Source organism: Rhineura floridana, chromosome 18, assembly GCF_030035675.1.
Source record: "Rhineura floridana isolate rRhiFlo1 chromosome 18, rRhiFlo1.hap2, whole genome shotgun sequence".
Lineage (NCBI taxonomy): Eukaryota > Metazoa > Chordata > Lepidosauria > Squamata > Rhineuridae > Rhineura > Rhineura floridana.
In genome coordinates this window covers 12,197,959-13,346,240 of record NC_084497.1, presented here as the reverse complement: position 1 = coordinate 13,346,240, position 1,148,282 = coordinate 12,197,959, and the positions used below count along the sequence as shown (strand labels likewise).

The 1,148,282-nt window shown below is 46.7% G+C and overlaps 4 protein-coding genes and 1 long non-coding RNA gene across 19 annotated transcripts; 3 read left to right on the top strand and 2 right to left on the bottom strand.

Annotated features, from left to right (window-relative positions):
* Window positions 1-361,499: 361,499 nt before the first annotated feature.
* CAMTA1 (calmodulin binding transcription activator 1) lies at window positions 361,500-1,059,060 on the top strand. Of its 5 annotated transcripts, XR_009759573.1 has the most exons (21): window positions 361,500-361,824; window positions 364,526-364,593; window positions 493,693-493,828; window positions 733,315-733,386; window positions 947,238-947,391; window positions 980,441-980,581; window positions 984,378-986,236; window positions 988,275-988,401; window positions 990,852-990,986; window positions 1,012,838-1,012,983; window positions 1,016,043-1,016,239; window positions 1,016,601-1,016,679; window positions 1,017,026-1,017,341; window positions 1,018,425-1,018,939; window positions 1,020,377-1,020,564; window positions 1,021,712-1,021,958; window positions 1,022,697-1,022,768; window positions 1,027,431-1,027,624; window positions 1,032,655-1,032,729; window positions 1,049,640-1,049,820; window positions 1,055,327-1,055,402. XR_009759573.1 is itself a non-coding variant. In XM_061602029.1 (20 exons), exons 1-20 carry the CDS (start codon window positions 361,792-361,794, stop codon window positions 1,055,391-1,055,393), a joined length of 4,821 nt encoding a protein of 1,606 aa, XP_061458013.1. In that variant the 5' UTR covers window positions 361,500-361,791; the 3' UTR covers window positions 1,055,394-1,059,060. The 5 variants fall into 5 exon arrangements, 4 of the variants coding, with proteins under 4 accessions (XP_061458013.1, XP_061458014.1, XP_061458015.1 ...); XM_061602029.1 differs by lacking the exon at window positions 1,049,640-1,049,820 and having other exon boundaries at window positions 1,055,327-1,059,060; XM_061602030.1 differs by lacking the exons at window positions 1,032,655-1,032,729; window positions 1,049,640-1,049,820; window positions 1,055,327-1,055,402 and adding an exon at window positions 1,028,238-1,030,689.
* LOC133372895 (uncharacterized) lies at window positions 1,055,992-1,061,940 on the bottom strand. 2 transcript variants are annotated; one of them, XR_009759575.1, is made up of 4 exons: window positions 1,061,674-1,061,940; window positions 1,061,287-1,061,471; window positions 1,058,533-1,058,767; window positions 1,055,992-1,056,463 (listed from the first exon to the last, which is right to left on the bottom strand). It is a non-coding gene; the product is annotated as an uncharacterized LOC133372895 (long non-coding RNA). The 2 variants fall into 2 exon arrangements; XR_009759574.1 differs by lacking the exon at window positions 1,058,533-1,058,767.
* Window positions 1,061,941-1,071,530: 9,590 nt separating this feature from the next.
* On the top strand, window positions 1,071,531-1,081,451 carry VAMP3 (vesicle associated membrane protein 3). Of its 2 annotated transcripts, XM_061600983.1 has the most exons (5): window positions 1,071,533-1,071,671; window positions 1,076,293-1,076,371; window positions 1,077,434-1,077,592; window positions 1,078,201-1,078,252; window positions 1,079,898-1,080,000. In XM_061600983.1, coding segments are annotated over exons 1-5 (312 nt in total). In that variant the 5' UTR covers window positions 1,071,533-1,071,669; the 3' UTR covers window positions 1,079,918-1,080,000. The 2 variants fall into 2 exon arrangements, with proteins under 2 accessions (XP_061456966.1, XP_061456967.1); XM_061600982.1 differs by lacking the exon at window positions 1,078,201-1,078,252 and having other exon boundaries at window positions 1,071,531-1,071,671; window positions 1,079,898-1,081,451.
* A 5,810-nt stretch (window positions 1,081,452-1,087,261) lies between these two features.
* Window positions 1,087,262-1,130,538, top strand: PER3 (period circadian regulator 3). 9 transcript variants are annotated; one of them, XM_061602202.1, is made up of 24 exons: window positions 1,087,262-1,087,340; window positions 1,088,148-1,088,258; window positions 1,094,708-1,095,308; window positions 1,099,055-1,099,212; window positions 1,099,657-1,099,772; window positions 1,100,520-1,100,721; window positions 1,102,623-1,102,671; window positions 1,106,404-1,106,546; window positions 1,108,205-1,108,283; window positions 1,108,985-1,109,091; window positions 1,109,795-1,109,951; window positions 1,111,966-1,112,071; window positions 1,112,302-1,112,430; window positions 1,113,545-1,113,659; window positions 1,113,908-1,114,052; window positions 1,115,209-1,115,336; window positions 1,115,663-1,115,872; window positions 1,116,726-1,116,983; window positions 1,118,202-1,118,890; window positions 1,119,933-1,120,113; window positions 1,124,469-1,124,646; window positions 1,125,661-1,125,811; window positions 1,127,725-1,127,908; window positions 1,128,006-1,130,538. In XM_061602202.1, the coding sequence occupies exons 3-23, from the start codon at window positions 1,095,028-1,095,030 to the stop codon at window positions 1,127,857-1,127,859; spliced, it is 3,717 nt and encodes a 1,238-aa protein (XP_061458186.1). In that variant the 5' UTR covers window positions 1,087,262-1,087,340; window positions 1,088,148-1,088,258; window positions 1,094,708-1,095,027; the 3' UTR covers window positions 1,127,860-1,127,908; window positions 1,128,006-1,130,538. The 9 variants fall into 9 exon arrangements, 8 of the variants coding, with proteins under 8 accessions (XP_061458186.1, XP_061458184.1, XP_061458187.1 ...); XM_061602200.1 differs by having other exon boundaries at window positions 1,127,725-1,130,538; XM_061602203.1 differs by lacking the exon at window positions 1,128,006-1,130,538 and having other exon boundaries at window positions 1,127,636-1,127,817.
* A 1,925-nt stretch (window positions 1,130,539-1,132,463) lies between these two features.
* On the bottom strand, window positions 1,132,464-1,141,919 carry LOC133372803 (urotensin-2-like). The gene is made up of 5 exons (XM_061601870.1): window positions 1,141,856-1,141,919; window positions 1,139,146-1,139,451; window positions 1,135,827-1,135,946; window positions 1,134,828-1,134,874; window positions 1,132,464-1,132,580 (listed from the first exon to the last, which is right to left on the bottom strand). Exons 1-5 carry the CDS (start codon window positions 1,141,917-1,141,919, stop codon window positions 1,132,464-1,132,466), a joined length of 654 nt encoding a protein of 217 aa, XP_061457854.1.
* Between the last annotated feature and the right edge of the window lie 6,363 nt (window positions 1,141,920-1,148,282).

Here is a 1,148,282-nt window from a genome sequence, read left to right as displayed (position 1 = left end):
ATGACCTGGCAGACCAGCGTTCGAATCCCCACACAGCCATGAAGCGCACTGCGTGACCTTTGGCCAGTCACTGCCTCTCAGCCTCATGAAAATCCTATTCATAGGGTCGCCATAAGTGAGAATCGACTTGAAGGCAGTACATTTACATTTTTTTATCATATACATTTCAAAAGGTGGTTAAAGTGTTTTAGGGTGTATCTACACTACAAACTGACTGGCTTTGTATCAATTTCACTGTTATGGCTGGCTGCCTGTCAAGAATCCCAAAGTTTGTTCAGATCAGTGATAGTTCATCTGAAGATTCACTCAGAAGAAGATACTTGATGGACCTGGATCAGGCCAAGGCGAGCTCATCTCTCCAGCATTTGTTTCCAGCAGTGGACACAGTCAAACACTTCCAGAATGCCTGCAAGCAATTTGGGCTGTTCTCCCTCAGCAACTGGTAGATAGGCCTGCCCTCTACCCACTTGGGCTCTTCCAGACAGTGTGTTTATTGAGCAATCATTCTGAATTGTTTGCACAGATGTTATACAACTTTGCATCCAGCAGTTGTTATCCTAGCATATTTTCCCACCACTTTCCTTGTTGCAAAAAGTCTGGGTTTGTTTTGATTTTGGGTTTGGGTTTGGAAGCAGGTTCATTGGGCAAGAGCACCAAATCCATTTCAATTGCCCAACCTGAATCCACTGCTATGTGCTTGAATCCCCACCCACAAAACAGCAGCAGCCTAGGGACAACTTTCATTTATTCTCCATTTAAAGCCACCTGAGCTATCCCCTGGTGGAAGAGGCTTCCATACATTAATTACACATGGCATGAAGGAGTCTTTTCTTTTTCTTTCCTGAATTTCTTGCCAATCAATTTCAAACATCCATAGTTTCCAGAATCCCCAGGAGTGGTTATTAAACTAGTGTAACCCGACAGTGTTTACACTATCAATATGCCCTGGAACAGAAGCAGAGAACCTGTAGCCCTCCAAGTGGTGCCGGACTACACTTCCCATGATCCCGGACCCTGACGGTTGGCCATGCTGGCTGGGGCTGATAGGAGATGGAGTCTGGCAACATCTGGCATGCCACAGATTCCTCATCCCTACCTGAAAGTGTAGGGTCACATACCCACCATGCATTTAAAGCAGTCTTATACCACTTTTATGGCTTCCCCTAAAGAATCTGGGAACTGTTGTTATTATTATTATTTATTTCATTTCTAGACCGCCCATAGCTAATAGCTCTCTGGGCGGTGTACAAAACAAGATTAAAATACAATATAGAATAAAATCAGTAACAAAGGAACACATTAAACTAAAAACATTAAACATAAAGCATTAAACATTAAAATGCCTGGGAGTATAGCCAGGTCTTAACCTGGCGCCTAAAAGAAAGAACCGTAGGCGCCAGGCGTATTTCCTCCGGTAAGCTGTTCCATAATTCGGGGGCCACCACAGAAAAGGCCCTAGATCTAGTAACAGTCCTCCGGGCATCCTGGTGAGTTGGTACCCGGAGGAGGGCCTTAGATACTGAACGAAGTGAACGGGTAGGTTCATAGCGGGAGAGGCGTTCCACAAGGTACTGCGGTCCCACACCGTGTAAGGCTTTATAGGTCAACACCAGCACCTTGAATCTAGCTCGGAAACAAATAGGTAGCCAGTGCAAGCGAGCCAGGACTGTTTGGTAATGGTGCTGGGAACCGCAGCTCTGCAAGGTGTCTCCTAACGACTCTCAGCACCCTTAACAATTGACATTTCCCAGGATCCTTGGGGGAAGCCATGAACGTTAAAGTGGTATAAGAGGGCTTTAAATGTATGGTGGGTCATAGGGATGGGCAAATGTGTCTGATTTGGTTTCTCTCACTTTCTCGTTCTTCCAGCCTTCAGTTCTCCACATTTCCACATCAGTTTGAGATACGTATTTTTTTCTTGTGAAACTGTATCAGCGTTTAACTGCAAATTTCTTCTAATACACATATTTTTGTCTTCAACTCTATCCAATATACACATTTTTGCAAAGCAATTTTCCTTAATATAATGCATTTTTGTATGTCCCTCTTAATCAAATTTCTCCCTCATCCTTAGACCGTGTGGATGTGACTCCCAAACTGTTTAGGGGAGGGGAGTAGACAAGGGTTGTTATCTCACAGGAACAGCAACGCTGAGCAAACAAACCTTGAAAGAAAAGTGGCTGGGTCGACAAGCCCTTGCAGGTACCACCACTCTTATGTGATTCATCCTCTGCCTGCTGAAACAGAATTCTCCTCCCTTTCAGCCTTGATCCCACATTCTTCTACACCATGTTTCTTTCACCCTATCCTTCTCTACAGATGGGGGAAGGTCCTTCTATCATGGCACCTTTTATAAACACCTTTTTCGTTATTTGCACAGCCCACATGCTGGGGGCAGCATCCATTTTGTCTTCTAACTGAATGGCTTTGAGTATGTTTACATACATACAGTCCTATATTTGGAAAGGTGATTTTCATGTAAATTTCTGCCTCTTGAGATATTGCAAGATCTAATTAATTAAATTAGACGCCCTTCCTCAAGAAGATTACTTAAACAATCTTTCTGTTCTATAATGTAAACTCTGTAAAAGTTTGGGGGAATTGCACATCTTTGAAAAAGGAGGCTTGCTAACAGCCTGACCCTATCTATGCAAGCTTACTCAGAAGTAAATTTCACCTCCCAGGGAGGTGAACATAAGATTGCACACTCAAAAACCTGGTGCTGATTTGATCACAAGTTTGCAAAGGAGACCTGCACTTCTGCCACTCCGACACCTGCATTTTGCACACTAAATCCTTCTAAAGGGCAGAGCAGTCACAGTGACCCTGCTCTGACCTCAGATAGTCCAGCACCACAGGTAGACACATGGGATCACAGCATCAGGAAGTACAGATAGGGAGGAACAAGACTGCAAGCTGGTAGCGTGCCTGCCGTGCCTCAGGGAACAAACGATGACTCCTGCAGATTCACTACATAGCCTCATATGAAGCGCCTGCTGTGTGTTCAGATTGTCAGAGGCTGGGCTGGCAGCTTCAAGGACCAAGGCTTTCTCAGTAGTCACCCCATCTTTACACATTCACTTCCTCACGTGCCCCACCAAACTTCCTCGCTTCCTCGCTGCTGACCTTTGTGGTTTGTTTATTTATTTATTTGTTTGTTTATTTATTCATATACCGCCCCATAGCTGAAGCTCTCTGGACGGTTTATAATAAAGGAGGAAGGCCAAACAAGAGATGGATGGATTCCATAAAGGAAGCCACAGACCTGAACTTACAAGATCTGGGTTCACGACAGATGCTCTTGGAGGTCGCTGATTCATAGGGTCACCAGAAGTCATAACTGACTTGAAGGCACATAACAACAACAAAAGCATTAAAAACAAATATACAAATTTAAAAACACATCTTTTAAAAACAATTTAAAACAATTTAAAACACATGCCAAAATGCCTGGGAGAAGAGGAAAGTCTTGATCTGGCGCCGAAAAGATAACAGTGTGGGCGCCAAGCACACCTCGTCAGGAAGATCACATATTTTTTAACAGTTTGGCTGGTGGCTCAAATATTCCCTTTGGTTTTATTGTCCTATTCAGCATGGCCTGATGATATGAGGGCCGGCGGGAGCATGGTTGTGCTTGGCTGATTGTTGCTTTTTGCCGCTTTTTAAGGTGCTGTGGGCAGGTGGTTCGTGGATGTGGGAATTAGGTGCACAACCTGTTCTCGGAGGGGTTGTGCTGAAGGAGCAGGTTCACAGCCTGGGAGTGCTCCTGGATTCCAACTTGCCACTGGAGTCTCAAGCGGCTTCAGTGGCTAGGTGTGCTTATGCCCAGCTTAGGCTGGTTTGCCAGCTGTGGCCATTTCTGGATCGAGATGGCCTGGCCCCAGCTGTCTCTTCCACTCATAGCCCAGGCCACCATCGCCCTTGGCTGTCCTCCTTGTCTGTGTCCCACTCAAGGGCACTGTTTGTGTCCCTTTGAGGCACCTGATAGTGAGACCTGCACGGTGCTTTTTCTCCTGATTTATTTATTTATTTATTACATTTCTACCCTGCCTTTCTTTTCATGATTGAAACCCAAGGCGGCTTACATATGGTTCCCAGGCTGTCTCCCATCCGGGCACTGACCACACCTGACCCTGCTTAGCTTCAGCAAGGTGCTGGCCTCATGTGCCTTCAGATCATAGCCTGGGGACTTGGAGGCATCTGCCCCCCACTCTGCCAAAGATTTCCCTTGGGGTTTCTTGACACTGGATCCAAATTCAGTCTCTGAGATATTTCCTTCCCAAGATTACCACCTGCTTTTTTTAAAAAAACGGCATTATAAGCCATTATGCCTCCCTGCTTGAAGCAATGTTAATTAACGTACTTATTCATTATCACAATTATATCCCACCTTTCCTCTGAGGAGATCCAGATGGCGTACATGGCTCTCCACCTCCCTCTCCATTTTATCCTCACAACAGCCCGGTGACATAGGTTAGGCTGAGAAACAGGGACTGGCCCAAGGTCAGGAGGTGCACCCAAGTGAGAAAGTGGTGAGATGGTGGGGGCACGTTGAGATGGAGTGCTGACAGTCATCATCATTCTGAAACCACAAGAAATGATGTTCTGATGGTCAGAGTGTGGACTAGATTTGGGGAGACCTGGGTTCAAATCCCCGCTCTACCATCAAACTCTCTGGATGACCTTGGGCCAGTCGCTATCGCTCCACCTTATCTACCTCTCAGGGTTGTTGTGTGTTTAAGATAAGGGGAGGGGAGCACAATCAACACTGCCTTGAGCCTTTTGGAGGGGGTGGGATGCGGGGGACGTAAGACAACCTGTGATCCAGGATCGGCATCTCCGCCTGAGATGCATTTATTAGGGTCCTTTATCCTCGGGGAAAGCAGTGGCATCTCTACTCTGAACATTACATGAGAGAGGAAAAGGTCTAACCTTATCCAATTTTGTCACGCACCTTCATGGCGACGGCCAGCGTCATATTTCAGCTTCCCCCCCTTTGCCGGCTACGCCGTCTTCTCCCCCAACAAAAGTGAAGTGGCAAAACAATTTATACTGTAGCAGAGAAGTCTGAAATCCATTATTGCCGGCGCTTATCTTCAAAACAGAAGTCAATTTATCCTAGCTACTTCCCGCTTGGCAGAGATCTAGGCCGACCGCTCATCTAGGGCAGAAAAAGTGTGGGTGGGTGTGGGTTGAGTTTTGCAGGGAAATCAGGCCCCCCTTACATTGGACAGATGGTAAAAGTCACTGGGCTCCGTTGCAATGAGGGCCAGTTTGCAGGGAAAGGTGGCTGCAGAGTGTCGCTGTTGAATCTAAGCCGCCCTCTATAATTCATAAGAAGAAATTACCTATAATCTTTTTATTATTCTCTTGTCATGGAGCCGGGATGGGGATTTAAGGCTATTTTTGTCATTTTCCTGAGTGCTTTGCCTCTGCAGGCTTGGAAAGCCGGCTGAGTTAGGAGGAGGGAGGGCGAGAGGGGGATGCGCTGGGAAGGGGGCTACGAGCTTGAAACTGCAGAACAGGGATCTTTCCAGTTCACCCGCATCAGGATAACCGCACAGCTTGCAGGATATTAACCCTGGACGGGAGGGCGCAGGGTGAAACAAACACCAATTTAGGATGGAGGGAGCAAAGGTAAAACCTACTGAAGGAAATTTGAGTAAAGGGCATCCAAGGTTCTAGCAGCTTTTAATTGGAGGCCACCTCTTGGATTTATTCAAAATTCAGTGCCAAACACCCATCCAGGCCAAAGCTGCATCACCTTTCAGGACACCCCTGGCATGGCTGAGCTAGGAATTATGTGGCTACATTTTTCTGTGCCTCAAAATAACTGCCTACCAACATTATTAAAGCAGGTCAAATAGTTGCTTTGTTTTATGCAAGCAGATTTGTGCTTTTGGCATGCTTGGCTGCCCAATCCAGGCAGCCGGAGGCAGTGGGGCAGCCCTCAGCCCGCGCCACCAGAATGGCCGTTTGGAGCATCTCTCTGGACAGTGACACATGTTCAGGCTCCGGATGGGCCTCACCCACCCAAGCTAGCCATTAGGCCCTCCTGGACAGGAAGAGCTGTCAAGGGCTCCCTGATGGGATTTGTGCCTGAGCATCAAGGGCATTCCTGGCTCTGGTGTGGGGGTTTTGCGTGTGTGATTTCATGCCACCTTCTGGTTCCCTTCAGGTAGCTGCCCATGTCTCAGCCCTGGCAAGATGGGGCTATTTAGGTACTTATTCACAGCATTTTTACCCTACCCTTGAGCCATAAGGTAGAGCACCTTAGAGATAGTCCCTGCCCTCAGGTTTATAATCTAAAAGACGCAACACAAAAGGAAGAGTTCTGCTCTGGAAGTTAAGAAGCTGCCTGCCTGGCAGTTGGCCATGGCCTCGAGATCTGCCTGGTCTGGAGTCCTACCTATATGCATTAAACCTCCGCCAGCTCTGGCATGGGCTTCTGGTGTCCAACATGGCTGCCTGCAGCTTGCCAGGCTCTCTGTCATGTTCTGGCCAAGTGCAGGATCCCACGGAGACAGTGGCCAGGCTGGTGGACCACGGATAGCGTCAAGTGACCAACATGCCCCAACAAAGATTGGGAGCAGGCAGAGATCTTTTCTGCCTCTGTCTCCAGATTACCTCCTCTGGGCTCCCTGCCACCGCCACCTGGGGAGGATTTCAGAGCCTTAAAGGACCAACCCTCTGGCCTGAAGACAGGCACTCTTCCTCCTCCTCCTCCTTCTCCTCTTCCTCCTCCTTCTCCTCTTCTTCCTCCTCCTCCCCTTCCTCCTTCTCCTCCTCCTCTTCCTCCTTCTCCTCCTCCTCTTCCTGCTCCTCCTCCTCCTCCGTTCCATGGCCTCCTTCTGCTGCATGGTTGGCGATGTCTGGTGCGAGGCATCTCCTTCTTGAGGTGCAGGGGAGGGTGATGGTGTGGGTCCGGTCTCTGGGCCTACAGGCCCTGGTGGTCTGGGAGGTCCTGTCCAACAGCCTCAGCTGCAAGGGTCTCCCTGTCTTCAGCAGTCAGCTCTGATCCCTGACCCTGACCCTGACCCGGCTCCCCCTCTGGAGCCCCTGCAGCCTCTGGTTCTGTCTTCGGATCCCTGCTGGGTACAGGGGTCATGACACTCCCCATGAGTCCATCCACACCTCACCCTGCGGGCTTCAGCTGGCCAGGAGAGGAAAGGCCACTGGGCACCTCCCTCATCTTAGGCAAAAACCCAGGACAAAAGGGCTTTCTTTTGTTCTTTTTCATTCCAGACACCAGGGGCAGGGGAAGGCAAGAGGTCCCTACAGTGCCATGATGATGGAAATCCTTCCCTCCTTCCCTGCTTGCCCTAGCCATGTTTTACAAGCCAGAAGACCCAGTGCTCCTTGTGGGGAGCCCAAAGAAGTGGGCGAGTGTCCCTCGTCATGCTCGGTGCTGCACTGACTCTTGCTGCCCGCGTGGTGGAGGGCTGAGCCCTTGCTCCCCTCTGGTTCATTTGACAGATCACATCAGAGGTGGGGAGCCTGTCAGGGGAGGTGATCCAAGTGTTGTTGGATTCCGACTCCCATCCGTCTCCCCACCCCCAACCCTGACAGCAAAACCAATGGCCAGGAATGATGGGAGGTGGGATCCACAAACACCTGGACAGCCACTGGTTCCCCACTTCCTAGGGCCTGAACATGGCACAGCAAAGGCTCCCCACGGAACACAGGCACAGCTCAGGCCAGGGGTGGAGGACCTCACGCCCAAGGGCCACGTTTGGCCCTCGAGGCCCCTCTGTTTGGCCCTCAGGATCTCCTGGCCACATCCCTTCCCCCAGGCCACACTCCCCGCACCAGCCACACTTTACCCCCTTCCCGAGTGTTTTGGCCTGGGCGGAATGTGACCTTGAACTCTGGCCAGGCCTCTTGCCCAGATGGAGAACAGAGAGAGGGATCCACGAGTGGGACGTAAGTAACCTGAGGTACGAGGGTCAATGTCACACTCATTGCTCCGCCCACTTTTGCCTCTGGCCCCGCCCACCACTGGCATGTGGCCGCCAGCAGGTGCCCAGAAGGGAATGCGGCCCTCCCTCTCCCTGCCTTCGATGATCCATCTGTGGGTTTCACCCTAATCCCTATGCAGAAGTTCCTTTGGGATTTTGTAACATCCCCCGACATGACTGAGTGCAAATGGGATGATGCTTGCCTCGTAGTCCCTGCAGTCCCCAAATGGACAATCTTGCCTCAGTTATAAATATAATTTCTATGAATGAAATTGCCAATAAGAAATGAGTCCCTTGGGCAGCTATAAAGTGTTTACGCAAAATGTTAAGAAGAGAGAGAGAAAAAATAAGTGTGAGTGTATAGTGGAGTCTTGAACATAAGAGCTTGCAAGCAAGCCGGTTCTGACTCTTAGGTTGTAACCTTGATAGATTGCTGCCTAAACGATGGCCAATGAGAATCTGGTGCCAAGCCTTTCATCTCCAGAAGCCAGAGGGGATGCCCTGGGAGGGTCAGCTGACCGTCTTTCCTCTACCAGGGGCATCCTGGCTGGGGGTGGGACTTAGCCCAGTGGCCAAGTCTAGGACTCCGGGTGCTCAGAGATCTCTCCAGGGACAGAAGGGCATATGTGTGTAAACATCAGCACAAACACAGACACACACCTGCCGCAAGGGGCAGGTGGCATCCAAGCTGGCTCAAGACATTGTGCCTGGCAAAACCCACAATGGTGCTCCCTCATTCCACATACAGAAGCCCGACAGGCTGGCAGCTGAATCCACCTTTGCCACTGGTGATTGGACGGTGCTCTCCACCACCTGTGAGGGCAGCCGCTGGCTCGGGGTCACCAAGGCCGGCAAAAAGCCACTGCTAGGGTGCCAGCTCAGAGGGAGGGGAGTGACTGAGGGCTGGGGGAACAAAGCAGAGAGGACTCCGCAGGAAATTCGGAGAGAGCCTTTTCAATTGTGGCTCCCAGACTTTGGAATTCCCTGCCCCAAGAAGCCCACTTTGCTCCCTCTCTGATGGTCTTCCAGAATCTTGTAAAAACTATTTTGTTCTGGAGAGCCTTTGGTTGGGACTGACGGGTCATCCTGACACTGTTTTAAGTTTTTTATCTTTTATTTTTGTCTTTTAAGTTCTTTTATTCTCACCTTCTTATATGTGTATGCACATATATACATGTTTTATGTTTGTATGTGTATGCATAATGCATTTTATGTATTTTAATAGTATTTTACACATTTTAATTTACTGTAATTTTTAATGTTTTATTGTGTATTTTAATATATATGTGTGTGATTTTATTGTAGCTGCCCTGAGTGACCTATTGTAGGGTAGAAGGGCAGGATAGAAATATTTTAATTAATTAATTAATTAAATGGCGGCAGCGGGGGGCCAAATGCCCACCCCAGCTCCGGCATCTGCTGCCTAAGGTGACTGCCTGACTCCCTAATGGTAAGGCCAGTCCTGGGGAGCAGTGTGAAGCCCCCAGGTTAGCCAGGCTTGGTTTCCATGCTCACAGCCAGCGCTTCGGTATATGCTTGGCCAACAGAGCCGGAGACCAGATGTTTCGGAGCAGCAAGCGTCCTCCTGGAGCAGCAGGACAATCCCTTTGGCGCCCGACATGGGAGAGAAAAGTGCGGCTCAAGGGTCAGGTATTAATTTCTGTCAAGGGTTTGCATTTATATCGAGTTGCTTGCTTTGAGTGCTTGGTGTAGCATGGGCTGTAAAGCGAAGGAATGAACCTTTCATTCATGTATTTATAAAAGTATTCCTGTACTGCCCTCTCATAAAATAGCAGGGTGGTGTAGAGCAATAAAATAGAAAACCCATTAAAAACAGAACCAAGTAATCGTTGGAATGACGGGTTGCTCAAGAGAATTTTAAACAGCTGCCTAGGCCTGATGGCACAAAAAAGTCTTCAAGACTTTTTTGACTGAAAGTCAAAAGCAAGGATGCCTCCTGCCGAATCTCTGCCTGAAGCGTGTTCCACAGCATGGGACCAGCGACACTAAATGGCCAACTTCTGGCTGAGGCCAGTGGAGCTTCTGTAACACGGGGGCCAACTAACAGCGCTTCCACGGATGATCACGTAATATAGGGACTCTTGTGCCAGCTTTATGTAATTTATTTTAAAACACGCATCAGAAATGTGCATTCTGGCCCCTCCTGTGTTAGTCTATACAAAGAACGTCCATTCCTCTTCTGGAGCGGAGAGAAAAATACTCCAGGGATCCAAAGGAAAAACAGTTTGACTTTTCTTTTTAATGTCATTGCTTTGTACATGCTGTTGCTGTTTTTATAACCTTCCTCACTGCATAGGAAATGAGGTTCCTGCTTTATGATTCTAGTCCAAGCGCCTCATAGTTTTCTAGTGGCAGAATAAAAACTACATATCTTCAGAAAGGCAGGGATATTTTTGGTGACATTATTCACCGCCACAGAATGCCACCACCTCCTTTTTTGCTGCCTATAGCAGCCATTTTGTGCTGGCAGCCACGGCACTCTTATTATGATATGAGTACCCACACCTCCTTTTCTACCATAAAAGCCCACCCCCCCATACTGGATCTGCTTTGGCTGTTGCATAGACGCTGACCTTTGTACAGTAGCCAGACAAAAGTCACATGCAAACACAAACACCCCTCCATCCTTCTTCCATGTAAGGAAGTTCAAGGACACATTGCAGCCAGGAAAAAGCATTTCAGGAGGGCTGGGAGCCAGACAAGTGTGAGGTGTGGCCTAGGGGAGAGGGGGTGTGGTCTAGGGAGAGCCCCATGGCCTAGATAGGGAGGTCTGGAGGCCATATTTGGCCTCCACCCCAGAGATTCTCCACTCCCAGTGTTGCCCTCCACTCACTCTACCGTTCAGCAGTACTTCCTGATGTTTCTCATGACCCTCCGCTGGGGAGATTTCTGGCATTTATCCATCTTCTGCCAGCAACTGAGAAAGAGCGATGAAAATCCTCCGAGGTCATCCTGGGACCCATCAGGTCTTGTGACTCCGTGTTATGAAATGACATCAGGAGTCATACAATTGTCTTTTAAAAAATTAAAGAGTCCTAAAATGTGAAAATCACTGCTTTATTTTTAACTGCGGCAGGAGCTCTAATAATAACTCAGAAAGCCAGTCTTAAATGTGAGGGAAAAAATGTCATTGCTCAGTATAGCTGACACATAATTAAAAATAACATTTTAAAAAACGTGCAAAAGAAGGAAAGAAATCCAGGAGCAAGATCCACTTGCTCAAACAGATTTGTTGGGGGAGATTCCTAAGAGGGTTGACAAATTTTGGAAGAGAAAAACAGATTATATTTTATGGGAAAGGATTCAATAACCACTTTTTCTCTATAAAGCCTGTGATGGAAGATTGTCTTTGCTCCGGATAACCATAGCAGGAAATCAATACTATCTTTTATGTGGGAACAGACATTATCTCGACAGACTTCTAATACCAGCAAATATGACCAAATCATGACTTCACAAAAATGTAGTACTCAACGTTCTTCTTGGAGGGGTGCAGCAGAGGATTCAAGAGCTCCCAAGAGTTCCCAAGCCCTCCACCCCAAAAGCTGGGCTTTCATTGAGCATAAAGAGTTCCAATTTCACAGTTCTGGAAAACAGGTGCACACTTTGGTCGCAATAGTACCAGGCTCCTGCACCTTTAATAGTTCTGCTTATTTATTTTATTTCACGTTCTGCCATTTTTATCCTTTTTATTCTTTCGTCATGGGACTCAACGCAGCATCTGTGCAGTTCCCAGGCAGTCTCCAATCCAGGCACTGCTCATCTTGAGCAAGGTAGTGGCCTCATGCACCTGCAGACCACACACATTTCCTCTTCTGCACAACTATGAAAGGCACAGGAGCCCAGTCCTCTTTTGCATCTGACAAACTGAATGTAAATGCAGCTCAGCAGTACACTTCTATAGTAAGGTGTGAGCATTTTTCTACAAGTTACAAACTGTTGGTGTTGATCGCTTCCACCTATGCCCTGGGAAAGCAATGTCAAGTCAGGTCAAGCAAAGTCAAGCCACGTCCAGGCAAAGTCTGGTTAAGTCCAGGCAGGACCTAATGGGCTTTGCTAGCTGGGCTATGGAGGATGTTGTCTGAGCAGAGAGCTGGAGCCATCTTAAGGCTCTTATCGTTTGGCAAGACCTATGCTGCAGCTAGCTGCGCCTTCTTAAAGAGCCGGCTGTGCTGATTTCAAGGGCCCTTGGCTGATTCTGAAGGCACCCATTTCTATGCTGTGGAGGAGGGGATGTTACTGAGTTCTGGGAAGGCAGGAGAGTGGCGCCTCGGGCCAGAAGGGCCCAAGAGGATCCCCTGAGTGGCATAGTCTCTATTTCCTCATCACCTGCATTCCACTCAGGGACTGGGGTGGAGGTCTTGCCAATTGCGGAGAAATCTCCTCATTTCCATTGCGTGTGAACCATTGCAGAAAAGCATTTCACTCTTTTACAGGATGTGTCAGGATCAAGGCCTTGGACTAGCCTTCAGCCCTGCCTGCTTGGTCACCAATTGCCAGCTGGTGAACTGCTGGGACTATTGAGCAAGGCTCCCAGGACAGCCAGGCAGACGTTGCCTGCCACCACCCAAGTGTTTCCTGGGCCCCTCCCTGTGCATTTTCCTGGCTCATTCGACATGCTCTCCTCGGCCTGTTGGTCTAGCCCAGCCTTTCCCAACTAGTGGGCCACCAGATGTTGTTGGACCACAATTCCCATCTTTCCTGACCATTGGCAATGCTGGCTGAGGCTGATGGGAGTTGTGGTCCAACAACATCTTTTGGCCCACTAGTTGGGAAAGGCTGGTCTAGCCAGTCCAGTCCTGTCTCCAGAGACACAAGCAGGGATCCCTGTTCCAGTCCTGGTGTCTGAGCACCTTCACCTGTGGCTGCAGATGCCAGGAATTAACTCAGGTGCATGCTCTTCCCTTCCTCTCTGGCTTTCCTACCTGCCAACCTGTTCCTGAAGTGTTGGAACCATGCAGATTTCTTACTTTCTGGCATCCTGGGCTTGGCTTGGTTGCCGAGTGCCTGATCCTTCTTCGACACCTTCAGTCAGTAATGTCTGCATAAAAGCCAGGAATGTTAAAAAGTGGTCATCCTAGAGAGGTTCTTAAGCATGCAGTGTGAATGAACAGAAAAGCACCTTAAATTCCTTTGGTGCAAAGGGGAGGGGGTTAGGTTTTAAAAAGGAAGCATCTCAAACCTCTTGTTCTGTGGGGTGGGGTTCCCAACCAATTTCACTGAAAGAGGCACTCAGAAGCATTTCCTAGCAAAATGGTGGAATCAGCAAAGCCATGTGTGCCAAAAGCCACCCAAAGTGAGAAGCCACTGTTTCCTCTCAAGGGTTTATCCCTGCTCTGCATATTAAGCCACTGAATATATATATCCCCCCCGGAAGATCTGCTGGCAGCAACAGCAACAGAAAGAAACCAAACCATCCCCAACCGGCTAAGTGCTGCATTAGCAACCCCTTCCAGTAACAAATAAGGCGATGTTAGCAGGGGGGGTTGATCAACGCACAATATTCAGGGCCCGGCTGCTGGTCCATCTGAGCTGCAGTGTTATCTGCCCAGGGGTTGCCCAAGGGCTTAGCTAGAGAAAGAACTATCCAGCCTCTGCTACTCTGAGCTCTTTTTAAAGCTGGAGAGGACTTTCTGCATGCAAAGCATGCGCTGTGCCTGTGAGCTACAGCCTCATAGAAGATCACGTGCATCAGTGCTTGCTTTCCCACAGAAGAAGAACCGGTCTGCCAGACCAGACCAAAGGCCCCTCCAGCCCAGCACCCAGTTTCTCACTGTGGCCAGCTGGTTGCCTCTTCTGGGGAGCTTTTTCAGAAGACTTGAAAGTGACCCTCTCCCCTCCCTCAGTTTCCAGCAGCTGGTATTCAGAAGCACAGCACCTCTGACTGGGCAGGCAGTGCACAGTCATCATGGCTAGTCTTATCCTCCATGGATTTGTCTAATCCCCTTTTACAGCCACCCAAAGTGGCGCGAATGCCATAGCTTAACGATGCACGGTGAACGATGCGCACTCTTGTCTCTCCTGAGTCTGCCAGCCATTCAGCTTCATCGGGTTGCCCTGTGTTCCAGGGTTACGAAAGCAGGAGAAACATATCTTCCCATCTGCTCTCCTCATTCCGTGCATCATTTCATGCACCATCATCATATCCCCTCTTACTCGCTTTCTCTCTAAACGATAAACCGTCACTTTTCTGTATAGGGTTGCTCCTGGCCTGTGACCTCTTTGGTTGCCCTTTTCTGAACCCCTTTCCAACACCACAGTATCCTTTTTGAGGTGAGGAACCCAGAACCCAGTATTCCACGTATGGTCACACCATAGGTAGTTATGATATTGGAAGTTTTATTTTCAATTCTCCCCCCCCCCCACACACACACTATATACATCTCTGCCTCTTTCACAGACTACACATATGTACATACACATCACCACCTACCTATCTCTCTCTCTCTCTCTCTCTCTCTCTCTCTCTCTCTCACACACACACACACACACACACACTCCTCACGTACATCTCTCCCTCTCTCTGCCTAAGGGCATCTCTCTCCATCACACACACACACACACACACACACACAGCCTCTTCATGGGGCAAAGCAAGTGGCTGCTGCACATGGCTGGTAGGCAACAAGCAAGCCAACAGGATGGGCTACTTGGTGAGTGGGGAAGACATCTCTGCCAGTTCACCCCACCCAGCAAATATCTAACCAACCAGAACGCAAGGAAGCAGAACCTTGGAGCTCCAGCAATTGCTCTGTGCTATTTTGCCATTTCAAACAATAACAACAACAACAAAACAGGTGCCACGGCACCCCCAGGCCCTGGGTTGGCAATCCCCGCTGCAGGGAGTGAGCGCCAGCTAAAAACTTCTGTAGGCTGACTAGACCTGGAGTGTGGCAGTAGGTTCTGCCTCACTGGAAGAGCTGGCTGCCTGGCTAAACCACCCTGGCCTTATTTTGCAGCCTTTGCCTTCTGTGGGCTGGGGAGATCACCATCCTGTTCGAGACTGTTGGGGCTGAGGGTAGGAGGGTCCCAAATAAGGCCCGGGAGGGTCAACCCTGGGACGCCCTCACCAGAGGCCTCTTGCTGTGCTGTGCATCGCCTTGCTTCATGGCAGGTGACCTCCGAGCCTCCAGGTCTTCCCTCCTTCCCACAAGAGGCCTTGAATCCACGCTAGGAGAGGGGGACGCCTCCCCATTGCACAGTGCACCTCTCCTTCCCATGCCAAGCCAAAACAAATAGGGCAGAAGGCAGGCAGGCATCGGCCTAAAGCATCCTCGTGTGCCGTTGGGGCGAGCAAGAAGAAAGTCAGACATTTCCCTGCAAATGCCAGGGCACCAATTATTCCTGCCAAGGGACAAAAGCCTCTTCAGCGTTTGTTAATCATGGTTCCCTGTGTAGATCTTAGTTTTAATGGGAGCTCAGACATGAGCGCTGAGGATATGAGGGGGGGGACCACTTTCCTTCAGTGGAGGGTAATGGCCCTACGAATCTAGTTCAGTAAACACAGAGGGTTCTGGTTGCCTTGCGCTTTCCCAATGAAGAGCACTCTCTGGGATTAATTAAACTCTCTACTTTCAGCTCGCCGGTGTAACCTTTCTTTTTATGCATTTTAGTGGGTGTATAGTGGAAAAAGTCAAATCTATTATCTACGTGGCTCCAAGGAGAAGAATTATGCACATCCTTGAAATGAACGAGGCGTTTAATGTTGCATGCGCGCTTTTGCTCCAGATGCCGCCGCCGTCAAGCATGCTCAACTTAGAGTCAAGTTGCAAGCTAGCCCAACCGCCGGCCTGCTGATCCCAAGCAGGGAAAGGGCAAAGGGAGACTCCTGGCTGGCTGTCCCCACTCCTTTTTTGTCTGTAAACACCATAAGGACATGAAAAAGGGCTTGGATACTTACTTTTCCTGCCCTGGAGCAGTGATCCAAAAAGCTCTCCTGCCTACCTTTCGAAGGAGGAGATTTTCTAAAGGATTCCATTTACTTTCTTCCCATCAATATTTGATCGGAATATATTTCTACCTAAATTGCAATGGTGAACTATGAGAGGGGCCTCCTGTAATGGAAATATTTTTCCTGAGGGAAAACCTGAGAGGCTGCTGAGCTGACGGAGGTGGGGGGGAGGAGCTGGAGAGAGAGAGAGAGAGAGAGAAGAACCTGACCTGCAGCTTATGAAATGCCAGTGGCACCTTCAGGCAATAGTGAAGGTCCTCCGTGTTGTGTAAATTTATACATTTGTCAAGCAGAGAATAACAGCGGTCTGAAATGCATGTTTGCCAGTGTGTGTGTTTACCTAAGTAGCAAGCTTTTACCCTGCATTGAGATCATTGAGACTTTAGACTCAGTAAAATAAGAAAAGCTACTTTATTTATAGAAATACATAGTAGGTAGAAAGGCAGGGCTAGTTCTAACTAACTAAGTTGGAGGTGCAACACCCAGGTGTGGGAGTTGCCCTCACGGCTCAGGAGAGAGACAACAGAGACAAAGGTGTCTCCTCTATCTTGGACACTCGAAGAAGAAAGGAGAGGAAAGGGCGGGAGGAGGAGGGGCAGATAAGCTTCCCTGAGCATATCAGTCTAGCGATGGAAGGAAGTCAGTCAGAGCATCACAGATAAAAGTAGCCAAGCCTATCCATCTGGAGGACCTTAACTCTACCTCCCTTCTGGAACATGAACAAAAGTACAAGACAGGAGTTGCTCTTGCCCCACATCCAACACTCCTCCTCCTCCTCCTCACACCTGGGCTGAGGTAAATGGTTTCCTGTCTCTTCAGCAAGCCAGTGTGCTCAGATGAATCTGGTGTCCGCTTCAGCTGGCGGGGCTGTGGAGAGGGAGAGATGGTCTAGCGGCCACAATTTGTCTCTTCTGCACTCACACCGTTTTGTGACCTTCACTCTCAGTCTCATCTCTGGCAAATTTCCACAGCTACCGTTTCCTTGCAGGTAACCAAAACAGCTTGTCCTTGAATGCATCTTTCCCACTGATGTGGTTGAGATGTTTTGGACTAGAATGGGGGAAAAGGCTCAGTGGCAGAGCCCCCCCCTTGCATGCAAAAGGTCCCCACTTCTGTCCCTAATGGCATCTCCAGGTGGGGCTGGGAATGTCCCGGCTCTGAAAACCAGGAGAGTGGCTGCCAGTCAGTGTAGGCAATACTGGGCTGGCGCAGTATTAGGGATGGAAAGATCTGTCAATTTCGGTTCTACCTCTTTCTCATTTTTCTAGTCTTAACTTCAGTTTTCCACATTTCTGCAATAATTTAAGATTTTTTAAAATATCCTCATGAAAATTCTCCAGCGTTTTAGTGCAAATTTCTCCTAATAAAAACATTTTGTAGGCAGTTTTGAGTAACGTGCACATTTTTGCAAGCAGTTTCTCATCATGTAATGCATTTTTCTGTGTTATTTACACTCATATATTCATTTTTATGCACACTTTCCCCTCACATACGCATTTTTGTAAACACTGTTTGGTTGATGAACTACATTGCAAAATTCAAAGAAGTGCGGATTTTGAAAGATGGCTGCTTTTCAGTTCTCATGTTGTTTCGGAAAGTGCAGATGTGATAGATTCAGCTTGAAATGCAAACTGCATTGAATTTCTTGCCCATTCATACTCAGCATATAGGCAAGGTTCCAAATGTTCTAAGTCAAACTTCCATCGTATGGCTGCTCTGTTTGGCGTTGATGGGAGCTGTAGTCAAAGACATCTGGAGGGCACCCTGTTAGGGGAGGCTGATTTAGGACTGTGGTTGTCTCAGGCCTGACCCTTTTCCTCCTCTTCCTGGATTATTTGTATGTCGCCTGTCCATACTAATATATGCTCAAGGTGGCTTACCACATGAAAAAAAAGTTACATAATTCACAAAGTTATCAACAAAATTTAAATAAAGCAAAAAGTTAACAAAAACATCTCATTATGAAATATTCACTAATAGGCAAAAAAACGTGTGGTTTAAGAACATACCTATAGCCCACAGATATTTCTATCAAACTTTAAAAAGCAGGGAAATTGGGCAGCTATCGTGAATGCACCAGGGGAGCAGGAGACCTGGCCTCCTCTCTGAGATATTGTACTGCCCTACAAATTTGTCAAAATGCAAACACAATTTGGGTTGGTCTTTCACAGACCAATCCACTTGCTGTGTAGCTTGCAAGAATTTGGTAACATGTGCCTCTGAGCATATGGTGAGTGGTAGCAACACCTGCCATCTCCAAAGACGGAAAATTATATTTTTGCATGTTTGTTGGTATTTTTCTTACTTTGCTTCTTTCCTGTGTTACTAATATTTCTACAGAGATCTAATCTAGAAAATTTTGTTTCCCTCATTATTCATCCTAGAAATCTGTGTCAAATTTATTTTCATTAATTTCAAAGCCTTTTTATTGGTCAATGTTATATGATGGTGAAGACAGCCTTTTGTGTTTCAAATTGGAGGTTATGTTCTATTTCTATTTTGGGTGCATTAACAGTTGAATCTAAAACTGCAGTTTGATGTAAAATCAGACTGATTACAATATGTTGCTACTTCAGCAATGACTCTAGCTGTTGGAAAAAAGAAGATGCATGTTTTCAGCCTGCTATGTTTAAACCACTTAATTTAAGGCAAGCTGGGCATGGTCAGTTAAAAACATAGAGCATACCTAGAATTTTGCTAGAATATATTTCACCTCCCACTGTTTTAATCTTGTGTAAACTGAGACACGCCTGATGTCCGATGGAGACTATTCTGCAGAATAGTCAGTGCCATTATTCCACAATTATTTTTGGAGTTTTTTTAGTGTAAATTTTGCAGAGCGTTGCTGTACTTCACATATTCACAGAAACAGAAGCAAAAGAAAATGATTTCCTATAGGAAACCTCACTAAACTTGCAAAGTAAATCAGACATATTTAAAGTGACCATCTGAACTATATCAACTGTCTTACTAATGTTGCTTCCTCCCGGCTAAAACAAGATCAGCACAGGACATATCTTCTTTCTATTATTTGGGCTGATTACAGGTGTTGCCACCACTCACCATGTGCTCAGAGGAAGAAGGAAGAGGGGAGGGGAGGGAAGGAGGAAGGGAGAGGAGAGGGGAAGGAGGGGAAAGATAGGTCTGGTCATTTGCATGCTGATTGAGTTCAATGGGATTTACTCCTATGCAATCATGGTTAGGATAGGTAAAACTGATCACGGGGGAGGAGGAGGGGGAAGAGGGATTGGAGGGGGCAAAGGAAGGGGGAGGGCAGGTTTGATAATTTGCATGCTTATAGAGTTCAATGGTGTTTACTCCCATGTAATCATGCTTAAGATAGGTAAAACTGACCATGGAGAGGAGGAAGGGGAGGGGGAAGAGGAAGGAGGGGATTGGAAGGGGATGGGAATGGGTAGGGAGGGGCAAAGGAAGGGAGAGGGAAGGGGCAACAGGGAGGGGATAGGAGGGAGGAGAAGGAAGGGTGGGTTAGATCATTTGCATACTTTTGAGTTCAGTGGGATTTATTTCTGTGCAATCATGTTTGAAAATGGAAATGGACTGCCGTCAAGTCGATCCCAACTTAGTGACCCTATGAATAGGGTTTTCATGGTAAACGGTATTCAGAGGGTGTTTACCATTGCCTTCCTCTGATGCTGGGAGGCAGTGACTGGCCCAAGGTCACCCAGTGAGCTTCATGGCTGTGTGGGGATTCGAACCCTGGTCTCCCAGGTCGTAGTCCAACACTGACCTGGGGGAGGGGGAGGGGGAGGGGAGGAGATTGGGTGGGTGGGCACTGGGCAGAGGTGAAGCCCTTTTCCTTTCCAAAAGGAAAACATTGTCTATATACCAACGCGCGGAGCTTGGGAAACAAGCAAGGGGAGCTTGAAGTCTTGGTGCATCAAGGCAAATATGACTTCATAGGGATAACAGAAACTTGGTGGGATGACTCCCATGATTGGAATATAGCCATTCAAGGATATAAACTCTACAGAAAGAATAGAAGCAACAGAAAAGGAGGGGGAGTAGCATTATACGTCAAAGACAAATACACCTCTATGGAAATCCAAGAGAGCGAACAAAGGGGTCCGGTAGAGACCATTTGGGTAAAAATAAATGGAGAAACAAATAAAACCGACATAGTAGTAGGTGTCTACTACAGACCCCCTGGCCAAGAAGAGGTGGTAGATGAGGCCTTTCTCAAACAAATCTCTGAAATCTCAAGGAGGCAAGAAGCAGTAGTGATGGGGGACTTCAACTACCCGGATATCTGCTGGGAGACAAACTCTGCGAAGCACAAAACCTCCAACGAATTCCTGATGGGCCTTGCTGATAATTTCCTCTTTCAAAAAGTAGAAGAAGGAACAAGGGGATCGGCAATCCTGGACCTGATCTTAACTAACACGGATGAATTGGTCACGGGAATTAAAGCGGTCGGTACCTTGGGGGAAAGTGACCACGTAATGCTGGAATTCGGGATTCTGGGGAAAGCCAAAGAAGAATATAGTCAAACATGGACCTTGGATTTCAGAAAAGCCGATTTTAGCAAGCTCAGGGAAATGATGGGTAGGATCCCGTGGCTAGATAGACTAAAGAAAAAAGGAGCCCAAGAAGCGTCGGAGTTCATGAAGAAGGTATTACAAAAAGCGCAATCGCAAACAATTCCAAAGAGGAAGAAAAACGGAAGACATCGGAAAAAGCCAATGTGGCTACACGGAAGACTAGTGGAGGAGGTAAAAGTAAAAAAGAGCATGTATAAAGAATGGAAGGAAGGAGGCATCACCAAGGAAGAGTACCGATGAGCGGCTCGGGCTTGCAGGAATAGCGTAAGGAAAGCTAAAACCCAGAATGAGCTGAGGCTGGCGAGGGAAGCGAGGAACAACAAAAAGGGGTTTTTCAGATATGTTCGAAGCAAGAGAAAGACCAAGGAAACGGTGGGACTGCTGCTCAATGAGGATGGCAAAATTTTGACAGATAACAAGGAAAAGGCAGAACTGCTCAACACCTATTTTGCCTCTGTTTTCTCCCAAAAAGGGAACAGTGTGCAACCTTGCATCGGTAGCAATCTCAGGAAGGGGTCGGGATTGCAGTTCGAGATTGATAAGGAGATAGTCAGGAAATACCTAGTTAACCTAAATGAGTTCAAATCTCCAGGGCCTGATGAACTGCATCCCAGAGTATTGAAGGAACTTGCTGATGTACTCTCGGAACCTCTTGCCATCATCTTTGAGAAATCCTGGAGAACGGGAGAGGTGCCGGAGGATTGGAGACGGGCAAACATCGTCCCGCTCTTTAAAAAGGGTAAAAAAGAAGATCCGGGGAATTACAGGCCGGTCAGTCTGACTTCAATACCGGGAAAGATATTAGAATGGATAATAAAAGAGTCCATTGGCAACTATCTAGATGACAATGCTGTGATTAGTAGGAGCCAGCATGGGTTTGTCAAGAAAAAATCCTGTCAAACTAATCTCATCTCTTTTTTTGATCGGGTCACTAGCTTAGTAGATGGTGGAAATGCTGTAGATGTCATCTATCTAGATTTCAGTAAAGAGTTTGACAAAGTCCCCCATGACCTTTTGATTAGCAAACTGGTCAAATGCGGACTAGATGGAAATACTGTCAGGTGGATTCACAACTGGTTGGAAAACCGTACTCAAAGAGTGGTCGTCGGTGGCTCTACTTCGGACTTGAAGGAGGTTTCGAGTGGAGTGCCACAGGGTTCTGTCCTGGGGCTGATACTCTTCAACATTTTTATCAATGACTTAGATGACGGGGTGGAGGGAAGCCTTATGAAGTTTGTGGATGATACGAAACTGGGAGGGATAGCTAACACAATGGAAGACAGGAATAAAATCCAAAGGGACCTGGATAGACTAGAAAATTGGGCTGAAATTAATAAAATGACATTCAATAAAGACAAATGCAGGATTCTGCATTTAGGCCACAAAAACAAAATGCATGGGTACAGGATGGGAAATACCCGGCTTAGCAGTAGTGCGTGTGAGAAGGACCTTGGAATTGTAGTGGATCGCAAGTTGAACATGACCCAGCAGTGTGATGCTGCGGCAAAAAAGGCAAATGCGGTTTTGGGCTGCATAAACAGAGCTATAGTTTCCAGGTCGAGGGAAGTAATAGTCCCACTATATTCTGCATTAGTCAGACCTCATCTGGAATACTGCGTTCAGTTCTGGGCGCCTCATTTTAAGAAAGATATAGACAAGTTAGAGCGGGTTCAGAAGAGGGCGACGAGGATGATAGCCGGTATGGAGAACAAGTCTTATGAGGAAAGGTTGAAGGAACTTGGCGTGTTCAGTCTGGTGAAGAGAAGGCTGAGGGGTGACATGATTGCACTCTTTAAGTACCTGAAGGGCTGTCACATAGAGGAGGGTACAGATTTGTTCTCTGCTGCCCCAGAGGGTAGGACTAGGTCTAATGGTTTTAAGTTGCAGGAGCGTAGATTCAGATTGGACATTAGAAGGAACTTCTTGACAGTAAGGGCAGTTTGGCAATGGAACCGACTGCCTAGGGAGGTGGTGGGATCCCCTTCGCTAGATGTCTTCAAGCAGAGGCTGGACAGCTATCTGCGGAAGATGCTCTAGCTGTGGATTTCCTGCTGTGAGCAGGGGGTTGGACTCAATGGCCTACAAGGCCCCTTCCAACTCTATGATTCTATGAACAGCATCATTCTTTTTCAGCATTTTCCCCACCTTTTTATTCTACAGCAGGCACACGTAGCCTCCCACCCAAATTAAAACCAAAGTTGTCCTTGGCCATATCCACACCAGACCTTTATTCCACTTTAGACAGTCATTGCTTCCCCCAAAGAATCCTGGGAAGTGTAGTTAGTGAAGGGTGCTGAGAGTTGCTAGAGACGCCCTGTTCCCCTCACAGAGCTTCAATCAGAGCGGCTGACTGTTAAGCCACTCTGGCCACTGGAACTCTGTCAGGGGAATTAAGAATACACTCTGAATTCTCGATTCTCTCTGACTGTTTTGTGTATCGCCATGAAAATTTAGAGGGTTGCTAAGCAAGCGTTTCTGAGTTCAGAACTATACGTTTTGTAAGGTTTTGTTTTGAAATGAGTTTATGGGAAGCATCAGCATGGCATGGGGGGTATTTTCAATTTAACATTGTGGAATGTGAAAAATCCACTCTCGTGGCTGTATCATACAACAAAAGAACAATCCCCTTATAATTCATAGTAAAGTCTAACAATAAAATACGAAGACATAATCCCAACAGCAACAACAACAACAACAACCCCTCCCCCGATCTCCAGAATTCAGTTTGGGCCCCAAGAAAAGCCCCCAAACACCCCAACAGTCCAGGTGGTCTCTCCGGCACTGTCAAGGTGGCAGCAGCTTTTGTCACTGGACTCCATCAGGAGCCCTCCCTCCCAGGCCACTGGAAAGCGCCCAGCAAGCAGGGAGAGGGTCTTGCCCCCTCGCAGCTGAGGTGGTCTCTCATCCCGTCATTGAAGCCAGAGGTGGCTGCAGATGTGATGGAAGGGGGTGTAATAATAACCCCCCTACTTAGCATTTATAGGGCATGTTCCAAGCAGGCACCGCCAGGTTGCAATCTGGAGACTGACAATATCCCTTTCATTTGCTGAGTGCATCCACGACTCCTCCTGCACAGAACCTGCTTGGGATATGGGCTCTCCCTGCGTTACCTGTGAGGAGGGCAATTTAGCAGAACCAGCAACAGACTGTTGCCAACTAAGCAGGAAAAAAACGCCATCCTGCTGGTGGGGGGGAGCCAGCTAAGGCTACCACCCTCAAGCCCTGCTTGCCAGCCTGCTGTCTTGTCATTCTGGGCTGGGGGCCACTGGGCTTGCCAGTTAGAGGTGTGCTAGTGTACTGCAAAAAACACACCGATTAAATAAGGAAAAGCTCCTGTGAGCTGAACGTACCTTCCCACATAGGAAGCGATCTGTGGAGTCTCTGCATGATTTACTGCTATGCCTCCATCTCCTTCCTGCCAGCCTCCGCTGGTGGCTAGCAATTCTGCCTCGCTTCTTCTTTGGGTGGAACATTCAGCCACTCCTGAATCTGATACAGGGGAAAAACAGAACTACTTGCTTTCAGGAGAGGCTGCTTGTTGTGCCCCTGGGTGATTTGCTGCCCTGACTTTGCCTCCTTCCAGTCAGCTTCCATGTAGTTCTGCTCCATCTCTGCATCAGAGCATTGGTAGGGAAAGCAAGATCCTGTGGGAACTGCTGGAAATGCAGATAGTGCTTCTTGGGCCATGGCATATGCCCCCCAAATAAAGGACTCTTGGTTGCAGTAGCGTAGTGGCAAATTCAGAAGTGCAGGGTCCCTTTCATGATAGTCACAGACATGCCCCTCCCCCCTTTTTTGCTGCTGGATTGAGAATGAGATCCTTGTTCTCCCACAAGAGACGTTCCCAGGAGCCAATAAGCACAAAAGAGGAGAGTGTTAGCTACTGAAAAGAGTCTTCTCAGTGGCTAACACACTCCCCTTTCATGCTAATTGGCTCATAGGATTTTAGAGACATAGGGACCTTGCTGAGACCCTGCTCCCAAAAAAGTAAGGGGTCTAAGACCCCCTGAGACCCTGGATGACTTCACCCCTGCTTGGTTGGCAGGACATGGGATGCCCCTCACGAGGATGGAGAAAGGATGTGTTTGGCAAGATGGTAAGGCTGATCAAGGGGGCTTCAGACTAAATCCTGTGGGGGAGGGAGGCCATATCCCACAGCTAAGTGCCAAGCTAGGTTTTGAGGACAAGAGGAGGAAACTGGGCAGTGGACACGTGTGCAGAAATTGGCAGGGGAAAGCAAGAGGGGCTCTGGGAAGGTGCCAGGCCCACCCCTCCAAAATCTGCAAACGAATGCAAGCTGGGCACGGCGAGAGGGCCTGGGCGAGGGGGAGGGACAGGTAAAGCGCAGTGAAGAGAAGGCAGAACTAGTCAACTCCAACCTTGCCCTGGTCTGTCCCACCAGGGGAATTTGTGTTCTTCCTGGGGAAAGCAGAATAAGGGAATCGAGGGGTTTGTGGGCCAGAATATATCCCCAGCTTGCAGGTGCTGTTGTCTGTGAGAAGCAGTGAGATGCTGGAAGAGTGGAGGCAGGCAAATACTGCCCCATACTTCAAAGGGGATAGTGGGAGGCAGATCCAGGAAACTTTAGACCACTGTTCTTCAGCCTTCGGTCCCCAGATGTTGTTGGACTGCAGCTCCGAACATCTTTGACACTGGCTAAATTGGCTGGGGTTGATGGGAGTTGTAGTCTGACAACATCTGGGGACCCAAAGTTGAAGAGCAATGCTTTAGGCCAGGCAGCTTGAAGTTAATGCTAGGCAAAATTCTGGAACCGTTTACTAAGTGGTTAGTGCCTCTAGAAAAGAATTATTACCAGTCTAGGAGCCAGCCTCTTATCAAAAGTAAGTTATGCCAGACAATGCTTGTCTCCTTTTTTGAAAAGAGTTACTAGTCTGGTAAATCTTGGGAATGCCACGAACACAGGCATCTTGATTTCAGTGAAGCGTTTCCCATGAGCTCCTGTGAAATCTTTGAGAAGGTGATAAAACGTGGTCTGGATGATGCATCTCTGAGGTGGATGAAGAACTGTATCCAGTGAATGATCGTGAATGGCTCTTCATCAGCCTTGATAGAGTTCTGGAGGGGAGAGCTGCAAGGATCTGTCGAAGGCTCCGTGCTCCTCACCATTTTAGAAATGAAGGATGCTTCAGGTGGCATGAGACTGGGGGTGATTAATGCCTTACAAGACAGAATCAAGACTCAGAATTATCTTGACAGGCTGGAAAGCTAGGCTGAAACCTACAAGATGAAACTCAACACAGATAAATGTCAATATTTGTTTTTTTTTTTAAATGAAAGGCATGAGTATAGCACAGAGTGCAGCAGTACATGTGAACAGGATCTTAGGCTGCATTATCAGGAACAGAGTATTCAGGTCATGAGAAGTGATCGCTCCTCTCTGATTTGCATTGGTCTGGATGGCCCAGTTCTGGGCTCCACATTTTAAGGACATTGACAGATTGAAGCACGTCCAGGGAAGAGTGTTAAGGATGGAGTAGAGTATAGAGACCACATTATATGCAGAACGGTTGAAAGAGTCTGGAGAAGAGCCAATTAAGGGAAGACATGAAATATCTGTTACACAAGACAGTGGCGTAGATGTTCTCTTGCTCCAGAGGGCAGGACTGGAACTGATGGGGGGAAACTGCAGGGAAGCAGATTTCAGCTAAGTAATAAACTTCTTCATGGTAAGAAACTCTTCGAACAGACTACTTTGGGAGATACCAGGCTCTCCCCCACTGCAGGTATTTAATCAGGGACTGACCATCCAACAGGGATGTTTTCATTGCAGAGTCCTGCAGTGCAGGTCCTACTTTGAGCAGGGTTGGACTTGATGACCTCCAGAGTCCCTTCAACTCTGTAATATGATTAAGTGTCCTGCTCCTCCCCATCCACACCCCTGCTGCTGCCAGCAGTCTGCTTTGTTCCTCAGCTTCGTCCAGCTTTTTTCTCCATCCCTGTTTCTTCCTGCTGGGCTCCAGGGCAGCTGAGTAATGGCCCGCTGTATAATGTGGGCAAGCGGAAGCTGTAAAAATAGGTGTTGGAGTATTACCTGTCATCAGAGCCCATCGTATCTTGCAGTCTCTCCTAATGCGCTGGCATCTATCTTAAATAAGAGATGTGGGAGAGAGGCAGGAGCTGCACAGTGCGCAAGCCTCAGTGTCTTGGTGTGGCTGGTGCATAAACAAGGCACTCCACCAAACAGCCTTTATTTTCAAGGTCTTTTAGCAATGGGGAAGAAATCATCCCCTGCTGCCGCCCCCTCACTCTTGTGTCTCCTTTCTAAGTGGATGAATCGCACCTTGTACCTGAGCTGTATCACTTTACGTATAATGAAGAGTGACTTCAGACGGAATCTGCAGGCATTTCTGCTTGAACACCGGGGCACCTTTTAAATGTATCCTCCCCCCTTCAATTCCATATCAAGTTCTCTTTGTTTGCTTATTTGCTGCATCTAAAGACCATATTTCTGCTAATGCACACAGTGTGGTTTTTTTCTTTTTTTGCAATGCCAAAGTCTAAAAAATATAACAAGACTCAAAACAGTGAAAGGCTCACATTCTCTCCACAAACACTTGTTATCGTCGCAGGTTTTTGTACAGAAAAAATAAAAAAAGGACAAAAGCAAACTGAAAAGTCAGATTGCCTCCTTTCTTGCAGACCTTCTCAGGTGTTGAGATCAGCAGAGGGGGCCCTTTTGGTAGCTCTGCCACCTTCAGAAGCTCAGGGGTGGGGTGGGGTGGGGTGGAGTGGGGTGGGGTGGGGTGGCCTGCCCACCGAGGTGCATCCGGCAACCTCACTGTACAGTCTTTGGCAAATGCTGAAGACGCACGTTTTCATGCTGGCCTTTGACACCTGAGACTTCTAGGGCTACCCTGTTGTTTTGTGTTGGTGATGTGATTTTAGGTTGCTTTCAGCTGTTTAATTTTAATGGTGTATTTTAAAACTGATGCGGCTCATGCTGGGACCTTTGGGTGAAGGGAGGCAATCAAATTCAATAACAACCATAATAAGACAGTTGTGGTGTAGTGGTGAGAGGGAGGACAGCCGACACTCCGTATTCTTGGAATCCCATCACCCTCCCTGTTCTCCAGGCGTTACACTCTGCTCATATCCACCTCGCCCAGGAGATGCTGTGGGTCCAACTGCGGCCCATTGGAGGGCCAAGCAGTTGGTTTCCCAACAGGGCCCGTCCAGGGCATTTTGCTGCCTGATAGGATGGTGCCCCCTTCAGCCCATTCCATGTCCTGGGGCTGACTGGGCTGGCAGCTGAATCATCCCTTCAATCCTGGCAATGGGGGGCATCCGCTGCACACACTGAGTGGCACTTAGGGGCTCCCGCTAGCTTAGGGAGTGCATGGGAGGCTCCATGGGACAGCTCTGATCTCCACAGAGGGCAATGGCCAAGGGGTTCAGGAACAATGGGGGGGCTGCTGCTTTGCCCCCCCATATCTGCCGCCTGAGGTGATATTCTCATGCCAATGACAGGATTGGCCCTGCCTTATAACTAAGCCATGGTACCTCTGGCTGCTACCGCCCCCCAAAAAAAGAAGAAGAGGGCTGCTCTACACCCATGGTCTCTGCTGGGCAGATAAGAGCTGACTGGTGGATCTCTGGGTGAGTTGCAGTTCCTTGGGACAGGTGTTCAACAATAGCAGAGATTTGGCTGCTGAAAAGAGGAAAGGCTGGGCTGTGAGCTCCATTCTTCTGATACTAAAATATACCCCCTGGCTCAGAAGGCGCTTGGAGGCAGCCAGCCATATTTCCTTGGATGGTGAGTTACCCGTTTGCTAAACTAAAAAGCTTCAACACTTTAGACCAGGTGTGGGGAAGGGATTGGCCCACCAGATGTTGGGCTTCAGCTCCCATTAGCCTCAGCCAGCGTGGCCGATGTGCAGGGGTGATGGCAGATGATGGGCAGCAACATCTGGAGGGCCACCCACAGGCTTCCCATTGCTGCCCTGCTTTTTCTTGTAAGGAAGCCCGCCCTCAACTTGATTCTTTCACGTTCCCTTTCACAGCTCTACAGTATCCCTTCTGAGAAGGGCGAGCTGACCTGTATACAGACAGATACAAAGGCCTCGAGATGCTGCCGTTTTGCAGGAATAAAAATGGGGAGACCCCCAGCCTCTGTGTGCATCCTGGCCCCTTCAGCCCAAGGCAAGCAGGGCTTCAAAATTCATCCGAAATCACACCTTAGACCAGTATAAAGGCGGTTGTTGTTACATTACAATACATTTCTGTTCTGACCTTCCTCCCAAAGGAAGCCAGGGCGGCAAATTAAAACTGGACTAATTTTCTATTTGTGCTGTGCAGTCCATGTTCATAGACATACAAACCTGCCAGATTTCTTTTGATGAATGGAGAAATCATATTCCACAAAATAAAGTGATCACAGCATCATTTATTTGAAGTATTTATTTCCCCACCCTTAATCCAAAGAATTGAGGACACCTTAAAAGAGCCATTAAATAAAACAACCATAATAAGGATGTAACAAAAACATCAGAACAATACATAAAACACCAATTACCAACCACCAAAAGACCATGCAAAGCAGATTTTGAGCTGGCTTCCAAATGGCAGAAGTGTTGGTGCCTGCTGAATTTGAAAGGACAGGGAGTTCCAAAGATGGGGGACCACTATAGAAAGGGCCCTTAATCAGTCAATACTCGTGTTGCGCATCAAGCTAAATGTTTACATTTCAACTATAGTGCTTTATAAGAGGGCATATTAGCAGATATGAATGCAAAGATTATTGGCTCATCTAGTTCTCTTCTTTGAATGGGAGCAGCTTCCCAAAGTCTCAGGCAGAGGTGTTCTCCAGGTAATTTTACCTGAGATCTTTTTAATTGGAGATGGTGCTAGGGACTAGAGCCTCACACCTTAGCAATGTCATGGATGGACATTTATAACCGCTTTTGTTAATTTCCACCTGCCTCTGGAGTCTTTATGAAAGTTAATTTGTTTGGGATGTTATGTTTAGAAATCCAAATTTTGTCAAAAGAGCATTTGTTCCTCTGCAGAATGCACATTGCACAGGGAAGTTCCGGAATAGGAATTCTCAGTGCAGCTGATCCCAGTGGGGCTTCTCCGCTCCCTGTCAGTACCACTCAGCTTGCACGGGAAGAATGCTCCATTCTTTTCTTAGGTTTAAACTCCTCTCGTTGGCAGAAGCCCTTGAAGGGACTCACAAACAAATCTTCATACAAACACCCAATGGACAAAAAGCCATATTTCAAACAGCTTCTCAAAGCAACACACCCTGAAAAGTAGGAATGCGAAAGCCAAGCACTCATAACCTTAAACCAAGACTCCCCCCCCAATAAATGCTCCATCAGGGGAGTTCATGGGTCTCACCTGGGATGAGGTCCAAGAGCTCCAGAACTCTAAAGAGAATGCAGTGCCAGGATCTGAACCCAGGATGGGAGGAGATGTTTGGGCCCATTTTAGGGTCTCAGCCCTGCCTGCTGCTCACTGACCTTCTGGTTGGTTTCTCTGACTGTTCTGACAGCCGACTTCTGCTTTCTCTGACCTGGTGTCCTCCAGATGTTTTGTGAACTACAGCCCCTTTGGTTGCAACCAGCACTGCTGTCAAAACATATGGAGGGCACCAGGTAGGGGAAGTGTGATGTCCATAGCATGGTCAAGACCTGGATGGAGGGCTGGTGGGAAAGGTTACGTTAATGGCAACGTTCGAGGGGGCTGGCGAAATGCAATATGCTGGGTTTACTGCTCTGAAGCGCTCGTTGAAATTTAAATGGTGCCAGAAGGTACATGCCGTGTGCAAATAGAAAATATGGAGAATGAGATTCTTGAAAGGCTATTGCCTCTCTCTGCCCCCCCCCCCAGCTGATAGTTGACTAATCAATCTGTCCCACGCAGGTCCCTCCATGTCTTGGCAAACAATTCCACGTTTGCTGCTTTGACAAGGTTTTTACCCTTGCTCCGTCCCAGGCTGAAATATTTAATATTTAACCATTTTTATTTGGTAAATAATTGATGTGCTCGTCTCAGCAGCCTCAGATCAGCAGCCAGTTTTATTGTTGACAACAGAGAAATGTGCTCCTCCCATCCGTAACTGTTTGTTACGTGTGACCTGTTGGTCCCTTATCCTGTGTGCGCACCTCTTCCCAGTCCCAGAGTGACACACCTGGCTGTTTCGGGTCCGAGGGGTGTGGGTGTCAGGAGGACTGGCACCTGGAGAGGCAAGGAAAGAAGCAGGCGGACAGTTCACCAGGTAGCTGGAGGGAGGAGCCTTGAGGAGCCAGTCCAGAACCAGCAGCTTTGTAGCACAAAGCCCTGTTGGCCACCTGCAATACTCCACTCTGACCGCTTCCAGTCGTGGCACTGAAAGGCAGGCAGTGGCAAGTACGCTGACCCCTCTCTCCTGTGCCCAGAGACCAGAGTGGCACCAGAGGCCCCACTGCAAGGCCTCAAGTGCTTGTCAGGGAGGCAGAAAAGGATGGCAACGGAGTGTGAAGCTAACACCAAGGCCTCTCTCCAGTTGCCTTTCTTTTAAGATAGAGATATACTCATGGGATAGATTCTGGGCCCCTGACTTGAGAGGGCAAGGACATTTAATCCCAGCATCCTGCCATATATGATGGTGCTAGGAGTGTGCTTTCCACTCTCCCCCGAGTGCTAGGAAATTCCAGGGTGGCCTTTTAGGCATTAAAACATCAAAACTGTATTTTTATGTACTTTTATAGTCATTTGTGATATATATTTGATGCTCTATTTTTTATTTTATACGTTAGAGTTTGTTTCCAAGCCCATTTCAAGTTACCACATTTAAAGTCCTAAATTGTTTAAAGTTCAGGGTATCTGATTGCTGCTATGCAATTTTGCTCAGTCATTGAGACCATCTGGGGATGGGGCTCTGATCTGCATCCCTGCACTGCCAGCGGTCAGACTGCTGGATTTGTGTGATGGGGCCTCTTCAGTGATGGTGCTCAGATTTAGGAATTCACTCTCCTGAGCAGTCCATGTAGCCAATTTCCTATTGGATTTTAGAAAGATGTGAAAGATGGTTTTGTTTTGTCAAGCTTTGAACAATGGGTAATCAATTACTCTGACTGGATTATTCTGTGCTGGTACTGGTTGCCTCTTGTTTTCCATTTTTATTACTGCACTGTTGATTAGTGTAATATAAACAATGTATTTTTATAATCATTGCAATACACTTTCAATACTGTTTTTGGCCAAAAAGTGTCATATAAACTTGTCTCTGCTAACTGAAAGTAATGAACAGAAGATTCTGAAAATGAAACTGAAGATTAACGTGTCTGACAAATTTAACAATAAATCTGTTAAACTTAAAGAATTAAAAGAATTTTGGAGAAAAAATAGAACTTCACCAAATGACACAGATATGTTGGGGAGGGCAGCTCACGTGTCCAGTGTGGATGAAGTCAAATAGCCAAAAGATACTGGCAACACTCAGAAGAACTGCACTGCGCGATGAAAGGGTTGCTCCCCTTCTGCAAATCTGCCATATTCCAAGGTATACACATATAATGTATGCAATGCTCAGAAAATCTGATGTTGGCATGACTGGAGCACACAATGGATCCTAGCTGCAGATCAGGGTAGGGGAACCTGTGTGTATCTGGATTGGCCCTGACCATTGGGCCAGGTTGCGATGGAGCTCATGGGAGTTGTATGCCAACAATATTTCATGTCATGAGCCCCATGGAGAACTCCTGGCAGAGCGGCTCCGATGGGGAGGAGGACTGGGGTCCGTAGGAGGGGCCCAGTGGTCTACAAGGGGGAGGACAAGGCAGGCGAAGAGCTTAGTAGTCTGCCGCACGATGACTGAAGTGTGGGTTGCTGTGGATGAGGCAGAGGCTACAGTCGACACCCCACCTGCCCCACCTCTGGAGAGTGTATTGCCTCCTGAATTACCTCCTGACCTGCCTTCCGTTGTAGACGGGCCTGTAAGACAGCCAGTGGGACTCAGAGGGGGACCCCAGGAGTGAACTGGCCAAGGCGTCTCCACCTCCGTCGCCAAGTGCACACTGCAGCCTGCCCAGGTGTGAACAGACCTGCCCACCAGGCTGCTCAGAGGAGTGGCCAGTTGCCTGCCTGGTCTGAGAGACAGTTCCTGTACAAGAAATGTACCCACCCAGATCCTACGTACAGGGCAATGTCTTCGCTTGATTAGCCATGCCTTGGAGAGACCCAGAGACCTGTGTGATCTGTAGTCTGATCTATGTACTGCTTGCGAGTTAAGTTTCATATTAAAAACAATGGGGGGGGGGGAAGGCAGTGATCCCAAGTCTGATTCCAAAGGCCTTAGCCAGAATGTTTAGAGGACCACAGGCGTCCCCCACCCCTGCTTCTCCGTGTTTGCCCCCTTTACCCCCACCCTCTCTGTTCCCTGACTGTTTGCCCAAAGGCAGGGCCTCCTAAAAGCCCCCCCCCTTTAGGACCATCATAAGCTGCCTTAGGTCAAGTCCAGTACCACAGAGGCAAATCCAGAAGTGCCAGGTCTCTTCATGATAGTCACAGCCACACACACCCTTTTTGAGAATGGGGTTGAGAATAAGACCCTTGTTAATGCCTTCTCCTACAACACCCCTAGGAGCCAATCAGCATGAAAGGGGAGAGTGTTAGCTGCTGAGAAGAGTCTTCTCAGTGGCTGACTCACCTCCTTTCACTCTAATTGGCTCTAGTCAACAGGAAAGGACAAAGAAGCATGTTAGAAGACTCTTCTCAGTGGCTAACACATTCCCCTTGCATGCTGATTGGCTCGTGGGATGCTGGAGACATAGGAATCCTGCTGGGACCCTGCCCCCAAAAAGTAAAGGATCTAAGACCCGCACAAGACTCCAGACCACTACACCACTGGCCAAGTCAGACCATTCCACTGCATCCAGCTCTGGAGTATCCATGCTGACTGGCAGTGGCTCTTAAGGAAAGGCTGAGACCATGCACCACCCTCCACCCTTTGCCCTATGAAACTGCAAGGTAACAAGGTGCTCCAATAAAGAAACCTTTTGGATAGTAATAGACCAGGGCAGAGCCAGCCCCTACAGATGCTTCTAAAGCAAGGGGGGGGGGACCTCTCAAGGTGACTTCTGTCCCCGGAATTGCAGGATTTCCTGCCTCCTCCCTGACATGGCCTGATAGATATCTCTGCAACAAAAGGGAAGTAGTATAGACCATGCAAAAAATGTGCAGCAAACCTGCATTTATTGGATGAAGAAGCAAACGTGATTAACAGCTGAAAGCTTTCTGTGTTGGCACTATGCTTTTTAGTAGTGAGAGGAAAGCACATTCTTTTGAAAATTGCATCCCTCCCTTTAGTGGCATCACTTGAATTGTTTCGCCCACAGCTTCTTAGAGACAGATCCCACATTCTGCCACGTCTGGTGTGTGTGTGTCTTGGGGGTGAGGGGGGTTGTAGTTGTGAGAACCGTACGAGATGAATAAGCAAAAAATTCTCTCTTTGTGTGCAGTTTCCCAACTTTGCCGACACACCCTTTAAATTATATATCCATTTTATTTTGTTTTCCTCATGCTTTCCACTTTCACTGTGGAAGTGAAATTTGCTGAATATCCATAGCGAGGCGTTGAGAAGCATCCATACTTCGTCTCTCATTTGTGCCATATCATCACATTAACCCAATTAACCAAGCTTATCCTACAGCTGCCGTGGAATGTCAATGAGGAGAATCAGGTGGGTGGGTGACATCTTTAAGCATTGTAACCTTTCCAAGAAGAGAAACTGAGCAGAGAAGCAACTGCCAGTATATGGTGTACACTCTCTCTCTCTCTCTCTCTCTCTCTCTCTCTCTCACACACACACACACACACACACACTCACTCACTCACTCACTCACTTCATTACTCATCTAATGATTCCTTGAGCTTTTGAAACACTGGAGTTCTTCCTTTTTGACACCAGGAGGCAGGCAGGTACTCCTAGAGCTGCCTACATAAGCTCCCAACACAGATGAGCCCTCACTTCCCTCACTTCCATCCGGCTCTCCAGCTAGCACCTCTTAATCTCCGGACTCTCAGCTTCAATTTTTTTAAAAAATTAAGTTTCTAGGTGGTCTGGTTCTCGAGATATACACCAAAATGTTAGCCCCCCCACGACTGTTTAATCTATTTAACTGATACGATGCTGAAGTTGGTTCCTAGTTCCTAATTTGCTTGAAAGTTCAAAACACCAAAAAAGAAGAGTTGACAACTACAGCAACTTCAAACCAAACTTAACATGTCTCTGAACCCAAAAATATATGTTGGGGTACCCTGTATGATATATCACTGTGATCGGGGGACTCTCCCCGTCAAGAATAACAATACATTTATGCAATCAAAATAATCAGGCTTCTGATATTATCATAATACATAATGATGTCATAAAATCATAAAAAATAAGAAATTGGGGGTGCCCACCCCAAAATCTGCTCTGGGACAGGACAAATCATATACCCCAGGAAAGGGGAGGGTGTCCTCTACGAGATGCCACTGTGTCCTGCCTGGCCCAGGGCTTCTGCTGGGCGCATGGCACGGTGGTGGTCATCTATGCAAAATCAAAATGGACAAAAACATGTAGAAAAAAATAAGTAACTGGGGGTACCCACCCCGAAATCTGCTGTGGGACAGCACAAACCATATACCCCAGGAAAGAGGAGGGTGTCCTCTACGAGATGGCACTGCGTCCCGCTTGGCCCAGAGTTTCTGCTGGGTGCAGGGCACAGAAGAGGGCATCTATCACCCCGGTGTTAGTAGATCTACACTGGTTACCAGTTGTTTACCGGGCCTAATTCAAGGTGCTGGTGTTGACCTTTAAAGCCCTATACGGTTTCGGCCCAGTTTATCTGAAGGAGCGCCTCCAGCATCACCAATTATGCCGCCTGACAAGATCAGCCACACAAGACCTTCTCTCAGTCCTGCCAGTTAAAATAGCTAGGCTGGTGCAGACTAGAGAGAGGGCATTTTCGATTGTGGCCCCCACCCTCTGGAATTCCCTTCCGTTCGAACTTCGCCATGCCCCCTCCCTGATAAGTTTCCGCCGAGCCTTGAAGACCTGGCTGTTTAGACAGGCCTATGGGATTTCTGGGGTAGGTTAGTTTTTAATGCTGTTGATTAACTGGAAGAGTGGTGTTTAGTTTAATTATTGACTGTGGTTTTTACTGGTTTTATATTGTATTTTATTGTATTAATGTACGTCACCTAGAGTGGCCGTTAATTCGGCCACATAGGCGACTCATAAATAAAATTTTATTTATTATTATTTATCGATACAAAATCAAAGCAGAAAAAGACATACAGGAAAAATAAGTAATTGGGGGTGCCCACCCCAAAATCTGCTCTGGGCCAGGACAAATCATACACCCCATGAAAGAGGAGGGTGTCCTCTATGAGATGCCACTGCGTCCCGCCTGGCCCAGAGCTTCTGCTGAGGGCATCTGTGCAGACAGAAAGGGTCGAGAATCTTCTTACTCTTACTCATTTCTCAGACCTCTTTCTGAAGTGAAGGGTCAAATCTGTAAAGTAGTTTGGAGCAGCCACATTAAAAGATAAGGGCAGGGCATTCCAGGCAGGGGGTTGCCAACCCTGCTTGGATATGGATGTCTTTGCAGAGGATCCCTAGTCAAGCTTTACCAACAGCACAATCCAAACCATATCTACTCAGAAGTAAGTCCTGTTGAGTTCTATGGGGGCTTAATCCCTTAGTACGTGTGTTTAGAATTGCAGCCTTCAGGGGCATCCATCTTTATTCCCAAATGCTCTCATCTAACATCTCCACAACACTAGGCTCCTTTCTTCCCACAGTGACCTTCCGGTGACTGGCCTGGCCTGAAGGCACTTAAACCCTTCTTGCCGAAAGCAAGTAGGCTAGATTAAATGTTCCCTACCCAGGCTCCATCTTTTGGCTAAGATGTCTAGCTTAATTTTCAGTCAGATATATTTTTTTAATTGTACACTCCATGCAACTGTGGTTGATGCTTACTGTATCATGCTTAATGACATCACTTGGGCCCATCCCATGACATCACTTGGGCCCGCCCCTAAAATCTCAGGTTTTGGGATGCTTCTGACCTGGCAACCCTACTTCCAAATGACTTAGATATATTAGAAATAACAACATATCAACCATTTGAAAACAAGATGCATAAATAAAGATAAAACAAAGGATTTCTAACAAGAATAAAAAAGACAAATCCTACCCCCATCTGACTTAAAGATGAACAGCAGAACAGGCCATAAATCATACCACAGTATGATCTAAATTAAGTTGGGGCAAACAGGAATCTTACCTGCCTGGTGCCAAAAAGCTGTGTTTCCCTGGGGAGAGTATTCCACAGTTGCAGAGCCACTACTGGAAAGGCCTGCTCTTTCACTGCCACCTTCGGAGGAGGCATAAGAGAAAGGTTTTGTTGATGATCATAGGGCCCAAGTAGGTTCATGTGGGGAGAGGTGGTCCTCAAGGTATTGGGGGCCTGAACTGAATAAGGCTTTATAGGTTAAAACCAGCACTTTGAATTGAGCAAATGCAGTTGGGCCAGAATCAGTGTTATATGCTTGTACCAACTGGTCCCATCAACAATCTGGCCACTGAATTCTGCACTAGCTGCAATTTCTGAACCATCTTCAAAGGCAGCCCCATGTATAATACATCTAACCTAGAAGGTAGCGCATCCCTATCCAGACGAGGTGCAGCTGGGCCACCAGCTGAAGGTGATGGAACAGCCTCCACACTACAGAGGCCACTGGTGCCTCCAGATTGGATCCAGAAACACCCCGAAGTGGGACACCTGCTCCTTCAGGCGGGCAGGAGGCCAACCCCATTTGGATCAGGATGAACTCCAACCATCCAGTCCAGGGAAGCACGTAGATGCAAGGGGTTCCAGGCATAGGGGGAAGTAAAAGAGAAACAGCGGCTCAATGTATTAAATGTCACTATCACTACATTCACATATTTCTGTAACCCACTGACTTAATTTGCAAGAAAACGTCTTGAATGAACAAATGCTATAGCTCCTTGCAGTGTCAAGCTGTGCAATGTCTTCTTTTTCCAGTAGCACACCAGAACTACAGTGATCCCCTCAAAAAATGAGTGTACCCCGAATAAAGGACTTCAGTGGTGGCTCCCCAAGCATAGAATCCTCTCCCCAGGGAAACACAGCTGGTACCATCCGTGTTTGGGTGCCAGGCAGGTGAGATTCCTGTTTCCCCAGACTTTTGGTTCTTAATTTAGACCATACTGTGGCATGATTGATGACCTGTTCTGGTGTTCACTTTGGGTTGCTTTGCAAGGAAAGAGACTATTATTATTGTTGTTGTTGTTGTTGTTGTTATTCCTGCCTTGTGACAGTATGCAGAACAGAGAACTTCAGTGGATGGATCCAGGGCATCAATGAGCATGTAAACTGCAACACTTTAAAGTATGTTTTGATTCAGCTTCCAACTACAAACTGGCATATGGAGAATCTTGCTGCAGAGTAAACACCAAGAGATCCTGGATATATTGCTGGAGATCTGCCTTCAGTTCTCGCACTGCCTCATTTTGGCAGATTGCAGTGGCATAGCAAACAGATAGTAAATCTTTGCTTAATTGAATTTGATGTGGACAAGCCCCTCTGTGTATCTAGCTTTGCCAAGATGGAATGGAGCAGAAAGAGATTCAGAAGCTTCCATCAAAATGACTGCTGCAGCCACTGCCCTTAAGCAAGGAGGAATCCCAGCTGCCACTGGATCCAATGCTTTGCCCAATGTGGACTGAAATCAAAGTCCAGCTTAACCTTTGGATATCTCTAGCAGATATGCTCAGGAAAGCTATCTAGCTCCTTTGAGGCTTGGCATCGGCAGGTGGCCATCTCAGGTGGTGCAATGCTGAGGTGATGCAATGAACAGGTCACTTCGAGTGCAGGCAGGCAAGCACAACTGTGAACTGTGGATTAATAATAATAATAATAAATCTTTATTTTTACCCCGCCCTTTTCCCAAAACTGGAACTCAGGGTGGCTTACAAATAAAAACTACACATAGGTAAAAAAACACAAAAATATACAATTAAAATAGAATTAAAAATAGAATTAAAACCATGAAACATACACTTAAGATACTAAGACAATAGGACCATAGAACAGTACAACAGACCTTATGAGGTCCTATCTTAAACATCTTCTAGTCCAAAAGCCTGTCGGAATAAAAAAGTCTTTGCCTGCCGAAGGAAGGATAGCAAGGAAGGGGCCATTCGTGCTTTCCTAGGAAGAGAGTTCCAGAACCTGGGGGCAGCCACCGAGAAGGCCCTATCTCGTGTCCCCACCAATCGTGCTTGCGAAGGTGTTGGGACTGAGAGAAGGGCTCTACAAAAAGATTGTAGCTCTCTCCTGGTGAGGAGTTTTGGTGTTATTTTGTAGTAGGGAACCAATCAAAACAATGTTGACCCTCACCCGTAGCCAGAAGTGGTCTAATCTGTCCTGTCTCCTCGTCCTGGGTGTCACCTGTTGAGCTTCCATGAGCAGATTTTTCCAGGCTCAGCCCATTGCTTGATGCAACTTTGAGAGTGGCTTAAGTCAGGGACAGCGAGTTCTCCTTTGATCTCCTGACAATGAAGCTGGCTGGTTTCCAGCTTCATATTCTCTGTCTCCTCTACCCCCCCACTCACCCCCTCCCAAATTTGCTCCAGTCATCAGCAAAAACATGAAACCAACAGGTCATTACAAAAGGAAGCTCCTTCGAAGGGAAGCGATCCCTTTTGAGTGTTTAGTCACACACATTAGAGGAAACAAGCGTTTCCATCGTTATTTGCATTGTGCAGGCATTCGATGTGGTCCAGTTCCAAAGGCTCTGCTTGAGGAGGCAGAAATGCCTTGGACGGCAGCAACAGAAAGCAAAGGCAGCCAGGAAAAAAAGGAGAGGCTGCTGCCCAGTGCCTGTCAAGCCAGGCACTTTTCCATTTCAGAAAGGACAGAGCAGTTGGCTTTGGTGCTCCAGGAACTCCTCAGAGCACAAGTTCCTTGACATCCGTGCTGAGGATGCTGGATTGGGGCTGGTCCCCAGACTATTTTGCTCCTGAACCAATCAAAAAGAGGTGGAGTGAAAAAGATGGTTTAAGTCGCCCTCCTGATTGACCTTTAAAAAAGGCACTGAATGTGTTCTGCTCTGGAGCAAGCTCTATCAAATGGGGCTCTGTTCAGTGGAAGTTGGTCTTTTAGGGGAAATGTTTGCCATGTTAATGGATTTGTAAAGTGGTGGTTGCTTTAATACCCTCTGGTAAAGAGAGGCATACTAAAAGATTGCCAGCTTGTGAAAGCCGAGGGCTGATCCAGCAATTGGCTTGATGTACATACGTCCCTGTCTGTATGCAATCAGGGTCCATCGTGTGAGGGAAAGGCCCACGTGTGGCCACTTGTGAAGAGTGTTACTCTGCCTGTTTTCATCCTCGCTGGCTTGCCACAAAAGCATTTAGTTTTTCAGCATGAGGATTCTCTTCTTGACAGATGGGAAGGCAGGAGGAGGCAAGGGCTGCCACTGTGGTCCCATTTATTTATTTATTTTATTTTATTTATAAGTATATGTGTATACTGCTGTTTCATTTAAAAACACCAAGGTGGTTTACCACAAATTAAAAAAGCCATCAACCACCGTACAATAAAAACATTAAAAACCCAATAAAAACAAAGGTCAAGGTTGAGCCTGCAGGGTGTGTTCTCTGCCTGGGGCAAGGCACCCTGAGTCCCTTCCGTGCCTGAAGCAGGCTTTGAGGGCTGGGCACCCACAGGCGAACGGCAGCTGCTGCCCTCCAGATGTGCTGCCAGAGGCTGATGGGAGTTGCAGTCCAAAAGTGCTCTTTGTCCACTGACATGCTCTTTCTTCCTCTTCCAGCCACAGGCCATCGGTTATTTATAAAAATCCACTGTTTGCCAAGTTCCTCCAGACGAATTGTGAGGCTACTGGGGCCCTGACAGCATGTTGACTGTTATGTCTACATGGCCATTCATTGTCAGATGGAGAATTTGGAGTCATCTTTATGTTTTAGATACTCATGTTCTCCCTCCCTCCCTCCCTCTCTGGCATGCACGTGCACATGCACACATAATATAGAGTTTGCAACAGCAGGTTCCAGTGGGACTTGCACAGAAGAAGCCATGCATGCTCAAAGGCTTCTGTTTCTTTCTGTAGACCATTTTTAAAAATCAGGTTAATCAGTGAACAATAATCTCTTATCACAGCACAACTGGTTCCCCTCCCCGCAGCTCCCCCCCCCCATTGCTTCTATGACATGGATTCTCAAGGGAGGTTAACAGGGGAGAGGGGCTGATGATGCCATGAGTGAGTGCATTTTTCTTTTGATCTAAAAACTGAAAAAAGCAAAATGAAACGAAAGAAGAGGCCTCAGAGGTGAACAGACCATCCTTGCTGACTTCTGCATGTTCAGAAGGCCACAGAATCTGAATTGCTAGTTGGATTCACCAAGACTTTCTTGCAAGTAAACACAAGAACCAGAGACGAGCCCTGATGTGTCAGTTCGGCATTCAGCTTGCCCAGGAAGTTCACCAGCAGGGCATCAAGGCATAGCCTCCCTCATGTTGTTCTACAGCTATTGGTATTCAGAGGCAGACAGCCTGTTAACACGGAGGCTCCATACTGGTTTCATATTTTAATGTTTTCATTGCATAGATGTGCAAGCCATCCTGGGATCTCCTTGATGAAAGGTGATTTAGAAATAAAGCAATCATGACTGGTAGCCATTGAGTGTTTATCCTTCATGAGCAGAGGATTGCTCTTGAATCCTGAGCACACTTGGTAAGGAGTAAGTCTTGTTAAGATGAGAGCACTCAGGAGTAAAGACAGATGCCCCTGAAGGAACTGAGTAAACATATTTAAGACCATAGCAACAGCTGGTGCTCTGCCCAGGCCTACCTAGGGGAGGTCTATAACTCAGTGATAATCAGTGATGTAATGCCGCCTGCCTTCATGATAGTCACAGCCACACCGCCGTCTAAGACTATGCAACCTTCTACGATCATAGAATAATCTGGCCAGGCTTGAATGCTGCTTTCTGCTTCTCTGTCATTTTCACCATTTGATTACCTTTTCTCACTGTCAGAGATAATGTTCAAATTATTGGATTCAGTGTCTAGACATTTATTGGTTGTTGCTGCCAAACTGCTTGATGATGTAGATGGGATGCCATCATTGGGATCCACTGTCTCTTCTTTGGCAGTTAGAGTACTCTCACTCTCCTCTTCAACCTGCTTTTGAAAGTAGGAACCCAGAGGAACTCCGTTCTCTCTGATTGGCTCCTATCAGCAGGAAAGGACAAAGAAACAAGTTAGAAGACTCTTCTCAGTGCCCAACACACTCCCCTTTCATGCTGGTTGGTTTGTAGGACGCTGGAGACATAGGGACCCTGCTGGGACCTGGCTTCCAAACAGTAAGGGACCTCTGATGACTACATCCTTGGTGGCAATCTGCTTTGCATACAGAGGGGCTCAGGTTCAGCTTCCAGCATCACCAGGTAGGGCTGGGATGGACTGCCTGAAACCCTGGAGAGCCTCTGCAAGTCATTGTAGACAATACTGAGCTAGATGGACTTGGTATACGGCAACTTCCCAGAAATGATACACGAGATTGACAGATAAAGAGTAGCCCATGAGTGAGCTGTGGTTTGGTGGTTCCCCTTATCCAGGGAGGTTGGCCAGTTGCCTGTTCTGGATGGGGTGACATTTCCTGTAGAAAGAATAGGTTTGGGCTTGCTTCTGATCCATCTTTGTCATTGAGGGCTCAGGTAGCCTCAATAGCTAGGAGTGCCTTTTCCCATGTATGGCTGATGCGTCCACTGCAGCTGCCCTTGGACAGGGATAGTCTGGCCTGGTGACTGATGCATTGGTAATCACAAGACTTGATTACTGCAGTGCCCTCTGTCTGTGTGGGGCTACACTTGGGCCTGGTTCAGAGGCTCCAGCTGGTACAAAATGCCAGCACATCCATTGCTTCAGTGTGCAAAAAACTTACACTGGCTGCCCCTATGTTACTGGGCCAGGCTCAGGGTTCTTGTTTTAATTTACAAGGCCCTTAACAACTTGGGTCAAGGATCACTTGATCCCTTATACCCTGCCTGAAATCTTTGGGCGAGTCACTGTTAGTGGTGTCCCATGGATGGGATGCATGGCTCCTATCCCCTAGAAGCTGTGCGTTCAGTATTGTGGGCCCACTTTTATGGAACTCCTTTCCTGCTGAAGTCAGAGAGGCCCCTTCCCTGTTGAATATCTGGCACCTACCGAAGACTTTTTTATTCCAGCAGGCATTTTAATTGAATTTTTATTGTATAGTATTAACCAATTTTTATTTTCATTGCATTGTATTCTGCTTAGAGACTATTGTAGTTAAACAGTATCTAAACTGTCTAGATAATAGACAAACTGAAATGCTGATGCAGGTCTTGGGAGGGGCAGGAAGCAGGGCAGGAGTTAATACCCTGCTTTGGTCTTCTAGCCCAAAGCCTCGATTCATTATAATTGCTTGTGATTGCTATCATCAAACCTAAATTAATAATGTAATTAATGTGCAAAAAGCCTCAGAGCAGTTTTCAGTGTAAAGCAAACAAGCAGCAAAACAAAAATGAGAAATGCAAACACTCTGGGAGGTCTGTAATTCTGAAATCTCACCGTTCAGTTGTCCTCGCAGATCCACTGGAAGTCACGACGGTAGAAAACAACCTTCTTTCACCATTTGGGAGAATGAACCCTCAGGCTCTCTTTCTTAAATCCTATATCAGGGTGCTGATTTGTCATGATCAGCATTACCGTTAGGCAGTGTAAAACCTTTTTCTCTGAATATTGGAAGGCGGCAATACTCTTCTGTTCAGGCCTTGCTTGTGAACTTCCCATTGATGCATCTGGTTGGCCACTGTGAGAACAGGAGGCTGGACTTTATGGATCCCCTCAGCCCTGATGCAGCAGGACTTTTATTATATAGAATCATAGACTAGTAGAGTTGGAAGGGGCCTGTAAGGCCATCAAGTCCACCCCCATGCTCAATGCAGGAATCCAACTGAAAGCATGCCCAGCAGGTGGCTGTCCAGATGCCCTTGATGGCCTCCAGTGTTGGAGAGCACACCACCTCCCTAGGTCATTGGCTCCATTGTCTTGCCACTCTAAAAGTTAGGAAGTTTTTCCTGAAGTTTAGTCGAAATCTGGCTTCATGTAACTCGAGCCCATTATTCCGTGTCCTGCACTCTGGGACGATCGAGAAGAGTTCCTGGACCTCCTCTGTATGGCAACCTTTCAAGTACTGGAAGAGTGCTATCATATCTCCCCTCAGTCTTCTCTTCTCCAGGCTAAACATCCCCAGTTATTTCAGTCTCTCCTCACAGGGCTTTGTTTCCAGTCCCCTGATCATTCTTTGTCCTTCTCTGAACCCATTCCAGTTTGTCTACATCCCGGTTAAATATACCCCTTTATACAGGAGACCTTGAGCATCATAAAAAGCTAGGCTTTATAACAGAAGGTCCACGTTGAGATAGATTCCCAGGACTTCTCAACTATCCCGGCAAAGTGAGTCAGATTGAAAAGTGATTGCAAAGAGATTAAATTTTACTTCCTCAAAAGAAGCAGCCCAGCCTCCCTTGCTCTTTCTTTCCTTTTTGGCCCATTAGAGACTGAGATGTCAAATAGGAAACTGTGGAACAAATTAATATAGTAAACTGTAATTAATCACCTGGGCTAGATTGTATGTATTCAACAATTCAGCGAGATTTTAAGAATTAAACGGCTGCGCTGCTTGAGAAAAAAAGTGGAAACTTAATCTATCATTAGAATCAGTTCTTGTCTTGGAGAGTAGCCAGAGCTTTACTGATCTGTCTGAAAAAGACCTGAGGGTAATCTTGGGAATTGCAGACCAGTAAGCCTGACTTTAGAACCAGGAAAATTAGCTGCAAAAAAATAATTAAAGATGGCACGATACGATAGGGGCAAAGCAGTGGGACTTCTGCAAAGGAAAAAGCTTTGCCTCTCCAACCTAATAAGATTCTCTGAGGGAGCCAACAATGCAATGGATAAAGGCCCACTGGCAGATAAAATTTATTAGACTTCTCAAAAGTCTTTGATCAAGTTCCTCACAAGAGGCTATTAAGAAAACTAGGTAGTCAAGGGGTGAGAGGTAAAGATCTGTTATGGATTATAAACTGGCTAGGAAATCACCAGAAACAAAGCAGGAAGAAATCTCTGATGGGCAGCAAAAGGAAGAGATTAATAATGAGGCATTCGAAGTATCCATAGTTTGACTGCTTGTCCTAAATACATTAATAAGTTGTGAAAGCAAATTGTTAAAATCTTGCAGAGAGAAGTACTCTGCTGAGGAAGTGCTTGTGCATATCCAGCCCACTCCTGGATTTATCAAATAAAGTATATGGAAGTCTTATTGGACAATAAAGATGCAATGTGCTGAGTTACACGGGAATCTTCAGCAGGTAGAAGATATTGTTCCAGGTTTCCTGCTTCCGCAGTCACTTTCCTGGTGCAGAGGGTATATTGCAGCTTCATGGTGATTTTATAATATTTCCCTCACCTCTGACCATTGACCATGCTGGTTGGGGCTTGTGGGAGCTGGAGTCCAACAACAGCATAACTAGAAGAATGCAGATAAATATTTAATAACCAGTTTGAGAATTCTTCCCATATGTACCTCCTGTCCATGTGCTGCTGTTGTCCTTCTCCATTCTCTCTCATTGTCCTGGCTTCCAACCAGAGAAGCAGACTCAGGACTTGAAGGCTGGGTTTTTTAATGAGCTTTATTCCAGATGTCAGTACAGGAACACGGCATCAGGCATTCTAGGCATGATTCAGGATACAGAACAGGAGCAAACGAAGCATATCTAAGAAGCAGGCTAGACATCTCTCATAAACAGGCTTGGCATATCTCAGGATACAACCTAGATATGTGGAGGCAACAGCAGACTGCATCGCAACAACCTAATCATGCCCAGCCAAGCTGGATATAAGAGAAGTGAGAGGGCACATTACTTGTCTGAGCATTCTCTAGTACTTTCCAGGTTTTGCTGCAAGGTGAACACTTCTCCTAGAAGCAGAGTGCATTTTCATTTCTAATCTATGTGGCCTTGACCAAAAGGTAAACTCAGGCTCAGAAAAACTATCCTCATCATTGTTTCCTTTAGCCATTACACCAGAGTCTGTCTGTTCCAAGGCTAGGTCTGGGCTGGACGCTAGTGAGGGAACCTCTCTAAATTCATAGTTGCCAGTGGTGGAAGTGCCTCACCCAGGAATTCCCCAGCCCCTTCCACAACATCTGTTACCCACTTTTCATTTTGCAAAAGGTTCTCCTTGGGGTCTATGACACTCATGATTTTCTTTAACCTCTCAGATGGAGTGGGGGAAGGGCTACAGCGCAGTGGTAGAGCACATGTCTTGCATGCAGGAGGTCACAGGTCCAATCCCCAGCATCTCCAGGTAGGGCTGGGAAGTCTCCCATCTGAAATCCTGAAGAGCTGTTGCCAGTCAGTGTAGACAATACTGAGCTAGGTGAACCAATGGTCCAACGGGTTTATGAAACTTCCTCTTGTCCCATGGGCTTCCCTCTCTTTACATCCATCTTGTGGGGCCCTGCCTCACCTAACCTGGCTTTCTTCAGTCCCTCTTTCTTTTACCCCAAATTTATTCTGCCTTCCCACATCCAGGATCAAGGCAGCTTATCCAACAGTAACCAGAAACTCCTTTGTGACAAGTCGGGAGGTCCTGGAGGATTCACCATCACCACCACAAAATCTAGCATATGAAAACTGATAATGATTGTTACTTTTTTTCATGGACACAATCTTTGTGAAGGAGAAAAGTGTGATGTGAAGCATAAGTGTTTGTTTCACTGTGTGTGCATGGATTCAGAAGTCCTAGTATTGTAACTCCACATTCTTGGATAATACCTGGAGCCATCTATCTGAGCAGAAGCTGCCATGATATGCCCATAGCTGACTGTAGACAGCACACCCTGAACTTTGATGTTCTGAGATAGGGATGGGGGTTCTCTGTACTACAACTGCTATAATGTCTGTCCATCAGTCATACTGGCTTCCGGCGCTGATGCAAGTTGCAGTCCAACAACACCTGGAGGATCAAATATTAACTTCCCCTGTTCTAAGAACAATATTATTTGAGTGACCAAAAGATATAAACAGAGCAAACAGGAATTGGAAGAAGCAAGATATTGCTGGAGGAATGCAGTTCCACTCCTTCCACCAGTGGAGCCTGTGGCAATGGGGAGCAGTGATGCAAATGCACAGCAGGGGGAGGGACATGTTGGCAAATGCCTGTGATGTTGCTGCTGACAAGAGACACAACTTTTCCACAGGCAGGTGGACTATTGCTTTGACTCAGGTTGGGAGGGGAGGCTTCGAGATGCCAGACTCTGACTTTGAGGATTGGGATGATGAGCTGGGAAAAGGGACTAGCAGCAGGGTTAGGCTCCAGAGCATGCAGATCCCTGTCACTGACAGCTCAACTCCCTGTGACTCTGCCCCCCCCACTGAAGCGCAACCAGATCTGTCAGAGACTGCTCCATTAGACACCCCCCCCAGTGCCTGCACCCATGTCAGAGGCACCACCTGCTTCACCTGTCATTTCCCAGCTGGGCACCCCGCAGCTTCCCACAGTTGAACAAGCCAATCATCCAGAACTCTCAGAGGGGGAAGCTGAGAGCCAGCTGCTTGGCCCCGCACGCGGCAGTGGCTGAAGTGGGAGATTCAACAGTTGTGGAGGAGGAGCCAACGTTTATGCGCGAAAGCCAAGCCTACTTAAGTTGATGCAGGGGAGGGTTCATTGCTGAGTCAACATCAGAGCACTGTGAAGTCATGCTTAGTCAGAGTTAGCCAGGACAAAAGTTCCTAGAAAGCTTAGTTAGGTTAATGAGGAGCACTGCTTTTGATGTAACTGTAACTTTAATAAAAAGAAAAAAAAATCACAGCTATGTCTGAGACTGGATCTCTTGACTTCAGGCAGGACAACTATGATTGTGGGGGGGAACATTTAACTGTGTGTCCTTTCAGTCTGTGAGTGTTCATTCCCAGGAACTCTGTGCCACATGATTTATCTCAATGTGTAAATCAGCCTGTGAGAAAGAGTGTATGCTCAACACACGTTCTGCATCTCTCTTATCTTTTTGGTGCCTACTGAAGACCTTCCTGTTTCAACAAGCCTTTTAAGTAGATACCTTGTCCCAGTCTGTGTCTGTGTTGGAATTGCTTTTTAAACTTTTATTTATTTATTTATTTAATTAATTAATTAAGCTTATATACCGCCCGACTAGCAACAGCTCTCTGGGCGGTGAACATTAAAAATACAATAAAAATAACACAAAACTGTACACAAAACTGTACAGTCTAAAATCAAAATATAATAATTTAGAATTAACAGGAATTAAAATGCCTCAGAGAAGAGAAAGGTTTTAACCTGGCGCCAAAAAGATGATAGTGTCGGCGCCAGGCGCACCTCCTCGGGAAGACCATTCCATAGTTTGGGGGCCACCACTGAGAAGGCCCTAGATCTTGTCACCACTCTCCGGGCTTCCCTATGAGTCGGAACCTGGAGGAGGGCCTTCGTAGTAGACCGTAGTGTACGGGCCAGTTCATATCGGGAGAGGCGTTCCGACAGATATCGTGGTCCCGCGCCATATAAGGCTTTATAGGTAAGTACCAACACTTTGAATCTGGCCCGGAAGCATATTGGAAGCCAGTTTTAAGATTTAAAGATTTTTTAAATGATATTTTAATATGCTTTTAAAGATTTTTATCTTAATATGTTTTAAAGTTTGATGTTCTGGAGTGCTTTTAGTGTTTTTGTTTGCTGCCCTGAGCTCCTTCTGGGAGGAAGGGTGGGATGATGGTGGTGGTGGTGATGATGATGATATTTGCATGGTGTGTAAAAAGGAGACAGAGCAGAGCTTCACAGCTATTTGGGCCAGTGGGCACAATGAGAATTTTGAGCAAATGCTGTGGGTGCCAGTCACATAATGTTTGCTGTGGAGTGTGGGATGTTAACAGACAATGGCTGTCACATCTAACAGAGCAGAAGAGGAGGCAGGACCACAAAATAGTGCAGGCATGCTCTTCCATCACTCGCTTCACCAACGTGAAAAAGGCACCTACATCAGCAATCACAACTATTGTTTTTTTTAATAACAACAACAACAACAACAACAATAACAATAATAATAATAGCATTTATATACCGCCTCATAGCCAAAGCTCTCTGGTTGGTTTACAACAATTAAAAACATTAAAAACAAATATACAAATTTAAAAAACACATTTTTAAAATCAATTTAAAAACACATGCTAAAATGCCTGGGAGAAGAGGAAAGTCTTGACCTGGCGCCGAAAAGATAACAGTGTTGGTGCCAGGCGCACCTCATCAGAGATATCATTCCATAATTTGGGGGCCACCACTGAGAAGGCCCTCTCTTTTGTTGCCATCCTCTGAGCTTCCCTCGGAGTAGGCACCCGGAGGAGGGCCTTTGATGTTGAGTGTAGTGTACGGGTGGGTTTGTGTTGGGAGAGTTGTTCCATCAGGTATTGTGGTCCCAAGCCGTGTAAGGCTTTATAGGTTAAAACCAGCACCTTGAATTGAGCTTGGAAACATACAGGCAGCCAATGCAAGCGGGCCAGAATCGGTTTTATATGTTCGAACCATCTGGTCCCTGTTACCAATCAGGCTGCTGTATTTTGCACAAGCTGCAGTTTCCAAACTGTCTTCAAAGGCAGCCCCACGTAGAGTGCATTGGAGTAATCTAACTTGGAGGTTACCAGAGCATGGACAACTGAAGCCAGGTTATCCCTGTCCAGATAGGGAATTTAGATTAAATGAAGGTGAATTATGGGACATTCAGGACAAGCAAAGGGAAGTACTTCTTCACACAGTGCATACTTAAACTATGGAATTCTCTACAGAAGATGTAGCAATAGCTGCCAACTAGGACAGCTTTAAAAGGATATTACTCAAATTCATGATGGATAGGTTGGACCCGTTGGGATGCAACTCAGCTTGATGGCGTTTGCAGAGAGGAAGGGTAGATAGAGAGGGGAACATCCAAGCTTCCTTGGTTAGGTCTTTCTGAGCTAACCTGTGCTGACCTTCCTTCAGGTGTGTAAACTGATACTCTTAGAGAGTTGCTGACCTCATTTCCTCCTCCCTTTTTTCTTCTCCGTCCCACTTTGGGAGACATATTTTCCTTTCTCTCTCTCTCTCCCTCCTGCAGAGATGAAACAGCAAGCAGGGCTCATTGCATCTCCAACTTTAGTTAGCTAGAACTAGAATCTTTCCTAGCCAGTATGTATTATGTACAATAAATACAAGCTTCCTTGCTTTCCCAAACTTGGAGTCTCAGTGTGATTATATCCAGGGCAAAGTGTACTCGTTCACCAGGGATTCTATTACAGTTCAGCTTCTGCAAGCTTTCAACTCAAATGCTAACAGGATATGTATTACCTGCAGTGTATTGCCTCTGTGTAGCAATTGCTGAGAATCACAAGTGGAGAAAGTGGTGTTGTATTCATGGCTGATGGGCTTCCCACCGGGATCTGGTTGATCACTGTGAGAACAGGGTGCTGGACGAGATGGGCCAATGGCCTAATCATGCAAGGGACTCCTTATGTTCTCAACATATTTAAAGAATAAGAAAGGAATTCAGGCATATTCTCAGGTCCATGTCCAAATCTATGCCAGCTTTCACCTAGGGGCATCCCTATTTGGCACTTACTACCCATTCATTAGCACTTATTAGAGGGACAAGCTATGCCCAGTTTAAAGGGAAGCTTTGAATAGCAGGACAGCATGGTCTATGACACTTCTTTTCTGTGGTTATATTTTCATCCCCCAAATCCTCCAAGATGCTCAGTGTGGTGTATAAAAGGGCTTCCATGTGTTTTCCCACCCACCCCTTTACCAGGACCAAATTAGCTTTTCTTTAGCAAGGTTCCAGTAAGGTGCAGCAAGCAGCAACAGTTCCTCTCTAGGTCCATGCCTTGTCGTGTGAGTATTATGGGATCAGCTATGTAGCTGATTGGGCTCCTTTGGGCAGGGGTCTCTCTCATTCTCTCTCTGCCTCGTGTACCTCACAGAGTAGATTCAATTCAAGGATAAAATGGAGGTACCACCCCACCATTACATATACCATCTTGAACTTCTTTGAGATAGGCATAGTGTTTGTGATAAATGAACACCATTGTGCACAATCTGGCTAAGGACTTGTAGGTCTCATGGGAGAGTTTAGCACCCAAAAGTCTCCCAGTGAAATCCGTTGGGTCTAAAAGTGCTTAACTTCAGCTGGGTTGTGCTGTTAAATATTTAGACTGCACTTTTCTGAAGTGCACACAGTATATACACCATGTATATTGTCTGTTGAGCATGTTGTATATATAATATTAGACAGGCCATCTTATCAGAGGTCTGTTCTGCGCAGCATTGGAAGTGGAGCTTTAGTGTTGCAGCAACATTCCTTTGGAATTCCCTCCCTCCCCTTAGACAGGAACCATTTCTGTTATCTTTTCGGCGCCTATGAAGACCTTCCTCTTTCAAGCCTTTTAAGTTGAGACCTTATCCCAGTCTGTGTCTGTGTTGGAATTGCTTTTTAATATGTTTTTAAACCTTTTTATAAAAAATGTTTTTAAACCTTTTTTTAAAGATGTTTTTAAAGATGTTTTGTTTTAATATATTTTAAAGTCTGTTTTTATGATGTTTGAAAGTGTTTTTAGTGCTTTTGTTTGCCACCCTGGGCTCCTACTGGGAGGAAGGGCAGGATTATTTATTTATTTATTTATTACATTTATTAGTCACCCATTTGGCTGGTTTACCAGCCACTCTGGGCGACGTACAACATAAAAACATATAATTCACATTAAAACCTTAAAATTCCAACAATAACACTAAAACCTAACCCTCCCCAAAAGCCTGCCTGAAGAGCCAGGTTTTCAAGGTCCGGCGGTAGCTCATCATGGAGGGGGCATGGCGGATGTCATTTGGGAGGGAGTTCCACAGAGTGGGTGCCACGACTGAAAAAGCCCTCTCCCTAGTTCTCACCAGTCTAGCTGTTTTAACTGGTGGGACAGAGAGAAGGTCTTTTGAGGCTGATCTTGTTGGGCGGCAACATTGATGATGCTGGAGGCGCAGATAGACTGGGCCGAAACCGTGCAGGGTTTTAAAGGTCAAAACCAACACCTTGAATTGAGCCCAGAAAGCAAGTGGTAACCAGTGCAACTCCTTCACCACTGGAGTGATGTGGTCTCGCCGGTGGCTACCCTTAATCAGGTGAGCCGCCGCATTCTATACCAGTTGCAGCTTCCGGACCATTTTCAAGGGTAACCCCACGTAGAGCGTATTACAGTAGTCTAGGCGAGAGGAGACCAGGGCATGTACCAGCAACGGGAGCAGATGGTTTGGAAGGTAGGGGCGCAGCCTTCGTATTAGATGGAGTTGATACAACGCCACCCGGCTCACAGCTGACACCTGAGCCTCCATGGACAGCTGGGAGTCAAGAATGACCCCCAGGCTGTGGTCTTTCAGGGGCAATTGTACCCCATTAAGCACCAAGTTAACATCCCCCAACATTCTCTTGTCTCCCACGAACAGTACCTCGGTTTTGTCAGGGTTCAGCTTCAGCTTATTCCTTCCCATCCAGCCACTCACCGACTCCAGGCACTTGGAAAGGGTTTCCACAGCCAACCCCGGTGAAGACTTAAACGAGAGATAGAGCTGCGTGTCATCCGCATACTGATGACATTGCAGCCCACATCTCCTGATAGCTCCCAGCAGCTTTACATAGATGTTAAATAGCACTGGGGAGAGGATGGAACCCTGTGGCACCCCACAAGTGAGAGGCCATGGGTCTGAAACTTCATGCCCCAGTGCCACCCTCTGGTACCTATCAGAGAGGAAGGAGCGGAACCACTGCAGTACAGTGCCCCCAATGCCCAGCCTCTCCAGGCGGTCCAGGAGGATGCCGTGGTCAACGGTATCAAAAGCCGCTGAGAGATCCAGGAGGACGAGGAAGGTGCATTCACCCCTGTCCAAAGCCCTCCTCATATCATCCACCAAGGTGACCAAGGCCGTTTCAGTCCCATGTCCAGGCCTGAAGCCGGATTGAAATGGATCAAGATAATCTGCTTCCTCCAAGTGCGCTTGCAACTGCTTTACCACCACCCGCTCCACCAATCAAATAATAAATACATAAATAAAAAAAAATATGTCCTGCTTAATTTGTTTTTTACTATCTCTCTCAGGCAGCTGACCATCCCATCACTCCACATCTCATCTAAGGCCACAGCTGTTGCACTCAGTTTGGACTGCAAAAGACATGCAGCCCCAGAATGGGGGGGGCAGGATGGGGGTAGGGGGAAGGAGCAACTGCAGTCAGGCAACTGACTTTTCACTTGAGGGGGAGTGAGAAAAATGGGAAGAGTCAGGATGGAGAAGAAACTCAACATCATCTGGATTTTAAAATGATTATGTTTTTCCAACTGTTAAAGAAAAATCTGCGTAACTATACATTTACTCCTGTGGACATAATTATAGATGTATGAGGGCTACAACTTTAATTGGTCAGATTTATAACACATTTTCATCAACAAAAGTGCCTGTGTTAATGAGGCCAATAAATTTGTTTTGAAAATGGCATTATTTTTAAATACACCTAGGGACAAAAAATGTGAGTGACAGACACCATTTCAGAGCCAACATGCCTCTTGTTAGACATATAGGTGCCCCATCTAAGAACAAAGAAAGCATGCTTTCTGCTTTGGAAGTATGTTTATTGTGTTTACTAATAAGCAAATATAATTGATTCACTGTCCTGCTTGGAGGCAGCAGAGCCAATTGGGTGACCAGGAGCTCCAGCCAACTGTTGGAGGGGATACCATGAACCAGGTTAAAGGAAAATAGTTTGGTATGATATCTGCAAGCAGACATGGAACAGATACAAGTCTGGAGTTCAGGAGAAGCAAGCACAGGACCATTGGGAACTCATTCCAACAGAATCCTACCTACACATTCCAAAATCTATGTTATAGTAGTGCCTTATTTGGTGATCAAAAATGTCAGAAAATGCTATGCAGGCTTGTCACCGCCCTGAGAGCTTGTTGCTATAGGGCGGTTTAGAAATGTAATTAAATAAATAAATAAATAAATTAGGTTCTCCAGAACTCTTCATCAGGCATGACTGACTTGGGACAATCCAGTTCGGTGGGTCTACTCTGTGTAGGATTTAATCAGATACGAACCTAAGATTTTATTAATTTGTTTGTTTGTTGCATTTATACCCCGCCTTTCTTTCAAGGTGGCATACATATGGTTCCCAGGTGGTCTCCCATTCAGACTGACCAGACCCAGACTTGTTTAGCTTCAGCAAGGTGGTGGCCTCATGTACCTTCAGACCATAGCCTGGGACCTGGGTTGTCACCAAAGGGCGGCCAGGTTGGGCCTTGGCCGAGGGCCTGCGGCCCAGAGGGGCCCCTCATTAGGGTGTGGGAGTAGTGCTCCCCTTCCGCTATCTATGGCTGGGTCTCTACCACGGATTGCAGGGAGGGAGCTGCCCTCTCGCTCACTCACTCATTCGTTTGCTCCCCGTCCTGTCCCACCCGGCCAGTAGGTAGGTAGGTGGGTGGGGCATGCATGCGTGTGGGTGCCAGAGCCCAGGGCAGGCTGGTGTCCAAGGGCCCCAGCATGCCTGGCGTCAGGCCTGCCTGGGACCCAATTTCATTTGATGTACAATGCCTCCCCCCCCCCAGCCATAACCAACCAAGGTTTCAGGGAAGGAAACAATGACAACAGCTCTGACATTGCCTTTTAAAAAATAAACAAAAATTTTAATCAGGGTAATTTCTGTGTATGGATGTGAAAGCTGGACAGTGAAAAAAGGGGATAAGAGAAAAATCAACTCGTTTGAAAGGTGGTGTTGGAGGACACCTTTGCGCATACCATGGACTGTGAAAAAGACAAATAACTGGGTGTCAGAACAAATTAAACCAGAACTGTCACTAGAAGCTAAAATGATGAAACTGAGGCTATCATACTTTGGACACATAAAGGGAAGACATGATTCACTAGAAAAGAAAATAATACAGAAGGGCTTCGCTTTACAGCGTTCCACTTATACAGCGGTTGTGAATTGTAGAAAGGCCCCGCTTTACAGTGCTTGATCTGCTTTTACGGTGGTTTTTTGCCGCCAGGCGCCATTTTGGTCAATGTAAGTCAATGGGATCCACTTTACAGCGGTTTTCGCTTTATAGTGGGGGTCCCGAACGTAACCCGCTGTATGAGCGGGGCCCTACTGTATTGGGAAAAACAGAAGGGAGTAGAAAAAGAGGAAGGCCAAACAAGGGATGGATTGATTCCATAAAGGAAGCCACAGTCCTGAACTGACAAGATCTTAACAGGGTGGTTCATGACAGATGCTCTTGGAGGTCATTGATTCATAGGGTCGCTATAAGTCGTAGTCGACTTGAAGGCGCATAACAACAACAACAACAATAAGCCCTAAATGTATAGTTTCCAGTAAATTATTTCAGTTAATATAATAATAATAATATTAACGTTAATGTTTTGAAAAATAATCATTGAGATAAAAATAATAAAACGAATAAGCCCCTGAAGGTTCAACCCAAAGCACCAACTGCTGGGAGGGCGAAGACCTCTAGTAACGCTCCGCCTCATTTGCCCGGGAGTAGCCATACAGAGAGCACCCCCCCCCCGGCCAGATCCCACCTCAGAGCAGCCAATGAGGGCAGGGAGGCGCTCCCATTGGACGGAGACCTCGCCCGCTCCCACTCGGAGGCAGAGGGTAGGGACCCCAGGGAGAATTCCCCGGCCAATCACAGCTTCGGATCCGCGGCGCCACTTATTGGCCGCCGCGCCCGCCTCGAGCCTTCGCCAATCAGCGCCTTTGTTTGGGGTTAGCTAGGCGAGCAGGGGCGTGGCTGCCCGTCAACGGCGTCTGGCCAATGGGAGGGCGCGTCGGATTTCAGCCCCGCCCTCCTCGTCGATTGCCCTCGCTCTCTATTCTCTTCCCTCCCTTATGGAGTGCCGCTCTCTCTCTCCCGCCCGCCCTTGACTAGCTGCCGTTGCCCCATTCGCTGCCGGACATTTGCGTCACCACTTCCCCCGCCCCCCTCTCCCCAACGCCCCCTCTCCCGCGAGGCTATTGGCTTAATCACCTGCCATTAAACCTCCCCACCTTCCTGGAATCCGATTGGCTGCCTCCCCCACTCAAAGAGTCTCCTTCGCTCTCTCACGGGGCTGCCGGAGCGCCTCCGACACGCCTTCTCGCCCACTCGCCCACTCAGCAGCCCATAGGCCAGCGGCGCTGCCGGTCAGGCCCATCCTCCCTTCCGGCTCGCCTGAGAGCACCGTCAGTTGGCAGGGGCGGGCGTCAGTCCGCACGAGGGACCAATGGGAGCTCCGGAGCGTGTGTGAGGCAGTGGCAGTGGAGGCGGCGCGCGCGCGTGTGAGAGAGAGAAGGAGAGCGAGCGAACGGCGGTTGGCTGGCCGGCCGGCCCCTGTTTGGCGGCGGCAGTAGCAGCAGTAGCGAGGGCGGACGGACAGGCAGGCAGGCAGAAGCGGCCGGCGCTGGAGAACGGGGGGCGGCGGGGAGGGGAACCAACAGTAGCGGCAGGCGGGGGGGCTGTGAAGGGAGCGGAACCGGAAATAGCGGCGGCGGCAGGAGGAGGAAGGGGCGGGGCGGCGGCGGCAGCGGCGCGCGCGCCTGCCTGGATCCCGGTCGCGAGGAGGAGGCGGCGGAGGACGATGTGGCGCGCGGAGGGGAAATGGCCGCCGAAAACAAGCCGGAAGGTGAGCCGGGGGGCGCGGGCGGCCGCCTGGCCCAGGGTCGCTAGGTGCCTGGCTGAGGGAGGCGCGCGCGGGGGCTGAGCGGGCACGCGGGAGCGCGCTTGCGCGGGAGCGCGCCCCCTATGCATTTCCACCTCCTCCAGCGCGCTTCTCCTGCCGAGGGAGGCGGAGGCTTTGCTTAGATCAGCTCGGCCCGGCCCGGCCCGAAAGTTTAAGCTGCTGCTGTTGGTGGTTGTGCTGAGGGAGGGGGGCAGCCTGTGGGCGGGGAGGGTACAAGCCCCTCCCTCTCTCCCTCGCATTGTCCCCCTTGACTGCCAAGGAGGCGCCGGGGTGGGGGAGGGGCGGGCTGGCTGGCTGGCTGGGGCGGGGGGCGCGTCCCGGTGGTGGGGGGCGGGCGCTCTCTTTTAGAGCTGGAGGGAGCGGAGGAACAGAGAGGCAGAGAGAGGAGGACGGGCCTGTCCGTCATTCCCTTTGCACGCACGCACGCACGCACACGTGTCTCTTATTGCGATACAATTTGGGGAAAAATTAAAAGGTGCTTGGATACGCCCCCCCAAAAAGGAAGCCCCGAGCGGACGTTCCCGCCGCGCGTGGTGGAGTTGGCGTGCCCTGCCGCTGTGCTGGCCGGCCGGTTCTGTCAGGCTGTGATGACGTGCAAAGTGCAAGGGGGAGGGTGTGAAGGTCCTGTGTGCTGAGAGAGTGGCTGGCACGCTCGTGCACCCGCGTGCACTCTTCCACACTAGGTGTAAGCAGTGTCTGCATAGTGTGTGTGTGCGTGTGAGGACTGCAAGTAGACAGCCGTGCCTTGGACCACAGGAGTTCACCTGCCTGTGTTTGCCAAACGAGGAAACAGACTAGCCACCTGTTCTCCCTGGCACTGGGAAGGTCTGTGATAGTCACTTCTGAGTACTGGGGGAAATAGTTCCAGCCCCCTTCTCTCTCTGGGCCCCTGAAGGACATGATTAGGCTCACTGATATTGCTCTTATTAAAGCAGCACATCCGATTGGCACCTTTTTGTGTTGGGATATTCCAGGCCACAAAGTACTTTGTTGCTGGAAATGCAGGAGAGTGTGGGCATTTAACTGGTCAGCTCCAGAGATCTGTACCTGACTGCAGGCAAGGGTATGGAGACATTCTTCTGTGGTGGTGGGGCAGGCCCTGTTAGCGAAGGCAGGGGAAGGGTTGAGTCACAGTGAGGCCACAGCTGCTTTATGTGCAGTTGGAAGGGATGCCATCGTCTCCTGAACATGTTGGGAAACAGAGGCATCATCATGGCAGCTGCATGCAACACTGGTGAGATGGGGTGGTGTAAGTGGCAATGGCAGTGTATGAACTCAGCCTTTTTACATGAGGATCTGGTTGGCTGCTTTCTGTGGCACAAGGCCTAGCTATTGGGTTGCTCCCTAACATGGGCAGAGAGAAAAGTGAATTTGTATGTATGTGATTACTGTGTGTGAAAAAACATTAATGATGCTTTTTTTTAAAAAAAAAAAGGTGTATTGGGTCACAGAGAAAGAGACAATATTCTGTGCACCCAAAGACATGTCTAGCCCCTGTAAAAGTGAAGGCAGAGGACAGGCTGGCTGAGGATAGCCCATTAACTTTGTAGGTGCAGATTGAGTGTGTGTGCATGGGGCAGATTGGGTGAAGGATGGGACCTTGTATCATATGAAGCCGAGGCATCCACATATTTCTCTAAATACACTATTCTCTGCTGCTTTTCAAGGAGAAGGTTCAGTATTGCTGCCTGGAGGTTCAAGTGGAAGCTATAGCAGCATCACACACGTAGATGTTCAGCATGCAGAAAGCAAGAGACAGCAGTTTGTACAGAAGAAGAGAGATATGAATTAAACGTGCTCCTGATGTATTTACATACCCTAGATTATGCACCGCAAAACATCTCTAGATCGTGTAGATACCTGTGCGGGTGGGCATTCCTCTCTCCACCCCTTCCAAATATATGGAGAAGTTAATATATTTGATGGTAATTACCCAACTCTTACACTTATGCTTGTAAATTGCCACTTGTTTCCTTCTGACACTTCTCCTTGTCTTCTTGCTGCTTCTCTGTGTGTTTTGGATGGCTTAACCAGTCATCTTTTGGTTTTTCTAGCTCTCCTGCTTCATGACGTAAAATGTCTGATATTAGATAAGTATTTAATGTCATCGTTTGATTCTGGTTTGTTTCCCCCTACCTGTTGGCACCGTTTTGGTTCTCCTGTGCGTACTTCAGTCAGGCCTAAATGCTGATGAGCCAAAAGCATCTTCATCTAACTTTGAGGAAAGTGTTGGTGCTATCCATTAAGGAATATTGTTAACTGTCTAATACTGAACCCTTGATCCATTTAGTGTTGTGTTGTCCACACTAACTGGCAGGGTTTCAGGCAGGAGTCTGATCCTCTAACCACCAAACTATGGCCCTCGTTGTGTTGTCTTGCTGTATTGGAAGGGCTGGGCCTGGCAGGATGTGTTCTTTAAATGATGGGCAACTACCATTGACCACTCAAAGTGAAAGTCAGGGCACATGCACCCAACTGCACAAGGATCCACGACTCAAGGAAAGCGACTAGGTAATAAGTGCAACTTTTCACAACAGGGTTTAGTTACTATAAATTATGAGGAGCGTTAGCTCCTTAGTAAAACACTTATTTGCAGCTCCAGTTAAAGAATCTCAAGAAACAATGTTGGGAAAAACTCCTCTCTGTTGGAGAGACACTGTCGGTCATACTAAGCTAGATGGACCAATAGATTGTGACTCAGTGTAAGGCAGATTGTGATGTGGGACTTGCCATTCATAGTAATATGGTCACTCAATAAACATACCCAGTGTGAGATGTTAATAATCCCCCCCTTTTTTGCATAGACTTCATTTAGTATGCAGTCCAAGAAACCTTGCAGAATTGGGAGATTCATATGCCTCTGTCCTAAGGTAATTAATAAGCAGGTTCTTTCAAAAGCATCAGTTGGTGTTAGTAGGAAGTGGCAGAATCTTCCACATGTTATATTCAAATGTTTTTCCCCAATGGAGTAATCTTTTCCATCTCCCTTCCCCTTCTTGAATTGAATGTGTGTACATATTGTACAAATCAATTGATCTAATGCTTGAAAAATATGTGCCTCCATCAGATGGAATTGCTCAATACTTTTCCTCATTGCATATCTCCTTGTATGTCTGTCCATTTATACACAAAATGCTTAGACAATAAACCAGAATGTGCTTAGAACAGTCTCCTGATGATGTAGGTGTTACTTCAGTCCCACAAAATATTTGGAATGCCCAGTAAGTAGAAGAATTTCCCTTGCGTTGAGTCCATGGGTGTAGGGCTTTATGCTTGCTTTGCCTTGAGGCATGATGATGCAGATGAGACACTGGTGTCAAAGGCCTAATACTTAGAGTTGACTGTCTCTAAAAATGAGGGTGATAATATGCTTGGGATATGGAATTTGAAAAACATGAGCAGCTAAGTCTTTAGTTGGCACATTTTGTGTACTGCAGATTAACATTAAACTCTTTTTTTTGTTAATAACTGGAACTCTGAACAAGCTATTGAGATATTATAAAATGAAGTGGGCATGGAGCATACCCATACTTTAAATATTACTATACAAAGAGAATGGTGTAATAATTGTCCCCCTTCCAATAATGGTGGTAGCAATGAAAGACTATCCAGGGCTAAAATGTGTCAAATTGTTAGTTGTATGCCATGTTTTAAAGCAATAACTTTGATATAAAATCAAGTTAATCTTGTTGGATTCTCCATACGTTTTTCAGATTTTTGTGTGATGTGGTGTTGAAAGTTCAGAATTGTCCTGGAATTAATGGACAAGCGTAATAGATAAGAAAAATGATTTCTAAGGAGAAGTAGTAAAGCCTGCAACTTCTTGGTGAAGTTGCATGAAGAAAATACAGTTTTGCAAATCTGAGGGTGAGGCTTTTATTGCATATCCACAAGGGGGTAGTGATGTACTGTCAAATATATTTGTAGTGGAAGATTGGCTAATCCCTTTAAAAAGGCTTTCAATATATAGATTGAGGTGGTTTCTTTTGAATCTTAACTTAGTGAGATATTTAAAATAATTGTAAGAATAACTATTTTACAAGGGTTAAACATGTCCTGTCTTTATTTAGGTTGTGTAGCACTTGACGGTCAAATGTTCTTCCCTCTGCTTCAGTAGGTGTACCCACATATGCTTGCCAAGTTACAATCAAAGTTGTCTTTTGGCATATTGCATTTTAGAACTTCAAAAGTACTAAGATAGCATGGGGTGAGGTGGGGCGAAGCTGTGCCCAAACCTTACGCTATGGCTGTAGTAAACACTTCACTATAACAAGTAGGAGGATGTTTACTATTGAGATTGAAAATTGGGTTCCAAACAGTAAAGAATAAGCCACATGTGAATGGTTTTGTCTTTCTGTTCAGGGTTTCATTCATTTGCTTAACTTTTTCAGAAACATTATGCCACATTATCCCCTGTATTTGTGCAACACTAATAGTGCTGGAAACCTGCTCGAAATCTTTGGATGCTGCAATGAGGTTTTCAGTTGGTAGTATCAAATGTTGCAGAGGACTTGCACCCAATCAAGTTGTGTGGTGACTGGGCACTTGAGGCACTTTCAGCTCTCTGTGTTGAAATGGACTCGGAGGTCTGTGAGTGGAGGAGTGAAATAGCATCCAGTATCTTTCCTTGTGGGTGAGGTGCTAAAGTAATACATAATGTGATGGTAATGTGTTTACCTTAATAGAGAAGTTTAAGAGAAGCACAGTGTTAGCATTTTTTAAAAAACATGGTAAGTCAAAGATTGCCATTCAAATCTTCCACCAAGTTTATAACTTCTTGAGCTTCAAAAGCCCTCAGTTGCAACTGTACATATTAAGCTAAACATGGAATCATACATATGACCCATACCTTTTTCTCCATTCACAAAATCACTGGTGTGAGCTCCTGAATTCATTGCTCCCACGTGTCCATTTACTGTTTTGAGATAATACAGTTGACTGTGGAGAGTAAATGAGGAGTATCGTGATGGCTTTGCCTTCTAAGATGTGCAGTTGCATTTTCACAAAATGTTCTCTTGATGTACAGATGTTAGTTGAAGTGAATGAATTTGATGCAGGCTCGAATTTTAAGCTTCATTCTTGGAAAATGTTCTGGAAGTCTAGTTCCTTTGGGACTTCAGCAGCTGTTAATGTGTTGAGATGATTAACCTACAAGGTCACTTGTTTCTGTACTGCAGAAGGTCCACCCATAAGCCTTGGCTTGTGCCCTGTTGTTCAAGCTGGGAAGCTTCATGCAGTCTTGTCTTGTCATGCAATAGTAGCTATCTCGTCTTCGTAATTTGAAATGTTCCATATGCAGTGTCTTGCAAAAGTAATCAGACCCCTGACCAATGCTCTTGAATTACTGAATTACAAATGGTACATTGTAATTTCGTTCTGTATGATATTTTATTTTAAAACACAAACTCAAACTCAATTATTGTAAGGTGACATTGGTTTTATGTTGGGAAATGGTTGTAAGAAACATGAAAAACTGAAACATGTTGCTTGCAGAAGTATTCAACCTGCACACATTAATATTTGGTAGCCTTTCACTACAAGTTGTGTCTGTGCCTTGTTCCGGTTCTCCTCATATCCACAGGACTGTTGGTTGTACTGTCAGCCAGCTCTCGGATCTCCAGGTGCTGCTTTTAAATGCCAGGTCGATTGCTAATAAAACCCTCCTTCTCCATGATTTGATTGTGGAGAGGGGCGCCGATCTTGCGTGTATTACCGAGACCTGGGTGGGTGAGCAGGGAGGAGTTGCTCTTTCCCAGCTGTGCCCACCTGGGTATTCGGTGCAGCACTGTGGTAGATCTGAGGGCCGGGGAGGTGGGGTTGCTGTGGTCTATAGGAGTTCTTTCTCTCTCACCAAGCACCCTGTCCAGATGGCGACTGGTCTGGAATGTCTTCATATTGTGCTGGGCCAAGGAGACAGACTGGGAATACTGTTGGTGTACTGCCCACCTTGCTGCCCAACGGCTTCCCTAGCTGAGCTGACAGAGATGGTCTCGGAGGTATTGTTGAGGTCCCCTAGAGTTTTGGTATTGGGGGATTTCAACATTCATGCTGAGACTGTCTTGTTTGGGGCGGCTCAGGACTTCATGGTCTCCATGACAACCATGGGGCTGTCTCAAATTGTTACTGGCCCGACGCATGTATCAGGACATACTCTTGATTTGATCTTCGCCACTGGTCACGGAGATGATGATCTGAGGGTGGGGTATTTTTCATCTACTCCATTGTCATGGACAGATCACCGCTTGTTGAGTTTTAGACTCACAACAGCCCTTTCCCTCCACAGAGGTGGGGGACCTATTAAGTTGGTCCGCTCCCGGAGGCTTATGGATCCTGTAGTTTTCCAGAGGGCTCTGGGGGTTTTTCCGGCTGATAGTACTGGCACGCCTGTCGAGGCCCTGGTCGATCTGTGGAATACGGAGATGACTCGGGCCATTGACATGATCGCTCCCGCGCGCCCCCTTCGGTGCAGAACTCATGCAGCACCGTGGTATACCCCGGAGCTGAGAGTGATGAAGCAAGAGAGAAGGAGGCTAGAGTGCAGGTGGAGGCGAACTCCTGATGGATGTAATCATTCTTTGGTAAGTGCTTCCACTAAGTTGTATGTAAAAGCAGTCAGGGCGGCGAAAAAGTCTTATTTTTCTGCCACTATTAGATCATCTCTTTGCCGCCCAGCGGAGCTATTTAAGGTGGTACGAGGGCTTTTACATTCTGGCCCTCCTGATACTAAGGAAACATCGGAAGCCCGCTGCAACGAATTTGCGGAGCACTTCCAAGATAAGATTGAATGCATCCGTCAGGACTTGGACTCTGATGTTATGACAGTTGAATCCATTGAAGTGTCCAGAGCGCGGCCTTGTCCTTTATTATTGGATGAGTTTCAGTTGGTGCAGCTCGAGGAAGTGGACAAGGTACTTGGAATGGTGCGGGCGACTATGTCTGCTCTGGACCCTTGCCCATCTTGGCTGGTGAAGGCTGGCAGGGCTGTAACCACCGGCTGGGCCAAAGAGGTGATAAATGCTTCCTTGAGAGAGGGAGTAGTCCCTGGCAGTCTCAAGGAGGCAGTAGTGAGACCTCTTTTAAAGAAACCTTCTTTGGACCCAGATGTTTTGAACAACTATAGACCGGTGGCGAATGTCCCTTCTTTGGGCAAGGTTTTGGAGCGGGTCGTTGCCACCCAGCTCCAGGCGCTTTTGGATGAAACCGATTATCTGGATCCGTTTCAATCCGGTTTTAGGTCTGGTTTTGGCACTGAAACAGCCTTGGTCGCCCTGTATGATGACCTCTGTCGGGAGAGGGACAGGGGGAGTGTGACCCTGTTGATTCTCCTTGATCTCTCAGCGGCGTTTGATACCATCGACCATGGTATCCTTCTGGGGAGGCTTGCGGAGTTGGGAGTTGGGGGCACTGCTTGGCAGTGGCTCTGCTCCTACTTAGCGGACCGTCGCCAGAAGGTAGTGCTTGGGGAACATTGCTCGATACCCTGGACTCTCCATTGTGGAGTCCCTCAGGGGTCGGTTCTGTCCCCCATGCTTTTTAATATCTACATGCAGCCTCTGGGTGCGGTCATCAGGAGTTTTGGAGTCCGCTGCCATCAGTACGCTGATGACACGCAGCTCTACTTCTCCTTTTCACCTTCTTCAGGTGAGGCTGTCGATGTGCTAAACTGTTGCCTGACCGCGATAATGGACTGGATGAGAGCTAATAAACAAACTCAATCCAGACAAGACCGAGACACTGTTGGTGAACTCTTTCTCTGCCCAGATGGTGGATGTTCGACCTGTTCTAGATTTATTTATTTATTTATTTATTAAATTTATATACCGCCCGACTAGCAATAGCTCTCTGGGCGGTGAACATAAAACAACATAAAAATACAATAAATAACAAAACAATACTAAAATACAAGCAACAACCCAACACAGTAAACATTTTTAAAATTAAATCGGTATAACTTAAAATGCTTCAGAGAATAGGAAGGTTTTGACCTGGCGCCGGAAGGAGAGCAGAGTCGGCGCCAGGCGTACTTCCTCAGGGAGACTGTTCCATAGTTCGGGGGCCACCACTGAGAAGGCCCTAGATCTTGTCATCACCCTCCGGGCCTCCCTGTGAGTTGGAACCCGGAGGAGGGCCTTCGTAGCAGAACGTAGTGCACGGGCCGGTTCATATCGGAAGAGGCGTTCCGCAAGGTATCGTGGTCCTGCACCGTATAAGGCTTTATAGGTTAATACCAACACTTTGAATCTAGCCCGGAAACATATTGGCAACCAGTGCAAGCTGGCCAGAACAGGTGTTATATGCTCGGACCGCTTGGTCCTTGTCAGCAATCTGGCCGCCGCATTTTGCACTAGTTGTAGCTTCCGAACTGTCTTCAAAGGTAGCCCTACGTAAAGCGCATTACAGTAGTCCAAACGTGAGGTTACCAGAGCATGTACCACTGATGTAAGGTCCTCTTTACTCAAATAGGGACGTAGCTGGGCTACCAACCGAAGTTGGTAAAACGCATTCCTAACCACCGAGGCTACTTGAGCCTCAAGTGAGAGGGAAGAGTCTAAAAAGACTCCCAGACTACGAACCCGGTCCTTTAGGGGGAGTGTAACCCCGTCCAGGACAGGGTATATATCCACCATCTGATCAGAGAACCCGTCCACCAACAGCATCTCAGTCTTGTCTGGATTGAGCTTCAGTTTGTTAACTCTCATCCAGTCCATTGTCGAGGCCAGGCAACGGTTCAGCAAATCAACAGCCTCACCTGAAGAAGATGAAAAGGAGAAGTAGAGCTGCGTGTCATCAGCATACTGATGACAACGCACTCCAAAACTCCTGATGACCTCTCCCAACGGCTTCATGTAGATATTAAAAAGCAGGGGGGACAAAACTGACCCCTGCGGGACCCCATATTGGAGAGCCCGCGGTGTCGAGCAATGTTCCCCAAGCACTACCTTCTGGAGACGACCCGCCAAGTAGGAGCGGAACCACTGCCAAGCAGTACCTCCAACTCCCAACTCCGCGAGCCTCTCCAGAAGGATACCATGGTCGATGGTATCAAAAGCCGCTGAGAGATCAAGGAGAATCAACAGAGTTACACTCCCTCTGTCTCTTTCCCGACATAGGTCATCGTACAGGGCGACCAAGGCTGTCTCAGTGCCAAAACCGGGCCTAAAACCCGATTGAAATGGATCTAGATAATCGGTTTCATCCAATAGCGCCTGGAGCTGGCCAGCAACCACCCGTTCCAAGACCTTGCCCAGGAATGGAACATTCGCCACTGGCCTGTAGCTGTTAAAATTGTCTGGGTCCAAGGAAGGCTTTTTCAGGAGTGGTCTCACCACTGCCTCTTTCAGACAGCCCGGGACCACTCCCTCTTGTAAAGAGGCATTTATCACTTCCTTGGCCCAGCTACCTGTTCCATTCCTACTAGTTTTTATCAGCCAGGAGGGGCAAGGATCCAGTACCGAAGTGGTTGCACGTACCTGTCCAAGCACCTTGTCCACGTCCTCGAGTTGAACCAACTGAAGCTCATCCAACAAAACAGGACAAGACTGTGCTCCGGACATCTCACTAGGATCTACTGCTATAACTTGAGAATCTAGGTCCCGGCGGATACATGAGATCTTATTCTGGAAGTGATCGGCAAACTGATTACAGCGGGTGGCCTCGGTGGCACGGAATGCGTTTTACCATCTTCGCTTAGTCGCCCAACTACGCCCCTATCTGGACAGCGACGATTTCACCTCAGTTGTTCACGCTCTGGTAACCTCTAGACTGGATTACTGTAATGCGCTCTACGTAGGGCTGCCCTTGAAGACAGTTCGGAAACTACAGCTAGTGCAAAACGCGGCAGCCAGGCTGTTGACAAGGACCAATCAGTCCGCGCATATAACACCTGTCCTGGCCCGTTTGCACTGGCTCCCTATTTGTTTCTGAGCCAGATTCAAGGTGCTGGTTTTGACCTATAAAGCCTTACACGGTGTGGGACCGCAGTACCTTGTGGAACACCTCTCCTGCTATGAACCTACCCGTCCACTTCGTTCAGTATCTAAGGCCCTCCTTCGGGTACCAACTCATCAAGATGCCCGGAGGATTACTACTAGATCTAGGGCCTTTTCTGTGGTGGCCCCCGAATTGTGGAACAGCTTACCAGAGGAAATACGCCTGGCGCCTACGGTATTTTCTTTTAGGCGCCAGGTTAAGACCTGGCTATACTCCCAGGCATTTTAATGTTTTAATGTTTAATGTTAATTGTTCATCTTAATGTTTTAAATTTTCCTGTTATTTGAATCGGATTTTATTGTGACATGGTATTTTAACTCTGTTTTGTACACCGCCCAGAGAGCTATTAGCTATGGGCGGTTTAAAAATGAAAATAAATAAATAAAAATAATAAAAATAACAACTTGTGAGTCTTTTGGGGTAGGTATGTACCAGCTTTGCACACAATGTTGGAGGGATTTTGGCCCATTCTTCTTGGCAGATTTGGTCCAGGTCATTCAGCTTGGTTGGACATCGCTTGTGGACCGCAATTTTCAAAGAGCGCCACAGATTCTCAATGGGATTGAGATCAGGTCTTTGATTGGGCCACTGTAGGACATTCACCTTTTTATTTATTTATTTATTGCATTTGTATACTGCCCCATAGCCAAAGCTCTCTGGGCAGTTTACAACAATTAAAAACAAATATACAAATTTAAAAACACATGCTAAAATGCCTGGGAGAAGAGGAAAGTCTTGACCTGGCACCGAAAAGATGACGCACCTCATCAAGTTAGATCATTCCATAATTTGGGGGCCACCACTGAGAAGGCCATCTCCCTTGTTGCCAGACTCCCAGCTTCCCTCAGAGTAGGCACCCGGAGGAGGGCATTTGATGTTCAGCGTAGTATACGGGTGGGTTCATGTCGGGAGAGGCGTTCCATCAGGTATTGTGGTCCCAAGCTGTGTAAGGCTTTATAGGTTGAAACCAGCACCTTGAATCGAACTCGGAAACACACAGGCAGCCAATGCAAGCGGGCCAGAATCAGTTTTATATGTTCAAACCGTCTGGTCCCTGTTACCAATCTGGCTGCTGCATTTTGCACAAGCTGCAGCTTCCGAACCGTCTTCAAAGGCAGCCCCATGTAGAGTGCATTGCAGTAATTTAACTTGGAGATTTCCAGAGCATGGAGAACTGAAGCCAGGTGATCCCTGTCCAGATAGGGGCGTAGCTGGGCCACCAACTGAAGTTGGTAGAAGGCACTCCATACCACCGAGGCTACCTGAGCCTCGAGTGACAAAGATGGTTCTAGGAGAACCCCGAAGCTATGAACGTGCTTCTTCAGGGGGAGTGCAACCCCATCCAGGACAGGTTGAACATCCACCATCTGGTCAGAAGAATTAGCAGCATCTCAGTCTTGTCTGGATTGAGCCTCAGTTTATTAGCCCTCATCCAGTCCATTGTCGCAGCCAGGCACTGGTTCAGCACGTTGACAGCCTCACCTGAAGAAGATGAAAAGGAGAAATAGAGCTGCGTGTCATCAGCATACTGATGGCAATGCACTCCAAAACTCTGGATGACCCCACCCAACGGTTTCATGTAGATGTTGAACAGCATGGGAGACATAACTGACCTCTGTGGAACCCCGTACTGGAGAGTCCAGGGTGCCGAGCAATGTTCCCCAAGCACCACCTTCTGGAGCCGACCCGCCAAGTAGGAGTGGAACCACTGCCATGCAGTCCCTCCCACTCCCAACTCAGCCAGTCTTCCCAGAAGGATCCCATGGTCGATGGTATCAAAAGCCGCTGAGAGATCAGGGAGAATCAACAGAGTCACACTCTCCCTGTCTTTTGTTCTTGAGCCACTCCAATGTTGCTTTGGCCTTGTGCTTGGGATCATTGTCCTGTTGAAAGATGAATTTCCTCCCACGCTTCAGTTTTTTAGTGGACTGAAGCAGGTTCTCTTGCAGTATTTCCCTGTATTTTGCTCCATCCATTCTTCCTTCAATTTTAGCTGCCCGGTCTTTGCTGATGAGAAGCATCTTCACAGCATGATGTTGCTACCACCATACTTCACTGTAGGGGTGGTGTGCCTTGAGGCATGGCCAGTGTTAAGTTTGCGCCACACATTGCGTTTTTAGTTGTGGCCAGAAAGCTCTATCTTGGTCTCATCTGACCACAAAACCTTTTCCCACATTGCAGCTGGGGCACTGTCATGCTTTCTGGCAAACTCCAGACGTGCTTTCAGATGGTACTTTTTGAGTAATGGCTCCTTTCTTGCCACCCTCCCATACAGGCCAGTGTTATGCAGAGCTCTTGATCTAGTTGCCTGGTGCACCATTACCACTCCCAGCCACTGAACTCTGTAGCTCCTTCAGAGTGATTGTTGACCTCTCTGTGGCTTCTCTCACAAGTCTCCTGCTGTTCTGCCCAGAGTGGGAATCATGGGACGGAGGCGAGGCTGGAATTGATTCTTGTTTTATTAGAGTAACGGTTACATCGAAAGCAGTGTGCTTCATAGAACTGTCTATGCTAACTCACTAATATATCTACCTGAGCTACCTAGGCATGCTCTGCAGCGTGTGGAATAAGTTGACTCAGCACCCCAATCAGGGGGGCGCTGCCTTAAATAGGAAAGGTCTTCTCTTGTAATCTCTGACTCCTCCGAAGTACCACCTTCTGACTGTCATGCTTCTCATGCCGTCGACGAGGGGGGATGATCCTCTGGCTGTACATCTGACAGCACAGGCTTGCTAGGTGCTGTCTCGACCTTGGGGCGGGGAGCAGGTTGGTAGGGAAGCGTTTGAAGTGCCGGGGAGGTGGAGTTGGTGTGCGCGTGAGGTCACTTCCCAACGGCTCTGTTGGAGCGCTTGTAGACGGAGTGTTACCCGCGTCGACGGGAGGGCTGTCCGTGGGAATTTGTGGGCTGTCGACATCTCCCCCTCCCTCAATGCCCTCGAAAGCCTCCTCCTCCTCCAACACCTCTCCCTGGTCTACCTGGGGGAGCTGGGGCTCAACACCTTCTTGTTCAGGTTTTGAGGGACGGCCTTTTCTTGGCAGTGCCTGGGTGGTGTGATGCAGCTTCCACTTCCTAATTATTGATCCAACTGTGCTCACTGGGATATCCAAACACTTGGATATTAGTTTGTACCCTTTTCCTAATCTATACAGTTGTATTACATTATCTCTCACTTCTGTAGAATGCTCTTTGGTCTTCATTTTCCTTCAGATTCACAGCCTGACCAATGATCCTTCAACAGTGGTGTTTTTATCGTGACAGCAACTTTAATGTTTCACAGGTTCAGGCCAAGGTAATTGTGTCCTCGATAGGGCAATTTTTCATCTGTGTAAACTGGGAGCTTCCACAGCACAGGGGTTGAACATGTTTTAGTTTTTTATGCAAGCAACATGTTTCTTTTTTTTGTCTCTTACAAACATTTCCCAGCATAAAACCAGTGTCACCTTACAATAATTGATTTTGAGTTTCAGTGTTTCAAAATAAAATACCATGCAGAACGAAATTACAGTGTACCATTTGTAATTCAGTAATACGAGAGCATTGGTCAGGGGTCTGATTACTTTTGCAAGGCCCTGTCTATGTTGCCCTTCCCCCAGCAGCATTCTTGGTGCATGAAGGCAGTAGCTGTAAAATGTGTATTGATTTCTGGGTGTAAATTGAATAAAAGGGAGAAAACTGCTCAGTATGAATTTCCTGCGAGTCCTCTGAGCTTGCCATATTCCAAACTGTTTGTCCCCCTGCTTAAGAATATCTTATCTTTGTTAGTTTGAGAACTTTCTGTCTCTGAATGAAACCAAACTGACTACATATCTTTAAAAGAGTGCCCCTTACAGTAGCCTCACTTAGCAAATTTTCTGTCTGTCTTTCTCCCTCTTGCTTTTCAGGGAAGAAATGGCAAAAAAAAACACCAAACCCCTTTTCTTAATCACATGATACTTAACCTCTGTCAAAAGTATAAAGAGAGTGATTTCTCTCCTTTAATGATTGTACAAAGACAAGTATTTCACTCGCCTTTTATAATTGAAGATGCTGTTCCGGTTAGCTTATAAAACTTAATGTTTAATAATCTCTGAACTTAACTGTGTGTGAAATCAAGTGGGCTGACCGTCCTCGGGTCTGTCTATATATTGTAAGCTGTTTGACTGCATGGCTAAGGCAACATAGGTGAAATGGGAATGGGGGATGCTGAGATGCACCCTAAAAGAAGGCAGCTATATTTGCTTATTTTTATTCAAGTGTGGCTGCCTCACAACTGGGGTAGTAAATGCCAGGTGAAAGGAGTCATTCTCAAAAGCGGGTTCTGGGAAACTGTTTTGCCACTGTTGTGAGGATTATTTCAAAGTATGGCTGTAAAATGACTTTATACCTTGGTATTTCTGGCCAGAGCAATGCATTACTATGACCTGATGGGTCAGTTTGGGTTGGTACTGTACCGATGTTAGGACCGGCATTGTTACCAGTACACAAGTATGGAAAGGCAATTGTCTCCACCAGGGTAGATAATTCAGAATTTAAAACGCACTTCTCAGACTGCCAGCCAAATGTGCTTGGATTTTGAAGTGTTAAGTATCCAAGTGAATATTTTTAGCAAGATATGGAAAGAAGGATATATGGAGCTGTGGGGGGGAAGGCAATGAACAGATTTGTTAACAGGTGAATACAGATAACTGTGCTAAGTGGATTTTCAATTGTATAGATTTGAAACAACTTATTCCTGAGCTGCTGTTTGGTAAAATTGAGTATTTAAATGGGGAAAAAAGATTTTGTGGAGTATTAAAGCTAAGACAGAATGTAGACTCTGCCTATAGTTACCACTGGTAGTTACAAAACTTAACCTTCAGAGGGCTGAGGATTGAACTGGCTTTTATGATGTCTGTTGCAAAAGGTAGACTTGTCATCTGGTTTTGAAGAAATGTAGGATATTTAAAGACACTTACCCTCTCTGCATGCTGTGCATTGACCCCTACAGTGTCTGAAGGCATTGTTTGTGTAGGGATTTGGACCTTGAAGGGCAGTTCTTGTAGTTACCTAGTTTGATTTTCATGCTTGTAAAATGTACTACACAGTGGTGGCTGTTGAAGAACTGTTGAGTTCTTGTTTTATTGACTGGCCATAGAGGCTGGGGGCAGCAAATCATCAACAGAAAGATCTCTGTTGTGGAATTTGCTATTCGTTCAGCTGGAAGACTTAGCTGCCCCTGCGGTTTTCATACATGGCTGAAATGGGAGCAAGGCTTTTTCCGTATTCAAGCAACAAATCGCTGTTGTGGGAAGAGGGTTAACCTTAAAAATAAAATTGTGTTCCCTCTTAAAATCACAGATCTTCATTGCTTGTAGAAATATTAAATAACATTCCACTTTACACTGATGACTTCATCTAGAAGTGGCGTAGATCAACTGTTGAATATCTTTTGAATTGTTAAAAAAATAAGAATTATTAATAATTAGGGTTGGAAGCTTGGATTGACACCTCTTCCCCAGGCTTTTATTAGAATGTGACTATTACAGTTTGCAACTTGGGTATCTAGGAAATCATGAAATTGATAGTCAAATCAGATCTTGCCTTTTGGCTCAAAGCCCCAGCAAGGTTGTGAAAGCTGCTTGATCCTGAACTCTCACTATTGGTGAATGACTTGGATGGTTTCTGTGACCCACTGATTCGCTCCAATACATCATTTTGAAATAACTGCAACAGTAGTGGAGGAAAGCAAGTTCTATGCTAGCGATTATTAGGAATCAAGTGGGAATGAAAATAACGGGTAGCCAGCATTGTAGTGATGCCTGGCATACAGGTCAGTGGGGAGTATTCCATTTTACCCTCTCCAGAGACTGATATTGTTTGGCTTTTAGCACAGCTGTATTTGGAATACTGATTACTGTTCCGGTTGCCTCAACTCAAAAATAACTTCTTACAAAGGGAAACTAAGAAAATCAAACAGGTTCGTGCATCTTTCCCGTGGGGAAAGATTGATGTATTGGGGGCTTTTTAGTTTAGAAAAAAATGGTTAAAGGCATGACAGTGGCTTATAAAATTATGTAAAGTGCAGAGATTTTTCTTCCTGTCTTGTAATATTAGAGCTTGGGGTCATCTGATGAAACTCAATGATAGGAGATTCAGTGCAGTCACTAGTAAAGTACTCCACATGCATAATTGTATGAAACCTACAGCTACAAGAGTAGTGATGGTTGTGGACTGAGATAGCAGTAAAAGGGGGTTAGAAAAATTCTGAGAGGAGAGGTGGTCTTAATAGTTATTCACAGTGAAACGCTTCCAATCCCCTGAATTAATTGGCATCTGATTTGCCCTGCTTGTTTTGATTTTTTTAGTTCTGTCTACCAAATATAAGTGTGTAACTTGAATTTTCCACGGTCTCTAAAGTTTTTCCTATAGCTAAAGACATTTGAATTGAAATATCTGATTAAGATTAACATTCAAAGAACTTTTACATTACAATCCTAGACAAGTCTACTTGGGCAGAAGCGTCACTGAGTTCTGTGGGACTTAAACCCAGGTAAGTATGTAAGGATTGCAACCTTAATGTGGTTTCATTGTTTACACAAACGAAAAGCTTTCCCTGGAAATTATTTTTATTGCAGTACTTGTAAAGACATGATGATTCAACCACATGCATTTTCCTTACATTGTTTAAGGGAAAATCCCCAAGGTATTTAATACTGTTAATATAGTCTTAATCTGTTTGTATTGGATATTTCCTAGGTATGTTGTTGTTGTTATATGTATATGTCTTCAGGTTGATTTTCACTTATGGGGGAATCAATCCATTGCTTGTTTGGTCTTCCTCTTTTTCTACTTCCTTCTGTTTTTCCCAGCATTATTGTCTTTTCTAGTGAATCATGTCTTCTCATTATGTGACCAAAGTATGAGAACCTCAGTTTCATCATTTTAGCTTCTAGTGACAGTTCTGGTTTATTGTGTTCTAACACCCAACTATTTGTCTTTTTTGCTGTCAATGGTATGCGCAAAGCTCTCCTCCAACACCAAATTTCAAAGGAGTTGATTTTTGTGCTCCAGGTCTTGTTTTTGCAGAAAGTGTGGAACTTCTCCATCTTCTAGGTATTGTCATCTGAAAATTTAATTACCTGTAAAGTGTTTAAAATGCCTAATTGCATTGGTATTGTATCCATTAATTATGAAACTGTACCTTTTTAGAAGTGAAAAACTTTCTGTAGGAATAGAAATGGACATCACCACTGGTTATTCTTCATGATGGCTGAATGGGGGCAATGTGCTTTCTGAATACCAGTTGCTGGAGCAGGTTCAGAAGCCCTATGAGAAGAGACTGAAAGAACTGGGCATGTTTAGCCTTGAGAAGAGTAGACTTAGGAGAGATATGGTAACCTTTCAAGTACTTGAAGAGTGCTGTCACACAGAGGAGGGCCAGGATCTCTTCTCGATCGTCCCAGAGTGCAGGACACGGAATAAAGGGCTCAAATTGCAGGAAGCCAGATTTCGACTGCGGCATCAGGAAAAACCTCTTAACTGTTAGAGTGGTACGACAATGGAACCAATGACCTAGGGAGGTGGTGGGATCTCCAACATTGAAGAGGGAACTGGGTTAGGGTTGCCAGGTGAGAAGCATCTCAAACCCTGAGATTTCAGGGGCGAGCCTTACTGATGTCACACAGGTGGGCCCTTGTGATGTCATGAAGCATTAACCACAGTTGCTTGCAGGGCTGTGGAGTCGGTACGCCAAACCTCCGACTCCTCTATTTTTCTTCTGTCCGATTCCGACTCCTTCATAAATGGCAAATGTATATTAACTAGTAATAACAAATTATGGTAGCACAAGGCATTTCCTCACCACCACGTTTCAGGATCATCATTTTGTTGTTGTTCTGTAGCAACTTCAGTTTGTTCCTCAGTTGCAGGAGCGTGCTCTTCAAATTCAGACATTCCTGTATCTCTGAAGTGTTCTTCTAGCTGTTGGTCACCTTCATTATCTGCATTCATTAGTTTAATTGTACTTAGCATGTTTGAAGAATTGTCAGTTACAATACAAAGAACTTGTTCTTTTTTAAGTTCATAATATTGCAGAACCTTTTCCACTAATACCTGGAGAAAATCGCTGGTGGGATGTGCTTCTGTGTTTTTTACTGCCAGTGTCTTGGTAACTATTTCATTCTTGTCACAAACAAATCGGACATTGGTGGCAAAATAGTTCACTGTGTGGCATGGCAGGCATCCATTTTAAGAAATACAAAGCGTCCCTTGAGAGTTTTTTTAAGTTCTTCCTTTTAGTAGGGCTTCTTCAATCACTATTTTTAAAACACTATTTCTTTCCAGAGAAACACCAAGTTTATAAGGAACACCAATATTATAAGTTTTTATTTTGAAGTCTGAGTCAGTACATTTCTACCGACTCCAACTGCACCCAAAATTGTCTCTGACAGCCCTGGTTGCTTGGAGCATACAGTTAAAACAAAAACATTTCTCTAATTTGCAATTACGATAGAAGTCTTCGCTAAAAGATGGAGCCTGCGTAGGGAACACTTAATCTAGCCTACTTGCTTCTTATAAGAAGAGTTTAAGTGCCCTCAGGCCAGGCCAGTCACCAAAAGGCCATTGTAGGAAGAAAGGAGCCTAGAGTTGTGGAGATGTTAGATGGGAGCACTCAAGAGTAAATATGGATCCCCTTGAAGGATACAATTCTTAACACACTTACTAAGCCCCATAGAGCTCAATAGGTTCTGAGTAGATATGGTTTGGTTTGTGCTGTTGGTAAAGCTTGACAAGGGATCCTCTGCAAAGATATCCATATCCAAGCAGGGTTGGCAACCCCCTGCCTGGAATGCCCTGCCCCTACCTTTTAACATGGCTGCTCCAAATGTCTTTACAGATTTGACCTTTCACTTCAGAAAGAGGTCTGAGCAATGAGTAAGAGTAAGAAGATACTCGACCCTTTTTTGTCTCACTGTGAGCTGCTATAAACTCACTTTGACAGCCAACCCAATTCCATTGAGTAATAATTGACAGGGAGAAAGTGCATATGGGTTGGTCTAACTTCACAGACAACAGCTTGGGAACAACAATAATTGCCAGCCACACTTCCCAATATGGAATTCTCTTTGACCACTATTGGGCAAGAAACAAACCATCATGCAACCAAGAAGGTGCATTATCAGTGGGTTTAAATGGGTTGAGCGGAGCACATGGGTTGAGCGGAGCACATGGAACCACTGTTGTTGCATCTCTGGTTGTAAGGCAATAGTCAAGAAATCAGAAGAAGTCTAGGACTGGGTAGGGCAGCTATGAGAGAATTAGAAAAGGTCCTCAAATGCAAAGATATATCACTGGACATTAAAGTCAGGATCATTCAGACCATGGTATTCCTGATCTCTATGTATCGATGTGAAAGTTGGACAGTGAAAAAGGCAGATAAGAGAAAAATGAACTCCTTTGAAATTTGGTGTTGGAGGAGAGCTTTTGCAGATACCATGGACTGCGAAAAAGACAAATAATTGTGTGTTAGAACAAATTAAACCAGAGCTATCACTAGAAGCTAAAATGATGAAACTGAGGTTATCCTACTTTGGACACATAATGAGAAGACAGGATTCACTAGAAAAGACAATAATGCTGGGAAAACCAGAAGGGAGTAGAAAAAGAGGAAGTCCAAACAGGAGATGGATTGATTCCATAAAGGAAGCTACAGACCGGAACTTACAAGATCTGAACAAGGTCTCTGAAATCTGCACTGGTTGCTGATTTGCTACAAGGCCAAGTTCAAGATTTGCCTTCCCTGTTACGGGTGGCACATAGTACTTGTTCTGCTCTTGTAAGAAGTCAGTCCTTTAGTGTGGCAGCACCTACACTTTGGAACTCCCTGCCTATTGACATTAGGCAGACACCTACATTGTACTCTTTTCAGCACCTATTAAAAACATGTTTGTTTCAGCAAGCCCGCCCAGGCAGGTAGAAGCTATTGTGTCTTTTATCTGTTTTTAACTCATTGTTGGTTTTATTATTTTGAATGTTTTTAAATACCTGTCTTTAACTGTTTTTGCCAATAACTGTATTTTCATGTTTTCTGTAAACCTCTCTGAGGTTTTCTACAATAAAGCAGTATATAAATATTGTAAATAAAATACATAAATAAATGTTAGCGTCACTGCGGCCCTTGGTTCTCTTTCCATTTTTAGGGACAAAGGAGTCTACTTTATACTGACTCAAGCCATTTGGTACCATCTACTCAGTACTGATGACATGGGCCAGCTTTGGCTCTCCAGGATTCCAGGCAATAGTCTTTTCCAGAAATTGAATTTTGGACCTTTGCATGCAAAGCATATGCCTTGCCACTGAGCTGCAGCCCTTCCCCTGTTTAAAAAAAGTATCTTTTTAAATTGTTCTTTTCAATTCACTAATGAATGAACATCATACCTAGGGCAGATCCACACCATTCATTTAAAGCACATTAAACACACATTTGAAATACATGAATCCCACCACGGAATCATGGGAACTGTAGTTAAGGGTGGTGGAAACAATAACTGAAGGGGGAAACTACACTTCCCATGATTCTTTTGGGGGAGGTCATGCGCTTTAAATGTGAGGTAAATGTATTGTGTGGATCCACTTAAACTTTGCCTGCACATACATTGTTTTAATTTTTTTAAAATGGAAATTAGCTATAAAGTTTATTAGGTGACCATGGGCTGCTCTCCATCTCTCAACCTAATCTCCCCCTCAGGATGAAAACAGAGGGGAAACATTGACACCCCAAGGAAGAAGAGATTTATTTCTTGTTGTCAGCTGTCTTGGTTTCCAGTCACCAACTCTACATCACAGGGTAGTTGGGAAGACCGCACGCACACACGCACGCACGCACACACGCACACACGCACACACACAGTAAAAATCCATACACCCCATATAATAGTTTATTGTCAAAAACCAGTTGGTGATTGCAGAACATGTTAATAAAAACCAATATTAGTTTCCCACATAATAAAAGCAGTGATACCTATGTAAGCCCTGCCTTATTGCTTTAAAAAATAGGATTGGAGGGGGAGAGAAAGATTTACAACACAAACACAATCCTTTTCTATGTTCACTCAAAAGTCCCATTAATTCATAGCATAATCCTAATCATGTCTACTCAAAAGTAAATCATATTGAATTCAGTGGGGTTTACTCCAGCTGTATAGGATTAGTATTGCAGCTTTAGTCCCAGAAAAGCAAGTGCTGGATTAAAGCTTCATGTTGGGAAGGTTTTCAAAACACTGCTCTCTTCAACAGCCCAGGAAAATTTAAACTTATTTGACTCCTGCACACAAGAGTAAAAATGACTTTTGGTGCTGCTGAAAGCGATATACCTACTCAATTTATGAGATTTTTGGATAAACAGGAAAAAAAACAGTTTCCACCTTTGCAATGGGGTCTATGTACTGCTTGGAGGCCCAGAAATCCTTTGTGAATCACAACCCTGACTTACTGGCTACGAACCTGAAAGGGCAAGGTTAGAGCAGCCAGCTAAGAGATCATTTTACAGAAGTTGAGGGGATCGGTGGCCGATGTTTTGGTGTATATCTCGTGAACCAGGCCACCTAAAACCTTTTTTTTTATTAATGAAAGCTGAGAGTCCGGAGATTAAGGTGTCTTATCCAGAGAGGACCCCAGAAGTCTGGAGTCTCCAGATGAAAACCAGAGACCTGGCAGCCCTCTGTTGGGGTTGATTTAATTTGGATTCCTGCATTGGACTCAATGGCCTTATTGGCCCCTTCCAATTATACTGTTCTGTAATTCTAAAATGTACAGTTTTTTTTTCTTGAGTCTTGCTTTGATATTTCTTGGAAGCATAGGGTTGGTGCTGTCCACCTGAAAGGCACATGCTCCCTACAAATTTTGGTGCACCTTGTACACAGCCATATTGAGGTGTGAAAACATTTGGGAGAATTCTTCTTTCTGACTTTTTAGTAATCCCTTGGGGGGTTACACTGCCTCAGGGGAGACATCTTGAACTTGAAACTTCATGCAGCTAGCTCTAAACTAGCCGCCTTTAAAAGGATTTGTTGCACGCAGGTGATTTGAACTAGTATTAGCATTTCAAGGATTGAGTGGGGAGGCTTCTCTTGAACTGCAGTTGTTACTTTGGGGAATGGGGGTGTTCCCTCTGAGCCCCACCAGTGGTCTTATTTTCAGCATTCCTTCCATGTTATGCATGTGTTATCATCTTCCTGCTCTCTCTTAAAATTGCTGGATTATATCATACCTACTGTTTGCTGTCTGTAAGTCGTCTTCCCTGCCTGGGGCTGATGGGCGTTGTAGTCCAAAACATCTGGAGGGCACCAGCTTGGGGAAATCCTGGCAGAGTTCCATGATAGGGTGCCTGCTACCTCACAACATAACACCATTTTGGAATGTCTTCTACTATAGAGGTTATTCTAATTATCACATTATTCTGGATAGTTCTACTCTTAACGTTTTTATTTCTTTCTACACTTGTAGATTCCTATCTCTTACTACTTTAGCTTTTCCATAATTATTGTTAAAGCCACATGCTCTGTGAAAAGCAAGAAAATCATTTTGCAGTCTTTGAAAAACGAGTGCCTAGAAGCAAAGCTAAATGGTACAAATGCAGTCGCTCCAGGGCTTGTACAAAAAAGGCCAGCTAGGCTGCATGGAGCTGAGAACTGCCCTGGTATTGCTTTGTTTGTTTTCAAGCACAGGTTGAGCTTGCAGTCTTTCACCCAGATGGCTATTTTTAGCTCTATTGCTGCTTTCAGATTCTTTCTCTCTCTCTCTCTCTATCCACTCACAACTTACTTATTAAATAATAATCTTAGATGTTTTTGATCTTACTCTGTGATTTAAGCCAGACTTCTAACCTGTGCAGTTCATTCCATGCATATGGTCTTGTCTCATGTGTAAACTGATTGGAAACCTCTTCTTCTTCCTCTTCGTCTCCCTCTTCCTCCTCCTCCTTCTAATAATAATAACAACAACAACAACAACAACATTTCTTACCTGCCCTTCAGCATGAGGTCCCAGGGCAAGTTACAGCATTTAAAAATGCAATTTTGAAAGCAGTTAAAACATTATAATCAAGAGACTGTGGTGAGTCCTAAAAGGTATATCTTGGATGCTGAAGCCAGGGTAAAGAGCTACATTTTCATGAAGGTGCCAGATGCACCTCTGTGGGAACAGGAATTCTACAGTTTAGGGAATGCCCTCTCCTGGACCACCGCCCCTCGAACTTTGAGGATGGCTGGCCTCCTCTACTGAAGACCTGAAGGGAAGGAGGCAGCCTTCTCAGATACTTGAGCCTTGTGGTGTTTGGTTCAGTGTGGTGTGAATGCTGTGCTTTGACACCCCACCACACTGCACCTTCTCCCTCAGTGTACACACCCGCTGTGAAAATGAACAGAGAAGGGGCATACTTTGCAAAGGTAGTAGCAGTTAATTGCATTGGGGAGTTCTCCTATCACATTATTTATTTATTATTTGATTTATATCCCGCCCTTCCTCCCAGCAGGAGCCCAGGCCAGCAAACAGAAATGCTAAAAACACTTTAAAACACCATAACAGACCTTAAAATACATTAAAACAGAACAACATTAAAAACATTTAAAAACCTTTAAAAGCATCTTTTAAAAAAGGGTTAAAAACATTAAAATATTATTTATTATTATTGTTATTATTATTATATTTAATATTAAAATATTATTAAAAAAACACATATTAACACATATTAACAGTAATTCTAACACAGACGCATACTGGGATAGGTCTCAACTTAAAAGACTTGTTGAAAGAGGAAAGTCTTCAAAAGACGCTGAAAAGATAGTAGAGATGGCGCCTGTCTAATATTTAAGGGGAGGGAATTCCACAGGGTAGGTGCCACTACACTAAAGGTCTGTTTCCTATATTGTGCAGAACGAACCTCCTGATAAGATGCCATCTGCAGGAGGCCCTCACCTGCAGAGCGCAGTGATTGACTGGGTATATAAGGAGTAAGACGGTCTTTCAGGTATCCTGGTCCTGAGCTGTATAAGGCTTTGCACACCAAAACTAGAACCTTGAACTTGGGCCGGTAGCAAATGGGCAGCCAGTGCAATTCTTTCAGCAGCCGGGTTACATGTTGGCAATACCCTGCCCCAGTGAGCAGTCTCGCTGCCACATTTTGCACCAGCTGCAGCTTCCGGACCAACCTCAAGGGCAGCCCCACATAGAGCCCATTACAGTAATCCAGCCTGGAGGTTACCAGTGCGTGGACAACAGTGGCCAGGCTACCCCGGTCCAGAAATGGCTGCAGCTATCTTACCATCCGAAGCTGGTAAAAGGCACTCTTAGCCATGGTGGTCACCTGGGCCTCTAGCGACAAAGATGGATCCAGGGGCACCCCCAGACTACGGACCTACTCTTTCAGAGGCAGTACGACCCCATCCAAAGCAGGCAAGTGACCAATTATCCAAACTCAGGAACCACCAACCCACAGTGCCTCCGTCTTGCTAGGATTCAGACTCAGTTTATTAGCCCTCATCCAGCCCACCATCGAGTCCAGGCAGCGGTCCGGGGCTTGCACGGCCTCTCCTGATTCAGTTGTTACGGAGAAATAGAGTTGGGTATCATCAGCATACTGCTGACACCTTGCCCCAAAGCTCCTGATGACTGCTCCCAAGGGCCTCATAGTGATGTTAAACAGCGTGGGGGACAAGATGGTACCCAGAGGCACCCCACAGCACAACTGCCAGGGGGCTGAAAGACAGTCACCCAATGCTATTCTCTGAGAGTGACCCTGGAAATAGGATTGGAACCACTGTAAAACAGTGCCTCCAGTACCCATCTCACCAAGTCGGCCCGGAAGGTATCTGACCATGGTTTCAAAAGCCGCTGAGAGATCAAGTAAGAATAACAGGATTGCACTCTCCCTGTCCTTCTCCCAATAAAGGTCATCCATCAGGGTGACCAAGGCCGATTCAGTCCCATAACCAGGCCTGAACCCAGACTGGGATGGGTCAAGATAATCTGTTTCATCTAAGAGTACTTGCAATTGCTGCACCACAGCCCTCTCAATCACCTTCCCTAAGAAGGGGGTATTTGCAACCGGTCGGTAGTTGTCATAAACTGCTGGGTCCAGGGTGTGCTTTTTCAAGAGTGGTTGGATCACCGCCTCTTTCAAGGCAGCTGGAACTACTCCCTCCCGCAGTGATCCATTCACCACACCCTGGATCCACTTGGTCAGACCCCCTCAGCAAGCTTTAATAAGCCAAGAAGGGCAAGGGTCGAGAGGACATGTTGCTGGCCGCATCATTACAAGCACCTTGTCTACATTATCAAGCCGCATCAACTGAAACTGTTCCCAAGAAATTGCACTGGACATCTCATTGGGGACTACAGTAGATGTGGATGGGGCATCAAGTCTGCTATGGAGGCGAGCAACTTGACCCTCAAAGTGCCTTGCAAACAATTCACAGTGAGCCTCCGAAGGGTCTAAGACTCCATTTCCTGGAGTGGATGTCAACAGACCCCTGACAATACGGAAAAGCTCCACTGGACGGCTACTTGAGGATGCGATGGAGGCAGAGAAGTGGGCCTTCTTCGCCGCCCTCACCACCACACAGTAGGCATAGTTATGATGTTTTACTTGTGCCTGATCAGCCTCACAGCACGTCTTTCGCCTCTTGTGCTCTAGCTGTCATCCAGCCTGTTTCATTGCCCTTAGCTCACTGGTGTACCAAGGTGCAAGCCGGGCTCCACAGTGCCGGAGAGGGCGCTCGGGGGCAACCATGTCAAGAGCTTGATGCGCCTTGCTGTTCCACAGCATGACAAGGGCTTCAGCAGGGTCATCTGCTCTATCTACTGGGAACTCCCCAGAGCAAATCCTGTGGATTCCATTAGTCTCTGGGGGCGGACCATCTTAATCTGTCCACCATCCCTGCAGGGAAGGATCGGAGCCATAAGTCTAAACTTCACCAGGAAGTGATCTGACCATGACAGTGGGGTGACATACACCTCCTATCTCCAGACCACCCCTTCCTCCATCTGGAGCAAAAACCAAGTCGAGGGTGTGCCCTGTCCTATGTGTGGGGCCAGTGACAACTTGAGACAGCCCCATGGTCGTCATGGAGGCCATGAAGTCCCGAGCTGGAACACTAGAGGCAACCTCAGCATGGAGACTGAAATCACCTTGCTATTATGTAGGCAAGAACTTGATGGGAATCATCAACTTGCTTGTGATCCAGATGAACTGTGCGAGGTAGATAAATGGCAAGATGCTTAGTCCAAAATACTATTTTTTCCAAACTTCTGGAGAAATGTCTTGAATTGGATAATAGTGCCGCAGTGTGTTTCCAATGACATCTTTATTCCTTCTTTCGAAAATACTTTGCTGAACTCCAGAATTGCTTAAAGGAACAATCTGGTGATTCTACCAAAAAGCAGTAAATTCCATTAAATACTTTTCACTGTTTGTATTCAAATCCTAGCTGCTGATTTGGAGGGTGGCTTCCTGCCTGGCACCTGATCTTGTGTGACAAATGTTTAGTTCTAAAACATAACTTTTACCTTTTTCTGTCCTGGTCTGAGCATGTGAGGTAAGAGGGGAAGCAAAAGACTTGACCTGACATAGCTGTTTCTCATAGCATTGGGAAGAGCAGTCAAGCAGTGCAAGTGTGTCGCTTTTGTAAAGTTAGAATTGGCTGTAGGTTGGACATAATTACATGTGTAGATCTCCGCGGTCATAGAAGCCAGTATAATACTTATATTTATTCGTTTGTGAATAGCTTTCCGTACGGCATTCTGAAGTGATTTACAATATTTTAGCATATATAGAACATTTACATATATAGTTACATACAGAGGCCATCTGTTTCCTTGCAGACCCTCTCAGGTGTTAAGTTCAGGAGATCTTGGTAATTCTGCCACCCTCAGAAGTTTGGGGGTTGGTGGCCTGGGAGAAGGCTTTCTCTGTGGCATCCCCTGAGTTATTTTTATTTATTTATTTATTAAATTTATATACCGCCCGACTAGCATAGCTCTCTGGGCGGTGAACAACAGATTAATACAAAATGCAATAAAATCCAATAAAACGAACCACAAAGTACAGAGAACCACAAAGTTGTAGAATTCCCTCCCTGTGGAGGTGTGTCTGCCATCTTCACAGTTTTTGGTGAATCAGTATTTGAGATGAATGTTTTCAGGACCCACCCTACACCCGTGAATGAAATGGTTTTAATGGCTTTTAATTGTATTTTAAATTTGTAACTCGCACTGGAGACCAGTGGTGAAGGGTGGGCAATAATTATAAATAATTGCAAGAATAGTATTCATGATATATTAAAAGCATTAAAACAATTGCACATTTTAAACGCCTGCTGAAAACATTTCTATGTCACCAGGCTTATTCAGGCCATTGAGATAGTATATTACTGCAGTAGTTAATTGATTTCTGATTTTAATGTTTTATATGGTTTTATTCTGTGCGTGTATGTTATGTAAACTACTTTGTGAGGTCTGCTGAGGAGTGGTATATAAATGCCTTAAATAATATATAAAAAAATCTTAAAAAGCAATTATAAATATAAAAACAGTTTAAAACAACAACAGCCCATACATAAAACCAATTCAAATACAAAACAGATACCAACTGGGATAAAGAGTTTGGAAGCTTGTTGAAAGAATGCAATGGAAGGGAGTTCCAAAGGCCAAATTCCAGCATCATGTGGAATGGACCTCCTGATAGAATGGTATCTGTAGGATGCCCTCTTTGCAGAATGCAGTAATGGTTGGGTACGTACGGGATTTCAAGCCTTTGTGTAAACAACTGTTTATAGGATTAAATAAAATATTGTTAAACTGAACTGAGGGTCTTTTTTATGGATCCCCATTGTGGGATATAAATTTCAAAAAGTAAAAAATTCTGTGCACCAAAGATTTGATAGGTAAAGTCTACAGATCCAAATCTATGCTGGTTTGGACCTTGAAAGCCCTTTATAGCTCAATACCACAATACCTCAACGACTGCCTCTCCCCATATGAACTAGCCCGGATCCTGCAGTCTTCATCAGAGGCCCTTCTCCTGTGCCCCACCTGAGGGAGGTGCGGAAGTGGCCACATGATAACAGGCCTTTTTAGTGGTAGCCCTATCTCTTTTTAGGAGGTGCTCCTGGTGCCATTTTTGTAACTTTTTAGACACCAGGCCACCAAGACTTTTTGGGTTACCCAGGTGGCCTCGGGTTAATGTTGCCTCCTATGGTGGTGCTCATCTTCGAGCAGGGTGGGTAGCATTTGATCATTAATATGTTGCTGGAGATGCATTTTATATAATTTGTACTGTCATTTAAGTTTTTCTGGTTTTAAATTGTTTTTATGTGTTGTATTTTATTTTTTCAAGCTGCTTTGTAATCAGAACATTTTATGGACTTTTGCTGGTTGGCCTTTACCCTTTCCTATTTGGACTTTTAACACCTTTGTACCTTGGGGTTTAGAAGAATTATTCACAAGACATGGAGTGTGTCCAGTCAGATTCTAACATTTTTTAGTCCCGCTGATGTCAGTGAAGAACTGTTGAGTTTGAGCTTAGTGTTCTACACCCAAGATAGTTATTTTGAACAATGCCTTACTGCGATGTGTAGTCGTTACTTTGTCATGAGAATTGTGATTCTGTTTGAGCTGTATTGATTGTGTTTTTTTTAAAAAAAATGATATGTTGCTGCTGTTCCAAATTTGAATTCAGTTGTGGTCTGCTGCTCTGTGTTCGAGTTTGTCCACTGTGTGCATGAAATGAAAAGTTCGGTATGTAAAGTTCAAAATGAGTGTGACTGTTTAGTTCTAACCTTTTTCACCCTTCCAACCAAAGTGGTAATCATATCAAAAAAGATTTGTGGGGCTAGAAATGGATAAGAGGCCTTTGCTGGCCCTTCCATCATTAGGCGCAGTGTGGCATTAATAGCTTTATAAGATGTACAGATGGTGTTTGCTCTATCCTGGTAAATTGGGCATCTTTTAGGCTGAACTGAATACATAGATTGATTCCCTGTTTAAGACTGAAGGTAGAAAAACATTTGGAAATGTCAGCTGAAGATGGTCTGTTTGTAATGGGATAAGATGTTATTTCTGTTTTTTCCCCGTATCTGCAAATTAAATGCAGCCCATTTGAAATGCCTCTCGTTACTAAATTTATTACCCAGCCTTATTTTAGGTTCAGATGTGGCATTCTAACACATTCTCAAATATACTCAACCCACACCAGAAGCATTGGTAAAGTTCATTGTAGAGGAATTCATTGCTAGGTTACTTGTACTGCACCTAAGTTTAAATCTTCCATGTTCCTCTTTGTTTTTTTGTTTTTCTTATCCAAATGTATACTTAGGTGTAGCTTGCAGATCTTACATTAAACAAATATGGGCCATATTGTCCTTTTCTTGCTATTTCTGTAGCACCTTGAACGGTAGGTGCTGTGTAGTCATTATAGTAATTTAAGTTTAAAAGAATAAACCCTGCCCGCAGGTGTACAGTTTTCCAGCTTCATTGTAGAGATATAAAATTTCTGGAAAGTTTGAAGCCATGGGGGCAGGGAAGGTTTGTTTCCCTAGAAAAAAAAATCTGGAATTTTTGGGGGAAATGGAAAAATATGCATGTACTTATCTTATTTATTTATTATTATTTGATTTTTACCCCGCCCTTCCTCCCAGCAGGAGCCCAGGGTGGCAACAAAAGCGATAAAAACACATCAAAACATCATAAGAACAGCCCTTAAAATACATTAAAACAAAACAACTTTAAAAAGAGCTTTTTAGTACCCTTTACAGATCAAAAGCCACTGTTACTTTAGGAACATAAAATGTATAATGTATAACTTGGTTTGCCCATAAAATTACCACATTTGGTACATTAGAAGTACAGTTTATTCAGATAATGATTTTTTAAACATTTCTGTTCCAAATTGAGCTACAAGCTCCTGAACTGTAAGAAGTGAAGCAGCATCTCTTGGCTTGTGCCAGTTCATGAGGAGAAGCAAAAAGCAATAAAAAGAGAAGAAAGCATCAACATTATATTTGTCTATTTACTTATTTATGAAATATATATCCCACCCTTCCTCTCAAAGAAGCCCAAGGTGGCAAACATGCAAACAATAAAACATCTAAAAACGTATTTAAAAACGGAAAACAAATACAATTACTATGTATTTTGAAAATTATTATGTCTCCTCCAGTCCTCCGCCGTGTCAAGTAGATATAAAGCACTCATCTCCTTCGAAAGAGCTGAGAAGAAGAGGGCGGGTGGGGGCACCAAGACTCAGTGTATATACTACATGGAATTTATTCAGTTGTGTTTTCTCTACCATTATTGCTTTCTGCTTTTTGTTGCTCTGTACTTTCTCCCACTCCCTGTACTTTGAGGCCTTGTCAAGAAACAGATTCACCAACTATGCCAAGACAAACAAAGAAAGCATTGAATCCTTCTTCCACCTCTTGGGCCAATGGCACTGGCTCCTAGAGGCAGAATTGCACCTTGCGCTTGCATTTGAGAACTGTAGTATCAATGTGCAACTCAGGACTTGCTGCTTGTCAGTGTAGAAGAATTGTAATGATCAGAAACCGTACATACTCTCATTGTTTGGTTTTTGAAATCATTTTGGCGGAAATAATCCTGGGCTCCTTCTAGGAGGAAGGGCGGGATATAAATGTAATAAATAAATAAATATATGAACACCTTGTCTTAAACAGTTTATTCATTATTCTAAAAGAAGATATTTCATAATCCACAATGTTTTTTTTAGGAAAAAACGCCCCCCCTGTATCCCCCCCCAGCCTTCACATCTTTCCCTCATAGTGCCTTGGGTTAAGTCTCCACCTATCAACAGAGGTAGCCATGTTCCAGGAAGCTAGGCATCTGGGAGATTTTGTGGCCCAGCGGTCCTGCAATGGCCATGTGGCTGCTGTGGACTGGAATAGTTTGCCGTGGCCAGGCTGAATTGGGATATCATGGTTATACAAGTGCAGTGATGTGAGGCAGAAAAATGTTTGCTACTATATTTTTCTATGGAGCGTTTTCATTTCTAAAAATGCATTGTTTACTAAAATTAATCAGTGATATGGAGGCCCAGTTTGCATATCACGTTGAACCACAGTTGAAAATAAGCTGTGGCTTAATGAAACTGAGCCGTGTGCTGGCACTTCATGCTCATTAGTTCTGCTTCACTCCTCCCCCATTCCTGCCTTTGTCATGCCAAGAGGGAAACAAACCAGAAGCTGGCTTAGCATTACGTGTGAACTAACACTCATGCTTTGTTTCTCTCCAAGCATACCACAACAAGTAAGCCGAGAAGAACCCTTGGATAATTGGATCCCAGTTGATGTAGAGCACTGGAAACTTTTCTAGTTCCCATTTTTTAAAGTATGAGCTTCAGTGACTGCTCCAATCCAAGCCTGAAGCATTGGAGCCATACAGTATCCATAATTCCAGTATACTAGTCACAAGTGGCATTTTTAATGTGAAAAATTATGGAGCTGAATTTTTTCGCTCTCTGTGTGTATGAGCTGGACCTTTTGCATCAGAGAGGAGGAATATGTCAAAGTTCTAAGTCTTGTTTCTAATGTATTATATTTTTTTCTTTATTGTAGATGATCATGGAAACAGCAATGGAAGTCATGTAAAAATATTTTTACCGAAAAAGCTGCTTGAATGTCTACCAAAATGTTCCAGTTTACCAAAAGAAAGGCACCGTTGGAACACTAATGAGGTAGCTAGATCCAATTCCTGTGTTTTCCAGTGGATAGTGTGTTTAAATCTGTTCAGAAATGCTCAGCCACCATCAACATTTAGTAAAGCCACTTGTTTTGCAAGAATAGTAAATCAAGTCATTACAAACTTAGCATGAACTTTGAATTGTTTGTGTTTTTAAAAATAAAGAAGCAGAATTTGTGGGCTCTGCTTCATGTGGCAGGTGTTGGCATTTGTTTGCGTTCCTTGCATTTTGCTTCTCTGCAAGGTGTAGTTAAAATCTGTGTACATCTGATGTAAATGCTCTTACACTTGTCAGGAATTAATGGACATGTAGCTATGGTGCGCCCCTGTCTCAGGTATTAATTTGATAAAGACAGGCAGAAGATCATAAAACTTCCCAACAGCAGAACTACTCTTGGCACAACTTGTGCAATAACCTTCCGTCTTTAGGAATTGCTTTAATGTCGTATCTTCTCAGGGTATGTAAAGAATGAAATCTAGCCCTGTGTGAAACCTTTGGCAATGTGTGTAAGGACTGTCAGAAAGAAGACCTTGGTTTTTAAAAGTAGAAAATGTAGTCTGTGAGAAAAGTAGTGTTCTCAGGTCATGTTTTAAATCAACCCCTTTTTTTAACTCCAAGATACACTTGCCAAGTGTGGTTTGTATGCAAAATGAGTTAAGAAATGTGAGCTCATTCGGAGGTCATTGTGGACTTCTGTGTAGGGTTAAGCACATGTGTAAATCTCTCTCAGTGAAATTGGTGGGTCTTAAAAGAGCTTAACGTTGTTTGGATTGTTCCCTGTATATCTGAAGGCTTTTGATGTAACTTTAGAAGCTGTGTTTAGACACACAGTCTCAGTCGGGCAAGGGTTCTGTTTGCAGCTTGTCGAGAAGTAAGTGTAGATTTGACAAGAATCAGTGACTCTAAGAAGTTGTGAATGCATGAGCCGAACAATCTTTGGGGGAAATGTATATTTAATAGTTAATTTACTAGTTGTAAGGATTGCTTTGATACTCCATCTGTTGGTAACTTATTTGGGAAGGTTTCACCTCAAATTGGGGGCACCATGTAGCCGAACTTAAATGCTCTTATAACCCATTGATTTCAGTGGGAAAATATAAGCATGTGCATATTCAGTGGGACTTAAAGTACTTACCTTTGGCATGATTGTAGCCATGGTGTTGAGCATTCATGATAACAAGCACCTACCGAGGTGGGGGAGGGATGTTAATAGCAAAGTTTCAAGCAACATTACACTTCATTTCCCCCTCGCCTTTTTTGTAACTTGTATAATATTTCATGGCAGTTTGAGTTTGTTGTGATTTCTGTGTTTTGACTTCTTCGATGATAACTTCTGTCAGTTGTGTTACCGTTTTTCTTGGCTATTTGTCTTGCAGCCATGCATGATTGAACTGTATCTTTGTAATCTAGCTAAGCTTTTCCTCTTATTACTGTGATGCCATTTGCAAACGATTAATATTAGAAAGTTCTGCAGTTTTTAGAGGAAATGGAGGGGGAAAAAAGACAACTCTTTATAAAGGGAGCCTCATGCTTGTGTATCTCTCTTTCTTGTCTTGCTCTGATTTTGACCATCTCTCTGGTCTTTTCAATTTGTGCTTTGGAGGCTATGGAAATAGTAATGTGCCATTCTTAAAGAGTTGTTGCACTGGCCACCACAGAAGAAGAGCTATTCACAAGATACTGATTGCTTGGACCTAGAACGTCCACATATATTTTGAATTTCTGGTTGTGTTTAAGCTGGGTGAAAGCAACTACAGTACCTCATCAATACAGTAAGTTACATTTAGGGCAGGGATCAGGATGAGCCTGTGGCCCTCCAGATGTTGTTGCTTTATACAGTAAAAGTCTCAAAGCGACTTGACTTTACCTCCCATCAGCACCAGCCAGCATGGGGTGGTGGGAATTGCAGATCACCAACATTTGGAGGCTCACAGGCTCCTTATCCCTAACGTTGAGGCTTACAAAGAAAGACATCTCAGAAGTGAAATATAGAAATGCTTTTGCCAGTTTATGGATTCCATATTGGTGATTACCCAAATGGAACCTTTAATGGTTCCTTACTATTTTTAAGTGTGTTGCAGATATACTGCCAATTTTAGAAATGAGAGCAAGGTGCCCGAATGCACTGGTAAGGATGCTGGCTATAGCTCTGAGATCCAGCATGGTCAGTGTCTGTTGGAAGGATGGTTCTCATTAACTGTATAGGGTGAACTTCCAAAGCATGATGGCAGCACAACTGTAATCTAATAAAGTTTTTCCATGCTTTGGGGTTATGTAACATAAACAGTTGTATGATCAGGCAAGAAGTACATTGTTGGCTTTGCAGATGGTGCTGTTGAAGTTGAAGATGCAATTTCATCTTTACTGCTTTGTCTGTCACACAAAAAAGAGCAGTTGGTTGACCATAGACCACATTTCCTCATCTCTAAAATGGGCAGAACAGCTGTAGCACAAGGTGTTTCCGATCAAGTCCTGGAAGTAGGAAGGAGACCCTCAAACCTAGCAAAGTAATGTTTGAGGTTATGAGGGACAGGACGTGCACACAGCTTCCTGATAAGAGAGATGCTGTTAGTTTATGGAGATTGACTTAAAATGTTTGGAAATAATATGCACACTTACCAAAATGCCATGTTTTTTAAAATCTGTTTTATAGTGTCTTTTTGTCATGAAAAAACATGGGCTTCTTTGGGAGGGACGATGGGGTATAAATTGAATAGATAATGAAGAAAGTGCTCCTTGCACATTTTTTTATTTCGAATTGGAGAAGGTATCACAAGATTCGTAGTTTCATTGTGGCTTTACATGGTTGAGATGCACATTTGATGGCTGGGAGGACAAAAATTGAGGGATGTATCCAACTAAGGCCTGCTCAGAGTACGCCCTTTGGGATGAATGGTTCCAAGTTGGCCATGTCTATTTATTTCAACGGGTCTACCCTTAAGTATTATTGTTGTTATTATTGGTTTTGTATACTGCTTACATACCCATAATGGCTTCTAAGCAGTTTACAAGCATAAAAACCTATTATAAAATTAATACATAATTAAAATACACAATAAAGCAATTTCCTCAAAATATTTTAAATACTAATACTTAAAATATACAGTAAAGCAAGCCTATTAAAAACCATTACAATTATAGACTGTTAAAAAACAAAACAGTTGGTTCAAAAAGTTCAGATTCAAGTAGGACTAGCACTGGATACATCCCTAAGAGTCTGTATAGCGGGTGAGTGTTTAAAGTTTGCTGCCGACTAACTTTTCCAGCGGTATATGATGCATATCAGTTTGTATGCCTTCGGGAGAATTCCTGCTCTACACAGGCTAACACTGCTTCTGTATGACAGCAATGCCCCTGGTTTTTCTAGCAAATCCTTTTGCCAGTTGGAAGGATGGTTGGTACATCACTTTGGGGTTGAAATCACTTTGGGGTTGAAATTACAGCCTACTGACTTGGTGTCTGTGGGGTTCCCTCATAATACTACCCTGTGGTTTTTGGCTCTGCATGCAGTCATTATCATGACAGCTTCAAATGTGAGGTTGAGATTGGATTAAGTTTTGATTTAATCTGTATACTGCCTTTCCATGAAAAATTGTGCTTAAAGCAGCTCACGATACGCACACAGCTCTGGAGAGGTTATTGAAAGGAATCGTCCCCGTTTGAGCATCTAGTCGTAGCAGGGATGTAGGACAGAATATTTTCCAGGGCTTTATTTTTCCATGGAAAATAGTCCATTTCATAAATTCATTAGTAACAATGAATAAGTGCCAATAGCAAATACAATATTAGATTAACTTGACTGTTTCAAAGGGGTAATTAGTTTTTTTTTAGTGATTATCCCTAGCAAATATGTGAGAAAATACCTGTATTTTAAATCAAATACTTGTGGTGCATTGGGACAAAAGCTTAACACAGGGAACTTTTTTTTAAGCTTTGTTCACTAAATACAATTAAAATGAACATGATAGATTAGATCACTCTCTCAGAGCATTAGAAAGTTTTCTGATGCAAGTTGCCCTAATTTTCTAACCACTTTGTCTCAAAAGTTACAAGTAGATGGAGGAGAACCAGCAACTTCTGTTGGGAAGAAGGGAGGGATATACATTTATTAAATAAATAAATCTCCATCTACTCTGGAATCAGTTTGGTAGCTGCAGTTGTGAGGAGGGGAAGAGAAATGGCCAAACGCCTTCACTTTGCCTTTAAAAACTTTCACTTGCACCAAGTTGTGTCTGGTGGGGTCGTGCAGTGAAGTGCAAGCACAGCATTTGCTGGCTACTGGAGAGTTTGGGATTGGGGATATGGGACTGGCTCTGGTTGCAAGTTAGGGTCAGCAAAGTGTGAGTGGAGGGGGATTGGGCTTCTTCACTGGATTAGAATTGGGCAGTGGCTGCTTCACTGATTTCCTTGCAGGATATTGGCAGCAAGTGAAAACAATGCCATGTTTCACAGTCGGGAACCCCCACCCTCCGGTACATTGCCAGATGTGTAATTTTCTAGTAGCAGTGTTGCACTCAAGTGTTGAAATTGATCAATCATAAAAAGCAAAAGATTCAGCTTTTAGGACCTCTGCAAGAAACAAGATTTAACTGTTACATTTAATCAACTTGTAATATATACTTGTAAAGAAGATAGGTCGATACGGGTCTCAAAACAGCATCTGCATTGGTTTGAATGGTGCTGATTCACGCTGCATAGATATTTTGATTAGGTGGACTAGTAACTTCAGCTCTGCCTCACAGTCTTTTCAGGAATCAAGCATTAACATTTCTGAAATGCGTATTTTGTGGGAGCAGCAAGACATGTTTTGCAGTGATCTTCTAGCCAATATTTACAAAGGGCTGTGCGCATAAGCTGCTTTTTTGAAACTGCCTTTTTGAAACTTGCTTGCCAGCAAGCAAGATGGGTACGGGTGACTCAAGAGTGCTGCTGCACAATCCTGTTGATTTCAGAGATGCTTTCCATGGTCTCCCTGAAATGAGCAGATGCCAATTCCACACCAGCAGCTTTCAGTGATTTGCTCCCTCTAAATGTTGTGCCATGTAATGCCCTTGTGATAAAAAGATACAGAAACTGCCAGAAGTTGTTGGTTTAATTTGGTTCCAACATTATGTTTTTTATTTGCAAAGCATTCAAAACATTTATTTTATATTTCTCATGAAGAAGTTCAATAGAGCAGGCTGTTTCCTTGTGAAGCTTCTCAAATCCCTTTGCACAGGGGCATCACGCCTCTTGGCTTGCACAGTGCCTTTCTGTCTTGGCAGAATTCATTAAATTGACAGAAACTGAGGTTACCCGCTGTTAATCACAGGCGCGGCTGTCTATTGTAAAGTTTAGAGCTGGAGTTAAGGAATGTACTGTTGCAATATCAGTCATGCAAGAAACATCAAAGCCACAGACTTGTTATGTGTTTTCAGAATTGGTGGTATAAGCAAGTACATTTACACATCCTTAGTCCTACAGGACAAAGTGCGCTCTCCTATCATTGGTGCACTGAGCACCAGTTTGTACTGCACACAGTAGGAAATGTCTTGGTAAAAATAAACTGCTTCAGTGTTCTGACAGAAATGTGCCCAGTTCATGTTGGTCCTTTTAGGTTTCTTCATGAAAGATCCTCAGTTATTACCAGCGAGTCTTATTGTAGTTTTCTGTTGCCCTGTGTTGAAGTAATTCCAGATCTGCAGTCTCAGGCTTAATGACCCTGATCTGATCAAGAGAGAGTTCTCCTCTCTGCTGCTACTACCAGAGGAAGGAGCATAGGGGAGAGATAAAGTACCTGGCCCAGTGGAGAAATCCAGCGCACCCCCCACCCCACCAAGTGCTTGCAGTTCTGCAGGGATCCAGGTTGACCCTGCCACTTGCATCTGAATCTGAAGTTACTGTGCCAGTCCACCCCTCCCCCCGCATTAGTGTGAATGCCATTCTGCTTCCTAAGCCGCTACGGAACAGCCACCTTTGCATAGAGCCAACATAGTGATGGATCAGGAACCCCAGAGGAATTCAGGAGGAGAATTCTGCAGCAATACAGACAATCTCAAGTGAAGGTCAATATCTGCCCGCTGCGATCCTTCTGTTTGTGAGCCCCTTGCAGCCAGCCTGCCACAGCAGCTTTAAGTATGAATCAGTAGCAGCCTCCCTGTTAGATGGCCGCTGGCATGGTAGCTTCCTCTCCTCCTACGCTATCCTGTAAGGTGGGCTCTTCTGTGGAACATCAGTCCATTTTCTTTTGAAATTGCACCATTGCTGATGTGTGCCCCTTAATGTTTGAGGTAAATAAAATATTTTTCACATAGAAGGGTGGGTGAGTGGGAAGAGGAGCAGTATGTTGTCATGCTTGATGGCTAATTTTTGTGCAACTAACGTGCCATATTCTGTACAAACAACTACTTCTGTTTGACCGAATGTGCTGGGATTTCTCCCACCCTCCACCCAGAATTGTGTTAGCAATTATAACTTCTTAGGCAGCGGTACAAAAAATTTCTATGGACAGTCCTCTGCTGTCTTTTGTACTGGATGTAAATGTCATGCGTTGAGTTCCTTGTGGTCAAGCTACTTGCTTGTAATTTTTTGGCATCCTGTATGAGGAGCTCAACAAAATAAAATACATTTTTCTCCTTGGTCTGAGCCTTTGTGTTAAAGTGCAGTGCAGACATTATGGGGGCCCTCCAGTGAAACTGCTATTGAAAGCATAGCTTAAGCACAGTGCTTTTGCTTGGATTGGGCCATTAGAGCGATGAGTTCAAATCCTGTGTTTTGCTGTTCTCAGCAGTTCACTAAACTGGGGTTTGTTTCTGACATAATGTTGGGCTTTGGAGGTGCTTGGAGAGCTCCTGAAGCTCATCCCAACTACAGGGGTGATTCTCAACCCCCTTCCCCAGTGTCAAGGTCAGGATAAAGGTGGTGGATCATTAACCTTGCCGAAAGGGGAAGAACTGTCCCCACGGTGAGTGACTTCAGACTCTGCAATAATAATCAGGGTGGATGGGTTTAAATAGTACTTTCAACTTCAGGGCACATGATGAAGCTACCTTGATGGAGTTAAGCAGGTCTAAGTTTGGTCAGTGTGGGGATGGCAGACAACCCATCAGATTCCATATATATGCCTTCTTGAGGTCCATGATGGAAGTAATTTTGTTTGATTAAGTGGTATGATTAATTTTTATTTAAGGTGGTGTGTGTATAATAGAGAGAGAGAGAGAGAGATGTAATTATTTATTTGATTTATATCCCGCCCTTTCTCCCAGTTGGAACAATGCAGGCTTTGTACTATGTAAGAGTATTTTATTTATGCTACACTTTACAAAGGCTCAAAGGACATGTCCTAACCCAAGGGAATTACAGGCTAGAACAGTTCATTAACATTTTGGGGCAGTGAGTACATTTGGAAGTTCAAGCGAATGCTGTCTCAAAATTGTGCAGGCATGCCCCCCATCAGCTGTCCATCAATAGGGAAAAGGCACTTACATAAACCACTGTCATGCTTGCACACAAAAAGAAGCTCTTTGCACCTATACATTATTCAGAACAGATGGGAAGGTGGGCATCCCATCTGTGGAACCCAGTGAAATGTGGGTGTGCTTCAGGGGGCATGTTCAGTGTAGGAGAGATTGAGCCAGTGTAAACAGGAACTGAGCAGGAAGAGCATGTGTATTGTGGGTTTTTGACAGCACCATAGGAAATAACTGGTGGGCATACTGGTGCCTGCAGGGGCACCATCTTGGTGACCCTTAGCTAGAAATAGACCGGTGGTGAGGGAAATAGGGAAGGGACAGGTTATTATTCCAGTTAAAAGTACTTGTGCTCAGTACTTGTCCTTGGGACTAAGGAGCTGTTGTAGAGGAAAGTTTGGGGGTGGTTCTGGAGGTGGTGAGCACTCTGGAGGCAAGGTGGTGGAGTGCTCATGCCTTCCCCATGGCTGGCTCTGACACACCGTGTCATTTAGGAGAGAGGCCGTTGCCCATCTGAATGAATGAATGAAACTTTATTTTTACCCCGCCCTTTTTCCAAACTGGAACTCAGGGCAGCTTACAAATAAAACTACATGTAGTTAAAAACATAGAAAAACATACAATTTAAAATACAATTAAACAATGCACAACCTTAAGACCTTAAAAGGCACTTAAAAATCTAAAAACAATTTAAAATAATACAAATAATAATAGAAAACGAATGAATGATCACCAGGCCCTTTCCCCAATTCTCCAGGCCCCCCTTGCAGACCACTGGACTTTCCCCAGAATCCCAGTCATCATCAGATGAGATAGGGATAGAGGAAAGTTTTTTGGGGGAGGCGGGTGTCAGATGAGGGAGTGATAGAGGTGTATTAGAGATGAGAGCAGGTAGCTTCAATCTTACCAGTGAAGGCAAAGTCTGGAGTGGAGGGCAAGGAGGTGGGATGGGCCTAAGGAGGCCATCAGAGATAGAGAAGATGTTCTGAGAATTCCTGGTGTGGGTTAGAGGGGTGGTGTAGTGTTGTTGGGCTACGGTGGGCAGCAGATGAGAGAGGGGGCAAGGATGAAGTTACAATGGATGAAATTGGCCAAAGGCTTTTGTTCTCCCCCACAGGCATTCAGCCATAGGAGAAGATGAATGGAAATATCAGTTGGAGTAGGTGAGCCAGGACTGGAGATGAGAGGAGTGAATAGTCTTCTGGGAAAGTGGAAAGTCTAGTTGAGGGCAGGATACAATGAATTGAAAGTGGAAACTGCAGAGTTTGAGAAGGAGCCACTACCAACCAAAGAAAGAGGATGGATAAGACTCTGGGGAGAGCCCCTGGATCAGTGGACTGGAGGTGCAGGAGGCAGAATGTGGGAGGGTGGAAGGAGGAGATGAGGGATCAATCAGACCGAGAGAATTCCACAGCAAAAATATTTGAGATGCAGCAGTTTCTGATGGAGAGAACATTGAGAGTGCCCCAGGCAGTAGATGGGGAATCTGGTCAAACTGGAGATGGAAGGCAGAGGAGGTGGGAAGCATCTGATCCAGAGGGACTGCCACCAAGGAGCAAAATGGCAGCATTGACCCAAACCTCTGGTCTTTGAGCCTTCAGATTTCATATCTGCGTAGGGACAGAGGAACAATTGTGAAATTCCTGTATGGCTCTCTATGCACATGCAAGGAGACAAAGCAAGATCATTTGCTTGAAAGCCAAATGCACAGAACTTTCTATAAGCAATGGGTTGTATTCAATGCTACGCAGAGTAGACCTATTAAAATTAGTGAACATGACTACTGAGTTGAATAAACCAAAGGCTGGTAGTTATTGGGCAGAACTGTGTATTTCCATGTCAAGAAATGTAAGTGCTCATGTTTTTTGGCTAATGGTTAATAGTTTACACAATAAGAAAATACAGTGTACAGGACTTCCGGGAAGGGTGACTTCGCTTGTGCCTGCTTTTGAGACAGGCTCCCGCCTCAAAAGAAGCTTATTCAGATATAAATCAGTCAGAACATTTTTTTTTTTGACTGATGAAATTTCTCCCGGGCAGGGAGAAACGTAGAGATCAACCTCAAAAGCCTGTTTTTGTTGGGAGGACTGGATTTCATTAATTTATGAGAAAAGGTCCAGCCAGCAATGCCGGACGGACTTCCGAACAAGCTCTATCTGATTAATGCGATACGTTTATCTTTTCTTCAAAGAGAAAACGGACTAACAGGCAAGCACCCTTCTTTCTATTTTTTTTTTACTTGGTTTAAATTGTTGCAGCAAAAAGAGATTTGTCAAATGAATCAGCTTTAAAGAACTTCTGGGTGAGCTATAACTCTTCTTTGTTATTCATGAAATTAACAGCTTATCTCTGTTTCTATTGCAAAAAGCTGTCCTGGAAGTGCATTCTAAAGATATAAACAGAAGAGGGATTTCTATTCCGAGGAACATTATATTGTCTGGGACTATTCTCTTTTTGGTCTATTTTATTTTGACGAATCTGCTTCTTCACGATGCCACTAACTGTTTTGATGCTGGGAACTAAATTTGTTTTGTGTTCTTGAACATAGAGAGATAAGGCAGGCTGCTCTGTTTATACTGTGATGTCATCAAGCCTGGAATATTAACCCAGTTGTTGCTGAAATAAGAAGTGGTTCTTCTTTATTTTTGTTTTGTTTTGTTTTTGTGGTTTTAAAAATGGCAATCAAGAAAGTGGCTGAGAATCTGGAAGTAATTATGTTTCAGAAAATAATGGATGAGATTGAGATAACGAAACAAACCCTGCGACAGGGCAGTAAGGAGCTGAAAATTGAACTGAGCAAAATGACGCAGGAGCTTAAAGAAATAGGGGATCCTGTGAGAGAGGAGAATGAGATCAGAGATGAGAAAAGAAAAAATAAAGGGAAGATACAAGCCCTGGAGATTGGAACAAATGTGGAATTGGAAAAAGATCTGGAGTTTATGGATATTAGAAATAAAATCTACTGTTTGGAATTTAACGTTATCTCTGAAGAAATTAATGAAGATATTAGAGATAAAGTTATCAATGGCTTGGATAATCTTCTGGACTGGAATGACGTGATGGAGCTTGATATAGAGAAAATCTATGGAATTAACTGCAGCCATGTGACAATGGAAAAACTCTCAAGAGATGAGCCAGTGCATTTTGTAAAAAAGAAGAACAGAGATATGACTTTACAACAATATTTCAGCAACTTATTCAGAATTGATGGCAAGAAAATATTTGGGATAGAGGAAATTCCCATCAGACTCTTATTATATGACTATGGTTATGACAGCAAGATTATTATGGAATACTGATAATGGAAGATTGGACACTGAAATTACTGGACTTAACAGGACTATTGAAGATGGAAGATGGAATTAATATGGATAATGGAATAATGGCTATTGAAATTATTGGACCTAACAGATTTTGATGAGATGGATTAATCGATATGTTTATTTGGACTATGGTTATGACAATAAGATTATTATTATTATTAACGAGATGGATTAATCGACATGTTTATTTGGAGAAAAATTGATAGATATATTTCTTAAAGAATTGAAACCTCTCTTTGACTTTTTGTGGAAAGAATAAAGTAATGTTTATGAGATTTGATGATTAATTAAGATAACTACTGGAGGAAAGTGATTTTATAATATAATTTAAGAGACAGGATTGTTATATATTGTAGACCTACAACTGATTTGATCTGCGACAAATGGGAAGTCAACATTTTATTTTTTTGTTTAATCATTTTTGTTTTGTTTTGTTTTTTGTCTTTGAATGTTTTATGATTTTGTTTTGTATGTTTTATGAAAATTTGAATAAAAATTATTGTAAAAAAAAAATACAGTGTACATAAACCCTTTTTGATTATGTGTAGTTGTTGGTCTCAAAATTCAGGTATATTGCTCTGGTTCAAAATAGGCTTTATCTCAATTTGTTTATAGGCCTATGGGTTTAGTTTTAAGAGTGTTTGTTATAATCCTTTGTTTAAAATTAGAGAGGAATGTATCAAACCCAAGTCCTATTCAGAGTAGACCTACTGAAATTAATGGATCTAAATTGAGTCATGTCCATTCAGTGGGTGTATCCTAAGACAAAATTGGATGAAAAGCTAGGTTTCTTTTAAAAAAGCGATGTTTTGAAACTTAATTTAAAAACGTTGGCTTTTAAAAAATAAATAAATTCTGATTTAAACTGTATATTGTCCTGAGCTCCTTTGCAATATGTGGGTTTTCCTTTCCCCATTTTATTTTCATGTGAGCCGTGTGAAGTAGGTTGAGCTGAGAGATACTGAGTGGACTGAATTCCCTTAACCCCCCCCCCCCACTGGCAGTAGTTTGTATGATGTGGACCAGCAACATAAGAATAAAAGAATACAGAAAACATGTACCTAAAGAAGATTCCTTGTTTGGACTTGGAGATCTTGTTCCCCTGTGCATGTCGATCACTTATGATGCATTTGATGACTGCCAGTGGAATGTGTGGACTGACTTCATTTGAAAAGCATTTCTGCTTTTGAATAAAGGGAAGGTTCTCTCTCTGATGTTAGAGCAAGTCATTCCTTGCTGTTTCAGGAAGGCTTGAGCCATGCTTTTGAATATCGATGTGATGTTGACTTTACCCATAACAGACTCTTTTACATGTATGCCCAGCATGAAAGTGCAGTGGCCGCATCTGTCATAAAAGTGGATAGTTTCAATGTCGGCAGTGTTCTTCTCGTTTCTGAAATTCTGCTGAGTAATAGGGAGTTATTCAGTACCCACTTGATGATCTCTCTTGTTTCCACCCCAAGCTCCATCTACTGCATTGTGAAAAATTGACTAGGCTACCCTGTGTTTTGTCTTTAAAAGAACCTTGAGGCTGAATTGAAATTCCTCTGAGCTGTGTTAAATTTACATAGTGCAGAATTTGCCATTAATGTTGCCCTGATGTATGTTTCTGCTCACGTTTACCAAATTAGCAAATCATCTGAATAGGCTCAATAATTGCACACAATTGAAAGGTTATCATTCTGGTTGATTTTTAAACAAACACATCCTACTAACTGTTGGGCTTCCAAAGAAGGTGATCAAAGCAGCGCTATCTTTCCTTAAACTGTTGCATAGAGAAAAAAAAATGTTTATCTTGCAGATGTTCTTATTGGTCTTGAAGATTTTGGCCATAGCTAGTTACACTTTTGCAAGATCTTTACATTTCTAAAAATGTTTGAAAGAGCTGTTGAATGAATTAATAAATTTGAAATGCACATTTTAGAGGTGTTTGGGATGAAGCTCTGCTGTTAGGACCCATGAAAATGCTTCTAGACAGGCTTCTAGTTCATCATTATTTCAGTGAAAAGGGTTTTGGTGCCACACAGTCAGTGAAGGAGAGAGAGAAAATCCCACCAGGCCATGTCTGAATAATACCCCCCCCCCGCAGAGTTTGAAGTGAGCAAACAAACCCTTAAGCAAGTTTGGGAATGTGGCAGTTCTGGGCCCTTTCATGGAAGGGGCAGTGAAGAGTGACTGGCAGATATTAATGGACTCCTTTGAGAAAGCAGTTTTAATAGCCATTGTGCTTAAGCCCAATTAATAGCTTAGTTTACAAAAAGTAGTCCAGGTTACCATTTGAAATGCAGATTCTTTAGCTGATGGGGCCAATAAATCTTCCAATCAGTGTACTGTGATAGGCTTTCATCCTTTTCTCATTCTGGAAAAATTTGAAGACTAATTTTAGACTTGCCAGTGGCCTGAACTCAGAAGAGAGAGATGATTAAGTTCATGATAGTCATCTAGATATAAAAACTGCACTTTGCCTTTACAGGAGGGAAAAAGTGTTCCTAACAAGGGCATCATCCAGTGTGCATGAATGCTTCCATCCCAAAGTATTGTAAATTCAGTACAATTTGCATACGTCTGGGATTGCACCTTTGGGCTGATGGCAGGGTGGATAAAAATCAGTACTTTTTTTTAATTGGTTTTTAAAATTTAAATCACATTTTTTATTTTTTAAAAAATACAGCAGTAAAACTCTCATTCAATTCAATATTATTGCAAACATGCTAAACCTACACTTTCTGTCTCATAAAAATGAATTAATAGCTGCATCACACACACACTGAGTACCTACCAATCAAACATGGGCATCCATTTCAGTTGGCTCTGCCCATCCTAAGTAAAAACTCTTGCTTCTGGACTTTGAGTCTCATGTAAACTTACATGTGCAAAGACACAAGCTGGATGGGAATGGGATTGTTGTTTTGAGCTTATGTGGTGGTAGAGCTGAGCCACACAAGGGAAAAGTAATTGTGACAGACAGTATAGAAGAGGACAGTTGGAGGCAGAGTAGGCAGGGACAGTGGAGGGGCCTGAGGGAGAGAAAAGGGGAGACGTTATAGTATAGACACAGCTTCCAGTTCCTGTATTCCCCCCCCCCACCACGTTTTGCCACAAAACAATTGTCATGCCTTCTGGGCGCAAGGGAGACTCTTACCTGGGAATATTTTGAAGAAATTCCTTCCCTTGGCAAAAAAAGCGGAAAGCTTCTCTGGACAAAAAAAAAGGAGGAGTTGAAAAAGCAGGAGAATGTGTATTTCTATTTCAGTCTACCGGTAAAAATGACAGTGAGAATGGAGAAGAATGGAGAAGTCTAGTTTTAGACATTTAAGGGCAATGTATGTTTAGTGTTAACTTGCCTGTTAAGTGTTAAGTTTAAGGACAGTCATCAGCCAGAAGACTGCTGCAATTGCAATGTTAAAACATTTATGGAACTTTTATGTAACATTTAAGATTTAATTTAATAAAACATAAGGCTATTAAGTTTGTGATTTTTTATTATTTTATTTTACTACTACTACTACTACTACTACTACTACTGTAGTAGGACCCACCCTATTTTGGGGTTTTAGGTTGTTTTTAAATTGTTTTTAATGTTGTATTTTTAAATTGTTGTAACTTGTCCTGGGACCTTTGGGTGAAGGGCGGGCAATAAATTACGATAAGAAGTGCTATTTCCTAAATTAATAAAATCAAGTTATCTAAATAATTACACAAAGTGTACTCTCCTTGTAAAATGCTGTATTGAATTATGAATTGTTTTAGTAATCATATTTGCACCATTGTTTAAGAAACATGGGAAGTACAAGTGACAAACTTGATTTAAATCAAGGGTTTCTTTTGCTGATTTAAATCAGTCCACCCTGGCTGATTGATGTCTGTCTGTCCATGGTTGCCCTATGCAGTGACAGCGAGTCATCCCTGGTGCCTCTCCATTCTCGTTCCTGTGGCCTTGTGGTTCTGGGAACAGAACTCATACATAATTGGCTGGTAGATCTGGCTGGATAGTATCAGAAAGCAAGAGTATGTGCAAACTGGCCTATCCATTCTTGGCGTTAACACTGATGATGGGTAAGTGCAGTGAAGTTCTTCTGTCTTTGCCTTTTGAGACCCAACCACTTCATTCCACTGGCTGTCTGTACTATGTGTTGGTTGCTGCCAACTGCTTTAGTCTTGGAAAAATTACATTATATCTGTTTTCCAGTAAGTTGTGACATTGTCTGTAGTACCAAAATCTTTTGAGGCGCACACATTGTTGTGCATGTGTGTGTTTGGATTTTTTTTCTTACCTTGGTTACATTATTCCAGTTCATGAAAATCCTTGTAAACATTAAATGGAAGAGCATGGAGATATTTCTTTCTACTAATTAACTTGAAAATGGGATTGATCTCTGGAGGAATAGTAATTTGATTGTACATCTCTGCCAGTTCTTCCATTGGCAGTGTCTGCAATATGTTTGTGTCCAGTATGTTGTGATAAAAGAGCTTGCTAGTGACATCGATGGACTCTAAAATTGTGCTCTTGCACTCTGAATAAGTTGATGGGGAAAGAATAATTCTTGAAATAGAGGATGCTCTCCAGAACACTTTTAATCATTAATTTGGTTTTACAGTATCTGTTGAGTGGTATGGTATGTTCAAAGCAGGGATAGCCAACGTGGTGTATCCAGATGCTTTGGAACCGTAACTTCCGTCAGCTGCCAGCTGAAGGGAGTGTAGTCCACAGTGGCTACTCCTTCTTTAAAAAGATAGGAACCAAGTGGGTCTCAGTCCTCATTCTGGATCAGTGATTCTGATTCCAAAACTATGTTGTACTCTAGTGTGTGATGAAAGGCGTCAACACATGCCTTGGAAAATTAAGTCACCATGATGAATGCCTGCACACACCATGGAGTGAGGAGATCCCTTGCAGCATTGATTTTCCCTTCCTCCTGGCAAGGCTGGAAGGACTCCACACTAGAATTCCATTGTGTCATCCTTGCAGATGTGATGTGTGAACCTCCAAAGCATCAACATTGCCCAGAAAGCAAAGTCCCACCCAGTGCAGAGGGCAGGAAGTAGTATGAATGGAGGCATCTCAGGGTTGCAGTGATTATGTGTGCTCCTTGTTCCGGGAGCTAAAGGATGTATGAGTGAAGTGTGCCTACAGTTCTAATTCCAGAAGACATGTTTTTGGAAATATCACAGAGCAGACACCATGCAATTAAATGAGCAGCTGCAGTTGCCTTATAAAGCCAACATTTCCTTGAACAGGAAAAGGTTTATGTTGACATACTGGAGAAGCTTCTCCCCTTCAAACTGGTAGACAATCTCATTCTCACTCCCAGGGCTGTGGAGTCGGTACGCCAAACCTTCGACTCCTCCATTTTTCTACTGTCCGACTCCGACTCCACCCCAAATTGCTTCCAATTCCACAGCCCTGGAAAGGGCTGTAAATGTCTTTTTAAATTGGAAGCTCTCATAGGAGCATTTTTATCGCTGCCTGAATATGCGCTGATCTTGGCATCACAGCATTTGTCTTCATCTGGGTCCTGTGTCATACACTGACACACAAAATGTTTTCCATCTTGAGTTATGGTGAAATGCTCAACTACAGCTGACTTCGTGGGAAGCTTCTTTGACATTTTGAACTTATATTCTGTTGGGTTTACAAAATGGCGGCTCAGGTGAGTGGATGGGAGGTTGCCTTCTCACCGAGTTCGCGGTTGAATTGAATTGAGCCAACTACGGGGCTGAGGCGGATGCGTTTGCGACGACTGTCTGTGACAACTTGCGGGTGGGACGGCTTGGGTCTTACCTGGAGCTTGGCGGTCCCTTGTGTGCCATCTGGTGCCGGATCGAGAGTGGCGCGGCCTTTTGTTTGGGGGCCTCCGCTTGACGGCCCGCTCGCTCCCGCTCCCGCTGCCGCTTGGAGGAGGTGGAGGAGAGGAGAGGAGGAGGTGCTCGAGCCCGGCCTGGGTCGTGCCGGTGTCGTTCCTCTCCGCAGCTGGATGTGGGGGCGTCTTGCGTGGCGGCTCGTTCGCCCGGCTTGGTCTGTGACGTGCCGTGCCGACGCCATCCCTCTTCGCAGCGCTAAGGCGCCTTGTTCGGTTGCCCGCCCTCCCCGTTGCCGCTGGCGCTGGCCTGAAGGGGGTGGAGGAGGTGGAGAGGCACTCCTACCCGGCCCGGACTGTGCCGACGCCGTCCCCCTCTGCGACATCAAGTGTGGGGACGTCTTGCACACGCTGCCTCGGACGTTGCGCGTCACCAAGGAGTTGCCATACGGGGAGATCTCCTCTTCCTGCTTTTTTTTCTTCACCTTATACAGTACAGCCTGCGAGTAAAAACGGACCCTCCTTATGACCAACGCCATCTGTTGCTGGACCCTTCAACACCGCTTTTACAGAGTCCTGACTATCGCTACAGCTCAGTGCCCTACCAACCCCGTCGAGCTTGGGATCTATAAGCAAGAGCTGTAGTGGACTTACAGCACTCCACCACCTCTGCCTGCACTTCCTCTTACCCGACGTGGTTGAATGAGGACAACGGCCAGGTCATCGCCAACAAAATAGCTGAGATTGGAGTGCCTGTTGGATTTAAGGCAAATTGTGCAGTTAGGAGTGAGGGCCTGCCTGTTTGGCGGACAGGGAGTGGGGGATGTGCAAACCAGAGGGGGGTATCGTGGGGGGAGTGGGGAGCCATGATATTAAAAGGCTAGGTGGCAGATCCTGGAGAGGTGCAGGTGGCAGGCCATGCCAGTTTAGGGGAACAAGGGATAGATGCATAATATCCATCCCCTGTTCCGGGCCTGTCCATAACCAGAAGATAACTGGGGGACGCAGGACTCCATCCAACCTTCGACTGCTGTTGTGTAACGCCAGGTCTGTGGTACAAAAAACAACAACCATCCACGATATGATTCTGGATGAGAACGCAGACCTGATGTGTATTACGGAGACCTGGCTGGACGAGGCCTCAGCTCCTACACTTGAGGCCATGTGTCCGGCCGGTTTCCGATACGCACAACAGCTGAGGGTTGGTAGGCGGGGAGGGTGAGTGGCAGTCATCTATTAGGGGTCCTTGGTTTTCGCCAGACCTCCTCTCCATGAGACCAAGTTTGTTGATTGCATGTACTGGAGGTTGGGCCCAAAGGGCAGTTTAGGGATTCTGCTTGTGTACCACCCACCCCGCTGCACAGCAAACTCCCTGACCGAGGTGCTCGAGGTGATCTCGGGTGTATGGATGCTCTCCCCCAACCTGTTGGTTTTGGGGGACTTCAACATGCACGCCGAGACCGTCCTCACTGGAGCCCCTCGGGATTTCATGGAAACCATGACTTCCTGGGAACTGCACCTTAGTAATATAGGGCCCACCCATGTAGCCTGTCATGCTGTTGACCTTGTATTTGTCTCGGGAGGGGAGGGAAGTGCTCTGAAAATGGGGGCTGTTTCTTCCAGCCCCGTGTCATGGTCAGATCACTATCTGGTGAATATAGATCTCTTAATGCCGCACACCCTCCACAGGGGACAAGGACCTATTAGGATGGTCCGCCCCAGACGCCTGATGGATCCTAAAGGATTCCTGAATGCGCTGGGAGATTTGGAGCCAGCTGAAGGACGCCCAATCGAAACCCTGGTGATGGAGTGGAATAAGGAGATCACCAGGGCGGTAGACCGGGTGGCTCCGAAACGTTCTCTCCCCCTGAATAGAGCTCAGACAGCGCCCTGGTACACTCCACGGTTGCGGGGTCTGAGACAGGAGGTGAGACGACTAGAGAGCCTGTGGCGGAAATCTCGCTCTGAAGACGATTGGACACTGGTTAGAACAGCAATAGCTGCCTACCAGGTGGCAACAAAGGCAACAAAGAGGGACTTCTTTGCTGCCTCTATTGCGTCGGCGGAGTGTTGTCCCAGGAGGTTGTTCAAGTGGTCCGAAGCCTGGAACTGAAACGGCCTTGGTCGCTCTGGTAGATGATATGAGGAGGGCATTGGATAGGGGAGAATATACCTTCCTTGTTCTCCTGGATCTCTCAGCGGCTTTTGATACCGTTGACCACGGTATCCTTTTAAATCGCCTGGAGGGATTGGGAATAGGGGGCACTGTTCTACAGTGGCTCCGTTCCTATCTCTCAAACAGGCGTCAACGGGTAGCATTGGGGGATGAGGTGTCAGACCCTTGGCCTCTCCATTGTGGAGTGCCACAGGGTTCTATCCTCTCCCCCATGCTATTCAACATCTACGTAAAGCCGCTGGGGGCCATCATCAGGAGATTTGGGCTGAAATGTCACCAATATGTGGATGACACTCAGCTCTATCTCTCGTTTAAGTCCTCACCAGAGTTGGCTGTAGAGACCATGTCCAAGTGCCTGGAATCCGTAAGTGGATGGATGGGAAGGAATAGGCTGAAACTAAACCCCGACAAGACCAAGGTGTTGCTCGTGAGAGATAAGGGAAGGTTGGGAGATATAGACCTGGTTTTCGATGGAGTAAGATTACCCCTGAAGGTCCAGGTCCGCAGCCTTGGGGTCACCCTTGACTCCCAGCTGTCCATGGAGGCTCAGGTTTCGGCAGTGAGCTGGGCAGCTTGGTATCAGTTACATCTGATACGAAGGCTGCAACCCTTCCTGCTTATTTGCTCCCACGGGTGATACATGCCCTGGTTTCCTCCCGCTTAGACTACTGTAATGTGCTCTATGTGGGGTTACCCTTGAAAATGGTCCGGAAACTACAGCTGGTACAGAATGCGGCGGCACGTTTGAGTAAAAACAGCTGTCGCCGTGATCATATTACTCCAGTGTTAATAGATCTACACTGGCTACCAGTTGTTTACCGGGCCCAATTCAAGGTGTTGGTGTTGACCTTTAAAACCCTATACAGTCTCGGCCCAGTTTATCTGAAGGAGCGCCTCCAGCATCACCAATTATGCCGCCTGACAAGATCAGCCTCACAAGACCTTCTCTCGGTCCCACCAGTTAAAGTAGCTAGGCTGGTGCGGACCAGAGAGAGGGCATTTTCGATCGTGGCTCCCACCCTCTGGAATTCTCTCCCATTCGATCTTCGCCATGCCCCCTCCCTGTCAAGTTTTCGTCGGACCTTGAAAACCTGGCTGTTCAGGCAGGCCTATGGGATTTCTGGGGTGGGTTAGTCTTTTAATAGTTGTTACTAATTGGTGCTTAAATTAACTATCGATTACGGTCCTTTCTTGGTGTTTATATTGTATTTTATTGTATTTGTACGTCGCCTAGAGTGGCCGTTCATTCGGCCAGATAGGCGACTCAACAATAAAATTTTATTATTATATTATTATATTTTTTAAAAATTGTCAATCAAAATTTATTTTGAAGCCGGAGTTGGTACATTTCTACCAACTCCGACTCTACCCAAAATTGCTTCTGACTCCGACTCCACAACTCCGACTCCACAGCTCTGCTCACTCCTGTGCAATATTTTTCAGTTCTGGTGTCAAATTCTTAACCATTCCCAAGCTTTCATGTTTGTTCCCCAAATTTTTGTCCTTGGGTAACCCAGTTAAGGGATAACAGAAAATGTCCTACCCCATTGCTCGCTTTGGATTGGCTCTCTGTCCTGAATGGCACCTCTTTCATTGTAGGTTTCCCTGACTGTGTCCTTCTAAACAGGTTTCTCACTCTTTCTCATCTGGCCTTGCTGTACTCTGTTATATCCCTTTATTTGGTCCCTACGGCTACCCTGCCATGCAAAAGCATTGTGTCCGTATGATCCTGTGTGTGCCACTGTGCTTCAGGCACCTCTCTTCTCCTTCCCCTCCCCCATTTATGTATCTTCTCCATAACAGACCAGCTAGAAAACTGACCTGTTTCTGCTTGATGTCAGAGCGCAAGATCTGATCATTCTACCTGTCACTAAATTCAGATCTGGAAAAGATGGAAAGAAAGTCATTTATGGACTAAAACAACGGGCAGACTTTCTGTTCCCTGAAACCAGTGGTAGCTGACTACAAAAAACGCATCTCTAAAATTAAGTGTTGACCCCAACAAGAACTCCTAAGCAACACCCTCGCCACATTATTATTATTATTGTTGTTGTTGTTGTAGTAGTAGTAGTAGTAGTAGTAGTAGATTTATATATCACCTTTCCTCCAGGGAGCCCAGGGTGACGTATATTTATTTATTTGATTTATATCCTGCACTTCCTCCCAGTAGGAGCCCAAGGTGGCAAACAAAAGCACTAAAAACACTTTAAAACTTCATAAAAACAGACTTTAAAATATATTAAAGCAAAACGTATTTAAAAACATTTTTTTAAAAAAAGAAAAGGTTTAGAAAATATTAAAAAGCAATTCCAATACAGATGCAGACTGGGATAAGGTCTCAACTTAAAAGGCTTGTTGAAAGTCTTCAGTAGGTGCCAGATACCAGAGATGGCACCTTTAAGGGGAGGGAATTCCAAAGGGTATGTGCTGCTACACTAAAAGTCTGTTTCCTATGTTGTACAGAATGGACCTCCTGATAAGATGGTATCTGCAGGAGGACCTCACCTGCAGAGCACAGTGATCGACTAGGTATATAAAGGATAAGATGGTCTTTCAGGTACCCTGGTCCCCAGCTGTATAGGGCTTTGTACACCAAAAGTAGAACCTTGAACTTAGCCTGGTAGCTAATGGGCAGCCAGTGCAATTATTTCAGCAGCAGGGTGACGTGTTGGCGATACCCTGCCCCAGTGAGCAGTCTCGCCACCACATTTGCACTAGCTGCAGCTTCTGGATCAATCTCAAGGGCAGCCCCACATAGAATGCATTACGGTAATCCAGCCTGGAGGTTACCAGTGCATGGACAACAGTGGTCAGGCTATCCCGGTCCAGAAACGGCTGCAGCATCTTACCAGCTGAAGCTGGTAAAAGGCACTCCTAGTCACTGAGGTCACCGGGGCCTCTAGCGACAAGGATGAATCGAGAATGTATTGAAGAAGTGAGAGCAATGCCATCAGGAGTCTAGACCAAGAGGCTAGACTCCTAGCAGGGTCACCCAAGGCGGAATGGTCAAAGCTGAGACACCAGACTAAGATGCATCCAAACTCAGAGGAAGACAGTGGTAAACCACCTCTGAATACCTTTTACCATGAAAACCCTATGAAGGCTATCCAAAATGCAACACAAGATAGTGCTGGAAGATGAGACCCCTAGGTCATATGGCATTCATCGAGTTACTGGGGAAGAACAATGGACAAGTACGCATAGTGCTGTGACTAAAGACGCAACTGGGTTAAAGCTGAAAGGAAGGCCAGAGGCTGAAGCGCACAGATGTGAAAGGAGGGTCTGGAGTTGTACAACATACACAATAGGAACATGGAATGTGAGAAGCATGAACCAGGGAAAGTTAGAAATTGTCAAGCAAGAAATGGAGCGTATCAACATTACAATACTTGGTGTGAGCAAATTAAAATGGATGGGTATGGGACACTTTCAATCAGGCAACTACAAAAAGGCTTTATGCAGGAAATGAGAAATTAAGAAGAAATGGGGTTGCTCTAATAGTGAGAAGTGATGTAGCAAAAGCAATTAGAAGCTGTAACGCAAGGTCTGAGCAAGCGATATCAATGAGACTTAATGGGAAACCTTGTCAACATAACCATCAGCTAAGTCTATGCTCCAACAGCAAACACAGAAGAAGAGGAAATGGAGAGATTTTACTCAGAAGTAGAGGAAGAAATTGATCACACACCAAAACAGGATGCTCTGATAATCATGGGGGACTGGAATGCAAAAGTAGGGAACAGAGAAGAAGTAGAAACTGGGAAAATGGGGCTTAGGAGATAGAAATGAAGCGGGAGAGAGATTTATTGAATTCTGTGAAGCCAATAATTTGTTTCTTGCAAACATATTTTCCGAGCAACTGCAAAGACAACTGTACACATGGACATCACTAAATGGGCAATATAGGAATCAAATTGACTATATAATTGGAAGCAGAAGATGGAGAAGTTCCATACTTTCTTCGAAACCAAGACCAGGAGCAGACTGGTACAGATCATGAACTGGTCATACCGAAAATCAGAGTAAAGCTAAAACAACAACAACAAAGCAATCATAATGCCAAAATACAATTTAAATAACATCCCAGAAGAATATAAAGATCAATAAGGAACAGGTTTGAGGCTTTAAATCTAGCTGATAGAGAACCAGAAAAACTGTAGAGTGAAGTCAGAGACATTATCGGGGAAGAATGCAAAAAGACAATACCTCTAGTTAAAAAGAGAGAAAGACTTCAGTGGATGACTGAAGAAACTCTTAAAATGGTTAAAGAGAGAAGGAAAGCTCAAGGAAATAGAAACATGGTTAGAACCCTAAACCATACAGCGACTAGTATGTAGGGACAAAGAGAACTACTACAATAATTATTGTACAGAAATAGAAGAGGATAAATGAAAAAGGTAGAAAAAGAGCCCTATTCCAAAAGATTAGATAAATCAAAGGGATATTCAAACCAAAAGTAGGGATGTTGAATAATCAACAGGGGGACACACTGACTGACCGAGATGAAATAAAAGGAAGATGGAAGCAATACTATGAAGAATTACATAAAAGAGATGCAAGCATGACAGATTCATTCATGGAGGAACCGTATGAAGAAGAATCAGAAATTCTAGAATGTGAGGGGAAGCTGCTCTTAAAATACTTGAAAGAAACAAATCATGACATAAAAATAGAGTTGCTACAAGCTGCTGAGACGGAATCTGTCCAGATTTTGACAAATATTTGTCAACAAGTATAGAAAAGAAAACAATGGCCCACAGACTGGAAGCATTCTATATACATCCCAATTCCAAAGAAAGGGAATCCCAGGGAATGCAGTAATTCAAACTATTGCTTTAATATCCCATGCAAGTAAAGTAAGATTCTACAACAAAGGAACGTACCATATATGGAGCGAGAAATGCCAGGCGTCCAAGCTGGATTTAGAAAGGGAAGAGGTACCAGAGATCATATCGCTAACAAATGTTGGATAATGGAACTGATCAAGGAATTTCAGAAGAAAATCACCCTATGTTTTTTGGATTACAGCAAAGCCTTTGGTTCTGTAGATCATGAAAAACTATAGAATGCTTTAAAAACAATGGGGGTACCACAGCATCTGATTGTCCTGCTGCGCAACCTATACTCTGGATAAGAGGCTACTGTAAGGGCAGAAAAAGGAGAAACCGATTGGTTCCCCATCAGAAAGGGTGTGAGAAAGGGGTGTATTTTATCACCCTATTTGTTGAATCTATATGCAGAACATATCATATGGAAAGCGGGATTGGACCAAGATGAAGGAGGTGTGGAAATTGGAGGGAGAAATATCAGTAATTTAAGATACGCAGTTGGTACCATACACAAATCAGTAATGGTTTGAAACAAGTGCTGGTAAAAGTTAAAGAGGAAAGCACAAAAGCAGGACTACGTCTGAACATCAAGAAGACTAAAGTAATGACAACAGAAGATTTTTGTAACTTTAAAGTTGACAAAGAGGACATTGAACTTGTCAAGAATTATCAATACCTCGGCACAGTCATTAACCAAAAGGGAGACAATAGTCAAGAAATCAGAAGAAGGCTAGGACTGGGGAGGACAGCTGTGAGAGAACTAGAAAAGGTCCTCAAATGCAAAGATGTATCACTGAACAGTAAAGTCAGGATCATTCAGACCATGGTATTCCCGATCTCTATGTATGGATGTGAAAGTTGGACAGCGAAAAAAGCAGGTAAGAGAAAAATCAACTCATTTGAAATGTGTTGGAAGAGAGTTTTATGCATACCATGCACAGCGAAAAAGACAAATAATTGGGTGTTAGAGCAAATCAGAACTATCACTAGAAGTTAAAATGCTGAAACTGAGGTTATCCTACTTTGGAGACATAACGAGAAGACATGATTCATTAGAAAAGATAATGCTGGGAAAACCAGAAGGGAGTAGAAAAAGAGGAAGGCCAATGAAGAGATGGACTGATTCCATAAAGGAAGCCACAGACCTGAACTTACAAGATCTGAACAGGGTGGTTCACAACAGATGCTGTTGGAGGTCGCTGATTCATAGGGTCGCCATAAGTCGTAATCGACGTGAAGGCACATAACATACACAGGGTCTCTCCCAGCACTTCTTGGAGATGCAGGGGACTAAACTCGACATCTTTCTGGTGCTTAAAAATTGTGGCCTGCACGCACAGGATCAACAAATGCTTATATGTCCTTACGTATCCTCATGACATGTAGCCCTACGCTTGGCTGCTCAAAGTCCTACTGATTTCAGTGGGACATCCGAGCAAGTGTGCCTAGGGCTGCAGCCTTAGAGTGTTAAAGATGGCTGCAAGATGTTTTGCTGCTTGAGACAGAGGATTGTATTTAACTAAGGTATACTCTGAATAGGTCCACAGGAATGAATGCAGTGAAGTCAGAATCATAGAATAGCAGAGTTGGAAGGGGCCTGTAAGGCCATCGAGTCCAACCCCCGTTAACTTCAATATGTGGACTCTAAGTAAGATTAAGATTGTATACATCCCAGACATTCCAAATCCCTCCCCGGCAGTAAAGTAAACTAAATGATGGACTGTCACCCGCCAAATTCTTTGTATCAACAGGTGTCTGTTTGCCCGTTTGACATGTTGTTGGAGTTGACTAGTAAATCTGGTCCTGACTAGTGATTGCAAGTGATGTATCAAAGGGTTTTTTAAATAGTTCTGAGTTTTGTGTTTTCCTTCTTGACTAATTTTAGCTGTATCCAAGCTGTGCATGCTTTTACAGATGCAGGTAGTATTTTTCTGCTTCCACGTACATCAACTTGCTAATCAGGTCTGTAATACTCTTGTTGCCCCAGAGGCCTGTCTTGGTCTCTCCTGAGCCACTCTCTGGCCCATGGCAGTCTCATAAGCATTAAGATTTGTCTAGTTGTTATTTATGGCAGGTGATTGTATGGCAGGTAGCATTTCTGCTTAGCTTCCCCCTTTTCTGGCAGTGGCCATTTGCTTTATGTTACGTATTCTGAATTTGAACTATCCTTAGAATGCTTGGCTTTTCTTTGCAGAAATCAATTCTTGGGCTTCTTCTATTTCTGCATTTCTAGCCATGCCCCCTCCTTCTACATCTCAAGTTGCTTTTGTTTTGCATGTGAAATTGCCCCCCTTGGAAGCCTAGAAAGCATGATTGAAAAGGCAGCATTTCAGTAACTTAGAAAAAGTAATATTCTTCATTCCCAATTCATTTGATAAGTGAGCCAGTTCATCTGCGTCTTTTATTCTGGGCCTTGCACAAAGATGTTTAAATTGACTTTGGAAAATAGTTTCTTTGTAAAGTACTGTATAAAAGTACCAGGACCTGCAATACATATTGTAGAACATTTCCTGGAATGCTGATTTCCAGAGGCTGAGTGTTTTCTGATGCAGCCATAGCTAATTGCTGCTTCTGCCCTCCAGATAGCAGGATAAACAGTTAGATAAAATTGGCAGAGATGCGGCAATTGGTTCATCTTTGTGTGGGGTTTTTTTACTAGCATGTTTTGAGATGTTTGGTTATTAGAGGAGGAATGGAATTATGGGTGACTTCTAATGACTTTTTCAAATACAAATAATTATTGGAAACTGGTTCTTTTAAAAAACTTGTATTTTATTAAAGTTCAAATAGGAACTACACATTACAGCATAACCTGTCTAAATAAGAGCAGTTCCAGTCAAAATGTCCATGAAATAAAAGGCTCTTTACATAAATTGTTGTGTGATGCTGGTGTTCTATATGTCCATGTTCTTTTGCTGCAGCATATCTAATAAAACTGAACAGCATAAAATTTGTCAAGACTTCTTGTTTCTTTGATCATGCATTTTGTTTTTTGTTTTTTTCCATGAGGTTAAAAAGGTAACTTGTAGTGCGAGTCGTTTCCGACTCTTAGGGTGACGTCTTGCGATGTTTACTAGGCAGACCATATATATGGGGTGGGATTGCCAGTTCCTTCCCCGGCCTTTCTTTACCCCCCAGCATATGCCGGGTACTCATTTTACCGACCACGGATGGATGGGAAGCTGAGTGGACCTCAACCCCTTTTACCGGAGATTCGACTTCCTCCTTCCATTGGAATCGAACTCCGGCCGTGAGCAGAGCTTTGGCTGCGTTACTGCCGCTTACCACTCTGTGCCATGAGGTTAATGCCTCATAATTGTTGAAACCAAGCGTACATTAGATTTATGTTTAAAGATCTCAAGATATGGTTAATATTGCTGCTGTCATGAACTGAGTAATAAGATCTTTTTCTGTAAGGCTTTTGGTTCATATATTGACAAAAGATGCCCTGGGCTCCTGCTGGGAGGAAGGGCGGCTTATAAATCAAATAAGAAAGAAAGAGAGAGAGCAATGTTTGGATCTAAGACAATAGTTTGATTAGTAATCAATTCAGCCTCATGAAACACTTTTGTCCAAAATTGCTGGAACTTTGGGCAACATATGAAAAAGGGAACTTTGGTCCCCACATATTCTCCAGCAGCTGATAGCATTTGTTTTGGCAATCCTGCTTAACAGAAGGGGGTGCATAAATAAACCAACCATGCAAAGTTTTTAAAGCAGATCATGAGCAAAAGAGGGTATTACCCCAAATCAGTTCCCAAATAGTACTGTCTATTATTGCACCCAGACCACATTCCCAACGGACCTTCAAGTCAGTTCAGGATTTTGCTGACGCTTGAACCAAAATATTACAGATTCTTAATATCAGTCCTTTCCCAAAGGATGTGTGGTATAAATCAAGTTTTCAAATAGGGTAGCATCTCTTCACTTAAATATTAGACAGGCAGCATCTCTCTTATCTTTTCGGCACCTACTGAAGACCTTCTTTCAACAAGCCTTTCAAGTTGAGCCTCTATCTCAGTCTATGTCTGTGTTGGAATTGTTTTTTAAGAAGTTTTTATAGCTATTTTTAAAGATGCTTTGTTTAATATGTCTTAAAGGTTCTTTTGTTCTTAAGATGTTTTAGAGTGTTCGTGTTTTTGTTTGCCACCCTGGACTCTTTCTGTGAGGAATGGTGGGATATAAATTTAATAAAAAAATAAAAAAAAATCTGTTCTGCTTATCATGAGCAACAAGCAAGCTGAGTAAGTTAGGTGAAAATTATTAGGCACAGATTTAGAATACTACAATGAATCATTAATGTGATGCTTGGAAAATTAACATGATTTACAACTTTTTGCTCTTATGCCAACTCTGTGGGAGGTTGTTGCTCATTCTGCAGATGGAGAACTGAGGATGAGAGATAGTGACTTGGCCATGGTTGCATGGTTGTTCTCTGGCAGCAGCGGGATGATGTGTATCCTTGGTGGCATCCTTGGATCTGCTTGAGGCTAATATTCTTTTTCATGGGTATTACATGAATGTCTAATGTTAAGGTACTTCTGGAAAATGCAGTAAACATTTTTGAGCCAAGGAAAATGAATATGCATCTTTAAAGCAATCTTAAATTCCATCAACCATTTAAAAAACAGAATATTGCAATTGTAGCTTAAGTGCATTAATTTCAAAGGGCTGTATCAAACACTAGTCCTACTCAGAGCAGACCCACTGAAATCAGTGGGCATGACTAATTTGGGCCCATTAATTTCAATGGGTGTAACTCTTGAGTAGGGCTAACTTTGGAAACCACCCATGTTTAAAGGACAAGTTCTTTTTATTTGAAATGATTTAAAAGGAACATGTCCTATACATTTCACTCCCTTCCCTTCCCTCCCTCACAGTAAAGAACACAAGTTTTCCCTTTGCTTACTGCTGAGACTGAGCTACGACTTAGTATAAATTCTCGTAACTCGTCTTGCCATTACACCAAAAAAAAATGTTCAAGGTGGCTAGCAACATGATAAAACAGTAAAAGAGAGAACATCTATAGCAGATAAAGATTAGCTGGCAAATAAAATAATTCAGTGATTAAAAACTACACAACAATGTGAGGCTATCAAAGAGGAGGCAAGGTGAGCTTCTCTTGGGAGGGAGTTTCAAAGCAAAGGCACAGAGCAAGAGAAGGTTCCCACCTATGTCCCAGCCAAGTGCAACTTGCACGTTCCACACCTCAGCAGCCTTCTTGAGTATGATGGCAAAGAGAAGGCATTTTGTGTTAACCACATTTGAGGTGCATCACACTCCAAATCCCCACATGATCTTACCCAGTGGGTGTATGTTTATAGAATATGTGGGCTCAATAGGCCATCAGCCAAATTGTCAAACAGGAATCCCTCAGCACAGCCTTATGGAACTTTCCAGGAAGGACTGAAACCCAAATCCCGTCCCATTCAGGTGGTCCAGAAGGATGCCATGTTAGATGATACCAAATGCTGCTAAGTTGTCCAGTAGAACCTGCAGGTTGCGCTCTGTGTTACATTTCCAGTGTAGTCCAACATGGTGATTAAGGGTGTTTCTCTCCAATAACTGGGTCTGAAGCCAGATTGGAATAGATTATCTAGATCCATTTCATCTAGGAGAACTTGGAATGATGTCACTACCACAAGTTCAAACACCTTGCTCAGAAATAGAATATTATTTGGCTGGGAATTTAACCGATATGGTGAGATTCACTAAGGGCTATTTCAGCAAAGGTCTTATCACCGCATGTAGTATGCAAGTCATCCACTTGGCCAGCAGAAGGTGTGAGAACAAGATATGTACCTCACTGATTCTACTCCAACAATTATGGTTAAGAGATCCCTCTTCCCTCACGTAATGTTGACACTAGCCCGTTTAGTTTAATTAATTTTTGTTTGTAGTGTGAGAGGCCCAGATTGAAAGCTGCAATAATAAGCATTTGTTCAAAACTTTCACAAATAGAAGGAAACATGGTAAATGTGGAGGCCTTGAGCCACATCTCTCACACACAAAAAATGGGCAAATTCTCACCATATAAGATGAATAATGTTATGAATTAAGCTGAATATGATTTCTGGAATGGGCAATATCTCAAGAGTTGAAATACAGGTTGTAGTCTTTTTAGCAATCATGCCGTTCTGTGTGTAATCACACTTTTAATCATAGTGCCCCCCAATTGTTTTACTTTGTCAATATTTCTGTGACTTGTATCCAACATTAGTCATACTCTGAGTAGATACATTGAAATTAAAGGACATGACTAACTTAGATCCATTAATTTCTGTTGGTGTACTCTGAGTGAAACTTAGTTTAATGCGACCCTGCATGAGAAATTCTTAATATTTTTGCAAAGTTTTGGAGGTGAATTTTTTGTCAAAAGGGAACTTGCTGTGCACACTTAACTCTGTAATAGGAAAAAACTTGTTAAATGTAGTGAGGGTTAAAAACATACGTTGTCCTTTCTGTAAATGTAAACTATATAACACTTTTGTCTTAGCACTTTTACTCTGAAACTCATCAAAAATGGATAGGTGTTGTTCTTAGACATTCCCCTACAGCTCACATGTAAAGACATTAGTCATAGAATGTTCTATGTATGCTTTGATGTAGTCATTCTAAAACATCACACATTAACAGCATTTATAGCAATTTCACAAAAAACATTAAATTTGTTTAATTTGTCTTGTGTTCATCTGTTTTTAACATGTTCCTCTTTAAATGAATCATTACAATAATCAGCCAACCCTTCCTCAGGTAGATGTTCACCATCTTCTGAACACAGTGCCGGGTTTCCACAGTTTTGGACTTTGTGTATATCAGCGCATATGAATCCATTTTTCAGGCAGACACATTTTGACTTATTGATGCAACTGCAGGGTAGAAGATCAGGCACAGCCTCAGTGTCTTGTATATGTGTGTGATTTGGGGTGACCCAAAGCTTACTGAGAGGCACCCCCCTGTCCCTTCATTAATGTGTTTGTACACATTGGGTGGTATTAGCAAGTGGGTGCTGTGATGTTCCTGCTGATATTGTAAATATGGTAAGTGCTGTTTATATAGAAGACATATGGTAAGTGGAGTGAAAGAGGAGGAGGGAGTACATGAGCAGAAGAATGCTGGATGATTGGCTGAGCGTTTGAATGGCTGGGAGTATAAATGGAAGAATGACAGTTGAATCAGGAAGGTGGTGTTTGAGAGGTTGAGAGGGAGGTTGGAGGTGGATGGTGTTTGGTGTTGTTGTTGAGAGTGAGTCGGAGTTCTGAGGCAATTAGTAAGAAGTCAAGTACCTATCAGAATATAGATGAAACCATACGCTTGTGAAACATTCCTTCAGTAATCTTGTTATTTCTAATATTAAATAAATACTTTCTTGGTTAAACATAAGACTGATTCCTTCAGCTGGGAACACATACCAGGGGGAACAGCAAAGTAACCAAGGCTGAACAGTTGTATCGAATGGTGGCAGTGGCGGATCGGAGGAAAGTGTATCCAGTCCCACAGAGAAACCCAGGGCTGTATGCTTCAGAGACAAGAGGCTGCAGGGTTTTTTTGTGTGTGAATTACCTATACCCATAGACACAAGGTATCGAGATAGCCTGGCAGAGACTGAGGCACAGTCTAAAGGCTATAAGAGATACAGAGTGTGGGGTAGTGAGGCCTAGCAGGGGGATTTGTTGAAATCTGTGCTAGAGCCGTAAAGGGTAAGAAGAAAACCTGACGTTCCTGTCTGCTGGTAGCCACAAGTGAGAGCTTCACTGGTGGTGCTGGGGAAGGACGTCACAGGTGCCATGATTGTGAGTGTCTCACACCCCAATGAAGTGGGCTGGACGAGATGCTGTGGCATCTGGTAAAATTTAGGTGTATGATTACAAGAGGCCCCAAGGTTATTGTGGGGTGCACAGCCCCTTTCCATATTCATTTATACATATTTCAGCTGCTCCTGGTATTGCAGCAGTTTGACTGACTGGCTGTGTGCCTAAGCAAAGGATTGGGCTGGATGTGAAGCTATTGCAACCCATAGAACGAGGCCCTGTGCTGGAGATGTGGGTGACTTTACAGAGTGCTCTGCCTCTTGTATTTCCTTAAGCTGCCTTAACCAGATCACTTCACCTTTCTGTGTAATTTAAGTTATGATCGCACGCCAACTGCATGATTGTTGCAGATCTGCCATCTGTTTTCCATCTCTTGGGTTGTTGATCTTGCAAAAAATCACAATTTTCATTTTGGGTTGTGGACTAAAGTAGATAATTTCATATGGGTGCAGTTTCATTAGCTGACAGGGTTTAGTTGTATGGTGTTGCCTCTACTTTACGTGCTTTTTATCACTTGGATTTTAAAGGCAGACATTTTTAAAAAGGCTTTTAAGTTTAACAAGTCTTTAGCTACCTAGAAAGTAACTTAGTTCTTAGGTCTGGATTTCTGACTCCTCAAAAGCTGGCGCCAAACCATATTGCTGAAATGTGGTCTAAATGCCTTGTTGGAATAGAGAGATGCTTGTTTTCAGCTCAGTTCAGCCTGTAGTATGGAGTCCTTCAGCTGCTTCAGATTGAAGGTACCTATATCAATTAATGTTTTATCACATAATTTATACTTTGGCTTTGAGCTAGGCTTAGGGTTACTGAGGAAATGCTGCACAACTTAACACTGGTGCTCCATTGGAAGTGCATAATAATCTCTTTCCTTCCCCCACCCCCAAGATACTGCGTTTCCTGAGATGTATCTGACTTCACCTTGCTTATATATCTGTTTATCTGCTCTCCTAGCTCTTCCTCTTCCTCTCCCTCTCCCCCCACCTTTCAAAGACTAGAGCAATACAAACAACAGCGCCTCTGAAGGATTGTGTGCCTCATACTGACATTGTGATGGGATATTGATTCTTGCTGTAATGTTTAAAATGGCTTGCATGCCTCCCAGCAGTGAACACATATGACAGATGCAATATGAGATGAGAATTCTGGTAGAAATGAAATGATGGAGGGCTTATTTTCCTGTTCCAGGGGCTTTACAGAGAGGAGAGGAAAGGAAAGGAGGTACATCCCATACAGAGCCCCAAGGAACTAATGCATTTGTTTCCAGTCATGCAAGTGATGTCAATAAAACCTAATTTAAGGAGGGGTGGGTGGGCTAACTCTGCTTTTCTCTGTCTGCTGGTTGCTGCAGGATCTTCCCCCCCCAAAAAAATATATTCTGATTTTGGCCCACTTTTATTACCCAGGTAATTCCAGTGTTAAATGTTTGATGTGGAGCAGCCTTTCCCAACCAGTGTGCCTCCAGATGTTGTTGGACCACAACTCCCATCAGCCTCAGCCAGCATTGCCAATGGTCAGGAAAGATGGGAATTGTGGTCCAACAACATCTGGTGGTCCATTAGTTGGGAAAGGCTGATTTAGAGGATGTGAATAGGATGAAGATAAAGAAGTAATATTTGAATTGCCATGAGAAACTTTAAAAATACGGCTCAGTTTTCAGGCCCAGTGCCAGTATAATGGTGCTGCCCACTTACCTAATCGTGGGTAGGAGAACGAAGAGCATGTTGCAAATGTTCATTCCATCCTTTGTGCAGATATTCCCCCTCCTTTTTGATCTCAGAGCAAACTATGTTGAGAGCTGTCTTTTTGCACTGGTGTTGCCTGTAACTAAAGTTGGCACCAAACCATAGTTTGCAATGACGGTCAGAATTAGATTTGCAAAGGGTGGTTTGGGCAAACTATGACTAGTATCTGTGCGGGCATCACAGACGCCTTGCTCTGAAATTGTAAGGGGTTTTTTTATGCCTGCAAGAAAAGGAGGGTGAAGAAGTGAACAGGGCCACCGGGTGCTCCTCCTCCCCAAACCATGGTTGAGCATTCGGACAGAAATGCATCTAGACTGAGCCTTGATCTGAGCAACTGGCCTGTGATGCTTCTAAAACATGCACATCAAAAGTATTTTAAACTGGTACCAGTTGGTGTCCATCAAATTATTTTGGTATGTAGTGTAGCTGTGTGTGAGAGAGAGACAGAGACAGACAGACGCCATGCTAAATGGTTTTTTTTTTTTTTTTCAATAATTTTTATTCAGATTTTCATAAAACATACAAGACAAAATCATAAAACATTCAAAGACAAAAAACAAAATCAAAAATAGTTAAACAAAAAGAAAAAAAAGAAAAAAAAAACAAAAATAAAAAATAAAGAGTAAAATATTGACTTCCCATTTGTCAAAGATCAAATCAGTTATAAGTCTATAATATATAACAATCCTGTCTCTTAAGTCATATTATAAAATCACTTTCCTCCAGTAGTTATCTTACTTAATCATCAAATCTCATAAACATTACTTTATTCTTTCCACAAAAAGTCAAAGAGAGGTTTCAATTCTTTAAGAAATATATCTATCAATTTTTTTTTCCAGATAAGCATATCGATTAATCCATCTCATTACTAATTATGATAATCTTATTGTCATAACCATAGTCAAAATAAACATTTCAATTAATCCATCACATCAGAATCTGTTAGGTTCAGTAATTTCAGTAGCCATTGTTCTATTATCCCTATTAGTTCCATTTTCCATCTTCCATCTTCAGTAGTCTTGTTAAGTCCAGTAATTTCAGTATCCAATCTTCCATTATCAGTATTCCATAATAATCCTGCTGTCAAAGCCATAGTCATATAGTAAGAGTCTGATGGGAATTACCTCTATCCCAAATATTCTCTTGCCATCCATTCTGAATAGGTTGCTGAAATACTGCTGTAAAATCATATCTCTGTTCTTTTTTTCAAAATACACTGGGTCATCTCTTGAAAGTTTTTCCATTGTCACATGGCTGCAGTTAATTCCATAGATTTTCTCTATATTGGGCTCCATCACATCATTCCAGTCCAGAAGATTATCCATGCCATTGATAACTTTATCTCTAGAATCTTCATTAATTTCTTCAGAGATAACATTGAGTTCCAAACAATAGATTTTATTTCTAAAGTCCATAGACTCCAAATCTTGTTCCTGTTCCACGTTTGTTCCAATCTCCGGGATCTCCTCTCTCACAGGGACCCCTGTTCCAGTCTCCAGGGTCTCCTCTCTCACAGGGACCCCTGTTCCAGTCTCCAGGGTCTCCTCTCTCACAAGGACCCCTATGTCTTTAATCTCCTGTGTCTCCAAACAATAAATTTTGTTTCTAAAGTCCATAGACTCCAAATCTTTTTCCTGTTCCACGTTTGTTCCAATCTCCGGGGTCTCCTCTCTCACAGGGACCCCTTCCAGGGTCACCTCTCTCACAGGGACCCCTATATCTTTAATCTCCTGCTTCATTTTACTCAATTCAATTTTCAGCTCCTTACAACCCTGTCGCAGGTTTTGTTTCGTTATCTCAAGCTCATCCATTATTTTCTGAAACATAGTTATTTCCAGCTTCTCAGCCACTTTCTTAATTGCCATTTTAAAAGAAAAATATAGGAAAATCACTTCTTATTTCAGCAACAATTGGGTTAATACTCCAAACTTGGTGACATCACAGTATAAACAGAGCAGACAGCCTTATCTCTCCATGCTTAAGTAAACAAAATGCAGTTCCCAGGATCGAAACAATTAATGGCGGTCGTCAGAAAACAGATTCGTCAAAATAAAATAGACCAAAAAGAGAGTAGTCTCAGACAATATAATATTCTTCAAAATAAAAATCTGGAATAGAAATCCCTCTTCTGTGTATATCTTTAGAATGCAAATCCAGGACAGCTTTTTGCAACAAAAACAGAGATAAGCTATTAATTAGTGAGTAGCAGAGAGAAGTTATGGCTCCCCAGTGAGATGTCAAAAACCGATCAATCTGGCAAATCTCTTTTAAACAGCAACAATTTAAGTCAAGTAAAAGAAAAATATAGAAAGAAGGGTGCTTGCCTGTTAGTGCGTTCTCTCTTAGAAGATAAGATGAACGTTCGCTTTTCCAGATAGAGCTTGTTGTTAAAAATCCGTCCCACCTTCGTCGGCTGGACCTCGTCCCATAAATTAATGAGATCTGGTCGTCCCAACAAAAATAGGCTTTGAGGTTAATCTCTTCGTTTCTCCCTACCCGGGAGAAGTTTAATCAGTCAAAAAAAGAAAAAATCTGACTGATATATCTGAATAAGCTTCTTTTGAGGCAGGAGCCCGTCTCAAAAGCAGGCACAGGCTAAGTCACCCTTCCCGGAAGTCGCCATGCTAAATGGTTTTCAGAGAACTGTGTTCCACCGGCAGCACCAAATGGAGCTGTTTGTGGTCCCTTGACCCCACCATGCAGGCCTCATTCTGATGTTGTGCTGAGCTTCAGAGGCGTCCAGCACAGCATAAGGTCAGAGATGGTCCTTTGCTCTCTCTTCCCTGCTCCAGGCGTAGGGGTAGGTGGGCTTTTTTGTGTTCTGCCTTTCTATGCAGAGTCAAATCTTTGGACCATCTGGCTTAATATTGTCTGCACTGACTGGCAGTGGGGTTTCAGGCAGGTGTCTTTCTCATCCCTGTCTGATGGTGCTGGGGATTGGAGTTCGGGCCTTCTGCTCTGCCCTTGGGCTTGGGTGCCTCCACAGTGAAACATGACTTCAGTCCCCAGCTTGCAGGGAGGGGCAGGGTGGTTACCGTGGCAAGAAAGGTGAATGAGTTTGTGGCCCCCACAACTTAACTCTCTTCAGCCCATGTAGTAGGCAAGGACTGTGTGGTCTTGGGCCACTCACTGTCTCTTAGTCAAACTTAACTGGTTGTAAGGATAAGAATGTTTTTTTTAGGATGTGTTTTCTTTGGTGGTTGAGGGTTGGTATATATACAGTGTTTGCCATATGACAGCAGCTTAACACTTGAGGAGTTCATCCCCCGCCCCCAAATCCTTGAGTCAAATAGCAAACCTCTTAACTTGCTTTGAACAAAATGAGAAGAATAATGGTAATGCTCCTAATTTCAGAATGGCCTGGGAATTCCTATGAGATGCATAAGAGTGTTTATCAAAGATTGTTCATTTTTTTGTGGCAGAATTTAAATCAATTTAGATGTCTTTAGTAATAACGGTATTTTAAAATACTTTTTTATTGTTGAGCTACACTGCTACTTAAGTACTAATTTGAAATGTGTGTTGGCTTGCTACATGAGGAGCAGCCAGATCAACAGTCCAGTTGAGAGTTGGAGTCGGACTCCTCTTTTTAAAAAGGGGGCAGGGGAAGAGAAAAAGTAGGGTTTTTTAGCAGTACAGTCAACAATGTTATTTCCAGATAAATGGTTTAACCATTTCTACCCATCACAGTATCAAAAACATAGCCTCATTTTGACTTGAGTCAAGCACTGGATCTGTGTTGCATTCTTTTTCCTGGGTTTTAATTAATAGGCAGCTATAAAATCAACTGCTAGGGCTATGCAGAGCCCCACTCCCCAATAGTAGAAGAAATGTTTGATGCTGATGTGAAGGTGACTGTAAATGTTGATGTGTCATTGCTGATTACAATGTGTTAGATTCATTTTCATTAAATGTGAATCTGTGCAAATTTAGTTTTTTACTTACTGTAGCTCCTTTGTTTTGCAGAGATCTTGATGCAGCGCCATTTTGGATTTCTTTTTAATAATGTGTGACCCTTCACCTTTGATCCCCTGACCTGCATTATCTTGGTAACCATTTCATTTTTAATTTAATTTTCATTTTTTGATTTTTGGTGTGCAAGCTTGTAACATTTCATCTTCTTAAATTGTAACATTCTTTGATTTCTCTAAATATAAGTAATCTGTAAATGTTGTAAAATATTAGCTTCATTTTCTGTATTAAAATTCATTTCAGTTTTAAAAATATGAAGTTCTCGTTGTTTCCTTTTGATGTGTAACAGTGTGCATGCTGTTTTATAGTATGTTTTCTAGCCTTGTGTTTAGAACACTTATAAACTAACATTCTTTTTAAAAAAATATGCAAGTTTTAAGCTTGCATATTGTTACACTTTTCTTGCCCAAGTCCTATGTTAGCAATTTTCAATGAGATCATGATAGTAATTCAGGGCTGTGTTTTTCATCAAAGAAGTTTTTTTATATGTAGCTCACCTCACCTTCTTTGAGTGTGATTTCATTTAAATGTGTGTAAAGGTGCACCATTTTTTGTTCACTTTAGGTAATTTTCCTTTCCTTCCCGGTCTGGAGAATATTTGTTTCATTTGCAAAGACTCCATAATTGATTTGGTTTTGCCTGATTATGGTACCAGAGCTTTTCTGGTTGACTTGATGGTGCTTCCAGTTCTTCGCACTCGTCATGGCAAATCCTTGTTGATGTAGTGCAATCTTCACCAAACTAGAGCCCTCCAGATGATTTGGACTATAACCACCATCACACCTAGCCAGCACTGAAGTACTAATGCTGTAGCTGCACTGAGCTGTAGTCCAAAACATATGGAAGGCACAGGCTGTTGGTTATGCAAGCACCCCATTCTAGACAAAAATCTGATGCAACAATGTACTGTCACTAGAAAACAGATGTGTAGGTCAGATCATCCTGAGGCAACATTACGCTGAGTGATCACTACAGATTGAAAGGAGCACCTTCTCTCCTTCAAAACAGAAGTGGTTGGGGATAGACAGAGTGTACTCGTCAAACAGCTTGTCCTCCATATTCCTGTATTAATTGCAAGGGAATATGGGGAGCAGCAACGTTCTTGGCATGCTTTGGAGCAGACTTCACAGAAGAGATGACATGTTAAATGTGAAAGGAACTGAGCTTGCAGACTTGCTGAAAGAGGTAGCTAATGGAGGTGAAATTGGGGTTTTTAAAAGGTTGGAGTGTGCTTGCAAGTCTCATTGATTTCAGTGAAGTTTTCTTCCAAGTAAGAGTGCTTAGAACTGCATAAGAATCATGGCACCAGTGACACTATTGTGCTCTAAGAGAGCAAAATAATTCATGCCAAGAGTAAGAATCGTCTGAGGGTTTTTTTTTATTAAAAAGTGTTGACACTTCAAGCAGTCAGTTAACTTAGGACAATGGCTGTGACTTTGATAGGAGTCTATTTTTGTCTTACAAATGGTCTGATGAAATCTGTGCTGAACATGGCCCAGTGGAGCACAGATTATTTTTTAAGTGCCTCATTATTTTATTCTCTAACATTTAATACTGAAGTTTTAATTGCACACAGCTGAAGCTGCTAAATGAATGCTGAAATGGGTTTAGGGCCTCATGGAGCTGCCTTTGTCTGTGAATCTTTTTCTCTCTCATTACAATCACAAATTACAATTTGGGTTTGGTTCTAGAGTTCTTGAGCAGCTCTTGCTGTCCAGCTCTTCCTCCCTTGCGTAGGAGGAGAATATCTTTGACCTGCCAACATGTGGAATAGCTGCTGTTGAGAAATAACTGACTGGTCTTGAGAAACACGGGAGCCCTTAAATCCGCAGTGGCAATCAAGTTTGAAAATGGTGCACAAATTTCACAAGAGCCTGTTACATGTGGTATGCATCTCTTTTCTCCATGAGGCCCACATGCAGCTGTCTTCACAGAAGGCAGGTGAAATGGTGAGGCTGCGAGAAAGTGAATTGACCAAGGGTCCTAAGGCCCTGTGCAGGTGTAAAGCTGCTTGAAGTTAAGGAATCAGACGTTGGCTGTGGGATAGCACAGTCTCCTCTCTCCCCCTGCCCCAATGCTTTTGCTAATTTTACTTATTGCATCGGACTGTTAATCAGAGCCTTAAGATTTTTGGCTGGCCTTGCTAGTCAACCCCAAAATTGTGGCTGCCGGATTCCTCCATATACTGGCTGGCTGGAGTCAAGCCCCTCTGCCACATGGTAAAGAAATCCCCCCAGCACTTCTTGTGGAAAAGGCAACAGGGGAGCATTCTGGCTTCAGAGTCTTTTTGCCGAGCAAAAGGCTGCAGCAGCTTTCCTTCCCCCTCTTCTTCTCCCATTGCAAAACGAGGTGAAGAGCTTCCTCCTAACCCTCAGCCAGCTTTTCTTCCAGAGTTGGAGTTGGAATTGCTGGGACAATCCCTGCCCCCCGTCCATTTTTCACCTTCAGAGTGGGGGCAAGGTCATCATGCTTGCCAGAAGCGAACATGCCACACTCACATAGAAGAGCGTAATTGTCAAATTCTGCTGTTAACAATCGTTTAACCGGAAGGCGCTCCTGAGCTCAGTGTCAAATTCTAAATTTAAATCCATGTGTTAGAACCAGGGCCAGATCCTATTCACTTAGCTCCAGGGAGCAGTATGTCTACACCCCCAGGGGTTTAATTGCTATCTAAATGAAGGGGTATTCTACACACAAATCCAAAACAATCCCCCCTCCTTTTTTATTGGTTACAGCTGGGTACGACATTCTGCTAAAGCAACATCATTGCATGGAGCTGTCAGCTGCAGCACTAAGCACTTTGCAAGTAGGCCTCAATGAATTTAGTGCAGTTTCCTTAAGTCCAGAACGATCCTACAAATGTTAGAGGTTCAAAAGTTATTTTATTTGCATGTGAGAGGTCTTGATTTACAAACGTTGCTCCACCGGAATCCCTTTTCAGTTTGCAGCCCTTTCATAGAAGACTGTGATGCCTTTAAAAAGTTTGGAAGTTTCAACTGCATTTGGTGTTTTTAGTGAGCATTTCTTGTTGCACAGGTGGGATTCCCTCCCTCCCCCAAAAAGAGAGAGCTTTGCTGGTGTAACCTTAGCAGAGAGTTCAAGCCTTGAAAGTTGTCTGGATTTCCTGCTCTCTTTCCAAATACTGGACCTGGAGTTGGTCGCTACTTTTAAATCCTCAGTGGTTAGGGCAACTTCCTTGTGCTCTCTTTTTGATCTGTTGGCAAACTCTTAGCTACTAGTTACTATGTTATCAACAAAAAGAAAGAACAGTTCTATAAATTTTATTTTCCTGTAGTAGCAGAATCTGGTTAAACATGACTTGAGTATATCCCCCTCCCCCTTTCCTTTAGGAGTCAAACATAAAAGGAGTTGTTACGCATTGTAGATGGAACCTTTTAAAAAAGTGTTTTTCTTTCTTTAGGTTGCTGCTAACATGACAGCATTAAAAGCTTGCTTGTAAAATAAAGCAGATTGTCTTTAAGTCCCATCCATCCCACTTCAAATAATTGTGTGGGAAGACAAACGAAATAAATAATGGAAGGCGTAGAAGTACGTCAGATTTTTTACCCAGTGCTCTCTGAAAGTTTGCTGAAGAGATTTAAAAAATGGCAAAAAGTAATAGCTGAAATTCCTGTTTTAGTGTGAGACATCGTAGGCTCCTTACAGAGCAAACTTGGCACTTGTACCTGGGAACAGCCTATGGAAGTGAAACCCTCTCATATGACAGGGGAAGATGATTGTGGAACAGGGGCAAAAAGCTGTAAACTCCATGCTCTGATTCATTCAGTTACATCAGGCCTGGGCAACATGTGGCTGATGGAAAGCCAAAGGGATCATAAGAACATAAGGCCGCAGGGGGCCCATCCAGTCCAGCATCTTGCTCACACAGTGGCCAACCAGTTGTCCATTATGGGAAGCCCGCAAGCATGACCCAAGCACAAAAGCTCTCTCCCCTCCTGCAGTTTCTAGCAACTAGTATTCTGAAGCATACTGCCTCTGATTATGGTGGCAGAGCACAGCTATCACACCCATTGATAGTCTTCTCCTCCATGAATTTGTCTAATCCTCTCCTAAAGCCCTCCATCTTGGTGGCCATCACTGCTTCTTGTGGGAGCAAATCCCTTAGTTTAACTATGCACTGAATGAAGAAGTCCTTTCTTTTGTTCTGTCTTGAATGTTCCCGCACTCAGCTTCATCAGATGTCCACTAGCGTTACGAGAGAGGGAGAAAAACCCTTCTCTGTCCACATTCTCCATGCCATGCATAATTTTATACACTTCTATCATGTCATCTGTTACTCGCCTTTTCTCTGAACTAAGAAGCCCTAAATGCTGCAACCTTTCCTCACTCCATCCCCTTGATCATTTTGGTTGCCCTTTTCTGAACCTTTTCCAGCTCTACAATATCCTTTTTGAGATGAGGCGACCAGAACTGTATACAGTATTCCAAAGGGGGCCGCACCATAGATCTATACAACGGAATTAGGACATTGGCAGTTTTATTTTCAGTACCTTTCCTAATGATCCCTAGCATGGAATTTGTCTTTTTCACAACTGCTTCTAATACGGCGGCCTGTCTGGATACGGGTTGCTTCTCTACCCACTCCCTACCCCTGGCATGTTGGCAGTTTTCATGCCAAGAGTGGCCCCAGTCAGCACTCAGTTATCAGAGATGATGGGAGTTGTAGTCCAACAACATCTGGAGGACACCATGTTGGCTTTTGCTGCTCCAAGGCATAGTGCTGTTTGGCTTGGTTCAGGTCTCCACTGAACCATGTATTTTCTTGGTTTGAATAATTCTCATTTCCCTGCCTTTGAACAAAATGTTGGGATGATTACTTTTATCCCACCCTTTCTTCAAGCAGTTTGGGGTGGACCTTCTGTTCCCCTCCCCAGAGTTCCCAGAGTCATGTTAGTCTGTTGCAGTAAAAACAATAGGGTGTCTTTTGACACTTTAATGACTAGCACAGTTTACTATGGCATAAACTTTTTTGACTAAAGCGTATGGCATAATAAAATGTCTTGGGGTTGTATCCAGTGCTTGTCCTACTCAGAATAGACCCAATGAGTTATGGGGCATAGCTCTAGAGTTCATTAATTTCAGTGGGTCTGCTCTTAGAACATGGTTGGCTACAACCTTTGGTCTTGAAAGTGCCAGAAGACATTTAGTTTTTACTGTGAGTTACTTAGAAGGAGACAGGGTGACTTGCCCAAGGTCACCCAGTGAGCTTATGGCTGTGTGGGGAGTTTGAACCCAGGTTCATTGTTGCAACCAATACGTTATCTACTATACTAGGATCTACTTCAGACTTGTCAGATGTGCTTTTGTTTTTTAGCAGAACCATAAGATCTGCCATCCAGATCCAGGTGCAAAATATTCACAGAAATGCTGCCTCACGAGCACATTCTGACCCTAGAAATTTGTTTCCTGAAACAGGAAAAAATGAACTGAGCTAATAATAATAAATAATAAAATAATAAAATTTTATTTCTGAGTCGCCTATCTGGCCGAACCAATGGCCACTCTAGGCGACATACATCAATACAATAAAATACAATATAAAATAGATAAGACCATCATCATCTAATCCACTCTTCCAGTTAATAACACGTTAACAACTAACCCTTCCCAGAAATCCCATAGGCCTGCCTGAATAGCCAGGTCTTCAAGGCTCGGCGGAAACCAGTTAAGGAGGGGGCATGACGAAGATCAAACGGGAGGGAATTCCAGAGGGTGGGGGCTCAGTCCTTTCACACAAAAGTCCACTCCTGGTTACTCCAAGCATTTTTTGTTTTCAGCATTCTGATTTAAGGAGGAAAGTCATCTTTTTTTGTTGCCATAGTTAAAACATTTGGAACTTGGAACCCCTTGCTAATCACCCAGAGATCTGTCAGTAGATCCTGATCTACTTTCTCTTCTCAACCCCCATCCTGTGCTATACCATACTGGAACTTCATAAATTAACAGATAAAATGAAAAAAAGTATAGAGAATTAAACTCCCTAGAAATCTTTTTTGCTTTGTGTCTTTTCTATAGAATCATAGAGTCATAGAGTTGGAAGGGGCCTTGTAGGCCATCGAGTCCAACCCCCTGCTCACAGCAGGAAATCCACAGCTAGAGCATCTCCCGCAGATAGCTGTCCAGCCTCTGCTTGAAGACATCCAGCGAAGGGGATCCCACCACCTCCCTAGGCAGTCGGTTCCATTCCCGAACTGCCCTTACTGTCAAGAACTTCCTTCTAATATCCAATCTGAATCTACGCTCCTGCAACTTAAAACCATTAGACCTAGTCCTACCCTCTGGGGCAGCAGAGAACAAATCTGTACCCTCCTCTATGTGACAGCCCTTCAGGTACTTAAAGAGTGCAATCATGTCACCCCTCAGCTTTCTCTTCACCAGACTGAACACGCCAAGTTCCTTCAACCTTTCCTCATAAGACTTGTTCTCCATACCGGCTATCATCCTCGTCGCCCTCTTCTGAACCCGCTCTAACTTGGTTAGAAGTTAGGTAAGAAAACCCCAGGAACAAAGATTCAAGTGTGTGTGAGTTTTCAGAGGTTGGACTACTTTTTTCTAGTGCTTCCCTTACTTAGCAAGGGTGCCGTGCCAGGCTTTTGCCTGTGCCATAAATTTAAAGCCAGAAAGCTTTTTTCCCCCCCTTGAGCTGGAAAATCTTCAGGTTGGCACCTAAGGTTTGGAAAAGTGTTCCTAGCTCTGTGTAGGGCTGGCTGCCAAAGTGTTTGTAACTGTGTGATGACCACTGGCCAGATTTCTTCCAAATTGACCTTTGCCTCAGGGTTCAACTGTTTGCCCGGAGGCTTCGTCCTGTGAGCTGGATGTGACTTTGGAAGTCTTAGACCTGCTACTGATGCCTTGTTACGCTTCCACCTGCATGCCTGCTTCCTTTGACACTGGCTTAGAATCTTTGCCGCAACTGGTATGGTTAAGGTTCTGCTCTCAGTTTGGAAGCTGATCAGTTTTGACTGTGTTTGGAGATCATAATTAGCTGGCCTCACATGGGAGACCGGGGCAAAATTGGGAGGAGAGCTTGGGAATTCCTGCTTTGCATTGTGTGCAATAACTGCACAATCATTCTTGCTTGCACCAAAAGGGAACTGGTTAGCCACAATAGCTGTAGGGCTTAAAGTGCTACATGAACAAGATTCATTCAACTAATAAGCTTTGAGCTTTCGCTTTGGGTATCGATGTTACAGGGTGGGGGGAACTATTTCCTTCACTAATGCGGAATTAAAATGGGTGGTAGCATAAATGAAGGACTCTTTCCCTCCAAGCCAGTTTTGAGAGAGCCGTTGTGAGATAACAAATGGCCACAAGCGAGTTGCTGTGCATACAACCTTCTGCATAGTCACGGCACCTGTGTGCATCAACATCCTGTCCCATCATGTCCCAGTATGTTTCAAGAGCAGGCTGCACATTCTGCACCCAGGTCCAGCTCTTGTCACAAACAAGGTTTTGCTTCTGTGGCTTGTTTGTAAAATATGTGTCTTCACACAAGATGGTCACTCCTGGCATTATATCGCTTGAATGGGCATCAGTGTTTGCTTTGCCACATTTTCATATGCTGCCTTTCTGCAAAGCTCTCAAGGCAGTTGACAATTTATAATAACAGCTTGCAATTTAAGAGGCATGATGCAAAAGGAACGGAGATTGGGAAGGGAAGAAGAAAATATGCATATTCAGGTGCCAGATCTTTCATGTGGCTGCAGATCCATGGGGATGTTCAGTGCATAGCTTTTATTAAGGTTTCCATGTTCCAGCACACACCAATAGCTATCCTCAACAATACCAGAGGTATCTCTCCCTGAATTAGGATTTTAGGACAGCCACTTAGTATCAGCCAGTGGTTACACTCAGGAGCACTTAGGTATCCAGTAAATAAAGGCCAACAGTTCCTTCCCTGGGAGCTTGGCCTCTGCCTTTGCCTGGTGCTGGCATGCAAAAGGGAAAAGCCTCTTGCTCTTTGCTTCCAGGCTGGTCCCACTGCCCTGGGAGTTGAGACAAAGGAGTCCACTGCATGAGGTTGGGTCAGTGCACCCTTCTTTAGGTCTGGCCTGCAGCTCACTGAGGCCTCCAAGTCCCTCCAGCCTCCTTTCCCTCAGCTTCGCAGCCTGGGGTGGGTAAGCATAGCCTGCAGCCTTTCTCCTTTCCCTGTTGCCTGCCAGCTGGCGACTCCAGCCTTCTCCAAGCAATTTTGTCCTTCTGGTTAAGGTGCTGGACTATGACCTGGGAGACCAGGGTTCGAATCCCCACGCAGCCATGAAGCTCCCTGGGTGACCTTGGGCCAGTCACTGCCTCACAGCCTCAGAGGGAGGCAATGGTAAACCCCCTCTGAATGCCGCTTACCATGAAAACCCTCTGCATAGGGTCGCCCTAAGTTAGGATCGACTTGAAGGCAGTCCATTTCATTTTCATTTTGCCTGTTGCTCAGTTGGGCCACCAGCTGGTCCCCAGCTAGCCCCCCCCCCCAAGCCCTTCCTTCCTAAGGAGTCTGGAAGTCGCAAAGCCAACAGCTATGACTCTCCCCAGCTGCTTTGTATCTGCTTTATCTGGCCACACTGTGGGGAAGGGAGACTGCTTGTCTCGTTTGTCGGCAAGCCCTATTGACTGGGGCCCTGATCCTACCTCTAAGAAGGTGGGAAAACACAGGGTGCGGCAGGGCACTCCCTAGCGATCCTACACATCCCTGTTGGGCCCTGTGTGGCTCATTACTTTGTTTTGTGAAGAGGCCTTCCTAAGACACAGGAAGGCAGTGTGAGTGGTGCCATGTTGAGTGTTGCTTTGTACTAGCAGAACCCATACTGTGAATACACAGCCACCTCCAGGATGCCAGGGGACATGAGCCATACTACCAGGGCCAGTTCTAAAGGGTGACCAGGTTGGGCACTGGCCTGAGGGCCTCGGAGCTACAGGAGCCCCTGAGGGGCCCTCCGCTCCCCTTCCGTGATCCGTGCCCCCCCACGCCCCCCACTTACCTGTCAGCCGGCTTTTTAGCATTGCCCTTAATGAAGATGGCGGCTGCAGCTTCCCTAAGGTACTGAAGCTGCTGCCGCCATCTTAGTTGATGGCAAAGATGTCCACGCGTAGCACGCACGTGTGCCATCAACAAAGATGGTGGCGGGGGCTTCATTCCCCTTAGGGAAACCGTGGCTGCCATCTTCTTTAAGGGTAATGGTAAAGACTAGACGGTTAGGGGGGCCAGGGCAAGCTGATGCCCAAGGGCCTCTGCATGCCTGGAGCCGGCCCTGCATACCACATGCAAGCTGGCGGCACTTGTGGGAGACACAGCCACGGCCATTTTGGATGCTGAGCCTGTGCTGTGAGTGGAGATGCCAGGCCTTATCATACACACAAGTTGCATCATCATGGGGAGGAGTGGTGGTGGTGGTGGTGGGTTTTTTACGCAGTGTAAACATCAGCAATTATATGAAATTGTTAGTGCATAGAATGAGTTACTGGGGGAAACAGACAAGCACACAAAAGCCTGCACAAAAACAAGGGAACAGACTGAACCCACAGGGCCTCTGTGAGGGGGTGGAATCGGCCAGTGTTACATAGAACTACACATTTTTCTAATTTTTGAGTAAAGTTCCTCTGTGTTTTTTTAAATACTTTGTGGGATATAAATATTTTTCATACAGTACGGTGTCAACTGCTTGAGCACAGCAAAAATCCAGGTGGCATCTTGAGGCATCTTAGTTGCTTTGGATCACTTGTTGAGGAAAGATAGTTGTAGATCTTGGGGGAGGTATTGGGAGATACCCTAAGGATATACCTCACCCTATAAATTCTTCGGACAAGCATCAAGTTTCCTGCTCCTTGTGAGGAGGGAATGGTAAGTAACTTTTCCTGTCAGTTCCATTTAGGATGGAGTCCCTTCTCAACAGCTGGAAAGCGTGCAGGATCCTCATGGGTAGGGGGCACCCCGTGCATGGGCCTCTGACTGCATTAATTAATTAATTACATTTATATACCACCCCATAGCCAAAGCTCTCTGGGCGGTTCACAACATTTAAAAACGTTAAAAACAAATATGCAAATTTAAAAACACATTTTTTTAAAAAACAAGGGCCTTTTATGTTTGAGTGAACGAGAGCCATCCAATTACATTGCACAGGAGTACTGCGCTTGAAAACAACAGTGGCCGCCGCCATCGCAGACCACGCTTAGTAGGGAAATTGATCTATTTGAAAGGGGGGTGTGTGGTGGCGCTGGGCTCTTGACTGTTCTTTCTCCTCTCACCCCAGTTCCAAAGCAGGAGCTGGTGTACATACACACACACGCGCGCAGAGTAGAGGCTGGTCCTTCTTACTTGCAACCAGTCCAGGGGGTGGCACTTCCTCTCAGCTCCTGAAACTCGGCGTTCCCTTTGTAGAACTCAGCAGGGAGGAGGAGCATGGTGAGAAAACTAAAAAGAGTTTGCTCTGCCTGCCATTGGCTCTGGCTCCGCTTACTGTTGGGCTTCCTGCCTTCCACCCTGCCAGCCACCACTGTTCGTGTATACACATGCACACCCATAGAGCCCACGTGTTCACACACCTCAGGCAACCAGTGACAGCTTCTGGGCTGAGGTGGGGACTGTTTTCCAGTCCTCTTCGAGGCTTGGAGGCAGTGATTTGGTTTAGGAGGAACAGGATTGCAAAAGCAAAAGCTCCCATCTCATGTGCTGTTGGGGGAGGGTTGCCTTAAAGACAGATGGAAGGCTGCAGAGCCGGGGCAAAGTACATGCATACATTGGGGTGAAGAACTGGACATATTCTCCCACTCATTTGGCTGTCCTTAACTGGTTTACTCTATTGACTGACACACAGGGTTGGGCTTAGGAACCAATCTATCCCGTATAAATCTGCACAGTTGTCAACATTGCTGCCCAAGTCCCTTCAGGTGACCCCATCTTCAGAGGGTAGGCTGGTGGTGGTTGGGGACAGGACCTTCTCTGAAGTGGTACCGCAATGCTAGAATACCTTGCCCAGGGATCCTAGTTTTAAATAAATAGGTAGGGTTGATGGGCCGGGATGAACATTGGTGGGAAATCCTCTAGGGAGAAGCAATCCCTCACACACACACCCAAGACCCTATTGGCCTCATGTAGGGTTGCTTTATGAGGAAGGAGCTGCTCAGAGTCCTTTTTCGGTGGTGGGGAGATTGTGATGAAGCTCTGATCTCCTGCCTGGGCATGCTGTGCTGCAGAAGAAACAGCAGTGAAAGGAGGCGGCTTCCTCTTTGCTCATTGCTTCTGAATTCACTGTTTTTGTTTTGCGGGCCCTTTTAATATATACATATAAGCAAAAATCCAATAAACAATTTCAAAAAGCGTGCTCGTTATGCTGATTTCCTCATTCTTTCACAATTCTAATTATCTGATGTTGGCGGAAGTAACATAATACACTGAAAATCAAATGAGGACTTAATATGACACATAACAACATGGCAATAGCTTTATTGCTGGAGTTCCTTTTAAAATCGTAGTGAAGGTTTAACTGTTATGGGTGGTGGGAAGTGGGGGAGAACTTGTGCCCACTTTAGAAAGGCAGTTTCAAAATCTAGTTTCACACTTGAGTCATGCTTGTCATCTGTTAACTGGAGGCTGACAGTATGATGGCTTATTTTACTGAGGATGGATATGTGTTTTTTGTGTTGGCAAAGCCATATCATTTCTCTCTTCTTTGGACAGGCTTCCCCATGGGAATTACCTTGGGGAAAAGAGAACGACATCATAAGAGCCTTGCAGCTGGGTCAGGCCAGTGGCCCATCTAGTCCGGCATCCTGGCCTCACAGTGGCTAACCAGATGCCCCAGTGAAATCCCTCAAGCAGGACCTGAGTGCAACAGCACTCTCCCCACTTGTGATTCCCAGCAACTGATGCTCAGAGGCGCATAGTCTCAGACATTGGAGGTTGTGTGCAGCCATGGATAGCCTTATTCTCCATGAATTTGGCTAACTCCCTTTTAAAGCCACCCAAATTGGTGGCTGTCATCACCTCTTGTGGGAGTGAATTCCATAGTTTAACGATGCGCTATAACCTTCCTTTTGTCTCTCCAACAATCAGCTTCATTGGATGACCCTGGGCTCTAGTATTATGAGAGAGATAAGGAAAAATTGTCTATAATCTTAAGTCCCTTCCTTACATTTTTTCTAAACCACAAAGGCTCAAATGTTGTAACCTTTGCTGATAGGGGAGTTGCTCCAGCCCCTAATATGTTGTTGTTTACTCTGCTTATTTGAGAAACCTATCTTATCCCTCAATAATGGGCTCAAGCTGCAGGAAGCCAGATTTTGACTGAACATCAGGAAAAACTTCCTGTTAGAGCCATACGACAGTGGAACCAACGACCTAGAGAGGTAGTGGGCTCTCCGACACTGGAGGCATTCATGAGGCAGCTGGACAGCCACCTGTCGGGAATGCTTTGATTTGGATTCCTGCATTGAGCAGGGGGTTGCACTTGATGGCCTTATAGGCCCCTTCCAGCTCTACTATTCTATGATTCTGTGATCCCCCCGATATGTACTATTCATACTGAAAACATCAGAGACCAGGTGTGATAAAATGTTGAGTAAATCCATTGTGGGAGGCTACTGTTGTGTGTCCCCACCCCACCCCAAACGGGGTCATCACCATGTGATGAGTGGCAACAGTTTTTATAATGGTTTGGCAGCACAACCTTTAAGGGGAGATGCTTTGTCTTTGTTTCAAAGATGTGCATCCTGTCTTCAAACAAAAGATTCCCAAGCAGACTTGTAAAAGGATGCATTTTAAAAAGAAAGAAACAGGAGCCTTTACAAATCGTAATTAAAACTAATGGAACAGTGGCAGAAACAACACATAAGATGCCACATAAGACAATGGCATTAAACTGAAGTATTTTATTTTATTACATTTATACCCTGCCTTTCTTTCATCAGGGAACCCACGGCAGCATACATGTGGTTCCTAGGTGGTCTCCCTCCAGACACAGACCTACTTAGCTTCAGCAAGGTGGTGCCCTCATGTGCCTTCAGGCCATACCCTGGGACCTGGGAATTAATCAAATCAGGTTTTAGTTCATCAGATGAGTTGCCAGGTGAGCCCCCTTGGTGAGAATTGCTTTACAGAACTGGGCACCCAAACAGAATCCCTTTTCCTTCAGTTGTTACCTGCCCAACCGCTTTTGATGGTGCTGTTGGTAGGTACACACATGTGGGCACAGATACTCCTTTAGAAACTTGGGCGTGCTGAATAGGCTTCAGAACAGTGGTGGTGAGCTGGTGGCTCTGAACTGATCTCCCAAGCCTTTGCCAGTGGTCTACCAGCCCCTGGCCTCCTGAACCAATCTGGCATTGCCATTTGGACCGGGAATAGTTAGGGCACTGGTGGCTTCAGGTCTGGACTACTGCAATGCACTCTCTGTGGGAATCTCTTGCATTTGACCCAGAAACTTCAGTTAGTCCAGAACGCTGCAGCAAGGTTGCTGACAGAGAGAGACCCTGTCAGCATATAACACCTCCTCTCAGAGATCTGCGCTGGTTACCGATTTGTTACTGGATCAAATTCAAGACGTTACTGATAGTATAGAAAGCCCTTAACAGCTTGGGGCCAATTTACGTGCAGGATCGCCTTACCCCATATGTGCCCACTCAACTGCTTCGATCTGCAGAACCAGCATTATTATAGGTGCCATATAATACTTGTTCCACACTTGTAAGAAATTATCTTTTAGTGTGGCAGGACCTACACATTGAAACTCCTTGCCTTTTGACATCAGGCAGGCACTTTTGCTGTACTCTTTTCAGTGCCTGCTTAAAACATTTCTGTTTAGGCAAGCCTATCTAGACACGTAGATGTTGGTATGTGTTTTAATGGTTTTTTTAGTTGCTGCTTATTTTAATTGCCTTCTAAATGTTTTAATTACTTGTTTTTAACTGTATTGATAATTATATTTCTTGCAGACCTCTTAGACTATATAAATTTTGTGGCATATAAATTTGATTAAATAAATAAAAATTGAGTGGGAAGGGAGTGCATAACAGCAGCAGACTTTCATCTGGGTGAAGGGATGTCATGGTGAAGATGATTGGCCCGCCTCCACTCATTTGATTGATCAGCTGACAAGCAGAGAGGAGGGTGAGATGTTCATCCCCATCATGGGTTTCCATCTCTCCAAACAGCCCCGCCCTGCCCCATCAGCAAACAGATTGCTCCTTCTGCCTCACTCACCAGATGGATCTCCAAAGGTTATAACTCCCAATTTGAATTATGCTCTGAAGCAGATAGCCTACTTTAAACCTGGTGCAATGTGTGTGAATGGCCAGTCCCACACAGAAATCTGCCTGCAGCATTTTGACCTGATGGTACCTTCTCAGTAGTAGTTGCTGAGTGTATAAGAGAGACCACAGTAGTCTCAGTCTGGATGTTACCACAGTGGATAACAGAGGCCAGGCCATCTCCATCCGGGAGGTGCTGGAGTTTAGCTGCTGAGCTGAACTAGTGTGTCCTGAAAAGAATTTGGTGCAATCAAAGGGGCTTCTTTGGAAGGAGCCCTTGCACAGTGCAAAAGTGTGTAAGGCCCCAGCTTTTATCCCTAGGAAATGCAGTTAGAAAAATCTCACACAGTGGATCTTCACCTTGGAGGGTTGTTGGAATAGACAGTAGTGGGTTAGGTTGATCTTAGTGGTTCTGTCCCTGTCTCAGCAGCACCATTTGCTCACATCTAAGTGCTAAAAGAAATTAGTTCTGTAAATTATCCCATATTGATGAGAACTAGAAACTTCAGTGAACTGAGGAAGGAATAAATTGCTTCAAACTTGTTCCCTTCCTACAGAAGCGCTGGGTCTTAAAAGTCATTAATTGACGCTTGTGACTGCCTTTGAAGATGAAAACTTGCTATATAAATGCTAAGTATTATTATAATACGTTGTGCAAATCAATTGATGCGCCTGCATTTCTGGAACTCTACTATGTCAAGGCACAGATAAATTACTGCCCAATCTAAAGCACAATCAATAATTTAGACCCGAGATTTATTCAGCTTCAATTTAAAAATGATCTGAAAACCCGAGGATAAAGTATGGATCACATCTATTGAACTTTTTTAGTTCTGTGTTGCTGCTGCTTATGCTGTGAAACACTATAAGGGTATAAATAATTGCATTGCTATTATTCACAAACAGTTTTAATATTTAATAATTTGATAATTATAAGCTTTTAAAACATCCATTAAATTCCTGAGCCTCTGCTATAGAAATGGGTTGTACACTTCGTTTTGTAAGTAAAAATGAAAAAGTACAGGGCTTCACACAGAAAACAGTTGCACCAAAAACAAACCATCTGAGTAAGTCCCAGTGAGTTCATTGGGACTTAATCCCAGGTTAACTAAGGGGCCTGTCCATACGACTGTATAATCTGCAATGTTACAGCTTTGTGTTCTCATTAATTCACCGTCATCCATATGATACTGCAGACTAGTATGGATTTTTGCATTCACAAATCCACATTAGAAATACCACCAAAAAACTGATATGCTTTCCTAAACTGATAGTCAATCGCATTAATATCCATGCACTCGGACGCAATGCAATGGACTTTCCTGCAATAGGCAGTCCATGGGTGTTTCTCGGTCATGTGCCAGGCCCCCTGTGTCCTTCCCACCGAATAGCACATCCATAAACTTGTGTATTCATGGGAATTAAAAAAAAGATATAAGTTGCTGCGCTCTTCTGAAAAAGCGCATGAAAAGCAAATGACCGTTATGGACCAATGACTGAAAAGGGGTGGATTTAGGGGAGTGGCCAATGCTAAAGCAGTATAGAAAAAAAAAGTCCACACGTATGGATGCTTGAAAATTGGGTTTTCACAATAATCTGAACACAAACGACATGTATGGATCTCGAGGCCACCAACCGAATATGGAAAGCGCGGATTTTGCGATTAGGTATGGATGGGCCCTAGATACAGATTGCAGCATAAAAATGGTTCCAAGGGTCTGAGAAGACATAATGCACACTCTCTAGTCTTGTCTTGCCTACACAGATTTTCCTTGCACCGTTTTCTGTGCTTATGGTATGTTTTGGTGCTGATGTTAACCATAGTTAACACTAACCAGGTAGTTGATAGCCAGGGTTTTGAAACCAGATTAATACTAATAGACCCCATTCAGGTGACACACTAAGCCAAGCCATGGCACAGCATGAATGGAATTGGGTTCCCAGAGAGGAGATTTAAGGACAAGTTTCTCCTCCAGTTCTGTTGCTATGCTATTGTGAGGTAAACCATGGTTTGGGTTAGTGTGTTGTCCAAATGCAGGCTCATGGTTTGTCTTTCCTCCAGACAAACTGTGAGCTGTAACCAAGCTTTGTTCTTGGATTTACAGCTTGTAAAGCCTCTGGAGGAGACAAACCTAGATTTGGACAACTCACTAAGCCAAACCATGGCATACCTCATAGCAGCAGCAGGAACGAAGGAGGAGCGAAGGGACAATGATTTCTCCTCTGGGAGCCTGCATGTTTGCACTAACCTATGGTTTGGCTTAGAGTTATGTGTGAGCTGTGCCATAGCTTCAAATCGTCGTTGATCAAACTCTGGTTTGCATTGCTGTTAAGCATAGTTATTGTGTGCCTGTCTAACTTCACTGCCCACTCCTGATCCCTTGAACATGGCACACCATTGGCTCAGCGAATGTCTGATGGTACACTATATATTTGATTTATAACGCAGAATATTAAGCCATTATTACAATTTTACCTATAGAACTCCCTTGTGAATGAAAAGGATGATATCTAAAAAGTCTGAATATAGCATACACATTTTTGACTAGGAAATCAAGGGTGAGAACTTCCTTTATAGAGACATTGTTAGACTTGGCAGGAAAGGCAGTTTTGCAAGGAGTTCTTTCAGAGATATTATAATTAAAAGCTTTGTTTAGATGTAGGGGTTTTTCCCCACCTTCTGAGGAGTTTAAAGAAATCCCCTCCCTTCCTAAATTGATTACCTCTCAACATCAGAACTCTTTGGTATTAAATACAAACTAAGCAGGCCACCTTGCTGATTTGATTGTTCCTTTTGGTAAAAATGCAAACTAGGTTTTTAATCTTCTGATTTGGATATTCTAATAGAAAGGAAATGTTTAACTTGCTTTTGGTTGCAGCTGAACCTGAGATTAATCCACAAGTATATTATTAGAGGGTGAGGAGGGGGGTGGGAATGAAACTGAATGGAAACATGTTATTGCTGGACCAGGCTTTTTTAAGTGTCTCAGAATATAATACATTCCATGCAGGGTTACTTTTAAAATTGAAATGACTGCTTGCATTTACACACTTCCTATAATTTTAACTGATGGCTAAGCTCTTGCAGCTATGTATTTTTGGCAACTTAGCAGTATAATTGTGAACTCGGGCAAAACCACCTGAGTGACAAAAAGGATTTCTTGGCCCATTCAGCTTGCCCAGTGTCGCCTCAAGGAGTTGATCACCTTGATCATCAGTAGTTTTCAAACTTCTGCCTTCAGCCAATCCTTACAACACATTTTTTCCCTCTGTGAATCTGCAAAGGATCCTCTGTGTGACTCCCAAAGCTCCTGAAATGTGTTTATCTGGAGTGTACCTTATGCACTTTAGGGCTGTGGGCACATTACAGGCTTAAATGCAGTCAGCGGCGTCACTAGCGGGAGTGCGGGGGGGTGCAGACCTCCGGTGCCGCCCTCCCAGGGGCATGGACGAGGTGGCTGGGCTTGCATGCACGTGCAAATGCGCATGCACTCGGGGCCAGCCAGCCCATCCATGCCCCTGGGAGGGTGCGCGCTGGAGGGGCACCCAGCTGGAGAAGGCCTGGGAACGCCGGCGTGCCTCCCTCACCCCGCCGACACTACTCCCGGTCTCGCCCGCTTGCCCGCCCGCCTCCGAGGAGTTGGAGCAGCCTTGTCGGGCAACGGCGTGGGGCGGCGCGGCTCTGGGTGTCACGCCCTTCATGGTGACACCCGGGTGCAGGCCGCACCCTCCGCACCCCGGTAGTGACGCCCCTGAATGCAGTGAGGCTCTTTCTCCTCTCTGTGTTTCAGTTCAGTTTTGCAAATCCCAGAGGGGTCTCCAGCCCCCCCCACAGTCTGGGCCCAATTTCCCCATCCCAACTCCTCTGGGTGGAGCTTTCATCCCTCCAACTCCCCCCTCCCCCCTCCCCCCTGGAAATCACTTCCTTGTTGCTCCCCCTAGGGTTGGCACTTTGATTTTTTAAAGTGAGTGCGAGGAAACATCCCCCCTTTCTTGTTTGCAAACACTAATGGCCTGGTGGCATCATGCATACCTGGATGCATTTTAAGCTTGACTGCATTTTAAGCCAGTAATGTAGCTTCTGCTAGCCTGTTGCCATTAGCTGGGGCTGATGGGATTTGTAGTTCAAAATATCTGGAGAAGTTTCCAGGTTGGCAAAGGCTGCTTTAGAATTTGCCTAATGCTCTTCTTATGGTAACAATGGGGAAATTGCTGTTTTGGTGAAGCTTGTCTGCTTCTTTTTATTTTCCTAATGGCGGGGCCCTTGATAGGAACACTGTGGGGTTCCTCAGAAGCCTACGGCCATCGTTACAATCAGGGTTTTTAAAGCCTGTAACCTGCTTTTAGCCGTACGCCGGGAATAGGGTGCCTCTGCACCTGCAGATGTTGTTGGACTGCAGCATCCACCATCCCTGACCTTTGACATGTTGGCCAAGGCTGAAGGTTCCCTCCTCCTGCCATGTAACCCCCTTCCATTCTTTAAAACCAAACTGTTCCTCTCTCTCCTCTCTTCCCACCCCCAGAGCAGGGCTGGGGAACCCTTTTCAGCCCAAGGGCTTCATTTCTCTTCCAGAAGTCACTGGCCATTGGTGGGCATGGCCAGTGAGAAAAGTGGGCAGAGCACTGAATGTGAGATTGACCTTTGTACTGGAGGTAGTTTCTTCATGTACCCTTCTCTACCCTTCATCTCTAGGCAAGCAAGAGGCATTGTTAGAGTCCAAGGACACCTCAGCCAGCAAAGAAGCATGGTTGGTAAGGGATATGGCCTAGAGAGGACTCGAGGGCTGCATTTGGCCCTTGGTCCTGAGGCCCCAGAAGAAAGCCTCTCATCTGGAGCTCAGCAGCGTCACCAGGCAATGGTGATGGAGCCATGGATGCGATCCAGTTTAGTTGGGGGCAGGACTCACTTGTTGCCACTATGTCTCTTTCCCTTCCTTCTGTCTCTCTGGTCTTTCCCAATTCTGCTGAAGGCCATAGTTCCTAATGTGCAAAGTGGGCCTTTCCGGCATGCATCTCATCAGCGTCTAGAACACTGAGATGAGATGCCAAACCACCTTCACCCAGTCATTATCCTTCTTGTGCTTGAGTGATGGTCTGGTGGCCAACACTTCCATAGAATCAGTTGCGTAGTGTAAAGTCTTAGAATTCCTTGACATCGTCAAGACACACTGGGTTGGATCCAGTTGGTTGAACTTACTTCCCACTGAAATGAATGGAACTTAAGTCATCACTAGAAAGCGCCATTGATTCCAGTGAGACCTTAGTTCATATAACTTAGTCTGGATCCAGCTTACCGGGTAGAAATACAATAAACCCCATAATTTCAGCCAAATGAAATCCATGGACTTATGCTCACCAAATAACAGCATTAGATCCAAGCCATTGTTTGTATTGTTCTCTCAGATGTCTAATATGACCCCTCCCTGGTGTCCAGGTTTGAATTACAAATACAAAATGGATACAAAACTCAACAAAATAAGGGGGAATGAGATGGTGGGGAAAATCCCCCTCCCTCTTGCCAGCCTAAGTAAAAAACATGCAGTCAGGACAGTCACCTGATGGATGAAATTTAGCTGGGAGCCTATATAAGGCTAAAGTGATTTTAAGTCTCCATGCATTTTGCTTTTGAATAAAACAATCATTCTAAAAGGAAAAAGGAGAGCCAGTGTGGTGTAGTGGTTAAGGTGTTGGGCTATGACCTGGGAGACCTGGGTTCAAATCCCCACACAACCATAAAGCTCACTGGGTGACCTTGGGCCAGTCACTGACTCTCAGCTTCAGAGGAAGGCAATGGTAAACCACCTCTGAATACCACTTAGCATGAAAACCCTGTTCACAGGGTTGCCATAAGTTGGGATCGACTTGAAGGCAGTCCATTTCCATTTTTTCAAAAGGAAAAAAAGTGTTTTGGTGATGTGCCTCACCAAAGAGAAGAGGAGATGCCTCTTCTAAGGTAGCATGCACTATTTGTGTTTTTACCTCTGTGTGTGTTTGTGAAACCCACCACCACCATCCAGTTAATCAGCAACACATTTTTGAGCCAATGAATCAACTTAATATTGCAGCCCTATGATATTCCCTCAGCATTTAGCTTGGTTTTTGGCAAGCCCCCAGGTGAAGGAAGCTTCAGAGTTGTAGTCTAGCCATCAAAACACCTCTCTGAAGACTTTTGCTGCTCGTCGTGTTTGCCAAGGAATTCCCAGTGCTTCTGAGATAGGGAAGGAGACAGTCTCTTAGGCATGTAGAACCCAAACACATTAGCACTGCACGGCCTCATTAGTCTCCAGAAAATGGCAAGTTTTGTCTTGGTTTTGTCCGGAAGGGTTAGGGTTATTTTCCAGAGAATACATAAGGATGTTGATGATTTGTCATTCTGGTATGAGAATCCCCAAAATTCTCTATATAGCAGTGGCTTTAGATTAATTACTGAATGCAAAATCTCTTTCAGCATTTTAATGCATTTGCTGTTCAAGCTGTAAAGCGTTCAGGCTCTGGCAAATTGTCTGTCCATGGAAAAGGCTGCTAGCTTCCCCTCTTTGCTGAAAATGATTGATCAGGCACTCAAACCTGTCATTGATTACTCTGATACTTAGTTGGACATGCATTCATTACATGCAGTTCATAGCTGGATTTGGGTGGACTGGATAGCTCTAAGAGTTGAGCTCCTCAGGCCGTCACCGAAAGCTCAAATGTTCAGAAAGAATCTCCTAATGCAGCCTTCCCAACATGGTGCCCTCTAGATGTTTTTGACCACAACGCCCATCAGCCCCAGCTGAAAGGTTTGCCCAGTGTGCATTTCACACCTTGCCTGGGAGACTTGGCAAAACATCACAGCTTGGATTTGCTAGCATTCTGCTTCTATGGCTGTTAGCACCATCCCAATCCAGTAAAGTGGGTTTGGGGTATCTTCAGAGACTTGTTTCCTATATCCCATCATGATCGGACTGAGCATCCCCTGGGTATTTCACCCGTGTGTCAAATATGGGCAGCTAGAGCATTCAGAGAGGCGTTTTTGATGGCTAGCCCACAACTAAACATCTTGTATTTTATGATGCTTTGTTAATTTTATGATGTTGGCTGCCTTATGGATCAACTGGGACTGAAAGGCAGGATATAAATGTTTCATAAAATAAACAATCTCTATAGTATTTATCCAAAGTTACTGAATTCCTCAGTTTTCAGAGCTATTAACCTATTGTGGCATATTTTGGAATCTTCCTCATTTGGTCTCAGAAGTACCACAAACAAATCTGGATTTAATTGCAGCTTTAAATTAAACCTCTGCTCTCCATCTCAATTGTGTTTAAAATTTTAATTAACATTAGAATCCTCCATAAGATGACCACCAGTGAGGGCTGCAAGATGGTCTGCATAGAGGGAAATATTTATTGGTGTCAATATGGTGTTGACTGGGACTCAGAAGTTGTAGTCTTAAACATCTGGAAGGTGCCAAGTTGGGGAAGGCTGGATTAGAGAAATTCCTAGGTGACCATCCATCCATCCATCCATCCATCCATCCATCCATCCATCCATCCAATTTATGTCCTGCCCTTCTCCCCGAAGGAGCCCATGGTGGCAAACACATCGATTATAAAACTTTTTTTAAAAAAAGCATTCTAAAGACAGTTAAAAACATTCTCGCATCCAGTGATCTCAGGGTTGCCAAGAACAGCGTATTTCAGCTATTCAATGCCCCTGACAATGAATCACACAAGTTACCATTGCTTAGATTTGTTGCATCTTCAGAGGGAGCTACTACCCTGATGGCTATGCTCTGCCTCCATAGCTGGAGATGGTATGCTTCTGGATACCAATTGCTGGAAACCACAGGAGGGGAGAGTGCTGTTGCATTCAGGTCTTGCTGGCCTATGGCCACCTGGCTGGCCACTGTGACAACAGGATGCTGGACTAGATGAGCTGCTGGCCTGATCCAGTAGGTTGTTATGTTCTTACCTGGTTGCAGAGGTTTAGGGCTGGGGTATTCAAGCCCCACAGATTCAGAGCACTGCATCTGATGCACAAGGTATATCACCCTTCCAGGGTTTGTTTCGGACCTTCATTGCAGAAGCACAGTCATTGAGTTAATGGCGAGAACTGTGATGGTGATGTAGATGAACATGTCTTGATAAAGAAACAACACCAAAAACTCCTTTCAAGGATTTCCAGAAGTTATACACTGAGATTTTGAGGTGATACCTCTAAGTTCCTGCAGTACCCTAGGATGCAATTTGTCAGGCCTTGAAAGCTTGAATTTATATATAAAAAAAAGGTAGATGTCGCCACACCATCTCTGGACCTCTCTTGGGCTGCAACACCTTCCCTTCACCATTTGATCTTGTTTTACCAGCTTGAGCACAGTTTCCCCTCTGGGAGGAGACAGTAGCAATTTTACCGTCTCCCCATCAGTCGATAACGTTTCTTCATTGTCGCCTCTCAGTGGACCAACCGCTGTCCTTATCTCTGTTCTCCAAATATACCTGGTTTTGCCATTTTCAACATCTCAGTCCATTCTGAGCTGCTGCTTTCCTGACACTCTCCCAATGAATGCTGCGGATTTGCTCCCCCATTCCATTTCTCTTACACAAACGGAGAGTACATCTGCTGTGGATGAAGTACAAATCCCAAATGGAAGTAGTGTGTTTTGGAGAGATTTGGACATTGTCCCAAGAGAAATGGGCTTGTCCCAAAGCTTTGGAATAGCTTTTTGTGGGTGGTGGTAGTTTTCACTTCCACTGGAATCCTGAATTTGATACATTCAGTGTATGTAAGTATGGGCCCGAGTGAATTAACAGCGTAAGTATCTGTATGTACCTGGCTGTGTGTGTATTCTTTGTTGTGCAGCGTGTGACTCCGTGTGCCACACACACAGTGACTGTTACAGGGTACAGAAACATTACATTTGTGCCCATTCATTTCAAGAAAGTGGCATCTATTTCACCAAGGATAAAACGGGAACATCTCAAAGCTTCTGGTGCCCCCAAGGCAGCGAGGGACAGACCATGGCCAGATCAGTTCTCCCCCCCACCCCAAAAGCAAACATATACCCACTTGCCAGCTACCACTGCTGGGTGTAATGATTTGCAAGAGCTGTTGTAACTGGGAGCCAGGGAAATATCTGCACTTCCACAAAGAGGACCCTTTCCACTGAGACAGCCCCCAGCAACAGCTGGACATGGAAATCACAGAGGGGACACCCTTGTTCAGGAGGGGACATCTTTCCGACATCTCTCAGAGCTTCCCTGCAAGAGGCAGCAGCCCACAAAGTAGTTGGGCAAGGCTCAGCTGGAACAGGAAGTCCTCTGATGCTTTTTAGGGTTGCAGGCAATGTTAGTCCTACTCAGAGTAGGCCCACTGAAATTAATGGACATTTATTTATTGCATTTATATCCTGACTTTCATCCAATGAACTCAAGGTGGCGTACGTGTGAAGTCTGCGTGGTGCCATCATTGACATCTTTTAGGGGCCAGGTAAAGATGTACCTTTTCTCCCAGGCATTTGATAGACTAAGATGATGTTTTGTTTTTAATATGCTGCCAAACCTTCCTGTGGCGGGGGGGTATTGCTATTGTTTTGTTGTTGTTTATTGTTATGTTTTTATAGTCTGTTTTATTTGTTCTGCTTTAACATTGTGTAAGCCGCTTGGGGACCTTTGGGTATCAAGCGACTAATAAATCAAATAACAATAATAATAGATTTCTCCTCTCCATTTTATCATCACAACAACCCTGTAAGGTAGGTTAGGCTAGGAGGCAGTAACTGGCCCAAGGTCGCCCAGTGGGCTTCCTGTCTGAGTGGGGATTTGAACCTGGATCTCTGAGGTCCTAGTCCACTCTAACCACTACACCACACTAGCTCTCATAGCTTAGGTCCATTGGGGGGGATTATGCATGGTGTGGAGAAAGCGGTTAGAAGTTTTTCTTCTTGTCTCATAAAACTCGAACCCAAAATGGGTTCATCCACTGAAGCTGAATGTTTGGGGATTCAGAGCAGACCGAAGGAAGGTCCTACTTCACAAAGTGCATAGTTAAATTATGGAATTCGACAGAGAGGTGGCAGCCATGCTAGGCAGGTCTAAAAGGAGAATAGACAAATTCATGGAGGATAAGTCTGTCCTTGGCTACTAGGCATCAGCTCTGTGAAAGTTCAGGCTAAAACCCAGAGTGGATTCACTGCCCCACTGACACTGGAGCCAGCAGCCTCCACTGACCCTTAAACTCTCTTAGGGGTCCCACCTGCTTTGGAGCAAGCAGCCTTGCCACGAGGTGCACATTCCTTGTCACACTGACACGCATGTTTACCATGGTGAGCACTGGTGTTACTGGGCTGGTGTGTGAAATGTTAAGCAGAACTTGGGCACTCTTATCTCCTTGTGATTTCTGGGTTGAAGTTGCACCTCCATGCTCTGAATTGGCAGCACGTCAACTGCACCCCCTTCAGGTTGGTTTACCCATGTTTTATTAAAGTATTAGGGTTCTACTGAATCTTCCAAATCTGCCTCCCACCTCTGTGCCCAAATCCCCTCTTGCTATCTGAGTGATTAGCTTCCCTCCTCCCTCCTGCGGATGTTGTTGAATGACATGCAGATCCCCCAACTTGCTGGGATTGCCCTGTGGACACAATTTGAATGACCCAACAAAGATTGCAGCTGTGACTTTTCTTTGCCCTTCTTTCTCTCCCCAGTTGATGTAGGAAACCTTTTTTTGTATAGATAACTTTTCTGGGAAACTATATTTTGCCTATTTTTGCAAAAGTTTTAATATTATTGCAAGAAGTGGTTGTGAGTCTGTGGAGTGTCGGTCCCCCTCTCTGCTTTTCTGGTGGTCTTTGAAATTGTTCAGCCATTATTGGAGAGGCTTGGTGATTCTTGGCCCATTTAGGGTTTTTTTTCACAGGGGGGGACACAACATCTTACAGAATGACATACCTACACATTGTAAAACTAAATGTCAGTGTGTAATGATTCTCCGGTGGACATTGAGGTCAATGCTGTTGAAGGGGGCTGGACTTCCATCCTTGTGTATGTTGCCAGAGTATTTATTTATTTATTTATTTGATTTATTAGTCGCTCATCTGTCTGGTACCCAACCACTCTGAGCGACATACAAAGCAAAAACATATAGAACATCAAGAACATCAAAAACTCAGCAATAAAACTAAACAATAACATAGAAACAACTCAGTTACAATAAGGCTTCTCGTCTGTATAGTCCAAAAAGTGCGCCTTCAGATGGAAACTCCTGATGTAAGTCTTCCTACCCCAGCACAAGACAGGTATGGGTGATAGTCCATTTGCAAATGACCCCCCTCTTATAAACACTGATGGGATCTGAACTGGTCATGAATGACCAGAAAAGAGATCTTCGGATCATGGTGAATAGGTCAACATTTATTTATTTATTTTGCTTGGTTTGAATATTTTTTGAAGGGCTCAATAAAAATTACCTAAAAGTGGTGGATTGCTCAATGACAATGTTGACCCAATATACCACAGCTTTTGTTCCCGTCAGCATGGATGTCATGTCTTCTGACTTTACTCTATTCTCCATTCTATAGCGTATACTCTATAGAGTATTCTGAGAGGCAAGGAAAACTCATTTTCCTCTCACATGAACATAAGAAGAGCCTGCTGGATCAGGCCAGTGGCCCATCTAGTCCAGCATCCTCTTCTCACAGTGGCCAACCAGGTGCCCCAAAGGGAAGCCCGCAAGCAGGACCCGAGTGCAAGAACACTCTCCCCTCCTTTTTTTTTATAATATTTTTTTTATTATTCAAATTTTTATAAAAACAAATACAAATACAACAAAAACAATACAACAGAAAAAAATAAAATAAAAAGAAAAACTTGACTTCCGATTTGTTACAGATCAGCTATAAGTATATAATATATATCAAACCTGTCTCCTAAAACATACGAAATTCACTTTTTCCCAAAGTCTATCTTAATTAATCGTCAAATCCCATTATCATCATTTCATTTTTTTCTTTCAACAAAAAGTCCAAAAGAGGCTTCCATTCCTTAAGAAATGTATCTGTTGTTTTTTCTCTAATAAGACATGTCAATTTGTCCATCTCAACTAAGTCCATTAATTTCAATAGCCATTCTTCCATTGTTGGTATCGATTCCATTTTCCACTTTTGTGCATATAGTAATCTTGCTGCCGTGATCATATATAATATTATTCTTCCATATTTCTTTTCCTTTTGTTTATCCATAAAACCCAATAAAAAAAATTCTGGTTTTGACTGAATATTTATCTTTAAGATTTTTTGCATCATCCTACCTATCTGTGCCCAAAATAATTTTGCCTGTTTACACAACCACCACATATGATAAAAAGATCCTTCTTGTTGTTTACATTTCCAACATACATTAGAAACATTACTATACATTTTTGACAACTTTTCTGGAGTCATATACCAACGATACATCATTTTATAAAAAATTTCTTTAAGATTATAGCATAATGTAAATTTCAAACCTTTTTTCCACATATTTTCCCATTGATCCATTTGTATAGTATAACCAAATTTTTTTGCCCACTTAACCATACACTCTTTTACTTGTTCTTCTTCCATGTCCATTTTAATAAAAATTTATACATTTTTGCAATTATGCATTCATCATTTGTACACAAACCTATTTCAAAATCAGATTTATTTATTTCAAACCCATACATTTTCTTGTCCATTTTAAATCTTTCTAACAATTGTAAATAGGCAAACCATTGTGAACTATATCCTTCCTTTATTAGTTGTTCTCTCTCTTTCATTATATATTCACCATGCACATTTTCTAATAGTTCTTGGTAAGTTAACCATTTCTCTTTTCCAGCCATTTCTCTTCTATAAAATGCTTCTTGACTTGAAACACATAGTGGTATTTTCGAAAAAAACCTTGTTTTGTATTTATTCCATATATTCAACAAAGGACGTCTTATAAAATGATTATTAAAATCCACATTAACTTTTACTTTATCATACCATAGATATCCATGCCATCCCCACTTCAGGTTGTGACCCTCCAAATCCAATAATCTTTTATTCCTCAATAGAATCCATTCCTTTATCCAGACTAAGCAACAAGCAGCAAAATAAAGTCTCAAATTTGGTAATCCCAGCCCTCCTCTTTCTTTGGCGTCTTGTAATAATTTAAATTTAACTCTTGGTTTTTTCCCCTGCCAAACAAATTTAGAAATATCTTTTTGCCATTGTTTGAAAGGTAGATCAGAGGATATGACAGGTATTGTTTGAAATAGAAACATCATTCTTGGCAATACATTCATTTTTATTACAGATATTCTACCCATTAATGACAACTGTAATTTATCCCATTTTAACAAATCTTTCTTAATCTCTGTCCATAGTTTTTCATAATTATTATGAAACAACTTTGAATTTTTATTTGTCATAATGATACCTAAATATTTCACCTTCTATTTTAAAATCTATCTTCTCCATTAACTCTTTTTGATCTCTTAAAGATAAATTTTTCACCAACATCTTCGTTTTTTGATTATTGATCTTAAATCCTGCTAATGGTCCAAATTCTTCTAATTTATCCATCAATACTTTGATTCCTTCCAAGGGATTTTCTAATACAATTATAAAGTCATCAGCAAATGCTCTCAATTTATATTCCTCTTTTTTTATCTTTATTCCCGAAATCCTTTTGTCTTGCCTTTTGTCTCTAAGCAGCACTTCTAAAACCAGAATAAATAGAAGGGGGGACAATGGACATCCCTGTCTTGTACCCTTTTGTATTTCACATAAGTCCGTTAAATCCCCATTGACAATTATCTGTGACTTCTGTGATGTATAAATCGATCTGATCCATTTTATAAAATTATCTCCAAAGTCCATTTGCTCTAGAACCTTAAACATAAATTTCCAATTCAAATTATCAAATGCTTTCTCAGCATCCAAGAAAATCAAAGCAGCTTGTATGTCATTTTGTTGTTCTAGATATTCCAACACATTCAAAACATTCCTGACGTTATCACGTAGTCTTTTAGGTAAAACCCCCGCTTGATCTTCCTGAATAAATTGTTGCAATATTATTTTCATTCTTTCAGCCAAAATCATTGTAAAAATTTTATTGTCATTATTCAGTAAAGATATTGGCCGATATTTTTTTGTTTTAGTTAAATCCTGCTCCTCTTTAGGTATTAATGTTATATTGGCATTTTTCCAACTATCCGGTATCTTCCCCTCTTGTAAAATAGAATTCATTGTATACTGTAAAGGTGGTAAAAGTTCCTCCTCCAAGCATTTGTAATACATTGCTGATAGTCCATCCGGTCCTGGCGCCTTTCCTAATTTAATTTTACTTATAGCCTCAGATATTTCTCTTGACGTAATAGGACCATTAATAGCTTGTCTCTGAAGATCTGTAATTTTAGGCAAATTCTGTTTGGATATATACTCTTCTATTTTTTCTGAGAGAATTTCCTGACACTTGTACAAAGTTGAATAATATTGATGGAAAACCCTTTGGATTTTTAAATTGTCTGTCAACATCTCATCTCCTTCTTGTATCTTTAAAATAAGATTTTTTTGTCGTTCTTTTCTTAATTTATATGCTAGCAATTTATTTGCAAATTTAAGAGTCCTTTGTTTAGCAAAATTTAATTTCCTTTCAATTTCTCTGTCAACATTGACACTTGTTTCTGTAACATTTTAATTTGATTTACAGTAGAAGCTTTAGTTGGATTCTTTTTCAATTCTTCCTCTTTTTGTTTTATTTCTTCCAAGATCAATTGCATTTTCTGTTGTTTCTTCTTTTTTAATTCAGAATTACATTTAATAAAATATCCCCTCATAAATGCTTTACTTGTATCCCAAACAATATTTTCATCTGTTCCTTTATGTAAATTGTGTTCAAAAAACTCTTTTAATTTCTTCTTACATTCCTGCACTATTTTATCATTCTGTAATAAAGATTCATTTAGTCTCCATCTAAATCCAATATTTTTTTTTTTAAAGTCAATATCACTGGATTATGATCCGAAAAGGTTTTTGGTAACACATCCATCTTGGAAATATCTTTCACTAAATTTTTAGACATCCAAATCATATCAATCCTCGAAAATGTTTTATGTCTTTCTGAAAAGTAAGTAAATTCCTTTGCATTGTCATTTATATATCTCCAAGCATCCACCAATTCTAAATTTTCCATCAATTCGAAACAGATCTTCGGCAGTTTGCCCTGTGTCTCTTTAATATTTTTCTCAGAAAGTCTATCCATTTTTGGTGAAATTACCCCATTCCAATCACCCATGACACACCAATGATCATATGCAAACTCTGATAATTTTTCCATAAGTCCGGTATAAAACCTTGTTTTATCTTCATTAGGAGCATAAATGCCCACTATCAAAATTTTTGTACCCTGAATGGTGATTTCAACTCCCACAAATCTGCCACTATCATCCAATAATATCAATTTAGGAGACAATTGTGAATTAATATAAAGAGCGCTCTCCCCTCCTGAGGCTTCCGGCAACTGGTTTTCAGAAGCATGCTGCCTCTGACTGGGGTGGCAGAGCACAGCCATCCTGGCTAGTAGCCATTGATAATAATAATAATAAATTTTATTTGTTAGTCGCCTATCTGTCCGAATTAATGGACACTCTAGGCGACTTACAACAACAACATAATAAAATACAATATACAATCTAAAAACACAATCATCAATTAATCTAACATCAAAAACATCAATTAATTTATCAAAAAGCTAATCTACCCCTGTCCTCCATGAATTTGTCTAATCTTCTTTTAAAGCCATCCAAGCTGGTGGCCATGACTGCATCTTACTGCGTATACATGGGTATAGTAACCATGGGTGTTGCTAGGTACTTAAAAGTCTTTGGGCACAGGTCCATGACGCACATTTGCATAAAATTTGTAAGTGCGTACATACACACACACAATCAGAGGGATGCAAATTTTAGTCAGACTTTCAGAGGTGAGGGAACAAATTGTGGCTCTTGTTGTCAGGGCTGACTCTGAGTTATGGGGTGCCAACAGGATTTCCCTCTGGGTAAATTAAGATTGTTGTTGACTGGGCTCTCAGTGGCACTGTGCATTGCAGCACATCCATCCCTGTAAGCAAAACTTTTAAAAAGTTGTTCAAGCTTTTACAAAATGTGAGGGCTGTAATATATTAAGGGACAGGTTTGTTATATACTATAGACCTATAGCTGATTTACGACAAATCGGAAGTCAATATTTTTTATTGTATTAGTTATTAATTTGTTCTTTTTCTTTTTTGTTTTGTTTTTGAAATCTTGAATAAAAAAAATTTATTAAAAAAAAAATGTGAGGGCAGGGTCCGAGTGTGAAAGACTCTGGACAACCCCCTAATAATGTCCCTGGGAGTAACAACGTCTGGGTCCATGCTTGTGTCACCTCCAATAATCTTTATCTTTGGAGAGGTTGGTTGCAACGTGCAGGTAGGAATGCAGATACCCCCTACGACTTGCCAAGGACTCGCAGGAGGTGCATTCCAACCTTTTTTTGTTAAGCTGTTGACTGTTCTCGCCTGGGCCCGTGAAAATATCTGGCCAGATTGAGGGGTGAGATGGAGTGGAGGGAGCTTCAAGGGACCACTCCCAAGGCCACCCTCTTGCACAAACTATACTTTGTGGGAAGTCAGGAAACTGCCTGGCAGCTGGTCAAATCCAGTGGCGGCAGCTGGTGACTCCATGTCAGTGAGGCAGTGGAATCTGCTCCGAGGTTTAGTCCAAACTTTCAAGAAGCTGTCCGAGGTACCTGTGGTCAGAATGAAGCCGATGTTTCACCCACCCTAGCCAGTCACTTGCCCCGCAAGCAGTGTGGTGCCTCCCCTTCCTGTTCCACCTCTGTGGTCTGGTCCTGCTCCAAGTGGCTTTTGCTACCGCTGCTTCTCTATCTTTCATCCAGGAGGGGCCCTTCTCTCCTGCCTCCTCCTCCTCCATGATGCGGGGGGTGAGCAGGGTGGGGCCGATTCCATCCCTAGTTTAAATATGATAGTTTTGAGGTGTTTCCTCAAAATATATTTAACAAATATAAACATATAACAGGGGTGGGGGAAAGAGACCTTGCAACTCCTTCCTCCGCTCCTGACCAAGACGTCAGTTCCGCAGGGTGCTGCATTCCCTCCCCTCACCCCTTGGATCAATGCCACAGCAAGAGGTATTGATCCTGGGGGGTGCATCAAAGCACCCTGCAGAATCAACCGTCCGCTGAACAGCTGTTGAGTGGAGGGGTCGATACTGCATGGGTATCCTTTAGGAAAGCCACTCGCAGAGCATCGGCCACATGCTACAGAATCACTGAGGGATCGATCCTGGGAGCTGGTGGGAGGCATAAGTCAGATAGGAAACTGGGCTTACCTTCTCTGGGAAGATGCAGCCGGCAATCTGAGGTAGGTCTTGGCTGTTTTGCTGGGTTTCCCTGCTCTGTCTGGCTCCCCTCCTGGCCTGATGCCCTGACCTCCGACAGCCACAGATTGCTTTGGGTCATCCAGCCCAACCTGCAGCAATCCAAACCCGACTTGTCTGATGCCTGAGTGCCTCCAAAGAGGCCCGAGTTGGCTTGGTCCTCAGCCAAATCTGGTTCAGAACCCTATTGGATGCCAGATGACTCCTGACGGGTCCGGGCAACTTTCTGCGGTGGGCAGGGCCAGAGCCAAAAACGGGTGGAACAATAAATGCAAACTTTCCCTTTGTACAGTAGTCCACTGTCCTACACACACTTCCACCAACCCCTACCCCCAGGCGAGCAAGAGGCGTTGTGGAAGCTGAAGGACACCTTCCAGCCAGCCAGAGAGGCCTGGAGGCAGCGGGTGGCCCCCAGCGCTCCATGCCTGGCCTGAGGGACTGGCCTTGTGCCCAATCGTCCCCTGTAGACTTTGCCCACAATCACATTTCTTATTGTTATTTTATTTATTAGATTCATATCCTGCCCTTCCTCCCAGTAGGAGCCCTGGGCGGCAGACAAAAGCACTAAAAACACTCTAAGACTTTATAAAAATAGACTTTGAAATACATTAAAACAAAACATCCTTAAAAACATATTAAACAAAACATCTTTAAAAACATTTTTTTAAAAAGCTTTAGAAAAATCTTTTTTTAAAACAAGCTTTAAAAACATATTAAAAGAACAATTCCAACATGGTCGCAGACTGGGATATGGTCTCTACTTAAAAGGCTTGTTGAAAGAGGAAGGTCTTCATTACTATTTATTTGTACTACTGAAGACTTTTTGTTAACTGTGAACCTGTGCAAAGGGGGGGGGTCAACCTATTCTGCTGCTCTAGAAAAAGAAATGCTGTTTCCCCACCGATGGCTTCATAGCAGCAGCAGTGTGTGTGTGTGTGTGTTCTTGTTTCTGAATTACGGCTCCTTTTCTATGTGAATGAATCGAGAGGGGGGAACCTGGAATGGTATTTCTCCTCCAGGGGTTTCCCGTTTGCCCAGAGCCCTTGGAACCCTGATCTGGAAGCAGACGCCTGCAGTGCCTGCTTGGTTCTGAAGCAAAGTCTGTGGTGGATGTCTGGGCAAGGGGCCCGGAAGAAAGAGGAGAGCAGAAGTCAGCAGTTTTATTTTTAAACCCAAAGCACCTGTCAAAGCATGTAACAAATTGACTGCCCTTTCTCCCCCCCATGTGCTTTACTAATTGAATCATAAACTTTGTGAAGTTCGTAATGTCAATGTATTGAATGAAGGGTTTTTTTAGTTGGTTTGTTTAAATCTCAAACACGAGCCCTGGCCCTCCTTTTGTTTGTGTTTTGTGGGCTTCAAGTGAGTGCCATTTACCTATAACTGAAATCTTTTTCTGAGCCCCCACCCCACCAACCTTCATGCTGAATACTGTTGGGCAAACAGAATCCCTGAAGTCTGTTAAGAAAGAAAACAGAGAACTTTGCAATAAGTTGTTTTTCAATCTGATGTATAGCAGCTACATTAAGAACATAAGCGGAGCTTGCTGAATCAGGCCAAAGGGACCCATCTAGTCCAGCATCCTGTTCTCCCAGTGGCCGACCAGAAGCCCCGAAGGGAAGAAGCCTCCAAGCCGGACCTGAGCGCAAGAACAACTCTGCCCTCCTGCGGTTTCCAGCAACTAGTATTTGGCAGCATCCCACCCCCACCTGTGGAGGCAGAGCAGAGCCATCATCGCTCCATCCTCTTGATCCTTTTATCCCCCTCAACCTTTTCTAGCTCTCCAATGTCCTTTATGTGGTGAGATGACCAGAAGTGTACACAGTATTGCAAATGTGATCACACCATAGATTTGTATAACGACATTATGATATTGGCAGTTTTATTTTCAATACCTTTCCTAATGATCCCTAGCATGGAATTTGCCTTTTTCAGATGCCACATACTGGGTTGACATCTTCATTCAGCTATTCACAATGACCTCAAGGTCTCGTTCCTGGGCAGTCACCGCAAGTTCAGACCCCATGTGAAATCAAGATTTTTGCTCCAATATGCATAACTTTACACTTGTTTACAGAGAATTGTTTGCCATTTTACCGCCCATTCACTCAGTTTGTGGAGCTCTTCGCAATCCCTTTTTGATTTAACAACCCTGAAGAATTTAGTATCATCAACAAACATAGCCACCTCACCGCTCACCCCTAGCTCTAGATCATGTATGAACAAGTTGAAAAGCATAGGTCCCGGTGCTGATACAAATAATTCATTTAAGGTTATGTTGTCTTCACCTTTTGATCAATAGCTTTGCTAACTATGTGGCAAGCAGAGATGGCTGGTTAGAGTTTAGATTTCTCTTGATAATGTCCAGAGAGTTACCCATGTTAGTCTCTTGCAGCAAAAACAACAGAGAATCCAGTGGTGCCCTAAAACAATTAACAAGTTTATTAAGGCATAAGCTTTTGTGGACTATAGTCCATTTCATCAAATGCATGAAGTGTTACCTGAGCTACAGGTATACATGTGAAGTGGAATGAAAGCTGAGTGGTTAATGTGCATAATAACTTGCCACTATGCACATTCACCAGCCCTCATGGAGAATGTGCATATAATCCTTCTGTGAAGAGGCAGTTGTACACATTTCACAGTCAATATACATAATCTCCGATAGGCCTTGGGAAATGTGTGTATCTTGGCTGAATTTTGTATATATATTATTACTATTTATTTGTTAGATTTATTATTATTATTATTATTATTATTATTAATGATAATGATAATGATATTTATTAGTTGCTTTTCCCCCCAAAATGGAACTCAAAGCGACTTACAAAAAAAAGGGGAAATAAGAAATTGTGCTCAAAGTAGCTTACAACAAAAGCAAACAACAATTACAAAAACAATTTCATAATAAAATACAACTGCAGTAGTAAAACAATAACAAAAGTCACAGCAAACACAAAAACATTTTCAATACTATAAGTATAACATTACATTCTTTGTTGTTGTTGTTATGTGCCTTCAAGTCGATTACGACTTATGGCGACCCTATGAATCAGCGACCTCCAAGAGCATCTGTCATGAACCACCCTGTTCAGATCTTGTAAGTTCAGGTCTGTGGCTTCCTTTATGGAATCAGCCCATCTCTTCATTGGCCTTCCTCTTTTTCTACTCCCTTCTGTTTTTCCCAGCATAATTGTCTTTTCTAATACACCTCTTGGCAATATGGCAGAAATAAAAGGAAATTAAGACAGTTTCAGCTTTGCTCCTAGAAACACCCCACCCGTGATGTTCCTCGCAGTCTCACTCCGCAGCCACTTCTTGCAAGCCCTCCAAAGTCCAGAGGTAGCTGGAAACGCCACGTTCATGGTTTTATGCACGGTAGCTCAGACAAGTCCCATCATCTTCCAGAGAACTTGCCATGTTGATAAAATTGCAACCTCCACCCCCTTTTTAATACCACTGTTAGAGGTGTGGGGGTGGAGAAGAGACACTTGCTTCAATACGGCTCTTACAGATGTTCATTTCCATTGGCTCCTTACTTCTCCCAGAGCTTCGACACCTGCTCCACGTTGAGGCCGCAGCTCTCCTGCACGCTGAAGCGGAGTACTATTAGTCAGTTTACGTGTTCAGAATTAAGAAACTTCTTAGTTCATTTATCATAGATAATAACTCCCACTTGGCAAGTAGTACAGGTTGGGCTATTCCATTTCTGAACTCGCAGGAATGCCTCAGACAAGGAAGATATGGGAGCTAGATGTCTTGATGCTAGATGTTGGTGCATAAACAGGGTGTCTGTAAGGTGCTGATGAAACAGGAGTAGCCGTTGTGTTTTATTATTATTAAGGCACTTCATGATTGGAATGTCTTTAGTTGCCATTTATATCCTGCTCTTCCTCCCAAAAGGAGCCCAGGGTGGCAAACAAGTGGTAAAACATAAACATTCTCTAGCCATTATTGAATAAAAAAGGAATCTCTAGCCATTACACATAAACCCTCGGGGAATGTGCATATCTCAACTGCATTTTGTACATTGTCTGGACAATATGCACATTCTCCGGTCAGTATGCATAAATCTCTAACAAACATGCCTTTTTTCCTGTTCAGAAGTGTGCAATCTACACTCCCTGGGCTGCTTCTGGCCCGCTGCCTAATCATATATGTCCCACAACATAACTTTCCACTGATCAGCAGAGCAGCAGGAAGAACCGGGGGGGGGGGGCTCTAGATAAAGATCTCCCCCCCCCAATCCATCCCATTTCACCACTCTCACCTGTTCCCCAGTCAGCTGAACAATGCAAGAATTTCAGGGAGAGCAACATTTGAAACCTTTCCTACCACCCCCATGATTCTGATGGAAATGCCGCCATCTGACACCTGCAGCCATTAAAGCTTAGCAAAAAGTTTAGCAGCAGCCTTAGCTCAGTCACCATCGGAACTGCAGGGGAAGGACATTTTCACCAGCTGAGGAAGGGTGACCCAGGCAGCAGGGACCAGAGGGCTGGGAGAGAATGCGTATGATATGCCCATCCCCCAAAGCCTTTTAGGGATTGTGTATTATGGCTGGGGAAAGTACAGACCTCATTCGATATATGCACATGTCCCAAGGCCTGTTGCAGACTATGTATGTCGGGTGGGAAACGTGCACAATTCCCTCTTCATGGAAGGTTCATGTGCACATTCCCCGTGGCTGGTTGTTACGCCCATCACCCACTCAGCTTGCATCCCCCTTAACATGTGTATGCATGGGGGGAGGGATGTTGCGCTACCACCTGTTATCACTGCCGTTAGCAGAGGGAGGCACATTTTATCAGTCACACATTAGCAATGCTGCTATTATTATTTATTTATTTATTTGATTGATTTGTATCCCACCCATCCTCCCAGCAGGAGCCCAGGGCGGCGAACAAGGCACTAAAAACACTTTAAAACATCATAAAAACAAATCTTGAAATACCTAGAAAAAACAGCATTAAAAACATTTTAAAAACGTTAAAAAAAGTTTAAAACATTATTAAAAACATATTAAGAAAATCTGACACAGAAACAGACTGGGATAGCTCTCAACTTAAAAGGCTTGTTGAAAAAGAAAAGTCTTCAAAAGGCGCCGAAAAGATAGCAGAGATGGCACCTGCCTAATATTCAAAGGGAGGGAGTTCCACAGGGTAGGTGCCACCACACTAAAGGTCCGTTTCCTATATTGTGCAGAACGAACCTCCTGATAAGATGGTATCTGCAGGAGGCCCTCACCTGCAGAGCGCAGTGATCGGCTGCGTATATAAGGGATAAGACGGTCTTTCAGGTATCCTGGTCCTGAGCTGTATAGGACTTTGTACATCAAAACTAGAACCTTGAACTTGGCCTGGTAGCAAATGGGCAGCTATTAGGGACTTTGCCTTGTTTTCCTCAGCCTTTGCTAACAAAAGTCCAGGTGCACTGTCAAGCCTCAACCCCCCTGCATATCTCTATGTCTCTGAAAGGTCACAGCCCTGGGTTGATCCTCTGCAACCTGTTACGGTTACTCTCGAGGGTAAACTCAACTGCCGCCATTTGATACTGTTTTCACCTTTATGTTTTGCCAACACTTGTATTCTTTGCGCTAGCTGGCCAGGAACCCCGCATGTCTTTTAAAACCAATAGATTTATTTAACAGGAGATATGAATAAAACAATACTTTTAACTTGGTTTCTCAAGTATGCATTTTCAAATTGTTGGTCTTCGGTTCCTATGGTGCACTCACTAAGTTCCTGAACTGCTGTAAGCACAACCCTGCCTCAGTTCCCACTACTCGCCATGCTCCCTACCGTCTCCCTCCCAAGTCTGTGCCCTGGCTTTTCCAAGCAATTCCCTACCTGCTGTTCAGCTGCCAAGCTCAAATGCAAAACTCTCAACCCACAAACAGCATTCACCCACATTCGGTCTCAGTCATTCCCCCTTCCCAACACTCACCCCTCACCTTATTCATTCTAATATTCTAACTCGCCATATATAACATAATAAAAACACATACAACATTTTAACATAAAACTGGAACATCACAGGGGGTACACAAAATGTGAGTCCAGAGGGCAATGAAAAGCTGATAAGTAAATATCTAATTATGCAATTTAACATTGGTAATTCACAAAACAGTAGTTGATGGCATAGACCCCCTGGCATTGGTATTAACTAACACATGTTAACTCTGTCCCCTTGACGTTCCTTTCCTCCAAGATGACCACTTTAAGGTTGGTGGTGGAGTATGATGGGAAAGTGAAATGTCCTGTCCCCCCCCCCCAGCATTTCTGATGTTAGATTTGTGTCCATTTATTCTTTTGCACAGAGACTAGCCTGTTTTGGCCTATGTAGAATGAAGAAGGGCATTATTGGCAGATGATGGCATATGGAAATGGAAATGGAAAATAAGCAGGTGAATTGAATCTCTGGTGTCATGGATGATATTATTAGGCCCCGTAACAGTGTTGCCAGGGTACACATGGGGACAGAGCTGGCAACTGGGGACGCCATAGGGGCTTGTTCCTGTGTCCGTATCTCTGTTATGTGGCTTGTTGTTGCTTGTGAGTAGCAATTTTAAATTGTATGTGTGTGGTCTGTAAGAAAGTACAGGCCTGGTGTAAGCTGTTGTGCGTCTCTGTCCAATGTCTGTGAACAGACGTAGTTGTGTCATAGGTTGTAGACAATGGATTTTGTGGACTGGTTTTGTGTAGAATGGCCTGGGCTTGGGTTGGTGGTGAAAGTTTTAGAGTTCTTGGTGGCAATGCTAAGTAATCCAGATGATAAAGACCTCACCAGTGTGTCTCAAGGAGGGGAGAAGCTTTTGAGAACAGGAGCTGAAAAAGTGTTATTTGCTAGATAGGGCTGGAGAACATTCCTGGCTAGGGATGACTCCTACTGCCATGACAAGCAGGGTCTTCAGACTTCTTTGTCTCCTCTCCAAGGGGAGAAGTTGTCCTGCCCTCCAGACCAGCCCTGCCTGCAGTCTGTGAAGGTTGGGTCTTTTTCATCTCTGTTCTAATATTCCCTTTTTTCTTGTTTCCAGTTTATTTTTTTATTATTCTCCTCTCATTATTCTGCTTACCTTTGTTTTCTCTGTGTTTGTCTTTAAAAAAAAATCCCTTTTAGTTCTCCATGGGGTTTTTTCCTTTCTCTCCTTCCCGCCTTCATACCATGGGTTTGGGAACGTTTTGGAAGGGACCGATAGCCGGCTGGATGCCTCACAACGCGCTCAGCAGGCGGCAACTATCAACGAGCCTGGCAAGCTGTGGGGGTCCTCAGCTTCTGCAGCCACCATTTTCTAACAGCTTTGCACGGTCAGAAATCAGGAAGGCACATGTCCTGATATGCACCGACATCTGCGAAAGCATATGTAAACAAACAAGGGGGCACGTGCTCGAAGGGGTCGATATCTGAGGCAGATCATCTACCCAGGTGTGTGGAGAGCCACGTGGCCTCCTTAAGGGCTGAACACCTGGCGGGCACAGACAACGTTGTGGCCGACTGGCTCAGTCGAAGGACGATCAAGGAGCTGGAGTGGCAGTTGAATCTGGAAGTGTTTCTCAGGTTATTGCAGCGTTGGGGCAAACCAGAGGTGGATCTCTTCGCAACACCAGAGAACACTCAGGTGGCAAGGTTTATCACAAGAACACCATTTCCACAGGCTATGGGAACAGACACCTTCGAAACCTCTTGGCCCCAAGGTCTCCTGCATGCCTTTCCCTCATTCAGCCTCATACAATGCACAGTCCAATGGGTCCAGACCCTGAAGGCGGAACTGATCCTGGTAGCTCTGTACTGGCCCAGAAGACCTTGGCTCCTGGATCTACTAAACCTTTCGGTCAGGGAATCATGGCAGTTGCCCATCAGAGCAGACTTCCTGATCCAGGGACCAGTCCACCACCCTCAACCAGAGCTCTTCCAACTAACAGCCTGGAGGCAGACCGGGTCTGGTTGACGGAATTAGGTTTTTCTGGGAAGGTACTGGACACGCTTATGGCCTCTTGTAAACAGTCCACTAATAGGGTTTACTCCTCCACCTGGTCTTCCTGAAGTGGTGTTCCAAAAACTCGGTTGACCCACTGTCCAGGAGCATGCATGCCCTCCTGGGTTTTCTTCAAGTGGGATTAGATGAAGGTCTGAGTGCAGCAACCCTGAAACGTCAAGCTGCCTCTCTCAGTAGTATACTTTCCAGTCTGAGTGGTTCCCCATTATCATCGAATCGTGTGCCAAAACATTTCCTTAAGGGGGTGGCTTTGGTATCTCCACCGACTATTCATAGGTTTCCATCCTGGAACCTTAATTAGGTTTTGTTGGTGTTAATGGGTTTGCCTTTTGAACCTATGGCCACCTGTCCTCTGAGCGTTTTGACTTATAAGACGGTTTTTCTGGTGTTGATTACATCCGCACGAAGGGTTTCGGAGTTGGAGGCGTTTTCTTCTGACCTCAATTGTGTATGTTCCATCTGGACAAGGTGGATCTTTGTCCAGACCCGTCTTTCCTTCCCAAAATCAATTCGGTTTTTCATAGGTCCCAGGAGGTGGTGTTACCTTCTTTCTGTCCATCTCCGTCATGTCACCAGGAACATAGGTGGCACTCCTTGGATGTCAGGAGGGCACTTCGCTTCTATCTTGGCTGCACCTTAGAGTTTAGGCGTTCTGAATCATTGTTTGTTTCAGGAAAATCCAGGGGGACGAAGGTGTCTACATTGTCCATCTCTCATTGGTTGAGGGCTGCCATTTCTCAGGCCTATCAGGCATTGGGGAAGGAATCCCCAACATACATTACAGCCCATTCTATTAGAGGAGCGGCTGCCTCTACAGCGTGCAAGGGTGGCTTCCCGATTGTGGACATTTGTAAGGCGGCCACGTTGGCCTCCCCACACACCTTCATTAGACACTACAAAATAGATGCATATTCCTCAGCCGACGCCGCATTTGGTAGGAAGGTGCCGCAGAAAGTTTTGCCCCATGAGTTTCACAGAAAGGAAGCCCACCCTGGGAATGTGTCTACTGCTCTGTTATACCCCTAGCCAGGAATGTCCTCCAGCCCTATCTAGCAGAAATGGAAATTTTCCTTGTTGTGAATTTCTATTTGTAGTTAGGACTGGAGGACATTCCACCCACCTCTTCTTCCTCTGCTACAATCTTCTGGAATGAGGGGTTGGGGGTTAGGGCTTCTGCCAGCACCTCACATTTTCACACAACGTTTAGTATTGTGTGGTTTTTATGTACTGGTGCCTGGGGTGTGTTTTTTCTCTCTGTTTTCTTCTACTTTTTGCCAGTTCTGCCAAACACAGGACTCCGGCTGGTGGATGTTTGGATACCTTGCTTTGACAGGGTTGAGGAGTTGCCTTTGCTCTGTCAGCTTGGTCTGGAGGGTGACTCCTCCCCCTGGAGAGGAAACAAAGAAGTCTGAAGACCCTGCCTGTCATGGCCAGGAGGAGGGAGTCATCCCTAGTAGGAATGTCGTCCAGTCCTATCTACAAATGGAAATTTACGGTAAGGAAAATTTCCATTTTCTAAGTCAGCCATACCGTGGAACCACGCAGGTGCCTGTGGATGTTCTGTGGACTGGAAAGAACATCCCCCCTCCCCGAGCTAGGCAGGATAATACTGATCTCTTTGTCCCTTCCCATGCACATGTTTCAGTAATCATGGTGGAACAGATGATTTGATTTCCTTAACAAATAAAAGGCTATTTTTAAAAACAGTTGCACAATTGCTTCTCGGGCTGGGTGTATGGTCTTGGTGATGTCATAAGCACTAACCATAAGAGCTGTCTGCAGCTGTTGTTTTGCAGGACAGACTTGCTTCAAGCTTGTACCCTGGTGTAGAAAACTGGGTACTGCTGAACCAGCTGTGGCTCCTGTTGCTTTTTTGCAGTGGCATGTGTTCAGTGGTGGTAGCAGTGTGTGTGTGTGTGTGTGTGTGTGTGTGTGAGTGAGTGAGTGAGTGAGTGAGAGAGAGAGAGAGAGAGAGAACAGCAGTTATTGCAGTAGTCAAAGTGCAACTTCTGTAATCTGAGAAACCAATTTTACTCTGGTATATGAAGTCCCAGAAGGTCAATCAACCAGGTAACACACTTTCTAGGTACAAATGTGACATATCTGTTCTTGTGGTGCAGTTTGTTGCTAATTTTGGTGTGCACTCTGTAGAAATGATTAGGAAAACTGGTGATTGGTGTGTGGGGAATTCTTTCTTTTCAGCTTCCTTTTCATTACTTTCATGGAACAGGTAAAATTCTGTGGGTTCTCTCTCTCTCTCTCTCTCTCTCTCTCTTCCAACTTTAAATAAAATGACATGTAGCTGTAGGGTGCAGTGTACAGAACAAAATAAAATGGTTCAATTTTAGACTTGTTCTACCCCACTGATACAGAAAATGAGGTTAGGCTGGAGTTACTGCAGGCGGTGAAATAACCTTGCCAGTAATCTTTGTCATATACATTAAGAGGTTATGCATTTTTAATTGATATACTTAAATGCAGGCAGGTAAACAAGATGATTATTTTTTTTAAAAGAGGAGGATGGAAACGTTCTGTCATGCATTAGGGACATGGGGAGGCTCTGTTTGGAGATTTCCTACAGTTCATCAACTTGTGACATAAATACTCAGATGCCTTCAGCTTTTTAATTTAACAAGTCCAAAGCAGCTCCCTGTGCTGTTTCCCTCATTAAAAACAAACAAAGACAAACAAATAAATGCGAACTGGTTAAAGCTATAAAACACAGGTGTCCCCCTCCCTTTTCTACAGATGTCACAATGTCCACCAGGACTACATCAAGTTAAGGGCTCACATTAATTGGGACACTTTGTTTTCTGTGCTTTGAAAAGCAACCTGTGTCAAGGTAGCCTGAATATTGTTCCCAGAACAGCTGTGCAAATGCAGATGAAGAAAGAATAAAGGAATTCCCTCCAACGAGCCACAAAGGGCTGACTCGAGCGTTGGAGAAGAAACCCTGCAAGGGACCAGGAGGTTCCCCACACTGTCATGATGGTCTCTTGTGGGCGTTATTTATTTATTACATTTATACCCCACCTTCAGAGCTTGGAAAAGTTACTTTTTTGAACTACAGCTCCCATCAGCCTAATCCAGTGGCCATGTTGCCTAGGGCTGATGGGAGTTGTAGTTCAAAAAAGTAACTTTTCCAAGCTCTGCCCACCTTTCTTTTCATGATAGAAACCGAATAATGTAGGTCCCAGGGAGTCTCCAATCCAGGCACTGACCAGACCTGACCCTGCTTAGGGAGCTGGCCTTCAGACCATAGCCTATTGAAGGCAGATAAATCAACAAATACCTTTAAATAAGTGCTTGTGATTTTACTTCCAAATAGAAAAGAGAATTCTGTGCAAGGCCATCAACAGCATGTGCAACTGACAACACCTTGGCCTTTCAAAGTTTGTTTTAGCCTTGAGGTAACTTTGAAAGGATCAAAACCTTCTCATCTCCTCAACAACGTGACCATTGCTGGTTTGCACTCAAGGAAGCTCAACCATGTGACAAAAGTTTGGTGTGTTCCTAGCAGCAATCACAGAGGTGGCAGCAAGCATTTTGCCCCAAGGCATACATAGCGAGGGCCTTGGCCATGCCTTCCCTCTCTCCTTATGGCCAGGGAGACTACAGAAGAGGGATGGGGGAACCCGTGTCCCTCAAGATGTTGCTGGATTCCAGCGTTAGCACGGCCAATGGTCAGAGATGATGGGAGTTGCAGTCTAGCAACATCTAGAGAGCTACAAATGTTTCTGCAACCATGCATTACAAGTTGTGGTGGGCCTCAGAGAGGTGTGCTTGCTGCTTCTGCTTTTTCTTCTGCATGCAGCCACTATTTCTGTCATAAGCATGTGGCATCACACTTCAGCTTGCCCCTTCCCTGAGGAAGATGAGGAATACCGTAGGGAAAATAATTTTGTGGTGGTACTCAAAGCAGATAAATCAACAAATGCTTTTAAATTAGTGTGTGAAGAAATGGCCCCTCAGTGACCAGCTTTGTGGGAACATGAGGCCTACAGAGGATGCAGGCAGTGTGCACTCAGTGTCTGAATTGAAGCAGAGAGGAACAGGATCATGGACAGCTCAAGGCACTCAGTTAAGGCAGCTACAAGAAATGTTGTCTCTGCAAGGAGCTAGAGCTAACTGCAGTTAACTGAGGGAATGACTCTAATGGGGCCCAGTAATAGTCTCCATAAAAATGTAAGAAGGAAGCCAGGCCGTAAATCACATGGTCTTCGATGTCTTTATACTAATGCCAAGAGTATAGGAAACAAACAGGATGAACTTGAACTCTTAATACATACGACTTGATAGGTAAAACAAACTTGGTGGAATGACTCCCATTACTAAAATATGGCAATTGAAGAATATAACCTGTTCAGAAAGAAGGAATACAAAGGAAGGCAGAGTTGCGCTATATGTTAAAAATATATATCCCTGCAGAGAAATATAGGAAGATGAGCTTGGTAGCTCCACCGATAGTGTTCGGATTAAAATAAATGGGCAAAGAATAAAAGGAACATGGTGGTTGGAGTCCACTACCAACCACCCAATGAAGGAGAAGACAAAGATGAAACTTTTGAAAAGCAAATTTCCAATGTTTTGAGGAGGCATGATGTAGTAGCAATGGGGAACTTCAGTTACCCTGATATCTGTTGGGTGACAAATTCTGCCAAGAAATTCCTGACTTGTGTGGGAGATAACTTTCTCCCACAGAAAGTGGAGGGAGCAACTAGAGGATCGGCTATCCTTGACTTGATTCTAACCAACAGATATGACTTGGTGGATGAAGTGGCAGTTACGGGAACTCTGGGGGAAAGTGACTATGCTATACTAGAGTTCTTGATTTTAAAGGAAGGAAAAGCTGAGGGTAGCCATATGCACACCCTGGACTTCAGGAAAGCCGATTTTAATAAACTCAGAACAATGGTAAGTACAGTTCCATGGCAAGCGACCCTAATGAGAAAAGGAGTCCAAGATGGGTGGGGGTTTCTAAAAGAGGAAATTCTAAAAGCACAATGGCAAACAATTCCATCAAGGAAAAAAGGGGGAAGACAGCAGAAGACACCAATGTGGTTCCACAGAAAGCTCAGAGATGACCTGAAAACAAAAAAGGGCACATACAGGAAGTGGAAGGAAGGCCAGGCCACAAAGGAAGAGTACAGGCAGGTGGCACAGAATTGCAGGGATGGCGTCAGGAAGGCTAAAGCTGGGAATGAGCTGAGGTTCATTAGGAAATGTGGTAGTAATGGGTGACTTCAACCCAGACATAGACTGGCCGCATATGTGTTCCAGTCATGACAAAGAAGCAAAATGTCTAGATATTCTAAATGACTATTCCCTAGACCAGTTGGTCATGGAACCGACCAGAGGGACGACAACCCTGGACTTAATCCTCAGTGGGGACCAGGACCTGGTGCGAGATGTAAGTGTTGTTGAACCGATTGGGAGCTGTGACCACAGTGCTATTAAATTTAACATACATGTAAATGGCCAATTGCCAAGAAAATCCAACACGGTCACTTTTGACTTCAAGAGAGGAAACTTCACAAAAATGAGGGGATTGGTAAAAAGAAAGCTGAAAAACAAAGTCCAGAGGGTCACATCACTCGAAAATGCTTGGAAGTTGTTTAAAAACACTATATTAGAAGCTCAACTGGAGTGCATACCGCAGATCAGAAAAGGTACCGCCAGGGCCAAGAAGTTGCCAGCATGGTTAACGAGCAAAGTCAAGGAAGCTCTTAGAGGCAAAAAGTCTTCCTTCAGAAAATGGAAGTCTTGTCCAAATGAAGAAAATAAAAAAGAACACAAACTCTGGCAAAAGAAATGCAAGAAGACAATAATGGATGCTAAAAAAGAATTTGAGGAGCATATTGCTAAGAACATAAAAACCAACAACAAAAAATTCTATAAATACATTCAAAGCAGGAGACCATCTAGGGAGGTGATTGGATCCTTGGATGATAAGGGAGTCAAAGGCGTACTAAAGAACGATAAGGAGATTGCAGAGAAGCTAAATGAATTCTTTGCATCTGTCTTCACAGTGGAAGATATAGGGCAGATCCCTGAACCTGAACTAACATTTGCAGGAAGGGATTCTGAGGAACTGAGACAAATAGTGGTAACGAGAGAGGAAGTTCTAGGCTTAATGGACAATATAAAAACTGACAAATCACCGGGCCCGGATGGCATCCACCCGAGAGTTCTCAAAGAACTCAAATGTGAAATTGCTGATCTGCTAACTAAAATATGTAACTTGTCCCTCGGGTCCTCCTCTGTGCCTGAGGACTGGAAAGTGGCAAATGTAACCTCAATCTTTAAAAAGGGATCCAGAGGGGATCCCGGAAATTACAGGCCAGTTAGCTTAACCTCTGTCCCTGGGAGACTGGTAGAAAGTATTATTAAAGCCAGATTAACTAAGCACATAGAAGAACAAGCCTTGCTGAAGCCGAGCCAGCATGGCTTCTGCAAGGGAAAGTCCTGTCTCAGTAACCTATTAGAATTCTTTGAGAGTGTCAACAAGCATAGAGGTGATCCAGTGGACATAGTGTACTTAGACTTTCAAAAAGCATTTGACAAGGTACCTCACCAAAGACTTCTGAGGAAGCTTAGCAGTCATGGAATAAGAGGAGAGGTCCTCTTGTGGATAAGGAATTGGTTAAGAAGCAGAAAGCAGAGAGTAGGAATAAATGGACAGTTCTCCCAATGGAGGGCTGTAGAAAGTGGAGTTCCTCAAGGATCAGTATTGGGACCTGTACTGGTTGGCCACTGTGAGAACAGGATGCTGGACTAGATGGGCCACTGGCCTGATCCAGCAGGCTCTTCTTATGTTCTTATGTTCTTATGTTAGCGAGAGATGCCGAAAGCAACAAAAATGCTTTCTTCAGGTACGTCTATAGTAAAAAAAACACAGAAAAGAAATGGTGGTACAGCTAGTCAAGGAGAATGGCAAAATGATAATAAGCCCCTTCTAACTCTACTATTCTATGATTCTGTGATGATATTCTGATTGGCAAGCTAGCTAAATGTGGGCTGGATGGAACAACTATCACGTGGATCTACAGCTGGCTACAGAATCATATTCAAAGAGTGCTTATCAATGGTTCCTTCTCAAACTGGGAGGAGGTAATGAATGGGGTACCGCAGGGTTCGGTCCTGGGCCCAGTGCTCTTCAACATTTTTATTAATGACTCAGATGAGGAGGTGCAGGGAATGCCTATCAAATTGGCAGATGATACAAAATTGGGAGGGATAGCTAATACCTTGGAAGACGGAAACAAAATTCAAGGGGATCTTGATAGGCTGGAGCATTGGGCTGAAAACAACAGAATGAAATTTAACAGGGATAAGTGCAAAGTTCTACACCTAGGAAAAAGAAACCAAATGCACAGTTATAAGATGGGGGATACTTGGCTCAGCAATACTACATGCAAGAAGGATCTTGGGTTTGTTGTTGATCACAAGGTGAACATGAGCCAACAGTGTGATGTGGCTGCAAAAAAGGCAAATGCTGTTTGAAGCTGCATTAACAGAAGTATGGTTTCCAAATCACGTGAAGTGTTGGTTCCCCTCTGTTCACCACTGGTTGGGCCTCATCTTGAGGTACTGTGTCCAGTTCTGGATACCACACTTTAAGAAGGATGTAGACAAACTGGAAGAGGTTCAGAGGAGGGCTACAAGGATGATCAGGGGACTGGAAACAAAGCTCTGTGAGGAGAGATTGAAAGAACTGGGCATGTTTAGCCTTGAGAAGAAAAGACTGAGGGGAGATGTGATAGCTCTGTTCAAGTTCTTAAAAGATTGCCACACAGAGGAGGGCCAGGATCTCAATTGTCCCAGAGTGCAGGACATGGAATAATGGGCTGAAGTTATAGGAAGTCAGATTTCAGCTGAACATCAGGAAAAACTTCCTAACTGTTAGAGTGGTACGACTATGGGACCAATGACCTAGTGACATGTTGGAGACATCAAGAGGCAGCTAGACAGGCACCTGCCGGGGATGCTTTTAGTTGGATTCCTGCATTGAGCATGGGGTTGGACTCAGCGGCTTTACAGGCCCATTCCAACTCTATGATTCTGTTATTCTTATTCAGGCTGACCAGGCCTAGAGTGTGCTAGGGACTACCTTCCAGGAGGAGCTGGCTGGCTGGCTGCTGGTTAAGGAGCCCTTGCCTTATTTTGAAGTCTTGGGCTTCTGCATAGTTACCATAGCACTAACTGCAGGGGACTCAGCCTCTGAGTCAGAGGATGGTGGCAGGAATGTGTCCTCTGATAGGAAGGACCCCGAATAAGTTGCATACTCTTCCTCCGTCTGAATCTGGTTTCTCCGCCATGCACTGCAAGTCTTTGACTCTTGCAGAGCTCCTGTTAGTTTCAGCATGGCATGTGCAGGATTGTGCCCTGTGCTAATTCACAGAAGGGGCAATGCTGTTTGGATTGTCTCTCTTGGGAACCAAAATGTTTTGGGCTGAACTGGTGTGGAGGAGGATCTTGAGCCAGTGCCGTTGCACAGGGAGACCACAAGGGATCTTGCTGAGTTGGCAAGATTCAGGCACCACCAGAGTCAAAGCTGAGGCCAAAGTGGGTCTAGGGTCTGTATCCCAGCTGCTCAAATGCTTCTCCCCCTCTTGGAGAGGTTCCCTCTTCTGGTTCCTCTTCCACCTTGTTTGTGAATTTCTTTGGAGGACCAGGTGTGTGTTGTTTTTTGGGGAGGGGTTCTCTGGTGGTCCCCTCCACACTTTCTCCCTCTGAGCTGCCTGGAATGTTTGTTGCCCAAACCCCCTCCTCTCTTATTTTTCATTGTAAGCTTTTATTGACCACTGAATGTGCAGTACTGATTCAGCCGTGTTCAGCCTTCTTAAAAATAGCCCAACTATTGAAGTCAGTGCCAAGAAGACTTTGTCAATTTCAATTTAATTTAAAAGGCGTCAGATCAAAGGATAACATAGCAAATCTCAACAATAGCCCTGGGTGTGGAGATCAATGTATAGCAATGAGTGATTCGGATCAGAACCTCGCTAAAGGACAGTCCAAACAAGTAGTGGAACCGTTTGGCTGTTAGTTTTAGAAATGGGTTTTTGGAGGAGGCAAAGAGGAAATGAAGGTCTTGGCACCGGGTCCCCCCAAGTGCTGTCTGCGTTGACTTGCCTTTATGCTCCATACCAGCACTTGTTCAAATGTTTGTGTTGTAGGGAACTGTTGACAGATGTAATGCATGTTGTGTGTTATGGGTTACGTCTCATAGGAAAAGCCACGTAGGCAACCGGAGGTTCTTTAGGTGAAGGGGTGTTTTCACTCGCTCACTCACAGTTGCTCACACAAATATGTGCACATTGCACAGCTGAACACCAGTTCAGAGCAAATTTTTATTTCATATTTCTTCATAATTATTTGCTTCATAACTTTTGTGTTGGAATGAAATAGAGATTTGCTCTGAAGTAGCATTGAGCTGTGCAATGAAATGTCTTGCCATGAGCTTTCCCCCTTTATCTGTCAATCTATCTATCTATCGATTGATTGACTGATTGATTGATTGTAACCTGTCACTGTCAAGAAGGCCAGGCCATTCCCTCAATCTGTCTCACACTAGCTGTGTTTTGCAAAATGCTGCAAAACTGGGCCATCCACTCAATGGAATATTCTAATAGTGACATTGACTCACTCACCCTTCACTGGATTCCAGCTTTATGTCTCCAACCAAGGCTAGAAAGGATAGCACTGCCCACCCTTTGCAAAGATGCTCCCCACATCACTTCCTCCTCCAAATGTGGACCATTATTTGCTGTGAAGGCCATAGCTGACTGCAGCTTTGTGTTGTTGTTGTTATGTGCCTTCAAGTCGATTAGACTTCTGGCGACCCTATGAATCAGCGACCTCCAAGAGCATCTGTCATGAGCCACCCTGTTCAGTTCTTGTAAGTTCAGGTCTGTGCCTTCCTTGATGGAATCAATCCATCTCTTGTTTGGCCTTCCTCTTTTCCTACTCCCTTCTGTTTTTCCCAGCATTATTATCGTTTCTAGTGAATCATGTCTTCTCATTATGTGATAACCTAAGTTTCATCATTCTAGCTTCTAGTGATAGTTCTGGTTTAATTTGTTCTAACACCCAATTATTTGTCTTTGTCGCGGTCCATGGTATGCGCAAAGCTCTCCTCCAACACCACATTTCAAATGAGTTGATTTTTCTCTTATCCACTTTTTTCACTGTCCAATTTTCACATCCATACATAGCCTCTTTCCTTTCTAAATCCAGCTTGGACATCTGGCATTTCTCACTCCATGTATGGTAAGAGCCTTTGTTGTAGAATCTTGAGCATTACTTTACTTGCATGGGATAGTAAGGCAATAGTTCGATATTTATTTATTTATTTAATTTAATTTATATACCGCCCTAAGCCCAAGGGCTCTCTGGGCGGTGTACATAACAATAAAACAATCAGAAAATATATAAATACAATAATACAATGGAATCAAACCAAACAGACGTAAACAAAAATCAAAACAGCAGCAAAATACATCAATAAATATTAATAGTACACATTAAAATGCCTGGGAATATAAAAAGGTTTAATAATTACTGCATTCCCTGGGATCCTCTTTCTTTGGAATTGGGATGTTTATTGAACTCTTCCAGTCTGTGGGCCATTGTTTAGTTTTCCATATTTCTTGACAACTTTTTGTTAAAATTTGGACAGATTCAGTCTCAGTAGCTCGTAGCAACTCCATTGGTATGCCATCTGTTCCTGGTGATTTGTTTCTTCCAAGTATTTTAAGAGCAGCTTTCACCTCACATTCTAAAATTTCTGGTTCTTCATCATACTGTTCCTCCGTGAATGAATCTGTCATCCTTGCATCTCTTTTATAGAATTCTTCAGTGTATTGCTTCCATCTTCCTTTTATTTCATCTTGGTCAATCAGTGTGTTCCCTTGTTGATTATTCAACATCCCTGTTCTTGGTTTAAATTTCCCTTTCATTTCTCTAATCTTTTGGAATAGGGCTCTTGTTCTACCCTTTTTGTTGTCCTCTTCTACTTCTTTACAATAACTATAGTTCTCTTTGTCTCTATAGTAATAGTTCTCTTTGTCCCTACGTGCTAGTCGCTGTATTGTTCCATTTAGGGTTCTGATTGTGTTTCTATCTCCTTTTGCTTTTGCTTTCCTTCTCTCTCTAACCATTTTAAGAGTTTCTTCAGTCATCCATTGAGGTCTTTCTCTCTTTTTACTTAGAGGTACTGTCTTTTTGCATTCTTCCCTGATAATGTCTCTGACTTCAGTCCATAGTTCTTCTGGTTCTCTGTCAGCTAAGTTTAAAACCTCAAACCTGTTCCTTATTTGATCTTTATATGCTTCTGGGATGTTATTTAAATTGTATTTTGGCATTATGATTGCTTTGTTGCTCTTCTTTAGCTTTACAGGCGGGCCCTGCTTTACGGCGATCCGCCTTTCAGCGTTCTGCTAATGTGGTGGCTTTCAATTAGGGAAAGTCCCCGCTTTAAGGTGCTTGTTCCACTTTTACGGCAGTTTTTGCTCCTCGTGTGCCATTTTTGCATCATTTTCACGTGATGTGCACCATTATCTTCAATGGATTCTGCTTTTCGGTGGTTTCCGCTTTTCAGCGGCAGTCCGGAACGGAACCTGCCGTATAAGCGGGGCCCGCCTGTACTCTGATTTTCGATACAACCAGTTCATGATCTGTACCACAGTCTGCTCCTGGTCTTGTTTTCGCAGAAAGTATGGAACTTCTCCATCTTCTGCTACCAATTATATAGTCAATTTGATTCCTATATTGACCATTTATGTCATGGTACACTGCCTCCATCAAGAGTACCTCCATTTAATTGCTGTGGCTAATAACAGTTGTTAGGCCCCTCCTCCATGGATTTGCCACCATGTGTCAGAGAATTCCACAGGCCGGTCCCATTTGTTGGGATTCATGGCTGCTTACAAGAAGTCAAGAGACAACCAGGTGAATCCAACCTTTCCTTATTAGACTACTGTAATGTCTCTGTGTGGGGCTGCCCTGAAAGACTGTTCAGAAGCTTCAGCTAGATGCAGTCACGGAGGAGGCTTGCTCTGGTGTTCCTGCCCAATGTGCTTCTGATGCTGGAGGAGTACACAGGAGAGCCTTCTTGGCTGACCTTAAAGGATGAGCAAGGCTCATATGGGTGGGGGCAGCTCTTCAGGTATCTGGCCCTCACCCTTTTGGGACATGGGTGTCTAGCCTATGGCTCACCAGATGTTGCTGGACTACAACTCCCACACCCCCTGGCTACTGACCATGTTGCCAGGACTGAGAGGAACTGGAACCCACAGATGCCCCCTCCCTCTGATGCAGGGCTTCAAAGGTTGTAACCAGCACCTGTAATTGAGCTTGGAAATGGGCCGGCAGCCAGTGCAGTTGGGGTGGTACACTCTGGTTGCTCAGTGCGCTGGCTCTCTCAGGACTTCAGCTGCCATGTGGGGATGCCCATGGCTTCCTTCACGCCAAAAGTCAGCCTATGCCTTGATAGCTTCTTCTGCAACCCAGCTCTTTCCTGCTTGCCCCTTTATTGGGCAACCTTTCGCACACGGTGCTGGCATTACTGATTGGAAGGACCTTTCAGAACCTCTTGAAGTAGTTCCCTTAAGCCCCTGTTGTCCATTGCAGGAGCGAAGCCAAGGCTGAAAACCAGGCTCCCAGTCCAGAGGCCTGCTGATCAAAGGAGCCAGACTTGCATATCCATATTCCTTCCAATACGGACAGTCCTGGGTACCCTCCTGAGGGACTATGAGTTACCTGCGACTGCAGAGCTTAAGAAAGAAGGGCCCCTGGAAGGAAGGACATCATCATAGCAAGGGGGAGACTAGTCCGTGCCTATCTGTTGGCCAGTAGGGTGGCAGGTGCTACAATACTTGCTTTCCTCTTCTCTCCCTGTTCCTTTTTCCTGGTGTATTGTGTCTATTAAACTCTGAGCCTGTAGGCGGGAACTGTCTTGTACAGCACTTAGAAAATTTCAGAGACTTTATAAGTGGCGTTGATGGTGATAATGGCGTGAGACCCATGGAAAACTGCTGCCAGACCGCCATATTTCCTTATCATGCAGGTGCATATGGTGCCCTGGAATGGGCTGACAGCAGATGCTCTGTGTTTAGGTCTGAAAGGCTGATTTGCCCATCGGAGAGGAGCCGGTGGAAATTTCTTGAGTGGTGATGCCAGCTCCCCTTCCCAGTCCTTTTTGGTGAGGAACTGAAGCTACCTTCTCTTTGCTGTTGAAGGGAAGGCTGGGGATTTGGCCTCTTGAGGGTAGATGAGCCCACAGAGCCTGGCTTCCCAGATCCTTTTGGGAATGGATGTGCTGGGTAAACCTTTGCCCTAAAAGGACTAGGTGGGCCGTTGGCCTGATCGAGCAGGCTCCTCTTGAAAGGGTGCAAAGCACGGTCGTGGCTCACAGCAAAGGCTTCCATAGAGTCATCCTACCTGCTGGCCCCATGTGGGGGCCGAGGGGAGCTGCATGGGCGAGTCATCACATTCCTTCACCCCACCCTCACCCCGGGCATGGCTGTTGCCTGCACTCTTACTTCTGCTGTCAAAGATCTCAACCCCCGCCCAGGTTTAGCACTTCGCTAGAGTGCTTTTCTGTATGGGGGTGTGTGTGTGTCACTCCAGCCCTCTCTCTTCTTCGGCAAGACTTCACTGATGCTGAAGACCCTCCTAATTTTCCATCCTTGGGATCTGCATGTGGACCCCTGCAGCACTCTGCATAGCATAGAGTGGCTAGGTGATGTAAGTGAAGAAGAGGAAGAGGAGGGGGGAGGGGGTTGCAGCAGATGAAGGTGGTCTTGTGCAGGAGACTTCGTATTGGCTGGGGGTGAGGATCCTGGAGTAAGGCAGAATCTCTGTTGAAAGCAGGGAGAGAAGTGGCACCATGTTGGGCATTCCAGGCATCGGCAGGGCAGCAAGGCGAGGGGAGGGTGAAGTCTTTTCAAGGAGCCGGAGATTTTCAGGTGGCTGAGGACAGTGGTGCTGGAGGAGCAAAGGTTGCAGACTGGCCTGGCAGGTGTAGAGGAAGAACCTGAAGAGCCTGGTGCTGAATGCTTGAGCGAGAAGCCTGCGTATGGATTGTGAGGCTGGGGTGCGCCTCGTTGACATGTCTGGACTGCTCAAGAATACATGGCAGTTCCTGTTGGCTTCTTTTTGCCTCTCTGAGTTGGGAGATTAACATAAGAACATAAGCAGAGCCTGCTGGGTGAGGCCAGTGGCCTATCTAGTCCAGCATCCTGTTCTCACAGTGGCCGACCAGACGCCCATGGGAAGCCCACAAGCAGGATTTGAGTGCAAGAGCACGACCCTCCCCTGCGGCTTCTGGAAACTAGTATTCAGTATACTGCCTCTGACTATGGCGGCAGAACACAGCCCTCGTGGCTCGTAGCCATTGCTAGTCTTATCCTCCATGAATTTGACTAATTCCCTTTTAAAGCCATCCAAGTTGGTGGCCATCACTGCTGCCTCTGGGAGCGAGTTTCATGGCTTAACTCTGCACTGTGGGAAGAAGTCCTTCCTTCTGTCTGTCCTGTCTTCCAGCATTCAGCTTCATTGGACACCCACAAGTACTGACAGAGGGAGGAAAGCTTTTCTCTATCCACTTTCTCCATGGCATGCACACTTTTATACATTTCTAGCATGTTGCCTCCGACTCGCCTTTTCTCTGAACTAAAAAGCCCCAAATGCTGCAACCTTTCCTCGTAAGGGAGTCGCTCCATCCCCTTGATCATTCTGGTTGCCCTTTTCTGAACCTTTTCCAACTCTACAATATCCTTTTTGAGGTGAGGCGACCAGAAATATACACAGTATTCCAAATGTGTCCGCACCATAGATTTATGTATCGGCATTATGATATCGGCAGTTTTATTTTTCCATACCTTTTCTAATGATCGCCAGCTGCCCTCTGTCCTCTACTGTGAAGACAGATGCAAAGAATTCATTTAGCTTCTCTGCAATCTCCTTATCCTGCTTTAGCACACCTTTGACTCCCTTGTCGTCCAAGGGTCCAACTGCAACTGCAAAGTACTCAATGTGTCAAATGATTTCTCCCCTCTTCCTCACACACACACACACACACACACACACACACACACACACACACACACACACACACACACACAAGTATTTATTAGCCACAGTGAGTACGAGCCCTGAGATATTTGAGGCAGATTTCCCCCCTCTTTCTTCTCGTAAATCAAGTGCTAAAATGGGCCTTCTCGGGTTTGCCATGGTGCTCTCTCTTGTCCGTCTCTTCCTCTCCCCTCTCCTGCTATTAGACCTGAAATATCCTTTATATTAAATTTTTATATTTTCCAAGATAGGGCCCTCATAAAGATGATCAGATTAAAATACCAGATGCCAGAAACCTGGTGTGCCTGCAAGAACGTGAGTCACAGGAAGGTTTCCCTTTGTTACATCATGTGATTGTGAACAATTTGCAGACAACTGCAGGGGGAAAAATCTGATAATTTGCTACACATTCTATCTAATAGTATTTTTTTTGTTTATAGGCAAGTGGAATTTATTAGATGCTTCATTTAAAAAAAATTACAGCTGTATGAAGATCTTGCACCACTGCAAACTGCATTGTTTTGCTGGGGCTGCAACCTCTAATTTGGGAAAGGGCTGCAGCTCAGTGGTAGAGCATCAGTTTTGCATGCAGAAGGTCCCATGTTCAACCCCCAGCATCTCCAGGCAGAGCTGGGAAAAGAATCTCTAACTGAACAGGATTGCTGTTATAAGATTTAACTCATCTCACAGACACCGTAACATATGTCATGACAGGGTATGTGTGTGTGTGGCTGTGCAAAGGGGGCTGCAGAACAGGAGGTGGAGGAGGCGGCATGGAAAAGGGAGTGGTTGTGTGCAAGGGGGAGTTGAGAGAAGGGAGGAGGAGGGAGGAAGAGGGGCTGAAGGTGACAATGCAGGTGCAAAGGGGGGTGCAAAAAAGGGGGTGTAGGAGGCATGGGAATGGGGTTGAAGATGAAAGTGGGGTGCAAAAGGGTGAAAACAGGTGCAAAGCAGGGCTGCGGAACAGAAGAGAAGTGGCTTCATAAATGGGGTTGGGAAGTTAAAAAGGGTGCCTAGGAGTTGCACGGGTTAGCAAAGGGAAGCTCTGAAGGTTAATATGAGGGAGTGGCAAGGGTTGGTGAGCAGAGCAAACAAAGGTGAAACCCCAAGTGTGAGTGGGTGTCTCTCTCTGTGTGCATATTCTTAGAATTGTAGAATAGTAACAAAGGGCCTCTAAGGCCGTTGAGTCCAACCCTCTTGCTCCGTTCAGAATCCAACTCAAAGTACACCCAACAGGTGGCTGTCCAGCTGCCTCTTCAATGCTTCCCATGTTGGAGAGCCCACCACCTCCCTAGGTCATTGGTGCCCTTGTCTTACCGCTTTAACAGTTAGGAGGTTTTTCCTGATGTTCAGCTGACATCTGGCTTCCTGTAACTTGAGCCCATTATTCCGTGTCCTGCACTCTGGGACAATCGAGAAGAGAGCCCAGCCCTCCTCTGTGTGGCAGCCTTTCAAGGATTTGAAGAGTGCAGTCATATCTCCCTGCAGTCTCCTCAAGGCTAAACATGCCCAGTTCTTTCAGTCTCTGCTCTTAGGGCTTTGTTTCCAGTCCCCTGATCATCCTTGTTGCCCTCCTCTGAACCTGCATCCTTCTTAAAGTGAGGTGTACAGAACTGGATGCAGTACCCAAAATGATGCCTAACCAGTGCTGAATAGAGGGGAACTAATATTTCATGTGATTTGGAAACCATACTTCTGTTAATGCAGCCTAAAATAGCATTTGCCACATTGCACTGTTGGCTCACATTCAGCTTGTGATCAACAACAATCCCAGGATCCTTCTCACATGTAATATTTCTGAGCCAAGTATCCCCCATCTTATAACTGTGCATTTGGTTTCTTTTTCCTAGGTGTAGAACTGAACTTATCCCTGTTGAATTTCATTCTATTGTTTTCAGCCCAATGCTCCATCCTATCAAGATCCCCTTGAATTTTGTTCCTGTCTTCCAGGGTATTAGCTATATCTCCCAATTTTGTATCAGTTTGATAGGCATTCCCTGCACCTCCTCATCTGAGACATTAATAAAAATGTTGAAGAGCACTGGGCCCAGGACCAAGCCCTGTGGTACCCCACTCGTTACCTCTCCCCAGTTTGAGAAGGAACCATTGATAAGCTCTCTTTGAGTACGATTCTGTAGCTAACTGTGGATCCACGTGATAGTTGTTCCACCCAGCCCATATTTAGCTAGCTTGCTAATCAGAATATCATGGGGCACTTTGTCAAACACAAGATATATTATGTCCACAGCATTCCCACAGTCTACCAGGGAGGTTACCCGATCAACAAATGAGATAAGATTAGTCTGGCAGGATTTGTTCTTCATAAATCCATGCTGGCTTCTCGTGATCACTGCATTGTTTTCAAGGTGCTTGCAGATTGGCCACTTTATAATCTGCTGTAGGATTGGGCCCTTTCTTTTTTTATTACAAGCAGTAGCATTTAACCTGCCACTCCCATCAAATGTTAAATATTCTGCACTGCGGTTGCCAGCCTTTTGGGGCTATTGGGCCCATTTAGAATTTTGAGAGTGTGCCAGGGGCACTAGTCACAAATGGCAGCCACGGGGGAGTGGCATAACATAACAAGGCTGCCGCATCCAAAATAGGAGAAGAAGAGACAGGAGTACAGCATGGTATGGGTATGCCCCCCCGACCCTCCTTAGTGCCATGCTCAGTGCCAGTGCCACATCCATTCACAGAGAGGAGCTCTCCTTCGTTCAGAATGGATGGGAGTACTGGGTGCCCAGTCCTGGCATCCAGCAAAATGTGGGCATATTTGATGGAGGGAAGTGTTCAGTGAAGAAGAGGCTGGGACAGTGTAAATCGGAACTGAGCAGGAACAGCAGACAGTCTGTTGTGCAGTTTGGATTTTTGAGGGGAGACCTTTTGTGCACATCAAAGGACCTACTGGTGCCCACACTAGCACCAGTGGGGGCCATGCTGGTGTCCCCTGAAATTCCACCCTACTTCCACTTACCCAGTACCCTACTTCAAAATGTAGGTATTGCAGTTCCGGTAGTATGCACATTTATTTAAACTTATTGGGTTGCATCTGAGTAAGCTTTATTCAGAGTAGACCCATTGAAATTAATGTAACTAAGCCGCGTCCATTAACTTCAATGGGTCTACTCTGAGTAGGACTAACATTGGCTGTAACTCAATGGACGTAATTGATCAGTTAAAAGGCAGGTAATAAAGCAATTTTTTACTTGGGTGATAGCCCTGGTGTTTGCTAATGTGTCAAAAGGCATTTCTGCCTGATTGAGGGGTGGGGTCTTCACTGAATAGACAGCATATATGTGCTCTTCACAATTATACGCACAACGAGCCTTTGAGTCATTTTTTCCAAATGAAATTGGTGTCAGTCAGCCTTGCTGCTGGATGAATTACCCCAATTGATTGATAAATGAATAATGCCTCAGCCAATCAAATTTGCTTACTCCTTGGTTGTACAGTGATGTTGACTGAGGCACTGGACAGGCCCATTCTTTAAGCCAATTAAAATGCCATGTTTTAATAATAACAAACCCAGTTGCCATTCTGGTCTGCTACCATCCATCAGGAAAAATGACAAAAATTAGCATCGTTAATCTCTGACTGCCCAACAAAAAACAGAAAAAAGGAGAGAATTGCCCAGAGGGGGCCGGGGGAGGGGCTGGGACAAATGTCTCCTCATTGCAAAGAGATGCTTTGTTTTTTTCCTGTGGTGTTTTCAATGTTTGAAAAACGCCCCGGCTTCACAATGGCACTTACCTGGCATCAGGAGACCATTATCCTGACACAATGTTCTATTCTATTGACATTTGCTCTTAATTGCTTGCCTGCAAGGTTTTAAATGGGCAGCTCTCTCCGCAGGGCAGCCATGAGGAAGGAAACAGAAGGGTGTGTGTGTGTGTGTGTGTGTAAAATTGTTATGGTAAAAAGACTATCTGTGCACCAGATATTTAGTAAATAGCTTTGATTTAAAAAAAAAGTTTATAAATAAATTTGAAATAAGTATAAATGTGCATTCTCCACTTCCTGCCAACCAGAATTATAAGCTCCATTGGCCGTTTACTAGAACAATCTTTTTTATCTTTCCTGGCCATCTCCCTGGTAGATCCCTGGCTTTCTTTTGACCCTCTTTTCTCCTTTTGGGGGTCGGGTGCCTTGTTAGCATTTTGTTGGTGTGGGTTGCTGGGGTTTTTCCTCCTTTAGGGCTCCCTCCCCAAAGTCCACTGAGCAGGACTGTCCAGAGGGGAAACAGTTGCATCTTGTCCAGTGGAGAATGGTGGCTCCGATGACAGTTGGGGGGGGATTTCAAGAAGCTGTCTAAGGTGAAACCTGGAGCGGATTCACTGCCCCAATGACACTAGAGCCATCAATCTTTACTAAGATTGTCCCTAGTGCAAGTGCATGTGGATTCATGCACAGGAAGTATATGAAGTATTGTGCCTTTTAATAAGATGAGTTCTGCTAGATCTAGATTGCAGGCGCACTTGGAGGAAGTGGATTATCTGGATCCATTTCAATCGGGCTTCAGGCCTGGACATGGGACTGAAACAGCCTTGGTCGCCTTGGTGGATGATATGAGGAGGGCATGGGATAGGGGCGAATGCACCTTCCTTGTCCTCCTCGACCTCTCAGCGGCTTTTGATACCGTTGACCACGCTATCCTCTTGGACTGCCTGATGAGGTTGGGTATGGGGGGCACTGTATGGCAGTGGTTCCGTTCCTTCCTCTCCGGTAGGTACCAAAGAGTAGCATTGGAGGAGGAGGTTTCAGATCCTTGGCCTCTCACTTGTGGGGTGCCACAGGGTTCCATCCTCTCCCCGATACTGTTTAACATCTATATAAAGCCGCTGGGAGAAATCATCAGGAGATTTGGGCTGCAGTGTCATCAATATGCGGATGACACGCAGCTCTATCTCTCATTTAAATCTTCACCAAGGTTGGCTGTTGAAACCATGTCCAAATGTCTGGAGGCGGTGAGTGGCTGGATGGGAAGGAATAGGCTGAAGCTGAACCCAGACAAGACCGAGGTACTGTTTGTGGGTGACAAGGGAAGGTTGGGGGATGTGGACCTTGTGCTTAATGGGTACGATTGCCCCTGAAAGACCAGGTCCGCAGCCTGGGGGTCATTCTTGGAGCCTCAAATCTCGGCTGATACGGCGGCTGCGCCCATACCTCCCCAATCATCTGCTCCCACCGGTAGTACATGCCCTGGTCACCTCTCGCCTAGACTACTGTAATGCGCTCTACGTGGGGTTACCCTTGAAAACCGTCCGGAAGTTGCAGCTGGTACAGAATGCGGCGGCTCGTCTGATTAAAGGTAGCCGCCGGCAAGATCACATCACTCCAGTGCTGAAGGAGTTGCACTGGCTACCGGTTGCTTACCGAACCCAATTCAAGGTGTTGGCTCTGACCTTTAAAACTCTACAGGGTTTTAGCCCAGTCTATCTGAAGGAGCGCCTCCAGCATCGTCAGGGATGCCGCTCAACAAGATCAGCCCCAGAAGACCTTCTCTCGGTCCCATCGGTTAAAATGGCCAGACTGGTGAGGACCAGAGAGAGGGCTTTTTCAATAGTGGCCCCCACCCTTTGGAATTCTCTCCCCAATGATCTCCGCCATGCCCCTTCTATGCTGAGCTTCCGCCAGACCCTGAATGCATGGCTCTTCAGGCAGGCTTTTGGCATGGCCTAGGCTTTTACTGTTATATTTTTAAATTTTAATGTTTGATGTATTGTTTTTATTCTGTACGTCGCCCAGAGTGGCTGGTAAACCAGCCAGATGGGCGACTAATAAATTCAATAATAATAATAATAATAATAATAATAATAGAGGTGGACAAATCTGTCAATTTCAGTTTTCAATTTTTCTAATCTTAAACTCAGTTTAATCCATTTCAACATCATTTAGTTTTAAAAAAAGTCCCTGTGAACATTTGTACACATTTCTCCAGATAGAAATTGTTGTATGTAATTTTGTCTTACACATTTCTGTAAGCAATTTCCTCTAGGATGGTACTGTTTTGTTTGTTATTTTCACGAATGCACCATTTTGTGTGCACTTTCCCTCACACATACACATTTTTTGCATGTGTTCTTTAGCCTCAGATCTATGTAACAAAATTCAAAGAAGGGTGAATTTCAAACTATACCTGTGTCTTGGTTTGATAGTGCTTGTTTCAGGAAGGGCAAATTAGGTGGATTTCCATTTAAATGCAAACTGAACAAATTTCTTCCCCATCGCCTAGCTAGATCAGGCCCAAATTAATTTGATTTAGCATCCAACTTTGGCCAGCCAGCATTAACCAGGATACCTCTCCCTGGTTAATCGCTGTCCTTATTTTCTGGATAATGTTTTTTTTTTTAAAGGTTTCATGTGCACTAGGCTAGAAAGGTTTCTGTTATGTTTTGCCCTCTCCATTCCGCGCCCATCTCTCCAGTCAGTTACCGTGTGCTCCTTTGGGAGGAAGAGCATGATATAAATTTAATAAATAAATGTTGCCAAAGATGTTTAAGCATAAGAACATAAGAAAATCCTGCTGGATCAGGCCAATAGAGACCCAGTGCCTGCAGGGGGAAGAGGACCATCACCGCCCAAGGAGGGAGAGCCATCTGCCTGCTTGTGCTGCTGCTGCTGCTGCAGCTTGGATACCATCACCACCCTTTCCTTCTTGGGCTTATGCTCTGCAGGTTGGCATCTTGCAGGACCAGGCCCCAGGTACTCAGCCAGCTGTGGCCGATATTGTTCCACCTGTCCCTTCCTCGGAGGGGATACGTAAGCCAGCTGACTGAGGTGGCTCCTGCTTTTTTTGCCTTTTTGTGGGTCTTGAATCATGTGCCTGGGAGAGAGGGGGGAGACTTAAGGGGGCCCCAATTAGTGTAGTGATGGGTAGAGGGAGATATGGTGTTGTGAGGAGCACTTGCCAGGTAAGGGGAATGCAGCCCAGGCAGTTAATGGCTGTGCCTTGTTCCGGTCCTCCCCACATCTGCAGGTTTGTTGGTTGCCCTATCAGCCAGCTCCCAGGCCTCAGGATGCTGCTTCTAAATGCCAGATCGGTGCATAATAAGATCTCCCTTATTCACGATTTAATTGTGGATGAGGCAGCCGATCTGGCATGTATAACCGAGACCTGAAGGGGTGAGCAGGGAGGAGTCAGTCTCTCCCAGCTATGCCCGCCAGGGTACCTGGTCCAGCATCAGGGTACACCTGAGGGTCGGGGAGGGGGGGTTGCTGTGGTCTATAGGAACTCCATCTTTCTCTGCAAGCACCCTGTCCATGTGACTACTGGTCTGGAGTGTTTGCACCTTATGTTGGGTCAGTGGGACAGACTGGGGATTCTGTTGGTGTACCGCCCAACAGACTCCCTAGCTGAGCTGACGGAGGTGGTCTCGGGTGTACTGTTGAGATCCCCCAGACTGTTGGTTCTGGGGGATGTCAACATTCATGCCGAGGCCACCTTATCTGGGGCTGCTCAGGATTTCATGGTTTCTATGACAACCATGGGACTGTCCCAATACGCCATTGGCCCAACACATGTAGCAGGGCATACTCTAGATCTGGTTTTTGCAACTGGACATGGAGTTGGTGATCTGAATATGGGGAGCCTTGCATCAGTCCCTCTGTCATGGACAGATCACTGCTTGCTGAAGTTTAGACTCACAGCAGCTTTTCCCCTCTGCAAGGGTGGGGGACCTACTAAGTTGGTCTGCCCCCAGAGACTAATGGATCCGGATGGTTTCCAAAGGGCTCTGGGGAGTTTTCCGGCTGATAGGGCTGGAGCTCCTGTCGAAACCCTGGTTGAACTGTGGAATACAGAAATGACCCAGGTGGTTGACATGATTGCTCCTGAGCGCCCTCTCCTGTGTAGAGCTCGTACAGCTCCATGGTATACCCCAGAGCTGAAAGCGATGAAACAACATAGGAGATGGCTTGAGTGCAAATGGAGACGAACTCCTGGTGGATGCAATTATACACTGGTAAGTGCCTATGGTAAGCTGTATTTAGAGGCAGTAAGGGCAGCAAAAAAACAATATTTTGCTGCCACTATCGAATCATCACTCTGCCGCCCAGCGGAGCTCTTCAGAATTGTCCGGGGGCTATTACACTCTGGCCCGAGGGACAAGGTAGAACCATCTGAGGCCCGCTGTTATGAATTTGCTAGGCACTTCCAGGATAAAATCTTTAGCATCCGCCAGGACTTAGACTCCAGTGTTATAGCAGGTGAATCAAGCGAGGTATCCAGAGCACAGCCTTGTCCCGATTTCTTGGATGAGTTTCAGTTGGTGCAGCTTGAGGATGTTGACAAGGTGCTTGGACAGGTTCGTGCAACCACTTCTGTGCTGGATCCTTGCCCTTCTTGGCTAATAAAAGCTAGCAGGGATAGAACAGCTGGCTGGGCCAGGGAGGTGATTAATGCCTCACTGCGAGAGGGGGTGGTCCCTGGCTGCCTGAAAGAGGCAGTAGTGAGACCACTCCTGAAGAGACCCTCCCTGGACCCAGAAAATCTTAATAACTCTAGGCTGGTAGCAAACGTTCCATTCCTGGGCAAGGTCCTTGAACGAGTGGTTGCGGGCCAGCTCCAGACACTCTTGGATGAGACCGATTATCTGGATCCATTTCAGTCAGGTTTCAGGCCTGGTTTTGGCACAGAAACAGCCTTGGTCACCCTGTATGATGACCTCTGTTGGGAGAGAGTCAAGGAGAGTGTGACTCTGCTGATTCTCCTTGATCTCTCAGCGGCTTTCGATACCATAGATCATGGTATCCTTCTGGGGAGACTGGCTGAGTTGGGAGTGGGAGGAACTGCATTGCGATGGTTCTGCTCCTACTTGGCAGGTTGCCTCCAGAGGGTGGTGCTTGGGGAACATTGCTCGGCAGCCTGAACTCTCCAGTATGGGGTTCCGCAGGGGTCAGTTCTGTCCCCCATGCTGTTCAACATCTACATGAAACTGTTGGGTGCAGTCATCTGGAGCTTTGGAGTGCATTGCCATCAGTATGCTGATGACACACAGCTCTATTTCTCCTTTTCATCCTCCTCAAGTGAGGCTGTCAATATGCTGAACCAGTGCCTGGCTGCGACAATGGACTGGATGAGGGCTAATAAACTGAGGCTCAGTCCAGACAAGACTGAGATGCTGCTAGTGGGTGGTTCTTCTGACCGGATGGTGGATGTCCAACCTGTCCTGGATGGGGTTGCACTCCCCCTGAAGGAGCAGGTTCATAGCTTGGGGGTTCTCCTAGAACCATCTCTGTCACTTGAGGCTCAGGTAGCCTCGGTGGCACGGAGTGCCTTCTACCAACTTCGGTTGGTGGCCCAACTACGTCCCTATCTGGACAGGGATAAACTGGCTTCAGTTGTCCACGCTCTGGTAACCTCCAAATTAGATTACTGCAATGCACTCTACGTGGGGCTGCCTTTGAAGACGGTCTGGAAACTGCAGCTTGTGCAAAATGCAGTGACCAGATTGGTAACAGGGACCAGATGGTCCAAACATATAAAACTGATTCTGGCCCGCTTGCACTGGCTGCCTGTATGTTTCCAAGCTTGATTCAAGGTGCTGATTTTGACCTATAAAGCCTTACACGGCTTGGGACCGCCAGAGCTTGGAAAAGTTACTTTTTTGAACTACAGCTCCCATCAGCCTAATCCAGTGGCCATGTTGCCTAGGGCTGATGGGAGTTGTAGTTCCAAAAAGTAACTTTTCCAAGCTCTGGGGACCACAATACCTGATGGAACACCTCTCCCGATACGAACCCACCCATACACTACGTTCAAGATCAAAGGCCCTCCTCCGGGTGCCTACTCCAAGGGGAGCTCGGAGGATGGCAACAAGGGAGAGGGCCTTCCCAGTGGTGGCCCCCAAATTATGGAATGATCCTTGTGATGAGGTGTGCCTGGCACCAACACTGTTATCTTTTTCGGTGCCAGGTCAAGACTTTCCTCTTCTCCCAGGCATTTCAGCATGTGTTTTATACTGTTTAAGTTGTGCTTTAAATTGTTTTTATAAGATCTGTTTTAAATTGTATTTGTTTTAATGTTTTTAGTTACTGTAAACCGCCCAGAGAGCTTTGGCTATGGGGCGGTATACAAGTATAATAAATAAATAAATAGCCCATCTCTTCTATCATCCTGCTCTCACAATGGCCAGCCAGATTCCTATTATGGGAAGCCCACAAGTAGGACGTGAGTGCAGACTGTGGAGGCAGAACATAGCCATTGTGGTAGTAGCCTTTGATACCGTTACCCTCCATGAATTTGTCTGATCCTGTTTTAAAGCCATCCAAGTTGTTGGCCATCACTGCCTCCTCTGGGAGCAAGTTCCATAGCTGAACTTGGAAGTCTGAATTGCAGTTCTGCTGTAAAAAGTACATCTGGATTCGTTATCAGATTAAGCATTTTATTAAATGCTCTTTTAGCCCTCTTTTTAAAAATGAAGCTGTTATGGTCAGTTTCTTATTGTATCTTCTGCTTCAGAAGTCAATGCAGGATCAGCTGTTGTGTCAATGAGTAAGCAGTTGGAAAAGAGCCTTCTGCAAAGGGAAATTTTGTTTGTGTGTTTTGGCTCAGGCAGCAACCCTTACCATTACACAGCCACTATAGCAGGGGTGAGAAATTCGTATGGTCCTCCAGATGACGTTGGATTGCAGCTCCCATAATCTCTGACAATTGGCCATTCTGGCTGCTGTGAGTTGAAATGGAAATGGACTGCCTTCAAGTCGATCCCTATGAAGTCCAACAAATTCCAAAGGGCACTTGATTCCCTATCCCAGTTTCATCTGTTTAAAAAGGCAGGGAGTCCGTGTCTCTGTAGCTGCGCCTTTCCTAGTGATCCAGATGTTGCCAGACTCTAGCTCCCCTCAACTCTGGAGCTGATGGAACCTGGAGCCCAACAAGATCTGCAGGGCCACAGATGTCCCCAACCCCTGATAAAGCCAATGAGACTTCTAGGCCAGAGGAGCACAGATGTTTCGGCTGCTTGTGATAAAGTTTGAAAGCAACTGGCACAGCAAAATCAGACAGACTATCCTTACTGAATAGCCAACCCCTTTGTGGGGCTGCTGCTATCATCATCATCAGCAGCAGCAGCAGCAGCAGCAGCAGCAACAACAACAAACAACCTGCCCTTCACCATTAGGTCCCAGGGCAAGTTACAGAAATTTAAAATAACAGTATTCAAAACAGTTAAAACACATTACATTCACAGCAGTAGGGTGGATTGTGAAAACATACATCTCTGGAGCTGAAGAGGTGTGGGAATTCCACAGTTTAGCAGCTGCCGCAGAGAAAGCCCTCTCCTGGGCCACCAACCCCAGCCCTTCTGAGGCTCCCTGCTGAACTCAACATCGGAGAGGGTCTGTAGGGAAGGAGGCAGTCTCTGAGATATTTCGGGCCTCAGTTGTGTAGGGATTTAAACACTAATGTGAGAACCTTGAATTGGGCCCAGAAACGAACTGGCAACCAATGCAACTGGTTTAGAACAATCATCAAAACTGATCCAGTACAGGTGGGACAGGCAGTGCTCTGGACACCTCCACGGGAGTGGCTCTGACCGTGGCCTCCAACACTGTCCGAATCTGAGTGATTTTGTCCCTAAAGTCCCTGCCAAAGTGGCTACAGCAGGCTGCTGAGCGTGTCAGGATGTACTGTGTCTAAAATTTATATTATTATGAATAGGATTTATTGTGTTCACTAAACACTAAATGTACCACAGTATCATTTAAGACAATCAGAATATGATCACTTGTGTAGCTTTTGGAGTGAATTATGCATTGACATCTTTGGTTCATAAGGTTTTTTTCTGCTCAGCTGGGCTGCTGCTGCTGAATTTTTAAGGTAGGGTGCTTTGAGGACAGAAACGGCTCTTTTCTTTTTGGTCTAATATGGAGCTTGGAAGGAGGCAGCAAGAAGGAAAATCAAAGCATCCATATTTAAGAGGACAGATCTCCCAGGGTTTCAGGCAGGGAAACTTTCCCAGTCCTACCTGGAGATGTCACTGGGGATTGAACCTGGCACCTTCTGCATGTGTGCTCTACCACTGAGCTACAGCCCTTTAGCATCTGACCCTCTGTGTCAGAGATCTCTTGATGCCAGATTCTGGGATGCAATACAGAATATGATCTTCACCCTCCTACCTTGTTTCAGCCAGACATTCTGCAAGGCAATTCCCCTCTTTTTGTAATTTTCAGTAAATGGTGAAAAACTGTGAGAGAATCTGTTCAGTGTCTACCTTGGAAGGAATATATCATGGAAGGAAGGAGAGAGCACAGTGAAGAAAGTTGCTAGCCAGTCCTGAAATTGTAATGTAGACTGGTCTCTCCTGCTGAGAGAGGTGTGGGCAGTCTTGATTCTTCCTGTGTTTATGGTCTGGTGGTCCAACCCTCTCAGCCAGCTGTGCCCATGGCTGATTTTCTGCTATGATGCTTCAGCTTAAGTCGCTCATGGGATGTCCAACTCCATAGAGCTAACTCTGACACAGATTGGCTCTTGGGACTCTTTGTGTCTGTGGAAAGCTGCAGATGTACCTGGGAACAAATCCCCAATCTTAGCAAATGTCTTTGCAGGCTGACATTAAGCCCCCTGAGCAAGCTAATATCTGGCTTTTCATTGACCATCCTGAAAATGTGCCTAATCCCACCACCCACCGAACATAAACCATTGATTGTATCCAACTTATTTATACACAGGTTCATTAATTTCAATGGGCTTACTCTTAGGTTAGTCATGCCCATTAACTTCAGTGGGTTTACCCTAAGTAGGACTCACATTGGTGACAGCCCCATGTCACAATTAAACTTGCTTTTAAATTAATACCTTGCCATATGTTACATTACTCTGGATGCACGTTTCAATACTTGTGCCTCCGGCTACCAGTTCTCCATGCCTCCCATCCTATCCCCCTCGTGTGTTGGAGCAAAGCAGTTTCTTGTATTCTTAAAACCAATCCTTGACTGTGATTTACACAGCTGAGAAAAGACCTCTGGCAAAATAAATCCCTCCCTCCGCCGTCAGCTTCCTATATCCTTGAGATCCAGCGAGGTTACTCTGATAAGGGCACGCTCATCCAGCGTGGAGCTGCTATATTAACTTGCATTGCAGACATTTCCTTTGCAAAAGGCTACAAACTCCATTCTGCCAGGTCAGGTAAAAGGCTAAGCTAGCCTGGAGGAGGAACGTCTCCCATTACAAGTAGCTGACCTCATAGGAGAGGGAGCCAGTCCATCAATTGACAGCTATGAGAATTGTCTCAGGTGCCACAGTCGGAGGTGGGGGAGGCTGCAGGAGGAGAGAGTGGGATGGCAAAGTTAAGCAATATTTCACAAAGGAAACGTAATCACATCTCCGCAGCCCTTTCCCCCTCCTCACTTTTCCCTGGATATTTTAGTTTGAAATAATTAAAGTTATTGCCCTGATACTAGTTTTACAGCTTGCAGGAGAAGCATATGGTAAGGCAACCAGGCTGGGATTATTTAGGTAAGTGAAGGAATAAAAAAATAAAAATTCCTCCAATATATATATATATATATATATATATATATATATATTAAAAGAACAGGCAATCATTTTATATATAGCACATTCTCTCAAAAAGAGAAGCAGCTTTTTTCGTTCTGCTCTATGTAAGATGTACTTGGCACTTTCGAGGAGTAGCAATTGTACATTTCTCTGGTGGAAGAAGGAAAATGGGTCAGCACAAGTTCTGATACTGAAGAAAGATGGCCGTCTGTGCTGCCTGTGGAAGATGTTCAAAGGGAACGATGAGGGTGGGGCAGGAGCTGGCCTTCCTCAACCAGGGAGGGAGGGAGAGTACATAAACGGCTGTCCATAGACCCTCTTGCCAAACGAAAATGGCCTCCAGCGACTCTTTGCAAAAGTTGCCCACAAATGACTAACGTAGGTTTGGGGGAAGAGGGGGAGGTAGGCTAGTAGCTTTTATGGACTTTTAAGCATACAATTGCTCATTTTCTTTCCTCGCTACTCCACTGTGACAAGTTTGTCTTTTGCAACATCTCCCCCCCCCATTAGACGGCCACAGCATTGTGAAGGTGCCTTTGAAAAGTGTCCCTGAATTGCAGCTGGTGTGGGGCACTGTGACCAGACTCTTGCCAGGCGGTCTGGGTGGCTGTGATATGGAGGAAGTGACTTCACTCTGACTTGAACTGTCCTGGCTCTGAGTGATTCTGAGCCCAGTCAAAGGGCTGGTTGGGCCCAGGAACCATTCAAGAGGCAGCTGGACAGCTACCTATTGGGGATGCTTTAACCTGGATTCATGCATTGAGCAGGGGGTTGGACTCAATGGCCTTATAGGGCCTTTCTAACTCCACTAGTCTATCATTCTGTGCTGCAGTCTCTGGAGACTGTCAAGAGAGGTCAAGAGCTAGTCTCTTTGTGTTCTGCAAACCTCATCGGCACTCTCAGTGACTAGCAGCTTTCCAAAAAATTATGCAAACTGAGAAATTATAAGCAAATGAGTTGAATTTGCATAATGCAGGTGGGTTGTTGAGAGAACAGTGTATACACAGTTCTGGCTGGGATTCTCAGGACTGTAACGTAGACCAGTTCAAGAAGAGTAGGCAATCTGGTCTTTGCAGAAGCACAAACTGCAGGAAGGTTTCTTTCTTCCCTCTTTCTCCCTCCCCTCCCCTTAACTTGCTGCTACAAAAGACCCCCTCTTCAACTGTTCTTCCTTTTGAGCTTCTGGGCCTCGAAATGTTCAATTTAAAAAAAAACACAAGTCAAGATTTTGCAGGTCTTTGGCCTCCGCTCTTGTCTCTCGCCTTTGAAATGTGTCTCCTACACTCCTAGGAGCGTCCTGGGCTTTCTTGCTGCTCTTGCCCTCTCTTTGAAATTTAAATTTCACCCTCAGCTCAGCTTTCTGCTGCCTTTGCTTTCCTTTGAAGTATTCATGAGCACAGTTATTTGAGGAAATCCTGTCGCTATTATTAGTGATAAAGTAAACCGGGAACCTCGGAGGCAGCTTTTTAAACCTGTAATTTCTAATTATAAAGTGCTTGCTGCCACATGAATCTAGTGCAGTTTTGCAACCAGTTCCAGCAATGAAACAGGCAACACAGGTTGTCTCATGGAAGTGTCTGCCATTTTTCACGCAAAGTTGAAAGAGGGGGGTTCTGGGTTGCATCCAGTGTTAGCCCTACTCAGAACAGACCCATCGAAATGAATAAACATCACTAACTTTGGCCCATTTGTTTCAATGGGTCTCCTCTGAGTAGAACTTAGTTACAACCCACTGTTCTAAGGTTCCACATGGGACCAAAATGGGTGTGTGTGCAGGGGAGCTTCTGCCGCCTGGCCGGGAACTGATGTCCATAATGCAGAAGCTGTTGAGGTCAGGAGCAAGGGGGAAGCTAGGACCTAGGGACGCCTGAGGCAGGGCAGTGCCATGGCACTGGATAGAAATGCTGTCAACAAAAGCAGGCTTACAAAGAACAGCTCACCTATGGTGAGTTGAGAAATTTCTGCAGGTAACCAAGAAAAGAAGCTTTTGAAAATCTCTTCTTTGTCCTCTTATGCTGCAAATGTTGCTGTTGCTGCTGTTGTTCTATATCCCACCCTTAATTTCTGGGGGGCAAACGACAAAGTAATAAAACAAAACAATTAAATGAATGCATGTGAGGACATGAGGACTAGTAGCACTTGTGGAAATGTCTGCAAATTTGAGCAGAAGGTGCTGTATGGAAATATTTGCCGATCTGTCTCTGAAGCCCCTCCCTAAAGTCCTTCTCCCGCTGCCCCTGGATGCACGTACTCTTCAAACAAATACTCTTGGAGAGCCCTCTGGCGTTGCATTGTAGGGGCTGCTTGCATGGTTCTGCATTGCAACCTCCTCCACTGCCCAGTTACAGCATCTGCTGCTCTTGAGCTTCCACTATATTCACGTCAGTGTATTGTTATTTTCAGGGTTTAAATGGTTCTTATTCTCCTTTGAGCCTTGAACAGCATTTCTTGTTTTTGACTATTGCTGCCAGTCTGAAAGCTTGCCTAGTGGCACTGCATGCACCCATGCAACGTCAGGGCTCAGAGGGAGGGTGTTCCCAGAGTTGTACCCCAGGTTTCCTCAGAGGAAGAGCAAGGGGAGCAGGACCCTCCAGCAGACCTCTGCACTGGCAGTGATCCCAAGGAGCCATCAGACCTGGACACCCATGCCTCAGGGCAGGGGGTTCCCCCACCAGCCACCTACGTTCCTGCCTGGCTTTTAGAGCCAGACTCATCTCCCCCAGGGCCACAGGACTAAATGAAGCAGCCTGCTAGGCAGCAACTCCAGAGTCCCTACCAATCCTCTTCCCACATAGGCCACCTGGAGCTCCTTTGAGGAGGAAAGTGGGGTATAAAATGCAAAGGCATGCTTGGCGTCAGCTGCAGCACTAACCCAAGCTGTGATGCATCTTCTCCTTGCAAAGGAGGATAAGAGTCGGCTGGCCTTTGACTCGTAGCAAATGTGCAGTGCAACCTCTGAGATCCAGCATCGTCCCAGGAACATTAGGAGGTGGTCTAGTACCAAATCAGGCCCAATAGCCTGTCTAGACCAATGCTGCCTACACTGACTGGCAGTGGCTCTCCAGCGTTTCAGACAGAGGTCTCTCCCAGCCCTGCCTGGAGATGTTGGGGATGGAGACCTTCTGCAGTCTGCAAGGAAAGCAGGTGCTCCACCCCAGAGCCTTGGCCCTTATCCTAAACATGTGTCAGCAGTGGGATAAAGTGTGACAATGAAGTCTTAAGAATCTAGCTGACACTGGGCTACTCACACTGGCAGGTTAAGCAACTATTAAGAGACTAATGACCCCCCCCTGCAAGGCCTGTCGCAGTAGTCCTCTTAATTCTGCCCTGGAGTCTCTACATTCGGCTGTGCTGGTTGCCAGCTGACAAAAAGAGGCGATTTATGGCTCTGACACCTGCAGTGGGAAAATGACGGATGAAGAAAATGTCTTTAATTATCATTCAGCGCCATGTCCCTGTCTGCTGTCGTCTCCGGCGCTGCAGCTGTTGGCGCGCACTTTATTTTAAAGCCAATGTGCTTATCTAGAGAAGAAGCTGATCTCCCTGGGCAAATTGGCTTGTGGGAGATGGGAAAATGGCGCGCTCGGCAAAGGAGCAGCTGAGCAAATGCAGGTTTGGGTTGCATTTGCTTCTCTTAATTGTCTGAGCCATTTGACTTCACAGCAACTTTCCCCCCTGCTTTTGTAAATAAAACATTTGCAGGGAAACCAAGTTGAACACCTCCAACCAAATTGCTTTGCAGAGAAGTGTCTGTGCCAAATTCCTTTTCCTCTCCAAACTCTACATTCTGCACACAAAACACAGTCTCTGCATCAACAAAGGTTTATGTAAGTTTGCTCATGTTGTGGCTGCCTTCTCTGCCGGCATGCATTGCACTGATAAAGATATTTGTTTGGTAGAATCTGGAATTCTTTTGGTGAGGAGCCATGTAGTCGCTGGAGGAGATGTGTGGATGAGCACAGAGGAAGAGCCCCACTGGATCAGGCCATCTACTCCAGCATCCCGCCTCCTACCACTGGGTGAGCAATCAGATGCCTCTGGAAAGCTCACAAGTAGAGTATAAAGGCAATAGCCCTCACTCCCTCTTTGTCAAAGAACCACAAAGTTGGAAGGAACCTTAGAGGACATCTAGTCCAGCCCCCTGGATGGCTGTCCAGCCTCTGCTTGAACACCTCCAGAGAGAAGCAGCCACTTCCACTGTCCAACAGCATTTACTATTAGGAAGTTTCTCCTAATGTTTGGCTGAAATCTGCATCCCTTTCATTTCCACCCATGGGCTCTAGTCCTCTGAGGACAGGATTGCTCCCCACTTCCAAAGCAAGATATTTTCCTCTCTGTCTCAGCCTTTCCATCGAGTCTCTTTGTGTGTCTTATTGCTGAGTTTGCTTTACTTTCTTTTTAATTTCTTTTAAAAACGAAATTAATTCCAGGACTTTGGGTGTCTACAAAATCTAAAACGGGGTGTGTGTGTCCCAACCAGAAGCTCTAGCAGAGAGGCCGGAGTCCTCCTTGCCACCTGCACCACTGGGGCCAAAGGTGTCCACAGAGGAGGGGGACTCTTGCCCCCTGGAATTCTAAATGTAATGGTGGGTGGTGTGGGCTCCCAGTGACATGTAGTAACAATCCCTAGACCTTGTCCCCTCACTCCAAAATGTTTCTGTGGACACTCTTGACTGGGGCAGAGGAACGGAGCTGCCAGGCTGGGTTGTTACGCTATTCAACACCGCCTCCCATAAGAGGACGGTACTGCAGCAGCTACCAATGCAGCAGGTGACCCAGGGCCTCCCTTAGGCTTCCACCTGGCCCTACAGAGCTTCTGCTCTGGCTCTCAGCGGCTTGTTTTCCAGGCACAGGCTGCCTGTTCTAAGGTACAGTAGAAGCTCGTTATAACATGGGGGGCGGGGGACAACCGCTGGTCTGTATACAGTGTTTTACTCGGGAGACATCATCTTACCCGCAGTATGTCCAAAGCTGCAGTATGGCAACATGCGTTATAAAGAGCTTCCCCCTTCGCTGCCCCCCCATACTGCCGGCGTGCCACTAGACGGCCCCAGGAAGATGACTGCGATAAAAACACCCCTGGGTCAGCTCTTCCTCCACAGGAGGCGTCTTTGCAGTGCTGAACGAGGCCTCCGCCCCCTCCGTGTTCACTTGTCCCAGCGAGCCCCAACTCCTGTCAAGGAAAGCAAAACAGCGACTCGACTCATTTCCAATTATCTCGGGAAACATCCCCTTTTATCTGGTAATCATGGAGTGACATTCGAGTAATACCAACAGCAACTGTGATGATGTGGAGGCAAATATAATTAAACAATCATGTGGCAATAATTGACTTGAGCTGTTTTAAAGAGAGAGCGAGAGAGAGAGAGGCATAAGCATTTTAGAGGGAGCCTTGCGGATTGCATCAAGGTCATGAGGAATGGTTGTGCTGTTGAGATGCTCATCAGAGGAACCCCACCACGAAAGAATGAACACAGCTCTTCAAACAAGCGCGCATGTACACATCCCAGCTGCATTAATTTTTATTAAGCATTTTATGTTTTAATACAAAGCCTACTTACAGTGTACTTGAAGTCTGGTGTGTTTTATTTGTGTCATATATTTTGGCGAGGCTTGTGCTGCCTTAGATTTAGTGGAAATCTGGTGTTTCCGTAGAGATTTAGCAAGACATGAAACCAAATGCCCCTCTTAATTGTCGTGCTGAGTCGCTCCTTGACCTTTAAATGCAGTTGCTGGTAAGATGCCAGAATCTCACTTTTTTCGTGGGGAGGGGGAGCTGTACTAGAGTCTCTGCTGGAGGATCTGGTGGTGGCAGCGATGAAGTCTCTGGCCATGCCTGGCAGAGTTGTCCTCATGCCAGAGGGTGGAGAAGTAGGCAAAAGTAGAGATGTGAAGGTCCGGGGGGGAAAAACAGAAAAAAATCAGGAAAATCCAGGTTCCCCGCCCCCATTTCCCCCAAATTTTTGTGGGGGGCAAATCATTTTTTTCTTCACATTTTCAATTTTTTTCCTGGGCCTTCACATTTCTAGGCAAAAGGAGTTCTGGAAAGAAGGCAGATGGTTGAGAAAATGGCCACCACAGGTCAAGCAGGATTGGCCCAGAGAAAAAGGAGACCCCGAACAGAATGGGAGCTTTGTGCTGCAGCGCTGACCTCTGCCCACAGCAGCCTCCTGCTATTTCAAGGCAGCCTGCTTGCTGCTTAAAAACAATTCCCCGCTGAAGAGGGGCTGTTGACTCTGTTGAGCACTGGGTGCAAGTGAAACACAGAGGCTTACATCCTCCCCCCAAGGAGCAAGTAGGCTTGTTTGATCCACAGTGAGGCTCGCCCACCAAGCCTGCCTCCTTCTACTTCATTTGTCCAGATCCTGAAGCAGGAGGGGAGGGGAGGGGGGACTTAGACCATCCTAGCCAAAGCAGGAAACGTATTTGTGACTGGGGTGTCCAGCATGTCAATTTGCCAAGGTGCTGGTGGGACAGGGAAGATTCATTCAGTGCACCAGAGTTACAGTAAATCTGGGGAGGGGAAATAGTGTTTCCTGGAAGCCCCCTCCCCCCGCCTACCCCCAATTCTTTATCCATCTCCTGTTGTTTTTCTGATGGCAAACATGTTTATCTCCATTCCCTGGTTTCGGGTTATCTGTACCTTTTTTGTTTTGATTCTGCAGTTGAAGCGATGCAACAGTCTAGTCCTCTCTGCTGAAAGAAAGCCCAGTATTTGCACATATTTTCCTCCTCAGCCCTGCAACCTACCCTCGTGCTATGATTAATCCAGTTACTCCCCTTTTTTTAAAAATCATCAGAATTTATGGTTATTTCAGGGCAACACTGTAACATTCTTTATGTCGTTCAAATAGTGGCTTATTTCTTCAGAGGGGAGGCCCCAGCTTGGGTGTCCGGCAATGCAACGTGGCTGCTCTGGGATCTGGGCAGGCTGGACCGGAACGTTTTTGCTGCCTGGGGCAAAGGACAAGATGGTGGACTCCACCCCTCATTCCACATGTCAAAGCTGACCAGACTGGCTGCTGGAACTTGCTTCAGCCCTGGAGGTAGCAAAGCCCCCCTCCCCACCATCTGTTGCCTGAGGCAGTTGCCTCACTCTGCCTAACGACAGGGCAGGCTTTGCTGCTGCTGGTTGATGGCCGCAGGCCCTTTTGCCAGCAAGCTGTGGTCTCCTGCTTCTGACAGATGCATGGGGAGTCCCTGTGCCCTCTTGGAGTAAGGTGAGGGCCATGTGCCCGTTGCAACTCCATGCTGCTGCTGCTGCGGTATATGTGTGTGTAGCATATGATGCCACTTCTTGAGAAAGTATGAACAAAGATTAGATGGAATCTCCAAAGGTTTGGATGGCCAGATCAGGTTTCCAGGGACCAGAGGAGGGGACCTGAGTGCCTTGTGTAGTTCTTTGCCTCTCCCCCTGAGTAGCGGAATAAATTATGCAAACTTGTTAGATGACTGCAGAATGATTTTTGCGCAAGAAGAAAACTGTGGTCCTGTGTGCGGCACAGAGGTGTTTTTGGCGCAGCGCTTGGGCGGCTCTGGTGCTGAACTAAGCTGGCAGGCCCACAACCAGGAAGGGGACGGTGGGGGGCTCTAGGCAGCCTTGGATAGCTCTCCAGGCTACGGTTGTAGTACGACAGCATCTCATGTTCTTACATCTGCAGTAGGGATTCTAATGTGTAAAGCTGAATTTTAATCGCTGCCTCAATTGACTATTAAAATACAGCACTGCACCGTAAAATCACTGTTGCTCTGCTGCGAGGATACCTCCCAAAGCAGCGGAGTGGTGCTCATGTGGTCTGCGAGCTGATGATCCTGATGATGGTTGCAGCTTTTGTCATCTGTCTTCTTTCCCTGCCTTGGCTCATATCCCTACTTTCTTACACTGGGGTCAGCTGAAGAAAGGCCCCCGTCACTGAAACTGAGGTGCCCTGGTAGGAAAGCCATTGTGTCTGTGTGTGGGGGTGTAGCTCAGGTAGAGCACCTGCGTTGCATGTCAAAGGCCTCAGGTTCAGCCTTTGGCAGCCTCAGTATAAAAAGGACGAGGCAGTCAGCAATGGGAAAATCCCTTCTCTTCCTGGGACCCTGGAAAGCCACTGCTGGTCAGTGCAGACAGTGCTTTGCTAGATGGGGGGGCTGGATCAGGCCCCAGAAGTGGAGATTAGCAGGCCTGTGCTGGTGAGGCCACCAAAAACCAGTTCTCCATGCCAAGGAGCCACCACAGGATGTCACGTTGGTGCTGTTCACCCTGGAGAGCCTCTGCCCCAGTGTGGGAAGCCGGATTGTGCTGTGAAGGGGTTTTGAGCCAGGAGTTATGGCTGCAGGACCCAAAGAACACACTCTGCACCCATGTGGTCCCTTGCCCAGAGCAGGAAGCTGCTGGTTCTCTCTTTCTCTCATGGGTCCCTCCAAATAATCCTGGGGAGTCATGGTTGGATGAGGATGCTACTGTCATCTCTTCACTGAGACAGCAGTGTCGGTGGGGGTGCAGGCAGGGCTGGAGATTCCTTGGTCATTGCCAGGCCGTAAGTCCTCAGCCGGCAGCTTGGCTATAAATCTGCCAGGCTAGCAAGGAGGAAGCAAGATAAAGGCAGAGGCCGTTCAAAGCTTACGTGCCAAGCCAGAAATCCAGAAGAGACGTCAATGAAGGTCCGGGTCTAGTGTGCCGAGAGATCAGTCCAAGTCAAGGTTCAGGGGATAGGAAGACACACAGTGGTCATGCCTGACGTTGTAGTCAGCAACAAGCTGAAGCCAAGGTTTGACTTTTAAAGAGCAGGTTTGTCAGCAGGTGTGAGCCATCAGCGTTTTGGCCTTAAGTGGACAGGCCTGCCCCTCTTCTGCCTGACCTTCTGTTGTCTACGTTCTGCAGGTGCGGGGGGAGTATCCTGTTCACTGTCTGCATCTGGCTGAAGGGCTTCAGCTGTGTCTGGGGTGCTCTGCAGCTGAGGGGGAGAAGGAGCTGGGTTCTCAGGAGTTTCCTCCGTTTCTCCTTCTGGGTCTGCTACTTCTGGGTCTGCTGCTGTTACTCCCGAGTCATCCTCGTCTGATGAGTCCTCTGACGGGGCCATGACAGCTACCAGCAACTGCCAGCAGCCACACATCGCAGACCTGGATCTCCCAGAATTCCCTGGGGAGAAGGGATGGCTTTTTAAAATGAGTTTCAGGTGTAGATGTGGCAGGAAAAGAGATGGTGTGGCCTGGGCAGTTTTTGGGGAGAAAGAGGGGAGGTTTGTGTGTCTTGGTGATGTGATGAATCATCTCCTTGGATGTGAAGCCTGAGAATGAATTTATTTATTAAAAGCATTTTTATCCTGTTCGAGCTCAACAGCATCTGGAGGCCGTCAGGTTAGGGAAGGCTGAATTGTGTCCGCTTTGATTATTCTCTCTCCCTTTGTTTTCTTTTAGAAATGGCCCTGAATCTATTGTCTCTGGGTCTTTCTCCCCCCCCCCCCTTCAGCGATTCTGGTCAAGCAGCAAATATTTCAACCTTGTTAGTTCTGGCGCCCAAGGAGCGAGCAGGCCACGTTTGCTAATAAGCTTCAGTGCTTCTCCAACCAGCAAAAACCTCCTGGCACGGAGCTGGAACTGCAGGGATGAAGCTCCTTTTTTGCTTCAGGGCAATGATTGGGATGGGAATTGTGTTGTCAGTATAGTTAATGTTGCTCTTCTCCTCACACATCCACACAAAAACGATGCCCACCCCATCTGTCTGCCATGAAAGTGTTATCCAGAAGCCTCTCAGAAGAGATGGTACCATGGAAAACTATACTGCAGCAGAGTCTTACCATCATCATCATCATCATCACCGTATGAGTTGCTTTGCAGAGTCCAACATAAGGACAAATACATGTCCCTGTTGAAATGTGCTTTCAAGCTAGGTTTATGGTAGAGGGGGGAGACAACCGAAGAAGAGAAGGGCGAAAGGCTTAAGGAAAAAGGATTTAGGGAATCGAGCCCAAAGGCTTAAAGGAAGAGTAATCTATTCCAGGTGGACTTTGTAGGCCAGGCCAGAGCTGAAGCAGGAGTTTGAGCACAGGAGCAAGAGTTCAGGCAAAGGAGCTCAACCAGGGGAGATCTGGCGGGCAGTATACTAACACCAGAGGAGAGCAGCCTGGGAAGTTGCTTTAGCAACAGCCTGGAGCTCACTGATCTGGTCTGTGGCTAGCCCCTCCCTCCCTCCCTCTCTCTCTCTCTCTCTCTCTCTCTCTGCTGGGGAGGCCCTCTGTGTATTGAATTTTAAGGGCTCTGCAGCTGAAATAAGAGCTGGTATAGCACAGTGGGGAGGACAGCCTGGCTGGGAGTTCAGAGTCTGTGAGGTCAAATCCCCGCTCGTGTCTCCTGGGTGTCAAGGGCCAGCTAAAGATTAACCCCCTGTGAGTGGCTCAGGGGTTACGTGCCCTGCCACCTGTGCAGCTGTGGGCAAGCGGCGGAGTCCCAAGGAGCCCAGTCGCCCCCCAGCTGGCAGGTGCGGACAAGGAAGGGGCTGGCTAGTGCACCTGTGGCAAGCTGAGCAGGCCCTAGCCAGCTGGGGAGGACTAGCCTCAGGGGGAGGCAATGGGAACCCCCCTCTGAATACCACTTACCATTATTTATTTATTTATTTATTTATTTTATTTATATATCGCCCTAAGCCAAAAAGGCTCTCTGGGCGGTGTACATAAAAGATAAAACAAGCAAGATATATAAATACAGTAAATATAACAGAATCAAAAAATCAAAACAACAAGCAACATGAAATCCCTGTTCATAGGGTCGGCATAATTCGGGGTCAACTTGAAGGCAGGCAGCTGAAATGCCATGTTCTCATTGCTTAGATGGATTATTCCTGCTCAGACTGTGTCAGTGCATGTCTGGTGCTGAATGCCTCTGATGGATTTATTTATTTATTTATTTGATTTATATCCCACCCTTCCCCCCAGTAGGAGCCCAGGGCAGCAAACAAAAGTACTAAAAACACTCTAAAACCTCATAAAAACAGACTTTAAAACAGATTAAAACAAAACATCTTTAAAAACATCGTAAAAAGCAATTCCGCCCTCACCAAGCCTCTCTGCAAGACAGTACCTGCTTTTTCAATTTGCTTAACTGTTCTGCATTTGGAAGAAAGCATTATGCAATTAATTTCAGTTTCATAACTGTCAACGTATTTTGTGGTCTTTGCTCATTTCTTGATACCCCCAGCACCTCTCCTTCTGTAATCCAACCATTGCAGAATTAGAACCTCCTCTGATCAGGATCTAACTGCAAATTCACTATGCACGGTGCAGACTCATCTTTGGGGCCCTGTGTGAAAATGGCTTTATTTTCCCAGGCTCTTGATAGCTGGTCTGCCTTTATTTCACCTGGTTTCTGGCTTAATGTAGGCGTGGGTGTTTTGGGGTGGTGATAGGATCTTATTTTTGATACTTTTTACATTCTTCCTTGTGAGCCTGTTTCTTTCTTTTTTGAAGCAAAATGGTGAGATATAAGAATTTTAAATAAAACAATTCCATTACAATTTGAATGATTTTGTCACAGGCACTTCTTGCATTTGGAAGGCACATGCTGTATAAGCTGCCTGATGACCTTCAGGGTGTTTTACCCCCCCCAAGGTCATCCAATCTGCTTGAAGGTCATTTTAACCTACTTGAATGAGTGAGTGACGGAGCCAGCACAACTGGACAATGGGCTCCGTCAACTCCCTTTGGCCAGTCGCATTGCTAGGCAAGAACGTAAGAATAGCCCTGCAGCAGGTGGGTCGGGCCAAAGGGGGCCCACCTGGTCCAGCACCCTGTTCTCCTCACAGCAGCCAACCAGAGGCGCATTCAAGGGAAGCCGCAAAGCAGGACCTGAGCACAACAGCAGCCCTCTCCACTTGTGCTCCCCAGCAGAGGTGTAAGAAGAGACTAGCCCTGCAGCCACTGGAGCAGCCCAAAGGGGGCCCGTTCATCCCAGCCTCCGGTTCTCATAGTGGCTGACCAGATGCCCCAATGAGGAGCCCTCAAGGAGGATCCCTACCTGGCCTCCCCGGTAACTGGGATTCAGGGGCCAGTTTGCACTGGAGGAAGGACATGACCCTCATGGCTAGTACCTGGATCGTCACCTTGTAGTGGTGAGTGGGCTTGCGTGTTCCAATGAACCCTGTGAGCGATGCCGTTGGGAGCCATGTACTCCCAGCAGGGTCACCCATGGCGGTAAGGTCAAGGGAGAGGAACCAGACAAAGAACGATCCAAGGAAGTCCTCAACGGCAGAACAGGCGGAGGATAACAATGTGTGTTACAACGGCTGTGAAGGCGGATGAAGGCTGCAGCAGATAAAGGACTTCCAATCATCATGGTGCCCATGCCATTGGATCAAAGCCTTTTTCTGTCAAGATTGTGTGTTGATCGTTGTGCACCGATCTCCCCACATAAAACAAATTCATGCACAGGCGTCTTCCATAACAAAAGTCCCATGGCGATTGGCAAATGGCGACGGCGGCAGGACTGTGAAATCCAGAAGCCCCTAGTCATGGTCTGGTACATCGGCGGTGGATACAGATTCAGACGGATCCATTGTTAAAGACTATATTTTGGAAGACAATCTTACTCAGTCACGAGTGATCGCCAAGATAGCTTTATCCTCGTCCATGAATTTTTCTACCCCCCCATCTTTTAAAGCTGCCCAAGTTGGTGGCCCTCACTCTGTCCTGTAGTAGGAAGGTCCACAGGTTTAACTAGGCACTCTCTGAAGGAGTGGTTCTTTTTATCTTTTCTGAACTATCCAACTTCAGTACTTGAAAGACGCGGGGCACAGGTCCATGACACAAAATTTCCATCATTTTGCATATGCTGACGTACAGATGGAGGGGGCAGCTGGGTTCTCAGAAGTGCTGTCCTTTCCAGTGGCCCCCAGCTGACCTGTAAGGAAACTATTTAAGTTTGAAAATAGGGAGGCATCAGGAGATTGGAGGCCCAGTTCAAAAGACCCTGGGCGTGGGGCATGCATCCTTGGCCTCCCCCTAGCAACTTTCCTGCCCATCAGGGCTTGGGCTGTTTGCCTCCGAAGCAGTGATGGATCAGCCTTGCCAGAGGCGACCATCTGATTCACGGCTTGTTGGCACAGACTTTGGCTGTGTCGTATTTACTTTTTTGTTTACTGTTGGCTGTTAACAACGGTAATTACCGTATAGTTGTGAGATGAAAACATGACTAAATTATGACAGCGCTTGTGTAACAATCTCTTTGAACGGCCTGGGAAGGCAACAGCTGTACAATTAGGCTATAAATTCTCTTAAATGAACTTGTCTCTGACAATGGTACCTGGGTGGCCGTGTTTTGTAAGAGATAACTAGGCTTAATGGGCTTGGTGAAGGAGCCCCATGAAAAGCTGGAGAAGGGGAAAGAGAGAGAAACTTTTGTTCTTTGTCACAAACCACTTGTGACACTCATAGAAAAAAGGAAGTGTGGGTGTTGGCCCATTCACTCTCCTCTCTTTTGTTGTGGGACAATGGAAAAAGCAAAACTTCCACTTCCCCCTTTCCCACAATCTCCTTTTTAACTCTCCATCAGAATCTCATCACAAGTTCCCTACTGACAGCGGAAGGGGAATTTGGGAGAGGAAGAAAATTTGTGTCGGTGCCAAGTTCAAGTTGGGCAGCTGACTTGGTTTGATCCTCTGTTGGAGCTGTGTAAAGGGAAAGGGAAAAATGACCAAGCAGTGCAAAAAAGATGAGCTTCCAGTCCTCTCTCTATTGATGTGTACTTGTTAATTAAAAAGACGACACCTATTTTAATTAGACTGCAATTCAAGCAGCGGTTAGTGGGTTTCAAAGCAGTATTTCTTGAGTTTCAAACATACCAGAGCTACAAGGCCAGTTTGTGTCCTTTCTCTCCTGGGGCGAACAGCAGTAAGGCCACGGGGAAGGAGAGGTGTTGACTGGTCACAGCCATGCCCCCCTTTCCCAGGTCAGGTTTCCTGAATTGCTTAGGGTTGCATGCAGTACAGCCTTCTGTGTTTTCACTGCTCAGCAGCCCAGCCCAGTTGTCTGGGTGGAGCCGTTGTCTTTTTATCGGAAGCCTGCAAGCAGGACCTGAATGCAACCACACTTTCCCACTTGCCTTCCCAGCGACTGGTATGTGCAGAATGTAGCTGGTGAGGGCTGTGGCCTGGATAAAGTCCCAAGGGCTGCAAAGGGGAAAGAAGCCTGCTCTAGACTCCTGGGCTGGATGTTCTCCACCCCTCTCCACCTCCCTGGCAAGAAATAGTTAGGAGAATCTTCCAGGAGCCTCTTGTACCAAAGACAAAGGCTTAACAGCCAGGCCCTTATGACCCCTGGCTCTGACTGGGCACCCCCTCCCTGCACTGATAGCTGGCTGGAGGCTGATGGGAGTATTGTAGTCGACAACATGATCTGGTGGGCACCAGGTAAGTGAGGAAGGCCAGTTTGAAATAAAAGAAAATGGGAAGCCCCAATGCTAAGCATTTCTTATCCTCATTCCACCAGCTTTTCCCTGGGAAAGGGGTCTGTCTTGGCAGAATGCAGCAACCAAAATAACAAACCCAGTCATGTTTTGTAGAGGAATCCCGGAGAACAAAATGCTGTTTCCACAGAGATGAAAGAAGCATTTAGAGCTAATTAAACACACTGTCAATTGCAAAGAGCAAAATGCAATGTAACACTTTTTAAAAAAAAGTCTGGCAGATTCCCTGCCCCCCCCAATGTAATACAAGGAAAACCAAGCGAGGGACCTTGCTCTGGGTGGCCCCTCACTATCTCTTTTCCATCTTTCCTGGCCCCCATTGAAAATGGATCTGGAGACTGAGTTGGTCTTTAAAGTTGAAATGTTAGACTTATACCCTGAAAGAGCACAGCAACTTCCATTTTAAAATCTTGGTTTTAAAGGGATAGATCGTCTTAGAATCATAGAATAGTAGAGTTGGAAGGGACCTACAAGGCCATCGAGTCCAACCCCCTGCTCAATGCAGGAATCCAAATCATTGCATTGTCATTCTTTCACCTTTCCCATCCGCCCTCTTAAAAACAGGTGGGGAACTGAAATGATAAAGCAAGTGAGTATTGGCATTGTCAGGGCCCAGTCCTGCCCACATCTCGAACCTGAGGCCTCCCCAGAAGAGGCGCAGGCTCCTCCAGCAGATCTCCACACTGCCAGTGATCCTATGGAGTCATCGGATCTGGACATGCCTGCCCTAGGACTAGAGCTCCACACACCAGCTGCCTGGGCTCTCAGACACCCCCCCCATCTCCCACCGGTGAGCCAGGGAGGAACTTAAGAGTTGCTGTTGAAGTGTCCGGCTCGCTGAATGTACAGCTACTCTGGAAGAAGGGGGACCGCATGGAACACCTGCAAGGAATGGAGTTTCCAGCTCACAATTGAGGTCCCAGTCTGAGCTGCTCCATTGCTGAAGCGACAGATCCAAGCTCCAAGGTCCCTGACCTGGGAAACAGGCAAGAATGCCGGATGTTCTTCTGGATTTCCACTCTGGCTTTCATTCCAGTATCTCCATCTTCAAGGGAGACACCTCAGTGTGGTATAGCATTGCACGTCTTTCCTGGCCAGAAGGAGCAGTTCACAAATGGCCCAGAGAATGCAGGTTTTGTATCAGTGTCATTTCTTAACATCTGGATACTGTTATCCTAACTTGGAAAGGAGTCATTTTAAATCCAACTCACCCTAATCCCCAGGAGATATCAGTAAGGACTGGCTGAGAATGTCTTGGTCCAAATGGAACAGATTTGGTTTGGACATAGGCTGAGAAATGATTCAACTACTCCTTGTAACTATTTCATTCAAGTTATTTATTTATTTATTAAATTTATTAGTCACCCATCTGGCTGGTTTACCAGCCACTCTGGGCGACGTACAAGATAAAAAAAAATACATTAAAACATTAAGATTTAAAACCATAATCAGTAAAAAACCTAACCCACCCCAAAAGCCTGCCTGAAGAGCCAGGTCTTCAAGGCCCGGCGGAAGCTCATCATAGAAGGGGCATGGCGGAGATCATTTGGGAGAGAGTTCCACAGGGTGGGGGCCACTATTGAAAAAGCCCTCTCTCTAGTCCTCACCAGTCTAGCTGTTTTAACCGGTGGGATCGAGAGAAGGTCTTCTGAGGCTGATCTTGTTGAGCAGCATCCCTGACGATGCTGGAGGTGCTCCTTCAGATAGACTGGGCTAAAACCGTGTAGGGTTTTAAAGGTCAAAACCAACACCTTGAATTGGGCCCGGTAAACAACCGGTAGCCAGTTGAACTCCTTCAGCACTGGAGTGATGTGATCTTGCGGCGGCTGCCTTTAATCAGACGAGCCGCCACATTCTGTACCAGTTGCAGCTTCCGGACCATTTTCAAGGGTAACCCCACGTAGAGCGCATTACTGTAGTCTAGGCGAGAGGTGACCAGGGCATGTACCACCGGTGGGAGCAGATGGTTGGGAAGGTAGGGGCGCAGCCTCCGTATCAGATGGAGTTGATACAGCGCCGCCCGGCTCACAGCCGAGACTTGAGCCTCCATGGACAGCTGGGAGTCAAGAATGACCCCCAGGCTGCGGACCTGGTCTTTCAGGGGCAATCGTATCCCATTGAGCACCAGGTCCACATCCCCCAGCCTTCCCTTGTCTCCCACAAACAGTACCTCGGTTTTGTCAGGGTTCAGCTTCAGCTTATTCCTTCCCATCCAGCCACTCACCGACTCCAGGCACTTGGACAGGGTTTCTACAGCCAACCTCGGTGAAGATTTAAATGAGAGATAGAGCTGCGTGTCATCCGCATACTAATGACATTGCAGCCCAAATCTCCTGATGATTGCCCCCAGCGGCTTTATATAGATGTTGAACAGCATTGGGGAGAGGATGGAGCCCTGTGGCACCCCACAAGTGAGAGGCCAAGGATCCGAGACCTCATCCTCCAATGCCACTCTTTGGTACCTACCAGAGAGGAAGGAATGGAACCACTGCAATACAGTGCCCCCCATGCCTAACCTCTTCAGGCGGTCCAAGAGGATAACGTGGTCAACGGTATCGAAAGCCGCTGAGAGATCAAGGAGGACAAGGAAGGTGCATTCGCCCCTATCCCACGCCCTCCTCATATCATCTACCAAGGCGACCAAGGCTGTTTCTGTTATCTGATGGATGACTGTTTCTTAGGGGCTTTTTTGTGTGAATAGATGTAGAGGCACATTCAAAAAATCGGAGGCTGTGAAACACTGGGGCTGTCCCCTGAGGGTGTAGCCTCTCCTGAACAAAGATTGTGCATGCTGAATTTCCAAGTGGCTTTGCTGATCCAGCAGTTTTGCTGAAAGTTTCATTTAGGGCTCCAGATGCTCTAAACATCTCTAACCACACATTCTGGTTGCTATGACCTGCAATAGGTGGTGATGATGATGAAGGCCATGTCAAACTCAAACAGCAACTTCCCTGTGAAAGCACTTCATTTGGAAGTCCCTGGAGCTTTGATCAGAAGACTAGGGGCCTGTCCATCAATTGTATAATCTGCAATGTTATAGCTTTGTGTCCTCATTAATTCATCATTGTCCGTATGACTTTGCAGGCTAGTACGGATTTTTGCATTCACAAATCCACATTAGAAATACCACAAAAAAACCTATATGCTTTCCTGTATTGATAATCAATTGCATTAATATACATGTGCTCTGATGCAATGCCGTGAATTTTCCTGAAATGGGCAGTCCGTGGGTGTTCCTCTGTCATATGCCAGGCCCCCTGTCTCCTTCCCACCCAAGAGCACATCCACAAACCTGCACATGCGTGGGAATATATATCAAAGACACCAAGGACTTCTTGCTTAAAATTGGGTCTTTAAATAAGCAGTATCAATTCCACAACAATACTATACTAGCTACTTTAGGTGTCACATCTCTTTACACCAATATACCACATAATGATGGAATTCTGGCTTTAAATGAGTTCCCTAACACCAGAGATATGAACAATCCTCCAACAGAGGTTCTCACAACTTTAACTACGCAAGTCCTGACTTGTAACAACTTTACATTCAATGGAGAACACTACCTGCAACTACAAGGCACAGCTATGGGGACTCGCATGGCTCCATCATATGCAAATCTCTTTATGGGTAAACTGGAACAGGAGATCCTCAAAAAGGCCATCAACAAACCACTTATATGGTGGCGATACATTGACGACATCTTTATGGTCTGGACGAATGGTAAAGAGAGTTTGCAACAATTTAAAAATTACATCAACTCTATCCATCCCTCTATTAAGTTTACATTTAATAGTACAAATGACAATCCGCACATTTATTTATTTATTTATTAAATTTCTATACCGCCCCATAGCTGAAGCTCTCTGGGCGGTTCACAACAAGCAAGACAGCAAAATACAATTAAAACCACTTATAGAACAATTTAAACATACTAAAATACAAATATACTAGCATACTAAGATGCTAAAATAAGTTGAGATGTTAAAATGTTAAAATGTTAAGATTAAAATTATTAAATGATTGAATTTATTAAAATGCCTGGGAGAAAAGGAATGTTTTAACCTGGCGTCGAAAAGATAATAATGTTGGCGCCAGGTGTACTTCCACAGGGAGATTGTTCCATAATTCGGGGGCCACCACTGAGAAAGCCCTTTTTATTTATTTATTTATTTATCTATTTATTGTGCTTTTATACCGCCCTTTAGCAATAAGCTCTCAGGGCGGTGTACAACAATAAAAACAGGTTAAAATACAAGTGAGTATAAATAAAATGCACTATAAAACATAAGTGAAAACAAGATTGCAACAAAAAAAATTTAAAATGAACATTTGAAATTTAAAATTTAAATTTAAAAAGCCTGGGCAAAGAGGTAGGTCTTTACCTGGCGCTGAAAAGATAACAAAGAAGGCGCCAGGCGTATCTCGTCAGGGAGGTCGTTCCATAATTTGGGGGCCACCACTGAGAAGGCCCTAGATCTAGTTATTGCTCTCCGGGCCTTGCTATGCGTTGGAACCCGGAGAAGGGCCTTCGACTTCCCTCTGAGTAGGCACCCGGAGGAGGGCCTTCGATGTTGAATGAAGTGTATGGGTAGGTTCGTATCTGGATGTCCTTCTTACCATTGAAAACAACAAAATAGCCATTGATCTCTACAGCAAACCCACTGATGCCTACACCTATTTAAACTGGAAATCCTGCCATCCTAGGCATATAAAGAAGAACATTGTATATAGCTTAGCTCTGAGAATCAAACTTATTTCCAACACTGAAGATAAATACCAGAGAAGGATCAGTGAACTTAAAGAACACCTTCTTCGAAGAGGATATTCTCCACATATTATGAATTGCAACATCCACCGAGCCTCCATTCTGTCCAGAGAAAACCTCCTCCATCACACTGAGGTGTCAAAGAGCAGAGAGCAACGGATTCCATTTGTGGTAGATTTCCATCCAGCATCTCCTAACTATCACCGAGCAATCAGGGAGAGCTACCCATTGCTGGCAAACTCTGAACATCTTACCAGAGCCATCAGCAGGCCTACTGTTATCGCATTTCGCCAACCTCCTAATTTGCGCAGACTGTTGGTGAGAGCTGTGCTTAAGCCACCTATCACCAATCCAGGGTCTCATCCTTGTCACTCCAAACGCTGTATCACCTGTGTGTACCTCAGGGAGACAGCCACTTTTACAAGCACTAGGACAGGCAGGACATACTACATCAAACAGAACATCACCTGCAGGTCCTGCAATATAGTTTACATCATCGAGTGCAAAAGACCAGGATGTCATATCCAATACGTAGGAAAGACCACAACTGACCTATGCACGCGCTTCAGGAACCACAAGTTGGCAATTTTGACCAAAAAAGTGGAGCAACCAGTTGCAAAGCATTTTAACATCGAGGGTCACAGCCTGTTGGACTTTTCCATTACAGCGATAGAGATGCCAGCAGATCCAGCAACATTGACCAAAAGGGAGAACTTTTGGACTCTCTGGACACATTGGCACCACATGGCCTGAACCTGGAGGACAGTACCACCACTACTTACTAAGGGATGGACTTAGGGGAGTGACCAATGCTAAAGCAATTTAGAAAAAACAGCCCACACGTATGGATGTTTGAAAATTGGGTTTTCACAATAATCCGACCACAAACAGGACAGGTATGGATCTTGAGGCTGCCAACAGAAGATGGAAAAACATTGATTTTGTGGTTAGGTGTAGATGGACCTTAGTTTTCACTGAGCTCAATAAATGTTGCAAAATTGTGTACATTTCATTAATATGCAGTCCTATATGGGGGCTCTGCAATAGCTTGTGTTTTCTTGACAAAGTTTTATTAACTTTTGTGCCAGTTTGTCACAGGCCAGAAGATAGGAGGGTGACACTTGTCAGTTCTGTGAGGCAGGGAGCAAACAGTGCAGGGCGAAAGGTACAACCCACATCCTGAGGATCTCTCACTGCCCCTCTCCCCCCTTCCGATGTGTGCCATTTCCTTGTTTCTTCCCACTGGCGAGTGGATTGTGGGATGGCGATTCTTGGGGAAAGTGCATGTCTGAAGGCAGAAACTCCTTGACAAAGGGCCATGGGGGAGGGTCTTGGGGTCTTTGCATACCCGACATCATTTAACAGTTAGAAACAGAAATGTATTTGAAACTGAGGGTCAAGGCCAAAGCATCCTTCTACTCCTCTGTGCTTGCTGCATTCATTTTCTCTGTCCTGTATTGACTGAAAAGCAACGGTGATTTCCCTAGCCCTTTTTGGTTAAAGCTATAATGGAATCTTTTTCTGTGTATTCTAGAATTCTAGGGTTGCATCAAGCATGTGTCGTATTTAGAGTAGATTCATTGAAATTATAATTATAATTATAATAATAATAATAATAATAATAATAATAAAATTTTATTTCTAGGCCGCCTATCTGGCTGAATTAACGGCCACTCTAGGCGGCGTACATAGACTAAAATATAACATAGAGTAAAATATAACATATAATACTAAACAAAACCCCAGTAGTCTATAGACATCCCGAGCAGCAGGTTCACGCACACATACACACACACGGTCTCTGGCCCCTTCAGCAGTTGCTGCTTTTGTAGCTGGAGAGAGACAGGGCCCCACCCTTCCAGGCCAGGTGGAAATCAGCCAGAAATGCAGGGAGCAGGTCTTGCAGAAACTCACACAGGTAGATGGTCTCCTTGACTTGGTTCTGGTAATTTCAGTGGGTCTACTCTGAGTAAAACATAGTTAGCTACGATTCCTAGAAGCCTTCCCTGTGTTTTTTTTCCTCATACGTTATCTGAGCTTCAAAATTAGTGCAGGACACGCAATAATGGCCTCAAGTTGCAGGAAGCCAGATTTCAGTTGAACATCAGGAAAAACTTCCTATTAGAGCCGTACGATAATGGAACCAATGACCTAGGGAGGTGGTGGGCTCTCCAACCCTGGAGGCATCCAAGAGGCAACTGGACAGCCACCTGTTGGGGATGCTTTAGGTCGGATTCCTGCACAGAGCAGGGGGTTGGGCTTGATGGCCTTATTGGCCCCTCCAATATGAACATTGCTAGCTCTAGGTTGCAAAATCTTAGGTGGTGTCTCACATGTACACTCTAAGTGGTATTCCATTAAGCTCTACTCAGAATAGACACATTGAAATTAATGAACCTAATTTAGGGATGTCTATTGACTTCCATGGGTCTACTCTGAGTAGGGCTAGCATGGAATACCACCCTCTGTGTCCATGCACCTGTCCATGGTGATCCCTGCTCTGGAAATCTCCTGGTGGATTGCTGGAATGCATTGTACACGAGGCTGCCCATGAAGATGACTCGGAGGCTTCGGTTAGCACAGAATTTGGCTGCCAGTATGTTAACTGCCACAACCAGGAGAAAGTTGACCTTGTATTGTCTTATTGTATTGTGTCTGGTGTGAACGGTTTTATTCCTTTCAGTGATTCATTTGTAAGATTCTTAGTCTCCTTTCACTGCAGTCCCAGGGTGGGTTACAATGATAAAAACTGATAAAACAGTCACAATGGTAATCATAAAAAAGTAAAACCATTCCAACCAGAACAGACGTGCCCCAGCCTGGAATCCTCTTGGAGGGTGGTAGTCTAGAAATAGTCCAGATAAATAATATGCCCCTACCTTGTCGTCGTCATCACAAAAATTTATTGCGATAGCCACCAGCCTTGACAGTATTAAAAAGTGCTCCATTGTATACAATAGAATAAGGATAGATAATGCAATAACAACATTAAAATACAATATGATTATGTAAACCGTTTGCTACAATACAGTAAAACCCATTTTAAGCTGAAATTAATGGGGAACACTCTTAAAAGTGCCTTGTCGTGCATGGGCCCTTGGGCCAAGAGGAATCTCTCCTCACCTTGGGAAGTGGGCCATGCTGATGAACATTCAGCATTGCGGGGCAGGGCTTGGGCTGGAGGCCCAGGAGAGACTCTGCTTTTGGGGAAAGGTGAGATACAAATGCAGTGAAACATTTTAAAAGTTACTCTGCCTCAAATTTTCTTCCAAGACAAAACAGGGGCACTCGTTTACCATAGCCGGGTGGCACCAGAAAAGGGAGACTGCCGCTGATAGTAGGGGCTTAGGGACACTGGAAGTGCTTATATACCAAGTCAGACCGTTGGGGTCGGTGTTGTCTGCACTGACTTGCAGTGGCTCTCCGGAGGTCCAGGCGCCACTTGGAGATGCTGCTGGGGATTGAGCCTGGGGTGTCTTGAATGCGAAGCAGGTGCTCTGCCCCTGAGCTGCAGCCCTCCCCCCCTTCCCCTTTGGAGCAAATGCATTTGTGGATTGAAGCCACACATAGCCTTCCTTCTCCCCAGCCGGGCATAATCCAAGTTGGGGTGATTGCCCCAATTAGGTTTGTCACCCTCCTGCCCTGCCCCATGAGAGCTCATGCTTGCTTATTAGAATGACTTGTCCAATGATGTTCTTTCATTTTTGCCTTTCATGCAAAATTACAGCTTTCTGCAGAGCTTGAAGGGTCAGGAGGAGCTCAGCTTTGTAGGTGGGTGACGCACTGCTGCCCTTTCTGATCCCGGCTTCGAAATGTATTGGCCTTGGCTGCCCCTGTTCCACCACTGCCTTTCTAAGTCTTGGTTATTGATGGGGCTCCTGGGTGCCCCAGGGAAAGATTCAGGGCTGTAAATAGCAAGACCAGGAAAATATGGCACCTGCCATCAACCTCTTGGGAAGAGAGAGCCCTCTACTTTTCCTTATGGATTGCTCTGGACTTTCCCACAGAGCTGCCTGATTGCCGACAGAATGCTAATTTATAGGGGCATAACTCAAAACAACAACAACAAAGTTCTCTTCTGCACTTGGAGATAATCCACCTAAAACTCAGAGAACAAAGAATTAAGAAGGTGCCTGTGGAGCAGTGATAATTCTTTTCCACAGTCCCTCTCCCCCTTCCTTTCCCAGAACCAAATGAATTGAAGAAAAGAAAAGAAAAGAAAAAGGAGGACTCAGTGGACTTCATGGTTTGTGCAAAAGATTGCCATGTGCACAAGAAGTCTGGGGGATCTGCCTTGGGTTTGGCTTCCACACCTTTGGCTCACATCACTGTTCTTCATTGCATGGACAGCACCGTGGCATTTTATTGACAAAGCACTTTAAGACCAAGTGAGATGAACCAGGCTCACAGAGGACTGGTAACTTGTGGTCTGACTCGGCGTAAGGTAGTATCCCGTTTTCTTAAGTACTAGTTGGGGCTCAAGCACAGATTTTTACAGCTTCTGGCTGTGCCTTTTGCTAGGGAGATTATAGAGACAAGTGTGAATCTCTGTGTGTGTTCAAATAAGAGACCCATGAGATCTTGGGGAACTGAACCCCCATAATTCTATTCCTTGGACTTCCTGCTGCTTGGGCAAGCAGGGGACATGGAACAATAGCCCTCCCCACAGGCGTAACAAACGACTGTTGAAAGATGGCACAAAGTAGGGACTATTAAATAGCTGACTTTGTACGTTCCATCAGCAACTTGCAGATGGCAAAGAGGCATCAGTCGGGGTGGAGCAGCTGCTTTGTGTACAAAAGGTCTCAGGCTCAGTCCCTAGTCCCTGTGTGGAAAACTGGAGAACCGGTCCCAGTCAGTGTAGACAAGTCTGACCAGATGGACCAATGGTCTGGCTCAGTGTTAGGCAGTGTTCTGTTTTAACCATCCCTTTATTCAGATTCAAGGATAGAATCTTTATTTCTTTTTAGGGGAGAGGCCGTAGCTCATAGCAGTTTGCTGCCCCAATTTCTTGCCAGAAGGAAGCAAGCAATGTTTGTGGGGGGCCCTTGCTCTCCAAGACAAGGTCATGTGGAAAAGTACATGGAAAATCTCCCCAGATGCAGTAGGGGTGAGTACGACTCCCTGCCTGGGACACTGTCAGGCCATTGCCGGTCAGAGTAGACGGTACGAATGGACTAACTCAGCCCAAGTCGATTCTCTGTCACCTAGGAAATCTGTCGGCGATGCAGCCCTCCATTTGCAAAATGGTGGGCTTTGAACATAGTCTCATGAGCTAATGAGAGAGAATGGGGGGTTAGGGGGGATTCTTAGCAGCCCTTGGAGGATGTTGCGCCCCAGAGTTCCCAACCCTTTGGCCCACTTGGCAAGCCTGGCAGTCGCTTCTTTTTCTTCAGCCAAGTGGCATGAGTTAACCCCTGGAGGAGTCTTGGCATTGTTTTCAAAAGCTCAAGGAAGCTTCCTTTTCTCTCTCTCTCTCTCTCTCTCTCTCTCCCCCCTGCTTTTGTTTCTTTAAATATATATATATATATATAGCAAAATTAAGCAGTTATTAATATTCACGAAAAACGGCTTGTGGCAGCCACTGTGGAAGTAACGAGAAGCCACCTGCAGTTCAAAGCAGTACTTGATAATGCGGTAATTAGATTTGAGATGCAAAAAAGCTCATTAAAATTAAATAACATATTTGTCACTGTTTTAAGAGGTACAGATTGCCTCGAATCATGCTGGTCTCCTGACCTTGACACCTTCCGTGCTGTCGCTGTTGTCAAATTCAAAATGAATGGTGGCAATTTTATGAGAGGATTTCTGGGGGTGATATGCGGTGGGGGAGAATATTTGAAGTTCCACCAATGAAAGCTCCACCTTGGCAGCTGGAACTTATTTTAAGAGGGGGGGAACAAGGGATATAGTCTGGGGTGAGTTGACATGGCCAACTGGTGGACTCACCTGTCTGTGGTTGCTTGCCTGTGTTTGGGAGCAGACAATGAGGCTGTTTTCAAATGTGCTTCCAGGACTGAGGATATGAGGATTGTTTCTCCCTCCCGCAAGCCTGTCAGTGGACTGAACGTGGCACTTAACATATTGCCCATGCAGCCGGGAGACGGCTGCCCACCTTGCCAGGTTGAGGGAAGGGTTGTTGCTCACTGGGAATGCCTGTTGTGCATGCCTTGTGCCCGGCCGTCACGACGGTGAAAGCACAGCTGGCAAGGTGGACTGGAAGGTGGTGAGATGGGCGTTGCGAGGGTGTCAGGACAGAGGAGCTTCGTCACAGCCTGGGCAGCTCTGCTGGGGCAGGCCGTAGCTCAGCAGCAGAGCGCCTGCCTTGCAGGCAGAAGGTCCCAGGTTCAGTGCCTGGCAGCGTCTCCAGGGCTGGGAGAGCCTGTCTGGAAGTCTGGAGATCCACTGCTGCAGCCAGTGTAGATGACGGTGAGCTGGATGGGCCTGTGGTCTCACTCGGCAGGGGGCAGTTTCCTGTCTTCCAGTGATGTTGGGATTCTGGATATACCCAGTGAGTGAGATGTTGCATGGAAATCAAATGGTTACAAATGTCGGACACCTGAATGGAAAAAAATGTGCTGGTGATGAATATGTTCATCTTGAGGCATAGCTCTCTAGAAGGTCAAGAGGGTAGGGACAGAAAGACCCGTCAGTTTCAGGCCTCTCAGTGTCTCATTTTTCCAGTCTTAAATTCAGTTCTCCACATTTCTGCAGCAATTTGTAATTCTTTTTAAATCCTCGTGAAAATTCTCCAGCATTTCAGTGTGAATCTCTCTTAACAAACACATTTTTGTAGGCAGTTTTGACTAATGTACACATTCTTGCAAGCAATTTCTCAACATGCAGTGCATTTTTGTATAATATTTTCACTCACATACTCATTTTTATGCACACCTTCCCCTAACTTGCAGTTGTGTAAACATTGTTTGGTTAGTGAACTGCATTGCAAAATTCGGATAAGAGTAAATTTTGAACGATGGCTGCTTTTCGGTCTTTTATTGTTTCGGGAAGTGTGAATTTGATAGATTCCGCTTGAAATGTAAACTGAATCAAGTTCTCACCCATCCCTCCCAGGGGGTCTCCAGGCATGTGTGTGTGTGGGTGATATTTTCCACACTGCTATCTTGGCACAGCCAGTGTAGCATAGTTAGAGTGTTGGACTATGACCTGGGAGACCAGGGTTCGAATCTCCCCACAGCCATGAAGCTCACTGGGTGACCTTGGGCCAGTCACTGCCTCTCAGCCTCAGAGGGAGGCAATGGTAAACCCCCTCTGAATACCGCTTACCACGAAAACCCTCTTCATAGGGTCGCCCTAAGTCGGGATCGACTTGAAGGCCGTCCATTTCCATTTTTATCTTGGCAGCAGGCAGAGCGCTCTCTTGGCCTATTGTGTGTGGTTCTTCAGCACTGCCACTGCAGGGGGTCAGATGGAGATATTGCAGCTGACAGGCATCAGGGTGTCTCCAGAAGCCAATGGGCCTTCACTTGGTCCTCTAAAGGCTTCCTGCCTGAGCTTCTCAGTCAGAGACAGGGCTGCTCTCACCGGGCCAGCTCCCTCTTCCCCGCCCACCTGGCTCTGAGTTCGGATTACCTACCTGATTGTGCACCTGCCACTTCAGGTATGTCTCTGGCTCTCATGAAGATGCCTTGTCTGTTATATATTGGGTTTGGTTTTGTCTTTAAATTGGACACCCTTTTGCTTTTTGCTCAAGATGGCACAGAAAGCGAAAAATACTCTTACAAATTCAATAAAAGAATAATTTCAGAAAAACCGAAGAACATAGTAAAAAACCATTCTAATAGCAGATAATAATCGCAAGCAGAAGTAAACAGTCATTAAAATACTGGGGGGGAGGGTTTTGTTTCTTGCTAGCCTGTAGTAAGCATACAAAATGGTGCAAGATGGATGCACACACACACACGGGAAGAGTCTGCCCCCAAATTCTTCCTCGAAGTCCTACCATAGTAGAGGGCATGAGGGCGACCAATGTCCGGCTTGTTTGTGAAGCACAGCAGCAGGAGGGGTGGAGGTGAAATCAAGGAGCTTGAATTTGATGCAGAAGGCCATGTGGAGCTTGCGGCAAGCGGGGGAGGACCAATGGTCTGGCTGGATTTGTGACTTGCTTAAATCCATCCCATGACCATCGCTGCAGTGAAAGGCATGAGTCAAAGTTTTGTTCTGGGGACCCCAGGAGTGGGTTGCCTTCTTTTTCAGAAGCTGCTGCTAAGTATTTGCCGCACTTCCCCCCCCCTTCCCAGGGGAAAACTGCTCTAGAGGGATGTTGTTGCTCCATGATCTGTGCCTCCCCTCAGTTGGTGCAGGGCTCAGAACTTTCCCTGTAGGTCACTCTCTCTCTGCTTTGCACGCTTGATGAACACTAGAGGCATTCCTTTCATTACAAATCTAAATGTGATCCATATTAAACTCAAGTGGCAATGCAGTTTTGGCCTCAGCAGTCAATTAGAATCATTTGCATTTATTACTAAACTATTGGTTTGCTTTCTTTGCACCCTTCAACACACACACACACACACCCCAGCTGCTGTGGAAAGGTCCCTGAAGGTGATTGCCATAAAGGGAAGCAACAGCATCTGCTCAGCCCTCAGTCCAGGTGTACCTTTCAGAAGTGCCCTTTGGGAGTGAATGTGTGTGTGTGTGCGTGTGTGCGCGCGGACGTGAATGAACTTAGCTAGATTTGCTTTCAGTGATTTCAGAAAGCAATAACTAAAAGGAGCCAAAGTGTCCAGACACTTTTGCAAGCATCTTCCAGGCAAGGAAGCACTCTGGGGCTGACCCAATTCACATGTTTAACATTTCAATCAGATTAATAAAATGGATTGGAGTGAATTTTCAGTGCTTGAGGGTTGGAGACATGGCATAGTTTATAGACTTGGGATGGGGTGATGCACGCTGAGGACAGGAAGAAATCTAAGGGTTGAGGATCTCGGGAGGTGAGGAGGTTGGCGGCACTCAAGGCTTGGGGTGTGCGGTGTGCTGGTCACAGCATGAAGCTAAGAGATATTTCCTTGGCCAATTTCCTGTGTCCTCAACTGAAGGGCTCAGAACGAGTCATCCAAACACATGCTGTTGTTGTTGTTGTATTGCCTGGGACTGATGAGTAGATTCTGAATCTTTAAGAGAAGAGAAAATTCAGCCAAGTGCAGGTTTTCTTGCAACACTGTTGCCAAGCCAGCCTCCAAGAGGTCTTCTGTATCTTTAAAAGTTGTGCAGGGGGAAGGGAGAATTCCACCTTGTGTTTTTTCCCATTACAGCGTTGCAAGAACACCTGCACTTGGCTGAATTTTCTCTTCTCTTAAAGATACAGAATCATTCTCAGGCCCTGAGCCTGGCAGCCCTAGCTGCCAGTCAGTGTTGGGAGGGTGATACTGGATGGACCAATGGTCTGACTTGATATATAAGGCAGCTTCCGATGACTGTCCACAATTTTTTAAATTTAACTGGTACCCGCTAGGCTGGCCATCGAGACATTCAGCCGTGTCCAGCCCAGATGGTCTCATGAAGTTTTTAATGTGCATGTTTTGGGCTCTTCTTCTGGGCACTCCATTGGCCACCCCACCTCTGCCTCCTCCTAGCGTTTGAGGGACAGGCAACGTCAGTCTTTATCAGGATTAGAGGTGGCCGTGAGAGAGGGCTCCTCTTAACATCTTCCCCTCTTTCTGCTTGGGGCTGCTGGCCTTGCTGATTCACTTTGGCAGGTCATGCCAAAAGGCGTCCTTGGCCTGCAAACACAGCCTTTAAAGCACAGAGAGCCGGCTTGGTGAAACTGGAAGGGCTGAAATCGTTCTGGGACCTGCCGTGTGGCTCCCGTTGCCGTGCATTTACAAACCTTTCTGCACTTTTCTTTTAGGGATCTTTACGTGCCTTTTGCTCGACCCCAGGATAAGGAGGCCCCAGGTCAAATGGCTCACTGCTCTTGGCCACACAGCCAAAGGTCCTCTCGCCTCCTAGGAGCACAGAGCAGCTTCTGCTCCCCAAAGGTGAATCCCGGTAGGGGAGGGGTCTGTGGCTCCATGTGGCGTGCAGAACATCCCAGGTTCAATTCCCAGCATCTCCAGACAATACTGAAATCCCTGCCTGAAGCCCTGGAGAGCGGCTGCCAGTCAGTGTACACAGTACTGGGCTAGATGGACCAACTGTCTGACATACACCAAGGCAGCTTTCTCTGTTACTGTAGGATGCCACCATGCTTTGTCCCTATAGCAGTGAATTCTGTGCCGATGCTGCGCAAAGCCTTTTCATCAGGGAGGTGGGTGAGGTGGAGAAGGGTAGAAGGGAGCTATTTAGGACTCAGAGCAGACCCATTAATTATTTTATTTTATTTATTTCATTCCATTTCTATACCGCCCCTAGCCTATGGCTCTCTGGGCGGTTCACAGCAAGGAATAAAATACAATACGGTAAAAAAGAAGTCAAATAAAATCCCTAAAACAGACAGCTTAAGCATTTAACAACTTGATAAAAATTAACTTAACATTAAGCAATTAAAATGCCTGGGAGAATAAAAAGGTTTTAACCTGGCGCCGAAAAGATAGAAGAGTAGGTGAGACTGTTCCATAATTCGGGGGCCACTACTGAAAAGGCCCTGGATCTAGTAACAGCCCTCCGAGCTTCCCTATGGGACGGGACTCGGAGGAGGGCCTTAGATGTTGAACGTAGTGAGCGGGTAGGTTCATAGCGGGAGAGGCGCTCCGCAAGGTATTGTGGTCCCGCACCGTGTAAGGCTTTATAAGTCAAAACTAGCACTTTGAATCTGGCCCGGAAACAAATGAATGGACCTAAGTTAGTCATGCTTGTTTATTCATTTATTTATTTATTTGTCGCCCATCTGGCTGGTTATCCAGCCACTCTGGGCGACATGCAACATAAAAACATACAAATACAAATTACATTAAAACATTAAAAAATCTCAAACAATGATGAAAAACCTAACTCACTGCTTATTAATTCCAACGTGTCTTCTCTGAGTTGGACAAACATTGGATGCAACCCATAGAGATCACAGCAGCCTTTAATTGCTTAAACAATTTGAGGTGTACAGTTTTATATGGAGAGCTAGAGAGGGTGCAGAAAAAGGGTGACCGAAATGGTCAGGGAACTGGAGCATCTCCCCTCCAAGGGAAGGTGGTACGGTCTGAGGATTCTCGATTGAGAAGGAAGGTTGGCCATGAGATGGGAGACATGATGGGGTTTACAATGTGTGGAGAAAAATAGACAGAGAGGAATTTCTCTCTGTCTCCCATAGAAGAAGTCATTCAATGAATTTTATTGGTGAAAAATTTAGGATAGACTGATGGAAGTCCTCCTTCACACAAAATGTAACAAACTAGCTTGTGAAACTCACTGCCACAAGATATGTTAATGGGTGCACTGGCTCAGATTTTTCTTCACTGATGTTTAAATATATAAATATATTTTAAAAATTGATTTCAATTTAATTTAAAGCAATGTGTATACCCCCTATCATTCCAAAAACATTAAGGCGGTTTATAACCCACTAAAGTGCAAGTACATTAAAATCAGTTCTCAATAAATGCAGTAGCAGCGACAGCAACTCACAGCCGATGAGGATGCAGCAAGTTGAAGTACTGGGCCTCCAAGGCCTGAGGAAATAAGTACGTTTTTGATAAACACCAGAAACACATCGCCGTTGGCGGTGCATGGAACAACTTACTGAAACAAAAGTGGAGACGATATGCATAGCTCTTAAAATATGACCCAGAAAAATAACTCATTCTAGACATTACGTCAAGAGCACTTTAATGATTAAAGTGATGCTGCTATTTTCTCCCCCATTGGCTTGATATTATTCCAGTAATCAGCAGAGAGCCTCCAGATTTCAGGAAACAGCTGAGTTGAATGTACGGCTGCATCTCAAAGTTCCCTTCAGCATAAAACTCCTGGGACGATGGCCACCATATGCCAAACCTTAGCCCAGCCTTCTTCAACCTGGCGCCCTCCCGATGTCTTAGACTACAAGTCCCATCAGCCGCAGCAAGCGTCGCTATACAATGATGCTGTTCCTCTACACTAAGCACTGACTTCTTAAGACTATGCAACCAGCATTTTTGTTACTGCGAGCTTCCCCCTCAGTTCTATATGCCCCCCTTTCACCTCATTCCATTCTTAAAAGAAGAAAATTAGTTGTGCACCCCAGTGGTATCTTGGAACTCATATATTTTGCCAGTATTTTTAATGATTTTTCCATTCCACCAGACGTGCATTGGCCATACAGTAAGGCCAACATGATCCAGAACTGCTTGGGCGCTTAAAACACCATCTGAGGAGGCGTGTAACTGCTGTCTTTCAAGGCCGTTTCTAAGGAAACCCTTGGGCCCATTTTACAGGTCTGTTCGAAACATGAAACCGGGATGGCAGCTTGGAGATCTCTTCCCCAGGTTCTCTTACATTTTGTTTGTATCAAATTGGGACACAATGGAAAAGCAGCAATCTTTGTTTCCCCAATATTTACAGATTAGGAGTGTAATCACAGACATATGTATGTATATGGACTGCCTTCAAGTTGATTCTGACTTATGGCAACCCTATGAATAGGATTTTCATGGTAAGCGGTATTCAGAAATGGTTTACCATTGTCTTCCTCAGAGGCTGAGAGGCAGTGACTGGCCCAAGGTCACCCAGTGCGGGGATTCGAACCCTGGTCTCCCACGTCGTAGTCCTAGGATAGGTAAAACTGACAATGGGGGAAGAGGGGGAGGGCAGAGGGGAGGGGAAGGAGGAGGAGGGGAAGGAGGGGATTGGAAGGGGGTGGGGAGGGGAAGGGAGGGGTGAAAGAAGGGGAGGGAAGGGGCAAAAGGGAGGAGGAGGGGAGGGCAGGTTTGATCATTTGCATGCTTTTTGGGTTCAGTGGGAGCCTCCTAGTTCAGAAGCAGTGAGCCTCAGTAAACCAGGTGCTAATGGGAAAACAATTGGGACCAGGCCGTTGCCTTCATGTCCTGTTTGTCATAGATGTGGAAACATCTGCCGCCATTGCAGTCAAGATGATGGACTTGATCCAAACCAGCAGGGCTCTCTTTTGGTGCTTGCTTTGGGAATTAGTGATACAATTAGTCAGAGGACTCCCCTCCCACACACACACACAAAGGAAAGCTGTTCCATTGGCTGCTAGCTCTAACTGTTGGTTCAAAGCTGTGAGGCACATCACCACGTCTGTGTTACGGGAGAGAAGTCTGCCGTTTGAAAACATGGGCCCTACAAAGCGCACTGAGCTTGTTGCATTGATTTCAGTTGCATGTCTGCCTGGTGGCCATTTTGTAGAGGGAGAGGGAACTCTCTGGTTCTCCTGGGACTACCTCCTTGACAAGGATAATGCCATAAATGTATACAAGTCAGATTGTGATCTCTTAAGTGCTCACGGAATCACATAGCAATGTGCAACACATCTTTCCCAGCCTGCATGGAAATGGATAGAGGTGGTGCTGGTGTCAAGCTGGTGTTCAAAGTTGTAATGTGAAACTAGATTCCTAACAGGCACACCAACCTTCATTCCTTTATTTCAGTCCAGGACCCAGCACTGTACTACGTAGTTTGTATTTTTCTTTGAAGGTGGGTGGGGAGGTTCAACCTGGTGTTTCAACTGGAAACATGGCATTGCCTCTTGGCATTGTAACAAACGGAGAATGCTAAAGACCTTCCTCTGCTTAGCCACTAATGCACAGAAGGCTGTGGAGAGAACAGATTGGTAGAAAATTGTCCTCTTTGGAGGACTCCTCTGTAAGACATCTAAGCTCTCTTGAAAATTCATCTCTCCCTCCCTCCCTCCAGTCTACACACTTGGTCCTGCATTATGCCCAGAAACTATTCTGAAAATAGTGAGAGCTGGAAAAACATTTGCTGCAGTTGTGTGGAGAACCAGTCTGGTGAAGATTAGCAAGGCTGGTTCCTGATGCAATTGCTCCATGTGAGCGAAACAGGTGCGCAGACTTCAGGGTTCTCACATCTGCTTTATTTTTTACTAGAACCCGAAGAGCTGCCCACCAGAGCCAGGTGCACAAGACATAGACTTAGATCAGGGTGCCTCAGAGCACATTCTGAGCCGAGGGCTTTGTTTTCGACACTGGTGTCCTGTTGTGCTTTGGTGAAGGAGTCCATGGGCAAGGCAGCGATTGCAAGGCCACAGACAGCTCCTACTGAGCAGTTTGCTCCAACAAAGGCCAGAGGTGGACTGAGGCCTTTTAAACCTCTGCCTCAAGTACACCCCTTCGAGGCTCTGCGTCCTTTCTGAGAACTGGAGTCAGTAAAGGGCCAACTCTCTGGCCTGCAGACGGGCCTTTCTGTGCTCACTGGCCTCTTCCTGGTGCACGTCCTGTGCCATTGGACTGGTGAGGTGGGATGGTAGGTGGACAGTTCCTCAGGCCCAGGGGAAGGTGCCCATGGGGGTGCCAGGTCTGTGGACCCTGATGCTGCAGGAGTTGGCCCAGAGGGTTCCTGCACACTAGCCCTTGGTTTAGTGGCCCTCTGGTCCTGCCAGCATTGGGCTCAGAGTCGGATACTCACCCTGCCTCCTTAGCTGTTGATTCTGCCACCTCTGCCTCTGCCTCTTGATGCTGCTGGACCACGGAGTTTTGTCAGCCAGAACTGAACTGAACACACAGGCCTTTCACACAAAGGTTCACTCCTGTTCAGTTTTTTTTTCACCTCAGCAGCTTGATTTAAGTGATAAAAGTCATTTTGTTCTTGCTATTGATAAACAATTGGTAGTCAAAAAACAATCTACGGCAAATCATCTGGAGATCTACGAGCAGACTCTGATCTATCTTCTGCCCACCCCTGTTGCAAAGCACCTAAACTTTTCCAAATGCTGTATGGAGATTAAAAACAAAGACAGTCCCAACATGCAGGTTTACAATCCAATACACATAATTTGGGGGGGGGGGTGAGCAAGGAAATTCAGGTGTCAGTTCTTAAAGCTACATAACTGATACATACTATCAATAATAATACCAATTACACATAATACCCATTATTTTACATAATAAAACATACCACCAATTAACCAGGTAAAAACAACAACAAATGCATAATTGGGATAGCCCCTGAGGAGGCAGTTCTAGGAGAGGAAGGGTCCGAGCCAGGAAGAGGATTTGTCCTCTCCTGCAGATGCAGCTGGGTAGGTAGAAAACAGGAGCATTTCACATGTTTTCAGGGAAATATTGTGTTGTTGTTGTTTAAAGGCGACATTGATTAAAACAGGAGTAGCCAATATGGTGCCCTCCAGATGTTGCAGACTACTACACCTCCCATCCTCCCTAACCATTGGCCCTACTGGCTTGTGTTGACAGGAGTTATAGTTCGAAACAACTGGAAGGCAGGAAGATCTGATCAGGGACTCCTGTGCTTCACCTACTTTGGCCCTTGAAGTGAGAGGTATGTGTGTTTGTGTGGAGGGTCAGATTGGATGAAAATTCAGATGTTAAATAATCAGGAATAGCTTCCAAGTGAGTTTGGGGTTGTTTGTCTCTTTGGCAAAACTAAATATTGACTTTTGTTTAGTTTTTGTTCTGAAGGAATTCAGGATAACAGCAGTGGCAGTTGTCTTTGAACTAGAAACTTAAACTTTTGATATACAAAGCAGCTGTGCCACTGGACACATTCCAACAGGATGTTCACCAGGGAAGCCCTTTGAAAACAAAAGCTTCAAGGGTGGGGGGAAATTGCTATAAGGGACTGAAGAAAATCCTTAACAATATGGAAACTTTAATGAGCTTTTGTAGGGGGAGGGGAAAGTGTCTGTTTGGGGTCTGCAGCGGTGACTTACTGATGTTTTGCTGCTCTTAATCTTGGTCTGTAGACTGCAATAATCTATCAGCAGTTACAATGATCACCCTCAGTAAATACAGGGCTTTTTGTGTGGAGGACTGACAGCTTTGCTCTGTAGCTTCATCATCATCAGATGCTGCTCTGTGGATTGGGAAGGTATGAGCAAGCACTGAGAAGACATGAGCTTCAGACAACTAGAAATGGCATTATTAAGTAACAAAAATGCATTAAAAATAAAGGCAGCCAGTGCTGGTGGGGTTTCGAAGAGTCAGTCTGTGACAAATTGACAAGACTGTTTAATGCATCCTGTTCATCCGTGGAGTTCTGCACTTGCTTTGGATTCCAAGTTAAGTATCCAGCTTGGGTGTGAATTGGTGCTAAGCAGAATCACAGGCAGATCTTTATCACCAACTTTCCAGGCTCTGATGAGATGAGAGAAGATATGCTTGAAATTCCCATCCTTGCTTCTGCCTGTAAAGAAGGAACTGTGAGTGTGAAGTGGTTGTCGGCATGGTGTCCATTAGCAGAGCACCATAATTTTCTAAAATTAATTTTTAATGACTCATTTGTTTTGTTTTTCCAGCATTTCAAAAAACGTCTACTGTTTCAAAGCACTGCTTTCCTTTCTCCCCAATCTTCATCCTGAAGGAGAATCACATTATCTTGGGATCTCCCAGTTCAGGTGGGCAGGCAGCTGAGCTCCTTCACCTCTATTGCAAAATACTTTAAGCTCCAGAATAATTGTCAGTCACAATTGAATAAAAAATAGTTGTGAAAGGGTCCCTGCTAAATGCCAGGAGCAAACATGGGCAGCATCAGCAAATGTGTTCTCCTCATTGAGACTGAAAAGAAACTGGAGTGTCAGCGCGTGCACACACACACACACACACACACACACACAAGTGTTTCTCTAAAGAAAGCAACTATCCCACCCTGTCTGGGCTGTGAGCCTGTGTGGTAGACTAGCCTATGAGGGGAGTTCACCAGGCTCCAGAAAACAAAGACTGGCCAGGACCTTGGACAGCTGCCTTGAACTTCTCCCAAGGACCTTGCTTTGCAACACTTTACACTCAACAAAGCACCTCAAAAGCCGAGCACTTATTTGAGGGGTTGCATCTCTGGCTGAGGGCTTTCCATGGCATTGTCCCTAAATAACCTCCAGGTGTCCCCTGACTTGGCTGCTTGACACGTCTAGAGGAATCCTTGGACAGCTGCAGAAGTGAGGTTAGAGGGGTGGAGCCTGGTTCCATGCGGAAGGAGGCTGAGCCCCCAATCTTGAGGAGAGCGTCAATCATCAAGGCCTCTTCCTGGCCTGGGGAGAGCTTCCTCGGGGTATGGAGCCTGGTGATCTTTGAGGCAGACTCCAGCTGACTCATATCAATCAATGCCTCCTTTGTCTCAGAATTGCCACCCAAAGCATCTTAAAACTGGGACATGACAGTTACAGCCAACTGGTCATAGATACACATGTCCAGGCTGGGCCATCCTGTTGCATCTTCATTCCTCCTCTCCACAAACAGCAGACTTACATGCCTGGGAATGTGCAGGAAGGCTACTTTTTGCATCACACATTGCCTGAATATGGATTCACTTCCGAGTGTGTTGCATCTCTTTGTGAGAATGTGAGGGATGACTTAGCCATTGCTTACCCCATGGGAAGGATGCAGAGATGGAAAGCCCTTACTCATCCGCACAGGGGGTGTAATAAGCAGCCTGTGGCATGCGCAGTGTCCACATGCCTTTGCTGCCTCTGGTATGCATAGGCTGGCCATTGCAGGCATGTGCAGCTCTGGTAGGTGGAGCCAACACATCTTGCATTTTTGTAGTGGGAGGGAATCATCCAGGTTGCTCCTGTGTGTTTACCTTCTTGTGATGCTTTAAATGGTTTGTTTGTGTTTGCTGAACAAGGTGTGCAGCCTCTGTGGGAGAGGAGCATGTTGTAAGGCCAGTATCATGAATGTGTTAATACAATACTGGTCAGAGAAATGAAGGAGTTCAAGGCAACTGAGAGCACGGAGCAGAACACTCCTCATCCTTGGAGCCAGGTCCTCCGATGCCACTCTCTGCAAAGTAAGCCAAGCCATCCTGCTATCAAGTAAGGAGAGAGGAGGTCGCTAGGAACTGACCAGCTGGTGGATGCTGGTTTGCTACTGCTGTGTTTCATCTTTGTATGTTTTACATCTTTGTATGTTTTATATTGCATGTAAGTCACACTGAGATTTTTTTTGCATAAGATGCATAAGAAATAATAATGGGACTAACCAGTGCTTGCTTTATAGATTACAGCAAAGCCTTTGACTGTGTAGATCATGAAAAACTATGGAATGTTTTAAAAGAAATGGGGGTGCCACAGCATCTGATTGTCCTGATGTGCAGCCTATACTCTGCACAAGAGGCTACTGTAAGGACAGAATGTGGAGAAACCGATTGGTTCCCAATAGAAAAGGATGTGAGGCAGGGGTGTATTTTATCACCCTATTTGTTCAATCTGTACGCAGAACATATCATACGGAAAGCAGGATTGGACCAAGATGAAGGAGGTGTGAAAATTGGAGGGAGAAATATCAATAATTTAAGATATGCAGACGATACCATACTCTTAGCAGAAACCAGTAATGATTTGAAATGAATGCTGATGATAGTTAAAGAGGAAAGCACAAAAGCAGGACTACAGCTGAACGTCAAGAAGACTAAAGTAATGACAACAGAAGATTTATGTAAACTTAAAGTTGACAATGAGGACATTGAACTTGTCAAGGATTATCAATACCTCGGCACAGTCATTTAGCAGAATGGAGACAATAGTCAAGAAATCAGAAGAAGGCTAGGACTGGGGAGGGCAGCTATGAGAGAACTAGAAAAGATCCTCAAATGCAAAGATGTATCACTGAACACTAAAGTCAGGATCATTCAGACCACGGTATTCCAGATCTCTGTGTATGGATGTGCAAGTTGGACAGTGAAAAAAGTGGATAAGAGAAAAATCAACTCATTTGAAATATGGTGTTGGAGGAGAGCTTTGCTCATACCATGGACTGCGAAAAAGACAAATAATTGAGTGTTAGAACAAATTAAACCAGAACTATCACTAGAAGCTAAAATGATGAAACTGTGGTTATCCTACTTTGGACACATAATGAGAAGACCTGATTTACTAGAAAAGACAACAATGCTGGGAAAAACAGAAGGGAGTAGAAAAAGACGAAGGCCAAACAAGAGATGGATTGATTCCATAAAGGAAGCCACAGACCTGAACAGGGTGGTTCATGACAGATGCTCTTGGAGGTCGCTGATTCATAGGGTCGCCATAAGTCATAATCGACTTGAAGGCACATAACAACAAATGTATGGATGTGAAAGTTGGACAGTGAAAAAAGTGGGTAAGAGAAAAATCAGCTCATTTGAAATGTGGTGTTGGAGGAGAGCTTTACGCATACCATGGACTGCGAAAAAGATGCTATTGTAGGTCGCTGATCCATGGGGTCGCCATAAGTTGTAATTGACTTGAAGGCACATAAGAACAACTCAGCTATACCCATTAATGGGTCTACTCTAACTTAGGTTCATTAATGTCAGTGGGTCTACTCTGAATAGGACTTAGTTGGATGCAACAACAAAATAATAATAATAGCCGCAGCAACAGGGCAGGGCAATCTCAAAATGAAAAGAGATGGGGTTTAGGCAACATGAGGGATGGGGGGGAAATGCAGAAGGTCTTTCTTGGGTGCTTCCAGTGATCTGGCAGGACAGGGAGTGGACTGGATTTCAGGGTCCTTTGGGGCTTTCTGTCAGAATGATGGTTGTGTGCTCTGCCCTTCCTCTCTGAAGCCAAGGTGTGGGTTGCTTTCCTTCCCATGCCAACAAAGGTTGTCCTGGGGAACTGAAGGCAGGCCAGCCTTACCTAGGTTCCCTTGGGCCCTGCGTGGTGCAGTTTCCAAAGCAAGAAATGTGTGTTCCCCTTGAACCCTACTCAGTAGTGAACAAGAGACGAGGCTTCAAGGAGAAATGCAAGGGTGTCCCTTTTAGGTCCCTAACTTAACCACCAGAGAAAGCAATGAAGGTAAGGAATGGAGGAGGCAGGATGGGGGCTGTCTGGGGTTGGGACAATCCCGCGGAAGCTTACAAAGACTGAGACACACACAGGTCCCCAGGAAGAGAACTCTTAAGTTCTGTTGCCTAAGACAAAGGAACAGAAGACTGTGGGCTTCTTCCATTTTACTATTGAGTGCTGATTTCCTTAACAGGAGAGAGAGAGAGAGAGAGAGAGAGAGAGAGAGATGCTTTTTTCTCCCCCAGAGAGGAGGGCAGGGAAGGGCCACAGTTCTATGGAAGAGCCCCTGAGCTTTGCATGCAGACAGTCCCAGGTTCAATCCATGGCATCTCCAGGTACGGCTGGGAGAGATCCTGGTCTCAAATTCTAGAAAGCTGCTGCCAGTCAGTGCAGACAGTACTAGGTTAGATGGACCCTAGTAGCCTACCTCAGTATAAGGCAGCTTTCTACGGTCCAGGGTTATTGAAGGGCCAAACAGGAGGTCATGCCTGTGATGGTGATGTGCACTAGGCAGGGGTGGGGAGCCTCCTTGGCCCGCAAGGGGTTTGGCCCATGAGGCCTTTTCTCCCGCAGCCATGCAGGGCTGCCCCAACACCTGGCATGATATGTGATGCCCGTTGTAGCGCAGGTAGAGATGCAGATGCCACTGCACAATTGGGAACATTGAAGTATGTTCCTGACTAAAGTGCATTGGCAAGGAAAAGGGGCCTTTCAGCTGATGGACTCTTTGCAAGCCCTGGATGGCGCTTTGAAGTCCTGACTTTGGGACCTCAAAGCACCCAATCACCTGACACCATTGTGATGTCATGTGATTGGCAGGTGGGCTGGTCCATCTTGAAGATAGCTAGCACCCACTTCCTCCAATGGTGCCTAAAGACAGTCCCCTGCTGTGTGAAGTTTTAGGAGTCAAGGTGCTAAGGGGTATATGTAAAGCAACAGCAAGGCAGAGCACCTCAGTGACATGAGAGTTCATCCCTTCTGGTCTTGCGGTGTGCAGGAGGCTGCTCTTCCACAAAGGTCCCATCTAACTTCACCTCCGGAAGTTGGCAAGTTCTGGCACCAGGCTACACCCTCCATCCTAACTCTCTGTTCCATCTGTCCAGCCTCTGAAACCTGGCCTTGCCAGTGCTTGGAGATGGCGTGCCTCTGTGGGCAAGGCTCCTTTCCAATGTGTCACTGTCAGGCACCTGAGGATGTGGCCTGAGACCGTTCGTGCACCCCTTCCCTGTGGAGTTCATGGACCACTGGAGATGGTAATCTAGGAGACAGGCACAGTCCTTTGCAGGGATGTGAAACTGGCCAGAAAGTACATCCCTGAGAGAAAGCCAGAGTTGCCTCCCGCCAAGATGACTCATGGCCTTTTCTCAATGTAAATATGTAAACATTTCTTGCGGCGTCCGGGTGACATTGCATGGCTATTAATTACAAATGCAGTCTTAAATATATGCGAAGTACTCTTACGTTAACCCAAAGAGCACCAATAAATTTCAAGATCTTTGCATTAAGCAGCCAGCAGCTAATGGGCAGGCAGGCAGGAATTGCCTGTAATGAAATGCCAGGCAGTTGCTATGCAAGGGAGGGGGGAGAGGCTGGAAAGGGATTCTGATGGATTGTCTCATAGAGATGCTCACCCTGAAGTGTCCCTGGCAGTTTTATGCACAACTTGCGCGGCCCTTTTGCTGGCTTCCAGCACTGACTCCTTGCCTTTATTGCCCATATCATGCCTCTCCATGGACTTCCCTTGCCCCTTTTCTCTACCCTAGTTTCCCGTTATATCCCTGCCTGGAGGGGTATAGTCATCCAGGGTCTCAGGAGGTCTTTGACCTCTTACTTTTTCAGGAGCTGAGTCCTAGCAGAGTCCCTATGTCTCCAGCATCCTATGAGCCAATCAGCATGAAAGGGGAGTGTGTTAGCCACTGAGAAGACTCTTGTCAGTAGCTAACACGGTCCCCATTCATGCATATTGGTTCCTAGGGATGTCTGCTGTTGTGGGAGAAGGCATTAACAAGGATCTCATTCTCATCCCAGCATCAGAAAAAGGGGGATGGTAGCTGTGGCTGTCATGAAGGGACCCTGCACTTCTGAATTTGCCACTACACTACTGCCTGCCTACTCCGATCCTCCGACTCTGCTGCCTTCAACTCTCTTTCTCTATCCCTTAAGCACAGATCATTTATTGTAGATATTAAAAGGTAAAGGTGTCCCCGCACTTATAGTGCGAGTCGTTTCCGACTCTTAGGGTGACGTCTTGCGACGTTTACTAGACAGACCTTATATATGGGGTGGGATTGCCAGTTCCTTCCCCGGCCTTTCTTTACCCCCCAGCATAGGCCGGATACTCATTTTACTAACCACGGATGGATGGAAGGCTGAGTGGACCTCGACCCCTTTTACCAGAGATTCGACTTCCTCCTTCCATTGGAATCAAACTCCGGCCATGAGCAGAGCTTTGGCTGCATTACCGCCGCTTACCACTCTGTGCCACGGAGGATGTACATATTAGGGGCACAGAAACACTTATTTATTTAATTAATTTTAAAAGGTACTTGCATACCACAATTTCATAAAAAATATCTCCCTGTAAGGGCTCGGCATTGCAGGCCGTTCTTCGTGTGCCTCCTCCGAAGGAGCTGCAGAGAACGGCAACGTGAGAAAGGGACTTCTCAGTGGTGGCACCCGGTTTGTGGAAGACTCTCTCCAGGGAGGTACACCTGGCGCCATCATTATCCATCTTTAGGGGCCAGGCAAAAATATTTCCCTTCTCGCAGACATTTGCTTTTTAGCTTTGGAAGGCTTTTGGAGGGCTTTTGCTGTGTAGCCTTCCTAAGGAGCATTGCTCCACTGCCTTATATACTGTTCTGTTTTTAGTTTTTATATATTTTTAATCTTTTGCTTTTCAATTTAATTTTTTTATTAATTGTAAGTCGCTTTGAGTGCACATATTTGTGTAGAAAAGCGACTAACAAATTTAATAAATAAATAAAAATACACAATAAAAGCCACATAAAAATTAAAATTATAGTTCAGCAGCTTTTTCCCCCCAGCACAGGGGCCGTATTCCTTTCTGGGCAGCCTTCTGAGAGCCATGTGCTCGTGCGTGGGGTGGGACAAAAGGCAAAAGTGAGCAGAACAAAAAGTGCACATTGTACCTTCTGTACAGTAAACTAGTTTCTGCACCTGCTCACTCCCCCTCTCCTCCATTTGGACAAGCAAGAGGCCTCATTTTCAGAGCCCAAGGAAGCGTTCCCAGCCAAGCAAAGTAGGGCTGACTAGGAGGGATGGCCTGCAGAGAGCCTCACGGGCAAGACAGAGAGACTTGGAAGGCTGCATTGGTCCCCAAGGCCTGAGGTTCCCGACCTCCGCTGTCTGTGGCAGCTGCTAGCTCCGTGTTAGTGGGGCAGAAGAATCCGCTCCGGGCTTTAGTCTGAATTTTCAAAAAGCTGTCCAAGGAGCTTCAACACTTTGAAATTTCAGACTAAAGCCTGGAGCAGATTCCACCGCCCCACTGACATGGAGCCACCAGCTAGCACTGCCTAATATGGATGGCGTCACCTCTCCCCCCCCCGCTGCTCTTCAGAACCCACCTTTGCTGCAAATCCCCACCTGCATCAAAGCTTCGGCCTCCCTGAGGACTTTTGCTCCAGTTGTGGGAGAACCCTGCCTCTCTGCTTCTTACAGAGCCCCCCTCCGCCCCTTGGCAGCCTAGAGGTGCATGGATCTCTTGTTCTCTCGAAACACGGCTAGTTTTGTCAAAATGTTTGCAGCGGCTTCTCTTATAATTCTTCAGATGTTTCACTTGAAATTGATTTAGGCCCCAGTTCCAATACCAGTTCCATGCAGTTCCTCCAGTGATGCACTCAAGAGGGAGCATTCTTAGGGCAATTGCTCCTGCTGAGGGGAACCCACCTGCTCAGTGCTGGACAGATGGCCACTGACTGATTCTGGGGCATCAGTCAACAGGCTTTTGTTTGCTCCACAACTCTGCCAGGTATCTGAGACCAAGTTCTGTCAAAGTCTAAAAACATACCAGCAGGAACCCAGAGCAGAAAGGGCGGCCGAGAGGCCCACGGGTGGAGAGCGATGTGACTTCCCTCTGACTGCCCAGCAGGTTTTGCACCCATATAGTGGGAAGTGGCCCCAGAATGGCCCTCGGGTGTCGCCAGATTCTGAAGGCCAGGCGGTCTTCCTGCAAAACTGGCAGGGCTCTGTAGGAGTGGGGGAGAATTTGGATCCCGCTCACAGTTAAAGGTGAACCTGCCTAAGCAACACTTTCTGAAACAATATGAAAATGAAAACCCATCCATCCCTTGGAATTTGCAGTTCTCTGAAGTTTGTAATGCAGTTCTCCAGCCAAACAAGGTGGACAAAAATGTATATGCTGTGGTAAAATGTCCATAAAAATACATATACTGTATTACTGAAAGTAGCATACATATATTAGTGAAAGTAGCCTTATTTTAGGGGAAATTGCATTGCAAAATGTGTAAAATTGCATGCAAACGTTTACATTAGGAGAAATTTACACCAAAATGCTGATGAATTTTCATGAGGATTTATTTTTTTTAATTATGTGCAGCTTGTTGCAGAAATGTGGAGAAATGAATTTACGTTTGGAAAACCTGAGAAGCAGAGAGGACCAGAACAGACAGATTTGCCCATCCCTAGGCTTCACTGAAGTTACAATCCAGAGTGGGGCAGATTCTGGGGCCCTGGGGTGGGGGAGGTGATGGGGTAGCTGGCTGTCCAAGTGGGTCACAGGCTGAGGCACGCTCCAAAACAGGCAGTAGTCAGGATCAAGGGAGGCAGCAATCAGGGGAAGCAAAGAGGAGCATAGGCAGAGTCTTCACATTCATGGGTTTATTGGCAATAGATTCACAATAGATGCGGAGGGGAAGGAGAGACAGCGAATACTCTGCACAATGCATAATTGACTTATGGAATTCACTGCCAATTAGACAAAATAATGGAGGAGAATTCTATTGATCCTTGTTAGATATGACAGCTGATGGAGCCTCCTTGTCCAGTGGCAGCCTACCACCAAATACCTGTTGCTGGGGAGTGACAATGGGAGAGGGCTGTTGCCTTCTTGCCTTGCTTGTGGGCCTCCCAGAAGTATTTGGTAGCCACTGCTAAAAACAGGATCTAGCAGGATCTTTCTTGATTTAGGCCTGGTGGGCAGAGTTGGGCCCTTTCCACTGTGCCCAGCCAGGGGGCCGGGCTGCTCTTGCAGACTCGGTGGTGCCCTTGAAGCCCAGAGCTCAGTCTGGCCGCTTTTAGAAGGGAAGCAGTGCTCGGGGCACAGGGAGCCCAACTGGCGGGAATCCTGGTCTGAGGATATCCGCCGGTCCCCTTACAAATACTCTCCTTTGCTTCGTTGTCTGGGTGACACCAGGAACTGGGGCTTGCCTACTGCAGGGCTCCTGGTTCGAGTCCTGATGGATCGCAGGAGCTGCCCTTTGCTTGATGCGCTTTATCTTTTTTCTCCTCATACATTTCGTCATCAACATTAAACATGAGTCAAAGGTGCACAGGAACACATGGGAAGAAACTCTTCCTTTCTCTCCAACCCCCCCCTCCGTATTCCGTGTGCATCCCTTTTTCTTCCAAGCATTTTCCCTTTAGGAAGAGTCAGGCACACACGGCGGCTGCTGCTGCTGCTGCTGCTGCTCCTGCCGCTCCTGCCGCTCCTGCTGCTGCTCCTGCTGCTGCTGCTGCTACTGCTGCTGCTGCTGCTGCTGCTGCGGGCTTTGTCACAGTGGCAAGCGCAGCTTGTGCCACTTCTTGTTCCAGGGAGTGTCAAGGAGCGAAGACAAAGAGGGAGTGAAAAACCTTGAAAGTAATTCATGGAGCCGGGGGCGGGCGGTGGTGGTGGAGGATTCCAAGAGAAGAAAAACACCCAGTGCCCCCCGCGTGCCTTCCTCCTCCTCCGCCTCCATTCTTTGTGAGTAATTGCATGGACGGCGAGTGGAGCCTTCCTCTGCTGTCCTCCCCTTCCATATCACTTGCAGTATAACAACAAGCCAAGGGGAAGGGCTATGTCAGATCTCCAGGCTGGTCTACGACTGGCCGAGAGCTGTGCCAAGACCCGTCCTCCAGATTGCCATGCCTCTGTGAAAGAGGGCTCTTCTGCTTCAGGGTCTCTTTGGAATGTCGGCCATTGTGGGGTTTTGAGCACTGGGGGGGCTGAGGGTGGGGGGAGGGTGTGTTTCCAGTAAATGTTTCTGCAGCCTTCCCAGCTGTCCATGCTTCCTACTCTGAAAAAGCCCCATGGGGAGGAGTTTCTTCCTGGTGGCTTCTCCTGGGCTTTAATGGAAAGGTGAGTGTCCAGGGTGCCTGCAGACTAGCAGGGAGGTGCTTTGTAAAGTGGAAGGAAGGACCCTCACAAGCACACCTCGCAAGAAAGCATGACAAGAACGCTTCTGCACCCCACCCAAGAGGACTTCTCTGGAATGAGAATCCCTCTGATGATTTTCCAAATGGAGTTTCTTTTCTCATTAATTGATAGGGAATGATCGGGGTGGGCAGGGGACTACAGGGGAATTTTTTGGCACAGCATTCGATCAAGCAGCCTCTCAGGGCCTGGGGCTGAAATGGCCCTGAGCTCCTCAAATGCCTCCTTTGGCTACCGCAGGACATTTTGCCCCCTTCTGCCCCTGGCACAGAGAGTATATTTCTCCTGTGTGACTGCAGGACCCAGAGCAGAGCCAGAAGTGGGTATATTCCAGCTCTCCCCCAAGCTGGTGCCCCCTGTGCTGGCTGGGGCTGGTGGGCGTTGCTGTCCACAGCACCTGGAGGGCTCCAGCTTGGGGAGTCTGCTTTCCCCAGGGCAGGGCCAGCCAGGCCCACAAGCAGGGCGGGAGAGGGCTCTGCCCTCCTCCCCAGAAGAGGCCAGTGAGACTCCCTTTTGCTGGGCAGCTCCCCTCTGCGATCTCCAGCCTCCCTCTCCTCCTTCACTGGCTCTTGGTAGCTGAGAAACTGAATAGCAGCAAAGAAAATTTCGTTTCTTGGCGCCCGAGAAAGGCATCCCTGCGGTCGCTTTGTCCCTCAGTTTCCCCCCAGCAGAGGAGGAGTTCTGTGGCCCGAGGGGTGTTCTGTTCCACAGAAAAGGAATTTCACTTTAGAAAGTATCCTCCCATGTCAGTAGCTGTTTCGTAGGCAGGTTCTAGCAGCAATGGCCCAAACTTGGATGGCTTTAAAAGATGGTTAGACAAATTCATGGAGGAGGAGGAGGAGGAGGAGGAGGAGGAGGAGGAGGCGGCGGCTCTCAATGGCTACTAGCCACAATGGCTATGTGCTGCATCCACTGTCGGAGGCAGGATGCTTCTGCATATCGGCTGCTGGGAACCACTAGGGGGAGAATGCCACTGTTGTGCCCATGCCCTGCTTGTGGGCTGCTGGTCTAGATGGGCTCCTTGGGCCTGATCCAGCAGCCAGGATCATCTTATGTTCTTCAGGGCAGCTCATTTTGGGGGGCTTATTAGTCCTGCTTATTAATAGGCTTGTCTCCATGGTGTGAACTTCCCAGTTGCTTTCCTCACAACAATCCTGTGAGGTTGGTTTTGACTCTGAGCCTGGGTCTGGCCATTCTGAGTCCCATTTTCTCCTCACAACAATCCTCCTTAGTAGTTTAGGCTGAGAAAAACAGTGGGGGGGGGTTACCCAGGGCCAGCCAGCGAGCTTTGTGGCTGACACGGAATTTGAGCCCAGGTCAGTTCAGTCCAACAGCACACAGAGTGTTCTTAGCACAACATCGTGAGCAAGAGCTCAAGGTCCAATAAGTGGCAAAGAGCGTGCATGGGAAATGAGGGATTTCAGACCTTGATCTTGCCACGGCGTCATGGAGGCCCAGATCGCTCAGTTGCAGCTCCACCGATGCAATATGGAGATGGCTCACAACGTGCTTGGCCTTGAAAGCCAAACAGGCTGGGCCTCTAGGGTGGATCCTCCGAGATACGTTGCCCTGGCGCAGTCCTCGGACTGGAGCCCCCAGTGAAGTGGGCTCAGTGGCTGCTCTGGGGAGGTCTCCGTAGGGATTGCTCCCAGGCCTGCTTTGCCTCTCATCGGGTCTCCTGGACTTAGGGCTGCCAGGCTCAGGGCCTGAGAATGATTCTGTGTCTTTAAGAGAAGAGACAATTCAGCCAAGTGCAGGTGTTCTTGCAACAACGGGGAAAACCACAAGGTGGAATTCTCCCTCCCCCCTGCACAACTTTTAAAGATACAGAAGACCTCTTTATTGCCAGGCCCAGCCTCCAAGAGGTCTTCTGTATCTTTAAAAGTTGTGCAGGGGGGAGGGAGAATTCCACCTTGTGGTTTTCCCCGTTGTTGCAAGAACACCTGCACTTGGCTGAATTGTCTCTTCTCTTAGAGACACAGAATCATTCTCAGCCCTGAGCCTGGCAGCCCTACTCCTGGTGGATGGGACTGGGTTTCCTATTCCAGAAAATGTTTTGGGAAATATTGCGTTTTAGTTCCCTGCCATCTCTGGTTTCTTGAAAGTTTTCTTCCCTTGCAAAACAGGCTTCTGTTTTCTGCCTCATTTGCAGGATGCTTTAGAATCCCTCTAAAATGGCGGTTGCTGGGCTTTCCTTATTGTGATGAGGGGGCTGAGGGTGGCACGTGTGTTTTGCCCCCTTGCCACATTTAGCTTAAGCCTCCCCAGCTGCCAGCACTTTCTGGTCTAATGAAGCCCTGCAGGGGAGGAGTTACCTTATTATGGCTTCCTGTGGGCTTTAAGTGAAGTGTAGGAAACCCAAATGGCTGCCTACCAAGTCTTACGTTGGTGTCCTCACTGATTTTGCTTTTATGTGAAGCCCCTCTGTTTACCTCAAAAAACACACACACTGATTTGTTTAAAAGTAGAAAGGCTTCACTTTTCAAAAACAACAACTAGCAGCTGTCGGGAGTACAGGAGGTGGCCTCTCTCCAGCTTACAGGAAACCCCAGCTGTGGCCATTATGGGGTTTTCAGGAGGAGCAGGCACTTGGGAAGGCTGCCGAATGCAGGCCGCTGGAGAGGTGATGTGCAGAATGAACGAAAAGGCACTCACACACACAACAAAAGCACAATAAATGCTGGCATTCCTCCCATGAGAATGTTACCGTTTTTTCTCTCTGCTTTTGGTTAATTTTTAAATGTAGTTTCTTTTAATTGCTGTGGAAGAGTCTGAGGGAAAAATGCAGAAGGAAGTTTTGGCACTAGTCTAGACATTTCATTGGACTGATGCTAATGTGTTGTTTTGTTGCCATTTTGGTGCTTTTATGTGGAATTATTTTTATTTTGCCAGCTTTGGGATGTATTTAGTGATGCATTTGTTGCTTTAATTTTTAAAATAATTTGGTTTTGTAATCCATATTGGGTACCTTATGATGGGAAGGCTATAAAATGTCTTTAATAAATAAGAATACTCACCTGCCTTGTGGTAGGCTTAATGACAAGATGCCGGTGACCCCGTTTGAACACTCCCAGAATGCTAAGTAAATGTTGAATGTGGTTGTTCCTTAGCATATTTGTTTCCTTGCCTTAAATAAAGCCTGGGATGTGCTGGAAGAGGGAGCACTGCTGTTGCTTGCAGCCTTTTTAGAAGAGGCATTTAGTTGACTGTGGTGAGACTGGACTCTATGGCCTCCCTTTGGCCTGACCCAGCACAGCCCATCACAAAAAGCTGCAGAGGTTGCTCAAGAGCACCTTTCACTGGCCCAGTGCAATTTTTTTATCCCCCCCCCAATACCATCCCACCAATAATTTTTGAAACTGTGATTGCAGTCTTCCCCAATCTGAGGCCCTCCAAATGCTGTTGGACTCCAGCTCAAGCCAGCATGGCCACTGGTCAAGGATGATGGGAGTTGTATTTTACCAACATTTGGAGGGCACCAGGTTGGGGAAGGGTGTGTCATATTTTAGAGCTTCTTGGATTCAAGTCACTGTTTCTCTGCATTCTGGACATGGAGACGGCTTTGATGGCTGCTCTGAATATTGTGTGCACAACTGAACAAGACTTCCTCTACCATTTGTTAATGAACAAATGCACCTGTTTTCTGTCAACACAGGGATTCGCTTCAGTGTTAGGCCAGTCACTGGCAAAACATGCCCTCTTGGCTGTAATCTGTAATTTGCATTTATTTCTGTGATTTGTCACCTGCTTTCTCAGTCGCCCACTTTTTAAATAGGAGACTATTGCCAGATCAGTCCCAAAGATAACTAGACTAGCATATACTGATACATTTTATAAGAACAATTTTGGGGTATGAAAGGAATGCTTTCTGCAAGCTGCAATGCCTTCTGCCAGACTGAAGATGAATTATGTGTGACCTTGCAATCCTGCCTCCTTCCAAGCCAGCAGCTTACTGCCTGGCAAAAAGCCCCTTGAATATGTTGTCCGCCTCCCACCTAAGGCGGCACAGAGAGGCCTCCTCATGACTGGTACAGCTGCTTGGAGGCTAGCGCCTGTATTCCTAGGCAGGGAAAACATGTATGAACCATGTTAATTTCCTCCAGCCGCAGAGCCCAGCTGCCTGGGACAAAGTTGTACCTCAGGAGTTTTGCTTTTGCTCATAAGGTCTGCATCCTGTCCTGGGCACGTGTGGTTACATGATATCTCCAACCCTGGAGGCCCTCAAGAGGCAGCTGGGCAGCCCCCTGTTGGGGATGCTTTACGTTGGGTTCCTGCATTGAGCAGGGGGTTGGACTTGATGGCCTTACAGCCCCCTTCCGACTCTACGATTCTATGATCCTATGAAAAGGACTGGAGACTCTTTAACTGGAGGTGCATGGAGTCCTGGACCACCATTCTTATCTGCTGTTAGAAGCTGAAGGAGCTCTGCTAGAAGGACCAGAGACCCTCTAACTCAGGTTTGCCAAATGATTGACCGTGCAGCTGCACACAGGACCCAGCCACATACTTGGGCCTGCTGGATACTTGATGACCCTCCTGTTGGCTTGCGGCTTGCATGGCTTTGCCAAAACAGAGCTATGATCAGCAGCGTGAGACTCAGTCCTACAGGCCCCCTTTATCTGGGGCTGCCAGTGCTGTCCCACAGCTGTTGCAGATCCTAGACCAGTCTTCCCCAACTTGGTGCCCTCCAGATGTTTTGGACTGCAACTCCCATCAGCCCCAGCCAGCACAGGCTGATGGGAGTTGTAGACCAAAACAGCCAGGCTGGCTGTGACTCAAGGCATTGTCCAAAACATCTGGAGGGCACCAGTCAGTGTTGGCTAGTATGGGAACAGCTGGATCCATGCCTTGATGCTTTTAAAAAGTGGAATGTGTCCCCTGTCACTTAGCCCTGGATATAAGATACTTTGTTTGCTGCCCTGGGCTCCTGCTGGGAGGAGGGGCGGGATACAAATTAAATAATAAATAAATAAATAAAATAAATATACTTCTGTGGGTAAGATTATGCATCCCAAAATGGCAATCTCTGTATGGATTCCCCCCATAGCACCGTGTTCAACTTACCCTGTGTCTGGCCTTCATGGTGAAAGCACAGCTGGCAAGGTGGACTGGAAGGTGGCGAGATGGGCGTTGCGAGGGTGTCAGGACAGAGGAGCTTCGTTCCAGCTTGGGCAGCTCTGCTGGGGCGGGCCGTAGCTTGGCGGCAGAGCACCTGCCTTGCATGCAGAAGGTCCCAGGTTCAGTGCCTGGCAGCGTCTCCAGGCAGGGCTGGCAATGTCCCCTGCTTGAAACCCTAGAGAGCCACTGCTGCCAGTCAGTGCAGACAATACCAAGCCAGATGGGACAGTGGTCTGGCTCAGTATAGGGCAGCCTCCTCTGTACCTAACTAATTCATTAGGATTGATGGGTTTGCCCTCAAGTTGGCTTGCAACAATCGACAGAAGTAGCAGAATACAAAACCAAATGCCCCAACCATAAAAGCACAGAGAGGAAAGAGCTGTGCGTGCGTGTGTGTGTATGTGTATATATATATATATATATATAACCATTCATAGGATCTGAAATGCCATTTAGAGGATGAGGATGGATTTTTCCTGGTGGCTAGAAGAGAACAGTGCCAAGACCACATGTACGGGGTGAGAATTGCATTGTGTGGGTTCTGTTGCAGAGAAGGCTCATGGTGAGCCCCTCTCTGACCTCGGAAGGCACGGGGGCTTTCGAGAAGACCCTTTGATGGATTGCTAGCAGCTGGATGTGATGGAGCTCGAGGGGGGAATCCCAGCATGAGGCTGTTATTTTCCATGGCAACAGGGTTGTTGTCTTTGGCATGTATGAAATCGTAGAACATAGAATCATAGAGTTTGAGTCCAGTCCCTGCTCAATGCAGGAATCCACCATAAAGCATCCCTGAAGCTACCTCTTGGATGCCTCCAGTGTTGGAGAGCCCACCACCTCCCTAGGTCATTGGTTCCATTGTACTGCTCTAACAGTCAGGAAGCAACTTGAGCCCATTGTTCTGTGTCCTGCACTCTGGGACGATCGAGAAGAGATCCTGCCCCCCCCCCCGTGTGACAACTTTAGCTCTGTCCTAAGACTTCTGAAACATTTCCTCCATTGGCTCACCTTTCTTTCCAGCCTTTTCCTTTGCCCTTGATCATCTGGCATCTGATTGGTCCCTCTGCCCCCTGCTGCTCCATTGTTTTGGAAAATATAGCCATTCACATTATCTCATACGGGAAGGAAGGGGTGGCTTTACAGGGGTGTCTCTGAGCATCTCCTGGGAGACAGAGAGAGTCATTTAGGTGCTTCTGTTGAGAGCAAACAGCCTCCGTTTTGCAGCCTCTGGAAAACAGAGCTGCTTTTTTCAGCTTTGGAGCCCACAATTTGTATTCAGATGAAGGTCATTTGAAAGGTGTAATGCAGTAAACAGCCATTATTTCATTTTGATGGTGGTAGTAAAATTATAGTGTTGGTTGAATTATTTTAGTATGGGACCATTACCATCTCCCTAAAACACTTCTAAGGGGTTTTTATATCAGCACTGCAGTCCTGAAATTAGAGGAAAATTAAGAATCACAAGGCTGAGGGAGCAGCTGTAATTTTTTGAGAGCCTGTCTTGATTTTTATTAGGGTTCCCTATTGCAGCTCCTTCCGCTCTGGTGCTGAGAGAGACACGTCCTCTGTCCCTCGACAGGTTGCTATTGCTGAGGTCGCACGACCTTCCAGCCCCAGCTTAAAGCCCTGCTGGTAGCCAGGGTCGTCCATTCCCATCCCCCCATGGCTTCCAGGAGCTTCCAGATGACTTGAGGGCTTCCTCAGATACGGGGGGGGGGGCTATGCCCAAAGCAAACAGAAGGACTCCCAGTGAAATAATAAGATTCTAAATTATGGATTTAGCAGATCTGTGAAAATTGTAAAAGAAGTTGCAAAATTTAGCCAGTTTGACTAAAGGAGCAATGGACAACAGCTTGGCCTTTTTGAGGGACAGCCTGGGATTGGGCTTCTCTTTTTTATCTGTATAATTAGTTCATCTAGTTGATGAAATTATTTATAGCGTGCTGCCTTTGGGGGGGTACAGTCTACCCGAGGCAGCTCACAATATCATAAAAACACAATGATCTAAAGTAATCATAATTAACCAAGGCCTAGACTACTGTAATGTGCTCTATGTGGGGTTACCCTTCGAAATGGTCCGGAAGCTGCAACTGGTACAGAATGCGGCGGCTCGCCTGATCAAAGGCAGCTGCCGGTGAGATCACATCACTCCAGTGCTGAAGGAGTTGCACTGGTTGCCGGTTATTTTCCGGGCCCAATTCAAGGTGTTGGTTTTGACTTTTAAAACCCTATACGGTCTCGGCCCAGTTTATCTGAAAGAACGCCTCCATCTTCATCAAGGATGCCGCGCAACAAGATCAGCCTCAAAAGGCCTCCTCTCTATCCCACCAGTTAAAACAGCTAGACTGGTGAGGACTAGGGAGAGGGCTTTGTCTATTGTGGCTCCCACTCTGTGGAATTCCCTCCCAGATGATTTCCGTCATGCCCCCACTATGATGAGCTTCTGCCGGGCCTTGAAGACCTGGCTCTTCAGACAGGCTTTTGGGGTGGGTTAGGTTTATTACTACTGTTGAGATTTTAATGTTCTAATGTATTTGTATGTTTTTATTCTGTACGTTGCCCAGAGTGGCTGGATAACCAGCCAGATGGGCAACTAATAAATCTAATAAACAAATAAATAAATAAATAAATAAAATCTTTAGGAACAGTCAACCCCATTTAAAAATCCACAGCACTGAGGCCAGGTACACCTCTGAAGGGGAGCATTGAACAGTCTGGGAGCTCACACCAAAAAGGCCCCCTCTTCTGTTCTGACTTGCCATACTGACCAGCTTCCCCTTTCCTCCCACAATGTGGAACGAAGACTTTAAAAGGGGGCGGTGGACAAATTCATGGAGGAAAAGGCTATCAATGGCTACTAGCCATGCTGACTGTGTACTACCTCTAGGATCAGAGGGAGTATGGCTCTCTGAGTGCCAGTTGCTGGGAGTGTCAAGCGGAGAGAGTCCTGCTGTTGCGCTCATGCCCTACTTGTGAGCTTCCCACAAGATGCATCTGCTGGGCCGCTGCAGGATGCTCAGCTAGATGGCCTCCCTTTGGATCCATATTTTGTCTTTCTTATGTCCCTGTGACTTCACAGGCAGCCACACAAGCAGGGCCTCTGAGGCAGATCACAATCTCTGGGCAGGTTTGCAGGGGTGCAGATAGTCCTTCATTTAAACTCGGTCCCTAACCCTAATCTTTTGGGGTTGTAAAGGCTAAAACCAGCACTTTGAATTGGACTTGGAAACGCACCAGTAGTCAGTGCAACTGGCAGAGAACTGTAGCACATGCTCTGATGGTCTTTGCACCCACCAGCAACGCTGTGGTAGCACCTCTAATGAGTTGGAGTTTTCAGACTGCCTGCAACAGCAAACTGCCAGGGAGCAGAGCTTGGAAAAGTTACTTTTTTGAACTACAACTCCCATCAGCCCCAGCCAGCGCTGGCTGGGGCTGATGGGAGTTGTAGTTCAAAAAAGTAACTTTTCCAAGCTCTGCCAGGGAGTAACGGTGGTCAATATTGAGCCTGTCAGCACTAAGTTGGAGGATGTAGCAAGCAGCTGTCCACCCCCACCCCGCACAGTGTAGAGTAGAGCAAACCAGGCAGCAACTCTGAATCGGGAATGACGAGTGCTTATGTTAGGAGATGAATGCACTGTCTGGAAAATCCTGGTCCTTGCAAGAATTTCATATCCGCTTTTGGATAAATGGCCTGACTATGCAATGTTTATCAAGGCAACAATAGGAAATAAGACAGGAAATGGCGCCCTCCGGATGTTTAGGACTACCGTTCCCATCAGCCCCAGCCGGGTTGGGGAAGTCTGACTTGGAGGCAGAAAGCAAGTTGTGTGTAGAGAGGGGCTGCAGTACCCTCCAACATGGACTTAAAAATGTCCATTTCTGTCTCGCTCTGAAAATGCCTATTACACATTTTCAGATATTTGGACCTTATAGTAGTAAGCAGTTGGTACTGGGAGTAAAGCAAGAAAGATGGAGTTTTGGTGGCTGAAGGAGTCTGTTTGCAGGCTTGACTCTAAGGGAAGCGGTGCTGGCTGACGCTGACGGGAATTGTGCTCTAAAACATCTGGAGGGCACCAGACTGGGGAAGGCTGCAATGTCTGATTGGGGGACTTAGTTCCCAGTGCTGCTGCATCCCAGCCGAAGCACTACATCAGCTCTCATTAGAGAACAAGGCCTCACCAGTGGTGTGATGTTCCCAATATCAAAAGAAAGTTTGTTAGATGAAAGAAGCAGGGCTTTAAATATATATATATATATATAAAAATAGTGCTGAATCTTTCAGAATAAATAATCTTTTGGAAGCAGCTTCTCCTAACTGGAGACGTGGCTTGCTGTGGCGTAATGGTTTCCATCACTGCAGATGACAGTGAAGCCAGCCAGATAGCATCCTAACCTTACACCAGCAGCCAGCATTTGCCCACTTCTGGGAACTGAGTAACCGGAAGAAACAAATTTGACATTCTGCCAAGACCACCAGGAATATGTATATATTTGTGTGTATTGGGGATCAAAGTCAAGTAGGTGGGGGGGATTCTCTTGGCAAAGGGATACATCAAAGCGTGCAGAGCCATTTTCGGTGCAATTGGTGTTTTCTGACAAGTGTTTGAATCGGCCCCGACTGTTTGCTTGGCGTTCCAGCATCGCAGGCGCAGCAGATGAGAGGCCTCCGTGCTGTTTCAAGTTGCATCCCAGAGTCAGGGAGTGCAGGAAGACAACCGTCCGTAGGCCCTTGTCTCTCTGAATGCCTTAACCCCCTGAGCATTTAGCTGGCTTCAGAACAGTAGATGTTGTTTTCTGTAGAAAAGGAGAGAGGCTGGGGGCAAGATCTTTGTGAAGGCTTTTGAGGGGGGGGGTAGAGTGCAAGCTATTTTATTTATTATTATTTATATATTATATTTGTTAGATGCTTTTCTCTCTGAAGTGACTCGATGTGACTTACATTAAAAAACAGCATAAAAACACACATAGTCAATAAAATTTAAAACTCATTAATACATTAAAAGCCAAACAAAGACATGCATAATAATCAATCAAATCTGACTGAACTTTCTGAAAACTTGAAACCCATCCAATACAGAAAGAGTAGCTGGGATGCCACGCATCAGGGTCCAAAGGTCTGGGTGAACCGGAAGGTCTTTGACTGGTGCCTAAAGATGGATAAAGATGGCTTCAGGCGTGCCTCCCTCCCTTCCTGGGAAGAGCATTCCACAGCCAGGGGGCCACCAGTGAAAAGATCTTCCGAGCCTTCCATGGAGGCAACACATGAAGAAGTGACTCTGGCGACAAGCGCAAGGTCTGTTCATAGGGGGAGAGGCGGTCCTTGAGATATTGACATCCTGAGCCACATAAGGCTTTATAGGTCAAAAACAGCACTTTGAAATGAGCCCAGAAACAAATTGATAGCCAGTGCAGTCATATCAGAATTGACTTACCCTGTCAGCAATCTGGCCGCCACATTCTGCACCAGCTGCAGTTTCCAAACTGTCTTCAAGGGCAGCCCCATGTATAACGCATTGCAGTAGTCTAACCTAGAGTTACCAGAGCATAGATAACAGAAGTCAGGCTGTCCCTGTCCAGATAAGGGTGTAGCTGGGCAACCAGAAGCTGATGGAAGGCACTCCTCCACCAAGGCCACCTGAGCTTTAAACAACAATAATGGATCCAGGAGTACCCCCAAGCTAGGTACCTGCTCCTTCAGAGGGTATGTAACCCCATCCAGAGCGGGCCACAACCCATCCATCCAGTCTAGAGAACCACCCACTAACAGCGCCTCAGTCTGGATTAAGCTTGTTGATTGACTCTCATCCAGTCCATTATTGAGGCAAGACACTATTTAGTACATCCATTGCAACAGCTGCAGATGTGAAGGAGAGGCAGAGCTGTGTCTCATCAGCATATTGCTGACAACATACTCCAAAACTCCAGATGACTCCACTCAGTGGTTTCATGTAGATATTAAATAGCATGTGGTCAGTGATTGGTTGACCACAATAAAATGTTGTTGTTGTTAAAATAGTGTGGGGAATGGAATCGAACCCTGCGGGTCCGCATATTGATAGTTCCACTGGGCCAAATAGCATCCTCCAAGGACCACCTTTTGAGAACGACCATCCAAGTAATGCTGGAACCATTGCAAAGCAGGGCCACCCTCCCCCAACTCGGACAGCCGCGCCAGAAGGATACCATGGCTGATGGTCTCAAAAGCCAATGAGAGATCAAGGAGAATGAACAGGGACACGCTCCCCCTGCCTCTCCTCCGGCATAGGTCATCATAGAGAGTGACTGAGGCAGTTTCTGGGCCAAACCGGGCCTCAACCCGGATTGAAATGGGTCCAGAAAAAGGCATTCAGTAAAAGGGAGGGCAAACAAAGCTGACCTTTGTTTTGACTGTTTTTAATTTTTTTTTTACTGTACATTTATTATTTGTTGTAAACTGCTTTGATATTTTTTGAACTAAAATAGTGGTACACAAATATGTTTATAAATAAAATAAAAATGTAAATAGCACCCCCCTCTTTTTCCTGAGCCTGCTGCTGTTAAGGTCCCTTCTTGTGTTTATATATTTTCCCCTTCCTGTTTCAGAGGCCTCCCAATACAAACGCCTCACGGAGTGACAATAATTTCCAGCGTGCCAGTTTGAGCAAATCTCAGGCATGCCAGTCTGAAGGTGGCCAGACAGGCTGAGGCAATTACACCTCTTATTAGGAACACCTTGGAGGGGTTGATGTACTGTGGGCCACGCAGAAACAGGAGCCTTCAGACGTGGACTGCATTTTAATTGTGGGATTCTCATAGATTATCGCTCCCTTCATTAACATTTTCACACCTCGCTGGCTAACAAATGAGGAAAAGGCTTTTCTGTACTGGTAGATTTATAAGGCTTCAAAAGCGGTCCTCAGTCTCTGCTTCTGTGCATGCCAGCCAGGGCTTTGAGCTTCCCTACCCTGGAGATTAACTCTCTCCACGGAGTCTGTTTCTCTAGGGCAGGGAGATCCCTTTGGGAGAGCAATGGTCAAGTTACCAGCATCCAGGCCCCCAGGGTCACCCTGAGGAGGACACAGACTTGGATGGCTTACAGATCATCTCTCTTGTAGGGAGTGGCGGCAGTGGCGTGGGTGGGAGGTTGGTATCCCTTTCTCTCACATCATCCTTGGAAGTATAGTTTCCAAATCGCGTGAAGTATTAGTTCCCCTCTATTCAGCACTGGTTAGGTCTCATCTTGAATATTGCATCCAGTTCTGGTCTCTGAACTTTAAGAGGATGCAGACAAACTGAAATGGGTTCAGAGGAGGGCAACAAGGATAATCAGGGGACTGGAAACAAAGCCCTATGAGGAGAGACGGAAAGAACTGGGTATGTTTAGCCTGGAGAAGAGAAGACTGAGGGGAGATATGAGAGCACTCTTGAAGTACATGAAAGGTTGTCACACAGGGGAGGGCCAGGATCTTTTCTCGATCGTCCCAGAGTGCAGGACAAGGAATAATGGGCTCAAGTTGCAGGAAGCCAGATTTCGACTGGACATCAGGAAAAACTTCCTAACTGTTAGAGCCATACGACAATGGGACCAATTACCTAGGGAGGTAGTGGGCTCTCCGACACTGGAGATATTCAAGAGGCAGCTGGACAGCTGTCTGTCGGAAATGCTTTGATTTGGATTCCTGCATTGAGCAGGGGGTTGGACTGGATGGCCTTATAGGCTCCTTCCAACTCTACTATTGTATGATTCTGTGAAAGTTGCTGAAGCATCAGGGAGCTGCCCAGCAAAGGGGTCAGAGCAGAAGGTGATGTTATGCCAGCAATATCTAGGATGGACATTCAAGGTTCGAGAGCTGCTGCCCATTCCCTTCCTGGAGCATCCATAGACTCTTGATCCAGAGTATATTTCAGTTCATTTTTCCTCCTCCTGTGTAGGGTTGAAAGACAGAAGAGTTCATATTGCATGAGGCACACTGGGCCTTCTGGTCTGGGGGTGGTTAGAGAAGTCCTGAGCTGGGGAGGGTGGCCAGCTAGGCTGCTTCAGGTCCACCAGTTCTGCATGCTTCCCTGGTTGGATGTCTTGAAGTGTGGTGGCCAAGGGGTGGTCTGTTACCCCTTGGTCTCTGTATGTGGTTCTGGGCCCAGGCTGGACATAACACGGAGGTGGCAAGAGGCAACTGTGTTTTGAGTGGGTATTCCGGGGAGTTCTGTGGTTCATTAGACACTTCCTGGTGCCTCCTCAGTGAGCAGATCCGTAATGGTGGACAAGCTTCTCGAAAAGTCCACTTGCCCACCTGACCTTTGCCCAGAGAGGCCAGGCAGGGGACATGAGGTTGCATCCTCCATTCACCCAGGGTGGTGGCGAGTCCCACCGGCCTTGCCAGTGTCCTACAGGAGCTGGGTGGGTGATCGAGAGTGTGTGTTTGTTTAAATACAGGGACGGGAAATCTTTTGGGGGGAGAGGGTGCTCTAGATATTGTTGGGCTCCAGCTCCCATCAGCCCCAAGCAGCCAGCATGGCCAGTGGTCAGGGATGATGGAAGCTGGATCTGTGGAGGTTCCCCATGCCTGACTTGCAGCCATTCAGGTGCTTGGCACTTTGCCAGAGGCAAGAGGATGGGTCCCTTCCTTGAGGGGTTTAGCATAGACCTTTCCAAACATGGGTTAGGACAGAGGAGGATAAGGACTAAGTAAGCAGGGGCAGGCTGGCTGGCAGAACCCAAATGCTGGTGGCAGGGACATTGGCCCCGGTGGCAGCTGGCAATCTGGGTGAATGTGACCTTACATGAGCCTCTTTTGTGGGAGGAGTGGAAGCAGAGGAGCCCCATGAGTGGGGTAGCCGAGTGGGCATTCATTCCCTACCCAGAGCCCTTCCTGGAGCCAGACATATCTTTATCTTGCTGCATCTCATAGGTTTTTGGTGCTTGCAGCATTCCATAAATCTTGCACGGACATGTGGGCCTTCTTCTCCAATTCTCCTTGATCCATCGTGTCTTACCAGAACTGCTTTAACCCTGGACAGAAGCGAAGAATTGCCAAACTCCCTGTCAAGGGGCGAGATGTTATGTTTGTAATGATGTGATCACAAGTGTTTCGTTATGTGGGAACACAGACCACCGCTTCATACTGGGTCTGGCTCTTTGCCTGTCTAGGGAATGGGTAATAAGGTGGTGCTCTCTAGCTGTTGCTGAATGACAACTGCCTTTGTCCTTTATTTATTTATACATATATTTGTATGCCGCTATTTCATTTAAAAACATCAAAGCGGTTTACAAGTTTTTTAAAAAAGGACCGTAGAATAAAAACATTAAAAAAGCAATAAAAACAAAAGTCAACTGTTGCTAAAAAGCATCTTCTTAATCACCTGAATTAAGCCTGATGGAACAGAGAGGCTTTCTGCAGGCGTTTAAAAGTTAAAACAGGAGGTGCCTGCTGAGCATTCCAGAGAACTAGGCTGGTTACATTGAAGGTTTGATTTTGTGTTATAATAATAATAATAATTTAATTTTTGTGTCGCCTATCTGGCCAAAGCCACTCTAGGCGACGTACACAATTAAATTCCAGTAAAATACAATTTAAAATACAATTTAAAATACATAGCAATACAATACAGTCGACAAAAAAGGATTAAATTCCAGCATAAAACAGTATGTAAACAACGGGCATTCAGTAATAGTAATAAGAAGCTTAGCCCACCCCGGAGGTCCCGAAGGCCTGTCCAAAGAGCCAGGTTTTTAATGCTGTTGATCTTCAACGAGCCTCGTCCGCTCAGAGGGCAACCAAAGTCACTCCTGCAGGTGAACTCAGTGATCGAGCTGCGATATAAGGGTTCAGGTGGTCCTTAAGATACTCTGGGCCTAAGTTGTTCAAGGCTTTGTAAATTAATACAAGGACCTTGAACCTGGCTCAGTAGCAGATGGGCAGCCAGTGCAGAGTTTTAAGAGTAGTATTGCATGTTGTCAGCCATGCGCTCCCATCAGCAGTGTGGCTGCCTCATTTTGCACCAGCTGAAGCTTCCAGGGCCAAGGGCAGCCCCACATAGAGTGCATTGCAATAATCCAGCCTCAAGATTACCAACACATGGACTACAGAGGTCAGGCTATCCCCGTCCAGAAACAGCCATAGCTGACGAACCAGACAAAGCTTGAGTATTGACATGCGGGCTGCTGGGAGTTGTAGTCCAAAAACATCTGGAGGCACCCCATTGACTACCCCTGGTCTAGGCAAAGAGAGGCCTTTCTCATTGCCTACTCACTGGCCATTGGAGCTGGCAGTGTCTCTATGCACAGCATGTGCTTGGCCACTGAATTATATCCTTTTCCTGATGACATGGAAGATGGAAAAGGCTGGCTCCAGGGAGCCATTCTTGGTGAGCTTCCAAAGCAAGTGCCCCACCAGAATTTCACTGGGAAGGGGAGCTCCAGGGCTCAGTGATGACCCCTGTGCCTTAGAAGGTCCAGATGAATACATATTTTCCATTCATTTCAGTGCAGTATTCCGCTCAAATATATGTTTGTATAGTTATTGTGTGCACAAGTTTTGAACGGAGATGGTATTGCAAACTCTGCTTCCAACTGAATGCAAACATTTTCAGCGGTGACAAGCAATGTCAGATATATGGGGCTTGCCCCACATAGGTTATGGAGCAGAGCAGGGATGGGGAATGTCATGCCTCATCCCTCTTGCTTGCTGAGGTGGAAGATGGAGGGGTGTGTGTGTGTGTAGAGAAACCCTTGACATTTGTGTAGGGATGGGTGAGAATTTCAATACAGTTTGCATTTTAAGCAGTGTGGTGTAGTGGTTAAGGTGTTGCACTATGACCTGAGAGACCAGGGTTCGAATCCCCACATAGCCATGAAGCTCTGACCTTGGGCCAGTCACTGACTCTCAGCCTCATGAAAACCCTATTCATAGGGTTGCCATAATTCGGAATTGACTTGAAGGCAGTACATTTACATTTTATCAAATTTGCACTTTCCGAATCAGTATAACTGAAACACAGCCATCCTTAGAAATTTGCAGTTATTAGAATTTTGTGATGCAGTTCACCAACTAAACAATATTTACAAAAATGCATAAATGAGGGGAGAGTGTGCATAATAATTAATATGAATGAAAATAACATGCAAAAATGCATTAGATAATGAGAAATGGCTTGCAAAAATGTGTACCTTTGTTAAAACTGCTTACAAAAATGTCTTTATTAGGAGAAATTCAAACTAAATGCGAATAATGCTTGCATTTGTTGGAGAATGTTGGAGAATTTTCATGAGGGAAAGAACTGGGAACCCCTGAATTTAAGACTGGAAAAATGAGAAACTGAGAGAACCAAACTGACAGATCTTTCCATCCCTACTTTGTGTGGCGGGAATGTAGCCTCCCAGGAAAGGATAAGCCCCGCATCTGTTGCTGTGGCCTCTGCTCCGGCCCACCACAGGAATGTGCCCTCCCTGCCCCGGAAGGTCAGACATGGTGGGTTGCTGCCCGCAGACTGAAAAGATGTCCACACTCCTGGAGGAGGGTCTCTTCCCCAGTTATGGGTCTGCCATCCAAATGTTTGTTTGTTTTCTCATTACAACATTTTCCTTGGAGTTGCTTTCTGCAACTTAAAATAATATTGACGTGAGCACAATAAAAATTCTGGGATTGTGCAAAGCAGTGCTGTTTAGTGGCATGGACACCAACAAAAAATGAGTTTCCGGTCATGGAATGGATTCAGGGGCGTCACTACCGGGGTGCGGAGGGTGCGGACCGCACCTGGGTGACACCCTGAGGGGGGTGACACCCAGAGCCGCCCTGCCCTGCGCCGTTGCCCAGCAAAGGAGCCAAGAAGCGCTTTGGGTCGGCGCGGCCAACTCCTCCTCGGAGGCTGGTGGGCGAGCAAGACGGAAAGCAGGCACCTGCTTGCTGGCGGTGAAGCTGGGACGGGCCTTCCACCGCCAGCCTGGAGCACGGGTGCGCGCGGAAGGGCGTGCACCGGAGGTCCGCACCCCCCCGCACTCCCGCTAGTGACACTGCTGAATGGATTCTAAAGCCTCTGTGTATTTATCCTGAAATAATATTTTATTTATTTATTTGCCGCTTTTTTGAGTCTAGAAGAATGTTGCAACCCCCTATTACTGATGTCCTCATTCTGTTCCTTGCATGCTCAAGTGCAGAGCGGATATTTCTGTTAAATTGCTTGGGTTCCTTAACCTGGTGCCTTTCAGATGTCATTGGACTACAAGTGCCATCAGCTTCAGCCAGCATGGCCAGTGATCATGGATGATGGGAGTTGTAGTCCAGCAACATCTGGAGGACGCCATCTTGGTTACCCTTGCTTCAGGATATCTCGCACTGCAGCTTAGAAGGGTTTTATTTCATTGGTCTTCAGCTGGACCAATGTTACCTACAAACGGGTCCTGTGATACCTCAGATGCCTCACTTCAGCGGTACCAACTTAGGTCCCAAGTAGGGTTGAGCCAAGAGGGCTTTTAAAAATTATTTTTGCAGACTAGTTTTGACAATATTTTGGGGGTCAAAAAGGAACAAAAGTGTTCAGACTTTTGTACCTTCCCGAGTGACTAGGATCACCCATGGTGCTAGTCTAGGAAGCTTTGCCATCATTCTAAATCCATTTCCCTCCCCTCTCAGTGTCATCAGTTTGCAGTAAAACCTGATTGGCGGTGAGATTGTGTTCCAAATATTTATTTATTTATTTATTTGTTAAACTTATATACCGCCCGACTAGCAATAGCTCTCTGGGCGGTGAACATAGAAAAATATGATCTCTGATTTGCTGGAATCATTCCATGAAGGGGAAAAATCTGCCTGAATATGATAGTGAAATAGCAGCAGAACAGATGGGGGCAAAGGTGATCACGCTGGGAGCATGACCATAGTCTCCTCAAGCCAAAACAAATGAGCATTTGACACACCTCTACTTCTGAGATTACACGAGATCAGTTCCATTTAGACGTTTGGACAGAGGACCCAACCCCATCCTTAAAGTTTGTGCTACTCAGCATTGTGTTTTAGGAGTGGCATCAGATTCAAAGGGCAGCAAAGCCCCATCCTGGTTGCCAGGAAGGAGGTCAAGGGGTATAGCTGCTCTCTGGCCTTTCGGACACTTGCCAAAGTTCCCTTCGTCTTCAAGTGGTACAGACCCAAGGGGTACTTTCCATTTAAACAGGCACACGTCTTGCCTGTTAGTTTCAGGCATTTGCAAGGGAGGCAAGAAACAGAACGCTGAGGCAAAACCTTAAAACAGCAGCAAACAAAACATACGAACAACTGAGGAACAGCATCAGCATCAGATCCTATTGGAAGCAGGAAATGTTTAAAAAGCAGCATCTTGAGCTACTTTCTAAAAATTAGCAGAGAAGGAACCAGATGAACGGACTAGCAGAGGAGCGTCCAGGGATGGGTGCCACGACTTGGAAAGGCAGCGTGCTGTTGACCGCTGCCTCTCTTCCGGAGGGCGTCTGTGCTCCAAGCAGGGCTTCCAAAGAAGACCTGAAAAGTTTGGCTGGCTTGTGAAGGGGTGGGTGGCCCTTTTGATACTGTGGGCCCATATGGTGGTTATGTTTTCTCTCCTAAAAAAACCCTTGCTTCATCTTTTAAACAGCTCAAAGTGGGTAACAAAAGAGTCATGAAAACAATCTGCAGAGCTGTCAGGACTGCTTTGTTGGTGCAGTTCACAAAAAGATAAATAAAATACAGCAACACATGTTAGAAGAGAGAAACATGAGTGGTATCCAGTGCCAGTCCTACTCAGTGAGGTTAATAGACATGACCATTAGTTTCAGTGGGTTTACTTTGAGTAGGACTTTATTGAATACAACCCTATGGGTTTTTTCCCCAATTCTGGATATAAGTCCTTAAAACATGGTTTCAGAACTACTACTGCTTCCGGGGTGCAAACCTTTATTGTGGCTGTCCCCAATTTATGGGATTACCTCCTGAGAAAGAGGAAGGAGGGAAAAAGCCTTCCAGATTAGGTAGGCCTCCGGCCTGTAAGATTAGTCTTGTGCTCACACTATGGTTTATTCTGTAATATGTTATCTGCTCTTTTTTATGTTTCAGGTCAAATTGTCAGTTGTTTTCTTTAAATTTGATATTTTTCTCTTTTAAATTACTTTGTCTTGGTTCTTTTTGTATTTATTTGTTTATTCTTGTTGAGATAAAAATATTTGTAATAAACCAGTGCCCCCCTGCACAAACTCCCAAGGCTTGTAAGCTCCCTTCTTCCTGAGGACCTTATGAGGCGCCTGTTGTTCTTCTTCCAGTTTATTATCTGCTGTTCATCATGACGCCCAAGGGCAGATTACAGCAATTTAAAATGCAGTTTTTTAAAACAGTTGAAAGCAAATTACACTCAAAAGAATAGGATGGGCCCTAAGATCTCAAAGGTCTCAGTAAAGAGGCACATCTTTGGCATATGATGGGGACAGAATTCCACAACTTAGGCCACAATCAAATTCACACTCACCGGGGAGTAAGTCCCATTGAACCCAATGGAGCTTACTTCTCAACAGACGTGTGCTGGGTTGCATCTTTTGGGGCTGCCACAGAGAATGCCTGCTCCTGGGCTGCCACTCCTCACAATTTTGAACTACCCAGAGGGCCCTCTCTGCTGATCATACTACCCAAGAAGGTTGGTAGGGATGGAGATGGCCTTTCAGATATTTGGGGCTTTGCAGGAAGCCAGATTTCGACTGAACCTCAGGAAAAATGTCCTAACTGTTAGAGTGGTATGACAATGGAACCCATGACCTCAGGAGGTGGTGGTCTCTCCATCCCTGGAAGCCTTCAAGAGGCAGCTGGACAGCCACCTGTGGGGCATGCTTTGACTTGGATTCTTGCACTGGGCAGGGGGTTGGACTGGATGGCCTTACAGACCCCTTCCAACTTGACTATTCTATGATTCTAAGTCATTATAGGGATTAAAACACTAATGTGAAAACCTTGGATTGGGCCCAGAAACAAACTGGCAGCCAACTCAGCTGTTTTAAAATATTAAAGTATGGGGTTATATGAGTTCTAAATGGAACTGTTTTTATATTGATAATTTTTTGGGTGGGGTTGTAAACTGCACAGAGGTGTTTCACAATAGAGTGGTATATACTGTAAATTTTGTTAAAATATACAAATAATGTAAATAAACTCTAGCTAGTAATCTGGCTGCTACGTTTTGAACCAGTTGAAGTTTCTGAGTCATCTTCAAGGGCAACCCCACACATAGGGATGGTAGAGAAATCCAATCCAATTTGTATTTAAAGCCAAATCTATCAAATCCGCACTTTCTGAAGCAATATGAGAACTGAAACACAGCCATCCTTTGCAATGTGCTCTTGTCCAAATCTTGCAATGCTGTTCTCTGACCAAACATGTTTACAAAAATTAACACATGAGGAGAAGGTGGACATAGAAATGAATACATTAGTGGAAATGACACAGAAAAATGCATTGTTAGGAGAATTTGCTTGTAATAATGTGTACGTTAGTAAAATCTACATATGCAAAATGTGTTTATTAGGAGAAATTTCCACAACAGCGCATAATTTTTCATGAGTTTTTTTAATGGCAAATTGCTGCAGAAATGTGGAGAACTAGAATTAAGATTTGAAAAATGAGAAATTGAGAGGCCTGAACCTGGCAAATCTTTCCATCCCTCGCCCCATGTAGAGTGTTTTGCAATAATCCAGTCTGGAGGTTACCAGAGCATGGAGTACTGCGGCCAAGTCTTCTCTGCCCAAAAGGGGCTGTAGGTGGTGAACCAGCCGGAGCTGGAACAAGGCGCTTCTGGCGCAGTGTGATGTGGCTGCAAAAAAGGCAAATGCTATATTAGGCTGCATTAACAGAAGGATAGTTTCCAAATCGCGTGAAGTACTAGTTCCCCTCTATTCAGCACTGGTTAGGCCTCATCTTGAGTACTGCATCCAGTTCTGGTCTCCGCACTTCAAGAAGGATGTAGACAAACTGGAACGGGTTCAGAGGAGGGCAACAAAGATGATCAGGGGACTGGAAACAAAGCCCTATGAGGAGAGACGGAAAGAATTGGGTATGTTTAGCCTGGAGAAGAGAAGACTGAAGGGAGATATGATAGCACTCTTCAAGTACATGAAAGGTTGTCACACAGAGGAGGGCCAGGATCTCTAATCGATCTTCCCAGAGTGCAGGACACGGAATAATGGGCTCAAGTTTCAGGAAGCCAGATTTCGACTGGACATCAGGAAAAACTTCCTAACTGTTAGAGCCATACGACAATGGGACCAATTACCTAGGGAGGTAGTGGGCTCTCCGACACTGGAGGCCTTCAAGAGGCAGCTGGACAGCCATCTGTCGGGAATGCGTTGATTTGGATTTCTGCACAGAGCAGGGGGTTGGACTCGATGGCCTTGTAGGCCCCTTCCAACTCTACTATTCTATGATTCTAGCCACCGAGGCCACGTGAGCCTCCCGTGGCAATGTTGAATCCAGGAGTACCTCCAAGCTATGTTTTACTGCGAGTCAAGATTTGCTTTACTGTGAGTTTCAGAGCTTCTGACAAAGGGGTGGGGCACTCAAAACTTTTGTTATGATAAGTGACATTTCCAGACTCGGCTCTCAGCCTCTCCTGGCAATGTTTAACCCAATCCCCAATTGAGCTGCTTTTTGTAATAGGTCTGGTACTCGGATTCTCAGACTCTTCAACCTTGGGGGCCTCCCCATCCAAATTCCTGTATCTTCTGCATCATGGGTATAAAGGCTCTCGGGTGCCATGGGAGAGAAGGACCGGCGCCAAGGGTTGGCATGGCTGGGCATCGGCTGAGGGCCCACACCCCAGCAAGGGGCCCATTGACAAGAGCCCTTCCTGGACTGACTCCTCTTCTTCGCCATTACAATCTGCTTGTTCAGCCTCCTTTTGCTCCGGCCCAGACAACATTTGGGGTTTGGGGGAGAAAAGATGATGCCCCTGCCTGCCTGCTGGATCTCTCCGTTGTGAGCAAGAAGGTAGTAGAAGAGGAGGAACAGCAGCAGCAAGGAGGGAGGAGAAACTGTGGAGAGTGTCGCCCTCATCAACACCCCCCAAGCCTGGAGCAGACAGTGAAGGAAAATTTCCGAAAAGGGGATGGAGATAGGGTGGGGCCTGATGAATTGCCCGTAGAATAGGCCGCCGCTGGAGATACGTATCACCACCTGTTCTGTATTTATTATGAGCAACAATTTGGCTAAGGGAGAATTTAGATTAATAGCATTCAGCCCGAAGAAATAATTTCCTTTGAGGAAAGCGATTTGCATGCACTCTGCCCAAAAGAGCCGTCACTGTGCTCTCTCGTTGTGTCAACTCAAATAACGAAGTTGAAAATAACATGGAAGGTTAATAGGTCCTACTTATCTCCTTAGAGCCAAAAAGGGAGATTTACAGCATGGAGCCTATTTTGCATATTTCCACTGGAACGTGAAAGTGTTCTACCCCAGACAAGATTTATGGGAACCCCTCTGGCAATAGGGACCTGCTCTGTGATTACTCAGCAGTGAGGCTGCAAACCTCTTTATTTGCATAGATCAGCCTTTGACAACCTGGCGCCCTCCAGATGTTTAGGATCACAAGGCCTGTCAGCTGCAGCCAGCACAGCTGGAGGGCACCAAGTTGCGCAAGGCTCGATGTAGCCAGTGACACATGGCCAAAGGATGATGCTCTGTCTTCTGGTCATGGATTTGTCATTATTTGATTTTTTAAAGGAAAAAAATAAATTGGATACGGATGGAATCACTTAATGGAATGAAGTCAATGGGTCAAAACACTCTCTATACTAAAAAGATGCCCTGATCTTTTTTTAGCTACAACCAAAAACCTGAGTTGATGATTCTTATTTGCTGCTGATTAATTTCAAGTTCAGCCAGCCTATCAAGAAGCCCACTTTTGTCTCTAGCCTAGCCATCTATGCATGCTAGCCATTTGTGGCGCACATCAGAATATTGACTGTAACATTTTGGCATCCACTCATCTGGATGAGAGTATTACTTGCCATGAGTGACCAAGAGCACGCCTGTCTACAGGCCTGGATACAGGTTAATCATGTGGCATTGACAGGGTATGAAGCTACATGTGGAATCAGCTGGCCATGTAGTAGATGTGCATAACATCCCCTGGAAACCTCTTGGGTACAGAATGGAGCTCAGATGGTCAAAACATGTGCCCTCTTTTGGATGGACAGCCTTCAAGTCGATCCTGACTTATGGTGGCCCTATGAATAGGGTTTTCATGGTAAGCGGTATTCAGAGGTGGTTTACCATTGCCTTCCTCTGAGGCTGAGAGGCAGTGACTGGCCCAAGGTCACCCGGGGGGCTTTATGGCTGTGTGGGGATTCGAACCCTGGTCTCCCAGGTCCTAGTCCAACACTCAGTCTATCTACTACACCACACTGGCTCTCGTGTCCTCTTTTAGAAATGAGCAAATGGGGAAACTTGTTCCGTGTTCATCATTGTGATAGACTGTTTATCGAGCATCAACAAGATACAACAATGTACAACACTGTAGACTTTGTACAGTAACATAAGCTAAAAGAAAGAAAGACAGAAAGAAAGAGGGGAGGTACTCCAAGGGATTAAAATCTAAATTTTGGTGGAGGAGAAACAACAGATGGAAAGTAGGAAGGGAAAGACTACGGCAGCAATTCATGAGTAGGGCAGGTCCAACAAATGCGAAAGTTCGATGGGACTGACTCCCAAGGCCAGGAGTGCAGTTGTTCAGGGTCTCAGGGGCTCTTAGATCCCTTACATTTTTGGGAGCCGGGTCCCAGCAGGGTCCCTCTTGTCTCCAGCATCCTATGTCAATAAGCACTGAAGAAGAAGGTGCTGGCCACTGAGAAGATTTTTCTAACACGCTTCCTTGTCCTTCCTGGCTGATTGGAGCCAATCAATGTAAAAGGAAGTGAGTCAGCCACAGAGAAGACTCTTCTCAATAGGTAACACAATCTCCTTTCATGCTGACTGGTTCCTAGGGATGTCTGTTGTTGTGGGAGAAGGCATTAGCAAGGATCTCATTCTCAACCCAGCAGCCAAAAAAGGGGGAGGGGAAGATGTGAATCATGATGGTAGTATCCCATCTACGTTATCAAGCAGTTTGATAGCAGCAGGAGGAAAAATGTAGGCAGTGAATTCAGTTATCCAAGAAATATATCTGACAGTGAAAAGGGGCAGTCAAATGGTGATAGTGACAGAGAAGCAGAAAGCAGCATTCAAGCCTGGCCAGATTATTCTATGATCGTAGAAGGTTGTAGCATTTTAGAAGCGGGCATGGCTGTGGCTATCATGGAGGGATGCTGCACTGCTGAATTTGAACTACGCTGCTGCCCAAGGCAGTGCATAGGATTGTTGCCTGCAGCCTTCGTTTTGCACTGGGGAGGAGATGAAAGAGTTAAGCCAAAAGCTGCCCAGAAATGGTGAGGTTGGGAAGAGGGACAGGCTGGCACTCCAGGATCTACAGCGTAAGGGGTGGGGAGGGAAGGAGGGAGGGCGGAGTCATAATGCACGGGCTTCACCTGGTCCTTAATACAGGACCCTGTTTCATACGCTTCAGTCTCCTGAGATCTTCTTTGTTTTGCCCTTTCATATGCGTTCACATGTTTCTGTACTCCTGTTTTATAGGTTTTAGGTTGTATTTAAAGAAATACAAAAAAAATTGCATAGAGATTTTCAAAATGTGAAGTTGTTTATAAATGCTTTAAAATAAATAAATAAAAGACGAGCAGGCAGTTCCTGTATTGGAGGGCGATGGGGCTGGGCACAGGAAGGGATACTTAAGAGTTCCTCAGGCATCTCATTTAACACAAAAAGGCTTAAACCAGCATTTCCAAAGCCTCTGATCACTCAGGCATCCTTTCCCTCTGGAATAAAACTGGAAGCTCCTCTTTGCTTTTTCGGCCTCAAAGGGCTACTTGTTGGGTGTGGGGATGAGGAGGAGCTAGCCAACCCTGCAAGCAGCCTGACCCCTGGGGGTTTCCAGCCTCACGTGTTCTGGGAAGCCCCCAGCAATGGCCATTAAAAGTCGCAGCAGCCTATTTCTTTTACAGGCAAGCGGCAGCTGAGGACCTTCCCATCCGGGCTGGTTGACTGAGCTAGTCATGCTCCACGGAGAGATCCTTGCTCCAGGAAAGAAGCAAGGCTAGAGCAGAGACTCGTACAGAGATGCAACAGCCATCTTTGTGGATGGGCACATTGGCATCAACAGGAGCCTTTCAGTATATGGGAATTCCTGGCCTAACCTGATATCTCATCTCATCTTCCTGCTTTTTGAAACGTGATGAGTGAACCTCGGGGAACTGCCTCGTCACCTAGAACGTCTCCTCTCTCCTCATTAGCAGGCAGTCGTGACCTTGTGGGGATTGCGAGGAGGCCAATCTGTTACCTCAGCACAAAGGAGAATCTGGAGCGTGCTTGGCAATTGAACACGTTGAAAAAGAAATCTGTCTTGCTGAAGCAGCGGAGGACAGCAGGATGCACAGGCAGGGCACTTTCAGGACTTGCTGCCTGCTGTTCCAAATTATTAATTATTATTGGTGTTACTGTTATTAGTGTTATCATTGTCCTTATTTTGGTTAAATTCCAGAAGGACCCAGGGCACTTGGTTATGGACTTGAGCAGGCATAATTTAATTTTTAACAGCTAAGCTGTCCTTAGGTTATACACACAAATTACATAGAATTGCTGGTTTGTGTTCCCTCCCTCTCTGTCCGCTTTCACTTAACTTAAAAATGGCCAAGCAGGATTATTGTTGTTTTTTATTATTGTTGATATTACAAAAATCCCAGACTTTCATTTTTAATTGGCTAGCAGAAAATACATTAATTTGCAATAGAATTGCATTATCAAATGACTTTCTGTTGCTCTAGATAATGACATGGGGAGTAATGGATTATTCATTTTTAAAAAAGAAATTAACGGAGTAGGCAGGTCCCTTCTGCACTTTGCCCAGCTTGGTTTAACTTATGTTCTGCTGCCACCTGGACCGAATGCATTTTGGCGAGTTTCAAAAATATCGGGAGACCTGCAAAGATTCACGTGTGTTCGTCATTTGCAATTTGACCTCCTGTGACCGTGCCCTGTTCTTGGTCTCACAAGCAACTCTACTCCCCTGGCAATAATACTGCTTTCTCCACAGCCCTTCCCTTCAACAACAGTGTGTGTGTGTGTGAGGGATGAGGGCACAATTTCCATCAGAGGCATGGAGGAGGAAAGAAGTTTTAGCTTCTCTCTCCATGCAACTCCTCTTGTGCTGCTCTGCTGACTGGGAAAAGAGTAAGAATGGTGAAAGGGGGGCTGGACTGCAGGAAAAAAAAATTATCTGGACCCCCCCCCCCAATCTTCCTGCTGCTCTGCTTATTGGTGGGAGGGAAAGTTGTGAGACATGTAAGATTAAGCAGTGGGCCAGAAGGAGCCCTGTAGGGGCAAGGACTTCTGAACAAGAGGGGGGAGGGAGTGTGTTTCTTGGAGACTCTGCATACTGACTGGAGAATGTGCATTTTGCCTGAAGAATGTGCAAAATACAGTTGAGATATATAAATTCTCCAAGGTCTGTAGGAGATTATGCATAGCGGCTGGAGAATGTTACAAAATTCAGGCAATATCTGCACATTTTCCAAGGCCTGTTGCAGATATGTATGTTGGCCAGGAAATGTGCACAATTCAGGAAGGCTAATGTGCACATTCTCCATGACGGCTGGTGAATGTGCATAATGATAGGTTGTTATTATGCTCATCAACCGTGCAACTTACATTCCCCATAATATATATACACACACACATGCATTCTCAAAGTCTCCCCTCTTTCTTCTTTATTATTAAGAGGAAGGAATTAATGGTGGTTGTTTTTTAACATCACAACATGGTGTTTTTGCTAGATGACACCATTTGATTTTGTTAGGTGAGGCTCATCCTAGACAGGAAAGAGAAGGCTGCTTCCAGTCACAAAGCACTTCCCTTGGGGTAACATGTGTCGTTATTGCCATTGGGCCTTGAGAAGGCCTTGTTCATATGTTTTTAAAGAAAGTCTAGTGGACAAAACATATTCTTAGGCCAATAAGATATCCTCATTGTGTTGTTTCAGGGGTTAGCTACAGAACAATAGGTGTGGACAGATAAGTGATAGGAGTTACCAGCCATCCTTTCCCAACGTGTTTGCAACTTCACCTGTGTGTGTCATCCAGACATTGAAGAAACCCAGGCTTTTGGGCATGGAGATGCATTGGTGAGTGGGGGTGTACCTGTTGAATTTCTGCACTGCACTCCAAGTCATCCAATGGAATTGATTGACCATATTCAGGTCACCCTAAAGAGACTCCTGTTTCATGTAGTATATAATTAGGTTATGGAATTTGCTGCCACAAGGTGTGACAGTGGTCATGAGCTTGGATCAGTGGGCATATTTAGAATTTTGAGAAAAGGCTGTGGGCACCAGTCACAAAATGGCATGACACAACAGGCTGCCATGGAGGACATGTCGTAACACAAAACTGGAGAGAGCATATTGTCATCGCTGGTCCCCCCCTCCACCCACCACCACCCATTCCCTGGACAACCTCATGTTTACTATGGGAAGTCAGATGTGTCCTGCTGGTCCTGATTGTGCAGCTGCAGCTGCTCAAGGCACAAGAATCCTGTTTTGCTCAGTGCCAATCCTAAACCAAAGCCTAGGCTGCCATCTTGCACTCACTTCCTCGGAGTAAGCCCCATTAAACACAAAGAGGCTTGCTTCTGAAATAGACATGTATACCAACGTACTGTAAGTTAACTATATGCGTCTTGGCAAAGTTTTCACATTTTGCATTTGCCGTTTGGGGAGGGGATTCTTTAACATTCATCTGCACTTAGTATGTAGTAATATTTGCAGAAAATAATTTCAGGGAAGTACCTGATGAACCCACCACAGGACAGATGCTTCTTGGGTGCTAGGGGAAAAAAGGAAGGGCAATCTATAGAGATTCCAAGAACTACTACAAAATAAAACAGAAGCAGGAAAAGACCACTAAAGGGGAAGGGGAAACAGAAGCTCTAAGATTCCAGGGATATCTGTTGCCTGGTGTCCAAACAACTCGCTTATCAGTCACAGCTGTGACTTCACTCATTGGCTAAAAACATTGACAGGCTGGAGCAACCAGGCTGGTTCATTTCACAGAAACCATATAGAAGGATATCTCCACATTTTGCTTCATAACTTTCTTTCTAGGATGGCCAATTTTTTTTAAAGGAAAGCTCAGATTCTGGGAGCCCTGCCTGGGGGCACCGACGGAGGTCTTTATGACTGTCATGGTGCCTTTGGCACCAGGTTGATGACGTCTGGCTTATATCGCTTCAAAATGGGCTTAGTCCAGCCTTTCCCAACCAGTGTGCCTCCAGATGTTGTTGGACCACAACTCCCATCTTCCTGACCATTGGCAATGCTGGCTGAGGCTGATGGGAGTTGTGGTCCAACCACATCTGGAGGCACACTGGTTGGGAAAGGCTGGCTTAGACAAATGCAGGAAAAGAATAAATCTGCTAATTGCTATTAGGCGTAATGGTTATATGGATTCTCCTTGGGGGAAGGGGCGAGGGTGTCCTATGGATCAGTAACTGGTTAAAGCAGAGAGTAGGGATAAATGGACAGTTCTCACAGTGGAAAGATGTAAAAAGTAAGATCCCCCAAGGGTTCATCCTGGGAATGATCTAGAGTGAGGCGTGAGCTGTGAGGTAGCCAAGTTTGCTGATGACACCAAATTGTTCAGGGTGGTTAAAACAAAGAAGAAACGTGGCACGACAAAAAGATCTCTCCAAACAGAGTGAATGGGCAGTAAAATGGCAAATGCAATTCTGTGAGCAAGTGTAAAGAGATGCACATTGGGGCAATTTCCCCCCTATTTTCATATATATGCTAATTGGGTCTGAACTGGCGATGGCTGACCAGAAACAAGACCTTGGGGTTGTGGCAGATAAAGATGTCAAGCCATCATGAGGACCACAGAGGAGTGGCCTACACTACCTCTGATTCCCCTTCTGCTTCAAACAGCAATGAATCCCTCAGTCTATCGGTGAGTGGGATCTGCCTCCCAACACCCTCTTATTCCCTTGCAAACCAACAAAGGAGAATACATAGCCTTGGACGATTGTTTTGCCTTGACATCTTGTCTTTCTGAATGGATGGAGCCTGTATTCTGCTGTTGTGAAACACACTTGACATAACCCTCACCCACGAGCAAATGCATGGATGTTTCAAATGTCACATTGATGGGAGATGCATTTGCTCTGCATGTTTATAAGGGATTAGAAGAAGGCCGGGTTGAAATGGCAAGCATGTGGTCTTCCCCTTGCTGCAACAATTTTGGAAGTTGGAGAAAAGCACTGGAACTTTGTAATCCCATCGCTGGATCCAAACAGAGGCAGGATCTAGTGAGACAAACCTGCTCTGCATTGGACCCCCCCTCCCATATTGTAACTTCCTCCTAGGCCCCGACCGTATCCAAATCCAAGCCACATCTGCATCTAGACCTGGAGGGTGTGTTCTCCAGCTCAGGGCCCCTGAGGTTAGAGGTGCTCAGACACAGTCAGAAATCCAGGCTATGGGTATTTATAGCAGGCCTGGTCAATCCACAAACTTCTTGCTGTTTCCCATTATTACAGAGGATGATGATGTGCACCCAGTTTCCCCATCTGAAGAGGTCTGTACATACAATTCATACTAGCTCACTGGGCTGCATCATTTTCAGACTCTTAAGATTTCATCATAGAGAATGAACAAAGGGACCAGCATTTTTGAAGGGCCACTGCTTTGCATTCTGGAAATACTGACACCTAGGGACAGAAACCAGGTATTACAGTTGTTACCAAAAGGTATATTGATGGCTTCCGAATTAAGACAGCTTTAAAAGCGGATTAGACAAATTTATGAAGGGGAGGTTGTTATGCTAGCTCTAATTCTACCTCCTGGATCAGAGGCCCCATCCTTTGAATGCCATTTGTTGGGGGTGATGAGTGGGAGAGTACTGTTGGGCTCACGTCCTGCTTGTGGGCTTCCTTTAGGCTGGCCACTGTGAGAAATCTGGACTAGATGAGTCTTCAGTGGCTCCAGTGGCGATCTTCTTTATTTCAGGTTCACGATCAATCATGTGTTCCAATCTGGACACAGCATGCATTCGGGTAGGGCTACGGTTGACATTTGAGAAACAAAACAAAAGCAGAATTGAATCCAGTATTGCAGTTCTGGCAATTCTGGATCCTGCTCTGAAGGTTTTAGTGACTGCAATCAATTCCAGAATGATTTAGACTAACTGACTGTCTGTTCACCTTGGACCAGGGCATTTTCTTTTCTTTTTAAAATCATGCTTATATTGGCAAGCAATGTCTTATGTGTTTATTATATTTATGTACCACTTTGAGAACAGAGTGCTGGACTAGATGGGCCGTTGGCCTGATCCATCAGCTAGGCTCTTCTGATGTCCGTATGCTTGGGCCAGATTGGCTCCCCAAGGCAGGTTGCAACTGAAACCAACAACAGTTTTATTAGGTATGTGTTTATGGCAATGTGTTCTAGCCCCTGGTAGTGGATGATAGTCCTGTTTCTAGCCTGTTTCCTCCAGAAGGAGGGAATAGAAGGAGTTGAAAGCATCAGGGTGGGAGGGGGGGCTGGAACAGATGCCAACCCACACACAACAAAGCTCCTTTTCCAGTATCATGTTTGTATTTTGGCACCCAAACATCTGTGAATTCACAAATCTTTAGTCCAGGTGTGGGGAACTTTTGGCCCTCCAGATATCGCTGAACTGCACCTCCATCATCATCATGCTTGCTGGGGCTGATGGGAGTTGTAGTTCAGCAACATCTGGAGGGCCACCAATGTTCCCCATCCCTGCTTTAACCCCTTAGGCCCATTCCTGTCCTGATTCCCCTACAAAGTTTCTTGACAAACGGTGCTGCTCAAAGTGAATTATGGAGGTGTGGAAACCCATGATGCAGGGTGACTGTGAGCAAAAACAGGTGCACAAGAATGGCCTGTAGTTTCTGTAGCTTTATACCAATGTCTGAATATTTGTGAAAACATATAGGCCAGAACTCCCCAGCCTGGAGCCGTCAGATGTTTGCACCTAGCCAGCGTGGCCATCTGATGATGGGCTAATGGGAGCATAGCGGCGCTGGCCAGTCCAAAACATCTGGAAGGCTGTTCTACGGATAAATTCATTCAGTTCACATTTTAATGAAGTACTTTGCACTTCCTGAACCAATACATGAGCTGAAATGCAGCCAGACTTCGAAACTCGCACGGCTTTGAATTTTGTCATTCAGTTCTTCATCCAAACAATGCATACAAAAAATCATACTGTAGGGAAACATACCCACAAAAATGCTTATATTGGTGATGTATAAACATGCATTATATTGGGGGAAATAGCATGTAAAATGTGTATGTTAGGGGAAATTATTTATAAAAATGTATACATTAGCTGAAATGCACCTGACAGCGCACACAGATTTTCATGCAGACTATTTTTTTACAAAAGGAAAAAATGGCAAACTGACATGGAAATGAAGAAAACTGAATTGAAGACTGGAAACACAACAAACTGAAATGGACAGATTCACCCATCCCATTCTAGGCCATTCAATTAATATTTAAACCGCAACAGCTATAGGTTAGATGCACAAACATGTAAATGGTGTCAACCAAGCAGTTCTGCATAGAAACTGCCTCCTCTGGTGACTGTTTTCTGAACTGATCTCTGCATTTTATTGTTCTGATACTCCTTACAGATGAATAGCAATAATAAACTAAAAGCAATCAGGCCCCCACTTTTGTATTTTTTGCAAGTAAGCATAGCCATTTAAAGACCATTCACAAAAGGCATAGCGCTGGATGTGAGGGTTCTTTCTTTCTTTCGTTCTTTATGTAAGTTTTTCAGACTTGTGTCTTGCTTTTTGTCCCAAGACTTCAAGGCAGGTTACACCAAGTATAAATACAAGTTAAACTCACCATATAAAAATTAAACTTAGGCACATCTCAGTGGTCTGTTAATTTAGAATATAATTACCAGTGCATTAACTTAAAAGGTTTGTACCCCATTTGAACATGATGTAGGTGTTTTGGAACCCAACTTTAAAAAGTAAAGTGCAGATTGTTTTTTAATCTTCTCAGCATCAGAGAGAGAGAAAATAATTCCACCTTGATCTTTTTAATTTTAGAATGAATAGTAAGTAGCCCACTTAAAAGATGGCTGTGAAAAAAATGGTGGGGGCATGAGGGTCTAATAAGCATCCCCTTGTCTAGTGCAAAATGTAAAATATTCATTTAAGGTGGTTATTTCCCATTACCAGATAAGTGGAAAGAAAGGAATTAACTTTCCCTACTGCTTGAGGTACAATTCAGTAATAACCGAAGCTTTTAAATGGATGAAATATTTAACATAATTTGCATACATTAAATGGCAGAATCTTGGAATCTAACTGATGCATCGCCTGACTTACGGGATAAAATCCAGGAGAAATAAATATAGAATAAGCTGCAGAATGAGAGGCTTCCTTCCTTAGCAACAATGGATTTCATTGGCCAAAGCTCTTTCTAGAACTCTCCCCGGGAACGTTGGGAGGGGCCTCATACGAAGAGAGGCCGTCAGCCCATCTAGTTCAGCACAGTCTGTAGCAGAGGCAGCCAACGTGGGCCCCTCCAATTGTTTTGGGGCTTTGTTCCTGCTCCTTTCCCCCTTCCTCAGCAATGAAGGTGCTTTTTATTTAACTAAATTGTCTGTGCCAAAGTACAGGAGAGCATTTTCCTGGCTAGGGCGGATGCCATGCCCTCCGTGGCAATGGAAGGGTGCTTCCAAGGCAATACCCATGACCAGAGATTCTGTCCATGTGGCTCAGGTTCTGTGGAGACTACAGCACAGGAGCGTTTGTACAGTCACTTTTATCAGGTTGCAAGGGACAGATTGCTGCACCCCATTTTGTAACAGTTTCCAGGGAGATCTTATGCAGTTCTTTTGAAAGTATGTTTAAATGGTAGTGGTCGGTTTGTTATTTCAAATGTTGCCAAATTTTATAATATTGCTATTGATGCTGGGGCTAAAATGCTCGATGACCAACAGATCATGGAATAATTAGTTCTGCAATGCTTGGATGATTGTTTGCAATGATCAAGAAATATTTTGTGTGGGTTTGAACTACAGCTCCCAGCAGCCCTAGCCAGCACAACCGATGGTCAGGGTTGATGGGAGTAGCAGTTCAACAATATCTGGACAGCACCACATTGGCTGTCCCTGGACTTTGTGCTAAGTGGCTGAGGCTCTGCAGGCTTTCCGGCTTTCCTACCCCTCTCTGAAGATGTTAAGGATTGAACCTTGTGCCTTCTACATGCAGAGCAGATGCTCTGCCACTAAGTCATGGTCCTTCCCAGGGACTGGGGCCACATCCACCCCAGACATTGCTTCCACTTTAAGCAGTCATTGCTTCCCCCAAAGAATCCTGGGAAGTGTAGTTTGTGAAGAGTGATGAGTGTTGTTAGGAGACTCCTATTCCCCTCACAGAGCTCCAATAGTCAGAGTGGTTTAACAGTCAGCCCCTCTTCCCAGAGTTTTCTGGGGACTGGAGCTCTGTGAGGGGAATAACAGTCTCCTAACCACTCTCAGCACCCTTCACAATCTACACTTCCCAGGATTCTTTGGGGGAAGCCGTGACTGTGTAAAGTGGAATAAATGTCCAGGCTGGATGTGGCCTGGGAAGAAATTAAGCTGCAGCAGGGCTGATGAGTAGTGAATAGAAGAGATGGGGAGTGATGATCCACGTTGGGGTGAGGGCACCCCTGTGAGCAGGCTCCCCAAAAGAGGAAGCCACGTAAATGCCAAGCTGGAGGTTGGCAAGAGGGGCTTCTCTAGAGAAGATGCTGACAGGTGGAGTGGTGGAGAGACAGTGCCCAATGCTGGTCTGTGAGTGTGACTGCAGATGGTGGGCCGGGCATCCTCGGTGGGTCTCAGATGGTGCAGTGCCTCTCAGGGCCTCTCCCTTGGTGTGCCATGGCTTGCCCCACTTAGTGGTTGAAAGAGGGCTTGTAAGGGCTATACACCAGCCCCTTTCCGAGGCCCATAAAGGGTGTCACGGCCACCCTCTTTGAGCAGCAGGTACGCCATAAGTTGGCCTTCTGGGAAACCAAAGTGGAGGGTGTGTTTCCATTGAATCCTAGCGATGAACGGGATCCGTGACACTTTCACTGGTTTCAGGGGCCAGTTGCTTCTTTTCTCCTGGAGAACACCCATGTGATTGAAATGCATTGGGATGGACTTCCAAAAAACTTTTCCTTCAGTAAGTGGCTTTCTGGCGCTGACTGCCTTTGTCCTTCTGTCTTCCGCTGTTGTCTTCCACCACCCTGAGTGTCTCTGTGTGCGTAAGAGAGAGAGCTTTGCTTTGCTCTGGAAATTTCCCTTGTGCCTTCTTTTCCTGTTAGCATGGTACCTTTCTTTAGCTGCCTAAGAGGAAAGGGGATCTGATGGTAAATACTTCATACTAAATATATTTTCAGAAATCTAATGAGCCCTGGTCCTCCCCTCTCCCCAAGGGCTGTAAATCTTACACACACAGCCCCACTCTGAGCAGTGGCTGGGGGCGGGGGAGAGCCTTTCAGTTTTTAAAACTTTTTCGCTGTCCTTTTTCCAGGGACTCAGTCTTGGTTCTTATATAATGCCAAATGCAACACTGAAAGAAGACTCAGGCAACATTTCGGACCTCACCTGGTTAAAAAAAGACCCAGTTAAAAAAGGTTGGCGATGAACGATCAGGATGGTCAGCTTTTCCCAGGCCTTCTGCAATCTGCTGCTTTCTTCCCATAGCCTGAGCTGAGCAGGGCCCAATTGCTCCCCAGACTTGTGCTAGCTCAGTCCATTTGCCAGCTGTTCAGGATGGTTCTTTCGCCAGCTCTGCAGCACCAGTAGCCCATCCAGGTCCTGTTGAGATAGCCAGGGAATCGCCAGGGAAGAGGTGATCAAACAGAGGAATGAGTGGCCTGACCTCTGGCTCAAAGCAGGCCGCCTTGTGCGCCGTCTGTTTTTTATTGGGCTAATCAAGCCTGACTTTGTTCTGTCAGCACTGGGGTCTGGAAAACTGGTAAGCCGTGGCTCCCTATATACCTTTGCTTTTAATTTATTAGATCTGTTTGGGGCCCATTGAAAGCCCTGCCTAGTGTGCCACTCCCCCCCTCCTGGTGTTTTGAAGAAACAAAACTTGGCAACCCCACAAGTGCGGGATGGATGTTGACCAATCTGGATGTCAGCAGGTGGAGGACGCAAGCCATGCCTGTCTCCTGCGCCTCAAAACTGCTCAGATGCCTCCTGACCTTTGCTGAGCCAGTGCCTTTCCATGTTAGCGGGTACATTCAAGGTGTGTGCCTGTGCCTTTGGATGTTTGCGGATGTATTCATGTACTTATTATACATTTTTCAGCTTTGGGGGAGCAAACAGCACGGAGGATATGTATTAGACATACCCAATTCCACTCCACAGTCCATTTTTTTTAAAAAAGGGTTTGGAGGGCAGCACCGTGGACCGCTCCTTGAAAGGTCCGACTACAACCCAAAGCGGATTCACTCCTCCACTGGTGGGCTGGAGAACAGCCTTGTTGCACAAGCAGGACTTGGAGGCAATAGTCTCCCCCCAGCACCCTTCACCCACAAGGCTGTCCAAACTGGGAGGAGGGTGGCACCGCTGTACGGGAAACAGGGGGATTGGGGTTAAACATACACACACCCCACAACCTGGAGCCACTCTCCAGTCCAGCTGGGCTGCTTTGAATTAAAAATGGAAACACAGAAGGCCAGAGCACAGATCTCTCAGCATCTTGTCTAGCTTAGCTCCGAGAGCCCATTTCCTGCCTCGCCTCACCTCCCTTGTGATCCCTGGGAATGATTTGTCTCATCCCAATGGTTTCTGGGGCAGCCTTTTTCTCTGTGCTGAAAAAGGTATAACTTATTTAGCTCTGGCATTTATATGCCGCTTGACATTCACAATTTCTAAGTGGCACCCCTTGAGGTGTACAGGCCGGGAGGATGCATTTCTGTGGAGCTCCCAGATGCTGCAGCTCATCTGTGCAATATGCTTTTCCCGTTGGGAAAGTCTTGGGACAAGACCCCAGCCGGGACCCGTAGCCTAGTCTTGCCTTCTACCTCTCTTCACCAGAAGGTCCCAGGAGTGGTCATCACTGGCTCATGGCTCTTGCTCTCTGCAGGGCGATGAAGCGTGTTCCACAGGAGAGCTCCAAGTGTGGTGCTTGGCTGAGTGAGGCAGAGGGTGGAAGGGCCTTCCCTGTTCCCTGCGGACAGTCTGTGCTCCGGGAGGAACAGCAGGTGGGTTCTGAGGGAGCCTGGCTGTCTGAGGTAAAGTCAAAGGAAGCGGAGAGGAGATTAAGGGAGACATCAGATAACCATCTTCAAATCGTCAAAAGTCTGCTGCAGTGAAGTTGGAGTCCAGTTGTTCTCAGCTGCCACAGATAATCAAGCAAAGAGGCTTATATCTCAGGAAGGCAGGATTAGGAGGCAGTGTGTGTCTGTGCATGTGTGTTTGCAGGGGGAGCACATTCCGGCCACCAGAACAACTGCCAACAAATCAGGTCATCAAATCTCTTTCATGGAGTTTTCAAGGCAGAGTCTAGAACAGCCTTTCCCAACCAGTGTGCCTCCAGATGTTGTTGGACCACAACTCCCATCAGCCTCAGCCAGCATTGCCAATGGTCAGGAATATGGGAGTTGTGGTCCAACAACATCTGGAGGCACGCTGGTTAGGAAAGGCTGGTCTAGAACAACATGAGGAGGCACGGCTGCGGGCAGGGGGCAGCACAGGTCGAGAGAAGAGAGCGATTTTGGGGTAGCCAACGTGTTGTTGCTGGACTCCAGCCCCCATCAGCCCCAGCCAGCCTGGCCAATGGTCAGGGGTGTTGGGGTCTAGCAACCTCTGGAAGGTGCCAAGTTGGGTATCCCTGGCCTATCCACACCTGACGCCCGTGGCCAGCACCCAGCCTGGAGGCTGGATCTGGAGTGGAGCCAGGAAGATCACCACAGCTGGCAACTGAGGAGCTCAAAAGGGAGCTATTAGCCCAGCAAAGGTCCAGAGGAGACTGATATAACACCACTGCAGCCCCCTCCTCTGCCTGTTCCTCTGCTGGGTCATTTCTTGCAGCTGGGGCTTCTCCCTCCTCCCAGGGTAGATCCTTCCTCCTGAGTAGGCCCATGGCAATAGAGCTGCCTAGCAGCCAAGCAGGAGCTCCTCCAGCAACTCTGGGCCTCCTGTTGGGTCTGCTGTGGCCTTTGCTTCTGAGGCCTGTGGGGGATTGGGAATCGAGGCACGGGGCCAGAGGGATCCTTGGATGGCCCAGATGAGGCATCCTGGAGATAGAGCTCCTCAGGCTGCCGTTGAACTACTGCAGGTTCCTCTGGGTCTCCAGCTGGAGTGAGGTCCTCCATGGGCCCCCAAGCATTGCCCTGGGCTGGAATCTTGGCACGTGATGGGGGGAAGAGGGGTGCTGGGATGGCCCTAGGAGGGGAAGCGCTTAAGGGAGGTAGCAGGAAGAAGGAAGCAACAGGCCAAGGGGGAGCCAACCCCCTGTGTGGCCATGTCACCTGGAAGGCTTGGAGCTCTCATCATGGTCCAGGTGCCTCCTTTGCCAAACTTCCTCTTATAGCAGTGAATACATGCATGAATTGCTTGTTGTGCGAAGGAGTAAAGGCCAGGCAACTTATGCTGAACATTTACATTAGGAAGCTTTTTAAAGCAAAAATCCCTTCCTCCTCTGGAGCAGTGTGGTGCCAGCCCAGTGTTTTGGATCACAACCCCCCCATCTGCCTCAGTCAGCATGGCGTCATTGGGAGCGCGGCTGTGCTGGGAACATTTTGCAATCCAAAACGTTGGGAGGGCGTCAGGTTGAGGCAGCGCAGTGACTGTGTATGGCAAATGTCCTTGGGCAGATTGCTCCACAGTGTTGGTGTGGCAACAAAGAATGCCCCGCTCAGCTCTTCAGTTCACTGTTCTGCTCCAAAAACACCACACAGAGCAGGTTGTTATTTCCAAAATCCACGGCCCCAGGGAAGAGCTTTGAAGCAAATGCTCTCCTGGAGCAAAAGATGAGGAGCCCGATGCCCTCCAGGTGCTGCTGGACTCACCCCTGACCTTGACCACATTGGCTGGGCTGATGGGAGCTGTTTGGAGCTCAACAACATCTGGAGGCGCCCTGAGATTCCCCAGCCCTGCCTTAAGGTTTGCTGGGCTTGAGAGATTATATCCGGCTCCTTAAATCTGGCCCAGGAGCTTAAAGGCATGTGGTGCAACTGTACCAATTAGTGGTGGAAGCCTCAGAAAGCGTGGAAAGAGGTAGGGGTGCGTGCGTGCGTGTGTGTGTGTGTGTGTGTGAGAGAGAGAGAGAGAGAGAGAGAGAGAGAGAGAGAGAAATCAAGGAGACAAATGTGTTGTTTCCCCTGTAGACGTAAAAGGCCAACATTAACAAGCAGACAGTGACCGTGCAATTGGTTCTCAGCAGGTTGCTGGAAATTCTGTTTTGTTTCTGCCTATAAATTGCAGTTCATAATCAAAACAGTGGCCAGTCTGGATTCTCAATTAGGCCCAATTAACATGGGATTCCCCCCACCCCACCCCGCAAATTCGTTTCCTCTGAGCGAAATGTATTTTAGCAATTCATTATGCCCCTTCTCTCTTCCTCATTGTATTCTTCCTTTGTATTCATAACCAGCTCTTTGCAAATCCTATCCTGAAATTAAAATAATGCCTGGGAGGAAAATGAGCATGGCTTTTTCCGAATGATTTCCCAGTGACTTGATGGTGAGGGACAGGAAAGGCTTTTAACCTCCTGACAGCTAGGATGTAGAGTTAGAAAGCGGGGGAGGGGGGAGGGAGGGACAGAGAGAGAAATGTACAGGCTGATAGGAAAGGCTTCTGCTACGGAAAGGAATATCTGCTTCTAACTGTTGGGGTAACAGCTGGAACAGATTTTTGCAGATGTTGAAACTGACCAAATTTTCCAGTTTCTCCAAATGCTGAATGTGGAATTTCAAAATTTGAGTGTGAAAGTTTTTGGTAGGAAAATATGACCCAGAAATGTGACTTGATGAGCATCTCTTCATCGTTTTGAGTTTGGCCATAGTCAAATATGCAGTGTCACAAGTTGTCCACTGTCAAATACTGATGCCATTGCAGGTTATCAACTTTCTGCTGTCATCTACCAAATAAAGTTACATGTCAGCTGTTCCCAACTGTCAAACATTAAATACTGAAATCAAGTGTCATCAGACTATCTGGAAGATCCCAGAACAAAGGGAAAGACAGAAAGCTGCCTTATGTCAGATCAGACAATTGGTACATTTAAGCTCATGCAGCCACATACTGTTTACTCTGGCTGGCAGCAGTTCTTTAGGGTCTTGGGCAAAGGTCACACGGAGAACATGCAGATAATATTTGACCCCAGGGTTTGCAGAGGAGACTCTCTGTTTTCAAGGGCAGTTCTAGATTCATTTCAGAAGAGCATCTTAAGGATTTTGGTGGTGGTGGTGGTGGTGGTGGGTGGGAGGGAGGGAGGGCCTTCTTCATTTGGTGCTTCACTTGAAACTCCCAGAGGTCAGAAAGGCAGTGAAAATGTCTTGAGTTTCGTGACAACCCATTCACTCCCTTCCACACTATATCCTGCTTGTTAGGGTGTTCCAAAGGAATTGTGGGCAAACACTTTTCTGGTGTTCTGTAGAATATTAATGAGTCTCCCCTTTGAGTCATCTGAAGCCATTACTCTGCAGGCTGCATCTCTCTGCAATGCACCTGGATCACTCTTCTCTCTGTGTGTGATCTAGATTATGCATGGGACTGATGTGTGACCAGATCTTGCCTCCGGGTAGAAAGCTGGTTGGTTTTGATGGTCCTTCTGCTCCTTTCTAAATGCCATCTGGAACTGGATGGAGAATCCTCAGATGCCCACGGTTACTTGTGTTAACTTTGTTGCTTTTAAAATCAATGGTTGCGTCGCCTTTAGAGCTGGATGAAATGGGGAAAACATCTATTTTCTTGTGTTCTGGTGAAGCAGGCTTTTAAATTTTGAATGCCCCTGAAATCTAATTTGAGATATTGCAAATACTTAAAATTCCTTTTGTTTCTTTTATAGAGTCAACAAGCTGTGATCAGCAAAAATTTGTGGCCTTTCCAAAGTTATTTCCGAACATCAAAAGCATTTTTTTTTAAAAAATATTTTCTTTTTAAACTGAATATCTCTTCCCAACATAGCCATCTAGAAGGAAATAACCTTTTATCGAATCTTTTTAAAATTACTATTTTTTTAACCCAACCCCTAAAGATGTTTCCTTAGTGGGCACTAGTGGCTAGACACCTGCTGAAGTGGGTGCTGGTGTATTTTGATAGTTGGTGACCACTTCCTGTTGGGCATGCCACCTGCTCAGCCGCACATTGGTCCATTGGGCTCATTACTCCCTGCACTGGCTGGCAGTGGCTCTCCAGAGTTTCCTTATTTATTTTATTTTTTAAAATTCAAATACTGCTTGATTGTAAATAACCTCTAAGCAGTTTACAAATATATTAAAATGATGGATAAAACACTTAAAGGCAAGTAATTAAAACATTTTAAAGCAATTAAAACAGCAACAGACTAAAAAGACACATACATCATTATCTATCCATCTGGATAGGTTTGCCTAAACAAAAAAGTTTTAAGCAGGCGCAGAAAAGAATATAGCGAAGGTGTCTGCCTGATTTCAATAGGTAGAGAGTTCCAAAGTGTAGGCACTGTGACAATAAAATTTCTTACCAGTGTGGAATGAGTATTATAGGGCACTTGTGTAACAGGGCCACTTCTGCAGAGCAAAGTGCTTGAGTGGGCACGTATGGGCTAAGGCGGTCTCGCAAGTAAACTGGTCCCAAGCTGTTAAGACCTTTATATACTAGTAGCTCTTGTACCTTGAACTTATACTGTACCATACCTATCAAGTACCTTGAACTTGGTCTCGTAACAAATTGGCAGCCAGTGCAGATCTCTGAACAGAGATGTTATATATGCTGACATGGTCTCACCCCCATTAGCAATCTGGATGCAGCATTCTGCACTAATGGCAGTTTCCTGGTCAAGCACAAGGGAAGCCCTGCATAGAATGCACTGCAGTGATCCAGTCTTGAAGTCACCAGTGCCCATGGCCCAGCTCCCCCTGTACAGGAATGGCCATAGCCGTCTAACCAGGTGCAGCTGATAAAAGACACTTCTAGCCACTGAGACTACCTGGGCCACCAGTGACAGAGCTGGGTCCAAAAGCACCCCCAGATTGCATACCTGCTCCTTCAGGGGGAGTGCAACCCCATCAAGAGCAAGCAACTTACCAAGATGTCGGACGGGAATCTGAGCTGGTACGGAGGAGACTTCAAGGCTTTAAACCCCAACAAGTTCATTTCTTGCGGGCTTGCATCCATCACCGTGCTCTGAGCCATATATTTGTGTATGTGGTGGCAGCCGCAGGTTAGATGGCTTTAAAATGGAATTCTGTAATTAAAATGGGATCTGGAGACTTGCAGAGGGTATTGGGTATTTGCTTTTTTAAAAGGCAATTTGGTCAACTGGACACGCTCAGAAGCAATGCTCTTGCCTACCTCCAGCTGCCACCCCTCTTCCGTTCCTGCCTTACTTGCAAGTGGGGCCCAGTGGCATTTTGGGGAAAGGAAGTGGATGGGGCGGGACAGGGATAGGGCTTTGCTTTCCAGCCCAAGGTAAAATAAATCCATTTTTTTTAATGGAGGGGCAGGAGGCCTTGGAGAGGGACACTGAGGGACGTATATAGGGGCTGTTGTGGTGCCACATCAGGAACGGCATACAAGAATATAAAACTCTCTTCGGTTAGAACATCAGAAGAGCTCTGCTTTCCCCTCTCCTGTACTTTTATTTCTGCCTACTGTCTTTTGTCTCCTTGTGATCTCCATCTGACATCAGATATTCCCTATAGGTTATTTTCTGCAGATTGTATGACACTGTAAATGTGGGAAGGTGTTAAAGAATCCCCACCCACACTGAATGCCATGCAGATTGAACACTTTACAACAGAAGACATGCTTAAGCCTCTTTGCATAGGGCCTAAAGTCCGGGCACTTGTTAAGAATTTACTGTTTACTTAAGTTACAGTATGATAGTATACATGTCTACCCAGAACTATGTCTCTTTGTGCTTAATGGGGCTTACGCCCAGGGAAATGGGTACAGGATTGCAGCCTAAGCTATTTTGTGAGGAAGGGACATGAGTTGGGATTCATGCATGTAAACACGCAACAGTCATGCTAGACGGGTTGAAGCCGGGAAGCTACTAACTGGGATGAGGGTGGAGAGCAAATCATGTTTCTTTACGAAGATGCATCACTGTGGTAAAGGAAGCAAGATCTGATGCCTATAAACAATCCTGGTACTTTTCCCCCTTTGCAGTTATTTTAAACCTCCTTCTATATCTTCACAACAGTCATGTGAGGTAGGCTCACTTGAGAGTTGATGACTGGCCCAAAGCAGGAAGTGAGCAAAACAAAGATAAATTAAGTGAGTCTAAAATGTGAAACTGTTCAGGGTCAGAGTTATCTCTCAAGGTTGGCAAACTGGGTTTTGTTGTAAAAAGTCAGGAGTGGGATGTAGCAATCAAAGCATGGAGGGTAAGGGGCACGGCTGCTGCCTGGCTTTGGGAGTGTGGTTTTAGTTCTAGCATCTCATTCCCACTTTTTTGACTGTGCTATATTACAAAACATGCAGTTGCAGATGTCAATTTTTAATACGTATCAAGTTGTCCAAATGTTTTGCTGCTGTTGGTTTTACGGCATGAGGCAGTGGAGAGAAATGCTCACGGTGCGCTTCATAACTGGAGAGTTGTTATACAATCTTGTGTGTGTTTCTAGGGAAATGCTGCTGTGGGAGGGCGGCTTTTTAGCAGCAATATTTAGGGAGATGTGATTAGTTGCTTTCCCACCCGGGGGGAGAGAATCTGGGGGTTCTTGTGCGGTGGGTTGGTGCTGCTGGTATAAAAATTTACATGGGATCTTTTTCGTTGCTGCTGCTATTCAGAGGTCAAGGAGGGCATATGGCTAACCCCCTTTCCATTTCTTCCTCACAACACGCCTGCGAGTTAGGCTAGTCTGAGAGAGAGTGACTGGCCCATGGCTGAGTGGGGATTTCAAACCTTTTTTGCTCAAAAATGGGGAAACAAATTGCTGTCATTGTTATGAAGTACTGATAAATAATCACAAGAAATGAATACAGTGCTTTTTAACTATATAAATCTTGAGTTTATCCAAGCATAAGCATCTGAACAGAATTGCTGTAAATCTTAAATCACTTTTGACCCTCTTTGTCTGAAACATCCAGATGCACTGAATTCATTATTGTTGTTGTTGTTATTTGCCCACTCTTCACCCAAAGGACCCAGGGTGGACCACAACATTTTTAAAACACACAATTAAAAACAGTTAAAAACAAGCAAAACAACATCACAGAAAATAGGGTGGGTCCTAAAAATATACATCTCAGGTGTCAAAAGCCAGGATAAAGTCATGTATCTTCAGCATTCTCTGAGAGTTGTACTATAAAGTTGCCAGGCACACCTTGGTGGGGAGGGAGTTCTGCATCTTAGGGGCTACCACAGAGAATGCCCTCTCCCCAGCCACCCCAACCCCTGAGCTACTGAGGGTGGCAGAACTACCAAAAGGGCCCCCTCTGTTGATCTCAACAGCCGAGAGGGTCTGTAGGGGAGGAGGCGGTCTAAGGGCTTATCCATATGGGAGCATTTTTTCATAGCAAATACACTGCTTTAACCATCATAATACATTTGCAAGGCCCACACTTTGTGCCCAATAGTAGCTTCAAATCCATTGTTTTCCATTCACACAAGCAGGCATTCCTCTGGGAAGGATTAGAGTTGCTGTTTCCTTGTGGCCCCAGCCTCTAATTTTACATTTTTGCTCCCTCCAGTTGCTCAGTTACTGGGCATGTGCAAATATTTTTGACCTGCTCAGTATTTGCACTCCCTTCTGCCCCCACCACTTCCTGACATTTGGCATTGAAAAGAAGTGGGGTCATCTTCCCCCCTTTCTCTGCTGCCCCTTGATTTTTCCGAGTTAATTTTTCCCTGATAGAAAAACAAATATATCAATATTTTAAAGAAAATATCAATATCAATATTCTGAGAACTAGCAATATAAATATTGACATTTTCTCAAAATAACAATACTGATGTTTTCTCAAAATATAAATATTGATATTGATATTTTGAGAAAATATCAATGTTGATATTTTCTTTAAAATATTGAAATTAATATAGATATTTTTGAGGTGACTTAAAAAAAATTGGAAACCAGACATGGAGAAATGTTACTTCAAAATTCTCTCTGAAAAGACAGAGAATATGAGAAAGAATGATAAAATTCAGTGACAATTTCCATCACTTGTTGCAAGGAGTGAAGGAAGTTTACTTGGGGAGGAAGGGAGGAAAGTAGGGAGGGCTGCAGCAAACAGTGAAGGACAGAGCAGTTGGAAGTTGCTGGATAAACCACCAGAAACAAAATGGAATTAATGGGAGAGTTAGTGGGCAGAGAAAGGGGATTAGCTGAAAGTGATGATTCACCTGACCCGCTAAAAAACATCGAAGCAAGCCGTCTTTAAAGACCTGCGGAATGGAGCAGTATTGTTCTAAACTTTTTGTATTATCAGTGAATTGGGTTAGTACGGATTTTCAGGGGGAAAACTGTATGGAAGCTTCTGTTTGCCTGTAACGTCATGTGACCCATGCGAAATAAAAAGAGATGTGAGTAGCACCAAGCACACACTAAATCACTGTGTAGATGAGCCCAGAGCCAGCCTGAGATCAGCAGATGAAAGACCTACAGTGACACAGCTCATTTACAGCTAATGAAACCTGAAATCTTTGCATGCATTATGGATGGCACTGAAGAACAGCTGGTCTCTCGTGCCTTTAACAGATATGTGGCAGGCAGATATTAAACAGAGTAAGGGTTTTCTAGTATGGAACGGCAATTATGGGGAGAGCTGTGCCTGTTCATATTCTGTCTTTTGGACATCTTATTACTTGTGGGTGATCCCTGATTAATTTTGGGCACTCCTCCCCCACAACCTAGAAAAGAGGGTATAAATTTGCATGTGATGCAAAGTGTATGCAAATGTGCATATTCTTTTGTCAGTGCAGCAGGGGTCCCAATCCACATACAATATACCAGGCTCAGAAAATCCTGTTGGTACCCCTGACTCCATTCCATTTTCCCCGCCACAGTTTGTTGCCTTGCACTTGGCCCTTCAATTCCCTCTGAGTGTGCCCAGTCTTCATTTGGCTGATTTTGGTCTCCCCCAGGTGTTTTTTGTACTACTGCAAACTTTGGGATGCTCCTGAGCCTGGCAACCCCCCCTGTGTGTGTGTGTGTGTGTGTGTGTGTGAGCACACACACATACACAGCTGCTGTTTTGGCTACATAAATGCAGACATATCGGGGGGGGGAAAGCAAGGTTGGAGTTCTTGGAGTAATGCACAAGATAATTTCCCCCCTTAACTTTAACCCAATTGAGCAACAACGCAAGTAACAGCTTTGTTAGATTACAATGCAGCTGGTCTCTTTTTAAACCAAAGAACTTTTTTTACATCACCATAATGTATCTGATGGAATTTCTAAGCCAGATTGCTCCTGTATTCTTAACAGACATTTTGATTGATCCATAAACCAACTTCCTGAGAAGCCATGGAATGGAATGTGATCTTAGGAGCACTGATGTCTCCATCTGTTTTCCCGAGCACAAGTAATTTGTATTGAGATGAAAGGAAGGAGATGGGAAGTGTATGCAGATCTCCTAATCAGTGTACTGTCCACTTGTCCTATCTATGTGTGCATCTGTAGTTAAGGAAGGCAGTCATCTAGCATCCTTACATCATCTAGCATTCTTACACTTGTGCTTTTAATTGCAAAAACTTGGCTATCTTGGTTCCCTGTCCTCTAAAAGGTTTGCAGTCCCTCCCAGTTTTGTGTCACCCATAAATCTGATAGGCCCACTCCCTCATCAGGAGGGTGAATAAAGGTGATTAAAGAACACCCAATCATGGACCAGCCCTATACAAATTTCCAGTCAGAGCAAGATCTATTAATTTTAACTTCTCTGCTGTGTTCAGGAATGAACCTTTCTGATTTAATTCTACTTTTCAAGCTGAACAAGTAACCACAATAAAACAGAACAAAATCCAGGACAGTTGCTGATGAAAGCAATTGATGAATTGCAAGCAGTTGGAGCATGGATATTAAATTGGCATCATCCTTATCCTATAGATGAAGAAGAATGACCCGGCTTAATAGTGATCAGAGCTAAACAGCTAGAGCCCTATTCATCTTGCTGAAATCACACAGCATTTCTTGATGCAAACTGATTCCCTTCTTTGAGACACAGGAAAGATACAAACCCCAGAACTCTCAGTAAACTTGGGGAGGTGAGGCGGGAGAGAACTTGTTCTCCATTTGATCTGTCTGTACACTTCCCTCCAACTCCCATCAGCCTCAGACAGCATAACCAATTGTCAGGGATGATGGGAGTTGTAGTCCAGCAATATTTTGAGGCAGTGCCCGCTGGTGGCTCCATGTCAGTGGGGCAGTGGAATCCACTCCAGCACCGTGGACAGCTCCTTGAGAGTTCAGACTAAAACCTGGAATGGATTCCACTACTCTACTGACACAGAGCCACCAGCCACCACTGTTTGGAAGGCCCCAACTTCTCCCACCCCTGTTTTGCACTTGTCTGTCCTATCAGAGAATTCACAACATGGTGTTCTCAAAAGGTTTCTCTTGTAGGCATTAGTCAGGTCTTAGCCTTAGCTCCAGAGGTGGACTACACAAGGCGCCTTTCTGTTTTTCTGTAGGGGTGTGCCACTTTCCCCCCTTCTACAGCAAGTAAATTTTTGGAAAAATAAATATGAGTTTCCTTGCAATATGCTCTGCAATGGAGCAAGCTGGCCAGAGAGCTTAAGAGCATCAGCAATTGCCTTGCTGGATCAGAGCAAAGGTCTCTCTAGTCCAGTACCCGCCTTCCCACAGTGATGCTCCCAGGAATGATGCAACTGGTGCATGAAGGCAATGGCCCCCAAATGCTTTTGGCCTTTGAGGAACCCAGACTCACAGGCTCACTGCCTTTACCCAGAGGGCTGAACATAGCTATGGTGGCTAATAGACAAGAACCTCTCCTCCCTCACCACAAATGTGTCTAATCACCTTTTAGAGCCATTGAAGCCTGTGGCTATCACCACATGTTGTGGCATTTGAATTCCATAAATATATATGCTGTGTTGAAGAAGTACTTCCTTGGGTGAACACAAGAGAGTGAGGGAGAAAAAGGCCCCCTCCTCTACACCATGCATAATGTTATAGGCCACGTTCTCTGCTATGTCAACTTCTTTTCCCCTAAGTTGAAAAGTCCAGAAGGTTGCAGCCTTTCCTTATGAAGAAGGTGCTGGTCATTTTGGTTTCCTCTTCTGAACCTTGTAGTGCCTCCCTTGATAGAAGTTTGAAACCAAGTATGGGCTAAAATGCCCCAGGGTGCTTTTAGGCATAGACAAGTCCATCCTTGGAGGGAAGAGTTGAGTGCCCATCCCTGCACTTCGTCTTTCCATCCTTCCTCTTCCTTGGCTGAATGGGGCCCCCCAGAGTTCACATGAGACCGCAGGTGGTGGTTTGGGACACAGCATAGTTTCATACATGCGTGTCCAGTTCAGGCCCTTATGAGGAAGAGGGAGCAGTGTGTTTTTGGAGGGATCCTACCAGTATTTGTGTGGACTTTGATACCACAGTCATTGAAGGTCAGGTGGAGGTGTCCAGAGCATTGTCTAGTGTAAAAGCTTTGGATGGGATCACTTTCAGTTCCAGCAGCCTGAGGATGTGAACAGGAAACCTGTAGGTATCCAGCAATCACATGCTGTCCTGACCGTTGGCCATCATGGCTTATAAGAGCTAGTCAGAGATAAGGGGTGGCCAGGTGTGGTTAAATTCCTCGTTGCGGGAGGGTGTGATGCCTACTGCCTTGATGGAAGCAATGGTTTGGCCCCTCCCTGGACCCTTAGGTGTTGGTTAACTGCCACCTAGTCACAAATGTCCCCCTTTGGGGCAAAGTGTTTGAGAGGGTGGTGGCTGGCTAGCTTCAGGTGTGTCTAGCAGATTATTTAGACCCATTTCAATCTGGTTTTCAACTTGGGCTTGGCACCGAAACACCCTTGATCACCCAGACTGATAACCTTTATTGGAAGAGAGATGGAGAGTGCGACCCTGTTGATTCTTCTTGATATCTCAGTGACTTTGGATACGATTGACCATAATATATTTCTGAAATGGAAATGTCTGTTAATATGTTAAGGGGAATGCAAGTTGAGCTGTTAATGTACATAATAAATGGCCACTGTGCACATTCAGCAGGCTTCATGGAGAATGTGTACATATTCCTTCCATGATGAGGCAATTGCACACATTTCCTGATCAATATATATATAATCCCCAACAGGCCTTGGGAAGTGTGCATATATTGCCTGAATTCTGTACATTCCCTGATTATTATGCATAATTTCCAACAGGCATTTATTATTATTATTAGTAGTAGTAGTAGTAAATTTGTATCCCGCCCTTTATCTGAGAAGGAGCCTAGGGCAACAAACAAATGATAAAATATTATTTAAAAAAATCTTTTAAAAACATATTTAAAAACACATTGAAAAGCAATTCCAACACAGACACAGACTGGGATAAGGTCTCTACTTGAAAGGCTTGTTGAAAGAGGAAGGTCTTCAGTAGGTGCTGAAAAGTTAACAAAGATGGCGCCTATCTAGTATTTAAGGGGAGGGAATTCCAAAGGGTAGGTGCCACAATACTAAAGATACACTTCCTATATTGTGAAATGGACTTCCTGATCAGATGGTATCTGCAGGAGACCCTCACCTGCAGAGCACAGTGATCAACTGGGTATATAAAGGGTAAGATGATCTTTCAGGTATCCTGGTCCCAAGCTGTATAGGGCTTAGTACACCAAAACCAGAACCTTCAATTTAGCCCAGGTTCCCTTGGAAAAATCTCTCAGCAGTGTGTGCAAGTCAGAAAAAGTATCAGTAAGTAGGATCAGAGGTGCTTTACACTCTTTCTGGCTTAGCCCTCTGTTCCCTGCTGGGTCACCCTTCCTCAGCTGGTGAAACCTTCCCTCCCTTGCAGTTACCATGAAGATTGACCGCATACTGCTATTAAGCCTTTTCCTTAGCTTTTCCATAGCAACATGGGGGGGGGGGGTAATTTCCATCAGAATCTTGGGAGGGGGAGGGCAGGTTTAAAGCTTTCCTCTCCCTGAAACCCTGCTTGTCCTGCTCAGCTCATTGGTGAACAGGTGCCAATGGTGAAAAGGGTTACTCTTTCTAGACCCCCCTCTCCATCTTCCTGCTGCTATGCTGATCAGTGGGAGGGTATGCTGTGAGGCCAGAAGAAGCCATGAAGAGGCAGGATTGCAGACATCTGAACAAGAAATAGAGGGGGAAAGGTGTGTTTCTTGGAGACTATGCATACTGATTGGAGAATGTGCAGATTGCCTGGAGCATGTGCAATGTTGGGGATTATGTACATTGACCGGAAAATGTGCACAAATCCCTCTTAATTGAAACTTAATGTGTACATTCTCCGCAAGGCCTGGTGAATGTGCACAATAGTCTGTCATTATGCACATTAAAGGTCCAACTTACATTCCCCTTAACAAGACATATATATATATTTTTCCAGGCAGTGATTCTTGGCAGGGGTTTTACAAATACACAGCAGTGTCACTACTTTCATGTGTAAAACATGAAAATTTTACACTCGGGCATAACCCCCCACCTTTTTTGCATTTTTAAAAATGTAAATACACTGTTTAAATTCCTAAAGTCATTCATTCTGGGATGAATGGTTTGTGGGGAACGTTTGCCCCCCCCCCGAGTTTGCTGAAATATTTATTATTTATGGAAGTATTTACAGACCACCCTCTTGCAAAACATCTGGGTGTTGTGCAGCAACATTAAAAGATTTAAAACCAATACAAAACAATCATTAAAGTGACTGGCTACTAAAAAAAAAATTATAAACAGCTGCAAAGGCCTGTCAACATAAAAAATTCTTCAAGAGACACCTGAAAGTCAAAAGCGAGGATGCCTGCCGAATCTCTGCTGGAAGAGTGCTTCTGACAGACTAGTCAGGCCTCTGTAACCAGGGAGACAATGAACAGCCCTCCTCTGGATGATCTCGATTATCAGGCTGGGATATAAGGGCTCAGGATACCCTGGTCCCAAGTTGTTCAGGGCTTTGTATATCAAGCCCTATCAACACAAAAGCCTTGAACCTGCCTGGTAGCATATGCGCAGCCAGTGTGGATGTTTTAGCAAAGGTGCTGCATGTTGTCTGCCCCCATCAGCAGTCTAAGCAGCTGCATTCTGCACCAGCTGGAGCTTCCTGAGGGCAGCCCCACATAGAGCGCATGGCAGTAATCCAGTCTCGAGGTTACCAATGCATGGACTGCTGCGGCCAGGCTATCTAGATCCAGATACAACTCCCATCAGCTGCAGCAAGCATGCCCAATGGCCAGGGACGATGGGCGCTGTAGTTCAGCAACATCTGGAAGGCCACACCTGGTTTAAATGGGAGACAGTTAAAGCAAAGAGGGGCCATGTGAGGGAGGACTTGAAGAAGACTGACATAAACGATGCCGCAGGAGATACTGCAGTCTCTCTTTCTATAGATGGAATCTCAAACACAGCAGTCAGCAGCGTTTAAGGAAGTTTGGTGTTTCTCTAAGCACCTGTCTAGGCTGAAGATTTTTATACCAGTTTAACAGGCCCGCCTTCCACCAAAGAATCCTGGGAAATGGAGTTTGGTGGAGGTGCCAAGAATATTCTGTTAGAGTCTAACAGGGTCAGGGTCAGGAAGCTTCTTCAGTTGGGGGGGCACATTCTGTCATGGGCATCCTTGTGGGGGCCATATGTCAGTGTTAGGTGGGAGCCAGAGGCAGAAGTGGTCAAAGCAACAGAGGTGACGGTACAGTAGGCAAAGGTGAGGGGTCCCTACGCTCCCACCCCTCACCCCCACCCCATCTCTCCATTCTCCACTCAAGCAAGGAAGTGGCATTATCACTGTCCAAAGACACTCTCCAAGCTGGCACATGAGAGGGCTGGCAAGAGCCCCACATTTGGCCTGAGGCATCAGGCAGTCTCTAGTCCAGTTCCCAGTTCCTCCCCTATGCCTCCCCCTCGCCCTTAGGAGAGGAAATGGCAATTTACATCAGTAGTATAGAACTTTGGGTGCTGCAAGGGCCATGAATCAGGCAGCATGGCCACGCTTTGTGCATGTTCCTGGTGATGCCATAGGGGAACGCATGTGCAGATCGAATGCAGAAGCGATATGTGCACATCCAAAGCCTGCTCATACTCTTCCCATACTTTGGGATTTACAGTGAACACGCATAAAACAGAAGTTCAACAACCTCATGCATCAGTGTGGCTGTTCTCAGGACATGTCACCCAAATCCATTTGTGCAGTGATTCCCCAACCAGTGTGATGGGTGTCTTGGAAAATTAAGCCTCTCCCATCAGAAGCAGGGAAGCAAGGAGAATCACCCCCACTCCAGTCACCATCAGTACATGGGCACAGGAGTGTAGTGGGAAATTCAGAATTGCAGGGTCTCCCTTGCGCTCCCTGTCATCTCGCAAGTCCACACTCCACTACAACATATGTCCCTAGGAGCCAGTCAGCATCAAAGGGGAAAGCTGTGTGTTAGCCACTGAGAAGTGTCTTCTCAGTGGCTAACTCACCTCCTTTCACTCTGATTGGCTCCAATAAGCATGAAAGGACAAGACTCTTCTCAGTGGCTAACACATTCCTTTTTCATGCTGATTGGCTCATACTTTGGAACCTGGCTGGGATCCTGCTCCCCCCCCCCAAAAAAATGGGTCTACAACTCCCCTGTGATCTCAGACAACTGCACACCTGCATCGGCAGCAACTGCACTATTCCAAGAGAGGGAACTAGGACAGATGGGGACACACTAAAACAGTTTACCCTGTGGCTGGCCAGTATGGGAAATCCCAGATGCATCCCCATTGCCCAGGGCACATTGTGACACATCGGATGCATGTGCACAAATGCATGCACCTCAGAATATGCAGGCCCTCCCACGCCCACCCCCTGCCTAGCGTAATGATGAGTGTTTTGGTGGCAGCGGTCTCGCAGGGGCATTCAGCATTCCCATTTTAAACATTTGACTTCCTTTCTTCCTGGTAACTATTGTATTACATTCAAGACAACCTTTCAGATGAGCAGTTCTCTCCCCCCCCCCCCACGGTGGCCTCTGCTCTCTGGGGCCATCTTCTGCCAGGACTGTCCAGAGTAGAAACAATCCCTGGCCGCATGGAACCGGTCTGGGATTTGCAGTGGTGGTGGATTTCTCTTCCCCCCTTTTTGGTAATGGTAATGATGAATGGTGTCCCCTCCTGGCTGTGACAGTGAAAAATGTGACAGCAGAATTGAGTTGGAAGGAGCCAGGGTGCCTGCTGAACTGGAAGAGATTGCCTGATCTGGAGACGCTGCCGCTGCCGTGGGCACCTATCTCGCCAGCAACACCAATGGATAGCTGTTGAGGGTGCTTTGCCCCCCCTTACAATAATCAAAACCAACCGTTTACAGAGTGTAGAGAACCTCCAAATGTTTATCTAGCGCTTAACCTTTGGAAGCTTTTCCCCTTGCTTGAGCTGTTGTGTGGGGATATGACAGGAGGAAGCTGGAAGCAAGGCCACTGATTATTCTGTCGTGTGCTGCCAGGAATGAGGAAAGGCGGTGGTATTTAAACAAGAGCAAAAAGGCCTGTAGAAAGGAGCCGGCAACGGAACCTGGTCCCTTTCCACACGCTTCCCAGCGATGTAGGCTGGGGACACTTACCTGGAAAGCCAGAGGTGCAGTTTTCACAACACAGCAGATCCAAAACACTTTTTTGTGGGTGATAATTGTACTAGAAAATCCTTTGGAAGGAATTAATGTATTGATGGACAAATTAAAAGAATTTGGACCGTTAGCAGGATTTAAGATTAACAATCAAAAAACAAAGATGTTGGTGAAAAATTTAACTTTAAGGGAACAGAAAGTGTTAATGGACAAGACAGATTTTACAATAGAGAAAAAGTTGAAATATTTAGGTATCATTATGACAAATAAAAATTCAAAGTTGTTTCATAATAATTATGAAAAATTATGGACAGAGATTAAGAAAGACTTGCTAAGATGGGATAAACTACAACTGTCATTAATGGGTAGAATATCTGTGATAAAAATGAATGTATTACCGAGAATGATGTTTTTGTTTCAAACAATACCTGTAATATCCTCTGATTTACCTTTTAAACAATGGCAAAAAGATATCTCTAAATTTGTATGGCAAGGAAAAAAACCAAGAGTTAAATTTAAACTACTACAAGATGCCAAAGAAAGAGGAGGACTGGGATTACCAAATCTGAGACTTTATTTTGCTGCCTGCTGTCTAGTCTGGATAAAGGAATGGATCTTATTGAGGAATAAAAGACTATTGGATTTGGAGGGTCATAATTTGAAGTGGGGATGGCATGGATATCTATGGTATGACAAAGTAAAAGTAAATGTAGACTTTAACAATCATTTTATAAGACGTCCTCTGTTGAAAATATGGAATAGATATAAACCAAGGTTTTATTCGAAAATACCATTATGTGTCTCAAGCCAAGAAGCGTTTTATAGAAGAGAAATGGCTGGAAAAGAGAAATGGTTAACTTATCAAGAACTATTAGAAAATGTACATGGAGAATATATAATGAAAGAGAGAGAACAACTGACAAAGGAAGGATATAGTTTTCAATGGTTCGCCTATTTACAATCGTTAGAAAGATATAAAATGGACAAGAAAATGTATGGGTTTGAAATAAGTAAATCTGATTTTGAAATAGGATTGTGTACAAATGATGAAAATATAATTGCGAAAATGTATAAACTCTTATTGAAAATGGATATGGAGGAAGAACAAGTAAAAGAGTGTATGGTAAAGTGGGCAAAAAATTTTGGTTATAACATACAAATGGATCAATGGGAAAATATGTGGAAAAAAGGTTTGAAATTTACACTATGTTATAATCTTAAAGAAAATTTTTATAAAATGATGTACCGTTGGTACATGACTCCAGAAAAGTTGTCAAAAATGTATAGTAATGTTTCTAATGTTTGTTGGAAATGTAAACAACAAGAAGGATCATTTTATCATATGTGGTGGTTGTGTAAAAAGGCAAAATCATTTTGGGCACAGATAGGTAGGAAGATGCAAAAAATTCTAAAGATAAATATTCAGTCGAAACCAGAATTTTTTTTATTGGGTTTTATGGATAAACAAATAGAAAAGAAATATGGAAGAATAATATTGTATATGATTACGGCAGCAAGATTATTATATGCACAAAAGTGGAAAATGGAATCAACACCAACAATGGAAGAATGGCTATTGAAATTAATGGACTTAGTAGAAATGGATAAATTGACATGTTTACTTAGAGAAAAATCGACAGATACATTTCTTAAGGAATGGAAGCCTCTCTTAGACTTTTTGTTGAAAGATCAAAATAAAATGATGATACTGGGATTTGACGATTAATTAAGACAGCTTATGGAGAAAAGGGATTCTGTATGTATACATTAAGGGACAGGTTTGATGTATATTATATACTTATAGCTGATCTGCGACAAATCGGAAGTCAACTATTTTATTTTTATTTTTTGTTGTTGTATTGTTATGTCTTTTTGACTTTGTTTTGTTTGTTTTTGGAAAAATTTGAATAAAAATTATTTAAAAAAAACAAACACTTTTTTTGTGGGTGAAAATGGACACTCCTTTGTGTAACACTCTTTTCTCATCGCAAGGACGTCTGCCTTCACACCTCTGTCCAAATCATAATTGCACGTTGCTCTATGTCTGCTATACAGGGGAGTCGCGACATATGCACATTTAACTTATGCAAATTCAGCTATACACACTCAGCTAATTGGAGAGAGAAGTCTGTTAGTGTCACTGAACCAAAACTCAAGGGATGTTGGATTCTGGCTGACTCTAAGACAGAACAAGAAACAGAACAGAGTTTCCTTGTGTGAACCCAGAATTTACTCTTGCACTTTCTGGCCAGCTCAATCTAGTCTGCTGAGAAGGATTTACGGATGCAGGCAGCATGGATTTTCATCAGAGAATAACAGCCCCTTAATCAGTAACAGCACTGCTTAGACTACCGTGCATTTTGCCTTACACACTGACTTTAGAACATAACCTCCATGTAAGATGCATATGTATTCATCTGCTCTGCAAAAGTCTGCCCACCACTGGTGCAAAAGCCAAGAGGCTGCTTGTTCCTTGAGTTCAAGAATGTAATTGTCCTTTGAAAATGAATGATGCCTAGTGTATGCTTGTTTCAGCTGTGGAGGTTACCATAGCATCTCTGATGAACTCAGTCGGCTAGCGTGTGCTGGGATCTGAGGTGTTGCTGCTAGGTAGATGAGATCATTGTTAGGATGGGGGGATTGGTTTGGTTCACATTTTAATGCGAAATTACCTAATTTGCATTTCCCAAAACAAATATGTGAACCAAAACACAGCTACCCTTTGAAATTCACACTTCTCTGAATTTTGTGAAGTGGTTCTCCAATGAAAAGGTATGTACGAAAATGCATATATTAGAGGAAAGTTGTTGTCACTTTGAGACTTTTTTTTAAAAAGCGACAAAACAAATACAATAAACAAAACTGTGCTTAAAACATATATAATTTAAAAGATAAATGCATTATGCTACGGGAAAATCTTGCAAAAAGATGTGTATTAGGAAAAAATTGCACTAAAACATTGATGATTTTTTGTGAGGTTTCTTTTTTTAAAAAATTGCAAACTAATGTGGAAATGTGTTGAGATTTGAAAAATAAGAAAGTGGGAGAAACCAAAACCGAGCTGTTAGTCCATCCAAGGCTGTTGTGCCAGTAGTTGTGATGACTTCCATTCTCGGGAATGGTACAAGCAGCTCTTTGAGTGGCTGGCCTGGATCCTTGTGTTTCCACCGGCCTGGATTTTGCCTAGAGGTGCCACTTTGGGGAAGCTTGTCATCTTGGAATTCTTCCCTCACTGTTTAACAGATCCACCGTGTGCAATCAGCAGGATCAAGTGTGGGAGAGTGCGCCACTCCAGGCTGTAGGAGCATGGCTGCTTGCTCAAATGCAGGGTCCTCGGAGGATCCTCCTGGCTGTCTTTTCCTCCACAGGAACGAACCCAGAAGTGAGTCAGCCAGCCAGGGCATCCTCCTCCTCTGGCCTCTCCTTTCCCCTTTCCCCTTAGGCTGCCATGTGTAACAGGGCCAAGACTGACCGTGAGCATGCAGAGATGAGCCACAGCTACTCCATGCACCGTCTCATAATATTCAGCTCAATCAATCAATCAATCAATCAATTCCTCCCCAACCTCCAAGTCCTCCAATGTTTGGTGGACTTTTGGTGTTTGTGTGTTCAGTGTTACATCATTTTATTCCCCAAATCTCTGAGCAATTCACAGGTTAGCAGGGTGAGCTTTCGGACTGGGTCATTCCAGATGAAGGAAGGCTAGCAAGCACCATTTCTTCAAGGGAAAGGGTTTTTTTTTTTGCTTCCTCCCTGTCTACTTGAAATGAATGGCATTGAATTAATAATAGGGGGCTGCTTTAATATTCATAGCCTGCTACTTACGCAAGCCAAAAATATTTTCATTTTTATGTCCTGCATGAAATTGTAAAAGAGAGGGTGATTTCATGGCAGCTGTGGGTGTAATGAGTTGCAGAAGAGCCTGATCTTGTAAGTTAATCAGCATTTGTTAGCCGCCTTTTCCAAACTTGACTGAGAAGAGCTCTCTCTGCCTTTAAAAAGGAGGAATACCTCTGTCCTTAGTTGCAAGGATTGCTGTCTGCAATGTAAGAGTTCCCTTGGAGACTCAGAAAGCAGTCAGTCCCCTATGAAGCACCATTTCCAAAGGGTCTTTATGTCAAGCCTAATTTTAATAAGGATTGCAGGGGAAATATGGGGGGGGGCTTAATCAGCCATTGATGCAGGGTGGGGAAGTGGGTCTGGTCAGTGGGCCAGATCCAGAACTAGACAATGCTCCACAGGCCATTTTTAACAGGTCACAGCTGCCAAAGAAGAATTTTTGTCACTTTCCCTGCCAAAAACGGGCTTGCATTTACTGCTGAGTTCAGCACTGCAAGCAAGCCCCACTTGCAGCAGAGATTAGCTTCACTCAGGAACTCTGACTGGGAGCTCTTAGAGTGCAGCTGAAGTTCAGCACAAAAACAAGGCCCATTCATAGCAGGAATTGGCTGCACTCAACACAGAATTTGAATTCAGTGCTAAAAGCAAGCCCTGCTTGCAGCAGAGATCAGCTGCACTTGGGGGCTCCTGAGTGGATCTAGTCCTGAAGGGACTTGTAGTGAGCGCCAAATTTAGAATGCAAGTAGAGGAACAATTGGGGGCACACTTAACACTCCTGATTGCTCCTTTGAAGCCGTGACTATACCTGCCCCACTGATGTCATCTGGGCAAACAACTGATTTCACAATATAACATGTGAATCTCTGCTCAGACCAGGAGATGACATAACATTGAAGCTCTAGGATTAGCCCTCGATGAGGGCTGAGAGAAATAACATGCTTGCTTCCTGATAGAAACCTCTGTGGACAGTTTCCTCCAGTCTGGCACAGGATAATTGCACAAGCTCTTGCACCATGCTGCTTTTTAGGCTGTGTCTTGGGCTGACCCTGGGGGTTCCTTGGAAGCTTATTAGGGGTTCCGCAGTGAGGTCAGTCATTGCAGAAATGCTTCCCTGAAAGATGGTCATAGCTCAGTGCTAGAAGACATACTTTGCATACGAAAAGGTCCCAAGTTCAGTGCCTACTCAGAGTGGCTGAGAGAGCAATGTTTCCTCTGATGAAATGCTGGAGATCTTTCACCACTGATCTAGATGGACCAATGGTTTGAGTCAGTGGAAGGTGGCTTGCTATGTCCCTAAGTCCTACTCAGAGCAGGACATGGCTGCTGCTCCACCCCCTCTGAAGAGAGCGACTAGAACTGTTGGATTAAGGGGCAAATGTCAGTGAAACATTTTCTTCCACAGGGCTGGTTCGGTATAGTGATTTACTTGCACTGAGCAGTACGTTAGCTGTCCTGGGACTGTGCAATAAAAGGCAGGCTAGGAATGCCTATAATTAAATGAAATAAATTATTCTGATGTACCTCCCACCCACAGTGACTTTCTGGTTGCTGTGGGACCTGACACCCGAAGCTCAGTTCTCCCTCTTTCCTCCATTTGTCTTTGGAGATCAAAGGTGGCCATTTATCCATCCAGGAGTCCATCCGTCTGCAGTTTGCTCCCCCATCCCAGATGTTGCTTTCTATTAAACTTCTGTCCCAGCCTTCCTCCGAAAGGAGCCCAGGGTAGCAAGTAATAAATCAGTAGAAGCATCTTCAAAACAAAACGTCTTCAAAACAGTTCCAATAGAGATGCAGACTGGGATAAACGTCTTTACTTAAAATGCTTGTTGAAAGAGGAAGGTAGGAACAGGCATCCTCAGAGAGGTCCGGCTGGTGCCATCTTTGCTGTCCTTCCTGTGCCTGGTGAAGACCTTTCGGTTCCACCACAAACTGTTCAAAGTCTGGGCCTCTGAGTTTACCAGATCTGTCGTCTTAGGTTTGGGGCTGCTGTTTTCATTGTATTTGTGTTGCTTTTGTTTTCATGGTTTTATGTCTTATTTTATATTTAATTTTAAAAAATAAATATTTATTATGAGCCACAAGTTATAGGATGAAACACCAATAAATGAAATAAATGGTGCCGGTGCTTAGGGTACATTGATGTGTGCTGGCATTTCCAGCTACTCTCTTTGCCCAGAGATAACCTAATGCATTTGAATCTCGCTCTCTGTGTGGCCTCTGGGGAGAAATGTGTCTATCACCATTGAAAAAAGACAGTCATGGTGAGGTGTTTGGAGAGCGAGCGAGAGAGCAATGGGATCAGAATAAGATATGGCTCCCAGAAAGGAGTTTGCAAAGAGTCAAAGAGATCTGATGGATTCAGGTGCTTCAGTGCTGATCTTTAGAATATCTTTGCAGGCTGTTTCCTGGCTCTGATTTCCTTGAGAAAGCTGAAAAGAGAAGCAGGATGAGGAACTGGAGGGCCCGGAGGCTCTTTTTAGTTTTCCTTCTCAGTGTGGAGCTGTCTGGCCTATTCCTCCCACTGATCTAATTCTTGGAGCTTTGTGAAAACTCACACTCATTGAGAAACAGAAAGGCCTTGGGTTGCTCTCTGAGCCATAAAGTGTGGTGTGTCATTACAGGAACACTAAGGCCACATTGTCTTAATAGTCACAGGGAATTTATACGTTTGCATATTTTCTTCAAGAAAAGTGCTTTCTTGTTTTGTAACACACACACACCCAGCTTCTCTGCAACTCAGCTGAGTTCCTTGACTTTCATCCTTTGGTCTGTATCAATCTACTGAAAGCAAGATGTATTTAATTGCTTTTGTAATGGATGTTTATAAATCTCTCTCTCTCTCTCTCTCTCTCTCTCTCTCTCTCTGTGTGTGTGTGTGTGTGTGTGAGAGAGAGAGAGAGAGAGAGAGAAGAAAGAGCTTGTGAGATTGGCTGATATTATTCCAATGAGATGGCAGCAAAGGATTAAAAGATTGTGAAGATAATATATGAAGTGCTCTGAGCTCTTCTAATGAAGCTGTAGAAATGAGGAGGAATGCTATTTGTTCTTAATTTTGAGGCATTTGGGGAAAGCATTTTGGTGGAAGTACTGCTATAGCCTACAGCAGCCTTTCCCAACCTTTAATTTGGATTTCTGCATTGAGCAGGGGGTTGGACTCGATGGCCTTATAGGCCCCTTCCAGTTCTATGATTCTATGAACCTGGCTGTGGAGTGCTGGCTGGGGCTGATGAGAGCACAGCACCTGGAAGGCACCAGGTTGGGGATGGTTGGCCTGCAAGGATGGCTTTGGGGATCTCAGGCCCACTCTAAGCCTCTCTTCCACCCCAGTGTGATTGTGGCAAGATCACAACTCCTTGAGTCGTGCTTCTGTCTACCCTGCAGTAAAAGTATGAAAACTCTTCATACAGGTGATTGGAGAAAGGCAACTGCATTCTGCATTCTGCATCAATTGCATACGCTGATTAGAATTGCCTGATTCTTTTGTGAAATTTATCCCGGTGAGCCCCCAATTTGCATCATCATCAAGACAGGCAAGAAGCCAGAGAAGGCAGCAACGAAGGCCCACCTCCCTCCCTCCCACCAGCCAACCTCTTGAGTGTCTTGCGTAGCCCCTGTCCTCTGACAGCTTGGAGCTTCAGCAAACATTCCTCTTCACACACTTTCAAGCACACCTTCATAGCCCATAAGGGTTAGAAACTTGATTTTCTGTAGAGGGATTTCAACATTATAGTTAAAGTGTGGTCAAGCTCAATCATCAATGTTTGGGGGGCTAGTCCTGTGCTGACAGGTGACTGAATCACTTCCAGCATAGGAATGGGGAAGGAATTTGATTCAGTTTGTATTTAAAGGCAAATCTACCTAATCTGCACATTCTGAAATAATATGAGAAGCAAAATGCCACCGTCCTTCAACATTCGTACTTCTCTGAATTTTGCACTTCTCCAGCCAAGTGACACGTACAAAAATGCATATACTAGGAGAAAGTGTGCATATAAATGCATCGATGAGTGAAAACTACATACAAAATTGGATACTTTTAAGTGAAATTGCTTTACAAAAATGTGTATATAAGACAAAATTGCATACCAGCGTGTGCATATCGGGAGAAATTCACACTAAACTGCTGATTGAAATGTGGAGGCCTGGATTTAAGAATGGAAAAAGGAGAATCAGAGAGAAGCCAGAACTGACACCAGAGTCGCCCATTCCAACTTCAGCATGACCTTCCCCTCAACACAACCTGCTGCTGCTGCTACCACTGCTTGACTTGATGAAGCCACTGGTTGTCAGGCCCACCAGTGGTCTTCCTGCCCCTCAGCTGACAAGACAGAGGGGTATGAGATATAGAGAAAGTGGACAGAGAGAAGCATGTCTCCTTCTCTCATAACATTAGCACCCAGTGGGGGTCATCTGATGAAGCTGAAGGTTGAGAGATTCAGGACAGACAAAAAGAAGGATCTTTTTCACACACTGTACAGTAAATCAAGTGCCGTTGTGCTTAGGTCTGGTTGGCGGCTGTGAGGACAGGACGGGCCACGGGGTGTTCTTATGGAGTTCCCTACTGCAAGATGGTAGTGATGGCCACTAACTGGGATGCTTTAAAAGGAGGGGGAAACACAGTCATGGAGGATAAGGCTGTCGATGGGCACTAGCCATGACGGTTGTGTACTGTCTCCAGTAATGCCAGTCGTTGGGAATCACAAGTGGAGAGAGTTGCTCTTGCGCTCCTGCTTGTGGCCTTTCATTGGGGCATCTGGCTGGCCATGCTGGACTAGATGGGCCTTTAACCTGATCCCACTGCAGGGCTCTTCTGCTGTTCTTCCAGCACCTGCTGTGCCCACTTCTGCCCAGAGAAGGCTCTTCTTATTTCTTTCAGCAGGGGTTCTTCTTACTTTTCTTACACACTCCCGCTGCCCTCCATGAGGTCAGTGGCAGCTGATGGCTCCATATCAGTGAGGCAGTAGAATCCACTCTGGGTTTAACCCAGACTTGCATGGACCACAACCCAGATTCCACTGCCCCACTGACATATGGCCACCAGCTGCCACTGCATGAGGCTGTCCTGCTAAGAGAGTTCAGAGTTGCAATTTTGGGCTAAACAAGCAACTTTCCCACTACAGAAAGCTGTTGACCCACCTGGAGGGTCAATGCTAGCCTTCTGGCTAATGCTGATCCATCCCAAACCATCGCTTGTTGGCCAGGGTGCAAGTAGGTCACAACTGCTGTCCCGATTTTGAATGTTTCAGTGCTATTCACTGAATTCTGAATGACTCTGAATCTCAGGCAGCCACCAGCTGTGCTTGGAAGCACATGATGTCCTTGCTCATATATAAACACTGTTAGGGCACCATCCCTGACCACTGGCCATGCTGGCTGGAGCTGGTGGGAGTGGAGTCCAACAGCATCCGGAGAGCACCATGTGACAGACTCTTCTCTGTAACATCATTGTGGCACACCTTTTCCAGCCTCTTGCCATGTCTTTTTGGTTCTTTGAGGTGTGTGGTTCTCTGTCATCTCGCTGGAAGGCTTCATGCATCTCACAGAGCAGGTTCTAGACCACAAGAACTTCTCTCACAGCCAATCGTTTGGTCTTCCAAGTGGCACTGAACTCTTTGTTGGCTTTTAGATGGCATCTGTTCAGGAAGATGGTAGCGGCAGAATTGTATGGATCTGGGATTATAGGAGTGTCTGGTTATAATGGCCCCTCTGGCTCCATTATGGTTTAGCCTTGTAAACAGCACACATTTAAAAGCTGCTTTAATATGTGCTTATACAACGGCCGCTAATGGGCCCTCCATATTCATTAAATCTATCAAGAGCTTAGTATAATAGTTTTCTTTTGAAAACAAGCATAAAAACTGTTAACACCAAGGTTTTGTAGCCCTTGTGGTCTAGCTCCACCCAGGAAGCCTCTTTCCTGCCTTTTACCACCCTCTCCTTAAAACAAACCAGCGCATTAGTGCACATTAGCAAGTACTAATGTCTGTGGCTTCAGAGACTAAGAGTGAGGGAGAAGCTGAATGCCATCAGCCAAGAGCACATGGAGCAGAGGTGCTTTCCCAGCATCTCTTTGCTTTAGAGGGGCCAGTTCTGCAGTTCTTCTGGCCACAGGGCCAGGGTGGTAAGAGCCAGTCACAGTTGATCTAACTGAAGTCCCCAAAATGAACTCTTCACACACAACCCTCTCCCCCCCCCGTCCTTGTGTGTTACAAGGCCATCTCTGGATGTGTGGGTCAATGTGGGATCTTAAAACCCATCTAGTCCAGCATCCTGTTCCGACAGTGTGGCCCACCCCCAGATGCCTCTGGGGAAGCCCTCAAGGAATACGTGGGTGCATCAGCACCCTCCTCACTTGTGCTCCACAGCAACTGATGCTTGGAGGCATGGCATCCTGACTAGTGGTCATTAATAGCCTTACCCTCCATAAATCTGTATAATCCCCTTTTGAAGCTGTTCAAGTTGGAGGTCATCACCACGTCTTGTGGCAGCTAATTCCACAAACATGTAAGAAGAGCCATGAAGCTCGATCAGACCAAAGGTCCCTCTAGTCCAGCCTTTTGTTTTGGTTTTAATCTTTGTACTATGTTTTGTAAGTCACTTTGGGTTCCTTTTTGTAAAAAAAAAAAAAGAGAGAGAGAGAGAGAGAGAGAGAGAGACTGCTAAGCACTAATAATAATAATAATAATAATAATAATACAGTCCTTTTCTCCCCATGGCCTCTGGGAAGCCTGCCGGCAGGATCACAGGGCAATGGCACAGTGTGGCTCATGATCTCTGGCAGGTGGCATTCAGAGACATTTTGCCTTCATCCTGGAGGTGGAACACGAACCACTGACAGTCTTATCTTTTACAATTTTATCTTTTAAAGCCATTCAAGTTGGTGGCCATTGCTACATCTTGTAGCAGCAAATTCCATAAATTAGTTACGTATTGTGTGAAGAAGTTGCAGAGTTGTGTCTACACTCAGCCCAAAGCGTTAATGTTGGGCTGTTTTGCACTGATGTATATATCTAGGGAAACTCCTCCACAAGCCACTTATCAATGGAAAGCACATGTTGCATTGGAAACGGCTCCCATTTGCTCAAGCCATGCCAAAGCGCGGAGTGGCCCAGGCTGATGAGCTTGGCGGGAACCAGCAGTTTTGTAGGACTAAGTGGAATCCTATTTGCCCCTGTGAGTCACCTGACCTGACCCTTGCTAAGAACATAAGAAGAGCCTGCTGGATCAGGCCAGTGGCCCATCTAGTCCAGCATCCTGTTCTCACAGTGGCCAACCAGGTGCCTGGGGGAAGCCCGCAAGCAGGACCCGAGTGCAAGAACACTCTCCCTTCCTGAGGCTTCCGGCAACTGGTTTTCAGAAGCATGCTGCCTCTGACTAGGGTGGCTGTTGGGCCTCAGCTCCTCTGCGGGGGCCAGGAAGGGGGAAGGCATGAGTTTCAGGGTCCCCAGCTGTCGAAGCAGTAAATCCAGGAGTTGTTGAGTCTCCGCAAGATAGGGGATGTGGGAGTGAGTTGGAGCCAGGGTCAGTTGCCACGGATGGCGCTCTCTGTGAAGAAGGGTGTGCCCAGACCAAGACGAGGAGCCGTTGGAAGTTGCTCCGGAGGACGCATTCCCTCCCCCTCTGCCTAGCGGTTCTCGGGAGGCACCAGGAGAGCAACCTCCCCCTGACATTGAGCCTGTTGCTGAGGCCCTTTTGGACGAGCCATTGGATGCCCGCCCCCCCGTCACCCCGCGCTCGTCATCGCGGGAAATGGACTTGTCAGAGGCAGGACTTGAGAAGGAGTCAGAGATTAAGATCAAGGACTTTCCCTACTTAAACCTGCATCTGCAGGGGAGGAGCTGCTGAGTCAACTTGGCTAGTAGCCATTGATAGCCCTGTCCTCCATGAATTTCTCTAATCTTCTTTTAAAGCCATCCAAGCTGGTGGCCATTACTGCATCTTGTGGGAGCAAATTCCATAGTTTAACTATGCGCTGAGTAAAGAAGTACTTCCTTTTGTCTGTCCTGAATCTTCCAACATTCAGCTTCTTGGAATGTCCACAAGTTCTAGTATTATGAGAGAGGGAGAAGAACTTTTCTCTATCCACTTTCTCAATGCCATGCATAATTTTATACACTCCTATCATGTCTCCTCTGACCCGCCTTTTCTCTAAACTAAAAAGCCCCAAATGCTGCCACCTTTCCTCGTAAGGGAGTTGCTCCATCCCCTTGATCATTCTGGTTGCCCTCTTCTGAACCTTTTCCAACTCTATAATATCCTTTTTGAGATGAGGCGACCAGAACCGTACACAGTATTCCAAATGCGGCCGCACCATAGATTCACACAACGGCATTATGATATCGGCTGTTTTATTTTCAATACCTTTCCTAATGATCGCTAGCATGGAATTTGCCTTTTTCACAGCTGCCGCACACTGGGTCGACATTTTCATCGTGCTGTCCACTACAACCCCGAGGTCTCTCTCCTGGTCGGTCACCGTCAGTTCAGACCCCATGAGCGTGTATGTGAATTTAAGATTTTTTGCTCCAATATGCATAATTTTACACTTGTTTATATTGAATTGCATTTGCCATTTTTCCGCCCATTCACTCAGTTTGGAGAGGTCTTTTTGGAGCTCTTCGTAATCCCTTTTTGTTTTAACAACCCTGAACAATTTAGTGTCATCAGCAAACTTGGCTACTTCACTGCTCACTCCTAATTCTAGGTCATTAATGAACAAGTTGAAAAGTACAGGTCCCAATACCGATCCTTGAGGGACTCCACTTTCTACAGCCTTCCATTGGGAGAACTGTCCGTTTATTCCTACTCTCTGCTTTCTGCTTCTTAACCAATTCCTTATCCACAAGAGGACCTCTCCTCTTATTCCATGACTGCTAAGCTTCCTCAGAAGTCTTTGGTGAGGTACCTTGTCAAACGCTTTTTGAAAGTCTAAGTACACTATGTCCACTGGATCACCTCTATCTATATGCTTGTTGACACTCTCAAAGAATTCTAATAGGTTACTGAGACAGGACTTTCCCTTGCAGAAGCCATGCTGGCTCGGCTTCAGCAAGGCTTGTTCTTCTATGTGCTTAGTTAATCTGGCTTTAATAATACTTTCTACCAGTTTTCCAGGGACAGAAGTTAAGCTATCTGGCCTGTAATTTCCGGGATCCCCTCTGGATCCCTTTTTGAAGATTGGTGTTACATTTGCCACTTTCCAGTCCTCAGGCACGGAGGAGGACCCGAGGGACAAGTTACATATTTTAGTTAGCAGATCAGCAATTTTACATTTGAGTTCTTTGAGAACTCTCGGGTGGATGCCATCCGGGTCTGGTGATTTGTCAGTTTTTATATTGTCCATTAAGCCTAGAACTTCCTCTCTCGTTACCACTATTTGTCTCAGTTCCTCAGAATCCCTTCCTGCAAATGTTAGTTCAGGTTCAGGGATCTGCCCTATATCTTCCACTGTGAAGACAGATGCAAAGAATTCATTTAGCTTCTCTGCAATCTCCTTATCGTTCTTTAGTACACCTTTGACTCCCTTATCATCCAAGGGTCCAGTCGCCTCCCTAGATGGTCTCCTGCTTTGAATGTATTTATAGAATTTTTTGTTGTTGGTTTTTATGTTCTTAGCAATGTGCTCCTCAAATTCTTTTTTAGCATCCATTATTGTCTTCTTGCATTTCTTTTGCCAGAGTTTGTGTTCTTTTTTATTTTCTTCATTCGGACAAGACTTCCATTTTCTGAAGGAAGACTTTTTGCCTCTAAGAGCTTCCTTGACTTTGCTCGTTAACGATGCTGGCATCTTCTTGGCCCTGGCAGTACCTTTTCTGATCTGCAGTATGCACTCCAGTTGAGCTTCTAATATAGTGTTTTTAAACAACTTCCAAGCATTTTCGAGTGATGTGACCCTCTGGACTTTGTTTTTCAGCTTTCTTTTTACCAATCCCCTCATTTTTGTGAAGTTTCCTCTTTTGAAGTCAAATGTGACCGTGTTGGATTTTCTTGGCAATTGGCCATTTACATGTATGTTTAATTTAATAGCACTATGGTCACTGCTCCCAATTGGTTCAACAACACTTACATCCCACACCAGGTCCTGGTCCCCACTGAGGATTAAGTCCAGGGTTGCCGTCCCTCTGGTCGGTTCCATGACCAACTGATCTAGGGAATAGTCATTTAGAATATCTAGAAATTTTGCTTCTTTGTCATGACTGGAACACATATGCGGCCAGTCTATGTCCGGGTAGTTGAAGTCACCCATTACTACCACATTTCCTAGTTTGGATGCTTCCTCAATTTCATATCTCATCTCAAGGTCTCCCTGAGCATTTTGATCAGGGGGACGATAGATCGTCCCCAGAATTAAATCCCTCCTGGGGCATGGTATCACCACCCACAATGATTCTGTGGAGGAGTCTGCCTCTTTTGGGGTTTCGAGCTTGCTGGATTCAATGCCTTCTTTCACGTATAGAGCGACTCCGCCACCAATACGTCCTTCCATGTCCTTCCGATATAGTTTATATCCAGGGATAACCGTATCCCACTGGTTTTCTCCATTCCACCAGGTCTCGGTTATGCTCACTATATCAATGCTCTTCTCTAAGACCAAGCACTCCAGTTCTCCCATCTTGGTTCGGAGGCTCCTAGCATTAGCGTACAGGCACTTGTAAGCAGTGTCTCTCTTCAAGTGTCTTTGGCACTTGTGGTTTGGCCTGTGGTAAGTTTGCTCTTCTGAATTTATATCCTGTGCCCCTGCTCTCACAATGCCTACTTCTAGGCCTACCCCTTTTAAAATTTCATCATTTCTTTGGTCTTTATCCCAGGGGGGAGGTTTATTCCGAACCGGACCTTTCTCAGCTCCTGTCGGGTTTCCCCCCTCAGTCAGTTTAAAAGCTGCTCTGCCACCTTTTTAATTTTAAGTGCCAGCAGTCTGGTTCCATTCTGGTTCAAGTGGAGCCCGTCCCTTTTGTACAGGCCCGGCTTGTCCCAAAATGTTCCCCAGTGCCTAACAAATCTGAGAGCTGCAGTACTTTATTCTTATTGTCTGTAGTCCAACAGCTCCTTCCTCTGGAAAGGTATCACAGTGTTGCAGAGAATAAAAGACCTGGGTCCTGCTGTAGCTAAAGGCCTCTAAAGCAGTGTTCTTCAACCTTGGCCTTCCAGATGTTACTGGACTACAACTCCCGTCATCCCTGATAGTTGGCCAGGCTGGCTGAGGCTGTCGGGAGTTGGAATCTAGTAACATCTGGAGGGCCAAGTACCTGCTCCAGTACCTTGCTTGCAGTTACTAATGACTGCTGCTAAACACATTTGGTACTAAATTAAACGGGATACGCAAATGCAGAGAAAGAAACAGCCCAAATATCTGCATGTGGCTTGCGGGGTGCGGTGCACAGAGCTGCCCTTCCTGAAAGGAACCAAGTTGCCTTCTCTTGCAGCTTTGGTAGATCCCAACATAATCACTCTGCACATAATTTTGACCATGATTTTATGTGCATCTTTCTTTCTTTTTTAAAAGTATTTCAATTCTGTGTTTCCAATGGGGAGGGGCGATTTCTCTCCACCATAAATCAGAGGCTGAATCTTTTAACATTTACAGTTTTAAATGAATTCCTGCCGAGAGTCTCTTAAGCCAGATTCATATCTGATTTTGCATTGAACTGTGTCGTTAGGTGGGCCTGAAAAAACTCGTAGAAAATTAGGCATAATGCGAAAACATGCTGAAAAGACAGTTCTTCAGAAATGTGGAACATTATTGTGTTTCGGGGATATTGGAGGAAGGATATGCAAAAAAGAACAATTACCATGGACATTTTCCTTTTAATGATCCTTGTACAATTCCTTGGCAGAAAGGTTTGCTGATGTCTCGTTATAGATAAAGGAAAATTGAGGGAGCATTGATATTCTGAACCGCATGGTCCAAATGGTATCCTGACAAGGAGAGAAAGCCAAACGGCACAAGACTCATGTGAACAGTTCAACCAGCAATGCTGGCATTTGTTCCCTAGACCACGGATGGGCCAACGTGTCTTGCATGAGCCACCAATATATCTCAAGACTGCAAGTCTGTCTTAACAGTTGAGGCATGGCTGTTTTGGGCTGAGAGGTTTCTTACCCTTGCTTAAGAATAGAGAGGAAATGCCTCACTGGGTCTGATATCCTAGCATCCTTTAGGAGAATCCCTGGTGCAAGGAACCAACTGGAAATTGATCTATCGTCCTCTCAGTTCTACCCATTCCACCACCGCCCCGGCAAGATGCCTGTCATGTTGGAGGGATTCAGGAGTGGAAGCCTCAGACCCTGGGCTGAATGTGGCCCTCCAGGCAATGGCAGCTTGTGGCTCCATGCCAGTGGGGCAGTGGAATCTGCTCTGGGTTTTAGTCCAAACTTTGAAGGTGCTTCAGACACAGCGGATTCCACTGACCCACTGACAGGGAGCACCAGGCCTCTCCGTCCAGCACTTGGGATTCCCCTCAGGACACCCCCCCTTCTCCCTAGGCCACACCCCTCACCAGCTCTGTGTTGCACCTTCCATGAATGCAGTTGTCTGGCTGCAATGTGTCCTTGCATTATGATAATGCCTCGGGCTTGCCAGGATGGAGAGATGTGTGTGGAGGCGCCTGGCATTTACATTGACTGTGGCTGCCATCCTATGCTCGGAGAAGGAAACCACATTGACCTGAGCAGGGCTTACTGCTTCTGGGTCAACACCACTGGGCCAGGCTGCCTACCCACCGATGCGATCTAAGCACCGTTGGCCATTTCTCCACGGACTAAAATACCATTTTCTCTTTAAGTGAAGGTATCGGGGGGGGGAGTTCAGGGTGTTTTTCCTTTGGTATATTGAAAATGCTATGGTTAGGCAGAGTGAGATGGCTGACTCAGACTGAGGGGTGGGGATCAGACAGAACTGGGCCTTCCAGGCAGCTTGCCCTGCACCCACAGAGCTAGCCAGCCACCCTAGGGTGCTGTGGCAGATGCTATTGCGTCACCTGTGCTGAAGGAGCATTCGACAGCCAGTCTGGTTTGATCACTTCTGATACATGGAATGGGGGGGAGGCGGGAGGCACCATTTGTCCTTGCCTCAGGCAGCAAAATATATTGGGCCCTGACTGAAAATATAATACACCCTCACCCCCCAGCCAAAGCTTGTTATTTCACACACACAGACACACACCGCTGCTGAGCTGTAAATTAAGACAGCAAAATTAGCAATTAGAAAAAGGGAGAGATAATTACAACCACCACCGCACTGTATCTTGATTCGACTAATTTAGAGTCACTCACTTGTACTGCACATTGAAAGTGATTTTGGGCAGATGGGCCTTGCAGAAAGGTGACTGCCTCCCAGATCCTCTCGGGGGCCGTTACTGCCACTTGCTGAACTGAACGAGGGGCCGCCCTTGGCTCTGCTGTGCCTCTCCATCAGCAAGCAGTGTTGGCTTGGGGTTTTTTCCAGGGGGCAGGGGAGGGGGGAGGTATTAAATTTCATTTTCTGACTAGAAGAATTTCGGCAATTTCTTAGCCAAATGGATTCAACGACAGATTGCGAGGCAGCAATAACAGCAAACGGGCTACTCCCTGCTCTCCCTCCTTCCTTCTGTTTCTGGATGCCAAAAGTTGCTAGCAACATGCGGCTGAAATCTCTGCCTCATCAGCCCAAGCCAGGAGCTTTTCCTTTGCTTTGCCATTCGTTCAAGAGTGAGCTGGAAAGCCCACAGGCCTGAGAGGACGTCTTGTGAAGGTGCTCCCTTCATTAAGAAAAAAATAAAAAACTCCAGCACTGAAAAAGGTACAGAGAAGGGGAAGCAGAAATGAGGAGAGGTTAAAACATTTGTGGTCGTTAAGTTTAGAAAAAAGGCAACTGAAGGGGGGACATAATAGCGGTGCATAAAATAATGTATAAAATAAAATTAGGCATAGGGTGGAGACAGTGGCTACATTTTTTCTCCTTCTCTCATCATACTAGCACCCACGGGAGTCATCCAGTGAATCTGAATGTTGGATTCAGGATACCAGCACATGTTTAAACTGTGGAATGCGCTGCCACAGAATGTTGGGGTGGTCCCCAACTTGGATGGCTTTAAAAGGGGTTTAGACAAATGCACAGCAGAAAAGGCTGTGAAAGACTGCTAGCCATGATGGTGACGTTCTGCTTCCAGGTCCAGAGACACCAGTTGCTGGGGACCATGCAGGGGTGTGTCTCTTGCCCTCGGCTCCTCTGGTAGCTGGACTAGATGGGCCCCCTTCGGCCTGATGCAGCTGCAGCCAGGCTCTTCTTAGGGTTTATTCTTGTATTATTTCAAAAGAGTTGTCGACTAGCTCAGGAACGGCACAACTCCCTTGTTCCCAGGCTCGAGAATTTCCCAGGCGGTGGCCTTCAAGTTAGTTGAAGGAGTGTACAGTTCCATCAAGGCTTAAAAATTAGCTCTTTGGGGCTTTGTGAAACTCTTTGTGAACAAGGACTTGGATAAAAAGAAAGGCTGACTGAGATGGAGCCTTCACATCCCCCTTTTCCTTGTTCGAGCGTCCAACTGGAGCTGCTGAGTGTGTTTGTTGTGTAATTGCCGCAGCATCCATTGAGCTTCGAGTCATATGTCTACTTAAGAGGCATCTTTTAGGGACATGGAAGAACATGAGAAGTAGTCACCTACTGAGCCAGATAATTTGTCCGTCTCACCCGAGATGGTCTCTGACTGGCAGCAGCAGTCTAGGATCTTTTTAATTGGAGACACCAGGGACTGAATGTGCAAAGTGTTTGCTCTGCTCTGCAACTGAGCCACGGGCCCTTTTCACTTTATGGAGGAGTGTGAACATGTACGACAGAAGACACCACATGGCACCTTACCATCCTCCTCTCTTTCAAACCAAAGCGGGAGCAGGATTGTGCAAATGGTCCTTTGGCCATTTTGGGGGGTGGATACAGAGAACCACCTCCCCCCCACCTGTCATTTGGAGAAATGCTCCCCACTGTTAGTCAGGTTGGCCACTGTGAGAACAGGATGCTGGACTAGACGGGCTGTTGGCCTGATCCAGCTGGCTCTTCTTATGTCCAGCATGGTGCAGATGGCCAGAGCTTGGAAGATTACTTTTTAAAAGTAATAAATTACAGTTACAATTACTTGGCCAAAAAAGTAGTAATTACCGTTACAATTACAATTGCTCTGAAAGTAACTGATTACTTTACTTTTACTCAAAAGTAATCACTACAATTACATTTCAGTTACTTTTTTTAAAAAACTCCTACAAGGTGCTGGCCTTGGCTGCTGCACATCTAAGAAGCCTAAAACAATATTAAAAATAAACACACACACACAGGGGGTAGTAGAATAAAAAAAATTATCCTTAAGATTAACATAATGGCATAACAGAATCTCACATCCCCCCAAGCAATGAAGATACCCCAACTTTTGAAATCAAATTTTACACTTGAAATGCTTTTATAATATGTTTCTGTTATGTCTCAAAAGAACAAGATGCTCAAAGAGCATGTCAGACAAGGAATGTCTTTTTACAGTCATTACGTTGCCACCAGTACTGAACAGGCGTTCTACTGCGGCGCTTGAAGGCATGCCTGTGTTGTGATGCAAAAAGCACCGCAGCACACGTGGAAAGCCATAGAGTGATGACACTTCCCTGCTGGGAGACCTCAGGTACCTCACCAGTTCCTCCTCAGCAGTGTCCACTGCTGACTTCTTGCCCTGGGGCAGAAAGTTAAAGAAGTCATCTTCTAAGTCATATCCTTCCTGGTCTTTATCTGAAGACTGATCACTGTCCTCATTAAGTACACCCATCTTTATTTCAGCTTTCAACAAGGCTTCCATTGTGTATCTAAGAAAGAGAGAGGATATGTTAACACATATATGTTAGGAAACCATCATCTGCTCTTCATTTCCTGATGCTTGTCATGTCCCCTGGTTCAGGGTCCAGCCTGAGCCTGTGGATGATGACATGGAAGGTAGGAAGGTGACCAAGTCACCACACTCATGGGGCAGCACAGCATACCCTTAAGGATTAACTGCAGCAACCCAAGGTTGTGATGAGGAGCCCCAGGAAGAAAAGGCCCAGCCCCTGCCTACCACCTTAAGCCCTCTGATGCCTCCCTTGAGACAACATTTCCCTTGGAGTAATCCACCCAAAGGGCTTCCCTAATGTTCTTACTTGTTGGTATGGGTGGTGGCCTGACACGATTCCAGCCAATCTAGTTTGAAGCGAGGGTGTAGGCAGGCTGCCAGAAGAAGCCTCTTGTCCTCCCAGATAGCTGCAAACCGCTTTCTTAGGGCTTCGCGCACACCTCTCAGCAGCTGAAAACAGTATGTGTACCTCTCAGGTTTGTTTTCCAGTCCTTCTAACTTGCGGTCCAGATTGCAGAGCGTTGGTAGCAAATACCCCATGAACATGCCGTTCTCCCGTTGCAGGATATCTAGGGACTGGGCTAGTGGCTCCATAATCTCTGTGTATTCCTGTACCACTTCAATCTCAGCAGCTGTGATCCTGGACAAGGAGCAGCGGTCCATTATGGCATGCATTTTTAGTGGCACAGTTGACAGGAGCTCATGTAGTTGCTTCAACGCATCAAAGGTGGAATTCCACCTGGTCTTATTCGGTACCTTCAGATACACACCATATTGCGCATGGATATACTCAGCAATCTGTGCTGACTGGTTCTGCTTGGACCACAACTTGCTGCACTTTCCCATCAAGGAACGAAACTGTTTCTTGAAAGGACCAAGAAGACTACTTTTGGAGGAGTCAGAAAGCATGGCCTCTATGTCTTGTGTTGCCACAAGGTTGAGGGTGTGGCTAGCACATCTCTGGTGTGGTGGTAAAACAAAATCCTCTCCTGAGTCTGCAGCTTCTTCCTCTGCCTCAGGTCCTGTGTCCAGGATCTCACAGATAGGCACAAACTCCACCTCAGCCTCCTCCTCCTCCTGGTTATCACCATCATCGTCACTGGTGCCTGCAGCTTCCACTGGTTCTTTGGCCATGAAAACTCTGAACGCTTTCACAAAGTTGGAGCCATTGTCTGTAGTAGTGCACATAACTTTGTTGTGGATCCTGTACTGCACATGTACATCATGCAGTGCTTTTGAAAGGACATTGTATGTATGGCGCCCCTTCAGACGCTTACAAGCCAAGGCCCCGACCTCACGTTTCAGGGTAGTTGGGTTGATCCAGTGGGCTGTTACCCCAAAGGAACTCTTCTTGCCATTGGTCCAACAATCTGCAGTGGTTGCTATATATGCCACAGCACCCATTCGGTTTGCAAGAGTTTCTCTCATGTGGCATGCTCTCTTCTCAATTCTGTCTCTCAGAGTCTTGGCACATATGATGGTGAGATCTTTGGGGAGTCCAATGCGAACCAGATTAATGAATGATGGTTTGTCCACAGTCTGAAGTGGTAATGTCTCCTCTACAATGAAATCAATGATTCTCCTGTCGAGATTGCTCTGGGTGACAGGCTCCCTGCCAGATCCCCACCTCTCAAGGGTTGTCTGCTGCTGCTGCAGCATTTTGGGAGGAGGGGTGTCATGCATTGGTTCAGGAAGGCCACGTCTCCTTGCCTTTATTGCTTCTTCAATTGCTCTCAGCTTCTCAGGGTGTGCCCTCTGAGGAAGAAGAACAAAGCATGAATCCAAGAAAAAATGGAAGAGGAACGTCACAATTTAAACATAAATAGACAATGGACACTCTTTGAGGACCAGCATGACAAAGGCTTACCTCAAAATGTTTCTTCACATTGGATGAGGAGGAAACAGCTGATCTCAGATTTTTGATCCTTGGAAGGCAGTAATTTCATCGTACAACAACATTTTTCCCACTCTGGCTCACAAATGTACAAGCTTTCTCAAAGCCAAACCATGGTACTTGCTGTTCTGCAGATGTGGCTGTGGGCAACTGGCACTGCTTCATGCCCTCCTCCTCCTCATGCACAGGGCCTCCTTTCTGAACCTCACTTTCTAGTTTTGCCTCCTCAGGATCAACAAGCTGTGACTCAAGTGGCCGCACTAACTGACTGCTGCTCTCAGCAGCAAAACCTGCAACAGGCGTCTCTGTAATAAACAAGAGATAATGCTCCTATATGGGTGAACTTCAGCTGTGATGTGCCCCCATCTCTTCCCCATGCTGCAAGATGCCCCAGTCAGAGTGGAAGTAAGCAGGTCGATAGCACAATTAAAAGAGATCCTATTTGCATCATTTTTGCTCACTGAATAACCCTGCCTGGGCCAGTCTAACCTACTATCTCACAGGGTTGTTGTGAGAACAAAATGAGACTAGGGTTCAAATCCCCACATAGCCATGAAGCTCACTGGGTGACCTTGGGCCAGTCACTGCCTCTCAGCCTCATGAAAACCCTATTCATAGGGTCACCATAAGTTGGAATCAACTTGAAGGCGGTACATATATTTTTTATTTTGAATATGATGATTATGATAATAAATATGCAGCATTTCAAATTAATTCTGTATGAGAAGCATTCCATGCCAAGCTTGGAAAACCAAGGATGAGGTATAAAATGTAGACAAAAATACTTTTGACAAAATGCCGTTTATCTTTTATATCTATATCTATAATTAGCAATACAGCTGAATGATGTATGTAAAGTATTTTTTCTTTCCCTTTTCTTTTTTATTAATATTTTAGTACTACTGCTAAAGTTCTGATGAAAGAATAAAGCATTCATTAGCCAAATTCAAATGATTAGAACACATCACATAAATTCCACTGAAGTTGGAGTTTTTGCCATAGAAAATGAAAAAAACATATAACCTATGATAGCCCAATAGACAATCAGAACTAATATAAAACCCTATTGCTTCTCATTTGCAAATCTTGCAAGATCTAAGGTAACTCTAGATCATGTGAGTTCAGGTGATGCATGTTATGTACATTTGTATAGATATTAGCAGAGATTGTCAACAGTCTATCTCTCTCTGGGACTGGGAATCTCTCTCTCACAGAACATGAGTTTGAGAGCTGGGGGACGGAGAGGAGGAGCTGCAAGGACCCTACTTCTCACCTCATCTCTGCCAAGAACAAAAAAATCAGCCTTAAGCCATTTATTATATGCCTAATGATTTTTTATTTTTATTATTATTATTATTATTACTGAGACAGTTTTTGTCCCACATACAATTCAGTCTTGTGATTAAACAGGACAAAAATACAAATAAAAAGAAAGATGGAGTTCAAATAAATATACAATAAAAAGCTAGCCGACATTTTAAAAGGCAGGAGTGCTCTGTCTGGATAAATACAGCACACAGGTATACATGGGAACAAGGGGGACAGTTCAAAAAGGGGGGGAAGGAAGAGAAGTAGGCCGATGTTTCAGAAGTGCCTTGTGATTGATGGAGGGGGCGGCAGAGGCAAGGAGAGGCAGTGGGGGGGGCAGAACGGTGCCGCGGCTTTTTCCTCCGGAGTCCATTTTGTCCTCTCAGACGCTAGCAGGCCCTGCCTATTCACCTCTTCCCTCGTGCATCCTAACACAGATCATGAGGGAAGAGAGAGTCTGCGCAGACGTCCAGTCAGTGTGAGGCACATGTCTTGTGTTAACCAATCACAGCCAGGAGCTGTCTTCCCCTTGTTCCCGCCCCCAAGTAACGTGCAACCTAAAGTGGAAACATTAAAGTTGCAGCTGAAAAGTAGGGAAATTACTAGTCGTTCCGTTACTTGCCAAATGTAATGGAATTACCCACTCGTTATTTAAAATTGTAACGAATTACAAGTAACTCGTTAAAAATAATGAGTTACTTCCAAGCTCTGCAGATGGCCAAGTAAGCCTGTGCTCAGCCTGTCCTATGTTGGAAGTGCGGTGGGAAGCATGAGTGCTGGTGCCTCCCCCACGTGGAACCCACAGAGGTGCTTCCTAGGCATGTCTCCGCATGCTCCAGTCCAGCACTCTGCAGGGATGTCCTCCTCAAGAAATCTCCCGGCATTCTGTCCCCCATCTTCCCCTTTGAAGTCCCACGTGGATACAAGTTCTGCAATCCCTCCCACCCAAAAGCCCCCCTTCGGTTCTTACTCCTACGCTTGATTCATCCTGGTCTTCCACCCCATCCCAATTTCAGGTATGGGATTGTCTTCCATGAAGGCTTGTGCCTGTCCCTACCAGCTGGAGGGAATGGTGGCAGATGTTTAGGCCTTCCTCTTGCCTTTAACTGCTGTCAGTGGTTCTGTTGATGGCCTACTCTTGGACTTCAGAAGTCTTTCACCCACCTCTGACTTTCCCTTTCCTTTCAAAAACAAAGGAATACTGTATCTTCCAGAATCTCCTGATTTGCCCCATTTGGGCACTGTTTTTGTTTGTTTAATGATGGTGGGGGGCAGCAATGAGACTTCCATTCGATGACAAGCCCCTAAAGCAAGAGGAAATGTTAAATTAATAATGCACAAGGCCGCTTGGAGAATTGCATCAGTTGCTACTGTTCTGCCATAAATTAATTTTACCGTAAATTGAAAAAAAGAAATCAACCCAGTGTCTAAAATTACTAATTTTAGATCCCTCAATTAAAAAAGACAATTGCATAGATGAAGTGAAAAGGTACATAAAGCAGTGGCTTTTAGGTTGTCTGCAAGCTCAGTCCAAGGTGCTGGTGCTTACCTTTAAATCCTAGATAGCTAAGACCTTTGAGGACACAAACAAAATTCAAAGGGATCTTGATAGGCTGGAGCACTGGGCTAAAAACAACAGAATGAAATTCGCAACAGAAATTACATAATGTAGGTCCCAGATGCACCTCTGTGAGGAGGGAATTCCACAACTTGGGGGCAGCTGCACATTCCCTTCCCCAGGCCACCCCCCCTGCTGATCTTAATATCCAAGGGAATCTATGGAGGAAGTCTTTCAGATATTTCAGGCCTAAGTTGTTTCAGGTGTTAAACCACTAGCGTGAGTATCTTGAACTGGACCGGAAAATGAACTGGCAACCAATGCAGCTATTTTAAAATGGGCTATATTTAAATGGAACCCCAGCCAGTAATCTGGCTGCTGCATTTTGGACCAGTTGAAGTTTCTGAGTTGTCTTCAGGGGCAGCCCCATGTAGGGCGTATTGCTGTAATCCTCTCTGGAAGTTACCAGAGCCAAGTCATCTCTGCCCAAAGGGGGCAGTTGCTGACAAACCAGTCAAAGCTGCAAATAGACACTCCTGGCCACCAAGACCACCTGAGCCTCCAGTGAAAATGTTGGATCAAGAAGTACCTCCAAGCCACAGACCAGCTCCTTTCAGGGGAGTGTAACAGGCTGTCTTCCCACCTCCCAGACTCAAGAACTCAGAACACCTGTCTGCTCAGGATTCAGTTTCAATTTATGGACCCACATCCAGCCTGTCACCACCTCCAAGCACCCTCATCTCCCAATTCAGATGGAACCAGGAGATAGAGCTATCACTTGACATCTTCTGATGATGGATCCCAGCAGCTTGAACCATTGGGCGAATGTGAACAGGGTGAACCATTGTTCCCTGGTGCTGAACAATGTCCCTATAACTACTTACTGGAAACAGCCCTGAAGGTATGAGTGGGACTCCTGAAGGACAGTGCCCTCCACCTCCACCTCCGTGAGCTGCTCCAGAAGGACACCATGGTCAACAGGCTTGAAAGTCATCAAGAGGTCAAGGAGAATGAGCAAGGTCCCGCTTCCCTCATCCCTCTTTGCAAATGTCATCAACCAGGGTGACAAGGCAGTTTCAGTGCCATGACTGGGCCTAAATCTAGACTGAAATGTATCCAGACATTCAGTCCCCTCTAAGGATGCCTGAACTGGACAACCACTACTTTCTGGAGCCCCTTGCCCAAAAGGGGGATATTTGTTACTGGGCGATAATTGTTTAACACTTCTGGGTCCAAGGAGGTCCTCTTAAGGGGAGAGATGCATCACCATCACCTTCAAGGCAAATGGCACCTCCCCCTCTTCCAGTGAAGCATTAATCACTCCCTAGACCCACCTAGTCAATCTCCTATGGTGAGCTGTAAGAAGGCAAGATGGGCCACAGATAGGTCAAAGGGGCAGGTGGTGAGCTGGACTTCTTCAAGCAGCTTGACCACACCCTCAGGCCACCATTGCCAGCACCGATGGAACAGACAGTGCATTAGATGCCTCCACTGGACTTGCTCCAAGTATGGCACCCAACTCTGTCTTTGTCCATCCTGAGTCTCCCAACATTCAGCTTCATTGGATGACCACACTGGGCTCTAGAAGGAGGAAAACTTCTCTTCCTCTGTGCTATGCATAGTTTTATACACAGTGGTGATGGTTTATTCGTTCAGTCTTGCCAGTGATACCACACAAATTTCTAGCCAGCAAACATTTTGACTGTCTACACATTTAACCATTTAGCCATTTGTGGATATTTGCAACCTGTAATGGTGCTTCAGAAACCTGATTTGATCAGAGTTAACCACAACTGAAGAGAAATTATCACCACCACCATCTCTTCCTCCAGCCTCAGTTCGGAGGGAGAGCAAAGACCTTGTATCTCCTCTGGCATGAAAAATGGGTGTGTGTCTCAATTTCCAGAGGGTCAGCCAAAGACTCGACGTGGCCGTCATTAATATTGCTGCTGTTGGGAAGTGTCTTCACAGTCAGACAACTTCATTGGCTAATCGGAACTCCAGATTCCTAAATGTCATTTTATAATGTCCAATTAAGGTATCAGTTTGAAGGCATCATGTTATTTTAATTGAAACCGGTAAGAGTAATCTGTTCAATTTTTCCAGCTAAATTAGCAGTACAGACCTTTTAACAGATACTTAATAAGACTTTGTTATTAATGGAAACATCCTGCTGTGGGAAAAGCTAATGACTTGTCCTGTTATATAAATGGGAGGGGGGGAATAAACCTGCTATGAGTATATGTTCTTACTGGGAGGTGGTTGGCAGACTTTGGGGCTGTTGGAGTAACTCTTCGAGAAGATCTAAACCAGGAATGGCTAACCTGTGCCCCTCCAGATGATGTTGGACTCCAACTCCCATCAGCACCTGCCAGCACGGCCAATGATGATGGGAGCTGCAGTCCAGCAACATCTGGAGGGCATCAGGATAATCACCCCTGACCTTGACTGTACAGCATTGGGGAAGTCTGCTGCCCTGCATGATCAAGCTACAGTTAGGCAGATTAGCTGGTGCATCATTTTGCTCAACTATGGTTTGTGGCTTTGTGTTAACATGCCAGTGAGGCCAATGTGGATGCCAGCATGAGAGCCAGTGTGGCATAGGAGAGAGAGTGTTGAAGTAGAATTTGGGAGACCCGGGTTCAAATCTCCACTCATACATGACGCTCACTGGCTGACCTTGCACCAGTCACTCTTGTTCACGCTAACAGGGTTGCTCTGAGGTTAACATGGGTGTGTGGGACAGAATCATGTGCACCATCTTGAATTCCTTAGATAAAAGGTGGGATGTAAATGCAACAAATAAGGGGGGGAATCCTATGTGAGAAGGTGCTCATGCTCTGCCTTATTTTGGAGGATTGCTTGCATTCCAGGAGGGCTCAGGGTCAGAGGACTGGTTTTGTCTGCCCAAGGCCAGCCCCTGGCCTTACTCTGCTCACACCTTGGAGGGAGCTGCACTCTGACTCTCCACGGTCTGCTTTCAGGACGGGGCAGCTGCATGTGGTTGTGAGCAAAAAGTTGCAGCAATGCTCTTTGGTTTCTGGCTGGGGGGACCATAGCTGGGTAGGTGAAGCACTTGTTCTGCCTGCAGGTTCCATCTCCGACATCTCCACTTTAAAGGATCTCAGGCAGGTGGTGAGCAACCTGTGGGGGTAGGTGGGTGGGAGGGGCTCCAAACGTTGCTGGACTCCAACACCCATCAGTAGTGGGACTGGCAGAGTCCTCTCTTTGGCTGAGGCTGCTAGCAAAACTGCTGCTAGTTGGGGGCTGGACCCTCCTGGGGGCCCTACAGATGTCCTTCAGCTTCTGTCGTCCCTAGCCAATCATCCATGATGGCTGGGGCTGATGGGGGTTGGACTCGCACAGCACCTGGAGAGCCACAGGCCTCCCACCTCTGAGCTAGGTGAACCTGCGCTCTGAAGGCCCCTGACTGTGTCTGCTGGGACTTCCTTGTTCTGAGCCCCACAGCAGCCCACTCAAGGGAAGCAGGGAAGAAAGGACAGCTGGCAGCCTAGCAGATGGTTTGACTCTTGGCTGGCCGTCCCCTGAGTCTGCCTTCTCTTTTGCTGCCTCTCTCCTTCACAGGCATTCCCTTCTTTCTCCTGCTGTTGCTTGTGTTGAATGTGTGCTCACCTGTCCTAGGTCTGCAGGTCTTTTAGTCACAATCTTGCCTTGATGTACCTGTTATTGTCTGCAGAGTCCTTGCTTCTTCTGTAGTCTTGGTAATGTCAAGATTGGATTACTGCAACACACTCTATGTGGGACTTCCCTTGCACTTGACCCGGAAACTACAGAATGCTGCAGCCAGATTGCTGATGGGGGCAGGGGGAGACCATGTCAGCATATAACGCCTCTGCTCAGAGATCTGAACTGGTTGCCAATTTGTTACCAGGCCAAGTTCAAGGTGTTACTACTAGTATATAAAGCCCTTAACAGCTCGGGACCAGTTTACTTGCAAGACCGCCTTATCCCATATGTGCCCACTCAAGCGCTGTTACAGGCGCCACATAATACTCGTTCCATGCTTGCAAGAAATTGTTCTTTTAGTGTGGAGGCCCCTGCTCTTTGGAACTCCCTGCCTATTGACATCAGGCAGGTGCCTTCACTGTATTCCTTTGGGTGCCTGCTTAAAACTTTTCTGTCTGGGCAAGTCTATCCGGACACGTAGATGTTGATCTGTTTTAATCTTTTAATTAGTAGCTGTTTTAGTTGTTTTATGGATAATTTTAATGTTTTCTGTAAACTTCTTAGAAGTCTTTACATTCAAGCAGTATATTAAATTTAGTTGAATAGATAAACAAATAGCCCCACTGAAATAAGTGAAGGGTGCCCAGCACCCCTGCCAGGGAGGAATCCTCCCCTAGTGAAATGGAAGATCCCTCGCTCCCCATGCCTGCTGTGTGTATGGAGGAAGGGGGAGCAGACGAGGCCTGGGCAGGAAGGGAGTTTCATTTGGTCTGCTTTTTCTAAGTAAACAGACCTAATTCACGTGTCCTGTCCTAATATACAGATCCAGACTTGATTGTCCTTCTGATTTCACTCTTCTCTGAATTTTGCGATATAGTTCTCAGCTCAGAAAACATAACAAAATGCTTTTTCTGTGTGTGTGCATGTTTGAAGACAAACTCTGTTTAAAAATGCATGCATTGAGATAAAACATTCATTTAAATGTGATAAAATACATATTTGAATATGTGTATATGTATTTTGTGATAAAATACATTTAAATGTGACTTTTCATATGGATTTAAACAAACATGGCATGGGATGAACATGTGAAAACTGACATGGGCTGGAAATGACCTCATCCCTCCCTCCCTCCCTAAATGAGAGAATGGAAGTTAAACATGCAACATGAGATAGGAGTTGGTGTGGTTTGGGATCTTGTTTGACAGCTGCAAGCTCCATCCCTGGGGATCAAGCAGGATGCCCCCCATGTCCTTTCCTTCATAATGGGTGGGGTTGAAGCAGCAGAAAGTGCTGCCTCCCTTGAAGGTATTCTTGGCTCCTTCCCTCCATTTTGGAGCATGTGTGGTGTAGGGATGGAAACATCTGTCAATTTCAGTTCTCTCAATTTCTCATTTTCCAGTATTGAATTCAGTTCTCTATATTTTTGCAGCAATTTCTGTGTGTTTAAAAAATCCTCATGGAAATTCTCCAGCATTTTAGTGCGAATTGCTCCTAATAAACACATTTTTGTGGGCAGTTTTGACAAAGGTGCACATTTTTGCAAGCCATTTCTCACCACTTCATGCATTTTTGTATGTTATTTTCACTCATGCATTCATTTTTATGAACCCTTTCCCCCTAATATATGCATTTTTATAAACACTGGTTGGCAAACTGCATTTCAAAAAATGTGAATTTCGAAGGATGGTTGTGTTTCAGTAGAATGCTGTTGTGCTTGTGACCTGCTTGCTTGCAGGTTTCCCCCCTTGGGGTCTCTGGAAAACAGGATGCTAGGCTACTTTGGTCTATGGGCTAACCCAGCTTCATGGCTCCTCTTATTTCCAGAGAGCGCATCCAATTAAAAACTTTCACTTTATAAAGGTTAATTTTAATAGAAACTTGTCATACAATAAAATCACTTTTATACATGGACAAATTAATTCTTTGTTTGGAGGAGGGGTCATTTAATTCCCCAGCCTTCTCCTTCTTTCCAACACTCCTATTGAGATTGCAAATCCTCTGTGTAAAAAGAAAGAAAAAAGGTACCTCCTAATTCATAATGATGGATTTTTATGAGCCTTTGGCACCTCCAGCTACAATTCGTAATGATGTGCACAGAGCCAAAGAAATATTATCAAATAAAAAGGAAAGCCCAAATGAGGAAAAGAAAATAAAAGACAAAGGAGGAAGAGGGAATGAAGAAAGAGAAAATAAATCCTCAATAAACACACCTTTATGACCACGTCCCAATTCCTGTAGCGTCTGGTGGTTCCGATGTCAGTGGGGCGATGAATCTGCTCGAGGTTTAAAGAGCTGCCCAAGGTGCTGAAAGTTCAGACTAAAACCTGGAGCGGATCCCTCTGGCATCGGAGCCACCAGGCTTCACTGCCCAGCGCTCCCTCTGCCATGAAGCTTGCTGGGTGACCGTGGGCCCATTGTGTTCTCTCTCAGGATAACTTACATCAAAGGGCTGTTGTTGAGGGTTAAAAATGTGTACACCGCCCTACCGTCCTTTAGGGAGGCACAGGAAAGAAATGTAGCACAGGAATTTTCAGTTTTTAAAAAGAAGTGATCAGAATGCTTGGAGAGCCCGGTGGTGGCAGCGGTGGCACAGGGGGCGCCCGTTTAGTCCAGCCTCCTGTGCCCACAGTGGCCACCCCGATGCCTCTTCTGGGATGCTCCCAAGCAGGACCTGGGTGCAACAGGAACTCTCCCTTAGACCATTTGCTTAGAGAGACACGAGCTGTCACTACTCATGCTTTTATATGTTTTAATAACCTTGAAAATGAGTGCAGGGGCTCAAAAGGGATTTTTGGCCTTTACTAAATGGAAGACACACAAAATGCAATGGTGGCAGCTGACTTAGACACCTTTTAAAGGGAAATTAATGGAGGAGAAATCAAACATGGAGCCTACATGTTCAGAAGCAGAGTATGCCACCAAAAAACTGGGGGGCTGCAGTTTCCTTTCCATACCTGCTTGTGAGCTCCCCAGAAGTATCTGGTTGGCTGGTCCAGGTTGACCTTTGTTGCAGTCCAGCGGGGCTCATCTTATGAATGTGCACGTTGACTGATGTCCCAGTATCCCAGTGTTTAAGGGAGATATGATGATGATGATGATGATGGCCTGCCTTCAAGTCGATCCTGACTTATGGTGACCCTACGAACAGGGTTTTCATGGTAAGCAGTATTCAGAGGTGGTTTTACTATTGCTTCTCTCTGAGGCTGAGAGGCAGTGACTGGCTCAAGGTCACCCTGTGAGCTTCATGACTGTGTGGGGATTCGAATCCTGGTCTTCTGGGTCATAGTCCAACACTCTAACCACTACACCACACTGGCTCTCAGCTAAGGGAGATATAGTTTTGCTAATAAACAGAGGAAGAAAAACATGTGCCCAGTTCTTTGGGAGCTTAGGCTCACAGGGGAAGCAGTGAGTGTGCGATCAAGGCGCCCAGTTAAGGCAGCTGTAGGAAATGTCATCTCTGCAAGGAGCTAGGCCCAACTGAAGTCTTATGCAGGCTGACCAGGCCTGGAGCAGAGCTTGGAAAAGTTACTTTTTTGAACTACAACTCCCATCAGCCCCAGCTAGCATGGTGCTGGCTGGGGCTGATGGGAGATGTAGTTCAAAAAAGTAACTTTTCCAAGCTCTGGCCTGGAGTGTGGTCCACCTCCCTGGAGGGGCTGGCTGGCTGCTGGTTGAAGAGCCCTTGCCTTGTTTTGCAATCTTGGGCTTCTGCGTCGATGAGGAGATATTGCAGTACTTTCCTTCAGGGGTCAGAGAACAGTGGCAGGGAGGGAGGACCTCATGTAATGACAAACCCCCTCCCAAGGAAGTAGCCTGAGCCTCATCCTCATCAGAATCCTCTGCCATGCCCTGCAAGGTCCCCGGGTTGTGGGTTATGACAATGTGCAGACAGGATTTAACCCAATTGCTCAGTAACAAGTCCAGCGTTCTAGCCAATGAATGCAAAGGCACTGGGAAGCGTGTCAACCACTTTCGCTCTTGGCAATTGTCCTTTAAATTTTTTTATAATCAAAGGTAAATTTCCATGATTTTAATTGGTGTCTGCTCTTTTTGTGTTCACTCTGTTGCATGGCCATAAACTGAGCTGTCTGTGGGCTATGCTAGGTAGGGAAAATGTGGCTGGGAGCATGTGTGTGTGTGGAGGGGAGGGACGTCTGTGAGTCATGGGACTGTTTGCATCAATTTCCAAGGAAAGGACTCGTGTGTGTGTGTGTGTGTGTGTGTGTGTGTGAGCTTGCCTTTGTTGACTTGTGGCTGTTTCTCTCGCCAGCAGAGTGGGCCCGTTCTGGGCTCTGCAGAAGCAACTCTAAATGAGTCAATTAGGGATGGTTTCACATGTTGATAATAAAACTCCCGCTTCCGTCTAATTAGGTAGGACATTAGTCGGTGTATCCTTCTTCAATTAGAAAAAAAATACATTTTAAATGTAGTTTTAATTTATTTGTGCCTTTCGTTCAGTCACAACAGGGGAAAGGGATGATAATTGCCAGGGCTGTCTCACAAGGTAGGCTATGTTGCGAGCCCAGAGTCTGGGCTGACAGTGCTGGATTTACTGGGGAAATAACAATTGGATCTCTCTGCATCTGGCGTGAATGGCCATGATCAGCTTGACACCTGTGGCAGGCTATAATGTGAAGGCTCCTCCCAGACAGTGATGGGGGATGTTGTGGCCTGCTCACCCTGGGCAGGCCCAACTCCATCCCCATAGCTGGCTTCCCGGGCTTGCTTTGGGCCTACTGAGGAGTCCTTGGAAACCAGACCATGGGTTGCAGCCAACTAAATCCTGCTCAGAGTGGACCCATTGAATTTAATGGACCTCACATTAACCTATGGCATTCCCTCCCACAAGAAGCAGTGATGGCCACCAACTTGGAGGGCTTGAAAAGAGGATTAGACAAATTCATGGAGGAAAAGGCTATCAATGGCTACTAGCCACAGTGGCTATTCTGACTCCATAGTCAGAGGCAGGATGCTTTGAAATGCCAGTTGCTAGAAATGGGTGGGGTGGGGTGGGGTGGGGTGGGGTGGGAGAGCTCTTTGCACTCAAGTCCTGCTTGCAAGCTTCCCATTGGGACAACTGGTTGGCCACTGTGAGAACAGGATGCTGGTCTAGATGGGCCATTGGCTGTTCTTATGTTTGTCTCTTAATTTCAATGGGCTTACCCTGAGTAGGATTAGCATTCTATATGACCTCATATATTCAGACAAAAGGATTGCACAAGGTTTCTTGTTTTGTTTAGTCTTAAATTAAAGGGCACCACAGCGGTGATAGGAAGGTGATCTAAAGTGATACCACTGAAGACTGGAAGGCAAAATTTTGGGATGGATTCTCAGCTGATTGGAAAATGGTGCTCAAAGAGTGCTTATCAAACTGGAGGGCAGTTTCAAGTGAGCACCACAGGGGCCTGTCCTGGACCCAGAAGAACTCATCATTTATCTATGACTTAGATGAAGGGGTATAGGAAAGCCTCATCAAATTTGTGGATGACATGAGGGGCAAAAATCCACAGTGGGCAATGCCTTTGTTAGGACGACCAACCAAAATGTTATAAAAGTGTGGCAAGCTTCTAAGTTCTACAGAACTCTTCATCAGATGAGATGTTACACAAAGTAAGAGGTGGCGAGGAGATGAGAGAAAATGAAAAGCAAAAGGTAGCTCAAATTTGCCTTAATGCTGTAGCCAGTTTATGAAATTCAAATGCATGGCAGCAGTGCAAGTGGAAAGGATCCTGGGACTGGAGTCATTCACAAGCTGAATGTGAGCCAGCCATGTGATGAGCTGCAAAAAGGCTACTGTAAGTTTAAGACTGCATTAATAAAGCCACAGTTTTTAAGTCAGGGAAAGGAATAGTTCCACTTTATTCTTGGCAGATCTCACCTGAAGGTCTGTGTCAAGTTCTAGGCGTTGCACTTATTGAGGCAGAGAAACTGTTACATTTTCCAAAGTACAGTTTGGCAATTGGCAGCTGATTCCTGGCATGCCATTCCACCCCCCAGCTACAGAAGCTGACAAAAGTTATTTTTTAACAGCCTCATAAAAGCAGAAAGCTTTCCACAGCACATCTGCATTCATCGCAGGGATGGCCATCTCTTTGATTCCAAGGTTTGTTTTATAAAGTCCATTAATTTGCAATACCCACGTATCATTCCTAACATGGGTGTGGACCTCTTGGATTCACGATGGTCTTGGAGCAAAACTTTGTGTTCCTAGAGCCCTAGCTGGCTCCCAAATAATCAAATGTCTGAACGAGGTCTGAATAGATTATGGCTGCTTTTAGACAACGGTGAGAAGTTCTTTAGCTTTCTCAGAGAAGCCCAGTTTTGTGAAGCGAATGGGAGGCTGCTCTGCTTTGACAAGCCAATTTCTGACAAAACATTAAAACACGAGAGACTGTGAAGCTGGTTGCTAGTAATACCGTCCCATCAGAAAGGAGCTTTCAAGCTCTGCAAGGTAACCAAGGAAGAGATCAGAGGGGCTGAGCCACTTGGGCTGATCTTATAACGGGGTGTGTGTGTTGAGAGTTCTGTGCTGCAAACCTGGGGGATGGTGTTGCCTGAACCCTTCCCCCAAACCAATTATTTCATTTTTTAAATGCAAATTTAAACAGCTGTGTTATTTTGCTTTTGGCATTGGTCAAAATGTGGAATTTCACCCAGTGGGGAAGGAAGGAGGTTTGGTCTATCTCACCAGTTTGGCATTCTTTGTCTCAGTGTCTGTTTACAACAGGGAAGAGGAATTTTCAGTTTGAGGACCACGTGCCCTTATGAAGAACTTTCCAGGGGCCACATAGCAGCGGTGGGGGAAGCCCAGAGCTTGGAAAGTTCATTTTAAATGGACCTAGTTCTCCATGTCCAAAAAGGCACTAATCGCCACTCATGTTTGTCCCTTTACAAAATGAACGTGGAACGTGAATTGTTTTATTTATTTTCTCCAGCAATTACGATCTTTAAGCCTAAAGGCCCAAACACTCTAAAGAGTAAAAGATACTTATAAGAGAATGAACTTGAAGATGAATTAGAAATTGTTTCAAGTTCTACTCCCAAACAAACTTAATTCATGTTCAGTTCACTCGGCATTTACAGGAGCTACTTTCAGGTGTAGTTCAGGGATTTTTGAACTAATTCAGTGAATTGCATGAAAGCAAACTAGCTCGCTCAAAGCACTAGTGGAGATTAAAGTGGGAGAATGAATGGATGTGACTCTTGAGTCTTGCCTTGCTGCATGCAGAGGCAAGGTGGTTTCTGCACCCACACCCCTCTCCATTATCACAGTCTGAGGACACATCACAGCCAGGGGAAAGCACTTGAGGAGGGTGCAGAGCAAGGCCACTGAGGGGCATGGCATGAGGAGAAGGGCTGGCTGTCCTACTGTGATTCCCGAAAGCCTGCCGGAGAGGCCTGCAGAGTTGCATGTGGCTCCCAGGTTTGAGGCTGACAATTTGTGTCTTCCTTGAACACTGAGATTTTGGAACAGGATTTGGTGGACATGTTCAACCCACAATTCTCTGTTTGAAGTTCAAACTCCATCTCAACCTGCACATCCATTGTCATGGGGGTGGGGGGCAGGGAAGAGGCTATGCTGTGTGATATTTGCCCTGTGGCACTGAGAGATCCATATAGTTGCTGTGTCTATTTAAAAGTAATTCTTTTAAAGTTCAAAAAGGAGCTAGAGCCCATTCCCCAGAGGTGGGGCAGGAAAAATAAGATGGAAGACTTCTGCTCTTGTGGGCTCAATACACATCTATCTATCTATCTATCTATCTATCTATCTATCTATCTATCTATCTATCTATCTATCTATCTATCTATCTATCTATCTATCTATCTATCTATCTATCACTAGGAAATGAAATCATAGAGTTGGAAAGAAGTCCTCAACGGACCATCAAATGCCTGCTTAATGCCCTTTTCTGACGTATAACTCAGTCCACTGGTTATTGTGGCTCACTGTCCAGATGATGTTAAGTTATTTTTACCTTGTTTTATGGATGTGTTATGTTCATCAGATACTTTGCTTATTGTGCAGTATATCAGCCTATAAAATAAACAAAGAAATGCATAAATAAATAAATAAATATCTGCCTGCCTGCCGGCCTATGCCATCCAGCCTGTGCTTAAGAACCTGTAATGAAAGCATATAACCAGGTTGCTAACCAAAATCTCATGGGGGACTTTGCAGATGTTTTGCTGAAATAAAAATAATTTACATTTACGGCAGTCCCACAATCCACTAAACTACTAAACCAGGTTTGTTTGTTTTTTAAGAGAGAATGAGAGAGAGAGAAGACTAGCTTAGCAGGATTCATTCTTAACAAGTCCATGCTGGCTCCGACTAATCGAGATGCTTACAAGCTGACTCTTTTATCATCTGGTTCTAGTAATATTCTCTAGGATGAGTCTTTAGTTTCCCAGCTTTTCAGTGGCCCCCTTTCTTTTTTGGAGGTTGGGACAGTATTTGCCTGTCTACCATCCTGTGACACTTCATCTGTTCTCCAGGATTTTTCAGAGATGATGGACAAATAACCCTGAGTTTAGAATACAAAATCGAAGAATCACGTAATTATTAAGGATTCAGATTGGACCGGCAACTGTGTGATTAAATCTAAGGGGCTTTAAGGACAGGAGGACCCTAATGCCAAAAAGGAGGATAAGAGGGTGGCAGATGGAAGGTGGATGTGCGTAGAACTTGGCTGGTGCCCACTGGGGCTGGTAAGGTGGAAGGCAAGGAGGCCCCCAGTAGGTGGAGCCAGAGCCAATGACAGATGGAGCCAGCTGACTCTGCTTCCCCTCCTCCCATCCTCCTGCCCCCTGCTGAGGTCTCCAAAGGCAAAACTGAGGCTGAGGGGGAAGCAGACAGCCCGGGCTACCCTCTGAACTGGTGGCAAATGGGAAGTTAGGTAGGCTCAGAGGAATGCAGACTGAGCTGGATGTTCCCGAGCATTCAAAGGAGTCAGGTCGAAAGCATTATGTGGAGGATCCTCCTAAATGGGCAATGCTTGCCTAAAAATAATATCTCCTGTTTATCACTTAGTGGCTTGTGGTTGTTTCTCTTTGATGCATTCAGACCAATCGTGTTAACAAATGCAAGAAATGCAAAATAATAATAATAATAATAAATAAATAAAAGCAACAGCTCCGCTGACTAAAGTGCATCTCATCCTCCACAACACAGTGTAAATTATAACACTAAATGGGGTCTGCTGGGGAGGGAAGGGGGGTAAGCATCACAGGCAAGGCTTTTCAACATAAATTATCTAATTGCTTGATATTGGGTTCCCATTAGCCAATTAAAATGAGCCGCCTGAATGCTGGCAATAATCGCAGAGAAACCACAAAGGAGTTTTTTTTTGTTTTAATTCATTTTGCCCCATCTGTTTATGAGGCCCTGTACAGAGCTGCAGAAGGTCACAGATCAGGTGGGGTCAGACCAGTCCACGTCCGATCTGAGGCCTCGCATGGAGGATGACAGGTTTTTTAAAAGCCTTCTACCTGCATTAAAACATGGTAGAGGTTGTGTGTGCATGTTGGCGTGGAGATGCTTAGTTTGACTCTCAGGTTTGTTTGGGGTTTTTTTGTGCATGGCGGGGGGGAGTAACAACTGACACAGGAGATGCTGGTTTAGGCAGGCCCCCATCAGTCACCACCACCCCCTCGCTCGGCTCTTTGACAGCCACAAGCGGGCCCTGTGGCCTTGAGTCATCAGCACGCCTTGCTTAATGTTGCTTTAATGCTGATGCCCGGAATAGCAAGCGGGTCCTCTTCGGCTTATGCTTTTAAACAACAACAACAACACAAGCTGCACTGTGTATGCCGGAGCTTGGACTGATCCATCTGCCGGCTGCATTTTGATTGCCTGAAATGAGGGCAAAATGGCAGATGACTAACCTCTAGCTGCTCCAAAATGGGCTGAGGGAACACCTGCAACTCCAGCCTCCTGAACTCCTCATTTTTAATGACTAATGGAAACGGCGGTGATGGCAAGAGGCAAATTACGTCTTGCTGTGTGTTCAGTCATATATACCTGCACAATCCTTTCAGCTGTCAGAACCCATCAGCCCTTGAATTCGAGATGAAAGGATGCAATTTATTACAACCTGTTGCATGACCACCCTCGGCCTCTAGCTATTCTCTAGTGGATTCTTCTCTGCAGACAGAAATACCACCCAGTGAAGCTGGAGGGAAGGTGAGAGGGACCTGGGAGAACCTCGCGCTCAGCCTGATGATGGACTCTTTCCCCAGACAGTTGTTGCCCACCAAATGGTCTGAGAGTTTGTCATCAGCTCTAAGATGTAGCGGCATGCTTGGATTTCAGATATCTAAGTCCCCAGCCTCCAAACTCCTTTCTGCCCCTCTCCTTTTGCTTAATAGGGATGCTTCTCTACTCCTTCTCCTGTGAATTTCTTCCTGAATTTTGGAGTTCTGAATTCCTTGGACTTGTTTCTGAAGCTGAAACAATGCATTAGGAATCCCCTGTTGTTTCATTCTGTATTTCCACATTCTGTTTAGCGCACTGTGCATGCTTATTTTGCCACAGCTTTTGGCTCATTCATGTCTGTTTCTCTGCTCTATAAGTGTGCATGCATTGATAAAATATTTTGGGGTGGGGGGAAGACAGAAGGAAAAAAACAAAAAACCCAACACCCACTTCAACAAAAGGATCTTGATGCAATCATATACTGTATATGGTCACATTAAGATTGCTTCTTTTTGAGGGGGGGTTATCAATGGAAACATGTGCCCTGGTAACATAACAAAGAGAGGGGAGGGATGCAAATGGCCCTGCAGATAAACTGATAGAGCGAAAAGTTGTGGCTACACAACTACACCTGTTCCACTTCTGGCATTTGGTTCAGAAACTGTCCTGGTTCATTTGGGGGGAAGGACCATAGCTCAGTGGCAGGACATCTGTCCTACATGATGCCAAAGGTCCCAGGTTCATTCCTCAGCATCTCCAGGTAGGCCTGTCTCAAACCCTGGAGAGCTGCTACCAGTCAGTGTCAACAGTACTGAGGTAGGTGGATCAATGGTTTGACGATGTGAGGCACCTTCTGATGCTACTCTGAACTTGGGAGGAGCACAGGCCAAATCTCTAGAGCGAAAGCCCACTCATGCCAGTTATTAGCTGTGCACTCTTTCCCCTATGACATAGGGCTTATTCCGGCCCCTAGTGGTACCCAACTCTCCCCCAGCATAATACCTTGGAAGACAGAAACAAAATTCAAAGGTATCTTGATAGGCTGGAGCATTGGGCTGAAAACAACAGGATGAAATTTAAAAGGGATAAGTGCAAAGTTCTACACCTAGGAAAAAGAAGCCAAAATGCACAGTTATAAGATGAGGGATACTTGGCTCAGCAGTACTACATGTGAGAAGGATGTTGAGATTGTTGTTGATGAGCCAGCATGTGTGATGAGCCAACAGTGTGATGTGGCTGCAAAAAAGGCCAATGCTATTTTAGGCTGCATTAACAGAAGTATAGTTTCCAAATCGCATGAAGTATTAGTTCCCCTCTACTCAGCACTGGTTAGACCTCATCTTGAGTACTGCATCCAGTTCTGGACACAGCACTTTAGGAAGGCTGCAGAGAAACTGGAACAGTTTCAGAGGAGGGCACTGAAGATGATCAGGGGACTGGAAGCAAAGCCATATGAGGAGACACTGAAAGAACTGGGCATGTTTAGCTTTGAGAAGAGAAGACTGAGGGGGAGATATGATAGCACTCTTCAAATAATTTGATAAACCCGCATCTCCTCATCCAAGTCATTGAAGTTGAAGTGCACAGGGCCCAGGACCGAGCCCTACGGTACCCAGCTTGTTACCTCCCCCTAGTTTGAGAAGGAACCATTGATAAGCATTCTTTGAATACGATTCTGTAGCCAGCTGTGGATCCACCTGATAGTTGTTCCATCCAGCCCACATTCAGCGAACTTACCAATCAGAATATTATGGGGCACTTTGTCAAAAGCTCTGCTGAAGTCAAGATATACAGTATTATGTCCACAGCATTCCCACAGTCTACTAGAGAGGTTACCCAATCAAAAATGAGATACGATTGGTCTGGCAGGATTTGGTCTTGATAAATCCATGTTGGCTTCTAGTAGTCACTGCATTCTTTTCAAGGTGCTTACAGACTGACCGCTTTATAAATTGCTCTAGAATTTTCCCAGGGATTGATATCAGGCTGACTGGTCTGTAGTTCCAGGTTCCTCCATTTTGCCCTTTTTGAAGATTAGAACAACATTAGCCCTCCCCCAGTCATCTGGCACTTCACCCATCCTCCACAATTTCGCAAAGATAATAGACAACGGTTCTGGGAGTTCTTCAGCCAGTTCCTTCAACACTCTAGGATGCAGTTCATGGGGCCCTGGAGAACTGAACTCGTTCAAAGTGATTAGGTGTTCCTTGACCATTTGTCTATCAATCCCAAGCTGCAATCCTGCCCCTTCAACTTCACATTTCCCAGGAGGGTCATAGAGCCTCTTTTGGGAGAAGACTGAGCCAAAGTAGGAATTGAGCACTTCTGCCTTTTCTTTACTTTTAATTTATTTTTTTTATTAATTTCGTTAAACATAATAAACTCATAAAAACAATAGAAGTATTAGATTAAAAATAAACAAATTAACAAATTTCAGCATTACATTTTCATATTTCCACACTTCCATACATTCGAGTGTTAAATTGGGCCTTCCATTTTCACTGTACTTTAAATCAATTACATGTTTATTAAATTCTAATATTTTCCTATTTGCCTTCATTGGATCATTCCAGGGAGCGTGTTTCAAATCTGTTATTGACTATGGGGTAACTATTCCATATCCGGGAGTATGTTGTAGACATAGAATCTAATAAAACCAAACCGCTGTGAAGTTCTCTGTCTTCCTTATGTCTCGAATCACTTCTGCCTTTTCTTTGCCATCTGTTATCATTTTGCCATCCTCATTGAGTAACTGTGCCACTGTTTCTTTTCTCTGTCTTTTACTGTGGACGTATCTGAAGAAAGGTTTTTTTTGTTGCTTTTGGCATCTCTCGCTAGCCTCAGCTCATTCTCAGCTTTAGCCTTCCTGACGCCATCCCTGCAATTCCGTGCTACCTGCCCGAACTCTTCTTTTGTGGCCCGGCCTTCCTTCCACTTCCTGGATGTCTCCTTTTTTATTTTTAGGTCATCTCTGAGCTTTCTGTGAAGCCACGTTGGCTGATTCTTCTGCCTTCCCCCTTTTTTCCTTGATTGAATTGTTTGCCATTGTGCCTTTAGACTTCCCTTTCTTAGAAACTCCCACCCATCTTGGACTCCTTTTCTCATTAGGGCGGCTTGCCATGGGACCTTACTTATCATTTTCCATAACTGCCACTTCATCCACTAAGTCATCTCCGTTGGTTAGAATTAAATCAAATTTGTTTGATAGATTAGTACAGGGTAATTCAGAGAATAAGCAAAATAGTCAAGGAAAGACTGGGTCTTTCTTTCCTTTGATGGTAAACACTAGCAGTTCAAATGGTGACACTTCTTTGCCAGATGGTTTGCATTTCTCATCAAAAGCTAAAGTTGCATTTCAGCTGTCTGAAGATCTTTGGTTAAAGCTCAATGCGTTTTACAATTGAATTTATTCTAGAGGCATCTATTCTGTGATTGATAGATGGGTATTATGATAAATCCACACAGCTGCCTGCATTTGGGGCTCTCCTTCAGGTGGGTGATGATTTAAAATTTCCCAGTACGCCACTGATTAGCATCTGCAAAGAACAGGTCCCTGTCCCAAGGCACTGACAGAGGGGGGAAATGGGAGAGAGGAGAGTGATAGGGTGGACAGGATGGGAAGAACATTCAAAGAGTCCTGCAGGATCAGATCAAACATTTATTGAGCCTTTCATCCTGTTTCCTGCAGTGGCTCATAAACAGGGTATGAAGGCTGTTGCCCATCAGAATCTGGTATTCTGAGGTATGCTGCCCCTGAATATGGAGGCTCTCATAGCATCTCATGCAGTGGCTCATAAACAGGGTATGAAGGCTGTTGCCCATCAGAATCTGGTATTCTGAGGTATGCTGCCCCTGAATATGGAGGCTCTCATAGCATCATGTAAACATAGCGCGTCTTAGTTTTGACTGTGGGTAAGGACCTGGATGTTATGTCATACTCCTAAATTACCTAGAGAGGTAGTGGGCTCTTCGACACCGGAGGCATTCAAGAGGCAGCTGGACAGCCATCTGTTGGAAATGCTTTGAGTTGGATTTCTGCATTGAGCAGGGGGTTGGACTTGATGGCCTTATAGGCCCCTTCCAACTCTACTATTCTATGATTCTATAAAGGATCTGAAGGATGAGAGAGGTGGCACCCTTGTAGATCTCATGGGCGGGTGTTCTGGATTCTAGTGAGGCTCTAAGACTTCTGTTTTGCTTTCTTTCATGCCGCAGTTTCAGTGAAAGCTTCAGAGGGGAGGAGAAAACAGCCACATTGTGCAGGAATTAGATCCAACTCTGGTGACCTTGGCACTGACATCCTGGCTTTTGTTTGCAAAATTGGGCAGAATGCAAGTGACAAATGGTGAGATAGGAGACAAATGCAAACAATGAGCTCTCCTGGAAGGGACAATGGATGGGGCTTAATTGATTTTCCTTTTCTTCTTTTCCTTATTTTCTGTGAAGACATTGATTTGACCCTGTAAGACACACGGAGTCGATCATTAGGGGGCTTAATGCACATTGAAATGTGGTTTATTATCGCAAAACCCTGACTGCACACGTGGCAGCTTTGTCTTTTAATTATTATTTTAATGACATCTTTGTTATCTCCAGTAGTGCAAAATCTTTCTCTCTCCTCCTCTGCTCCCCTCCCCCCCCCAAATCCCGCCATAAACGGCAATGTATGTGCAGGGAGTGAATGGTTGCGACACTTTTTTGGCTGGGAAAATTGAGAATGGAGCAGCTGATTTAAAAAGGGCTCTGCTTGTCGCTCTGACGCTTGGGAATTATTTGTTTTGTCTTGCAGTTTCTGTCCCGCATATTTTGTGCAGAGGAGAACGCTCTCTGAGGCATGCAATATTTTTAAAATATAAAATCAAAGATGACAAACATTCAACAGTAGCAAAACACAGACAATAACTGGAGCTGGTTGGATGTTGCACATCAGTGAGGCCACAAAACCCCCACAAAGTTTTATAATCTTCACTTTTGAATATGGGGGGGGGCGCTTCTGCACTCTTTCTCATGACTCAGCAAGATGAACCACAGAAAAGAATAAAAACTGCAGAAGGATGTTGGGGTACTCCTTCCGTGGTGCCTAGTTTTTCGAACAGCCTTGTCCAATCTGGTTCTTTCTAGATGTTTTGAACTACAACTCCCATCAGCCGCAGAACCTTCTGCCATGGGATGGCACCCCTGCAGATTGCCAAAGGTATGTGCAGAGCTGATGCTGCACAGGAGCCAAAAGGCTGAGCTGTGAACTGGAGAGATGCAGGTTTAACTGTCACCACCCTTGGCCCTGTTTCTCCTGACAGCCCTAGGCAAGCCACAAGATCTGTCAGCCTGTTCCCAGCCTGCAGTACAGGGATACCGGAACTGGCTGGCCTACCTCATAGGGTTGTTTGTAAGGATTACTAAGACACTGTATGGGAAGCACATTGAACTATCTCTGTATTTTCATGAGGGAAGGTTGGAGACATCGGACGCTGCTGTATACCGAGTCAGGTCCATCTAGCTCCGTCTTGCCTGCACTGATTGGCAGCAATACTCCCGGGTTTCAGGCAGGGGTCTCCCCCCGACCTGCCTGGAGATGCTGCCAGGGATTGAACCTGTGGCCTTCTGTGTGCAAAGCAGAGGTTCCCAGAGCTTGGAAGTAACTAGTTACAAGTAATTACTTGTAATTCATTACTTTTTTGAGTAACGAGTGGGTAATTCCTTTACATTTTGATTGTAACAGGAGTAATTTTACTACTTTTATGGAGTAATTCTAACGTTTCCAGAATTACTTTTGGGCATTACTTGGGGGGGAGCAGGGGAAGTCTTCTGCTCCTCTGATTTGTGGATGAAAATTATGTGCCTCAAACTGGGCTTCTGTGCAGTGTCGCTCTTTCCTCGTGCTCTGTGGATGGGCAGGAGGCGACGAGGGAGGAGGCGGAGAGTGAGACGGGGTGGAGTGGAGAAAACAATTATTTAAAAAAAAACGGATAGTGGTGGTGAAGAATGGAGTGGAGGGAAAAAGGATCTGGAGGTCAAGAACATGGGTAAAGGAGGAGAAGGAGGCAGCAGCAGAATGGTGATAAAGAACTGTGGAGGTGAAAGATGACAACATACGTGTACGTGTGTGTGTGTGTGTGTGTGTGTGTGTGTGTGTGTGAGAGAGAGAGAGAGAGAGAGAGAGAGAGAGAGAGAGAGAGAGAAGACTGTGTTTGCACTTGGCACACAAAGTGGCCTCCACCACCCTCTCTGGCTACTGTGCTGCATTTGCAGTATTTTAACTTTTTTACATCTCAGGGGAAAATGTTTGCTTGAGTGAGTGTCCCTTAGTTGGTGGCAGGGCAGGGTCCGGGAGGTGGTTAAGTGAGAGAGATTATGCTGGCTGGCTGAGTGGGGGGGTTGCACTTGGTTGGACGTGCAAAGATCTGAGTAGTGGCCTCTGCCTCCCTCCCCAACTCCCTTACCAGCGGAGAGACCACCATTGCTATCTTATGAATAAAAATAATTATTCTACTACCTCTGTATGTGTGTGTTTATTTTTAATGTTGTTTTAGGCTACTTAGATGTGCAGCAGCCAAGGCCAGCACCTTGTAGGTGTTTTTTAAAAGGAACTGAAATGTAATTGTAGTGATTACTTTTGGAGGAAAAGTAAAGTAATCAGTTACTTTCAGAGCAATTGTAATTGTAACGGTAATTACTACTTTTTGGGGCCATGTAACTGTAACTGTAATTTATTACTTTTTAAAAGTAATCTTCCAAGCTCTGGAGGCTCCACTACACACTGAGCCTACGGCACCAGGGTTTGAGCAAAGAGTCCTTCCAGGCCAAGGAGGAAGGGGGTGCCCTTGAAAACCAGGAGCACCTGGCAACTGCTGCTGGCTAGCAGTTGGAGACTCTGGGCCATAGTGTAGTGGCAAGTCCAGAAGTGCAGGTTCCCCTCATGTTATTCACAGCCACGCCCCCTCCCCACCATTTTTTTTTGCTGTGGGGTTTAGAATTAGATCCTTGTTAATGTCTAGGAACCAATCAGTATGAAAGGGAAGAGTGTTAGCTGCTGAGAAGAGTCTTCTCAGTGTGTGATTTGCCTCCTTTCATTCTGATTGGCTCCAATCAGCAGGATAAGACAAAGAAGCATGTCAGAAGACTCTCAGAGTGGCTAACACACTCTCCTTTCATGCTGATTGGCTTGTAGGATGCTGGAGACACTGGAACCCTGCTCCCAAAAAAGACCCCCTGAGACCCCGTACAACTACAGCTGTGCTCTGGGCAAAGACTCTTGTGCTGTGCTTCTTCTACCATGAAGCAACAGTGAAAGACCATCCCCAGGACAAGCGGTTTCTTCATTGTTCCTGCAGCAGCCGTGATGGGTGAGATTCCCTCCCCAGCCTCCAATCTACTCGGCCGGGCAGCTGCTCCTTTGCAGGGGCTTTGAGGCTGAACAGGGAGGCTCTCCGCTCCAGCCCCCCCATTCATTAGCCTCATTTTCTGTAGAGTCATCTCCCCTTGGTCTCTCTCTTCTGCTTGCAGCCTGTTTAAAAGGCAGGCCACATCCATGCCAGGCTGGTGCCATTGGAGAGAGGCATCTTTTTTGGTGGCCTTGATGATTGCATACAAGGGAGAGAACCGTGCAATTGCCAAAAGGACAGGGCCCAAAGCTGAGGGCGATGGCAGGAGGCTGGCTTGTGGGATGAGGCCCTTTCTTGCTGCTAACAGAGAACAATCCTCTGTTGTGAGCCCATGTAGTCTGATGCTGTGAGATGCTGAGAAATCTTCAGGTAAGAGGCGACCAAGAAGTCTGCAGAATAATGATGATAATGGTAGTGGCTTCCAGGCAACCTGTTGATTGAGCATTTATTCTGATTTGTTTCATAAAGTTTGAAGGGTGGAGGTTATACAACTCTTGTTTATTGTGCACTCCTTTTGATTTGTTTGCAGGAAGGTTGTACAATGTAGCATCCAGCAATTGTTGTCCAACATTTTTCAGTGCAAATGCACTGGAATCTATCACTTTCCTTCCTGCCAAAAGTCTTCTTGTGTGTGTGAATTGTTGCACAAGACTATCCAATCCATTTTAATTATGCAATTTTAATTTGCCAGTATATGACTGAATCCCACCTGCAAAATAGTGAAAGTCTGGAAGTGGCTCTTGTTATGGAAAGCATTGTTATTCCACTCTCCAAATTAAAAAAAAAAACACCGTCTCAGGATGGAGACAACCAGAGAGGTGATTTTTTCAAATGAAAGGAAACTCACAAACTCCCTCAGAATGACAATGCGAAGGCAGTCCCTGCCTTCAGACTTAAAATCTAAAAGACAGCACAAAAGGAAACAGGATTGGAAGTGAGGAGGAAAAAAGAAGGCTTGGGGACGATTTCTTAGTTGGGTTTTGTTTCACGTGTGAAGACTAAAGACCAAACTGCTGCTGAGCAGAGCGTCAGTCCTTCCACAAGGCCCTCTAGGACCAGGGGTGTAGTCGTACAGGGTCCCAGGGGGTCTTAGACCCTTTACTTTTTTTGGAGCAGGGTCCCAGCAGGGTCCCTATGTCTCCAGCATCCTACAAGCCAATCAGCATGAAAGAGGAGTCTATTAGCCAGTGAAAAGAGTCTTCTAACATGCTTCCTTGTCCATCTCTGCTGCCTGGAGCCAATCAGAATGAAAGGTGGTGAGTCAGCCACTGAGAAGACTCTTCTCAGTGCTAACACTCTCCTCGTTCATGCTTATTGGCTCCTAGGCATTAAGAAGGATCTCATTCTCAATCCCACAGCAAAAAAAAGGTGGGGAGGGGCATGGCTGTGATTCACATGAAGGGATCCTGCACCTCTGAATTTGCCACTACGCTACTGTCTGGGACTGAGGATTGCACCATAGACGCTGCATAGCAGCCACTGCCGTTGTCTTTAGACTCCAGCAGTTACTAACCTTGCCAGCTGCTTCTAATGTCTCGAACCCTCTGAAACTTCCGTGCAGCCAATGTCGTCTTGTACTAATCAGCAGCCATCACTGTGGCCTCATTGACTCATGCAGCAAATGGGAATGAGGCAGAATGAACCGCAACAATTAGGCAGGGACGGCATTGATGTACGCTTCCCTGTTTCTGTTGTAATCTCCCTTCAGGTAATAAGCTAGCACATCAGGGAGAAGGCTGAGCTAGAACCCGTCTCTCTACTTATTCTAGCAGGCATTTGAAGGTAGTTTTCATGTTTATGTTTAGTTTTATGATGAATTTTCACTGTTTCATTCTCTGGATTGTTTTTATGCACACTGCTTAGCGATTATGCAGTATATAAATGTCTTAAAAATAAACAGCGAGCCAGTTCTTAACTTGCAGAACTTTTTTCTCTCCTAGTGATGTGCTGAAATCTGTTCCCTAATTTCTTGAAAGTTTTCTTCCTCTGGAAAATGGGCTTCCACACGCGTACTTCTTAGCAAATTCAGGGGGTGTGGGGTTGAGGTTACCTTATTGTGGTGAGGTGGCTGAGTGTGTGTGTGTGTTTTCCTTTCTATTAAACATTTCTCTAGCATTCTGCAGCCTCCCTGGCTTCTCCTGGCCTCAGAAAGCCACAAGGATAGGCAGGGCCGGCACCAGTCATGACTGGGCCTTTGGGTACCAGCCTGCCCCAGGTCCACAGCACCGTACCCCAACATCGCTTGATACAGAAGGCGCAGGGCATGCCCCACCTACCTCTCATGTCATGTGAATGATGTGTGCACATAGTGCACATGCCTGCCATCAACCAAGATGGCAGTGGGGGTGTCAGCCCCTTAGGGAAGCCCCCACCACCATTTTGGCTGATGGCAGGCATATTGGGTGATGGGAGAGGTAGGTGGGACATGAGCATGGGCTTATTAAAGCCTTTACTGTCTGTACTGGAGAGGGTGCTTGGGCGCTCCATCTATGCAATACACAACAGGGGCGGGATGCAGGACCCAATGCTGCCGCAGATCACGGAATGGGAGTGCCACCCTCCCACTCTAAGGAGAGGTCCTTGAGGACTGCAGGGGCCCTCGACCAGGACCCAACCTGGCTGCCCTCTGGTGCTGGCCCTGGAGAAAGGAGATACTTTATGATGTTCTCTCCTGGGCTCTAATTGAAGTGTGGGAAGCTGGCTAGGTGGCTAGCAGGAGCCTTAGATCAGTGGCCAGCTCACTGACTTTGGATTTAAGGGAAGTGCTTCTTTTATCTTTTTAAAAAAATGCTTTCTTCACTGATTTCTTTAAAGTAGAAATACTTCATTTAAAAAAAAGATAGAACTAACAGCTCTCACCATCAGGCATTCTGCAGCCTCCCTGGCTTTCCACAATTCCAGGAAAAGCCCAGCTGAGAATGTTATAGGGTTTTCAGGAAACCAGAGAGGCAGCAGAATGCATAACCCTGGAAATATGGTTCGCAGAATGAAAAAAAAGGATGCTCACCATCACCACCACCATCACCACCTTTGCCACCTCGAAAGTGCAGTCACAACACCCCCACCTCTCTCATTTGCTAATTTTTGAATGAAAACCCTTTTCTCATTAATTTATGGTGAATGGGAGGGAGGGGGAATGAAGAAGAAATTTTCAGTTCCCAAATTGTGTGAAGTATTAGTTCCCCTCTATTCAGCACTGGTTAGGCCTCATCTTGAGTACTGTGTCCAGTTCTGGACACCACGCTTTAGGAAGGATGCAGACAAACTGGAACAGGTTCAGAGGAGGGCGACGATGATCAGCGGACTGGAAACAAAACCTTATGGGGAGAGACTGAAATAATTGGGCATGTTTAGCTTTGAGAAGAGAAGACTGGGAAGAGATGTGATAGCACTCTTCAAGTACTTGAAAGGCTGTCACACAGAAGAGAGCCAGGATCTCTTCTCGATCATCCCAGAGTGCAGGACACAGAATAATGGGCTCAAGTTGCAGGAAGCCAGATTTTGACTGAACTTCAGGAAAAACTTCCTAACTGTTAGAGCGGTACAACAATGGAACCAATTACCTAGAGAGGTAGCGGGCTCTCCGAAACTTGAGGCGTTCAAGCAGCCTGACGGCCACCTGTCGGGTCTGCTTTAACTGGGATTTCTGCATTGAGCCGGGGGTTGGACTTGATGGTCTTATAGCCTCCTTCCAACTCTACTATTCTCTGATTCTCTGAAATCCCGGCAGTACTAAAAATTCTGGAATAGGCTGTAAATGTAAATAGCATGTAAGTGCACATGATCAAGTAGCCTCTTCTCTCGATTTCCAGGCTTTGAATTATAAAAAGCTGCACTGATTAAACAAAACAAGGTAAAAAAACCATATTAGAGTTAATGACTTCCAGTGCTGACCATCAATTGTTCAAGTGTTAATCAAAGGCCCCCATGAAGGAAGAAATGGAGGCTTTGAATGTGAGCAACTCCGCTTCAGAAGGGCTTTTGCAGCCATTAATCTTTCTAAGCAGTTCATTTCTCTCTCCCCCACACACCCTCACCCCCTTGGTGTGTGCTTTTCTCTAATGTGGCAAAAAGAACATAAATTTCTCTCTCATAACATTGATATCCCTTTATAGTAACCTCTCCAAGAGTGGGATCCCTTTATACGAGTTTGATATAATATATATATATTGCATCGGAAGCAGCTCTATAGGATTTCTTTGATGGACTCTGGCTCCAGGAACGGATGCAGCAGTCCCAGCGCCGTAATAAGGCCGTTACACATTGCTCTGTTTTTATATGCTGGAGCACGGCTCCGCTTGGCGAGGGAGGAAGGGGGAAAGGCATTGCATCCTTGAGTCAGCGAAGCCAACCATGGGAATGTGTCACAGCAAGCCTTGTTTAAATCTCTGTAAGCCACTTGTTAACTAACTCTGTGTGTGTGATATATCTGGGGATGTGACCGTGCAGAGCAGGATGGCACCCACGTAGGCTCCACTCACACCTTTGGATGAATGTTTGGGGGGGGCAGCAAGTACTGCCGCCTTTCCCTTCTGTCTTAAGAACAGCCCCACTGGATCAGTCTCAGAGCAAAAGTCCAGCCAGTCCACCCTCCTGCTTTACATAATGGGCAGCCAGGTGTCTCCAGGAAACTCATGACACGAGGACAAGAGGCCTCCCCTGCTCTTTGCCCTTGAATTGAACGTCTGAAATTCAGAAGTAGACTGCCTCTGAAGGGGGAGGCTCCGTGTAGCCCTCGTGGCTTACAGCTCTTGATGGGCATGACCTGACTCTTCCTTCTCTCTTGAAGCCATCCAGGCCAGTGATCAAACACCATCTCCTTCTCTGTAAGATCATTATGCATGTGTAGTGGCAAATTCAGAAATGCAGGGTCCCTTCGTCATAGTCACAGCCACGCCTCTCGTTCTTTGTTTGGTGCTGGGTTGAGAATAAGATTCTTGTCAATGCCTTCTCCCACAGCAACAGATGTTCCTAGAAGCCAGTAAGCACAAAAGTGTTAGCTACTGAAAAGAGTCTTCTAAGTGGCTGACTCACCTCCTTTCACTCTGATTGGCTCCAATCAGCAGGAAAGGATAAGGAAGCATGTTAAGAGGACTCTTCGCAGTGGCTAACATACTCCCATTTCACGCTGATTGGCTCACAGGATGCTGGAGACATTGGGACCCTGCTCCCAAAAAAGTAAAGGGTCTAAGACTCCTGGAGACCCTGGATGACTACACTACTGGTGTTCAAGAATGTGCAAACTGCCTGGGTTTAATTTATATATCAGTATCAGGCCTTGTTAAGCCTCTCCAACTGATTTGGAGCCAGCTCTGTATCAGGACCAGCCATTCTTCAACCAGCATATATGTTGAAATGTTAAATACAAAAAATTAACTTTTCTTATGGAACTCTGGTAAGAAGCCAGGAGTGTTGTTCATCAACCGTTGTTTTGTATGCCAGCTGCATTCTTTCCGGGGGGGGGGGAGCAAACTAGGCCTGGATTGGGTCATTCCTGCTCTTCATCTCCAGGTTAGATTATTGTGAGGCACTTTCTGTGGGGTTGCCCTTGAAGACTGCTCCAGACTGACGGGCCCAAAAGGTGGCTGTGAAACCACAACACGAGAAGCCCCCATCAGGATTCGGATCAGCCTCTCCAGGGAAGTCTTCCTAGTTTCTCCTTCACTGCTTGCTCTCAGGTGGGCAATGAACACACTTTTCTTCAAGTGGGCTCTTTTTAGAGATGTTGTGTTCTCTGCTGCTGTTTTAAATTGCTGTGATTTTTTTAAAAAAATGTTGGATTTTATCTTGTCTTCTAGTAGTGATATTTTTGTAAGCCACCTTATGGTATTTTGTTAAAAGGGTGGGGTGTATAATATCTGTTTCCACATTTTATTGAGTACTAAATAATCATGTAATATTAGAAGAGGAACCTTGTTTTGCCATAGTACAGTATTTTAAGTTGTATCCTTATTTCACATGCTAAGCTTTGCAGTGCGGGGACAAATAATAGCCTTCTTTTGGGTGGAAGGGCAGGATATAAGTTTAATAACTAATAATATTGATGTGTCATTTGAACTGTTAGCTCACTGAGTTCTTAGAGTCCTTTAAGAAAATATTATGCACTGGTGATTGGTGGCTCCATGTCAGTGAAGAAGGGGAATCCTCTCCAAGGTTTAGTCTAAACTTTCAAGGAGCTGTCTAAGCTCCTTGAAAGTTCCAACTAAAACCTGGAGCAGATTCCACTGCCACGCTGACATGGAGCCACATGCCACCACTGATATTATGTTATGTATTTAGCCTTAAAGAATGTTGGCTTTTTAAACTAGAGGACCCTCCCGATGCCCTTATTCTTGTGCATTCATGTCGACTTGGGCTTATGACAGAATTGGGATGGTTATATGCTCCTGCAAAAGTTTAAGGGTGGATGGACAGCTTCGTTTCCAGATATCCCATGTCCTATAGCTTCCTGCTGAAATCCTGTAACATTTCATACCACAAACATTCTGGTTTATTTTCTGTCTTGCTTGCTGCACACATAGTGCAAGAGTTGCCCATCCAGATGTCAATAAGGCAGTAACACTTGGGAAGCATTGTAGAACTAATAAAGTGGAATGATGTGTGGATGGTCACTAGAGCACTATCTACCGCTAATGCACAATTATTGCATTAATGACATGTTTCAGAATACACCCATGCACACTCAGAACAGGCTGGAAGGGCCCTCAATTGTACCCACCCAACAGAGGTGGGCTGACCGATTAGTCAGATGGCTCAGTTCTTCCTAAAGTTTGAGCTTCTCCAGAATAGGTTCAGACTGAAGGACAAGCAGTAGATACATCTTGTTCCTATGTAGTTGGATACTCAAGGAGTATTTAGACAAAATAATTTGGGTTTATTTAGTCCAACTTTGTGGAATCTGTCTTAACCAATTTGCAATGGATGGTTGGAAACTCTCTCCAGCCCCAATAAGCTGTAACTTGAGGTTTTCCCCCCCTTAAACCATTTGGAGAGTTCCACCTGGAATATGTTTTCCAAAAACACAGAGGAAGAGGGTAATCAAGATTTAAATATACATTAATTTCATTTTCCCAAGAACCCTAAAGTAAACTAGTGTGAAATAAATGTCCATTTTAGAGTGTATAAATCTACTTATTACTATTTAAAAATCTGTATTAGGACAGTTTCTTTGTTAGGCCAACCATAACTTCACAAAATTGTGCGCAAGCTTTTGAGTTCTCCAGAACTCTTTGGGGGGGGGTTGTGGAATAGAAAAAAACATTGCTCGCTGTTGAAGCCCTGAGTCTGCATCTTGTGAGAGTCTTAAGGCAGAATGGAGGAGGAGGAGATTCAGACGGGGCTTTGTTAGGCCCTGTGCAGGGTCCAGGGGGCACCGAGGCATCCTGGGGAGGAGAAATGTAGCAGTGGCCGACTGGCCCCCACATTCCTGGGAATATGCCTTCTTATGTATCATGCCACTGAAGATGACCATATGGTTAAAACGAGTTTGGCCATTTAGGGTGTTGCATGTACACATCATGGTGGTTTAATCATACTTTTGTCTTCTAACCAATATTTTATTTTGTTATGTGTTATTCATTCATTCACTGGTGATCACTCACGGCTGAGTAAGATTGTCTTCCAAGATAATTTGGTTAGAAGACGCCTGTGCGTGAATTTGTTTTATGTGGGGAGATCGGTGCACAACAATCAACACACAATCTTGACAGAAAAAGGCTTTGATCCAGTGGCATGGATACCACAACGACTGGAAGTCTTTTATCTGCTGAAGCCTTCATTTTCACACTGTCCCATTGTCAGGTGGTTTCCCTCTTTTGTGTTGTTTCTGGCTAATAAGAAATAAAGTCCCCCCCCCGAGCTTGGAAAAGTTACTTTTTTGAACTACAACTCCCATCAGCCCCAGCCAGCATGGCCACTGGATTGGGCTGAAGGGAGTTGAAGTTCAAAAAAGTAAATTTTCCAAGCTCTGCCCCCCCCCCAGCCCTCAGTATATTCAGTGGAACACACACACACCCAAGTAAGTTTTCTGAAGAACTGGTGGAACTCTTTGCACATTTTTATTGATGGAGTCCTATGTCATCTTGTCATGTTAGAAAAGTTAAATTGTTTTGCCATAGTATGGTATATTTTAAATTGTATTGTTATTGATCACATAATATGAACTGCTAGGTCAGTATGTTTTAAAGAAGATTATCTCTGTGAAGAAAATTTGATGTTTTGCGTTTAGCTTTATGGAACTTTGACTTGCTTGACTTACTCCAGAAGTAAAGGTGCTGAAGAACTCATGAAACAATTTGGAGAAAATTCATAGAATGTGAAGGACGGGGCAACAATGCCATGAAACTCTCCTTGAGTTTGGTGGGTCAGTTTTGCAGATTTTTATGTTTTGAATCACAGTTCTCCCCTCCTCAGTCTGCTGAAAAGGGGAGAGGAGGAGGCCCAACTGGACATCTTGGCTGGGCTTGATGGCCTCCAGGACCCTGCTGGGCAAACCTTCTGCTCCCTGAGGGGAAAAGACCATTGTGGCTGTCTCAGTCAGTTGAAGTCAAATCCCACATGCAGAAAACGTGGACAGAACGGAAGGGGCAAGGGAAGCTATGTGCATCAGGGAGGGAGATTGGGCCCAGAAAAGCTCTGGTGCTGCTAGCAAAGCCTTTCTTCACACAGTGCCCAGTTCCTGGAATTTACTACAAAAAGAGGTGGGGATAACCTCTAGGGCAGGTGGCTCTAAAAGCATATTTGCTGCATTCATGGAAGAGGTGAAGTCTATATTAACTGATGTTAGCTATGATGGCACAATGGACCTTTAGTGTGGTGGCACCTACCCTGTGGAACTCCCTCCCTTTGAATATTAGGCAGGCGCCATCTCTGCTATCTTTTCGGCGCCTTTTGAAGACTTTTCTCTTTCAACAAGACTTTTAAGTTGAGACCTATCCCGGTCTGCTCTGTGTCAGAATTGTTTAATATGTTTTTTAAATAATGTTTTTAACCCTTTTTTAAAGTTGTTTTAAAAATGTTTTTAATGCTGTTTTGTTTTAATGTGTTTTAGGATCTGTTTTTATGATATTTTAAAGTGTTTTAGTGCTTTGTTTGCCACCCTGGTCTCCTGCTGGGAGGAAGGGCGAGATACAAATTAATTAAATAAATAAATAAACATCCATGCTCAGAGGTAGTCTACCTCTGAAAGCCAGTTGCTGGGGGGAGGGCAAACAGCAAGGGGGAAGACTCTTGCCATCATGCTTTGCTTGTGGGCTTCCCAGAAGTCATTTTTGAGCAGTGGTATAGCTAGGGATAGAACTCGGCATTGAAGACCAGGGTCTCCCAGCCCCCCCCCCCCGATGACCACCTAGGAAGCAGCAGATAATGGAAGCAGTGACAAACAGGCCTGGCATCAGCACCTGGTCAGCATGGTCATGCCAGATGTAAAGATTGATTGTAGTTTTGAGATATTATCTTGGCATTTAGATGTTGGTCACTGGAGGGCGTCCCCTAAGATCACATGAGCCAGGCAGTTCCAAGGCCTAGGAATTGCTGCACAAGGTTTGTCTCGGAGACTCGGAAGGCTGAAATTGTTTCCAGCCAAGCTTATTCGTCTAGTTTCCCTGTGGACCAAGAAGGAGGCTTTCTGCCCCGTGGTTTGCCTGCGGGCCCAGAACCCTTACATGGAGTCAGAAGTGGGGATGAGGAGTGCGTGGAGTCAGCTGGAAGTGGTTTTCTGGAGGTAGAGCTAGACAGGCTCATTCACATGGCAATTTAATGTGAGATTGAGGCTGGCTGCATTCCCTTTTAATTTGCAGCAATCACATGATTTTTTTGGAAAGTGAAGGCGAGCCACTGCATTTCCCTTTAAATGCGAATCAAACCAATCCACTGAAAATCCAAATAGTAAGGGAAAAAATGCCTCTGCTTTGCTGCATTCCGCTCATGTAGTCGCCTTATTCTGATGTTTCCTGCTGGGGGTGTGTGGATCGTAACTTGTACATACTCCCCTTTCTGCACCCACTAAACTCCCCATCAACTCCATTTCATTTCCATCTGCTTAGCTGGCCACTTCCGCTGCTCTAGCCTTCCTTTCTGCCCCTTCACTCCCCCCCATAACGTTAACACAGGTTTGTGGGTGTGTAAAAGGGCAACATTAATGCCCCCCAAGTGCAAGTAAAATAAACGTCAGGGTTGTTTCAGGCTGAGAGGAAAAGAACACAACTTACAGTGTGTGCATGCTCTCTCTCTCTCTCTCATACACACACACACACACACACACACAGAGAGAGAGAGAGAGAGAGAGAGAGAGAGAGAGAGAGCTGTCTGCCTGGAGGGAGAGAACCTGATTTCCCCTTCCTTGCGTTCCCGTTTTAGCTCCCCCTCCCATCCCCATCAGCTGTTGGGCAGGAAAAGAGGCATTCCAGCCCAAGGAAGCTCAGTTAAAAACCTCCTCTAAACTTTGTTTGTGTAATATCGCAAAATTGCCATTGTAGAAATATTATTCATTTAACATTTGATTTTATGTTTGATCGCAAAATAGTAGATTTTTTAAAAAAAGATGTGAGTGGAATACCCCAGTTCACTATCAGAAGCAGGAATGAAAGGAGGAGGCTCCCTGTCTCTCTGCCGCCTGCAAAAACTGCCCAACTTTGCTTTCACTCACTCCCAGCACATTTTATGTCAATTTCCCCCCCTCCAGGCTGTGGAGAGGCCTGTAATTAACAAGAAACAATGAAACTGACAAAAAAACCTTTCCCCTTTTCAATAGCAAAATCGAGAGAGAAGGGTAGTAATGACTTTGGGAGAGCCTAGAGTGCATAACAACTAACAACTTTGAGGGTCTGTCAGGAGGAACCTCTCTATGGTTATCAGTGATGAGCCCTGAGCGGAGGGTAAGCACTGCTGAGGCTTACTTCTGAGTAAGTAAGGACTGGGTAGTCACTTGAGGCTACAGAAGGCGCACACACACTCGTGTGCGCACATACACTTCCACTAAAGATTGCATTTCATAAATTAAAAAGGGGTGGTTTCCCCCCCACACTCTTCCCGCTTCAGTGTCCAATTGACAAGAAACAATAAAAAACCCTCCCCTTCTCCATTGGCAATACTCCAGAGGGAGTAAACATGCAGATTTGGCGGTGGGGCCACAAGGAAACAGCGATACTAACCCTTTCCAGAGGAACTCCATGTGAAATGAAAGTAAAAAAAAAAACATATTGGAAGCTGGGGAGTGTAAACCTTCCAAAGCTATCGCGATGGCAAAAGGTGAATGTTTACTATGACGTTAAGCTCCCGTGTGAACCAGCCCAGAGATGATGTTAGGAGACGGTGGGAAACAGCCCCAGGGAAAGCAAAAAGGCCTCTGTAAATGCTGTGAAACTGGAGAGATTCTTACAAACATAGACAGGTTACAGCCGCCACTAAACCTGCTATTGTCAGGGGACATTTCAGATGACTGGAAAAAAGTTTAGGCAAAGGTTTGAACTCTCCCTGGGAGCAACAGAAACATGTTGTGGGAGAGGAGGCACTACACAGCTTTAATGACTGCAGTGCTGGCTTTGCAGCAGGTGAGACTATGAAAGTAAAAGAAAGAATTGATAAGTCTGAAGAACACTGTAGGCCTGTGAAGAAGGAAACTTTTGAAAGAAATGAGGTTTTTTTACATGCATGCAAACAGCAGATCAAACTACTGCCCAGTATGTTATGGAATTAAGGCGGCTGAGTAAGACCAACTGTGGCTTCGGTGACTTGAGACTCTGATGAGGGTAGCGTTATCTGTGGAATCAGAAAGAGTGGCCTGTCCTCAGAGCAGCTGGTACCTGAGGAAGTCTGCTGCCGGGCAAAGCTCTTCAGACTTGCAGGGCCGGCTGGGGCATCCTCCGTTCCTGTTTTTAGAAGCTTCATAGTTTGGGAGAGGACAAGAAATGGTCAGACAGGCATACAGTTGCAGGTGCCAATTTTCTTTTACTTTAAAATAGTGCTTCTTTCCAAGTAAATGTGTTTAGCACCAGGGCAGTTTTTAAAATGCAAAGCTGCACTTGTTCAGAGTATTTATTTTCTTTTTTAAACAAGGATAGCAAACTTGCTTGTTTTGCTGTACTGTATCTGGAATACAGAAGCAATTGAAAAGCATGGAGTGGAGCGGGGGAGCGCAGGAAGAAGAGAACTGTTAATTTGGTGCTTAACTGAAGCAATGCACATGACAGTCTAAAGAGCATATAAGACCATCCAGTCCAGGATGTAACATTTTACGTAGCTGCACCCTCAATTGTGGGGAAATAATCTTGCATCCCTAGATGGTTCCTTGGTCTGATCCCGCAGCCAGGAGCAAGAAGTGTTCCTTACCTTCCACGCTGCAGTGTTTAGGTTGAGAATAATAGGAATAACCAGTAGGGTTTTCTGCCAGAGCCCTTCAGAGTGAATGTCTTCTGCATCATGTTCTTGACACAATAATAGTGCGTTAGTGGTGGGATTATTCTGCTTTAGTTTGGTCTGCGATGCTTTCCCAATGCTACCACACCATTGCTCTCCGGAGGAGCTACAGAGCAACAAAAGCGGGGCAAAAATAAACCAGAACATTTCTTAAAAGGATTTCAGCAGAAAGGTCCAGGAAATGAAGCAGAGCAGCCACCCCAGAACTTTTGCAGGCACCAACAGTATTGGAAGCAAGATTGTGTGTGACTGCCGCGAAAGCATCATGCGCACAAATCCTCATGAATGTGTCATAAAAAGGCCATCTGGAGGGGCACTGGGTCATTGGTGGCACAAAGCCCCTGGGCAAGTCTTCTGGGGGAACTGGCAAGACTGGGCAGTAGTTTCTGGTGGTGGTGATGGCAGGGCTGAAGTTGTGCTCTTCAGGATGAATGTGTGTCTGTTCCTTTTTTTTAATAAAAAAGAGCAGACAGTGAATGTTTGCAGAATGGGAGGATTTCTTTGCCGGGTAAACATGTTGCTCAGAAACCATTAATATGACATCCACGCAGCTCTAATAAAGTACATAACACAAAGATCTGGCACCATAGAAATGCCCAGAGGATGTGAAGTATGAGCCTTAAAACTAAGACTATTGGAAACAAGATATTTTTGTGTCTCATTTGGGAATACTGTAATTGCATTCTGTGGCTTTAGCAGATGCCAGGGCCAGCTGGTTGGGAAAGACGGGGTGTGTGTCTTCCCCCACTGAGTTTAGATTTAGTTCCATTCTGAGGAAGTATTTTGGGTAAAAAACTTGCTCTTTAAACAAACCTGTTCCCATACTTTGCTTACTTCTGGTGGTGCTAGCCCTCCTCCCCCCAAATGCTCCAGCAAAGTAGTTGGTGTTTGCACACCTGGGACAGACACTCCCGAGAGCCTGCACTGGGATGAATGAAGCAGAGCTGGGCATCTTCACAGGCAAAGTCCTCCTAGCACAGCCTGCTCCTGGACTGACGCTGCTGCTGCTGTCCGGCAAGTCTGCCCCAGGTGTTTATCCTCTCTCCCTCCAGCTGAAAGTGCTTGACTGTGTTGGGAGGATATAGCTACGGACGGAGGCGTCAGACGTTGCAGTGGGGATGCTGTTCTGCCTGACTTGCTGATCTGCTACGCTTCTGAGCACGCTGCATCTGGCTTGCCATCCACCGTCATGGAAACATTCCAAATATTATATCGCTTTTAGCATATTCTGTGGTGCTTCCCCATTTCTTGTTCTCCAGGTTACCCTTGAGCTCCATCTTACTCAGGCCACTGTGTCTAGTTTGGGCAGCTCCTGAAAACATTTCCTACGCACAGCCTTTCCTGACCTTTTTGCTTACTGTCTTTCAAAGGTCTCTCTGATAAAAGGGAACTCCCAATTCATCTTAACTGATGCAGTGGTTTTGTGGAGACATTGTGAGTATTGGGCGCTCGTCGTAGTGATAGAAGTTTGGCAGGATCAGAGCAGTCAAGCTTGGCAGTTGGTTGGCCCAGCTGAAGTCCTAAGAAATGGAATCAGGGTAAGTGGAGGGGGGAGATTGGGGTGCTTACATGTGGGTACGTAGGAAGCTATCTTGTATAGAGCCAGGCTGCTGGTCCTTCTAGTTCACTGTGGGGATGCCTACTTGTGGGGCTCAAGTGCCTTCGGAGCTCCAGCGTGTCTCTTATGTCCAGAGCCACCTAATGAGTCCTCCCTGCCCCTCAGCCTTTCAGGGTGAGAGCTCTTCGCATCCATAGACACACTCCTAGGTTTCTCTGTGTGCATTCCTGTCACTTAGCTTGCCGCTGGGTATGGTCTCCCAGACTTTACACACCGCCTCCTTCGCTTTTCTGTTTCCTCTCTTAATGATGCTGGCAGTGGCCACCCACTTTTGCTCAGCTGCAATCGCTCCTTGCTTAATCGAGAGCCCATGTGGTGCAATGGGCAGAGAGTTGGACTAGGGTTTGGGAGGCCACGGCTCACATCTCTATTCAGCCACAAAGCTCGCTGGGTGATCTTGGTCCAACCTACCTTGCAGGGCTGTTGTGAGGATAAAACTGGGGAGGGGAAGGAGAGAACCATGCACACCCACCTTGAGCTCCTTGAGGAAAGGTGGGATATAAATACATTAATTAATTAATTAGATGTACTGTTAATTCATCATCGCAGACAGGTGATGTTCTTTCCCCTTTCTCAGGCTTCAGTCGGTGTCTCACTGCTTTCCCTGTTTTTGCCTGCCGAGTACCAGGCTGCTCCTCTGTTTTATGCTCAGTCCCACATTCATGCTCCCCATTCCAGAAACTCTCACACCCTCATCCTCACTCTCTCCTTAATTCAAGGTTCCGGTGCCCCCTTTGTGCCCCTGCTGTCTTTTCACACACCCCCTTTATCTTGGGGGCTTCCACTCCTCCCTGCTCTTTCTGCTGCCGCCAGGGCCCCTTGCCCTCCTGCTTCCTCCTGATTGGTGAATCGTCAGCTCTTGTTTCAGACCCACACCGGAGGCGTCACTCTGCCTGCCTTCACCTGCACTGGGCCGAGCGGCGCTGCGTCTTCAGCAGGCCCTCCCTGCAACGTGGCTTCTGGCCTGACCTGCAACATGGTGTGCTGCCTTCCCTGGCCTCTTTGCTGGTTCTTCCACCCAGAGTTGTCTTCACTGACGGCCAGACAAACAAAGGGAAATTGAAATGGGATGCCCTTCACATGTCAGATCCAGACACATCTGACATCACAATACCACGTTCAATTTCAGAAGCAAAATGGACCGGCTTGATAAGAGGAGTGTGAGAATTTCCCACTCCCCCAATTTAGTTATTCCTTAGTTTTTGTTATTAAAAACTTCATTTGCTTCACTATTTGTTTGCTTAAAAATAACATTTGCTTTACAGTTTACTTGTTTGGGAAACAAAGGCTTTTATAAGTTATGCTAGACAAGCTGTGTGCCTCACTGATGTTTTTCTTGAAACTTCTAAACTATGGTGAGATTTCTGAGCCAAATAGACTTCTTCCCAAATACCTTGAATGTTCAGTGCAGATTTCAACACCCCCCACCCCATGTGAGCTGTGGGTTTGTAGTCCACAAGTAACACCAAGACATGTTTGGAGTCCCTACATATTTATTTTTATTTATTTTACATTTAGATCCCACCTTTCTTCAAGGAGCTCAAGGTATAAACATGGTTCTCCCCCTGCCAATTTTATCCTCACAATACCCCTGTGAGGTAGGTTAGGCTAAGAGACAATGACTCGCCCAAGGTCACCCAGTGAACTTCATGGCTGAGTGGAGATTTGAACCTGGATCTGGATCTGTAGCCACTGCACCACACTGGTTTTCATATATATTTAAATATATTTATATAACCTACATAAAAATAGTGTTATAGGATTGGGGGTCAGTCTAGATGATGTCTTTGGTATAGGACGCTGGGCCCAATGTCCTGTAGGACCCTGCAGAGTTGCATTGCGGAACGGAGAGTATTGAGCGAGCTGTGTGTGTGTGCTTGGATCTTTGCTAAGATTCTACCTTCCCTGCAAATTAGTCAGACAGAGGCTTTAAGCTTTAAAATAAGAAATAACTACTTTATTCTAGAAGTACATGTTTGATAGGAAACAGTCCTATATCTGGCTAACTAGCTAAGTTGGAGCAGCAAGCACTGCGCCCAGTGCTCGCCCTCATGCTGGAGGAGAGGGAGAGACAAAGGAATATGTCTGCTCCCCCCTCGAGAGAAAGAAGAAGACTGGAAGGAACTGGGATCAACATCCTTTGCATATCAGTCTAGCAGGAAGGAAGAGACAGCAGGAGATCAAAGGACAGGTACAGCGTAGCAACCAAGAGGTCTCCTCTCTAGCTACCCTTTTTAACCCCATGCAGCCTCACCCCATACATTCCAACATTTGGGTCCCTCCAAGTCTGCAATCCTGTATCTGTAAGGTTGCAATCTGTAGCGGACAAAACCTGCTGAACTGGAGGACTTGGTCAAGAACAGACGTGTTGCCATAAGAACCACTGTCGGGCAATGCTTTTTCAGGAGTGGGGTAGGCCTTTCCCTCTCACCTGGCTGGAGGCTGGGATGGGAGAGAAATTCAATTCAGTTTCCATTTAAAGCCACATTGATCAAGTTTGCACTTTCTGAAACAACATGAGAGCTGAAACACCGCCATCCTTCAAAATTTGCACTTGTCTGAATTTGGCGACACAGTTCGCCAACCAAGCAATGTTTACAAGAATGCATACATTAGGAGAGTGTGTGCACAAAATGCATATATTGGTGAAACTAACATACAAACATGCATTATATTGGGATGAATTGCTTGGAAAAATGTACATTAGTCAAAACTGCATACAAAAATGTATTTATTAGGAGAAATTCACACTAAATGCTGAAGAATTTTCATAAGGATTTTAAAAAAACCCCACAAACTGCTGCAGAAACGTGAAGAGCCTAATCTAAGATTAGAGAAATGAGAGAACTGAAATTGCCAGCTCATTCCCTCCCTACTGGAGGCTACCTTATCCTAAGGCCAGGAGGTAGCTAGCCTGATCTGGAGCTGGAAAGAGACAGCAGTGTGACTTGCTCTCTGTGCTGAATCCCAGCTATGGCTCTGAGGACTCCCCCAGAAACTGGATGGGGAAGCAAGATCTCTTGGAGTGTTAATGCGGAGCACCCTGCCCCCTTGTGCACAGGTTGTATATATGTGCAACTAAAACCATACATCCTAAAGACATTGCAGTCTTTGCTGACCTTCATTCCAAGGAAACCAAATCCTGGGCAAGAGAGGGAAGCTCTGGAAGTCTCTCGCTGCTCTGAGATTGCAGTGCCTGTAACAATGCAGTGGAAAGGAGGCCTGGCATGAAACCCTGCCATTTATGTGGCAGTATGGAGGCCTTTTCCTCTCTAAAAGCCCCGCCTGACCTTAAAGCAGGAACAGCCAAGGGAACGCCCTCCAGAGGCACCACATCATGCCTTCAAATGACCATTTCCTTAATACGTTGATCAGTGTCCCATGCAAGGATCACTTTGTGTGTGTGTGTGCATGGAATGGCTCTGGAATGAAGCTTCTGAAGATTGTGTCGCTCTGCACAGATCTAAACAGGCCCTGCTTTGCATATCATCCACCAGCGTCTCATAAGTAGGAACAATTGGAGAGATAAGAGCACTCCTGTCTCCATATTAGTTCAGACCCTTTTCCTGCAGGCCAAAAACTTTCCTTCTTGTGGCCAAGCTGGATTAGTTGTTAGTTATCAGCCCTTCCAGTGCCAGAGATCAAATAACGGCAATTTGCAGCTGAACGTGTGCTCAGCAACTTCAACAGAGGAGACAAATCTGGCCTGCGGCTGCCGTTACTCCTTTGGATGCTGACAGGCCAAATGAGATCCTGCCAAAGACACTCGGGGTCCTTTGCTCCTTGCCACTAGGCTGCAGGCATCCAGCTTACCATAGTTAGGAGCAGAGGGAGCTGCCTGTCAGAGTCAGACCGCTGGTGCATTGAGCTCAGTTTTATCTACACTGACTGGCAGCTGCTCCCCAGGATTTCAGGAGCCTTTCTGTGGCCACCTGGAGATGCTGCTGGGGACTGAACAACAAGCCTTCTGCATGCAGAGCAGGTGCCCCAGCCCTGAGCTGTGGCCCTTCCTAGAGGCGGGCAAATCTGTCTGTCTTGGTTTCCCTCAGTTTGACGTTTTCCTGCATCAGTTTGTGATTTACTTTATAAAATCCTCATAATTTTTTTTATTTTTATGGGCTCTTGCTGGGAGGAAGGGCGGGATATAATAATAATAATAATAATAATAATAATAATAATAAAGTTGCGCAGTTTTGTATGCACTTTTGCCGGCTAGTTTCTATGATTACTACATTCATGCCTCACCCTTCCTCCGGACGGGAGCCCAGGGTGCAGTGAATGTATTTTTATGTACCTTCCAGTAACAGATGCATTTTTGTACATGTGTTTTGATTAGAGAAGTGCATCACCAGTTTCGGAGATGTGCAGACCTTGCAGGGTAGCTGTGTTTTGGTTTGTGTATTGTTTTGGGAAGTGAGAATTGGATGCATCCACATTAAGGCTTCTCCTCCCACCATCCTGGTCCTTCCCCCATTATTCACCTGGGGTGGCTGAGGCCTGGCCCTCATCTTATGGCCGGCGGCTTACACTTGAGCAGGAGTGCCTCTGCATAGCTCTTCAGGAGGCAGTGTGGCCTAGCTGATGGAGTTTTGGAGCAGAGGGAATCATGAATGAGTCAGCGTCGAGGCCACAGAGTGCGCGTGCCTGTCTCTGACACAGGCATGTCCAGGGGCTTCATATTGCCAGATGATCACTGGGGAGGGGGACGCTGCACACTCTTGAGTCCCTCTGCTCCTGAAGGGAACTCTGAGGGGTCAGCAGCAAGTCACGCACAGAGAACCTCAAAGCCAGTTCTCTGCAACCTCTGGGCAACTGTCCTGTGCCTTTCTGCACACCCTCCTTCACTCAAGAGCTTAAAGGAGTTCCTTTGGTGCTGGGCAATGATGCCAAAAACATGCGCTCCGGGGCTAGTTTGGGCAATGCTTCCTCTAGTTGTTCCCCTGTATGTGTGCGTGCAGGTAGGTACTACTAGAGCACACCTGCCCTCCTGCTCCGTCTGCTGTGCCTCTCCCCCCGCCCCCCACATCCCAAGGCATCCAGGCCGCTGGGCCTTGGGGCTAAAGTCCAGGGCCCTACAGCCCGGGGGCTTCCCAAATGACCACCAAGAGGGGCAGCAAGCAGGCCTGATGCCAGCCCCTGGACTGGCGTGGGAGCCTTTGGGAGAACTCATGCCCAGAGTGGTCTGAGGAAGAAGGGGGCTGGGATCCGGGAGAGGGGGCCCAGGAGCTGGGAGTCATGGGGGAGCCTGATGGGGCGGGCCAACGGATCTGCATGCGGCCTGCACAGGCGCAGAGGCACCGCCTGACACAGTGGAGGGGGCTGAGTTGCCAGCCTGTTCCCCTTCCTCACCTCCGCAGCCCCTCAGGCTACCTCCTGCTCCTGAACTGCCTGCAGCACAGGAGAAGATGCCGGAGGTGGAGGGATGGAGGATCTGGCTGATTCCTCCCCCCATCCCCACGGATCCTCCAGAGGATGTGCAGGGGTGAACAGGCTGAATCTGTCAACCAGCTGACTCACAGGAGCTCCCGCTTGCTTGCCCAGTCCCAAGCTGGGAGACAAGTCCTGCACAAGTAGTCAAGCCTGCCCCAACCTGATCTGCATTCTAGTCCTGTGCTGAGCTGTGGATTAAAGCCACTGGCAATAACTGAGTCGACAGTCCCAAGTCTGAATCTCTTGGTGGGAGCCAGGACTACAGCATCCTTCCTCCCTTCTTATTTTATAGTTGGGGGAAGCTGGTCTGGCATGTACATGATTACAGATGCTCATTTTATGATTTTTACTTTAAAATATATGCATTTCCTTTTTGGCAATAAAAATGTTGCATAATTACCAAGTAAAGCATCCGTGCATCAGAAGTGAACTCTATTTTATTCCTGTAGCCTTTCCCAACCAGTGTGCCTCCAGATGTTGTTGGACCACAACTCCCATCAGCCTCCCATTGGCAATGCTGGCTGAGGCTGATGGGAGTTGTGGTCCAACAGCATCTGGAGGCACACTGGTTGGGAAAGGCTGCTGTAGCCATCATTGTGCTATGATTTAAGCAAGTTTCAAATGCAAAACTGCACATGCTCAGAGTATTTCTTCTTTTCAGAATTGGCAAACTCAGTTTTGTTTTTGGTGGGTTTCGCTCTAATATGGGGGTCACAAAGGCCTTCATTGGTGCCTTTGACAAGGGCCCCAGACTCTGAGCTTTCTTTCTCTTTAAAAAAGTAAGTTTTTAGACCTCCTAGAAAGAAAGGTATGAAGCAAAATGTGCATGTATTCTTCTAAGTGATTTCTGTGAAATGAGCCCACCTGGCTGCTCCTGCCTGTTAGTGTTTTTAGGCAATGAGTGAAGTCAGAGCTGTGATTGATAAGTGAGTTGTTTGAATACCAAGCAAGAGGAATCCCTGGGATCCTAAAGAACTTCTGTTTTCCCCCTACCATTTAGTTGTCTTTTCCTGCTTTAGTCTTATTTTCTAGTAGTCATTGGAATCTCTGTACTTTGCCCTTCCTTTTATCCTAGCGACCAGGATGCATCTTTCTGTGGTGGGTTCATCTGACATCAGATAAATGTAAACGTACTGCCTTCAAGTTGATTCTGACTTGTGATGACCCTATGAATAGGGTTTTCATGAGGCTGAGAGGGAGTGACTGGCCCAAGGTCACCCAGTGAGCTTCATGGCCATGTGGGGATTTGAACCCTGGTCTCCCAGGTCGTAGTCCAACACCTTAACCACTACACCACACTGATACTCCCTACAAATTGTTGTTGTTGTTGTTATGTATTATTATTATTATGCAAATACTACCACGGAGTGGAGAGCCAGTGTGGTGTAGTGGTTAAGGTGTTGGACTAGGACCTGGGAGACCAGAGTTCAAATCCCCACACAGCCACGAAGCTCACTGGGTGACCTTGGGCCAGTCACTGCCTCTCAGCCTCAGAGGGAGGCAATGGTAAACTCCCTCTGAATACCACTTACCATGAAAATCCTATTCATAGGGTTGCCATAAGTCGGAATCGACTTGAAGGCAGTCCATTTCCATTTTACTACACAGTAAGTGTGGGTGGATGTTAAAGAATCCCCTGTCCCCCAAAGGTGTTTAATTGGGTTTACTTCCAGGTAAGAGGGTACAGCATAGGCTTTGGTTTAGGGTTGGCATTGGCAGGGAGGGGGACAGGGCTCTTGTGCCTTTTACAGGCAGAAATTCAACAGTCGCCTCATCTCAAAAAGGATATTATAGAGTTGGAAAAGGTTCAGAAGAGGGCAACCAGAATGATCAAGGGGATGGAGCGGCTCCCTTACGAGGAAAGGTTGCAGCATTTGGGGCTTTTTAGTTTAGAGAAAAGGCGGGTCAGAGGAGACATGATAGGAGTGTATAAAATTATGCATGGCCTTGAGAAAGTGGATAGAGAAAAGTTCTTCTCCCTCTCTCATAATACTAGAACTCGTGGACATTCCAAGAAGCTGAATGTTGGAAGATTCAGGACAGACAAAAGGAAGTACTTCTTTACTCAGCGCATAGTTAAACTATGGAATTTGCTCCCACAAGATGCAGTCATGGCCACCAGCTTGGATGGCTTTAAAAGAAGATTAGACAAATTCATGGAGGACAGGGCTATCAATGGCTACTAGCCGTGATGGCTGTGCTCTGCCACCCTAGTCAGAGGCAGCATGCTTCTGAAAACCAGTTGCCGGAAGCCTGAGGAGGGGAGAGTGTTCTTGCACTCGGGTCCTGCTTGCGGGTTTCCCCCGGGCACCTGGTTGGCCACTGTGAGAACAGGATGCTGGACTAGATGGGCCACTGGCCTGATCCAGCAGGCTCTTATTTATTTATTTTATTTATTTATTTATTTAATTTGATTTATATACCGCCCTAAGCCTGGGGCTCTCTGGGCGGTGTACATAAGAGATAAAAACAGCACAATATATAACTACAATAAATATAATAAAGTCAAAAACCAAAAACAAACAAATAACAACAAAAATACACTTTAAAATGCCTGGGAGAATAAAAAGGTTTTCACCTGACGCCGAAAGGATAGCAGCGTCGGCGCCAGGCGCACCTCATCGGAGAAATTGTTCCACAATTCGGGGGCCACCACCGAAAAGGCCCTATTTCTAGTCACCACCCTCTGAGCTTCTCGATGAGATGGAACTCGGAGGAGGGCCTTAGATGTTGAGCACAGTGTACGGGTAGGTTCATATTGGGAGAGGCGTTCCACCATGTATTGCGGTCCCATGCTGTGTAAGCCTTTATAGGTCAAAACCAGCACTTTGAATCTAGCCCGGAAACAAATAGGGAGCCAGTGCAGATGAGCCAGAACAGGTGTTATATGAGTGGACCTTCTGGTCCGCGTCAACAGTCTGGCCGCTGCATTCTGGACTAGCTGTAGTTTCCGAATTATCTTCAAGGGCAGCCCAACGTAGAACGCATTGCAGTAGTCTAATCTAGAAGTTACCAGAGCATGAACAACAGAGGTGAGGTCATCACTATCCAGATAGGGACGTAGCTGGGCTACCAAACGAAGATGGTAGAAAGCATTCCGTGCCACCGAGGCCACCTGGGCCTCCAGTGACAAGGAAGGATCGAAAAGAACTCCCAAGCTACGAACCTGTTCCTTCAAGGGGAGTGTAACCCCATCGAGAACAGGATGAACATCCACCATCTGGGCAGGGGAAGCACTCACCAACATCGTCTCAGTCTTGTCTGGATTGAGCTTCAGTTTGTTCGCTCTCATCCAGTCCATTATCGTGGCCAGGCAACGGTTTAGTATGTTAACAGCCTCACCTGAGGAGGATGAAAAGGAGAAATAGAGTTGCGTGTCATCAGCATACTGATGACAACGCACCCCAAAACTCCTGATGACCGCACCCAGCGGCTTCATGTAGATGTTGAAAAGCATGGGGGACAGTACCGATCCCTGTGGGACTCCACAATGTTCTTATGTTAACAGGACAAGCATTTTCTAGTATAGAAATACACTAAAGGGAAAAGCTTCACCATGACCACTCTAATTTTGTGTTATGCCACACACACCCACATACCCCATGGCAGCCATTTTGTGACTGGCACCCAGAGCAATCTCTCATAATTTAGTCCACCGGTCCAAAAAGGTTGGCGACCCCTGCTCTAATGTTTCAGGAATATAGAAACAGGTGTAAATCATGAAATAGAAATTCTTAGAAATTCTGAATATCAAGCAGTATATAAATACCATGAATGAATAATAAACATTAATCAGGTACTTCACAACTGAAGCGATGCACATGGTAATCTAAAGGCTCCTCTAAGGCCATTAAGTCCAGAGTGTAAGGCTGCACTCACACCACACTATTCAAGTACATGGTCTGGGAACTGTAGTTTACCCCTCACAGAGCTACAATGGCCAACACCTTTAACACACTACAGTTCTCAGGATTCTTTTGGGGAAGTCATGTCAAAGTATGGTGAGTATGCAGTCTCAAATGTCCTAACTGCACCACTGCATCCATGTCGGAGACGGCATGGATCCAGATAGGCCCTACAAGGGCACGTGCACATTCCTCCCAGTGCATGCAGGTCCAGGTCATTCTCTTAATGATCCCAGATAAAATTAAGGAACTGACTGTGTGTAATAGGTGCTGCTGCACTGGCTGCCATTAGTTACTGAGCCAAGTTTAAGGTATTAGTTCATTTATTTAGAGCACGCTCTTCGGTGAAGAAGGCCCTCTGAACAGCTTGTGTACCATCACCTAAAATCAGACAGTCCAAAAGACATGATATGAAAGGAAAAAGGAGCAGGGAGGGAACCAAACTCAGGTGCCAGTTCTTGGAGTTAAATAGGTGTTCTTATAATGACCAGCTGTGATGGAAAGAGTCTGGAGGGAGAAGGCACCTGATGCAGCTGATCTTTCAGCAGAGCTGATGGAAGGAACTCTGCTTCTCATGTCTCCCAATGAGGCAGCCTGCTGGAATGGATGCTACCAGGTGCCAGATGAGGGAGAGAAGGCCTGGTGGAGCTAGGTCTGGTGTATAAAGCCCTCCATAGCTCAGGGGCAGGATATCAGAGGTCCTTCTGTTGTATAGAGTGCCCAGATCTCTGCAGCCTGTGGATGGGGCTTTTCTCACAGTATCACAACCTGCTGGGTTGGGGTGCAGAGGAGGGCTTCTCAAAATGCCCATGATGTGGAATGTCCTCTCCATGGAGGTAAGGCAGGCACCAACTGTGGGGTGTTTTTGCTGAAGTACTATAGAAATCTTTTAAGAAAATAGAGAAGTAAACCAGCATAAAAAGTTGGTGATTCTATCTGTGTGCCATTAAATTGGGTGAATAGATGCCTAATTTGCCTTGGAAAGGGGGCTGTGAGTTATCGTTAGTCATCTTAGATGTCTGGACTGGGATTGTTACTGTATCTATTGCAGGAAAGTGTAATTGTTACTCTTGTCTTGTAAAGATGTAGAATTAAACCTTGGATATGGCTGAAGGTTTTTTCAAATTTGGGAACCTCTTATAAGTTTACTAATAGCAATTTCTGTGGTATTTTTTATGCCTGTTGACATGAAAATGTGTTACTTCAGAGAAGCAGAACTGTCCATCAGTGCAACTGCATCACTTGCATTTTAATGACATCATTTAAAATTGGATATTAGCAAGCTCTCCCTTACTGAGATGTTGAAGGAAAGCTGCCTGTTCCTAGATTTTGTGAAGAAAAGGCCATCTTCCATAGCATTTCTTTGCTGTTCCCACTTGCAGTAAACCCCCAGGAACAGCAACAACAAAAGCCATTTAGAAAGGTCACCTTTCTATTAGCTCTCAGCCCATTGATTAAAAATGGCACCACTCACTTAATCAACTAAAGTTTCAGTTGATTAAGCTACTCATTAAAGTTAGGAATCTTGCAAAGAAACCATTTGGCTTAGTGTAGCTTTTGCTATGCTTGCAGTAGCTTGGTTCTTGCTGAATTATTCTTTCTAAACAAAAGGCTTTTCATTTCTGAGCAGGACAAAACAAGTGTAAAAGCAGAGACTTGTGCAGTAAACTTTACGCGAAAGAACTTCAGCTGGGTCAGGTCTGACTTGGTTTATTGGGAGGGTGGGGCGAGACAGACGCAGCCCATCTCTAGCAAAAGCACAGTCTCCATGTTGTGTGGGGCAGTCAGCAAGCTGCACTCAGAAGGAAGCCTTTACAGGGATCAAAGGGTGTCCCTGACCTGAGGGGCTCGGGGGCTTCCAGGACTGGCAGACACCTTTTGCCACAGCTTTCGGTTCCTTCTGGCTTTCTCGCTTTATCGGTGGTGCCCGCCACATGTTGTTGGACTCCCATCAAGCCCAGCCAGTTTGTCTAATGATCAAGGACGATGGGAGCCATAGTCCAGCCGCACCTGGAAGGCGCCCCCTTATCAAAGTGTTTGTGTACATTGATGTGATGCGTCAGGGACCAGGAGTCGGATTCCTCTTCTTCTGGCGATGGAATCGAGGACTCCACACCAGAAAGGAAAGGAGTTCCAGAGGTGCTACTTCTGTGGAATCTCAGACTTGCAAAGACCCAGCGAGGCTAGAGGAGACTCCTAGAGAAAGCTGGGTCCCTTCCATTAAACCAGCACCTTCCAGTGCAGATGTGGCTAACAATGACGATGCAGCAGGTGCTGCTACCATATAGAGCTCAGTCTCAGTTTGTTTCTTGCTGTAGCAACATCAGAGCTCGGTGTTCCTAGAGCGCAGCCTGGACCCTGCCTTGTCTTGCCTCAACTTGCCCGGTATCCAGCCTGGACCCTGCCTTGTACCCATTCTGCACCTCTTGAACTGTATAATTACATCCTGATTCTTTTTCTGCAGTGTTTTCTGTTTGTTTGTTTGAACTTACCCATGCATGCTGTCCTAAAGGAAGATGCAAAAAGAATCTGGATGCGATTATGCACAGCCTGCCTGTGTTGTTGATGCTCACCTGTGCATTAGTCTCTTATTGCTATGATATCAAAGATAAGAAAGGGAATGTTCAGGTGTACACATGCAGAGTGCTCTGTACAAGATTTGGAAATGCCAAATGAAATGTGGAGCCTCCCAAAGGCATCAGTCCCACTGTGGAATTAAGATGAGAGAATTCAGAGCTCTGAAATCCGGGGAAAAATGCAGATGAGAATTCTGGAAGCATCCTTAGCAGACATTACGTAGGCTGGTTTCCCCCAGAACATCCTCCAGATAGATTCCTGAAGATTATGGTGTATTTTATTTAGTTATTTAATTTATTCATTTAAAGTATTTTTATCCTACTCTTCAGTGGTTTTTTTTAAAAAGGGGTTCCCAGAGCTGCTTACAAATGTCAGTGATAAGTTAGTCACCCCCTCCCCGCAGGCTTACACAACACAGAAGGAGAAGGGAGTGAGGGAGAAAAGTAAACCTGGGCACCATTTCTTAGTGGGTAGAATTTTTATAATGACAAGCTGAGAATGGAAAGGTTTCAAGGAGAGGAGGGACCAAAAGTTGCTTGTCTTTTCAGAAAGTTATTTTTCATCTGTGCTGTATCTACACCCCACATTACAGCTCAGATTGGCACCCAAAGTAGCTCACTATTAAAATGTTTTCAGAGATGCACGGAGATGGCTGCATATGGCCAACTCTGGCAGTTGACAACATGGTCCCAAATCCAAGGGTCTGCTTTCTGGAGGGAACGGGGCTGGCTAGTGGTGGTGCCTGGCTGATGGTCAAGATGCTCAGTCCTCTTGTAGATGGCCACTTCCCACGATCTCTGCTCTCATCAAGAGGAGTTGTACTTGGAGGAGCAAAAGCACTATTTTAAAATGGTTTTGTTCGCCGTTTTGTGTATTTCACTATTGTGAGTCACTTTGAGATGCTTTTGTAAAGTAACTTAATAATAATAATATTTAAAAAAACTTTTTTCTTTTTTTCAGGAAATTGCTGCCTATCTAATAACATTTGAGAAACATGAAGAATGGCTAACAACCTCCCCTAAAACCAGGTAAGATTCCAAAGTGCTTTTCTTGTGGAAATGCCCATTGATCTATTTCCCCCCTGATTTTACTTGACTTGCTAAATCAATTCATTGGTCACCAAGCGAAGGCAACAGGCAGGGGCTTGCCGGGGAGGGGGGTGGTTGAGGAAGAACCAACAGCCCACCAAGTCATGCTTGATAGCTCGTGACACCAAAGTCTCATTAATTGACTTAATGAGTATTTTATTGAATGAAATCAGATTGATTAAAACCAGGCCATCTGCAGTCTTGATAGGTGTGGGAGTGGGGGGGAGGTTGAACCCAATGGCTTAACATTTAATTGTTCCTATTGTGAGGGATGGATTTAGAAGGTTTGGCTGAGTGAAGGAGTGTCATCTGTTCATGTCCCTAGCATTTCCAACTGATGGAAACTGTTTGGACCAGGCATTAAAGGGAACCAAAACGGAAGGAAATCTTTTGCGGCCGAATCTGAATTGTTGGCTTGTTGCATTAAGGGCTTTCTGGGAGGAGACCAGCCCACTTTCCAAGGAGAAGTGACTACCTGAAGGGACACATTGTCTGCATGTATGCACTAATTGTCAAAGGGGTTCCCCAGCTGTCATACCTGTTATAATTTTCATATCCTCGGTTACAGTAAATAAGCACAGAGTTGTGTGTTTTTGTTGGACATTTTTAGTAGGGTTGAGAAATATGGGGATTTTGAAATGTTCTTAACTATATTTTTTGCAAAGCATCATGTTTTGGGTTGCTGGAGGCCTTCAAGAGGCAGCTGGACAGCCATCTGTTGGGAATGCTTTGATTTAGATTCCTGCATTGAGCAGGGGGTTGGACTCGATGGCCTTGTAGGCCCCTTCCAACTCTACTATTCTATGATTCTCTTGGCTACTGATGATAATGATTTTCAACGGTGACTCTCTTCATCAGAATGACACAGGTTCTCATTAGAGCGAAATGTGGCTTTACCTTCGTAGCCCTCTTGGTTGTCCAGGCGTCCTCAAAAGTTTGACAGGGCTTTCTCTGTGGCAGCCCCTCAGCTGTGGAGTTCCCTCCCCAACAAAGGTGTGCCTGGCACCTGCATGTTGCAGTTTTCATCATATGCTGAGGCAACCCTTTTTTTACCCTGGCCTCTGACAAATGAGATACACCCCTTAGGCCCACCCAGATCTCTTCATTGTAATCTGTTTTAACCATTTTAAAAATTGCTTTTTTACTTGCTATAACCTGCCCTGGGACCTTGTAGTAAAGGGTGGGTAAGAAATCTAATTATTAAATCATATATTGATTATATATCTTCGCTTTCTTTTTGCTCTGTAGTATAAAAGGAGCTGACATGGTTACAATTCAAAAATTTGAAATTTAAGTTCGGTTTTGACTATGGAACTTTTCTCTCAGAATGCAAATGCTTTACTTAGAAGTACATTTATGTGTTTAAAGGGTCTTAACAGTCAGATAAACAAGTACTAGGGCTGCAGTTCTAGGCTCTCTGACATCTCTTGGTTGATTTCTGTTTCTCAAGCTGTCACGTGCAGAGTCTTGCAACATGTCTGCAATCAAATGGGGCCAAATACCCCTGAATGCCAAAACTCTTAAATATTTCCAAATATTGAAATGAGATATTATATGTCAAATACAGATATCAAATATACAGTGAATATGTACTTAGTGTACTTAGACTTTCAAAAAGCGTTTGACAAGGTACCTCACCAAAGACTTCTGAGGAAGCTTAGCAGTCATGGAATAAGAGGAGAGGTCCTCTTGTGGATAAGGAATTGGTTAAGAAGCAGAAAGCAGAGCGTAGGAATAAACGGACAGTTCTCCCAGCGGAAGGCTGTAGAAAGTGGAGTCCCTCAAGGATCGGTATTGGGACCTGTACTTTTCAACTTGTTCATTAATGACCTAGAATTAGGAGTGAGCAGTGAAGTGGCCAAGTTTGCTGACGACACTAAATTGTTCAGGGTTGTTAAAACAAAAAGGGATTGCGAAGAGCTCCAAAAAGACCTCTCCAAACTGAGTGAATGGGCGGAAAAATGGCAAATGCAATTCAATATAAACAAGTGTAAAATTATGCATATTGGAGCAAAAAATCTGAATTTCACATACACGCTCATGGGGTCTGAACTGGCAGTGACCGACCGGGAGAGAGACCTCGGGGTTGTAGTGGACAGCACTATGAAAATGTCGACCCAGTGTGCGGCAGCTGTGAAAAAGACAAATTCCATGCTAGGGATAATTAGGAAAGGTATTGAAAATAAAACAGCTGATATCATAACGCCGTTGTATAAATCTATGGTGTGGCCGCATTTGGAATACTGTGTACAGTTCTGGTCGCCTCATCTCAAAAAGGATATTATAGAGTTGGAAAAGGTTCAGAAGAGGGCAACCAGAATGATCAAGGGGATGGAGCGACTCCCTTACGAGGAAAGGTTGCAGCATTTGGGGCTTTTTAGTTGAGAGAAAAGGTGGGTCAGAGGAGACATGATAGAAGTGTATAAAATTATGCATGGCATTGAGAAAGTGGATAGAGAAAAGTTCTTCTCCCTCTCTCATAATACTAGAACTCGTGGACATTCCAAGAAGCTGAATGTTGGAAGATTCAGGACAGACAAAAGGAAGTACTTCTTTACTCAGCGCATAGTTAAACTATGGAATTTGCTCCCACAAGACGCAGTTATGGCCGCCAGCTTTGATGGCTTTAAAAGAAGATTAGACAAATTCATGGAGGACAGGGCTATCAATGGCTACTAGCCGTGATGGCTGTGCTCTGCCACCCTAGTCAGAGGCAGCATGCTTCTGAAAACCAGTTGCCGGAAGCCTGAGGAGGGGAGAGTGTTCTTGCACTCGGGTCCTGCTTGCGGGCTTCCCCCGGGCACCTGGTTGGCCACTGTGAGAACAGGATGCTAGACTAGATGGGCCACTGGCCTGATCCAGCAGGCTCTTCTTATGTTCTTATGTCCAAAAATTACTTGTTGCATATTCAACAAGCATTCTGGTTCTGTTTCAGAGAAAATATTAATTTCAGCTGTAATTACTGTAAAATTTATTATTTGGCACATTTTTTATCCTATGTTTCTTCCATGATGCAACTCAAAACAGCTTACATGGTTCTTGAGTGGTCTCCCACCCAGGCACAGACCAGACCACTTTTTAACAAACCTAGAAAAAAATTCAGGGTTGCAGAGAGAAGGTTGAGGTCACAATGACTGAGGAAGAAGGTTAGACTCTCACCACTGGAGCATTGGCCAAGACCTGGTCAGGCTAATATGAGAATGCCTTCATTTGCTGGGTTTTGAACAGAGCAAAACGGTATTGCCAAATTCAGCTTGGTTTGACGTCAGATTCATTGGTAATTAATTTGTGTGTGTGTGAATACTAGCAAGATGCAAAGAACATTAACCAGAACTATCACTAGAAGCTAAAATGATGAAACTGAGATTATCATACTTTAGATACATCATGAGAAGACATGATTCACTAGAAAGGCAATAATGCTGGGAAAAACAGAAGCGAATAGTAAAAGAGGAAGGCCAAAGAAGAGATGGATTGATTCCATAAAGGAAGCCACAGACCTGAACTTACAAGATCTGAACATGGTGGTTCACGACAGACGCTATTGGAGGTGACTGATTCATAGGGTCGCCATAAGTCGAAATCAATTTGAAGGCACATAACAACAACACATTGTACAGAATAATGTTCCTGGTGTTGAGCAAGCACCCCAGGTGAGGGAAAGGTTTCATTTATGTCAAAAATAAGAGGCGGCCCATCTTGCCCCTTTAAGGTTCTATAAGAGTTCCGGCACTGTCCGGCAGGGACTCGGAGTGGTGTTCTCAGGTCTTGCCACATGGGGTGCTTGAACTGGAGGTTCTGGGGGCTGAACCTTGCACATTCTGCATGCAGAGAAGGTGCTCTGCCACAGAGCTGTGGCCTCTTTCCCTGGCTGCTTAGAACACATGAAAGGCTGCAGGCGCCGGGCTTCAGCACCGCTCGTCCCTCTCCATGCATCGGCCCCTGCTAGCCTTGACAACCAGGCATCTACTGGTAGAGGCTTCCAAAGGCTCCTCTTTGGGTAGCCACAGCCAGTCAATGTAGACCAGGGGCAGTCAATATGGCGTCCTCCAGATGTTGTTGGACTGCAGCTTGTCTCAGCCAGGATGGCCAGTAATGCTCGGAGATGAGGGGGGCTGCAGTCTAGTAAAATCTGGAGAGTGCCACAGGTGTAGACAGTGCTGAGATACATGGATGCATGCTCTGCCTCGGGACAAAGCATCTCCCACCGCAACCAGCTACCAAGTTGCCTTCCTGATCTTTCAGGAGCTGCGCGATCCCGCCCTCTCCTGCCTTCCTTCCTTCTGTCTGGCTTCAGCCCGATGCAATATTTGCCTCACCAGGGATGCATTTGCCATCATGTCCATAAAAATGCCGGTTGAGGGTCATGTGATTTCCCCACAGCCCTCCATCTCTCCTCCTCTCCTCCAAGTCTGTCGGGTATATATTGCCGAGGGAGGTGTCAGGGAGTGGCCTGGGTCTCCTGCCCCCTCTCTGTTTCAACCATTTTTAAAAAATGTTGTTTACAGGGTTGCTGCAAAGCTATGTGCAAGTGAGGTGCTCCCCCACCTGCTGCCTTAATTACCCCAAAGGCAAAAGGCCTCTGCTCTGAGATGCACAAGTGCCCCGATGACTGCTGTTTCCTCATGATTGGATTTTGTGCCATCCTGGTGGTGACTGAATAACCAAAGCATGCGGTGGAGCATGTAGCGAGCTCATCACATCAGCTGGGCCAGCACCACGGGAGCCTCTTTGTTCGATCATTATTGGGGCAAGTTGGGACCCGGCAACCAGCTGCTGTGGTGAAATGTATTGCTGGCACTGGGCCGTAGGCAGCTAGAAGGTGCGGATCCCAGCAGGATTGGACCAGGTCCCTGTGCTAGGGGGCCAAGCCATCAGGGCCACACAGGAGGTTGATGTGCAAGCAGAGTCGATCGCAGGCAAGGAGTGGGTCCAAAGGGAAGGAAACTTCTGTGTATTTTATTTAGAATATTTATGTCCCACTTCATAGCCCTGCGAGGCTCTCAAAGTGGGTCACAAAAGATTCTCACAATAACACCTGTTGGGCACAGAAATAACATGATGTCCTTATGGTGCCAGGGTTACTTAGGTGGCATTTCTGGCCCTCACCCTCGGTCTTCCTTTGCGATGCCCCTCAGTCTTGGCCTACCACGCAGCAGGGTCACTGAACTCTGAGGCAAAGGAGTGGGGTTGAGCAGCATGTTGCTTGGCTTAGAAGCGAAAGCATGGATGTGGGGAAGTGGCAGGTGAGTGGAGAGGTTAGAGCAGGGTTAGCCAACGAGGTGCCCTCCAGATGCTCCTGGAGTGCACTCCCCTCATCATCCTTGACCGCTGGCCATGCTGGCTGGAGCTGATGGGAGTTTGGAGTCCAGCAGTGTCAAGAAAGCCCATGTTGGCTACCTGTGGCTTAGAGATGAGGCAGCAGATCAGAAGCTGCAACAGACGCAGAGTTCAGTGGCCAGGGTGCTAACTGGCACAGGCAGGACCCAGTATTATCATAGAATAATAGAATAGTAGAGTTGGAAGGGGCCTATAAGGCCATCAAGTCCAACCCCCTGCTCAATTCAGGAATCCAAATCAAAGCATTCCTGACAGATGGCTGTCCAGCTACCTCTTGAAGGCCTCCTGTGTCAGAGAGCCCACTACCTCTCTAGGTCATTGGTTCCATTGTTGTATGGCTCTAACAGTTAGGACGTTCTTCCTGATGTCCAGTCAAAATCTGGCTTTCTGTAAGTTGAGCCCATTATTCTGTGTCCTGCACTCTGGGACGATCGAGAAGAGATCCTGGCCCTCCTCTATGTGACAACCTTTCAAGTACTTGAAGAGTGCTATCATATCTCCCCTCAGTCCTCTCTTCTCCAGGCTAAACATGCCCAGTTCTTTCAGTCTCTCCTCATAGGGCTTTGTTTCCAGTCCCCTGATCATCCTTGTTGCCCACCTCTGAACCCGTTCCAGTGTTGGAACCGTCCTGTCTATAAGATCTGCACTGGTTGCCAGTTTGCTTCCAAGGTGTTCATGTTAACACAGAAAGCCTTAAATGACTCTGGGCCCCTCCTCCCATGCAGACCTGCCTGAGTGTCAAGATCCGGGGAGGCTCCACAGGGGGTGGTGTTGCCTTCTGAGGTCCAAGGGGTGGCCTTCTTTGTGGTGGCCCCCTGGCTGTGGAACTCCCTCCCTTCAGAGGTGCACCTGGAACAAAGACTGTATGCTTTCAGTTGGTTGATCATTCAAGATGCCCCTCATCACTCAGACGTTATGAGCAGATGCGTGATCTTAGGATGGCTGTTTCTCCCTTTGACATTGTAGTAAGTGTGTTGTTTTAATGACAGTTCCAAGTGGTGTTTTAATGGTACGTAATATGTTTTTATTGAATGTATGTCCCCTGCCCTAGGACCTTGTAGGACCTTGGAGTAACAAATAGATTTTCTAGCAGGGCTCTTAATGTTCCACTCCACAGCTTTGAGCTGGTCTTTACGACAGCACCAGTACACAGGTGAGGAATAGTTTAGGACACGTTTTGGATGATCTGGGCAGGGATCAAGGCCAGGTGCTTCCTGCTTGGAGTCTGATTAGTAGTTTTCCTTCTCTCTGGGTGAAGCATTTCTGCCCTCCTCCTCTCGTTTCTCCCCCCTCCCTCTCTGCTGAGCAACAGCCAACAGGATGCTCTGGGGCGAGGTGGGGAATGCCATTTCCTAGTTTGGGAGCTTAAGAGGTATCATTAAAGTGGGACAGGCTCATCTAGACCCAATTCCAAGTCACCCTCATGAATGATCCAAGGTCCACTTGTGCAAAGTGGGGGGAATATCAGCAGCACCATGAAAACATCTGATTATAGATGTATTTGCAGAAAGTGCCCCCCCTTAAAACAGCAAGGGTTTCTTTAGTCTGCTAAAGGCAAGGCACAAAAATAGTAGCATTTCTATTAATATTACGATATCCTACTCCTTTGCGATTACACTTGAAAGCCCTTCTGTCCCAGGAGGAGAAGGGAAAAGGCTCTGTGTGTGCATGTGTGTGTTGTGTGAGCAATTGCTGTTCAAGGACCTTAAATTACTTGTTTGAATTTGATTTGGAATTTATATAATATATTGAAATTAATTGCTGCAGTTTAATGCTGAGTTCATACAAACAGTCCTCTTGGTATTAAAGAATTAATGACATTGATCCTGCACTGGACTGGAACATTCTTTTGGATTGTTTTTCTCCCCCCCACTACTAATTTTGTTTGAGAAAATTAATAAAAATGAATTGTGCAGCTGTGACAGTTTCATAGTTTTTTAATAAAATTATGCAGAATGTGAGCTGGAAGGATCTGTGTTAATGCAACTATATTATTATTATTATTGTTATTATTTCTTTTAAAACTTTTGCTCCCACCTACTTGCTCTTGAGATGGCTTAAGATACAATTGAAAAAACAATCCATTTAACAGTCCATTTCTAATGCAATGTAACAGCTACCAGCTGAGAGAATACTCATGACAGCAGCAAAATCTACCTAAAGCCCGTCTGAAGGGAAGTCTCTACTAGCTTTCAACAAACAACGGCAGAGAGTCTGCTTAGGGCTCTCTGAGGAAGGCATCACTACTGAGAAGGCCCTGCCCCTTGTTGCCTTCCACGTAACTTTACAAAGTGGGGGCACCTCAGTTTGTAATGGAAGTTTGTAACAATAGACAGCACATAGCTGAACTATGGAGTATGCTCCCACAAGAAGCAGTGATGGTGACCAAGTTGGATTAGACAAATTCATGGATGATGAGGCTGTCAGTGGTTACTAGCCACAATGGTTGTGTTCTATCTCCACTGTCAGAGGTAGATTGCCTCTGAATGTCAATTGCTGGTAATCTCAGTTTGGGAGAGTGCTGTTGTGCACTTCCCCTGGACATCTGGATGATCAATGTAAGAAAAGGATGTTGGGCTAGATGAGCTGCTGGCCTGATCCAGCAGGCACCTCTGAAGTTCTTATGGCCCTGAAGTTGACAAACTCACTCCGATTCTGTGGAGTTGTTCTTTGCTTGCATTTTGGAAGGGCTGTGGAACCTTCCTCCTCCGTTGGGCCTTTGGGATCTCTCCCTAGAGAGGCTTCCTGGGGTAAGGCTTGGCTGGCAACCAAGATGGATGCATGAAGCTTTCGCTGTCTAATTCATGGGGCATAATTGATCTCTTATATAATTTGTTCCCCCTGCGTAACAGACGAAATTAACTAGGGTTCTTTAATGCTGGTAATAAAGGATGGATCTGCTCTGTCCCTTAGGTGGACTCATGGAGATCTATACTTTTTTTTAGCATGGATGAAAGTTCTTCTTGAAGGGCCCAGGAAGGTTTCCAAGCCAGCCAAGCTAGTTTGTCCCAACGGGCTCTTGTGAGGCATTGCCTGATAACTTGCAACTCCTCTGCTGAGAGTTGAAGAATGATTCGGCTAAGCTATTACAACCTGTGGAAAATCGGCTGGAGGAATTCATCTCAAAGGTCTCTGATGTCGCTACTGCAGCTAGCATGGCACTTGACCTGGGGTTGCAGCAGCAGGAGAAGAAAGGCTTCCCCAACCTGGTGCCCACTAGATGTTGTTGGATTTTGGCCAGTAGTCATTGCTGATGGGAGTTGTGGTCCAGCAACATCTGGGGGACGGCAGGTTGAGGAGGGCTCCCCTTAAGTAATTTTTCTGACTGATGCATTTTCTAGCTCTTTCATTAGGATTTTGATATTCTGTTTTTACTGAGTTTTCATAAGATGCGGTTCCTCTGTTCTTGGATGCTGCTTTGTACACTTCCTGGGAAAGCTGCGTGCGTGCATGTGTGCCACAGATGCCAGAACGTGTAGTGATGGTTGGGAGTAAAGCACCAACATTTGTAACAAGTAACCTGAAATGGGCAAGGGGCAATAGGTGGAAAGGGAACATGTACTGTCACTCATCTCTTCTTTAGCAACAATTTATTTTCTTCCTCAGGCTTTACTTCCTTCCTACGCTTTTTCTAGCTAGTGAAAGATTGCAGGTGTAGGTGCTAGCCTCATGATTCTATAATGGCCACATGTATGCCTGTACTTAGAATGGCTATATTTCCTAGGAGTAATAAACCTTAAATTTCTTTATTCTTTCTGTCCAATGTCTTCTCCATCCCGAGGTGGGAGATGTGTCTTGGGCAGGGCTGGAGAGGAAAAGTAGGCTGAGGCTAATATATTGATTTGAAACCACCAGACAAGAGCTTCTGTTGCAGATCTTGTGTCAAAAACACAACCGTGTTTAAGTGATAAATGGCTGCTATTATGAGATGGCTATCCCAGATCTGGTATCTTAAATCCATGTTTCTGATTGCATCAGCTTATTGCCAAAGTGAGGCCTGCTTGGGAAGTGGTAACTGTGAGGACGTGAAAAATCTATGAGAATAACTTCATGCAAACAAGAAATCATGAGACATGCGTCATTGTCATATAGAAAACCACCTTCATGGTAACTGATGGTGCAGCCCTAACTCACCCCCAGTCTTACAGTCATTTCTCTTGATATCAGGGGAATAAAAAAATACTGCAACATGCAATGGTTTTTTTCAGTAAGCTGCAGATGGACTCTAGTGTCAAAATTGCTGTGGCGGTTCCGTTGTTTTTTGGCGGTGGTTAGGAAATATGCTAATACATTAACTGAAGTATTATTAAAACTAATTAAAAATTAAATACCACATCAAGATAAATTAACAAAGTACATTTTGTGATGTGTTCTTCTTGATGGTTTTCTTGTAATCTCATTTGTTTGCTTGTTGTGTTCTAATTGGCCAGCTAATCCACAGCAGAGCTGGTAGTCATTAGCATGAATTCACACAAAATTAGTACATGAAATGGCTGTAAAGTGCAGTAGCATCATAGGAAGTTAGAATAATTTCAATTTCTACACAAAATCATGGAAATTAATGAAGTGTTCCTGTAGAGAACAAAAATGGGGGAGAGGGAAGATGTGCACCAGTGAATGCCAGCCAGGTTTCTAGTCATGGCTAATTTCGGGAAACGTTGCACAGGTCCTCATTCTCCAGCTTCTGTGCCGTGAAGTATTAAAGGAAACAACTTTAAAAAAGGTGTCTTCTATTTTTGAGGAATTAAGTGTGTGTGTGGTGTGTGTGCTCTCTCTTTCTCATGGAATCAAGTATAACCATGAAAGGCCAGAAAGAGTATTAAAGCTCTAACCCGTTGCACTGAGCACATGGATTTGTGTTGGTGTATCAGCAGCTACTGTTGGTGATGTCATGTGCAGCCTCCAGTATTAGGGGCCCTTTGCCTCTGAATGCCAGGTGCTGTGGAGCACAAGTGGGCAGAGTGCGGCTGTTGCGCTCAGGCTGCTTGTGGCCTTCCCGGAAGCATGTAGGATGACCTCGCCTCAGTTATTCATGCTCTGGTAACTTCTAGATTGGATTACTGTAACGCGCTCTACGTAGGGCTGCCCTTGAAGACAGTTCGGAAACTCCAGCTAGTGCAAAACGCGGCAGCCAGATTGTTGACGGGAACTAGCCGATCAGCGCATATAACACCTGTTCTGGCCCGTTTGCACTGGCTACCTATTTGCTTCCAAGCCAGATTCAAGGTGCTGGTTTTGACCTATAAAGCCTTACACGGTGTGGGACCGCAGTATCTTGTGGAACGCCTCTCCCGCTATGAACCTACCCGGTCACTTCGCTCAGCATCTAAGGCCCTCCTCCGGGTACCAACTCATTGGGAAGCCCGGAGGATAGTTACTAGATCCAGGGCCTTTTCTGTAGTGGCCCGCGAACTGTGGAACAGCCTCCCTGAAGATGTACGCCTGGCGCCTACGCTGCTATCTTTCCGGCACCAGGTTAAGACCTGGCTATGCTCCCAGGCATTTTAACTGTTAACTGTTTAAATGTTTATAACGTTATTGTGTGTAGCTTGATTTTATTGTCGTACTTTGTATTTTAACCTTTTTGTACACTGCCCAGAGAGCTATTCGCTATGGGCGGTCTATAAATGAAACAAACAAACAAACAAATAAATAAATAAAATAAAAATCCTGCTGGTGCCGGTGGGAGCAGCATGCTGGACTACATGGGCCTCCTCTGGCCTGATCCACTTGCAGGGGTCTTTTGGTGCAAGGTCAGTGTTACACTAACACCACTCGGCCTGCAAACGCACAGCCCCAGCCTTCCTGCTACACCAGTGGAGAAGTGTGACCCCGGAAGGGCTTGCGTCTATCCACACTTAACTGCAAAATCCACGTTTTCCACTTTCAGTTGGTGGCCTCAAGATCCATACGTGTCCTGTTTATGGTCACATTATTGCGAGAACCCAATTATCAAGCGGCCATATGTGTGAGCTTTTTTTCTTGCTTTCTCATTGACTGCTCCCCTAAGTCCACCCCTTTTCAGTGATTGGTCCATAACGGTCATTAGCTTTTCATGCGCTTTTTCAGAAGAGCTCAGAAACATATCTTTTTTTAAATTCCCATGCATGCGCTGGTTTGTGGATGTGCAAAAGGGCAATGTTGTTCCCTCCCCCGCAAGTGCAAGCAAAATAAAGGTCTGGATTGTTGCATGCTAAGGATGAGAGCTGCTGGTTACTCCAGATTCCATTGAATTTTTCGAACTGGGAGGCAAATCCCTTTCCGTGTTCAATTGTTTCCCACTATCTCCTGCTGTTGCCATTTTGAAAGGGCTTTCCTTCTGCCCAGTGCACCCATCAAATCTCCTCTTCATGCCTCTTCCTCCCACATTGTATTAGATCCTCCGCTGCCCACCATGAGAGAAAGCAAGAGATCAGCTGTCATTCAGTTTCAAATTAGCAAAGGGGGGGGCAGATTAGTCAGTTTTAGGCTCAGAGGAGAAGAACACAGTTTGCACTGTGTGCGCGCACGCACGCACACACACACACACACACACACACACACACACACACACACAGAGAGAGCGAGAGAGAGCGAGAGAGAGCGAGAGAGAGCGAGAGAGAGCGAGAGAGAGAGAGAGAGAGAGAGAGAGAGAGAGCGAGAGAGCGAGAGCGAGAGAGAGAGAGAGAGAGAGAGAGAGAGAGAGAGAGCTCTGGCTTCCTGAAGGGAGACAGTCTGATCTCCCCATCCTCTCATTCCCCCAATTTTTCGCTCGTTGGTATGTTTGGCTCCCCTCCCCTCCCCATCAGCTGTTGGGCAGGAAAAGCTAGGCTTTGCCTGCTGCTGGATCAGCTGCAAGATCAATGCCACATTAAAGTACTAAAGCTTGCTCCTCTTCCCCCCCCCCCCCGTTTCCCCCTGTCAGCCCAAGGAAGCTCAGTTAAAAACCTCCTTTAAACTCTGTTTTCAGTGAATTGTTTGTGTAATGTGGAAATATTATTCATTAAACATTTGATTTTACATTTGATTGCAAAATAGTAGTGTTTTTTTTAAATGTGATAGTTACAGAAGCCAGGAGGAGGAATGAAGCAAGAATGAACTGTAAGAAAGGAAGAGGAGGTGTGGACAGAGGGTGGGAGGAAGGAGACGGGGCCTGGCATATGATGGAGGAACGCCCATGGACTGCCTATTGCAGGAAAGTCCACGGCATTGCATCGGAGACCACAGACGTTAATGCGATTGACGTTTAGGAAAGCTTATCAGTTTTTCAGGGGCATTCCTAATGTGGATTGGTTTAAGCAAAAATCCGTACTAGCCTGCAATGTCATATGGATGACGGTGAATTAATGAGGACACAAAGCAATTACACTGCAGATTATACATTCATATGGATGGGCCCTAGGCCTTGCTCTCAAGAGCAGAGGTTGGTGAAAAGTGGTCCTGTGTTGCCACAGGAGTGCTTCACCTTCTGATGGTGCCTCCTGTCTGCATTTGTTGTTATTTGTGTGTGTGTGTGTGTGTGTGTGTGTGTGTGTGTGTGTGTGTGTGTGTGTGTGTGTGTGTGTGTGTGTGTGTGTGTGTGTGTGTGTGTGTGTGTGTGTGTGTGTGTGTGTGTGTGTGTGTGTGTGTGTGTGTGTGTGTGTGTGTGTGTGTGTGTGTGTGTGTGTGTGTGTGTGTGTGTGTGTGTGTGTGTGTGTGTGTGTGTGTGTGTGTGTGTGTGTGTGTGTGTGTGTGTGTGTGTGTGTGTGTGTGTGTGTGTGTGTGTGTGTGTGTGTGTGTGTGTGTGTGTGTGTGTGTGTGTGTGTGTGTGTGTGTGTGTGTGTGTGTGTGTGTGTGTGTGTGTGTGTGTGTGTGTGTGTGTGTGTGTGTGTGTGTGTGTGTGTGTGTGTGTGTGTGTGTGTGTGTGTGTGTGTGTGTGTGTGTGTGTGTGTGTGTGTGTGTGTGTGTGTGTGTGTGTGTGTGTGTGTGTGTGTGTGTGTGTGTGTGTGTGTGTGTGTGTGTGTGTGTGTGTGTGTGTGTGTGTGTGTGTGTGTGTGTGTGTGTGTGTGTGTGTGTGTGTGTGTCCCCGTCCCCGTCCCCGTCCTGTGGCAGAGTTGAAGTTCAGGCAGGGTTTGTGTCTCAGCGTCCCTCTGTGGAGTCTAAGGCAGTGGTTCTTAAGATTTTGGGGTCACAGGCCCTTCTGAGTATCTGATGAAAGCTATGGACCTCTACAAATAAGTAAATAAATAAATACAGTTTTATTGCATTGGAGATTAATTTTTTTGTGCCTGGTTCACGAGCCCCCTGATGCCTGTTCATGGACCCCTGGTCTAAGGGCAGGGTCTACCCCTGGTTGTCTCCTGAGAGCCCCAGTGTGGGCTGCCAGCTCCTCCTGGCCCCAGCATGTACTCGGGGCAGGGCTGTTTGTGGCTGTCTCCTCTTTTGAGGAGGGGTCGTCTGGGGGCTAATCATGTCACCTGCATGCCCAGGCAGCTTCACTCATGCAGGCAACTCTCTGGGTACCTTGATGCTATAAATGGGGCCTTTGTTCTCGGCTTCCTCCTTCATTCTCCCCTGGCAAACCAATGGAGGGCTTTTGACTATGGGATGCCACCACGGGTTGCCTGCAGGTGACTGCAGTCAGCCCCTCGGCTCTCTGCCCCGCCCCCTGCTCTTTTAACTTTGAGTGTCCAAGACAGTTCATCGCCCTGCAAAACTGCAGCTCAGACGGCTTCAGGACACCCCTCCCCCCACATATGTCTCTCCCCCCCCTTTTCCCAGGCCTTCACATCTCCAGGCAGAGCTGACTGTTTGGGAATGAAGGAAGTGTGTGGGGCTGCAGGGCCAGGAGTGATTTCCTTCCTTCGCAGCTCGCGTTTGCCCCATTGCAAGTACCGTTGGCTTCTTCCCCCTCTTCCTTCACACCTGTCCCCCCTTTGGAGAGCCTGCACCAAGCAAGTTGCTGTGTAACGTCTCCAGGCAGCGGCAGTTGGCAGTGATGAATATTTCTGAAACCCCAAAGTTCTGCGGCACTGTACTCCTGCGAATCAATAGCAATTTACATGCAGTGTCAGTATCTATTTGTGGTAATTTAGTTTTACTTTGGCTACCTCCTGGTTTTATTTTTAGCGTTTTAATTTCCCTCTGCCAGCTTTTAGGAAAACAAGAGTCACTTTCTCCCCTTGGCAGGCAAGGGCACTTTTTCCTGTGATAAATCCTAACCCGATAAATCATGAAGCCTTTATGTACAACCCCAGTTTCTAAGAAAACGGTTCTGTTCCCCCATCACCCCACCCCTGCTTCCAAACCCGACAGGCCCCCTGTGCTGGGTGCAGGGCGAGGCTTCTGGATTTCCACCTGTGAAGTCCCAGGGTCCTTTCACTGCAGGCTCAGAGACCACCGTTTTGGAGAAGCTCCTGACCATGCAGTTGCTGATGAAATCATTTGCAGAGACGTGCAAAACCTATCTCTTGTTTCTCCTCGCCTTTTGAATTTGGGAAACTTGGAGATCGGCCCTGTTTTGTTGTGGGGAGTGGTTGGCATGCCATTGAAGATGAGATGTAGAAAAGGGGAGTTGTGAGATGGAGGGGGGCATTTTAGGGGCCGAAAGGGCGGGAGAAGACAGACGCATGGGAGGGGACTGGATCCAATAGGGAGGAGACATGAAACTGTGTCAAAGGCTCAGCTCATCACACCTGGAAGTGCTCTCTAAACACTGACACAGTTTTCATAAATTGCAATTTTGGTGTTGGAAGCAAGTTGTAGCATTCCAGCAAAACAGGGGCCCACAGATAGCTGCTCCTGCCTCAGGAGGCTCCTTTTCACGGGGTATTGGTAGCTCAGTGGGAGCACATCTGCTTTGCATGGAAAAGGTCCCGGGTTCAATTCCTGGCATCTGCAGGTAGGATTGAGAATGTTCCATGCCTAAAACCTTCGAGAGCCGCTGCCAGTCATAGACAACACTGAGCTCGGTGGACCAGTGGTCTTGCTCAGGATCGGGCAGCTTCCTAAGGCTGGCAAAAGTGGCAGATGAGGGAAGGGCCATGTCTGCGTGGGAGAGTGTCTGCTCTGCATGGCTCCGTCCCTGGCATCTCCAGGTGGGGCACTTAGCCAGTCTGGGAGCCTGGAGAGCTGCTGCCAGTCAGTGTAGGCAACCCTAAGCTAGGTGGGCCATGGTCTGCCTTCTAAAGCGGCTGCTGATGTTCCTGGGACACAAGGAGCATCAGTGCGAATTAGGTCAGAAGCATCCCAAACCCTGATATGGGTGGGCCCGGGTGATGTCATGGGGCGGGCCCGGGTGATGTCATGGGGCGGGCCCGGGTGATGTCATGGGGCGGGCCCGGGTGATGTCATGGGGCGGGCCCGGGTGATGTCATGGGGCGGGCCCGGGTGATGTCATGGGGCGGGCCCGGGTGATGTCATGGGGCGGGCCCGGGTGATGTCATGGGGCGGGCCCGGGTGATGTCATGGGGCGGGCCCGGGTGATGTCATTAAACATGATGCATTAAGCATCAACCGCAGCTACTTGGTGCATACAATTCAAACAAAACCATTTCTCTGATTGGAAATTAAGATAGAAATCTTAGCTAAAAGATGGAGCCTGGGTAGGGAACATTTAATCTAGCCTACTTGCTTCTCACAAGAAGAGTTTAAGTGCCCTCAGGCCAGGCCAGTCACCAGAAGGCCACTGTAGGAAGAAAGGAGCCTACCGTCATGGAGATGTTAGATGGGAGCACTCAGGAGTAAAGATGGATGCCCCCAAAGGCTGCAGTTCTAAAAACACTTACTAAGGGACTAAGCCTCAAGAACTCAATAGGACTAGGACTTACTTCTCAGTAGATATGGTTTGGATTGTGTTGTTGGTAAAGCTTAACTAGGGATCCTCTGCAAAGATATCCATATCCAAGTAGGACTGGCAACCCCCTGCCTGGAATGCCCTGCCCCTACCTTTTAATGTCCAAATTTCTTTACATATTTGACCCTTCACTTCAGAAAGAGGTCTGAGAAATGAGAGTAAGAAGATTCTGTACCCTTTCTGTCTCCCCTGTGGGCTGCTATAAACTCACTTTGACAGCCAACCCAATTCCAGTGAGTAATAATTGCCAGAGGGAAAACACATATGGTTTGGTCTACCTTCACAGGCAGCAGCTTGGGAACAATAATTGCAGCCACACTTCCGAATATGTGAATTCTCTTTGACCACTATTGGGCAAGAAACAAACCATCATGCAACCAACAAGGTGCATCATCAGTGGGTTTAAGGGGGTTTGCTGAGCACATGGAACCACTGTTGTTGCTTATATGGATGAAAGGGCTGAGGTTAAAGGTAAATGAAATGCAAATAGAAATGAAAAAAAAGAGATAGTGATTATTTCCTAAACGCAATACCATACCAACCACAACAAGATTTCTCTGAGTAAGACACAAAACTCAGCATCCTACAACCAGTCAGGATTCCTAACCAAAACTACAAAAATCCTGACAGCCAGTCAGCCAAGGTCTCGGAAATCCCCATGCAGCACAACCTGACCTGGAGGCTGCAGTTAGTGCAGAATGCTGCAGCATAATTGCTGACATGAGTGAGACCCTATCAGCACATAATACCTCTGCTCTGAAATCTGCACTGGTTGCTGATTTGCTACCAGGCCAAGTTCAAGGTGTGCTTTCCATGTTACAGGTGCCATATAGTACTTGTTCTGTCCTTATAAGAAATCAGTCCTTTAGTGTGGCGGCATCTACACTTTGGAACTCTCTGCCTATTGACATTAGCCAGATGCCTTCATAGTACTCTTTTCAGCACCTGCTAAAAACATTTTTGTTTAGGCAAGCCTACCCAGGCATGTAGAAACTATTATGTTTTAATCTATTTTTAACTCATTGTTGGTATTGTTATTTTGAATATTTTTAAATACCTGTCTTCAACTGTTTTTGCCAATAATATTATTGTTTTAATTCCTTCTGTAAGCTGCTTTGAGATTTTTTACAATAACGTGGTATATAAATGTAAGTAGAATACATAAATACATGTTAGAGTCACTGTGGCCCTTGAGTCTCTTTCCACAAAGGAATCTGCCTTACACCGAGTCAGGCCGTTTGATGATGACACAGACTATCATTGATGCTCCAGGATTCCAGGCAAGAGTCTCTTCCAGAGATTGAATGTTGGACCTTTGCATGCAAAGCATATGCCCCACCACTGAGCTACAGCCCTTCCCCTGTTTAAAAGCATATCTTTTAAAATTGTTCTCGTCGAGGATTATCAATACCTTGGCACAATCATTAACCAATATGGAGACAATAGTCAAGAAATCAGAAGAAGGCTAGGGCTGGGGAGGGCAGCTGTGAGAGAACTAGAAAAGGTCCTCAAATGCAAAAATGTATCACTGAACACCAAAGTCAGGATCATTCAGACCATGGTATTCCCGATCTCTATGTATGGATGTGAAAGTTGGACAGTAAAAAAGGCGGATAAGAGAAAAATCAACTCATTTGAAATGTGGTGTTAGAGGAGAGCCATGGACTGCAAAAAAGACAAATAATTGAGAGAACAAACTAAACCAGAACTATCACTAGAAGCTAAAATGATGAAACTGAGGTTGTCATACTTTGGATGCATAATGATTCACTAGAAAAGACCATAATGCTGGGAAAAACAGAAGGGAGTAGAAAAAGAGGAAGGCCAAACAAGAGATAGATTGATTCCATAAAGGAAGCCACAGACCTGAACTTACAAGATCTGAACAGGGTGGTTTATAACAGATGCTATTGGAGGTCCCAATTCATGGGGTCACCATAAGTCGAAATCAACTTGAAGGCATATAACAACAATGAATGCACATCATACCTAGGGCAGATCCACACCATTCATTTAAAGCACATTCCGCGCACATTTGAAGCTCCATGAATCACTCCACAGAATCATGAGAACTGTAGTTTGTCACTATAACTGTGAGGGAGACTACACATCCCAGGATTCTTTGGGGGAAGTTATGCACTTTAAATGCGAGTTGGAAGTGCTTTAAATGTATTGGGTGGATCTACTTAATAAACTTTGCCTGCATGTCAATAGTGTTAATTAATTTTTTTTTAAATGAAAATGAGCTATAAAGTTTACTCGGCTACTCACCATCTCTCAGCCTAATCTGCCCCTCAGGATGAAAACAACAGAGGGCAACCATGACCACCCTAACGAAGAAGGGCACACTTAAAATGTAGAGGAAATAATCATGTACAACCATAGTATGAAATCAGATACTTTGCTGACATCTTTACTTCCAAGGAGACACTAGAAATGCAAATTTGTCATAGCTTGTGCCTTAGTATATTTATTATATTTCAAGAGGATCTTTCAACAAAAATGTTCAGAAGATAATGAACATGCCTCTGGGCTGCCCTGCCCTCTGCCTTCTGCCCCCTACCTCCTTCCTCTTTAGGATCTGAAATGGAGTCAAAGGCCATGAGAGATCCTCGGGATATGTTCTCATCTACTGTGTTGACAGAGCCAGCTCTCCCATTGGGCAGAGTGAGGCAACTGCTTCAAGGGGCAGATGTTGGGGGGTTCCAATAGCAGCCCCCAACTGTTCTTATTGAGACTCTAGCCATTTCTGTCTTGATGCCACACAAATTCTCCTGTGCCCCATAATCTGGCCTCGTGTCTCAGGTGCCGCCCCATCATCGGAGTGGATGGAAGATTAAACTGCCAGTCGTCATGAAAATGGGCCGGGACACCATCTTGCCTTTCCCCTCAGGCAGCAAAATGTCCTGGGCCCGCCCTGTCTGTTGAGCCAATAGGGGTCCAGTCCTGCCCCTTTGTGATAATACAGCCAACTCTGTCCGGAGGCTTTTCCATCACTATGACCAAAACCCAGTATGGAATCAACCACCTTGTGGAAACCTCATATGAACATTGCTCTGTTACATCATGCTATGTTTTCTGATGCCATGTGGGGTGGTTCTTTAGGTATCCCTGCTGGGAGGAAGGGCGGGATATAAATCAAATAAATAAATAAATAAAATACCTGTACCTTTGCAGTTATATTCGTTTTGCAATATATAATTAATAGCAAAGTTAATTGGTGAATTATTCATTTTTCATGTAAAAAAGGGGGCAATACATATTAATAACTTATTTTATTAAGGGACTTTCCATTTCCTCCGTCATTAAAGAGAGATTAACCAAAAGCTGATTTTAAAAAGATGAAAACAATTGTGCTGTTGAATTAATTTACAGCGTTAAGGTCATTATACCATGATCATAACTCCTTGCATTAAAGGTTTTTTTAAAAATTGGATTAGTAATGGTGGGGGGAGAGCATTGTCAGCTACGGGTTCAAGGGACTCTTCTGCTAAACTACACAAAATTCATTGGGTGTTTTCCGATACAAAGTTGCGTAAGTTAGTAAGTAGAGCAATTATATTTGCCCGAGCTATGAGTGGGAGGGGGGCAGAACTCTTGGGCTATTTTTATGCACCAAAGCTATGCATTTTTTTTGAAGTGTGGTACACCCACCACTGGGGGGTGGCAAGTCAAATTCTTCTGAAACAGGGCAGTTTGCGATAACGGCGTTGGGTGAAGGGTGAAGACTGACAGAAGGTGCAAATCCAGCTCCTTGGGCTTTCTAAAACAGTCATTGCATCTCAGCTGCTTATGAGAATGGCTAAAGTCTATTTCTCTTCTGCATTCTTTTCCATGTTAAACATCTTACTTGTGTTGCATGATAGCCTGAGAAAACTTGAAATGCATTTATGGGTTTCTGAGCTAAGTAAGAAATGGCTCATTCACGATTGTCCAGAGTGTTTCTCATTCCTGTTGATATGTCAGTCCCCCGCCGCGTGTAGCTTTGTTTTCAGAAAAGGGGTAAAGTATACAGAGAGAGTATTATAACCATTGACTGTAAAGATTCCTGTCCCTCCTTTTTTTTTTTTTTTTGAAGTTCAGTAGAGTTGGCGCAGAGTGGTAAGCGGAAGGAGGAAGTCGAATCTCTGGTAAAAGGGGTTGAGGTCCACTCAGCCTTCCATCCATCTGTAGTCGGTAAAATGAGTACCCGGCATGTGCTGGGGGGTAAAGAAAGGCCGGGGAAGGAACTGGCAATCCCACCCCATATATATGGTCTGCCTAGTACACGTTGCAAGACGTCACCCTAAAAGTCGGAAACGACTCGCACTATAAGTGCAGGGACACCTTTACCTTTAGAGTTGGAAAGCTGATAATTAATCGCTTTCAACAGCTCATCTTTCTTTGTGTTTTAAGATGCCCCTCATAGCTGAAGTGCTGGAGCGGTCCAGATCAGTTCATTGTCTTTGACGATTTCATTCTATGTTTCCCATGAATTATTCAGCTAGACAGCAGGTGAGAATGCCCCCTCCCCGTACGGCTTGTTTTATTTAATACCTGGCTGGTAACTGAGGAGAACAGCGTCGTAGTGATAGACAAGAGATCTGCTCACTTCAGAGTATAAGGCGATGTTCGTGTATCCTCATTCGGGGATTTAATTGGTACAGATGTTCATATTTCAGTCCCGTCCAATGTGCTGTGTAAGACAGTGTGTTGAACTTAGGAGCCAGGCAAGGCAGGAGAATTTCTGAATTAATGCTTTCTTTTTTTTAAGGGATATGCATGGGATGTGCTTGAAAGAAAATGCAGTGCTCCAGAAAGTTCATTTTAAAAAGGAATCAGTTCCACTTCCAGGTCATTCCCTCGAAAAAGGAACCGATTCTGTTCCGGATCCATCCACATTTCATTTGCACAGTCCTCTGCATTTTTTTTCAGCCGTCAGAATTGTACAAGTTCCTCTGCTAAAGTATAAAATATACTTAAGACTAAGAAAGCATTAAAACACAATCACAGTGTGATGTGAACAATTGTTTTATTTATTATTCCCAGCACTTGCAGTCAAGTTTGGGATGGAGAGCTTTGTCATTTTTGTCTTTTTGAGTTTCTCACTTTCCCCCAGTCTCAAACGCAGTTCTCCACATTTTTGCAGCAATTGGTGACTGTGACTGTTATGGGCTGTGGGGTCTTGGACTTCAGTGATGAGCTCAATCTCTGGCTGTATTGCAGCGGCCACTTCTCCCGAGTGGGAGAATAAGCCAAGTCCGAGAATTTATAAAATGGATTTTGGCGTTGTGGGAGTCTGCCGCAGCTTTTCATTCCTTCCTTCTGTGCATTTGCATGCCCCTCCCCCTCTTGCTTCACTGATGCCCAGGATGAAGCATGCCAAAGAAGTCACATGGATAGGAATGCAGCATGTTGCGACATCAGCACCACCACATGAAAAGGGGTTTTGGTGTAGTCATGCCAAACTCTGCAGTCCCGATCAAGCTCTGTACAAAATTCAGGAATAAAAAACAACAGCAGAGAATTGGGGAGTTCAGAAATCTAGAGCGGAGTTCAGATAAGGAACATCCTGATGGCGGGATGAACTCTCTTTACCTAATTCCTGTTACCAGAACAGTGGATCAGAGTAGATCCACTGAAATGAATGGCCATGGCTAACTAAGGTCCGTTTATTTCAATTAGTCTATTTTGATACAACCTAATAGAACTTGAGTAGATGTGTAATGGATGGCTCAGTAACTTTTTATTTATTTTATTTATTATTTGATTTATATCCCGCCCTTCCTCCCAGGGCGGCAAACAGAAGCTCTAAAAACACTTTAAAACATCATAAAAACAGACCTTAAAATAAATCAAGACAAAACAACGTTAAAAACATTTTAAACAAAAAGCTTTAAAAATATCTTTTAAAAAGGGTTAAAATGTTGAAAAAAACAAGCAATTCTAACACAGACGCAGACTGGGATAGGTCTCAACTTAAAAGGCTTGTTGAGAGAGGAAAGTCCTCAAAAGGCGCCGAAAAGATAGCAGAGATGGCGCCTGCCTAATATTCAATTAAATGAAGCGGAATGCAGCCCAAGAGCTGTGCAAGCAGATCTGGCGCATGATCTGGAGCTTGTGCGCTGCTCTTGAGGGAGCCAAGAACACCAGGAGTTCCCTTATACAAAGACAGAGCGTGGGCTCATCTGGCTCCGCACTGCCTGCACAGACTGGCAGACGCTCCCCGGGGTCTTAGGGAAAGTTCTTTCCCAGCCCTACCTGAAGATGCTGCCGGGGACTGGATCTTCTGCATGAAAGGCCCCACCACTGAGCTATGGCTCTGCTCCTAAAGGGAGAGCCCAATTCCCATGGTTCTGGTATCAGCTGAGGGGAAGGTGGACTTGGCATGGGGAAAGCGGTCTAACGGTCACATTCCCATGGGTGGCGTCGGGGGCAGGTTCCAGCCACTGGAAGGCTTAGGAAGGAGACCTTCTGTACTGCGGCCTCATAGACTGCACCCTAAACCCCAGCTGCCAGTTATAAAGGAGTTTCAGGGGCTGCTTCCTCACAAGTAGACCCCTTGCTCATGAGCCATGTAATGGCTTTGAGTCTATGGATGCATGCCATGTTGTTGCTCTTTGGCCTGGTCCTCCTGGTGCCAGCGTTCTCCAAGACTGGGGGGTGCCCCCACCTCCTTCTACGACAGCTCCAAGGGTTCTTCAGCAGGTCTCCCACCAGAGGGTTCCTCGAGAGGATCCTCAGCACTCCATCCTACCCTGCTCCTCAAGGGCCTGACCTGTGGCATGTCTGCTTCCTCTCTGAGGAATCAATGTGGAAGTCAGGGAGAGGCATGACACTCGTGGGAAAGCTGGGACCTGCACCGTGTCAAATTTGGCCCGCAGGCTGGAGGGTCCTTATGCTGGCTTTGAAATCTTAATAGAAATCGATACAGATGGATTCCCAGGAAATGTTGTGATTTTGCAAAGGAAGTGCAGCACAGAGTGATTTTTTTTACTGTGAGTACAACTGAATTGCTAGCAATTCCTCTATGTTTAATGCTCTTTTACGAATGCCGGACAAATGTCCACCAGTCAAATGCAATTCAGGATTAATCTTTTTGTTTGGTTGGCTTTGTGGCCTCTGTTTGAAATCGATGGGAGAACCTCTTCATCTTGGTGAAAAGTTGGAGCCTTTCAGGGAGACCCAGCAAACTCATATTTATTCATGATATTTAACCAGGGTAATAAAATTAAAGACTTTGTGGCATTTTAAATGCCTTACAGCTTAATTTATATTCTGGCATGCTAATGAAGAGCCAGCTTTTGTCCAGGAGGTGAGATATGCAAAAATAACCTTTAAGTTGCTCATAATTAACCTTTAATGATATTCCCTCCACTTTACAATTTTGTGTTCTGCGCATCAGGAAATGGAACGTGGGGTAAGGAGACAGTTGCCCTTCTCTACAGCCAGCAGACCATGCCTTATTCAAAAAAACAGAATAAAATAAAAATTGTTTGTTTGGATGGTATTTATTTGCAAAGTTTCTTCTTCCAGAAAATGTGGCACAAAAAAGGGGGGGTGCTTGCTCACAGTCAGAGCCGGGATTCTCAATTACCTCCCAGTCATTCTTCCAGAGAAGAAAATTATTAAGAGGGAGGCATGGTGTGAGAATGTGGCCGCATGAGCTTGCTTGGTGTGTATGCAGCAGGCCTAGGCTTTGCATTTGTTGTGTGTGAGGGATGGGTGAGGGAGAGAGCAGACAGGGTCAGCAAGAGCGGAGTCTCTGAAACCCGTCAGCAATCTCAGCTGAACAAGGAGAGGACATATGCCCCACTTCACTTGTTGGACAAGATGTCTAGCCCAAGTCCTGTTTAAAGATAAAGAACAGTGCAGTGTTGGAATCTGATGAGGTAGCAACGGCCACCAACTTGTGAAAGGGTTTAGATAAATTCATGAAGGATCAGGCTCCTAGCCATGATATCTGTGTATTGCCTCCATTTCCCAGGAATTGCGAATGAGGGGAGTGCAGTCATGCCTGGGGCCTGCTTGCATCTGGTTGGCCAATGTGAGAACGGATGCTGGACTAGATGGGCCCCCTTTGACCTGATTCAGCCGCTGTTGCAGGGCGCTTCTCAGGTTCTTCTGTTCTTGATCATAAGAAAGGAGATCGTCGGGGGGGGGCTTGAAGGGGCCCATCAGCAGTTGGCACTTGGCTGGCAGACTGAGCAGGCATACAAGTCCCCTAGTCACAGCCATTCCCATGACTGAAAGATGATTGTATTTCTATTTAAGCCATAGTGATTATTTCTAAATTATTTCTAAATTTGTAGTTTGGAAGCTACAACTAGTGCAAAATGCAGCGGCCAGATTGCTGACAAGGACCAAGCGGTCCGAGCATATAACACCTGTTCTGGCCAGCTTGCACTGGTTGCCAATATGTTTCCGGGCTAGATTCAAAGTGTTGGTATTAACCTATAAAGCCTTATACGGTGCGGGACCACGATACCTTGCGGAACGCCTCTTCCGATATAAACCGGCCCGTGCACTACGTTCTGCTACGAAGGCCCTCCTCCGGGTTCCAACTCACAGGGAGGCCCGGAGGGTGATGACAAGATCTAGGGCCTTCTCAGTGGTGGCCCCCGAACTATGGAATAGTCTCCCTGAGGAAGTACACCTGGCGCCGACTCTGCTCTCCTTCCGGCGCCAGGTCAAAACCTTCCTATTCTCTGAAGCATTTTAAGTTACACTGATTTAATTTTAAAAATGTTTATTGTGTTGGATTGTTGCTTGTATTTTAGTATTGTTTTGTTATTTATTGTATTTTTATGCTGTTTTATGTTCACCGCCCAGAGAGCTATTGCTAGTCGGGCGGTATATAAATTTAATAAATAATAATAAATAAATAATAATACACAAATTTTATGCAAATGTGTCTTCTTTTCTTGACGTGTAAGTGTAAGTGCTAGTGAGAAACCTTTATAGGGGGGCAGAGAATATTGGTTTACGACCCTTGGCTCATGCATAACTAGTTGAGACCTGGGCTTCCTCTCTCATGTCAGGTGTTAAATGAGCCAAGCCAAGCAAGGAAGGCTGTGTTATCGTGGGCAGTTTCTGCTGTCATATCTGGTCACTGTGCTCATGTTGGCTACATCTGAGATATGCACAGAAAAATCCTATGGTACTCCTTGCATTCCGTGGCTGCTTTGCCATTTTCCTTCTTGAAAATATTGGTGCGTGTGTGCTTGGGTGCCTGTGAATGTTTATGCTCTGCCAAGTGATAATTATATCTGAAGAGGGCAATGGTCCACGAAAGCTGATACCACAATAAATCTGTTGGCCTTTCAGATGCCTCAAGACACTGCTGTTCCTCTCCCGCCGCCCCCATCACCCAGCCGTTTCTCATTTTCCTTTCCTCCTTGAAGTCTCCTGCAAGGCTGACTTCACAGGTTGCAAAAAGAATCCCATGCTGGTGTGACTGACTCTCCCTACATCGTCCTGCACAAGGTCTCGGGTTTAAATCCCAGGTCTGTCTCTAGGAGCAGGGCTGGGAAAGGCCCCAGAGTTCCCTGCGAAGAAGATGGACTGTTAGACCACTTTGGTAACTGTAGCTCTGTGAGGAGAAGAAAGGTCTCCTAACAACTCTCAGCACTCTTAACAAACGACAGTTCCCAGGATGCTTTGGGGGAAGCCATGACTGTATGATACTGCTTTGAATGCGTAGTGCAGAGGGGGCCGCTGCATCACCAGAGATGGAAAAACAAACAAACATTGTAAGATAGAGTTACAGAAAATCTGGTGGAATGGGGGAGTGTTGGGGGGAAAGAGGAGGTAAAACATAAGGCTGATATTTTCTTTTAAAAAATGTGGTAGTTTTTAAATTCTAGCCCTATAACCTTATGCAACACATCCTGTCACAAGAGAATGAGAAGTTTCCCACACTGTCTTCCTGCTATGTCACCCTCCCCCCACCCTATAATGCATCCTTAAAGCTACTAAAGAGCATTGAGAGATGCAGAATGTCTCAGCCAGAGACAGTTGTAGCATTTGATCCGCTACCAACTTGTGACGCTTGTAAATCAGGCGAAACAGGGCTGTTTTTAATTGGACTGAATATATTTCATGATGACCAGAAAAGGCTTCATTGATTCTGGAGTCTTTTTGATGTTATCTGCAGAAACATTCATGTCTCTGAACGAGACTTGCTTCTTCCTGCCCCGATTAAGGTACTTGATAAACGTTACAGCTGCTTGGTCTTATTTGCAAATGCAAGGCGAGCGGCTTCTGGGGAGAGGCAAGAGCCAGTCTCTTTGACGGGTTTAGGATTCCCCTCCCACAACTGGCTTTTACGCAGCTCCATGCCAATTTTGGTCATTACAAATTCCTCCTGATTGAGGTGGGGACTTCACAGCTGCCAGCCTGTCTTGCCAAGTAACAGAGGGATAACTTTGCCATCTTCATACCCTTAAAATCCTACATGCAAGTGATTAAAGCTGAATTAGGTAGGTGGAGAAAAGGCATGGCTTAAGTGAGTTGCTTAAGTGAGGCAGTCTTTAGAGAAGAACTCACAGAATCATAGAATAGTCGAGTTGGAAGGGGCCTATAAGGCCAACAAGTCCAGCCTCCTGCTCAATGCAGGAATCCATCTTAAAGCATTCCCAACAAGTGGCTGTCCAGCTGCCTCTTGAAGGCCTCTAGTACTGCAGAGCCCACCACCTCCCTAGGACACTGGTTCCACTGTTGTACTGCTCTAATAGTTAGGAGGTTTCTCCCGATGTTCAGCCAAAATCTGAGCACATTATTGAGCACATTATTCTGTGTCCTACATTCTGGGATTATTGAGAAGAGATCCTGGCCCTCCTCTGTGTGGCAACCTTTCATGTACTTGAGTGCTATCATATCTCCCCTCCTCTTCTCAAGGCTAAACATGCCCAGTTCTTTCAGTCTCTCCTCATAGGGCTTTGTTTCCAGTCCCCTGATAATCCTTGTTGCCCTCCTCTGAACTCGTTCTAGTTTGTCTGCATCCTTCTTGAAGTGCAGTGTCTAGAACTGGCTGCGGTACTCAAGATGAGGGTTAGCCAGCGCCGAGTAGAGGGGAATCAATACTTCACACAATTTGTAAATTGTACTTCTGTTAATGCAGGCCAAAATAGCATTTGCCTTTTTTGCAGCCACATCACACTATTGGCTCATATTCAGCTTGAGATCAATAACAATTCCAAGATCCTTCTCACATGTCATATTGCTGAGCCAAGTATTCCCCATCTTATAACTGTGCAGTTGGTTTCTTTTTCCTAAATGTAGAACTTTACACTTATCCCTTTTAAATTTCATGCTGTTGTTTTCAGCCCAATGCTCCAGCCTATCAAGAGCCCTTTGAATTTTGTTTCTGTCTTCTAGGGTATTTGCTATCCTTCCCAATTTTGTATCATCTGCCAATTCGATAAGCATTCCCTGCACCTCCTCATCCAAGTCATCAATATAAATGTTGAAGAGCTCTGGGCCCAGGACAGAGCTCTGAAGTACCCCACTAATTACCTCCCTCAGTTTGAGAAGGAACCATTGATAAGCACTCTTTGAGTATGATTCTGTAGGCAACTGTGGATATGCTTGATCGTTGTTCCATCCAGCCCACATTTAGCTAGCTTGCTAATTGAAATATCACGGGGCAGCTTTGCTGAAGTTGAGATATATTATGTCCACAGCATTCCCACAGTCTACCAGGGAGGTTTTGTTGTTGTTATGTGCCTTCAAGTTGACTACTACTTATGGCAACCCTAGGAATGAGTGACCTCCAGTAGCATCTGTTGTGAACCCCTGTTCAGATCTTGTAAGTTCAGGTCTACGGCTTCCTTTATGGAATCAATCCATCACTTGTTTGGCCTTCCTCTTTTTCTACTCCCTTCTGGTTTTCCCAGCATTATTTGTCTTTTCTAGTGAATCATGTCTTCTCATTATGTCTCCCAAGTATGATAACCTCAATTTTATCATTTTAGCTTCTAGTGATAGTTCTGGTTTAATTTGTTCTAACACCCAATTATTTGTCTTTTTCGCAGTCCACGGTATGCACAAAGCTCTCCTCCAACACCACATTTCAAATGAGTTGATTTTTCTCTTATCCGCTTTTTTCACTGTCCAACTTTCACATCCATACATACTAGAGATCAGGAATACCATGATCTGAATGATCTTGACTTTAGTGTTTAGTGATACTTCTTTGCATTTGAGGACCTTTTCTAGTTCTCTCATAGCTGCCCTCCCCAGTCCTAGCCTTCTTCTGATTTCTTGACTATTGTCTCCATATTGGTTAATGATTGTGCCAAGGTATTGATAATCCTTGACAAGTTCAATGTCCTCATTGTCAACTGTAAAGCTACATAAATCTGTTGTCATTACTTTAGTCTTTTTGACGTTCATCTGTAGTCCTGCTTTTGTGCTTTCCTCTTTAACTTTCATCAGCCTTTGTTTCAAATCGTTACTGGTTTCTGCTAGTAGTATGGTATCATCTGCATATCTTAAATTATTGATATTTCTCCCTCCAATGTTCACACCTCCTTCATCTTGGTCCAATCCCGCTTTCCGTATATGTTCTGCGTACAGATTAAATAAAATGGGTGATAAAATACACCCCTGTCTCCCACCCTTTCCAGCTGGGAGCCAATTGGTTTCTCCCAGAGCTTGGAAAAGTTACTTTTTTGGACTACAACTCCCATCAGCCCAATCCAGTGGCCACGCTGGCTGGGGCTGAAGGGAGTTGCAGTTCAAAAAAGTAACTTTTCCAAGCTCTGGTTACAGTAGCCTCCTGTCCAGAGTATAGCATCAGGACAATCAGATGCTGTGGCACCCCCATTTCTTTTAAAGCATTCCATAGTTTTTCATGATCTACACAGTCAAAAGCTTTGCTGTGATCTATAAAGCACAGGATGATTTTCTTCTGAAATTCCTTGGTTCTTTCCATTATCCAATGTATGTTTGCGATGTGATCTCTAGTGCCTCTTCCCTTTCTAAATCCAGCTTGGATATCTGGCATTTCTCACTCCATATATGGTAAGAGCCTTTGTTGTAGAATCTTGAGCATTACTTTACTTGCATGGGATATTAAGGCAATAGTTCAATAGTTACTGCATTCCCTGGGCTCCCCTTTCTTTGGAATTGGGATGTATATTGAACGCTTCAAGTCTGTGGGCCATTGTTTAGTTTTCCATATTTGTTGACAAATTTTAGTCAAAGTTTGGACAGATTCAGTCTCGGTAGCTTGTAGCAACTCTATTGGTATGCTATCTGTTGCTGGTGATTTGTTTCTTCCAAGTATTTTAGGAGCAGCTTTCACCTCACATTCTAAAATTTCTGGTTCTTCATCTTACGGTTCCTCCATGAATGAATCTGTCATCCTGGCATCTCTTTTATAAAGTTCTTCAGTGTATTGCTTCCATCTTCCTTTATTTCATCTCGGTCAGTCAGTGTGTTCCCTTGATGATTATTCAACATCCCTACTCATGGTTTAAATTTCCCTTTCATTTCTCTAATCTTTTGGAATAGGGCTCTTGTTCTACCCTTTTTGTTGTCCTCTTCTATTTCTATACAATAATTATTGTAGAAGTTCTCTTTGTCCCTACATACTAGTAACTGTATTGTTGCATCTAGGGTTCTGACCATGTTTCTATCTCCTCTTGCTTTTGCTTTCCTTCTCTCTTTAACCATTTTAAGAGTTTCTTCTAGTAATCACTGCATTGTTTTCAAGGTGCTTACATGTCATGTTAAAGAGACATTGCAGCCCAAATTTCACAGTGCCTTTTAAAATTGCCACAGGGGAGGGAAACCGTGGGTCACTTTCTTGCTTCTGGATAGCTTTCCCCCCCCCCCCCCAGTTCTCCCTACCTGGATTTGAGGCTGAAAGACCAAGGAAAATTTTGAGTGCTTCGAGGATAAGTTGTAAACAAGCACAATTTATGACGTTGCATAACAACATTGCTGACCACAGGGAACCTCTGTTAAGGCATCAGTCTTACCTCCCTGTTTTCAGGCTTTCTGGAGCTTTGTGGAGCTTGAGCTGAATATGATCCTGAGCAGTCAAGTTTTTTTCTCACTGCCTCGTTTTTACACACATGCAATATTTTTGTTCAAATTTAACCAGTCAGTTGATTAATTGCCTGAAACGCCTATGATCGGTTAAGCAATGTTTAATTAGGCGTCAGTCCTAATTATTCATGGGTTAAACCCAAAGGTGCTGTTTCACAATGTGAAAATACTTTCCCCCTGTGTTATACCTCCTGCCAGAGTGTTGTGCAAAAACCGCAAAGCGGAATCCCTGGGGTGTTTCCCCGCTGCTCAGATGCAAGTGGAAATGCGACAGCTGCTGCACTACCTGCCCTAAGAACTCCCTTGCAGACTTCTTGGGGAAGCAGCACCAGTCCCACCGTTCCACTCACCCTTCTCTGGATCCAGCCCGTTTAGTATTACTTGTGCTTCCTTTTTGGTATACGTGGGGTATTCGAGAGAGTCACATCAGCAAAAGACAGGCCCCTTGCCTCAAGGAGGTTGCAGTTCTTCCCCTCCACCTTCACAGTGGGTAGACCACAGAGATAGGAGAATGGGAGATGAGAGTAATGGGTGGAATATGAACAAGGGGAGTTGCATAGACTTAGACTGTCGGTTACATGTACTTTGGCCATTATTTTTTTTATCATTAACAACATCTGTTGTCCGCCCTTCACCCAGAGGTCCCAGGGCAGGTTACAACAAATTTAAAATACAGCATTAAACATAAAACAAAAACAACCTAAAATTACAAAATATATGTCTCAGGTATCAAAGGCCAGGGGAAAGAGGTGCCTGGGAAGCCAGCGTTCCCCAACCTGGTGCCAGTCAGGGAGATGTTTTGGACTGCAAACCCAAGAAGTCTGGAGGGCACCAGGTTGGGGAAAACTGAGCTAAGCCAAAAGCCAAGTGGGCGGCTGAGTGAAGGAGCTGGTACAGCGATGGAGCTCCAAGCCTGAGGGGCAGGAAGGGGGCGAGTGTGACATCACTTAAACAAGGAGGGGACTTCTGAGCAAGTCAGGTGAGTAGAGCAGCTCCTTCTTCATCTCTGGTCAGCTGGCAGGCCCAGCAGTGAGGGACTACCACCACGACTGCAAGCAGTTGAGTCTGCCTCTGTGGCTGCCAGCGTGGCCACAGCTCCTCTGTCCAAGTGCTCTGAACCATTTTGGGGCTCTCACTCTCGGAGGGGGGCATTGCCATAAAGCCAAATCCCAGCAAAGTTTTGATGACATCACCCTATGTGGCTGCCGGCCCCTTTGATCCCCTTCTCGTCTCTCTCTGTCCAGCTGCCACCCCGCTGCTCCTTTCCTCATGGAGGTGTCCCCTCATTGTTCCTCCTTGCTGTGAGTTTTTAGCTGCTTTGCTGGGGATCTTGGCAGGGCGTTTGATGCTGGGAGTTCTGATGCATGTGCTCCTTGGCACCTGCTGTGGAGATGAATGTTTAATGGAGGCCTTCTGCGGTTGCCAGCACTTCTCCTCTGCTACTGCAGGATCATCACCTGTGCACATAAACGTCTGCTGCTTGTTGGGGTCCTGCCTTGTCTCTCTCTTTATTTTAAGCACCTGATACTTGGAAACTTGTTACCGGAACTTCCCGGCTGGAGCTCCAAAGCCAATTTAAGTGGTAAGGGGAAAAGCCGGCAACGTAATTTTCAGGACCCATAAGCAAACAACTTGCAAGCAGTTGATGAGAAAGTGGGGGACGGAATGAGCATTGCGTCGCCTACTGAGTTTACCTGGAGAGAAATCGTTGGTGCATCCCTTTATCTTGGCCTCTTAACTGAACGCATCCACTTTGCATTTAAATGGAAATATTTCTCTCTCCCCCCTCCTTTTCAATACTGCACGTTGGGTTTAAGCATTTCTTAAAGAGCAATGAATAAATGGAAAAAGAAGCCCAGTGGGGTTGCTGCTGGTTAGAGGTCATGGGAAGGGACAATGGGTTTGCTGAATCTTTCTGGAGTTTATATTGTTGCGCGCCTCCCCAATCTCCAAGCGGTGAGATTTTCTGGGGTCCCTGCACTCGCCCTGGGTTTGGTTTCCTTGGGAAGAAGGTCAGCGGAGACTGTGATGTCTTTATGAAATATGGTTTATTTATTTACACACATTCCAACCTGAGCTTAGGATGGAGGGGTTCAAGGCATCAGCAGTCCAATATCCAGCTTTTCCATCAGGCTGCAGGAGGCATCCAAAGCCATGGTGCAGAGAGCCAGTCTCTCTGCCTGCCTCCAATTCCCAGCCATTCTCTCCCCCTACTAAAAACACAAGCCTGTCCTAGGCGCCAGGAGGGGGGGAGGCTCTCCTGAAGAGTTTCAATGACAAAAGGGTCTTCCTGGCCCACTCACCAGTTGCTGGGCACCTGATAGACCTATTAACAACCCTGGCCACTCTATTAGCTTAACAAAAGAAACTCATCTGGCCAGCAGAGCGAGTTTCTCTCCGCAAGGCACAGGATTCCAAATCAGAGGCTGGAAGGGGACTCATAGGAATTATCCAATCCAACCCCCAAACTCACAACACTATATATTTGAGATCTCTGTGTTGCCTTGGGTTGTTGGAGGGCCCGATTAAGCATTGTGCTCAGTATGCAGGTATGTGGATGGAGCCTTCTATCCTGCCTCCAGCACAATCTTCGTTGGTACCTCTCTAAACTCTACTTTGGAGACCTCTTTTCTTCTTTCTTATCCTGATCATCTTTGCCTAAGTGCTTTTTTCCCTCTTGCAAGAGCAGGGATGCCATATGATGACCTGTTTGTCTCGGCCAACCTTCACCAGCCTGCTGGTCTCTATAGGTTTGGGACTACACGGCTGTGCTGGCTGGGCCTGGTGAGGGTTGTAGTTCAAAACCTCTGGAGGCCAGCAGGTTGAAGAAGTCTGGCCTTCTGCACCTCAAAACTTCACACATAACTATGCCAAAACCTTGCAGGTTGGCTGAATCCTATTTGTAAGAAGAATAAGAAGGAGAAATTCTTGTGGATTTGTACTGGCTTTCCCAAGAGCTGATGGAAGAGGTCTGACATTTACCTTTGGATTCAGCATTGGCTGTTTAAAAATTCATAGACGTGGCTCTTCTGTTTTTAAATACTTTGCTTCCAATTTGCCCGCCATCTATTTGTTCCAGGCAATTGTGAACACAATCGGTAAAGTAAGCATCAACTAAGGGTTTAATTGTTCCGCCTAATGGACAATGACTGATGAGATGGAAGCCCAGCCGGGCTGGTACCTTTTACCACACTGAGAAGCTGCTCTTGCGGCAGTAGCTGCCTTAGTGGCTCTGGCCTCCTCTGGGCTAGCAATATATATTGCTTTTCCAGACAGTTAGTGGCCATATCGGGGGATCCCACACAAACTGGGATCGCGGAGTTGAGTTCCTTGTCCACTGCAACCCCGAGACCCCTTTCAGAGGAGTAACTGCCTTGCTGCTTAATGCAGCACCAGCTTGCCTCTCTCTGTCTGCCTGGGAGCAATGCTTCCCCCCTGTTCCTCCTCCAGAGGGCTCAGATGGACTCCTGTCCGGCCCCTTCAGCTTGCAGGACCAGATCTGCTTCTCTTCAGCCATTGGAAGTCCGCGTTCCCGTGTGCCATTTCCCGAGCCCCCTTTTTTTGTAGCAAGATGCCCTCCTGGACTCCTGCCACAGGTTCATGTTGGAGCAGACAGGGTTCTAGTGTCCCTATTCTTCCTCCTCCCTAGGCATTCTGCACAGACTGGCCTCTAGAAGGAAGGGCTGTCATTCAGTAGGGAGGACACGCTCTGCAGGCAAGAGGTTGTCGGTTCAGTAAAGCAGCTTCCTCTGTAGACGCAGGAGCCATCTGCCCCCTTGGATCGCCCAGTGGCTGTCTCCGGCTCCCCAACTGCTGAACCTTTCGCACATACATCTCCCTCACTGAACTTTGGGCTTGTTAGGGAGAGCTGTTTCTCCCAGGTGTGCACATCCATCAGACCCCAAAATCTTATTGGGTCCAGACATTGGTGAGATACTCAGGACCAGGCTGACTCTGGCAGTACTTAGCTGTCCCTCAGTGCCATTCTGCTGGCATTGGCAGACTCTTGGAAGCTGTCTATCCTCTGCCATCCAGCCAGCTTTGGTTGTGATCTCAGAAGGCTCATGTATACCATCCCTGGATTGAAATCGCTGGAACAATTTAACATTTCCTCGGAAGTCTTTGCAGCCCTCTCAGTTTTCTGTCACACTAGTAATGTGGGTTATTAACTGTTTGACTGAAATTATTAGTGGAGATTTTGAATCGTGCTGGACGAGACGGTAGGGCCTAATAATCAGGGCTGTGCACCAGATTTAGCAGAGTCCTGGGCCAAATTGGGCCTTTTCGGAGGGTCTTGAGCATCAGACAAGTCGGGTTCAGGCAGCCACTGATAGCTACTGGTTGAGTTGGATGACCCAGAGCAAGCTGTGGCGGCAGGCAAGGAGGATTGCCAGGGAGGGCAGAAAAAGCAAGGGGAAAAGGGCAAGACCTCCCTTGGATCATTGGCTGCATCTTCGGGGAGAAGGTAAGCCCAGCTGCCTGCCTGTGCCTGCTGCCTTCCCCCAGCCCCCAGGATCAATTCCTCAGCGATCCTGCAGAGTGTAGGTGATGCTCTGTATGTGGCTTTCCTAAAGGATCGCCCCCGTTCAGCAGAGGGGTTGATTCTGCAGACATTGATCTGGGGTGGGGAGGCATTGCAGCACCCTGCAGAATTGACCCCTGTCTCAGTCAGGCGTGGGGAGGGGATGCAAGATCTCCTTCCCCTACCCCTCTCCCAACTATACCTTTAATTAGGGTTGTGCTGGATGGGGGCATAATAATCAAAACGTGTGGAGGACTCCTCTCCGTTCCCAGCAAACTGAATCTGTTTCCCGTTAACATCCTGTAATCCAAGTTCTTCTGTGTCCATGGAGGGCTTGTTATTAGCAAGCATAGCTAGTAGCCATTGCTAGATTTATTCTGTGTGCATTCTTCCAATTTTGTTTAAAGCTATTGATGAACCACAAGACAATTTTATTTAGTAGCAAAATCCCTGGCATTGCCATGGTGTGTGTGTGTGTGTGTGTGCATGGAGACCCTGTGTTTTGTGAGGTGCGCTCATGGAGATGCTTTGCACACCCACCATGCTGCGAGGCCCCTCCCTGCCAGTGAGGGGTGGGGAGCTGGTTTTGCCCTCGTTGCAAATGGGTCCCCAAGGGCAAGGCATTACGTTTCCCCCGAGGAGTGAGCAAGGGGGTGAGCTGTTGGAGGAAGGGATAAACCTGATCCTTGCACCTTGGTGGCCCTCACTCATTTAGAATCAAGCCTACTCCTATCTGCATAGCCCCACCCCTTAATTTGCATAGCACCACCCAGGTTGGGAGAGAAATTTCTTTTGGTTTGCATTTTATTGTGAGCCCTCCAAATTTTCACTTTCTGAAGCAATGCGTGAACTGAAAAAAGAGTTTTGTGATGCAGTTGGCCAACCAGAAATGCATACAAAAGTGCATATATTAGGGGAAGTTTAGCACTAAAATGTAAAATGTGCAAAAATGCACTATATAAGGGAAACCGGCTTGCCAAACTGTCTATATTAAGGCAAAATTGTGTAAAGGAATGTGTGTGTTAGGACAAATGTCCCTGCAAATTAATACAAGTTATTGTGTAGTTTTTGTTTGTATTTGAACCACAAACTGATTCAGAATTGGGATAAGCTGAACTAAACCCTGGAAAAATGAGACAGTGAAATTGACAGATCTGTCCATTCCTAGCAGGGTGGTATACATGCTCTCCTTTTCCTTTCAACAAGCGAGTGAGCTTTGTGGCTGAGCCAGGATTGAAACCTGAGTCTCCTTGCCTTGGTCTTACCAGGTCATCACACTGGCTTTCTTTCCTGTTGCCTCTTGTCCAAAATGTTTGGCCACTCTAGCAAACCAGGGAGAGATCTGTTCATTATCATTTCTGTTTTGCTGATGAGAAACTGAGGCAATGTGTCATGCCAGCCTCCCCAGGTTGTCTGCCGTTTGGCAGGGATCTAAACCCTGCAGAACTCCAGCTCTGACTAGTTCAGGGTCGCATTGGATACTGTTGTCCTCTGGTTTGTCTTCTGCTTGCTGAAGTTAGGCAACTTTTAGAGCAATTAATAATGATAATAAAAGCCATTGCTGTTAATGATCTCTGCACCTGCTAATTGTTTGGAGCCTCAGACCTTAAGGGTTATTTCTGAACCTTATTACAGCAGGGGTTTGGAGGACACCAAAGCTGGAAGTCGCTGGGCCTGTTCAGAGACGTAGTGTAGGTGTTGCTAATAGTGCAGGTTTAATTGAGGGCCAGAGGCCTCCTTCAGATCCCCATTGAACGATCAAGTGTGAAGGTAATTTGGAAAGCATTCCGGTGCCTTCCTCCCTTCCTGCAGCTCGTAAGCAGGCCAACTTTTCTGCAAAAAGGTCCTTGTTTTACGACAGAGCCATAATGATCAACTGAATGATCAGTTGGAATGATCAACTGAACAGAAACACCCAGGGCCAGGATGTGTAAAAATCCTCCACACCATCTTTAGAGTTCTTTACCACTGCTGCCTCTGTCAAGTCCTAGTCTGTTTCCTAAAGACTGTAAAACACCAAATCCTTTTCATCTCGATGGTGTCAAGCCACTGTGGAAAGGATATAACTTCCTCGTGCTTAGTAGATGCAGCTTGTCACCACCAAAATGAGCTGCCTCGTACACTTGGATGTAAGTGTTCCTGGCCATTGCTGCTTTTGTTTTGGAAACTGGAAATCTTTTTCCTCTCTTCCTTAATTCTCCATGAATCTGGAAATATTTTGTTAATTTTGTGTTTCCCCTTTCTAATCCTATCTTACCGTTGTCTGTCTCTAGTGATGATTTTTAGGTTGCGGCTGCCTTGGAGGAGGGACCTGTAATTTATTTGTTTATTGCTTGTGTGTGTGTAGAGAAAAAAAGGGGGGGGATAGTGGCTGGCATATCACTGGGTCTGAATGGCATCCTTCCTAGAGTTCTTGAAGACCTCAATGTGAGACTGGTGCTCTTCCAACAAAAACATGCAACTTGTCCTTCAAATCAGCCTGAGGACATATATTGGCCACTCTTCAGTCCTCAGGTAACACCAGTTTTTAAAAAAGGATCCTGGAAATTACAAACAGATTAGCTTAAAGTCTGTTCCTGGAAAACTGAGGAAAGTAGAAGGTAGAACTAACAAGCATATAGAAGAGCAGGTCTTGCTGAAGCCGAACCAGCATGGCTTCTGCAAGGGTTGTTGTTATGTGCCTTCAAGTCAATTACGACTTATGGCGACCCTATGAATCAGCGACCTCCAATAACATCTGTCGTGAACCTCCCTGTTCAGATCTTGTACGATCAGGTTTGTGGCTTCCTTTATGGAATCAATCCATCATTTGGTCTTTCTCTTTTTCTACTCCCTTCTGTTTTTCCCAGCATTATTGTCTTTTCTAGTGAGTCCTGTCTTCTCATGATGTGTCCAAAGTATGATAACTTCAGTTTCATCATTTTAGCTTCTAGTGATAGTTCTGGTTTAATTTGTTGTGACACCCAATTATTTGTCTTTTTCGCAGTCCATGGTATGCGCAAAACTCTCCTCCAACACCACATTTCAAATGAGTTGATTTTTCTCTTATCTGCTTTTTTCACATCCATACATAGAGATCGGGAATACTATGGTCTGAATGATCCTGACTTTGGTGTTCAGTGATACATCTTTGCATTTGAGGAATTTTTCTAGTTCTCTCATAGCTGCCTTCCCCAGTCCTAGCCTTCTTCTGATTTCTTGACTATTGGTTAATGACTCTGCCAAGGTATTGATAATCCTTGACTAGTTCATTGTCCTCGTTGTCAACTTTAAAGTTACATAAATCTTCTGTTGTCACTACTTTAGCCTTCTTGCAAGGGTAATCCTATCTAACAAACCTTTTAGACTGAGAGTGTCAAGAAACATATAGATGGAAGTGACCAAGTTGACACTGTGTACTTAGACTTGGTATTGAAAACTGCTGAGGGGTGAGCAGAAGCAGCAGGGCCCTGCTCCTCCTGTCTCTCTCCTAATAAAGGTTATTCATCAGGGCAACCAAGGCTGATTCAAGCCCAAACCAGGGCTGAACACAGATTGAAATGGATATAATCAGTTTTTTCATTAAAACCTGTGGTTGCTCTACCAAGGTCCTCTTCACCACCTCACCCCAAAAGGGAACATTAGCAACTGGTCAGTAGTTGGATCCAAGGCTGGCTTTTTAGGAAGTGGATGCACTTCAGCCTCTTTTAAGGTGTCAGGCACCACCCTATCCCACAGTGATGCTTTTACCACACCCTGAACCCAAGAGCATCCCTAACCTATCTCCATGGCTTAACCACAGACGCAGGCCCTCTAGCGTTACTCAAAGATGGAGAGGTTTCCTGCTGATGGAGAATATAGAACACTTTCGCTGGCCTCTCAAGTCCAGGCTGGTGCTGCAGCAAACACCCAGGGTTTATTATTGATCGAGCTGGCAATCAGTAACAGCACCACTAGACCGTTGGGTGCAGTGGATAAGCCATTAATCATCATCTTCATCATAACTTGGTTGCTTAAGGTTAAGAACACTGCAAGGTGTTCATCCAGAGGCCTGAAGTGGCCCAGTCCAGTGCAGGATGAACTGTGGAAGGCTGCCAATTTTATATTTTGCTTCTTGTATACCAACCAGTATATCCATAATGAAATGTAACTCCTAGGGATGGAACTAAGCCCTGGAGGGTAACAATGCTGGGAAACTGCCCAGAGAGCTTCAGCTTTGGGGCGGTATACAAATGTAAAAAATAATAATAATAAATCATGCTAGTGCACAATTTTAAGTGAGAGAGAAGGCCGGCCCTATCATTTGACAGGTTGATAGGCTGTCATTATTGTTTGTGATCTTTTTTTTTGTTTGGGATACCATTTTGTGTATTTTATTTGCCTTCAGCTCCCATGAAAAGGGGGAGTTATAAATATCAGTGCAGCAAAATAGATGCAGGTCTAGTCCCTGCCATTTGTGCTGCTAATGAGATTATATTCCTCTTTTTTCTTCCCTCCCTCCCAGTTTGGCCTTCTTTTCTGTACAATCTCTAAGCAGAGGCTTTTGAAATCGTGGGCAAAGATAAGATGTAGGAGCAGCAAGGGCTTGTGCCAGCAAATAGCATACAAGTGGATAAACATTTTCAGGCTCAGGCTGGATCGCTTGGTAATCGATGAATACAGAGGGACCCGAAGCATAAATCCACGTGTCAAAATGATTTTTCAGCCCTGTGAGAGATACAGATTCCAAAATAAAAGGGAGGTTTTCTCCCAGTTCCAGTTGGTTAGCGTCCTTGCTAGGCACTCTGTAACAATGCTTTAATATAATTAAATTTAAAATTCCATGTAGAATCTAGTGGGTAGGCAGATGTACCGGTATGTTAAACTTTATGTCGCTTGAAAATGGTTTTCAAGTACATCAGAGGGAGACTATCCAGCTGTAAAATTATCTGCTTTATGATGGTGCATCACAGCTTTGGTCTTTTTTCTTTTAATTAAAAAGAATATACCCTCAAAGTCTAACAACCACACAGAGCATCTTGGCTGTAACTCCCCCTGCCCCTCCCCCACCCCAGTTCAGGTTTCCTCCTCTTGCACTGGAGAGGGATGTGCCCCATCCCAGGAGCCACAGTGTGCACATGGGAGCAGCCGGAGGGGCCAGGCGTTCGATGGCCTCTGCCAGGAGGAGGCCCCTGTGCTTCTGTTAGTGGGTGTTGGATGGTATGCCACGGAAGACTCCCTGGGGTGGCTGGCTCTGGAGTGGCCCAGGCAGCTCATGGAGCCTCTCTTGTCCCCTTGGTAAGAGAGGGTGGTGATGGCCAAATGCAACTTCACGGGTGGGGGCTGTGAGCGGCTTCCTGCTGGCCAGGTCTGCTGGATGTGGAAAAGCAGTGTGTGTGTATGTGTAGGGAAGAATGGGCCTTTTTTGTGTTGGCCCCCCTGCCCGATTATGGAAGCTCACCTGGCTCAGGCTCTTCTCCTTTTTTCAGCGCCAGGCAAAATAATGTTTATTATAAATAAATACAAGACTTTCCTTTTCTCCCAGGCATTTTAGCATGTGTTTTTAAATTGTTTTAAATGTTTAAATTGTTTTTAGAAGATGTGTTTTAAATTTGTATATGTGTTTTTAGTGTTTTTAGGTACTGTAAACCTCCCAGAGAACTTTGGCTATGGGGGGGGTATATAAATACAATAAATAAATAAATAAATAAAATATATCCCCGATCATTTGAGCAGTATCAGCGGTCACGCTGTTTATGGGCTTCGTTCTTGGGTTGGCTGGGCAGGTGAATATTCTTGTGTTTGACGATTTAGGAAGAACTTTCTAAGGTATTTGTTTTTGTTGATACTTTGGCATGCAATTGTGTATTTTACTTCTGCGGTGTTTTTTGTGTGAAATTGCTTTGGGGCGTTTGGTTAAGTGGCGTGATACATAAATTGAATAAACTGCACTAAGGAAGGGCAGCCAGAAGTAGGGAGGATGCACAGAAGCAGGAGGGAGAGATTTGGCGGAGCCAGGCAGGGTCCAGTCGCACCCAGCCGATCCTTGGAAGCAGAGGGTAGAATCCGGGCAAACCATTCCCCAGGCTGGAGGCTTCAGGGCACAGGAGGTAAAGGGAGGCCTCATGAAGCCTGGGGTGAATTGGGGCCCTGGGTCTATCTGTGGCAATGCACTGTCCACAGAATCCTGAGGGTGTCTGCAACATTATCACAATCTAACATTAACCTAAGAGCAGCAACCTAGCAGCAGATAGAACTACTTGAAATTAAATCCCCCCTTCGCCACCCTTCTGAGACCCTCTGGAATAGGAATGACTGTTGCCAGCCTTTTAAAAGTTGGGCTGGCCTCCAACTCCGTCAGGTAGAAAGGGGATGGGGTTGGGATGTCCCTGGGCCGTGCAAAGCCTTTGCTGGAACAGGCCTTCAACCAAGCAGGATATTTATTTATTTATTGAATTTATAACCCACCTTTCTTCCAAGAACATCAAGGCGGTGTACAGGATCCCCCATGTTAATCTAACCTACCTCACAAGGTTGTTGTGAGGTTAAGACACGGTGACTGGCCCAAGGCCACCCAGCAAACTTCATAGCTGAGTGGGGATTTGAACTCTGTTCTCCCAGGTCCTAGTCCAGCACTCCAACCACTGCACAGCATCTGCTTCTTGCCTTAACCAGAGCCGCATCTCAGCTTCGATTCTGAACACTCGGCATGGGGTGGTGTGTGACATTCATATGTCCAGCAGTCGTTCCCGCAGGGAAATAGTTGCATTGGCAGGTGCCAAAAAGTGTGCCTTGCCTTGAAGTTATGCTTGTGGTTTGGCAGATCAGAAAACAAAATATTTCCTGGGGGGCGGGGAATGCTGCAGCGAGGGCAGGAGAAAAAGGCGTGTGTGTGCTAGGCAGTCTGACTCTGATGGAGGCTGCCACTCAGCTAGCAACAGTTGACTGGCATTTATTTATTTATTTATTCAACAACTTCTCTGTTGCCAAGTAACCAGCAGTGCTTTGGCATGGGTTGCTGTGGAGTGTTTTCGTGAGCGTCTAGCTATCGTTGTTCTTTGGCTATGTTAATAGTCCTTGTGCACATAAGAGATAAAGCGATGTTGCTCCATCTGGAGTGATTGCCAGCCTGGCCCTCTCCCCCCCCCCCGAGCACAGAACCTTGAAGCACTGCGGTACCCCAGATGCTGAAACAAAAAGGGACAAAAAGGCACCGGGGAACCCTGGGGATGAACACCAGGCCTTCTGATAGACTAGGACGGGCTGGAGCTCAAAGGGGAACACCTGCTTTCCTTGCAGAAACTCCCAGGTTCCATCTCCCAGAGCATCCCCAGGCAGGGCTGGGAGGGAATCCTCCTCTGGAGCCCTGGAGAGCCACTGCCAGTCAGTGCAGGCCGTGCTGAGCTAGGTGGGCCAAGGGCAGCTTACTGTTGCTCCGTGGCAGAGCATCCGCTCTGCATGCGGAAGGTCTCAGGTTCCCGCCCTGCATCTCCAGGTACTGCTAGGACTGCCCTCTTCCTGAAACTCAGGAGAGCTGCTGCCAATCAGTGCAGACAGTGCACAGCTAGATAGACCACTGATCTGAGTCGGCAGGAGGCTGTTTCCCAACTGGGAATGATCCAAAATGACACATGTTTTAAAAGCTGCGTTTAGAATACTTCACTGTCCAGGGAGATGCTCCATTTTGCAGTTCTGTGACTCACCACCTGGTTCAGAATCTGGACCCAGAACCGAGAGCTTCCGTCTTGAGCCCAGGCACCTCCTGACTGGGAAAATAGACCACTGAAATCAGGGTGGTGCTTAACTTTGGGATTTTGCCCATGGAATGCAGAAATGGCACAGAAACTCCCAGAATATCCAGAAAGCTCATATGCCTTAATAACCACTGTGTCTTCCATAGATGAACTAGCTTCCTCCCTCAACCTGTATCTAACCAGCTGGGTGATAGATAAGGTATCTGGCTGGTACTGACAAGCTCAGCTCAAGAACTTGTTTCAGGCACTTGTGAATGAGCTGGACTCCCCTGTTGAAACTGGGTCACGCTGTTGGTTAGCAAGGAGAGCTCAGACGGCATGCCAGTTGCCTCCTATTTTAGCAGAGTGCTGTTATGCAGTGCCAAGATAATACACAGGACAATACAAGATCAATGCAGTCCAGTGCACAAATGATTATGGAAACCACAGAATAGCACCTGTTGCACAGCTAGAGAAGTGTGCCTTTCCTGCACCCACCCCCCGCATGTGCAGCAGCCAGAATCCTTCTGTCAAAAGAACTGCCTGCTTCTTCTTGCTAGTCACTGCATTTGGGGCAGGGGGCAGCAAGAGGCCTGGAGGGAGCAGGGTGGCACAGGGGCAAGGTGGTTGTTGCTGCTCCCATAAAGTGCTGCCTGAGCTAATGGGTGCACTTAGTCTAATGGTGGGGCCTGCCCTGCCGTTGAACTCCTAAGAGATATACATGGCTGGGGAACTAAGTTTAGCTTGGGAGGGAGTCGCAAGTTGTGCCAGCTCAGTCACTGAAGGGCTTCAGTCGGCTCTTGGACGAGTTTCCTAGAATACTGCTCCTCAGATGACACTTGCAGAATACTGCTAGCCCCAGAGGTGTGCTTGGTATGTACTAGGAACTGGCCTTTTAGTGTTGCAGCTCCAGCCCCTTGGAATCAATTGCCAGCCAAAATCAGACAGATGCATACTGTCATGAGGTTCAGACATGTACTGAAGATGTTTTTGTTTAAGAAGGCTTTCCCCAAGGGGTGGCGACCCAGTCATTTATGGGATATTAATTGTGCATCTGTAGAAATTGTTTTTAGAGTTTGTAGGGATGGTGTTATTGCTTCATAGATCTTGTACTACTTCCATTTTGTTTCATTTTATCCTGTTGACTGCTTTGATGGCTTCAGGCTGTGAAGTGGTTTATAAATTTTGTCAAATAACACACGTTTCGTTGAAATGAAGACACATTACTGTAAATGTTTTTATCCAGAGGATCCACGTTATACTTACAAATTCATTGCAGAGTAGACATATTTAAGTCTGTTGATTTCAATGGACTTAAGAATCGTTAAGGTTGTGTTGTATTGCCTGAGGTTTGGTTAACATGCTAGGAATGTTCAGAGCATGTTTTAGGAGATTTATAAATCTATTGTTTTAATGTTCTAAGTTACACACTTCAAAGTTTTAAGAATCATAAACATATTAGCTTTATGATGGGGGTTATCACATGTTTGGCTGCTTCCAAACATTGTGCTGGGAAAAAGTTGGGGGCAATATATCTCATCCCCACTCCATTTTTTTAAAAAAGTCTGTTCATCCACAAAATTTTGCAAGCCTTTTTTTAATTCTTCCAAGAAACAAGGACTAGTAATTCTGCCCCCCCTGCCCCCCCCAGCCACGAGTACTGCTGATAGTTTGGCACATTAATTCTCCTGAGCTGCTGTTTGATGGGTTTAGGGTTTGCCAAAGGGGTTTGCGAATGAACAGCCGAAGAACCTTTGTGACATTTCCACATTTTAATTAACCTCCCGGCAGCAGGCTCAAATGTTACAGTGACGGAACCTGAATGTCAGTGACTATCTCCAAAATGCATGAGGAGGAGAGGGAAGATTTTGGTGGCTGCAGCCATGAACAACAGAGCTAGGATGTTAGGACTGGACATCGGCAGTTGGTGTGTTCCATCACAAAGGTCTTGCTTTGGGTCAGAGAAAGTTTCTGGAAAGTACAGCAAGATGGTGCCTCCCTAAGATTGTTTGTTGGGTTGTGTGTTGCATCAAGTACTTCAACTTCCCCCTCCATCCCCACTGCCAGATTGGCCCATCCAAGGACAGAGAGGAGATCTAGGAAGCTGGGAAGGCTACGCCCACCGTTCCCCGTGACAAGTGCCACGTCAGAATAGAAGGAGGATGTCATCACCCTAATTTCTCCATGGCTCTTCCCGGCGCCTTCCTTCCTGATATAGCCTCTAGCCTTCCATCTCCTCCTTGAAAGGTCCTTTGTGCAAAGCCCTCCCCAGACAGTTCTTGAAGCAAGAGACTTGGGCCTCAGGCTTGCTTTGAGAGCAGCACCGTCTGCCCTAGAAGTGTTTCCCACCTAATATTAGGTGAGAATGTGGTTATGATTACTGGAAAGGGGCACTCTGTACATGGCTAAAGACATAGCCTTTTATCATGGCTTTCCACAGTTCAGATGTGAGCCCTTATATCAATCTTCTGTAGCCTCTAGATGCTTGGGACTATGCCTCCTATCAGCCCCAGATAGTACGGTTACGTTTTGGACTGCAACCTTCCTCTGCCCCAACCAGAATGGCCATGCCGGCTGGGCTTCGTGAGAGTTGTAATCCAAAATACCTGGAGGCCCCAGAGTGGAGAAGGGGGCCATACATTGTCGACAGGTGCTGAGGAGGATGTCTCTTGTTGAGTCATGTTCTTCTCCTTCTGTAGCTCTATTCATTAGCCAGATGTTCTGGAAACTCAGGAAAACAATAAATGGGGGAGGGATTCTCCACCCTGTCCCTGTTGCTCTCTGTGAGTTGGCAGGCAACTGCCTGAAACTTCCTGTAGTCACGGAGGCTCCCCATCCTTTTTAGAACCCTGGGAAATCAGGGTTCTATGTTGTGCATGAATCGAAGGAGGGTCCGAGCTGGGGGGGGGGATGGCGACGTGGGGAAAAGGGAGCAGCATGCCACACACCCATGCCCCACTTCACAAGGTTGCCTTTTTTCCAGTTGTCAGAATGCTTGGATTGGGAACCAGCCATCAATGGCTATCCTTAGGAAATCTTGTTCTATACATTTTCCTGTGCTCCAAAATGGATTTTTTTCTGCATCCCATGTCAATATGGAAGTCTCTCTGCAGAGTTGCCCACAAATATGATTGTTGTGCTTCTGTTGGAGGAAAAAAATGCCCATCTCCAGGTTTGGTGTGTCTTGCCCCAGTCATTAATATCTTTCTGTGTTACAGTCTCACCTCCAGTGGGGTTTGGAGGATGTTTGGAGAGGGTTGGGACCAGGGAACTTGTTAGGTGGGTGCACAGGCAGCAAAACAGCCATTTCTCCTCTGAAGACACACACACACTCCCCTCCTCTCTATCCCATAGTTGAGAAAAAAGGGAGCAAATAGATGGCATATTTGCAGGTGGGAGCATGGTGGTGATCTTACCTGGTACTTTTCCAAGGGCAGGTTTATCCCAGGAGCTGCAGACTTACAGCTTAGCCTGTAGGCCAGGGGCTGCAACATGGCACTTTCCAGGTGTTGTTGGACTTGCACCAGGCATTGTGGATGATGGCCAAGGGTGGTGAGAGTTGTAGCCCACCACATTGGCTCCCCCTGCTGTAGACTATGGCTCAATAGTTGGGTTGCTTTTAAGGGGAAAGGAGGAAAGAGAACGGGTGAGAAAAGACAAGCAGCCCCCATCACAAGAAGCCCCCATCTCACAATGGAATGTGCCATCAGGGATCCTCCGATCCTCTAAATTCCAGAGTCTTGTTTCCTTGGGAGCCTTTTGAAAGTATCACAAAAGTGGATTTGGCTAAAAATGGCTCCAGAGCCATTGACTCCTCCCATGGGCCTCCTTTTGTCTTTTGAACCACACTTTGGATCCCTTGTGGCCAAGGGCAGTAGCTGCCCTTGATGGCTTGGCTGGGCTGGCTTCAGCACGGACAGCTCCTAGTACACCAAGAGGCCTGTGAGCAATGCTGATGATGGCTGGGGCTTTTTCCAGACGCAGAACATGGCAGTTTGTGGTGTTGATGCGGGATGGATGATCTGTTGTTAGTCAACATAAAACCAAACGGTCCCATCCAGTCTTTTTTATTCACTGATACAGTCAACGTTGACATGACTTTTGGAGTGGATGGAGATTTTCTTTTGGCATTTTTGCTTTCTCTTTTGTTGTTGTTATGTGCCTCCAAGTCGACTACGACTTATGGCGACCCTATGAATTGGTGACCTCCAACAGCAATGGGGGCTGTTTCTTCTAACCCCATGTCATGGTCAGATCACTATCTGGTGAATATAGACCTCTTAATGCCGCACACCCTCCACAGGGGACAAGGACCTATTAGGATGGTCCGCCCCAGACGCCTGATGGATCCTAAAGGATTCCTGAATGCGCTGGGAGATTTGGAGCCAGCTGAAGGACACCCGGTCGAAACCCTGGTGATGGAGTGGAACAGGGAGATCACTAGGGAGGTAGACCGGGTGGCTCCGAAACGTCCTCTCCCCCTGAATAGAGCTCAGATAGCACCCTGGTACACTCCACGGTTGCGGGGTCTGAGACAGGAGGTGAGACGACTAGAGAGCCTGTGGCGGAAATCTCGCTTTGAAGGTGATCGGACACTGGTTAGAACAGCAATAGCTGCCTACCAGGTGGCAATAAAGGCAACAAAGAGGGAATTCTTTGCTGCCTCTATTGCATCGGCAGAGTGTTGTCCCAGGAGGTTGTTCCAAGTGGTCCGAAGCCTGGTCGGTCCAGTGGCTCAGGAACCCATGGAGCATTCTAAAGCCTCCTGTGACATATTTGCTAAACACTTTGCCGATAAAATCGAGCGCCTGAAGAGTACGATCCCGTACGCCGTGGATACAGGAAGCGAGCCACAGGCGGTCAGTGGCATTCAAATCATTGCGTTTACAACCCGCTGTCTTTGGATCGGTCTTTAAGCTATCATCTCCATCCCCCAGAGGCTTTAGTTTAAAGCCCTCTTGATGAGTTTTGTCATACTTCTGCCAAAGAGATTCTTCCCAGTCCTCGTGAGGTGCAGCCCATCTCCTGCCAACAGACCCCCCTCGAAGAAGCTTAGACCACGGTCCCAGAATCCAAACCTTTCCAGTTGACACCATCTGCGTAACCAGTCGTTGACCTGCAGTATCTTCCTTTCCCTTTGTAGTCCTCTATCCTTCACGGGAAGAATTGACGAGAAGACCACCTGCGCCCCCAAATGCTAGACCTTCCTACCCAGAGCCTCATAGTCCGAGGTGATCTGTTCCAAGGTGTTTCTGGCCGTGTTGTTTGTGCCCACATGGATGAGGAGAAAGGGGTACCTATCTTGTTTCCCAATGAGCCTCGGCAGGTTGTCAGCGACGCCCCGGATGCGCGCCCCAGGGAGACAACAGACTTCCCGATTCATTTTGTCCGGCTGGCATACCGGTGCCTCTACCCCCCTGAGCAACGAGTCTCCAACCACCAGCACCCTCCTCTTTTTGCCGCGAGCGGTGGTTGCATAAGCCTCCTTCTTCTGGGGTGTGGAGTCTTCCTTTGCAGTCAGTGTCTCTTATGCAGTTGAGTTTGTTGAGGCTCTTCAGGGGTGCTGTCTGCTGAGAGACGCTGAAAGCGATTTGTTAGTTGCAGCTGTTCTGGCTCCCTCCTGTTTTTCCTTGCCCTTACAGTGACAGCCGTCCACGGGGATTTGTTGCTGTTGCAGCCCTGTTCTTCCTTGTCACTTTCTTCCTGTACTTTGTGTCGCTCCCTTAATTCCTCTTGTGTTCTATCGAGGAAGTCCTCATCTTCTCTGATAAGTCGCAGGGTGTCTATGCGTTGCTGTAGCCCCCTAACCTTTTCTTCTAGGAGCGCCACCAATCTGCACTTGCTGCAAGTGTAATCACATCTGGTTTCCGTTAAGAAGATGAACATAGCACACACGTTGCAGGTGACAACAACTGTTTGATCCTCCTCCATTTTTTTGTTATTTAAATTTGCGCTCCGTGAGGTGCGCGCCGCCGAGCCTGATGGGAAAGAAAGTGCGCAGATGAGCTGCTTACCTCACCAGAGCTCTGCCTCCTCTCTTGGTCAGCTGCCTCCCAAGTCTCTCAGGTCTTTCAGGGTCAGGAAACCCGAGTCCCTTCTCCCTTGCAGTGAATAGGCTGAAACTAAACCCTGATAAGACTGAGGTGTTGCTCGTGGGAGACAAGGGAAGGCTGGGAGACATAGACCTGATGTTCGATGGGGTAAGATTGCCCCTGAAAGACCAGGTCCGCAGCCTCGGGGTCATTCTTGACTCCCAGCTGTCCATGGAGGCTCAGATTTCGGCAGTGAGCCAGGCAGCTTGGTATCAATTACATCTGATACGAAGGCTGCAACCCTACCTTCCTGTCCATTTGCTCCCACGGGTAATACATGCCCTGGTCTCCTCCCGCTTAGACTACTGTAATGCGCTCTACGTGGGGTTACCCTTGAAAACGGTCCGGAAACTACAGCTGGTACAGAATGCGGCGGCACGTTTGAGTAAAAACAGCCGTCGCCGTGATCACATTACTCTGGTGTTAAGAGATCTACACTGGCTGCCAGTTGTTTACCGAGCCCAATTCAAGGTGTTGGTATTGACCTTTAAAACCCTATACGGTTTCGGCCCAGTTTATCTGAAGGAGTGCCTCCTTCATCACCAATTATGCCGCCTGACAAGATCAGCCACACAAGACCTTCTCTCGGTCCCACCAGTTAAACTAGCTAGGCTGGTGCGGACTAGAGAGAGGGCATTTTCGGTCATGGCTCCCACCCTCTGGAACTCCCTCCCATTTGATCTTCGCCATGCCCCCTCCCTGTCAAGCTTCTGCCGGACCTTGAAGACCTGGTTGTTCAGGCAGGCCTATGGGATTTCTGGGGTGGGTTAGTCTTTTAACTGTTGTTATTAACTGGTGTTTTATTAATTACTGATTATGGTCCTTTTATATTGTATTTTATTGTAATTTGTTCGTCACCTAGAGTGGCCATTCACTCGGCCAGATAGGCGACTCAAAAATAAAATTTTATTATTATTTATTATTATTAGCACCTGTTGTGAACCACCCTGTTCAGATCTTGTAAGTTCAGGTCTGTGGCTTCCTTGATGGAATCAATCCATCTCTTGTTTGGCCTTCCTCTTTTTCTACTCCCTTCTGTTTTTCCCAGCATTATGATCTTTTCTAATGAATCATGTCTTCTCATTATGTGTCCAAATTGATGGAATTAGATTGGAACCAATCTTTTTGTTGTGTCAACAGCACCCCTTGGCTGCTAGCAGGGGGCCAAAATGGGCCGATTCACATTGTAGGATGACACAGAAATCAATCATCAGTGGCTTACCATACTCTCTGAGCATTTTACCACTGTCTGTTATTCTGTTCTGCTAGAGACAGGGACATCTCTTCCAGCCAGGCCAAGTCCCTAGTAAGTAAAACTAAGTCTAGGCATGACCAGGCAGATCAGGACCTGGACAGCTCCCAGTGGCTAACCTTTAGGAGGTGGCTAAGCAAAGGAGTAGAGTCATTGGATGGTTGGCGGGGCTGTCCCTTCTAGTGGCTCCTCCCCTTTGGGAGAACTCTTTGCAGTCTTTGAAGGAGCCGTAGGTAATTCTGCAGTCACGTATTCCTGTATGGCTGAGGAGCAAGATAAGATCAAGAGTCTGAGGATGAAGAGAGAACTACTTCCTCAGACTGGGGCAGTCTAGAAGGGCATGTAGAGGAATCCCTCCACTCCTGAGTGGGGGAATTGATGCGTTGCCTGAATCCAAGGCCATCTCAAGGCTGACCCAGGAATGCTGGATAGGGGTCCTGGCATTTGGCATTTTAAGATTCATGCAGACTTGTGGGGTACTTTTTGACTGCAGGTGCACTTTTAATTCTGTGATTTCCCCATAAATAGGCCTATGGGGATGTCCTCCTAGGACACTGTCACAAATTTTAATCTGTATAGTGTCTCCAAATTTCACTTACCATTTTCCTTCTGGAAACAAAAAAACACACCAGGGTCCAAAAAATACCCCAGCAAAAAGCCCTGGGGGCACATTTCTGCCTTTTATGATTTAATTTACACCTGAATAGACCTATGAGTTGTCCTTCTAGGACAGTGGCACAAAATGTGACCTGTACACCATCCCCAACTTTTAGAAAGTTGCTAAAAATCCACTGGGGTCCAAAAATACCCCAGAAATTGTGTTGTTTAAATAAGCATGGAGAAGGGACCAGTGTATACCATTCAGAAAAATTCTGCCTCTTCTGAATATGTGTTTTTTTGGCTCAAAGTCCTTTGTATTGTCAAGTACACTTGTGCTGAAAACACAGAGAAAATTGGTCTCTGGGAGACAACGTTACCTCACCCTTCCATTCGAAATCTCATGGAGGCACACATATACCCCAAAGTCAGCCAGTGTGATTTTTTTTGGGGGGGGTCTGCATGAGGGCTACCAGAAATCTGAAGTGACTGACCCTGTCTGAGGATGATACTCCTTATAGTAGCAATTGGGCCCAAATTTTTTTATTACAGCCATGTACACCCCACCTATTTGGGCTACCAATATTGTGGAAGAAATTATGGTTGTGCTAAGTGCTAGAGATTGTATGAAACCATAGAATGGTTGAGACTGACTTGTAAGCCATCTAATCCAACCTCCTGTTCAACGCAGAAGATCCAGAGCTAGAACATCCCCAAGACATGTCTGTCCAGAGAGAGTCCACCGCTCCTCTTGGCAATTGGTTCCACTGTGGAACTCTGACAGTCAATGCGTTTCTCCCAATGTTCAGCTGAAATCTACCCTCCTCTAATTAAAGCACATTGGATCCAGGCCTGACGACTGGGGCAGCAAGCCCTCCAGGGGTTTGGAAGGCGCTCTTGTGCCCCCTACCCCAGACTTCTCTTCTTGAGTCCCTTCCGCTTTTCCTCATAGGACCTGTTTAGTTTATCGTTGACAGAAGATCTTGGTTTGGAGAGCTTCAAAAAGAAAAAAAAAAACAGAAGTGTGTCTCAGGAGAGAGTTGATTGATTATAACTCTGTGCTGCTTTCCATTTTAATGAATCCAAAACCAGCTTGCAAACAATAAAAAGCAGCAGCAATAAACATTAATAGTAGAACATCACAATTATAACACAAAACATCACAGTTGCAGTGCCTGCACCATTAAGTGCCTGACCCTACCAAGTGGTACAATATCACTGAGGAACTCCCAATAAAACATGATAATCTATAAAACAATGCTAACAAAAGAGTGGTTCACCTACAAGCGCAATATCATTTGCTCTGCTCAATTCATTAGAATTCACTACCCACCACAGACAAAAGAACCCTGGGCCAACTGAAACGTCTACAGGCAGAACCATACTATCATAAAGCACCCAGAGTCTCCCACAAACCAGTCACATAGATGTGACTCTGGGTCTCCTCAAGAGTTCGCTTGGGGTGGGGAACCCGAGGAGCTGACCAGCATGGCCTCTGACAAGATTGCTGACATAGCAGAGCAGCTGCCCAGCCAACGGGTCCTGTGAATCTGGAAACAGTGTAGAAGGAGATGTTGCACCCACAAAAGCTTGAGACCCAACTGAGTAGTTTTATAACTGCCCCACCCAATCTTTTCACATCATCAGGGCCCTGATCCAGAACTCTTGCTACCTAGGGAGGTGGTGGGCTCTCCAGCACTGGAGGCCTTCAGGAGGCAGCTGGACGCCACTTGTCTGGAATGCTTTAAGTTGGATTCCTGCGCTGAGCAGCGGGTTGGACTCGATGGCCTTATGGCCCCTTCCAACTCTACTCTTCCTGAACAGGGCTTGGAGACCAAAGGCGGCCTTGTGCTCCTTCCAGATGTGCAGTGCACAGCTGGTTGTGCCTTCTGCTCAGACCTGCTGTTGCTTCTGCTCCTGGCACCCTGGGGGTAATTGGGAAGGGCTTGAGGGGGAGGGGAAGGTCCATCACGCTCAGGTTCTCCGGATTCTGGAAACTCCCTAAATGGGAGATGGCCTCAAAGAGTTTGTTGGGATTTTCTGACTCCCCAAGAAAGATGAGGAGGAAAGTGGCAAGATGGGACACCTTGATTGGTCGACAGAGCAGCACTCTCCACGCTCCCGCCTCCAACTCCTGACCTCTCAGGGACTCTGATCCAGAGAACACGTCCCCCCAATCTATATTTGGCTAATGCTGCCCAAGGCTCTGGTCTAGCCGGGGCCACCTCTGCTCTCATTTCTCCATTTGATTACTCTCCGATTGCTACTGGTTCAGAGACACGGTGGTAAAGGGCAGAGCAGCAACTATGCTTGTCACCTTTTGCCAGCAAGGACAAGGGCACCATGCCATGCAGATGGCAGGGAGATGGTATGTTTACAAGGGACATGAGGCTGTGTGTTTTAAGGCCTACTGTAAATACAAGTGACTTTGGCCAGTGAATCAGCATTGGTGGGTCAGGCAGACGAGCTAGGATTGCCAGCGTTGAATACGCTGGGTGATTTGTAGCATGGTGTTCCCTCTTCCTATTGACAGAGAGGGAGAGGGAGAGATTCCCTCCCTCCCTTGCCCCCCTCCTGCAGAATCATGCTGTCATTTACATCCTCCTCAAATTGTGTCCCTTCAAGCCTTAGAAACACTTTTTCAAAAGGGCCAGAGTAACCTGGGACCAGCTTGTGGGCTGGATCTAATTACCAAAGCAAGGTTTCTGTCAATTAGATGGCCTTACAAAACTTTTAATCAAGGTCTGTTTACCCACCATTTGGCTTCGGAGGAAATGGACAAAATTTTCAAGTTGTTAAAAACAGATGCTTTCTTCATTTATTATATGACATTTTTCCCTTGTGGGTAATATATAAAGATGCACATTGATGGATAATGTGATGCCGGAAGATGTGTGCTCCATGGCATTTAAGCCCCTGTGTCTATGCTGAACCACTGGGAGCCAGGAAGTGGAGCTGAGGGGTGTTTTCAAGATTCAGAGTTGGGAGAAGAAAACAATTTAAAAATCAGAGCAAGCCAAGAACCAGAGTCAGGAAAGGCTCATTATTGCCAAGGCCAAAACAGGCACATTTATGGCCCTTCCAGTTGAGGAGAGCCAGTGGGTACCTCTAAAACAGGGCTAGCCAAGCCTGGTGGACTCCAGCTCTGACCGTTAGCCATGCTGGCTGTGGCTGAAAGAGCCTCAGCAGGGCACAGCAGGAATGGGCTGTTGGCCTCATGTCCTGGTTTTTGGCTTTCTAGAGTCTTCTGTGGGAAACAGGAGGGTGGACTAGATGGACCTTGGTCTGATCTGGCTCTTCTCAGGTTCTTACATTCTAGCCTTGCTGGGTATAGCAGCTCCAATACCCGGGGACCTTTTATTGGGTAGAACTAGGAGAAGAATTGCTTCCTACTTTTTCAGCCCTGTCAGGAGCCCTCAGAAGTAGGCGAGCATTTTTGGTGATTTTCTCTGGGGCAGGAGAAACACTGAGCAGTTTTCAGGGGTGGGAGGCTTGTTGGGAAAGCTGTGGTGGCTTTCCTTGCCTTGCGCATTTTAAAAGCATTCAGGTGGGTGCAGACAATCTGCAGCCTGGTGGGCTGCTCACCACAATCCCCCCCAAATGTCTCTGCAATGAGGACTGAGACATTGTCAGGAGCAAAAAGCAGTAGCTCCCTCCCCTTTCATTTCCCAGGAAGTTTCTGCTGAAATCTTCAGATCAGCTCTACCACATGCTCCGATTTGTGTTGTGGCTTACTGCATGAGGAAGCTGTGCAATGTTTTATAGCCATGTCTCCACATTAATCTGTGATTTTAAAAATTCCTCTCAAAGTAAATATTTAAATAAGTATGTAAATGCATATTCTGTCTTGAAATATTATGTGCATGCATATTTTTTATACGTTTCTCCTGCTGAGAACTGCATTGCAACATTTGGGGACGCAATACTCCAGTCAGCACATTAGTCCTGGAGGGGTGGATCTGGCCCCTTTTGTGTTGAAATTTGCAAAGAGCAAATTCTTCAGCCTCCCTGGCTCTTGGCCTAGCAGCTCTTGACACTGCGCTTTCTGAGGAGGCTCCAACTTTGTTACGGCGCCTGAACACTCAGGTTTCCAGTAGCTTCCAAGGGTGCAAATCAGAGCCAGGTGGTGACCAGCTCAAGAATCAACCACAGGCTGATGTGTTCTTGCTTCTCGGACTTCTAGCTGTGACCCAACTGCTGTTGGGTGCCCTGCAGGATCAGGGCCTCTTGGAGGAGGAAATGAAGGATCTGGGCCTCTTTCAACCAGCATGTCAGACCTGAAGCATAATAATTTTATAATGTTGAACATATTGCCTGCTAGGAGAAAGCGAGTGGTATTGCATTATTGGGTGGTAGTTGGACTTCTGCCTTTGCTGCCCAGAGTGAGAGTTTTTGTGTGTTCCAAAGTTGTTTAATACCATTCCATGTGGGAGACTGAACCAATATACAGAACGGCCCTGCCTAGGTGAGAGATGGAGTGGGAATGCCCACACTGTTGTTGGTATGACATTGCATTGCCGTTGAAGGCGGTGGGCGAATAGTCTGGGTTTACATTATGCTTGATGCTGCTCTGTATTTTTGTAGACCAAACATTTGCTCCTTGATAATTGGATGGCTGGAGATTAGCGATCTTATGGTTGGCGGGAATGAATCAGAACGAGGCTTGGATGTGGAGGGCTGCCAAGGTCTTTTTTGGGAGAGATTAGTTTGTGTGTGTGTGTGCAGCATCTATCTCAGTTATATTTAATTACTAACAATGCTGTTTTGTGGAGTACTTTTGTATTTGATTTTTGTCTGTGCATTGCTATCATGGCCCATAAACGTTGATAGCCTTTTCCTCCATGAATGTGTCTCTTTGAAAGCCATCCAAGTTGGTGGCCGTCACTGCCTCATGTGGGAGCAAATACCATAGTTTAACTCTGTGATGCGTGAAGGACATTATTTTGTCTGTCCTGAATCTTCCAGCATTCAGCTTCATTTGGTTGTCCCTGAGTTCTACTATTATGGGAGAGGGAGAAAAACTTTTCTCTAGAGACTCTTTCCATGCCATGCATCATTTTATGCACTTCCATCATGTCATCTCTTACTTGCCTGTTCCCTAAACTAAGTAGGCTCAAATGCTGCAACCTTTCCTCATAGGGGAGTCACTCCATCCCCTTGCTTTTTTTCTGAACCTTTTTCCAACTCTACAATATCTTTTTTGAAGTGAGGCAACCAGAACTGTACACACTATTCCATATGTGGCCACACCATAGATTTGTATAACAGCATTATGATATTGGTAGTTTTATTTTCAGGACCTTTCCTAATGATCCCTAGCATGGAATTTGCCATTTTCACAACGATCATGCAGTGGGTTAACATCTTCATCGAGTTATCTAAGGTCTCATTCCTGGCCAGTCAGAGCCAGTTCAGACGCCGTGAGCGTATATGTGAAATTAAGATTTTTTTTGCTCCCGTATGCATAACTTTACACTTGTTTACCTTGACTTGTATTTGCATTTTACTGCCCATATGGTTATATCGTGATTCTTTTGTGCTGTGTTTCAGTGTGCAGCTGTCCAAGTGTGCATCAGTTTCAAAAAAGCACACAGAAAAGAACCTTGATGCAAAATCACACATAAGACCCCCTTAACAGCTTTTCTCGGCAAACGGTTTTTTCCCCTTAGTCCATGTGCAGATGCACATTGGTTGTGTGCATGTGTGGGGAGCAATGTCAGTGAACCTTCTGGGAGGAAGGGCAGGATATAAATTTAACAAATATTATGAACCAATGAAACTGAGAACAACAGAAACTGAGAGGAGTGGCAAAGTGGCATGCTGCAATTCAAGAATTTTCAAAATTGCTCTAGTTAATCCGGAATTAACATGGGACAGAGTAAAGCCACAGAATTATAATGAAACAGAATGTTTGTGGGGGGAGGAGAATCCCCTCATCCTTCTCAGATGTCTTATTGGATTATTTTCTCCATGGCTGTTTCTCAACTCTAGGGTTGCCCTTCTTTCTGTTGGAGAACTGATATTCCATTTTGAGCAATGGCCCCAGTGGTACAGACGTCAGGCAAAGCTTCAGTGGAATCCTAAATGATCTTGACCCATTCCAGTCTGGGTTATGGAACTGAATTGGCCTTGGTCACCTTGATGGATGACCTTTATCAGGAGAAGGACAGGAGGAGTGCGACCCTGTTATTCTTACTCGATCTCTTGGCGGCTTTTGATACCATTGACCATGGTATCCTTCTGGACCAACTTGGTGAGATGGCTATTGGAGGCACTGTTTTACAGTGGTTCCGATCCCGTCTCCAGGGTCATTTTCAGAGAATAGCACTGAGTGATCATCTTTTGGTCCTCTCGCAGTGGTGCTGTGGGGTGCTGCAGGGTACCCTCTTGTCTTCCATGCTAAGGGCCAGTTCTAAAGGGCGGCCAGGTGGGGCACTGGCTGAGGGCCTCTGGGGCTACAGGGGCCCCTGTGGGGGCCCTGCACTCCCCTTCCACAATATGCGGCAGCAATCCTGCTGCAGATAGCAGGGCAGGAGCTTCAGAGCCGCCCACCATTCCCCTGCTTCACCTACCTTTCTCTCTGCTGTTTTTTGTAGCTGCACGCGTTGCGTACGCAGGTTTGCCATCAATCAAGATGGTGGCCAAGGTTTCCCTAAGGGGCTGAAGCCTCTGTCGCCATCTTGGTTGATGGCAGCAATGCACACATGTTCCACAATAATTGACTGTGGTTCCACAAGGGCTTCTGAGCTGGAGAAGTGCTACCACAGCAGGTTCCTCTTAGCCAAGTGCTTCTGGTGCAGTATCTCCATTTGGAACCAGCCCTGAGAGATATTCCCTCTCCTGTTCTGAATACCTGGCTTCATCCCCTGAAGAAGGGGGTGTCTGTCCTCGACCTCATGATATTTAACAACTCCTGTCTAGGCATCGTGGGAGGCACTTCCAAATGTTTCTCTTCCATGCTCCTAGGGAGTGTTGTGAGAACATTGCATCTTTGTGAACATTCATGTTGGGCCTTACCCACCTGATTGGCACTCCTTCCCATATGATTGGGCCTGTTTGTAAGACTGAGTGTGCAGCCAGTCCCCTCCACACCAGCAGCAAGGGATTGTCCCATGAGATGGATTGAAAAAGGGCATAGATGGATATAAAAAAGATTAGACAAATTTATGGAGAACAAGTCTATCATTGGCTATTATCTATGATGTGTAAATGGAACCTTAATGTTCAGAGGCAGTCTACCAGTGAATATAAGATGGTATGGGGCAGCTGTGGCGGAGATCTGTTTTCTCTAGTCCCCATTTGTGTGCTTCCTAAAGGCAACTGATGTCCACTGACGGAAACAAGAGGCTAGACCAGATAGGCTTTTGGTCTGATCCAGAAGTGTTGTTCTCCTAATCTTAGGGTTGCTACACCACTAGGAGTGTGAGTGTGTTCCTATCTGTGCATTCTGCAACCACTTCAGGCCACAAATCAGCTGGAAAATACAAAAATAGGATTTAATCCATGGCAATTGGAGGGCTGCAAGTACCCTTGCCTGTTCTGAGCTCTTGGGACAGGGTGGGCTTTACAGTACAGAAAGCTAGTACAGGCTGCATGCTGCTAAGTCCAGTCCAGAATATACTCGTTGAAACTGATGGAACTAAGTTAATAATGTCTCTTAATTTTTGTGGGTCTACTCTGAGTAGGACTAACTTTGGATGCAACCCCAAGTGACTCCAATTTTGAATGGCTTGGCTTCTTAATATTTGTTCCTCAAGTTTTGTGGGACAATAAATAAAAGCATGCACAAAAACCAAGTCAGTCAGTAGAGAATAACAATTTAATCTCCCAAGTATTTCTGTCTCCCAAGTCTGTGCTATTTAATGATACCTTTGCAGTGTTTGTGTGATAGCTCAACTGCTGAGGAAGGCTACTGTATTATTTTTTTAAAAACAAATTGCTGCTGAGTATGGCAAAAAAAATACGTGGAGAGGCTAAAAAGATTTGGGATTCTTTAACTTGGAAAGTGATGGCTAAGCGGCAGGGCAGCCCCAGCGCCTCCACTTATAATGAACCTTTTGGAAGAAGGGAGTGAAAAAGAGCCGTCCGCTGTTTCCCCCTTGCCACTTTTTTCTGAGGGTGCCCAGCAAAGCTAATGAACCAGATAAATTTTTAAAATGTTTTTAAGGAACTGTATTGTGTTGGCAGCTCATTGCTTTCCAGGGTAACAATCCAAAAGGCTGTCTCTTTTTTTGAATTTTTAAAGCCATAAATTGGCCTAGAGTAGTTGAGAGCTCTGGCTCCTATATTATTTATTTATTTATTAAAGTGTCTGCATGCCACCTCCTCATATAAAATATCAAGGCAGTGCAGAACATAAAATACCATAAAATAAAAATGTTACCTGGCACCTCCTGAGATCACTACGAAGGCCCTTCTTCAGATGCCACCAACACTGAAATTTGGGCAGGCAGCAATGACAATGAGGAACAAGGCCTTTGCAGTGGCATCCCCCTCCTTGTGGACCACTTTTGTGAACTGCCATCTGGATTTGGTAATGGGCTGGATGAGGGCCTGAGCCAGCCCTTCCATTGGGGAGAGTGAGGTGGTTGCCTGAGATGACGGGTGCTCTGGGACGGAGAGTGGTGGCGGTGAGTTGTTGGAGGACAAAGCTGTGCGTCCATCCTGAGGCCTGCCCGGTGCCACCTAAGCTAGCCTGCTGCCCTCAGGTGTAGCATAGGATGCTCATCGCTGAGGTTGAAATCAGACCCAGCTGCCAGTCTGCCCAGCTTCTGTACACGGAATGTGAGGTGGGCACCAGTTTCCTTTGCCCCAAGCAGCAAAGTGTTTGGGGCCAGCCCTGCTGTGGGCCAAGGACTGAAGTTAAATCCTGACAAGGCAGAGGAACTGTGAGCCAGTGGGTCTCAGATCAGGAAAAGTGCTGTTCTTTCCCTTTTGCATGGGGGTGCACCCCCAGCTCCCAAAGGGCAGGTGCACAGTCTGGAGGGCACCCTTTAACCCATCTCCGTTGCGGAGGCTCAAGTGGCGTGAAAGGCATGCAGTACCTTTTATTAACTTAGACTGGTTCGCCAGCTGGGGCTGTTACTGGATAAGGATAGCTTAGCTATGGGAGCCATACTGAGGTTACTCCCAGTTGGACTGCTGTAGTGTGTTATACCTAGGGCTGCCCTTGAAGATGACTTGGAACCTTTAGTTAGGTCGCATTACATTTAAAGCACTCTTAATGAGAAGACATGATTCACTAGAAAAGACAATAATGCTGGGAAAAACAGAAGGGAGCAGAAAAAGAGGAAGGCCAAACAAGAGATGGATTGATTCCATCAAGGAAGCCACAGACCTGAACTTACAAGATCTGAACAGGGTGGTTCACGACAGATGCTCTTGGAGGTCGCTGATTCATAGGGTCGCCATAAGTTGTGGTCGACTTGGAGGCACATAACAACAACCGCTTTAAGAGTCATCCTACAGTTCCCTAGGAAGAGGGATCAATTGTTAAACTACTCTGGGAACTGTCGCTCTGTGAGGGGAATAGGAGTCTCCTAACAATTCTCAGCACCCTTCACAAACTACAGTTCCCAGGATTCTTTGGGGGAAGCCATGACTGTTTAAAACGGTGTAAATATAAGGTGTGGATATGGCCCCACTTAGAAACTGACTGCAAGAATTCTGTCTGGAGTGAGTATGTGGAGCCGGATCCACATTAATCTGCTTCCTACTATGAATTTTAAAAACCAATGGAATGCATTGTTCATTATAGTTATTTTCACATGGAAAGTAGCTTATTTATTTATTTATTAGATTTATATCCTGCCCTTTCTCCCAGTAGGAGCCCAGGGTGGCATTAGTTTAAGAGTTATATTTCAGTAGACACACCCACACAAACATTTTCTGAACAAAATACACATTTATGAAATGTTGCCATTTTAAAAAGGATGTGTGTGTCATTAAGTGGCAGGAGTAATTCATACAGTCCAGGATGCAAAGAGCAAAATATCAACAAGGTGCTAAACTGTCTTTCCCCAATTCCTGAGCAAGAATAACAAGTTTATAATGAACTGTGAAATCAAGATAGATATTGCCGTCTTAACCCCACTTATCTGGGAGGAAGGCCCACTGAATTCAGTGGGACTTACTTCTGAGTAGACAACCCTAGATGGCTTTGTGATGAACCATTAACCACTTAATTAACTTTGTCTAAGGTACCAGGAGACTCTGTTGTTTTTGCTGCAAAGGCTAACAGGGCTACCCCTCTGGAAATTCATTATCTTTGAAAGGGAAGGTTATTGATTTGTGAATGCCTGTTGATGGCTGAGATGTGTGTGTGCGGTATGAGATACATTTTTTTTTAATTGTGTATTTCCACATCAACAGACAGCAAAAATGGAAGAAAGGCTTGAATAAAACAAACCAACGGTAGCAGAATGGAAAATACCAGATGAAAGTGAGGGTTAATGTTGGAATGGATTAAGCCATGTACGCTGGGGGGTAAAAAAAGGCCGGGGAAGGAACTGGCAATCCCACCCCATATATGCGGTCTGCCTAGTAAACGTCGCAAGATGTCACCCTAAGAGTCGGAAACGACTCGCACTACAAGTGCGGGGACACCTTTACCTTTACCTTTTACATCCCTATATTCGACTACATTGTACTTGGTGTTTGTAATGAATAGATCTAAGTTGGTCATGCTGATTAGGTATATAGAAAGCTGCCTTTATCCAGAGGCAGACAAACTGGGTCCATCTAGCTCAGTGTTGTCTACACTGACTGGCAGCAGCTCTCCAGGATTTCAGGGAGGTATCTTTCCCAACCCTACCTATGGATGCTGGGGTTGAACCTGGGGCCTTCTGCATCTACCCACTGAGCTACAGCCCTACCCCTTAGTTCCAGTCGGTATGCTCTAAGAATGGCTTACACTGGATACAACCCAATTCTTTAAAAATTACACTGGCTGCCTGTTCACTTCTGGGCCCAGTTCAAGATGCTGGAGCTTACCTTAGGACTTTAAAGACTAAATACATGAAGGAGTAGCTCTTGTCTTATTTATTTATTTATTATTTGATTTATATCCCGCCCTTCCTCCCTGCAGGAGCCCAGGGCGGCAAACAGAAACGCTAAAGACACTTTAAAACATCATAAAAAGACCTTAAAATACATTAAAACAAATTAAAAAATTTTTTAAAAAAAGCTTTACAAACATCTTTTTTTAAAAAAAGAAAGGGTTAAAACGTATTAAAGAAAACATTTTAAAAGCAATTCTAACACAGACGCAGACTGGGATAGGTCTCAACTTAAAAGGCTTGTTGAAAGAGGAAAGTCTTCAAAAGGCGCTGAAAAGATAGCAGAGATGGCACCTGCCTAATATTTAATATCTTCTTCCCCATCTTCTTCCCCAAGATCTGCAGCTGAGGCCCCTCTTCAAATGCCATCTCTTGTGGAAGTGAAAGGAGGAGAAGGGCCTTTTTTGTGGTGGTCTGCTGACTTTAGAATCCCCTCCCTGGAGAGGCTCAACTGGCATCAACATAACCATCTTTTTGGTGCCAGGTCAAGACTTCATTGTTTGCCCAGAGATTTTAAAGGAGTTACACTATGGGGCTTTTTTTTATTTAATTTTTAAATGTGTTTTATATGATGGGTTATGCTTTTGTTTTATTGCGGGGATCCATTTGGAAGAAAGGCCGAACATTTAAAACCAGATGAATGAGGAGGTGGTGCATTTCCAGTAGCTCAGGGTTTTGTCTAGTGGTGGGGCAAAATGTCCCCCGTAACTTGGGGGACTTTTCTGGGGAAGAAAAAGTAGTGGCAATAAATTCAGAGCCTTTCATGCTCCTGGTGGCCAAATGGGGAAGTGGGGCAAGGGCTGCATCATTCCCTCTAGCTTCCTCCCTGGATTGTGGTCAATGATTTTGCATCTAGGCCCCATGCAGTTGATGCTGCCCAGGTTAAAGGGCTGAGAACCCATGCAAAAGTCAGCTGTGTCACACAGCTGCGGTGCTTGCTGCCACTCATGAAGTGACGTCAAAGGTGGGTGCCTTGTGTCAGTCCTCAAGAGAGTCTTCTCTCTCTGGAAGTGCACATTGTACAGCCCTCCTAAGACTGTGCTACTTCAAAAGGCAGGTAGGAAACCCGCTTGGATCTTCCCCGTATAAAAGGGAATGTGCAGCACCTTCCTCCATGTAGGAAACTAGGGAGAAAGGCAAGCCAGAGCCCTTCTCCCTGGCGGCCTAACTCCCCACTTGCCGCAGGGAGAGAGCAGTCAGCCTGATGAGGCCCGTATTGCATCCTGATGCGGTTGCTCTTTGGAATGCTTTTCTGCAGAGCCAGTGTGGTGTGGTGACCTGGGAGATGACCAGGGTTCAAATCCCCCCTCGGGCATGAAGCTTGCTGTGTGGCCTTTGGCCAGGCACAGTCTCTCAGCCTCTAATCTACCTCACAGGGTTGTTGTGAGGATAAAATGGAGAGGGGGCAGAACCAAGTACCCCACATTGAGCTCCTTGGAGGAAAGGTGAGATGATGATGATGATGATGATGATAATACTAAAGGTGTAGGGAGCCTGTTGCGGGCGGAGGCAGAGCAGTGGATGCCATTCCTACCTATGCACTGAGGCATCTGTGCATGTGCCGAGAAATGCCTACCCAGGAAAGCAAGAAGCAGGATAGCAGTTCAAGGGCTGCTTCAGCATTGAAGGCGAGTGTGGTGCAGCCTGGGAAAGTCCTGAGGGCCTGACAGAGAGTACTGGAGGCTTCGTTTGCCCCCCCAGGGATCAGGTCTCCCCCCCCCCCGCGGCTTCACTGCATATTTTGTTTTCCTCCATAGTAAAGACTGCAGCTTCATCCGCCAAGCAGTGAGTGCAATCTGTCAGATCCAAATGGGACTGTTTTCTGCTGAAAGTGTGTTTCATATTGGAGCCCTGTTGAGTTGTTCCATCGTTCCCAGCAGCACTCGCACCAAAAGCCAAAAGAGGGTCCCTGGGCTTACCCAGTTGCGATGGGAAAAGCTGGGATATGGTTACTGGAGGTGAGGCCGGGCGGAATGGAGAGGCCAGGGAAACCTATGGAGGAGCGGCTGACTTTCCCTGGTAGCCCAAGGGCTGCGACTGCTTTCCCGGGCAGCAGAGCCAGGTGCAAACAGTGCTTCACCAGCAGGTACTTTTCAGACAGCCTTGGCCGGCCCACCACCAGACCTGACTGTTGGCCTGGCAGAATGACCTCTGAGAGCTGACCTGAGCTTCACTTGCCTGAGCGGCCTAGCAGGCGAGCACCATGTTCGCCTATTGTTTCCAAAAGTGCCACCCCGGAGTTCTTCCTCTCACAGCCCACTTCTGGGCAGCTCCAGCAAATAGTCAAAATGCTGGTGATAGACTGATGCCACCAAATCCCAGCAATTGGTTGTCTTCAGAGAAAACATTTTCTGCCTCTGCAGGCTGCAGTGATTGCTGAGAGCCAGGAGATGAGCATAGGAATGGCCGATTCTGTTCCTGCAGTTGGTTCGGAATAAGCCCTCATTCCAGAGCCTGCAGCCTGAAGTGGTGCACGGATTTGAATCTGCTGCGAGACAGAACCCAGCAACAGCCATTTCGTGGAGCCAAACGTTCCGGCCATGCATCTCTCAAGCCATGAGTGGTGCCCAGACAGAAATATAGGGTTGTGTCTAATGCTACCCCTGCTCAGCATAGACCCATTGAAGTTAATGGCCATGATTAATATAGGTCCATTAATTCCAGTGGGTTTACTCGAGTGGGACTTAATTGGATACAACCCACAGAACGCAGTAGACAAGGCTCCTTCTCCCTGTGACTGGGAGACAGAAGCCAGCACCCAGCATAGGCCTTGTGCAGAAGGGCCTGGCTGATGCAGACTGGAGCAGACTTGTGCCTCGGTGGATGGCTCCCATTAAGTTCTATGGGAGAAAGAAACCCTGTTGAGTGGTGGCTCAAGCTCCTACCCTTTGTGCAGCCACTGACTGAGATCACGTAAGGACTAGGGAAAGCAGGGCCATTGCCAGATCTTGAAAAGGGGCACAGGGCCATGACACAGATTTGCCCCCCCAACGACACTCTTGGGGAAAAAGTTTAGCCCACACCTCAGGGGCATCTCCAAATGTAACCCGTTGATTTCTCCCATAGATATGGATGGCTGTTACCACCTATTCCAGTGGACAAAATTCCTTATTACCTCGATGTCAGTGGTGGGGAATGTTTTTGGCTCAGTGGGCCAGATCTGTACTTCCCCCAACCCCAGAACCACCCACCTGTCAAAGTTGGCCCGTGGAGGTGGGTGAGATAGTGAACAAGGTGGACTGGACTCCCCGTGCAGCAGGTAATGCGCAAGGAGTTTGATCCTGCTTTTGGCAGGGCTCAGATGTGCTAGCAATTTCCCTGTGGGAGCTCAAGCAGGATTGAACTGTGTATCCTGTGCATTGGCTGAAAAGCTGCCTTCCTTCCACAGTAGAACTCAAGGCAGCATCCGTGGGAGTTCCCACACAGCATGCCATCCAGGTGCCACTGAACAGCCCTCCATGTTTTAGGGGGGGAAAAACAAAAACAAAGCAGATCTCGCAAGCCTAATTGTCTGCCCACCTGTATCTAGGACCTCTTCAGTGTAAACCTTAAGAAGCTGTCATGGGTGAAGTGACTGCCTTGGGCAGGGGCGTCCCAGCTTTGACTGCGCAAAAGGATGGATGGAGAGAGAGATGAACATCTGGGAAAGTATTCAAACATGCAACCTCCTCCCCACTTGAAGTATTTCAAGGTTTGTTGTTGTAGTTATGTGCCTTCAAGTCGATTATGACTTATGGCGACCCTATGAATCAGCGACCTCCAAGAGCATCTGTCATGAACCACCCTGTTCAGATCTTGTAAGTTCAGGTCTGCGGCTTCATTTATGGCATCAATCCATCTCTTGTTTGGCCTTCCTCTTTTTCTACTCCCTTCTGTTTTTCCCAGCATTATTGTCTTCTCCAGTGAATCCTGTCTTCTCATGATGTGTCCAAAGTATGATAACCTCCGTTTCATCATTTTAGCTTCTAGTGACAGTTCTGGTTTAATTTGTTCTGACATCCAATTATTTGTCTTGTTCGCGGTCCGTGGTCCAGAAACAGGTGCGTCACATTACGTTGCTTTTCCTCCCCGGCCAGAGCAGGCATAATTTCTGTTCTTCTGCCACTACAGAGTGACCCAGCAAAGCGCTCTTGACACTTTGTTCCTGCAGGAGTGACGCGGAGCAGGCATCCTTCGCTGGCTTTCTGCTTAAGAAACTGGCAGCTCCTTTTGGATGGAAAATGTAGTGCACTGGCGGGGGGGGGGCAGGGAGGCGCATATGTTGGGCTCTTTTCAAAACCAATTTCCTTCCCTTCGTAGGTGCCCCTTGCCACCAGATCCCTGAGAAAATGAATAACATTATAATTGAGAGCACAAACCATGGACGGTGTCACTAATGTTCCCTGACAGCACTAAGCGGAACGGAGGCATTTTATGGAGTTGGATGACAAGATGGGTTATGCGCGCCACTGAGGTGGCTCTCTTGGAGAAGCAGATCAGTGGAGGTTCACCACTAACTCAGCTTTTCTTCAGCATTCCCTGCGTTGGAGACAACCCCAGCCCGGTGGGCCCTTTTGAGGAGGCCCGTGGCACTTTTACCCTGTGCAGGTGAGAGGCAGATGTTCCCTGGCTTGTCATTAGTCACCTGCCCAGGTGGCGATTATGGGAGAGCTCTGCTACAAGCAGAACATGCCTTTGCTGGAGGAGCCCTGCCTTGCTGAGCCCCAGACACCTGTGTGACCTGTAGTCTGATTGATGTACTGCTGGCGTGTTGAGTTTCACATTAAAAATAATGGAGAAAAAGCTGTCAGTAATCCTAACTCTGATTCTGAGGGGATTAGCCAGGACACGCAGGGGGCAAAGAAGCTGTGTGATGATCTCAGGACCCCATCTCTCACCCCCCGCCCCAGGAAGTATGCATGTTTAATTACACATTGTGGTGGTGTGGAGAAGGACTCTTGCTTTGTGTCCTGCTGGTAGGCTTCCCAGAAGATTCTGACTGCCCACTGCTGGAAACGGTGGTGGGCAAGGTGCACTCACCTTGACTGTCCAACAGGGCTCTTCCTGTTTATTTTTATAAATTGTGTTCACACTTGCACGGTGAAGCTGGCGATTGCAGTCCCCTCCCTTGCCCCCCCCCTCTCTCAGTGTCATGTGGGCTTGTGTGACTTTGCTTCACTGTTCACATTAGCAGTGGACTCTCATCTCCAGGTCAGTTTGCCCAGCACAGCAGGGTTTTTTTTCTAATTGCATCTATGAATCAAGTCATCAAAACAATTTGCCTCAATTGCTGGGTTTGTTTACCTGAACACCATTTACTGGAGAGCAAGCAGGGCTTGAAACGCACTAAGAAGGGGATGTAAGTGGCTCGCCTGGCTATCACGGCAACTGCTTTGTGCAAAGGTGGCTTTGCTTCATTGACTAACATCAGCTGCTTTAGAGAGGCTGTACTGAGTGGAAACCTCAAGTCGGGCTGAGTCACTTGTGTCATTATTTCCAGCTTCCAGTGTTTAAAGCAGAGATGGTGAACCTGTGGTCCTCCAGGTGTTGTTGAATGACAGCGCCTGTCATCCTTGACCATTGGCCATACTAGCTGGGGCTGATGGAGTTTTGTTGGACTCCCTCCAACATCTGCAGGGCCACAGGTTCACCAGCCCCAATTTTGATGGTGACAAAGGATGTCTTTCCTGTAGGTACAGAAGTAACCATGAGCCATCAAATGCTGTAAAGCAATGCAAAAGCCTAGAAAGGATATTTTGCATGTGATCCAGTGATCTCGCAACAACTATGACTAAAGTGTCCTTCACCGTACAGCATCAAAGTGGAATCTGGCTCCTCTTCCAGTTAACTGTGGTGCGATTTGGGCCATGGATCAACATTTTGCATATTGTGGCTGTTTCTCTGCTCTCTTTCCGCCCCAGTCTCTCTTCTGCACTCTTGGTAGCTGTCTTGATAATGCAGGAATGATTTCTCAGTCACTCTAGAAGACCTGCATCATTAGGTTGGTGACTGTTTGGCAATTTGCAAAGTCACTTTCACAAGTTTTTTTTAATGCTCTCTGGTTGAGAGTTGCCATAATAAATGCATTCGATCTTAAGAGTGTTATGATTCAGTTTGGAGTGAGAGGAAGGGGGAAAAATTAGTCTCCATAATTAGCTGTGACCTCAAGATAAGCTTGGCACTCTCTGGGAGATGGTAAAGATTGTCTGCTAGCAGCGCTCTCCCCCCCCCCCCCCGGTTGCCATTTCTGCAGATATCCTGGAGCTGCAGTGATTACATCTCCGTCAAGCTGGAATTGGATGTGCACATGAGTTCAGATGGTCTTTCTGGTTGTATTTCTAAACAGACGTGCCCCCCACCCATGCTTGAGCTGTGCAAACTAGTAAACAAAGGGAAATAACAACACACAAGGACAAAGGGGATTGGCGGCTTCTGGGCAGGGGAGGTGGGAACCCTTGCCTTTCAGTTGCCCTGTGGAAGGGCAGCCTGGCTGTTGTTGCAGGCCAGAGGGCTGTCCAGAGGACATACGGAGGTGTATGTCCTCTCCCCAGCAGGACACCGGCGAGGAGAAGATCTGCTTGCTTGGAGCCATTGAACCGTAGTGAGTTAGTAGCTGGGCTCAGGTGTTCAGTGGTTTTTGGCCAGGTGAAGCTGTGCTAGAGCCGGTGATACTTGGCAAGGGCAGTGACGGGGTGGCAGGGAACCTGCCAGGCCTGAACTCTGCAGACAGCTTGTGTCAGCACCCTCCACAGGAGGCCTGGGGACTAACCGTCAGCTGCTGCACACCTTTGAGAGGAGTGGATCTCTTCAAGAGGCCTTTCTCTAGCTTTGAGTCCAGCACACCTTTGGCTTCCCATGGCCTTGTAGGGGACAAGTTGGGGCCTCAGATGAGGGCAGTTGGCAAGACGGCTCCACAGAGGGATAAGCCTGGCTGCTTGGGTGGACTGGGTTCTGGGTCCCCATCTGACAGGGGGGCAAGTGCAGCTCAACCCCAGATGGGCTGTCAGATCCTTGGAACCCTGTCTGAGGTTACTGCCAACAGCCAGAGGTGCGACAGTGGCACCCTCGGAAGCCATGTGCAGCTCACTGGTTCAAATCCTGACACCCAGTTGCATGTTTCCCTTCCTAGGGCTGTGCCTGGGAAAGAGGCCTTTGGGGGCTCATCTAGGGGTAATGGCATCCAGAAGAGTTAGATGGACTATTTTGTCTTACTCTGCTTTGGATATATTTGGAGCTTTGGGGTCTTTTACCTCTTTTTTTGCATGGCTTATTACTATGCTTCTTTGATTGCAGACTGCTTTGTGAGTCAGTACTGCCTGGAAAGTGGTCCAGGAGCCCTTTAAACAAGTGAAGAAATAATCTCCTTCATCCTCTGGGGCCAAATGGTCCTTTATCAGCCACAGGGAGACTTACAGACATGCTCACAAAATCAGCATCAGAAAGAGGCCCTGGATTTCCAAAAGCTCCCTTCACTTTCTCTCTTTGGGTATTTTTGGTCTTTTGCAGAGATTTTTTGGTTGTTTTTGTCACAGGCAGTGTCGCCTCCCTCATCTGGAGCAAAGCTTAACAGCAAAATGGATGTTGACATTTTGATGAGGCTCAGAATCATGACGCTGCTGATTTATGATTTATTTATTTATTAAAAATAATAATCTTCAGCTATTCTGAACAGTTGATTGGGCTGGCAGCTGGATCCTCCTCCTTGCCTGGCAACGGGACGGCATCTGCCACCACACCTGAGGCTAGCTGAGGGGCTGCAGAGCAGGCCCCTGGGCATCCACACGTGTGCATTCCCCAAGACCTCCCTGCCACTCTTCACCCGCTGGCCTCTGCTTAGTGTTGGGGGACCAGCCCCAAATCGAAAACAGCTTCTGGGTGGTTCCTCCTGTGCTATCAGCAGCCGGAGGGGCCCTGGTTCAGACCAGGACTGTGCACTGGGGAATGGGAGGTGTTAACCACCCCATTTTCCAAATTAAAACTCACACCCCTAAAACTGCTCTTTTCCTTGTGAGGGAAAACAAAGCATAACATGAAAGTTTCAAGAAACAGGTGCCTCTCTTGTTTTGTCTCACTGGTTTGGCTATTTTTACCCAGAAATTAATAATTCTCCCCCCTCCTATTAAAAAAAAAATCCAACCTGCATTTGCTAATCATGAGATCTACACCCCTTCCTGTGATCTTAGTCGAGAATTCCTTTGGCTCCTGATTACCAACACACTTCCAAGAATACCTTTTAAATGAGAAATCACTTTTAAAAAAAATCTCAAGAAGTTGAAATTCGTGGCGAGTGCCACATTGTGGCAGAGGGGGGATCAATGTACAACGGGGCTATCCCACTCAGATGGGGTCAGGAGTGCTGAACGTATCCAACATTGTATATATATTTAAAGGAAAATGGTGGATCTTGGTTTGCTCATTAGGTTGATGTAATGGTATATTTCCACAGTACGATTGTGGAGCTGAGGAATTCAGTTTGACTAATCAGTACTACTTGGGCCTTCAATGATCATCTATATTATGCCACTACTGGAGACAGGTCACTGGGCTAGCCTGACCAGTTAGTCTTACAGAATAAGGCTGGGTGGCTTCCCCACGCCACCCTGCAATCCCACCTTGCCTTTCATGAGCTGACTGATGTTTTCAGAAATTCTTCTGCAGTATGGAACAATGCAATTTCTGAAGGAAATTACAGGGGGGGGGGAGATGTCCTGCTTGTGATCCTCCTGGATGAAGCAAGTGATATGGAGAATGTGAGGAAATACACATGTGGCTAAAGAAAGTTCTTCTCATAACCTTGCAAGTGGCAGCCTGCGTTTTGACAGCAGCTGCGGTGGCTCTCTGCATTTCCCCCCATCCAGATCTGTAGGGTTCCTGGCAGTTGGCACCTGACCAGCCCAATCTAGCTTGGATGTTCTGGGACCAAGTATCATGCCATCAATTTACTTTTTTTTTTTTTTTAATAAAAAGGGTTATCTGCCCAACTCAGCGCCATGAATCATTTTGTCAGCTTTTTGTGCTGACTCTGCTCGTCTGCATTCAGCTGTCAGAAGTGGGACATGCGACTTGACGCATGCGCTAGAGGAGGAAGCAGCCGCTGCAAGAGGCGGCCTGGACTGGGCTGCCCTGAACCGCTCTTGGCTCACCTCTGCCGACCCACCAGGCGAGGGCTGCTGCTCCTGCCCTGGGATAGAGACAGACCAGTCTGTTCCTTGAAGAAGCCTTGCTGAGGTTTGCCATGTCAAAAGAACTTCTCAGGACAGGCACTGCCAGCCTCCTGGGGAGTCCTGAGACCAGGACCTTGCCGAATGAGCGGCTCAGTCAGGAGAGTGCTTCCGCCTGCAGCAGGCACCCAGGGAGCGAGGAGCAGGAGAGGGCCACATGGGGGCCTGTGAGTGCCTCTGCCTGCTGAGTGTCAAGGCTCCAGCTTTTAGCTTTGCCATGGTCCCCTCCTCATTCCAGCAACGGGCTCTGGAGCCTCTGGGCCAGCTCTGGGTATGGGCAGACCCCTCAACCCACTCATCCGCACGCACACCCAGTCCTCATCTCTCTGTGACTCACTTTTCGGAATGATGAGAAACTTCAGGAAGGTGACTCAAGAAGCAACTCCAGACACCTCCGCTTGCCTGCTTGCTGGCGGCCAGAAAGAAGTGAACACGGCAGTTGTGAGGTCTTCTGTTTGCGATGATGTCCAGAAGTGCTGCTTGATAGCTTTAAGCTGGAGTTGAAATGAATTTGGAGTTGTGCTAAGGTGGAAATGGGGGGGGGGGGTTAGTAGAATTCACATCTGCTCAGAGAGAGTCTTCTTAAGGAGAGTAGGAGCCATCTCAAAACTTGCCCCAACCTCTTGTGAGACCCCAACCATGGCCAAGGACAAGATTTTCCTGCTTGTGACATGCCCCCCCCCAAAAACAATCTCCTCTTCTCACCATGCCTTTGGCTCTGAATCCTCTGCTGTTATGCTCCCCTTTTGTTTGCATGGAAATGTAAAGTATCTGCCTTAAAAATAACTGTAAAAGGATTTTTTTTATAGCGGATGGCAGTAACCACCAGCATGCTGAATTCCCCGGCTGTCCTGTGCACAAATTACTGACAAAAAAGTAAAAAAAAGAGGAGGAATGCAGCAATAAAACCTGACTGTGTTAAACCACCAATTTCATTCCCTGCATATGCACCACGTATTCTACAAGTGCGCGATGCAGCCAGTGCAGGCCACTGTCTCAGCTAAGGATGCTTCCAAACGTCACAATTTCCAGATTTGCCTCCAGATTGTGGAGTTCTTGTTTGCAAATGAAAACTGGTGGATTTGTGATTCCCTGTTGCCATCATGGTCATCATCAGTTCCAAATATTGTCATGAGACAAGTGCCCGTAGAATTTCAGTTCCTTCAGTAAGTTTATAGGATTCCCCTCCCCCATTACCAAAGTGCTTGATAAAAACACTGCAGGAAAAGCTATCTTGATGTGGTTATACGTGCAGTTGTAGTAGATTCTTCTTGTGTGGTGTCCTTGCATATCCACCCGCACCCCAACCCCCACCCTTTTGTTGCCAAATTTCACCTAAATCTAAAATTGAGGTGTACGTGGAGCGGCCTGTCTCATGCCCCGGGACTCTGACTCCTCATCCTCAAGGGAAGAAGCCATGGATTCACTTGTGTCTTGGAGCAGCTGGAGGATTTTTCTGCAGAACCAGCTTGCCATGCCCTCATGTTGTTGGGATTTTCTTTATCTTCTTTATATCATACTCTTCTTCCCAGTAGGTGGCAAACAAAAGCACTAAAAACACTCTAAAATGTCATAAAAACAGACTTTAAAATATATTAAAACAAAACATCTTTAAAAAACATCTTTTTCAAAAAGCTTTAAAAACATTAAAAAGCAATTCCAACACAGACACAGACTGGGATAAGGTCTCCACTTAAAAGGCTTGTTGAAAGAGGAAGGTCTTCAATAGGTGCCGAAAAAATAGCAGAGATGGCACCTGTCTGATATTTAAGGGGAGGGAATTCCAAAGGGTAGGTGCCACTTCAGTAAAGGTCCACTTCCTATGTGTTGCGGAACAGACCTCCGGATAAGATGGTATCTGCAGGAGGCCCTCATCTGCAGAGCACAGTGATCAACTGGGTATATAAGGAGTAAGATGGTCTTTCAGGTATCCTGGTCCCAAGCTGTATAGGGCTTTGCACACCAAAACCAGAACCTTGAATTTAGCCTGGTAGCTAATAGGCAGCCAGTGCAATTCTTTCAGTAGCGGGGTGACATGTTGGCAATACCCTGCCCCAGTGAGCAGTCTCACCACTGAATTTTGCACCAGCTGCAGCTTCCAGACCAACCTCAAGGGCAGCCCCACATAGAGTGCATTACAGTAATCCAGCCTGGAGGTTACCAGTGTGTGGACAACAGTGGTCAGGCTATCCCAGTCCAGAAATAGCTGCAGCATCTTACCATCCAAAGCTGGTGAAAGGCACTCCTAGCCACTGAGGTCACCTGGGCCTCTAGTGACAACGATGGATCAAGGAGCACCCCTAGACTATGAATCTGCTCTTTCAGAGGGAGTACGACCCCACCCAAAGCAGGCAACTGACTAATTATCTAAACTGGGAACCACCAACCCATCACGTCTCCGTCTTGCTAGGATTCAGACTCGATTTACTGGCCCTCATGCAGCCCACCACCAAGTCCACGGATTCAAAGCGCCAGAGGCCAAGCCTGTGATGGCAACACCTCTGTGGCTCAAATAGTTTAGAGTGCCTTCCTTAGAGTCTGCTGACTTCAGCTTAGAGGCCATAGGAGAACCTTTACATCCTGTGCACTGCTGGTGTCCACAGCTGCTAAATTTGGCTGGGCCCCATAGAGAGTGGAGACTCCACTCACCAAGGTCAGGGCAAGGTGCCCAGAGGAAGCTGTAAGCCCATTTGATCCTCCATTTGGGCATGCTGGTTGTTGGGACAGCGTTCAAGCTTGCCTTGCTGACCTTCCTGCCTAGACTCCAGTTGGGCTCTCTAGGGTACTACCTGCCACCTTGCTTTGCCTTTGGGGCTTCACCTGACCTTGCTTGTCTGGACTTACTGTCAGCTTTGTCTGAACATGCCTTACTGGCCTTTGCTTGATCTGTCTCCTAGATCCTGGACTGGTACATTGCCTGGAGTCTCTGCACTCTGCGCCTGCTCCCACTGGGCTCGGACCCCTTCCCTACTAGGAGCCACTGCCTGGGACTCAACAGCCTGTTGAGACAAAACAGTTCCAGGAAACCTGACGGAGACTTCCTCAAAGTTTAAGGAGAATTCAGCTGCATTGTGGCATCAAAGAGTAGATTGGCCCCCAAACTCTCCTTGCAGCTTGTGAGTGATCTTTGTCTCATTCCTGGCAGAAACACCTGGAGGAGCCTGCCAGTTTAAATGTCGGGGTGAAATATGCCATCTTTCTCTTTTGTGCGAATTTCTTGCCGTACGCTTCAGGTACGCTGCCTGTAGACAGTATCTTATTTGAACAGTTGGACGGGCTGGTCCCAATAACACAATTCTATTAAGACGCTGCTCTCTAAAATAAGGTTGGTTTGTGATAGAATATAATTGGAATAAAAAATGCAGGGGAGAGAATATTTGAAAGTGTTTATTTCCTGGAATGATGCTTTGGTAAATGTCAGCACAGTGATGGATGCTGCATTCAAAAGTTTTGTCAAGTGGCTTTTCCCCCCTTCTCTGTCGAAGGTTACATTTTCAGTATCTTTTCCGTGCTGGAAGTATGTAGAATAAATCACTATTAACAAATACTGGACATCCTGAATAAATATCCTGGTCGCATATTGGAATATTTTTATTGTGGCAAGATGTTTATCTCATGCCTATCCGACTGCGAGAGTGAGCAAAGGGAGGGCGATAAAGCCATTTCTGATTTGAAATAACTTTAGAACAAGCCAGAGATGCTGTACAATCTGTCAAGAGATGTGCCACGGCCTGCGAAAGGCTGAGGGATGCTTCTGAGCATGACTTGAGCCACCCACCGATGACAAATGGACCAGGGAGAGGTGTGATGCACTCTGGCTCAGTGGGATGACCAAAGCGGGGAAGGAGGCTGCTTGTGGGGGTGGGACATCGTCCACCTTATGCGGCGTCAGTTAACCTGTTTCAGCTCATGTGGTTTCCTTACAGGCTATAAGGGCTGGCAACTTCTGCTGTAAACAAATGCAACAACAAAATAGCAGATGAATTGTTTATAAGAAAGCAACAGCCCCAACCTCAAATAGCAGCATAAGTAAATTAAAAATTAAAAATCTGGGTAAACAAGTCTTAGCCTAACACCTACAAATTGTGGAATGGGCACCAGGCCAGCAGTCAGGAGCCACCACAAGAAAGCTCCTTCTCCCTGTGTCATCTCTCATTGCAGGTGTGTGTGCGCAGTGGTAGGCACCTGGCAAAGGAGCTCAGGTGATCATTGCAACAGGTGGACAGGTTCTTGGGGGAGCAGTTGGTCTGTCCTTATTACTGAGGTTTAATGAATATTATTGTTATATCTCTTAGGGTAAAGGTTCCCAAGCTGTGGTCCATAGACCACCAGTGGTCCGTGAACTTCATTCAAGTGATCTCTGGCATGTCTGTAAAAATACAAGCAAAAATAATACAGTATCTTGCACAGCGCATTAAAATTGCATTCCAATTCCTACAACAGGCTGAAAAATCATTAAGTGGTCTGCAAAGACCCTCAAGTAGCCTATGGGGGCAAAAGAGTTTGGGAATCACTGGCTTTAAGATATATTTTAATAGAGAAGTGACACACTCACATTTTATACTTACATACATGGTGTACTCTGTCAGCCTCCTTGCGCCATGTGGCTGGTTGGGGTGGGTGCCTGCATGAGGTTAAGTTCATGAGCCCCTCATTCATGAGCCCACTCTCTTTTCTGACCAGAGAGGATCTTAGACCAGCCCCTCACTTTCAACCTCCGTTTCTAATGTGAGGATAATAACTCTGGGTTGTTACTGTCCACCGCACTCTCCTCTTCTGCTTCAACCTGCTGCTGTTCTTCCACCTCCTGCCCTACTCTTTGCTGCTGTTGCTCCAGCGTTCTATCTAAGAACTCTTCATCTTCTCTTATACTCTTCAGTGTGGCCACTCCACCGTTCCAGGCCCCCCACTTTTTCTTATAACAAGTGCCACCAGCTTACACTTGTTGCACACGTACGCCATGTTGTTCTCAGGCAAGAAAATAAACATTGCACATGCCTGGCACGTCACCACCACTGGACCATCCTTCCTTTCCATGGTCTCTACTGCCTTTTGTTTCTTTCTTTTTCAAATGAAAACTGACCTTTCAATTCTCCCTTCCCTTCCTGGGCTGCGAGAAGCATCTTAAACCATCCATCTCAGAAGCACCTCCTGCCACTCACACTCTCTCTCTGGTTTGTTCTTGATGGTTCTGGGTGATTTCATGAATCCCTTCCTGGGCAGACGAGTGTGTGATTATGTCTTTCCAGCACCTGAGGAGAGGTGTCTTTGGTCTATCTAAGGAGAGGATTATTTGGAACTTATTCTATTTATTTTGCTACTTATTTCTTCCTCTTTCTATATATGGAACTTAAATAAGCCTTCCCCTCCCCCTGCTGTATGATTTGAGTGCTGGGAATGCTGGGTCCTTTGCTTCACCCCAAAGATCCATCCATGTGCCACAACCATTTGCCCAGGCTTGTGAAGAGTGGTAAAAGGGAAGTTATGGATTGGGCCCTTTGGCTGGCAGAGGCCAGAAGGCTCGCAAATGGTCCCCCCCCTCCTTGGCCGCTCTCAAGTGCCTCCTGTTAGGGAGCAAAAGGAGGTGGTGGCAGTCTACTCACGAGCAAGCAAGATGGATCCTCCTTGTCTGTCTCTCAAGAAAAGTGATCTGTAATTTATTGTTGGTGTCCTGCTTTGTATCTGCTGAGTGTCCTTTTTGTACTTGCCTTTTGTGCTATGCTATGATGCATTGCAGCAAGGGTGGGGGCCACTGGTGGTCCCCACAGGTAGCTGGACTCCAGCACCCGTTGGCATTGCTGATGGGACCCCAGCAACATCTGGAGGGACGCTTGTTCCCCACCCCTGACCCAAGGGCTGCCTTCCTGCCTGTCTCTAAATTGAAATTAGCAGCGAAGTGGTGGGTTCCTCCTCAGGAAAACATCTGAGACACGCTGGGCCGGCTCTACCATTATGCAGACTGGTGGGCTGGGGTGGGCGGCAGCAGCTGCAACAGTCACTCCAATGGATCTACCTGAGCAGTTTTCCCGCTGTTGGAGAACAGCGCAGGGTGTGCTTCACAGCCTTCCCTGCAAGCCCTAAAATAACCCCCAAGGTACTGTGGAGGACACTATCCTGTCCTTGATGTTGAAATAATAAGATCCAACTGCCAGTCCAGCCAGCTTTCGCACATGGAGTGGGCGGTGGGGGCCCCCTTGTCCTTTGCCTCAGGCAGCAAGTGATCTTGGCCTGGCCATGGGGGGCGGGCAGAGGGCAACAGGATTCAAAGGAGTTTCTGCGTGCCACCAGATTTTGCACAAAGCAAGCTTCAGAGCAAATGTGGAGAGCTCCTCTTCAGGTGAACACCTTGGGCATTTGGAAGGCAGGCAAAGGAATTTTAGTTAAGAATGTCGACCTTTCTGGGAGGTCTTTCGAGCATCCCCAAGAAGTGCCAAGCTTGCTGAGCAGGAGCTGCTCACCAGCGTGGGCCTTCCAGATGCTGCTGGACGTCCAACTCTGATCTGCCCCCCTGGCAAGGGCGAGTGAGGACAGAAGCTGGCATCCAGCAACATCTGGAGGGCCACAGGGTAGCCACCCTGATGCAGCGGGTTCCCCCCCTCCAATGTCAGTTGGTGCTTCTGAATCTGAGTTTAATATGCTGGGGGTGGGTGGGGAGGAGAAACGCTACTCAGGGCCTTCCCACTATAACCATGCAGAGTGCTGGTTGCATCCTGCCTTGCTGGCTTAACTTTTCACAGCACTTGTCAGCCCCTCTTTTTGGTATCTCTGCTCTAGAAGACAAATCGAATTAATTTCTGCACCTCTCTCAGTCCTAAACTGAGTGTCATGTCCGAGCTTGTTTTGCCGACCTTTGCGTACAGCTTGATTGCTACATTTTGCTGGGATGCCATGTGTTAATTAAATCTGATTGGAAAGATAGAATAGATTTCCACCCAAGGAAAAAGCCACCCCCTGCTTGTTCTCCTTGCCTGGTGTCCCACTTTAATTGCCTTGTCATCATTAATTGATGTTTCAGAAGTGATATAAATAAATAAATGAGATTCCTGAGGTTCGTTTGGAGCCTGGAGCACAGAGAAGGAAGAGATCCTGTTTGGATACAAACAAGAGCACCCCAGACATCATGAAGTGGGGCTCAAGAGCACCAACCTGGTTGTCTTGCTTCCCTGTGAGTCCCTTGGTGTCTTACAAGGAAGGGTGACAAAGAAATGCACAGAAACACTTTTCTGGTGCTGCTCTCAGTTGCTTCCTATAAAATCTGAATGCAGTACTCACACTGGTAGAAATCTGCCTCTCTCGGCTCTGGATGCAGCTCTGGATGCATCTGGAGCTATAACATCTCCTGGTTCTGAGGGGTGGCAGTGGAGGTGCACCAAAGGCAGGACAGATACAAAGTGCCCCCTGGGCTCCTACTGGGAGGAAGGGCAGGATAGAAATTTAATAAATAAATAATAGCAAAGTGATGGTGATCTGTAGCCAGCAAGGATGGCCAGCGCAGAGGGGCAGAGCTGGGACTCTCAGCCACAGCTCAGGGGATTTCCCGCAGCAGGTCCCAGGTTCACTTGGTTGAGGGCTTTTTCCTCCACGAGTTGGACTAATCCTCTTTTAAAGCCATCCAGGTCGGTGGTCATCACCGCCTCCTGCGGGAGCGAATCCCATAATTTCACTCTGCACTGTGTGAAGGTGTCCTTCCTTTTGTCTGTCCTGAATCTTGTGTCTGTCCTGCTCTGCTCTGTGACTTTCTCCACGGTGCCATGTATACTCACCCCAACCCCCCAAATGTTGTACCTTTTCTTCATAGGGGTGGTGGTTTTGACCCTTTGACCACTTCGGTTGCCCTTTGCTCAACCTTTTCCATCTCTATGATACCTTTGGGGCAGGAGACAACGGAGATTGATCGAATTATCAGCAATGTTAATTAACAGAGTTAATTTTTGAGGAGAATTAAATAAACAGAGTCAGCTAACAGCTTACATAAAAGGAGAATTGGACATTTCAGGTGTTGGTGTGGACGGCTTCATGTTATTTTTCTTTAGTTTGAGAAAAGGATCAGTGTGAATGGAAAACGCACAAAACTGTTACTGGCATTTGAAAAGAATGTGAGATTAACTTATTCTGTTATATATTAAAAAGTTTCCCATTCTTTATTGGTAAATTTCATTCATTAAAAAGGTTTGTTTAACAACATCATCATCTGTTTTGCGGTGAGGTGACCAGAACTCTACACAATATTCCAGATTCTTTCCTGCCTTCTGTTTCCTGTTCCTTAACCAGTTACTGATCCGTAAGAAGACCCGTCCGTTTAACACATGACTGCTAAGCGTACTCAGGGGTTGTAAATGGGAGTTGTGGTGCAAAACTTCTGGAGTACTGATGAGATGTGTCCCAGTTAATATAATATAGCTCAAGGGTTCCCAAACAGTGGTCTGTAAGCTTCATTCACATTTTCTGTGGTATGTCTGGGAAGAACACATGCAATTTGAATTCTATTAAATTCAAATTGTAATTCAATAAAATACAATACAAAAAAAGAAGCAGTTAAAAATACAATTGACGATATCTAGCACTACGCAGTACAGTTGCTACAACAGCAGGAAAACAACTTGGGGATCACTACTCGAGTCCCTGGGTGCCCCAGTATGGGGTTCCGCAGGGCTCAGTTCTGTCCCCCATGCTTTTTAATATCTATATGAAGCCGCTGGGTGAGGTCATCAGGAGTTATGGAGTGCGTTTCCAGCAATATGCTGATGATACGCAGCTCTATTTCTCCTTTTCATCTTCTTCAGGTGAGGCTGTTGCTGTACTGAACCGCGATAATGGACTGGATGAGAGCAAACAAACTAAAACTCAATCCAGACAAGACTGAGATGCTGTTGGTTGGGGGGCCCTCTGCTCAGATGGTTGATGTCAGACCTGCCCTAGATGGGGTTACACTCCCCCTAAAGGAACAGGTCCGTAGTTTGGGGATCTTATTAGATCCGCTTCTGTCACTTGAGGCTCAGGTAGCCTCGGTGGCACGAAATGCGTTCTACCAGCTTCGGCTGGTAGCCCAACTACGACCCTATCTGGACAGGGAGAACCTAGCCTCAGTTATTCACGCTCTGGTAACCTCTAGATTGGATTACTGTAATGCTCTCTACGTAGGGTTACCTTTGAAAACGATTCAGAAACTTCAGCTAGTGCAGAATGCTGCGGCCAGAGTTCTTACTGGGACGAAGAAATTCGACCACATAACACCTATTCTGGCCCAACTGCACTGGCTTCCAATATGTTTCCGGACCAGATTCAAAGTGTTGGTTCTTACCTATAAAGCCCTTAACAGCACTGGACCACAATATCTGATGGAACGCCTCTCTCGCTATGTTCCTACCCGTTCACTCCGCTCGACGTCTAAGGCCCTTCTCCGGGTCCCAACCCATACAGAGGCCCAGAGAACAGTAACAAGATCTAGGGCCTTTTCGGTGGTGGCCCCCGAATTATGGAATGCCCTCCCAGATGAGATACGCCTGGCGCCTTCCCTGTCATCTTTCCGGCGCCAGGTAAAAACCCACCTCTTCACCCAGGCATTTTAATGTATTTTATGCTTTTTAATCTTATTTATTTTATTTCTAGTTTTCTTTTACTTTGTTTATATAATGTTTTATATTGTCTGCGCAATACACACTTGCTGTATTTTAAATATTGTGGTTTTATCATGTTGTACACCGCCCTGGGAGCTGCTAGCTATAGGGCGGTTTAGAAATGCAACTAAATAAATAATAAATAAATAAATAAACAACTGAGTGGCCTGCCAAGACCATCAGCAATTTTTCAAGTGGCCCATGGAGAGAAAAAATGTGGGAACCACTGAGATAGCTTCATATGTGCAGAGTTGGTCAAATCAGCGAGCATGTCTGATCCAGAAGCCTCTGGAGTAGTCAAGGGGTGCCACTTGGATCTCCTTGCCAGGTCCCTCCTTAGCTAGGGTAATGGTGCAGTAGATGACTCAGATTGCTAGCTGACATTCTAGTACAATGTGGGTGGGTGGGGTGTTACTGTTTATACGTCGCCTTCAATGTAGATTGAATTTTATAGGTCTGAGGATTGGGGGTACTCTGGGATCCAACATTATCCCTGGAGGAACAAGTGGCCCTAGTGGCTAAGTTAGTCAACTTAGGCTGATATGCCAGCTGCAGCTCTATGCAGAGCTAGCTTTGCTACAGTTATCCACACTTTGATAGCCCCTCACTTGGATTATTGCAATGCATTGTACAAAAAAAAGTGTGTGTATAGTAAGATGGGGGCAAGTTACAGCGAAGACATTGCATATGGTGAAGAGTGCATGCTATATGCCACATTACATATACATGAACTGGGGTGGCTGCTGAGAAGAGTAGAAGCCCTGGGTCAAGTTTCCCTCCATCTCATGGAATCTCTCTTGGCCTGTGTCTGGATGTCATCATGATGCACATTTCCCCTGCACCTGCCGGTGCGGTGCGGAAGTACCCAAAATAATAACATCAGAGATGGTCTCATTCCCACCAACACAACTTTGCGCCTTGGATTCTCTGTCCCACTGATGAGCCTGAGGAGGTGTCCAGCTGGACAAGTACCAGGTTTGTGGCAAAGCATCAAGGTGACCTGATCAGTCCTTGGCAGGGGAGCCGCCCAGTGAAAGGGTGAGGCAAGAGAGCAAGTTTCTGGGCAGAAGGTGCTGCCCAGGGACAGCCAGGCCACGAGAGAGAGAGCTGCCATGCCTCATCTGTCTGCAGAGCCTCAGTCCGTCGTTCCTCTTGAGAGGCAGAAGGCCTTGAGCTTCTGTGCCTTCCGGCCAGGGTGGCAGCTTGTTGAATCCCCATAAGTGCAGCCCTTTATTTCCCCTCTCTCTCCAAGATGTTGCCCAGTTCTGGTCTTGGCACAGGATTATTGGGGACAGTCAAAGACGAAGCGAAGGTTTGTGTAGACGGGGAACTCAGTATGAAGCGGCTGTCTTAGGGGGCAGCCCCAACACTGTACCGTGCAGCTCTGCCATACACAGTGCAATGGAGCGGTGGCATCTGTGCAAAGATTTTCAGAAATCTTGCCTCTCATCTCACGAGAGAAACTTCATGCTGAGTTTCAGAGAGCAATAAATAAGCTAGAATATGATTGTGGGGGGGAGGGGGAGAAGAGGCTGTTGGCCCCCCCACCCCCCCAGACTGATTTACATGATGCACTGAACATCTCTCAGCCCTGGGTCAGCCTGGATTTATGTATATAATTAGTATTAATCAACAATCAAACGAGAGCTCTTGAGTAAATCAACGTTTTTTAATTAGATTGCTATGTTGCGTAAAATATTTTCTGACTGCGTGGAGAGAGGGGCCCTGCTGGAGCTCCTCCGCTGTGCCTTCTTCATTAGCGTTGGGGGCTTCTGTGCTTGCCACAGTGCTTTGCTTCTCCTAATCAGGGGGCTGCTGTTGCTGCGGCACTGGCTGGCTGACACTGTCATTCTGGGACAGCCTGGTGTGGAATGCCTCACTCTCTGAAACAGGGTTCCCCAGCAGCACAGGCGCTTGGGCTCAGCCAAACCCTTGGCTGTAAACAAGTGAAGTGAAGGGAGAAGTGCTGGGAAGTCTGGATCACAGAAGAGCCCTACTGGACCAGATAGTGGTCCTTCTAGGCCAGCATTATAGTTGTCCTGTGCTGGACCCTGAGCCCTCACAGTCCTCCAGCAGGACTAGCTCCTTGAAGGAGATGCACCCACTCCCTGGACCATCCTGAGCAGACCTGCCAGCGTCAGATTCCTCATCTAACCAGCCCCCCAAGCCTGAGGTTGCTTCCTTGGCTATGGACTTTGAGGAATGGGTTGCTAATTCCTCCAAGGGTTAAGAACGCCCCACAGAGCATCCACAGCCCAAGCTTTGTTGCCTGGAAAAAGCCTCTGCCCCTTTAAATTGCAGGCGGCATCACTTGGGAGGCAGGGTTGCAGTCTGGAATCCACCAGGTCAGGCTACGAAGCTCTGGTATTTGCAACATGTCAGGGCGGAGGCAATGTCTTCCTTGCTTATTTATGATTTATTTATTTACGTTACATCCCACCATTCCTCCCAGGGCGGCAAACAAAAACACTAAAGTGCTCTAAAACATCTTTAAAACAAAAGACTTTAAAACACATTAAAACAAAACATCTTTAATAACATCTTAAAACAAAACATCTTAGAAACATAATTTAAAAAAAAATCTTGAAAAAGATCTTAAAAAGCAATTCCAGCACAGACACAGACTGGGATAAGTTCTCAACTTTAAAGTCTTGTTGAAAGAGGAAGGTCCTCAGTAGGTGCCGAAAAGTTAACAGAGATGGTGCCTGTTTGATATTTAAGGGGAGGGAATTCCAAATGTTTGGTGCTGCCACACTAAAGGCCCGTTTCCTATGTTGTGCAGAACGAACCTGATAAGATGGTATCTGCAGGAGGCCCTCACCTGCAGAGTGCAGTGATCGACTGGGTATATAAGGGGTAAGACAGTCTTTCAGGTATCCTGGTCCCAACCTGCATAGGGCTTTGCACACCAAAACCAGCACCTTTAACTTGGCCCAGTAGCCAATGGACAGCCAGTGCAATTCTTTCAGCAGCGGGGTGACATATTGGTGATAGCTTGCCCCAGTGAGCAGTCTTGCCGCCACATTTCACATCAGCTGCAGCTTCTGGACCAACTTCAAGGGCAGCCCCACACAGAGCTCATTACAGTAATCCAGCCTGGAGGTTACCAGTGCGTGGACAACAGTGGTTAGCCTATCCCAGTTGAGAAACGGCTGTAGCTGTCTTACCATCCAAAGCTGGTGAAAGGCACTCCTAGCCACGGAGGTCACCTGGGCCTCTAGTGACAAAGATAGATCCAGGAGCACCCCAGACTACAGACCTGCTGTTTCAGAATGAATATGACCCCATCCAAAGCAGGCAACTGACTAATTATCTGAACTCAGGAACCACCAATCCACAGCGTTTCCATCTTGCTAGGATTCAGACTCAGTTTACTGGCCCTCATCCAGCCCACCACCGAATTCATGCACCTGTCCAGTGATTGCATGGCCTTTCCTGATTTCAAATGTTATAGAGGAATAGAACTGGGTATTAACAGCTTACTGTTGACACCTTGCCCCAGATCTCCTGGTTGCCACTCCCAAGGGCTTCACATAAATGTTAAACAGCATTGGGGACAGGATGGTATCCTGTGGCACCCAACAGCACAACTGCCAGAGGGCCAAAAGCCAATTACCCAATGCTATTATCTGAAAACAACCCTGAAGATAGGATTGGCACCACTGTAAAACAGTGCCTCCATCTCACCAAGTTGGCCCAGAAGGATACCTTGGAATGGGTCAAGATAATCTTTCATCCAAGAGGTCTTGAAATTGCTGTGCCACAATCCTCTCAATCACCTTCCCTATGAATGGGGTATTTGCAACCAGGTGGTAGTTGTCACAAACCAATGGGTCCAGGGTCGGCTTTTTCAAGAGTGGTCAGATCACTGCCTCTTTCAGGGCTTCTGGGACCACTCTCTCTCGCAGAGATGCCTTGACCGTACCCTGGATGCTCTCATTCATACCCCTTCTGCAAGCTTTAATAAGCCAAGAAGGGCAAAAGCCCAGAGGATGTTGCTGGTCCCATCATCGCAAGCTCCTTGTCCACATCATCAGGCCATATTCCAAGGTTGCTTTCCATGGTTCTAAAACTCTCGCTGTTGGTTACTTAATCCCACACAGTTGGTCCTGTCCATGGTCCTGTCTGTTGTGCTCAGTCCTGAGCCTGTTTCCGCTATCTTGTTTGAGCCATCACCACCTCATGGATCAGGGCATTGCTGCTGATGGATCTCCCCTCCTCCTGCTCCATGAGTTTGTTTGGCTCACTTTAAAATCCACCGAGGCCAGTAGGCATCGCTACATCTTGTGAAGGTGCATCCCATAAGTTTATCACACATTGGGTGAAGAAGCACTTCCTTTTGTCTCTGCTGCATCAGTCAAGTGGGCAGCTTTTGTGAAAGTGTTTTCAATATAATTTTGAGGGACAAGTCTGGGAATGCTCCATAGCTTTGGCTGAAAGACTGAGCAGTCCCCAGTTCTAAAGTAAGGGCAGGCAGTGTTTTTCAGCCCAAGGGAGAACATTCCCGTGGCCACGGGCCAGTCATGGGCGGCACCAGAGGCAGAAGTGGGCAGGGCATTGAGGCAGCTCTTACCACGGTGCAGGAGGCAATATTCCAGCCAGGCGAAAGGCTGAGGTTTCTGTCTGCACTCCCCTCTCCGTCCTTCATTCAGGCAAGAAAGAGGCATCGTCACCCTGTAAAGACACATGCCAGCCAGGCAAAAGGTCTCAACGAGGCTCCTGAGCAGGGCCACTGAGGGATGTGGGCCAGCAGGGGAGCCCTGCAGAGCTGTCTTTGGCCCCTGAGGTTCCTCCAGCCATTCTCTCTAGACCTGTGCAGTCCTTGTCTAGCTGGGCAGGAAATGAAACATTATTACCCTCCCTCCTTTGGCGGTGGAGTTGCCAATGTCTGCCCCCATTTCTATATCATGGAAGTGAGTCACATCTCTTCTCCATCTTATGGGATGCAGCATCATGGAGGTATTTCCGCAGTCAGGGCCTTGAATTTCTGGGCTGGGCAGCCGGAGTTGGCAGCAGTGTGGGATCTTTAAGCCGCGCTTTAAGTGACAGCTTGTCAGCCATGCATTTCATTGTGTAATCTTCCCAGAGTGGGTGCCTGGGTTCCTTCTGAGGCCTGCCTGAAGCTCAGGGGCAAATGGAGGTCTGTAATCTTGATTCATCCAGCCACTTTTTTTGGCTGTCGTGCAGGAAAGAGTTTGCAGACTGTCAAAAGTGTAATATTGGCTTGAAGTGCTTCTCAATTAAAATTTATAATTAACAAGTTATTATTCCATTTTCAAATATTTACTGACTTTATAATATTTCAGATCAACTGCCAGGCACGGCACTTTGTTAGGGGGAGATCCAGGGACTGGGGATGAGAGTTCCCTTGGTTGCCAGACACAGGAAATATCGGAAGTTTTTTTCCAAAACTATCGTATGTTACACAGTTATTACTCCCCACCCTTTATTTGGGTTGTTTTTCTGTGTATATTTTGCCTCTGTTTCTACCAAGGTGATAATTCTGGTATTCTGACATTTTTCACAGGAAGCTGCTTGATAGTGAGTCAGACCATTGGGGGCCATCTTGCCTAGTGGTGTCTGCCCTGACTGGCAGCGGCTCTCTGGGGTTTCAGGCAGGGGACATGCGCAGCCCTACCTGGAGATGCCGCCAGGGACTGAAGCTGGGCACTTCTGCATGCAGAGTAATGTCTGTTCCCCAAAAGCAGGACGACGGGGCCTCATCCTGTTCGGCATTGCCGGTACAGAGCTCAGATCCCTGGCACTGTGCTCGGAACAACTGAGCAAGTTGGCCAGTTTGTGGGCAATGGCAGTTTGTTTGGTGCCTGCATTCTTTGCTGGGCTGTGCAAATTATTTTATTCCTTTCTGTAGTGCCTGGTTTTGTAGGGGGTCCCACAGGTCCAGGTGGGAAGGCACGGCAGTTTGTGCTCCTAGTGAGCAGCTGTCTCTGACGAAGGTTGGGAGCGAACGGAGACCTTTTGAGCCTCTGCCTTCAGCTCACCTCTCTTAGGGTAGAGACGCACTTGTGGTTGTGCTGGCTTCCGTGTGTCTCCCGCTCTGTTTTCTGAATGCGGGGACACATGATGCCAGCCAAACTCTGCCGCTTTCTACTCCAACACCTGGCGAAACACAGCACCAGCTCATTTCTCTGTGAAACCAGCTTGAAGCTGAAAACAAAGCTGTTTGGTAGATGAACTTGTGGCCACTCCATGGTGTGTCCAATGGAAATGCTTTGCTGTAGGTTGGATGGAGACAGCGATTGGCCCAATACTTTGCTGTGGGCAGTCCTAAAAGGTCTGATATCAGCAGCAAGGAAGGGAGATGTGTCTGGCCAGGGGCAAACTTGTTTTACACAGAAGGCGGAGGAGACAGTCTGGCTGTTTTGCAGCAGCTAGCGTGCCTGCAGCCTCACTCCACCCCCTTGTGGAGACCTGGAGACTCTTGAAGGACCAGCCCTCTGGCGTGAAGATGGGCACTTTTCCTGCCTTCCATTGCCTCCCCTGCCCCACTGGCCCAGCCCAATCCCAGTGCCTGGCAAGGACCTGTAAGAGGGATTCAGTTTCTCAGGCTCAGGGAAGGTACCCTGAGGGTCCTAGCTCTGTGGGCTATGGTACTGTGTCATCAGGCTCAGAGCCAGGAATTTGGGCTGGCTCCCTAGCTGTTGACTCTGTCCTAGCTGAACTCTGGGGTCATGGCAATTTCACAGAATGATTGAATTCACAGAGTTGGAACTTGGAAGTGACCTCCAGGGTCATTTAATCCAACACAGTGGTTGACCACTGTGAGAACAGGATGCTAAACTAGATGGGCCCCCTTTGGCCTGATACAGCAGCCAAGGCTGTCTTATGTTCTTATATTTAACCCCCTCACTGATGCAAGAAATCCACTGTTATGGCATCTCCGCTCGCGAGAGGTGACCATTGAGCCTCTGCTTTGATGAATGAGAGTCTACCAACTTCCAAAGCAGTCTGTTCTACTGTCTGTTCTTTTGCCAAACAGACTGTATACTCTCAGGATGCCCTTATCTGATATTTAGCCCAAATCCTTTTCTCTGCTCCCTCTCCCGAAATCCACGGTGCATGTCTGACTGTGATCAGCTGTCTTTTTCCTCAATAACAGCAGCTAACCCCCAGGATGGCTTGATCACTTCAACCCAAGGTTTAGCTCCTTTCACCCCATCGGCCCACTTTTCCTTGCTGGTGAGGAACAGAGCAGGTCTTCTTGTCTCATCTTCTGGAAGACAAAAATGTCTAGAATTTTAATCAAGTTAGTTCAAGCAGTTAAAGCCTCCCAATTTTTCCTCTGTTTGCATCTCTCCTTATTTATTTTTTTACAACAAGGAACTTCAGAAACAAAAATAATTCTAAGTGCATTGTGTGTTAAACTCCTTTTTTAAAAAAACCTAATTAGATTAATAACCTCTCACAGCTCTGATTAGCTCCAAATTGGGTTAAACTTGGTTGTTAAGTTTCAGGGAACATGTAATTTTCTTCACATCTGCTGCAAAATATAAGGGATAACAGTTGGAAGCTCAAGGATTTTTGAAATGAAAGGTTTAGGCTTTTCTAGAATTAATACTCTTTGTTCTGTAAGAATTCATCCCAGGCCCATAAATGCAATATCTATCGGTGATGTGTGGTACTGAGTCTGGGTCTCAGTCATGGGCTAGTAGTTGCCCTTCTTGAACATTGGGAAGGAACAGACCTCCCAGGCTCTTCTCGAACCTTTAGCACGGGGATTGGGAACCTTTTTCAGCCCACAAACCCACATTTCCTTATAGACAACCTTCTGGCTGGCCACAGCAAAGGTGGTTGGGTTAAACAGTGTGATTTTTACCCTGGGTGCATTAGGTTATGTTCCAGTCCTGCAAAAGTCAGGGCATTCCATGAATGAATGCACACACCTTTCCATCCAAGCAATGAAGCCACATTGTCCCAGTTCAAGGGCACATTCTGACCAGGCAGTACTGATACGGAGCGTCGCCTGGGGAGAGGCCTGGACACCTGCAGTTCAGATGTCCAGCCCACTTTACTGAGAGAGAGAAAAAAAACATACACCCAGTATTAAGCAAAAAGGACCACCTACCTGTACTGGGTACTAGGAGTGTATTCCATTGATGTCTAGCCCAGAACACATTCAGCACATTCATGATGGGAAGAGATGTCACTCATGCATAAGCCTTCTAAAATGGATACGTCTTCAGAGCCTTTCTGAAGGTCTGCAGGTTGGTAGTTTTTCAGAGGTCAATGTCACAGTGAGTTTCTGAGCTGTGGAGCCACCACCAAGAAAGCCCTCCCCATCATGCTCACCAAGGAGGGCCTCTGTTGGTCGTAGCGGGTGTAGGTGGCTCTTCAAATAACTCTGACCTAAACATCTCAAGGCTTTAAAGGTTAAAACCAGCATTTTAAATTGGACTTTGAAACCGGCTGGCAACCAGCACAGGTGGATTGTCTAATGTGCTACTTTTGAAGCCAGTTTCAGAATGAGTGAGAGAGAGAGAGATAGGAATGTGGGTGGGGGTAAATCTTAGCCCTGTAGCCCATTTTTTCTTGGGAAGATGGATGGCCGTCATCTTTCACGGCATATGCCATTGCTGTCACAAATTTACAAATGATTTCTGCATATGATCCTTCATAGACATTTATTAGTGTGGCAGGCCTTGTTCCCTGCTGGGCGAGAGTGGCGTCTGGAGGATACCTCTCTATCAACAGACCGAGAATTATTATTATTATTCTTTCCAGAACGAAATGTGAGAAAGGAAAGGCAGCAGGCAACGCACACCTGCCGCATTTCATTTACCAGGGAAACATTAAAAGGCCATAAAGAGAGGCAACCCTTTCCCTAACTGCTCTCCTTGGAGTTTTCTGCAGGTTTACCCACCGCCAAATTGGGCTAATGAAGTCTATGCTAAGCAAAGACATGCCCTAGAGGGAAATAGTGTGCAAGTGGCTGTCTTCTGCTACCTCCCCTCTTGCTCTAAGTTGGAGGGGGGTTGCGAGCACTGAGCATCCTCGGTGATTCCCACAATCCTGTTAGCCAAGGAAAGAGCCAGAGAGCAAGCAGGCCGTGGCATCTCCTCCTCTTCCTCCTCCCCCCCACAGCGGTTGGCTGGGAGAGGGTGAGAGGTGGGTGAAGTAGGTTGCCATGGTGAAGAGCAGGAACAGGTCTGGGCTTTTGTCAGTAGGCCCCCTGCTGGGATGTGGGCCCTTGGCAGATGCCCGACTATGCTGATGCCAGGCCTGCCTTCTGTCCTCAGATGTGTGAGGTAACGTCTCCATGTGGTTGGCCTTGTCAGAGCAACTTTTCCTCCATCCAGATCTATCCCTGAGGTTCCCCCCCCCTTTGTAGAAAAGGTCACTGGAAACTTTTGTCAAGGTCCATGTCATCAGCCCACGAGAGAGGGAGAGAGATGGGGCTGCAAGGCTTGTCCATCAATGTGGCTCCAGAGACTGTTGGCTCCTCCTCACTCCCTGAAATCCTTACATTCCAGCTGCTCCTTACAAGAACTGCAGCTAAGAAGCTGTGTCCAAGTTTGCTTCCCCCTCCTCCCTCCTAATCAGTTTTCCTTTTGTGCTGCGGATTGTCCTGCTCAGAGTAGACCTAGAGTTTACATTAATGGACATGGCTAAATTAGGACCATTAATTTCAGTGGGTCTGGGATTTCACTGAATGTAACCCCAGGTCTTTTAGATTTTGGCTGAGAACATGAGTCACCAGAGCAAAGCGTTTACATTAGTCACACCTGGAGGGGGAAATGGGTTGATCTGCCGATCAGTTGCAAAATCTCTTTGAAGCTGATTTTAAAAAAACACCACTTGAGCTGCTCCCACCAGGTTTGACAGTAAAAAGGGTGGGGTTTGACTAGCGTCATGTGCCCCTGTTTTCAGAAGAGAGAGTGGAGATCCCCTGGAACCGGCAGAACAGGGAGTGTGTTTCTGCCCTAAAGCCTGAGGGTAGGGACTGTATTATTATTGAAACTTTAAAGAAACCTCCTTTGGCTGAAGAGCAGGATAAAAATGATTTAAATAAATACAACTTTTTACATGCTTCTAGACACAGAATTTAGCTTTTGCTGCAGCACACAATATTTGGCCATTTTCTTCAGGCAAGAAAGAGCCAAAGGGTCTATCCAGTCCTTCTGGCCCTCCACCAGCAGGAGCCCCTTGACCCAGCAGAGGCTTTCATCCACAGAACAGGGAGGGAGGCCATTCTTGGCAAGTCCCCTTCCTTGCTGCAGTCCCTCTCATTCTAGCAAATTTGCTTCAGAAAGGTGGGGGGTGGCTACACAACAGTATGTGAGGTGGCACAGGGACTGCAGTGGGAAGGAGAGGTCCTCCCAAATCCCATTTCTATTGACTGAAGCCTCCACTGTATCAAACAACCTTCTGGGAAGGGAGAGCCACCAGCTTGTTGCAATCCAACTTCTGTTATCCAGAAGCATGCAAAATGGTGGTATTTGCACCCACTGTTCTCATTGTGTTTGGGGGCAATATTGATGGGAAGGAAAGGAGCAGTAATAGGTCAAAGGATAATGGGGGAGAATGACTCCTGGAGTGGGGGGTGACGATCGGTCCTCTCTGATGTAAACAATTACTGTCTCCAGCAACTGAACTACAAAACCCATGATGCACCGAGAAGATTAACAAAGCCTACAGGTACAAAGGCCTGCAAGACCTCTGCGGCAGCCTTTTCCAACCTTTGGGTCTCCAGATGTTGTTGGGCTCCAACTCCCATCAGCCCCGGTCAGCATGGCAAGTGGTCAGGGATAATGAGCGCTGTAGTCCAGCAGCATCTGAAGACGAAAAGGTTGGGAAAGGCTGCTCTGTGATATATAGATGCTATGTTTTTTGTACATGTGCAGGTAATCCACACTTACACAACATCATGCACTTGACAGTGTGCATTACAGATTACAGAACTCATGATGCAAGGTAACCATGATCAGCTTGTGCATATGTTCACGCACACATACAAATAAATGCAGGGATTGCATGTTACTTAATATATGTAGTATAATGAGGCACAAAGAAACAAATGGATTTTTGCAAGGGGGTTCCAGAAAGTTATAGAAGCCAGTTTGTATGCTGAAATCCAAATTTTACAATGTGGAGGGGAGGGAGTTGCAGAAATTCTGCTCATTTCTATTATTTCTCTTCTCTCCCCCCCTCCAAAAAGTTTAAGTATTTCAAGATTACTTCGTGTCTAGTCTGCCTAAAGGGATTGGCTTGACAGGGTATATAAAGGTACACTTTTTCTGTTTGTGGATGAGGCAGCTAAAAACTCAGATTCTACAGCTAAAGACTTTAGGGTGCCAATTGACCTTTGCGCTATTTGCTCAGAACAAAACTGTTCCTTTTTTAAAGACTAAATCTTAGCTGTCATTTTCTGCAGGATGAAAAAAAAAAGGGGGGGGAGCAGGTATGTTATTTTCTGGGTTCTTATTTTTTTCTTAGAAAAATAAACTGTTTGCTTTGAATCCCACAAAGCATGAGTGATATGTAAAATTTAAGTTATATTTAAAATAAGATTTTTTTGGGTGGGTTTATCCCCCCTCCCACCTTTAATTGGAACTTCAGGTTCTCGAGATAATGACTTGTTTCCATGGAGAGAGCAATCAATAACTCAAAGCGACAGGTAACACAAAGAGCAGCTTTGGAAACCTGTAGCTATATTTGAAAATATAGATCAAGCAGGCCCTCTCCTAGGTGCACTAACAGATATGTGAGTGATTTATACGAAAACAGTTTAAAACATTCACTTGCTGTAAGGACTAATTTTCAATAAATCAGACTGCATTCCCCATAGGAGTGTGAAATAAATGAGGGCAGGAGAAATTGCTGAAGGTTGTTCTGCAATAAAGAGATGGCTCCAAGTTCCCTTAAAATTATATTTAAATGGACAGAGTTGATTTAACTGTCTTTTCTCGTGTCTAGTACCAAGATTTAGGTCTATAGCACGTCATTAGAACCAGAAATTATTCATCAGCCGACTTTTAGTATTTCGTCTGCATTCTACTTAATGGCAATTTTAATATTCCCATCTTCGGCCCTAAATCGTTATAGAGAGGATTCAAATTGCTTGGTATATGGAGCAGCCCATAAAATTCTTTCGGGAAAATTTTTCAAATTGAGTGGCAAAGATAGAATTATCAACATCTGATATTATCTGGTTATTTGAAAACTGGAAAGGGAGAATAAAGCTCTTTTATTGTATGTTTGCTTGTAGTAGCAGGATCTATATAACCCAGGGACACAGAAGTTAAATATTCCTGCAGTGTGTGAATGATCTGGCGCTTATAACAATTAAAATGTGATTTATACCCTATCCTTCCGTAGTAGGAGTGGCTGGCCTGGAGGCCTACCTTAAGCAGACCAGGGAACTGGCCACACTGAGCCCTGTAGGTAGTCCTTAGGTGGGAGGAGGGAGAGCCAGAAGAAGAAGCCAAGAGCCAGGAAAGGTCATCGGTGCCTGAAGCTAGTCTTTGCCTGACCAGGAAACCTTTATAGTTGTAAGGAACAGGTTCCGAGGACGGCAATGAGGGTGATCAGGGGACTGAAAAAAAAGCCCTGTGTGGAGAGACTGAAAGAACTGGGCATGTTTAGCCTGGAGAAGAGAAGACTGGGGGGAGATATGACTGCACTCTTCAAGTCCTTGAAAGGCTGCCACACAGAGGAGGGCTGGGCTCTCTTCTCGATCGTCCCAGAGTGCAGGACACGGAATAATGGGCTCAAGTTACAGGAAGCCAGATGTCAGCTGAACATCTGGCAAAACTTCCTAACTGTTAAGAGTGGTACAACAATGGGACCAATTACCTAGGGAGATGCTGGAGGCCTTGAAGAGGCAGCTGGACAGCCACCTGCTGGGTATGCTTTAAACTGGATTCCTGCATGGAGCAGGGGGTTGGACTCAATGGCCTTGTAGGCCCCTTCCAACTCTACTAGTCTATGTTTCTGTGATAGCTCTTCCTGTTAAGAAGAGCCAATGGCCATCAGAGGCAGGCAGAATCGCTCCCCGGACTCAAGAACCCTTCCCCACTCCATTTTTTTTTAAATCAAAGTATGTTATCCATCTTGCAATGCAAAAGAAATCTAAGCATTATCAAGTGAAAATCATACCTTTGCCAGACTAGAAGATACCATCATCATCCTATATATGGTGAAGACTAAGTTCTCTCTGGTCAGTTACACTTGCCGCTACTTTTGTATCATCTATATAAAAATCAGCTTTAAGTATTACTTCTTGCATCATTTCAGCTGCTGCTCTCTCAAAGTCTTTCCACTGGGTTTTCCCATTCCAACGTGGAATAAATCTGCATATGGACATTTTGCCTAATCCTATGACTGTACCTCCTCCCATAGTTTCTTTTAGTTTTATGCACCCCATATGTATTTCTTTAGGACATTTGTGTGCCGTCCCATAAGAACCTTCTCTGGGCGGCTTACAATTAATGAGTAAAAACACTTGAAATAATAATAATAATAATAATAATAATAATAATAATAATAATAATAATAATAATAATAATAATAATAATAAACCTTAAAATGGAAAGGGGGGAACTTCATAAGTCCAACCAAATGGAACTTCTTGTACTGCCAACATTAATAATGGATTTCAAAAACTGGGAGGCCCAGGATGCATTAGTTATTTAAAAGGCGATGGTGCCACAAAGATGGGACCTGGTGAGCCTCCTTGGGAAGGCAGTTTCATAAAAGGGGAGCTACTACTAAAAAGGCCCTCTCCCTACTGATTGCCAGGGAGTCTCACTTCACCTAGTGAGGACACCTTCACCAGGCCCTCTAGTGAGGACTGTACAGTTCAGGTAGGTACGTATGGGTAAGCTGGGTTTTCAGGTAACCTGGTCCCAGGCAGTTAAGGGCTTTCAAGGTCCAAACCACATTTTAAATGGGCCCCAGGAAGGGGCTGGGAGCCCGTGCAGCTGACACAGTGCAGGTGTCATATGGCCAAGCTGCCCACTCCCAGTCAATAATCTTGCATCACGCCTGTTCTGGGCCAAAGGCAGACATCTAAATGGGAGGTTACCAGAGCATGCATAGTTGTGGCCAAGCTGCCTCCATCCAGGTAAGGTTGCAGCATGTCAGCCAAAGCTGATAAAAGGTGCTTCTAGCCACAGAGGTTGCATGAGCCTTTAATGCTGGATCAGTAAAGACCTCCAGAGTCCCAACCTGACCAGTTAGGGGGAGTGTGGCCCCCATCTCATTCACCTGAGTAGATGAACTACCTGCTAACTGTACCGCCGTCTTGTCCGGACTTGGTCTTGGTATGCTCACCCACATCATCCCAGGCCATCACTGTGCCCCACTATGACATATTGCAGTAGTCCAAATGGAAAGTGAGACGGCCCATTTGCCCCTTCTTATTTATTTATTAGATTTATACCCCGTCCTTCCCCCAAGAAGGAGCCTCAGGGTGGCAAACAAGAATCCTAAAAACACTCTAAAGCATCTTAAAAACAAAAGAGTATAAGCACATAAAACAAAATATCTTTAAAAACATATATTTTTAAAAAAGAAGGTTTAAAAACGTATTAAAAAGCAATTCTAACACAGACGCAGACTGGGATAGGTCTCAACTTAAAAGGCTTCTTGAAAGAGGAAGGTCTTCAGTAGGCACTGAAAAGATAATAGAGATGACACCTGTCTAATATTCAAGGGGAGGGAATTCCACAGGGTAGGTGCCGCCACACTAAAGGTCTGCTTCCTATGTTGTGCAGAACGAACCTCCTGATAAGATGGTATCTGCAGGAGGCCCTCACCTGCAGAGCGCAATGATTGACTGGGCATATAAGGGGTAAGATGGTCTTTCAGGTATCCTGGTCTCAAGCTGTATAGGGCTTGAACGTAGCCCTGTAGCTAATAGGAAGCCAGTGCAATTCTTTAAGCAGAAGAACATGTTGGCGCTGAGCAGTTGCACTGCTGCATTTCACACCAGCTGCAGCTTCTGGACCAACCTCAAGGGCAGTCCCACATAGAGGGCATTACAGTAATCCAACCTGGACGTTACCAGTTCGTGGACAACAGTGGTCAGGCTATCCCGGTCCAGAAACGGCCGCAGCTGTCTCACCAACCAAACCTGGTAAAAGGCACTCCTAGCCACGGAGGTCACCTGGGCCTCTAGTGACAATGATGGATCCAGGGGCACCCCCAGACTACGGACCTGCTCTTTCAGAGGGAGTATGACTGCATCCAAAACAGGCAACTGACCAATTATCTGAACTCAGGAGCCACCGACCCACAGCGCCTCTCTCTTGCCAGGATTCAGCCTCAAGTGTGGGGCAACTGACCAATTATCTGAATTCCGGAACCACCAACCCACAGCACCTCCATCTTGCTAGGATTCAGACTCAGCTGTGGGGCTCAAACCCGCATCTCCTGCTTCTTAGACCAATGCAGTGCGCCACCAGAGGTTGTTGCGGTATTGAGTATGTGCCTTGTTGCCTAGCCTGCCCGCTCCCTTTGGCGTCTTTCCCTCTTCTGTGCATCTTGAACCCTTGTCCCAGGGAGGCTCTCTGTGCTCCTGGCAACCCAGGGAGCCATGTGGGTGTTGTGTTGAATGAACTACCCTTTGTGGGTTGTGCTCCAAAATAGTACTTCTGAGTCGCATATGGGGATTCAAACCCCTTCGTGTCGGGATGCCTGGGGAATGGTAGGTCGTTGCTGGCTGCCCCCCGGGCCTAATGGATGGGGAGCACTGGAATTATCTGGCACATTGTGTCAGTGGTGATGCAGAGAGCCCAGCTGGGGCCATGTCCCTGTTGTCAAAAGAACATGAGAGAACATGCAGGGTCTGCCCAGTGGCCCATCTAGTCCAGCATCCTGTTCTCACAGTGGGGGGAAGATAACAAAAGGCCCCTTCCTTTGTTTTAAGATAATGTGTATGTCCTGGCCAATCTTCTTGGAGTCAGACTTGGTCTCACTAGTGCGTTATGCTTAATGTGGAATTAAGCAGCCTTTCCCAACCAGTGTGCCTCCAGATGTTGTTGGACCACAACTCCCATCAGCCTCAGCCAGCACTGCCAATGGTCAGGAAAGATGTCCAACAACATCTGGAGGCACACTGGTTGGGAAAGGCTGGATAGAGTGTTTGATAGAACAGCTTAAATGTTCCACAGGACTCTGCACCACTGCGCAGCCTAACTAGGCGTGACTACTCAAGCTAAGATGTCTTTGCAGCGATTGGACCCACCCTTTGAGACCCTTCAAGGAGGCCTAGGGCGGGCTTTCTATTTGTGTGGGGAAGGTTTCTCGGAACGGGACTAGGTTAGGAAGCAGGCACTCCTACAAACAGGTGGAAAAGCTGGCACTATCTGTTCCAATCTGCGCATCTGCCAGTGATGGCCAGCGCTGAGTTTCTATGCTTAGCCATCATTTTAAATCCGCACCATGCACCACGATGTAGTGTTTCTCTGGTGCATGGTGGTAAATTAAAATGCCCAGCAGCTAATTTGAGCACCAGTATAAAGTTTTGTAGGGTGGGCATTGGGTGGTGTGTCCCACCAGGGAGCTGGGGCTTGAAGTTGCCCAAAGATGCCAGGTGGTGGTGCTAGCTCTGGATTTAACCAATTAAATGTCATGTAATAATGCCAAATTATTTGCTACCCTGGTCACCTTCTGGGTGGAAGGGAGGGATGATATAACAACAACAACAACAAATTGTTGAAGCTCTTATTAAATGTAACTAACCATTTTTAAAAATTAAAGAAAAATCTGCTTCATTCATCAAGGACACCTTTTTAATCAGAGGAAGTTTTTCAAATTTATCAATCCAACCAATAGTCATTCACTAAATGTTGCAGCTTTACAGCCTTATCTTGCAGCCTGTTGAGAGCAGCCTCTCTGCTCAGCCCGAGGGCAAGGTTGCCACAATGTCCCACTTATTCCGGCACCTTTCTGTCGGTAATTGTGCCCGCCCCTGATGAATGGCATTAGTTGTGTTGATGAAGCCCTGGGTGCCTGCTGGAAAGAGGAGGGGAGAATTAAGCTCCGTGGCCTGCTGCTGCTCCGCTAAGGCCCATCCAGGCTCCAATTAAATTGTCCTTGATGGGATTAGTCACTGCCTTGACTGCGACTCTGGATAAAAATTGCCATGTCTGTTACTTTTAGGCTTTAGCTTTCTCTAAAATATTGCAGATGCGATAGAGGCACCCTGGCTTTCATCTGAAATGCAAATTGGTTTTAATATTGGCGACTCAGAAAGGGTTGGCGTATTTACATTTCAGCGCTGTGTGTGCATGCAGGATTTATGTTGGTCCCTGCAAGAGTAGAAGAGGATCTCATCGCTAGAATCTTAATTTCGTTATACGTGGAGCCCACAGAGCCAGGTAAGCTGCAGGCAGGCATAACTCAGGCTTCCTTCAGGCCCTACACAGGCTCCTGTGCTATCGAAAGAGAGCAGAGTCTTTAAGAGAGGGAGCGAGTGCGAGAGAGGCATATAACTCAGCTCCCTGCAGAAGATGAAGCGCCACCAAGGCTTCAGCTCAGGTGTCAAATTCAGTGGATTTGTGTTCTGTTGCTGTAGCAGGTGCTATGCCTTTGTTTGTAGCTTTGCTACAAGAACCTGAATGTAAACTAAGATATTTCCACCCCCCCTTCCGCCAGCAGCCTGAACACAAACCATATCTCAAGGCCTAAAGGCAAGTGCTTATTTTGCAAAACAAACAGACAGCCAAGAAATGATGGATTGTGCGGTAGCCTGCAAAAGCACAAGTTGCAAACAGAAATCTCTTTGGATAGTAGGGTTTGTGTGTGTCTGTGTGTTTGCTTGTACTGGCGGTAGGTTGTGCTCGAGACGGTGGGCTAGCAGGCCTGGCCTTCTAGTCAGCAATGAATTTTCAGCAGGTAAAGACTGCTGGTCATGCTGGTGAATTAGGGGTGGGGGGAAATATGCAAAAGCATCAGGAGTGTAACAGCTGGGTTAGACCGTCTACAGTAATCTAGCACCCTCCTGTCTGGACTACTGTAATTCACTCTACCTGAGGCTGCCCTTGGAAAGCAGCACAGGTGATGTACATGACTGATGTTCATGTTCAACTTAGGCTCATTCATTTCAGCAGGTCTACTCTGAATAGAAGTTAGTTGAATACAAACCAATGGACCTACGTTCCTCACGGATGTTGGATATATCAATTTTATCGGTCGGTATCCTATACAAATGCTAGAATTTTAGCAGGATAATTTGATTAAGCTGTATATCTGCTTTTTATATATTCCAGTGGCAATGGCTTGTGGCTCATGCATATAAAGGATTTGATTACGTTCCTCATGTGTACTAACTTCAGTGGGTCTACTGAGCAGGACTCTCACTGAATACCACCACGGTGTTAAACTGCTCAAACTGTGCTGTGTTCACTACGATGCTGTACCGGCTGCTTGTTTGGCGCTGGGGCCAATTCAGGGGTTTGGTGCTGACATTTAAAGCCCAGAACAGCTTTGGGTACCTGAAGGGGGCTGGGATGGCCCTCTTGGCAATACTGCCGTTAAGTGGCATTTTCAGACATGAGCTGAAGAGTTTTCTGGAGCTTTTAGAGCCATGAGGATAAAATACTGGTCGGGTGAATGGAGTGTGTCTTTGTTTTACATGTTTAAAGAATTTTGTAAAAACCCTGAGATTTCTTGTGATAAAGGGTGGGATATGACTTCCATAAAATAAATAAATCCCACTGATTGTTAACCATCGTGTAATGCTGCGAGGGTCATTGAGCCCGCAAAATGGGCCCTTTATCCATCTCCTTCCCAGGAGGATGAAATGTTGGCTTGCTCAGAGTCTCTTCCTCTTTTGCAGCTCAGCCTCTGACTCCGAGGGACTTTCCAGATGTTACATTTGAGGGTGTATCCCTAAGATGCTTTAAGTGTACACCTAAAAATATGATATATAAATAGGAAACATACTCTTGCAAATACAAGGAACCTTTGTCAGGGATCTATGATTGACAGGAGCTCCTTGCTGAATTTATGCTCGGGGGCAAAACCAGGCTTGACTGTGTCATGTGTGAACTTTATTTATTCTTACATTTATACCCCGTGTTTCTTTCATCAAGGCACCCAAAGTGTCATGCCTGTCAGTCCCCGTGGTCTCCCGTCCAGGCACTGACCAGATCCAGACCTGCTTAGCTTCAGCAAGAGCGGGGCCTCATGTGCCTGAGGCCTGGGTTCCAAGGCACAGAGCGCGTTAAGCCCTCTTTTCCACCCCAGTCTAAAAAGCAACAGGGTCTTTGGCGTAATCTCCCTTTTGTCACTTCTGCTGACCGTATTCCGGTTTGGGTGGGGGGGGAAGTTAAGTGGTTGACTGGTGCATTGAGGGGAGTGGGAGGGGGCAGATTGGGGTCCTTTGCCATTGCTTGCGCATCTCAAGCCTCGAAAGAGCACAAATGATCTGCCTGGTTGAATAAGGGATAAGTTGATTTCCCTCTTCTCATTTTGTGCCTTTATTGTTAAGAACATCAGATCAGGCCAACCTCCTAGGTAGTCCAGGGTCCTCTCCTCACAGTGGCCAATCTATTGCCCGTTGCAAGTGGGACTGGAGTCATGCAACGGCACTCTCCTCGCTTGTGGCTCCCAGCAACTGCTACCCAGAGGCATGCCACACTAGAGGTAGCGCATATCCATCACAGCTAGTAGCCAGTGCCACTGATAACATTTTCCTCCATGAATGTGTCTAATCTTCTTTTAAAGCCATCCCCATTGGTGGCCATCCCTGCCTCTTGTGGGAGCGAGTTCCATAGTTTCACTATGTGCTGTGTGAAGGAGGACTCCCGTTGGTCTGCCCTGAATCCCTCCACCTTCACGGGAAGTCCACCAGGTCTAGTGTCATGAGAGATGGAGAGATGCTCCCTATCTGCTTTCTCCACGCCATGCATAATTTTATACCCTACTATCATTCCACGTCTTAGCTCTGACTTGCCTGTTCTGTAAACTAAAAAGCTCCCAATGCTGCAGCCTTTCTGCTCCGTCCCCTTGATCAGTAGGGGGCGGGATGGTGGGGCTGTCTGGTTCCTCCGGCTTCCAAACACCCCACATCGCTGCTGCTTACGCAGAGGGCAAAGTGCTCAGTGCAGTGCATGGCAGTGGGGCCAGTCTGACGCCGCTCTACACTAAGCTTCCCCCCCCCAGTAAATGGCACCCAGCACCCCATGCTGTGGGAAGCTGGGAGGGCAGCCCCATCTGCAACACTCTAGCTGCCATTACTGCACTTGATCATTCCAGTTGCCCTTTTCTGAACCCTTTTTTATCTTCACAACATCCTTTTTGCAGTGAGGCGACCAGAACTGTGCAGTGTTCCAAGTGCAGTTGCACCATAGATTTGTATAATGACATTATGATCCCTTTCTTAATGATCTCTAGCATGAAATCCATCTCTCTTTTTTTGAATTTAAACATTTCTTTTATTTCATTATTTCAACACTACAATTCATTAAGATACAACTAGAACGAATTAAATTTTTTAAAAAGAGGGAAAATAAAAAATGCATCTTTTTCATGGTTGCTGAACCTTGGGTTGCTCTGGTTTAGTCAGTACAGATTCCTTCACCTGATTTGCATTTTCTCCTCCCTGTGTTGTTTAGGTGTCTGGGTTGGTTGGCTGGTTTCTTTGTGACATTTCTACCCCACGTTTCCATGAACAAAATAAAAAAATAAAACATATTGAGCACCCCTTCTAATCCAGCTGCAAGAAAGCAATAGAATTAGATAGAGCAGATTAAAAATGGCAGGTTGTTAAAAAAACAAAAAGTGACTTAGTACAGCTTAAAACACAGTACAAAACAAATCAGCTAGCAGGCCAAACGCCTGCTGAAACAAAAAGGTTTATACAAACACACCTTGGCTAAAACACGCTTGATGTGATCTTACAGGCACCTGCCTCAAGTCTCTTTCTTCTGCTGCATTTCATGCCTACCTTCCTGCACATTGGCAGAACTCTGGAGAAAAATTAACATGATACAGCCTTATGTATCGGCATATTGCAATTGCCTTTGTATAGTGTTTTTTCCCCAGTGTGCATGTGGTGAAAGCTGTGGCAAACTCTATGGCACACATACACAACACTGTGCTCAAAATTTGAAAAAAACACAAAGCCCTGCATCTTCAGAAATAAGGCCAAGTAATTCAGAAGGCTAAACTCCGCGGGGAGGTTTGGCTGATGAGCGTTCTGGAAGCATCCTTGTGTTGAATGTGAAAGGCAGCTTTTGTCTTGAAGTAGTGATGCCAGTCAAACGCAGCGCCAAACTCTGGGAGCTCTGCAAAGCTGTCCTGGCTCACCTCACCAAAAGGAACTCTTCCATCCCCAGAAACTCTCAAACAGCAGAAAAAGATCAGAGGGAGGATTTTCCTTCCTCCTCTCCTTCGCCATCATTCTGACACTCAAGAGAATGGAACATCAGGGTGCAAAATCCCAGAGGATGATGGGAGATGTAGGTATCCTCTTGATCCTCCCCCTCCCTTCCCACTTCTGCCTCCCTCCCCTTTCCTGCCCCTCCCTACAGCCCACTGATGCCGTGCCTTTTGTGTATCAGCCCCCCTCCCCAAACTTTTATCTCAAACAACTGTACCCCAAGGTGGGCCAGTTGCAGATTTGCTCCAAGCTGCAGGTGTCGCAATAGCCTCCAAGAGCGCTGCTTCTGGCCCAGGTCCCCAAAAGTTTGTTCTGTGTGGTTGCATTTGGCTGGACACCTCCTGACTTAACCAAGCCTTGGAACAAGCAGATCAAGGGCAATTCCTCCCGCGAGGATAAAATGTGGGTGAGGCAGGATATAGCCTTCAGCTTCTTGGAGGACAGCAATCGAATAAGTAAACAGACAATTACATTTATAAACAAGCAGGGCTGAGATTCCAAGTTCCATTTCTTCTTTTTGCATCCATAGTTGAAATTCTCCGCCCCTCTGACTCTCCTTGTCTTCTTACAGCACTTCGTAACTACAGTGGTGAAGAAATCAAGGCAGAGCACTTGAGGAGCCAACAGTGGCTTATCAATTTGGTTTTTAATTTAGAACCAATCCTCAAAAGATTGATTCAACTCTGGGAATGATGCTGGTTTCATTTGTTTTGCCTGCACAAAAAAAGCTCTGCTATTGTGCTGTCTCAGAAATGTGCTGTGTTTTCAAAAACAGAAAGAGCCCCCCCCTTCCTTTATTCTCTGCAAGCTATTCTCAGAATGCATGATGTGTGCTGACATTTGCATTGTATGGGTATCCATGCAGGATGCTCTCGGGGAGGTGTGGGCATTAACGACATGCAGAAATGCCGGAAGTGCAGGGCAGTCACCACCCCTGTTTTCTGACAAATGATGCGCACCCAGATTGGGGGCCTGAAGGTTGCTCTTCTTTGTAGCATCCATTGCAGCCGATGGACACTAGTGTTTGGAACGAGACTTGTAGCTGAAGGAGTGTGAGGAGGTGATGAGGGAGGAAATCAGTTTGGTTCACATTTTGGAGTGAAACTACCTAAGTTCCACTTCCTACAAGCAATGAGCGAACTCAGTAGTGTAGTGCAAATTCAGAAGTGCAGGGTCTCTTCATGATAGCCACAGCCATGGGCCTTCCCATCCTCTTTATTTTTGTCTGCTAGGTTAAGAATGAGATCTTTGTTAATGAATTTTCCCACAACAAAGACATCCCCAGGAGCCAATAAGCATGAAAGGGGAGAGTGTTAGCTACTGAGAAGAGTCTTCTCAGTGGCTGACTCGCCTCCTTTCAGCCTGATTGGTTTTAATCTTACTGTTGTAAGTTGCTGTGGGTTGCTTTGCAAGGAAAGTGACTAATAGATGTAAATCATCATCATCATCATCATCAAAGGTTGTATCCAACATTAGCCATACTCAGAGGAGACCCATTAAAATGAATAGATATAACTAGCTTGGGTCCATTAATTTCAGTCGGTTTATTTTGAGTTAGGGACAGGGGTGCGATTCAGTTCTCATTTAAAGGAGAACTTCTCCAATTCACACATTTTGAAAGATTCCTGAACTGAAGAAACAGCCGCCCTTCGAAATGCTCACTTCTCTGAAGTTTGCAATGTAGTTCAACGGCCAAGGAATGTGTTCATACAGTAGGGGAAAGTGTATGTATATACGTATATATTAGTGAAAATAACATACAAAAATGTTGTAGGGGGAAATACTAGGGGGAATTGCTTTGCAAAAATGTGTGTGTTAAGATAGATTGCCCACAAAATATGTATATTAGGAGAAATTCACACTAAAATCCTGATAATTTTTTCACAAGGGCTTCTTTTTTTCTCTCCCCCCAAAAATCACAAACCAATGTGGAAATGGTATAGCCCAGTGGGGCGGAGAGCCTGGCTGGGAGTCCAGAGTCTGCGAGTTCATATCCCCGCTGGTGTCTCCTGGGTGTCAAGGGCCAGGTAAAGATCACCCCACAGCGAGTGGCTCAGGGGTTACATGCCTTGCCACCTTTGCAGCAAGCTGTGGGCAAGCTGCATAGTCCCAAGGAGCCCAGTTGTCCCCCAGCTGGCCGTTGTGGACAAGGGAGGGGCTGGCTTGTGCAGCTGTGGCAAGCTGAGCAGGCCCTAGCCAGCTGGGGAGGACTAGCCTAAGAGGGAGGCAAGGGGAAACCCTCTCTGAATACTGCTTACCATGAAATCCCTATGAATACAACAACAAAAAAGGATTCATAGGGTTGCCATAAGTCAGAATCGACTTGAGGGCATATAACAACAGCAACAATTGGATGAGTTTCAGTCTGTACAGCTTGAGGATGTTGACAAGATCCTTGGACTGGTGCAGGCGACCACATCTGTTCTGGACCCTTGCCCCTCTTGGCTGGTGAAAGCTGGCAGGACCGGAACCGCCGGCTGGGCCAAGGAGATAATAAACGCCTCTTTGAGAGAGGGAGTGGTCCCTGACTGCCTAAAAGAGGCGGTAGTGAGACCGCTCCTGAAGAAATCCTCAGATAATCCTCAGAACCCAGATAACCTGAACAACTATAGACCTGTGGCGAATGTTCCGTTCTTGGGCAAGGTACTGGAACGGGTGGTTGCCGGCCAGCTCCAGGGGCTCTTGGATGACACTGATTATCTTGATCCATTTCAATCCGGTTTTAGGCCCGGTTTTGGCACCGAAACAGCCTTGGTCACCCTGTACGATGACCTTTGTCGGGAGAGGGACAGGGGGAGTGTGACTCTGTTGATTCTCCTTGATCTCTCAGCTGCTTTTGATACCATCGACCATGGTATCCTTCTGGGAAGACTCACGGAGTTGGGAGTTGGGGGTACTGCTTGGCAGTGGCTCCGCTCCTACTTGGTGGGTCGTCACCAGAAGGTAGTGCTTGGGGAACATTGCTCGATACCCTGGACTCTCCATTGTGGAGTCCCGCAGGGATCGGTACTGTCCCCCATGCTTTTCAACATCTACATGAAGCCGCTGGGTGCAGTCATCAGGAGTTTTGGGGTGTGTTGTCATCAGTACGCTGATGACACGCAGCTCTATTTCTCCTTTTCATCCTCCTCAGGTGAGGCTGTTAACGTGCTAAACCGTTGCCTGGCTGCAATAATGGACTGGATGGGAGCTAACAGACTGAAGCTCAATCCAGACAAGACTGAGACGCTGTTGGTGAGTGCCTTCTCTGCTCAGATGGTGGATGTTCATCCTGTTCTTGATGCGGTTACACTCCCCTTGAAGGAACAGGTTCGTAGCTTGGGAGTTCTTTTCGATCCTTCCCTGTCTCTTGAGGCCCAGGTGGCCTCGGTGGCACGGAATGCTTTTTACCGTCTTCGATTGGTAGCCCAGCTACGTCCCTATCTGGACAGTGACGACCTCGCTTCAGTTGTTCATGCTCTGGTAGCTTCTAGATTGGACTACTGCAACGCGCTCTACGTGGGGCTGCCCTTGAAGACTGTTTGGAAACTACAGCTAGTCCAGAATGCAGCGGCCAGATTGTTGACGCGGACCAGAAGGTCCGCTCATATAACACCTGTTCTGGCCCGTCTGCACTGGCTTCCTATTTGTTTCCAGGCTAGATTCAAAGTGCTGGTTTTGACCTATAAAGCCCTACACGGCATGGGACCGCAATACCTGGTGGAACGCCTCTCCCAATATGAACCTACCCGTACACTACGCTCAACATCTAAGGCCCTCCTCCGAGTGCCATCCCATCGAGAGGCTCGGAGGGTGATGACTAGAACCAGGGCCTTTTCAGTAGTGGCCCCCGAACTGTGGAACAGTTTCCCTGATGAGGTGCGCCTGGCGCCGACGCTACTATCTTTTCGGCGCCAGGTGAAAACCTTTTTATACTTCCAGGCATTTTAAAGTGTATTTTAAACAGCATTTCCGTATTTTGGATGTTGTTTGGTTCGTTATTGTTTGTTTTGTTTTTTGATTTATTGTATTTATATATTGTGCTTGTTTTTATCTTTTTGTACACCGCCCAGAGAGCCTTCGGGCTTAGGGCGGTATATAAATTAAACTAAATAAATTAATAATAATAATAACAAAGACTGGAAAAATGAGAAAGGATGAGGACCTGGAATGGACAGATCCCGCCATCCCTGTAGGGCTAATGTTGGATATAACCCATGCTAATAATGTCAAAATTTGCATTTAAATGTCGACGTTAGCCTGTGCAAATTAGTGTCTTCTTTTTGTCCTTTGTTGTTACACTTGAGGGTCAGCATAGTGTTGGGTTTGAGGTGACAGAAAAAAATTAGCTGTGTCCCTGCCCCTTCTCAGTCAAGATTCCCCTAGGTGTCTTTTTGCTTTCTTCCTGGCCCCTCAAACCTGGAGTAAGTCCTTTCTTGTCAAAATAGTGATACCCATACATGCTTGGGGAGGGTCAACTTCCTTAGTTTCTCCTCCTCCTGCAAAATGGGAATACTACTTGTTAGGAAAGATTGATTAAAATACCTGCCATGTATTTCAGGGACTTTATGTATCAATAAGGGCGGCCAACCTTCATCTGTTTTAATACTTGTATTAATCAACTAAAATCTTAGTGGGGGGCACCTTTATCTGGTGGTACTGTGAGTTAAAGGCACATGGGTTTATATATTTTTGAGGCTCTAACACTGGTGTGTGTTTGTAACCAGAAATGAAAAAAAAACTTAACTTGGTTCATAATTATTAATTCTAAACTATATTACATTTCAGTGTTTCAAAAAAGGGTCCTGTACTGAGGTGTTGATAATACGCATATTGAGTTTAAATTTAATCAAGTGATCAGCCAAATGACAGGCAGGCGATGACTCAACTAAAATTATTTTAATTAGTCAACTGCACTGGCATCAATCTAAGTAAGTCAATGAAAGAGAAGCCGTTATTTCTCAGGTGCAATCAAAGGGAAGTGAGGAGTTCCTCCACCTCCAGGTCTCCTTCTCTCTCCTGTCTCCTTCATATGGCATCTGAGGAGGAGAAGTCAGTGCAACGATTATGTTACAAAACCCCTTTCTCCTTACTGAGCCCTCCTGTGGAGACTCCGGCTGCCAGGCTGTGCACCACAAGGAATGGAAATGCAATTTCCTTCGTGCTCTGTAGGGCAAGGATTTCAGGTGCTTCCCCCGCCCCCATCACAGGTCCAGCCAGAGGCCAAGCCTTTTGGCTTAGCATTTGCTCTGTGCAGCCGCGTGGCGACAGATGGAGTGATGTATGCAGTGAATTGTAGATTTCTGTTTAATGTTGGTTGGTTTGGTTTTTATGTAGTTTTGATCATTGGGACCTGCCTTGAGATCATTTAATGATGAAGGGTGGGATATAATTTTTTTTCACAAATAAAAATAAGATAAAATGCATAAGAAGGGATATTTTTCACAAGGCACATGGGGTGCCCCTCTGGGGTATATTGACTTCGCCAAACTGGCTCCTTGCCCTGCTGAGCCACACAGTCGCTTCCTTTGCGCCTCCTTCCCCCCCTTCTGTTGTGTTCCTTATCATCCTGCTTTGTTTTCCGACTGAAAACAGAAGGCTGGACTTTTCAGTAATTCTGCAAAGACTCAAGATGCTAACAAGGACACAGTTTAATTATCAGAAGCCTCCTTTTCCATCCAGACTGCAATTCAGACCACCAAAGAGATTATCTATTTCTTTGTTAACACTTTACATTTCTGTTCTAACTTTAGTCCTTCATTCTATTATTTATTGTTGATGAAAAATACTAATAAAGTAGTGGGGGGGGGAAAGAGTCAAGGCACAGGGAGAGAAAAAACGAAGGTGCATGTGTGATGAGGGAGATTTGAAGGAGAACTTGGTCCGTCTCTGAACCACGGCACTCTCTCAGACGTTGCTGCTTAGCTGGTCCTAAGAACATAAGCAGAGCCTGCTGGATCAGGCCAGTGGCCCATCTAGCCCAGCATCCTGTGCTCACAGTGGCTAACCGGATGCCCTAATGGGAAGCCCACACGCAGGCCCTGAACTCAAGAGCACGCTCCTCCCCTCCTGCAGCTTCCTGCAACTGGTTTTCAGAAGCAAACGGCCTCCAGCTATGGCGGCTGAGCACAGCTGTCATGGCCAGTAGCCACTGAGAGCCTTCTCCTCCACATATTTGTCTAATCCTCTCTAAAGCCCTCCGATGTGGTGGCCATCACTGCCTCTTGTGAAGAGGCTGGCATCAAGCCTTGCTGGATTGGTGCCCAGGAAATCTGGAGACCTCCTTGAGGCTTGTTTGGCAAGGCTTGGCTCGGTTTGGCTAAAAGGCTCCTCCAGCAGTCTATAGAAAAGGGTCTCGAGGCATGGAGGAACATGAAGAGAAAGCCGAGGTGGGAGAACAGGTTATGCCCCCAACACACAGTTCTGGTGTTTTCTGTGGCAGAGCAACAGCTGCCTGTTAGCTCAACGGGATCATCAGTCCTCCGGTTTTGCTGGTTGCAGCTTCTGAGGACAGGATGGATTGCCAGGTGGCGGCAGGGGCAGCACTGGGCTTCCTCCAGCTCCTCCAACTGGCTCTCTGGGGGGGGGAGGCTGCCTGCCAGGAGGAGGAGCCTGTGGTGGCCCCCCAGGCCTTGTGGGCCCAGACGGCACGGCCAATGGCCGTGTGTGTTCCCCACCCCAGGTTCCCCACCGCTGCTGTGCAGGGTATGGAGCTAGTGTGGATAGAACATACTGAGGAGTTCAAAATTCCACTTGGATACAAAATCCAGCGAGAGACAGCTGTCATCTCTCAGCCTAATATAACTTCTTGTGAGGATAAAAGGTGAGCGTTGCCATTGATGTTGCCCAGAGTTCCTTCAGAACAGAACAAGATTTCTAAAAATGAATGAAAGTGTAAGAAAAATCAAACCCTTCTTGTAGAGATGCATACCTGTTGTCCTCATGTAGTGGCCAAGGGGCATGGAATTCAACTAAGTCCTGCTCAGAGTAGACCCATTGAAATTAATGGCCCTAAATGGCTCCACAGTCTGCGTCTGTGTTAGAATTGCTTAATATGTTTTTTAATAATGTTTTTAACCCTTTTTTAAAGTTGTTTTTTTAAAATGTTTTTAATGCTGTTTTGTTTTAATGTGTTTTAGGATCTGTTTTTATGATGTTTTAAAACGTTTTTAGTGCTTTGTTTGCCGCCCTGGGCTCCTGCTGGGAGGAAGGGCGGGATACAAATTAAATAATAAATTAATAATAAATAAATAAATAAATTAGTCATGTCCATTAATTTCAATGGGTCTACTCTGAGCAGGACCTGTGTTGACTCTCATTTACTTGAAAGTAAGCCTCCATGCAGTTCAGTGGACTTGAATCTGAGTCAGTATGCATGGGATGACAGCCTTAGATAAGACATTATACCTCAGCTACATGTCCTGCATCTGAAATACAGAGATCATAATATCAACCTACCTTACAGGGTTGTTTTAAGGAGGATTGAAAGAATGGATGTGAAGGGCACGGAACCCTCTAAAGGGCTTTATCCATGTACGTTTGCGAGAGTGTGGTGTAATGGCCTGGAGAATGAGATGTGAGAAGAGTTTCGGTTCCAAATCTCCCCTGTGCAGCCCTTGGCAAGCCCCATTTTCTCTCACCCTCCCCATTCTTGGATTTGCGACCTGTAAGTATGATTATCCTTCCACCTCATACAAGGATGACTGAGATAATATACGTGACCTCAGGGGTGTTAGTGGCAAATGTTGACGTGCAGGCATTCGTCCTGACAGAGCCCCTGCCCATGGCCCCAAGGAGGGTCCAAACATGCAGGCAGCTGCGTTGATCCTGTGTGTATGCGTGCGTGCATGTGCACAGAGCAAAGAGCAGCCCTGCACAGCAGAATCCCCAATGGATTAGGGCCAGCATGGCTTCAGTCCTGTGCATAGCTTCTGGGACTAAGCTCCATTGAACTTGGCAAACTTACAAAATTCACATTTTTTGAAAGAATATGCGAACTGAAACTCAGCTATCCTTTGACATTTGCACTTCTTTGAATTTTGCAATGCAGTTCTCTAGCCAAGTTATATGCCAAAATACATATACTAGGGTAAAGTGGGCATGAAATGGAAATGGACTGCCTTCAAGTCGATTCCAACTTATGGCGACCCTACGAACAGGGTTTTCATGGTAAGCGGTATTCAGAGGAGGTTTACCATTGCCTTCCTCTGAGGCTGAGAAGCAGTGACTGGCCCAAGGTCACCCAGTGAGCTTCGTGGCTGTGGGGGGATTCAAACCCTGCTCTCCCAGGTTGTAGTCCAACACCCTAACCACTACGCCACACTGGCTCTCCTAAAGTGGGCATAAAATGCATATATTAGTAATAATAATATTTTATTTATTTATTTATTATTTGATTTATATCCCGCCCTTCCTCCCAGCAGGAGCCCAGGGCGGCAAACAAAAACACTAAAAACACTTTAAAACATCATAAAAACAGACATTAAAATACATTAAAACAAAACAACTTTAAAAACATTTTTTTAAAAAAACTTTGAAGACTTTTTGTTTTAAAAAAAGATTTAAAAGCATATTAAAAAGCAATTCCAACAGAGAAGCAGACTGGGAAATTGGCAGGCGATCCTGTCGAAGCCCTGGTTGACCTCTGGAATGAGGAAATGGCCAGAGCGGTGGACACGATCGCTCCTGAGCGTCTCCTCTCACATAGTGGAGCCAAACCTGCCCCTTGGTTCACCAAGGAGCTGGCGGTGATGAAGCAAATAAGACGGAGACTAGAGCGACGCTGGCGGAAGACTCGGAGCAAGTATGACCGAACACGGGCTAGAGCCTATTTGAAGGCCTACTCCGTGGCAGTACAGACAGCAAAGAAATCTTTTTTCTCTGCTGCCATTGCATCTGCGGGGAGTCGTTCAGCGGAGCTGTTTCGAGTGGTTAGGGGTCTTTTACATTCGGACCACTGAGAGGATAATATACACCACTCAACAACCCGCTGTCAAGAGTTTGCACGACATTTTGCGGGTAAAGTCGCTCAGATTCGCTCCGACTTAGACACTAGGATTGATACAGTCTCAGGGGATGTAACTTTGGCGCCTGCCTGTCCAATATTGATGGATTCTTTTCAATTTGTGCAGCCTGAGGATGTGGACAGAATCCTTGGAGAGATGAGAGCCACCACATGTCTGCTGGACCCTTGCCCTTCCTGGCTTATAAAAAAGGCCAGAGAGGGACTGGCTGAGTGGGTGAAAGGAGTGGTCAATGCCTCCTTACAACAAGGCAGAATTCCAAGGTGCCTAAAGGAGGCAGTTGTGAGACCTTTGTTGAAAAACCCCTCCCTGGACCCCTTAAACATGGATAACTACCAGGCAGTGTCCAATATTCCATTCTTGGGTAAGGTAATAAAGTGTGTGGTGGCCTCCCAGCTCCAGGGATTCCTGGATGAAATGGAGTATCTAGATCCATTTCAGTCTGGTTTCATGCCTGGTTATGGGACAGAGATGGCTTTGGTCGCCTTGGTGGATGACCTATGCAGAGAACTGGACAGGGGAGTGTGTCCCTGTTGGTTCTGCTGGACCTCTCAGCGGCTTTCAATACCATTGACCATGGTATCCTCCTGGACCACCTAGCTGGGATGGGACTTGGGGGCACTGTTTTGCAGTGGCTCTGGTAATTCCTGGAGGGGCGAACCCAGAAGGTGGTATTGGGGGACTCCTGTTCGACTCCTTGGCTGTTGGCCTGTGGAGTCCCTCAGGGTTCAGTTTTGTCCCCTATGTTATTTAACATCTACATGAAACCGCTGGGAGAGGTTGTTTGGGCGTTTGGAGTTCGGTGCCACCAGTATGCTGATGACACCCAACTCTATTTCTCCTTTCCACCTTCTTCCAAGGAAGCTGTCTTGGTTTTAAACCAGTGTCTGACATCAGTGGTGGATTGGATGAGGGTGAACAAATTGAGGCTTAATCCAGACAAGACAGAGATCAGGGAATAGGGATACAGCCTGTGATGGATGAGGTTATACTCCCCCTGAAGACACAGGTTCACAGTTTGGGTGTCCTCCTGGACTCAGCTTTAAATTTGGATTCCCAGGTTTCTGCAGTGGCCAGGAGGGCTTTTGCACATTTGAGATTAGTGCACCAACTGCGCCCATTCCTTGACCCGTCCGATCTGGCCACGGTGACACATGCCTTAGTCACATTCCGTTTAGATTACTGTAACGTGCTCTATGTGGGGCTGCCTCTGAAGACTGCTCGGAAACTTCAGCTGGTACAACGTGCTGCAGCCAGAATGTTAACTGGGGCTGATTACAGGGACCGTAAACTCCCCTGCTAAAAAAGCTCCACTGGCTGCCAGTTTGTTTCCAGACACAATTCAAAGTGCTGGTGTTGACCTATAAAGCCCTACATGGCTTGGGTCCAGGCTATTTGTCAGACTGCATCGCCCTCTATGTGCCTGCCCAGGCCCTGAGATTCTCAGGAGAGGCCTGTGATGTTCCTATATTAACGTATATATGGCAAGTGTTGTTGTTTTAGAAGATACATGGTAAGTGGAGTGAAAGAGGGGGAGTGAATGGGCAGTAGAATGCGAGATGATTGGCTGAGTGTTTAAAATGGCTGAATGTATAAAAGGAAGAGTGAGAGTGGAATCTGGGGGGAGAAGAGAAAGAGTGGATTGCTTGGTGGGGTTTGAGAGAGTTGTTTGCCAGGAGAGCGTGAAGAAGGAGGGAGGTGGAGTTCGGATTAGTATTGAGTAAAACCATATGCTTATGTGCCTTAAGAAGAAATCTTGTTAATCTTGTTAGCTTTGTTATCTGTAATAAATACTTAATTTGGTTTACCAAAGGCCTGATCCTTGGCTGGGGTTTCACAGACCAGAAGGGAGGGTACGGTAATGACCAAGGCTGAAGGGGAACTGTAACAAATGGTGGCAGCGGTGAAGAGAATAACAATACCAGTATTCAGAGTCTCTGGGAATACTAGTATTGGGACGTTACTGGTGGTTGCCTAGCAGGGGGATCTGTTGAGATCTGTGCTAGAGCGGAGAGGTAAACCATAAGAGAGTGCGGTCCGGACTGGTGGAGTCCCTGGTGGTGCCTAGAGACAGGCAGTAACCACGAGCAGGTAGGAACCTGACAGGGAGAGCCAGGGAAGGACGCATCACAAGGCCCTCTTTCAATACCTTCATCCACACAAGTACAACTAGTGAGGATACGAGATAGGGCCTTCTTGGTGGCTGCCCCTAGGCTTTGGAATTCCCTCCCTAAGGAGATAAGAATGGCCTCTTCCCTGCAGTCCTTTCATCGACAGGTAAAAACTTTCTTATTTCAGCAAGCCTTTGATTCCAAAGGCGGCTAAGGATAGGCCCAAAAGGAGGTTATATTGTTCTTGCTTGTTTATTTTTTAATTATTCTGATTTTATGAGCATAGTTTTTAATTATCAGAAACAGTTTAATGCTATTTTAAATTAGAGTTCATTTTTAATTATATCTGTCTATATTTATTTATTTATGTATTATATGCTTTTAACTTTGTAGGTTTTAATTGTATCTGTTTTTATCTGGAAGCCGCCGTGAGTTCCAATTTGGAAAAATGGCGGGGTATAAATAAAGTTAATAATAATTATTATCATTATGTTAGGGGAAATTGCTTGCAAAAATATGTTTGTTCATCAAAACTGCATACAAAAATATGTTTATTAGGAAACATTTGCACTAAAATGCTGTCAAATTTTCATGAGTTTTTTTTTCCAAATTGGCAGTTGTTTCACAAATGTGTAGAACAGAATTTAAGACTGAAATAAATGAGAAACGTGGAGAACCAACATGGACATATCTGGCCATCCTAGGTTCAACTCAAAAAACACACTGAGCTTTACCAAAAGATCTTTAACCAGCTGCAATGCAACCTTTGGCTTTTCACTACCTATGCAAAGCATAATTGTTTACTAAAATTGCTAGTGTGAAATAGGAACCTCATCAAAGAAAAGTGAAGATATATCCAGCCTCCACTTGATTCCTCTGATGTTACCTATGTTATGCTGTCATAAACAAGCCTGAGCTCCTCATGATTGCCTCATTCACTTGTCAAACCATGTTATCACCTTGCTGTGGGGGAAAAAAATCCTGGAGAAGCTTCCCCCTGCATCTAATCTTCACTATGCTACTGCATGATATCCTTGGAAAGCTCTCAATGGCTGTAAAGCTGGGCATGGAAATAGCTAGGTGCCTGCTGAAAGGAAGATTTTCCTCCAGAAGTCCGAGCAGGAAAACTTAACCACGTTTGGTTGGGATTTGTAGCCCAAAACCTCTGGAAGGCATCATAAGTTTGTGGACTAATTTGCAAGGCTGAGTTGGATATTCATTTGTGCAAGTGTTACTGTTGACATAATTAGGTTTTTATATATTTAATTAATTTAATAACATTTATATACTGCTTACTGGAGCAAAAGAGTTCTTGGAAGTTTACAAAAGACAGTAATATATTCATTTAAAATACTATTAAAATTAATGGTATTGCCACGAAAGTATAAAATAAACTCATTGGGTTGTAGCCAGCTAAGCCCTGCTCTGAGTAGACCCACTGAAATTAAAGGACTTAAGTTAGTCTTGTCCATTAACTTCGGTGGGTCTGCTCACAGTAGGGCTTAGTTGGAGACAACCCAGTAAAATTAAAATACTTATTTCCAGTAGTGTAATGATAAATTCAGAAGTACGGGGTCCCTTCATGTTAATCACAGCTATGCCCCCACCCCACTTTTTTTGCTGTGGGGTTGAGAGTGAGATCCTTGTTAATGGCTAGGAACTAATAATCATGAAATAGGAGAGTGTTAGCTACTGAGGAGAGTCTTCTCCATGACTGACTCACCTCCTTTCGCTCTGATTGGCTCCTGTCAGCAGAAAAGGACAATGAAGCATGTTTCAATAAAGAAAAGGACAATGAAGCATGTTTCAATGAAGAAAATGACAATGAAGCATGCTTCTCAGTGGCTAACATACACCCCTTTTATTTTGATTGGCTTGTAGGATGCTGGAGGCAGAGGGACCCTGCTGGGATCCTGCTCTCAAAAAAATAAAGGGTCTAAGACCCTCCAAGATCCAGCCCTGCTTATACCTATTAAAATCCCTTATCACAATTCCAGGTTACAGTTGCCTGCCTGGGGAGGTCTGCTGAAACAAAACATACCAGGCACTCATGTCTCCTCAGGACATCTGGTCATGTTTTGGATATTCTGAAATGTTCTTTGCTCCAAACCTTGGATGGGAAATGGGATCCTAACAAGTGTCTTGCAATGCTTTACCCAAATGAGGATATGATCAGTGATCACGAATGCCTGCTGATGACCTTGGCAGTGTCTCCTTTCAGAAGCTAATTTTCTGGTTTTATGGCAATGGGGTTGAAGCATTCTGAGTTTCCTTCTCTGCAGACATCTGAAATAATTAGAAGAGTGGAATAGTCAAAAGATGAAGGGGTGGGGTGGGAAATCAATTTTAGGGGGGGGGAAAGACCTTTTCAAAGCAGGGTTTTGGATGACCTTACTCCTTTGTTCTAGAAAAGTTTGAGTCACTGTTAGTTTTGCAATATTTACTGCACACCCTGAGCTCCCTTGACTGTAAAGCATAGATTCAGATTAAATTATATGCCTGACATTTACCAAATTTTTATGTGATAATTTAGAAGAAACTGGTTGCATTAAACAGCCTTATTAATATTACAGAAATGTGATTAGGGGGAATATCATGGTCATTGAGACCAAAGGGGCTTGTAATTTATGGCCTTGGCTAGCAAGAAGCCTCTTGGCCAAAATAGCATTTCTGCAACTGCTTCCCTGCTGATTTACTGGAGTCACTGGTGAATTTTGGCCTAAGGAAACATGGCTGCCTTGTCCAGGAAATCAACAGTGTACTATTCACTTCTTAATACACAGACATCCAGCTCTTACTTTAGAACTCTTGGAGCAGCCTCAGGAGGGTCTCAGTGAGTTGGCCATCCAAGTCCTGACTCTGCAGTGGCATTGAGGGTTCGCAGACCATTCAGTGGATCTTCATCCTCCGCACAAGTGCAGTCCTGCTGGATCAGCATAAGATGGGCTCGTCTAATCCAGCATCTCGCTTACGACCCACAGTGGCCAGCCGGAGGCAAGTGGGGCTTCCAGACTTCCAGCCTTTCCTGCTGTTGCAGGAAATACCATTTAAATACAATTAAAAACATATCAATAAAACGTACAGAAGTAATAATTAAAATGTAATTAAACTATCTATAAATTAAAACCATTGAAAACATAGTGATTAAAACACACACACAATACAATTCAGCCTCACATAGGGCACAGTATAGTGGTCCAGTTTCATAATTGTTACACGGTCTAGTGTGCTTTAACTGGGATTTCACTCCTGACAAGAGCTTGAAACCAGGGTTTGAAAAGCATTTGACTTTTGGGAACCATGGCTACAAGGGAGCCTGATTAGTATTAAGCATGGGTAACACTGAAGTTGATGTCATGCACCTTAGAAGGGATGTTGCAGAGCTGGAAAAGGTTCAGAAAAGGGGCTGGAGCAATTTCCCTAGGAGGAAAGGTTACAATGTTTTGGAGTTGTTGTTGTTATTATTATTATTTTGGGGGAGGGAAGCAAGTAAGTGGGGATATGATGGAGGTCTATAAAATGATGCATAGTGTGGAGAAAGTGGATAATGCTCTCTCAATATCAGAACTAGTGGAGTCATCAAATGAAGGTGATTAAGGACAGACAAAAAGAAGGATTTCTTCACACCGTGCATGGTTGGACTATGGAATGTATTACCCAAAGGCGTTGCAATGGCCACCAAGTTGAACGGCTCTAGAAAGAGATGAGACGAATCCGTAGAGGCTGCTACTTCCAAAGCCTCCAGTATCAGAGTCGGAATGCCTGGTGTTCCTGGGCTGCAGGAATGGGGAAAATGTTGCTGCGCTCAGGTCCTGTTTGTACCTTTGGGGCTGCCCTTCGGTTGGCCCCTGTAAGGGGAGAGTGCTGGACTAGATGAGCCTTTGGCCAGTCTGGCTCTTCGTAGGTTCTTCTGCAGCTGTTATGTACATCATGGTGGCGAAGAGAGAGCGCAGAGAAGGGAGCGGGTGCCCGAGCCCCCGGCACGCCCTCTGCTGTCCTGCCATCTGCACCTTGTCTTTACGGTGCAAAGAATGAACCGGTGGGCTGTTTTGACTGTATCAAAATCTTCACCTTTCATTTGAGAAGCCCTTTTAATGTGTAAAAAAACAAAAAACAAATGGGGTGGGGGGAGAGAGTTAAGTATAGGAACCGAGATAGAGCACACACATATTCTGAAATGCTTGATGCAGCTGACAGTTATGGTGATAAACAGAAGGTGGTGAGATAGGCATCTTAAATTTCATACGCACCCGGGACAAACAATCCCTCTGCTTTGAAATTGCTCTTTCTGTCCTTCCCCCAGGCCCCAAATAAGGCACCAGAGGAGACGTGCGAGCAGTTTTTAAATGCCACAGAGCCAGAAAACAGGAAATTCAAAGTTATCATGTAACGCTTGTCCTGAAAATCTTTTGTGCCATCTTAATAGTGAAAGCTACTTGATAGTGGCTAAATGTGGCACTTGCACCAATGCCATCTTATTGGCTAAAGATCACCCCCACGGTGAGTGGCTCAGGGGTTACGTGCCCCGCCACCTGTGCAGCCGTGGGCAAACTGCAGAGTCCCAAGGAGCCCAGCTGCCCCCCAGCTGGCCGTTGCAGACAAGGGAGGGGCTGGCTTGTGCAGCTGTGGCAAGCTGAGCAGGCCCTAGCCATCTGGGGAGGACTAGCCTCAGAGGGAGGCAATGGGAAACCCCCTCTGAATACCGCTTACCATGAAAGGCCTATTCATAGGGTAGCCATAAGTCGGGATCAACTTCAAGGCAGTCCATATTGGCTATAGTGACAAGGCACAGGGAACCTCCTTGATGGGAAGCAGCCTACCTCCGATGCTGGAGGCCAGGGGCAAATAATGGGGTGGCCACCACCTCCATGCCCTTCTTTTGTAGGCACAGTTTGGAAGAGAAGGCTGGGCTAGGTGGACTTTCGGTCTGACCCAGTAAGGTAGTTCATATGTCCTTCAGGTTCCTGGTGTGATATGTGAGTTTGGCAAAACTGGACTTAAAGATCCCACATAGATCTTCCCACAGATTGTGGTCCCTCCCTTTCTTCTTGTCTTGATGTGGTGGTGCTCTCTCTCTCTCTCTCTCTCTCTCTCTCTCTCTCTCTCTCTCTCTCTCTCTCTCTCTCTCTCTGCATGGTCATCTAGTCCAACCCCCTGGCTCAATGCAGTGTCTGCAGTTATCCCTGACAGGTGGCTGCTCAACCTCTGCTTAAAAACCTCCAGCAGTGGAGAGCCTGTCATCTTCTGAGGCAGCCTTGCACCCATTGTCTCACAGCTTGCTCCATTAGGAGCCTCCATCCTCCCAGTTTCCCACTTTCGGCTCTAGTCCTGCCCTCTTGCTGCAGCTTCTGCATGAGAGGTATTTGAGGATATCTCCACTCTTTTCCTCTCCAGACCACGTGTACTCTGCTCTTTCATCTGTTCCTCGTAGGACTTGGGTTTCCAGACGCCTCCCCCGCCCAGAACGTAAGGGGAGCCCTGCAGCTGGAGCAGACCAAATGCCTCTCTGGTCTGGCATTCTGCTCCCACAATTGCCACTCACATGCCTCAGTGGGAAACCCACAAGTGGGACGTGAACGCAACAGCAGTCTTCCCACTTGTGATTCCCAGCCACAGTCACTCAGAGGCCGCCTACGGCAGTGGAGAGAGAACATAGCCATTGTGGCTAAGAGCTGTTGGTAGCCTTCTTCTCCCCCACAAATTTGTCTACCCCCCTTTTAAAGCCCTCTGAGCTGGTGGCCATTGCCACATCCTTCCCATCCTTCTATGGACGTGCTCCTTTTTGACAATGCCTTCCTTAAAATGTGGCACCCAGAACTGGACACAGAACTGGACGTGGCCAACTGGCACTGAGTGGAACTGTTACTTTTCACAGTTTTCATTTAGAGTCCCAACTTGATCATTGCTCAGGTTGTAGTTGCAACCTGACATTGGGAAGGCCGCAAAATGATGTTATACGATACGTAAGAGTGTATGTCTGCCCCATGTATCCGGATGGTATATAGCGCTGTTCTTCAGTCTTGGCTCCCCTGATGTTCTTGGACTACAGCTCCCATCATCCCCAGCCAGCTTAGCCACTCATCCAGGGAGTTGTAGTCCAACAACATCTGGGACCCAAAGTTGAAGAGCGCAGAATGTCGGCCCCAGTCAAGGGCTCCCGGCCTCGCAGTGGCCCCCTCTCTGCCTCTCTGACTGGCAGAGCAGGGGAGCACTGCTGGGGCAGAGGGAAGCTGATCCTTCCCGCCTTTCTCTGTCACCTTGGCACCAGGAGGAAAGCCCTAGTGGCCTTTGGGGATGTGTGCTCTTCTGCAGGCAGTTTCATGGGTGCACAGCACTGACTTGCCGCGTCCGTCTTGGTCAGATGGGCAGGGCTGATGTCACACAGCACTGATGGCACCCTCAAACCTCCAAGCTCATTTGCCAGTGGGGCCCTTGTGGGCGTAGGAGAGGAACAGAAGGAGTCAGTTCATTCCTCCATCTGGCTCAGTACTGCCTGCACTGACTGGCAACTGCTCTCCAGGGCTTCAGGTGAGGAGTCTCTCCCAGCCCTACCTGGAGGTGCCGTTGGAGGTTGAACCTGGGGCCTTCTGCATGCAAAGCAGGTGCTTTGCCACTGAGCGGTGGTCCTTCTTGGCTTCTTGGACCTCAAGCTCAGTACGCCTGCTCCCCACACGTACAGCCCATCCTCAGTGAAAGAAATGAGAGGAGGTTGAGACCACAATCCTGCACCCGAAAGGACAGAACAAGCCTTGAACTGGCCAGCTTTGTGCATGCACAGCTTGGGAACCTTCGTTGTGAGCCAGAAGCTGGACCCAGAAAATGGACACTAAGGAAAAGGGAACATAACCACAGACAATGAATTGTAAAAGAATATCGGGATCTCCCCTGGGCTACAGTTATGGTAGTATATTGATTTGGTTAGGGTTAGGGCTAGGCATATTAAATATTAAATTGGTATATCACTTCCCACTAAAAAGTCCTGAAGCTGTTTACAAGCAAGTAAAAAAAAATACAATAACAAATTTACAAAACCAGATTTAATCGTACAATAGCATATCACTGTTGCTGCCCAGTGCCTGGGAAAACAAAAATGTCTTTGCCTGGGAGAGAAATGATGACAAGGTTGGTGCCAGGTGGGCCTCTCCCAGGAGAGCGTTCCGTGTTTTATAACTGTTGTACTTGCTGTTCATTTGATATGTTGGGAGTCATGTTGGCATACAAATAAACAGATGATGGGGATGATAAATGGGCTCTACTGCTGAGATCTGTATGTTTGGCTCTTGCTTTTCCAGAAGGCCAGAGAAGTAAAGATGCAAAATGAATAAATTCAATGTTGAAAGGCCACTGAAGTTTATACAAAGTAAGATAAGCGCAATTTGCCTATATGAATGGTTAATATAACTGGAGGGGCTTTTGGCTGTGATTACAGGAAGGGAGATCTCCAGTCACTTGATTTGTTAGTAAATATAGTTCGGCGGGGGGGCTGTCCGCTCGCACCCTGTAACCTCTCTGGCATAGTGATGGGTTAATTTTGCCATTCAGTCACTTGCTGAATCATGTGCAGAATAGGTCCATGGCAGATAGTTCTTCAAGTGTGGGCTGAAGTGAACAAACAGTACGTTTGTTTGGAGAACTTTAGGCAGTTAGTCAAATAGAGATTAGTGAACAAATAATATTATAGGGACAGAGAGAGAGAGGTGAATAAAAGGGAAGCTGAGAGGGTCCCAACATTTGCATTGTGTCTCTGCCTCTTACGGTTGCTAAAATTACAGGCTCCTGCTGGGAGGAAGAGCGGGATATAAATCAAATAATAAATAAACAAACAAATAAATAGAATTATTTGGTAAATTGTTCCAGAAACGTGCTCCAAATCTCTTGGAAGGTTGTGTCTTTCTGTAGTTTACTTCCAAGAGTGGTGATATTGTTACATTTTTTTCATGGGGTGGGGCATTATCAATAATACTAGAATGAATATTTTAAATAAATATGTAGAAATATCTATTTTTTTCTAATAGCCAGAATAAGGCCCCTCTGTCTGCAGCAGGAGAAATGCTTGCCAATCCTGACACTTTTATTCCCGTGGCTAAATACTTGGTTATGGAACGGAAGCGGTGCGCAAGTATACATGACATGTCTCAAACTTCCCATTTCCTTGGAATAATGTTTCTTTATCCCTCCCTGCAATATTTAAAACGAATGGCCCATGTGGCACTTGTGTGCCTCCCTCCAAGGGGTTCCGAAGGGAATCATTTGAGATAATTCTTGCTTCCAATAACGCGGTACAGGTTCTCGTTCTTTGCATACTGTCCACTTCCTCTCTGTACTTCTACTCTGTCCCTGAAGGGACACAATTAAATCACTCGATTCACCTCCTTCCCTTTTGGATCTGGACTTGATGAATGTCTTCGGCCGTTATGTTGTAAAAGCAAAGCTGGTCTCTTTCTTGGCCTGCCTTCAAGGTGATTAATGAACCATTCCAGGATGGGGTGGGGGGAGAGATTTCCCCCAGCCTTTTTTTATTAACAGCGCATTGGGGAGAAAGAGCATTTAATATTCAATGATAAACAATTTAATAATTCAATAGCAACAATGAGTACCATTTCTTCCTGGCACCTGTGGCTGAGAAAGGAGGCTCAAGTGTTCAGGTCTTCTTAGTTTCAGGTGTGTGTGTGTGTGTGTGTGTGTGTGTGTGTGTGTGTGTGTGTGTGTGTGTGAGAGAGAGAGAGAGAGAGAGAATTGAAGGATGAGGAGGAAGACGTTTATAAAGCATGGTGCATGGTGTGGAAACACTGAGAATGAGTTAATGACCCTTTTCCATTTCATTATTGCTGTGTATGCTGGCTCTAGCTTGCGTTCTTCTCCATCTGCCTCCAGCTGAACGTGGAGAATTCCTAAAATTTGGGGGTTGATGTCTACTATGCAGTTTTCAGCTTGTGTGTGTATGTGCACAGGCGCATTGGTTTAATCACGATGCAAAACCAAAGAGTTCTTGATGCAGTCCTATGGCTGGATCGAGTTTCATTTTTGCACAGTGTTTTCAATCAATGTGCATATATCAATATGCTCAGATGATCTTGCACATCAGTGGCTTGTGAGGGAAAATAGTGAGCTGAAAAGACTGGCAAAAGGAGAATGGCATCATGTCACTGATATATCAGCACCACACAGCAAACAGAATTCTGCAATCTGTAAACCCCAAATCCAAGGAGAAATGTGGTAAGTAGCTTAAGGGAAAAGCAGATAGAGAAGGCTTTCTCCCTTCCTCTGATAATGCTAGATCACAGGGGCCATTCAGTGAAATTGATTGGCAGCAGATGGACAATCGCAAGTTACACTCTTTTCACACCATGTAGAAATTTTCTGCCACAACTTGTAGTGATGTTCACTGGCTTGGATGGGTTTAAGAAAGTGTTGGACAAATGTATGGGACAGGAGATGTCTGTGGAGCCTCCAGGTTCAAAGGCAGTCTACCTGTGGCCACAGATGCAGCTGGCTGGCCAAGTGTGCTAGCAAACTCAAAGCCTTCTTCTGAGCCAGCAGGGCTCTCTGCACTACTTATATATGCAACAATATACTATTTATTTATTTATTACTAGTATTTATTAGTCACTTTTTTCAACAATAGAACTCAAAGCGACTTACAAAAAGGAAGCAAAAACACTATAATTGAAGTAGCTTACAACAAAAGCAAACAATTACAAAACAATTTCAAGCAAAATAATACAACCATCATAGAAATTGCAACTATTACAACAACACAAAAATTGTTTCCACACTATAAATATAACGTAACATATTATAGGAGGCCGCATTACACTTCTACGTTACTAGGGAAAAGCACAGATCTGGAAGTCAGGAGAGCCTCCGTCCTCTGCTCTAGAAAGTAAATAACTGATATAAACTTGAAAGAAATCTCTGAAGGAAAGTTTACAAGCCAACCCTTTTAATGTGATTGGTCGGGAGGGGAAGTGTATTTTTATTTACTTTTGGATAATGTAATGTAACAACTGAGCCATTTGTTTGCAGGATTTTTATCTGATCTTGATCTTGCCTTGCCTTAGCCATCAATTTATTACTCCTGCCCATGTCTGTGTTTGAGAGAGATAAGCACCAGGACATATTTTCTCAACCTCCTTTTTTCTCTCTCTTCCTGACTCCCCTTCCAACGAGAGAGAAATCTGTAGGAAGAATTCTATATCAGGTTAAATTTGACCCTCGACATCTAAGAGCTGGCTGGTTTCTGCAAGAAATAAGTTGGCTTGAAGGGCTGTTATCGAAATAGGTGGTTGCACTGATATCTGCAACTGGCTCCTGCTTCAGACCCGCTCCTCAGATAAACCAGGCAAGAAGTGTGTTCGGTCAAGACATGATCCTTGTGTATTGCGAGGCAACAGCCCCTGTAGGAAATCTGGAACGGGTGCCCCCTCCTGGCGTATTTTTTGGGCAGTCACGGGCTGTTCAAGCTCCTCACAGAGTTGGAGACAGTCTAAGGGGAGATGGGCGCAACAGTCGAGAGAACCTGCTGGCAAAAGACGAAGAAAGTAAATCCTCTGAGGAAGACCTGAGCACAGAAAGGACCTTTCCGGATATTCCTAATTCCCCCGGAAAGCTGCTCATGAGGGAATGTGGCCCTGAAAAGGGTGTACAGGCAGATCAAGGCCAACTGTTGGCGAAGGATCCTAAGGGGCATTTGGGTAAGGGTGCTCTCCGTCAGGCCAGTGGCCCATCAAGCCCCAGATTGTCTAGCCCAGCCTTCCCCAGCCTGATTTCCAGATGTTTTAGAAGACAATCCCCATTTACCTTGACCGTTGGCCAAGCTGGCCAGCGCTGCCTCGCGTTGCAGTCCAAAGCATCTGGGGGGCCACCCACATTAGCTACCCACCATATCTTGGGTGGGGCCATTGTCAGGGGGGTCTCTGGGGTATGTATGGGTGGGTGGGTGTTTTCCCTCTTCCACTGAGCTTGGGGAGGGATTTCATGCAATAGGTCTAGAACTGGTAGCCTGGTGGAATGTACCCATATGTGTCTTCACTGTGCGGCCCCCATCGTGCCCACGACTCTGCCCCATTTCAGCTGTTCTGCTGGTGCCTTACGCTACTGGTGAAGAGTGCTCCCAACTAACATCTCCACAGCACTAGGTTTTCTTCCTACAATGGCCTTCTGGTGACTGGCCTGGCCTGAGGGCACTTAACTCCTTTTTGCCAGAAGCAAGTAAGCTAGATTAATTGTTCCTTACCCAGGCTCTCTAAGCAGGTGAGAAGGAGTGATGTTCCAAGCAACTGTGGTTGATGCTTAACGACATCACTAGGGCACACTCCTATGACATCACTAGAGCCTGCCCCTGAAATCTCAAGGTTTGGGATGCTTCTGACCTGGCAACCCTAGTGGAGGAGGAGGGGAAAGCGTGAGCGTTGAATGTGTTACAAGGGATGAAATGGCTTGTAATAATGTTGGAGTGATGATTCCATCGACGTACGTGGTGCTTCATCATTGAAACAGCGCTGGGGGAGGCAATGTTGCCTTTGCCTTTCAGGCCCAACTAGCTAAGCACTTGATCTGCACCAGGCTGCTTTGTCTCTTGGTTTTTTCCCTCCACTAATTCCAGGGTCGGGGAGAGTCCACTTCTTGCTGTGAAGGCAGCAATGGGGAGGGAAGGCTTATTTATTTCTTCACTCCCCCACTGCGATTGACATGGATCAAAAATATTAATATTAATATTAATATTGATATAATTTTAAAGGAAATTCAGTATTTTGAAAGGAAACATCAGTAAATGGAAGGAAATATCGATAAAATTATTATCCAAATCAATACTTTAAAGGCAATTTTTTTAAAAAAAAGTTTTTGAAAATAGCTGTGGAAAATTGCTACATAAAAATCCAACGTGCAACGATAAAGAATAAATAAATTGATGGAAAATTCGGTACTAAATCCGAATTGGGTGGAATTCTAGCACATCCCTAGAGAGCGGTGATTGGAGGCTTGCACAGCCAGCCTCTTCACAACTAGGGTTGGGGGGAGAAATTCAATTCAGTTCACATTTAAAGGCAAGCCTACTAAATTTGCACTTTCTGAAACAATTTTGCAAATTGAAGCGCAGCCATCTTTCGAAATTAGCATTTCTCTGAATTTTTCCCTGCGGTTCTCCAGCTGTGTAATGCGTATATTGGGGCAAAGTGACCATAGAAATGGATATATTAGTGAAAATAACATACAAAAATGCTTTATATTAGGGGAAATTGCTTTGCAAAATTGTGTATTTCAGGAGAAATTCACTCTGAAATGCTGATGTGTTCTCATGAGCCCTCCACTTTTTTTTTTAAGAAATCACAAACTAGCATGGAAATCCAGCAACTGAATTTAGAACTGGAAAAGTGAGAACAGCCAGAAAGCAAAACTGGCAGATTCTCTGGCTGAAGAGAGACTGGGGTGGCCAGCTGGCTCTCTGGTCCTCGTGGCTTCATTGATCTCAGTGCTGCTAAGTAGCTTCAGGCTAATCAGGCTGGAAGGGCCTTCTGGGTACACTGTTAAAATACGTGTTAGGAGGTGAAGGGCAGAGACTGGTACACTTACTGATCTAGGATGAAGTCCAATGGGAGCTGCAGGTGTTGTGTTGCTAGCCCCTTGCCTTGCTGGAGCCAGCTTTGAAGTCGGTGTTGCGGATCAGACTTGTGAAAGTTAATAAAGTCAAAATCCATAAGACCAGTTTTAAACCAATAATTATCAGTACAGAAAACAAAAGATCTGCAACATTTTCTCAAGCATCTCGTTGGAAACGAAACCTCTTGACCAATCATCGACAAGGCAGCAGAGACCAGACCGCACAAAGCTCTCACGCAAGGGCTGACGGGAGAAAGCCCATTCCCCATGTGGCCAGAGAGAAGATGACCAGGAGCCCATGCCAAGCAGGTTTGGAAGTTTTAAAAAGGTAAAGGTGTCCTCGCACTTGTAGAGTTTCCGACTCTTAGGGTGATGTCTTGCGAGGTTTACCAGGCAGACCGTATATATGGGGTGGGATTGCCAGTTCCTTCCCTGGCCTTTCTTTACCCCCCAGCGTATGGTGGGTACTCATTTTACTGACCACAGATGGATGGAAGGCTGAGTGGACCTCGACCCCTTTTACCGGAGATTTGACTTCCTCCTTTCGTCGGAATTGAACTCCGGCCGTGAGCAGAGCTTCGGCTGTGTTACCGCCGCTTACCACTCTGCGCCACGGAGGATCTTGTTTTAATTGACCAAAAATGAGAGTTTTAGTTAGTTAGTTAGTTCGGTTCAGCTGTCTGGACTTCCAGGGGAAGGGAATTGGGGGGCCACAGCAGAGAAGACCCCCTCACATGCCATCAACTGGGAGGCCAACCCTCTGAATGGGCAGTGAGCACACACATATGCCCACCATCAGTTGCAAGGTCTGGCACAGGCAAAGGTGGATTGGCAAATCTCTGGCTCCCAAGTGGACATGTCTCAAAGCCCCTTTGGAAGCTCAATAATGAGGGTGACAACTGAACTGCCTGGTGAAGCGGTCCTCAAGTCTTCACAAAAGTGGTTATTGCATTACGCTCAACTCTCCGAAATAACTGTCTGTCCCTGAGCACAGAGAGGTTTGGAGATTTTAAAAAAGTGTGGGGCTCTGTGTGTGTGCGTGCAAGAGAGACAGATTGGGGTGGGAGAGAGACTGGCCTTCCTTCCACCCTTGGTTCCTTGCGTAGATTTTGTTTCACTTCTACAACTTCCAGAGATTTACGTGCTCAAATGCCGCCAACTCCAGCTTTCCCCCCAGAAGTTGTTTATGGGCGCAGCGGCTGCTAATGTTGTTGTATTTCTTTCTGTTCTTGGTGTTCCAAAGCCAAATTACTGTGACTAATGTACTTCTATAAATTTTTGCAACATCTCCATGGCTGCTGTCTGAAAATGATGCACGGTCTCTTCTTAGTGAATTCTGTTTTACTGGGGTTTTGTTGGCATTTTTTTTGCACAAGAGTAGTATTTCCATTATATCAATCTACTGTGTGCTAAATCAATTGGGGGTGGAGATTGGAGGGGCGGGGCGGACTATAACCATGTATCGAACGGTGACAGCTCCTGATTGGACAAACGGCTGCACCAGACCTATTGCTGTCCAAAGGTGCCAAGAAGTAAATTTCTGAAAGAGATCTGGGTACTGCGTTGTGGATGGAGCTGATGAAGACAGAGCAACACAAAAGGGGAAACTGCAGTTGCAGACTTGTGTGTGGGCAGTTAATCCTTTCTGTTCTGGGAGAGAAACTGGTGCTTTTTAACAATAAAATAAAATCTGACTGCTTTATTCAAAACTTTTTTTTAACTGAATCATGAATGATTGATTAAAAGATGGGGCAAAAAAAAGCAGCTCTTGAAAAGGATGAGTGTGTGCAAGCACCTTAAAATATCCTGCAATATACAGAATGAGGGAGTAGCATTCTGGGCAGCCTCGGCTTCATAGAATGGTCAGATTTCTGATGCTCTCCCATGTAAATGCAATTGTGTGCATGCTTTAAATTAGCATATTAGGGGGAAAGGTTTTTCATAAACCTAGTAGCCATGCCATTGAACACAAAAATGCATTGTATTATATCAAAAATGTACATATTGGTAGTAATGCTCACTAAAACACTGACAAATTTTATGAGAACTTTTTTTAAAAAAATGGCAGACTGAACTGACTGGAAAAATGAGAAAGGGAAATTCATCCCTCCCAGCCCCCTGCCAGCGCCTCTCCTCCTTGCCAGCAATAATCTTGGATTTGTAAAGGGGGGAAGCGAATATCACCCCACCTTCCAGCAGGAAGCACTTGCAGACCAGCCCATCTGTGAGTGTGCTAAAAAGGGTGTTCCTTGTGATTCTTTGCAACAGTGTCTTTGCCGGTAATGGGGGGGTGGTGGCGGCTTGATGGTGGAGGAGAGGGCTGCACAAAACCCATGTTGGGTCTTTGAGTCCTTTCAAATGCTCAAAAACAAACAAATCAGCCTTGAAATTTTTTGAATATTTCAAGGGGACATTCAAGCAGTCCAAAAACCTTGTGAGACAAGCTGCCTGAACATGTCCCTAAGTGCTGGTGCTACTTTATTGAGACGGAGAGGGCTATTAATGTGCATTCCAAACTATACCACCCCCACCCCACTGAAATCCAGAAGTCTAGCCCCTTTGTCCGCTCCTGCCTGGGCCACTTGGCAGAAGCTTGACCCCTTCCCTGCCAGTGAGAAGCTCCCGCAAATGGAGGAGGCAATTGGGGGGGGGGAGATGTCCTGCACAGGCTTCTCTCCAGAAGGAGCCCTGCTTTGGTGTCTGCTGCCAGACAAAATACTCCCCTCTTGGCTTCAGGACATGCGCGTGACTCTTTGGGTGGGTCATCCTGACTGATCAGGTCTGTCCCCATTTGCAGATGGGGAGGGAGGCTGAGAGAGAGAGGGTGAAGTTTGCTCAGGGTTGGCTGCATCATCCAAAGTGTCCTGGGTGGGCCATGAGGAGGATGCAGAGGAAGTGAAGGACCCTGCGCTCGCGCTCGCTTTTGAGCCACTGCTTTCTTGCTGGGAAAAGTCAAGGCAAACAGGGAGCGATTGCAAGGAAGGGCAGCAGACGGGCCAAGAGGTGCCCGGAGCTGCCCCCTGGGGGAGTGCAGGCCTTGGCAGATGCCCAGTAATGCCAGCCTTGAGTGCACCTGAGGCTGCTGGGCGTGTCCATTGTTCTCCTGAGGCTTGCACTGGGGGCATCCAGCTCACAGCTCATGCTCGTAATTGTGATGCTGCGCTGGCGTAGGGCGCTGCTGCCGACTCCAAATTTGAACCAGCTTCCATTCTGAGCTATTGCACTGCAGGAACTTGTGGGTGTTTTTTTGCAAGGAAGAGCAATATCAGATGGGGAGTTATTTTCTGCCATGTGGAGAATGTTGCCCTTATTATGTATTTATTACATTTATACTCCACCGTTCTTTTCATGAAACCCAAGGCGGCTTACATATGGTTCCCAGGCGGCCTCCCATCCAGGCACTGACCAGACCTGACCCTGCTTAGTTTCAGCAGAGTGCTGGCCTCATGTGCCTTCAGACCATAGCCTGGGACCCTTCTCTGGCAGCTTTCATTGGCCCTCAAAAGCTTCCCTTGTAGGGTTGAGTTCTCTACACCTGATAAGTAGCAGCTGAACAGGGCCTGGACTCGGGTGATAAGTGTTGCGGGTTTTGTAATGTGAGGGGATGTGGACGTTTTGCCTGGGATGCTGCCTCTGTGGGGCTCATTCACTCATGCAGGTCCTCACAGCTTGCAGCTACAGTTGCCAAGGGATGGGTGTGAATCAGCCTGTAGATTTGCTCAGGCTGCATCACTGAACCACCCTCCTTTTGTCTTTCAGGCCTCAGAATGGCTCTATGATCCTGTACAACAGGAAGAAGGTGAAATACAGGAAAGATGGATATTGCTGGAAGAAGCGGAAAGACGGGAAGACCACCCGAGAAGATCACATGAAGCTGAAGGTGCAGGGAGTGGAGGTAAATGTGCAGGGGAGCGCTTGGTCTTGCTACATCCGCTTGCGAAATTGCTACATCCCTTTTTCAAAATGCTCTGCCCCATTTATTTTTGAAGGGTCTTCTTCATGTGTTGCTTTAACTGCTGCCAGTGCAGGAGTCCCATATTGCTATGTTATTCCTATATTGCTATGGAGTCCCATATTGCTTTGCAGGAAGTAAGGTGCTTATGTTGGTGTGCGGCTTAAACCAGTGCTCTGGCGGTTCTTTGCTGCTCTACGTTTTAGAATATGTCTTTCTTGTTATGCGGTAAAGGGCTGGAATAGCTTGGAAGTGAGTTGATTCTCTGCTTTTCCTTGTTAAGCTTTTTGTGTCTTCTTGTGTCGCCAAGGAAAGTGCAAGGGTTATCCTTGTGGCCAGGAAGCCGCGCAATGTTTGGGAAAAGGGTTCTCCCCATTCATCTTTTTATGGAGTCTTTTGAAAGCAGAAATCTGATTATGAATGGAGTTTATTTCATCCTCCTCACCCTCATGATCGTTATCGCCATTGTGAATTGCATTGACTAAGAGCAAAAAGAGCATTTGGTGTCCAAGCGAGTTTCAATCCATTCTCCTTTTGGTTTCAAAAATAAGTGTTTGGGAAGAAATGGCTTCTGGAGCCAGGAAATAGTGATAGCAAGAGTGCTTTAAAAGAACAAAAATAAAACAGATTTGTTCAGATGTAAAAGAGCATGCACAAAGTACAATCGATATAATAGTTTATTTGTTGCTGCATTTTATTCTTTCGTTAATTCATAAGGGATTGAGGGATTGAGTGTCTTTCTTTTGAGTGACTGTGTATTTTAAAGTTTTAGCTTCTGCTACATTGAGCCAGTTTTGACATTAAAAAAAAAACTTCAATGAAAAATAAAGTAAAAAACATGCTTCTAATACATGTCAGGTTTTTTAAGAGATATGATGCCTGGTGGCATTTCTCATCCACGCTGAAAAGAGAACTTGCTTTGTAGAATAATGAGTTGCAATGACCATTAGCCATTAGAGGTTTCCTTTTCCTACTCTGTACTTAATAATTAAACTGCCTCTAGAGAGATCCAGGGGAACACTGGCTGTGTGCAGTCAGACTCTCTTAAATTCTAGCTCATTTTCCTCCAATGATGCAGTTACCAACTGAACGGCCTTTAATTTGGCAGGTTCAAAGGGGCAGCCCTTTGTTTGGAGAGTGGCCTGTTCACCGGCTTAAGCCACATCTAGCAGTTTGGTGCTGTGGTGGTTCATGAGGTGGGCGGGCGAAGAATTTCCAGTGACTCCAAAGATCTCTAAGAAGTCACATTGTTGTTGTTGCTCTGCTATGGATCTTGGCCCAAGGACGTTCAGGTGCTGTTATGACTCTGGATGCTGCTGAGCTTTTTCTGCATCCTTGATGAAAATGTTTGACATTTAAAATGTGACTGGGTAGGGTTTTTTCCTATACCACAAGCATTAAAGATTTGCTGTCTGTGTCTTTCTGTTGTCACTTTCTGTAGTGCAGTGACAAATCAAGGAAGAATTGTTGTGGGGAACCCTTCCTTCCTTCCTTCCTTCCTTCCTTCCTTCCTTCCTTCCTTCCTTCCTTCCTTCCTTCCTTCCTTTCTTTCCCTCTTGCAGTTCATTTCATTCTGGCACACGTTAAGATGCAGATGGTCCGGGAGCTCCTTGCCACCGACTCCCAGGTCCCAGGCACTGGGCACTGATTAGACTGCTCATGAATATTGGAAGCTGCTTGTCACTCACTGGCTCTTCCTGGCACAGGGCAGCGAGGGGATTGCTGCGTCAACCATGCCAATGCAACAACTGAGCAGTTCTTTGCTGAGAAGGGGAGCACCCACCTGCGGCCACTGCCGGGGGCTTTGCTTTTGTAACATAGCTGCACCCTTCAGCCTCTTTCTGGACTGATGAGGTTCCCATTGCTGCCTCGCTTGCCTCCTGGGGGAAGCACTTTTCGCTTGACATTTTTGTATTCAAGGACGGGGGCGCTGCGACCATGCTGGCTTTGTCACCCCTGAATGGCAAGGGTGTGCTTGATCCACTGCTTTCCCCAGGGCCTCTGTACGTGTTGCAGGTACACTGCTGCCGCCGGCCTGCATTTTCCCAGTGACGTGTGGCAAGAGGAGGAAATGACCTATTCAATGTTGCATAGTTAAGTTATGGAATTCACCCCCCACAAGATATAGTCATGGCCACTGACCTGGATGGCTTTTTGAAGGCTTTAGGCAAATTAATGGAGGGAATGAGGCTGTAAGTGGCTAGTAGTTGTGGTGGGTGTGTTCTGCCTCCACTGTTGGGGGCTCTGTGCCTCTGAATGCCAGTTACTAGGCATTACAGGGGGGGGAGTGCTGCTGTTGCGCTCAGGTCCTACTTGGGAGCTTCCCGGAAGAAGCGTCTGCTTGGCCCCTGTGAGAACAGGCTACCGGTCTAGAGAGACCCCCTTTGGCCTGATGCAGCTGCAGCCGGCTCTTCTTATTTATTTGGTTAGGGTTAGGGTTTGTATACCACCTTCCCTGTGGCATCCCAAGGCAGAATGCAAAGGTATAAACAGACTAAACAATTTAAAACTGTAGTAGAACCACGCAAAACAATCATGTGCCAGCACTTGCAGGGAGCATGGAAATACTGACTGTAATGATGCCACATCCCGTGGATCTTTTACTAAACTTTCTTGGAGAGGCACGTTGGGTTCACTGGAAGTGGCTCTTCGTAACATGTAGTTGGACCCTCTGCAAATCGCACTGATGCTCAGTCCCCATCCTTTGACTCAGTGTTGGGGGAGGGCCGGAGCTCAGTGGCAGAGCACCTGTCTTGCATGCAGAAGGGCCCAAGTTCAATCCCAGCAGCATCTCTGAGGAGGGCTGGGAGAGACTCCCCGGTCAGGGCAGAAAATACTGAGCTGGATAGACGGAGGGTCCAGCTCACTTCAAGGCAGCCTCCTAGGCTGCTGTCACATCTGTGCATGAAGCCAGGGAAGCCAGAGGTCTCCACGCTCCCATGCCATTCAGAAATGCCAGGAGGCGTGGGCCATCTGCAGGGGGCGTACCTGTCAGCTGAGCGTAAAATGAGGGCAGGCCTGAAGCAACTCGTGGCGTGTGTCAGCTGGAATTCGCTCAGAATCTGGGTTGCCATTAGAGCTCTCTTGAGATGTCTTCCTCAGATGGAGGAGGGAGGCACACTTACCAACTTGTACAAAGTTGAAGGAACTGAAATCACTCTGAGGGATTAGATTAAAAACCAGAAAACAGGAGATGTTTGCTTTGCTGCTGTTATTGTAGAGTTGGGATGGCTTGCCAGTTCCACAGGAGCGGATTGGGGACGAATTGGACGAATGTCTGTCACAAGGAGGCACAGCACTGGTGAAACTGGAGGACGGGTCTTTTTGCAGATGTTCGTCTAACACAGCCTTCCCCTTGTGGACTGTAGTGCCCATCATCGCTGGCGCTGGCTGGCGAGGGGCGATGGAGGCTGAAGTCCAGCCATACTGGGAGAGCATCAGGTAGAGGGAGATCTTACTGTTTAGATTCTAACATGCAGTCAAGCTAAGTGGTGAGCTGAGAATGTTTCAGAAGGGCAGGGATCCTTGACATCTGCATGCCTCAGATGAAAGGATGGGGGGAGGCCTGAAAAAGAAGTGGGCGTGGTAGATGAGTAAAATTCAAAATGACCATGATTGAATGGAAAACTCGGCTGTAACTGACCAAGTGGAATTCATCAGGGACAAATGTAAAGTTCATATTTAGGCAAAACAAAGACTAACTTACAAATATAGTATAGGAGATACCTGGGCTGGCAGTAGTACATGTGTGAAAAAGTGTTTTGGGGAATTATCATTGTTCACAAGCAGAACATGAGTCAGATGTGACCTGGGAGACCAGGGTTCGAATCCCCACACAGCCATGAAGCTCACTGGGTGACCTTGGGCCAGTCACTGCCTCTGAATCTCAGAGGAAGGCAATGGTAAACCCCCTCTGAATACCGCTTACCACGAAAACCCTATTCATAGGGTCGCCATAAGTCGGGAGCGACTTGAAGGCAGTCCAACAACAACAAGGTTCCAAGTCACAGGAATTAATGGTTCCACTTTGTTCTGAACTAGTAGTCATGCCTCGACAGGAGTACTGTGTCCAGTTCTGGAGCCACACTTTTAAGATGGATGTAGATAAATTGGAAGGGGTTCAGAGGAGGGCAATGAAGGAGGAGAGTGCTACAGAAAAGAAGAAGCCCCATGAGGAAAGGTGTGTTGAAGGACTGGGTGTGTTGAGCCCCGTGAAGAGGAGACTGAGGCACATTCCAGCTATCTGAAGGCCTGCCATAAATGGGCAAAGGCTCGTTCTCTGCTGCCCCCTTGAGGGCAGGACTGGATCTAATAGCCTCAAGTTACAGGAGGGCAGATTTCAGTTGAACATTAGGAGAGCTGTCTTGATGGCTAGAGCAGTCGCTTTTTGAGAGGTTGGTGGGCTCTGGAAGTCTTCAAGCAGAAGCTGGTCAGCCATCTGTTAGGGATGCTCTTAGCTGTGGAGTTCCTGTCCCAGGCAAGGGGTTTGACTAGACAGACTCCAAAGCCACCTCTCCAATTCTCTGGTCCTATGATTCTATGCCACAAATTATGGTGCACGTGCCCTTGGCTAAGTGGGAAGAATGGTTTTCACCAGCCAGATTAAATCCAGCCAAGAAATGAATGTGCAAACGCAAAATGGTGCTTGTGGAGGACTACGTTTGTATAGTCACTTTGGCCTGAGATTGCTGGAGACAGATACACTTCTGGCTCGGCTGAACTGAATCAGCTCAGAATCAGAGCACAGAATATTAACTTGGGCCAATCAGCACGTTCAGAAGAATCAGAGTTCCCCAGAACACGCTTTGCAAACTGTTGACTTACAGGAGATTGTTTTCTTGACCTCCTGTGGGTTAAGCAGCAGGAGGTTCGAACCTGTCTCCTGGAAACCTGCTCTGGAGATTGAGAAGAAGATCAGTCATGGCAGGCAGAGGATTCCCTAGACGGTCACTGCCCTTCCGCGCCTGATCTTGTACTGCTGTGGCGTCCAAGACGGCTGCCTGGTGTGGGAGCTGCTGGAGGCCGAGTGGGGGCTAGAGCCGCTTCGGGAGCAGAGCCGGAAGGTCCACAGGTGGGCCTTAAAAGGAGCTCAGAAGGGAGCTGTTAACTCCACCAAGGCCAGAGGAGACGGACGGCCAGCTCTTCTCTGCTGGGTCACTCTTTGCAGCTGGGCAAACAGGGACACCTGCATGCCGAACAGGCATCCCTGGGGGGGGGTCTGCCTCTGCCTCCGCCCTTGGGGGTGAGGGCGCAGGGGGAGAGGAGAGCAGCAAAGGTCCAGAAAAAACCCCTGTGAACTTTGGAGAGAGAGAGAGAAGAGAGAGGGGGAGAGAGAGGATTTCCCCCTGGTTTTTTTCTTTTTCTAAAGCTCATTTTTTAAAAAACCTTTTCAGTTTTTTTCCTGGGCCTTCACCTCTCTATGGGAGAGTCAAGGAGCAAGGAAGGGTGGAAATCAGAGGAAATGCGATGGGCAGCTGGTGATGTTGACCTGAGATAAGGTTGCTTAGGGTGCCTTTGGGCCCACTGTGCTTTCCTCCAGGTCTTCCGCTGAAGCCGGGTCCTCTGCAGGGTCCAAAGTTTCGTCCTCTGAAGAGAGGCCTTTGGGGTCTGGGCTGGACAGGATCCTGACATTGCAAGAGGAGGGGGCTGCGTGCTTAGAGCGTGCTCTCAGCAATGAGGCCCAACAAGACTGGCCATCGCTCTGCATGCGCTGTTGCAACCCTCTAGAGCGTGTGCCCAGATCCTCTTCAATGGGCAGCGTTCCTCGTGGTGGAACAGTCTTCCTGGAGGCAGAAACACCATGAATGGGATGTTTTGGCAAAGTCCTTTAATTGCTTTGCAAGTTGCTATAGTTCACCACGTTTGCTCTGTCCCTGAGGCACCTCAAATGCTTCCCTTGAGCCGGCAACAGGCTCTTTGACCCTCCCCCCCCCCAGTAGGAACAGCAGTAAAAGCTGTGCCTGGATCTCCATCATAGGTACCTCACTGTCAGCTGAGAGACAGCAATATATTGCTTTGTTCCATTTGGATCATTTTATGTCTTTTTTTAATCTGTTTATATCATCGTATTTTCTATTGCTGCAAAGGGCCAGCAAGAAATCAGATTAGTAAATGGAAATGAGCCACGGAGGTGGAGCCTCTCCATCCAGGGGCAGTATATCACTGAATGCCAGACAATGGGGACCAAAAACCCCAGAAGAGGTGCTGTTGCCTTTGGGCGCTGCTTTCCAGAGGTACCTGGCTGACTGCTGTGGCAATCAAGCTGTTGGACTAGATCAGTCTTCCTCAACCTGGTGCCGTCCATGTTTTGCAGGACTCTTAACTTCCATCATCTACACTGAAGGGAGATGATGGTCTAGAAACCTCTGGAGGGGAATGAACGGCTGGCCTCAACTGACTCCCCTTGGCGCTTCTTCGTTTTTCTCAAAGAGAAAGTTGGGAAATAGTGCCAAATAAAGAAGATAAACTTCTTAACCTTTTCGGAGGGGGAGATCTTTTGGCAGCTCAGTGGAACCTCCATGTTCTGAGGCAGTGTATTTCTGAATTCCAGCTGCTGGGGTACAGGTATGGAGGAGGGCTCCCCTCCTGGTGCACTTCCTGGGGGCATCTCCCTTACAAACCGTTGGGATCAGGATGCCTCAGCTAGATGAGCCCGTAATAGTCTGATTCACCTGTTCCTGGGAGGGGCGTTAAGAGAGGATTTTGCTGAAATCACTGCAGCAGGGAAAAGGAAGGCATGAATGGGGTCAAGGGAGCCCTTTGCTTTTCTATATTGGGGAAACTGAGTGGGCGCAGCAGTTAATTTTGTTTGCCCCAGTTCGAAACAGTTCCCTGTTAAAAAAATTAGCTGCTAAACCAGCAGGTTATAGTGTCCCACAGTCCAGTTTTGGAACACAGTGGTTTACAGATTTAAGAGAGGGGGGGGGCAGATGTCTACCGAAACTCAGTAGAGTTTCATAAAAACGGTTTAGGCAAAGCCCTGGCCATTAATGATGGGATCTTTTGAATTCTGCCTTCATTGGGCCATTGGGTTAGTCTCCATAAGGGGTCCAAGTGAGTTGTTGTGGGCGAGATCATCAGCTACATCGCTTAGCTCAAACTTCTCTGCATAACCTCAGCGTAGATTTTACTCATTCTTTTCACCCCATCCACTCCCAACATTGCCAGTTAAGCTGTTTGTAGGGATTTTAGAAAGCAACACAAACTTTAAAAGGTATGATTCTATTAAGGATGTGCAGCAACCACAAGAGTCATTTTATATCTATAGAGTTTGGAAGCAGCCCAATCAGTTTCAGATCAACTCTGTGTTCTGATTGGATTCGTTATTCAGGTCCAAATATTATCTATTAAATCTGAGGCCGTTTTGCCTCCAATGACTATAATAAGGAATATAAAAATGGCTGTAACTCTCCCCCCCCCCTTTTCACACAGGTGGGTGAAATTTGCAGGCAAAGGAGTCCCTCCAGAGTGGATTAAGCCTGCCATCTTTCAGGCAGTTCCTTCTCGGGATTTTAGTGCAGGGAACCATCATCATCATCATTTCAAAAAAGAAAGTAACTTTTTTATTTTCTTCAAGAATTGGATAACAATTTCAGGCAGGGGGAAGAAACCAGGCAAATTTCAGAAAGAGAGGTGCACTCCTTCTCCTGCAAGGGCAGACTTTGCTATTTCAGGGGAGGAGGAAAACAGAAACTGTGTTCCCTCCCCAGTTTTCCTGAGGCAGTTTGAAAACTAGGGGCATGAAGGAGGTGCTGCTAGGTAAGAAAGCTGCCAAGCAAATTAGTCCAGTGGCTATCACGTTCAGAGATTTTACCTTTCTTATAAAAAACAGGGAGAGCCAGTGTAGTGTAGTGGTTAAGGTGTTGGACTACAGCCTGGGAGATCCGGATTCAAATCCCCACACAGCCATGAAGCGCACTGGGTGACCTTGGGCCAGTCACTCCCTCTCAGCCTCAGAGGGAGGCAATGGTAAACCCCCTCTGAATACCGCTTACCACGAAAACCCTCTTCATAGGGTCGCCATAAGTCAAGATCGACTTGAAGGCAGTACATTAACATATAAAAAACAGGAATGGTTACTGGTTTTTCTAACCCTTTCCCCTTCCTTGAACTCCATCTCCATGAAGAAAAAAGGAGAAAGGTATGATTTTGAATTGTTAGTATCACTCAGCAATACTACATGTGAGAAGGATCTTGGAATTGTTGTTGATCACACACTGAATATAAACCAACAGTGTGATGTGGCTGCAAAAAAGGCAAATGCTATTTTAGGCTGCATTAACAGAACTGCAGTTTCCAAATCATGTGAAGTACTAGTTCCCCTCTATTCAGTACTGGTTAGGACTAACCTTGAGTACTGTGTCCAGTTCTGGACGTTGCACTTTAGGCAGGATGCAGATAAACTGGAACGGGTTCAGAGGAGGGAAACGAGGATGATTAGGGGACTGGAAACAAAGCCCTGTGAGGAGAGACTGAAAGAACTGGACATGTTTAGTCTTGAGAAGAGGGGAGACATGACAGTATTCTTTACACGGGGAGGGCCAGGAACTATTCTCTATCATCCCAGAGTGCAGGAAACAGAATAATGGGCTCAAGTCACAGGAAGCCAGATTTCAGCTGAACATCAGGAAAAATTTCCTGACTGTTAGAGCAGTGCGACAGTGGAACCAATGACCTAGGGAGGTGGTGGGCTCTCTAACACTGGAGGCATTCAAGAGGCAACTGGACAGGCACCTGTTGGGGATGCTTTAAGTTGGATTCCTGCACTGAGTAGGGGGTTGGACTTGGCCTTATAGGCCCCATCAAACTCTACGATTCTATTAAATAATTATTGGGAAAGACAGAGACCACACCAGTAGTCTGACTCTTCCATTTACACCCTATACAACCTATGTTTACTTCAACATTCATAGAATCATAGAATAGTAGAGTTGGAAAGGGGTCTATAAGGCCATCAAGTCCACCCCCCTGCTCAATGCAGGAATCCAAATCAAAGCATTCCCAACAGATGGCTGTCCAGCTACCTCTTGAATGCCTCCATTCTGCCCTGGGCTCCTGCTGGGAAGAAGGGTGGGATATAAATCAAATAATAAATAAATAAGCATTCTTCCCCCAAATCACCATGACTGGTGCACTGGGAAAATAATTCACTGTGATTAAAAGCTAAACCTTTTAGTCTTAATGAAAGATCCCACACACACATCCCTCTGCACCCACTCCTCTCTCATCCTCTAGGTATTTCCCCAGTCAGCTTGGCTTTGTTTCTCAAAAAAAAAAAAGCTTTAACTTTATGGAAAGAAAAATTCAACTTTATGGAGCAACTGAGTCAACAGAGCTACTCATAAGATTGGCACCCTCTGGTGCTCCTCAACAAAACTTGTTAATTGTATGATCCGATTCAGAAATGTGAAAACTACCCCGAATCATCCTGATTCACCTTGTTAATTTGGATTCTCATAAAGCTAGGGATAGAATTTTCTGAAAATCTTGATGTCAAGCTTATTTGCACAGATTATTTTTCTAATCCCAGCACACTCCTTAAACTGAAAACTCAGCAAGTCCACTCCTTCTGCCAGTTCTGCTAAAAATAGTTTTTGCATATTATACACATTATGATACACATTGGTATACACATATACACTTGAGGTTTCCTAAAGCAACCAGCACACAGAGAGATACATATTAAAATGCAGAAGTGGAAGAAATTTGTAGGTAAAAGATTTCTTCTTTATGTACTTATAAAATTATGCTGCAGAAATATGGTACAGCATAGGGCTGGACTCTTTTATACATGCTATACATATAATACACACCTTTTGGATATAATTAGCTGTGCTTTTCTTTAACAAAAACACCAACCATGCAGGAGGGCTCAGACCTAAAGGAAAGGCTGGGTAGAAGAGACAGCCCAGTGCGAGCAAAGCTTGACTTGGCTCGGAATTGTCAAATTCTCTGTGTATAAAATAATGGATTCCTCCTCTGTCCTTAGTTTATATACCTACAAAGTCATCCTCAGAGCTTATTTATTTAAAAACAATTACCTTGGTTTGTATCCAACATTAATCTTGCTCAGAGTAGACCCATTGAAATTAATGGACCTAAGTTAGTTATGTCAACTGATTTCAGTGATCTACTCTGAGCAAGATTAAGGTTGGATTCAACCCTCTAGGGTTTGAATTAGCATCCCTTTTTAATTTCAAATCTGGGTGAAATTTGGTTTCAAGCCACTAAAACTGTAGGCTGGGTAGGGCTAAATTCCTGTGTGACTTTTTGTCTGTCTTCCATTCTCAGGGTCAAACGGCACAGTATGTTAAATGCCTAGCATGCAACTGAGTCTGAAGGTTTCTTTATTAAATTAAAACTAAGTGCAGGGGGGCAATTTTCATCAGGACCACGGAGCAATGAGAGGGAGGTTTAGCTTGACAAAAGTCCCTCCCCGCCTGCCAGTGCAAGGAAAAAGCCCCTGTTGGCGCCAAAACTGGAGCCCCTGACAAACAAGGGAGAGGTATCCACCTACTCAGAGGAGCTCCAATGCTTGGAGAAGTACAACCAATCTTTACAAACAAAAACAAAACCCTACGGTGACCCTCCCCCCCCCATCTAATGAGTAGCCATAAAATATTAAGTGTCAGTGAGAAAAGCAACATGGAAAACCACTGGGGATGGAATGAGGTATCCTAGAGGAGGACATATCTGAACAAAACCATCCTGTTAGGGAATGAGAATATATACTGCAACAGTTTAGTGCAACCTCCCCTCCCCTTTGTGAATTTCATATTATAGGATACAAGTCCCATGAAGACAGCAAGTTCACAAATACTAATGTCAGATTTGCAGAGGAAAAAACGACGCAAGCAGTTTTGCAGACAAACCAGTTGTGCATGTGATGTGTAATGATGGTTCAGATCTGCACTTCTGTCAATGCTTTGAATGGGGCAACAGGATGCATAATTAAACTAATTAATTGTGCACGCATTGCCTAACAATTTGTGTGCATGATTGGGACTGGGGACATGATATGCAATTGTTTTTATTTTACATTGCCTTGGGTGTTTTTATTATGACAAGGTGATTCATAAGCTTTACAAACAATGAAGTGCAGATTATGCTCAAGTGATGCATAAGAATGAGCAGGATCAATTTTATGAAAACCTTATCTTTACTTTGGTGAAGACATGTCCCAAATTTGTGATGCCAGCCTCGTGCTGGGAGGGAGCATAGCTCATGCATATAAAGGGCCAGGGTGCACATGGCCCTTTACATATTTCAGTTTGCTATTTGGAGGGGGGAGATAAGGCCAGAGCAAAGTTTTCCAAAGTGGGCATTCGAATGAAAGGCAGAGTTTTGTTACATGGGGATGCTTCACCCCAAGTCAGGCCATCGGTCCACCGAACACTGAGTGGCAGATACTCTCCAGGGTTCAGACGGGGCATCTTTCCCGTTCCCCTTTCCTTCCTGGAGATGTCAGCAGGGATTGAACCTGCAGCTTTCTGTACATGCGGAATATGTGCTCTGCCACAAGGAGCACATAGAGCCCCCATAAACTGAGTCGGCTCCCTGCTGTCCATCTGGTTCCATTTTGCCTGTACTGAGGGGCACCTGGCCTGCTGCCTTCCAGATGTTCCAGGACTACAGCCCCCGTTGCTCCTGGCCATTGGCTCTGCCGATGGGGGCTGACGGGAGTTTGAGTCCCATGAAATCTGGAGGGCCACAGATTCCTCTCCCTGCTCTACACTGACTGGCAGTGGCTGCCAAGGGTCTTTCCCAGCCCTAGCTGGAGATGCTGCCGGGACTGACCTGGGACCCTCTGCCAGCAGCGCATGCGCACTGCCATGGGGCCACGGCCCTTTTCTCAGGACAAAGGAATGCAGGAAGCTGTCTTGTATTGAGCTGGACCATTGGTCCATTCAGCTTAGTATTATCTACACTGGCTGGCAGCAGCTCTCCAGGATTTCAGACAGGGCTCTTTCCTAGCCCTACCTGGAGATGCTGGGGCTTGGGACTGGGGCCTTCTTTGTGCAAAGCAGGTGCTCAAGCACTTGGTTTTATTCACTGATGCTGCTCAGTGAGTATGTGCTGAAACAGCACAGGGCAGGGGGAGGTTCCTAAGTGAGTGCCGCGCCTTCCTTGTCATCTGTTGCCCTGTTGCCTTCCCAGCTTCCATGGCTTGCAGCAAAGTGAATTCACTTGGCCGTACTACATTTATATCTGTTGGCAGAAGCTGTTGAAGATCCCCCAAATCATTGCCCTCCTTGAACTTCTAATTAGTTAGAATCCCCAGTGATGTGTTCATAATCAATTTGCCATAATTAAAAAATTCAACTAATAAATAGAGGTAAAGCTGAGTGTTGGAAATCACCCCGGCTTCTTTCTGATGTGCACTGAATTTACAGCTGGCTGATGTAGTTAATGGGTCTGCCTTGTTTTATTTTATTTTTGTGCATAAAATTCTATAAAGATCTAGGAATGATGTGTATGAATGCAGAATGGACTTCCCCCTTATTGTTTGGGGTGGGGGGGAAATAGAATTTGTGTGTGTGTGTGAATGCTTGGGAAAATGCTGTAAAAGTAGAAAACCACAGAGGAAATAATAACAAAGTTTTCCTTAATTAATTTTGATAAGAAAAAATGCCTTGGAGGGGGGCTTAACTGAGCTTAACCTCAGCATCAGAAGGATTAATTAGAGTAGGCATTCATGTTGCTTGCCGCAGCCTGGGCAGTGAAGCCTCTGACATTGGCGAGCTGGTGTGATGGCATAGAATGCTCAGTCATTCTGGGAACTTACAAGCGATATGCAGTCTGGGTTCTGTGAGGGACAAGAGAGTTGTCACTTTACCTGGGGCTAAAGCCAGCTAATTCGTGATGGTGCAAGGACTGGGAAGAAGACTGAATGTGTGTAGCTGAGGGGCAGGGATCCCAGTGTCAAAGACACCAAAGGAAAAGTGCAAGGTAGTCTGGGGGGGGGCACAGACAGGAAAAAGACAAAAGATTAGGAATCCAGTCTGGAAAGGGGTTGCCAGAGCACTGACAAGAAGGAAGGGGTGTATGCTAGGAGAAAGGGATGCAGACAGTAGCTTGAAAACCAGGGGCCTGAGATAATTGGGGGGTGCATGGGGTTGAAGAACAGACTGTACAAATCCTCACATTTTGGGCTCTTGAGGCAGGGAGAGGCTGTGCACTGTTGGTTGCTCAGGAGTGTGAAGGGAGAACCTCTGGAGGGGGAGATTAATGTTGTGCGGGGGGGGGTCACATTTCCTGCCCAACCATCATGCATCAAGAAAAGTGAAGAGAAATTTCATTTGAAACGAATCAAAAGGGAGAGGAGATGCTGGTGCAGTTTGCTTGGACGGGTGCAGGCTTCTGTTGTGCTCACCTTCCTTTGAGGTGGCCAAGAGGCCGCGTCAGTGGCCATTCTTTCACGCTGCAAGCCACCTCTCCAGAGTGCTGGCAAAATGTTTAATGGAAAGTAAAACCTACACGCAACACCCTCTGCCGTCTGGGAGCAATAAGGGAAGCTCAACTCTGCACCCACCAAACTTGTTTTAAAAAAAATCCCCCAAGTGCCCTGCAAATGAGGCAGACAAGCAGATGCCAGTTTTGCGGGAAAGGAAAAGTGTGGGGACTGTGAGTCGGGAAGCTGGTCTGGGGACGGCAGGGAGGAGAGGAATGCTGAGATGAAAGTCCAGACCGTGGCTGAGGAATGCAACCATAATGGCTGTATGGAACCTCCATGTTCAGAGGCAGTATATCTCTAGGGTTACCTGCTCTGAGAGCATAAAACAAGGAGGGCTGGCAGGCTTGCCTGGAGGCATGTGGTTGGTCCTCATGTGCAGCATGGTCCTAGACTGAATGGGCCTTTGGCCTGAGCCAGCTCAGGGCTCTTTAACTGGGATGCAGTCTCCTCCAGGGAGGCTGGACCAAGAACCTTTGTGACTTTGGAACTGGACTGTTGCGTGCATGTTGTGAACTGCCCTGGGGTTATTGATCAGCAAAAGGTGGGCTATAAATGGCAAGTAAGAAATAAGCACCCACCGCCCTGCAGCGATTATAGGAATCACTCCATAGGCTTCAGACCAGCGCAGGAGCAACCCTCCAGGCTCCCTGCTCTTTGCCGTGCCTCCACCTCATCCTTTGCTCTGCCTGGGGCCCTGAGACTGTGACCGTAGGCTCCTGGTGAGCAGTGGGTGCCCATTGGCACTACTTGCCAGTTGCTGAGCCACAGCTGAGGAGGCTCTGGTGCTTTGGCGGTGGCTGCTCTGCGGGGTCCGGTTTTGACTGTCAGGAGAGGCAATGGCTGCAAATGTTTTCCTCATGAATGGGCTTCTGAGTAGACAATGCCACAAGGGACGCAACTGCCGGGTTGCTCTAGGCTCACCCTTAGGGAAGTGGGAGGAATTAGTTCAGTCTTCTTTTTTGCAATGGGCCATTCTGATCTGATGCTCCTGAGCTTGCCTGCAAATCAGCACGCAACTCCTAGTCAGATGACACACTTCTTTAGATTTTGCAGTGCATTTCCGATGCTCACAAAAATAAGTATTTTATATAAAACATGCATGCAAAATGCATGTTTTATTACTGGTGAAGGCATTGAACCGTGTGCATGTTACATTAAAACTGCACACAAAATATGTACACAATGGATGCTGCAGGGTGCAGTGGGACACTTGGGGATGGAACAGATGGCTGACTGGGTGCCACAGCGATGCTGAAGCAGGATGGAACTGGCTGCTCAGCCCATTGCGAGTCACAGTCCCTTTTACCTGACAGCAGAGTTGCCAGTGGATTTTGCCTCAGAGGGGAACTCTGGGAGGGGCCCCTTTAGACAAAATGTGCAAAGAATGTTGAGTGAACCTGGGCCAATGTTTAAACAGCAAATTCTCAGGAGGTGTTCATAGTTCTGTACCTCGTGTGGGACACTTTGCTGATTTCTGACGTCTGTCTTCAGGGTCGGGTCCTATGACGATGCCCCTGAACGTCTTTAAACGACCTCTGGAGTTGTGGCACTGTCAATATCTTATGCTTTCTTTTTATCCTGTGCTTTACCTGTTTTAAATTTCATTTCAGTAATGAAATTACCCCTTGTGGAGGAAAGAGGCCGCAAGATGTCAATTTTGCATGCGAAACTTCCATTGCTATCCTTATAATCCTGTGACGTTATTGCAGATTGCCATATATGTATGGATTCAAAAAAGTTTCCAATTACTTTGTAAACTCTAGAGCATTGCTGTCAGAAAGAAAAAAGAACATGACCAGCCCACAAAAGGCTTCCGCGGCGTTCAGGCTACATGGAAGCTGGATGTTACATTGGTGACAATAGCATATTATTATTATCAACACAGCTTGGGAACTCAGGAAGTGCAGCTACTTGGGAACACACTGTCTTTTTATTTTCTCTTTCAAAGCCATCCCCTCTTAGTCAGTGACCAAGGGGTTTGTCTGGCTTTCGGTAAAGAACCCCTAGCTGGATCTGAAATTGCAAAAATATGCTGGCATTACTCAGTTCCTTGCAATTGTCGGCAAAATGTACTCCTGGGTTATTACCGGAGGGTGAAGCAACTTGTGAGAGCAGCGCTAATCTTGCAAAACTATTCCTAGGACGTTCTGATCTGCTTTAATTTAACATGGGTTTTACTCTCCATCGGAGGTGAGCGGTGTCGTTTGCAAACTAATTAGGTTCATGTTGTTCAGACCGGCTGCTTAATGCGTTTCAGCAAAATAGAGCAGGAGCCACTTAAAAGAAGGGTTTGATGCAGCCATGCTGAGCCAACTGTGGCATGTTATGTGCTTGGCTCAACACTGCAGAGTTTTGTGTTAAAGGAGTGACTTGGTCTCACTCCAGGGCCACCTCCACCTTCCCCAGCATGTGGGCACATTCTTCTTGGGGGCCACATGATGCCAGGCATGGCTGTGCCCCAGCCCCGCTCACACACACAGGCACTCAGTTTCCCCACCTTCATTGAGCCATGCAGATGGGCTCAGGAGGAGGGCCTGTGAACCCCTCTCTGCTGATTAAGTGATCTGTCTGGTGACTGGGAGGGGGCAGCGTGCATCCCCACCAGGGGACTGGGCTTGGGAGGAGAGTCTTAACCCTCTCTGCCCACCACAGTGCCATGCATACTTAATTCTGCCACCAAAGTCAGGGGGATGGGGTGGGGTGGAGAAAAACTGGCTGGCTGGGTGAGCTTGTGGATGGGGAGGTAGCCAGCACTGCACAACAGAGCATAGATTTGCCCCTTCTGGGCAGGCTGTGATCCATGAGGCACTGCCCAAGGCCTGGAGGAGATGGACCTTGAGCAGGTGCCATTGGGGTTTGCGTAGGTGTTCAATCTTTGCATACACCCCAATTTCAGCACCTCCAATAAAAAAAACCTAGAAGAGAGTAACACCAGCAGACCAGGAAGTGGTGTATTGGGGGGCAGCGGGGAGCCTTTGCAGAGCTAAGGACAGATCCCAGGGGAAGATGCCTGGTTGTTCAGCAGGCTCAAAAGCAAAGGAGTAGCCTTGGCCTTTCTCTGAGAGGTAATGGGCCTTCAAAGCTTTTTCATGGAACTGTCCACACCTCTAGTGCACCCTCTGAGAGCCACTGGGGGGCATGAGGTACTTTGCCTATTTATTTACTTTAACATTTATATACTGCTTCATTGTAAGAAAAAACAACAACCCTCTAAGCAGTTCACATAAATAAATAAATAGTAAATCAATAAAAACAATTAAAAACACATTTTAAAAAGATAATTAAAATCAACAGAAAGGTAAAAAAGATATTAAAAAACACACCTGCATCTATGTGTCTGGGTAGGCTTGCTTAAAGGAAAACAATTTCCTGCCAAAAAGAGTACAGTGAAGTTGCCTTCCTGATGTCAATAGGCAGGGAGTTCCAAGGTGTAGGTACTGCCACACCTCTTACATATGCAGAAGGAGTATTATGTGGCACCTGTGGCAATGCTAGTTCCACAGACTGAAGCGTTTGTTTGTGTGTTGGGATGGCAGCCTTACATATTCTGGTTTCCTGAGGACTCTGAATGACTGATATTAGGACAGAAGAGGCATTGCCTTCTTCTAGGTGGCTCCCCCACCCCACCCCGGCGGAGCGCATGGCTCATACTGGCTTGGGGTCTGTGCTGCCCACATCTGGAGCATCCCTTCAACTTTGAATGTACTGTCAGAGGAATCTGAGGGATTGGGACCTGCCAATTGCCTTACATCTGTGGTGGTGGCAGCAACACCAAAGCCTGTGCTTGCACTTGCCCAGAGAGTGCCAGTTGACATCAGGATGCTGGCAAACTCCTCAGAATACAGACATCTCAGTTTCCTGTGGCCTTGCCAGTGTGTCAGGCCATGAATGGAGACCCCTGGCCACACCCCCCCTGGCCAAGAATGCAAAAGGTAGAGATCGTAGCACTGGCCTGCCTGAAAGGATCGCTTGCAAGGATTCCTGAGATGATGCATGTGGGTACCCTCAAGTGCTCTCTACATGCTAGATGGTATTATTGCTGTATGCCATTTTGCCTGGCAAAGATTTCAGTGACATGCAAAATGCTTTCACGTTTCTCTTGGGGAGCCAAACATAAGCATAGCTGGAATCCTAGCCACATTTTGTAGTTGTTCAGGGACTGGGGGGGGGGGGGAGCGTCTTAGACCCTTTACTTTTGGGGGAGCCAGATCCCAGCAGGGTCCCTATGTCTCTGGTGTCCTATGAGCCAAAGCATGAAAGGGGAGTGTGTTAGCTACTGAAAAGAGTCTTCTAACTTGCTTCCTTGACCTTTCCTGCTGATTGGAGCCAATCAGAGAGAAAGGAGCTCCTTTGAGTCAAACGGTGACAGTGACAGAGAAGCAGAAAGCAATATTGAAGCCTGGCCAGATTATTCTATAATCTTAGAAGGTTATATCATTTTAGAAGGGGATGTGGCTGTGACTATCATGGACGGACGCTTCACTTCTGAATTTGCCACTGTACGACTGGTGGAGCCTTGTGGCATGTCTGTGGCTAGATAAGGGAGGGGCCAGTTGAACTGCAGAGTGCATGGCTCTTAGGACACATGTATTATTCTTTCCCATTTTAAGCATTTACATGAAAGTAGGAGAAAAGGCCTCTGCCCTGTTGCTGTTCCTTGGGCTGCCGGCGCCATAAATCCTGCACTGCCCTCATGGTGATGGATGTGAGAGGCTGGGGTTTATTACAAGGAGTGTTTAAAAATGTTGACTCTTCACAAATTGATTATTTGGGATTTATTTCAGAAAATATTTGCCGCAGCATGTGATATAATACTGAACGTATGGCCATTACGGCTCCTTAATGATGCACACATCAAAGGGCTCACAAGGGAAATTGGAGTGTTCCTTCTACAGTTTCTGAAGGGGGGAATATGGATTATTATTAATTCTCAAATGGGCCTCTGGAGGATCTCTTCAGAAGGGGATGCTCACATATCAGTAATCCCCTTTTCAGTATTGGGGATCCTAATGTATTCATGCATGGAAACATAAATTAAAAGCAAATGCATTTACTGTTGTGGCGGATTGATGCTCTAAGTGCTTGAGAGAAAATTTCCTTGAGCCTTGCCAAATAAGTAACACCTAAACTCTTTTAAACCCCTTCACTTTATTTTCTCAAAAATCATAATAACATTTATGGAGACAAAGACCTGGGAGTTGATGCCTTAAGAACTCCTCTGAGCTGGTAAATGGAGCTTCCAGCTTCAGAGGCAGTATACTTTTGCTTGGCACAAGCAGCAAGGGAAGGGCCCTCTTGTCTGTGCTGTGCTTCTCGCATTCCCAGAGGATCTGGCTGGGTACTGTAGGGAAAAAGGATGGTGAACTAGACATACCATTTATTTATACTGCGGAACAGGGACTGCCTTTGAGGGACTGCTCTGTTTGTTTATAAAATGAAAATACCTTCAATACCAGATGGAGTTGCTTGATGGTTTTAAGCAGCCCCAGAAGGGTCGGCGATGGCAGTAAATCCACAAAGAAGTTAAGAGTCTATTTCTTTGTCTGTCTTTTTGCAACTAATTCCTCTTGAAACATATTGTGAATGGGCTGAGTTATAAGGAAAGCCGCAGAGGAAGGCACCCAGAGGCAGAGAGAATCAGCTTTACACGGGCTGGCGTGAGATGGCAGAATGCAAAGCAACTTGTGTGTGTGTTGTTGTGTGTGTTTACACTCAATTAGTTTGCACGTTGTGTTGGGTGCAAACTTCAATTGGAGAACAGGGTGTGTGTGTGTGTTTGCTTTTTACATGAATGGCCCACAACAGTCGCTGCCTTCCAGCTATCTGAAGGAATCCTTCGTATGATTTTTTTTTTATTCTCAACTTTTGTAACTGGGGTGTTTGGATAGGTTTATTTTTTTGCTGTTGCTGGAGAAGGCAGTAACTGTTAAGTTCCTGTGCCGAAGCTGGTAGTACTGTGTCACTGGCACCTGCTTAAGGACTGGCCTTGTTGAATTGGTCCAAAGTCCAGCATCTGGCCAGGTTCCCCTAGATGCTCATGAGTTAGACACGAAGGCAGCGTCCTTCCCCATTGTTTACCTTCCCTAGGGACTGATGCCGAGGCATGCTGCCTCCCAGTGTGGGGGTTCCAACAGACCTCATTGCCTTTTCCTTCTCCAATAATTTCCCAAATTCTCTTTTAAGGCCATCTGAGTTACCAGCCATCATTCCACCATGCATTTCTTTTTTCTTCCTGCCTCATTCTTTTCTCTTCTTGTCTCATGTCTGTTAAGTGTGAATCTGTAGGGAAGAACTGTCTTGTTCCCTGTATAGCACTTAGTGGTGGTGTTGCCTATAATGATGATGGTAATCTGTTGGATGCTTCCCAGTAGCTATTGGCTAGTGCCAATGACACCACTGTTGATGAGTCATACAGTTCTTTCCAACAAATGGTGCTGATATTTTTACAAGTTTCTTTCATTCTTTATTCAAAACACAACTAAAAATAAACTGAGCCCTTCTGTGCTATTCCACACAAGTGTTCATGTAGATCTTGTAAGAGAAAGCAAAAGCTTTCGCCTCTCTACCTCCCTTCCTCCCTTGTAGCTGTGCTTCGCCTTTCACACAATTTCCTCCCAGAAAGGTTTTCTCCCAGAGCAAGCTTGGCTCCGCTATAACAAGTCAGCAGCCCCATATTGCACTGGCTGTCCATCAGTTGCCGGGCCAAGTTCAAGGTGCTGGTTTTGGTGTGCAAAGCCCTACACATCTTGGGACCAGGATACCTGAAAGATCATCTTATCCCTTATATACCCAGTTGATCACTGCACTCTGCAGGTGAGGGCCTCCTGCAGATACCATATTATCAGGCGGTCTGTTCCACACAAATAGGAAGTGGACCTTTATTAGACAGGTGCCATCTCTGTTATCTTTTCAGTGCCTACTGAAGGCCTTCCTCTTTCAACAAGACTTTTAAGCTGAGACCTATCTCAGTCTGCATCTGTGCTGGAACTGCTTTCTAAGATGTTTTTAAAGTTGTTTTTAAGATGTTTTATTTTAAACTATGTTTTATTTATTTATTTATTTATTAAACTTGTATACCGCCCCATAGCCGAAGCTCTCTGGGCGGTTTACAATAACTAAAAACAAATACAATTTAAAATACATATTTTAAAAACAATTTAAAACACAATTTAAAAATTTAAAACAATATAGAACACATGCTAAAATGCCTGGGAGAAGAGGAAAGTCTTGACCTGGCGTCAAAAAGATAACAGTGTTGGCGCCAGGCGCACCTCATCAGAAAGATCATTCCATAATTTGGGGACCACCACTGAGAAGGCCCTCTCCCTTGTTGCCATTCTCCGAGCTTCCCTCGGAGTAGGCACCCGGAGGAGGGCCTTTGATCTTGAACGTAGTGTACGGGTGGGTTCGGATCGGGAGAGGCGTTCCATCAGGTATTGTGGTCCCAAGCAATAAGTCAGTGCAATCTGCACACTCTGCAAGAAAATGTTATTTAAGGTCCTGACCTACACGGAACACTCATGCAGAGTGTCTGCTATGCTGTTTGAGGTATCCATGAAGTTGTTGTCACTTAGAAGAAAAATTCACATAGTCTTTCATAGATGAAAATGAAAAACATTGCATTGTATTGAAACATCATTGGGTAGAGAAAACTAAATTTTGTTCTGCGATTTAATTTGATATTGAATAATGAATGAAATGATTACTTAACATTATTTTTGTTTTGTTTTAATATGTTTTAAAGTTTTTATGTTAAGATGTTTAAAGTGCTTTTAGTGTTTTTGTTTGCTGCCCTGGGCTCCTTCTGGGAGGAAGGGTGGGACATAAATTTAATAAATAAAGAGATAAATAAAATAAATATGCCCACCAGCTCCTGTCTAGTTGGGATGGGGTAGTGGAAGCAGGCAGAAGAGCACACAGTGAAACGGGTCTGGAGTGGCCTACTGAGCATGGGCAGAGGCCAGACCCCGGTGCTCTCTGTCAGGGCAGCCCTTGGCAGCTCACTGTTAGCAACTTGCACCAGTGAGATCTGGAGTCCATCTGAGCCCTTACAACAGAAGTGTGTGCTCTGCTATGTCTCACCAGGCATGTTGATTGTGGTGGCAAACAGGCTGTCTGGGGTGTGAGCCCCCTTGGGGGGGAAGAGTGCTAGCCCATTAGTGGCCAAGCTTGCTGCAGACTGTGGGGCTCCTGGCTTGAGGATCTTGTATTTGGGATGTTCCTGGCTGCGTGGTTCCATTTAGCGGCCCAGACTTGGTATTTCCGGGATGGAGACTGTGGAGTTCTTGGTTCAGCTGGCCCCTGGGCTGTTTGCAGTTGGGGTTGTGATAAGGTGCGGAGTCACCTGGTAACCTTGGAAGTTTTCTAAGGGGCTGTTCATGCAAGGGTTTTTCTCTGGTGTTTCTCCCCGCTTCCTGAATGTCCACTGGGCATCCCTTAGATCTTGGTCCCTTAGACCTATGTCCACCCCCAGCCCCCATATGTGCTGATTTCCTGCTGTGTGTGCAGGATAGAGGCTCAGGCACACGGGGAAAAAAACAAATGTCATCTTTGCAGCAATAAAACAGAGCTGAAATTATGTCTCTTCACCCCACTCTTACTCCCGCCCCACCACCCACACTGGAAGAGTTTGTCTCATTGCTTTTGGGATGCTTTTTGATGCAGTAACATTTATGGAAGGATGTTTAGACCCATCACTTGTGCACAGGCATGTGTTTGGTTCTAAACATTTTGCATTCTGAATTTCACTGAACGATAAGCAAGCTGAGAGGCCAACATCTGCTGGAAAACATTTAAGCAGCAAAAAAGTGTTTGTCTTGCAGAATATTTCAGGAAGCGTATTTAATTTATTTTGCTTAATTATCTCTCCTTGCATTTTTAATGTCTGTTAATACAGTTACGTTAAGCACTGTAGTGTCAAGATACTTAGAACCCCTAATACATCCCGAATGAAGTGATTAAATTGCTTCTCTAACACGGCTTTGCAAAAAAGTGTGTATATTGTGCATGTCATCCCAGAGAAAGGGAAAGTTGTATCATCCTTTGATTTGAAAGGTCATAATAAGTGAGTAGGTTTTTATGATGGAAGATTTAAAAAAATGCAGAAACTATTGTCCTTCCATTTAGGGATTTTTAAACAATGAAATAATACAATACATGTGCAAATTTGTGAAATAATTTTTCAACACCAAGGTCTCTATATATTTTATTAGTAATTTGTGTCTTGTAATTTTAAGTAATTTCTCCGGCAAATCCATTTTTAAGCCTGTGAGTTCAATATTGAATGGATTTCCGTTCTCCATTGTAAATACTCGCCATGTGTCTTCCATCTGTGTTTTCAGCACTGCAAGAACACTATTAATAGAAGAAGAAAAAGAAAGAAAATGCAGGAGGGTTGGGGGAAGTATCCAGTCTTGTGTTTTTGCTCCCTAATGCATCTCAAATAAATATTGCACTTTCATGTTACATCCAGCAAATGTTTTAGGCAGCATAAATAATACAACTCATTATCTTTGCTTAGCAAACCTCCAGCAAAACTTTGCCTCTTGGATGCTGAAATTCCTGATAGACTCCCTGTAATTTAGCTTATTACTGATTCACTTTTTTATTATTAATTCCCAAGGAACTGTGTCTGTGTGGCTTATACTTCTGGGAATGGGGCTGTTTCCTATCCACATTTTAAAAATTTATTTATTTTGTTCCTTAACACTAAGTGCAGATTGCTCTGTGTGGTTCTGTTCTTCTGGCTCTTTCTTCTGTGCAATATGCTTTTGCTTCTGTTGTTTTCTATTTATTATTTTTGCAAATCTAACATGCTTGCTAAATTTATTTACTACCTCTTTATCCTTTTTGCTGCAAAGTTTTCCTAGTGGATTGTAGCAAAAACTACAAAGAGTTCTATGGCAGCTTAAAATCACACGTTTCATTATGGCATCATCTTTTGTAGACTACAGTTTACTTCATCAGGTGCATGAAGTGTTATGTGAGTTACTGCTTTTTTTGGGGGGGGGAGTGAGTAAAAAGTGAGTTCAGCAGGAAATGAAATGCAGAAAAGTATGAACAGTGAAAGGTATCTAATTAACAGTGGCAACTCTCAAAACAGTTACTGATGTGACAGACCTCCTGGGATTGATAAGCCTATTCACACGTATAATGTGCTAAAATCCTTTGTCTCCATTCATTCCACAAATGATAGGGTTGTATCTACTGTTAGTCCTACTCAGAGGTGTCCCATTGAAAATAACAGACATGATGAACCTAGGTCCATTAATTTCAGTGGGGCTACTCTGAGTAAATTTAGAGACAGCTCCCAGCAATTCCCTTTGCGATGTCTTGTAATTCCACTGTTGCAGACTCCCTTTGACGTTCCTTGCTGCAGGATGGCTGCTGCAAGGACACTTGCGGAGTCTTCCCTAGAAGGTTGAAATGTTCCCCGGCTGGCTTTTGAATATTGCCATTGCTGATGGCAGATTTCTGGCCATTCCTTCTTTTGCATAGAGACTGGCTTCTTTGTATGTGGAATGCAGAAGGGCATGGGTTATGTAGCCTGAAATATGACTTCTGCTCCTTTAGGGATGGTGGATATTCCTGGGTTGAGATTGATGTGTTGGGTTAACAAAGTGCCCCTGGTTTCTTTTCTTTTCCAGCTGTGCTTTTGACTTACCTTGTACCACATCAGTTTTGTGTAAACTGTTGTGTGGAATTTGTTGCCATGAGTTGTCGAGATTAAACAAATTTGTGGGCAGGGTGGCAGTGGTGGTGCGAGAGAGACGCGCCAGTGGCCATCAGCCATGATAACTATAGAGGTACTTCTATGTTCAGGAGCAGTTTATCTCTGAATATCTGTTGCTGAGAGACAAACACAAGGAAAGCATCTGTGATCTTTGTGCCCATCTTCGAGCTGTCGGAGGGAATAAAATACTGGAGCGGGCAGAATCTCGGTCTGATGCAATGTGGCTTTTCATATATTTCAATACTTCCTCACACTTGCCTTTGGTATTCCATGTGGCTGCTTAATGTGAAGGATGGCCTGTTATTCTGTTGCTTTTGAAGAATGACTGCTGTGTGGCAGTTAGTTTGCTTGTGGAACACCAACATTTGAGGAATTTCAGAATTCATTTCTTTTTTCTTCTTCCTTCTGCCACTGATGGACATGCTGATTCAAGTGTAAGTCAGTCATGTGCATGACTTAGGGTTGCCCCCTACTCAGAGTAAACCCACTGAAATTAATGGACCTAAGTTGGTCATGTTAATTAACTTAGGTGAGTCTGCTCTGAGTAGGACCTAGTCAGACACAACCTTTCGTCCTGTAGGCAAGTGAAAAAAGACTTGTGCTGTCTCCGAGAGCCCTAGATGTGTGGTGGAGAGCTATGATGGTCAAAGGAACCAGGTGTGTTTAACCTGGAGAAGAGGAGACTGGCTTGGGGGGCAGGAGGGGTATGAGAGCGCTCTTCTGATCCCTGAAGAGTTGCCACATAGAAGAAGGTAGGCTTGTTTTCTGCTGCCCCAGAGAGGGCAGGGCTAGGCCTAATGGGCTTCTTGAGTTAAGGAGGGCAGATTGTGGTTGAATGTTAGAAGGAAACAGTGACTGGTGTCAGTGGAGCAGTGGAATCTGCTGCGGGTTTTAGTCTGAACTTTCAAGGAGTTGTCCAAGGTGCTTCAGCTCCTTGAAAGTTTGGACTAAAGCTGGGAGTGGATTTCACTGCCCCAATGACATGGAGTCACCAGCTACCACTGGAAAAAATGTTTTGACAGTGGAACCAGTGTCCGTGTCCATGTCCATGTCCCTCCCTCGCTTGGAGGCCTTGAAGCAGAGGCTGGGCAGCCTTTTCTTGGAGGTGTCTTTGCTCTCTATTTCCTGCAACGAGCAGGAGTTGAACTAGATGGCCTACAAGACCCCCATTACCAGCGCAACTGGGTCTCATGATACCTTTGTGATTGTTCTTCCAGAACAAATGATATTACACACACACACACATGCACACGTGCAAGCCAGGCTGCCTTTGGGTGTGCAGAGCCCCTGTTGCACTGGATTTGGCGTTTATGTGGCATAGCCAAGATCCCTGGCCAGCCTCCTTCCGTTGGTGGCTCACTGCTGGAGTCTGCCCAGCCAGGCTCTCAAGCTTACAACCAGCAGGGCCATAAACAAATGTTGAATTATTTATAATTGTGGAGATTAATTATGAATTGTAACGGTAAGGAATGTTATAGTGATAGATCTGCAGAGATGAGATTGTTCTCATTAAAGGAGCAGCAGGAGATTAGGGGTCAACTGTTGTTGGGGAAAACTTGCTTGTGGGCCCCGGTGGGCCTGAAGGCCTTGTTTGTGGAGAGCATCACTCTGCTGCTCTGGGTGTGGACTGCAGAGGAAGGCAACAGAAAGGAGTGTTTAAGGAGCAGCCCTCCCCCCTCGATGGAGCCTTCCCCACATTTATTTCTATTTTAATTCAAATTTGGAACACGCTCTTGTCGCCCAGGCATCACTTCCTTGGTGCCAGGAGCATCTTGTCACATGGACCCGCTTGTTGTTATCTTTTGCCCCTGAAAATCCTTTTTGGTTTAAGCTCCCTGCATTGCTGGCTGCCTGGCTGGTGTTTAGAGGCAGACATTGTTGTTGCCGTTGCCGTCGTTATCATTTGGATTTCTTCCCCGCCCTTCACCATAAAGTCCCAGGGTGGCTTACTATGTTGTTGTTGTTGTTGTGTGCCTTCAAGTCGATTACGACTTATGGCGACCCTATGAATCAGCGACCTCCAAGAGCATCTAGTGGTTTACTATAGTAATATAAAAATACAACATTAAGTCGGTTAAAGCACTTTGCAATCAAAAGAATAGACATGGCAGTATGGCATATATCTGCATTATTAATTGCGCCCAAATGCTCTTCCATGCCTTGGGGATCTGGTGCCCTCTCTTCTATGTGCTCTGGAGACCAAAGGCCTAGCGTCTTGGCTCCCACGTGTTCCGGGGCCTGTCGGTCCACTAGGCAGCCCTGGCTCTGTGCCTCTGCCCTGGGACCCCCCTGGTGTTGACGGTGCTTGTTTCTCTCCCCCCCCCCCCGCTGCCACATTCTGTTGACTCTTCCTGTCTCTGCACAGGAACCAAGGGATTCTGGGATCTCTTTCTCTCTGCCTCTCAAATGATGAGTTCCTTGCTCTCTCTCGCTCTCTCTCGCTCTCTCTCGCTCTCGCTCTCCCCCCTCCCCCCGGGCACCTGGGCCACAGCAGGGTTCCATTGCAAATGTTTCTTCTGCCATTCTGATCTTGCTTCTTATTGTTGCTGGAAGATCTCATAAGATCTGGGCACCCTTGAAGAAAAGGAAATCTGTAAGGATGGACGTATCTGTCAAATTTGGTACCTCTTGGTTTCCCATTTTTCCAGAGAGTCGAAACAAGGACATTCCTGGCTCCAGAACTGCTAGATGCCAATTGGTTCACAATTTGGAGGTGATTTTGGAGGCAGATTTAAGTCCAGTGATCAGAGCTGCCTGGCAGGAACGGCAGGATATCCTCCTTGTGTGTGGTTTTTTAATGTAGAGTCACAACCAGCTACAGCAAGTTTCCAAGGACTAATTTGGAGGTTCCTCCCGTGGGTAAAAAATGCAGAGTTTTGAGATGAGCAAACAGTACCAGCTCTGGACCACTGGAATTCCCTTCCCCATCTCAGCCACTCTCTTTTTTGTTCTTGTCTCACTTACAGGCATTTTGTCCAAGCGGACACCTCCAGTTTCGCCTCAGTTTTTCTGTTTATGTGACAAGTAAAGTTTTCACTGTAACTTTAGCAGGACTAGCAAACTCTCTTACTGACATTTCTCCAGGCGGCAGAGATGGAAGGTACTTGGGTTTGGCACACCCTTAATTCCCTTTCAGCTGCATTTGCCAGACTTTTTCTACAAGCGGATTTGCAGCTGTTGATTTTCTAGTTGCCCAATATCTTCTGTCACTTTCCCCAACCTGGTGCCCTCCAGATGTTGTTGGACTCAGACCCCCATCTTTCCTTACCATTGGCCATTCTTCTGGCTGGGGCTCATGGGAGTCCAACAGCGTATGGAGCGGCATCAGGTTTGGGGAGGCTGTTCCGTGCATTCTTCAGCCAAACAAGCAACTCCTCTGCTTTGCCCTGGGTAGGTGTGGAATAAAGTTCTGTGCCCCTTTTAGCCCCCCACCTTGGCCCCCATTGTGTTAACAAATATTGTTAGGGTCTTCTTGGAAGGTGGGCAATGCTACCTGGGTGCATGGATTTGCTCCCTTGGATTTCTGCCTCTGAATGTGCCAGACTCTCCCGCCCATGCTGGAGGAGAGGGCATGTGTCTGCCTCCCAAAGGCCTGGCTGGGATCAAACATTTCAGTCACGTTTCAGGCCTGGTTTTGGCATGGAAACAGCCTTGGTTGCCGTGTATGATGACCTTTGTCGGGAGAGAGACAGGGGGAGTGTGACTCTGTTGATTCTCCTTGATCTTTCAGCGGCTTTCGATACCATCGACCATGGGATCCTTCTGGGGAGGCTGGCTGAGTTGGGAGTGGGAGGTACTGCATTGCAGTGGTTCCGCTCCTACTTGGCAGGTTGCCTCCAGAAGGTGGTGCTTGGGGAACATTGCTCGGCACCCTGGACTCTCCAGTATGGGGTTCCGCAGGGGTCATTTCTGTCCCCCATGCTGTTCAACATCTACATGAAACCGTTGGGTGCGGTCATCCGGAGCTTTGGAGTGCATTGCCATCAGTATGCTGATGACATGCAGCTCTATTTCTCCTTTTCATCCTCCTCAGGTGAGGCTGTCAATGTGCTGAACCGGAGCCTGGCTGCGACAATGGACTGGATGAGAGCTAATAAACTGAGACTCAATCCAGACAAGACTGAGATGCTGCTAGTGGGTGGTTCTTCTGACCAGATGGTGGATGTCCAACCTGTTCTGGATGGGGTTGTACTCCCTCTGAGGGAGCAGGTTTGTAGCTTGGGGGTTCTCCTATAACCATCTCTGTCACTTGAGGCTCAGGTAGCCTCGGTGGCACAGAGTGCCTTCTATCAACTTTGGTTGGTGGCCCAACTACGTTCCTATCTGGACAGGGATAACCTGGCTTGAGTTGTCCACGCTCTGGTAACCTCCAAATTAGATTACTGCAATGCACTCTACGTGGGGCTGCCTTTGAAGACGGTTTGGAAACTGCAGCTTGTGCAAAATGCAGCGGCCAGATTGGTAACAGGGACCAGACGGTCCGAACATATAAAACCGATTCTGGCCTGCTTGCATTGGCTGCCTGTATGTTTCCAAGCTTGATTCAAGGTGCTGGTTTTGACCTATAAAGCCTTACACGGCTTGGGACCACAGTACCTGATGGAACGCCTCTCCTGATACGAACCCACCCGTACACTACGTTCAAGATCAAAGGCCCTCCTCCGGGTGCCTACTCCAAGGGAAGCTCGGAGGGTGGCAACAAGGGAGATGGCCTTCTCAGTGGTGGCCCCCAAATTATGGAATGAACTTTTCTGACGAGATGCGCCTGGCGTCAACACTGTTATCTGTTTGGCGCCAGGTCAAGACTTTCCTCTTCTGCAAGGCATTTTAGCATGTGTTTGAAATTGTTTTTATATTGTTTTAAATTTTAAAATTGTGTTTTAAATTGTTTTTAAAATGTGTTTTAAATTGTATATTTGTTTTAATGTTTTTGATTGCTGTAAACCGCCCAGAGAGCTTCGGCTATGGGACGGTATACAAGTGCAATAAATAAATAAATAAATAAATAAATAAAATAAACAACTCACATGCCTACCTCTGGGTGCCAGAGGGAGTTTTGGGCTTTTCCAAAGAGAACTTTGCAGCCACCATCATCACATGGCAAATCCCTTTTGATATGAAAGGGGGTTCAACATCAAATTGTGATATGCCAAGCAGGGGGGCTGCTGGTCAAAGTTGGGGGTGTGTGGGAAGCAAAGTTGACAGTTCCAATGTGCTGCACACGTGAAGCTGTGAGGTGCTTAAAAAAGGCCTTTGGACTTTAAAGCTGTGACTGTACCATGTTTTACATTTTCCAGAGGGGAAGCTGTGCTAAATCTGTTGTGGCAAAACCAGCAAAGAGTCTTCTGGTGCTTCAAAGACTAGCAAGAGGATTCTAAACTATGAAAATTTGTCCCATAATAAATTTGTTTATATTGCAAGAAGGATATTTGATGCTTTACATGCACATGATTAAAAAAAGTGTAATGTGTCCTCATGGCTTATAAGGGCATGTTTCTTCCAAATATTTGCTCCAGGAAGCTGCCCTTGGCTCCTCATTGCAGCAGATCCTGCAAACTCAGTGACTGGGAGTGCAAAATACAGGTTTTCGAGCCTAGTTTTGAGGCTGCCTAATTTTGCCTGAAGGAAAATCTCAAGGGGAATTTGAAGGTTCCAACTTGGATGAAACCATCACAGCATTTTCAGGGATGTAAAATGAGTGTTTTGATAGACAGAGGCTGCCTGTTGCATCTCAGTGTTCCAGATTTTTCTCCTTTCAATTGGGAGGCCTGCCGAAGTTTCCCCTGAGCTTTCCCAAAAGTGACTTTTTTGAGATTCCTGCTCAGGTAAAAGTAAAGGCATTCTGCAGTTTCTCAGCAGATGCTCTCTGCACACTCCTTCAGCCAGACTGCCTGATGGAGGACCTCATTGGTCATTCCAATCTGTGGTGGTGCTATGTCCCAGTGATCAGAATTGATGTGCTCTGTTTTCTGTGGCTTTTTGTTGGTTTGTAAAAAGCTGCACTCGGCTTGGAGGAGACATTTGGTTTGGGTTGCGTTTTAAGGTGAGCCACTACCTACCTAATTTGCACTTCCTGAAACAGTATATCTACACAAACGCTACTCTTCTTTGAAATTTGCACTTTTCAGAATTGTGATGCAACCAAGAAATGTGTACAAAAATGCATATTTTTGGAGGGAAAAGTGCCCCCAAAACTGCCTATATTAAATGTTCTAAATATATGATGGAAATTTGCTTGCCAAAATGTGAATATTAGGCAAAATTTCATATTGGGACAAATGGACACTGAAGTGCTGATGAATTTTTGTGAAGATTTTTTTTGTAGTCACAGACTAATGTGCAAACATGTGAACTGAAGTTAAGACTGGCAAATGGGAGACTGAGAGAAATCAAAATGGAAGATTTGTCCATCCCGAATTGGGCCAGAAGTCTTGAGGTGTTTTTGGGTGTCATCTAGACATAGATCCCTCTCTCTGCTTTCCTCGGATGCCTGAGAATTCTTGCCTGAGGCCTTCAGGGTGCATGTTTCATTTATAAGACCACAGGTCTCATGCAGCTCTTTCTGTTCCCAGGCTCATCCTGTTTTCTTGTTTTTGTTTCAATACATAGGTTTATAAGGCAAGCATCTAGAAGGATGGATTTAATGTGTATCTTTTGCAGCCACAGTAGGAACTGGATGATGCTCCCAACGTTGTTTTTAGTTAATGTTGATTTTCTTTGGTATTAGGCTCTGTACTTTGGTCCAAACCACATTTTAGGAAGGAAAGTTAACACACGCGCCAGTCTTTCCGTGGCTCCACAACGCCTCTTAGCGCTCTCGCTCGCTCGCTCTCCCCCCCCCCTTTAACAATACTTTTTTGTGGGTTTTTTTGATAATTTCTTCTTTTTGCTGGTTAGGGAGCAAAAGCATTTTGTCTGTCTTCCCATTACTAGGAAGTGCCTGAGGGCTAGTAAACTGACTTGGCCAAAACAACACAGGCCTCATCTTTGCAAGAGCGACAAAGCCAGGGGGGTTCGTGGCTCCTGAACCTGCCACCCACCATCTTCCAGGCAAGGCTACAGCAGCATCCCAGGCAGAATGCAAAGGTTGTTTTTGCGTTGTTGAGGGAAGTGCAAAGAGCTGCAGTCCAGAGGATAGTCCCGTCTCAAAGCCACAGGAACCAGCACGCCTTCACCTCGTGGTGTCTTTTTTGAGCTGTTGGTGTTTGTTGCTGTAGGACTAGGACAGATCCTGCGTCGCACAACTTGGCTGTTTGCCATCTTGCAAGATTTCATTTATTTCTGATATTACATCTATACCCTTCCTTCCTGCCGTCATGGAACTCAGGGTGGTATGCATTTGGGGCCTAGGATGTCTCCCATCCAGGCACTGACCAGACCCAGACCTGCTTAGCTTCAGGGCAGTGGCTGCATCACATGCCCTCCTTCACACCGTCTACCCCATTTCCCAGCCACTCACTGCATCTCGACTGGTTTCAGAGTATTCCAGGCTTACCTAAGTCAGGCCAAATGGGCCACAGAGACAGCACTGCCCCTCTGCAGGCTCAGAGAGTTCTTTGCCCTGGCTGTGTGGCTGGAGGCGCCTGTGGTTGCAATGCTGGTGAAGACTGTAATTTTATTTTGAGCCATCTGTGTACCTGGTGTCTTACAGAGCCCTCCCCTCCCCCCCAGCTGCCCCAAATATCATACCCTTTTCAGTCGCCCAGAAAATGGAGAAATTTTGGGCTGATTTTTGGAAGGGGGATTCGGGAAATGTAGCCAGGCCAGGGGGCTGCTGAGAGCTTCATGTTGTAACCAGCAGCTGTGGGGTGTTGTTGTTGCTGCTTTTGTTTCAATCTTGTCTAGTCCCAAAGGTAAGCTCTCTCTGCCTGAAAACAGTCACAGAAATATCAACCATGCTGCTTTGGGGGGAATGTTTATTCCTCCCCCCCCCCAACAGCTGAAAAAAACTCAGCAGAAAATATCAGCCTGCTCTAATTTGGTAGATTTTTGCAGCCAGCCTGGCCAGTCCAGACGCTTGCATCCTGCTGGGCAAAGCAGGAGGCTGACCTTGCATATCTCTTGTTTTCTTGTGTAGTTGTGTGCATGCAGTCCCAGGCACCCCCCCCAACAAGGCTCCTGCCATAAAGTTTCTGTTTTACTTGGTCGACCTTCTTGAGCACATAGACTGTGTGAATCAAGGCTGCCCTTGCTCCCACCTCTCTCTGCTGCGACAAGGCGCAATATTCAGTGTGTGGTATCAAGTTTGCAATAAAGGCATTGGTAATTGCTTTATAATTGACTGCTTCACCTTTCCCCCTCCCCCCATTTAATAAATAGCACGAATAAAGCTGAACCACATGTGGTGGGATTGTAATTCAAATCCCATTCACTAAAAGCGAACCATTTTTCATTTAGCATGGAAAGGCGAGTTCCTATGTAAATTATTCCAAAAGGATCTCTGTAGACTAATGACATTAGTGTCTGGATGGACTGAAGTTGTTTGAGCTATTGATGCTGGGGCCCACTGCAAACTGTGCAAAGCGGAGCGGGAACAGTAGGTAGAGCAGAAAAGGGATGCAACTTTTAACAGCTTTCCCTAAAAGGGGCTGCAAAACCAGTAGAAAGCCATCGGGGATTATCTGATGCACGTGGCCAGTTTTACCTCCCAAATGACCCAGCAGATTTGGATGCATAATCCCAGCAAGAACCAGAGATAGGCTGATGAAAGTATGCAGGTGGGCCAATAAGCTTGATGAGATGAGATGAAAAGGTAGCGGGGGGGGGTAAAACTACCTTCTAGCCCTTCCAGCAGGCAGTCTGGGCTCTACTGACAGGGACCCCCCCAGCATGGTAGGGGGACACTCTGGCGTCTGTCCAAAGTTTAGAGAGATGCTTTGCCAAGCCCCTGGAGTTGCTGTAATATTATTATCATTTATTACAATGATTTAAAATATTTATATCCTGCCTACTGTCTGTATTTCTCAAGGGGACTTAGGACATTAAAAAACAAACAAACAAGCTATCCTAAAAACAAACATCGGTCCTAAAAGGAAACAGCCGCCAGCAGTTTAAAATAGGAGAGTTGATTAATCAATCACTTAAATTCAGCCAGAAGCCCAGGTGTAAATAATTATGTAACTGGTGCCTGTATGCATGCATGCATGCGTGTATATTTATGTATTTGATATTCCCTCCTACCCCTCCTCCAAAATAGGTTACAACAATGATCATATAAAACCATAATAATAATAAAGCAATTTTTAAAGTCAACAAATACGGTAAACAGCAGCGATAAAACTCTCTGTGGAGCTGCGCCACAACTGCCCAGATCTATCAAAGTGTCTTTAACCGTTTCTTAAAAATGCCTGCAGTGGGGGCAGAGTGAATATAATATGGGAGGGAATTCCAGCGGTGTGGGGCTGCCACCAAGAAAGCGCCGAAGACCACCAGCAAAGGGAGAGCCTGCCTGCCATCCCCCTCCTAGGGAACTGGTGCCATTGCCTGGCTGTTCCTGCCATCAAAAAGCTTCTCTTAACATTCCACCAAAATCTGCCCTCCTCCGTGAGCCCCTTAGATCCAGCCCTGCCCTCTGGGGGGCAGCAGTGAGCAAGGCTTTGCTCTCTTCCATATGACAGCCCTTCTGGTGGTCATTTGACGAGTGCTCCCATGTGCCCCCCCCCCTTGAGTCCTCTCTTCTTCCTGGGAGCAGGTGGCCCCTTCTGCATGGATAAGAAAAAGCCGAGGATCTGGGGGTAGTGTGTGAATGAGCAAATGAGACTTGTTCCGAAATGATTCCTGCTGCATTCAGTGGGCCAAAGCGAACAGGGTGTGCTCAGGAAGGCTGTGGAATATGTGCCCCAACAGGTCTCCCTAGCCTTTTTGGTGGGTTGGGGGAAAGAGTGCTGGTCAGTGTCCTGTTGGTGTCCCAGCACTTTCTGTGTGGTGCCTCCCCCAGTGGTGATTCTTCTGCATCTTCCAGCCTTCCCCCCCCCCCGCCCGAGCCCTTGCTTGTGAGGAACCTGTGGGAGCCTTTCAGATGTGGCTGCCCTCCAACTCCCTTCATCCTACGCTGGCTGGGAGTTGGTGTCCTGCAACGTTTGGAGAGGCACAAGGGCCTTGCTGTTGTTCATGCCGAAAAGGAGAGGACTGCAACAATTCCTACAACTGGGGGCTCGAGAGAGGAAAATTCATGACTCTGCAGTTATGCTAAAACTAACTTAACTGCGTCAGAATGAGAGAAGGGAGACAAGCACAAAACCATTTTTAATAGGGTGGAAGCCATTTATTGAATATTGGCAGAACAGAGCAGTGTGAAAAAATTATTTGATCTATTATAGATGCATCAAGGCAATTGTGACAACGTATTTATACATTGCTAGTGCTGTGGCTATATTTTTGTCTTGTTTTTTGTTTAAACTTGTTTTTGTGTGGATAGACTTTTTTTTTTTTAAAGGGAGGCGGTGCAGAGCCTTTTTTGTGCATGCCAGCTGGATTTGCTGACTTGCCACTTCCGTCTGTTTTCCGGGGGTGGGAAGTGCGACAGATTCGATTATTGGAACTTGCTTCCCAAATCATCAGAAGCACCTGGATCACCCTTTTATAGGAACATTTTCCTTCCTTGAGGAGAGTGGTGGATACTTGGAAACACTTTATTTGCAAATTTAGTAAATTGAACAGATGGGAAGTGAGCGTTTGGGGCAACAGCTCACTCTTGCCTGTTTGCTTTGCTGCCCCTCAGCCCAAGGTCCTGTTGTGGGCTGCTCCTCCCAATTGTACACATTTTGTGCATGTGTTTTAAAAAGAGGAGGAGATGGCAGGAAGGATGCCACACACAGGTAGGTGTGTGGAATGCCCCTCCCGCCTCCCAGCACAAGAATGCTCAGGGGGGAGGCCTTAGTTTCACTTGGCCCAGCTGGAGGCAGGTGGGGGGGAGAGAAAGTGAAGTGGTCAGGGTGGTGCAGGGGAGGAAGAGTGGCCAAAGGTGGTGTGCCCCCTCCGGTCATCTCGCCCAGAGATACTCAAAACCAGCAAGGCCACTGCATCCAGATGCAAAGAGTTCACCTTGGGCTTCTTCTCCAGTCTAGTTTAAATCTGCCCCCCAAATAAAAACTAACACAGTGTGACTCCAGCTTCTCCTTTTTCTGTGGTTCCTTGTTCTTCCCAGGGCATCTCCTGTGTGCAGCTATCAAAATAACCTGAGCAGTCTTTTCAGAAAGCAGAAGCTTTGGGGGGGGGGGAGGAGCAAGGCTGCCTTGTGAGAATTGGTCTCTGGAGGGAGGTTCTGGGATTGTCTGGGATTGTCTGGGATTGTCACCAGTTACAGTTGCCTCTGTCAAGCACTACAGTCACACTTAAACATCACACACACACGCCGTGGGATAATGTGTAAATCAGACTGATGTGCGGTTAAGATACTTACTCCTCCCTCTAGACACAGTCTCATCTGGACACTACTGTTACCTTTTAATTTTCTATTTGCTGGTCTTTGACCAAAATAAAATTACTACTATGTTAAATTTGATGTTTTTAGTAGGGGTGCAGTATTTTCATTTCTGGAAGCAAACGTTACATATTCGTGGTTGCTGCCAAATGCACACATTGTGCTCAGGACATATCATAAGATGAGGACACACCTCCTCTAACGAATGGAGAAAAAGGTTCCCACCTCCACCCACAAGTGTCTGAAATGGCTTCGCAGGTTTGTTTCTTTTGAATGTAGTTTTATTTGTCCTTCCAAGGCAAGGATTACTAGGCCCTAAGATCTGAGTCAAAGCAGGAAAGGTGGGGACTGGAGAGGAGGGTTTATTGCTCGATGAAAGAGAACACCTGGGATACAGAGTGGAAGGAGACGCTGTAGCCAAGGCCTCTTTCCCCAGATCATTCCGGAGGCAGAAGTGAGCAGGCGCTTTCTCAGGCTTGGCTCTGCCATTCATGGTCAAGCTATAGACGGCTGGTCCTAGTTCTGGGCCTTGCTTGGAGCCTTTCCTGTCTTATGTCTGTCTGTCTGTCTGTCTGAGATTTATATCCCGCCCTTCCTCCCAGCAGGAGCCCAGAGCAGCAAACCAAAGCACTAAAAACACTCTAAAACATCATAAAAACAAACTTTAAAAAATATTACAACAAAACATCCTTAAAAGCATATTAAAACAAAACACAAAGCTTTAAAAACATCTTTTTTAAAAAAAGCTTTAAAAACATATTAAACAGCAGTTCCAACACAGACGCGTGCTTGCATGAGGTCTCTACTTAAAAGGCTTATTACGCATCTTGGGGTGTGTACCTGTTGCTATTAGTCTCTGCTCCAGGTTCTGGGGGGCCCTTGGGTAAGACACTCTCCATTCCCCCCTCTCATCGTCATCTGTGGGCTGTCAGCAGATGCCCATCCGTGCAGACCCTTGAAACCAGCCCTGATCACTGTGCCTGTCGGAACTGGAGCTCTATGTTTGTTTGTTTATTTATTTAATTTGTATCCCGCCCTTCCTCCCAGCAGGAGCCCAGGGCTGCAAACAAGACATTAAAAACACTTTAAAACATCATAAAAACAAATCTTAAAATACATTAAGACAAAACGTTAAAAACATTTTAAAAACTGTTTTAAAAAGGTTAAAAACATTATTAGAAACATATTAAGCAAATCTGACACAGAGAGAGACTGGGATAGCTCTCAACTCCTTCCCATGTGCCCTGGGGCACTGCACACCACAGCAGCTGATGAGCATCATCTGTACTCCTGCGTTGCTGTGAGCCAACGCTGCTCCCAGCACATTTTCTACTGTGGCTAGCATCCCACAGAGAGAGAACTTTGGCTACAATGATGACTGGCTCCTGGGCAGAAATTCTTGGAAGACTCTACCTTGTCTTTCACCGCAGCTTGTACTGTATATATATTCTGTCTCTGTATTGTTCCACGGAGTGGGGATTTTAGTGGCACAGAACCCACGTACACGACATGCACTATGGCAGAAGGGGAGCTACAGCAGTGCTGCACGCCTTGCATGCCACTGTGACTCTTGCATGAAGCAGCAACTGAGGTTCTGCATTGCTCACCACAGACACCCCTGGGAGCATTACACTGGCCCCTAATGTTTTGTTTCATGGGTGTTCTTGCAGTGGTGTGGAGCAGGCAAGCAGGTTGCCGTGTGTTGCTAAAGCAGCTGTGGTGTTATGCGCCCTGATGCTTCTGATTGTTTTCAGGAACCCAGAGGAGGAGGAAGAGGCATCAGCAGCTGAGACCCCAGAGAGAGTGCCTTTCCCAGTGGCACAGACCCTCCCCACTCTCCCACCCCTCAGTTCTCTTTCCATGCAGAAGGGAAGCTTGTTGGTAGCTGACTTGCGTGGATTGGAGTGTGATCAGTAAGATGAGGAGGAATGGATTATGGATTAACCCCCCCCCCACTCTCAAAGGCACATGTGGGTGGAAGCATAAAGCCTATAGGTACACCAGGTGTGTGCAGACGGCATGTTGGGATCTCCTGGTAGATCTCTGGGAGATTTGCAGAAGATCAGCAAATGTTTTTGGATCCCAAAGTGTTTAACAACAAAACTGCTTCTTCCACCTAAACTGAGCCAGTGTGAAATGAAAAAAAGCTGATAAGGGATGGATGTTGTTGAAGGACTGTAAACTCAGTTCAGTTCTGGGGCTGAAAGCAAATCCCTCAGCTCAGAATGTGCTCAGAGACACTCTTGTTCTGTCATTCTAACTCTTTGTTTTGTGTACAGGGCTGTGGTGGGTAGATGTTGGGGTGCAGAGTAGACCTGACAAGCCTGTAAAGCTTGCCCTCTGCTGCTTTAGACATAGAGAAACAGACAAGAGCCGGACCTGAAATAGGTCTTTAAAATGAGGCATATTTATCTACAACTTTGAGGATAAAGGAAAATGGCAGGCACAGGATGATCACTCTGTAGTAGGTATGGGAGAGAATATCCGCTATATCGGACTTAGTACTGGAGTTTGACTGAATCCGACAGCCCGCTGTCTTTTCGGACTGGCGATAATTTTTTTGCCACCAAAACTCCCACAAACAGCAGATCAAATCGGCACGTGCAAAAAAAGCAAGCAGGAACAACAACAAAAAGGTGGATCAGGATTGAACAACAGACTGTCAGAATACAAGCGGACTGGAACTAGACGAACCCCAGCCTTATTCTGTAGCTCCAGATTCCAACAAGCTCTGTATCCAACTGCATCCTTAAATGTGGAACATCCCATTGGAGCAATTGTGCTGATAATTCAGTTTTTTCACACACCCCAATCCATCCCTCTGTGAGGTCTTCCATCCTTCCCTGTGTTTTCCACTTGATCTCTCTAATCTAAATTCACGAGTTTTTTTTAAATTTCATTATTAAAATGCATCGTAGTCTTTGCCATTTTAAAATGTGTGCTGGTTCCTCTGCAGTCCTATTTTACTTGCAGTTACATTGCATCACGGGAGTTCTGCTACTAAAGATGTTTTCACCTCATCATTCAAGTGAAGTGGATCAGGAACAAAAAATTCACAATGTGAAAATGGATCTCAGCGGAGAGGTTATTGATGGATTTGGTGAGAATGGAAGGAGTTATGGAATGGATTAAACAGAAATGGTGCAAGGATTATCATGAGAATTTAGGAGTCTCATTCCGGGGGGGAGGGGGCTGAGACTGATAATGCAAGAGAGCTCTCTTTGTTATTTTGCAAATCCAAGGAAAGCAACGTAGGCTCCCCTAATTCTTCCGGCAGGTTGCAACAATATTCCGCATGCATGGAAGTGCATATTTTGGCATCCATGCTCTGAGAATGATCCTAGGGATGGATGAATCTGCCTGTCTTGGTTTCTCAGTTTCTTATTTTTCCAGTCATAAGCTCAGTTCGCCTCATTTCTGCATCAGACCTTAATGAAAATTCATCAGCATTTAAGTGCGAATTTCTTCTCATATACTCATTTTTGTATGCAATATTTGCTGATATATACATTTTTATGTACATGTTTTTGTTTGCAGAATACAGGGGAGTGTGCATTTCAAAGGACAGCTGTGTTTCAGTCCAAGTATTATTTTGGGAGGTGCAAATTATGTCAGTTCACGTAATGCAAACAGTATGGAATTTCCGCCTCATTCCCAGTTGATCCAGGCTGTGTGTATGTGACTGGGGGGGGAAACCGATGGAGTCCATGTGGCCAGACAGTCAAACAGATTGAATGGTTTCCTTCCTTGAGTGAAGTGGCTCCTTCCTTTACCTGAATTGCTTCCATTAATCAACAAGTCCCATGCATTGCAATCGCTGAAGCTTCACATGGCAGGCAGTTCACGTATGCTATTTGGCACAGATATAGGCTGATTGTCATAGTACCACCCTCAGGGCCTTGAGACCTGAAGGACTAGTGCAAAACAGGGAGGTCTTGGAACATAAGTGACAAAGGAATTTGGTGCATCCAGAATCTGTGTTTTGTGTTCCGTGTACGGAGGCCACCTTGGACAATAACTGACGCTTGTTCTGCCTCAGCTGATTGATCTTGGGGTGCAGATGGCACCATTAAGTGGGTATGCTCCTTGGCTTTTGAAGACCCCAATTGTGGAGTTCCCTCCTCTCCGAGAGAAGTTAGACTACTCCATCCCTTTTCACTTAAAACTTAAGTAACAAATTGTCTGGCTTTTTAACAGTGTTTAATTAGGAGATTGCATTTTTTATTTCCTACTCTTTTTGCTTTTAATCCTTTCTCTTAATGTTGTTAAACATTGTTCCTACAGTTTTAAATGATTTTTAGTGCATTAAAAGGCCCTTGTAATGGCTAGAAAGAAGCTTAACAAACAAATACCAGGAGGAATTTGCTATGACGTATATTTATTTGTGCCATCATCAGTCTAGCTGATGCTTTACAGAACCACAGAAGTATAAAACAGACAGTTCTCTCCCCAAGGAACTTGCAATCTAAAATTTGAAACTTGGGAAGACTCTCCTGTAATGCACTCAGCATGGGGGCTGTCTTTGACGACTTTCAAAGACTTTCAAAAACTAATGTGCTGATTGCCACTGTGTTTCTGGGCCCCATTTCAAGTGCTGGTAATTGCCTTTGGACCTGGATTATCCACAGAGCTGCCTGTACGAACCTGCCCGTACCTTACAATCCTCTTCAAAAGCCACCTCCCTGCAGGGCCTTGCAAAAGGGCTTTCTCAATGGTGAGCCCACACCTTATGGAATTCACCTCCTTGGGAGATCAGGCTGGCTCCATCCCTCAGTACTTTTAAGCGGGCCTTGAAGACTCTCCCTTCCCTCTGCATCTTTTACTGGGTGATGTCAACTGAGCTTCTGAGAGCGCCTTCCCAAATTGTTGCCAGCTGAGTTGATGCTGCTTTGGTTTATTGTTTCTGTGGTGACTTTCAGTTATTATGAAGTGTTTTTTTTAATGCTGTTTGCATTGGTTGTTTTCTAATTGTGCACAACTTTGTGAAGTATGTTTTGAAAAAGTGGTTTATAAGTTTCTTAGACTAAACAGAGAAGAGGAGGGGAATGGGGGGGGAGGTGGTTTGGGAGCAAACTCACTTGTGTGAATGAACTTTCCTTTTGGTAAATGACCAAAGGGTCATTGAAGTTAATGAGCACGACTAACACAGGCCCATTCATTTCTGTGGGTCTGCTCTGGTTAGGATTTAGCTGGAGACAACCCCAAAGCCATCCTCCTTCCATTGGTAGTTACAGGTTAACAACTCCAGAAGACTTGTCTCCTGTGTTGCTTTTGGCTCAGGAGGGGCTGATGATTTCCTGAGCCATCCTGGTAGTGAGCAGAGGAAACAGCCTTTTATCACTGTATTCTCGGTCCATCAGCACTGTCTATGCCATCCTTCACCAACCTGGTGCCCTCCAGATGTGATGGGCTATTAGCTGCCATCAGCACCAGTCAGCATGGCCAATGGTCAGAGATGATGGGTGTTGTGGACTCCAAAATAAAATAAAATGGGAAAAGCTGATCTGCTCTGACTGGCAGCTCCTCACCTGGGTACCAGGCAGGGGTCTTTCCCAGCCTTACCTGAGATGCTCCTGCGGAGTGAACCTTCTCCATGCCAAGCATATCTCCTCATGAGCTAAAAATCCCTTGGGCCTATAAGCCTAGAGGGTCTCCTCTGAGATGACTTCTTTAGGCTCAGGCAGAAGAGCAGACAGCAGGGTGGGCGACATACCAGCAGAGCTCTGGTCCTGTCTTGATTGCTCAGTACAGAATACCCATCACTCAAAATCTTGAACTGGGCCCATGGCAAGAATCTAGCCCTGGTGGGCCACAGCTGTTCAGTCTCCCCACCTGCTGAACCTGTAGTGCTCTGGTTCAGCATCTGGGCCAAAAGAGAGCCTGCTGCTGCCGTCTAACTCAGCCAGGCCTCTGTGATAACACACCACTGAGTTCCTACCAGAGGCAAATGGGGGAAATAGGAGCTCCAATTCTTGAGACTTGAGTAATCCTATTAAAGTTAATGGGGCTGCTCCCAGCACAAACGCTTGTTGCTTGTAGGCCCTCCTGTCTGTGTCTGGGACTGGGGACATTTTCCTATGAGTGAGTTAGTCCAAGCCCATCCTGTGTGCAATTGCTGCTGTGCTGACAAGCGCCAGTCAATTTTCTCTTGGAATTACTCTGCAATTAGGGATGTGCAGGAAACTGGAAGGTGGCATCCGGCAACGTGGCGTGGTTGAAGGGAAGGCATGCGCCTGACAGTGTCACTTGTAATCGAGAGAGACGTCTGCGGCTTGTCTCACGGCAACCGGGACTTATTACGGCAGGCGCCAGGGAGGAAATTAGTATACTCTGTTAGGGAGGAAGCGCCTGGGCAGCAGCACCTGGTGGCACTTCGGAGGGTCACGAAGCTTTAGCTGGGCCTGGAGTCTGCCGCTCATGCCCTAGTCATTCTGGCGTGGAGTTCCGTCATCCTTTCTGCCTGTGAGCTGCCCTTGAAGAAGATTTGGGAATGGCAATGGGTACAGTGGCTTTAGCTGCAGGGCGCATGCCCATTGCTCCAACCAAGCTGCCAACGTTAACATTTTCAAGTTCCCTCTTATTCCGTACTGCATTTGCAAATGGTTTTGGCCCTGTTCATTTGAGAGAAGCCTCCTGCTGCAGCTGATGTGGGGAGCCTCAGGCCTGTCCTCCCCCCCCCCAGCCTCTCTGTCCAGTCCCTGGAACCCCACCCAAGCCACACACCCCCTCTGGGCTCCACCCTGCTCCCTTCGTGAAGGTTCCTGCAGGGCCAGAATGCAAAATGATGGCGAAGACGCCTCGTCCTTGCCTGGATGGAGGTGTGCAGGTGGAGTCACCGGTGACTTCTGCTCAGCGGAATGCATCCCATGGCGCAGTGGTCAGAGTTGTGCCTGTTGCTCTGCCCACTTTTGCTTCTGGCCCTTCCCACTACTGACATGCGGCCCCTGGCTGCTTGCCCATGAGGGACTGTGGCCCTGTGCTCTAGAAACCTCCCCATCTATGTAACTCCTCCCCCTGAGGCTAGATTGGACAGGTGCAGATGTGTCTGGGGGTGCCCTCTCCCAGGGACGCCGTTCCCTTTCCTGGAGGGCCTCACTCAGTCAGCCAGGAGCAACCTCAGCAGCAGCGGACAATATGCCACTTTCAAACAACCATGGCGACCACTAAGACCTGGTTTTTGAGGTTGGCCTCAATGTGGTTACTCTTGATTTGCAAAATGTTCAGTTTTTACCATTTAACCCCCTGAATCTTTTTTTTTTTTTTTGCTTGTGTGTGGGTTTGGATTCTGGAGTTCCAAATGAATGAGTTCAGTTTTCCAAGAGGAAGTGGGGTTAGAAATCCCCCATTTTGCCATTTATCCCCCCTGCCCCCCAAAAGCCATTTTTGTACAGAACTTTGGCAAGCATACTTTGCTACATTTCCCAGTTCTTTAAAACATCCCACCTGATTCTGGGGGTGCACTGTGTTTGGCCCCTGGGTGAGAGCCAGGAGGCTGAGAGGGGGAGGAGGTATGCCAGAAGGAATTGAAGTCAGTCTGTGGTCACATCCGCAGGAAGCATTTGCTCCACGTTAAACAGCTATTGCTTCCCCCTAAGAATCCTGGGAAGTGTAGTTTGTGAAGGGTGCTGAGTGTTGTTAGGAGACTCCTTATATGTATTAGTAATTCATCTTAACATGGCCTTTGTATATGTAACATTGTGTAATTTTGCAACATTGGTTGTTTAAGCTGTCCGTTGTTTTAGTTTTCTGTACACCATTTAGAGATATTTTTATATATTAAGTGGCATAGAAACGGTCTAAAGAAAGAAAGTTGGAAAAATATTTCCACTCAAAACACCATGTGTGCAAAGATGCAGATGTAAATATGATCATACCACACAGCTAAGGCTGCATTGTTATTATTATTAATGTCGTCGTTGTCGTCACCATCATCATCATCAACAACCTTTTGCAGTGCTTTTACCAGTGCACTTGTGCAGATTGGTAAAGATGTAAATGGACTGAAGGATCTATGCATTTCTGTTTGCCGCCCTGGGCTCCTGCTGGGAGGATGGGCGGGTTATAAATCAAATAATTAATAAATAAATAAATAAATAAAATGCAGATCGGAAGGAGCTGAAAGCGGCAGCAAACCTCTTCATGCTCCAGGTCCAGAATTAACTTTAGAAATTACTCCAGTTAAACCAGAATCCATGAGGAGTGAAAAGCAAGATGGTCAGTTTGTTCTGCTGTGCTCTAGTGCCAGGATCCCTAAAGTGGCGCCATGGAACCCCCCTCCACTTCTTGGCACTACGCATGGGGGGAAAATTCGGCTCAGTTCCCATTTTAATATAAACCCCCCTAATTCACATTTCTCCAAGTAGTACATGAACCGAAACATAATGATTCTTCAAATATTTGCACTTCTCGGAATTTTGTGATTCAGTTCTGCAGCCAAGTAGTATGTCCAAAAATGCATATATTAAGGTAAAGTGGGCATAAAATACATATATTAAGTGAAAATACATTATATTAGGGAATATTGCTTTGCAAATGTATATTTGGGGAAATTGCTTAGAAAAATATGTATATTAGGAGAAAGTCTTCAGGACTTTTTTTTAATCACAAACTGATGTGGCAGTGTGGAGAACGTGAGAGTGGAAAAATGAGAAGGTGAGAGAAACAGAAGTGGAGAGATATATCCATCCCTAGTTAGCGCTCACCACCAACCCCTGCCCCTCCCTTTTTAAAAATTGTGTGGGGGGGTTGGGGTGAGTGTTTGCATTGGGGGATTCCCTGTTTGGTTTTTTCGAGGTGTCAGACTTCCTCCTCACCCCCTCCATGTTACATTTGTTTTAGGGTATGCAGGTGTTTTGCCTGTTTCTGGGGGAGCCTTGGGGTGCTTTTTGTGCAGAGGGAGGAGGAGGAGGAAGCCTTTAAACTTTTGCCTCCTTAGAGCACAACTCCCCCTTGGAAATTGACACACTGTGTGGATGGATGGTTTTGATTTCTTGCATGTAGCATGCACAATCCTTAGCAAAGCATCATGAGCAATAAAGATAGGTCCCTGCCTGCGAGGAGCTTGCAGTCAGTGAGAGGAATGGGTGGATTTGAGCCTGTGTCTTTTGAACAGGCTGAATTCTGGCCTCATGGGCTTCAAGCTACTGCTTCTGCAAGCTGGGAGTTCTGGCAGAGATGCTCAGGCCATCAGTTTCTGTCTGAGGAGTTGAGATGAGGGAAAGATTTGGGCTGGTTCACATTTTAATGTCGATCTACCTAATTCATACTTCCTGAAGCAATATGTGAACTGAAAAATGCACCCTTGTTGCAGTCTTGCAATGGAGCTCTCCAACCAAACAAGGTGCACAGTGGGAGGAAGAATACATAACAAGGAGTAAACTAGTGAAAATAATATACAGCATTGCTTTATAGTAGGGAAAGCTGCTTGCTCAAACGTGTGAGGCAATTTTTGTTGTTATGCTGATGAATTTATGTGGGGACTTTTTAAAAGAAAATCTCAAACTGTTGCAGAAATGTGGAAAAATGAGACAAACCCAAATGGACAGATTTGCCCATTCTTACTGGGGATAGATAAATGGCCCGTGTCCATGTAACACTGCCCCCCCTTGAGTGTTTGGAATGTTTCTGTATAGCGCCAGTGAGCCCATGGAGCTTTGCATGGTATAAATGGCAGGTCCCTGCCCCACAGAGCTTACAATCTAAAGTTTGGCAAAGATGGGGTAGCAGAGGAAGAGATGAAAAATGGAGGCGATGAATAGGCAGGGGAAGAATCTGGTCTTAATAGCAGTGGGGAACGGAGGACAAGCTAGCGATTCCAACTCCTGCTGGATCTTCCAGGATTTAATTCTGGGCTAATCCTTTGGAAAGTGTGGACCTTGCCTTGGCAGGAGCTCTTCTGACACTGGTGGCAAAAGATCCATGCAAATCTCATCCTGCTCCTTTCTGCCCAAGCAGCCCAGCAGCAGTTGCATCCTGCATTTCAGAGGAAGGCAAGAGGGCCAAGTGGGGGGTGCTCTGTCATAGGGTGCCCTCCCCTCTCTCCCTCTGTAATCTCCCTTGAGTCATTTAAATGTTGTGTAAGAACAAGATTTCTTCTTTTTCTTCCCCTCCCCAAAAGGACCTCTTAGGCAGCCCCAGAAGAATGGCTTTGCTGCAAAATGGTTAAATAAGCAGTCTAAGCACAAAGAGACTAAGGGGGGGCTGTCTGACCAGTTTGACAAAGTTGACCCAATGGCTGGCGGTGTGACGAGTGCTGATGGGATGAGGGCGGGTGGGCAATGAGTGGGGTTTTTGCAGTGGCTGCATCTGCTAAACTCCACAGCCTGGTGGTGGTGTCGGCTTGTGGCCTCTGAACCTGCTGAGTTAGGCATAAGGAGGGTAGGGAAGGGGTTTCTCCCTTGGAAGCCTCTGCAGCCAACGTGGTGTTTCATCACCCAGATCTCCAGAAGCCACTTTGCTCCTGGCAGGATCAGGCCACAAAAGAGAAGGCCACTGGCTGGAAATAGTGGAAATGGCTTGTGTAATTTTGTTGTTTTTTTATCGTGGTGGGCATGCTCTTTTTTGGGGTAAAGCAAAAACCCACTAAACAGTCAGCCTCAAAAGCAGCAGCTGTTTTGGGGAGGGGGCTCACAGAGGAGATCCTGGCCAGTGTCGAGGGAGGCAGGGAGGGCTGGAGAGAGTAGGCAGGGAGAAAGACCAAGCCAAGAGATTCAGGAACCAGGGGCTGTGATCCAGGGAATCTGCCAGCGGGGCCTACCGCAGTTTGGTTGTACTAACTATGACTGCAGATTGAGGACGTGGTGCTTGGGAGGGGTATACATTTCCCCCTTGCCCCTTTCTAATTTAAATACCCCTCCCCCATATGCAAGGGGGTCTACCTGCCTCCCCACTCCCTATGCATAGAATAGCACTTAGACTGGGGGAAGGGAGGAAATGGTTAGACACCCTCTCCCCATAGCAGCCCGTCCCCAATCTCTGGGGATAACAGTTAGAAAGAAAGAAATAGCTAGATTAGGGGGTTGCCAAGCTTTTGGGCCTGTGTGCAAATATGCACATCAGATAAACTGTGGTGGACATCACAGACACCCGCAAGTAAACACCCAATGCAGTCTGTTCTACTGGCTATAATAAAATGCTGCTTTCAGTGGGGTGAGGGGAGGGGATCATGCAGACGCCAGGGAAGACCTCTGCGGGTGCCAGATGGGGGACCCCGAGTTAGATTATGAGTCTCTTGTGGTTAGAGTATTGGACTAGGACCTGGGAGACCAGGGTTCGAATCCCCACACAGCTATGAAGCTTGCTGGGTGACTTTGGGCCAGTCTGCCTCTCAGCCTCAGAAGAAGGCAATGGAAAAACCCCTCTGAATACTGCTTGCCAGGAAAACCCTATTTGTAGGGTTGCCATAAGTCGGAATTGACTTGAAGGCAGTCCATTTCCATTTTGTGTTGTCTCTACTGAGTCATCAGGACCATGGACAGATGCCTGCAGATGCTCCTTGAAGCTGTGGCTGTGACTGCTGTCCTCTTGGTGTTGCTCCACTGCTGCACTGATCAGCTTGGATTTCCTGTTCCAAGAAAGGATGTGGCTCAAAATCCCCGGGGAAGAGGGCTCATAATGAACCGATCTCACCTGGGGTCTGGGTGGAGCACTCTGCCACCTCTGCTGGTGCCTTGGTGGGTCCAGTGCCGCCTCTAAGTACAGCATGGATGCCTGTTCAGGAGGGTTGCAGAGGATTCTGGAACAGAAGAAAAGCCTGCTGGATCAGGCCAAAGGGGCCCAACTAGTCCAGCACCCTGTCCTTGCAGTGGCCAACTAGGTGCCCCCTACGAGAAACCCGCAAGCAGGCCTTGAACACAGCAGCACTCTCCCTTATTGTGGTTTCCAGCAACTGGAGATAAATCTCTGGCATCTGAGGATGTCCAAAAGGGAAGTAGTCTTTGTGATGGTGACGGGTGGGGTGGCGGCTTAGCGGGTGATTCTGCCTCATCTTCATTTGTGGTCTTCAGTGAGTTCTTCCTAAGAAGGGCCTCAGCTCAGTGGCAGAGTGCCTGCCTGGCATGCAGAAGGCCCCAGGTTCAATCTTCAGTGGCAGCATCTCCAGGTAGGGCTGGGAGAGACTCCTGCCTGAAACCCTGGGCAGCTGCTGCCAGTCAGTGTAGACAGTACTGAGCTAGATGGACCACTGGTCTGACTCAGGCCGCTTCCTCTGTTGCTATGATCTCTCTCTCTCTCTCTCTCTTTCTCTCTCTCTCTCTCTCTCTCTCTCTCTCTCTCACACACACACACACACACACACACACACACTCCTCTTCTGAAGACAAGCTTTCTCAAGCAGTGTCGAGTTGTGGCAGGAGATTCCAGGGATGAGGCCTTTTTGCCTTCAGATGGCATCTCACTAGGAGGACTGTCCATCTTCTCTGTGCAGAGGAACAACTCAGGTGTATATGTTGCCTTTTAAAGGTGCATATTTTACATAAAACGTGTACACAAAAATGCATGTCATAGAAATGCAGATTTTTTGTGCACTCTTAAGAACATAAGAGCATAAGAAGCGCCTGCTGGGCCAGGCCAAAGGGGGCCCATCTAGTCCAGGATCCTGCTCTCTGAGGGGCTGGCCAGATGCCCTGAAGGGAAGAAGCCCCCAAGCAGGCCCTAAGCGCGAGGGCAACTCTCCCCTCCTGCCGTTCCCAGCAACTGGGATTCGGAAGCCACCTCGGACTATAGAGGCAGACCAGAGCCTTTGTGGCTAGTAGCCTTTGATAGCCTTTTCCTCCATGAAGTTGTCTAACCCTCTTTCAAGCCCTCCAAGTCAGTGGCCATCGCTGCCTCTTGGAGCAAATCCCTTCGCTTAATGCACTGCGCGAAGAAGTCCTTTCTTTTGCCTGCCCTGAATCTTCCAGTTCTCACAAAAAATGTGCACAAAACAGGACAGGACAAACCTCTGACTGAGTGTCAGCGAGACTGGAATGGGATGGAATTAGGCTGCCTCGTAGCACTTTTAAAAGAAGTTTAGAAGAAAATGTGGCGAAAGAGAAGGTACGATGTTTTCATCAGATGTCTCGGGCCTGTCAATAAACAGTGCCTGGAATCCCGTCTAGCCCCCCTCTTCCCCTCCCCCTCCCCGGTCTGCAAATATCCTGATTTCAGGGGTTTCCAGCCAGGTGCAAAAGAGAATATGGACAGAGGGCCCTGCACCTTTCCTTTCTGTGCAGGAGAGGCCGTTTGAGCAGCTGAGGCTTGTCTGGAGAAATCCCGTCTCAGAGATCGTCCTTTGCAGCTCTTCACCCTCACTTGGGGTTATCTTTTTGCAGCCACTTCTGCAGCTTAGCACGTCCTGGTCGCTCTAGAGCAATTGCCTGCTGGTATGTTGGACTTGTGTCTACTGCCACCTTGTGGATACCCAGCTTTGACTGCATCTGTGCCAGGCACATCAAAATTGTTTTGTGGTGGGGGTTCCCTTCCTCCCCTCGGAAAGAAAAGAATGTGGTTTGTCATCCAGAGGCTTCTCTATTCCATGAAGCAGCTTAATGCAGCATAGAGGTGTAAGTTATCTGGAAATGATGAGTGGGGGAATATGCGTTTCCCCATTTTTCTTTAGAAAAAGAAGTTGACACTTTGGGGAAGATTGAAGCGTCTGCATTTTACTTTTATAAGGCTGTGGTCCTCTACCCACTTACAAGGAGTAAGCTGTTGAATGCAGTGGGGCTTACTTCTGAGTGGACATGCTGCATGCAAGGGCAATATGCGCAGGTTGCATCCCATGGTGTCAAGCATAACACGGCACATGAATTTATACTATGGAACAGAGGCTGCCAACCTTTTTGGACCAGTGGGCACATTTTGAATCTTGAGAGAGTACTGTGGGTGCCAGTCACAAAATGCTTGCTACGGGGGGGGGGAAGGATGGCATAACACAGCATGGCTGGGGGGCATGGCATAACACAAAATTAGAGAGAGTAAAGTCATTGCTGCTCCCCCCTCCACCCCCCTCTACCCATTCCCCAGATAACCTCAAGGCTGCCATTCAGAAGTCAGCTGTGTCCTACTTTGTGGAGAAACAGCTATTAAAGGCTCAAGAACCCAATTCCAACCCCAACCCCGCAATGCCAACCCTAAATCAAATTCCAGGCTGCCATCCTGTGCCCACTTACCTGGGAGTAAGCCCCATTAAACACAAAGAGGCTTACTTCTGAAGTAGATGTGTGTATGCCATAGCACTGTAAGAACTATATAGTTAATTCATCATGAACCTGCACAACAGCATTACATTTGGTTTTTAAACTGTTTTTAATAATGTATTTTATATAGTTGTGACCCACCCTGGTACTTACTGATAAAGGACAGATGATAAATATCATCCTCATAATCTCCTCTCCAGCAGGAGGCCTAAGCCTCTTTGCAAAGTTTTCATATTTTGTATTTGCCATTTGGGGAGGGATTCTTTAATGTTCACCTGCACTTACTGTGTAGTCGTAGTTGCAGAAAATAACCAGGTTAGGGAAAGCTGTTGTAAATGCCTGGGAGATGCTTAGCAATATGTAATGGCTGCAACACAAGGAAATGGCCCTGAGGGGCCCAGTTGATTTGAGTAGTGATAACTCAGACAACTTGGACAACTGCCAAGCTGTTGCACCCCAAATCCTGCTGCTCCATTAGAGAATGTTTCAGCCCACCAATGGACTCAATTGAGATGGGAGAAACTTCTAAACATTTGAGATCTTGTGCAATGATGCCTTCTGCACCCAGCACTGAGGCCGATGTTGAGGGCCCCTTTAGTCCTGGAAGGGTGCTTGGTCACAGCAGTTCTGTCCCAAGCCCTGCCCCCCCATGTGCCAGCAGAATTGTTCCCTATTGCATGACTGCAGAAATTCAATCCACATGAATGAACCCTCTTCCATCTCCCATATACTTGCCAGCATATTTTCAACCATAAGGTTTAGAAACTTGATTTCAAACACACACACACACACCCATCTGTTGAAGCTGAATGCTGTAGCACGATTGCTCGGGCTTATGTGGGAAAGTGCAACATGCACCACCCCCGTGGTGACGGGTGTCCAACAGGAGGTGGAGCTAGAGCCACTATCAGGCGGAGCCAGGTGTGTCTCATTTTGTGAAAACTTCTTCCCTGCGAAATTCTACAAGGGCAACACTTGAGATGGAAGCGGAGGAGAGGAGAGGAGGGAGCTGACAGGCCATGGCAACGTCCTCATGAGGTAGGCCACCCAGCAAGCTTCATGGCTAAGTTGGGGATATGGACCTGGGTCTCTGCAGGCCAAGCCCAGCCCCTGAATAGGAAATTACTGCTGTTTCTGACGGAAGTTGCCCCCGCCTTGCATCTCCATGGCCTGGTCTACCGTGCTGGAGGAGCCAGGAAAAGCTGGCTGAAATCTCTGCTCGTTTTTAGCCTTGCAAATCTGTGAGAACAAACAACCCAATAGCCTGGTGAGAGGGTTTCACACCACAGCTCGCACAGGAAGGGAAGCCCCTTGGGTGCTTGTGGCGATTTCAGAGCTATGCCTGCTTCACCTTGGGTGAATTTGGGTGAGGCAGAAGCCACTTCCACTGGAGGGGTCCATGACAAAAGCGTTGTGTGGCATCCCTCGGGCCTCTCTTCTTCTGCAATGGGCTTTGCAAGCAAGGAATGGAAGGCTCCTTGTTGGACACAGGACTGGAGCCCACCCAACCGTGCGTGTGGCTGTAATTTTGCAAGGATAACAGTGCTATGAAACTGAGCACTTGACTTCTCAGGACCTCCAACCTTCTGCAGCCTCTTAGGACTCCCCAAGCCTCTGGTGCTGCTTCCATTGCCCTCTCTCTTGCCTTGCTGCCTCACCAGCTTTTTTTTTCTTGTTGCTTACTGCAACAAATATGTAGTATTTTTCTTGTGAAAAGGAGGAACCCTGTGTTGCTAAGGACTCCACAATTTTGCAGTACTATAAACCTGTTTTTGAAGATTATGACTTCTCTCTCACCTAAGTACATTTCTCAGCAGTATGCTAGTATAAGAGTTTATGGGTGTGCTTTTGCTGTAATTTTTGCATTCCTGTTGCCATAAACAAGAAAAGTGTGTTAAAAGGACCCACCTCCTAAAAGATTGCATGCATAAAAATAGAAAGAGGCTCATGAAATCCCTGTTCCAGTGCTCGCACTAGCCTTGCTGGCAGTCCAGTTTCTGTAGCTGCCTTTCAACCCTCAGCCTGTGCTTGACCCCTTGCAGGGAGAGTGCTGCTGTTGCCCTCCAGTCCTGCTGGCAGGCTTCCCCTGGCATAGCTGTATGGTCACAGTGAGGGCAGGAGGCTGGACTAGGCAGGGCTGTGCCGTGGCCCGGACGCCGGGCTCTTCTTGTGTCCGTCAGACGGAAGCCGTTGTCAGGAGCAGCTGGTCACCCTCCCAGGCCTGGCTCCTCCCCCACGGCGTGTCCAGTTCCCTCCGTCTTAAAGAAGAAACTCGAGGTTTGGCCTGGCAGTGAGGAGGCGGGGAACCCCTTTCAGGGGCTGTGTTAATGCGCTGAAAGGTTCTTTGGATATCCCTTCAGCCAACCTCCCTCCCTCTCCCAATTTTCCTTCAAATTTCAGTTTAGGCGACACTGGTGGCAAATCATGCCCCAGGTCTTTCCAGCTTTGGCTGCTGTCTGGGGAGTCTTTTTGCCAGCAGGTGAGATTGCAAGCAATGAGATTTCTTGCTGGGGGGCAGCACAGCCCCCCCCCAGGCAACTTGGCAAATGGCTTACAGGAGTGTTTTCTATGTGGGCCCAGGTAGGGATGTGTATTTGGAACCCACCTAGAAAAATCTTGCCAGTGCTACTGAAACGCTGTTTTCTTGCTTCCTTTGAAAGTGCCTTTGAAAGAAAGCTGAGTGGGAATCTCCTAATTTGCCCCAGAACAAAGACAATGAGAAAAGGAAGACATTTATTAGCAAAGCACCTGCAGTGTCAGTTAACTGGCCTACCCTTGCCCACTGTCAGTGCAGCTTCCAAGGGGGTAGCTTCCAAGGGGGTAGCCTCATTCAGACAACTCCATCCCAGCGACCCTAGACATACTGGATTCCTTTATGCACTCTCTGCGGGCATGGAAGATACCCTTGAAAATGACTTGGAAAATGCAGCAGCCCACTTTCTGAGTGGAGCTCTTCATTGGAGGCATACCACATTAGTTCTGCCAATTTGCACCGGTGGCCAGTTTGTTTCCTGTGTGAGTTCCTGGTTAGAACATTTCAGTGTGTGACACGAGGCTTGCTGGAGGAGGAAGGATGAGGCAAGAGGAGCAAAGACACGCAGCCAACTCCTCGTAAGTGAGGTACCAGTTGATAAGAGAGGGAGAAGAAAGGCCTATGTGAAGCTGTGGAAGTATTGGGCCCAAGGTCATCAAGCGGAAGGACTGGATGCTGCCACCTTGCTGAGGCTAAGCAGGTTTGGTCATGAGGGGAGAGCATCTGGGCAAATGCCCGCCATAAATAAACATATTCTCTCTCTCTCTCTCTCTCTCTCTCTCTCTCACACACACACACACACACACACACACACACAGAGAGAGAGAGAGAGAGAGAGAGAGAGAGAGAGAGAGATTGGATAAATAAGCTAAAGCAGCCATTAGCTTGCTCCTTGGCTTGATCTAATGTGTTCCGGGTTGTGTGTCGCACTCCCTCGCAGCTCACAGAGTGGCAGGAAATGGGTGAAGCCTCAAAAGGCCAAAAGTGCCAAGTGAGCCATGCCCAGGGCAAAAGCAGTATTTATCACTGTTGCCAAATAAGCAGGAGTGCCTCTCTCCCTGATTGGTACCTGCTATCCACAGCTGAGGAACTAATTACTGTTTTTGCAAGTTTCCTCTGTGCTGCAAAATTGCTAACTGATTAGGAAAATTGGTGTGTCTTCTCGTAACCCAGGGTGGGGTGTGAGTTTTTTGGTCTTTTGTTTTGCTTTGCCAAAAGGCCTTTATAAAGCACCGGAGGGGGCTGTGCAGATTGGTGGGTGTTCTCCCAGGCATTTGAATGGGAGATTGTGAAGTTGATCTTTAGGGAAGGCCACTTCTCCGTGGATGAGTCTGTGGCCTTGGGAGAGGAAAGCCACAGAACCAGCGCTGCAGGGGAGCTGGGATTCTGTGGTCAGCCTCGGAAGCCTTTTCCTGACACATGATGCGGATTAGACACTGTTCGATTTGAGATCTCATAGTCAAACCTAGGAACAAAAGCTGCCCTGCAGGTGGATCAGAGCAAAGGTCAGTCTGGTCCGGCCTCCTGTGTTGTGCAGTGACTATGCCGGTGCCTTTAAGAAGCCCTCAAAAAGGCACATGCAGCCCACCTCCTGCAGTCTCCCTTCCCTGTAACTGGTATTCAGAGGCACACTGTGTCTGACGCTGGAGGTAGCACACAGCCACAATGGCTAGTAGCTATCGATAGCCTTGTCCTCCGTTAATTTGTCCAAAAAGTTATGAATCTCCCCACCCTCATAGCTGTCACCACATCCAGTGTCAATGAGTTGCATAAATCAATTAAACAGGACCTAATTTTGCCAATCCTGAATCTATTGCTAAACATTTTCATTGAGTGACCCCCCAAGTTCCAGTTTTATGAAAGGGGGAGCCCCCAAATTCTCCCTCCACTTCATCCACAACAGTCATGATTTATAAATCTCTGCCATGCCTACCAAGCCCCATTAAAAAACCTCCGAATGCAGTAGTTCATTAACCCTCATTGAGAAGGACCCTTCAGCCCTGTGATTATTTTAGTTGCTCTCTTCTGGCAGCCATACCAGCCCCTGGAAAGGGTAAAATGGGGTACTCCCCACTGACCTGTACGCTAGGCATTACTACAAGGCTGGCCACCTATTATTTTCATTCCCATTTGATTCCTAATAATCGCTAGCATAGAACTTACCTGCCCCCCATTACTGTTGTGGTTATTTCAAAATGGATCCATTTCAGTTGGGCTTCAGACCGGGACATGGGACTGAAACAGCCTTGGTCGCCTTGGTAGATGATATGAGAAGGGCATGGGATAGAGGCGAAGGCACCTTCCTTGTCCTCCTCGATCTCTCAGCAGCTTTTGATACCGTCAACAACGCTATCCTCTTGGATCGCCTGCAGAGGTTAGGTATTGGTGGCACTGTATTGCAGTGGTTCCATTCCTTCCTCTCTGGGAAATACCAAAGAGTAGCATTGGAGGAAGAGGTTTCAGATCCCTGGCCCCTCAGTTGTGGGGTGCCACAGGGTTCTGTCCTTTCTCCAGTGCTCTTTAACATCTATATAAAGCCGCTGGGAGCAATCATCAGGAGATTTGGGCTGCAATGTCATCAGTATGCGGATGACACGCAGCTCTATCTCTCATTTAAATCTTCACCAAGGTTGGCTGTGGAAACCCTGTCCAAGTGCCTGGAGTCGGTGAGTGGCTGGATGGGAAGGAATAAGTTGAAGCTGAATCCTGACAAAACTGAGGTGCTGTTTGTGGGAGACAAGGGAAGGCTGGGAGATATAGACCTGGTGCTTAACGGGGTACGATTGCCCTTGAAAGACCAGGTCCGTAGCCTGGGGGTCATTCTTGACTCCCAGCTGTCTATGGAGGCTCATGTTTCAGCTGTGAGCCGAGCAGCTCTGTATCAGCTCCATCCGATATGGAGGCTACGCCCCTACCTTCCCAATCATCTGCTCCCACCGGTGGTACATGCCCTGATCACCACTTGCCTAGACTACTGTAATGTGCTCTACGTGGGGTTACCCTTGAAAACGGTTCAGAAATTACAGCTGGTACAGAATGCAGCGGCGCGTCTGATTGCAGGCAGCCGCCGTAGAGATCACATCACTCCTGTGCTGAAGGAGTTGCATTGGTTACCGGTTGTGTACCGAACCCAATTCAAGGTGTTGGTTTTAACCTTTAAAACCCTATACGGTTGTGGCCCAGCCTATCTGAAGGAGCGCCTCCGGCATCGACAGGGATGCCACTCAACAAGATCGACCTCAGAGGGCCTTCTCTGGATCCCACCAGTCAAAATAGCTAGGCTGGTGAGGACTCGAGAGAGGGCCTTCTCAATAGTGGCCCCCACCCTCTGGAACTCTCTCCCAGGTGATATACGCCATGCCCCGTCTATAATGAGCTTCCGCAGGACCCTGAAGACTTGGCTTTTTAGGCGGGCGTTTGAGATGGGCTAGTTTTTTACTGTTTTTAAATTTTGATTGTTTTATATACTGTTTTATCTTGTACGTCGCCCAGAGTGGCTGGACAACCAGCCAGATGGGCGACTAACAAATTTAATAATAAATAAAATAAATAAATTGGAGTGAATGAACAGGTCACAGAAGCCATTGAAGTCAACAGTGATCATTTGGACTGTGCTTTCACACCCTTGCCTAAAGGTGCTCCAACTCTGATCATTTTGGCTGTGCATTTCTGCACCTTTTCTAGCTCTCAGTGAGGTTGGGGGGGGGCAAGGCTGGGTGCCGTGAGGCAGGTCTGTGGCCAGGAGTTTCCTGTTGCTCAGACCATAGAATCATAGAATTGGAAGGGGCCTTGTAGGCCATCGACTCCAACCCCCTGCTCACAGCAGGAAATCCACAGCTAGAGCATCTCCCGCAGATAGCTGTCCAGCCTCTGCTTGAAGACATCCAGCAAAGGGGATCCCACCACCTCCCTAGGCAGTCGGTTCCATTGCCGAACTGCCCTTACTGTCAAGAAGTTCCTTCTAATGTCCAATCTGAATCTACGCTCCTGCAACTTAAAACCATTAGACCTAGTCCTACCCTCTGGGGCAGCAGAGAACAAATCTGTACCCTCCTCTATGTGACAGCCCTTCAGGTACTTAAAGAGTGCAATCATGTCCCCCCTCAGCCTTCTCTTCACCAGACTGAACATGCCAAGTTCCTTCAACCTTTCCTCATAAGACTTGTTCTCCATACCGGCTATCATCCTCGTCGCCCTCTTCTGAACCCGCTCCAACTTGTCTATATCCTTCTTAAAATGAGGTGCCCAGAACTGAACGCAGTATTCCAGATGAGGCCTGACTAATGCAGAATATAGTGGGACTATTACTTCCCTCGACCTGGAGACTATAGCTCTGTTTATGCAGCCCAAAACCGCGTTTGCCTTTTTTGCCGCAGCATCACACTGCTGGTCATGTTCAACTTGCGATCCACTACAATTCTCACACGCACTACTGCTAAGCTGGGTATTTCCCATTCTGTACCTCTGCATTTTGTTTTTGTGGCCTAAATGCAGAATCTTGCATTTGTCTTTATTGAATTTCATTTTATTAATTTCAGCCCAATTTTCTAGTCTATCCAGGTCCCTTTGGATTTTATTCCTGTCTTCCATTGTGTTAGCTATCCCTCCCAGTTTCGTATCATCCGCAAACTTCATAAGGCTTCCCTCCACCCCATCATCTAAGTCATTGATAAAAATGTTGAAGAGTATCGGCCCCAGGACAGAACCCTGTGGCACTCCACTCGAAACCTCCTTCCAGTCCGAAGCAGAGCCACCAACGACCACTCTTTGAGTACGGTTTTCCAACCAGTTGTGAATCCACCTGACAGTATTTCCATGTAGTCCGCATTTGACCAGTTTGCTAATCAAAAGGTCATGGGGGACTTTGTCAAACGCTTTGCTGAAATCTAGATAGATGACATCTACAGCATTTCCACCATCTACTAAGCTAGTGACCCGATCAAAAAAAGAGATGAGATTAGTTTGACAGGATTTTTTCTTGACAAACCCATGCTGGCTCCTACTAATCACAGCATTGTCATCTAGATAGTTGCCAATGGACTCTTTTATTATCCATTCTAATATCTTTCCCAGTATTGAAGTCAGACTGACCAGCCTGTAATTCCCCAGATCTTCTTTTTTACCCTTTTTAAAGAGTGGGATGACATTTGCCCGTCTCCAATCCTCTGGCACCTCTCCCGTTCTCCAGGATTTCTCAAAGATGAGGTTCCGAGAGTACATCCGCAAGTTCCTTCAATACTCTGGGATGCAGTTCATCAGGCCCTGGAGGGATGGGGGGGCGGAAGCAGCAGAGTCTTTTTTCTGAGGACTAGGAACTTGTAGCCAGTGGGGGGCCTCCAGATGAGGTGTGGGCTACAACTTCCACCAGCCTCAGCCAGCTTGGCCAGGGGGCAGGGATGATGGGAGTATAGTCCAGTAACACCTGGAGGGCACTGCATTGGTTACCCTGTAACTTCCAAATATTGATTTCCCGCAGCATGAGATTCAGACTTCTATATCTGTACAGTAATTTTTGAGTAACCTTATTAGAACCATCAAAGAAACCTCCTTTGAGACTCTCCTGCGCTTCTTCAGTGTTCTCTGACCCTCTTTTATGAAAAAACAACACACATACATCAGAGAGAGCCGGCATGCTTCCCAATCAACGCAGCCAATTCATTACATGTCACCACCAGGGAGATTCAATGTGGGCCTTGGGGTCCAGCGCATGCTTTGATCCAGCAGATCCAACCCTCGCTCTTTCTGCTGTCAAACCTAACTGGGAACAGGAAACCTTCCCTTGGGCGTGTAGAAGCCATGGCCAGTAGCCAAAGTACAGGGAAGGCTACTGAGCTGGCTTCCCACCCAAAATAGTTTGGCACTTTGAATGATTGTGGTTGCCGATTGCCGGGTTCAGCAGTGTGGTGGGCTTTAATGGACCCCAGGGAGCCTACTGGCTTCCATTCCAGTCCCACAAGCCCAACCCTCTTGCCAGTGGCTGTCCAAGGCTCAGGCCTAGCCCAGCATTTTAACTCTGGGGTGGGGGACCCTTTCCAGCCCTAGAGCTGCCTCCTTCCTTGGGGTCAACCTCCGGAGGTTGCCTGCCATGGTGAACTGGGCCTGTGCCCAAAGTGGGTGTGGCCAATGAGGGAAAGTGGGTGTGGCCAGAGGCACAAGTGAGCAGGGGAATGGAGGTGCCTCTTACCATTGTGGAGGGGGCTGCACTGCAGAGCTATGCACAGCCTGTGGTTTCTACACCCGCACACCTCTCTCCGGGCAAGCGAAAGGTGTTACAATCCCTCAAGCACACACTGCAGCCAGACAAAAGCACTTGAGGAGGGGACACGGCAAGGCTGGGGAGGGACGTGGCCTGAGGAGAGGGGGTGGCTTGGTGGCGTAGCCCTTTCCAGCTACAAAGGGCTGAACAGTCGTGTAGTGGCAAATTCAGAAGTGCCGGGTCCCTTCATGTTAGTCACAGACACCCCCCTTTTTTTTGCTGCTGGGTTGAAAATGCCTTCTCCTACAACATCAGGCATCCCTATCAGCATGAGAGGAGAGAGTGTTAGCTACTGAAGAGAGTCTTCTCAGTGGCTGATTCACATCCTTTCACTCCTATTGGCTCCAATAATCAGGAAAGGACAAGGAAGCATGTCAGAAGACTCTTCTCAGCGGCCAACACACTCCTCTTTCATGCTGCTTGGCTCATGGGATGCTGGAGGCAGAAGAACCTGCTGGGACCCTGCTCCCCCAAAGGTGAGGGGTCTAACACCCCCTGAGACCCTGGATGACTACACCCCGGGGCTGAAGGGCTGCATTCAGGCTCAAAGACTGAGGCTCCCCACAGCTACTTTAACTGGAAATGCTACAGACTGGGACCAGGCTTTCTTCTGCATGAGAAGCAGTGTGATGCAATGGTTAGAGTGTCAGACTAGGGCCTGGGAGATTTATTTATTTATTTATTATTTTAAAAACTTATATACCGCCCGACTAGCAATAGCTCTCTGGGCAGTGAACATAGATACAATAAAATACAATATAATACAAAAACATCAGTCTAAAATCAAATCAGGGATCAAATCCCCATATTCAGCCATGAAGCTCATTGGGTGACTTTGGGCCAGTCACTCTTTCTCAGCCTAACCTCCTTCACAGAGTTGTTGTGAGGATAAAACGGGGAAGGGGAAGAACTATGGGTGTTGCCTTGAGCTGCTTGGAGAAAATGTGTGGGGGGGAAATTTTAAAAAATAATTTAAACCACACACCTCTAGCATTCTTAGAATAGTTGCAAGGACACTATTTTTTAAAGATGGATTTCCATTAATCATTTTACCCGAGATAGATGGTAGCCTTTCCAGGCAGCAAAGGAGAATTTGTGACACTTTCCATAAATTGCCTGGATGCTTGCAGTCCTGCAGCTCGTAATGTGAGCTCTGTGAGCAGCTGATTCTTTTAGCAAAAGATTGACTCCCGCTCCTTGCCACTCAAGGGATTCATGCCAGGCACCCACCAGGGTCCAGGGCAGAAGGTGAGGGTCTGGAAAGGGTACCCACCCTGGAAGGAAGGGCACTCAGGTTGCAAATCATCTGTGCCATGTGGCCATCTGCGCTGTATCATTCCTCTCCTTGAATGGTGGAGGGTCCCACAAAAGGGCTGCTGATGTGGATCCTGCCACCCAGGAAGAGGTATCCCCCAGATATCCTGGCCCTGAGCCATTGAGGGCACCTTGAGACATCCCCAGGAATGGTACTGATGCAATCCAATCCATGCAACCTGGCCCTGTTAGCAGCCTTGCTGCTGTGTTCCTGGGCTCCATGACCCTCTTCAAGGACAGCCCCACGCTCTCCACGTGGGAAGTTGCCAAAGCATGAAGGACTGTGGCTGCCTCTGTCTATGAGAGCCCACAACTGGTGCACCAGCCCAAGCCCCCAGGCCCACCTGGGCCCCCAGAGAGAAGGCCAGATGTAATACCCCCACCCCTGGAGCTGATCCTTGGGGGAGAGCGCAGCTCCATCCAGTACAGGCTGAACACCATTTCCCAAGCACAAGGAACCGCCTGCCAACAGCATCTCTGTCTCAGTCCTGAGATGGAGCTTCAGCTCATTGATCCATTATTAGTCCCAGTGTCAATCTCAGCACTAATTTGGGGGGGAGGAGGCTTTCAGTGTCACCAGCAAAGTTGGCAGTTTCAAGTAGATGAGAGGTGGAATATCAGCCCTCCAGGCATCGTTCTCTGGCCCACCCCCAGGCCACACCCCTCCGTGGCCTGCTCTGCAACCTCCTCCAGGGATTTTTGTAGGGTTTTCTGCAACACCCCTCCCCCCCCCCCCGGCTGGAAGCAGTGACCCAGCCAGCTACCACCATCCAGGATGGAGCCAAGGCGTGAGCTCATGTCGTGGAGATGCTTTTTTCCCTTCAAAAGGAAGGAAGGACACCCTATCAAAGCTCACAGCTGCTTCCTTCCACTGAAAATTTGGTCCCAGGCTGTCATTACGGGTGATATTTTGAGCTTATTTGATTTTCTGCCTCTTCTCTGTTGCAGAGGCCAAACTCATTCTGCAGAATAAATTTGCCATTAGATGCTAGTTGCCTGAGATAAGGTCTATTTTAAATTTCCTCCGTTTTACGTAGAGGCTAGCCAAAAATTACTTGCCGTGTGTCATATTCATTTCTGCAAGTGTCTCCCACATTTGGTGATTTTCTGAACTTGCTGCAAACGTATTCAGGTTGGTTTGACAGGGTTCTTTTTCTTGCCTTCACTGCCCTTGCCCTCACTAGGTGACGCTGCCTTTTAATCCAAGCAGCAACCCTCATAAAGGTGATATCATAAATGCTATCTCTTAGATAGTGATGTCACAGATGCTTGTAAACAAAGTCCATGCTAAGGAAAATGGTGCCAAAAATAGGACATAGCCAGAGAAGCAAGAGGGTAGCAAACAGGATGATCATGGTGAATATTTTTTATATTGTAATTAGTGATTACAAAATGTTGCAGAGTGGAGGGCTCCTGTTCAGGGTTCCAGCCAGCCAAACAGTTTTGCCCTACCCCAAGAAACTCCATTGCATCCTCCTCCCCCTGGTTTTCCATTTATCCTTGCCCAATAGTCAGCCCCCATTCCATGGGCACTGAGCATGCTCAGTCCTCACTAGACTGTTCTTGGTCTCACCTATTTTTATTTTGTACTTCTGCAAGCTTTGTGGTCCTCTCAAGCCTGCTGATGGTACCTCCTTCATATGCTTGGATGGTGCCAGTTTAGAGACAGAAAAATCCGTTCTTGGTGTATAGGATCTATATCAGTATATAGGATTTAGAGTCAGGCCTAGTTGCACATAGAGTTATTGAACACTGTTCATGAGCCTGAGGTCATCATCCAAGTCTCTTCTCTGAGGGAAGGTGTGGGGGTTGATGACAAGTGAGAAGGCCGTTTCAGTTGTGCCCTCCCATCTATGGAATGCTGTCCTCCGCAAGGCCAGCCTGACACCAACTCTAAAAATGCATTTATTTAAGTCATTTCTATACCACCTTATTTTTGGAGTGTGTGTGTGTGTGGAATATCTCAAACCTAGATTAAAGCATACAACAAAATATTAAAGTAAAACATTACAGATAAAGGTCAAATATAAAAGACACACTCAAAGCGGCGTAATTGCTGGGATCCTTTTGGGAGGAAGGGCAGGATATAAATTTAATAAATAAATAACAGAAAAATAAACATTGCAGATAAATATCTAATAAAAAATTACAACAAACTCGACTAAAGATTGAGATAAAGGTTGTCCACGCACGTACAATAACCTCTCCCAAATAAGTCCTTAGCAGCCCTCCACATTCAAGCCTCATTCTGATTCATTTCCGCCAACCATACAGATCTCCAGCCAACCAATTATCAAGGAGCAAATGTTTGGACTACAAAATACAGAGCAGCATCAAGCATAATGTAACCCCAGACCATTCTCCCACCTTCATCAAGGGCAATGTAATGTCATACAGTGGGAGCACTCCCCCCCATCTCTCACCTAGGCAGGGCTGTTCTCTATACCGGTTCAATCTTTCACACAGAGTGGTATTAAACAACTTTGAAACACTCAAAAACATCACAGCCCAGACTCTCACTTTGGGCAGCAAAAGTATAATTCATAGAATTATAGAATCACAGAACCATAGAGTTGGAAGGGACCTATAAGGCCATCAAGTCCAACCCCCTGCTCAATGCAGGAATCCAAATCAAAGCATTCCCGACAGATGGCTGTCCAGCTGCCTCTTGAATGCCTCCAGTGTCGGAGAGCCCACCACCTCTATAGGTAATTGGTTCCACTGTTGTATGGCTCCAACAGTTAGGAGGTTTTTCCTGATGTCCAGTAGAAATCTGGCCTCCTGCAACTTGAGCCCATTATTCCGTGTCCTGCACTCTGGGATGATCAAGAAGAGATCCCGGCCCTCCTCTATGTGAAAACCTTTCATGTACTTGAAGAGTGCTATCATATCTCCCCTCAGTCTTCTCTTCTCCAGGCAAAACATGCCCATTTCTTTTAGTCTCTCTTCGTAGGGCTTTGTTTCCAGACCTCTGATCATCCTAGGTGCCCTCCTCCTACTATTCCACCCAATAACAACACAACTCACTTTTTCCCAGTGGATAATACATTCAACAGTATAAAATTAAAGAGAGTGATGCCCTCATGGAGACCCCAGAAAGTCTGCACTGCAGCAACCTCTCTAGCTGATCAAAGGGCTGGACACAAGTCAGTTGCCCACAGGTATTTCCACTCCCCTTAAGCTGGCATTAGTATCCAGTATCTCCAATTGGACTTAGTTGCATTCAGGCTTTGTCATTTTACAAGCGATATGAAATGTTCGGATCCAGTTGTCAGGTCACAGAAGAGAATGTCTATTTGCATCAAGGTTGCCATTAGCTTCTACCCATTTTGCAAGGGAGTGATAGACTGTGACCACACAACCTTGAGAACAATAGTCACTTTGCCACTTTCCTCCTGAGAGCAGGACCAACCAAACATTTCATAATTGACACATTAGGGCAATGTGAGCAGAACAATGCAACTGATTAATATTGATAAAAATGGTAAAAACAGCTTGGAAATGCAGAGTGGTTATAGCACCTTTAAGACACTAAAATTGCTTTCTGGTATCTTAAAAAATCCAAAAGTTTTTCTTGATGGTAGAAGTGTTGTGTTGACTTCATTCAGCTCTCAGTTGCCAAGTTGTTCACATAATTGATGTTGATGGAGTCCACGGTGGTGTTGAACACTTGCCATAGAAGGGATAGGACCACATTTGGTACTTTTTTGGCCAAAACCATCACTGCCCCTAAGATGGCTCTCTCCTGCTCCGTTTCCAAAGGCACCCTTCATACAACTACCTGCACTGCGTGATGCAGGTGCCTAGTTATACATCCTCTTTGGACACATCCTCCACCCTCAGGGGCGTCACTACCAGGGTGCGGAGGGTGTGGCCCGCACCCGGGTGTCACCATGAGGGGGGTGACACCCAGAGCCACTCCGCCCCGTGCCGTTGCCCGGCAAGGCTGCTCCAACTCCTCCTTGGAGGCGGGCGGGCGAGACCAGGAGCAGCGTCGGCGGGGCGAGGGAGGCATGCCGGCGTTCCCATGTCTTCTCCGGCTGGGTGCCCCTCCGGCGCGCACCCTCCCAGGGGCATGGATGGGGTGGCTGGCCTCGAGTGCGTGCCTCGAGTGCCCCTGGGAGGGTGCGCGCTGGAGGTCCGCACCCCCCGCACTCCCACTAGTGACGCCACTGTCCACCCTAAACTGCCATGCAAGACTGTGCAGGAATGGGGGCTCAATTTTGGCAGCAAGCTTATCCCTGATGTCAGTGAGCTAAGCTCTGATAATCTGGAAAGTTTCCTCTTCTGCTGCTGGCTCTCCATTCTGAAGTCACCCAAATCTGTTGCCATCTCCCTGAAGCTCCCCATCACCGAAGTCATTGCCCTGCAAATGTGGCTTTGAGACCAACAACTGGTTTTCTATTCATTGTATTAATTAATTAAATTCTATCCCGCCCTTCCTCCCAGAAGGAGCCCAGGGTAGCAAAGGACAAACAACTCAAGAACAAATCTTAAAAATAAACATCTTAAAAACATCTTTTTTAAAAAAATCTTTAAAATGTCTTAAAAACAATTCCAAAACAGACTCAGACCAGGATAAGATCTCTACTTAAAAGGCTTGTTGAAAGAGGAAGGTCTTCAGTAGGTGCCGAAAAGGCAAATGCTATTTTAGGCTGCATTAACAGGAGTATAGTTTTCAAATCATGTGAAGCATTAGTTCCCCTCTATTCAACACTGGTTAGGTCTCATCTTGAATATTGCATCCAGTTCTGGACACCACACTTTAAGAAGGATTGCAGACAAACTGGAACAGGTCCAGAGGAGGGCAACAAAGATGATCAAGGGACTGGAAACAAAGCTCTATGCGGAGAGACTCTTCAAGTATTAGAAAGGTTTCCACACAGAGGAGGACCAGGATCTCTTCTCGATCGTCCCAGAGTGCAGGACATGGAATAATGGGCTCAACTTACAGGAAGCCAAATTTTGACTGGACATCAGGAAAAACTTCCTAACTGTTAGAGTGGTACAACAATGGCACCAACGACCTAGGGAGGTGGTGGGCTCTCCAACACTGGAGGCATCCAAGAGGCTGCTGGATAGCCACCTGTTGGGGATGCTTTAATTTGGATCCCTGCATTGAGCAGGGGGTTGGACTCTATGGCCTTATAAGCCCCTTTCAACTCCGCTATTCTATTATTCTAAGATAACAGAGATGGTGCCTGTCTAATATTTAAGGAGAAGGAATTCCAAAGGGTCAGTGCCACAGTACTAAAGGTCTGCTTTCTATGTTGTGTGGAACGGACCTCCTGATGAGATGGTGCTTTTTTAAAGCACAAAGCTCCGAAACAAAAACACAGTTGGGGGAGTTCTGCAGGAAGGAGTAGAGGAGGATCCTGGCAACAGGGGATCCTGAAAGCAACAGGTTTATCATAGCTGCTGGCACTGCATTATATTTGATTTTGAGAAATAAGAGGTCCTCAACCATGCAAGGCGGGTCTACACAGCTCATGTCAAAATCTTTTCAGTGCCAGGCAGCCAGGCAATGACTAGCATTTCTGTTACGTTCTCTGCTCATAGTTATCAATGACCAGATTTGTTATGTTCTGCTGGGCATTTCTGTTAGTTTACGTTTGCGCTGGTTATGATAGAAGCATTTTCTGGGGGGAGGTGGTGCTGTCTTTTACAATTGTTGGCTGCTGTTATCTCTATTTTAATTTTGTACATTTTTATATGGTTTGTGTTGTGTATTGCAAGTGGCCTTGAGTGTTTCTTGTGGCAAGCATCTAAGAAAATAATACTAATACTAATACTACTAATAATAAATGTCTGTCCATCAGTGATTTTACCTCTCTCTTACACACACACAATGTCAAGAGTAGAGCAAGCAACTGTATATAGGCTACAGATTCAGGAAGGTCGGTATGCACTCCATAGCACCAGTGCCAGCAATATCGTTTGAGAGAGATGGATTATCTGCCTTTGCTAGAGGAGGGGTGGAGGGTCTTCAGAGGGCAAATGGAATACATTGCAGGACACATCAGACTGGTAGAAAGGCAAAAAGAAAAGATGGATACATTGCAGAGCAAATCCCCAGGATCAGAAGTTGCTTGACAAAGACTTTGCTTCCCTGCGATTGTATTTCAGTACGAATATGCCGAGCTGCTCTGAAAACTGGAGCAATCCAAAAAGGGAAATTTGAATGTCAAAAGGGCTGCTGATGGATTGTCTTAGTGTTGTCAGTGCTTGAGATTTCAACATGGGGCATCCATGTGGGGCAGAGCAGGGCCTGGCGTGCTCCCTATGGTGGGTCAGAAACAAATGCCGGCAAACTGAGGGTCAGCCAGTGGCATACTTGGATCTGGAGGTTTCCTGAAGGTGGAGGCGAGGCTGGTATTTTCAGCTTGACTTAGGAACATGGATCATGAGGCTTCCTTAGACTTCCATAGCAGCACCTTATGCTGCTACTGACCTTGTGGAAGAAACCAATTCATCTAGAGTTGATTCACACGTCTTTATTTTTTATGCATGTCTAAGATTTTTAAAGTATACCCATAATGTGTGCACATCATAAACTCATGGAGCTCATGGAACCAGGGCTGGTTGCAGCTCCCTGTCAGGGTGGTGTAGTGGTTAGAGTGTCAAACTAGAGTGTAGTGGTTACAGTGTCAAACTAGGACCTGGGAGACCCGGGTTCAAATCTCTGCTTGGCCATGAAGCTCACTCAGTGACCTTGGGCCAGTTGCTATCTCTCAGCCTAACCTACCTCACAGGGTTGTTGTGAGGTTAAAATTGGGAGGGGGGAGGACCATGTTTGGATGCCACCTTGAGCTCCTTGGAGGAAAGGTGGGATATAAGTATGATACATAAATAAATAAGTGGACACCAGTAGTTGCCTCCTTGTAGTGTGTGGAAGGGCCCCATCCACCCAGGCCTCTCCCTCCAGTTGCACTCTCATGACAAATTACATGCTAGTGTGTGGGACTCAGTTTTTCATGGTTCTGAAAATGGCTTCCCTTGGCGTAGCATTTTGTCCAGTCCCTTGACCATGGCTTGCTGCTCCTTGGCAACCTCCAGGGCTGATAGCCTCCCTTCCCAAATGTACGTTTCCCTTTAGTTTCCTCACCCTCGGACCTGCGCATCACTTCCCGCTTTCCATGCAGTTCTCTCTCTGCCTCCCCTCTAATTGTAGCCAACATTGCAGCAGAAGAGCATGGTGGTTCTTCCTTCCATGTTTCTCATGTGAGGCATTCCTTCCCAGTTTAGAGTCACTTTCCCATTTACCTTTTCTAGGCACCTTCCCGCTCCATTTGCCTGTGGGGGCGTGCGCCGTGGGGGGTAACCGGAAGAGAGATGCCTTTGCGCACTGTTGGCGGTTCAGAGCGCCTGTACTCTGAAGAGCCATCCAGGGAGCTGGCCTGCCCCGGCTTATCCTCCAGGTTCCAGCAATGCCGGTGTACAAATAATTTGTTCTCACCTGGATCTGGCTTGCTGGGAACTTTCTGAGAGGGAAGCATTGCAAAGGTGGATTGGGAAAGAGAGACGATGCCCAAAGGGCTGATAAAATATCGGGGATTTAGAATACATTTCCAGCAGCTATTTGGTGGCAGCAGCAGTGGTGGAGGGTGTTTGGAATGATGTGCCTGTTGAGAATACACACTTGGCTTGTTGATGTTATGAATGTCTTGCTGTGAGTTAAAGCGGGACTCCAAGGCTTTTTTGGAGAGGCCAGTTTATATTGCTCTGAACTCACAAGAGCAAAGACCTTGAAAGGTGCCTCCATCCTTCAGAGGCATTTGCCTCTGCATTGCAAGTGAACAGCTCGAGGTCCAGTGCTGGCTGTTAACAGGATTTTCTCCTAACAATTCTTAAAGAGGGAAGACTGTGAGGGGAGCCAGTTTTTCTTGCTAGCAGCAAATGTAGTGATGGAGGGGGAGTGGGCAGGTCTTCAGAGGTCACTCAGAGGAGGATTTGAACCCAAAAAACTATGGGGAAACTTGGATTATCACCCAACTGTCACTCTAACATTTGTGACGCAAGCCCTTTGAGGCTACATGCCAAGCTAAAAATCTGATAATGAGCAATTAACACAAGAACAAAATATTTACAGTGAGAGAGGGGGAGATTATGCAAAACTGAAGTGACAAGAGGTATGACTTCCAGAATAAGTCAGCATAAAATAGAGAGCCTTTGACATGTTTCCTGAAGTAGATCCAAAGCTCTGGGTCCTCTGTGAAGATTTCTGATACCCCAGTGATGAAACTGTGAGACGTTAGGAGGAGCTCAGCTAGTGTCCTAGTAGATGCAGCCTCCCCCATGAGATCTCCTTGCTTAACTGAGTGATACCGTGAAAGGCTCAGAGATCAGGGCTCTGTAGCAACTCCTGTGCAGAGATCAAAATCTCTGCAGTCTTGTCCACTCGCATCCTAAAGAATATGCTCTCGGATTCTTGATTAGCACAAGGCCAAAGTTATTTCTACAATTCATCCTTGCAAGATTGAAAAAGAGAAAACAAAGGAAAAGTGTTTGGTTCTATAGAAACCTTAAAACAACAATGCCTTCACATTATTATTATTATTATTATTATTTAATCCTTACATTTACACATATATCCCACCATTCTTCCATCGTAGAACTCATGGGCATGTGGTTCTCGGGCACTGACCAGACCCGGAGCTGCTTAGCTTCAACAAACTTCAGACTCTTTTCTAAGACCACGGTTATGAGTCCAACAACCTCCTTCGTCATCCTCTTAACCCTCTAGCAGCAGGGCTCAAGAACACAGCCAGGATGAGAGACCCTAGAAGTCCAATGGTGGTCAGCATCTTAACGTCATTCATCTCCAGTTAAGAAAAGTGGGAAACAATCTGTGCTATGTGCACATGCGCATGCACCCACACACTCTTAGAACCTTGGAGAGAATGCATAGTTGAGTTTATTTTATTATTTTATTTATACCCCGCCCTTCCTTCCAGCAGGAGCCCAGGGTGGCAAACAGAAGCACTAAAAACACTTTAAAAATCATAAAAAGACCTTAAAATACATTAAAACAAAACAACGTTAAAAACATTAAAAAAAACCTTTAAAAACATCTTTTTAAAAGGGTTAAAGATATTTAAAAACATATTAAAAGCAATTCTAGCACAGACACAGACTGGGATAGGTCTCAACTTAAAAGTTCTCAAATTCCATACTCTGGAGAACCTTCAGGATAAAAAACAGTTCCCAGCGTAAGTCAGGTGGCTTCAAAACCTGCTGTGCCTTCCAATGGGCCTTGGTGACAATGATCCCAATGAAATCAAATAGCTGTAGATTATATCATACATAATGATTCTACTTTTTTGCATGCTGGCGTTGCATGCTTTGGATACCCATTTTCAGGTTTTCTCAGTGCATCTGTTGTGCATTGCGTGCGCTGAGCTTTATAGGTTCTGTGCATCCTTGTACATGGCTGTGCATCTTTGTAAGCCACACACAGGACATTCTGGAAAGCATTGCTTGCTCAGGATGAGAGGGTGGAGCTGGTGCCCCATGTGTAACTACATCCAAAGTAAATTTGGAAGTTTGTCCCATCATGCAATTAAAGAGATCACACTGGTCTCTTGAAGCAGCATAAGACACATCTTAATCCCTGTTATGCCTAGCAAATGCGGTTCACTTAATTATGCACCCTCCTGCACATTTCTGGTGCTGCTGTTGTCAGAGTTGCTGCCTGTTCAGGGGATATATGGTTTTTGTTTTCAGAAGAAGGAAATCATGGATATTCACAGTCTTCATGGGTGAAACCAAGTACTGTGGCATCCCTCTGTCAGTGTTGTGACCATTTGGATGCAGCCTGACTATGAAAAATTGCAGAGTAACCAAAGCCACAGGACAGGCATAAATTAATTTCTTTGTCACCATATGGCATTTAATTAGTTGAAACCAGGGGAAAGGATCCTGCTGCATTAAAGGAATGTTTTGGACAAATATTTTTATCCAAGACAGCAGGCAAAGTGTAGTTCTGAACAAAAGCATTGTGGCATAAGACGAATAAAAAAGGATATTCCTTTCTCTTTTTTTCAATGCTAGAGGGGTAAAAACTGTTAGATATCCGGAAACACAGGTAGAATCTAAATGGGAAAAGCATCCTAAAAGTAGAAATGGTGAAGTTTTTGATTCTATTAAACAAGCAGAATGTAGACATGGAAGTGCCCCGAGTCCGTTGGCAAGATCTGTAGGCAGAGCAGCCTAAGCCATGCTCTGCTGAGTTCCTGCTATTCTCCCTCCTCCTTGAGTGCCACAAAAGTGTTCTGTGAATAATCCAGGAGGGAGACAGTCCTCACAGAAGTCTACCGTTATCATTATCTAGCGTTGGGCCAAGCCTGATGGCGAGCCACAAGTGAAGTCTACAACATGAGTATCACGCTTGCGTGCACATGCATTAAGAATGCACATTCTTTTTAACAAAGAATGAAAACAAATCAAATGAGTGCACCCATATTTGTTTAATGATAAAGACTAAGTAGATGTGAGTGCATTCAGCCTCTCCATTGTTTGATGTCTGTGGACCTCTGTCCAATCTACCCCAGATTTGGTTGGTCTGATACCATGGGCCATGGCCAGCTTCAGGTTTCTAGTAGGGCCCCTCTTGTCAGTGGGCCCTGGTAGCCTTACCTGGCAGCTGCAGGCAATGGTGGCAGAGCCCATAGGAGTGCCAGGTGTCTAGTCTGACCAACCTTTAAATTCCTCACAATGTCCTAGTCAGCTGGTGCTGCTTACAGTGTAGAGGGGAACACCATGAGTACAAACCAGAAGATAAGATGGGTGAAATCAGTGGAAAAGGAGAAACAAAGGCAACTGTTATATATTGTTTTATTTATTAGTATTTATTTATTAAAAATATATCCCACCTTTCCTCCCAGAAGGAGCTCTGGGCAGCAAGCAGAAGACAAAACACTAAAAAATCTATAAAACATAGTAAAAACAAAACGTCTTTAAAAAAGCATCATAAAAACAAAACATCCTTATAAAAAACAATGTTTAGAAAAATCTTTAAAAACATTTTAAAAACAATTCCAACACAGATGCAGACTGGGATAAACTTGTTGCTTTAATATGAAGGTGAGGGCTTTAAAATGGAAATGGAGGTGAGAAATGAAGCGAAGATGGCTTCTATTGCAAGCCAGGCCGTGACATCATTGAGTGATGTCATTGAGTAGTGATCTCTCTCTCTCTCTCTCTCTCTCTCTCTCTTCTGAGTTGTTGCACCAGAGTGTAGGTCTCCCTGTGTCTACAGCCTACAGGCCTCCTAGCTCCTGTCCAGGGATGGCTTTGAACGCCTCCTCCTCCACCTCCAATCTTGGAGTGATGGGAAGGCTCACAAACTATCACAGTAAAAACGAGTAAAAATCAGTCAATAAAATAAGCAGTAGAATGAAACAGCACAATAATAAAATTAGCATTGAAAACAGAGACAGCAGCAAAACTTAACACGGTGAGGGGTCATTTAACCCCACATAGCACTGAACTCACTCTCTCTCTTCCCCCCCCTCTCTCTGGCCAAATACCAAAAAGCCCTCCAAGAGGGGCCAAGGTGAATCTCCTGATTTGGGGTGCCACATCCCAGCAGGCTGTGTTCCCACCAGTGTCCTGCGAGGTGGGCTCCATCTGTCAGGAGAAGATGGTCTTTTAAGTATGCTGCTCATTCAAATGAAAGTTCCTCTTTCAGTTGCAGGGCACTTTGTAGGAGGCAATAAAATCAAAAGCCTCCCCCCCCCTCCGAGCGAGGTTGCTTCTCTCTTCCATATTATAAGAAACACTGAAACAACTTTTGCTTTGCTGGATCTCGTCATGAAGTCCATCCAGCCCAGCTCTCTGTTTCCAGCACTGGCCAGCCACGTGCCTCTGGGACACCATGACGAGCTGAGGGTTCCTCAGCCTCCTCCTTTCATTTCCCTCCTGCCAAGGTCCGTCTCAGGCATGGGGGCCTTTGGATCTGGCTTCCTCCCATTTGGCTTCAGTGTTGCTTGCATTGATCTCTGGCTTGGCTGTTGGACTTGGCTGTTTCCTGGCTGCCGCTGACCTTCCTGATCCTGTTTCTGTGACGGCTGCAGGGGTCCCAGCATCCGTTCATATAGAAGAAGTAGTGGCTGCCCAGCGGAGTCCTGCTGTGACAAATTGCTGAGCCTTCCAGAACCCCCACATTGCGATATGATGAAGAGCGGCCCCAATTAAACATCTGGACGGACATTGAAGTGGGTGCTTCTGAGGAGTTGCAAGCATTTCACTTTCTCTTCTGCCTGTGGTGTTGGTGACATCACTGTTGCTTCCATGGCAATGACCTTGTGAGGTCACAATCAACACTGAAGTGATGGCAGAGACTGGGGGGGATTATTCTTCTGTCTTGTTCCTTTGGTGGTTTTGGACTGCAGACTAAGTGCCAGTGAATTTCCTCACTCACCCCTCCCCGCATCAAGAGGGGAGGTCTCTTCCAACCCTCCTCCATAGATTATGGAAGCATAATTAGATGCTTGATTTCCACTCTGCCCCATACACTGGGGAGGAATCAGAAGTCTCTGTCCACTAGACCATGCAGATGAAATTCACCATGAGCCGTAAGAAGTAGTGTAATTTTTCCATCAATTGCATTCACAGGATCCTTCCCCCTCCACTAAGGAAGAGTCTGGAGCTTTGCACAGTGCAGACAGAGTATGGCTTTCAGGAGAAGTTGCCTGTGGGATCGAAGGAGAGAGTTAGCTTCTCTGCTTAGGTGAGGGTGGCACGACTGCCTTCGATTGTGTGAACCAGGGTGCCATCCCTCTGTTGACATTTGTTGGGCTATATATCTTGCCGGGAAGAGTCTGACTGAAAGGGACTTGAATCCAACATTCGATATCTGTTGGGATGGAAAGGTGTGACTTTGTTCCTTATTTTGTAAACTGGTTAATAGGAAACATCGATTAAGAATATTTAATTTACATGCACAAATAGGCTTAAAGTAGGGATGCATGTGGAACTCTGCTCAAAAAGCTTTTTGTCCAGATGTTGATACTCCAGATTACTGGGTCATGGGTCCAAAATGGATCGGATGCATTAAGATTGCATTCCCACTGTTCAAGGCTTTGCTTTTTTGTACCAAGCTCTGTGCATGTGTGATTTGCTGCAGCTTTCACAGTCTTTATATGCCCTTCCCCCACCCCAGTCACCATTGCACACGTGTGCGTTGATGAAGCACTGCAAGAGATCTGACTTGATGTGACTGTGTACACGTGTGATTGCATCTAAATTCATTTGTGTTTTACCAATGGCCAGAATCACATGTGTGCATCAGCTTAGCACTGCACAAAAAGAATTTGGATCCAGTCATGCCTTCTTGAGCACACTGAGTGTGCCTTTCTTGCATTTGTATCAGCAGTTGTAGTGGGGAGACTTGCAAGTGAACCAAATGAACTTAAAGCTGCAGGAAATTCAATGAGTCCCAGTTTCAAAATAAAATTTAGAAGTTCTTCTGGGGGAGTGGAAAGCAGAGCTGACCGAGCCAAAGGAATAGTCGAGCAGGGATGGGCGACCTGGTGGGGGACCACTTCTGGATGTTGTTGGACTGCAGCTCCCATCACCCCTGAACAGTGGTCATGCTGGTTGGCGCTGACTGGAGTTGGAGCCCAAGATGGTTCCCATCCCTGCGGTGAAGGCACAGAGCACAGGGTGCCACAGTCGAGAGGGTGATCAGCACAATCTGAGAGCAACTCCCCTGTGCCTTGAGATGAGTTTATCCATGGAGCCTGGAAGCTGTGAGGGGGGCGGCAGGACTGTGAGGCTGGCTTCAGGTCACAGGGCAGAGCCATGCTCCCTCTCTGAGTCTGTCTAGGAACTCCAGAGGCTTCTGTCACATCTTCTAGAGGTTGGCTGTCCACATGGAAGGCGCATGTTGCCATGGGTCCCAGGCGTCCTAGTTCTGTGAGAGAGCAAGAAACACAGAGAACGCAGCTTCCTGACAAAAGTCTGAGCCAGGAATCCAAAGGAAGAACCCAGTAGAGCTGGACAGCAAGAGTCCAAGGTGTGCCGAGCAGCTGACTGACCTTGGAGAGCTCCCAGGAGCTACTGAGGCAAGTAGGCAAGCAGTTGTGTCTCTGCAGCCACTTGGCTCCAACTGCCACCTTATATGTGCTGACTGTCCCTGCCGTGAGCCCTGTTACAAAAGGAGCCAGGCCTGAATGGAGGCCAGACTGATAGGAACTCTATATTCCTTGAGACACCAATAAGGAATAGAGACGAGACCAGAGTACTGCAAATACTTGCCTTTATTTGAACCTTTGCAAAGGGAGGGCCACTCTCAAGTGGCTCTCCAGAATTGCTGACAGTCATCTTATTTATAGGCTATAGATGCGTCACATACATAACATTAGAAATGCATAGCTAATCAAGAATACATCATTGTTTAATTTCTCAGCATCTGTCTATTCTGGTCCACTTCTCTGTTCTCCTTCCAAACTTCCTCTATCCTTGACCTTTGGTTCAATAAGCTGGGAACAACATTTTTAATTGTTAAAGAAGCCGATAAGCGGAAAACTCCCATACTTTTCATAAGGGAGGCAAGCATATGTTTCATTTAGCATTGTTTGATTTCATTTCAATACAATATTTTAGTTTTAACCCATTGCAACAGCCCTGTCACCCCAGAGGACCTGGCTGGCTGTTAAAGAGCCCTTGCTGTATTATGAAGTCTTTGGCTCCTGTGGGGCTGGAGATACAAGGGTCCTTTTTATAATTATTAAGCAGCATTTAAATCTTGCTAAATAATGAAGAAATACTGTGGGAGATGACTCCTATGAATCAGAAGAGGCTGGTAGGGCTGTGCCCTCTGCCTGGGAGGGCCCTGAAGAAGATTCTGTCACTCCTTTCTCCACAGATGGAGCTAGAATCTTGTTCTCCTCAGACGTCTCCATTGCACAATGCACAGTCCCTGGGTCGTGGGCCATGGCAGTTCTGCCCCCAGAGGTCCTAATTCTGCACATTGCCTGGAGTGCTCCACTCGCCAAGAGATTAAATGAAACATGCACCACAATGTTCTTTTCCCCTCCTGACCTCTTGTGTCGCAGGTGTGCCCTCTCTGCCTGCAGCGGGGGGGGGGAATTCTGGCCAGTAGCTCTCTCATTTAATCAGTTCTCCCTAAACGGCAGTTCATTCTAGGCTTTTCAGTTGATTTCAGTTTCAGATTCATTTTCTCACAGCTGAATTTGCATTCCAAATGAAGACATCTTTAATCATGCCTAGGACAAGGGGAATGGATTTGCAGAAAATATGAAGCAATTATTTAATCAGGCTGATTTGTGCTAATTGGTTGTTTTGGCTAGTGGGGCCACGAGAGCAGCAACTGATTTACTAGTATTTCCTTGTGGTTGTTTTGATCAGCATGGAAGTTAGGACCATTGCTGGATTGTTGCCTGATCTGCAGGGGTAGGGAATGATCCTTCATTTAGGATGGGCTAAGCAGCAGTGGCAGTTCTACTCAGAAGCAAGCTAAGAGGGCAGGGCAGTAGCAGAGAGAGACAAATGTGACTCCTGGGCCACAGACCAAGGAGTCATTCTCCTGCATCATTCCTTTGAAATAAACAGGAACTAAACAACACTGTATTATTTGTTTGTTTGATTATTTATTACATTTATATACCACCCCATAGCTGAAGCTCTCTGGGCAGTTTACAACAATTAAAAACATTAAAAACAAATACACAAATAAATTTAAAAAACACATTTTTAAAAAGCAATTTAAAAACACGTGCTAAAATGCCTGGGAGAAGAGGAAAGTCTTGACCTGGTGCCAAAAAGATAACACTGTTGGCGCCAGGCGCACCTCCTCACAAAGATCATTCCATAATTTGGGGACCACCACTGACCCTGGTGTATCTCCCATTCCATTTTGTTGGGGCTTTCACAGAAAAAGTTGACCTTTACTACATATTTTCCAGTTCCAGTTTTCAGGTAGAAACAAGAAAAGTTGGTGGAATATTCACCCAAATACCTAGAACCACCCAATCAGAAACCACCCAGTGAACAGCACAGCACCATATCTTTGTCATAGCCAGTCAGATGTGACTATGTGATGATGCCACAGCAGGGAAGTAAGCGTATAAGCCAACACTGTCACAAGAAGTGCCTAGAGTTCCATGATGAAAGAAATGTGGAATATACATGTAAGGAAATAAATAAAAAGACAAGGAATGTTTTGGCTTCACACAAAAAAATGCAAAAAACCCAACAACCCCACCCTGAGTTAACTCTGATCTGAGGAGAAGCTCCTGGTGGCCTATGCTCACATCAGCTAGAGTGGGCCACCCTTTGGATTTTGTGCCTCTATGCCAAGATGCTGTGGGCCAGCAATACTAGAGGTTCACAAGGCACAACGGAGGGGGTCCGCTTTGGGCATTTTAAAAGCAAAGAAAGGCTACACTAGCTGGCATGCGACCCAAACACTGTGTGGCTGTAGACACCACACATGTGCCCTGTGGTTTTGGCCTCTAGTGGATGGTAGGAATCAAATGGGTTCAGTAGAGTTTATGCAATTTCATCACTCCTTTATCTTGGATATGACCAGCAAATTCCCACCCCCCTCTTCGTCTCCACTTTAATATGATTTGATATCCTTTGGCCTTGCTTTCCATTGTTGGTCCTCCAGCAGTCATAGAGTATTGAGAAAAGTGTGCAAAGTGAAGCTCCTTCTAATCTCTGTGATGCTGCAGGAAGCGCAAAGTGCATTCTGGGAATATTTTGAGTTGCTCAAGTTTGCAGCAGTGAATTCAGTGGCAGAATTTAAGCCAGGTGAAGTCACCAACAAATGGAAAGCAATGAGAAAGTGAGTGGCATGCCACTGCAAAAAAAGCAGAGTTGAATATCAGCTCATTATAGTAATTGTGACTTCTGAAAATGATAATAGTGCCTCACGCCCTCCCTGGAAAACCCAGAAATATTTTTCATGGCAGTGTGAGGTAACCACACAAAAATATGTGCAGGTACCCAGGCATCCCCTTTAACCTCCTCAAAGAGATTTTGGTAGTTTTAATAGTTTTGCTAGCCTCAGAATTCCCCAAAGATTCCACCCAGTCAGGAACCTCCAGATTTTCCTCACAATGTAAGCCAGGAATGGGGAACATATGTGACCCTCCAGATGTTGTTGGATTCCAGCTTCCGTCAGCCAGCATAGCTGGCTGTTACGGGTGATTGTGGGCGTTGGAGGTCCAGCACCTTCTACAGGGACACAGATCTGCTCCACTCCAGGTGCCGGCAAAATGTCAAGACACCCTGAAAAGTACTGGGTACCCCTGACCTACCACCGTGCAGAATGAGTTTGTCTTTATCTCTGATCCCATTTTAGCTCCACTTTTTTGCATCCAGGTATTCTGGGAAACATCAGAGAACATATTTATTTTATGAATTACTTCTGGGAGGGGATTATAAACCCCAGCAGGATGCTGTCTGAGAGGCTGGGCTCATACTCTATTTTGTCAGCAAACAAAAAGAGAGAAAGAGAGAGGGGGTAAGCTTAATACTTGCACAGGCCCTTTGGGATCAACCTGATGAATACAAGATGACAGTTGTCACAACACTCCACATAAATACAACCTGTTTGCAGGGATCCGTTCTATTTTTAATGCAAGTCCCACCAAATGTGCTCTGGGGGGAGACTGTCTAGGGAACTTGTTCTGGTATCTATCATTCATATTGTGCTGTCACTTAATACCCCCTTCCCCATTTCACTTTTATTAGTTCAATGAAAAAAAATCAGTTAAACAGTTAATTTATCTGCTAGTGCTATCCTGGCAATCTGGTGATATTTAACTGGTGGTTCAGCAGAGCTTTGGTGGAAAGGGTGATTGGTGCCATCCATGGCATTTTCTGCATATAAGGTTATGCTTTAAAAAATAAATAAACTATTATTTCTAGGTTTTTATCTCACTATTTTAAAAATTCCACCATTGCAAACACCTTTTCAAATTATGCCAAGCAGAGCTTAAAATCCCAGGAAGAACTGAGCCTCTTTCTCTCTGTCCTGGCCCAGTGCTTTAACCACTATGCCACACTTGCCTTTTCCTAACCCTGGCCATTATAAGCTAAGGAAAATAACAAGATGTTAACAATATATGCACAGTTCACACATACATATTTTCCCATCACTTGATTGCATCCAGCTGAACATGTTGTAAGCCATGAGGTGAATTTATAGAATAATTCACTAATACGCAAAAAACCTTGCGGTTTAAGAATGTACCTATAGCCCACAGATATTTCTACCAAACTTTAAAAAGCAGGGAAATTGGGCAGCTATAGTGAAAGCACCAAGGGAGCAGGAGACCTGAATTCCTCTCTGAGATATTGTACTGCCCTACAAAGTTGTCAAAATGCAAACACAATTTGGGTTGGTCTTTCACAGTCCAATCCACTTGCTGTGTAGCTTGCAAGAATTTGGTAACATGTGCCTCTGAGCATATGGTGAGTGGTGGCAACACCTGCCATCTCCAAAGATGGTGAATTACATTTTTGTATGTTTGTTGGTGTTCTTCTTACTTTGCTTCTTTCCTGTGTTACTAATGTTTCTACAGAGAATCTAAACCAGAAAAATTTCCCCTCCTTATTCATCCTAGAAATCTGTGTCAAATGTATTTTTATTAATTTCAAAGCCTTTTTATTGGTCATTGTCATGTGATGGTGAAGACAGCCTTTTGTGTTTCAAATTGGAGGTTATGTTCTATTTCTATTTTGGGTGCATTAACAGTTGAATCTGAAACTGCAGTTTGATGTAAAATCAGACTGATTACAATATGTTGCTACTTCAGCAATGACTCTAGCTGTTGGAAAAAAGTGGATGCATGTTTTCAGCCTGCTATGTTTAAACCACTTAATTTAAGGCAAGGTGTTCGCGATCAATTAAAAACATAGAGCACATCTAGAATTTTGCTAGAATATATTTCACCTTCCACTGTCTTATCTTGTGCAAATTGCGATACCTCTGAGGTCCACTGGAGACTATTTTGCAGAAGTCAGCGCCATTATTCCACAATTATGTTTGGAGTTTTTTTAGTATAAATTTTGCAAAGTGTTGCTGTACTTCACATATTCATAGAAACGAAAGCAAAATAAAATGATTTCCTATAGGAAACTTCACTAAAATTGCAAAGTAAATCAGACATATTTAAAGTGACCATCTCAACTATATCAACTGTCTTAATAATGTTGCTTCCTCCCAGCTAAAACAAGATCAGCACAGGACATATCTTCTTTCTATTATTTGGGCTGATTACAGGTGTTGCCACCATTCACCATATGCTCAGAGGCACATGTTACCAAATTCTTCCAAGCTACACAGCAAGTGGATTGGACTGTGAAAGACCAACCCAAATTGTGTTTGCATTTTGACAACTTTGTAGGGCAGTCCAATATCTCAGAGAGGAGTTCAGGTCTCCTGCTCCCCTGGTGCATTCACTATAGCTGCCCAATTTCCCTGCTTTTTATTTATTAGTTATTATTTATTTATTTTATTTATTAAATTTATATACCACCCGACTAGCAATAGCTCTCTGGGCGGTTTTTAAAGTTTGGTAGAAATATCTGTGGGCTATAGGTACATTCTTAAACCGCAAGGTTTTTTGCGTATTAGTGAATTTCCCTGCTTTTTAATCCGGGAGGTAAGAAATGGGATCCTGTGCAAGTTTGCTGAGAATGGATTGATCATTTACATGCTTATTGAGTTAAGTGGGATTTACACACACACACAGGGCAATCATGCTTAGGATAGGTGAAACTGACCACAGGGGATGGGGAAGGGAGGAGGGAGGGTAGAAAGGCAGAGGGGAGGACTGGGAGGGGAGCAGGCAGGAGGGGGAGGGGAGAAGAAGCACAGATGTGGTCATTTGCATGTTTATTGAGTTCAGTGCGATTTACTCCCGTGCAATCATGCTTAGAATAGGTAAAACTGACCGGGGGGGGGGAGGGATGAAGTGGGCAGGGGAGGCGGTAGAAGGAAGAGGGGAGGGGAGGAGAAAGGGAGAGGAAAGGGGAATGAGGGAAAAGGTAGGTCTGATCATTTGTATGATTATTGAGTTGAATCGGATATACTCCTATGCAATCATGATTAGGATAGGTAAAACTGACCAGGCTGGGCCTGCCAACCAAGACGTCTTCTGTATCTTTCACAGTTGGGCAGGGGGAAGGGAGAATTCTACCTTGTGATTTTTCCCATTTACAATGTTGCAAGAACACCAGCACTTGGCTGACTTTCTCTTCTCCTAAAGATACAGGATCAGTCTCAGGCCCTGAACCTGGCAACCCTACCTCCCACCCAAATTTAAAACAAAGCTGTCCCTGGCCACATCCACACCAGGCCTCTGTTACACTTTGGACAATAATTATTTATCTATCTATTTATTTAGTGTATTTATATACCGCCCCATAGCCGAAGCTCTCTGGGCGGTTTACAATAACTAAAAACATTAAAAACAAATATACAAATTTAAAAACACATCTTTTAAAAACAATTTAAAAGAATTTATCATGGCTTCTCTCAAAGCCATGGCTCAAAGCCAATCATGGCTTCTCTCAAAGAATCCTGGGAAGTGTAGTTAGTAAAGGGTGCTGAGAGTTGCTAGGAGACGCCCTGTTCCTCTCACAGACCTTCAATCAGAGTGGCTGACTGTTAACCATTCTCTCAGGGGAATAGGAGTCTCCTCTCAGCACCCTTCACAAACTACACTTCCCAGGATTCTTTGAGGGAAGCCATGACTGTCTCAAGTGAAATCAAGTCTGGTGTGGGTATGGCCCTCTTATTAGCCAAGCCCAGCAGCTGTGAGGCTTTTAGAACACTGACAGTTGGTCCTTACTGAGCATGCCCCGCGCTATAATAGGCTTCCAGCCAAAATTTCTTAAATTAATTAAAAATTAACCAGGCATTTTTTTAACTTTTAAACTGCAGTAGATGAAGGTCAGAGTATGGGGTAAGGTCAGTATTAGGATTACAGGTACTCTGTGAACATGGCTGATTTTTAATTAATTTCAACAGATTATGAGAACTCTGGCAGAAAAAAGTCCAAAAGGGCTCTGAGGTTTCTCTCTCTCTTTTTACACTTTGAACTCTCGATTCTCTCTGACTGTTTTGTGTATCGCCATGAAAATTGACAGGGTTGTTAAGCAAGCGTTTCTGAGTTCAGAACTAGTTTTGTAAGGTTATGTTTTGAAATGAGCTTATGGGAAGCCTCAGAATTGAGTCCAACCCCCTGCTCAGTGCAGGAATCCAAGTTAAAACATACCTGACAGGTGGCAGGTGCCTGCAGCATCAGATCTGTGATACCACATTCATGCTCGCAGAGTATTAGCTTGATGTTACAACCACCCACTGATGAGTGTATATGTCAGACTCAGAACCAACTTTTGGCAGATCTCCAGTGGATGAGAATTCCATCACAGGGCAGCAGCCACTAACAATGTTGAGGCCCTTGCAGCTGGAGCTTGGTGCATGGGTGAAATCCGCAAGAAGACTATCAGTGTGAGCAAAGAGTATTTCAAAAGTTGTAAAGTTGCTATTCAGCATGGATAGTAGAGCAGGTCCAAAATGTGGCAATTTTAAAAAAAATGAAAATGTTTGCCCACTGCAAGAAGCACTCTCTTTCTTTGTTATTGTTGGGGTGTCTCAAAAGGGGGTGAAAATGTTTTCAGCATGGCAGGCAGGGAAGCACCAGCATTGTTTGGGAGCCCACGCATTGGCTATTATTCCCTCTCCATAATGCCCAGTCAGAGCGAGGGCAGGAGGTATTCTCTCTCTGAATTGGCTTTGTTTCCCCTCAGTGATGTAACACAGCCAATTATGATAGGTTGTATCGCATGATGTGTTCATATTAATTAATAATAATTCACTACATGATCCTGGATTTGCTGAGATCACTCCAGGAAGGAGAAGCAAAAATAAGTCAAACAGCTTTCAAAGGGGAACTTTGGTTGTAGCAAGACTGAAAAATAAAAGAAATACACCTTTTTGCACCTCAGCATGTTCCTGAGTGAACATTTGGCAAAGTCCTTAATATACCTTTGCAGCCTTTGCTAGCCTGGTGCCCTCCAGATATAGTTGAACTATGATACCCATCAGCCCCGGCCAGCTGTGGAGTTGTAGGCCAAGACTTCTGGAGGGCACCAAATTGGCAAAGGCTGATGTAATGTCTCCAGAAGTGATTGCGTTGGTTGTGTGCTGTGTGCGACCAACCCAATTTAACCCTTCCTTCTTTGCAAGCAAGGCCTGTTTTGTAAGGAACAGTTTTTATGGTGTCATAAGTTGTAAGGCCAGGTTCAAGGTTCTGATTTTGGTGTCCAAAGGCCTACATAGCTTGGGAATATGATACCTGAAAGATCATCTTACTCTTTATATACCCAGTTGATCACTGTGCTCTGCAAGTGAGGGCCTCCTGCAGACACCATCTTATCAGGAGGTCCATTCTGCACAAATGTAGGAAGCGGACCTTTAGTGTGGCGGCACCTACCCTTTGGACTTCCCTCCCCTTAAATATTAGACAGGTGCCATCTCTATTGTCTTTTCTGAGCCTTCCTCTTCCTACAAGCCTTTTAAGCAGAGACATCTTAGTCTGTGCCTGTGCTGGAATTGCTGTTTAATATGTTTTTAAAGTTGTTTTTTAAAAGATGTTTTGTTTTATTATATCTTAAATGCGTTTGTTTTTAAGATGTTTTAGAATGCTTTTAGTGTTTTTGCTTGCTCCCCTGGGCTCCTTCTGGAAGGAAGGGTAGGATATAAATTTACTTAATAAATAACAAATAATAAATAAAATGTAAAATGAGAGGTTAGAGGCAAATCTGGAGGCTACATTTGCACTGAAGTTTGGCTTCCCCATCCGTGAGAAATCCCTGTTTCCATTGCTTTACCGCTTTGCCAAACTCTAATGTGTGGACTGAAATTGTCATGCCTTGGGTTTGCTTTAGGCTGAATAATATTTTTGGAAGATTATGCTAATTTAGCCCATCCGTCTCCAGTTTTTTATTCACTCCCATCCTGTGTGGGCCCCACTTTAGGGCACTTACCACAGCTCCAGATTGAAGTATGATGAAAATTCAATGCAGAGCACAGAGATTTCCTGAAAAACATTTGCCGGTCTAGTTCTTGGGCAAATACAGCCTGCCCCATGGGTTTGACACTTGGCCCTCCTGGCTCATAGTGTTGAGCAGGGTGGGAGTGCCAGGCTGGGCTCAGGAGGTGGCAACTGCCTTCTTGAGAGGATCAGTGGCCTGAGCTGTCTTGGAGGAGGCCACTGTATGAGGTGTTCCAGAATAAGCCCTCCTTGGTCCTTGATATAAACAACTACTGGCCAGTTGTTCAGGGTCGTGCGTAGTAGCAGAGCATTGTCTGTGCATGCAGGTCCCAAGTTTCATCCCTGGCATTTCCTGCCTGACGTCTTGGAGAATGTGGTCAGTCCATGTAGGCAATCCTGAGCTCAATGGGCCAAGGGCCTGGTTCAGTATAAAGTGGCATCTTCCTGGGCTCCCTTTCTGGGCAAGCAGCTTGAGGAAGTGGTTTCGGTACTCTTGGATGGCATCTTGAGTCTCTGGGTCAGTTTCACTCAGACTTTAGGCCTGGGTGAGCACAGAGCCTGACTCGGTCGCCTTGATGGATACCCTGCCCTGGGATAAGGCAGTGGGCAGAGTGGCCCGGCCCATTCTTCTGGACCTCTGATTTATTTATTTATTATTTACTTATTTATTAATGGCATTTGTTAGTCACCTTTTTTCAACAGTAGAACTCAAAGTGACTTACAACAAGAAAAAACACAATAATTGAAATAACTTATAACAAGAGCAAACAATTGCAAAACAATTTCAAACAAAATAATACAACCATAATAATAATAGAAAACAAATAGCAAATATTACAAGAAGAATTAATACCACACTGTCAATATCACATCACATATCACAGAAGGCCACATGACACATCCAGTCAGTACTGCAAAAGCAGAGAAAGAATTAAGGAAGCACCTGCCAGTTTTGTTGGCGGTGACATCTTTCCGGACGAGCCCTCGGGGATGGAGACTGAGGCCGCCAGATTGCAGGGGTCCCATTCCTACTGAGCCAGTCCCAGAAGGAGCACTAGGGAACCAGAGCTCTGTGGCTTGTATGCTATGAGGTGAGGAAGGGCCCTAGCTCAGTGGCAGAACAGCTGCTTTGCGTGCAGAAGGTTGCAGGTCCAATCCCTGGCATCTCCAGGTAGGGCTGAGAGAGCCCGTCTAAAATCCTGGAGAACTGCTGCCAGTCAGTGCAGGCAGTACTGTGCTAGATGGACCAATGGTCTGACTATGTATAAGGGAGTTTCCTGTGTTCCTAAAGAAGCAGTTGGCAGCTGCCCAGCCCAAGATGAGAAGCCAGCAGAGGAAGAGAGATGCTGGCGAAGGGGGGCGGCTGTTGCACAAGTCCTGCTTGTGGGCTCCTTTCCATTTGGGGCACAGAATCATAGCATCACAGGGTTGGGAGGGCCCTCTAAGGCCATCCAGTCCAACCTCCTGCTCAATGCAGGAATCCAAGTTAAAGCATCCCCGACAGGTGCCTCTGCAGCTGCCTCTTGGAGGCCTTCCATGTTGGAGAGCCCACCACCTCCCGAGGTTGTTGCTTCCATTGTCGTACCGCTGTAATAGTCAGGAAGCTTCTCCTGATGTTCGTCCAAAATCTGGCATCTGGTTGGCCACTGTGAGCACAGGATGGTGGGCTAGATGGGCTCCCTTTGACCTTCCCCTGCAGTCTGGCTCTTCTTAGGTCCTGAAGGTATTATTCAGAAAGGAGCCGGGAATGCAACTGCCGGTAGCAAGATCCCTCCCTGCAAATCTGTGCTGTGGCCACATTTAGAATACGTGTGTGTGTGTATGTGTGCTTTTCTTGCCCTCCCATCTCAAAAAGGGATGATATAAAGGTGGGGAGGAAACAGGAAAGGACGCCCCAAAATGTTCAGGGGGTTGAAGCAACTTCTGCAAAAAGAAAAAAAGATTTTGTTTTTTTAGTTGGGGGGGAAGATGACTTTGTGGGCAGGATCAGAGAGGCCAACAGATTATGGATGATGTGGATAAAGTAGATTGGCTTTCTTTTTTTGGCCTATTCTCTAATACTAAAACTTTGGTTTCATTGAGTGATATTGGTTGGCAGGAGGGGTGTAGTTGTCCAGGGCCCTGGGGGGTGTTAGACCCCTTACCTTTTCAGAAGCAGGGTCCCAGCAAGGTCCCTATGTCTCCAACATCCTTTCCTGCTGTTTGGAACCAATCAGAGTGAAAGGGGGCAAGTCAGCCATGAGAGGACTCTTCTCAGTGGCCAACACACTCTCCTTTCATGCTGATTGGCTCCTAGGGACGTCTGTTGTTGCGGGAGAAGGTGTATGCGGGAAGGACTGAGGAATGGGGCAACAGCAACAGAGAGAAGGCAAGCAAGAGAAAGTGGAAAAGGAGGTGGGGGAGAGGAGAGCTTGGGTTGAAGGGGGGGCTCTCTCCATTGGAGATCTTCGTTGATCATTGCAATGCATCACTGAGGGAAAGTACTCCAAAGTGAGAGACTGAAAGTTCATTTTACTGTATAATCTTAGGAGGAGGTGTGGCAGAGAGGGCATGGCCTGACTACTATGAAGGGACCCTGCAGTTCTGACTTTGCCGCTATGCTACGGTGGGTAGAATATTTAGGACAGATGAAAAGAGGCATTCATTTGTACAATGCATCCGTAACTTTTGGAACTCTCTGGCACAATATGTGACAATGGACAATGGCTTAGAGATTTTGAAAAGGGTTGTTGTGCCCATTTCACAGAGGAGTTGCCTTTCAACAGCAAAGTGGAACCTCCAGCTTCTGAGGCAGTTTACTTCTGAGCACCAAATAGGGAGGGGGGATCTTCAAGGCAGATATTTGCAGATTTCCCAATTTGCAGAATTGTTGGATTCTGTTAGGAATCAGGTGCTAGAGTAGGTGGGTTTGCCTTGGGCAGATCCAGCTGATCTTAATATCTAAAAAAAAAAGAAGGTGAAACAATGCTGACCTCTCGTAGCATGCCTGAGCTCTTGTGTACTAGTGCACTGTAGCAAACATTAAACGGCCAGTCCTGCTGTTGGATAAACCAGCAGAATTGTCTTCTTTTTGCTCAAAATTATCTTCCTTTGTTTTCATTTTAATGGATGCTCTTGGAGAAGAGAGGTTCCCCCGCAGACACACACTCTTTTTACTGCTTGCTTTTAAAGAGGTTGGAGGGAGGTTTGCAGGAGATCAGTGGTCCACCTGCTTCTTGGCAAATGCCTCCATTATCCTTCTCAGCAACTGACCCCCCCCCAACAGCTTCAGGATAAAGCAGAGCACTATTTTTAGCTCGTCAAATAGATATAACACTGACGCAAGGCCAAATCCGAACTTTCCCAGAAAAGCTAATCAGAAGGATGTCTGCAAAAGTGTCCAAGTGCTGCTCACTCCACTTGCTTGGCTTTAGGGGGACGAACAGATTTCAGAACTTGCCCATAAGGGTCTTTGATCACACATTTGATCACATTGTTTTGGCCTCTTGGGGGAGGAGGGTTGAGAAGCTGGTTGGCTAAATAGCTGTACCTGACTTGTTTCAGCCATCCATTCTCTACTTGCATGTGTAGAAATGCATGTTGGGAAATTTGTGTCCATGAATCCCTTTCCCCAATAGCTCCCCTGCCCTTTCCACACACGCACATGTGCATAGTCCATTCCCACAGGAAACAAAATGCCTAGTCACCAACTTTTCAGTGGGGAGGTCAACCGGATAAGGACGCCTCCTGCTGCCTCAGAGCCAGGAAGTCTCTGCTCGCCCTTGCGTGACGTTTAATATCAACTTTGCTGTGCACGAAAACAAGGCACTTTGCGTCCCTGTTGATTGCATAATAGAGGGAAATGAGTTGAGTCAGCTCCTGTACAACTGAACAGGCCCAAATGCCAGCCTTTGCCCTGAGGGAACGCTTTCTCTGTTCCTCTTCTGACATTCCCGGGAGATAACCTAATTAAAACTACAGATGCTGAGGTTTTTTTGTTTGCCAGATGTTTGCGTAAAATGACCTGGCAGCGCTGGCAGCTGAACAGGAAAGGGCCGACTGGACGCATCTGATGCTGTGGAACCTTTTTTTGTGGAGGGTGGGGGGGAGGGGATGCTAATGAAGCACAGCCAAATTTCCATGGCAGGCCTAGCAGGCCATAAAGCAAATGGTTTTTTTGAGAGCGACGCATCAGTAATTCTTATCACCTGGCATCTGGAGCCAACTGCACAAGCTGATGGCTGTAAAAGAGCACAGCTTTGCATGACTGAGGGGTGAGCTCTCACTCTGCAGCTGACAGGCTGGGCTGGCTTGGACAGGGCAAGTGGCCTTGCTTGCAGCCATGACCATCAGCTGCAGAAGCACTTGGAAAAGGGGGACCTTCTGGCCCTGGGATCGAGCCATGTTCCCTGTGCCACCACATCTGCCTTGAAAATGAGGCTGCGAAGCAACTTTCATCAGTTTTACTCCTCCCTTTACTGGATTTTTCTTCTCCTGTATCAGCTTCCTTCTCCTGAGATCCTCCTGTAAGCAGCTAGAACATTTGTGTTTGCATACAAGTGGTGGTTTGTTGCACGGACAAAATCTCTGTGTGCCCCAGGAAGAAGCAGGCACATCACTGGCAGCTGGTGGCTCCATGTCAGTGGGGCCATGGAATCCCCGCCAGGTTTTAGTCTTCACTTTCCAGGAGCAGAAAGTTCAGACTATAACATGGAGTGGATTACATGGCCCCACTGACATGGAGTCGCCGGCTGCCAGTGATGTGCCTGCCTCTTCCTGCCACTGCTGAGCATCTCCTTAATCCTGCTGATGGTGTTCCCTTGCCCCCTTGCCCAGAGATGGCTGTCTCTGAACTGATCTCAGACTGACTTCTCAGCCACAAATTGCTCTCACCCCTCACTTAGGGCTCACAGTCCTACTGGTAGGACTACACTGGTGCCATGTGTGTCTGTCACAAATCTATGCCCGGCCTGGCTAATCTAGAGACTTTTCAACATGAAATTCTGGAAAATCTGTCTCATCTCTTCCATAACCCCACATTCTTTCATTGAGTCGCATCCCAAGAGGTTTAAGATCCAGAGTCCTGGATATTAAATGCTGGACAACCCAACTGGAGATTGCCAAGCACCCCACTGCTTGATCTTTGGAGGCCTGCTCCTGCAGGGAGGTGCCACCCGTCCCCGTGACAGACACACTGAATCTTGGGCTCAAACCATCGATAACTGGTAGGTCAAGAAGACAGAGGCACGGGCTGTCATAGGAAGCAGATCTGATATTTTGGCAATAACAGAAGCAGCAGCAAAAAAGTTCAGCAAAAGTTATTGGTGGAACATATAATTGCTATTCAGGCCCTGTTGTTTTCTGGCGAGATGATGAATATAGCACCCTTTAATCAATTTCTTTTAAAGCAAATTGACTCTCGCTTTCCCTTGGACTGACAATTTATGGGCAACAAACGTCTATTGGCACATTTATCAAAGAAAACATGGAGGTTAAATTAGAGTTAAACTAGCAGCTAGCTGTCAATAGCTAAGGATTGCAAACTACTTTTTTTTTGCATTTCTCTTAGCTCCCAACTATGTGGCATCAGGATTATTACTCTGTGTGCATGCACGCACACACACACACACCCGTGGATGACATATAAATTGGTCTGAGGAATGAATCACTCAATTTTTTCCATTATTTTTTGTTTTGAAAAATTCATGGAGGAGGCAGGACAAGGAGCAGAAACCAAAGCACAGCTGCCCTTCAAAATCCATGCTTCTGGGATGCAGGTCCCCAACCACAGAATGTGTATATTTGGGGAAAGCGCCCACAGGCATGCATTTTAACTAAGAAAATTGCTTGCAAAAAATGCACATGCTAAACAAAATTGCATACAACGATGTGTAGTTGGGGAAACATGCAGAAAAGTGAATCTGGTTTTCTTTTTTAAAAATTGTGTGTGACACTTAAAAAAAAAGTCCTTGCAAACTGATGCAAAAACTAGGCCACCTGACTACAAGAATTAGAAACTCAAAGAACCCAGGGTTAGATGTATATTTCCCTACTAATTCAGTATTTTTTTTGGGGGGGAGACTGTTTTGGGTCCTCTGAGATAGGGCCATGAAAGAGGCAGCGCAATAGGTGAGAGAGTCCTTGGGTGACTCTTTCCTCAGCTGTGCACTCTCTGTGTGGTGATAGGCAAGCCGTTCTCGCAGCCTCACTTCCCCCATCCACAGTGTGGCAATAAAAATGTCACCCTACCGTACAAGGTTGTTGCAAACTTCATTTGAATATTCAAAAAAGCTTTAGAAAAATGTAGTGTTGGTAATAGCACTGACTCTGTGTCCATCAGCAGCACTTGGTGTGGAGGCTGGAAGCTGGACCTGAGCCAAGGAAAAGCTGGAGATGAATGCTCTCAAAGGGGCTCAGAGCACAGCGGTTCCAGTGGAGACTGATGGAGTCACGGCCTGATCCTCCTCTGCCTGGCCCTCTGCTGGTCATTGCTTGCAGTAGGTCTTCTTCCTCCTCCTGAGTAGGCCCTCTTCTGGCAACCCTGGGCTTCCCACTGAATCAGCTATTGTCTTCACTCCTGAAGCTGTGTGTGTGTGAGAGAGAGAGATGGAGACTGGGTCAGGTGGGATCCTGAGGCTGGTTCACTTCGGACCTGGGTCTCTCTACCAGCTGAGACTCCCTTCTTTCAAAGCGTGCGCTCAGCCACTTGGCTGTGGCCTCTCCCCTTTCATTTCTGAGCACGTGACAGTTCTATCTACTGAGTCCATTTAGTCCACTATGGCCTGCTTTGACTCTCAGCCCCTTTCCAAGGTCATTCTCCAATTTGATCCCATATTAAACACAACTGCTGCAGGTACAGCTTGCTAATTGTATATCCAAATTGCAGATTTAAGTTTCTTAGTTTGAATAGTTTGCTCTAACAGTGTAGCCTTGCTGAGGTTGTTGGACTCTCAACTCCCATCAACAATCTTTGTTGGAGTCCAACAACATCTGCAAGGCACCGTGTGGCAGCAGTCCCTGGCAGATGGCAAAAGTGGATAAGTAGTAGTATTAGTATTATTTAAATTTCTATCCCACCCAGAAGTAGTCCAGAGTGGCAAACAAGGGAGAAAACACTAAAAAAATCTTAAAACATTTATAAAAGGAATTCCAACACAGGTGCAGACTGGGACAAGGTCTCACCTTGAAAGGCTTGTTGAAAGAGGAAGGTCTTCAGTAGGCGCAGAAAAGACAACAGAGGTGGTTCCTGTCTAAGGGGAGGGAATTCCACAGGGTAGGTGCAACTGTACTAAAGGTCCACCTCCTATGTTGTGCGGAATGGACCTCCTGTAGGATGTAGGATGAAGAGAATCCTTACTGAGCTGGAGGTCTCCTGGATCAACCTCTCTGGGGCCTGTGGACAGTTTGGGTTGTGTTCTGGTCCCTACCACTGTGACACCTTCTTTTCCAATGCAGGCCAGATTTTGGTGCCATCCAAGAATCTTTGTTCCTTCTTCCAAGTTTGGGAAAGAGGAGAACGGGAGCCAAATACCACAGCCTACTCCTGACCAGAGGCATTTCTGTGTTGGAGCTGAGCCGGCACCCCAGAGCGATGGGGCTCTTAGCTGGGCAAGTCCTGCCAAAGATGTGCACTGCTGAGCACAAATGAGGGGTTCCCATCACAGCAACATTGCCAACTGTAGGAGAGAGAGAATGAGCCAGGAGGCTGGTGATGAATGCAAGATTGTTCTCCCCTCTCGTAAGCATAATCTGTGCACGTTATTTTCCGACCACCTTAGCTCTGTTGTTTGATCAGAGTCTAGCACTGCCTTTGCACAATTTCTAGGAGGCTTTGCCTCCATCTGGCCTGTCATTCTCTCTCTCTCTGGGACAAAATAAGAACGTGGAAGCCACCAGTGTTGCAGTTTACATTCCAAGCACCATACCAGAGGGTGCAGTAACGAGAGGCATGGATGCTTTTTTGCCACAAGCTGCCACCCCAAGGAAGAGGTGGTTTAGTTCAGTTTAACCACAGAGTGGCCAACTGCTGTGTCATGATCTTTTTTCTTGGGCTGACGTGTGTTAGTGTTACAGCCAAGGCCTGCCTCAAAACATGCCTCGGATGTGCCTCACCATCTTACCTCCACCTCTCTCCCCCTGCTGATCACTTTGCTCACCTGTCCTGCCCCCCCCCCAGCATGCCTCCTGCATCTTTCAGACTTGCAACAAAAACCCAACATATTGATCCAGTGATGATGACCATCGTTTATTTATATAGTGCCATCAGATGCACATAAAATAAAACAACAAAAACAAGTCCCTGCCCCAAAAGGCATACAATCTAAATAAAATAAAAGCAAAGGGGAACAAATAGAGGACAAAGTGAGGACTTTAGATATACATACTCTATTGAAATTATAGAAGAAGAAAAAAGAAAACAAAAACCTAAGCTGAAATGCCAAAAATTTTGGGGAGGAAAGGAAGGCTTTTAAATAAATAAGATTTTAAAATAAGATCCAAAGCTTGCTTACTCTACTTCAGAGACAAGGAATCAGGTTGTGTTTTCCTATCATGAGCACAAGAGAGCAAACTGTCTTTGTGGTGTTGTTTTTAGAGCAGAAGTCGCCAACAGGTTGCCCTGCAGATGCTGATGGACTCTAATTCCCAGCAGCTCTGGCAGCCAACATGTCCAGTGTTCAGGGATGACAGCATCTTGAGGGCTAGATTCTGAGTAGGGAGACCCAACTTCACATCCCTGTTGAGGCATGAAGCTCATTGGGTTACTCTGGCCCAGCCACAATCTTTCAGCCTAATCTGCTTCAGGGCAGTTGTGAGCATAAAATTGTGTGCTGCCCTGAGCTCCTGGAAGGAATTATGAGATAAATTGTAGGGTGGGCCCACAGATAGATACGTAAATAGTTGCTTGTTGTTGAAGTGATCCCCTGCCTCATGAGGACTAGAGATGTAGCAAAGGAGCTTTTTTAAAAGCACGGCAACAGGGATGGGACATTTCGGTTATGTACATGTCTCACAGCCTTGTTTTCCCATCAGGTTTCACTGCATGTGACTTTCAAGGTTCGGAAACAGTGTTATGTTGCTGCTGTTAGGAAGGATTTTATTATAAAATGATGAAGTACAGAATTCTTTGTAGCTTCAGACCAGGCATAAACTGAGGAATAGATTGCCAAGGAGCTTGGAGGACAAAGAGGAAATCTGGGGGAGAATGAAAATGCATAATTATTTAACACTTGGGAAGTGCCTAAACTTTTCTAAGTGCTCTCCATATATTAAAAGACAAGACAGTCACTGCCCACAGGCTCAGATATGACACGAAGAAAAAAGGAAGCGGAAAGCAAACCTTGGAGCAGCGAGTGGGCCAGGCCAGGCTGGTCTCCTGCTTGCCATGATGCTCTTCCGGGGGGGGGCAGGCTCCCCGTGGCCCTTTGTCTGCTGGCCAGAGTTTGATTTCCTTCAGTTCTGCAGTCCCAGGGTAATGGTAACTAGCAGAGATGGACAAAATCAGTGTGTTTCTGGTTCCTGCCATATGTTTTCCATGTGTTCCTTGATAAGACCATTCCAACTCATTTCCAGATTAAACTGTATTTAATTTTTAAGAAAACACTGCAATTTTAGGATTTAAAAACACGTATCTCTGAACTGTCTCACAAAATATGCATTTCTCAATGTATTTTATCTGAAAGTATGCATTTCTAAATGTATTTTAATCCTAAAATACATGTTTGCATATACATCTTGATATTTTGAACTGCATCACAAAATTCGGAGGAGTGCGAGATCCGAAGGATAAACTGGATTCAAATCAGGTCAGTTTGCTTTGAAATGCAGACACAACAGATTGTTTGTGCATTTAACCAACACGTAAATGCACAGAGAACCACATGGGGATGATATGTGCTAAAAAGAGAGAAAAAGCAAAAAAGCGGTGTCAAAGGTCTTGGAAGCTACACTGTCAGTTGTGCTTGAGAAAGCTGCAAAGTCCTGAAGAGACACTAGAGTTCCTTTGGACATTTTAGCCTCCTGTTGTGGCTCATTCACTGATGGACCCATTTCCCACTGCTGTGCAACAACAATGACTGTTGCAAGGAGAATTCCCCCGTGGGACCCAGTTTTATTGCTGGTCTGCTTTCTGGTTGACCCTTCAGCCATCTGTGAAGAGGAGGCACTTTGGAAATCTGACTTGGCTGAGCTCAGCTCACTCTCCATGCCCAGAGGGAAGATTGCTAGTACCTTCTCGGAACTGAAGGGGCCCAGCCATTTCTCCATCTATGCAGTTTGGGGAGGGGGCAGAGCTTTAAAAATTGGCCAGCGTGTGTGTGTGTGTGTGGGGGGGAGGTATTATACAGCGGTGCCCCATTAGGACGGATGGGGGGAAGGCTGGGGGGTGGAGTGAGAGCCAGCTGCTGGCGGAGCCATCTGATTCCAGGTCTGCCCTCCTCCCCTCCCTGCTGAGCTCTACAAGAGCAACACGCAGACTAAGGAGGAGAAGGACCGTGCTGGGCAGTGCCATCCCCTGGACTGTATGCAAGTCGGAAGGCGGGCTTCTCTCTTATGGACCAGCCTCCACTGGGCATGTGTCAGAACCGTGGCCTGCAGAGTGTTGAGACAATGGCAACAGCAGCAGACGCGGGGAGCCGGCCGTAGGCCCTGCTCTGTCAAACAGGTGAAGGTGAAGCCAGGCCTCAGCTGCTGGCACTGGTGGACAGGCCCGGCCAATCCAGAAGTAGACCTCATACCGCCTGGCCGCCCCAGAGCTGGTGCTGAGTGCCCTGATCCATCCTAAGTGCAATGGACAGCTCGGGGGCTGGAGCACATGCGCAGTCCACACAGTAACTCATCAGGCACGGACCTTGAGGTGCCTGGGTCAGGACTGGGAGCTGGTTCTTTGCTGAAACCCAGGGGAAGATTTCCTGAATTTCCCCAGGGGCGCCCAGGGGTTTGTTAGGCAATGAAGTTAACATTTTCAGTCTTCCCACATGGTGCTGTAAGGCAGGGGGTGTCTTTGTTATTAAGACATCTGGGGTGAGAGCCTCCCAGCCCCTTCCAACTGAGCACAGGGTGGTCTCCGATGCCCCTAGCAATGTCACTACATGGCTAAATCTGATTGGCTTCGTAGAGTTGTGAAACCATCCCTGATTGGCTGGAATCACAGAGTAAGGGGAATGAAAGGGCACTAAAGGAGCAGCAGCAGAGGGCGATGGGAACACTGGCTGGGAACAGAGAAGGATTCTGTGGAATTTCAGAAGGAGGCATCCCCCCCCTCAAGCCCTCATTTTAGCCTCACCCAATGTTCATGTGTGAAAGCTTGAGTGGTGCAGTCCAGAGCTATCTGCCAGAAGAAAGAGATGAAATTCCTTTCAGTTGTTTGGTTATGCACTTCTCCAAATTTTGCTATGCAATTTTGGTGTTAAAAACTTTTACACAAAAATGTGTATTGTACAGGGAAATGTGTTTAAAATGGTATAACAAATTTTGTTTTTGGATTTTTGTTTTGTCTTTAAATCTTGCAAAAAAATGGGCCAAAATGAGCCTATGATGGATAGCATGGGAAACGGGCATAGAATGGAAATGGGTGATCGGTCCATCTCAGCCAGAAGGTAACTGCGAAGCTTCACCTTGTGATACAGTTGGCTGTCTTGGGTCCACCTGAAGCCTTTTAGGTTGTATTTAACTAAGCCTTACTCAGAGTAGACCCACTGAAATGAAAATACCTCAGCCATGTCTATTAACTTCAGTGGGTCTACTGCGTAGGACTAACCTTGCGCACCATCCCTTGTCTTTGAAACTGCTCTTAGCTCTGTTTGGGAAATACCCCAGAGAAAAAAGAAAGAAATGATAAGCTCTCTAGGATCATTGTCATGCACAAAGCTTTTTAAGGTTTTAGCTATCAGTCCCCCTCTTAATGCTGACAAATGCCACACAATCTGCCTTGAACCATTAGTAATAAATATGCAGGTGATGGAATCGATAGCTGTTAAGAGAAGCAACTCTGTGAGAGGAGTGGCGAGGGATCAAGCAGTGCGGATGGTCTGAACAGCACGGGCATTATCCTGGTGGGCCAGGGAGGTGTCGCCTTTGTCCCTGGATCCCTTTTCACTATCCTGCCAACCAGAGACTGATGCGGAAGAGAGATCCTCAGAATTGTTGGGGCCCTTGTGTAAACATGCATTGATTTCATCCATAGAAATGTGCAAATAATTGAACTTAGGTTATGTTCAGAATTTTATTTATGTTTTAAGTAAGACTCAGTTCCAGAGACTAATAAGCACAGCAGAAATCACTCAAGAATTACTCTCTACAAAGCACAATGGACAGATAAAATGTTGCCAGGGACAGCTCCACGGCAGCAGAGATGTTTCTGCAGCAAGGGGTTGAGCTGGAAAGCAAAGGCTTCTTGGATCCCTCTGCAGGCTGTGGTGATAGCTCAGTCTTCACCCCTTGTGGACCATGGAAAGAACTCAGAGGTAGTATTCAGGCCTGGAGTCTTAGTAGTCTTTCGAGGGTGGAGGGGGTCACAGGAAAGCAGGGAGCCTGAGACATTCACTGTGCTGACTTATTAAGGTGTTTGGAGCCACTGGCTTTGGGGTCCATAATTGAACCCTCTTTCTCACCATCTTCCAGCTATTTTTTCAGACGTTCTTCTGCACCTGCGTCAATGGAGGCCTCTGAATGAACTACTTAGGGCAGTGTGTGTGTGACACGACCCTTCTCATCTATCAGTCAGTAGGCTTTCCATTTCCCTGATAAGAAATTATCTCCTCCACCAGCACTTCTGCAGGAATGGGCCAGATTTCCTCTCTGCTGCAGTAAAACTGTTTCCAAAGCTGTGTATCAGAGCCCTCACCTGTGGTGTCATTCACATCATCTGTATGCACTGGTAGTCTGGTCCTAAATAGCACTTTGAATCAATACAAGCCTATTAATTGGGACTGTCAGTTTGGGTGCTCTGAGGTGGCACCATGATAGGCTTGTGTTTGCACCCTCAGGTCTATGAGATGCGAGGGGAAAGGTGTCATTATTGCTGTGTTGCGGGGGGCCTGGATTGAGGAGAGATGTACGTGCTTTGCAGGGCGGCTGGCTTGCAAGCTGGCATAGGGGAGGCTGGGAGCCATTTTTCAGCTCAGTTCCTAGCTGATGAGCTGTTGAAGGACGAAAGGTCAGGCTGGAACGTTGGCAGAGACAGAACCTCAGGCTGCTGAGGCGGTGGCTCCTCTCTCTTTCTGGCTGTGTCTCGCTGCAGCAAAAGTTGCTCAGAGTGTAACGGGAGAAGAAGGTGCTTGCAGGGCGGAGGGGGGAGGGAGATGACTGTGCCAATGGAATGATGCTCCTGCGTCTCTAGGAGATGATGTGTGGGCTTGTTTTGTAGTGTTATTTGGCAAAAGTGGTTATGTGGGAGGCATGTTTGTACCTTTCCACCTTAGGCAGTGTTCAATTTCTCAGCAAATTGTCAGGCATATGCAAGCCTGTTCCCTGCTCTGGAAGCCTGAGGTGTGCATGTGGGTGATGGCTGAAGACAGGACTTGCATTCTGCAGGTAATCAACAGGATCACCATTATTTTTAACAACAAACGGTCTTGTAGCACTTTAAAGGCTAACAAAATTTATTAGAAGATAAGCTTTCGTGGGCTCTGGTCTTTAAAGCGTCATAAGACTCTTTGCTATTTTCGCTCCAACAAATCAGCACAGCTAAACCTCTGGAAATTAATAGCAGTATTTATTTTGTAGCATTTGTGTTTGTAAGGGCCTGTCAACCCCAGTGCCTAAAAGAATATCCTCCTTCCCTTATGAGCCTACCTGGGTCTTACGGAGGTCCTCCTCTGCGTATAAACTCGCTGCCACAGGTTATGGTGATAAGCTTCCAACTTCGATGGCTTTAGAAGGAGACTTGACAAATTCATGGAGGATCAGTGGCTGCTGGCCATGATGGCTGCCTCAAATACTGGGAGTGGCTTACCTCTGGGTGCCAGTTCCCAGGGAAGCCAAGTGTGGAGGGCTGCTGTTGCACTCAGGCCTGCTTGTAGGTGCTTTGGGAACAGGGGCTGGACTATTTTATTTATTTATTTAAAATATTTCTGTCCTGCCCTTCCACCCTACAGTAGGGCAGTCAGGTCGGCTACAATAAAATTGCACACATATATAATAAAATACAGAATAAAAACACAATTACAGTAAATTAAAATGCATAAAATACAATTAAAATACATACAATGCATTATGCATGCACATACATACAAACATATACATGTATATATTTGCATGCACATATAAAAGAGTGAGAATAAAAGAACTTAAAAGATAAAAATAAGAGATAAAAAACTTTAAACTGTGTCAGGCTGACCTGTCAGTCCCAACCAAAGGCTCTCCGGAACAAAATAGTTTTTACAAGTTTCCAGGAAACCATCAGGAGGGAGCAAAGAGGACTTGTTGGGGCAGGGAATTCCAAAGTCTGGGAGCCACAATTGAAAAGGCTCTTTCCAGCGTGCCTGTCAATCTCACTTCTTTCATTCTAGGTACCGAGGGGCCTTTGTTCTGATCTAGCTGCAGGGCTCCTATGATGTCCTTGTGTGGCCCCTCCACAGAAGTGTGGAGGATGGCAACAAGAGACAGGGTCTTTTGGGTTGTGTCCCCCCCAACCACATCTCTGGAATCCTCTCCCCAGGGAATCTCACCTACTGCCCTCTCTGCAATTATTTTTGGCATCAGGCAGACCTCCTCCTTTGTTGCTTTTCACTAATCATTTATTCTTGACAGTGGCACAGTTCTTAGGGTTTGGAGCTAACATATTCTTGTTGATATTTTGAATGTGATTCATTGGGATTGTTCCTTTTGTTTTCATGTTGTTTCCAAACGTCAGGAGGGGAGAGTGATGCTCTTGCACTCAGGTCCTGCTTGTGGGCCTCCCACACATAATGGGCACCTGGTTGGCCACTGTGAGAAGACTAGATGGGCCCCTTTGGGCCTGATCCAGCTGCTTCAGGGCTCATCTTATGTCCATTGTTGCAGACATCCATGGAGGATCTGGCGGTTCATGGCTACTGGGCACGAAGGGTGTGTCCTCCCTCCACTGACGGAGGCGGTGCGCCTCTGGATCCCAGTTGCTGGGAATCACAAGTGGGGAGAGCTGCTCTCGTGCTCAGGCCCTCCTTGGGGGCTTCCCGTAATGGGCACCTGGCTGGCAACTGTGAGGAGAACAGGATGCTGGACTACATGGGCTCTCTATGGCCTGATCCAGCAGGCCTTGCGTATGTTCTTATGCAGAAGTGTTTATGTATAGTTTTGTATAATGGAGAGGTGGAGTGTCAATGGTTATGCGCATATGAGATGTAATTGAACTTACGTGTTTTGTGTTTCTTATTTTGAATCTTGTAAGTTGCCTAAAGATGTTGAGGAAGTTAATGCCCAAGTCTAAAAATATTTTTTTCCGAGGGCTCAGCCCTTACACAAAGTGTTAAGTTTCTTACCAGACTTGGCCATGTAACGTGTAACTCCGGGGAAAGTGTGCATAATATATATATATATATTGGTGAAAATAATATTAAAACACACATTGTTTTTGGGGAATTTGCTAGCAGAAATGTTTATATCAGGCCAAACCGCATCTGAAAATGTGTATATGGGGAAAAGTGCACTAAAAAGCTGATTTTTTTTCTTTTGTATTTTTTTTTTACAAACTTTTGTGAGGATTTTTCCCCTCCCCCCAAAAATCAAAAACTGATGTGAAAATGTTGTGAACTGAATTTAAGATTGGAAAACAGGAGGGGGGGAACCTGAAAGAAACCCAAATTGACAGATTAGTTCATTCCTAGCCCTGTGGGCCTGAATCATCACAATAAAGCAGGATCATTGCCTTGGCTCACGTGCTGCCCTGATGCTTTTAAAATGAGGAACAAGTCCTGTAAATGGAGGAGGACGTTAGGAAAGGAAGATTCCTGGCACAATTCTTCATGGATGGAGCGAAGGTGAGATGAGGGAGGGGAGAGCTAGTAGGCAGGGAGTGGCCTCACCTGGAGAGACAGAGAGTGGCTGAAGAGTTCCCCCTTCCTGGGCTACTTGGCTGGACTGATGTGTCTGGCTGTTCTTCTTTCCAGCCAGCCAGGATTACAGAGCCCACACCACTGCCGGAATGCTTGGGAGAAGGAGTGCCTGACCATGAAGCGCTGAAGTCAGGCGGATTCAGTGGGGAAATTAAGCCCATGCTTAAGCATTTGCCATTTAGATGTCCATAACTTGGACTATGAGAGATGGGTAGTTTGTGTCACTCTACATCTTGAGAGAGTGAGGTGCATATTTTGGGGTGAAGACTAAGTGTGTGTGTGTTGGGGTGGGTGGGTGTTGCTCCATGTTGAAGCACTCCCGCCCCCTTTCAGCCTTGGGGTATCATTGGTGCATTTGATCAATTGCACAGAACTTCAAAGAAGGTCTTATTCATCCTTTTGAGAAATAGACCCCCTGTTCTCCTTCCTTTCAGTTGTCTGTTGCCAAGATGGGACCCTGTCGTCCCTCTGTTGATTTTTAACAGCTGTATCAGTTGGAATATTTTATTCCATGCAGAGGGGTTGAGACAACAAATTGTAGCTGTGATATCAACTTAAAAGCCATTAGCATGCCGTACTTGCACATGTTAATGACACTGCGGAATAGTGATAATTAGATGAAGCATCATTTAACATCATCACCGGCGTACTTTACAATTATTTATACACCATTCTACACCCCCCCCAAGTCAGCAAAATCGAAGCCCGTCATGGAGTTCAGTAAGGAAAATATCCCATGGCTGCTAGTTAATTATGCCAGCTTATTTGTGCAATAATTCTCCTTATTGCATTACCGTCCGCTTACAGAGGGATCTGGGGAGGTGACCCTTGCCTTCCCCCCCATCATTCTTCTCATTCATTTCTTGTGCTGCTGCTGTTACCCTCATTGTCATTTTCTGCAGCAAGCCTGGCTCTGATGACGAAGCTGTGAGACGGCTCAGAGGAGCTCTGTGGAAATCTAGCAGAAGGATGGAAAATGAGAAGAGGGTTATTTAGCTGCAAAAAGCTCAGCAGCAGCAGCAACAGGAGGAGCTTTGGGAGTATCTGAGCCAATTTAGAGTTAGGGAAGATCAGCAGGAGCAGCCTTCGCCAACCCAGTGCCCTCCAGATGTTTTGGGCCACAACTCTCATCAGCCTAAGCCAGCACAGCCACATGATGGGCGTTGCAGTCTGAGACATCTGGAGGGCGCCAGGTTGGTGAAGACTGCCCTGGAGCATCATTCTGGAAACAGTGTCAGTTTCAAACTGAGATGTGACCTGAGAAATCCCACTGGAAGAAACAGAACTAGGGGATGGGTTGGAAGATATCATCATCATCATTTTGCTGTTTGTTAGACTTGTTAGGTGCTTTTTAGACAGAGCACTCCAAGTAGCTTACACCATATATAAAAACTTAAGCATAAAGAAAAATCATTATAATATCAACACATTCATACAAAACACACTATTGGTTAAAAAAAATGTACAAAACACTCCTCCACCCTATCCCCATAACAGCCGCAAAAAGCTTTGGGAGCAGAGGATGCAGGAGCACAGACCAGAAATTTCCTAAGAACATAAGAAAAGTCTTGCAACTGGCTCAGGCCAAAGGGGCCCGTCTAGTCCAGCTTCCTGTTCTCACAGTAGCCAACCAGACCTGCCCCAAAGGAAAGCCCCCAAGCAGGCACTGAGCACAATAGCTGCGTTCTCCCCTCCTGTGATCCCCAGCAACGAGCATCCAGGGGCATTTAGTGCCTCGGGCACTGGAGAGAGAACACAGCCAGCACAGCTAATGCAGCAGGCAATGGAGATTATTATGCAGCCACGAGAGTGGCTGTATACTAGAGCCAGCATGGACTTTTCACATTCCTCAATGTTACATTGAAAATACCCCCCCCCCGCCATTCTGATGCTTCCCATAAGCTCATTTCAAAACAAAACCTTACAAAACTTATAGTCCTGAACTCAGAAACGCTTGCTTAACAACCCTGTAAATTTTCATGGCAATACACAAAACAGTCAGACAGAATTGAGAGTTCAAAGTGTAAAAAGAGAGAGAGAAAAACCAGACCCCTTTGGACTTTAGAAATAGAGCAGAACCTCCAGTTTGAAACACAAAAGGCTGTCTTCACCATCATATGACATTGACCAATTAAAGGCTTTGAAATTAATAAAAATACATTTGACACAGATCTCTAGGATGAGAGAAATATAATTTTCTGGTTTAGATTCTCTGTAGAAACATTAGTAACACAGGAAAGAAGCAAAGGAAGAAGAACACCAACAAACATACAAAAATGTAATTCTCTGAGACGGCAGGTGTTGCCACCACTCACCATATGCTCAGAGGCACATGTTACCAAATTCTTCCAAGCTACACAGCAAGTGGATTGGACTGTGAAAGACCAACCCAAATTGTGTTTGCATCTTGGCAAATTTGTAGGGCAGTCCAATATCTCAGTGAGGAGGTCAGGTCTCTTGCTCCCCTGGTGCATTCACTATAGCTGCCCAATTTCCCTGCTTTTTAAACTTTGATAGAAATATCTGTTGGCTATAGGTACATTCTTAAGCAGCAAGGTTTTTTTGCCTATTAATGAATTTATTATTTATATATCAAAATTATTTATAATTCACACCAAGATCCTAGAGCAGAGATTCATAAACCTCAAAATTTATTTATTTATTTAATTTCATTTATAAACCGCCCATAGCCAATGGCTCCCTGGGCGGTGTACAACATACAATAATACAATAAATGAACAAAATCACAGATAAAAATACAAATTCATAATAACACTAAATGATATTAGCATAACTAAAACATTAAAACAGTAAAATACATAGAAATATATTAAAATGCCTGGGAGAATAGGAAGGTTTTAGCCTGGCGCCGAAAGGATAGCAGCGTAGGCGCCAGGCGTACCTCCTCGGGGAGACTGTTCCACAATTCGGGGGCCACCACCGAAAAGGCCCTAGATCTTGTCATTACCCTCCGAGCCTCTCGGTGAGACGGTACTCGGAGGAGGGCCTTAAAATCAAACTTAATGATAAAAACTCAGACAATGTCGAACTGTACATAATACAAAATTTAAAATCCAAATTAAAAGATGGAGAGAGAAGTGTGTTGTGGCTCCCCAGTACATCTTCCTGCGTGCCAAAGGCCTGTGGAAAAGGTTGGTCTTCACCTGCCAACAAAATGAAAGGAGATGCTTTGGTAGTGCTCCTCATTAGATTTTCTCCCTGGTTTGGGGAATTTCAAGTTACCTTGTTGTGTTCTCACAGTGGAGCTGATGTGTTAGGACTCTCCTGTGGGTCTGTTTTTATTTATTTTATGATGTATGTAGTTTCATGGGAGATGCACAAGAAAAGGGAGTGGCCCAGCAGTGTCAGGGCAAGCATGACAAGGACATTAGGTGAAGCAGTCAGTTCAAGCCGACCTCGTGGTCTCATGCTTCGGGGACGAGGGTGTCACTCCCAGGAGGTAAAAGCCTCTTAGCAAAACCCTCTCTGAGGAGAGCAGGGTTGAAGGTGCAGCACAGTCCAAACAAGCCAAGGCCAAGCACAGAGGACAGAAATGTAGAGCGCTGCCTTATCCTGAGTCAGACTATTGGTCCATCTAGCTCAGTAGGCAGATGCTCTACCACTGAGTCGCGGGCCTGAGGTGTGGGTCTTCCTAGATCTGGGATCTGTCTAGGTTCAAAATGTGACCCAGAGGCAAGGTCAGGCCACAGTGCAAGGTCAGTATCGCAGGGAGTTCAGTCAACGGACAGCACAGCAAAGAGAGGGAACTAGAAGTCAGAACTCGGTGGAGTGGCCGCTCATTCTCCGAGGACTCAGGGTCAGGCACCAGGTCAAGGCTAGGCAGGGCTAGAGCAAAAGTCTGATGTTTCAACAGGTCTGCCTGCAATTTAGGGTAACTTTGCTGCCTTTCAGAACAGCGTCTGGATTGTCTTCAGTGTGTCCGCGCTTGTTTCCAGACATCTACCCATGTTTAATGTCCTCTGCCTGGAACTTGCAGTTGGAACGGAGCTGTCCAGAGTTTTGGAAGGGAGGGTGTCAAATGCCCAGCATTCTTCTAGGCAGAAGGCAACTCCTGTTCTGTGGGTGCAACACCATCCTTTCCTTGCATGTCACATTCACAGGTACGCATCATGTCTTGCACTTTTCATACAGTGAGGGTGTATCTCACTGTTTGGATTTGGCGTGGGAGGTGAATGCAGATTTGAGAAAATGGCTCCTGCCAGAACAGACCCTCCCCTCCCCCTTTCTCCTTCTGAGGGTTCCCTTAACGTTCATCACATTCCCCTAGCCCCCACAGGCATAAATCCCCAAGGGCTTAGAAACTGCTCTAATTCACCAGATGTGTGGAATGAAAGGTTTTTGATATATCTTACGATCTTTAATAACAGAGTCAGAGTGTTAGCTGTTCCATGAGAGGCAGCTGAGGGGCATTTCTGGTTTTTTGACTCTGGCTGACATTTTGACACAAATGCCATCATTTGCAAATTCCTGGCAGCCCTGCCATCTCTGTTAGCAAGGCACCTGACCTGCAGGTTTAACTAGTGTAGTTTCAAATCCTGAGGTGGAGGGGAGAGAGAGAAGAGAATGAGAGACCCAACTTTAGAATAAGGTGGCCCTTCCGAGTGTTGAGAGAGAATATTTCCTTTCCAGGGCAGATTCAGTGCTGCTCAGAATCTTTCTTCTCTCTGTGCTCTGCAGGCGAGGGCCTCCTGCAGATACCATCTTTTCAGGAGGTCCGTTCCTAACAACATAGGAAGCAGATCTTTAGTGTTATAGGACTGACCCTTGGAATACCCTTAAATATTAGAGAGGTGCCATCCCTGTTATCTTTTTGGCACCTGCCTAAGACCTTCCTCTTTCAACAAGCCTTTTAAGTAGTTACCTTATCCCAGTCTGCGTCTGTGCTGGAATTATTAAGGATGTTTTTTAATATTGTTAAAAGATGTTTTTAAGATTTTTTAAAAAGATGTTTTGTAGATGTTTTTAGTGTTTTATTTGTTTGCCACCCTGGGCTCCTTCTAGGAGGAAGGGTAGGATATAATAATAATAATAATAATAATAATAATAATAATAATAATAATAATAATAATAATAATAATAATAATCTAAGAGGACTGCATATTGATTGAGACAAATGGACTTTATGGCCTCCTGCTGTGCTAGGTCAAATAAGTGTATCATAATTATCTCAAAAACTTTAAAAGGCTTTGTGTGTAGGAGAATAACAGAAGGCCAGATAGATGCAGCTGTTGCATTGTAACCACAGACTGAGAGACTCGCCTCCATCTCATGTTTCATTTAAGTTTCACAACTCTTCTAAAACTGTAACTCTATGCCAGCCTTCCCCAAATATGCTGGTTTGGGCTGATGAGAGCTGTAGTCCAAAACAGCTGGAAGGCAGGGTGGGGAAAACTGCCCTGTACATATTTACCTGGGAGAAGGGCTTGCCCATTGCCCGGAGCAGGACTGACGTCTGTGCACACAGAGCATCAGGAAATAGCTCTCCAAACCAGTCGTCATAAAATGAGCAAAGCCCTTCAAATGTTTATGAGGTTCATAAAAAAAAAAAAAAATCAGAATCCAGCAAAGCTTCATTATTATGATCATTATTATGGATCAGCTCTGTTCTTTGTTAGTTCTGGTGCTTTTTATGACAACAGCAATGTTGAAAATAATTAGCGTTTATGTGGCATATTTCAAATGTTCAAAATAATGAAATAAGAATGAGTGTACCTTATAAAGCTATGCATGGGATCAGAGTGCTCTCCATGGTAAAGAAACAAGTCCTTGCAGACAGAAGATTAGCACATCAGGTTAAAGAGTAGGGTAACTCAGGGATGGGGCACCTGCACCGTCCACATATGTTGTTGGATGTGAACTCCCATCATCCCTGACCATTGGCCATGCTGACTAGGGCTGATGGGAGATGAAGTCCCAAAACGTATGGATAGTCAAAATTTCCCCATACCTACCTTAACTAAATAATAAATAAAATAACACTGATCTAGCTTACAGGGTTGCAGGAAGAGATACTGAGATAATGCATGTAAAGTGCTTTTACTTACTTACGTACTTAATCTGTATCCTGCTGTTCCTCCCAGAAGGAGCCCAGCTAGCTAACGTTACCATCATATATCTTTTAAAAGGTTATTCTTATTTCAGTTGGGTGACCAAACAACCCCCTCCCAGCCCATTTGCTATGCATCTGTTAGGCAGAGTTCAGGGGCAAAGTTCAAAATAGCAGCCAATGCTGTAAACAGCCATTTCTGTGCCCAGGGCCCAAAATCCCCTCCCTAGTGGGAGCACCAGAGCAAGTTAAGAAATGGCTACTGCTGCTCAGTTTCCAAATTCTCACTGCCCAGGTTGACTGCTGATGCTCAGAAGCCATTGCGCAAAAGAGAGCAAGCAGCAGCAACACCCAACCAGGTGCTGCTATCCACAGCCACATAGATCTGCTATTTTACCTCCTCCACAAGTGGCAGAATGTGTTTGGCTCTATTAAGACCAATGAAAAATTGTCACATCATGCCACTCTGCTGGATTTCCTGCCCTCGTTGATCCTTAGAGCAAGCTGGCATTTTGTACCTTGAGTGTGATGCTGCTGCTTGTGCTATCATTACCCCCACCCACCCCAATAACTAAGGACCGTAGACAATTCAAATAAAAAAAGCTTTACTGAAAAAATGGAAATGGACTGCCTTCAAGTCAATCGCGACTTATGGTGACCCTATAAGAACATAAGAACATAAGAAGAGCCTGCTGGATCAGGCCAGTGGCCCATATAGTCCAGCATCCTGTTCTCACAGTGGCCAACCAGGTGCCTGGGGGAAGCCCGCAAGCAGGACCTGAGTGCAAGAACACTCTCCCCTCCTGAGGCTTTTCAGAAGCATGCTGCCTCTGACTAGGGTGGCAGAGCACAGCCATCACGGCTAGTAGCCATTGATAGCCCTGTCCTCCATGAGTCCAATCTTCTTTTAAAGCCATCCAAGCTGGAGGCCATGACTGCATCTTGTGGGAGCAAATTTCATAGTTTAATTATGCGCTGAATAAAGAAGTACTTCCTTTTGTCTGTCCTGAATCTTCCAACATTCAGCTTCTTGGAATGTCCATGAGTTCTAGTATTATGAGAGAGGGAGAAAAACTTTTCTCTATCGACTTTCTCAATGCCATGCATAATTTTATACACTTCTATCATGTCTCCTCTGACCCACCTTTTCTCTCAACTAAAAAGCCCCAAATGCTGCAACCTTTCCTCGTAAGGGAGTCGCTCCATCCCCTTGATCATTCTGATTGCCCTCTTCTGAACCTTTTCCAACTCTATAATATCCTTTTTGAGATGAGGTGACCAGAACCGTACACAGTATTCCAAATGCGGCCGCACCATAGATTTATACAATGGCATTATGATGTCGGCTGTTTTATTTTCAATACCTTTCCTAATTATTGCTAGCATGGAATTTGCCTTTTTCACAAATCAATAGGGTTTTCCTGGTAAGCGGTATTCAGGGGGGGGTTCTCATTGCCTCCCTCTGAGCCTGAGAGGCAGTGACTGGCCCAAGGTCACCCAGTGAGCTTCATGGCTGTGTGGGGATTTGAACCCTGGTCTCCCAGGTTGTAGTCCAGCACCTTATATTCCATGCTTAATATGTTTTCACATTATTTTAATAACCGTCAGTATGATATTTGAACTCCATTTTGTCCTCTCTGTGCCAAGGACAAGGACATTGCTGATGAAGCTGTTTGCAGCAGTGCCCTCCAGATGGGTTGGACAGCAGCTCTCAACAGCCCCCAGCCAGTATGGCCGGGCTGCCTGAGGCTGATGGGAGCTGTGATCCCAGTTGGCCGTGGTGGCTGGGGACAATGGAAATTTATTTATTGTATTTTATATACCTCCCCATAGCCGAAGCTCTCTGGGCGGTTTACTGTAACTAAAATGTAAAACACATCTTTTAAAAACAATTTAAAACACAATTTAAAATATTTATTTATTGCAGTCTGACACACCTGGAGAGCACCACGTTGGGGAAGGTGAATGTATGCTAAGTAACCTGCCCCTTCTTTTGACAAGGAGCATTTCAGCTTCATGAACGGCACCTTGCACAGCTTCATAAGGAGACTTCACAGTACTGCCCGTCTTGCCTGTCTGTCCCTGTCTGCATTTTTGATTTCTGGAGATAAATCCCCTACACACACGCGCACACACACACATAGCAGGATTGGATGCAATTGCAATACTTTACTTGGACTTGACATTTATGGCAAGTCTAAACAGTGTGTTATTCCTGCCAAATCATCAGGCTTAGGCCAGGGGGACAAACGGCCGGCGGCAAGAGGAGGTTTTATACAAAAGAGAGCAAAGTGATGCACTCTGGCTTTTCATACTGCCAGCTATAAAACAGAAAAGCGAAGAGCAGAAAATTGAAACCATCATGAGAGTGTCAGGTCCAGGGGCATCTGAGACAAAAGCCTTCCTGGCTGAGGAAGTGGTGCAGGCATGAGATGCTCCACGTGGCTCTCGCCAAAGTTTCCTTCAGCCGTTTTTGGGGGTTGGTGAGGTAGACAAAGAGCAAATCAAAGAGCCATCCGTGGCACACTAGCCCCCACCCACACAGACACCACTGAGCATTTTTCACTCTCCATGAAATGCTTCAGGGGTGTGTGTAGAAATGGTTTATTTTGTTACGATGAAGTGGAGCTCTGTATGTGAGCTGCTGATAGCTCTTTGAAATGGATGACTGAGAAAAAAGCTGCTACGATTAGGAGATGGAATTGTGTTGGACTTTCTACAAGGTTGCCCTATGTTACTTTCTTATGGCTCAACTCCTATTCTGTGGAATAGTTTATACAGAGAGAGAGAGAGAGAGAGAGAGAGGTTTTTATTTTTCTAGGAAAATGTTTTGGCTTCCACCTTCACCAGCTGCTAACATACAAATGGAACAATGCTATTACCAAGGTGGCCGCTATAGAGCTTTGAGGATGGTCAGAGGGGCTTCATTCGCAAAAGCCAAGCAGTGATGGGACTGACCTCCAGGTTGAGGCCATATGGTACCAATGTGTTCAGGGTGTATATCCAAAAGTTCTTCCTCTTAATTAATGCCATTGGCTCTGTTGCCATCTCTAGAGTTGCTATAGATACATCTCACGGGCTGTGGTTTTCTCTATTGAAATGTTTTGCGGCTGGTTGCACCTCTTTTTGAGTTGAAATAGCCAATTTGTGGCTTCTGAAGCATGTGCGTAGGTCAGTTGTAGTTTTACTATGTACTGGATATGACATCTTGGTTGGTTTGTTTGCATTCAATGACATAAATTATATTGCAGGACCTGCAGGTGCTATTCTGTTTGATCTAACCAATTTTAGCCGTCCTAGTGCTTTTGAAACTTGTTGTCTCCTTGAGTTACACTCAGGTGATACAGAATTTGGAGTGACAAGGATCAGATCCAGGATTGCTGAAAGGTAGCTGGCAAAATGATCCAATAGGAGGCTTGTTGATGGCCTTAGCAAGATGTTCAGAGTTTGCTAGCAACGGGTGGTGCTATTCCCATGTCGTATATATATAATGACTATGCTGGCTGGGGCCAATGGAATGTATCACATGTAGTATTTGTATTTTGTATTGCTATTGAATTTGGGAAATTTCTTATCCTGTAAGCCACTTTGGGGGAGCTTTGCTCAGAAAGGCGGCCTATAAATATTTTAAATATTGCATATTTTCAAAATTCATATGCAGCTTGGGTATGGTCTAAGGGCAGGTGATGATGCCCACTTGCTGAAGCTAAGTAGGTTTGTGTCTGGTCAGTGGCTGGGTGAGGGAACCACCAGGGACAACTCCCCCCCCCCATTGTAGCTACCTTGAATTTCTTGGTACTACATTTTCCATGCACTGCAAATTAAACCTGGTGCCTAATATTCTTCTTCCCATGAGAGAAGAGGTCATTCTATGCCACATGAGGGGAAGGGTCCCCAGTGGTCTCTCAGGGCCACTGGAAGTTGGAATAAATAGTTCTTGGCCAGATGGGCCAAAGGCTGACTTTGCAAAAGACAGCTCCACATCTTCAGGTGTATCTGTTCAAGGGATAGATTTTGTTTGGTTCACATTTTAACCAGATGGACCCAATTTGCACCTGCTGAACTAATGCACAGATCAGAATGCAATTCTGCTTCAGATTCCACACTTTCTCTGAGTTTTGCAATAGTTCTCAACTGAAAAAAAATACCAAAATGCAAAAAATAACAATTTGTATTTTTTTTTACATTTTAAAATGTGTACATTGAGATAAAATATGTATTTGCATATCTTTCTGATATATTATTTAAATACCTTTTTCAGTACATATGAATTTTCATACAGATGTGTTTTTTTTTTAAAAACAAAACCAAACCAAAATCACAGCTTAATGTGGAAACAGGGTGGAATGGACTTATGAATAAACACTGGCAAAATTCACATTATAGACTGTCCGATCATGTTCTAGCCTAGTAAAGGTTCAAGGCCCTAGTTGCTAAATGAGCGTTTCAGATGCTCACCCTTTGGGGAATTTGCCCCATCACTCTCTGTCTCATGGAGGATGATCTCTCAGCCTTTTGTAAATTGTTTAAAGAGACAAAGGCATCAAGGCAGCTCAGTTTGGTTTGCTAATATATTCGTGGTTAAATTTAATATGAAGTGGAAGTCTTTGTTGCTTTCTGTACATGTAGTTAAAACTCCTGACTTGACAAATGAGATGTGACCTTGAAGCAAATTTGTCTATTATCTTGAAGTCATGCCAGCTGATATTAAAAATGGACTTCATTTATTTTACGAGGAGTCAGGGCATGTCAAGTTGCTCATAATTAGTAATAAACTTATCTTTGCCTGGCTACTTTTTACACTGTTTGTATTTTTTTTATTGGTCTCATCCCGCTTGTGCAGCGATCATCCTCAGTCTACACCAACGAGGCCATTTATAATGGAATGGATCTTCTTCCAACTTGGGATAGAGATGGCGGGAAGTCCTTTAACTAAATACAACTTGCTAGGCTTTCATCAGCCTGAGCATGGAAAGGGATGAGGGATGGAATGATCCATCAGTTTTGGTTCTCAGTCTCAGTTTTCTAATCTTAAATTCAGTTCTCCACATTGCTGCAACAAGTTATGATTTAAAAAAAAAATCCTCATGAAAATTCTCCAGCATTTTAGTGCGAATTTCTCCTCACACACACATTTCTGTAGGGAGTTTTGACTAAATTTTTGCAAGCCACCCCTCGTCATATAGTGCATTTTTGCATGTTATTTTCACTCATGTATTGATTTTTATGCACACTTTCCCCTAATATGTGCATTTTTGTGAACACTGGTTGGAGACCTGCATTGCAGAATTTGAAGAAGTGTGAATTTTGAAGGATGGTTGTGTTTGGTTGTTATATTGTTTCAGAAAGTGCAAATTGGATAAATTCAGCTTGAAATGCGAACTGAATTGAAATTTTCGCCCATCCCATATGTGTGTGTGTTTTAAAGCTCATCTGTGCACCTGTGAACAAAGTTGGAGAAGTCTGTTTCCTCCAAGTAAAATAAAATTGGTGAAGCCAATGAAACAGCTTTGCTGCAATGGTTTTGCCTCCTTTGGGTCTCTGTAATAAGACACATGAGACCTTTTTTGTTTGCTAGAGTAAGAAAACAAGAGAGAATGACATGAATAAACAGTGTAAAGATTAACATATCTCTTTTTCATCTTTGGTTTGTGTCATCTTGCTGACATAACTTTGTTGCATCAAAACAGACAGACTGAATTGTCGATCCCAAATGATTCTGTCCTCAGGGTTGCTCACTCCCTATACTGAGAACAGCCCTGCTGGTTGAGACCAAGCTGGGGTCCATCTAGCCTAGAACCCATTTTTCCAGCTTTGGAAAGCTTACAAGCAGGAGATGAAAATAGCAGCCTATCCCTGTTGCTTACCTCCTGAATCTCTCGTCCTTGCTTCTATACTATCCTGTTATATAATACGGTTTCTAAAGATATTGGTTTATATCCAGCTAAATGCTACTCAGAGAAGACCACTGAAATTAAGTTAGCCATGCCCATTAACTCTAACTGGGCCTACTCTAGTACTGGATGCAACATTTATCTTCAGGACTGTCAGTGATCCATAGGCCAAGGTGCATCCTTGGGGGTTCATTGCATGTCACATTGTGTCTATTTGGACTGTGAAACATAAGGGGCAGTAGGGGGGGGGTTACAGGTAGGGGTGCATTGGGAAATAAAGGCAAGGAGATAGAGGAGTGAGGCTCCGGAGAGGTGTAACTAATCCAGGGCTGGCTCTGGTGTGAGGGAAGTGCTGGCTCTTACAACAAGGCAGCGGAGGCATGGAGACGGACTGCTGGCTCAGTGTCCAAGGTTGTATTTCTGTGTCTTCATTTCTGCTGTAATTCATCTCTTTTGCAATCTGGCCACAGGTCAGTTATTCTCCTCTCCCTTTTCTTTCTTTCTCTCTTTCTTTTTTTAAAAAGGGAAGTTTACTGCTGCAAGTAATAGGCTCATTTTCCCATGGCCATAAATCCGATGGTACTTTGCCGAGGCCTTTGTTAATGGGCTTGTGCCCCTGAAAAATGTGGAAGCCCTTTTCAAGGCATGTGTTTGGTTGTGGGGACAAGATTTCTTCTGTCTGCTTTGTAATTATGGCTCAGCGGGGGGAGGGGCTGAGAGGAGCATCTTTCCCCCCCTCATCCATCTTCCAAGCTCTTCCTTGCTGGCTTCTTGGAACTTGTGAATAGCAGGGCGGGGACTGGCCACTAGTCAGGCCCTTAAAAGCCCTTCTGGTTTTATTGCATCCTGTGCTTATTAAGAACGATGATCATGTATACATTGGCCACTGGATTTAGGGATGCCAGTGTGGTGTAGTGGTTAAGGTGTTGGACTGCGATCTGGGAGAGCAAGGTTCAAATCCCCACACAGCCATGAAGCTCACTGGGTGACCTTGGGCCAGTCACTGCCTCTCAGCCTCGTGAAAACCCTATTCACAGGGTCGCCATAAGTTGGAATCGACTTGAAGGCAGTACATTTACATTTAACACCCATCACTGGTATCCTGTTGGGGAGGGCTCAGCCACTCGGCCAGGGTTAAGGATGGAAGAGCAGGTTTGGCCCCCAGAACAGCAAGGCCTCGGGGGTGGTAGGGGTGATCCTCATCCCTGCCCCCTGTGACTTTAGAGATATTGATAACCAGTCCTGTCCCTGCCCTGCATAGCCCCCATCTCCCATCCTTGGTCATACAGGAAATGGCACAGGTAGAGATGAGCACCCCAATAGTCTGTGGATAACCTGGAAGATAATGCTTGATTTCTATCTAGCTTTTGATCTTTCTGTTAAGAAACAAAAGCAAACAAACAAACAGAGAGAGAGAGCACCTCTCCTGCAATGTGCTGCACACCTTGTCCATAACATTGCAAGAAGGGATCCCAGCATTCATTTGAGATTCCAACAGCGTTACTGACATTTAAGACAGAAGCTTAAATGTTTAACAGCCTTCCCTAACCTGATATTTTGGAGCATATCTCCATCATCCTCGGCCGGCACGGACGGGAGTTGGTGTCTAAAACATCTGGAGGCACCAGGATGAGGGAGGGTGTTGACCCTGTCTTGGGCTATTCATTTATTTTCACGTGCATTCCCATTCATGTGCAATATTACCATTTCTCTCTGTCTTTATAGAAATATCACTGTATTCATATTGATCAGTCGACTGGTAGATATGCAGAATTGGTTTGTACAATTGTACACATAACATATAAGTAATCTGTGGGAGTTCCTGCCGCAAGGTACTTTGATGACCACTGTCTTAGGTGGCTTTAAACAAATGGAGTCTATCAACAGCAATTATTTTATTTTTATTTCGGCATTAAAAACCCACATTTCTATGATAAAATAAAACTCAGGGTGGTTTACAAATTAGAAGATATAGACTAAATGAAGTTCAAAATAGTCATTAAAATAACATTGATTATGACTTACATGGAGCCTTCATGTTCAGAGGCAGTCTACCTCTCAAGATCCCATTTCTGGGGGCAAAGAATGGGGGAGGGTCTGTTTCCTTCTTGCCCTGCTTTGGTGCCTTCCCATTGGGGCCACTGTGGAGCCTCTGGTGGATGTGAGGGACACACCATGCTCTAAGCCAGCAGGGATTGTCTTTTTAAGCATAAAGGGAAGAGGAATTATGCCATACTTTTTCAGTGCAAACCTAATCATATCTACTCAGAAGCAAGTCCTGTTGAATTCAAAGGGGCTTACTGGCAGGTAAGTGGATTGCAGCCTTGGTTTGCATTGGCCATGACAAAGGAGGAGTTGGAAAAAGAACTTTATCACATAGTAAATGGTCTTCTGCATCCGCCTCAATCTGCTTCCCACTCAGTTTATTCCCAGGCCCGTTCCCAGCAATTTGCCACATTCTTTGAGGCAAAGGTTGAACAGATCCGATCTACCTTAGATCATACGGAGGTGACAGACGCAAATACTGTCATATCAGAAACGGTCTGCCCTTCCGTCTTTTCCACATTCCAGCCTGTTCTCCCGGATGACATTCCTCAGTTTCTCAGCAGAATGAATCCAACTACCTGTTTACTTGATCCATGCCCCTCCTGGCTTATAAAAACATCAAAAGCTGAACTGGCAAATTGGCTTAGTATAATTGTTAATTCTTCTTTACAACAAGGCCGCTTACCTGAATGCCTGAAAGAAGCTATTGTTATACCACTATTAAAAAAACCCTCTCTTGATCCCACAGTGCTTAATAATTTCCGACCGGTGTCCAACTTGCCTTTCCTGAGTAAAGTCATCAAACGAGCCGTAGCTACACAGCTACAAACGTTCATTGACACCATCGACTGCTACGACTCCTTACAATCAGGTTTCAGGCCAAATCATGGGACAGAAACAGCCTTAGTCGCATTAATTGACGACCTTCGGCTAGAATTAGATAAGGGTAATCTGTCACTACTAGTTCTATTAGATTTATCAGCCGCTTTCGACACTATCGATCATGACATCTTGCTAGATCGTCTCTCGGAAATTGGACTTAAAGGCATGACCCTACAGTGGCTCCGCTCCTTCTTAGAAGGCAGACTTCAAAAAGTTGCCCTCGGGGATTATTGTTCAGAACCCTGGCAGGGTTCTGTCCTATCCCCGATGTTATTTAACATTTATATGAGGCCTCTAGGCAAGATCATTCAAAAATTTGGAATTCATTACCATCAGTATGCGGATGATACACAGCTTTATTGCTCTTTTTCACCAAATGACAAAGAGGCTATTCTTCCTCTTAACTTATGTCTCACGGCAATTCAGAATTGGATGACCAGAAACAAATTGAAGTTAAATCCAGAAAAGACAGAGGTCATCCTGATTGGAAAAAGTTCTCCTCAAGAAACTGAATTTTTACCATCACTGAATGGAATACTACTCCCGCTGAAGACTCAAGTCCGTAGCTTGGGCATAATTCTGGATTCAAATTTGACCTTAGAACCTCAAGTTGCGGCTGTCTCAAGAGCTGCATTTGCCAAATTAAAGCTGGTCCGCCAACTGCAACCATTTTTAGGAATGGCTGATCTAAGAAAAGTAACCCAAGCCTTGGTAACTTCGCGGCTGGATTATTGTAATTCCTTGTATGTTGGACTCCCGATTAGATCGCTTCGACTGCTCAAGTTGGTACAAAGAGCAGCGGCAAGGATGATCACAAGAACTGGCCCTCGGGCCCATACCACGCCTCTCCTATATCATCTACACTGGCTCCCCATAGAACTTCGACACCAGTTTAAGTTACTGGTTCTAACGTTTAAAGCCCTACATGGATTAGCACCGGCATATTTAGCGAACCGTCTCTTTAAATTTAAAACCCATCGACCCATGAGATCAAGTGCCGAATACACCCTTAGGGTTCCATCAACTTTTACCATCCGCCAAATGGCCACTAGAAAACAAGCTTTTTCTGTCGCAGCACCTACCTTTTGGAACAATCTACCACTTGAGATACGGCTTTCTCCCTCTCTTATGGACTTTCGTCATTGGACCAAAACTTTTTTATTTTATCAAGCTTTTAATTGTTAAAGGGAAATGTCTCCGACTTTTTAGTAATTATTGTTATACTTTGTTTGATTCTGTACTAATGAATTATTTTACTTTGTTCACCGCTCTGAATTTGGATTCTCTGAACTAGAGCGGGATATAAATCTGTAAATAAATAAATATAAATAAATATTGAGGACGAGAGCCTGAGGCTCAGAGATAGTGATGTGCCAAAGGGCCTCCAGGCAAGATGTGAACTGCAAGGTTGGGCCAAGCCCTTGCAGCGATGTCACTACATGACATTGTATTCTTGGGGGGGGGGGTCTTCCTAAGCTCAGGTGGGAGTCTGATGAGAAGCTCCTCAACATAAATTTAGCCCAGCACCTGTTGCCACTTAATACATTGGGATTATATTGTCAGCACTTCCCACCCCTCCTCTTTTCTGATTATACCTGTAGGAGATCTTGAACTATAACATCATATTTCATCATCTGCATAGAGCCAGACAATTGATGTTGCATTAATGTTGGAGAGGTTGTTAATAAATAATGAATTGCAGAACGAGCCAAGGGCTGACCTTTTGGAGAACACCATCTGTCACTGGGAGCTTGGCTTGATCTTTAGCTTGAACACCAGTTTCCAAGGTGGCAATATTATCTCTCTCTTGTTCTTCTCCAGGTTAGAGTAGCTTCTCGTCTCCTCTGTGCCTTTGATTGAACTCAAGAGAACTTTAATGTGGCCTTCTGTGCACTATACGCATCCATAAATTCACCACTGGAGTGTAGAATCACAAGGATTCCAATGGGCTGATCCGCTTGCTTTTTCAAAACCAAAAAAGTTATGTTTCTAGCCTGCATCATCCATACAAGGGTGCAAAGAACATCTGGGGCCCACCTCTGCTTGTTTTGAGATATGGAATAAGAGAGCAGGCGCCCTCCCACCCGCATGCAGGTAGAGAGGGACTTAAAGTGGCTTGCTGCTTTCTGGAAAGAAAAAGGAAGAAAGAGCAAAACACTCATGGCCAACAACTGTCCCTTGAGCAACAGTTGTCTGCAGCTTCACTGGCTTTGCCTTTTTCTAATAATAGAGGGAAATGAGCCACACCGAGAGGAAATAAGGCACTTGGTACACCTTTGAGGGGCCTCCCCACCATGCCTCTCTGCTGGTTGCAGCTAGGTCATTTTGGAGCCTGGGCTTAATGGTCTCATGGCAAAAGCACTTCAGTGAACCATGCACACAAATCTGTCCATTTTGGTTTCTCTCTGTTTCTCATTTTTCAGTTCTCCACATTTTCATATCAGTTTGTATTTTTTTTAAAAAAAGTCTGCATGAAAATTCATCAGCATTTTAGTGTGAATTTCAATAATAGTAATAATAATAATAATAATAATAATAATAATAATAATAATAATAATATCCCATCTTTCCTTCCAAAGGAGCCCAGGATAGCCAACACACAAATCATAAAACAGTTAAAACATCTAAAAATCTCTAAAAACAATTCCAGCACATATGCAGACTTGGATAAGGCCTCTACTTAAAAGGCTTGTTGAATGAGGAAGATCTTCAGTAGGCGCCAAAAAGATAATGCCTGTCTAATATTTAAGGGGAGGGAATTCCAAAGGGTAGATGCCACAATGCTAACAGACTGCTTCCTATGTTGTGTGAAATGGACCCCCTTGCTAAGACGGTATGTGCAGGAGGCCCTCGCCTGCAGAGTGCAGTGGCTGACTGGGTCTATAAGACTGTAAGATGGTTTTTCAGGTATTGTGGTCCCAAGCTGCATAGGGCTTTGTACACCAAAACCAAAACCTTGAACTTGGCTTGGTAGCTAAAGGGCAGCCAGTGCAATTCTTTCAGCAGCAGGGTGACATGGTGGTGACATCCTGCCCCAGTGAGCAGTGAAGCCGCTGGATTTTGCACTAGCTGAAGCTACCAACATTTTTCTATGCAATTTTGCCTAATTTACATATTTTGGCAAAGAAATTTCCCCTAATATAATGCATCTTATAAGTATTTATATGCATTTATGTGCACTCTTTTCCCTGGTCTATATATTTTGTAGACGTTACTTGGCTGGGGATGTGCAATGCAAAATATGGAGAACTGTGAATTTTGAATAATGGCTGGGTTTCAGTTCATATATTGTTTTGGGAAGTGAAAATTACAAACGTTCACCTTTAAATATGAACTGAATCGAATTTCTTCCCATCCCTAATAACCTCAATTGTGAAGCCAAAATCAACATTTCTCCCACATGTGCATGCGCATGCACTCACACACACACAAATGCACACACCACCATTCCATATACAACTGCTGCTGCATTCTTGATGTTACGGAAAAGCAAAGCAACTGCTTACTATCCCTGATTCTTTATTTTAAGAAAGGGAATACTCTGAACATGTGCAGCTTTGCATTTGAAAAATGCACTTGGATCATAGCACCATCACTACTGTAGCAATAAAATGGGCCTTGCTTCTTCTGCCCTGATGCTAAACTAAGGAGTGAGCATCATTTTGTTACCGAAAAGGATTATATATATATAAATAATACTATGAGCATCTGTAACCATGGACACGCCCAACCAGCCACCACCTGACTATAAAAGTTTTTTTAAAAAAGAAGAAAAGGTGCTGCTGCCTCCCTCCCCCCCCACTCGCCCACCAGGATTAGTCGTAGATGCACCACTTGCTCATTGAAGAGAGTCTGCCCTATTGTTTTGGAATCTCACACAGGAAGAGGGTCTCAGGCCGTCTCTCAATCCTGGGAGAGGCACTCCCGTTTAAGGAAGCAGGGTGAGTGAGTGAGATCTCAGGAGGGCTCTCTACTGGCCTAGTGATGTGGTGTCTCCAAAACAGATGGTATCCTATGACTGTAGCTGCTTTGTAAAACATGCACACAGCAAAATTGAACATCTAACTGCTTAGCATAATTTTTGATGCTTTGCAATACATAAAATCCCCACATTTGCAGTTACATAAAAATGTTGAAAGATACCTGGAAACGTTTCTAGTGCCCTCCTCTCTGGTGAGATACTCTGCTTTTGATATCATTCATCCTGAAGCTAAATGGTAAGGTTTTAAAACCTCCAAAAGAAAAAGAATGACTTTGGTTTTTGGACGAATGTTTTCTTCTTAAATGGTGTCACGGCAAACATTTTTTATGGTTATTTTCTCCTCTGCAGGAGAAGAGTTGCTATTGATTTAGAAATAAAGGCACCTGAAGTCACTTGAAGCAGAGGATGCAAAGTGCAGAGTCTTCACACAGCCCTTCTCTTCAGTAAAAAAAGACAGAGATGGATGTAGAGAGAGGCTTCACTTTATTTAATGCTGTGGTTACATAAATTAAAACATTGGCAACAGGTTCTTCAGCGTACAGTTGATATTCTGTTTAATGCATTGAGGTGTAAGCATAACAGTAAATAAACTTCCCTTGCCTCAACTTGTAAATCACAGTACATCTTCATGAAATGCTCAAATGAAAGATAACTGTTGACCCCACAACCTTTCAGACTTGGAAATATTTCCAAATTAAAAAACAAACGTCTTGGTATCCAAACTGAGCACTTGGGCATCCTTGTCTTACAGAATAATAGCTAAACTTTAACCTGCACTTTGAATTATTTTTAAAACCTCCAGTGTACTTGTATATTAGAGGCGCCATTCAAGAGAATTCTTTCCATCCTTGGCCTTCCTAGACATGTTCCCTTGACTTCTTCCCTTACCGCGTTTCTGAGGGAGGTGGAGGCAGAAACGTCAAGATGACTTTAAGCTTTTCTATGTTTTGTCAGCTACTTATTTACATATCAGTGTTCAAGGCTGGATGCATCCAAAGTCCAAGCCTCAGATCTTCCATATCTCTGCCTATGTCTAGACCTCGGCTGTGCATTGGCCCTTTTTCAATTTATGCAAAATGTAACCTTTGCCTGCCTCTCTCTACTTCTGTCCTCCCTTGGCAATCTTTTCCTCTTTGGGCGGGGGGAACCGCTGACAGGGCCTTTCTCCTGTGTCATTTTGGAAACTGTCAACAAATTCTATAGAGAGGTGACCTCCATTATGAGACAGAAACCTGATCTTGGATGGCGCCCAAGCTCCACACCAAAGCCCTTTTTGAGTGGCAAGGTGACATTGTTTGTCATATCAGCATTCATGACCAGCTCCCTGCTCCTAAGAGAGTAATTATTTCTTTCTGAAAGAAAGGTCCAATTTGCTGTAAAGAACAGAGCCCCAGGTGAGAGTGAAAGGAGGCGGCAAGCCGCCTCCCCTGGTACAAAATGAGGCAGAAAACCGTACTTTGCATCACCCCAGCAATTGCATTCCTCCTCGCAACTCTCTCTCTGCCATCCCCATTAGAGCACCCATGTGGCACTTTGGCTCAACAAAGAGTACCAGCTTATAGACCAACCCCTCCCCCCCACAAACCCTTGAGTCTAAATAGGTCTCTTTGGCTTCCCGCAAAATTTCTTGGAACCACAAACTTATCTCAAAATTTCACTTTAGAACTGGGTGGAAACTTAGACACACACCAGGAAATGTTGCCCCTCTGTTTGTTGCTATTATTAAAATAATAACAGTAACAGTGGCGCCAAGCCCCTTATCAGAACACACTTTCTTTTCCAAAATTGGCTTCTTTGAGACTGTCAGAGGCAGTAACCCTCCTAACATCACTTGCTGGAAACCGCGGGAGGGGAGGGTGAGGCTCTTGCGCTCAGGACCCCCCCCACATAACGGGCGCCTGGTTGGCCACAGTGAGAAGAACAGGATGCAGGACTAGATGGGCCCCTTTGGGCCTGATCCAGCTGCTTCAGGGCTCATCTTAGGTCCGTTGTTGCAGACATCCATGGAGGATCAGGCGGTTCATGGCTACTGGGCACGAAGGGTGTGTTCTCCCTCCACTGACGGAGGCGGTGCGCCCCTGGATCGCAGTTGCTGGGAATCACAAGTGGGGAGAGCTGCTCTCGCGCTCAGGCCCTCCTTGGGGGCTTCCCGTAATGGGCACCTGGTTGGCCTAGATGGGCCCCTTTGGGCCTGATCCAGTTGCTGCAGGGTTTCTCTTAGGTCGTCTCTTCAGATGGTTTGCCTAAGCAGAGACTTCATATGTGTCTCACAATGCTATTTCTGGCAAAATGAGGTGGCAGCCCCTCTGTCAGGCTGCATGCGCCCTTCTCTGGCTTGGCTGTCATTGGATTAGGGGTGCACCTTTTTACCCAGTTTGGAGCACAGATCCAGGGAGCGTCTTTTATCTCTCTAAAACCAAGTCTCCTGTTACATTTTGAAGTCAGTGCTGGAGATCCACATTCAATCTCCACATCCACCTATCATGTCAAAGACCCTGGAGTATAAAATTCAGTGCATATTTTTTTCTTTTTTCAAAATACTTGGCAGAAGGACTCTGATCCTTCCTTTGTGTTCGAACATTCTGTAAGGATATAGACGATATTTTTATTTATTTATTTATTAAATGTATTAGTCGCCCATCTGGCTGGTTGTCCAGCCACTCTGGGCGACATACAAAATAAAACGTACAAATACATTAAACATTAAAAATCTGAAGCAATAATAGTAAAACCTGTTTTATGTTTGATGCAAGTATCATGTTGGAGATGGTACGGGGGTGGGGTCATTGGCCACTGTAGCTCAGTAACTACACCACAAGTTAACAGTCGGTAGGCAAGTTTCTAATGGGCCATTTCGTATCTGTGGGATTATTATAAAGGATGTTAAACTAGGTGGACCTTGCAGACTCTCACAGAAAGGAGTGCACACTCAAGATCACCGAGCACAGATCAGTCGTGATGGATGTTATGGGACTTCCAGGTCTAGGGGTAGTCTACCTGTTCCAGCAGAGAAAGGGTGGGAGAGAGATGTCCCCTTGCTGTTGCTTGTGGGGTAGCCGTGGGCTTCTGATTGGCCCTGGTCAGAAGCAAGGAGCTGGACTAGAAGGGCCACCTTTCTGGTCCGATCCAGCTGCTGTGGGGCTCCACAGAGGTTCTTACGTCTTAACTATTACGAGAGGATGGATTCTTGCTTTATAGATGTAAAGCATCTCAGAAGACCACACTGGGGTTCTAGGTAGAAAGAAGAAGTGGTGGACTGTGCCTCTAGTCTGATCTGAGGCAGCCGACCTTTCACCTTGCCCAGATCTGCTATCGGATTCAGTTGCCAAATGTTGGAATATATGTGGTTCAACTCCAACTTGTGGGTTGAGGCTGCATGGGGTTAAAAGGGGTAGCTAGAGAGGAGACCTCTTGGTTGCTAGGCTATACCTATCCCTTTGATCTCCTGCTGTCCCTGCCTGCTAGACTGATATGCAGAGGATGTTGATCTCAACTCCTTCCCTCCTTCCCAGTCTTCTTTCTCTCGAGAGGGAAGCAGACATATTCCTTTGTCTCTCCCTCTCCTCCAAGCATGAGGGCAAACACTGTTTGCGTCTCCAACTTAGCTAGTTAGCTAGATATAGGACTCTTTCCTATCAAGCATGTACTTCCAGAATAAAGTAGTTATTTCTTATTTTGAAGCTTAGAGTCTCTGTCTGACTAATTTGCAGAGAAGGTAGAATCTTTAGCAAGGATTCAAACACACACACATAAGTTCGCTCAGAACTCTCCATTCCCAGCATCGCGACTATCCAACACCAAATTTCTCAGACGATTTGTGGGAGAATGAAAAGAAAATGCCTCCTCCAAGACTGGAGGTGGTGGTGAAGTTTCCCAGGTTTTTTTCCCTTTTGTTTTATTTAGGTTGCCTGGCCCTGCCCTGCCTCCTAGGATCTCTTGGTGGGTCATGCTAGCCCCAATAAAGCAACAAAGTCTCAGCTGAAAACATGTGTTCCAGAGATAAAAACAAGATCCAGCAATATCAGATAGTCAGCCACCTGAATGCCCCCAGGAAAGGTGCCATCTGAATTTCCAGAAGGTTGAGCCTGAGACCTTTTGCATGGAAAGCAGATGCTCCCCCACTGAGCTGAGCCATTTCCCCAATGCTCTGCTGCTGGACTATGGCCCCTTCCCCATAGAAAAGGGTGGGATCATCACCCACCTCAACAATCACCCTTGAGAAAAGGCCAGAGGCGTTGCCCACTAGTCCACCAGTTCCTCTCCATTTTCATAGGGGAGGGGGGAGGGGGATGGTCCCACAATAATGGGGGCAGGATTTCAGCCCACTTTGACCTGAAATCCTTTTATCTATGGTTCCTGCATTTAAAAATGCAAAATGAGAATTGCGTGGAAGGGTTCCACTTCCCCAGCAGTGCTGGAGAAGGAGGGGAGGGTGAGTTTAAGGAGAAAATGTGTCCCTCTACTGGATTCCAAAATCAATGGACGGAAGGGAGTCCTTGGCTTCTCAAGTTAGAATAACGGCTACCAGAATTCTTGCTGCATTTTTTTAAACAACCATTTTGACAGAGTTTAGAATGACGAGCCTGGTTGGAATAACCCCTGGCCTTGCTCAGCCATGATTTCCCCACCGTGGAGACGCAGCTTGATAGCCAGACACCCCAAATCCATTGCCACGGTTCACTAGGGAGACCCACCAGCTGAGGGCCGGAAAAGGACCACCTTGCACTATTTCTGGGGTCCCCAGTAGATCCCCCAGGGACATTAGACACTCCCCTTGGCTCCCCCTTCCCCCTTTGTTTTTAAAATGAGCGTTTGGGGGCTTTTTTGTGGTGTTGTTTAGGGGGTGCCAGTTTTGAGGGGGCTGTTCTCAGCTTTTTGTCTGTGTTTTATTGGTTTTTGAGCTTGTCTAGGTGTTTTGTCTGTTTTGGGGGTGAGGGAAGGGCAGGCTAAGCATGACCAGTTTTCCTTCTGTGAAATGGGTATTCAGTTTCTTTTATTTGTCTTAAAAAATAATAGGCCAACAAAGTCCAACACTGGAAGTATGTATTAGCGAGATTGCAGTTATGCCTGATCTCCACATTTTGCTGCAGACAGAGCTGCTTTTGTGGAAAGGTATCCTGGATGCGTAGAATATATTACTATTTTTTTTCCTTGGGGGGGAAGGGCAGTGATCAAATGTGCATGCCTTTGTGCAACAGTGGGAAGTTGCAGAAATGGTTCCCCTCATGACTAACTTTCAGATTGTAACATACATGCTTTTTCACCCAGTGGAAATTGGATGTGCTTTCATACAAAGGCTGACTGTTTCCAAAAGAACTTTCCCATATGTCATGATCCTCCTTAGAGGACCACTTTGTGTGCCTTGAGCATCTGAAGTCTAGTGTGCAGCTGTGCAAAGCAGGGACTTCTCTGCAGTAGCCCTGGGGTTGTGGTGCTTTCTCCCCAGGGAGTTCACCTCACTTCTTCATTACTAGTTTTTAGATGGTATCTGAGGTCCTCTGACTGCTACTGCCATCTTTCTTCATCATACATCATCCTTCATTCCCTGTGGAGGGCTTCTAGATCCTTTTTCAGGCACAAAAGGGGGAGTGGCTCTGTGCAATGACAGCCCTTCTGGTTGGCAGGCAGGGTGAAGTCTCTGGGTTGGCCATGCCTGGTATAAGTGTAAGAGCTCCCCTGTCGGACTTGCCCAGAGCACCCCTGGGCTCCATCGCTGGTTCTGGCTGTCGCTGTCACAATGGCAATCATTGAGCAGAAGCCAGGAATCTCTGGCTGGCAGCTGAAGGTGGGAATCAAGCCCAGAGCCAAGACTACAGAAGAGATGGGTGCTGGCTAGCCTTTTGGGGGGCAACTCCCCAATTCAGCCTTGGCCAACTGTCCAGAGGCCATGTGATAGCAGTGGGGGCAGCCAAAAGTGGTATGCGCATCCCACTGTCTCACAGGCAGAATCTCAGGTGCACATGCACATACACAAGACACCCACGTACACACACCCCTCCTCAGCTGATCCATGCTCCCTGCCCGCCCCGCCCCCGCTCATCAGTGATCAACCTGATGACTGGGGGAGGGGCGATTTGCATCCCTATCAAGGTGCTGACCTGGACAGAGAGATTCAAGCCACTATACTCACCCCAGCACTGTCCACAATAATTTTCTGTGTCTCTTTTTGCTGCCACTGCCCAAAATCATTGGAGTCTTAGGAGACCAGGGGGCATTGCTGTGGGTTTTTTTTTTTTTTGGGTGTGTGTGTCAGATTAAACTCCTGGTCTGAGACTTAGGCCAGCCTGTTGCTGCCCAGGGAAAAGATGCAGCCTCCACATGGTGCTTTTATAGTTCAGTGGTCCTTCTTTAGGCTATTTAAATTTTCTTTTGAAAGATGTTACACCAGTTCTTGGTCTAAATTTTTTATTGTTAAACTGAATTCATTAGGTTTTTCTTTTGATTTTATCCTTATAGAAAATTTTAGGACTGCTAAATTCATTTTAGACCAACGAATTAGGGATATCCACTTTCAACTTTCTGTATCAAATGCTTGCAAAATATGCTGCCCTTGCCATCTTGGTCTGAATTTCCAGTTCCCCAAACACGCTAACTATTTGGAGAATCTGGCTATTCCTAAGTATCGGCATGTATTCTCCAGAGCCAGGTTTAATTGTCTCCCTTCTGCTCTCTTGGAAGGGCGATACCAGGGTGCCCCTCATGTGGACCAGATGTGTCCTTGTGGTGACGAAGTTGAAACATTGACACATGTCTTTTTTGTATGCAATTTTTATAGGGAGGATCATGATAGACTACTTGACCCAATTATGAGGAACTTTCCTGGCAGGCCATTGGTCTGGTTTTTGAAATATTTCCTAGCTGATTTTTAAAAGTCTACAACAGAGACAGTGGCTAAGGTCTTCTTCTCTGCTCAAAGGAGTCGCAAGAGGATTCTTCTCTCTTAACTGCTATTTCTTTTATGATGTACTTTTATATTTCTGTATCTTAAAAATTCTGATGTTTTTTATTGACTATTTTATTTGAATGGGTCTGTGACCGTATATTAATAAACTAACTAACTAACTAACTAACTTTTATAGTTCTTCCTGGTAAAGGGAGCCCATGGCCAGTTGGGGAGGGGGATGGCTCACACCATGGGCCAGCAGATTCCAGTGCTGTGGGTTCTTGGAAGTACTTGATGTAGTGCTTGATGCGTAGGAACCCTGAGTCCATGCGCTGAGCCGGCCCGGTTCCACCCGTGGCATTTCTCCACCCCAGCCTACCTTGAGCAACGCCAAAAGTTGTTGAGTTGCGCAGCTTCCCAAGGCCTCATGTGGGGAAGGTAAAAATCCTGAGAAGGCAACTGGCTTAAGCATGGCGGCATAAATGCAGATTGGATATTACGGTGTATGCTACATTTTAATGGCATTTAGAAAAAGTGTTTTGTGGGGTAGAAAATAGAACTGAACCTATCAAACATCCAGTGTGTTGTAAGCTTTATTGAGCAGAACCTACACTCTCTGTTGCAATCTGAAGGCTTTAAATGTAACAAGGTGCACTAGAACCCAAGAGGTTTTTTGGAAAGTACACAGTGTTGTTATTATTATTTTGCAAAAATTCTACGTCAGAAGCTGAATAAACGGATCCATTTTCAGCGGTGGTGGAATTCAAGTGGGAAGAGGGAGCTTTTAAGCAGTTCAAGTTTGGCAAAGAGTTATTTATTGACAAGTGTTATTGAAATATTACAGAGTGAGAAAGAATAATGCCATCTCCACCTGGGCTTTACTCCTATAATTTCTGTATCTTGGTTCTTATAACCAAAATGACTTTTAAAAAGAAGCCACTACATTTCTCTTTTAGCTAAATGTGATGGGGAAATGCTCCAGCAATGAGCTGCCACTTTTCTTGACAGCTTCAGAAAGGACAGGGTGCTGAGCAGCCCCTCGCTTTGGAAGCACAACCTGACTTTGCCTTTCTGACCTGGGAGGCTCAGCTCTTGTTGGCGCTGACTTGGTCTGTCTGGCTTTACATTCTGGTGCACGTTGTTAACGAAGCAGTGGCTTACATATGTCTACAGTGCTCCTTTATATTCCAATAAATGCGTTCTAGGCTGTTCCTTGTGAGTTGTGGCAAGGGAGTGGTAGAATCTGTCACTTTTAGCGTCGTAAGTCAGCTTGCTCCATTTCTGCATCTGATCTCAAGTTTTGTAAAAACACAAAAAAGTCCTCATGAAAATTTGACAGATTCTAGTGTGCATTTATCCTAACATACTCATTTTTGAATGCATTTTGCCTAATACACACATTTTGGCAAGCAATTCCCCAATATAGTGTATTCCTGCCCCTCCCCGCCGTTTATGCACTTCCATGCACATTTCCCTTAAGACACACACACTCACAACAAGCTGGCATTTTGATGGTGGTCCTGCCTGGCTTGTGGCCTCCCCTGCTCCCTTGGCCAGGGTGGGACATGGGGGAGTCTTCCAAGAGCCCACCACAACCCGAGGCATTTGGTGCAGGGCCCCGGGGTGAGGATGTCTGGATCTAACAGCTCTGCAAAGTCACGGGCAGTGTGGGGTCTTGCTCCCCTTCTAAGGAGACCTCACTTTCCAGGTCAGGCAGGGCTGGATCAAGCAAGCTCTGGCGTTAAGGCTTGATAGGTCCGGCGTGCCTGGATTGGCCTTTGGGCTCAGCTGACAACGCTGGAACGGCAACTTAGAAGGCGCTCTTGGACAGGGGTGAGGAATCAACCTATTTCTGGTTGGTGTCACAATTGTCACATTTCTGCATGAGTATGTAATTTTTTTTAAAAAAAATCATAAAATGTTGCATTTTAATTCATATTTAAATATATCTTTTACAAGATGTTTTCTCTTAAAATACGGATGCCGATACTTGGTGTGTTGGGAACTGTGGTGGACATTCAGGAAGTGCCGCCGTTGCCTGTTGGAGGATAAAGCTGTTGAGATTATCCGTGACTGTGCTGCTTCTCTGTTTCGGAATTGTTTACCATCAATACTCTCCTGGTTGGCCGGCTGTCGTTTGGCCGGTGTGGTGCTTTGCAGGACTGAGCCCTGGATGCCCGCCAGCTGTGACTATTTTTTTCTCTCCACCTGTTTGCCGGGAAGGGACGTCACTGTTACTTGACGAGGGAGAGCCGCGATTGTTACTAGTTGCCGCTGTTGCCGCTCTTTGGCTGTACTATCGCCCCAATTTTTTTTTACTTTTGGGAGAAGAACTGCCAATATTGTCAGCACGTATTTGCAGCTCTGTTTTTTTTGTGGGAGTGAGGTGGTGTATGTGTGATGAGAGTGTGTGTGTTTGTGAATGGTGTGTGAGTCTTAGGTTTACATTATGTGCCTGGGTGAAGGGATTCAGAATCGAGTGGGGAGATTTGAGGGGGCCCCAATTGGCGTGGTGACGGGCAGAGGGAGATACGGCGTTGTGAGGAAGACTTGCCAGGTGAGGGGAACTCGGCCCAGGCAGCTAATGACTATGCCTTGTTCCGGTCTCCCTCACACCCACAGGTTTTTTGGTTGTCCTATCAGCCAGCTCTCGGATCTCCGGATGCTGCTCCTAAATGCCAGTTCGGTACAAAATGAGATCTCCCTCATCCACGATTTAATTGTGGACGAGGGAGCCGATCTGGCATGTATTACGGAAACCTGGGTGGGTGAGCAGGGAGGAGTTAGTCTCTCCCAGCTGTGCCCACCGGGGTATCTGGTTCAGCATCAGAGTAGATCTGAGGGACAGGGAGGGGGGGTGGCTGTGGTCTATAGGAGTTCCATCTCCCTCTCCAGGCACCCAGTCCCTGTGGTTACTGGTCTGGAGTGTTTGCATCTTGACAACACGTGACAGATTGGGGTACACCAATGTGACAGATTGGGGATTCTGTTGGTGTACCGCCCACCTAGCTGCCCAACAGACTCCCTAACTGAGCTGATGGAGGTGGTCTCGGATGTATTGCTGAGATCCCCTAGACTGATGGTGCTGGGGGATGTCAACATCCATGCCGAGGCCGCCTTATCTGGGGCGGCTCAGGACTTCATGGCTTCCATGGCAACCATGGGGCTGTCACAATATGTTGTTGGCCCAACACATATAGCGGGACATACTCTAGACTTAATTTTTGCCACGGGACAGGGGGATGGTGATCTGTATATAGGGAGTCTTACATCAGTCCCTTTGTCATGGACAGATCACCGCTTGTTGAGGTTTAGACTTACTGCGACCTCTCCCCTCTGCAAGGGTGGGGGACCCATTAAGATGGTCCACCCCCAGAGACTAATGATTCCCGAGGATTTTCAAAGGGCTCTGGGGAGTTTTCCGGCTGATAAGGCTGGCGCTCCTGTCGAAGCCCTGGTGGAACTGTGGAATGCAGAAATGACCCGGGCGGTTGACACGATTGCTCCTGAGCGCCCTCTCCTGTGTAGAGCTCGTACAGCTCCATGGTACACTCCGGAGCTGAGAGCGATGAAACAGCATAGGCGACGGCTTGAGTGCAGATGGAGGCGAACTCCTGATGGATGCAATTATGCACTGGTAAGTGCCTACACTAAGTTGTACTTAGGGGCAGTGAGGGCAGCAAAAAAGCAATCTTTTGCTGCCACCATTAAATCATCTATCGGCCGTCTGGCGGAGCTTTTTAAAATCGTCCGAGGGCTTCTGCATTCTGGCCCTACGGACATGGTGGAGTCATCTCAGGCACGCTGCAATGAATTTGCTAGGCACTTCTAGGACAAAATCTCTTGCATCCGCCAGGACTTGGACTCCAATGTTACAGCAGTAATGAGGTGTCCAGTGCACAGTCTTGTCCTGATTCTTTGGATGAGTTTCAGTTGGTACAGCTCGAGGATGTCGACAAAGTGCTTGGACTGGTGCGCGCGACCACTTCTAGGTTGGACCTTTGCCCTTCTTGGCTAATAAAAGCTAGTCGGACTGGAACAGCCGGCTGGGCCAGGGCAGTGATTAACGCTTCACTGCGAGAGGGAGTGGCCCCTGGTCGCCTGAAAGAGGCGACAGTAAGACCACTTCTGAAGAAATCATCTTTAGACCCGGAAAATTTTAACAACTATAGGCCCGTAGCTAATGTTCCATTCCTGGGCAAGGTCCTGGAACGAGTGGTTGCAAATTAGCTCCAGACACTCTTGGATGAAACCGATTTTCTGGATCCATTTCAGTTGGGCTTTAGACCCGGTTTTGGCACAGAGACAGCCTTGGTCACCCTGTATGATGACCTTTGTCGGGAGTCAGACAGGGGGAGTGTGACTCTGCTGATTCTCCTTGATCTCTCAGCGGCTTTTGATACAATCGACCATGGTATCCTTTTGGGCCGACTCACTGATTTGGGAGTGGGCGGTACTGTGTGGCAGTGGTTCCGCTCCTACTTGGTGGGCCGTCTCCAGAGGGTAGCGCTTGGGGAGCATTACTCGGCACCCTGGGACCTCCAGTATGGGGTTCCGCAGGGGTCAGTTCTGTCCCCCATGCTTTTTAATATCTATATGAAGCCACTGGGTGCGGTCATCAGGAGCTTTGGAGTGCGTTGCCATCAGTATGCTGATGACACGCAGCTCTATTTCTCCTTTTCATCTTCTACAGGTGAGTCTGTCGACGTGCTGAACCAGCTGGCAGGCCATGGAGCTATAGTCCTTCTCCTAAAAATAAAGTAAGATTCTAGTCCTCAGGGTTCTGATTAGACTCATCCTCAGGGATGTAGCTGTCCAGGGTCTCGGGGGTCTTAGACCCCTTATGTTTTTGGGAGCCGGTCCCAGCAGGGCCCCTATTTCTCCAGCATACTACAAGCCAATCAGCATGAAAGAGGAGTCACTAAGGAGAGTCTTCTCGCGTGCTTCCTTATCCTTTCCTGCTGATTGGAGCCAATCAGCGTGAAAGGAGGTGAGTCAGCTACTGTGAAGACTCTTTTCAGTAGCTAACACTCTTCCCTTTCATGCTGATTGGCTCCTAGGGACATCTGTTGTTGTGGGAGGAGGGATTAACAAGGATCTCGACCCAGCAGCAAAAGGGGGGGAGGGGAGGGGCAGTGACTATCAGGAAGGGATCCCCCCCTTCTTGATTTATCATTACACCGATGCCTATGCTGAGTCAGGCCCTGGTCCATCTTGGTCATCATTTTCTACCCTGGCTAGAGGCATAGAAACATAGAGTTGGGAGGGGCCTATAAGGCCAGAGAGTCCAAGCCCCTGGCTAGCATCAGCTCTCCAGATTTCAGGCAGAAGCCCTACCTGGGTTGCCGCTGGGGATTGAGTCTGGGATTTTCTGCAAACAAAGCAGATGCAAGTAAAGGCTGATGGCTCACAAGGTGCAGCGCCAGAGTGTGGCCGGTGGGCACCCCAGGCTTATTTGTTTATATTTTGTACTTGTAATTTAATAAATAAAGTCATCATTCTGGGTGTAGACCACCCAAAGCATCTTATATCTTATAGAACACAGTGAGCATTCAAAAATGAATAATTTAAAGACAGCAGTACAAGTGTTAAAAACATAGGCCAGTCAAAATAGAAATGCTAGCCACTCAAGAATAGGTCTCTAAAATATGGCCTCAATTAAGAAGTGGCAACCTGAAAAAATAGGGATTGTCGTCAACTAAGTCCTACCCAGAGCAGACCCATTAAAATTAGTGGACCTAAGTTAGTCATGTGCATTAACTTCAATGGGTCTCCCCTGAGTAGGGCTAGCACTGGATACAAACCTTTGTGTTCAAAACCTGCTCTTGGCGGTCACTGATTCATAGGGTCGCCATAAGTCGTAATCGACTTGAAGGCACATAACAACAACACACCTCTGCAGGAGGGAGTTCCACTAAGAAATGTAATGTATCCGTATCACCATCTAGGGGCCAGCACAGAAAACTCCCTGTCTCTTATGGCCATCATTTGAATTGACCTTACCAGCAAGCTTATGAGCAGAGCCCCAGAAGCAGATCTTTCTGTCAGGCAGACTCCTGTGGGCATAGTCAGTCCTTCAAAGTGCCGTCAGATAATGAGGTTGAAATGTCACACACACACACACACATCTCCATCACCTTACCCCCGATTTGGCATAAGGCAACATATGAAGCGAATGTGGTAGTTCCTTCTCAGGTGACCCAACACCTGGGAAACCCTGAAGGGGGCCAAGAGTGTTTTGGCTGGAATAGGGAATGTTGTTCAGTTTTGTCTTGCTAGATTGCCCCTGGGCTGTGTCCCTTCATTTCAGTGACTAATGTGGCTAGAGTCCATTGTGATTATTATGGGCTGTGGGGTGGGAAGGCCTGGACCTCACTGTTTGTCCAATGCCAGCCATTTGAAATCCTTCCTTTGTGGGTCTGGATTTGTGCGTTGGCTTTGGCCCGAGAAGGGAGACAGGGACTTTCTAAATCAATTTGGAAACCAGCCTCAGTTCTTTGTTTGTGGCATAGCATTCTCCTCCCTCCCTCCCTCCCTCCCTCTTTCTGTCTTTTAAATGCAAGTACGAGGCATCTGTAATGGAGCTGGATTTTGCAACATAACTCATGGAGTTGTACAAATACCCCATCAACAGCGCAGCGGCTCATTTCATTGTTCTCAGTGCATGGAATCTTCATTATTTGCACTGTTGATAAAAGGCCGGGTTTCTTAGCAGATCTGCGCTACTCCATTTAGCTGGGAACAGTGATGTATTCTCTGCTCGCTATTGGACATCCTCTGTTTCTTTGGGTAATAAAGAACTCCTACACTGAAGAGGAGAAAATGGCTGTTTCTCCCCTTGCTTGGGGTGGGGGGTGGGGAGAGAGCGAGAGCGAGAGAGAGCAAGAGCGAGAGAGCACAGACCCACACAATGCAGAATGGACAGAACTCTGGAAGGTGGACTTGCATGGAGGAGGCTTCTCAATTTCTCTGCATTTCTTTTGCTCCAGATTTTGGAGTTCTTGAGTTTCTCTGGTTTTGTTTCCAAATTGGGCCCGATGCCTGAAGAATCCTTGATTGTTCTGAAATAATAATAATAATAATAATAATAATAATAATAAATATTTCTGAATTTGATTCAGAAGCACCTGATTCAAACATGCACACACAGAGACAGACCTTTTATTTATTTTCAGCATTACTGCTCTGCTTGTCAGGACTGGCCTTCCCACGGCAACTGACAACATCATTATAACAGGCTCAGAGGTGCTCTTAGAGTGTCATAGAGTGTTGGTGGGTACCTGCAGGAGGCCCTCTCCTGCAGACCTCAGTGATAAACTAAATTATATGGGGTGAAGTGATTTTTCAGGGAACCCAGACCCAAACTGTACCGGGCTTTATACACCCAAACCAGCACCTTGAACTTAGGAGACCGTATCACATCACATTCCTTCTTGGTCTGTAGCTTTCCATGCTGTAGGGCAGTGCTGGGAGGGGGGCCACATGTTGAGCACTCCCCTGTAGAAAGCTAGCATCTGAAGGAGGATTTCTAGCCTTGCTTCTGCCTGATAGGCTCATTTCCTAGATGCATAGAGTTGTTTAATACGGAGCTGCATTCTGAAATGCTAAGCCCCCTCCTTGCATCCTGAAGAGGAATTTGCTGCCTGCCCTGGCAAGCCTCCATGCGCCTTTCCATCATTGTGGTCTCCTGGGCTTCCATTGAGCTCAAGCAGCTGGGTGTTGGAGAGCAAGAGCTGGGCATTCAGCTCTCTGCGTTTTTGTTCTGAAATTGGCCTCATCATTGCTGATTGGTGACTTTTCTCCTTGCTATGTGCCCACATGTCTAGTACAGGTACTTGTCGGATGTTCACTGTATCCCATTTTTGAGGTCTGTACTTCAAACTTACAAGGCAACAATTTAGACTCATTAAAAACATCCCTGACAGACCCCAAGGCCTTTGGGGGATAAAGCTAACTCAGAGAATGGGTATGTGTTCTGGAATAAAGATTACAAATGAATGACTGTGACGCTGGGATTTAAGCAGATGGCCCAAGATGTTTTTTGTCTAAAGCCGAATACTCCTGCCCCTTCCTCCGTCACCACCAGCCACGTGGAATAATGAATAACTGACAGATTGCTCCCTTTAAATGGTCCTGGGGATGGAGGGATTCCTGCCACTTGATGCTCTGTTTTGAGCAATGGCCTCAGCAGTATTGAGGCTACCGGGAATTTGGAGGAGGAGAATTTTGGGAGCATCCCTGAAAAGGTACCCCCTCAGTCTTCTCCCTCATCCCACCTTAACAGCGTGGCTGGCACTGGGTTGGAGACAGAAAACAAGGGGGCATTGGAAGCGGTTGAGCCAAACTATTCGTCCACCTAGTTCAGTGTTGTTTACACTGGTTGGCAGCGGCTGTTGGAGAAGGTTCTGTCTGGGAGAAGCTGGGATTGAACCTAGGACCTTCTGCATGCAAAACAGCTGCTGCCACTGAACTACAATGGTCCTTCTCCAGGGTTGCCCAACTCTTTGATGTTATGGGGGGGTGCTGCCACTGGTGCTGAGCGACCTCAGAAAAGAAAAAATGGTGGGAGGAGAATGAACTGGAAAGAAAATTGCTCTAGTTGGTATAGGAAATGGGCTACTGAAATAAGTTGCTGAAACCCAAAGCATCTGGAATTTGGCAGACTTCTTCGGTGGCCCTTATCATGTAGCCCAAATAAGCCCCAGGGAGAGTTGGAATGGGACCCCTCTCAGCTGCATCTCAGTGCTGTTTTGCTTGGGCCATCAGACTTCCTTGGTAGTCCCTGAGAACAGCTCAAGGACGTCATCGCAGACACAACTGAATCCCCACCGCTGCTCACCCCGCCTGGCCCGGCCTTTTCAGTCTCCTGATGTGCACTGACCCTCCCTCCCTCCCTCCCTCCTCCGCCACTCCTCCCCCCATGCCCCTCTAGATATTCAGCAGCCTTCCCTTGTCTACCCAGGCTATAAACATGCTCCAGGTAATTATGTCCCTGGCAGGTAATGCTGGAGAGAGACCCTTTATCTATGTGAGCAGAGCATCCCTCTCTAGACGTTGATCGGCTGCAAACAGAAAGAGAGAGGGAAGGAAGGCGAGGGTTTGGGGCTTTTTCCCTGTTGATAAGGATCTGGGCTTCTCAGCAGAGACACCGAGGCTGGCAGAAAGACAAACCGAACTTCACTGCACAGGAGCCCCTGGCCATGAGTGCTCTGCAGTTGGATTATCTGGGCAAGTTGGCCCTGCAGAATTCTTGGGAAGGGAGTTTACTGGTGTATGGGTGTCCCAGCATTCATTGCTGCTCAGTCATAACTCCTGCTCAACCTGTATAATTGTAAATAAAGACACTTCTAGCAGCGTAACCTCAGGAATATGTCCCTTTGAGTTCGATTGGAGTCATTCCCCTGTAGGTGTTGGTGAGTTGTCTCTTTTCTCCAAATAAAATTACCCCATTAAGGGTTCCCTTTCAAGATTTTGTGGGTCTTGAGAGGAGACTTGTAAGGTGGCATGCGGAATATGGAGGAGATGGTTCTTCTCGTCCAGCCTTCACCATCCTAGTGCCCTCCAGATGTTTTGGACTGCATTATTTGGGGAAGAACTGCAGCTCAATGGTCCCAGCATGCAGAAGGTCCGGGTTTCAATCTCCAGGTAGGGCTGGGAGAGCCTGGAATCCTGGAGAGCGGCTGCCAGTCAGTGTAGACAGCACTGAGCTAGATGGGCCAGTGGCCTCACTCTGTATAAGAGCTTCCTGGCAGCCCCAGACAGCACAACACTGTGATGCTGGGGCTGATGGGAGTTGTAGTCCAAACGTCTGAAGGGCACCATGTTGGCAAAGGCTGCCCTCTCGCCTATATGCCTCTCTGTGTGTGTGTGTGGTGGGCTGAGATCTTTTTATTATTCTCTTTGTTCCTCTTGTTATTTTTAGCCGCTGAGTCAGCACTTTGTGTGGCATTTAAGAAAGTTAACAGGGAATGTTGGATCAATTATTTAAAGTCATTGATAGGATCCTCAGAGGCCGGTCTTTGTTTTTTCCAACCTTCTGTAGTATGATGCTTCTGCTTTTCAAAGCAGCAAAAAAAAAATCCTAAAAAGTTGCAATAAAACCTGAAACATACCACAATGGTTGCTTTGGCTATGCCTAAAGTTCACCGCTGGCCAGCTGACATTAGGATATTTCCACGTGGCTGGGGCTGCCCTTCTGAAAGTCCCCATTGGAACAGATCTTATGACCCCCCTGAGATGATGACCGCTTCATAATCTTCATCAGCAGTGGGTGCGCCCCTCCCCACTGGAGTCAGGATGTGGTTTCTCTGCCAGTGACATTTGGACCCAGCCAGGCCTCTGTCCAGTGTTGGCAATCTCTTCACTTTTGGTGGGTGTACTTATCTGAGCGTCAGCCAGTAAGGCACAGAGAGACATCCCTGTTGTCTCCCACCATAGCTGATGAGTTACGAAGGTCTCTGCACTGTAAGAAGCAGAGCCCTGTGGATTAGACAAAACGCCCATCCAGTCCAGGATCCTGTTTCCACAGTGGCCAACCAAACTCTCCAATGGGAAGCCCATGGGCAGGACCTGAGAGCAACCCTAGGCCTCTCCCCACTGGGGATTCCTCCCAGCAACTGGTATTCAGAAGCAAATTGCCTCTGAGAGTCCCTCCTCTCTGTTAAAAGGCTTTCATTTTGCTGTTCCATCTGCACACATTGTAAAATGCTAATCTAAACATAAAGATATCTAAACAGACTTAATGTACCGAGGAGCAGCTTTTATCAGCTTGGGTCCTGATTCATTAGCATTTGCTTGCGGAGGTACAGGCCATTATTGTTACGGGGTTCCTCTGCATGGCCATATGGATGCGTTGGCTGTGTTGCATTGATCAGCATGGGAGCAGCAACACAGCCATCTGGGTGGCGTTTGCCGTTTGCCTTGGGAAAGCGTTTAAAATGCAGGCATTGGGGAGGCTCCACATCTCAAGACAGAATCGGTTTCTCTAGTGCCACACATGACTTAGGCCCATGAATCTCCATGTGTGGGCTGGGGGACGCCAGTTCTCCTCCCTCTCACCTCTTTTTAGTTCTTGGTTGAAACTAGCAAGTTGAGGGGGGGGTGTTACTGGTGCTGCCTGGCATGAATCTGAGTTCATCAGTCGGCACTCAGGACCAGGGACAGCTCACGGGGGGGGGGGGCAGGATGCAAAGTTAAGAGACGGGGAAAGGAGGGAGGGGACTTGGAGTGCTCACTGAGGGCCCAGCTGGACATTGCTTTATTTAATGGTATAAATAGCAGCCACATTTTTAAAAGTTACTTGATTAATTAACAAAATGCCAGGCTCAGGAACCACTGGTTTTTGTCAGGAATGGAGGACACAGGAAAAGGAGGTTTCACCCTTCCTTCCTCAGCAGTGATTCTGACAAACAACCCCCCCCCCCAGCATTGCAATTAACACTCCAAAAGGAATACCTCCTACTGGCATCACTGCGGGGTCTCCCTCCAGTGCTAACTGTTGGGGAGGGGATGGTTTTTGTCAGGACCATGTGCAGGAAGGGAAGGGTTAAAGCACCTCTCCCTGTGTGTAAGTGCACACATGTGTGTCTTTGTCAGGGTGAGGGATGCCGTGGCTGCTAATCATGCTATTAAAGCAGTGCCTGATTGCCCTGAGGGTGCAAGTCCTCCCCCGGGGAGGTGAGTTTTCCTTACTTGCTCAGAGGAAAGCCCTGCTTGGTCTTGCTGCCCCTGGCCTTGGCGTGGCAGAAGAGAGGTGCCTTCTTGAGCTGCGGGCATCCTGGGGAAAGTGCCTGAGGGCAGAGGCTGCACTTCCTCCTCTGAAGACCACGAGGATCCACGGCAGATCCCCAAACACACTTTGTGAGCGTTGCAAACAGCTGGAGGGCCCTTGCAAAACCCCTGCTAGGCCCACCATCTCCCCTTTTCCTGCCCCAAGACCCAGCAACTCACTTTGGGGTGTTGGGAAAGCAGCAAGCCCTTGGGACAATCAGTCCCAGAATGGCCCATAGGAGAAGGTGTTGCATCTGAGCCTGGGGTGTGTGTGTGGGGGGGAGTGCTTGCCGTTGCCTTCCCAGGCTGTGTCGTAAGCTTCCTGGCTTCAGGAGCAGGGAAAAGGGCAGCAATGGACTCCTGCAAGTGGATTGAGCAGCTGCAGTATTCAGGCAGGGGAACACTTCATGCTCATAATGATAGCAAAAGACGGAGGCTGCGCAGTCCTCTGGGGCAGCTCCTTTGCCCCCTCTGTGGGAATCTCTGCTGAGGTGAGGCCTGTCCTCCCAAGTCTCCTTCTCTAGCAGAAGGGCGGTGGGTCCCCAAATTATGGAATGATTTCTCTGACGAGGTGCGCCTGGCACCAACACTGTTATCTTTTCAGTACCAGGTCAAGACTTTCCTCTTCTCCCAGGCATTTTAGCATGTGTTTTAAATTGTTTTAAATTGTTTTTAAAATATGTGTTTTTAAATTTGTATATTTGTTTTTAATGTTTTTAGTTATTGTAAACCACCCAGAGAGCTTCAGCTATGGGGGAGTATATAAATACAATAAATAAATAAACAAAGAAAGGGGCTCATCCTCCTGTTCTCACAGTGGCCAACCAGAGACCCCAAAAGGAGCCCCACAGGAAGGACACGAATGGAATGGCAACTCTTCCCGCTTGCGATTCCCAGCAACTGGTATTCAAAGGCATTCTGCTGCTGATATTGGAAATAGCACATAGGCATCTGGCTTAGTAGACATGTTCTCTACAGTAGGGCCCCACTCACACGGGAGGCTAGGTTTCAGACCCCCGCCAGAAAGCAAAAACTGCTGAAAAGCGGATCAGCTGTAGTGCGGGGGTCTGGAACCTAACCTGCTGATCGCACCAGAGGAGGAGGAGATCCGCTGCAGCACAGAATGCCAAAAAGCGGGGCACCGAGAAGCGGGGCCCTACTGTATTCATTTCTCTAATCCCCCCTGTAAAGCCATCCAAGTTGATGGGCATCTTGGGGTTGGGCATTATATTATGTTCCACTTCTCTCTTGGTAGCCATCCAAGAGAGGTTCACACAAACAATAATAATAACAATAAACTTTATTTCTACCCCGCCCTTTTTCCAATAGGGCTCAGAGCGGCTTACAGCTAAAAGATAACACACCATTAAAACATAGAAATGTATACAATTAAAAATAGAATTAAACTGTGGGACAAATTAAAAACTATAAAACGTACGTTTAAGAACAGCAGATAATTTAAAATAATAAGATCATAATGTAGTCACCCGTCCTATGGCACTTAATCCTGGCCGTTCTGTATCCCAAATGCCCATTGAAATAAAGCAGTCTTTTCTTGTCGCCGGAAAGATGGCAAGGAAGGAGCTAATCGCACCTCACTCGGAAGGGAGTTCCATAGCCTAGGGGTGGCCACCGAAAAGGCCCTATCTCGTGTCAGCATCATATGTGCTTGCGAAGGTGTGGGGAGCACAAGAAGGGCCTCACCTGAAGATCTCAAATCCCGGGCAGATTCATGTAGGGAGATACGATCTGTCAAATAGCCTAGACCTGAGCCGTATAGGGCTTTGTAGGTCAAAACCAGCACTTTGAATTGTGACTGGAAACAAATTGGCAGCCAGTGGAGCTGTTGTAACAGGGGAGTTGTATGGTCCCTGTAACCAGCCCCGGTTAGCACTCTGGCTGTAGCTCTTTGTACTAATTTAAGTTTCCGAACAGTCTTCAAAGGCAGCCCCACGTAGAGCGCATTACAGTAGTCTAAGCGGGATGTAACCAAGGCATGCATCACCCTAGTCAGATCAGGCAGGTCCAGGTCAAGCCTCCCATGCATTGAAAGAATGTGCAGAGGGAGCACAGGAGCTATGCCCACCCCACCCCACCCCACCCCACCCCACCCCTAATATCCATGCATTCAGTGGGCATCAGAGATGTTTGTGGATAGAGCTCCTCTGCATTCTTCCAAATTGTGGAGGAGTTCATATGGACCCCCTTCAGGTGAGGAACCATCCCAGAACCTTTCTTAATGTTCCCCCCACCCCTTTCAGTGTGGCATGATCCCCCTCTTAAATGCACTCGGGGTCTTTCAGCTCCTCACTTGATGGTTTAGTAATCATGGTCTGAACATGTGAATGGGGCACTATGCCTGGATGCAACTGAGGCCCCTCTGCCAGACAGCTGGAAACATAGTGAGACTTTTTGTAAAAACTAGCCATTGCATGGTGAAGAGTTGTGTGGGCAGAGGAGTGTCTTCTGCCCTTTCACAGCTCATCCCTACATGGTGAGAACACGCCATTCCATGGTATTTGTCAGTATGTAGAAAACTGCCCTGAGGTCTTGCATTTATGTTTGCAGCCTTTGTAAAAATATTATTTCTCCTTGCTCCTCGGTTTTTATAATGTCAATATGCTCAGATCTACTCTTTGGAATTACATTTTATATACAATGCTGCTTTCTTTCTGCCCTGGAGAATGTTGTCAAACTTGGTTGTGTGTGTGTGTGTGTTTAAGGGAGGCAGAGGAGAAAAAGGGAGGAAAGCAGCCCCTGTTCAAAGAGAAACTCACAGGAGATTTGGATTTTGACAACCATGTATTTGATTATTATTATTATTATTATTGTGGTCTGGAGTGAAAATGTGCAATGGATTCTTATTGAAATTCACCTTTTATATTCCAGAAGCCTTTCCCCTCCAGTTCTTTTTATGGCTGTGATTTGAAATCCGTTGTGGAGGATGGTTATCTTCAAAGATTAATTCTCCTTGAGGAAGTTGCTGAGTTAGTGATGTAATTGGAAAGACTGGAAGCTTTTTTCGGGGAGGGGAGGGAGCAGTCCTGTTATCTCCCATCCTGATCGTTGGCATTACTGCAACATCCGTATGATCCTAAGAACTGCCATCCTAGACAAACTAGTGGCCTTCATGTGTGATGATGCCAAGCCAACTACCATGTGGAGGTCCACAGGCTGGCCAAGATGGTGTCATCCCCTGAGGTTAATCACAGTATCTCACAGGTAGAGGCAACTCTGGAAATAAGTCCCCAGAGGTCTACCAGCTCTGTTGCTTTCCTGCCCTGCTGGTGGCTTCCCAGACGCCTGGTTGGCTAATATGTGAAGTAGGATGCTTGTCTAGATGTACCCATCTTGGTCTAATCCAGCTGCAATCCTCTTACGTTCTTACAGTGTATTGTCTAGATTCCTGGTGTGAAGATCTACCATCAGCTACATGTTTAGGGCTGGCCTGGATACAGCCCTGCTCAATATCACTACCTCAGTCATTTCAGATCATCCTACCCCTTATATACCCAATCAATCGCTGCACTCTGCAGACGACGGCCTCCTGCAGATACCATCTTATCAGGAGGTCCATTCTGCGCAACATAGGAAGCAGGCCTTTAGTGTGGTTGTTGGTTTTTTTAAAAGATATTTTTAAGATGCTTTGTTTTAAGGTGTTTTGAAGTGCTTTTAGAGTTTCCGTGTGCCTCCCTGGGCTCCTTCTGGGAGGAAGGGTGGGATATAAATTTAACAAATAAATAAATATTTCCTGGGTGTGTGTGAAAACATTGGTGGTATTCCTCATGTCCAATGTCAGCTGCCCATCCCCACCTCCCAAAAAGCCACTAATTCCAGAATCATAGTCCTCCTTCAGCTTGGCTTCAGGGAAAATCTACACAGTGACATTCTCCAAGGGGAATGTTTGGCTCAGCCTGTCAGGAGCAGCTGAGCCCTGTCCCATGTGGTGAGCAGAGTTACTACAGCTTCTTAGGGAAAAAAACATCTGGATTGACCCTGCCCGAGCTGGCCATTGGCTCCTCTGGGCAGGATAAGAGGGCGTCCTGTCTTGGTGGTGCGGAGCCTGAGCTGGGAGTACTGCCCCTTGTCCGGACTGGTCGCTGGTCCTGATTCCCTGTGCTGTGCCAGGCTCCTGATACCCTCCAGGTGACGGCCTGTGCCCCAGCCCTGTCACAGGTTAGACACAACAGCCAAGGTCAGCAAACCCTCAAGATGAGCTCAGTGTTGTGCTTGTGCATACTGTTGTACACACCATCTTGATATTTCATGAGTTGGTGGCATATACATATTTTTATTAAATAAATAAATGTGTCCAGGTTGGTCTCTTTTTTTTGGGGGGGGGGATATTTTGATGTGCATTTCCTACATCCACAAGATGTATGGCAAAGCTCTTTTCATTTTGTAATGTTCTCTTGTTCAGTGGCAGAATTGGTGCAGGCTCCAAATGCCCAGCCCCTGACTCTCCCCAGACTGTGGCTAACAGCCCAACCCAGATACAGCCTTAACGAATAGCCATGATAGCCAAACTTGAGCCTTACCCTGAATACTGGGTGGTAGGGGGGGAGAGGACTGTGACTCTGAACTCTCCTAAGGCATCTAGTTGACCTAGATGGTGGACCACCTCAGACTGATCAGTAGGTTCTGATGTTCTAAGCAGATGAGTGGCTGCTTACAATCATGGCCTGATGTGAGCCTTCCTCTCCAAATTTAGAGAGGCCATGCTCTTTGGCTGCCATGGCTGGTGGACACCAGAAGGTCTACCCTGCATGTGCTGATCTAGTCTCTGTTCTGAATATGTGTGCCTTATTCTAAAATGCTTAACTGAATGTGCCCACACAGAGCCCTGCTGTGTAGTCCTGTCCCATCTGTGCTTTATGCATCGTTGGCTTGGCACAAGAGTCCTGACACTGTATCAGAAATGGGTTTATTTTATTTATTATTAATTTTATATCCCACCCTTCCTCCCATAAGGAACCCAGGTCAGCAAACAAGCCACAAAACACTGAAAAATGTTAAACACAAAGCATCTTTTTTTAAAAAAAAAAATCTTAAAAACAAAACATCATTTAAAAGCATATTTCAAACTATTCCAACATGGATGCAGATTGGGCTGCCTTATTCCAGTCTGGAGATGTGCCATGATCAGTGTGCCGTGATCAGTCATGCAGAAGCACAGGTGGGCACTCCTCACTAAAAAAAGAAAGGGGAAAAAGCCTTTTCAGGTTAAAGAGCAAAGCAATTCAAAACAAAACAGCTGTTAAAATTTAGGAAATGCTAGTCTCTAATCCCTTTTAAAAGCCATTTGTACAGTCATGACATCCTGTGACAAGCAGCCCTAGAGGGTTTGTCTGTTTTGTGAAGAACTTGCTTCCTGAAACCAGATCTCTGCCAGCCAGCCAGCCCCCCCCCTCCACACACACACACATATGCCTTTTCAGGATTAAATATCAAGGTGAGTAAGTGATGTCTGGCAATTTGAGAATTCTAGGGAATTTGGGGATTAGAGTCAACAGCAGGAGACATCAGGGGTTATATTCAACTAACCTTTGCTCAATGTAGACCACTGAATTAATGGCAGGTGTTCAACACTTCTCTGACTCAGAGTTCAGTGGGTCTACTCTGAATAGGACTTAGTTGAATGCAACTCGTTAGATTTACTTTGCATAGGACCAGCACAGGATCCTTTGCATAGGACCAGCACAGGATCCAATCCCAGGAGTCGCACTCAGGACCTGGGAGGGCAGGCCTACTTCTGGTGCAGCCTGCTTTCCCGATACCCAGAACGTCCCTTAATCTTCTCTAAAATATTCCAAAGGGCTTCTGCTGCTCTGTCTTTCCTAATTCTGTCCGCTCTGAAGCCCTTGCTAAATTCCTGATTCTCTTCGCTCTGTGAGGCACAAAATTAAAATCATGCTTCGATTATGAAATGGGATCATTAGCTGAGGAGTGGGGCAGCCCTTAATCAACTGCCCTGACGTAGGTAAATGACACTGTTGTGTAATTAATTGAACTGTGCCTTTGCTGGCAACTGAATAGAGGAGAAGTAACTCTGGAATTTAAGGAACAAATTGTGTATTACAATCCAGTTAAGAATACCAAATCCTACTATCTTATGTTTTGACATGTCTGTTATTTATATGCAAATGCAGTCTTCTCTGCAGAATTTCCTTGGAGAGAAACTTTATTAAGAAAGTTAAAGGCAGAGGACACAATATGTTAATGGGAGATAATCAACATGTGGCGTGTGACTTTGGGAATATGCTTGTAAGGAAAACACAGATTAGCTGTTTATCATGTTTCCTCCACACACATACCCCATGGAGGCAGCTGGGTCTGGAGCATCATGTGAAGTGTGTTGATGGTCCTCCTCGTAGTTCTAGTAGGTGGCCTCCTGTGTTTTGTGATGAGGACAGAACCAAATTAGGCAGAACTGGGGTCAAGTTCTCCCCCACCGGCCTTATCCATCCGGTTGGGTCCAGTGTTGTTCATACTAGTGCAAGCATAAAACAGCCAGTCTCTGCCCCAATCTGCTTGCCATCTAAATTTGATCGAGGGACGCTTGTAACAAGGCAGTCATTTGAGCAAAAGTTGTCAGAAGGATTTAGGGTTCATTTGCTTTGAGGAGGAGAGCCAAAGGTGAGGGCATTGAAGAGGTGACTTTGGTCATGTCCACACCATGCCATGGTTTGTTAAGGATGCTGGGAATTTTAGCTCTGGGAGGGGTAAATCCTGCATTTCCCAGGATTCTTTGGGGGAAACCATGTGCTTTAAAAGTGTGGTGTAGATATGACCAGAGTCTCCTTATCAAGGAGTTTTTTAGAGAGATTCTTCAGAAGTCATATCTGACCTGGTAAACTGCAGCGCACATGCCTAGCTCTGAGAAGAGGAAAGGGGTTAAGATGCATCATTTGGTTGAAGCCATGTGAAAGATATAAGAGCCAGCAGGAGGAGAGGGCTATGAGTTGGGGAGCAGACGGCTCGCTGTGTGTGTGGGGTCTCTTCCGAAACGCCACTTCATCCTCCAGAGTTGTACTTAACACAAGGGGACTTCAAGGAGAATGCTGGAACTTACAAAACTTTTTCCTGGGGAAGCTGCACTGCTAAGGCCATGTTGGAACATTTAATTTGAGAAGAGGAACAGACAGATTGGAGGGAGGAGTCTTAGCTATCAGGCAATCAACCTGTGTGTTATTTCCACCTCCAAATTAATTTCTTGCAATTGTTTTGCACTTCCATACCTGTGGCCTATTAATTCAAGAACGCTTCATCTTCTATCATGTCTTTGTGCCTTTTACTTAAGGCAGAGCCATGTGTCGCCTTCAAGGATTAGGGATCCAGTAGCGGATCCAGAAGAATACATTTGTAGTAATAATGCCGTCTGTTGTGAAAAAGCTTCAGAGCTTAGATGGGGAGCCGGTGGCCTTCCAGATGTTGCTGGACTCCCAACCGTTGGCCATGCTGGGGGTTGGAGGCCAGCCACGTCTGGAAGGACACAGCCAGTTCCCATAGTGACAAAAGACAGCATTTTCTCTGTCTTGACAGGACAGGATTGCAGAGAAGCTAAATGAATTTTTTGCATCTGTCTTCACAGTGGAAGATATAGGGCAGATCCCTGAACCTGAACTAACATTTGCAGGAAGGGATTCTGAGGAACTGAGACAAATAGTGGTAACAAGAGAGGAAGTTCTAGGCTTAATAGACAATATAAAAACTGACAAATCACCCGGCCCGGATGGCATCCACCCGAGAGTTCTCAAAGAACTCAAAGGTGAAATTGCTGATCTGCTAACTAAAATATGTAACTTGTCCCTCGGGTCCTCCTCTGTGCTTGAGGACTGAAAAGTAGCAAATGTAACGCCAGTCTTCAAAAAGGGATCCAGTGGGGATTCCAAAAATTACAGGCCAGTTAGCTTAACTTCTGTCCCTGGAAAACTGGTAGAAAGTATTATTAAAGCTAGATTAACTAAGCGCATAGAAGAACAAGCCTTGCTGAAGGAGAGCCAGCATGGCTTCTGCAAGGGAAAGTCCTGTCTCAGTAACCTATTAGAATTCTTTGAGAGTGTCAACAAGCATATAGATAGAGGTGATCAAGTGGACATAGTGTACTTAGACTTTCAAAAAGCTTTTGACAAGGTATCTCATCAAAGACTTCTGAGGAAGCTTAGCAGTCATAGAATAAGAGGAGAGGTCCTCTTGTGGATAAGGAATTGGTTAAGAAGCAGAAAGCAGAGAGTAGGAATAAACGGACAGTTCTCCCAATGGAGGGCTGTAGAAAGTGGAGTCCCTCAAGGATCGGTATTGGGGCCTGTACTTTTCAACTTGTTCATTAATGACCTAGAATTAGGAGTGAGCAGTGTAGTGGCCATGTTTGCCGACGACACTAAATTGTTCAGGGTTGTTAAAACAAAAAGGGATTGCGAAGAGCTCCAAAAAGACCTCTCCAAACTGAGTGAATGGGCGGAAAAATGGCAAATGCAATTCAATATAAACAAGTGTAAAATTATGCATATTGGAGCAAAAAATCTTAATTTCACATATAAGCTCATGGGGTCTGAACTGGCGGTGACCAACCAGGAGAGAGACCTCGGGGTTGTAGTGGACAGCACGATGAAAATGTCGACCCAGTGTGCGGCAGCTGTGAAAAAGGCAAATTCCATGCTAGCGATAATTAGGAAAGGTATTGAAAATAAAACAGCCGATATCATAATGCCGTTGTATAAATCTATGGTGTGGCCGCATTTGGAATACTGTGTACGGTTCTGGTCGCCTCATCTCAAAAAGGATATTATAGAGTTGGAAAAGGTTCAGAAGAGGGCAACCAGAATGATCAAGGGGATGGAGCGACTCCCTTACGAGGAAAGGTTGCAGCATTTGGGGCTTTTTAGTTTAGAGAAAAGGCGGGTCAGAGGAGACATGATAGGAGTGTATAAAATTATGCATGGCATTGAGAAAGTGGATAGAGAAAAGTTCTTCTCTGTCTCTCATAATACTAGAACTCGTGGACATTCCATGAAGCTGAATGTTGGAAGATTCAGTACAGACAAAAGGAAGTACTTCTTTACTCAGCGCATAGTTAAACTATGGAATTTGCTCCCACAAGACGCAGGAATGGCCACCAGCTTGGATGGCTTTAAAAGAAGATTAGACAAATTCATGGAGGACAGGGCTATCAATGGCTACTAGCCATGATGGCTGTGCTCTGCCACCCTAGTCAGAGGCAGCATGCTTCTGAAAACCAGTTGCCGGAAGCCTCAGGAGGGGAGAGTGTTCTTGCACTCGGGTCCTGCTTGCGGGCTTCCCCCAGGCACCTGGTTGGCCACTGTGAGAACAGGATGCTGGACTAGATGGGCCACTGGCCTGATCCAACAGGTTCTTCTTGTTCTTATGTTCTAAGATGTATATACGGAGGTGCTCAAATGTGTGGAAATGCACATCACTTCAGTTACACAGGAGACCTTATCTGCCTGTCCATCTTCTCCCACGGGTAGTACATGCCCTGGTCTCCTCTCGCTTAGACTACTGTAATGCGCTCTACGTTGGGTTACCCTTGAAAACGGTCCGGAAACTGCAGCTGGTACAGAATGCGGCAGCACGTTTGATTACGAACAGCCATTGCCGCGATCACATCACTCCGGTGTTACAAGATCTACACTGGTTACCAGTTGTTTACCGGGCCCAATTCAAGGTGTTGGTACTAACCTTTAAAGCCCTATACGGTCTCGGCCCAGCTTATCTGAAGGAACGCCTCCAGCATCAACAAATATGCCGCCTGACTAGATCAGCCACTCAAGACCTTCTCTCGGTCCCACCAGTCAAAACAGCTAGACTGGTGCAGACCAGAGAGAGGGCATTTTCAATCGTGGCCCCCACCCTCTGGAACTCTCTCCCTTATGATCTTCGCCATGCCCCCTCCCTGCCAAGTTTTCGCCAAGCCTTGAAAACCTGGCTATTCAGGCAGGCCTACAAGATCCCTGGGGTAGCCTAATTTTATTGGTTTTAGCTATGGGTGGGTTCGGTTTTGTTTTATATTGTAGTTCTTGGGTTTTTATGTAGTTTGTGTGTTGTATTTTACTTGATCTTGTACGCCGCCTAGAGTGGCCGCTTGTGCGGCCAGATAGGCGGCCTAGAAATAAAATTTATTGTTATTATATTATTATTACACAGGAGTCCCCAGCCTCTGTCATCCCTGGGAAGTCTGACTAATAAACATTTGTATAGTGTTCTATAACCAGAGGCCAAAAGACACCCCCCCTTGAGACCTTCTCCTGGTGCTGGGCCCCTCACCAGCCCTGCTCTGCGCTTTCCTTGACTGCTTTTGCCAGGCTGGCAGGTGTCGTGATGGCGCCTCCTGGTTGCCAGATGGAAGTGTGGCATGGATGAGATTTGCTCTGGCCGCTTTTGTGCTGGCCCCACCCACCACCACACAGCCTTCAAATTCTGAACTAGCTCTCCCACCCCTGATCTACAGAGACATTTGGCTCTCCAGGTCAGAGGCAGTGGTGCTTCCTAGCCCTGCCTGGAGATGCCAGAGGTGGAACTTGGGGCCTACCATCCAGCCTTTCCCCTAAATCCTTAAATATCATCACAGTGGTATACAGTCCACCATTAAATGATGCTTAGAGGTAGGCCTCAGAGCTGTAGCTTGTGTTAGAGCTTCATGCTAGCTCAAAGTCACTTTGCAGCATGGGATTTATAGTCTGGAAACAGGCTTCATGCACAGATACAGTGAGAACTTTAGAATGAGTACTGCAGTGTCATGAAAATGATCATTGCTTGCAGATGTTCGTATTTGTCAGGGAGGATTTGGGGCTGTCAGAACCTCCACCTAGGATCCAAGGAGCTTGGCTTCAAAGGGTCTTAGGAAACCTGGCCAAGGACAGCCAAGCCCAGTCTCCTGTCTCTGAGTCGCCTTTCCAGGGGATGTTTTGGGCTTTGCTGTCCTTGTGTGCGTTTGCTGTTAGCAGCTCTCTTCGGCTGCAATCTTATACCCATTCATACTTGGGAGTAAGCCTCAATGTACTCAATGGGCTTACTTCTGAGCAGGCATCTGTCAGATGATGCTATAACTCTTCTTGGGGAACCCACAACTTTCTGTACTTCTCAAGCAAAAAAGGTTGCTCCAATGTTTAAATATATGTATTTCAACTTCCCCAACTCTTCTCTGGGGGGATGTTGTGAATGTTTAAATTTCCCCGTCACAAGCAAAGCCTGTTAAGTGAAGTGAAACAGAAAGAGACATCTCAGGGAATAGCTCACAAAACAAACTCCCATTCGCATGCAAAAGCATAACCAAATCTCTTCTCTTCTAAAGAATGTTTGAGAAAGGAGGAATTGTAAGGCAGAGAGACTTAGAAGAAGATTTGTAGTGGCAGCTGGTGGGTGTGATACTGGGGCAGTGGAATCCACTCCAGGTTTTAGTCCAAACTTTCAAGGAGCTGTCAAAGGTGCTTCTGCTCCTTGAAAGGTGGGACTAAAACCCGGAGCGGATTCCACTGCCCCAGTATCACAGAGTCACCAGCTGCCACTGGAAGCGTGAGAAATTCAGCCTGTGAATTCTTCTGCCAGCAACCCTGATCTACGCTTCCTGGATCAATATGTGGATCGAAACCTAGCTATCTTTTGGATTCCACCTGTATAAAAAGGTGTTATGAAATATGTTTTAGGATAAAAATGTTAGAAATACATATGTAAATGTATATTTAAATATGCATATATTTTGATTAAAAATATCACAGACTACTTCAGAAACGGGAATAGAGTTAAGAATGAGCAGCATATGCAGAATCAGCACAGCCTGATCCACCCATGGAGCCCAATATCCAGAGAAGGGTAGATGGAGGGGAATGGACTGGGGACCAGCACCATGCTGAATGGGCCACGTGACTGAGCCACACCGTTGGCCCATCTAGCCCAGGAATCTTGACTCTAACTGGCAGCAACTTCTCAAGGCCGCTGGAGAAGCCTTAATGGGGACTGAGCCTGGGGCTTCCTGCATGCAAAGCATGAACTCGTACCTGTGAACTACAGCCCATCTCCAGCTGGAGGGGGGGGGACTAAATGGAAGGGAGGGCCTTGTACTGCCCGCAGCAGCGTGTGAACTGAGCTCTCCAGCGTCTTTGCCCACCCTGCTGCCTGAGATGCTTTTAAGCAATTGAAACCAGGAATGATTAGGAACACCCCCCCCAAAAAAAAAACTCAATTCTTCTCTGGCTGTTGGGTTTGCCCGATCACATTTGCAGAGCAGAAGTGATGCATCAGGAACCCTCCACTCTCCTCTTCCTGTCTTTCTGGTCTGTGAGCAGTTCACTGTAGTCTTCCATTCACCCATGCCTCTCCCTCCTCCCCCCCCCCCGCCCACACATTGCTGGTACCTGTGTGCACACTGGAAAAACACTGGGGGGGGGGCTGTGATGCGATCGTGCATATCATTGGATCAGAGTTGTTCTTAAACAGTGTTTTTCTGTTGTGCACATGTGCTTTTGGTTAAACAGCAGATAAAATGTATCAACGTATGGATATGTATCATGGCATCAAAATTACTGGCACACTGGCAAATTGGAGAGGAAAGGGAGCTGGCCAAATGGCCACGTGCTCCAAATTCTGGAATTACTTTTAGACATTCCCCTGGTTAAAACTGAAAGTTGGGAGGGGTACTGCAAAGTCAGCCCACAGGAGCCAGTGTTGTGGTTGGTGCAATAGGAGGGGGGAGATCTGGGTTCAAATCCTCCCTCAGCTATAAGCCTAACTAGGTCATTACTGTTTCTCACCCTGACCTACATCATGGGGTTGTTGTGAGGATAAACCTCGTATGGCAGTGTGGGCAGAAGGCAGGTCAGGATCTACTGGTAGATCTCCAGGTAATTTGAATTAGATTGGCAAAGATTTCTATCAATTGTTTAACAAAGGCAACAGGAAAATGATGACTCTCCACCTCCTCAGATTATTGTACTGAAACAAAAAAAGCTGACCAGGAGTGGTTTTTTTGTGATACTCAAAACAAATTCTTTAGTTTTTACTGTATGCCTTTTGCACCAGGTAGACCTTGGGATGATGATGATGATGATAATAAATATCCTAAAGTCTGCCCTCCCCCGGTTGTATTGGCACCGTTTGCTCCTTGGAGGAAGGGAGGGAAAATAATGTTATTTATTTATTTATTTGATTTATTTGATTTATATCCCGCCCTTCCTCCCAGTAGGAGCCCAGGGTGGCAAACAAAAACATTAAAAACACTCTAAAACCTCATAAAAACATAATTAAAAGCATATTAAAACAAAACCTTTAAAACATTTTTTAAAAAAAGCTTTAAAAACATATTTATTTTTTAAAAATAAGCTTTAAAAACATCTTAAAAAGCAATTCCAGCACAGAAGCAGACTGGGATAAGGTCTGTACTTAAAAGGCTTGTTGAAAGAGAAAGGTTGAATAACGATCTGGGACCCTACGGAAACATCACAGGGAGGGGGAGAGACGCTAACCCTTCTGCGTGCTGAAACAGCCTCTCCGCTCTGCTCTATCCCTTCCCCAGAAACCCTTTAAAGCTGAGCTGATACTGACTTTGCAAGTGATTGATTGGGCAGGGGGAGGAGAAAGAGAGAGAATATCTACACCACGGCCAAACCGTATGTTTTCTCTAACATAGGTATGTTTCCAAAATTGAATTCCTGTACCATGTAGGTGGGTGGACAAAGCCGTCAGTTTCGGTTCTCTCTCATTCTCCTTTTTCCAGTCTTAAATTCAGTTCTCCACATTTCCACAGTAATGTGCATTTTTTTAAAAAAAATCCTCATGGAAATTTGTCAGCATTTTTGTGAGAATTTCTCCTAATAAACACAGTTTTATAGGCAGTTTTGACTAATATACACATTTTTGCATTTCCACTAATATGTATTTCGCTGTGTTATTTTCACTGGTATTTGCATTTTATGCACCCTTTCTCCTAAAACTGTATATGCATTTCTCCCAGATGTGTAGGATCACTTCCCCCAGATTAGGAAGATATTACACTGTGTCCCCTCCACCCACAGACACATACTTCACATTGTTGTCTGCTGCTGGCCTCACCCCCGAAGTGCAAGGTATTAGTTGAACTCAGTTTGCTAACTGCAAAGTGTTTGTGGCAACCCATCCTGGGCAGGTGCTGAATCTGAACTCGTGGCAAAAATCAGCCTCTGCAGGTGGGATTGGCAAGGCCCCTCCCTCACTCATGGGTGCCTGTGCAGTGGAGCTCACAGCCCTTTTCTCTTACTGTGGTGGAGAGGCAGCTGAGGATGGCTCTGTCCTTGGCAAAGGCAATCTCATTATGTATGCCTGAGCCGACATTTGATAATTAATAAATGCAGAAGGACTGGGTAGGATAGGAGGAGGACGGATCCATCTTTTACTCCTCACTAATCTCTAAGTATTACTACAAATGGTCTGGAAAGTAGGACATTTAACTCAACATGGCAATTATTTTTAACCTTTTTTCATGCCGAGGGAAAGGGATTTTCTTGGACATGGAGCACTGGCAGGGCTAATAGTATTAATGTCACAGCCTCTCAGCCTAATCCACCTCGCAGCGTTGTTGTTAGGATAAAATGGAGAGGGAGGAGAACCATGGAGGCCACCGTGAGCTCCTTGAATGGAAGGTGGGATACAAATGTAAAAATAAATAAATAAATGAAATGATGGAGGCAAAGAGGACAAAGGCAGGGATAGTGACATGCTTTGAACTCAACCCAGACGGAATCAGCTGCCCCATGAGTGGCATGAAAGGCTAGGCGGTTCCATCCATTTCAGCTGCTCTTGTCAGGGGCTTAAGCCAGGAATCTCATGGCCTGATTTTGGGACATTGCTGAGCGAGCTTCCTGGGACTGTGTACGCTCAGGCCTCAAGGCTGCCTCCCAAGTTCAGGTACAGAAGGAGACAAGGATGTCCAACATCAGCCACTGTGATGGGCGGGCAGGACCAGGTCCCAGATTGGCCAGCCTGGTATAAATACCATCTGCAGCGGTTAGGTGGGATAGCCAAATGGAGCCTCCATCTTGCAGGGCAGCCTACCCTTGTATGACAACAAGGGAAGGATGCTGCTGCCCTCAGGCCCTGCTTGTGGGCTTCTTGGAGGAACCTGATTGGCTGCTGGTGCTGGACTAGAGTCTCTCCACGGCCACATGTGCCCCTGACTACATGTTGCATTCAAACTCGCATGCACAAACCTGTCCCCAGCACAGAGTTGTTACATTCTAAAGACCCAGAGCCACAGCTTGCCATGGGAGGGAGAGGGGGCTGTTCCACTGCGCTCCATTCACCAGCAGGAATTATAAATACATCACAGAGTCCCCATTTGAGTTAAGCAGAAGTTGGCTTATTCTTATGAAACACCAAAATGGTATGAGAGAGTGCAATGATTGCCCATCTCAAGTCATCAGAGTGGCTCCAGATAGTGAGAGCAAGAACTACACATGGCTCTCATAAACTTCACCCAGCCTGGGCCAGCAGCAGACAGTGGCTTGTTTCTCTGGCCGAGGCAGAGAGAGGCAGAGGCAGGGAATCTCACCAGCCATGTCTAACCTGGGGGGGGGGGAGCAGGGGAACATTGGACTCCTGGTGCTTTTGGACTCCAGTTCCCATCAGCCCTAACTTGTGTGACCAATGGCCAGGGATGGCGGGACTTGGGGTGCAACAGCAGCTGCAAGGCCACCACAGGTGTGGCTGTCCAAGGACAGGGGAGAGGCACAAGGCTTGTGGTGGATGCAGTCGGAGGGGTCTGTGCAAGGGCAGAGGGAAGCAGGAGGCAGGGGTGGCCTGTTCTGAGGAGGGTGAAGGAGACGCCGCAGGGAAGGGCCCTGGGACTCCCTGATGGAGCATCTGCCTGCATGCAGAAGGCCCCACGTGCAGTCGCCGGCTGGGGGAGGCCCTTGCCTGAGACCCTGGAGAGCCGCTGCCTGTCAGAGTTGGCAATACTGAGCCAGGCAGACAAGTGATCTGGCTCCATATGTGTTCCGGAGAGTTTGAGGTCATGGCTGTGAATCGAGGTCCTTGGAGTGGCCAGGCACCAGCCCAGCCTGCCTTTCCGTGCTGGCAGACTGTGCTTCTCCCAAAAGGGGGGGTGGGAGTTGGTCACCTTGAGTGGCTGAAGGCAGGCACACCCTCGTAAGTTGCACTGAGTCTAGATCTCAAGAAAGTGGCCAGGGGCCTTCTCTGAGCCCTCCAAGAGTGTTAAAAGCCAGAAAGAAGGTGTCTAGAGGGATGTGAGACGTAAAGTGCCCCCCCCCAAATAAAGAGAGGTGGGCTCTTTTTAGTACCAGCAGGCCTGCCTCTCTGCACAAGGTGGACGTATTGTCTTTGCAAGGGGGGTGCATGTGTGTGATAGAGAGGAGACAGAACACAGTCCTCCCGTGCAGAGCTGGTAATGCCCTGTATTGCTCCATAATAAGTGCAGTGACTAATCAAGGGCATGACTCGCTTCCTGGTGTAGCCTTGACTGCTCCCTTTGCAATCTGTGGCTGCAATGAGGACCCAGGCAGTGACAGGGAAGGGGAGGGGGCTCTCTGTGCAGCCCCTCCTGCATGCCAGGCAGTTTGTCTTGTTATTTGAACTGTGAGGGGGATGTTGTGTCCCATTGTAGGCTGCCTGAGAGGTTTCCAGGCATCTGCTGGCCTGACTGAACCTTGGGGTTCACTCCTTTGAGAAGGCGATCTTTGAAAGTTTGTGTGGGGGGGGAGAGAGAGAGCAACCAGGGGGATCAGCAGCTAATAATAGAAGAAACAGTCTTTTTTGAATAAAATGCTCAGAAATTGTGAATGGATCTGCTCCAGAGAGGCCAGCCAGGGCAGTGACACCCCCACTTCTCGTACACGGAGAGGCATCCTTTGCCGTGGCTGAGGGCTGAAAAATAGAAGCCACGGCAGAACTGAATTAGTCCCCCTCGTTAAAATGACTGCTGAGATTTAAATAGCTGTGGCAGGATTCCCTTCCTGCCTCCCCACCCCTCCTTCAAAGAACAGTGAATTGGATTAACATTTTGGGTAGCATTTATTGCCCTCCCCTATTTTATTAGCTGCTAAATAACTTTTATAGACACGTCAGTTGCTTCCAGCATGCAGATATAACAACCCCATGATGTCACTCCTTCCTCAACACTCTTATTTCATGCAGATGCGAAAGGAAGTTCAGGGTTCTCATATGCATGCCCCACCCACCCAACAGAGTGCAGGGTTCAGATCCTGAGTTGTGATGTGCGAATTCCTCACTTGAGAAGTGGCCTTGTCTAATTGCTGGATCCCTTGAAGTTGCTCAGATGTTTTGCTGCATCAGCCTGATTTTACAGTAGGTGAAATCAAGTGCCATCCTTGGGAGGTATGGAAGGAATCCCTCTGGTCCACCCCACAGAAAGGTTGCCTGGCGCTGCCCTTGAAATCTTCCAAGCATCACACTTGAGGAGGAGGACACACACCCTCTACACACACACACACACACACCTGAATTACATTTTGAAGCTATTTTTGGCATAGAGTTCTTGGGAAATGATTGTTGGAAGGGGAAAGCTCTTATGAATCTTTTGAAGGTCGGACATTGTGTGTGTGTGTTGCATTTGGAGAGAGGCAGCCCAAGGTGCATGACGAGCTGCCAAAGGCATTATAGGAACATTTTCCTCCTTATTGTTCCTGCTTTAACTTGACGCATGCCATAACCAGCATCCCAAAGAAGAGCCCAGTTAATTGAGACGGAAGCGTTTGCAGCTTGAATGCTTCTGGATACAGGCAGGCAAGGCTTCCTGTGAGAGCTGCAAAACCTGCTCATTAGGTTTGAAGGGGCTGGAATGATTGAGTCTGACATCTCAGCCAGGCTACTGATGCCCTGCCCAAGGCAGTCAAGAGTGGGACAGAAGTGGCTGCAGTCTCCAGGGGGCTTCTGTTCCACACCTTGTGAAACTGGTTGCCCACCTCCAGCCTCGACAGCCATGCTCTGTGTCAAGGGGGGCTATTTTTATGTTATTCATTTTTTATTTACTTTATTACATTTGTATCCTAAATCATATCATAGGCAGGTGTTATGCCTGGCTAATTGTAGCCTTACACATTTGCTACTCTTGGCTTTGTGAGTGTGTCTATTTAGGAATAAACAGGAGGTACTTTGACAATTTGCTCAATGTTCAGGATGAGCACAGACACTGAGAAATGGCATCCATTCATCAGTTAACTTGTAAGGACCTAAGAAGATCCCTGTGGATGGATCTGGTCACACAGAGCTCATGTAGTCCAGCACCCTGTTCTACTCACAGGGCCAACCCAACTCCTGTTATGGGAAGCCCCCAAACAGGACCTGAGCGCAAGAGCAGCTCTCCCCACTGTGATTGGCCGCAACTGAAATGAAAGGAAATGGAGTCTTAGACCCTTCAGAGGCCCACTGTGAATTGTTTGCAAGGCACTTTGAGGGTCAAGTTGCTCACCTCCGTAGCAGTCTTGATGCCCCATCCGCATCTACTGTAGTCCCCAATGAGATGTCCAGTGCAACATCTGCTGCAGCTTTTTGGGAACGGTTTCAGTTGATGAGGCCTGATGACATAGACAAGGTACTTGCAATGATGCAGCCAGCAATGTGTCCTCTCGACCCTTGCCCTTCTTGGCTTAATAAAGCTTGCTGAGGGGGTTTGACCGAGTGGATCCAGGGTCTGGTCAATGCATCATTGCAGGAGGGAGTGGTTCCAGCCGCCTTGAAAGAGACAGTGATCCATCCACTCCTGAAAAAGCCCACCCTGGACCCATTGGTTTGTGACAACTACCGACCGGTCGCAAATGCCCCCTTCTTAGGGAAGGTGATTGAGAGGGTTGTGGCACAGCAACTGCAAGTACTCTTGGATGAAACAGATTATCTTGACCCATCCCAGTCTGGGTTCTGGCCTGATTATGGGACTGAATTGGCCTTGGTCACCCTGATGGATGGCCTTTATTGGGAGAAGGACAGGGGGAGTGCGACCCTGTTATTCTTACTTGATCTCTCAGTGGCTTTTGATACCATTGACTGTGGTATCCTTCTGGGCTGACTTGGTGAGATGGTATCAGAGGCACTGTTTTACAGTGGTTCTGATCCTATCTCCAGAGTTGTTTTCAGAGAATAGCATTGGGTGATTGTCTTTTGGCCCCCTTGCAGTTGTGCTGTGGGGTTTTAACAGCTTCGGCTGGTAAGACAGCTGCGGCCATTTCTGGACCGGGATAGCCTGAGCACTGTTGTCCATGCACTGATAACCTCCAGGCTGGATTACTGTAATGCGCTCTGTGTGGGGCTGCCCTTGAGGTTGGTCCCGAAGATGCAGCTGGTGCAAAATGCTGTGGCGAGACTGCTCACTGGGGCAGCGTATTGCCAACATGTCACTCCACTGCTGAAATAATTACACTGGCTGCCCAATTTGCTACCGGGCCAAATTCAAGGTTCTAGTTTTGGTGTACAAAGCCCTGTACAGCTTAGGACCAGGATACCTGAAAGACCATCTTAGCCCTTATATACCCAGTCGATCACTGCGCTCTGCAGTTGAGGGTCTCCTGCAGATACCATCTAATCAGGAGGTCCGTTCCGCACAAACATAGGAAACGGACCTTTAGTGTGGTGGCACCTCCCCTTCGGAATTCCCTCCCCTTAAACATTAGACAGGCGCCATCTCTGTTATCTTTTCAGTGCCTATTGAAGACCTTCCTCTTTCAACAAGCCTTTTAAGCTGAGACCTTATCCCAGTCTGTGTCTGTGTTGGAATTGCTTTTTAATATGTTTTTTAAACCGTTTTAAAAAAACAATATGTTTTTAACCTTCCCCCCCTTTTTAAGATGCCTTCCAAGCTTTAAAAAAATGTTTTAAAGATGTTTTGTTTTGATGTATTTTAAAGTCTGTTTTTATGATGTTTTAAAGTGTTTATAATGATTTTGTTTGCCTCCCTGGGCTCCTGCTGGGAGGAAGGGCGGGCTATAACTCAAATAATAAATAAATAAATAACCTGGGCTCCAGAGGCATGCTGCGTCCGTCAGTGGAGGATGATTCTAGCCAAAGTTAAGCTCTTGCCCCCAGCATTCCCTTCTCTCGTCCTAAATCTGAGACCCTGTAGGGACATGAGAGGCCTTCCTGGGGTCAAGAACTGGGGAGCTGAGGCTCCCTCCTCCTCTTGAGAAAGTGTGGGGCACTGGCTCCCAGAGCTGGGTGCTGCGACTTCCTTTTCCTCTGGAAGTGTTTGGGAGTGTGGGATCCCCACGGCGCGTTCCTGATGAGGTGCCTCTCTGTGGTCTCTCCTAGCAGGGCCAAACATTCTTAGGTATAATATTGGGTTTTTAAATTACCTTTAGAATTAAACATGAACATAACTCCCCCGCCCAGGATCATACCATGCTTGCAATGGACTGTGGTCCCTTTGGGGAAGGGTCCGTAGCTCACTGGCGGAGCCTCTGCTCTGCATGAAGGTGGTCCCGTTCAGACTCTGGCCTCTCCAGGAGGGCTGGGAGAGACTCCTGTCTGATGTAGACAGCTCTGAGCTAGATAGACCACTGGTCTGGCCCCAGTATAAGGCAGCCTGCTTAGTTCCAAGAGCATATGCCCTGAATAAATGCTTTATTCTTTATGGGAAACCCCCTCTGAATGCCGCTTACCATGAAATCCATAAGTTGGGATCGACTTGAAGGCAGTCCATTTCCATTTTGTTAAGGTGCCACGGGACTCTCTGTCACTTTTAATCTGCTGCATGGCTCAAGCAACAGAGACTGTTCCTAAGTCCCCCATGCCCAGAGTGAGCTCTGCCCATTCTTTCTCACTGCCCTCTACCTGGGATTCCCTCCCAGTTCAGTTGTGTGCTCTCAGCCACCTCTTTTCCTTCAAACCCCACCTTGAAATGCACTTTTTCTCTGAAGACTTTGGCTAACCCGCACCAAAAGGAAATTCAAGGGCCCTGTTCGCTCACACGCATCCCTTCTCTCTCCCTTGTCACCATTCTCCACCTCAGGGCATGAACTTATATCGGAACATAGGAACCTGATGTGTGCAAGTCAAAGCCACTTGTCCATCTAACGCAGCGTTATCAACGTGGACTGGCAGCCCTTCTCCTTGGCGTCAGATGGGGGCCACTCCCATCTTTACTTGGAGGCTGAACCTGGGATCTTTGCACACAAAGCAGATGCTCTGCTGCTGAACCAGGGCCCTCCCCGTTGATTTGTTTCATGGATAGCCAACCTGCTGCCCTCCCAGCAGCCTCAACAGCCAGCCAGTGGTCAGGGATGAGGGGCGTTGTAGTCCAACAATATCTGCAAGGCGTCACATTGGCTACCCCAGTTTATGTTGCTAAAGATGATGTCTCCTACTGGGAGGAAGGGCAGGATATTAATCAATCAATCAGTCAGTCAAGGTGGTGATGATGATGACTGAGACACCACAAGGCTGTATCTTCTTTGTTGTGTCCTATTACCCTAGAGCCTTTCCTTTTTCAGGTAAAGTGGCTACCACAGTGTGTACCAGAGGCAGATCCCTGGTCCTCTTCCAGCCAAATACATGCCTTTGGAGGATGCAGTCTGATTATAGGTACAAAATTTGGTGCACGTATGACAACTATTGCATAGCTGAGAGAGCACCTAGGTTGAGCCTATTAAATAAGCACAGTTGGCATGAATGCCCTCCCTCTAAGCCAGGGCAGCCAGTGGGGGGTGCAGGGGGTACACATGTATTGGGCCTCAAGCCAGCAGGGACCCCAGACTCTTAGCTTTCTTAAAAAAAAAAGGAAGCCAATCTGACATTTCTACAGAAAGTTAAGAAGCAAACTGCGGAAGGACTCGTAAGGTTTCAGCACCAGGCAGGCAGCACCATTGCCAAAGAGCACTTAACCACTGTTGCCGAACTATCAGTGGAAGAGATGCTGACCATCCACACCTTGGACCTGGCTGGGGCCCCTCCCAGATCAGCAAAGACAAAGGGGGGGAAGGAGAATCTGGTTGTTGTTGCTCTGAGCCTGACGCTGGACAGAGGAGGATACTGGGGTACGTTTGTCTAAGCACTTTCCTCTGGGCCCACATGATTCACCCTCAAGTGTTCTGCCTTGACAGAATGAAACACAGTTGGCTGGCTTTGGTATGTTTTACTCAGAAGCAACTCCTTTGAAATAAATGAGGCTTCCTTTCTACTTAGAAAAAATTGTGATATTACAGTGTCCCCCACCCCAATTTTCCGTGTCTCCCACGCACAGCCACTACTGATCTGCTTGTCATCATTGGGCTCTTATTTATTAATAAATAAATTATAAAATTATAAAATACAAGATGAGTCAGCAAATACAACCGTAAAATAATCAAACGCCTCTTAACAGCTTCAGCAAGTTATTATTCCTATGGGCTGTTATGGAAGGGAGCTTTTTTGTATGTTGAGGTTTGCAAAAAAAAATTGTGTGTGTTTGTGTATGTTTTGCTGACAGTTGTGAAACTGCACATATTTGTCGCTGCTTGTTGTATATCTGTATCTTAATTTTCCTCCCAGGAGCTCAAGGCTGTGTACATTGTCTACCCTTTTCCCCTTTTATCTTCACAACAGCCCTGTGAGGAAGGCTAGGTTAAGAGTTGGTAACCCAGAAACCAGTGTTGTGAAATTGCACATACTTAGAGTATGTTTGTTTGGATTAATCAGGGTTGGCAAACCTTTTCTTTCTTTCTTTCTTTCTTTCTTTCTTTCTTTCTTTCTTTCTTTCTTTCTTTCTTTGCTATAAATATCAGGGCTATGAAATGTTGCCTTTAAAGCTGCTGGGCTGCTTTTCTGGATTTCTTTACAGGATCAGTGAATGTGGGTATATATGCATATCTTGGTTTTCCACTCAGAAGCTCACGGTTGTGTATATTAGCCTCCCTTACCCCCTCTATTTATATTCACAACAGCCCTGTGAGGTAGGCTAGGCTGAGTTATGGTATGTACATAAGCAGCAGTTCTTGCCAATAGATTGCAGGGGGTGGGGGTTCAAGGCCCCCAATCCACATACAGTGTGCCAGGCCCAGGAAACGCTGCAGGCATCCCAGTGAGGGAGAGAAAACTGGAGCCAGCCCCCCAACCATCTATTTATGCAAATTGAGCTGAGTCTGCCCCCCCCCAAGTTCCCTCTGCCCTGTTGCATGCAGAGTGGCTGTTTCAGCCATTCAACCTCCTCCTGTGTGTTTAGGATGGCAGTGGCAGTTTGCTGCTATCCTGCTGCTGTGCCCTCCTGGGATTGTGAGTGTCTTTTAGTTCCGTGGTGGCTGTTTGGCCAATTCTATAAAGCTTTTAGCATTGAACATGCTTTTAATTCATCCTTGCAACCACCTCTTAAAGCGGGACGCAGGGCTCAAAGTATGCTAAAATGGTTGGCAAATCTCACCTAAAGCTAAAATTCTAGGCAAATTTGGAGGTTTCTGCTCAGGGGAAAGTTTGGAGGGGCTGCTTATTATTATTATTATTATTATTATTATTAGGGCAGAAAGAAGGTGTTTTGGTGGGATGACCTAAATGAGGGGAGGGAAGAGAGCTGCAGCCACCGATGCACTGATCTGGACAAGCTGTGCTTGTTATGAGGAATGGGAAGATTCATCCAGGAGTGGTGCTAACTGCGCAGTGCCTGTGGGGGCCACCTGGGCCTCACCTTGCTCCTCCTGTTTACACTGGCTCAACCCCGCCTTAAATAAGCCCACATTTCATTGACTGTGCCAGGATTGGTCTCCCGCCCATTTGGAACAGAGCAGAGGCACCAAGAGCTTCCTAGGGGAACCAATGACCCTCCTGGCCTGTTTTGCCTGAGCTGAATTGGTGGCTCCTGGCTCTGTTCCTCAGCTCCAACCAAATCTCTGACGTTTTGGCCCCTTCAGCTCCTGGGTCACCTTGACAGGAGCCTGTGGCTCAGGCTTGAGCATTTGCTATAACAGGGAGGCATAACTGTACGCCACTTTCTGACACAGGATGACTTTGCTGAACATCCTGCGTTCACCCACCTACCCCATAAGGAGCCACTGTAAGAACATCTACAATCCGGCAGGCCTCTTTAATCGCGTCTTTCCGTCCTTAGCAGCATGGCGTGTATCGTTCAGGGGTAGAGCTTGCTGCAGAAATATCCACAGCACACAAGAACAACGCACACGCGTGCGTACCTCTGGAGCCAGTCAGCTCCTGGGGCACCTCCGTGAAAGGTCAAGCCGCCAGCCACCACTGGTTTGTGCCCATGCTTCCCGCTCTTCAACATGGTGGTTGGGATGCCAGCTCCTGCCATCTCAAGTTGACTGGAAGGGGAGGTTTTGCATTCCCGCTTCCCTCTTAGCTTACAAAGCAGTTTTCAGCGTTTTATATGAAATCCGTTGACACAAAGCAAAATAATTGATAGGAGCATTTTTTATAGCCTCTAAGGTAACAAACCTCAAGTGTGAATTAACTGCCTTAATTAATGATCGGCATAAAATACCCCCCTTTCTTTTAGTGCAACTGTAAGTTCTCAGCTAATTTTACAGTCGAGCTGAAGTAAAAGGCATCCTTAAGAAGATGGATGGTGCTAAGCAGTGTGGGCTGCCTAGAAGGCTGTATCTGGACCGACACACTTTCCTCTGGTTCACACATGCACTTGCCATTGCTTGGTTCCTCAGCACTTGATGAACTGGAGCTGAGTGTGTGAACGGACTCTGCTCAAAAGCACTGGCTGTTCGTTCACCAGTTTCCAACCTCTCTGTTTCTGGGGTGTCTCCATACTGAGGTGTCTTCTGTTGCTCATCTGCTATGGGCCCCCTGCATTTTAAAGCCATTTGCCATCTTGGATGGCCTTAAAAGAGGGAGTGGCAAATGTGTGAGCGATCAGTGGCTACTAGCCACAATGGTGATGCCTTCCTTCCACTGCTGGAGGCTCTGTGACCTTGGAAGTCAGTTGCTGTTGTGCTCAGATCCTCCTTGTGGGCTTCCCTTTGGGGCCTCTGGCTGGCCGCTGTGAGAAATGGGTGCTGGAGCAAATGGACCCCCTTGGCCTGACCCAGCCACAGCCAGGCGCTTCGTAGGTTCTTGTAGCACAAACAGTTCTGGGGGGCCACTCAGTGCATGGTGAGTGTTAGCCCAGCCTGCTGGGCCTCACCAAGGCTCCACAACGGGGGTGTCGGCCAATTGTGGGCCTTCAGGAGCCTCCCCAGGGCAGATGCTTCTCCAGCCCTTCTCTGCGTCCTCCTTGAGTGCTGCTTCTGGAACTGTGATAATGCCTCTTCCTTGCTGCATAGAGTGATTTGGGTGGTGGCTTTTGCGTGGCTGGAATATGTGGCCTACTGTACAAAGATTAGGGTCACATCTGTGGCTCTGTTGACTTTTGCTCCTGGCCCCACCCACCCACCCACCTCAGGCTGAAAAAAAGTTCCCCATACCCAACCCTTCTGTGTCATGGTGGCATTTTGGAGGGGAAGATCCGGCACATGTGCTCACCATTTCTCTTCTTGTAGAGGAACCCTTCATAACTTGCTGAGAAACCATAACTTGCTGAGAACTGAAAGGTGATATGAGAAGCCTGTCCATGGTGTCATATCAGTGGCTTATCTTTAGGAATCTGTTTTGTTACATTTTATATCCCACCCATCACAAACTCACAGCAGCGTACAGAGAGTGCCCCTCATCGGGGCACCAGAGAATCCCAGACCCCAGAGAGCTGGCTTCACCAAGGTTGCTGTATCTAGGGCTGGTGGGAAATCAGTGTGGAAGGACTTGATCTGGACCTTTCAGCACTATGTGCAGATTGGACTTCTCAGCATGACTCCCTGCAGTTGGGATGTATTAAAATATGTGTTTAAATACATATCTGAAGATAAGACACACATTTAAAATATTTGGAGATAAATGCACATTGAAATATGTGTTTTGAGTGGGATGTGGACACTTCTTCCTATGGTTTTTTTTTTAAGCAGATCTCCTCATTTTCTTTCATGAATTTATATCCATTGGGTTGTATTCAAGTAAGTTTTACTCAGATTAGAATAGACCTGCTGAAATTAGTGAACCTAACGGTGTCATGTCCATTATTTATTTACTGAATTTATATCCCACCCTTCACCCACAAGGAGACCTGTGGGTCTATTTAGAGTAGGACTAACGTTGGCTGCAACTTCTAATTCCACTTTTGGGCATAACTATGTGAGAGGAAATCAGGAGATCTACCCATCTCTAGCTGCCTCAGGTGCCTTCCAGCCTGGAGGTGTGGGTGAAAGATGGCCCCTTTCACACATGCACTTGCAATCCAGAAGTGATGAGTGCTGCTGTCATTTAGAGAGAAGCCACCACTGCAAAGTCTCCCCCCTTCCCATCTCCATGTGGGGTGTCTTGCAGAAGAAGATGCTTCTGTTGCGCTGCTGGAACTGGAGCAGCCAATCAGCTTTCGAAAGAGGCGTTGCTGACTATGACATCACGCTGGTGAACCAACGGTCTGATTGCATTCCTGGAACTCTGTTAATACGTTTACCCAAGTCTCTAATGTGGCATCTTGCTGTATATGTAAAAATGTAGCCAGTTCCTTTTGGAGTGGTCAATTCCCAATAGCCCACGGGTCTTATTTTCAGAGTTAATGTAGTTCTGGCTCTTTGATCCATGACTGCACAGAAGGAAAAGGGAGGAGACAAAGTGCCTGCAGCCCTCTCCCAGAATCTCCCCAGCCCCCTCCAAACCCCTTTGGCTTTCCTCAGAAGTGCTCAGTTCTGCCTGATTCACTTTGCAAGTTGCTTTGGAGGAAAGCTGGTAACCCTGCAGCCAAATTTAACTGGTATTTATCAAGATTAGAGCGCCAGTGTGGTGCAGTGGTTAAGGTGTTGGACTGCGACCTGGGAGAGCAAGGTTCAAATCCCCACACAGCCATGAAGTGCACTGGGTGACCTTGGGCCAGTCACTGCCTCTCAGCCTCGTGAAAACCCTATTCACAGGGTCGCCATAAGTCGGAATTGACTTGAAGGCAGTACATTTTTTATCAAGATTCTTCTGTTTCCATCTAAATCCTTCAGAAATTCTTCCTGATCAAGGACACACAAAATGGCACTTCTGGTTTCTCTTTAGACAAAAATTTGTAGTGATTGTAAGGAAAAGCTTTCCTTTGAGTAAGGAGAGCAGGTATAAGGGGTTAGAGAGGAGATCAAGATCAGGAAGATGCACTGGGCAGAGGCAAGATCCATCAAGAACATGCATGTTGTCTTCCTGGTTGTGTGTGTGCCTGAACAGGGATGAGATGGCTCCATAGAGAGAATGTTTCCTTAAAATCCCAGTATTGCATGAACTGGCTATGGCTACCCTAGAAAGATCTTGGGAATTGTGGAAGATCGATCAAGAAATTAACTCAAGTGCACTGTGTCAAGGTGGTAAAAAGAGGCAAATCCCATATTAGGAATTACATAGAAACTATTTAAAAATAAAATGGCCAGTAAAATAATGCAATGATATGTGTGTGGTGCGACCACATTTTGAACACTGTAGTTTTGTGTGTGTGTTATGTGACTTCAAGTCAGTTACAACATATGGTGGCCCTATGAATCAGCGACCTGCAGTAGCATCTGTTGTAAACTAGTCTGTGCAGAAAAGGGATATTGCAAAGCTGGAAAAGATGCAGAGAAGAGCAACCGAAATGATGAGGGGTCAGGCCTCCAGATGTGGGCTCCCATTTCCATAGCTGCCCCTCCAGTCATGGCCATTGGTGGGAGATGATGGGAGATGGACAGGTTTCCAATTTTTGGGATAATATAAAGTAAAAGCTTGTGGAGCTTTAAAGTGTGTGCGTGGTCGTGGAAATGTCTGGGGGAGAGACACAGTGGAGATTTGTAGCATTTTTTGGCCTGGTACGGCAAAATGTTTTTTCCTTCTCTCATAGCATGATAACTCCAGGTTATCAATACTGATTGGCAGAAGATTCAGGACAGACCAAAAGGAAGCACCTTTTCACAAAACATATCATTCTCTATCACAATGTCCTGGTTTAGATGGGTTTGGAAAATGGAGGAGGAGGAGACCGGCCTATCAACCCTTAATAGCCAGGACAGCGGCATGGATATTTTGGGTGCAGAGGCAGGATGGAGCTGAATGCAAGTTGCCTGGCCAGGATGGGGGGGGAATAACAGGGGAAGTGGGTTGCTTTCTTGCCCTGCTTTGGGCTTCCAGGAGGCATCTAGCTGGCCACTGTGGGAAGCAGGATGGGCTGCTCTTTGGTCTGACGCAGCAGGACTCTTTCTGCATTCTTCTTAAGAGTGTTTCACAGCTTATTTTAGGGTGAACCTTTTTGGGGTCTGTGTGTATGTGTTTTAAGGACAGTTCCACCTCTGAGGCAAATGCAATAAACTGCTGCACCCACCATGCAAAAACACAACCAGATTTAATTGTGGGCATTTTTCAGTACATGATAGCTGTAACCATGTTGGTCAACAGAATTCACCCTATAGGGGTATGGAGAAGCTCCTCTTTTGTGCTTAAGGCAGACCCTCCTCGCACCTCCAGCAACTGTGTTTAAAGCTCAAGACAGCTTGCGGAATTGTTTGGTAGAATTGTATGGCATTCTTCCCCCAAACATCTGTAGTCCAAAATGTCTGGAGGAACATCTGGTCTGTAAGAGCCAGCCCAGTTGATTCTAAGGCAGGATGTTCCTTTGGGTATATCAATGAGATTGATGGCTGCTCAGTGCATATGTTGATTGATGGAGATATATAAAAGATTTGGTAGAATTTAGGACAAAAGGTGCCTTGTGGCAGCTCCTGATACATAAAACTCTGGCTCTGAAGATTTTAAAGTACTTTCATATGGGCCTGGCTGGCAACCACCTGACCGATTTGTCACCGTTTTTGTGGCATTTGGTTGTATTTCTATGGCCAGGCGTGTGGTACAATAAATAAGGGCTCCTTGAAGGTTGCAAACTCCTTAACGTCACTGAAACATAGATTCTGTGTGACTTATATGAAAATGTTGAGAACATAACAGAATGCTTCTTGGAGGCTCATTTATTAGCATGTTGCTCTCCGTTATTCAGCAAGGAAATTTATTCTGGATTTTGCTTTATTTTCTTTTTACAAAAATGAGTTTTGGTTCTGCTCCCCCCCCTTTTCTGTTTTTTATTATTGTGAGAATTGGTGATATATGTTCTGGAGCTGTAGAATTTGTTTGCCAAGGGGTTTATCTTGTTCTTTTCAGTGGGATCAAGAGGACTTGCCTGCTTAAAAAGAGATCTTTCAAATCCTGAGCTGTCTGAGCAGTCAATAAGCATTCACAAGGGGCAGAGCCAGTGACCTCATGACGGTAATTCCAGTCATTTTTAAGAAAGCACTTCATACTTCACTCTTGACTCAGCTGCCTGGCTGGAATTCTCAATTGCTTGCTTGGGGCCAATACCTGTTTGATCACTTTCCCCTCCCCTCAGGACTGACTCCTTCACACTCTGCCACTTTTGACTAGGGAGATGTTCAAGAACTTTGTTTGGTCTTCTTTTTTCAGCAAACTGGCCTAATTCACATTTCCTGGACTAATATGCAAATAGGAAAACCATGACCCACCACTTGCTCTGCTTTTAAATTTGCAGTAGCACTCTCTGAGCTGGAAAAACTATGCCACAATGTATGTAGAATGCATGTTTTAGAACAAAATGTATAAAAAAGTTTATTTTTTATTTTTGGATAAAATGTGTACAAACTGCATTGGTTAGGGCAAAATGTATACCAAAATGTGAATTTCCATCTGATTTTAAAAATAAACAATAGAATGATACAGAAAAAGGAGGGAATAGACTTATAAATGAATATGTGCAAAACTGGCATGGACTGGAAAGAGACTGATCTGTCCATCCCAACTTGGTCTACAACCAAGTAACATGTGTGTTACTACCCAAGTGGGGAAACAGCTAAAATGTACATTTTGAGGACCCATCCTATTCTGTGATTTTAGGTTGTTTTTAATGCTGAATTTTAAAATTCCTGCAAACTGCCCTGGGACCTTTGGGTAATAGGTTGTTGTTGTTGTTGGTGGTGGTGGTGGTGGTGGTGATGATGATGATAATAAAAGCTCTGCACCAAGTATTCTCCACTTCTAAGTTGGTGCTAGTAGCGTCATTGAAGATGAAAAGCAGTTTGCAAGGCACTGAGGCATTCAAACTGAACAAATGTCAGCAGGCCTTGGAGCCTGTGGCACCAGTTCCCAGTGCCATCAGGGCCTCTGGTTGGGAGAGAGACCTGCAGGCATTCATCTAGGCCACCCTGTTTCCCCCCGTAGTTAGCCAGATGCCCCTGGGAATCACAGAGGTACCTCAAAGGCCATCTAGTCCAACCCCCTTCCAATGGAAACCCACTACTGCAGCATCCCTGAAAGATGGCCACCCAGCTTCTCTTAAAAAAAGCTAGTGAAAGAGAGTCCACCACCTTCCGAGGCATTCCGCTGTCAAACAGCTTACACCATCAGGATGTTTCTCTCATGTTCAGTTCATATCCTTTTTCTTGTAATTTCTTGTAACCCAATGCAGAAAACAAATTTGGTCCCTCAGCTTTGTGACAGTCCTTGAAATATTTGAAGATGGCTATCATACTGCCTCTTAATCGTCTCTTCTCCAGGCTAAACAAACCAAACTCCTCCTATGGTTTCCTGCATTGTGCAGGGGGTTGGACTTGATGGCCTTATAGGCCCCTTCCAACTCTACTATTCTGTGATTCTATGATTCTACCTGTCCTGATAGGACTTGGCCTCCAGTGGCTGATGCTAGTTGTAGGTGAAAACTTCTGAAGGGCACCAGGCTGGGAAACGCTGAACTATATAATCCTTGATTGAGTCTCTGAAAGATACTAGGGGTCTCCAACAAGGGACTTGTCATAGGAAGGAGCTACTGAGTTGCCCTCTGCTGGGCTTCAGCGCCTCCACTGCAGATGGTCAGAGAGAGGTATTGCAATTTCCTGCTCAGCAGGCGTCAGGTGACTGAGGGGGCCAATAGAGTTCTATCTGGCTCTATAAAACTGGTGATGCTGATGTGGTCTTTCACTCAGCCCAAGTTCCTCTGACCTCAGGCCACCCACCCTTATGTTCCTGACTGTGTCTTTTCGTTTTTGATTTGCATCCCCCCTTGCCCGCCCCCTCCACACTGTATGCTATTTTGTGAATGTTTAATCAAAGATAATTTTCTAAGTATATTTTACCACCATCACAAGTGCAAAAGGCCACTTTGCCGAAGGGTTTTGTAGAAGCTTCACATCTTTGGGGTGTTGCATCCACCTGCGCTTGCCTGGCAAAGGCAACATCTTCATTGGCCACCCACAGCCATAATCTGTTCCTGATTGAGATTAATAGCGAAAATATTTTTGTATGCCTTTTCATTAATCTATGTTCAGGAAATTAATCTTGTGGGGCGACCTGTGAAAGGTGTTAATTGCAGTTTCACATTCGAATCTATCAAAAGTTTGGGGGAGGCACACTAACAACTGCAAAACAACAGCCGGCTGTTCCAAGGGGATTGCTGCACCTCGGAGGCGCGTCTCCTTTCTGCCAATTAAGACCAGCAAAGAGTTCCTGAGGTGGCACAAATCTGGTCCTTTCTAGCGGAATTGATGTATTTTTTGAATGGCTGCCTGAAGCCACTGGGGAGATAGTGAATCTCCATGTTATTTGCTTTCTTCTGCTGCACAAAATCTTATAATTGCTCATTCCCTACAATATGCTGTAACAGCAAGGCATCTCATTGTTTTATGGCACCGATCCGTGCCACCTGTCCAGTGCCTGTTCCTGCCGCTGATGAGGCTCACATGAAAACAAACTACATTTATGTTTTGAAAATGAAAAACAGAAACTAAAAATAAGCACGTTTGAGACCCCCGCTTGCTTATGGGGCCTTTCATGTCCTTGGCAAGATCTCTTTACATAATCTTCATTGCTATTACTTTTTAGGGCTGGATAAAAACAAATTTGCGGTTTTCAGATTTTGGGGGGGCTAGAGCCCCCAAACACCTCAGTTTCTCACCCCTTGTGAAAACACTCACTGGTTCATTTAAAGTTGCCTTTGCTTGCCCTCACTGACCTCATTGCAGGGCAAGATCTCCTTGGCTATCTGGCGACATGATGTCATTTGCATTAACTGCAGGATTCCTGACTAGGTGGGGGTCAGCCCTGCGATGAATTCAGGAGGAAGGAATCAGCAGCAGCCGGGGAAGGGGGAAAGGGCGGCAAAGAAGTGGGGAGGTGAGAGGTCAGTGGCAGAGCACCCGCTTTGACTGCAGAAGGTCCCAGGTTCCCTCCCCAGTGGGGCTGGGAATGTCCCCAAAGTTCCATCCGTGTCAACAATCATGAGCTAAATGGACCAGTCGCCTTATTCAGTATAAGGCAGATTCCAGTATTCCTAAACAGTTGCAGAGGCAAACAGCTGTGCTGAATAGGCACAAAAGATGCCTGAATACTTAGTTGGAGACATTTCCAGTCTCTAGCAAGTGAGAAAGGGTTATTTTCAGTTAAATCCTACTCAGAGTAGACCCTTGAACTTAATGTCATAGCCATTAATTTCAGTGGGTCCAGTATGAGTAGAACTAGCATTGCAATACCACCCAGAGACCACAATTATTTCTTTTACAGATTGGGAGCCTGACCTAAGGGTTGACTTATCCAAGGTCGACAAAGGAATTTAGGAATAGACTGAGATTAATACCAGTCGCCGCTGGTGGGCCCAGGTCAATGGAGCAGTGGAATCCACTTGGGATTTTAGTCCAAACTTTCAAGGAGTTACTGTCAGCACCTTGGACAGGTCCTTGAAAAGTCAGACTAAAACCCAAAGCAGATTCCAGTGCCCAACTGACATGAAGCCAGAAGCTGCCACTGAGTAGTTCTCTTATCTCCACAATCTAAATCTAGTGACATGGAATGGATTCGTATAAAGGATTTCGCTTTGAAATGTATTAGTGTTTCCTTGCCATGCCATGCAAATCTCACTCTTTCCTGGTTATGGAGCCCATAATGCATTCAGTCAGCCACACCTGAGGACTTCGGGAGGGGGGGGCAAGCAGAGCTGCAGATATGCATCAGTCAGACTTTGAAAGAAGAGGAAGTAAGAGTATGACAAAAGTCAATGGTTATGTATGTCTCAGATGAAGAGGACCCCTGAATAAATGGTAGATCCTTTTACTATTGAACCAATAAAAGGAAAAAAGAAAGGGAAATGAACCCAAGTCAGTTCGCCATAATGCCACAATGGGTCTGGCCTCCACTGCAGAGAGGTGATCGCCCAAAGATGGGGGAAGATCAGCAGCCCCTAGGCCAGCCTTTCCCAAGCATTGTGCCTCCAGATGTTGTTGAACCACAACTTCCATGAGCCTCAGCCAGCATTGCCAATGGTCAGGAAAGATGGGAGTTGTGGTCCAACAACATCTGGAGGCACACTGGTTGGGAAAGGCTGCCCTAGGCAGACAGGCAGGCAAGGCAAGGAATGGATCAACACCTTGGAGAGCGACCAAGGTGTGGGTTTCAGGACCATGGATAGTGATCCTGCAGCTGAGGCAAAACATACAAGTCATCTCAACAGTGTCCTGGGATAACTGGCAGATCTTTATAGTCTGTTAACTATATGACCCTCACATCCCCAAACGCTGTATGTGGCCAGTTGAAGGGCTGGTACATTCCTGTGCAGCCACTGGCTTCTTTTAAGCCAGGGGTGGGGAACTGGATATGGCTGGCAGGAAGATCCAAAATGCCCCCACCCCATGCAGGCCACTTTGACCTCGGTGATTTAACTTCAAAGGAAGAATTGGGAGAGTCCTGAGTCTTCCTTTCCGCCTTTGCAGCTTGAATTCAAACCATGGCTGCAAAGGGACAATCTTTCATTGCCAGTACAACTTGAAGCCATGACTTAAAGGGGGGAGGGAGGAATCCTTTACAGCCACAGCTTGACTGCAGTGGCAAATAGAGAATTGGGTGCATGTTCTCACTCCCCATTCTTCCTTTCTAGCCACAATTCAGTGCTTCTTGAATTTGACACCATTTTTATTTGCCTGAAGGTGACAGAAAAAGGCACCAAATTCAAACAGCACGAGATTCTCCCTGTGACTGGAAAAAGAAGACTTGGGCCCACACTTGCTCTCCTGATTCTTCTTGTTTCAGTTCTGGGGCCTTGAGCTGTGTGGATATTTCCTCAGGGCTCTTCTGACCCTCTTAGGAGTTTGTGGAGCAGTCACCAGAACTGATGGCAGCAGTGCCTCCGCTTCCTTTGGGGATGTGGGCACCAGCAGTCGCAGCTCCTGATAGAATAAGCCAGCGTGTGGGGCTGCCTTTGGAAGTCTCTGCCTCCAAGGATTCCTGGCCTGGAGCCATGGAAGAAGAACATCCAACTCCTCCCTTGTGGACCTTTTCTGTTCCAAAGGAAGTTGAGACGGGGGTCCCTCTTTTCTCTCTCTCTATCATGCATGTGGATGGGAGCTGCTTGGGAAATTCCACTTGCAGTTCCTAAGGAGCTCAGTGCAGAATTGATTCATATTTTCTCATTCTGGTAGTTCCATGACCTGTGAGAAACTTTACTTGTTAAGAAGATATAGGAAGTTCCAATATTTGGACTAAGCAGGCTGTGTACGTATTCTCTAGTAGACTGTGTGCAGAATATTCTCGAGGGTTCCACTTGCAAGCTAAGCACAAATGGAAGGACTGTGTATGTTTAGGGGGGTGCAACTCTCTGTGCTGCCTGTGTGCCCGGAATTAAGTGTCAGCCTTGATTCTGTGTAGGAGATTGCAGTTTGAAGCTGCTTCTGTGAAGAGCAAAGCAAAAGTAAAGGCATGAGCTGAAGTCCTCCAGTGGCCCCCTGCTCTTTGGCATGTAAGAAGCACCTGGCTGTGGGAGAAAAAGGTGCAAACAGGCTAGGGTTCTCTTACAGAGTGCAGACAGGCCCCTTGAAGCCCAGAAGCAGTGGGGGTGGGGACAGCCACCAGCCACCTTGATTGGCACCAGCAGCTCAAATTCAAGCAAACTCTCTCCGAACAGGGCAGGACGTTTAGCCACAAAAGCAGAGGTGCAATTATCCCCAAGCAGACATGAACAATGCTTACTCAGCCCATCTGTGTGGTGATCAGGAATTGCATCATCAAGAATTCAAAAATGGGGGCGGCATAACAAATCTGAACCATTGTGAGCATGGCTGTTTAAAAGGAAGGCAACAGCCCACCTCTTTAGGGCTGCAGTGGGCTCAGGTGAGCAACTTGTGCCTGGTTTCTAGAAGGATGGGAATTCACGTCCAGCCCCGCAGAAACGCCATGAAGGTGGTAGCCATGAAGGACAGAGTGCTGAGGCTGGAAAGAGGAGGTAAAGCATCTCAACATGAATCAACTGAAACGGCACAAACATAACAAAAGCTTCAAGCACTATTTATTTATTTTTGTTTCTTTTTCTTTTAGATGGTAAACTGTACAGGGCAGGCACCTCTTTATTTTTATCCCTTGAGGAAGTGGCAGTTACTTTTAGATACTATACAGCTTCTCACATATAAAAGCGCCCTCCCCCCCAAAAAAAAGTTCTATGGGTCATGCTGATGGCATCCTCCTGATGGCATGCAGCTCAGTGTGACCCAGGGAGAAGGGAGGCAATGTATTTCATGGTGCATCTTTCCCTTTCCTCCAGGTGCTCCTCAGTTGGCTGGAGGGGGTGGCGACCCCCATCATACCAGGCAGCTGCTCCCACTTCCTGCTTCCTTTTACAGGGGATTGTGGGAAGAAGCCGGGCCCAGTGAGGGTAAGAGCTGCCACTCCAATGTGGCAGGCCTTCTGATGCCCTGTGGATCAGAATGCTTTTCCGAGAGGGATTATTTGTTTCCAGTTACTGGTAATTAAATGTGGCATGGCAATAACCCTTGTTTGCATTGCCCAAGCATCAAGATGATGATCTATTGTTGGCTATTACTTATGAAAGTACTCTTGGTAAATTTTGTGTGACTTGAAGAACTGCAGGCAGCATATCAGCGAAAACGGATGAATTGGAGGGCTGAGGAAGCAGCTGCCGCCGGCGCTCCTGGGGGACTCATTTTTAACGATACTTTTTTGTGTGTTTGTTGACATCCTGCTTATCTCTGACTCTGAGAAGCAAACGGCACCGGTTTTTCTGTGAGTCGGAGAGCAACGTGAGCCGGCTTCGAGGGCGGAGGAAATATTGCCTCTGATTTATTGCTGTTAACAGGCCGAAGTAAGACTCGGTGCATGGCTGAGCTGCATAATGTGTCGGGAGGCACTTGAGAGTCTCTCCTCTTCTTGGGCTGCTGGTGGAAAGGAGGAAAGGCTCTCCTTCTGTGCATTGCCCCCATGGCTGCCATGGCCTCTTGATGCCCCTCGCGTGCAAGTGCTTTGTTAGATGTGCGCCACAGAAGTCAACATGCCAGTAGAAAGCAAAGCCATCTTCGAGTGGCCCTCTTATTTTATTTATTTATTTTATTTCGTTTCATTTCTAGACCGCCCACAGCTAGTAGCTCTCTGGGCGGTGTACAAAACTGGATTAAAATACAATAATATAATAAAATCAATAACACATAGCAGCAAATTAACTAACAAAAAATTAAACGTAAAAACATTAAAATGCCCGGGAGTATATGCGTGCCTAACACTTCATTCCTACTACCTATTCTTCAAGAGCTGCTAGAGATGCCTCCACCCATGCTTGCTCATTCACAGACACTCACAGTGCATATTCCTGTTGAGATAGCAGCATACGTAGATTTCGCAAGATGCCCCCTCCCCAGCCCCTGCACATACCGATGCTTAAACCTTAAAGGAAAAGATACCACACCCTGGTATGAGGCCCTGCCTGCATGGACACACCCCCCCGGCCTTCCAGCAAGCGTTGCCTGCCAGTACTCTGGGGCTCGCCATACCAACACTTCCCTGCCTCCCGCTGCCACTGCCCCCACCACATGCAGTCCCAGCTTTGAGCAGCCTCCATCCTCAGCCTCACTCTGCTCTTTCCCCAGCAATGACTTGTGTACTCTGACAGTGTTTGCTTTCCCTTGACCCTTGTAGGAATGCAAAAGGTGTGACAGCACATGGGGTATTTTGGGAGAGAGGGTCAGGTGTCCCACAGGCCACTTCATCCTGGCAGGGCTCCTGTGCCTTCGATGAATTCAACACCTGATGCGGAAGGGTTGTGGAAAGCTTTCCTTGTTGAATTGTCAGATCCTAAAGGAGAGGAACCATCCAGGAAAGAAGGGGCAACTTTAGCCCTAAATCGCATCATTAGAGCCCACCCACAACTGTGCCCATATGTCCATGCACATGCACCCCCACACCACTTGCACTGGTTTGCTCTGGTTCAAACAGATTCTATGGTGCGTTCTGATTGCCTGCATTATAACTGTGCTGTGAACAGCCTGTGATCACAATTAGGGGCATGAGAGCTATGGACACTCCTGTGGTGGCCCCTCAATTGTGGAACGCTGTCCCTTCAGAGACCTGCAGGGGCCTTCTTTGCCGGCTTCCTGGAAGGCTGTGACAGCCTCTTTTGCTTCCGCTTTTGTTTTTGCCCTCAGGTACTTGCTACCTTCTGTAATTAAAAATGTAAACGGACTGCCTTCAAGTCGATTCCGACTTATGGCGACCCTCTGAATAGGGTTTTCATGAGGCTGAGAGGCAGTGACTGGCCCAAGGTCACCCGGTGAGCTTCATGGCTATGTGGGGATTTCAACCCTGGTCTCCCAGGTTGTAGTCCAGCACCTTAACCACTACACCACACTGGCTCTCACCTTCTGTGATTACTTACACTCTATTTAAGGAGGTGTTAAGAAGTTTGCTTTTAATCATCTTAAAGGTTTATTGTTTACAATTAGCTGCTTCAAATGCGGTTGCTACACTTCGAGTCGAGGAGCGTAGGGAGATTTTGGGGAGGGGCCATAGCTCAGTGCCAGCATGCAGAAGCTCCCAGGTTCAGTCCCTGGGGGCACCTCAGGGTAGGACTGTGAGAGAATCTGTGTCTGAAACCCTGGAAAGACCCCTGCCTGGAGAAGTCAGGCACCGAACGTGGGGCCTTCTGCATGCAGTTCTTCCGCTGAGCTATGACCTCTTCTGGTGTGCAGCACAACACTAAGTAATTAGGCCCTAGTGCTGGCTCAGTTCTTAATGGCTTCCATTGAGATCTATGGGGAAATAAACAGGCAGCAGTTTGGGGTATGAATGGTGGGGAACCTGGTTGTGGAAGGGTAGTGCTCACCAGCTGGAATTTTACCCCTCCAAGCCACTCCAACTTGTGGCAGGGAATGGAATTTAAAGCACCCAACATAATTTCCTTCTGTCAATATCTGCTGCCAACGTCTATCAATTCTTTAGATAGCCTTAAAAAAGAGGGGGGGAGTCTTCTGGCTAGTGACCAAAGACATTTGGTGAGTTCAAAGTGCTCCCCCTCCACACACACACACACATCCTGACCTTACCAAGGCCAGTCAAGGCACGCAGTACAGCGAAGGCAAACTGACCCGTGAGTATTAGCGAAAGGCAAATTGGCTTGACCCTGAAGAGTCACGGGTGTAACAGTTCGTACTTTGGCCCAAAGAAGAGCTTGGTCAGCAACCACCATCTCCTCCAGCAGGCAGATGAAGAACACAGCCAGCCCTGCAGGTCCAGCTGTCTGAGTCCAGCTGCAGATGGGCTTGTCTGGATGGGTCTGTGGCTTGCAGAGAGGAGTAGAGATGTCCTCCTTGAAGCGTGACCTCCAGCACAGGGGCACTCTGGTGTGTCCCAAAGCCCCCAGGAGCTTTGTGGGTTGGCAGGTTCTTTAAAATAAAAACCTGCTCAATCCATTTCCTCCCTAAAACATCTTACATATCATTGCACAGAGAAAACAGGCATCAAGCAGAACACAGCAATGAAAAATAATTTAATCCAGTCCAAGATTTGAGGGGAAAGCTGTGTAGTACAACAGTGAGTTTTAAAAACGGGGAGCGGGGGCTGCACGGGAAGCATCCAGACACATTTGTGTGAAGAGGGAGGGGGTCTTTAAGCCTCCATTTTCCCTGCTGTAGCTCCTTCGCCTGAGCTGTCCTAACCCAGGGTTGTGTGTATGCATGTTCCTGCTACATACTTAACATGCAACTAGATCTCAGTGAGGGGGAGGGAATCAGCAGACGAGGGGGGGGGGAGTTGCAACAGGAAAATGGTGATGGGAAAGGACTCTACATGCCCCCTCACTACAGGCAAGCATGCACCTCACACATGCTTTGCCCTGAAGGCAAGAATGAAGCCTCAAGGGAAGACCTAGCTGACGACACCCACATTTCGTGGACATGTGGAAAGAGAATCAAGGCAGGGTTGCAGGACATTGTCTGGAAGCCCCTTGGCCAACCCAGGGAGCTTTCCTCGGGGCCAGATGATTCCTCCTCTGGGGTGCATTGAAGGAGCCTGTCAACCAATCACAGAAGACCCGTTGATGAGCACCCCATGCTGGCTCTGTAATCAGAACGCAAACCTGGGCCGCCGAGTGGCTCAGCAGGGAACTTCCAGGCAGGGGAGACCCTCCTGTCTTCTTAATTGGCATTGGTAATCAGTCTTGGCTTGATGAAGGAGCTGGACCCCTAGCAAGCCCACCTCTCTGCGCTTGAGCTTGTCTTTGGAAAAGGATGTGCCAGCCAGCAGACGCAAAAGGCTACAGCAGCATTTGGGCCTTTTCAGTTTCAGGCTGGGAAAGGGGAATAAATGGAGGGAGGCGGATAAGATAGAGGGGTAGAAGATAATGCATGGTGTGGGGCCAGTGGGGCGTTCGTCTGGCTCGTGACCGGAGTTGTTGAGTGGAGGAAGTAGATGCGGAGAAGAACCCAGCGGGGGTTACCTGACAAAGCTCAATGCTGGAAGATTCAGGGCAGGACAAAGAGCGAGTTCTTCTTCACGCAGCGCAGAGTCAAACTGTGGGATTTGCTTCCCTCAGAAGTGGTGATGGGCACCAACCTGGATGGCTTTACAAGAGGATGAGCCTCATTTCCTGGAGGATGGCTACTAGTCACCATGGTGGAGGCCGCCTGTCTCTGTCTACCGGTGGGGAGGGGGATGCTCTAGCGCTCAGGTCCTGCTTTTGGGCTTCCTATAACGGGCATCAGGTTGGCCACTGTGAGAAGAACAGGATGCTGGACTGGATGGGCCCCCTGTGGCCTGATCCAGCCGCTGCTGCAGGGCGCTTCCTCTAGTGATATCTGAGCTAAGCATATGATGCTCATGAAATTATCCTCTTCCAGATTGCTTCCTGGAGTTTTCAGTTCTGTCTCCTGAATGACCTAAGGTGGGACTAAGACATTATGAACCCTCCATTATTCCATTTAAAATAGTAATAATTGAATTCTGAGGTTTCTTCAAGTCCCAGCTTTCAGTTCCTTTATGTTTTTCTTTCTCCTACTGCTACGTAGTTCATTCTTGTCTCTTCCCCTTCTCACCCCTTCACGGCTTTGCACTGATAATATCTATCCATATGTGTGCATGTATATATGAATGGCCAAACATGTCTACATATAAACACAGGTATGCAATGGTAAAGCAATGCAGAGAAAGCCAACTCAATGTGGTTGCTCCAAGCCGTTTCACCAAAGTGCCAAGTGCAGATGAGTAAAACATGCGCATGCACAGACAAATTCTTATCACTTCAGCATCACATTTTTGCAGCAGTTTATAAATGCATATATTTGTAGTGGTTAAGGTGCTGGACTACAACCTGGGAGACCGGGGTTTGAATCCCCGCACAGCCGTGAAGCTCCCTGGGTGACCTTGGGCCAGTCACTGCCTCTCAGCCTCAGAGGAAGGCAATGGTAAACCTCCTCTGAATATCGCTTGCCATGAAAACCCTGTTCACAGGGTCGCCATAAGTCACTTGAAGGGAGTCCATTTCCATTTTTCATTTATTTTGGTTAACCTGGAGGTAGGTAGAGAGGGTGTGTGTGTGTGTTTGTGTGCATAGGGATTAATTTAACTAAAGGTATGGAAATGGCAAAGTGTAGATGATCCATTTCCTGAATTAATTAATTGTGGAAATTCTCTGAGTTGAATTGGAATTTAGTAGCGTGAGCAAAAGAAGCAATGAAGGAAAATCCTTTCACCCCTAATTAAGAACTGTATTCTTTGACCTTATCCTGCTTAACACCAGATTTCCCCAAAATATGCTGGAATCAAGGGGACCCTCTATCACGTGACCCCTCACCTGATTGGGGCTGACGGGGGATGGCTTAGTTCCCAATCCAATGGTGCTATTCCAGGTACACATCTTTTCTTCCGTGCAAGTGAATTGTTGCTGCTAGCACTGTGCTTGTGTGCTGAACACCTTATTCCTGCAAGGCACCTGAGGCTCAATGAGCTCTTCCAGCAGGGATGGAGGGGGGGATGTGCAGTGCATCTGTGTATGCATCTTGACTCCAAGCCTGCCCCTGCCCTCATGCAGCAAAACAAGTCCTCCCTGCATGCGCACGCACACACACACACACCCCACCTGTCAGAGTGGCATGTCCTTCATTAGTAGCAGCATAAGAGACTGAAATGTTTAGCAACATGACAAGCTGATCCTCCTGTAGGTTTTTGCTTCCAGCAGAGATTTCAACAAAGGGTCTCGAGGGGCGCCACCCTTTGCTTTTATAATGGTGCGTTGAAGCAGAGAGAGTCTTCTCACTCTAGGTACATCCCGTCAGGGGCTGGATCAGGCCGACATTCCTACTTTCTGGTAACCTCTGGGCTGGATTGCTGCCACCCCTTTACACAGAGCTGCAGAGTGCTGTGGCCAGGCGGCAAAAGGGCACCAGCTGATGAAACCATCCCACAGCTGCACTGGCTCACGAGAGGTTCCCAAGGGCTGGTTTTACCCTTTAAGGCCCTGCACAGCTTAGGGCAGATATTTGTCGGACGGCCTCCTGAAGTGTTAACCCGCCTGCCCAGTGGGAGATTGTCCCCAGAGGATTTCTCTGGGGTTAGCCAAGCATCTGAAGGACCATGAGTCGTGAGGATGGAGAGCCTTTGCAGTGGTGGCTCCCTGCCTCGAATGTCACAACATCCTCCTCAGGGGAGGCCTCGTGCCAGCTTCATTGTCAGGTCAAAAACATTCCTGGTTTCCCAGACTTTTATGAACTGCCTTTAATTTCAGTATTTTAACTTTTGGCTGGATATATATGGCTTTAGCTGTTGTTTTTCATTTTGTATTTTGTCATTTTAATAATTTTCTATGATGTTCGTTCTGTACCTGTTGTGGGAGCATACCTGAAGGTGCAGGATATAAATTAGGTAAATAAATAAATAAATTGTACATTTCCAACAGTGGACAGCCACTGGGTTGGCTCATATGGACCAGGTTCATCAGAGGTAGACTGTTTCTATAGATGAAGGTTCCGTTCAGATAGCGTAGCTGCCCATAGACCTCTCCTTGTCCTTTTTTCTAAAGCCACCTAAGGGCCCAACTACATATTACATAAGAGTAGCGCTATGTAATGCTTTTTAAAAAATGAAAACAAGTCACAGTTTTCATTTGGGAAAGGAGAAAAGGGGCTATTTAGGTCTTCCTGACTCTCAAAACCACCTCCTGAAGCTGCTTTTCAGCCTGAAGTGGAATAAATGCAGGTCCTCGTGTTGCCTCTCTGTGGCTCCAAAGCAGGCCCTTTCGTGAAATGGCATCTCTCCAGCTCCACTCAATCCCTTTTGCCTCCGTCCCCAAGAATGGGCTTCCGGGGAGATTGGCATTGCTTGATTGCTTGCAAGCAAGAGCCAACAGCCTCTTGGCCGCCTTGGCCAGAAACGAAAGCTTGGAGAAATAAGACGAGGCAGCTGCATTTCAGCCGGGGCTGGGTGCTGTCTCCGAGTATTGATCCGCCACCTGAGCACGGAAGCCTGGAATAGCCACTGTTTTGTGTGGAAAGTGCCGACGCCAGGCCTTCTGGCTGGTATCCTATTATCGCCTAAATAACTGTATTGATTGAGTTGCTACTATTTTGTTAGCATTTTCTGCCTCTTCATTATATAGCATAAGAGGCTGTTGGGGCACAGACAGAGCCCCCGTCCAACCACTGGCCTTTCTTGTATAGGATCTGTGAGATTTACTGGCTGGGGACAAGCGCTCACGTCTCCGCAACCCACAATTAATGTCCAGGTCCTGGAGTTGGTGATTTCTGAAAAGCTAGTCTTAAAGAAACAGGATGAAGGATATCACCCTCCCCAGCCTACTCCATCCTCAGATGCCTTTGACGATGAGCAGGAATGCCTGAGCTTCCCGGTCCCCCCTCTGAAGAGGAGGAGTTGCCAGCCTCTGAGCTGAGAGCAGCAACTCAGGCTCCTAAAGCAGTTCTCTCCCATGGAGCCAGGAAGGGGCACCTCCAGGTTGGTGCCTCTGGATGTTCTGGTTGCCAACTCCCATCAGCCTGCCACAGTCCGTTGGGCCAGTCATCGGGGATGATGGGGGTTGTTGTCCAAAAACATTGGCGGGGCACCCTGTTGGCTCCTACTGCGGCCCAGGGCACAAGGCAAGGCAAAACACCCTGTATGGAAAGTCCTTTCTCTCTGCCTTGCAGGACATACCCAGATGAGCGACATTTCTTAAGGAGCCCATGGTCACAGCAGGCGTAGCAGGGCCTGCCCACGGCCAGCATCAGTTAGGGTTGCTTCCAGGGTCAGCCCTATCACCAGCAGGGTGAAGTGGTTGCCACAGGCCACTGAGTTTGGGTGCCGTCATGAAAGGGCAGAAAAACAGTTAATTTATTATGTTGACTGGATTTCTGCTGCTGGGGGTTGCTGAGAGGCACTTTGGGGATTTCCTGCTGCAGATAGCAAGATCACTTGGCTGGCCGTAGCTGTTTTGCATGGGGGGAAGGGGGCACAGTTTGCTGCCCTCTCTCAGACAGCAACGTATCTCGGCCCAACTCCGGATATTTCTGATGCTCCCCCTCATCCAAATTTCTCCCTTGGACTCTGGTGGGCTCAGTGATCTGGTTTTGCAGGTGGGACCAGAAGATTAGGAATGATGTTTCCTCCCCCTGCATTTTGTATTAAATGCTTCTGCCTGTGGAGTTTGCAGCAGCTTTTCGTTTCTTCAGTCCCTTCTTATCTCTGCTCTGCCAACAAACCTTCCCAATGCGTGTGTGTGCGTCTGTCTGAACATTCATAAAACAAGGCAATAGAAAAGAAAAGTCGTCTCGAGGCGCTCCTGTGTATGGTCACAGGAATAGTCTTCTTGAGTGCTGTTATATGAATGCCCACACCAAAAAGAATCTCAATGCAGTCATACGCGTAACTGCACCAAGATTTCATTTTATTTTTATTTTTAGCAATATTCTACCAGTGAACACGTGGGAAGGCACTGTAAACTAGAGGAATAACTAAAGGGCAGAAAAGGAGAGAATCTTTTCATCCCTTGCATTAGGTTTAGGGCCAGGATATCTCAGTCTTGACACTCACAGTGACCATTGTTGGGGGGGACCCTGAACAACCCCGGAGGTGCCAAACATTTTCATAAAAAGTTGTGGCAGCCTGTCATGGCCCCTTCAGAGGAGTCGGAGGAAGAGGAAGAGGAAGAGGCAGAGTTGGCAGACCCAGGAGAAGGAACTAGTGGAACCCCTGAGGACACAACTCTGGCTCTTCCCCAGCTGGAGAATGTCCAGGACCTGGCTGAAGCCCCTCAGTTGGACTCTGGGCATGAACAGGAGGCTCCCCTCCCCCCTGCAGAAAGGAGACGCCAGCGAGTAGCACAGCGATGAAGGAAGAGGTCGGGTCGTTTAAGAAGAAGCAGCTCTGAGCAGCTGGGAGACTAATCATGGGCACCTGGCTTAGGGAGTCTGTTATAAAAGGCAGTTCATGGCTGCAGCAGGCTGCTGACTACAACGTCGGTTGTGACCCCTCGCGTGTAACGCCGTTGCTAGCCTCTAGACCTTCGGACTGGACCCCTGGCTTTCTGGACTCTGCTTCCCTACCTGGACGACACTCTTGGACACTGCTACTGGGTAGTTTGTCAAGCCTTCCTTCTGCCAGCCGGCCTCCGTTATCTGCCTGGCTTTGACTGATTTATTGCCCAGCTAACTGCCGGCTGCTTCATTACTGCCCAGCCCCCAGCCCTGAAGCTGACACAGCCGTGAAGAAAAACCTCAAAATCTACATACGATGGTGTGCACGTTTTTGAATTTTCCAGAACTGTCCATTAGGCTGGATGGTCAAATGTGGTGGAGAAAGCTGGCTGATGGTGGAGGCTTCTTTGTCTGTGTCTGGTAGATTAACCTTCACCTATGTTAATATGAAGACTGCCTCCTAGCTTCTCTTGATCCCGGTTTTCCACCTACCAAGGACCCTGTGTGTTTCACCTGAGGATGAAGGCAGACCTGGGTAAGAGGTGGCTTTGATATTCCCATGGATGTGGGAGTCAGTCAGCCACTGATAACGTTTCTCCTCCCCAGGAAGTTTTGGTGGTACCGGCACAGCACCTAACGGAGCCCCATCTGAATCTTTCCCACAGCCTCCTCCTCCTCCCCCCACAGTCTGCCTTAAGACTCTCACAAAATGCAGACTCAGGGCTTCAACAGCAACCAATGTTTTTTCTATCACCCCCCCCCATGAAGAGTTCTGGGGGACTCAAAAGCTTGCACACAATTTTATTTGGTTGGCCAAATAAACACATTACCCTAATATGGACTTTGGAATAAAATTTATTTATTTTTATTTATTTATTAGATTTATTAGTCACCCATCTGGCTGGTTGTCCAGCCACTCTGGGCGACGTACAAAATAAAAACATATAATTACATTGGAACATTAAAAATATCAACATTAATAGTAAAATGTTAATATAATGTTGATCGTTTTAACAGCAGTGTTGCTAGCTGCTCTGGATGATTTCTAGGATGGACAGACGGATGGACGGACGGAAAGAAAGAAAGAAAGAAAGAAAGAAAGAAAGAAAGAAAGAATGGAGGAACTGCCCTCATTCCTAAAGATCTCCCATCTGGGATAAGAATTCAAGGTAGATGCAATTCCCTCTCTGTGAGATTTTTTCCCCTTGCTCAGCAGTCTTGTGCCTCAAACCCAGACAAGTCTTGACAAAACAAAGCACTAATTTACGGGATTTTGGAGATAAGGTCGGGCCCCGAGACAAGAAAGAGGGCTCTGAAGTCTTGCCATTTTTCATGTGGCGGAATTGACCGGCGCCGTATATCTTACAAGAGCAGGCGTTTATTATCTCCCATGAAAATGAGCTTTTCAGCTTTGATAAAAAATTAATACAAGTAAATGTCGACCTTTTTCTCTGCTTATTGAATGTCACAAAAGCTGAGCTGGATAGGCTCCTTGTGAACTTTGGTAAATTTCTCCAGACTAATCAGAAGAGACAAATGCGCCCCTGTTTGAGTTTTGGGGGGGGCATGAAAAATTTATTAGTTGATTGTGGGCAATGTAAACTTGGTATTTTCACCGGTGCCTGTCCAGACAACCATTCTTAAAGGCTTACTTACTGTCGTGGCTGCCAGGGCTGGTGAGCTATAGCGAAAGGCTGGGAGGCTTTTAAATTGGAACAGGAAGATTTAATACAGGCATACACAATAATTTGCTTTTAGCTGTATACATAGCATTTTAAGAAGGGAGTTGTCCAAAGGACACTTGAAGGTCAGACCTCTCCACATTTGGAACACACTTAGTGGGCTGCTGGAAGCGACAGCAGGCAGGACCCAATCCAGGCCCACCAATTGCTTCTAAAGAGTAGTGCAGGGGATTGAAGGGCCACCTGGGTGGTCCAAAGGGGGGAACTGAACCCTCCCCCCCAACTTAACTATGCTTTAATTTTTCATCACAAATTGCCAGTTTCTCTCAACAAGGATTCCTTCTGGGCATGGAAACTCACCAGGTGAAAAACAGCTTAAATGGGTAAAATTTAACTTTCACCCAGGCTCTAATCTCCCCTTTTGGGGCAAGGTGATTGAGAGAGTCGTGGCTGCAGAACTCCAAGTTTTCCTGGATGAATCGGACTATCTAGACCCTTTTTAATCAGGCTTCAGGCCTGGCCGTGGGACAGAGACTGCCTTGGACATTCTGCTTGATGACCTATGCTGGGGATCAGACAGGGGGAGTGCATCCCTGTTGGTGCTGCTGGACCCATGGTATCCTTGTGGGCCATCTAGCTGGGACGGGATTGGGAGGCATTGTTTTATGGTGGCTCCATTCTTACCTGACGGACAGGACCCAGAAAGTGGTGCTGGGAGACTACTGCTTGACCCCCGGGCCATTGCCCTATGGGGTCCCACAGGGTTCCATTCTGTCTCCCATGCTCTTTAACATTTATTTGAAACCGCTGGAAGAGGTCATCCAGAGATTTGGAGTGCAATGTCATCAATATGCTGATGACACTCAACTCTACCTCTCCCTTCCATCTGATTGCAGGGAGGGAGTGCTCATCCTAAACAGGCTGTGAAGGGCTGGATGCGGGCTAACAAACTGCAACTTAATCCAGACAAGACGGAAGTGTTGTTAGTCAAGGGGAAAACTGTGCCAGGGAAAGGTCTGCAACCTATTCTGGATGGGGTTGCACTCCCATTGAAGGAGCAGGTCCGCAGTTTGGGAGTCCTCCTGGATCCTGCCCTGCTGCTTGAATATCAGGTGACTGTGGTAGCCAGGAGTGTGTTTGGCCAGCTCAAAATGGTCTACCAGCTGCACCCGTTCCTGGAAGCAGTTGCCTTGGCCACAGTGACACATGCATTGCTGACATCGAGGCTTGACTACTGTAACATACTGTACGTGGGGCTGCCTTTGAAAACAATTCGGAAACTACAGTTGATCCAAAATGCAGCAGCCAGAATTTTAACAGGAGCACGGCGCAGGGAGCATATCACCCCTGTGCTTTATTGACTCCACTGGCTCCCAATTTGTTTCCAGGCCCAATTCAAAGTGCTGGTTCTGACCTTTAAAGGCCCAAACAGCCTTGGACCAATGTACTTGAGGGACCCCTTATGCCCATATGTACCTGCCGGGGATTTAAGGTCATCTCCCTCTGGTCTTCTCCGCATGCCTGGAATGAAAGATGTTAGGTTGACAGGCACGCAGGAGAGGGCCTTTTCAGCGGAGGCCCCCAAGGTTTGGAATTCCTTGCCTCAAGAAGACCTCTCTGCTCCTTGCCTCATGGTTTTCCAGAAACTTGTGAAAAATATCTTGTTCCAGAGAGCCTTTGGGAGGGACTGGCAGTGTGAGCCTGACACTGTTTTTATGCTCTTTATTTTTAATTTTTATCTTTTGAGTCCTTTTAATATCACTTCCTCATATATCTATGCGTATATACATATCTTTCTGTCTGTCTGTATACATATGCATATTGTATTTTGTGTTTTTTAATTTAGTGTAATGTATTGTTTTTGTATTGTGTATATTTTATTTATTATGTATGTGTGCGATTTTATTGTAAGCCGCCCTGAGTGCCCTATTGCAGGGTAGAAGGGCAGGATGGAAATCAATCAATCAATCAATCAATTAATTCCCTCCCCAGCCTAAGCTGGCTGCGCTTTGAGTCATCACCTTTGCTGCCGCCACCACCACTTTACAGCAACTCAGGAGTAGGCCTGATCCTGCCGCTGTCAGTCCTTACAAGACCATTTTGAGCCTCTTCCCAAACCCCTAAACTGACATGGCACAAGGAAGAACCTTAACAGTTCAGAATGTTGAGTGCAGAGCTGTGTGTGTGTGTGGGTTTTGTGCACGGTATACAAAAGGGTTCAAGTCCTCTCTGCTTTGGCCTGCCTTCTCCACAACAGCCACTCCCTCCTGCTCAGGAGTTTTAAATTGAGCATGCCTAGGGAAGACTTTGAATGCTGAAATAATTCATTTTCCAAAGTGTAATGATAAAGATAATCGAGGAATAGGATGAAACTAAGGTCCATCAAATGAATTGGCTTACAGCTAAGTTGGAAATGTTCCATTTTATTTTATTTTTTTCTTTCTGGTGAGAGGACCAAATGCCTCATCATGGACTGGCAACGGAGGGGATCAAAAGCAGCTGTAGGAAAAGCCCAGAACAAAAGGACACAACACAAGGGTGCAAGTTTCCAGCACATTTTGGGGATTCCTTTTTATCAAGGGAATCTGTGCAAAGGAAGAAAAGTGCATTCTAAAAGGGTGGAAGCTACATCTTCTAAACAGCCTTCGGCAAAGAAATATTTCCACAGGCCTGGTCCAGCAGGGCTTTCGGATGTTGTTGTTATTTTTATCCTCCAAAGGGGCAAGGCCTGAGCTAACCTGAAGGACCAGGTGTCTTCCTGGTCTGAGCAGGCAGGGAAGGGAGGAAGCAACACGTGCCCAGCAAAGCTTTCCCAGCATGGCCATGGATGATCTGCCATTAGGAGCCTGAAAGGGTGTATGTATGTGTTTGTTTTGCGGAAGGTCCTAGGAGCAATCCCTGGCATCTTCACTGAGAAGGATCTTAGCAAGCAAGGCAGTGAAGGAAAGTACCCAGGGCAAACATAAAGCATGCCCCACCTCTGGTTTTGAACTGCATCTCCTCTGCCAACCTGGTCCACCCATTTGGCTTAGCAGTGTTCAGCAGGAAGGTTGGCAGTCAAGTCCCCATGTAGCTTCCTGATGTGGTCCTGTGCTGGAAGCCCACCAAGGCTGAAATCCTATGCACTCTTATCCTGGGGATAAGCCACATGGAACTCAGTGGAACTTCATAAGAACGCAAGAAGAGCCTGCTGGGTCAGGCCAAATGGGGCCCATCCAGTCCAGCACCCTTTCCTCACAATGGCCAACCAGATGCCTCTTCTGAGAAGCCCCCAAGCCATCCCTGAGTGCGAGAGCCGTCTCCCTGCTTGAGATCCTATCTCCACCAGGGGAAGGAGAGCATAACTGTCTGGGCTAGTAGGTAGTAGTCGTTCAGGAATGGCTTGGGGCAGTGTTAATGGTCAACACCCAGAGCTGAAAGAAAGTGGCTCCAACATGTTGGAATTGGTTTTTGTTATGTTTTTTTAAAACCTTTTTTAAAAAACAATATGTTTTTAAAACCTTTTTTAAAGATGTCTTTAAAGCTTTTTTAAAAAAAATGTTTTTACAGTTTTTTTTCTTTTAATGTATTTTAAGGTCTGTTTTTATGATGTTTTAAAGTGTTTTAGTGCTTTTGTTTGCTGCCCTGGGCTCCTGCTGGGAGGAAGGGCGGGATATAAATCAAATGATAAATAAATAAATAAATGTTCAATGGATATGCAAATATTCCTGATACTGTCAGGACCAGCACTCCCATTAGGCAGAGTGAGGCGGCTGCCTCAGGCATAGCAGGGAGGACAGGACTGGGCATGCCCCGAGCCCAGGCAGACGCTCCCTTTGGCTACTCGGCTACCCTTGGGTAAGGCCAGGGAGGATGGCGTTGCCCGCATGGGAGCTTCAGTACTGGGGAATGAGGGCCAGGAACATCTTGTCCTTCACCTCATGCTGCAAAATGTTTTGGGCTGGCCCTGAATATTCCTAGTCAGCATTTGAGAGCCAATGATCTTTAGTGTCAATATTTCACATTTGATGTGACTTGTCAGTTGGTGTCTGATAGTATTTGGCCGCTGATAAACAATCACAGTCAAACTTTGACAGCATCTGACATGTTGCTTGTTAGCCTGTCACAGTCTTTCACAGCAGACCTCAGGCAGCCACTGCTGCCACAATCCACGCCACAGCCCTCAAGTCAGCTGACTTCCAATAGCATTTAGTGGGGGAGAAATGAGTAATGTTGTTTGTTCATTAATCCAAAATGTTTTAATAATTTAAAAACCAAAATGGTGACATCTTCAGTTTTGGGCTGTGTTTCAGCTTTGAAACCTAATGTCAAATTGGAGGTCAAATTATGCCCTGACCTCAGTACCACTTCAGAATTGTGAACTTTGAAATTTCACAGGAATTTGCATCCTTCATCCCTGCTCTGTCTTCACCATCAAAGGTATTACCTGCCCTTCACCAGAAGGTCCAGGGCGGGTCACAACAATACAAAATACATTATTAAAAACAGTTAAACGAATCACATTCACAAGTAGAGAGGGTCCTGGAAATGCACTTCTCAAGTGTCAAAAGCCAGAGTGCAGAAGTGCATCTTCAGGATATGACGAAAGCTGTACAGTGAAGGTGCCAGGTGCACCTCTGTGGGGAGAGAATTCCACCAGTTAGAGGCTGCCACAGAGAAGGCCCTCTCCTGGGCTTCCAGCCCCCCACCACCACCCTAAAACTCTGAGGGCGGTGGGACTACCAAGAGGACTTAAGAAGCTTAATGGATCTTCCATGTACAGAAGTAGTATACCTCTCTTATTATCTGATGCACAACAGGGGATAGCATTTATCTCCATGCTCTGCTTCCCTCTGTCTCTCTCCCTGTAGTTGAAACAGAGTGAGCCCCCAGGATGAGACTGTAACTTCAGAAGGCTGCTGCGGGTGGATGTTCCATCTCCATGTGAAACTCTTCCATGTGAAGAATGTCTCTGCATGTGGAAAGCAAGCACGTCAGGAAGAAAGCTAGGCTAGACACTTTCCCCTGACCATGTGACCATGCGAGAGGACCTTCGTTGTGGTGACTCCACACCTTTGAAATCCCTCCTATTAGAGCTCAGTGAGTGGCTACACTTCAGATTTTTCGACAGGCCTTGAAGGCTCATTTGTTTTGATGGGCCTTCCCTGAGTCATTCTTTGTTCTGTAGTATGTTATATTTCTGCTTCAAAGCTGTGTGGATGCCTCAGCTCGCTTTGGTATCTGTCAGTTATTCATTCAAGAAATGTCACTGTGGCCTGGTGAAGGGCACTCCAGCTTAATCTCTGAACATCTGTGCCCTTCCAGGTATGGCAATGCATCAACAGTCCTCACGAGGTTAATATATCTCCAAGTGGGGGTGTTGGAGAAATCATACAGCGCATTAAAGTCTTATGGAAATATGGCAGAGAACTATTTCGTATTTATTCTCCTTTAGCAGCCGTTATAAAAGGCATATAATGGGGATGCTGCAAATTAGACAAGTGTTTTCCTCCTAGCCTGACAATAATAATAAAAAAAAATACATCTGAGCTGAGCTGGAAATCCTAATATAAGGAAAAATAATGTTGGAGCTGAACTGTGACAGGAGTTAATGAAGATTTTACTAGGAGGCTTTCATCATATCGGCAGCCAAAAAAAGAAAAAGGAAAGGAGGGGGGAATCAGATATAAACGTGCAGTAATGAACTGTGAATATGCCGTCAGACTGCCCGAGCCACAAGCTGTGGATAAAAGGATTCCCGGCCTGTTCTATGCAGGAGATATCTGTGAAGGGGTCACTGACTCAGGCATGCCCAGTTTGAGGCTGTCTGGTTTGATTAGTTTAATCCTTTCTCAACCTGGTGCTTCCACATGTTTTTGGACTACAACTCCCATCAGCCCCAGCCAGAAGAGACAGGTTATCTCTTTCTGGTTTTGACAACCTACAAGATTTGTTGTTGTTGTTTAAAATAACCTTTAAATAACCTTTAAATAACCTTTCACATTTGTATTCAGAGTGGTCCTCAGGAGTTTTGGAGTGATGTGTCACCAATATGCTAGTGACGCTCAGCTGTACCTCTCTGTGCCATCTGAATCGAGAGGGGCCGCTGGGGTGCTAGACAGATGTCTGGAGGCAGTGATGGGCTGGAGGTGGGCCAACAAACTGACGCTGAATCCTGACAAGACAGAGGTGTCATGTGTCTAGAGTTCTTATGTCCAGGAGGTGGTGAGACAGCCTGTTCTGGATGGGGTTGCACTCCCCATGAAGGAGCAGTTCATAGCTTTGAGGCGCTCCTTGACCCGGCATTGTCACTGGAGGTTCAGGTGGCCTTGCTGGCTAGGAGTGCCTATTTCACCAGCTACGGTCCTTTTTGGACTGAGATGACTAGGCCACAGTGCTCCATGCTCTGGTAACTTCCACACTGGATTATTGCAATGCACTCTACGTGGGGCTGCCCTTGAAGATGAGTTGGAAACTTCAGCTGGTCCAAACACAGTGGCCAGATTACTGGTGGGGGTTCCTTTTAGAATTCACGTAACCCCTGTTCTAAAACAGTTGCATTGGTTGCCAGCTTGTTTTGGGCCCAATTCAGAGTGCTCATGCTAGTGTTTAAAGCTCCATAATGACTCAGGTCCCAAATATCTGAAATACCGCCTCCTTCCCTACAGACCCTCTCAGGTGTTAAGAACAGTAGAGGGGCCGTCTTGGTGGTTCCACCACCCTCAGAAGTCCAGGAGATGGTGGCTTTCTCTGTGGCAGCCCCTAAGATATGGCCTCCCGAAAGAGGTGCATTTGGCACTTTCACTATATTTCTTGTTGTTGTTCTGTGCCTTCAGGTCGATTACGACTTATGGCGACCCTATGAATCAGCGACCTCCAAGAGCATCTGTCATGGACCACCCTGTTCAGATCTTGTAAGTTCCGGTCTGTGGCTTCCTTGATGGAATCAATCCATCTCTTGTTTGGCCTTCCTCTTTTTCTACTCCCTTCTGTTTTTCCCAGCTCTATTGTCTTTTCTTGTGAATCAGGTCTTCTCATTATGTGTCCAAAGTATGATAACCTCAGTTTCATCATTTTAACTTCTAGTGACAGTTCTGGTTTAATTTGTTCTAACACCCAATTATTTGTCTTCTTCACAGTCCATGGTATGCGCAAAGCTCTCCTCCAACACCACATTTCAAATGAGGTGATTTTTCTCTTATCCACTTTTTTCACTGTCCAACTTTCACATCCATACATAGAGACCGGGAATACCATGGTCTGAATGATCCTGACTTTAGTGTTCAGTGATACATCTTTGCATTTGAGGATCTTTTCTAGTTCTCTCATAGCTGCCCTCCCCAGTCCTAGCCTTCTTCTGATTTCTTGACTATTGTCTCCATTTTGGTTAATGACTGTGCCGAGGTATTGATAATCCTTGGCAAGTTCAATGTCTTCATTGTCAACTTTAAAGTTACATAAATCTTCTGTTGTCATTACTTTAGTCTTCTTGACATTCAGCTGTAGTCCTGCTTTTGTGCTTTCCTCTTTAACGTTCATCAGCATTTGTTTTAAATCATTACTGGTTCCTGCATATCTTAAATTATTGATATTTCTCCCTCCAATGTTCACACCTCCTTCATCTTGGTCCAATCCCCCTTTCCTTATGATATGTTCTGCGTATAGATTAAACAAATACCCCTGTCTCACACCTTTTCTGATGGGGAATCAATCGGTTTCTCCATATTACAGTAGCCTCTTTTCCAGAGTATAGGTTGTGCATCAGAACAATCAGATGCTGTGGTACCCCCATTTCTTTTAAAGCATTCCATAGTTTTTCATAATCTACACAGTCAAAGGCTTTGCTGTAATCTATAAAGCACAGGGTGATTTTCTTCTGAAATTCGTTGGTCCGTTCCATTATCCAATGTATGTTTGTGACATTATCTCTGCTGCCTCTTCCCTTTCTAAATCCAGCTTGGACATCTGGCATTTTTCGCCCTCTATATGGTAAGAGCCTTTGTTGTAGAATCTTGAGCATTACTTTATTTGCATGGGATATTAAGGCAATAGTTCAGTAATTACTGCATTCCTTGGGATCCCCTTTCTTTGGAAGTGGGATATACATTGAACACTTCCCATCTGTGGGCCATTGTTTAGTTTTCCATATTTATTGACAAATTTTTGTCAAAATTTGGACAGATTCAGTCTCAGTAGCTTATAGCAACTCTGTTGGTGTGCCATCTGTTCCTGGTGATTTGTTTCTTCCAAGTATTTTAAGAGCAGCTTTCACTTCACATTCTAAAATTTCTGGTTCTTCACCATACGGTTCCTCGGTGAATGAATCTGTCCTCCTGGCTTCTCTTTTACAGAGTTCTTCAGTGTATTGCTTCCATCGTCTTTTTATTTCATCTCGGTCAGTCAGTGTGTTCCCCTGTTGATTATTCAACATACCTACTCTTGGTTTAAATTTTCCTTTCATTTCTCTAATCTTTTGGAATAGGGCTCTTGTTCTTCCCTTTTTGTTGTTCTCTTCTATTTCTATACAATAACGATTGTAATAGTTCTCTTTGTCTGTATGTACTAGTTGCTGTATTGCTGCATTTAAGGTTCTAACCATGTTTCTTTCTCCTTTTGCTTTCCTTCTGTCTTTAACCATTTTAAGAGTTTCTTCAGTCATCCATTGCGGTCTTTCTCTCTTTTTAACTAGAGGTATTGTCTTTTTGCATTCTTCTCTTATAACATCTCTGACTTCATTCCATAGTTCTTCTAGTTCTCTGTCAACTGAGTTTAAAGCCTCAAACCTGTTCCTTATTTATCTTTATATTCTTCTGGGATGTTATTTAGATTGTATTTTGGCATTATCATTGCTTTATTGTTCTTCTTTAGCTTTACTCTGATTTTCGATACAACCAGTTCATGATCTGTACCGCAGTCTGCTCCTGGTCTTGTTTTCGTAGAAAGTATGGAACTTCTCCATCTTCTGCTACCAATTATATAATCAATTTGATTCCTATATTGACCATTTGGTGATGTCCATGTGTATAGTCTTCTTTTCAGTTGTTCAAAAAATGTATTTGCATGAAACAAATTATTGGCTTCACAGAATTCAATAAGTCTTTCTCCTGCTTCATTTCTGTCTCCTAAGCCCCATTTCCCCACAATTCCTAGTTCTTCTCTGTTCCCTACTTCTGCATTCCAGTCCTCCACGATTATCATCATATCTTGTTTTGGTGTGTGATCCATTTCCTCCTGTACTTCTGCGTAAAAGCTCTCCAATTCCTCTTCTTCTGCATTTGCCATTGGAGTGTAGACTTGGATGATGGTTATGTTAATAGGTTTCCTGTTTAATCTTATTGATATCATTCGCTTAGACCTTGTGTTGAAGCTCCTAATTGCTTTTGTTACATCACTTCTCACTATTAAGCAACCCCATTTCTTCTTAATTTCTCATTTCCTGCATAAAATATTTTGTAGTTGTCTGATTGAAAATGTCCCATTCCCATCCATTTTAATTCACTCACACCAAGTATTGTAATGTTGAGACGTTCCATTTTGTGCTTGACAATTTCTAACTTTCCCTGGTTCATACATTTCACATTCCATGTTCCTATTGTGTAAGTCGTACAACTCCGGACTCTCCTTTTGCATCTGTGCGCATCAGTCTCTGGGCTTCCTTTCGGCTCTGACCCAGCTGCGTCATTAGTCACACCGCTACTCGTACTTGTCCTTTGTTCTTCCCCAGTAGCTCGGTGAGTGCCTCCTGACCTGGGGGTCTCATCTTCCAGCACTATCTAATTTTGGATACTCTGTTCATAGGGTTTTCGTGGTAAGAGGTATTCAGAGGCAGTTTACCATTGCCTTCCTCTGAGTTTGGCTGCATCTTAGTCTGGTGTCTCAGCTTCGACCATTCCACCTTGGGTGCCCCTGCTAGGAGTCTAGCCTCTTGGTCTAGACTCCTGACGGCATTGCTCTCAGCTTCTTCAACACTCTCAAACCCCCTCACCACGTTACGGTGTGCATCCTAAAGGAGGTTTCACTATATAGTTTTCGGCAAATGCTGAGGACCTCTTTATCCTGGCCTTTGGCTCCTGAGATGTATGTTGTCAGAACCCTCCCTGTTCTTGAGATTGAAATGTGTGTTAATTCTTCTTACTATTGTATTTTAGATTTTGTAACCTGCCCTGGGATCTGTTGGTTAAGGGCAGGAGGAGGAGGAGGACAAATTTTCTAGCATTCAATACTGACATGCGACACAGTTTGATATTTGATTGCTGGCATGTCACAGTGGTATTAGGAAAGAGCCAAAGCCTGCTTTGCATGCAGAAGGACCCGGGTTTTCCTCTGGCCCTACCCACCCCCGGTATGCAGCCCCCAAAGGAAAATCAGCTGTCAGACTGAAGAAGGTTCCCGTCCCCACTCCGGAGCCTTGTAGGACCCCACAGGATGCACACATCTCTAGGATGGACTGTTCTGACATCGATCGGTTGAGTTTATTCATGCGCAACCTTTCCACAACCAGCTGTGCCAAAAGCAGCTTACAGCAAACATGCAAAATATCAGACACAAGGCACTGGGGCAGAGGGGGAGAAGTCAGCTGACGAAAAGCAACACATTGAAATAAGACAAAAACCAACAATTTAGCAAACAGAATAAGCCATAGTGCACACACCAAAAACGATCTAGACTCAAATACAAAGCAAGGAAGGGCCCAGATGAGAGAGCGCCAGGCGCCGGTCTTGTTGCACTCCAAGGACCTCAGCAAAGCCTGGTTTAAATACAGCTCCGAGGGGGGGAGTCCTCTCCCCAGGCTAGATGCCTTGCAGTTGGCTCCCTCTTTCTCCTCCAGAGAAGACCAACAGCAGCAAAAAGGGACATGCTGGAGCCTCCTAGAAATTTAACTGCTGGCGCAGGTCTGATCACGCTCCTGCCCAAGGCATGATCTTCTTTTCATCCCCAGGATCCTGCCCAGTTCAGCCAGACCCCTTCCACAAGGAGGCCTGGGAGAGCACCAGCAGGAATGGGAAAGGGGAGTGCCAGTTCAGGCACTGGTGCCCTCCACGCTGGCTGGGGCTGATGGGCATTGGACTCCAAAACCTTTGGAGGGCACCACCTTGGGGGAGGCTGCCCGAAAGGCGTCTGGGTTTGAAAAGTGGGTTGGCATGCTGTGGCATTGGGACCTGCTCCTTGAGATACATAAACACTGTCTGTCTTCGGGTCCTAGCTACTGTTTGCAAATATAGAAAAGCATATACCTCTCCAAAGAGCTAAAGATTCCAGCCTTTCCATATTAGCATTAGCGTCCACAATGCATCATGTACACTGACTAGAGAAATGAATGCAAGGCTCAAGTCGCTGCACCTGTGGGGTTTACCATCTGAGCATCTGCCAGGAGAGAGGCTCTCAAGAGAGCCCGGCTGGCCTCTGTGCTGGGAATCTGCTCCCCTCTGCAATGTCCCCCTCCCCAAGTCGCAGGTTTGGGTCCCTGGTCTCTGTGGGTCACTCACCTCCCCAGCCCTGACAGATGCTTTGCTGAAGGAGACTGCTGCCGGCCACAGAAGGCCTCCCTATTCCTAGACGGTACGGGGGGGGGGAGCAGCCGGTGTGGTCCAGTAACTGCTTCCACGGCACTTGCTGCATGCCTTTATGCTACATCCAGTTTCCTGACTCAAACGTGAGACAACAAATATGAATATGTATTAACAAAGTGCTTGATTAATTGCACTGTTCAGCATGGATACATCTTTTAATGATTATTTCCTTTTTTAATTAGAATTTATCTCTACCCTAACCGCAGACAACAGGATTAGAAGAGCGACTTTTTATTCTGCCATCAATTCTTCCCCCTCCCTTTGATGCGACTGGCAGGGTGCAGCAGAGTGAGTTTGTGGGGAAGCAGGCCGCCCGCAACCTGCGCTGGGCCCCCTCCCGCCTCTTTTTCTCTGCCTGCAGGGGAGCTGGCTGCCAAGGTGGGGGTGGGGATTCCTTTCTCTCTCTTCTTATTGTTCCTTGCCTAGATTGGGCAGTTTGCAAAATGGCTTGGATGAGAACCGGCAGCTTTGTAGCGCCTGCCCTTTGTTTGCTCTCCTTTTGCAAAAGAACTGATGGGAAAGAGCTTTGGGCTGATGCACACGGAATGAGTCTGGCTGTGATACTGGCCTCCTCCAGCCAGTCTTGGATTCAAGGCTGAAAGGGCAAATCTGGGTGAGAAATACATTTGAGGGAATGCTCAAATGCTGGGACTTGTATTCCTTCTGTTTAAAAATGTGTGTACCCCAATCTCTTCTGGAGCAAAAGGTGGCTCTGAGACATCATCACTTGATTATTTTATTTTATTTAAGCAATTTATTTATGCCCTAACATAACAGGATCTACTTGCATTAAAAAAGAGTAAAAGACTAAAAACGCCTATAGACCTAAATTTAAGATTGATCCAACTAGGAAGCTGTCTTACTCTGAATAGGCGGCCCTGGTCCGTTTAGTCCACTGGTTGGCAGTGCTTTCGGACAGGGGACATTCCCAGCTGATCTTGGAGATGCCGGGGACCTTCGACATGCAGAGCAGATGCTCTCAACTGCAACCTGTCCTGAGAGTGATAAAAATGAACACAATGTGAACACCACAGTCATGATGTTATTAATATCAAAAGCTACCACAACTTCATTCCAATGTCTTCCTCCATCTGATGAAGTGGACTCCGGTCCTTGAAAGCTTATACTGTAATAAATGTGTTAGCCTGTAAGATACCACAAGATTCTTGGGTGGTTTTGCTGCAATACGATGAACAGGCTGGCGGCCACTCATCTAGGAGTCAGTATCAAGGCCTCCTGGGATAAATGTACATACCCAGGCTAAGAGGGGCTTGGCAAGATTGAGCCTCTCATGGAAGAAGGTGCTTCCTAAGGTCACCTTTGTCCAGACTGCCCAAGGCAGACTTTCCCAATCTGGTGTCCTCCAGTTATTGTTGGATTACAACCCCCATCGTTCTTGGCCATTGGTCATGCTGGCTTGGGATAATGGGAGTGCCTAGCATCTTGGGGGGGGTCGCAGGTTCTCAGTCTTTGCGGCAGATCTTTCGAGATGAGAACCAGCACCTTAAACTGTGGCTAGAAGCAAATTGGTGCTGTCCATCAGAAGCAAATTGGTGGTGGGTTCGCTACAGCTAGTGCCAGTTGGTAACCACATCCTGGGCCAGCTGAAGCTTCTGAATTGTCTTTTAGGGCAGCCTCCTGTAGAAGAGATGATAGGAGACCAAACACGACCTTGCCAGTGTGTGAATGGCAGTGCCCATGCCTGACAGCTTGGAGCTTGGATCCTTGACCAGGACACCAGAGCTCCTTTGGATTCTGAACTTGCTTGCTGCCATTGACAGGCTTGATCTGGAGCTGTCCCAGGTGTTGCAAGATCATGATGGATGCTAGTCCCTAGGGGGGTGCGCATGGCCCCCAGGATTCACCTTGTGTCTGTATCTCTGTTTTTAAGGTGCCAGTCTGTTTCTAAGTCTCTCTGTGCTCTCGCTGCTTCAGTCTGTAATTTGGGTTCTGAGCCCCTCTGAAGAAAATGAAGCTTTGTAGTCTCCATTCATTATAATGGAGAATCTAAAAGTGGCTATAATTTTTTCACTAGTGGCCAAAGTGGGCCGTATTGCAGATAAATAGGACCAGGGGCTTGTTGCAGGGGAAAGTGAAAGAGATTCACTGTCCTCCATAATCCTTTAGGGGAGGGAGCATGGGTCGGAGGGGTGGTTTCCTGCTCTTTCTTTTAAGAGGTATCTGAGTGGTGTGCATTCTTGCTTCTGCATTTTTAAAAAAATGTTGGGTTTTCTTTTCTGGTGCTTCTTTGTGTTCCCAGATAAGCATTACAGCCTCCAACAGGCCTTACCACTTTAGGTTGTCCAAAATGTGGTCTGCAGAGTTCTGAAGAGGTCTGCAAGCTTTTTGTTTGTTTGTTTGTTTGTCTTTATTTTGTTAAAACATAGCAATGTAGATTTTTTTAAAAAAAAACACCCATAAATTACGTTTTTAACTTTAAAAAAAAAATCTGCTGCTGTACTTTGGCAAATAAAATAAGATAAAATAAAAATCCAGAGCTCTTCATTTCTCCGCAGGCAATGGTTTGGGCATACTCACGTATTGCAGACCCAATGGACCTAGAGAACCATAGAGGTATCATAAAATTGAGGGGCAGATCTGGTCCAACCCGAGGGGAGTTATTGACACTGCACTTCAGGAGAGGGAAGCCCCCTGAATCACCCTGATTCACCTCATCATTCAGCCCTTGCCCAGAGCTGATGCACCCCAAGAGGCTGCTGCCAACTTGCTGGCTCCTGACTGCCCACTCCTTTGACTGGCTGTTTTTGCCACTTCAGAAACCCACCCCCAAACGTGGTGGAATGTGATGCCCAGGGCTTCTGGGAGACGTGTGGCTGGCTGCTGAGGGACTGTCCAAATGCTGGACTGGATGGACTTTTGTTTTGAACTTATGGGGGTATTCCTGTAATATGTACCACTGGAACGGATCAATGCCAGTTTTTTTGCTTGGGCAGGGGCAGATAATAGTTCCCCGTTTGTTACTCTAATCCAACACTTTCTATCAAAGTAGCTTTCATCCCTTCCTTCCTTCCCCTCTCCAATTCCTGTACATCAAAGTGAGAGGTACCTTCATCAGTTGCGTTCTCACCAAGGCTGTGGTGATTAAGCACTTAAACTGATTAATCAAATTTCCTGCGATGAGAGCCACTGTCATTCATTAATCGGAGCCAGATTATAAATAAGAGATGGTAGATATAAGCGGCGAACGTGTTGACAGACAAGACATGCCACCTTGAATACAAATTGGCACCGGGCATCCGGTGGGTTTTTGCAATAGGCAGCTGAGGATGTGGCCTTTTCCCCCACAGATAGAATTAGACTGAGATTAAAGTATCCCCACTTTAATAAAGAAATGTGCTGTGGCAGTCGCTTGCATACAAATTGTGGGCTCTCAGTCCTGCAAGGAGCTGCCTGCTGTGCTGATTACATGATGTGTCGAATTCCCCTCACTTCCACATTTCGTTTGTGGATGTTTTGTCCATGCCGGCACTGAAGACCAAGGACAGGGGAGTCCTCTTCCTGGCCTCTCCCTTCTCTTTGCCCCTCCATCTCTGAATAGTCGCCATCTGGAAAAGTCGCTAAAAGCCATGTTTGGCCCGGAAGGAGCTTGCACGTGCAGTGGATTCCAAGTATGCCCATAGACCACCTGTGCACTGCCACGAGGCGGCTCAGACTGCTGCACCACATTCCCTGTCAGTTGCGTGCCCGTTAGAACTCAGCCCAAGCATGTGCCTCGTTTCCCCCCTCCTTTTTGTTATGAATTTCCCCCCCCAAAAAATCTGTTTGGCTGCATCAGATGTGCTACTTTGAAATGGGTATTGCAGTTAGAGAACAATCAGCACTGCCTTTCTTTTGATCTTGTGGGGCTCTGCATTCTTGCTTGTGTAGCTCCATCTTATCTCTATGGCGCAAGGCAGGTAGCGATTGTTTCTTCATCCTAACATTATTATACCACTAGGCATAATCCAGCCACAGGAAACACTTTAAGGCACAGCCATTAGCTTGTTTAAATTTAAGTTTGGCGGGAGGAGGATGGGAAACAAGGGGTTCACAACGGTCAGGGATGGCAGTGATGATCACGATGGTGGGGATTGTGGTCCAGCAACATCAGGAGGGCAGCAGATGTGGAGTGGCTGATCTACTCTGTCCTCCTGTTTCCAGCAGTGGCTTGCCAGATACCTGGATAGGCCTCCAGCAGGGCACAGTGTCGCCAGTGACCTTCCCCATTGATGACCCTCCACTGCTGATCTTCAGGAGCCTCTGAATGGAGGTGCCACAGAACCACCATGAGGGAATGAAATGTGCATCTCCCAGTTCTCAGGCAACACATTAAAGAAGCCCCAGAGGTCTGGAATAGCATGTCCACTCTGTGCAGTGAAAGACACTATCAGCGCCAGGCAAGCCAGGGGTGTTCTCTAGTCCAGCTTCCTGAGGTCAGCAGCTGTCACTGGGAGTTTGAACTGGAGAAGCTGGAGCCTGAGGCACAGGAGGCAAGAAGGGTCTGCCTGTGGGCTCCTCCTGTGAGTACTATTTATACCAGGCCTGCCTCTGTTGCCTACCAGCCGCTCAGGATGGAGGCTGCCCTCTTGTATCCCCCAGTGCCTGAAAAGGGCCCTGAGGCCAGAGCGCACAGCATGGTGGCTTCTTGGGCCCCAGAGTCCCCCCTCCCCCCCCATTGGGCTACTTGGCAAATAAATGGCAATTCTGCTCTGCTGATGCAGCTTCTGGAGGGCGCGTCAGGAAGTGGGGAGAGTTCCTGAGCTCACCGAGATTAAAGCTATCATTCCTCACTGTACAACATGCACGCCTCGGAGTTGTAAATATTTAAAGAACTCTTATTAAAAGAATTACCATCGTAAAAGTTTAAGTGTTTGATAGATGAAAGCCAGCTTGAGTGTTGCTACTGTGCTTTGCAGGGGGGGAGTTGCTCTGAAGGTGAGTGAGCAAGAAGACTGATAGAAAAAGGAGCCTGGGTCTTGTGCAGCCCCCTCCCAACTGCATGTAGAAGAGCCACCGTCCTTTTTTGGCACAGCGTTCCCTTCTGGCCATGCCTGTGTCTCCACCTCAGACCCTTCTTCTGTGCAGGAAAGTGGCACCTCAGGAGTATCTTCCTGGTGTGCTGCATTTCCGCACTTGAGGAAGTACGGCGGCCCAGTCAAAGGATGCAGGCTCCCTCCCAGTGGCCTGAAGTGCAGTGGTGCCAGTGCTTTTTGCTGGGCACGCAGACAAGTCCTGAAATATGAAATGGGGTGCTTAAATGCCTGTGAATTAACTGGATTCAAAATATGCCTAAAGGATTGTGCCTCTGTTTGGCATCTGTCCAACTTCTGATGTAGAAACATGGCAGCATTGGAGGGGGGCCTGGTTGATTAAGTTGCTGATTAAAGGCCAAAGTCCTTTCAGTCCGTATGGAACGTGTCAAGAACTTGCTCACCAGAGGGCCATGACTAGCTGCCGCTTCCTGCTGGCGTCCCTCCCAGTGGCCAACTCTGTGGAAGGGCCCTGACAGGCACTTGCTGAGGGAGCTGTGGAGGAGGCTTGAAGGGGGGGAGATGCAAAAGCAACAAGGGATGCCTGTGAACGAGGGAAAAGGCCATAGCCCAGTGGTAGAGCCCTGCACTGCATGCAGAAGGCCCCACGCTCAATCCCTCATGGCAGCATCTCCAGGTGGGGCTGGGAGAGACTCCTTCCCCAACCCTTGGGGAGCCTCTGCCAGCCTGTGTAGGCAGTATTGAGCTAGATGGACAAAGGATCGGCCCTGGGATAAGGCAGCTTCCTCTGTCCTGATGAGCGGCCATATGGCCTTGGGGTCCCTTCCCAAGGCCTGTGTCGGTGAGGACTGGACTCGCATGCCCCCCTCCGGCCCAAGCGCCAGGGCCCTGGGAAAGAAAGATGTATGGTGCCTGTGTGCCTCTGTGTGGCGTTGGCGGTGAGTCAGAGGGATTTTGCAGCTGCACATTGGCTGCTCTCACTGAATGTTGATTAATGGAGCCGGCTGGAGCTGCTGATGTCTCCCAGCGCCGTTAGCTGACAGGAATGAGGGTAATCTGGTGTTTAAATGGATTTTGGGTTGTGTCTGTGGTTTTAGCCTCCGAGTCCTGAAGGGATGACCATCTGCTGCCTGCTGGCCAGCGCTCGGAGGCCCTGCATTCCGGGTCTGCTTGAAAAGACCAATGACACGTTTGCAAAATGGGAGGTTCGGTGACTTTTGTTGTGGTGGTCATTGTTCTGTAGTTTTGTTTTGCTTGAAAAGATAGTTTGCTAATTTGGTTGGAGGAGATCATGGAAGCCGCCATGCATCCAAGACTCTCTGGTTTTTCCCCTGGGCTGGTCCTTTCCAAACAGACCCTCTTCTTTTTGGGTTGGTTGGCCTTACAGCTCTCCCCTGAGGCATTCCCTTGCAAACACAGGCGGAGAAGCTGTTCCTAAATGTTGCTCTTGCTCCTTCTTTTTCCTTTGCACACCAGCAACCTGTTGTGCATTTTGATTATTTCTGTCGCATCATTTTCTTGTCCTGTTGGAACCAAGTCCCCAGGCTCTGCTCTGAAGGCACCTGAGGCCATCTCTCTGCTGAAGCTAAGCAGGGTCAGGACTGGCCAGTGCCTGGATGGGAGGCCGCCTGGGAACCACATGTAAGCTGCCTTGGGTTTCTAGCATGAAAAGAAAGGCGGGGTATAAATGTAATAAATAAATAAATTAAATTAAATAATAATAAATAAGTGCAAAAGAGGCAATAAAGAACAGTGCAGGTGACATGACCAATTCAGGCTGATTTCTAAAGCCAGCACAAATTCATATATGACTGGACATTCTCCCTCCCCCACTCACCCCCACTATCCAGACTGCATTGTGCTTCCCCGTTGCCGGTAGTTGCAGTTTTTAAAGGAAAGGGCAGGATGTCTGTTGTTTGCTTCAGGGGGGAGCCTGTGGGGGCCCTCCAGACATTGCTGGCCTCTCACTTACATCATTCTGATCAAAGTTGAATGGTGGGCTTAGTCCCACCTCCCAGCAGCCTCCGGGTGGGATCTCAAGATTGGCCAACAGTGGTCACCTTTAATAGCAGACACTTTCTTAGAAAGCTCAACCCGTCTATAGCAGGTTGCCGAGGTGGGAGGGGCTCTCATATAAAGCCCAAATGTTTAATACAAACATTGTGCTTGGTGCTGTACAAAGTAGTGATCTGGCAGCAGGCCGGAGTGCTTGCAGCTGACACCACTTCCGTAACCTGTTGGTGGTATTTTTGAAGGGCTGATGTGCAGTGTAGTTGGGAGCCAGCGCGCACACCAGACTGTTGGCTGCGTAAGACCCAGTTCTCACGTCAAGAGAAGGCCAGGGAGGGGGTGCTTATTACAAATAAGCTGCATTTTAAATTCCTCTCCCCCCCCCCGCCGCCGCCACCAGAAAGCACCTGGGTGCCTTGGTAAGCCTCATGGAAACAGGAGGGACTAAATCGTCCATGCATGCCATAGGGGGCTCTGAGGCCCACCAATTCCTGCATGACACTTGCAAAATTAAATCCTGCTGTATTTGAAGCCTGACGGCTCATATTTAAGCACAGCTGCATTTTGTTGCAGGCAACAGAAACCCCGTTATACATCTAAGGAATTTGTACCCCATGCAGCCCACACGCCATTAGCATGTTTTAAAACACAGCACTTCATCTTCTGTCAGCCTCATCTATAACTGAGCCAGTAAGACCAAGGACCAAGGTGAACAGCAGCCCCTGATTAGGCCCAGTGATGCTGATTCATTCAAGGGACTCGTAGCTTGTTGCTCAAGTTAGGGCTTTCCTCACCTTTTCCTGGGAAGATGCCTGCTATTACAGAGGCACATTAGTCTCCAAGGGAAATCTCTGGGCGAATTGGAGGTGTAATCAGAGCTCTGTTTGTACTGTGATTTCCTGGGATTACATAAGAATTTTAGATTGGGAACTAGGCATAGGAGCTGGCCTCTCAGTGTGTGTTTTTAAGGAAGTTTCTAGCACTTATGGCCATGAAATTCTTTATCCTTATGGCCAATACCTCTCTCTCTGTGGAATTGGCCCCTCTTCAGCCTCTTACAAAGTGGCCCTGCTTCAGGCAGCTGCCTCTCAGGAGGTGGCTTTAGAGGAAGGTTCTGAAGGGAAGCCTCACCACCAGCCTCTGGTTGAAATGGATGAGGAAGAGTGCTGCCTTTGAGGGTGGAGGGAAGAGAGCGACTCACTTTTGCTGCTAGACTGTCCTTCATGTTCTTGCATGGACAGATGGGCTTGTGTTCAAGGTGCAGAGCTGGCCAGGCAGGAATCTCCCCCAAATTGTTTTTTTTAAGTGTTTTTAAATTTGTATATTTGTTTTTAATGTTTTTAATTGTTGTAAACCGCCCAGAGAGCTTCGGCTATGGGGCGGTATACAAATGTAAACAACAACAATAATAATAGTCATAAGAAACCAAAGAGAACATGAGAAAAGCCCTGCTAAAGGGAGCCATCTAGTCCAGCCTCCTGTTCTCACCGTGTGTTTCCAGGAAGCTGGCAGTCACAGGCAGAGCCATCAGGGCTAGTAGCCATTGATAGCCTCCGTGGACTATGGGAGCTGTCCAGCACCTCCTGGGGGACCCAAGGCGGAGGGAGGCTGCATTCCTGGTGAAATGGAAATGGACTGCCTTCAAGTCGATCCCGACTTATGGGCGACCCTATAAATAGGGTTTTCCTCGTAAGCGGTATTCAGAGGGGGTTTCCTGTTGCCTTCCTCTGAGGCTGAGAGGCAGTGACTGGCCCAAGATCCCCCAGGGAGCTTCAGGGCTGTGTGGGGATTCGAAGCCTGGTCTCCCAAGTCGCAGTCCAGCACCTTAACCACTACACCACACTGGCTCTCTTCGCTCCTGGTAGACAAGCTATATCCAAACACGCACTCTTCTAAAAGCGATAGGCGCTCTTGGGGAAAGCAGTTGAGGCTCAGTGCCTCATCTCTTGGAGGTTCCTGTTGGCTCCTCGGGTTGCTCCCGACAAAGGGTGGTCAGGTGCCGTCCTCTTTCTGCCACTTGGCTGTGGTGGCCCAGAGTGCAGAGCTGTCTGGCAAGAGCGGCTCAAGGCACGTTCTGCTGCAGCGCCGGAGGAGCTGTCCAGGCCAGGAGTCGGGGAGAGCAGAAGGCGCTGAGCAGGGATATGTCCCACCAGCAACAGCCAGGCAGGCAGTGGGGGGCTTCCTGCCACTCCCCTCCTCCTGGATCACTAGCTAGGCTTCTCCTTGTCTCCTCCTGAGTTGGGAAGCCTCCTGCTGCCGGGTGCGTGTTGGATCTTCGGGTCTGGGAATTGGGGAGGGCCATGTTGGGGAGCCTTGGGTCCTCTGACCCTGAAGGCTCTGCTGTAGAGTGTCTTTTGGGGTGTTAGCCTCAGGGCTGACTCCCCTTTATCCCAGCACAAGCTTGGAGCATTGCTGGAGCCCTCCTCCTCCTCCTAACAAACCATAACCCCTTTCCAAAATGATGTGTGACTCTTGATATCCTTCTTTCCTGTTCATCTTGCTTCTCATGCTCTTGCATGGGAGAGTTACATCCTGAAAAATCAACAAGGGCAGATGCGCAATGCCCAGTCATTTCTGTGGAACTTGGCACGCAGGCAATTTGAATAATACTTTAAAAATATTTTTTAAAAGCCTTGAATGTCACCAGTGCTTCATGGAATCCTCCCCTAATCCAGACTGTTTTATTCTCTGGTGGCATACGACGGACAGGGCCACTTTCTTGTCCTTTATGTGAGGAGCAGCTCCAGCCTGAGGATTATTTCTGTGGCCTCCAGCCCCCTGGCCTGCCCATGAGAGCCTGGTCTTGTCTTTTTGCTACTCTTACAACGTGCGCAGGAGTGTCCAGGGCTGCTGGCGTACTGGGAGATGCCCCAGGAAAGGAGTGAGAGCTCACCACGAGGTGGTCAAAATGTGAAATTGCCCTTGCCTGCTCGCTGTTTGTGTAGAATGCACCAGCCTGTTTCATTGGGTTGGCCCAACTTCCAGTGTTATGAAAGGGGGGGAGTGTGATCCCTGCCCATCTTCTCCATGCCGTGCATCCTTTTTTAAATCTCTCTTGTGGCCCCCACTTGGTTATGATCCTACTAACAGTCCATGCATGTGGATCCACCCCATGTGGGTGGAGCATGAGAGCATTTGCATGCGCGCCCCTCCCATTAAAGCAGAAGAAGGGACTGCCTTATTTGGCTGCCTTGACTGTTGCCTTGCATTTGCTGGAGGCGTTTCTTCACGCTTTGCACTTTTCCTTCCGTTTTGGCTCTCAGAACTCTGAAGATGGCGGGACGTGATCGGGCAGCTCCACCAGATGGGAGCACCTCCTTGGTGCCTGTGGCCGCCACGTGATGCTTCCATTCCTTGCTGATGATCCCACCATCCTCTGTGCCTTAGCTTTCTCTTAGGATTAGTTGCTGAGGCGATTCCTCATCCTTTCCCCTTTTCCTATTGCTGACAGATCAATGCAAAGTAGATTTCACTGCTGAACTGGTGGCGTTGTTTTTTTAAAAAAGCATAGCTGGTGGCAACGGTGGTTTAAATCCTGTTGCTAACCAGCTTCTTTTGTTCAGAGGGTGCCATGACTGTGTTTATTGAGAAGTCCATCTGGGTAAAGATTTTGGTCCCACTTGGTTAGCCTGCGAAGCCTTCCTTCCCTGCCTCCCTGTTTTTGCTATCAGGTCAATACTTCTATCTCATGGTCTCTTTTTGGAGGGAAGGGAGTTAGGCGTGAGAAATTGGCTGTCAGCAGAGAGGGAGCAGGGAAGAAATTGCCTGTTGAGGGGGGAAGGGGGGGTCACGTGCTGACAAGACGCTGCCTGGGTAGAGAAGAGACTCCGGAACTCCAAGAGTGTCCACACAGGGCCGAAGCGAGTCTTTTGATCACGATGCATAGTGTCGCTGCACAAAGGCCTAAAGAGAGAGAGAGAGAGAGAGAGAGAGAGAGAGAGAGCATGTCATTATCAGCGTGCCAGGGACTTCTTAGGGAAAGAGAAGAGCTGCCTTGCGCCTTCTGTGGAGTCCGCTCCAGCAGTGGGGTGTGTGTGTGTCAAATATGGATATAGGAAGCGAGCAGGCTGAGTACAGCAGTTTCACCCAGCATGGTGTGCTTTGACTGACAGTGGCTTTCTAGGGTGTGTCAGGAAGGGGTGGGTCCTTCCCATGGCTTGCTCCCTGGTCCTCTTTTAAGTGGAGATGTTGGGGACTGAGCCTTGGACCGTCTGTTTGCAAAGCAGGTTCTCTGCCACTGGGCCACGACTCTCCTCAGCCCTCAGGAACATCCATGTGCCAGGTCATAACAGAACAGGGGTAGCCAACCTGGTGTCCTCCAGAAGTTGGTGGGCTCCAGCCCCCTTCAACCCCAGTGGCTAGCATGGCCAGTGGTCAGGGATGATGAGAGCTGTGGTCGAGCAACACCTGGAAGGCACCACATTGGCCATCCCTGTTACAGGATATAAAAATGCCCCCCCACGGATGTTCTTAAAATCCTTTTTTGTTTGTTTCTTTGTTTGGGATAACCCAGAGAAGGCCTTGATGGTTTATTGTTTGCATGACTAGACCAGAGGTGACGTGGCTCCCAAAACACTTGACTTAAGACATCTCAGCGCAGCCCTGGAGCTTTTTATTGTTACATTTGTAGCCCACCTTTTCTCCAAGGAGCCCAAGGTGGCATCCAAATATGGTTCTCCCCCTCCTGATTTTATCCTCACAGCAACCCTGTGAGGTAGGTTGAACTGAGATATGGTGATTGACCATGATATGGTCATGGCTGAGCTGGGATTTGAACCCTGAGCTGGGATTTGAACCCGGGATTTGAAAGACAAAGAAGAGGAGGGAAGAGTGAGAGTCAGCAGCTGGACTGCAACCCAGGAAAAAACTTTGGGTGATGGTTGGGAAGAGGCAGCCCAGGCAGGTGACCTACAAAGGCCCTCCATCTGGGAAGGGACCCCTGCTTTGGGTTTCTGTGAGAGCTCCAGGGAAGGGGTTTATCCCATGTGTGGTGGTCTCCTTACCCACCCCCAGGAAGGCCAGTGTTTTATCACCAGGAGGACCCATGACAAAGCGAGTCCTTCTCCCTTAAAAGAACTAGGCATTAGGGGATTGGCCTTTGGAATGCTGGGACTCTGCCCTTTGAGTGAGGCAAGAGGAGCTGGTGGCAAAGAGGCCCCAAAGCTCTGGAGCAGAGAAGCCAAACATCCCATTCTGCTTCCTGCCCCGCTAGTCTGTCAGTGCTGAGAGTGTTGCGAGAGGCATCATGGAACGCCCAGGTCTGGAGTTGCAATCTACCCACATGTGCATATATAAACTTTTTAGAGCAGAGCTTTTCATGTGGTTTGTTCTCTCTCTAAAGATTGATTTAGCTTCTTATTAGGGGAATTGGGGAATTGTGTATGGGAGGAAAAAAACCTAAACCAAATTCAGAAGGGTTTTGAAGGAGTGGCGGTGGAAATAGATTTTATTTAAATATATATTTCCCTCCTCCCCTCCCCCACTGGTGCAATTCATCAGGGAGTAGATTTCAAAGCCTGTCCAACCTTAGCTTGAATTTCTGATTTCTTTCGCTTTTCCATCCCCCAAGGTGGCCTCATTAAAGGGAAACCACCTCAGCGTTATTGCATTGTCTTTGAATAAGCCACAGCTACTTGGAAGGCTTCGTGGAGGGGCAGAATGGGGGGGAGGGAGGTAGAATTCCCCTCATCCGTTGATTCCTCTTCTCTGCCCGATTTCACCAATGTTGACTGTGCAGGAATCAAAGTCTGTCACAGTATGGAGAACGGCACCAAGAACCTGGGCGTTGGACCATCTGGGGTTATTTTGTAGGGGCATCCTTTTTTAAAACGGGTGTAGGCAAGTGGATGCACCTTGGGAGAGCTTGCTACATCACCCTTCCCATAGCAGGGCAGCCGGAGGAGGAGTGGGACCCTCCCCCAGCATCACCACTTGTGGACCAAGCGGTCCGAAGACATAACACCTGTTCTGGCTCGCTTGCACTGGCTTCCAATATGCTTCCGGGCCAGATTCAAAGTGCTGGTTTTAACCTATAAAGCCTTATACGGCACGGGACCACAATACCTGCTGGAACGCCTCTCCCGATATGAACCTGCCCGTACACTACGTTCTACATCGAAGGCCCTCCTCCGAGTTCCGACTCATAGAGAAGCTCGGAGGGTGGTAACAAGAACTAGGGCCTTCTCAGTGGTGGCCCCCGAACTGTGGAACAGTCTCCCCGATGAGGTGCGCTTGGCGCCGACGTTACTATCTTTTCGGCGCCAAGTCAAAACCTTCCTCTTTTCGAAGGCATTTTAATCTAACTTAATCTAGTTTTAACATGTGCTGTAACTGTTTTTAGTTTTCTTACTCTCTTATATTGTTGTTGTATTTTATTATGGGATTTTATTGTATATATTTGTATTTCTTTGCTGTACACCGCCCAGAGAGCTATGCTAGTGGGGCGGTATAAAAATTTAACAAATAAATAAAATAAATAAAAATAGACATGGCATTGCCTCCCCCCCCCCCTCGGCCACTCCAGCATCTGCATGGCAAGTGCTGCTGACTGACAGAAAAGTGGAGGGGCTGACATGTGGGCCCCTCAGATGCTGGGAGACTCCTCCATCATCCCTGACCATTGGCCATGCTGGCTGCTGGCAGTTGGAGTCCAGCAACATCGGGAGGGGTACAGTAAAGAGCTGCACAGCCGACCTCACTTGTTGCCCTGCCTCTGAGGTTTGTGCATTGAGCATGGATTTCTACAAAGTAGGGATGCGGAGCCTCTGGTCCTCCAGAAGTCATTCCATGACAACCCCCATCACCCCTCGTGATTAGATATGCTACCTGCTGGGACTTGTGAGAGCTGGAGTCCAACAGCTACTGGGTGGTCAGAGTTTCCTCATCCCAAATAAAATAATTCTGGCCTACCTCGCAGTGTTGTGGGAAGGGATGCTGAGATAATGCTTTGAGCAACATATGAGTGCCCTACACACATGTAAAGTGTTAGTGGGGGCTCATGGCTGTTGAAGAACCCTTGCATGCTTGCTGTGGAACTATTCTGTGTTGCAAAGGATTGTGAGACGTTCAGGTTCATGGCAGGCTCTTGGCAGAACTACATGGGAAGCTGCCCAGCATCTGGAAGCCGGAAATTAAGTTTGAGCCAGGCTCAAGGCTGTACCTGCCCATGCAAAGTCACAGCCAGAAAAGTAAGCCTTTATAGCTCTTCTTGCGAGGAGAGGCAGCACTCAAGGTGAGCATGTGTAGGGATGCTTGAAGCATTTGATCTTTGCAAGTTCTGGTATGGACCGATCCGATTTGCACATACCAGAGTCATGTTTAGATGTCAACATAGCTGTTTACCAGATGCTGTGATGCAGTTCTTGGTTCAAAGAGCAGCTGAAATGCATATTTTTAGATAAAACATGTATAGAAATATGTATTTTGAATGAAAATTAAAATGTGTTTTTAAATTTTTTAAAATGCATAAACAGGATGTGACTGATTTATGGGTGAGTCTATGCAAAAGTGACCCAGACTGCCATAGACTGATTTGCCCACTGCTGGGTGGATCGTGGAATCACTCCAGGGTCCAGGCTTTGAAATCTCTTTACAGCCTCAGACAATGCTCCACCTTGCACAGGATCCTATTTCTTACCTCCCAGATTAAAAAGTGGAGAAATTCACTAATAGGCCAGAAAACCTTGCAGTTTACGAACGTACCTATAGCCTACAGATATTTCTATCGAACTTAAAAAACAGGGAAATTGGGCAGCTATAGTGAATGCACCAGGGGAGCAGGAGACCTGACCTCCTCTCTGAGATATTGTACTGCTCTACAAGTTTGTCAAAATGCAAAGACAATTTGGGTTGGTCTTTCACAGTCCAATCCACTTCCTGTGTAGCTTGGAAGAATTTGGTAACATGTGCCTCTGAGCATATGGTGAGTGGTGGCAACACCTGCCATCTCTGAATATGAAGAATTGCATTTTTTGTTTCTGTTATTTGGGCTGATTGTGTTTGCATTTTGACAAATTTGGGGCTTCATGCTGATGCAGCCATTGTTAAGGGAGGGGGGTGCTATGAGGTCTGGCTTTTCTCTACTGCTGATGGGATTGTACTTTATCACTGTTCCATTTTTTGTTTTTATTGTTTCTTTTAAAAATTGCTTTGTGAGCAACATAAAAACAGTGGAAGTGAACAAACAAATGCTGCAGGTTCAAATCCTGGTGGGCGTGGGACCCAAGGGTGGATGCCTGTGGGGAGGTCAGCCCAGAAGTAGATCCCATGGCAGGCGACTGCAAGGTTGGGGTGGGGGTAAGCAGTTAAAAAGGGATTTGTTTATTGAATTTATATCCTGCCCTTCCTCCCAGTGGGAGCTCAGGGCGGCAAATAAAAATGATAAAAATCCAAAAAAAGACATTAAAATATATTAAAACAAAACATCTTTAAAAGCAATTCCAACACAGACACAGACTGGGATAAGGTCTCAACTTAAAAGGCTTGTTGAAAGAGGAAAGTCTTCAATAGGCACCAAAAAGATAACAGAGACAGCGCCTGTCTAATATTTAATGGGAGGGAGTTCCACAGGGTAGGTGCCACCACACTAAAGGTCCACCTGGTATGTTGTGTGGAACGGACCTCCTGATAAAATGGGATCTGCAGGAGGCCCTCATCTGCAGAGAGCAGTGATCGACTGGGAGAGGGCTTTTTCAATCGTGGCACCTACTCTGTGGAACTCCCTCCCAAATGACATCCGCCATGCCCCCTCCATGATGAGCTTCTGCCGGACCTTGACAATCTGGCTCTTCAGGCAGGCTTTTGGGCCGGGTTAGGTTTTAGTGTTACTGTTGGAATTTTAAGGTTTTAATGTGAATTATATGTTTTTATGTTGTACGTCGCCCAGAGTGGCTGGTAAACCAGCTAGATGGGCGACTAATAAATTTAACAAATAATAATAATCAACTGGGTATGTAAGGGGTGAGAAAACCAGCATCTTGAACTTAGCTCGCTTAGGGACTCTCTCAAGCTGGGAGGGAGGAGCGGAGGAAGAACAGGGCAAAATGACACAGAAGCCAGGAGAGTGGCAGTGGATGAGCTAGCTGGGGCCAGAGGGTGGGTGGTGCCAAGCCAAGACTGGCAAGGCAAGAACACCCCTCTTTCCTTCCCCTCAGTAATGCCAACTGCTTTTCTCCATCATGGGATTTACTTTATTTTTATTTATTTATTTATTTTGGTCAGGTTAAAAGAAAATCATGGGTGGAGGGGGGCGGAATTCCACCCGTCTCTGTCCAGCCCATTAATTCTGCATGCTCAGGACAGAATTAACCTTGGCAAGCTTTCTAGAGGAGAGAGTAATTCTAACCATAAAAATCTGCTGATTAAAGCTGGTTTTAGGAATTCGATTTCACTTAATGCCTTGGCAGCCAGCCCAGCGTAGCATTAACAGAGCTACAGAGACACAAACCTCTTTGTTGTTCCTGGTTGCGGCTGGGTGTGTGTGCTTTCTCGTTGTTGTTTTTTAACCTCTTCAATTAGAAAAGGAAAGAGTCTAGCTGATGAAAACTCCCTTTGCATGCTTTAAGCAAGAATTCATCTTAAGAGCTCCTTTAAGAAAGTACATTAAAAAGCAGCAGCGGTGGCAGCAGGGCGCGTGGGCAGGCATCTCCGCTGGGGACTCAGAGGGAAAGAAGGCCGCAAGGAGAAAGCAGCCGGAAGAGCTGCCGTGTGGACGAGGAATGCCGGCGCTTCAGAAGGCCGCTCTTCTGCCCCAGGACTGTGCCAAATATTTGCTAATTTTGAAATTTGCTTTGAAATTTGCATCCTTGACACATCCCCACTACTTACCACCAAGGGGGCGCGCGATGGAATGCTCACTTCACAAAAGATGCCACGTTGCTTTGGTTCTCTGTACTGGTCCTGCATGTCGGCACCATTTCCCTTCTGCTTTTCCTCTCGTTGTGGGCATTGGCTGGCTACTTCCTCATGGTGACTCCCCCTGCCTGACCCCAAGACCTCCAGGAAATTCCTGGCCACAGGAAGACTGTTCCTGTCTCTGAGTTCTCCTGAGCACGTGCAGAGTACCTTGACAAGGTAGTAGATTTGGTGTCCTCCAGATGTTTTGGGCCACAACTCGCATCAGCCACCGCCAGCACATCTCATCTGACTGGGATTAATAGGAAGAGTTGTTAGAAATGGGAGAGAAATTGAGCAGTTCTTACCTAATTCATGCTGCCTGAAACAACACGCCAACTGGACAGGCAGCTTTCCCTCAGAATATGCATTTCTCTGAATTCTGCGCTGCTCCTCTCCAATAACAAAATGGGCACCAAAATGCATATATTATGGATATGCATCAAAATTCACATGTTCATGGAAAACAGAATGCAAAAATGCATTATATCAAGAAAATAGCTTGCAAAAACACATATATTAGGCAAAATTGCATGCAAAATGTTAATATTGGGAGAAATCCACACTAATATGATGTTTTATTGATAAATGTGATTATTTTTTGCGAGAACATTTTAAAAAAATTACAGACTGATGTGGACATGAGGCAAACTGAGTTTAAGACTGGAAAAACAAGAAGCAGGCAAGCTGATCCTGACAGATCCTCCCATCCCTGAAGGGCACCATATTCAGGAAGCATAGATCAACCAATCCCGGGAAGGAGCAGAGGGCAAATTGAAGTTCTTGCACTCTTTGAGAGATTCACTGTCGGCCTTGAGAAAGTGGGCTTTGTTTGTTGCTTCTTATTTATTTGTCTGTTGACTGAAAAGCCCAAGGCAGCCAATGCAAAAAAAAAAAAAAATCTTGAAACTACAAGGGGGTCAGAATGCATGCAATGGGAAGGGGCCTTGCTGCCTCTCCACCCCTCCCCTGCAGGGTGGCTGGAGGCTGGGCGTTGATGAAGGAGAGCAGGCGGATTGATGGAGAGGCCTTGCCTTCTTTTTCCAGAGTGCAAAGAGATGCTGGTAGAATCAGAGGGTCTGCCGTCCGCATGTGACAAACTGGGATCTTTCTGCCACAATCAATTGGATAGCCTTTAAAGTGTCCTGGGATGCTGTCTTGTTTTTGCTGCAACAGATTTGTAGAGTTACTCCTCTTGAGCATGGTGCTCGTACACACACACACACTCAAGTTCTGCAGTCTGGCCTGTGAGTGACAACATGCTATCCTGGGAGAAGTTTGAAGCCAAGCAAGATTTGAAAGAAAAGACCTGGAGCCAAAAGGCCGTGTCCCCATCAAAATGGCAGCTTTTGTTCTGTGCATTTGCAAAAGACTTTGTGGCTTTCTGTAGCGAAAAGAGGTGAACAGGATAAAGCCGGCTAATGAGGAGCACTTATCTCTGCCTCCCACTAGCCCTGCTGTGGCGCCACTTGTTCCAGGAATGGGCACAGAACAGGGGAGTTTCCAGGGCTTTCTTCCAACATTAAGGGTGCCGTTGAAAGAAGCCCTTTGCAGGAGCTCCTCCTCCTCTTCCTCCGTGGATGGACACTTGGGCAAAGGAACACGCTGTATGACAAATGGGCAGGGACTCTTAAGAAGGACAACAGATGTATCATTCTGTTGGAAAGGCAAGCACATGAAAAGCCACCAGCTGTGCTAAGGATCAAGCAGCATATGCAGGCTGGCTCCAAGTCCTCATCTCTCCCAGGAAAAAAAGGTTTGGAGACAACAGTTTCCCTTTCTTATTCCAGTGGCCTAGAAGTTCAGAGATAACCTTTCGAGCAGAGGGAAAAAACAAATACTCCCCATGTTGTATATTAGAAAACAATCCACAGAGGAATACCTCTACTGCAATTCATGACGTGTGAACAGCACATGATCCCCAGGCTGCATCAGAAGATGAGCGCAGACACACACACACACACACACAGAGGAAGCTGTCTTGGGGAGAGATCGGGGAACGTGCCAGACATTCACATGAGGCTCCGCCACAGAGGTGGGAACCCTTTGTCAACCCAAGAGCCACAGGTCCTCATGTGCAACCTTCCTGAGGCCAGATCCTGGTGCTGGGTGAGGCCAGAGGTAGAACATTTATTTATTTGTTTATTAGATTTATTAGTTGCCCATCTGGCTGGCTTTCCAGCCTCTCTGGGTGATGTACAAAATAAAAACATACAAATACATTAAAACATTAAAAATCTCAACAATAATAATAAAACCTAACCCACCCCAGATCATTTGGGAGGGAATTCCACAGAGTGGGGGCCAGATGTGACCCTTCCTTTTCTACATTCCTGCCATGCAAAAACTAGTTCCTGCGTGTGTGCACCTCCACCCAGGCCAGCAAAGGGCATTGTCACAGTCACAGCTCAGCGAAAGCACTTGCAGAGGCAGCAGGAGTGTGGCCGAGAGAGGATCCCAAGGGCCAGACAGAGCGGTCTGGAGAGCCACATTTGGCCCCTAGGCCTGAAGTCCCCACCCCGGCTCTAGAGTTCAGCTTGTCCCTAGGACTTCTGAGAAGGAGAAGCCCACAATGGATGATCCCCCATTTTTGAAAATTTAACACCCAGCTGTAACTCAGATCTTTAGGTGAAAGAAAGAGGCTGGTTTGATGTTAAGGTCTGTCTGCAGGTTGAAACAAACGGTTATGATGGCAGTGGAGGACTTTCTTGCCAGCTAATTAGGCAGAGAGTGGAATAAAATAAATAAAAACACGGCATTTTGAAGAATAAATGTAGATAATGCGCAAGGCTCAGAATCATTAGAGGCCAAATTGGGTAGTATTACCTACTGGCTGGAGGGCTGGATTTTCCAAAGGAGTCTGGCGAGCAAACTGTATTAAGAACATAAGAACATAAGAAGAGCCTGCTGGATCAGGCCAGTGGCCCATCTAGTCCAGCATCCTGTTCTCACAGTAGCCAACCAGGTGCCTGGGGGAAGCCCGCAAGCAGGACCCGAGTGCAAGAACACTCTCCCCTCCTGAGGCTTCCGGCAACTGGTTTTCAGAAGCATGCTGCCTCTGACTAGGGTGGCAGAGCACAGCCATCACGGCTAGTAGCCATTGATAGCCCTGTCCTCCATGAATTTGTCTAATCTTCTTTTAAAGCCATCCAAGCTGGTGGCCATTACTGCATCTTGTGGGAGCAAATTCCATAGTTTAACTATGCGCTGAGTAAAGAAGTACTTCCTTTTGTCTGTCCTGAATCTTCCAACATTCAGCTTCTTGGAATGTCCATGAGTTCTAGTATTATGAGAGAGGGAGAAGAACTTTTCTCTATCCACTTTCTCAATGCCATGCATAATTTTATACACTTCTATCATGTCTCCTCTGACCCGCCTTTTCTCTAAACTAAAAAGCCCCAAATGCTGCAACCTTTCCTCGTAAGGGAGTCGCTCCATCCCCTTGATCATTCTGGTTGCCCTCTTCTGAACCTTTTCCAACTCTATAATATCCTTTTTGAGATGAGGCGACCAGAACTGTACACAGTATTCCAAATGCGGCCGCACCATAGATTTCTACAACGGCATTATGATATCGGCTGTTTTATTTTCAATACCTTTCCTAATTATTGCTAGCATGGAATTTGCCTTTTTCACAGCTGCCGCACACTGGGTCGACATTTTCATCGTGCTGTCCACTACAACCCCGAGGTCTCTCTCCTGGTCGGTCACCGCCAGTTCAGACCCCATGAGCGTATATGTGAAATTCAGATTTTTTGCTCCAATATGCATAATTTTACACTTGTTTATATTGAATTGCATTTGCCATTTTTCCGCCCATTCACTCAGTTTGGAGAGGTCTTTTTGGAGCTCTTCGCAATCCCTTTTTGTTTTAACAACCCTGAACAATTTAGTGTCGTCAGCAAACTTGGCCACTTGGTATTGAGTGGTCAAAACTTGGTATTGAGTGGTCCAAATATCCCCAGGCATGGAGGTAGCCTAACTATGGATTCTCAAGGGCTGAGAGCCAAGAGGTGAGTCATTCTGTGACACGCTGTGAATCACGCTCACTCCAGCACAGTCCATGGATTTCTCTCAGACTTCCAAATACTTTATGCTTAAGATTGCAACCTCAGTCTCTGAGATGAAGAAATGGATGTGTCTCTGGAGAATGTGGACACACACACACAGTCTCTGCCTCATGGGAAAATGCAAAAAATGCAATGCAAAGCATGCAGCAAATAGTACAGAATCTGCATTTTCCCCCCAGCCCCATGACAGACATGTCTCTGTTCTCAGAAGTGGCTCTTCAGCATCCTTTGAAGTTGGTCTGTTTGAGAGTCTGCCCTGCAGGGTGGCTGGCACATGCAAGTGCCATGGGCTGGAGGATATGGAATCCACTGAGAGAATAATTAAATCCTCCTCAGGGAGCACAAGCGTTCCCACCCTATCTCGGAGGGGCTGGGGCCACTTTGCTAGCATCAGTAAAACAGAAATCAACAGCAACAAAAAAGAGAGAGATTATTGAAATATTAAATTATGGTAAGCAGCAGTCTTGCCAGGAGGCCTTGCACAAGCAGATCGGCATTGATTTTCTAATCATACAAAGGCGTGCTTGGACACTGCTTCACTTCTGCCTGTGCAGGGGATTGACTGAAGGAGAGGGCAAGTGTGGAGGGGATATCTTCTTTTGAGTGAAGGAATGGAGGAAGATGTGACCCTGTCTGGGTAGACGGTAGATGGCAGGTCTGAAGCAGCTCTCGGACTGTGAAGTGAGGCCAAATGGGCTTATTGTGCCATCCTTGGAAACAGGCGGGTGGACTGACGTAAGAGGATTTCTGCTAGTCTCATTTGGCTCCCGGTGAAATGCCAGCTTCTGTAGCACAATGATGATCACGTTTGTCTCCCAACGTGAAGAGTCCCAGATCAAAACTACAGGCAGAAAGAAACAGCTTCCTTACGCTCCCCCTCTCCTTCTGGTCTCTCCCTCTTACCCATTAGAGATGCTCCCAAAATCAGAAACAGAGAAGCCTGGGAAGCTGCTGGGGGCCCAACTGGCCCAGCCAGCCCTGACTGGTTTCACCGCTGCTTGCCCAGGCAGTCCAGAAATTATTTTGTGCCTTCCTCTTTGCAGTGAGGCACAAGCAGGGAACAGGGTGTCTGAACGGTGGTTCACAACAGATGCTCTTGGAGGTCGCTGATTCATAGGACACCATAAGTCGTAACAGACTTGAAGGCTCATAACAACAACAACAAGCAGGGATGCAAAAAGGCATCTATTTCCAACCTGTGTTCGTTGCATGCAGGGCTTTTTCTGTTCTGCTGCAGTTCAGCTTCCGACAAAAACAACATTGTTTGTCTTGCTGCCTGTGGTTACAGAATTTTTCTTAATTAATTATGTTATTACGTTATTTGGCACCATTCATTTCAGTGCAAAGGAAATGCAAGGCAAATGGAGGGGAGGCGAAGATGTAATCAATTACATATTGTTTGTGGACTGAAAACAAGAACAGCAAATACCAAATGTTATTAGCTGGATTGATTTCCTTTCCAACACATGGGACAAATAAGCAAACATTGTAATTTCTGTTTCTAATTTCCATTTCTGTTGGAATTTTCCAACATCCTTAGGTACGAGAAAGAGCAGGAGTGCCTGAAGTGTTACATGCCAGATCTGATTGCCCAAGTCATCAGAACCTTAGACTGGAAGAACCTGAGATGTTTAAGGCTGTTTGTAGCTATGTCTTGGGACTCCACCCTCACCCAAGGCATGTGGAAAACCGTTGTGCCTGCATACTCCCCCACTGGAAGTCAGTGTTTTGGGGATAGGAAACTACCCCATAAAACTATGTCAGGGTTTGGTTTGGTTTTCGTTTTTCCTGGATGAAGGTTAAGTGGTAAATTCCCAGGACCCTGTGGCAGATCCTATGGGAGATGGAATCTAGTGTATTGAGGAAAATGTAGTTCCAAAGCCAAGCCCCAAAACTGGAACTGAAAAGCTGAAAAGTAAGCCCAACAATTCAGCACCACCCTAGCTTTAAGCAACATTCAGGAGCCATTTCATTGCAGACTGATTTGTGGAGCAGGGAAAAATAATCTATATTTGTAATCCCCCGTGGCGCAGAGTGGTAAGCGGCGGTAACGCAGCCGAAGCTCTGCTCATGGCCGGAGTTCGATTCCAACGGAAGGAGGAAGTCGAATCTCCGGTAAAAGTGGTCGAGGTCCACTCAGCCTTCCATCCATCCATGGTTGGTAAAATGAGTACCCGGCATATGCTGGGGGGTAAAGAAAGGCCAGGGAAGGAACTGGCAATCCCACCCCATATAAACGGTTTGCCTAGTAAACGTCGCAAGACGTCACCCTAAGAGTCAGAAATGACTCGCACTACAAGTGCGGGGACACCTTTACCTTTAGTATAAAATCAAGAAGTGGGCAGACCATGAGTCCACGTTGATTAATACAGAATAAATGTTCTATTTGGTGTGTTTTTTACATGTGTCCATAGCAGCTCCCTAACTTGATGCCTCCAGATGTTTTAGATGTTTTAGATTCCCATCAGCCCCCACCTGCATGGCCAGTTGTCAGGAATGATGGGAGTCATAGTCCAACAGGCATGGAGGGCACCTGTTAGGGAAGACTAGTCCAAAATAACACAAACATAATAGGAGTGGTCAAAATCCCTACAAGGTGTTCTGGTGAGCAATCTGAAGAGATGTTAATGGTAATTAGAAATCTGGTGTGAAAATGCAATGGACTTTTGCCATCTTAAATGTAGCCATCAATAATGCTATAAATTTATACTTCCTATTATTATACCAGTTGGCAACCGCAATAGAACATTTCCTGCTTGGGAAAACAATCTTGGGATTGTGACTGGGAGAGAGGGAGAAGCCAAATGCATGCACGCACACACACACATGCACACCCCTGGAGTAAGTCCCTGCGCAAGGAAGGATCACAAGCTTCCAGTCTTACTTCTTTGTTTTATTTTTAAAAAACTTTTCCGGTGCTTCTTTGTTTCTGCCACAGATTGGTATTTAAAGGGGCTTAAGAAAAGTTAAAACAACAATATCCACAAATGGTGGCTTCCCTCTTCCAGTGCTAAAAACATAAGCAGAGCCTGCTGGATCTGGCCAAAGGGACCCATATAGTCCAGGATCCTGTTCTCCCATTGGCCGACCAGATGCCCCAAAGGGAAGAAGCCCCCAAGCTGGACCTGAGCGCAAGAGCAACTCTGCCCTCCTGCGGTTTCCAGCAACTGGTATTTGGAAGCATCCTGCCTCTGCCAGTGGAGGCAGAGCATAGCCATCGTGGCTAGTAGCCTTTGATAGCCTTTTCCTCCATGAATTTGTCTAATCCTCTTTTCAAGCCCTCCAAGTTGCCGTCCAGTACTGCCGCTGTGGGAGCAAATTCCACAGTTTAACTATGCACTGCATGGAGAAGGACTTTCTTTTGTCTGTCCTGAATCTTTGCACATTCAGCTTCGTTGGATGTCCACGAGTTCTAGTGTTATGAGAGAGGGAGAAAACCTTTTCTGTATCCACACTCTCCATGTCTTGCATAATTTTATACACTTCTGTCACGTTGCCTCCAACTCGCCTTTGCTCTAAACTAAGAAGCCCCAAATGCTGCAGCCTTTCCTCATAGGGGAGTCGCTCCAATCCCTTGATTATTTTGGTTGCCCTTTTCTGAACCTTTTCCAGCCCTACAATATACTTTTTGAGCGTGGTGACCAGATCTGTACATAGAATTCCAAATGCAGCTGCACCACAGACTTGTATAATTTGAGTTCTTTGAAAATTCTCGGGTAGATACCATCCAGACCTGGCACTCTGTCAGATTTTATTTGATTTGCTTCATCTCTCGTTACCACTGTTTCCCTCAGTGCCTCAGCCTCCCCTCCTGCAAAAGTTAGTTCAGGTGTAGGGATCAGCCCCATATTCTCCACTGTGAAGACAGTTGCAAATAATTCATTCAGCTTCTCTGCAATCTCCTTATCCTGCTTTAGCACTTCTTTGACTCCTTTGTCATCCAAGGGTCCAGCCGCGTCCCCAAACAGTCTCCTGATACGAAGGTATTTAAAGATGTTGTTTCATTGGTCTTTATGTTTTTGGAGATGTGCTCTACAAATTCTTTTTTAGCATCCCTTACTGCCTGTTTCCATTTCTTTTGCCAGAGTTTGTGTTCCTTTTTATTCTCCTCATTTGGACAAGACTTCCATTTTTTGAGTAGCTTATTTGACTCTACTAGTTAGCCATACTGGCATCCTCTTGGCCCTGTTAGTTTCTTTCCTGGTCCGCTATATACACACCAGCCACCAAGTGTCTCTTGTTGTCTCCAATTGCTCTGCCGTCTTTCCCTTGCTGCCTCTGAGGGTTAGGTCAGCTTCTTAGCCATCCCAGCTCTTGGCTGGTGGTCAGGGTCATAGAAGCCAGCTGGGGACTTTGGGTGCATGGCCGTCTGACAGAAGAAGAGCCAAGCTGCAACCTGCTGAATCAGGCCAAAAGGGGACCATCTACTCCTCTTTCCTGTGGAGCCCACCTAAATGCCTGAATGGGAAGAGCGCAGTTGCCCAATGTGAATGTAAAATCACAGTTGTGAGGGAGCGCTGCTGTTGTGCTTGGGTCCTTATTGCAGGCTTCCCAAAGGAACCTGGTTGGCCACTCTGAGAAAACGTTTCCTGGACTAGATGGGCCTTTCCTTATTTCCTTCTGAGAACTTCCCAGTCAATTGTGCCTTCTACCTCATGTAAGGCTGTGAGCACACACGTCGCCTTCAGCAAAGCGTTTCCATTGGCTACACCTGGAGGGGGAGACGGGTTGATTTGCCAATCAGTTGCAAAACCACTTTGAAGAGATTTTTAAAAAAAAAAATGTGCTCAAGCTGCCCCCACCAGGTTTTACAGTAAAAAGGGGTGGGGTTTGCCCCCATTTTCAGGAGAGAGAGGTGGAGATGTGCTGCAACTCTATCCTGAATTGCTTCCTGACACCCTTTGGAACGTCCACCTGAGGCATCTGGCCGGGAAACAGAGTGGGTGTGGGTGCTCGGCAATTCATTTGGAATGACTGGGAATCCAATTTATCAAGAATAGCTGCAGTAAACAGAGCAATGCTTTTATTTCCCTGCCATTAATTCAGCATGATAAACTGATCATAATCAACTCATTTAGCATTAATGTGCTTGTCATAAAAAAGTAACTAAAAGCTATGACTAACTCAAGGCATCCTCTCCAGCATGGGCCTAAAAATAAATGGAAAAAGGCCTTTTCCCGTTGCGGTGCTCTTTCTAGTTCAATAGAGAATGAACCCACCCACCCCCTGTGGCAATCTTTGCACACATATGTACACTGTGGCATGTGTCAGCTGCTTTTACCATGTTGCTGTCCAACATGGATATCTCTGGTATTTGTGTCAGGCAGGGCCAGGCAAGTAGACCTTTCCAAGCTGATCAGCACCCACTGGGATGGAAGGGGGGGGGCTATGTGTGGGGAAGACTTATCCAATCAGCTCAGTCCTAGTAATTTTCTTATTAAGAAGCAGCAACTGCAAATCGTGTGCAGAATGCCTTCCTTCAAAATTCTTCAGATTTTTCCCTTAGAGAAACCCTAGTGACCACCAGGGTTGCAGAATGCATGCACCACCACATACACCTTTAAGAATTTTAGCTAGTCGTATTGGTGTTGGGTCTTGAAATTCTTCAAATGATTCACATGACCAGGAACCTTCAAATTTAGCAGTCATTTCAGCTTTCCTGCACATAATCACATGCACACACAGTCAGCTTTCCTCTGTGTGTGTGTGTGTGTGTGTGTGTGTGTGTGTGATCTCTGCTCCAAAGGTTGTCTCCAGATGTCACAAATTTCAAACTGAATCTGTGGGTTCATAAGAACATTAGAAAAGTCCCACGATGGATCAGGCCAAAAGCTCATCTAGTCGAGCACCCTGTTGTCACAGTGACCAACCAGAGGCCCATGGGATTCCTGCAAACAGAGCCTTGTGCTTTCCAGTAGCTGGTATTCAAAGGCATATTGGCTGTATTGGTGGCCATAGCCATTGCGCTAGTAGCCTCCTCCATGAATTGGTGTAATCCTCTTTTAAAGCCATCCAAGTTGGTGGCCATCACTACATTTTGTGGGAGTGAATTCCACTTCAACTCTGTGCTGTGTGAAGAAGGACTTTCTTTTGTCTGTCCTGGTTCTTCTGATATGCAGCTTCATTGAATGACCCCGTTGAGTTCTAGAATTATGAGGGAGGGAGAAAAAGTCTCTCTGGCCGCTTTCTCCACACTCTGCATAATGTTATGCACATCTGCCGTGTCCCTCCTTACTTGCCGTGTCTTTTTTCCTATACTAAAAAACACCAAGCATTGTAACCTTTCAGCACAGGGGATTTGCACCGTTCCCCTGACCATTTAGGTTGCTTGTACAGGCGGAACATCTTAGGGATTTTGAAAGCAGGAAGTCATGACTAGTGACTTTTCCCCTGGAAGCGTCCGCACCTGCAGACCTGGAAGAGCCCTAGATCAGCCCTTCAAAGTCCCAAAAATAAGGGAATCACAAGGGGGACCAGCCAGCAACAGAAGAGGTGGTGCATTGTTGCCATGTGGAGAGCGGGTGCCACATTAATGGCTGTAACTCGCCATGAGGATTGAGGCCATTGTGCTGCACATGGTCCTTGATTTCCTTCAATCCAATTGTAACATGTTATCAATTTTTGTAGCTGTTATTTTGCTTTATAGCCCTTTATTACAATCCTGGAAATTCTGCCTCCTGCCCCTCCCCCCCCAAAAAAGAAGTACTCCCCCCTTTTTTCCCTTTTTCACAAATTTATGTCTTCAACATGATTTTTATGTCTTTTTATCTGAAAATGCATTTAATTTTTATTGCAGTCTTCACTCATGTCATCTTTATTCCAGCAATTGGATTTATTAAGATTTGTTTCTTCTGCAGCCAGTACTCCTCCTCCTCCTCCAGTAGCTGTTAATTCTGAAGTCCCGGGCACAGCAGGAGCCAGGGCTGCCCACATTTCTTAAGCGGGCATGGTGGGTGGTCTGCAGAGGCCGTCTACCCACTGGCATCCCTGGGGACCTGCACGATACCCCTACACATGAGCAAGCTTATAAGGCAATAGCCTGACGAGTAGAAATGATGCTTTGGGTCCTGGTGGGCAGGAGAACTAGAGAGAAGAGTTGGATTGGCACTGTCAGCTGTGGAGATGATGTTATAGCTGCCTGCTGTTGGGCAAGGGTGGTCCTACCATTAGGAAGAGTGAGGTGGCTTCTTCAGGCAGAAGGCAGCAGAGAGAACTAGGCCTTTCACACAGCCTGCCCTGTGACCACTGAGCTAGCCAGCCACCCTCAGGTGCTCCAGTGGACTCTGTCCCATTGCCTGTGTTGAACAGCAAGCCCGATTTGGTTGGCATTTGTACGTGGAATGGGGGAAGGCGGCATCTTGTCCATCTCAGGCAGCAAAATGTATTGGGCCAGCCCTACTGTTGGGGCTGAGCCAAAATTGGAAAGGGCTCACAGCTGAGTGGATGGGACACCTGCTTTGCATGAATGTGCAATCTCGACAGCTCTATCCGTAAGGATTTGGGGTATTAGTCTGAGGAAAGGTCTTTGCAAGGAAGAGTTCCACCACAGAATTCTCAAGAGTTGTTGCCGCTCATTGGGTGAAGTGATGGAGTGGTGCACCCTGAGGGAAAGTGATGAAGTGGTGGAGGATGAAATGCCTGTGAGGACTTTAAAAGGGAAATATGGTGACAGTATAGCCAAAGGGGTGGAGACGACTCCTGGGTGTGTGTTCCGCCGCATCTTAATCAGGGCCCATGTGCATCATGCCAAATTCTGGCCTATGCATCAACCTTCATTGCGTCATTCAGCCCAGTGCACAGGGAGCAAAGCACGACCACAGAAAAACCACAAATTCACATTCTAGATGTTATATTTTCCACCTAATTTCCCCCTGCCCTTCTACTTGTGTATTGGCTCTTAAGTTTCCTAGAATATTAGATTAAAGAAAATCATAGTTACTTATGAGTGGATCGGCCTGAAGCCTTCAGCTGAGCAAAGTGCATGAAGGCAGAGGAGAGGAGAGCAGATTGCAGCAAGGAAGAAGAAAAAGTAATCCAAAGGCAACCCCCGCCCCCAGCAGATCTAATTTACCCAAAATGTGAATACATCTTTTATACTGATGAGCAAACTGCATCAGGAGGTAGGCATTATACAATAAATTTGCACTAATTTCAGTGAGTGTGGGTGGACCCCATAATACATAGTCATACGTAGACTATGGATTATCATAATCTGTCTGGAACGGGGACAAAGAAATGTAAAAGGACCCTTGCTTCTTCAGAGATTTTCCAGGCAGGCACCTTTGATCCAGTTCAGCACTCCAGTGGCCTGACAAAATATGTCATGCTTTCCCTTTTGTTATGTCTTCATACAGCTGTATAGTACTAGTGCTGATCAGGATGCTCCTGTTCCTCATTCCTCTGGCTGGCAGCAGTGACCATGCTTGCAGAATTCCAAGCAATTTACAAAAATGACACAGACGGGGCCAAAGTGTGTTCCGTCTTGATTCAGCATGGCTGCACGTTTGCTTTCCATAACTGCCATGTGGAGGCCAAACAGGAACCAGTAAGAAGCAATCCAACACAGTTCAAGATCCCAGAGATCAGTGGCTGTATCTCTACAATGGAGGTTGGCTAACCGGTGGCCCTTCAGATGTTGTTGAACCACAATTCCCATCAATCCCAGACAGCATGGCCAAGGGTAGTGGGAGCTGGAGTCCAACATGATCATCTGGAGCACCAGAGGTTAGCCTGCTCTACAGGGAATAAGAGCCAGAAAGCTAGAGCTGCATATGCGTCAATGCAATGGGTACCGCTCTGTTGACCAAGGAAGGCTAGAAGGTTGTAGCCAATGCTACTCAGAGTAGACCCATGAAAGTTAATGAACATGACTAAGGTCCATTAATTTTAATGGGTCTACTCAGAGTAGGGCATAGTTGGAGACAACCCCCCGCTCCCAGTATTTGTTCCAGTCTTGGACAATCCAGAGACATGTTGCCAGCCAATCACAAGGGCTGATGGGGCACTCCTTTATTCCATTTTGTGGCCCTGAAGTTCCAGGTAACTTACAAGGCTCAACAAGGTCACCTTCAGCCATTAGGATGACCAGTTCAGACCCTACAGATGAAAACCAGCCTCCCCTTTTGCCTGCTGTGTGCTAAACCGAATCCACTTCCTTCTCTGTTTCAATAGTGAGATTAACATGCTACACTTTCCTTTGACTAACATTATCTACACCCTCTCTTAGTCTTATTTTCAGCAGGGGGTGTCAATTTTTTCCCCTAGACATATTTTGAAAATATTATTAAGCATTGGCATTTTGTGTTCATAAAAATAACTCTGCAACAGAAGATAACTCTGCCTTGAAAATCCTTCTTAAATCCAGCCAACCTTGTGAGTGATTATCTTGGGTGGCAAAAGCAAGCATCTCCTCTGACTGAGTGTGTTCCCTGATAACAATGTTCTTTTTAATGATGCACCTGAATTGACATTTTCCGCCTTCCGGTAATCCTGTCATGGACCCTTGTTAATAATGTAAAGCCAGGAAATGCTTTTATTGTTTTCAAAAAATGTATTTCCTTTTTCTTTTCAAAACAGATCTTTAGTGCTGAAAAATTATATATCAGAACCAATGAAAGCTTGGGGAGGAATAAAATGGCTAATATTTCGGCATCATGAAGGATGGGGTGGCTCAAAAATGAAGATAAGGAGATAATTGAATGGTTGAGTTCAAGGCTCTGGGTCCTTATTCTGTTCTGCTGGGGTATGATCTGTGGGGTGCTAAGCAAGACTGAGGCAACCAGCATGGAGCAAGTGGAATGATGCCTGGGGATGCACAAGCTTAACAAATGGCCAGGCCACAGTGAAAACTAGCAGGACCAAGGACAGCTCACAGGCAACAGATAAGTTGTTCCAACATGCTGCAGAGCCCAGCAAGCCTTTATAATTCTGCTGCAAGCTCTGATTACGATGGGATGGCACTCAAAGGTCTGGCATGGAGTCCTTAACCACTCTGTCACCTCCGGTATCAGCTCACAGAGAAGGGCTTTGGGCAGTCAATGTGTGCATAAGAGTTTTCAGTTCCTGCTGAAATCGCTTTTGGGGTCCTGGTCCAACATCCAAGCCCTCCACTTCACTGGGATCTACATACGCTTCCCCCCGTCCAGACACACTCTTGATAAAACATGTGGAGTCATGTAACATGTGGAATCAAACCTTGCAAGGATGAACCTTGGGTTCACACACTCCTCTCTCTTCTGGCACCGCTGCAAGGAGCAGGTCAGACTCCTGCTTCCATTTCTGATTAACCACAGTTTAGCATCACTTCCAGCCTCTAAACTGTGATTTATCTTGATTACAGTTTGTTGAAACAAGCCAGGTTTATAACACCTGGTTTGAAGTTGGCGTGTCATGACCCCTGTATCCAGCAGTGATCTGGGCACAGGGTTGGAGGCTGCAGGGCCCCCAGAGGGGGAGTTGGGGCAGGACTCAGAGCTGACTGCTGAAGACAGGGAGGCCATTGCACTTGAGGCTGTTGGACAGGACCTCCCAGACGAACCACCAGGCACCTTAACCTGAGCCTGAAGAACCAGGTGACTCCCACTGGACATCACCAGTCTGGCACCAGGAGGAAGGCTACAGGATGGAGGGGGAGGAGTGCCCATCTTTAGGCCAGAGGGGCGGCTCTTTACAGCTCTGATGTTATATCGGGGGGAGGGGAGCCTGGAGGAGATAATCTGCAGAAAGTGGCAGAAAAGGCCTCCGTCTGCTCTAGGGATGGGGAAGAATGTCCACTAAATCAGACTTATTGCCAGATTTTGACATAATCTGATAATCCGCTCTGTTTTCAGACTGGCATTGATTTCTTGTGGCTGGTTGTGGCTGTCATCAGCATTTTTTTAAAAAAAAATCCGCTCAGAATTTTACGTTATTGTCTTCGTAATTGGCTTTCCTCTAAGTTGATGCATTCTTAACTGCTGTCTAGGTCATAACGACTGCCACTATTAATCTCCCTCCAATTTTCTCTTTGTTTTGTTAATTCTCAGAAATGGCAATAGCCCGTCCTTTTTTCCCCCTCCTGCACATTAAATTGTAGTACAGAGCAGACTTGGAAAGGACCCCCCCCCGGCTTTTGAATCTCTGCTGTCGCTCTGTGTATGTGTGTGACTGATTGAATGTGAGTGAATGACTTAGTTATAAATTCCCTAAAAAAACAAAGTTAAAATAAGCAGTGACGATAGACTTTTCAACAGTAAAAATCAAAAGTAGTGCAAAACAAGAATAGGGGAATGAGGGGGGGAGGAGTCCTCTTTAAGTAGCACGTCAGTTACCCTGAGACAAGAGACAGACTCAATGGGCGATTATCTGCCTAACTGACATGTAAATAGGAAAAAAGGTGGAACAAGCATGTACAGTATAAACATTTCCATTAGAAATGCTGTTATTTTGTCACTTAAAAAATCCCAATGGATCGGCAATAGCGAAAACTAACAGCAACAACAAACCCAGATTGGCACTGCAAGCCGGACTGTTGGAATCCAAGCGAATCGGAACCAGCTAGCAAACCCTGTCGCTAGTCTGCTCCTAACCTTTGTTGGAGCAAGTTGGTCACTTGGCGCTGTCTGTGGTCCAGCAACTTTCTGCCAGCCTTATCGCTTGCATCGTGAAGATTAGCTGCAGTTTGTTTGAGTTTAGGTGTCACAACAAGCTGCAGTTAATTAAAAAAATGGAAGTGAAAGCTTCTGGACTCTGCCTTGTGGTTGCACTGATGGAGAAGAGGGGAGGGGAGCACTCCAGCCCAGGGTAGTTGAGTGTTCTGTGCAAACACAGCCACTGGTCAATCTGGAGTCATGAGCACCTCAAATCCAACCTGTCGTCTCTGATCGTACTTTGTGTGCTGTGTGCCTTCCATACTTCTCGGAGCTGTCCCAGTCTCTCTTGAACCTGTCTGAGCACAAGCGAGTGCATGGCAATGGTGCCCTCCAAGAATTGCAAACTGATTTTATTTTTGTCGCTTTGTCTTCTTGCCATGTTAATTCTAAGCCTGCTGGCTTCAGCAAGGAAGCAAAGGGGATGAGAACATTGAGGTCACCCAGGAACAGGGATAGTGACTGCAGGATGATTTCAGGGAGTGACCTCTGGCAGGAGGGAAGTATAACCCAGAGACTCCCTGCGAGCCACCTCACAAAAGAATGACTGTTGGTCGCTGACAGTAAAGGCATGATGAATATCTGTGATTTTCCACCCTGTGTCAAAGACCCCATCTGCAGCGTTGCAGATAAGTGTCCCAAACAGGAAGCAGGTTTGAGAATGTGATCATCAGCTGTATGAAGAAAAGGCAGCAAGTCAATATTCAAGCTAAAGTGCAGTTAAGCCGGTTAGATAATGTGTGTGTGGCATATAACAATGATTCAATTTTCTGTTAGATTGACGAGAGAGTTGTCTCTCTTGAATGGAGTACATCAGCCATCATTAACTTGGTGCCCCCCACATATTTTGGACTACAATTCCCTGAAAGGTCGTCTTACTCCTTATATACCCAGTCAATCACTTATCAGGATGTCCATTCTGCACAACATAGGAAGCGGACCTTTCGTGTAGTGGCTGGATTTCCCTACCTTTAAATATTAGACAGGTGCGGTCCCTGTTATCTTTTCAGTACCTACTGAAGACCTTGCTTTTTCAACAAGCTTTTTAAGTAGCGACCTTATCCCAGTCTGCGTCTGTGCTGGGATTGCTTTTTAAGATGTTTTTAAAGATGTTTTGTTTTTGTTGTTGTTGTTATGTGCCTTCAAGTCGATTACGACTTATGGCGACCCTATGAATGAACGACCTCCAAGAGCATCTGTCATGAACCACCCTGTTCAGATCTTGTACGTTCAGGTCTGTGGCTTCCTTTATGGAATCAATCCATCTCTTGTTTGGCCTTCCTCTTTTTCTACTCCCTGCTGTTTTTCCCAGCATTACTGTCTTTTCTAGTGAATCCTGTCTTCTCATGATGTGTCCAAAGTATGATCACCTCAGTTTCATCATGTTTTGTTTTAATATGTTTTAAAGCCTTTTGTTTTGTTTGCCACCTTGGGCTCCTTCTGGGAAGAAGGGCGCAATATAAATTTAATAAAATAAAATAAATAAATAAATCAACCCAAGCCACCATGGCTGTACTGACTGGGGCTGATGGGAGTTGTACTCCAAAACATAGTGAGCAATTAAGCCAATTAAAATGCACAAGAGTTCAGATCTCCATTGAGAAAAGTGCATGCCTCCTTTTGTGAAAGAGTGTTCCTAACACATAAGGCTGGCATGCACACGGCAGAAACATCAAGGGAAATCCAAGAACTTGCCCCTCAAAAAAATGGACTCAAATCATTTCTTCCCTCCACAGAGGTGATGGCAGGGACCCCTCCCTGGCTATCACCACTCCTAGATTTCTGGGTGCAAAGATTATTCCTGAATGGCCTCTTCTGCTGTTGGGAGATCTTCTTAAGCAATCCAGAAGTGATTCCAGAGGGAAAAAAGTTTAATATCTTCAGAAGAGGCGATGGCATCTTATAACTTATTTAGTTTTGGTATTTATTTCAGCAGCAGAGAGGCAGGAAGCAGAAGTTTCTGCTTTATCTGAAACCTGCTTTATCTTAATCCTTTATGGCTTTATGGCATCCGGGTGTTGCTAATATTTACACAGAGCAGCTTGTTTTAAAATATTTACAGTGCATATAGCTCCTAATAGTGTTAATATTTTAAAATGCTTTGACACTGAAGGGTGCTAAACTTGCTTGCTAAGGCATTATTAAAAAGGGGGGGGGCTCCTGTGTAATAACTTGAAACCCAGATCAGTTTGGTTGCTTTCTGCTTCTGTTCTTCTTGTGCAATTTTGGTGCAAACACTGCCCTTCTGGACAGAATCTTACCGAAAGGGCACATCTGGGGTGCGTGAGGGTGGGGGAGGCATCTTTGGGAAGCCGTGAGGCAGCCGGTGATCTTTCACCTGAGTGAGGACTCTGCCCTATATGACCCTCCCCCTGCCCCCCCCCAAAATGCATGCTGACTCCCTGCTTTGGAGAAAAGCTCTCTGTCTCTACCGTCAGGATCCCATTTGCCTGGGGCAAGTGTGGGAGGGGTTGCTGCTGCGTTCAGTGCAGGGGGGGCGGTTGGCCTGCTTGGGAAGAGGATCCTGGCCTAGACAGGTCTTTCCTCTGCCCCCTGCATGGCTTCTCTAACCCTGTCTTATATTTCCTGCTGCTTTGGGAGAACCAGTGATATTGGGACTTCACTTCAGCAGCCCTTGCTCTAACCTTCATCTTCACCTCAAACCCATTTGCATGCCTAGCAACTAACAGGAAGGAGTAACCCACCCACGCCGGTTTAACAGGCACCTGGACCATGTGTCCGGGATCTCTAGCTGAGAGAAGGGAAGGAGGCAGGGGCACAAAGGGAGGAATCTCGGCATGCGTTTCTTATCTTTCTTTTCCAGTTCATGTGTGTTAATTCCACCTGTTCTGTTACCCCTTCACCCAACCTGGGACATAAGGACCCCCTGGCTCCAAGGTGGCTGCTTTGGGGGCATCAACCCTCTGGGTGACGGTTACCCCAGCTTTTTTTCAGCTGGGGGTGAGGGGCTGGTTTTGTTTTTAGGTGAGCGGGTGAAAGAACATATTTTTGTTCAATAGATACTATTGGGAGGGATATTGCTGTTTTTTTTAAAAAATGTTGTATGGTGTGCAATATTGTACTGCCTGAATTTTGTAGTTTTATTTTTATTTCTTTTGCTAATTTTTGTCAGCTGCCTTCCAGGCCTCTGTGGCCAACAGGTGGCCTAGAAATGGGCTACAGCATAAGGCAGGTGAAAGCTTCCGGCGAGCCTCTGTGGGCAGGTACAGAGTTCTACAAGTGGGGCTGAAGGTCTGGGAGGAAGATACGAATGTACGGGGTGGGAGGGGGAGGGGGCTTCCTTAGCCTGAGGTCCATCTTGTGGGCAACTTGTCAGCAGTGGGCCAGAGGCAAAAAGCGGGCAGTACAATGGATGTGATGTTTACCTTTGTGCAGTGGGGTACATTCTAGCTACGCAAAAGCCAGAGGTTTCCACCCACTGCCCCCCATGTCTCCTTCCAGGCAAGCAAAAGGCATGATCACAGTCCAAGGTCCCATTCCAGTCACTGAGGAGAGCATGGAGCCGGCTTGCGGAGTAGATGCAGCCTGGAGAGAGTCCTGGGGGCCAGCTGGACATGCCTGGAGGGCCGCGTTCAGGTCCACCTGGCTGATGTGGGAGAAGAAAAACTGAGGCCAAGGCAGCCAGGAAAGGGCAATGGGCTGGCATTTGCCCGCCTCTCGGCCGCAGCACTTCTTGATGGCTGTGTAGCTGCTGCCCATTTGCTACCGGGCCAAGTTCAAGGTTCTGGTCTTGGTGTACAAAGCTCTATACAGCTGGGGACCAAGATACCTGAAAGACCGTCTTACTCCTTATATACCCAGTTGATCACTGCGCTCTGCCGGTGAGGGCCTCCTGCAGATGGCATCTTACCAGGAGGTCCGTTCCGTACAGCATAGGAAGAGAGCATTGAGTGTGGCGGCACCTACCCTGTGGAATTCCCTCCCCTTAAATATTAGACAGGCACCATCTCTGTTATATTTTCGGCGCCTTTTGAAGACTTTCCTCTTTCAACAAGCCTTTTAAGTTGAGACCTGTCCCAGTCTGCATCTGTGTTGGAATTGCTTTTTAATATTTGTTTTTAAAAAAAACCAATATGTTTTTTAACCCTTCTTTAAAGATGTCTTTAAAGCTTTTTTAAAAAATGTTTTTAAAGTTGTTTTGTTTTAATGTATTTTAAGGTCTGTTTTTATGATGTTTTTAAGTGTTTTAGTGCTTTTGTTTGCTGTCCTGGGCTCCTACTGGGACGAAGGGTGGGATATAAATCAAATTATAAATAAAATAAATAAATAAAATAGCAGATTGGCCAGCTAGCAGGTGGACACATAGTATGTTTGTTTCCAACTGCAACTCAGAAAGAAGGTGGCAAGGATACCGCTCTCTACTGCAACTGTCTCCAAGCACAAAAGCCCCTTCAGCATCTTGTCCTCAGGTGGCCACCTCACTGGCCTCCTCTGAGGGCTCCTTGTTCCTCTCAGCAGGAATCAGGGAGGAGCAAAATTGGGCTTGGTCTGAACCACTGCCAGCAGCAAAAAGTGAGGCTCCATGTTTGGATAAATCGAGGCTTCCCACCCATGCTAGGGATCATTAGGAAAGGTATTGAAAATAAAACAGCCGATATCATAATGCCGTTGTATAAATCTATGGTGCGGCCGCATTTGGAATACTGTGTACAGTTCTGGTCGCCTCATCTCATAAAGGATATTATAGAGTTGGAGAAGGTTCAGAGGAGGGCAACCAGAATGATCAAGGGGATGGAGTGACTCCCTTACGAGGAAAGGTTGCAGCATTTGGGGCTTTTTAGTTTAGAGAAAAGGCGGGTCAGAGGAGACATGATAGAAGTGTATAAAATTATGCATGGCATTGAGAAAGTGGATAGAGAAAAGTTCTTCTCCCTCTCTCATAATACTAGAACTCGTGGACATTCCAAGAAGCTGAATGTTGGAAGATTCAGGACAGACAAAAGGAAGTACTTCTTTACTCAGCACATAGTTAAACTATGGAATTTGCTCCCACAAGGTGCAGTAATGGCCACCAGCTTGGATGGCTTTAAAAGAAGATTGGACAAATTCATGGAGGACAGGGCTATCAATGGCTACTAGCCGTGATGGCTGTGCTGTGCCACCCTAGTCAGAGGCAGCATGCTTCTGAAAAGCCTCAGGAGGGGAGAGTGTTCTTGCACTCAGGTCCTGCTTGCGGGCTTCCCCCAGGCACCTGGTTGGCCGCTGTGAGAACAGGATGCTGGACTAGGTGGGCCACTGGCCTGATCCAGCAGTCTCTTCTTATGTTCTTTGATCACTGTTGCAAAGAAGGAAGGAAACATCTTTGCTTTCTTAAAAAGAAATGCACTTGTGGACTTCATTGTACAGGGAAAGTTTACATTAATTCCTGCTTTATATATGCTCTTAGACTTTGCAAAAAGGGGGGGGGCGAGAAATCAAGCCATTGCAAAACCTGCCTCTGTTCCTGCTCTGGCACTGAAGTTTGAGAGTCTCGTCAATTCCTTTTTCTTTTCACGAGTGCCAACCAACATCGCAGATACATGTTCTTAGGAGAAACAACTGGCACCTGCAACAAAATCTTGCAGTGTGCCCTAGTAGAGGGGCTCCCATTTAGTGACCCAGCCAGCCTGCTGCACCCTGCTCAAGGATGCTATGAACACTCTGCCAGATTTCTCTCTCTCTCTCTCTCTCTCTCTCTCTCTCTCTCTCTCACACACACACACACACACACACACACACACACACACACACACACACACACAGTTTCCCATTTTTCAAGTGACGCTCAACATTCTGTAGTTGAAATAAAACAATTCACCTGGCTGTTTTGGGAGGATTTTGCTGCCTTAGGGAATTTCTTTTTAAAAAATGTATCTCTGCAACCCTTAGAGTTCCCCCAAGCATACTGATAACTCCCTCTTCTTCCTCACTAGCCTCTTCCGGACTCCAGCCCTGGCTAGATGGCTCTGCAGCTCAGGCATCTCTATGAGACCAGCTTCCACCATACTGCAGTAGCAGTGAGATCCATGCTCAGATCAGCCAGCAAGCAAGGTGTGCATGCACAGACCTGCGTGTTGCTCTTAAGAGGCCTCTTTGCTAGTCTGGACGATTCCTTTGGGATTCCCTACAAAGGCGGCTGAGACGCACAGGGCTGTGCTCACCCCACCCCACCACCAGTTAGACATCCTTCTGACCATGTCCCACTCTGGGTCTGAGTCTTCAGAGCCTGTGAGAGTTGTGTGCAGTGTTATGGGGAGATAAATTCCTTTTGGTTGCAATTATCTGTCTGGTAGAAAAGGTGTGAATTTGCAGAGTTAGGATGAGTCTGTATTTAGTTATTGCCAAACTTATTTGTTTATTTATCTATTTTTTAAAAATGAAGCTTCATATTTAGAGGCAATTCTTCTGATTGACCTCCACCACAAACAATTAAAAGGAAATGGGTACATCATAGGGGTGTGCCTCGAACACAAGATTCAGTTTGGACCCCAATTCAGCACTTTAGAAAACAGTCCACCTCAGTCCAAGGTGTCTCACAAGCTGCCCAATTCGGCTCAGGGTCTGTCTGAGTCTGCTTTATTTCTCTTTCAAATCCCTTCATTTCAAAAAAGTCTATAACTGCCCCCCACATACACACTTTTGACAGATTTGTGGATGAGATTTGCAGATACATTAGCTCCTCTGGTGTGGATAAAGCCTCCCACGTTACAGGGAAATTACAGCTTTTGTGATGGACATCTTTAATGTTACTGTTAAAGGAAATGTCTGTAACTGTTTATTTAGGAGGTAGAATTGGGTTAGATTTGCAGGCAAGGTCACTCCTTTTGAGGACATGAATCCTGGCACACTTCAGAAGAATATCTGTAGTGGTTTCCCTCAAGGGCAGCCACTATAGTTTTAGGGTGGGTTTAAAAAAAGAATAATTTAATTGCTGATGCTTTGTGGGTAATTGATCTGAAAAGTTCAGATATGAGAGAGATCCCCCAAACAGCAGGCAAGTGGATCCAGATGCTTTTGTGCAAGGCATCTTGAAAGCTGATTTTGAGGTAGGAAAGACTGAAAGGAATTTGCTTTCCAGGTAAAATCTGATTGTAAGCTAGATCTGTCAGTTGTGAAGCAGCTCCTCCTCTCCTGATCCTGGCATTTTCCTTATATAGTAAGCTTCGAGACATAGTTTAACTTCTAGTAGATGCTTCTCTGCATGCTTTTCTTAATGTCTAGACCACTAAGGCACCACGAAGCATTTCAGCCTCCTGCTGGTCCTTCTTTAGGCTTAATATATGTTTTAGGTTTTGTATATTGTACATTTTCAACATTGTAAGCCACTTTGAGACCTAGATAGTGAAAAGCGGGATATAAATTTTAAAGATAAAATCAAGATATAGATACAGATACATACCATATCCTCCTTGTGAGCTTTTCATTGAAATCTGGCTGACCACAGTTGGATCCAGCAAGGAAATTCTTACAACACTGATTTTCTTTGTACTGTATGGGAGGAACATTCTGAATTTCCCCCCTAGTTAATTGTTGTTATTGATTTACAGTATTGCAGCACAGATACAAATAGGCATCCATGAAATAGAGACCAAGGGTTGTAGCCCAGCTTAGTTCTACTCAGAGTAAACCCACAGAAATTAATGGCCCTTAGTTAGTCATATCCATTAACTTTAATAGGTCTACTCTGAGTAGGACTAGTGTTGGATACAACCCTTAGGCTGCAATCCTATACCTATTTACCTGTGAGTAAGCCTCATTGACTTACCCCTAAGACTTAAGAGTCTAAGGCTGCAATCCGACACATCTACTCAAAAGTAAGCTCCATTGGGTTCAATGAGACTTACTCCCAGGTAAGTGTTATTGGATTGTAGCCTAAATAGAGACAGATAGGATTGTGCTGTGGGTTATTCAATGGAAAGAAAAGTCCACAAATTATTCTACGGGTTACACGGTGTGAGCGTGCTTTGAGATCAACAAGTTGTGAAACAGAACAATATGAAAATAGAAGTTTACAGAGAAGAAAAAGATTTAGTTCAGAACCCATTTCAGTGCCTCGGATAGTGGGACACTTGGCCTTGGAGCTTTCCATAGGCATCATAGATTCGTTTTCTGAAGCTTTGGATATCTCCCCATTGACTATAATGGGGGAAATCAACAAATGGCTATATATAACTTTTTTGTTTTGGGGACAGAATTGGATTAAACATGCAGACATAGCATGTTCTAAGAGCATGAAATCTGCCTCATTTCAGACAAATGGGTCCAGGTGAAAGGCAGCTCAGTGGTTGGGCACCTGCCTTGCATGCAGAAGGTCCCACGTTCAATCCCCAGCAGCATCTCTAGGTGGGGCTGGGAATGCCCCCTGCCTGCTGAAACCCTTGACAGCCACTGCCAATCGTTTAGAGATAGTCATGAGCTAGATGGGCCGGTTAACAGGAGGCAACTTCCTATGTTCCTAAGTCAGGGGGTTTCTGCAAGGAGTCTCCATAATTTAAGGATTTTTTGAGGGGATGTCTACGCTTTTTTTTATTTTATGACAGAACTGGATAAAATTCACAGGCATAGTCATCCCTTCTGAGGGGATAAAGTATGCCAAATGTTCGACAAATAGGTGCAATAAGCTTTATACAAGGAGCCTTTAAAGTTTATAGGGAGTGTTTTTTTTCTAAGGGATGCTCTGTCTAGAGCAGTGGTTCTTAACCTTTTCCACTGCCAGCACCCCTTGGATTTCCAAAATTTGCTCTCACATCCCCTGAAAAAATACCATTCATTTTTTTTTTATTTTTTTTTATTTTAATGTGTGTTTTAGCCTAACTTAGCTAAAACAAATGACAGTTTTCCAAAATCTTTGGTTGGGCCTTGCACCCCTAGAAAAAGTGTCTTGCATGCACCCCAGGTTAAGAACCACTGGTCTAGAGTCATAAAATGACACCCCCTCCACCTTTCACTCCTCCCCACCGCCTAGCATTTTCCTTTTTGTGGAGCTTGTCTGTGGGAGGCTAAAAATGTATCAAAGTGAGCTTACAAACAAACACAGCCACCCTCCAAAGCAGGCCTGAAGTTTTGGAATAAGCCTGTTTCAGTTCAGACCACTTTGAACCACAGTCAAAATCTCTCCTAAGTAGGATCTTTTGTCTTAGGTTTTGCTGGACCCCCCTCACCCCCCAAATAAACTGTAGAAGGAAATTATCCTGGAGAATTTTGAAGGGAAATCTCCAAAACAAAAAGGCATCAGAATCATCTGGATGAAGGAATGAAACAAAAACAACCTTGCGGTTTAAGAACGTATCTATAGCCAACACAGAGCTTGGAAGATTACTTTTAAAAAGTAATAAATTACAGTTACAATTACATGGCCCAAAAAAGTAGTACAATTGCTCTGAAAGTAGCTGATTACTTTACTTTTCCTCCAAAGTAATCACTACAATTACATTTCAGTTACTTTTAAAAAACACCTACAAGGTGCTGGCCTTGGCTGCTGCACATCTAAGTAGCCTAAAACAACATTAAAAATAAACACACACATACAGAGGTAGTAGAATAATTATTTTGATTCATAAGATAGCAATGGTGGTCTCTCCGCTGGTAAGGGTGGTGGGGAGGGGGGCAGAGACCACTACTCAGATCTTTGCACATAAAACCAAGTGCAACCCCCCCACTCATCCAGCCAGCATAATCTCTCTTACTTAACAGACCCTGCCCTGCCACCAACTAAGGCACACCCACCCAAGCAAACATTTTCCCCTGAGATGCAAAAAAGTTAAAATACTGCAAATGCAGCACAGTAGCCAGAGAGGGTGGGGGAGGCCACTTTGTGTGCCAAGTGCAAACACAGTGTTCTCTCTCTGTCTCTCTGTCTCTCTCTCTCTCACACACACACACGTACACGTATGTTGTCATCTTTCACCTCCACAGTTCTTTATCTCCATTCTGCTGCTGCCTCCTTCTCCTCCTTTACCCATGTTCTTGACCTCCGGATCCTTTTTCCCTCCACTCCATTCTTCACCACCACTATCCATTTTTTAAAACAATTGTTTTCTCCACTCCACCCCATCTCACTCTCCGCCTCCTCCCTCGTCGCCTCCTACCCATCCACAGAACATGAGGAAAGAGTAACACTGCAGAGAAGCCCAGTTTGAGGCACATGATTTTCATCCACAAATCAGAGGAGCAGAAGACGTCCCCTGCTCCCCCCCAAGTAATGCCCAAAAGTAATTCTGGAAACGTTAGAATTACTCCACAAAAGTAGTAAAATTATTCTTAGTTCTATTACAATCAAAATGTAAAGGAATTACCCACTCGTTGCTCAAAAAAGTAATGAATTACAAGTAATTCGTTACTTGTAGCTAGTTACTTCCAAACTCTGAGCCAACAGATAGCTTGTTTTGCTTCTTTCCTGTGTTGCTGCTGTTTCTACAGAGCATCTAACCTAGAAAATTATATTTCTCTCATTAGTCATCTTAGAAATCTGTCAATTTTTTTTTAATTTCAAAGCCTTTGTATTGGTCAATGTGATATGATGGTGACATTGGATGAAGACAGCCTTTTGGGTTTCAAACTGGAGGTTATGTTTGATTTCTATTTTGGGTGCATTAAACGTTCAATCTGAAACTGCAGTTTGATGTAAAATCAGACTGATTACAATATGTTACTACTTAAGCAATGACTCTAGCTGTTGGAAAAACCTGGTTTGCCCAAGATGCATGTTTTCAGCCTGCTATGCTTAAACTACTCCACTTAAGGAAAGGTGGGCATGGTAAATAAAAAACACAGAGCACACCTAGAAATCTGCTAGAATATATTTCACCTCCCATTGCAATCATGCTTAGGATAGTTGAAACTGACCACGGGGAGATGGGGAGGGAGGGAAGAGGAGTGGGAGGAGGAAGGGCATAGGGGAGGAGGGGGATTGGAGCAGGCGGGAGGAGGAGGGCAGGTTTGATCATTTGCATGCTTATTGAGTTCAGTGGGATTTACTCCTGTGCAATCATGCTAAGGATAGGTGAAACTAACCATGGGGTAGGAGGAGAGGGAGGGGACAGGAGAGGGAAGGAGGGGGAGGGGATTGGAAGGGGAGGGAGGAGTGAGGGCGAAGGAAGGGGGAGGGAAGAGACAAGAGGGAGGGAATAGGAGGGAGGGGAGGGCAGGTTTGATCATCTGCATGGTTTTTGAGTTCAGTGGGACTTTCTCCTGTACAGTCATGATTAGGAAAGGTGCAACTGACCTGAGGGAGGGGAAGGAGGGGGAAGGGGGAGAGAAGGGCAGGAAGGGTGGAGGTAGGGAGGGAGAGGGGAAGAGATTGGGTGGGTGGTACTGGGTAGAAGGAAATTCCCTTTCCTTTCCAAAAGGAAAACATTGTGAACAGTATCATTGCTTTTCAGAGTTTTCCCCACCTTTTTATTCTACAGCATGCACATGTAGCTTCCCACCCAAATTTAAACCAGAGCTGTCCCTGGCCACATCCACACCAGGCCTTTATTTCACTTTAGACAGTTATGGCTTTCCCCAAAGAATCCTGGGAAGTGTAGTTTGTGAAGGGTGCTTAGAGTTGCTAGGAGACGCCCTGTTCCCCTCATAGACTTTCAATCAGAGTGGCTGACTGTTAAACCACTCTGGCCATTGGAGCTCTGTCAGGGGAATGGGAGTCTCCTCTCAGCACCCTTCAGAAACTACACTTCCCAGAATCCTTTGGGGGAAGCCATGACTGTCTAAATTGGAATAAAGGTCTGGTGTGGGTGTGGCCAAGTGATTAGCTGAGCTAAACAGCTGTGAGTCTGGCTTTTAGAACAATGTTGGTTCTTACTGAGCATGCTTGTAATATCATAGACTCCAATGTTAATTTTCTTAAATTAATTAAAAAGCAGCAATGCATTTTTTAAACTTTTAAACTGCAGGAGATGAAGGTCAGCATATGGGACAAGGTCTGTAATAGGACTACAGGTACTTTGTGAACATGGGTGATTTTTAATTAATTTCAACAAATGAGACCGCTGACAGAAAAAAGTCCAGCAGGCATCTGGATTTTCCCCCTCTTGTTTTATATTTTGAACTCTTGATTCTTTCTGACTGTTTTGTGTATCACCATGAAAATTTAGAGTGTTGTTAAGCAAGCGTTTCTGAGTTCAGGACTATATGTTTTGTAAGGTTTTGTTTTGAAATGAGCTTATGGTAGACGGAAGAATGGCATGGGGGATATTTTCAATTTAACATTGCGGAATGTGAAAAGTCCATGCTGGCTCTAGTATACAGCCACTCTCGTGGCTGTATAATATGTACACATAACACAAGCACACACACTTTGGTTAAGATGATCCTTCATGTTGTTTGCTCTGGAGATTCCCACATTAGAGGACTTTAGCTTCATTCAAACTCAACGTGAGGCGGCTTTTCTCCTGCTTCATGGCTTCCCTCTAATAACTGGATTTTCTTTCCCTCTCTCTTTGTCTTATAGTGCCTGTATGGTTGTTACGTTCATTCTTCAATCATCCCCACTTTCCACAGAAGGTGCTACTGGCTTCTTCAGGTAAGTCAATGTGGCATTTGTATCTTATGGCAAGCAGCTCTTCTGTATGGGTTTTTGGTGGATCCCAGCTGTCGTTGGTTCGGGGAAGACATTTTCTTCTCTCTGTTGTTGTCAAGGGTGTTTTCTGTGCTTCGTGGCTGGAAATGAAATGAGGGCTTCCATTTTAATGAATTCTTGTTTTGAGGGCTCTACATTTTTTTGCCAGAAGGGATTATTTGTTGTGGAGAGCTTTGTTTTCTGCTTCTTGTGGTGTTTGAAGGGACAGCTGTGGAGGCCTCCTGAGAAACCTGAGGCTGATGGCTTTCGGACTGAACAATTTGTACCAATTTCGCTGTCAGAGTGAAAGTAAGCTAGCTGGCCTTGATCAAAGGAGGAAATAGGTTAATGGCAGTGATTTAATGAAGAAGGAACTGGGGGGAGAGGGAGAGAGTTCAATTTTCTTTATGGCAGTTTTATTTAAGACAACAAAGTCAACAGGCTTCTCTGGTGTCAAGTTGTGGGTGAAGCGAAATCTAGCAAAGCCAACATGAAGGTAAATGTGGCCTGCAGCCAAGTCAAATCACCCCAGTTGTTCAAGCTGCACCTGAATGCCTTTTTACTAGCAAGTGGCGGGGGGTATCACCCTACTCTCTCTTGCCTATGAAGAGACACCTTTCTAAGTCAGGCTGGCTCCCTGCAGATTTCTTTTTCTTTTTTGGCCAAGCTGGAAACCTGCTGGCACCCACCTGGTCCCAGGTGGAGGCGCCAATGTGGCATCAGTTGGTGAATGTTGGCTGAGCCCAGCAGCTGCCACACCCTCAGAAGATTTCCAACCTCTAAGTCAAGGACTGTTGGGGAAGGTCTTCTTGTTTCTGTTACATCTACGTTCCTTAGTGGCAAAGCTTCAGACTTCACTGTTGAGTGGAGATGATTTGAGTCTGAGGCCAGGTGGGGAGACTAGACTCTCTCTGTCTTCCAGTAAGAATTCACGTACTGCGAGTGATGCAGAAATTGTGAGTCTGAAAGCAGCTTAGCATCTCTTTTTAATATGATTTTGGTCTGTGCATCAGTTTAAAAATGCCCTGAGGATCCTAAGTGAAAGGGCTGCTGCTGTAGGAATGTTTGTGGGTCTCCCATTGCTGCCACGTGAGAGGCCCTGCCTGTTTGAGAGGAGAGGTCAGGATGCTTTTAGGGGAAGGTGACGCGTGGCAGGGGGCGCCAATGCATTTGGCAAGGCATAGCAAAGTAAATAATACCACTGCATATCTATATCATCTATGTCTGTGTTTATATCTATATTTATATCTGTATCTGTTTATAAAAAAAAATCCATCCATTACTTTGAGGGCTGCTTGCTGAGTGCCTTGAACATTGTTTCCACGTAGGATGCAGGAAGAGGGCTTGTGGCTTACTGTTTTGTTTGGGGTTTTAAGGAGCAACATTCTGAGAAAGGGTGCTGAATGGCCCCACCCTTGTGCTCCTTGTTAAACGATGGGATTCCTTCTGGGGGTTGATGTCAATCAGAGGAAACTGCCAGAGAAGGGAAATCCAGCACAGGCCAAGAAGCACACCTGCACAGCCTCAAGGTCCATCAGGCAGGAGAGAATATTCTTTTCCAGCTTTACTGAATATATTTCCTTTTCTGACTGACATGATCAGGACTTCAGCTGACTGGTCCTTGGTCCTGAATTGCCTTCTCCTCTAAGCAACCTGGTGGGAAAAGAGACCCAGGTATAGGAACCTAACACTGAGTCAGACCTTTGACCTGTCTAGAGCTGCAGGCAGAGGCCCAGCAAACTACTGTTTTGACCACTGGGGATGGTTGGGACCGAAACTGCAACGTTTTGCTCTGATCTGCTGTTTCTTGCTCTGTGTGTGTGTGTACATGCTGCAGTTCTGCCAAGTGGGAGCCATGAGTATTGGGAGATGTGCAGGACAGGCAGCACCACCACTGCCCGGGCTCGATTCATCACTGGGCTTAGAAAATCCAGAAACCAGCTCAGTTTTTTCCAGTTACACACCACCCTTTCAGATCATGTGGCACTCCTGTCTATGTTGCTGGGAGCGTGATAGGGTATAAATTCTGCCTCCATCCCTGCTTGAGCCCTGCACCCAAACCTCCTTGCCTAGTGCTCCTCCAGTCACTGCTGTGAGGCTAGGGATTTGCCTCCTGGTGCGTGTGTGCGTGTGTGTTTTGCTTCGTCCACCTGGAATCACCTGGGGAGTGAGTGGGTCCAAGGGGCTGATGTGGCAGAAATTTTGGAATTCTCACTGGACAGATCTGAACCAGAAGTGCCAAGGACTTCTCCTCTCAGCATGAAGGAACCTTCGCGCTTAGGCTCTGTCTGTGCAAGCGGTGTGGGGGACACACTGAGCTGGTCAGTGTCACACTCAGGAGTTGCCAATGTGGTACACTCCAGCAGGTGTAATCATCCAGGGTCTCGGGGGGGGGTTGTTCCTAGACCCCTTACTTTTTTGGAAGCAGGCTCCCTATGTCTTCAACATCCTCTGAGCCAATCATCAGGAAGGAGTGTGTTAGCCACCGAGAAGAGTCTTCTAACATGCTTTCTTGTTCTTTCCTGCTGATTGGAGACAATCAGAGGGAAAGTAGGCGAGTCAGCTACTGAGAAGACTTTTCAGTAGCTAACACTCTCCTCTTTCCTGCTGATTGGCTCCTAGGGATGTCTGTTGTGGGAGAAGGCATTAACAAAGATCTCATTCTCAATCTGGCAGCAACAAAAAGAGAGCAGGGGCGTGACTGTGACTAACGTGAAGGGATCCTGCTCTTCTCAGTTTCCCACTATGCTGCTGTGCTGCAGATGTTATTGGACTACAACTCCCATCACTCCTAGCCAGCATGGGCCAAGGTCAGAAATGATGGGAGCGTAGACCACCTTCACATGGGCCGCCCATGAAATGCCCATTGCACTCCTAAGCCCTGCTGGGTACCTGCAGCAGGCTGTGGTTTCCAGGGAGTAGTGCCTGGGGATGGGATTCATGAGCCAGAGGCAGTGCCAGTTCAAAAGCATTTTGTCAACCTAACAGGCCGGTGTCAGCTTGAGTTCATTCTTTGTCTGCTAGCCGCTGCCATTACTGACCTGTTTTTTCCCCTTGCAAAATATGATACTAATATAGATAACTTTAAAGGAAGTATTGATATTTTGAAAGGAAATATCAATAAAATTATCATTCTTAATATCAATATTTTGGAGGATTCCATATTTGAAAATAGCCATGGAAAATCGCTACATAAAAACCCGATCTGCAATGACAGAGAATAAGTGAATTAATGGAAAATTCAGTGCCAAATTCGAATTGAGGGTTCTCCCCAGTGGGCCCAGCTTGGAGCACTCTAGTTTAGGGTGCTCACTTTTGACTTCACACAGTGAGCTGAGACACCAGTCCCTAAATCCATCTTTAAAAGACATGCTGACAGACGAGTGGGAGGGGTCACGCATGCGTGTGCGCACAAAAGGCACATGGAACCTGCCACGGTTAGCATACCGCGTTGGAATCGCTGGATGCAGCTGACCTCTTGACCCGGAGGAGCCAACTGAAGCCTGGATGAGGTCAGGCTGGGAACTTACACAGGAGCCAGAAACTCCACCCCTCCCTGGCACTCCGCCGGGCCTTGATCCACACATATGCTTCCATGTGCTTCCCTTCCTCCTGAGTAGCTTCATGGGCAGTAAGCCGGGTGCTCAGTGGCAGTGTTCCTGCCTGGCTCAGCCTCTCCTCTGCTCTTGTGGCCCTGGATTGAGCAAGGAGAGCTCTGAGGGCGCCTGGCGTGGGGTCCCCCAGTGGCTCCTCAGGATAAGGGGCAGTGTGGAGATTTGCTGGAGGTGCCTGCTCCCCTTTCTGCCCATCTGCGGAGACCTTGGCTTTAAGGTCTGGGTGGACATCTGGGAAAACTGGGGGATGTCTTTCTCCCCCTTTCCCTCCTAAAACCTTTTTTGTTTTTCTGAAAAATTAGAAGGGAAAAATAAACCTGGGGGGGGAAATCCATTCCCCCCCCCCAGGCCTTCACATCTCTAGGTCTGGGCAGGGCTGACCCCTGAAGCTTCTCCAGGATTTGGGTAACATTTCACATTTCAGCAAACTCCCTGCACTGAATTGGAGCCACTAAACTTTTGTGAGAATCCAGCAACATGCCTTAGGCAGCAGACATTTGTTCATTGGATTATTAAGCTGGTGCCTGTGATGGGTGCAGTGGCAGCAAGCTCCAAAGGGAGCCCCAAATGTAATCTGTCCCGTTGGAGGCCTCCATTTCCCTCTCTGAGCCTCCCCCCCCCCATCATCTCCTAAGAATCTGTGACAAAGTTTGCTTAAAGCAACGTTCAGATCCTCCGCAGGCCAAATGTTTGCAGGGATGAACAGGCAGGTAATCATCATCAGCAGCAGCATCATAAACAAGTAACCAAAAGCATTGCACCTGAAGGCTCAATAGAAAAGGCTTGATTTATTTTACTATTTTTTTATAACCCCAAATCTCTTGAATGTTGGTCCGCAGTGCTCACCTCTTAAAAATAAACTCTAACCCTTACTAATGCCCCAAACAATTGAAAACTAGTTCATCCAAAGAGCCAGTGATGGAGGAAAAATCCAGGACGGTACCACTTGGATGGTGAAAATTCACAGGATTCTCTGCACATAGAAAGCTATCAGCGAAAAGGTCAATGTAGTGTTCTTCTCTCTGACACCTTGTTTTCTATGTGCAGGGATTTATTTTTTTGTATGGATGCCAGGTGGCTTTAGAGAAGCCACTGCTCACTCATCCTTGTACCCTTGTATCTGCAAAATGAGGATAATATTCTGGCAAGGTTATTGTTAAGAAGGGGCGTCACTACCGGGGTGTGGGGGGTGCGGATCGCACCCGGGTGACACCATGAGGGGGGTGACACCCAGAGCTGCCCCGCACCATTGCCCGGCAAAGGAGCCAAGAAGCGCTCCGGGTCCTCCTCGGAGGCACGCAGGCAGGCAGGCAAGACCGGGAGCAACGTCGGTGGGGCGAGAAAGGCGTGCCGGTGTTCCCAGGCCTGCTTCTCCGGCTGGGTGCCCCTCCGGTGCGCGCCCTCCCAGGGGCATGGACAGGGGTGGCTGGCCTCGCGCACACGTGCATGCTCAGCACAGGATTTGGGGGCTCGCCAAAGGCCCCCCGGCACCCGGTCCAGTGCACGCTGAAAGCAGGCACCTGCTTGCTAGCGGTGAAGCCCGGATGGGCCTTCCACCGTCAGCTTGGAGTGTGTGCGAGACCAGCCACCCCTGTCCATGCCCCTGGGAGGGCGCGCGCCGGAGGTCCGCACCCCCCACACTCCCACTAGTGACGCCGCTGTTGTTAAGATTATAAAAGAAGAAAAAAGGTACTTCAAAGTGCCAAATAAGAACTATGATTGCAGTGTAGTTGCTTTGGCCTCAGCTGAAAATGGCCATTGGAAATGACCCCTGGCTGTTTCCTCATACCTGGGAAAGGCTGCCTGCAGCTCCAGGCCTTCCCTTCCATGGATCTTTTTCTTGGTGGAAATCCTGGCTCCTCAGCTAGCTTCTCCTCAGTCTGGAGAACTGATTGGGATGCAGGCAAGCCAACTGGAAGCCCATTTTGGTGTGAGCTCATCCAGAAGAGAAGAGGCAGGAGGACACTCTTGTCACACAAAGGGAAATGCTTTAATCAGCCCCAAGGATAGGTTGTGCCTTTGTTGCCTTGCAGAGCAAGAGTGTGATTCATAGGAGTGTCTTCCTGACGGAAATGGGCATCCTTTGATCATATCCTCAAGGTCCCTCAATTTGAAAAGGAGGGAGAAGGAGGGGTGAGCAGGAACGGCTAATCCCTTTGCAGAGACCTGCAGGCAGCATCCATTCAGCAGCACCAAGGGTGAGAGCGAGGCTAAGGAACACAGAGGGACCTTGCACTGCCAAGTGAAGCATTGATGATCAGAGTCCTTGCTGCTGCTGCTGCCGTCTCTATTTCAAAGTGCTGACAAGGAAGGGATTTGGGGCCTGGGCTGTGTAAGTGATTCTCAAGCACCACCTGGTCGTACGTCATTTCAAACATAGTGATCACGGCCATCTGTGCTATTTCGGCTTTTTGAGGCCCAAAATTAGGTATCTTAGCTGACACGTATCTTAGCTGACACTGGCCTTCGCCGTCAAAGGCACCTGGCTGACTCCCCACCCCGTTCCCCAAATTCTGTCACAGTTGGTGGAGCTGCTGCTGAACAATATCTCGGGGTGCATTGGGGTGAGTTTAGGTACAGACTGAGGTTGCCTGACCGTAGGTGCCCGTGTGTGTGTGCATGTGCTGCCTTCACGTCAATTCCGACTTATGGCGACCCTATGAATAGGGTTTTCATGAGGCTGAGAGGTGCCCATAGGCTTTCAAATTTGTGCTTGTGCTCTCTAAGGGCATTTTTATCCATGCTGGTTTTCCTTTTTAATTCAAGAGCGATTCCAGCCAAGCTATTTATAAACTCACTAACTGTTCACCTCTCTGTTCAGAACTAGGTTCCTGGTTCATGGCAACTGCTTGTTAAAATTAGAAAATAACTTTAAAAATGCACGTGCCTTTTTCATTGTTGTTCATTTTGCTCTTTAAAGCCAGATCTGTTTTTACTTTTGATGACCTGTAAACATCTCAGTTGTCTGTCTTGGGGTGGGTGGCAGGGCGGGCTGTGTTTGCTGTCGAAGCTGACTTTGTCCTGTGAAGCTCCTTATTCTTGATGCCTGCAGTTTAAGTCAGTTCTTCTATGGTTATAGGGTGAGGCCAAGCATCAATATTGCTCCAAAGGCACTGAGCCCCTTTTCCTGCCTTCACTTGCCCAACTTCCCTTTGAAGACGGTCATCTAAGTCAGTGACCATCACAACACCTTGGGCATAGTTTAACAATTTGACTCATGCACTCAAAACCCCCGAGGTTGGACTGTTACAATGCGCTCCATGTGGCTCTGCCTCTCAGGTTGACCCGGTAGCTGCAATAAGTGCAAAAGATGGCTGTTAGGCTGCTAAGTGAGACTGCTTCCAAGGACACATTGCGCCAGTTCTGAAAGAGTTGCACTTGGCTGCTCACACATTGCTTGGAACCTGGATGCTTGATTTACACATTTGCATTTACTGAATTTGTATTTATTTATTTAAAAATATTTATTATTTGTTGAATCTATATCCCACCCTTCCACCTGAAGGAGCCCAAGGTAGCAAAGCATCCATTAACAAAAATAACAAGCATTCTAAAAACTGTTTAAAACCTTCTAAAATTGTGTTGTTGTTATATGCCTTCAAGTCGATTATGACTTATGGCAACCCTATGAATCAGTGAGCTCCAGTAGCATCTGTTATAAACCACCCTGTTCAGATCTTGTAAGTTCAGGTCTGTGGCTTCCTTTACGGAATCAATCCATCTCTTGTTTGGTCTTCCTCTTTTTCTACTCCCTTCTGTTTTCCCCAGCATTATTATCTTTTCTAGGGAATCATGTTTTCTCATGATGTGTCCAAAGTATGATAACCTCAGTTTCATCATTTCAGCTGACAGTTCTGGTTTAATTTGTTCTAACACTCAATTATTTGTTTTTTTCACTGTCCATGGTATGTGCAAAGCTCTCCTCCAACACCACATTTCAAATGAGGTGATTTTTCTCTTATCCGCTTTTTTCACTGTCCAACTTTCACATCCATACATAGAGATCGGGAATACCACGGTCTGAATGATCCTGACTTTGGTGTTCAGTGATACATCTTTGCATTTGATGACCTTTCCTAGTTCTCTCACAGCTGCCCTCCCCAGTCCTAGCCTTCTTCTGATTTCTTGACCATTGTCTCCCTTTTGGTTAATGACTGTGCCGAGGTACTGGTAATCCTTGACAAGTTCAATGTCCTCATTGTCAACTATAAAGTTACATAAATCTTCTAGTGTCATTACTTTAGTCTTCTTGACATTCAGCTGTAGTCCTGCTTTTGTGCTTTCCTCTTTAACGTTCATCAGCATTTGTTTTAAATCATTACTGGTTTCTCCTAATAGTATGGTATCATCTGCATATCTTAAATTATTGACATTTCCCCCTCCAATTTTCACACCTCCTTCATATTGATCCAACCTGTTTTCTGTATTGTATGTTCTGCATATAGATTAAACAAATAGTATGATAAAATATACCCATCTCACACCCTTTCTGGTGGGGAACCAATCGGTTTCTCCATATTCTGTCCTTACAGTAGCCTCTTGTCCAGAGTATATTTGTGCATCAGTACAGATGTTGTGGCACCCCCATTTCTTTTAAAGCATTCCATAGTTTTTCTTGATCTACACAAGCAAAGGTTTTGCTGTAATCTATAAAGCGCAGGGTGATTTCCTTCTGAAATTCCTTGATCCGTTCCATTATGTTTGCAATATGATCTCTGGTACTTCTTCCTTTTCTAAATCAAGCTTGGACATCCGGCATTTCTCGCTCCATATATGGTAAGACCCTTTGTTGTAGAATCTTGAGCATTACTTTACTTGTCTGGGATATCAAGGCAATAGTTTGATAATTACTGCATTCCGTGGAATCCCCTTTCTTGGTCAGTCAGTGTGTTCCCCTGTTGATTATTCAACTTCCCTACCCTTGGTTTTATAGATCCTCCGTGGCGCAGAGTGGTAAGCGGCGGTTACGCAGCTGAAGCTCTGCTCACAGCTGGAGTTCGATTCCAACGGAAGGAGGAAGTCAAATCTCTGGTAAAAGGGGTCGAGGTCCACTCAGCCTTCCATCCATCTGTGGTGGGGGGTAAAGAAAGGCTGGGGAAGGAACTGGCAATCCCACCCTATATATACGGTCTGTCTAGTAAATGTCAGAAGACATCACCCTAAGACTTGGAAACGACTTGCACTACAAGTGCGGGGACACCTTTACCTTTTTTACCCTTGGTTTGAATTTCCCTTTCATTTCTCTAATCTTTTGGAATAGGGCACTTGTTCTACCTTTCTTATTATCCTCTTCTATTTCTGTACAGTAACAATTGTAATAGTTCTCTTTGTCCGTATGTACTAGTTGCTGTATTGCTGCATTTAAGGTTCTAACCATGTTTCTTTCTCCTTTTGCTTTCCTTCTTTCTTTAACCATTTTAAGAGTTTCTTCAGTCATCCATTGCGGTCTTTCTCTCTTTTTAACTAGAGGTATTATCTTTTTGCATTCTTCTGATAATGTCTCTGATTTCACTCCATAGTTCTTCTGGTTCACTGCAACTAAGCCTCAAATCAGTTCTTTATTTGATCTTCATATTCTTCTGGGATGTTATTTAAATTGTATTTTGGCATTATGATTGCTTTGTTGTTGTTCTTTAGCTTTACTCTGATTTTCAGTATGACCAGTTCATGATCTATACCACAGTCTGCTCCTGGTCTTGTTTTCACAGAAAGTATGGAACTTCTCCATCTTCTCCTACTATTATATAATCAATTCCTATATTGACCATTTGGTGATGTCCACGTGTACAGTAGTCTTTTCGGTTGCTCGAAAAATGTTTGCATGAAACAAATTATTGGCTTCACAGAATTCAATAAGTCTTTCTCCTGCTTCATTTCTGTCTCCTAAGTCCCATTTTCCCACAATTTCTAGTTCTTCTCTCTTCCCTGCTTTTGCATTCCAGTCCCCCATGATTATCAGAGCATCCTGTTTTGGTGTGTGATCAATTTCTTCCTGTACTTCTGCGTAAAATCTCTCTATTTCCTCTTCTGTGTTTGCCATTGGAGCATAGATGATGGTTATGTTGACAAGGTTTCCCATTAAGTCTCATTGATATCACTGGCTCAGACCTTGCATTGTAGCTCCCAGTTGCTTTTGCTACATCACTTCTCACTATTAAAGCAACCCCGTTTCTTCTAAATTTCTCATTTCCTGCATAAAATATAAAGGTAAAAACATTTTTTTAAACCATTGATCTTTGGGTTGCCAGGAACTATCTTCTTCTGCCATCAAATGCCTGGGTAAACAGGAATGCTTTCAAATTCCTCCTAAAAGTCAATTAAAGTCAATTTAAAGGTTCTGACCTTTAAAACCCTATACGGTTTCGGCCCAGTCTGTCTGAAGGAGCTCTTCCAACATCATCAGGGATGCCGCTCAACAAGATCAGCCTCAAAAGGCCTTCTCTCTATCCCACCAGTTAAAACAGCTAGACTGGTGAGGACTAGGGAGAGGGCTTTGTCTATTGTGACTCCCACTCTGTGGAATTCGCTCCCAGACGATCTCCGTCATGCCCCCGCTATGATGAGCTTCTGCCGGGCCTTGAAGACCTGGCTCTTCAGACAGGCTTTTGGGGTGGGTTAGGTTTATTACTACTGTTGAGATTTTAATGTTCTAATGTATTTGTATGTTTTTATTCTGTACGTTGCCCAGAGTGGCTGGACAACCAGCCAGATGGGCAGCTAATAAATCTAATAAACAAATAAATAAATAACAGTGGGGGCAGATGCAGCTCACCAGGGAGGGCTTTCCATTACCAGGGACCCAGCACTGAAAAAGTCCTGTCATTGGTTGGTGCCAACCGGGAAATCTCTGGTGGTGGCACCACCACCAAAGCTTCACCTGCCAATTTTATGTTTGCCGACTTTAGGATCATGGTGGCTAGCTCAGCCCCCTCAGCTCCTGACCCCCCTGTGGAAGTGCCACCTGGCCCGTCTGACACTCCAACTGGACACGCCACCACTGCTGCCGCCAGAGATTCACTTTGCATGACAGACAGTTTCCCAGCCAAGCGCTGCCCGGCTTCCCACGCCCAAACTGACAGCTAGCAGCGCCCTCCATCAGAGGGGGAAGCTGAGATCAAACCACCTTCACGCCATGCTCAGAGGCGCTTGAGGAGGGAAGTTCAACAGACTGAGCTGTGGCAGAGTCTTCGTTTGCGCGCACGATCCGAGCCTACTTAACCAGACTCGGGGGGGACCCAGTTGCGGAGTCAACGTCTTAGAGTCGCGAGGTCATGCTTAGTCAGAGCTAGAGCAGAGCTGAGTTCCTAGAAAGAGTAGCTAGGTTAATGAGGCGAAGTGCTTTGGATGTATCTATTACTTTAATAAAAAGAGGAAAAGCCCCAGCCAAGTCTGAATCCCTCGACTTCGGGCAGGACAGCAAAAATGCAAATCCTAGCAGATCCAGCAGATATTTGCAGGTGTCCAGCTTCGCTGCCTTCTGCTGTTGCAAACTGATCTGAAGGAATGTTCTACAGCTGTAATTTTTTTGTCTCTTTCTGTTGTCTTTTTACTTCTTTATTTATTTTAACTTTAAATAGCTGGATGTTTAGTTTTGAAATTGCCTGAACGTTCTGGGGAAAGACAGAAATATGGGTGGATGGTTGCTCTGTGGAGCACAGGCCGTTCTCTTGTTTTGCTTTTGTTGATGATCAGAGTGATTAATAAAAGGCAGTTGAACCCAGAAAAAGACACGTCCACAGGTGAGCTTTGCATTGAGGTGGCCAGCTGTGTCCTGATAAGGAAGGCAGGGTAATAACGTCGTGGTAGTTTCGTTGCCACCAAGTACTCTAGAGGGTATCTTTGGAGGGTACCTTTCATGGCCCACTCCTCATTTAGACCTTGGCAAGAAGGCTGAAAAAAAGGCATCCTGCAGTGAGGGTGCTTCATTCAGTTCCCCATAGTGCCAAGAGAGCCACTCCAGGCTGAAGATGAACACATTTTAGCGACATCTCCCTAGAAAGACCTGAAATCCTCACCATTTGCCATTAATCAAGCAAAGGAATGTCTCTCCTTTGAATGCAATTTGTGCTGGGTCCTTGTCAAACATGTGGAAGGGCTTCTGTTCAGTCAACTGCGCTAAGATACGTGTTTGACATGGTAAGGTGTGTGTGTGTAGAGAGAAACACAATGGGGGCTGTGTTTAGACAGCACCAGACTTCTAGCAACAGAAAACAAGCCTGTATTTACAGCGATTAATCCTGCCAGGAATGTGAGTTGGCTTTGCTGTCAGTTTTGGCCCAGCTGAATGGCAGAACAGAACATCTCCCCTTCTGCTGTTGAGAATTAGTAGCTTGGGAGTCTCAAACGCATCTGGCTGTGGTGAGATCGCAGGGCTGGCTGCTCCTTGCCAAGCCGCATGCTGTCTTTTACTGTTATTACACAGAGTTTTGTTTTGTTTTTTTTGAACAGCAGACTTGTGGATCTTGGCAGGCTCACCACGGCTTTGGTCCCCAGCCTCAAACGTAAACCATGCATTACTTCTGTAGCATGGATGATGCTGGCTCCAAACAGACAGAGTGAGAGAGGGAGATGCTCAAATTTATCAATAAGTTAGACTCTATTCATTTAGGACTCAGTAGAGAGTTTGGTTTCCTCTCCCAGGAGAGGTTTTTAATTAGCATGGCAAGGCTGGGGAGATTGTGCCAGTGACTGCTGTTGTGAATGGACGCTGCGTTTATCTTGTTTCCATTGGAGCGTTGCTCAGAAATGTCGCAGGTCTTCTGTACCTTTTTTGTTTCGTGTTCATTTCTCTTTGTCTCTCTCCCTCCCTCCCTGTGGGTTGTTAAGCCCTACTCAGAATAGACCCATTGATGCGAATGGACCAAAGTGAGTTATGGCCATTTGTTTCAATAGGTCTACTCTGAGCAGGATTAACATTGGATATGACCTGTGTATGAGTATGCCAGAGGAGAACAGCATTTCACACGTCTGACAAAGCTGGCTTTAGTCCACGAAACATTTCTGCCACAATAAATCTGCTAGTCTTTAACAAGTCTCTGCTGTTTTTGTGCTAACAGACCGTTGTGTCTTTTCCTCTAGAAGTTGCTCAAAGGGGTAATTTACAGTTACATGCAAATTGCCAAATGTGTTTTGATAACAATCTTCTTTAGGGGTCTTCACACTCCTTAGTCTGATGCTGCAGCAGAAACAGCTCATGCTCACAACATTTCTTCCTGGATATATGCAAACCTCCTCTCCCGTGACTGACTGTTGCACCTGTCAAGGTATGCGCGTAGGTGCTCTCCCCCCTCTATAGCAAGCTGAGGGTGGGGATGGGCCTTGTTAAGAGTGCTGGTGCTAGTATTCCAGGTTCTCACTGCTCAGATAGATTGCTCCTGCTCAGTCGCTCTTGTGCAGAATGTCAGCAGGCAGTGGCTCTGCTAGCAGCGTCACACATCTCTGATTTTTCTCCTGTTCCAGCAGCACTGTTTGATAGCCAAGACCAATGGTGAGTCCACCTGGCCTGCTGTCCTCTGGGCAAGTCCTCTGGGCAAGACAATATATCGATTTTTCATCTAGCAACTTGGAAAGTTGCCTCATTATGAAAGCTAGCATGGTGTAGTGGTCAGAGCATCTGACTAAAACTAGGGAGACTGGGTTCAAATCCCTGCTCAGCCACAAGGTTCCCTATGTGAACTTGGGCCAGTTACAATCTCTCCACCTCACCTGCCTTACAGGGCTGTTATGAGGATAAAATTGGGGTTAGCGGCTATGTATGTCCTGCTTTGAACTTAGAGGAATGGCAGAATAAATATTCAATAAAAATAATCATTTTATAATGAGGGGAAATGTATAATCATTTTAATAGCTCATATTATACATGATTTTTGATGCCCACTTTGTTGGGAAATGTTGCACTGTGTTAGACTTGTTGGACATGTTTATAAAAGTATTTATATACTATCCTCTCACAAAACACCAGGGCTGTGTACAACACAGAACACATTTAAAAGCAACACAGAACCATCATTAAAATGACTGGTTATTCAAACAACATTACAAACAGCTGCATAGACTTGTCAGCACAAAAAAGTCTTCAAGAGACACCTGAAAGTCAAAAGTGAGGATGCCTGCCGAATCTCTGCTGGAAGAGTGTTCCACAGCATGGCACCAGTGACACTGAACCCCCAGCTCCTGGTTGAAGCCTCTGTAACACAGGGGACAACTAACAGCCCTCCTCTGGATGATCTCTGTGATCGTGCTGGGATGTATAAGGGCTCAGGCCATTCTTGAGGTATCCTGAACCCTTGCGCCTGGCCAGTAACATATGGGCAGCCAGTGGAGATGTCCTTATGCATCTCTGGTATGGAAGGGCTAGATAACCTCTGTGGCTCCAAGTCAGCCAGCAGGCCAACGGTCAAGAATGATGTTGGGGGCTGTGTAGTCCAACAACATGTGGAGGATGCCACCTTGACTAACTCTGCTGGACAGGCCATAATATGTTTGGGGGGGGGCAGCAAAGGGAATCATGGCTGGATTAGACTGGCAGAGGCCAGTTCTTCATGAAATCCCCGGCGGGCAAAGGCACAAATTGGGCTGAGAGATCGAGGGGGGCGCTGAGCCGAGAGCAATGCAGACACCTTGCTGGTGGACTGGAGGCCTAGTCTGGAAGCTCAGCTGAGAAGCAGGCACACTGTGAGATCCTGGGGTGCTTTCTCACCCAAATGTACCTCACAGGGCTGTTGTGAGGGTGAGCTGGTGGAGACAGGGGCTATGCGTTTTCCACCAGCTGCTTCTTTGACCAGTGTTGGGAAAACGCTGTCCTCTTGTCACACGGGGAGGAGCCATGAGGTTTCTCTGCCCTGAGGCATGCTAGGAACTGCTGGTCTCCACAGGCTGGGCTGCTGCTGTTGTTTTTCATCAGGTGGTGTAATTTCATGTAGTAAATGGCATGTGTTAATTTTCCACTCCCTTGGGAGAGCAATATGTTACTGGGCGATAAAAGAGGCCATAAGTGTGAATGCTTGCTTTTGTCATCCATAAATGTACAATAAATGCATGCATGTGGTCGACTAGCTTCCATTACAATAACTCTAACCCACCCCCACACCCCTTTCCCCTTGAAATCATGGTTCGCAAGTAGCGCCCCACCTCATATATGTTTGCCTGATGTATAGGAGGGTGTTAAAAGCTCTTGTGAACTTAGCCGGTGGCTACATATTATCGCTTCATAACAAGGTGGGGAAAGTGTTTCAAATTGGCACCTTGACTGTAAGTGTTGACTTCACAGTGTCTTAAATGGAGCTGAACTGTAGATTTTTGTTCCCTTCACATTTCATCCCTTTAATTATTTGTCTTTTCAAAACTATCTTTCCTGCTTGCTGCACTTGGCCGATAAGGTGACAAGAAAAGTCATAACAAAGGGAGGTCAGTAATACCTTTTTCCTTGACAAGAACATGGGCCAGTCAGGCTGAGGAAATGAATTGCCGGATGTTCATTCCGATAAAAAAGAAGGGAGAAAACCCCTCCCTGGTTGCTGAGAGGATGCTTCTCATTCGATTTGACTGCATCAGGAATCCTTTCTTTTCCAAGCAACAAGGTTTACAGCAGCGTGTGTATGAGAGAGAGTGGGGGGCAGGGGGAGATTGGCACAGAGATTCATCTGCCCATGAAGGGGCCTCACCATGCCAGACCACACAAATGGCTGACCAAGGAATGTGCTACGGAGTGGGTGCAACTAGGAATCACTGAGTGATGATGGCACCAAAATACCTGGTGCAGGAGACCAATTTGCCTGGCTCACAATGCTCAGCTGCGCTACGGATCTCTTTTCTCGAGTTCTTCTCCAACTTGGGCTGTTTTGCCTGCAGGGACAGCCTTCAGCAGAGGCCCAAAGTCGTCTGCTCTGCAGAGGCCCATGCAGAGGATATTTTGTGTTGACTGTTTCCTGTCAGTGGGACTCTTGACCTGCCCTGGACGCTTTTGGAGGAATGAGGCAGTTTATTTCTGTACTTCCATCATGCTGTGGGAAAGATTCTCGCTTCTAATCTAGCTGGACCCAGAGACAAGGGAGGATTCATATCTAGTATTCATATTAACAATTCTCCTCAACCAAATGGGACACAATTAAATCTGATATGCAAGGAATAGTCATCCTTTTGCCTGTTTACGATGGGCCCACCATCATGGCAACTGACAGAAACCAGAACACCTTTGATGCCACACTAATAATAATAATAATAATAATAAAATTTTATTTATGAGTTGCCTATCTGGCCGAATTAACGGCCACTCTAGGCGACGTACATTTACATAGTAAAATACAATGAAAACCAATGAAAACCAAAACAATAATTAATATACCAGTATTAAAAGCAACCCACCCCAGAGATCCCATAGGCCTGCCTGAACAGCCAGGTCTTCAAGGCCCGGCGGAAACCTATCAGCGAAGGGGCATGGCGAAGGTCAAAAGGAAGGGAATTCCAGAGGGTAGGGGCCACAATCGAAAATGCCCTCTCTCTGGTCCATACCAGCCTCGCTATCTTAACTGGTGGGACCGAGAGAAGGTCTTGTGTGGCTGATCTCGTCAGGCGGCATAATTGGTGATGCTGGAGGCGCTCCTTCAGATAAACTGGGCCGAAACTATATAGGGCTTTGAAGGTCAACACCAACACCTTGAATTGGGCCCGGTAAACAACTGGTAGCCAGTGTAGATCTACTAACACCGGAGTGATATGATCACGGCGACGGCTGTTCTTAATCAAACGTGCCGCTGCATTCTGTATCAGTTGTAATTTCCAGACCGTTTTCAGGGGTAACCCCACGTAGAGCGCATTACAGTAGTCTAAGCGGGAGAAGACCAGGGCATGTATCACCCGTGGGAGCAGATGGGCAGGAAGGTAGGGTTGCAGTCTCCTTATCAGATGTAACTGATACCAAGCTGCCCGGCTCACTGCCGAGACCTGAGCCTCCATGGACAGCTGGGAGTCAAGAATGACCCCGAGGCTGCGGACCTGGTCTTTTAGGGGTAATTTTACCCCATTGAACACCAGGTCTATATCCCCCAACCTGCCCCTGTCTCCCACGCGCAACACCTCGGTCTTGTCGGGATTTAGTTTCAGCCTATTCCTTCCCATCCATTCAGTTACGGATTCCAGGCACTTGGACATGGTGTCCACAGCCAACTCTGGTGAGGACTTAAACGAGAGATAGAGCTGAGTGTCATCCGCATATTGGTGGCACCGCAGCCCAAATCTCCTGATGAGGGCCCCCAGCGGCTTTACATAGATGTTGAATAGCATGGGGGAGAGGACAGAGCCCTGTGGCACTCCACAAACATCTCCAGCCGTAAAACCATAAAGCTCAAGCTTATCTCCAAGGCATAAAATCTCAGCGTGATGACCATCAATTAGGAGTAATTAAATCACATTGATAATAAGGCCATTAATTACTTATATCGTACCTTGTTAAGTGGTTCCACTTAGTCAGACAATTGTTTGTATAAACACTGAAAAACGGTCCTAAACTGCCGATTTCTTAGTATATTCAAATGCATACCAGATATCTTCCCATATCTAAGAGATTTAAGATGTTATTCGGTAGCTGAAATTTATTGTGTTTCCTTCATGTATTTAAATATATTGAGGAATGTACCATCTTGTTATGTTTTTGAAGAGTTAAATTTTCTCTGACAATTTTGATAAGCCGCAATTAAGCTAAGAAAGTTTCATATATTGTGATTTTCAAAGGAAAATTTAGTATAAATATTCCTGCATTTTAGTATCAAATCAGTCTTCCCCTAGGAGAGGCTCACTAATGCGTGCATCCCCAGATAGCCTTGTAAGATCCAGGTAATGAAGCGAGGTACCTCAGCTCTGGATCAAATATGTTGGCTCAATGTGTTATATCTATGCCTTACAATTACTAATCGGGTACCTTCAGTGGTGAGCATTCACCATTATTTGTTTGCCCAAAGTTTGTGGAAAGGTTATGTAATTCCTGCTGTTTATTGAGCATGCATTGTGATTTGTTTGTATCATGTCTTCTCTTCTTCCAGGCATTTTAGGATGTATTTTTAAATTGTTCTTTTTAAGTGTTTTTAAATTTGTATATTTGTTTTTAATGTTTTTAATTGTTGTAAACCGCCCAGAGAGCTTCGGCTATGGGGCGGTATACAAATGTGATAAATAATAATAATAATAATAATAATTAATAGGCAAAAAAACCTTGCTGCTTAAGAATGTACCTGTAGCCAACAGATATTTCTATCAAAGTTTAAAAAGCAGGGAAATTGGGCAGCTATAGTGAATGCACCAGGGGAGCAAGAGACCTGACCTCCTCACTGAGATATTGGACTGCCCTACAAAGTTGTCAAAATGCAAACACCATTTGGGTTGGTCTTTCACAGTCCAATCCACTTCCTGTGTAGCTTGCAAGAATTTGGTAACATGTGCCTCTGAGCATATGGTGAGTGGTGGCAACACCTGCAATCAGCCCAAATAACAGAAACAAGATGTGCTGTGCTGATCTTGTTTCAGCAGGGAGGAAGCTACTACAACAGTTGATATAGTTCAGGTATTTTGTTTGTATCTAGCCACACTGCTAGCAGCTCTGTGGTGCTACAATTAATGTAGAGTAGACCTTGCAGTTTCACAGACTCTCTCAAGCCAGAGCTTATCAAGCAGCACCCTCTCCTCAAGTTCATTTGTCTGGTGTTTCTGTCCTCTTGCTTAAGGTCCCAGCATGGCCAATAGTCAGTGCTGGTGGGGGTTGTAGTTTTGACTCTTGACCATCTTGGCTAGAGACAGAGCTCAGCGACCTCTAGATGGCCACAGCTTCCCCGTCACTGCCTTAGAATGGAACAGAATTTTCATGTGGATTTTTTAATGCAAATTGCTGCAGAAATGTGGAGAACTGAATTTAAGATTAGAAAAATGAGAAAATGAGAGAACGAAATGGACTGGTCTTTCCATCCCTAATTGATATCGAGACAGATTTGTATGTATATTTATGCTTGGCAAATCTTTTGTAGAATCAGAAAGGTTCCAGCGCAACATTATCTCTAAGGGAAACACCATCGCCATCATTTTACCTTAATTTGTTTACCTGGTGGTCTACAGCCAATCAGCTCACCAGGGCTGCCAGATTTGCAGTGGATTTTCTCTTCCAGTTCTATGCACTTCAGTGGAATCCTGTTGAAAGAGAAGGGCCTACAGCGTGGGTCCTCACAGATGATGGTTGTTGTGTCAGTCTCAGACAACAAGAGAGCCAACATTTTGCAAGGTGTGAAGCAAGATTTGTGAGGTTTTCGCTGTTTCTGTCGGTGTGAGAACAGGCAAGCTGTTGGATGCATACAAAACTCTCCACTGTCTGTCTCACTGAGGAATGACTCAAACCAGGGAGACTTCTGACATTCTCCCCCTCCCAATTTCTCCCAAATGACATGATCTTGTTTCCCAAGCAAAACTGATGCATTAGGGATCTTTTGTGTTGTTTCCAAGTTCTGTGCATGCACCATTTGCTTCAGATTTCAGTTCCTTCATATAAGTGCCCCCCTCCATGCCAGCCCCCCACGTGCACATTATCAATGTGGAATTAGCAAGCAGGCAATCCTGATGTGATTGTTTGGATGGCTGAGTCAACGTTATTTATGTGCCATGTTTTGCCAGTGGACAGGAACACATCACATTGAGGTGCTCTTTTTAAAAACAAACACATGCATTTGCACATTAGTAATATGGGGAGGAGGGAGAGATAGAAATGGACTGAAGGGATGGAGCTGAAAACTGAAACAACCTGCACGTGATACGGTTCCTGAATTAGTTTTAAAAATTCTTCATGTTGGCCCAGAATCTGTGATTAGTGGAATGGAGGCTAGCCCAGACTCGGGGTGGATGGCTGGGTAACGAGAGAGAAATCCATCCACCCAGGTCCGGCCCTGCCATCAGGCAGCGTGAGGTGGCAGATGCTGAGGCGGGGGAGGTGTTAGAGGGGACAGATGTGCACGATGTGCCGGCCACCCTGCACCCCCGATGTAGCCTCTCCTGCCATTGGGTTGATTACATCAACTTAACATGCAGCATTTTTATCAGTAGTACTAGTGGTGGTAGCACAGAGTAATGGAACTGGAGAGTCAGAAGAGGCCAGTAAGGCCATCAAGTCCAACCCCCCCCCGCTTGCTCAATGCAGGAATCCAAGTTAAAGCATCCCTGGCAGGGGGCTGTGTTTTGAATGCCTCCACTGCTGGAGTGGTACTATTGTTTGGTTTTGATTGTGGAATTTGTACTGTTTGTTATATTGATTAGTTTGTGTCAGGATTTGTAAACTGCATGGAGATTTGTGTTGAAATATAGAAATTAACTAAATGAATGAACGAACCAAAGCCCACGACCCACTTGCCTTCTGCCCATGAAAGGGGGGGGGGTGCAGGCAGCCACATGCCTCGAGCCAGTCCTGCATCCACCCCCAGTTTGCCCCTTATAACTGTCAGGACTGGCAAGCTGAAGACTCAGTCCGGGTGCAGTCTGGCCAGCAGGGAACCGGCTGCCCCTCAGTAGGCAGTCCTGCCTTGATTGGAGGTGCTGCCTGCGGGCTCTCCTTCCAGCTGCTGCAGCCAGGCTGTTTGGAGGTGCTCCTGTCCTTACGATCACCAACACTGGGCTGCAGCCCCACCCTGCTTTTGTGGGCAGGTGTCCCACCCAGCTTGCAGGAGGAGGAAAATTCAGCGCTCCATGTAGTAGCGTAGTGGCAAATTGAGCAGTGCAGGGTCCCTTCACGTTAGTCACAGGAAGCCCCCCCTTTTGCTAATGGCTTGAGAACAAGATCCTTGTTAGTGCCTTCTCCCACAAGAGACATCCCTAAGAGCCAATAAACATGAAAGAGGAAAGTGTTCATTACTGAGGAGAGTCTTCTCAGTAGCTGATTCACCTCCTTTCACTCTCATTGGCACCAATTAGCAGGAAAGGACAAGGAAGCATGTTAGAAGACTCTTCTCAGTGGCTAACACACTTCCCTTTCATGCTGATTGGGTCTTAGGGTGCTGGAGACACAGGGACCCTGCTGGGATGCTGTTCCCCCAAAAGTAAAGGGTCTAAGACACCCCAAGACCTTGGATGACTGCACCCCTGCTTCCACGTGCCCCAAACTTTAGTCACAGCAAGCCATGCCATTGGCCATTTGCTCCCTCCATCGTTTCCTGGAGATCTTTAATTGTCCGTCATAATTTAGAGAACTGGAGTGTTAAGCTCAAAGAGAAAGAAAAGAGGCAAGTGGAAGCTGAATGAGATGCAGAGTCCTTAGAGATGGAAATTATTAATTAGGCGTATTATCCAGAGCTTGTCAGTTAATCCTTCGTGATGTGCAGGGCTGCCACCATCATGTCCCGCCAGCTTTGCTAAAGAATTGCTTTGCAATCAGAAGCACTAAGGGGGGCACTTTGCTTGCTGTCTTTATTGGTCAGGCCAAACAAGTGCTTACCTGTCCTCCCTTGTATGTTGCTTTGCCACAAGCAAAGAAGCCAGGAAAGCAAGTGGCAAGAGAGCCTGCATTGCATCCCAGATGTTTCTGCACCGCTTGATGTTTCTAATCCCGGCACTAACGGCAGTGGACCAGGGTCAGTGGGGGGAGGAGGGGTAGTGCTTACTCTGGGCAACGGAGAGGTTTGGTTTTTTTGGGGGGGGGGAGAAATGTGATTCAGTTCAGATTAAAAGGCAAACGTACCCAGCTTGCGCTGTCCAAAACAATATGGAAACTGAAACCCAGCTATCCTTCAAAATGCCTTTTTGAATTTTGAAATGCAGCTCTCCAGCCAAGAATGTCTACAAAAACACACGAGGGCAAAGTGTGAGTTTAAATGCATAGATTAGTGTAAATAACCAGCCTTTGGGGGGAAATTGCCTTGCAAAAACATGCAGTTAGGAAAAATTGCGTACAAAAACGTGTGTATCAGGAGAAATTTGCACTAAAATTCTGATGAATTTTCATGAGAGCTTTTCTTTTTTAAAAAAAATAAAAAATCTCAACCTGAGGTGGAACTGTGCAGGACCAAATTTCACAATGGAAAAATGAGAATCTGAGAGAAACTGAAACTGAAACTGACAGATTCACCCATCCCTAAGAGAGAGAGAGAGATGGATGGATGGTGTGGGGACCAGAGAGCACTTCTTTGGCCCAATGCCTGCCCTCCTCTCCATTGCTGAGGTAAGGGATGTGGAGGGTTGTTTTTGGCTAACAGGAGGATGGTCCAGGTTTGTAATCTGAGTGTGACCTCCAGGCCCTCAGAAAGAATACAAGGGACCCTCCACCAGAATGAGGATCTGGTCCACGGGTGTGGCACAATGAGGCTAGAAAGGGGTGGAAGAGTGCTGCGGGGGTGGTGGAATGGATAAAACCACATCAAAAAGCAGAGGATGAAACACATGCCCCCCCTTGTAAAATCCCTCCTTCCACCAAACAAAGAAACCTAGCACCTCAAGGAGGAAGATTCACTCCCTGCTGTGCTAGTTTTGTATTTGCAAGGAGACTTTTACACTGGGGAACCTTCAAAATATTATTGCCCCACCCTGAAGACAGAAGTGGTGCAGATATCTATATCAACACTTGCACAGTCCTTCCAGGTGTTCAAAGTGCTTCATAATCATTACAACAGTCAGTATTCATATCTCCTATCTAGCAGATAGGGTGACTGAGGGGAAGAGAGGACAGCCTTCCTAAAGCCACCACATGACCTCATGGCAGAGACAAGATTCAGACTGAGATTCAGACTGCCTGATTCAAAGGTACTCTGCCACACCAGCCCTTCTCCCACCTCTGGAGTCTTTCACCAGCACATCTGCACCCATATGGATCTTCTCTTTGCAAGGTGAGCTAGTGGTCAGCAGCCCCAGTTCTTCCTGAATCCCAGAGAACTTCCTAACTGTTAGAGCAATACAACAATGGAACCAGTGACCTAGGGAGGTGGTGGGCTCTGCAACCCTGGAGGCCTTCAAGAGGCAACTGGACAGCCACCTGTCGTGTTTGCTTTAATTTGGATTCCTGCATTGAGCAGGGGGTTGGACTCAATGGCCTTAGAGGCTCCTGCCAACTCTATGATTCTATGACCCACTAGGCACCCCAAGAAAGCAGAAAGGTTGTGAGCCAAAGGCATGCCAGAGGAGATGGTCATGCAAAGTCTCCCATTTATTATTTGCACCTCCCGGGATGGTGGCAGCCCAATAAGAAGACACTGATTCCAGCCATGGGCCCTGATAGCTTGAGAAGGAATTGCTTTTTCCCTGCCCCAGCTTGGGGCAATGCAATATCCCAGAAACAGAAGCCATTTGAATCCAGTGCCACAAACTCTTCACAGCTGGGCATTCAGTAATTGACGACAGTCTGAAGAAGACTCAAATATTCCTTGTGGATACTTTTGCCTCCCTGTGGTTGCTGTAAGGGCGTGTGCATTCTGCTCCCTTCAAGAGCGACATGTCTCTTCCCAAGGTAGCAGGAGTTTTGTAGGATGACACCTATAGCAAGAGTAAAAACCAGGGATTGCATCAAAAGGTTGCATTGACCTTTTGCTGATGTTCTGGTTCAGGAAGAGTGAATGTGGGTTTTGCAAATGAGCTGCTCTTTAGAATGTGGAAAATATTTCACCAAAAGGTAGGGCTGTGTGTGTGCGTGAGTGTACATTTAATGAAAGTTGCAATATATCAAGGCCCACCTCTGTTGCCTGCATGATGTAGAAATGAAATTTCCAGCCTAGCTAAATTTTTGCAGAGGTTTCTGCTATTTATGTCTCAGAGTGCCTTTAAACAGAGAGAGGGAGATGAAAATAATACATATTCATTCTCTGGGCATACAAGAAAACTACCAGTCATGCCAGTGAAACCAGCAAGCAAGCCAGGCATTCCAGTCTCTGCTTAAACAGGCCACTGTGCATTTTGCAGTCTGCCTGGGATGTGGCAGGACTGCCAATTGCTGGGGGTTTATTATCAGAATCCCATAAAAAGGAAAGCACTGAACATGGCCAATTCATGCTGAGGTGCGGGGCCAAAAAGCAGATTTAATGCTCCTGGCTCTTTGTGGAAATGAGGCACTGTTTGCACTTTTGCATCAGACTCAGAGGGCTAAGAGAAGCAGATCTGTCATTTTATTATTGTGGCATCTCTGCTATTTGCTGTTGGCTCAGTTAGCACCACACAAAACAGCAGCAGGGCATGAGGATAGCAGGAAAGAACCAGAGGTGGAAGTCTGGCCTGAGTGGGGAATGACAAACTGGCCATGCAGCTAAGCGCCCTCCAGCAAGGCGCTTGCACTTTCTCTAAAGCAGCTGGGATTCTACAACTCCCACCTCCAAAAAAAAGCCTTTATTGGGGTGACCTCAGTTTGTTCCACCTTCATTGGCCCACAACATCAGAAAATTCAGTGGTTTGATATCTGTGATTGATGGAGGGCACACCCCTAGATCTCTCATCACTTGATGATGCCCAGCCAAAATGTGTGAGCTCTCGCTACTGAAATGTCATGTGCTTGAATTGAGTTCTGCTCCATGCAATGACTCTGTGGTGGCTCATTCCATCATGCAAGTTATGATACTTCAGTCAACAAGTAATAACCATTGCATATGTAAACTAGCCCAGAGGTGGCTTTCTGCCTTGGGAGACTGAAAGATACATTTGACTAAATTTGCAAAGATTTGCAGGAAGAAAGGTTTGTGTGTGATCCCTGCGTAAGTTCCTGGCTCATTTGTAGGCTTTGGGGTATTTCGGTCAAAAAGATGAACCCACCTGAAAACAGGTTCTGTAGGCTGATAGAATTGGCCAGATAGGCTGTTGGTCTCCTTCAGTTTACCGTGGCCCTCTGTACACCCATTGGTCCTTAAAAAAATATTTATTGAATTTCTTAGTCGCCCATCTGGCTGGTTATCCAGCCACTCTGGGTGACGTACAAAATAGGCATACAAATATAATAGACATAAAAAATCTGAAAACAATGACGATAAAATCTAAAAAGACCCTCCACCTGGACGTGTCCTTGAATTTCACCAAAAATACCTTGTCAAGGTAAAGTGGGAGATTCTTGCTCTGCTTCAGTATTGAATAAAACAAAAACAAGCAAGTAAAAATAATTCCAGGAAATCTAGCAAAAAATGTTTACCAGGGTAGTGAATGTGATGCCCTCTAGATATGATTGAGCTACAGTCCCCATGGCCAGAAGTCATGGATGATGGGAGTTGTAGTCCCACAACCGCTGGGGGGCACCTCATTGGTTACTTGCCCCTGACTGTTAAGTATAAGGGTTGCGCTTCCTTCACACATGCAGGCGTGTCGCTTAGCTTGCCAGGTGTGTCCATGTATTATCCCACAAATCCTCCAAGGAGCATTTTGGGTGGCCCCTCTGTAGTCACAGTGAGCCCCAAAGGACATTCTCCAAACTCCTCCGTTGTGAACTTTGGCTGTTTCCCTAACTCCTTTTCCCCCTCACCGCCATTGCAATTCAGGCTCTGTTTGGTACCATGCCACCAGCATCTTTGATATGCCTCCAATGAGTTATCCACACTGCAATAGTCAAAGTCTCACAAAAGCACAGCTCAGTGGGGAAGCAAAATCAAACTAAAGGTGGCGCGATTTTTAAAAATTACGTTCTTTTACACCACAGATTAGCCTCTCTCTCTCTCTCTCTCTCTGCAGCACTTAAATTGAATTCTAATGCTATTTTGAGACATTGTGCATGGTAAATTGACTCCAAGGAAATGACTTATGAAATTGTGCCATTTTTCTGGAGCCAATCCCTGCATTTTCTTGGGGATTGTTAAAATGAAGAATGGACTGATCTTTCGTGCTGCTTAATACACCCACCTCTTCCCATAACCTGAGCCCATTATTCCATGTTCTGCATTCTGGGATTATCAAGAAGAGATCCTGGCCCTCCTCTGTGTGGCAACCTTTCAAGTACTTGAAGAGACCTATCATATCTCCCCTCAGTCTTCTCTTCTCAAGGCCAAACATCCCCAGTTCTTTCAGGCTCTCCTCATAGGACTTTGTTTCCAGTCCCCTGATCATCCTCATTGCCCTCCTCTGAACCTGTTCCAGTTTGTCTGCATCCTTCTTAAACTGTGATGTCCAGAATTGGACACAGTACTCAAGATGATAACTAACCAGTGCCTAATAGAAGGGAACTAGTACTTCGTGCAATTTGGAAACTATACTTCTGTTAAGGCAGCCTACATTACACTATTGGCTCATATTCAGCTTGTGATCCACAACAATCCCAAGATCCTTCTCGCATGTAGTATTGCTGAGCCAAGTATCCCCCATCTTATAATTCTGCACTTGGCTTTTCCCCCCTAGGTGTAGAACTTTGCACTTATCCCTGTTAAATTTAATTCTGTTGTTGTTCCAGCCTATCAAGATCCCTTTGAATTTGGTATTAGCTATCCATTCCAATTTTGTATTATCTGCAAATTTGATAAGCATTCCCTGCACCTCCTCATCCAAGTCATTAATAAAAATGTTGAAGAGCACTTGACCCAGGACCAAGCCCTGTGGTACCCCACTCGTTACTTCCGCCTAGTTTGAGAAGGAATAATTGATAAGCACTCTTTGAATACAATTCTGTAGCCAGCTGTGGATCCACCTGATAGTTGTTCCATCCAGCCCATATTTAGCTAGCTTGCTAATCAGAATATCATGGGGCACTTTGTCAAAAGCTTTGGTGAAGTTGAGATATGTTATGTCCACAGCATTCACACAGTCTACCAGGGAGGCTACCTGATCAAAAAATGAGATAAGATTAGTTTGGCAGGATTTGTACATGTATGGCTACTCTCAGCTTTTGCTTCCTTTGAAATCAGAGTTTGCCCAGTTCACTGCCACTTCCTCTACCAAGACTTCTTTGTTGGTTAAAATCAAGTCAAGGATAGCCGATCCTCTAGTTCCTCCTCCGCTTTCTGCGGGAAAAGGTTATCTCCGACACAAGTCAGGAATTTCTTGGAGGGGCCATGTTTGGCAGAATTTGTCTTCCAACAGATACCAGGTAATTGAAGTCCCCCATTACTACTACACCATGCCTCCTCGAAACGTTGGTAAGAAGTACTAAACCTCTGACAACTTGCAACTGAGGACAAAGAAGTGGGCTGTCTACCTGCCCCTTGTTAAGAAAGGGATGCTAGACTAGATGGACCTTTGTTTGATGCAGCAGACCTGTTCTTAGCTTCTCAAAGCATAATGGGGTGGGGGGGTGGAGAGGCTTGAATGAACCTAGAGAATGGTGGTGCTTTCAGAAGGAAGCCACAAAAACAAACTTGCTGGTGAGTTTGTAACATGGCCCCTCTGAGCACAGACTGGGGCTTCTGGCTGGTAAGCTCACCCTGAATGGAGGGAAGAAGACCAGAAGGAGGCTGTCAGGCTGGTGGCATGGAGGAGCAGCGCATTTGGCAGTGGATGCCTCTGTGCACGTGAGCAGGTGAGGGCAGGCTGGTGCCAGCTGCTGGCAGGCTGGTGCCAGCTGCTGGCAGGCAGAGTTCATTAGCCACCCTCTCCTGCCTCTGACAGGCCTGGGGAATAAATGCCATCTCGGGCATCTATGGTGCCTTAAAATAGATTCTGGAATCAGACCTGGCCCAAAATGGGGAGTTTCTCGTTAAAAAGGTTCTGCTTTTCGAGAAACGACGACAGTGTGCTGGCAGGGCCTGGAGATTGGCTGCTCGCTCTTGAGTGCGGCAAAGCAAATGAATAAATCGAATGCTCTTCCATGCATTGCAAGACTGAGAAGATTGCTGGCTGTGGCTGTTGGCTTCTTGTCTCCCAAGGCCTTTCAGAGGGGCTGTTGCGGCTGGGCAGGCCATTCTGTTCAGGGTGGGATGGTGGGGAGATTTTAGGTGGGCATGTCCTGTGGGGAGAAAACTTGCTCCTGGGAAGTTCAGAAGAGGAAAGAAATTTGCCCCCAACAATTCTCCTTTGCAAATTGTGATGTAGCATATTCTCCAGCAAAGAAGAAATAGCCATATAAAATTAATTTGGAAGGTTGTGCATGTCCCCATATTGGGATATTCAGGCAGGGTGTTGTTGTTTGTTTTCTAGAGAGGGGGGTGTATAAAGTGAGCACCCCCCATGAGTTAACATGACTGGAGAACTGTGGCAAGGGGGTACGTGTCAGCCAAAGGGGTGGAGCTAGAGGTCAGAAGATGAGGTTGCAGTCCGCTACAGTTTGCTTACAGGGACCCTCTTAAAATCCATATAAAGCTGTCACTGCATGGAGGAGAGAGGGCATTTGCAAGAGGCTCTCTGAGTTCTGAGTGTTTCCAAATTCTCCTTGGATACTTGTGTGGCGAGGGCTTATCAATGAATATACCTCTAGGGTGGGAAATGGAGTAATTAATTTTAGATACTTGAGAAACCAAAGGAGGTTAAAAACCGGGTGTGTTTTTTAAAAGAACAGACTTCTGGAAGGGACAAGAACCCAGTTTAAGAGAGATGTTGAGAGAGAGAGAGAGAGAGAGAGAGAGAGAGAGAGAGAGAGAGAGTTTAAGCAAATACAATTTTGCTCTTGCTTTCAAGCCAGATAATAACATTTTAAAGAAGCCACCCATGTGATTTTCTGTACAAAAGCCTGCAAGATGGTGGGCAGGTATTTATTTGTAGTGCCTGAAGGGACCAAGCAAAGAAATGGGATTGCTTCAAAGGCCTCTCCACCCTCTTCTCTTTGTACGGAGACAAAACCAGGAAGTATTTCAGGGAATCCCACTCAGTCTCCAAAGATCAGGCGGTTTTGGGCACAAGAAAGGGGTTTGACTTCATGCATTCATTGCTCGTGATCCCAACACCTCCTTTCTTTCTCTCTGCCCCCCCCCCCGTTTGAAAGGTCAGGAAATTGAGATGGTGACATGGTCATGGGCGAGAGTGCTGGAGAGGGCCCTGAGGGTCACTTGGCAAGGCTAGCAGAGGACTCCTGAGCTTGAACCAGGCTCCTCAGGTGCCACACACCCCTCACAGCTTGCTCTCTGTCATCACCTTCATGTTCCTCAGTCCTTCGCACTTGTGCCTTCTCCTGCAACAGCAGATATCCCTAGGAGCCAATCAGCATGAAAGGAGAGTGTGTTAGCTACTGAGGAGTGTCTTCTCGCTAGATGACTCACCACCTTTTATTCCAATTGTCTCCAATCATCAGGAAAGGACAAGGAAGCACATTAGAAGACTCTTCTCAGTGGCTAACGCACTCCCCTTTCATGCTGATTGGCTCATAGGATGCTGGAGACATAGGGACCCTGCTGAGACCCTGCTCCCCAAACTGTAAGGGGTCTAACGGTCCCCCAAGACCCCAAATGACAACACCCCTGCAGGCAGCTCAGTTCCTCAGCTCCAGTTGGAGAACTCCCACCCCCTGTCTGGTTTTGGGTGTGGCTGCCACCAGGCCTGCTTGCTCCGTCTCGGGGGAAGGGAAAAACAGAGGGTCCGGCAAGGTTTTCAGTCTCCTGCTTCCTTCAGAGGCCACCTTCCCTGTGAAGTCCTCCCAGGGAGCCTTAAGGTTTCTTCCCTCATGTGCATCCATCACCCTTTGCCCGCCTTCTCCCCTTGGGAGCTGTGCTGTGCCCTCCCTCCTGCTACAAAGCCAGCACTAAGACTTTGCAAGCCCCTTGGCATGGGCAACTGCCTGTTTTGCTTCCCACACGAGGATGCCTGGAGTTCCCTGGGTGGCTTTGGGCCTGTCACTGTCTCGCAGGGTCGTTCTGACAATAAAATGAGGGGCGGCGGGGAAGCGAGTAGGCTAGCTAGATGGGGTATCAATATAATAAAGTGCATGTTGCAGGCCCTGCGCTTCATAGAATGCACATGAATGCACTCACATGAATGCAGTAATATTTACAGCAAGGCGTGCAAGTGCTGTTATCCCCACATTGTGTGTGTGTGTGTGGGGAGTGTCTGATAACCACCATGTAATGAGTGGAGGAGGTGAGATTTGAACCTGGAACCTCTTGGCTCACAGCTCACACTCTCAGCACTGAGTCTATAGAAATAATCAGTGGAGCGGGTTTCTCGCGCTCCTCGTAATTCCTTTCATGTCTTGTCGGAAACGTCTCCCTGGACAGTGTTGCTGTAGATTTGGCATTTCTCTCCCTGCCGATTCTGTTTGCCCACCAAATTAAGTCAGGAAACAAGAAGTCTGTCTCTGCTTAATGAGCTGGGGACATTAAAGAGAAGAAAAAGGCACCACATTTAATATTCTACAGGTGTATCCACTTTGCTCCCATGTAGCCACCTGCAGCTCCTAACGAAAACATAGCAGACAAGCAATTGGAATGTGGCAGAATTATGGGATGGCAGAACTGGGCAGGAGCTCCGGGATCAGCCTCCTGCTCATCTTGCTCCCCACCACACACCCCCCCCCAGTTAAAACTGTGCAAGAAGCAGAGATAAATGACAGAAGGAGATTAGCGCACCTCCTGCTCAGGCCCAAACTGCGCATCTAATGACCAGCATGCTGGATGCAGTCAGCAGCCATGTACGGTGGTCTCTGAGGCTGGGAGGGAGGCATTTCATAGTGAGGAGGGGGCAATAAAGAGAAACTCAGTCAGCAGGAATGAAATTGCCATCAAAGTTTAGAGCCACACCCCAAGATATATTCAAGGAGGAGCCAGCCAAGCAAGACAGGCCAGTTGTCTCAGCACCATGGACAGATCCTAGGGAGCAACTCGCTCCCACAAGAATTGAATCAAGCCCTTCTGAACCTCTGCCTCTAGCCCCACCTCTCTTAGGCTCTGCCCCCTTTGTATTTTTTAAATTCTTTTTATTAGTCTTTTGTTATTATTATTATTATACAAAAATTTAGCATAGACAATATAACAGTATAAAAGTAGCCCTAAATCCCTCCCCCCTCCCTAGAGCCAGTGTTTATGGTATTAATATTGCAAATATGTTGAGGTGTAATAATACATAGGTGAGTATTAGTATACAAGTGAGTTTTCAGAGGCTTTTACATATATTGTGATATAATCATATTAAAAACAGAGCTATTCTTATTATCTTTATTTACAGGTGAAAACAAAACTTTAAAATCAAAACACTTGATATCCAAGTTATTATTGGCAGCAAGAATATTACAATCTTGGAAGCACTTAGATAAACTAAACATACAGAGCTGGTACAACAAAATTTGGACAATAGCAATCTTGGACAAAATTACTTTACATCTTCGATTTTTAAGAGGCGCTGCAAAACCAGAAACATTCATGTCAACTTGGTGGAGATTCATAGATTATACTTCACAACAAGATCTACACAAGCAACTTTCCTCTGCCCCCTTTGTATGAGTGCTAGATAGGGGTGGAGGAGAAATTAAATTTTGGTTGCATTTTAATGAGAAACAACCTAATTTACACTTCTCAATCCAATATGCGAACCGGAATGCACCTATCCACAATTTGCATTTCTCCATACAATGTATGCAATGTACAAAATTGAATATGTTAGAGGAAAGCGCATACCATGCATGTATCAGTGAAAATGCATTATATTAAAAGAAATTGCTTGGAAAAATGTGTATATTAGTCAAAACTGCATACAGAAATGTATTTATTGGGAGAAATTTGCACAAACATTCTGATGGACTGTCATTTATTTATTTATCTGTTTATTTATTTATTTGATGTCCTGCCCTTCCTCCTAGTAGGACTCCAGGGCGGCAAACAAAAATACTAAAAACACTTTAAAGCATCTTAAAAACAGACTTTGATAGCTGGACAGCTATCTGCGGGAGATGCTCTAGCTGTGGATTTCCTGCTGTGAGCAGGGGGTTGGACTCGATGGCCTACAAGGCCCCTTCCAACTCTATGATTCTATGATTCTATTAAAACAAAACATCTTTAGAAACATATGAAAACAAAACATCTGTTTTTTAAAAAGCTTTAAAAACATCTTTAAAAGCATTTCCAACACAGATGCAGACTGGGATATGGTCTCTACTTAAAGGCTTGCTGAAAGAGGAAGGTCTTCAGTAGGCGCCAGAAAGATAGCAGGGGAGGGAATTCCAAAAGGTCAGTGGCACAAACTATAGGTCCGTTTCCTATGTTGTGTGGAATGGATGTCCTGATAAGATGGTATCTGCAGGAGGGAAGGCCCTCACCTGCAGAGTGCAGTGATCAACTGGGTATATAAGGGGTAACATGATCTTTCAGGTATCCTGGTCCCAAGCTGTATAGGGCTTTGTGCACCAAAACCAGAACCTTGAACTTGGCCCAGAAGCTAATGGGCAGCCACTGCAGTTCTTTCAGCAGCGGGGTGACATGTTGGCGATACCCTGCCCCAATGAGGAGTCACTCCTCCGCATTTTGCACCAGCTGCAGCTTCTGGACCAACCTCAAGGGTAGCCCCACACAGAGTGCATTTCAGTAATCCAGCCTGGAGGTTATCAGTGCTTGGACAACTGTGGTCATGCTATCCCAGTCCAGAAATGGCCACAACTGTCTTACCAACCGAAGCTGGCAAAAAGCATTCCTAGCCACTGATGTCACCTGGGCCTCTAGTGACAACGATGGATCCAGGAGCACCCCCAGGCTATGGACCTGCTCTTTCAGAGGGAGTACAATCCCATCCAAAGCAGGCAACTGACCAATTATCCAAACTCAGGAACCACCAACCCACAGCATCTGTCTTGCTAGGATTCAGGCTCAGTTTATTGGCCCTCATCCAGCCCACCACTGAGTCCAGGCAGCAGTCCAGGGCTTGCATGGCCTCTCCCGATTCAGATGTTACAGAGAAATAGACCTGGGTATTATTGGCGTACTGTGGACACCTTGCCCCAGATCTCCTGGTTGCCACTCCCAAGGGCTTCACATAGATGTTAAACAGCATTGGGGACAAGATGATACCCCGCAGCTCCCCACAGCACAACTGCCAGGGGGCCAAAAGACAGTCACCCAATGCTATTCTCTGAGAGCAACCCTGGAGATACGATAGAAGCCACTGTAAAAGAGTGCCTCTGATAACCATCTCACTAAGTCGGCCCAAAAGGATACCATGGTCGATGGTATCAAAAGCCGCTGAGAGATCAAGTAAGAATAACAGAGTCACACTCCCCCTGTCCTACTCCCAATAAAGGTCCATCCATCAGGGCGACTTTCATGAGGATTTCTTCTTTAAAAGAAAAGATTTGCATATTGCTGTGAAATGTGGATGACTGAATTTAAGATTAGAAAAATGAGGAAAGAAGAGAACCGAAATTGACAGATCTGTTCATCCCTTGTGCTTGAGAGTCTCTTAAAGGGACAACCCGCTCTCCTGAAGACAGGTGCTTTTCCTGCGTGCTGCGGCCTGGCACACTCTCTGCAACTTTGGACTGGCAAGGAGGTTCTGTGGGAGGCACTCGATTCAACAGGCCCAAGGCTTGAAGGTGCATGATGACATGTGCATATAAGGGGCAGAATAATAGGGATGCTCGAGGAGGAGTTTGTGGTTGTATCCAATGTAGACTCTTCTCAGAGTAAAACTTACTTGGATGCAACCATTGGTTTCTGTAAGTTCCAGTACATGTTGACCAGGTCTGTACCTCCTAGACTAATGTGCAGGTCAGAACGTAGTTATCCTTTGATTTTTGTACTTTTACAAATTTTGCAGTGCAATTCTTGGCACAATTTTTTTTAAAAAAAGAAAAAAAGCCATTTATAATGCATATTTTGGAATAAAATATGTCTAGAAATGCATATTTTGTGAGAAACATTCATGCAAAGGTTTTGGAGATTTTTTTAAAAAAATGCAGATTAATGTTAAAATGTTATGGAATCAATTTAATCACTTATAAAAGTGACAGAGACTGGAAATGGATGGATCCCTCCATCTCTGGTGGGGAAGTTGCTGTGTCCAAACGAGACCAGTGGCCCATTTAACAAAGCACAATCTCCTCTGCCCAAGACAGAGCTGCTGCTGGCTGTCAGGGTTAGGCGCTTAGAGCAAGAGCAACTCCCCTTTCCTTGGCATTATGGAAGGCAGAATGAGCAGCTCTTCATTCATCTCCAGCAAGGTGCAGCAAACAGCCACGAACTTTTCCAACCGAGTTTGGCGGCCATATAAATAGCTCAGGATTCAGCAGCTGCTATTCTTTCAGTTTTATTGAACATTAAATCCATCACACACAAGGGAGGAAAAGAAAGAAAAATGAGTGCAACATCTTTCAAGGTCACTTACAGAAATTGATTGTCCCATCCCCCCCGCACCACGGACAAATCTGGGGCACCAATGTGGAAAACCCCACCCCTGCCTCAATTCACTCTGATCCTGCAGGGTGAACTCCAAATCACACCAGATTTTTCTCTCTATTTTTACCTAAACTGGGCTGGCCTTGAAATAGAGTCTGGGGTCTTACAAGTCCACCACTGAGGATCAACTGCCCCTGCTGGTCCCGAGCTCATTAGGCATAGTGGTCAAGGGATCATTTTCCAAGAACCATTCCTGGAGAGGAGAGGAGAGTAGGGACCAGCTCTGTATCAGATCAGCTGTCCCCAAATGCTTCGGAAATTACAACTGATACAGAATGCGGCGGCACGATTGATTAAGAACAGCCGTCACCGTGATCATATCACTCCGGTGTTAGTAGATCTACACTGGCTGCCAGTTGTTTACCGGGCCTAATTCAAGGTGCTGGTGTTGACCTTTAAAGCCCTATACGGTTTCGGCCCAGTTTATCTGAAGGAGCGCCTCCAGCATCACCAATTATGCTGCCTGACAAGATCAGCCACACAAGACCTTCTCTCGGTCCCGCCAGTTAAAATAGCTAGGCTGGTGCGGACTAGAGACAGGGCATTCTCGACTGTGGCCCCCACCCTCTGGAATTCCCTTCCTTTCGACCTTCGCCATGCCCCCTCCTTGATAGGTTTCCGGCGAGCCTTGAAGACCTGGCTGTTCAGGCTGGCCTACAGGACATCTGGGGTGGGTTAGCTTTTAATACTGTTATTAATCAGAATTGTAGTGTTTACTCTAATTATTGATTGTGGCTCTCATTGTTTTATATTGTATTTTATTGTATTGATGTACGTCGCCTAGAGTGGCTGTTAATTCGGCCAGATAGGCGACTCATAAATAAAATTTTATTATTATTTATTTTTCTGGGCTAGCAGGACTGACATTCCCATGAGACAGAGAGAGGGCAGCTAATTTGGTGGGAGGGGCCGGGGAGGGGGGCAGATATTTTATTATTAATAATAATATTATTACAGCTGGTATAGCCCAGTGGGGAGGAGAGCCTGGCTGGGAGTCCAGAGTCTGTGAGTTCAAATCTCCGCTCGTGTCTCCTGGGCGTCAAGGGCCAGCTAAAGATCACCCCCACAGCGAGTGGCTCAGGGGTTACGTGCCCTGCCACCCATGCAGCTGTGGGCAAGCGGCAGAGTTCCAAGGAGCCCAGTTGCCCCCCAGCTGGCAGCTGTGGATGAGGAAGGGGCTGGCTTGTGCAGCTGTGGCAAGCTGAGCAGGCCCTCGCCAGCTGGGGAGGACTAGCCTCAGAGGGAGGCAATGGGGAACCCCCTCTGAATACCGCTTACCATGAACGTAAGTTGGGATCGACTTGACGGCAGTCCATTTCATCATCATCTTCTTCTTCTTCTTCTTCTTCTTCTTCTTCATCATCATCATCATCATCATCATCATCATTATTATTATTATTATATTGCCTGCCCTTCACCCTGAGGTTCCAGGACAGGTGACAACAGTTTAAAATACATCATTAAAAACAATGGAAAACAACTTAAAATCAGAACATCACAAAAAATAGTGTAGGCCCTCCAGTTATACATTTCAGGTGCCGAAGGCATGTTCTGCATTCACCAGAAACTGTTCTGTGAGGTTGTCAGATGCATCTCTGTGGGGAGGGAGTTTCACACCTGCCACAGAGCATGTCCTCTCCTGGGCCACCCAAACCTCTGAGGGTGGCAGAACGACGCATACAGCCCCTCTGGCAGGTTTAACACCCCAGAGGGTCTGTAGGGAAGGAGATGCTCTTTCAGATAGCAAGGCAAGGATTTGTGATGGTGGCTCGGCTCTGCTGCCAGCCCTGGGGCCATCGCCCAAGGCTGCGAATAATCGCTGACTGATACTTTTGAATTTGGCTAGTCCCCTTTTGAAGCTGTTCCGATGTCCCACCCTCATGCAGTTACAATGGCACGAGGGGGTCACGCATCCCAGCCACCCTGTCTTAGGGAAGGGCCATGCTCAGTGGCTGAGCATCTCCTTTGCATGCAAAAGGTCCCAGGTTCCATCACCGGCCGCATCTCCAGGCAGGGCTGGGAAGAGAGCCCCATCTGGAATCTTGGAGAGCCCCTGCCAGTTGGAGTAGACAAGAATGAGCTAGACAGACCAAGGAGTCTGGGTCAGTGTGTGGCAGCTTCCTGTTTCCTTTGTCCTTGGGGCCTGGTGCAGTGCTTCTCCCATGCCCGGTGTCTGGATAACCTCTGCAGCGGGGGGGGGGCTCCCTGTGCAGTTCTGAATCCTGGTTCCAAATCACACAGGGAGCCCCAGCAAGGGGTGCAGCCAGAGGCCAAAGTCCAAGGTGCCACAGCCCAGGGTGTAGCTACCCAAAGAGTGGCAGATGATGGGGGCAGTGAGAACAGGCCTGGGGGGACCAGCACAGGGGCTGACGCAGCCACAGCGCCCTTTCTTCTGCTTTTGTTTTTAAAAGCACTTTAGAGCTGTCTGACCAGCATCTACATAGTTATAGATGTTCATTTTATTATTTTCCCTTAAATGTATTATCCTTTTCTACCAGAAAAAAAGTAGTGTTTATTCCCCAGTAAATGTGTTTAGCATCAGGGCAGCAGAAGCAAAGCCCATTTTATTCCTCTAGTCATGATGTAACTGAGTTTAAAATGTGAAACTGCACATGCTCAAAGGATTTCTTTTTCTAATCACACCCAGCACACTGTTGTCTTCTTGCTTTTTGCTCTTAACTTCGCAGGAATGGAGAAACAGTTGTAAAGGATGCCACGTTGGTGTGGCAACGGGTGAGAAGAGAAAAGTTGATTGTGTGCTTTACAACTGTAGTAATAGAAATGGCCTTCTAAAGAGGGACGAGGACTGTAAGACGTTTAAGTATAGGGTCTAAAACAGGAGTGGCTAAACTGTAGTCTACAAGATGTTGTTGGTCTACAAGCCCCGTCATTCCCAGCCAGCCGTTATCTGTCACTATTTCCTTAGGAAGGCCTTCCCTTGCAAAAATGGATGACGTGAATTGGATCACTTTATCTGTGGTCGCTTTATCACAGGGGGTGATGCCACATGATTGACATGTGGGTGGTCCCACCCACTTGGGAAAGTTGGCCTGTGGGGGGCAGATAGTGACCAAGCAGGATTGGGAATCCTCACCCATCAGCTGATGGGTGAGAAGTTCAATCTTGCTTTGTGCAAGGATCTAGAAGTGCTGGGTGCTCTAAGATAAGCAATGTGATTCCTCAAAGACTGCTTGTTTTATCCTGGTTGAAAGGCTACATCCTTTTAAAAGAGTTTTGCACAACTTCAGTATCTCTTCCTGTAGTGGCTGCTGCAATGGCACAATTGTTACAATTGCTTGGCTAACCCCATTTTGGTTCAAGTGGAACCCAGGAGGTGCAAGGCCAGGAACTATAACTCCCACCCCCACTCTCACACACCCCCACGTAATGGTATGACTGGTGATGCATTCCAGAGGTTTTGTGCGAAGGGTAACAAGGACAGCTGTTGAGACACAAAAAGTAACTAACTGCATAAACGTTCTGCATAAATGTTATCTCTTCCTTTGGCAGACTTCCCTCACCCACAGTGAATCCCATTGTTCGTTAGGAGTCTTAGTTTTCAGGGTCAGAAATGTACATTTTGATACACACACACACACACAAAATCACCAGACTTTCAGACCCCTCCTTGGCAGGAGGGGGAGAGAGGAAAAAGTCTTTTAAAACCGAGGCTTGAATCTAGTGGAAAAGGAAGAAAGAGGAAAGGGGGCCAAGGAACATCAGAGCTCCCGCACACGTGTACGATGCTCTCAAGGAACGCATCAAGGACTGCAGGGACAGAACCAGGGAGAGACTCTGGGTCTCGGTGCAAAACCTTGAGACCAAGAAATTCCTTCCTGGCTTTGGATCAGAGCTCTTCCACATAGCTTCAGCTGTATTCAACTGCCCACTCCGGGCATAGGATAGGTAATCTCTCCTACCTGTCACTCTTTATAGTAATAGGATTTTTTAATCTCTTTAGTTTAAAGTCATGAATGGGTTAGGATATCAATGATTAATGCTGCCACGCACCCAAGTAATTCTGTAATGCTTTTCTACTCTTTCTCTCAATAAAAGAAAGCTTTGCTTTATTTTGGTTTGGACCTGCATTTCTTGGCTTAAATAGATACACCATTTAGGCACATATCAGGGCAAAGCGCTTGTTTTATCCCTAGCAAAAGATCCCCTCCTCTCAAGGAGGTCTGTTTCATGGGACATGAGGGTGGCAAAGTCACACACTCAGGTTCCCAAGAGCATGTGTCGTAACACAATCTATGTTGTATGGAAACTGCATTAGCTTTCAACTGAATTGTATGTTTGAACCTGCTTGGCAACACCAGGAGTGATCATGTCTGTACATGCTTTGTTGAAAAGTCCACTCTATTAAGGTCCAAAATCATGTAAAGACTTTGTTGATGATTCTATTCTGTTATAGAAACTCGTTGCAACGTACACTTTACCTTCTGAAGTGTGGTCTCCTTATGCACCAGAGTAACTTTGCAATATGCCTTGATGACAATAGGGGATCCTCAGAATTTCCAAGTGAAAATATAGCTTGGAAAACAGTACCAATATAGCTAAGTTGGAATTAGGGGGTAAGAAGACCAAGAGTCCACTATCATGTCCATTTATTTTCACCTGACATTGTGTGATGGGTCGTGGTCACACTTAAAAAATTGTCCTGAGGCAGTTCATGTTCATTTCCATAAAAAAATACAGTTCTTCTGTCACCACTTGTATAACAGACTTGCACACTTTGGGCAAATGTCCATTTTTGTAGCATTTATTACAAATCACCTTTCAAGCAGGATGCTTTTGAAAGTCACCTTTGTGGTTTAGATTGCCACAATGGCAACAGAAACCACTTTGTTTGCCCTGTACATTTGTCTTGCAAGACAGAAATGAAATGGATTCCCTTCCTTCTTGGAGAGATTGTCTCACATTACCTGCACCTCCCTGGAATGAGCAGCAGAGAGAGTCGTTTGGAGGAATGGATGGCACTCTGAGCCCTTCTCGCTATTTCAACAGCTGCATTCCATTAAGAAAGGAAGTGTGGAAGAAGAGGGTTTCATAACAATTTGGTCTCTAATAATTCCCCCAGCTGTGTTGCCAAAATCAGAAGTAGCACTCAGTGGACGTAATGTAGCGGCATATTGATCTGTTGGCTCTCCTGGTAGTTGAACCCTTGAATAAAATGTGTAACGCTCAGCAATCATATCTACAAGGAGGATTTAAGTGATCATCCAAAGCTTGGAGAGCTACTTCACGAGGATTTGCATCCCGAGCCACATCAGTGTTTATTTATTTTTCTGTTCTTTAAATGTACATCCTGCCCTTCCTCCCAGAAGGAGCCCGGGGCAAGCAGGGGAGGGCAGATAAGGACCTCTCTCTGGCTTTCTGGGCCCAGGCAATGAAGCAATCTGTGTGTCAGGCATTACTCTGTTGGCCCAGATGGTCAGAAAATGACTGCAAAATCAGGGCTTCCTCTAGTTCCAGGAAAGAGGAGCTGCCCCACCCCAAGCTGGGCAGAAAGAAAAGTGGTGGCCGGGCAGGAGGGGACCTGTAGCAAAATCAAAGAACGGCAAAGGTGCAAGAAGGGAAGCAGCAGTTGCACAAAGCAGGTGATGCCTCTTGAGGCTTGGTGCAGTGGCGTGCTGGAAGCAGCGGCCGCAGCATGGAGAGAGACTGAAGGGCCAGAAGGTGAAGCAGCAGATAAAATTTAAAGAGGCCTGTTTGCTGAGGGGCTTTTCAACGCTTGTCACCATTGGTTTGTATTTACCCCTTCATCCATAAGGGAGAGATCCTAATAATTCTCCAAGAGAGCTTCGCTGACGTTTAGCGGCAGTCTCTGAGCTGCAGCGTATGGAGGAGTGCTTCTAAGGACAAACTTCTCAAAACTCAAACTCATAGTTAACAGGATGCAGCACAAGGATGGTGGGAGTTGTAGTCCAACACATCTGGAGGGCCACAGGTTACCTGCCCCAGCACTACCAAGCCTGCACGCTCCTAGGTTTGTAAGGGATGTGAAGAAATGCTTTGGCCAGTGGCCGCTGGTGGCTCCATGTCAGAGGGGCAGTGGAATCCACTCTGGTTTTAGTCCAGACTTTCAGTGAGTTGTCATGGAACCAGCAGCTGGTTTTTGTCCTAGGGATGAACAGATGGGTCAGTTTTGGTTTCTCCTTTTTCCAATGTTCAGTGCACCACATTTCTGCATCAGTTTACGGATTTTATTTTTTTTTAAACTCACAAAAAATCATCCTTAGTTTAGAACACATTTCTCTTAATATACACATTTTTGCAAGCAGTTTCCCCTCGTAGAATGCATTTTGGATTCTCTGCATTTTATGCACACTTTTAAGATAGAATGTATATTTTGTACACCCCCTTGGGACATATGTGGAAGATGATAAAATGATGATGGTGATAAATCAATTTTTCTACCCTGTTGTTGTTGTTGTTGAACTGCATTGCAAAATTCACAGTAGTGCACATTTTGAAGGCTAGCTGTGTTTGTTCTGTGCATTGTTTGGGGAAATGTGGATTAGGCAGAATGGTTTACGTTAACATGCAAGCCAAATCAGGTTTCCTCCTTTGGCCCCTCAGCCCTCCTCCCAAAGAAGGGTGCTGCTTTGGCCCTTGTGTGAGATCACCAAGGAGCCAGCGCATGGGGTTTATTCCCTTCTTTCAGAGACTGCTTTTAGGGCAGCAGTTCTTAGCAGGGATGTGCACAATAAAAATTTGATGTGGCTCAGCTGAATCATCTTTTTAAGGATTCCACCTCTGGCGTACTTTTTCCGCTGCTTTTAGGGCCTCCTTCCCTCACTTTGAATGAACTCTTAGGCTTGTTAACCAGTTTATGAGGAGGAAGAAGAAGAAGAAGGGGGACAGGCCGTGGCTGGGTGGCAGAGCATCTGCTGTGCATGTGGAGGGTCCCAAGTTCAGGCCCCAGCGGCATCTCTAGGTAGGGCTGGGAGGAAATCCTGCCTGAAATCCTGGAGAGTGGCTGCCAGTCAGTGTAGGCAGTATTGAGCTGGATGGACCAGGGGCCTGACTCGGCATAAGGCAGCTTCCTGAATTCCCTGCCTGGAATGACAGATCGCAAAGCAAGGAGCAGGTTTCTGTCCATGTGCCAGGGACTCTGGGGGGCTGCGGATTTGTGGGTGAGAACTGGCTTGAAGAATCACCAGAGACCATGGGTGTCTATGGGTGTGTGCAGGCTGTGGAGCCCTCTTCAGGCGGGACAGAGAGCAGCAGTCAGCCAGCCACACCGGCCCCTGCGATTGACGGGGGGAGGAGGAGGCTCTGCACTGGTGAGGCTCAGGATGTGGAAACGGGCACCTCTTTTCTCCTGGCCAGCCAGGCTGCCTTTCCAGCCCTCTGACCCCAACATGCTCCAGCTCTGGGCTTGGCACGCCTGGTCCGAATGCCTAGCCCTTTCCCTCACACACTTTGGTGCCTCGCCTTTTGCCTTCCATTCATGAAACCCCTTGTGGAGGTCACAAGGGCGGCGCAAGCGGTGCCGCACAACCCGCCGTGAGGAAGCTACTCATGAGCCACTGGGCAGCTGACGAGAAGCCAACTGTGCCTGATTGATAATACGCTGTGAAGCCTGTTGAGAAGGAGAAATAAATTTGCCAGATTTATTGGGGGAATGTATAATAAATTTTGATTTATTGTCCTCTGAGGCTCACATTTGCTTAGAATGCAAAACGAAGCCATTTGGGGGCACCAGGATGCAGCACAAATTGGGGAGTTTCCTGCCATTCCATTAGGCGAGTTCAGAGGTTGCAGAACGTCTTCCCACCAGGGCTTCAGGGCTTCCTTGGGCTTTTCTACAAATCTTCAGAATTCTTCCTTGGAGGTATTTGTAGCATTCCGACTAAATTGTAATGGGTGTCATGATTTGGGCAAAAGAATAAAGTTTTGAAGCCCTGTGAGTCATTTTAGATCTCTCAAAGATAGATGGTAATTTTTCCCGAAGCATTCTCTAACGGGAGTTGAAATGGCTGACCCAGTTGGGAACTGAGCAGAGGGGAATTCTCCTATCACTAACATCAGGCTTATGGTCTGTGATTTCCTAGTTCCACACTGGTTCCATTAAAAAACAAAATCAGTGTTAGAACTACTTATCCTGGTAACCTGTCCCCAGCTTGCAGGAGGTCAGTCCCAGATCCAAAGCGCTGGCACTATATCAACTCAGTGTGTCATGGATGGGCTGATACAATTCTAGGTTGCTTCAACAGAAAGATGTACCGTGTCCAGACTGAGAGAGATTATGGTTCTGCTCTGTTTGGCTTTGGTGAAACCTCACCTGGAGGACTGTGTCTAGTTCTGGTCACTGCAGTTTGTCCAGAGGAGGAAGACAAAGATGAGAACATAAGGAGAGCCTGATGGATCAGGCCAATAGTGCCAACCAGATGCCTATGGGAATATGGCGGTGATGGGTCTGGAGACCAAGACTTTCAGTTTGCACTTATCTGAATTTTATGATGCAGTTTTCCAACCATTGTTTACAAAAATGCATCAGGCAGGAAATGGGAATAAAGAGAGATATATTAGTGAAAATAACATACAAAACTGCATTATATTGGGAAACACCACTTATTAACATGTGCATATTAGTCAGAAATGTGTTTATTAGGAGAAACTTTTACTAAAATGTTGCTGAAGTTTCATAAATCCACAAATTGCAAAATGTGGGAGAACTGAATTTAAGATTGGAAAAACAAGAAGCTGACAGAACCAAAATTGACAGATCCTTTCCATCCCTAGAGCCACCTGAACCCCATGTCTCCAAGAGTCCAAGTCCCATTTTGGAAAGACAGCCCAGACATCAGTCGTGACTGATGGTATCCAAAACCACTGGGAGGTCCAGGAAACTCATCAGGGTTGCACTTGCCCTCTCTCTCTCTCTCTCTCTCTCTCTCTCTCTCTCTCTTTTGCCCCCAAACTAGCGCTGGAATGGATCAAAATCAGGGATGGGGGGAGCCTTGTGGGGGTCCTCCAAATGTGCTTGGATTCTAACTCCTATCAGTCTCAGCATGGTCAGTGGCCAGTGAAGTTGGGCTTTGTACTCCATCAACACCTGGAGGGCCAGAGTTAGCCACCCCGGATCTAAATAATCAGTCCATCCCATAATACCTGGAATTGAGACACCACTACTTGCTGTAAAGCAGGAGTAGCCAACGTGGTGCTGCCCTCCGGATATTTGTTGGACTACAACTCCCATCATCCTCTACGATCGACCATGGTGGTTGAAGCTGATGGGAGCTGTAGTTCAAGAACTACAACCTTGGCTACCTGCTGCACAGATGGTAAGTTTAATGCCTGATGATACTTCCTTGGGTCCTTTGGATGCAATGTAGATTTCTTCAAAAAAGGTTGCAACGCAGCTTCTTTTAAAACACAGAGCACTATACCTTCTCCCAGCCATTTCCAAGACCCACTTAGATAAGCCATCTCTGGCAGCTTTAATTATCTAGGAAGGCCAAAGGTCAAAAGCACAGGTTTAGGCAGGTCTCCAAGGGGTCTGCCCATGGCCTCAGGCTTCATAAACTGAAAAAAGTTTCCATAACAACCCAACCAGATGATCCCCCTGAAATGGTTGTGAGTAGGGCTTTTTTTAATCTGCAAAATGTAATGCAAACGGTCACAGAGGGTGCTGAGGGCTGGGCCTGGCTGTAATAACCCCATCCCCACCCCTTCTTCAGATGCAATTGTGGCAGAGGAGTTTGTTTTCATTGCTGCCCTCCCTGCCACAGATTCAGGCCCTGATATGGTCTTCAGCCTGTACTTGGACACATTTGTCATTAGTTTTTCACCGTTTGCACACCCAGCCCAAACATTACGTTGTCCTTGGAATACCGGAGAGTTCAGTGAACTCTCCCTTTTGGGTAAGGCTGTTTTAACAGGTCATATTGACAGTCCCCCCAGATCATTTGAAAGACAGACCAGAACCTCAGCAGGACCCCCAACCATGTTAGTGGGGAAATGCCCCAAAGACTTCTGGAAGCTGTCCAGATCCATAAGCCTTTGAAGGTGGGGTCTCTTGATCAGCCCCCCCTCACCCCCACAGAGAGGGTCAGAAGCAGCTCACAGCCCAAACCTGACTGGGCAATTATCTGCCCATGGCAAAAGTCTCATTACAGGCACGCCTGCCTACCCACCTTCTTCCTGGCTGATGTAGAAGACCAAATCGAGCATAGGCCCACTTGCCCAATGGTTGGGACATGGGACCAAGTATCATTTGAAAAGGCCCACAATTGTCATGGAGGCCATGCAATCCTGGCCTGCACCAGACAGGTTGGCCTCAGTATGGGTTGCAAATTGTGGCTGAAAATTTTGCAGGGCGCCTGTACAGAGAGGAAAGGCTCCCTATCCCAGGGCCCGGGAAAAGTGCTCAGACCTCCAGGGCAGGGCTGAATGTGCACCTTTTGTGACTTTCCCATTCTGCAAGCAACGTGTCAAGAGGGCTTAGCAGGAACAGCTGGCTAGCTTAGCAGTCACTCAGGGAACGAGGTGAACCAGAGCAAGGTCGTCGAAACGTTGCCAGGAGGGGAAGGGTGGGCAATAGCCTGTGCAATATTCAGCTCCTGTTCTACTCACTTCCAAAATGGGAATAGCTGTACAGTTCAGCCAAGAGGCGGTCCCTGTGCACGTCTTGTTCACCCTGTGTTGTGCTCGGTTAAGCTTCGTACCTCCCTGAAGAGACTGAAGCTCACCTGGGAGAAAGAAACTCAATTTCTTGGGTCCAAACTAAGAAATGGGAAAGTATACCGCTTGCATCTCTGATTTCATAGATAAATGGCCTGAGTGTGCATTGCCACTTTTTGGCAGGACAGAATACTCTATGGAAACAGTCTTGCCCACCTAGCAGGTGTGGTGCAGAGGAGAATCAACCCCCCTCACACACACTTCAAGAGCCGGTGTTCAGCCTTCTTTGGAGCTGTGCAGTTTGCTTGCTTCACGGCAAAGAATTATTGAGCTGCACCGGGACTTTACCTGGCAGCGTCCCCTTATTCATCACAGCAAATGGCCAAGGATGACTGGAGAATGCTTCCATGGGCCGCTAATGGTGGGAAGGGGACAGTGCACCCCTCCCCTCCCCCTTGGACCTGCGCACTCAAGTGCTTTGGGGAGTGGGGGTGGCTCACCCTCAGATGGATTTCCTCAGGGGGACTCTTCTTCAGCTGGAGAGGAGCTGGGCTGTTTCTGGGCAATTTGGGTCAGCTTGAAGTGGGCCCCAGCTGCCTATCTGCTGCAGCTGTCAGAGCAAGGCAGAGACTTGCTAAGAGCGGAGGAATGAGCGCGGTGTGGCCACTGCCATGCAACCATTTATTTCTGGAAGGACCACGTCCCTCCTGAATAGGTCGGTTGCCTATGTGTTTAAACAGTTATTATGCTATACTAGGAAAAACCCCACTAGTGCCTTTGGAAGCAGAGTCTGTCGCCTGCCTATTGCTGAGGCAACCCCACCCCACCCCACCCTGAAGTTTGCCACACTGTTCACAGAAAGCAGTGGGGTGTTTTGGTGATTTGGGGAGCAAGGTGCAAACAGGAGTGAAGAAGTAAAAGCACCAGTTAAAGTCTCTGGTGCCATTTCTTTTACCTTCCACTTACGAGTGCAAGAATGATGCTTTTGTAGCAATGGCATGTGAGGATGCGGCAGTGTCATAAAGTTAGTTCAGAGGAAGGGCAATGCTTCGTGCCCTCATTCTGTAGCCTCAGGTATGAAAAATGGTGCCTGGCAACAGCCAGAGCTTCTAGGGGCCCCATTGACATTGTGGACCTGAAACAAGTAGGGGTGAAAAAGGCAAGTGAAGTCTCCTCAGAAGGGGTGGGCTAACTGGCCCCTTTCAGTTACTCTCAGTTTCTTTTTTTTAATTTTAAAATTTCTTTTATTTCATTATTTCAACATTTCCATTTATTAACATCCAACTTTTAATCTAATTTGTTTCTCGCCATTTCTTGTGTTTCCCGTCCTCCACCTTTCCACATCAGCTTGCAATTTAAAAGAAGTCCTCATTAAAATGCACCAGTATCTTATAATGTGAATTTCTCCTAATACTCACATTTTAATGCAATTTTGCCTAATGTACACATTTCTGCAAAGCAAATTTCCCAGTTATAATACATATTTGGTATGTTATTTTCACTCATATATACCTCTTTGTACATGTTCCTTGGCTGGATAACTCCACTGCTACATTCAGGGAAATGTGGATTTTGAAAGATGGCTGCGTTTTGGCTTGCATATAGTTTCGGAATGCGTGGATTGCACAAGTTCACCTTTAAATGTGAACTGAATCCAATTTCTCATCCCCCCCCCCCCAATCCTTACCAGAGTCACCTATTTTCAAACTGCAAAGGTCCTGAAGATAACTTTTGGATCAGCTTTTAATTTTCCTGGGCTTCAGGAGGGCGGCATGAGTTTCTGTGTGCTCTCTTGATAAGACATATTGCACCGATGCCCCACGGGGAGGAGGCTGGGGTGATGGTTTCCACCACCCCCACTCCGACTAAGCTGCTCTTAAAGACACAGGAGGCCCATTGGGGCAAAGGGGGCTCTGTTGATTTCCCAAAGTGCTGCTCAGATGTAGACAAGCACCATTTTAGAAAAGAAAGAATAGTTCCTCACCACCCCTCAAGTGCCTTCTTGTGCGCCAAGGTCAATCAACCTATCTAATGTCTCAGTGAGGCCTTGTGATTTGTATTTTCTGTCTCTTCCTGTAATGTTGGCAACAGGGACAGCCTTGCCAGGATGTGCTGGAGCATCTCAAGGGGCCCACAAAGCAAGCACAGGCTATCTCACCATTCCTAACTTCTGTCGTTCCCTTGGCTGGGCAGAGCAGGCTGTCAACTTGCATCCCAGGGCCAATGCAATGTGCAGACTTTGCTGTCCTTCTCAATGAAAATGCTGAAATGATCCTTCTTTAGCTCAGCATGCCACAGAGTGCCTGAGCAGCTTACGCTGTTGTCTCAAAGTTGTCAAGGTCATCTGTCAGAAATCCTTTGCCCAAATCCACTTTGATGATTAAGACGGCATTTGACACAAGGAGAGGAGGTGTGTGGCTGCAGCCATTGTCCGCGGCAATGTTTGCAGAGCTTTCTTTCTCTCCACCCTTCCCTTGCAGTGTTTTCTTGAACAGAGACTGGAGCAGCAGGCTTAGGTCCGTGGATTTGAGAGGATTAGACAAATGCGTGGAGGAGAGAGCTCTCAGCAATTCCCAGCCATGATATCTAAGTAGAACTTAATAGTGCAGAAGCAGTATCCCCCTGGGAACCAGGGGCGGGAGTTAAACGGCAGGGAATTGCCAACCCTGTCTGGGTATCTCCAGAGGCACCTGAATGCTTGAGAAGCAGGGATGCTGAATGAGATGGGCCTTTGCTCTGACCCAGCAGGAGGGACATTCTTAATTGCATTGGGGGGGGGGTTAAAGGCTGCAGTCTTGTCCATTAAATGCAGTGGGACTGGCTTCCAGACAGGATCCACATGTAGTTACTCTTGTTTTGGGGAAATTTCACTGCTGTGGGGGCAGGGAGTGGAAGAATCCCATTATTTTATTTATTTATCCAAAGATGTAAGCTACCCTTCATCTGATCAGACCAAATAAAAATCACAAGATTTACTGGGGCATCGGATAGGGGTTGTATGCAATGTTAGTCTTACACAGAGTAGACCCACTGAAATTAAAGGACCTACGTTAGGCATGTGCATTAATTTCAGTGGGTCTACTCTGAGTAGGACTAATATTGGAGACAACTCATTCATAGTTACCTATACACCTCTAGCTCAGTCTCAACTGAGCCCAACTCAGTGTGTTAATGTTAAAATATAAATCCCTAATTAGGGATGGCGGAGGAATTTGATTCAGATCACATTTAAAGCTCAATCTATAAGATTTGCACTTTCCAAAATAATATGAGAACCAAAACACAGCCAGCCTTCAAAATTTGTACTCATCCGAATTTTGCAATTCAGTTCTTCAACCAAATGTTTGCAAAAATGCATACAATTAGGAAAAGTGCATAAATATGAATAAATTAGGGGAAATAACATAAAATGCATTATATTAGGAGAATTTATTTGCAAAAATGTATATATTTGTCTGCATGCAAAAATGTGAATTTCTCCTAATACACACTAAAATGCTGAAGAATTTGCATGAGAATTCCTCCAAATTCAAGCAAATTGAATTGAAATTGAATTTGGCTTGGAAGCGAATAGGCAATCAATACAGTAAAAGATTAGAGAAACATGAAGAAATCTGGTAGTACCAGTCAAAATACTGGCACCCAAATTCTGTACTAATTGAAGCTTTTTTGTCATCATCAAGGGCAGCCCCACATATTACACATTACAGCAATCCAGCTATAGCACTATGTCCAGACTTACCCCTGTCCAGGAATGTGCCAGAACTGTGGTTTGGAAAACAGAGAAGAGAGTGACTTTGTCAAACTCACTTGTCCCAGGATGTGGTGAGGCCATCATGCCTCCAGTATCTCAGGTGATACGACTTTGAGTTACTGGGAAGCCACCGGCCGGGAGAGTGCTCTGGTGCTCAGGCCCTAATGCAGGCTTCCCAGAGGCCGCTGTGGTTGGCCCCTGTGCGAACAGGATGCTGGACTAGTTGGGCCCAGGACTCTTCTTTTGTCCTTATGTGAACATGTGCAGAGTCCCTTTATCTCATAGGCACAACAACTGCCCTGCACACCTTTGAGATATGGGGGGGAGCTTCCCATTCCCTGACCCCTCTTGACTCTCGTCCACTGAGCGCAATTCTTTCTACCACCAGCAGCATTGCAAAGGGCTAGATTCTGCTCTTGGTGTGTTACGCCAGGGGTTCCCAAACGTCTTCCTCCATGGACCACTTGACAGTCGCTGAGGGTCTTGGCGGACCACTTGATGGGTTTTCTGTCTTTTGTAGCAATTGCAATGCTGTACAATTTTTAATTGTATTTTCATTGCTCAGTGTGAATACTTAATGCATGCACGCCACAGACCACCTGAATGAAGCTCAGAGGCCACTGGTGATCCGCAGACCACAGTTTGAGAACCCCTGTGTAACACAAGTCAGGTTGATTCACCTGAATAAATACACCTACAGCTGGTCATGGAGATTCTGGAGGAACTGGAGGGATTGATAGCAAGGCAGGAGGTCCACCTGAGCTGACCAGGAAGAGGCCAAAAAAAGAGACTCCTAGCACTCACTGCAGGCCTGGCCAACCCAGAAGCCGACGGGAGCATGTGGCAGCCCACAGAATCTCTCACAAGCCTCTCCCCCATAAGGTGCCCCAGAGACCTTGGCACATCCCTCAGTAGCTGTGCCTTCTCCTTCAAGCTCTTCTCAAGGGAAGCCTCCGCCCAGTGGCCGCAAACCCTTTTCAGTTCCTCCTCCACCGACTCTCTCATCCATTGGCACCATTCACTGGCCAATCCCCAAACTCTTATTTCCTGCGTATCCCCTCCCCATATGCGTATCCCCTCCTCAATGCTTTAGTTAGGAGCTGTTTAAATGGTTTAAAATATGTTTTCATTACTTCTTTTTCATTGTTTTATTGATAATTTTAATGTTTCTTGTAAACTGCTTAGAGCAGTATATAAATTTTGTTAAATAAAATAAAATAAATGCACCCACTCAGTAACAGCTGACTGTTCCTGCCGCCAAAAGCCTTCCCCGCCTCGTTTTGTATAACTTTCTTTTGCACCCTTCCCCAACCTGATCCCCCCCCAGATGTTGCTGGAATACAGCACCCGCCATCTGTGACCATTGGCCAGACTGGTAGGGGCTGATGGGAATTTGAGTCCAGCAGCATCTGGATGGGGAAGGCTGCCCTTTCCGCCCATTACAACTTTGTCACCCTCTGACTCCTCTTTCCCTCTTTTCTTGCAGTGCTGAGCATTCCCTGCCAGGCTGGGGCTGCTTCCCAGCATCGCCTAAATTCACATCTGCAAATCATAAGCCATTAAGGCCCAGTTAGCCATTTCCCCTGTCTTGACGGAGAGGGCGATTCTCTTGGTTAAGAGCACATCCTAATCCATCCTAATCAGATTTGACCTTTAATTTTCTGGGAGTATGTTTTGACAGGGATGATTACTGCTTTTAAGCAATAGTATTTGTTAATATATTCTCTAACGTGCATTTCTGAGGGCTGGGCTCTGTTCCTTCTTCCCAAAGAAAGAGGAAGCCGCATTTTACAGCTTTATGTCCATTGTGGATGTGTATTGGCTAGTGACTGAGACGTCACTGGAGCCGAGTAACCCCGTCCTTTCCACTAGCCCCAGTTAGTGGAGAAACTAACCATATTTGCTGTCTGGGCTGCCCCCAGTTTCATGGCCCTCCCCTCAGCCAGCTCCACAGCTGCTAAAATGGCAGTGAGTCTCACAGTAGCTCTTGTGGTTGGGAGAGGGGTGCAAAGGAATCTGCCAGCTGCTGCTGTGCAACATGGGAAGCTGAATATTGACGTGTCCAGCTCAGCATATCTGACAGGCAGCAGCTCTCCAGGACTGCTGCCAGGGAACCTTTCACATCCCTGCCTGGAGGTGCTGCCAGGGACTGAACCTAGGACGCCATGCATGCAAGGCAGGCATGCTCTGCCACAGAGCCGCTGCAGCCCTACAAGTGCAGCGTGGTGCCTAGGAATGGGAAGGTCTCTCCCGGACAGCCCTCTCTACTTCTCATGTTTTCCAAGCTTTTTACTAATGTACACACTTTTTGCAAGCTATTTCCCATCATATAATGCATTTGTGTATGTTATTTTTGTTCATATGTTCCTTTTTATGCACATTTATAGCACAGTGGGGAGGAGAGCCTGGCTGGGAGTCCAGAGTCTGTGAAGTCAAATGCCCGCTCGTGTCTCCTGGGTGTCAAGGGCCAGCTAAAGATTAACCCCACAGCGAGTGGCTCAGGGGTTATGTGCCCTGCCACATGTGCAGCCGTGGGCAAGCTGCAGAGTCCCAAGGAGCCCAGTTGCCCCCCAGCTGGCTGTTGCGGACAAGGGAGGGGCTGGCTTGTGAAGCTGTGGCAAGCTGAGCAGGCCCTAGCCAGCTGGGGAGGACTAGCCTCAGAGGGAAGCAATGGGAAACCCCCTCTGAACACCGCTTACCATGAACATATTCATAGGGTCGCCATAAGTCGGGATCAACTTGAAGGCAGTCCATTTCCATTTCACCCCTAATACTGTATATGCAGTTTGGTTGGAGAAGTGCATCACAAAATTCGTGTAAGTGCAGATTTCGAACGATGGCTGTGTTTCGGTTCTCATACTGTTGTGGAAAGTGTGGATTTGATAGATTTTGCTTTAAATGCAAACTGAGTCAAACTTCTCCCCATGCCTACTTGTGCATGCCCCCCCATGCTCCTGTGCCCTCCACAGCAAGGGCTTTGTTGCTGTATGTGCTGTGCTATGCTCGGCTTCTCTGCACAGGTTCCAATGAGAACCTGGAGTGGCCTCATTCTGCCTGCCCTGCAGCCCTCAGTGACGCCTCTGAGCAAGGCATTGCTGCCTCTCATTTGTAAGAGCTGCCCCACAGGAGCTCTTTCACTTTCAGGGGAGAGAGGACCAGGCTCCATGTGAACCCCCCAAAGACTCCCTGCAAGCGGCTGCCCTGACCGAGGAGGAATCATCACAGTTCTTAGTGGCATTCCAGTGGAGTGTGGCTTTCCAAGTCCACTTGGAATTTTGCATGAGGGGAAATTGGGAGGCAAATCTTAGGGGGAGTGAGACCCAGTGGGGCTGGTGGGGCACAAGGCAGGGAGCCCAAGAAGTGGGTGGAGCCAGAGCCAATGGCAGGGTGAATCCAGTTTGCCCCCCCCCACCAGCCAGGGCCATCCCCTGGACTGTTTGTAAGGAGGCAGAGTGGTGGTGGCAGGCGGAGGCCAGACTGAATTTGATGGGGCAGTGCCTCATTTGCCCTCATGGAGCAGGCTGTATTGGTGAGACCCCCCCCCCCAGGAAGCATGACTCGCCCTGCCCACCTTCTTGCAGAGACCCTTGACATGTCTGAGGAGGGCCTTCCACTTTCCCTTCCATGTCTGTTTTGGGAGCATCTGGCAGCGAATTCTGCCTTGGGCACCATCTGGCCTCTTCAGACGCAAGGCACAGAAAAATGTGTTGGGTCTCCAGCCTCCTGTCAACAAGAAGATCTCTGTGCAACCCACAGAGCCGTTGAGATGATGGCACGGAGGGACCCACGAGGCAAGCGGGAGCGAGATGAGCCTCCTGGCCTGACTCTAGCGTGGAGCACTTGCAGCCGTCTATGTCTTCAGCATCTCAGCGTCCTTTTAAAGATTTCTGAAGACAAGCTTCTGGCAAACCTTCTGAGATGCCTGGCTCCTGGGCCCTGAGGGCGGAGGTGGAGGACCTGCGTCTGTGCGTGATTGACTTTCAACACCTCTTAGCAGAACGCTGGAGACCATAAGTTTTGAAACAGCAAAGGATTCCTGAGTGCTTTATAAATTAGGGCTGTATTATAGCTGCACCCAACAGTGCGGCTATATTTTTAGATGGTGTCAGAGTTTCTATTATAAACCCCATTTTTCAGAGCTTCATAACTTGGCCATAAAACTTTCCCTGTGTGCCGAGACCCAGAATAGACCGACTGCATGTCGTACTTTGGAGAGGAAGAAAATTAAAATCTTTTGGCCATATAATTGGGGTGTTGCTGTTCATGAGAGAGGCATAGAGATCAGGGGGTCTTATTTATTACTGTGCCAAATGAAGAGAGAGTGGTCCTCACTTTCTCGTTCCTGGCATAGTCTCCCAGGTTGTAATGAACAATCATTCATATCCCATCAGGCTAATCTTGATTTGAAGCCAAGGTTCCTTACTTGCAAAGTGAAAGAAAGCGGTGAAAATGTTTGTCTCAGTCTGAGTTTTCAGTGTGCACCTCAAAATGTAACATGTGAATGAGCCCAAAGGTATCATGGAGGTTCATCAGGGAGACGTGATGCACCTTCAGCTCCCTGTCGACTGTAGACTCAGCAACAAACCTCAATTTACCTCTGTGTAATGTGTAAAATGGATTTGAATGTTTTGTTTTGTTTTTTAAAAAGCTGCTTATGCCAGGAAAGGTAGAGAAAGAGAAAATTCAGTTCTGAGCTGGGGAGCATGTTGTGACTGCAAACATGGTGCTCCTCCTTTTTTGGGGGGGGGAGGAAACTGATGCGGCTTGGGGATTTTATCACCACCTGTGCCAAAATCCACCCCTCCTGCCATTATGTCTGGGGCATATCTGGGGAGGAGGACAGGGCAGGGAGGAGAACCAGCGAGTCTGCCTCCCCTTCCCTATCATCTGGCATCAGAGGGGCTGGGTCCTCCGCCTCCCTCCTTGGAATGTCCCAAGTCCCTTGCACCCTCCTCTTCCTCCTCCTCCTCGGTCAACCGCTGCCACCCCAACCCAGACCCTGCAGGAACTGCTGGACTCATGACAATGAGGTCCACCCGGAGGAAGGGAGCAATGTTTTGACATCAGAACTTGACTATCCAGATCCAAGCCTGCTATTTCCCCTGGAGACAAAACTTTCATACCGAAAGCCAGAGAGAGCACTTGGGTTTGGCTGGCCAACTCTTCTGAGGCATCCTGGCAGAGAGTGGCGGCCACTCGTTCCACGGCACTGATCCTTACTGACTTTGCAACATCCATCGAAAGGCACCACTTGCCAAAGAGACAGAAAAGGCATCTCCAGCTATGCTCTCCACCCCCCAGAGGGGGCAGGAGTGGGGGAGGAGAGAGGGGTCCCTCCGCTCCCTGCCCTTGCGGCATCCCCCTTTCTACCGGGAAGTGCATTTCTCCAAGTTTATTACACAGAGTGCTGCATTCATTTCACCTCCAGAACGCTGCCTTGTACAAAACGCCCTATAAAATTTTGTTTCAGCAAATGCCACAAGAATCCATTAAAATGGGGCTGTTGTGGTGGTGGTTGTTTTAGAAGTCATATTGAATTACAGTCTTTAGGGGGGATTTTTTTACTGTCTTTCCTTTTCCTCTCCCTTGTGCTACCCACTATTTCTAATCTAAGGCTAGCCTACAAAAACAACACACTATTACATGCATAATACATGACATAACCGCTGCAGACATCTTGGCATGTGTAATGATGCTGGTTTTATAGGGAAGCCTCTGCCCTTAATCTCACTTCACCTGGATCCGAGCATCAATATTTTCCCTTCCTTTGCATTTCGTCTTTTCCCTTCCCTGCTTTTCATTAGAGATGCAGCAAAAGGTGGTGCAGGAAATGAAGCCAAGAGGTGAGGGAAGGATGCCATTTCCTAAACTGCTTGATGCCCTTGTCCATGATGAGCCAAACCAGAATAAATTATGGGAAATCATAAAGATCATGTCATAAATAAACCATACATGCAAATTCACTTGATCACAGACTCCAGCTCTCCTTGGTGCACGGTTGTCATAGTTTTCCATATAGAAAACTCAGTGGCTGATCATTCTTGGGGCAGGAAACAGTTGAACTGACCATACTTTGCCAGGTTAAAAGATGGCAACCTTAGCTTGACAGGGGAGGACATCTCAGGAGGGAAAGCAAGATGAGAAAGGGGACAGCCCCCAAATCCTGTTTTTAAAGGTGCCATCAGGACCTACTAAACTCAAGAGCATCCCTCACCACCACCCCAACAGGCTCTGTTGCAGTTGCCTCTTTTCTGTCAATTTAAAAGCCTGGTTGTCCTCTTGGTCAGAGATACACTAGGAAAATCCAATTGTCCCACAATGGCCAAAACAAACTTCAGCAGCAGCAGCAGAAGGTCTATGTTGGCCATGTGCACTGCTTTACCGAAGGAAGTCCTTTATTTGAAGGTGTCCTCTGTCTGAAGAACCATCTCATTAAAAGATAAAGAACCTTTGGAAGAGAGAAGCTGCCCATCCACAGTTTGTAGCACCTGGACAGCGACTGAGCAGACACTCAGGTCACCTGGTCACACTTCTCTACTCTGAGGAGATGGACTGTATTCCTATTTGAGTTATTTTAAACAATATTGCATCTCATATACATTAGCAAATGAAGATGTCATGCAAATTTGTGCCCTCTCTTGCCCTCTCTTTTTTGATGATGCATAACTGTGAGTGAAATGGCAGGCTGGACGTTGCATGACCGCCCCTGTGTTCAAATTCATGTGCCTGCTTTGGCACTAAAGATAAGATGCATCCATTCCCAGTCTGAGGTTTATCTTCTAGAGACATTGGCAAGAGAGCTGAACTGAGGAGGAGGGGGAGATCACTTCTAGCCCTGTGTGGATCAGGCCAAAGGCCCATCTTGCCCAGTGTCCTGGTCTCACGGTAGTCTTCCCTAATGGGAAGCCCACCAGGTGAAGACAGTGGGTTGTATCCATCCCTATTCAGAGTAGGCTCATTGAAATGGGTTCAAATGCCCCTTCTATGATAAGCTTCCGCCGGGCCTTGAAGACCTGGCTCTTCAGGCAGGCTTTTGGGGTGGGTTAGGTTTCTTACTGTTATGTTTTTAAATTTTAATGTTTTAATGTATTGTTTTATCTTGTACGTCGCCCAGAGTGGCTGGACAACCAGCCAGATGGGCGACTAATAAATTAAATAAATAATAATAATAATTCAGTGGGTCTCCTTTGAGTAAAGCATCATTGGATACATCACAGGCACAGAGACCAGGCAACAGGAACTCTCCCTAGTGCATCAGGGCTGTGGGAGGATAGGAGAGAAGTCAAGGGTCTGCAGGAGATTCCTAGTGCCGCTCAGTTGGCAGCCTCCGCAGGTGGCAGGAGCTACTCCTTCCAGAGGCCAGCGCTTGCAAGCTCACGGGAAGCCTGCACATCCTGGCCGAAGGAGCTCTGGAGCTGAGGCCACAGAGGCAGTGCCACTCCTGGTCTTTCTGTCACCAGTCCTTTGCCCTCTTCCGCCGCTTGACCTGGGGGAATGAAGTCAAAGCAGGAACACAGGTGGATGGCGTTGTGACATGGTTTGTTTGGGGATCTTTTTTTGTTCTGGGAGCGCGTCTTCGCATGAACATGGTTGCCTGCCTTTGGGGGGATGCGTCAACAGCAGCCAGCTCCCATGAGCCCCTCTTGGAGTGTGCAGCCCCTCGTGGTGATGGGAGGCATGGGGAGCCTCTGCTGCATGCTGCTAAGTCTCCCCTGTGATGTAGCGCTATGCGGGTGGGGAACTCCACAGGGAGGCCGCCGTGGGCAGCAGAGCAGGCTCCCTGACTAACCCTCCTCCTCCTCCTCCTCCAGCACATGGAGGTGGCAAGGCCAGGCATGGTCTTGGACTTCTGCCGGCTCCTCTGGGGTGAGAGTGGCTCAGGACCTCCGTCACTCAAAGCAAGCCGCAGGGCCTGAAGTATTTCTGTCAGCAGTGGCTGCCAGCAAGATAAGGGGATGAAAGACAAGAGACCCGGATTCAACCTGCCTCATGGCCCTAAAGCTCATTCTCTGGCAGGGAACCCACAAGGCAAAGGAGGAGGGATGAGGAGGCAGCTGCCAATTTTAGATAGTCCCCACTTTTCACTTTCCAGCTCTCCACATTTGCACATCACTTTGCAATTAAAAAAAGGGTTCATGAAAATTTATCAGTATTTTTAGGTACATTTCTCCTAAGATACATATTTTTTCATACAGTTTTGTCTAATAAGATACATTTTTGTATGTGATTTTCACAAATATGGTGCATTTTATATGTGATTTTCACGTATATTACTTTTTTATGCACACCTCCTCCTTATACAATCGTTTTTCTACACATTTTCTGGTTGGAGAATTGCAAAATTCAGACAAGTGCAAATTCTGAAGGGTAGTTACGTTTCCGTTTGCGTATTGTTTTGGGAAGTGCAAATTAGGTGGACTCACTTTAAGATACTAATGAACGCAAACAGAACCCCTCCCCTGCCTGTATGGTTCAAGAGGCCGTATCCAGAGGCCCCCTCTGCATTCCTTCCTGCCTCAAGGCTTTTACCCTTCAAAACCAGTTCTGGGCCTTTTGTCTTGTTTTGCTTTAAGTGCAACTCCTTTAGAGTGAAATTTGTGCATTTGGGAAGTGCGAGGAAGGGGTTCCTTTACTGCAGTCAGGGATTTAAATACTTTTTCTTCAGGTAGAAAAGGCCTCAAACTCATATGAGAACCAGACAAATTTCCTTTTTTCTGTGCAGAATAACGCAAGCATCTCTCTTTCTGCAAAGGCTATTAACTGACCAATGCCTGGACTACAATGTTACTGAATTTGGAAATGGATCTCTCTCTCTCTCTCTTTCACACACACACCTTCATTTTAAATTAAGTGAGAGAAGACTTTATCTGTACAAAATCCAAAGACAGAGAGTCAGGATTGCTGAATTCTGGTGCATTTCAACCCTTGGGGAGCCTTCTTTTATTTTCTTTTTTTCTTTTTCTTTTTACTGTTTCTGTTCAGAAAGATGAAAATGCTTCATTAAGAAGCAAAATGCCATAGTGTTTTATCTGGAGGAGATCCTAGAGGACTAAATTAGGAGAGAGAAACATCTGTTGCTTTCTGCCTTTGTTTTAGTGCTCAATCTGCCGATGATTTTAGCCTTTTGTACCTTTTTTAATGCATCCCCTTATCCTAAATATTAGGGCATGTTTTGTTCATTAACTGCCATCATGTGGAAACCTTCTGGCAGAGAATGGCTCAAAGGCCAGCGAGGGAGAAATTGGGGGCTTTTCACTTTCATGCCAAAAACAAACTGATCAGCTTCTGGAAACAAAAGCTGAGCCAAAAGTTATCCTGTGAGAACCTTCTGCTCAAATTGAGGAACACAAAAACTGACACACACACCAGCACACCTCCCTCCCCTTTTATTTTCTTTTTAACTGCCACCTCTGGTTTCAGAGTGATGCATCTCCAGGTGGTGGGTGGATGCCATTGTTATTTCCCAGCAGCCCTTGGGAACAATGGTGCAAGGGGCTGACTGGGGGGAACCACCGTGGCTTCCAGCTGCCCAGAGGGGTGTTGCCAGGAAGACACCCCCCCATGGTTTGGCTCAGACCTATGAAACTGATGGCATTTCAATTCTTAGGACTGAACAGGAGCTCATCATGACCCATAGCCACACACACCATAGACAGCCCCAAAATGCAGGCTGCTTTGTTGCCCCATATAACATGCATGCATGGACCTCCCAAAGAGGAGCAATTACATATCCAAATATCCAATAATTACAAATTATTAGGTTCAGCTATCAAACATAGAATAGATGCTTGTAGAATAACTTCAAATTGTTAAAAACACTGAGCTTTAACAAAAGACCTTCACCAGCGGAAAGGCAAGCTTTAGCTTTTTATTAGTAGAAATGCAAACCATCTTGCAAAGAGGCAACACCATTTGAACTGCTGGTGTGAAGTAGGAACCCCATCTAAGAAAAGGAAAGAAGGATCCAGCCTCTGCTTGATTTCCCCCCTTCTTCTCTGACTTCCTCTGTGCTAATATGTCACAAAAAAACCTGAAAGCTTCATTATTTCCTCATTCACTTGCCAGAAAAAGGAGGATTTGTCAGTTAACCTGGTGCTTCAGCAGATGACACCATCACTTCTGCTCTGAAAAAGGTCCAGAGTTCACCCTCCACTGTGCTAGTGGGAATGATTGAATGCACTGGTGCCGTGGCAGTCTCCTTTCCTACAGCCAGTTTGCACGCCATCCTTTCTGTTGTTGTCAGACTCCATGTACATTGGGCATACTAGTAGCAGCCCCTTCGGGGTGCCTGTGCCGGTCCTGACTCTCACACATTTTGGGGAGCATGTAGTGGGCAGCTAACAAGTCTGTGGGAAGGATCTCTCCCCTTCTCTTCAGTCCTTTGGTGCTCTAGGGCAGTTCACTTGTGGCAACAGGGATATCAGCACTGGTAGGGTTGTTAAAAGAATTGTGGTGATGTAAGACAGCACTGTGAACCCTCAACAGTGTCAAGAGAGCAGCCCTTGGCACCCTCTCCAAGCCATCACACCCGAGGCCAGCTGAGTTATTTTGGCACCTGAGGCACAAAACCCCACAAGTGCCACCACCCCTCCCGGATGGTAAAAACACAAGAATAACCAATCACATAACTGGACCATTTGCTGCGCTTGGATGACCTCCCAAATCGGGGCTTGAGCGGCCACTCGGTGGCGGCTGGTGGCTCCATGCCAGTGAGGCAGTGGAATCTGCTCCAGGTTTTCGTGCTGAGCACAGCTGCTGGAAAGTTCGGACTACTGTACAACCCAGAGCGGATTCCACTGCCCCACTGACATGGCCGCCACTGCGGCCACTTTGCTTTGCCAGATGGTGGGCCGGCAGCAGATGTGCCTTTGGGCATTCCGGGCTTCCCTCCGGCATCTGTGCAACGATGGCAGTTTGTCTCCTAGAAACAGTGGAAGGTTTATTTTGCCCTGTCTGGTGTGAATCTCCCTCCTCTGGAAGCAGATCTCATTGTTTCCACATCCCATCAAATCATCATCTGAGGGAGAAAGCGAGAAGAGGGGGTGAGGATATGCGGCGCACGCCACGAAGGCAATACAGAGATGTTTCCTGTCGTTATAGCAACAGAAACGAAACAGTTGACACTGACATGAGGCGAGCGGTTTTGAACAAGGGCTCCATGCTTCCCCCTTGTCACAGCTATTCCAGGACTTCTGCAATTGGAATGAATTTGACAAGAGACGCTGCTCCGCCAGGCAATTTTCTTCACAATCACCAGGCGGAGGGCTGCTCCTTCTTCTGCTCCCCGCCTCATTCGGAAGGAAGATGAGCCTGGGAAATTGAGGCTGGTGCTTTTCCACCTGAGGGGGCCAGCACGCCGAACTCTCTCCCTCTCCCCACCGCCATCACCCCCCTCTTCTTGCTGCACTGCTTAGATGGCTGCACGACGGGCCCTTTCCGTGCTTGCTGCCGCCACAGAGGGATTTTTTCTTAAACACACACATATGCAGATTAGCAACCAAAACATGTCAGAGGTGCCTGTGGCTAATTATTCACTAGGCGTGTAATTAGTCTTGAGACGATCATGACATTGTAATGTTAATTTTTATACCATCAAAGGAAATGAAGGGGCCCAGAGTTGCAGATCACCAGATGAAGCCCCACATTGGAGGTGCCCCTCCAGAAAAGAGGGGGGAGTTTTTGGCAGGCAAAGGTTGGCAGGCTTGAGGTGCTAGCAGTTGCATTGCAATGCCACACAACAGAGGTGGGTGGCTATTCAGGATACGGCGGGGCACTCCATTCTCTTACAAACAAATGTGCGAGGGACCTACCCCACCTGCTGTTGCCTCTTGGGAAATCATCAAAGGGAAATTTGTGTCCTCTCCCCGAGGGCTCCACTTTCAGGGATTTCCCTGCCTACTCCTTTAGTGCTTCAGGTGGTGTGAAAGGGGGGGGGAGGGAGGGACGGAAGGGGCTCCGATGCCCAAGAAGACAGGAGGGGGCTCAAGATGGATGCCAGCTCTTGTTCGTGGCGTTTAGACTCTTTTGCTGTTCTTCAATATGGTTTTATTGGTGGTGCCATTTCATTTTGTCTTTGTGTTTATGCAGTAGTGGGAGGGTGCCATTCTCCACCAATGTAATGAGAAAAGAAATTGTATTTGAAAATTAGCAAAGTGGAGAGAAAATTTCAGCAGAGTGTTCATCTGGGGATTAGATTGTGCTTACCTTACTTCCAAGGTAGCTGAGGGGGGTTGGGAGCATCTGGCGGGCCTGCATTCTGCAGCCTTCCTGGGTGCCTCTGCTGCTTCGAAATCCCGTGATGTCTTCATCTGTCTTTCCTGTAACTGTGGGAAGCCAGAAAAGCTGCATGCCATACGCCTGGCAGGTGTTTATTGTGGTTGTGTTTTTTAAAGTTAATTATCTTTTACTTAAAAGAAAAATAAGAGCAGAAAGTTTTTATAGGGGTTTTTTGGAAAAAGGAAGGACTTCCATTAAACAAATTCAGCGCTGAGTGCACAAAGCTCAGGTGTTTTGGTAACCAGCAGCCTTCCTTGTTAGGTGGGGCAGCCACATTTCTGGGCTGGCATTGCGGGGAGGCCACTCACTTGCGGAGAGGGCATGAGGGCCAGGCCAGGGGCAGAGAAAGGCAGTGACCTTCTCCCTCACGCCTTCCCCCACCCAGAGAGTATGAATGGAGTTTAATCTCTTGAACTGTCTCACCCTTTTTTTGAGAGATCCTCAGGAATGCCAGACTCAAAACTATGACTTGGCCTATAGCTGCATTCCCCTTCCACCTGTGGTCTCTCCCTGTGTCCTGATTCTTCATGAAGTGAACTACTTTGGTAAAGACAGTGAGCTCCTGAGGGTGGCTTTCATGCTGCTGCCTTAGGTATCTCAGTTTTAGATTCCACGCAAAAAACAAAATTGCCCATCCTGCAAGTTTAGGGAAGGCAGAGCAAAAATAAATACTTTAGGGGGTTAACCCAACTCCTCCTTGAGAGTCTCTCTTTCTAGACTTGCTCATGGCCTTTAGTTTTTCCTTCCTGTTGGACGACCAAGGAAAATGTTTTTAACTGGCTGCTACATAAAGGGGAAACTCAGCAATTGGAGACTAATTGTGGAATGCAATTAGAATGTTTTTTAGTGGTTGCTGGGTTGGTTTTTCTGTCCAGAAACCCTGAAAAGTTACAGCTTAGGTGTCCTAGGTAACTGTAGCCAACTGTATTTAGCTAGCTAGCTAAATGTAGTGTACTCAACAATGTTTCTATTCCTCTATGGCTGTTTTCTGCCATCAAGTAATCAAAGAAAAAGAATAAAATAGCCACTATGATTGTGCGTATAGTGAGTGCTTTAAAAGAGCAGAAGGTAACCATTTTTTCAGATCATTTTATCTCTTTATTTCACCCATTAGCAATAAGCACCCAATTCCACTCTCCTCATTAATGGAAAAGAATGGAAATGGACTGCCTTTAAGTCGATTCTGACTTATGGCGACCCTGTGAATAGGGTTTTCATGGTAATCGGTATTCAGAGGGGGTTTACCAGTCCAGTGCCTTCCTCTGAGGCTGAGAGGCAGTCTGCCCAAGGTCACCCAGTTAGCTTAATGGCTATGTGGGGATTTGAACCCTGGTCGTAGTCCAACACTTTAACCGCTATGCCACAAGTGCAGAATAAAAAACTCTTGCTTCTTATTGCAGGCACACAAACATGCTTCTTTGTTGCTGGCTGGGTAGAGAACACAACCAAAATTGAAACTGAAATACAGAGCAAAGGAAAGTCCAAGGCGTGGAGTCTTTCTAGCCCATAATGTAAAGTTCTAATATTTTACTCTTCAAGTGTCATGTTACTATAATACAAGCTGGGTTTGTTTGTTTTTTAGGATCACTTAAATAATTTTAGGGTGATTGTGATTATGAAAAATCCACCCTCAGTCAGGGAAAGTCTTGAATGAGCAGAACAGGCTTTTGATGTGCATTTGCCCTGCCTTATTCACTAATTTTTCAGAGGGTCCAATTCTTAAGTTGCTCCTGTTCGTGAAACAAGCTGTCATTCTTTAAATGGAGATTGCCATTGTCTGTCATGTCACAAAAAAAGACAATTTCCCCAAAAAATCCTGGGGGAGGGACACAGCTCTGGGGGGTGCCCCCGTTTGCCCCCCTGGCTGCAGGCCTGGTAACCAGCCTCCCTGCTTGGCTTCTTGCACTTCAGATAAATCCAAGGGAAAGCCATCAAGATGTAAGCTGCCTTGAGTCCAGTCCTTGGAAAAAGAGCGGGATAAAAATAAAACGATAATAATAACTGCTCCTCTCGTGGATCTTTTTCAGAATAGGAAGTGCAGACTGCCAGGGAGGCTGCAGGATGCTGGAGAAGTGTTTGACTGGAAAGAAAAACACACACAGCATCCTCAGCCACCTCTCAATAATAAAGCAAGCTCAACCCTACTTCTATCAAAATGGTAAAGAAGTTCTAAAGTGCCCTGCAAATGAGCAGAAATACAGAAGTCTCTTTTGTGAGGGAAGAAACAATTAGAGGGCAGGTTTCAGCACATCATTTGTTTGTCTGAGTGTTTGTTTTTAAAAATTAATTGGCCTATGGTGTAACTTGCCATTCAACATTTTCTGTGTGCTGTGTGTTTATGAACATCTGAGATACTCAAATGAGACTTTGTTGTCACTTTGTTAGGGCATGATTCTACATTTCAGGTTCAGACTCTGCCCATTTTCAAGAGTGTCAGGAAAGATATAGAATACACCATAACAATGGGTTGTATCCAGAGCTAGTCTTACTCAGAGTAGATACTTTGGAGTTAATAGACATAACTACCTTAGGTCCTCTGAGGTCCTATGGAGTCTACTCTGAGTAGGTTCAAGGCAACCCAAAGTGATGGCTGAGCACTGCGAGTTCACAGTTGAAGTTTGATATGCACATTAATGGTGTAATTATTTGTTTGAATGCTGGCTCAAATGCAGAAATACATTAGGATGTGATGTCTCAAGCAAGGCCTCCCAAACCTTGAGCTTGATTAGTGTTCTTGTTTTTATTGCAAATGCCTTGTGGGAGGATGATGATGGGAGGATTTTTAAAAAAAAAATATATCGTATACATAAGTCCTATGGTAAATTGTGGTACATTTGAGATACAGTTTTCCCTGCTTTTGTCTTTTGGAGAAATTTATGGAGAAATATAAAATTTTGGAGAAATTTATGGAGAAATATAAACTAGGGAAGATTCAATTCTTTGTAATGTCAGAACAGTCTAAGCAAGTATGGAGTGCCTTTCTTGTACCACTAAGTAACCAGGGAGCAGCTGAGCTTTCTTGACAGACTAAAGCAGCCATCCCCAACCTGTCAAGAGGTTTTGGATTACAACTCCCATCAGCTCCAGCCAGCACATCTGTATGGTGCTGGGAATGAGGGGAGTTGTAGTCCAAAGCTTCTTGAGGGCAGCAGATTTGGGAAAGGTTTTGCTAAACGCAAGTCTAACTTTACAAGTGATGAAATGCAGAATGCTCTTCCCAAGTCATCATCTTTGGGAAAAAAACTCTAAAAGTGGCAGTGTTCGTCTTCCTAATCGCTAGCAAGAAGCTATAAGTCCTTCAGAAGTGTAGTGTGATAAGAAAGAGCAAAAGAAGTCATGAGATAAGGAATGACATTTTTATAGACATACAAATGTGGCCTTACCTCGATTCGCTTGGAAGTGAGTCTCACTGATCTCCATCCAACTTACTCACTAGTAAATGCGCATAGGATTGTGGCCTGTGCAATCTCAACAACAAGGTGCAAGCAACGACATTTGCAACCCACACAGTCACAATGTGGAGGAGGGAATTTACTACTGCTTAGCCTGTTCAGCTGTTTTGACACTTGTTAAAATTGTGTCTTCATGCTTGAGAGAAAGAAGTCAGACTGCCAGACTTGCAGATTCCTAAATACCAAGGCAAGTTGTCTTCATTAACACAGCAACCAGCTTGGAAAACAGCAAATAATAAATAAATAAATCAAAGGAGCAAATGTAGAATCATAGTTCTGTTAGCAGAAGTCTTGGGAGTTTCTAGCTTTGTGTTATCCCCACCCCCCACCCCCTGTGCGCACTTTCTCAGAAGGGGCTGAAATAGGCTCTGCATATCTCCTGCGGTGACCAAATGAATAGCCAAATGGAATAAATTGGAACTGATTGTCATCCAATTAGTGGCCTGGGCAGCAAGGAAAGCCTCCTCTCACAAGAGCAGAAGAAGGGAGGAGCTGGCCACCAGCTTTTCCATCCCATCCACCCATTAATCATCAGAGAGGCACGAGGGGGGCATGATCCCCAGCCAAGGTCTCAAAGGGGGAACAACCTCTCGAGAGGATTGGGACCGGAGTTGCTTTCAGCAGTGCCGCCTCGGGGCCATTTTGCACATTGCAGCAGCATCCCCCAATCTGGTGCGCTCCAGATGCTTTGGAGTCTATCTCCCAGCCAGCACGGCCAATGATCAAACATGGGCAGGGAAGAGGTGCTGCCCCAGTAAAAGAGTTACAACTTGCATGTGTAGAAAGAACATTATGTGGCGATTGTAAAAGTGCCACTTGTGCAGATCAAAGTGGCCGGCTCCTGTGGGGCAATGCAGAGTCCTTAAAGTGTGGTCCCAAGCTTTCGAAGGTTTTGTACAACACCTTGAGTAGGGCCCGATAAGAAATTGGCAGCCAGTGAAGACCAAGATTTGAGCAGAGGTGCAATGTGCCTGTTAGCAAGAGGGACATCCTGCTCAACCTTTCTTGCACTATCTGCAGTTTCCAGACTGAGCACAACGCAGAGGAGCAAGCAAGCAAGCACCAGATGCTCAGGGACTCACTCCCAGGGCAGGTCCTCTCCAGCCCCCCAGTGCTGCAGCTGTTCCCCCTTACGTAAAATGTGTGCGTAAAGTGCATGCATAATGCACTCAATGGGAGGTAACGGCACATGGGAGAGCAGGGCAGACCCACGATTAAGAGCCATCAAGATGTCCATCCCATCCCTGGCGATCAGTTTTCTAGGAAGGGCCAGAGCAGCTCCATGGCAGAGCACCTGCCTTGCCTGCAGAAGGCCCCAGGTCCAGCCCAGGTGTCTCCAGGTCGGGATGAGAATGTCCCCTGCCTGGAACCCTGGAGAGCCCCTGCCAGTCAGTGTGGACAGTACTGAGCTAGATGGTCCAGGGGCCTAACTTGGGATAGGCAGGGCCTTGCATTTCTATAACTTTCAAGGCTTTCTTTTCTTGCATTCATGCCCCTCCGTTTCCCCATCAGGGAGCCGATGGCCACGTGCCTGTGCTTCCCAGGCAGTCTCCCATCAGGGCACTGGCCAGACCCAGACCTGCTGAGCGGACTCATGCTGTGGGGCCCTGTTGGAGTAGAGGCGGGAGGCTGGTGTTGTCCTGAAGAGGAAATGGGTCTGGTTAGGGGGAACCAACCAGCGTGGAGAAGGTTTTCTGCCTGTCGGTTTTTGGCCCTGATGGTGGCTGACGTGCTTTCCTCATCCAGCGCGGAAAGGATCCAAAAGGCCAATTCCGCCACAGCTATTTCCTTGTCGCTGCTGCGTTTCTGTCTTCTTCCTCCAAGGAAGGCCTTGGTCTTTCCACACCCTCGTGACGTTGTGTGGAGGAGCGCAGGCATGTCGGCAGATGGAACTCGATTGGCAGGAGATTCCGGACAGACAAAATAAAGTCTTGCCTCACGCAGTGCAGAAATACCTTGTGCGACTGCCACAAAAGGCGGTCACCATCAATAGTGTAGATGGCTCTTTTTAATAGATACATGTAGGAGAGATTTGCCACTCTCCATCAGTCGCAATTTGTTGTGTTTAAGAACTCTTTTATCCGCTGCTGTTATTTTAAATTATTTGCTATTTTATTGTTATCTTATATGTGGGATTTTCATTGCTTAATGTAGTGACAAGTTCTAATCGACCTTGGGAGGATATATGCCCAAAAGTCAGGCTGAACATCATCATCATCATCAATAATGGAGCCTCCTTGGACAAAGGCAGTGACAAAGGCAAAGTTTCCAACTGCCTGTGAGTTTCCAAAGGCTGCTGCTCTTGGAAACAGACTAAATTGAAGCCTTGCATGGGTCTGTGGTCCGATCCCAAAGCAGAAGGTAGTTCTTGCAAAGTTACATTTTCACTAGTGGAGAGAGAATGGCTTCATCGAGGCCCACCTGTGAGCTTTGTGACCCAGTTAGGATTTCCCATGTGTCACTTTAGGGGTTCCCTCTTATTTCTGAGAAGAACAGCTCTAAAAAAATGCAGTGGCTTCATCCTCAGTAGTATACCCCAACTTTTCAAATGAATGCAAATAATGAAAATTAGTATTGAAATGGGGTTAACAGCCATCCTGGCCCTGGAGCAAACTGTCTTCTGGAGAATTCCTCAGAAGCTCTTCAGCAGGGCTGGCTCAAGACATTTTGTTGCCTGAGGTAGTGTCAAGATGGTCCCCTCACAACATCCAGGGACTCTTACTGCAGGACACCTGTGTGGCACCTGAAGACACAGGCGACCTTGGGGAGTACAGGGCAGGCTGCATGCCTGGCCCACCCAGAGGGGGAAGCAGGTGGAGGCACCAGGAGGCCCAGACACTGCAATGACAAAGTAAGTCTCTAGCCTTTATAGAACAATAGTCATGAAGCAAAACGTGTAGCATTTCCAGCCCAAGATTGATTGATGAAAGATCTATAGCTATAGAACTGGTTTACAACTCACAAAACCTGGGTTATTTGCATGCTTCATTAGGGAGAGCAGGGCTTTTGTTCCTTTGTGGCAGACAGAAGTTCAACCGATTAAGAAATACAATTCTGGGAAAAGTTTTTCCTGCTGACATCCTGTCTGTCAGGCAACTTGTTTCTTAAGTGGGGCTCTGATTTACGCCCACCCACCCCCGTCAAAGGGGACACAAATCTGAGCATAAGCAAATGTTATGCAAATTTGTGTCCTCTTCTACAGGCCCAATCCACATACAGTGTACTGAGACCAGAAAATCCTGAGCACCCATGTGCGTGATGGCAGGCACCCTTGTGTCCTCTTCATTGTTTGTTGCCTGAGGCGGGCACCTCATTGTGCCGATTGGCAGGACTGGCTCACCCTCAAAAGGGAGCTCAAGGCAGCAAGGTAGAGAGGCCAGGGCCCCGGGGGACACCTGGTGCCCCTGGAGAATGTTGGGTGCCCAGAATGCTCTGCAGTTTGCTGGAGCACCACGGCAGGTGAGGAGGTGTGACCAGGTGGGAGATGCTGAGGACCACTTTCTCAGATAAATGCAAGGGCAGAGCTAAACTGGATGGGGCCCAGGAGCTGCATGAAATCTTTATTTCATTGCATGACTTCTAAAAAAATGTTTTTATAAATGTATACACCACCCTCCAGTGTAAAAAAAAACAAATCCAGGGTTGGCTTTCTTACAAATCAACAACATGTTTGTTTGTTTAGAAAAAGATTACTGTAGCCACAGAGAGCTCCAAATCTGACTGAAGCAACTGATGAAGTCCTTTTCCTCTGGGCCATTTCCCCCACTAAATAGTGTGCCCCCCATTTTCTTTTCTCCCCATTGGGTGCTCATTTCCCCCAACCCCAGGGGGGAAAGCTGCTAAGGGGTTCATTGTGATTGGGGTCGGGTTAAGCACATCGCCTCTCATTTCAGCTCAGCAGGTCTGCGTCTGGTCAGTCCTTGGATGGGCACCTGCCTGGGCACCAGGTGCTCATCACTTTGGGGTCTATTGACACAGGAAGGGTGACGTATAAATGCAAGAAAATAAGAATAAGTAGTTTATGATGAATTATGAATGGCAGGGGAAGAAGGGTGTTGTCCCTTCTCTTACATCATTTAGGAATATTGATGCAGACAGAAAAGGATGGGCACTTTCCTCCAAAGCAGGCAGAGAATGCTTTCAGAGTGGCCTGGAGCAGAAGTGGTCAACCACTGTTACTTCTTACATTATGTAGCAAGTGTTTTTTGACAAAAGGCAAAGGCGTTCCAAGTATAGCAGGTTTCTTGAGATGAGTTCAAAGAGGTTCCTGCTTTGAAGGATTTGGGGGAGGGAATGTGAAAGTAACTTTCAGGGAGAAAGGTGGCTCCTTTCATGAATGACTTACTTTGCCCCAGGCCTGCGAGGCACCACTTTTCAAGTAAAGAACTTTTAACAAAGGGGAGATAACAAGATGTCAATAAGATTTAAGCACAGGTTAGCAATGAAAAGATAAGAAAATGCGAGTTATAAAGCCCCTCCCCTTGCCTCCTCAGTGAATACAGATTCTGGCTTTGGCCAATGATTTGGTCAAAAACCTTCTGAAAAGCAGGGGTGCAGTTGTCTGGGGTCACAGAGGTGTATGTAGACCCCTTACTTTTTTGGGAGCAGGGTCCTAGCTAGGTCCCTATGTATGAGCCAGTCAGCATGAAAAGGGAGCATGTTAGCCACTGAGAAGAGTCCTTGTCTTTTTGTGCTAATTGGAGCCAATCAGAGTGAAAGGAGGTGAGTCAGCCACTGAGAAGACTTTTTGCAGTAGTTAACACATAGCTTCCCCCTTCATGCTGATTGGCTGCTAGGAACGTCTGTTGGACTAGAGTGTGGGGAAAGGGGTGTGGCTGTGAGAGGGTGTAATTATCAGGAAGGGATCCTGCACTTCTGGATTTGCCACTACACTACTAGACTAGGAATGGGCAAATATGTCTATTTCAGTTTCACTCAAGTTCCTCATTTTTCCAACCTTAAATTTGGTTCTCCTCATTTCCACACAAGCCTGTGATTTTATTTTTTTAAAAGCTCCTCATGAAAATTCATCATGATTTGCATGCAAATTTATCCTAATATGCAGTTTTGCCTAATATACATATTTCTCCTGCTGGGAGGGTCGGGATATAAATCAAATAATAAATCAATCATAAATAAATTTCTGCAACTATAATGCACTTTTGTATGTCATTTCCACTGATGTTTGCATTTATGTGCACATTCATAAAAAACGTGTACAATTTTGTACACATTACTCAGTTGGAGAAAAAATCCAAAATGTGCAGAAATGCAAATGTTGAAGGATGTCTTGCTTTGCGTATTGTCTTGGCTGAAAGAGCAAAGGAGGTTGGTTTGCCTCGAAATGCAAATGGAATCAACCTTCTCCCTCAAGACTCTCCTCCATTGCCTTCCGTGAGTGGCAGCTTCCCTTCCCAGCTCACCCACACAGACACTGGTTCTCCGCGTCTTCTCATAACAGACGAAATAAGCTGTATCGCATGTATCTTTCAGTCTGCAGGACTTGCGCTTCTACAAGTGTCATGCAGTGTCCGTTCTGCATTTGTAAGAAGCCATGTCTTTAGTGTGGCAGCACTTGTACCTTGGAACTCCCTGCCTCTTGACATTTGGCAGGCATCATCATGCTGTAGATGTTTTGGTTTTGGAGGGTCTACCCAGATGCATGATTTGGCCACATGTTTTATTGGCCTTTAGACATTTGTAACAGTTTTTAAATGCTCCATGTAGGTTTTTGTTTTGTTTTTAATTGTATTTTTATTGCAGATGTATTTGCCGTCCTGGGCTCCTTTGGAAGGAAGGGCAGAGTATACATTTAGGAAATGAAATAAATGTCTAATAAACAATACACACGATTTAGAAATGCTTACTCCCTCACAAGGCTGCCTGTGCAGTAAGGTCAGCTAGAGAGGCCCCGCTCCACATCCCACGGCCAATGGCGATGTGGCTGGCCAGGAGAAGACAGGCTCTTTTTCTGTGTCTGGACATCTGCCGAGTCCCCTCCTCTCTTTGCATTTGGGGGTGGGGTGGGGTGTAAGACATGACCTATTCAGGCTGGCTTTTATTGGCCAAGTTTATTTATTTATTTATTTATTTATTAACATTAATTCATTTATTTAGAAAACATATATACTGCTTAACGTTTTTGGCAAGAAATCCACCCTTCCCTGTAAGGTTGCAGGGTGGGTTACCAGCATCAGATATCATAATAAAATACAATCAAGAGATGCAAAATTAAAACACTAAATCATTTAAAACCAGTACCAACCATCTCCATCACAATATTTTCATCTGCTGGAAAAGCAGAGGAAATTCTATAATCATAGAATTGTAGAGTTGGAATGGGCCTATAAGGCCATCAAGTCCAACCCCCTGCTCAATGCAGGAATCCAAATCAAAGCATTCCCGACAAGTGGCTGTCCAGCTGCCTCTTGAATGCCTCCAGTATCAGACAGCCCACTACTTCTCTAGGTAATTGGTTCCATTGTTGTTAGGAAGTTTTTCCTGATGTCCAGTAGAAATCTGGCTTCCTGCAACTTGAGCCCATTATTCCGTGTCCTGCACTCTGGGACAATCGAGAAGAGATCCCGGCCCTCCTCTGTGTACTTGAAGAGTGCTATCATATCTTCCCTCAGTCTTCTCTTCTCCAAGCTAAACATGCCCAGTTCTTTCAGTCTCTCCTCATAGGGCTTTGTTTCCAGTTCCCTGATCATCCATGTTGCCCTCCCCTAAACCTGTTCCAGTTTGTCTGCATCCTTCTTGAAGTGCGGAGACCAGAACTGGACGCAGTACTCAAGATGAGGCCTAAATAGTGCTGAATAGAGGGGAACTAATACTTCACATGATTTGGCAACTATACTTCTGTTAATGCAGCCTAATATAGTATTTGCCTTTTTTGCAGCCACATCACGCTGTTGGCCCATATTCAGCTTGTGATCAACAATTCCAAGATCCTTCTCACATGTCGTATTGCTGAGCCAAGTATCCCCCATCTTATAACTGTGCATTTGGTTTCTTTTTCCTAAGTATAGCACTTTGCATTTATCCCTGTTGAATTTCATTCTGTTGTTTTCAGCCCAATGCTCCAACCTATCAAAGTCCCTTTGAATTTTGTTTCTGTCTTCCACGGTATTAGCTGTGCACTCCGATTTTGTATCATCTGCAGATTTGATAAGCATGCTCTATACCTCCTCATCCAAGTCATGAATAAAAATGTTGAAGAGCACTGGGCCCAGGACTGAGCCCTGTGGTACCCACCTCTTTACTTCCGCCCTGTTTGAGAAGGAACCATTGATAAGCACTCTTTGAGTACGATTCTGGAGCCAACTGTGGATCCACCTGATAGTTGTTCCATCCAGCCCACATTTAGCTAGCTTGCTAATCAGAATATCATGGGGCACTTTGTCTTTTTTTTTTTTAACAATAATTTTTATTCAAATTTTCATAAAACATACAAAACAAAATCATAAAACATTCAAAGACAAAAAACAAAGCAAAACAAAAATGATTAAACAAAAAAATAAAATGTTGACTTCCCATTTGTCGCAGATCAAATCAGTTATAGGTCTACAATATATAACAATCCTGTCTCTTAAATTATATTATAAAATCACTTTCCTCCAGTAGTTATCTTAATTAATCATCAAATCTCATAAACATTACTTTATTCTTTCCACAAAAAGTCAAAGAGAGGTTTCAATTCTTTGAAATATATCTATCAATTTTTCTCCAAATAAACATGTCGATTAATCCATCTCGTTAATAATAATAATAATCTTATTGTCATAACCATAGTCCAAATAAACATATCGATTAATCCATCTCATCAAAATCTGTTAGGTCCAATAATTTCAATAGCCATTATTCCATTATCCATATTAATTCCATCTTCCATCTTCAATAGTCCTGTTAAATCCAGTAATTTCAGTGTCCAATCTTCCATTATCAGTATTCCATAATAATCTTGCTGTCATAGCCATAGTCATATAATAAGAGTCTGATGGGAATTTCCTCTATCCCAAATATTTTCTTGCCATCGATTCTGAATAAGTTGCTGAAATATTGTTGTAAAGTCATATCTCTGTTCTTCTTTTTTGCAAAATGCACTGGCTCATCTCTTGAGAGTTTTTCCATTGTCACATGGCTGCAGTTAATTCCATAGATTTTCTCTATATCAAGCTCCATCACGTCATTCCAGTCCAGAAGATTATCCAAGCCATTGATAACTTTATCTCTAATATCTTCATTAATTTCTTCAGAGATAACGTTAAATTCCAAACAGTAGATTTTATTTCTAATATCCATAAACTCCAGATCTTTTTCCAATTCCACATTTGTTCCAATCTCTAGGGCTTGTATCTTCCCTTTATTTTTTCTTTTCTCATCTCTGATCTCATTCTCCTCTCTCACAGGATCCCCTATTTCTTTAAGCTCCTGCGTCATTTTGCTCAGTTCAATTTTCAGCTCCTTACTGCCCTGTCGCAGGGTTTGTTTCGTTATCTCAATCTCATCCATTATTTTCTGAAACATAATTACTTCCAGATTCTCAGCCACTTTCTTGATTGCCATTTTTAAAACCACAAAAACAAAACAAAACAAAAATAAAGAAGAACCACTTCTTATTTCAGCAACAATTGGGTTAATATCCCAGGCTTGATGACATCACAGTATAAACAGAGCAGCCTGCCTTATCTCTCTATGTTCAAGAATACAAAACAAATTTAGTTCCCAGCATCAAAACAGTTAGTGGCGTCATGAAGAAGCAGATTCGTCAAAATAAAATAGACCAAAAAGAGAATAGTCCCAGACAATATAATGTTCCTCGGAATAGAAATCCCTCTTCTGTTTATATCTTTAGAATGCACTTCCAGGACAGCTTTTTGCAATAGAAACAGAGATAAGCTGTTAATTTCGTGAATAACAGAGAAGAGTTATAGCTCACCCAGAAGTTCTTTAAAGCTGATTAATTTGACAAATCTCTTTTTGCTGCAACAATTTAAACCAAGTAAAAAAAATAATAGAAAGAAGGGTGCTTGCCTGTTAGTCTGTTTTCTCTTTGAAGAAAAGATAAACGTATCACATTAATCAGATAGAGCTTGTTCGGAAGTCCATGGGGCACTTTGTCAAACACTACGAGATATATTATGTCCACAGCATTCCCACAGTCTACAAAGGAGGTTACCCGATCAAAAAGCGAGATAAGATTAGTTTGGCAGGATTTGTTCTTCATAAATCCATGTTGGCTCCTAGTAATCACTGCATTGTTTTCAAGATGCTTACAGATTGACTGCTTTATAATCTGCTCCAGAGTTTTTCCAGGGATTGATGTTAGGCTGACTGGTCTGTAGTTCCCTGGTTCCTCCTTTTTGCCCTTCTTGAAGATAGGGACAACATTAGCTGTTGGAGCTCTCCTCCAGTCATCCGGCACTTCACCGATCCTCCACGATTTCACAAAGATAATAGACAGCGGTTCTGAGAGTTCTTCAGCCAGTTCCTTCAATACTCTAGGATGTAGTTTATCAGGTCCTGCTGGTTTGAACTTGTTCAAAGATGAATAAATACATTTGACTGGCCTGTTGGTCATGTTGTGATCCTGGTATGATGTACCTCCCTGCCCCCCAGGGGGTGCACACATAGATCTCCTGGAAAAGAAGGACCCTGATGGACCATGCAGAGCTCTGGGCAGGGCTGTGGCCATGGCAGGAGGGGAGGGGGGCTTCCTGCTGTTTTTTCCCAGCATGCCTCTCAGAATTACGTGACATCTCGTGAAGTAGCATCATTCCTGGGCATTTTATAGGGATCTCAAAATGGCTGCCAGAAGCATGGAAGAGCAAGGTGAAGACACACACACTTGAAATCCACTGCTACCCCGAGCAAAACATAGCAGAGGGGAGGCAGTTCCCTCTTGAACCATTTCTGTCTGCTTTCAGGCTGGATGTTGGCACAGAGCAGCTTTGGTTGCTTGGGTGCCCTGTTTCGAAGAAGTGGAGCCAAAGACGTCTCTCCTTCTCTCACAGAAGCCAATGTGGCCAATCCAGTGAAGCTGAGGGGTGGGAGATTCAGGAGAGACCAGAGGAAGCTGAACTATGGCATTTGCTAGTACAACTTGGCCATCTGCTGGGATGGCCTTAACAGGTGTTTAGCTAAATTCATGGAAGACAAGTCTATCAGTGGCATCTAGTCATGATGGCTGTGTGCTACCTCCAGCATTGGAGACAGTCTACCCCTGAATACTAGTTGCTGGGGTTGCCTTCAGGGTCCTGCTTGTGGGTTTCCCATTAAAGGGTTGATTTAAATAGGTAGATGCCTTAGAATGAGTCAGACCACTGGTCCATTTAGCTCAGAAATGTCTACACTGACCGGCAGTTGCTCTCCAGGGTTTCTGGCCCTACCTGGAGATGCCATTGGGGGTTCACCCTGGGACCTTTGGGATGCGGTGCAGATGCTCTAACCTGTGCCCCTGAGGGAATGTGGCCTTTGAGCCGAAAAAGGCTCCCCACCTCTGGGTTAAGGGAAGAGTCTAGCATTATCGGCAAAGTGAGTCTCCGTCCTGAAGGCTCGTCCTCCTGGTGAAGCGGGGCAGAGGAAATCCTCCTCGCGACAGTCCCCGGCGTTTAATGTTCAATGTCAGCCTGCGAGCAAGACCAGCAGAGTTCTTCATATTGAGCTGTCAGCATTCATCTACTCTTGTGCTTTTTCTTCTTTTGCCGGGTGCTGGGACGGCACTCAGCTAGAGCAGGGGAAGAGTGCAGGAAGCTGATGTGATCATTTTTTTAAACTGCTCAGGAGAATCGCTCAGCCTGCAATAACCCAGCGCCAGCAGAGAAAAATTGAGAATTATTGGATGTCATTCTGGGATGGCGGTTGGAAACAAATGCTTGGCTGCTTTATCAGCTCAGAACTTGGGGGACACTGCGAGGAACAGCGCTTGGTCCTCCTCAAGGGGTTGGTGCCCCTTACTGTGGACAGGTCAACGTGGCCCAAAGGGTAAGGCGGATCAGGATGTGCCGCCACATGAGATTAAGAGCCCGGGCTGGTAGAACAAGTTATGTCCCTGTGGAGGACGGCAGTCGTTCTTTTTAATGCTCACCCACTTTTATTTAAAAGAAAACGCATCGGAGACAGAGATGAACGGCAACATTTCTCCCTGATGGCCTAGTTTTCTTCTTGCATGCACTTAAAAACAAAACAAAAACAACAGAATATTTTTTTAAAATGTTCTGCAGTCTTAAGTGGTACAATCCACTCTACCAGTTCAGGACTCTACCATTCCATTATTCCACTGCATTATGTAGACCAGGGAGTTGTGTTCTTGCCACAAACTGGCATGAAGTCCCTTTGAATGAATTAACGAGCGGTGCAGAAACCTGCAAAACAATTAAGAGCAAATATAATTGGGGTGTATCCCAGGGAGCCCAGCTACTCCCCACCAGGGCTGTGCAGGGCTCAGCAGTGACTCCCACCGCCTGCCACACCTGCCTCTTCTTTTATTGGCTTCATCTTAAAGCAAGACCCCAGAAGGGTGGTCCATGGCTTGGCAGGGAACCGCATGCACAAGAGCTTAACCACAAACAAAATAACAGACTGGGAATTCATTGATCTGCCGGAGCCGGATTCATACAGAAGTTCCTTTCTTCCAAAATGTAATAAAAGAGATGAATTGCAGCAATGTGGCACTGCTTTTAATGCTGGGGCTTTGTTTGTTGAGGAACAAGCGGCTCAGTGTGGAGGTGAGACGATGACAAGAAGAACAACAGAAGATAAACCTCAAACTCTTTTGTCACCCATGAAGGCAGCCCTCCCTTTGGCATCTGGTGCTCTGAGGCAAGAGAGGAAAAGGCTTTGGGCCTGTCTGGACCAGGTGCCTGATGCCCACAGCACATTCAAAAAGCCAGTGGTGGGTCAGGCAAGCCAGCCGGGTCCCATCACTCGTGCCTCGCCTCTCCCAGTCTTGAAATGATCGTCCACATCTTGCTCATGCAGACGTTGCATTTATTGAAGGAAATCTCACCATGGCTGGCCCTCTCACGACCCCTTATACCTAAGTGTTAATACCTTGAATTGGGCCCAGGAGCTCGCTGGCACCCAAACAGTGCCTGCAGGATCAGTGTTATGTGAACGCGCCTCACTGCCCCAGATAGGACACAGGCACCAGCATTCTGCACTAGCTGCAGCTTATGGACCTCTTCAAGGGTAGTCCCACATAGAGCACACTACAGTAGTCTCATTGGGAGGTTACTGGAGCATGGGCCACTGTATCAGCGCTCTCCTGGTCCAAATAGGCCTGAAGCTGGCACACCAGCCAAAACTAGGGCATAGCCACTCCTTGCTGGTGCAGCCCTGTGAGTCTCCCTGATGACATTATTGATGATATTTATTAGTCGCTTTTTTCCAAAATGGAACTCAAAGTGACTTACCCCCCCCAAAAATTGTGCTCATAGTGGCTTACAACAGAAGCAAACAGCAATTACAAAAACAATTTCATAATAAAATAATACAACAGCAGTAATAAAGCAATAACAAATGTCACAGCAAACACAAAACCCTTTTCAATACTAGAAGTATAACATTACATTCTTTAGCAGGCCACATTATACCTCTTGGCAATATGGCAGAAATAAAAGGAAATTAAGACAGTTTCAGCTTTGCTCCTAGAAACACCCCACCCGTGATGTTCCTCGCAGTCTCACTCCGCAGCCACTTCTTGCAAGCCCTCCAAAGTCCAGAGGTAGCTGGAAACGCCACGTTCATGGTTTTATGCACGGTAGCTCAGACAAGTCCCATCATCTTCCAGAGAACTTGCCATGTTGATAAAATTGCAACCTCCACCCCCATTTTAATACCACTGTTAGAGGTGTGGGGGTGGAGAAGAGACACTTGCTTCAATACGGCTCTTGCAGGTGTTCATTTCCACTTCTCCTGGAGCCACCGCACCTGCTCCACACTGAGGCCACAGCTCTCCCGCACACCGAAGCGGCGCGGGACTTCCTCAGCTGTCGATCAAACTGCGCCAAGGCAGTATGCTTCAGCCCTGTCTTGTGGAATTTTTCAAGTACAAGAACATTCTTATTGGGACACTTGCTTCAATAGGGCTCTTGCAGGTGTTCGTTTCTGATTCCGTTTGGAACCTACAAGTCCCCAGCCCTTCAGGGGGAATTCTGCCTACCTAGTTCCCAGGGTTGGGAGCCATCAACACACAGTGCATCCATCTAACCGGGATTCACTTTCCGTTTATTGGCCCTCTTCCAGCCCATCACTGCCACCTGGCACCAGTCCAGCTGCTGCACAGCCTCTCCGATGGCATGGATATGCTGTCATCTGCATATCAGTCACACTGTGCTCCGAGTCCCCAGGTGAGATCCTCCAGAGTTCCACATAGGATGGGGGACATTTCACACCCTGCTCTCTCCTCCCGCTCACTTTCCTCTCAGACCAGCTTCAGCACCATCTTTTCCCCATTGTCTGCTGTCATTGCTGTTCATATTCTAAAGTTTGTCCATTCCCCACCCGCTGCTGAACTGCTCAAGCAACCTACAATAAGACAGGTTAGACCCTCTGTGACATCACTGCAGTCGAGCCAATGGCAGTCAGAAGGGCCATGACACCATGGACGGAGGCAAGGGCACAATCAGAACACCAGAACTGATCAGGCAGTGGCATCCCGAGAGTCAAAGCAAGCAAGAGAGAACAGGAGGAGACCAAAAAAGCAAGTGATTTACTTCCAAGTACTTTAGGTTTAAGATTGGTGCATAAATTGGCTTAAATGCTGGAAGAGGGATGCTCAGGGCCGTGAGGAGGGTGCTCCAACACCACTCACAGCCTGTCATGCTGATGGGCCCTTAGCTAGTATATTATATATAAAACATACCTATTATATGAGAAAACTGCGTTTCCTGCAGGCCCTCCATTCCATCAATATACTGGGAAGTACAAGGAGGACCTCAGGGAAATCAGAGAAAAGAAGAATCTGATTTTTCCTGGCATTAATCTTAATAAATGTCTCTTGTTCAGGAAAACAATAGTTGGTGAAAAACAGGCCTGCAAATTAGAAATATTTCTTACAAACAGTTTTCCTCCGAGTACAAGCGTTGAAGTGCAGCGAAGGACCCAGCAAAGCAGGAAGGGAGGGGAGGAGGCATGATTTGCATGGGTGCCTCTGGAAATCAAGCCAGATTTGAAGTGAAAGCTGGCCAGAGGGATGAGGGTTTCTGTTCGCCCATGTGGGGGAGATGCAGCACTCAAGGGGCATGCTTTGTATGCCAGGGGCCAATCCCAGAATTTCCCAGGCTGCAGGAGAGGGAGGAAGAGGGGTCCACTCCGCCAGGCACGGCTGAGAGACTGGCAACTTTGGGTGCCCCTTCTGCCATTGTAAGCCTGAGGAGAGGGACTCCTTTTGTGTGTGATTTGAAAGCCACTCCAGAAGACTTTTTTTTGGCTAAAGAGCGGAATTTTTTAAAACATCCATAAATAAATAAATGTCCAGTAATAAGGATATCATCGAACAGCAGGGCTAGGAAAGTGTCTGTGCCTGAGGCCTTAGAAGGCCACTGCTGGTCAAAATAGACACTGCTGGACTAGACAGAGTCCAGTATTGAAGAACTCCATTCCTCAACCTGACAAGAGGCTGTGCAGGCCCTGGACCGGTGCCTGGACTCCGTGGTGGGCTGGATGATGGCCCATAAACTGAGTCTGACTCCTAGCAAGACAGAGTCACTGTGGGTCAGTGGTTCCTGAGTTTGGATAATTGGTCAGTTGCCTGCTTTGGATGGGGTCGTACTCCCTCTGAAACAGCAGGTCCATAGTCTGGGGGTGCTCCTGGATCCATCTTTGTCGCTAGAGGCCCAGGTGACCTCAGTGGCTAGGAGTGCCTTTTTCCAGCTTCAGCTGATAAGACAAGATAGGCTGACCACAGTTGTCCATACACTGGTAACCTCCAGGCTGGATTACTGTAATATGCTCTATGTGGGGCTGCCCTTTGGTCAGGAAGCTGCAGCTGGTGCAAAATGCCGCAATGCCACTGCTCACTGGGGCAGGATATCACCAACGTGTTACCCCATTGCTGAAAGAATTGCACTGGCTACCCATTAGTTACTGGGCCAAGTTCAAGGTTCTAGTCTTGGTGTACAAACCCCAAAATAGCTTGGGACCAGGATACCTGAAAGACTGTCTTATCCTTTATATACCAGTCGATCACTGCACTCTGCAGGTGGGGGCCTCCTGCAGATACCATCTTATCAGGAGGTCCGTTCTGCACAACATAGGAAGTGGACCTTTAGTGTGGTGGCACCTACCCTGTGGAACTCCCTCTTCTTAAATATTAGACTTGCGCCATCTCTGTTGTCTTTTCCTCTTTCAACTAGCCTTTTAAGTAGAGACCTTATCTCAGTCCGTATCTGTTGGAATTACTTTTAAAGATTTTTAAAAGATTTTTTTAAAAAGATAGTTTGAAGATGTTTTATTTTTAAGATGTTTTAAGATGTTTTTAGTGTTTTGTTCTGTTTGCTCCCCTGGACTCCTTCTGGGAGGAAGGATGGGATAGTAGTAGTAGTAGTAACAACAACAACAATAATAAAAGTGCTCCTTCCCCCAAATAAATGGTTGGGTGTAGGGATGGGGGGGGGAATTCAGTTCAGTTCACATTTTATGCAAACCTCCCTAATCTGTGCTTCCTGAAGCACTATGTGAACAGCCATCCTTCAAAATTTGCACTTCTCTGAATTTTGCAGTGCAATTCTCCAACCAAAGAGGTGCAGAAATGTGTATTTTATGAGAAGTGTGCATAATAATCCACATATTAGTGACAATAACACAAAAATGTGTTCTTAGAGAAAATTAATTGCAAAAATGTACAATTTTGCAAAATTGGTGTATATTAGGAGAATTAAGTGCTAAACTGTATTTGTAGACCACTTGGAGAGCTTGTTGATTAACTAATTTATAGCTTCTAAATATATAAAATAAAGCGCTTAGGAATTTTTGTGAAGATTTATTTTTAAAAAAATATTGCAAAGTGTTGCAGAAATGTAACAACTTGGACTTATGTTGGAAACATGAAACACTCAGACAAACCAGAATTGACAGATTCGTCCATCCCTGGACTCAGGTAGGCTGATTTACACAGTGGGCCTCCATTGCAGGCTCAAAAGTATTACACATGGAGCAGCAGTATATTTTTCAACTGCCAATAAAAGGGCCCCATCCACATCCACAGCAGCTTCAATATATGTAAAATAATTTGGAGAGGGATGTGATAATTTGCACATGGACCAATAATGTGCAGGCTCCTCCAATATTATGATGCAGAAAAGGGATTCTCAGTAAAAAGATGAGCTTTTGCTGGGAAAGGATATTGTGAAGCTGGAAAGGGCAAGAAAAATGATCAAGGGACTGAAGCAATTCCCCAATGAGGAAAGGTTGTAGCATTTAGGGCTTTTTAGTTTGGGGAAAAAGCAAGAGGAGACATGACATTGGTGTATAAAATTATGCATGGAGCGGGCAGAGTGGAGTTTTGCTCCCTGTTGTATAATACTAGAATGCTGAGAGATTCAGGACAGACAAAAGGAAGTCTCCTTCACACAGCGCATGATTAAGCTATGGAATTATCTCCCACAAGATGTAATTAGTGATGGCCACCAACCTGGAAGGCTTCAAGGGGGGTTGCTGCTGTTGTTGTTATCAGCACAATCATTTATTACGTTTGTTAGCTTCTTTACACACAGAAAAACCTCAAAGTGACTTAGGATAACTAGAAGAATGTATGGAGGATAAGGCTGTCAGTGGCTCCTTTCTCCCTCCGCTGTTGGAGGTGTTGCCTGTGAGTGCCAGTTGCTGGAAATCACATGGGACAGTGCGGTCTCGCGTATGTCCAGCTTGCGGGCTTCACGCTGGCATTGTGGTGTGATCCAGATAAGGGCTCTTCTCATCCTGTTTCTAAAGCCCTGAAAGACCAAACTGATTCTGAAAGGAGCTGAGTGGCGCTCACCCATCACCCCTTGAAGTGCACTCCATGTGCATGTGCACACATGCTCACACCCATACCCACCCACACGTATGAGCAAACTTTTCCTTAGCTCACACACAGCTGACATATGAACGCTTGGTCGGGAATCAGGTGCACATCCACTTTGCAGATTCTGTATATTTTTTAAAAACCTTTTGAAACTGACTGCCTAAATGACAGTATCTAAAGTGTGTGTTTAAAAAGCTCTTGGTTCCTGTGCTCTTAAAATGCATGTTTCTGTGTGTGTGGATTTTGTTTTGAAACTCATTGATCAAAGCACCCTAATAGCAAATCATTAAATGTACTGAGGAGATCCCAAAGCAATACCTGCTTCCCAAGTGGTAGTGCGCGTACACACGCACACACACACACAGCCTCTGAAATATTCACTGACATCTGCAAATCCCTCCCTTCCAACCAAAGGCAAAAATGGCAGAAATTGGGCTAATTTCTCAGTTCAGGTGGGAGGGAGGGATTGCCCAAAATGTTTCCTCCCAACGAGAATGCCACGAGGGGAGGGGAGTGGGATTGCCGTGCCTCTGAAGAAGAAGTGGCTGCAGAAACAGCAGCACGCTTAGAGCCCGTCCAGACGTACATCCTTTCCTTTTTTTTTTTTCAGTATTCATCCTGATTTGTGCTCATGATCTTCTTGGGGTAGCTATACAGAGCCAGACTGTCAACACCATTTGTGCTTGCAGAGGTTTCAGGGCAGTCATGCCGCTGTGTTTCACATTGGTGCCTGTCCCGTAGTTTCTTGCTAAAATCCTGTAACTTCTCAGGCCACAAATGTTGGGGGGCGAGAGGACAGCCTCTAGGGATGATGGGGGAGCCATGGGCTTGGTAGGCCTGGAAAGATCTGCCCAGTTCGGTTCTCTCAGCTTCTCATTTTTCCAATCTTAAATTCAATTCTCCGCATTTCTGCAGAAATTTGTGGTGTTGTTTTTTTTAAAATCCTCATGAAAATTCTCCAGCATTTCAGTGTGAATCTCTCTTAGCAAACACATTTTTGTAGGCAGTTTTGACTAATGTACACATTCTTGCAAGCAATTTCTCAACATGGAATGCATTTTTGTATGTCATTTTCACTCATATATTCCTTTGTATGCACACTTTCCCCAAACATAAGCATTTTTGTAAACATTCGTTGGCAAACTGCATAGCAACATTCACATAAGTGTGAATTCCTACGGATAGCTGCATTTTGGTTCTTATATTGTTTTGGAAAGTGCAAATTTGGCTTCAAATGTGAACTGAATCGAATTTCTCACCCATCCCTAATAGAGATGCCCTTATATCGTGAAAGAATAACAGCTTAAGGCAGCCTTCCCCAACCTGGTGCCCTCCAGATGTTTGGAGTACAATTCCCAACAGCCCCGGCCAGCAGGGGCCGTATGAAGCTGGGGCTGATGGGAGTTGTAGTCCATCCGCATGGCACCTGGCTGGGGAGGGCTGATTTAGGGCGTTCCAGGATGGGAATGCCTCATTCTTCATCAAAGCGAAGCCATGAGACAGAGCCCTGCACCAGGGCCTTGATCCCAGTTGCCTTCTCCCTGGCCTGCATTTTGAGAGGAAGCACAAGGGGCAGCCAGCTCCTGTGCCGGCCAGAGACCTCCACGTCATGTAGATAAATGGGGTTATTTTCCTTCTCCTATTATTCTGCTTCTGCTTCTCTTGTTTTGTGGGCTCCTTCGGCTCCCGCCCCAGGATGCCTGCGTTTTAATTTAACTGGGAGGATGTCTGCAATGAAGCACATGCCATTTTATTTATTTAATTTGTTTATTTATTGCACAGATTTATAGCCCGCCCTTCATCACAATGGTCCCCAGGGTTGGCTGCAGATCAGAAATTACATAAAAGCCATTAAGACAATCATGAACCATTAATCTGCATAAGCCACAGGGGGAGGAGTTAAAACTACGGCTAAACCATCAGGCTCCTGAAATGCCTCTAAACCTCTTTTGGGCCAGGGACCAACATGTAAAAGTGGGCATGGGGAGAACTGTGGCTTTCAAAACTGCTTTCCCCATCAGCTTTCTACACTATTCTTTAAAAAATGTAATCATTCATCATTTATTCAATTTGAGTCTAAATCAAAAGTAAAAAGTATCATGAAGGAAGGGGTACCCTAATACCCTACTCTAATGCCTGTGGAAAACAAATAAGCCTTTACACTGAGGGCAGTGCCAAGCATGCTTCCATGGGGAAATGCACATTTCAGAAGCACCACCACAGAGAAGGCCCTGTCCTGCACTGCCACATGATCACCCAGTAGTGGGGTGCAGAGAAGTGGCCCCTCTGAAGATCTCGGGATATGGGCAGGTTGGTTTGCTGCAGCGCCCATTTCCTTTGTTTGCCTCTGCCCTCTGCTTTACTGGACAGCATGTGTGCAATGATCAAACATTTCAAAAAAGCCATCTTGATGTGACCACAGCAGTCTGTAAACACCCAAAGAATAACTCCGTATGTACAATCACCTGTGCTACAGTCATCCAGGGTCCCAGGAGGTCGTAGGCCCCTTACCTTTTGGGGACCAGGGTCCCAGCAAGGTCCTTATGTCTCCAGCATCCTACTAGCCAATCAGCATGAAAGGGGAATGTGTTAGCCACTGAGAAGGGTATTCTGGCAAGCTTCCTTGTCCTTTCCTGATGATTGGAGCCAATCAGAGTGAAAGGAGGTAAGTCAGCCAGTGAGCAGATTCTTTTAAGTAGCTAACACTCCCCCTTTTCATGCTTATTGGCTCCGAGGGACGTCAGTTGTTGTGGGAAAAGGCATTAACAAGGATCTCATTCTCAAGCCAGCAGCAAAGGGTGAGGCATGACTGTGACTATCGTCAAGTGACCCTGCTCTTCTGGATTTGCCACTACACTGTGGACAATCACATAAAGTTGGCATTTTTGTAGTGTTGAATTAGTGTCTTTGTAGTGTGTGTACATCAGTTGCGTGAGTGTTTTGGAGGGGAAGAAATGAAGCATCCAAAGGAACAGTATGGCAATCTGTGTATTTTATTTATATGTTTGATTTACATCCCGCCCTCCTCCCAATAGGAGCCCAGGGCAGCAATGCTCTGCACAAAGCCAGAAATAAGCACAAACAGAACTGAGAATTCCTAATCCATCAATTTTACTTTGGAAACCAGGAGTTTTGGAACCTCGCACTCCTCTGGGGAGAAATTCAGAATTCTGGAGTTATCTCTAGATGATAAACAAGCACAATGAATATACTGGGGGATTCAGGCACCCTCCTGTAGGTGATTTATAGGAAGGTGTAAGTCCTTTGCAGGTTATATTGTTTTGTATCTGGAGTGGCATATAGGAACACAACTCTAGCTTGGGACACACAACCAGTCCTGAGATATATTACTCAAGAGTATTTGGGTGACATTCAAGAGATGCACTGTAAAACAGAACAAAACAAAAAAGGAGAAACCTGGCCAGGAATATTTGACTGAAATAGAGAAAAGACATGTACAGCAAAGTCTTTTTGAATACCAAGTTATTTCTGCTTGCTTCCCTCTATGTAAGGGGAGGGTTTGATGTTCTGCCTCATCAGTTTTTTTTAAAAGGCCCAGAAAGTTCCATAAAACAATCCCAAAGGGTCTTTCATCTGCTTTCAAGCCAGTTCCCCAAAAGAGCTTGTGATTGGGGGAGGGTGGTGGCATTGGGACTACAAGGCCACCAAAGGGTCACTCAGTGCAAAAGAAAAGGGGGAGGTTTCCTTTCCTTTGTAAAATATCTCTATGAGCCATTAGCAGGCAGAAGGTGGAGAATGCTTGCTTACTGATCCGTTTTGGATTTAAAGTTCTGGGGATTTTTTTCTTTTTTTTTAAGAGAGATAAAAAGTTGAGCCTTGAACTTTGGTATTGTTGTGGGCTCAGAAATAATGCCAGTCCTTTAAAGTTTGATGAGCTGGGAGCCTGGAGGGCATCAAAGGATTTTGAAATGGAAGGTCACCATGTGTGTTAACAAGGTGCTTTTTGATCTGAGAAAATGCAGCTGCTGCTCACACAGCCAGGGAGGAAGGCGCGCACAATCCGGGGATCGCTGGTGGTGACCGAGCCATTGCTCTGACAAAGGGGATGTCCCCAAACCAGTTTGTGAATAGGAGCTGGCTTTTCCCATACAGGTACCAATGGGAACCTCAAATCCAGACTGCTGCTAACGTAAAGCCAAAGCGAACATTCAGGAGTGCAAATCGGCGTAAAAGACCAGATGTTGTTTGATTACATCCCCGACCATTGGCTATGCTGGCTGCTGCAGATGGAAGGAGCTCTCCATTTCACTTCTCCCAGTTTCTCATTTTTCCAAACTTAAATTCAGTTCCCACATTTCTGTGGTTGTTTTTTTAAAGAAAATTCTTCAGCATTTTAGTGCAAATTTCTCCTAACAAACACACTTTTGGATGCAATTTGGTCTATATGCACATTTTTGGAAAGCAGTTCCCCCTCTAATAATGCATATTTGTGAGGCATCTTCACTAACATGTGCACATTTTACCCTCGTAGATGCCTCTGTGTACACGTAGCAGGAGCACTGCATTGCAAAATTCAAAGACATGCTCAATGATTTTTCTGTGTTTCGGTTCACATGTTGTTTCAGAAACTGCAGGTTTGGTAAGTTCTCCTTTATGTGCGAACTTAAATGAATTTCCCTAGGGACCTCTAGTCCAGCAGCTGGGATGCCAGGATCCAATGTCTTCCCGGGATCCCTGGCCGTGCATGTGGGGATCTTCTCGAATGTCCTGCTCCCCTTGCTTCTCATCTGGGGAGACCTCAGGTTAGAGCTTGGGGCAAAGAGCCTCGTTGGCTCTTTCCTTGGCAAGCCCCCCCAGTTCCTCTCCTGCCCTTGCAAAAGTTCTCTGCCAGCTTTGATTGGTGCTGAGAGGTGATGAAAGTTGCCAAGTGAGGCCTTTCCTGTTTGTCAGCAACAAACTGAACTTTCCTGTCACCCCCTAATGTGTTTTCTCTCCCCCCCACACACACACCCCGCCTCACTCAGTGGCACAGTGAAGTAATATCTGCCGATACTCCACCATACATCTTGGCGGGTGACAAATCACTTTTTAATTGCCTCAAGGAAGAAATCCATTCGTCTTCCTTTTACGTGAGAATCATAATAACATCAGCTAAACGCAAGATGGATGGGAGCCTTGAGTCAATGGGGTTAGGTGAGCCTATGAAGCGGCCTCTTTCTCAACCAGGGCCTGGACCCCCCATTCCCTACTTCTGACTGGCCGTGGCTCTCAGGAGGAGAGGGGCCTTGGCATCTCTGCTTCCGGGTATCCTTCAACTGGAGATTGTGCTCAGGGCCATCCGTGTGTGAGGCAGAGGCCAAATGCGGAATGATGGCTTGCTTGCCCCTCCTCCATCTGCCATGGACTCACTCCCAGGGTGCGCACAAACATGCACACCCCTCAACACTTGGCATACTTGAATCACCAAGAGGGAGGAGCTCCTGGAGAGGGCTTAGACCACCTTCTCCTCTTCCGAAAGGGATCAGGCAGGGCAGTTTTCAGCAGCTTGGCCCAGTGAGAAAAAATGTGGCTTAACGTCCATTAGGGCAAACTCGAAGGAAGGAAGGAAGGAAGGAAGGAAGGAAGGAAGACTTTGAGATGAAGTTGGAGTTACTTGCACAGATGAAACATCTAAGGAATTCTGGGGGGAGTGAAAACATTTTACTAAGGCTAGCAAAAAGGTCTCTGGGGAGAAAAAGCATCCCGCTGTTCTGAGAGCTGATTGCCGGTGACACCTAGTAGTGGGGAAACCACAATTCCAGGGCGTTGGAGCCCCTTGTGCTCACAAAAGACACGAAGGCTACTGGCCACCATGGCCATTCTCTGTCTCCACTGTCGGAGGCCTCGGAATGCCTGTTGCTCAAGTGGGGGAGGGTTGTTGCACTCAGGGCCTGCTTGCGGGCTTCCCCTTGGGGCATCTGGTTGGCCACCATGAGAACGGGATGCTGGACTAGTTGCCTTATCCAGCAGCCGGGCTCTTCTGAGGCTCTTAAACAGCAAATGAGGAGATAAAACTCTGTCTGGACTACACCACTTCCAATTGCGCTTGTGTGGTCCTTTGACTTTTCCAGGCCAAAAGTTTAAAAATGCTGCACATAGAAAACGAGTGTGCCAGGGAAGGGTTCTAGCCCAGCTCCCCCCCCCACTGTATTCCAGGCCGACATCAGGCCCAGCCATGGCATGGAAGCTGCCTTGGTTGCCGTGGCCGATGACACCTGTTGGGAGAGCGATGGGGGAGTGTGGCCCTGCTCATTCTTCTTGATCTCGCAGCGGCTTTCAAGACTTTTCACCACGGTATTCTTCTGGAGCATCTCAAGGAGTGCTGTGCTTCAGTGGGTCTGCTCATACCTCCAGGGCCGTTTCCAGAAAGGAGTTGTGGGAGGCTAGTGTTTGGCACCATGGGGCACCTCAGGGTTCCATCTTGTCCTCCATGCTTTTCAGTATCGATTGAAGCCACTGGGAGCTGTCATCAGGATATTTGGAATGAAGTGTCACCAACATGCAGATGATAACCAGCTTTATCGCTTTGTCCCATCTGAATTGGGTGAGGCGGTTGAAGTGTTAGACCAGTGCGTAGAAGCAGTGCCTGTCCTAGACGGGTTTGCACTCCCCTGGAAAGATCAGGTCTGTAACCTAGGGGTGCCAGGAGTGCCTTTTTGCAGCTCTGGCTGGTTTGCCAGCTTTGGCCCCTTTTGGACAGAGAAGACTTGACTACAGTGCTCCATGCTCTGGTAACTTCCAGACTGGATTATTGCAATGCAATGTACGTGGGGCTGTCCTTGAAGACAACTCAGAAACTTCAACTGGTCCAAAATGAAGCATCCAGGTTACTGGCTGGGGTTCCATTCAGTTCTCATATAACCCGTTCTAAAACAGCTGCATTGGTTGCCAGTTCCTTTCTGAGCCCAATTCAAGGTGCTCACACTTGTGTTTAAAGCTCTAAACAACTTGGAACCCAAATATCTGAAGGACCGCCTCCTTCCCTACAGACCCTCTCGGATATTGAGAACAGCAGAGGGGGCCCTCTTGGTAGTTCCACCACCCTCAGAGGTTTGGTGGGCAAACTTCCCTGTAGGCAAGGGCATTCTCTGTAGCAGTTCCTAAGCTGTGGAACTACCTCCCCACAGAGGTGCATCTGGCATGAAAACGTTGGGAGTGGTCATCAGCAGATTAGGGGCGAGGTATTAGCAGTACAGTAATGATACACAGCTCTGTTTCTCTGTAACGTCTGAATTGGGAGAGGCTGAATTGGAACCAGGATACCTGAAAGATTGTCATACCCAGTCGGCCACTGTGCTCTGCAGGTGAGGGCCACACAACACTTTAGTGCAGTGGCACCTCCTCTGTGGAATTCCCTCCCCTTAAATATTAGACCGACACCATCTCTGTTATCTTTTCAGCACCTACTGAAGACCTTCTTCTTTCAACAAGCCTTTTAAGTAGAGACCTTATCCCAGTCTCCATCTGTGCTGGGATTGCTTTTTAAGATGGTTTTAACGATTTTTTTAAAAAGGTGTTTTTAAGATGTTTTATTTCTAAAAGATTTTTTAAGATGCTTTATTTTGAAGATGATTTTAAGATGTTTTGTTTTTGATGTTTTTAAATGTTTGTAGTGTTTTGTCCTTTGTATGCCACCCTGGGCTCCTTCTGGGAGGAAGGACGGGATTGCATTTTTATTATCATCATCATCATCATCATCATCATCTCTGTACAGCTTTCATTGTATGCTGAAGATGCACCTCTTTACTCTGGCTTTTGACAGTTGAGATGTTTCACCTTATTCTTGTGAATGTAATTTGTTTTAAACTGTTTTAGTGGTGTGTTTTATATGGTTGTGACCTGGTCTGGGACCTCCTGGTGAAGGGTGGGTGGTGGTGGTTGTTGCATCATCATCATTATATGTGCAGGGATTTTTTTTTCCTGTGGAGGAGCATTCTGTGCTGTCTCCCACTTGCAGCCTGAAGGTGCCTCCCTAGGCTCCTGCTGGGAGGAAGGGCGGGATATAAATCAAATAATAAATAAATAAATATAAAATAAATAAGTGGTACAGTCTAGAAACAGACTTACTTGCTTCTGCCAAGAGCCAAGCCAGAGAGTCCCTGGGTACGTTTTCAGTACTAAATGGGATGTTGCTGATGCATCTGATGTTCTCATTGTGCAGTGGTCAGTTGTCTGATGATGCCATGTCCAGATCAGAGTCAGATATCTTACCTGAAAACAACAGCATCACCCGAGTTTTGTATCCTTGCAGAGCTGCATCAAGACAGCTGGAATTGGAACACTCCATTGTCTGCACCGTTTTTACCTATATAGTGAAAGAGAGAGAGTTTTCTTTCTTACCTCTGCCTCTCATTTGTACTAACATCTGTAATTTTTACCATCTCCCCATTTTGGATGCGCCTGGGAGCTCATTATGTTTTGAAATATAGAACAAATTACAATTTTTAGATAATTACCTTAAATGATTAGGCGTATGGTATCCTTGATTAGTCAGAAAATTAGGGGGAATCATGAATTTTAGATACGATAACTGGAAACTATTTTTTTCCTCTTGAAGTTGATGAAGAAAATGGTTTTGTTTCTCTTTTAAAACTCTCTTTTTTTAATTAAAAAAAAGTGGAATAAAATATTTGGCATAAATTTTCCTCTGGAGCTTGAATTGAGTAGTTGTGTGGGTCTTGGCCTCCAAACTGAACAATCCAGACAAGAAATATTTAAATGGATTGCAGAGTACTATAGCAGCTGTAAATCAGGCAAGCCATTTTTCCATTAGTCTCATACTCCCTCCTCTCCCCACAAACACACACACACACACCCTGCAAAGTATGGTTAAATAATACCGATATACCTTACAGGGTTGTTGTGTGGATTACTGAAGTGCTATAGGAAACGTTGGTGTTTTTACGCCTTCACGTTCTGAGCTGAGCACCGTTAAGTTCGGGGAAGGGCCGTATCTCGGTGCTAGAGCATCCCAGGCTCATTTCCCAGCATCTCCAGATAGGGCTGCCTGAAACCTTGAAGAGTCGCCCCTCAGTGTCAGCAGGACTGAGCTTGATGGACCAGCAGTCTGAGGCAGTTGAAGGCCGCTGTCTTAGTCCCTTCTCCATGTTGCTAGTGAGCACAGTCTGCTCGGCATTTGCCCTCCCAACAGCTTCTGCAGGAAGGTTTCTCCTCTGGAGGCCTTGGCCTTGGCAGCCAAGAGGAAGAAAGTGGGGGCAAAGGCTGACCAGGGGAGCTCCTTCGCCCCTTTCCACATCCTGGGGTGGGACAAGATCCTTACAATTCTGAGTTTAGCCACATTGCATCTGGGACAGGTCACCGCATATCTCTTTCTTGCTGGAGGAGCATTTGCAAGTTAGAGCAAACTTGAAAGTGCGTTCTCGATGCCAGCAAATGAAGGTTCACATTCCAAGGAATCCTTCATGAAGCCGGCTCAAGTCAGCCTGTTCCCGCTGAAGGATGCCGGCTGTAGGGCAGAAAGATGGATGCCAGTCTCATCCCTTAATTAAGGCGCCTCTTGCACGCTCTCGCACGCTCTCCTTTCTTGGGGCTTCCCTAGCCACTGCACAAGTCACCACCATCTGTAATTAATTGCCCGAGTGCCGGCTGGCAGCTCTTTTTGAAACAAATACAGGGGGATGTGGCTGCAGAAATTGGCTTGCGGGCCAGCAGAGGAAGAGGCCTCCTGTTGATCCCTGGTTAATTTCCCTGTGCTGCTTTTTCATCTTCCTTTTATTTTCCTTTTGCCTGAATGAGACGTGGTCTTTTTCATATTTATATCTGACCTCCTTTCTGTGTATGGTCAGAGGACCCACTCCAGCTCCTCGATTTGGGCTGCTCTTGGGCAAGAGCCAGCTGCTGGACCTAAATCCAGGCCTCAACTGTTGTGGATCTCCTGGTCCGTGGGCCCCAGAGGTCACTGGCCGCCGGGAATGGAGAAGCTGGAGTCTGAAATGGAGGTGGTATTGATCTGTGGACTGGGAAAGGGCACGAGGCCGGGCATCCAGCATTTATGCATGCCAGGCCTGGGCAGTGCAGAAATGTCATGTTCCCTGCCAGCCGCACAGGCTGATGCTGCAGACTTCTCCCGGCTTTCATCTTCGGGCCTGAGAGCTGAGGGTGTAGGCCACCTTCCCCTGCCTGGTGTGGCCTGGGGCTGATGTAAGCTGCAGTCCAGAACATCTGGAGGAAACTCGGCTGGGCAAGGCTGCTCTCCATCACGAGAATCCACTTGGATTCCTGGGCGGGGGCAGGAGGGTTCTGTTACCAACCGGCGATCTAACCGCCTCTTTTTCTTTTGTGAATGTCACCATCAAGACCAAGTCCACCACAGCAGCACATTTGCTTTCTCTGTCCTTCTGTCAGTTCCTAAATTTACTTTTCTAAATTCCATTAACCTCTAGTTTGGGGCCCTTCTGATGCCTTCCCATTGTTCAGCCAGACAGAATTAGGAGAACTAAAGGGAACGAGGCCAGGTGGCTTCCCATGCTTTGCCACTCGGCCTGCCAGCCTTCTGTGACTTCTTTAATGAGTACGAGGTGGCAGAGCGGAGGAGAGGGCTCCCTCATCACCAGGGCTGACTATGTGGGTCCTATTAGGGCAGCACTGCAGAGAGAGAGAGGCGTCATTCCCCCCAAGTATGCCATCCAGGTGACAACCTTTGGAAAGGATAAAAAGACTGGATTGTTAAACAAAACCCCCACAATTCATCTTAGCCACAGAATCATAGAATCGTAGAGTTGGAAGGGATCTATAAGGTCATCGAGTCCAACCCCCTGTGCAATGCAGGAATCCAACCTAAAACATACCCGACAGGTGGCTGTCCATCTGCCTCTTGAATGCCTCCAGTGTGAGTCATGGGTGTGGGTCCTGGGTCCCAATGTCATACTACTGTAACAGTTCAGACTTTTCCCCTAATGTTCAGCTGAAATCTGGCTTCCTGTGTCTTGAGCTCATTATTCTGTGTCCTGCTCTCTGGTAGGATAGCTGGGCAGTTTTGACTTTTTGGCGAAAGCCTTGCCCTGCTGATGACCCTGTTCAGATCTTCATAGCAGCTTTTCTGAGGCAGAGCAGGAGCTATTAGCAACAGTGAGTAGATCCTGAGTCTAAGGGTCAAACTGGCTCCGCCTGCAGACTTTAGTGTTGAGGCCATTGGCCACAGCAGGACCAAATACTGTAAGCTATGGATTGCCTCCAATGTTTAGAGTAGACCCATTGAAGTGAATGTGCATGAGTGACGTAAGTCTGTTAATTTCAATGAGTCTACTCTGAGCAGAACTCAGTTGGATATCACCCAATGGCTGGCGACTTTTTCTTAGTCAGAAGACTGATTGGTCTGGTTTGCACATAACACTAAGCCATGGTTTGTTTGACAAACCATAAGTTAATCATGAGTTGTACCACAGATGATCCAACAAATCATGGCTTGTTTCTCAAAAACTTGGTTTGTTTTCCAGCTGCAATTGTAACCTGGCAAGTCCCTGAGGCGCAGTCAGGGTTAAGGAAGGGGCTGGGTTTGCCCAGACAATACCAGCTCATATTTGGAACAAACCAAGTTTTGTAAGCCAACAACAAACTTTGGCTTCAGGCCATGGTTTGTTGGTAGTAAACAAACCATAGTTGAATCACTGAGCAGGGTTCACACAAAGCACTGTGTCATGCTTTTATAAACGGCTGTTTAATATACCGTGACTGAGCATTATGTTCAAACCAGGCCACTGAGGCCTAGCAGTTCCAGTCAGGGTATCGGGGAAAACAAGATTCAGTGAAGCAGGTCGGGTAGCCTCTCCCGATGTTGTTGGATTCCATTGTGGCCAATGGCCCAGGGATGATGGGAGCTGTAGTCCACCTGCATCTGATGAGAACCACACTGGCTACCCTTGAAGTAGATTCTCTGGGCACCCAAGCAGAGTTCACAGCCAATTTCAGAAGAAACGCTGTGCACAGCATTCCTTGGGAAAAAGATTTTTCTTTGGCAAAGCCAAGAACTTGCCTTCATTTTCCCAGCTGCAAAACTGGGTGCTCTGGGGGTAGAAGACCAGCTTTGCCAGAGCACGTTTGTGTGGATGGAATGAATGTGGACTGCAAGCCATGAGGGCTGAGCACTTTTTGGAAACCGATTCTCCTCCTGTGATATGTGCCCCACAATACTGAAATCCTCTGGGGAGGCTCTTTTGTAATTTCCTCCCATACCTGCCCGTGAGAGCTGCGAATAGAAGTTGCAAAACAGTCTGCCAGCCCATCTTGCGCCTGGCATCCAGGCAGCAGCAGCAGCCATCCTTCCCTGTGAGCCACTTTGCAGTGGCAGCTTTGATGCCATTTTTCTTTGGAAATAGCTCAACTTCTTCCCAATGACAGCTAGGGGGATTCAGATGAACCCCGTGATGTATTCAAAGCAGGCATGAAGGGGCTGTGGGGCTTCATATCCTGCCCCCCTTCTCCCCCCATGCCCCCCTGGCCACTTGTTCCATGAACAGGAGGAGGGACCCTCTGTGTGTATCAACGCGTGCCCATAAAGCTCCTTCATGGGGGGGTCCTCCTGGTCCCAGCAGGAGTCCAGCCTCATGTGGGCCAGTCCTCCATGTGCATGTTGAGGCATGGTAGGGGGCTGCTTCTCATACTCATCAAATATGCAGCCTCTGGGCCTGGCCAGCAGCACAAGGCTGATGTGCACAAGCCCATCGCCCCCTCTCAGGGCACGAGACCCCTCCACTCTCACAGCCCCTCCAAGATCTGAGCTTGCCCAAAGTTCATGAGGGAGGGCATGTGCCACGGGGTCAGCGGTTATGGGGTCTGAAGGAAGACCTTTAGAGGGATGGCTCAGACCTCTGAACATGAAGCCAAACATGGCGCCCACACTCACACAAAAAATGAGGATTGTGATTTATTAAATTTATATCCCACTCTTCCTCCAAAAGGACCCCAGTCTGCGATTTGGCTGTCTGTCCCTGGCAGGGGTGCACAACAGGCAGGTAGACAAGTGAGTTGGGAAACGGAGGCACTTCCATGAAACCTTTCCCTCCTCCTCCTCCTCCTCAAGCCTCCACTTTCCAGATTCAATTGTTCTAAAAAGAACTTCCACTAAGCTCTAGCCTAGGGTTGGATTTGGGTGTATGTGTAGCTCTATGATCGTACTGAAATGCCCACCATTGTGACCTTTAGGCTGCCAAATGGGAAGGCATAGGGAGTTCTTTTGGGGGAGAGGAGTGAGGATTTTTAGGAAACTGTGCTCCAGATGAGGGCTACTGACCTGTGCCACATGTTTGCGCCGCAAACCAAACCAGGAAGGCATGAACATACGACACCAGTTCTGGCCCAACTGCACTGGCTGCCAGTTAGTTTCCGGGCACAATTCAAAGTGGGATAAAAGCCGTCTCCCCATGGTGGGGAAGAGTGTGACCAGGTGAGCTATGTGTGCCTGCTCAGTCTGCTCTCCAGGTGCTGCAAACTGTGAGTGGCCCCTTCAAGGCCCTGCTGGATCTCTCTCCAGAAAGTTGCTTTTGCAGAGGGCTGTCCTTGGTAAAATAGGACATATGGCCACCCTCAATTTGGAGAATCCTGTTCAGGTAAAACACCTGAGGAGTTCTGAGGAAGGAAGGAAGGAAGGAGGCTCAGTAGCCACAAATATCTGCTGTTCCTGGCCAGCTCTGGGTGTCCTCTTGGGAGCTCCAGGCCAAGGAAACACGACAGGCAAACCCTTTGGCAGAGTGAGGGGGCACCTCAGGCGGGCAGCAGATTTTGGAATGTCATGAAAGGGAAGCAAATTGCTATTTAATTTGCTGCTGAATTTTTACTGGGGGTGGGGAGATGCTTGTGTGAGCTTCTGCCTCAGGTGCCAGAATGACTTGGCTGGTCTTCAGTCCTCCTGCCCACCTTCATTTTGCGGGGGGAGGGGGTGCCATTTGCTATCATACAGATAGGAAGCTGCCTTTAGATGGGATCAGACCGCTGGCCCATTTCACCCAGTGCTGTCAACACTGGCTGGCAGGGGCTCTTTAGAGTTTCAAGCGGGGTCTGCCTGGAGATGCCATTGGGGATTGCATCAGGGGCCTTTGTCACGCTCTGCTCCGGAGCCCTTCAGCTGAACACCGTTCCTGGTGCCAAGCCCTGGGAGGCTCCAGGAGGATGGAAGTGGAGTCAGAGGCTGCTGCTTGCGAGAACTCGTTGAGGGCAGGAAAAACGGCATCTTTGAGATTAGGTGAAGCGTCTCACAGGGATTCTGCACAGCCCTCGCTCGAATCAGGAAGCACATTTTTCCATTGCCACGTCCCTCCAAGCAGCAGCTAATGGCTCCGGAAGAAAGTCGCATCGCATTAACTTGACAGGCAATGGCAAGGGGGCTTATCTGCTCCTCCTCTTCCCCACCTTGATAATTAGAGGAATGATCCTCTGGAAAGCCATAAATTACAGTCCAATAACCAGTGAACTTCTGCAGTGACCTATCAGGCCTGCCGCACAGGAACGGTGGTTAGGCCACTCCGGTTTTCTGGGGATGGAGTGTAAAGTGGAAAAGGCAGCTGGACTGAAGCTTGAATCCTCACGTGTATCGGCTTGAATCTAAACTGCCACTTCTCTCCCTTTGGCCCAGTCCCTGGTGCAGGTGGCAACCAGCTGGACAGTTGGTAATGAATAATGCATCAGGTTAAAGGCCGGCAAGGGACACGTAAGCGGTCAGAAAGGTCATATAAATGTTTGTTAAGGCCTAAACATCGAGTGCAACTTTAGCAGCCTGATTAATTGACAGGATCGTATGAGCTTTTGCCTGCCTCTCAGAAGTTTAATGAATTAGTTCATTAGTGACAGAAAGTTGCTTCTGCATAGAAACTCTGAGAAGGTCGTTCCTCTCTCAGAAACAAGCCAGGCACAGAACAGCTTGGCTGTGTGCCCTGGTCAGGTCTGATGGCATTAACCTCGAAACCTGGGAGTGCAGGCAAAACGTCATCTCCCTCGTCGATGAAGCGAGGCGCCCTTCAAGTGGCCCTTGACCTTTCTTTGCATGTTGGCATCATTATGCTGTCACTGCATTAATTTATTTCTTTATTGCTCTCCAGTTTTTCTCATTCCCTGCTTCTCTTCCCTTTTTTTCTTTTGTTTTGATGTATCAGAGGAAATCTGGGTTGCTCTTGCTGGTCAATTCTGAGGTCAAAGACAAACATAACATTTTAAGAATGCTGGAGGAGGTTTGATGGTGACCTTCCTGCCTTCAAATAGATGTACAATTTCCTGCCATGAGGCAAGTTCAGATTAAAAAATGGTTATGGGTGTTTTCAGCTTCGTTCAATTTGAGCAGAGGAAAAGCCATCTAAATTATTTCATTTTTTGTATGTACACATATAAATTAGCATATGCAAATTTTGTGCAGTTGGTGATGGCACAGGTGCTATCCAGTAGGCACTAACACACCTTCCCCAGCTCCACTCTAGGGATAGGTGGCCTTCACCCCACTTAGAATCTGGGCTGGGACCACAAATGCTGGATGGGGCTAGTGTGGCCACTTATGCATAGCCAAAAAAGAGGACAAAAGATGACAGAGAACGGCATGAAATTTGCATATGCTAATTTATATGTGTAGTCACAAAAAAATGAAATAATTACTATAATTTAAATAGAGATACAGCAGTGGGGAAGACAGTGACCAGGTGATCTGTGTGCCAATCACTCTGCTGTCCAGATGCTGCTAACTCTTGATGGGCAAATTCATTCTGGTCATTCTGTATTTCATATATGTCTGGAATTAGCCCAGATCCCGCTGGATAGCAAAAGATCCTGGGCCTGTTTCTAAAATGCTTTTGCCCCATTTAGGATAGGGACGAAAGAGAAACTGGGTTCAGTTTGCATGTTTATTCAAACCTATCATAGAATGGTAGAATCATAGAATTGGAAGGGGCCTATAAGGCCATCGAGTCCACATACACCCCTGCTCAATGCAGGAATCCACCTTGAAGCATTCCCGACAGATGGCTGTCCAGCTACCTCTTGAAGGCCTCCAGTGCTGGAGAGCCAACCACCTCCCTAGGGCATGGGTTCCATTGTCATGCCACTCTAACAGTTAGGAAGTTTCTCATGATGTTCAGCCGAAATCTGCCTTCCTGTTACTTGAGCCCATTATTCTGTGTCCTGCATTCTGGGACGATCGAGAAGAGATCCCGGCCCTCCTCTGTGTGAAAACCTTTCAAGTACTTGAAGAGTGCTATCATATCTTCCCTCAGTCTTCTCTTCTCCAGGCTAAACATGCCCAGTTCTTTCAGTCTCTCATCATAACCTACCTAAGTTGCCTTTCCTGAAACAATGCATGAACTGAAGCCAGCCTGGCCTTTGAAATGTGCCCTTTTCTGAATTTTGCAATGTGGTCCTCCCACCAAAACAAATGGGTACAAAAATGCATATATTTGGGGAACGTGTGTATAAAATGCATATATTAGTGAAAATAACATGCACAATACATTATATTGAGGGAAATTGCTTCCAGGCTGTGTTTGTTATGCGAAATTGCATACAAAAATGTCTATATGAGGGGAATTGTGCCCAAAATGCTGACAAAAAGTTCAGGAGGACTTTAAACACACACACACACACCAAACTGATGTGGAGATGTGGCAAGCTAAACTTTAGATGGGAAAAAGGAGAAATGTAAATTGAGTGTTTCCCCTGTCCCTAATCGAGGGTGTTTCTGGGTCCTCCGTTGCAGAGGACAGTCCGCTATTTGGAGGGCTGCTAGGTCCAAGTCTGGTTTACATATAAAGAGCCATCGAAAGGTGAGAGGGCCCTGACACCACCTGGAATGGAAGGCAGGATCCATTCTGAAAGCAGCAGCCCAGCCTGGAGGTTGGGCAGAAAACAATGGATTTATTCCACACTCTGCCCAAACATTTCACAGCAGAAATATTGATTCGACTCCTGTTTATTTCCCCATACCCAATCCCTGGAGCATTTGTGCAGTTTTTCAACAATTCTCAATTTTTATTTATTGTGTAAAATATAACCCATTTATTTAAAAGGCAGATAGGTAGGGCAATTCTGACAGGACAGGAACAAACGCTGGGTCAAATATAAAAGATAAAATTCAGCCAAGGTAAATGTAAAGCCAGCATTTTGTTGCAAAAGTCAAGGGCACAAGTACAGGATGTGGGGGACCTGGTTTGTGGAAAGGATCTAGTTGTCTTAGTTGATCAGAAGCTGAACATGAGCCAACAATGTGGCGGTTCTGCTAAAAAAGTTGATGCAATGACAAGAGAAGCAGAGGTTCCAGTTCACTGGAAGTAATCGTCCCATCTTATGTTGTATTGAACAGGCTGCATTTGGGGTGCTATGTCTAGTTCTGGTCACCACATTTTGAGAAGGATGTTGATAAACTAGAAGATGCCCAGCAGAGGGTGACCAAGATGGAGTGGGGTCTAAAAACCAGGTCTTATGAGGAATAGTTGAAGGAGCCCGGTATATTGAGCCAGGAGATTATTCAGGGGAGACACATTCGCAGTCTTCAAACCTATATGAAGGGCTGAGTGTCAGGCAGAAGATGGATCAGACCCCGTTCTCTTTTGCTCCTGAAGACAGGGAAAAACTGATGGGTGGCAATGCCAGAGAAGCGCATTCTATTCCTTTGTATGTCGCCTAGAGTAACAGGTTGTCCTGTCAGATAGGCGTCGAATAAATTTTAGATAATAATAATAATTCTGGCTAAACACGAGGAGGAACCATGCAGGAACTTCAGGCCCTGCATTGAGCAGAGGTTGGAAGAGAAGATCTGCTGTGATAGCTAACTTGATGCACGAGGGCTGGAGTAAGACTGGAGGTGAAAATCACACCTCTTTGGCCATGGGAAGCAGTGTTTGACCTGCAGTGATGCACATTTGTAACGCAAGTTGCAAAGCTGGGTTCACACTGCAAGTGAAGAGCTCTCCCAGTGCTGTTATCTGTCTTCATGAGTACTTTGCTTCCCATAAGGAAACGCCTCTTCCAAATGCCTCTTGAGAACAACCTGGATGAAACGCTCTCTGGCTATCTGATTAAAGGTTCATGTGGTGTAGTGGTTAAGGTGCTGGACTACAACCTGGGAGACCAGGGTTCGAATCCCCACACAGCCACGAAGCTCACTGGGTAACCTTGGGCCAATCACTGCCTCTCAGCCTCAGCGGAAGGCAATGGTAAACTCCCTCTGAATACCGCTTACCATGAAAACCCTGTTCACAGGGTCACCATAAGTCAAGATCGACTTGGAGGCAGGCCATTTCCATTTTTTCATGTACCCAGAGTGGCTTCACTGACAGCAGTCTCTTCCTTTGCAGAAAAAGGAGCCCACAGTCCTTGTCATAAGGATCTATGTGGGCTGTCATGGGGTGGAGAAGGGAGTGGCTTTTTGGGATGGCCATGCTGGACTTGATGCTTGGTCAATAATGGTAAATTGACTGAAATGAATTGTGTGAAGTGTGACCGTCTTGTGCATATTTGCCGCCCTGGGCTCCTGGTGGGGGGAAGGGTGGGATATAAATCAAATAATAAATAAATAGTGAGAATCAAGTCTGCAATCGGACAAGATCATCAGGCAAATTCCGGTTTGCTGGAGTTATTGCGGCACGTCACTGATTATGCAGCTACGCTCAGAGCTTGGAAAAGTTACTTTTTTGAACTACAACTCCCACTAGCCCAATCCAGTGGCCATGAGTTGTAGTTCAAAAAAGTAACTTTTCCAAGCTCTGGCTAGGCTCACACATTTCCCCCAATTGCAGACTTTCTTCCAATGTGATACATTAAAAGCAAGACCCATTTGCCCATAGCAATGGCCCCGGGAGGCATGATTCGGGGACTTCTTAAGGCTTCTGCTTCTAATTCACCTCTTGAGTGCCCAACTAGATGTTTAGGAGCACTGGCACCAGGAAAGCCCAGATATGTTCCCAGCAGATGTGGAAGTGTTCTTGATGCCAACACAATCCTGTGCACTGTTCAGATTTCATTGTTGGGGATAATCTATCCATTTGGAACTGACTGCCCACATGAAAAGGGGGGAAATCTTGTATGGAAAATGTCAAAATCCCGGACACTTCCCCTGGCTCAGCAGCACATGACTCATCTTTGGAAGTTGCACATTGCAGCTGGAATTTCAGCCTGTGGCTTACAGTTTAGGAATACAGGCGATTGCCTCATATGGAGTCGCACGGCTGTCACTGAATGGCAATTGTTCCCCGGAGTGTCAGATGGGGGGCATTCCCATCCTCCTCAGAGACAGCCCTATGACCAGCCTTCTTTGTTCGGGGGGGCGGCCACATTTCTAGATGGGGCATTTTGAGGTGAGGGGGAAGCGCATAGCGTCAGCCAATCTCCCTCCCCACACCCCGCTCACTCCTGGAGAGGACGTGAGTGCCAGGCCAGGGAAAGGGAAAGGCAGCGGCCTCCCCCCACGCACACACTCCAGAGTCTGGGTTAACGTACATACTGGCTATGTAAAGGTCAAGGTAACCAAAAACATAGCATGTTTCATAAGAGAAAAGGATGTCCAGGAGCCAGCAAACAACAGGAAGCCCAAAGGAGTCAACTCTTCCTTCTGGCCTTCCGCTGGCCTTTAGATTTTCCTTCCTGTTGGACAATCAAGGGAAAACTTGCTATATAAAGGACAAACTAAGCAACTGGAAACTTGTGATCGAAAGCAACTAGATTTCCCCCCCTGGTTGCTGGGCTGATTGTTCTGCAATCCCCTCCTTGGGTGGCAGATGCGAGAGGGGAGCCGCCCCCTCCCAAGCTGCTCCTCCTGAACCCCCTGGGCATTCCTCTCAGTTGGAGAGCAGAGTTAGGTGCGCCACACAGCCTGCCACGCACCCCCAAAGCTAGCAGGACCCCCCAAAAAGCTCCACTCTGGGACAGCGGAAGGTGTTCCTTTGCCATTGTGGAAGGGGGGATCTTCTGCCAGTCCCAGCAGCCTCTGCATGTGGAAATGGGAGGAGGAGCCTCTGTCAGCCCAGCAGCAAAGTCCCTTGGCTGCCCCCAGCAAGGACTCCTCCCTTGTCGCCAGGAAGCCCCCCCGCCAACATTTCCCCCTCTCCTTTCTCAAAAGTGACTTCTTTTTGTTGGGAGGGGGGCTGGAGGGGTGCACATGTCACCCATTTGCTTTCTTGACCCCCCCCCAAGAGTTCTTGTTCTTGTAGTATTTTCCATGGAAGCTCTGGGGAGGGAGAATAGCGTCTGTTTCAGCTAACTGGGGAGCAGTTGCCCCATCAGCGGCAATAGGTGGCCTTGTTCTAGAGCTGCAAAAGAGCTCAAGCCTGCCCATCTGCAACATGGAGATCATAAAATCACAGAATAGTAGAGTTGGCCATTGAATCCAACCCCCTGCTCACAGCAGGGATCCAAATTGAAGCACACCCGACAGGTGGCTGTCTTGAATGCCTCCAGTGCTGGAAATATTCACACTGTACCGATCTTTTACAGGGCTGTTGGATGGATTGCCAAAATAATGTTTGTGGAGCATTTAGAGCACTCAAAAGTTGCCATATAAACACTTTTATTAGCAATCACTGAACTAAGGTGACAAGTTTTTCCACCACAGAAATCCTACTCACTTTAGGTGCCCTTCCGTCCCCTCCCACACCTGTTCTCAGAAGGCCTCTTTGCCTAGCAAGTCACCTGCTCCCAACCTGGCCTATGTTTCAGGTGTGTATTTCATGAGGGACAGGATTTAGGAATACACATAGATGCCTGAGACTGTTGGTGGGCTGCAAAGAAGTGTGGCTGAACTTCTTTGCAGTCTCCTGAGGTATCACCACCCGGATCGCTGATTCCTGCTGCTATTATCTCAGATATACAATTAATGTAGTGACGGGTAAAGGGAGGTATGGTGCTGTGAGGAGGACAGGCCAGATAAGGGGAACTCATCACAGACAAGTTGTGCCTGTGCCTTGTTCCGGTCCTCCCCACACCCACAGGAATGTTGGTTGTCCTATCAGCCAGCCCTCGGATCTCCAAGTGTTACTTTTAAATGCCAGGTCGGTATCTAATAAAATCTCCCTTGTCCACGATTTAATTGTTGACGAGGGTGCCGACCTGGCATGTGTAACTGAGACCTGGGTGGGCGATCAGGGAGGAGTTGCTCTTTCCCAGCTTTGCCCACCTGGCTATACGGTTCAACACTGTGGTAGATCCAGGGGTCGGGGAGGTGGGGTAGCTGTGGCCTATAAGAGTTCTCTCTTGCTCATCAAGCACCCTGTCCAGTTGACGACTGGTCTGGAGTGCCTTCACCTTGTGCTGGGTCAAGGAGACAGACTGGGAATCCTGTTGGTGTACCGCCCACCCTGCTGCCCAACAGCTTCCCTAACTGAGCTGACTGAGGTAGTCTCGGAGGTATTGTTGAGGTCTCCCAGACTATTGGTACTGGGAGACTTCAACATCCATGCCGAGACTGCTCTAACAGGGGCAGCTCAGGACTTCATGGCCTCCATGGCAACCATGGGGCTGTCTCAATTTGTTACTGGCCCAACGCATGTGTCAGGGCACACTCTTGATTTGATCTTCGCCACTGGACACGGAGATAGTGATCTGGAGGTGGGGAGTCTTTCAACAACCCCATTGTCATGGACAGATCACCGCTTGCTGAAGTTTAGGCTTACAGCGCCCCTTTGCCTCCGCAAGGGTGGGGGACCTATTAAGTTGGTCCGACCCCAGAGACTAATGGATCCACAGGGTTTCCAAAGGGCTCTGGGGGGGTTTCTGGCTGATAAGACTGGCGCTCCTGTCAAAGCCCTGGTCGAACTATGGAACACCGAAATGACCCAGGCCGTGGACACGATCGCTCCTGCGCGCCCTCTCCCTTGCAGAGCTCATGCAGCTCCGTGGTACACCCCGGAGCTGAGAGCGATGAAGCAAGAGAGAAGGAGGCTCGAGTGCAGATGGAGGCAGACTCCCGACAGATGCAATCATGCCTTGGTAAGTGCTTCCACTAAACGGTATATAGAAGCGGTGAGGGCAGCAAAAAAGCGATATTTTGCTGCCACTATTAAATCATCTCTCAACCGCCCAGCGGAGCTCTTTAAAGTTGTCCGAGGGCTTCTTCACTCTAGCCCTCCGGATATCTTAGAACCATCTCAAACCCGCTGTAATGAGTTTGCTGGGCACTTCCAAGATAAAATCTCATGCATCCGCCGGGACTTAGACTCCAATATTATGGCAGTTGAACCTAATGAGGTATCCGGCGCACGGTCTTGTCCTCACTTATTGGATGAATTTCAGTTGGTACAGCTTGAGGACGTTGACAAGGTACTTGGACTGGTGCGTGCAACCACTTCTGTACTGGATCCTTGCCCCTCTTGGCTAGTGAAAGCTGCCAGGGTTGGAACAGCCGGCTGGGCCAGGGAAGTGATAAATGCCTCTTTGAGAGAGGGAGTGGTCCCCTGCTGTCTGAAAGAGGCGGTGGTGAGACCACTCCTGAAGAAGTCTTCCTTGGACCCAGATAATCTGAACAACTATAGACCGGTTGCAAACATCCCATTTTTGGGCAAGATTCTAGAGCGTGTTGTTGCCAACCAGGTACTCTTGGATGAAACCGATTATCTGGATCCATTTCAATCCGGTTTTAGACCCGGTTTCGGCACCGAAACAGCCTTGGTCGCCCTGTATGATGACCTATGTCGGGAGAGGGACGGGGGGAGTGTAACCCTGTTGTTTCTGCTTGACCTCTCAGCTGCTTTTGATACCATCGACCATGGTATCCTTCTGGAGAGACTCACGGAATTGGGAGTTGGAGGTACCGCTTGGCGGTGGCTCCGCTCCTACTTGGTGGATCATCTCCAGAAGGTAGGGCTTGGGGAACATTACTCGATGCCCTGGACTCTCCACTGTTGAGTCCCGCAGGGATCGGTCCTGTCCCCTATGCTCTTTAACATCTATATGAAGCCGCTGGGAGTGGTCATCAGGAGCTTTGGAGTGCGCTGTCACCAGTATGCTGATGACACGCAACTCTATTTCTCCTTTTCATCTTCTTCAGGTGAGGCTGTTAACGTGCTGAACCATTGCCTAGCCGCGATAATGGACTGGATGAGAGCTAACAAACTGAAGCTCAATCCTGACAAGACTGAGACGCTGTTGGTGGGTGCCTTCTCGACCCAGGTGGTGGATGTTCAACCTGTTCTGGATGGGGTTACACTCCCCCTGAAGGAACAGGTTCGTAGCTTGGGGGTCCTTTTCGATCCATTCCTGTCTCTTGAGGCTCAAGTGGCCTCGGTGGCACGGAATGCGTTCTACCATCTTCGGTTGGTAGCCCAGCTACGCCCCTATCTGGATAATGATGACCTCGCCTCAGTCGTCCATGCTCTGGTAACCTCGAGATTGGACTACTGCAATGCACTCTATGTGGGGCTGCCTTTGAAGACAATTCGGAAACTACAGCTAGTGCAAAACGCAGCAGCCAGACTGCTGACGAGGACCAGATGGTCCGCACATATAACACCTGTTCTGGCGCGTTTGCACTGGCTACCTATTTGTTTCTGGGCTAGATTCAAAGTGCTAGTTTTGACTTATAAAGCCTTACACGGTGTGGGACCACAATACCTTGCGGAACGCCTCTCCCGCTATGAACCTACCCGCTCACTACGTTCAACATCTAAGGCCCTCCTCCGAGTCCCGTCCCATAGGGAAGCTCGGAGGGCTGTTACTAGATCCAGGGCCTTTTCAGTAGTGGCCACCGAATTATGGAGCAGTCTTCCCGATGAGGTGCGCCTGGCGCCTACTCTTCTATCTTTTCGGCGCCAGGTTAAAACCTTTTTATTCTCCCAGGCATTTTAATTGCTTAATGTTAAGTTAATTTTATATCAAGTTGTTAAATGCTCAAGCTGCCTGTTTTAGGGATTTTATCTGATTTCTATTTTACTGTATTGTATTTTATTCCTTGCTGTGAGCCGCCCAGAGAGCCATAGGCTAAGGGCGGTATAGAAATGGAATGAAATAAATAAATAAATAAATATTGCTTGCCTTGAAACCAGATGTCCTTGCCGTTGCAAACAGCCTGTTTTCTGGACCTCATGAAGATTTCATAAATCTGGCCTCTGATTCAAGGTGACGATGATGAGACCAAGATAAAAAGCTTTTCCTTGTGTGCCACCCAAGGCCATCTCACCCCACCAAAATAATAAAATAAATCAGCCATCCTGTCCATCACAAAGTGATGGACAGATAACAGTCCAGTTTCCCCAACTGTCCAGTGGATGGCTGCTTCCAGGATTTCCCATTCTCTGCCCCATTACTAGGCATGGGGAAGAAATCCAGTTCATTTCACAGTTTAATGCAAATCCACCAAATTCACACTTCCCAAACTAATATGTGAACCAAAACTCAGCTGTCCTTCAAAATACACACACTTCTCTGAACTGTCTGATGCAATTCTCTAACCAAATAATGTGTACAAAAATGTATATTCAGGGAAAGTGTCCATTAAAATGCAAACATTAGTGAAAACAACATACATGCAAACATATCTCTTGCAAAAATATGTATATTCAGCAAAATTGCATACATGTGGAATGTGAATATTAGGAGAAATCATGATGTTTTTTTATGAGGAACTTTAAAAAAATGCAAAGTGATGTGAAAATGTGCTAAACTAAGACTAGCAATATGAGAAACTGAGATAAATGTCAAAAGAAATATTGGCTATTTTTAAAAAAAATCAATTTGCTATCTGCCTCTTGAGTTCGTCATACTACCTGCTCTGTACTTACATTAAACTTCCCCCAACAAAGAGGATGTGTTTGCTGAACCTTCCACTTTATTGTTCCAATATGAGATAAGCACGCTCCATTCCGTCCCTCCCTGACTTCGACCAGGTGCCTCAGATTTTAACGAACCAGAAACCTGTAGAGAAAAGGTGGAACCATGCTGTCCTCGTTCTGAGTCATTTTGCCATTCTGGCTGCCATTCGCAAATGAAGAGTCATTTCTTTATCTTCCTCTGGCAAGATAGCCAAATAACATTCATATTGGATCTCTTAGATGGTCATTACCTAAAACATTTTTTCACTTCAGTCAATACAGAATTCCAAATGCTTCATCTTTGGACAGGCCCACATAATCTAAACTGCGTTTGCCCCCTGGCATTTTACATTTCCAAAATTGGTCACCAGTTACCGAGTATATTGTATGCAATCAAACTGGTGCCATATAACATCTAGTTAATAATTTATTTAAAAAAATCTTTGAGATTCATGCACTTTCCCAAACCCAGCTCCATTTTTCTGTTGGAACTGCCATTAACTTACTTTCCTCCAATTTCATCTGATGTTTTTGGCCAGAAGGTTCTAGATCATGTAATACCTTGTATATTTTGTTCAGAATTCCCCTGGCTTATCTATTGGATGTAATCAATATTTCAAAGCTTTTTGGATCTCTTAATGAGTCATGAATCCATAGAAATTTATTTGCTATATTCCTAACTTGAAGGTATTGAAAAAACTGTAAACTGCACATACTCTAGAGTTTATTTAACCTGTTTCCAACATTCCTCCTCCTAACATGTTACTAACTTCGATGAAACCATTTTTCTCCCAAAGACTCCCTAAAAAAACCTTTTTATTGCACTTACTATTATAATAAATTACAGTGAATGGTAGTAAGCCTTGACTCAGATTACTTTGACAAGTTCTCCATTTGAATAAATATCTTTAGTAATTAAATTAAATTCTTAAATTAAATTGCCGTCCGTCTGCCCACCTGTCTGCCTCTCTCTCTCTGTCCCTTGCAGCCACTCTCTCCTGCTGGGAATGGCAGAAGAGAAAGGCGTTGCACAGTGCTGGTTGGAGAGGCTTGGGAACACTTTGACCGGAAAAGAGGAATGGCCACAGCAGAAGAGGAAAGTGCTGTGGTGCAGAGGAGGGGAGGCTGCGGGCTGGGTGAAAAGACCTTGCCAGCCAGATCTGGACTGAGGGCTGGTTAGAGAGTCGGGCTAATGCTGGGGAGGTCAGTGCTGAAATCCCCACTCTGTCCTGAAGGTTAGGGTTTGATTTCCGGCCAGTCACTTTGTCTCTTAGCCTAACCTACCTCACAAGTTTGTGCTGAGGAAAGAAAGGGGGAAGCAGGTGTGCTATTACTGCTAGTACTGCTGTTGAAGAAGAAAAAGAAGAGATGCTGCCAGTCTGTGCAGACAGCATTGAACTAGGAGGGCCAAAGGTCTAACTCAGTGTCAGCCATCTTCCAACGTTCCTGTTAATAACAATAAGCAACCGAAAGAGCAGCACGGAAGGGCCAGGAAAGGAATCCGGCCGTCTCACATGCACACAATTGAACAGGACCTTGGGATTCAGTACACACACACACCAGCAGTTGGCATTATTGGGCTGAAGCTGTGGGGTTCATGGTGCAAGGGGGGGAGAGGAAGAGCGGAAGAGAGAGGGAGCACAGGGGTGTTCTGGGTCGTATCCAGAGAGGGCGTTCCAGGCACAAGGTGCCTGTTGGGGCGGGGGCTTGAGTCATTTGAGAAAGGAGGGATTCTTCTGCTGGCAAAGTTGGGAGTGGGCAGGTCATGGAGAGGGGTGGCCATGGGTTTTGCGCAAACAAGCTCCTCCCTCTCTCCCACCTGATTCTTCCATTGCTGTCTCAAGCACCACCAACATGGGTGACACTCCCCCTCTGCCTACCAGGGCGGGTGTCCGTTTCTGCCAGGAAACAGACATTCTCTCCCACCTCTGTCAGCCAGTGCGAGGCTGCCCCCTGGAAAGTGGGCGCAGGAGTGAGATCCTCTAGGGGGTGTCCTGAGTCTTGCCCCTGTTCATTTCTTGGTTTGCTAGCCAGCCAGCCATGAAAGAAAAACAGGAGTGGTGGAAATGGACTGAGGGTGTCCTGTCTGTGTACTTCTGCACAGCCCATCGTGTCAGGCTTTCAGTCCATCTTCTGTGGGTGACCCTGAGAAGCTGCCACATTTGAGGGAGGACCATTGCTCAGCGGGAGAGCCCATGTTCCACATGCAGAGGGCCCCAGGTCCACTCCCCAATAGCATCTCCAGGTAGAGCTGCCAAAGGAACCCTGGAGATCTGCCAGTCACTGTAAACCAGCCTTCCTCAACCTGGCACCCTCCAGATGTTTGGGGCCACAATTCCCATCAGCCCCAGTCAGCACCACGGTGCCACGGGCTGTGGTGGGCAATACTGAGCAAAAGGCCTGTCAGGGTATGAGGCAGCTGCCTGCACGTTCCTGTGATTTCCAGATGGATCCTGTGCTTCGTCTGCCTTTTGTGGTTGTGGGTTTTTTTCCTTTCCCCCTGTGCAGTATCTGTTTTCACACTGCTCTGCAGGAAAATTATCTCAGATCATTTCTCTGAAGTTTTTCAAAGCAGCCGCTCCAGTATTTCTGCTGTCCCAACTGTTGTACTCGGCTGGCTCTTCCAAATAGGGCAGATTTCTTTTGCCTCCTGGCTTTGGACTGTGCCCTTGTAGCTCTCTTCAAGGGCAACGTTATCATCTGTTTAATTTCTGAGTAGGTAGGCATGTTTAATATGCGAGTGCGCTGCTTGTTACTTACAAGGGCTCTGGGCATCCCAGGCCCAGCACACAAATATACATTAATGTAAACAGTGCCTCTGGTCATATGAAGAGGTACCCTGTGAGCAAAGTAGCAAGAAAAAAAGTTTTTAAAAGGGGGTTAAAAGGGGTAAGCTTTTTAAAAGGGGTAAGAACGGGGAGATCTGGGGCTGAGTACAAAAGACTTGGGGTTCGGCCCCCTGGAGGCCTCTTGGAAATGTCCCTGCCTCTGTGGACTAGTCTTGTAGCCCAGCTGCAAAAGGGGGCCAGGGCAGAAGAGGCCTCTTGGGCCCACTGAGAAGAAACAAGGGCAGGGCAGGTGGCTGTGAGGTCCCCGAGATGAACTGCGGGGGCACCCTTCCCCTGTAAGGATTTGAATGGACCCTGGGATGGAAGGTCAGGCAGCAGCACCAAGCTGGAGCTTGAGTGCGAGAAAGGGGAGCGTTCTACACACTAGGGATGGGATGGGATTCACTGTCTGATTCCGTTCCATTTTCCAAATGGGCTGCCATTATAGCTATAAACTGTGTTCCACTAGTTAGTGTGATTCCCTATTCTTCCTTTTTATTTGTTATTTTTTCTGAAAAACTACATAATTTTTCCCATCGTGTTGTCTATACAGCTGTGTAAGGTATACCACAACAGCAGATTACAAAAATAATTGTGTAAATAATTGCATAATTCTTGCAGCGGATTTTTTTTAAAAAAATTACAGTGTTGCTAACAGCCGTGAATGCACACAGAGAGTGGGAGCCTGTTTGACGATGAGATGAACTTGCTGATTATCCCGGATTTTGATACCAGACCAATGTTGCAAATGTTGTACACCCTCCCTACTACAGACACACAAAGAGGAAAGTGTCCCATCCTGGCTTCCATTTTCGCTGGTCACTTCCACCTTGACCTTCCTAATTTTCCTCTGGAAGCACCGACCCTTGGCTTGGGGTCATGGGCATCCTCTTACCTCTCCTTTCCCGAACACCAGTGCTGCCTCCGCTTGGTGATGGCTTCCGTTGCAGTCCGTGCCTTGAGGAGCAGTTACAAATTAGGGCTCCACTGAGATTATCACTCTCCATTCCCCAGATCACCCTTTCCTTTCTTGTCTGAAGTGCTCAGAAACCAGCAGCGAGTCTGGGGAGTTTGACCTAGACAGGAGTTTGAAAAGAGAGAGAAAGAAAACAGCCTGAACGCCGGGTGGGTTTTCCTTCCCTTTCAAGGGGCCAAGTAGTAATGAATTGCAGCCAATCCCCACTGAGGCACAAAGGAGGCGTCTCTTGAAGTTTGACTCCTGTCCCCTTCCTCTAAGGAAACTCATTAGAATGTATTTAGGGACATTTTGTCCTCATAAACTTGCACACATTAACTCCATCTGTGCTGAGAGCGACTAAATCAGAGGATTTCCAGGCATTTCAGGCATACCCAGTGGATGCCCCGGACCACCGTGTGCCACATGAGGAATATGCCAAGTCTTCCTCATTCAGTTAGCAAACCGAGGGGAACACAGAGGAAGTACAGCCCACATGATACCGAAGGGACAGTCCCTTGCATCTTTGCCTCCCTTGTGTGTGTGTGTGTGTGTGTGTGTGTTAAGACTAGGGATGTCATAGAATTCTGACAGAAACAGGAGTGGAAATTGCTGTTGCTTGCTCATTTCTCCGATTTCCGGAATGGAAATCAGTCCAGCAAACACCATTGGTATTTGCTGCCAACATTGCTTTCAGTCCACAAATGGTATGTAGTTGATTATTTTTTCCTCATTTGTGTTGCATTGCCTTTGCATTGAAATGAACAGAGAGGAAAATGTGATGACAATATAATTTCCATAATGAATTACGTAAATTAAGTGACGTAGTTTTGCCATGGTGGACAGCGAGATAAGTAATATAATTTTTGGCATAAGACCAACTGCAGCAGAACAGAAACAGTGCGGCATGTCACAACGGCAGGCACAACAGAAAATGATGCCTCCTTGGCGAAGGGTCCCCCTGCCCATGTGGCCATCGCCTGGGCTTCCCTTGGTGGGCAGCAGCTGAAGGCGGGCTGGCAAGAGGGCCCAGCCATTCCCCATGGATGGGAGCGCTGGTGGATGAGATGGCCACCTGCTCTCTTTTGCCCTTAATTTGGAACTCCTTCCGTCAGCACCCTCCACCTCTTATCACAGGTTGAAATTAATGTCCTCTGATATGGAGCCAGGCAGCAAAACCATCAGAATTGGAGAGTCATTTTGGTTGCTGTAGTAATGAAGATTACTGTTGATACAGAAGATTGCTGTTAATGAGCAGCAGAGCCTTATTTGGTTCTGGTATCTTAATTTAATTGGATTTAAAAGGGGGGAAAGGAAAACCAAAAAGAGATGGGGGGGACAGCCCCCTGCCACATATAGTTCACTGAAGCATTTCTTGCGGAAATCTCCATGAAATCAACATCAAGCACCCCTAAAATTCCTTCACTGGGAGGGAAATCAGCAAATTTAACCAGGAATAATAAGAAGTATGTGCCTGCTTTTGCTCCTTCTGACCAAAGATATATCCCTTGAACAGAGTCGGACACCTGGGTCCCTCGAGCTGCCTATTCATTGAGCCTGAGAAGCAGGTGGTGCCTCAGAACCTTCTTCAGACCTGCTGTTGCTGCAATTGGACACCCTCTTAGGAGGAGATGTCACAGACTGGACCAGGGACCACCTGCCTGCATAGCAGGGCTTCAGCACAGAGCTTTGCTCCCCTCCCACCAAACTAGATGTTCTGTGGAGATAAATGGAAATTGCTTGAGGGATGACAGGAAAAGGTCAGTGACAAGTGCATCACCTTTGGACGTGAGCAGATGATGCTCAAAATTCTACATTCCTCCTCCCTGAGCACTAGCACCATGCATAAGTAAAGGAATCATAGGATAGTTGGAAGGAGCCTTATAAGGCCATTGAGTCCAACCCCCTGCTCAGTACAGGAATCCAATTTAAAGCATCCCTGACAGGGGACTGTCCAGCTGCCTCCTGAATGAATCCAGTGTTGGAGAGCCCACCACCTCCCTAGGTCATTAGTTCCGTTGTCATATTGCTCTAACAGTTTAGGAGTTTTTCCTGATGTTCAGTCGAAATCTGGCTTCCTGCAACGTGAGCCCATTATTCCGTGTCCTGCACTCTGGGACAATCGAGAAGAGATCCCGGCCCTCCTCTGTGTGCCACCCTTTCAAGTACTTGAAGAGTGCTATGATATCTCCCCTCAGTCTTCTCTTCTCATGGCTAAACATGCCCAGTTCTTTCAGTCTCTCCACATAGGGCTTTGTGTCAGTCCCCTGATCATCCGTGTAGCTCTCCTCTGAACCTGTTCCAGTTTGTCTGCATCCTCCTTAAAGTGGGGTGTCCAGAACTGGATGTAATACTCAAGATGAGGCCTAACCAGTGCCAAATAGAGGGGAACTAATACTTCACACGATCTGGAAACTATACTTCTGTTAATGCAGCCTTTTTTGCAGCATTATCACACTGTTGGCTCATGTTCAACTTGTGATCAACAACAATCCCAAGATCCTTCTCACATTTAGTATTGCTGAGCCAAGTATCCCCCATCTTATCATTGTTTCTCTTTCCTAGGTGTAGAACTTTCCACTTATCCCTGTTAAATTTCATTCTGATGTTTTCAGCCCAATGCTCCAGCCTATCAAGATCCCTTTGAATTTTGTTTGTGTCCTCCCTCCCAATTTTGTATCATCTGCAAATTTGATAAGTACTCCCTGCACCTCTTCATCTAATAATAAAAATGTTGAACAGCACTGGACCCAGGACTGAGCCCTGCAGTTTGGGAAGGAACCATTGAAAAGCACTCTGAGTATGATTCTGTAGCCAACGGTGGATCCACCTGATAGTTGTTCCATCCAGCCCACATTCAATTGGCTTGCTAATCAGAATATCATGTGGCACTTTGTCAAAACCTTTGCTGAAGTCGAGATATATTACGTCCACAGCATTCCCACAGTCTACTAGGGAGAAACAGAATGATTTTATGTAAACAAAGGGTTTTTTTGGGGGGGTGGAGTTGCCTCTGCACCAGTGGGTTCAGATGGCCAGGCATCTCTTAAGGTACTGATGCTAAATGTCTCAAGGTTTTTTCTCCCTCCCCACAAAATATGCAATGGCTGAATGTGCTGTTCTGTGGTAGGCTAGTGGCTAGTGGCTAGTGGCCTGGCCCACTTGGACACAAAACCTCTGGACAAGCTGATCTAGTCACCACCAACATCATCATCCCTGATCATTGGCTATGCTCACAGCTGGGGCTGATGGGAATTGGAGTCCAAAAGCATACAGAAGACACCTCATTGACTACCTCTGCTTTACACCCTCAAGAAACGTTGTAAGGCCACAGCACGGAGTGCAGAGTCTGAGTGAGGCTTGAGCACCAGCAGGATCTTCTCAGTTCGAGGCACAAAGGGAAGGGTCCACACACATTTATTACCTGCCCTTCTCCCAAAGGTTCATAACAATTTTAAAATACAACATTAAAAACAACCTATAATCACAAAATAGGGTGGGTCCTAAAAAGGCCAGGGCAAAGAGGTGCGCCTTCAGCATTTGCCGAAAGTTGTATAATGAAGTTGCCAGGTGCTCATCACTGGGGAGGGAGTTCCACAGCTTAGGGGCTGCCGCAGAGAATGCCCTCTCCTGGGCCACCACCCCGCAGGCTTCCGAGGGTGACGGAACTACCAAAAGGGTCCCCTCTGCTGATCTCAACACCTGAGAGAGTCTGCAGGGAAGGAGGCAGTCCTTCAGATATTTGGGACCTAAGTCATTTACAGCAGGATTTTAAACACTAAGGTGAACACCTTGAACTGGGCCTGGAAACAAACTGGCAACCAATGCAGCTGGTTTAAAAAAGGAGTTATGTCCAACTAACTCCAAGTAGTCTTCAAGGGCAGCCCCACGTACAGCACATTGCGATAATCCAGTCTGGAAGTTACCAGAGCATGGAGTACTGTAGCCAAGTCTTCTCTGTCCAAAAGGGGCAGAAGATGGCAAACCAGCCGGAGATGGAAAAAGGCACCCCTAGCCACTGAGGCCACCTGAACCTCCAGCGACAGTGTGGGATCAAGGAGTACCCACAAGCTGCAGATCTGCTCCTTCAAGGGGAGGGCAACCCTATGTCTGTAGGGAAGGGGACGGTCCTTCAGATATTTGGGACCAAAGGCATTTAGGGCTTTAAAGACTAACATGAGCACCTTGAATGAGGCCTGGAAATGAACTGGCAACCTATGCAACTGTTTTAAAACAGGAGTTATGTGAGCTCTAAAAGGAATCCCAGCCAGTAATTGGCTGCTGCATTTTGGACCAGTTGACGTTTCTAAGACATCTTCAAGGGCAGCCCCATGCAGAGTGCATTGCAATAATCCAGTCTGGAAGTTACCAGAGCGTGGCCAAGTTGCCAAGTCATCTCTGTCCCAAAAGGGTTGAACCTGGCAAACTAGTGGGAGTTGGAAAACAGCACTCCTCGCCACTGAGGCCACCTGAGCCTCCAGCAACAGGAGTACCCCCAGACTGCGGACCTGCTCCCTCCAGGCGAAAGGAGCCCCGTCCAGAACAGGCCATCTCCCCACCTCCCACACATGAGAACTCTGGACATTTCACACCTCTGTCTTTTCCGGATTTAGCCTCAATTTGAAGTGCACCCCAAAGGTGATGTAACAAAACTTCCAGGTCAGCCAAGGAGGAGAGTGAAGGAAAGGGTCCCACCTGCTGCCACTGCGCAGCAGGAGGCCATCCATCACCCCCCCACACACACACACACTGTTTCCTACTTCAGGAGAAATGAAATGTGGGACAGGAAGAATTATGGTTTGGACAGCTGCTTGGAGCCAGGTGTTTATGCAAATACTCGCAGTGGCTTGTGTCCTGCAGCTGCAAATGACAAATGCAGGCCTTGAAAAAGACCCTTCTCCCCTTTTCCCTGCAAGACTGGCACAAAGGACTGGAGGCACCAACCTCACGCTGCTGGTATATATTTCATAATGCATAATTAATTTGTGTTGTATTTCGTTTTTGTTGTGCTTTCTGTTGTTTGTTTGTACATGTTTTTGTGATTTTTTACTATGATATATTGTATTTTATCTTGTTTGTTCACCGCCCTGAGAGCTATTCTGCTAAGGGCGGTATATAAATTGAAATAATAAATAAATAAATAAAAATAAAATAATTACAACCTATAAAAAGTCAGGTTTCATCATTCCATCCCACTCTCCTTTCTGTTATGGAATCATAGGCTGCTGCCTTGTCTCATCAGGCTGTTGGTCCCTCTAGCCCAGTACTGCCATCACCCGGTCTCAGATAGGAGCTCTCCCTGGAGTGACTGGGATTCACCCTAGAAGATGGGTGCGACTGAGCAAGCAGAGTTTCACTCGTGCCTTAGCACAGGGGTGGGTGGAAGGCAGATCCAAAGCTGATGGTAGATTGATCACTGGCAGATCTGCAGTGGATTGACAAAGGTTTCTGATTCACAGTTGTCCAGCCATTGTAGCAACAAAAATACTTTCTCCACTTAAATTGGCTTGCTGAAGTGAAGAAAGGGATGGGCTCTCAGCTTAGTTCAGTTCTGGTGCTGAAACGAAATCCCTCGGCTCACAATGTGCTCCTCAGGGGCACCCTTCCCTTTCGACTCTTTGGACTCTGACTCTTTGTCTTCTGCAGCTGGTAGATCTACTTGGTAGATCTCAGGGTTCTAGTAAAAAAGCAAAATAGATCCTGCTAGCCTGACGTCTGCCTGTCCCTGCTGTTTAGGGGCAAGGCAGAGCCTTATGGGCCTCCAGCAGCAAGGGTATCCTCAACACACCCACACACGCACGGGCGCTTGTGGGACGGTGGTGTCTTACACTAGCTCTGTTACTTTCTGCCTTGGAAGCAAATGGCCATCATCCATTCCTGTGGATCAAGAAAACCAGGCACTCGGGGACAACATTATAGGGTGGGCAAAAGGGGGCCATCACCCCTACCTGGGATGTGCTAGAATTCCACCCCAATTCAGATTTGGTACCAAATTTCCCATTAATTCATTTATTCTCTATCATTGCGCATCAGATTTTTATGTAGCAATTTTTCATGGCTGTTTCCCAAAACAGTTTTTTTAAAAGCCCACCTCTAAAATACTTTGAGAGGGGAAAAACAGATTGGTAAAAGGGGTGGCTAGCGGACAAAGAATTAACTCGAATTCATACCAGCTTGTTAGGTCGACAGAATGCTTTCGAACTGGCATCGGCCAGTGGATCCCTATCCCTGGCCTCGGGTGACCTGGACTTCGATGACAACGATCCCACCATGGGATGCAAAGTGCCTCTGTGAAGCATTGGGGGTTCACATGTCCCTCTGCTCAACCTCCCTCCCCCAAGTCCTTTTCTGGGATTTTACAGAGCCCCTGGACGTACGGTCACACAGAAATCTTGATTGTGCTGCTATTGTGTAACTGTTCAAGCATCTAGAATGTTTTTTCCTAAATGCACCCCCTTAAAAAAGAAGCAAAAGTCACCCTACCACACCGCCAGGGAAGGGAGAAGAGCCCAGTCGCATTATGTCAGCCTGGCCTGGAGTAGCGAAGAAGAAACGTAGAAGGCGTAGAATCCGGTGTTTAACACAGGAGCAGTAATTAATGCCGATAGCTTCTGTGCAATGCAGAAAAAAGAAATACAAAAGTTAAAATCGACAGTTAATAAAATAGTAGCACCCACCACACTTTGCCCCCAATATAATGCGTTTTTATGTTGTTTTCACAGAGAGAGAGAGATATATATGGGGTTTTATTAACAATTCCATTAGCATATGCATTCTTGTGCACATTACTTGACCAGAGAACTGCATAGCAAAATCTGTGGATGCATTTGGAAAGATGGATGTGTTTTGGTCCGTGCATTGTTTTGGGAAGTGTGCCTTGGGCAGGTTCCCCAGATTTCTGCCCCCTCCCTTGGCACAGCCTGTCATTGGCTTGAGCCACCTGGGATCCCCTGCTGGGCCTGTCTGGCCTCTCGGCCTGAGCTTCTCACTCATTCAGAACTCCCTTCCCCCACAGGGAAGTTTGCCTCTGCTCGCATGAAAGCAGGGATCCTTCCGCATGAGCTCTGGCAACCCCGTCCCTGCGGCCTCTGCCGTTTGCTGCTCTTTGCTTCTGCCGCCTCTCGCTTCGGCCCGAGAGGTAGCCTGTCTTCTGACATTAAATATCAGGGATTCCCAGAAAACCAGCTTGATGTCAGCTTGATGAAAGGGGTTGGGAACGGCGCTGGTGAGCAACCGGGGGAAATGTTAATGTTCTGGGAGCAGTTCAGCATATGGCTAATGCTGCATCTCACATCGCCTGCAGGGAGCAGATAAACCATGCTAATACATCCCTGGCACAGAGGCTGAAACTCACTCGCTGGTCTGGGAAGAAATGATTGATGACAGGCAAGACCGGCAGCCAAGGACTGCCCCGTGGCCCAGCAGGGCTATTTTCCATCCTCACATCCTGCGCCCCATTCATCCTGCCTTTTTGCTCACCCCCAAATGGCCCCCGGAACCTTATACCCTTCCCTTCCCTATAGAGGTTCCTATAGATAGGTCATCGGCGGTGATGACAGCTCTTCATGCCACGTCCAAATACTGTCATGCTCTTCCACATTCCTGTTGTGGGGGGGGGGCTGTGGGGGTTGCAACAGTGGAGCATTTCCACAAGTGGTGGAAGTACAACCTAGCAGGTAAATCATCACCCTGTCAAGGCATTTCCAAGGGATATGACTGTACAGGTGCCGTCCCAAAATTGCAGAATTACTCAACGGTTACCAGCGCAAGGCCTGCTCTCGTGGGTGTGGTCAAACGTCCTCTTTCACCTGCCGCTGTCTTCCCTCCTCTTCCTTTTGCCAAGACAATCCTGAAAACTGAACAATCTGAATCGATCTTTGCCAACCGGGTGCCCTGCAAATGTTTTGGATGGCTGTGCTGGCTGGGGCAGATGGGAGTTGTGGTCCAAAACATCTGGACTAAATAATATTATAAAAGTCACCAGTTCAGAATTTGCTTGTTGGCCTGAACAATGACCCAGCAGCAATTGCTTGAGACAGGCCACCTTTGCCTCACCTTCAGCTTGGGCGGAGCTAGAGGTGACAGCAGAGCATTGTGAGCCCATGAAAAGATGGGGGTGGAGTGAGAAGCATCTCTCTCTCTCTCTCTCTCTCTCTCTCTCATTATAAAAGAACCCAACAGGGTCATCCAATGTTGGACGATTCAGGACAGACAAAAGAATTCCTTCTTCATACAGTGCACAGTTAAACTATGGAATTCCTTCCCACAAGAGGTAGTTAAGGCCACCCACCTAGGCAACTTTAAAAGAGGGTTAGACAAATTCATGGAGGATAAGGCTATCCGTGGCTACTAGTCACAATGGCTATGCTCTGCCTCCACGGTCAGCCTCCTCCGAATACCAGCTGTTAGGAAGGGTAGGGGGGGAGAGTGCTGTTGCCCTCGGGTGCTTGCTGGACTGCTTGGGCCTTTGACATGTTTCTAAGGAATGGAGCACAGCATTGCAGTACAACGGTGTGCCTCATTGTCTCAACTACACTTTTTAAAAATGTATCTTGTTTGCAAGGGATCCCTCCACCATTTCCTCTTGAACAGAGTCTCCCAAGGATACACACCAGTTGTGCACACATTTGAAAAATGATCTTGCCAGTTTTCTGCTCTTTGGCAGTGGCCGACTCCCATCATGAGCCTTTGTCGACGAATGAACACCTGACTTGAGACTTTGATTAGCAAAGAAGGCCACCCGCAGGGGAGAGAATAAAGGCTCTCTGTCTGACGGGTTCCCCTTCTCTGCCACCTGCCGCCTCGCTAGGAAGCAACACCACCTGTGGCTTCCGCTTGGCAGCCCCTGTGGGAGAGAAAAATTGAGTTGGGAAGGCTCTGGTGCGTATCCTTGGGAGGCTCTGCTCAAGAGGAAATGGTGGAGGACTCTCTCTCTCTCTGTCTGTGCACACACATACACATGCACAGTCCACCACATCTGCCAGATGTCTCTGTTACAGATCTTGCAGGAACAAGACCTTTCAGGAGGAAAAGGAAGGATCCCTTGCAAAGGGCAGGAGCCCCAAAAAAAGGTGTAGTTGAGACAATGGGGCACGCTCTGATCATGACATCTCTATGTAAAATGGATCTTCTCTGCTGCTGGCTGAGGCTGCTAGGAGTTGCAGTTCACAACATCTGGTGGGAGCCTGGTTGGCAAAGGCTGTCCTAAAACTATTATCTGGAGAGCCACAGACATGTAGACATCCCTGAGCTGGAGAGGAGCGCAAGAGCTCTGCAAGAGCATCCACACATCCAATGGTGTATTGGGTGAGGAAGGACTGTTTGTTTGTTGGCTTATACAAGGATGTATATATTGCCCTCTTGCAAAACATCATCAGGGCATTGTACGGCAACATAAAAACACTTAAAGGCAATACAAAACAATCATTAAAATGACTGGCTACTCACAAAACATTTTAGAGAGCTGCATAGGCCTACTGGCACAAAAAGTAAGGAAAGTCAAAAGTAAGGGTGCCTGCCGAATCTCTGCTGTTCCACAGCACGGGGACTGGCAACGTTAAATGCCCAACTTCTGGTTGAGGCCAGTTCGGCCTCTGTAACATTGGGGGGGGGAACCAACAGCCCTCCTCCGGATGATCTCAGCAACTGGGCTGGGATACAAGGGCTCAGCGACCCTTCTCTCTGCCCCATCAATTTATCTGGTTGACTCATGTTCCAATGTTACCAAACAATGTCTCTCTCCACTTTTCTGACACCATGCAGAGCTTTATAAATCTCATAATCTTTCTACTCTCAGTCATTCCTACCACCAAGCTGACTACCCCCACCCCCCGTGTAGGGGAGATTTTCCAGCCCCTGGAGCAGTTTGGATGCCCTTGTCTCTAGTTCTATGGTCTCCTGTGCCTTTATGTTTGGGGGCAACAAAAACTGCCCTCTGTATTCCAAATGATTGAAGATACTTTCCCCCCAGATTTTTTAATAAAGATATAAATGGAGAGAGAGAGAGAGAGAGAGAGAGAGAGAGAGAGAGCACTGAGCTGGCTCAACAGTACCAGGTCACAGGGGACTTACCAGAGAACCCGGACGGTCTGGATCCCAGGGGCTTTAGAACAAAAGCAGCCAGATCAACCCTTGATGTCTATGGAAGCCTAGAGAGAGGCTTTGTGGAGTGACAGGATGGCATGGTTTACAACATGCAGGCTTTTGCACTTAGGGTTAGGATTAATTGACTAACCCCAACTCTTCCCACCCTGGTGTCCTCCAGATGTGCTCTCATCAGCCCCAGCCAGCATGGCCAGTGGTCAGGAACTATGGGAGTTCCAGTCCGGCAGCATCAGGAAGGTGCAGGATGGGAAAGGCCCTGAGCGCAGGACACTGCAACCCGATGTCCGCCATCTGCAGCCTGGTTGTTCCCAAGGCAAGTGCACACCACTGTGATCAAGATCTTTCCCCAAAAAATCAGGCCCCAGGATCTTAGGGGTGGGGTCGTGTTACCCCCCTTGGTTGCTGCTGCCTTTGCTGCTACTAGGTTGGGAGCATTCATATGTATATCAGACAAATATGTTTCAGTCTTTGGGGTCTCTTCCCCCACCCCCACCCGGCTTGAATGCATACAAAGTTGCTTGATGAACTCTGTTTGATCCCAGCTCTGTGCAGCACAGCTAGAAGGGTTGCTGCAGCAGGTTGTATAATTGGTGTTTGAGTTGCCTCAGAGACCTAAGAGTCTGCCACACCGTTAATTCAGAAGAGCTTTGGAATGCTCCCACCGACACCCACCCACCCACCGACCCACCCACCACCCTCCCCATGACAGGCTGTTGTTCCTCTGTCGTGTTACCCACCCTCCTCAGCACTGTTATCGCCTTCCTTTGGGGGCTGTTGCCTCCAGTTCTGGGCAAGCAAACAGCTGGCGCCATTTACCTCCTCAGCCTTTCTGTGTCTTCTCTGGCTTCGCTTTAGCACATTGACTCTGCTGTACAGGTGAAGAATCACTTGAGGCACCTCATGGCTTAAATTAGGGATGCCAACCAGTTAAATTTTAGTTGTTGTTGTTGTTGATTAATCATCTGCCTTTTAACCCATCCATCGCATTTGAATATATTTGCATTTTACTGAAACCTTGCTTTAAGCAGCCGATAGGTGCAAAGGCATCTGTGTAGGTGTCATAGAAACCATTCTGACTGGGTGGGTCTGTGAGCCTGCTGAATGGTAGGAAGAAGAAGAAGAAGAAATATCACAGAGCTTAGTTTACGAATCATCCTGTGCAAAGTTAAGCACACTTTACTCCGTGCCAGGTTGCAGGCAATCAATAAGCACAGGAATCCTATGGATTAAACCTGCAAAGTAGCGCCTGCAAAGCCTGTAGTTGTGGCCCTACTTTGGACACACTATTTTGTGTCATGTGATACTAGCAACGCCCATGTAAGCAATCCCAACAACGCCACCCTGCTTGAGTCTGCAGTAGCCATGCGCATTCCCCCAGCAGCTGCCCACGCTGAACAAGCGGCAGCTGAGGCACAGTCGCTTTTGTATACTCCCTGCACACCCTTCTCCAGTCCTTGAGGCAGTAGGGAGGTCCCTGCCACCTAGCGGCCTTATAGAACACATATAAAGGGACTCTCCATGAGCTTTTACTCAGTCAGCTTCTCTTGAGATTTGTAAGACAAGCTCAAGGACTACACTGCTCTCTGCCTCCTGTGGCTCAGGATCATGCCAGAGCTGTGCTTTGTAGGCCTTCAGCGAATGGCAATGCCTGTCCAACTTGGACAAAAGAGAGAGGAAGTTTGGCGGAAGGGGACAATTGAAAACCCACTGAAGAATAGAAATGCTTTTTGACCATTGCAGAAAGCAAACGTTTGCAAGCGTTCTTGCAAACAGAACAAGACACTTCCATGAGTTCCCTGTGAAAATGTCAAGCTAGTTCCAACTGGAGCCATTGCAAGGCAGGATGCAGGAATCCTCCCTCGATTCCTCTGAACAGGACTGTGTTGAAGGTGATCAGCAATCCCTACTTGTGTTTGATCTGCAATAGCACATTCACACACGTAGATGGACATTCACACATGCTTATGTGAACCTGGTCCTTTTACCTTGAAAAGACCTGAAAGAACAGGCACAACAGTGCCTCTTTGGGCACAATTCTTCTTTTCCCTGAACATAACTTGGACGACACTTCCTCTGGTCTCATTTTCACCTGTCCCAAAATCTGGTCAGTTTCTCAGTCAGGACACATTCCCCTCTTGACTCAGCAAAAGCAGACTTCCTGGCTGACATTCTCTGTCTTCATTGTCTCATCTGAGTATGACAGTGTGCTTCATCAATCAAAACCAGCTCCACCTCAAACCGGAAAAGTGCTTTTGGCTTTTTTTCAAGCAATTGCAAAAGGGGGTGGAATATTCCTTGGTTTGGGGAAAAACCTGGGGCTTGGGTGTTCCAGGTGACATCATGTCAGCAGCCACAACCAGCTAGGAAGTCAGTTGGCCTCTGGAGGATTTTATATTCCTCGTGTGCCTTTTGGTGGGGGTGGGGGGAGAGCTATCTTGTCTCATCAATGAGCATTCAGAAATAAAGGAATCCTTTTCTGTGTTCTAGCCAAAGACACAGTACCCTCTGGTGTCCATTTGGTGGAAACATTATGCCTGGCAAGTCCACAGAAATAAACTTCTAGCAGGGGAGATCCCAGCCTGAAATCACCAGCTAGCTAAACATGTGTGTCAATCTCTTTCACCACTCACACATGCCAGCCTCGTTTCAGTCTTCCTGGCTGTGGCAGTTTCCATTTCAGTAGACTCCAGTTTAGCCTTTTTGCTCACCTCTCTCTCTCTCTCTTTCTCTCTCTCTCTCACACGCATGTATGTCCTTGGCAGTAATAAAAAGGGTGAATACAAAGGGCAAATTAGATGTTATTTTTGTCCATAGGAAAGGAAATGACTCACAGAATGGTCAGGGCTGAGAATCTCTGTCAGGCTCTCAGCGGCGTTGCCAGCTGCCAGGTGCACAGATTGGCATGCAGCCAGTAAGGCCAGAATGGCAGGATCAGGAGACGGGCAGTAATGGCAGAGAAGATCCCGTGCATTTGCTAGGCACCAGGCAGTGGGGATCAGGGAGAGAAGCAGCAGCAAAGCCATAGTAAGAGGAGCTTTCCCTGGACCGGCCTTTAGGCTCCCTGGAGCCATGAGGGGACGGTGTAGAGCAAGGGCATATTTATACCCAGAAGCTTGCATTGGTTTCAGACTAAGTTGGCTCCAGTTGAGGGCAGACTGAGGTCAAAGCAGGGGGCACACAGCAAGGATTTTGGTGATCCACCACTAGCAAAGAACATCAAGAGCAGGCATTTCCTAGTTGCTCCAACCAGCCTGTGAACCTGACATAAGAACGTAAGAAGAGCCTGCTGAATCGGGCCAGTGGCCCATCTAGTATAGCATCCGGGGAAGGGGTATAGTTCAGAGACAGTGTCTGCTTGGCATGCAGCGGTTTCAGTCCCTGGCCAGGAGAGACCTCTGCCTGAAACCTCAGAGAGCCACTGCCAGTCAGTCTAAATACTGAGCTACATGGGCCAATGGCTTCCTCTATTCCTGTGTTCTCACAGTGGCCAGCCAGATGCCCCGTGGGAAGACCTGAGCGCACTCTTCCTCTCCCCTGTGGTTTCCAGCAACTAATATTTGGAAGTACACCACCTCCACCTATGGATGCAGAGCATAACCACTGTGGCTAGAAGCCATTTGACAGCCTTGCCCTCCATGCGTTGCTCTGATCTTTTAAAGCCATCCAAACTGGTGGCCATCTTGGACCCTTTGACAGAGGCCAGGGAAGTGCTGCCTTGCCCACACTGGCTCGGTGGGGCAGGGAGGCTTCCTTGGATGGTCTCCCTTGCTTTGGCCAGATCTGGGCGCAAGCACACAGACAGAATCTTGCTTGACACCCTTGAGGCTGCCAGTTCAACACTACCGCAGGCTCGAGTTCCAGCAGGTCACCTTCCCAGAGGACTGTGAAGGGGTTTTTTTTAGCTTCTAACAGAAAGTTCTCAACACTCTTGCTAAGGTCTCCCTCAGGAAACCCAGGATTGTTACATCATCACAAAACTGTGTTGTGGCACTGACACTTTGGAATTCCCTCCCCTGAAATATTAGACAAGCAATTCGTTTGAAATGTGGTGTTTGGAGGAGAGCTTTGCGCATACCATGGACTGTGAAAAAGACAAATAATTGGGTGTAGAACAAATTAAGCCAGAACTATCACTAAAAGCTAAAATGATGAAACTGAGGTTATCATAGTTTGGACACATAATGAGAAGTCATGATTCACTAGAAAAGACAATAATGCTGGGAAAAACAGAGGGGAGTAGAAAAAGAGGAAGGCCAAACAAGAGATGGATCAAGGAAGCCACAGACCTGAACTTACAAGATCTGAACAGGGTGGTCCATGACAGATGCTCTTGGAGGTCGCTGATTCATAGGGTCGCCAGAAGTCGTAATCAACCTGAAGTCACATAACAACAACAAAATATTAGACAGGCGGCATCTCTGTTATCTTTTCGGCACCTATGGAAGACCTTCCTCTTTCAACAAGCCTTTCAAGTAGAGACCTTATCCCAGTCTGCGTCTGTGTTGGAATTGCTTTTTGAGATGGTTTTAAAGTTGTTTTTTAAAGATGTTTTTAATGTGTTTTGTTTTAATATGTTTTAAACTCTTTAGTTTTTAAGATATTTTAGAGTGTTTTTGTTTGCCGCCCTGGTCCTCTTATTGCAGGAGGGTCAGGATATAATAATAATAATAATAATAATAATAATAATAATAATAATAATAATAATAATAATAATAATAATAATAATAATGCTGTAAGTCTGTAGTGTAGACACTCCTGTATAAAAGGCAGTCCAACCGAATCCTCCTTTTCGTTTCCATGCCATTGATGGGGCAATCCAAATGAGGGAAGGCCAGTGGGAAGGGAGTCAGTGGAGGAGGGCCCAGCGGAAAGCTCTGCAGTGCCCACTCCCCATTCAGGAGCTGCCACATCGGGAGCCACGTGTGGAAAAGCAAAAGCCAGCTCCCACGAATACCTCTACTGGGGAGTAAGCACTCCCCATTGACCACCATGGAAATTATATTACTCCGATGGACTGGGACCTGCGGGAGCACTCAGAACATAAGGAGGATGACATGTAAGTCCCCCTCAGCTCCTCCTCCACCAACCCCCTGGAACGCCCCATTTTTCAGCCTTCCACCAGCTGTCTGTCCGCTGGCCTGGCCATCCCTGGCAGACCCCCGGGTGAGCCGACAGGGTCCTGGCAGTGCCACAGCTGCGCTGGGACAAGGGGTGTCTGCTGGCAGAGCCCAGTGCAGCCCAGTGGAGCCATGAGCCTGCCAGCCCAGCCAGAGGTCTGCCACATGAACCCAAAGTCTGGAAGTCAGGAACTATGAGAGAGAGAGAGAGAGAGAGAGAGAGAGACATGAGAGAGAGAGAGAGAGAGAGAGAGAGAGAGAGCGCAACTGTATATAGCATTATACATTATAATGGTAATGTGTGACATAAGTGGGAGTAACTCAGGGATGATTTGTTATAAAATGCATTGAGCTTTAACAAAAGATTTTCAGATGGCTGAAATGCAACCGTTATCTTTTAATTTACATAATTGTTTGCATTTTCTAATTAAAAGATAATGGTTGCATTTCTTTACATAAAGAAGGGTCATTATTGCAACTGCTAGCACCAAGGACAAACCACATTAAAGAAAAGGAAGTTTCCAGTCTCTTCTTGCTTATTTTCCCCTTTTGTCTTACTTCCTCTGTGCTTATCTATCACAAATAAACTTGAAAGCCTCCTTGTCACCTCATCCACTTGCCAGCACAAGGAGGAGCTGCCAGCCTTGTGTGCCAGCCCTAGAGCTGCCCTCGTCTGCGTCACCCCGCTGCACTGCTGCCTGCCTCCGAAGGGATGCTCCTAGACTCAATTCACCGCTTTGAGGGGGGTGTTTTATCAACGGCATCTGTTGTGTAGAGCTCTTCTTGGAGCAAGGTGACCTTTCAAGGCTGATCCATGTCGGTGTACCTTCCAGCTTGATTGCCATAATATCATGACTGCCAGCAGATGTGGTGACACTCACTATCTCAGATGACTTTAGAAAGGGATGAGACGGCTGTCTTATCAGCCATGATATCTGAATGGAACCTCCATGTTCAGAGGCAGAGTACCTGGGGAGCAAACAGGAGAAGGATTTGTCGCCCCTGTCCGTGGGCTTCCCAGAGGGAGCTGGCTGGTGATTGTCAGGAACAGGATACTACGCTAGTTGGGCTAGTTGGGCTGCTGTTGTGTTCTTCACGTGGTTCACATGGGGCTGCTCCTTCCTTCTTTCCAGGCAGCTTCCAGGCTTTGCCAAGTGCTAGAGCCAGCCCAAATAGCGTGGATCTGGATGGCACTCCCGTTAGGCAGAGTGAAGCGGCTTCCTCAGGCATAGCAGGGAGGACAGGACTGGGCATGCTCCAAGCCCAGGCAGATGCTCCCTTTCTCTACTTGGGTAAGGCCAGGGAGGATGCCCCAACGCCCGCATGGGAGCGGGGTTCAGCTGCCTGTCCAGGCGGCTTCTGTACTGGGGAATGAGGGCCAGGGAGGCCCTGTCTGTCACCTCAGGCAGCAGAACGTTGTGGGCCAGCCTTGCTTGGCGGTGACTTGCTGGGAATCGTGAGTTTCACTCCTCCCTTTAATGGCAGGCAGTTCATCTCTCCGCCATGAGCTCTGTGGGGGTGCTTAGCCTCCCCACCCTGCAGTGCCTGTCACAGAAAGGGAGGATGCTGCTGGCCTGCCACTCAGAAACAGTGGCGGCTGGTGCCCACTGGGACTGGTGGGTTGGAAGGCAGGGAGCCCGAGAGGAGGCGGGGCCAGAGCCAATGACAGGCGGAGCCAATCAATGAATTCTGCTTTGTCCCGTCCTCCTCCTCTCTGCTGAGCTCTCCAAGGGCAACACTGATGCGGAGGAAGCTGGCAGGGCCACCCTTGCCTGGGCTAGTTGTCAGTGAGAAGGCCGGCAGGTGAGTGCAGAGTGAGGGTGGTGGCGCAGGGCTCCACTTGCCCTAATGGACCACAGCCTCCATTGCTCAGAAAATGTACGTGGAGCAGTGTGAAGGCTTGAATAAAGCACTGCATAAATACCAGCTGTTACGGACGTCAGGATGCAACCTGCTTTTTCCCTTCAGACTCTTGAAACTGGGATCTCCTGGCATTTCCCAGCATGCTCTGCTGCCAATTAGTTAAGCAGCCATCGGCAAGAGGTTGCAAGCGGGGGGAGGAATGACATAAAGCCTTTCTGCAGGCCCGCATTGCTGTTGCTGCTAGAGCGGAGGCTTCCCCACCCCCAAAATGTGCACCCCAAATATGGCCTGGTAAGTTTAGTTGAGTACAAGGTTCCTGATGAGGACGATCTTTGAATCACTAAGCAACCCCAGGCCATTCACTTACACGGAGCAAATTGAAACATTGATTTATCTATTTGTTTTGCAACCGGCACCAGTGGTTTCATTACTGCATCCACCAGGGAGACACTCTTCCATGCAGGGCTTGGAAATTAACTCTTTTTTGCCAAGAAGCATCCCTGGAATTTGCATCTGTGAATTTAACCAGGAGCCAGAAGTGGCAACGCAGTCTGTGTCTGTGTGAATGAGGGCTTTGCCCAGGTGCAAAGAAGATCAGGATCAGGGGCTGCTTTTGTAGTCAGGGCAGAGCGGAGCTAAACGGACATTTGGATGGTGTGTACCAAGCAAGACACACAAGGTGCACTGATGTGGGATCTCCTGAACCTGGGGCTTGAGGGAATGTCACACACACACACTAGGGATGGGTGAGGATTTTAGTTCAGTTCGCATTTCAAGCAGAATTTATCAAATTTGCAATTTCCAAAACAATATGAGAACCAAAACACAGCAGTCCTTTGAAATTTGCATTTATTAGAATTTTGGGATGCAGTTCGCCAACTAAACATTTACAAAAATGCATATATTAGGGGAAAGTGTGCATAAAAATGAATGCATGAGTGAAAATAACATACAAAAATGCATGAAATGATGAGAAATGGCTGCAAAAATGTGTCCCTTTGTCAAAACTGCCCACAAAAATGTGTTTATTTGGAGAAATTCGCACTAAAATGATTTGAGAATTTTCATGAGGATTTTTTTTTAAAATGGCAGATTTCTGTAGGAATGTAAAGAACTGAATTTAACATTGGGAAAAAGAGAAGGTGAGAGACCTGAAGCAGACAGATCTTTCCATCCCTAACACCACAACACCCACACATATAGGAGGGAATTGCAAGCAAACTACCCAGGCTGGAAGGAAACTTCTGCACTCTACAAAGCCTGGGGCCCCTTAAAGCTTCCAAGGCGGGCTTGGTCTGTCTGATGAGCAGCGACCAGGCTGCGCTGCTCTTGCACAACTAACCTCGCTTTACCATCTCTAACCTTGGACAATAGCTGGATCTCAAACCCTCCCCCCTTTCGTTCCTTCCTTCTTTATTTTTCTGTACTGCCTTTCCAAAGTTCAAGGTGAGCAACATAAAACCACAATTGCACCAAACAAGAGATTAAATAGTTAGCACCTGGACTGTTCTGTGGATCCCTTCAGGAATATGTGGGAATATCCACAGACACTAAGCCAAGGGAAATGGGAAGGTGACTCCCTCACTTAGCGCATCTCACCGCTGGATTTCCCCTAAAGAGGGATTTTACGTGGATTGGGTAGGCTCAGTTTAGTGTAAAGGAGGAGTGTAAAGAGTCTTGGTGAGAAGAGGAAGGGGAGTTCTCTTATTTCTGAAGCTTAAAAGGTTCTCAAACTTTGGCACAATGCAGGTGGATGTTGTTAGGGGGTGGCTAAAGGCCCCCAACCCCAGATCTCCTGCCCCTCTCCCTTTTTAAAAGCTTTTTTTAAATTACTGTGCATACAGGGCTGCTGGATGTGGAGCAAAGCACAGCCAGTGCTGGTGAGACCCAACCTCTAAATTTGCTCAGAGACTGGAATTTGCATCTGTACATATACATTACCATATGCACACATTATGGAAATTTGTGCCATGGACTTGTGCCCTGAGTCTTTTCAGTCCCCAGCAACCCACCCAAGGCAAAGCAAGTGAATAACATTCTACACCTTCCCAAACAATTTCTCTATTAGTTTTTTTTAATTGTGCTGACATTTGTTCAATATATATTACATGCACAAACACCTGAGTGCAAACATAAGCAGATATGCAGATACACACACACCAGTTACTGACTGTATGTAAGAAAAAGGGGATGCCAGAAGGGAGAGGAAGAGACAAGGGAGTTCTGCATGTTCCTGCCTCTGCATGGGAGTAGAAGGCAATGGAAGGGAAGGCAGAGTCCTTTCGCCTCCATGCGGTGGGGGAATTTCATCTTGGGCAGCTTTTCTCACTTCTGCCTGGCAAGATGCAGCTGCCCAAAGGTCCTTTTCTACAGGACTGTGAGAGGTGCAGGCACTTCCTCCTCTTTTGCACCTGGACATCCTTCAGAGGACCCTCAAAGCGAGCGAGAGAGAGATCTGCCTGCACTGTGTGAGGCCATTGGTTCACCAAGCCCAGTAACATCTCAGCGGATTTGGGGTGGTTCTCTGGAGTCTTCGGCAGAGAGAGGCTTTCGCGTCATCTGTGGCCAAGGATCCCTTTTTATCTGGGGAAGAGGACCTTCCTTGCCTCAAACTGGCCTGATCCCTCCTCCCACTGCTCCCTCTTTTCCATGCTGACAGTCATCTCACAAACCCAGGTCTCTGTGTAGGGAGTGTGTAATGGCCAGCCCTAGACAAACAGAAGGGGCCAGGAGAGGCCACCCTGGAAGGTCCTTGCTTTGGCAACACATAGATGGCTCATGTGCATGATCAGAAGTGAGAGGGCGGCAGGAAGCTCATTGCACACTCTTGAAAGACTATGGGCAGCATCTAGGATGCTCATTCTGTTAGCACAAGGATCTCTCATTGTGCAACAGGACTTCCCCTCTCCTCTCATGCATGCCCTGCTCTGGAGGGCTGGGAGGGGCACAGGGGGGGCATGGGGAGAGGAGAGGGCAGCTCCATTGTGCAGCCAAATGCCCTTGCTCTGATGGAATGAGTGTGTTGAATGCCACCCCATGACATCTCACATCCCAGGGACCTTGCAGTGCTTGGTGGAGGACTCGGATGCGGCCCAGGCTACTTCTTGGTGGGGGGTTGTGACTTGGGGCCCTCCCAGCTGGAGGACTCAGCCCAGCCCCTTCAGCACCTCTGTCTCCCTACCAACACAGAAGGCAAAGACTGCAAAAGAGCCCTTTCACTAGCCAGGCAGCTCCTCCAGCCTCCAGGGAGTGGAGCCTGCCCACACTTGAGCAGTTGCAGTAATAATAATAATAATAATAATAATAATAAATCGCTTCCCTGCCAAAATGGCTTTTAAGCAGTTTATAAATGTAAAAGCAATTGTAAAAATATATCCACAGATAATTATATATTTGTATATCTATATATAATATAGCCAACTAAGTTTCACTCAGAGAAGTCACATTAAAATTAACAGAGCTAAGTGAGTCACGTCTATTAATTTCAATGTGTCTACTCTGAGTAGAATGATCTTTGGTCTTGTGGCAACAGCATTCCCGGCAGCTGTCTGGGGAGAAATGTGTTCCAGCTGGCAGGGAGCTCTCCAAGGTCCTGTCCTTGTCTGCCTTCTACCTCCAACGGCCATTGCGTGCTTCCCTGGTGAGCCTCAAAACTCCCCTGGAACTGGATGCTCTATAAAAACATCCCTCCGAAATGAAAGAGGGAGGGAGGCAGGGAGGGAGTGGCATTGGGAGCATCCTGGAGTATGGATTTGTCCAAAGGGGCACCTGGGAGAAGAATCAACTCATCATGATGGGCAGAGTCTGAAAGTGAAATGTGCAGTGCTGCTCTTCTGCCCAAGAAAGATCTCCCTGTGAGGAGAAAGGCCACTCCAGCAGCAGAAAGGAAAGGTGGGATGTAAAGAGATAAGAGGAAACCATGAAAAGGTGTTGCATGTAGAAAAATGGAAATGGACTGCCTTCAAGTCAATTCCGACTTATGGCGACCCTATGAACAGGGTTTTCATGGTAAGCAGTATTCAGAGGAGGTTTACCATTGCCTTGCTCTGAGGCTGAGAGGCAGCGACTGGCCCAAGATCACCCAGGGAGCTTCAGGGCTGTGTGGGGATTCGAAGCCTGGTCTCCCAGGTTGTAGTCCAACACCTTAACCACTACACCACACTGGCTCTCTTCATTCCAGCTTAATACATTAGCAGACAAGAGACTCCATTGATCAGGCCCTCTGGAAGAGGCTCCACCTCCACAGTGCCAAAGAATCTTTGCTCATTATACCCAACTACAAGCCTAGTTATTGTTATTTTTTTCCCAATGATTCTCCAGGAAAGTGTCTGTAATTAATAACGGCTAAACTTGGAGGCAGCCTGGCTCATCCTCAGATCACTCCTTCAGTCTGACCACAGATTCCAGCTGCTCTCCAGTGCTGCATTGCCATGGACACTGTTGCACAGAGGAGATGCATTATTAAAATGCCCTTAAAGCAAGCAAGCATCAAATGGATGGGTCTCAGGCCAGCTACATCAAAGACTGTTTAGCTGCCAGAGTTGAGTGAGGTTGTTTACAGGCTTGGTCTAGATGTGCTCGAAATCACGATGCTACTGGAATGAAGAGCTGTGGGGGGGGGGTGAAAGTGTGGGATGCTGAAGCAGCATCTCTAGTTCAGAAGAGCCAGAGAGAGATCTTTGCATCTTCCACAGCCCAAATCATTCTTCATGGGAGCCAGGACAGTTGCAGAAAAGGCTTCTGTCCGGCCAGGCTGACTAAGTTGCTTTGCTGCAACCATGAATACCGTCAAGGATGCTGCAGCAGGGCGTGTATGCAAAGAGTCTCCATGGACAGTGAGGTGTGCACCTGGAGGAACCCTTGCAATATACACCCCCACATACGATCTCCCCATACACCCACCCATCATCACATCTGGGCATTTTGCAAGGGCAGATTTGCCCTCTTTCCAAGAAGTCCCCAAGGAGTAGCTCTGTAATTTCCCCTGCAGGAATGAGTAGGAATCATTCACTTAGCGTGACAGAAAGGGAATTCAGTGGGGTGGCATCTGGTCCTCCCTCCCCATCAAGAATCCACCATCAAGCCTCATCCTGGGTTCTGTTCCTTCGTCAAGCTACCATGCGATGGAATGTTGGTCACACTAGTGTGTGATATGTGATCACTTTTAGTTATATTGATTATTGATTATTTAGACAGTTATTTATGCACAAGAGGCATGACAGAGTGACACCATGACTAGCAATTTTTCTGTGTTTCTGCAGTGGCTGTTAGTATAAATAGAATCAACACTGACATCTATTCAATGGGCCATAAGAAATAACAGTTTTTTCCACCTTTGATTCATGCCTGGTGCCCCCAAGACCCAAAAGAAATATCTATAGAGACATTTTAGTGACACTCACAAAAAGATGAAAGGATCCTCAGTTGCCCCACAAGTCTGAATTTGCCCTCTTCTCCCTCCACTCCTTAGAGCATGCATCTCCCCCAGTCCCCATTTCTTCTTCTGTCATGCTTTCTAAAGGCCACAAGAGCATATGTGCATCAGAAGTAGATGATAAAGTCAAGCTGGACTTCATCAGGATGCAGGTTGGGGGTTGCATACTGGAATCACATCCACACCATACTTTTAAAGCTCTCTTGTGCCTCTTTAACAGCCATGGCATCCCCCAAAGAATCCTGGGAACATACACACAGCGCTGTCCATAAAAAACAAGAAGCATTCTCCCTTCGTCTCCCAAGAAGCAATATTTCTATGCTTGAGCTTTTCCTTGCACAAGCGGGGACATGATCCAAACCTGCAGCCTGAAGTGGTTCTGTGGTTCAGGAAGAAGTCCAGCTGCTCTCTTTTGTTGCCAGGTCTGTGGTACAGAAAACATCACTCATCCATGATATGATCCTGGATGAGGACGCAGACCTGGTATGTATTACAGAGACATGGCTGGATGAGGCCTCAGCTCCTATACTTGAGGCCATGTGTCCAGCCGGTTTCCGATATGCACAGCAGCCGAGGATTGGTAGGCGGGGAGGGGGAGTGGCAGTTATCTACCGGGAATCCTTGTGTTTCGCCAGGCCCCCTCTCCACGAGACCAAGTTTGTTGATTGCATGTACTGGAGATTGGGCCCAAAGGGCAGTTTAGGGATTCTGCTTGTGTACCGCCTACCCCGCTGCACAGCAGAATCCCTGACTGAGGTGCTCGAGGTGGTCTTGGCTGTGCGGTTGCTCTCCCCCAATCTAGTGGTGATGGGGGATTTCAACGTACATGCCAAGGCTGTCCTCACAGGAGCCCCTTGGGATTTCATGGAAACCATGACTTCCTGGGATCTGCACCTTAGTAATATAGGGCCTACCCATGTAGCCGGTCATGCTCTCGACCTTGTGTTTGTCTCGGGAGGGGAGGACAGTGCTCTGAAAGTGAGGGTGAATTCTTCTAACCCCGGGTCATGGTCAGATCACTATCTGGTGAATATAGATCTCTCGATGCCACATGCCCTCCGCAGGGGACAAGGACCTATTAGAATGGTCCGCCCCAGATGCCTGATGGAGCCTAAAGGATTCCTGAATGCGCTGGGGGATATGGAGCTGACTGAAGGTCGCCGGGTTGAATCCCTGGTGATGGAGTGGAATAAGGAGATCGCCAGGGCGGTGGACCGGGTGGCTCCGAAACGTCCTCTCCCCCTGAACAGAACTCAGACAGCACCTTGGTACACACCTCGGTTGCGGGGTCTGAGACAGGAGGTGAGATGACTTGAGCGCCGGTGGCGGAAATCTTGCACTGAAGGCGATCGGACATGGGTTAGAGCAGCAATAGCTGCCTACCAGGTGGCAACAAAGGCAGCAAAGAGAAGTTTCTTTGCTGCCTCTATTGCGTCGGCAGAGTGTTGTCCCAGGAGATTGTTCCAAGTGGTCCGAAGCCTGGTCGGTCCAGTTGCTCAGGAACCCATGGAACATTCTAAAATCTCCTGTGATACTTTTGCTAAACACGTTGCCGATAAAATCGAGCGCCTGAAGAGCATGCTTCCGCTCGCCGTGGAGACAGGAAGTGGGCCATAGTCGGCCAGTTGCATTCCGGTCTGTTGGGATCGGTTTCAGCCTCTTCTCTCTGAGGAAGTGGACAAGGTGCTCTGTACTGTGAAGCCAACCACCTGTCTGGTTGATCCTTGCCCTTCATGGCTCATCACGAGCTGTAAAGAGAGACTGGGTGAAGGGATCAAGGCGGTGGTGAATGCATCCTTGCAAGAGGGTGCAATGCCATCAGCCCTCAAGGAAGCGGTAATAAAGCCCATCTTAAAAAAACCGTCCTTGGATCCCCAAGAGTTAAACAACTTTCGCCCAGTCTCTAATTTACCATTCTTGGGCAAGGTGATTGAGAGGGTGGTGGCTGCGCAATTACAGACACACTTGGAGGAAACGGATTATTTAGATCCATACCAATCGGGTTTTAGGACTGGTCATGGAACGGAAACAGCCTTGGTCGCTCTGGTAGATGATATGCGGAGGGCATTGGATAGGGGTGAATACACCTTCCTTGTCCTCCTGGACCTCTCAGCAGCCTTCGATACCGTTGACCACGGTATCCTCTTAAATCGCCTAGGGGGATTAGGAATAGGAGGCACTGTTCTGCAGTGGTTCCGTTCCTACCTCTCAGGTAGGCAACAACGGGTGGCATTGGGAGATGAGGTTTCAGACCCTTGGCCTCTTCATTGTGGAGTGCCACAGGGTTCTATCCTCTCTCCCATGCTATTCAATATCTATGTGAAACCGCTGGGAGCAATCATCAGGAGTTTTGGGCTCCTTTAAGTCCTCACCGGAGTTGGCTGTGAACACCATGTCCAAGTGCCTAGAATCCGTAAGTGGATGAATGGGAGAGAATAGGCTGAAGCTGAACCCTGACAAGACTGAGGTATTACTTGTGGGAGATAAAGGGAAGTTAGGGATTACTGACCTGATGCTTGATGGAGTAAGTTTACCCCTGAAGGACCAGGTCCGCAGTCTTGGGGTCATACTTGACTCCCAGCTGTCCATGGAGGCTCAGATTACAGCAGTGAGCCGGGCAGCTTGGTATCAATTACATCTGATACGGAGGCTGCGTCCCTATCTTCCTGTTCATCTGCTCCCTCAGGTGATACATGCCCTGGTCTCCTCTCGCTTAGACTACTGCAATGCGCTCTACGTGGGGTTACCCTTGAAAACGGTCCGGAAATTACAGCTGGTACAGAATGCGGTGGCGCGTTTGCTTACGCATAGCCGTCGCTGGGATCATATCACCCCAGTGTTATTAGATCTTCACTGGTTACCAGTTGTCTACCGGGCCCAATTCAAGGTATTGGTGTTGACCTTTAAAACCCTATACGGTTTTGGCCCAGTATATCTGAAGGAACGCCTCCAGAATCACCGATTGTGCCGCCTGACGAGATCAGCCTCCCAAGACCTTCTCTCGGTCCCACCGGTGAGAACAGCGAGGCTGGTGAGGACCAGAGAGAGGGCATTCTCTGTTGTGGCCCCCACCCTCTGGAACTCCCTCCCTTTTGATCTCAGACGTGCTCCCTCCTTGTCCAGCTATCGTCGAGCCTTGAAGACCTGGCTGTTCAGGCAGGCCTATAAGATTGGGATAGATTAATTTTATGTTATAATTAAATTGACGAATGGTTTTTTAGTTTAAAATTGATTATGTTGATGTATATGGATTGTTTTTATTCTTGTTGTTCGTCGCCTAGAGTGTCCCTAACCCGGACAGATAGGTGGCTGAAAAATAAAATTTATTATTATTATTATTATTATTAGAGAGGCCCCCAAATCCTGATGCCCCTTAGGTTGGAGTTGGGATTGTGCCGGAGGGGGCTGCATGCATGCCGGTGTGCTTGGAGTTGCCACCATCAAGCCAGAATTCCCCCTCCCTTTTGTTCCAAAGCTGCCCTAAAGTGGGAGAGCGGATCAGAGCAGATTCCTGCTTTGTTATTCACAGAGTGGTGCCCTTTTGCTCTTGCCAGAGGAGAGTTCCATATTTTCTGCTCTGCTAAAGAAAGAAACCCTTCCTACTGCAAGTTCTGCTATTTTTACCTCCCAGAAATCAGTTTCCCCCATCTTTCTCACTTAGTTTTCTTCCCCTGAGAGGAGCGCTAACAAGGCTGCCTGCTCTGTGCCCTTTGCCCACATCTAGACAACCCCACAGTGTCGCCCAGATGGAGCTGCCTGTGGAGGTCATTGTTAGGACATGCACGTCTTTTGCACACACAGAAGCTGCTCTTCTCTTCTCCGAGCACGGCCAGCGTTTCTCTTGGGGGCAAGTCTCTTCCTCCCCAAATGGCTTCCCATTGGAAATGAATTGGTTTTCAGAAATGAATTATTGGGGGGGGTGGACCAGACATAGAGGTCCCGAGCGGAGACGCCACCCAGATAAGATCCACGTGATGACAGGCAAGATGAGAAACGTGGACCTCAAGATCTCAGAGAAATGGAGGCGGAGGGCTGCAAAATCAGCCCTAGTCGGCATAATGTCAGGAGTGCCTAAGAAGAGCCCTGCTGAGCCAGGCAAGGGGGGCCCGTGTAGCCTCGCATCTTGTTTTCACCGTGGCCACCCGGAAGAGCCCTGCCAGATCAGGCTAAAAGCCCACCTAGTCTAACCTCCTGTTCTTTTTTGTGTGTGTGTATAATTTTTTATCTTTTAAAGAAAATAAAATACAAATAACATACAAATTTTTTAAAAAAATTAAAAATGCAAAAACAGATGACTTCCGATCTATCTTTGATCAGTTGTAACAGATACATATAAAGATACCTTGTTCACTAATAAATTACATACTCTCCTTTTTTCTTAATTAAATAATCTAATTAATCGTCAAAACCCAATATCACCAATTCATTTTCTGTGTCTCGCAAAAAACTCAAAAAGGAATCCCAATCCTTGAGAAATGTGACTATTGTTTTTTCTCTCAGTAGACAGGTCAGCTTATCCATTTCTGCCAGGTCCATTAGTTTTAGTAGCCATTCTTCAATTGTTGGTAATGTTGTATTCTTCCATCTTTGCGCATATAGTAATCTCGCTGCAGTAACCATATATTGAATCACTCTTCCATGATTCCTTTCCAATTGTACGTCCATCAAACCCAACAAAAAGAGTTCTGGTTTAAATTGAATATTAACCTTTAAAATTCTCTGCATTAATTTATATATTTGACTCCAAAATGTTTTTGCTTGTTTACATGTCCACCACATATGGTAGAAAGTCCCTTCCTGTTGCTTACATTTCCAACACTCATTATGATCAGTTTTGTATATTCTTGACAATTTCTCTGGGGTCATATACCAACGATACATCATTTTATAAAAAGTTTCTTTGAGATTATAGCACAATGTAAATTTCAGCCCTTTTGCCCACATATTTTCCCATTGATCCATTTGTATGTTATATCCAAAATTCTTAGCCCATTTTACCATACAGTCTTTTACTTTTTCTTCTTCCATTTCAATTTTTAACAAAAGTTTATACATTTTGGCAATTACATGTTCGTCATTTGTACACAAACTCATTTCAAACTCAGATTTACCTTGTTCAAAATCAAAAAATCTTTTATCAGTTTTAAATCTTTCCATCAACTGTAAGAGAACCAATAAAAACTATAACCCTCTGCTGCCAGCTGTTCCCTTGATTTCATTTTGTATTCGCCTTGTTCCTTTTCCAAGAGATCTTGATAAGTTAGCCATCTTTCTTTTCCTAAAATTTCCTTTCTATAAAAAGCTTCCTGCACTGAGATCCATAGTGGCATTTTAGTGCATAGCCTTGGTTTATATTTATGCCATATTCTCAACAAAGCACCTCTTATAAAGTGATTTTTAAAATCTACATTAACTTTATCATACCACAAATAACCATGCCATCCAAACCTCTAACTGCAATAACCTTTTATTTCTAAACAGGATCCATTCCTTCGCCCAAACTAAACAAGAGGCAGCAAAATACAATTTCAAATTTGGTAATCCCAATCCCCCTCTTTGTTTTACATCTTGTAGTAATTTTAATTTAATTCTTAGTTTTTTCCCTTGCCATACAAACTTAGAAATATATTTTTGCCATTGTTTGAAAGGTAAATCATTTGCTATCACAGGTATTGTTTGAAATAGAAACATCATTCTAGGCAATACATTCATTTTTATCACAGAGATTCTTCCCAATAATGACAACTGTAATTTATCCCATCTCATCATATCTTTCTTAATTTCTGTCCAGATCTTGACATAGTTGTTTTGGAATAACATACAATTCGTATTTGTAATAGTAACACCCAGGTATCTCACCTTTTTCTCCACTGTAAAACCATTTTTTTCCATTACTGCAATTTGGTCTTGTATACCCATATTTTTTGTTAACATCTTTGTTTTTAAGTTATTAATCTTAAAGCCCGCCAATACCCCGAAATCCTTTAATTTTTCCATTAACACCTCTAATCCTTCCAGAGGTTTTTCCAAAATTATCACCAGATCATCAGCGAAAGCTCTCAATTTGTGTATTTCTTTTTTAATCTTTACATCCCTAATTCTCTCATCTTGTCATGTCTCTGAGCAACACCTCAAGGACCAATATAAACAAAAGTGGAGACAGTGGACATCCTTGTCTCGTTCCCTTTGTTAATTCACCATTCACAATTATTTGTGCCTTTTGTAATGTATAAATTGATCTAATCCATTTAATAAAATTACTTCCAAAATTCATCTTTTCCAAAACTTTAAACATAAAGTTCCAATTCAAATTATCAAAAGCCTTCTCTGCATCTAAAATAAATAATGCTACTTGTTTATCACTATGTTGTTCCAGATATTCCAATACATCCAACACACTTCTAACATTGTCTCACAAGTGTCTTTTAGGTAAAAAACCACTTTGGTCCTCATGGATAACTTTCTGCAAAATTAATTTCATTCTTTCCGCCAAAATCGTTGTAAATAACTTGTAATCATTATTTAATACAGATATTGGCCGATAATTTTTTTGTTAAAGTCAGATCTTGATCCTCTTTAGGAATTAAAGCAATATTAGCTTCTTTCCAGCTGTCAGGTATCTTTCCTCTAACCTCCTGTTCTCACAGTGGCCAGTCAGCCCCAAAGCAGGCCCTGATCACAAGAAGCTCTCTCGGCCTAGACCCCCCAGTAGCTAACTGGTCTTCCAGAAGCATGCTGCATCCATCCTGCACAGGACAAGAAAGCCTTGCGGACAATCTTGGTGGTGGACCACTATTCTGGAACGCTATCCCAAGCCGCCTCAACAGTGCAAAAAGCAGGCACGGGCAATAGGAACACCCGTGTCACTCTCAAGCCCCACAGTCAGAGGCACCAGCAACATTTCCTGCCCCTCACCTTCTCCCACAGCTAGCAGGAGCCACATTCACCAGAATTGGGTGTCTGGTGCACATCCCATCCTGGTACTGTGAGCCATAGCAGGTCCTTGGAAACTCAAAAGTGAGGAGTACAAGGAGCCAGAGGTAAAGATTTGAGTTCCCGTGAAACATAATCAAATGTGATTAATAACCTGCTGCACCCTGCACAAATGAAGAGCAATCTCTAGAAGGAAGACAACTTCTGGCCTCGGGAATGAAAGGTGAGGGATGCAGCAGATATGGCTGTTGATTTAAAGATGATCTCATAGCAAGAGAACCTTACATTGCACGGGTAGAAGGAAGCCTGCATGACCTGACTACAGTTGAGGCTGGTTGGTAGTTTGTAGCTGTGTCTCAGACAGTAAACACTGTCATCTTGTCCATGGCTGTTTCTGCCCTCAGGTAGATGTTTCTGTAGGAGTTGGTAAAGCAGCCACAATGAAATGAGGGGAAATGTGGTCCCTCTCGGTGGATTCTTGTAGAATTAAGGCAAATCCATGGATGATGCACAAAGCAATCAATGGCTCCTTGTCAAGGTGGCTCAATGGAACCTTCCACTTCACCTCTGAGCATCGGGTGGTGGGGACAAATGCCAAGAGATGGAGACCACTCCCATGGCCTGCTTGGAGCATCTGGCTGGTTACTGTTGGGAAAAGTATGGCGAGTAGTCAGATGGTCCTTGGTCTGGGGGTGCTGTCTCAGTCTCTGAACCAGGCACCTGGGGCACCCAAACCCTCCTTTAAGGTTCCACGGAGGTTGGCAGTGGCCAGCTCTGATGATACCGGGGGTGGAAGGAGTATAGCAACACATTTTTTGGAGCAGGGGGGTGCTGTGGAACCGGATAAGCTTGGCTTTGGCAACAGTAAAATTGCCACTGGCCCATTTTGGCTTGGTACTATGGCTTACTTAAGCAGCAAAGTCTCGGTGGATCCTTGACTTCCTTCCTCCTTTGCTTTGTTCTACCAGCACCGCTGAGTTTGCTGAAAAGGACATTTTGTAATCTTCGGCCTAAATGCTTCCATTGTTAGGCCATTTCATTGCACAACAAGATGAGAAGACGCTCCTACTGGGTTGTAAAGATAAGGGTGAAATGGTGGCCTGTGATGTTTTCCAGACATTGAAAGGCAAATAAAAGGAATGCAGGTAGAAGAGCAGGAGAAAGCAAGGAGTCAAAGGCTACCTCTCTTGAGGCAGAGAGTTACCTCCGGACTCGAGTACAAATCTTGGAATCCTGACTTGGCCATAGAGCTGAAATAGTTTTCCTAATTTCTAAACATTCAATTTCTGGCTCAATTGTTCCCAACATTCCCAGTATTATGGGTGCTGCTGGTTTTATTGGGGGGGGTGTACAGTAACAGTGCTGAACTAGTAGAAATCTAGTATTACCTTACATTTTACTAGAAATACTGAAGTTTAGATGGATCCGTGTACTCTGTCAGGGAAAGTGATGCAGGCTCTCCCTTAGGTCTTTCCGTGGGACTAGCACCGCAGTCCCGAATCCACTTGAAGATGCTTCACCTCCACGAGCACCAGCCACGGGTTTGGGAGACATCTCTGCCATGTGGCTGTGAAATTATTTGCACTGCCGTTCTGACACCATGTTGGTTGCATCTGCAGCATCTGCACTTGGCTCAACTGAGCACCATGTGCTCTCTTCCAGGGGTGGATGTTGCAGATTCCAACTCCTGTATAGGGTTTTGTACACCAAAACTAGAACTTTGACTTTGGCCTGGTAGCAGCCAGTGCAATTCTTTCAGCAGCAGGGTGCCATGCTAGTGATCTCCTGCACACATGAGCAGTCTCGACGCCACATTTTGCACCAGCTGCAGCTTCTGGGCAGTCCCACATAGAGGGCAGTCCCAAGGGAGTCTCAAGGGCAGTCCCACATAGAGCGCATTACAGTAATCCAGCCTGGAGGTTACCAGTGCATGGACAACAGTGGTCAGGCTATCCCAGTCCAGAAACGGCTGCAGCTGTCTTACCATCCAAAGCTGGTAAAAGGCACTCCTAGCACTGAGGTCACCTGGGCCTCTAGTGACAAAGATGGATCCAGGAGCACCCCCAGACTACGAACCTGCTCTTTCAGAGGGAGCACAGCCCCATCCAAAGCAGGCAAAGCAGTTGCAGAGCAAAGCCCAGTAGTGTCCTCTGCTGTTTCCGTATCAGATGTTGCTAGTGTGGGATGCTATGAAGTGGAGTGTGTGTGTGTGTGTGTGAATGACCAGCTTACTCAGAGTTCAGCAGGAGGTATTGCAGCAATCAGATTTCAAAGGTTTTGGCTCCAATTATGATAATATTGGCAAATCCACTCTATTCAGGACACATCTTTGTAGGCAGAACGTATTTGCAGCTTACAAGCAGAGAAGCATCTGTGCTTGGATGGACATTATCTTCATCTCTGTTTTGGGTTGCGAGAGCCCACAATCCAAATGTCATCATTTTCCAGGACATCCTCTGTGACAGTTCAGAAGCCTCTCTCTTGATACTGCCACCGGCTTCCGCTGAGGCGTTGGAGACGCATCAGCCTAAACGGGCTGATCCCACAGCCTCTCCCCCCATTTTTCCACCCACCCCCAGCTGGTGATTGCCACAATCCCATTTCTACCAACAGCACCTCAAGGCTGAGGGAGGCTGGCATCACCACTTTCAATCCTCATTAATGCTTTAAGGATCTGCGGGAGATTAACCGCCAGGATTCTGGGCTGCACAGGCAAGGACAGGTTTTTCTCCCTGTTTCTTTATCTAAGCGTGGGTTTTGTCAGGGCTAAATAAATAATAAATAATGGTGATAAAGCACAGAGCTGGCAGGGGGAGGAGGGAGCATGTCTGTCTGACTCACTTGCTCTCTGCCAGAGATGCGGCCGGCTTCATCTGGAGGGAAGAAAAGAGGCATGAGGGGCCGCAGCAATCAAGGGCTGGCAGGATCAGAACCTGCTGGGGCCCCCTGTCTCCCCTCCCTCCCAGGCCTACCCCTCCTCTTCACCATGGCTGGGGGGGGGGCTGAGCACCTCCAATGGCAGAGAGCAGGTGAAGCAGCAGCCCCTGCCCGCCTCCTCATTGCTCTCTGCCCGCAATCTGGCAGATGTAGCAAATCATGTGGCCGCAGAGAAGCCGCAGCCGCTGCCACCAGAGGACCCCCCGGCCCCCCAAAACCTGGCACTGGCCTGAGAAGTAGAATAATAGAATCATAGAATAGTAGAGTTGGAAGGGGCCTATAAGGCCATCAAGTCCAACCCCCTGTGCAATGCAGGAATCCAAATCAAATCAAAGTACTGGGCTAGATCCCAGAGGCAGACACCCAGAACGTCAAGAGGAGAGGCAAGAGCAGCCCCCAGCCTCACACCCCCAGAGGTTTGGGGAAGCACAGAGGAAGCTGCCTCGAACTGAGTCAGGCTCACTGGTCCCTCCAGGTCAGTATCGTCCACCCTGACCAGCAATGGCTCTGTGGGGTTTCAGCCCTACCTGGAGATGTCATTGGGGTCTGAACCTGGGAGCCCTGCATGCAAGGCAGGTGCTCTACCCATTGAGCCACGGCCCTCCCCAAGCCTGGTGGCCAACAGAGGTTTGGTACTACAACTCCCATCAGCCTATCAGCCCAGCCTCCCTCCCGTCAGGTCCAGCTCCGTGTGGCTGGGCTGGCTGGGCTGATGGGAGTTGTAGTACCAAACCTCTGTTGGCCACCGGTTGGGGATGAGTGAGCGAGAGTATCCCACTCCCCGGGCTGTGGGTGCTCCTTACGAAAGCTTCTCACGGTTGTCCCTGGCCATTTTTGGTTGCTTCTCCTCCTTTGTTGGTTTCATTTACACTGCCATCACTTGTGCTCTCTCTGAGCAGCTCTCGCTTGCCTCAGTCATGGCACCTCACTGCCCAATCTGATGGGCTCTGTGTGTACCATTATGGTGTCACCCCGTTTGCCTAATTAGGACAGGAGAAAAAGTGTGACTATGACTGAGGAGCCTGGGTGCAAACGCACCCGCCCCCCCAGCCATGACCTTAGGCCAGTCACCATCTCTCAACATAACCTACCTCACAAGATTGTTGGGAGGACAAAAAGGGGAAGAGGAGAATCATATATGACACCTGGAGCTCCTTGGAGAAGGAAAGGTGAGATATGAATGTAATAAAGAACCCATGAAGACAAAAATGTGAATATTGGAGGGGGGGTCACAGTCACAGGCAGCAGGGGACAGACTTCTAGTTTCTAGGAAATATTTGTCCCTATCCAAAAATAGAAGATAGCAATTACTCAGTGCAGCTAAAAGTATTCTTCAGACTATTCACAGTTGGTAAATTAAGCACAAGTTTTTTTATATAATCTATTCACTTTGCTAGTGACAAGAAGGGACACAGAGCTCTGAAGGGTGGTGAGCCTCACCCCCCTGATTCCTGTAAGCACTATCAGCAGCCATTGTCCTTCATGCACTTTAAACATTTCTTGTAGCCATAAGGGCTAGAAACGTCTCATTTAAAATGAAAGCTCAGACTCTTGGGAAGTTGAATTCTCCACCCAATAATTACCACATTTTTGCAACTTTTCCGTGTTTGTGCCTCCCTCCCCACTGGGGAATAACAACTTTTACTCAGCCCTGTGGGGACTTTCTAGATCTGGCATTGTTGCTTTGTGGAGTCTTTGTGGCTTGATTTTGCATGGCTGGCTTGATCACAATCAGGGATAAGTAGTCATCTCCCCCCCCCTCCTGCATTTTGAGAGTCTTGGATTTTGAAACTGGAGCTTGTGTGAAGAACCACGGAGCTCCCGTCAGGCCTGTGGACATGGGCAAGTTCTCTTTCTAAAGTGCTCTAGTCTTCCAAATCAAATTACTCCAAGCACAGGCTGAAATTCACGCCCTGGGCTCAGCCGCTTCTGTTTGAAACATTAACTGGTGTATGTGATTCCTGAGCTGAACACCCTTCAGTTATTTAAGAGCTCCTCTCTCTTCCATTTTGATTATCTGTTTCTAAATTATACATTAAACTTATCAGGGTGACGAATGCCTCACAGCATCTGTGCATCAGGCCTAATGTTCCTTACTGGGCGTCAGCCTTGTGTTTACAGGGAGAGGAGGCAAAGAGGCCAATCCCCCCCTCTTATTTATCTTGAAGGCTGACACCTGCAAAACAAACAAACCCCTACCCAAAGTCAGCCCTTGGGCAGCCCTTGGTCTTTGCAGCAGAGCCCTGTGGCTGCACTGCTGCAAGGATAAGACTGTGCTGTGCTTTTCCACCTGCCTTGCCCCCTCACCCCTGCTCTTAGGGACATTTTTCTGGGGACTGTCCTTTACCAGGAAGATGAGTGCTTTTGGTTTTTAGCTGTTGTTGCTTTTGAGAGCGGAAATTATAACTCACCAGGCCTAAAAAGCCTTTGGCATTTTGTCTCTTCTCTTGACCAAAAGGGCCTGTCATTTTAGATGCAGTATTAGCTTAGCCTAAAACTGAAAGCAGCTTGGAAATGCACGGAGCAAGGGGAAATGAGGAAGTTGTGGTTAAGAGAGATATTTCACATGTAGTGTCGGTTTAAACTGAAGAAGTAAACATCCCATTAGGAGGGGGCTTTAGGGTGAACAGATTGAAAATCTGAACTGCCCAGTATGGAGATAAGAGGAGGATACCAACCTGGCACATGGAGGGGCAGGACAAAAATGTACCAGGTGACCACCCAGAAAGTGTAAGATATGGGTTTTTCCTCTGCTTTGTGCTTATGACATATGTATGCCTTTGCTTGGCATATTTTGGGCAGAGACGGTTCTTGGTAGCCTCTGTCCCAATGGTCTATGTCAGTGGTTCCCAAACTTTATGAGCATGGAACCCCCTTTATAAGCTGAAAATAAATTGTGACCCGCTCCCCCCAGGGAGGCAGGCTGGCTGCCAGGAAGGAAGGGGGAAAGCAGCCTTTCTTTGCAGGCTTGCTTCTTTTTGCTTCACAAGAAGCCCTCTCCTCTCATTCTAAGTAAGGGTGTTGCCAGTAGCGGCAGTGCAAGGAGATGGGAATCAGTGATAGTAATCCCCTCTTCTTCCTGGTAGCTCCACCCTCAGCCTCCTTTGGCATCTGCCATGTATTTTATAGGCAGATGCCTGCCCTTAGTGCGCCTGAAAGATGCTCTGGCCCTTCAGCAAAAGGCCTCCCCTCTCATTTGGAGCAAGGGGGAGGTGTCATCTGCAGCGGCAGCGGAAAGCAGACAGTGTCCAGGGAGTGAAGACTTCTTAAAAAATTATAATAAATAATTCATTTATTTACTGTTCACGGCCCCCTCTGGATTACTTCGCGGCCCCCCTGGGGGTCCCGGCCCCAGGTTGGGAACCACTGGTCTATGTTATCTCTCTCAATAAACTCTGACCTTTGGAGCTCAATCAATTGTCTGGAATTTCCTTCCACACTTTTTAGAACTGCTAGGATTTTGTTGGCTTGAATTTTTGCAAATTGTATTGTTTTTATTTGTATTTTGCATTTTTGTTTTTCTATTTGTGTGTCAGCTGCCCTGGGGTCTTTTTTGGCCAAAAGGCAGCCTAGAAATAAACCCTAACATAACATAACAGCAGCCCCTAATGCAGAGGTTCAAAAGGCCTGCTGAACAAGCCTCACTACGGGGGCAAGGCTGCTCTCTTGGTGCTCAGGGAATCAGTGGGGTGGGGGGATTTGGGGTCATGAGACTTCTGGGAGATGGACACCTAATGTTGTATTTCATCCACGGAGCCAGAACCATCATCACCCAGCTGGCTGTGCGTGAGAGTGCCTTGTTTCAATCACTTGTGTCCTGGCACAATGGGGCAGAAGAATGCACAAGCCACTGCCCCAAAGGCCTGGGACATGGGGCTTCTATCCCATCCCATTGATTTGAATTAACGTTCTGGGATGGTGGGGGAATTGCCCTCTCCTTAGAATCCAGTTGTGCAGGGACATCCAACCTGGTGCCCACCAGATGTTGCTGGACAGCCAACCTGGTGCCCTCTAGATGTTGCTGGACTACTGCTCCTATCACCTCTGGCCATTAGCCATGCTGGCTGGGGTGAAAGGAGTTGCAGTACAATGCCACATTGGCTACCCTTGCACCAGGGATCTCTTAAGCAACCCAGGGGCATCATTTCCTGTCTGAAGGGCCAGACTCTAGGTGAGAATCCATCCCAGAGGGCTGCTTTGCGGGAAGAGCTGCAATGCCATTGAGCATTGCGCGCATGCGCACGTATTGAAACCCAAGGTCATGTTTAATTGCCGTTCTCCTACCAGAAGGAATCAGAGTAGGGAAACACTATAATAGACCCTATTAATGAATACATTTATCTAGGACAAATACTGTCTCCCCATCATAAGCTACTCAAAGAAATTAAATGCAAAATCTAATTAGGATGGCGTGTGTTTGGAAAGCTAAGCAGTGTAATGTCAAAGACAGAGAATATATTCACCCTGTGTGTTGTGACTTGTGTCTCTGAAACATTTGTGTGTATGCATATCTGCTTAAACAAGAATGACACCTGCTTTGAATCAGGGTTAGGGTCCAGCCTGCCACTGAAACCGCCATGCTCAGCATTGTGATCAGTCACAGACTCAGGGGCAAATTGACCACAGGAATGGAATGGAAGGCTTTAAAACCCAGCAGAGGGCTGTGGGTGGGGCTAGTGATGGACACACACACCCCGGCTTGAATCAGGTTGTCTGGGATTAATCAAAAAACAGAACAAAATGGGAACAACGTTGGCTCCATCTGAGCAAATCCAAATCTATTCAGACTCCCATTTGGCCTGATCCGTCCCCCTCGCACCCACCGTGATCCCCCAAAAGAACGGGGGATCTTCCTCCTTTCCTCTGCCCATTTACATGGTCGTGGAAGCAGCAAATGAGAGGCAGGAGACTCCCCCCACCTCCTCTTCATCCCAGCACCTGGAACGCTTCCAGGGAGCATGGGAAACAAGCCGGCTGGGGAAATGTAGCTCTCCCACTGGCATCCAGAAGGTTTGGGGGCTGTCTGAGTGGCTTGGAAGGGGGAGTGGCATTCTTATCCAGCTCCAATTAAAGTTCCAGCATAACAACCCCTGAAACTTTCACTCCTGAGCCCAGAAAATGCACACCTTGGCAATATTTATCTTGTATCTATATCTACACTTTGCCAGCTGTGCAGTCCATAGTGGGAACATGAATGGGAACATGTGCCAGCTAGGGTGTGCCCCACACATCCTGCAGCCTTCGGAGCTCAGCAGCTGCACAGGATATCAGTACTGGGTGCAGAATTCACCCACATCCTGTGAGAAGGGATGCTTGAGTCGGAAATTGATCTTTGCAAATTCTAATACAAACTAAACCGATCCCCACCTCCCAGATTAATGTGCAGATCAGAGGGAAGCAGTCCATTGAATTTTGCACTTCACCAGATGTTGTGACAGTTTTTGGCTCAAAAAACAGTATGCATTTCAGATTCCACTTTTTGAGATAGTTTAGAAATGCATATTTTAAGAGAAAATGCATTCCAAAATACATATTTAAAAATGAATTTTTGTATGGATTGTTTTTTTGGGGGGGATTGCAGGTTAATGAAAAATAGGAGGGAACAATGGACTTGTGTGTGTGTACTTACACAACTGAGACAATTGGGAAATAGTTTGAGCCAGCCATCCCTTCCTGAAAGTCTCAACTCCATCTTTATGAATGAAGAATTCGCTTTTTAGGAGAGACTCAGAGGACTGATAGACCTGCTTCAAACATTATTTATTTCAGATGTTGTAAAGTGCAAACCTGTATATCATCATGAAGGAAGTCAGGTTCCCCTCAAGTGTTCTTGAGCTGCCCTTAGTTTGTTATTCTTTTTTAAATCTCCAAAGAGCTTTGGAAAACGGCATGAGGATTAAATTATCCCTGTTGGGTTGGGTTGTCAAGACATTTCCTGAATCAGCCCTCTCCAACCTGGTGCCCTCCAAATGTTTTGGACTACAACTCCCATCAGCCTCAGCCAGCACATCATATGACCTTGGGGCCAATATGGGCTATAGGCCAAAACATCTGGAGGGCACCCACTTGGGAAAGGCTGGTCTGAATATTTTGCTCAAAGATTACCAAAATGGAGGAACAAGGAACAGTGTTTTATTTTTTACAGTCACCTCTGAAAGGCTTAGTATGCATCTCAGCCTCTTCATTCTGTCTGTCTGTGTGGGTGTGTGGGGTCAGTTTGAATGCCAGACACCTCCCCCCGCCTGCAATCTGAATTAGTACAGTCTGGGAAGAAGCTACCCCTTGCCATTGCCTTCCATCTGTAGGTTGGCTCTCTCTCATCCCGCCCTCCACTCCCGATGACGCAGCGCCCCCTCCTCTCCTGCCTCGCCCCCCAGGTGCCTTCGATGGAGCAAACATGAGCAAGACAGCTTTCAAATATAAAATGCAAAATAACTGGGAAGCAACTGAAGTGAGGGCAGAGATCTCAACATTTTCTGTTTCATCAAATTTGCAGCATTCAGCCACAGGGACTGATGCCATATTTGAAACAGCCCGTTGTCCTTTCAGGATCACAGAGCCTGTTGCAGCAGCAGCGTGAGGCACTAAGTCGCAGAAAGCATTCAGAAGTAGCTGGTTGCTCTGTGGGGCATAAGAGCTGTGGTTTCTCCTGGATGGAATCCTGCCTCCCGCTAACCCAGGGGCCTTCTCCCTCCCCAGTGTTTCGCGGTGACCTGGTTTCCTATGGCTATGTGGGATTGCTCAACGATGTTGGTGCTGCCCAGAGATGAGGAAGATGGGCTTCCTCTTGGCCACCGGCTTCCCTGCTGTGATGGGTCCTTCCACTAGGCTCTCTAAATAATTCCATCTCCAGAAACCTTGCAGGGTTCCCTGCCTTCCTTTTTTTTAATCTGCCACTTTCCTTGGCCAGGCCATTGGCTTTGACCCACAAGCAGCTGGCTCTTCCTCCTGCTGATCTAGCACCTTCCATGCTCTTTCCTCTGCTTTGTTTCCTGTTCCTCGGGGAGAAGGGGGCTAGCGAGCCTAGGTGGCCTCCTTTCACCTTTGCCGAAAGTCATGAAGACTGATGCTTGCTTTTAACTCTCCATGTGGTCACTCTAGAGTCACATCTGTTCTCCTTTCCAGGAGAAAACACTGCATATTTTCAGCCAAGAAAGTCAGCAATAATTAGGTGGTGGATTCCCCACCCCATCCCCGAAGCCTCAGGTGCACCTTGAAGGGGGATCTCTGGATGGCAGCCAGCCTCCTCAGAAGCAATGGGAAATGCAGGCCAAGTCAAGATGCCTTGGGGAGGTGCTTGAAAGAATTCTCCCCAATTCCTGGAGTTCAGGATTATCCAGTCTGGTTTCCAAAGTGCATTAGGCAGTCTCCTTGGCTCCATTTTTTAATTTTCTGGTGTTTGACTAGAGGACTGTGCATGTGGGATTTTGTTGTTTGTTGTTATGTGCCGTCAAGTCGATTACAACTTATGGCAGCCCTATGAATCAGTAACCTCCAATAGCATCTGCCCTTTGTTCTTCCCCAGTAGCTCGGTGAGTGCCTTCTGACCTGGGGGTCTCATCTTCGATCACTCTCTCGTGTTGCATTTTGGATACTCTGTTCATAGCGTTTTCATGGTAAGAGGTATTCAGGGGTGGTTTCCCATTGCCTTCCTCTGAGTTTGGATGCATCTTAGTCTGGTGTCTCGGCTTTGACTATTCCGCCTTGGGTGCCCTGCTAGGAGCCTAGCCCCTTGGTCTAGACTCCTGATGGCATTGCTGTCAGCTTCTTCAACACTCTCAAACCCCCTCACCACATTAAGGTGTGCATCCTTAAGAGGGCATGTGTGATTAGCCACAGCTTTCTGCTATTCTACATTACCAGTATGCACAATGCAGGGTTTTCTCAATGTGCAGCTGTACTAAAAAGAATGGCTGTCAGGGATACCTTTGTTGCAACTAATATTGCACTCCCCCCCTTCTCTTTTTTCCATTTCTTTCTTTCTTGGGCAGTCTTCCATCAACGCGTCTCTGTGCATCAGTTCTGTTCAATGTGGTAGGGGCGATATTCAAGCGGACTGATCTGTGCATACTCCAGTTCTGAAACTAATTTTAGAAATTCTCCAGATAAAATTGGAATTCAAAGGGAGCAGAACACAGGGGAGAGTGAACTAACTGAGCAGTGGAGGTCCTCTCATGCTCATTTATATGAATGATGAATGAATCTGCTGTTTGCTCACCTGGATTGATCTTGCTGTTGGACAGGAAAGTTCTAGAGCAGCCTAGAGACCGTTCCCTTTGAAACAGGAGTGCGAAGGATACTGGAAGCACCTTGTGCGTGCTATAAGTGGCTTGTTTTCAAATCCACAGGTCCTGCAAGTTGCAAGCAGGCATTGAAGCGGGCAATTCTAATCCCAAGGCGAGAACAGTCCTGCATCCCAAGATCCCAAAGGCTGCTTCTGCCAGCCAGAAACCGCTGAACAACCTTTCGCCAGTCAGTTCCCAACCTCAGCACTGAGGTGGCAGGGCTCAGGGCCAGCACCATTAGAACAGGGTTCTTGTTGGGAGGTTTATTGGAACAAGTTTTCTGCCTGGGAGCTGTCCAAGTCCTTCAGCCATTGTTTCTGCTTTGGTCTTGTGTCCCATTCCTGGTCTTCAGGGCAAGGCAGGAGAGTGGTCCATCCAAGTCAGTGAGGTTCTGTGAAGACCTTGCAAATGGGTTGCTGTCCAGCCCGTTCAAGTCAGAGGGTCAGAGGCTGAGCAGCAGGGAGCTGTCCAGGGGTCAGCTAGAACTAGAAGCCAGTCTACAGGGCCACCAGCTACTCCACCAGGCAACCACTGAGTTTATATAGCCCAGCCTTTCCCATCCTGGGGCTAGAGGTGAGGAGCTGTAGCCCTCTAGATGTTGTTGGACTACAGCTCCCATCATCTCTGCCCACTGGCCATGCTGGCTGGCGCTGGTGGGGATTGCAGGAGCCAAGGTTGGAGGAGGCTGATATAGTCACCCTGCCTGCGCCATTCCCTTTGGACGTGACAGTAGGGGCCCGGTCCTAACTATAATGAAGGAAGGGATTCATCTTCTTGAGCATGGAATGTCTCACTAAGTGCTTTGCCATTGGGGTCAAATCTGTTCATGGCCATCTCTGTTCTTGAAGTCTCCATGGGGATCACAGAAGAGATTAAGTCAGGGGAGTGAGACAAGGTGGGATTCATAAGATCCTGCAGGTTCCCGGGGGGGTGGTCATCCTGGTGTACGGTCTCCCAAGATTATCTCAGGGTGCCCCAGCTCCCCCTCTGGTCCTGAAGCACGCAGGGGCCTGCAGTGAGGCTCCTCCTCTAACAAGCAATTGTTACTTGATTCCAGCTCTGGGAGCAAGAAGTCCCTGTCACATTGATTGATTGATTGATTGATTTTATGGTGATAGACCAAACTGCCTGTCACATTGTCCAGTTCCATGGGAGCTTGAGAGTCACAGGGCAGCGGGCAGCACACTTCAGCCAAAGTAGAGAGCAGATGAGAAGAGGACCTGGAGAGCTCCAAGAGGGTCCTGCTAAGAGAGACGTTACCCTATTGAGGCAGCTGCAGGAGATGGTAGAGCCTATTGAAGCCTTATTAGTCTGACTCCTGATTCATAGGATCCCTGGAGGCCAAACCATGCAGTATTAAGGGGCCTCTCCCCTCCTTCTCATAGACACAACGGTGTTTCCAAGTTCATCACTTTGCACTTTCCTACAAGAATGAATAAAAACCATTTGTTGGGGGGGTAGATTTATGCATTTAAGTTTATATGCATTATGAGGAGATTGGGCAAAGCCCGGCCTTGTTGAACTGAGTCTCTGTGCTAAAGGAAGCATGTTTGCTCTTTTCCCACTCTCCCCCAGAGAACAACTTGCTTAATTTGGCCTGCAGAACTCAATGGGATCCACTGAGAAGTGTCAACCCTTATCAGCAAAGCCCTGCCCTCCATCTGCATAACTCTACCCTGGGCCCCAGTTCTTAGTCATCTTCAACAGAGATGGGATGTTGGGAGAGAGAGGAGGTTGGGATCTGTGCATCAAAAAGATGGATGGATAGATACTCCAGGGAATCCCGAAGTTTTCATTATATCCTGGTTAAAACCCCACAGATCATGAAAAATTATGGTGACCATGGCATTTCTATATAGTTCAGAATGGAAACATAATGGATAGATGTGTGATTTCCTATAGCAGCCTCGTCTCCTGAGCACTTCTGTTCCTAGGTGAGGAGGGGCAGGGATGGAGAGCATTAGCTAATTAACAAATGATGTCAACGAGCAGATTGTCCTGCCAAGAGCCTCAATGGCCGCTGACTGCTCCTTGGCTCACAAGCCGACATGCTGCATCTCAGCTGAGGGTTTTTCCAGCCTGCAAAGCCCACTTTAAGCCCTGCTCTGTGCTAGAGGCGTGTTGGCTGCGGATCTGGGTCTTTTGTTTCTCCTTTGGAATAAGGCTCAATCTTGAAATGACAAGCTTCAAGAGAGATTAATTTGTTATTTCAGTCCTTCGGAAAGTGCAGTTGCGCAGAAACGAGGTTCCTGGGTCGTAACGAAGTTCAGATCAATTAAAACAATTTACTTTGCTGCTAATGATTTCACACCATTGTAATTTATTAGTAAGTAAATGACTTCAAAAGTGCATTCATTTGGCAACAGCACAGGGGGAATCTTAACAAGTTCTTGGATAAATTAAGACTAGGATTTGGGAGCTGGCTTTTATCATGAAACGCTTAAAGCAGGGCCTGCCTCTCAGCTTTATGGCTTCAAAGTTTCTGGAAACAATTAAAACTTCTAATCAGTTCTTTGGGGCATTTTAACAAAATGCAAATGAAGAGGGCCAGGTATTGTGCAAAGCCATGCTTTCTTCTTAGAAAGAATCACATTGTACTTCCCTGTTTATGCCATCAGTGGGTGGACCCCCCTCTTGTAACGTGTGTTGCAGGCAGGGGAACCCTGATGTGGCACCAGGCATTTGGAGGGGGCGGGAGAGGGGTGCTTCTCAAAATAAGTCACAAAATTTTTTGTCATGTGCTGATAAAGGTGGCCGGTGACATCTCCCCACTGGTTTTTCTCCCCATGTGACTTCAACAGTGATGTATTTCTTGACTTCATGTTTGCCCAGCCCGCACTGGGGATGGCTTTGAATTGCTAAAACAAGAAGAATCACCTTCGGGTTTATGGATGGGTAGAGGCAGGTAAAAATGGAGTAAATTTTAAAATGCAAGTGTTGTTCTTTAAAAAGGTGGGTGGAGAGGGCTTCTGTAGCTCTATAGTGGAGCATTCCTAAAACTCCCACATTCGACCCTTGGCAGGCCTTGAGAGCAAGCAGGCTGCAGTAGTGAAAGCACTGCTGGCATCCCTAGGAACGTAGGCAAGAAGTGAACCCCCACATTGACAGGGTGACACAGGTGACAAACACCCATAAGCAGAGGAGGGAAGCAGGAGGAGGAAGAGGGGTGCAAAAACCCAAATCCTCCCTTGTGGCTTCTTGAAGGGGCTGCCTCAGTGCTATAGGCAAAGGAAAATGTTTTGCAAGAAGGTGGTTAATAAACAGTATAGATAAATAAACAAAATGTTGCACTCCTCTTGAAAGGAGACTTTGGAATTTTGGGAACATCACTTATGGAAAACTGTGACTGCCGGGGATATTTTAACGAATTTCATTCCTAGCTCTTTGGAATGGATTTTAACTCAGCAATGTTAAATGTCAGCTTCCTGACTGCAATCCTTAATCTCCCCATATACCGGAACTGTAACAGTGCAAAATGGAAATTAGAAGTCTATAAATCCAAATGTTTGCAAATTCCTCCAACTGAGGAGAAACTGCTTGAGCATCCCCCTCTCCTCAAAATTGGTTTCTGCCAAATGCTGCGCTGCCTGCCTCCAGCAGTGAGGCCAGCCGGCTGGGCACCAATTCCCTCCTGTTGGCACGACCAAAGGCACTAGACAGCAGTTGAAGCTGGGTAAAGCCCCCACAGCCCAGCAGTCCAGCGCTCCAGGAGAGGCCCTGCTCTGGGTGTCCCCTCAGGCAGCCAGCAGAAGGAGGGCTTTTCAATAGTAGCACCCCAGTTATGGAGCGGCCTGCCCAGAAAGGCTCCCCTGGTGCCATCTTTGTGGGTTTTGTGCCGGCAGGTAAATACCTTTCTGTTTCCTCAAGCCATTAAAATCATTTAGATAGTTTGGACCTCCCCCTTTTTTCTACTCTGGGTTTTAACTCGAGGGCTGCAGTGAGTTTGGGTTTCGTTATGTTTATGTAGCTTTTGATTTTATGGATATATGTCTTATTTTCCACTCCCTTTTTTAAGCTATTTATTGTAAGTCACACAGAGAACTTTCTGCTCTGGGGAGATACAAACGCCATACATAAATAAACTCATCAGTGAGGGAAGCCCAGGCTGTCCCTCTGAGATGTCCCTGCAGTTGTTTTTTATTATTTCAGGAGAGGGGAATCTCAGGCCCTGGGCCGAATGTGGCCCCCCAGACCTCTCTATCCAGTCCTTGGGACTCTTCCAGCCACCCCCCTCCCCAGCCCTGCGCTGCCCCCTCCTTGAGTGCTGTCACTTGGCTTGAATGTGTCCTTAATCTGTGAGTGTGCCTCTTGTTTACCTGGAGGGAAGACGGAGAGGCCCAGCTTTGCATCCCTGGAATGTGACCGACTGTACAAAGATAGGGGTCACATCCACTTCTCAGTCCACTTTAGTCTCTGCTTCCCCCCCCCACTGTCATTCAGCTCCTGGAAGGTTGACCATGAGGACATGTGGCTGTCGGGCTTCAAAGTGTTGGAAGTGGGGCAAGAGCAACTCCTGTTTTGTTCTTTTGTTTGTGCTCCAGAGGGGAGGTAGAGCGAGGATCCTCCAGATGGACAGGCTTGTTTACCTTTACCTGTGATGCTCTGACTGACTTCCTTCCATCCGTTAGACTGATATGTCTTTAGGGAAGCTTACCTGCCCCCCCTCCTTCCGCCCTTTCCATTCCTTTGTCCTCCAACTGTCTGGGAGAGAGGAGACATCCCTTTGTCTCTGCTCTCTCCAAGCATGAAGCTAACTCCTAGGCGTTATGCCTCCAACTTAAATAGTTAGTTAGAACTAGATATGCCTTTTCTATCTACTATGTATTTCTATAAATAAAGTAGCCTTTCTTATTTTACTAAGTCTCCAGTCTCAGTGATGCTGATGCACGGTAAAAGCCTGCTTTCTTAGGCAAACGCACGCACACGCTGGCACACTCGCATTTCAACATCTGCTGTTACTCTGCTGCTGTGGTGCTGCTTCTAAACAAATTTAAGCAGCACAATTACACACAGCGCAACACAAAGGTGCCTTGAATTGTGCCCAGAATAAAAACAGGAAGCCAGTGGAATCGGCATAGGGTCAGCGTTACACGACCTGATCATATAAATGGACCCAATAACTGGCATGTATTTATAAAACGCTTTTCAAAGTATTGCACAGCAACCTCACACACACATCACACCCGACACTGGATAGAAACACACACAGCATCAGTTCACAGGTGCATGGAAGTCCTGCCTCTGCATCTGCTCAGCGTGGCCATCAAAGCCCACAGAAACAGCCCAGCCGTCACTCACCTCCGGAAGAGCAGAGGGAGGAGGCCAGGCAGTGCTCCCTGAGCAGCACTGGGGTAACCGCCAAGAAGAGGAAAGGCAGGATAGACATATAATAAATAAGTAAATAAAAACAAGTCCCTGTTGGCACCTGGGAAGGTGGGGTCCAAAGCAGAGCCTCCCCAGCAGGAGAAGGTATGTTGCCTTTCTTGGGTGGCGACTTGGCTTCTCCAGCTTTGTTGGGCCTCTCACGGCCTTGTGGGCTTTCAGGAGCAGAGTGGGAGGCCTTTGCTTTGGCTTCTAGCCTGTTCTCCAAACACCATCACAGCCCCATCACGTTTCAGGCTGCCTGCAGCCGCTTCACCTCTTGGAGCCTGGCTCTCTCTAGTCTGACAGTTTCCATCATAGTGATCATTACTTGACCACAGAGAATTCACTGCCCTCCAAAAGCACCTCCAGTCCTCAGCCTAGCAAGGCCACTGCAAGTTAACATGGCGCATGTGGAGCTAAAAGCATGAGGTAGGAAGTCCTCGGATCAAATCTCACCCCACCAGAACATCACAATTTGCCCTTGATAAGCCACAACTGAGCTGCCCACCTACTCCTTAGGGAGGGTGATGATGATAATACCAGCCTGATGATAATAATACCAGTTCTAGAATAAGGTGGGTTAAGTGGGCTGAGCGTTCCAACAGAGCTCAAGTGTTGGCATTGACACCTGTGGTCAAGGTCCTGCCTGGCCCAAAGCTTATGGATTGTGTAGCTCTCCCTCACAGGGCTATCGTGTAGGTAAGGAGGGTATGGAGGACAAGAAGAGACTGAAGGACATGGCACATCTTTTTGGCATTTCCCTTGGTGGTTTCATCTGGGTTTCAGGGCCAGCTGAGGGAAGGTGGGCTCCTAGGAAGAACCGCTCCTTGCTCTGGGAATGGCGTTTCAGAGCCCCAGCACATTCCCCTTCCATCTCTAAAATAGAGGTTTCCCCAGTCACGTGAATCTGCTGGTGTGGGGAAAGAATCCCTCTCGTTCCAAGTGGCCATCTGCAAGAGCCCAGAGGAGGCGGGGGCAAGGGAGACGCCTGCTCCTTAGCTCTGCACAGGCTGTCAGTTGGCACCTCTGCCCAACATCAAAGAGAGGGAGGAAGGAAGTTGGAGAGTTTCAAGTGGACACTGCCTGCCTGCCCCCCACCAGCTCCAAAGCCCCTGAGGCTAATGAGGGTGCTGTCATCACTGTGCACAGGTGCCATTTGTGGAGAGCAGGTGTGGGGCAGAGAGTGCAATGCCTGCCTTTAGGTTTGTTTTATTATTGCTTGCCAAAGGGAATTAAAGAGCAATTAGTGAATGATGGCTGGGTTGTATGTTAAGTGGCCGCAGTTTAAGAACCCACCTTGAGTGCTTAATTACTTCATGGGGAAGTGTTGGGGCTTTTACTTGCCTGAAAACCAAGCCCTGTGCCCAGGAAGCCCTTGGGAGTTCCTGGAGTGGGGAGTCGAGACCAAAGGAGTGTCCCTGCCCCAAAGCGCTTACAGCCGAACCTTAAACAAATGAGGGAGGAAGGGACAACCCAGCTGACCAATCAGGGAAGACCTTTCTGAATGTCAACAGAGTGTCGCACATATTGCCCTCGTTACAACAAACCTGTAAGGTAGGATCGCACAATAATCCTTGTGTTGCAAGGGGAGGAAGCTTTGTTGGTTCCTGGGCTCATGGCAAAGGAAAATCTCTCTCTTAACCCAGGGGCAGGGAACCTTCTCCAGCCCAAGGCCACCGTTCCTCATGTTCCCCACCCCTCTTGTGAACTATTAACCTGTGGTCTTCCTCCAGACCTGCAGTACAGAGGCCCCTTCAGAGCACAGCCCTGGCCTGCTCCCCCCTTCCCCTTCCCCACACCCTAAAGTGGAATTTGCCAAATTGCATGGCGTGCATGCTCATGCGCACACACACGGAGCGTCAAGATTAAGAGCCTGCGCTGCGCTGGTCAGGGTCGCTGCATCCATGGACACATTCCTGTCGCAGCTTCAATTTGCCCCTGGGTGAAATTGAGTGTCAGCTGCCAGGGCTGCTCAGATCCGTCAAGTGACAACTTGCCTCCCCCTTTATTCATTCTATTGGCTTTATTGCCTGGCTCCAGCTCTGAAGGGCACTGGTTGTTTAGTGACAGGCGCTGCAAGAATCATTCAAGTTGACAGCACTTTTTAGATCTCATTTCCCCGCCGCTCTGCCACCACTCCTCACTCCAGATGCTTGCATCTGTTTTTCAGGGGAAACATCAGAGGCCCCCTGAAACTTGTGGTGCTCTTACCAAGTTCTCTTTGTATACCTGTTCCACATCCAGGCCTTCAGCAAGAGCCAAGTACTCATAAGGAAGACAGCATCCCTGAACACAAGCAGAGTCCAATTCCATCTCTGGATAATAATACTACTGTACCTTTTAATCCCACCTTTTCTGCAAGAAATTTAAGGCAATGTACACAGTTTTGTACACACACACCATATTATCCTCACAACAACCCTGTGAGGGAGGTTAGGCTGAGAGACTGTGAATGGCACAAAGTTGCCTAACCACTACACCACACTGGACTAATCTTACCTTGGGATGGAGGTCAAGGAATCCAGATCAGACCATTTGGCTTCCAAATAACTTTGCGGGTAAGGCCAATGCAGTAACTAGTCCACATGCATCATAGGCACCCATGGAATTGGCTGTTGACCAGCCTGAGCTACAACAAAGTCCATTACAAGACTTGGGCTCCTGAATCACTGAAATTTGTGCACAAGAGGGAATATGTTGATGGGTTTGTTTTACAGTGAAGGCACCAAAACTTGCAGGGCAGAGCCACAGCCTCAAGCTTGAGAGGCAAAGGCCGTAAGAGAGCTCTTGTATCTTTGGGGAGTTATGTGGGAGGAGCAATTCTCTCATAGGACTATTGTGATGTGCAAGCCTGCACCTGGTGGCACTTTCGCCTCTATCTATATGCTTTTTGACACTCAAAGGACTCGAATAGGTTAGTGAGATGTGACTGATCTTTACAGAAGACATGCTGATTCCACTTAAGCAAGACTTGTTCTTCTTGGTAATTTTCCCTTTAACAATACTTTTCACCAGTTTTGTTGGGACAGACATTAAGTTAATTGGCCTGTAATTTCCCGGATCTCCCTTTTTAAACAATGAGAGGAAAAAGGAAAGGAGTATCCTCCCTCCCTCAGGCTTCGCGTCCCTTGACTTTCAAAATCTAAAACCAGGGGTGAACAGCAAAGTGGCCAAGTTTTGGATTGCACCCAATTGTTAGGGGTGGTGAAAGCTCATGGAGGTTTCAGAGGTATCTCTCCAAACTGGGCGAATGAGCAGCAAGGTTCAGAGCTGAATTTCACATGATCTGTGATGTGCCATTTTTCTCCTCTAAGTTTTACAAAATGTGGTGCCGGTCTCCCAACATTTATCAGGCTATTGCTTGTTAATGATTTGGGTCTGTTGACCTTCCAAGGAAAGGCAGGAAGGGGGCAGGTGGAATCTTTTACATACATAAATATGTGCATATATTGCCCAAGTAGTAAGCGAGGCCCTGCCCTTGACCCTGAGCCCTGCCCTTTTTCATTGCTATTTTGACCTTGGCTGCTGGGAGGGGGAGAGCAGAGGGAGGCTTCCCTGGCTCAGATTTGGTTAGGGTGAGTTGCTACCATGGCCATTCTTTGGCGCTGAGCAGGCATCTCAGGGTCTGAGGATTCCCCATTAGAGGATGATTCGGAGCCCCCATCACTGAGCGAAGATCTGGGAATGAGGAAGAGTCAAAGCTCTCAGAACAGGGGGCTGTTTGTGCAGGGGGAGAGTTCGGCCTCAGACGTTGAAGCTAAACAGGCCCCAAGCCCTCATGACATGAGCGATGGCACTTTAAATGGCAGATGAAACCCAGAATGTAAGGAGAAGTGCAAGACTTCAGGCAGACTCCTCAGGAGTCACGGTCTCCTCACAAGGAGGCCTCTCTTTGATACCAGCTGATGGTTCCAGCTGCTTCAGCTCAAAAGACCAGGCTGGAAGAGCTGCCAGGCCAATGTCTTTCTACCAAGCTCTATATCTTGCCTGACCTACTGTGTGGCCTGACCATGGTGTGCCCTGTGACTTTGGCCTACCCTGAACTGCTAGCTGTGTGCCTGGTCCCTGGATTGCTAGTGGGCCCTTTCCAGCTGGGGCCTGGCCTGATGAAACAAGATAGTCTCTAGAAGTTAGACCTGAGAGTAGCCAGTGAAAGCATTGTGTGGCTAACGTACATGCATGTCAACACACATGCATGATGCTCCGTTTGGTCATCAGCCTGCCATTCTACCATTTGGCAAGACTTGTTTTGAAGAACAGATGATCAAGAGGCCACCAGATAGCCATCTTCAAATATTTGAAGGGTTTTCATGTAGATGATGCAGCAAATTTGTTTTTTTGTAGCCCAAACCACTGAGTTTATAGCTCAAGAAAAGGGTGTAGCCTAAATATTAGGAAGAACTTGCTGACAGTATGAGCTGTCTGGTATTGGAATAGTCTGCCTCCAAAGGGGGTGGGTTCCTCTTGGTTAGAGATTTGTAAGCAGAAGCTGGATAACCACCAATCAGCGATGAGGTAGAAGTGCTTTTCCTGCATTTAGATGGGGGATGGATCAGATGACCTTTGAGGTCCCTTCCAACTCTCTAATTTTGTTCTTATTTATTTAAAACATTTATGTACCACTTAATCATTTGCATTTCTCAGTGGTGTACACAAAAACAAAACAAACATGAAATAATCAATAGAACAATAAAATCATAAAACCAGTCATGACCTTAAAATGCCTGCTGGGACAAGGACGTTTTAGTCCTACACCTGCATTTCCACAAGGTGGGTGCCTGTCTAATCTCAGTCAGGAGGGAGTTCCACAGGCTTGGGCCCACAGCACTGAAAGTGTGGCTTCTCATTGACAAGCTGTGCATCTGAGCCGTAGGGAACCACCCACAGAGACTTCCCCTCAAGATCTCAGTGATCAGGCCAGGATATAAGGGATCTAGGACCCAAGGTGTTAACAGCCTTGTAGATGGACAAGAACCTTCAACCTGGCCTGATAACACATGGGCAGCCAGTGCAAGCTTTTAAGCACTGGAGTTATGTGCTGGAGGTAGTCTGTTCCCACCAATCGTCTGTCTGAAGCATTTTGCACAAGCTGGAGCTTGCAGACCAGACACAAAGGTAGTGCCACATACAGCACATTGCAATATAACCTTGAGGTTTCCAGTGATCTCTGTCCAAGTGTGGCTGTAGTTGGAGCACCAGCCATAGCTGGTAAAAGGCACTCCCTGCCACTGAGACTACCTGAGCCTCAAAGATGGATCTGGCAAAGGTGGATCCAGGATGACTCCACAAGGCAATTGTGTTTTCCCACTATATCTTTAACAGCAGGTAGCTCAGATCCTTCAGCAGTGTGTCTGATCGGGAGGGTTGGGGACAGATCTCTGGGCAGTGCCGCCTGGCAGTGAGAGCAGGGAGTGTTACATTGTGCAAAGAGGAGGGTGAAACTCCAAGGGGGAAGATTAATTGGGCAACCCCCCAGTTGCAAGGCAGTCGCCTGGTGGGTGATCAAGAAAAAATACATATATGTGCATCTTTTTGAACGTCAAAGTGAAGTGTCAGAATTTTAGTACAGAAAAAAAGCTCTTCTTCCCAGGAATGAACAGTTTGGGGAAGGGTGCTTGAAGGCGCAGTTGTATCTCACAGTAAACATGGTTCCCCCCCACCCTCCTTGGATTTGACTGGAGCTTAGTGTGACAGACCCAGTGGAATGGGTGTTGAAGGAAGGAAAATGGGGCCCAACCACCCCCACCCCGATACCTGGGCTTAAAAACTGAAATCATTGTTATTGTAAACCACCCAGAGAGCTTCGGCTATGGGCGGTATATAAATACTATAAATAAATAAATAAATCAGTAAATGAAATCCATGTAGCAAACAGAGAAAATCCTCAACGTCAGCCAAGCAATCCCATCCCCAGCTTCTTAGAGAGGATTTTGGCTAACACCTGCAGTTCTGTCACCATTAAATATTTACTCATTGATGGTGAGAATGGTTCCTCCCCCCGCATTGAAACCAGGCCAGACTGGGATGTAACGCTGTAACCATCTACATGCTTCCGTTACTTTGCAGGGCATGGTACCTGGTCTGAGTGAAAGGTGCGCTTGGCACACGATTACACCAAGCCTCCTGCTCAGTCCTCTGTCAGGAGCAAAGCCAACAGGACAGAGGAGAGGCAGGTCAGCTAAGGCATCAACCCCACTTACCTGGGAGTAAGCCAAGGCTTCCTTTTGAGCAGACATGGTTTGGGTTGCACTGTCAGTCAGAGAAAACAGAGCCATGGGCAGCCACGCCCAAATCTAGGCCGGGATGGTACAGTTCAAGACTCCAAGTCCACGTAATACTTATGCCAGCAGCCTCCTTTGCCTGCCTTCACAGGGGCCTATGTTGGGCTGCCCAGTTCCTTTCTGCACCTGATGGGGGCTCCAAGTCATGAAGAGATGGATGGACAAATCTGCCCTTTTCCATTTTTCTCTGTTTCTCATTTTTCTGCTCTTAAATTCAGTTTACCCCATTTATGGATCAGTTTATGATAAAAGTCCACATGAAGTTCAAGCCCCTTGTTATGCCAGCTTCTCCTAATATAGGCATTTTTACAAACAACGTCCTCTAATATTATGCATTTTGTACAGGATTTTCACAAATATCCACATTCTTGTGCACATTTCCCACTAATATACACTTGTTTGTTTGCATCTTTTGTTTGGAGGACTGCGTAGCAAAATTCAGAGAAGTGCAAATTTTGAAGGATAATGGCCTGTGTTTTGGTTCATGCAGTGGGTCAGGAAATGGAACTTAAAATGCAGATTGAACAGATTTATCCCTCCTCCCTTGTCTTCAGTAGCTCACCAAGCTAGGTTACAGGCAGCTTCTGCTCCTGAGATTCTCCTGACTGGTGGCCTGGAAGCCTTTTCAGGAGCAAGTCTGGGGAAGAGAATCTTAGGACCAGGTCTAGGGTTGGGCTCAGGCCCAGAGCAGGATTGAGCTCTGAAAGGGAAGACAGATACCCGGGGCCAAAACAGGCCTTTTGCAAAATTTCACAGAGAGGTGACCAGGCAGAGAGAGAGGGGCCGGTGGGTTGGCTGGCATTGGCAAGGGGTAAGGCTTGCTGGGGGGCAGCCAAGTTTCTCTGCCCCAATAGCTCAGGAGTTGCTTCTCAGCCCAGCCCTGCCTTGCAGAAGCCGCAGGAGATCCCCTACATTTCTTGGGTTCCAGCCTCCTCAGAAAGAAAGCTGGAAGCAGATGTGTGGTGCCTCACTGAGCTGCGGACCCTGAACTGTCCTCTTGTGGTTTCCCTCTCATTCGTTTGTTCCTCAAGTCTGTAATTTGTAAAATTCACACAGAGGAGGGCCAGGATCTCTTCTCGATTGTCCCAGAGCACAGAACACAGGATAACAGGTGTGTGCAACCACTTCTGTGTTAGACCCTTGCCCCTGTTGGCTAATAAAAGCTAGCAGGGATGGCACTGCCGGCTGGGCCAGGGAAGTGATTAATGCCTCACTATGTGAGGGAGTGGTCCCGCACTGCCTTAAGGCAGCAGTGGTGAGACCGCTTTTGAAGAAATTCTCCCTGGACCCAGATAATTTGAATAACTACAGGCCGGTAGCCATTCCTGGGCAAGGTTCTGGAAAGGGTGGTTGCATCCCAGCTCCAGGCACTCTTGGATGAGACTGATTATCTGGATCCATTTCAATCGGGTTTCAGGCCCGGTTTTGGTACGGAGACAGCCTTGGTCACCCTGTATGATGACCTTTGTCGGGAGAAAGACAGAGGGAGTGTAACTCTGTTGATTCTCCTTGATCTCTCAGCGGGTTTTGATACCATCGACCATGGTATCCTTCTGGAGAGGCTTGCGGATTTGGGAGTTGGAGGCACTGCCTGGCAGTGGTTCCGCTCCTATCTTGCAGGTCATCTCCAGAAAGTAGTGCTTGGGGAGCACTACTCGATACCCTGGGCGCTCCAATATGGAGTTCCGCAGGGTTCAGTTCTGTCCCCCATGCTCTTTAACATCTATATGAAGCCGCTGGGTGCTGTCATCAGGAGTTTTGGAGTGCGTTTTCATCAGTATGCTGATGATACGCAGCTCTACTTCTCCTTTTCATCTTCTTCAGGTGAGGCTGTCAAGGTCCTAAACCGATGCTTGGCTGCGATAATGGACTGGATGAGAGCGAACAAATTGAAGCTCAATCCAGACAAGACTGAGATGCTGATAGTAAATGGATCCTCTGACCAGTTGGATGTTCTGCCTGTTCTGGATGAGGTTACACTCCCCCTGAAGGAGCAGGTGCGCAGCTTGGGAGTCCTTTTGGACCCGTCCTTGTCACTTGAGGCGCAGGTGACCTCGGTGGCACGGAGTGCTTTTTACCAACTTAGGCTGGTAGCCCAGCTACGCCCGTATCTGGACAGGAAACATCTTGCTTCAGTTGTCCATGCTCTGGTGACCTCAAGATTGGACTACTGCAATGCACTTTACGTGGGGCTGCCCTTGAAGACGGTTCGGAAACTGCAGCTTGTGCAGAATGCAGCAGCCAGATTAATAACCGGGACCAAACGGTTGGAACATGTGACACCGATTCTGGCCCGCATGCACTGGCTGCCTATATGTTTCCGGGCCCGATTCAAGGTGCTGGTTTTAACCTATAGAGCTTTACACGGCACGGGCCCACAATACCTGATGGAACGTCTCTCCCGATATGAACCTACCCGTACACTACACTCAACATCGAAGGCCCTCCTCCGGGTGCCTACTCAGAAAGACGCCCGGAAGGTGACTACAAGAAAGAGGGCCTTCTCGGTAGCGGCCCCCAAACTATGGAACACCCTTCCTGACGAGGTACGCCTGGCGCCTACTTTACTATCTTTTCGGCGCCAGGTGAAAACCTTCCTCTTTGCCCAGGCATTTTAATATTTTATTATTTTAATATCTTTTTAAATAATTTTTAATAATTTTAGCTTTTGTATTTAATGTTGTAAAGATAGTTATATGTTCCATCTTTTTCTTTGAATTACGTTTGATTTGTATTTAATATGGATTTATTATGTTAATCTTGCTTTTGTTATATGTTTAAATTGTTGGTTTGGTGATTAGGTGGTTTTAAATTGAATGTAAATATATTTTTGTTTGATATACACCGCCCAGAGAGCCTCACTATGGGCAGTATAAAAATTGAATTAAATAATAAATTAAATAAATAAATAATAACAGACTCAAGTTACAGGAAGCCAGATTTTGACTGAACATCAGAGAAAACTTCCTAACTGTTAAGAGTGGTATGACAATGGAGCCAATTATCTGAGGAGGTGGTGGGCTCTCCACTGGGGGCCTTCAAGAGGCAGCAGCTGGACAGCTATCTGTCGGGAGTGCTTTAAACTTGGATTCCTGCATCGAGCAGGGGGTTGGCCCCTTCCAACCCTACTATTCCTTGATTCTATGAATGTTCTGCTGGAAATTGGCTCACATCTCATGCTTTGCAGCAGCCTCTCTTCTTGTTGCAAGTGGCACTGCTGCTTCTCCAGGCAGATGCCAGGCAACATTTTTCTTCCTTTCCCACATATCACCTTCCCAAACATCTGTTATCTGTCCTGGCTGTGCAAAAGGCAAAAAGAGCTCAGCAATCCCAGAGGAAGAAGACAAATAACAATTTGTCCGCAGTCCACAATTGAACTGCAAGCCCTGCTTTACTGCTATTCAAAGCCTCACACTTCAAAATGCAATTTGCATTTTTCATGAATGGAAATTCCATGAAATGCAGTTACAAAATCTGTAGGCCCTTTTTGCATATTTGCAAGGAACATGTTTGCTCTGCTGGGACATTTCCCCCTCTGCTTTGATCTTATTGCAGCAGATCTTCTTGCAAAGGAAGGAGCTACAATTGGACATTTTGCACAACCTGAAAGCCCTTGTCCTTCTCAGCTGCTCTCCACTGAAGAGTTATGGGGTGGCACCCAGAGGGCCAGATGAGATGCACCTGCTGGCTGGGGGCTTCCTGTCCCTGCCCTAAATTGCCTCATTCAGTTCTGTTTACATCTTCCACTCTTGTCTGCTCAGAGTTGCCGTGCCCAAATTGATCTTCTTCCCCTGATCCAATTGTGCCACCCACCTCTTGCCTTTTACAGCTGCCAGCAGCCTCATGCTGCTCCCTTTGGTAAAGGTTGCTGGGAGGCCAAGGGCCATGAATCCAGGGACACCCAAAATATGTATTTATTTGTTTGTTTGAGCGCATATATCACTGCTCTTCTTACAACGTTTGAAAATGTCATATAAGAACAACACTATAAATCAGTCAGTCTGCAGTGAAGACATCAGAAATATATAGCCTGACTCATAAAACAGGTCTGTGGGAATAAAACCGCTGGTGAAAAATAGGGAGGGAAGGATTTGGCGTCACAAAGATGGTCCTCTGTTGTCCCAAACAGCTGCAATTCCACCCTAGATGTTGCATAGAGAAAAGCCTTTTCTGCTGATCTCAGGGACTGGGCAGGGAGGTGGCCCATAAGGTATCCTTGAACCACCCAATCCACTTAGGGCTTCAAAAGCAACCATTAACACTTCTAATTGTGCCCAAAAGCAATTTGGTAAGCGGTGCAGCTGTTGCAGAAGAGGGGCAACACAATCCCTTGGGTGGATGCCTACCAGCACTTTTGCAGCTGCATTCCAGACCAATGGAAGCTTCAGGAGGCTCTTCAAAAGTAGCCCCAGGTAGAGCATGTTGCAGTAGTCCAGGGCACTAACCAGGGCATATGTTCCCATGACCCAGTCTGACTCCGTCAGGAATGGGCACAGATGATCAAAGGTGTTCCAGGTCATACCTGCCATCTGGTCATCCAGTGTAAATCCAAATCTGGGAGCCTCCCCACCCCCAACTGCACACCTGAACCTTCAGGTATAGCACTACTGCACCCAAAACAGCTCAAACTCAAGTCCATCCTCTATCTGAACTGGATACAAGCTCAGTTTGTTGTTCCACATCCAGCCCATTCCAGCTTGAGAACACCAGCAGCTTCCTTGGGGTGAGATGAAAAGGAGAAACAGAGCTGCATGTAGTTCAGATATTGGGGACAGTGCCGGCCAAATTCCTGAATGATGATCTCTCCCAGTGGTTTCATGCAGATATTAAATAACATGGTGGACAAGATGGATGTCCCCATGGGACACCACAAATCAAGGTACCAAGCAGGAGTCCTTAAGCATCACCTTCCAGAACCAACCTTCAGGGAAGGGACATGACGTTTTCTCAGCTGTGGCTCATGCTCATGACATGTCCTCTTGACTCTTGTATCCCTCCACCATTGTTGTCTCTCCCCTGCCCCTTTTCTGCCCAATTCTAGATTGCCATCGCTTCTCATCACTGGTGAAGGTGCTAAAGCAGGGTTGATATAAGCAATTAACTATTCATGTCTCATGTAGAGCTGGCGTGCCTGTTGCCCTTTGGTGGCAAGTAAGGAGAAAGGCAGAAGGTGACTTCCTGTCTGCCAACATTCTCTTCCTGTCGCTCCCACGTGCACATGGTGCAGCTGTCAGAGGGCTCTTTCTTGCAGTGGGGTGGTCAGATCTGTCTGTTTTGGTTTCTCTCACTTTCTCATTTTTCCAATCTTAGGGCTTGTCCACATGGCAACTTACTGTGTGTCTTGTGCTATTTGCATCCCCTTTTAATTTGCATGGTCCACATGACGTTTCAGGCAAGCAGAAGCTGTCACGCAGTTTTCTCCTTGAAATCCGTATTAATCCAATCTGCTGATAATGCAAAAAGGGAAGGAAACACTATCTCAGCTGTGCTGCACTCCTCCTTGTAGGCACTTTGCTTCGATGTTTTTTAGTGGGCAGGTGAATCCTTACTGCAGCAGTTCCCCTTTCTCTTCCCACTAACTCTCCCATGATTTCCATTTTGTTTCTGGTGGCTTATCCAGCCACTTCCAACTGAATGCTCTGTCCTCCCCAGAGGAGTTTCCTGCAGCCCTCTTTCTTTCCCCCCTTTCACCCCCAGTAAACGTCCTTCCTTCACTTCTTGTGACCAGCGATGGGCTCCATTTCCACAGTACCTAATCAGAATTGCCCTTATATTTCATCCTGCCGAGGTATGTGTGTCCCCACTTTCCTGGGTGCAGAATCCCCCTTTCTCCCCCAGCCTTTTCCCTGGGATGCTTTCATTGCACCTGCCACCAGCAAAGACTCTCTCCCCCATCTGCCTTTCACTCAGGCTTGGTCAATGGAGAAGGGGAGGTCTAGTCAGTTTCATTGTTTCTTATCAATTGCACACCCAGGCACTCTCTCTGGGCTTCAACCTTGAAGCCCAAACAGTAGTGGGGATTGCAACTGAGGGAAGTGTTACCTTTCATAAAATATTGATACTCCGGAGAGAGTAAACATGTAAAATTGGGGGCAGCACCACAAGGAAATAGTGACACTAATCCATCCCAGAGGAATGCCTACTTGTGTGAATGGAAAACAGCGGATTGGAAGCTACAATTGAGCAAGAAGTGTGGACCTTGAAAATCTATTACGATGTAAAAGCAGCATATTTTGTACGAAGTTAGGCTTCTGTGTGGATAAGCCCTTAAATTCAGTTCTCCACATCAGTTTGCAGGGGTTGTTTTTTTAAAAAAAGTCCTCATGAAAACTCGTTGGCATTTTAGTTCAATTTTTTCTTAATATACAGTTTGCTATTTTTCCTAATATACACATTCTTGCAAAGCAATTTTTCATAATATAATTCATTTTTATGCATGTTAGTTTCACTAATATACACATTTTATGTACACTTTGCCCCAATGTATGCATTTTTGTACACCTTGCTCAGCTGGAGAACTGCAGGAAAATATTTGGAGAATTGCCCATTTTGAAGGCAGACTGGATTTCGTTTCTCATATTGCTTTGGAAAGTGGGAATTAGATGGGTTTGCCTTTAAATATGAACTAAACCTAATGTCTGTTTTTCATGTGATGCTACTGCAACAAGTGTGTACCCTTGTGTGGCAACCCCCCCACATAAACAGCCACCTTGCTGGGCTTATGCTCACTGGGGGCCTGCCATCAACCTTGGCTTCCCAAAGACTGATGCGGGCTGGGTGCCTGGCCATGGACAGGATCACGTCTGAAGCAGTCCTCAGTCTCTCTGTATCTGCGTGGCTGAGCAGATGCCTCTTGCTCCCAACCCAGGCGTCAGACTTTGCGTAAGACAGTGGTAAAATATCCTTTGCTTTCCTCTGATGTGACAAGGAGGCGCTGATGTTTCTTTTACTGCTCAGGGAGGAAGAGGAGGAGATCTAGATGTAGGTCTCCTGCACAGATTCCTAACTCCAGCTGATTGCAGGCACAGAATCCACTCACTCACAAGATATTATCTCCTTGAGAGAGCTTGTGGAACAGCCTCCCCCCCTTGCCCCCACAATGTGCTGGCCAGTTAGTGATCTAAGCAGCAGCTGTTCAGCTCTTCCTCTCCACCCCCTGGAATTTCCTTGCCAACATACTCACCCCTCCCCCATCTATTTGAAATGGTCGCTGGGGAAGGCAGGAGCAGTAGTGCACATAGGTGCCCCGAAAGATATAGATAGGCTGCCTTCTATATCTGTTTGTGGGAGCAAAGGAGGAATGGCAAGCCACAAAAAGAGGCACATTGGGCCAGTGATGATAACATTTTGCATGTTCAAAACAATTTGTATGTTTCATTTCAGTAATCATTCCGATGACAGCCCTGCAAAGCAGGTCAGTATTATTCTCCCCTTATTGCGATCATAGACTCATAGCCTAGTAGAGTTGGACGGGGCCTATAAGGCCATCGAGTCCAACCCCCTGCTCCATGCAGGCATCTGGATTAAAGCATGCCCGACAGGTTGCAGCTGCCTCTTGAAGGCTTCCAGCATTGGAGAGCCCACCACCTCCCTAGGTCATTGGTGCCATTGTTGTACCACTCTAACAGTTAGGAAGTTTTTTCTGAGGTTCAGTGAATGGGCTTTCTGCAACTTGAGCCCATTATTCTGTGTCCTGCACTGTGGGATGATCGAGAAGAGATTCTGGCTGCATCTTCTATGGAGCAGGCCTCCTGTGTGTGACAACCTTTCATGTACTTGAAGAGTGCTATCACATCTCCCCTCAGTCTTCTCTTCTCCAGGCTAAACATGCCCAGTTCTTTCAGTCTCTCCTCACAAGGCTTTGTTTCCAGTCCCCTGATCATCCTTGTTGCTCTCCTCTGAACCTGTTCCAGTGTGTCTGCATCCTTCTTGAAGTGTGGAGACCAGAACTGGACGCAGTACTCAAGATGAGGCCTAAGCAGTGCCAAATAGAGGGGAACTCTGTTTGGCCTCATCTTGATGATGATAATGAGAGGTGGTGGTTTATGTCTATTTTTATGTTTAAAACCAGAACCAGCATTTATTTATTTGTTTGTTTCTTTAATTTATATCTCGTCCTTCCTCCTGGAAGGAGCCCAGAGCAGCAAACAAAAACACTAAAAACACTCTAAAACATCTAAAGTGTCAGAATAAAAACAGCAGAGCTGGATCTGGGAGCAAGCAACAAATCGATAGTAGTCCTTCAAGGGAATGTTGGGAGAAAAGAAGCATTTCTAGCTGCTGTCTAAAGGAAAATGGGAATTTGCAAGCCAGGGTTTTTTTGGGGAGGAGGAGTACTTCAGAGATGAGACACTGTGACAGAAAAGGTCCTGCCCCTTCACCTCTGAAGGGGGCATGACTTCGAACTCAGTTTCCATCAATAATCTCAGCCAGCGGAAAGATTTGTGCAGCAATAGGCTGCCTGGCTGTTCCCAATCCATTTCAGGCCTTTATTTACCTAGCAGCCATCTCTGCAGTTGAGGAATAAGGCAGCCGCTTTCAGGCTTCCTGCTCCCCTGATCTCTTTGGCAAGGAAACCCCTCGTCTGGCCATATCTGCATTTTCGTCTTGGCCAGCCACATAAGTCAGCCTCTCCAACCTGGTTCCCTGCAGATGCTCTGGACTACAACTCCCAGCAGCCCCAGCCAGAAGAAGAGTGTTGGGAGCTGTAGTCCAAATGTCTAGGTGGCACCACTTTGGGGAAAGCTGGGATGAGTTGTGGTTTGGCATAACCATAGAAGTGAATGTGTCACTCTTGAAGAGGGCAGTGGCTTCCCCCCACCCCTCTAAATTTTCTTAAGGAGCCCCCGCCATGCCCCCCCTCGCACTGCCCTCAACAGCGCACTGCCCTGCCTTTTCTCCCTCTTCCCTCAGGGAGGTGTCAAGACAAGGATTTAAAAACCAACAGATGTTGTTTCTTTTTGTCTTGGGAGAAAAGAAAACGCTAGACTTGAATATTTTCCAGTGCTTTGCATGTGAATAAGCCCATTAAGAAAGTTAATGTCGACATTAATCCAGTCCCTAAAATATCTAATTTACATCTGGCTGATGGCAGCCATCTAACTTGCACTGGTCCAGGGGGAGAATTTGCCAGCAGCTGGGGGGGGGGACACCTCTCATCTCTCCTAAGTTGGAAACCAGCTAGAAGTACCAGCAGCCATGTTAGCCTCGTGGAGTAAAACCAACAAAGAAATATGGGAACAAATTTTATTATGGCATCAGCTTTTGTGGGCTAGAGTGCACTTATCTGCTAATGTTTCTGTGACTCGGCTTTTTAAAAATGCATTTAGAGCTCACCTTAATGTATATAACAAGACTCAAGGCGAATTTGTAAGTATCTAACAAGACTCACAAGGGGACATCTTGTGTCACAGGTGACTTTAAAAAAGGATTAGACACATTCATGGAGGACAAGGTCATTGAATCGTGCAGTTGGAAGGGACCTCAGAGATCACCCAGCTCAACCCCCTGCAGATGCAGGAAATCACCACTACAGCACACCTGATGGACGGCTGTCCAGGCTCTGCTTAAACACATCTAGGGGGGGGCATCTCTTGAGGTAGTCTCTTCCACTGTTGAACTCTTTCTGATGTTCAGTTGAAATCCTTTTCCTTGTCACTTAAACCCGTGGGGTTGGGTCCTACACTCTGAAGCAGCAGGAAACAAATTTGCTGCAACTTCTGTGGGGCAGCCCTTGAAATATTTGAAGATGAACATAACATAAGAAGAGCCAGTGGCCCATCTAGTCCAGCATCCTGTTCTCACAGTGGCCAACCAGGTGCCTGGGGGAAGCCCACAAGCAGGACCCGAGTGCAAGAACACTCTCCCCTCCTGAGGCTTCCGGCAACTGGTTTTCAGAAGCATGCTGCCTCTGACTAGGGTGGCTGTTGGGCCTCAGCTCCTCTGCAGGGGCCAGGAAGGGGGAAGGCATGAGTTTCAGGGTCCCCAGCTGTCAGAAGGAGCAGTAAATCCAGGAGTTGTTGAGTCTCCGCAGGATAGGGGATGTGGGAGTGAGTTGGAGCCAGGGTCAGTTCCCACAGATGGCGCTCTCTGTGAAGAAGGGTGTGCCCCAGACCAAGACGGGGAGCCGTTGGAAGTTGCTCCGTAGGGTGCGTTCCCTCCCCCTCTGCCTAGCGGTTCTCGGGAGGCACCAGGAGAGCAACCTCCCCCTGACATTGAGCCTGTTGCTGAGGCCCTTTTAGATGAGCCATTGGATGCCCGCCCCCCCCCCGTCACCCCGCGCTCGTCATCGCGGGAAATGGACTTGTCAGAGGCAGGACTTGAGAAGGAGTCAGAGATTAAGACCAAGGACTTTCCCTACTTAAACCTGCGGCTCCAGGGGAGGAGCTGCTGAGTCAACTTCCTTTATACATTGCGGAGCATGTCTAGAGTGCAGCTAGGGAATTCTAGTGAGTTAGTTTAGTGCTCTCTATGCAACGTACTGCTTTTGATGTATCCATTACTCTAATAAAACAAGAATTAATTACACGTGCGTCTCAGCCTCGTGGATCCCACTCTGAACGGGACAGTGGCAGAGCACAGCCATCACGGCTAGTAGCCATTGATAGCCCTGTCTTCCATGAATTTGTCTAATCTTCTTTTAAGTCATCCAAGCTGGTGGCGATTACTGTGTCTTGTGGCCACCCTATAACTCTTTAGTTTCTCTTCTCCAAGCTAAACATCTGCAACTCCTCCAACCTTCCCTCGTAGGGGTAGTCTCCATGCCCCTCACCACCTTTGTCACCCCGCACTGTAGAGTGGGCTGTAGCAGCCAGAACATTGAAGACCAGATAGAGTTTCAGCAAAGGAGAATAGAGTGGTACCGTGACTTCTCTTGACACAATCCTTCCACTGAGGCAACCTAGAATTGCATTAGCCTTTTTGCACTGATGATTTATGTTTACTAAACCCCCCTTGATCTTTTCCACGCTTGCTCTTCTCAAGCCAGGTCTCCCTCGCATCCTGTGCTTGGGCATCTGATTATTCCTACCCATAAGCAGAGCTCTACGTTTAGCTGCTCTGCCCCCAATATGGTGTCATCTGCAGATTTGATGAGCACCTCCCCTCCTCTCCTTCGGTCCCAGGACAGAACCCTGACCCCTCCATCACATCTCACCAGGCAGATGAGGAGCCATTGGTGAGTGCCCCTGGATAGGATACAGCAAGCAGCTGCAAATCCACCTAACAGTAGCATTGTGTAGCTCACATTGTACCACCTTGTCCACAAGAATGGAACCTCCATGTTTGGAGGCAGTGTACCCTTGGATGCCAGATGGTGGGGACAAGCAACAAGCCATCCCCTTGATGCCTGGTGCTTGTGGGCCTCCTCAGAGGCCTCTGTTGGAAACAGTGCTCAGCCAGATGGACCTACTATAGCAGTTCTGAGGGTCAGCTTACTACCCATTTCTGTGCTGTGCAAGCCACTGCATATAGAGGGAGTATTTCACTGCCTGCTTGGAAAGGGGTATGTCAGCAAAAGAGCTACTCCATTGCAGAATGGACGGTAGCAAGGGACACCGGCTTGCTAAAAGAATTCAGGTAGCTGTTGATTCCTCTGTGTTACCTGCTGCTTCTTAAATGCATCTTTGGATTCTCTGGATTCCCAAAGCCTAAAGGAACCTTTCATCTCTGCTCAGCCCCTCCCTTACATCCACCCAACTTCAAAGGCTCCCTTGTTAAACTTTAATCAGCCCTCCATTCTGCTCTGGCTTTGGGTACTTTCTGCTCCATTTCTGGGTTATCTCAGCTGCTAGCAGCTCACTCAGCTCTTTAAGGAGCTGAATGGCCAAATGAAAAAGGGGGGAGCCTGCAGCAGTTTTGGGGCCCGGCCAGTGAACTTTGCATGCCCTTGTTTAAGCAGAGGTTGGACCAGAGTAGGGAGGCTTGTAGCATCTTGCCCTGGTCCCTTCTGGCCATGGGCTTAAACTGGAAATCCACTTTATCTTGGCCTCCTTCCAGCCTCACAATCCTGGCACTCATCAGCTGACCTGCAGAGCAGGCCTGCCAGGGGAGAGTCCAGTCACACTTAGCACTGCAGACACCAGCACAGGGCTGGGGATCCTCCAGGTGGGGCTGCCCCCAGCTCCCATCACCCTGGAGCACTGGCCAGGCTGGGTGGGGGAGAGGGCTCGTGGGAGTTGGGAGTCGAGCAACACCGGGAGGGCCACAGATGTTCCACAGCCCTGGGTAAATCAGGTTAGGTTAGATGAAGCAGCATGACAGAAGGGTATAAAATTGTGCATGGCATGGAGAAAGCGGACAGAGAAAACACTAGAACTCAGGGACATCCAATGAAGCTGAATGCTGGAGGATTCAGGACAGACAAAAGAAAGTCCTTCTTCACACAGCGCACAGTTAAACTATGGAAATTCGCTCCCACAAGTTGGTGATGGCCACAATCTGGATGGCTTTAAAAGAGGATTAGACAAATTCATGGAGGAAAAGGCTAGCAGTGGCTACCAGTCATGCTGGCTATGTTCTGCTATGTATCAGAGGCAGGATGCTTCTGAATGCCAGTTGCTGGAAACCGCAGGAGGGGGGAGAGCCCTTGTGCGCAGGGCCTGCTTTTGGGCTTCCCATAAAGACCACCAAGAGAACAGAACGCTGGGCTAGATAGTCCATTGGCCTGATCCAGCAGGCTCTTTTGATGTTCCTATGTGTATTATTAAACTTCTGTATTGCTTCCCACTAAAAATGTGATTTCAACTAAGTAAAAAAAAAAATAGAATGATAAAATCATATAAACATATAAAAACAGATTTAACAATATATTATCATTGGGTATTTTCATTGCCTGTTTTTGTTTTTGCTGCTGTTTTCAGTTTGATAATTAGTATTTTAACAGGTGGATCATTGTCTTTGTAAGCCAGTTTGAGCAACTCCTTTGCACAAGGGAAAAGGAGAGTGTGAAATGATAAAACAAAGTAGCGTAGATGAGCCATTCCTTGGTATAAAAGGATGTTCTGAAGCAATGGGGTGTCGTGATGTCCCCCCTGTTTCTTGGTGTCTTAGTGGTGGCCTGAGAAGGACTCAGATTCAGATGCTGCTGCAGTTGTCCCACTTGAGGGGGTGCCCTCAGGACCCTCTTCTGCACTGCCCCTGCCTCAAGATTTGGCTCTCCCATCATCTTCAGAGCCTGCAGCTTATCCTGCACCACACCGACACTAGCATGCAACTGCAGAATGCAACTGCTATGAGCCCTTTAAAGATGGCTTGCAGCTTTCCCAAAGGGAGGTGGAGCCACTGGAGGGGAAAGTCCTGCCGGCCTTCTTAAGCCTCAAGTGACTCTGGTCCCCGGTTGAGACTTCTTCCCTAACTCGGCCAGCAGGCACTGAGAGCTGTCCAGGGTCCTGATGAGCCTGACCCTGAGTTACCGCTTCCCCTGTGAGCCCCAAGCTCCAGCAGGTTCAAAGAGCAGCTAACAAAAACTTTAAAAATGCATCAGCACAGCAGAATAAGGCCAGAGCAGCTTCCCGAGTATACTAGAGATAGCTAGGTTAACACAAGCCTCCCATAGTAAATAGGCTTGCCAGAGGTGTGATTTCAAATAACTATTTACACATGTGGCAAAGCCTGCTCTGCAGATATTTGGGAGATAACCCACTTAAGTAGAAGGAGTAACTATGAGGTGCCATTAGGTCCTAGAGTACTGCTAGCTGGATCATCTTCAGAGCCTGCAACTTCTCCTGCACCACAGCCACGCAAGAGCATGCACCTGCAGAATCGGCTATGGGCCCTTTAAAGATGGCTTGCAGCTCTCCCAAGGGAGGGGGCGTGGTGCCGTTGGGAGGGAAAGCCCTGCCAACCTCCTTACGTTCCCAGGTGACTGGGATCCCTGGCAAAGAGAGACAACATCTTCTCCAACTCCACCCACAGGAGGCACTGTGAGCTGGCCAGGGTGCCTTTCGGTTCAGTTTGGACTTGACTCAATTTGACTTGGGCTAGATGAGGCCCTGGTAGTTGCTGACGCTTCCCTTCTGGGCTCTGAGCCCCAGCGGGAAGGGCTGCCCCATCACCCTTTAGAGTGGAGGTGGCAAGTGCCTTGAAGGAAAGACAGGAGGCAAATATTGCACGGAATGAATAGATGCATGGGGTGTCAGGTGGTGGTGACTGGGGGCTTTCCACCAATCTGCCCCCTCTCCCAGTCCAGCAAGGAGCCCCTGCCACTTCAGGAGCATTTATGCAGCTCTTCACTGAAGACTGGCAAGGAGGTTCCACAGGGGAGGGGACTCAGCTTGTCTCTTTGACTTGTCATCCCTTCACTAAACTGCTAGTTCCCATTGTGTAATTATTATTTTATTTTGTTCTCCACTTAGCAACGTATTTTTAAAAATATGTAAAGTTTTATGCTATTAACAAAAGGAAACTGAGCCTTCTTCAGCTTGCAACAAGATAAGAGATGGAACCATCTGCCTTCAAAAGCCAGATTTCCATCATTGTGCCTGCTGTGGATACAAACCTTGAGAGCGCTTGGTGAATGTCAGGCCGGCTTTGAAATTAAAATATCTCCTGTTTTGTTGCATCTGTTGTTCCACTGCAACCTCTAGTTAGCCAGAGAAGGAAGGAAAAGAGCCACTTGGGGGACTTTATAATTCTGGCATTTCTAAGAGATGGGAAGAATTGCAACCTTACCTCCATCTGTTTGAAAGGCAAAGTCAGGATTCGGCTCTGACAGCAGAATGCCAGAACTGTACTGGTGGCTTCACCGGCCTGGTGGTGGTGGTGGGGCAGTCTGGCAGTCATCCCTAGAGAGGCAGCCAGGGGGTGCAGGGGGAGGCACAAACTAAGGCCTGCAGGGTGGGGGCATGAGCCAATGGGAGTCCAGCTGGATCCCATTTCCAGTGGAGGCTTCTGGGAAGCCTGAAAGCATGAAGGGGCATGAAGGCAATAGTTTGCCCCCAGCAGGTGATCTGCACAGGTACACTTCCTTTGAACATGGAAGGTCAATTAAGCTATTATGGCTAACAGCAATGGATGTGGTTTTTCTTCCCCCCCCCGCCACCGTCCAATTCAGCCCATCAGCAGGTTGTTTCTGTTGCCCCCCCCATGCCACCAACTTCTTCTGCTTTTACATTGCTGAACTATGGCTCCCCCCCCCTCTGGCCCCTGCCTGGGCATCTCTTGCCTTGGCTACTGCCCTCTTCTTCTCGTAGATGCTTCACAGTCTGCCCTTGCTCTTCGGCCATGTTCACCCAGCATTCTGCTGCCAGAATCAGCCCCTCCATGCATCCCTGGCTTTCTCTCCATTCCTGAACGCTCAGCCTCTCTGTGCCACCCCCTGTACTCTCTCCACAGTCTTCCCCAGATGTCCTGGTGATGATGCAGATGATGAAGTATGTGTAACTGCAGTCCTTCCATGTTCTTCCCCCAATATACCCCTGCCTCCATCCCCCTGACACACTTCCTTTGTCTCTGTTGTGACTATTTTTAGATTGTAAGCCTTTCCAGGCAGGGACCTGCCCCATCAGCCCTTGGAAAGCATTGAATCCATCAGGGTTGGTTTCTTTAAAACTGGGTTCACAGATGCTCAAGACCTGCTTTTATTCCTGTGAAGGATTTGGGGAAGGGGGAGGATTTCACCAAATATTCTCTGGGGAGAAAGTGAAATTCTACTATGGAGAGAGTCTGAAATAGAAATTATATCAGAAAATTCTTTTCTGTGATGTTTTGGCTCAGGCCTGGATCAAGAGCCTGTCAACGTTTAGTGCAGTTCTCCACAAAAGTTATGTTTATTGTGGCTCCACTTGCACACATTGCAAAGTCAAACCCATAGAAAAAGTTTTGCTGCCGGTCCCTGGGGAATGAGGCACAGCAAAGAATACATTATCCAGGACCAGCATGTTCAGGAGCCATTGCTGATGCAAATGCGGTAGAGGGCCAAAAGAGATGAATGAGACCCTTTTCAATTAGCGTTGGGGGTGGGGGTAGCAAAGGTGAGAGTTCCCATTGCCATCTTCTCTCCTGGGTTCCTTATCTGGGTGGATGGTGAAAGGCCACTCTGTGCCAGAGAGCGGTTTTACACCAGCAGGTGAAGTTCTCAAGGGTTGTGGTCAGGTCAGCTTGCCATGCTGCTGTGAGGAGGCCTGTGAGTGGCCAGGCTGGTGGAGGGCTTGTCAGCATCATGTGTGGACTAGAAAAGACTGTCCTAGAGCTCCAGACTGCCCCGAGGATTCAGTGACAGTGTCGGCTTGTCTGCTCTGTAAGAGATTGCCACCTGGCAAAAATTACATTTGGGCCACTAAATGGAGTTTTGCCAGTTTCATGTGGGCTGAAGCTGTTGGAAAGGGAGAAACTGGGGCCCAGTGGACCCCGATAGGGGGCAAAGGGGCAATGATGGCACTGCCTAGAAGCCGAGATGGCCCAGGAGGTGAAAGGTCAGCATATCAAAGGGCAAACGCACTCCGGCAATGTACCGAATGGGGCCAGCAATTCTGGGCACCACTGAAGTAATCCTTTTTTTAAAATGGCATTCTTCTAAGACTTCTAAAGGGATTCATATAGTGTTAAACTGCATCTTATCACTTTCAAGTGCCCCTCAAGATGGCACCTATAAGGAGCGTTGGGAAAAAGCTCACCTTCCCCAACTCTGAGGCCGTCCCATCCAGATGCCCCCGCCTAGGCTCCTTGCCAGTCCTCCCTGCCACCCTCGCCTCTGGCTTCTTCATCTTTTAAACACAATGAGGCCCAGAGCCTCAGTGTGCAATGCAAATAACGTTCTGGGGAGATGCGCCTTCCGGACAGGTGACTGCAGACTTCAGCATTTTCGATGAATGAAGAATAAGAACCGAAGCAGCAGCCTTATACCGAGTTGGTCATTGGTCCATCTAGCTCAGTATTGTCTATACTGGCTGGCAGCAGCTCTCCATAGGTTCAGGCAGGGATTGAACCTGGAACCTTTTGCATGCAAAGCTCATGGTCTACCACTGAGCTATGGTCCTTCCCCTAAAAAGAAAGTAAGTTTCTAGTCCTCATTGTTCTGAATAAAGGGCTGTTTTAAATAGGAAGCTGCCTTATACCAAGTCAGACCATTGGTCCCTCTAGCTCAGCATAGTCTACACTGACAGGCAGCAGCTCTGCATGGTTTCAGAAGCAAGTCTTTCCTGACCCTCCTAGAGATGCTTACACCAGGGACCTTTTGCATGCAAAGCAGGCGCTCTGCCACTGAACAACAGAATTGTTTCCCCCAAAAAGTACCTCCAGGCTCCAGCTAATATCTCTGACATGGTGAAGCAATATTTCCTCTTTCTCCTGGGGGTCAGCAACATCCCCCTAGGCTTCCATGGGACCCAACAAGTAAGTCTTACAGCATACCTACCAGTTACTGCATATTTTGTTAGTAACACATTAACCTCTTCCATGTCATAGACATTTCAAAAGACTGTGTACGATCTAGGATCCTTTTGTGGCATAGCTTGGGGACCGATATTTCTCTACCCGCTTCCCAGGTCACCAGTCAAAATCTGAAGTGCTAACATGGGTCAGCAAGAGCTGGGGGCTGAACAGGTGCTGCCAAGGCCGTGGAGGTGGGTGGGTTGGCTTTTGTTCTGACGGAAACAAACGATTCTGGTGGGTGAGACATTTCTCCTTTAAAAAGAATGCTGAGGTTGTGTGAATATTTACCTTCTTTCCAGTTCTGCCAACACCCTTCCCCCAAGCTGCATTTCTTTTCCTGAATCAGTCACATGGGTGATCCCACCCAATAAAAGGTCATGTAGGAAATGGGTGACATCAATCATGTTGCTACATCCGGCATGATGACATCACCACTGGATATACATCAGCAAATAAAATCACAACCCCTCAGATCTGGTGAGCTCATGAGGTCCAATACGAGCAAGCGAGCGCAATTTAGATGAATCAGATGACCTTTTCACTAGGAGCGCAAACAGCAGTGCTCCCGAAAATGTTCACCAAAAATGGAGAATAGCTTTGCTTTATTCCTTGCTTCAGATCAGAGGTGGACAACCCATGGACCTGCAGATGTTGTTGGACCCCAGTTCCAACCAGCTCCGGCCAGCATGACCAATGGTCAGGGATAATGGGAGTTTTAATTGAGCAAAGTCTGGAGGGTCACAGGTTTCCACATGCTATTTTACATAAAGCAAAGCCTGCTATGTTACTGGTGGCTGTTATGAAAAAGTCTCATCAGTCACCATTAAATGGCAGGTAATAGGATACCTGAAAAGGCCGGGGAGGGTTCTCTATTCATTAGTACATCAAATTTCTGTGGCTATAACATCATACAATATTGGGAGAGGTTCATACAGTTGAGTATTATTGGTTTACAAATAAATGGATGACCTTCTAAGTCTCATTCACTCCCCCTGGAGACTCGCAGTTAAATTCAACTGTTTGGGGCATGAAGCAGCAAAATGCCGTTGCCTCAGATCCTTCCCCTTCGATGTTGACATGTCCATGCTGATGACCCAGATTTCAAGCATCAACATACCTGCATGACCTCGTTGTGCTCAAGGGTGCTGCCAGGTGTGCATGTCACCTTGCAGGTGTGGCATTTTAAATGATGCTGCCTACGGTCCCAGGCAGGCTTCTTCCCACTTTGCCCCTGTGACGATCCCACCTTTGGCTCCCCCTGTCAGGTTGTGGCTACCACCTTTCACTAGGCACCACCTCAGGACACCACCAGTCAGGATCGTCGTTTTTATTTTTTCTCACTCCGCTCTAGCACAGATCTCACAAGATCCCACTGCTAGGCAGCACCACCAGCCACTCCCTGTAAACAATACTGCTAGAGACTTCGCCTTAGTCTCCCTATGGCTTGTTACTTTGTGTCTGGGTGCCCTTGCTGTCCACAACCCCCCTGTATCTTTGTCTATAAAGAATACAATCCTGGGTTGCTCTGGATACTTGACAATGTTACAATTTCTTCCTTCACCGCAGCCACCGTTAGATATGGTTTCCCTTCAGCCTTGGTAATTACCCTGCCCTCCTTTCTGGTCTGTATATCCCCAGCCAAGGATCAGACTTTTGGTAAACCAATAAAAGTATTTATTTGATCACACCAGGAAATAACAAGATTACTTTAGGAATGTTTAACAAGCGTATGGTTTCATATAGTGTCACTCTTTATGTTTTTGGTCATATATATACTGTCTAAATGTCAGCCAAATATAATCCAACCCTCCCTCAGAACTCTGCCAACCAACCCATCCAAATAACTCTCCACTAAGGACTCTCCAACAACTCTCACCAAATCCCTCTCAACTGTCATCCTCCCATTTATACCTTCAGCTATGCAAACTCTCAGCCAATCATCATCCAGCATTCTCCAGCCTTCCAACCCATGCTCTCCAGCCTTCCAACCCATGCTCTCCCCCTTCTCATTCAAGTCACTTACCATATATCCCTTAATAAACCCGCACTTACCATATTTACAGGTTTTAACATATAAGGACATCACAGCCCCCAACCCGGTTCTCCAGAAGCCAAGCAGAAGGCAGGGAGGAGAGCAAGTTTTGTGGCATTCTCAGTAGAAAAGGGGGACCCCAAACACTTTCTACAAAAGGCTCTTCTTCTACCTGCATGCTCAGTTTTTGCTGAGGGGTTTAACAACAACAAAAAAGGAAAAGCAACTAGTATGAGAGGATTTATTGACACACTGATTTCTAAAATTTCCAAACATGGAAGTTCTTCCTTTGGGGGGAAGTGGTTCAGCAGCTAAATGAAGAAAATGATGTCCCAGCTGAGTGCAGTCTCTTTCAGTTTACTTCAGAGCAAATGCCATTTGGGCTGCTTGGACAAAAAAGAAACTATTTACCAGAAGGAGGCTTCCTACAACCAGGAAACATGAATGGATGTGAATCTTTGTTTGCATATGTGTGTTGCTCTTTGGAAGTCCCAGGAAGGTCAGTTTCCTTGGGTGGAGATTGGTGCTGGAGAGTCACAGCCCCTTTTGGATGAAATTGGTTATTTACAAATGTACAAGTTGAGCAGATGGAAAGCAGGCAGGATGTTCTTCTCTTACACCTGCATCCTTCCCCCAAAGCAACAGCATTCTTTTGCATATCTGTGTGCATAGTGTCATTATATAGCATAGAAGGCAGTAGTTGTATCTGGGTGAAGCTATGAGTTTCTTGTGTCTGTTGCTGTTCTGTTCTTGTTCAGGAGAGATGAGAGAGTTCTTGTCTAGCTTCCTGGCTGTCATGTCCTCTAAGCCTTCCATGACATCAAGTCAACTTTAAACTCACAGATTCCTAACAAGACAAGAAAAATGACACAGTCCCCTATATCAGGAGCCATCAGCATTAATAATTCTGCAGCATAGCCAGACTGGAAAGAAATATTTGATTGCTTTGGTCTGGCCACAAAAACGCACATGAAGGAAAGAATCATGCCAGCAAGTTCACTCCATCAAGCAATGCGGAAAGAATCTAGGAATGTTTATAGATCCTTTACCTTTGCTGAAGAGGGCTGCAAGCACAGCTGTAGGGCTTTTCTGGCCTAGTTGGATGACCACTTCATCCCCAAGGGAAATGTGATTTATGAGCGGGCCTGCTTTAAAAAATAAAAAACTCATAAACCTGAAGAAGCAGTTGAACCATTGATTAGGGCCTTGTGTGAGGAGGCAGAATACTGTGAGTTTGTTGATAATAAGAGGAACCCCGTAGATATAGATTGGTCTTTAGAATTCTACAACAAGGGTGTATAACAGTCCTAGAATCCTCAGGAACTGGAAAAGGATGAAGGAACACAGTATAATATTGAAAAGAACATAAAGCTTACCTGATGGTGTGCATCAGCAATGGTCCCCAAGAAGCATAGGGAAATACACATCTGTGTAGATCTTTAAAATCTTAATGAAGCTGAAGTCAGAGAAAAGTATATACTTCCAACACTAGAAGGCCTTCTCCCAAAAGTGGCAGGAGCAAAACTATTTTCCAGATTAGATTTTTTGGCAATATCTTTGACAAATCAGAGCACTAGTTGACTGTATTTATCACACCCTTTGGGAGATCCTGTTTTGAGTGTTTTCATAAGTAGGCCTGGGATTTTTCAAAGGAACATGACAGAATTCCTTAGAAACATAAAAGAAGTAATTGGCTTCATGGACAACATCCTAATACATGACATATCAATGGAAGACCAGGGCAAAATGCTGGCCATTGTCTTGAATAGGATCTATGAATTAGCCTCAAGCTAAAGAAGAAGATACCTAATTTTCTCCAACATGAAACAGAATTTTGGGGACAAGTAATCATAACAAGGGACAAAATAATGCCCAGAGAAGGTAAATGTCATCAGATAGCTAAAAGCGCCAACTAACATTACAGATCCTTTCTGGGAATCGTGAACTACCTGGAGTTTGCATGACATCTCCAGAGAGGCACAACCATTAAACCAGGGATAGGGAACTGGTGGCCCTCCAGACATTTGTTGGACTACAGCTCTCATTAACCCTGACTATCAGTCATGCTGAACAACATCGGTCATGCTCAAATTTCCCACCCCTGCAGATGATAAAGTGAACTCTAGTCCACAAAAGCTTATGCCATAATAAGCTGTCTTTAGTTTTTAAGGTGCCACAAGACATCTGTTGTTGTTTTAGGAAAGTCTTTGCTGACCATGTCCAATTGAGTGAATGGAAGGCCTATAAACAAAAGGAAACATTATTGTAGTACCAGAATGACAAGAAAGGAACCAGTCCTTATCCACCAAGGGTATCAGGTTCTAACCAAATGCCATGAATGAGCCAAGCAGGCAGTATTGGCAGCATGGGACTGAAAGTGACATAAAAATAAGGTGTTGCCCTCTGTCTACAGAAAAAAGTGATCGACACAATGGGAGGAGCCTTTAATTATAGCACCCTCACCCCCAATAGACCTTGGGAAAGGCTAGCAGCTAACTTGGGTGAATTAGGAGGTCAGCACTGTTTGGTGGTCCTGAGCTACCATCCTGGGTATGTTGAGATACTCTGGTTGCCTGACAATACCTGTCACAGCATTGCTGCACACCTGAAGAATACTTTTACTCGCCTTGGCAAACGAGGTGAGCTTGTGACCAGCAAAACAACCTAATTTCACAGCAGCAGAATTCCAGTCATCTCAAATATTTTACAAGTTGTGGCATATTATGTAGTCCTCACTACCTTCAAGCAAACAACGAGGCAGAGAGAGCAATGCAGACTGCAAAGAAAATCTTGAGACAGAATGGGCAGCATGTTGTTGTTTAAGCTGCAGGGCAACACCACTGACAGCAACCGAAGACAGTCCTGCAGAACTGCTAATGGGAAGACAAATCAGAACAGCCATTCCAACCATAAAGAAGGAGCGCAGGCATCCATAGTGGCCTGACTGGGACTAAATTGCTGCTTCAGATTCCCAAGGTTTTGAATGTCTTTATAAACAGTGCCATTCGCATCTAGAGCTAGAAGAGACAGACGAGGTGAGAAAAGACAAGGCAGACTCCAAACTGGACAAAGAAAAAGCGGAACATTCAGGGTCATCTTCTGTTGGACTGGACAGAGAGGAATCCTCAATAGAAACCAGCAACATCTTCCTGTTCCTGAGAAGGTACAATAGCCAAATGCCCAAGAACAGTTGAATGCCCAGAGTCCCCTCCCCCTTCCCCCGGCAAGACTGGCAGCAGGCGCCGTTTGCTCCAGTCAGCTGACTCAGAGTTCTTCAAGGGCCTTAGCTGTGTCTGGGTGGAGGTGGAGTTTCCTGTTGTTTGTTCTTCTTTAAGTGAGGCACTAAAGTTCTTCTCTAGCCTCCTGACTGGGGTGGCCTCCAAGCCTTCCATGACACTGCGAACCTTTCACAGATGAAAATAAGGACATGTTTGTAAAACATCCCTATTTTAATAACAGGACCCAGCGCTCTTTTGGAGCAGTCTACTCTGTCTGCAGAGAGACAGTGTGGTGTAGTGGTGAGGGTGTTGGACTACAACCTGGGAGACCAGGGTTCAAATCCCCACACAGCCACGAAGCTCACTGGATATTTTGAGCCAGTCACTGCTTCTCAGCCTCAGAGGAAGGCAATGGTAAACCTCCTCTGAATACCGCTTACCATGAAAACCCTGTTCGTAGGGTCGCCATAAGTTGGAATCGACTTGAAGGCAGTCCATTTCCATTTCACTCTGCCTGCTCTATTTATAAATGGCTCAGAACCAGTTTATCTGCTATCTCCCTTTTGCCTCTGTGTGACTCGGGCTTTGCCCTGGGGCACGTTACCAACTTCTTCCAGGCTACACAGGAAGTGGATTGGACTGTGAAAGACCAACCCAAATTGTGTTTGCATTTTGACAAATTTGTAGGGCAGTACAATATCTGAGAGAGGAGGCCAGGTCTCCTGCTCCCCTGGTGCATTCACTATAGCTGCCCAATTTCCCTGCTTTTTAAAGTTTGATAGAAATATCTGTGGTATGTTCTTAAGCCTCAAGGTTTTTTGCCTATTAGTGAATAATATTAGTATTATTGGTAATGGATATTGTCGACCAATAAATTGATACATTTTATACTCATTTACATTTTTCGTATGTTTTAAATAGGCTGTAATTGTTGTATCGATGATATTATATTGTAACGTATTATAATGACGGCTATTATAATGAGGCACGCAGGGAGGGCCTTCCTCCGAGTCAGACCCTCCGTCCAACTAGCTCAGAGCTGTCTTCACTGACAGGCAGCGGCCGTCCAGGGCCTCAGGGAGTGGCCATTCCCAGCCCTACCTGGAGACGCTGGATATTAAGCCTGGCACCTCCTGCGTGCGAAGCTGAGCTGCAGCCCCTTCCCTTTGTCATCCGTCCTGTGAGCCAAGTCTAATTGTGGGAAATGTTGTGGACAAGTCAGTTGACTCTGACTTCACCTGCCAACAGCCTTTAGAGGAAAACATACTTTGAGGCCTTGCAGAATAAGCCCCCAAATCACCTGGCATGATAATCCCTCGGGCTGCCTTTGAGGCCACCCCTGATTGAACACCCCAGCCTATGGCATGGTCTACTCAAGGGATATCACAGATGGGTCATTGGCAACAAGTTTGTTAATTTACTGGATTTTCCCCAGAAAAGGTAAATCTGGATTAAATTGTGTGTGTGTGTGGGGGGGAGATGCTGACCATTTGATGTTAATTAATATGGTGTGGGTACTGCAAGAAATTTGACTGCATGAGAAGACCCCACCCCACAACAAGCACCCACCTGGAAGCCCCCTTAGTTCAACTTGCAGCTGAAAGAGGCAGGGTGGCATAGTGGTTAGAGTGTTGGACTGGTTCTTGGAGAGACCAGGGTTCAAATCCTCACTCGGCCATGAAGCTCACAGGATGACTTTGGGCCAGTCACTGCCTCTCAGCCTAACCTACCTCACAGGATTGTTGTGAGGATAAAATCAGGAGGGGAGAACCATATTTGTATGCCACCTTGAGCTCCTTGGAGGAAAGGCAGGATATAAATGTGATACATAAATAAAATAAATCAAAAATAAACTTGCCTGGTTGGCATCCCTTGTGGCTGTTTGCCACACGTTATCCCCCTTCAACTGAAAGTCTGCCTGTTGGTGTTGGGCTAAGCGGAGCCTGGGATTTTTATTCCAGATTTCCTTTGCTTCTTCTGTGCTGATAAACTGCCAGTGGATCTCACTGTTTTTTCCCTTTGGGATCTCCCCTTTGGGGGAAGTCAGTCTTTACTTGTGCTTTTTGGATATATGGGATTGATTGATCTTAGTGGTATGCTGTCAGCTGCCTTCAGTTACTTTGTAAGACATGGGACATGCGCTTTAAGAATAAAACCCATACTCCTTCCCATCCCCACCCCCTTGGGGGCTCAGTGAGAAGGTGCATCTTGGGTCCTGCCCTGCCTGCACTTTGAGGTCTCACAGACTGGCTCTGGAAATGAGTGGCGTGTCCCTGAGTTGACACCCAAGGGAGAAGCTTCTGTTTTGCTTGACTTTAATGCAAGAACACAGATTTGCTGTCTTGGCCTGCAGGGAGGTTAGAGGGGCAACACTCAAGTCATCTGGAATGCGCCAATGGTGTTAGTGAGCAGGTATGCTGCGAAGAGGTCTTATTATGTGGAGGGAGCTTCCAGGTTATCAGCAAATGCCAGGAGTGACTGGAAGAAAAGGGAAGATAAAGAGGGCTTAAAGAGACAGCTAACAAGAAGGCAAACCTGTCATTTCCTAATCCAAGCCTTGCCCTGCAGCCACTCTCTAACTCCTTAGTTATAACCTGTGGTGGTGGCAGTGATTAGACTTTCCTTTGTCCTACAAAGGTATTAAAAAGGAGCAGGGTTTTAAAACATGCACACACAGTTCCATTGAACCATGATTGCCTTTAAAACAAATGCAGGCAATCATGCTATTGCCACGGAGCATGCATGAAAAATAGCTTTGGAAAGATCCACAGGTCTTACCTGAAAGATCATCTTAACCCTTATATTTCCAGTTGGCCACTGCACTCTGCAGGTGAGGGCCTCCTGCAGATACCATCTGATCAGGGGGTCCATTCTGCACAACATAAGGAAGCAGGCCTTTCTTGTAGTGGTGCCTCCCCTTTGGAGAGAGAGGGGGAGAGTGTGACCCTGCTGCTCCTGTGCCAGCTTTGGATACCATCAACCATGGAGTATTCTCCTGGACTGTCCATGAGAGATGAATAGTGGGGGCCACTGTTCTGCAGTGGCCCCAGTAGACAGTGTTGGATGTGTGTCTCTCTGCCCCCTGGCTCTTGAGCTATGGGGTGACAACAGGTTACTATATTGAGTCATGTCCAACTAAGGTTCTTGTTTTAGTCCTATACAGCTTAGGACCAGGATACCTGAAAGACCGTCTTATCCCTTATATACGCAGCCGATCACTGCGCTCTGTAGGTGAGGGCCTCCTGCAGATACCATCTTATCAGGAGGCTCGTTCTGCACAATATAGGAAATGGACCTTTAGTGTGGCAGCACCTACCCTGTGGAATTCCCTCCCTTTGAATATTAGGCAGGCTCCGTCTCTTATCTTTTCGGCACCTAATGAAGCACCTTCCTCTTTAAACAAGCCTTTTAAGTTGAGACCTTATCCCAGTCTGCGTCTGTGCTGGAATTGTTTTTAAGATGTTTTTAAAGATTTATATATATGTTTGTGTGTGTGTTTAAGATGTTTTGTTTTCATGTGTGTTAGAATGTGTTTAGTGTTTTTGTTTGCCATCCTGGGCTCCTTCTGGGAGGCAGGGCAGGATATAAATTTAATAAATAATAATAATGTGACCCCCACTGGCAGCTCCTCCAGTGAGAGGTGGGCTTGTCTCAGTATCTGTAAGCCAGACTGTCAGGAGAACAGGCACATTTCTGGGGTGGCAAAGTGGAGGGAAGATGGGCCAGAATTTGCTCTTCCTGTGCGCACAATGCTTCCATTATCAAGGTTTCTTTGCCAGCCAAGGAACCTGCTGCCAGTCTCTGTGGAGAAGGGTGGCAGCTCAGTGATAGAGCACTTGCTTTGTGTGCAAAAGGTCTCAGATTCAGTCCCCATCTTCTCCAGCTAGGGCTTGGAATGTCCCAGGTCTGAACCTCGTGGAGAGCCAAAGGCCAAGTTGGCAATATTGGCCTCGATGGAGCAACGACCCGAGTTGGTGTAAGACAGCTCCCCGTGAACCCTAGCCCTGCGTGGGATGTCTGGAAGCAGAATGTGGATCTTGGCAGTGGCAAAGTGTATCTTCCACGGTGGTGGTTATAGGATGCCCACAACAACTTGGGGGCTGTTCAAAATTTCAAAATGCATATCCCACCCATAGACCTACAGACTAATCAATCATATGCAGGAGAATTAACATGTTTTGCTGTATATACAAGAAAGGGTTTGCTGCATGAACTGAGCTCAGGCTATTTCCATGATCACAGCAGATCTTTTTATTTATGTAATAATGATATTTATTAAGTGCCTGAAGAAGTTGATAGAATTAAAATGTTCACTTTGTGAAATGCAGGGCCGGTTCTTCAGCCAGCCTTCTTAAAACATTTCTTGCAAGCTTCAGTTACCCACAGAGGAAGTTAGAAGCTCACTTTTCTCCCTCCTCTTCTAAATACAGGTTCTTTCTCTTTTCCCCACTCTTATGGTTGATTGGAGACCTTCCCTGGCTAAAGGTCTTCAAGCTGAAATTCTGCAGGGTGAGCATAAACCAGGGAACTTCCTCCTGTCCCTTCTCCTCCCAGGGGCTGGTGCTGTGCCAGCTACCCAATCAAGAGGCCTTGGCATCATTTTTCTTTATGCCCTCCTTAGATGCCCTTGTGCTGCGGCAACCATTGCCTTCTGATTTATTAGGCTTCATTTCTCTCTTTATTTCAAAACTTTGAAAAAACCACTTCACTCGTTTGGGGCCTGGGGGGAAAGTTCCTTCTTAACTGGTGTTAATGTGAGAAATAAAATGGCGTAGTAGAACAAACAATGGCTGATTTACTCACCTAATTTCCACACGCTGGAGCAGCCGCAAGGGCCGTGCGCATGTGCCTTTCTCTTGCCACCCATGCTGAGAGGTCCACAGCACCATTACAAGCCATTATTACTTTCTGGATAATGTATACATTTTCACTATCACCCGGCCTCGCTCCTTCATTTTTCATGAGAATTGGCACGAGATTAATGGCGGAGCCGCGGAAGAAATGTAATGCCATGCCAGCTTGATTTATTGACCACTTAGCATTGATGAAGCTGCAACCACGACTCAAACAGCTGTTGCTGCTGCATTTCTCTTTATCAAAATGAACAGCTTTTTGCATTCTTAACCAGTCCTTGAGGTGGGCTCTGCTTATTGTGCACAACCTAGCTTAAAAAAAAAATTAAACCTGCAGCTGGAGATCTTCTGTGTGTCAGGAACTACCAGGTTCAGATAATGGAAACGCTTTTCATTGCCAAAGTTGAGTCTTGGTAAATGTAAAGTAAGGTTGCCTCTGAGCACATACAAACACTTTAAAGTGTGCCCCGATGGTGCTTTGGCAAGGGAAAGGCACTTCCAGGAAAAACCGCATGCATCCGTCAGGACTTGGACTCCAATGTTATAGCAGTGGAATTAAGTGAGGTATCCGGAGCACAATCTGGTCATGATTTGTTGGATGAGTTTCAATTGGTGCAGCTTGAGGACGTTGACAAGGTGCTTGGACAGGTGTGTGCTACCACTTCTACATTGGATCCTTGCCCCTCTTGGCTGATAAAAGCCAGCAGAGCCGGAACTGCTGGCTGGGCCAGGGAAGTGATTAATGCCTCATTGCGTGAGGGAATGGTCCCTCGCTGCCTGAAGGCGGCGATGGTGAGACCACTTTTGAAAAAATCTTCCCTGGACCCAGAAAATCTTAATAACTACAGGCCGGTAGCAAATGTTCCATTTTTGGGCAAGGTCCTAGAAAGAGTGGTTGCGGACCAGCTCCAGACGCTCTTGGATGAGACCGATTATCTAGATCCATTTCAATCAGGTTTCAGGCCCGGTTTTGGCATGGAGACGGCCTTGGTCGCCCTGTATGATGACCTTTGTCGGGAGAAAGACAGGGGGAGTTTAACTCTGTTGATTCTCCTCGATCTCTCAGTGGCTTTTGATACCATAGACCATGGTATCCTTCTGGGGAGACTCGCTGATCTGGGAGTTGGAGGTACTGCTTGGCAGTGGTTCTGCTCCTACTTGGCGGGTTGTCTCCAGAAGGTAGTGCTTGGGGAGTTTTGCTCGGCACCCTGGGCCCTCCAATATGGAGTTCCACAGGGGTCAGTACTATCCCCCATGCTTTTTAACATCTACATGAAGCCACTGGGTGCCGTCATCAGGAGTTTTGGAGTGCGTTGCCACCAGTATGCTGATGACACGCAGCTCTACTTCTCCTCTTCATCTTTTTCAGGTGAGGCCGTCAAGGTGCTGAACCGATGCCTGGCTGCGATAATGGACTGGATGAGAGCGAACAAATTGAGGCTTAATCCAGACAAGACTGAGATGCTGTTAGTAGGTGGTTCTCCTGACCAGATGGTGGATGTTCAACCTGTCCTGGATGAGGTTGCACTCCCTCTGAAGGAGCAGGTTCGTAATCTGGGAGTTCTTTTAGAACCATCCCTGTCATTAGAGGCACAGGTAGCCTCGGTGGCATGGAGTGCTTTCTATCAACTTCGGTTGGTGGCCCAGCTACGCCTCTATCTGGACAGGGCAACCTTGCTTCAGTTGTCCACGCACTGGTAACCTCTAGATTAGACTACTGCAATGCACTGCACATGGGGCTGCCTTTGAAGATGGTTTGGAAGCTACAGCTCAAGCAAAATGCAGCGGCCAGAATGTTAACAGGGACTCGGAGGTCCGATCACATAACACCAATTCTGGCCCACTTGCACTGGCTGCCTATATGCTTCCGGGCTCGATTCAAGGTGCTGGTTTTAACCTATAACGCCTTACACGGCCTGGGACCACAATACCTGTTGGAACGCCTCTCCCAATACGAACCTACCCGTACGCTGCGATCAACATCAAAGGCCCTCCTCCGGGTGCCGACCCAGAGAGAAGCCCGGAAGGTCGCAACGAGAAAAAGGGCCTTTTCAGTGGTGGCCCCCGAACTATGGAATTCTCTCCCTGATGAGGTACGCCTGGCGCCAATGTTACTATCTTTTCGGCGTCAGGTAAAAACCTTCCTCTTCTCCCAGGCATTTTAACATTTTAACATTTAGTATATAATTATTTTAATATTTAACATCTTAACATCTTAACATCTTTACCAGTTTAATATTTTTTTAACAGTTAATATTTTAGTATTGAGTTTTGTACTCGTCTGTGTGTTTAATTATGTTTTGGTTTTTGGTATAATTTTTCTGCATTTTTAGTTGTTTAATAATGTTTTAATTGTATTGGATGTTTATATGTTGTGAACCGCCCAGAGAGCTTCGGCTATGGGGCGGTATAAAAATTTAATAAATAAATAAATAAATAAAGGAGGCTTCAGCTGATGGGCAATAAAGCCAAAGCCTCAGGCACTTGAAAGCACTAAGCAGACCACACCCACCTGTCAAATTTGGCCCCGAGGCTAGTTTCCAATGAGGATCTGGTCTGCAGAGCCAGAGAGGCCCCTGTTCCCACTTCCTAGTGAGTGACTCTGCTCTGTTCACTTGAGGTTCTGGCTGCACCAGAAGGGCAGACATATTGCGGCCGCATTTGGAATACTGTGTACAGTTCTGGTCGCCTCATCTCAAAAAGGATATTATAGAGTTGGAAAAGGTTCAGAAGAGGGCAACCAGAATGATCAAGGGGATGGAGCGACTCCCTTATGAGGAAAGGTTGCAGCATTTGGGGCTTTTTAGTTTAGAGAAAAGGCGGGTCAGAGGAGACATGATAGAAGTGTATAAAATTATGCATGGCATTGAGAAAGTGAATAGAGAAAAGTTCTTCTCCCTCTCTCATAATACTAGAACTCGTGGACATTCCAAGAAGCTGAATGTTGGAAGATTCAGGACAGACAAAAGGAAGTACTTCTTTACTCAGCGCATAGTTAAACTATGGAATTTGCTCCCACAAGATGCAGTACTGGCCACCAGCTTGGATGGCTTTAAAAGAAGATTAGACAAATTCATGGAGGACAGGGCTATCGATGGCTACTAGCCATGATGGCTGTGCTCTGCCACCCTAGTCAGAGGCAGCATGCTTCTGAAAACCAGTTGCCGGAAGCCTCAGGAGAGTATTCTTGCACTCAGGTCCTGCTTGCGGGCTTCCCCCAGGCACCTGGTTGGCCACTGTGAGAACAGGATGCTGGACGAGATGGGCCACTGGCCTGATCCAGCAGGCTCTTCTTATGCTCTTATGCTGCACCCGTGTGGCTCGCCCTCACCCTTTGTGCCTCACTCTTCTGTGGTGAAACACCCTCACTCCCCTGCTCAATGTGTGTGTACCTCCTGGAGGACAAGAGAAAGCAGCTCCCCTGTGAGGAAAGGCTGCAGAATTTGGGGCTCCTTAGTTTAGGGAAAAGGCGAGTCGGAGGTGACAGGATAAAAAGAGAGCCAGTGTGGTGTAGCGGTTAAGGTGTTGGACTACAACCTGAGAGACCCTCATCACACTAAAACTCCCAGACATCCAATCACTGAATGTTGGCAGATTCAGGACAGGCAAAAGGAAGGACACAATGCAGACGAGGCCAAATCTAAGCAGGTCTGGGTCTGGTCAGTGCCTGGATGGGAGACTGTTGAAGAACCACACGCATATGCTGACTTGGGTTCCTTGATGAAAGAAAGGCAGGGTATCAATGTAAATTAATTTTAAAATCCAGTGAAGCTGAATGTTGGAAGATTCAGGCCAGACAAAAGAAACAGCTTCTTCACACAGGGACAGTGCGTAGTTGAGCTATGGAATTTGCTCCCACAGGAGGTAATGATGGCCACCAACGTGGATGGCTTTAAAAGAAACAATTAGACAAATACTTGGGGGATCCAGGTTGTCAGTGGCTCTGCGCACACGGCCGGATGCAGGATGCTTCTGAATACCCTTTCCTGGAAAGAGCAGGAGGGAAAGTGCTCTTGAGCTCCGGTCCGGCTTGTGGGCTTCCCATTGGGGCATCTGGTTGGCCACTGTGAGAACAGCAGGCTGGACTGGACAGGCCACTGGCCTGATCCAGCAGGCTCTTCTTGTGTTCTTATATGTTGCGTGGAACCAAGAGAAAGCGGACGGCAAGTGGCTTTTCATCAGACAGGCACTGACTGTTGGGTGCTCCCCTGGCAACTCACATGTCCCTCTTTACCCAAGCTCTTTTCTTGACTCTTGAATTCCACCTCCTGGCACCTGCAATTGTACCTGATACTTTACCATTGTTTCATTGACACGGTTTTTATTGTTACATTTGTTGTTTTTATTGGCCTATAAATTGCCTTTGTGTTTCCTTGAAATAAAAGGTGGCATACAAAGAATTTCAATACGTATATGATTGAGCTGCAGGACTTTTACAAGAACCATATCATGTTTGTTCCGCAGCTCTGAGGAATCGATCTTTGAGTCTGACGATGTTCAGGAGTGCCCAGCCCATGGGCACCAGGCAGGCCCCTCGCTCTATGGTTTTCAACACCTGCTGAAAACTTTTTTTTTCAAACCTACCCAGACATATAATTTTATTACGTATACGTGCTTTTAAATTCTGTTGATCTAATCTGTATTTTTGATCATTTTATTATGGGTACCTATTTTTACATTTTTGTAGATTTTATCTATGTTTTATGCTATTATATGTAAACTGCTTACAGATTTTTCTTTTTTGATTAAGCAGCCAATCAATTTTGTTAAATAAATAAATAACATTCCTTTTTGTATGCATGGATCTTAAGTGCATAAGAATCAGACCTGCCCAGGCTTCTCAGAATAAATTTAAAAGAACCAGCCCAGCCTGTGTTTGTTTGCCCTCTGACATCTTCTCAGGGACAAATTACAGGTGTCATTAAATGCTGGAACTTTTAAAAATGCAAAGGGCATCAGCTAACTGCTAATAATTAGGAAGGGAATTCAGTCTTTCCTCCCTTGCTGTGGTCCTGAGGAGAACCCCTCCTCTGAAGTTGGCGTTGCCAGACTGTGCCTTCTCTTCCCACAGCTGTTGCAGCTTGCATTTTTAAAAACTTGCACATGAAAGGCAGTGACACATTTAACATCATTCATTTCAAAACTGATCAGCTACCCTTGTTGACAAGAGGTGACGCAGTCCACAGCCCTGAGTCCCTCACAGTCCACAGTTACTGATGACTGTTTCATGCAAACAACAGAGCAAGTTTCCATTATTGATTTATTTAATTAATTAATTAAATTTTTATACCGCCCCATAGCCGAAGCTCTCTGTAAGGCCATCGAGTCAACCCCCTGCTCAATGCAGGAACCCAACTAAAAGCATCCCCGACAGATGGCTGTCCAGCTACCTCTTGGACACCTCCATTTCTAATAGACATTGACAAATGACTCTCCTACATCAATTTGTCTCATCTCCTTTAAAACCCATGCAAGCCTCTGGCCATCACCACACCTTGGGGGAGGAAATTCCATCTCTCTCTCTCTCTCTCTCTCTCTCTCTCTCACACACACACACACACACACACACACACACTCACACACACACACACACCGGGTCCCCCCTCTTCCTTTTCTGATTGTGGAAAGCTGGTGGTTCCATGTCTACCACTGCTCCTTGGATTGTTGAAAACCAAATGTTTAAATAAGCAAAATGTATAGCAGGATGAGGTTGCCATGTGATTTTTCCAGCTGGGTTTGTGTGTGTATGGAACTTCAGGTGAACAGGCCCGTCCCCTCATCTCTGTGACAATAAAAGTTCTACGTCTTGAATTTCTGGCTGCCACCCAAAGAAAGCTGGCAGCCCAGGGAACAGGTGGGTGCAGAGTGGGTCTTAAAATAAAGAAAGAATCTTGCAGATGGAAGGCAGGGAAAACCAGGCCAGGTTCCCCAGGAACAAAGTCTGTTTCCTAATCCCTGTCCCTGATAAATCACAGTTTCCATTTTAAGCATCACTTGTGTTGGAATTGTGGAAATGCAACTCGATTTGGGTGTTTCCACGTCTGGAGGGAGACAGAGAGGAGACCTCCAGGTTGCTAGGCTGTGCCTTTCCTTTGGTCATATGCTCATCTTCCTTCCTGAAAACTGATACCTCTTAGGAATGCCGGCCACACCTTCCAACTCTCTCCTTCCTGGTTCTTCTCTGTCTCTTGAAGAGAAGAGATGTCTTTGCTTTGTCTCTCTCACCTGCAGCATGAGGGCAAAGGCCATGCCAGGTCCATGAACCTCCAATGCAGGTAGTTTACTAGAACTAGAATCCCTTTCCTATCTATTGTGTATTTCCTTCAATGAAGCAAGCTGTTCCTTATTTTACTAAGTCTGAATCCTCAGTTATTGCTGCAGCGTAAAAGTCTGCTACTTCACAGGGAAAGTATCTCTCTCTCTCTCTCTCTCTCTCTCACACACACACACACACATACACATACACACACACACATCAGCGCTGGGTCTGCTCTTGATCCCAAACCTAACTCTGCTAACAAGTTTCTAGTCTTGTCTTTTTTCAGCATTGAGTTGCCTCCACTCAAGACTCTGGAAGTTAAACCTCTCAGTGTGCATGCAAAGCCCCCCGCAGCAGAGTAGGAAGCCTCTTTTTGTCTGTCAAGAGCCATTGACCACCAGCAGCCAAATCAACCTGAGGCCCCAGCTGGCTTTGTCTGTGGGTCAGTGGCCTGAGGAGAAGATGCCTTGGGTCAGCTGCCAGCCTGCCCAATGTGCACTTTCAAAATTCTCCTCAAGCAGAGACCGCCCAGTGCTGAACACCCTCCCGCCTGAGAAGAGCCTGTGGAGCAGGTGATATTGGGGGACCTGCAGGCCAGAGCCCGTCCCCCCCTTTTAAATCAAGGGAAGATGGCCGTAACTCAGTGGTAGAGAACATGGACAGTCGCTGCTAGTCGCTGTAGACAGTGCTGATGCTGAACCAGATGGACCAATGGTCTAACTCAGTATAAAGCAGCTCCCTGTTTAAATCACCCTTCATTCAGAACCATAAGGACTAGAATCTTACTTTATTTTTAGGGAAACTGTTGCGCATGCAGAAGGGCCCAGGTTCAGTCCTCAGCGGCATCTCCAGGTAGGGCTGAGAGACACCCCTGCCTGAAGCCCTGAGAGCCGCTGCCAGTGCAGACAGCACTGGGCTAGAGAGCACCCATGGGTCTGCATCCAACATTCCTGGGTAAATGAAGCGGATCCTTGCATCTGGTCCAATCCTGCCTCAGGCCAGGGCTCGGAGTCTTAGTTTGCCTTGGCCACCCTGCTTCATCTGCCCGTGCTGGGAGCTGCACAGCAGGAGTTGGGCCCATCTGTTCTCCTGGTACCTTTCAGTAGTTTTCAGGTTCCCTTAAGGACATAAGAGCATCTAGTTCCTCACCCCAACCCTAATAGGAAGCCTGCAAGCAGGACCCTTCTGGGAGGAAGGGCGGGATATCAGTTTAATAGATAAATAATAAAATAAATAAGCGCAACTGGCCTTCAGAGGCATATTGCCTCCAAATGTTAATGCAGCTTCAAATAGCATTTGCCTTTTTTGCAGCCACATCACACTGTTGACTCATGTTCACCTTGTGATCAACAACAATCCCAAGATCCTTCTTGCATGTAGTATTGCTGAGCCAAGTATCCCCCATCTTATAACTGTGCATTTGGTTTCTTTATCCTAGGTGTAGAACTTTGCATTTATCCCTGTTAAATTTCATCCTGTTGTTTTCAGCCCAATGCTACAGCCTATCTAGATCCCTTTGAATTTTGTTTCTGTCCTCCAAGGTCTTAGCTATCCCTCCCAATTTTGTATCATCTGCAAATTTGGTAAGCATTCCCTGCCCCTCCTCATCTGAGTCATTAATAAAAATGTTGAAGAGCACTTGGCCCAGGATGGAGCCTTGCGGTACACCACTTGTTACTTCCGCCCAGTTTGAGAAGGAAGCATTGATAAGCACTCTTTGAATACGATTCTGTAGCCAGCTGTGGATCCACCTGATAGTTGTTCCATCCAGCCCACATTTAGCTAGCTTGCTAATCAGAATTTCATGGGTCACTTTGTCAAAAGCTTTGCTGAAGTCAAGATATATTATGTCCTCAGCATTCCCACACTCTAAAAGGGAGGTTAAAAAGGTAAAGGTGTCCCCGCACTTGTAGTGCGAGTTGTTTCCGACTCTTAGGGTGATGTCTTGCGACGTTTACTAGGCAGACCGTATATATGGGGTGGGATTGCCAGTTCCTTCCCCGGCCTTTCTTTACCCCCCAGCATATGCTGGGTACTCATTTTACCAACCACGGATGGATGGAAGGCTGAGTGGACCTTGACCCCTTTTACCGGAGATTCGACTTCCTCCTTCTGTTGGAATCAAACTCCGGCCGTGAGCAGAGCTTTTGGCTGCATTACCGCTGCTTACCACTCAAAAAATGAGATAATATTAGTCTGGCAGGATTTGTTCCTGATAAATCCATGTTGGGTTCCAGCTCATCCTCCTGTATTTCTGTGCAGGGACATATATTTTTAACATACAGTGTGACTCCACCTCCCTTACCATAGACTCATAGAATCGTAGAGTTGGAAGGGGCCTGTAAGGCCATTGAGTCCAACCCCGTGCTCTGTGCAGGAATCCACCTTAAAGCATCCCCAACAGGTGGCTGTCCAGCTGCCTCTTGAAGGCCTCCAGTGCTAGAGAGCCCACCACCTCCCTAGGTGTAGTAGGTTCCACTGCCATACAGCTTGAACAGTTAGGAAGTTTTTTCTGATGTTCAGTTGAAATCTGTCTTCCTGCAACTTGAGCCCATTATTCTGTGTCCTGCACTCTGGGATGATCGGGAAGAGATCCTGGCCCTCCTCTGTGTGGCAGCCTTTCAAGTACTTGTAGAGTACTGTCATATCTCCCCTCACTCTTTTCTTCTCAAGGCTAAACCTGCCCAGTTCTTTCAGTCTCTCCTCATAGGGCTTTGTTACCCAGGCTATGGTCTGAAGTCACATGAGACCAGCACTCTGCTGAAGCTAAGCAGGGTCAGGTCTGGTCAGTGCCTGGGTGGGAGACCGCTTGGGAACCATATGTAAGCCGCTTTGGGTTTCTATCATTAAAAGAAAGGTTGGATGTAAATTAAATAAATAAATAATGGTGTTATCTCCCAAATGGGTTCTTTGCCCGGTGCGCAGTACAGCCAAATGACCACACCCTGGTTGAAGGATCCAACAAGCTTTATTTCGTTCTGGCCAGAAAGAGGTGCAAGGCGATAATTCGCAAAACAAGCACACCCCTTATGAGGGTGCTACACTTTTATACATTGCAAGCAAAAATTCATGGCACATTCTAATTGGTCCCTTAGTGCCAACCTGTCACCTTTCCATTGGTTGATCTTCTAACTATGCCCTCCACTTCTTATGCACATGGCACATTAATTTCTCCACCCATATCTGCATTCCAAGTTAGCCATTACAACAGCAGCTTCTAGGGTTGCCATATTCCAGTTCCACAAATCCGGGCAGCTAATTTGCATATTATGCAAATTATTTGCATATTAATATTTGGATTGTCCAGTTGTTTTCTTTTTGTGCCTAGGAATTACCACCAAAAACTTGGGAAAGATGTGAGAAATCTTTTTTTAAAAAGCAACATTTTCAGCCTTAAATGCCTAGTTTCCAACACTATGGAATATTTATTGATTGATTAAGAGGATTTATATCCTGCCCTTCTGCTGTTAAAAACAGAGCTCAGCACAGCTTACAAATATAATAAAAACAATAAAAATACACAATCAATATAAAAACATAATAAAAACACAAAATAGCAACAAACATAAAGTAAGTCAGGGCAGCAGTATGGTTAACCATTACATATACAATATATTTCAGAGATGTGGTGGGTGGAAAAAAACAAGAAGCCAAAATGTTAGGAAAAGGAGTCTTTCACACCACATGCTCAGTTCTAAATACTGTTGCAGCAAGTTTTACAAGTTCCTCCAGTATTCCACTGGTGCAGGCACTCAGACATTCAAAGTATCTGTATGTTTCTTAGGTTTTATAAAAGCAGAGCTTTGCTTAACTCAAAATTTCTTCTCCCTTTGATCAACCACATCTACACAGGTTCCACTGGGCCTGGAAGTGTGCAACAACCCCACACATACCTTGCTAATTAGATTACCAATGCCAGGATGTCTGTCTTATCGACTACTCTCTTGTTCCCCCACCACCACCGGGCATTATGAAAGACCCAGTCCTGGGCTCAGAAAGAAAATAAGTATCTGGTCCTCTTCAAAGTACTGATAAGCCTCTTGTTTTAATTAAAATAATAATTATAAATTCTTGCTCTTATCACTAATGGGAGTTAATTATCTTGCGTATGCTATTGTTGCTTCTATGGCTGTAACGGAGGTTAAAGATAAGTGAAATGCAAATAGGAAAAAAACAACACAAAAGGCAGTAACACTTTCCTAAATGTAATACCATACCAACCACAACAAGATTCCTATGAGTAAGACAGAAAACTCAGCATTCCACAACCAGTCAGGATTCATAACCAAAAATCCAAACTAAAAAAAATCCTAGCAGCCAGTCAGCCAAGGTCACAGAAATCCCCATGCAGCACAACCTGACCTGGGGACTGCAGTTAATGCAGAATGCTGCAGCACAATTGCTGACATGAGTGAGATCCTATCAGCACATAATACCTCTGCTCTGAAATCTGCATTGGTTGCTGATTTGCTACCAGGCCAAGCTCAAGCTGTGCTTTCCATGTTATGGGTGCCACATAGTGCTTGTTCTGCTCTTCTAAGAAATCAGTCCTATAAAGTGGCAGCACCTACGCTATGGAACTTCTTGCCTATTGACATTAGGCAGATGCCTCTTTTCAGCACCTGCTAAAATCAGTTTTCTTGAGGCAAGCCTCTCCAGGCATGTGGAAGCTATTGTGTTTTTAAATCTGTTTTTAACTCATTGTTGGTTTTATTACTTTGAATGTTTTTAAGCATCTGTCCTTAACGTTTTTGCCAATAATTGTATTGTTTTAATTCTTTCTGTAAACCACTTTGAGATTTTTTACAATAAAGCGGTATATAAATGTTGTAAATAAAAATACATAAATAAATGTTGGAGTCACTGTGGCCCTTGAGTCTCTTCCCACTTTTAGGAACCAAGGAATCTGCCTTATACTGATTCAGGCCATTTCGTACCATGATTTCTTAAATGCAATACCATACCAACCACAACAAGATTCCTATGAGTAAGGCAGAAAACTAAGCATCTCACAACCAGCCAGGATTCCTAACCAAAAACCAAAAATATGATAAATGAAGAAATATTTATATAAGCATGACTATCAAATATATTTATTATTTACACAAACTGTAAAGATATTTATAGTGCAATCCTAGGTTTATTTATTCAGAAGCAAATCCCAGTGTATTCAGTGGGGCTTACTCAAACAGGGACAGAAATGCAACCTCAAGTGATAAGCAACTTCATTCACACAACCCAAAATTCCGAATCATGCCACTTTACACTGTTTTGCAACTGTTTATACTTGTTTTTATGGTTATTGGATTTTAAATGGCTTTATTTCTTGTTGTGAGCTGCCTTGGTTTCCAACCCTACCTCACAGGGTTGTTGGAAAGACTCCATACACGCACGCACACACACTGCAGATGTATTAATACATACAGCCCATATAATTGTTTATTGTCAAACCAGTTGGTCATTGCAGAAAAATCAGTATTAGTTTTTTTAAAATCAGTATTAGTTTCCTACAGAATAAAAACTGTAATACCTAAGTAAGCCCTGCCTACTTGCTTTAAGATAGGACTGGAGGGGGGGACAGAAAAAGTTAGAACACAAACACAATTCTTTTTTACATTCACTCCAAAGTCCCATTCATTTTCAGCACATTCATAACCATGTCTACTCAAAAGTAAGGCGTATTGAATTCAATGGGATTACTCTGGGCATATGGGATTAACATTGCTTTTACAAAAGCAAGTATTGAGAAGGTTTTCAAAACGCTGCTCAGGATCTGACTCCTGCACACAAGAGGAAAAAAAACTGAAATGTTCCTCTTCTCTGAGGCATTTTAATTTAAGTTACTTAGTTTTAAATGTGTAGTAACTGTTCTTATATTGTTTTTATATGCTTTGTTGTATTATATTGTGTGATCTTATTGTATTTTTGTTGTTCACCGCCCAGAGAGCTATTGCTAGTCGGGCAGTATAAAAATCTAATAAAATAAATAAATAAATAAATGTATATACTTACCCAATTTATGAGCTTTTCAGATAAACGGGGGGAAACCACCATTTTCTGGCATTGCAATGACGTTTTCTTGATGCTGCCTCAAGTCAATCAAACTGAAACACAACCCAGGCACAACTCACTGATTGGCTGCAATCCTGAACGGGTGGGGTTAAAGCTACAAAGTGCTATACAGTACTGTTTAAAGAAAGATTTAATAGTCGGGGCGGCTGACGTTTTTATGTATATCTCGAGAACCGGACCACCTAGAAACTTAAATATTTTTTTAAATTAAAGCTGAGAATCCGGGCCACCTAAGGGGCTAACCGGGTGCCGGGTGGCATGCAAAGAATCCAGGTAAAACCCGGCTAACTGGGCAATATGGCAACCCTAGCAGCTTCCAAGCACGTATTTTACTGATAAGCTTCAGCAAGCATGTGACTTCTCTAGGCGTTGTAAAATTTAGTTTCTCTTTTTTGTTTTTTCTTATAAACGTTTGCTCTGAGTCATCAATGGGGTTTTGTTTCCAGTCCCCTGATCACCCTTGCTGCCCTCCTCTGAACCTGTTCCAGTTTGTCTGCATCCTTCTTAAAGTGGGGTATCCAGAACTGGATGCAGTACTCAAGATGAGGCCTAACCAGTGCAGAACAGAGGGGAACCAATACTTCATGCATTTTGGAAACTAAACTTCTGTTAATGCAGCCTAAACTAGCATTTGCCTTTTTTGTGGCCACATCACACTGTGGAACACTTTTTATTCCTTCTGTTCTTTTTGAACAAGTTATATCCTTCTACTGTTTTATTCCAGTCATGGGAGTCATCCCAGCAAGTTTCAGTGATACCTATCAAGTTGTATTTACCCTCCTGTATTACGAATTCACGTTCATCCTGTTTGTTCCCTATACTCTGGGCATTAGTATACAGACATCGAAGATCATGTGATTTCCAGTCTGGCTTTCCTGCCTACATTTTTATGAAGACTGTTATTGTGCCCCATTAGAGCTATTCTCTCAGTTCCTGTTACTGTACATAAGCCTTTGTCAATTGTTACCTCCAAGTTTATACCTTCCTCCCCCCCAGGACTCAGTTTAAAGCCCTCCTGATGAAGTTCTCCATGCTGTGGCCAAATACATTCTTCCCATCACTTGCCAGCAGTCCACCTTCCAAGAAGTAGTGTGTCTTAAACCCCTTTTTATTCAGATGAGCTTCAATGTCATAACAGGCCAGGACAGAGTTGAAATTACTGGTGATTGTTTTGCTGATTTTATGATTGTTTGATTAGGGGATTGATTCCCCACCTTGGGCACTTTATTTAAAGGCAAATTTAAAAATGAAACAAAACAAAAACCCTAACATGAACTTCATGCACACACACAAGCAAAAGGGTTTGTAATTATGAAAAAATGCCACCAGACAAAAAGAAGTCTCTTTGCTGCTGTTGCTGGGTGTCCCCCGCCCCCCTTCTGCATCTGACTTCTAAAACTGAATGTCCAGATCAGCCTTCCCCAAGCTGGTGCCCTCCAAGTGTTTGGGGCCGCAACTCCCATCCACTCCAGCCAGCAAGGCCCTGCGATGCTGGCCTGATGGCAGTGCAGCCACGCTGGGTACTGGGTTGGGAAAAACCTGGTTGAGATCTCTTCCCTCCCTGTGTTTAAAATGTGCATTTCCTTCCTGGTTTATTGTCTTGTTCCAGTAAACATGCCTGCAGGAGGAGAAATTGGATTATTGAGGTGAACAGCAGAAAGCGTCCAGAGCTGATGAGCTGAGAGTCTGAGGTTGCCTTCTACGTCTGCATTTCACATCTTCCATTATCAAATCCATATTTTTAGAGGAAATGTTACTGGAAAACAGTACCCTCACATAACTAGATAGTGCAAATAACTAATTAACTGAAATTAGCTGATGCAGGCTGTTTTAGAGAGGCAGTTGCTAATTGTTGTTTATGGTTTTTTAAATCATCGGGTCCGTGCTTGAATTATAGATCAGGCCTCCTTTCTTAAATTCTTGTTCACCCTTCTCGAAAGGCGCAGCTTCACGGTTCCGAGCAGATGCCTTCTGTACAGCGCACCTTCCACACTGGTGCTGCTTAGCTCAACAGGGAGTGGGTTTCATTCTGAAATTCACCAAACAGCCCTCTCCTGCTGTTCTTCCCCAGAAGCTGGAATACACAGGTAGGCTGCCTCTGAACTGAAGGCCATCAGCTGGCCGCCCCTCCAACATGAATTTCTCTAATTCCATTTTAAAGCCACCTGAGCTATTGGCTGTTGCCCTGTTTTGCAGCAGGGAGTTCCATGAATAAATTCTGCATGATGTGAAGGAGTGCTGTCTTTTGGTATGTCCTGAATCTACCACCAGTCAGCTTCAGCAGATGATCCCAAATGCCCTGGTATTATCATATCCTCTGCCCCCTTCGTTATCTTTCTTTCCTCACCAAACTAAGAATTAGAAGAGAGCCTGGTGCCAATGAGGGTGCTTCCAAATCAGTGGCGGCTGGTGGCTCCATGTCAGTAGAGCAGTGGAATTCCCTCTGGGTTTTATGCCAAATTTTATTTATTTATTTATTATTTGATTTATATCTCGCCGTTCCTCCCAGCACGAGTCCAGGGTGGCAAACAGAAATGCTACAAACATTTTAAAACATCATAAAAAGACCTTTAAACATTAAAACAAAACAACGTTAAAACATTTTTTAAAAAGCTTTAAAAACATCTTTCTTTTAAAAAAAAGGGTTAAAAACATATTATTAAAGAAAACATATTAAAAGCAATTCCAGGACAGACGCAGACTGGGATAGCTCTCAACTTAAAAGGCTTGTTGAAAGAGGAAAGTCTTCAAAAGGCGCCGAAAAGATAGCAGAGATGGCGCCTGCGTAATATTCAAAGGGAGGGAGTTCCACAGGGTAGGTGCTGCCTCACTAAAGGTCCGTTTCCTATATTGTGCAGAATGAGCCTCCTGATAAGATGGTATCTGCAGGAGGCCTCCAAGGCACTGTCCAAGGTGCTGAACCATAGACAGCTCCTTGAAAGTTCAGTCTAAAACCCAGGGCGCGGATTTCGCTGCTACACTGACCTGGAGCCACAGCCGCCACTGCTCTACATAAATAGCTGAAGTCATGACCTGCTCTGTAGGCATCCATAGGGGGAGGGGAGGCACGGGGGAGAGTGAAAGCACACACACATGCACACACATCCCAAGGCTGAGCAGATCCCATTCCCTTCCTGGAGACTGCCTGGGGGAATCAGGCCCTCCGCATCACAGCTGGTCCTGCAGCAGCAGGAAGGGGAAATTGGGCTCCCCTGTTCCCCCCCCCTTGCAACTCTCAGCACAGTGACAGCTGGTATAGCACAGTGGGGCGGAGAGCCTGGCTGGGAGTCTAGAGTCTGTGAGTTCATATCCCTGCTCATGCCTCCTGGGCATCAAGGGCCAGCTAAAGATCACCCCCCAGTGAGTGGCTCTGGGGTTACGTGCCCTGCCACCTGTGCAGCCGTGGGCAAGCTGCATGGTCCAAAGGATCCCAGTTGCCCCCCAGCTGGCAGTTGTGGACAAGGAAGGGGCTGGCTTGTGCAGCTGTGGCAAGCTGAGCAGGCCCTGGCCAGCTGGGGAGGACTAGCCTCAGAGGGAGGCAATGAAAAAAACCCTCTGAATGCCACTTACCATGAAAACCCTATTCATAGGGCAGCCATAAGTCGGGATCGACTTGGAGGCAGTCCATTTCCCTTTTCAGTCTGGTGAAGCTTTTCCTTGACCCCTTAAGGCTGTGGAGGGAGGTTGCACTGTTGAATGTGGTGGGGGTGGGCTGAGGTGAGCCCACCTGTCAGCAGAAAACTGGCATGTCTTGCAGACGTCTAGGGGAAACCCTTTGTCTTGGCACAAAGTATTTCCAGATGGGGGCTTAATACTGCAAGCCGATAACTGGAGGGTCACAAACGGGTCTTGTTTGTTTTTAACCTATCAGATTTTCCTCAGAATGGGCAAATGCGAATTAAATAGGGGGGGGATATGGGCCAGCCTTTTGATGCCAACTTTTTTGTGTGGATGCCGCAAAACCCTGATGTGCATGAGAAGCACTAATCCTACAATAAAACGCCCATCTGGGAGGACCCATGCTGGCATCATCACACAGTGTTCAGAGTGACCTTCCGGGGGGGGGGGGACTCAAGCATGCAGCTCTGCTCAGCTGTCAGCCTGAGTCTAGATCTGGATTTGGAAAGGGAAGAAGAAGTGGACACAGATTGCATACATACCGAGCAATCCTATACACGTCTACTCAAAAGTAAGTCCCACTGACATCAGTGGGCTTCACTCGCATGGTAACTGGGAATAGAGTTGCTGCTTCCCTATGACTGCTGGTGAGGAGGATTGACAGCAGATGAAAGTTTTAACTTAAAGAGAAGGATTGATGTGCAGCCCCAGCCAAGCAGAAATTCAAATGGCTCCATTTTGTGCTCAAAACAGAAGAGAAAGTGAACAGCTGGACCCCTCCCATGAATCTTGCCGCTGTTCTCATTGTGAAGTTTTTCCTATGTGGGGTGGCATTTGATAGCCAGGTCTAACCTTTCTCCTAGGAAGGAGATTTTAGGATATGTTTTGTATAGCTGGATTTTAACCAACGTCTGCCGTGGGCTGCTTTTGGGGTGTGTTTTTTTTTTTAAAAATGTACTCTACTCCACGCCTTAGGCATCAGATAAGTAAAGGGTGGCTTGTTTTTATCCAGAACTGAGGTGTTGTTTATGAAGTTTCCCTTGGAAATAAGGTAGAGGAGTGAAGGACCTTCCCCACTTTATGACTTCAGTGGTCATAAAAGCTGAATGGGGTGAAGTGCTCAATGGGCTCCTTGAAATACCTGCATTCAGGGCAGTCTTAATTCACAATAATAGGGCAATAAGTATGATACATCTCTGATAACACCCATTATAGTAAAGTGAATGGAAGTGAGCAAGATGAGAATTTCTCTTTGCCTTCAGGAACTTTCTGAATTATTTTTAAACGTTGGGTTAGTGTGATCGCCTCATCTCTCTCTCTCTCTCTCTATCTCTTTCATCCCAGCATTGGGGTGATTTGCTCACTTTATGGATCTTTTAGGAGGCAAAATTTCCAGCAGATGTCCTTCCAAAGCCCTTCAAATGAGGGCCAGAGAGAACTATGGAGGCCAGGACATCCTTGGAGCAGATGATGAGGGAAGGACAGCACCGCCACGCACACCCCATTCTGACTGCATTGGGGAGGGGGGAGGGGCAGCCTTTGGGGGCCAAACCTGGGTCCAGACAGAAAGGCTGTGTCCTTGTCCAAACTGAGGTCATGGGACACCTGCAGGTACATAGGACTGTCCCGTTCCTCAGATCAAGTGCACTGCCCAAGCCCTCCTCCATGGAGTCTGCTGTATTCATTCTGTTCTGTAAGTGCCTGCGCTCCACTGATTGAAAAGCCAAGAGGCGGTTTACCCTTTGTGTTAAGGCAGAGTAGAAAAAACCATATCAGCAACCATTTAAAATATTCCTTGGCATCTGCAGTGTGTAAAAAACCAGGCGCTGCTTCTCTGCATGGTGTGTGCTAAGTGCACACCCCATGCATGTTGGGGTGCAAGCACACTGCAGAGCAGAGGCAAGGTACACCCACTGGCCCACTGGGAGATTTCACTGCTAAAGGCTCTGGAAAGGGGGCTGAGCCCTGAAAGGTGGCAATGCGAGCTACTCACACCGACACAGTTTTCACCAACACATCCCAAAGTCGGGAGGATGTGCGAGGTCAGTTGCTTGGCCGCTCAAGCTTCCCAGTCCTCCTGGCCACTTGAGAGGCCTCACACTGCTCACCCGTCATACCAGAGGCCAATGTTGCTAACTCCTGCACTGGACGGGGACTACCTCAAGAAGCTGAGAGGTCATCCTGTTGTGGGGCAGATCAGATGTTCCTCCCTAGCCCCTCGGCCACCCCTCTCGGTTGCCACATGGCCTGTTTGCCTCCCCTTCTGTGAATCTGGCCGGCTGCCTCAGGTGTGGGGGAGGACACTATCCTGCCACCAGGGGTGAAGTAAAATTCAACTCCTAGGCCAAATGGCAGATTGTGCCTTCCAAAATGGAAGCAGTGGGTGAAAGATGATTTGGGGGAAATAGTGGTCTTGGCTGCAGCATTTATGGATTCCCCCACCCCCAAAATAGGAAGGCTGCAAACTGAATGTAGAAGCAAGCCAGGCACCTCAGGATTCCAATGACACACTAAAGGCTGCATCAATTGGTGGTGGTGGGGACTTGTAGAGGGCTGGATCTGGGCCCTCCTTGTCCTGAAATGAGAGATGAGCCACACCTTCTAAATGCTTTCAAGACCTCCTCTTCCTCCCCCACCTGGGGGGGGGGTGTCAGTAGCTGCAGCTGCAGCTAGCCCCAGTGGGTGCTTTTCCTTGATAGGTTCTCCAAGGGGGAGAAGGGCAAGCCCCCCCCAAACCCAACCTGAGGGGGGAATCTTCCTTTCCCAAACCCACCCCCACAAGCCGCCTTTGCTGCCAGTCACTGGCCCTTCTGTGGAAGGGATTTCTTTTCTAGACACCCCCTCAATGTTGTCCCCTGTGGTGGTGGCTTCGGTTCCTGGTCTCGGCCCCTGACGTGTCTTTAAACCCATCTGAAGGACAAACAATTAATTGCCTGGCATCATCTATTCATTAGCATATATAAAATAATGCTACTTTGCATAGGAGCTGATTTGCTGCTCTGCTACCTTCCACCAGGAGCCAAGCGACTCCCTTTGGCAAGTGGGGGGGGGCTGGTGCACACACAGACACCCCCCAATCCTCTCCCAAGCCCTCCTCCAACAGCATTAATGAAACATTAGAGTTTTAATTACACCATTATCCTATTTATTTTTTTAAATAATTCCAGAGCAGTCATTAAAGTTTGTGAATTTAGGAGCAAATGACTTTAGAGGGAGAAATCAAGTTTTCAATCTTGTTGTTATCTGTCGTGGGGCTTCTTTCCTGATTGGTTTGTTGTTCTTCAGATTACTCCTTTATTTGCCGCTTCCCTCATAAACACTCAAGTTGTTCTCTGCTGGAAAGTTTGTAGCAGTGGGACTAGGCTGGAAGTGGCTGCCAACTCTCCTGGCTGCCAGTGTGAGGGGCATTTCAATGTGTATTCAAATTCTGCAAACTTCAAGGCAGGGTTGCCTGCATTTCTGTTACCCTGTTGACACTGGGCCCAGGGTGCTGGGCGTCAGGCAGTCCAGATTTGGAACCCTGTGGAATACACAAGTTGAGCAGATTTTTCTCTTATTTCTCTTACCATGCATGATTTGTTCTGTAATTTTTACTCTTTGTGAAAATGCGGAGTGTTGAAGCACCCCCCCTCCTGCCAGAAACTATATTCAGTCTGCCCACCTCAACTGCCTTCTGAGATTTCAATACACATCCAGAGGTGTAGTCATCTGGGGTCTCGGGGGGTCTTGGACCCCTTACTTTTTTGGAAGCAGGGTCCCAACAGAGTCCCTATGTCTCCAACATCCTACAAGCCAATCAGCATGAAAGAAGAGTGTGTTAGCCACTGAAAAGAGTCTTCTAACATTTTCTGCTGTCTGGAGCCAATCAGAGTGAAAGGAGGTGAGTCAGCCACTGAGAATAACCTTTTCAGTAGCTAACAGGATCCTGTTTTGTGCTTATTGGCTCCTAGGGATGTTTGTTGTTGTGGGAGAAGGCATTTACAAGAATCTCATTCTCTGGAGGGTGGTAGTGGCTGTGAATGTCATGAAGGGACTCTGCACATCTGAATTTGCCATTGCACTACTGTGCACATCGCCCTTCACACACTTCCAAGCAGATCTTTGCAGGCGGAAAAACACCTTTGGCTTCAGCTCAGAAAGGAAGAGCATATCAAATGCCTCTCAGCCACTGCCTTCCAAGAACATTCAGTCTTGCTAGCACAGGTTTGACAATATATGAATGAAGCCTACTTTGTTATTATGGTAAAAATGGATTGTTCCTTTGTGTAATTTATCCTTTTTTAAAATAACTTGATACCCGTGGATTAGCCGTTTGACAACCACTCTCTATTAGGTTAAATGTCTGAGACTGTCCAACCTGCCTCAGGCAGGGATCACCCTAGGAAAGGAGAGCACCCTCTTTCCCTCCCCTCCTTCACCCATGGGTGCTCAGGGCAGGCCCTACCCGGCTGCCCATCCCCTTCTCCGGAGGTGGGCAGATGATGGCTGAGGATTGGGCACAGTTGTGGTCCCTTCATGCTCACCTCTGCTGACCTCTTTTCAGGCCTCTGGGACAAAGCCTCTTCATTTCCCCGAGCCTTGGATCTGTGGCTCTCCGATTTGTGGTGTGATTTTTCATACTCTTGCTTCTTTGTTTGCTTCTCAGCTGGGGCAGCCGTGCTGGTGGGGGGCAGGGGGAGGATCTGCATGGTTTGGCATAAACATAAAAAAAGACCTCTTCAAGGGAGCTTGCCCAGATGGGCCCGACTGCCACCCTGCAAGGATGGATGCGGATCCGCAGCCTTTGTGCTTACTGGCAAGCCTGGAACTTTGTTCCATGGCTCGCCCTTGTGTCCTGAGGTTGCAGGATTCTCTCAGGGGCAATCAGGGGCTGCCTTGCCTAAAGTGCCACCTGCTGGAGGCCCCTTCTGCAGGTCTGTTTTGACTGTTCGGAGCAGTCCCTTTCCCTTGAACTTGAAAGATTGCCTTACCCCTTATATACCCAGTCGATCACTGTGCTTGGCAGGTGAGGGCCTCCTGCAGACACCACCTTATCGGGAGGTCCGTTCCGCACAGCCTTTCATGTGGTGGGCCCTGCCCTTTGGAACTCCCTCCCCTTATGTATTAGGTGCCACCTCTGTTGAACTTGTGGCACCTTCCTCTTCCAACAAGCCTTTTAAGTAGAGACCTTTCTCCCAATCTGCATCTGGGTTGGAATTGTGTTCTAAGATGTTTTTATTGTTTTATCACTTGTTAAGAGCCAGTGTGGTGTAGTGGTTAGAGTGTTGGACTATGACCTGGGAGACCAGGGTCTGAATCCCCACACAGTCATGAAGCTCCCTGGGTGACCTTGGACCAGTCACTGCCTCTCAGCCTCAGAGGAAGGCAATGGTAAACCCCCTCTGAATACCGCTTGCCATGAAAACCCTTACCATGGGATTGACTTAAGTCAGAATTGGCTTGAAGGCAGTCCATACCAGAGCTTGGAAGATTACTTTTAAAAAGTAATAAATTACAGTTAAAGTTACATGGTCCAAAAAAGTAGTAATTACCGTTACAATTACAATTGCTCTGAAAGTAACTGATTACTTTACTTTTCCTCCAAAGTAATCACTACAATTACATTTCAGTTACTTTAAAAATGCCTACAAGGTGCTGGCCTTGGCTGCTGCACATCTAAGTAGCCTAAAACAACATTAAAAATAAACAAACACATACAGAGGTAGTAGAATAATTATTTTTATTCATAAGATAGCAATGGTGGTCTCTCCGCTGGTAAGGGTGGTGGGGAGGGGGGCAGAGACCACTACTCAGATCTTTGCACGTCAAACCAAGTGCAACCCCCCCCCACTCAGCCAGCCAGCATAATCTCTCTCACTTAACCACCTCCCAGACCCTGCCCTGCCACCAACTAAGGGACACTCACTCAAGCAAACATTTTCCCCTGAGATGTAAAAAAGTTAAAATACTGCAAATGCAGCACAGTAGCCAGAGAGGGTGGTAGAGGCCACTTTGTGTGCCAAGTGCAAACACAGTGTTCTCTCTCTCTCTCTCTCTCTCTCTCTCCCTTTCTCACACACACACACACACACACACACACACACACACACACACACACATGTTGTCATCTTTCACCTCCACAGTTCTTTATCTCCATTCTGCTGCTGCCTCCTTCTCCTCCTTTATCCATGTTCTTAACCTCCGGATCCTTTCCCCCTCCACTCCATTCTTCACCACCACTATCCATTTTTTAAAATAATTGTTTTCTCCACTCCACCCTGTCTCACTCTCTGGCTCCTCCCTCGTCGCCTCCTACCCACCCACAGAACATGAGGAAAGAGCAACACTGCACAGAAGCCCAGTTTGAGGCACATGATTTTCATCCACAAATCAGAGGAGCAGAAGACTTCCCCTGCCCCCCCCAAGTAATGCCCAAAAGTAATTCTGGAAACGTTACAATTACTCCACAAAAGTAGTGAAATTACTCCTAGTTCTATTACAATCAAAATGTAAAGGAATTACCCACTCGTTACTCGAAAAAGTAATGAATTACAAGTAATTCGTTGCTTGTAACTAGTTACTTCCAAGCTCTGGTCCATACACATCCCTTGTTGTTTGCCACCCTGGACTCCTTGTGAGGAACAGCTTGACAGCGGGTTGGGGCTGAGCAAAAGCAACTCAGGACTGGGAAGAAATTCATGTCATTTGCATTTTTAAGGGATTTTTACTGATTTTCTAAACATATCTAAATATTAGCAAACACTGTTCATTTCACATTGTTACACTCAGTAAGTAGCACATAAAAGAACCATGACTTATAGTGAACAAACACAAAATAACCCAAACCAAAGAAGTGCATCGTTTTCATTTTAATGTGAACCTACCTAATTTGTACCTCCCGAGCCAGTGAGCCAACCGGAACGCAGCAATCCTTCAAAATTTTGCACGTGCCTGAATGTGGTGGTGCTGTTCTCTGACCAAAAATTGCATACAATAGTGACAATAACATACATAACTACATTATTTTAGAGGAAACTCTTGCAAAAATGCATATATATTAAGAGAAATGAGTATAAAAATGCATATAATTATAATAATAAAATTTTATTTCTAGGCCGCCTATCTGGCCGAATTAACGGCCACTCTAGGCGGCATACATAGACTAAAATATAACAGAGTAAAATATATGAATTTTTAGACTGATTTGCACATTAATGCAGAAATGGAGCAAATTGAATTTAGGGTTGGTAAAATGAGAGACAGAGAGCAAATGAAACTGACGGCTTGGTCCATCCATAAAGAGAACCTCAAGGCTGCCACAAGTGAACCAGGGCAGGTGAGGAAGCTTCCCCTCTTGGCTCTGCCCTCAGTCTCTCTCCTCCTGGATTCTGGCTCAAGAAGCGGAATTGTGAAGCCGGATCCCAGAGGGGAGATTTGCCCAGTTGTTGCCTCCAGCTCCTTCAGTCTGCGTACATCATGTCTCCCCCTTGGTGTTACCAATATGCAAGTGTTCGCTGATAAAACACTGCAAAAAAGTGGTCCTGATGGGCCTTCCTCTCACCCGCAGCACCCCAGCCATGAGCAAGGAAGCACGCAGAGGCCCAACGGCAGCTTCCTCTGTGGGAAGGGAGTTCAGGCCCACAGGAGCCTCCAACTGCCAAATGTCTGCCCTGTGCCTTGCTCCCAATTCAGGTGCTGTGGAGGATGTCATAAGCAAACAAAGTGGGATTGAATCTGACCAATAACTTAAGCCCATTGATTTCAATGGGTCTACTCTGAGTATGACTTAGTAGGCTAGAAGAACCCAGCGTTTGGGATTCGGCTCAGCATTAATAGGACTTTCCAGCACAGGGCTGGAGAAGTTCTGTGGCCTTTAGATGCTATGGGACTCCCAGTTCCCATCAGTGCCAGTAAGCAAGGCCAAAGGCCACAAGTGCCCCCCGGACTCCGTCCTAGCAAGTGGTGCTCAGCTGAGAATTAGGCTGCAGGCATGGCTGCCCTCCTTGGACCTAGTGACCCCTCCGACCCACACCCCCATGCTCTTTTCCCACTTTGAAGGCCACCACTGTCTGGGGCTGCTGCTTCCTCCTCATGCTCTTTAATGGGGGTTTAGTCACCCAGCAGACTGGCTTATTGGGAGGGGGGAGTGAGGTTGCAGAAAACCATGGGGGGTTGCTTGTTTAATGGCGTTGCCTTTTACAAGTATTGTTGTGAGCTTTTATTGACTAAAAGGTGTAGTAGTAGTAGTAGTTATTTTGAAAGTTATTTCTTGGTTTGTTTGCTATGCCTTTGGACACCTCTTAAGATATCATACCCAAATATTGCATGCTGGTTCCTGACAGCAAGGGGCAGATTTCTGTGCTTTAGATACACCTAGGCACCATTTTGAATCAAGATGGTGCACTAGGCCTTTCCAAACTACACTGATTTGTATTCCTAAGCAACACACTCCTGGGAATTCCTTGAATTCCAGGGTACAAGTCTGCTAATCTACTATATATTTTAGAAACCTTTTAAAACTGCACTGATTTTTTTTTGTTTCTTAGCCTTCCTGAGTAATGATGACTATGAGACTGCTAGATGATGATGGCAGTAGTAGTGGCAGTGTTGATGGTGTTGTGCCTCTGTTCTCTGCCCTTCTCCCTGTAGAACCCGGACATCGTGCTGGTCCACTACTTGAATGTACCCGCCATCGAGGACTGTGGGAAGCCATGTGGCCCCATCTTGTGCTCCATAAACACGGACAAGAAGGAGTGGGCGAAATGGACAAAAGAGGAGCTGATTGGCCAGCTGAAGCCAATGTGTGAGTAGCATCTGCTGAGCTTGGGGGCCCGGAAACTGGAGGGCATGGGGTCATCTTTCACTTGGCGTGGCTTACATACCAATCGCTATAACAAATCCACAATGCACCCCACAGAATTGGTAGGAGGAGGGTTATGGGCAGTTTCTGTAGTGTGGGTGTGGGAGGGGAAAGTGGGGAGATCCTCAGCAAGATTTCAAGTAGGGTTGCCAGGTCTCCGGTTTTTGCCCGGAGACTCCAGATTTTTGGGGTGCTCTCCAGGTCTCCAGGTGAGTCATCTCAATCTCCAGACTCTCAGCTTTCATTTAAAAAACAAATTAAGTTTCTAGGTAGTCTGGTTCACAAGATATACACCAAAATGTCACACACCCCTCCAGCTTCAGTTAAAAGAGCTCATAGCTGGCTACTCTAATCACTCCCCTTCAGGTTTGTAGCCAATAAGTGAAGTCAGGGTTGTGATTGACAGTGCAGTAGCTAGACTTCTTTGCAAGTTAGAAAACATGTTTTATCCTGCTTTTCTGAAAATCTCATTAACTGAGTAAGTATATAGCTTTCAGTCTTTTTCTCTCTTGTGTGCAGGAGTCAAATAACTTTAAATTTTCCTGGACTGTTGAAGAGGGCAGTGTTTTGAAAACCTTTCCAGTATGAAGCTTTAATTCAGTACTTGCTTTTCTGGGAGTAAAGCTGCAATGCTAATCGCACACACACAGAGTAAACCCCATTTAATTCAATAGGACTTACCTTTGAGTAGACATGGTTAGGATTGTGTTGTAAATTGATGGGACTTTTGAGTGAACATAGCAAAGAATTGTGTCTGTGTTGTAAATCTTTCTGTCTCTTTCCTGCTTTTATTATGTTTGAAACAGATACTGATTTTTTTTAAAATGTTCTGCAATGACTGACTGGTTTTGAAAATAAACTATTATATGGGGTGTATGTATCTTTACATCTCCAGTGTGTGTGTATATGGAGTCTTTCCAACAACCCTGTGAGGTAGGGTTGCAGACTGGAAACCAAGGCAGCTCACAATAAGAAATAAATCTCTTTAAAATCCAATAACCATAAAAACAAGTATAAACAGTTGCAAAACAGCTTAAAGGGGCATGATTCTGAATTTTGGATTGGGTGAATGAAGTTCCTTATAACTTGAGGTTGCAGTTCTGTCCCTGTTTGAGTAAGCCCCACTGAATACATTGGGACTTGCTTCTGAGTAAACAAATGGAGGATTGCCCTATAACTATCTTTACAGGTTGTGTAAATAATAAACATAGTTGAAAGTCATGCTTATATAAATCTTTCTTCATACTATGTCCCGATAAATATCTGATTTCACACTTGGTTGTACATGATTATTTCATCTACATTTTAAGTGTACCCTTCTTCTTTGGGGTGGACATAGTTCCCCTCTGTTGTTTTCATCCTGGGGGGCAGATGAGGCTGAGAGATGATGAGTATCCCATGGTCACCCAGTAAACTTTATAGCTTATTTCCATTTTTAAAAATGTACTAAAACAATTTACATGCAGGAAAAGTTTATTAAGTAGATCAACACAATACATTTAAAACACATCCAACTTGCATTTAAAGCACATGGCTTCCCCTAAAGAATATTGGGAAGTGTAGTTTCCCCCTCACAGTTATAGTTCTGACCAGCCTTAACAAACTACAGTTCCCATGATTCTGTGGTGTGATTTATGTGCTTCAAATATGTGTTGGATGTGCTTTAAATGAATGGTGTGGATCTGCACCAGGTATGAAGTATATTCATTAGTGAATTAAACAGAACAATTTTTAAAGATTCTTTTTTAAACAGGAAGGGTTGTAGCTCAGTAGTAGGGCATATGCTTTGCATGGAAAGGTCCAGAATTCAATTTCTGGAAATTGCCTGAAATCCTGGAGATCCAATGTCATGTCATCAGTACTCAGCTAGATGGCACCACCAGTATAAAGCAGATTCCTTTGTCCCTAAAAATGGAAAGAGACCCAAGGGCCACAGTGACTCTAATAGTTATTTATGTATTTTATTTACAACATTTATATAACACTTTATTGTAAAAAAATCTCAAAGTAGTTTACAGAAAGAATTAAAGCAATACAATTAATGGCAAAAACAGTTAAAGACAAGTATTTAAAAACATTTAAAATAATAAAACCAACAATGAGCTTCTACATACCTAGGTAGGCTAAACAAACATGTTTTTAGCAGCTGCTGAAAAGAGTACAATGAAGGCTTCTGCCTAATGTCAAGAGGCAGAGAGTTCCAAAGCATAGGTGCTGCCACACTAAAGGACTGATTTCTTACAAGAGCATAAAAAGTACTATGTGGCACCCATAACAGGAAAAGCACACCTTGAACTTGGCCTGGTAGCAAATCGGCAACCAGTGTAGATTTCAGAGCAAAGATATTATGTGCTGATAGGGTCTCACTCATGTCAGCAATCGTGCTGCAGTATTCTGCACTAACTGCAGTTCCCAGGTCAGGTTGTGCTGCATGGGGATTTCTGTGGCCTTGGCTGATTGGCTGCCAGGATTTTTTTAGTTTTGGGTTTTGGTTATGAATCCTGACTGGTTGCAGGATGCTGAGTTTTCTGCCTTACTCATAGGAATCTTGTGGTTGGTATGGTATTGTGTTTAGGAAATCATCACTGTCTCTTTTTTCATTTCTATTTGCATTTCATTTACCTTTAACCTCACTCCCTTTCATCCATAGAAGCAACAGCGGTGGTTCAATGCATTCAGCTCAACCCCCTAAAACCCACTGATGATGCACCTTGTTGGTTGCATGATGGTTTGTTTCTTGCCCAATAGTGGTCAAAGACTAATCCATATTGGGAAGTGTGGCTGCAATTGTTGTTGTTCCCAAGCTTTTGTCTGTGAAGGTAGACCAATCCATATGCACTTTCTCTCTGTCAATTATTACTCACTGGAATTGGGTTGGCTGTCAAAGTGAGTTTATAGCAGCCCACAGAGGGGACAGAAAGGGTACAGAATCTTCTTACTCTCATTTCTCAGACCTGTTTCTGAAGTGAAGGGTCAAATATGTAAAGAAATTTGGATCTTAAAAGGTAGGGGCAGGGCATTCCAGGCAGGGGGTTGCCAGTCCTACTTGGATATGGATATCTTTGCAGAGGATCCCTAGTCAAGCTTTACCAACAGCACAATCCAAACCATATCTACTCAGAAGTAAGTCCTATTGAGTTCTATGGGGCTTAGCAAGTGTGTTTAGAATTGCAGCCTTCAGGGGCATCCATCTTTACGCCTGGGTGCTCACATCTAAAAATCTCCACAACACCAGGCTCCTTTCTTCCTACAGTGGCCTTCTGGTGACTGGCCTGGCCTGAGGGCACTTAAACCCTTTTTGCCAGAAGCAAGTTGGCTAGATTAAATGTTCCTTACCCAGGCTCCATCTTTTAGCTAAGATTTCTATCTTAAATTTCCAATCAGAGAAATGTTTTTGTTTGAATTGTATGCGCCAAGCAACTGCAGTTGATGCTTAATGAATCATGCTTAATGGCATCACTCGGGCCCGTCCCCATGACATCACTCAGGCCCACCCCATGACATCACTCAGGCCTGCCACTATGCCTGCCCCCAAGATCTCAGGGTTTGGGATGCTTCTGACCTGGCAACCCTAATTTCAAGGCTTACTGTTGGGTTCATTCAAGAATGAGCTGCAAACAAACGAAAGAGTGTCTTTGCAGGGCCTTCACCATGGGCTCCTTTTTACGCCTTTTTTCAAGCAAAAGTATGTGCACCTTTGACATTCATGACATGCCTAAAAGACATCTCCTCATTTCACTGTATGTAGCAACTGTCACTCAGTTGTAAAGCCAAAGCCAGGAATACAGGAACTCCTGAGAGTCCCCACAGGCAGCCTGAAATGCAGGGAACGAGCTCATGCACACAGCAGAATCTCTGCCGGGCTGCCCAGAAGCAGGTGAGGTTGCTTTGTTTCCTTGCTTGCACACACAGATCTGATGCCCACAAATAATTTCCTTTGATGCACTTCTCTGTCTGCTTTTCACTTGTTGCCATGACAAACATGTCCCTCTTGGGCCCACCCACCGATCCCCCCACCTCTTCCTCCCCCCCCACGGCTACTATTGCTGCTGCTGCCATCCTTGGCAGGATCTGGCTTGCCCCCTATCAGGCTCTTTCCCTCCTGACTGACTGCGCGTTTAAGTTTAATGACCAATCTGGAGTGAGTCACTCTCCTCCCGTGCCGATTGCAGCCGTATTGAACCGTGCTTGCTTCACTTTGGCCACCCGGCATCCCTCGTGGCCGTCTCTGTTCGGCACAGGCTGCAGATTATGCAGCAAGCCCAGGCATGGGAGAAACTGTCCTTCTGTAGGGCAGCTGTGCTGGGAATGAGCCAGGCCAGGTCAACCTGAGCTGTGGCTCCTCCAGGCCAAGTTCTCCCAGAGACAATCTTTTCCCTTCATTTTCATTGTCAGCCTCATCCCTGGGCCATTGCAAATGCTTTCTCCTTTGCTCCTGCTGAGCCCAGGACTGAGTGTGTGCAGAAGAGTGCCTTTGAAGGCCGTCTGCTTGCTGAGGACATGGCGGAGTGCCATCCATGGGCCACCCGCAGGTCCACAGCAGTTGTGGCAATGGCTCTGTGCTTGTCACCATGCCATGGTGAGTGAAGAGCCTTGGCAGGAGTGCCAGCCGTGCCTGCTGAAAATGCCCCAGGCCATTCAGGAACGAACACACGGAGTATTACCAATCTACTCTGTGGCAAAGGCCAGGTCACGGGTATGTCTGGCCACATGGGTTAGGCCAATGAGATGTTCCCATGGTTGTCATGGAGGCCATAAACTCCCAAGCCAGCCCATCTGAGTCCACCAACATCACTGTGAAGGGGTTCTCCAACACCACACCTGAGACTATCTCCACCAGTTTAGTTAGGGAGCTTGTAGTGCAGCAAGTTGGACAGCACGCTAACAACATCCTCATTCTGCCTCTTTGCCCGAACACCATGAACAGTCCCTTGAATGCAGACACAGTATGGATTGGTCTTCTGGCAAGGATGTTTGCAACTCCCCACACCTCCCTGCCCTACTAACCTGGGATGGTGTTGCATCAGGCACCCAGGTGGCCACTCAGCTCATCTGCCCATGTCTCACTTATACACAACAGCTGGCCCCCTCATCCACAATCAAATTGTGTACGATAGATGTTATGATATCTAAGAACGTAAGGACATCTGCCTGTTCAAATCTTCCTGAGATCTTCAGAGGGGGGAGATTAGAGACATAGTTTCAAAGTGGCCTACCACACTTCAACCTTGGATCCCCAGATATTGTTGGACTACAACTCCCATCATCCCTGGCCATTAGCCTAGCTGACTGGGGGATGATGGGACCTGTGGTCTAATAACATCTGTGGGCCCAAGAGAGAAGAACCCTGGCCTACCCAATCTTGTGGAAAGCTTACCTTGTTCCACTCCTGATCAGACCAGCCTGGACTCCAGACGTGAGCTGCCACAGTCTGCCTGACTCTCCCTGCTGTGACACCATCAACAGCTCTACTGAGGGGATGTGCTGGCAAAGAAGTTATGTGAGCAGAGTTGACACCATTGCTGGAAAAGTCGGTAGTCTGGATGCAGTGGAGCTCACCACACACACCTGTCTGTTTTTTGTCATCTGCAGAAAGCAGCTGTGGGGGGTTTGTCAGGTGCTGGGCCTGGTGAGCCTTTCAGGCATCTATTGGCTCCAACAGTTGACCAACCATGGGACCCAAGCTCAGGCTGACGTAGGAAGGAGCCTTCATTACGGTACCACCTCTGCAGAGAGAGAACTTGTCCAGCAAACCACCCAGATGTGTAAGCATCAGCCACCACGAACTCTCTGTGTGCCTGTGGTGGTAGTGGAGCTGCAACTTTGGCACCCCTGAAAAGCCCCAGTAAAAGGAGATCAGGACTGGCAGGCAGCCTAGAGTGATACGCTTGGCTGTGCATGGCCAACTGCATGGCTGCCATGTCGTCCCTGGTCCCCAACTCAAGCTCCTTCCCAGGACTGGCCCCAGACTCACTTCTGGCCCACTGTTGTTGCTTAAACGCTGCTGTTTCCAGCATTGCCCATGTAATTTATTTTGCAGCCGGAGGGGCTATACACTTGGAAAACTCCCCACCGCCAAAATAAATAAAACCAGAGAGTCTAAGGAAACTGGATGTGGGTTCTGGAATCGCAGATCCTGGCGATTGCCGCTGCGGTGCGCCATCAGAATGACAGCAGGCACCTGCATCTGCATAGCCCTGACCTTAAACAGAGGGCCCAAACTGCCCCCCAGGGTTGGAGAACTGCAGCTGGAAAACTTTTGAGGGTATCATCACTGATATCAATCTGAGACCTGTGATGCTGTGCTACACAGAAGGGGGAAGGCGGCAGCAAGCTTTAAAATCTGCAGTGCGTCAGGAAAAGCGATGTGTGAACGACACCAAACCGGCTGTAAATCTCTTTTATGCTTTGGGAGGGAAGTGCAAAGTTCTGCCCAATTATTCAGCCTGCTTACGCATCTGCACGCCCCTGTTTATAGATGCGCATCCTGGGAGAAGCTGCCAAAAAATGCAGATCAGACCTGAACAGTGGGTGTGTGTGTGCATGGTGGGGGTGCGTCGCTTTACATTCTGTTCAGGCTTTGGGAACACGTCCAGGGAGCGCCACGAGCTCGCCTCGCCAGGAAGCCCTTCGATTGGGTCCCAACGCAGAGCCTGCTGCTAAATCCAGAAGCCAAGCACATTAGCTTCATCACATTTCCACATAAATCACATTCCATCGCAGGCTTCACAGTTTGATTTCCTGATGTTTCCAAATTTCTCTGCCCTGAAGGAGATTAGTCCGTGATTGAATCTGAATGTCGCAGCTCCTCCTCATGGAGTCCAGGGGAGCCTTTCGCTGGGCTGGCGGGGCTGCTCAGGTCCTCTTCTCCTGGCTCACCTGTTGCATGAGGCAGCTCCAGTGCCGCTGCCTCCCCCTCCCGCAATTACCTTTATTCCTGAAACACAAACTTTGTGGGTGAGATTTGGTGTCCCCCCTGCAGCCCCCCACTGCCTTTTAAAGTAGATCTCTTGTGGGAAGGACCTGCCTCCTGGGGGCAGATTCAAGGGGGATTTATCGCCTCTCTGGAGATGGCTTTTATTTAAGGCTGGAGAAGAAAACTTTCTCCCGGCAACACACGTGCACTCATATGTGCATCCTTGACCACACGTGCACCCATACGTGGATGCCTACATGTGTCACCAGAGGAGGTGCTGTGCCCCAGATCTGGAGCCAAGAGCTACGAGGGGAGGCCACAGGGCCCTCGCCATGTCCATTATGAACAGGGGAAGATCAGGTTTAGGTGAGCAACCCATCTGTATTTATTACAAAGACAAATCAGTCAGGAGGTCTGCAGCTGGACATATATAAATAAATAAATAAATTTAATTTTTGTGTCGCCTATCTGGCCGAAGCCACTCTAGGCGACGTACACATTAAAATGCAGTAAAATACAATGTAATACAAAATAAAATACAATGCAGTCAACACTAATGTAGCAGTATAAAACCATGTAGGGCAATCAATAACAAATTATAAAACAATCACAGAAAAATTAGCCCACCCCGGAGATCCCAAAGGCCTGTCCAAAGAGCCAAGTTTTCAAGGCTCGGCAAAATGTATCCAGGGAAGGGGCATGGCGAAGATCGAACGGGAGGGAGTTCCAGAGAGTGGGGGCCGCCACTGAAAATGCCCTCTCTCTAGTCCCCACCAACCTAGCTGTTTTTGTTGGTGGGACTGAGAGAAGGCCCTGCGTGGCTGATCTAGTCGGGCGGCTTAATTGGTGGTACTGGAGGTGCTCCTTCAGGTAAACTGGACCGAAACCGTATAGGGATTTAAAGGTTAACACCAACACCTTGAATTGGGCCCGGAAAACAACTGGAAGCCAGTGTAGATGAAATAACACTGGCGTGATGTGATCACGGCGGCGGCTGTATGTAAGCAAACGAGCCGCCGCATTCTGCACCAGTTGTAATTTCCGGACCATTTTCAAGGGTAACCCCACGTAGAGCGCATTGCAGTAGTCTAATCGAGAGGTGACCAGGGCATGTACCACCAGTGGGAGCTGATGGATAGGGAGGTAGGGTTGTAGCCTCCATATGAGGTGTAGTTGATACCAAGCTGCCCGGCTCACTGCCGAAATCTGAGCCTCCATGGACAGCTTGGAATCAAGAACAACCCCGAGGCTATGGACCTGATCCTTCAGGGGTAGACTCACCCCATTAAGCTTCAGGTCAACAACACCCAACCTTCCCCTGTCACCCACAAGTAGCACCTTGGTCTTATCAGGATTGAGCTTCAGCCTGTTCCTTCCCATCCACCCACTCACGGATTCCAGGCACTTGGACAAGGTCTCCACAGCCGACTCCGGTGTGGATTTAAAAGAGAGATAGAGCTGCATGTCATCAGCATATTGGTGACACCGCAGCCCAAAACTCCTGATGATAGCTCCCAGCGGTTTTATATAGATGTTAAATAGCATGGGAGAGAGGATAGAACCCTGTGGCACTCCACAAGTGAGGGGCCAAGGGTCTGAAACCTCATCCCCCAATGCTACCTGTTGATGCCTGTTAGAGAGAAAGGAACGGAACCACTGTAAAACAGTGCCTCCTATTCCCAATCCTTCCAGGCGATCTAACAAGATACCATGGTCGACAGTATCAAAAGCCGCTGAGAGATCCAGGAGGACAAGAAAGGTGGATTCCCTCCTGTCTAATGCCCTCCTCATATCATCCACCAGAGCGACCAAGGCTGTTTCAGTACTATGTCCAGTCCTGAAACCCGATTGGTATGGATCCAAATAATCTGTTTCATCCAAGTGTGCTGACAACATGCACAGGTTTACAGCCCAGACCCAGCCTGAATCTGACGGGGGGGGGAGGCATGGGCAGGAGAAAGGAGAGGGGCTGGCAGGCTGTGACCGAGGCCTGGAGGCAAGCGGCAAACTCAGAATGTGACTGACAGGGAAGGCAGAACGAGTCTGAGGTGTCTTTTGGTGTTCATGGTTACCTGGGGGTTTAAGGTTAGGCTTGTGTGGGGACCAGAGTGTTGGTGGAATTGGGTGTCAAGACAGCCTTGCCTTCCAATCAGAAGATGCCTCTTGCTATCCACAAACAGCCAGAAAGAAAGAAGGCAGTTATGGGGGGGGGGGAATGCAGGCCAAACGGCATAGGCCCCCTTCAGCCCTGGCCAGCACAATTCCCCAAACAAGCAGCATAGGCTAAGAGCACAGGGCTATAGTCCTTTCTCCCCTCCCCTCATGTGCCCCCAAACTCTGGTCCAGAGGATTCCCCCAGCCCTGTGGAGCTTGAGGTGGGTTGTGATGCCCCAGGCAAGTGGCCCCTGGAGAAACAGAAGGGCCATCTCTGAAGAGAAGCCACTTTTGGAGAGCTTTGGGGGGAAGCGCAGGGAGAAAACTCTCTGGCCGTTGTCACCTGTCAGCTACTTCCAAGCGCCCGGCCTCCACTCCAACGCCAGCCTGACTTGCTTCCCTCTGCGCTTGGTTGTCCTTGCTTTGAGAGCTCTCCAGACTGATCTGCAGATGCCCTTAGAGGCATTTGTTAGCCGAAATGAGATTAGGGAAGCAGAGCTCCGTTTCCTGCAGCCACGCCGTCTGAGCAGCAGCTGAACTGTGAGAACCTGGACAGTGTGGTCCAATGTGCCAGCCTCATTGCTCATCTTTCTAGTTCTGCCAAGCGAGACCCAAAGGGTTGCAGGTGCTGGCTTAGGACTTTGCATCCTGTCCTGTGACCGGATGAGACACTAGGAAGGCTGGTCCTCTGGGCAGGACTCCATCTTGGCTGATGAGGCTTCCCCGCAGCAGCAGAAGAAACTGCATGCTTTATGGGATATGATAGAATCGCCACCACGCGTCACCTTAAAGAAAATGTTCGGCAGAGTTAGATGGCTCTGCTCTGGCAGAACATTAAAAAGATTCAAGGGAAGGAGAAATAATCTTGATTTTAAAAAGGCCAGCTAACTTTTCCCAGGGGGCTGCCATAGATCCCTAGATTTAATCACACTTGTTTCTTCTGGGTCTTATAACTTCACAGCCTTGGGTGCTACTTACACAAATTTAAGACTTGCATGCTCTTTTTAATATATAATAGGATTATGACATTTAGTGCTGGTGCTTCCTCTTCCACTGGTCACAGTCACAAAGAGTCTGGTGGTGAGTCCTGAGGATGAACTCGGTGTCCCAGCCTCAGTCTAGAAGGCTCCAGCACCAACTTTGCACTGCCGCTCGTAGGGATGGAAAGATCCGTCAGTTTTGGATCTCTCAGTTTCTCTTAAATTCAGTTCTCCACATTTCTGCAGTAATTTGTGATTTAAAAAAAAAATCCTCATGGAAATTCTCCAGCATTTTAGTGCAGATTTCTCCTAATAAACACTTTTTTGTAGGCAGTTTTGACAAAGGCACACATTTTTGCAAGCAGTTTCTCAACATGCAATGCATTTTTGTATGTAGTGTGGTGTAGTGGTACTATGACCTGGGAGAGCAGGGTTCGAATCCCCACACAGCCACGAAGCTCACTGGGTGACCTTGGGCCAGTCACTGCCTCTCAGCCTCAGAGGAAGACGATGGTAAACCCCCTCTGAGTACCGCTTACCATGAACACCCCATTCACAGGGTCGCCATAAGTCAGAATCGACTTGAAGGCATGTATTCCTTTCCATGCACACTTTCTCCAAACATATGCATTTTTGCAAACATTGTTTGGTTGGCGACCTGCATTGTAAAATTCAGATGTGTGAATTTTGAAGGATGGGTGTGTTTTGGAAAGTGCGAATTTGATGCTTTAATTTGAAATGCGAACTGAATCAAATTTCTCACCCGTCCCTAGCCACTTTCCAGTAGGAGTCTCATGAGAGCCAATGTGGTATAGTCATTAAGGTGCTGGACTACAACCTGGGAGACCAGGGTTCAAATCCCCACATAGCCATGAAGCTCACTGGGTGACCTTGGGCCAGTCACTGCCTCTCAGCCTCATGAAAACCCTATTCACAGGGTCGCCATAAGTTGGAATCAACTTGAAGGCAGTACAGGAGTCTCACGCACCATGTTTTTGCTCCATGGCTGCAGTGTGGCATTCAGTCTTTGCTTGTATAACCTCTTTGACATTACTGTACACATGATTGCATGCTGATTATATGCTGGGATTTACTGGGAAATCTAGAAATGGGTTAGTGGAAAGTGTTAGAAAGAGAAGGCAAAAACTGCATTAGGCGTATTGAGGTACGCATAATCACAATGACAATTTCTCAGTCAGCTACAAACATATAGTGGCTGACAGAAATTAAGGCAACTTTTTCAATATGGCCATTAGAATTTCTGGAGCAGGACCCAGAAGTTCTGAAGTGGCATTACTTGCCTGTCATTTTTTTAAATTATCACTTGAGACTCATCCTTCTACAGGAATCTGCTGCATATGAACATGAGGATGTGAAATTGATGTCTTAATCACCTTTCCACCAAACCCTCAAAAAGACTTACAAAAAAAACAATCTAAAACAGCCGGGAATCAGTACAACGCATCAACCAAACAACTAAAAATGACTAGAAGAACAGCAGAAATGTTTCCCCATCACAATCAAATTAATAAAAGTAAAAAGCCCTGATTAATAAAAGATGTTTTAAAAAATCATTCAAAGGCCTGAGAGAAATGAAAGATCTTTGTCTGACACAAAAAAGATGTTAAAAGAGGGTGAGCCCCTTTGGGGAGAGTATTCCATATGCGGGGGGGGGGACCATTCCAAAGGCCCTCTATTTTGCCATCACCCCTCCATACCTCTGAAGGAGGGGACATCTAGAGGAGGACCACCATAGATGACTTTGGGCCTGGGCGGGCTCAGATGCGGGACGCGCCCAATCAAATATTGGTCTCCCAAGCCAGAGAAGACTTTATAGGTTAAAACCAGCCCCTTGAATTGGGCTCAGAAATGTACTGGAACCGAGCACAGAGGAGCAAGAACCAGTGTAACAATGGGGGGTCTTTGTTCTGGAGATCTTCATTTGGTGAGCCTGGTGTTCTGCACAGGATGAGGAAGGCCCCTGTGGAACTCCTCGTTCTGGAAGGGTGTGGTGGTTCCATGAAGCCCAGAACTTTTGGCAGGAATCAGCAAAAGAAGAAGCCGGCCTTTGCCAACCCTTCCCCCCCACCTCAGTGTTTAGACTGCCATTCCCATCAGCATCTTCCTTTTTTTTCACCCATCATAAGACTTAGGTTAATGAGGGCACTTTCACAGCCAATAATTTTGTGCCAAGAAAGCATAAAGAGACAGCAACATATAATGATTGTTGTGTGTTGTCCACTAACTAGGATGGCTGTGTAGATTAATTCACAGCTGTTACCCATGATGATAGCTAAGTGGAACCTCCATGTTCAAAGACAGTGTATCCCTGAATACCCAATAAACAAATGCTATCATAAGAACATAAGACGAGCCTGCTGGATCAGGCCGAAGGGGGCCCATCTAGTCCAGCCTCCTGTTCTCACAGTAGGCAACCAGATGCCCCTTATGGGAAGCCCCCAAGCAGGACCTGAGCGCAAGAGCAACTCTCCCCTCCTACAGTTTCCAGCAACTGGTATTCAGAAGCATCCGACAGTGGAGGCACTCACCCCACTTGCAAACTTTGTCCCTGCCCCACTTGTAAACTTCCAAGAGATACCTGGATCTGGATGGCAGCTGTTGGAAGACAGAGTCCTGGATGTGACACACCTATAGTGCTTAGGTTGTATCTTGGGGGGGGGGGTCCTGGGCGAAGCGTGTTATGTGAAGGGTGAGAGTTCCCCAGAAATACTAGCCATTTTTGTAATGGTGTCCCTCCAGTGATCTTCTCCAACTTCAGCCCTCAGCGTCATGGAATGCGAAGGGAGCTCTCGGCAGAAGCAGCATCTTCTGCTGTTTACACAATGTCACGTTTGACAATTGACTCTCTCTCCCTCCCACGTCAAAGCCAAAGTCGCACCTCCAGCAAATGGTGCTCTGTGTCAGTAATCTATAATCACTGTGTTCTTGCTTACTCCTCATTATTCAAAGCACAGACCTGAAACAACCAACATAATTCTTAAGTCTGTAATCTTGGTGATTATAGAATATTTAAAGGCGGGGCGGGGGTGACTCCTAATAACAAAAGCTTTCATTTTGTATCAAAGCACGCAGAATCCCGTAATTCACTGATCAGTTAGCTCCATCGTGTGGCTAGCAAGGAAAACATCTCTTTCCCCTCCCCCTATAAAATTGGGGCTGGGGGAGGGGGCCTCTGCACTGCCCCTGCTGCAGCCCAGCTTAACCCCTGCTGTTCCAACATGCTGGTCTTCCGAGAAAGGAGGAGATTTGTCCGTCAACCCCCATTCCTTCAGCTCTAGATGTGTGCCCTTGCGTGTGTGTTTGTGTGCACGCAACCTGTTTATTGAGTATTTGTCCTGATTTGTTCAGCGGGAGTTTAGATTATGTTGGCTATTTATTTCCTTATTGCAAAAAGTCTGATCTTTTGGGGAAGCAGGTTTGTTGTTCAAGAACTCCCAGTCAACTGCAATTGTGTAATCTGAATTAGCTGGTAGGTGATTGAATTCCTCCTGAAAATAGCGGCAGCCTGGAAGCACTGTGAGTCTCCCAAATCAGGAATTGTTATTTGCATAGGATACTCAGGGATTTAGTACGATTCTTGCTTCAGTTTGTTTCTAATGTCCGTGAAGTCCTGGCATTGGCCAGAATGCTCATTTGTGTTACAAATGCTTCTCTCCCACTTTGTCTTCCGCATTGGCAACCCTCGACATTTGTGTAAATAGCACATGAGAAATGCTCAACAAAGAGCCATCAGAGGTCAAGCCACCACAGAGAGAACTTCCCTAGCACCTCAGACACGCTGCTTTTCTGCAGTTCACACATTCAGCAGCAAGTCCTGAGTGCTGCAAAATCCAGGGGTCTACCCGTGTTTGACAGGCAGGTGTGCAGAGGGTCCTTGCCATGCTGCTGGGAATCCTGGATAAGCAGAGCTTCCGGCTATGTGAAAAGAGCCTTCCATGAGTGCAGTTGTATGCATGCAGACAGGATACATGCAGACATTCAACTGAATGATGGAGGCTGGGAAAGCAGATACCACATCCAGTCTCGCTGAGATATGTACGCACAAACACACCTTCATGGCAATATGTGCATAGGGTCGTTGAGCTAGGTGGAATGGTGCCTTCATGAGTGAGAGGAAGATGACTAACCAGGCAAAGGGAAAATCAGGTGGAAAGGAAAGATTCTATTAGATTTATTCAATTTCTGTATCACTTCACACCAAAAGAGCCCCATAGCAGCTTATACAGAAAGAGACAACATACAATAAAAACATATTGTTTAAAAGCGCCACAATATCATCAGTGTTGGAGGCTGCGACTGGGACTGACTGGGGCAGATCTCAGCCTCTGTGACTGGGAGCAGAAGTGCCCTCTCCCCCACTCCCACCCCAGAGCTCCCACCTCTTGTGGCCTCCCATCCAGCTCCAGCTCCAGCTGTGGCCTCTGCCTGTTGGCCTGCTGAGGGCGCCTCACCTTGGGGGCTTCCCAGAAAGGGGCCCCATCCCTTCTGTCCACTCTGGCTCTCCTTGGACCCACCGAGAGCCCTCCTTCTCCCTTGACAAGCAGCTGCACAAATCTTCAGCTGTTCTTAAGGACTAGCAACATGTGGAAGGGTTGGCCTTGGGTACGGTAAGCCCCATGTGGGGTTGCAAAGCACCTCTATGCAGTCTGCACACTCATGCCCCCCCCAGGGGGTTCCCAAGGCAGCCTGCAAGGCCGTCCAAGAGTGGGGGAAGGGGAATTGACCAACCCCACTCACTTTCCTATTGAAATGAATGGCAGCCATTCAGTTATAGTGGAGGCCGTCATTGCGGGTGGGGTGAGGCGGGGGTTGATTCCACCCCCACTAGGTCTGGAGGGGAAGATTTGGTTGTGCCCCCACATTGCGTCCTGACCGCTTTATCCCACAGAAAGCAACAGGCAGCACTGAGAAGCGAGCCAGCCGTTCACCTGCACCACCTGGCCCTGAGCACTCGCCTTCCTTTTGGGGCACCTGGTTGGCCACCATGAGAGGGACAGGATGCTGGAGGGGCCCCCTTGGGCTTGATCCACCTGCTGCTGCTGCTGCTAATGATGATGCTGGGCTCTTTTTGCATTCTTATTCTTTGCCATGATTAGCCATTGGCGGCTGGTCACACTTCCTTCTTTTTGCTTACTTGCCACGTATATTCAGCCAGCCGTTCTGCCTAAGCCCCCACAATGGCTTACACTTCACAACGGAGGAAGAGTGCTCCTCAGAGCCTTGTTTTATAACCTGTTCTTTTCATTTGTGAGGCAACTCAGAGAACTTCCCCTTATAACCCAAAGCAGGCAAACTGGTTGTGAGGCAAGCAGAGAGACAATGGGGTTGCCTCTGCTCAGTGAGGCACTCTGCAGGTGAAACCAGCCTTCCTGGCACTGGAGAGGGTGGGGTCCCGGGTGTGTCACAGCCAGGCCAGGCCTTGCCTTTTGCTGGCCTTTGGGGGAAGCTGTGCCTTGCGGTGGGCACAGAAGGAGGAAGGAGAAATTAATGGCTCTTGCAGCAGAAGACATCAATGAGCTGCGTGGCACCCGTTCAGCAGTTTGCCAGTTAGCGCACCGGATGTGGAGATGCTGGAGAGAGAGCACAAAGCTGGGCACGTTCGGCGCAAAAGCACCTGGTTGCCAGCATGGGAGCAGCTGGTGTCTCCGGCAGCTGAGCAGAGCCCGGCTTTTCCTCTCGTCATCGGTGGTGCTTGGGGCACAAGAAGAGTAAGAAGCGCCAGACCCTGGGGCAATCCTCCTGGGTGGAGGGGCGGCCTCTCCCTGAGAATCAGTGAATCTCTTCCATCCAAAGTGCTTCTCAGGTTGTATCCCTGTGCCCACTTACACAGGAGTAAACCCCAATGAACTCAATGCCACGTACTTCTGAACAGAATGGTATAGACGACCCCCACGCAGGCATTGCCCTGTTACTCTGTCAAGTCAGAAGACGCAAAGCTGCCTCCTTCCTGTTTCTGCAGCCCCCCACACACACACATGCACACACCAGCACCACCACACATGTACCTCAGCCCCAGAGAGCACATGTTGGCGGGGGGGGCTGGTGGGAACTGTAGCCCCAAACAGCCAGAGGGCACCAGGCTGGCAAACCCTGCTTCAAAGGAGATCCAGTTGCCAGTCTCTCCCCACCTTTCATAATGGTGTATCTGAAGAGAGAAGAAATCATTTCTGACATGTTTAATATGCTTGGAAAGTTATGACTAGGCAAGGCTTGATTGGGCCTCCAATGCAAATTATCTGAGACACGGGATATAAAGCAGAAGAGCTGCTTGAGAGATTTATTCATTTGCGTTGGCCCTGAAATTTGAAGTTTAAAGAAATGAAGGGAAACAGTGAGCTTTTAGCTCTTCTGCTATCCTATAATATTCATAGTGTCCTTTCTGTACCTTTTCTGCCCTTTTCGAATTAAATGTTTAATTAAAAATGAACGGTGACTCCTTCTGGAGACAACCAGGCCTCAGTTACACACACGCAGAAGGTGACTTCCAGACTAGACTACTGTAGTGCCCTCTGCCTTTAATGTCCAGGCACTTCAGAGGTGCATGTGGTGAGATCATGTCACAGCAGCTGCGCATCAGCTGCACCGGCTTCCCATCCGTTGCCAGGCTTCAAAGGACCACCAGTAGCCATATGGGCCTGCCCTAAGATTCCCGCCTTCCTGAACTGTCCCTAAGGGCTGATCAGAGAGAGGATCGCCCTCCCAGTTCCCTCCGCTGAGAACTCCACTTAGCCCTCTCTCCTGCGGCCATTAAGCAGTCCTTCAGAGCTCTTTACTCTGCCCAACATTACCCTCCTATGGGCTTAAGGAAAGGGACAAATGAGCTAAGCGGAAGGCATGCCAAGCAAATCTTCATCATGACCATCTTCCATCTGGAAACCTTTGTCCTCACTGTGGGAGGCTGTGTGGATCCAGAATTGGGCTCCACAGTCACTTACGGACCCACCGTTAAAGACCTTATCTTGGAAGACAATCTTACTCGGCTATGAGTGATCGCCAAAATGAATGAATGAATAGGCTTAGGGCTAGTGTGCACAGAACAACTTGAATAGGGGTCTGCCTCAGCTCAGAGCCTTGGATAGATGTCACCCTTCAGATTGGCTCTGAAGCAGATCCTCATCTTGGCTCAGTTTCCAAAGCCTTAGGTTTCCCATTGACTATAATGGGGAAATCAACAAGTGCCTGTAACTTTTTTCATTTCTTGGCAGAATTGCGTGAAATTTGTAGGTTCAAAAATGTATCACATCTTTTGTGGGGGAGGAGCATTGCTTTCCTTTGGACCTTTGCAGATTCAGAAACTGTCCAGATACAATGCCATGAATAAGTTCAAGGAGAACCAGGCCATCAGTGGCTACTAGCCATGATGGCTCTGTTCTCCCCTCCACTCTCAGAGGAAACCACAGGAGAGGGGAGTGTTGCTGCTTGTGGGCTTCCCTGTGGGGCATCTGGTTGGGCACAGTGAGAACAAGAGGCTGGACTAGATGGCCCCCCAGTGGCTCTTCTTAAGTTCTTACCTCTCAGGAGGGGCTGTGAGCCCCAGATTCATCGCTCATCTGAGGCTTTTGCACAGTTCTAACATGTTGTTAAACTGAAGTTGCTCTTGTTTGTTTAAATGTTTTCTTCATAACGTTTGTCTTGCAAGCCACCTTGTGAGACTGTGCTCTAAAAGCGCACACCCCTGTAGTAACACTTCAGGGGGGTTCTTTGGGGGTGGATGCCAGCAGGCAGTGTCAATGAGAAGTCATTGCTCAGTAGCAGACTCCCCCAGGAAGAGCGAGAGGCCCCCTCCCATTCCACAGACAAAAGCTGATGGGACTGGCAGACTAATATTCTTTCAGCACTGGCAACGGGACAGCAGCACCACAGGGCCACACAGCTTGGCTCAAGACCCACGGCCCCCAGCAGCTGCCTCACTCTGTCTGGCTTTTGGGGAGCTGCTGCCAGTCAGAGCAGGTGGTATGAGGCCAGATGGGTCAGTGGTCTGACTCAGTATGAGGCAGCTTCACATGTTCATTGTGATTCCCCCTGTGAGTTTTACATTCCTGCCTAGCCAGAGTGGCATGGGAAGGAGGTGTAAGAGGCCTGCAACCACTCTGCTCCCATGACGCAAGAGTTGGGCCCCAGGAGCGCTACTGGGCTGCTCCGCACCAGTCTCTAGGAGGAAGGGATGAACTCCATCAGAGGCACACTCTGTCTCTTTTTTTGATGACTTTCCAAAAGAGCCACAGGTAAATTGTACACATTTTGTAAGCAATCTTCCTGTAAAATGCACATTTTTCAATTTGTTCCAAGGATGGATGGATGGATGGATGGATGGATGGATGGATGGATGGATGGATGGATGGATGGATGGATGGATGGATGGATGGATGGATGGATATGCACTTTTGGGGGACCAGAACTGCATCGCGTATTCCAGAGGTTTGTGCTCCAAACTACGGAAAGTCAAATCAGTACAGTCCACTGCGAAAAATGGGCCAAATGAATTCTTCCCTTATCTCTTGCCGCCACCAGTTCCTGCCTGTTGTTCATCAACCTGATGAACCTGTTCATCAGTTGCCGCCCTGGGCTCCTACTGGGAGAAAGGGTGGGATATTATTATTGTTGTTATTATTGTTAACAGCCTCCACCACATGCCTTTGCGGGATGGAGCAGCCTCCTCAGACCATCCCAGTGTCCTAATTAAAACCCTGGCAAAGGTGAGAGCCCTCAACAAGTTGCCACTTTGCTCTGAAGGGGCAATGGCCTGTGCACCATTTTGAGAGCAGCAGCATGAGGGAGTTAAGAGTTTCAGCTCCTGGAACTTCAAAAAGAAGCAGCTACATTTGTTTAATTGCCTTTTTGTAGTTAAATGAAAATGTTTTGCCATATGTGACTCCCAGCTGCAATTAAAGAGCAAATGACAGACTTCACCTAACTGGCTTTGCCAGGCAGGCATCCTGTTGGAATGAGAAACAGCTGAGAGCAAAGGATCGCAGGAATCCCGAACAGTGCCATGAACTGGGGGGGGGGCAGCCCCTGTCATTGTTTTGGGTCTCCTTGCTCTGTAATAAACAGATTTGCCTCCATAATCCACAAAAGGGTGGTGGACACAGAACACCAGTATATGAAAATTGCATTGTGTAGGCGTGTTGAAATATGAAAAGAGAGATCTAATGAAAGTGTAATCCAATTGAGCTGAGAAAAACCAGAAGTGAGCCCTTTATTTCTGTCAGCAAGCAGTGGTGGGTGGTAGATGGGTGGGCGGAATGAAAGGCCCCACAATGCTGCTGCCATAGCAAGAGAGCCCGCCTTCTGCATTGCCACCGTCAGTGGCTCTGGAGCCAAGGAGCAGAATAGCGTCGGAACAGGAACCTGGGAAGCAGCTGCAGATGGAGTCAGAGCAACCGTCCATCCAGCTCAGTATTGCTGGCCCTGGCTGGCAGCAGCTGCCCAGGGAGTCAGACAAGGGTCTCTCCCAGCTCTAGACCTAGGAGGGGGCATGCCAGGACTTGAAGCTTTTGAAGCTATGGCCCTTCTTGCTTGAGGGATTTAAATTTCCAAGGAAGAAGCAAAGACAAGTATGGCAAATCACTCTTGTGGGGTAAACCACAAAGTCTTGGGTTCAAATGTCAGGTGGGTTTAAGTAACCCCTTATTTACTTATTTTTATTTCTAAGTTTTTATAACTGACTCTTTGTTGAATATTTTCAATCCCAGATCAAGGAATGACGACAGCAGAATTCTGTCAGCCTCACCCCTAGCTCCCATTTGCAGTATGAAGCTGATGATAAGGCTGGCCTACTTTACAGGGTTGTTGTAGATATTAGTGCAGTCATGTACTGTATGCATAGCACCAAAATTTATTTCTCTGCAACTGTTCACATGGGCTTTTGGGAACAGGCTGGCATATGTGGTTTGGCTCACTTCTGCAGCTGGAAGGAAGCACAGCTTGCCTCTTCCCTCTCTGGCGTGCTGTCTCTAGTGTCCTTCACACTGGTGGCTGGATACTGTGCTGCTAAGGCCAGGAAAACCTGAGGCAAGCAAAGAGGCTGGCACTCTCTAGACCAGGGATCACCAACATTTCTGGACAAGAGGGCACATTTCGAATTTTGAAAAAGCTGTGGGCGCCAGTCACAAAATGGCTGCCTTGGCGGGGGGGGGGATGGCAGAACACAAAATTAGAGAGAGAACAATCATTGCTCACCCCACCCAGACAACCTTATGCTTGTAATGGAAAGTCACCTGTGGCCTGCTGGTCCCGGTTGTGGAGATCACACAAGATTGATCACACACACAGATGCTGTGGTTTAATAACAATGGGCAACAATCTCCAATCCCAGGAAAAATATACAAAGTGGCCATACCACACTCACACAAAGACCACAGCCACACATGCACCCCTCCCTCACGTGCACACACACACACACACACACAGAGCAATGCCTACAGCCATGCCTCCCTCCCACAGACCCACCCACACACATGCACCTCTCTCTCACACACACATATCTCTCTGAGGCCCCACCACCCACACAGACATCCCTTCCCTCCCTCTCCCTTTTTCTCTCTCTACACACGTATTTCTCCCTCTCTCTCTCTCTCGCACCCACAGACCACACGGAGCATCCCTTCCTCTCTCGCAGGCACATCTCTCTCTCTCTCTCTCTCTCTCTCTCTCTCTCTATGCCCAAATGCAACTCTCTCAGTCACACACACACATTTGAAAAAGGCCTTCCCTGGCTGAAGGAAATGCCTGCCATTTCTAATAATAATAATAATAATAATAATAATATGCACGGTGGCCACCACCCAGGTGCCTGTGGGTACTGGTTGGCAATCCCTGCCTGATACCAGCCTATGCCAACCTGGTGCACTTCAGATGTTTTGGAGTGCAGTTCCTATCATCCCCAGCCAGCATGGCGGAGAAGGGTGAAGCGGGCAGGACCCTCAGCCAGGGCCAGACAGCCCACAGCAGTGGCCGGGGATGGGCTCCCAAGTTTCAAGCCCTTTTAGCCATCACCAAGGGGAATCATAGACTAGTACAGTTGGAAGGGGCCTGTAAGACCATTAAGTCCAACCCACTGCTCAATGCAGGAATCCAAATTAAAGCAGACCTGACAGGTGCCTCTCCAGCTGCCCCTTGGATGCCTCCAGGTCATTGGTTAAGAGGTTTTTCCTGATGTTCAGCCAAAATCTGGCTTCCTGCAACTTGAGCCCATTTTTCTGTGTCCTGCACTCTAGGATGATCGAGAAGAGATCCTGGTCCTCCTCTGTGTGGCAACCTTTCAAGTACTTGAAGAGTGAATCATAGAATCATAGAGTTGTAAGGGGTTTATAAGGCCATTGAGTCCAATCCCCTGCTCAATGCAGGAATCCAACTTAAAGCATTTCCGACAGGTTGCTGTCCAGCTGCCTCTTGAATGCCTCCAGTGTTAGAGAGCCCACCACCTCCTTAGGTCATTGGTTCCATTGTCATACCGCTCTGACAGGATGTTTTTTCTGATGTTCAGTTGAAATCTGGCTTCCTGTAACTTGAGCCCATTCCATGTCCTGCACTCTAGGACAATGAAGAAGAGATCCTGGCCCTCCTCTGTGTGGCAACCTTTAAAGGACTTGAAGAGTGCTATCATATCTCCCCTCAGTCTTCTCTTCTCCAGGCTAAACATGCCCAGTTTTTTCAGTCTCTCCTCATATGACTTTGTTTCCAGTCCCCTGCTCATCTTTGTTGCCCTCCTCTGAACCTGTTCCAGTTTGTTTGCATCCTTCTTGAAGTGCGGAGACCAGAACTGGACGCAGTATTCAAGATGGGGCCTAAGCAGTGCTGAATAGAGGGGAACTAATACTTCTGTTAATGCAGCCTCAATTAGCATTTGCCCTTTTTTTGCAGCCACATTACACTGTTGGCTCATATTCACCTTGTGATCAACGACAATCCCAGGATCCTTCTCGTATGTCGTATTGCTGAGCCAAGTATCCCCCATCTTATGACTGTGCATTTGGTTTCTTTTTTCTAGGTGTAGAACAGCAGGTGTCAATCAATCAATCAGTCAAAACAACAAGTGTGATCCCTCATTGTTGGGGGGGAGAAGGAGAATAATTTGCCCCCCCCAAGGCAGAGAGCTCCAACTGGTGAAAGGACACCCACCCAAGTGTTACTGAACCAGCCTGTGATCTGGTGCTGCCATTTTGTGCTGGGCTGCATTAATTAATTAATTAAGGTGACACTTGGGGGAGTCAAAGCCCACCCAAGGCAGCTCAAAAACACAATGACTGCAACAATCAAAAACTGACCAAGGGAGCAGGATTGACAGTTATTAAAAAGGACAGTTAGAGTAAGAGAGACAGATGTATACCAGATGTAACATCTAACGGAGCTCTGTCCTATAACAAAGCTTGTGACAGGGGAGGGGGATTTGTTTCAGAAATCCTTTATTTTATTTATTTAGTTAGTTAGTTTAATTTATATACCACCCTAAGCCCGAAGGCTCTCTGGGCGGTGTACAAAAAGATAAAAACAAGCACAATATATAAATACAATAAATAATAAAAAACAAACAAACAAACAATAACGAACCAAACAACATCCAAAATACGGAAATGCTGTTTAAAATACACTTTAAAATGCCTGGGAGTATAAAAAGGTTTTCACCTGGCGCCGAAAAGATAGTAGCGTCGGCGCCAGGCGCACCTCATCAGGGAAACTGTTCCACAGTTCGGGGGCCACTACTGAAAAGGCCCTGGTTCTAGTCATCACCCTCCGAGCCTCTCGATGGGATGGTACTCGGAGGAGGGCCTTAGATGTTGAGCGTAGTGTACGGGTAGGTTCATATTGGGAGAGGCGTTCCACCAGGTATTGCGGTCCCATGCCGTGTAGGGCTTTATAGGTCAAAACCAGCACTTTGAATCTAGCCCGGAAACAAATAGGAAGCCAGTGCAGACGGGCCAGAACAGGTGTTATATGAGCGGACCTTCTGGTCCGCGTCAACAATCTGGCCGCTGCATTCTGGACTAGCTGTAGTTTCCGAACAGTCTTCAAGGGCAGCCCCACGTAGAGCGCGTTGCAGTAGTCCAATCTAGAAGTTACTTAAGGGTTTTTTTTTTTAATTCAGTCAGGAGTTCTCAGGGCAGCATTGTGGGATATTTTTCAGGCTGGTTTTACCAATGGATTTAATGTACTGTTATTAAGTTTTAACTTTGTATTTGGTTTTTATTTATTTTGTTGTACTCTGCCACAATATTTCCAAATGGTAGGCGGTTTATAAATTATTTTAAAAAATAAAAGGCAGCTAAGTGGGTAGAAAATTTGAGGACCTGTGACCCAGACCATGATTATTCTCATTTCACAGATGGGAAACTGAGTCTGGGAGTCTGAAGCGGTTACCCCCTGACGTCCCAGGAAAATTGGCGGGAAAACTTTGTATGAGGACCTGGCTTGGACAAGCACCCTTTCCAGGATCTGACTTCCCTCCTGCTGGGCTGTCTCACAAAAGGCTGTGGGCGGGGGGGGGGCGGTTTTGTCCCTGTTTTGGTTCTTGGAGAGGAATGATTGCAGGAGAGAGAGGGGGCCTTTTGCAGGGATGATTTACATGTCAGATCTGCCAGGGGTCCCCTCAGAAGCCACTGTCCTGGTTCTTCCACCACTTTCCTCTTTATTCATCCGGTTGCCCAAACTCCAGTGGAATCTGGTCTGCTTTCCCCTTTTGGGGAGGTGGGCTGCGGGCTGTTTTATTAAGCTTCCCTTCATAATGCCCTTTCCCCCTCCTCCCGTCCCGCTGATTCATTATGTGTCAGTAAGCCGAGCATGACATGTTAAAAGCCATCTCGATAGTATTTTATATTCAGCGTTAACAACTCACTGGCTCAGAGGAGGTTTTCTTTAAAAGGGGGGGGTGCTGTGCAAGGAAAGCAAGACAATCTGCATATTGGATGTGCCAAGACAGTTGGTAATTTACATTAAGCATCCTGAAATTCTCTGCTTGCAATCTGTCACCCTTCAGTGGCTTTTCATTTTATAACCTTCACAACAGAAGGGGGAGCAAGCAGCTTCAGAAGCCAGTTTGGAAGAGCAACTGCCTGGCTTGGTGACCAAATGAGGGGACGGATTTGTGGCCAAAAGGGGGCCACAGGAGACAAAAAATGTTCTTAAGAGATCTGGTGATGGTCCAATAGAGGGATCTTCCTCATAAGAACACAAGAAGAGCCCTGAAGTACCTGGATCAGGCCACAGGGGGCCCATCTAGTCCAGCACCCTGTTCTTCTCACAGTTGCCAACTAAATGCCCACTATGGGAAACCCACAAGCACAAGAGCCCCCTCCCCTCCTGAGGTTTCCAGCAACTGGTGTTCAGAAGCATCCTGCCTCCGATCTTGGAGGCAGAGCATAGCCATTGTGGCTAGTAGCCTTCAGTAGCCTTATCCTCCATGAATTTGTTTAATCCTCTTTTAACGCCAACCAAGTAAGTATCCATCACTTGCCTCTTGTGGGAGCAAATTCCACTATTTAACTATGCGCTGCATGAAGAAGTACTGTCCTGAACCTTCCAACATTCATAGAATCATAGAATACAGTAGGGCTCCACTCATACAGCATGTTCTGTTCCAGGCCCCTGCCAAAAAGTGAAAACCACCAGAAAGTGGAGCCCTACTCAGCTGTAACATGGGAGCTTCCTGCACTACAGCTGATCATCCCACTGGCTCGGCTGTATTAGTGGAATGCCAAAAAGTGGGGCGCCGACAAGCGGGGGCCTACTGTAGTAGAGTTGGAAGGGGCCTGTAAGGCCATCAAGTCCAACCCCCTGCTCAATGCAGGAATCCAAATCAAAGCATTCCCGACAGATGGATGTCCAGCTGCCTGTTGAATGCCTCCAGTGTCGGAGAGCCCACTACCTCTCTAGGTAATTGGTTCCATTGTTGTATGGCTCTAACAGTTAGGAAGTTTTTCCTGATGTCCAGTCAAAATCTGGCTTCCTGCAACTTGAGCCCATTATTCTGTGTCCTGCACTCTGGGATGATTGAGAACAGATCCCAGCCCTCCTCTGTGTGACAACCTTTCATGTACTTGAAGAGTGCTATCATATCTCCCCTAAGTCTTCTCTTCTCTAGGCTAAACATGCCCAATTCTTTCCTCATAGGGCTTTGTTTCCAGTCCCCTGATCATTCTTGTTGTCCTCCTCTGAACCTGTTCCAGTTTGTCTGCATCCTTCCTGAAGTGGGGAGACCAGCATTGGATGCAGTATTCAAGATGAGACCTAAGCAGTGCTGAATAGAGAGGAATTAATACTTCACACAATTTGGAAACTATACTTCTGTTAATGCAGCCTAATATAGCATTTGCCTTTTTGCAGCCACATTGCACTGTTGGCTCATATTCAGGTTGTGATTAATGACAATTCCAAGATCCTTCTCACATATTGTATTGCTGAGCTAAGTATCCCCCATCTTATAACTGTGCATTTGGTTTCTTTTTCCTGAGTGTAGAACTTTGCATTTATCCCTGTTGAATTTCATTCTGTTGTTTTCAGCCCAATGCTCCAACCTATCAAGGTCCCTTTGAATTTTGTTTCTGTCTTCCATGGTATTAGCTGTGCCCCCCAATTTTGTATCATCTGCAGATTTGATAAGCATGCTCTATACCTCCTCATCCAAGTAATTAATAAAATGTTGAAGAGCAATTGGCCCAGGACCAAGTGCTGTGGTACCCCACTCGTTACTTCCTCCCAGTTTGAGAAGGAACCATTGATAAGCACTCTTTGAGTACGATTCTGGAGTCAACTGTGGATCCATCTGATAGTTGTTCCATCCAGCCGACATTTAGCTAGCTTGCTAATCAGAATATTATGGGGCATTTTGTCAAACGCTTTGCTGAAGTTGAGATATATTATGTCCACAGCATTTCCACAGTCTGCAAGGGAGGTTACCCAATCAAAAAATGAGATAAGATTAGTTTGGCAGGATTTGTTCTTCATAAATCCATGTTGGCTTCTAGTAATCACTGCATTGTTTTCAAGATGCTTACAGATTGACTGCTTTATAATCTGCTCCAGAGTTTTTCCAGGGATTGATGTCAGGCTGATTGGTCTGTAGTTCCCTGGTTCCTCCTTTTTGCCCTTCTTGAAGATAGGGACAACATTAGCTCTCCTCCAGTTATCTGGCACTTCCACAATTTTGTAAAGATAATAGACAGTGGTTCTGAGAGTTCTTCAGCCAGTTCCTTCAATACTCTAGGACAGCCTTTCCCAACCAGTGTGCCTCCAGATGTTGTTGGACCACAATTCCTATCTTTCCTGACCATTGGCAATGCTGGCTGAGGCTGATGGGAGTTGTGGTCCAACAACGTCTGGAGGCACACTGGTTGGGAAAGGCTGCTCTAGGATGTAGTTTATCAGGCCCTGCTGATTTGAACTCGTTCAAAGCAATTAGGTATTCCTTGACCATTTGTCTATCAATCTCAAGTTCCAATCCTGTCCCTTCTACTTCATGTTCCTGGGAGGGTCATAGACCCTTTTTTGGGAGAAGACTGAGCCGAAGTAGGAATTGAACACTTCTGCCTTTTCTTTGTCATCTGTTATCATTTTGCCATCCTCATTGAGTAGCTGTGCCACTGTTTCTTTTCTCTGTCTTTTACTATGGACATACCTGAAGAAAGCTTTTTTGTTGCTTTTAGCATCTCTCGCTAACCTCAGCTCATTGTCAGCTTTAGCCTTCCTGACACCATCCTTGCCATTCCGTCATACTTGCCTGTTCCTTTGTGGCCTGGCCTTCTTTCCACTTCCTGTATGTGTCCTTTTTTGTTTTCAGGTCAGCTCTAAGCTTTTTGTGAAGCCACATTGGCTTCTTTTGCTGTTTCCCCCCTTTTTTCCTTGTTGGAATTGCTTGCCATTGAACTTTTAGAGTTTCCTTTTTTAGAAACTCCCACCCATCTTGGACTCCTTTTCTCATTAGGGTCGCTTGCCATGGACTTACAATTGTTCTATTAAAGTCAGCTTTCCTGAAGTCCAGGGTGTGCGTATGGCTACTCTCAGCTTTTGCTTCTGTTAAAATCAAGAATTCAAATATGGTGTCACTTTCCCCCAGAGTTCCTGTAACTGCCACTTCATCCACCAAATCATCTCTATTGGTTAGAATCAAGTCCAGGATAGGTGATCCTCTGGTTGCTTCCTCCACTTTCTGTAGGAGAAAGTTATCTCCAACACAAGTCAGAAATTTCTTGGAGGGGCCGTGTTTGGCAGAGTTTGTCTCCCAACAGATATCGGGATAATTGAAGTCCCCCATCATGTGCATCATGCCTCCTGGAAACATTGGCAGTTTGCTTTTCAAAAGTTACCTTATCATCTCCTTGATTAGGTGGTCAGTAGTAGACTCCAAGCACCACATTCCTTTTGTTACTTGCCCCATTAATTTTAATCCAGATACTCTAGGTGGAGCTACCAAGCTCATCTTCCTGTATTTCTGTGCAGGGATATATATTTTTAACATATAGCACAACTCCACCTCCCTTTTTATTCCTTCTGTTCTTTTTGAACAAATTGTATCCTTCAATTGCTGTATTCCAGTCATGGGAGTCATCCCACCAAGTTTCAGTTATACCTATCAAATCATAATTGCCCTCCTGTATTAAGAGTTCAAGTTCGACCTGCTTGTTTCCCATGCTCTGCGCATTAGTATACAGACATCGAAGACTTGGCTTGGCTTCCTTGCTACATTTTTCTGAGGACTGTTACTGGGCCCTATTAGAGCCGATCTCTCTGTTCCCATTACTGTGCACAAGCTTTCATCAGTTGTTACCACCAAGTTTACGTCTCCCTCCCCCTTAAGATTCGTCCTCCTGGATCTCTCAGTAGCTTTCGATACCGTCGACCACGGTATCCTTTTAGATCGCCTGGAGGGATTAGAAATAGGGGGACTGTTTTACGGTGGCTCCATTCCTATCTTTGAGACCGGCAACAATGGGTGGCATTGGGGGATGAGGTATCAGACCCTTGGCCTCTCAATTGTGGAGTGCCACAGGGTTCTATCCTTTCCCCCATGCTATTCAACATCTATGTAAAGCCGCTGGGGGCCATCATCAGGAGATTTGGGCTGCAGTGTCACCAATATGCGGATGATACTCAGCTCTATCTCTCATTTAAATCCTCACCAGAGTTGGCTGTGGATACCGTGTCCGAGTGCCTGGAATCCGTTAGTGGATGGATGGGAAGGAATAGGCTGAAACTGAACCCCGACAAGACCGAGGTGTTGCTCGTGGGAGATAAGAGAAGGTTGGGAAGTATAGACCTGATGTTCAACGGGGTAAGATTACCCCTGAAGGACCAGGTCCGCAGCCTTGGGGTCATTCTTGACTCCCAGCTGTCCATGGAGGCTCAGGTTTCGGCAGTGAGCCGGGCAGCTTGGTATCAACTCCATCTGATACGGAGGCTGCAACCCTACCTTCCTGTCCATCTCCTCCCATGGGTGGTACATGCCCTGGTCTCCTCACGCCTAGACTACTGTAATGCGCTCTACGTGGGGTTGCCCTTGAAAACGGTCCGGAAATTACAGCTGATACAAAATGCGGCGGCACGATTGATTAAGAACAGCCGCCGCCGTGATCATATCACTCCGATGTTAATAGATCTACACTGGTTACCAGTTGTTTACTGAGCCCAATTCAAGGTGCTGGTGTTGACCTTTAAAGCCCTATACGATTTTGGCCCAGTTTATCTGAAGGAGCGCCTCCAGCATCACCAATTAGGCCACCTGACAAGATCAGCCACACAAGACCTTCTCTCTGTCCCACCAGCTAAAACAGTGAGGCTGGTGTGGACCAGAGAGAGGGCATTTTCGATTGTGGCCCCCACCCTCTGGAATTCCCTTCCTTTCGATCTTCGCCATGCCCCCTCCTTAATAGACCTGGCTGTTCAGGCAGGCCTATGGGATCTCTGGGGTGGGTTCGTTTTTAATGTTGTTGAGGGATGGAAAGGGGGGTGATTAGTTTAATTATCAAATGTGGTTTGTATTGTTTTATATTGTATTTTATCCTATTGCCCTGGTGTACGTCGCCTAGAGTGGCCGTTGACTCGGCCAGATAGGCGACTCAAAAATAATTATTTATTTATTATTATTATTTAAAGCCCTCCTGATGAACTTCTCCATGCTGTGGCCAAACACATTCTTCCCAGTCCTTGTGAGATGCAACCCATCACTTGTCAGCAGTCCATCTTCCAGGAAGCATAGCCCGTGGTCCCAGAATCCAAGTACCTCATTTCGGCACCACCTTTGTAGCCATTCATTCACATGGAGTATTTTTCTTTCCCTTTCTACTCCTAAGTACTGGAAGGAAGGATGAAAAAACTATCTGGGCCCCAAAATTCTTGAGTCTCCTTCCCAGAGGTTCAAAATCTGATGTGAGTTCTTCATAGCTTTGTTTGGCAGTATCATTTGTTCCCACATGGATAAGGAGAAAAGGATACGTGTCGGTGGGCTTGATGAGTGATGGCAACCCTTCCGTCACATCTCTAATCCGTCCTCCTGGTAGACAGCATACCTGGCGAGTCCACAGATCTTCTCGGCATACGCAGTAGGGAGTCTCCCACTACTAGTACTCTTCTTGTTGTGGGGCGTGGTTTCATTGGCCCTGCTTGATTGAGCTTCAGCCTCTTGCTTGTTGTCACATGGGTCATCTTCACTGGATATCCACAAGTTCTAATGTTATGTGAGAGGAAGAAAAACTTTTCTCTGTCCACTTTCTCCATATCACACAGAATTGTATATACTGCTGTCATGTCGCCTCTTATGCTCTGGGAGGGTTAGAACCAGAGAACATAGGAAGAGCCAAAGGATGCTCATCTAGTCCACCCTCCTGTTCTCACTGTGGCCAGCCAGATGCTGGTGGGAAGCCCACATCTGAGTGCAACAGCATCCTCCCCTCCTGCACTTTCCAGCAACTGGTATACTGAAGCATGCTGCCTCCAACTACTCTCTATCATGTGCATACTCAAAATCAGATCAAAGAGGTCCTGCAGGTTTTTCTGTAGTACTTCACAAATCTGTCACAACTTCTTGAGCAGTATTGATAGCAGGACACAGCACTGAGTGTGTTCAGCAAGGGAAATGGGGCTCCAAAACCTGTCGTATCACCTTAAACAGTTTTGCATCCAGACCAGAAGCTATGACAAAGCCAAGAATTCCACAGTCGCTTCAGAGAAATGGTGGTGGTCACTGGCAATCCTCTAGGTGACTTGTTTATCGAGTGTTCATTCAGATTTGCTTGTACAAAGCTTACATGAAAGTTAGACCATGGCCCAATTTAGCGTTTGTTCTGATTTGTTTGCAGGCTGGTTATATGACAGCATTCATCTGGATTTGCTTGCACGATGTTTGTACATCTTCCCATTAATCAGATATTCATCGCACATTCTTCAGGGCATTTCCCCATAATTTTTCTAGCTGAAAAAAGTCCCTGGGGATTTTTTAATGGATTGATTGCACTACAACAACAGGGCACTTTAATTTGCAAACCTAAATTTCCCTGTATGCCACTGATAGTTGACTGAACTACCCATCAGTAGTTGGTTAGATGAAAGACGGGCTCATCTACATGGGAGCATTTCTTCATAGCAAATACACTCCTTTTACCTTCACTATTCATTTGTACTGTCTGTAGTTCAATGGTAGCTGCCAATTGCTTTTTCCCATTCACACGAGTAAGCATTCTTCTGGATTAGTTTTGCTGTTTCCTTTTGGCCCTGCCCTCTAATTATACATTTCCACTCACTCTGGTTGCTAGATGACCAAGCATGCTCAGTCTGTTCTACCAGATGCAGGAGGTTCCTTTAAGAAACCCTGGAAGTGTGAATATCTGTGTTTTTCTGGTAGGATACAGCTGAAATACAAATCTTTGTTTGAGCAGTGTTATGCTTTTGTGCACAAGTTAGGGGGAAAAGAAAACACAGGCACTGTTCGCAGCAACATAAAAAAAAAGGCCAGCAGAACAGAGGAGAGCAGCCAGAAGTTGCTTGTCAGCGCACAGGAAACAAAATGAAATAAGGGAGGAGGAGACAGTGGGCATGGACAGGGGAACGATTGATATATCCACCTAAAAGCATCAAAGCAAAGCTTCTGCAACCACTAGAGAAACAGAGTGGAGACTTTTTTTCTCCACTTTTCATACGATCAGCGGATTGGGCTAGTACGGATTTACAGGGGGAAACGTCTTTTTGCCAGTAACATCATGTGAACCATGCAAATTTAAAGGAGATGTTCACCGCCCAGAGAGCTATCGCTGCCCAGAGAGCTATCGCTAGTCGGGCGGTATATAAATCTCATAAATAAATAATAATAATAAATAATAATAATAAATAATAGATAGATGTGAGTAGCACCAAACACACAGTAAACCACCGTGTAGATGAGCCTACAGTGTCAGAACCCAAGCACATCTTTTGACGGGCATAGGAGACTGTAGAGACCAGATCCAGATTATTATTATCATCATCATCTATTTATTTATATAGTGCCATCAGATGCACATGGCACTGTACATAAAATAAAACAATAAATAGAAGTCCCTGCCCCAAAAGGCATCCAATCTAAATAAAAATAAAATAAGGGCAACAAAGGAAGGGGGGGGGAAGCCAACAGAGAACAAAGCAAGGACTTCAAACACACATACTTGAGGTATCCAAATTGTAGAAAATAAAAACCTAAGCTGAAATTCCGAGATCAAGCAAGGCAGAGTGTCAAGGAAAGCAGGAAGCAGAGGTGAGAGACAGGCAACAGCTGCTCACAGAACCTGCACCGCGATGGGTTGGGTGGGTTTTGCTGCCCTGCTGACATCTCTGCTTCTCCTGGTTTTGCCAGCTTTGACTAAGCTTCAGACCTCCACTGCTTCACCTCACAGATCAGCAGTATGTAAAGGCAGACTCCACAGATGTGTGGATTGCTGGTGGGGACCTATTGGCTAGTGACCGAAGCCTAATAATCTGCCCCTCCCAACCCTGAAGATTCCCCAGCTGTGCTTAAATGTTTGTTGTTAAATGTCTCTCTTGCTCTGCAGTGCTGCCTGCTCAGCCTCAGCGCTGTCCTGCCATTTTGAGATCATTTTATTTTCTCGCAAAACACCTCTGCCTTTTCAGTGGCATCCCCCTTGTCTGGCACCTGCACCCCAAGTTAAAACCACTTTTTTCTCCTCTGTAGCCATTCTCTACCTCAGGTCTGGTTTTCCCAGCAGGACGTCAGCTAAAATGAGGGAGGCTTCTGAAATTTTCCTTATCCATATTCCTCTCGGGGTTTTGGAGTTCCAGATTAACCTGGTTTGGGTTCCAAAGTTGAACTGAAGGACCAGGGATCCTCTATGGTTCTGTATTTTTATTACCAGATTGTGTGCAAAGGGCCATGCATGCATCTCCCCACCCTAACCCTAACCCTAACCCTACAAATAAGCAGCCACAATGTGATGTGATGGCACCAAGATTCTTTTCGTGCAGAGATTTTGCCAGGTGCTTGTGTGCTTGCATACATGTCTCAAACACTGCAACAACCTGTCTTGAGGCAGCCCTGTGCACAGTCACGTCAAGATTGCTTTTCTTGCAGGGTTTTCTTTTTTGAAAAAAAATCAATGCACATAGTTGCATGGGTTGGAGGAGCACAGAAGGGTGAAAAAATGCAAAGAAGCTGAAGGAAGCAGACGCAAAGGGCATATGCTCCCACTCTGGAATTTGTTTTAGAAATCATTCCAATGAAGGAGGAAAGGAACAGGGGAAATCCTCTCACCCCAGCTCGAATTAAAACAGCGGAAAACAGTGAAAGAGGGTGGGTGGGTAGAGGAGAGAAGAGGCACAGGAGCGCCCCATAGTCTCTCCCCAGCTAGAGATCCTCATGAGAAAAGGATGTACCAGGCCAGCTCCTGGCCCCCCTCTTTCTTTGGGCTCCTGGCTGCTGCCTCACCGCCTGCCCCTCTCTCCACAGTTCACGGCATCAAGTGGACCTGCAGCAACGGGAACAGCAGCTCAGGCTTCTCGGTGGAGCAGCTGGTGCAGCAGATCCTGGACAGCCACCAGACCAAACCGCAGCCTCGGACGCACAACTGCCTCTGCACTGGCAACTTGGGTGAGCAGCAGCAATGTGCAAAGCCCAAAGGAAAAGGGGGGTGGAGCTGGAGGAGCAAAATGCTTCATCCTCTCCAACCACCTCCAACTTTTTGGAACTCTGCAAAGTGTTTGATTTGATGAAGGAGGAAGTGAGGATGGGCATGGGGGGTGAAGGGCTCTTGGCCCCCCATTGTGGAGGCAGCAGACAGGAGAGATGGGCAGATCAGTCTGTTTCCAGGTTGGTCTATGTAGGTCTCTTGCAGGTGGCCTGTTTAAAGAGCGTTCAGCCTGATTTGTTTGCGGAGAGATTAGATGAAGTGTCACGCACACCCACTTTCCAGCACATTTTTCTGCCACGTTTCTTTCTGCAAAAAGTCTAATCCTTGGGGAAGCTGGTTTGCTTCACAAGAGCTCCAAAACAATTATAATTGTTCGGTCTGAATTTGCCAGCATGTTATTATTTGTTTGTTTATTAAATTTATAACCCGCCTTTCCTCCCAGAAGGAGCCCAGGGCGGCAAACAAAATCACTAAAAGCACTTTAAGACCCCTTAAAGACAAAAAAAACTTTAAAGCGTATTGAAACAAAACATCTTAAAAACTTTTTAAAAAAACTTTAAAAACATCTTAATCCCACCCCAAAAAGGGACAATCTGGAAGCTCCCAGACCTTCTGTCCTATTTCCTCATCAGAAACAATGTTTAAATCACACCAAAAAAAGCATTATTTTTGTATGCGCTTCATACTAAAAAGTATGTTTTTGTACACATTTTATATTTTAAAATACTTATCCTTGAATGCAGTTTAACCAAAAATAATACATTTTTATACACATTTTGGTACATCTCTTGAGCTGAGAACTGGGTCACAAAATTCAGAGAAGAGGGAATGCTAAAGCAGAACTGAGTTCATTCCGACCGATGTCCTAGTCTGGGAGCTGCAAATCAGGCCAGTTTGCTTAAGGATCTGGACGAGACAAACTCACCTGACCCCCCCCCCTTGCATGCTGTGCTTCATTTCCAGCTCTGCGGCCCCTTCTTCTTAATCCCTGATATGAGGGGACTCTTGCTGGGACAGAAACAGATGCGGCCCTTGCCCTTCCATGTATTCTCCTTCCAGGGCCAAATGCTGGCCTTAAAAATAAGTGCAGAGGCTGAGCCCAGCCGTCACCTCCGCTCTGGGTCTCACTGGTGAGTTTCCCAGGAGGACCTGGCCTGGTGACGTTGGAGGCCAATTGCTGGACCAGAACCCCCCCCCATCTGGTCTTCTGGTCTTCACTTTGGCACTGGAACTTTGGCCTGGCCAGACCACAAAGGCAGCCACCTTGTGTTGCTTGCTGGCCTCTCCCCAGAAGTGCGGCTTCAGAATTCATTGACGCTGGACACTGGGCCAGTAATAGCACAGGCCCAACTGAGGATGCTCTCCAGTGGTTGTGGGGCATTTGAGCCCCCTCATATGTAGCAACCACCTCACCCCCACCCCCAGACAAGGCAGTTTTACCATCCTGTAGTAGTCCACGCTCTCTGGGCCATGGGGCCGCTGGTTGGAAGCACAGAGGAAAGACAAGATATGGCACAAAGAAGCCCCCCTCCCCCGTGGAAGGACATACTGCTGCGTGGATCTGTCTCTGGCACTAAATGGCTCTCTTGTAAGGCAGGGAGCAGAACACAAGGAAACATGCCCATGAACCGGGAGGCCTGTGGGGGACTCTGCCTCCCTGCAGCCTGGGCAAGGGTCAGCCCAGCAACCTCTAGAGCCCCCTCCCACACCTAAGCAGGGGACCCTCACTCTTGCTTTTTGTGCAGGAGGGCCTAGGTTTGATTCCTGGCATCGTGAAGTGGGAAGGGCCACTTTGTGAGACCCCAGACAGCCACTGCCCATCAGAGGAGAGCAGGAATGAGGAACCTGTGGGGGCTTTCCAGGCATGCTTGGACTGCCACCCCCTCAGCAGCCCCAGTCCTTCAGGTTCAGGGAGGAGAATGGGAGATGGAGACAAGCAAGGTCTGGCGGGGGTGTGTGTGTGTTAACAAACGGAACCTTCCATTCCAGGAGAAACTGGAAGTCATCTCTTGGTTGGAAAAGGGATGGGAGGTATATGTGCATTGTGGCAGGAACACAGAAGGAAGCCAGATTTATTTATTAAAATATGAATATGCCCCCTGTTGTGCCAGCGTCTCAGGGCAGTGTAGAACAATATCATAAAATATAATACAATCAAAAACAGTACAATGCAGTAAAACAGAAACGTTTTCAGTATGTGCCAGAATCACTTCACTGTTGTACAGAAATTCATTATTTATTTTAAGCATTTAAATACCTCTTTTCAGGTGTACAACTATGGCTACTAGTGGTAAAAGAGTACTGACTGAAAATCTTTGACACTAATGCATAACGTTCATGTGACCTCTTGATGGAGAAGGAGGAGGGTAGGAAGCTCAGAGAAAGCCATGCTTGCCCGGGCTCTGGGGGATTTATTGTATTTTACTCTATGTTGTGCACCGCCCTGAGAGCCTTTTGGCTGTGGGCGGTATAAAAATCGAAATAAATAAATAAATAAATAAAATTTAGACCAGGCCTGGCCAGTCCCAAGCCTTCAAGGTGCTGCCTTGCAAACGCTGGCCATGCCATTTGCCGGAAGGGCACTTGGTCCAGGTATCTCACTTGCGCCACCTTTCCCATTGGACTGGACCTCCCATCATTTCCCACTGCTGGCCATGCTGGCTGGTGGAAGTTGCAGCCCAGCATTACCTGGAAGGCCCCAGGCTGCCCTTGGCTGAGGGTCAAGCATTTGTGCTCTTGGGACTGCCCGCAGCTCTTTCTTTACAAAACAAACAGCCACAGGGATTCTGCCCAGACTGAGACTGTGGCAAGGGGGAAAGGGGGCTAACTCGCTGCCCCTGCAGTATTTTCCCTATTGAAATGTCTGTCTCCAAATTTTGGGGCAAATAACAGCTTTGGGGGTGGATGGATTATTTATTTACTTACGTTTGCTTTTCAAACAAAATGTTTCCTAAAGAAGTTTTAACCCCAAAAAAGTACGCAAACAAATAAACCATAGTTAAAATTAGACATTTCAAAAGAATACAAAATACTACTGAAACTGGCATGAGTCATCATGCCCATACTGAAAAACAAATCTTCACAAAAACCCAGGCACTTCCACAGACTAGCCGTTGGAAGCAGCTGGCCCATTTAAGAGCATTGAGGGATGCAGCCTGCCTCACTTCATGCGAAATCAGGTTCCATCGTTGTGGGGCCACCTCTGTGTGGGGTCACCTCTGTGTGGGGTCACTGTTCTGTGTGCCTGACCACTTAATGGTCTCTGTAAGTGGGCACCTAAGCAGAGCCTCTGCAATGGAGCTTAAGAGTGGGGCAGGTTGATCAGGGGCAGGTGGTTCTTTAAGAAATTCATTCTCAGGCTGTTTGGGGCTTGAAAAGTCTGCAGCAAAGTCGCATGGAAAGGGCTACCACCATCCCCTCCCCTGCAGAGATCCCTATCCATTTGGGGGACACCTGCAGCTGCTTTTTGTAAATAAAAAGACATGGCCAACCCCAAATTTGACAATGTGCTTAAAGACTTTGATCCTTGAAGTCCCAGCTATAGGTGAAAGGTGTCCTGGCTGAAACTGTGGATCCCCAACAGTTTGACCCATCCGTGGTGCTGAACTTGAACTTCCTCTAAGCCTGATGGCGCTAGAAAGTTTCAGCCGTTTGGGCCCAGCTGTCCTGCAGAGAAGCAAAGAGATAATGGCAGGCAGGTTTTGTGTCCCAGCTCATGACTCTCCTTCTGTTTCCACCACCTTCCGCGTGGGACAGGCGCAGGTAGCAGCATGCACCACAAGTGCAACAGTGCCAAGCACCGCATCATCTCACCAAAGGTTGAGCCGAGGTCAGGTGGGTACAGCGCCCACTCCGAGGTGCAGAACAACGACGTCTCCGAAGGGAAGAATGAGCACAGCCACAGCAAGTCCTCCAGCAGGGAGAAGCGGAACGGGAAAGTGGCCAAGCCCGTGCTGCTGCATCAGAACAGTACAGAGGTCTCGTCGACCAATCAGGTGGAAGTCCCCGACACCACGCAGAATTCTCCGGTCTCCATCAGCAGCGGGCTGAACAGCGACCCGGATGTGGCGGACAGCCCTGCGGTCACTGGGGTCTCCAGCATGGCCGTGGCCTCAGTGATGGGGAACTTGTCGCAGAGCGCCACGGTCTTCATGTCCGATGTCACCAGCGAGGCTGTCTATGCCATGTCGCCCACCACGGGCCCCAGTCAGCACCTCCTCTCCTCGGATGCCGCTGCACAAGGGCTGGTCCTAGCCGTGAGCTCTGACGGCCACAAGTTCACCTTCCCCACTGCCAGCAGCTCAGAAGGTCTCTCCATGTTGCCCGCCAGTGTCTCCGAAGAGCTTGTGCTCTCCACCACCCTTGACGGCAGCAGGAAGATCCCAGAAACCACCATGAACTTTGACCCCGACTGCTTCCTCAACAACCCTAAGCAGGGGCAGACGTACGGAGGGGGCGGCCCAAAGGGAGACGGCCTCAGCCCCACCATCAGGCAGTCGCCCACGGCAGAGCGTGGCGGGTTCAACTTCAGCACGGCCCTCACAAAGGAGATTAAAACGGAGGACACCTCCTTCGAGCAGCAGATGTCCAAAGAAGCGTTCTCGTCCTCTTCTTCGTCCAACGCGCTCACCCTCACAGCCGGCTCCGGGTTGCTCCCCTCTGGCGGAGGCCTCAGCCCCAGCACCACCCTGGAACAAATGGACTTCAGCGCCATCGACTCCAACAAGGATTATGCCTCCGGTTTCAGCCAGGCGGTCCAGAGCCCCCACGTCCACCAGACCCCTTCCCCCAGTTTCTTCCTGCAGGATGCTAGCAAGTCTCTGTCTCTGGAGCAAAACAGCCACAGCACCTTGAGTGACGCAAGCAGCTCTTTTGCCAGCCCTTTGGGGCTCCCCAGCGTGAAGACTGAGGCTTCCTCCCAAAGCACCTCCAACTGCAACGGTGTGGGGGAAGCCCAGATTGAGTCCACCTCCTCGCTCCAGCTCATGCAATTCCAGGCAAACTTCCAGACTATGTCAGCCGAAGGGGAAGTTCCAATGGAGACCTCGCCCCAGGCAGATGGCAACGAAAACCTGCTGAAATCCGGGGAGCTCCAGCCGTGTGGCACAGAGCACTACATGCAGCCCGAGACCAATGGCGGCAGCCTGCGGAATGGGAACGGCCTCCCCATCCTCCAAGGGAATATGGTGCAAGGCCTCTACCCTGTTGCCCACCCAGGTTTACACAACTCCTCCAATATGGAACTGAGCTTGGACCACTTTGACATCTCCTTCAGCAACCAGTTTTCTGACCTGATTAACGACTTCATCTCGGTGGAAGGCGGGAGCAACACCATCTATGGGCACCAGCTGGTAGCCGGAGAGAGTGCTGGTCTGTCTCAGCCGGAGGACGGCAGCCGGGCGTCGTACAGCCAAGCGGAGATGTGCATTCCCTGCTGCAGCCCTCAGCAAGCCAACCTGCACCTGAGCAGCACGGAGAACGGGGCCAGCACCATGGCATACATGCACGTGACGGAGGTGGTGGCGGCGGCTGCGCAGAGCACCCTGGGCATGCTCCAGCAGAGCGGGCGCCTCTTCATGGTGACGGATTACTCGCCAGAGTGGTCTTACCCTGAGGTGAGCAGCGGAAGCTCTTTTGCATCCCAAGCCTTGTGGGCTTTGGAAATAAGACAATGTGGGAGGGGGGCATCTCTCCCTCTGACTGTCTGACAGGGTCCAGTAGCCTGTCCTTCCTGCTCCCCAGGGACCTGGGAAGGCAGGGGAACTGAGTCCAGAGAATGCCAAGGAGAGAAAGAGAGAGAGAGGCACAGCAGCTGGGAGTTGCAGATGGGGGAGCGCTGCCGTTGCTCTCAGGCCCTGCTTGCTTGGGGACTTCCCAGAAGGGGCACCTGACTGGCCGCAGTGAGAACAGGATGCTGGGCAAAGTGAGCCCCCTTTGGCCTGATCCAGCGGCTGCTGCTGCAGGGCTCTTCCGCTGTTCCACTACTGACAAAAAGTCAGTACAAAATGGGCTTTTGGTACAAACTGGATGAAAGGCCATTAGCGGCAGAGAGTGGGCATCCTGGCAATGCCACATAGCCAGTCGGATTTGGCTACATGATGACATCATGAAGCCAGCTCAGTTCTTCCTGCCCTTACTCTGAACAGGTGTTTCCTAATCTCATTCACCACAACCCAAAAAACAAAAGATATGAATGACCCGCAAAGCCAGGTGCCAGGGTGGTGGCAGACTGTTCAGGGAACAGAAGTGCCCTGGTTCACCTTTGTTCCATGGCACAGCAACAGTCCCAGGCTTGCCACTAAATGCACGCTGAACAGGCAGAGCTAAAACATCCACCTAAAAAAATACCAATCCTAATGTGTGTCAAGTGCCTGTTAATCCAAGCTGGCAAATTGGTTGAGGAAAGTGCCTTCCTCCTTTTCTGCCACTGGGGGGCAGCACAGGAGCAGCAAAACACAGCTTGGATTCTCTTCAGGCGTTTGCTGCTTCTGCCCAACTGTGCCGTTTCCTCTTCAGCAGAAGCTAAGCCGGGTGGGGAGGGGGAGGGAACTCTGCATCCTGGAAATGCTTTGGGGCCTACTTGCCTGACCAGAGGCGCCTTCTCCCAAGCCACATTTGGCTCTCCCCCAAAGCAGCCAAAGACCTGCACCGGAGACCTTCCCTGCTCCAAGGGCCAAAGTGGCATCTCTGACAGTCTTCCTTGCTGGATCAACAACCCCGCAGGAGGCTGCCAGTGTGAGCAGAGGGGCTGCAGGTGGGCGGAGGGGCAGCTGGTGCACCCTTCCCAACAAGCCCTTCCAGCTAGAAACCGGGCAGGGGAGGCTGCACAAAGCAGGAAATATGGGCACCGGTATCTTTTTCCCATGGTGGGAAAAGCAGCTGGGGGCACACTCCTGACCTGCAAAACAGCCAGAGGGGGACGGGTTAGGATGCCCTCCTGCCCTGCTCCACCTGCCTGCTTGACGGGTTGCTTTTGATCTTCACTGCAACTCGTTTTGGGCGAGCTGCTTTGGGGTCCTCCTTGGGGAGGGAGGGGGCATACGCACCTGACAGATGGATCGAGCGCGAGGTTGCTGCTGTGTCCATTCTTTCACATGGGAAACGGAGGCAAAGAGAGAATTGCCCAGGCCAGAGTGAGTGGAAGGCAGAGGGGGCATTTGAGCCCGTCTGCCAGCCTCCTGTCTTCCAGAAGGCGTTGGCTCCAGCGCTTTATTGATGGGGAAAGGCAGGACAGTCTCTGATGGAGGGAGAGGGTCATTCTCTGGTTCCCACAGGCTAGCCCACCCTAGCTAACCCACCCTTCCCTCCCTGGTGCCCCCCAGATGTTTGGGACTGCAATATGGCCGTGTTGGCTGGTGGCTTCTGGAGGCACCAGGTTGAGGAAGGCTGGTCCAGAGCCACTTGCAGCCCTTAACCCTCCAGTGCTTGGGGAGCTGCTCTGCCCTGTCCCCCTCGGGCACCTGGCCTGGTTGCCCCCACCCCACCCCGGCAGCACTGAGCTTGTGACCAACCTCCAGCTCAGAGCAGGGCTCTTCTTTTACTTCCTGCCTTTGGGTGAAAGGCCAGTTACCTTTTGGGGCAGGAAGTGGAGGGTGCGCCCAAGACTACAGGGGCCCGCAACCCCATCGCCTCTGCTTGCTCTCTCCTCTGCAGGGAGGCGTGAAGGTGCTGATCACAGGGCCTTGGCAGGAGGCCAGCAACAGCTACAGCTGCCTGTTTGACCAGATCTCCGTGCCTGCCTCCTTGATACAGCCAGGGGTGCTGCGCTGTTACTGCCCAGGTGAGGTGTTAAGGAAAGCATGGGGAGGGTGAGTGCATGCATGTGTGCGTGCGTGTGTTTCTAAAAGCCCCGGGAAAGCCCCTTGCATTGGACACACTGCATCTGGAAGAGCCATTTATAATCCTTACTCAAGAGACACTTTGGTGCAAAGTTTATGCATTGGGCTTCCAGCAACACCTGCCAGGGGGCCCGAAACCCACAAAAGTGGGGTACAGAGGCAGTTCCCCTGTTTTTTGTTTCCAGCACCTGGCATTTGCAGGCACACTGCCTCTGAACATGGAGGCTCCATTTGACTTTTCTATTCTCTATGTTTCTTTCTAAGGTAAAGATTGGCTCTTAGAAACATGATGACTCCAGTCCAGGAGGCTACTATGTACAAAATCTCTTGCTGGGTCTAAAACTTAATAGAATGAGTCCCACACACACACTCTTATTTAATAATAATAATAATAATAACAATAACAATAACAATAATAACTCTAAATGTGCCCCACGCATGATGAGAAAGATACAGCCATGTGAAGTTTCCCTGCTGAAAATGGGTGGACTCCGCTGCCCAGGATGCAGTCATCATGGCCACTGGCTTTGAGAGACTGATACGCATTGGCTGGGACAGCTTGATGGAACCTCCATGATCAGAGTCAGCCTACCCCTGAAGCCGGGGACAAGGAGTGGGGGAAGGGTGTTGCCTTCATGCTCCTCCTGCAGGGGCTTTGCTAGGTACTTAAAGGGCTTGGAGCTCAAGCCCATGACACAAATTTGAATGAAATTTGCTTATGCTAATTTGTATGTATAGATGCCTCTGGGAAACTGGCGGGTGGCAGCTGGGGAGATTCGCAGCACGCCCAGGCAGTCCGGCTCTTAGATTACATCACTTTAAAAAGATTAAACAAAATAACAATATTCATTAAAACAATTTAAGCAACCCAATAAAACTAAGACAACTGCAGCAAATAAAAAAGCAACAGATCAGTCATTAAAATCTCAACCAGCAAAGTAAAAATAAAGTTTCCAGAAAAGGAGGAATTGGTGGCAGATCTTGAGCCCACTGCAAGAGACCCTGGTGCATGACCACCCCCTTTCCCCCCCCAAACTCCTTGCCTTTTTGTGATCCACCAGAGGTCATCTAGCGCAGGGGGGGCGAGGCGGCATTGTCCTAGAGCCTTCCCTGTGGCTTGTTGTGCCCATTTCAGCAACGAGTGAACCCATCCAGGGCAGGTCTGCCTTGTGCCGTGTTGAATTGCCCCTGCAGCAGTGGATCTGGTTCCATCCTGCCTTCAGATTCAGATGCCTCTGGTAGGACAATTTTTTTTTAAAAAAAGTATTGATCCCACCATGTTGTGTCACTTACAGCCAGTTTCAAAGGGTCCTTTTCTGGGCAAGGGCTTGACCACATGGCAGCTTCAGGGGTTCTCCAGATCCATCTCAATCCAGCTTCAGACTTGGTTGCCCTACCAGATGACCGATGCCAGGAACTGGACAAGGTGGAGGAAGTCCTTACTGATTCTGCTAGGCGTCTCTGCCGCTTTTGATACCGCTGCCCATGGAGATGATCTTCCGGATCTCCCAGCTGGGATGGGGGCTGTGGAGGCCCTATCCTCAGGATTTGCCAGGGGATTACTATTTTGGATGCAGGTTCATCTTCTGGGAGCCCTGCTAGATCTGGCTTTGCTTCCGGATGCTCAGACTGTAGCCATGGCCAGGGGCCTTGGGCAGGTGTGCCTACTGTGCCCGCTCTTTGCGAGTCTGGCCTGGCGCCTTCCTCTCACCTAGACTCATATTTTCCTAATGTGGTCTTCATGGGGCTGCTTTGAAGTCTCTGGAAACTTCCATTGGTCCAGAAAATGGCAGCAAGTGTACCCCCTTGTGAGAGCATCTCACACCCATTTTACAACAGGACCACTCTTTTATCAGTTTGGTTCCAGGCACAGTTATCTGGAAAGCCCCAAGCAGCTTGATCCCAGGTGATCTCGGGGACTATCTCCTCTCCCCCCATCCTCCCTGCTCCCTGCGATCTAAAGGGGATAGCCCAGCTCTGGCCAAGGTGAGTCTGGCTGGGATGTGTGAAAGAGCCTTTCCTGTGGCTGCACCTAGACTGTGGAACTCCCTTCCTCAGGAGGCCAGTTTTGCCCACTGTGTCTGTCTTCCACTGTCTACCCTTTCTATTTAGACAAGCCTTCCACTGGCCTGACTGAGTTTTTGACAAGTGATCTGTTGTTAGTCAGTTAGTTATTGCTGCTACATCAGTGTTAGAGCATTGTTTAAGTTGCTTTATTGAATATTTTGTATTTTAAATGATGCATGCCCTCTTGCAGCAGACTGAGAGCCAGTCTGCATTTCCAGAAAGGGCGGTTGTTGCCACAGCTGACACGTTGCCGGAAGATGCCCAGTGAAGATTTTCCTGTGGGTTAGAATCACTTTAAAAAACACACCTCCCTTTTGTCTTTCAGCTCACGACACTGGGCTTGTCACTCTGCAAGTGGCCTTCAACAATCAGATCATCTCCAATTCAGTGGTCTTTGAGTACAAAGCACGCGCATTGCCCCCCTTGCCTTCCGCCCAGCATGACTGGCTGTCCTTGGACGGTGAGAAATGGAGACTCTGTTCCCAGAGGGTTGGTGGGCAGGGGAGGGGGCTGGTCTCCTGAAGATGGGGGAAGTGGCCAGCTTGCTTGCTGAGGAACCCCTTCCTTAACACTGTTCCCCTGTGTCCTCCGGGGATGATCTAGACATACCTGCCCCAACAGACATCATGGGCTGCCAAATCACATATAAACTGTTGCCTTCAGTTCTGACTTATGAAAGGTGCACCAAACAGCCCATCAGCCACCAGTCAGCCCCAGCAAGGTTGGGGCGCTCGTGATAAAAGGAAGCAGTGAGTCTGAGCTAAGAGTGGAGCGCAGCGCCAGAAGCGAGAGTGTTCTGGGCAGGAGGGTTCTGAAGTGGCCCATTCACTCAGAACTATGCAGCCAGCTCAAACGGGGCGCCGTTAGAGGCAGAGCTGCCCCAGTCCCAAACCAGCTCCTCCCCATGCTGCCGCTGCTGCCACCTTCCCTCCGCCCCAGCAACTTCCAGGATAAACAATCAGCACCCTGACATGACATGACGTCATGGAGGCTAAGGGCCCCTTAAGGATGATGGCGCCCCTTGTCAAGGGCGTATGTCACAATGCCAGTTATTAGCAGTATTAACAGTAATGCTGCCACAACTAATAATGCTACTAATAATTGTCAATCAGCTTCTACAATCATCTCAAGGCAGTGTATAAGAAAACATCAAAAAACAAAGTTAAAAACACAGCAAATATATTTAAAACCATTTTTACATGTTTCTCAAAAAATCCTCCATCTTGCCAGGATTCAGACTCAGTTGATCTAGCCCACCTCTGCCCTTCTCCGCCATGCCTGATTTGGATGTTCTGGAGAAACAGAGCTGGAGATCATCAGTATACTGACAACACCTTCCTCCAAAACTCCCAAGGGCCGCTCCCAAGGGCTTCATGTAGATGTTAAATAGCACTGGGGATAGCATGGTGCCCTGCAGCGCCGCATAGGTCAGGAGCCAGGGGGCCAAGAAGCACTCATCCAATGCCACCTTCTGGAACTGACCCTGCAGATAAGACCAGAACCACTGCAGGACAATGACCCGGTGCCCATCTCCTGTAGACAGTCCAGGAGGATGCCATGGGAAGAGGGGCTGTTTCTCAGGGCTGAAAAATAGGAGTCTCCTAACTGCTCTGGGCACCCTTCACAAACAACCCTTTCCAGGAGTCTTTGTGGAAAGCCATGACTGATCAAAGGGGAATAATAGTGGAATAAACACACAGTGTGAATGTGGCCAGAATTTCTTACTTTAATCTTATTTGGAATCCATGATACTCCCTTGGGTGGAAGAACAGGAGTGTTTCGCCAGTTTTGAGGGACATGCTTCTCCCGCCACACACAAAGGGTATATCACCTGCCCCTCCACTTCAGAGCAGGGCATTCTGAGACCCGAGGGTGACACTTGTCATCACTGGGTGACTGCCGAGTCAAGTGTGAAAACAAGCCATTGCAGCAGGACACAAAAGGAGTTTTCAGTCGGCCTTTGCAATGCAGATGTGCCCAACACTGGTGAATCCCTCTCCCTTGTTGCTAGGGTGCCATTACCCACAGCCCCTCCCAACTCTCCAGAGAGAAAGTTGCAGCCCTTGGGGTCTTCCCGTATGGCCCCTGCTGAGGTTGCCATGGCAACCCAGCGATTCTGTTCCTGCCCCTTCCAGGGCAGCCCAGCAGGCAGGCATTGGTCTAATCCTCCGTTGAAGCCCGGGTGGGTGGTGGCCATTGCTACATCTGGTGGCAGCAAATGCCATCGTTTCACCAGTCCCAGCGGCATCCTGCAAACCAGCCTTCCCAAGCTTGGTGCTGTCCAGATGTTCCCCCCTCCCAATTTATAAGGTGCAGCCTGCATGGCCAATGGTTAAGGATGATGAGGGCACCAGCTTGGGGAAGGTTGTGCAAATCAGTGGAAGGAGGGGAGACGTTCACCGCTTTGCTGGCAAGCAACTCAGCTGCCTCCGGCTGCAGTCCTGGAGATAATTTCTGCCAGGGAGCAACCCATTAATTCTCTCAGAGGTGGACGGAGCTGACCCAGATTGCTCCCAGGCGACTCTTTGAGTTCAGCAGCTCCAGGTGGCAACTTGGATTCTCAGTAGCTTTTAGAGTGAACTATAGAGTGACACAACCTTGCACACACTCCTTGGAGAAACAGAAGCTGGCTGAGCAAAATGTGAGGGGGGCGAGATGGAGAGCCCTGCGCTAATCCCCTCCCCCCCAGGATTGGCCACCACTCTGATTTTATCTAACCAATCAGGTTTATTGCCCATGGGTGATCAATACAAAATTTACACTAGAAAAGAATTCAAATCCACCAAGAAGCAAAGCCATAGAAAAATGTGCCAGAGAGCAAAGTAAACTCACCAGGCAATAAAATCACAATTGAGGCAGCAGCAAGAAAAGCTGGCTGGGGCCCAGCCCCTGCAAAGCAACTTTGGCCTGGGTGAAAAGTGGGACTCTGAGCAGCCTCCAGTATCTCTGCTTCCCCGAACCCCCTGCGGTGCGGGGCTCTCCACAACACCGGGTGTTTGCGCAAGAGATATGCCTTTGGTCTTGCTGGGAGCACACCAGACTTTTAAATTGGAACTTGGAAAGTTCATTTTAAAAAAGGAACTGGTTCTAGTTCAAAATGTCCAAAATGGACATTCACATTCAGTTCACAGCTCAGGTTCATCCAAATGATCCTTGAGGAAATTTTTCCCAGCATTCATGTTACAAGTGGCTATGCTGAAATATAAAATATACTTAAGACAGCTAAGAAAACCTCAAAACATGCACACACAGAGTGGAATGTGAGTTGTTTTATTTTTCTCAGCAGCCATTATCTTTAAGCTTAAAGAGTCTAAGCTGTAAAAAACAGATGCAAGAGAATGAACTTAAAGATGATCCAGTTGCCTCAGAGGGCTTCCTTTTCTTCTGGGGACGCTTTTGCTGCAGAGGGCAGACCAAAGGCAGCCCACTTGGCCCAGCAGGCTGTTCTCAGGCCACCCAGAGCTTCCTCGTGGACCTCCCCAGCAGGGTGGTGCCAGCAGCAACACTCCCCGCCCCAGTGCCAGCAAATGGTGGTCAGAGACATGTTGTTGCTGCTGCTGCTGCTGCTTGTGCAGACAGAGCACAGCGCCATGGCCACTGATGGGCTCATCCTCCCTGCATGTGTCTAATCCTCTTTTAAAGCCCTCCAAGTTGGTGGCTGTCACTGCCCCTTTTGGAGGAAAATGCCATCGTTCAACTCTGCGCTGTGCAAAGAAGTTCTTTCTTGCGCCTGTCCTGAACGCTCTAGCCTTATGCGAGGAAAAGAGAAAAGCGTCTGCCGCCCTGGGCTCCTATTGGGAGGAAGGGCGGTATATAAAGCTAATAAACACACAGATAAACAAAATAAGCTTCTCTCCCCGCACTTTCTCCATGCGTCATTTCATAGGCCTCTATCCGGTCATTTCCGCCCCCTTCCTCGCCTTTCTTCTAAACTAAAAAGCCCCAAAGACGGGGCTGCTCGCCTTTCCCAACTGCGAGCCCACTTGGCGACCGCCGCAGCAGGCTAGGGCCGACAGGATGGAGGGGGAGGGGAACCCGGACTCCAGCGAGACCCCCCCCTGCGGTCCCCTCCGGACGAAACGCGCCTTCTTTGCGGGGGAGAGAGCCGCGCCTGGGGAGCCGGGCGGCCAAACCCAGGCCCCTCGCCATTGCGCGGTGCCTTGCACTTTGGCCAGGAGGGCGCGCCTGCAGGGGAGGGAGCGGGCAGCCGCGCCATGCGCCGTGCGCCAGCGGAGTTCCTCCGAAGCCGACCCACTGGGGGGCCGAGGGGCGGGGCGCGCGGAGGCTGCAGTCGCGCTTCGTCATTCTGCGGAGCGAGCGCCCCTCCCGGGCGGCTGCACTGCGGGCGCAGAGCGGGCGGGCGCGGCGCCGCGGCTGGCTCAGCGGCTCTCTCGGGGCTGGGGCGGCGCCTCAGGCAGGGCGGTGGCGCGGCAGGGCAGGGCAGGGCTCCGCGGGTTCGGGCGCGACTAGGGGCCCCGGGCCCGGCTCCAGTTGCGCTGCTGCGGCCGCCCCGCCGTCGGCTCCTCATTGGCTCCGGCGCGCGTGTGAACGGCGGGCGCTCCCCAATGGCGGCGGAGGCTGATGTCACTTTCCGCGCCCCGGATTGGCCGCGCCGAGGCGGAGGGGAGCGAAGGAGGCGGGCGGCAGGCTGGGGAACGGGCCGGCCGCCGAGCGGCCGCGGCTGCTCGCTCGGGCTGCGTCCGAAGGGGCGGACGGGCTGGCGGGGCAACAGACGCGTCCGCCCGCCTGCCTGCCTCCTTTTGGCCGGCCCAGCTTTGGCCAGCTTGGCAGCGCTAGCCCAGGAGAGGGGGAAGTGCCGCCGGTGGCAGGCGGCCCGGCCCACGTGGGAACGGTAAGAGGGGAAGTGAACGCACCGTCCCCTCCGCGGCGCCCGAGAATCCCCCAACCCCGCCCCAGCCGCGGCTTCGCCCTCGGAGAGTGCTTCTTGCCCCACGGGAGTCAGAGTCGGCCGGCCGGCTGCATTCCGCTCAAGGAGTGCCCCGCCCAGGGCTCCCCGGTTGTGGGTGGGCAGCTGAGCGGCGCTGGGCCCCTCAGTCTGGGCGCGGGCTTCCCCGTGGAGGGAGAGGCCCTCCTTGGTCCGGCCATCCTTCCTGCTTCCCAGAACCGGGGGGGGGCTCCACCCCTCCGCTGTCGGGCTGCTGTCCTCCAGAGGAGGCGCGCACAGGCGTGCCGGCGCAGCGTGAGAGGGGCGCGGAAGGCGCGTCTGCACGGGCTGTTCTCCCTCGCCCCACTGCCGCGGGTCGGGCTTCTCCGGGCTTTCCTGAAGAGTGGGTTCAGACATTCAGCAGTACATGTGGCGCGCACAGGGCGTGAGTTCGCCAGGCTTTTTCTGGATATTTCCCGTGCAGTTGAACAGTTGTCAGACCAGGAGGTCAGAGGCGGGAAAAGGGGGAGGGGGCCCCCCAAGCCCCTGGGACTTCACAAGGGAGGGAGCATTGACTGCCGGGGCCTGTGGGAGTTCCAGAGGAGGGGGGATGTGTTGTTATTATTATTTGTTAATTACCCGTCTTTCACCCAGAGGTCCCAGGCACATTACAACAGTTTTAAGGTACAGCATTAAAATCAATTAACAGCAACATAAACCCACAAAATAGGGTGGGTCCTGAAAATATACATCTCCGGTGCCACAAGAGGAACAGGGCAGGAGGGCTGTTGCAGGTCCCTGCAGGGCCACACTCCTTTGGGTCAGAGATTTGGGCTTTTCTTGCAGTTTGTGGTGCATTCAGTAACCCTCACCATTGGGCAGCGTTGTTCATGGGGTAGCTTTGGAGGATCGCGTGCAGCCATCTGAAGAGCCATGGTCAGGAATGCAGCCTTGTTCCTGAGACCCCAGAAGTTACGCACCTGCAAACATTTCTACTTTCCTGTATTCTGGAGTGAAAAGCAGGCCGGGAAAGCTTTGTAGGCTCGAAGCACTCTTGCTCCCCTGTGCCTGGGAGACCGGGGCGGAGGCAGCTGGCTAACAAGGTGGGCAGGAAAGCCATCTGGCTGGATAAGCGGAGAGACGCAGGGTCTCCCCACTTTCTCTGGCCAGCATGGGAGCTGTTCTCGGCAGCCTGCGTGGAGATCCTGCTGCCTGGGCTGTTGTTGTTGTTGTTGTTGTTATGTGCCTTCAAGTCGATTACGACTTATGGCGACCCTATGAATTAGCGACCTCCAAGAGCACCTGTTCAGATCTTGTAAGTTCAGGTCTGTGGCTTCCTTTATGGAATCAATCCATCTCTTGTTTGGCCTTCCTCTTTTTCTACTCCCTTCTGTTTTTCCCAGCATTATTGTCTTTTCTAGTGAATCATGTCTTCTCATGACATGTCCAAATATAATAACCTCAGTTTCATCATTTTAGCTTCTAGTGACAGTTCTGGTTTAATTTGTTCTGACACCCAATTATTTGTCTTTTTCGGGGTCCATGGTATGCGCAAAGCTCTCCTTCAGCACCGCTGCCTGGGCTAGCGGCTGGTAATGCCAGAAATGATTGTGGGGTTGCAGAGGAAGAGGTCCAGCTGGAGGCCTTCTGAAAAGCAGCCCATTGCTTGTTTTGGTCAAATGAACATTGTGCATCTGCCTTCCCCAACCCGGTGCCCTCCAGATGTTGTTGGACTATTGTCTGTTCTGCCTGGCAGCTGCTGTCCAAAGATTTGGGCAAAGGCAGCTGCTGTCTGCAAGCCAGAGACAGCAGGATCTGCTCTGGACTGAGCTCTGAAGGAGCTGGCCAAGGTGCTGCACCATCAGGCCACCAGTGCTCTTCCCTGCCCTGCTCGCTGATGGTGTCAGGACTGAAGTGGTAAGAACTCAAAGCTGGTTCTTGTCACCTTGCATTGATTGATGTTCACTGATGATGCAGCCGCTGCCGCTACCATGATACTGTCTGCTGTGAGTGCTCTAGGTACTGACCACTCCAGACAGTTCATCACGACTGATTCCCTTGTTCCTCTTCTCTGAGACATCCATTCTAGCCACTCAGTCGGCTCCAGCAGCAAAGATGCTGTTGGCACGGCAACCAAAGAAGTTCCAGCCCCAGTGGCTGTGGCCTTCCTCCCGTCCAGTGGAGCTTTAAAAAGAATGATCAAGGAGAGCGGTTCCAGTGCCATCTTCCTCCACCAATGGCTTCCCCTACACCAATCATGGAGAAGATGGCAGCAACTTTTCCTCTGCCCTGTGCTGTGTCCCAGTGAGGAGATGCACTACACCAGGGGTCATCCACAAGATCCAAATGATCTGGTTGATGCCAGAGAAGGGGGATAACAAACCAAACTCTGCAGCCTCCAACTGACTCTCTCTCCAAGACCCTTCCTCCATAATTCCATGTGCACTCTTCATAGTTTAGCCACAGTTCCCTGGCCTCTGGCAGATCACCACTAGGTTCCCTTTCACTGAGTGACTGTTGCCATCACAACTACAATCATTGCTGAGATTCTTGAAGTCACCATGCTATACTTTGAGCCATAATTCCCGGCTTTATGACTCTTATTTCCATTGAGCAAGGGATCACTCACCATCCCAGTGTCAGTACTGCAGCAGATCCCTCCGTTGGTCAATATCCTGTCACAGCAACAGACTAGTGCTCTCCTGAGGCAACTTTGGCCACCATGGCAGGGCAAGTGGTTGGAAGAATGGCCACAGCTTCCTTGCTATAAGCTCTGATACTGTGTCCACTTCCCATCTCAAGCACTTTATGGGTTGATGCTCACCCACCTTGGCAACCACAGCACTGGTCCTGATTGCCTCGCCTTTTCGGCCCTAGTGTCTTTTCCTCTGCGCGACTGTGCTCCACCTATAGCCATCATGGCTAGCAGACAGTGATAGCCTTTTCCTCCATGAGTTTGTCTAATCTTCTAAAGCCTCTTTCAACTTTCCTCTTTCAACAAGACTTTTAGGTTGAGACCTATCCCAGTCTGTGTCTGTGTTAGAATTGCTTAATATGTTTTTAATAATGTTTTTAACCCTTTTTTAAACTTTTTTTTAAATGTTTTTAACACTGTTTTGTTTTAATGTATTTTAAGATCTGTTTTTATGATGTTTTAAAGTGTTTTTAGCTCTTTGTTTGCCACCCTGGGCTCCTGCTGGGAGGAAGGGCGGGATACAAATTAAATAATAAATAAAGCCATCCAAGCTGGTGGCCATCACTGCCTCTTGTGGGAGCGAATTCCATAGTTTAACTCTACACTACGTGAAGAAGTCCTTCCTTTTCCCTCTCCTGAATCTGCAAACATTCAGCTCCATTGGATGTCTGTGAGTTTTAGTGTGATGAGAGAGGGAGAAAACCTTTTCTCTGTCCACTCTCTCCATGCCATGCATAATTTTAGACACTTCTATCATGTCACCTCTGACTTGCCTTTTCTCTAAACTAAAAAGCCCCAAATGCTGCAGCCTTTCCTCATAGGGGAGTCACTCCATCCCCTTGATCATTTTGGTTGCCCTTTTCTGAACCTTTGCTAGCTCTACAATATACTTTTTGAGGTAAGGTAACCAGAACTGTACACTATATTGCAAATGCAGCTGCTCCATAGGTTTATATAACGGCATTATGACATCGGTAATTGTATTTTCAATAGTTTTCCTAGCATGTAATTTCCCTAGCATGTAATTTGCTGTTTTCACAGCTGCCGCACAACGGGTTGACATTTTCATCAAGCTATCCGAACTGACCCCGAGCTCTTGTTCCTGGGCAGTCTCTGCCAGTGCAGACCCCAGGAGCTTATATGTGGAATTAAGATTTTTTGCTCTGATATGCATAAGTTTTCATTTGTTTACATTGAATTGCATTTGCCATTTTACCAAGGTCCTTTAGGAGTTCTTTGCAATCCCATTTTGTTTTAACAACTTTGAACAATTATGTATCATCAGCAAACTTGGCCACCTCATCCCTAACTCTAGATCATTTATGAACAAGTTAAAAAGCACCGGTCCCAATACTGATCCTTGGGGGGGTGACTCCACTTTCTACAGCCCTCTCTTGACAGAACTGTCAGTTTATTCCTACTGTGCTTCCTGCAACTTAACCAGTTCCTGATCCACAAGAGGAACTCTCCTCTTATTCCATGACTGCTCAGCTTACTTAGGAGTCTTTGAAGAGAGGTATCTTGTCAAAAGCTTTTTGAAAGTCCAAGTACACTATGCCAACCAGATCACCTCTCTCTATGTGCTTGTTGCCACTCTCAAAGAACTCAAATAAGTTAGTGAGGCAAGATTTACCCTTGAGAAGCCATGCTGGCTCTGCTTCAGCAAGGCTCGCTCTTCTATATGAAGAGTCATGAGAAACAGCAGTGAAGACGACCACCTCCTCCTTCCGGGCAGCTCTGGGTGTGGGAGGAGGCAGAGTTTCTCACTTTACACTCAGTTTTGGAGCCACGAAAGACCCTTTTGCCTCCTCCAAGTTCTCTGACATGCACAGCAGTCTTGGGGAGGGTTGGCAACCACCAATCAGGGTTGGTTTTAGCCACAAGGCCATCAGAAGCCGCCTTCTACGGAGTCCTCCTAGCTTGGCATTGTCTGCATTGACTGGCAGCAGCTTTCGTAAGGTTTCAGATGCAGGACATCCCCAGCCTGTCCTGGTGATGCTGCCAGGGACTGGACCTTGGCCCTTTGCATTATTATTTATTTTATTTATTTATTTAATTTATTAGTCGCCCATCTGGCTGGTTGTCCAGCCACTCTGGGCGACGTACAAGATAAAACAATACATTAAAACATTAAAATTTAAAACCATAACAGTAAGAAACCTAACCCACCCCAAAAGCCTGCCTGAAGAGCCAGGTCTTCAAGGCCCGGCGGAAGCTTATCATAGAAGGGGCATGCACAGCAGATGCCTTTCCCCTCAGCGATGGCCCTCTTCCAGCCTAGGTTCCCAGTTGAAGACCAGGCCCCTGCTGAGGGAGGCGGTGCAGATTGACAAGAGCAGCAAAGGAGAGCTTGTGGGTGACTGGGTGGGAGTGGCTGAGGTCAGGGGCTTCAGATGGGGTGATCAAAAGTCCTGTTGCTGAGCTCATACCAGGGGGTATTATTACCTATTAAATTTCTATGCCACCCTTCCTCCAAGAAGGTGCCCAGGGTGGCAAACAAGGGACAAAACATTAACAACATCTTAAAACATCTCAAAACCAAAAATAAAATCTAAAAAAAATCTTAGAAAGCAATTCCAACACAGATGCAGACTGGGATAAGGTCTCTACTCTGAAGGCTTGTTGAAAGAGGAAGGTCTTCAGCAGGCACCAAAAAGATAGCAGGGATGGCGCCTGTCTAATATTTAAGGGGATGGAATTCCAAAGGGCAAGTATGATTTTTCAAAATAAACTTTAAGGAGGCCAAGGAAGTGGTCCACACAACTGGGCCCTTGCAGCCTGAGGCTGATGTCTGGAGCCTGCTTGCCTCAGGGCATCTGACTGTTTAGGCTGGGCATTGGGAGCGCTGACTAAATCCTCCTCCCTGCCACTACATCCTTGTGGAGTATTGCTGTTCCAAAAGAGGGGCTGCCTTTAGAGAAGGTTCTCTTTTGTGAACACTTACCTGGGTGTAATACAGTGGGAACTACCTTCTGAGTAAATGGGAATATGTTTGTGCTGTTCGTTACTAGTTTTATTTCCTTCAAGTCAATTACGACTTATGGTGACCCTATGAATCGGCGACCTACAATAGCATCTGTCATGAACCACCCTGTTCAGAGCTTGTAAGTTCGGGTCTGTGGCTTCTTTTGTGGAATCAATCCATCTCTTGTTTGGCCTTCCTCTTTTTCTACTCCCTTCTGTTTTTCCCAGCATTATTGTCTTTTCTAGTGAATCATGTCTTCTCATTTTGTGTCCAAAGTATGATAACCTCAGTTTCATCATTTTAGCTTCTAGTGATAGTTCTGGTTTAATTTGTTCTGACACCCAATTATTTGTCTTTTTCGGGGTCCATGGTATGCGCAAAGCTCTCCTCCAACACCACATTTCAAATGAGTTGATTTTTCTCTTATCTGCTTTTTTCACTGTCCAACTTTCACATCCATACATAGAGATTGGGAATACCACGGTCTGAATGATCCTGACTTTAGTGTTCAGTGATACATCTTTGCATTTGGGGACCTTTTCTAGTTCTCTCATAGCTGCCCTCCCCAGTCCTAGCCGCCTTCTGATTTCTTGACTATTGTCTCCATTCTGGTTAATGACTGTGCTGAGGTATTGATAATCCTTGGCAAGTTCAATGTCCTCCTTGTCAACTTTAAAGTTACATAAATCTTCTGTTGTCATTACTTTAGTCTTCTTGACGTTCAGCTATAGTCCTGCTTTTGTGCTTTCCTCTTTAACTTTCATCAGCATTCATTGCAAATCGTTACTGGTTGTGCTGGAATTATGATGGTTTTAATGTAAGTCTCTTTAGGTCACTTCTATAAGAAAAGTAACTAGTAAATATAATTAATAATAAGATAATAATTATGGACAGCCTCTTCTAGATTAGGGACAAGCTGGGGGGGGGTGAGGGATGTTATCTTTGAAGCTGGGCGGTCATGGTAATTTGTTAAATAATTAAAGCAAACTGAGGGCAGGGGAGAAACTGCTGTCTCCTGAGCTGCTGCCGCCACTTAACTGTGTGTGTCTGCATGTATTGATCAGGTGAGACAGAGGGAGGGGAAGGCTTGCATTGGAAGAGAGGATAGGCGAACCGCGCACACACACCCCTTTCATCCTGCTGTTAAGGAAATCTCCAGGTTTTAATTCATAGCACCACTGTGGTCTCCAAGGCTGCGTACACACAACATTTGGTTTAGAATCAATGCAGACACAATCTAGATCTATTGCATAATTTTTGCCACTGAAAACCACTTTTTGAGGAAACTGGTTTCATTCTGAAAATGAAAGCTTATTGCAGATTGATTCTGCTTTACCCGCCAGGGTGTCCATTTGGAAACATATATAGGTGGTCCTGGCAATGGGGGATATATAAACACTTGCCCAAAGACGAAGTGGGCGGGGTATACCAAGATGGCAATCATCTCTTTGTTCACCTGGGGCTTGTATAAGGTGGAAAAGGAGTGGATAGCCTAATCAAGGGGAGAGGTTTTGAATGGCTGTCCACTAATCACGCCCCCCCTCCGTGGACAACAGGGTCTAGAATCATTCTAGATCCAAGCAGTGTGTTGAGGACAAGCATGAATGGTTCTGGATTGAGGAAAAACTACATTTTTGTGTTCCAGAAAGGTTAGGGTGTATGCAGCCAAAATATAACCCCACAGGACTTTCTTCATCTCAGCCAGGACTTGGAAACAGACACAATAGTAGGAAGTCTGTGACCCCCAGCTTCCAGCCTCCCTTTTCCTTACTCTAAGGGAGGCTCCTGTTTTGATGAGAGCAGCAGTCTTGGGGGAGGGGCTTCCTACTGATGGTTTGGCTAGTACATGAGCCAGGAGAGAAGTTGGTACCAAGGGGGCTGAATAAGGCTGGATGTGGTTGTGTGTCTTTTGCAAGGTCTATAAACCTCAGGAGTCGGAAAATAGGTGGTGACCTTGCAGTTATCGCTGTCTTAATTTTTTTCCCCATTATCCTGGATTTGATGCCCAGCTCTCAGTTCCTTCTTCAACAAATTGCTGTGTGCATCTCCTAGATAGTTTGTTTGACCTTAAACCACAACATAAAAGTTATGATACCTTGAATCACAATGGCCCACTGTGGGTGCTTAGAGCAGGACCCAAGAACACCAAGTCCTGTTGGCAGGGTTGGAAGCTGCAGGTTTGATGGGACTAGGCAGCTGGTTGTATGCTGGGCGGAGGGCCTGCCAGCACCTCAAGCCATGCTCAGTCTTCTAGCATGCAGCGGCACAAAGAAGTGTGAGCTACCAAAATGTGTGTGCATGGAAAATGGGCGCACGTGCACAGATATGTGCAAACTCCTCACTAGTAGCCAGGACTACTAGTGCAGAGGATGGTGAACATCAATTTGATGGATGATCATTATGATGACTAATCTGAAAATGAACAAGCTAAACCACGTGTGCCCAGGAGGAACTAAATAAACATTTCAGTTAATGTGTAGTTGTGCAGTTTTTTGGTGAAGTTGCCATAGTTGACAAGTCCCTTGCATTAAAATAAAGCACTGGGCTGGACTCAACGTGGCATGCTGCCAGGGACATTCCCCTAGTGGCGTGGAAGTGTCATGTGGAGTGGCCCAATGTTTATTTTGGGGTGTACAGCTACAGTTCCCTTATTCATAACTCTGGTCATTGTGCATTGATGTGCTTTGCGCAAAAACAGCACCTTTTACTCCAGGGAATGATGGTGCATCTCGAAGGGAAGAGTTTCCCCAAGGATGGAGATATATGATACCAGGTGTGGTAACTCATACGTCCTATTTGGCCCTCCGCCACAAAATATCTAGGCTATTTGTGGAAAAAGGAACTGGGCACCAAATGCAGGATAAAAAACACATTAAAACAGTGATAACTGCAAGGTCACCTATTTTCCAACTACTGAGGGGTAGACTTTGCAAAAAAAAAAAGATCTTCAACCTTATTCAGCATCCCTGACACCAGTTCACCATTGGGGGGGGGGAGAGCTCATGTACTATGTCTGTTCTGAGATTTGGGGTTGGCTAGCACTAGCAGAAGGATAACACAGTCATCTAGGCATCCTGCAGGCTACCTTAATGACCCTAGGAAGGATCCTCTTTGTTAGGGAAATTGCAGGTAAATGGCCTATAATGGCTAAGAAATGGTTGGGGATTCTTCTGGAAGGCTTAGAGACATTTGGCCAGAATGGCGCATCTTCCACCACCCTTCCACTCATCCCCCCCTCAGTCTTAGCTGAGGGGAGGGGATGATGGGTCCAGTGCAAAAGAATGCAAAAGAAGAGTGTAGTTTGAGGCAGACTGAAAGAGAGTTGAGTTTTTGGACTCTGTAAATCAGGGATGGTATTGTTGTTTGTTATGTTCCTTCAAGTCGATTTTGACTTATGGCGACCCTATGAATCAATGACCTCCAATAGCATCTGTCATGAACCAGCCTGTTCAGAGCTTGTAAGTTCAGGTCTGTGGCTTCCTTTATGGAATCAATCCATCTTTTGGTCTTCCTCTTTTTCTACTCTTCTGTTTTCCCCAGCATTATTGTCTTTTCTAGTGAATCATGTCTTCTCATTATTGTTGGAAGTGGGGCAAGAGCAACTCCTGTTTTGTTCCTTTGTTTGTGCTCCAGAAGGAAGATAGAGCTAGGGTCCTCCAGATGGATAGGCTTTGTTTACCTTTACCTGTGATGCTCTGACTGATTTCCTTCTGTCACTAGACTGTGAGGCCTTTAGGGAAGCTTATCTGCCCCTCCTCCTTCTGCCCTTTCCACTCCTTTGTTCTCTGGCTGTCCAGGAGAGAGGAGACATCCCTTTGTCTCTGCTCTCTCCAAGCCATGGGGCTGACTCCTACACCTGGGAGTTATGCCTCCAACTTAGCTAGTTAGTTAGGTTTGCCTTTTCTATCTACAATGTATTTCTCTAAATAAAGTAGCTTTCCTTATTTTACTAAGTCTTAAGTCTCAGTGATGCTGATGCAGGGTAAAAGCCTGCTTTCTTAGGCAAACGCACGCACACGCTGGCACACTAGCATTTCAGCATCTGCTGTTACTCTCTGCTGCTGTGGCGCTGCTTTTAAACAAAATTAAGCAACACAACTACACACAGCGCAAAGAAATGATGAAATTTTAAAAGGGGTAGGCCTAGAAGTAGGCATTGTGAGAGCAGGGGCACAGGATATAAATTCAGAAGAGCAAAATTACCACAGGCCTAACCACAAGTGCCAAAGACACTTGAAGAGAGACACTGCTTACAAGTGCCTGTACGCTAATGCTAGGAGCCTCCGAACCAAGATGGGAGAACTGGAGTGCTTGGTCTTAGAGAAGAGCATTGATATAGTGAGCATAACCGAGACCTGGTGGAATGGAGAAAACCAGTGGGATACGGTTACCCCTGGATATAAACTATATCGGAAGGACAGGGAAGGACGTATTGGTGGCGGAGTCGCTCTATACGTGAAAGAAGGCATTGAATCCAGCAAGCTCGAAACCCCAAAAGAGGCAGACTCCTCCACAGAATCGTTGTGGGTGGTGATACCGTGCCCCAGGAGGGACTTAATACTGGGAACGATCTATCGTCCCCCTGATCAAAATGCTCAGGGAGACCTTGAGATGAGATATGAAATTGAGGAAGCATCCAAACTAGGAAATGTGGTAGTAATGGGTGACTTCAACTACCCGGACATAGACTGGCTGCATATGTGTTCCAATCATGACAAAGAAGCAAAGTTTCTAGATATTCTAAATGACTATTCCCTAGATCAGTTGGTCATGGAACCAACCAGAGGGACGGCAACCCTGGACTTAATCCTCAGTGGGGACCGGGACCTGGTGCGAGATGTAAGTGTTGTTGAACCGATTGGGAGCAGTGACCACAGTGCTATTAAATTAAACATACATGTAACTGGCCAATTGCCAAGAAAATCCAACACGGTCACATTTGACTTCAAAAGAGGAAACTTCACAAAAATGAGGGGATTGGTAAAAAGAAAGCTGAAAAACAAAGTCCAGAGGGTCACATCACTCGAAAATGCTTGGAAGTTGTTTAAAAACACTATATTAGAAGCTCAACTGGAGTGCATACCGCAGATCAGAAAAGGTACCGCCAGGGCCAAGAAGATGCCAGCATGGTTAACAAGCAAAGTCAAGGAAGCTCTTAGAGGCAAAAAGTCTTCCTTCAGAAAATGGAAGTCTTGTCCGAATGAAGAAAATAAAAAAGAACACAAACTCTGGCAAAAGAAATGCAAGAAGACAATAAGGGATGCTAAAAAAGAATTTGAGGAGCACATTGCTAAGAACATAAAAACCAACAACAAAAAATTCTATAAATACATTCAAAGCAGGAGACCATCTAGGGAGACGATTGGACCCTTGGATGATAAGGGAGTCAAAGGTGTACTAAAGAACGATAAGGAGATTGCAGAGAAGCTAAATGAATTCTTTGCATCTGTCTTCACAGTGGAAGATATAGGGCAGATCCCTGAACCTGAACTAACATTTGCAGGAAGGGATTCTGAGGAATTAAGACAAATAGTGGTAACAAGAGAGGAAGTTCTAAGCTTAATGGACAATATAAAAACTGACAAATCACCGGGCCCGGATGGCATCCACCCGAGAGTTCTCAAAGAACTCAAATGTGAAATTGCTGATCTGCTAACTAAAATATGTAACTTGTCCCTCGGGTCCTCCTCCGTGCCTGAGGACTGGAAAGTGGCAAATGTAACACCAATCTTCAAAAAGGGATCCAGAGGGGATCCCGGAAATTACAGGCCAGTTAGCTTAACTTCTGTCCCTGGAAAACTGGTAGAAAGTATTATTAAAGCTAGATTAACCAAGCACATAGAAGAACAAGCCTTGCTGAAGCAGAGCCAGCATGGCTTCTGCAAGGGAAAGTCCTGTCTCAGTAACCTATTAGAATTCTTTGAGAGTGTCAACAAGCATATAGATAGAGGTGATCCAGTGGACATAGTGTACTTAGACTTTCAAAAAGCGTTTGACAAGGTACCTCACCAAAGGCTTCTGAGGAAGCTTAGCAGTCATGGAATAAGAGGAGAGGTCCTCTTGTGGATAAGGAATTGGTTAAGAAGCAGAAAGCAGAGAGTAGGAATAAACAGACAGTTCTCCCAATGGAGGGCTGTAGAAAGTGGAGTCCCTCAAGGATTGGTATTGGGACCTGTACTTTTCAACTTGTTCATTAATGACCTAGAATTAGGAGTGAGCAGTGAAGTGGCCAAGTTTGCTGACGACACTAAATTGTTCAGGGTTGTTAAAACAAAAAGGGATTGCGAAGAGCTCCAAAAAGACCTCTCCAAACTGAGTGAATGGGCGGAAAAATGGCAAATGCAATTCAATATAAACAAGTGTAAAATTATGCATATTGGAGCAAAAAATCTGAATTTCACATATGCGCTCATGGGGTCTGAACTGGCGGTGACCGACCAGGAGAGAGACCTCGGGGTTGTAGTGGACAGCATGATGAAAATGTCGACCCAGTGTGCGGCAGCTGTGAAAAAGGCAAATTCCATGCTAGCGATAATTAGGAAAGGTATTGAAAATAAAACAGCCGATATCATAATGCCGTTGTATAAATCTATGGTGCGGCCGCATTTGGAATACTGTGTACAGTTCTGGTCGCCTCATCTCAAAAAGGATATTATAGAGTTGGAAAAGGTTCAGAAGAGGGCAACCAGAATGATCAAGGGGATGGAGCGACTCCCTTACGAGGAAAGGTTGCAGCATTTGGGGCTTTTTAGTTTAGAGAAAAGGCGGGTCAGAGGAGACATGATAGAAGTGTATAAAATTATGCATGGCATTGAGAAAGTGGATAGAGAAAAGTTCTTCTCCCTCTCTCATAATACTAGAACTCGTGGACATTCCAAGAAGCTGAATGTTGGAAGATTCAGGACAGACAAAAGGAAGTACTTCTTTACTCAGCACATAGTTAAACTATGGAATTTGCTCCCACAAGATGCAGCAATGGCCACCAGCTTGGATGGCTTTAAAAGAAGATTAGAGAAATTCATGGAGGACAGGGCTATCAATGGCTACTAGCCATGATGGCTGTGCTGTGCCACCCTAGTCAGAGGCAGCATGCTTCTGAAAACCAGTTGCCGGAAGCCTCAGGAGGGGAGAGTGTTCTTGCACTCGGGTCCTGTTTGCGGGCTTCCCCCAGGCACCTGGTTGGCCACTGTGAGAACAGGATGCTGGACTAGATGGGCCACTGGCCTGATCCAGCAGGCTCTTCTTATGTTCTTATGTTCTTAATTATGTGTCCAAAGTATGATAACCTCAGTTTCATCATTTTAGCTTCTAGTGACAGTTCTGGTTTAATTTGATCTGACACCCAATTATTTGTCTTTTCCGGGGTCCATGGTATGCACAAAGCTCTCCTCCAGCACCACATTTTAAATGAGTTGATTTTTCTCTTACCCACTTTTTTCACTGTCCAACTTTCACATCCATACATAGAGATCGGGAATACCATGGTCTGAATGATCCTGACTTCAGTGTTCAGTGATACATCTTTGCGTTTGAGGACCTTTTCTAGTTCTCTCATAGCTGCCCTCCCCAGTCCTAGCCTTCTTGTGATTTCTTGAGTATTGTCTCCATTCTGGTTAATGACTGTGCTGATGTATTGATAATGCTTATCAAGTTCAATATCCTCCTTGTCAACTTTAAAGTTACATAAATCTTCTTTTGTCATTACTTTAGTCTTCTTGACAGTCAGATGTAGTCCTGCTTTTGTGCTTTCCTCTTTAACTTTCATCAGCAGTTGCTTCAGATCATTACTGGTTTCTGCTAGTAGTATGGTATCGTCTGCATATCTTAAATTGTTGATATTTCTCCCTCCAATTTTCACACCTCCTTCATATTGATCCAAACCTGCTTTCCGTATGATAAGTTCTGCATACAGATTAAACAAATAGGGTGATAAAATACACCCCTGTCTCACACCCTTTCCAATGGGGAACCAATTGGTTTCTCCGTATTCTGTCCTTACAGTAGCCTCTTGTCCAGAGTATAGGTTGTGCATCAGGACAGTCAGATGCTGTGGCACCCCCCATTTCTTTTAAAGCATTCCATAGGTTTTCATGATCTACACAGTCAAAGACTTTGCTGTAATCTATAAAGCACAGGGTGATTTCCTTCTGAAATTCCTTAGTCCGTTCCATTATCCAACGTATGTTTGCGATATGATCTCTGGTACCTCTTCCTTTTCTAAATCCAGCTTGGACATCTGGCATTTCTCACTCCATATATGGTAGGAGTCTTTGTTGTAGAATCTTGAGCATTACTTTACTTACATGGGATATTAAGACAATAGTTCGATAATTACTGCATTCCCTGGGATCCCTTTTCTTTGGAATTGGGGTATATATTGAATGCTTCCAGTCTGTGGGCCATTGTTTTATTTTCCATATTTGTTGACAATTGTTTTTCAATATTTGGACAGATTCCGTCTCAGAAACGTGTAGTTATTGGTATGTCATCTGTTCCTGGTGATTTGTTTCTTCCAAGTATTTTAAGAGCAGCTTTCACCTCATATTCTAACATTTCTGGTTTTTCATCATACGGTTCCTCCGTGAATGAATCTGTCATCCTGGCATCTCTTTTATAAAGTTTTTCAATGTATTGCTTCCATCTTCCTTTTATTTTATCTCGGTCAGTCAGTGTGCTCCCCTGTTGATTATTCAACATCCCTACTCGTGGTTTAAATTCCCCTTTCATTTCTCTAATCTTTTGGAATAGGGCTCTTGTTCTACCCTTTTTGTTGTCCTCCTCTGTTTCTATACAATAACTATGGTAATAGTTCTCTTTGTCCCTACTTACTAGTTGCTGTATAGTTGCATTTAAGGTCCTAACCATGTTTCTCCTTTTGCTTTTGCTTTCCTTCTCTCTTGAATCATTTTAAGAGTTTCTTCAGTCATCCATTCAGGTCTTTCTCTCTTTTTAATTAGAGATGTTGTCTTTTTGCATTCTTCCCTGATAATGTCTCTGACTTCACTCCATAGTTCTTCTGGTTCTCTGTCAAGTAAGTTTAAAGGCTCAGATCTGTTCCTCATTTGATCTTTATATTCTTCTGGGATGTTATTTAAATTGTATTTTGGCATTATGATTGCTTTGTTCTTCTTTAGCTTTACTCTGATTTTCGATACAACCAGTTCGTGATCTGTACCGGAGTTTGCTCCTGGTCTTGTTTTCATAGAATGTATGGAACGTCTCCATCTTCTGCTTCCAATTATATAATCAATTTGATTCCTATATTGACTATTTGGTGATGTCCACATGTACAGTCATCTTTTCGGTTGCTCAAAAAATGTGTTTGCATGAAACAAATTATTGGCTTCACAGAATTCAATAAGTCTTTGTCCTGCTTCAATTCTGTCTCCTAAGCCCCATTTCCCCACAATTCCTAGTTCTTCTCTGTTCCCTACTTTTGCATTCCAGTCCCCCATGATTATCATCATATCTTGTTTTGGTGTGTGATCCATTTCCTCCTGTACTTCTGCGTAAAATCTCTCTAATTCATCTTCTTCTGCATTTGACGTTGGAGTGTAGACTTGAATGATGGTTATGTTAATAGGCTTCCTGTTAAATCTCATTGGTATCACTCACTCAGACCTTGCGTTATAGCTCTTAATTGCTTTTGCTACATCACCTCTCACCATTAAAGCAACCCCATTTCTTCTTAATTTCTCATTTCCTGCATAAAATATTTTGTAGTTGCCTGATTGAAAGCGTCCCATTCCCGTCCATTTTAATTCATTCACACGAAGTATTGTACTGTTGAGACGTTCAATTTCTTGCTTGACAATTTCTAACTTTCCCCGTTCATGCTTCTCACATTCCATGTTCCTATTGTGTACGTCGTACAACTCTGGACTCTACTTTCACATCTGTGCGCATCAGCCTCTGGGCTTCTTTCGGCTTTGATCCAGCTGCATCATTAGTCACAGCGCTACTCGTACTTGTCCTTTGTTCTTCCCCAGTAGCTCGGTGAGTGCCTTCTGACCTGGGGCTCTCGTCTTCCAGCACTATCTTGTGTTGCATTTTGGATACTCTGTTCATAAGGTTTTCATGGTAAGAGATATTCAGAGGTGGTTTCCCATTGCCTTCCTCTGAGTTTAGATGCATCTTAGTCTGGTATCTCAGCTTTGACCATTCCGCCATGGGTGCCCCTGCTAGGAGTCTAGCCTCTTGGTCTAGACTCCTGACGGCATTGCTCTCAGCTTCTTCAACACTCTCAAACCCCCTCACCACATTAAGGTGTGCATCCTAGAGGAGGGGTTGGCATTGCAGATCTAGACAAATTCACGGAGGAAAAGGCTATCAGTGGCTACTAGCCCTGATGGCTATGATCTGTCTCCATAGTCAGAGGCAGTATGTTTCCAAATGCCAGTTGCTGGAAACCACAGGGTGAGGAGAGTGCTCTTTGCCCTCAATTCCTGCTTGCAGGCTTCCCATTATGGGCATCTGGTTGGCCGCGGTGAGAACAGGATGCTGGACTAGATGGGCCCCCTTTGGCCTGATCCAGAAGGCTCTGCTTATGTTCTTATCCGTGGCCCTGGCACCCGCCCTTAACCCAAACGTGAACTGAGGCCCCTTCCTTCCTTCCTTCATACCGTATATTTGTATGGTGGTGACGTTGCTGTTGCGACCCACCTTGGATCAGGCTGTGACCCGGGGGCTTGTCCCAGCACCCCCCCATTTGAAGACTTCCTCTCCCATGATCCATTGGCCATCCTGACTGGGGCTTATGGGAGTTGGAGTCCAACAGCATCTGGACAGGCATAGATGTTTGTTCCCAGAGGCCAAACTGGAGCAGCTGTCCTCCTGAGCTGCCTGCCTTCCTGTGTCTGCTAGGTGTCCTGGTCCCAAGTTGTTTGGAGCTTTCAATGTCAACAACAAACTATTGTTCAGTAACTGAACAATTGAAAAAAATGGAAATGGACTGCCTTTAAATCGATCCCGACTTATGGCTACCCTACGAATAGGGTTTTCATGGTAAGTGGCATTCAGAGGGGGTTTCCCATTGCCTCCTTCTGAGGCTAGTCCTCCCCAGCCAGCTGGCTAGAGCCTGCTCAGCTTGCCAAAGCTGCACAAGCCAGCCTTTTCCTTGTCTGCAACTGCCAGCTGGGGGGCAACTGGGCTCCTTGAGACTATGCAGCTTGCCCACGGCTGCACGGGTGGCAGGGCACGTAACCTCTGAGCCACTTCCTGTGGGGTGATCTTTAGCTGGCCTTGACACCCAGGAGACGCGAGTGGGGATTGGAACTCGCAGACTTTGGACTCCCAGCCAGGCTCTCCACCCCACTGGGCTATACCAGTCTGTACCTGGTACCCAAGGGCATAGGCACACTTCTTCTGCCAGATGGAGGTCCCGTTTAGCTTTCACGCCTGCTCCCCACTGCTGGGTCTCCACCAGAAGGAGCCACCATGGTCCGTGGCAAGAGGGGACAAGCACACCACGTAGGCATGAATTTCCTTCTTTTTTCAGAATGTTTCAATACAGAAATGGTTTTGTTTCTGGTTTTGGTGGTTGAGGAAACCAAGAAAGTTTGCAGGAGCGGAACCCTGATGTGAAAGAGCAGATGGAAGAACTGCTAGGAGATCGATTTCGCCAGACTTTCCCCCCCCCCTGATTTCCCAAGGCTTTTGCCGGCCACTTGTCTCTCCTGTTCTGCTGTTGCTTCCCTGGGGGAGGCGAGGGGGCTTCCCACTCACTCACTCACTCTTCCTCTCTCTCTCTGTCCTGTGTTGATGCAGAGAACCAGTTCAGGATGTCTATTCTGGAGCGGCTTGAGCAGATGGAGAGGAGGATGGCTGACATGACCGGGTCCCAGCAGCACAAGCAGCAAGGCCCAGGTGCCGGTGGGGGCAACAGCAGTGGCAATGGAGGTAGCCAAGCACAGGTACATGCTGGCCCTCGGCCTGTGTTCCTGGGTGCTCCCTCATGGGAGTAGCTTTACGTTCAAAAAGCTTCTGCAGCCTCTTCATTTGCCTGTGACACGCCAGAGAGGCTGTCTTCTCTTCCTTGGCTGTGCAGTGGCTGTTGGTTGCGCAACTCCGCCCCCCCAAAAGAGGGGGAGGAGGGTATTTAATTAAAGGTAAATTGACCAGGAAGCACCTCCCTTTTGTACACATCCACGGTTCACTTGGGGATGCAAAAAGCCTGCTAAGAGACTGGCCGGCAGAGAGCCTTCAGATATTTTGGATCACAGGCATGGCCAGTGAGGCTGAAGGGAGGCTGTCCAAAAGATCTGGAAGCCAGCACCTGGGGAAGGCTCTGCTTTAGAGCATCCTTAAGCAAAGCAGTAGCACCACTTGCAGACAGCTCAAAAAGAGTCTACCCAGCGCAGCCTGATGTTGCTCAGTTCAACCCCAAACGCCCTTTGCAGCCCCTTTGTGCAGAGCTTGGCAAAGGGACTTTTTTGAACGACAACTCCCATCAGCCCCAGCCAGCATGGCCACTGGATTGGGCTGATGGGAGTTGTCGTTCAAAAAAGTCCCTTTGCCAAGCTCTGCCTTTGTGTAAGGTGTCTTCCGATTCTTCCCCTGAAATCCCACGACAGGTGTTAAAGGGAACAAAGGCTGGGGAGGAATAAGGAGGAGGTGACGTGGCCAGCCCTCTTCCCCAAAGCCACCTTTCAGAAATGCTCCTTTGGTGTAACCGCTGTTCCATGTCCTGACCCCACCCTTGGCCCTCTCCTAAGAAGGAGGAGGCAAGGGGGGGAGCATCAGTTCCCTGGGATTTTAGTGTTGTTGTCCCCCTCCCAAAAAAAAGCAGGGAAAGGAGTCTCCCCCAAGGAGCTGCAGCTGCCTCCTCTTCTCCTGCCCGAGGTCAGTCGGGGAGGGGGGAGGGGAGGAGGGTTCCTCTCTGGGGGCAGCAGGGTGTGGCCAAGGCCTGCACACGTTTTGCCCTTGCATGCTGGGAGGGCCCACCAAGAACCAGCCGCCTTCGGAAGAAAATCTGTGTCTCCCTCAGCCCCCGCCTTCCCTCTGCCACTCCAGCCGTCCCCCAGCCCCGTGGCTCTGACCGCAGCGACCGTGCTGGCTCCTGGTCCACGGCAGCCCCTTGCCCTTCCCTTCAGAGGAGCCGTCCTGGCCCTTGCCCCTCGGTCTCTGCTCAGCTGCCCCCAACACCCCACAGACCTCCAGACCCCTCAGGTATCTCTGCTCCTCTTCTTCCCCCGACAGCTGGATCCGCCTGCCAGAACACCTCTGTGTGCGCCCACCTCATTGACTCCCTTCAGATTCCTCCCCCAGACTCACCTTTTCAGGGAGGCCTCGGCCCAAGCCTCTCGTTCCCCTCAGGCCCAAACGCCCCACGATAACCTTGCATATTCTGTGGACTTAGAGACAGTAAACTAAACCTTCCAGGCGGTGATCTGCCCCTCTGGTATTCTGCAGAGGCTCCAGGCACCTTGTCAGCACTGTATGAATCAAGAAGGGCCTCCTGGCCAGGGCTGCATCTTGTAGCAGTGAGTTCCTTGGGTTTCATCAGGAACATAGTAAGGCCATTGGCTTGTCAAGTTCAGTGCTGTCTCTGTGCTGACTGACAGCAGCTCTCAGAGATCTCAGGCAAGGGATGTTCCAGCCCAGGCTGGAGCTGCCCCCGTGGGGACCGGACTTTCCCTTTCAGTGGGTGACCCTGCCTTCTAATGTTACAGAAGAGAAAGAGAACTCCAATCCACTCATGACCGTGTGGTAACCTGTGTGTCTAGGCACTCTCTGAGGGAAAGATGTAAAATATTGAGAAATGTTGAGAACGAGGGGTGGGTGGGAGATTGAATCAAACCCATCAAGCTTTATTTACTGGTTTTAGAACCTGAATGTGCCTTAAGTACAGTTGAGCCAGCAGTGATTGCCCAAGCAAGTGCACGGTTCAGATTTAGTTGTGAGGTGAAGAAATATACATTCTTTCCCCCCCCCCCAAACAATAATATCAGTTACTGCGCTGGTGAAGAGGGAAACCTTTCTTTCTGCTGGCTGGCCAGTAAGAAAGAAAATAGGAGCACAGAAATGGCTAGCGTAAGGATCTGAGGCAGATCCATTGGGCCCATCTGGCTCAGCCCTGCCTGCACGGACTGGCAGTGGATCTCGGGGGTTTCGGGAAGGGGACATTCCTGGCCTTACCCAAAGGTGTCCAGGAATGAACCTGGTCCTTCCACACGCAAAGTAGGGCCTCACCCACAGAGCTACATTGGCCCTTCCCCTAAAAACAATGCAAACCTCTAGTCCTCATGGTTCTGAATAAAGGGCCGGTTTAAATAGGAAGCTATGACAGGCGGGGCTCTTCAGGATGTCCATGTGGGGTTCTCTCCCAGCCCCCCTGGAGACGCTGCTGGGGACTGAGGCCGGCTCTTCCGCATGCCAAACAGGTGCTCTGCCACAGGGCGATGGCGGCCCCTTCCCGTAACGTTATTGAGAACAAAATGGAAAGTTATGGCAGGCTATTTGGGCTTGCAAAAGGTAGAGAAAGATGCCTGTTGCCATGCAGAAATGGTAGACGAGCACAGCTTATGTTTAAATGCTCCGAAACAAGTGCCGATGATGCTGCAGTTAGCAGCCAACCAGAATATCTTCCTCATCAGACCTTGGGACCCACCCAGCCCCGCCTCTTCCTGCCTGCACTCCTGGGGAAGGCGGTGAGGTGCCCAGAAAGAAGCTGCGGGACCCTCCTGGCTGGCAACCGGCCCCCTCCCTCCCTTCCTCACAACCTCCCTTGCCCTCCCTGCTCTGGCTGCGAGGCCACGAAAGCTTGCACTGGTCCAGCCACGTCCCACTCACAGCAGGGAGCCGGTCCCCGCATCCAGCAGCAGCAGCCCCTGGGGGAGAGACTCGCCCTCCCTGCGGTCTGCCATCAAGGGCAAAGCCCAATAAGAGGCCTGCGGTGCTGCCCCCCACCCCACCCCCGGCTGTGCTTTCCCCCCAAGAGCGAGTCCCTAAGCCAGGCGCCTCTCCCTTGCAGTGCATCTCAGGGGCAGCCGCCTTGGGGAACTGCTTTGAGAGCCGCGTGGTGGTCGTCTGCGAGAAGATGATGAGCCGGGCTTGCTGGGCCAAGTCCAAGCACCTCATCCACTCCAAGACCTTCCGGGGAATGACTCTCCTGCACCTGGCAGCAGCCCAGGGCTACGCCACCCTCATCCAGACCCTCCTCAAATGGCGGTAAGACCCAGGTCTGGCAGGGGTGGGGGACTTGCCTGTGCCGCTCCCACAGGAGGAAGCAGCTCTTGGACTCCATGGGAACTCTTGGAGGGGGGGGGGTTGAGCCTTCAGACTGCCAGTTGACAGCTCCCCTGCAAACGCTTTCTGCAGCTTTTGCCACAGCTGCATCTTCTCAGTCCATGGATACCGCCAGCTGCCACCTCTTGGTGGGTGGATGGCCACACTGGCCTCATCGCACTTGGGGCTGTGGCCATTTTTCCTGGGGGGGCTCGATTATGAGCCCCAGTGGAGCTGTCGCCCACATTTTTCCCTCCCTTCAGCAAGCAGCCTTGAGTGACTCCTCTCCTTCTTGCCCCCCCAGCACCAAACATGCCAATAGCATTGACCTGGAGCTGGAAGTGGACCCCTTGAATGTTGACCACTTCTCATGCACCCCCCTGGTACGTAGCCACGCTCTCTCACCTGCACCTGGGCTGGGTGGTGCTCGAAGCCGCTTTTCGCTGCTCCTGGCGGCTGGGGAGAGGGGTGTGTGAGAGTCCCATTGGGGCCATTGCATGAGCTTGGCATCGAGAATGCCCTGCTCCCTGGGCAGAGCCGGCCTTGCCTGTCGAGTCCCTGCTGCTGCTGTCGTCTCTGACTCTGAGAGACATGACGGTGGCGCGGCAGAGCCGTTGCCTCCTGGGGGGCTTCCAGTACTTGCCAGGCCTGAAACGGGGTAATTCTGGGGGAGGGTCCTGGGCTCTGCCAGTCTCCTCTCCTGCCCCCCTGAACGCGTTTCTCTTCCAGATGTGGGCATGTGCCCTGGGCCACCTGGATGCCGCTGTCGTCCTGTACAAGTGGGACCAGCGCGCCATCTCTATCCCCGACTCCCTCGGGAGGCTCCCCTTGGCCATCGCACGCTCTCGGGGCCATGTGAAGCTGGCTGAGTGTCTTGAGCATTTGCAGCGGGAGGAGCAGGCCCAACTCAGGCAACCCCCCCAGATCCCTTGTCCTTCCCATGAGGAGCCCAGCAGTGAGAACTGGATTGCCCAGTGGCACAGCGAGATGGTGGCCTCTCAGGAGCCCCAGAAGGGGGTCACGGTGGTTTCCACTTCCAATACAGGTAAGAGGGTTTTGAGGTTGTCGCTGCTGCTGCCTTGGGTCCCCTCCTTGGAAGACAGGCCTGGCCTTGCCCATCCCCCTCCTCCTCCTCCTCCTAGAATCACAGAACAGTAGAGTTGGAAGGGGCCTATAAGGCCATCAAGTCCAACCTCCTGCTCAATGCAGGAATCCAAATCAAAGCATTCCCTCCTCCTCCTCCATTCCTTGCTCCCCAGTAACTTTGGATCACCCAGTGGCTTGCTTTGTACGTCCATGTCTTGGCTCAGTTCGCTGCACTATGGCCAGCCCTTGCCCCTGCCACCTCTCTCCACACACTGCGTTCCTTCTCGCGGCACCACAAGGACTGCCAGGGCTAACTATCCATTGTTTCCAGTTCCATCCAAACGAGGAAATGCAGTTTGCCAGGACTGGACCAAGCCAGGTTCTGAGACAAACTCCTGCTGTGCTTTCAGATCCTGGTCTGCCCCAGTCCTGGTAATTGTTGTTTCCTGGTTTAGATGGGATAGGAGACTGTGTTTAATTTACCCAGGACATTGGGCATGGAGGCAGGGGCAGGGCAAGGGCAGACCCTGCAGGCAAAAGGTCCCCTTGTCCCCCAGGCTGGTCAGCTGACTTCTGGGTGTGCTCCTCCTGCTTGATCATAACTTGCCTCAGGCATTGGCCCAGGCTGGGGCCCCGTTAGAGGCTGAGGTCAAGAGGCAGGTTTCACCCCCTCCCAGCTGTGTCCCCCACACGTGGCCTTTTGCACAGGACTGCCATTCTCATCCGTGAGGAAAGTACGGTGCTGCAGCCAGGGTCTGTCCCCCACCCCTGCTCCAGGGAGGGGGCCTGTGTGTGTGTGTCCGTGCAGACCAGCCTCCCCTCCCTCTCTCCCTCCCCCAGTGCTCTGCCCTTACCCACCTGGTGCTCCTGGGCAGCATTCCTCTCCAGCTTGCTTGCCATTTCCTTGTGCCCGGGCTGGGGGCCAGTCCTGCAGAGCTGCCTGGCCCGTTTTGCCAAAAGAAGGCAGGCCACGCTTCCCAGAAGTGGCAGCACACACGCACTTGGCCGGCTGGATCCTGACTTGCGCTCTCTTTGGTTCCAGAGCTGAGGCGGCCACGGTCGGAGCCCTCCAGTTACTACAGCAGTGAGAGCCAGAAGGAGTATCCAGCACCCAAAAAACACAAACTGAACCCCGAACCCTTCTCCACTCGGCAGGAGAAGCTCCTTTCAACCGCCCTGAGCTTGGAGCAGCCGAGTGCCCGGAAGCCACGCTCCAGCGCTAAGCAATCCCTCCCGGAGACAATCAGCCCCAGGCATGGGGTGCGGGACTATTCGCGGGAGCTGGTCTCAGATGTGGCCGGGTACCAGGGCCCCAGTGGGCAGGCAGGGGTCCCGTGGAGCCCAAAGGAGGTGTACGTTGGTGTGCCTGCACTGCAGGGGGCGGGCAGCCCTAAGGGGCTGGCGCTGGGGAAGGACACGGGGGCCCAGCGGCTGCACCAGCGGGAACAGATGAGCGTGCTGATGATGGCAGAGCGGGAGGCGGTGGACACCGAGCTTCTCTCCTTCCAGGACAGCACAGGAAGTGAGGAGTGCTTGCATCACATGGATGACTTGCAGGTGAGCCCTCTCATAAAACAGCAGGATTGGGTACAGCAACAGAAGAGCATAGAGGACATTAAAAGCAATGCAGAGCTATCATTACAATGATTGGCTACCAAAAAAGTCTTCAGAAGACACCTGAACGGCAAAAGTGAGGTTACGTCTACTGAATCTCTGCTGGAGGAGTGCTCCACAACATGGGCCTGGCTGAGGCCAGTCGGACCTCTGTAGCACGGGGACAACCAGCAGCCCTCCCCTGGATAACCTCATTGATCGGGCTGAGATATAAAGGCTTGGGCGGCCTTTCGGGGTAGCTGGACCCAAGTGGTTCTGGGCTTTGCATATCAACACAAGAGCCTCAAGAGCCCAGTATATAAACACCTGCAAGAAAGAAATATGGCTGTGAGGGAAGTGTGTGTGTGTGGGGGGGGATGCTTGTGATGTTCCTATATTAATGTATATATGGTAAGTGTTGGTGGTTTAGAAGATACATGGTAAGTGGAGTGAAAGAGGAGGGGGAGTGAATGGGCAGTAGAATGCTAGATGATTGGCTGAGTGTTTAAAATGGCTGAATGTATAAAAGGAAGAGTGAGAGTGGAATCTGGGGGGAGAAGAGAAAGAGTGGGTTGTTTGGTGGGTTTGAGAGAGTGGTTTGCCAGGAGAGAGTGGAGAAGGAGGGGGGTGGAGTTCGGATTAGTATTGAGTAAAACCATATGCTTATGTGCCTTAAGAAGAAATCTTGTTAATCTTGTTAGCTTTGTTATCTTTAATAAATACTTAATTTGGTTTACCAAAGGCCTGATCCTTGGCTGGGGTTTCACAGACCAGAAGGGAGGGTAAGGTAATGACCAAGGCTGAAGGGAAACTGTAACAAATGGTGGCAGCGGTGAAGAGAATAACAATACCAGTATTCAGAGTCTCTGGGAATACTAGTATTAGGACGTGACTGGTGGTTGCCTAGCAGGGGGCTGTTGAGATCTGTGCTAGAGCGGGGAGAGAAACCATATAAAAGGATAGTCCGGACTGGTGGAGTCCCTGGTGGTGCCTAGAGACAGGCAGTAACCACGAGCAGGTAGGAACCTGACAGGGAGAGCCAGGGAAGGGCGTCACAATGCTCTCTAGCATGTGGCCCCCGCCCACCACAACATGTGGCCCTCCAGGGTAACGAGGCGGCTCACCACGCCTCACCCAAGAGGCCAGAACGTGTCAGGTGATGTTCCATGGCAGCTTCTAAGCTTCTGCACATGGCTTCCTTGCTGGTCTGAGGAACTTGGAGGCTCTGCTTTCAGCTGTGTCTGTTGCGGCCCTTTTGCCTTCTCTGCCTCACTGTACTCTCAGTTTGACAGGCACCTTAGATCTGACAGTGGGGAGAACGGGGGGGTGGCGGAAAGGACTGGTTTCCGTCCCTCCGAGAGGGGCGATGTGCCCCTGAAAGGCTGCCTTCTGCCTTTACAGGTGACCATGATGACTCTAGCAGAGCACATCATTGAAGCGACCCCAGAGAGGATAAAGCGGGAAAACTTTGTACCAATGGAGACGCCACCAGCCGAGAGGATGGACAGCGCCCCCATTGGCACCTCGATGAGCTGGCTGGCCAGTTACCTCGCAGATGTCGACCACTTACCAAGCGCTGCTCAAATGAGGTCTGTGATGCTTGCTCGCCAGGCCCTAACACTGCAAGGACTTGCCACCTTTCCCCCTCACATAGGAGGGCCTGATTCTCTCTGTACTTATCTCCATGAGACGAGAAGGCGCCTCCCATGTCTTGCTGCTGCTGTGTGGAAGCAAAACCTGCCGGGAGTCAGGCTGTGAGATGTTTTGGTTTAGTTTAGATGTTAGCAGCTAAATTGTTCCATTTTGTTTTTCTCATTCAAGCCAGTAAAGGTTCAGAAACCAGAATATCCCTGAAAGTGGTTCTATTCTGGTTCACTGCGTGTGGCGCAGGGTAATTAGACACAGCTAAGTGTCCAGTACTTAACCCTCAAGTACTATAAAATAAACATCATTAGACCAAACGTAAATGTGTAGCATATTTTTCCTCTGTGCTGTTTCAACAAGGGTTGAAAAATTCTAGGTCACCCCAAGGGGTGGGGTCTTCTCCCTGGCCTGAAACACAGGGTCAGAAGCCAGGTGAAGCTGCGCTGCCGTCCCCCTCCATCTTGGAGCTGGTGAGGCCTGGCGGGTAAGAGCATCAGAAGGGCCTGCAGGATCAGGCCAACGGGGGCCCATCCGGTCCAGCCTCCTGTTCTCACAGTGGCCAACCAGATGCCCATGATGGCGAGCCCACAAGGAAGCAGGCCCTGGGCGCAAGAGGGCGTCCACGAATCTCGCGTTATGAGAGAGGGAGAAAAGCTTTGGTCTGTCCGCTTCCTCGGCCCATGCATCATTTTATACACCTCCATCACGTCTTCTTTGGTTCTCAACGTGGATGGTGTCCTGCGCCTGCCAGGCCATTGGAGGTCTCGCTGCCTGACAGCTGGGAGAGCCCTTGGCACCTCTCACTTGCCAGATGGTCTGGCCGACCCCTTGCCTTGAGAAGGAGCGCGAGCAAGATGGTGAACTCTGCATTTAAATTAGGGATTGGGGGGGGGTTATTTGGTTCACAGCGTATTGCAAACCTAACAATTTAGCAGGTCCCGAACTAGTATGTTATTCTGACCCATATCCTGCATGTGGTTTTGGCCATCACCACCCGCTCTATCTGTGCCCATACAGCTCATCTCTGAGTTTGCAGGGGGTGGGAGGGAATGGCTTGTGCAGTGGTGACCCTCCCTGTGCCTCTCGTTGCAGAAGCCTGTATGTTGGACCCCTGACCCCTTCTTCCAACACCAGCCTGAGCCCTGCAAGCTCACCAGTCAGTGAAGCGCCGTTTGAGAAGCCCAGACTCCCTTCGGCCACAGACTGGTCAGAATTCCTAAGCGCCTCCACCAGCGACAAAGTTGAAAATGAGTTTGCGCAGCTGACCCTCTCTGACCACGAACAGAGGGAACTCTACGAAGCTGCCAAGCTGGTCCAGACAGTCTTCAGGAAATACAAGGTGAGGGGCGGCAGCTGCTCTTTGGGGGAGGGGAGGGGGCAGGCAGGAGCAGGAGCACCTAGTTGCCAGCTGGCAGAAGGAAGTTACACTGAAACAGAATGGAAAGTGAGGGTCAGCTGAGTGCTGGGTTTTGGCAAATGATGGCCCAAATGGGCCCTGCACAGGTTAAAGGAGGAGGCACTGAAAATGGCCAAGGAAGGTTCAAGAGGGATGTGCATGCGCACATGCACTCACACACACAGCCAAAAGCACAGCTGTCCTTTCCGTTTGGAGGATTGACACAGCCCTGGATTGTCTTGCCCTCAAACCATTGGCCCCAGGTGCCTCTGAGGCTCTGTGCCCCCCTGAGGGGGCTCCACACACCCCTGAGGCTGCCACGACATGCATTTCCATACCCCCACACACACATAACATTAGCTGTCGCTGTCAGGAGTGGGAAAAGGCCTGTCACGGAGGACATGGTGCTCTGGGCATGTCTGCCCTGGGCATCCCCACCGTCCCGTTCTTGGCCCGCAAGTCCTTCCGTGCTCAGAGTTCCGGTTCTTGCATGAGCTTCTCTGAGAGACGCAGAGGCTCTGCCGCCGTGCTGGGTGCCCCTTGTGTGCCGTTGCCCTCAAGCCCAGCTGCAGGCTCCCCCGTTGGGCATCTCCTCTTTAGTCTCGGTTGCCCAGCCCTTCCCTTTCCACAGTGGCACTCCCAGCCACGCTCCTATTGGCATCTTTTCCCCTTCCCTTCCAGGGACGCCCCCTCCGGGAGCAACAGGAAGTGGCCGCTGCTGTCATTCAGCGTTGTTACCGGAAATACAAGCAGGTGAGCCAGGGCGGCTTCGATATTGGCACCACCCGGGCGGCTTCTGGCCATGGGAGGTGGCTGTTTGCTCTCTTGGTGGAGGGGACGGGAGTGTGCCGCTCTTTGGTTTTTCGCTCGGCAGAGGGGTGCTTTGGACCTCCCCAAGGTGACGGGGAGAGTGCCTGAGTCTTCCTCAACAGATTCTGCAAGAGAGGGACAGGGGCAGGGCCCCCTTTGGCGTTTGTGGAAGACGGAGCATCCCAGAGGGAGGGGGCGCTGCAGAAACAGCTCATGGCATGGTTAAACTGTTTCAGCGCTACTTCAGACCACAAGTTGGGCAGGGGGGAATCAATCACATGATTTTAAAAAAAAGCCCGCTATACATCAGCTCTGTCACACCTCTTCCCACCTGAAGCCTCAGAGCACAGATCCCCAACCCCAAAATCCACACGTTAAGCAATAGGCCTTCTGCAAATCTGTGCATGGAAGGCTCCCTTCCATTTACTCTGTGTTTGGAAAATGCACAATTTAAGGGAGATGGGGGGGGCAAACTTGGGGGGGGCTCTCCATTGCGGAGAGGAACGTAGAAGCAGGACTGCAGAAATCTGGATATCAAGGGGAAATGTTCTGTCTTACCATCTTCCTGGCATGCTAGTTTCTCTGTGTGTTGGGGTCTCCCCCTCCAGTTTGGACCAGTGGTCCTCACCCCACCCTGCCATCTGAGCAGTCCAGGAACTGGCTTTTGGCACACTTTGATGGCCTGCTTGCCTCAAAAAAACCAAAACACCCTTTGGAGAGTGTGGCAGTTTTTGGGCTGCCGATGCAGAACTATTGAGCAGGTAACTGCATTTTGTGTAGTCTGCACCCCCCACCCACACGACTCCCAAGTTATTGTGCTTTTGTTTCCTTACGGCCATCCCTCGCGCTCTGTCAGGCCCCTCTCCAAAGCCCCCAGCCCGCCTCTGTGTTTTGGTTTTATCATGTAGGACAGCAGAGGCCAGAAGGAGGAGCCGTGGGAAGCCTGCTCTGTGCGTGCAGTGCTTTGGATCCCGGCCATTGTTAGCTTTTGCCCGAGATCCACCAGGCAGCTTTGTCAGAGGCAGTAAATGCCCCTGAACGCCAGTTGCTGGAAACGGCAGGGGGGATGGAACACGTGTGGCTGTTGGGCTCAGGCCTGCTTGCTTATGGCTTCCTAGAAAAGGCACCTGGTGCCACTGCGATAACAATAGGATGCCCCCCTTTGGCCGGATCCAGTTGATGCAGGGGTTGTTGGGGGGTATTTCCATGTCCCATTGCTGCAGCCGCCCCCAATGGCCAGTGAAGTGGGGGTGTTGCGGTGTGGTTTGACTTTTGGAAGGCAAGGGAGAGAGAGCAGGAATCCCGGGCATCATGGTTGGCAATGGGGGGCATTCTCAGCAGCCGTGGCACTTCCTGCTTAATCAAAAGGCCTCGGTGGCTGACGAATTGCTTGCCAGATTTCATTACGGTTGTAAAGATTGGTTTGATCTTGACTCCCCTCAGGTGCATATCAGTGGCTGTTGGTTGCATTTACACAAACACCAAATTTGAATCTGGTGACGCTCTTCCTCACCTCAACCTGCCCCACACCATCCAGAAACCCCCGGCTGCTGCCTACCTGTGTTGCCCTTTCTGCAGCCCATGTTTTCAGGCCCAAGTTCTCAGCCACAGACGGAGGAGGGCTTTTTTCTGGGGGCGTTGGTAAAGCTCAACTCTGGACAGCCGCCTGACATTTGGCCCACAGCCGGACTTCAGAGAATGACAGCTGCTGCTGCCCCCCCATCCACCCCCTGCACCCACCCCCCACCTGCCTCCCTGTTGGCCCCAGCTGCTCCCTTTGCTCTGCAAGAATGCTGTCAGGAGGCAGCCAGAGCACTTGCCCTGGGCTGGTGATGACTGGACTGGCCGCTGGCTGTTGAACGTTAACCTTGTATTTTCTGTTTCTCCTCTTCCAAGCTTACTTGGATAGCCTTGAAGGTAATGACTTCACACACGCAGCGTTGGGGCTCCTGAGCTTTCCACCCTTGTTGCAAGCCAGGGCGATGAGGATCCATCTGTTTTGCTAGAATACATGCACACACACATGTGGGTCGCTTCCTGCTGTGGCGCGTGCATGCCCGCGGTGCTGCTTTGTTATGAATGCCAACCTGCCCCTAGGAAAGGTGCCCCCCCCCGGCACCACACAGGCTGCGAGAGAGGGGGGAGCAGCATTTGGGATGCATGGGGAGGAGGGATTGCAAATGAGTGCACAGCGCCAAGAGCCTCATACAAGTAGCCAAATAGGGTTAATTTTAAAGCTGTTAAATTATAACATTTAATTTTATGTCAGTAGCATTTTTTTAAAGTGTCCAAACACTTGTCATTCATCCAAGCTCCTTTTGTGCACTCACTGGCCACAGAACTGGAAGACAGGGAAAGAAATTGCCCCGGGTACAACCTGCCCATTTTCTTTTAAGCTTCCATAAGTGAAAGGACTAGAAGCTTTTTAACAATGAACGTTGAAGTGTTGTGTATTGGACCTCCAGGTTGCCATACCAGGAACTACTGAGTCAGCCCCAGGCTGTGGCAGTTTTCAGAGACACGGCCTGGGGTCAGGCCCCAGAAGCGTACCCCCCACACACATTTGGATCTGGTTTCGCATTCCACTTCACAGATGCACGAGCTTTGGCCCAGATGGCCCAGAAGGGGGGCTGAGTCCCTCCCCCCATGCCTCAAGCAAGTCTTGGGGCTCCCCAAACTGCTCACCATGCGGAGAGGGGCCCAGTCAGGCGAATGTGTGAGAGGATGTCACCTTTTGTAATGGGGATCCAAGCACCACCTGGGGATGGTGATGGAGAGGACGTGCCCCTTCTGCCGTCACAAATGCTGGCTGCTCCTGCAGACCCTGCCAGCGACTCCGGGGCTCTCGGTGCTGCCCTAGGCAAAGGAGCAGAGCTCCATGCACAGAGTCACGCTACCCCAAGGGCAGCTGCTGGAGCCAGAAAGCACGGGGTGGCAGCTGCATCCTGTGGCCCACTTCTGAGCTTCCCAGTTGGTTGTCCCATGTGGCAGGCAGGGCTAGATGAGCCCTTGGCCCAATCCCGCAGGGTGGCAAGCAGACCCAGAGCCTGCTCGTGGCACGAGGGAGGGAGGGGGAGGGCGCATTGCCTTGTCCTGTGGGGGGACTCAGGCCAGAGGGGGGTCCCAAGTCCTCCTCCCCCTTCTCCTTCACCTAGTAGTCATGACTTGAGGCAGCAGAAGACATGGGGCAGCCTGCAGCCTGCCAGGCCTACCCTCCAACTTCCAGGTAGAAGTCCCACCCTGGGAACTTAACCCCCCCCCATGGCTGCTTGCCCCACTTCCCTGGCAGAGACTGGTCTTATCTGCCCCCACCCTTTGGTCACTTGAGCTAGTGGGGGGGGCAGTCTGCCTTTCTTCCTCCTCTGATTGCTACAGCTGTCTATCATCATAATTATTTGACTTAACTGGCTGTCAGTTCCACAGGTGCAGTTGGCAAATTAAGACCCTCTTTTTGCACTTTAGCCATACAAATCCACCTCTTTATTTCTTTTTACTTTAATTTTTTTTTAATTTGCTTGGGTAAATTTTAAAATGTGGCTCTTTACGTCCTTAAACAAGAACTCATTGCTGCCAGAAGCCAGCCTGGGCTGCTTTGTACACTAATCCTTTGTGGCTTAATGCGGGTGAGCCGCATCTAGTGCATGCTGCTGAATTCTGCCCTGCCAGGAGCCAGAAAGAACAAACCACAAGCCTTGGCTCAAGCAAACCACAAATGGCAAGCCAGGAACAAGCTTGTGGGAGAGAAACAGGCCACTTGCGCTGGTTCTCACATAACACTGAGCGAAGGCTCGTGGCCGGCTCCTCTTGGCAGCAGGCAGGGCAAAGCAGGCGCAATTCAGCAGCGTGCTCTCAGGGGCTCTTCATTCACACTGAGCATAAACCATGGCTTACCGTGAGGTGTGAACCAACCCAGTATCAGATTGAGATTTGGTAAAATGGTTTGGCCCTGTATGCAGTAATTCAGGCTTCTCCCCCCCCCAACACATGCGCTTTTCTGGAATAATGGAAACCAGCTCCTTAGAGCAGGTTTGGAGGGGGGGTCTGCTCTGGGGAGTAACAGCTGAACTGTTATGATCACCATCCATGGAAAGCAGATACTTAATTGGAAAACTCTGTAATATTTCCAAAAAGTCCCACTTGTGACTCTGATGCAGTCCTGGCAGCTTCTGATCTGTGACACAGACATTTGCACTCTGTGATGAGTGCAACATCAAGAGACGACTCACATGCGTGAAAAGACTGGCACAGATGATCCGCCCCATCACCTTCCGACACCCTCTGGCTGTTCAGTGCAGAGTTTCTTTGCACATTCAGGCGCCCATCCTCAAGGGACAGAGTTGCTTGTGTGATGAACTAGTCACCGTCAGGGGTGGGAGGGAGATGGGGGGTTAGGGTAGCAAGGAATTATATTTATAGACCCTATACCCTATTCTCTGCCTGCCACCTTAACCAAAGAAGGGATACATTTTTTCTGTTATTGCAGAGAAATTTCTCTGTGCTCATCTCTAAATGGTCCCCAGAGTAGTTGCTGGCTGTTCTGTTTGCCTTTGGGAATGTTTCAGTCTCTCTCTCTCTCTTTCTCTCCCCCCCCCCTTCCCCTTGCAGTATGCACTTTATAAAAAGATGATACAAGCTGCCATCCTCATCCAGAGCAAATTCCGAAGCTACTACGAGCAGAAGAAATTCCAGCAGAGCCGGAGAGCCGCAGTCCTGATCCAGCAGTTCTACCGCAGCTACAAGGAATGCGGCAAGAGGAGACAGAGTTGCAGGACGGCTGCTTTTGTGCAGCAGAAGCTTAGGTGAGGTGGGGGGGCTCATCCTCACTGTGCTTGGGCAGCCCCCCAGCTTGACTTGAGGCTCCCTACTGGGGCAGGCTGGTCTGCTGAAATGAGTGGAAGGCAAAGGGTAGCCTTTGTGAACTCCAGTTAAAAAATCCTACATCAAAAAAACCTGGATTTCGCTCCCACCAAACACCAAGCAGATGTATGGGCGTGGGTATGGGGGCTTCTCAGAATGCAGAGGCTTGCGTCTGTTGCTACAGTTACATGAAACTGCACTGCCACTTGGGTGGGAAAGAAACCTGCATTAGGCTGCAGCAATAGCAATAATGGCTGTTATTTCCCAAGGCACCTTCAACACCCACCTGCTGTATGTGAGCTCCATGTCAAGCCAGACATGGCTCCTGCCACCTCATATCTGGGAGTGCAGGGAGGGGAACAGGACAAAGCCAGGCAGGCAAGAGCGGTCCTGCCTCCCAATTTGGCCATTTGGCAACCAAAACAGAGGCAGGCGGTGGACCAGAAAGGGGAGGAAAAAAGTGGATGTCATTCAATGTAACAAGCGGTTGGAGGGAGGTGCCCAGAATGACAAAACAAAAAGATAAAAAGTCACAATTTTATTCTGTTTTTGCAGTTAAAATGTGTAAAAAAGCCCAACGCGTTTCGGCTAATCAAATCTAGCCTTCATCAGGGGCTGAAAGAGATGGATATACATTGAAATTACTTAACATGCTATTCAAAATTGTAACTTACAATTATCCAGTTCAAGTCCGCCTAGACCTCTTCAGTTTCATCAGAAGCATCAAATTGCGTCATTTTTTCGGCAATTCAGCATCTCCGAACCCACATACCTTTTCCAAAACACGATCCCATTTTATGCCACCAGGACCAACAGATCCTTCCATTGCCGCTTTTGAAAGACTTCTCCTCACAGATCTCAAAAGATTAGAAACATCCACATCCAACTCGTGGCATAATCTTAGTAGAGAAGAACATCTTGCTCTACAAAATTTATCCAGGGATAACAATATAATTATTAAACCAGCAGATAAAGGGGGAGCGATTGTCATCCAAGACATCAGTGATTACAAAACAGAAGTCCTCAGACAACTAGCAGATAGTACAGCTTACTCTCCATGTGCGAGATCCTACAATAAACATTGCACAGCTAATCAAAGTCACTCTTGAGGAGGGCTTGTGCCTTGCGTACATTACTGAACAGGAAAAAAGATTTTTGAGCAACCTTACACCAAGGATTCCAGTGTTTTACACACTACCAAAAATCCACAAGGGCATTTCACCTCCCCCGGGAAGACCCATTGTATCAGGGTGTAATTCCCTTTTAGACCCTTGGCTCAGTTTGTAGATTTTTTTCTAAAACCATTTGTACCCAACATTCCCTCATTTGTACGCGATTCCACGGACTTTATAAACAAAATTCAGCACATCCACACTGAATCTCGAGACATATTAGTCACCATAGATGTTCGTTCATTGTACACAAGCATTCCACAAGAAGAAGCTTATGGTTATTATCAGAAGCACATTAGATCAAAGGACCGACAGACATCCCCCAACACATTATCTATGTTCCCTGGCAGAGTTAACGATGGAGAAAAATTACTTTAAGTTCGACAATATGTTTTACTGGCAAGTTAAAGGAGTAGCTATGGGGTGCCCCATGGCTCCAGAAGTAGCAAATTTATATATGGGACATTTTGAAAAAGAAATAACTTCTCAACACAGTCCCTTTTCGGTCCATTTAAGATGCTGGCTAAGATACATAGACAATGTTTTTTTAATATGGAATGGGAACACACAGAGTTTGGAAAACTTTTTCATATGGGTTAACAATAGAAATAGCTACATAAAATTTGATACACAATATAGCAGCACAGATATCCATTTCTTAGACCTCCATATTATCAAGCGTGGAAATCAGTTACATACATCTCTATACAAAAAATCTACTGACAGAAACACGTATTTAAGGTATGACAGTTCACACCCCAGACCGCTCAGACAAAATCTCCCGTACAGCCAATTCATTCGAATAAAACGAAACTACTTTGCACAAAGACTTTATACATCACTCTGGGTCCCTCAAACAACAGCTAATACAGAGGGGCCATCCAAAGCAAGTGGTGGAAAACAACTACCAGAAGGCTCTACATCAAAAACGCCAGGATCTCTTGCACCCTACGCCACGCATGACCTCAGGATGGTTACACTGTAACCTAACGTATAACAACATCACTAATAGGCTTCAGAAAAGCATCCAAAAATACTGGCACTTGATACAACAGATTCCTGGCTGCTCTGATAAGCCCATGGTCTCCTTTAAAAGGACTAAAAACATTCAGGATATTCTAGTAAGGAGTACCTTTAGAGACAATTCATCTAGGTTGTTTTCGAATTCAACAGGACCTACCGGACATTATCCGTGCACCTATTGTGTGTACTGTAAATATACCTCAAAAAGAGCTCAATTTACCAGTCCCACAAACCATCAAACATATCCTCTCATGCATCTTACCACATGCAATACATCGCATGTAGTCTACATCATACAATGTAGTTGTCCAAAAACATATATTGGCCAGACAAGCAGACCTCTTAAAGTAAGAATTGGAGAGCATTTAAGTAACATCAGATGCAAGAGGAGAAGTGCACCACTAGTAAATCATTTTTTGGATTTTAACCATACTCACGAAGATTTTCAGTTTTGGGGCTTAGAAAAAATACGTGGACAATTCAAATACACTTCAGAGGAGAGAAATTGCATGGATTCTTAAATTAGACACTGTTTCTCCAGGTGGACTGAATGAAGACTTGGATCTTCTTTCCTTGTTATAAATATATAGAATTGGAATAACATCACTAAGATAAGGGTGACTGCAATCATCCATCCAATCTGATCTGCAACTGAGATCATTAGGCATATACTAAAGTTCACTCTGTGAATCTATGCGCAATTACAACGAGATCCCTAAGAAATGAGAGGTCATAATTACTCAATCAATGCATACTCTTGCTGGCAACATCAGAGGCAGACTACATCTCGCTCTGCAACTCTCGACATACATACAAACGCTTCTTTGCTTTCTTTTGTCAATGTTTTGACTAATGAAAAAACCATGGAATATGTGTTTACAGTTTTCCCTCTTTAAAAGGAAGCGCGTATATTAAATCCAACATAAAAGCGATTACACTCACTAAGCGATTTTAAACTCTGAGATCATTCAAGACATACTATTTTTCACTCTGCAAACCTACACGTAATTGTAACAGGATCCCTAAGGAATGAGAGTCAGCAACTACTTAACAAGCACGAATTCCAGCTGAAACTATTTGAGATAAACTATATCTTTCTCAGCAGCTCTCAATAAACACACTTACCAGGCTCAGCCTGACGAATGTGTTACTGACCACGTGTATTCCTCTGAACAACACCAATGTTATTATTATTTTGAAAAAATTAAAAGAAGCATGTGAGTAATCATAACATAATGACAGAAAAACGTTTGTTCTCCCTCCCCCAAAAAACCAAACCTGTAAGTTACAATTTTGAATAGCATGTTAAGTAATTTCAATGTATATCCATCTCTTTCAGCCCCTGATGAAGGCTAGATTTGATTAGCCGAAATGCGTTGGGCTTTTTTACACATTTTAACTGCAAAAACAGAATAAAATTGTGACTTTTTATCTTTTTGTTTTGTCATGGTGGACCAGGAAGGACCAGAAAGAATGGATCCACACTGGTCCAAGCAAGGGCCAGGCGGGGTGATTCTAGCCGCGAGAGCCCTGCAGGAGTTCAGTTCAGTTTATTATTACACGGTCACGGACCCAGTAATTGCAGGAGTTTTCTTCCAACCAGAGTCTCCCTGATGATGGCAGCTGAATTCCATTTGCTAGAGAGTATTTATTTATTACATTTATATCCTGCCCTTCCTCCCAGTAGGAGCCCAGGGCAGCAAACAAAAACACTAAAAACACTCTAAAATATCATAAAAACAAGCTTTAAAATATATTAAAACAAAACAGCTTTAAAAACATTTTTTTCAAAAATCTTTAAAAACAAAAAGTAATTCCAACACAGATGCGGACTGGGATCAGGTCTCTACTTAAAAGACTTGTTGAAAGAGGAAGGTCTTCAGTAGGCACTAAAAAGATAACAGACGGTGCCTGTCTAATATTTAAGAGGAGGGAATTCCAAAGAGTTGGTGCCACAATGCTAAAGGTCCACTTCCTATGTTGTGCAGAATGGATCTCCTGATAAGATGGTATCTGCAGGAGGCCCTCACCTGCAGAGCGCAGTGGTAGGTTGGGTATATAAGGGATAAGATGGTATTTTTGGTATCCTGAAATACAATAAATAAATACATACATAATAGAGAGTAACAGATGGGCAAGCTGGGGCCTTCACACCCTTCCTGCGGGGCTCCCTAGAAGCATCTGGCTGGCGGTTGCAGGAAGCGACGCTGCGGAGTAGATGGAGTCTCCTTAGTCTGGCCCGGAGGGGCAGTTCTTCTGTTCAGGAGGCAAATTTTAGACAAATGCGCAGAGGAGACGTCTGTCACGATAGCAAGATAGCTGTTCTATTGAGTGGCAGTTTCTGAGTGGCAAACCAGGAGGCCAGTTGGGGGAGGGCCCTTGTCCTCAGCTGTTGCCCAGAGGCATCTGGCTGGCAGCAGGCAGGCGAGACATGAGCTCCATGGAGGGTGCAGCAGTCGCCCCTCACTACATACTTCTCCATCAACAGAGATGCCTGCAACGTTTTTACAGGGATCAGCTTGGCCAGCCTCCCTCACGCAAACTTAGGAAGCTGCCCTATATACCACCGTCAGGCGGTTGGTACATCTAGCTCAGTACTGGCTGGCAGAGGCTCTGCAAGTTTCCAGACCCAGTGGGAGGCACTCCCAGCCCAACTGGAGATGCTGCCTGGGACTTTCTGCGGGCAGAGCGGAGGCCTCTGCTCAGCCCTTCCCCTCCTCCCTCTCCTTGATCCCTGCTGTCTCCTGACGCCATCTTGCTTTCTTTCTCTCTTGTAGAGGCAGCCTGCTCACCAAGAAGCAGGACCAAGCTGCTCGCAAGATCATGCGTTTTTTACGACGCTGCCGCCACAGGTGAGGCACCACCAGCGTTCAGGCTTCCAGTTGCGCCCTGTGCAAAATTACTGGCTGGGGGCCACAGGCCAGGGGTTTGAAGGCAGTGGGGGCCATCACTTGGGGTGCTGCCGCAGACATGTCTGTCCAGAAAGAGAGTTTCAGGTGCTCCTCGGATTGGGGCCTGGTTTAGATCTCGTGGCTGTTGGTTTGGTGGAGAAAACTTTTCTTTGCCTTCCTGCTGCTGCTGCCCACGGGAGGTGACTTAGGACCCTGAAGGTTAGGACCCTCTTGGCTGCAGTCAGCATGGGCTGTTCACCTGTAAGGCAAATCTGGTTCTGTACCTTGACTGAGAGACAATGGATCCCATCCCTGCCTGGCCCCTCCCTTGTGCTTCTGGGGGGCTGCCTTGCCTTGCACAATATATCTTAGTGGCACCTTATAAAAAAGTTATGAATGACCATTCAAAAAACAGATACTGAACTCCTCTGGCAGTGAACTGTGTGGGAAAGATGTTTTGATGGCGCTGTGGGCGCTGGCCAATAGGAACCCAACACAGCCACCATTTCCTTGAGGTCTGCAGAAGTGGTTTCATTAGGTTCAAAAATGCCCCTTGTGTTTCCATCCCAGAACCCCCAGGTGAGGCAGCAGCCAAGCTTCTGGGGGGCCAGGCCTGGCACCTTGCTGTCACCTCTCCTGGAGGAGAAGCAGAGTGGGACTTGACAGGATCTGGGCCTCCCTGACCATTGAAGCAGCCTCTTCTCCCCGCCCCCAAGACAGAGCACTACATGCACGCATGGCCTATTATTCATCATTTACTGTTATTTATTGTCACAGATGTGTCCCACTTTTCCTTCAAGGTGCTCACGGTGGCAGACAAGGTTCTCCCTCTCCATTTTATTCTCACAACAACCCTGTGAGGTGGGTTAGGCTGAGAGGTCACCCAATGAGCTTCAGGGCCATGTTGGGATTTGATCCCAGGTCTCCCAGGTCCTAGCCCAGCACTCTAACCACTTTGCCACCTGGCCCTCGGCTTCCCCTCTAGTCTTCCGTTGGTGACTTGAGACTTGCATGTTGGCTGAAGGTGGAGACCACCAGCCCTGCTTTGGCACTATTTTCTCTTCCCTGGGAGAGGAAGGCAGAGCAGTGAGCTGAGACTGCTTCCAGACTAGACAAGGCCTTGGTCTGATCCAGCCTGGCGGCTCTTAGGAGGCAGCTGGCGCTGTGCACAAGGGGAGCGGGCCTGGAAAGGGCCCAGGGCCCAATGGCCAGTCAGAGGAGATGACATAGGGATGCAGAAGTAGCAGCCTGGCTCTCTGCAGAACTCATTCTCATGCAGAGAGTCGACGGAAGAGAAGGAGGCACTAAGAGAGTCAAGAGACTAAAAAGGCGAAAGTGTGGCCCTATCCTGGGGTCTCAGTGCGAAGCCAGCAAGTGTGTCATTCAAGGACCGAGGGCATGGAGGCCTCTGTCCCCTGAGCAGCCCTTGTTGTTTTGGATCAGGGATTTGCCCTCTCTTTCATGAATGGAGAGTGAAGAGTGTGTGTGTGCGTGTGTCCTCCTGGGAGGAGATTGGGCCAGGATGCTCACCTCACTTGTATGCCCTCTTCACCTGCCAGGATTCCATTGGCTTTGATCCACCCTTGTGTGGACATCCTTCATGCAGAAGCGAAAGGGGGGAGTGAATAGAGGCATATTCTAGCCAATAAGAGTCTTAAATCTGCATGGAGGATAAGGCAGTCAGTGGCTACTAGCCACGATGGTTGTGCTCTGCCTCCACGGTCACAGGCAGGATGCTTCTGAATACCAGTTGCTGGAAGCCGCAGGAGGGGAGAGTGCTCTCGCGCTCAGGTCCTGAGGGGCATCTGGCTGGCCACTGGGAACAGGGTGCTGGACTAGATTGCCCCCCTCTGGCCTGACCCAGCACTGCTGGGCTCTTCCGCTGTCCCTAAGCGAGAGCTCCTTGAAGGCTCCAGTGTGGAAATGCCCTCTCCCTGCCAAGCGCCTAACTGGGCAGCCACCGTGCCCAACTCGGGGTCTGCGTTTGGCCCGTGCGCTGCACATGCGGCTCTGCTGGCCTCTGTGGTTGCCAGATGTTTCAGGACTGAAGCCAAGTAGGTGCCACTGCAAAAATGTGTCAGCAACCACACTAGGGTGTTACCTTGGAAAGCCCCCTCTGATCTCTGAGCTAAGGGAATGACTTCGGTGCCAGAGGGGGCAGTCCTCTGAACAGCACCTTCCGGGTTCCAATCGATGCAGCGCCAAAGGGAGAATGCCTGTTGCTTCAGAACAAAGAAAGGCCACCTGGACATCCAGAGTCCAGCAGACGAGGCAGGGAGGGAGTGGCTGCATGTGCAGAGGAGGAACAGGCTCTTTCGGCACATGGCTTGGAGTCTGGGGTGGACTGTCGGTTAGATGTTTTTTGAATGCTTCCGAATGGGGGGGGGGAGCCTCCCTGCATGTATCAGCCCAGAATTCTGCCACCTCCTCCTGCGTCAGCCCTGAGAGACTTCTGAGGAAGAAAACCCCCAGACCTTGAGGGAGATTTCGGGGGGGGGGGGCGGTGGCAGCATTTGAGCTGAATGCCAGCAGAAGCTGAACCAAATCCCTGGTGAAGGGGCAGGCTTTGCCCTGGGTGTCATCACCCTGAGGAACTTCTAGCTTTAAGGAAACCAGAGCATGCATGCACGGATAGGAAAGATCCCAGTTCTAGCTCCTGCAGTTGCAGATGCCAGGAGATGCGATGCTTGCTGTTTCATCCCTGCAGGAGAGAGGGGGAGAGAAAGGTGGGATGAAGAAGGCAGAAGGGGGGGAGGAAATGAGGCCAGCAGCCCAAGAGTGTCCGTCTCCACACCTGAAGGACAGCCTAGGAAGCTTGGAGGTTCCCTTCTCTTATCTCCCCTTGCCCCCTGCAAACCCGGTCAAGCCAAGTTGATTTATTTATTTATTACATTTATATACTGCCCCATAGCTGAAGCTCTCTGGGCGGTTTACAGCAATTAAAACAATAAAAACAAATATACAAATTTTAAAACACAAACAACAATTTAAAAACACAATTTTTAAAAAAAATTAAACAATTTTAAAACACATGCTAAAATGCCTGGAAGAAGAGGAAAGTCTTGACCTGGTGCCAAAAAGATAACAGTGTTGGCGCCAGGCACACCTCATCAGAAAGATCATTCCATAATTTGGGGGCCACCACTGAGAAGGCTCTCTCCCTTGTTGCCATCCTCTGAGCTTCCCTCAGAGTAGGCACCCGGAGGAGGGCCTTAGATGTTGAGCGTAGTGTACAGGTGGTTCATGTCGAGTTGCATCCCAACACTTCCAACAGGACGCAGGAAGGCGATCTTGGCAGAGAGCAACGTTGGCACATCTGCACCTCAGGACTGTCTTGTGAAGCTCTGGGGTAGGGAGAACAAATCTGCAGGCCCAAACTCCACAAAGGGATTGCGGGGAGGGAAGGGCGATCTGCCTTGGTGCCTACACTCCTTGTGACACTCTGCTTGCTGGCTGCTCCTTTGGACTGGTACCAGTCAGCACAGGGCTCATCAGCCCCAGTCTCCGCACAGCTGGGCCCTGCCAGGGGTCCCGATTCAACCCCCGACTCTTGCAAGCCCCTTAACCACACGTAATTCTGGGAGAGACGATGCCCCAGAAACTGTGCAGAATGCAGATGAGGGTGGCCGTCGATGACGAGTGGGGCTTGGAGGGGTATTTTGGAGAACACTCAGGCAGAAAAGCTGTTAGGCTAGAATTGCCCACAGTAATTTTATTTTTTCCCCAAGGTGGCACACAAACAGGGTTCTCAGGACTGGACATGGAACTGAAACAGCCTTGGTCGCCCTGGTGGATGATATGAGGAGGGCGTTGGATAGGGGAGAACATACCTTCCTCGTCCTCCTGGACCTCTCAGCGGCTTTCGATACCGTTGACCATGGTATCCTTTTAAATTGCCTAGAGGGATTAGGAATAGGGGGCACTGTTTTACGGTGGTTCCGTTCCTATCTCTCAGATAGGCACCAACGGGTGGCATTGGGGGATGAGGTTTCAGACCCTTGGCCTCTCCATTGTGGAGTGCCACAGGGTTCTGTCCTCTCCCCCATGCTATTCAACATCTATGTAAAGCCGCTGGGGGCCATCATCAGGAGTTTTGGGCTGCAGTGTCACCAATATGCGGATGACACTCAGCTCTATCTCTCGTTTAAGTCCTCGCCAGAGTTGGCTGTGGATACCATGTCCAAGTGCCTGGAATCCTAGTGGATGGATGGGAGAGAATAGGCTGAAGCTAAACCCCAACAAGACCAAGGTGTTCCTCGTGGGAGACAAGGGAAGGTTGGGAGATATAGACCTGGTGCTTAATGGGGTGAGATTACCCCTGAAAGACCAGGTCCGCAGCCTTAGGGTCATTCTTGACTCCCAGCTGTCCATGGAGGCTCAGGTCTCGGCAGTGAGCAGTGCAGCTTGGTATCAATTACATCTAATACAGAGGCTACGACCCTACCTTCCTGTCCATCTGCTCCCACGGGTGATACATGCCCTGGTCTCCTCTCGCTTAGACTACTGTAATCCGCTCTACGTGGGGTTACCCATGAAAACGGTTTGGAAATTACAGCTGATACAGAATGCGGCGGCACGTCTGATTAAGAACAGCCGTCGCCGTGATCACATAACTGCGGTGTTAGTAGACCTACACTGGCTACCAGTTGTTTACCGGGCCCAATTCAAGGTGTTGGTGTTGACCTTTAAAGCCCTATACGGTTTCGGCCCAGTTTATCTGAAGGAGCGCCTCCAGCATCACCAATTATGCCACCTGACGAGATTAGCTACACAAGACCTCTCGGTCCCGCCAGTCAAAACAGCCAGGCTGGTGCAGACCAGAGAGAGGGCATTCTCGATTGTGGCCCCCACCCTCTGGAATTCCCTTCCTTTTGACCTTCGACATGCCCCCTCCCTGATGGGTTTCCGCCGGGCCTTGAAGACCTGGCTATTCAGGCAGGCCTATAGGGTTTTTGGGGTGGATTAGTTTTTATGATGTTATTAATTGGAAGGCTGGTTTTAAATTAATTATTGACTGTTTTTTGATTCATATGTTGTATTTATTGTGTTGTTGTACGTCGCCTAGAGTGGCCGTTAATTCGGCCAGATAGGCGACTCACAAATAAAATTTTATGTTTTTATTTTATTTTTATTAAGTCTCCCAACTTTCGCAGGCTTCTGTTAAGTGCCTTCTTGGCTCACAGCAATGGGTCTGCAGTCTGCACCCACTTGCCGGGGATGGAGTAAACCCCACTGAGCTCAATGGGTGTTTACTCCTGAGTAAGCCTGAGTCTTGCTGTCCGACATCTTCTGTGGGGCCTTTTTCTCCTCCCTTTTCTCAATGCATCTACAGAGAGAGCAGCAGTCTTACGTGGCACATAAAGGCGCCTCTCGGGCACAAGCCAATAGGTTTTAATGATTGTAGCAGTTAATGAGTGTGCACATTTTTCAGGAAGTAGAATTGGGGAAATGAGTTAAAACTATTGGGTTTATAGTCAGTGTTAATACTACTCAGAGTAGACCCATTAAAATTAATAGATCCAAGTTTGCCATGTTCATGAATGTCAATGGGTCTACTCTGAGTAGGGCTAACAGGATACAACCCATTATTTAAACCAAGCCGTGATCCTTTCACAAATCAAAGATTAAAACTGTGGTTTGAAATGAGTCAGCAAAGTGTTGTTTACGCCAAAGGTGGGCAGATTGGGATCTACTAGGTGATCTTTGGGTGACTTGCAGTAGATCACCAAGGGTTTCCGATTCCCAGTTGTTCAACAGTGCCAGCAATTTCCTCCACAAACTAGGCTACTGAAACAAAGCTTGAGGGGAAAGCAAGAATTGATTTTTATGTGCAAGTATGAGCTGGAGATGAGAATCCGTTCCTGGGCTCCGGTACTCCTAAATTCCCCGTGGCGCCCCTCCCCCTTCCGAACTTGCCGATGTTTTGCATGGGCTCCATCTGGTGGGTGGGGAGATATAAAACAAAGTAGATGCTGTAAACTTGGACCCCGCCCATCCGTGGTTTACATTCACCGTGACCTCCGTTGGCACACGTTGCTGGCAGTGCCAAAGCAGGAAAGGAGACAGCAGGGGGTCCCAGGTCACCTCCCCATGTGCACTAGAAGAGCTGCTGGGTCAGGCCAAGGTGGGCCAGTCACCTCCAGTCGCTGGCCTCCAGCAGTGCGTAGAGGCAAGAGGCCCCCGTGGCATCCTGCCTTCTTTTAGCTGGCCCCTGATCCCCCTCCTTCAGGAATTTCTGTCATCCCCCTCCTAAATCCACCAAAGGCACCACATCTGGTGGCAGCCAGTTCCACAATCTAACTGAAAGCACATTGCTTTTGTCTGTCCTGAACCTCCACCGGTTTCACCAAACGGCCCCAAATTCTCTACGCCTCTAGCCTCTGTCTCCCTGCCCTCACCCCCTCACTCTTTTGTTACCTAAACTAAAAAGCTCAAACAGTGCAGCCTTTTGGTTGTTGCCAACTGAGACCTACTCAGAGTAGACCCATTGAAATTAATGGACCTAAGTTCATCTTGCCCATTAACTTCCATGGACCTTCTCTGCAAAGGACCAGCATTGGCCGCAACCCTTTCTGTGTCCAGAAGAGGGTCGTCGTCATTTTGGCTGCCTTGCACCTTTTTGAACACCGACGCCCTTTTTGAACTATCCGAAATGCAGCCTTGCTGTAGATGTCTGTAGAGGCGCGAAGCCACTGGCCCCTCGCTTGGCAGTACCTAACATGTTGCCCTGCTCAGCATCTCCACGAAGCATGCTGAGTTCATTCGCTATGCTGTTCACCAGGACTCCAGGACGGCTTTCCTAGGTAGTTGCCATCAGCTCAGGCCCCATTGGTGGATTCATGGGGGCCGGGGACTTTTTGTTCTCTCCCAGAGGGCACCATGTTGCAACTGCCATTCCCCCAGTTTGGTGAGACCCTTTTGGAGCTCTTTGCAGCCCAGTTGGATGTTCCCCATCCTGAAAGGTTGAGTGTAATCCCACAAGCTTGGCTCCTTCACCTCCAATGTCTGGCCTCTGGTTGTGATGCAGATCCTTCAGGGAGCCCCTGTTTCACTTCTCTCCCTTGTGAGAAGGGCCTGTCTGCTCCACTTTTGTGTCCTGACATTCATCGGTGAGATCTGTTTTGCAACGGCCATCAGCTTACGTCTGCCTGATACCCCCTGAATTCCTTCATCTTAAGACTGTTAACCAACTGCAGACCTTTGAGCACCAATGTCGCCCTCTGCTTTTTCTCTTTCCCTCACCACGCTTAATGTTGCTTAATGCCCACCCTGATAGGGCCAGGGGTTCTGGAGAGATTCAGAAGTTGGCTCCGTCCATTCTAGGGAGCCCCAAAACGGTGTGTGAGGAAGAGCGCATCCTGGCTCTGTATGCCTTTTGTTGTTTCACCAAGAGGAGCCATTATCTTGTCTCCTCACAGCTCATTTACTCAGAGGGAGGTGGTCAAATAGATTTTTGGAGGTCCAAGTATATGATACCTTCTAACTCCTGCCCCTGTGTTAGTTGCCAACCATCTGGCTTCCGGGGCTTGCTCCCGCAATGGCCTCTGGGCTTAAAGCTCTCTGACTTTTGTACAGGGCCTCCCACCACGTGAGAGTAGGAGAGACGCAAACCCATTCTGCCTGCTCCCTGCCACAATGTGGGCAAAGCAAAAGGGTAGCCTTTTTGGCTTGTAGTAGCCAATCCTAAGTTTCCTTAGAACTTGGCAGCACTTTTTAGTGCTTGGACAGTTAGCTAGCCGGTGGCATTCCTGTAGCCCTGCCTTGCCAGGGTTTCCTGACATCCCTGGCACAGCAAGCTGCTAGTCCGGCACCTCAAGAAATAATAAGGCAGCCTTCGCTTTATCCTGCCCCACACAGCTGAGGTTACAAAGGGGCATATTGGGCAGAACAGCAAGGAGAGGGGGGCTCTTTGGAAAAGCTGCCAATGCCCTATCTTTGACTCTTAGGTTAATTGCATCTGTGATTCTGAATAATGCATTTCCATTTCTCTGGCATTAATTGTAACCTTAGTAAGGAAGTGAAGTTTTGTTCAAAAGGGCCAAGATGGCTGTCAGGCTTTGGCCAGTGTTTGGATTTAATTTTGCTTTGTTTGCAGCCCAGCCACCCCACCCCTCTCCCTGGGGTCACTGTTAAGGGAAAACCTTTCTTTATGCCTGCAATTATCACATAGGCATCCTAAGAAAACCTGGGCTAGCTTCTGAGTCAGAGGAAAAGGGTCTTGAACCCTCGGTTTTGTGCATTACCCTCTGGTGCAGCCACTCAACAACACCCCCCCCCCCCAGCAGGCAGCCGGTCTGCCCTCTTTGATCTGAAGTTGTTGAATAAAAGGTGTCTCTGTTGCCGCCCTGTGTGTGTGTGTGTGTGTGTGTCTGCTAATAGCTCTTTGCTATCGTTTTGCGCATCTGAAGCCCTCTGGTGGACCATAGGCGGTACAAAAGGGTGAGTTTAGCTGCCTGCCGGACTGTTTCTCTTTCATTTAAAATATATCTATATATATCATATATATATACATATATATATGTCTCTCTCTCTCTCTGCTTCCTGCTTGCTTGCATGGGGCTGCAGCTGAGGTAATGGCCATGAAGTGTCAAATGCATTGGATCCTCCCTGGGTCGGGGAACGTCTGCCCGTGCCACAACAACTAACCCTGTTGCCGTTACTAACAGGGCTGCCTCCATGACCTGCAGTCGCTGTGACAGTTGCATGAATAGAATCGGGGCAGGGGGGTCCTGTACATCAATCATGGGGCATGCTGATAAAAGGGACGGGTGGACGGACGGGTGCGCGGGCAGGCTGGGGGAAGAGCCGAGATCTGGAGCTTTTACTGATTTGGCCAAGCAACATCCTGCGTGGCGTGGAGGGCATCTGGCTTCCCCTCACCTCTTCGAAATTGCCGGGAGCCTGAAAATGAGGCTCTGGCCAGCAGAACCTCTTGGCACTTGGTCTGGCTGGAGGGTCAGAATGAACGTGTGCGGCCTCCTCGGGGGCCTGGAAGCACCGGCTGTCGGAGGCTTCAAGCCAGGGGCTGTGGGCTGGAGCTTATCCCAGGGAACTGGGGCGGGCGGCCCCTCCAAAGGCAGGCCCCGGGGGGAGCAGGTGGTTTGCACATAGCCTGGGCCACTGGCAGGCAGCACAAAGCCCTGGATGGGATGAACAACAGGAGTCCAGCCCCCGCTCCTTCCTGCTGAACTTCAGGATCCAGGACAAGCTCCAGGGGTGGGATTAGACCCAGGCCTGGACCAGGTGGCCCGGGCATGACCCGGGAGGCACCCCAGCCTGCTGTGTCTAGAATCGGCGCCACGCAGGGCCCGCTTTGCCTCTGTGCCTTTACAGCTAATTGCTCAGTAAATGGCTTCTGGAAGCCGAAATGCCAAGGCTGAAAGGAGAAGGCAACGAGGGCTGGGGTGAGCGGGGCGAGTGCAGGGCTGGCGAGAGACATGGCAGAGCTGCTGCATCGCGGACCACGGGGACCAGTGCCAGGCTTGTCCCGGGGCATCAGGCCATCTCCTGCGGCTGGGGCAGGGGAGAGCAGGCTTGACAGGCAAAATGGCCCATGTTCAGCTCCTACCGTCTACAGCAGCAGGAGAGGAGACCCTGGAGGAGAATTCTGCACCACTTCCTGTCTTCTGCACAATTGCAGCACACACACACCCTGGTGTTCCTGATTGGTTTGGGGGTCTGCCCCTGAAAGCAGCTCGCCAGCCAGCCCTGCAGTTTTGTCAGGCATCTTGCTCATGAGGTGACGGTTTTATTTGTTTAGTTTTATCTTTATTTGAAAATGTATACCTCACCAGACTAGTCAGCAAGATTCACTGGCCACGTCGCTCCTTCAAGGTGACAACAGTGATGAAGAAAGCTACCCTGTGGGGCACACTCTGGCACACTCCGCCCCTCCCATTCTCTCTACTGAGTCGTGCAGGATCTCCCCAAGTGGCTTAGCCACAGCTGTTTGCCCAGAAAGATCCGTACACACACTGCGGCTTCTAGAAGTCTAACCTCTCGGGCGGGGGGGCAGTTGCATCTTTTTGGACTGTGCCTTCTAATCATGTTGGTGGTGTTGAGCTCCTCACATTTCTTTTTGTGAATGCGTGGCAGGATTGCATTTTCTACAGTATGTGGTCATTTGTAAACTGGTTTAATAGCCGTTCCCTTCTCCCAGAAACCTGTCAGAGGAAGCCTCTATGTTGGAGTCCCAGCTCCCCCACGCAAAAAAAAATATACCCCTGGGAACTGTAGTTTACCACTTACAGAGCAGCTCTTTCCAGCACCATTAACAAACCACAGTTTCCAGGATTCCATGTTCGTTGAATGTATGGTGTGGATGTGCCGCTCAAAGTCACCACCAGCAAGAGCATTTCTCAACATCTTCCTCAAAATAAAAGCACCCAAAATTCCTTGGGGAGGAAATGAGGGGAGAGCAATGTGGGGTGCCTTTTGCAGAAACAGTGGCAAGCACCATATCTTCATTGCAGTGCTGGTGGATGGATAGATGCATCTTTTCCCCAAAGGCAAATCTGTGGGCTGATGCAGAAAAATCACTTTGTAAGGGGGTTGGAGAATGGCCTCACACCTGTGTGCACACTTGGTGATGGGGGGGAGGTGGTTCTGCTCAGTGCTCCAGTTCTGGGCAATGGAATTCGTTTTGATGCTCTTGACACCCATTGCAAAGTCTGTTGGTGCCTTTGGAAAAGGTGGGGGAGGTTCCCCTTGTATATAATACTTTATGAACAGTTGCACACTGTTCAGCTGGGCTTTTAAAAACATTTACTGATTGTCCTGTTTGTTTGTTGATGGTAATGCAGCGTTTGGTACCCTACAGTCAAAAGTGCCACTGTGCCCCTTCCCATCTTCCCTGACTGCAAAAGAAAAAGGAAAATCTCCCACATGAGCCTGGGAAAGTCACTGCATCCTTCTGGCGGGTGTGTGTGTGTGTGTCTCTCTCTCAATTCCACTAGGCAGAAATCCTAAAAGCTGGCCATGGGTGCCTTGAAGGCATGGCAAATAGCTTCAGGATCGGGTCTGTGGAGCAGCCCCACAGCGCAGCTTGAAAGCCTCTCTGAAGGGTGGAGTCAGGTGGGCCCATCGAATGCCTGCTCTGCCAGGTAGAAAGGGGTCTGCCAGGGCAGGAGAGTGGGGAGGTGAACAAAGGCCACACTTGCTGTGCTGCTGACGAGGGGGACCTGCGAGTCAAGCATCAATCGGGCTTGTTGCTTCATGTCCACTGTTTCAGAGCCTGGAGCTCCCCCAGAAGCATGTTTAGCCCATCCCAGAGCTGAAAGCAAAGTCTGCCCTCCAAGCAGAAGGCAGAGACCTCCTTAGCGATAGAAGGCATGTGGGCAGCTTGGCTGGGTTGACTGAAGCCACTTCCTCACATGAGCCTTCAAGGCTGCATTTGCCCTCAGGTGGGCCACTTTATAAGACACCCTTGCTTTGCAGCGCATCCTGATCTGTTGCAAAGTAGCAAAATTAGGCACTTGAGCATCTGAGTGAACTTTGTGTGTTGGAATCTTTGCTAAAGATTACACCTTCCCTGGAATTAGTCAGACTGAGACTTTAAGCTTCACAATAAGAAAGAACTACTTTATTGAAGGTCACTGATTCATAGGGTCACCATAAGTCGTGATCGACTTGAAGGCACATAACGACAAACAACTTTATTCTGGAAGTACATACTTGATAAGAAAGTGTTCTCCATCTAGCTAACTAGCTAAGTTGGAGTCGCAAACACTAAGCCTAGTGTTTGCCCTCATGCTGGGAGGAGAGAGACAAAGATAAATTATTCTTTTGAAGGGTACTAATTTTAGCAATATCTCCATGTTTTCTATGCCATAAATGCAAGCATAGTTTGTTACAGCAGTCCTTCACAATATTGGCCTCTGGACTCTGCTGGTCAACTTTATACATCCCTCCTTTCTTGGAAGCAGTACAAATAATTACACCCTCTCCAGAAATTCTGCAGAAATCTTTGTCAACTAGCACTGAACACCCTCTAGTGGTCACCTCGCTCACTGAAATTAGCCCATTAGGTAAATCTCTTTCTGTCTGGCAAAGTAACATTCCAGTCCCTTCCCCTTTTATCTGTACTTCTTGTGAGTCAGCAACTTTAACTTTAATCTGGAAGCCGCCTTGAGTTCCAGTTTGGAAAAAGGGAGAGGTATAAATAATGATAATAATGATAACAACAACAACAGAGCCTGTACATGGAGTTAGACTTTTAAATAATGTTTTTGCTTTTAACATGTGTTTGCTTGCTCCAGAATCGATATAAATTTTATTATTATTATTATTACATTCTTCAACATGAGTAACCTGTAAACTGTTGAAATCTTTCTTGTCTATTTAAATCCTTTTTGTCCTTCAGACATACCTCTTTTGTCACATTGATCTTTACTGTGAGCCTGTGAACCACATAGAAAACAGCCCTTGTCTAACACCTTTTGATTGTTACCTTTGTTCACCAGATTTGCATGTGACTGGTTTCCTTGCTAAGGAATGAGGCATCACTGTCCTTCCCTGCAGCAATTTTCTCGTTTTGCTGAAAGAATTGTTCCCTAATAATCTGATACAATTTCATTCAGTGTCCTTTGCTGTTGTTGCAAGATTAGACAAAATGTACTCATTGATTCTGGGAGGGAAACAGAGCAATTTTTGTTGGGTCATCCAGCTTAGTCCCACATTCAGCCACTCCCTGAGTCAATTCTATAAACTTAGTGAGATGTTCCTCAAATGAGTTGTTTGCAAATTAATGAGATTTCTTAACATGCTTATCAAATTCCTGTGCCCTTTAGGCTGGTGATTTGATTCTAGTGCAATCCACATTTCTGTTGCATTCTTAGAGTTAGTAATCAAAGGGATTTGTGAATTACTCACGCATTTCACTGTGAGGTCCTGAGCTTTTTCATCTTTCTCTGTCCAAATTCTCTTTGTTTCCTCTGAGGCTTCTGGTCCAGGCTCTGGATTTTTAATCACTTCCATCAGCTTCTGTTGCCACAAGTGACATCCCATCCGAAATGACCAGAGCTTCCAGGTTCCAGGAGAAAGTCTGTCGATGTTTAGCTTTTCTTCCATGGTAGCCATCCAAGAAAAAGGCGTAACTCTTTACTGACTAAACTCCGAAGGTCTTTTTCTAACTTCTTTGATTTGCAACACAAAAGCTCCTTTAATTACTCAGATCTGAGCTTCGCTAATTTTTTGCATGGCTGGGCCCCGTAATCTGTTGCAGAGTAGCAAAATTAGGCGCTTGAGCATCTGAGTGAGCTTTGCGTATTTGAATATTTGCTAACGATTACACCTTCCCTGGAATTAGTCAGACTGAGACCTTAAACTTTAAAATAAGAAATACCTACTTTATTCTGGAAGTACATACTTGATAGGAAAGAGCTCTACATCTAGCTAACTAGCTAAGTTGGAGATGCAAACACTAAGCCTAATGTTTGCCCTCATGCTTGGAGGAGAGGGAGAGCCAAAGACAAGATGTCTGCTCTCCCTCTCGAGAGAAAGGAGGAGGAAGGAGATGTGGTCAACATCTTAAGCATATCAGTCTAGCAGGAAGGGAGAGTCAGCAGGAGATCAAAGGATAGCAATCGGGAGGTCTCCTCTCTAGCTACCCTTTTTAACCCCATGCAGTCCAAGCCCACCAGTTCGAGCTGAACCACATATTCCAACACTTCTGACAGCTGACCTAGAGACATTCCAAAGGCTGATTTTCTCCACCACTTTGGAGCCCCAGAGCCTGGTTGGCAGACATTCCCCTGGGCTTCTCTTTTGGCCAGGAATGGGGGGGGGAAGAGTCCAGTCAGGCCCTTCTGTTATTTTGCAGATATGTAGAAGGCGGAGCGGGGGCTTTAATCTCACCGGCAACAACCGGCCATTTCCACACAGGAAATGGTGGGAAATCTGGACTTGCCTCAGCTAGTCCCAGCTTCCTTGGCAGGTGGACTTGCAAGAGGAAGGTATTCCTTGGGGTCACATTTAGCATATGCAGTTTTTGTGGTGGGTGGCACCACTCTGCCCCAGCACACTTGCCCTGCAGGGCAGCTCAGTAGCAATGGGTGTCCTGTCCCATTGCTGTCTTGCTGCTTGCCACCCCCCACCCCCATGTGCAGGGAGTCAGGGCTTCCCAAGGCATTGTGGTGGTCTCCTTGGGAGGAAGGAAACAGCCAGCTCAAGTCTCAGCCCGTCTCCCCTCCTCCTCTCCCAGGCACCTGAACAGCCAGAAGTGTAGTAATGGGGGGGGGGGACTAGCCCTTCAGTGTGTCCTGAAACCAGGGCGGCCCAGGAATCCAGCCTCAAAGAAGGATTCAGCATGCAAAGGGGTTCAAAGACGCTTCTGCCAAGGCTTGCAGGCCCTCCAGGCTCCCTTTCCTAAAAACTGCTCCTGTGCTCTTGCCCCCTTCTGTGGCCTGAGCTGGGGCAAAGGTTGCCCCAAATGGCGTGGAGTGGAGAAGCAGGAAAGGCAAAGGGAAGCCAGTCCCTTCAGGGAGGACGGGATGGCAGCATGGCCAGGCTCAGGGCTGCCTTTGTTAGCATGGCTCGTTTGTGCCTGCTCCCTCCAGGTCTGCCTGGCCCTCCTGCAGCTCCTACCACTGCCAGCCTGGCTTTTGCTTCAGGAGCTTGGCCGCTGCTCTCTGCTGCTGCTTTGGTTTCCACACAAGCGCAAGGGCAGCTGACGCTGCTCTTCCCTCTCCTGCTAAGGCCACTGTGCCCTGTCTGCCTCTGCTGCACAAGTGCCAGCGGGCCCTCTCACATTTGGGAATGCTGCCTGCTACCCAGGCAGCTCTTGCACCGTCCTTGTGTGCCTCGCATGACAACGCACGTGCCTTTTTTGGTCTCTCTTTGTAAAAAGCCGTTGGGCAGGGGTGGACTTCCTCTTGCCTGGGCCTCTGTTGGACAGGTTCAGGAACAGGCAAACGATGATGAGGGTTGAAACCAGGGGCCTAGCCTAGTAAGCCATCCTTGAGAGTGTGCATACGTATATCCGTGAGTGTGCGCATGCACGCATGCACAAGCCCATGAGTACACAAAATTGGTCACTGTGATTGGCTGGCTATACAAAGCCTGGGGATTGGACAGTCCTAATACAAATCTGGGGAGTCTGGTCAACAGAGAGCCGTGGTCTTCCCGCTCCAACACTCACTTCCATGGACTGACCTCTGAGACTTCTCTGGGCTGGAGGAGGTGCACCATTGGGCTGGGTTCAGAGATGGCTTTCCATAGGTCTGGCCAGAGCCTGATTTGGGTTGGCTGTCTCCAGAGACCTTCAAATTGGCTTCACGCCTCCTCTGCCTGCCTCACAGTGACTCACCATGGGTGGCACAGCAGCCACTAGTGGCACCACCGTCACTGGCCCATGAGCCTAACAGGAGTCACTGCATACTTTGGCAGGGGAGGAGGGGGAGATGGTCCAGCCATTTAGGTCGCAGGGAGCAGCAAGACAAGTGCAGAGCTCTGTGTGGCACTTCTGGTGGCAGGGTTCCCATGCAGCAGGTTTTCATTGTCTTGGCCGCACAGTTGGGGCCAGCGCTTGCCTCTGTGGTTCCCGGCATGTTTGCATCTCAGAACAGGAAGGCTGGGGGACTGCTGCTGCTGCTGCTGCTGCTCTTGTTTTAAAAAAAGCAAAGCAGGAAACGGGCCACAGTCCAGTGAGTGAGTTTCATTGCAGTTGCAGCTGGTGCCCCTCTTGTGTGGATGCTAAACTCTTCTTCGACGCTGAGCAAAGGGCCCCTTTGGCAGACGTGCACAGGGGATACCTTGGAGCCGCTCCCCGTCGGAGAGGCCTCTCTCAAGGGCGGACACACAGCAGCCTTTCAGAGCTGCTCTTTCCACAGAGCATCTCTCCCCCCAACTGATGTTGCTGGTCTCCAACTCCCTCTCTAATCTTTGGCCGTGCTGGCTGGGGCTGAGGGGAATTCCACAGCTTGGGGGATTGTTTTGCTTTTTTATCATTCATAGCGGTATATAAATATTTGTTATAAGTAAATGTAAGCCGCTTTGTGAATTCCACCTGAAAAGCACTATATAAATGCCTGAAGTAAAGAATAAACAAAGGGTGAGGTGCACCAGATTGGCTACTCCTGCTGCACAGCTTTGAAATTTACCCCACCTGGGAGTGGCTCCACTGACCCCAGCGTCTTTATTAAAACAGACCATAGCGCGTTCTTTGCTGTATTTGGTCAGGGTGGCCATGTATTTTGGTAAGTATGTCTCTTACTATATTTACAATCTGAATGAGCCGCTAGCCATTTGTTCCTAATTCCTGCCATTCCTGGGTCATTCTGGCTTTTTGGTTTCTTCTGAAGTCTCATCAGATAATCAGTTCTTGTGCCACTTGGAGAGTACACAGTTAGTTTTTGTCATTCTTTTTAAACTGAGCTTCTCATGCCTTGGACAAGTCTAGCACCTCCTTGCAGGATCAGGGCCTGTGAAGATCCTGCAGGGAGATGGGCCGCAGCTCCAGGAAGACTCTTCCAAAGGCAGGCAGGCTGCAGAATAAGATGGGTTTATAATTGGGAAGCAGCGCTGGGGCCGCTTCAGAAAGCTGCCCAAGTAGGCAGGGCAGTGGAGAAGCAGTCGGGCAGAGAGGAACCCGGAAGGGCCAGAGAGAATGGCGAGCAGCAGGCCAAGGTGGCCTTTCAGTGGGCAAAGGACGGGGAGAGGAGGAGGAGGAGGTTTCACTCAGAGGAAGGTGGAGGAGGCCCCAGAAGGAGAGAGGGTGGCCTCGGCCCACTCCTCAAGAAGACCGCTGCCACCACCACCCTCGCAGCTGGCTAAGTTCGTCTGAGAGAGCTGTTAGGAGGAAATAGCCGGTTGCCACGTGCGGTATGCCCAGGTGGCCGCAGCCCAAGTAATCTTGTTCCGTTTGCCTCTTTCAGGAGCTGAATGCTTTCGAAGTACAAATCTGGGTGTTAAGTTGCAGGCCACATGATGCTCTGGGGCGCCTCTCTTGCAGGGCAGTCACTCTTTGCTTTGCAACCCAAACGAGAGACCTGGAGAAAGGGAGCAGCCCCCATTTCCTAAATTTCCCACCAGCTATTTCTGCCCTAACGGCCACAGGTAACTGATTCCAAAGCCCCACCTGGGGGCTCTTCCACCTTCGCCCCCTCCACTGGTTGCCTCCCGACTTTCTGCATTGTCCAAACTGGTGTGGCTGCCAACTTCATTGAGCATCTCATTGGCTGGGCATTTGGGAGTCAGCTCTGACGCCAGACAGCTTTGCAAGCTGCTTTTTCCTCACGCAGCCATTTGTCTGCTCTTCAAAAGTCCTCACCCCCCACCCCTAGCTAGACCTAACTCATCTTGCTCACAAAATTGTCATAGTAAGTGTTTTTGGGGGGAGAGGAGACACATGGGCAGGGGGCTTTTCAGGGCTTCTGCTCCTTTTGTTGCTTCTTCCACACGTAATGCCATCTCCTTCGTGCAGTTCAGCACAAGAAAGTCCCTGCTTGTTTGGGGGGGGGGGTTCTAGCTGAAAGTTCTAAGCATCCATGTCCTACAAATTGTAAAGCCTCCTCTGATTCTGCTAATGAATCAGCCAGAAACCAGGAGCAAAGTGGAAGTGGAGGGGAAGCCTTTCTCCTACATATGTTCCTTGGTTAGAGACAGAACTTGAACTCAAGCAATTTGAAAAAGGCTCCCAGCAGAAGGGCACCATCCTCCCCTACCCCCCCCCCGAAAGTGCCTGTGGAATCTCCTGTTTTTATTGCCCCCCCCCAATTCTAGGGTGGAGTTGCAGAAATAATCTAAAAAAATGACAGCCAACGCTTTAGCGGTGAGTAAACTGGCCTCTCCATTTTGTGGCAAAGAATTCTTGACCTTGCCTCCCCTCTTTTTGTGTTCAGTGCTAGTCCTAGTCAGAGTAGACCCATAGAAGTTAATAGACATAACTAACAGGCCCATTAATTTCAATGGGTCTACTCTGACTAGGACTTAGATGGACAGAAACCAAAGTTCTTCACTGCCGAAGAGAGCTTGGACTTGCCTGGGAAAGGCCCAGAAACAGACCTTCCTTCCCTGGCTGTGGGGTGCAATCTAGGGCTGCCCTATCATTTCACATGGGGGGTGAGGAGTGAGGCTCAAGAGACCCAGCCAGTGCTCCATGCAGGGGAATGTGCAGCCTCCAACATGCCCCCCATCTTCTGCAACATGAAAGGGGTCTCTCAGCAGGCCAGTTGAGGTGGAAAAGGTTCTCGTTTGGAAACCACTGAGGCATTTGGCTCAGGTTAGGCCAAGAAGACACACAAACCATTCTGAGCCTGGGGCATTTGCATATTTCTTCTGGACAGAGAGACAAAAAAAGAATGCCCCCCCCACCCCGTTTTACTGTGTGATCCTATTCACATGTACATCCGAGTAAGCACCACTGAGACCACGCTAAGATACTCTCACATCAGGAAGATAAATTAAAGCCGGACCATACATTGTCTGAAAAGGGGGATTTGTACAGTTAGCAGTCAAAACTTGGGGGATGAATGTTACTTGGCAACAGAGGCCAGGATTCAAGCACAGGGTAGGGCAAGCTGAGCCCACAAGGGGTAGCATGTTGGGGGGATGCACTCTGTTGTCCCCCCCCCTTTCAGTCTGATGTGGAGTTGGTGTTGCAGCTCAGAACGTGTGCCTCTGCTTGTGGGATGGAAGTTTTAATATGTTATTATTAGATTTATATACAGCTTATATGCCAAACTTTGTTTTTATTATTTGATTTATATCCCGCCCTTCCAGCCGGAGCCTGGGGTGGCTTCTATTGAGCGACGCAAATCACAGTGGTCTGCCTATAGAGGAATCTTTTGCAAAAAGAAAAATAAATGTCAAACAGAGTAAGGATGTGATTTGAGCTGGTGGTCTAATGGTTATATTGTACCTGCACCTTCCTTCACTAGTAGTATTATTCATTCATTACTCTATAAAACTTGTAAAACATGATATAGTGTTTCAGACAAAGCATAACATTGTTTTAAACCTGCCTGTGTTTGAAAGAGTTACTCAGACAAGTTAGAATCATGAACACGGGAAAGGGCTGGATCCAGCTGCACCCATACCTGGTTGTCTGCAGCCAGTGGGCCACGCCTCCATCCCAACATCGTTGCACCCAGCTGAGTCTGCACCAGCTCTCTGGGTACGTCTCCCTGGCCGGCCCAACTGTAGGGAGGTGAGGGCCATTTTAAAGGCTGCTGCTACATCTTGTGAAATGGGTGCAGGTCACACCAGACACTGCAGCCATGGCGTCTGGCCCGCAATTTCAGCTAAGGAGCATTCCAAATACCTCAAAAGTCAACAGGCTTTCCATTGAGTAGTGAGTGATGTTTAAACCTCAGCATTCAAGCAAGTCGGGAACCAAGCAAGGTGTTGCCTAACCCAGATGTGGGTGACATCTGTGATCTTGCAAAATCAAATTTGGGATGTTGTGAGAATCCGCATGAATTTTCCAGACAATGGCAACTGGTCTGCACCAGTCCAGACACTGCATGCCGATGGTGACAGATGGTGCCAACAAAGCATGGTTTGCATCCTGCCCAGCCCAGCAGAAGTGCTCTGTTAGCATAGATTTTGCATGATTCAGCATGTCTGCAAAAGAGCCCGGCTTCAACTGACCCTGCATGTTCTCAGTCATACCCCATCACAGGTGGGTTTTACACCACAGTAAGTGGGTGCACAATGGGACCATGTAGGCATTGCACGGAGAAGCCACCTGCCCTGACGCTTGTTTGGCTGCTTCTGAATGCAACGTTAGCATTGCCTCACAACTGAATGGGACCATGCTGCCCCTACCTGGGGCTGCAGTTAGAGAGAGCAGGGTGGAAAGGCCCTCCGCTGGAAGGGGCTGTGTGGAAAGTGACTTCCTCCTGCTAGGCAGCACTATAAAAGGGAGAGGGTGGCCTGGCTTCCTAGGGCAGGCAGGAAAGGCCTCCCAGCCTTGGTCTTGACCCAGGCGCCCCTCAGGACGCCTTGTGGGCAATGCGGTCTGGCAGGCTGTGGAGAGCAAAAAGGCAGTGCAATGATTCGGCCACCAGATGGTTATCCATGTGATGATGGTTTCAGTTGGTGCAGGGCAACTTGCCAATTTGCTTGTTCAGCCAATGGAGGTCCATTGCAAAGTGATCTTCACTCTTTAGTGTGCGCTCGCTCTCCAGCAAAGACAGCCAGGCTGGTCTGGTAGTTGGGAGCAGGTTGCCTGCACCCACCTTGAAATGTTAATGCTTAGAATGAGCTTCCGTCTTGCCTCCTTTTATTTATTTACTTATTTATCTATTAAATTGATATCCCGCCCTTTGTCAAGAGACCCTGTGGTGCTTTATAACACAGGACATAACCATACATGTCTGTACATAACATCTGTACATTACAAAAATATTAACCAGTTATAATAAGAAATCCGTAACAAAATGCAGAGTCTCCCAACGTAACTTATTACCTACTTATCTCGGGTACAACTGGAACACATGATATAAAGCAGAAGCAACAACCTAAGAAGTAAAAGTAAGGGAAGGGGAAGCCGGGAGCAGGCTATGTGCAGTCCAAAAGCAATGTCCAAATAGCCACAACCTCCTCAAAAGCAGAGCTTGGAAAAGTTTTTGAACTACAGCTCCCATGAGCCCAATCCAGTGGCCATGCTGGCTGGTGCTGATGGGAGTTGTAGTTCAAAGAAGTAACTTTTCCAAGCTCTGCTCAAAGGTAGCTCTTCACTCTCTTCCCTGCCCTCACAGGAAATGACAGGCCCTCTCAGCTCTTCCCTGGGAGCTTTCCTGCCACCGCCCCCCCCCAAAATCTCTGCTCTCCCCCTCCCTGCCACTTCCATTCCTTGGGCACCTGCATGAGCAGCCTCTGGCATGCAGCAGAAGGCTGAGGGTCACAGGTGGGTCCAGGGAGAGACTGGCAGCATGGGGGCATTCGGGGGCTCCATGTGAAGAGGCTACATGGCACCCTGCCTCTCAAGTGTCAGTGGTTTTTACACAAAATGCCATGGGAGGAGCTGGGGGTGGGAAATCCAGATCAAGACCCCGGCTTGTTGAGTAGGAGGGATATGAGTAGAAAATTCCCATTTGCCTGGACGGCTCCCCCCTCCCATGCAAACTCTGGTCAAGACTGGGCCCACAGCAGAGGGCAGAGGGTTCACACACACATGCACACCACCTACTGGGATCCCAATATGGATCTAGGCACGCACACACACACACACACTGGCAATTTGCATTCCCCCCCATCCCTGAAAATCTGCGCATAAAGGACCTCTAGGTCACCTCACATGTAATTTGGCCTGGGGAGGGGCAGTAGATAAAGTGCAAAGCAGCAGGAAAGCAGTGCTAGGCAGAATGGCCTAGGTCAACCTTTCCTGACCTAGAGCCCTCCAGATGTTGTGGACTACAACTCCCATCAGCCCCCAGCCCACACATCCCTGTTCCCAGGAGCCTCAGCATCACATGGCCATGGTAGCCTTCAGCAAGGAAGGTCTCGCCATTGCGGTTCTCTCCTCTTTTGTTCCAGTCTTAAATTCAGTTCACCACATTTCTGCAGCAATTTGTGCTTTAAAAAAATTCTCATGACAATTCTTCATCCTTTTAGTCCAAATTTCTCATAATAAAACACATTTTATATGCAGTTTTGACTGATACACACATTTTTGCAAACAAATTCTCATCATTGTTTTAACTCATACCTTCATTTTTATGCACACTTTCCTCAAACACATGCATTTTTGTAAAAATTGGTTGGAGGCCTGCATGGCAAAATTCAGAGAACTGGATTTTGCAGGATGGCTATTTTCGGGAAGTGTGAATTTGATAGGTTCAGTGTTAAATGCAAACTGAATCAGGTTTCTTCCCAATGCCTCCATGTAGTCCAAAACAGCGGGAGGGCACTGGATAGGACCGCTCACCTAAGGCAAAAATGATCTGCATTTTCCAGAAGTGGTGCTTTGGGGGGGGGGGCGCTGCCTACTCCCTTATTTCAGACCATTTTCCTTCCAGAGCCCTGTGCCCAACCTGCCTGCCCTCACAGCAATACGTTTCCCAGGTGGAATTTCTGAGTGTTGCTGCCGGTGTCCACTTTGTTCCAGAGCCTTCAGTAAAAGAAGTCTACATGTCCAACCACCTGGTTACAAAGCCTCTGCTCAGGTGTTTGGACCAGGCCTGTACAACTGAAGCCGCGCCATCTGGCAGCCTCCTCGGTGCTGGACAACTTGTCCCATTTTGGCAGCCCCCAAAGCAAAGCATCTCTGCTGGGTCTCCTTCCTGGCAATCATGTGGCACCGCTTGCTGTGATTAACGTCATTCCCCCAGTACCCCAAGGACTTACATGTAGGAGGAATTGGGTGTGTGTGTGCGGTGTTTAAACCTATTTTTTTCCCCAACTGATGTCTATAATCTTGTATTTTGGGACAATACAGTTTTGATGTTTCTTTTGTTGAATAGTTAGGGGGAAATGGGAGAAAAAGAGGTTGTTATATCATTTGGGATTTTTTTTAAAAAAAGAAAAGAAACGCGGAATGCCTTTTACTTTTTTACACCAAGGGGTTTGGGAACAAAAATGTCACAGCACTCCCCATTTTTCTTGTTTGTCTTTTCAGAGTGAAAGAATTGAAAAAGGCCAAGGGACTTGAAGAACGAGGTGGCGGCAGCAGCAGCATCCCATAGCAATGTGACATTGCTTTTCAGACTGTTTTCATTTTCTGTTTTTAGCAGAAACATGCAACAACAATTACAAAAAAAATGATTTAATTATTAAAAAAAAAAGAAACTGACTGCAGTGCCGAGAATTTCGACTGCAGGATTTTAATGGTAATGTTTAGTCATTACATTTGCACTTTCATGGACAACTTTTAATTTGTTCAGCAAGACATCTCGGAACTCAAATCTTTGGTTGGATCATGGGGGGGAAAAGTGACATGACCCAGAAGGCGTTTTCATGAGTTGCTTCATTCCTCTCAAATATGAAAAAAGAGAAGCAATTAATTATCCTTTTCATATAGGGCTGTATTAAAACAAAACAAACCATGTGTGGAACTGTACAAACATAATACCAAAAAAAAGCAAAAATCCCACAACCCAAGAATGCTATTCCTGCACCTGTCAATCATCTCCAAGACCCGGAAACATTGGGATTCTCTGTGGAAAAGTGTTGCTTGCCTTGGGTCTTGCTCGGGTCCTCCATCCTTCCTCCTCCCTCCTCCTCCCTCTTCCTCCATCATCTCCTTTGCACACGTGTGTCTTTCTGTTCTTCATCGAGTCTTTGCAACTTTTTAGATCTGCTGGTTTTCAATGTATCCCGTGGGACTTTTCCCAGAAAGCTGTCAGTGTTTTTAAGGCAAACGGGTATTTTGCAAGAGGGTGGGATGGGGGGGCGGGGGGGAGAGAATGGGTGAGCAGCTCAAGCAAAAAGATCCTTTTGTTTCGGTGTTTTTCTTCCCCCCCCCCCTCTCTCTCTCTGTCTCGCCTTCAAGTATATCAACTGCCATATGCACTTCTCATATTGGGCACTTTATTTTCTGGCCTTACTTCACGCAAGATTTTTACTTATTTAATTACAATGATTTGTAAAGCATTTTGGTAACCTGCAGACCTCTTGTTCGACCGAAGAGTCACGTGCAAATCAGCTGACTGGACATTTCTACCACCGAAGGGAGCATTCATTGTGGTGCTGCGTTCCGGCCAGTAAATTTCTTGTTTTGGCTATTTCATCTAAAAAAAGAAAACCTAGGCAGTTTCTGTATATAGAGAGAAGGTAGAAATGAAAATGAGAAATAAATATTTGAAAGGGAATATATTGATTAATTGCTAAATATTTTATTCACAAAGGGTCAATAACTTGGCAAGAGAAATTTGCGTATTTGTACAGTTTTGTCTGAATGAACGAGAAGAGTGGATGTTTGTACATATTGTATATACTAAAACAGATGTGCATGAATTCAAGGGAAAAAAGAAATGAAAAGCAAAGCATTAGTGGCTTATGGTCTGTAAAATGAAACAAAAAAACTTTATTTCACTATAAGAAACTTTATTTTAAATGTTCTTTAGAAGAACATTTTGCTAAAGCATGATTAAACTGCAGAAGCAAAAGAGCTAAAATGTATTTAGACTTAGGAAAAAACGCAAAGAAACATTACTTTTTAAAAAAAGAGTTATGTTTACATTTGATTTTGGCTACCAGGAGTTTATTTGAATTTCTTTTAATCTTCTTGGTTACCTTTTTAATATTTTATTTAATTTCTCCTTTTTTGCCAATGGTGCCAAGTAAAGTGAATGCTAATATTGCTTAAGAAAAATTAAGTTATTTTGCAAAGCAGATAATCATAAGAATACAAAATTGTATCTAGCTTAACACCATACACTCTCACTCCAATAAAGAACACTTAGAATGAACATAAACTAAAAAATAAAAATAAAAGAAAAAGAAATAGTATGAAAGTAGAAAAATATGTTTCACATATCCATATTTCCTGCTGGAAGTCAGACAATGTACTAAAATTGCACACAATTCTTTTTTAAAAAGTAAAAAATTTAAAAGATGCAAGCAGGTTTTGTAGGGGTGTCATGGAATATTGCTATTTCCACATAGACAGGAGCCAAAGAAATCTGTTTTAAATGAGTCACTTCGATTCTGAAGCTGATGTGAAATGTAGACACTGGGAAGCGGGGGGAGGGAATCCTGATTTTCAACTGCACTCTGCTGCGGAGGAAGTCCAGTGGAGTAATTTGGCTTTTGACTTGGTGTTGGTCTGGTTAGAGGTGGGGGGGTCTGCCTGCCTGCTCCCTCCTTCCCATCGGCACACCCACCCCACCCCACCCCACCCCCCGCTAGTTCCAGTTGAACCATTACGGAGGGGTGAGTTGGTTGGTCCAGCCTTTCTAACTGTTTGGTTTATGGAATAGTAACTGTTCTTGCTTGATCCCAGGCCACCAGAGGAAACGTTTAGTCTTGCTCAGAGGCTTGTTGCAAAGCCTAAAAATATAATTCTGTGAAGTTTTTCAACTGGTGTCTTTAAAAAATTTAAACACACAAAGATTGTGGCAAAAAAAAACCCCACCCACCAACAATCCATAGAACAAACGCCAACCTGGGGTCAGAGCTCTCGGTGCCTTTTCTAGCGTTAAAATTGTATCTCTCTCTTTAATTGCTTTCTTTCTCTGCCAAGACGGAAAACTAACTGCGGTGTATGTGTGCTGAAGCTCAGGCTCAGAACTCTGTGCATTTGTTGACTGCTGTTTGATGGCCCAATTCAGGAAATGGGAAAAACACAAACCACCCAAACCAGGGCCCGGGCCCCAGGCCAGACCTGAGGCCCTTTGTACATGGGCGCAAAGAGACAGGAGTAGGCAAGGAGGGACACTTGCTTTGGCAGGCTTGTTCTTCGGGGAGGGGAGGAGAGAACAGGGTGCAAACAATGTGCATTTTGACTGGCTCTGGACTGACGTTGCTTTCCCCCTTGAGGAGAGCACTGACCTCATTGGCCATTTTTGAGCCTGTCTCCATTTGTCCTAAGGGGTTCCAGAGCCTGTGCTATCCTGAGGTGTTTCAACTTCAACCCTTCCAGATCTACAGGCTTGGTGGTGCGTTGAGCGAGTGGCAGCCTGGTCCCTCAAGGTGCTGTGCTGGCGGGAGCCCCCCTGGCAAAGGAGGAATTGCTTGTGCCAGCAAGGCAGGCTGAGGGTCATGGCTGTCATTCCCCCCCCCGCTTGTTCCTCATAGAGCATGGGGGCGTCCTTGCTGGAATGGCCTGTGTGTGTATTCAAGTTTGACACGTGCCAAAATGCCTTGCTGAATCAGGGCCATCACCTTTTGGCATACCGATGACCTCAGGCATGATTTCTTTAAAAATGCTCCCAAGTTGTTTTTTTTTCCGCTTGCCCTGGGTTGCAGGACTTGGTTAGAAACAGGAAGATCCCTCCGGGCTGCCCTCCTGAATAATAATCGAGGTTTCTGAGTGCTTGGGTCCAGGGTCCTCTTGTGTGTCTCCCCAAAAACCAGAATTGCTCCTTTGTGTGACATCACATGTATGAAACAAACAATCCTGTGTGAACGAAATACAGAATATAACATGATCCCCCTCTATGGTTGCACGCTTAATGGCAGTTCCACACAGTAGTTGGTGCCCAAACAGAGGGGAGGGGGTCCCCGAGACTTGCATGTAAACCTAGTATAGATGTCTCTTTTTGTAAGTTTTATTTTTGTAACTGTGCATGTTAAAAGCATCACTGAATCAATGGATCTATTGAAGAACCCAGCTGCTGGAACCATGCAAAATGTTTTGAATTGCCCTTAAAATATGGAAAATGTTTTCTGAATGCTTTATATTCTTTCTGCTGTAAATTAAAAATGAAGAAAATTTCCCCATTTGAAGTGTGTTGTTTTTTAAATATATTTATGTATTTATATATATAGCTGCTCCTGTTTAAACTCTCGGGTAACCAGGGAGTTAATGGGGGCACCTGTTCAAGAGTGCAAAAGGGACATCAATGAGATTGTTGTTTAAATTAATGCCAAATAATTTAAGGTTTTATTTTCAGTAAGGAACAATTAGGCACATTTCCAAGATGGGATTATGTGTGTATGGGGGAAGCTGGTATGCACAGCTGGCTGGTGACCAGTCCGGCTTTGCACGAACCCCTTTGCTGGTTTCTGCATCCCTAAAACAGAACAGGACATATAGCCATTTAATATCATTACTGGTTGTTCAGAGCTGGGACCCTGGGCAGGAGCAGTTGGCAAGTTTCAGTTTTGTTCTTACACAACAGCATTTGAGGAGAAGCAGCCTACCTATGTCTCCAAGTCTAGAATCCAAAGAGTTGGAAGGGTTATCTAGTCCAAAGCCCCAAATGTAGGAAGCCCTGCTGTGGTACCCTGTGCGAGGCCATCCAGCCCCTGCTTAAAAACTTCTCTAAAGAAGGCCCGTGCACCAGCACCTGAAGGAACTGTAGTCTAGCAATGTGTGGATCACACCCTTGGCTGCCACTCCACTTGAAGGAAATCGCTGTCATGCTGATTAGGGCCTGTGGGGCACCCCACCCAAGATGTGGGACAGATGTGCAACAGGCTGCGTTTAGTGTGACTTAAAGGGGCATCTTGCGATGCATGTGGCTGCCTGCCTGCAGCTGCAAGTGGACAGCCTCCCTGACTGGCACAACTACCCTGGACAGAATGGAGTCTGGGGGGTCAAGACGCGCAAGCCAGTGGGGCCAAGGGACAGGGCAGGAGGCACCCCACTCTTTCTCATAGAAACCTATGAGTTTTGAAAGTGCTTAAATTATGACTGCATTGGGTCATACTGTTTATTTTTAAATTGTATAGACTATAGGAAGGAGATTCAAATCCTATACCCACTTACATGGAAGTCTCACTAAACTCAGTGGGAATTACTTCTGAGAAGACATGTATAGAGTTGCACAGGGAAGACAGGTCCCTGCCCTGGGAGCTTACACTCTACAAGGCAGCACAGAGGAAATCATAAAAGGAATTCCAAATTCTACAACACCTGCATGAGAGTGAGCCACTGAAATCATAGAATCATGGAATCATAGAGTTGGAAGGGGCCTTGTAGGCCATCGAGTCCAACCCCTTGCTCACAGCAGGAAATCCACAGCTAGAGCATCTCCTGCAGATAGCTGTCCAGCCTCTGCTTGAAGACATCCAGTGAAGGGGATCCCACCACCTCCCTAGGCAGTCGGTTCCATTGCCGAACCGCCCTTACTGTCAAGAAGTTCTTTCTAATGTCCAATCTGAATCTACGCTCCTGCAACTTAAAACCATTAGGGTAGGCCCTCTGGGTCAGCAGAGAACAAATCTGTACCCTCCTCTATGTGACAGCCCTTCAGGTACTTAAAGAATGCAATCATGTCACCCCTCAGCCTTCTCTTCACCAGACTGAACATACCAAGTTCCTTCAACCTTTCCTCATAAGACTTGTTCTCCATACGGGCTATCATCCTCGTCGCCCTCTTCTGGACCCGCTCTAATCTTTCTTAAAATGAGGCGCCCAGAACTGAACGCAGTATTCCAGATGAGGCCTGACTAATGCAGAATATAGTGGGACTATTACTTCCCTCGACCTGGAAACTATAGCTCTGTTTATGCAGCCCAAAACCGCGTTTGCCTTTTTTGCCGCAGCATCACACTGCTGGGTCATGTTCAACTTGCGATCCACTACAATTCCAAGGTCCTTCTCACACGCACTACTGCTAAGCCGGGTATTTCCCATCCTGTACCCGTGCTTTTTGTTTTTGTGGCCTAAATGCAGTATCCTGCATTTGCCTTTATTGAATGTCATTTTATTAATTTCAGCCCAATTTTCTAGTCTATCCAGGTCCCTTTGGATTTTATTCCTGTCTTCCATTGTGTTAGCTATCCCTCCCAGTTTCGTATCATCCGCAAACTTCATAAGGCTTCCCTCCACCCCATCGTCTAAGTTATTGATAAAAATGTTGAAGAGTATGGCCCCAGGACAGAATTAGTGGGGTTAATTCATAGCAGGCATGCATAGGGGTGCACTTAAATTTTTTCAACCTGACCCAGTCATATCTCAACCTTACCTACCTCACAGCGTTGTTGTGAGGATAAAATGGGAAAGCTTCTTGTACTGCTACTCTGGACTCCATATAGGAACATGAAGATGAAGAGGAGCTGGATACCAAGCTCTGTTCAGCTATGAGACTGATGAGCCAATCTTGGGCCAGTCATTATCTCTCCACCTAGCCTACTTCAAAGGGTTGGCGTTGCTGCTGTTGTAAAGAAGAGAACTGCCAATCATGTGTAAAATGCAGGTTGTAAAATACTGCTGACTAACCCCCACCCCAATTTCCCTGCCTTCCTCCACCCCATCCAAAAGTGGGAAAAGCTCAGGCAAAGTGTCAGCAGGTTGGCACCACCAATGAGGTCATCATTTCCAATCCCGCCCCCCCAAAAAATCATGAAGTTGCTCACCCTTTCATCTGGGGCTCAGGCCTCAGTTCACACTCGTCCTCTCTCATGTTCCCTGATGATGGCAATGATAGTTCTCCAAAACAAGCAAGCAAGCCATGTGTTTGTAGTTCATTGTTGTTTTCACTGTTTTTTCACTGTTTTTGATTTCTTGTTTTTAACTGTTTTTATTGATAATTTTATTGTTTCTTGTAAACCACTTAGAGATGTAATTAAAAAAAACCCAACACAACGACTGCCTGGCTTGCTCTGAGAGCTTGCTGCCCATGAAAGAAGCCACACTGCACATGCTCACAGCCTGCATTGCGATTGGCTGTGGGCAGCAATAGCCCTGCCCAGCCTTCTGCTCTTTTATGTAAAATTCTGCTGTGCTTCAGTTGACTTCCCTGCCAGTTCCGAGAGACCGGCTGTTGTCCTAGTAACACACACACACAGTATTTATTATTTATTTATTTATTTATTTATTATTTTATTTGATTTTTATACCGCCCAAAGCCTGAGGCTCTCAGGGCGGTGTACAGCATAAAGTGAATACAAGGCAAAAAATACAATAAAATGACAATAAAACACTAAAAACATACATTTAAGTATTTAACAGCCTGGTATATATTAACAACAATAAAATATGTTAAAATGCCTGGGAAAATAAAAAGGTTTTAACCTGGCGCTGAAAGGATAGAAGTGTAGGCGCCAGGCGCACCTCGTCGGAGAGACTATTCCATAGTTCGGGGGCCACCACTGAAAAGGCCCTAGATCTCGTTACAACCCTCCGAGCCTCTTTGTGAGTCGGAGCTCGGAGGAGGGCCTTTGATGTTGAACGTAGTGATCGGGTAGGTTCATATCGAGAGAGGCGTTCCGCCAGGTATTGTGGTCCCGCACCGTGTAAGGCTTTATAAGTCAAAACTAGCACTTTGAATTTAGCCCGGAAACAAATAGGTAGCCAGTGCAAACGTGCCAGAACAGGTGTTATATGTGCGGACCGTCTGGTCCTCGTCAACAGTCTGGCTGCTGCGTTTTGCACTAGCTGTAGTTTCCGGACTGTTTTCAAAGGCAGCCCCACGTAGAGCGCATTGCAGTAGTCCAATCTAGAGGTTACCAGAGCATGCAGTAGAACCTCGCGATAACGTGAGCATCAGGGGATGAAGGACACGCCTGTGTTGTAGGGCTTCCACGTTATAACAAAAGCCAGATTCCTTAAAGAGTATTTTACTCGGCGGACCTTGTTATACCTGCGGTCTCTCCGAATCCATGGTTCAGCAAGTCGCGGTATAAAATGTGTTGTGCTTATGTGTTTACTTTGTTTCTTCTCTGAAGACAGCAGGTGGGGCCATGGCCATAGCAATGGTTTGCTATTGGTTAAGAATTTAAATGAGTAGGTAGACTGGTTGATTTGGGATGATTGACAGAAAGAAGTTGCAGAGCGAAGTCTCCGTTCTGTGTAATTGAAAACGGAAGCATCTAAGCATTGTGGAAGGCAGAGAAGGGCCCAAAGTCTAATGGGTGGTGGCCGAGTTGCCCTGAGTGAGAACCCTCCACTGAATTTAAATCCTTTTTGTCATTTGAACCTCCAGACTAATAGACTACTGGTGCTATCATCATACCTGACAATTGGCTGTGCTGGCTGGGGGTAATGGCAGTTCAGCAATGGGGGGGGCAGCAGGTACTTCAGCCCTGCCCTGAAGCGGCAGAAAACAAAATTGCTCCATCACCCATGAAGCAGCCCTTCAGGTATTTTAACATCACCTCCAGGCTAAACTCACCCAACTCCTTTAACCTTTGCTCACAGGATTTCATTTCCAGGCCCTGCCTCTCAAAATATCCAGGACTGCTCTTAATGTGTTCCAGACACCCATATTCTCAACAGTATTTTCACATGCAAAGTGTATCAATTTACTGTTATTATTCATTAAATGTATACCCCACCCTTCTTCCCAAGGGAGCCCAGGGCAGCAAACACACAATCGCTAAAACAATCAAAACATCTAAAAACAATTCCAGTACAGATGCAAACTGGGAAAGGTCTCTACTTTTTACTAAAAAGACAACAGAGTTGGTGCCTGTCTAATATTTAATAGGAGGGGATTCCAGATTTGGTGGCCAGTACAACCAACCTAAAGGCCCAATTCTTTTATTGTGCAGACCTCTTGATGAGATGGTATCTGCAAGGAGGCCCTCACTGGCAGAGTGCAGTGAGCCTGGTCCCAAGCTGTGTAGGGTTTTACACATCAAAATCAACACCTTGAAGATAGCCCTGCAACTACTTGGCAGCCAGGCTTGAACTGTTCTTAGTGCTGAATTCTATGATGTGAGGATTTTGCGATGAAAATGAGCGTCCTTTCTGACCAAATGCTGATTTTACATCCACTTTGCAAAGTGACACTGAAATCAGAGCTGCTTTAAACTTCGTATGTGGAGAATACTCTTTGGCCTTTTGAAGACTTTCTGGCTGGCTGGTTGTGCTTTGAGTCAGACAATTATTTGTTTGTTTGTTTGTTTGTTTGTTTGTTTGTTTGTTTGTTTGGAGAGCCAGTGTGGTGTAGTGGTTAAGGTGTTGGACTATGACCTGGGAGGCCAGGGTTCGAATCCCTACACAGCCAAGAAGCTCACTGGGTGACCTTGGGCCAGTCACTTCCTCTCAGCCTCAGAAGAAGGCAATGGTAAACTCCCTCTGAATACCGCTTACCATGAAAACCTGATTCATAGGGTTGCCATAAGTCGGGATCGACTTGAAGGCAGTCCATTTCCATTAATTAATTTATTTAATATCCTGTCCTTCCTTCCAGAAGGAGACCAGGGCGGCAAACGAAAACACTAAAAACACTCTAAAACATCCTAAAAACTAAAGCCTTTAAAACATATTAAAACAAAACATCCTAAAAACATTTTTAAAAAAACATATTAAAAAGCAATTCCAACACACACACAGATGGGATAACTTAAAAGGCTTGTTGAAGGAGGAAGATCAGTAGGTACTGAAAAGATAACTGAGATGGCACCTGTCTAATATTTAAGGGTAGGGAGTTCCAAAGGGTTGGTACCGCCACACTAAAGGTCCATTTCCTCTGTTGTGTGGAACAGACGTCCTGACAAGATGGTATCTGTAGGAGGCCCTCACCTGCAGAGCACAGTGATCAGCTGGGTATATAAGGGGTAAGATGATCTTTTAGGTATGCGGGTCCCAAGCTACATAAAAACAGAACCTTGAACTTGGCCTGGTAGCTAATAGCCAGCCATTAACTATTTCAGATCCTCTGGGGGCTGCTTCTTCTTCAAACATACGAGCAGGATTGCGGAGCGGCGGGAGGGAGAACAGAAAGTGGCCTTTGCACTGAGCCAGCACTGATCGCTCCCACCCACTGTTTTGTGGCTACTGTCCGTTTAGGAGCCAGTATGAAAACAGGAGACTCTCCCAATTTTCAAGCCCAGTGATAAGCATGCCTCCCCTTTTAGAATTCCAGATCCTGTCAGCTGCTGCCACCAGAGGGGAGAATGCTGGAAGGATAGGGTGGTGGTGTGGTTAGAGTGTTGGACTGGGCCTTTGGGAGACCACGATTCAAATCCACACTCAGCCATGAAGCTTACTGGGTGACCTTGGGCCAGTCACAGCCTCTCAGCCTAACCTACCTCACAAGGTTGTTGTGAGGATAAAATCAGGAGGGGGAGAGCCATGTTTGTACACCACCTTGGGCTCCTTGGAGGCAAGGCAGGATAGAAACATAATAAATAAATGAATCTAAATGCAGCCAGCTCCTTAGAGGAGTTCCAGCTTCACTGCAACAAAGGAGACTTTTGAGGAAAGGAGATTAAGGTGTAAGTATTTGGAGTTAGGCCACAAGGACAGCTGTGCAAATGGGCTGTGGCACCCCACTGGTCCTGGATGCTATACTAGTCCCTGGGTAGTCCAGAGCAACAAGCACGCCTAGGCAATGCAGTACAAAACAGAGAGAAGGGAGCGAATGGCAACAGGCAGTTTGGGATTATCTCACCTGCAAATGTCCGCCTTGGCAAGCATTCTTCTGTGTGGAGGAAAATAGCCATTACCTGTCAAACTGTGATGGCAGTTGATAGAACTAAAGCCAAGGAATGAGCTTCAGTCCAAGTGCTCCAGTTTATCCATGTCACACAGCTCACACCTTTTACCCCGCACCGCAATTCTAGATCAAGCTAAACTGTTCAGTACAACTGCTGAAGTCATTCCATCAACATCAGCTCCAGTGGAGGAGTGCTGTGGAGACCTTGCAGGTGATTGCACCACTATTTAACATGGGCAAGGCCTGGGGAAAAATCCGCACACCTTCCCTCTCTAGTAAAAGATTTACTTGATTGCCAACTTGACACCTCCAAACACAAAACTAACCTGGTTAACTTACTGCCTGCCATGAATTCCCCTAGAGGAGAGGAGGGAGGGAGATTAAGGGTTGGCTGTGATGATGCTTCAGCCACATTCTTCACAGGCAGAGTTGCAATGCAGGAGCAACATCATTTCAGGGGGGCAGGAGAAGTAGAGATTCTTAGTAAAGTTTAAATTCCCACCCTGGGATATATTCAAGGTTAAATTGCAAAAACAGTGTGTTATAAGAACATTTGCTTTAGTGATCCTCCCAGTGACCATCAAAATGTATCCATGCAAGTCTAACAGGTGTTATCTACAGTAACCAGAATATATTCAGGTGGACTCTTAGCATTTTGCATGCAAAGAGTGCATGCATACTTTCTGGAGCAGCAGAAAATAAATTTGACTCATCTTCTACAGGGCAGCCCTGGAAATATTTATGGTGGTTCTCATGTTGCCTCTTCAGTTGTCTCTTCTCTAGGTTAAACATCCCCTACTCCTTCAGCCGTCAACGTCATCATCTTTGCCACCCTCCTCATGACCTGTTCCAGTTAATATCCTTCTTAGACTGTAGCACCCGGAGCTGAACGCAGGACTGACTACAGGGGAGGCAAAACAGGACAGGACTGTTAGTACTCTTCTCACAGCCTGCACACGATACATCTGTTGATGCAACCAAGAATCGCATTAACCTTTTAGCCATAGCATTGAATGCTGATTCATATTGATCTTGAAGCCCCAATATTCTTTTCACAGGCATTGTTGTAACTGTGCTTTGGATTTTGTCTACTTAAATACAAATGTTCACATTTATCTCTGCTGAAATTCCTTTTGTTCATTTTGGCCAGTTCTCTCGCCTGTCAAGAAAATGCTGAATCCTCTTTCTGTCTTATCAGGTATGAGCTACTCCACGCAGTCTGGGGTGATCCGCAGATCTGATGAGCATCCCCTCCTCTCCTTCATTCAGTCACTTATAAAGATGCTAAACCACACCAGGGCCAGGAGCAACTGCCTTTGTACCCTACTTGTCACAGCTCACCAGGCTGACACGGAGCTGTTTCTGAGCCATCGGGGACTAAGACCAGTTGCTGGAAACTGCGGGGGTTGGGGGCAGAATGCACTTGCACTCAGGTCCTCCTTGCAGACTTCCCATGATGGGCATCTGGTTGGCCATGGTGAGAACAGGAGGCTAGGCTAGATCAGGCCTGATCCATCAGACTCTTCTTACGTTCTTACCAGAGGCATCATTCACTCATTAATTGGACTGCCGTCCACCTGTCCTCCCAAAGGAGCCCATTTAGCAACTTGCCACGAAGCGTATCAAGGAGAAAGCTATCAAAACCATTGCCGAAATCAAGAGAGAGGATCTGTCGGTGTCCACTGCACTCCATAACCTACCAGGCTAGGAACTCCAGGAAAAATGGAGATAAACTGAGCCTGTTGTGACTTGCTCTTGAGAATCCCCTGCTGCCTTTCCTCAATCACAGCATTTTTCAAGTATCAGGGTCAAGGTGACCCATTGGCAGTTGCCAGAAGATTGGAACAGTCTTTCTTGCCTCCCCCCTGCTGTGTCCTGGCACTTCACCCATTCCATGGAGGCTCTTATGCTTTGCCTGACCTGCACCTGCCCGTCCCGGCATGGCCAGCGGGTCCGGGTTAGGCGATCACAGCCAAATCAACCACAGCAGAGTTTGGGGCACCTTCAAGGCAAACACCTGTTGGGACAGCCAGAGGTGTACACTTCTGGGGGGCCACGGGACTCAACTCCCCATTCCCCCAGCGGGGGTCACAGCCCCTCCGGCAGCCAGTGCCAAGCAGTATTGTCAGGCTGACATGATGGACTCATACAACCGCAACTACATTGCAGGGCTGCCACATCCCTCCGTCGTGTCACACCTACTACCATCTCCATGATTCTTTGAGGCTTTGTTCCTGTTTGCCAGTGCTTGCTTGTTTGTGTGTTTCTTTATTCAGAATTTATACCCTGCCTTAAGGGGCCCACGGCCCTCCCAAGGTGGCTCAGACCTTAACCCTGGACCTTAACACTTTATTTGGAGCAACAGACTGCAAAGCTGTAAAGAAAAGAAGATTGGACGAGGAGAGTCAAGAGCCTCCATAATGTTATTTTACAGTGACAATAAACATGTTGTAACAGTTGGGGGGGGGTCTCTCAGTCGCCATGAAAAACAACAGTCTCTTGGAGTTTAGCAACTGTTTTTATTACAGCATAAGCATTGGCAGGCCAGAGCTTATACATATAGGTATAAGGTGCAAGGTGCGAGCCTGTTTAAAAGAAATGCGTTCAGAGCAGGCAGGCCAGAGGTGCTTCCGCCTTTCGATCTCCTTTGGTAGCCAACTAAATAAAATCTACCAACAAAATAGACAGGATGCCCCCTTGTTCCTTGCCCTGGACTGCCTCTTCTACCCTCTGAACCACTGAAGAAGAAGAAGGCCGGCTTTCTAGGCACATGATCCTCTTCTGCTTCCTCCTGCTGTCAACTTTTGTTTTCTTAAGCAGTCTCTGCAGCGTTTGGGGAGAGTGGACTCAGCAGTTGGGCCTCAGAAGGCACCGACTTAAGTAGGGAAGGTTTTCGTGCATAAACGGCGGCTCCGCCTGAGTTCCACCTTTTGAAAGTCTCTCTTCTCACGCCTCCTTGCACGGGGGGGGGGCGAGTCTCAGACGGCACATCGGGCAGGGGGGCTTTGCTAGGTGACAGCGCAGGCTCTGGAAGCCGAATGCTGATTGGCTGAGAAGCATTTGAAGTGTCCAGCAAGGATTCCTGCACAGTGGTGGATGGAGCGATCGGGGAGTCGCTTCCCAACTGCTCTGGCGTTGGACTTGCAGGAGGGATGGGGACTGCATCCGTGGAAGTGCTGGGCATGGGAGTTTGGGGTCTGCCAGGACCCTCCCCGCTACTCTGCTTTCCTCCTGCTTCCCAAGGAGCCTCGTTCTCATCTGACTCCACTCCCCAATCTAGCTCCCCCTCAGTCTGGGGCACAACAGATTGATAGAATCCTGTACAGTGGGGCCCTGCTTTTTGGTGGCCCACTTTTTGGCATTCCGCTAATACGGTGGCTAAAATTAGAGTAAGGCCCCACTCATACAGCGCCTGTTCCGCTTTTATGGCATTTATGGCGTCAGGCACCATTTTATAGAAGGAGTTCCACTTTTTAGCAGGTTTCGCTGTTAAGCGGGGGTCTGGAACGTAACCTGCCGTATGAGTGGGGCCCTACTGTATTTGAACAAACCTGATTAATGTTCTAGTTAAGAATTTCTGAACTAAAGCGATCAGGTGAGTGCCATTACCACCACATATATTGTGATTTTTAAGAGAATTATATACCCTCTGAGGTATTAACCACCGTTATTCATATGTATGTTGTTGTTTTGAGATTAGTTTGTTTTGAACGTGTGTTTTAAAGGTGGAGTTTTTAAGCAGTGTTAGAAAAGCAAGATATATAAAGTCTCAATGACATTGGCATGACATTGGGTGGCTGTGGGGCCTGTCATAGACTTCACAACTGTTAGGAATTGCCCCCCACAATGTGTTTGCACCCACTTATAGGATACTTGGTTAAGAGTCTGAAGTGAAAAGAAGATTGCCACTAGTTTGAACTCTGCACGCTGCTTGGAAACTGAGCTAGTGTGAGGGAGGCTCAGAGGGGGGTGCCAAGGGAGAGGGCCGTTTCAGTTGTGGCTCCCCATTTGTGGAATGCGCTCCTCAGTGAGGTCCGCTTGGCGCCTTCATTGGCATTTTTTCAGCAGCAGGCAAAGACTTAACTTTTCCCCCCAGGCATTGGATAGACATAGACTGAGATGATGTTGTTGTACCAGCATGCTGCTGCCAAAGCTTCCTGTGGCTGAATGGGGGTGTTTCATTTCATTTTGGTTTTGTTTTATGTAGGCTGTATTATTTTGGCTTTTAATCATGTTGTAAGTTGCTTGGAGACTTTCGAGTAGCAAGCAACTAATAAATATTATTATTGTTGTTCTTACAACATCATCATCATCAACAACAATAATAAATCTAATAATAATAATAATAATCCTAAAAGGGTATGTTTAGCCTTGAGAAAACTGATGGGAGATATGATAGCACTCTTCAAGTCCTTTAAAGGTTGCCACACAGAGGAGGCCCAGGATCTCCTCTCGATCGTCCCAGAGTGCAGGACACGGAATAACAGGCTCAAGTTACAGGAAGCCAAATTTCAATTGAACATCAGAAAAAACCTCCTAACTGTCAGAGTGGTACAACAATGGAACCAATGACCTGGGGGGGGGTCTCTCCAACATCAGAGGCATCCAAGGGGCAGCTGGACAGGCATCTGTCGAGTCTGCTTAATCTGGATGCCTGCATGGAGCAGGGGGTTGGACTCGATAGCCTTAGAGGCCCCTTCCCAGTCTACGATTCTAAACGGACACAGCTGATATATTACTATAAACACTGGCCCACTCCCACCTTTTCCTAGGTTTACTCCCCGCACGGAAACTGAAAAGTCTTCACCTCTGGGGACAGTATTAGTTTACAAAGCCCTGAACAACTTAGGTCCCTCCCATCCTAGCTCGATCACAGAGATCATCTGCAGGAGCGGCGTTGGTTAACCCCCGAGGGGGCTCATTTAGCATCGACAGGAAGTCGAGCCTCTCGTCCAACAGCTTCAGGAGGCGCCTCCTCCGCTTTGGCTTTTAAACTGCTGCTGAAAACCCTCCTGTTCCACCCGGTTTCATTCAGGCCAATGCGAAGATGCCTTTTTGCAACAGCTGACCTTCGTTTTTATTGCATTTAAAATGGTTTTTATCGAATGGCTTTTATTTTTAAAAAAAATTTATTTCTTGCAAACCACTTTGATGTTTCTAAATGAAATATCGGTACACAATATAGTTATAAATGAATTTTATTTATTTATTTATATTTAATTTATATCCCGCCCTTCCTCCCAATAGGAGCCCCAAATGCAGTCAATAAATGCCCTGGTGCATGGCGCTGTCCGCCCTCGCCCAAGTCAAAGGCACCCGGCGAAGCCGCAGGAGGGGCAAGCCTGCGTGCCGAGGCCGGGACTTTGGGCCGAGAAGCCCCTCACCCTCGGGCCGTCCTTGCGGGGGCGCTGGGCTCTCAAGCCCCGCCGGGACTCCTTGGCCTGCCACCCCGGCCGGACAGGCGGGAGCTCGGGACGCCTTTCCCGGGCGGCGCCAAGCTGGGGAGGACGGCAGGGTGGGGGAAAAGGGGCTCGCTCCCCACCTAGAACTCCCCACCTAGAAACATATTTTGCCCCTTCTGCGCTCTTCCCCCCCACCGATTTTTTTTATCGGGTGCCGTTGCTACCCCTTCCACCTCCAGGGCTTGCATGGCCGTTCCCACCCCCGACGCCCCCTTCTATGGGGAGGGGGGAGAGACAGACACGGGCTGTAGGGACAGCGGAGCGGGACTTTTTTCTCCCGGGGGTGGGGTACGGTGGGGTGGGGAGGCGCTCGTTCGCCTCTCCGTGCATCGCGCCCTAGCCTGCCTCGCTCCTCCTTTTCCCGGGGGCGGCGCTTGCTGGGGCGGGGCACCTCCCTCCCGGCAGCTGCGCCTGCAAAAGCCCCGGGGGGGGGCGGCGGCGGTGGCGCAGCTCGACAGTAGGAATCGCCGGAAGCCCCGTGGAGTAGCAGCAGCAGCAGCAGCAGCATGTGAGTCCCTCCCGCAGGCCTTGCCGGAGCTGGCCCGCGGGGGAAGCGCTCTTCCGCCGGCAGCCCCCTCCCCCAGCGGGGCGCCTCTCCCGGTGGCGGCGCAGGCCCGGAGCCGCCTTCGGGCGCTGGTTCTCTCCCTCCGCGCTGGCCTTTGCTCGAAGGCCTGCCTGGCGAGTGGCCTCTGAAGTGGGTTGGGGCAGAGGCAGCCTCTGCGCGTGGGCAGAGTGCCTTTCGCCAGGGACAGCCCTCCCCTCGCGGAAGGCTGCCGCTCTCTCTGGGGAGCAAAGCCCATCTGGATCGGGGGGGGGGAGAGAAGTTACTTTCGAAAGTCGCCGGCCTCACCGTGCCTGCGCAGGAGTCAGGCCCGTTGGATTCGGACTCTAGCAGCCTGAAGTGTTGGGGACGGGTGGGCAGGTGGATGTTCCTTCCTCCATCTGGACGGCGAAGGCAGGCGCGCACCCTGTGCGTCCCGGGGCTCAGAGCAGCCCGGAGGGGCTTCCGGGCCACCGAGGCCAGCCTCCAAAAAGCGGGCGAGCGGAGCCTACAGAACAACAGAGCCCGTCTCTGAAGTCTGAGAACCCGGAACCGCGGGCGGCTCTAGGGTTGGCCTCGGGCTGAACGTCGGTTCGGTTTGCAGGTCTGCGTCTGCCGAGGTCGCCGAGCCAACGGCGGCCCCTGTTGGACCTGGACGCGGCCCCGATGGACACCTGCGGGGTAGCAGGGACTGTGGCCCATGAGCCTCGCCCTTTCCTTCCAGAGCCAGCTGTGAAGCAGCTGTTCCGTTGCACCACCTGGGCTTGGGGATAGCTGCAGCCAGAAGATTTATTATAAATAACACATTTTGGCTGGTGGGGGAGGATTGACTGGACACCTTCCAGCCTGTTCTTGGCTAGGCCCCGCTGGCTTATGGCCATTTCCCCACTTTAAAGCAAGTGCATGCAGCAGGGCAAAGGGGCCTGCCACGTTTGGGCTCCAGAAAGAGTTGCTAGACTGTCTTTCCTTGCGCCTCCTATCCTCCTCACCCAGCGGCTGGGCAGAAATACCCCTGTGAATGTCTGAAACCCAATTTTGGAAGGGGCCAATGGTTCTGCTGGCAAAATGGAAGAAGCTTGCAATGGAATCCTGTGGATTCTCCGTGCCCCCCCCTGCAACTTCTGGTCTTCAGATGCCAGTAAAAGGATTATTTATTCCCCTGGGCCCTTGGGAGTTAAGGGCCAGGGATCCAGTTTGTCATACGTTGTTGTTGGACCACAATTTTATAAGTTTGTGTTTTTAGATGTTGATGGGTTTGTCTATATTGTGTGTCACTCGGGAGCTCCCAGTCAGGTGGAAGAACAGCATAAAAATCAAATAAATAAATACTCCTAAGCAAACCCCCATGTGTCTGAGGGGGGGCACCATTTGCATTCTGAAATGATTGCTAAGGTAGGGTACAGTATAAGCCCTGCTGGGCAAGTTTTTGGGGCTTGCTTTTCAGTAAACATGCATAGGATTGTGCATAGCTCTGCCCTGGTGTAAAGAGTGACCTTTACACAACACTAAAAGTTCAGCACTTTTGCATTTGTGGCTAATGTAAAAAAGTTGGATTTATTCTCCTGGGAGTTGCTTGTACACAATACTTTTGTTTGGGACTTCCTGTCTGGAGAACGAGAGGATTTCCCGTTCTGTTAACAAGAAAACTGTCGGTGTGGTGGATTGTGTCCTTTGCAAACAGGTTGCTGCCAGGAGATGAGCTGCAGGGTGGGATTGCCAGGAGAATTTAGTAAAGGATTGGGGTGGGAATGATTTGATACAAGAAATAAACAAACCGGCAAGCTTTAAAAGATTTAACTGGCATTAGCAGACCTTAAATGCTGGGGCTGGGGCTTGAGACCACCACTGCCTGTCTCTCTGAGCCTGGTGTGCAACAGAGAAGAGAACACGGGCAGAGAGTGTCGCTCATAGCAACACATGGCCCTCCATCTCCCATCAGCCTCAGCCTGCATAGGTAATAGTTGGTGGAGGTGATGGGAACTGTAGCCTGGCAATATCCGGAGTCGCAGGTTCTCTGTCTGTATTAACTTGTAGTTGCTTTCCACTTCAAATGTCACCAAGATTAAGGTTTTAGTGGTATTCATTTATTTTTAAAACTTGTATCTCGCTTTTCACCATCTAGGATTCAAAGCATTTTACAAAGGTGAATGTAAACAATATATTATTTATTTATTTATTATACTTGTATACCACCCCATAGCTGAAGCTCTCTGGGTGGTTTACAGTAACTATAAAACATTTAAAACCTAATTTAAAACCTCAGAACTGTTAAAATCTCAAAAATAATTAAGCAAAAAAATCAGAAAACGTGAAAGGCTAGAGAAGCACTTGAGATGCAAAGGCCTCCTGAATGAAACCAGGCCCCTGAAATTCAGCAAGGACGGTGCCTGTCTAACTTCTAGCCGTGGTGGGGTGGGGAGTTCCATACACTTGGTTCCACAACACCGAAGCCACGACTCCTCGCTGACGTGAGTCGTGCTTCTGGCCCACGGGGGTCCACAAAGAGTGCTCCCCCAGGTGATCTCAGTGGTCGACTTGAGACATGCAGGGCAAGGCAGTCCTTAAGGTGTCCAAGGCTCTGGATGCAGGGACAAGAACCTTGAGCCTGGCCTGGTAGCAGCCAGGCAGCCAGTGCAGGTCCTTTTAACAGCAGTGTCATATGTTGGCGGCAGTCAACATACGCAAGTGTATTGCAACTTAACTGGTTAAAAGACAGAAGTTTCAGTCATCAGCTGATCTCCTCAAGACAATGAGCTCTCAATTTTCTGACACTTTAAATCTCTTTTTACAGTAGCTAGTTCTCAACATTTCAAAGTGATGCTGACTTTTTCTTCTTCTTTCTTCCCCTCCCCCCCAGTATCTTTCTCTTTTAAAGCTTAAAGGTTTGGTGATTTTAATGGAAATGTTGTGTCTGTATAAACTTTAATTAAGAGTTGCTTTCAATACACCAATCAATATGTGAGACGCTAACCTAGTAACTAACATGTGGTCTGAATTATTTGGCATTGGACTTCTTGCATGGCCAAAGATAACAGCAGTAGTTAAAACGGCAGCTGTGTGGAGCCGTGGTCTCGTGTCCATAGATAACACCACCCAACAATCTCCTGTAAGCAGCCTACACCTGGCTTTGTGCCACAGCTGCTGCTAAGGCATGTCGTTCCCAGGTGCTGTAGCTTGCTTGCTTGTTTAGTACCCCCAAAGTTTAATCTTGGGTGAGGCTGATGGGAGGGGTCTTCTTGGGGTTGAGAGGGATCCCCTGTAAAGATTTTGAAAGTGTGTTTTCCCCCAGAGACAAGAACCAGCCTATGGTTTCTGAAAAGGCATCAGTGAGTCTGTAGTGAGGTCTGGCAGGGATGTCAAAAGCAAAACTAAACTAAGCTGTGTTGACGGAAAATGTCAGAGAGTAGTTGAAATATGTGCTATGGCTAAATTAGGCCTCAAAAAAAATTCTTATGTGAGAGTAGAGTGAAAATCCACTAACCCAAAAGGACGGAGGGCGATTGTGTGATGTTAAGTTTAGATTTTCTCACTACAACGTCTGGCAGCACATCAGAATCATCTTGTGCATTCTTAAGATGAGTGCTGCCTTGCACATGCCATTTCCCTGCAAGGGAATGTGTAAGGTGTATGCTGCCATGTGTGATGGTCGCTTCAGTGCCTCTTGAGCCATGTGTGCTGGGAAGCCACGCATGGCAGCATAATGCTATGGCTGATGTGGGCTGTTGTCTAAAACATTGGGTTGGCAGAGGTGGTAGTAGAGCATCTTCTGCTGGCTTCTTACATTCTTCAGTGGAGAAGGAAGCTGTCTCTGAAAGTCATTGTGGGATCACTTACCTTTGAGAACTTAAGCCTCACCTAACTGAAGGAGCCTCTAGTTGGTTCTTGGCACATGTCCTCATCTACGCATGTACAGGAGGGATGTGTGATTGTGTGTTGAACCAAGAGTTGCAGTGCACCACACACAGCGGCATCTCTTAATGAAGAAGACAGTGACAAGACAGAGGCAGCTTAGAGATCAAGCACGTGTGCACATCGCTTATTTACAAGAACAGATGAGTTAGGTACACTAGCCGCTATAGACTGGACTGACAACTATATGGTTAAACTATATGGTTAAATAGAGTTGGGGTGCTTGTGGGGGGGAGGAGGCAAAGAGTCAGCAGTTGATAGGATGGGGAAGAGAGACCATTAGCAAGGAGAGCGTGTTGGCCAAGGGTTCAAGACAGGACCAAAAGGGGAGCAGTGATGACCCAGAACACTGGTGCTGTCAGCATGGGACTTTGGCCCAACTTGGCAGAACAACTTGGAGGCTCCCAAGCACAGCAGGGCCCACTTGCCCCTTTGTAGCGATGCTGCCTTCTAAAGTGTGGGTGGGGGAGAGGAGGGCTGAAAGGCCGGAGCCTAAAATTGCCTGACTGCTGGGAGGAGCAAAGCGGGATTGACCTGCGCATTCACAGTAAAGCCTCAGCCCTGCTGACACAGCCGCTGCTTCATAGAATCAGGGCTCGGTCGGATTCTGGCCAAAGACCTTCCAGGGTCCCAAGGGACCGTGCCAGAAATAACCATTTTGACTGTCTCTGCCGTGCAGGTCAACAAGTGGTCCCGCGGGGGCTTCCTCTGCCCCTGGCAGCAGCCGGCTTCAGCACACTCAGCACCAAGTTGATGAGGTAGGTACAACGCTACTTTCTGGCTGAGCACCCGGGGAGGCTGATGAACCTGGACCAGTCTTTCTCTTCCAAGGCGGGAGCAAAGTTGGTCATCCTCTCACTTAGTCCTCTTTCCTCAGTCGCTGTGTGTCACGTGAAGCTGCAGCGCGTTGCTCGCTGTGGCATACTGCACTCTTTGGGGAGGGCACAGGGAGTGTGGGGCGGGGGCTTGTTCATCTGCTGCAGCAAAATCGACAAGGAGTTGATGACTAATAAATGTTATGATGGCATAAGCTGGCCTTCCCCAGACTGGTGCCCTCCAGATGTCCTTGGACTCCCGTCGCCCCTGGCTGTTGCCCACCCTGGCTAAGGCTGATGGGCACAAGAGGCCAACAGCATCTCGGGGGCTTGTGTGAGGGTGGGAAGGCTGGCGTGAGCTTTCATCTGCAAGTGGCCTTAGTCCATGGAAGCCTATGCCATAATATTTCAGCCTTGAAGGTCCTGCAAGGCTCCCAGTCCTGTTCTCTCTCTGTTTCAGAGGAACTTGGCAAGAAAGAGTGCCTTGGCTTCTCTCATTTCTTGTTCTACAACCCTCATGGAGTATATGTTAATGATGTTTCATGTACAAGATTCTGTCAGTGCTTTGTGTAACGTTGCCTTGGGTAGGAGTTTTAATGCCAAATTCAACACTGTAGTATAAACAGGTCAGCTGTGCAGATGAGCTGAGACAAGGCTGGTCTTCAGGATTACACATTCAGGAGGTTGAAGCACTTGAGCCTCTGATTGAAGCACTTGAGCCTCACTCCATGCTTGATCTGCTGACCTCAAAGCAGGCATCCGGGCCACCATGAAAGCTGAGCACTCAGGGTCAGGTGGACGTCTGAGCCCCATTGACCTGAATTCTCAGGCTTTTGGAAGAAGAATGCCCCAGAGTTCCACCAGCCACCCAAATATCACCATTAGTGCTGCTTATATGTGCACTGACAAAATGCTGCACTTTCCTATTGGGGCCTATGCATGGATAAGGCTTTTACACACACCCCCAACAATATAATTAAGGAAAGAATCATTCTGACTTCTCAGGTGGTGGATATAATGAGAGTCAATGTGGACAAGGTTTTGGAAAGGGATCAAAAGCTCTCTGAGCTGGATGACCGTGCGGATGCCTTGCAAGCGGGAGCTGCCCAGTTTGAGACGAATGCTGCCAAGCTGAAAAGGAAGTACTGGTGGAAGAACTGCAAGGTAATGGTGGCTGGGCTACTGCAGCGCTCCCCAGCCTGGCGCTCTAACCACCCTGACCCACTGGGCTGGCTGATGGGAGCCAGCTGAGGTCCAAAACTTCTGGTGGGCACCAGGCTGGTGATGGCTAGTCTGCTGTTGGTAAAGGGTTCCCCCAGGCCCCTGTGAAGGATAATTGAGAGTGCTCCCCAATCCAAGCCTCCAGATGACGACAGAGCACAGCGCTCCCGCCTTGCACATTCTGCATGGTCCTGCTTTCCTCATAACGTTTGTACTTTGCTTCTTTCACAGTGAAGACCTGTAGGGAGTCAGGAAGGGAGACCAATTGATTTTGCTCAATATTACTAAATGCTGACATTCCCCAATCCCTGACATAACTTGGTCCTAGATGTGAAGTTAGTGGGTGGGTGTGTTTGAATATCATCTCATTTCCTTGGTTTGTTGTGCAGTATTGATAGGAAGCCCTTAGTAATGGGCTGCTGCTGCTTGAAGAAATTCCCAGGTTATGTTAAATGTCAGCATCTGTTGAATTATTGCAAGAAAAAGACAAAACTAGGATGCTAGATTAAACCTCCCAATTTATGGAGACGGAGTTCTGTTTGTCTTTCCAGATGTGGGCCATTCTGATAGCGGTGGTGGTTGTCCTCTTAATCATAATCATTGGTAAGTGTTTGAGGCCTAGCTGGGCATGGAAGAACATAACCCAGCCTCTGCCAACATTCCTTCCAGATGTTTTTGACTACAGCTCCCATCAACCTCAGCCATAGTGAATGGGGCTGGTGGGAGTTGTAGTCCAAAGCATCTGGAGAGAACCAGGTCGGCGAAGGCTGATCATCAGATGGAGGCCTTGGCATTGAAGCCCCTCGCTCCTTTGCCTGGGAATCAAGGTCTCAGAGCCAAAAGACATCTCGAACCGCCATCTTTAATTTGCCACCTGAGCCACTGAAAAGGGCCTCGGAGACAGGATTTGTGATTCTCCATTGGAAGGCCACTTGTGATGCAGTTGGGTGGCTTTTCTTCTGCTTCTGTTGGCTTAAAAAGCTGACCTTACCTGGGATTTGTAAGTTGAGGCACTTGAGGAGCCAGGCAATTTGGGTTTTTATATTCTGTACATATCGCATAAGTTCATGGGGGACCTGATACATTTTTCAGTCTGTTGTAAAAAGTTGCATGTAAAAGCCATGCAAGGCAGTATTCCTGAAGTACATTTATCTAGAAACGACTCTGCTCAGGTGGGAAGCTGCTGTAGCTCTTCTAGGTGGCAAGCCTTTAAGAAGGGTCTTGATTCCCAGGCTAAGCAGCAAGGTGCTTGGTAGCCCTCTAGATGTTGCTGGACTCCCAAGTCCTATCAGCCTCAGTCAGCATGGCCCAACAGTGATGGATGATGGGAGCAGCAATTCAGCAACATCCAGGAGGCCACATGTTCTTCCTGCTTTAAGGAAAAGATTTCCCTGGTACTGTGGAATAGCCATCAGGAATCCTCTGGGCCCAATCCATGTAGGTCAGGTGTGGGAAACCTTTAGCCCTCTGGAAGTTGCTGAACTACAGCTCCCGTCATCCCTGGCCATTGGATGGGCGTTGTAGGTCAGTAACATCAGGAGGCCTGATGTAGCTCTTACTCAAAGCTGCTCTTGGAGGCTACGAACGCCATTCTGGGTTGGAAGATGTCCACTTCATGGGGCTTAAGTTCAGACAACGTATGGCTGTGTGTGGCAAAACCAGCTAGCCTGCTTTCCTTTGAGGGAGACCGTCGCTGAGCTTGTTCTTGATGGGAGGTGAATTGCAAGGCTGGTCCATTCTGCTGTGTCAAACTTCACTAGTTGTCAAATTATGGTCACTTTTCCCAATGAGACAGCTGGTATAGCACAGTGGGGCGGAGAGCCTGGCTGGGAGTCTAGAGTCTGTGAGTTCATATCCCTGCTCATGTCTCCTGGGCGTCAAGGGCCAGCTAAAGATCACCCCACAGGGAGTGGCTCAGGGGTTATGTGCCCTGCCATCTGTGCAGCCGTGGGCAAGCTGCAGAGTCCCAAGGAGCCCAGTTGCCCCCCAGCTGGCAGGTGTGGACAAGGGGCTGGCTTGTGCAGCTGTGGCAAGCTGAGCAGGTCCTAGCCAGCTGGGGAGGACTAGCCTCAGAAAACCCTATTCGTAGAGTAGCCATAAGTCGGGATCGACTTGAAGGCAGTCCATTCCATTCCCCTCCCAATGAGATGGGGGGGGGGTCTGTAGAGGATCACTGTTCTACTCTTGATATAAATAATTATGCATGTATCCTTTGATTTAAAGAATAGTTTCTTCTTTTTTTATATAGTTTGGAGTGTGTCCTCATGAGATCTTTGAGGAAACCTTGAACATGAAGCTGTTTTCAACAAGAAACGTCAGTCTCCTACATCTTGTTGCCAAGCTTTCCCCTGATTGCACAAATCAAACATTTATTTTGGATAGAAGTGTTAACTCTCTGTAGTCAATAGACAATATGCCTTTATTTAAATGATGCTCTTCAACTTGTAAATGCTGTTACAGTTGGTTGAGACCGCTAAGGCCTGTATGAGCTAGGGAGGAAAGTATTAAGGCTTCAGGATTTCATGATCTATATTTGAAACTGTGAACTTCTGGCTGTGTTTTAATAGATCATGGGTGGTATTTTTTGCCTCAGCTCCTATGCCTGGACATGATGCAGACTAGCTTCCATTTGTGCCTTCCTGAGAAATGTTTCTTTTGTATACAACTTGTGCCATTTTGGAATAGCCATGGCCTTAATTAGGGAATAACTACTGATTCTGATTTGAGGGGCGGTGAGAATGAACTGGCCCATCATGAGCAAGGGCAGATTTCTAAACAATGAAGGTTGTACACACTGAACACATACCATTAAGCGCTAAGAGAAATACTGCAAAAGATTTGGGACAAGAAAACACTCTGGTTTCTGCACTTCTCACAGTAAACTGCCACTCCTTGGTGCCTTATTGCTTGGACCTGAACAAATCCCATAAACGTTTTTTTTAATTAATACTGGATGAATTTAAAGCTTCTGGGTTTTTTCCTGGCAGAACTAAAACCTGTAAGAGAGGCTTCCTTAACGTATGGGGTAAGGGGGCAAAAAGCAATCCTGAAAAGTAATTTTGACATGTTTTACCACAGACTGCAGCTGTCTCCTTCAAAGTGTGTCAAATACTCTGGCTTACACAGCCCTTCATGGGCCATGCTGTGCCTTGCAGTTGCATCACTTTCATTCATCTCTTCCCCCTCCCCCGGTTCCTTGCATCGACCTCTGGACTTCTGCCCTCCTCGTTTCCTTCTGCACAGACTGCAGATATGGATGAGACCTGGTCTTAACCATTGACCAGCATTGCCAAACACGTGCAGTACCATGTTCTGTTTTTTTGCCGATTCCCTTTTTTGATATTTGTAGTGAAAATTGCTGGAGTTGTAAGGAGATAGTGAAGGTGAATGAAGAATGGGTTGGTCTGCCTTAAAGAACTCAAAGCAAAACCAAATGGACAGGCTCTTTGTACTGAGTGCTTTTCTTAAAAACTTGTCTTGTAATACTTGTAACCTGCCAGGTTTAAACAGAAGGTGGGAGGGTAAGAATGAGAATAAAGTTACAATCAATATTCTTACTCTTTTATAAAATGTCATTAAGATTTGTTTAAACTTCAAGCTTAACCAAACACTGGAAATGGATTTTTCCTCGCATTGAGACTTGCCAGTGCCTTGACTAACATCCAGCCTTGTTTTCTGTATATATGTGTATGTGTACGCACTCGTGTAGGCAAGGGTGCAGAGCTTCACCCACCATCCTGGCACTGCAAGCAGGGCCAGGAAAAGTCTTCACTGCAACCATTTAATAAAAAGTAGATTATAAGTTGCTTCTGGTGTGTATTTATTTCTTTTTTAAGGGGGGGGGTAGGATTATCAAATACAGTAAATGGGAAGCCACAGAAGCTGACTGAATCCTGATAAAACTGAGGTTCTATTGGTGAGTGATAAAGAGAAATTGGGGATTACTGATTTGATGCTCAATAGGGTACTATTGCCCCTAAGAGATCAAGTCCGGAGTTTGGGAGTCATTCTTGACTCCCAGCTATCTATGGAGGCGCAGGTAGCGGCCGTCAGTCTGGCGGCACTTTATCAACTACATCTCGTCTGAAGGATATGCCCTTACCTCCCGAGCCACTTGCTTCCCAAAGCAGTACATGCTCTGGTCTTATCCTGGTTGGATTATTGTAATGCTTTATATGTTGGTCTTCCCTGGACTGCGGTTCGTAAGCTGCAGCTAGTGCAGAATGCGGCGGCTCACCTGATTAAGGGCAGTTGCTGCCGTGACCATATCACCCCAGTCCTTAAGGAATTGCACTGGCTACCTGTGGTTGCGTGGGCCAAATTTAAGGTCCTGGCTTTAACTTATTAAGGCTCTTCGTGAGGCCAGCCCACTCTGTTTAAAGAGTCGCCTTCACTCGCACCAGGGACGCCAGCTTACAAGATCGTCCTTGAATGGCTCACTTCTTATATCTCCAGTAAAAGAGGCGAGGTTGGTGAGGACAAGGTCTAGAGCCTTTATCGTGGCTCCTACGCTTTGGAATTTGTTGCCAACTGACTTCCGTCAGGCCCCCTCCCTGCTATGCTTTCGGCGGACCTTGAAGACCTGGCTCTTTACCCAGCCGTGGGAAGGGGATTAGGCTGGCAGATTGCAGTTCTTGGGGGGTTTAAATTAAATTTAGGCTGGCAGATTACAGATCTTGGGTTTAAATGTTTTAAGTTTTTAATTCCTAATTTTTAGGATTTTGATTATGTCTATATGGAATGTACTTGTGTTTGTAAGTCGCCCAGAGTGGCAGATTAACCTCTGCCAGATGGGCTTCCAACAAATCTCAAAAATAAAAAAATAAAAGGTCTTCTCTGTTCAATGTGCTTTGTTGGTAATGATGTTGTGGGTCTCAAGTCCACGTGTGGAGGCCTCTGAATGCCAGTTGCTGGAAGGAATCACAAATGGGGAATGCACTGCTGTTTCACTTGGGTCCTGATTATGGGCTTCACATTGGGGGATCTGGTTGGCCATTGTAAGAACAGGATGCTGGACTCAATTGGCCTGATCAGCAAGCTCTTCTTATGTCCTTAAGTGAAGAATGCTGTGTAACACGGGAAATTGACATACTTAATCACCCAGGAAATGGTTCCTCTTGCATTTTGTACCTCATTTTTGATGCATACTATTTTTCTTCTAGATCTTTTTTAAAAAATTAGCTAATTTTGTGCATATAAGCCTCTGCCCTCTCTTCTGTTTGCTTCTTTTTGTTGACTCATGTTGGGTCAGCAGATGCTCGTTACAGGTTTGTCATGCATGCAGCAGCTGTGGGACTGGCCACATGATGAGCAGAAGGGCCCTGTAGCTGCCCCAGACCAAGAGGGCCACTTTAGTGGCTTTAGTCCCAGTGGCAGTTCTAGGAAGCCCACAAGCAAAGACCTGAGAGGGCAGCCTCCTCTTCCTCCTGCTGCTGTTACTCCCCAGAAAGTGCTAGCCAGAGGTAGGCTGCCTGAGAGGCTGGAGAATGTCAGGAGCGCCCTGCAGCTGGATCACACCAAAAGCCTGTCTAGTCCAGCCTCCTATTTTCACAGTGGCCACTCAGGTGCTTCTGTAAAGCTTCCAACTTTTTCTAAATGCCCCCCTTTCTCCCCCACCCCCAAGTATTATTTATTTATTTATTAAATTTATTAGTCGCCCATCTGGCTGGCAATCCAGCCACTCTGGGCGACATACAAAATTAAAACACATAGTTACATTAAAATATTAAAATCTCAACCAATAATAACCAAACCTAACCCTTTCCCAAGGACACTGAGGTAACAGGCCTGTTATGTGTTCCACAGAAATGGCGAAGAGCAGTTGTGAACTCACTCATGGAAGGGGATCACTCCCTAGTAGAGACCCACAGCTGGAACAGACAACACTCCAAAAGGTAGTAAGAAGCCTATCCCTTTATTAAATGCATGGGGAAAGGTTGCATTGTGGTTTCTTTCTGAAGGGCTAGCGGCAAAGACAGAACTGCAGTCCAAGGAGGATTACTGGACACTTCCTCATAGGTTGCCTGCTGCCCCCCTCCCTGAGAGTGTTTGTCAAAATGGTAGAGCTAGACTTATTAAGATTTGGGATACAGCCCAAGAGAGAAATGACTGCAGGCCTAACTCTGTCCTATATCAGCACATAAGCGACTACTGTGGCATGGAAGTAGTTGTGGAGACAGGACCAAGGTTACAGACCAAAATGGCCCTAGGGAATGTAAGGGGGGGGGTTCAGACTGCTGGATTATCTATTTGTCTGGCATCAATTTGCAGCCAGTCTTGCTGAACTATCATGAGCAGATGATCACATAGACCCATGAGAATGGCAAGGGCATTCCTAAAGCTGTAGGAGCAAAAAGAGCCTTCTGAAGCCCAATGGGAAAATTGAGATCCTAGTCTAGGAAGAGGTAAGGATTAATTTCAGTTGCAAACTGAATAGTATAGATTTACTTTTGCATCTGTTTTAAAGAGCAAGTATTATCTACCTGTGTTGAAGAAGAAGGCATCTAAATCAGGAATGAGGAACCTCTGGCCCAGGGGCCAAAGTTGGCCCTCTAGGCCTCCCTGTAAACAGCATGGGTTGCATTGTGCTAAGATTCATGTGGAGTAGACCCATTGAAATTAACTAAGTTAGTTGTGTCCATAAATCTCAGTGGGTCTACTCTGAGTAGGGCTGGCATTGGGTACAAGCCAGTGTAAATGCACTTCAGTAATGCACCTCAGCCTACCTTTCCTTCCTCTTAACAAATGTTAACCCTGCTCTTGCAAGGCTGAGGCATGCCTCAGCATACGACGCTCGGGGCTTCTGCATTTAATTGTTGGCCCCTGCTTGGATCAGGACCTTCCTGACTCCCTCAGATGGTACTTAAAATCTCATTTTGAGTGGCACATTTAATATTTGTGAGTTTCTGGATTCTAGAGGGTGGTGCTTCTCTAACCTTTCTTGCAGGGCGGGCAGGGGAACAAGTGCGTTTCCCTCCCTCCCCCCACTCTGCCTTTACCTGCAAGTGTCTGTGTCCTCCTCCCCGCTTCCAGCCAGGTTGCTGTGGCGATGGAAGGGGCTATGTCATTAGCTCTCTTTGGGCACCTGCAGGCTGGGAACAGGGCTGTGCTGGGTGGCCCTCTTCCCCCTAGCGCCATGGCTGAAGGGGATGTGAATCCCAGGTTGTGCCCTCTCAGGTTGTGCCCTTGTATGGCACACACAGGGCCATTTCCTGCTCAGGCTTCTCAGGGGCCCAGATGGGAAGGTGCCAAGGGAGAAAGAAGCCTGTCTGTGTTCAAGCTAAGGTGGACACCCCCTGCCTTGCTGTTGGAAGGGATGGGGCTGCACAGCCCCAAAGGAAGGGCAGGGAGGGTGCATTTGTGGCCCTCCAGATGTTGCCCATCACCACCACTGGACAGGCTGGTTGCTGGGATCTGGAGTCCAGCAGCAACATCTGGAGGTCCGCTACAGCTCCCCCAATTCCTGGACCCACAAGGCCAGCCTTTCCTTCCTCCACACATGGCACCTTCCAGGCATTTTGGGCTCCAGACAGCACAGCTGCATGAGGCTGGGACTGATGGGAGTTGGAGTCCAAAACAGCTGGAGGATGTCATGTTGGGAAAGGCTTGCATACCTTTCTATGGGCTAAGTACAGGCGGTGATGATTTCCTAGTCATTCACAAACACACGCCAAACATGAGGTGGTCTTCAGGGTAGTTCAGCTCTTAGTAGAACCACTGCAGTTGACAGACATGACTACCTTAGGTTCATCACTTCAATAGGTCTACACAGAGTACAATTTAGTTACATATAATCCGTAGGAAGAGCCTGCTGGACAAGGCCAGTGGTCCATCCAGTCCAGCATCCTGTTCTCCCAGTGACCAACCAGATGCCCTAATGGGAAGCCCACAAGCAGGACCTGAGTAAAGAGACCCCTTGTGGCTTCCAGCAACTGGTATCCAGAATCAGACTGCCTCTGACTATGCAGGCAGAGCATAGCCATCACGACTAGTAGCCATTGATAGCCTTATGCGCCATGAATTGTCTGCTGGGAGGAAGGGCGGGATATAAATAAAATAATAAATAAATAATTCTCTTTTAATGCCATCCAAGTTGGTGTCCATCACTGCCTCCTCTGGGAGCCAATTCCATAGTTCAACTATGCTTTGCCTGAAGAAGCACTTTATTTGGTCTGTTCTGAATCTTTGAGCATTCAGCTTCATTGAACGTCCATGGTTCTAGTTTTATGACAGGAAAAAATACTGTACCTCCATGCCTGGCAAAATTTTATACACTTCTGTCATATCAACTGTTACGCACCTTTTCTCTGAACTAAGAAGTCCCAAATGCTGCAACCTTTCCTCATAGGGGAGTCACTCCATCTCCAATCATTTTGGTTGCCCTTTCCTGCTTTTCCAACTCTACAATATCCTTTTGGCGGTGAAGCGACGTGTGACCGTGCTATAGGTTTATGAAAGGGCATTATATCAGCAGTTGTACTTTCAACATTTTCCTAATGACCCTTCGCTGCCCTGAGTCTTCCACGGTGAAGAAAGTTGCAAAAAAAATATTCCGGCTTCTCTGCAATCTCCTCATCCTGCTTTAGCACTTGACTCCTTTGTCATCCAAAGGTCCAGCCGCCTCCCTGGACAGTTTCCTAGTAGGAAGGTATTTAAAGTTTTTTGTTGGTCTTTACGTTTTTGGTAATGTGCTCCTCAAATTCTTTTTTAGCATCCCTAACTGACTGCTTCCATTTGCCAGCGATTGTGTTCCTTTCTATTCTCCTCAATTGGGCAAGACTTCAGTTTTTCTTAAGGAAGCCTTCTGGTCTCTAAGGCATCTTGGACTCTGCTCTTACTCTGCTCGTTAGCCACGCTGCCATCCTCTTCGCCCTGGTGGTACTTTTCCTGATCTGCGTTACTCACTCCAGCTGAGCCTCTAATACTTTATTGATTTATTTAGTTATATTTCTACGCCACTCTTGCTCCGAGGAGGTCAAGGCACATGGTGTACATGGTTCTCCTCCCTCTCCATTTTACCCTCACAACGACTCTGTGAGGTAGGCTAAACCGAGAGACAGCGACTGCGCCCTCCCCCATGGCTGGGTCGGGATTTGAACCCGGGGCCACCATTGCCCAAAGGTCCTAGTCCAGCACTCCAACCACTACGCCACGCAGCCAGCTCCCCGGTGACTCCACCCACTCCTTTCTGCCCCAGCCCCTCCCCCCTTCGTTTTGGCGGGGGAAGTTTCCACTTCTGAGGTAAAAGTACAACGCGGCTCACGCTGGCGAGGCGCCAGTTGCTGAGCATGCGCAGTAGGCAGCGCTCGCCGCCGCAGATCTTTACTCCCAGGCAGCCTGCAGCGGAGGCGGGGTGTGCGCGCGCACCACCGAGAGCGCGAGAGGGTTCCACCCCTTTTGTGGCCCCTCTCCTACTCCGACAACGGGTGGCGACTGTGGGTGTGGCCCTCATCAGGCATAGGGCATGGAAGCAAGACTCCCCGCGGGCCCCACCCGCCGGCCACCAATAAGAACCCAGCCCCCTTGGAGGTCCTGCCCCGGGCCCCGCCCCTCGGAGAAGTTGTCCAATCAGAGTGCCGCGCGCACGGCGCGCCAGCCTATGGTCGCTGGAGGCGGGGCTTCTGTCACGTTGCGCGAATGTGTGGAAGTGTGCAGGAAAGAGCGAGCGGGCTCCGGTCAGCGGCGGCCGCGGGTGAGTGAGCGAACGAGGGAGTTGGGGGGCTCCCCTTGGGGACGGCAGCGCGGCCCTTCCCCCATCGCGGTCCCCTCCCAAATCCCCCTTCCCCTCCAAAATGCACTTCCTGAGGACTAGTAACTTGGACGGGGGGGGTTAGGTTGTTTTTGTGGGCGGGGCTGGTCTTTGGACAACGTCCTGGCGGGGGCCCGAGTGAGCGCCGTCGCGCTTTCTTCCGTGTCCCTCCCCGAACCTGATCAGCGCGGCGCTTTGGAGGCAGCGGGGGGACGGGGTGCTCGCTTCCCCTTCCCCCCGCCTGCAGCTAAGGCTGGCTGGGGGGCCTCCTCTCTTGCCCTCCCGGCTTGGTGCTGCTGCTGCTGCTTCTCTTCCCTCCTCTTCCTCCTTTTCCTTCGATCGGCGCGCCAGGAACTTCAATGCCACCAGTTCCCCTCGGGGAGAGGGGGCCACCCACCGGCTTCCCCGACTCTACGAACTGAAGCGCTCGCCTGCCCGGTCTCGGCCCGTGGCATTGAGGAGGCTTCGCCGCCTCTGCTGGGGGAGGATGGGGAGGGGCCCGCGCGGGAGCCCCTCCTGCTCTTGCAGGGCTCGCCTCTTCGCCCCTCTCATCCTCACCAGCAGCCACCGGCTTCATGAGCAGGCGGTGGGTGGGAGGGGGCGGACATACACACACACTTACTTTGCTCCAAAAACATCTTTTGGAACTCAGTAAACCAGTCTTTGCAGCCACTTAATCTACAGCGCTATAATAAGAGCAAAAAGCCAAATCCGCTGACATGATCTGCTTGATCTTAACAATTTCTGCAGCTCCAGCTTCCACGAATGAGCGAAAGGAACATCCCCTCAAGTGGGCACCTGTTTCTCCCATCATTTGACATTTCTCAGGATCCTTGGGAATCTAAGCAGTGCACCAGGCAGGTAGATATTAGTGGATTCTGCTCAGGAAGTGAGCAGTACTTCATTGCGGAACTTGTCAGTGAAACCCTCATTCCAGTTCCTCCGTGTTAAGAGATTACACGTGCATGCATGCACACCCTGATGCTTGGGACCCCTCCTCTGTGGCCGTCATTGCTCTCCACACTGGCCCTGTTCAGGTGTTAGGTCTGAGTCAGTCTGTGTGTGCTGCCCCCACCCTTCCCATGTGCCCTCTTAACCCTGGCCCTCTTGAGTAGGAAAGTCTGAAGAGGTCGTTCTAAGTCTGTTTAGGTGAAGGTAAAAGCCTCATTGTAGGTGCTTAGAGCCCCCCTCTGAGAAGTTTGGGCATGGAGTGCACGGGACTCTGGGGAGCAAGGCTGGCGGTGAGCAGCCCTGCTCCTTCTGCACAAGGGGAGATGCCATGCTCAGGGATAATGCCAAGAAAAGGCGGTGTGGTGTTTTTTCTCCATTTTTTGAAATTCAGCTCACATTTTTTTATTAACATTTGATCAGTCATCTTTTGTGACATCACTGCCCATAGGGTTTTCAGAGGGTGCTTTTTTGAACTTTCCCATGTTTAGAGGTGGGATTAAGATGCATTGGTTTCTTCTCTTGCACTAGCTGTTTTTTAATGATTATTTTTATCACACCTGGCTCCCAAGAGGAAGACCTCCCTCTGGTGAGAGAAGAGGCTTGTTACACAGTATGGACTGATGTTCAGGGTTTTCTCATGAAACGTCAGAAGCAGCTGAAGTAGGAAAGTGGTGCTGCTGGTGCTTATGGTCCTGCAACAGGCTCACAATTAACAGTATTTCCTTTGTTTAATCACTTCATCTGGTGTTACATAAGCAAGTCAAAAAATTGCCAGGAAGTAACTCACAGGAATTTATGAAGGTACATGGCAAGTAAGTCCACAAAAGTTGCTTGCCTGGTTGGTGTGGGCCAACACACAGTGGCGCACTTGCAACCTGAAAGAAGTCCTCATGTGCAGAAGGTCATGCTCTGCCTATCACCTGGCCTGATGGTGACTTTTATTTATTTATTTATTTTTTAAAACTTATATACCGCCCGCCTAGCAATAGCTCTCTGGGCGGTGAACATAAATACAATAAAATACAATAGAATACAAAAACATCACAATCTAAAATCAAATTTCATAATCTAAAAAACTGGATAAGCTAAGATCAAATTACAAACATTACAATCATTAACAAAGAATTAAAATGCCTCAGAGAAGAGAAAGGTTTTAACTTGGCGCCGAAAGGATGATAGTGTCGGCGCCAAGCGCACCTCCTCAGGGAGACTATTCCATAGTTCGGGGGCCACTACTGAGAAGGCCCTTGATCTTGTCACCACCCTCCGGGCCTCCCTATGGGTCAGAACCCAGAGGAGGGCCTTCGTAGCAGACCGTAGTGTACGAGTCGGTTCATAACGGGAGAGGCGTTCCGACAGATATCGTGGTCCCGCGCCGTATAAGGCTTTATAGGTTAGTACCAACACTTTGAATCTGGCCCGGAAGCGTATTGGAAGCCAGTGCAAGCCAGAACAGGTGTTATATGGTCAGATCGCTTCGTTCTTGTTAGCAGTCTGGCCGCCGCATTTTGCACCAGCTGGAGCTTCCGAACCGTCTTCAGAGGTAGCCCTACGTAGAGCGCATTACAGTAATCCAAACGTGAGGTTACCAGAGCATGTACTACTGATGTAAGATCCTCCTTACTCAGGTAGGGACATAGCTGGGCTACCAACCGAAGTTGGTAGAACGCATTCCGTGCTACATGAGCCTCAAGTGACAGGGAAGAGTCTAGAACGACTCCCAGACTACGAACCTGTTCCTTTAGGGAGAGTGTAACCCCGTCCAGGACAGGATAGGTATCCACCATCTGATTGGAGAAACCATCCACCAACAGCATCTCAGTCTTATCGGGATTGAGTCTCAGTTTGTTAGTTCTCATCCAGTCCATTGTCGCGTCCAGGCAACGGTTCAGCACATTGACCGCCTCACCTGAGGAAGATGAAAAGGAGAAGTAGAGCTGCGTGTCATCAGCGTACTGGTGACAACGCACTCCAAAACTCCTGATGACCTCTCCCAACGGCTTCATGTAGATATTAAAAAGCAGGGGGGACAAAACTGACCCCTGCGGGACCCCATATTGGAGAGCCCGCGGTGTCGAGCAATGTTCCCCAAGCACTACCTTCTGGAGACGGCCCGCCAAGTAGGAGCGGGACCACTGCCAAGCAGTACCTCCAACTCCCAACTCCGCCAGCCTCTCCAGAAGGATACCATGGTCGATGGTATCAAAAGCCGCTGAGAGATCAAGGAGAATCAACAGAGTTACACTTCCTCTGTCTCTCTCCCGGCAAAGGTCATCAAACAGGGCGACCAAGGCCGTCTCAGTGCCAAAACCAGGCCTGAAACCCGATTGAAATGGATCTAGATAATCGGTTTCATCCAATAGTGCCTGGAGCTGGTCAGCAACCACTCGTTCCAAGATCTTGCCCAGGAATGGAACGTTCAGCACTGGTCTGTAGCTGCTGAAATCCTCTGGGTCCAGGGAAGGCTTTTTCAGGAGTGGTCTCACTGCTGCCTCTTTCAGACAACCGGGGACCACTCCCTCTCGCAAGGAGGCATTTATCACTTCCTTGGCCCAGCTAACTGTTCCCTCCTTGCTAGTTTTTATTAGCCAAGAGGGGCAAGGATCTAGTACCGAAGTGGTTGCACGTACCTGTCCAAGCACCTTGTCCACGTCCTCGAACTGAACCAGCTGAAACTCATCCAACAAAACATGATAAGACTGTGCTCCAGACACCTCACTAGAGTTAACTGCTATAAAATGGGAGTCTAGGTCCCGCCAAATGCATGAGATCTTATGCTGGAAGTGCTCAGCGAACTCATTGCAGCGGGCCACCGATGTATCTACAGTGTCCTGCAGGCCTAGATGGAGTAGCCCTCGGACGACTCTAAAAAGCTCCACTGGGCGGGAGAGAGATGCCTTAATAGTGGCGGTGAAGTGTTGTTTTTTCGCCTCCCTCACCGCTCCTACATACCGCTTGGTGGAAGCACAAACCAGCGTATAATTGCATTTGTCGGGAGTTCGTCTCCATCTCTGCTCAAGCTGCCTCCTATCTTGGTTCATCGCTCTCAACTCTGGAGTATACCAAGGAGCTGAATGAGCTCTGCAAAGGAGAGGGCGTGCAGGAGCGATCGTGTCGACAGCCTGGGCCATCTCCGCATTCCACAGGTTAGCCAGGGCTTCGACAGGAGCGCCAGTCCTATCAGCCGGAAAATCCCCCAGAGCCCTTTGAAAACCTTCAGGATTCATTAGTCTCCAGGGGCGGACCAATTTAATAGGTCCCCCACCCTTGCGGAGGGAAAAGGTCACTGAAAGTCTAAACTTCAGCAAGCAGTGATCTGTCCATGACAAAGGGAGAGATGTAAAACTCCCCACGTCCAGATCACTATCCCCATGTCCAGTAACAAAAATAAGGTCGAGGGTATGCCCCGATATATGTGTTGGGCCACTAACATATTGGGACAGCCCCATGGTTGTCATGAAGTCCTGAGCCGCCCCAGATAAAGTAGCCTCGGCATGAATGTTGACATCTCCCAGTACTAGTAGTCTGGGGGATCTCAACAATACCTCCGAGACCACTTCCGTCAACTCAGTTAGGGAAGCCATTGGACAGCAAGGTGGGCGGTACACCAAAAGGATTCCCAGTCTGTCCCTCTGGCCCAACACAAGGTGCAAACACTCCAGACCAGTAGTTGTATGGACATGGTGCTTGGTGAGTGAGATGGAACTCTTATAGACCACAGCAACCCCACCTCCCCGACCCTCAGATCTACCATGATGCTGAACCGAATACCCCGGTGGGCAGATCTGGGAGAGACTAACTCCTCCCTGTTCGCCCACCCAGGTCTCGGTTATGCATGCCAGATCGGCTGCCTCGTCCATAATCAAATCATGGACGAGGGGTTTTTTATTATGTACCGATCTGGCATTAAAAAGCAGCAGCTGGAGATCTGAGAGTTGGCTGAGAGAACAACCAACAACCCTGCGGGTATGAGAAGGACCGGAACAAGGCACAGCCACAACATGTCTGGGCCGCGTTCCCCTTTCCTGGCATGTCCTTCTCATAACACCATACCTCCCTCTGCCCGTCACTACGGCGATTGGGGCCCCCTCATGTCTCCCCGCTAGGTGGAAAGATCTCTTCCCCAGGCACATTGTAAACTATAAATACAAAAAGAAAAATACAAAAAAATCAAATACATAAAATACACACTCACAACGTACATTCATACATACACTTTTGGAGAACTCAGAATCTTGGCTTACTATTTTGTAATATTTTCGTTGCCCTGATAAAGGGCAAAGATAAATGCTCCATTATTATAGACTGTGGGGGTTTTTTCTTGTCAGCGAAGACAGCTGCCTTTACTGTTTGTGTTGCTTGTTTTTGCTGAAGTTGATGCCAGATTGTCTGTGTTGTACAATGTTGCGTAGCAGTGGTGGGGAATGACTGTGGACCCTCCCAGTCATGTTGGCCTTTGACTCCCATCAGCCCCAGCCAGGATGGCTGATGGTCAGGGAGGATGGAAGTTACAGCCCAGCTCCCTCTGGCAGTCTAAAGTTGAGGCAACCCTAGCATAAAAGTGTAGGGTGTGACCCCTTTGCTCATCCAAGTCTGAACAAAGGTGGGGTTACTTGGTCCTTCAAAAGCACCTACACACTAATTAGCAGGCTGAATCTCCTGTTTTGGTTATTCTCTGGAGCCGTAATATGCTGCGGATTCCTCCACCACTTCCCCTGAAGGCTGTTGCCCTCTGAACTGCACTTGGTCAAGGGAAGTCCTCCTGAGCTGAATTGTCTGCCTCAGGGATGGGATCTCTGTGGCCCTAGTGGTGCCCCAAGTCTGCACTTCCCTTCATCAACCCTGGCTCTTGGCCATGTTGGTTTTTGGAGGAGATTGGAGCCAGAGGCCACCAGCATCTGGAGAGCCACACAAGGTCCTGCCTCTAGCTTGAACAGTAAAAGGTTGTGACCTGAGAAGTGGTTCTGTGAAGCACTTGCCATTGAACCAAAATAAAACATGACTTGGCCTGCCGTTTTATTTTGTTTTAATTGTGGTGGTGTTGGTCCCAGGATAAATCTCCATACAATGCTAAGATGACGCTCTTGCACATCATGTTCTTCAGCTTGGGTTTGGCAGGCAAGGCGTGAGCCAAGAAGAAGAATTTCAGGTTGTGAGTTAATAATGAGTGTCATGTAATCGTGGAGAAGAGAGCGAGTGTGTCTAGAATAGAAACTCCTGTGACTGGAGACGATGTTGCTGTACCCCATTGTACTGTGAGGATGATGGTGGGCTACTCTGATTGCAGTATGTTTGAGTTAACTATGAAATCTGCCAAAAAATAAACACAACCCTGCTTTCCTTCTGATGTATCAGCCCTCTGGGATACAAGCATTAAACTATTGTCTTGGGAACTGTTGTGAGTAGAAAACTTGCAGTGGAATCTGGGGAAGTTTCGAACGTAAAACTTTTCAGTCCATCTCTGTGTTATTAGTGCATTCTTTATGGATTAGAGAATTTCACATTAATTCTTTTCCATTGAATGGAACGGTATGACTGATGAACTGACCAAGGGGATATTTTTCTTTCCTCATACTGCAGGACTCACAATGCTTTCCCTAAATCAGTCTTCTCTCTGTTGAAGGATACTCCTACGTTTTGCCATGGGAATTCAGGAGTTAAGGCCTAGAGACACATGAACATCAACATAGGTTTTTTCAGCTTCAGATATGGCATTCTTTAGGAGACTGCCTCGCAAGGTTGCATGATCTCTGTGTTTAATTAGAAAGGGAGTAGGTTGCATAGAGCCTTAGCAGCCTGGCTCTGGTTTCTGTTCATCTGGCTATAAGCATGTGGTGGAGTGACAGTGACAGTGCCCTGCCTGAAGTGCTAAGAGTCAAGCTATGTCTGCGCTTGTGTGACACACCAGGGATGGCTTTGTGTGTGGGATCAACTGCCTCTTTCATCTGCAATGCAAAGGCATATTAAAAGAAGGAAGTGTAGTGAAATCCACCAACGCAAAGGCCCTCTTTGGGTGTTCTTTTCTCTCCCATAATTACAGTGGTCTGAGGCAGGGCAGGAGCGTTGTAAACATAATTGAGGTTCTAGATTGGAGGGGCAGCCTCCACAAGTGCAGGGGGACTCTTGCTTCAGACCAGTGCCCTTCCAACTCTAGGAAGGCTGGGCTTCCCTCTCATGCGATTGTATTTGTTGCCGTGCTAAGGTTTTCTGATGAATATAAGAGTTGTTTCAGTGCTGAGATGTTTCAAAGAGGGTGGTGTGTAGGTCATGGGTTATTCTGGCTGTGGGTTATTTTGCTCAGTCCAAATATTCATATAATAATTTGCTTATCTTTCTTCTCTTCTCTCCTGTTTATCAAGTTGAAGGTGCTGCTGTAATGTGAGGAAGGGAAGATGGAGTGCTGGGTTTCAGCCAAGAGAACTGTGGGACTAAATCCCTGAATAAGTCTGGGAGTGTTGTGTCTTCTTCAGGCAGAGAGAATGCACTGATTCGTTAAACTGTACCCATCCAGAGGTGTTGCGTGCAGGCACCTTTTTTCTTAACAGGAAAATGAAAAGGAGTTGATTGCTTATGTCCGTTTCATGTGGATTTCAAACTGGCATAGAGAAAAAAGGACTTGAGTTTGACAATGGATCAGGCAGTGGCAATAGAAGCCTCCACCCTGTAGCCCTTTGTCGCTATGAATGAGGACCTGACACAGGATGACCTCTTGGACCAGCAGGGGAATTGTTTGCCAGCCACCTCAGCTGACGTTGAGAATCAGCAAAATGATGCTCTAGGGAAGCAAAATGGTGCCTGCGAAGAAGTAACACACATGTTTTGTGGTGGGTCCACTGAAAGTGGCTCTGGTGGAAATGAATCCAATGGGACCAGCACTCATGGTCTTGAATCTAATGGCAGCCCACCCAGGAATTCCAATGGGCAGGATAGATGTAGAAGTGGCAGCTGCAGCAGCAGCAGGTAACTCCTTTTGCCCGTTTGGTGAAATGTTCTGTTGCATCCAGTTCTACAGCTGGGTCTTGTGAGGGCTAAGGGATGAAACCAGAAATCAGTTGGAGCTGCTGGGCCTGAGTTTATGGGACAATTCAAACACAGTATTTTTAGTTGCACAGTTGGGAGTTTTCACCTGTACACTGATGAATATGCAGTGAGGAGGAGGAGAAACAGGTGACACCTGGAGGAGGAGTGGGTACAAAGGCTCAGGGAGGAGCAGGTGTGGTACCTTCCTCTCTCTCCCCCACCTGCAGCTAAGAACTGGGTGCTACAACTGGGCTAATACCGTATATTCCGGCGTATAAGACGACTGGGCGTATAAGACGACCCCCAACTTTTCCAGTTAAAACATAGAGTTTGGGATATACTCGCCGTATAAGACTACCCCTGCTTATGACATGCAGGTACTTAGCAGGAAAACTGTCACTTATAAACTTATAAATATTAATATTTGGATTGTCCAGTTGTTTTGTTTTTGTGCCTAGGAATTACCACCAAAAACTGGGGAAAGATGTGAGAAATCTTTTTTTTAAAAGCAACATTAAATGCCTAGACTCTAGTTTCCAACACTATGGAGTATTTATTGATTGATTAAGAGAATTTATATCCTGCCCTTTTGCTGTTAAAAACAGAGCTCAGCACAGCTTACAAATATAGTAAAAACAATAAAAATACACAATCAGAGAAAAACAAGCCAAAATGTTAGGAAAAGGAGTCTTTCACACCACATGCTCAGTTCTAAATACTGTTGCAGCAAGTTTTACAAGTTCCTCCAGTATTCCACTGGTGCAGGCACTCAGACATTCAAAGTACTGTATGTTTCTTAGGTTTTATAAAAGCAGAGCTTTGCTTAACTCAAAATTTATTCTCCCTTTGATAACCACATCTACACAGGTTCCACCTCCATACTCAAAATGAAACTGAGCCTGGAAGTGTACAACAACCCCACACATACCTTGCTAATTCGATTATCAATGCCAGGATGTCTTATCGACTACTCTCCTGCTCCCCCCCCCCCCACACACACACCGGGCATCATGAAAGACCCAGTCCTGGGCTCAGAAAGAAAATAAATATCTGGTCCTCTTCAAAGTATTGATAAGCCTCTTGTTTTAATTGAAATAATAATTATAAATTCTTGTTCTTATCACTAATGGGAGTTAATTATCTTGCATATGCTGCTGTTGCTTCTATGGCTGTAACGGAGTGAGGTTAAAGATAAGTGAAATGCAAATAGGAAAAAAAAATACAGAAGGCAGTAACACTTTCCTAAATGTAATACCATACCAACCACAACAAGATTCCTATAAGGCAAAAAACTAAGCATCTCACAACCAGTCAGGATTCCTAACCAAAAACCAAAAATATGATAAATGAAGAAATATTTATATAAGCATAACTATCAAATATATTTATTATTTACACAAACTGTAAAGATATTTATAGTGCAATCCTAAATTTATTTATTCAGAAGCAAGTCCCAGCGTATTCAATGGGGCTTACTCAAACAGGGACAGAAATGCAACCTCAAGTGATAAGCAACTTCATTCACACAACCCAAAATTCCGAATCATGCCACTTTACACTGTTTTGCAACTGTTTATACTTGTTTTTATGGTTATTGGATTTTAAATGGCTTTATTTCTTGTTGTGAGCTGCCTTGGTTTCCAACCCTACCTCACAGGGGTGTTGGAAAGACTCCATACACACACGCACACACTGCAGATGTATAAATACATACAGCCCATATAATAGTTTATTGTCAAACCAGTTGGTCATTGCAGAAAAATCAGTATTAGTTTTTTAAAAATCAGTATTAGTTTCCTACAGAATAAAAACTGCCATACCTAAGTAAGCCCTGCCTACTTGCTTTAAAATAGGACCGGGGGGGGGGGAGAAAGAGAACACAAACACAATTCTTTTTTACATTCACTCCAAAGTCCCATTGATTTTCAGCACATTCATAATCATGTCTACTCAAAAGTAATTCCTACTGAATTCAATAGGATTTACTCTGGACATATGGGATTAGCACTGTTTTTACCCCCAAAAGCAACTATTGGGAAGGTTTTCAAAACACTGCCCAGGATCTGACTCCTACACACAACAGGGAGAAAAACTGAAATGTATATACCTACCCAATTTATGAGATTTTCAGATAAACAGGAGGGGAAACCACCATTTTCTGGCCTCGCAATGAGGTTTTGCAGACACTGCCACCAAACAAACACTTCACTGATTGGCTGAAATCCTGAACGGGCGGGGTTAAAGCTACGAAGTGCTATACAGGAGTTTAAAAAAAGATTTAACCGGGGGGGGGTGCCTGACGTTTTGATATATATATCTCGAGAACCGCACCACCTAGAAACTTAATTTTTTTTTAAAATGAAAGCTGAGAATCCGGGCCACCTAAGGGGCTAGCCGGGCGCCGGGTGGCATGCTTAGAATCCGGGTAAAACCCGGCTATCCGGGCAATATGGCAACCCTAATAAGACGACACCCAGCGTATAAGACGACCCCCGACTTTGGAGAAGATTTTCCAGGGTTAAAAAGTCGTCTTATACGCCGGAATATATTGTACCTTAATCCACAGATCCTTTTATTCACCAGGAGACTTCATACTATTGTGCATATGATTTGGGCAGGTGGGGGGGGGGCATGAGATAGAATAAGTTTGAGAAAGTTTGAACAATGACGCTGAATGAGACAAACATACATTTAGCCAGTATGTCCCATACAGGCATACTCATGCATGAGTTGTTAAAGGTTTTATTAATATGAGCTCATCTTAAGCTCTTTAAATAGAAATTGATTAAGAGTTAAATCAGTTTATTTTCTTAGTTGCCTACTACAAAAAAGTCTCTAGGTGGCTTGCAAGAAGTATAAATGTACAAACAATTAACAAATTACAGCGATCTGTAAAACTGCTGAAAGTTTACTGACACAATTCTAAATTGACCAGTATGGTGGTAAATAAATAGGAATCTATTCCTCAAATGCCTGCAGGTAGAGAAAATATTTTAACCTGGTGGTGGAAATTGGTGCTAGGCAGACATTTAAAACTACAAACCTGAAACATAGCAAGTACGTTACACCACAGTAGTCTTCAAAAGCCACCCAGAATAAACATTTCTTACTCCAAAAAGCTCCAGGGAAGGAGCTTTTTCTGGCCTTCCGAGAGAGCTACTTCCAAGGCCTCTTGGGGCAGTTACCATAAAGGCCCTGCTTCTGGCTGTTGGAGATTTGCCTCCTTTAACGAGGGCTGCAGAGCAGTGTTCTAAGTGGCAAGGGGTTCCATACAGAGAGAGCGGGTCTCAGGCCAAGATGGGCTTTAAGGGTAAGCCTCAGCACCTTTAGTTGAGTATGTAAGGTCATTGTAGCTGGGGGCGTGGCAGGCTGAAGTGTTTTTAGAGGCCCATTGCAAGAAGCACATAGTCCCAGAGGTGAAGGCAAGTATCTGCCAAGTGCCATAAACGAACTGGGTGGCGATCTGTGCCAGGCTTGCCCCAAGACTGATCCTGGTTGCTTCCCACTGAGATGGCATGGTTCCAAACTCTTGGCTGCTCTGGAGCAGACAGGCAAACCAGAGCAGCTCCTCCTTGGGCAGGACAAGCTTGGCTCTCAGCTCCCCCCCCCCTGCCCCAAGTTCAGGTCGCCTGAGAAGGGACCACCTTTCTTAAGGTGCCGTTGCGGGGTTTTGTCTTCATCTACAGTGAGCTGTTACACTGGAACCAAAGAAGTAATGAAAAACTTAAGATGCTGATCCGGGAAATAAAACTATATCTCCCTGCGGAGAAAGTGGAGAAATACAGCAAAGGCAGCACCCTCGGAGCCCTCAACTATGCGTTGAAGTGTGTCCAGCAGATACAAAGTACGTGGGGGACCCTGGAGGAAGAAGAGCAGGGGGATCCCACCTCACGTGTCAGCCTTTGCCAAGCTGGTGCTCTCCTGGTTTGTTTGAATATCCAACTCTGTATGAAGCTGGGGCTCATGGGGGATTGAGCCCAAAATTTCTGGAAGACGTCAGGCTGGCAAGGGATGGCACACGTAATAGCAGTGTCCTGGGTTCCCTCTTTCACGTCTGCACGCTCGTGGAAACAAGGACTGTGTTGGTGGAGGGATGAAGCTATGTGGGTGCATACGGAATATGTTGGGGGGGATCCCGTGACTACATGACACGGGACTCTTAGAAAGTGTTCTTGAGACTGGCCTGGTCATGGGATGATGGGGTTACATAAGCAATAGCCAAAGTTACCACCTCATTGCTTTTATTTTATTTTTTCTCTGCCTCTTGCCTCCCTCTTCTCCCCATCAGGTGACAGCAGGTTTTTTCAGGCTTTTGGTGAATGTGGAGCATATCAGTCAGATGCCCCTGCATATAGCGTGGGAGAGCTGGCAGCAGTTACGTCCGAACATGCCCCCAGAAACACAGTAAGTGCCTGGGGCTCTTTCCTCTATTGTGCCACCCATTTCAGATATACTGGACGAAGGGGAAAGAGGCAGCGGCAGCTCTGATGTCATTGGAGACGCTTCGTAGAATTTAACCACCACAGAGTTGTTGCTGTTGTTGCCGCCGCCTCTGCAGTGAAGCTGCATCTTTAGTTCACTCTTGGAGATAGACAACAAAGCAGCGAACTCTCACACTGGTGAATCTGTATACAGATTCCAGGATACTTCCATTTCTCAGATTCCAGGATGCTTCCATTTCTCAGTCTTTGGAAAATCCAAGGCGATAAGACCTCTGTGTAGATTTCAGTAACCTGCACATCGGGGTGGGGAACCTGATGTATATCACAGGTTCTCTCTCTCGGTCTCACCCCCCTCTCTCTCTCTCACTCACTCTCTCACACACACTCACTCACTCACTCACTAGGCAAGCAATAGGTATTCTCACAGTCCTGTTCGTTTAGCCAGGCAAAAGCACTTGCAGAGGTCATAGACGAGGCCTGGTAGAAGTGTGGTCTGAAGAGAGTCCCAAGGGCCCTGGAGGGGGCCACATTTGGCTCCTGGGCTTATACTGTTCCTCACTAGGGGAATAAAGGCATACGATGTAGCCAAGAAGCTACAGGTGACCTAACAGGGTTCCCATTTCATAACCGGAAGGCAGAAGTCCTGTGTCTCTGTGATCTCATTCACTTGCAGTGTTCCTTTCTGCTAGAGGTCATGTCTTTTTTCCAGGACACCTTTGTGGCCATGTTTTCCTTGTACTCTGGGCGGATGGTGCACATCTCTGAGCAAGCAGCCTTTATTCTGAATTGTAAAAAGAAATGTTTGGACTCCTCCCGCTTTGTGGAGCTGTTGGCCCCTGAGGATGTGGGTACCTTCTACACTCACACCAACTGGTGTCACCTGCCACTTTGGAATATGGAGGCCAAAACAGGTGACGTTTCATTTTCTATACAAGGAATGACAGCATGCAAAACATGTAGATTATTTATCAATATGTGGTTTCCAATAAAACAAATTCCCTCATTTATCTGTAGTGTATCTGCTATTACAAAACTGTACCAAGTAATCACCAGTTAATACAGGTGGGGAACCTCCAGCCCACGGGCCAAATTGGGCCTGCCACAAGTCCCAATTTGGCCTGAGCAGTCATTTTCCCCAAACCATGCCCACCTGCCCCACATCTGACTTCCTATATCATGTCAGATGTGGGACATGTAGCCAGATCAGCTGCGCAGCAAAGTTCCCCATGGGGGACTTAATTGCACGGCCTGTGTCTGCAGAAAGCAAAGTTAGACTCACAGCCCATCAGCTTGTGAGCGGTGAGTTCAACCCTGCTGGATCAGCTGCATAGCCGAGTTCCCCACAAGGAACTCAGAACGTGTGAGAACTGGGCCGTTGTGAGAGCGGGATGCTGGACTAGTTGGGCCACTGGCGTGATCCAGCAGGCCGCTGTAAAAACAGCTTTGCCAGCCCTGTGCTTGGTGCTTTGCAATCTGATCTTGTAATGACATCAAGTGATTAACAGGTGAGTTGTTCTGCCCACCTGTCAAAGAGATGGGGACAGATAGCAATCTGGTGTGCTGGATTAGAAAAGGTTTCCCACTCTTGAGTTGGCAATATTAAAATGATTAGTGAGACTCCCAGTTGCCCTTGATAATCTAGGGCAGCCTTTCCCAACTAGTGGGCCACCAGATGTTGTTGGACCACAACTCCCATCAGCCTCAGCCAGCATTGCCAATGGTCAGGAAATATGGGAATTGTGGTCCAACAACATCTGGTGGCGCACTAGTTGGGAAAGGCTGATCTAGGAAGACATAAAAGAACTATTTACTGAACTGCAGATGAGTGCTTGGCTAGGTAGGCATGTGGTTTTACTCGGGCATTTGATCAGATAGGCTTTTGGTCTGATCCAGCATGATGTGACCCTAGTTATATCCCATTTAGTCTGTGTTGCTGACTGCACTTTTTGTACTGTGTGATCTCATCTGCCCCCCTCTGGGCTGCAAGATCCACCCCTGGTTTCCCTTTCATATATGTCTACATTCACTGGGTTTCCGTTCAGGGTGCTTGCACATATTGTTACTAGTCTGTTATTCTGTAGAACTCAAAAACCTGTGCACTCTCCCACAGTATAGAGCAATGGGTTGTTTAGAGGTCAACTCTGGAAGAAATAGGCTAAGGTTGGAGGGGTGGACAAGGAAGCAGTTAGTCTGGCCTGCACACAACTCCTGTGACCTTCGAATGCAGGCTCAGCATGAGCCTTCTGTCAGCACAAGTTGAGAGAGGTCCAATTCCAGCACAATTTAACATATGGACAACATGAATTTCCAGTTCTACATCATGCATGTTTAATTTAGCTTGAATGTAATTGCTGATACTTCCTTTAAAAACCCTGCTTGTACTATCTTCTCCCTCGATTTGCCAAAAATATTTTAAAGGCATGTCTTCACCAAGGGTTATGTTTGGACATATGACAGTCAAGCTTAGAAGGTAGAAGAAAGTTAGTGGTTGACCACTCTAACCCTTTCACCCAAGGTGCCTATCTGTGGGAAATTGTCCCTGCTTTTGTTGAAATCTCTGTCCTTGGTAGCTTCTGCAATCCCACTGGCTGAAACTTTAAATAAACCGAGGAAGCCATTTATAATGTGGAGGGTAGATCACCCTGTTGCTGTCCACTCCTTCTTCCCTGGCCATGGTGTGGACAAAAAGACTCAGTTTTTGAAGTAGGTGTTGGGCAGGGGGAAGGGGGGGCCATTAACTCAGTTAAGCATGCTGTGCAGGAGAAGTAATAAACTAGGGTCTGTCTCTCGTGTATTTTTTTCTCTCTTACAGAATCCCTTTATGAATATGCACAAGTGAAGTCCTTTTTCTGCAGACTCAGGTGAATACCATGCAGGATTATAGAGTGGGTGGGTGTGCCCATCATTTTCACCATTGTTTTTCTGTCTGCATCTAAAGACAACTTTTATCTACACACAGTAGGGCCCCACTCATACGGCAGGTTACGTTCCATACCCCCGCCAAAAAGTGGAACTCATTCAATAGAATGGTGCCCAACACCCGAAAAATGCCGTAAAAGTGGAACAAGCACCGTATGAGTGGGGCCTTACTCTGATTGAAAGCCGCCATATTAGCGGGACGCTGAAAAGTGGGTGGCTGAAAAGCGGGGCCCTCCTGTACTGCACAGATGTGAGTGAGCCCATAAATTTCAGGAAATGGTAATTAAGGTAATCAAGGGAAATGGCCAACATTAAGCGAGGACCAGATCCATTTTGTTATGTGCCTTCAAGTCAGTTATGACTTCTGGTGACCCTATGAATCAGCGACCTCCAAGAGCATCTGTCGTGAACCACCCTGTTCAGATCTTGTATGTTCAGGTCTGTGGCTTCCTTTATGGAATCAATCCATCTCTTGTTTGGCCTTTCTCTTTTTCTACTCCCTTCTGTTTTCCCCAGCATTATTGTCTTTTCTAGTGAATCCTGTCTTCTCATTATGTGTCCAAAGTATGATAACCTCAGTTTCATCATTTTAGCTTCTAGTGACAGTTCTGGTTTAATTTGTTCTAACACCCAATTATTTGTCTTTTTTGGGGTCCATGGTATCTGCAAGATTCTGCTCCAACTCCATATTTCAAATGAGTTGATTTTTCTCTTACCCACTTTTTTCACTGTCTAACTTTTACATCCATACATAGAGATCGGGAATACCATGGTCTGAATGATCCTGACTTCAGTGTTCAGTGAGACATCTTTGCATTTGAGGATCTTTTCTAGTTCTCTCATAGCTGCCCTCCCCAGTCCTAGCCTTCTTCTGATTTCTTGACTATTGTCTCCATTCTGCTAAATGACTGTGCCGAGGTATTGATAATCCTTGACAAGTTCAATGTCCTCATTGTCAACTTTAAAGTTACATAAATCTTCTGTTGTCATTGCTTTAGTCTTTTTGACGTTCAGCTGTAGTCCTGCTTTGTGCTTTCCCCTTTAACTTTCATCAGCCTTCGTTTCAAATCATTACTGGTTACTGCTAGTAGTATGGTATCGTCTGCATATCTTAAATTATTGATATTTCTCCCTCCAATTTTCACACCTCCTTCATCTTGGTCCAATCCCACTTTCCATATGATATGTTCTGCATATAGATTAAATAAATAGGGTGATAAAATACAACCCTGTCTCACACCCTTTCCGATTTGGAACCATGTGTTTCTCCATATTCTGTCCTTACAGTAGCCTCTTGTGCAGAGTATAGGTTGCGCATCAGGACAATCAGATGCTGTAGCACCCCCATTTCTTTTAAAACATTCCATAGTTTTTTACAATGTGCACAATCAAAGGCTTTGCTGTAATTTATAAAACGCAAGATGATTTCCTTCTGAAATTCCTTAGTCCGTTCCATTATCCATCTTATGTTTGTGATATGATCTCTTGCACCTCTTTCCTTTCTAAATCCAGTTTGGACGTCTGGCATTTCTCACTCCCTATATGGTAAGAGCCTTTGTTGTAGAATCTTGAGCATTACTTTACTTGTATGGGATATTAAGGCAATAGTTCAGTAATTACTGCATTATCTGGGATCCCCTTTCTTTGGAATTGGGATATATTGAACACTTCCAGACTGTGGGCCATTGTTTAATTTTCCATATTTGTTGACAATTTTTTCTCAATATTTGGACAGATTCTGTCTCAGTAGTTTGTAGCAACTCTGTTGGTATGCCATCTATTCCTGGTGATTTGTTTCTTCCAAGTATTTTAAGTGCAGCTTTCACCTCACATTCTAAAATTTCTGGTTGTTCATCATACAGTTCCTCCGTGAATGAATCTGTCATCCTTGCATCTCTTTTATAGAGTTCTTCAGTGTATTGCTTCCATCTTCCTTTTATTTCATCTTGGTCAGTCAGTGTGTTCCCCTGTTGATTATTCAACATCCCTACCCTTGGTTTAAATTTCCCTTTAATTTCTCTAATCTTTTGGAATAGGGCTCTTGTTCTACCCTTCTACCAGATCCAAGGATTATCAATACCTCGGTACAGTCATTAACCAAAATGGAGACAATGGTCAAGAAATCAGAAGAAGGCTAGGTCTGGGGAGGGTAGCTATGAGAGAACTAGAAAAAGGTCCTCAAAACTCCTGTTCTGGCTCGCCTGCACTGGCTACCTATTTGCTTCCAGGCGAGATTCAAGGTGCTGGTTATGACCTATAAAGCCTTACATGGCGTGGGACCGCAATACCTGGTGGAACGCCTCTCCCGCTATGAACCTACCCGCTCACTTCGTTCAGCATCTAAGGCCCTCCTCCGGGTACCAACCCATCGTGAAGCCCGGAGGGTGGTTACTAGATCTAGGGCCTTTTCTGTGGTGGCCCCCGAGTTGTGGAATAGCCTCCCCAAAGAGGTACGCCTGGCGCCTACATTATTATCTTTCCGGCGCCAGGTAAAGACCACCTTATGCTCCCAGGCATTTTAATCATTTTAATCTTTTTATCTTTTTAATCTTGTAATACTAATCCTTTTATCATCTTATATTTTGTTTAATTGTATTTTGTTTTCATTGTGTCTTATATATCTTGTGATTTTATTATTATGATGTATGTATTTTATCCTATTCTGTTTACCGCCCTGAGAGCTACTTGCTATGGGCGGTATATAAATGCAACAATATAAATAAATAAATAAATATAAATGCAAAGATGTCTCACTGAACACTAAGTCAGTATCATCCAGACCATGATATTCCCTATCTCTATATATGGATGTGAAAGTTGGACAGTGAAAAAAGTGGATAAGAGAAAAATCAACTCGTTTGAAATGCAGTGTTGGAGGAGAGCTCTGCGCATACCATGGACCCCGAAAAAGACAAATAATTGGGTGTTAGAACAAATTAAACCAGAACTGTCACTAGAAACTAAAATGATGAAACTGAGGTTTATGATTCCATATAGGAAGCCACAGACCTGAACTTAAAAGATCTGAACAGGGTAGTCCATGACAGATTCTCTTGGAGGTCACGGATTCATAGGGTCACCATAAGGCACATAACAGCAACAACAAAATTCAATAAGGGACAGGTGCAAAGACAGTCTGGAGAACAAGCACCCAACCTGCTGGTTTCTGCTCAAATACCATTTACTAGATGCTGGTAAGGAGAAGCTGAACATGCTGAGAGAGACTCGCTATTAACATAGAACATGAATATTTTGGCCAAGGGCTCATGAAGCCTAGAGGTTGTCTGGCCTCCTAACTGTTTTGATGTTGATGGTTGAGGTTGTAGCGTAGTGATGGTGGTACTTCTCCTGCCTCTCCCCCCCCCCCCGGCTTATGGGATTAACTGGAAGTATTTTCCCCCACTCTGGTAGCATATAGGAAATTAGTGGCTACAAGGTGGTCCAGTTTCTTAATAAAGGAAATGTTTTGCAGTAGATTATTGCTGTCATGATATTAATTCTCGAGGCTAGAATGCTGGTCTTCAGAGGAAACAAGTAAAGCACCAGAGTTAAGTGTCAGGGCAGGAGCTTTCTCTTTGCTCTAACAAAGGGCTTTGGCGTGCCAGAATCCGTTTGGAGTTGCAAATTCCATGTGTCGGTGATGATTTGGCAGTTCTCTGTTGTTCTGCTTGCAGAAGAGGCAAAAATCAAGACCAAGGGAAGCGCTACTACCCATTCCGGATCACCCCTTATTTGGTCAACATCTATGACTCAGACCCGAATGAGCCCACGTCTTGCTGCTTGGCTGTAGCTGAAAAAATTCATTCTGGATATGAAGGCAAGAAAAAAGGGAAGGACCCTCCAGTTGAAACGGGGCTGGATTGCAGCACCAGCATCTCTGCTCTAAACAGGATGTGTGTTTTGTGGATGTGTTTATGTAGTAGGTAATGCTGCTTTTGATTCTTGTGACGATCCCACTTTTGGCTCCACTTGTCAGGTTCCCACCTGCTTGTGGCTACCGCCTTTCACTAGGCACCACCTCAGGACGCCACCAGTCAGGATCATCATTTTTATTTTTTCTCACTCCGCTCTAGCAAAGTTTTCTCAAGATCCCACTGCTAGGCAGCACCACCAGCCACTCCCTGTAAACAATACTGCTAGAGACTTCTCCTTAGTCTCCCTATGGCTTGTTACTTTGTGTCTGGGTGCCCTTGCTGTCCACAACCCCCTTGTATCTTTGTCTATAAAGCATACAATCCTGGGTTGCTCTTGATACTTGACGTCGTTACAATATCTCCCTTCACGTTAGAGATTTGCGCAGAGTCCCAGCACATTTCTGCCACAGAACCTGAAAGAACCATGGTGTGCATTCCCTGTATAGTCATTCCCATTCTGCTGTGGGTCTATAAAAGGTTCCTTGAGCCATATCTCTATCTCATCATCTCACCTTTCATCAAGCGCATTTGGCCAAAGAAGGCAGTGCAAGAAGGGACAAAACAAGAACAAAGGGGCAGCATGGAAAGTAGGCGTGAGTTGTACGAGTCCTCCATGGAGGGGTCTGAACTTTCTACAACTGAAAGCAATATCTCCCTTCACCGCTGCCACCATTAGATACAGGTTCCCTTCGGCCTTGGTAATTACCCTGCCCTCCCTTCTGGTCTGTATATCCCCAGCCAAGGATCAGGCTTTGTAAACCAAATAAGTATTTATTTGATAACACTAGGAAATAACAAGATTACTTTAGGAATGTTTAACAAGCGTATGGTTTCATATAGTGTCGCTCTTATGTTTCCAGTTATACATATTCTGTCCAAATATCAGCCTAATAGAATCCAAACCTCCCTCAGAACTCTGCCAACTCAATCCCAACTGCCTCCCACTTCAACTCCTTTCCAATCACTCTCCTCTCACTCCCCCCAACAACCTCTCATTTATACCTTCAGCCATTCAAACACTCAGCCAATCATCATCCAACATTCTCCCGCATTCTAGCCCATGTACTCCTTCCTCTTATTCAATTCACTTACCATATATCCCTATATAAACCTGCACTTACCATATTTACAGTTTTTAACATATAAGGACATCACAATTCTCTCTCAAGGGGGCAAGGCAGAGCCAATGGGACAAAATAGCTCAGACTCCCAGGCCAGGATGCAAGGAAACATGGGGTTGTAGCCAGGTAAGCTCTACTCAGAGTAGACCAAAACGAATGGACACACCCATTAACGTCAATGGGTTTACTCTTGAGTGGGACTAACATTGGATGCAACCTCATGAAACCAGTTTTTTGAGCAAAGGGAGGTTCTAGATGGATCTCGCATTGAAAAGTCCCTCCTCCCCCCAAAAACATCACAGCAGAGGGGCTCCTAAAACCAAGAGGGAATTGCTAACAGCGTCAGGGCAAAAGGGAGTCAGCTGTTAGGAAGGAAATGAACCTCAATGGGTCTTGGGCTGGCGCTGATACTTTGTGTTTTCTTTTTTTTAAATGGTTAGCTCCTCGAATTTCTCTGGAAAAGAGGATCTTCACCACTGCTCATAACCCCGGCTGTCTCTTTCTGGAGGTAGATGACAGGTACTGACGTTATCTTGCTCTTACATGTGAAATAGTAGATGGTGAAGCTAGAGAAAAATGCCACTGGAGGCTGACAAATTGCATGCTGCAGGCATGGGGAATATCTGTGGTCCTCCAGATGACCTTGGGCTCCCCTTCTCAGCTGCCAGCACACCAGCGGTCGGGTGACGGGGGGTGGAGTGCAGCAACATCTGGAGAGCCAGAGGTCCAACACACTTCTGGTGTATTGCATGGATAGTAGCAAAGAGCTTTTCCCTGAATGGCTCAGTTCCGAGAACACCTTGAATTCTAGAGAAGTTCAGCAAACAGTTGATGGCCTGGGATGAGGCTGGTCACAGATCTCCGTTTTCAGTGAGAAGGGAGCACTTTCAAGGTGTGCCTAATGCCTCCTTTCCTTGAGGTGTAAAAGGGCAACAGTGTGGTGTAGTGGTTAAAGTGCTGGACTACGACCTGGGAGACAGTTTGAATCCCCACACAGCCATGAAGCTCCCTGGGTGACCTTGGACCAGTCGCTGCCTCTCAGCCTCAGAAGAAGGCAATGGTGAACCCCCTCTGAATATCACTATTCAAGGGTCGCCATAACTCGGGATTGGCTTGGAGGCCATCCATGTCCATTTCAAAAGGGCCCACAGGGTTCCCTTGCAAGGATGATGTGTGCCACTGCCCATTGTAAACAAGTAGCATTGACTGCTTGATTTCAGAGCTGTGCCTCTGCTGGGATACCTTCCTCAGGATTTGCTTGGCACATCCATCCTGAGGTACCTTCACCCAGATGATCGACCCCTCATGGTTGCCATTCATCGTAAGGGTAAGCCTGAGCCCCTTGTAGGCCTGTGACCTGGAAGGTGGTGTCCTCCCAGGGTGCCTATCGGGCAGTGTTACTCCCCCAGTGCAGAGCTGCCCCATCTTGGTGCAGGGCACGAGAGGTAGCGAGCAGTTTCTTCTCTGGGGCAGCCCAGCAGAGGGTGCTGCTTGGGAGTCATGAGGCCTTTTTCTCTTTCCTTCACCTCTTTGGTTTGATTCGTCAGTGCAGGGATTTGAGGAGGTTACCCTCGACCACGTCAAGCCCTGGAGTTTTAATTTATCCTCCCCTTTACAAGCGGAGGCATCCTCTGCCGTGGGACAGTGCCTGTTGGCTGATTAGCTTTGCTGATGAAGGCTTCTTTGGCATCATTTGTCCTGTCTGCTTATTCATTTCAACCCCTTCCAGATTTTATTTCCGTTCGTTTATTTCTGAGTTTTTGTAACTTGGCAGAGGTACAAAAATTGGGCAGGGCTCCGTCCTCGTGGAGGTAGGGCATCTAGTTATTTAACTCGTCCTGCCTCCTTGTGGAGGGGGGGGTTCACCCCTTCATTCATGTCCTCTCTTCTACTGGCAGATAAGAATGATGGAACTTTGGGTTCAGCCTCCCCTTCCCCCCACCCAGACTTCTAGCTGCCTGGAATGAGGTTTGCATGTCATGCAAGAGGGCTTCAGTCCAACCCTGTCTTTGCCTCTGGTTTTCCTGTAGTGCTGGAGTTTGTGGGTCACCCTCCCTTCCAGCACTCGCCCGTCCGATTTTGTACTCAGAATGGGGACTACGTCATCCTGGATACCAGCTGGTCCAGTTTTGTGAATCCTTGGAGCAGGAAGGTTGTATTCATCATTGGACGGCACAAAGTCAGAACGTAAGCCTCATGAAGCCAGAACATTTTTGGTCTTCCGAAAGTTTGCTCTCCCTCCTTCCCTCCCTCAAGTCCCCGAGCTAGGAGGGAGAGCTCTGGGTGTGGTCCTGAGTTCAAATCCCTTGTCAGGCTTGGATTGAGTTGATGTCCTTGGGCGAGCGAGTGTTTGTGTGCTCATGCACCTCTAAAACTGGTGTAATAATTCAGAGTTGTTGAGCTTGCCACACGGTGTGCTAAAAGGGCTTAAATGAAAATGATGTCTTATAACGCAGGTCCAGCCAGTATCCTGAGTGGTGCAGCAGCAGTTTCCCAGAAGTAGCGTAGGCTGAGTATTGAGCCCATGAAGCTGCTGTCACCTTCTGCTAAGCCTGACTGTTGAGGCCATCGCTGTCTATTCTGGCACCAGGGTCTGTTGAGATGCCAGAGATTGTCTCTGCGTAAAGCATATTCTCTGCCCCTTAGCTACGGCTCACATCATTCTGTAAAGCACAAAGTCCAGGGGTGTGATGGTCCATGGCCCGTTCCTCATGTGGGAGATGGGGCTGAGCCAGGCAGCTGGACGTTGAAGCGTTCTGCGAGGGAATCCTTGGCCTATCGGGCCCAGAGGGGAACCTGAGGACTGAAGTACTCATAGCCAGCTGGCCTCTTGCTGGTCATCTGCTGAGTCTTCTCCTCCTAGGTAGACCCTAGTCGCTAGAGCCTTCTGGCGGCAAAACAGGCACCCCTACAGCAACTCTGAGCTTTCCAGTGAATCCGCTGCTGCATCATTCCAGCAGATTTCACCAGGTTTGGATAGAAGCAATTGCTTCACCATTTTTGTAAAATTGTCAGTCGCTTTATTCCTTGTATCTCAAAAGGAGATTAATTGAAAGATCTGGCATTTTGCTCACAGAAAGCCTCAGTCAGTGGAACCATCACCACCAATTTTCATCATGGTGCTTTCCCCAGTTTTTAAGAAAAACAAATTCCATTTTTGCCACATTTGCCATTGCAGCTAGTTTGTCATCAGTTATTCCCCCTTAAAAGAAGATACTTCAGCTAAACTCTGTTCATTATTTTGGAGGGGTCAAAGGTAGCAAAAACCTTTTCTGCCCCACCCCCCACCCCACTTGTCAATCAAGGCTACCACATAAATTTGTCCTAATTGTTTTTGGTGTCTCAGTGTGGATAGCATTGAATTTTATTTTATTTTTAATGGTGCTGCAACTACCCCCCTGGTGAAAGTATCTGGACTGACCCTGCTCCCTTCACTGCTGAGGCCAGAAGGGGGAACGGTGTTTGAAGGAGGAGAATGTGGGCTCAGGTGAGGCCTTTGTGGATGGGGCTGTTCAGGCTGCCACAAGGCTGCCTCAGGTTCCTCTAGGCCCTCCTTTGTCCTGGGCATCTATGAAGGCCCCAAGGGTTGGGATTGACCAGGATCCTGACACTGACTTAGCTTCCATGTCTGTTAAAGCCCTGGTGAAGGCAGACTGACATGAAATTGTTAAAAGCTGTTAAAGTCATTGATTTTTCTTGACTTTCCCTCTGGTATTCATTATTTGATGTCTTCTCACACAGCTGGAACGAGCCCCTCCGCTTGCTGGAGTGTGTGTGCATGTCTGTGTCTTCACCCAGCTGTAGCTGGTTCTGTTTCTTCCATATCGGAGTTCCTCGGAGCATCAGCACGGCCTCCTTGCACAGCCACAGGCGTTTCCCCAGCTCTGGCTCCTCTCTTAGCCAGGCCTTGTGTAGAAGAGCTCCCTATTGGAAGAGAGTGTTGTTCCAAAGGAACTGAAAAATCTTTTTCAAGGCTAGTGGCGTAGGGTTTTCCCCCCCACCAGTGATGGCTTCCTCTGGGTTTACTGTGTCTTCAGCCCGTCTAACTTTATTCATTTGGGGAGCCAGAGCTCAGTGTTACTTCCCAAAGCTGCAGAGCTAGTCTTCATCCTTAAATAACCCACTCCTATAATCATCTTGTTCGCAGGCCTTCCCTTATCTAGCTTCGAGATGATGTTCTGCTTCCATTCGTACTTTGCAGGAGCCCTCTGAACGAAGATGTCTTTGCAGCAAGAAGCAGAGAGATAAACAGCATTGACCAAGAGATCTGGCAGCTGCAAGGGCAGATCTATAAGCTGCTTCTGCAGGTAAGCAGGGGGAATGCCACTTACAGCAGAAATGCCTTGCCTTGCAGGTGGTGTGTGAGTGTGTGTGTGTGTGTGAGAGAGAGAGAGAGAGAGAGAGAGAGATGGTCAACTACAGTTCCCTCTCTGTCTCTCTGGTCCAGAATCATGCAGCTAGCAGGAATGTTTGTTTCACCCCTTCACAGGCTTATAAAGATTCTTCCTCTCCCCCCCCCCGCCCCTTTCATTTGCAGCCAGTTCATAGCAATGGTTCTAGTGGTTATGGAAGCCTTGTTAGCAACAGATCTTATGAACACTACATCAGTGTAGCATCTTCCAGTGACTCCAATGGGAATGGCGTGGAGGAAATCCAGAGGGAGCTAGTAAGTATCTCTCTAAATGCTGGCCAGACACGCTGGGATGCACGGAGGCAGCAGGGATTCCTTAGTGTGCGTACCACATGTTAACCAGCAAGGAAGCCCATGACAGAAGTCGTGGATTTAAAGGTTTGAGTTATGGGTAGATCGTGTTCATTCTGGACTTCTCAAATCTGTCAAAGGAGTAGATGCCAAACTCTTGCTGCACAAAGGCTGCTTATATGGAAAACCAGCAGTCTTCCCAAAACAAAGGGAGATATTGTATATTATTATTAAATTTATTATCTCAAGTGCCAAATGCTGGGGTGGTGTGTCTTCAGCCTATGATGAAAGCTGCATAATGAAGTTTCCATATGCACCTCTGTGGGGAGGGAGTTCCACAACTTAGGGGCTGCCACAGAGAGTGCCGTCTCCCAGGCCACCACCCCCAAACTTCAAAGAGCCCCGTCCGCCTGTAGGGAAGGAGGCGGTCTTTCGCATATTTGGATCTAAGTCATTTAGGACTTTAAACACAAGTGCAAACACCTTGAATTGGGCCTGGAAACAATCTGGCAACCAGTTTGGCTGTTTTAAAAATGGGCTGTATGAGATCTAAATGGAACCCCAGCCAGGAATCTGGCTGCTGCAGCCAGTCCCACCGCTGTTTATATTAACTGGTTTCTGTTTAGTTAGGAATTAAAATTGTACCCTCCTCAAGAATGTGCGTGCGCGCACACACCTTTCTGTTCTACAAATGGTAAGAGATGCAGCTGATTTTAGAAGTTGTCCAAAGGTGTGACTTTTTTGCTTTTTACTTGTATTTTTGTTATTCCAATATTTCTAAACTCCCTTTATAAGGGCACTAAGAAGTTATCAGAAATGAGCTGAGTCTGCAAGCCGACCCTGGGTATGACGTGGCCTAATTTTTGTCCCCCCCCTTTGTTTTCCACATTTTCTTCCCACTGTCTTTTCAGTCTGCTTTGTGTAATGTGTTGCCTGTTGAAGAAAGTTTGCCACAGTTTTGTGACATTTTGGTTGGTTTTAATAAAGAGTATTGGTCAGCTGTGGATTTTGGTGGTTTTTCTTCTGGACCCTCATGGCTGCCTTCTTGCGTTCTTTGTCTCCTCACATGTCATTACAGCAAGTCTTTGGGGATGTCAACAGACTCAAGAACGTGGGTCAGCAGCTGTACATTGAGTCGCACAGTAAGCCTCTGACCAAGAAAGAGCAAGCTCCGGGTGTAGAGGGGCCGGGAGGTGAGTTCACGTGTGATTGGCAGGGGGTGGCCTCTGAAGCCAGAGAAGTAGAGGGATGTGTCCTGCGTGCCAGCACCAAGCCATGTAAAGCAGCCAAAGACAAATTAGAACGTATCCTTGTCCCCAACATTTTAATATGGTCTTTGGAACTATGAGAATAGACACGAGACCAACAGCAAGTGACCTGAGGGTGGGGTAGCCCTCCTGATCGCAAGGTAGCCTCCTTTTTCCCTCCCTCCCATTTCTAGGCAAGCAACCTGGTGCTCCCAGGTTGACTCACGTCGTTGGCGGTGGCAGCCCTGGAGACCTACCAGCTGTGTCTTGCAATGATTCGAGAAGCACAAGCTATGTCCTGTCCTATCAGCACATTAACTGTATAGACAGCATTATCAGGTAATAACAGAACCTCCGCAGGCATTAATGCTCCTGAAGTCTGGCTTCCTCCTCACTGTGTGCTGAGGCAGTTGTTGCCAAAGATCTTTAGAATGCCTGCAGAAGAGTCAGTCTCTGTACTTCTTTGTAAAAATAACAATCTATCTGTCTGAGGTGCTTAAAGAATAATTATGCCATTTTACACTCTGTGTGTGTGTCGTTCTCCTTTTTTGTTTGTGTAGAATACTTAATTTCCCACTTTATAGCCTCAGGGCTCTCAAAAAAGCTTTGTAAATGACTTAGATGGTTTGGCTCCCTCTCTTCTAAAACTGTTTTTAATTTAATCTTTTTATTTTTATTTTTTATGACATTTTGCTGTGTTTATGCAGAGTTTTTTCCCCATTTTTAATGGTACTTCATGTTATGGAATGGCGTGCAAGTGTCATAAATAATTAGAAGATATTCTCAGAATTAAGCCACACAGATCTAGTAGCGGAATAGAACTTATGTGGCGTCTGTAGGGAACCACGTTTCCATTCAGGCAGTGCTGCCTGCCCTCCTTCCCAGCAAGATCCTTTGGAGGCCAGCGGGTGGATCTCACTCATCCGTTGCTGGCAGTTGGTTCTCATGCTGGCATCGTTAACACATTCAGGTTGTGTGTTTGTGTGTGTTGGGTATATTCTAGAAATAAGAGTCAAAATATGTAACCATGGGTTTGACAGATAATAGAATTCCTTTTCTTTCGCATCCCGGTGGGGTTGATCCTGATCTTTGTGCAGCCTTTAGGTTTTGTCCATGTTCACGTGAAGCTGAGAAATGTGTGCATCAGACTGAAGCCAAAGTAAATCTGTCAATAGTTGATATGTGAGAGGGTTTTTTTCTTAAATTTCAAATCAGAAAGTTTATTTTGGTACTTTGCTCTATATTTCTTTAATTTGTAGCCACATAAAACATGCAAGAGGGAGGCATGAATGGCAAGGAGGAGGGCTTCTACAATATTGGCTTGTGGCCTTTTTTTTTAATGAGGTCACTTTCAGTTGAAGTGCCACAGGAGTGCTCTTTGGGCAGGTGAACCTTGCCTGTTTTTTCCACTCCTATTCCGAGTGAATTGTCAGATAGCCTTGCATAAATTCAAAGAGTTAGGATAGGGAGATGCTCATGATTTGCTGCCTTGCAGATACCTGGAGAGTTGCAGTATTCCTGCATTGAAAAGGAAGTGTGAATCCTCTACAAATGCATCCTCTTCATCCTCAGATGATGACAGGCAAGCCCAGCTAAGCCAGAATGACAAGCAGATCTTGGAAGGTGAGAGGGAGGGAATGCAGAAAGGCTTTAAAGGGATGTTTCTGTTTCTTAGGTGGAAGAACCTCCGTCTGCTGGCAGAGCAGCAAGGGGTACTTGTGTCCATTGCTTCTTCCAATATGCTCTTGCATTTCACATGCATGTTGAAATTACTTCCTTTCCCAATTTTAACAACTGAAGGCGCTATGTTAAAGTTGACCAGGAGGCTTGTTTTGTGCGTGAGGAATCCTGGCTGTGTTTCTCTGTCACAGCTATTGCAAGGCAGTGTTGAAAGCTTTTGTTTTGGCTCTTTATGGCCTCTGTGCTGAAGTCTGTTCTGTTGCCACTAGATGCCTCCAGCATGTACTCCATCACTCCCCAGCCACCTGAAATATCCAAACTGCAAGTGGGTGCAAAGCAGCAGCAGCAGCAGCCAGCAACAGTGGTGGGTGCTGCAATGACAGACCTGGCGCTGACAGCCAAGGCTTTGAGTGTGGCGTCTATGACTAGCCAGTGCAGCTACAGCAGCACACTTGTCCACTTCCCACACCCGGAGTCAGGTAGGTTGGCGTGGCAGATCCCCTGCAGCAGGGGCTTGCTCTTCCAGACATCCCCCCTCCTGAGAAATGTAAAACCCTCCAAAGTCTTCACTCAGCCACCTTCTCTCCCAAGCAAGCGATGGGTGTTAAACAGATGACTGCCTGCGTGGATTGCCTTCAGTTGGAGCTTAGCAGACTCCCACCAAAGTTGGCCATTCCGCTGTTGTGTATTGCGCACATGTGCAGTGTCCTCCTTTAAGACCTTGAATGGATGATGGTTGGATTCTGTCCTGGGATTTTTAAAGCCACTTAGGCAACTCGTTCCATGATTTGGGGGAGAAATTGCTGCCAGGTCGTACAAGGGCCCTATTATGATGAGCACCAACCCAGGGATCTAGGATGGGGATCCTGCTGAGTTTCTGTTCCGTAGAGCAGGCTTCTTCACAGCAATGGTGTTGCTCTGACACTCCAAGGACATTCTCTCTGGCTTTGCCACCTGTGCTTCCATGGCCAAAGCAGTCTGGCTGGGCCCTTTGCACCCAGGTGAAAGGAGGAAGGGGCAAGATAGCCCAAAGTCCCAGTCGCCACTCCTGTGGCCACTCTTCCTTTCCTCCTCCCCTCCTCTTTTTCCCATATCATTCCTGTACAGTTGATTCCCAGCAGGATAACATTGGTTCAGATGCTGTCAATCAAACGGTATCTGAGTTGCCTTCCGTGGGCCATCGTGGCTCCCCTTTGCAGCCTGCCTGAATCCATTCCGGTAGCCCAGCAACAGCATCTAGGTGAATATTTGGCTAGCAGTGGAGGAGATTCCAGAGTGCTGCTGCCACGTTGGAAAAAGTGTCACTGAGTTGTGTCACCCTTCTCCTTCCAGAAGCGACTGCTGTAGAAGAGGCCACTCTGCAAAGTGAACAGGTGGAGTTCTCCCCGGCCAACACTCCCGGGGCATCTGGGGCTGTTCCGGAGGAAGTCAGGCTGGTCGGGCTGACCAAGGAGGTCTTGTCGGCTCACACCCAGAAGGAAGAGCAGAACTATGTGGACTGGTTCCGCCAGAAGATCCTGCTGTCCCCCTACAGGTCGTACCTCCAGCATGGAGGAGCCCAAAGCAACCAGGTTCCTTCCCAGGACCAAGGTAGGGACCACGTGAGCAGGGAGAGTGGAGGAGGAGGAGGGAGGGGGCAGAGCTTCACAGCCACCTGCTTTATTCGTGCGCTTCCTTGGGACATCTCTCTGCATGCCTGTGAAACTTGCTTCTCTGTGTCCAGGACTCACGAGTGATGTGTGTAGCGGGGTAGAATTTACCTCGGGTGCTAGAGGGATCTCTCTCCCCACTGGCTCTGGTGCTATTTGGCCAGAGATCAGGCTGCTGTAACCCGGGTAAAGCTAGCCCCAAAGCTAGCAAGTTTACTACTGTGCACAGGAGCAGGGATGTTCATAAGGTTGCAACCATAGTCTAGGTTGCAGAATGGTACTTGAGAGGGAGCAACAGAGTCAAGGTCAGAGCCTTTCCCAAAGCTGAGTTTTTATTGAGAGAGCAAAATAAAAGGCAGTTTTTCAATGAATCGAATACTTGTTTTAAAAATGTTTTTAAGATGTATTAGAGTGTTTTTAGCGTTTTTGTTTGCTGCCCTGGGCTCCTTCTAGGAGGAAGGGTGGGATATAAGTTTAATTAATCAATTAATTGAAAGGGAGGTGTAACAAGGAATGAGAAGCAGACAGCAGTAAGGCAAAGGAGGCTGTGCAGAGGGCACTTCAACATCCGGGGGGGGGGGCCTTGAAGCAAGCGAGAGCAAGGGACAGATTTTCCTTCCCTGTGACCAGACCCACATCAAATGGAAAAGGGGATAGGTGGGAAATGAGGCCCTTTACTGGCAGGCTTTGCCAAGAAGAGGCTGCCGGATGTGGGACAGGCTGCTGCGTACATCTGGAATCGCCTTGAATGAGCGGCTTGGAGGTGCCTGCCCAGCCAGGCCAGTCGCTGGTCAGTGTCTGCAAGGAGATGTCCACCCTTGGCCAACCTGGTGCCGTCTAGATGTTGGACTACAACAGCCCATGGCTGGGCTGATGGGAGACTGGGTCCAAACATTTGGAGGGCACCATCTTGAGGAAAGCTGAGCTACGCTCTCCTGTTTTAGCCACAGGGAAGAGGAGTGGCCAGGCCCCAGAACGGCTTGTGAGGAAAATCAGTGGGTCTGCCTGCATTTCCATTCTCGGCTTGGATCCAGTGCTTTCTGTGCCTCTACTGCTCGCTCGTGGCTTGCGGGTCCTTGAACGGTAGAACTTGGTCTCCCTGAGCAAATGGCCGACGTTGCATCTCCTCACAACTTTCCTGCCTTCTGCTTCTCTGCAGGCGACATCCATCCCAAGCAGACCAGCCCTGTGATCTGGGAAAGAAAGCCCGGGCTGGGGCAGTTCAAGCGCCAGAAGCCGCTGGCCTCTGCTGCCAGCAGAAGTGGAGCCTGTGAGCAGCAGGCCACTGCAGTGGTGGCTCCCTCCGAAGGATCCCATCATGGCCCTTCCAGTGTGGTCCTCCCTGCTGTCGATCCTTACTCAGTATCTGGCTTTCCTGTGGCCCCTCTGGGAGGGGACCATGCCTTGCTGCCTTCAGTAATCGTTCAACCGTGTCTGCCCTGCAGTTTACAGCCCATCCCAGCATTCCCTGCTCCATGCATGGGCGGCAGCTTCATGGCTGTCCTCTTGCAGAACTTCCCAGTGTATCCGCCGCTGCCATTCTTCCCTGCACAGCTGCCCTGTTCCTCCACTTCCTACCCCTGCAGTGTGATGCCCCCAGGCCTGCCTTCCACACTCTCTTCATCTGTGGCCCTGCCAGACCCTGTGGAGCACATTTTGCTCCCCTCCACACCTGCATCTGCTGAGGAAGAGCAGCTGGCATCCTCTGGGGATCAGCCCCAGAGGCTCCTCAGCCACTCGCGGAGCAGCTCCCCTCTGCAGCTGAACCTGCTTCAAGAAGAGCTGCCCAAACCCTTGGAGCCTCCCGGCACAGCGCAGGCCCCGCCGGCGTGCCCAGAGGCTAAGTGTGTAAGTGCATACAAGGAAAAACATGGCCACCAGGTTGTGTGAAGGGCTGCCAGGCAAAGCGTTTTGGAAAGGGGAGGAGTTGTGGAAGATTTGTGGGAAAGGGTTTCTCCCAAACAGATATTTGGGGCCATGCAAAACTGCTGGTGGGGCCTCTTGCGGCCTGTGCTGCTGCTTCGGCCTGTGGCTTCGAGGTGTTGGATGTGGCCCTGCCCTTGGAGCACGGTGACTTTTTCACAGGGCCATCTGTTCCTCCGGCTTAGTTGGGAGCCTCAAAGGGGAAGGAGCTGTTCTGATTGCTCCTATTGTCTCCCAGGGATACACTAAGGAGTGAAGAGAAGGGATCAGCCTGGGTCGGTTTCCATTCATGGGCGCAGACAAAGCCTCTCTCTGGCTTCTGCTGCGTTCTCAGAGGTGGGAATTTGAGTTCTACAGGCAAGGAGGAAAACAGAGACAGATACATCTTGGCTCCTGGATCCAGATTGGAATTGGGAGAGCTGGTGCTGCTGCGCTTTGGATGGGTAGGGTCCCAAATGCATACACAGCTACTGAGGCTGTGAGTTGGGCACAGCCGGCAGTGGGAACAGAACCCTTTGGACTTTTCCCTTTGGCTTTGTGGCTGTGTGAGGTCCTTTGATGCAGCAGCAACACGAAACTTGCTTCTTGCTTGGTCTCTGTTGGCAGGAAAAATCCTTGGGTTTAAGGCACCCGACATGCTGCCTTCCAGAGGTTTTAGACTACAACTCCCGTCAGCCTGAGCATTGTACAGCCATGTTCACTGGGGCTGATGGGACTTGTAGTCTAAAACCTCCGGAGGCAGCCAGTTGAGGAAGTCTGCTTGAAAGTGTGCAGGGCTTCTCAGAGCTCCTTTGGAGACATGCTTTGGCTCTGTGGCAGGAGTCATTGACTTTCAGAAACAGAGCGTCGGTGACCTGGTACAAGCAGCTAACCGGACCCCTTGGTGCCTGCCCAAACCAGAACTGTCTCTTCTTGAGCTCAGAGGTGGCTTACTTTTGTGGGTGGATTTGTCCCATTTCCTTTGTAGGACGAGGATGGGGAGGAAGGCAGTGGAAACAATGACAGCCACTCCGTTTCCAGTAAACTGTTTGACCTCCTGCTGCTGGAAGACTCTCAGACTGGAACTGATTCAGCTGCCTCAGGCAGTGGGTCCGCAGAATCCAGCTCATTGGTCTCTGGGTCCAACGGGACATCCGGTTGTGGCACAGGTAGGCAGCCTGGGGTGCTGGGCCGGGGAGTTGCAAAAGGAATGAGAGATCCTGGCATCTTTGATGGTGACAGGTGTTAGTTCACTTTGCACTTTGAGTCTTGGAAGCCTTTAGGACTCCTCCAGCCTCTTAATCTGCTGCTGAACAGGAAGAGTCCTAAGAAAAGCCCATCTGGTTCAACACTCTCTTCACTCACTGACTGACTGCATTCTCGTGGGAATCTTGCATAAAAGAACCCGAGTGCAACAGCAGGACTCTCCCCACTTGTGGCTCCCAGCAACAGTGGAGTTCGATCGTAAGAAGAGCTTGGCTGCTGGATCAGGCCAAATGGGGCCCACCTAATCCAGCATCCCATTCTTACTGCGGGCAACCTGATGCATCCTCTGAGAAGCCTGCCAGCAGGGCCTGGCCGCAACAGCAGTGGGTCCCCACCTGTGATTCCCAGCAACTGGTGTTCTGAAGCACACTGACAGTGGAGGCAGAACATCCCCGGCCTGGGTAGCAGACAGTGACAGCCTCCTCCTCCATGGATTGCTGTAGTCCTCTTTCAAAGCCATCCAATTTGATGGCCCTCTCTACCTCTTTTGGGAAGAGATTCCAGAGGTTAACTGCACTGTGTGAAGAAGTACTTTCTTTTGTCAGTCCTGAATCTTCCAATATTTAACTTCATTTGTTGGTCCCAGTTTGATTCTAGTATTACATGAGGGAGGAAACCTTTCTCCATGCCATGCAAGGTTTTATACACTTCTATCATGTCACCTCCTACCCGCCTTTTCTCTAAACTAAAAAGCCCCAAATGCTGCCACATTCCCTTTTGATCATTTTGGTTGCCTTTTTCTGAACCTTTTCCAATTTTACAATATCCTTTTTGAGGTGAGGCAACCAGAACTGTATACTGTATTCCAAGTGCAGTCACATCATAGATTTGTATAATGGCATTGTGATTTTTGCAGTTGAATTTTCAGTCCTTTTCTTAATGATCCCTAGCATGGAATTTGCCTTTTTTTAGAGGTTGCCACATGCTGGGTTAACATTCTGATCGAGCTATCGACTACCATCCCTAGGTCTCCTTCCTGGTCAGTCACCGCCATGTCAGTCCCCATGAGCATATATGTGAAATTAGAGGTTTTTTGTCCCAGTCTGCATAACTTTACAATAGCTCACATTGATTTTTTATGCTTAGCTCGCATCAGTTTTTTGCAAACACTTTACGTTCGCTCACATTGAATTGCATTTGCCATCTTACTTCTGATTCACTCAGTTTGGAGAGGTTCTTTTGGAGCTCTTTGCAATCCCTTTTTGTTTTAACAGCCCTGAACAATTTAGTGTCATCAACAAACTTGGCCACCTCACTGCTCACCCCTAACCTTAGATTATTTGTGAACAAGAGAAGACTGAGGAGAGATATGATAGCACTCTTCAAGTACATGAAAGGTTGCCACACAGAGGAGGGCCAGGATCTCTTCTTGATTGTCCCAGAGTGCAGGACATGGAATAATGGGCTCAAGTTGCAGGAAGCCAGATTTCGACTGGATATCAGGAAAAGCGTCCTAACTGTTAGAGCCATACGACAATGGAACCAATTACCTAGGGAGGTAGCGGGCTCTCTGACACTGGAGGCATTCAAGAGGCAGCTGGACAGCCATCTGCTGGGAATGTTTTGATTTGGATTCCTGCATTGAGCAGGGGGTTGGACTTGATGGCCTTGTAGGCCCCTTCCAACTCTTATATTCTATGATTCTAAGTAAAAAAGCACAGGTCCTAATGCCGATCCTTGGGGACTCCCACTTTCTACAGCCTTCTGTTGGGAAATCTGTCCATTTATTCCTTCCCTCTGTTTGGTGAGGTATTCCTGTCAAAAGCTTTTTGACAGTCTTAAGTACACAATGTCAGCTGGATGACCTGCCAGGCCTCCCCATCTGGCCCACAAGGCCATTTTGTGCAAGCTATGCCCAAACACATGTGACCTCGTGGGTGGGGCCGGCTAAAGGCAGGGCTTCCCCAGAAGGGCTTCCCAGGTGGTTCATAAGCTCTTTGCTAGCCCTATGTTTGTTGGCTGTTTGGGAAACACTGCAAAAGGGACTTTGATGGGGACACACACCTGATGTCATCATGATGTCAAAGGATTAAGAGGTGGGTTGTCCCACCCAGCTGTCAAAAGTTGGCCTGCAGGGATGGGGGAAGATAAGGATCTGGCCCACTGGGCCAAGAAAGTTCCCACCCTTGATCGATATGCTTGTTGACACTCTTGAGTAGATTAGTGAGGCAGGACTTGCCCTTGCAGAAGCCAGCCCGGTTCTGCTTCAGCAGGACTTGTTCTGTTATTTATTCAATTTGTATGCTGCTTTTCCACACAAATGCATCCAAAGCGGCTCACAATATAACCAAAAATGTGTATTGATATAGCATTACAGTAACAGTCCAATCTCAGTTCAAACACAATATCACAATCCAAAGAAAGAATTCAGTTTGATAAACGAGAAGCAAAATATTATGGCCTGGGAGACCAGGGTTCAAATCACGGCTGACCTTGGGCCAGTCACTCCCTCTCAGCCTAACCTACCTTACAGGGTTATTGTAAGGATAAAATAAAAATATGTGTGCCAGCTTGAGCTCCTTGAAGGAAAAGTGGAATATAAATGTACTAATAAATAATAGAAATGTTATAACATATAAAATACATGGTATGTGCTTGGTAATTCTGTCTTCAACAATGCTTTCCACCAGCTTTCCTGGAACAGTCATTCAGCTAACAAGCTTGTAGTTTCCAAGATCTCCTCCCTGCCCAATGTTACAGTGGCCACTTTCCAGTTCTCAGGTATGGGGTTACTAGCCATGATGGCTGTGTACCTTCACTATTAAAGGTTTGCCTTTGAATAGCAGCTGCTAGAAATTACATGTGGGGAGAGTGCTGTTGCACTCAGGTTCTGCTTGTGGGTTTTCCACCGGCATTTGATTAGCTGCTGTGAAAACCAGATGCTGAACTAGATGGGCCCCCTTTGGCCTGATCCAGCAGGGCTAGTCTTATGTTCTTCCTAGTAGCTGGGAAATTCTAAGAGACCAATAAATTAGTGCAGTTTTGAAATCAATGGCTAAAATCAGTGCAATTTTGAAAGATTTAGTTTTGCATTTTAATCCAAAATGGTGTCCAAATGTATCTAAATATAGATGAAAACCTGCTCTTTGATTTCAGGAACCATCATGCAAAATTTGGTTGCAATATCTTTAAGAGATGTCCAAATTCATAGCAAACAACTGTCAAAGTATATAATGGGTTATGTTGATCATGGGAACAAGTTACATATATTTGTTAAAAGATCAGCAATTTCACACAAGTTCTTTTAAGAACTCTTGGGTGAATGCCATCAGGACCCAGCAATTTGACAGAATTTGTTTTGTGGAAAAGGCCTAGAACTCCATCTCTCACCACCACTATTTGCTCTAGTTCCTTCCTGTGAAAGTTTATTCAAATTTGTTCTGCCCTATCTTTCCACTATGAAGATAGAGGCAAAGAATTCATCCAGCTTCTCTGTACTCTCCTTACTTCCTTTAGCACATGTTTAACTGTCTCCTGCTACCAATGTATTTAAAGAATGTGTTCGTGGTTTTTATGTTTTTAGTAATGTTCCTCAAATTCTTTTTTAGCATCATTTTTGTCTGCTTGCATTTCTTTTGCCAAAGGTTGCGTTCCTTTTTTTCCTCCTTGCTTGGACAAGGCTTCATTTTTTTGAAGGAAGCCTGTTTGCCTCTAATAGCATCTTTGCCTGTGCTTGTTAACTTTGCTGGCATCCTCTTGGCCTTGGTGGTATCTTTCCTGATCTGTCGCATATCCTCTAGCTGAGCTTCTAATAGTGTAGTTTTGAACAACCTCTGAGCGTTTTCTAGAGATGCATCCCTTGACACGTGTTCCTTCCCTGCCCCATGGTCAACCCATGTGTTGTGAAGAGGTTGAGGGTGACATATAGAGGGCCAGTTGCAAAGGTGGAAATGTTTCTAGGCCAGCATGGGGAGAGGTGGCTGCTGTTGTATCACTGCAGCAGCTGGTTCAAGCCAAAGGGGTCCCATCTGACCCAGCACCCTGTTCATGGAGCGGGAAGCCCACAAGGACAACCTGAGCACCAGCAGCAATAGTGTGCTCTCCTCACTTGGGATGCCTAGGTGTCAACCATACTGTGGTGCAGAGCAGGGGCTGGGATAGCGACTGTGGCACAGAGGAGAGGATGTGCTTGGTGTTGGCTTCCATGGGGAAAGCAGGCCAGAGGGACTAGCCAGCAGAGGAAAGCCACTTTCCTTCCTGCCTCCTGGAGCAGAAACCCACCCCATCCATCCATCCCTCTCTCTCTCTCTCTCAACAGGCAGCAGAAACAGCAGCAAATACTTTGCCAGCAATGATTCCTCCAAAGTCTCAAAAGGAGGGAAGAAGAGTCAGGAGGAGGAGGCGGGGGAAGGGCTGTCTCAGCCAACCACGTTGGTGCGGATGGCGGTGGATGGTTTGCCTGAGCCTGGCCAGATGACCTACCAAATCCCAAAGCGGTGAGGAAATGCCTTTCTTTTGCTCTGGCTCTGAGAGCTGGGCCTGTCTTTGTGTCTCATGATGCCGTCCAGGAAGCAGTGCTGAAGGGGAGAGGGGGGTGGAGAGGGGAGGAGAGGAGAAAAGAAGGCTTGGCCCGAACAGCCCCCCCCCCGGTCACATTTGTCCCATTGCGAGGAGCGGCTGCGCATCTTGGGTTTTTGTTGCTGCCAAGAAGGGTGGTCACGGATGGAGGCCTTTCAGTCCAGAAAGTTCTGGAGAGATTTTCACAGGAGTGTCCCCACCCCTGCACTTAGAGCAGAAGCAACGTGCGCCGAATACTAAATGCAAGATTCCCAAAGAGGAGGAGAGTGCTCTCTCCCTGCCCTGGCTGTTTCTTCAAGAAGCCATCCCGGATTGCTCGGTGAGAGGGCCGGGGAGGAGTCCAGCTTTTCCTGGAGCGGGGTTCCAGAGTCTTCCCAACAGGAACATCCATGGCCCCTCTCGGCTCCTCTCAGAGCAGGTCCCAAAACATCTTTTGAGCTGTTTCCAGGAAACTGAAGGACTTGGCCAGTGTCAGAAAAGGCTGGTACAGAGCAGAGGGTAGATTGGTGTGTGTGTGTGTGGAGTTAGGCAACACTCCCCTCCCTAGTGCAAAATATGTGCACCAGTGGGTAAGCAAGGAGAATTCACTTCAGAGTGAAGGCTGCTGCAAGGATTGGGAAGACCTCTGGCTCTGAACTCCCAGCAACCAGCATGGCCGTTGGGCAGGGACAGCAATACCTGCGTGGCTGCAGAAGGTCCCCTCTGCAGGCCCCTGCTGCTCCATGGCTTTTCTCGCTAGCATTGGGTCAGGCCCCTCAGGAGGTCAGTGGCGCTGCTGCTGCTGCTGCAACGTGCCTTTTCTGTCCCAACTCTTGGTGGTGAGAACTAGTTCAGCTTTACGCAAAAGATTCCGAGGAAGGCGATTCAGTTAGGATTTTGGCCTTCTTCGTTTGGTGCCTCCCCTCTATTTAGCAGCCCCCCATCTCTTGCAGAATTGCAAAGGAGGTGCTGAAAGAAGACCTGGAGAAGCTGGCCGCCATGGAGAGCAAGCAGCCCCGGTTCACGGAGGGGCAGAAGGAGGAGCTGGCTGAGGTCCACCCCTGGATTCGTACCCAGGCTGTCCCCCAAGAAATTGACACCCAGGTAAGGAAACCAGATGCACAGAAGCTGGAAATGGAGTTTTTCTCATGGATGGCAGAGGTCTCCAGGCAGGCAGTATAGCTCCCCTGCGGCTCAGACAGGAGACACTTCAGCAGATACTTTTCCCCCTCCCCTTGTTGAGGCTCCGTTAGTTTCCTGTCTCAGCTCATACTTACCTCTGTTTGTCTTTCCTAAAAGAAAAAAAACACCAGCTGTCAGCATTCCTTCATTCCTGACCCCTGCAAATTAGTGATGGAGATAAGGGGCAATCAACGAAAAACATTTTAAGCAGCTTGGGCAGTGCTCGGTGGTAGCTGCAGTCAGCCCACAGCCGCTGCATCTTCCCGCCTTTTTGCAATTTTGGCACTGATGATCCCGCTGAGGGAACTTCTTCAGGATCTCATTTCCTCACTCTGTCCAAGCCTGCTAGGAATTACCAGAGCTCTGATGTGTCTCCGGTATATATATACATATATAATGAACATAATTGTGATTAACCATACAGAGGTTTTTATTGCATTAACAAAACGTTTCAGCTTCCGCCTTCATCAGCTGCCAACATACAAATGCTGTTACCAAGGTGGCAGTTATAGAGCTTTGAGGATGGAATGCTCAGAGGGGCTTCATTTGCTTAGAAGCTCAGTGATGCGGGTGCTGTCCTCCAGGTTCAGGCCAAGCTACCTTGGTAACAGCATTTGTATGTTAGCAGCTGATGAAGGCGGAAGCTGAAATGTTTTGGTAATACAATAAAAACCTCTGTTTGGTTAACCACAATTACGTTCATATATATTTTTAGGTGATTAACAGAATCGTTCTAGGGATCCAGAGCAAGCTTGAGTGAAGTTCTGTTTGTTGCTTTCAAAACTGTCATATATATATATATATATATATACACATACACACACACACACACACACACAGAGAGAGAGAGAGAGGGAGGGAGGGATTGGTACTAAAGGGACTACAAAGGTAAAATATAACGTAGAAGACATAAAATCCGTGTCAGGCTCTACCTTCAGTCCCTTCCAAAGGCTCTCTGTTCCTTCTAATATGTATGGAAATTCCAGAATCTGGACTGAATCCTTTAAAAAAAAAAATAAAGTAAAATAATGGCTGCCTTCTGAGAGTTGGCTTGGCTGGTATTTTTCAGCGCTTTATAGGTGCATTTGCCTAAAATTTTGTTCCGCTGTTTCCTGGCGGTGTCTTTCCTGTGGGTGTATTCATGCTTCATTCCACTCCTTCCCTCACTCGCTACAAGTGATGATGATGTCAAGGAACAGTCCTTACCCACTGCTTTCATCATCCTGATGCATTTTTTTTTAAAGCTGGGAAAATCTGGCTTTCTTTATTTAGAAATTATGCTACTCTTTGGTTCCTGTGTATGGGCAGTTAGAGGTACACTTCAGTGACCACGTAGGGGACAGTGTGGTCTGTGGGACAATTGGATGATGTGTGTGGGAATCCTCCTCCCCTGGCAGTGTTGCTTGCCTTTGTGCTTTTTCTGCTTGTGCAGCCATTTCACATTTTGCTATGGTCCTTCCCCTTTGGGGTTTTACGTTTGCTTTCTGCTCTTAACAAAAGAGGAGAAGGAAGAGAGAATCTCCCCCCACCCCTCCAAAAAACACTAGCCTGCCTGGGCTCCATCTGCTGTTTCTGTTGTTGCTCTTTAATGCAACAAAGCTTATGGAACAGCTGTTCTCGTCTTCTCACATGATATAAAGGTTCTTGTGCCACTGAAGGTGGTATATTTTGAGGTGTGTCGTGCCAAAGAAACGGTTGTATTGCACCTTTGTGGTTTCATCCCACCCCCTTTTTTTAATCTTTCAGGAAAAAGAAAGCTGGACTAGGTAGCTCTTCGGTCCTGTTCTTCTCCATTTTCATTTCAGTGTTGTTCAGATGATTCCTTTCCTTTCAAGGGCTGCGTCATGTGTGATGACAGCAAGAGCACCAGCTGGAACATCACAGTGCCCGACGACAGAGGCCCACATGAGGAGGACTGCAAAGACCTCCTCCTTTCTGATGCGCCGCTGCAACTGCAGGCACCGTCCTAGAGACACTGGCTCTTTGTCTACACACAACCCTGCTGGTCTTTCTCTCTGGGTGCGCAACATGTTGATTCCAAAGCCATCCCTCCTTTCCCACTGGTGACCGTCTTCACTTTTGAAACTATTTCAGTTAATATTTGATCCTTCTTTAGGACGGTGCAGGAAGGACCCCACTGTAAATGGCCAGCTGATTCTCAGGTGGACCTGCACGGGAAAACATGGGTAGCCCAGGTATGCCAGTGCTCAGTTATCCCCATCCCTCAACCCTCTTGCTTCTACTTTGCTGTTGGAGATCATCTGGTCACACATGGCCCTCTTTGGGTGGGCATTACAACTCCTGTGTGTGTTGTTGCTGGGGTGCCAAACTCTTGCTGCAGGCTGGCTTTCCAGGCACCTTTGATATGGGCCTCTCTCGCCCAGCAGAGTTGCTGTTTCAAAGTTCTCTGCTGAGGAACGCTGTTTTGAGTTGGTCCAAAGACCCACCTTTCCCTCGTGCTTTCAGTGGAGGAAAAAATCCACCTCCCGTGAGTCTTCAGCAGGCTCTTTTTCATCTCCTGGAGTTCAGAGCAGGGCCTTCCAGGGGTCTGATTTCTCCTCCTTCTTGAGGTGGTTTGCATATAACACTAAGCCAAACATGACTTAACGTGAACATGGTTTCCCTGAGATCTTTTACCCTCCTGTTGTTGAAAACTAAGCTATGGTTTGGCTTAGCATGTCATCTAAACCAAGCTCGTGGATTGTCTCACTTCAGACCAACTATGAGCTGTAACCAAGGCGTGTCCTGAGGTTTGCAGCTTGTAACTTATCTGGAAGAGACAAACCACGAGACAAAGTCAAGCTGGAGCTCCTCTCTGGGCCATTGCTAAGCCATGGTTTGGCAAACCAGCTCTCCTTCTGTGCAGCATTTTGCTCCTTCTACTCCTGGACCCTGTAAGAGTAAGACCTTTGTGCAAAAGGAAGAGGAGGGCAGCCTTGTGGAATGAACCTGTCTCCTTTACAGTTTTTTGAATTAAAAATTCTCGTTCCATCCAAGTGCTGCTTTCTCCATTCAGCAGCTCCTCCTTAAGGGTTAAGGGGTAGGCAGATTTCTCCTCCTGTGATCCTTCTGTTGCAGTCTGTGCTGCATGCAGTGCAGCCTCAATGCTGGCATATATGCCACTTGCAAATATTTACAAGGAAAAAGAGAAGCCCAGCTTGAGTATGAAAAGTGGGCGGGTTTCCGTGTGTACCCAGGCATGCACTTTGGGGCTTTGAACTCGGAGCCACAGTGCACTAATGTCTGTCGTGGGATAGGATTAGTAACTGGGCGGCAAACTTTAATTCTTGAATTAAAGAATACAAAGAAAGAGAGAGATCTGCAAGTGGCTAGAAAAGCAGGATTTGCCTGTACAGAGAACGTGCAAATTGGGCTGGTTCAAACTGCATTTGATTTTCAGATGTCTCTTGAAGACTTTTATGCCAGTAGGCCCATGCATTTGTTGAGTGGTCAGCCATCTTAATGATTGTTTGGTGCTGCTTTTAAAGGATTTTTCATGATGCTGCGCACCACTCTGATGTCTTATGAGAGGGAAATATATATATATAACAAAAATATAACCATGCCCTTCTCCAACTCCAAGGAGAGAGCAGCATTTTAACTTGCCAAGACTCCTAGAGGTGCCTTGGTGTCCTTCTGCCTCCGAATCACACCTAGTTATCTACCTTCTATTTTCTTGCAGCTAGCCAGGAAATGAAGTAGGTTCTTCGGTGTTTTCCTCCTTGGGAAACCGCTTTTTGAAAAGGAAAAAACAAACCAGTACGGACATGTTTACGACCACAGCAAATCAACAGGAAGGGCAGCTAGATTTTCAGAGGGCCAGCCTTCCATGAGGCAAGAAAAAACTGCTAGTTTGGGTTATCAGCCAGGGCACCAGAGTAGAGCTTGGAAGAAAGAGCAGGTCCTTGCAACAGAATCCACCCCATTCATTTCAGTGCAGCTTGTGCAAAAGAATTTCCCCATGTGTTGGGCCTGGGGTGAGTGAATCATAGAATAGTAGAGTTGGAAGGGGCCTATAAGGCCATCAAGTCCAGTTCCCTGCTTGATACAGGAATCCAAATAAATCATTAAATTATATGTGTGTTTTCTGCTTTGGACACAAGCAGCCCCTGGTCCATGGGATGTATGGTCCCAGGCTATTCTCTGAAGGCACATGAAGCCAGCACCCTGCTGAAGCTAAGCAGGGTCAGGTCTGGCCAGTGCCTGGATGGGAGACCACTTAGGAACCATATGTAAGCCACCTTGGGTTTCTAGCATGGAAAAAAGGTGGGGTATAAATGTAATAAATAAATAATTTGATGCTGATGGAGACAATGTCAAGATTTGAATTAAGAAAGATAAGCTGTTCTTTTGGCTGGGTCACATTGTCAGCGGGTGGGATTTTTGTTTTCCTAATTGCAAGCCACAACTTCAAATGTGTGGGTTAGATCCAATGTTAGTCTAGTAGATTTAGTTGGATCCAAACCTGCACTTCCAATTAGTGGGATTTCTAAACTGGTTTGGGGGCAATGCATTTGTTGTTTGTATCATACTTCCAATATGTGTATTTTTAAAAGGTGTTTGTGTGAGATGGGGAGTTTGTTTCTTTATAAAATAAAGCTAAGTCTGACAGTCCTCCTGGGGGAGTGACTGCACGTTGTACTCTCTTAGCTGCCTACCCCATCTCTGCTTGCCCTCCAGTTCTGGATTACATTTCCCATCTGCCCCAGCCAGCACAGCTGGACGATGCCAGAGTTGAGGGGAGTTGTGGTGCAAAAAAGGCTGGAGCCGGCTTGGTGAAGGCACGAATCTGCTCGGGAAGCTTCTGGCGGCAGCTCAGCTGTTTGCCCTCCCCATGTTGTTGAGCTCCAGCTCCCAGCCGCCAGCATGGCCCATAGTTGGAGCCCGTGGATCAGCCAGCCCTGATCTAGCTGAGGGCAATGACCGTGGGACTGAGTGGCCAAGAGGGAATCGATGCACCTCCAGCATGGGCCTGTCAACTGCCCTGGGTGTGAAGCAACACAGCAGCTGTGTGCTGATAACGGCTCCCCCTGCCCCTAACCTCTAGTGACTGCTACTTCAGCAGTGGCACCTCCTTTCATGGGGTTCCCTGGCGATCTCTCATTCAAGCACGGGCCAGCCCCACAGCTTGCTTGGCTTCATCAAGGTGGCTGCTCCTCCATGTGCCTTCAGTGCACGGAACATGCGCAGCACTCAATCATGCACACACACACCCCTTCCCATTTTTTTTGATTAAGGTCTATGGTCTCTGTATTTGCAGGAATGCAAATGCCAGTTTCACATGCTCAGTGATGGCATTGCTTTACAAGGGTGGTGGCCCTGCTGCCTCTTGGCCAGTGCAGAAAATATCCACATTATAATGTAGACATTAGGTGCTGATTGGCTTTTTTGTTGTGGAACATCAACACCCCAGCAAAGCTCTAAAGGGGCGGGGTGGGGAGAGTGCCATTGACCTAATAAACGGAGGGAGGAGGAGCCTTGTAAGAAAAAGCTGAGTTAAAACCATGGGGGGGATATTACAGAAATGCTTAAAAATAAAGATTGAAGTTAAGTAACGACAACGAAAAGTGTGGCTACTAATGTCATACAAATGAACGGCTATACTAAATTGTTTTGATCAGAAGGACCTTGCATTTGCTCCTTCTGTTTCTCTTGAGCCACAGCTGAGGCTAGCTCTTATTTACCCTTCGAGAGCATCACAAATCTTCATCTCAACGTGTGTTAGAGCCATCGAGATTCAATTTAATTCAATAGCTGATTCGTTTCTTAAAATGCAGGGGAAGAGATGTGATTTATCTGATTGCATGATGGTGCACAATCAAGAGAGACGGATTTATGGCAGGCATCTGCAAGAGCTGCCATCCATTTGTCATTGCCAGTGCCAATGTTCATCTGAGGCCAAGGGACAGGCCATCATGGCTCTGCTAATGAGAGGGAGGAGCAGAGATTATTTTTGTAAAGGTGAATTGGGTTTGATTGGCATACAGCGAGGGGTCAGCCTAGGAGGCACAGCTCAATTCTAGCAAGCTCACTGAGGAACCTTAAGTGTATGCCCTTGACTTTCTACATCATTGTTGAACTGGAAAATTTGGACAGCCTTGCTGCCCTGGGCGGTTGAAAGTGAAGTAAGGGGCTATATAGGAGAAATCACTGAATAGTTTCTACCTCATATCCCCTGGCATTTTAGGGCACTGAAAGACTAACAGCAGGTCCCACGGGCTCTGCCTGCTGCTTAAACCCAAACGGTTGCTGCCCTGGGCTCCTGCTGGGAAGAATGGTGGGGTATAAATCAAGTAATTAATAAATAAATAACCGGGAGCCACAGGAGGAGGAAAACAATTTTTTGCTTACAAGATCTTCGTAAAACAAGCAAAGATTTATTAATCTCACAAACAGCAAGGAGTATGGAGGGGCTTTTTTTTTTTTTTGGCCCTCTTCACATTTCTTTATTTTCATCTTTTAGGTTTGCACAAATTTATATGCAGGATTTTAGGACTGTTCTTGATAACATAAATTAAGGAGCCAGAATGGGTGAATGGGGGACAGTTGGCAATCACCTGCTCCCTGCAGTTTGTCACACACAGTATTTCCAGAAGCATTCGGAGAGGTTGCCGCGCTTTTTGTACTGTTTTCTGCCCGTTGCCAAGAGGCGGCTCAGCAGCGTGTTCTGGGAGAGGCTTCCAAAGAGTGCCTAAGTAAGGAAACGAAACAAAAAATGGGGAAAGTAAGTTCCCTTGTGCTAGGAAGGCTTCTCCCAGCAAAGAATCCAACAGAGATGAAACCAATGATGAGAAAAGGGGAGATGGAATCTGAAGTTGGTGCACAAAAACAAGGTGGATTGGGGAGTGCCTGCTGTTCCTTGGGAATTCTGAGAAACATACCCCCAAAAATCTGCAGTTTGGAAAGGTCCAACCTGCCATCTTGATTCAAAATGGCATCCGATTGTATCCAAACCCCGACAAAAACCTGCCCCCTTGTTTCTCAGGAACCATCCTGTAATATTTGGTTATGATACATTAAGGAGGTGTTCACAGTCATAGAAAATAGGCAAAATACATAGTAAATCATACTGCCCCAAAACGTTTCAGAGTAGATCCATGGGCATATTTAGAGAAATGCCAGTGTTCGTTTGTGTGTCCTGTAACCAACTAAGAGAGCTTTTCATTTGGTTACAGAGATCACAGTCAGTCGATAAAGCCTTTGTTTTTGTGCATCCTTCGCCATTTCATCTCCCTTGCTGTTTTCCCCTCCTTGTGCTTGCCCTGAGTGCAAGATGACCAAAGGCCACGTGTGATGTTATCAGTACTAAAATGGATCTGGTTCTGTCATGCTTGCAGTAAGTGTATTTGCAGCGGGGCAGCCAGGGAGAAGCCAGAGCATCCCTTGCACAGAGGCATAATGGGGGTGCCAGGCAGGGCAAGTGGCCTCCATCACGCAGTGACAGGTTGCAAGCAGGGGGCCCAGCTGACCTCTTCATCTGAGGGCTAGGGGCTTGAGTTCCTACTGCTTGGGAGTGCAAGGAAGCCTGGTCTGCGTTGGGGAGGGAGGGAGAGGCATGCCTGGCTGGGAGAGCACATGCTTTGCATGCAAGAGGCATTGGGTTCCGTCCAGATAAAAGGCTGAGCTCAGGCCAGTCAGAAGAGACCATCCAGAGACCGACTTGGTTTCAGGCAGGCAAACAGGCAGCCTCTTGTGGGCCTTCTGCCTGCAACCTAACACAGGATATTGAGGTACAGAAAGCTGCTGCTGGTGGTGGTTTGGGAGGGGGTAGAGCAAGGAAGGTTGGCGCTGTGTCCCTGGAGTGCAGGCTTTTCATATTGTTGCACGATTGCTGAACAGGAACTGGCTCCAGCCCTGGAAATAGCTGGTTAAGGCAGAGTTGCCCTGTAAGGTGGCATTTGCAGAAATTGGAAATTGTGGCTATGTCAGCAGCCTGCTATTTGTTATGCACAGGTGGGCCAGTGGCCAAGCCCACGAGGCTGGTTTAATCTTGGGCCTGTGTCCCATTCCCCTCTGAAAGTGCTTTATGGGTTACAATGGGCTCCACATAAGAAGCCTCACTCGCAGGACATGTTCTCCCAGAGCCAGCTCGCACACGCAGCAGCGTTCTCTTTACACAACAGGAGTCCATTAAGGTGATACGAGTTCAGCTTCTTAACAATCACAGCTTTACATTTCTAGCCCTCCTTGTTCTTCAGAGATGGACTTCAAGGGCAACAGTTTCCTGGGCCAAAGGGCCTCTGTAGGAAGGAAAGGCAGTGGCTCTGATTTGCCTCAGAGGCTTCATATGCCAGGGGCAAGCAGAAGGTGGATTGCTAGATCTGGGTGGTTTGCAGCAGATTGACTCCCAGTTGCTTAACAACAGCCTCAATGAAACTGTTTCCCTGCCTAAATGAGGCTGCTGAAATAAAACTAAACGAGTGGAGTTGTGCAAGAGGAGCATAAAGACAAGGAGGCCCCTGCTGGGGTTTTATTTATTTATTTACATATATTTCCTAGCTCACAGTGGTGTACATGGTTCTCCCTCTCCATTTTACCCTCACAACAACCTTGTGAGGTAGGATAGGCTGAGAGACGGTGACTGGCCCAAGGTCAGCCAGTGAGCTTCATGGCTGAGTGGGGATTTGAACCCTGGTCTTCCAGGCCCGTTTGACACTAACCACTACACCACACTGGTTCTCCATGGATGGGGCCACAGGACCATTCTCACCGTGGCCAATCAGATACCTGTTTTGGGAAGCACAAAAGGGCTCTGAGCAGTTCTTGGGCTGAAAACATCCCTTGGCTCGCAATGTGCTCAGAGGCACATTGTTCTTCCATTCTATGACTTTTGCACCTGGCTCTGGTGGGAAGCTCTTGGGGTACTAGTAAAAAGCCCGGCAGACCTGACAAGCCGGGAGGGGCAAGGGGGGGTCTCTTTCCCTCCCTGGCTTCTTACCTGTTTGGCACTCTCCCTGGGCGGTGTGAAGCTGTTGGGCCTGAGACCTGGAATAAAAACCCAAGGGTTACGTTCAAGCATCCTTTGGAAAGGCCACGCTGGCCTGGGCCCATTTCCCATTAGCCCCAGGCTCCAGCTGTTCCTGGTGGGACCTTTTTGGCTTGGCTTCCTAGACTGGAGGGGGACAGAGACAGCGTCAAAGGTGACTCGTGCTGGAGCACACGCGACCCTCTCCAGCCCACAGTCGGCTCTGGTCAAACCCGTTTGCAGGCTCTCCAAGCCTAGAGCGGAAAAGGCTCTGCTGTGAGGCTTCTTTGGATGGGACATTTCCAAATTAAAGTCACAAACCCCAGCCTTGCAGCTTCTCTGATTTCCTGTCCCCACCCAAGTGTGTCTCTGTGTTTGTTGCTGCTGCATTTATATCCCACCTTTTCTCCAAGGAGCTCAAAGTGGTGTACATAATTCTCTTCCTCCCAAATTTAACGCTATCAACAACTCCGAGGTGGGTTAGACTGGGAGCCTCGCGGCCAAGTGGGGATTTGAACCTGGGTCTCCCAATCCCAAGTTCAGCACCCACTGCCCCATAATCTTCCGCCTTTTCAATCTGGGACCCACCTTTAACCCAAGCGTGCATCTGGGGGCCGGTTTGTTGTTGTTGTTTTTTGCTTGTATTTGTATGGTGGTGTTACTGCTGTTTTTATGACACACCTTAGATCAGGCCGCAACCTGCTCTCTTGTGTTGGGTGTCTTGGCTGGCTAGGCAGCACAGAGGTGGACACAGGTGGACCTGTTGGCAGTTGTGTTGTGTGTTATTTAAGGGCAATAGTACAGGAGACTTTAACCCTTGGAGCACAATCTACTGGGAAGTGGAGCTTAGACAAGAGCCACATGTCTTTGCACACAAATCCTGCAGAATGCATCTGCCAGCACTTGCTTTTCAACAGTGAGAGCGAGTCGATTTGGGAAAGAGGGCTCTCTGAGGGGCTTTCTTTGTCTTACCTGCTTTTCTCAGAGTGTCTTCCACCTGTGCCCCCGCTAGCCCCTGGGGGGTCTGCATAAGGGGGCCTCGGCTGTTGCTGTTCAGCGCCTCCAGATCTATCCTGGCATCTTCGTCAGCCGCTGTAGGGTAAGAAGGACGCATCAGACTGCCTGTGGGGAGACATTGGCCTCATCATCCTTGCGGGAGACAGCTGGTTCTTTGAGACTTGTGTGGTAGAGCCCCCGCAGACTCACAAAGCCCCCTTCTGTGGATGCAAAGGTGCCCTGCACCCACCCACTCTCTGTCCTTGCAAGAGGATCTCCCTGGCCTGAACACAGGATCTCTGTAAGGACTGTCCTCTCAGCTTGGAGAAAAGGCCCGGCTTGTCCTTCTGCTTCACACTGTGGTCAGCGGGAGGCTCACAAGCAGGTTGCAAAAGCAAAGCATCATCTCCCCACATGCGAGCCCCTCCTCCACTTCTCTCAGCACCCGCTGTGTCTTCAGAGATCCTGCATCGGAGCGTGCCTTTGGGCAGGGGTGGTGGAGTGGTTATCTGTTGCTGCTCGTTGCCACAATTTGTGACCGTGAAGCCCATCAGTGAATTACACTCCCTTGTGTCAAACAATTTCAGTGGGTGACTGAATTCTGATACAAGATCTGGCGGGAAGGGGGGAAAGTAACCCCCCCGCTGCCCATTCTCCTTCCACACCATTCATAACTCTACAAACCTTCACCATGCCCCCCCCACAATTCCCTTTATTTTTTCCTCCCTCTAAACTAAACATCCCCACAATTGCTTTAGCTTTTTTAAATCCATTTTCTTGATCATTTTAGGATTGCAACAAACCCTAAGGTGGGTAATAAGAACATGAGTGCACAAGAAGAACCCGGCTGCACCTGGATCAGGCCAAAGGGGCTCATCTAGTCCAGCACCCTCTTCTCACCATGGCCAGCCCACAAGTGGCACCTGAGTGCAAGAGCACCACTCTCCCTTCCTGAGGTTACCAACGACGCATTCAGAGGCATGCCGCCTCAGACTGGAGGCAGAGCAGAGCCATCCATGAATCTGTCTAATCTTTTAAAGCCACCCAGGGTGGTGGCTATCACAACCTCCTCTAAGCATCATACAAGCAACACAATACAAAGGAAGTAACAATTCTTCTGGTCAACAAATCAAAATCTTTGATTTTTTAGCTGTAAGATGCTTGTTGTCAGCCATCTTCATAGAACCGCACCCTACCTCACTCAATTTTCCATATGCTTTTCCCCATACAGTAGCGCTCTGCTTTACAGTGATTCGCTAATACAGCGGTCTCAATTAGACACAATTAGACTAAAGCCCCACTCATACGGCACTTGTTCTGCTTTTATGGCGGTTTTCGGGCATTGCGCGCCATTCTATTCAATGAGTTCCACTTTACAGCGGTTTTCACTTTACAGCAGGGGTCCAAAACGTAACCCGGTGTATGAGTGGGGCCCTACTGTACTATAATTAGCTAGTACACACCTTCCCACATATAACGTTTAGTAGCCTAAATCTACTTCTAGTGTGGAAATGATTTGTTCTCCAATACAAGGCTGCAATAATGTCATTTTTTGCATGTGGTCCACTAGATGCACAAGGATGACCCTGAAAGGTTTGTGTTTCCAAACCGGCATTGCAAAGAAATCTTGCTCTCTAAAATTCTCTTTAAATACATTCCAAACACTCAAATGTGCCCCAAATGTTGATTATATTTGATGCTCGATATTTGGGATTTCAACAGATGATTTTTAATTATTTTTTATTAAGTGACGTGCAATAATATTTGACTGTTCAGGGATAGCAGACATTTTGGAGCTTTTGGGCTTTCCAACCATCCGCCACCCTTTCAGAGACTAACATCGACCAGGTGCCTCTTGCATGTCCTATGATCTGGTACCCTTCTGACGGTTCAGAGGGCAACTCTGATCATCCCTCGCTACGCTGGTCCTACTGGCTGGGGTTGGAAAGAGTTGGAGTCCAACAACATCTTGAGGGCACCAGGTTGTGTACTCCTGGTTAATAGTATTTGACAGATCCCAGTTAACATTAGAGGGCATATTTTACAATTTATTATTTATTTCAACAATGTATATACTGCTTAACATTGTAGTCTCTAAGCGGTGTACAGTAAGGCAGCGATTCCCATGTTTTCTCCCCGACAGACCACTTGAAGATTGTTGAGGGTCTTGGAAAACCACTTGAAGATTTTTCTTCCTGTTGTATCAATTGTAATGTGCTATGCTACAATGTTCTATGATTTTTGTATTACAACTTGAATTCCAATAATTCAAATTTTATTCAAATAACATGATAAAGCTCTGGCTGCTGGTCCTCTCTCCACCCCTTTCAAGATGCTTCTGGTCCATCCCCTTCCTCCGGATTCCTAAGCAAGAAACAATAATTCAGCTCGAGACATTCCAGCAACAAAGGCCTGGAGAGGAGGGCTAGGGCCTAAATAGAGTTCTTTTTCTAGGGCTGAGGTCCCCCTGCCCCCAATCTTACAATTGCTGCCTTTTAATGCCTTCCCCAGTGTGTTGCTGCCTTCTGAAACCTCTACTATAGGTGAAGAACTCTTCAAACCATTTGTCTCTCCTGCTGCTGGATGGGAGCCTGTTGGGATCTTGCATCCCTCTACAATGAGTTTCTAAAAGTTGCTTTCTTCTGTGCTATAGCAATGTCAACAATCCCCTCCTCCAAGAACCAAAGAAAGCAAATTTCATTAACGTATGAAGCCCGTTGTGATGGTCATTCTCGGGCTGAGTGGATATATTACTAGCATCCATTTTCTTCCATAATGATTAAATGTCAAGAAGAAAAGTCTGGCTGCGTGGATGGATGAATACTCTTTCAAACATCACTCATATTTGGCAGTGCCAACCAGGGAGCAAAGAGCCTGCCTCTGTCATGCAACTCATCCCTTCAGGGTTCATTTTGCAGGTGTAAATGGGGCACTCCAGATCAAGTCCTTCAGGCGCCCTCAAAACCTCATTCAGTCCCTCATGTGTGAGCTGGTGCATTTATTTATTTATTTATTTACCACTCTTTCCCAAAAGGCCACAGGACAGTTTACCACATAGCACAGAACACAATAACCATACAACACAAGACATTATTTCAATGCAACGCATAATAAAAGCAACATCAGCCTGTTCACAGGTTCTCTCACCCAAAAGCCTGCTGGAAGAAGCATTCCCACACCTTTATCTGCTTCCTAAAAGTGAGTCACTGGATGCCCTCTGTGGGGGTGGGGTTTCCCCCTGCAAAGTTGTGCCTGAGGCTGCCTGACTGAGAGAATCCAAAGAGAGGAAAGTTACCTGGGAGCCAGTAGGAGACTTCACTGGAGCTGAGCACAGGGAGAGCCCAGACAGGACCAGAGAAGCTGACCAGAGAGAGGCAGATCCAGCCCAGCTTGGCCATCGTGTCTTCCCCAACGTCCCTGAAATGTCCACCTGGCCGATGTGGCTTCTCCTGAGGCTCCCCCATCGTGTGTATATATGCTACAGGTCCACCCGTGCCGCGAGTGACCTCATGACGCCCATCGTCTCCACCCCGTGTGGATTCTCCAATGACCGCATTGTCCGTAGAAGTGAAACACAAACACGCTTTTGCATTGATGTCATCTTTCAAAGTAGCAATTCATAGACAATAAATTTACTGTCTCATTGCCTAGTGGACAAAGTGAACATGATATCCAAGAGTGGTGGGGAGTGAGGAAGAGCAGAAAGTGTATAAATTGGGCATAAAATAAAAGAGCCACCTTGCAGTGATAAATCATGAGCTAATGAAAGAGTTGGACGTCATTTCAAATGGGCAGAGTATTGAAATGGTTGATTTATGAACCTGGGCAAGCCTGACGCAAAGGGTTTGGTACTGAACGGCCTGCGCTCTCCACAGCACACACACACACCCTAGAGCTGCCCCCTCCACCCTTTGGGGAGATGGATGAATGAGATGCCCGGCTGGGTTGGAAGGATGAGATGAGGGAATTAAAGGCCCCTTTTAGTTTGTTTCCCTTTTTTTCTTCCCATAAAGAAAAGTTGAGATGAAGTTCATGGACTTTTTTCAATTCTGGTTTTTCTCCCCCCCCCCCCGGCCGCCCACCAACCCCTCTTGCTGATGCCTCTTTCACGAGTAATATAAAAGATCTGCCATGGCATATGAAATCTAAGCATGACAACCATGTCCAAAGTACATATGGGTGTGGCCTCTCTGGCAGTGTTTTCATCTACAGTGCTTTCATCAGCCTTTGCCGAAACATGTTAACAACACGGAGTGTGTGTGCATGACAGACAGAGAGGGAGAATGTTGACAATTGCACTGGGCATGTGAGCTGGCCACACATGTCCTACACTTGAGGTGAAAGCATGACCGGAGATGGACAGAGGTTCAGAAACAGTGTTCAAACTGAGTGAGCAGCCCAGAGTAGGTCCATCCTATGCAGGACCCTCTAGGGCAGGGCTTGCTAGACCCATACCAAAATAATTGTGGTAGCTATGGGCCCTCAGTGGGTGTGGGTCCCAGCAACAGCCCCTTGACTCTTGTATAGCAGATGAGGGGGACTTTTAACCCGCCAGATGTTGCTTCAGCTCCTGTCGGCCCCAGCAAGCATGGCCAATGGCAAAGGGTCATGATGGGAGTTGTAGTTCAGCAACATCTGGAGGGCCAAAGGCTCCCCACACCTGTTCTAGAGCACCCTTCCCCAACCTGTTGCTCCCCAGATGTTTTGGATTACAATTCTCATCAATCCCAGCCAGCGTGGCTTTATGATGATGCAGCTGGTCGGAGTTGTAGCCCCAAACATCTGGAGGGCACCAGGTTGGGGAAAGCTGTTCTTGGGAGCTGAAAGGGCTATAACAGAATGGCTAATGGTATGGCACGCACACTCATTTTTTCAGCCTGGTGTCATCTCGGCATGATTCACACACCTGCAAAGCCTGTCCACTCGCCAAATCTGTACATAAAATCAATGTAAGTTTTAGTCAACTCATAAGAACATCAGAAGAGTCCGTTGGATCAGGCCAGTGGCCCGTCTAGTCCAGCATCCTGTTCATACACAGGCCAGCCAGATGCCCCAAAGGGAAGCCTGCAAGCAGGACCTCAGCTGACTCCCATGGATCAACTGCAGCCAGACCTTTACTCCTGAGGAATCCAGACCTGTAGTCAGGCACTCCTCCAGATGGGCCAGATCTCTACCTGGCATCGGAGGGGATGCCTCTCCCTTGGGCTCAGGGGCTGTTCAGCCTCGATGTCAGAGGCTGAACTTGCCCCAAGTGCTGACAGCCTGTCCTGGACTGCATCATAGGACCCTGGCCCCTCCCCCTCAGATGGAGCCTGGGCCAGAGAGGGTCCAGGACTGGAGCCTCCTTGTCTTTCTCTGACAGGGACCATGAGAACATAAGAATAGCCTGCTGGATCAGGCCAGAGGCCCATCTAATCCACAGTGGCCAGCCAGAAGCCCCAAAGGGAAGCCTGCAAGCAGGACCTGAGTGCAAGAGCGCTCTCCCCTCCCACACCTTCTGGCAACTGGCATATTGCCTCGGCCAGTGGAAGCAGAGCAGAGCCATCATGGCTAGTAGCCTTCGATAGCCTTATCCCCCATGAATTTCTCTAATCCTCTTAAAGCTATCCAAGTAGGTAACCATCACTGCCTCCTCTGGAAGCAAGTTCTGTCGCTTAGCCGTGTGTTGTGTGATGAAGGACTTTCTTTTGTCTTTCCTTGTCCTCCAACATGCAGCTTCATTGGATATCCACAACTTCTAATGTTATGTGAGAAATATTTCTCTCTATCCACTTTCTCCGTGCCATGCATAATTCTACAAACTTTTATCACGTTGCCTCTGACTTGCCTTTTCTCTAAACTAAACAGCCCCAAATGCTGCAGGCTTTCCTCACAGGGCAATTGATCATTTTGGTTGCCCTTTTCTGAACCTTTTCTAGCTCTCCAGTATCCTTCTTGTGGTGAGGCTACCCAGTTGCAAATGCAGCCGCACTATATAAATGTATTGATAGTTTTGTTTTCAATACCTTTGCTAACGAACTCTAGCATGAAATTTGCCTTTTTCACCACGATCATGCACTGGGTCAACATCATCAAGCTCTTCACTCAAGCTATCTCAAGGTCTTGTTCCTGGTCAGTCATTGCCAGTTCAGACACCAGGAGCGTACATATGAAATTAAGTTTTTTTATGAGGGTGCAAGCCAAGGGCAGAAATCTTTATTTTGGGAAGCTATTATTTATGTATTTGCAAAAATTGTACCACCACCATCAAGAAAAATATGGCAGTGAACAGCATAAAATCAACAATACTTTGTTTCTAGCGAGCCCGTGTGGTGTAGTGGTTAAGATCTTGGACTAGGACCTGGGAGACCAGGGTTCGAATTCCCACACAGCCATGAAGCTCACTGGGTGACCTTGGGCCAGTCACTGCCTCTCAGCCTCAGAGGAAGGCAATGGTAAACCTCCTCTGAATATCGCTTACCATGAAAACCCTATTCATAGGGTCGCCATAAGTCGGGATCAACTTGAAGGCAGTCCAACAACAGTAACATAGAATGGAAGCAAAAATTATTAGCCATGGCCTTTCCTTTAAACAATGAGTTTTGTTTATTCATTTATAAGTCAGATGATACTTCACAATGTCAAGAAGGCACCTACGTTGAGATGTTTATCAATTGCCAATCTGGTACCTATCAGCAGTTGCAGGGAATCACCAGTGGGGAAAGGCCTGCTCTTGCGCTGAAGTCCTGCTTGCAGGTTCCCATTGGGACATCGGGATGGGCAAGAAGTTAGATTCAGTTCACACTTGAAGTCGAATCTATCACATTCATACTTTCTGAAACAATATGAGAACCGGAATACAACCATCCTTCGGAATTCACACTTACTAGAATTTTGCAATGCAGTTCACCAAGCAATGTTTACAAAAATGTATATTTTAGGGGAAAGTGTGCATAAAAACAAATATATTAGTGAAAATAACATGCAAAAATGCACTACATGATGAGAAATGGCATGCACATATTTGTACATTTGTCAAAGCTGCCTACAAAAATAGATTTATTAGGAGAAATTCAATCTAAAATGCTGGAGAATTTTCATGAGGATTTTAAAAAATTCATGAGGATTTTTTTTAAAATATGCAAATTACTGCAGAAATGTGGAGAACTGAATTTAAGATGGAAAAAATGAGAAAGTGAGAGACCTGAAATTGTCAGATGTGCTCATCCCTACAGATTGGCCACTGGGAGAACAGGATGCTAAAGGGGCCACTGGCCTGATCCGGCTATATCCGGCTTCTTATGTTCTTGCGATTGCTTTGGTAATTGAAAAGGCAGATGATTCATCACCGGCAATTATGAAATGGGCTGACAGCTTTCTCTATTGCCCTCTCCTCACTTGCTCTCCCCGGTGGAAAAGAAGCCCACCTCCTCTTGCCCCTCCCCCATGTCTTCCTTGGTGACTCATGCACCTCATTCCATTTCACTGTTGCGCAAAGTAATTAGGTCTGCAGAGACTGTGCGACCTCCTTGCTCACTACTTTCTCCTTCAACAAATTGCCAGTGACAAAGCCATCCACCTGCGCCACTGTGGAAAGCTAATGAAGGGAGCCATTTTCGAGAAGGCGCAGCCTGAGGAAGTGCATCTTGGAGGGGCCGGGGGGCCCTGGCCTGTACCTTCCTGCTTTCACCTTAGCTGGCTGCTTGTCCCCACACCCCCTCTCCTGCTGCCACAGGTGGTGATGGTGGTGGCATCTTCAGACACAAACAGACATCAGTCAGAAGTGGCGTGGACATAAAAATGTCTCCAACTGTTAAGCTGGAGGACTCAGAAGGGAAAGCTCTTGGATAATCCACAGAATAAGATCCAGAATAGCTGAAGGTATCTTTGTAGCTGCCTGCTTTGGGGTAACTCTAGTGCAACTTGAAGCAGTCTAGAAAGTCACCTTCTCTGTTCATCTCTTTGATGCAGCCACACACTGCTTGTGCCAGGAGGCAAGCGGCTGGCTTCCTCTGGCCACCATGATAGCCATCTGCGCACACTTTCCCCCCCCCTCCAAGTAATCTCTCAAACCCCACATGAGGGCCTGCACCATATGCCTGCAGCAGCAGAAGTGGGGGTCATAAAGCCCCCTGCCTTGGCACAAGCCTCAAATGCGGAGAGGCCCCCGAGGTCATTCCACCCCAGCTGCCAAAACATTGCTCTTTGCTGCGCCTTCTCCAGCATGGAGACCTGCTGGGCTGGCACAAGACCCGCACGGCTCCTTGTGGCCAAGCGAAACCTTGTGTGCAGATGTTTCACAATCAAACCCCCAACACCGTTCAACATGAAGGAAAGCAAGTCTGGCGTGAGCTGGTCCTGAACATGTGCTGCATGCAGATCCTCTCGGCAAGGGTAGATCTGGCCCACAGTGAGAGGCTCCAATCCCTGTCTCCAGAGAGGAGCAGCAGCTGACTTTGGGATATGGTGAATATTTAGGAGACTAGAGGTGCCGTGGCCTGTTTTTGTGCCAGCACTACCACTACCTCTTTACCTGGAGGTGGGGAGAGTATTCGCTCTGCCACATTGGACTCTCTCCTTGGATGTGCCTGACTTTTAACCTGTCCCTTAACTGCCCTTCCCCTCCCCCGGTAGACACACACCCTGAATTAAGCCCACCCTTGAGGACTTGAGAACTTCTGAGCGAGACCATCAGCCTGGCCAGCCCAGCCTGACTTGAAGTCTCTCATCTCCAGCAATGGATCCAGCTCATAACTGCCGCTTTGACCTGGGGATGCTAACAGGTTTCAAACCCAGGACCTGCACTGCTGTTCTAGCAAGAGAAGAAGGTTCAGCAGCCATAATCCAGCAGCTCCACTGAAGTAACAGGAGACTGATGGGAAGCGTGGAGTGGAGTGGACAGGTCAGGGCCCACCTTCTCTCTCAAGACTCCTGACCTTCCTGGATATGGTAACTCCCTGGAGCAAGGCAGTGGCGACCCCCGCTCACAGGAGTTCAGCCAGGCTTTGCCCAAATGGGTGAAATGCAGGAAAGATCGTCCTCTTCACCCAGATGGGCAGAGACAGTCCAAGGGACAAGGACAGCCGTGCTGGAACCTCACCAGAGAACAGCTGGAGGCAGCGAGTGACTCGCAAGCATTTGCACACTGCATAACTGCTGAGTTACAAGCAGAGTTGTCACTGGGTGCCCTGAAGTTTTCTAAAGCATCTACAGAGCTACCTACCAATGTGGGCAGCTGCTGAATTGAGCACATGCAAAAATGTGTCACTCTTCCTGCCAAATGAAACCATTTTTAATGTTAAAATATTGTACAACCTGCTTTTCCCAAGTGTGTAAGTGAGTGGCAATAGACTGGCCAGCTTACACATGCCTGGCAAGGACATCTGAGTCACCTGGTGTCTGACAGTGGAAGGTGGTCAAAGCTTTGCTGTGTTTGAGGGTAGAGAGAAGCTGTACTTTTGGTGGTCCCATTCACATAAGCAAGCGGGCCACTCAAGAGGGCACGTGCTACTTCCATGCTTCATCGTCTTGGTACTTCCTGAAATGCAGGTTCTTGCTCCTAAAGGCCACAAAGATCTTTAAATGGACTTCTTGAGTCGTCTTTCTTTGTTTCTGCTAACAACCTGGGCCCGAAGCATTAAGGTCCACCTGGCCTCTTATTCTCCACCTCAGTCACAGAAATCCTCTGATGGAGCATTTCTGGTGGTTCCCCACATGGTCCCCGAGATTGACTGGCTTCCACCAGGGACCGAGCCTTTAGAGTGGTGGGCTCTGCCCTGTGGAGGTTCGGAAAGAATCCTCTCTGCCCTGTTTTAGATGGCTGTCTGAGAACAGTACTATTCAGGCAGGCCTTCACAATGTGAATTCTTTTTAGACCAGCCAGTATCTACTGATGCTTATTGATGTTTTTAATTTATGGATACTTTTATTAATTTTATTGTATGTTACATACTGCCTGACCTATAAATATAAAAGTGCAGGCTATAAATATTTCAATAAATACATGAAACCTCAAGGGGGGGAAGGTTTAGGAGATGGTCTTTACCTCACTCCTTGTTGGTCTGTCAGGTCCCAGCTGGGAGAGTCTTTTTATGAGGTCATTGCCGGACCCTACACATTTACATCACGGCCATCAGGTTAGAAGTGGATGCAGAGAAGCGAGCAGCCCGGGTGAATTAAGATGGAGGACAATTGCATGCTCTCTGTGTGTGATTTCTGGCTGAAGGCTGCTTGCAGCTTTGCGAACATTGCACTTTCTGGTGCCAGAGGAGAGCTTTGATAGGAAGTTGGTACAAAACTACTGGACAGCCAAAACACTATCTAAAGAGAATAACATTATGTGTGTTGAGCTGACACTGTGTGAAAGGTGCCAGTGGAAAATCACTGATGCAAGGGTCTCAAGTACTCATTTTATTCCCCTCCCCAACAGTTTTATTGTAATTCATGGTCTACATATTGTGGGGTGCCAACCACAATTATTGCATTTCATGTTCAAGTATTGGATAATTCCAGCCTCCTGATCCAAGTGTGCTGGGTGATATAGAGGGATGTATTTACATTTTAGAAAAAAAAACTTTCTCTTGTGGGGGATTGCCTTTGGATTACTTTTTCTTCTTTCCTTGCTGCCATCTGCTCTGTTCTGCGTTTGTGCACGTTGCCAAGCTGAAGGCTTCAGGCCTACCCACTCATAGGTAGAGCTTGGAAAAGTTACTTTTTTGAACTACAACTCCCATCAGCCCCAGCCAGCATGGCCACTGGATCAGTGAGTCATAGGTATAACTTGTGTCTTTCTTCAATCTAATATTCTAGGAAATTTAGAGTAAAAACATCCAAGTTGGTCTGGAGGAACATATCTATGATTTATTCTGTTAGTTCATATTTTTATTGTCTTAATTAATTATCTTATGCAAATATATATATATGACATCAATTTAAGATATTTTCCAAGATACTTTAATGTCAAAGTATTCTCTTTGTTTTGTTTTCTATCAGTCCTATAGCACCATAGTTTATGAAAATATTACCAATGTAACTTTCAACTGTTTATTTTGTTCCATCATTAATAAATATATTATGGTTTTTCATTACAAAATCTAATTCCTATGAACTTCACACGCATTTTTTCAGCTGTGTTTACTTCCCTGTTCCACCAGGTCGCTGCTGAGCAAACAGAACCAGGGAGATTTATCTAATGAAGGCTGATGCATAGGCCAGCATTTGGCATGTTATGCATGGGCCCTGACTGGACCCACTAATTCAGAATTTGAACCTTATATTCAGAGTCCCCATCACAGGAGTCCTTGTCGGAGGAAGACCAGGAGGCTCCGGTCTGGACCATCTGAGGGTGAGGGGCCAGGGTCCCATGACAAGGCACAGGATGGGCTGTCTGCACCTGGGGCAAGTTTGGCCTCCGACATCAAGGCTGAGCCCAAGGAAGAGGAGTCCCCTCTGATGCCAGGTGAAGACCCAACCCATCTGGAGGAGTTCGTGACTACAGGGCTGGCCTCCTCAGGAGTAAAGGGGACCAGTGGGAGTCAGCTGAGGGCTGGGGTGTGGTTCAGCAACTCCAGCATGGAAGGGCTGCTGGAACAACGTCTGCCCTCCAGCTCTGTACCTGACCAATCTGTAGCTTGCCCGTGGGCCCCAGGCCTGTCTCTTGCCTTGCCCCTGGCTTGCGTTGCTTACAGACTGCTTTGTTTCTGACCCTGATCTGGTTTGTCCCCCTTGGCTTTGAGGTGGACTCTGACTTTGGACTGAGCCCAGATACTGCCCTTGTGCTTCTGCCAGGGAGTCCCTTGCCTTCTTTCGGAGCCCGCTGAGACCAGGACACTCTCCCTCTCTAGAATGGGCTCTGGCTTTTGGCATTGTGGCCCAAATTAGTCCAGCTGATCCTACAGGAATGCAAACAAGACCTTTTAAAATGAGAAGGCAGTTACATTTTGAGAACCCTGATTGAAAAGTAGGCTATAAATTATCTACCTGAATTTCAAAATCCTTATTGGGCTAATTCCTTTATTAGGCCAACCACGTGACAAAATTATGAGCAAGCTTTGAGTTCTCTAGAATTCTTCGGGGGGGGGGATAGAAAAAACAATGTTTCCTGTTGAAGCTCTGAGTATGCATCTTGTAAGAGTCTTAAGGCAGAATGTGTGTGTGGGGAGGGGGGGGAGGCGGCAGAGATTCAGACAGGGCTCTGTTAGGTGCTGTGCAGGGTCCAGGTAACACCAAGGCCTCCTGGGGAGAAGAAATGTAGCAGTGGCTGACTGACTTCCCCATCTCTGGAATTACAAAAACCAGCTGTTGCTCTTGTTGAGTTTAAATGTATAGGATTGGATCCCAGCTAGTTAGTTGAACTTCAGTCCCAATGAAACCAATGGGGCAAACAAGTCATTATTTAACTGGGAACGAAGAACTAATTCTGCTAACATAGTCTGGCTGCAACCCATATATAGA

Bases quoted from the DNA above. Each gene is read 5' to 3' on its own strand.
- CAMTA1 (XM_061602029.1), top strand. From the start codon at position 361,792: ATGCCCATGATGTGGAATGTCCTCTCCATGGAG. The intron at 988,402-990,851 runs GTGAGGTGTTAA...TTTGTCTTTCAG, and splicing joins GCTGCGCTGTTACTGCCCAG to CTCACGACACTGGGCTTGTC. The intron at 1,032,730-1,055,326 runs GTGAGGCACCAC...TTGTCTTTTCAG, and splicing joins TTACGACGCTGCCGCCACAG to AGTGAAAGAATTGAAAAAGG.
- VAMP3 (XM_061600982.1), top strand. The intron at 1,076,372-1,077,433 runs GTAGGTACAACG...CTGACTTCTCAG, and splicing joins CTCAGCACCAAGTTGATGAG to GTGGTGGATATAATGAGAGT. The intron at 1,077,593-1,079,897 runs GTAATGGTGGCT...TTTTTTATATAG, and splicing joins ACTGGTGGAAGAACTGCAAG to TTTGGAGTGTGTCCTCATGA.
- PER3 (XM_061602201.1), top strand. From the start codon at position 1,095,028: ATGAATGAGGACCTGACACAGGATGACCTCTTGGACCAGCAGGGGAAT. The intron at 1,109,952-1,111,965 runs GTAAGCCTCATG...CGTACTTTGCAG, and splicing joins GGACGGCACAAAGTCAGAAC to GAGCCCTCTGAACGAAGATG. The intron at 1,112,431-1,113,544 runs GTAAGTATCTCT...ATGTCATTACAG, and splicing joins AGGAAATCCAGAGGGAGCTA to CAAGTCTTTGGGGATGTCAA.
- LOC133372803 (XM_061601870.1), bottom strand. From the start codon at position 1,141,919: ATGTTGACCCAGTGCATGATCGTGGTGAAAAAGGCAAATTTCATGCTA. The intron at 1,139,452-1,141,855 runs GTATTGAAAACA...CTACTTTGAAAG, and splicing joins GCTAGAGTTCGTTAGCAAAG to ATGACATCAATGCAAAAGCG. The intron at 1,135,947-1,139,145 runs GTAACTTTCCTC...CTTACCCTACAG, and splicing joins AGTCTCCTACTGGCTCCCAG to CGGCTGACGAAGATGCCAGG.